This window comes from Mobula hypostoma, chromosome 15, assembly GCF_963921235.1.
Source record: "Mobula hypostoma chromosome 15, sMobHyp1.1, whole genome shotgun sequence".
NCBI classification, from domain to species: domain Eukaryota; kingdom Metazoa; phylum Chordata; class Chondrichthyes; order Myliobatiformes; family Myliobatidae; genus Mobula; species Mobula hypostoma.
This window is the reverse complement of record NC_086111.1, coordinates 16,441,494-17,589,936: the sequence shown is the minus strand read 5'-3', so window position 1 is coordinate 17,589,936 and position 1,148,443 is coordinate 16,441,494. Positions and strand designations below refer to the sequence as shown.

General features: G+C 41.9%; 3 protein-coding genes and 2 long non-coding RNA genes across 12 annotated transcripts; 1 reads left to right on the top strand and 4 right to left on the bottom strand.

The window, feature by feature from the left end:
* Window positions 1–49,523: 49,523 nt before the first annotated feature.
* On the bottom strand, window positions 49,524–70,993 carry LOC134356726 (uncharacterized). The gene is made up of 4 exons (XR_010020413.1): window positions 70,833–70,993; window positions 69,784–70,272; window positions 50,495–50,593; window positions 49,524–49,982 (listed from the first exon to the last, which is right to left on the bottom strand). It is a non-coding gene; the product is annotated as an uncharacterized LOC134356726 (long non-coding RNA).
* Window positions 70,994–80,409: 9,416 nt separating this feature from the next.
* On the top strand, window positions 80,410–84,469 carry rbm15b (RNA binding motif protein 15B). The gene has a single exon (XM_063067789.1). It carries the CDS (start codon window positions 81,288–81,290, stop codon window positions 83,850–83,852), a length of 2,565 nt encoding a protein of 854 aa, XP_062923859.1. The 5' UTR covers window positions 80,410–81,287; the 3' UTR covers window positions 83,853–84,469.
* A 30,660-nt stretch (window positions 84,470–115,129) lies between these two features.
* manf (mesencephalic astrocyte-derived neurotrophic factor) lies at window positions 115,130–125,065 on the bottom strand. Its single transcript, XM_063067788.1, has 4 exons — window positions 124,894–125,065; window positions 119,598–119,725; window positions 116,968–117,109; window positions 115,130–115,520 (listed from the first exon to the last, which is right to left on the bottom strand). The coding sequence occupies exons 1-4, from the start codon at window positions 124,991–124,993 to the stop codon at window positions 115,336–115,338; spliced, it is 555 nt and encodes a 184-aa protein (XP_062923858.1). The 5' UTR covers window positions 124,994–125,065; the 3' UTR covers window positions 115,130–115,335.
* A 13,956-nt stretch (window positions 125,066–139,021) lies between these two features.
* LOC134356723 (uncharacterized) lies at window positions 139,022–156,269 on the bottom strand. The gene is made up of 3 exons (XR_010020412.1): window positions 156,148–156,269; window positions 144,817–144,962; window positions 139,022–140,001 (listed from the first exon to the last, which is right to left on the bottom strand). It is a non-coding gene; the product is annotated as an uncharacterized LOC134356723 (long non-coding RNA).
* Window positions 156,270–176,331: 20,062 nt separating this feature from the next.
* On the bottom strand, window positions 176,332–1,143,269 carry dock3 (dedicator of cytokinesis 3). Of its 8 annotated transcripts, none has more exons than XM_063067780.1 (54): window positions 1,142,870–1,143,269; window positions 1,016,415–1,016,498; window positions 981,446–981,486; window positions 968,013–968,068; window positions 949,014–949,110; window positions 809,107–809,255; window positions 745,182–745,266; window positions 714,273–714,314; window positions 701,257–701,411; window positions 634,823–634,904; window positions 589,396–589,456; window positions 588,141–588,288; window positions 520,414–520,502; window positions 513,416–513,541; window positions 449,683–449,807; window positions 446,357–446,519; window positions 441,311–441,417; window positions 438,545–438,716; window positions 421,531–421,628; window positions 419,473–419,556; window positions 392,349–392,449; window positions 388,023–388,104; window positions 381,814–381,984; window positions 380,901–381,093; window positions 380,244–380,371; window positions 366,271–366,417; window positions 364,584–364,682; window positions 356,951–357,045; window positions 347,497–347,572; window positions 346,337–346,437; window positions 345,333–345,391; window positions 320,010–320,158; window positions 315,246–315,331; window positions 300,687–300,713; window positions 300,474–300,569; window positions 283,161–283,221; window positions 278,208–278,301; window positions 275,282–275,430; window positions 269,812–269,898; window positions 263,833–263,937; window positions 255,286–255,427; window positions 254,672–254,838; window positions 250,470–250,556; window positions 247,626–247,805; window positions 236,772–236,855; window positions 234,502–234,618; window positions 217,308–217,429; window positions 210,170–210,305; window positions 209,518–209,665; window positions 201,949–202,064; window positions 200,002–200,089; window positions 187,029–187,151; window positions 183,016–183,098; window positions 176,332–182,161 (listed from the first exon to the last, which is right to left on the bottom strand). In XM_063067780.1, exons 1-54 carry the CDS (start codon window positions 1,142,904–1,142,906, stop codon window positions 181,664–181,666), a joined length of 6,198 nt encoding a protein of 2,065 aa, XP_062923850.1. In that variant the 5' UTR covers window positions 1,142,907–1,143,269; the 3' UTR covers window positions 176,332–181,663. The 8 variants fall into 8 exon arrangements, with proteins under 8 accessions (XP_062923850.1, XP_062923854.1, XP_062923852.1 ...); XM_063067784.1 differs by having other exon boundaries at window positions 209,518–209,599; XM_063067782.1 differs by having other exon boundaries at window positions 210,170–210,278.
* Between the last annotated feature and the right edge of the window lie 5,174 nt (window positions 1,143,270–1,148,443).

The following is a 1,148,443-nucleotide window of genomic DNA, read 5'->3' as shown; positions in this document are numbered from 1 at the left end:
CTTACCAATTTCCCAGCCCCTTGGCTTCAAGATATCATCATTTATCTCATCTTCTGCTTCTACCTTCTTGTTGGATAGCTTGCCAGATAGCTGTATTGTGAGACCTCTTTCCGTTCAGTATATGTGCCAGTCCAGAGAGGCCTACTCTTCTGAACTTCATTAGAAACATAGAAAACCTACAGCACAATACAGGCCCTTTGGCCCACAAAGCTGTGCTGAACGTGTCCTTACCTGAGAGATTACCTAGGGTTACCCATAGCCCTCTATTTTTCTGAGCTCCGTATACCTGTCCAGGAGTCTCTTGAAAGACCCTATTGTATCCGTCTCCACCACCATCGCTGGCAGCCCATTCCACGCACTCACTACTCTGCGTAAAAAACTTACCCCTGATATCTCCTCTGTACCTACTTCTAAGCAGCTTCAAACTGTGCCCTCTTGTGCTAGCCATTTCAGCCCTGGGAGAAAGCCTCTGACTATCCACACGATCAATGCCTCTCATCATCTTATACACCTTGGACAGCCTGTAGACTTTGGTGAATTTTCCAGGGCGAAGCTGACAGAGCTACAGTGCCTTGTAAAAGTGTTTAGCCCCCAACCCCTTCTTCACATAAATGAGTATTACAAGCAGGGATTTTGATTGACTTAACTGAGATTTTTAATTTGTGAACACACGCTCCTTTTTTCACAACACAGCCCAAAAACAGGGAAAATTTTAAAGTATGAAAAACTAAAAATTCAAAAGCTGTGATGTCAGCAGTTCAAAAGTATTCATCTCCTTTTGCCCAGTATTTAGCTGAACCACCTCTTGCAGCGATTACAGGCAGTAGTCTTTTTGGATAAGTCTCTATTAGCTTTGCAATATGTGATGGAGCAAGATTTGTTCTTTCCTCTTTGCAAAATTGCTCGAGCTGTGCCAGTTTAGTTGGGGAATGGCGCTGGACAGCAATCTCGAGATTTGCTGAAGATATTCGATTGGGATAAGATCAGTACTCTGACTGGGCCACTCAAGGACATAAATTTTCTTCATTTGAAGCCACTCCGTGGTTGCTCTGGCAGTGTGCGTTAGGTCGCTGTCTGCTGAAAGACGAACTCCCTCCCCAGTTTAAGCTTTCTGGCAGAGGCCAGGAGGATTTTATCCAGGATCTTTCTGTATTCATCTTCCCATCAATCATGACCAGATTTCCAGTCCCTACTGGTCACCTCATTGCAGGAAGGAAAGAATGCAGAGGAGATTTACAAGGATGTTGCCTGGATTGGAGACCGTGCCTTATGAGAATAGGTTGAGTGAACTTTTCTCCTTGGAGTGACGAAGGATGAGAGGTGACCTGATAGAGGTGTATAAGATGATGAGAGGCATTGATTGTGTGGATAGCCAGAGGCTTTTTCCCAGGGCTGAAATGGCTAACATGAAGGGGCATAGTTTTAAGGTGCTTGGAATTAGGTGCAAGGGGGCTATCAGAGGTAAGTTTTTCACACAGAGTGGTGGGTGCATGGAATGCACTGCCAGTGATGGTGGTAGAAGCGGATACAATAAGGTCTTTTAAGAGACTCTTAGATAGGTACATGGAGCTTAGAAAAATAGAGGGCTATGCGGTAGAAAAATTCTAGGCAGCTGATAGAGTAGGTCACATGGTCAGCACAATGTTGTGGGCCGAAGGGCCTGTAATATGCTGTAGATTTGTGTTTCTATGTTTCTATGGTTACTGCCGAAAAGCATCATGATGCTACCTCCACCATATTTTACAGTAGGAATGGTAACTGGCTGATGCACAGTATTATATTTATGCCACATGTACCGCTTAATACTGAGTCCAAAAAGTTCCACTTTAGTCTCATCCAACCACAAGACCTGCTTGTACAAGTTTATAGTATCTTCTCTGTGATGCTTTACAAAGTCTTTACGGGCAAGGATATGTTTATTCTTTAGCAGGCTTCTTCCTTGTCACTCTTCCAATAAATGCCCTTTTTAAGCAAGGCCTTAGAGATTGTGGAGTTATGAACGTCCTCTCCAGTTGCAGCCACCGACTTCTGCAGCTCACTCAGAGTGACTGTTAGTGTCACAGTAGCCTCTCTTACAAGAGCCATTCTTCTCCAGTGACTAAGTTTAGTGGGGTGGCCTGTGGAGTGTTGCTGTGGTTTCATATTTTTCCCACTGTTTCACGATGGACTGCATTGAGCTCAAGGTGTGTTCAGTGCCTTTGAGATAGTTTTTTACCCTTCCTTAGATTCGCGCTTCTCTATTAGCATTTCCCTGACTTGTCACGCATGCTCTTGTGTCTTCATTTTGCTTTGGTCTGTTGAAAATTTACCATTCTGTTGGACCTTACTGAGAAAGAGAGGCATTTATTCTTATGAATTCATTGAAAACAGGCAAAACCCCAATTTTTTACATCAACAAATTGAGTGAGTTGGCAAGATCATACCGTATATTGCACCCGAGGAAATTTAGTGTAGTAATTACAAAGAGGATGAATACTTTTCCAGCCTCACACTTAAAAAAATGTCAGCAACTTTTATGTGTGTTGTTAGTAAATTGTTGCCAGGTTTGGATTTTTTTCTTTTAATTTGGCATGATGTATAATGTTTTGTAGATTAGCTCAAAAATCCTACTTCAATATATTTTAAATTTAGAAAATGAGTTGTTAAAATGTGAAAATAGTTGCAGGGGCTGAATACTTTTTTTAAGGCACTGTATGTTGTCTGTCATTCTGTGTACAAATTGGTCAAATTGACTTTAGTTATTTCTCACACAGCAGATCATAGCGATTGTTGACACTATTGCTTGTTCCCCTGATGTATCCAGAAGCAAGATGAGCTTACTAACAATTGTCAGATTCAGATTTATTTATCACATGTACGTTGAAACGTACCCTGAAATTCAATATTTGCATAAACAACCAACACAACTAGAGATGTACTGGGGACAGACCATATGTAACTTGCTCAGCAGGGTATGACAAGCCAACAAAACAACAACAGCAAAACAAGCCCCTTTCCTCCCTCCAACCCACCCTCACATCCACACAACACACAGACAGGCCTCCAACTCCAGGAGAGGCCTCCAACTCCAGAGCAGGCCTCCAACCCCAGAGCAGGCTTCTAACTTCAGAGCAGGCTTCCAACTCCAGAGCAGGCCTCCAACTCCAGAGCAGGCCTCCAACTCCAGAGCAGGCCTCCAACTCCAGGGCAGGCCTCCAACTCCAGAGCAGGCCTCCAGCTGACAGGCTTTGGCCATCGGGATTCAACTTCTGGAATTTTGATCAAGCTTTGGGCTCTAATCTTTGGTATTGACCCCCTAACTGCGTGACTGGTGAGTTAGACTATTGGTCTTTTAGAATAGGGTCACCAATCATATCTTCACAGGATAGCCCTTCAGTATCTGGATCCATGTAGATCCATCTGTCATGGGTCAGAGTGGCCAAGCAGGTCTTCAGAACAGGGAAGTGGGATTCATGCGACGTTGGCCAAGCAGGCACTGGCCAAATCCACAAACCATCTGAGCCAGACATTCAGTCTGAGTCACAAATAGTGATACTGCAGACATCCCACCCTACAAAAACTCATTTCAGGGAGGTAGTACCATCAGTTTGCGGGACACTCCTGGAACTTCCCGGAGAGGTGGGATGTCTGCAATAGAGTAGTTCCTTAGCAGCTAGCCAGCTAGTTTAAATAACGTTAGCTATGCTAATGGACGAATGACACCTGTTAAACTCACCTCAACATGTCTTTTACAGTCTTAACCCACCTTGGGCAATAGAGAAATCACTGTTGCAAACAGTGCAGCGAGCAACACTGTCATTATTCTTTTCAAATCTTTTTATTGTATATATAGGAAAAATAACATGAGTACATCGAAGTAACAACACTTACAATGCCTAAAAAAAAAATCCATCATCTTAAAGGTTGAAAACAAAATTTTGTGATAACCAAAAAAAAACCCACTGTCGTTATTTTTGACCCCTATTAGGCAGGGTTCGCTCTCTCTCACACTCTCTCTCGCTTGCTCTCTCTCTCTACCCTCCCCCCCTCTCTCTCCCCCCTCTCTCCCCCCTCTCTCCCCCCCTCTCTCCCTCTCTCTCCCTCCTCTCTCTCTCTCTCTCTCTCTCCCCTCCCCCTCTCTCTCCTTCCCCTCTCTCTCTCTCACACACACTCTCTCTCGCTTACTCTCTCTCTCTCTCTCTCCTCCCCCTCTCTCTCCTTCCCCTCTCTCTCTCTCACACACACTCTCTCTCGCTTACTCTCTCTCTCTCTCTCTCCTCTCTCTCTCTCCCCTCCCCCTCTCTCTCCTTCCCCTCTCTCTCTCTCTCACACACACTCTCTCTCGCTTGCTCTCTCTCTCTCTCTCTCTCTCTCTCTCTCCTCTCTCTCTCTCTCCCCTCTCTCTCTCGTGGTTGCTCTCACTCTCTCGCACACACTCTCTCTCTCTCTCCTCTCTCTCTCTCTCTCTCTCTCTCGTGGTTGCTCTCACTCTCTCGCACACGCTCTCTCTCTCTCTCTCCTCTCTCTCTCTCTCTCTCTCTCTCTCGTGGTTGCTCTCACTCTTGCGCTCTCTCGCTTGCTCACTCTCAAAAAAATTGATTTCTGGGATATTGTATATAATTTGCAGGCATCAGGAGCCATTAATTTGCGGGAGACTCCCGGAACTTCTGGGAGAGGTGGGATGTCTGGATACTGTAGCAAGAATAGGTGCCACTGACCACATGTAGGTCCACTGATTACTGATTAGCAATTGGATGTCAATTGGAAGTGCAGATCAAAGCTCGAAGGTCGATTAATAGCCAGATTGAAGCCCAAAAGTCAGACAGAAGTCCAGATTGACACCTAATATCTGGAGCCCAGAGTCTGCAAATTTCTGCGAGTCTGCTGGGGAATTTGAAGGCCCAGTGTCTGAGAATCCATGAGTCTACTGGAGGCAGAGGCCAAAGAGGGCATCCTGTCCTGGGATTCGAGGACTGTGTATGTTTGTGGGTGGGCGGGAGGGAGGAACGGAGCTTGTTCTGCTGTTGTTGCTTTGTCACTTGTTGTGTTGTTCTGCCGAGCATCGTGGGCGTGCTGTGTGGGTGCCGGAACGTGTGGCGACACTTGCGGCCTGCCCCCAGCACGTCCATTGTTAACGCAAACGACGCATTTCACTGTATGTTTCACTGCACACCTGACAAATAAATGAACCCGAATCAGAGACGCAAATTATCTATTTACAATTAACATCAATAAATAAGGTAGTTAAAACATATAATTTAATTACTTCAATTACATGGGAAGGATTCAATTAAACAGTAAAAATTCAAGGAGAAGGGAGATATGAGTGAATGATTCACAAGTTCTGCAGAAGAGTGGTTAGTATTTGTAGTGAAATTAAATGATTTCTGGACATTATGTAAGTAAATCATGCAGGCAGAAAATGCTGTAAGCACCATGTGCAGTGTGTTCCTTCCTGTTTGAGCTAGGATAAGCACTCTTGAAGGTTCTGTCTCTTATTAATTCTTTTAAGTCAAATTATTCTTCAAAGGTCACAAAGCAGCAGGGAGTTCACTCAGGATGTAGCTCCACCATTCGAAAAAGACTCAAGTTTCATTTCTGTTTCAAGTAAACAACTGTGGACGATGTACTGTCTGAACAATCAGATTGAATCTTAGTGAATGGGCACAACTGTGAAATCCTGACTTCGGCTCCTGTCTTCGTGGAGTTTGCAAGCTCCCCCTGTGTTTCCTCCAGATGCTCTGGTTTCTCCCCACATTTTTATTTATTCATTTAGGTCCTTCTGGCCCTTCGAGCCACTTTGCCCCAGCAACCTCAGAACGCGGATTAACCCTATCCTAACAACGGAACAAATTACAGTGTCTGCTTAACCAACCCGATACACCTTTGGACTGTGCGAGGAAACGGGACTGCCCAGAGAAAGTGCACATATTCCACGGGGAGGACATACGAAGCGCCCTTACGGAATAGCACCGGGACTGAACTCCGAACTACGGAATGCCCGAGCTGTAACAGCGTCGCCCAAACCGCTAGCTACACTACTGTGGCAGATATCGGATTTCCATATACTTATCACATGTCGAAACATACAGTGAAATGCATCATTTGCGTTAGCAGCCAACACACCCAGGGATGTGCAGGGGCAGCCTGCAAGAGTCGCCACTATAAATTGCCCCTAATGTTTGAGTGAATGGTGGAACCTGGAGAGAGATGATGGAGAATTAAAATGGAATACAAGACCAGAAGACCAGAAGAGCCAAATTAGGCCATTTGTCCTTTTGGGCCTGCTCTGCCATTCCACCATGGCTGATTTAGTATCCTCACAACCCCATTCTCCTGCCTTCCGCCTGTAACCTTTGATGCTCTTACTAATCATGAACCTATCAATCTCTGCTTTAAATACATGTATACCTAACAACTTGGCTGCCACAGGTGTCTGTGGCAATGAATTCCACAGATTCACTACCCTCTGTCCAAAGAAATTCCTCCCCATCTCTGTTCTGAAGTGATGCCCCTGTATTCTGAGGCTGTGCCCTCTGGTCCTGGACTCACCCACTGTAGGAAACATCCTCTCCACATCCACGCTGTCTACGCCTTTCAATATTCAATAGGTTTTAATGAGATCCTCTTGCATTCTTCTAAACTCCAGCAAATATAGGCCCATAGTCATCAAATGCTAACCTTTTCATTCCCAGGATAATTCACACGAACCTCCTCTGAAGTTTCTCCAATGTCAGAACACCCTTCCTTAGCTGACGGGACCAAAACCGCTCACAATACTCCAAGTGCAGTCTGGCCGAACTCTATAAAGCCTCGGCAATTCATCCTTGATTTAATGATCAGTAGAAGAGGGTGTTTGGTGGTCAGCACAGACTCAAAGGGCCAAAGACTCTGTTCCTGTTCCATACACTATGTACATTCTTCCTTCCTTACAAGTGAGCACACATTGCACTCCCCGGGTAACTTACAAAAGAATGTATCAAAAACTTTCTGAGTGCTACGATAAACTCATTAAAGGTGTCATTTTGAAGCTGATTCTTGGTCTCAGCACAATGACGTTCAGCAATCCCGTGGCCCAGCATTGTAACGCTGTGCGTGTTGCATTGAACTGCTGCACCAGTTTTGTCAGAGTGCTGTTTATTTGGCTTCACTGGGACAAGCAAATTGTTGAGGGTTTTATGAACTTCGGGACCAGCGTCAGCTGAAAAAAAAAATTATTTTTTCATTACAACATAACTCAGTTTTGACTTGGATCATTGAGAACTTGAGTGATGATACCTGCAATAAAAGACATCATTGATCTCCCTGTGAGTAACACATCTCTCTGTTGCTATTGTATCCTCCCAACTGGCTTAGTCCAATTGGAAAATGGTGGATTTGGCCCAGCCCATCACAGGCAAAGCCCTCCCACCATTGAGCACATCTACAAGGAGCGCTGCCACAAGAAGGCAGCATTGACCATCAAGGACCCCACCATCCAGCCCACGCTCCCTTCTCTCTTCTCCATCAGGCAGGAGGTACAGGACCCTTGGGTCGCACACCACCAGCTTCAGAAATGGTTATCACCCTACAACCATCAGGTTTCGGAATCTAGCACGGATAACTCCACTCACTTCAACTCTTAAACTGATTCCACAACCTACAGACTCACTCTCAAGGACTCCACAACCCATGTTCTCAGTACTCGTTCATTCATTACGTGCCTGACGTGGGCGACCATGGTTTTTCCATGACAGTGATTGTTCTTGACAAATTTTTCTGCAGAAGTGGTTTGTCATTGCCTTCTTCTGGGCAGTGTCTTTACAAGATGATCGGGAGGAGAAGATGGTAGCGTGACGCAGCTCGCAGCGGCCACTCCGGTGATGATGTCTGTTATTTGTCAAGTAGGGTGCCGTACACAATCCTGATTTGATAGAGATGGACATGAGAGCATGGAGGAACATCTGGTGAAACATCTGAAATGCCTGCTTCGCTGCTGCTGCTACTGTGTGGTCCAGAATCTCCAGAGGGGAAGGCCCCGAGTCCTCGGCTTTGCTTGTTGCTTGGCGGCCAGGGCGGGGTCGAAGCACTGGGCAAAGGATGGTACTTGGAGAGGCTGTGTCGAAGGGGCTGGTCGGAGGCGCGAAGTTTTCAGACGGACTCACAGTCCGCTGTGGTTGGGTGCTTCCAATAGTGCTGCATCGGCAAGTTGGTGGCGCTTGGAGGTTCATATCAGGGAGAGTTTCTCCCTTCTGCCACCTGCGTGAGATGATGAGTCTATCAGGACTTTGAGATTTTTTTTACCGTGCCCATGGTCTGCTCTTTATCAAATTATGGTATTGCTTTAAACTATTGTAACTATATGTTGTAATTATGTGGTTTTGTCAGTTTTAGTCTTGGTTTGTCCTGTGTTTTCTTGTGATATCATTCTGGGGGAACATGCATTTCTAAATGACAATAAATGAGGACTGAATGTCCTCATAATCTAAACGAATCTAATCCCAGCCATTATCAATGCTCTTCAGAGATTTCCTGCCTGGTGTCAGTGGTCACATAACCAGGACTTGTGATATCCACCATCTGCTCCCATGGCTCCATGTGACCCTGATCGGGGGGTTAAGCAGAGGCTACACCTTGCCTAAGGGTGACCTTCAGGCTAGCAGATGGAAACAGCGCCTTACATTTCCTTTGGTAGAGACATATCTCCACCGTGACAGCCAAGTATCATTCATTGAATTTCATCTGCACAATTTGTCTTCTTTTGCAAATTGGTTGCTTGTATACAGTAGTTTTCATAAATTCTATTGTGTTTCTTTATTTTTCTATAAATGCCTGCAAGAAAGTGAACCTCAAGATAGTATATGGTGACATAACTTACTAAGTCATGCATACATCTGCTTGTTGATGCAAATACCTAATCAGTCAATCATGGGGCAGCAACTCAGTGCATAAAAGCATGCAGACATGGTCAAGAGGTTCAGTTGTTGTTCTGATCAAACATCAGAATGAGGAAGTAATGTGATTTAAGTGACCTTGACCATGGAATGATATTTGGTGCCTGAAGGGGTGGTTTGAGTATCTCAGAAACTGCTGATCTCCTGGGATTTTCACGCACAACAGTCTCTAGAGTTTGGAGAGAATGGTGCAGAAATACAAAAATTACATACAGTGAATGGTAGTTCTGTGAGTGAAAATGCCTTGTTAATGACAGAGGTCAGAGGAGAAGGGCCAGACTGGTTCAGACTGACAGGAAGGTGACCGTATCTCAAATAACCATGAATTACAACAGTGATGTGCAGAAGAGCATCTCTGAACGCACAACACATCGAACCTTGAAGTGGGTGGGCGACAGCAGCAGAAGCCCACACTGGGTTCCACTCCTGTAACTAATAGAGTGGTCACTGTGCGTGTATGTACTGTGACAAGAAATTTACTTTGACTTTGACTGTTATTCCTGTAGGTACTGCTCCCTTGGAACAGCTGATCGATGCCCTGAGCCTCTCTGCCTTATGCAGTCCCAGACTCTACTCTGGAGACCTGAAGTAAACCTCTGCAGCCAACAAAGAGCATTGCATTTTGTTTTTCTGCTGAGGATTATCCTTCAAAAGATTTCAGCTAGGGAATCTGCTATTCTATCTCACTCTTGCCAATTTGTGATATCTATACATTGAGTATTATTTATTTTTTAAATTTGATCAATTTGTCTTCTTTTGAACATCGGTTGTTTGTCAGTCTTTTTTATGTACAGTTTTTCATAAATTCTATTGTATTCCTTGACAATGCCTGCAAGAAAGTGAATCTCAAGGTTGGATATGGTGACATATACAGTATATCTACTTGGATAATAAATTTACTTTGACTTCCTGATGTCTGTAAATCACACTTGCAGACAACTCAACTTAGCGTGTGCCTGCATCAAACTTGCGTAGAAATGAAATACAAAAGCAACAGGTGTCACTAGGTGCTGAGGTTGTCCGTTCCCGGTGTTGCGAAGGATGGGCCTGGAGTTGTTCCCATACAGTGCCCTATTCAGTTGGACTTTGTCCTTTGTGAACAACTTCTTTCAGAAAAACACCTTGACCTCAAGTCCACATGGAACATTCTGCTGGTGATGTGAGAGAAGGACACAACGGATCCTGTGGACTGGTTGCCTGATCTGACGGCCAAAACCATTGAGTAGAACGTCTCTTCACTGGAACTCACCAACAAGCACCAAGCCCTCGCTTGGCTGGCACCCCTCTCAGATCTTTCCGGTACAGTTAGTGCTAGAGTGATTTTTGGGGTCAGCACATGTAGCAGTTATCTTAATCGACTTCACCCACTAGCCTTCAGATTTGAATATGCATTGAAGACTACACTTAAAATGTAGACTAGACAGACCAGGAAACAGGTGTATTATAGATTATCTACAGATGCATGAATCCAATCAATATCCCATTGCATGGATTTGACAGATTATTATGAGTGTGATGGTGGGAAGATCCAGACATTTGAAACTGTTACATGTGGTTCAAAGGAAGCATTGTAAATGTGGATTTGTTTGAATTGTCTGAACTTTCTTTGATCTTTAGCACATAAAATGTTGAATAGTGTTGGGCCAAGCAGACCTTTTCCCACCAAAAGGAAGTCCATCTGATGCCTGTTGTGTTCCACTTTGGCAAATGAAGAGGGTGCTTCACAGCTACCAGTACTTTTCTTCGGTGACTTCATTCGCAACAACCTTTAGTGTCAGGAGTAGGATACCTTCTTGTGACCCATTGTGTGGCCAGCAATCTTAGCAATCTAAGTGGGTGATTATTTTTAAAATTAGCACCCACACTTGGACCTGTTCGGATTGGTGGTACATGGGAACACGAGGTATCACGAACGCTGAGAGCTGAACTGGTAGGTATAAAAGTAGTGAGTGTGAGTGTATGTGTGTTTAAGTAAAAGAAAAAATTTGTGTGTTAATTTGGTGAGACAGAGCCACCAGTTGCAAAGGGTAGTTACTGAAGGTTTGGGACACCAGTAGGGGCGCGTATACTCCTTCCAAGAGCTGTATTTTGGCATTCATGTTTTGCGAGTGTGATGCAAGGGAATACAGCAGGCATCGTGAGTTCAGATGCACAAAGGATTTGGGAGTACATACTCTGTGGTTTTAAGTATGTGCTGTTCAACTGGTACCCGTCATCTATATTTTGCGTGGTGTGGGAATTAGTGTGGAGATATTTCAGGGAAAGGTTTTACCCAGATATATCTGTCAGGATGGCTCCTATTGAGGTCAGGCAACGCCAGGTCGAGTCGAGAACCCTGATGATCCGAGCCAGCTTGTGACCATTCATAAACCCTTTACCCCCCACCCCAGGGAGAAACAGAGCATTTTGTCAGAGTTTCCCTCTCTTAAAGTCCCCTGTGGGAATTTGGAATTTTAGGGCAAGCATGAGAAATTGGTTGAAATTCACCAGATGCACCCCAAAGATAAACACATGTGGTAAAAGTGAAGTGCCCGGGGAATATATGGAACAGTATGGCCCAGGGGGTGTGGAATGGTGCATGGGCAACTACCAGGAATGCCAGCAATGAAGAAAGATATCTCTCTTTTAAAGGGGATGTGAAGCAGTAACTGGGGAGGGGTGAGAGTAACTGGGGAATGATAATGGCAGTGATTCAAAGAGCTGATGAGGCAGTCACAGATTATGCAGAACGCAAATACTGAGCGCAAGAGGAGTATTCTGAGTTGGATAATCCAGGGAGAGATGGTTCAGTCTTCCTGAAAATGATAAAGGAAGGCCTGAGCTCAGCTCACCAGGAAATTTTAGATTTAGGAATAACGGTGGGGTCGACCTACCCTGCGATAGTTTCATGGGCCAATGAGATAGACTGAAGAAAGTGCAAGAGAGATCATAAAGTGGCTATAGTGGGGCCGGCTGGTGATGCAATGACATCAGCGCTGGACTCTGGAACGGAGGTTCCCGGGTTCGAACCCAGTCAGGGCTGCTCCCGAGTACTCTTTCCATCCGTGCTGGCTTGAGTGTCGAGATCGCAACTCGAACCTCGTAAAATAAAGGGAAAAATACTGCAAAGTGTCTGTGTGGGGAGTGGCACGCCACACAGTCTCTCTCTCTCGCTCCATGCCTTGAAAAGGCATGAAAAAAACATCGTCCCGCTGCCCCATCACACACACATGCCAAGAAAATAAAAAAATAAAAATAAATAAAGTGGCTATGGTGGATGCAGCTGCTGTGATGTCCCTGAGGGTTTGTTTTGCCTGCCGGTGGCCAGGACACAAAGCAAGGAACTGCTGGAATAGACGTGGGAGGGCAAAGGAGTTGATATGCTACAGGTGTGGCCTATCTGGACATGGTTGAAGGCAGTGTCCAAGAATAGTGGAAAGACAAACAGTTCACAGCAGACACGCAATCTCTCACCCCATTGGCACCTAGTCTGACCAATCTGACTCTCGAACAGATCATAAAGCTGGTGAAGATGGCTTCTACTGCAGAAAAAGATGTGGTGATGGCTCCCACTGCCAGCACTGGTGACCTGCAGATGTACACAACAGCATTGTTAGAGGGACGGCAATGCAATGTTTTAGTGGACAGGGTATCAATAACAGACTTACCCTTACCAACAACCGGACAGGCCAGTTATATCAGGGGTGTAGGAGGGAAAACGATGAAAGCAGAAAGAAGCGAGTTGCAAATACTAGAAATTGGTGGAATGCAGCTTCCAGTGTATTTCTGGGTATGTCCAAATAACGAGGGCACTATCCTTAGAATAGACATCCTAAGGGAAGCAAGGGCCATTATAGATTTGGGAAAGGGAGAAGTAATATGGACAAGTCAGGAGCAGCAAACGTGTACAAGCAACAGAGAATGCAACATAATCAGCGTACCCCCAGCTGCCCCGATCACCAGAGACTGGAGCCAGGATGGTGTCTATGGGTTACTTTGTCAGCAGTTCCCGGCAGTGTGGGCTAGACACAAGCAAGATTGTGGTTGAGTAAAGATAAACCCAGTTAAAATAGAGGGGGGCCTGCATAAACCCCATAAGCAGTACCCTATAAAAACTGACACACTGACAGCTGTTCACAAGTCAGTAACAGTAGTTAGGGACACTGGAATGAATCCCTCAAGCACCATCCTAACAGAGGGCCACGTGGAAATAGAGCAGGAAGAAGATATTGATCTGAAGGAAACACCTCTGGAAGGGGGAGCAGAAGATACTTTTATTGATGGGTCTCGGAGGCACTTAGGCAGGAAGCCACGGACTGGGTGGGCCATGGTGAAGGAAACAGGTGGAGAATTAGCTTCTGGGGCAGTGCCAGGGGGTTGGTCAGCTCAGGTGGCAGAACTGGTGGCCCTGGTAGAAGCAATATGCTACAGTAAAGGCAGGCGAGGGAAGAGTGCGGAGCAGAAAGGAAATGGGTGGTGCGAAGCAGGCAGCAGAGGGACAAGAGGCAACTGAAAATACAAGTGTGCAGGAAGAAACCATGGAAGCCAGTTTAGTAAAATTATATGAAGAGGTAGAGGCAGAAGAGAAGGAAAAGTGGAGGAGAAAAGGAGCAAAGGAGGGACCAGATGGGTACTGGACACACGGGGAGGAAGGAGTCACGGTGGCCCCACCCTGTATTAGACAGATACTACTGAAGTTATATCATGGGGGGTTGCATCAGGGAAGGCAACGCATGATCTCAACCCACTGGCAGGACTGGTGGTGGCCAGGGATGGGCGGGGATGTTGAGAAATTCTACCGCTGTTGTATCATTTGTGCCCAGCATAACCCTGGTAAGGGCAGAAAGCTACAGCTGGCACATCCCTATGGCGAAGGGGACCCCGGGAAAACATCCAGTTGGACTTCACAGGGCCCCCACTCAAAAGCAGGGAGAAAAGCTACTGTCTAGTAATAATGAACAAGAGAAAATCTGCAGGTGCTGCAAATCCAAGCAACACACACAAAATGCTGGAGGAACTCAGCAGGCCAGGCAGCATCTATAGAAAAGATCTCCCCACTGATCTCCCTCCTGGCACTTATCCTTGCAAGTGGAACAAGTGCCACACCTGCCCCTACAGCTCCTCGCTCACTACAATTCAGGGCCCCAAACAGTCCTTCCAGGTGAGACGACACCTCACCTGAGAGTCTGTTGGGGTCATTTAGTGTCCAGTGCTCCTGGTGTGGCTTCCTGTATATCGGTGAAACCCGACGTAGATTGGGAGACCTTTTCGCTGAGCATCTATACTCCATCCGCCAAAAAAAGCAGGATCTCCCAGTGGCCACCCATTTTAAATCTGCTTCCCATTCCCAAACCGGCATGTCAATCCATGGCCTTTGCCACTGTTGCGATGAGGCTACACTCAGATTGGAGGAGCAACACCTTATATTGTGTCTGGGTAGCCTCCAACCTGATGGTATGAACATCGATTTCTCAAACTTTGAGTAATGCCCCTCCGTCTTCACTATTCCCCACCCCCTTTTCCCTCTCTCACCTTTTCTGCTAGCCCGCCCATCACCTCCCTCTGGTGCTCCTCCACCTTTTCTTTCCTCCATGGCCTTCTGTCCTCTCCTATCAGATTGCCCCATCTCCAGCCCTGTATCTCTTTCACTGATCAACTTCCCAGCTCTTTACTTCACCGCCCGCCCCCTCCTGGTTTCACCTATCACCTCGTGTATCACCGTGTCCTCTGGCCACCTTCTTACTCCTTATCTTTTCTTCTCCAGTCCGGATGAAGGATCTCGGCCCAAAACATTGATGCTGCCTGGCCTGGTGAGTTCCTCCAGTGTTTTGTGCGTGCTGTTTAGTTAGTATAGACCACTTTACCCGGTGGGTAAAAGCTTTCCCAGTGAGGGACTTCACCAACAGCATGGCAGCACATATTCTAGTTCAGGAAATCCCCCCAAGGTGGGGAACCCCAGTCCAGGTGGGCTTAGATCAGGGAGCAGATTTCACAGGGAAAGTGATGAAGGAAATGTGCTGGCTATTAGGGATTTGACAACAGTTCCAACTACCCTACCACCCTCAGAGTTCAGGGATAGAACATAGAACATAGAAAACCTACAGCACAATACAGGCTCTTTGGCCCACAAAGTTGTGCCAAACCTGTCCCTACCTTAGAAATTACTAGGCTTACCTATAGCCCTCTGTTTTTCTAAGCTCCATGTACCTATCTAAAAGTCTCTTAAAAGACTCTATCGTATCTGCCTCCACCACCATTGCCGGCAGCCCATTCCACGCACTCACCACTCTCTGCATAAAAAACTACCCCTAACATCTCCTCTGTACCTACTCCCCAGCACCTTAAACCTGTGTCCTCTTGTGGCAGCCATTTCAGCCCTGGGAAAAAGCCTCTGACTATCCACATGATCAATGCCTCTCATCATCTTATACATCTCTATCAGGTCACCTCTCATCCTCCGTCACTCCAAGCAGAAAAGGCCGAGTTCACTCAACCTTTTCTCATAAGGTATGCTCCCAAATCCAGGCAACATCCTTGTAAATCTCCTCTGCACCATTTCTATGGTTTCCACATCCTTCCTGTAGTGAGGTGACCAGAACTGAGCACAGTACTCCAAGTGGGGTCTGACCAGGGTCCTATATAGCTGCAATATGGTAGAAAGGATAAACCAAACAATCAAGAATGCCTTAGCCAAAGCTACAGTTGAGACAGGAAAGACATGGGTTGATGTATTACCAGGAATCCTGATAAGATTGTGAGCAACTCCAATCCACGCACTGGGTCTCAGCCCCTCCAGATTATTTTTGGGGCAAGCAATGCAACTCCCTTAATGGGAAATTATGGGTTGCGGTGAGCCTGGGACTTACAAGGATAGAATGACACAGTATTGCATCATCGATGAGGACGGGAGAAGTCCCGGAGGATTGGAGGGTTGCGGATGTTGTTCCCTTATTCAAGAAAGGGAGTAGAGATATCCCAGGAAATTATAGGCCAGTGAGTCTTACTTCAGTGGTTGGTAAGTTGATGGAGAAGATCCGGAGAGGCAGGATTTATTAACATTTGGAGAGGTATAATCAACATAGCTTTGTCAAAGGCAGGTTGTGCCTTAGGAGCCTGACTGAATTTTTTGAGGATGTGACTAAACACATTGATGAAGGTAGAGCACTAGATGTAGTGTATATGGATTTCAGCAAGGGATTTGATAAGGTACCCCATGCAAGGCTTATTGAGAAAGTAAGGAGGCATGGGATCCAAGGGGACATTGCTTTGTGGATCCAGAACTGGCTTACCCACAGAAGACAAAGAGTGGTTGTAGATGGGTCATATTCTGCATGGAGGTCAGTCACCAGTGGTGTGCCTCAGGGATCTGTTCTGGGACCCCTATTCTTTGTGATTTTTATAAATGACCTGGATGAGGAAGTGAAGGGATGGGTTAGTAAATTTTCTGATGACACAAAGGTCGAGAGTGTTGTGGATAGCGTGGAGGACTGTCAGAGGTTACAACGGGACATTGATAGGATGCAAAACTGGGCTGAGAAGTGCCAGATGGAGTTCATCCCAGATAAGCGTGAGGTGGCTCATTTTGGCAGGTGAAATATGATGACAGAATATAGTATTAATGGTAAGACTCTTGGCGGTGTGGAGGATCAGAAGGATCTAGGGGTCCAAGTCCATAGGACACTCAAAGCTTCTACGCAGGTTGACTCTGTGGTTAAGAAGGCATATGGTGCATTGGCCTTCATCAACCGTGGGATTGAGTCTAAGAGCCGAGAGGTAATGTTGCAGCTATATAGGACCCTGGTCAGACCCCACTTGGAGTACTGTGCTCAATTCTGGTTGCCTCACTACAGGAAGGATGTGGAAACCATAGAAAGGGTGCAGAGGAGATTTACAAGGATGTTGCCTGGATTGGGAGCATACCTTATGAGAATAGGTTGAGTGAACTCGGCCTTTTCTCCATAGAGTGACGGAGGATGAGAGGTGACCTGATAGAGGTGTATAATATGATGAGAGGGTTAGGGTTAGGGTTAGGGTTATCATGTGGATAGTCAGAGGCTTTTCCCCTGGGTTGAAGTGACTAGCACGAGAGGGCGTAGTTTTAAGGTGCTTGGAAGGAGGTACAGAGGAGATGTCAGGTTTTTTACGCCGAGAGTGGTGAGTGTGCAGAATGGGCTGCCGGCGGTGGTGGTGGAGGCAGAAACAATAGGGTCTTTTAAGAGACTCCTGGATGGCTACGTGGAGCTTAGAAAAACAGAGGGCTATGGGTAAAGTCTAGGTAGTTCTAAGGTAAGGACATGTTCAGCACATCTTTGTGGGCCGAAGAGCCTGTATTGTGCTGTATGTTTTCTATGTTTCTATGTTTTCTATGTGAAAGACCTTAGTAACCAACTTACAGAGTTGAAGAGCAACACACACAAAATACAGGAGGAACTCAGCAGGCCAATAAGCAACTCTGAAAAAGAGTAAACAGTTGACATTTCAGGCCGAAGCCCTTCATCAGGGCTGGAAAAAGAGATGAGAAGTCAGAGTAAGAAGGTGGGGGGAGGTGAGGAAGAAGTACAAGGTAGTAGGTGATAGATGAAACCAGGAGAGGGGTAGGGGTGAAGTAAGGAGCTGGGAACTTGATTGGTGAAAGAGATAAAGGGCTGGAGAAGGAGAAGCCTGGTAGGAGAGGCCAGAAGTTCATAGAAGAAGGGCAAGAGGGAGGTGATGGGCAGGTAAGGAGATAAGGTGAGCGAGGGAAATGGGAATGAGAATGGTGAAGGGGCGGGAGGGGGCGGTAGAGAGATGACCAGAAGTTGGAGAAATCGATGTTCATGCCATCAGGTTGGAGGATACCCAGATGGAATATAAGGTGTTATATTCTGTCTGGGTAGGATAATAAAAATGCACATAAAGTAACTGAGAAAATTCTGAGTCAGGGAATTTTTGCTGTCCTATTTGAGTAGATCTCCTTCAGGGTGGCCTTTTCTGGTGCAGACTTATTCATGTCCAGGAGTGCCAAGAGAGTGAGTTTGGGGGTTAGCACGTGCAGCAATTAACTTAACTGACTTCAGCTACTAGCCTTCAGATTCGAATATGCATTGTAGATTGCATTTAAAATACAGACCAGACAGACCAGGATACAGGCACATTACAGATTACCTACAGAAATCCAATCAACATCCCATTGCACGGATACAACAGTAATACATGCTTATTTTGGGTGTGATGGTGGGAAAATCCAGACATTTGAAACTGTTACATGTGTAGCTCAAAGAAGGCATTGTAAATATGGACTTGTTTGAATTGCCTGAATTTTGTTTGATCTTCAACACATAAAATGTGTAGTGTTGGGCCAGGTAGACCTTTTTCCACTGAAAGGAATTCCATCTGATGCCTGCTGTATCTCACTTTGTCAAATAAAGAGGCTGCTTCATAGCTACCAGTACTTTTGTGCGGAGACTTCATTCACACAACAACAGTTGGTATCTCATTCCCAGTGCATGTGTCATTGTGATGAGGATGAGGTGATTGTCCACCGTTGATGTGGGCTGTGTGTTGGTAAAAGTTCGGGATGAAGAAAGGTCACTGGCTATTTCCACAGACACACACATCAAGTACTGCTGGATGATCATCAACTCCATGAAAGTTGTACTTTGGTCTGCCAGTACGTCGAGAAGTGAGTGCTACCCACTTGTGTGCTTTCGGAGAATGTCCTGAGGGATATGCTGAAGAATTATGTGCTGAGGGATTTGCTGTGGGATATGTAGAGGGATGTGTTAAGGAATGTACTGAGGGATGTTGAGGGATTTGCAGAGGGAACATGTGCTGAGGGATGTGTAGAGGGAGTTGCTGAGGGATGTATAGAGGGATGTGTTGAGGAATGTACTGAGGGATGTTGAGGGATTTGCTGAGGGATGTGCTGATGGATGTATTGAGGGATGTTCAGGGATTTGCTGAGGAATGTATTGAAGGATTTGCTGAAGGGTGTGCTGAGGGATATGATGAGGGATGTGCTGAGGACTATGTAGAGGGATCTGCTGAGGGATATGCTGAGGGCTGTTGAGGGATTTGCTGAGGGATTTGCTGAGGGATATGCTGAGGGATTATGTGCTGAGGGAGTATGTGCTGAGGGATGTGTAGAGGGATTTGCTGCGGGATGCGCTGATGGATGTGCTGAGGGATGTGCTGAGGGATGTGCTGAGGGAGTATGTGCTGAGGGATGTGCTGAGGGAGTTGCTGAGGGATGTGCTGAGGGAGTATGTGCTGAGGGATGTGCTGAGGGAGTTGCTGAGGGATGTGCTGAGGGATGTGCTGAGGGATGTGCTGAGGGATGTGCTGAGGGAGTTGCTGAAGGACGTGCTGAGAGAGTTGCTGAGGGATGTGCTGAGGGAGTTGCTGAGGGATGTGCTGAGGGAGTTGCTGAGGGTTGTGCTGAGGGAGTTGCTGAGGGATGTGCTGAGGGAGTTGCTGAGGGATGTGCTGAGGGAGTTGCTGAGGGTTGTGCTGAGGGAGTTGCTGAGGGAAGTGCTGAGGGAGTTGCTGAGGGATGTGCTGAGGGAGTTGCTGAGGGTTGTGCTGAGGGAGTTGCTGAGGGATGTGCTGAGGGAGTTGCTGAGGGTTGTGCTGAGGGAGTTGCTGAGGGATGTGCTGAGGGATGTGCTGAAGGAGGTGCTGAGGGAGTCGCTGAGGGATGTGCTGAGGGAGTTGCTGAGGGATGTGCTGAGGGAGTTGCTGAGGGAGTTGCTGAGGGAGTTGCTGAGGGATGTGCTGAGGGAGTATGTGCTGCGGGATGTGCTGAGGGAGTTACTGAGGGAGTTGCTGAGGGATGTGCTGAGGGAGGTGCTGAGGGATTTGCTGACGGAGTTGCTGAGGGAGTTGCTGAGGGATGTGCTGAGGGAGGTGCTGAGGGATGTGCTGAGGGAGTTGCTGAGGGAGTTGCTGAGGGATGTGCTGAGGGGTTGCTGAAGGAGTGGCTGAGGGAGTTGCTGAGGGATGTGCTGAGGGAGTTGCTGAGGGATGTGCTGATGGAGTTGCTGAGGGATTTGCTGAGGGAGTTGCTGAGGGAGTTGCTGAGGGAATTGCTGATGGAGGTGCTGAGGGATGTGCTGAGGGATGTGCTGAGGGAGTTGCTGAGGGAGTTGCTGAGGGAGTTGCTAATGGAGGTGCTGAAGGATGTGCTGAGGGAGATGCTGAGGGATGTGCTGTGGGAGTATGTGCTGAGGGATGTGCTGAGGGAGTTGCTGAGGGATGTGCTGAGGGAGTTGCTGAGGGATGTGCTGAGGGAGTTGCTGAGGGAGTTGCGAGGGATGTGCTGAGGGAGTTGCTGAGGGATGTGCTGAGGGATATGCTGAGGGATGTGCTGAGGGAGGTGCTGAGGGATTTGCTGACGGAGTTGCTGAGGGAGTTGCTGAGGGATGTGCTGAGGGGTTGCTGAAGGAGTGGCTGAGGGAGTTGCTGAGGGATGTGCTGAGGGAGTTGCTGAGGGATGTGCTGAGAGATGTGCTGAGGGAGTTACTGATGGAGTTGCTGAGGGATTTGCTGAGGGATGTGCTGAGGGATGTGCTGAGGGTTGTGCTGAGGGAGTTGCTGAAGGAGTTGCTGAGGGAGTTGCTGAGGGATGTGCTGAGGGAGTTGCTGAGGGATGTGCTGAGGGAGTTGCTGAGGGAGTTGCTGAGGGATGTGCTGAGGGAGTTGCTGAGGGAGTTGCTGAGGGATGTGCTGAGGGAGTTGCTGAGGGATGTGCTGAGGCAGTTGCTGAGGGAGTTGCTGAGGGAGTTGCTGAGGGAGGTGCTGAAGGATGTGCTGAGGGAGTTGCTGAGGGATGTGCTGAGGGAGTTGCTGAGGGAGTTGCTGAGGAAGTTGCTGAGGGTTGTGCTGAGGGAGTTGCTGAGGGATGTGCTGATGGAGTTGCTGAGGGATTTGCTGAGGGAGTTGCTGAGGGAGTTGCTGAGGGAATTGCTGATGGAGGTGCTGAGGGATGTGCTGAGGGATGTGCTGAGGGAGTTGCTGAGGGAGTTGCTGAGGGAGTTGCTAATGGAGGTGCTGAAGGATGTGCTGAGGGAGATGCTGAGGGATGTGCTGTGGGAGTATGTGCTGAGGGATGTGCTGAGGGAGTTGCTGAGGGATGTGCTGAGGGAGTTGCTGAGGGATGTGCTGAGGGAGTTGCTGAGGGAGTTGCGAGGGATGTGCTGAGGGAGTTGCTGAGGGATGTGCTGAGGGATATGCTGAGGGATGTGCTGAGGGAGGTGCTGAGGGATTTGCTGACGGAGTTGCTGAGGGAGTTGCTGAGGGATGTGCTGAGGGGTTGCTGAAGGAGTGGCTGAGGGAGTTGCTGAGGGATGTGCTGAGGGAGTTGCTGAGGGATGTGCTGAGAGATGTGCTGAGGGAGTTACTGATGGAGTTGCTGAGGGATTTGCTGAGGGATGTGCTGAGGGATGTGCTGAGGGTTGTGCTGAGGGAGTTGCTGAAGAAGTTGCTGAGGGAGTTGCTGAGGGATGTGCTGAGGGAGTTGCTGAGGGAGTTGCTGAGGGATGTGCTGAGGGAGTTGCTGAGGGAGTTGCTGAGGGATGTGCTGAGGGAGTTGCTGAGGGATGTGCTGAGGCAGTTGCTGAGGGAGTTGCTGAGGGAGTTGCTGAGGGAGGTGCTGAAGGATGTGCTGAGGGAGTTGCTGAGGGATGTGCTGAGGGAGTTGCTGAGGGAGTTGCTGAGGAAGTTGCTGAGGGTTGTGCTGAGGGAGTTGCTGAGGGATGTGCTGAGGGAGGTGCTGAGGGAGTTGCTGAGGAAGTTGCTGACGGAGGTGCTGAGGGAGCTGCTGAGGGAGTTGCTGAGGGAGTTGCTGAGGGATGTGCTGAGGGATGTGCTGAGGGAGTTGCTGAGGGAGTTGCTGAGGGATGTGCTGAGGGAGTTGCTGAGGGATGTGCTGAGGGAGTTGCTGAGGGATGTGCTGAGGGATGTGCTGAGGGAGTTGCTGAGGGAGTTGCTGAGGGATGTGCTGAGGGAGTTGCTGAGGGATGTGCTGAGGGAGTTGCTGAGGGAGTTGCTGATGGATGTGCTGAGGGAGTTGCTAAGGGATGTGCTGAGGGAGTATGTGCTGAGGGATGTGCTGAGGGAGTTGCTGAGGGATGTGCTGAGGGAGTATGTGTTGAGGGATTTGCTGAGGGAGTTGCTGAGGGATGTGCTGAGGGAGTTGCTGAGGGATTTGCTGAGGGATATGCTGAGGGAGTTGCTGAGGGAGTTGCTGAGGGATGTGCTGAGGGAGTTGCTGAGGGATTTGCTGAGGGATATGCTGAGGGATGTGCTGAGGGAGTTGCTGAGGGAGTTGCTGAGGGAGTTGCTGAGGGATGTGCTGAGGGAGTTGCTGAGGGATGTGCTGAGGGAGTTGCTGAGGGAGTTGCTGAGGGATGTGCTGAGGTTGTTTGTGCTGAGGGAGTTGCTGAGGGATGTGCTGAGGGAGTATGTGTTGAGGGATTTGCTGAGGGAGTTGCTGAGGGATGTGCTGAGGGAGTATGTGCTGAGGTTGTTTGTGCTGAGGGAGTTGCTGAGGGATTTGCTGACGGAGTTGCTGAGTGAGGTGCTGACGGAGTTGCTGAGCGAGGTGCCGAGGGAGTTGCTGAGGGATGTGCTGAGGGAGTTGCTGAGGGATGAGCTGAGGGAGTTGCTGACGGAGTTGCTGAGGGATGTGCTGAGGGATGTGCTGAGGGATGTGCTGATGTTGTTTGTGTTGAGGGATTTGCTGAGGGAGTATGTGCTGAGGGATGTGCTGAGGGATGTGCTGAGGGAGCTGCTGAGGGAGTTGCTGAGGGATGTGCTGAGGGAGTTGCTGAGGCATGTGCTGAGGGAGGTGCTGAGGGATGTGCTGAGGGAGTTGCTGAGGGAGTTGCTGAGGGATGTGCTGAGGTTGTTTGTGCTGAGGGAGTTGCTGAGGGATGTGCTGAGGGAGTATGTGCTGAGGTTGTTTGTGCTGAGGGAGTTGCTGAGGGATGTGCTGAGGGAGTATGTGTTGAGGGAGTTGCTGAGGGATGTGCTGAGGGAGTATGTGCTGAGGGAGTATGTGTTGAGGGAGTTGCTGAGGGATGTGCTGAGGGAGTTGCTGAGGGAGGTGCTGAGGGATGTGCTGATGTTGTTTGTGTTGAGGGATTTGCTGAGGGAGTTGCTGAGGGAGTATGTGCTGAGGTTGTTTGTGCTGAGGGATGTGCTGATGTTTGGTGAAGCCTTCGCAGTGGCTTTATCGTGACGGAGTTTTCCGGGCACTGAGGGTAGTGAGGGTTTGGGTTCTGTGGGTCGGCCTGACAAACACTGAAAGGTGTATTGTTTCAACAAAGCCACATGAGGGACATCGGTGATCTGTACAGAGAGTGTTTATACTTTTCATCACTGGGAATGCAGAGACTACATAAGAATATGAATATCTAAACAGAATAATCGTTTGAATGTAACGAACGCCATGCATTGTCCTTGAATTCCTTGTGTATATTTTCATGAATAATGTTTATTTTTTAAATAAACCACAGAGTAGTATATGCAGAAGGTTCGTGCTTGTATTGTAAGCCCAAAGCCAGGCCAAAGTGCCCGTGACCCCGTGATGCATTTCACTATCTTCTTGACTGACCCACCAGGATTTTCCACACACAGAGTGTTCTGTTTGCTGGAGCTCCCTGAGGAGTTAGGAACTAATGTGCAATCGGAAACATTTTCTGATTCCCATTGTTTGAAGCATCCGCTCGGAAAACAAATGGAAGAGGGCTCCCGCTGGGTGATAAGTGGTGGAAAACTTGGTTTACAGAATTTACATCGTTCACAAAAGCTTCAGCCTTTGTCCTCATTGGAAAGCTGCTATCCAACCTGAACCATTCCTGTGTCAATTTGACACCAGAGTCTTATGCTGCCAACAGCTCGTAGTGTGTTTCATGATGAGGTGTCCAAAGGGGAGCTGCACTAATTCTCTAGGAAAAGAAAGAAAATAGATTTCAATTCACTGCTCATGTTTTTGTTCTCAGATTCAGAAGTGTTTTTTTGTCATTATGTTTGCTGGGCATTTACAGTGTACCAGCCACCCATATGGTATTATAAAATCTACTGTGTCTGGAACTTGGTTGCTGTATACACATGTTTAGCTCACTTTTGTACTGCAGAATATAATCTGTTAAATTTTAAAACAATTTTTAACTTCTCCAAATGATAATTGTAAGTGATAAATCACACTCCTTGAGTTATTGGAGTACTAAATATAAGATTGTGGATTACTCGGTCTTTCAATGGTTTCATTGCCATAAGCAAAGGTGAAGGGGGGCATTTAATTGGTGACCTAGCTCTTTGTGGATTATTTTTGTGCTGTTTTTAAGAAATACAAATTTCATTCAGCAAACTTATTATGTTAATACTCCAGTGGTAAAATTATTTTAGATGTGAAATATGAGGCGTTCAAACTACTTGCAGAGAATCCAGTCCCAGGTTCCACTCTATAGACCTGAAATAAACTTAATTTTCAGCAACAAAGAGCATTGTATTATGCTTATGCAAAGAACTTGTTTTCATTGCCTTATTTTCCTGCTCTCTAGAACTGACTAACAGTGCATAATTTGTTCTTTTCATTCATTCAGGTGCCTTGCCGTTCGGCGTGGGTGATCATGTCTCTCCATCCTTCACAGTCCCTGACCCTCTGAATTGTAGTTGTTGCCTCCCCTGTTTCTAACCATGATGTTATTCCATCTATCATTTTCATTCTCTGTCTCCCTCTGCTTCTTTTTCCTTCCAATTTTCCAGTTGTGACTAAATGTTCTCATGTCTCTCTTCGCATGATGTGTCCAAAGAATTTTGATTACTGTTTTCTGATTTTTTTTAAGGAATGTACCTTTTGTTTTTGTTCTCTGTAGAACTTCTTTGTCGGTTATTCTGTCCGTATATGATATGCATAGCATTCTTCTGAGGAACCACATCTCTGCTGCATTGATTCTTCTTTCCATTGCATTTCTGATGGTCCGTGACTCGCAGCCATACATCAATACAGGAAGAATGTAGCAGCTGAGAGTTCTAAAGCGGATGTCAATTGCTATTTTCTTGTTCGTTAGGATGTTCCTCATTTCTGTAAATGCTGTTCTTGCCATTGTGATTCTTGCTTTTATGTCTGTTTCGCATTTGCCATCAGATGTTACCCATGATCCGAGGTACTTGAAGTTGTGAACTTGTTTCAGGATTGCATTTCCCAATACGATCCTACAGATTGGGATATCAAGTTCCTTTGATATTACCATTACTTCCGTTTTCTTTTTGTTTAAGGTTAGGCCAAGTCTTTCACTCTCTGTGTTGATGGTAGATACTAGTTTCTGTAAATTTACTTCACTGTTCGTTATCAGTACTGTATCATCCGCATAGCGGAGGTTGTTGATATTGTATCCTGCTATACTTATTCCAGGTAGGTCTTGTATGGTTCTCATGATGTTTTCACTTTACAAGGAGAACAGGTCTGGTGATACAACACAACCCTGTCTGACTCCTCACTTTATTGGCTGATATTCACCAATCTCGTCGTCTATTGGTATGGCTGCGCTTTGTACTTTTAGTGGAAGCAAAACCTGAGAAACTCTGTATTCCAAAAACATAACCATACCAATCATATACACTCAGTGCCAATTTATTAGGTAAAGTGGCCACAGAGTGTACATTTGTGGACTTGTGCTGCATTCATCCATTCACTTCAAGGTTCAATGTGTTGTGTATTCAGAAATGTTCTTCTGAACACCACTGTTGTAACATGGGTTATCTGAGTTACTGTAACCTTCCTGTCAGCTTGAACCTGTCTGGCCATTCTCCTCTGAACTCTCTCATTGACAAGGTTTTTTTGCCCACAAGAACTGCCGCTCACTGAAAGTTTTTGGCACCATTCTCTGTTAACTTTAGAGACTGTTGTGGGTAAAAATCCCAGGAGATCAGCAGTGTCTGAGTTACTCAGAGAACACCGACAGTCATTCCATGGTCAAAGTCACTTGGATCACCTTTCTTCCCATTCTGATGTTTGGTCTGAACAACAACTGAACCTCTTGACCATGTCTGCATGCTTTTATGCATTGTGTTTATACATTGAGTTGCTGCCATATGATTGGCTGATTAGATATCTGTATTAATGAGGTGTACAGGAGTATCTAACAAAGTGGCCCCTGAGTCTATATCATGTCATTAAACTCACCCATCCCTCTCCAACTGTCACCTCAGCCAGCTGCAAGTTGTACACTAGGTAAGGACAGTACAAGAATATATAAAACTGTACATTTCTTTAAGTAGCTCACCTTGTTCCAAACAAAATTTGTCGTGAATCTAAACTGAAAACATTTTGCAGCTGCTGTAAATACAGAGGAACAAAAACAAAATACTGGAAGAACTCTGCAGGTCAGGCAGCATCTATGCAGAGGAATGAACAGTCGACATTTTGGGCTGAGACCCTGCTGTGTTGATACTTTATACTATATTGTCGCCAAACAATTGATACTGGAATGTACAATCATCACAGCGATATTTAATTCTGTGCTTCCCACTCCCTGCATTACAAATATTAAATATTAAAAATAGTAAAAATAGTAAAAATTAATAAATATTAAAAATTGAAATTATAAATCATAAATAGAAAATAGAAAAATGGAAAGTAAGGGAGTGCAAAAAAACCGAGAGGCAGGTCCGGATATTTGGAGGGTACGGCCCAGATCCGGGTCAGGATCCGTTCAGCAGTCTTATCACAGTAGGAAAGAAGCTGTTTCCAAATCTGGCCATACGAGTCTTCAAGCTCCTGAGCCTTCTCCCAGAGGGAAGAGGGACGAAGAGTGTGTTGGCTGGGTGAGTCGTGTCCTTGATTATCCTGGCAGCACTGCTCCGACAGCATGCGGTGTAAAGTGTGTCCACGGACGGAAGATTGGTTTGTGTGATGTGCTGCGCCGTGTTTACAATCTTCTGTAGCTTCTTTCGGTCTTGGACAGGACAACTTCCATACCAGGTTGTGATGCACCCTAGAAGAATGCTTTCTACAGTGCATCTATAAAAATTAGTGAGGGTTTTAGGGGACAGGCCAAATTTCTTTAGTTTTCTCAGGAAGTAAAGGTGCTGGTGGGCCTTCTTGGCAGTGAGCTCTGCTTGGTTGGACTAAGTCAGGTCATTTGTGATATTGACCCCGAGGAACTTAAAGCTTTTGACCTGTTCCACTTGCGCGCTAGCGATGTAAATTGGGTCGTGCGGTCCGCTACTCCTTCTGAAGTCAACAACCAATTCCTTCGTCTTGCTGACGTTGAGGGATAGGTTATTGTCTTCGCACCATGCCACCAGGTTCTTAATATCCTCTCTGTACTCAAACTCATCATTACCCAAGATACGGCCTACAATTGTTGTGTCATCAGCAAACTTATATATTGAGTTTGATGGAAACTTGGCTACACAATCATGGGTGTACAGTGAGTACAGCAGGGGGCTAAGTACACAGCCTTGTGGGGCACCGGTGCTCAAAGTGATTGTAGAGGAGAGTTTGTCCCCTATTTTTACAGCCTGGGTCCTGTCTGTGAGGAAGTTGAAGATCCAGCTGCAGATCTGAGTGCTAAGGCCCAGGTTCCGGAGCTTAGGAATCAGTTTATTTGGAATGAAGTGACTCAGTCTGAAACACCGACTGATCATAAGACTGTAAGACCATAAGATGTAAGAGCAGATATAGGCCATTCAGCCCATCGAGTCTGCTCCATCATTCCATCATGGCTGATCCCGGATACCACTCCACGTCATACACCCACCTTCTCACCATATCCTTTGATCCCCTGACTGATCAGGAAACAATCAACTTCGCACAAGGACTCCTAAGTCCCTCTGCACCTCCGATGTTTGAACCTGCTCCCCCATTTAGATAATAGTCCGCACTATTGTTTCTTTTACCAAAATGCATTATCGTACATTTTCCAACACTGTATTCCATCTGCCACCTTTTTGCCCATTCTTCCAATTTGCTGCAATTGCATTGCTTCCTCAGCACTACCTACCCCTGCACCTATCTTCATATCATCCGCAAACTTTGCCACAAAGCCATCAATTCCATTATGTGAAAAGTAGCGGTCCCAATACTGACCCCTGAGGAACACCACTAGTCACTGGTAGCCAACCAAAATAGGCCTCTTTTGTTCCCATTTGCTGCAACCTGCCTGTCAGCCATTGCTCTATCCATGCCAGTATCTTTCCTGTAACTCCATAGGATTATATCTTGTTAAGCAGCCTCATGTGTGGCACCTTATCAAATGCCTTCTGAAAATCCAAGTAGATGACATCCACAGCCTCTCCTTTGTTCACCCTGCTTGTTACTTCCTTGAAGAGCTCTAACAGGTTTGTCAGGCAAAATTTCCCTTTACAGAAACCATGCTAACTTTGTCTTACTTTAACATTGGTCTCCAGGTAGTCCGAAACTTCACTCTTAATAATAGACTCCAACACTTTCCCAACCACTGAGGTGAGGCTAACTGGCCTATAATTTCCTTTCTTTTGCCTTCCTCCCTTCTTAAAGAGTGGAGTGACATTTGCAATCTTCCAGTCCTCCGGGACCATGCCAGACTCAAGTGATTCTTGTAAGATCATGACCAATGCACCCATTACCTCTTCAGCAACCTCTTTCAGGACTCTGGGATGTAGTCTATCTGGTCCAGGTGACCGATCCACCTTAAGACCATAAGACACTGGAGCAGAATTAGGCCATTTGGCCCATTGAGTTTGCTCCACCACTCAGTAATGGCTGATCCTTTTCTCCCTTCCTCAGTCCCACTGCCTGGTCTTCTGCCCGTAACCCCTGATGATGTGTCCAATCAAGAACCTATCAAGCTCTGCCTTAACTACACCCAACGACCTGTTCTCCATAGCTGCCTGTGGTAAGAAAATCCACAAATTCACCACCTTCTGGCTAAAGAAATTTCTCCACATCTCTGTTTTAAATGGACGCGCCTCTATCCTAGACTCCCCAACCATGGGAAACATCCTTTCCACTTCTACTCTGTGTAGGCATTTCAACATTTGAAAGGTTTCAATGAGTCCCCCCGCCCCCTTCTAAATTCCAGCAAGTACAGACTCAGAGCCATCAAACGTTACTCGTATGATAACCCTTTTGTTCCTGGAATCATCCTTGTGAACCTTCTCTGAGCCCTTTCCAATGCCCACACATCTTTTCTTAGATGTGGATCCCAAAACCATTCACAATACTCAAGGTGAGGCCTCACCAGTGCCTTATAAAGCCTCAGCATCACATCCCTTCTCTTGTATTCTAGACCTCTTGAAATGAATGCTAACATTGCATTTACCTTCCTCACCACCCACTCAACCTGCAAGTTAACCTTTAGGGTGTTCTGATTTTCTCAGATTTTGGGATTTTCTCCCCATTTAGAAAATAGTGTGCACATTATTTCTACTACCAAAGTGCATGATTATGCATTTTCCAACATTGCGTTTCATTGGCCACTCTCTTATCCATTCTCCTAACCTGTCTGAGTCCTTCTGTAGCCTACCTGTTTCCTCAACACTACCTGCCCCTCCACCAATCTTCATGTTATCTGCAAACTTGGCAACCAAGCCATCTATTCCATCATCTAAATCATTGATATACAACATAAAACGAAGCGGTCCCAACACTGACCCCTAGAGAACACCACTAGTCACTGGCAGCAGACCAGAAAAGGATCCTTTTATTTCCAGTCACTGTCTCCTACAATCAGCTAATGCTCTAAACGTGCCAGTAACTTTCCTGTAATACCATGGACTCTTAACTTGGTAAGCAGCCTCATGTGTGGAACCTTGTCAAAGGCCTTCTGAAGGTCCAAATATCCACTGCATCCTCTTTATCTATCCTACATGTAATCTCCTCAAAGAATTCCAACAGATTCATCAGGCAAGATTTTCCCTTAAGGAAATCATGCTGACTTTGTCCTATCTTGTCCTGTGTCACCAAGTACTCCATCACCTCATCCTTAACAATTGACTCCAACATCTTCCCAACCACTGAGGTCAGGCTAACTGGTCCATAATTTCCTTTCTGCTGCCTTCCTCCTTTCTTAAAGAGTGGAGTGACATTTGCAATTTTCCAGTCCTCTGGCACCATGCCAGAGTCCAATGATTTTCGAAAGATCATTACTAGTGCTTCCACAATCTCTACTGCTTCCTCCTTCAGAATCCTAAGGTGCAATTCATCTGGTCTGGGTAACCTATGTACCCTTAGGTCTTTCAGCTTTTTGAGCACCTTCTCCCTTGTAATAGTAACTGCACTCAGTTCTCTTCCCTCACACCCTTCAACATCTGGCGCACTGCTGGTGCTTTCCAAAGTGAAGACTGATGCAAAATACTCATTAAGGTCTTCTCCTTGTCCTCCATTATTATTTCTCTGGTCACGCAGTTCCCCACTACGTCAGAGAGGCGTGGAGGGAAATTCTCTGCTAACCGGAGAAACTCATTTTCTCATTTTCTAGCGGTCCTATATCCACTCTTATCTCTCTTTTATTTTTCACATACTTGAAAAAGCTTTTACTATCCACCTTTACATTGTTTGCTAGCTTGCTTTCGTATTTAATTTTTCCCTCCTAATGATTCTTATAGTTGCACTCTGTAGGGTTTTAAAGCTTCCAAATCTCTGTTTTCTTACTAATTTTTGCTTTGTTGTACGCGTTCCCTTTTGACTTACTAGCTTTGACTTACCTTGTCAGCCACAGTTGTACTATTTTGCCATTTGAGTATTTAATTTTTGGAATACATCTATCCTGCACCTTGCTTATTTTTCACAGAAACTCATGCCTTTATATATGATACCAAATCTCCTATATATGATTCCCATAATGGATTTTTTACCTTTGCAGTTTCTTTGCTCCATCCACAAAGATTCAGCATTTTATGACCCTTTGTCACCTCTTTCTAAAGATGTAAGTTCATCTCGTACCAACAGAGCCACACCACCGCCTATCATTCCTCTCTGTTGATTCTGCCTAATCTGCTGAGCTCCCCAGCATATAGTGTTTGTTATCATAAATTTAGCAATTGGTCATTCTTAGTCATATCATTGAACAACTGTCAATGACATACTTCAGAGCTGCTTAATTATTCAGAAATGTTGATTAACGAGTGACACTGGATCAGCAGCAGGAAAGATGGCAGTGGATTACTAAGCCAAATGTACAGGGGATCACCAATAAATTCAGGTGTGGATGCAGCAGGTCTGAAATAAAAACAGAAACGGTGAAACAGGTCAACAGATCTTTGGCTTTTATTGCAGAAGTTTTGGAGTTCAGAAATAGGGAATATTGAATCAGAATCAGTTTAATATCACTGATAAATGCTGTGAAATCTGCTGTTTTGCAGTGGTAGTACAGTACAATGCAAAAAAAATATAAATTACAATAAGAGATATATATTTAAAAATAAATAAGCGGTACAAAAAGAAAGCAAGAATAGTATGTATTTTTGTAAGGTAGTGTATACTATGTAAGGTAGTGTTCATGGGTTTATTGACCATTCAGGAATCCAATGGTGTGCAGGGGAGGGGGCGAGGGGGAAAAAGCTGTTAGCACAGTATTGATTGTGTTGAGTGTCTCTGGGCTCCTGTACCCTTTCCTTGATGGTAGTAATGAGAATCCTGGGTGTAGGGGGCCCGTAATGATGGATGCCACCTTGTTGAAGCATTGCCTTTTGAAGGTGCCGTTAATAGTAGGGAGGCTAGTGCCCATGATGGGGCTGGCTGAGTTTACGGCACTATGCAGCTTTGTCTGATCCTGGGCAGTGGCCCCTCCATACCAGACGGTGATGCAACCAGTTAGAATGCTTTCCACAGTACATCTGTAGAAGCTTGCTGGAGTCTTTGGTGACATACCAAATCTCCTCAAATTCCTAATCAAGTATAGCCACTGCTGTGCTTACTTGGCAATTGAATCAATATGTTGAGCCCAAGACAGATCCTCTGAGATGCTGGTACTCAGGAACCTGAAACTGCTCACCTTTCCCACTGCTGACCTCTCTGTGAGGACTGGTGTGGGTTCTCATGAGGTCAATCTGCATAACTCCCATTTTCCAGCGCTTGGTCTACAGCCTTTTATGTCTTGGTGATTCAGAGATCAACTTCATTCGCCACACATCGTTACATGTGTGAGGAATTTGAGGCAGTGCATTGGTGTGACAGACAACAAAACAACAGTTAACAATTATATATAAATAATGAAGAATTATATAAAAAACAAAGTTAGAGGTTAAAGGATGGATATGGAATAAAATGTGGATAAATACCAGCAAGTATTTACAATGTCAACAGCATTATAAACAGTGGTTTACAGTTTTACAGTGCAGTGACTGAGGCAATAGAACTGGGTGGGCGAGGGCTAACTAAAATGTTTAATCGGATTAACTGCCTGAAGGAAGAGACTTTTAAAATGTTGTGAAGCCCTATAGTGCTTTCCAGAATGATTCATCCAATTTCCGGATTCCAACCAGTCTTTGGATGAAAATAAAATCTTCCATACGTCCCCTGTAAACTTCTTACTCCTTACCACACCCTCTGGTAATAGATCTACTATGGGAAAAGGTTTACTACTGTCTACCCTATATATGCCCCTCATAATTTTCATCACTTTTGACAGCTATCCCTTCAGCCTCTCTACTCCAAGAGGAACAAACCCAGCCTTTCCGGTGTCTCCTCATAACTGGAACTCTCCACCCCAAGCAACACCCTGGTCAACCTCTCCTTCACACTTTCCCACACAATCACATTCTTCTGCACTGAAGCAACCAAAACCTGACACAATATTGAATTTATAACCTCACCAATGGTTTATAAACCTATCCCATAACTCTCCCGCTCTTGTATTCTGTACCTCAGTTAATGATGGCTAGCATTCTGCATGCGTTCTCCACATCCTGTGTTAGCACCATCAGTGATCTTTAGCTTGCCTGTGTTCCTCAGAACTCCCTGAGATCCTACGTCCGAGCCTTGTTAGTCCTTCCAAAATGCATCACTTCATGCTTATCAAGACTGAATTCCATTTGCCATTGCTCTGCCCAACGTACCAGTGATCAATATATCCTTACAATAATTTTGTTTTATCTGCAAGTTTATCATACCTCTTTCATCAACATCTAAGTCACTAATGTATATAAGGATCCCACTATAAAGTTGATGGCAGGATTCCTATCACAAAAGCAACCCTTGCTGTCATCCTCTGTCCATTACTAAGCCAGTTTTGGATGCAATTTGTCTTGGATCTCATGGACTAACTTTTTGGACCAATACCCAGATGGGATCTTGAGAAATGCCTTTCTAAAATTCATTTAGACTACATCAGCTGCACTGCCTCCATCTACAGTATGTACTTAATTAAATGATTCCTTATTAGAAAACCTGAGTCAAATAGTCAAATTGAACAACTGACAAAGAATGTCAAAATATTGGTAGTAGCTGCTTCTATTTGATATGGAAAGACATGCAATGTTTCCCAGTGTCCTATAAACACATTATTTAACTGTGTTTTTTCACAGCTGCATTAGGATCAAACCTTTTTGTTGATAACAACGCAGAAAATTCAAAACATACATTCATCCCTTCCCACTGATCTCCCTCCTGGTACTTATCTTTGCAAGTGTAACAAGTTGCCCCTACACCACCTCCCTCCCTCACTACCATTCAGGGCCCCAGTCCTTCTAGGTGAGGCGACACTTCACCTGTGAGTCTGTTGGGGCCATCTATTGTATCCAGTGCCCCTGTTGTGGCCTGCTGTATATAGGTGAGGCCTGATGTAGATTGGGAGACTGCTTTACTGAGCACCCACGTTCTGTCTGCCAGAAAAAGCGGGATCTCCATTGGCCACTCATTTTAATTCCACTTCCCATTCCCATTCCGACATGTCAGTCAATGGCTTCCTCTACTGTCGCGATGAGGCCACACTCAGGTTGGAGGAGCAACACCTTATATTCCATCTTGGTAGCCTCCAACATGATGGCATGAGCATCGATTTCTCAAACTTTGGTTAATGCCCCCCCTTCACCATTTCATTCCCACTTCCCTCTCTCACCTTACCTTCTTACCTGCCCATCACCTCCCTCTTCTTTATTCCTCTCCTATCAGACTTCCCCTTCTCCAGCCCTGTATCTCTTCCATCAATCAACTTCCCAGCTCTTTACTTCACAACCGCCCCCCCCCCCCGTTTCACCTATCACCTTGTGTTTATTCCTCCACCTTCTATCTCTGACTCCTCATCTTTTTCTCACCAGTCTTGATGAAGGGTCTCGGCCTGAAACGTCGACTGTACTCTTTTCCATAGAAGCTGCCTGGCCTGCTGAGTTCCTCCAGCATTTTGAGTGTGTTGCTTGGATTTCCAGCATCGGCAGATTTTCTCTTGCTTGTAAATATATCTTCTCAGTAATACCATCAGGCAGGAAGTACAGGAGCCTTAGGTCCCATATCACCAGGTTCAGGAACAGTTATTGCCCATTAACTATCACACTCCTGAACCGGCGTGGATAACTTCACTCACCTCAACTCTGAGCTAATTCCACAGCCTTTAAACTTACTTTCAAGGACTCTACAACTCATGTTTTCAGTTTTATTTATCCATTTAAAATCTGCTGAAGTAGTTTTCTTTTGCATGTTGATTGTTTGTCAATCTTTGTTTTCTTTATTTTCCTGTAAATGCTGCCAAGAAAATGAATCTTATGGTTGTATATAGAGAAATATACATACTTTGAACTTTGATTTAAAGGGCAAAAGTTTAGGAGTAATATGAGGGGGAACTCCTTTACTCAGAGAGTGGTAGCTGTGTGGAACGAGCTTCCAGCAGAAGTGGTTGAGGCAGGTTCGATGTTGTCGTTTAAAGTTAAATTGCATAGATATATGGACAGGAAAAGAATGGAGGGTTATGGGCTGAGTGCAGGTCGGTGGGACTAGGTGAGAGTAAGAGTTCGGCACGGACTAGAAGGGCCAAGATGGCCTGTTTCCGTGCTGTAATTGTTATATGGTTATATTTGAACATATAATGAAATGGTTGGTAATTGTACTGTTAAGCTAAATAATTTGTCACAGCAATTATAGGATATTTTAAAATTGCACATTGTGGGAAAACCTGATTTCTGTGTCTCCCTCTGCAACTGGATCCTTGGTTTCTGCATCAGGAGATGACAATGTGCATCAGTAGTAACACCTCTTCCTCACTGACAATCAACACAAGTGCAATCAAGGGTGTATGCTTAGCCCACTGCTCTGTTCTCTCTACACTTGACTGTGTGGCCAGGCACAGCTCAAAGACCATCAATAAATTTGCTGATGACACGATTGTTGTTGGCAGAGTCTCAGATGGCAACAAGGAGGTGTACATGAGTGAGACAGATTGACTGGTTGAGTGGTGTTATAGCAACCTTGCACCCAACGTCACTAAGATCAACAAATTGATTGTGAGCCTCAGGAAGGGGAGTTCCGGAGGGGTCTGCAGTTGGAAGGATGAGCAATTTCAAGTTCTTAGGCATTAGCATCTCGGAGGATCTATCCTTGGCCCAACATAATGATGCAATTACACAGAATGCAGACCAGTGCCACACTGCTTTAGGAGTTTGAAGACACTTGGTATGCCACATAAGGCTTTAGCAAATTTCGACAGATGTACCGTAGAGAGCATTCTGACTGATGCATCAGCATCTGGTATGGAGGCGACAATGCACAGGACCAGAAAAGAGTTTCAGAGGGTTGAGGACTCAGACATCTCTGTCGTGGACACTAGCCTCCCTGCCATCAAGGACACCTTCAAAAGGGGATCCATCATGAGGGATCATCACCATCCAGTACATGCCCTTCTCCTCAATACTACCACTGGGGGGGCGTACAGGAGTCTGAAGACACACATTCAACTTTTTTGAAACAGCTTCTTCCCTTCTTCCATCAAAATGTATTTATTTTTATTCAGATACAGTGTGGTGTAGGCCTTTCTGCCCTTCAGGCAGTGCTGCCCTAGCAACCCCATTCCACAGGGAGGGCATACAGACTCCTTACAGAGGACGTCAGGACTGAACGCTGAACTCTAACACCCCAAGTTGTAATAGCGTTGTGCTAACCACCACACGACCGTGACTTCTGAACAGTCCATAAAGCCATGAACCCTCCGTTTGCACTACCCATTTATTTTTTAGACATACATTCATATCGTAACGGTCAGTTTTTATGTTTTGCACTGAAGTGCTGCCTCAAAACAACGGCTTCATGAAATATGTCAGCGGTAATAAGCCTGATTCTGATTCAGAGTTTTGTCTGCGGATATACAGAGTGGGCTGATACCTCAACACTATTACAGCTTGGGTTGTTTCAGGGTTTGGAGTTCAATTCTGGTGCCATTCTGTAAGGGGTCTCTGTATGTTTTGCTTGTGGAATGTGTGGGTTTCCCCCGGGTGCTCTGGTTTCCTCCCACAGTCCAAAGATGTACAGGGTAGGGTAATTGGTCATTGTAAATTGCCCCGTGATTAGGTTGGGGCTTGCTGGGGCTGAGGGTTTGCTGGGGCTGCATGGGGCGAAGGGCCGAAGGGCTGAAACTGGAGAGGGTTCAAAGGAGGTTCACGAAAATGATTCCAGGATTGAATGGCTTGTCATATGAAGAGCGTTTGATGGTTCTGGGCCTATATTCACTAGAATTCAGAAGAATGAGGGGTGACTTAATTGAAACCTATCAAATGATGAAAGGCTTTGATAGAGTGGATGTGGGGCGAGAGTCTAAGACTAGAGGACATGGCCTCAGAATAGAGGGGCATCCTTTTAGAATGGAGACGAGGAGTAATTTCTTTAGCCAGAGAGTGGTGAATCTGTGGAATTTGTTGCCACAGGCAACTGTGGAGGCCAAGTCTTTATGTATACTTAAAGCAGAGCTTGATAGATTCTTGATTTGTCAGGAAATGAAGGGATACGGGGGTGGGGGGGAGGCTGGAGATTGGGGCTGAGAGGAAAAATGGATCAACCATGATGAAATGATGAAGCAGACTTGATGGGCCAAATGGCCTAATACTGTTATACTATACTGTTGGCCAGAAAGAATGTCAGTCTACAAATCAGTGAATTGAAATGAATCAAGGGCAGTGGAAGCAGAGAGACTAATTGTCTTCATTCTTGTTGCGTGCTTGGGGATGGAGGCTGCCATTTTGTGAAGACACTCTGTTCTCCATTATGTGAGCTTGACATGCTGGGCTTGATCAATGTTTTAAAGACACAGTGATTCATCAGGTAGTCTGCTGGACTGGAGATCATTTTCAAATAAGATTTTCTTTGGTTGGCTATAATATGCAGGTTTGTGAATGTTGGGGTTGGTGCCCGCCTGGAGTGGTTCGTGTTGCTAATTGAGAATAAAGAGCAATAAATTATCGACTGTCACATGATGGGAAGAGGGCAATAAATGGACGCTGGCTTAGAGCGGAGCCAACAACAAGATGTTAAAGGACAGACACATGACCTGTGGCAATGACACTGGAATGTGATATTTGAATTGTTAAGGAATGGATATAAAAGTGGATGCTTTGTGTGTGCTGGCAGCGGTAACTTCAAAGAATAACCATCGCAGATACAAGTGTGAGTAACCCTGCATGAAACACATGGTGAGTGAATCGGGACAACGAGGAACGCCTGGCCAGCGTAAACTCCTTTGCCCGGGTAATACCTTTGCTATTCTTTGACTATTCAGGAGAGTCAGGGATACTTAGCGAGTGTGCACACAAGGTATTTGGTGTATGAATTCACGTACTTGTTAGTTTGAACAATAAAGGTACTTGTCAGTAAATACAGATCTCTCTGTGCTTCACTAATCATCATTATAAAGAGTATTTTTTTTACAATACCTTATGGTCTTATTTAGACTGCCTTCCATGAGAGGCTGTCACGCAACAATAGAAGCTTTACAATTCTCTACCTAGTTGAGAGGGTTGATACCACCTTACCCCTAGGGAGTTTATGCCTCACTACCTCAGCTTTATTAAAGGGTTAATTCCCCACTACCCAGCCACCAGAGAGGATTACAGTGGTAGTAGTAGTGCAGTCACTCGAGTCGAGTATGATGTTCTCCTAAGGGGTTATTCCTTTAATGGAGAACACCCGTGCGTGGCTTTGCTTAATGTGGGGAGGCTGATGCAGGGGCAGCCAACACACGGTCTTTGACAGATCGGGGTCAGGATCCAGTGGCATGCAATTCAAGACAGCAGGGGACCTTCACTGCCACTGTGATGTGCCATCTTTTCTGCCAACTCCACTGTTGAGATCTCGGTTGGGTCGCTCTTTGTCTGGAATCTCCCCCTTGACCTTACCACCATGGGTGACCCCCCCCCCCCCAGGGGTTAGGCTCCATGTGGTACTGCTCTCAATGTCTCAGGAACTCGCAAACCTCTCCAGCACAACAAGGTGATGATCCTCAGAGAAGGGAAAGGATTAAATAGCCCCACTGCTCAACTTGAGAAATGGGATGGTTCACATTATCAAAGATGCTGATGTCAAGAGGGTTGAGAACTTCAAGGGGTGAGCATGACTAAGAGTCTGTCCTGGTCCAACCATGTTGATGCCTTGGCCAAGAACATGCCTGACTGTCAATAATTTTTATCGATGCACTGCAGGCAGCTTCCTATCTGGATGTATCAGGGCTTGGTATGGCGGGTGTTCTCTCTGAGACCATAATAAACTGCTGAGAGTTGTGGACACAACTCAGTTCACCACAGAAAGCAGCCTCCGCTCCACAGACTCTGTCTATATTTCCCTCCAACTCAGTAAAGCAGCCAGCATAATCAAAGCCCCCCCCACCCTCAACATTCTTTCTTCTCCCCCATCTCGTTGAGTAGCAGGTACAAAAGCTGAAAGTAAATACAAGCAGGCTCAAGGACAGCTTTTACCCCACTTTTATAAGACCTTTGACTAGTTCTCTAGTAGGATAAGATGGACCCTTGGCCCCACAATCTACCTGGTGAAGGCCTAGCACCTTACTGTCAACCTACACTGCACTGACTGTAACTGTAACACTTACTCTGCATTCTGTTATTGTTATTCCCTTGTACTACCTCAATGCACTGATGTGATGAAAGGATCTGGAAAAAACAAAGCTTTTCACTCTACCTTGGTATACGTGATAATAAAGATAAAGATTAGCTTTATTTGTCACATTTACATTGTAACAAAGAGCAAAATGCAATGTTTGTGTCAAATCAAATGAACGAGGATTGTGAGTGTCCCCACATTTCCAGTACCAACACGGCCATCAATCACTAATCCTAAATGGACGCCTTTGGGAACCGGAGAACCTGGAGGAAATCCACATGGTCACGGGAAGAACGTACAAACTCCTTACAGACGGCACTGGGAATTGAACCCCAATCCTACAGCTGGTGCTGTAACAGTTTATGCTAACTGCAATGCGACTGTGCGCCCTGATAAATTGATAAAACAATTTATCATTTATAGGGGTTTATCCCCCCTAGACACTCGAATCCATAGCCCTCTATGCCACTACTACAAGATGGTTTGTAGCACTTAGCCCCACCCTCATTAGAGGGTTTATACTCCACAAAACCCCTCACTAATGAATTTATACTCCTGTATCCTGCCACTTGATGGTTAACTCTCCTCTTCCCCCAAATGGAGGGTTTATTCCACTCTCCTCCACTCTACCATAGGATTCATTCCCTCCCACCCCTCCATTACAGAGGGCCTACAATTGTCCTCCCTCCATTCTCAACCTCCACCCCCTCCCTGACTCCTCTGCAACTGCAGCTGGTTTGAGGCCCCATCTGAGGGTGCTGGGCTGTGACGTTGTCCCACAGCTTCCCATCAAATCTCTCGCATTGGGGGTGTCTTTAATGGGGGGGGGCAGGGTAATCTCCTCCACTGGCCAGGATCTTCCCTTGGAGCTGTGACATCATTGTCAGGCTCCCTCAGCTGGTCGAATAGCCCACTGTTTGTGGAAATACAAAATTCAGATTCAGCTTTACTTATCACATGACCATGGAAACATATATTGAAATGCATCGTTCATGCTAACAACCAACACAACCTAGCAATGTGCTGGGGGCAGCGCACAAGTATCGTCACGCATTCTGGCGCCAACACAGCATGCCCATCATGTTCAACAGAACAATGCAAAACACACCAAGTGACAAAGCTATGACAGCAAAACAACCCCTGTTCCTTCTTCATTTGCATCCACTCATCCACCCACGCACATACTCAGTTCCCTAACCCCAGAACAGGCCATCTCCGGCCTTCAGCCTGCAGTGGACTCATGGATTCACAGACATTGGACCTTCAACTTCCCCAGTGGACGCGCTGAGATTTGCAGACCCAGGCTCTGGCCATCAGGCCTTGACATCTGGACTTCCGATCAACCTTTGGGCCTCAATCTGGACTTCCAATCGACCTTTAAGCTTTGATCTTCGACATCAATCCATGATCTGCTGATGACAATGAATGAGGACCTTGGATGAGGACCTGACCTCCAGGTCTCGAGGTCCAACTCATTGAGGAATGGACCCTGACCACTAGGCCTTGATTTGTCACCAACCGTTCTGCCACCTGCCCTCACAGGTCTTCCAAAATATGTTGATGACTCACTTACCTGGGGGTACCTCATCCTCGCTGGTCTGGCAGGAATGTTCATGTTGCTGGCCTTTGAATGTGAAGCAGAGGCTTAGACTTGGGCCTGTCCTCTAATTCTCCCACATCACTGTCCCTAAACCCTAACCTGACACAAAACTCCCCTCTCTGTCCCCAACTCCATCCCTACAAACCTAAAATACCGTAAAACATAACTAAACCTGAATAGCAACCCTGATGTGGAGACCACAGCTCGGCACCATCTACATGCCAGAGCAACACCATGGCTCCTGTGGTCCCGGTAGTGTGCCACTGACAGCTCACAGCGGAGTCAGGGAGATTGTCCTGCTTCGGGAGTCTCTGGACGAGACGAGACTCCTCCACTCACTACTATTTGCCAACCGACACAACTGATCGACAAACGACGCAATAGCCACAGCTCTATACCCCGACCTTACACACCTGGAGAAGAAGGATGCTTATGTGAGAATGCTGTTCTTGGACTACAGTTCAGCATTCAACACCAGAGTTCCCTCCAGGCTCGACAAGAAGCTCAGGGACCTCGGCCTTCACCCTGCCTTGTATAGCTGGATCCTTGACTTCCTGTCAGATCGCCGGCAGCTGGTAAGAGTGGGCTCCCTCACCTCTGCCCCTCTGACCCTCAACACAGGTGCCCTCAGGGCTGTGTCCTAAGCCCTCTATTTTACCCTCTGTATACCCATGACTGTGTCACCACCCACAAATCCAATCTGCTAATTAAATTTGTTGACGACTCTACACTGATTGGCCTAATCTCAAATAATAATGAGGCAGCTTACATAGAAGAAGTCATCTGTCTGACACAGTGGTGTCAAGAAAACAACCTCTCCCTCAATGTCGCAAAAACAAAGGAGCTGGTTGTAGACTACGGGAGGAATGGAGACAGGCTAACCCCTATTGATATCAATGGATCTGGGGTTGAGAGAGTAAACAGCTTTAAGTTCCTCGGCATACACATCACCGAGGATCTCACCTGGTCTGTACATACCAGCTGTATGGTGAAAAAGGCACAACAGCACCTTTTTTACCTCAGACGGTTGAAGAGTTTGGTGTGGGTCCCCAAACCCTAAGAACTTTCTATAGGGGCATGATTGAGAGCATCCTGACTGGCTGCATCACTGCCTGGTATGGGAACTGTACTTCCTTCAATCACAGGACTCTGCAGAGAGTGGTGCGGACAGCCCAGCGCATTTGTAGATGTGAACTTCCCCCTATTCAGGACATTTACAAAGACAGGTGAGTAAAAAAAAGCCAAAAGGATCATTGGAGACCTGAGTCATCCCAACCACAAACTATTCCTGCTGCTACCATCTGGGAAACAGTACCGCAGCATAAAAGCCAGGACCAACAGGCTCTGGGACAACTTCTTCCACCAGGCCACTGCTTAATTCATGCTGACACAAGTTATATAGTCAAGTTATATTGACTATTATAAATTACTGTAATTGCACATGGCACATATAGACGGAAATGTAATGTAAACATGGTTACTCCTCATGTATGTGAAGGGTGTAAGTAATGAAGTCAATTCAATTCAGTGTGGAGAAGGGATGCTGAAGCTGAAGCTTTATGTCAGCTCACACTTAAGAGTATTGTCAACAGTTTTAGGTCCCATATCTCAGAACGGATGTGTTGTCATTGGAGAGAGTCCAGAGGAGGTTCACGAGGATGATTCCAGGAATGAAGGGGTTAACATATGAGGAGCGTTTGGCAGCTTTGGGCCTGTACTCACTGGAATTTAGAAGAATGCGGTGGGCAGGGGGTGGAATCTAGTTGAAACCTACCAAATATTGAAAGGAAAACAACAGGAATTCTGCAGATGCTGGAAATTCAAGCAACACACATCAAAGTTGCTGGTGAACGCAGCAGGCCAGGCAGCATCTCTAGGAAGAGGTGCAGTCATCGTTTCAGGCCGAGACCCTTCGTCAGGACTAACTGAAGGAAGAGAGAGTAAGGGATTTGAAAGCTGGAGGGGGAGGGGGAGATCCAAAATGATAGGAGAAGACAGGAGGGGGAGGGATAGAGCCGAAAGCTGGACAGGTGATAGGCAAAAGGGGATACAAGAGGATCATGGGACAGGAGGTCCGGGAAGAAAGACAAGGCAGGGGGGGCACCCAGAAGATGAGCAAGAGGTATATTCAGAGGGACAGAGGGAGAAAAACGAGAGTGAGAGAAAGAATGTGTGCATAAAAATAAGTAACAGATGGGGTATGAGGGGGAGGTGAGGCCTTAGCGGAAGTTAGAGAAGTCGATGTTCATGCCATCAGGTTGGAGGCTACCCAGACGGAATATAAGGTGTTGTTCCTCCAACCTGAGTGTGGCTTCATCTTTACAGTAGAGGAGGCCGTGGATAGACATGTCAGAATGGGAATGGGATGTGGAATTAAAATGTGTGGCCACTGGGAGATCCTGCTTTCTCTGGCAGACAGAGCGTAGATGTTCAGCAAAGCGGTCTCCCAGTCTGCGTCGGGTCTCACCAATATATAAAAGGCCACATCGGGAGCACCGGACGCAGTATATCACCCCAGTCGACTCACAGGTGAAGTGATGCCTCACCTGGAAGGACTGTTTGGGGCCCTGAATGGTGGTAAGGGAGGAAGTGTAAGGGCATGTGTAGCACTTGTTCCGCTTACACGGATAAGTGCCAGGAGGGAGATCAGTGGGGAAGGATGGGGGGGGACGAATGGACAAGGGAGTTGCGTAGGGAGCGATCTCTGCGGAATGCAGAGAAGGGGGGGAGGGAAAGATGTGCTTAGTGGTGGGATCCCGTTGGAGGTGGCGGAAGTTACGGAGAATAATATGTTGGACCCAGAGGCTGGTGAGGTGGTAGGTGAGGACCAGGGGAACCCTATTCCTAGTGGGGTGGCGGGAGGATGGAGTGAGAGCAGATGTACGTGAAATGGGGGAGATGCGTTTAAGAGCAGAGTTGATAGTGGAGGAAGGGAAGCCCCTTTCTTTAAAAAATATTGAAAGGACTAGATAAGGTGGATGTGGAGAGGATGTTTCCTCTGGTGGGGGTATCCAGTACTAAAGGGCACAGCCTCAAAATTGAGGAGGGGGGGGGGCGACCTTTTAGAACAGAAATAAGGAGGAAATTTTTTAGCCAAAGAGTGGTGAATCTGTGGAATGCTCTGCTACAGACTGTGGTGGAGGTCAAGTCTGTGGGTATATTTAAAAAGGAAGTTGATAGATTTCTGATTGGTCAGGGCATCAAGGGATAAGATGAGAGGGCAGGTGTATGGGGTTGAATGGGATCTGGGATCAGCCATGATGAAATGGCGGAGCAGACTTGATGGGCTGAATGGCCTAATTCTGTTCCTATGGCTTATGGTCTTATATTCTAAGGGACTCATAAGAACGATCCCAGGAACAAAAGGCTTAATGAATGAAAAGTGTTAGAAGACTCTGGGCCTATAATCAATGGAATTGAGAAGAATAAGGAGGTATTTCATTGAAACCTACAGAATTCTGAGGGATCTGGATGGAGAGGACATGAAGAAGATGTTTCTATCCACAGGACAGTCTAGGATCTGAAGGGAAAGACTGAAATAAAGGATTGAGAGCAGGAGGAATTTCTTCGGGCAGAGGGTAATGAATTTCAATATTCAAAATTTAAGATTCAAGTTTATTTATCACGCGAAACATACAGTGAAATGCATTGTTTGCATTAACATCCAAAACAGCTGAGAGTGAGCTGGGGATAGCTCGCAAATGTTGCATCACATTCTATCGCCAACATAGCATGCCCACGGAATTCAGCAGAACAACACAAAACAAAACAAGCAACAGCAAAACAAGTTCATTCCTCCCTCCCGGCCGCGCACGTATACAGTCCTCTAACTCCAAGACAGTCCATTTTCTTCGGCCTCCAGCCTCCAGCAGAGTTGGATTCAGACTTGGACTGGCAGACATTGGGCCTTCAACTATCCCAGCAAACTCGCAGAGATTCATGGAGGGTGTCATTGAATGTATTTAAAGCAGAGACTGAAAGGTTGTTGATTGGTAAAATGATTTATTCATTCAATTCAAGATTGTTTAATGTTATTTTTGTTCTTAATAAAGACAAATAGCGTGGGTAAAAACACTAGCATATATTTATTTGGGACACTCCACCCATGCTTTCAGCTCGACACAAGCATGTGCAACCAGTTCCCCCATGTCACTTCCAGTTCTGGATGAACCATCCACATTGCCCAATGGGAATTGAAGTTCTCGATTATGTACACACATAGTAACACACCTTCCCCCTTTAACAAAAACCAAACACAATACTATGTCCTCATAGATCTTCAAGAAACAATAATGCTTTCCAACAAAAATATTTACATTAACTTCAATTGTAATGAGCAATTGCACTCCTTTATTCACTCATGTACTATCCATCCATCTCTGTGGTGGTTTAATGATCCCTTCTGGTCCACAGATGTCTTGTTTTTATTTGCTGTGTTAGTATTAATGTCTTTTTGAGAACTCCGGTCAACATGTTCATTTCTTTCACATCCTTCTGCCAAGACCCTATCTGTTTGTCTCTGTTCTTGTTCTGTCTGTGTGATAATAATTTGCTCCACATGCCTCATAATGTAGCTCTGGACTGTATCTATGTGATCAGTGAGTCAACTGATTCTGTCTCAATTCACAGAGCTCCTTCTGTTGGCTGCGTATCATAAATAGCAATTCCTCCTGTTGGTTTGTGTTCAATGGCTGCTGTTGTTCTGGCCTTTGGGCCCTCCCATTCTCCTTTTTATCTTCCTCTTCAACTTCAGAGAGGATCATGGAGATATTTTTGATTTCTAATCTTTAATTGGAAGTCGATGAAGAGACAGATTTTGAACCAAAGCTGCATGATGTGGAAGCAAAACTGGCGACTTGTTCATCATGATCACCCTGTTCAGCACTGTCATCCTGACTGTCATGCTGGTGTAACTGGTATGCATTTCAATGGAAGGGGGAGTTCTTGTTCCTCTCTTGCATAACCTCTCCTGAACTCTCATGGATGCTCTAAGGAGTTTCTTGAGTTTCAGGTAAGTATCTGAATTCCTCAAAGACATCTTTGTACTCTTCTATGAGTGTTTCATGGTCATCTTTTGTCTGTGAAGCCACCAGCTTGAGCCTTTCACATGCAGTCAGGCCTAATATTGGCTGTACTCACTTTTCAACAATCAGTAACTTTGCCTTTAGATGTTGCCCTCTCTGCTAGAAGGTTAGTACACAGCCCCATTTTACTAGTACGCTCTCTGCAGTATAGCCTGTTACTTTTAATTTCACTGGATAAATCTTGCTTTTAAGTTTGGAAGTTTTGTAGTCCTCCATGAACAACAGATTCACCTGGACTCTAGAGTCAAGCTTGAATTGAATTACTGTCTCATTCACTATCACTGGAGCAATCTGTTCTGTGTTAGCTGCACCAACAGTCTGTAGAGAATGTACAAAACTTTCCTCTATTTCCTCTTCCCACAATTATTGCAGGACTTTCCATAAGCAGGACATTTCTTTCGAATGTGCCTCCCTCCACGTTTGCTGCATTTACTGTTTGAGCCTACCTCTTAGCTATGCCGTTGCTTTGGGAAACACCGTATTCTCTGCCCCTCTGTGTTCACTGCATGCACTGTTGTATCTGCCATGTGTAGCTCCTTAGCTTGTGATCGTGTGTGTGGTAAACCATGTATATATGTTGTAAGTGGGTTACCTGTCTGGACACGCCCCTCTGCTGACTGCCCCTGTGGCTCCTCCCACAGACCCCTGAATAAAGGCGATTGGGTCACTGCTCCTCCTCTCAGTCCAGGGGCAGACACTCAGCATGCTGGAGGTCACATTTTACTGTGAATAAAAGTCTTTCAGTATTTACTCTACTTCCAGTCTTTTGGAGTTATTGGTGGTGCATCAATGTGGTTTCCACTGCCCTACTCATATCCACGGCCTTTTCCAGCGTTAAATCTTTTTCATGGAGCAATTTTTCTCTTATTTGAAGTTCTATTTTGTCTCTTACTAGTGAATCTCTCAAATCTCCAAACTCACAGGACTTAGTGTGTGAAGCTCAGCTAAGTTTTGGACGAAGCTAACACCTTTTTTCTGGTCACAGGAAAAGAACTTTAATCTTTCAAACGTGATGTTTTTACTTGAGACAAAATACTCCTCAAATTTCGTCATCAGAGTGTCCAACGTTAAGCCTATCTCATCAGCTTGAAAGCTGTTGTAGATGTCCAAAACATCTTCACCAATTACATGTGAAAAGATAGACACTTTCAATTGCTCCTCTGTCTTTCTGGCTCTGCTCACAGCTAAATATATATTGAATCGTTGTTTGAAGTGTTTCCAGATATCAGTTAGATTGCTGGTAAACTGCATTGGTGTGGAAGGACTTGGGTTATCCATTACAGGGATTTTTGGCGCCTTTCATCTTAATCTCTGGACACAATGTGTTCTCTGGCTGGCAGCTTCTCCATCGGAACTAGCATCTCTTTCTTAGTCACTGGCAGCATTTATTTACACTCGTGTTTTGACCTCATGTCGACTTCTGACACCATTTTACGTTTGTTATTAATAAAGACAAAGTGTGGGATAAAATGCTAGCACATATTTATTCAGGACATTCTAGCCATGGCTTCAGCCTGACACGAGCGCGTGCAACCAGCTCCCCCACGTCACGTCCAATTCCGGGTGAACCGCCCGCATTGCCCACTGGGAACTGCAATTCTTTATTATATACACACATAATAACACAAATTCCAGCACACAAGTGTAAAGGAGAATGAAATAATTGTTATTCCTGATCCGAAGCAGCATAAAAATACACAATAAGCATAAAGAACACAATAAATATAAATACATAAGATTAGTTTATAGCAGACTGATTATAAGTACATAAAATGACACTAGGTACAGGAGTATCTGTGCATAAGGTGACTTTGAAGGAAATGATAAAATAGTGGTGGTGGGGGTGTGGAGATTTTAATCAGCCTGACAGCTTGGAGGAAGTAACTGATTTTAAGTCTGGTGGAACTGGTGTGAATGTCTCTTTCCTGATGATAGTGGGACGAACAGTCCATAAGCTGGGTGGGTAGGATCCTTCATAATATTGCTGGCCTTCTTCTGGGTCCTTTCTGTATATGTCCTTGATGGTGGGTAGGCTGGCCAAAGGTTACAAGGAGAAGGTGGATGAATGGGATTAAAAATGTCAGCTGCTAATGAATGGCTGATGGGCCAAATGGCCTAATTTTGCTCCTATATCTTATGATGTTATAATCCAGGAGGAGGGGTGGAGTTGGATCATCTGTGTGGATGTGAGGGTGGAAGCACAAGCTCAAACCTTTATCTTCATCCGAGGACACACTATTCACACAGAGTGGTTAGCACCGAGCCCTGCAGCACTCCACACACACGAGGCTTCATATCCACTCTCACCTCCCCGCCCTCCCGTTTCCTTTCACCCAGTGCTCACCCATTGTACACAGCTACCGGGCTATTCTGATTCTTCCTGTCGGTCTGCTTTCTATTTTCAGCACAGTGACAAATAAAGAAGGAAACACAGCCTGAGGTTGGAGTACATCATCAGGCACGCGGTAGGTCTAGTCTTGTGAAAATGGCGCCATTGCGCAAACAAAGTGGCATAGTTTGCACGCACGGTTCCACAAATAACGCCTGGCTCCTTTTGGGCTTTGACCTAGCTTTGACATCAGAAGCACATTCCACCAGTTGTAATGTCTGGGTGTGATACAGACTGAACTCTAAATCTCCTGGAACAGCTGAGGAAACAGAACCACTTCAGACTGATCAGAGTTGAGAATGCCATCCACAACAGGAGTACAATAGGCAGCAGGTCAAACTGCCAAACATTCAAGTAGCTAGCAGATAATACTGAGGCTTTATAAGATATTTGGTCCGACCACACTCGAAGTACTGTGAGCCATTTTGGACCCCTTATCTAAGAAAGGATGTGCTGGCATTGAAGAAAGATCAGTGGAGGTTCACTAGAATGATCCTGGGAATGAAATGTTTAACGTATGAGGGGCATTTGATGGTTCTGGGCCTGTATTCGCTGGAGTTTAGAAAAACGAGAAGGAATCTCATTGAAATCTATCAAATATTGAAAGCCTAGAATCTAGGGGTTCCCAACCTTTTTTATACCATGGAGCCTTATCATTAACTAAGGGGTCCATCGTTGGGAACCCCTGGCCTAGATGGAGTGGATGCTTTCTATAGAGGGGAGTCCGTGACCAGAGGGCACAGCCTCATAATACGTCCCTTTACAACAGAGATGAGGAGGAATTCCTTTAGCTAGAGAGTGGTGAATCATTGCCACAGACGGCAGTGGAAGCCAAACCATTGGGTATATTTAAAGCAAAGCTTGATAGGTTTTTGATTAGTAAGGGCATCACAGGTTACAATGAGAAGGCAGGAGAATAGGGTTCTGAGGGGTGATAAATCAGCCATGATGGAATGGCAGAGCAGACTCGATGGGCTGAATGGCCTAATCCTGACTTATGTCTTATGGTCTTCTGGTATGCCAGCTCAAATGACATTCTTCCCTAACCATGTTTCTCCCCAGATGCTGAAGTCCAGCAGGGGAGAAGAGACATACATGTTAGTAGGCTCATTGGTCACACGGATATAATCGGGCAGCTTGGGCTCGTTGAACCTAAAAGGCTTGTTCCTATACAGTATCTCTAAATTAAAAATTCAGTAATTGAAATTAAAAACAGAAACTGCTGGAAGTACTAAGTAGGAAGAGAAACAGTGTTGACTTTTCAGGCTGAAGATATTTTATCAGAACCGGAAAGAAGGAAGTTGGATATTTCAATAGGTAGGTTTCAATAGATACATTTAATGTCAGAGAAATGTATACAATATACATGCTGAAACCTTTTTTCTTCACAAACATCCACGAAAATAGGAGTGCCCCAAAGAGTGAATGACAGTTAAATGTTAGGACCCCAAAGCCCCCCCAACTCCACCTTCCACACATAAACAGCAGCAAAGCAATGACCCCCCCTCCCCACCAGCAAAAAGCATTGGTGCCCCCCCCCACCGAGCAATCAAGTGTGCAGCAAAGACACAGACTTGCAGTCCCCCATTACTCGTTCACCTGGTAATTCGACATACCACAGGCTCTCTCTCTCCCTAATAAAGGAAAAAGAGGTGTCCCTGTTTCACAGCGAGAGGGGAGACATAACAAAACAACTCTCTGATTTATAGTGTTAAAAGTCTGTTGTGTCACTTTTTCCGAGCTCTGGGCCCAAAGAACTCAGGTCTCTAGGCACACAGCCAGCAGCCAGCTCACTGCTTCCGATCTTCCGTGTACTCTCACAACACATCAGGTAGCGGCACCAGCCTTGAATCAGCCCGTCTTCAGAGTCACGAAAATCCGGCGCCCTGAAGGTGAGTTAGAATTCCAGGCTGCGTCCTTGGCATATCGAAAAACGGCCGGTCGCGAGGCCCTGAGAACGGGTCCCATTCTCGCAAAGAACCAAAGTCAGCGTGTAACTCCTGGTCAGGGTCTTCAAAAGAACCTTGAAAGGGGAAAAAAAAGATATCAAAGATAGAAATAGAGCTGTTTCCGAAGATACAAGCAAAGGAGTTGCTGTTAGGCTCCATCATCCTAAGCCTCGCCCCTTCAGGATATTTACATGGAAGTCACTGGACTGCCAACTTGTATTAATACACTGTTGTTTTATTTTCTAACTGTACAGGATCACATGGCGTTACTTCATTTTTTGCTTGGACCTGTTCACATGAAATGGCCTCATTCTCTGACCAATCAAGTTTGCTGCCCAATTATTGAGATAGTTCCAACTCTGATGGTCTGTATAATGCTAATTGAGTCTCATTACGTGCTGCTGCAGTTTATGCCATTCACTGACAGTATGCTCACACTGTGTCGACCATCCTCTGCTCACACTTGTTATCCTGCTATTTCTCCTTTGCTTCCACCTCTCACGTGGTGCTGCTTTTCACCCTGCATCATGCCGTCAGAGTGACGCGGAAGTGGTTAGCGCAATCATTTTATAGCACCAACACTTACCGATCGATATTCAATTCCCACTGCTGTCTGTAAGGAGTTTGTAAGTTCTCCTCATGGCCGCATGTCTTTCCTCCGGGTGCTTCAGTTTCCTCGCACAGCCTTAAGACGTAGAGGTTAGAATTAGAGATGGGGAGCGACAGGCAGGCTATGTTGGTGCTGGAAGTGTGGTGACACTCGGGGCTGTCCCAGCACAATCCTCAGTCTGTGTTGCTCGTTAACGCAAAACGACACATTTCACTGATGTACATGTGACAAATAAAGCTAAAAATCTTTAATCTGTTATCGGATTTTCTGGACTTTCTGTCTGAATTTTGTTAACACGGTGCATCTGGTGTTACTTCAGTCTCTGCTCGTACTTGTTACTTCATTTTTCTGTGTGTACCTGTCTCAGACATCCCACCCTGCAAAAACTCATTTCAGGGAGGTAGAACCTCCACCCCCCTCCCCCCACCCCCGTCGACCGACCTCCAAGGGCGTATGTATACGGGACATTTGATTATGAAAGAACACAACAATTTATTTGACACATATTGAAACCATTTGCACACACACACACACACACACACACACACACATACATATATATTCCTTGTTTAGTATTTTGTTGGCAATCTCAGTGCTAATGCAAATAGTTTTTCTATTTCTTTTGCAAACTTTCCTTGTACTGTGATGTGGCTCTGCTGAAAAGAACTGTGAAATACTTGGAGCAGCCTTCCCTGCGATTAACCTCCCTAATATATTGTGGTCCCTAGAAGAAATAAAATCACAAGGTGTATCCTTATTATATTGTCTTATGTAATACTTTGTTTAGTGATTTTGTCTAATCTGTAAACCAATCTGTAATCTGTTAACTGGGTTTATGCAGAAAATGTGAGATTAAAATATATACTTATCATGGAGTCATTTTTAATTCTATTACAACCTTAAGCACGTCTACAGGGAGTTTGGCCTCATCATGTAGGACATCAATAGAGTAGCTCCTTAGCAGCTAGCCAGCTAGTTTAAATAATGTTAGCTATGCTAATGAATGAATGACACCTGTTAAACTCACCTCAACATGTCTTTTACAGTCCTAACCCACCATGGGCAATAGAAAAGTCACTGTTGCAAACAGTGCAGCGAGCAACACAGTCATTATTTTGACCCCTATTAGGCAGGGGTACACTTTAGTGTAGTCTGGGGTGAAGTGTGTTTTATATTTTCTTTTTTTGAAACACTCTGCCATGGCGCTGCAGGACACTAAACTGAACTGATGGACAATGAAAGAGAGAGAGAGGTCGACTGTAAAGCCCGCCCACAGAGAAAACTGATAGGTCAACTTGTCAGAAAGAGAGACCAATCAGAATGCTCACTCCTGCTCCCGCTCTCCCTCTCCCTCTCATTTCCGGGATATTGTATATAACTTGCGGGCATCAGGAAGCTGCTATTAATATGCGGGAGATTCCCGGAACTTCCAGGATAGGTGGGATGTCTGACCTGTCTGCATCATGTTACAATGTGCCTGTGCTTGTCCACCAAGTGCATATCATTGTCCACCACATGTGGGTGTGTCCCCACAAAATTATTCAGAGTCTTCTACAACCAGAAGTCCTGGATGAACCAAGAGGTCCTAAACCTGTTGTTGGCCAGATCGGTGGCATTCAGGACTGATAACCCAGGAAAGCACAAGAGCTCCAAGCATGACCTCCAGAAAGCCATCTCACAGGCAAAGAGAATATTCCAGACTAAACTAGAATCACAGACGGAGGCTCAACAACTGTGGCCGGGCTTGAATGCAATCACCTTCTAAAAATCAAAACCAAACAACATCAGTGACAAGAGGGTTTTGCTCCAAGATGAGCTGAATGCTTTATGCTCACTTTGACTGACAGAACATGGAGGTGGAGGTACCTTCACAAAGCCCCACAGCACACAGCGACCCTGTGATCTGAGGCCAATGTGAAAGTGAGTAGGGTGCACCCATGAAAGCCATCTGGGCCAGGCAGTGTACCTGGCCGAGTAATGAAGATCTAACTTCGGCAGTCTGAGGTGTCCACCTGCTTCAAGCAGGCATCAATTATACAGGTGCTCAAGAAGAACGTGGTAATCTGTCTCAATGACTATTGTCCGTAGCACTTATATCCACTGTGATGAAGTGCTTTGAGAAGTTGATTACGAAGCGTATCGATGACTGCCTAAGGAATGACTTGGATCTGCTCCAATTTGCATCCGTCACAAGAGGTCAACAGAGATGCCTTTTCATTGGCTCTTCTCTCAGCTCTGGAACAGCTGGGCAATGTCTTCATACATCAGGATGTTCTTCATTGACTACAGCTCAGCATTCAACATGATCATCCCCATGAAATCCATCACTAAGCTCCTGGGCCTCAATATCTCCCTCAGTTTCCTCACTTGCTAACCCCAGTCAGTAGGGATTGACAACAACATCTCCCCCCACAATCACAATCAGCACAAGGGTATGTGCTTAGCCCCCTGCTCAATCACTTTATATCTATGACTCCAACACTGTAATTACGTTTGCTGATGACACCACTGTTGTCGGCTGAATCAAAGGAGGTGAGAAATTGGTATATAGGAGGGGGGTTGAAAATCTGGTTGAATTGTATCACAACAACAACCTCTCACTCAGTGTCAACAAAACCGATAGAACTACAGGAGAAAGAAGCCAGAGGTCTGCGAGCCAGTCCTCATCAGAGAAACAGACGTGAAGGTCAGCATTAACGTCGAGAATCTGCCCCAGGACCGGCGCTAAGTGTCATCACAAATACGGCATGGTAGTGCCTCTGCTTGCGTAGATTGGGAATGTTGTTAAAAATATTAATAAATTTCTATAGATACACAGTGGAGAGCATTCTAACTGGTTGCATCACGGTCTGATATGGAAACACCTGGGACCAAGATGGAAAAGCCTACAGAAAGTGGTGGATACAGCCCAGTCCATCACAAGCAAAGGCCTCCCACCACTGAGCACGTTTAGGATGCTGTCACAAGGACAGCATCAAGGACCCCTACCATCCAGGCCGTGCTCTCATCACATAACTACCATCGGGAAGGAGGTACAGACACCAGGTTCAGGAACAGTTATTCAACCATCAGACTCTTGAACCAATGTGGATAACTGCAATCACCACAACTCTGAGCTGATTCTATAACCTACAGACTCATTTTCAAGGACCCGTTACAACTCATGTTCTCAGTATTTTTTTTTATTTGCAGTTTGTCTTATTTTGCATATTACTTTTTTGGCAGTCATTGGCAGTTATGCATAGCTTTACATAAATTCTATTGTATTTCTATTTTTTTTGTAATCACCTGCAAGAAAATGAATCCCAAGGTAGTACTTTGAAACAAAAACATACTTCAAAAACACATTTACCTTGAACTTTGAACCTATCCTTATTTATACAAGATTAACAATTTTCGAGCAAACAACAATCTGCTGGAGGAACTGAACAAGTCAAATATTATCTCTGAGGGGAGAAAAGTTGTCAACATCGCAGATGGAAACTCTGCAAAGATTTCTTTCCTCACATAGATTTTGATCGACATGCTGAGTTCCTCGAGCAGATAGTTTGTTATCCAAGTTCTCACATCTGCAGTCCCTTGTGTTAATATCTTTCATGAGTGCACTTTTTTCATACCAAATAACTGCATTAGTCTGCAGCAGGCTGAGGGTAGCAGACACCAACAGAATCAACAAACTCATTTGTAAGGCCAGTGATGTTGTGGGGATGGAACTGGACTCTCTGACGGTGGTGTCTGAAAAGAGGATGCTGTCCAAGTTGCATGCCATCTTGGACAATGTCTCCCATTCACTACATAATGTACTGGTTGGGCACAGGAGTACATTCAGCCAGAGACTCATTCCACCGAGATGCAACACAGAGCGTCATAGGAAGTCATTCCTGCCTGTGGCCATCAAACTTTACAACTCCTCCCTTGGAGGGTCAGACACCCTGAGCCAATAGGCTGGTCCTGGACTTATTTCCTGGCATAATTTACATATTACTATTTAATTATTTATGGTTTTATATTGCTATATTTATACTCTATTGTTGGTTGGTACAATTGTAATGAAACTCAATTTCCCTCGGGATCAATAAAGTACGTCTGTCTGTCTGTTTTCAGATATTCTTGTTCGGTTACCATACATTTTGTCATTAAGACCCAAGCAGCGAGTAAATCCCGTTATTACCCATGTCAAGGTCTTCACTGGTACTATGGTAGCGTAGCAGATAGCTCAACCCTGTTACAGCTCAGCGCGTCAGAGTTGGAGTTCCATCTTGGTGTCTGCTAAAAGGAGTTTGGATGTCCTCCCCATGGAATGGATGGGGTTCCTCTGGGTGCTCCAGTATCCTCCCACAGCCCAAAGATATACTGCTTAGTAGGTTAACTGGTCACTGTCAATTGTCCTGTGATTAGGCTGGGGTTAAATCAGGAGTTGCTGGTGGCACAGTTTCAAAGGCGGGAAGGGCTTATTCCACGCTGTATCTCTAAGATTTACACACTGCCCAAGCTGTAAGACCAAACATGGTCTTGCTTCTGGAATGTTATACTGCTGGGTTAGAACGCCATCTGCAGGTTCAACAAAGCAATGCCCTATGGAACGATTGAACATAGTCATAGAGAGATGCAGCACAGAAACAGGCCCTTCGCCCCACTCAGTCAGTGCCAAGTTGTTACTCTGCCTAGTCCTATCTACTAGCACATAGCTCTCCATACTCCTCTCATTCATATAGATCATAGAACAATGGAGCATAGAAACAGGACAAGAGCACAGAACATCGAACACAGGACCATAGGACAAAGAACATAGAACACTGGAGCACAGAATGTACAACATAGAACACAGGAGCACAGTACATAGAATATCGAGCCTTGAAGCACAGAAACAGATAATATAGAACATAGAACACAGGCGCATAGGACATAGAACAGGCTACTGTGGGAGGTGAGGGAGGAGCTTGCTGAGCCTCTGGCAGTGATCTTTGCATCATCAATGGGGACGGGAGAGGTTCCGCAGGATTGGGGGATTGTGGATGTTGTTCAAGAAAGGGAGTAGAGATAACCCAGGAAATTATAGACCAGTGAGTCTTACTTCAGTGGTTGTTAACTTGATGAAGAAGATCCTGAGAGGGAGGATTTATGAACATTTGGAGAGGCATAATATGATTAGGAATAGTCAACATGGCTTTGTCAAAGGCAGGTTGTACCTTACCAGCCTGATTAAATTTTTTGAGGATGTGACTAAACACATTGATGAAAGTAGAACCATAGATGTAGTGTATGTGGATTTCAGCAAGGCATTTGATAAGGTACCCCATGCAAAGCTTATTGAGAAAATAAGGAGGCATAGGATCCTAGGGGACATTGCTTTGTGGATCCAGAACTGGCTTGCCCACAGAAGGCAAAGAGTGGTTGTAGACGGATCATATTCTACATGGAGGTCAGTCCCAGTGGTGTGCCTCAGGGATCTGTTTTTGGACCCTTACTCTTCATGATTTTTATGAATGACCTAGATGAGGAAGTGGAGGGATGGGTTAGTAAGTCTGCTGATGACACAAAGGTTGGAGGTGCTGTGGATAGTGTGGAGGGCTGTCAGAGGTTACAGCAGGACATTGATAGGATGCAAAACTGGGCTGAAAAGTGGCAGATGGAGTTCAACACAGATAAGTGTGAAGTAGTTCAATTTGGTAGTTCAAATATGATGACAGAATATAGTATTAATGGTAAGACTCTTGGCAGTGTGGAGGATCAGAGGGATCTTGGGATCCGAGTCCATACGACACTCAAAGCTACTGCGCAGGTTGACTCTGTGGTTAACAAAGCATACGGTGCACTGGCCTTCATCAATCGTGGGATTGAATTTAGGAGCCGAGAGGTAATGTTTTTTTTTATTAAATGCAATCGTGAACAACAGCCAGATCAGAAATGCTCATCAAGTCAACTAGTTCCCAAAGAGAACTCTAATAGGCCGATCAGATGGTTCACTGCTGCTCAGCAATAGAACACAAAAAAAAAAATCATATGTACAATTAAAAAATGGTAGAATCTAGACAACGGGGTGACCCGTTGGGGCACCCTTTGAGAGAAGGGTAGTGCAGTCTGATGTGACCAGAATGAACATTAAATTTTCCTGAATGCTATTAGTATTGCGTTGCTTTGGAAACTGAAGTAGAAAACCTCAGTTTATTAAAGAAGAACGATGCGTAACAAAGCAAATATAGCTGCTCCTCATTTAACAAAGGTCACTTTGGATGGCATCATTTCTGGTTTATCTGCCACCCTAGTGCCTCTCGTTGTCATTCTGGAGACGTGCAGTCCTTTCATCCGCCATCTCTTCATCTCTTCTACTGTTTGTTCTTTGTCTCTGAACCTGGAGACATGCATGCCTCTCCTCCTCTGTCTCTTCTTCTCTCATCTTTTTCGTCCTGACTCTTTGATCCTGGAGTCCCTGGCCTCATCCAGTTCTTGTTCTCTCCCTTTCCTTGCCGCTTCCCAACGACGTTTGGCATATTCTCTTGACCATAATGTCCGCCTTCCCTTTCCACGCGGCATAATTAGGCTGACCATTTTTTTTACCCTAATGCTGGATAGAAGATACAAAGCACTAACACCAAAGGATGCTGATTATTCTTGATGATGTGGTTGGCGCTCTTCTAAATGGATGTGATATAGTCACCGCTGTCCTTTGACTGCAGCAAAGGGTTTCATGGCTGTCTGGAAGTACGTCATTACAATAAGATGTAATTATCAATTATTGATGGGTGGCAGTTAGATCTGTCCCAATCCTGCACACGTAGTATGTGACCCCACGAAATAGAGCTGCTCTGCCCTTATGCTCCGGTAGGTGTCGCTGCTGAGGCTGGCCGTGCGCATGTTTCGGGCTGTCCGATTTCCATAATGGCCGATCGGCTCCCGGGTGAAATCCAGCCTGTTGATTTTTTGGCGAATAAGCAATTTTATACGAATATATAACCCTGAACTTTGCCTGCATTCTGTAAGTTAGCACATCTTGATTCGATTTAGCCAAAAAAAGTGCCGCTGTAATGCACCGTTTGTGCTAACTGGAGGTCACAAACAGACAGACAGAGCATGCGAGTTTTAGTATTATGTAAGTACTGGAGTCATGATGATCATGATGAAGTCTGCTGGAGAGAGACATTTATACACATGCTGTCCTCCATAATTCAAAGAGGTTGAAGGATAAGGTTGCAGGGTGACAAAACATGGCAGGAACACTTGGAACTAAAAACTAATCCCTACCAGGAGAAAACAGCACTTGTTCTTTCTGCACTGTTCTCCAGCAGTTTAAGGACTAAGTCCAGCCGGAACATAACTCACAAGTGCTCTTGAAAGTCAGGTGTTAACCCTACCTACCAACAACCAAGCATTGCCGTCCTGGTCCCCCTTCATGATAGCTTATGAAGAAGCGTGTGACTTCTCTCCCAGAGATGATAGGTTTTTTTTGCACTCCACTCTTGAAGTCTTGAACCCCATCATCGCAGATGTTTCCAACCACAGCATCTGGAAGGCTGTTCCAAATTCTGATAGCACAGTGAAGGAAGCTTCTATTGCAGCTATATAGGACCCTGGTCAGACCCCACTTGGAGTACTGTGCTCAGTTCTGGTCGCCTCACTATAGGAAGGATGTGGAAACCATAGAAAGGATGCAGAGGAGATTTACAAGGATGTTGCCTGGATTGGGGAGCATGCCTTATGAAAATAGGTTGAGTGAACTCGGTCTTTTTACCTTGGAGTGATGGAGGATGAGAGGTGACCTGATAGAGGTGTAGAAGATGATGAGAGGCATTGATCGTGTGGATAGTCAGAGGCTTTTTCCCAGGGCTGAAATGGCTAGCATGAGAGGTCACAGTTTTAAGGTACTTGGAAGTAGGTACAGAGGAGATGTCAGGGCTAAGTTTTTTACGCAGATAGTGGTGAGTGCGTGGAATGGGCTGCTGGTGACGGTGGTGTAGGCAGATACAATAGGGTCTTTTAAAAGACTCCTGGACAGGTACATGGAACTCAGAAAAATAGAGGGCTATGGGTAACCCTAGGTAATTTCTAAGCTGAGGACATATTCAGCACAGCTTTGTGGGCCAAAGGGCCTGTATTGTGCTCTAGGTTTTCTATGTTTCTATGTTTAACATAGAACACAGGAGCACAGAACACAGAACACAGGGGCACAGAATATAGAACACAGGAGCACAGAACATAGAACACAGGAGCACAGAACATGGGATACAGGAGCACAGAACATAGAACACAGGAGCACAGAACATGGGATACAGGAGCACAGAACATGGGATACAGGAGCACAGAACATAGAACACAGGAGCACAGAATATAGAACACAGGAGCACAGAACATGGGACACAGGAGCACAGGACATGGGACACAGGAGCACAGGACTTGGGACACAGGAGCACAGAACATGGGACACAGGAGCACAGAACATGGGACACAGAACACAGGAGCACAGAACACAGAACATAGAACATAGAAATCTGGAGCACAAAAACAGGAACTTGGCTCTCAATATTGTGCCAAACCAAATAAATTATTAGTAATCAAATGGCCAACTAAACTAATCCTCCCTGCCTACACAACGTCCACACCCTTCCATGTTCCTCACATTCACGTGCCTATCTAAATGCCTCTGAAGAATCTGCCTCTATCACCAACCCAGGCTGAGTATTTCAGACACCCACAACTCTTGTGTAAAAAACTTGCCCCTCATATCTCCTTTGAAATGACCTCCTCTCAGCTCAAATGCACATTATCTGGTTTTTAGACATTTCAACCCTGGGAGAAAGATACCATCTGTCTACTCTATCTCATAATCTCATAAACCTCTAACAGATCCCCCCTCAACTTCCTCCACTATAGAGAAAACAACTCAAGCTTGTCCACCCTCTCCTTATAGCACATGCCCTCTAATCCAGGCAGCAGCTTGGTAAAACACTTCTGTACCCTCTCCAAAGACTTACCATCCTTCCAGTACTGTGTGCAATACTCCAGATGCAGCCTAACTAGAGTTCTATGAAGCTGCAACACAATTTGCTGACTCTTAAATTCAGTGCCATGACGAATAAAGGCAAACATATGACTTCTTAACCACTCTATCAAAAGCGTCTTTTAGGGAGCTATGAACTTGGACCACAAAATCCCTCTGCTCCTCTACACCATTAATGGTCTTGCCCTTAACAATGTACTGTCTCCTTACATTTGACTTATTAAGGTGCAACACTTCACCTCTGACCATGTTAAACTCCATCTGTCATTTCTCCACGCATATCTGCAACTGATCCTGCTGTATTCTTTGCCAGTCATTTACGCTATCCACAACCCCACCAATCTTTGTATCATCTGCAAAATTACAAATCCACCCATCTACATTTTCATCCATTCATTTATATACATCACAAACAGCAGAGGCTGCAGGACAGATCCCTGCGGAACACCACCAATCACAGACATCCAGCTAGAAGAAATCCCTTCGACCACTACCCTCCTGTCTTCTATGGGCAAGCCAATTCTGAATCCAAACAGCCAATTCACCATTGATCCCATGCATCTTAATCTTCTGGATAAACTTCCCATGAGGGGCTTTGTGAGACGCCTTATTAAAATCCATGTTGAAAACATCCACAGTTCTACCTTCATCAGTCACACTTGTACCTCATCAAAAAACGCAATCAAGTTCGTAAGACACGACTTGCTCCGCACAAAGCAATGCTGGCTCTCCCTGATTATGATGATAATGATTACGAGGACACGCAGTCCCCTTTTATTGTCATTTAGTAAAGGATGAACTCAGCAGGTCGGGCAGCATCAGTCAGAAATGATGAGTCGACGTTTCGGGCCAGAATCCTTCGTCAGGACTGAAGAATGAAAGATGGGGAAGGATTTGAAGAATGCTTGTAGCATCAGTTGAAAGACCAGTAATTTGAAAGACAAAGGGGTGGGGGAGGGGAAGCATTGACATCATAGCCCTGAAAACAATGGGTAGTAGAAGAAGGAGGAACCATGAGGGAGCTGGGGAAGGGGGTAGAGTGAAATAGGGATAGAGGAAGGGAGGGGGAGGGAATTACCGGAAGTTGGAGAATTCTATGTTCATACCAAGGGGCTGGAGACTACCTAGACGGTATATGAGGTGTTGCTCCTCCAACCTGAGTTTAGCCTCATCATGGCATTAAGAAATGATAAAATGTTTTTCCAGAATAATATCACGAAAACAGATGACAAATTTCTAAATGCTCCTAAGTCCTATCCCTAAGAAGTCTCTCCAGTGACTCTTCCTTACCACTGACATGAGACTCACCTGTCTGCAGTTTCCTGGATTATCCCTTCTTGAATAATGGAACAGCATTAGCTAGTTGCCAGTACTCAGGGGCCTTGCCTGTGGCTAGAGAGGTCACAAAGGTATTGGTCAAGGCCCCAGCAATCTCTTCTCTTGCTTTTCTCAATAACCTGGGGCCTAACCCATCAGGCCCGAGGATATGCTCTTTAAGAGACCCTAACACTACCTCATCTACTTTGAGATGCTCTAGTATATTAATACTCTTGGCACTGATCACCCTATCCTTCATGCCCTTTTCCTTGGTAAACACTGAAGTAAAGTACTTGTTAAGTACCTCACTCACATCCTCTGCATCCAAGCAAATGTTCCCCTCTTTATCCTTGAGTGGCCTTACACTCTCCCTAGTTATCTGCTTGCTCATGATGAATGGATTGAGTGCCTTGGGATTCCCCTTAATCCTACTTTGCTTCTGTCTATTTTTACTGTCCCTGACATCCCTCACAGAGACAGGGATAGCTGGCAAATTATGTTGTGGTAAGTTTCTCCCGACAGCATTAGGGCTAATTATGCCCTGGGTAATATTTGAGAACAGCATAAGATTAGGATACCCGGTTCGCTAAACCTGACCTGCCATTTAAACTGCCCCAGGCCTAATCTCTTCGCTGCTAGCTCTGCACATTCTTCAATTTCAGAATCAGGTTTATCATCACTTTCATTATTATCACCTTTTTGATCCGTGTCAAAAAAGCCAAATTAAATCCACTGCGATTTAATGTTGTAAAACAATAAAACATGAAAACTTCAAAGAGCGTTGAATATTTGTTATAGGTACTGTATGATGTGAAAATTGTTGTTTCATGGCAGTAGTATAGTGCAATACATAAAAATTGCTATAAGGTTACAAAATAAATAAATAATACAAAGATTAAGGGCCTTTGGATTTATGGTTTAGGACATAGAAATCTACAGCACATTACAGGCCCTTCGGCCCACAATGTGGTGCTGACCATGTAACCTGCTCTAGAGACTGCCTAGAATTACCCTACCATATAGCCCTCTATTTTTTTTAAGTTTAATGTACCTATCTAAGGGTCTCTTAAAAGACCCTATTGTATCCACCTCTACCACTATCACCAGCAGTGCATCCCATGCACCGACCACATTGTGTGAAAAACTTACCCAACATCCCCTCTGTACCCACTTCCAAGCACCTTAAAACTATACCCCTTGTGTTAGCCAATTTAGCCCTGGGAAAAAGCCTCTGGCTAGCCACTCCAGCAATGCCCCTCACCATCTTATACACTTCTGTCAGGTCATCTATCATTCTCCATCACTTCAAGGAGAAAAGGCCAAGTTCACTCAACCTATTCTCATAAGGCATGCTCTCCAATCCAGGCAAAATCCTTGTAAATCTCCTCTGCACTCTTTCTTAGTATCTATATCCTTTCTGTAGTGAGGTGACCAGAACTGAACACAGTACTCCAAGTGGGGTCTGACCAAGGTCTTATATAACTGTAACATTACCTCATGGCTCTTGAACTCAATCCCACAGTTGATGAATGTAAACACACCAACACACCAGGTGTGCTTAAAGGTTTATGGTTTCCTGGGCCATTCAGAAATCTGATGGTGGAGGGAAAGAGGCTGTTCTTAAAATGTTGACTGTAGGTCTTCAAGTTCCTGTAGCAGAGGACATGTGCTTGAGGATAAGGTCTTTAATGATGGGTTCCACTTTATTGACAGACCACTTTTTGAAGATGTTTTCAATGGATGGGACTCTTGTATCCATGATGGAACCGGCTGAGTTTACAACCCTCTTGTCATCCTGTGCAATGGAGGCTTCATACCAGGCTGTGATGTAACCATTTAGAATGCTCTCCACGGAAGAAATTTGCATGAGTCTTTGGTGACATACCAAATTACCTCAAACCCCTAATGAAGTATACTCACTAGCATGCCTTCTTAGTGATTGTATAAACATGCTGGACCCAGAATAGATCCTCTGAAAGATTGAAGCTGCTCACATTTTCCAGGGCCGAGGACTGGTGTGTGTGCTCTCCTGACTCTCTTTTCCTGAATTCCACAATCAATTCTTTGGTCTTACAGACATTAAGTGCAAGGTTGTTGTTGTGACAGCCCATCCATTTCACTCCTGCAAGCCTCCTCCACATCATCCGAGATTCTGCCAACAACTGTCGAGTCATGGGTGAATTTATAGATGGTATTTGAGTTGTGCCTAGCCACACAGTCATGAATGTAGAGAGAATAGAATAGTGGACTAAGTACACATCCTTGTGATGCAACTGTGTTGATTTTAAGCAAGGAGGAGGAATTTACCACCAATTTGCACTGACTTGTTTTCCAGACAAGGAAGTCGAGAATCCAGATGCAAAGGGAGATACAGTGGCCCATATCTTGAAGCATTTTCATTAGTGAGGGGAAGATGATGTTGAATGTTGAACTGTAATCGATAAAAAGCAGCCTGACATTTGTCGTACTGTTGTCCAGGTGTTCCAAAGTTGAGTGAAGAGCCAGTGAGCACTTTGTCTGTGTTGCTCCAACACCCGCAGAATCTCCTGTGTTTATGATCTGCTGTAGACTTGTTGTGGAGGTAGGCAAATTGCAGTGGGTCCGGGTCCTTTTTCAGACAGGAGTTAATTCCAACCATGACCAACCTCTCAAAACATGTCATCACAGTAGATGTGGGTGCTAGCAGGTGAGAATTGTTGAGACAGATCACCCTTGGGTACCTCTTCTTGGATACCTGCATGATTGATGCCCTTTTGAAGTAGGTGGGAATCTCTAACTGCAACAGAGATTGAAGATGTCCCTGTCACCAATTGGTTGGTACAGATTTTCAGTACCCAGTTAGGAGCATCATCGGACTCTGGTTCATCCTCTTGAAAGATGTTCCAACGTCAGCTTGGAAACAGAGATCACAGGGTTTCCAAATGCTGTGGGGATTAGCAGAGGTGTAATGTTATTCTCCCTTACAAACTGTCATAAAAGGTGTTCAGCACATCAGGGAGTGGAACATCACTGTCATTATGCTGTTAGGATTCACCTTATAGGAAGTTGACGTTGCTCCTCTCCATGCCTTGTGGTGCATTGGGCAGCAACCCAGCCGTTTCCTCAGCACTTGTCTGTTTTTTACGAAGCTGAGTTGCTAGCTCAACGCTCTAACCCAGCACAGATGGAAAGTATGCAAGGAACAAGCTAGATTTGAACCTGGGACCACTCACCTTGAAGTTTGATACGGATACCACTATACCATCAGCCGGCTTATAGGAAGTAATGGCATGTAAAATTCGCCACAGCTGTCGTGCAACTGATTATGTCACTAACTTCACATGAAATTGTCCTTTCGTGATCATGATGGTCTTCTGTAGGTTGTACCTGGATCTCTTGTAGGATTCTGGATCACCAGTCCGAAGAGCCACAGATCTAGCTATCAGAAGGCTATGAATCTTATGGTTCATCCAGAGCTTCTGGTTTGGGAAGATTTGGTATGGTCTCAAAGGCACACACTCATCCACATTGATCTTGAGGTTAGTGATGGCTGTATCACAGTCAATAAGAACTGCAGAGGAATCCCTGAATATGGTATAGTCCGGGAGGATGTAGAATCGATGTGAGTAGAGCTGCATAACACTAAGGGGCAGAAAACGCTGGTGGGAGTTGTATACAGGCCACCTAACAGTAGTAGTGAGGTTGGGGATGGCATTAAACAGGAAATTAGAAATGCGTGCAATAAAGGAACAGCAGTTTTAATGGGTGACTTCAATCTACATGTAGACTGGGTGAACCAAATAGGTAAGGGTGCTGAGGAAGAGGATTTCTTAGAATGTATGCGGGATAGTTTTCTGAACCAACATGTTGAGGAACCAACTAGAGAGCAGGCTATTCTGGACTGGGTATTGAGCAATGAGGAAGGGTTAGTTGGCAATCTTGTCGTGCAAGGCCCCTTGGGTAAGAGTGACCATAATATGGTGGAATTCTTCATTAAGATGGAGAGTGATATAGTTAATTCAGTAACAAAGTTCTGAACTTAAAGAAGGGTAACTTTGAAGATATGAGACGTGAATTAGCTAAGATAGACTGGCAAATGATACTTAAAGGGTTGATGGTGGATATGCAATGGCAAGCTTTTAAAGATCGCATGGATGAACTACAACAATTGTTCATCCCAGTTTGGCAAAAGAATAAACCAGGGAAGGTAGTGCACCCATGGCTGACAAGGGAAATTAAGGATAGTATCAATTCCAAAGAAGCAGCATACAAATTAGCCAGAAAAAGCAGCACACCTGAGGACTGGGAGAAATTCAGAGGAGGACAAAGGGCTTAATTAGGAAAGGGAAAAAAGATTATGAGAGAAAGCTGGCAGGGAACATAAAAACTGACTGTAAAAGCTTTTATAGATATGTGAAAAGAAAAAGATTGGTTAAGACAAATATAGGTCCCTTACAGTCAGAAACAGGTGAATTGATCATGGGGAACAAGGACATGGCAGACCAATTGAATAACTACTTTGGTTCTGTCTTCACTAAGGAAGACATAAATAATCTTCCAGAGATAGTAGGGGACCGAGGGTCTAGTGAGATGGAGGAACTGAGGGAAATACATGTTAGTAGGGAAGTGGTGTTAGGTAAATTGAAGGGATAATTGCAGATAAATCTACAGGGCCAGATGGTCTGCATCCCAGAGTGCTTAAGGAAGTAGCACAAGAAATAGTGGATGCATTAGTGATAATTTTTCAAAACTCTTTAGATTCTGGATTAGTTCCTGAGGATTGGAGGGTGGCTAATGTAACCCCGCTTTTTAAAAAAAAAGAGGGAGAGAGAAACTGGGGAATTATAGACCCGTAAACCTGACATCGGTGGTGGGGAAAATGCTAGAGTCAGTTATCAAAGATGTGATAACAGCACATCTGGAAAGCGATGAAATCAGCATGGATTTGTCAAAGGAAAATCATGTCTGAGGAATCTCATAGAATTTTTTGAGGATGTAACTAGTAGAGTGGATAGGGGAGAACCAGAGGATGTGGTATATTTGGATTTTCAAAAGGCTTTTGACAAGGTCCCACACAGGAGATTAGTGTACAAACTTAAAACACACAGTATTGAGGGTATGGTATTGATGTGGATAGAGAATTGGTTGGCAGACAGGAAGCAAAAGTTGGAATAAATAGGACCTTTTCAGAATGGCAGGCAGTGACTAGTGGGGTACCGCAAGGATCAGTGCTGGGACCCCAGTTGTTTACAATATATATTAATGACTTAGACGAGGGAATTGAATGCAGCATCTCCCAAGTTTGCGGATGACACGAAGCTGGGCAGCAGTGTTAGCTGTGAGGAGGATGCTAAGATGCAGGGTGACTTGGATAGGTTAGGTGAGTGGGCAAATTCATGGCAGATGCAACTTAATGTGGATAAATGTGAGGTTATCCACTTTGGTGGCAAGAACAGGAAAACAGATTATTATCTGAATGGTGGACGATTAGGAAAAGGGGAGGTGCAACGAGACCTGGGTGTCATTATACACCAGTCATTGAAAGTGGGCATGCAGGTACAGCAAGCGGTGAAAAAGGCGAATGGTATGCTGGCATTTATAGCGAGAGGATTCGAGTACAGGAACAAGGAGGTACTACTGCAGTTGTACGAGGACTTGGTGAGACCACACCTGGAGTATTGTGTGCAGTTTTGGTCCTCCAATCTGAGGAAAGACATTCTTGCCATAGAGGGAGTACAAAGAAGGTTCACCAGATTGATTCCTGGGATGGCAGGACTCTCACATGATGAAAGACTGGATCGACTAGACTTATACTCTCTGGAATTTAGAAGATTGAGGGGGGATCTGATTGAAACGTATAAAATTCTAAAGGGATTGGACAGGCTAGATGCAGGAAGATTGTTCCCGATGTTGGAGAAGTGCCGAACGAGGGGTCACAGTTTGAGGATAAAGGGGAAGCCTTTTAGGAGCGAGATGAGGAAAAACTTCTTCACCTAGAGAGTGGTGAATCTGTGGAATTCTCTGCCACAGGAAACAGTTGAGCCAGTTCATTGGCTATATTTAAGAGGGAGTTAGATACAGCCCTTGTGGCTAAAGGGATCGGGGGGTATGGAGAGAAGGCAGGTACAGGGTTCTGAGTTGGATGATCAGCCATGATCGTACTGAATGGCACTGAAGGCTCGAAGGGCCGAACAGCCTACTCCTGCACCTATTTCCTAAGTTTCTATTCAGATCAGTCTTGTAAACACATCTCCATCTTCCTTAGTCATACCCTCACCATCTTCACAACTAGTGCTATGATCCTTAGTCTCTGCCTATCTGCTGGTAGTAGAAGTACAGCCAAATGATTGGACTTGCCAAAGCATAAGTGTGGGATGGCACTGTAGGCATTCTTTATTATGGTGTAACAGCAATCAAGTGTATTGACTCCTCTGGTTCTACAGATGATATATTGAATGCAGTTAGTCAGAGGCGTCTTCAAGCTAGCCAAGTTGAAGTGCCCTGCAATGATCGGGAAGGCATTAAGGATGCTGACTCGTGACTGATGATCAAAGTGCTAAGCTGCTCCAGTGCCAGCTTGATGTTAGTCAGGGGTGTAATGTATGCCACTACCAAGATGATGGTGGAGAACGAGTAGAACAGATGACACTGGACCACCAGGTGCTTCGGGTCGGGGGAGCAGGACTGAGACAGAACTTCCACGTCCATGCACAATCCACCTCTACGTGACGCCACCATCCAGTCCAGCCATGTGTCAATTCCCCTGTAACCCCAATATTTCAAATACATGTATAAAATGATCCAGTGTCCTCCACCCTCAAGGGCAGAAATCCAGAGACTTACCACCTTCAAGAGAAGAACTTTCTACACATCTTACTTTTAAATGAGAAACCCATTCTAGATGTTCTTCTTGATTGTGTTTCTCCCAGGTGGGATGGAAACATCCCAGCATCTACCCAGTCAAACCCCTTTAGGACCTCAGATGTAATTTCTGCATTTGGTTACACTGATTTTTGGGAATTTAAGACCTGATCTTCCAAGGGTTCTTGTCCTCTTGGAAATTCTGTTTCAGCTATGAAGACTGCCTTTGAAGAGATAAAGGATCACGATCTTAGGACTCCTTCCCAGCAAGGCAGTAACCATGTTGACCCAAGAGCCACCCTATTTTGATTAACACATCATTTTGACCGGAAAAGAATTGGCTTGTGGTGCTGGGGTAAATATGAAACATTGTCTTATCATATCAGAGAATCTGCCCTGGGACCAGCACGCAAGTGCCATGACAAAGAAAGTAAGGCAGTGCCTCTACTTTCTTTGAAGTTTGCGTATTCAGCAGACTTTGACAAACTTCTATCAATGCATAGTGGAGAGTATCCTAATGGTTGCATCTCAGCCTGGAATGGAAACACTAATGCCAGGAATGAAAGTTTGCAGAAACAGTGGGACATCGATAGGATGCAGAACTGGGCTGAGAAGTGTCAGATGGACTTCAACCCAGATAAATGTGAGGCAGTTCATTTTGGTAGGTCCAATTTGAAGACAGAATATAAATGTTAAGACTCTTGGCAGTGTGGAGGATCTGAGAGATCTTGGGGTCTGTGTTGACAGGACACTCAAAGCTGCTGTGCTGTTAAGAAGGCGTATGGCATTCATCAAACGTAGGATTGAGTTCAAGAGCCGTGAGGTAATGTTATGGCTATATAAGACCTTGGTCAGAGCCCACTTGGGAGTACTATGTTCAGTTCTGGTCACCTCACCTCAGGAAGGATGTGGATAGTATAGAGAGAGTGCAGAGGAGATTTACAAGGATGTTGCCTGGATTGAAGTGCATACCTTATGAAATGTACTTGGCCTTTTCTCCTTGGAGCGACGGAGTATGAGAGGTGACCTGATAGAGGTATATAAGATGATGAGGGGCATTGACTGTGTGGATAGTCAGAGGCTTTTTCCCAGGGCTGAAATGCTTAACACGAGGCGGCATAGTTTTAAGGCGCTTAGAAAAAGGTACCGAGGGGATGTCAGGAGTAAGTTTTTTTTACAGAGTGGTGGGTGCATGGAATGCACTGCCACCGACTGTGGTGGAGGAAGTGATACAATAGGGTCTTTTCAGAGCCTCTTAGATAGGTACATGGAGCTTAGAAATATAGAGGGCTATGCGCTAGGGAATTTCTAGGTAGTTTTTAGAGTAGGCTACATGGTTGGGACAACATTGTGGGCCGAAGGGCCTGTAATATGCTGTAAATTTCTATGTTCTAATTTCTAAGTGGTGGATAGAGCCCAGTCCATCACAGTCAAAGACCTCAGCACCATCAAGCACATTTACATGGAGCGTTGTCACAAAAAAGCAGCATCCATTATCAAGGAGCACTACCATTCAGACCATGTTATCTGCTCGCTACCACCATTGGGCAGGATGTACAGCAGCCTTGGGTACAACACCACCAGGTTAAGGAAGTTATTATCCTACAACCATCAAGCTCCTGAACTGGTGTGGAGAACTCCATTCAGCACAACTCTGAACTGAGCCCTCAACATACAGATTTCACTGTGAGGGACTCCACAACCCACACTCCCTGTATCTTTTTATTATTTATTTGCACAATTTATCTTTTTTTGCACATTGGTTGTTTATCAGTCTTTATATATAGTTTTTCATCATTTCTATTGTACTTCTTTATTTGTCTGTAAATGCCTGCAGGAAAATACATCTCATATTTGGTAACATACATGTTATTTGACAATAAATATATTTGGACTGTGTGGAGGGTCAAGGATCTAATCATTTCTGTGAGGTAATCAAACTCTCCTAATTTCCTCCTCTCACCAAATACTCACACGGGTTTTGAGTTCTACCAGGAGCACATTAAGTGAGTGGGCGTTGGGAGTGTGGGTTATTCAGAAGACGTACAACTACAGAGAACTGCAACACCAATGCAGTGGGTACGGTGTGTTGGGGTACAGTAGATCAATGTACCTGACAGTCACCACTAACTGATAGCCTGCCACCATGCTGCTCCATGAAGCTGCTCTCTGTTTACACGGAGGAAGGAAGGTGTTTGTCCTCAAGTCCACGATCAAAATGCTGGATACCACTGGGAGCAAACGGGGGTGGGGGGGCGGAATCAATTCCAAAAAAGAGCAGGAGATCCAGTATTTACCCCCACCCCAACTTTCCATAGAGAGCGGGTGGAGTTATTCCCAACATTGACAGTTGGATATACCAGCAATACAGCACGGTTTGTTTTGTTCTGGGTTGTCCTGGGCTTGTAATGAAAGTAAGCCTTTAGTAAGAGGCTTCGAGGAGGACCAAAAGGGTTACAATGGATGCTGATTCAAAGGCAAGGGTCGAGCCTCATGAATACGGTGGAAGTGCGCGCTGGGAAGTTGGGTGGTGAGTGGGAGACCAACTCGTGGTAGTTCTGCATCAGTCAAATAGAGAAGAGCAGATGTCGACCATGAACACCTGCAAGAGACACAAAAGGCTGCAGTAGTTGTAACCTTTCACTTACCATCCCTTCCATTCACCCATTACACCATCTCCCCTCAACTCTTCATGCTCAAATGAAGGGTCTCAACCAGAAAGAAGGGACGGAGGCAAAAACACAGGAAATTATAGGCCAGTTAGTCTGACTTCAGTGGTCAGGAAAACACTGGAGTTTCCGAGTACTTGAGGGAACATGATAAAATAGGCCAAAGTCAGGATGGTTTCCTCAGGGACAAATCTCTTGGAATTCTTTTAAGGAAATTAACAGGCAGGACAGATCAGCAGATGTTGCTTACTTGGATTTTCAGAAGGACTTTAATGAGGTGCCACATATGATGCTGCTAAACAAGAGCCCGTATTACTGGAAAGATAGAAGATTGGCTGACTGGCAGGAGACAAAGAATGGGAACAAAGGGGGCCTTTTCTGGCAGGCTGTCAGTGATTAGTGGTGTTCTACGGGGCATGGTGTTGGTTCTGATTCTTTAGGGAGTTGTTGGAGGATGGTGCATCGATGAGGAATCAAATGAGCCTGATCTTACCACCCAATGTCTGGTTACAGTGAGCTCCAGCTCACAGACCCTTTCGCCACTGCTACTGATAGACCTCTTGGCAATGAACCCGCACAGTGCTGATTCTGCAACTCAGCTCCTACTGCATTTGTTCTCATAGGAATCTCTAAAATCTTGACCAAAAAAGATCACAGAAAATTCCTGTAATGTGCCAAAAACTTTTATTAAGATTTTATAAAAGGAATTTGTGTTGAATAAACAAAACTTTCATTTGACCAAACAGGAAATATACAAGAAAAATGGCAAAGGAAAATGGAGAGTGAATTTAAACACCACAAGAAGATGAGGACAGAGGTGGGCGGGCTGAAGACTGAAGCATGAAAGAGCAACAAAAATCTGGGTCTTAGACTCCCCACTCCCACACTCTACCCAGACCTTTCAATATTGATAGGTTCCAATAAGATTCTCCCCCCCCCCGCATTCTTCTAAGTTCCAGCGAGTACAGACTAAGAGCCATCAATCGTTCCTCATATGATAAACCTTTCATTCCCAAAAACATCCTTGTGAACTGCCTCTGGACTCTGTCCAATGCCAGCATGCTAACATTGCATTTGCCTTCCTCACCACTGACTCAACTGGCAAGTTAACCTTTAGAGTGTTCTGCACAAGAACTCCCAAGTCCCTTTGTATCTCAGATTTTTGGATTTTCTCTCTGTTTAGAAAATAGTCTGTACATTTATTTCTGCTACCAAAGTGCATGACCATGCATTTACCAACATCATATTTCATTTACTACTTTCTTGCCCATTTTCCTAATCTGTCTAAATCATTCTGCAGCCTACCTGTTTCCTTAACACTACCTGCCCCTCCACCTATCTTCTTATCATCTGCAAACTTGGCCACAAAGTCATCAATTCCAAATCAGGGACATACATATGGACAGAAACTGTCCCAACACCAACCTCTATGGAACACTAGTCACGAGCACCCAATCGGAAAAGGCCCCCTTTATTCCCATTCTTTGCCTCTTGCCGGTCAGCCAATCTTCTAACTATGCTCGTATCTTTTCTGTAATACCATGGGCTCTTATCTTGATTATCAGCCTCATGTGTATCACCCTGTCAAAGGTCTAAATCCAGATAAACATAAAATGATGTATTTTTAAAGTACCAGTAAGGCTAGGACATACACACAAATGACAGCTCCAAAGGAGTACTGAGGAACAGAGGGGCCTTGGTGCACAAGTCCAAAAATCCTTGAAGGTGACAGCACAAATAAATAGTGTGGTTAAGAAAGCAAATGAGATGCAGGCCTCATTAGTCAGCATATCAAATACTAAAGAAGGGAGGTTATGCTCCAATTGTACCAACCTCAACATGAGCACTGTGTGCAGTTTTGGTCACCACACTATAGGAAAGATGTGATAGTGCTAGGTTGGACGAGGACTTTCTTTTTTTGGCGTGAGCCTGCACGTGTGCGAAGTCTGTGCGTGCGTCTGCGTGTCCATGTATGCGCCTCTGTTCGTGCGTCCGTGATGATGTCTTTTTCATGGCTTTTTACAAGGCGCGGAGTGAGAGAGAGACTGTGTGGTGCGCCACTCCTCACACAGAAATTTTTGCAGTATTTTCCCTTTATTTTACGAGGTCGAATTGCGGTCTTGACACTCAACCCAGCACGGATGGAAAGTGTACTCGGGGGCAGACCCGACTAGTTTCATACCCAGGAACCTCCGTTCCTGGGTCCGGTGCCAAAGTCGTTGCACCACCAGCTGGCCCTGGATGAGGACTTTCAGATATGAGGAGAGCCTGGAGAATCTGCAACTGAGGTGATGAACAGGAGACATAATTGAGGGATCTAAATTATGAGGTATACAGATAGGATACACTGCAGTAGACTATTCCCCGTATCAGAGGTAGATAAGAATATGGGACAAAGATTTAGGGTAACTGATAAAAATAGAGAAGAAATATGAGGGGGGTCTTTTTCACCAAGAATGGTATCTGGAATACATTCCGTAGGTGAATGCTGCAAGTAGAGTCACTGACAGTTTTTAAGAAGTCTAGATGTGCATTTGAATCACCAAGGCATAGACTACTACAAGGCAAACTGTATAAGATTAGTTTAGATTAATATAGGTGGTCCCTACCGTTTGGTATGGTTGTGATGGCCCAAAAGGCCTATTTCCCTGCTGTATGACTCTATTGATCAAGTTTCCCCTCCGCTTCCTTCACTCCAAGGAAAGCAAATCAAACCCACCTAGTCTCTCTGTACAGTCTGAAATGCTCCAACCCAGGCAACAACTTGATGAATCTCATCTGTATCTTCTCCAGTGCAATCATGTCCTTCCAATCATGTGACAAACAGAATGGCACACAGCACTCCAAATGCAGTCTAGCCAATGTATTATACAGTTATATTTGTACCTCCCTGCTCTTCTATGCTCCAGCTAATGAAGACAAGTATAACATAAGCCTTCTTCACTACATTATCCACCTGTGCTGCCACCTTCAAAGATTCTTGGACTTGTACATTAAGATCCGGCTGTTTCCTACCCTTACAGGTCATACCCACCTTGTCTATTGTCCTGAGCACTGTCTAGACAGGAATAAAATATCTCAGCAGCTTCTGCATGTGTGATTCATTGAGGTTGAAGGGAAGAGTTCCACTCCTTTGCAAAACGTTAACAAATATGCCATAGTGATGTTGTGTCCTCTTAGTTCTAGAGTGATAAATGTGTATGTGTGGGGAATGGAATGACATGTTGGACAAAAATGTATTTTTATTGCTACTTAGAAATACAGCATGATAAGCGGCCCTTCTGACCCAATGACCCCGCTTCCCCAATTACGCCCATGTGACCACCACCAACCCATATGTACTTGGAATGAGAGGAATCCAGAGCACCTGGAGGAAACCCAAGCAGTGACAGAGAGAATGTACAAACTCTTTACACAGCAGCAGGAATTGAATCCAGGTCGCTGGCACTGTAATAGCATAACACTAACCACTAAGTTACCGTGCAGCGAATTATGAACAATTCAAAAGCCTTTAGTTTACATCCAGAGAGGGACCACCCTTTAGGCTATCTATCACAGTCTTCATCCAATCCTACCTATTATGCCAAATGCTAATCATCCTGCTGTTCCTCCTCCTTGACCTAGTCCTCTTCCTCTTCTATTTCCTAGAGGTTTATAGGCCACAGTACGTAACACAACCTGATGAATACTGGAGAATAATACTGCAGATGACAAAAGGCTTATTTTGAGGATGTGTGTAATGCAGTGACTTTCATTGTGGCTACACTGACCGGCAGCACAGACAGCAGCCAGAGGAGAAATAAAAAAATGAATAGGTCTTATCACTCAAAATCCACCCTGAACCTCTACAGAGAAGACTGGTAGCTGAAGGATGAATGCATCTTGTGAACTCTCGGGACACCTGATACTGATTATGGGGAGAGTTCGCCTTTGTCACCTTTGGGTTCAGGTGGAGAAAATGAAGTAGTATGTGTATGCAATCTATCACTGCATGTACCTCAGGGAAGCTCACAACGGTGAAAGGTCTGCTCATGTGCTTAAGTCTCAGGTTCACTGCTAAAGTGAAAGCTAAAGAGAGCATCAGTGGCCTTCACAATGCTACAGTGAGCAAGTCACCGTGAGAGATGACATGTGTACCAACTCCATTATCTGGAATGATCACAAGAACAGCAGGAGTGACAGTGACCTATAGGGCAGAGAAATTCATCACGACTGATTTGAATCTGACTTAACAGCCAGAGACATTACTCTAAATTGAGATCATGGTAGAAACCGGAGGATGGCTGAAGTTAGTAGAAAACTACAAATAAAGCACTTGTAACAATTTCTATTACCCCTGTGCTTCCCTTTATTGGCTGTTTTTCACTCTGGCCACAGTAGTGTAACGGTTAGAGTGATGCTATTACAGCTTGGGGTGTCAGAGTACTGAGTTCAATTCTGTAAGGAGTTTATATGTCCTTTCTGTGGAATGCTTGGGTTCCCTCCAGGTGCTCCGGTTTCCTCCCACAGTCCAAAGATATACCAGTTGGTAGCTTAATTGGTCATTGTAAGTTGTCCCATGATTAAATTAGTGAGCTGCTGTGCAGCGCGGTTTGAAGAGCCAAATGGGCCTATTTGCGCTGTATCTCTAAATAAGATAAAATAAGTAATTCATTACAGTGCTCCACTTGTGACTGCAGCCAATGGCATTAAGCTGCTCCAGTTCAGTGGGCACCAACTCTCAAAGTTAGCTACTAACTACACCTACTGTCCTCACTGTACTGATTGGTGGTCGGCATAGACTCAGTGGACCAAAGAGTTTGTTTCCGAGCTGTATGACTATGAGTTTGGCAGAAAACCTTATAACTTACTTATTATGCCACAGAAGGAAACTATTTGGCCCAATAAGTCCATGCCAGCTTCCAGAAGAGTAATCCCATCATCCAAGTCCAAATTGAATTTTTTGTCACATGAACAGAAATGATGAAAACTTGCATGCAGCATAAAACCATAAGACATAGGAGCAGAATTAGGCCATTTGGCCCATTGAGCCTGCTCCACCATGTAATCATGGCTGATCCTTTTCCCCCTTCTTCAATCCCATTCCTTGGCCTTCCCCCATAACCTTTGATACCAAGTCCAATCAAGAACCTATCAATCTCTGCCTTAAATACACCCAACAACCTGGTCTCCTCAGCTGTCTGTGGTAAAAAATTTCCACTAATTCACCACCTTCTGGCTAAAGAAATTTCTCTGCACCACTGTTTGAAATGGACACACCTCTATCCCGAGGCTGTACCTTCTTGTCCTAGACCGCCCCCCCCCACATGGGAAACATTCTTTCTGCAGTTACCCTGTGTAGGCCTTTCAACGTTCAAAAGGTTTCAATGAGATCCCCCCTCATCCTTCTAAATTCCAGTGGGTACAGACCAAGTGCCATAAAATGTTCCTCGTATTATAAGCCTTTCATTCCCAGAAACATCCTTGTTAACTGTCTCTGGACTCTGTCCAATGCCAGCATGCTAACATTGCATTTGCCTTCCTCACCACTGACTCAACTTGCAAGTTAACCTTTAGGGTGTTCTGCACAAGAACTCCCAGGTCCCTTTGCCTCTCAGATTTTTGGATTTTCTCCCCCATTTAAAAAATATTCTGCACATTTATTTCTATGACCAAAGTGCATGACCATGCATTTTCCAACCTTATATTTCATTTGCCACTTTCTTGTCCATTCCCCTAATCTGTCTAAGTCATTCTGCAGCCTACCTGTTTCCTCAACACTACCTACCCCTCCACCAATCTTTGTTATCATCTGCAAACTTGGCAACAAAGCCATCTATTCTATCATCTAAATCACTGGCATATAGCATAAAAGAAGCGGTCCCAACACTGACTCCTGTGGAACACCACTAGTCACCGGCAGCCAACCAGAAAAGGATCCTTTTATTCTACTCGCTGCCTCCTACCAATTAGCCAATGCTCTAACCATGCCAGTAACTTTCACGTAATACCATGGCCTCTTAACTTAGTAAGTAGCCTCAAGTGTGACACCTTGTCAAAGGCCTCTGAAAGTCCAACCATACAACATCCACTGCATCCCTTTTATCTATCCTATTTGTAATCTCCTCAAAGAATTCCAACAGGTTCATCAGGCAAGATTGTTCCTTAAGGAAACCATGCTGACCACAGCCTATCTTGTCCTGTGTCACCAAGTACTCCTTAACTTCATCCTTAACAATTGACTCCAATATCTTCCCAACCACTGAGGTCAGGCTAACTGGTCTATAATTTCCTGTCTGCTGCCTTCCTCCTTTCTTAAAGAGTGGAGTAACATTTGCAATTCTCCAGTCCTCTGGCATCATGCCAGAGTCCATTGATTTTCTAAAGATCATTACTAACGTCTCCACAATCTCTACCACTACCTCTTTCAGAACCCTACGGTGCAGTTCATCTGGTCCAGGTGACTTATGTACCCTTAGGTCTTTCAGCTTTTTAAGCACTGTAACGCGCTGTAAGGATTCACTGCTAATGTAATGGCTTCTCTGTAATGTTCACTGCTGAGGTAATGGTTTCCCTGCAGCAGCAATGTTTGGGTTACGGCTGGAGATAACATGACTATGGTATGCATGTTAGCCAATTGGAGATTGTTGCTTTGTCTTGTGTATCTGGAAGGATGTTTTATTGCGGTCTTTGTCGAGGAGAGCTGAAGAGGGAGGACGCGTGTGGAGAGGGCTGGTAGACCACTGGACGGAGTGGACTGGGATCTGAGGGTCCGAAGGTCGGCGACGCTCGGAGACTGATGGGGGAAGAATGACTACTGAGTGAGCTCCAACGTGAACTTTTGACCTTTCCTTGAATTGGGCCCTTTTTAAATTTTCATTACTAACCCTGTATTCATATTAAGATTCATAAAGTTCAATTATTTAATTGCATATGATGTACTGTCTGATATTTCGTGTTGTGGGCTTGTAACTGGGCAGTACACTACACAGCATCCACACAAACGTGATTTCCCAGTTTGGCGGGGCCAAAGGCTGTTTCCCCTAGACGAACATGAGCTGGGAAGCCTGAGGGTTACAGCATCTTCTCCCTTGTAATAGTAATAGCACTCACTTCTCTTCCTTCATGCACTACAACATCTGGCACACTGCTAGCATCTTCCACAATGAAAACAGATGTAAAATACCCGTTTTTGCTTTATGTGCCCTCTTTTTTGTTTTTACATTAGCTTTGACTTCCCTTGTCAGTCACAGTTGTATTATTTTGCCATTTGAGTACTTCTTCGTTTTTGGAACACATTTGTCCGCACCTTCCTCATTTTTCCAGAAAATCGCACCATTGCTGCTCTGCTGTCATCCCTGCCAGCATTTCCTTCCAAATTACTTTGGCCAACTCCTCTCTCATACCACTGTAATTTCCTCTACTCCATTGAAATACTGCTACATCAGACTTTACTTTCTCCCCATCAAATTTCAAGTTGAACTCAATCATATTGTGATCACTGGCTCCTAAGGGCTCTTTTACCTAATCACCTTTGGTTCATTACATAACACCCAATCCAGTACAGTTGATCCCTAGTAGGCTCAATGACAAACTGCTCTAAAAAGCCATCTTGAAGGTATTCAACAAACTCACTTCAGATCCATTACCAACCTGATTTTCCCAATCAACCTGCATGTTAAAATCTCCCATGACTATCATAACATTGCGCTTTTGACATCCCTTTTTTATTTCCTGTTGTAATCTGTGGTCCACGTCCCAGCAACTGTTATGAGGCCTGTATATGACTGCCATCAGGGTCCTCTGACCCTTGCAATCTCTTAACTCAACCCACAAGGATTCAACATCTTCCGATCCTATGTCACATCTTTCTACAGATTTGATGCCAGTCTTTAGCAGTAGAGCCACGCCACTCCCTCTCCCTACCCCGCCCTTATATTTCCCAATACCCATGCATATGCTAACCAATTTCCCTTTAATTCTTTTGCCTCCAAGCTATGCTAAACGGTAACTTACAGTGGTAATTATTCTATCAACCATTGCTTGGGAATGAAGGGGGAAACTGGAAAATCTGGGTAAAGCTCACACCATAGTGAGCACACGCAAATTCCACACACACCGCACCAGAGGTCAGGATCAACCCCAGGTTTCTGGAGCTAACTACTGCACAACTGTGTAAATATTCTTTATGTTATTTCCTCTGACTTTCTGATCTTCTATAAATACACACTAGTCTCTGAAGAGGTATGCATCAAGTCTGATCTCCCTGCTCTGTCTCTATGCCCAAAAATGCTCTCTTTTCAAATATTAATCTAAATGTTTTCCTGGAATTATTTTTGTAATTGTTTCACCAATCTTTCAGAGATTGCTTTAAGATAACAATTTCCACTTCGGTATTCCTGCCCATTATTTTGAAGCTATCTTGTGATTACCTATTCTCATTCCTTCCTTTTTTATCTACACTCTTTTGATAATGAACAGTGCCTCCCTGCACCAGAGACGCGGTTTAAGTCCTGATCTGAAGTGCTGTCTGTGTGGAGTGTGCACATTCTCCCTGTGACTGTGTGAAGTGTTCTACAGGTGTTCCAGTTTCCTTCTCCATCCCAAAGACGTGCTAGTTGATTGGTTAGCTGTACACAGTATATCACTGTAGATTGCCCCAGTGTGTAGGTGAGTGGTAGAATTGAGGGGAGGTGACAAGAATGTGGGGAAAGTAAAGAGATTAATGTAGGGTTAACATAAATGAATGGTGGACATTTGCCATGGACTTGGCAGGCCACAGACCCTGTTTCCCTGTGGTATCTCTAAATTTCCTGACTGTTTCTGTTTTAACAGAACTGCTAGTTTCTCCAATCTCTTTGTGTAACTGAAGCTTTCATCCCAAATAAATTTCATGATTATTTCATCATTTACAGCAAATTTACTCTTCATCTCTCCTTTAGCAACAACTAGGGCCTAGTCAAGTTTCAGCATTAAACCTCTAGTCTACAGCATCCCCTATAACTCCTCCCTCAGGGCCTTAAACAGTCCTTACATGTACGGCAGCAAATGACAGACGAACCATCAGCGTAATTTATTTCATCCGGTGCTTCTGCTGCGTTCTCCCCTACATCAGTGAGACCTGACGCAGACTGGGATATCTGCTTTGTCAAGCACCTTTGTTCTGTACATCACAACAGTCAGGGCCTCCCAGTGGCCAGCCATTTCAGTTCCACTTCCCATTTTCACACCCCCATGCCTGCCCACCGCCTCCTCTACTGCCACATCGAGTCTAGGACACAGACTGGAGGAGCAACATCTCAGATTCCATCTTGATCATCTTCAACCTCGTCACATCAAGGTCAAATAAGCTCTTCTCGCGGTTCCAGCAGCGTACAGGTATTGATTTTAACCGATGTTTCGATGACAAACTCTGCCATCTTCATCGGGGACAAGACCCGGGCAATCCTGATAAAGATGGCAGAGTTTGTCATCGAAATGTTGGTTAAAATTGATACCTGTAACCAGCTGGAAACCCAAGATGAGTTTATTTGTCACATACGCTGGGTAAGCACCCATCAACATCGATTTCTCTAACTTCCAGTAATCACTCCCCCTGTTTTCCCTTTTCCATGTGGTTCCTTTAACTTTAATCTTTCCCCTTTCCCCACACATCACCTTCACCTCCCTACCCCCTTCCTTTATTCTATGGTCTGGTGTCCTCTCCTGACATAAATGTCATGAAAACTAGTTTGTGCAGCAGCAGTACAGTACATTTCAAACATAATTACATAAACTTGATGTAAATTATACCTAACTACCCAACAAAATGAATAACATAATGACATTTGCGAAAGTTGAGGGAAATATAATTGAAGTAAAATTAGGGTTGTTCAGGTAGGTTCAAGAAATTGACAGATAGATGTGAGAGAAAAAGATCATGGCCTGGATGGATGGGGTACTGATAAATACAGATTAATCCCGTCTCTCAGAATTGGTTTCCCCTATAAACTTTCCTGTCACTTATATTAGACTCAGAGGCCTGTAATTATCTGATGTATCGTTCCTACTTTTCTTCTATAAAGATGCCACAAATACATAACTTACCTCTTCGCTTTCAAGTTTTGTGCCATCTGCAACTTATTGTTGCATCCAATTCCAGGTCACTCATTCAAGCCTTTGCTGTATGTTTCCTCCAGACCAAAAAAAACCCCTTTAACTTTGTATTGATGTATATGTGACAAATAAAGCTAGCCTTTCATCTGTAACTGGAGATTTCAACTCTTGTATGATGCACCCTGAGCATTTCCAGATCACGGTAAGTCTCCGCCCTTTGTTTTGTTCGGTTATATCGCAGTGATTTGGTAACTTTTCTTTCCCACGCTACTTTAGCCCCTTTCAATCTATCTCGATCATAGAGGCGTTACTTCATCAAACGGCCTTCGGAAATCCGTACACTCCGCATTCCCCTCAAAACATCTATGAGCATTTCATGGAACGAATCCATCCTGACTTTCTGCACGCAGCTCACGTCGATGCGACCGGCGAACACGGCTCCGTTTTCCTCTGTCCGGCAGTGACGGCGCTGCCGCCCGAGACCCCGGCGGACGTCGCCTACCGGCGCAGAGGGGCATGACGTCGCCCAAACCTGTGTGCCCGCGGCGTCGTCACGCTGCCCGGTGCGCGTGAGGTACGCAGGAAGCGGTGACCTGCGCTCAGAGAGGGGCAGCGGCGCGCATTCTTTCGGTGGATAGGGGGATTCCTCCGACAACATGGCGGCCGGGAACCGCAGGCTGTGAGCAATAGTTGCGCCAGCGCCTTTGTGCCGGGCTGGGCCACGGCGGTTCGTTTTGATCAGGGGTGGGGGGATTCCGCTTGGCGGCGGCGGCGGGGTCGCGGTGAGCCTGGTTAGCGGGAGGAAGTGGCGGTGGGAGGACGGGAAGGGGAGGCTGGCGGCCTAGCGCGGGCGCGGGCTGAGGGTGGGCGGACCATGAAGAGACAGAGCGAGCGCGACTCGAGCCCGGGCTCGGCCGCAGCTAGCGGGCTCGGTAGCAGATCGGCCAAGCGGCTCCGGGAGCGGGAACGAGAAAGGGAGAGTCGGGGCGGGCGAGAGGAGTGCGATGGGGGCCGAGGAGGCGGTAATTACCACAAGGCCTCGCTCAGCGCCAAACACCCCGGCCAGAGTAGAAGTAGAAGCCGAGACAGGCCAGCGGGAGGGGGAGGAGGAGCGGGAGAGAAATCCAATAGTAATAACCGTAGGGAGGACAGGGGGGACCATCACCATCACCACCATCATCATGAGCCCGCTAGGCCGCCGTCTGCCAGGACCAGTTCAGCTCAGAAAGGTAAAGGTGACAGTAGTCGGCCGACTGGCCTGGAGTATAAGACCTTGATAGTCAGTAATCTGGGGTCACAACTGACAGACGAGGCAGTGGAGGATGGCCTGTTCCATGAATTCAAGAAGTTTGGGGAAGTGACTGTCAATGCCACCCACACACCTGAGGGGGACCGACTGGCATATGTGCACTTTCGGCAGCATGAGAACGCCAAGGAGGCAAGGCATGCTAAGGGGCGGCTGGTGCTTTATGACCGTCCTCTTAAAATTGAGCCGGTGTACCCGAAGAGGAGAAGCTGCACTCCACCAGAGGTGAACTATGTGCCCATGCATGCTGGATACCAGTATCGACAGCGCTCTTTGTCACCCGGAGCGTGTGCCCTCAGAGAGCAGAGGTCGAGACATGCCAATTATTCCATTGAGGTGGTACCGCTGCCAAGGGAGCGTGAGCGGTCATTAGATTATTATGGATTGTATGATGAACGTGGGCGTGCCTACAGCTACCCAGTGCAGGAAGATGATTTGATGCCTGAGGATGACAAACGAGCCACCAGGAATTTGTTCATCGGCAATTTGGACCACAACATCTCAGAAAGTGACTTGAGGCGTGCTTTTGAAAAATATGGCATCATTGAAGAAGTAGTTATTAAGCGTCCAGCCAGGGGGCAAGGAGGCGCATATGGATTCTTAAAATTTCAGAATTTGGATATGGCACACCGTGCCAAAGTGGCCATGTCGGGCCGTGTGATCGGCAGGAACCATGTTAAAATTGGATATGGCAAAGCCAACCCAACGACTCGCTTGTGGGTTGGTGGTTTGGGACCTCTGACTTCGCTGGCTGCCCTCGCCAGGGAGTTTGACCGCTTTGGCAGCATTCGCACCATTGACTACGTTAAAGGTGACAGTTTTGCTTACATACAGTATGAGAGTTTGGATGCTTCCCAGGCTGCCTGTGCCCAAATGCGGGGCTTTCCCCTGGGGGGACCCGATCGTCGATTGCGGGTCGATTTTGCCAAGGTGGAGGACACACGCTACCAGCAGCCTTACCCTCAGGCGCCACTGTCCATGCATTACGAGCCCCTGCCTGATGGGTACAGCCGACATCGCAGCCTGGAGAGGGAGGCTCGTGCCCGAGACCGGACTCCACCCCTGCCCCTGTATCATGAGCGGGACAGGAACTTTTCTGATGGCGACTGGAGCAGCCCAGCCAAGGCCCTGGACCGTCGCAACAATGCTGATGGTTACAATACCTCCGTCCGCAGCCGCAGCAGAGATCGCTGGCCGAGCGAGCGGGAGAATGACCGTAGTGCCGCAGCTGTCAAGCCGTGGGAGGAGCGCCGGAAGCGCCGGAGTCTCTCCAATGATCGCCCCCGCCCTGCCCATTCACCTTACGAGGAACGGATGAGAGCCAAGCCACAGAGCTCTTTGGAACCAAGTCCAGACAAGAGGAACAGAGACACTAGGGCGGCGGATGGGTTGTCTGACAAGGAGCAGACCATTGCTATTGCCCAAGATGACCGACGCCTGCCCCTCGAGGAAAAAATGCTCCTTGATGTCCATGAGCCAATGCAGCTTAAAAAGAAAGACAGTGAGCACAATCACAGAACTATTGAAGTTGATCCTGAGACTAAAGCCAACGTTGAGGCTCCAAAAGTTGAGACCAAGAAGCCAGCCAATTTGTTGGAGTTTGCTCAGGCGCTGTCACTGGCCTGGAATGGTGTCCTTGTGCTCAAAAACAGTTGCTTTCCCACAAATATGTTCACACTGGAGGGTGACGCTGCCATCACCCTTGCCCTCCTAAAGGACTCTGCAACAGGTGCCAAGGTGTCCCAGCTGAAGATTGCGCAGCGCCTCCGCCTTGACCAGCCCAAGTTGGACGAAGTGACCCGTCGCATTAAGCAGGGCAGCCCTGATGGTTATGCTGTGCTGCTTGCTGTGCAAGCCCCCCAGGGGGCAGAGGGTGGTAATGGTGCCGTGGCGGTTGAACCAGGCCTCCAGCAGCGGCTCTTGCGGAATCTGGTGTCGTACTTGAAGCAGAAGCAGGCGGCTGGAGTGATCAGTTTGCCCATTGGTGGGGTGAAAGACAAGGACAATACAGGCATGCTGTACGCCTTCCCTCCCTGTGTTTTCTCCCAGCAGTTCCTACAGACAGCTATGAGGACTTTGGGGAAAGTGGAAGAAGAACATTTGATTGTGGTAATACTACGGGACTCAGTTTGAGAGACTCTTTTCACATTGAATAAAGTGAACTCCTCTTGTTAGGACTGCCATTTCTGTTCAAGTGTCTTTAGGACAATAATTGCTAAACCAAACAAATGTCTGTCTGTACCAGAACCTTTAGATGTCTAATTCTCTAGTCTGTTTTTACCATAATAGTCCTTTTATTTCTTCCAAGTGGAATTTTAGGCCAGTGCTGAAGTTCGACTTTCATTTGTTTGGTTTTTTAAATTTGGCTGTATGAAGAAAGTTCTGAATTGTCAGTAAAGCTGCGTCTAATGTTGTATTTTTAATTCTGTTCTGTTCCTGACTTTTTTTATACTTTCTAATAGTTGAAAGTGCAAAGTGAGATGCTTATGAATATTGTTCCACAATAATTTGAAGATCACTTTGTATTTTTGTTATACAAGTTGAAAGGCACTAGAAAGTATTAAACAAAATGTGGATTTGATTTTTACCATGAAGTTTCAGTAAGGAATTTGAATCTAAGCATGATGAATTCGGGGCTCCCAAATGCTTCTGTTTTTAAAGAATGTAACCTGTATTGGTTTCTCATAGAATTGTACCTGATGATTTCTTTAACCCTTGGAATCTCTCAAGTTTTTCAATAATCCTTCCACTTTTTTGACTTTGTCTTTAAGTCCATTTTTGTTGGTTATAATTCACCTGTTTCTCATTAATTCTTCCTTTTACGAACCATTTTTCTTCCCAGATCCTGCTGGCCTTCTTTCTCCATCCCCTCCACAGGTGTACTTTGCTTCTAACTTTAGCTCTATGTGCAAGTATCCTGTTCCACACCACTGAACTTCCTATTTGCTTCCTTTGTGCATCCTTTGAAACACATTCCTCGCTGATATACCATATATGAATCACTGCCCACCCTTTCAAAACCATTCAACTTTACCATATTTATTCTTCCTCTTTTGGGTTGTATCTTTCTCCTCTGTATACCTGCCTCTGTCTCTCTTCATTGTTGTCCATCGTTTTTGTTATCCCAGCCACTCTCACCCTTCATTTACCTCTCTCCCTTCACTTGGCCCCCTTCACTCGCCCCCCCATGTGTCTTTTATGCCCACTACCTCTGCCTGCTGTTGCAATTTTTTTTCCTCCACCTGGTTTTTCATCTGTAGGATACCCCATCCCAATTTCATGTTTGTTCTGTAGTGTTACAATTGTTTGCCTACCCAGCACATAGAAAATTGCTGCACTAGTACTATGTAGCCCCTTCATCACTGCCTGTCTCCTTATTTTAATTCCATGTCACTTCTCCATTTGCACATCTGCAACTCCATTATTTTTTTCTTTCTCTGTTACAGCTACTGTATTTGCTTCTGTCTTTCTTGTTCCTATCTGTATCTCTTCACATTGCAAATGTTTGATTTCTGTATTGCTCCTCAACTTGCCTCTCCTTTCTGCAGCTTTTTCTTCTTGTTCCTTGTTTCTGGCCCCTCACAACATTAATAAGACCATAAGATATAGGAGTAGAATAAGGCCATTTTGCCCATCAAATCTGCTCCACCGTTTCATCATGGCTGATCCATTTCTCTCTCAGCCTCAATCTCCTGCCTTCTTGCGATAGCCCTTCCTACCCTGATTAATAACCTATCAACCTCTCCTTTAAATAATACCAAATGACTTGGCCTCCATTACCTCCTGTGGCAACAAATTCCAAGGATTCACCAATCTGGCTAAAGAAATACCCCCTCATCTGTTTTCTTGTCATATGTCACTTCCTTTACCTTTAGTGACTGTCTGTGCATCCATTTTTCACATAACCAAATAATCCCTGTCCTCATACCATGTCCCACTTCCTGTATTTCTGCTGTCTTCCACTTTTGCTTATTTCTCCCTATCCTTCATTAACCTGTGTCTTTATTTCGTTCCTTTACTATCTGTTTTTATCCCCTTGGGGAATGTATGTTTCTCATCTGTTTTACACACCTAATCTCTAGTTAAGCCTGGTGGCCCCATAATCTTACATGATTTTGTTATGCCAGTGTGACCTCCTGTGCTTGACTTTTTCCTCCACTGTACCTCATCTCTTCCACTGCCCTCCACCCTGCGATCCCACCGGCCTCCCCCCGCAATCTCATCGCCACCACCCCAGCCCCTACCCCGCGCTCCCACCACTACCCTCTCTCACCCTGATTTATTATCCCTCTCAACCCCCATTCTCCCACTTTCTCCCCGTAACCTTAAATAAGACCATAAGATATAGGAGCCGAAGTAGGCCATTCGGCCCATTGAGTGTGCTCCACCATTCAATCATGGGCTGATCCAATTCTTCCAGTTATCCCCACTCCCCTGCTTTCACCCCATACCCTTTGATGCCCTGGGTAATCAAGAACCTATCTATCTCTGCCTTAAATACACCCAATGACTTGGCCTCCACAGCTGCTGGTGACAACAAATTCCACAGATTTACCACCCTCTGACTAAAGTAATTTCTCCACATCTCAGTTCTAAACGGACGTCCTTCAATCCTGAAGTTGTGCCCTCTTGTCCTAGAATACCCTACCATGGGAATTAACTTTGCCATATGTAATCTGTTTGGGCCTTTTAACATTCGATGCCCTGACTAATCAAGAACCCATCAACCTAATACATAATTGAATATACACACACATGCACGCACTCTTTACCACATGAGTGGGTCCTTCCAAATGTCCCTTATCACCATACATACACACCTCAAAGTATTTTCTCCTTCATACCTCTATTCCCCATTCCCCCTCACTGCCCCCTCCCCCAAAAGGGTGTGTACTTGCCTTTCTGTAGTCTTCAAACCACAGAACCTTATCCTGATCCCTCGCTACTTCCTCTCTCCAGCAGGTTCTTGCCACTTCTTGGACCTAACTTGATCATAGTGGTCAATTTTTCCATCCCATTCCAGCCACCCTTGTCGTTAGACCCTTTCTTAGTGTTCCTAGTACTTGGGAGCTCAAAGCTGATATTTTTCTGATGCGTCAGATCCTATTTATCACATGAATTAGGCATACGAGAAAATCACGGCTTCCTCAGACTGCTTTGTAGTTTGATAAGATCACGGTTCATTTGGTTGTAAACTCAACTACCTACTCTGCTCTACACACAATAACGTTTCACCTCCTTGCATATGGAGAATCCATCTACCTCTGCCCTTTGCCCTTTGGAAGAGAATTCCAAAGACTCTGAATTTTAAACAGTTCCCTTAGATTTATCTGTCATGTCTCCTCCCACTTTTTTAAAAATTCCAGCAAATGTAAATTCAGCATATCCAACTTTACTCAAACAATCCACCCAGTCCATTGAACTAATCAAGTAAATCCATGAACTGCTTTCAGTGCATCAATGTCCCCACGTGGACAAGACCAATACTGAACAGAACATTCTTGATGTGTTCTCATCAGGTGCCCAATGTAACTTGAGGTATAGCCTGCCTACCTTTGCATTCAGTTCTCCTGGCAATAAGGTATTGCATGTTTGCTTTCCTAAATACCACCTCTACCTGTATACTGCAACCATTTTTGGATCATGTATAAGTGTATCCTGATGCCTCTGCACCCGTCTAGTGTGTCTCAGAACCTCGTTGACATTTCAGTGGCCACATTCTTATATACTGGCTGTTCGTTTCAACCAATCCCGATTAAGAAAAAGACAAAAGTATGATGTTCGTACATTGAGTGATGAAACTGGGAGTGTTATTCCATTAGAAGGTGTGTCATTACTCAGAGTAGCTTTGTTTCTGAAAGAATTGATTCATGTTTGGGATCCAGTTGCAGTATCTTGGACAAAGGCTTATAATTTCTATCTGGGCCAGAACAATGGGATTTTCATTCCACCCACGAACACACCTCCAGCGAAAGTCACTGGCTCTGAAACCGCTATAGAAATCACCCATTGGGTTCAAATGACTGTCATATTCATCACCAGCAGTTCACAATGAAAGGTAAGTGGACATGGAGGTATCCAGGTGGGATGAAGGCAGGAGAAAAACTCCTGTCGAAAAGTGAATGGTGCCTGAGAAGTTGTTTATTTCCAGCATTTTATGTTTGTCTTTCAAATTTCCATTGACTGCAACATTCATGGGGTAAGATACACAGTGGAATCTTAAACTGAAGGATTCATATATGGTGTACCCAATGATGGGCGATTTGAGGGGATTTTGCAAGTTAGAAATTAATAGCAAGAGGTGTTGTCACTTGCATGTATAACTAGAAAAAATTACATGCTGCGATCATTACAAGAGGATTTGATTCATTCATGGAAAAATGATAAAATTTGCATAAGGTGAAAGAGGAAAGAATAAGGAATTTTTGTGATAGAATTAAGGCTGGGATTATCAAGAATCAGGTTTACTATCACCGACATATTGGGAAATTTGGGCAGCAGTGCAGTACACAAACTATACAATAAGAAATATATAGAAATAAAGTAGTGCAACAGTGAGGTAGTGTTCATCGGTCCATGGTCTGTTCAGAAAGCTGACGGTGTTGGGGAAGATGCTATTACTAAAAATGTGTGTGTTTTCAGGCTAATGTCCCACCTTCCTGATGTTAGTAATGAGCAGAGCGTGTCCTGGGTGTTGAGGCATCACGTATTCAACATGACCTCTAGTGACTATCATATAACCCTCTGCAGTCTTTTCTGATCCAAGTGACATTCTCGACCATTTTATGAATGGAATTTATGTTTTTTTTAACATCAGGACGTGTAGGAGAGAAGAATGGGGATAGAAAAGAGAAAATGTTGGAAGTCTGTGATTCAGGACAAAACAGTTGCTAAATATCTGAAGTAGAGGTGACTATCCAGCAGGTCAGTTACTATCTGCAGAGAGAAAATAAATTCTGCGTTATAAGTGCATCAGAATTAGGAGCGAAAAAGAGAGTGCTGGAGGAACTCTGGGTTGAGCAGCATATGTGGAGGCAAAGGGATTGTGAATATTTTTTGTCCTGATGCAGTATCATGAGAAATTTCAGTCATCCCTTTGCCTCCACACATGATGCTCTCCGCAGTCGGTTTCTCTGGCAGTTTTTCTTTCAGCATCTGCATATCAGAATTAGACAGTTCTGGCTAAAGCAGGAAAACCTAGTTATTTGAATTTGAAGTCCTGCAGGAAGAGCACTGTGATTAGAAAGCACTCATCCCTTCACTTAGTTGACAACAACACTATTTCTGTCACCCAGGCACATTTGTTCTCCCTGCACAGCCCTTTGCAAACTAAAACATGTTTTCTCAATTTTCCTTTGAAGGATCATTGACTTGAACTGGTTCCAGGTGTTGCCAAACCTGATGACTATTTTCAGAATTCTCTTTTTATTTCATTAATGTTTAATTTCTCTTTAGTGTACAGATTATGTGCTCTCTTTGAAGAAAAAAATGCAAAGCAAACATTTAACACTTTCTTCACATTCCTTACCTCCATATGAAGTATGGGTCCTTAGTAGATGTTTTGGTGAAATAGCTACTCACATTTTAAGCATTAAAAATAATGCTGGATTCAATGTAATGCTTCATCCTTTTTTGTAATCACTTGTTTCCTCACATGACAACTTCATTTACCCCTTTCACATTTCACAGACTTTATTTATTGACAGAATTTCCTCAAACCTCATTTCCTTTTAATTTTTATTTCCTTTCCATAGAGGTGTATTAGGTTTACCTTTGGCCCTTATACTGAGTTTGTCCCAATCCATCCAATGCTCTGTACTTTAATTTGCACTTACCTTTCCTATTATAACTGCTAGGTCTTCTAAATAATTGAAATTAGATTTTAATGGTTAGATCAGTTTTATTTGACACAAAACAATGAAATGTTTCATTTTGCATCACCAACCAACACGGTCCACGGATGTGCTGAGTGGCAGGCCACAAGTGATGCCAAGCTTCTAATGCCAACATAGCATGCTCACAACTTATTAACCCTAACCTGCAGGTATTTTGAATGTAGGAGGAAACCCGCAGTCTATGGGAAGAACTTACATTCAGCGCCAGGGATTGAATCCAAATCACTGGCACTGTAAAGTGTTATGCTAACTACTACGCCACCATGCTGCCTCTCAAGTTACCTATTTTCCTCTCCATTTTGTCCCTCTAATTTTGAATCGTTTAATAAAACGCACTCCACTTGTCCCATCTGAACTTGCTTGGACCAAATTTAACACTACTTTGCTAATTGAAAAGGTTCTCCCAAATACAGAGTCACAGCCATGGAGTTGTACAGCGTGGAATTAGCCCAATTGGTCCATGCTAACCAAGATGCCCATTCAAACATGATCTATTTGGCCCATAATCTTCTAAATCTTTCTGATTCATGTACCTGTCTTTTAGAAGTTGCTATTGTATCTGCCTCAATTTCTTCCTTTGGCACCTCATTCTATGTGAATGAAGGATCTAATAAAAGTTGCCCCTCAAGTTCCTATCAAATCTTTACCTTCATCTTAAGCCTATGTCCTATATTTCTTGATTCCCCATCCTTGGGGGCGGGGGGGGGGATGCATTTACTCTATACCCCATATGATTTTATACACACTTATAATATCACCTCTTAGTCTTCTATGCTCTAAGGATTAAAGTCCTTTTGTCGGCAGAGCAGTGGTCATAACATCTGCTTATTTGAAATACAGTGTACACTATTTGCCAACTGCGACCCTTTTGCTGTTCTATCCAGAGTTACCAAACAGCAACAGGGTCGCAGTTGGCAAGATAAATTGTTACTAAAATAGTGAGATACTAATATTTCACCCTTACCTAATATTCAGACATCTGATGAAGCAAAATGGATTCAGTTTGAAGAATCACTTCATTTATATGAGCCAGCCACTTCGTTATGCTTTTTAAAATAACCTCATTGGTAGCTACGTAAAAAGTTTGCAGTGCAATTGTCAACGTTATTTCCCCCATTATTAAAATCTTTAGTGGGGATATTAAAATCACCAATATACAAATTATAATTTATCCATGGAGGTGAGGAATAGGGTGGAAGGGATAAATAGTCTACTGCGATCCCTCAGACCAGCAATGAAGCCCTCAACATTGACACCTGAGTTGCCACAATTATTAACAGCTGCACTGTGGCTTTCATTAATTAATCTATGGAATGTTAGTGTCAATCCTGACACTACTTATGAAGCTCTTCAATCATTGACACTTATACTATGATTCTGCAAACGCACCCACACACACACAACGCACCATAGAAAGCATTATGTCTGGATCCATAGCGGCTTGGTGTGGCATGTGACTGCAGATAATTGACACAGATCAACACATCATGGGAACCATCCTCCCTTTAAAGTTTAAAGTAAAAATTTATTATCAGAATACATGCATGTTGCCACATACAACCCTGAGAATATTTTTCCTGCGGGCATACTTAGCAAATCTATAGAACAGTAACTGTAAAGGGGATCAATGAACTAGCAAATATAAATAAATAGTAATAAATAATGTGAGTATGAAATAACAGAATCCTTACAGTGAGACGATTAGTTGTGGGAACATAAGAAATAGAATGAGTCCCCTATGGTCTCTTTGTGTCTCTGCTTCAGTAAAGCAGCCAGTATAATCCCACCCACTCTTGATATTTTCTTTTCCCATCTCCAATTGGGCAAAAGATAAAAACCTGAAATTATGTACCACTGGGCTCCGACAGTTTCTATCCTACTGTTATTAAACACTTGAACAAACCTCTTCTTGCACAAATTGCCTTATTATGATCTTGCACTTCATTTACCTGCACTGTATTTTTCAGTAGTTTAATTTTTGTTTATTTAGAGATACAAGTGCAGTAACAGGCCCTTTCAACCCAGCCAAGCCCACACCACCCCATTACACCCATGTGACTAATCTATTAATCCGTGCATCTTTGGAATGTGAGAGGAAACTGGAACACTGGGGGAAACCCATGCAGTCACAGGGAGAATGTCCATAAGGAATTTGTACAATGGCAGAACTGAACCCTGGTCACTGGTCCTCTAATAATGATAAGCTAAGCACTACACGTGTTTTACCTTATCCTAGCTCAATGCACAGGATAATGATCTGGTTTGTATGAACAGTATGCAAGACAAGCTTTTTACTGTACATATGACAATAATAAATCAATACAAGCTATGGCCTTTTCATTGACAATCTGTTAGTGGCCCTTGGTTCTTCATTTCACACTGTTTCTCTCAGTTACAGACAGAACTCTGAACCTAAAACTATTGGAAAATAATGTGAGTCACAACCATCAGATTTATTGAACTATCATATACTCATTTAAAAAAAAACTGCAGATCTTGGACATATAAAATAAATCAGAACTTGCTGGAAATAGTCAACAGGTGAGGCCACATTTGTTTGTGTGTGTGAGAGAGAGAGATACGCTAATGTTTCAGCTCAAAGGTCCTTTGTCAAACCTGGCAACCATATTCTTTGATTTTTCTATTATTGAGCTATTATGTGACATTCAACCATTACACAAGAACAAACAAGTCGGAGCAGAAGCTGTTCACTTTGTTCCTCAAGTCTTCCTGGTCATTCAATATGATCACGGCCGGTCAACCCCAAGCCTCAACTTCTCTGGAACGGTGACCTTCAGTTATCAACACTTGTAGTTTGAGCTTCATCATTAACATATTTATTATCTTAGTTATTAACACTTGTAATATGGCCCTAATTGGCACCCATAATGTGATAATCATACATATAACGTAGCATTCAATAATTTACATGAAACTATTGACACTCAGGTATTTTCACAAATGGTATGAACCCAAACACTGACACATACTGACATTGTTTTACTACAGATGCATAGAATGAGTCTACCACCACCAAATATTGACACGTACACTAACCCTTAATCATTAATTTTTTTTGCATTTCAATTTTTGATACATTCTGTGGCCTTCTTGTTGGTACTGAATTATTGACACTTATACTCAGTGGCCATTTTATTAAGTACAGGAGTGGAACCCAGTGTGGTCTGCTATTGTTGCCCATCCACTTCAAGGTACAACGTGTTGTGAATTCAGGGATGTTCTTCTGCACAGCAATGTTGTAACAGGTGGTTATTTGAGTTACTGTCAGCTTCAGCCTGTCTGGCCACTCCAACCACTCTCATTAACCAGGTGACTTTGTGCACAAAGCTGCTGCTGACTGTATATTTTTTATTGGCACCATTCTATGTAAACTGTAGAGACTGTCGTGTGTGAAAATCCCAGGAGATCAGTGGTTTCTGGAGATATTCAAACCACCCTCTCTGACACCAACAATCATTCCACAGTCAAAGGTACTTAGATCATATTTGTTCCCCATTCAGATGTTTGGTTTGAACAACAACTGAACTTCTTTCTTGTAAAGTCAGCAGTTGGGAGAGCAACCCAAGGTGCATTACTACCACCTACTAAGGTAGAGTGTGGAGCAAAGAGACGGGAAGTATGCCCACTAAATTAATATTCTGTCCCCCAAAAAACTCAAATAATATCAAAAAGTCAAATATGTACATAGATACATTATGATGGCAGTGATATTCCAATGATCTTTCCAAGTTAAACTGTCTGTCTCAAAGATCTCAATTTAGCAATTAGATGTTTCCTTTGCACCTCATAGGAATTGCATTCAAAGAATATATGCTGCACCATTTCTTGACAAATGCACTCCCTACAAATGCCCATTAATTCTAAACAAGGCATTATTCAACCTAGTATGTCCAACGTGTAAATGTGTAAGAATAACTTCTTGCCTCCTTTTATATCTACCTCCCAGATGAACTTACAGCAGCCTCTGAATTTTAAATAAGTGCCATCCTTTCTTTTCCTTATCCCAACTTTGTTGCCACAATGATCGAATATACTTTTTAATTAAGGTTTTCAGCACCCCTTTATACAAACGCACCACCACATTGACATCCTTGATTTTAAGTGATTGCTTGGCTAGAATGTCCACCACCTTGTTTCTTTCAATCCCACATGGCCAGGGGCAAATAAGAAATGGATACATGAGCCTAGACCCTGCAGTCTCAACAGATGTTGCCCAATCTCAAGAAGAATGTCTGGTCTGCAATTTGAAATACCTGTTCTAATAGATGTCAAAGCCATGAATGAATCAGAGCACAGAAGTACATAATCAGGGTGTACTACTTAGACTCATTCCAAGGCTAAAGTGATGGCAATCATCTGTTACGTACCCTGTAACGGGTTGAAACAACCAGCAGAAATGGAACACACCTGGAGTCTGTTTTGCTGTTAACTAACACTATTAGTAACTATGCAATACAGTAATATAAAACTAGATAAGTCGAACAGGTTAGCAGAATTATGCATATAAAGATGTGGAAATATAAAACCCAAACTACTTCAAGCTTAGGTGGTAATTGATACAGTATTACGATGGTAGGTAAGAAAAGTTCAGTTCAGATGCACAGGTTACTTAATGCGAGATGTTTGTAATCCAAAGGGGAATGTCGTGAGAAGGCAATTATGTCGATATTCCACAGATTCCACGACAGCTATACAAGATAACAATAGTAGTAGGTTTTATCTCCTAAGTTGTTCCACTCTGCACACGAAATATCACCAACAGTGATCTTCAATGAATATCCTTTCAACACAAGTGGTACCAGACTGGAATTCAGCTACGGGACATCTCAAAAGTGGTGGCCACAGGATACCCCAACAGAATCCACGTATGGATTATCACCAACAGTGGATTATCACTAAGGGGACCCTCTTCAAGGGAACCACCACCCAGGCAAGGGTCTACACACCAGTAGATTCCACAAGGTTACCCCAAACACACAACGCGATAGCCACTTATCCAGTTCCACGACATATGAAATAACTCCAACAGTGATTTGCCACAGGGGCGCCTTTCTTCAGTGAACTACCACACTCAGACAAAGGGTAAATACACACGTGGTATTCACAAAGGTTTTCCCCTATCTCTCCTCTTTTCTCTTCCTGCAAACTTGTTCTAGTTGCAGAAAACTTGTGAGAGTCATTTATCAATACTCTGGATCAATCTCAACTCACCCCTTTTGGGCTACTGAAGGTTTAAACCAGGAACCGACTCACTGATGTCTTCCATTGACCAAATCCATCTTGACTCTTAACTGTGTGTGTCTGTGTGTCCTTGTATATGCAAAACAAGCTGCAGAGAAACCATAACATCAATTGTCCATCAAATAACTCCCACTCCCTCTCCCACTCCCTCTCCCTCTCCCTCTCCCTCTCCCTCTCCCTCTCCCTCTCCCTCTCCCTCTCCCCCTCCCCCTCCCCCTCCCCCTCCCCCTCCCCCTCCCCCTCTCCCCCTCCCCCTCTCCCCCTCCCCCTCTCCCCCTCCCCCTCTCCCCCTCCCCCTCTCCCCCTCCCCCTCCCCCTCTCCCCTCTCCCCCTCCCCCGCTCCCTCTCCCCCTCTCTCTCTCTCCCTCTCTCCCTCCCCCCAAACAGTGTCCAAAAGTCAGTCTCATTCTCCCGGCATTTTAAAGTGACAGTCCACAGAAAATATGAACCCTCGGGGTACATAACACATCTCAGACGTGAATACTGATACTTCGATTATCTTTTCTTAAGAGTCACTTGAAACTTTGGAACATAAATACCTGAATGACTTGTCACTGGATCTCTTGAACCATCTGTATAGATATGTAAGAAGCCTTGTATATATTGCTGAACTACCTGTGTCACTGATACACAATCAACCTTCATCTTGATCTTTTCTTGAAGGCTTGAATCAACTACAGGCAAAGGGTTAAATGATGGAGAAATGACAGAAGGGTGAACATTGGGACTATATTCTGCATTATAAACTCAAGCTTGTGTGCCCATTCATTTCCCGTCCACCCAGAACTGAAGACCTTACAAATTCAGAGCTCCCAACACTCAACTATTACAACTGAACCTCTTGACCATGTCTGCATGCTTTTTTGCATTGAGTTGATTCCATATGATTGGCTAATTAGATATTTGCATTAAGGATATTTGCCACTGAGTGTATACTGTAAGTCTTGTGAACCATATTCACTGATATTCATGCAATAGCCCTCAATAATTGATGCTGATTGTCTTGCATTCAAATATTAACTGTTTTTTTGGTCCAGAAACTGTGGATAATAATTGTATTGAGGCTGTCAGTTATTGATAACTATTCACTGACTCTCAATCATAGAGACTATATTGTGACCCCCCCATCCCCAGTTATTGGTTATTGTTGACCCTAATCATTAACACTCATAGATGCCCCAGCAAGCCAGACCATCCTTTCCATATCCAGCTTGTCAAGACTAATCAGGACCTTGTTTGTTACAACTAAGTCAAATCGGGTGATTGAGTTCAAGAGCCATGAAGTAATGCTGTAACTCTATAAAACTCTGGTTAGACCACAAAGGAGACTTACTAGGATGCTGCCTGGATTAGAGAGCATGAATTATGAGGATAGGTTGAGTGAGCTGGGCTTTTTTTTCCTCTTTGGAGCAAAAGTGAATGAGAGGTGAGTTGATAGAGGTGTACAAAATGATAAGAGGATTGAATGGATAGCCAAAGACTTTTTTCCCCAGGGCAGATATAGCTAATAAGGGAGGGCTTAATTTTAAGGTGATTGGAAGAAGCTATAGGGGAGATGTCACAGAGTTTTGAATGCATGGAATACCCTGTCAGGGGTGGTGGTAGAGGAAGATACATTAGGGACATTTAAGAATTCTTAGATAAGCAGATAGATGATTGAAAAATGAAGGGCTATGCAGGAGGTAAGGATTTTATTTATCTTAAAGAAAGTTAAGAGGTCAGCACAACATTATGGGCTAAAGGGGCTGTACTGTCCTGTGATTATCTGTTTTTAAGTCATTCCACTCTTCTAATCTAGAGTCTAGAGTTCAGCCGATTCAATGTTTCTTCGAAATACAACATATTTTATCCATGTGTTAATCTAGTAACAGATTCTAATGCATTCACACTTTTCCTTCAATAAGACCAATATCCTACACAGTAATCCAGATATGGTCTCACCAAGGTTCTGGATAACATCCTTGTGTTTGTATTCAATTCTAGTCACAATACATTATACCATTCTGTTAACACACATCAAAGTTGCTGGTGAACGCAGCAGGCCAGGCAGCATCTCTAGGAAGAGATACAGTTGATGTTTCGGGCCAAGACCATTTGACAAAGGGTCTCGGTCCGAAACATCGACTGTACCTCTTCCTAGATATGCTGCCTGGCCTGCTGCGTTCACCAGCAACTTTGATGTGTGTTGCTTGAATTTCCAGCATATGCAGATTTCCTCGTGTTTGCGTGATACCATTCTGTTAGCTTTCCTTCTTGCTTGCCATACCTGCACATAGCTTTTCACCCAGATCCCTCTGTGTCTCAAAGCTCTCACCATTTTGACAATGCCCTTATATTTCAGTTTTCTTAATGAAACCCACAGTTCAACATTATTCTTCCTTTGACCACTCATTTAACCTACCCATACCCATTTTTAGCTACCTTGTGCTCTCTTCACAAGTATTGTCAGCAAGCTTAGCCAAAATCCCTTCAATGCTTTCATCAAATTAGTTATATAAATTATTAGAAGTTAGGTCTTTGCAACATACTCTGTGACACCACTTGTTACACCTTGTTAACTAGAAAATAAACATCTACTCTGATTCTTTTAGCTACTCAATGCTCTAGCCATACAATTTCCAAAATAGATTTTGTATGGCACTTTTTCATTTCCAATTCCTGGAAATCTATGTGTAGGACATCTACTTGTATACAAAGAAGATATTAATTCTTTGGCCTTCAGTTATTGACACTTGCAAAGTAGTCCTCTGTCACAGATAATAGCATTTTGGTCTTCAGTTTTCAACATCCAGAGCTTGCCATCAACAATTCATACGTGCTGTGACCCTTGATGACTGATACTCTTGCAGAGACTCTCACCCATTAATGTTCATACAATTACATAGAAACATAGAAAATAGGTGCAGGAGTAGGCCATTCGGCCCTTTGAGCCTGCACCGCCATTTATTATGATCATGGCTGATCATCCAACTCAGAACCCCGCCCCAGCCTTCCCTCCATACCCCCTGACCCCCGTACCCACAAGGGCCATATCTAACTCCCTCTTAAGTATAGCCAATGAACTGGCCTCAACAGTTTCCTGTGGCAGAGAATTCCACAGATTCACCACTCTCTGTGTGAAGAAGTTTTTCCTAATCTCGGTCCTAAAAGGCTTCCCTTCTATCCTCAAACTGTGACCCCTCGTTCTGGACTTCCCCAACATCGGGAACAATCTTCCTGCATCTAGCCTGTCCAACCCCTTTAGGATCTTATATGTTTCAATCAGATCCCCCCTCAATCTTCTAAATTCCAACGAGTACAAGCCCAATTCTTCCATTCTTTCTTCATATGAAAGTCCCGCCATCCCAGGAATCAATCTGGTGAACCTTCTTTTTACTCCCTCTATGGCAAAGATGTCTTTCCTCAGATTAGGGGACCAAAACTGCACACAATACTCCAGGTGTGGTCTCACCAAGGCCTTGTACAACTGCAGTAGTACCTCCCTGCTCCTGTACTCGAATTCTCTCGCTATAAATGCCAGCGTACCATTCGCCTTTTTCACCGCCTGCGGTACCTGCATGCCCACTTTCAATGACTGGTGTATAATGACACCCAGGTCTCGTTGCACCTCCCCTTTTCCTAATCGGCCACCGTTCAGATAATAATCTGTTTTCCTATTTTTGCCACCAAAGTGGATAACTTCACATTTATCCACATTAAATTGCATCTGCCATGAATTTGCCCACTCACCCAACCTATCCAAGTCACCCTGCATCCTCTTAGCATCCTCCTCACTGCTAACACTGCCACCCAGCTTCGTGTCATCAGCAAACTTGGAGATGCTGCATTTAATTCCCTCATCCAAGTCATTAATATATATTGTAAACAACTGGGGTCCCAGCACTGAGCCTTGCGGTACCCCACTAGTCACCGCCTGCCATTCTGAAAAGGTCCCGTTTATTCCCACTCTTTGCTTCCTGTCTGCTAACCAATTCTCCACCCACACCAATACCGTACCCCCAATACCGTGTGCTTTAAGTTTGCACACTAATCTCCTGTGTGGGACCTTGTCAAAAGCCTTTTGAAAATCCAAATATACCACATCCACTGGTTCTCCCCTATCCACTCTACTAGTTACATCCTCAAAAAATTCTATGAGATTTGTCAGACATGATTTTCCTTTCACAAATCCATGCTGACTTTGTCCGATCATTTCACCGCTTTCCAAATGTGCTGTTATCACATCCTTGATAACTGACTCCAGCAGTTTCCCCACCACCGACGTTAGGCTAACCGGTCTATAATTCCCCAGTTTCTCTCTCCCTCCTTTTTTAAAAAGTGGGGTTACATTAGCCACCCTCCAATCCTCAGGAACTAGTCCAGAATCTAACGAGTTTTGAAAAATTATCACTAATGCATCCATTATTTCTTGGGCTACTTCTTTAAGCACTCTAGGATGCAGACCATCTGGCCCTGGGAATTTATCTCCCTTCAATCCCTTCAATTTACCTAACACCACTTCCCTACTAACATGTATTTCGCTCAGTTCCTCCATCCCACTGGACCCTCTGTCCCTTACTATTTCTGGAAGATTATTTATGTCCTCCTTAGTGAAGACAGAACCAAAGTAACTATTCAATTGGTCTGCCATGTCCTTGCTCCCCATAATCAATTCACCTGTTTCTGTCTGCAGGGGACCTACGTTTGTCTTTACCAGTCTTTTCCTTTTTACATATCTATAAAAGCTTTTACAGTCCGTTTTTATGTTTCCTGCCAGTTTTCTCTCATAATCTTTTTTCCCCTTCCTAATTAAGCCCTTTGTCCTCCTCTGCTGAATTCTGAATTTCTCCCAGTCCTCAGGTGAGCCACTTTCTCTGGCTAATTTGTATGCTTCTTCTTTGGAATTGATACTATCCCTAATTTCTCTTGTCAGCCACGGGTGCACTACCTTCCTTGATTTATTCTTTTGCCAAACTGGGATGAACAATTGTTGTAGTTCATCCATGCAACCTTTAAATGCTTGCCATTGCATATCCACCGTCAATCCTTTAAGTGTCATTTGCCAGTCTATCTTAGCTAATTCACGTCTCATACCTTCAAAGTTACCCCTCTTTAAGTTCAGAACCTTTGTTTCTGAATTAACTATGTCACTCTCATATTACATTCAATTGCTGATGCTCATTTTGTGACCCTAGTTTATTGCCAGGTATACTATAACCTCATGTATTGATATTTGTCCTGTCACTTTCAGTCTTTGTAGTTTTTGTCCTTCATAGGAAGTCTGTGGGTTTGACGATCACTTACTCTCACTCAGTTTTTGTTGGTTTCAATGCTCAATGATGAGAAGGCAATGCACTTAAATGCAGACTCTGCCATCAATGGGATGGGACGACGAGCAGCTTGTGTGGCATTCTTTTCCAGATACACTGGGTTTGTTGTGTATCACACTGGTTTGCACTGGCAACCCAATTACCATGTTTCCACTGAGCAGTTTTGAGCTAGGGATTCCCTGGGTTGTTACATTTCTTTGAAGAAGTTTTGAATCATTTTTGCTGTCCAGCCGATTATTCCAATTTCTGTTATGAGGTGAAATTGAGTAAGACACACAAAATGCAAGAGGAACTCAGCAGTTTAGGCAGTGGAAATGAATGAACAGTCAATGTTTAGGGCTTAGAACCTTCATCAGGACTGGAAAGGAATGGGGATGATGCCAGAATAACAAGGTGTGGGAAGAGGAGGAGGAGCTAGCTAGTAGGTGATAAGGTGAAGCGAAGTGGGTGGGGAAGAGGGGTGAAGTAAGAAGCTGGGAGGTGAAAAGCAGAAATGGCAAAGGGCTGGAGAAGAAGAAATCTGATAGGAGAAGAAAATGGATCATGGGAGAAAGGGAAGGAGGATGGACACCAGGTGAATGTGATAGGCAGATGAGGCCAGAGTGGGGAAATGAAGAAGAGTGGGGCAGGGGAGGGGGTGTGTGGAATTACCAGAAGTCTGAGAAATCAATGTTCATGCCATCAGGGTGGTGGCTACCCAAATGGAATATAAGGTTTGCTCTTCCAATCTGAGAATGGCCTCATTGTGGCAGTAGAGGAGGCCATGAGATTAATATGTCAGATTTGGAATGGGATTGGAATTAAAATGGTTGGCCACTGGGAAATCCTGCTTTTTGTGGATTGAGCAAAAGGTGCTCAACAAAGTGGTCCACCAATCTACGTCAGGTCTCACCAATGTAGAGGAGGCTGCATCGGGAACTCTGGACACAGCAGGTAACCCCAACAACACGAACAGATGCCTCACCTAGGACTGTTTGGGGCCCTGAATGGAGGTGAGGGAAAAAGTGAATGGGCATGTGCAGCACTTCCTCCACTTGCAGAGATAAGTGCCAGGAGGGAGATTAGTGTAGAAGGGTGAATGGACAAGGGGCGATTCCTGTGGAAAGTGGGGGTGGGGGAGGTAAAGATGAGTTTGGTGATGGGGTCCGGTTGAAGATGACGGTGGTTGCTGAGAACGATGTGCTAGTCGTGGAGGATTATGGAGTGGTAGGTGAGGACAAGAGGAACTCTACCCCTGTTAAGGCACTGGGAAATAGGGTGAGGGTGGATCTTGGAGAAGTGGAAGAAGGGAAACCCTATAAGGAGGGTATTTCTGATGACCCTAAAAGAAAGCCTCATCCTAGGTACAGAGATGGAGGAACTGAGAAATGGGAATTAATGATATTGCAAATTTTAATCATCAATGGCCTGTTTGCAGTTAATAGTCCTGATGAAGAGTGTGAGCGGGAAATGTTGACTATTTATTCCCCTCCATAGATGCTGCCTAACCTGCTGAGCTCACCAGCATTTTGTGTGTGGATCTGGAAGAAGATGGCATCAGTGAACAATATGACCAACAGAGGCATCCTTCAGACAGTTCACGAAATTACTTTTTTTTAACCTCTTCTTCTTTCAAGTATGATTCTACTAAGATTGGAACCTATGGTTACATTTTGAGGGTGTGTTTTCAGGCTGATTCAGTGACCTGGCACTTAGCTGTCTCCGAGGTTCAGTGAGGTTTGGAGCGCAGTTTGCGGCTTGGGGGCTAAGAAACCTGGAAGCCATGATCACCTCCGTTTCTCGAAGATCTCACCAATTAAAGTGTCAAGCAAGATTGAAATCAACGAGGATGAGAGCGGGTGTTCTGTGCCATCTACCTACATGTGACCGGTTTCTCTCTCCCTCATGCTTGTTGCTACTGGAGGAAGATGACTGTGTTTGACTGATCTCTCTCTCCCTCTCACCCACTGCTGCCAGACCAATGTGCCTGGTTTGACTGGTCTGCCTCTCCCTGTCACTCATTGTCTTGGGTCTTGGGGAAGGTTTAATCGATGCAGTTTTTGGATAGGACTCTGCAGTGCCCCTGATTTCCGGTTACTTTTTTTATTGCTGTTTCATGCTATTCTGATTGGGATGGACCGGCTCTGCGCCCTGCAGAATGACTTAGACGGTCTCAGAGAATAGGTGAAGAAGTGTCAGATGGAATACAATGTCGGGAAGTGTATGGTCATGCACTGTGCTAGGAGGAATAAAAGCATAAACTATTTTCTAAATGTGGAAAATATTCAAAAATCTGAGGTGCAGAGAGATTTGGGAGTCCCCATGCAGAATTTCCTAAAGGTTAATTTGCATGTTGAGTCAGTGGTGAGAAAGTCAAATGCAATACTAACATTCATTTCAAGAGGACTAGAATATAAAAGCAAGGATGTATTACTGAGGGTGTATAGGACACTGGTGAAGCCTCACTTTCAGTATTGTGAGCAGTCTTGGGCACTTTATCTAAGAAAGAATGTGCTAATATTGGAGACCATTCAGAGGAGGTTTATGAAAATGATTCTGGGAATGAAAGGGTTATCATATGAGGAATGATTGATTGCTCTGGGCTTGTACTTGCTGGAATTTAGAATAATGAAGGGGGAGATCATTGAAGCCTATTGAATGTTGAAAGGCCTACGTAGAGTGGATGTTTCCTGTAGTGGGGAAGCCTAGGACCAGAGGCCACAACTCAGAATACGGAAGCAACCATTTAGAATGATGAGGAGGAATTTCGTTAGCTAGGGGCTGATGTTGTGTGGAATTTTTTACCTCAGGTGGTTGTGGATGCCAGGTCATTGGATGTATTGAATGCAAAGCTTGGTAGTTTCTTGACTAGGCAGGGCATTATCTCTTACAGGGAGAAGGCAGGAGAATGGGGTTGAGAGGAAAACTAGATTAGCCATGATGAAATGGCAGAGCAGACTTGATGGGTTGAATGGCCTAATTCTACTCCTATGTCTTGGGTCTTATGGCATTGGCCAGACCACACTTGGAATATTGTGACCAGTTTTGTACACCTGATCTAAGAAAGGATGTGCTGGTATTTGAGAAGGGTCAAAGGAGGTTCATGAGAATTATCCTATGAATGAAAAGAGTATTTGTTGGCTCTGGGCCTGTACTTACTGTAGTTTAGAAGAATGAGGGGGGATCTAATTAAATCTACTGAATATAGAATAAATGTGTGATGATGTTTCCACTAGTTGGAGAGTGTAGGATTCAAGATTCATATATACTCTGCCTTAGAATATAAGGACACCCCTTTAGAACAGAAATGAGGGGGAGTTCTTTAGGCAGAGTGTGGTGAATCTGTGGAATTCATTGCCATGGATGATTGTGGAGGCCAAGTCATTAAGTATATTTAAAACTGAGGTTGATAAGTTCTTGATAAGTAAGGGCATCCAAGGTTTTGGGGAGAAGACACGAGAATGGGGTTGAGAGAGATAAGGAGATAATAAATCAGACATGGAGCGAAATTGATGGGCCAAATGGCCTCGTTCTGCTCCTATTTTTAATGGTTTTAATCACTGTCCCTCATGGTATGATCCTCAGTTATTGACACCAAAATTATGACTCTCAACCACTGACATCCATGCTGTGAACCTCAAATTATTGGCACAAATACTGTGATCTGAACCCTGAGAACTTCTACTGTGGTTCACAATTATTGGCACTCAGACTATTGCCCTCAGTCATATGCTCAAATAGTCCTTCACAGTCCTTCACTTTCAAATTATGGCACCATTATTGAGACTTTTCTCACTGCATTGATTACTCTGATCTTCAATCAGCACATCCTTGTTTACCTGCACTATCTGTAGTTAATGACCATTAACCCAGTTTTCTGAAATAACTAAAAGAAGCACAATGACGTTGCTCACTGGATTTGGGATGCAGCAAAATGTTTCATGACCAAGGTGGAGCTATTCGTAATATAACTTGTTCCCTTAACAATGGAGAAATGTAAATAGTCCAAAACCTCTACTTTCAATACCTCTACTTTGCAAGGAGGGTGAAGAGACCTGGACTATGCACATCTCTCCTCATGTTATTCTACAGATCAGCAGTAGAGAACATCCTAACATGCTGTATCACTGCATGGTACATAGACTACACTGAAGCAGACAGGAAGGCTCTACAACGGGTAGTCAAAACTGCCCAACGCAATTGTGGCCGACTCTCCATTAAGGGCATATATACAGAAAGCTGTATGATCCCACCCACCCTGCTCATGGACTGTTTGCTCCACTCCCACGGGGAGGAGGCTACATAGCATCCACACCAGGACCACCAGACTCAAAAGTAGTTACTTTCCTCAAGCAGCAAGGCTGATCAACACCTCCACCCGCTAACCCACCCCTCCACACCCACCACCGCCACTACATTATCATTTCCTGTCAAAGTCTCCTTATGTACAAACACTCCTGTGCCTAGTGTCACTTTGTGGACATACAATCAATCTATGTATATAAGCTATCATATGTATTTATCATGTTTTTTTAAAATTATTATGCTCTTTATCTTACTGTGTTTTGTTTTCTGTGCTGCACTGGGTCCGGAGTAACAAATATTTTATTCTCCTTTACACTTGTGTGCTGAGAATGACATTCAACAATCTTAAAATGTCTTAAATAGAGGACATTGGGAGCTTGTTAATTTCTGAGTTCAGTTGGAAAAAAAATTGCTGAAGGCATAAGACGCAGGCTCCACATCAGAGCCTATACAGTATTGGGGATTGCTTTCTATATAAAAGTGGCACTTACAGCATGAGAAGGCTTACAAGAGCTGATAAGAGTCACAACTTTAAATTTCTTGTAACATTCCTCATGGAGTTTGAGATCGTTGAATTTTTCAACAAGTTCTACTGTGATGTGTGATATTAAAATATTAAAATGTGTTTTACATTAATGTTTAAAGAAAATGATTTTACTATGTAGCTTGGGATTTTTAGATTTTCAACTGTTCATATTCTATAAAAATTTAAAATAAGTGACGAGAATTAGTACTAAGTTAATTATTCATATTTCATACCTGCATTTAATATTTTATTCCACACGTTCTTGCAGGATCAAGGGCACATAGGTGTAGTGTGGATATAATGACAAGTACAAGGATTTGGTCTTGGGCTCTGATTTCTGGATTTAGATTCATATGCAATAGCAGTGCTTGACTTTGATATAGTATTTTGCTGGGCTATGATAGTATTATGGGTGACCCGAATTATGGTGAATCTATGTTATTGTTGTTTTGTAGTATCGTGTTGTAGTAATGACATTTGGTAGTGCTATAGTTTGTAGAACAGTGGGATGAAATGTTACATTGGCTTATATTGGAAATTCATGGTCTAGTTTATGAAGGCGGTTATCTGGAAGGATTGACAATGATGCACTTGAGTCCTGCTTCTAGCAGATTGGGATGGAACTGGGCCGCTTTGAAGATTGTGAACACTGTTCTCTCTAAGCTGCACAGGTGTGTGGCCTCACAGTAACTCAAATGCTCTCGTGCACATAGCCTTTGTTGTCGCACAATTAGAATTTTCTTTTATAGAATGATAATATAATTGTGAAATATGAACATAATCATACATTTTCTAAATAATAAACATATTACAACCTTTACTCTATAAAACATTTTAGAGCTTAAACATATTTACATTGTCAGTGTTTCAAGTTAGTCTACTGTACAAATTCTAGCAAAAAGCACAGAATGGAAGTTGGTAGTTCACTATTAATAAGCGGCTGGCTTGCTGAACGCTGACGCCTATAGTCAAAGCATCTTCCCTTTGCCATTGTGCCTATCAGTCATTTTGACTGCCTAACATTGTTTACCTGTGTTGTGAGTTGTGGTTTGTGTTTGTTTGATGTGATAGATTCCATATTCTGACTTATTTAGTAACCTAATCTTTCAAAAAAGTCAATCTATTTAAATTAAAAAGTGTTAGAACAAGGTAAATATTCATTTCCATAAAATTGTTTGCATGACTGTGGTCATTTATTAAAATTATAATTTTTGACGTTAAATTTTTCAAATAATATTTTTTAATGATCTCAAATAATTATTATTTTTAGTCCTATGGATGTTGAAAAGAAAAGCAAAAAATTAAATGCTTTGAAGAACAAAGCTGTACAACATTTAAAGTAGAAAGGATTTTGCAACATAGATACTGAACTACCCTCTGCATCAAAAACAAAAAAAATAAAAATTGGAGTTTTTTTTGCATTTTAAAATGTATGTGCCATTTGTGTGGAAAAGCAGAGGTTTGGAGGGGAGTTCGGTAGTGGAAACAAATGGGAGGAATGTAAATTAGATTATTCAAAAAGTTCTATTTTAACAGGACTTGTTTCCAAAATGCATCAGGCTTGTTTAGATGTTCCTTTGAACCTTTTGAATAGAACTTTTTGGCCGCAATGAGCAAAAGTATGTTTAGAGACAAAAGGGTGCAGAATTTCATGAAAAGAATCCCTCTCCAACTGTTAAGCACTGGGGTGGATCGATTATGCTTTAGGCTTGTGTTGCAGCCAGTGGCATGGGGAAGATTTGCTGGTAGAGGGAAGAATGAACTCAATTAAATACCAGCAAATTCTAGAAGCAAACATCACACCATCTGTAAAAAAGCTGAAGATGAAAAGAGAATGGCTTCTACAACAGGATAATGAACCTAAACACACCTCAAAATCCATAAAGGACTACCTCAAGAGGTGCAAGCTGAAGGTTTTGCCATGGCCCTCACAGTCCCCTGACCTAAACATCATCGAAAATCTGTAGATAGACCTCAAAAGAGCAGTGCATGCAAGATGGCCCAAGAATCTCACAGAACTAGAAGCCTTTTGCAAGGAAGAATGGGTGAAAATTCCCTAAACAAGAATTGAAAGACTCTTAGCTGGCTACAAAAAGCGTTTACAAGCTGTGATACTTGCCAAAGGGGGTGTTACTAAGTACTGCCATGCAGAATGGCCGAACTTTTGCTTTGGGCCCTTTTCCTTTTTTGTTGTTTTGAAACTGTAAAAGATGGAAATAAAAAAAGTTTTCTTGCTTAAAATATTAAAGAAATGTATCATCTTTAACTTTATGCCTTTTGGAAATCAGTTCATCTTTTACTCGCTTAGCTATTAGTATCAGAAATTTTGACTGGGGTACCCAAACCTTTGCATGCCACTGTATGTTCGGAAAGAAAGGATTCAACGGATTGAATAACGGTGTGGCAGCAATTCTTCAACGAGAGGGAGGAAAAACATCTGTTTGGGCAACATTGCCTTGCACACACGGAAGACCTGTGATAGACGATGCATGGAGAAAAGTATCAATTACGCAAGATATAGAAACACTATGTATACAATGTTCAATAGGTCGTTGGTTAAAATGGAAAACTGGAAGAATTAGCTAATGTCACAGAATATGATGTTGTGTCATTTAGACCACTAAACAAAGATGGCTGTCAAGACACTTTGCAGTTAATGATTTAATGACGAATTACCAAGTTTTATCCTGTATTGCAAGAGTATGTTATTGAATGTAACGATCCAAACAGCAACTGCTGCCTGAAGACTGACCAATTCACAATATCAAGTACCATTAACTGTCCTTAACAATGTTTTTGAAGATTTGGAATCTCTTTGTAAATTCCTTCAGAAAAGAAGTTTGAATACAATTGAAGCACTGCAGTATGCAAGAGCAAAAATTAACACATTACGGTCACAGTATCTTGGTGAAACCCTGTATTGGAGTGACAAAATAAAAGATCTGTTTGCACCTATAAATTCTGGCGTCGATACTACTATTATTCGATTCATTCAATGCGTGTGATGAGATAAGGCATGTTTTTGACCCCATTGCTATTGCAAATGCAACCAATTTTGAATTTGAGAAAGAGAATGTTGTACGACCAAAAATAAACATTCAGCTACTATTATGAACTATGCCGAATGCGTTGCTTCAAAAATATCGCAGCAATACAGTGATTTCAAATTTGTCATTTCTGAGAAAGTTAAGACTGATTCAATTAAGATGTTCACTGATACTTTGAACTACATGCTCAGAAACCAAGGATTCAACAAACTGTCAATTCTTGTTGACATTGTTGAAACATTTCAAGTTTCTGGTGCTTTCAGTCATATGAATTCAATCAAATGTAAATCCAGAAACAGACCAGAAGTGGAATATTCGGATGATCTAATGAGGGTTAAGATGCAGCTTTCATATGGATGTGAAATTAATCTAGACAGTGTTTATAGACAATGCATTTGTAATAAAACAGACGAGAAAAAGTTTGCAAAATGTGAAAGATTTTCTTTGTTGTACTGTATGTCATTATACTCAATTACTGTGTAAAATCAAAATATGATTTTTCAATTTTCATTCCATTCATAGTATGCATATTACAAAAATAAATAAAGTGCCTCGCAGTTCAGTTTTCAGGCAGTGTAAAAATTTCCTGCTCAGAACAATGCGTTAGTTTGTGCAGCTGTAAAAATAAGAGAATGTTGATTGGGAAGTGTGGGTCCTAAAGATTTGTATGCTGCCCTTATCTGACAGGTTTAGGTGGGAAAAGGCCACTTCAGCCTGTATTTGCACCATTTTCAGACATTCCTGTTACCTGTCAAAAATATTACAATTGTATAATCTTTGTTCTGTCCTATTAAGAGCGATGCTCAATTTTACTTATTTGCCTATGTAAACATATCCACAAAATATTTAGCCTTACTTGAATCGGAGCATTCACCAACTCTGTCTGCGGGTACTAAATTTGATACATACTATACTTTGTTATTAGGTTCTGAGGAGATCAGCAATCTGTTCACTTTAAAAGGATAAACGACTTGCTTGTGTGATGTTGATAGAACTGGGACTCACACATTTTGACCCTTGTATTGGAAATGCATTTTTTTTTTGCACGCTGAATAATGACTTTTGTTGCCCACTAGTTATCACCAGTAAACTAGGACAGAGGTCTCACTGTTATTCTGTTTTTTTGTTGTTGTTTGGTAGAAACACTTGTCCTTCTTAGTCAGAGGTCACATGTTCAAGCACCACTTAGGTTGTCAACACAAAATCTTGTCCAACAATACAGGTTACAATATCCAGTTTGCTAAATTATGTTGTCTTCATTAAGTGGAGGTATTGGAAACTCCATATTATCATCAAGACGAGGCCAAGCTCTGTAAGCAAATTTCTTAAAATAACACATATAAGGCCTAAGAATTGAAATACAGTACTTTTCTTATTATTATCAGCATTTCCTGTATAGTTCTGTCAGCATGTTGTTGAATACCTGAACAACTTTAGATCGTGAAGGGAACCTGTCTTTCTGCATTGTAGATTTGTTGTTTGGGTCATACCACTCCAATCTACTTAATCCTCAGCAGTGTTAGATTATCAAGAAGATGGATTCAAATTTGTTTTATAAGTAACACAATATCCACTACATTTAAGCAACACACATCAAAGTTGCTGATAAACGCAGCAGGCCAGGCAGCATCTCTAGGAAGAGATACAGTCGACGTTTGGGGCCGAGACCCTTCGTCAGGACTAACTGAAGGAAGAGTTAGTAAGAGATTTGAAAGTGGGAGGGGGAGGGGAGATCCAAAATGATAGGAGAAGACAGGAGGGGGAGGGATGGAGCCAAGAGCTGGACAGGTGATTGGCAAAAGGGATTTGAGAGGATCATGGGACAGAAGGCCCAGGGAGAAGGAAAACAGGGAGGGGGGAGAAAACCCAGAGGATGGGCAAGGGGTATAGTCAGAGGGACAGAGGGAGAAAAAGGAGAGAGAGAGAGAGAGAGAGAGAGAGAGAGAAAAAAAGAATGTGTGTATATAAATAAATAACGGATGGGGTACGCGGGGGAGGTGGGGCATTAGCGCAAGTTAGAGAAGTCAATGTTCATGCCATCAGGTTGGAGGCTACCCAGTCGGAATATAAGGTGTTGTTCCTCCAACCTGAGTGTGGCTTCATCTTTACAGTAGAGGAGGCCGTGGATAGACATATCAGAATGGAAATGGGAGGGATGTGGAATTAAAATGTGTGGCCACTGGGAGATCCTGCTTTCTCTGGAAGTTACGGAGAATAATATGTTGGACATATTAACATATTAGTCCAACATATTATTCCAAATATAGTCCAACATATTATTCTCTGTAACTTCTGCCGCCTCCAAAGGAATCCCACCACTAAGCACATCTTTCCCTCCCCCCGCCCCGCTTTCTGCAGGGATCGCTCCCTACGCGACTCCCTTGTCCATTCGTTCCCCCCCCCATCCCTCCCCACCGATCTCCCTCCTGGCAAAACTTCACCTGTGAGTCAGCTGGGGTGATATACTGCGTCCGGTGCTCCCGATGTGGCCTTTTATATATTGGTGAGACCCGACGCAGACTGGGAGACCGCTTTGCTGAACATCTACGCTCTGTCTGCCAGAGAAAGCAGGATCTCCCAGTGGCCACACATTTTAATTCCACATCCCATTCTCATTCTGATATGTCTATCCACAGCCTCCTCTACTGTCAAGATGGAGCCACACTCAGGTTGGAGGAACCACACCTTATATTCCGTCTGGGTAGCTTCCAACCTGATGGCATGAACATCGACTTCTAACTTCCGCTAATATCCCACCTTCCCCTCGTACCCCATCTGTTATTTATTTATATACACACATTCTTTCTTTCTCTCTCCCTTTTCTCCCTCTGTCCCTCTGACTATACCCCTTGCCCATCCTCTGGGTTTTTTACCCCCCTCCCCCTTTTCCTTCTGTCCCATGATCCTCTCATATCCCCTTTGCCAATCACCTGTCCAGCTCGTGCTCCATCCCTCCCCCTCCTGTCTTCTATCACTTTGGATCTCCCCCTCCCCCTCCCACTTTCAAATCTCTTACTAACTCTTCCTTCAGTTAGTCCTGATGAAGGGTCTCAGCCCAAAACGTCGACTGTACCTCTTCCTAGAGATGCTGCCTTGCCTGCTGCATTCACCAGCAACTTTAATGTGTGTTGCTTGAATTTCCAGCATCTGCAGAATTCCTCGTGTTTACGTTTTTAAATCCACTACATTTACCTCTATTCCTTTCAATTGTAAGTAATGAACCTGACACCGTTTCCAATCAGGGTTTCTTTCACCTTCGTAGCCCGTTCTCATTCTTTTTTTTTGCATGATATAGCATTAAATAAGTCAACATAATGGGGAGAAGGGGTATTTATAGCCACAATCACCCCTACAAATACCTTATTTTCAATCCCACTGCTTATCTACTGTTTGGATATAGTTAACAGAATATCTGTCAATATTCCTGATTATCCAAAAAGTCTAATCAAGAGTGAACCTTAAAAATGGTGGGTAAAATTGGGGGGAATTCTAGTGTTGGGTGGAAGCAGCTGAACAGAGATTGGGTCAGAATTTTGGAAGATGTTTTATAGACTCAAGAACTAAACAGAGTGACAAAGCAAGCTAACAAAGCACGTAGCAGAGCAGAGAGTTAGCTAGGTGCTAGGCGCTAGGCTGGAGGACAGACCATCCAGAACTAATCAAGTCAGGACCATCAACACATGAGGGTTGAGGTGAAAGGGGAAGGTGAATTAACATCTCTTCTTGAATGTTATTTCATCCAATGTGTGAAAAATCCATTAGCACAGATGCAGAGAAAAAAACATTTCTGTAGCATTGTCATTAATAATAAATTTATTCAAACCCATTCTCCTGCCTTTCCCCTGTAACCTTCCACACCCTGATTAATCAAATATCTGCCAATATCCACCTTAAATACACTCAGTGATCTGGCCTCCACAGCTGCCTGTGGCAATGAATTCCAGTTTCACCACCCTCAGCTAAACAAATTCCTTTTCATGTCCATTCTAAATTGGCATCTCTCATTTCTGTGGTTGTGTCCTCTGGTCCTAGACTCCCCTACTATAGGAAACATCCTCTCCACACTCTATCTAGGCCTTTCAACATTCAGTAGGTTTCAATGAGATCCCCCTCAACCCTCTCCCATGTCAGCACATCCTTTCTTAGATAAGGAGCCCAAAAGCTCCCGAGTCTCCAAGTAAGGCCTCAGCATCACATCCATGTTTTATATTCTCATTGTCTCAAAATTAATGCTAACATTACATTTGCCTTCCTCACTGATTCAACCTGCAAGTTAACCCTTAGGGAATCCAGCACGAAGACTCCCAAATCCCTTTGCACTTCAGACTTTTGAATTTTCTCCCCGTGGAAAATATTCTACACTTTCATTCCTTCTACTAAAGTGCATAACCATACATTCCCAACATTGTATTTCATCTGCCACTTCTTTGCCCTCTCCTAGTCTGCCCAAGCCCTTTTGCAGCCTCTCTGCTTCCTCAACACACCCTGCCCTCCACCCATCTTGGCCACAAAGCCATCAATTTCATCATCCAGATCACTGACACATAACATAAGTCACTGGCAATCAGAAAAGGATCCTTTTACTCCCACTCTTTGCTTCCTGCCAATCAGCCATTGCTCTATCCATGCTGGCGTCTTTCCTGTAATACCATAGGCTCTTATCTTATCAAGCAGCCTCACATGTGGCACCTTGTCAAAGGCCTTTTTAAAATCCAACTACACAACATCCACCAATTCTCCCTTGTCTATCTTGCTTGTTATTTCCTCAAGGAATTCCAGCATGTCAGGCAAGATTTTCCCTCAAGGAAACCATACTGACTTCAGCCTATTTTACCATGTGCCTCCAAGTATTCCAAAACATCATCCTTAACAATCGACTCCCTACATCTTCCCAACCACTGAGGTTAGGCTAACTGGCCTGTTAATTTCCTTTCTCCTGCCCTCTCCCTTCTTGATGGATAAAGTGACATTTGTTAATTTCCAGTCTTCTGGAACCAAGCCAGAATTTACTGATTCTTGAAAGATCATCACTAATGCCTCCATACATAATCTCTTCAGCTACTTCTTTCAGGACCCTCCTGTGTGTAGTCCATCTGGTCCAGGTAACTTATCTACCTTCAGACCTTTCAGCTTTCCAAGTACCTTCTCCCTAGTAAGGCACTCATTTCTGCCCCAACTCTCTTAAACATCCAGCATACTGCTAGTGTCTTCCACAGTGAAGACTGATTTAAAAAGCATCCCAATCCGTTAACTTCCCACTAATTATTTGGTCTATTATACGCCTCCTCTTTTGCCTTTATGTTAGCTTTGACTTCCCTTGTCAGCCATGGCTGTGTCATCCTGCCTTTAGAATATTGCTTCTTTGGGATGTATCTATCCTGCACCCTTGCTGTTCTGCTAGTGTCCCCTTTCAATCAATTTTGTTCAGCTCTTCTCTTACGCCTCTGCAATTCCCTTTACTCCACTGTAATGCCACTAACTTTAGCTTCTCCCTTTCAAATTGCAGGGTGAATTCTATCATATTATGATCACTGACTCCCAAAGGTTCCTTTACCTTAAGCTCCCTAATCAAATCCAGTTCATTACACAACACCCAATCCGAAACAGCTGATCCCCCAGTGAGCTCAAAACCACAAGCTGCTCCAAATAGCCATCTTGTAGGAATATTGCAAATTCTCTCTTGGGATCCAAAATCAGCACCAACCTATTTCCCCAATCTACCTGCATATTGAAATACACAATGACTATTGTAATATTGCCCTTCTTGCATGCCTTTTCTATCTCCCATTGTAATTCATATCCCACATCCTGGCTACTATTCAGACCCATATGCAACTCCCATCAATGTCTTTTTTTAACCCCCAGTTCCTTAACCCCGCCCACAGGGATTTTACTTCTGGTCATTTGTTAGCTCTTTCTAAGGATTTGATTTCATTTTTTTAAGCAAAAGCCACACCACCCCTTCTTGCCTACCTTTCAAGGCAATAGTTTTGTTGACACAATCCTCTAGCTACCCAGGTTGAATCTTGACCTTGGATGCTGCCCATGTCATGGGGATCTCCTGTCACATGACAAAAATTTGCCAACTACTGATGCAGATTAGTTACTTAGTTGCTCTTGGGGAATATGGGTGACAGACTTGGGACAATGGGAGTGCAAGGAGGAAAATTGGGATCAGGTAGAAAAGGGCTGGTGGTTGACAGTTGGAAGGATTTGTTTCTGGGGTGCATGACTAACAAGTGATTATATGTGAAACATCACTGGGAAGGACAGTAGGTGGGGAAGAACATGTGTCCATACTAGAGGCATGGAAAGAAGCATAGTCATTTTAATGCTTTACATCAAAAGAAATACAGTATCCGGTATTAAAAAATATTCTTTAAAAACTGTAAAGCAAAGATTGTACTATTTTTCTCACCACTCAACTTAGAGGGATAGAAAACAACTCAGTGGGGGTGGGGGTGGGGGTGGAGAGTGGGTGAGGAACTCCTGGAAGACCAGGAAAAATGGCACCAAATGTCAGCAAGGCAATCTTGCACCTAACTGTTTGCCAGAACCCTGCCTTTCTCTCAGGTTGGCGCACGGTCTCAGTTCTTTGAGCAAACTAAAAGCTCTTTGGATCCTGTCCACAAATGTAACCATATCTCTACAAACAACATTTCTACTGGGGGAAAAAGATGAGGTCATCTCAGTCATCTTCAACCCTTTCAGGTCCTCAACACCTTCATTTTCCAGTAAGGAAAACTGCAGCGACTGCAGTCCCTTCTCCAACCTCAGTTGTTTTCAGAGAAGGAAGAAAAACCTCGTCCATATGTTCATTGTCATAGAACCTTTCTGAAAAAGAACACTAAGTAGTCAAGTTTGGGTTTCACAATGTGTGAGCAATTGAGAAAGCAGTTCGACTTCCTCAAAACTACGTACGCAAGGCCTTTCTCAGGAATGGCAATTAACTTAGAAAGCTGGAACTAGTCTGATATCAAAGGCTAAGACTAGCAGCATAGAAGTATTAACAAAATACCCTTTCATCTTTGGGTATCTGCTGGCATGATCATTCATTAACCACTTAGAAAAGTCAGTGAACATCAAGTTTTGGACAACTTTAATAAGTTCGTCACATCCTGTTAATTTCCTCCACTTCCCAAACAAAAAGAAAAGCTCTACAAAACAGCATCTCCCAAGAATCAGTCTATTTTATAACAAATCATGGCATTAAAGTCCCTTTTTTATTAATAAATACAAAAAAGTGAAAAACGATGGAGAATGTACAGTCATGAGATAGTGGCAAGGGCGTCATTAGAGATCGCTACGCGATTTGGCAGCATGGGGTGCGTACTTGGGCATCAGGTCAGTGATTTTCTGGATGAAGTCCGATTTTTCAGCACAGCCTTTACAAGACTCGCCCCATTCATCCAGGATCTTCTTCAGTTCCTTGACCCGTAGTTTCTTCAGATCCACTGTGCTCAGATCCACCTGCTTGTCTGTCATTTGGCACAGCAGAAGGGAAAGACAGGTATATGGTCAGTGACATTATCCTTAACCCCTCAGAGACAGTAAGTCTCTGTTTCTGAAAAGATAGTTGTGTGCAAACATTGAGATTTGATCACTTTCTCTGTTCAGCACAGGATATAGCAGCCAAAACACCAGGCACTTAGTTTTGAAATTATACAACATCATCTTTCACACCCACCTGAGAGTGCGCGGATTTAAAAAAAAAGAAAACATACAATTGAAAGCACAGGAGCAAACACGAAAAACACCCCTCAGATCTGTCAACTCAAGATTATAAGTCAGCTTTTCTTGAAGGGAGCATAGCCCATCCTTGTGATTCAGGTGAGCACCATCACCGAGCCAAAAGTGCTTCGGTTTATTGCTAATTAGCGAGGAGCTCACTGGTTTTACTCATCCCCAAAAGGGAAGCATAGAGACAAAGACAAATTCAAATGAGCCCGCAGACTTGAAATTAACCTGCAAATGCTCTACCCATTTGCCATGTTATTTTTATTCGAATATCACTGCAAGCAGACGAAATTATCCCTTGTGTCCTGGACAATGTACAACACAAGTGAAACTGTTACTTGCCAATTCAGCTTGGGACTTCTTGAATTCAAAATGAATACAGTTCTTTCTCAATAAGCTCCAGGATGTTAAATAGCAGAACAAGGTGAGCTACAGTAATGATGGGATAATTAAAACAAATACTCAAAGTACCCAGCGTTTCGGGCATCAGAGCAGAACAAACAGTTCACAGTTCAATTTGATAACTTTTCATCAAAAAGATTTAATAAAAATTGATCAACTAATATCACTAACCTGTGAGATTTATATTTTAAAGTACTTCACATACTGTGCTTATTCTTCCAAAAAAAGTCTAAGCTTCTGACACTAGTTAACAATTATTACTTGCTAAATGTGCCTGTATAAAGCAAATCTAACTTGCTTTTTTAAATAAGAGTTACCAAGCAGATGGAATAAGCAGAATGAAATGTCCCAGGCACAGTGAAAGCATGACCACTGCAACTTCTAGTTTCAGAGCTCAATAGCTCCTTTCACCCAGCAGTCTCTTCTATGGAGCGGGTGGGAGGTGGGGGTTGGAGTGCTGATATTAGGAAATATATCAGATGGTAGATTTTATGCTGCTATTAACAGCAGATTAAAATATGTATTTTTATTCATATTTATGTATGATATAGGAGGCTATCTGGCACAGTCTGCGATAGCTCTCAGAACACTCCTTTAGTTGTGTACGCTTATTTCATTATTACTCTTGTTGTGAATGCCCTCCCCTACACCAGTCCTTACAATCTACACCTTCATAACATAAGTGCCCGAGTGCCATAAGCCCTCCCCTACACTGGTCCTTACCATATACACCTTCATAACACAAGTGCCCGGGTGCCACATGCCCTCCCCTACACCAGTCCTTACCATATTTCAGATCACAGATTTGATGATCTGACTTCTTCAGTTTTTCACATATTTTAGTGATTGGCACATGATTGCTCATTGGTTTGGAAACCTCTTTGACCACTCTGGTTGCTGCATCACTTGTCGCTCCAATATAATAGCACTGAAAATAAAAAATGATGCATTAATTTGTGTACTACCCACAAATGTCCCTCTCCAAACTCTTAAACTCCAAACAAGAAATTTTGCAGAAGTTAGAAATCCAGAGTAACACACATAAAATGTTGGAGGAACTCAGCAAGTCAAGCAGCAACTATGGAAAGGAATAAACAGTCAACATTTCAAGCTGAGACCCTTTATTGGGACAGAAAAGGGGGGAGGGGTTAATGATGAATAGAACATAAAAGCACAAAACAGGCTCTCCAACCCATGTTGTTGAATCGACTTTTTAACCTATCCTAAAATCCTAATCCTTCTCCCCTAAATAGCCCTCCATTTTACTATCATCTATGTGCCTATATAGGAGTTTCTTAAATGCCGCTAATATATCTGTTTCTATTGCTACTGCCAGCAGGGCATTCCATATACTCACCACTGTGTGTAAAAATAACCTTTGACATCACCCCTATATTTTCCTCCAATCACACTAAAATGACGCCTCCTCACATTAGCCATTTCTGCCCTAGGAAAAAGTCCACTCAATCAATGCCTCTTATCTTGAGCCTCTATCAAGTCACTGCTCATCCTATGCTCATAAAAGATGCTCTTTAATCTAGGTAACATCCTAGTAAATTTCCACCCCCCCCCCCCCAATCCTCACTGAAGCTTCCACATTCTTCCTATAATGAGGCAGAAGTTTCTCTAACTTCAGATGATTTCTCCCCATCTCCCTTTTTCCATTCCGGCTCCCCTCTTGCTTCCTGATCTCCCATGGTCCACTCTACTCTCCAATTCCTTCTTCTCCAGGCTTTTTCCTATTCAACTTAAATTTGCCGATGATACAAAGATAGGCGGAGGAGGGGGTAACGTTGACGAAACAGAGAGCTTGCAGAGAGTGTTAGATAGTTTAGGGGTATGGGCAAAGAAGTGGCAAATGAAATATATTGTTGGAAAGTGTATCGTCATGCACTTTGGTGGAAGAAATAAATGGGAAGATTATTATTTAGATGAGGGGAGAATTCAAAGTGTAGAGATGCAAAGGGACTTGGGGAGTCCTTGTGCAGGATACCCTAAAGCAGGGGTGGCCAACCTTTTACATTCCATGCATGAATTTTTTCACTCACGAGTTCAGATGCGCCATACAACTCTTGTACCCCCATTCAATTCTTGTAAGAATATGTTAATATAGAACTCGTGCGTGGAAAAAAAATCACATCCGAACTTGGGCGTGATAAAATTGACGCATGAAATGTAAAAGGTTGGCCACCCCTGCCCTAAAGGTTAACCTCCAGGTTGAGTTGGTGATGAAGAAGGTGAATGCAATGTTGACATTCATTTCCCGAGGTATAGAGTTTAAGAGCAGGGATATGTTGTTGAGGCTCTATAAGGCACTCGTGAGACCACACTTGGAGTATGGTGTGCAGTTTTGGGCTCCTTATTTTGGAAAGGATATACTGACATTGGAGGGGGTCAGAGAAGATTCACGAGAATGATTCCAGGAATGAAAGGGTTACCGTATGAGGAACATCTGGCAGTTCGTGGGCTGTATTCCCTGGAGTTCAGGAGGATGAGGGGGGATCTCACAGAAACATTCTGAATGTTTAAGACCTGAACAGATTAGATATGGCAAAGTTATTTCCCATGGTATGGGAGTCTAGGACAAGAGGACACGACTTCACGATTGAAGGACGTCCATTTAGAACAGAGATGCGGAGAAATTACTTTAGTCAGAGGGTGGCAAATTTGTGGAATTTGTTGCCACGAGCAGCTGTGAAGGCCAAGTCATTGGGTGCATCTAAGGCAGAGATAGATAGGTTTTGATTAGCCAGGGTATCAAAGGGTATGGGGAGAAGGCAGGGGAGGGGGGGTGACTGATAGAATTGGATCAGCCATGATTGAATGATGGAGAAGACTCGATGGACCGAATGGCCAACCACTGCTCCTGTATCTTATGGTCTATCACCTCCCAGCTTCTCACGTCATTCCCCTCTCCTCACCTAGTTTTACCCATCAGCTTATACTCAGATCCCACACCCATCTTCTTCCCACTTCCTTTTCAGCCCTGAGGAAGGGCCTCAGCCTGAAATGCTGACTTTCATTGCTCTCCATAGACGCTGCCTGACCTGCTGAGTTCCTCTTATTCTTCCTCTATTACATCAGTAGTGAATTTTGCATTTTCCTCCACTAGTGATTTGTGTGTGTTGTTTAGAACTCTAATGGCTGTACCTCCTTACTTAGCTTGAATTGTGAGGTACCTAGAGTATGGATTCTCACCACACATATCACTGAGTACAATTTGTCAACTCAGTGGATGACACTATTCGAAAATTTGAAAGATGATTGGATTTGATCAGATCTTGTTGTCACTGCTAAAGTAACACAGGTGGTAAATTTAGAGATATTTAGATTAAACATAATGCTATTTTGAATAGGTAAAAGCTACATCAAGCATGCAAGTTGCATAGTAGAAATACTGGTTAGCAACCACTTACAAATCTGTTTTCCTTGCCCTTGACATCCTTGCATGCCACGATTAGTTCTTCCTCTATTACGTCAGTAGTGAATTTTACATTTTTCTCTACTAGTGATTTGTAAAACCGATCCAAGAATGTTGTACAAACTGCAAGGTGAAAGAAAGGGCTTTGAATATTTGGCATATAAGAACAACAAAAGGCTTTCTGCTGGAAGCACAAGCTGTTTGCAGAATTTAACTGCAATAATGGAAGAGTTCCGATTTTTTAAAAAAACACCAATCCTCCAATTTCAACTTTGAACAGGTAACTGCAAATTTATGCCTGCTCGTTCCCAATTCTCCCATTGAAATAATGTACAATTTACAAGAAACAAAAATTACTGTTGCATCGCAGGAGGACACTTAAAACCTTTGATGTAACTAATAGTAAACACAAACAGCCGAGAATATACCATGCACAAAAGGTTCTCAGTAAGTTATAGAAATGCACTCATATGCAACGTGGGAACAATTTTCTCACTGGACTGAAGGCTTCTGACTCTTTCCTGTGGGCTACCCAATAATAATTCTGTCACATGCTTTTCACAGCTGATTTCATTTCCATTGCGGGCCTTGCTAGGATATTGTGGCCATATTGCCCAGCCCTAGAACCAGCAATTCTTTTCACCTGTGCCACTTTGGTGGGTAGAAGAGGTCAGCTAGGTTAGGTGGAATTCAGATTACAGATCACCTTGTTCAAACAAACCAGGAGACAGGAGTCCTTTCAGATGTACACTCAGTGGCCACACCAACTCGTTAATGCAAATATTTAATCAGCCAATCATGTAGCTGCAACTCAATACATAAAAGCATATAGACATGGTCAAGAAATGTGATCCAAGTGACTTTGACAATGGAACGATTGTCAGTTCAGACGGGGTGATTTGAATATCTCACCCTACTGATCTCCTGGAATTTTCGCCAAAATCAGCCTAGAGAGCTTACAGAGAACGGTGTGAAAAGCAAAAGTAAACTGCAAGTGTCAGTTCTGTGGGCGAAAACACCTCGTTAATGAGAGAGATCAGAGAAGAATGGCCAGACTAGTTCAAACTGACAGGCAGGTGACTGCAACTCAGATAGCCAGGCATTACAATAGTGGTGTGCGAGCATCTCTGAACATATCGAACCTTGAAGCGGATTGGCCACAGTAGCAGCAGAACACACCCGTGTGAAAGATGAAATGATTAAGGGAAACCTCTTCACTCAGTTGTGGAACGAGCTACCAGTTGAAGTTGTGGATGCAGGTGCAATTTCAACAACTAGGTCAACTGGATAGTTACAAGGATGAGAGGTGTGGAGGGCTGTGGACTGGGTGCAGGTCGATGGCACTAGTCAGATTAATAGTTTAGCATGGATTAGATGGGCTGAAGGGCCCATTTCTGTGCCATAGCATTCTACAACAATAGTACTTAAATTCTCTCAACTAAATGGGTGTGGGGTGGGGGGCAGGGAGATGAGTCAAATGACAGTTACAGGGGAATTCTACAAACAGATTACCTTAGTTTTATTTGTCACCTGTGTGTCAAAACACAGTGAAATGCTTTGACTGCATTAAATTAAATCAGCGAGGATGTGATAGGGGCAGACTACAAATGTCACCATGCTTCTAGCACCAACAGAACGTGGTCAGAACTAACCCTAAACTGACACTTTTCCAATGTGGGAAGAAACCCACGATTACGGGGAGTACGTATAAACTCCTTACACGCAGCAGCAGGAAGCGGACCCTGATCTCATACCTGACACTGTAAAGTGTAGCACTTACTGCTTCTTGGCCCACTGGCTGCGATCTGAGTATCTCCCCAGACATTTAATCTCGGCCATTGGATTACTTGTTAATACCTGACTATTAGTCATAACAGTATGCAAATATTGCTAGTGATTCAGATATATTCATATTTGCAGTGTATATTGAAGAGGTATGACTGAAGTTTATTTGGTGGGAATGGAAATAGAAGAGAAATGTTGGAGATGCATTGACCTGTTGCTTCCCCATGGCAAGGAGATGGGGAAGTAACTGCATGGATTCTGGAGGGGGCAGGGAGGAGTGAGTACACAAGGAAAGTTTGTGGACCATGGCAGCATTAATAATAAGCAAAGAAAGTCAAATTCCTTATACGTACCTACACTGTGCACAGGTTCAATAAAACACTTACTTACAGCATCATCCTGCAGGCTGATTATAAGGTACAAAAACATACAAGGATTTCAAAAGTGCACCATTTCTCATACAGCATGAGAGAGTGTAGAAATAGAAACAGCAGACAGCCTTGGCAGCATAATTGAGCATTTAAATGATTTATATCAGTATTCAGAAAGATTAAATTAGATTATGAGGACACTCAGTCCTCATTTATTGTCATTTAGAAATGCATGAATTAAGAAATGATACAATGTTCCTCCAGAGTGATATCACAAAAATAAAAACAGGACAAACCAAAAACTAACACTGACAAGACCACGTAATTATAACATATAGTTACAGCAGTGCAAAGCAATAACATAATTTGATAAAGAGCAGACCATGGGCACGGCAAAAAAAAGTCTCAAAGTTCTGATCGACTCCCGATAGCAGGCAGCAAAAGGGAGAAACTCTCCCTGCCATAAACCTCCAGGCGCCGACAACTGCCGATGCATTGGAAGCACCCGACCACAGCTGACTCTGATGTTGTAGCTACACAAAGTGAATAAATAAGCTAGCCCTGATGGGATGCAACCATATTGCTGAGGGAAAGGTGCAGAGGTGCTGGCTGTAACCTTCTAAATAATTGTAGTTTCAAGGGTGGTGCCAAGGATATTACACTCTTCAGCACGAGATCAAGGAAGTTTATGATCACTTAAAAAAACACTGGTTTGAAGCACTGCATTCACTTCTGTATGTACTCTTTGTGTGGTGCAGGAGATTTATTAAATCTAGAATCATTCTCCAACAAACACAGTATGCTGTTACAGGCCCCAACGGAAGTACAGGCAATAACTGCATTAACTAGGAGCACAGAATTAAGATGACTTGCAAAATAACCAAAATTAAAAGATAACTTCAACCACCCACCTCATTTCTAAATACACCTTGTGGTCAGGATCTACCACACAGAGCAGTGGAAGTAGATTAAATCATTGATCAAAAGAAAGATCTAGATAAATACCTACAAGGGATGAATTTTCATTGCCATGTGCAAGAGAAAGGGAGTGGGAGTATTTCAGTAATTCAAATTCCTTCCTTCAGTGTTGTATCTATTCTGTGAATTCCAAATCTAGTCACTGCTTCTTAAAACATCAAGTTTTTTTCCCCCAGTAATGCCAGAAATCAACTTTCTGTCATGTGCTAATGGTGATTGCACTTGCATACAATGGCCTACATAAAGAAAGACCTGGTATAGTTACTACTGCAGAGAAATTGGAGGTCAGGCTCAAATAAGAGTAAATACAATTAATCAACCTGCCAAAAAATCCTTTCTTTCCCCCCTGCAACTGACTCAAAGGGAAGAAGCTACCAGAAATCTCAAGTGCAGTGAAAATTAAAATCAAATGTTCCTCTTCTAGACTAATCTGGTTTTCGCATTCATTGATTAAAAAATCAGTATCATCCTGTTCATTTTGGCAGAAGTGAGGCCCTCAGATTCACTGTATTCAGTTCTTAAGAAATAGTAGTGGATTTCTACTGATGTTACTCAGCAAGTCTGAGATAATCTGGAACAGTGGTTTTATATAATGCAATTTTGTCATTAGAGCACGATTACATCCTGTAATCAGCCTACGGTTTCAATTCTACATGTGCATCCAATGGGAGACTGAAAGGGTGAGCAGCTCCACGCCTTCCAGTTTCTGGACATTAACATTTCAGAGGATCTATCATTAAAATAATCACAAGGGCTCCCAGTCCATTAGGAGCTTGAAGAGATTTGATGTCACCAAATTTCTATGGATGTACAGTGCAAAGCATTCTGATTGGCTGCATTAGTGTCTGATATGGAGGTTGCAATACACAGGATTGCAAGACTCAGCTAGCTCCCTCAGGTTCACAGCCCTCATCACCAGTGAAAACGTTCAAGGAGTGGTCCCTCAATAACACAGCTCCACTAAGAATCCTTACCTTCTGAGGCATGTGCTACTCTCATCACTACTGCTGGGAAGCAGGGACAGAACCTGAAGGCCACACTCAATTGATTCAGGAACAGCTTCTTCCCTTCTGCCAGATTTCTGAATGGTCTATGAACACCACCTCATTAGTTCTTTTATCGTTTCTTGCACTATGTTTATTTGCCATGAGTGGTAATTCTGTCTTTCTATTGTACTGCTGCAGCAAGGCATAAGACTTCAGTGATAATAAAATTGATTTTGATTCCAAGAGAGGAGGAGGCCAATCTTAGTTGAAACCTACCTTAGTGAAAGCTTCATTAAGGGCAAGAAAAACAGACAAAAGGCTCATCTGCAGTTTCATTGTTGTTTGTAAGGCCTTTTTAAACTTGCATTTTTTGACAAACACAATCGTCCACATCTTCGTTGCAAGTAACTTTTGCGTGCATTTTGTTATAATACATTTGAATTCTCATTTTTGAACTTTTTATTCTATTGCTTTTATTCAGCACATTTTAAGATTGCCACTCAAGATTTAATCTCTACATTACTGAAATGTAGTAATACTGGGTTTATCCATTAAAATGGGGAAATTTTCATTTATTCATACTCACTTTCGACCCTCCCAATTCCTTAACAATTCCCCTTATCTTTTAACCTAGCTTCTCACATTTTGGCGTATTCCCCTTAACTTTTCTCTAACCTCCAGGACACCAAGTTTCCCTAAGGAAACAGCAACACTGGCTTTGTCTGCTTTGGAAGAGCTTCTAGAAAAAAAATAAAAACATGATCACAAAGGAGAACTCGTAGGTATGGTGGAAACCAAGTCCGTGTCCTCACAAACAAGAGGAAATCTGAGCAACACACATAAAATGCTGGAGGAACTCAGCAGGGCAGGCATCTAGGAAGAGAGGACACTCGAAACGCCGACTGTACCATTTTCCTAGATGCCGCCGGGCCTGCTGAGCTCCTCCAGCAGTTTGTGTGTTGCTCCGTGTCCTCACGTGGGAAGAGGATACACGGTAGGGGTTCTTTCAGACACAGTTAAAGTACTTTGAAAGGGACGAGTGAATGCAGGATGAGGGCAGAAGTACTGGATGGAGTAGCTGACAGCACAGGATCTACAACGGCAAGGACCAGAAGTGGGGCCCACACTGCTTCCGCCGCGGACTCCTCCACACCACCAGGCCAGCTCCTACCTTCACACTCTCCTTCTTTCAGCGCCTCGGATGGCATCACGAAGAAGATGAGGGCGGCAGCCACACCGCCCACCAGCAACATCACGCCGATCCGCTGCATCTCCACACCGCACTTGGCCGCGCACAGTATCTACCGGCAACACACCGCAACGCGCAACCAACCCAAAGTTCCACACGCCCATTGGTCCACGTTCTCTCCTGGCTTTGTTCCGCCCCTAGTACTCTTGTCACTGAGAGGTCAATGGATGTGTCACTCAATCTACATCTCGGAAACGTAACACTATTGGGTTAGGTTGTGCCCAGCGAAGTCCCCCGGCGGCCAGTTGGCGTCTAATGATTGGTCACGCAGAAATTAACCAATAGAAATCATACACCGGATGTCTGGAAGTGACGCTTCTTCCTGGAGACGATTTGGGGCGGCAGATCACTGCGGGGCAAGGAAATTGATTTCCGGCGACCATCTTAGGAGTTGGAAGGCGGTGAAGAAAGTCGTGCAGCGGGAATTCATTTTCGCTAAATACTGTACTTCCCATTCTGCTGCCGTTCAGCCACACCAGTTTGTCCAGTTTCAAATTCAATCTTCATTCCTTTTCCCCGTTTTTTCGACGCTTTTAACGTTTATTATGTGTATCAGCCCTAATGTGATTCTTCCCTCACAGCGAAGGCAAGCAGACGAGTGCCCTCGAAACTTTGAAGTGAAAGTTACTTTTATATCATTTATTTTATACCATTAGATGCCACTTGTTGCCAAAAATGAGAGTGGTAGAGTAGAAGAATATCTCGTCTCACTGTGTCCGTGCTATACAACACCTGCAACAATCCCATTTTCTAGCAATAGGTTTATAGCAGTGATTCCCAGTGGGGGCGGTTACTTGTCCGAAGGGGACATTAGGGACAATAGCAGTCATTCTGGGGTGTTCAAGATTCTTGGGGGGGGGGGACGGTAAGTGTCACCCTAACTTGAAGCATGAGATCAGACAGACAGACTGACTGACTGTTAGTAGAGCAGGCACTTCCAAAAAAAGGACGAGGCACTGGAACATAGGAAGAACCATTGCTCTGCAGGTGGTGTGTACTCATCATCTCAATGTGTCTGAAACTTGGCAATCTCATCCAACCTTACCAACCAAACACGTCATTGGGGATGCATAAATTAGCAACGAGGGTGCCCAACCGTTTCCCTTGACTCTACAGAACGAGTTCATGCAATTTAATAGTTGGTAAGTCAAGTACACCCTCTCAACTTTCTCTACAGATCTATGGAAAACAGGTCACACAACGATACAGCTCTGCTTGGAACCAAACAGTGAAATAGATCCAGTGAGCCTGCTGATCCTGAGAATTCCTCTTGAGGTTTTCAAAGCAACTTCAGCTTATATGTGCAGTCAAGAACCACCTTTGGGGATTATGAGACCTTGTGTGATTGGTCAATCAGGCTAACTGGAATAGTATAAAGGTAGTTTGCGGAATACCACCTCTATCCTGATTAGTATTCAGATTCCAATCTGAATCCTTGTCAGTGTAATTTTCCCTGTTGTGATTGTCTTCATCTTTGCCTTTGCGTGCTGCTACCATCGTTCCATCCGTGTTAACTTGCTGTCTGATAGGCATTCCCAGTTTACGTTTTTAAAAAAGTTTTAATATATCTCCTTAATGATGGATAAATCCGTATAGTGCAGTCTCTGGGTTTGAAGGCAGTGAAGCTTTGAATTGTAATCCTGCTAAGAGAAAGAAACTACAGAAAGTGTGTCAAAACAATGTTACGTACCTGGAGTATGACCGTGATAGTGCTTCCTATAACATTTCCAAAATGATAGCAGCGTGTGGAAAATCTCATACAACTGGCAAAAGATTAATAATGCCTGCTGTATCAGAAGTGCTCACCAGTGTTCTCATAGTAGATACCAGTATTTTAAAATATATTCCTCTTGAGTAATAACTCTGTTTTTTGTAATATTGATGAAATGAGTAAAGACTCATAGTTGAGTATCAACAATGCACAGAGCTACAAAAACAGAATTTGGGATACAACTGGATGAGTCAACTGTGCGAGACAACGAGGCATTGCTAATGGCGTATGTATGGTTTATAAAAAATAGAAAAGCTTATGAAGAGATTCTTTTTTGTAAAAAGTTCAAAACAAATATCAACAAGAATCAGTCCATGATGAGCTCAAAATGTATATTGACAATAAAAGTATTCCATGATTTCTTGTGCAACAGATGGAGCAATGGAGCACCATATATGACAGGTCGCCATGCTGATTTAGTGGCATTTATTTCTTCAGCGGTTTGGGACACGACTGCGCAAGTGCGTGGATATCAGCTAGCGAGAAGAGTTTAAAAGGAGACAGCTTTATAGAGCGGGCCTCAGAGGAGCAGGCATATGAGTAGAGGGAGACAGAGTAGGAGAGTAGGAAGGCTTTGGTTCAATGGGGCTTCAGCGATAATGGGTTAAGGCAAGGTAGTGTAGATTACAGACAGGAAGTATGTGTGTGAGGCCGATGTTCTGTGCTCGGTGTCAGATGTGGAAGTCTGGGAGACTCCCAGCCACCCGGACGGCCACATTTGTGCCTGGTGTGTCGAGCTGCAGCTCCTTAGGGACCGTGTTAGGGAACTGGAGATGCAGCTCAATGAACTTCATCTGGTCAGGGAGAGTGATGAGATGATAGGAGCTATAGGCAGGTAGTCACACCAGGGCCTGGGGAGACAGATAAATGTGTAACAGGAGAGGGAAGGGCAGGATTCAGAGGCAGAGAGCACCCCTGTGGCTGTACACCTTGACAATAAATACTCCTGCTTGAGTAATGTTGGGGGAGGGGGAAGAGATGGCCTACCTTGGGGAAGCAACAGTGGCCGCACCTCTGGCACAGAGTCTGGCCCTGTGGCTCAGAATTGTAGGAAAAGGAAGAAGATGGCAGCAGTGATAGGGGACTCTATAGTTAGGGGGTCAGACAGGTGATTCTGTAGATGCGGGAAAGAAGCACAGATGGTAGTTTGCCTCCCAGGTGCCTGGGTCTGGGATGTTTCTGATCGCGTCCACGATAGCCTGAAGTAGGAAGAAGAACAGCCAGAGGTCATGGTATATATTGGTACCAATGATGTAAGCAGGATAAAGGAGGAGGTCCTGAAAGCAGACTACAGGGAGTTAGGAAGGAAGTTGAGAAAGAGGACCACAAAGGTAGTCATCTCGGGATTGCTGCCTGTGCCACGTGACAGAGAGTATAGGAATAGAGTGAGATAGAGGATAAATGCGTGGCTGAGGGATTGGAGCAGGGGGCAGGGATACAGATTTCTGGATCATTGGGAACTCTTCTGGGACAGGAGTGACCTACACAAGAAGGACGAGTTGCACTTGAATCCCAGGGGGACAATATCCTGGCGGGGGGGGTTTACGAAGGCTATTGGGGAGAGTTTAAACTAGAATTGCTGGGTGGTGGGAACCGAACTGAAGAGACGAAGGAAGAGACGGTTGGCTCACAAATAGAGAAAGCTGGGAGAAAGTGTGAGAGGGAGGATAGGCAGGTGATAGAGAAGGGATGCACTCAGACCGATGGTTTGAGATGTGGGAGAGGTTCCGGAGGAATGGAGGGCTGCGGATGTTGATCCATTATTCAAGAAAGGGAGTAGAGATAGCCCAGGAAGTTATAGACCAGTGAGTCTTACTTCAGTGGTTGTTGAGTTGATGGAGAAGATCTTGAGAGGCAGGACTTATGAACATTTGGAGAGGCATAATATGATGAGGAATAGTCAGCATAGCTTTGTGAAAGGCAGGTTGTGCCTTATGAGCCTGACGGAATTTTTTGAAGATGTGACTGAACACATTGATGAAGGTAGAGCAATAGATAATAGTGTATATGGATTTCAGCAAGGCATTTGACAAGGTACTTCATGCAAGGCTTATTGAGAAAGTAAGGATGCATTGGATCCAAGGGGACATTGCTTTGTGGATCCAAAACTGGCTTGCACAGAAGACAAGGAGTAGTTGTAGATGGTCATATTCTGCGTGGAGGTCGGTGACCAGTGGTGTGTCTCAGGGATCTGTTCTGGGACTCCCACTCTTTGTGATTTATAAGTGAGCTGGATGAAGAAGTGGAGGGATGGGTTAGTAAATTTGCTGATGACACAAAGGTTGGAGGTGTTGTGGATAGTTGTGGAGGGCTGTCAGAGGTTACAGTGAGACATTGATAAGATGCAAAACTGGGCTGAGAAGTGGCAGATGGATTTCAACCCAGATAAGTGTGAAGTGGTTCATTTTGGTAGGTCAAATATGATGGCAGAATATAGCATTAATGGTAAGTGTGGAGGATCAGAGGGATCTTGGGGTCCGAGTCCTTAGGACACTCAAAGCTGCTGCGCAGATTGACTCTGTGATTAAGAAGGCATATGGTGCACTGGCCTTCATCTATTGTGGAATTGAGTTTAGGAGCCGAGAGGTAATGTTGCAGCTATATAGGACCCTAGTCAGACCCCACTTGGAGTACTCTGCTCATTTCTGGTCGCCTCACTATAGGAAGGATGTGGAAACGATAGAAAGGGTGCAGAGGAGATTTACAAGGATGTTGCCTGGATTGGAGAGGTTGCCTTATGAAATAGGTTTAGTGAACTCGGCCTCTTTTCCTTGGAGCGACGGAGGATGAGAGGTGACCTGATGGAGGTGTATAAGATGATGAGGGGCATTGATCATGTGGATAGTCAGAGGTTTTTTCCCCAGGGCTGAAATGGCTAGCATGAGAGGGCACAATTTTACGGTGCTTGGAACTAGGTAGAGGAGATGTCGGGTAAGTTTTTTACGCAGAGAGTGGTGAGTGTGTGGAATGGGCTGCTGGCAATGGTGATGGAGGTGGATACAATAAGATCTTTTAAGAGACTCCTGGATAGGTACATGGAGCTCAGAAAAATAGAGGCTGTGGGTAATCCTAGGTAATTTCTAAGGTAAGGACATGTTTGGCACAGCTTTGTGGGCCGAAGGGCCTGTATTGTGCTGTAGGATTTCTATGTTATGAAAAAAGAAATTCTAAATCTGTGCGATCCACTGTATAATTCATCATCAACATCTTTCAGCCAAAAGCCTCAGCCAGCAACTTTTTTCAAGCATGGCTATTGTAATATCTGCTGTCAACAAAATTGAAGTTCATCCATTTAATAGCAGGATATTTCACCAGTTATGCCAAGATAACAGTGAAGAGTTTGAACACTTTCTTCTTCACACTGAAGTGCATTGGCTGTCAAAGGGCTGCTGCTTGAAACGTTTCTTTGATCTTTTTGGCACTGTGGTTACATTTCTGCTCAAAGTTGACAAGAGCTTGTGAAATAAGATTGAACTTCTACGAGGAGATATTGCATACCTAGTCGATCTATATGGCAAAATGACCATTCTAAATATAAATCTACAGAGTGAGAATTTCAATTTAATTCAGGCAAAAAGTGCAGTGTCCACTTTTATGAAAATTGGAAATATATAAGCCAAATATTATCACAGTTTACATGCATGAAAAGTATGGCACTTGCTTTTACAGATGGTGATTGCAAGAGGATTGCAGTCACTGAAGAAGGATTTTCAGAATCGATTCAAGAATTTGAACGATCTGGAAATTACGGACTGGGTAATTAACCCATTTCTTTGCAAGGTGGAAAAACAGGAAGAGAGATTACAAGAAGAAATTATCCAAATTTAGATTGATGAAGAAGCAAAAAGGCTTTTCAAAATTGTTGGCTTTTGTGGTATGTGGCTACACTGTCATAAAGTTTCCCGGCCTTTGGAGAAGAGCCAGACTGCTGTTCATTGTATTTCCATTCTCCTACCTTGTTGAAAGAGGCTTCAGTGCAGTGAACCACATACTCCCAAAAAAAACACAAAAGTGCTTGGATAGTGTTACGCATGGGGATTTAAGGCTTTTGCTGTCACACCTTGACCCAGATACTTAATTCTTGCTCACGTAAGGGGGTTTCTTTTTTATTATGTCACTGCGTAGTCTAATTAAAATAGCTTCTTTGTTATGTTATAATTGAAAGGGCTTCTTTGTTATGTTAACTGCTGAGAAAGTCCTCCCGCTAGCAGTTTGTTTGGATCACGTTACTGATAAGAAGATGTTACGAACCAATTGGGATAGTTGTTATGCTTTTGGTGTGTCTGTAAGATATTGTATGCGCGGGGTTTGGGGGGAGAAGGCGGAAGAGAGAGACAGAGGATGGACCAGGTGCTGTGAGTCCGCTAACGGGGTCGGACCCCGAGTGAGGCGTTCGGTGAGGAGAGACGGAGACGGACTCATGTGGAGCGTCTGGTCGACCACCTTTGTTGGTCCCAGGCGGCCGGTCGAGGTGGTCCGAGGGGTCGCAGGGTGAAGAAGAAGGGTCCTGAGCTCCAACTGTTTGTGCACGAAGAGATTGAACTTTGATAAGTGTGGCGCCTTTTATTTTCCTTTTATATTTTATTCTCTATTAATTATATAGTTCCAGTAATATCTATAAACTGTAAATCATTTAATCGTATCTGGTGTATTGTCTGTTATTCGGGCGGGGTGGGGTTCATCATACAGCATCCACACAAACTAATTACCCAGTTTGCCGGGGCTGAGGGCTGTTTCTCTAGACGACAGCGAGCCGAGCGACCCTGAGGCTGGCCGGGGGGGGCTACACTCAGATGCATCAAGCTCAAGAATTACATTGATATTGAAGCCACTGTACTGTGCACAGGTACTGTGTAAGCTAGGTTTAAAGATAAATAAAAATTTAAAGCAGAATCATTTTGTTTCATGCTAGGATATGGTGAACATATTTTTACACTAAGGGGGCGCCGGAAAGTATGTTGTGCCTGAGCGGGGTATTGGCAAGTATGAAGATGCTTTAGGGGGCATTGGCAAGTATGGAAGTGCTTTAGGGCGGCATTGGGCTAAAAAAGGTTGGGAAACACTTGTCTATCGCCTTCTATACCTCCGTGTTTTAGATGATAGTCTAGCTACTTAAATACTGTGAGAGTCTCCACTTACTTCCCTTCCCAGCCACTGTGTTCTAGATTCCAAACGCCTCCCTTTAATAAACTTATCATCCTTTACTCCAGAATATACCCTTTGGTTTTGGACACCTCTTCTACAGGGAGAAGTTTCCTACCATCAGTATTTTCAGTGCTCCTTATAAACCTATATATCTACTGCCCTATCCCAGATCCCAAGCCTCTCCAGTGCAAGGTAAAAACAAAATCAGCTTATTCAGTGTCTTCCTATAAAAGAAAAATGATAGTGAATCTCCTTGGCAGTCTTTCCAGTGCAATTACATTTTCCCTATTGTACAATAAATAACTACATAATTTTCCAGCAGTTTCTAGCCTTTGTTTTATAAAGATGAATCGTGACCCTTTGTTCTTGTATTCTAATGGAACATCTCTGCATGCCTACTTCAAAGTTCAAAGTACATTTATCATCAAATTATGTGTATGTTACCATATACAGTGGATTCTAGTTAATTGGGACACATCCGGATGCACACATTCCAATTAAGCGGCTGCCCCAATTAGTCGAAGTTTCATGGAGATTGTTCAAAAAGGTAGAAAAAAGACAGACTAAATAATTATGTATTAAAATGAAATACAGAGCAAATTAGAACATTAATACTATTATAGTACTATAAAATGGTGTATTTGTTCCTAATATTTTCAAGGGAGGAGAAGATGGGGGCGTGACTCAGCGTGTGTGACCGCTCCAGAATGATATCCGTATTTGTTACGTAGGGTATCGTGCACAATTCTGACTTGATGGAGATAGACGTGAGAAGCACGGAGGAACATCTGAAGAAACTTCTGAAATGCCGGCTTCGCTGCCGCTGCTGCTGTGCGATCGAGAATCTCCAGAGGGGAAGGCCCCAAATTCTCAGCTTTGCCTGTTGCCGGGGCTGGAGTTGAAGTGCTCGGCAGAGATGGTGCTTGGTGTCGGAGGGCTGGTCGGAGACTCGAAGTTTTCGGACGGACTCAAGAGTCGGCTGTGGTCGGGTGCTTCCAGGGTGCTGCATCGTCAAGTTTGCAGTGCTGGAGGTTCATGGCAGGGAGAGTTTTCTTCCTTCTACCGTCTGCGTGAGATGATGGGACTTTCGAGAGACTTTGAGACTTTTTTTTACTGTGCCCATGGTCTGTTCTTTATCAAGTTATGGTATTGCTTTGCACTGTTGTAACTATATGTTATAATTATGTGGTTTTTGTCAGTTTTTCAGTCTTGGTCTGTCTTGTGTTTTTGTGATATCATACTGGAGGAACATTGTATCATTTCTTAATGCATGCATTACTAAATGACAATAAAAGAGGACTGCGTGTCCTCAATCTAAAAAATCTAAAATCTAATAGTTATTGTCAGAGGAATTCATCCAGTCTACGCTGCCGTGTTCTTTTGATTAACTGTAAATGAACAAAATCAGTGATGGTACCGAGTGCAGATAATGGATTCCTTCATTCCAACAATAAATTTTCTGGCATCCTGTATAGTCACCTGCTCAAGTTCAGATGTGTCATCTTCAACACGTCCCTCATCTTCATATTTCATACAATGGAGTTTTCATACAATGCTTTCAACAAGTGAATGCCACAAGTGGTGCCGGCTGGTGGCACAATGGCATCAGCGCCGGACTCCGGAGTGGAGGCTCCCAAGTTCGAATCCAAGTCGGGCCACCCTCCCCCCGCCTGAGCACGCTTTCCATCCATGCTGGGTTGAGCATCGAGCTAGCCACTCGGCCTCGTAAAAAAAAGAGGATGGAGTCAGGAACATTCATATCGTGACCCAGTTAATCTGAGAGGAGACCAATCCTGACACCACGCGCCAGGCAGGTATGGATGACTGGTGCGACACGCTAAAAAAAAACAAGTGAATCCTCTAAATCTTCGTTTTCGTTGTAATGTTCAAGATGATTATCAACCTTCAAATTTTTCATAGCTCCTAACATGTTGAAGTAGTGAAACCATTTTATTTTCACTCCTGGCTGTTTCTAGCATCTCCAACCCTAAATGCTTGAAACCGCAATTGAACAAAATCTATGTGTAGTTGTAGATTGCAGCACTCCAGTTATCTCCAGTTATTTCCAGCTTTTCAGCTAGTGTCAAATACTTTCATGGCATCTTAGCAAGTGTCTGAAAGTTTTAGAGATAAAATAAAATATAAAATTATCAAAAATCACAGATTTCTGAATTGGCATCCATCAGCCCAAATGTATAACATAATGCAAACACGCATAACTAACGCTATTTAAAAACTGTTTGCTCGAAGCACGGTGTAGTGTCTAATGACAATACAAGTGCACATGACTGACGCTAGTTAGAAACTGTCGGGCAACGATCTCCTGTCCCAATTAAGTGTCCCAGTTGGTTTCCTTGATTAGTTTTTGCTCTTTAAAAGTTGCCCCAAAGAAGTGGCTACCCTGATGGCCCAATTAACCGGAATCCACTGTACTACCTTGAGATTCATTTTCTTGCAGGCATTGACAGTAGAACAAAGAAATAATCTATCTACTTTATCTACCACTTTATCATCCTGAGCTTCTATCTTCAATGATCCTTGGAGTTGCACACTAAGAACCCTTTGTTTATCAATATTCTCTTGGACCCTTCCATCAAAATTACATATCATAGTAATATTAATTCTCCCAAAATGTGTCACCTCACTTATCAATGTTAAATTTATTGAGGTACGTTGCAGAATATGCCTTTCCAGCCCTTCGAACCGTGCTGCTCAGCAATCCCCCAATTTAATCCTAGACTAATCAATAACCAATTGACCTACTTACCGGGATGTGTTTGGACTGTAGCAAGAAATCGGAGCACCTGGAGGAAACCCAAGCAGTCACAGGGAGAATATACAAACTCCTCAAGGGCAGTGGTGGGAAGTAACCCCAGGTTACTGGTACTGTAAAGCGTTGTGCTAACAACTGTCACCATGCCATCTTTTGTGGACCATATGTGCCCATCTTACCTCTGGAAAAATTTGATCAAATTAGTCAGACCTCCCACTAGTAAAGCCCTGTTGACTACCTTAATTAATATCTGCCATTCTAAGTGTAGAGTAGTCCTGTCCCTCAGAAGTTTTCCTAATAACTCCTCAACTTGGCTTATCAGTTCTTCATGAATAAAGAAACCAAATTTGTTCTCTTCCAATCATGTGGTACCACACCTGTTTCCAATAAAGATTTAAAAATCTCTTTCAAGTCTACAAGAATCTCCTCCCAATGCTGTCTGGGATAGATTTCATCAGGTCCTGAGGATTTATTCACTTTTAAGTCAGCTAAGACATCCAATAGATCTTTTAACGGTAACTTGTTTTAGCATTTCACCATTATCCCCAGCCCATGAATTCTGGAACCAGAATGTATTTCTTCTTTCTAAGTGTAAATGAGAAATATTTAGTTAAATCCTCACCCCTATCCTCCAACTGCATGCACAAATTCCTTTTTGGAGTTTCCCCGATTACCCTCTAGACCAAGGGGTTTCCAACCTGGAAAAAAAACCATGGGCTCCTCAGTTAACGGTAGAGGTCTATGGCATAAAAAAAGGTTGAGAACCCTTACTCTAGCCCTTAAATACATAAAGTGTTTTAGTATTTTCTTTAATCTTGGCTACCAGTGATATGTTATGCCCCTTTGATCTTTCTAATTTCCTAATCTACAAACGTTTCTAAGTTTTTAGGTATGTACTTTCTTGCATTCTCCTGAGATGCCTTCCCAGTTTTCAGCTCTTAGTACTTATCTAAAACTTCCTTCTTTTTCTTTATCCAACCCTCAATATTCAGGGTTTCTTGGCTTGTCCATATCCTTCAACCTTATGGAAACTAGTTAACCCTGACTTGTCTGTATTTCATTTTTGAATGACCCCTACATGTTGAATGAACCTGTTCCCGGATGTCAGTGTACTTGTTCAAACATGTTCTCCTCAATGCACTTTGAAAACCCACCTCTCATATTTAGATAATTCCAGTTAATATTGGGCAAGTTGAAGTCCCCTACTATGATAACCCTATTACAGTATTTTACTGCTCTGTGATTTACATACCTGCTATATATCTCACTGTTTGAAACAAATCCGGCAAAATTATAGCCTCCCCTTTTTGTTATTAAGCTCTATCCCCACATTAGAAAAAGCTTTCAGGATACACTCCCATAATCATGCAGTAGCAGAATCCTTAATTAATAATGCATGCCAACTTCTACATCTCTGTTCTCTCCCTGTCATGCTTGAAGATTCTACACCTTGGATTACTGAACTGCAAACTGTGCTCTTATTTAAACCACATTAGCAGTTTTCTGTGAGGAGTTCCCAACCCTTCTGAGGCACCAATAGTTGGAAATCAAGACTTATCATGTAAGTTTCAGGCTCTTTGGAACGATTTCATTGGTTATTTTTGTTTATGGTAAACTGGGGAAAAGATGATGGTTGAGATTAATGTTATTCAATAGCTGAGTCTGTGTGCTTACCTGTGAAGTAGGAGGGCAGTGTATTGGAAGCAGGAACAGAAGAAATAGAAGCAGGAAAAAAAATCAGCCATTCAGAATCACAGCTGAACTTTTACTTCAGTGCTACTTTCCAGCACTAAACTTACTTATCTCCATGCTGAGCATACTGATGATAATGCTTCACAGCCTCTTGGGTAGTACACAAAATTGAAGTATCCTAGAGTCATGGAGTTACACAGCATGGGAATTATTTAGCCTAAATCACCCATGCTGACCAAGTTGTCAGAATCAGAATCAGGTTTATTATCACCAGCATGTGATGTGAAATTTGTTAACTTAGCAGCAGCGGTTCAATGCAATACATAATATAGAAAAGATAAATAAATAAATAAATAAATAAATAAAATACAGTATGTGGATATTGAATAGATTAAGAAACATGCAAAAACAGGAATGCTGTATATTAAAAAAAAAGTGAGGTAGTTTCCAACGGTTCAATGTCCATTTGGGAATCGGATGGCGGAGGGGAAGAAGCTGTTCCTGAATCGCTGAGTGTGTGTCTTCAGGCTTCTGTATCTCCTACCTGATGGTAACAGTGAGAAAAGGGCATGCCCTGGGTGCTGAAGGTCCTTAATAATGGATGCTGCCCTTCTGAGACACCACTCCCTGGGAAAATGTCCTGGGTACTTTGTAGGCTAGTGCCCAAGATGGAGCTGACTAGACTTACAACCCTCTGCAGCTTCTTTCGGTCCTGTGCAGTAGCCCCTCCATACCAGACAGTGATGCAGCCTGTCAGAATGCTCTCCACAGTACATCTATAGAAGTTTTTGAGTGTATTTGCTGACGTGCCAAATCTCTTCATACTCCTAATGAAGTATAGTCTGTCTTGCCTTCTTTATAACTACATTGATATGTTGAGACCAGGTTAGATCCTCAGAGAGCTTGACACCCAGGAACTGTCTCTACTTCTACTTCTGATCCCTCTATGAGGATTGGTATGTGTTCCTTCGTCTTACCCCTCCTGAAGTCCACAATCAGCTCTTTCGTCTTATTGATGTTGAGTGCCAGGTTGTTGCTGTGGCACCATTCCACTAGTTGGCATATCTCACTTCTGTACACCATATCGTCACCACCTGAGATTCTACCAACAATGGTTGTATCGTCAGCAAATTTATAGATGGTATTTGAGCTATGCCTAGCCATACAGTTATGTGTATATAGAGAGTAGAGCAGTGGGTTAAGCACACACCCCTGAGATGTGCCAGTGTTGATCATCAGCGAGGAGGATATGTTATCACCATGCCACACAGATTGTGGTCATCCAGTTAGGAAGGCGAGGGTCCAGTTGAAGAGGGAGATACAGAGGCCCAGGTTCTGCAACTTCTATTTGAGTTAATACCATTTCCCTACATTTGGCCCATATCCTTCTAAACCTTTCCTATCCATCTACCTATCTTCTAAATGTCTTTAAACATTGTAATTTCCCTGCCTCCATCACCTTCTGTGACAGCTCATTCCATATACCTACCACCCTCTGTGAAAATGTTTCCCTTCAGAACCCTTTTAATTCTTACCCCCCTCACCTTAAAACTATGCCCTCTAGTTTTAGGCTCTCCTCCGTGGGGAAGAAGGCCATGTCCATACCTTTCACCTACGTCACCCTTCTACACTATCCAGAACACCAGCGACCCTTGTGTCATCTGTTAACTTACTAATGAACTCTTCAATTTCCTCATCCAAGTCGTTTATAAAAATCCTCGAGCACAAGTCCCAGAACAGATTCTTGTGGAACATCATTGGTCGTTGACCTCCAGGCAGAATATGCTTCATTTACTTTCTGTGGGAAAGCCAATTCTGAATCCACTCAACCAAGTTTCCATCAGCTATAGAAGCAGAAATGGTCCATTTGGCCCATCGAGTCGTTCCTGGATTTCTGAATGAACCTTATGCACCACATCTACTGCTCTGGTTTCATCAATTTGTTTTATCACTTCCTCAAAGAGTTCAATCAGGCTCTTGAGCCATGATCTGTCCAATGATGAGCTATGTTGATGATCCCTATCAGACTATGCTTCTCCAATTGCTTGTAAATTCTGTCTCTTAGAATCCTCTCCAATAGTTTTCCCACCACTGATGTGAGACTCACAAGTCTTCTGATGGTCTTGGGTTTATTGTCCACACGTTGGTCTAAAAGCTTCTGTGGACAGAGATTCCAGACACCCAAAATTAATGCTGTGAGGGCTGACTTTCTGAATACACAAATATCCCAACTATTGATTGATCAACTATGCCTGCGACTGTGTTTGATGTGCTAGATGACAAAATTGGTCTGATCTGCAAGCTTCCTTGGACTCAGTCACAATGGTATAAATAGTTTAGTCAGTTTTGTCTAGTTTGATGCAGGCCATTTAACATAATCCATTGTTTTATGCTGATTAAACACAGGCCTACAAGACCTCATTGTTTACTTGTTTACATTTTAATTGTGGATTTCACTCAGTACATTTGTTCTAATTTAGGCTCTCAAGTTCCTGCCTAACAGCAGCATAGTTTGCCCTCCCCAAATAGATGCTTTCCCATATCATCTACTTCTATCCCTGTCCAAGGCTATGGTAAAAGTACTTTAAAATTCGTTGTGTTCTTTTCTGATTCAGCTCAGTGCATTTGCAAACAAAGTGAGGCACTGCACCTGTGTTAAACCACAAGAAAGCACTTTATTAGAACCAGCACAAATGCAACATAGAAAGGAAAAACAAATGTCTACAGTAGTAGCAGTGCAGAAATCAAACTAATACCTAACCACTAAACAAGCTCATCTGCAGAATGCTGACAAAGTTCATGCAGCCTTTTTTTCTCTCTTTCATGCTCTCTCACTCTGAACTGACATACTCTAACTCTCTGGACATACGTGCCCCCATCATCTCCAAATTTTGGCACTAGCACCAGTCATGACCTAGCCCAAGGCAAAACTCTTCCTTCTCCCTCTCTCTCATTCACTGTCACTCTCAAAGGAGTTACCCTTTTTATACTCAAACCCCTTCCACTAGTACTTTTCCATCCCTTGGTGGTACCGGCTGTACCCCTTATCCCCTACAACCACCAGCCCAGACAAACATGATTTTTACCATTTTCCATTATTATGGCTGCAGACTTGTACTTACTTGACATTCTCAAAACATTTCTGTGTGTGGACTGGTTCTCTTGTACTTTCTCAAAACAATCCCACTCTAAGCTAACACCATTTTGTCTTATAAACTTCCATTTTATTTTAGCATATACCAAGGGCCAAATCACAATTAACTCTTTACTTACACTCCTCTTAATTCCTCATTGGTATATTATACAAAAATTATAGTAAATAAAAGTTAACTAGAATTATTATAATTACTTAAGTAGTGGGCTTATAATGTGAATTCTGTATAAGCAACAAGCTAAAATAATCTTCACTATAAACAACCACCACTATAATTAATTCATGCCCTCTATTCAGTCCCCAGTTCCATACTTTGAATAATGCAAAGCTGATCACAATTAATCATGGTTACATTTCACAGAAATGTGTTGTATCAGAGGACATCTTCTTCTACAGATGGCCATTGTACATTCTTCCCACACGTCCAGATCGTGACCTCTACTCAGGGGAAGGTCCATGCCATTGACAAAATTAATTCCAGAGCTGTTATTTCACCTGGGAGAAAACAAAGTATCTGTTATTATCAGTCTTACAAAGATTTACTTACTTACTGCCTTTTAGCCCTGAGCTGAACCCCCAAACCTGGAGGACCAGTGGACCACTCATAGTCTGACCTCTACCCTTTGACATGTTTGGCAAGGGTGACCCTACCAAGAGTCAAAGCCTCCAAACCTTGACAAGGTCGTGATCCTCTTGGAGGCTTACAAAGATTTAAATCATTTTCCCTTGGTCAATTTCTCCCTGTTTAAACACACCAGATAGTCTTATCCTTGTTTCCTTTGGTCTTACCCAGAGATGGAACTTGTCCAATAATTGTTACCATCTCCATTTGCTGCAATCTCCCCCTTGCAAAATGGAAAATTTGGAATATGCATTCATACCTTTCCTCCTACCATGGGAACCCTTTCTTCAGAACCCCTTATCCTCTGTTTCTGGAGTACCCTTGATCACCCTGGTCATTGGTATTCAGCTTGTTCAAGGTTTGGAGTAGTACAGTCATCCACACCTGTAAGGTGTGAATTGGTTTCAGTAAATAAATCTATTGTTTTAAAAGTCTATTTTTCTTTTGTTCAGCCCTGATGCTTTGGGGTGATAGGCTATGTGATACACTCAATAAATGCCTTTATTGGTCCTGGCGAAGGGTCTCAGCCCAAAACGTTGACTGTACTCTTTTCCATAGATGCTGCCTGGCCTGCTGAGTTCCTCCTGCATTTTGTGTGTGTTGCTGGGATTTCCAGCATCTGCAGATTTTCTCTTGTTTGTGATTAGATGCCTTTATTGGCAACCCAGTCTTTCACAGTTTGTCCCGACAAATGAGACCAATATATTTGAGGGTCCCCATAATAACTAGTTAACTTTTGTAATCCCTTCAGTGTATGATCCTGGTCAGATTTTGTACAAGGAATTGCCATTGACAGACTGGAATAGGTAAGCAAATATTTAAATTGTTACTGCTATGGCAGGAGTCCAATGTAATCAGTCTGCCATACCTTTTAATATGGGCAGGCAACTTCTCAGGGAGTGCTGTTCTTTTAAGCTGCTGATAATTAACTACTTCTTTAATCATGTCCACAGGTAGTCAAGAATCATTGGATTCTGGCATTATTTTGGAGGACTGGAAAATTGCAAATGTCGCTCCATTCTTCAAGAAGTGAGAGAGGCAAAAAAAAAGGCAATTATAGGTCTGACCTCAGTGGTTGGGAAGATGTTGGAGTTGATTGTTAAGGGTGTGATTTCGGGGTACTTGCAGGCACATGATAAAATAGGCCATAGTCATTACGGTTTCCTTAAGGAAAAATCTGTTGGAATTCTTTGAAGAAATAACAAGCAGGTTAGACAAAGGAGAAGTGGTGGATGTTGTGTACTTGGATTTTCAGAAGGCCTTTGACAAGGTACCACACATGAGGCTGCTTAACAAGTTAACAGCCCATGGTATTACAGGTAAAATACTAACATGGATAGAGAATTGACTGATAGGCAGAATGCAGAGTGGGAATAAAGGGAGCCTTTTCTGGTTGGTTGCCAGTGACTCCACAGGGGTCTGTGTTGGGACCACTTCTTTTTACACCTTATGTCAATGATTTAGAATGATGGAATTGATGGCTTTGTGGCCAAGTTTGTGGACTATGTGACGCTAGGAGGAGAGGTGGGAAGTTTTGAGGAAGCAGAAAGGCTACAGAAGGACTTAAATTAGGAGAATGGGCAAAGAAATGGCAGGTGGAATTCAGTGTCGGGAAATGTATGGTCATGCAATATGTCAATGAAGGTTCTCAGTCATCCAGGTCATTGTATATCAAGCAGTAGCAAATCAAGGAAACTGGACTTGCTGAGTTGTCTAGAAGACCTTTTCCCACTCATCCGAGAAGCTCCTTCAGTTCTGATCCATGGTGGGTAGTTTTCCAGCTTATAAACCCTGAGAGTTGTTTAAGGGATAGCTGGGTCATTAAGAGTCATAGAGGTAATGAAAGGGTCATTAGTCTTATCTTTGCATGAATGAAGGTGTAAACTATTGTGAAGACGTTGGGGAAGAGATGTTAGGGCCACATTGTAAGTAGCTGATAGGTGATAATTTACCCCAACCCCTCCGTTCAGGGATGGGTTTTCCAGTTTAACAAAAATAGCGTCTTTAACTCCTCCTTCAAACCACCATAAACAGAGCTATGTTGTATATGCTATCTAGTGTAATAAGAACTGCACAGATCTGTATATCGGCGAGACAAAACAACTACTTCACAAACAGATGGCCCAGCATAGGAGGGCTGACACCTCAGGTCAAGAATCAGCTGTATATCTACACCTAAAGTATAAGGGACACTCCTTTGACACAATGTGCGCATTTTGGACAGGAGGACCGGTGGTTTGAAAGAGGGGTTAAAGTAGCCATCTTTGTCAAACTGGAAAACCCATCCCTGAACAGAGAGAGTGGGGTACGACACCACCTATCAGCTACTTACAATGCGGTCCTAACATCTCTACCCCTGCACCTCCACTACAGTTCACACCTCCGTTCATGCAAAGGTAAGACTAATGTCCCTCTCATTACCTCTATGACTCCTAACGACCCTCACGTGATTGCTATCCCTTAAACAACTCTCAGGGTTTATAAGCAGGAAAACTACCCACCATGGATCAGAACTGAAGAAGCCTCTCGGATGAGTGACGAAATGTCTTTTAGACAACACAGCAAGTCCAGTTGCCTTCATTCACTACTGCTTGATACGTATGGTCATGCACTTTGGTAGAAGAAAAAAAAATGTAGACTATTTTCTAAATGGGGAGAAAATTATAAATCTGAGGTGTAAAGGGACATTCATCAGAAGGCAGATGCCTTGTTAGCATTGTTTTTGAGAGGACTAGTACGATACATAAATGTAAGGATGTACTGTTAAGGCTTTATAACACACCGGTGAGGCCTCACTTAGAGTATTGTGAGCAGCTTTAGCCCCTTATCTGCAAAAGGATGAGCTGATATTGGCGAGGGTTCACAGGATATTCACAAAAATTATTCCAAGGGTTGGAAAGGAGTGTTCGATGGCTCTGGGCCTGTACTCATGAGGGGGTGATCTCATTGAAACCTATTGAACGTTGAAAGGTTTCCATAGAGTGGATGTGGAGAGGTTGTTTCCAATGGTGGGGGAGTTTTAAGACCAGAGGACACAGCCTCAGAATAGTGGGATGCCTATTTAGAACGGAGATAAGGTGGAACTTCTTTAGCCAGAGGGTGGTGAATCTGTGGAATTCGTTGCCCGGGCAGCTGTGGAGACCAAGCCATTGGGTATAGTTAAGGCAGAGGCTGGTAGATTCTTGGTTAGTCAGGGTATGAAGGGATACAGGGAGAAGGGAAAAGATTGGGGCTGAGAGGGAATGATGAAATGGCAGAGCAGACTCGATGGGCAAAGTGCCCTAATTCTGCTCCTATATCTTATGATCTTATGATATACCTCGTTTAGCCCATTCAGTCATACCATGTACCCCCAAATGACCAGCTATATGACGTGCCCATTGTCCCTTCGTATGGAATTTAGGGGTGTTGATCTGGCATAACTGATCTAACTGGTCCACCTCATTATTAAAGGTGGTGGATAGAGAAGTATCTTTACATGGAAAGTAGTGATTTTCATTCGATTTAACACACACAAAATGCTGGGGGAACTGAGCAGGCCAGGCGGCATCTATGGAAAAAAGTACAGTTGACGTTTCGGTCCGAGGTCCTTCTGATGTCCTGTCAAAGGGTCTCAGCCCGAAACATCGATTGTGCTTTTTTCCATAGATGCTGCCTGGCCTGCTGAGTTCCTCCAGCATTTTGTGTGTGTTGCTCAGATTTCCAGCAGCAGTTCAGTGTGGTTGGAGCCACACGCTCCTTGCTGCTGCAAGTGGTTCTGTGACTGGGTCCAATGCAGCTGCTGTCTGCCCCCGGACACTGGTTTGTCAGCGACTGGAGCCATCTGTAAACCGAGCCTGGTGTTTGCTTCAGACAACTGCTCGTATGGTACACCCCATGCAACAGGAGAGGGAAGGCTGGTGGTTTTCTACAGTTTTTATCCACAGGCATGTGGGCTACACTTGCTGACTCCCTCAAGACCTTATTCACCCATTCTGCAATGCATCACTTCCACTTCACAGTAGAAGCTTGCTGTGGTGTCCCCATCTTGTTAACGGAGCTTCTGAGAGCACCCACATCATGATAGGGAGGTCGGGTCTCAAAATGATTTGGCTCCCATCGGTGGAGGCTTCCATCTCCACCAACAGCCAGTAGCAGGCTAGCAGTTGTCTTTCAAAGGATGTGTATTGTTCAGCTACACTTGGCATGGTGTGGGACCAGAATGCTAGGGGAGTGTTCACCCCCCTCTGTCTTTGCCATAAACTGCATACAGTGGTGTCCTGATGTACCTGTAGCTCAACGGGCAATCTGGGTAAGCGAGGAGACAGAGGCAGGGCCTGAGCCACTGCTTCCTCAGCGGCCTGGAACAAGTGTTATCGCTCTCCACCTCACTTAAAAGTTGCTTTCTTCCTAGTTACTTTATATTATGGTTGGAACAAAACAGTTAGGTGTGCTATGTGCCACCTGCAATAGTCCCCAAACCTTTGGGTCTTGCTTATTGGTGGGAGTAGCCATTCAGTTATCTTACTCTGTACTTTGTCCAGGATTACTTGGTGTCCTGAGACACACTGGATACCCAGGAAGTGTACTGTCTGGCTCTTCAGCACCCACAATCGGTCATTCATGTGTCTTACCAGTGTGTCCAGGGCTTCAACTACCCCTCCTCTGTGTATCCTCTTAGCATTATGTCATTGATATAGCGGGCTTACCTGTATATCAGGTGAGAGAGTTCATGCCTTGAGGTCTTGTGCTATCAATCCATGACACAAGGTAGGGCTATGCACATGCCCCTGACGCAATCTGGTAACAGTGTACTGTCTGCCTTCCCATGTGAAAGCAAATCGATCCTGTGACTCTGGTGACAGGGGAAAGGAAAAAAATGCATTGGCCATATCTATTACAGCGTACCATTTCTATCCTCTGATATTCTTTCCACTAAGGTCACTGTGCAGCAGTTATGAAGGGACACACTTAACTGACAATAATCAACTGTCATCCTCCAGTTGCCATCTAATTTACTTTTTTTGCTGCTCAGACAACACTGTTATACTCTGAGGTAGCATGCCATAGTGTCAGAGATCTCTGAATGTGCTCCCAGTGCTCAGTACTGCTTCACAAACCACAGCTCTTGGTGACAGTATTGTAAGAGGCTCCCATTAAAACAGTTGCTTTGAAAATTCTAAATATGAACTTCACCAATTTAGTCTGCACTGTCTGTCACTGCAGCACATTCATTCCAATTATATTTTCAGGTAACATGGCTATCAGTACTTGGGCTTTCATTGGCGGCCTTTCCCCAATAGCCAATCGATACTCTTATTTCCCGTGCTTTCATTATATTTGCCCCTAAACCCTCTACTTGCACCAGGGGCCCCTGGTGTTAGTTGGGATCTGGGTCCACCAAAGCATTAACCTTTTGTTTGTTCCCACTTCCCCACCACAAAGTTACAGTCATGTAAGGCTTCATTATCTTGACTGACCCCACCCCTATCAGAGAGGTTGGGGGAATCTGGGCCATTCTGGATCAATCCTTATGCCCCTGAGGTCCATCATTCTCTCAATCAGCCTCTCCACTTAAACCCAGGAGTTGATTCTTCGTCCAAGTGAGGGTCTAGGCTCAGCCTTCTTATTATCACAATGATGTTCCCATAAGGCATACATGGCTCCCCTGGGCATACCATCAACCTTTGCTTTATCCACTATTTCCTTTAACAGGACTTGAAACACCTCCCTGCGAGTTAGCCGAGGGTTACTGCCTGCTTTATTTCTAATGTTTCCCATCCCCTCCTCTGACTTCAAAACTCTGATTCTCGTTTCCCCATCATTAATCTTGTTAATGTACGTGATCGATTCAATATCTTGGCATCCTCATCTGAACCTGCACAGCCTTCTGCTGGAAACTCCTGAAACTCATCCTCCTCCTTCAGAAAACACAGGTTCCACTGGTGCCTTTCAGCTCATGGGAGGGCAAAGCGTGGACAACACGTTGGCCACTGCCACAACGCCGTAGGGTGTTCTCCATCCATCCTGGTATCTTAATCTCAGTCTCATCCTCCGAAATGTCCTGTTGTTTGCAAAATATAGCACCTATTCTGCTGAATCCTGCCAACTATGCCAATTGTATACCGAAAATTATTTAAACATTTCTATCAGGACATTTGCAGACAAAGGGAGGCAGTTCACATGTGTTAAACCACAAGAAAACACATTAGAACTAGCACAAATGCAATACAGAAAAAAAATGTCTACAGTAGTAGTACAGAAATCAAAGTAATACTTTGATTATCCACTAAACAAGCTCATCTGCAGAATGTTGGCAAACTTCATCCAGCCTCCCCCCCCTTTCTAACAGAATCAAGATACTCTAACTCCCATGACATACTTGTCCCTATCTTCTCCAACTCTTAGCACTAGTGCTGATTGTGACCTAGCCTAAGGCACAGCTCTCTCCTTTCCTTCTCTCTCACTCACTGTTACTCTCAAAGGAATTGCCATTTCTTATAAGCTTCAAACCCCCTTCCACTAGTGCTTATAACTCCCTTGGTGATACCAGCAGTACCACTTATCTCTTACAGCCTCAAGCTCAGACAAACATGTTTTTCACTATTTTCCACTATTATGGCTTCAGACTTGTACTTCCTTGACGTTCTCAAAACATTGCTGTGGACCGGTTTCGTGAACTTTCACAAAACAATCTCACTTCATCCTAACACCATTTTGTCTTGTAAATTTCCATTTTATTTTCGCATACACCAAGGGGAATCACAATGAACTCTTTTTGTTGTATCGGTGTCAGGAATCCTGCCTGGACAAATTTTGCCCCATCTAAACATTTTGCAAATATGCCCTTTCCACTGCATTTCCTTCCTCACAGTCTTGACATGCTGGATCTACTTTTGCACCAGCTGTCCCCTCCTCTGCCCCATCACTCTGGATTGCACTCCTCCACTGCCAAACTAGTTTAAACCCTTCCCAACTGCTCTAGCAAACCTGCCCACAAGATTATTGGTTCCCCTCAAGTTCAGGTGTGACCTGTCTCTTTTGAACAGGTTATACCTCCACCAGAAGAGATCCCAATGATCCATAAATCTGAAACCCTGCCCCTTACACCTATTCTTCAGCCATTCATTCGTCTGCCAAATCACCCTTACCTCACTGGCGGCAATCCGGAGATTACAATCCTTGAGGTTCTACTTTTCAGCTTCCTACCTAGTTCCCTATATTCCCTCTTGAGGACCTCATCCCTTTTCCCACCTATATTGTTTGTACCATTACGTACTCTGACTTCTGGCTGCTTCTTCACCCCCTTAAGAATGCTGTGGCCCTGATCTGCGATGTCCCTAACCCTGGCGACTGGGAGGTAACATATCATCCCGGAGTACCTCTGTCATGACCACAGATTCTCCAGTTTGCCCCTCTGACGATTGAATCCCTTATTACCACTACATTCCTTTTCTCCCCACTCCCCTTCCGAACCACAGAGACCAGGTTGCTGCAACTTTCTCCTGGGATGTCGTTCTGCCCTCCTCCCAACAGAATCTAAAGTGGTATACTGATTACTGAAGGGAACAGCCGTAGGGCTGCTCTGCACTCTCTAACTAATCCCTTTCCCTGTCTTGACAGTCGCCCTGCTACCTGCCTCCTGCAATTTAGGCATGTACCTCCCTGCAGCTCCTTATTCTCCTGAATCAGCCAAAGGTTATCCAGCTCCAATTCCTTAACGTGATCTTTAAGATGCATTTCTCACATGTCAGAATCAAGGAAACTTGAGGTTTCCAAATCCCCCACATCTTGCATGAGAAGACACTATTGACCTGGGATACATTCTCACTACTGTAGCTAGGCGCTAATAGACAAAGACAGGGTACCCTGACAGAAGCCTTAACCTAGCCTCTGCTTCATCCTTGCTGCAGCCTCTTGAGCCAAAGCCTCTGTTCCTCACTCCAACTCTGTCCCACTCACATTACGGCTGCTCTGCTTAAATCTACCTTCTTTTTATTGGCCCCTGCCAAGCACCTATTAACCCAAACCATCTTAATCGCCAAAGAATGTTCCAACAGGCTTGTTTGCTTTTTAAATCCAGGGCTTAAAACTCCACAAGCAACTGTCTCCACTATCTCAATCTAAATCTTGGGGGTCTATTCCCTGACCATAAACATGAAGGCTGTTTGATTTCCAAAACCATTTCTACTGCAGTTGTCAATATAGCTTTTGCATAGACTTGATGTGCCAAAGGGCCTAACCAAGCTCCCTTGTCTTATGATCAAATGTGCAGGGTTTCTACAGAACAATTCAGCCGTGTACCTGTTGGTCTTTATATTATTGGTGTATATGGGGTGTCAGGGAGGGGTAGCACCTCTGGTGGGGGAACATGTCGCGTCCTTTTCAGGGCGGTTAGTCCACCTTTGGTCCCCACCTGGCACTCAGCTCTCACCTGTGGCTCCCTGTAGCTGTTTGCATGAGACAGCGGCCACACCCCGGGCAACGACTTCGACAAGCCGGCTAAACCAGGTGAGGGTAGCTGACGGGTCTCAAACCCTCGGTGAGATAGGGAGTTGTCTATCCCAGCATGTGAAGACAGACGCCGGCGGATTGAGCGGACGAGACCAATGGAAGGTCCAACGGTCAAGAAGGCGGTCTCTGCAAGCGTTGTGGAACGTGTAGAGCAGGGCAAGACACAGAAGATGTCCTGGTCATCCACTGCGCCTAGTCCCACCTCCAGCCGTCTAGACTCTGTCTTGCCACTGGATCCAGATGGGAACTGGGAAGAGAGAGTGAGGCTGACACTGCACAACTCTCCCTCACTTAAATCCAAATCACACGCTAGTCTCGACACCATCATAATAGTGTCGAGGTCCTCATCGACGTCAACGATGGACGAACAACAACATATTATTGGTGTCCAATAGGATGGTTTGAGTATCTCAGAAACAGCTGATCTCTTGGAATTTTCACGTGCAACTCTCTAGGTTTAAAGAGAATGGTGCGAAAAGCTCATCTTGTGAGCAGCAATAATGTCAGCAAAAACACCCTCTTAATGAGAGAGGTCAGAGGAGAATGGCCAGACTAGTTCAAGCTGGCACGAAGGTAACAGTAACTCAAATAACAATGTGTTACAACAGTGGTGTGCAGAGCAGCATCTCTGAAAGCACAAAACATCGAATCGTAAAGTGAGTGGGCAGCAGCAACAGCACTCAGTAGCCACTTTATAAGGTGTAGGAGGTGGACCTAACACACTAAGACATTAGTGAAGCCACATTGTTGTGGTGTGTACAGTTTTGATCACCCCATTATAGGAAAAACTTAGAAAGAACTAGAAAGAATACAGAATTGATATACTAGAATGTTTCCTGGACTTGGGGGTCTGAGTTACATGGATAGATTATGTTGTCACTGATTAAATCGACTTGCATTCGTTCTTCAGTCACACTTTATTGTGCATAAGGAGAACAGCTCAGCCCCTTTCACTAAATTGTTTTGAAGTTAAAGTTCAAAATTGTCCATTTTTATACAGTCATAGTTCCAATAGAAGATTCAAGATTCAAGATTCAAAAAACTTTATTGTCGTTCTAACCGTACATCAGCTCTGCAGGGCAGAATGAGACAGCGTTCCCCAGGAGCAGTGCGATCATAACATAACAAACGCAACACTAAATAATAAACATAACAATAAATAGTAAAACACAACAGCCACATGTCAGTTAAAATCAAGTTATAAGTGTCCAGTGCAAGTTAAAAGTGTCCAAAGCAGAGTCAGGTGGAGCAGCTATTTAGCAGTCTGACTGCCTGTGGGAGGAAGCTGTTTAGTAACCTTGTGGTTTTAGTTTTGATGCTCCTGTAACGTTTGCCTGATGGCAGAAGAACAAACAGTTCATGGAGAAGGTGTGAGGGGTCTTTAATGATGTACCGTGTCTTCTGGAGGCATCAACTCTGAAAGAGGTCTTGGACAGAAGGTAGGGAGATCCCAATAACCTTCTCTGCTGCCCTAACCACCCTCTGCAAGGCTTTTTTGTCGACAGCACTGCAGCTGGAGTACCAGGTTGTGATGCAAAAGGTCAGCACACTCTCAACCACGCCTCTGTAGAATGTAGTTAAGATGTTAGTGGGGAGTGATGCTTGTTTAAGCTTCCTCAGAAAGTGCAATCTCTGCTGGGCCCATTTCACAATCCCAGTGGTGTTCTTGGACCAGGTGAGATTGTCTGAGATCTGCACCCCAAGGAACTTGATGTTTTCCACTCTCTCCACTGTGAAGCCTTGCGCATCCTTGAATCTCATTATTTGCATATTTAAGTATCAGTCATAATACATATTTCAGATGTTAAAAACCAATAACAATTACATGTTAAAGGCCAATAATATTTAAGAACTAGTAAAATGACTGCCCAGTACTAAGTAAGTGTAAACAAGCTTTTGTTAGCATCGTTATCTTGTCTGGGTGTGTCTGATGGCCTTGACTCTCAGGTTTGAACACTGAAGTTGTATGAACTAGGTTCTCAAAGATAGAGTACCACACACAAAATGCTGGAGGAACTCAGCAGGCCAGGCGGCATTTACGGAAAAGAGTACAGTGGACGTTTTGGGCCAAGACCCTTCAGCGGGACTGGAGAAAAAAAGACGAGGAATGGAGTTAAAAGGTAGGGGTGGGGGTGGGGGGGGGAAGAGAGAGAAAAACACAAGGTGATGGGTGAAACCGGGAGGGGGCAGGGTGATGTAAAGAGCTGGGAGGTTGATTGGTGAAAGAGAATCAGGGCTGGAGAAAGGGGAATCTAACAGGAGAGGAGAGGAGGCCATGGAAGAAAGAAAAGAGGGTGGAGCACCGGAGGGAGGCGATGGACAGGCAAAGAAACAAGGTGAAAGGGGAAAAAGGGGATGGGAAACGGTAAAGGTGGGGGGGGGGCATTACTGGAAGTTTGAGAAATCAGTGTTCATGCTGTCAGATTGAAGGCTACCCAGACAGAATACAAGGTGTTGTTCCTCCAACCTGAGTGTGGCCTCATCGTGACAATAGAGGAGGTCATGAATAGATATATCAGAATGGGAATGGGAAGTGGAATTAAAATGTGTGGCTACTGGAGATCCTGCTTTCTCTGGCAGACAGAGCGCAGGTGTTCAGTGAAGCGTTCTCCAAAGATAGAGTTTTACTTGGGTATCTGTGTTCAGTTAGTGTGACTGGACAATGTCTGCATACTCTCTTTCAGCACATTATGTTAACCCCAAAATGTTAGTAAACTGGAAAAGTTTTATCAGACTTTTGTTTGGACAGGAAAGGTATCAACAAGATTGATAGAGTGCAGAGAAAATTTCTAGGCGTGTGCCAGGTCATGAGGGAAAGGTTGAATAGGCTAGAGCTTTAATCCCTCACGTGTAGGAGAATGAGGGGAGATTTGATAGAGGTATATAAAATTAAGAAGGTTATGATAAGGTAAATGCAACCCAGCTTTTTCCACTGAGGTTGGGTGAGATAGAACTGGAATTCATGGGTTAAGGGTAAAGCTGAAATGGTTTAAAGGAAACATGAGGGGAAACTTCTTCACTCAGAGGACAGTGAGTGTTGAAATAGATGAGGGTAGAAGTGGTGGATGTGGGTTTGATCAGAAATTTTGATAGTTATAAGGATGGGAGGGGTGTGCAGAGCTATGGTCCGGGTGCAGATCAAATGGACCAGGCAGAATAATAGTTTAGAATGGACTAGATGGACCGAAGGGACTGTTTCTCTGCTATGACTCTATAAGTTTCGGAGCTTGAGTTACAAGGATAAATTGCATAGATTAGAACTTTGTTCTCTGGCACGTAGGATATTGAGGAGTGATGACAGAGGTACTGTAAATGAGATCAGGAGGAGATTAGACAGGTGGAAGCAATTAATCTTTTCTCAGGGAGGGGTTGCTAACATCAAGGAACATATGTTTAAGATCAGAGTGGAGAGATTTGAAAGGCACATCAGGGGCAACCTCTTCATGCCAAGGGGTGTTGTGAGTTTGGAATAAAATGCCAGAAATGGTGGTTGATGCAAGCACATCAGTGACATTTAAAAGCCATCTAGATGTATGTGGATAGGGGCGATTTAGAGGGCGATATGTGGGCAGCTTAGTTTGGATGTATCAATTGGACTGACGGGCCTGTTTGCATACTGTGTGACTCGATTGCTCTATGAATATCAAAGATACAAGGATGGACTGTTAACTCAGGGGCAACCTGTTAGTTTGTAAAGATTTGTGCTCTTTAGGAAATTGGCAAAGATCGCAAAATGTCAGTTACTCAATCACCAGGTGCTGAGAGGAATTACAGCTAGGTAGGTTTACAAGCTCAACCTCTTACTCAATGTCAGCAAGACCAAGGAGCTGATTATTGATTTCGGGACAAGGAAACCAGAGGTCCATGAGGCAGTTCTCGTCAGAGGGTCAGAAGTGGAGAGGGTCAGCCACTTTAAATTCCTCAGTGTTAACATTTCGGAGGAGCTGTCCTGGGCAATCATGTCAGTGCAATTACAAAGAAAACATGGCAGAGCCTTTACTTCATTCAGAGTTTGGGAAGATTCAGCATGACATGTAAAACTTTGACAAACTTCTATAGATGTGTAGTGGAGAGTACTGAAGTGTACTGGCTGCATCACAGCCTGGTATGGAAACACCAATGCCCTTGAATGGTAAACCCTATACAAAGTAGTGGATATAGCCCAGTCCATCATGGGTAAAGCCCTCCCCACGCTTGAGCACATCTACATGAAATGCTGTCACAAGAAAGGGGCATCCATCATCAGGCACTCCCACCACCCAGGACTCTTCTCACTGCTGCCATCAGGAAGTAGGCACAGGAGCCTCAGGACTCACGCCACCAGGTTCTGGAACAATTATCAATCATCAGGCTCTTGAACCAAAGGGGAGAACCTCACTCAGTTTCACTTGCCCCATCACTGAACTGTTCCCACAGTAATGGGGACTCACTTTCAAGGACTATGTTCTTGATAATTATTGCTTATTTATTTATTATCATTCTTTCTTTTTTGATTTGCTCTGTTTGGTGTCTTTTGCCCACTGGTTGAATGCCCAAGTTGGTGCGGTCTTTCATTGGTTGTGTTATGGTTATTATTCTATGGATTTATTGAGTATGCCCACAAGAAAATGAATCTCAGAGTTGTATATGATGACATATACAGTGCCAATAAAAAAATATTCACCTCCCTTGGAAACTTTCATGTTGTTTTGCTTTACAACATTGAATCACAGTGGATTTAATTTGGCTTTTTTTGACATTTGTCAACAGAACAAGTCTCTTTCATGTCAAAGGGAAAGCAGATGTCTACAAAGTGAGCTAAATTAATTATAAATATATAGGCATCTGTTAGTCCGTGAGACCATGGATTTGTGCCTTGGAAGGTTTCCAGGGCGCAGGCCTGAGCAAGGTTGTATGGAAGACCGGCAGTTGCCCATGCTGCAAGTCTCCCCTCTCCATGCCACCGATGTTGTCCAGGGGAAGGGCACGAGGGCAGATACAGCTTGGCACAAGTGTCGTCGCAGAGCAATGTGTGGTTAAGTGCCTTGCTCAAGGACACAACATGCTGCCTCAGCTGAGGCTCGAACTAGCGACCTTCAGATCACTAGACCGCTGCATTAACTACTTGGCCACGTGCCAACACAAATATAAAACACAAAATAATTAATTGCATAAGTAATCACCCCCTTTACTATGTCACATCAAATTATCACTGGTGTAGCCAATTGATTTTAGAACTCACATAATTAGCAAAATGCCCCAAAATACAGGGAAATCCTTCAGAAAAACCTGATGCAGTCTGCAAGAGAACTGCGACTTGGGAGAAGATTTGCTTTCCAGCAAGACAATGACCTCAAGCATAAAGCCAAAGCGACACAGGAATTGCTTAAAAACAACAAAGTTAATGTCCTGGAATGGTCAAGTTAGAGTCCAGACCTCAATCCAATTGAGAATTTGTGGTTGGACTTGAAAAGGGCTGTTCACTCATGATCCCCATGCAATCTGACAGAGCTTGAGCAGTTTTATAAAAAGGAGTGGGGGAAAATTAGAGTGTCCAGAAGTGCGAAGCTGATGGAGACCTATCCACACAGACTCAAGCCTATAATTGCTACACTCACAGCACGCTGGAGGAACTCAGCAGGTCGGGCAGCATCAGTGGAAACGTTTCAGGCTGGAACCCTTCGTCAGGGCTGGACAAAGAAGGAGGGGGAAGGTTTTGAAGAATGCTTGTATGTTCAGTTGAAAGACCAGTAATTTGAAAGACAAAGGGGTGGGGGAGGGGAAGCAGGGACATCATAGCCCTGAAAACAATGGGTAGTAGAAGAAGGAGGCGGAACCATGAGCGATGTGATAGGGAGCTGGGGGAGGGGGCAGAGTGAAATAGGGATGGGAGAAGGGAGGGGGAGGGAATTACCGGAAGTTGGAGAATTCTATGTTCATATCAAGGGGCCGGAGACTACCTAGACGGTATATGAGGTGTTGCTCCTCCAACCTGAGTTTAGCCTCATCATGGCAGTAGAGGAGGTCATGTATGGACATATCTGAATGGGAATGGGAAGCAGAGTTGAAGTGGGTGGCTACCGGGAGATCCTGTCTGTTGTGGCGGACAGAGTGGAGGTGCTCGACGAAGCGGTCCCCCAATCTGCGTTGGGTTTCACCGATGTAGAGGAGGCCGCACCAGGAGCACCGGATGCAATAGATGACCCCAACAGACTCACAAGTGAAGCGTTGACTCACCTGGAAGGACTGTTTGGGGCCCTGAATGGTGGCAAGAAAGGAGGTGTATGGACAGGTGTAGCACTTACGCTTACAGAGATAAGTGCCAGGTGGGAGATCCGTGGGGATGGATGTGTGGATAAGGGAGTTGCGGAGGGACCGATCCCTACGGAAAGCAGAAAGGGATGAAGAAGGAAAGGTGTGCTTAGTGGGGGGGTCCTGTTGAAGGTGGTGGAAGTTGCGGAGGATAATGTGCTGGATCCGGAGGCTGGTGGGGTGGTAGGTAAGGAGAAGTGCAGGAAATGGAGGAGATGCGGGTGAGGGCATCAATTGCTGTCAAAGGCGCAACAACTAAATACTGACTTGAAGGGGGTGAGAAATTATGCAAACGATTATTTTGTGTTTAATAATTGTAATAAATTTAGACCAATTTGTAGAAATTTGTTTTCACTTTGACATGAAAGAGTCTTTTCTGTTAAGCAGTGTCAAAAAAGCCAAATTAAATCCATTGTGATTCAATATTGTAAAACAATAAAATATGAAAACTCCCAAGCGGGTTGAATACTTTTTATAGGCACTGTACCTAGTTTGATAATAAACTTACTTTGAACTTTGAACTTTAAGCTGACGTTTGTAAGAATAGCAAAGTCTGTGAGCTGTCTAATGGAAAGTTGGAACACCAAATAGATTGAGCAGCATGTATGGAAGGGAATAAACAGTTGACATTTTGGGCCAAGACTCTTCATCAGAACCGGCCAGTTGCCTGTTTATCCCTCTACTTTCTGGTTTTGGGCTGAGACCCTTCATCTAGATTGGCTAGTCCTGATGAAGGTTCTTAGCCTGAAACTTTGACTGTTTATTCCCCTCCCTAGGTGCTACCTGACCTGCTGAATTCCTCCAGCATTTTCTGCGTTGCTCTGAAATTCCAGTATTTGCAGGATGTTTTGTGTTTAGGAACTCCAAACCGTCTTGGTTCCTAGCACCTTATATTCCTTCTGGGTAGCCTCCAACCTGATGGCATGAACATCGACTTTTCTAACTTCCGCTAATGCCCCACCTCCCCCTCGTACCCCATCTGTTACTTATTTTTATACACACATTCTTTCTCTCACTCTCCTTTTTCTCCCTCTGTCCCTCTGAATATACCCCTTGCCCATCCTCTGGGTCCCCCCCCCACCTTGTCTTTCTTCCTGGACCTCCTGTCCCATGATCCTCTCGTATCCCTTTTGCCTATCACCTGTCCAGCTCTTGGCTCCATCCCTCCCCCTCCTGTCTTCTCCTATCATTTTGGATCTCCCCCTCCCCCTCCAACTTTCAAATCCCTTACTCACTCTTCCTTCAGTTAGTCCTGACGAAGGGTCTCGGCCTGAAACGTCGACTGCACCTCTTCCTAGAGATGCTGCCTGGCCTGCTGCATTCACCAGCAACTTTTATGTGTGTTGCTTGAATTTCCAGCATCTGCAGAATTCCTGTTGTTTCCTAGCATGTGCGTTTAACTGTTAGTCATTAAATGGCAAATCGGTCAAGCAGCAAATTCCTGAAATTGCTGTTGGCACAATCTGCAGGCTGTCATTTAGTGTTAAAAAATGAGCAGGGCCTGGTGGGACTTGACTGCCAAGTGGAAGATTGCAGAGAGAGTTTGAGACAGTTACTTATGAAGTTTATGCACCAGTTTAAAAAAAAATAAGCAGAGCCTATCAGGACTCGTCTGCTGAATGGGAGATTGCTTGGGGTTTTAGTAACTTAGCAAGGGCCAATAAAAAGAAGAGAAGTGTAAGCAGAGCAGCCGTTGTGGGATCGGCCATTGTTGGAGTGGGCTAGGGTTAGCTTGGGAGGCTTTGGCTCAACTGGCTTTGGTGAGAACAGATTGGGGCTCTAAGGCAGTTTCTAGAAAAGTTCTGTTTTTCTTTGTTTGTTAGTACATAGCTAATGTTTTGTGAATGGATCCCAGGCTGGTGATACGTGGGAGATGTAGGAACTCTGGGAAAACTCCAGTCTCCCTGATAACTACCATCTCTGTATGAAGTGTACGGAGCTGCAGCTCCTTAGAGAGCATGTTAGAAGATTGGAGAGCAGCTGGCTGATCTTTGGCTCATATGGGAGAATGAGGAGGTAACTAACTTGCTGACTGTCAGGAGAGGGAAAGGGTACAGACTGCCGGTGGAGAGTACCCCTGTGGCCGTTCCCCTCAATAATACACATACCTCTTTGGATATTGTTGGGGGGCGGTGGGAAACGACCAAGCAGGGGGAATCCGTAGCAACCGTGTCTCTGGCACTGAGTCTGGCTCTGTGGCTCAGAGAGGAGACGAGGAGTGCACCAGTGATAGTGGATTCCATAATTAGAAAGCAAACAGGAAATTCTGTGGATGCGAAGAAGAAGTCTGGATGGTTCTTTGTCTCCCAAGTGCCGGGGGTCAGGGATGCCTCGGTTTGGGTCCACAGCGTTCTAAAGCGGGAGGATGAACAGCCAGAAGTCACGGTACATTTGGTCATAATGACATAGGGGACATAGGGAGGAGGACCTGAAGAGAGAACATGGGGAGATAGGTAGAAAGCTGAAAAGCAGGAGGTCCAGGGTAGTAATCTCTGGATAGCTGCCTATGCCATGTGCCAGTGAGGGTAAGAATTGGATGATTGGCAGATGAATGCATGACTGAGAGAGTGATGCAGGGGGCAGGGTTTCAGTATCATTATACTGTACTCTCTTCTAGGGAAGGTATGACTTGTAGAAAAAGGATGGGTTACACCTGAACTTGAGGGGGACTAACGTCATGGCGAATAGGTTTGCTAGAGATGTTGAGGAGGGTTTAGATTAATTTGGCAGGGGAATGGAACTGGAGAAATAGGGCTGACGATGGGGCAGTTGGTGTACAAGTAGAGGCGGTGTGTAGTGAGACTGTGAGGAAGGACAGGCAGATGATAGGGCAAGATTGCAGTCAGTGGGATGTGTTGAAGTGTAACAAGGTTGAAAAGTCCAAAGGGTAATGAAAACAGGACTGAAGGTATTATTTTAAAAGCACACAGTATCTGGAATAAGGTAGATGATCTTCTAGCAAGCGATTACCAGGTGTGACGTTGTGGGCATCACTGAGTCATGGCTAAAATAAGATCAGAGTTGAGAACTTAACATCCAAGGATACACATTGTATAGAAGGCACAGACAGGTAGGCAAGAGGGTGGGATGGCTTTGCTGGTAAAAATTAAAATCAAATCCTTAGAAAGAGGTGACATAGAATGAAAAGATGTAGAATCCTTGTGGATAGTGTTAAGAAACTGCAAGGGTAAAATTATCTTGATGGGAGTTATACACAGGCCTCCAGACAGTAACCATGATGTGGGGTACAAGTTACAATGGGAGATAGAAAAGACATTTAAAAAGGGCAATGTATGATAGTCGTAGTTGTCATAGAACATTACAGCACAGAAACAGGCCCTGCGGCCCATCTAGTCCATGCTGAACCGTTAATCTGCCTAGTCACATTGACCTCTACCCGGACTATAGCCTTCCATGTTGCTCCCATCCATGTACCTGTCCAAGTTTCTCTTAAATGTTGAAATCAAACCCACATCCACCTCTTGTGCTGGCAGCTCGTTCCACACTCTCACCACCCTCTGAGTGAAGAAGTTCCCTGTCATGTTACCCTTAAATATTTCACCTTTCACATGTGACCTATGACCACAAGTAGCATTCTCACCCAATCTCGGTGGAAAAAGCCTGGTTGCATTTACCCTATCAATACCCCTCATAATTTTGTATACCTCTATCAAATCTCCCCCCAGTCTACTATATTCTAGGGAATAAAGACGGAACCTGCTCAACCTTCCCTATAACCCAGGGCCTCGAGTCCCAGCAACATCCTTGTAAATTTTCTCTGCACTCTTTCAATCTTAATTGCAGCTTTCCAGTAGGTAGGTGACCAAAACTGTGTACAATACTTCAAATTAGGCCTTACAATATCTTATACATTTTCACCATAGCATCCCAATTGCTGTACTCAATACACTGATTTATGAAGGCCAATGTGCCTAAATCTTTCTTTATGACTCTATTTACCTGTGACGTCACTTTCAATGAATTATGGACCTGTGTTCTCAGATCCCTGTTTTACCACACTCCTCAGTGCCCCACCCCTCAACGTGTAAGACCTCTCCTGGTAGGTCCTCTCAAGGTGCAGCAGCTCACATTTTCCTGCAATAAATTCCAGTCACCATTTTCAGCCCATTTTTCCAGCTGGTCCAGATCCCACTGCAGGCTTTGATAGTCTTCCTCGCTGTTCACTACACCAGCTTGCTGATCCAGTTTACCAGTTATCATCCAGATTGTTGATACAGATGACAAACAATCATGGACTGACCCAGCACTGATCCCTGTGGTACACCACTCGTCACAGGCCTCCAGTTTGGGAGGCAACCATTTACTACCACCCTCTGGCTTCTGTTGCGATGCCTATGTTTCATCCAATTTACCACCTCATCAGTTGAATGCCAACTGAACCTTCTTGACCAACCTCCCATTTGGAACGTTGACAAATGCCTTGCTGAAGTCCATGTAGACAACATCCACTGCTTTGCCTTCATCAACTTTCCTCGAAAAATTATAAAGTTTGTTAGACATGACCTACCATGAACAAAGCTATGCTGACTATCCCTAATCAGTGCCTGTCTATCCAAATACTTATATATCTAGTCCCTTAGAATACCTTTAAATAATTTTCCAATGCTTACTGGCCAATAATTACCTGAATTATTCTTATAGTCTTTCTTTAACAAAGGAGCAACATTAGCTATCCTCCAATCCTTTGGCACCTCACCCATAGGTAAGGATGTTTTAAGTATCTCTGCTAGGGTCCCTGCAATTTCTGCACTAGCCTTCCCCAGGACTTTTATGCCTTGTCAGGCCCTGGGGATCTATCCACACTAACTTGTGGGAGGTGAGGGAGGAGATGTCTGAGCATCTGGCAATGATCTTTGCATCATCAATGGGGATGGGAGAGGTTCTGGAGGACTGGAGGGTTGCGGATGTTGTTCCCTTATTCAAGAAAGGGAGTAGAGATAGCCCAGGAAATTATAGACCAGTGAGTCTTACTTCAGTGGTTGGTAAGTTGATGGAGAAGATCCTGAGAGGCAGGATTTATGAACATTTGGAGAGGTATAATATGATTAGGAATAGTCAGCATAGCTTTGTCAAGGGCAGATCGTGCCTTACGAGCCTGATTGAATTTTTTGCGGATGTGACTAAACACATTGATGAAGGTAGAGACATAGATGTAGTATATATGGATTTCAGCAAGGCATTTGATAAGGTACCCAATGCAAGGCTTATTGAGAAAGTAAGGAGGCATGGGATCCAAGGGACATTGTTTTGTGGATCCAGAACTGGTTTGCCCACAGAAGGCAAAGACTGGTTGTAGTCGGGTCATATTCTACATGGAGGTCGGTGACCAGTGGTGTGCCTCAGGCATCTGTTCTGGGACCCTTACTCTTCATGATTTTTATAAGTGACCTGGATGAGGAAGCGGAGGGATGGGTTCATAAGTTTGCTGATGATACAAAGGTTGGGGGTGTTGTGGATAGTGTGGAGGGCTGTCAGAGGTTACAGCGGGACATTGATAGGATGCAAAACTGGGCTGAGAAGTGGCAGATGGAGTTCAACCCAGATAAGTGTGGGGTGGTTCATTTTGGTAGGTCAAATCTGATGGCAGAATATAGTACTAATGGTAAGACTCTTGGCAATGTGGAGGATCAGAGGGATCTTGGGGTCCGAGTCCATAGGATGCTCAAAGCAGCTGCGCAGGTTGACTCTGTGGTTAAGAAGGCATACGGTGTATTGGCCTTCATCAATCGTGGAATTGAATTTAGGAGCCGAGAGGTAACGTTACAGCTATATAGGACCCTAGTCAGACTCCACTTGGAGTACTGTGCTGAGTTCTGGTCGCCTCACTACAGGAAGGATGTGGAAACCATAGAAAGGGTGCTGAGGAGATTTACAAGGATGTTGCCCGGATTGGGGAGCATGCCTTATGAGAATAGGTTGAGTGAACTCAGCCTTTTCTCCTTGGAGTGACAGAGGATGAGAGGTGACCTGATAGAGGTGTATAAGATGATGAGAGGCATTGATCGTGAGGATAGTCAGAGGCTTTTTCCCAGGGCTGAAATGACTGCCATAAGAGGGCACAGGTTTAAGGTGCTTGGAAGTAGGTACAGAGGAGATGTCAGGGGAAAGTTTTTTTTTACTCAGAGAGCGGTGAGTGCGTGGAATGGGCTGCCGGCAATGGTGGTGGAGGCGGATACGATAGGGTCTTTTAAGAGACTTTTGGATAGGTACATGGAGCTTAGAAAAATAGAGGGCTATGGGTAACCCTAGTAATTTCTAAGGTAGGGACATGTTCAGCATAATTTTGTGGGCCGAAGGGCCTATATTGTGCTGTAGGTTTTCTATGTTTCTATGTTTCCAATTTGACTGAAGACAGCAAACACCTCCTCCTCTGTAATCTGTATGGGGTCCATGACCTCACTGCTGCTTGGCATCACTTGTACAAACTCTGTGTCCATCTCCCGAGTAAGTACAGTTGCAAAAAAAATCATTTAAGATCTCTCCCATATCTTTGATGTTTGATCTTCCAGAGGACCAATTTTGTCCCATGGTATACTCTTGCTCTTAATATATCTGTAGAAGCCCTTAATATTTTCCTTCATCTTGTCTGGTAGAGCATTCTCATGCCTTCTTTAAGTCCTCCTTGATTTCATTTTTACGTGTTCTCTTGCATTTCTTATACTCCTCAAGTTTCTCATTTGTTCCTACCTGCCTGTACAGGCTATGCAGATCATTTTTCTTAACCAAGGCCCCAATATCTTTTTAAAAGCAAAGTTCCCTTAAATTGTTAATAGGCTTTTTATTCTGCCAAGAACATACAAACCCTGAATTTAACTTTTGAAGGCCATCCTCTTATCAAGTACACCTTTGCCAGAAAACAACCTGTCCCTGTCCACACTTGCCAGATCCTTTCTGATACCATCAAATTTGTCTTTTCTCCAATTTAGAAACTCAACCCGAGGACCAGACCTATCCTTTTCCATAATTATAAACACAAGAAATTCTGCACATGCTGGAAATCCAAAGCAACACACACAAAGTACTGGAGGAACTCAGCAGGTCAGGCAGCATCTATGGAGATGAACAAACAGTCAATGTTTTGAGCTGAAACCCATCTTCAGGACTGGAAAGGAAGGGGGAGAATATTAGAATAAAAAGTTGGTGGGTGGGAAGGGGGGAAGAGGGGAAGCAGGCTGGCTAGAAGGTAACAGGTGAAGCCAGGCGGGTGAAAGAGCTAGAGATGAAGGAATCTGATAGGAGAATGGACCATAGGAGAAAGGGAAGGAGGAGGGGCACCGGGGGAAGTGATAGGTGAGAAGATGTAAGAGGCCAGAGTGGGGAATAGAAGAAGGGAGGGGGAGGAAAAACATTTTTCCATAATTACTTAAATGCAAACTGTTCTCCTACACAAACGTCTGTCACTTGCCCTGTCTCATTCCCTAATATGAGATCTAGTGTTGTACTCTCTCTAGTTGGGACTTCTATGTGCTGATTAAAGAAACTTTTCTGAACACATCTGGCAAACTCTTTCCCATCCAGCCTTTTTACAGTATGCACTCCCAGTCAATATGTGGAAATTTAAAATCACCTACTATCACAGCCTCATGTTTCTTGCAACAGTCTGCAATTTCTCTACAAGTGTGCTCCTTTAAATCCTATGGACTGTTTGGTGGTCTATAATATGGACCATAAGTTGAAAGAGCAGAACTAGGCCACTCACCCTATTGAGAATACTCCACCATTCCAACATGGCTGATTTATTATCCCTCTCAACTCCATTTTCCTGCCTTCTCCCCATAACCTTTTATTGCCTGACTAATCAACAACTTACCAATCTCCACCTCAAGTGTACTCAATAGCTTGGCCTGTATAGCCATCTATGGCAATAAATTCCTCTGATTTAAGAAATTTTTCCTCATCCCTGTTCTAAGTGGATGTCTCTCAATTCTGAGGCTGTGCCCTTCGGTACTAGACCTTTATCTAGGCCTTTCAATATTTAATAGGTTTCAGTGAGATCGCCTTCATTCTTCTATGCTCCAGCAAGTATAGGTCTAGAGCTATCAAATGCTTCTCATATGTTAACCCTTCAATTCCTGAGATGATTCTTGTGAACCTCCTCTGGACCCTCTCCAATGCCATCACATCTTTTCTTAGATAAAGGGCCTAAAACTGCATGCAATATTCAAGTTGCGGTCTGACCAAGGCCTTACAAAGTTGCTGCATTACATTCTTGCTTTTGTATTGTAGCCCTCTCCAAAAGAATGCTAGCATTGTATTTGCCTTCTGTATCTCCATCTTAACCTGCAACATAACTTCTAGGGAATCCTGCATGAGGACTCCTAAATGCTTTTTAGAATAGGCCCCATTTAGAAAATACCCCACACCTTTATTCCTTCTGCATGACCATACACTGCCCTGCTAGTGGCTTCCACAGTGAAGATTGATGCAAAATACTTACTAAATTGTCTGTCATTTCTTTGTCCCCCCAGTACTACTTCTCCAGGTCATTTTCCAGTGCTCTGATATCCATTCTCAGCTCTCCTATTCTTTTATATCTGAAAAAACTTTATGTGTCCTCTTTTATATTATTGGTTAGCTTACCTTCGTATTTCATCTTTTCTCTCTTTATGGCTCTTTTTGTTGCCTTCTATTGGTTTTTTAAAAGTTTCCCAATCTTCTACCTTCCCGTTAATTTTTGTTATATTATCTGCCCTCTCTTTTGCTTTTATGCTGTCTTTGACTTCCCTTGTTAGCCACAATTGCATCATCGTCCTTTTAGAATACTTCTTATTTTAGATGTATCTTTATTGGGCCTTCTGAATTTCCCCTCGAACACCAGCCATTGCTTTCTGTTGTCATCATTGCTAGTGTTCCCTTCCAATCAACTTTGTCTAGCTCCTCTCTCATGCTTCTGAAATTCCCTTTACTCCACTGCAATACTGATACATCCAATTTTTGTTTCTCCTTCTCAAACTGCAGGGTGAATTCCACTATATTATGATCATTGTATCATAAGCTTTATCTTAAGCTTCCTAATCAAATCTGGGTCAGTCTATAATGCCCAATCTACCTGCATATGAAATTCCCCATGACAGTTGCGTGCCACAGTTCCCAAGGAGACGTTGGATTGTGAGAGAGAGTTGAAAAGACACAGTTACCAGTGTCCTGCACCTTGGACGTAACTACCTCCTTGTCTGTCCTGTCTACTAAACCCTCAGACTCCTGAATGATCTGGAGTTCATTCAGTTCCAGCTCCAAGCCCTTAACATAGTCTGTTAGAAGCTGCAGCTGGATGCACTTCTTACAGGGGTAGTCATCAGAGACAGTGGGCCTGCCTTCCCACATCCTGCAAGAGGAGCATTGCACTACCCTGCCTCGCATTCTCACTGCTCCAAATGTACAATAAGAAGGAAAGAAAAAATAATGAAAAAAAATCTACTTACGTCCTCTTCCTCCCCTCACTGAGGCCTTGATGAGCAAACTTCTTTTTATTGAACCTTGCCAAGCCCCTAATTATGCACAATCCAATGTCTCATCAAGAACTGTGGCACACAAAATGTGCTGACTGCCCCCACTTGCTTCTTTTAAACTGTCTCTTCAGGAACTGTGTCACACAAGAGTCCTGGGGGATTTCAATATACAAGTTGATATGGAGGAAGATTGGGAAAATCAGGTTGGGGCTGGATCCCGAGAGACGGAATTTAGAGAATGCCTAAGAGATGGCTTTTTGGAGCAGCTAGTGTTTGAGCCCACTAGGTAAAAAACAATTCTCTATTGGGTGTTGTGTAGTGAAACAAATTTAATTAGGGATCTAAAGAGGAGGCAGTGATCATAATATGATAGAATTCACCCTGCAGTTTAAGAAGGAGAAGCTAAAGCCAGATATATCAATATTATAATGGAGTAAAGGGAGGAGCTGGCCAAAGTGGGATGGAAGGGGGCACCAGCGGGTTTGATAGCAGAACAGCAATGGCTGGAGATTCAGGGAGCAATTAGGAAAATGTAACATTCGTACCTCCTGAAGAAGTATTCTAAAGCAGGATGACAACTGTGGCTGACAAGGGAAGTCAAAAACAGCATAACAGCAAAAGAGAGGGCATATAATGGAAAGTTAGAGAATTGGGAAGCTTTTAAAAAACAACAGAAGGCAACTAAAAAAAACATAAGGAGCAAAAAGATGAAAAATGAAGGTAAGCTAGCCAATAATATAAAAGGGGATACAAAAGGTGCTTTCTGATATATAAAGAGTAAAAGAGAAATGAGAGTGGATATCGGACTGCTGGAAAACGATGTTGGAGAAGTAGTAATGGGGGACAAAGAAATGACAGATTAACTTAATAAGTATTTTGCATCAGTCTCCACTGTGGAAGACACTAGCAGTATGCTGGATGTTCGAGAGAGTCAGGGGTCAGAAGTGAGTGTATTACTGTTAAGAGGGAGAAGGTGCTTTGGAAGCTGAAAGGCCTGATAGTCAAGTCAATGGGACCAGATGGACTACACCCCAGGGTTCTGAAAGAGGTAGCTGAAGAGATTCTGGAGGCATTAGTGGTGATCTTTCAAGAGCCTCTGGATTCTGGAATGGCGCCAGAGAGCTGAAAAATTGCAAATGTCACTTTATTCTTTAAAAAGGGAGGGAGGCAGGAAAGGAAATTGTGGGCCAGTTAGTCTGACATCTTTGGTTGTGAAGATGCTGGAGCCCGTTACTAAGCACTAGTGGTGTCCTGCAGGAATTGATGTTGGGACCACTTCTTTTCATGTTATATGTCAATGATTTGTGTGACGAAAGTGATGGCTTTGTGGCTAAGTTTGCGGATGACATGAAGATAAACGAGGGGCAGGCAGTGTTGAGGAAGCAGGGAGTCTGCAGAAGGACTTCAACAGATTGGGAGAATGGGCAAAGAAGTGGCAGATGGAATATAGTGTAGGGAAGTGTATGGTCATGAAATTCAGTAGAAGGAATAAAGGTGTAGATTATTTTCTAAAAGGGGAGAAAGTTCAAAAATCAGGGATGCGAAGTGACAGTGTTCATGCAGGACTCCCCAGAGGTTAACTCGCAGTTGATTCTGTGGTGAGGAAGGCAAATGCAATGTTAGCGTTCATTTGGAAGGGACTAGAATTAAAAAGCAAGGATGTAATGCTGAGGCTTTATAAAACATTGGTCACACCACACGGAATATTGTGAGCAGTTTTGGGCCTCTTATCTAAGAAAAGATGAGCTGGCATTGGAGAGGGTCGAGTGGATGTTTGAAAATGATCCCAAGAATGAAAGGGTTAACACATGAGAAACATTTGATGGCTCTGGGCCTGCACTTGCTGGAGTTTAGAAGAATGGTGCGGGGGTTGTGGTGGTGGGGAGATCTCTTTGAAAGGCCTGGATAGAGTGAATGTGGAGAGGATGTTTCTTATAGTGGGAGGGGGGGGGTCTAGACCAAAGGGCACAGCCTCAGAACTGAGGGACGTCCATTTAGAACAGCAATGAGGTGGAATGTCTTTAGCCAGAGTGTGGAATTCATTGTCACTGTGGCTGTGGTATCTAAGTCACTGAGTATATTTAAATCAAAGGTTAATAGGTTCTTGATTAGTCAGGGTAACAACGTTTATGGGGAGAAGGCAGGAGGATAGGGTTGAGAGGGATAATAAATCAGCCATGATGGAATGGTGGAACAGATTTGATGGGCTGAATGGCCTAATTCTGCTGCTATGTCTTATGGTCATATTCAGTTCTAAGGTCAGTAGAGGAGTTAGGCAGTAAGGGCAAAGAGTGTCACAGACAGTAAGCTGTCAGTGACTCAGACAGCGAGAATTCAAGCTGTCAGTCTGACATGTAGCAGGAACTGAAAGCCGTTAGATTAACAGATGAAGGATATGAGCATGCAATCAGTCAGGCAGCAAGAGCAGGAGAAAAATACCTCAAGTAGCTGACAGACAAAAAGGGTTCTGAGTCGTCATACAAGAACAGGGACGGACAGCAGTCAATTGGTTAGCAAGTGCACAAGTTCGGTAACAGCTACGACTGTTCTTTCAGGGAGGACTGTAGCTTTTCAGTTAATGAAAGCGGTGAGCTGCCAGCTAAACAGTAATGCCTGGACAACACACACAAAATGCTGGCGGAACTCAGCAGGCCAGTAGTACCTACGGAAAAGAGTACAGCCTGCTGAGTTCCTCCAGCATTTTGTGTGTGTTGCTTGGATTTCCAGCATCTGCAGATTTTCCCTTGTCAGTAATGTCTGGAGTTGTCAATTGGTCAGGAGTACCATATAAACAGCAAAGGTTGGAAATTGTTATAAAGAGATTGAGTGTTATCAGAAGACCAGCACCACAAGTTGTCAGTCAGGACTTGAGAGCTCTCAATCAGTTTGACAGACAGGTTCCAGTCATTATATCAATAAGGGCCATAGTCTTCCAGTTACTGAGGGCTGTGATCTATCAGACATCAACAATTGTGAACTATTAACCAGCAACAATGTGAGCTGTCAGATGGTCAGTGTGGGTTTGAACTGTCAATAGATACTCTGAGCTGTCAGTCAGGCTGCTCGTGTTGCCAGCTGTCTATTAATTATCCAGAATTAAGAATTATCCACACTAAGAGATGTCCATCACCCAGAGAGGACTGTGAGCTTATTAATCATTCAGCCAGAACTAAAAGCTGTTAATAATTCAGCTGCTGAGTCCAAAGGCAGAGGGTGAGAGCTGTCGGTCAGATAACTGGTACTGAGATCTGTCACTCAGCAAGGGCAGAGGGCTTATTACGTATCATAAAGTTAATAATAAAATTAATGTAATGTATAAATCTGGATTGAGGACTGTAATGACAAGACAGAATAGGCATGGGAGGGTGTAATTACAAACATTCAACTTATGCCATTGACTATTAGGGGTCTGTCTCCTTCCTTTACTGTGTTTTGCTCACTGTAATGATAAGTGTACCATTCTCCACCGTTAAAGCATTTTGTACTTTCTTCAACACCATTCCGACTTTGCAAAGGCCACAGTACTCCGTCTTTCACTGGGATTCATTAGGAGTTCTTCTGTTCATCCTTTAACATTCCCCAGTAATACTAAGGATTTTACTTACTCTATAAATCATGTCAAGCTGTTAGCATTAAAACTAAGCTGCATTTTATTACTGCAAGTGAAAATATTGGACATTAAGGTATAAAACATAGAACATTACAGCACAGTACAGGCCCTTTGGCCCTTGATGTTGTGCTGACCATTTAAATTACTCTGAGATCAATCTAACCTTTCCCTCCTACATAGCTCTCTATTATTCTTTCACCATGTTCTTTCTAAGAGTGTCTTAAATGCCCCTAAAGGACCTGCCTCTTTCACGTGCCTACCACTCTCTGTGTAAAAAGCTTACTTCTGACATCACCCAACACACATCAAAGTTGCTGGTGAACGCAGCAGGCCAGGCAGCATCTCTAGGAAGAGGTACAGTCGACGTTTCAGGCCGAGACCCTTGGTCAGGGCTAACTGAAGGAAGAGTTAGTAAGATATTTGAAATTGGGAGGGGGAGGGGGAGATCCAAAATGATAGGAGAAGACAGGAGGGGGAAGGATGGAGCCAAGAGCTGGACAGGTGATAGGCAAAAGGGATACGAGAGGATCATGGGACAGGAGGTCTAGAGAGAAAGACAAGTGGGGGGAACCCAGAGGATGGGCAAGGGGTATAGTCAGAGGGACAGAGGGAGAAAAAGGAGAGAGAGAGAAAGAATGTGTGTATAAAAATAAATAACAGATGGGGTATGAGGGGGAGGTGGGGCATTAGCGAATTTAGAGAAGTTAATGTTCATGCCATCAGGTTGGAGGCTACCCAGATGGAATATAAGGTGTTGTTCCTCCAACCCGAGTGTGGCTTCATCTTTACAGTAGAGGAGGCCGTGGATAGACATTGTCAGAATGGGAATGGGATGTGGAATTAAAATGTGTGGCCACTGGGAGATCCTGCTTTCTCTGGCGGACAGAGCGTAGGTGTTCAGCAAAACGATCTTCCAGTCTGCGTCGGGTCTCGCCAATATATAGAAGACCTCATCGGGAACACCGGACGCAGTATATCACCCCAGCCGACTCACAGGTGAAGTATCGCCTCACCTGGAAGGACTGTCTGGGGCCCTGAATGGTGGTAAGGGAGGAAGTATTGAACAAGTGCTACACATGCCCTTACACTTCCTGGAAGTTACGGAGAATAATATGTTGGACTATATTTGGAATAATATGTTGGACTAATATGTTAATACATCCAACATATTATTCTCCGTAACTTCCAGAGAAAGCAGAATCTCCCAGTGGCCACACATTTTAATTCCACATCCCTCCCATTCCCATTCTGATATGTCTATCCATGGCCTCCTCTACTGTAAAGATGAAGCCACACTCAGCTTGGAGGAACCACACCTTATATTCCGTCTTGGTAGCCTCCAACCTGATGGCATGAACATTGACTTCTCTAACTTCCGCTAATGCCCCATCTCCCCCTCGTACCCCAGCTGTTATTTATTTTTATACACACATTCTTTCTCTCACTCTCCTTTTTCTCCCTCTGTCCCTCTGACTATACCCCTTGCCCATCCTCTGGGTTTCTCCCCTCCCACTTTTCTTTCTCCCTAGGACGCCTGTCCCATGATCCTCTCATATCCCTTTTGCCTATCACCTGTCCAGCTCTTGGCTCCATCCCTCCCCCTCCTGTCTTCTCCTATCATTTTGGATCTCCCCCTCCCCCTCCCAATTTCAAATCTCTTACTAACTCTTCCTTCAGTTAGTCCTGACGAAGGGTCTCAGCCTGAAACGTCGACTGTACCTCTTCCTAGAGATGCTGCCTGGCCTGCTGCGTTCACCAGCAACTTTTATGTGTGTTGCTTGAACTTCCAACATCTGCAGAATTCCTGTTGTTTCTGACATCACCCCCAACTTTTCTCCAGTCACCTTAAAATTATGCCCCATCATATTAGCTACTTTCACCTCGGGGAAAAGTTGCTGGCTATCCACTCCATCTATGTCTCTTATCACCTTGCACACCTCGATCATCTCTCATCCTCCTTGGCTTCAGAGAGAAAAGCCCTGGCTCACTCAACCCATCCTCGTAAGACATTGATTAAGTTTTGTGGTAATGTTGGTGCAGATGCCGCTTAATAACACAAAATAAGTTAAATGTCTGAGAGTGTCATCCTTGGAACTGAATCCCATGTTAGAAAGGGCAGAGATGTTATAATAGAAAGAATTGCAGAGGGGTTAAGCATATGGCTAGAGGGTAAGATTCACTGATATATGGTTATGTTTGATGATGATCTGGGAAATATTGTTATGGCAAGCCTGGAGAGAATACAAGGTAGGTAACGTATCTTCTGTGACTACTAATACTGTCAAGGTCAGTAGTGGTTAGTTTGAACATTCCAAGATATATACAAACTTATGAAAATACTGGTCTGTCATGGTAAGTAGGAAACGTGGATATTAGATTTGCAGAAATATTTCACAGTTAAAACAAATTATCCAGGAAGATGTTGACTCCTCTAAGTAAGTGTTTAATGTAAATGAAATGTAACTCTTTTGGAAGTTGATGCTCTTGTGTGTGTCCATGCTGAAGTAAAACAACAAACTGCTGTAGGTTTCAGAACACCAAAAACTGCCATACTTCTTGGAGGTAATGGTGAGGGTGACTATAAGCCAATGAATTTAATTCAAAAGTCAATATTCCTGTGATAACACTGCCCTTCCAAGATTATATTGTTGTGTTTCCCCCTACTTAACTTACTGCCCATTACACTGCCGTTTAGGGCAGCAATGAAGGTCCTCCATCTCTGGTGGTGTTCAGGGCTTGCTTCATCCTGTCAGTAGCTCCCTCTTAGTGTTCACTACTGTCAGTCGTGCAAGTCCCGGGTGGAGACTCAGGAACACCGTCGCACTCAGATGTATGCATCTTCACTGCTTTTTCTGTGATAATTTTATTTTACCAGTCAGGTCTGTTAACCCTGAGCTGAACCACTGAACCTGGAAGTCCGGTGGACCACTCTTAGTTTGGCCTTTACCCTTTGACCTGTTCGGCATGGGTGACCTGACCATAAGCCAAAGCATAAAGCCCTGACTCCAGCTGACATAGCTCTCCCGGTCACTGAGGCACGCGAGCCTCCAAACCATGACAAAGTCATGGTCCTTTTGGAGGTGTTTTCCTCCTTCATTGAACGTTACCGTGACAGGAATAGACTGGACAACACAGTTAGTGATTCATCGCAATGCCCTAGATTGCTAAGACTGCCAGAGCTGACTACATTCAGAATGCATTTTTGCCCCTGAACACCAGTTCATTGTTAGACCCACTGCTACATTCATGTGTGACAGAGCATGTCATTTCCGATCTGAAATTCAATGACAAACCCTCTGTTTGGGAAATTTGTAAGAAACCAATAGACTACATCACTACCTCATGGGATAACATATCATGCAACAATGAATGATGTATGGAGGAAATTATCGCTGTAGATTATTGCTCCCATCTCCAACAACTTTGCAGTAGAAGAAGGCATTACCGAGAAGATAAAAATGCTGGGTTTGATGAAGTGAATCAGGATGACAGGTAAAAGTTACTGCAATCTCAAGGATCAACTTTATTCACCATTTGCATTCATATGTATTAGGAATTTGCAGTGATATGTTGTGCAGGGCATGACATACAACAAAAACATTCATCAATTATAAAGAATGATATAAAAATAAAGTTAGAGGTTAAAGGATGTACATGGACTGAAATGGGCATAAATGCCAACATCTGTTTACAATGTAAACAGCATTATAAATGGTGGTTTAAAATGTTTACAGTGCAGTGATGTGGGGGGGGGGGGCTGCTAAAGGTGATGAGCTTACAAACAAGGATCTGTTAAAGCTTGAGAAACAGCAGTCAGAAAAGGAGCAAGAAACTACTAACAATGTATCGTCACCACTAAAGTGATTCACAATGACAATACTTTTGGAGGCATTCTTCTATATGAAGAAAGAGATAGCTACCTTTACAGATACGGGGTTTAGCAGTGAATGAGCTGTATGAAGGAAAATGCATTCCTAAGTTTCATCAGAATGGAACTGTTCAAACTTCCAGCAGCAATGTTAAGCTCTATTCAACAGCCACCCAGGCAGGAATAGTTTCAGGAAGGTCCTTCTCCTTCAGAATTGGGAACTTCCACCAAGTTCAGATTCACCGCCATCAATATCTGAACACCAGTACATCACTACCATTCAGCTCTCTCCTTGATATGCAAAGCCACCACTATCACTTACATACAAACAAAAATATGAATTAGAAGCAGGAGTAGATACCATAGTGGAATATTCTGTCAAGAGGGCTGTGAATTATTTGGAAGTCTCTACTCAGTAAGATTGTGGATGCAGTGACTGAGCATGTAGTTGACTGGGACCAACAGATTTTTGAGTACTACATGAGACAAGGCATAATAGATTAAGGAGGAACACAGTGGAGCTGTAGTAGAAACTCCATCCTGGTTTAGCAAGTGCATTTGTCTTCAAAGTTCAAGGTAAACTTATTATTAAAGTACATACAGTATATGTCACCAGTATATACAACCCTGAGATTAATTTTTTTTGCGGGCATACTCATAGATCTATAGAATAATAACTCATTACAGAATCAATGAAAGACTGCACCAGTTTGGGCTTGTGGTCAAATCCTGCTCTTCTCTGTCAGATTGGTACGAGAAAGCTACATTGGTCAATCAGTTAAGACTGTGACTTGTTAGACTGGTGCCATGTGCAGTAAGTTGTGAAACAGCAAGATCATGAGCTGTCAGTCTAACAGTCCTAAGATTTTACTCACCTTACAAACCATGTTAGGGAACTGGAGCTGCGGCTGGATGACCTTTGGCTCATATGGGACAATGAGGAGGTGATAGAAGCTACAAGGAGGTAGTCACACTTAAGCTGCAGGAGGCAGGTATCTCAGTGACTGTCAGGAGGAAAAGGGAATAAGCAGCCAAATGCAGCATTCCCCTCAATAATAAGTATACCACTTTGGATATCTGGTGGTGGGGTGGGGTGGGGGGAGGGGGAAGGAGCTGACCTATCAGTGATCAGGTCCCTGGCCCTGAGTCTGGCTCTTTGGCTCAGAAGGGAAGGGGAAGAAGAGGAGTGCAGAAGTTTGAGGAACAGACAGAGGATTCTGTGGACCTGAAAGAGCCACCTGGATGGTATGTTGCCTTCCAGGAGCCAGAGTCTGAGACATCTCGGATAGGGTCCACAGCATTCTAAAGAGGAAGGATGAACAGCCAGAAGTCGAGCTACTTGTTTGTACCAATGACAAAGATAGGAAAAGAGATGAGATGCTGAAGAAAGAATATAGGGATCTAGGTAGAAAGCTGAAAAACAGGACCCTGAGGGTAAACAACAGGAATTCTGCAGATGCTGGAAATTCAAGCAACACACATCAAAGTTGCTGGTGAACGCAGCAGGCCAGGCAGCATCTCTAGGAAGAGGTGCAGTCGACGTTTCAGGCCGAGACCCTTCATCAGAGACCCTGAGGGTAGTAATCTCTGGATTGCTAAGGGTAAGAATAGGATGATTTGGTAGATGAATGTGTGGCTGAGGAATTGGTGGAGGGGGCAAAGTTTCAGATTTCTGGATCATTGGGATCTCTTCTGGGGAAGGTATAACTTGTAGAAAAAGGACAGGTTACACTTGAACATGAGGGGGACCGATGTCTTGGCAAACAGGTTTGCTAGAGTTGTTGGCAAGGGTTTAAACTAATTTGGTTACAGGTTAGAGGATGGGGCAGTTGATATACAAGTTGATGCAGTGTGTAGTGAGACTGTGAGGAAGATTAGACAGATGGTAGGGTAAAATTGCAGTCAGTGGGATGAATTGAAGTATGTCTTCAAAGAGTAGGTTCAACAGTTTGGAAAAGCGAGGATAAAACAAAAGGGAAGGAGTGTGCAGGAGAGGTGACGTGAGTTTCTAGAACAAATTTTAAAAAAGACCAGAAGTTTGGAAAAGGATAAGAATTTAACTTCTGGTAACATAGGGGCAAAATTGAAAAGGGTGATGAACACAGGAATGAAGGTGCTATATTTGAATGCAAGCAGTATACAGAATCAAGGTAGATGATCTTGTAGTAAGAAATTGGCAGGTATGATGCTGTGGGCATCAGTGAGTTGTGGCTGAAAGAAGATCATAGTTGGGTGCTTAACATCCAAGAATGCATATTGTATTGAAAGAACAGAGGGACTGTATAGCTCTGCTGGTAAAAAGTGAAATCAAATCCTTAGAAGAGATGACATAGGATTTTAAGATGTAGAGTCCTTGTGGGTAGAATTAGGAAAAAGGATGAGTAAAAGGACTTTGATGGGAGTTATATACAGGCTTTTGAACAGTAGCTGGGAGGTGGGATCCAAATTATAATGGGAGATAGAAAGGCGTGTAAAGAAGGGCAATCTTGTAATAGTCATGGAGATCTGAATATGCAAGTAGATTGGGAAAATCTGGTTGATGTTGTATCTCAGGAGAGGTAATTTGTAGAATGCTCACAAGATGGCTTTTTAGAGCAGCTTATGCTTGAGCCCAATAGGGAAAGGGCAACTCTGGATTGGGTGTTGTGTAGTGAAACAGATTTGATCAGGGATTTTAAGGTAAAAGAACCCTTAGGAGACAGTGGTCATAATATGATAGATACACACTGCAGTTTGAGGGGGAGAAACTAAAGTTAGATGTATCAGTATTACAGTGGAGTAAAGGAACAGAGGCATGAGAGAGGAGTTGGCCAAAGTTGAATGGAAGGAGACACTAGCAGAGATGACAACAGAACTCCAACAGTTGGAGTTTCTGGAAGCAATTCAGGAGGCGCAGGATAGAAGTATTGTCAAGAGAAGATGAGGCAACAATGGCTAACAAGGGAAGTCAAAGACAGCATAAAAGCAAAAGAAAGGGCATAAAATAGCAAAAATTAGTGGGAAATTGGAGGATTGGGCAGGTTTTAGAAGCCAACAGAAGGCAATTAATAAAGAAATAAGTAGAGAAAAGATGAAATATGAAGCCAATAATATAATATAAAAGAGGATACCAAAAGGCAAGTGTGGATATCAGACAGCTGGAAAATAATGCCGGAGAGATGGTAATGGGGAACAATGAAGTAGCAGAAAGTGATGAATCTGTGGAATTCATTGCCACAGACAGCTGTGGAGGCCAAGTCATTGGGTATAGTTATAGAGGAGGTTGACAGGTTCTTGATTAATTAAAGCTTACAGGGAAAAGACAAGTTTGAAAGGAATAATAAATCTGCCAAGATGGAATGGCAGAGCAGACTTGATGGGCCAAAAGGCCTAATTCTGCTCATATGTCTTATGTTCTATTTATTGAGGTTCATACTGGCTCCACAGTTGCACTGGTTCAGTAATGATAATTTCTAACCACATTTGGTGGTGTAGTGGTTAGTGTATAAGATTGCCAAAGGATGCAAATTAGTTAGTGATGTGGGTGGAGAAATAACAGATGGAATTTATTCTGGCCAAATATGAGGAGATGTGCTTTGGGAGATCATATTTTTTAGGGATAGTATATAATCAATGACAGGATCATTAACAGCACTGATAACCACAGGGATCTAGGGGTCTAAGTTCATTGCTCTCTGATAGTGGCTAGACAAGTAGATATAGTTTGTAAAGAAAGTGTCATGCTTGCTTTTATCAGTCAAGGCACCGAGTTCTAGAGTCAGGAAGTTATGGTGCAACTTGATTAAAAACTCTGGTTAGGTCTCATCTAGATTCAATTCTGGTTGCCTCAAGGATGTGGAGGCTTTGGAGGGGTTGCAAAAGAGGTTTACAAGGATGCTGGCTAATTAGAGGGTATATGTTATAAGCTGAGGCTGGACAAACTTGGGTTGTTTTCTCTGGAGTGGCAGAAGCTCAGGTCTGATAAAGGCTTATAATATTATGAGAATATAGACAGAGCAGACAGTCATTATGTTTTTCTCAGGGTCAAAATGTTTAATACTAAAGGCACGTATTTAAACTGAGAAGGGTTAAGTTCTAAGGAAATGTGTGGATAAAGTTTTATTTGTTACACAGAATGATGGGTGCCTGGAATGCACTGCCAAAGGCAGATACGATAGAAACGTTAAGAGACTCTTAGATAGGTACATGAATGTGCAGAGAATGGTGGCACATGGCTTTGTTTAGGCAGAAGAGATTAGGCATTTAATTACTAATTTAATCAGATTGGCACAACACTGTGGGCCGAAGTGCCTGAGCTTGTTCTGTTTCATAGAAGAGAAAAAAAACTTACATGATCCTACTCATATTTATGTTGTAGCTGGTTTGAATGTGGAGCACAGTTGTTTGGCGACTGTACCTTCCCCTTCAATTCTTCGGCTGCACGGAGAAGAAATTTGGCATTGAACACAAAAGACGTACACAGAATTACTGGTTAAATCAAGGCTTTAATTTTAGGCATTAAGGAATTACACATAACAGCAATTTGGTGAATAGGAAAACTAACTGGAAGTATTTACATCTAAAATTCACATCACATATTCTGACATGCTAACACAATATATACAGTAAAATCTCACTATGTACTTTCACCAATGTTTCCCTGCTGCTCCCCTTACAAAAATGATAAAGGGCAGTCCTATTTAGTACACAAAAAAATGGAGCTGAACTGAACCTAACCATGGGCCTGACAAAAGTTTAATTATCATTATGATCATCTGCTTTTTTTTAAACCACTATCTCGTTCACGCGACTATAAAACCAACTTGGCTTTAAAAATCCTCCATAAATCCCCTCTAGAAGTTGACTGAGAGTAGAATGAACATGTCATTCTGCTGCACCCATTGGCTACCTGTTGCTTGGATTATTTTGGTTGGCAGAGACTTATCTGTGCTGAAGTAGAGGTTTCCATCTCCAGCCTTGCTTTCCCAAGCCTGTTACAGCAGTTAGTTACCGACCCTTTCGCTCAAGTATCCACCACTACGGATGCATAGTGAGATCATCCAAAGTCACAGACTGGGAATTCAGTGTTCAGATAAATCCCTCACAATACAGGCCCGTGCTTCATCAGAGGTCTCTTGCTTCATCCACTTTGTAAATTTCATAAATACACAGCATTGAGAAGGGAAGATTTGTACAAGGACTAGGATTACTCGGCACTAACATGGTTCAATAAAAGCAGACATAATTTTGGAAGGGGAAAGGGGGAAAACAACTTTACATCACTGTGCGGTAACGCAATGGGTTTAAAATCAGAGAAACCCATGGTGACAACAGGCAGTTTAAACTCCATCATTTGAAACATTGCTGTACAGAAAACAGGACTGTAAATTACAAGGCTCACAAAAATACATTTGGCATGCTTTAGTTACAGAACACACTCCATAGCTTGTGTACTGCGAAGAAAGCACCGCAATAGCTGGGTAAATATTAAATAACTGCCTTTTACGAGGCATGTTACTGTTGTTATACATCAAATTTATTATTTTACAGAGTCTTTTCACATTTCATTTTCTTTTTCACAAAAATCTCAATGGAATTCTTGACTTTGATGGGCACACTAGAAACAAGTCTGAGCAAAAATAAGTTTAAAAAATTAAATCAGTATTTTTGTAAAAGATCAGGTTTTCTGTCCTACCACCATCCCAAATAAAAAACATCTAATAAAGAAGTGGGATTGTTGACTGCTCTGAATGTACATGGTTAATGGGTGTGCTTGTTCTCTGCATCACTGAAAGAGTCCAACAGCTCTTCTCCACTCCAGTTAACTTTTTCATATTTTACTTGGGCCACACCAGTTGCTAAATAGAATTCCGATACTGGGTAGATATTATAATATATTTGAAGATTTCAGTTAACAGCCCTTTCTGTCTTTCACCCCAAGGTAAATGATAGTATTTATCAGTAGCTTGGTAATGATGAATTGTAATTCTTTATTTTAAATTCACGGTTCATATCAAATTTTAGTTCTTCTCTTTGATAATACGTATTGAAACTTGCCTTCCTGATTTCTTTTTTTATTTTGCTTTATTTACAATTCACTCTCAAATACACACTTTACAATATCCTATGCCCCAGTAGAGCAGGAAATCTTAAGCTCTGGTGTTAGTAGGGATAGTGTAAAATCCCCACTTCTTGAAAGATTTATCTGAAACGGCTCTTGTTATTTCACAGTAAACAGTCCAAATCTGTCTTGGAAGGTCTCAAACTGCTATAAAGTATTTGTGTTATATCTTTGCATCTGTCAAGTTGTGATTTGTAGGGAAAGGGTATTAAAATTCAATTCATCTTTATGTATTGGAGATGATAGCTTAGGAAAACAAATCCTAATTTCCACACAACTAGATACAGATGAGAATGTGAAGTGTCTGTTGCAAGTGCAGCATGAACAAGGAGGATTTATCACCATTATATGCAAGTCTCTCTCTGCGTAGTGTGAGGACATTCCAAAACCAAATTAAATGAAAATAGGATCAATAGTCAAAGTTTTGAAATTACAGTAGACTGGTTGCAGAGTACCCTGAAACTGTACCAATTGTACAAAATGTCCCAAAATGGGACAAACAAAATGGTAACAGATATTAATTTCTACCCCCCACTTAATTGAATATGATGAGCATAGGACTGAATAAAAATAATATTCACCTGCACCTATAGTTTCCTAATATGTTTTGATCATCAGCTTAACTTAGGCAGAAAAATCAGTTCGAGACTCCTGAGAGTGTGATTAGGAAATGCTTTGCTGGGTGAGTTGTTGAAACATATGTTAGGAAGGGCCAGGGATTCACTCACACTCAGACTCATGCTCTCTGAGTGTGTTAATGCTGTCAGAGTGGTGATAGGCTTCTTACAATCGCATTTAGAGGGCTTCAGCTAGAAGAGGGAGTGTCTACAGGGAAATGTGAACATGCAGGGATGGTCTGTCACTAATGCCTTTGATGGACAAAGCAGTTGTTTGTGGTGAGGCGCAAGAATCAGTAACTGGAATAAGACAAACATTTCAGAGTTTATGATAAAGTGAGAGGTGTTAAATGATACAATTCCAATTTCAAGCATCCAATGTTAGCATTAGCTTCTCACAGTAAGGCACTGCAGAGTCAGTGCTTCAGGAAAGGGCCTTGTCAAGGACAAAGGAGTATTCCACACTGTAACTGTGATATTCTTCCATTTCTCACACCAGACAAACCAGCCTGACTAACTATCCCCAGTCATGTGATGTATAGGAACAGTTTGATTGAAAGGCTTATGACCACTTGAAGAATTCAGTCTCAAATTTGGCAGGATGAGAACATAACAGAACCCAAAAGCAATTGCTCCTATTACAGACCTCACAACTGGGTTTGCAGGTAGAAAGCAGGTGTTCTAACCTATCTCAACTGCATAGTCCCAGAAACCAAATGTAACACTGCTAATGCTGCTCTAGCTCTAATTAATATTATCGACAGAAGTGAGCATAGGACAGCTCGGTATTAATCAATTCAGTGTACTCACCTGCTAAGAAGCATCCACAGATTTAGTGGTAGCTATTAATCTGCATCAGGAAAAATCAAACTGTTGCATAAATACTATTTCTCTGTCACAAAAATCAGTTCACTTTATTAAAAGAAGATTTTGATGGAGGTTTTGGTAACCTTCTTAGTTTATTATTAATTCTAGTTTGTTCTGAACAGGTCTTTGTCTGCAGGTAAAATTAGTGAGCTGAAGAAAGTGATACAATTGCGTAGTTTTGACCTGTCATAAGGAGAGTGTAAACCTATTCTGAAAACAATCTTGCTGGCATCCACACAATGAACAGCTTTACTCACTAACGTCACCAGACAAAAAAATGAAATTACTCTTTTTGTTCCTTTTGTTTATCTGGGGAGTTCAAAGCCGTGACTACAAATACAGTATATGGGATTACCTGCTGACCCCCAATATCAGCAACTCTGATATAGAAAATATCCACATCACTCAGGCACTATGGGAATACTGGAATCTGTGCTAAACTTTCTTCATTAGCATTTAAGTTTAACTCAAATGCCATAGCCTGTTCAGGGGAACAGAAATAGTTTGTCTAAGCATCTGATCTAGATGGAGATAAACAGCACAGAAATTATGTATATTTTAAATGTACATAATATTGTTTTAGGCACAGCTTCTTCCCTCTGCCATAAGATTTCTGAATGGACAATAAACCAACCGATGAACACTACCTCACTATTTTTGATCTCTTTTTGCATTACTTATTTATTTTTAAAATATTTCCTATTGTATTTTATATTTTTTATGTATTGCACTGCAGTACAGTACATAGAAACTACAAAAATACAGAATAAGCTAAGCCAGAAATAACACAAAATCCACAAACAGGTGATTATAGAAACATATAAGTAAGCATAAAGAAAGTTAAACTAGAAGGATAAATGACAATTTAGACCCTAATCCAACATAACCAAGTGTGTAGATGAAGGTTTGCTCTAGTTATATATATATATCTTATTGTAATTTATAGTATATTTTATATATTGCTACAAAACAACAAATTTCACAATATATGTCAGTGATATTAAACCTGATTCTGATTTTGATTGTACTTAAATATTGGTGTCTAGTACTTGAAGGGAATATGTAAAGGCTGTTTTGACGGGAAATTAGTACCAAATGCATTTGTATTTTTTTTTGTGCCAGCTTTGTCCTCATCCCAGAAGAAGCTGCCTCTCAATGCCCCAAGGAGCTCTCCTAACATAGATATCTATTACTGGGACTTTCCTCTGAAGTGCTAGGATACTGGGCTACTGTTGCAGGAGTACAAAATAGTGGATCTCTGATATGAATTCTTCTGGAAAATGATGTTGGGCTACAGAGAGTTTGACTAAATTGGTGCTGGGCTGGAGATAATAAGAACCCACTGCAAAGTAGTTTAGAAAAATATAATGAACTTTATTATTGCATTTTATATGGTCCGTTTTGTTAGAATGTTGTAATTTGTCATTCAGAAGGGACTCAGTGGTTGGGATAGTATCCTCCCAATTTTATATAAATCTAAATAACCTAGTGCACAGGAGCCAGTAATAAAAAAACTCTGAAAAGTTAAAGAACTGCCAATTTCTTAATTCTAGAAAATTAATTGATCTTCATTTTTAATTATTCAGCACTAATGCAGATTAATGTGAATTCTATGCTAATTGTGGATGTACCACGTCTGAACTCAACAGAGTTTTATCATGTTGATACACTCTGATACACTATTTCAGATGGTATTCTTTCTACCTTTTAGAAATAGTCCTTAATGCAAGCATGAGACCTTAGTGGCATAATTTGACACCATTATTAGCAAAAGTGAAGTGCCATGGATGGAAGACTGAGGACAGAAATATAAATATTTTTTGAACGTTAGACTGTAAAATAGCAAATTAGAACACACACACGTGAGTAACCAAAATGGAGGTAATTAGAGGGCACTTAATGAAATGACGAATAATATTTAAAGTTTTGAATCCCTGTAAATTTCCCTTTACTTTCTAATAATCAAAGTGAAATGCATGTTGTGACAGAAACTACTCTGAATTTGGGTTTGAAGGTTTGAATTCTCTTCAACACACTTCAATATTCCTTAAGTATAAATGCAATCATAGAACAACCACGCCCTAAACAGAAAGACTTCCTTTCTCTGAATCAAAGCAGTTATTTTCTCAAAGAAATGTTGTCTGTTTACATTAAACAGAGGTGGCTGCCACCTGTAAGATGAACTAGTGAACACCTTGATTTTCAGAACCCATTGTCACTTATTCTTGATTGATGCTATGTTCCCATGGTACCTTGGCCTGGTCATCTTTACCACTTAGGCCAGATTGAGATAGTTTGCATGTGAAACTCTTTGGCCTGCTCCCTTCTTCAAGTATTTCGTCATTGTCTGTGTATGCAGGCCTGGGATGATATGGTTTTGGGGGCAAGACTGGGGTTTCCAGAGCTTCCTTAGGAATGACCCCTGTGGGAGCTGAGTGGCTGCGGCATGGGTGGGGTTTGACTGACTCAATGACGTCTGGCTCGGACAGGCTGTACCTCACTGGTATATAAGGGGACTCTCCATCTTCGTCTGTGTTCCAGATCTGACTGGGGACAGAGTCTATGGTGTCAGCACGTGGTGGCTCCATCGACTGGCCAAAATTGCTTTCACTCAGAGAGGACACTCCACTGCTTGCGCTTCCAGACAAAGTGGAGTTGCTGCCATCAAGACCTGAATGGGGGCTGGTAGGTGATGCAGGTATAGGATGCAGTGAAGACTGTAGGAAAAGAGGGTGGAGAACAAGAAGGAAAGGTTAGTTTTTCATTTTTTTAAGCCCAAAGAAACTTCATCTTGTAATAGCTTTGTTCTGATGGGATATTTGAAGAACGGGTTTGCCCATGACTGATCATCACAGAGTGATTAAAAAAACTGTGGGATAGTAGACTATTCAGTCATAGACAATACTATAAGCAAACATGTTGCTCTCTGCACTCCAAGTGAAGAGTAATTGGATAACAAGGACAATACCCTTGAGAATACCGTCCCTATCCTTTGATGCATTAATGCCGACTGCAGCTGCCCTAACAGTACCCCGACTTAGATCACCACATTTACCTCATTCCAGGGACTGAACATGTAGGTAGGTCACAAACACAAAACATCAGGTACCAGGTACAGGTACCTTAAATACAAAAGGTCCCACTCACTATTATTAAAAAAGGATGTGCTCCTGCTATTCTGGCCAATAGTTATCACTTCTCTGACAATGCTAGAACAGATTTTCTGGCTATTATCACATTGCTGTGAGGACTTTGCTGTGTGTGATATAGCTGACATTAGTTCTTTACATTTCAACAGTAAGATCTTTCAGAAAGATTCACTTAAGGGATAACCTGGATTGTGAAGGATACTGCATAGATTGAAAGACTTCCTTGAAATCTAAAACATAAAGTTGTACCCATCATATGGCATATTGACCACATACTTAAGTACACTTACACTACAAGAGAGGTTTCAAAAGTATTTTGGTAGAAGGTTGGGCTCATTCTTATACATAATTATTTTCTGTAACAATGGGCTGAAGGCTTTGTTCCTGCACTGTACAACTATGACTAATTTTGGGACAATTACCTTACGTAGGGTTCGTGCAGGTAGGGCAGGTGGTATATCACTGGTTTGATGATGGAAGGCATCAAAATTCATAGAGAAATGACCTGGGAAATAAATGAGGAAAATTTGCTAATATTTAAAAATAACTACAATCATCACTGCCAACATACAGTAGTATCTTCTCCATCATGGCAAATTAAGAAACTGTTACATTTTACAGCATAGAAGAACATCTGGTCATAGAACATCCATTTGCTCCTTTGGACAGTCATCCCACCAATCCTAATTCCTATCATTTTTCCAAGCCATTTTTCTTATAAAAAACATTTTTAATAGCTGATTTCCTCACCGTTTCTGATCAGATTACTAGGTCATGAACACCCTCACAGAAATTTTTTCAAATCTTTATTTTAGTTTCTTACTGGCTCTATAATTTCTGGCTGTTAGTTATATTATAATCCTACTAACTCTCTTCTGAATCTTTCTTCCTGAATGAGGATATCAAAAACAGAATACATTTACCAATTGCAGACAAAAAACAAAATATAATGAAGATTTAGATTCATACTTGATCTGTAGTTTACTTTGAAAATCTGGGATGTAGAATGTTGCTTTTTGTTGATTTTTCATTTTTGAAGGTTTATTTAAAATTTTTACTTTTGATATATGTTTCTTATGCACGGTAAATTTCTGCAGATATCTGCTCTATTGAATAATTCTCTATATCAGGGTTTCTCAACCATGGTTCTGTGGAAACCTAGGGTTCCGTGAGAGGTTGCTATGGGTTCTGTGAGAGATTGTGATTAAAAAAAAACATAGTTTTTTGAATTTTGCACAATGCGCGATGCTTGTGGCTTGCCGTGGTGGGCAGTGACCGAGCAGCCCTGTTAGCAATCTCAGCCCAGTATGGCAGTGCGCAGTGGACTGTGTTTATTTAGTTGAGTCCATTCTCAGTTTTTGACACAAAACAGGGAGGCCAGTGATAAATGGTGAGCGCTGCATTGTACGAAGGGGAGGACAGTAGGCTATTGAGGAGCATGAAGTGCGTTTTCTGAGCATTGAATTGACTTGCCTAACTTGGGCTGTGATGTTAGCTTCACCCCCTTGATTTACCTCCCCAAACTTCCCCTGACACGCACCGACTGGGAACGAACAAACTAACAGTGTAGTAGAAAATTGGAGGGAAATTTTCATTCTAAAAATGGCCCAGTGTAGCGATTTTTGAAGAGGAGGCGTGCAGTGGAAGAGGGGGATTCCAGGCCTAGGCCTACGGACAATTCTGATCGGGTTAATGATGAAGAATTACAATTTTCTGAGTCATTTCACTGCACTAGTGCAATAACGGACACAAAAAAAAGTCTGCCTTTACAATGAAAGCTAGTTATCAATGGGTTTTACATGGACTGGTGATCCAAGTTGTCCTATTCCATTGTGCCTAGTCTGTGGTAAACAACTTACAAATGTAGCAATGGCTCCAGCAAAATTGAAAAGAGACTTAACTACAAATCACAGCCATATGACATGTAAAAGTGCTGATTATTTTAAATGACTATGGAATCTTGAAACAAGTAGATTAAAGCTTTTGAAAATAAAGTCACAGTTAATAAAAAGGATCCAAAAGCAAGTTATTTAGTAGCTTTAAGACCACTTCATTCGAGAATGTTGAAAAAACTGTGTGAAAACCTAGACAACGAACAGACCAATCTCCTGCTACATACAGAAAACCAGTGACTTAGCAGAGGAAGAGTTCTCAACAGGGTATTTGAGCTGAAAGGCGAATTGCATGAGTACTTTCAAAGCAAATAGTAAGCCAGATTTTGCTGAGTGCTTTGAAGATGAAGAATGGCTACAGAAACTAGCCTACTTAACAGCCATTTTTCATAATACGAACCAGTTGAACAAGCCTTTGCAAGGCCCTGGAAAAAACGTTTTGACTTCAAGTCATAAGATTCTTGGATTTAAAAAGAAACTGAATCTTTGGAAAAATCATGTTGCAAAAGGAAATCTTGATTTTTTTTCCACTGCTGCTTGGCCTTGAGAGTGAGGAAGGACATCAGAAAATCTTGAGTCTTATTGAAAACCACCTGGAAGAACTACAGATCAAAACTGAACAATACTTTTCCTCCCTTTCAACACAAGTGTATGACTGGGTGAGGGACTCTTTCTCTGAATCTTCTGCTCAGCCTGAGAACTTGACTTTGAGAGAAAAGGAAGAACTTTGCGAGCTGCTTTCTGATCATGCACTCAAGATGAGATTTACTGACCTGCCCCGGCCACGTTCTGGATTTCCGTGAAAGAAGAGTATCCTGCCATTCATAGGAAAGCAACAGACATTTTGCTGCAGTTTTCAACATCTTACAATTGTGAGCAAGCTTTTTCTTGTTTAACAAGCATCAAGAACAAAGATAGAAATTGTCTCATTTCAATTGAAAGTGAAATCCATGTGTGCCTATCTCAAGTTCGACCCAGAAATGAGAAATTTATTATGTTTACCTTATGAGTTTTAAAAATTTATAAAAGGGAAAGAAGGAGATTAATTTCAAGAAAGGTAAGCTAAGCTTATCTGTTTTTTTTTCAAGAAAGATTAAAAATTTATTATCTACTCAAAAGGGCACTGACAATTATTTTTGGATTATTATATCTACAACTTACTGATCATGCTAATGTACCGTCAGGTGTAGAAATAATAACTTTTATGCAGGGGTTCCCTGAGACCTGAAAATTATTTCAAGGGTTTCTCCAGGGCAAAAAGGTTGAGAAAAGCTGCTCTACACCTTAGAAACCTTTTCTGCAGTCTTCACAGTAATCATTTTCCTATGTTTGAGTTGTCTTAAGATGTTAATCTTGTGTCTCAAGTACAGAACTTACTAAAAAAAGACAAAAAAGTAAAATGCCACAGATGCTGAACTCTAAGGAGATTGCTAAAATGGTGTAAAGCCAAGCAGGGCGACATACAACTTGATCTCCATGTAGCAGAATTTGAAATGATAACTTTATCTCTCTTCCTCCAGAAGGCATTTTCTGCATACCCACAAAATGCACATTTGTGACAATTTCAAAATAATTAACGATATCAATCAATACTCTTATCATTACCATCTTCGACAGTTGACAATAAACATGTCTCATTCACTCCCATACTTGAAAGAACAACTTTTGGATCATGACAGTTCTCTTATCTCTACAGCCTTTAACTTTTGTCCGTCTGTATTTTGTTGTTGACATGATCATCATTGCCCTTTTAGCTTACTGATTTTGTTCCCAAAAACCCCAGATATTCTATCCTAAATGCCCTATTTTCTCCTAACAGCTACACTGTGTTCAAATAAAGATTTCTCTCTTAACATATTTTCCCAGATCTGGCTTCTCTAGACTGCTGCATTTTTAAACAGTAACTTGATAAAATGTAATTACTATTTCTTCACAGGTTTCCTTTCCTTCCTGACTCTTTATTTTAGGTTTCCAGTACTTGCAGTTGTTTTTTTAAATTTACAATAACATTCTGACTGATTGCATCTTCCAGTCATTCACATGCTCATGGGTATGCTATTGCATATCATATGGCTTGATCTTCAAGGCTCTTCAAGAATTCCAGCTTTTTGTGTCTTTAAGAAGGTATAATATCTTTTGTATCCACAGATCACTGAATAAAACTCATATAGTCTATGGCATGACTACAATATTTAAATTCATTGAATATAGTAGTCTTACAGTACATAGAAAAGTTAAGTCCAACAGCAGCAGGCTTGTGGAGTTATTAGGAAACCCGAGGAGCAATAAATGGATTCAGAAAATGTATTGCTGGAGAAAGAAAAGATTGAAGATTAAAATGATTGAAAATCAGTGCGTTGAGATGACCTGGCTGGGCATAACGGCCTTTTCAACTCCAGGACTTATAATTCAGGTACTGATTTTAAGCATAAACTAAAGATATTGTTAAAAGGTTAGATATGTCTCTGCTGCTCTCTTGCTAAGTTATAGCCTTTTAAGCTTCCCCATTTGATTCAATAAAGGGGCTTTACTTTTCTACTTACCAGGTGGTAATGTGCGTGGTGGTACTGGAGGCGCAATAATGGTGCCCACATGTCCTGACAAGAATGGTACTGTATCTCTGGTTCCACTGTCTAGACTCCAGCAACTAGGAGCAGCAGGCACCGCTGAAACATAGTGAAACAGTGAAATGAAATTCAGAAGCAAACAAAGCTCAGGACAGACAACTTTAAGGCATTGCAGTGGAAATAAAATTGGGAAGCACATGTTCACAATCGCCACTACTGAACACATTGATTGGATTAGGTGCAATGTATCTAAGTTTTTTCAAAATATAAAGTGCAGGGTGTAAGGAGGGACAGAATGACATCAGGGAGCCAAAGACAGGGTAATGAATGGGAACAGAAATGGCAGATAGAATATAACATATCACTTTGGTGGAAAAATTAGAAAATGTTTTTTTTTAAATGGTGGGAGACCGAAAGATGTTGATGTTCAGAGGGACTTGGACATAAATCACTAACAGTAGACATATGAGCAAAGCAGGCAATTAGGAAGGCAAATGGTGTACTGATCTTTATTCCAAAAAAATTTGATTACAGGAGCAGAGATTTAGCAAATATACAAGGCCCTAGTGAGACTGTACTCTGCAATATGGTGTATGGGTCTTGTCCACCCACCTAGAATATACTTGCAATTAAAAGTGCTGTGAAAGCTTACTAGCTTTGATTTAGGTGTGGTGAATTTGTCATGTAAGGAGAGTTTAAGAAGATAGCTCTATCTTCTCTGAAATTTAGAAGAATTGTCTCATTACCACTTGTTAAGTAGGAAAACGAAGCTCCTTTATTGAATCACACAGGAAAGTAAGCTGTACCTTAGCTGTAACTTAGCAGAAGAAAAGCAGGAATACTGAAGAAGGGTCTCACCCTGAAACGTTGAATGTTTATTCCTCTCCACAGATGCCACCTGCCCTGTTAAGTTTCTCCAGCATTTGTGTGTATCGCAGGAATTTACTGCTTATCTTTAAGCAATATCAGTAGTTTATGCTCAAAATCAGTACCTGAATTACAAGAAGTCTTAGAAGAGGAAAAGGCCTCTATACTCAATCAGGCCCTCTCAACCCAGTGGTTTATAATCATCTCAACCAATTTCCTTCCTCCAGCAATGCATATTTTGAATACATTTATTGCACACTTTAGTTCCCATATAAAAGTATTCCACACATTCTTACAGAGTCAGGCAAAGTAGATGCAGAGATGACGTTTCTAGAAATAGGATCACAGTTTCAAAATAGACACACATGAGAGGAAATTTCTTCACTTCAAGAGTGGGAAATCTTTGGATATCTCCACTCTAGATGCAGGGGAAACTCCAGTACTGAGTAAATCCAAGGCAGAAATTGGTAGATTTTTATGTTTTATTATTAAAGGATATGGATTAGTGCAAGGGACTGACGTTGAGGTAAAGATCATCCATGACCTTATTGAATGGCAGAGTACATACAAGAGACAAGATATCCTTTTTTCTTTGTCTATTTCTTATGTCCTTGTCTGTTCTGTGGGAGGCAAAGGTACGCTGTGAAACAGATTCAAACAGTGGGCAAAAAGGTAGGTGGTGGAATTTGATAGGGGAATATAAAGTTATCAGAAAAACTGCAGATGTGGGAAATCTTGAATAGTAACAGAATTTCTGTACCTGTGCCTCCTGAAATGTCGACTTTCTTCCTGAGCTGTGGCTTCCACTTCACTATTGTTAACAAAGTTAACACGACCACACCTGGTTTATTTTCTGTAGCTCTGCCTCCACCCTCTTTCTGGGACAGAATACTATCTACCCCATCAATTTCTGTATTTAACAGATCATTTTCAGCAATTCTGCTACCTTCAAAGAAATTCCACCAACAGACACGTGTGTCCCTTTCCTCCCCTTTCAGCTTGTTGTGGGAGCTGTTCCATTTGGCAAGCCACTCTACTACCTTACAGCACTTTCCTTTACAACTGTAAGGGAACTGCATGGCTTTGAGAAGGGCAGATCGTGTCTAACAAGCCTGATAGAGTACTTTGAGGAGGTGACCAGGCATATAGATGAGGGTAGTGTAGTGGATGTGATCTATATGGATTTTAGTAAGGCATTTGACAAGGTTCCACACGGCAGGCTTATTCAGAAAGTCAGAAGGCATGGGATCCAGGGAAGTTTGGCCAGGTGGATTCAGAATTGGCTTGCCTGCAGAAGGCAGAGGGTCGTGGTGGAGGGAGTACATTCAGATTGGAGGATTGTGACTAGTGGTGTCCCACAAGGATCTGTTCTGGGACCTCTACTTTTCGTGATTTTTATTAACGACCTGGATGTGGGGGTAGAAGGGTGGGTTGGCAAGTTTGCAGACGACACAAAGGTTGGTGATGTTTTAGATAGTGTAGAAGATTGTCAAAGATTGCAGAGAGACACTGATAGGATGCAGAAGTGGGCTGAGAAGTGGCAGGTGGAGTTCAACCCGGAGAAGTGTGAGGTGGTACACTTTGGAAGGACAAACTCCAAGGCAGAGTACAAAGTAAATGGCAGGTTACTTGGGAGAAACATAGAAAATAGGTGCAGGAGTAGGCCATTCGGCCCTTCAAGCCTGCACCGCCATTCAGTACGATCATGGCTGATCATCCAACTCAGAACCCTGTACCTGCCTTCTCTCCATACCCCCTGATCCCTTTAGCCACAAGGGCCATATCTAACTCCCTCTTAAATATAGCCAATGAACTGGCCTCAACTGTTTCCTGTGGCAGAGAATTCCACAGATTCACCACTCTCTGTGTGAAGAAGTTCTTCCTCATCTCGGTCCTAAAAGGCATCCACTTTATCCTCAAACTGTGACCCCTCGTTCTGGATTTCCCCAACATCGGGAACAATCTTCCTACATCTAGCCTGTCCAATCCCTTTAGAATTTTATACGTTTCAATAAGATCCCCCCTCAATCTTCTAAATTCCAGAAAGTATAAGCCTAGCCGATCCAGTCTTTCATCATATAAAAGTCCTGCCATCCCAGGAATCAATCTGGTGAACCTTCTTTGTACTCCCTCTATGGCAAGAATGTCTTTCCTCAGATTAGGGGACCAAGACTGTTACAATACTCTAGGTGTGGTCTCACCAAGGCCTTGTACAACTGCAGTAGTACCTCCCTGCTCCTGTACTCGAATCCTCTTGCTATGAATGCCAGCATACCATTCGCCTTTTTCACCGCCTGCTGTACCTGCAAGCCCACTTTCAATGACTGGTGTACAATGACACCCAGGTCTCGTTGCACCTCCCCTTTTCCTAATCGGCCACCATTCAGATAATAATCTGTTTTCCTGTTCTTGCCACCAAAGTGGATAACCTCACATTTATCCACATTAAATTGCACCTGCCATGAATTTGCCCACTCACCTAACCTATCCAAGTCACCTGTATCCTCTTAGCATCCTCCTCACAGCTAACACTGCCGCCCAGCTTCGTGTCATCCGCAAACTTGGAGACGCTGCATTTAATTCCCTCGTCTAAGTCATTTATATTGTAAACAACTGGGTCCCAGCACTGAGCCTTGCGGTACCCCACTCGTCACTGCCTGTCATTCTGAAAAGGTCCCGTTTATTCCCCACTCTTTGCTTCCTGTCTGCCAACCAATTCTCTATCCAGGTCAATACCATACCCCCAATACCGTGTGCTTTAAGTTTGCACACTAATCTCCTGTGTGGGGCCTTGTCAAAAGCTTTCTGAAAATCCAAATACACCACATCCACTGGTTCTCCCCTATCCACTCTACTAGTTACATCCTCAAAAAATTCTATGAGATTCGTCAGACATGATTTTCCTTTCACAAATCCATGCTGACTTCATCTGATGATTTCACCGCTTTCCAAATGTGCTGTTATCACATCTTTGATAACTGACTCTAGCATTTTCCCCACCACTGATGTCAGGCTTACTGGTCTATAATTCCCTGGTTTCTCTCTCCCTCCTTTTTTAAAAAGCGGGGTTAGCCACCCTCCAATCCTCAGGAACTAATCCAGAATCCAAAGAGTTTTGAAAAATTATCACTAATGCATCCACTATTTCTTGTGCTACTTCCTTAAGCACTCTGGGATGCAGACCATCTGGCCCAGAGGATTTATCTGCCTTCAATCCCTTCAATTTACCTAACACCACTTCCCTACTAACATGTATTTCCCTCAGTTCCTCCATCTCACTAAACCCTCAGTCCCCTACTATTTCCGGAAGATTATTTATATCCTCCTTAGTGAAGACAGAACCAAAGTAGTTATTCAATTGGTCTGCCATGTCCTTGTTCCCCATGATCAATTCACCTGTTTCTGACTGTAAGGGACCTACATTTGTCTTAACCAATCTTTTTCTTTTCACATATCTATAAAAGCTTTTACAGTCAGTTTTTATGTTCCCTGCTAGCTTTCTCTCATAATCTTTTTTCTCTTTCCTAATTAAACCCTTTGCCCTCCTCTGCTGGACTCTGAATTTCTCCCAGTCCTCAGGTGTGCTGCTTTTTCTGGCTAATTTGTATGTTTCTTCTTTGGAATTGATACTATCCCTAATTTCCCTTGTCAGCCACGGGTGCACTACCTTCCCTGGTTTATTCTTTTGCCAAACTGGGATGAACAATTGTTGCAGTTCATCCATGTGATCTTTAAATGCTTGCCATTGCATATCCACCTTCAACCCTTTAAGTATCATTTGCCAGTCTATCTTAGCTAATTCACGTCTCATACCTTCAAAGTTACCCTTCTTCAAGTTCAGAACCTTTGTTACTGAATTAACTATATCACTCTCCATCTTAATGAAGAATTTCACCATATTATGGTCACTCTTACCCAAAGGGCCTCGCATGACAAGATTGCTAACTAACCCTTCCTCATTGCTCAATACCCAGTCTAGAATGGCCTGCTCTCTAGTTGGTTCCTCGACATGTTGGTTCAGAAAACTATCCCGCATACATTCCAAGAAATCCTCTTCCTCAGCACCCTTACCAATTTGGTTCACCCAATCTATATGTAGATTGAAGTCGCCCATTATAACTGCTGTTCCTTTATTGCACGCATTTCTAATTTCCTGTTTAATGCCATCCCCAACCTCACTACTACTGTTAGGTAGTCTGTACACAACTCCCACCAGCGTTTTCTGCCCCTTAGTGTTATGCAGCTCTACCCATATCGATTCCACATCCTCCCGGCTAATGTCCTTCCTTTCTATTGCGTTAATCTCCTCTCTAACCAGCAATGGCACCCCACCTCCTTTTCTTTCATGCCTATCCCTCCTGAATATTGAATATCCCTGAATGTTGAGCTCCCATCCTTGGTCACCCCAGAGCTATGTCTCTGTGATCCCAACTATATCATATTCATTAATAACTATCTGCACATTCAATTCATCCACCTTGTTACGAATGCTCCTTGCATTGACACACAAAGCCTTCAGGCTTGCTTTTACAACACTCTTAGCCCTTATACAATTATGTTGAAAGGTGTCCCTTTTTGATTTTTGCCCTGGATTCGCCGGCCTGCCACTTTTACTTTTCACCTTACTACTTTTTGCTTCTACCCTCATTTTACACCCCTCTGTCTCTCTGCACTTGTTCCCATCCCCCTGCCACATTAGTTTAAATCTTCCTGAACAACAGTAGCAAATGCTCCCCCTAGAACATTGGTTCCAGTCCAGCCCAGGTGCAGACCGTCCTGTTTGTACCGGTCCCACCTCCTCCAGAACTGGTTCCAATGCCCCAGAAATTTGAATCCCTCCCCCTTGCACCATTTTTCAAGCCACATATTCATCTGAAATATCCTCCTATTTCTACTCTGACTAGCACATGGCACTGGTAGTAATCCAGAGATTATTACCTTTGTGGTCCTACTTTTTAGTTTATCTCCTAACTCCCTAAATTCACCTTGTAGGACCTCATCCCGTTTTTTACCTATATCGTTGGTACCTATGTGCACCACGACCACTGGCTGTTCACCCTCCCACTCCAGAATGTCCTGCAGCTGCTCAGAGACATCCTTGACCCTTGCACCAGGGAGGCAACATACCCTCCTGGAGTCTCGTTTGCGGCCACAGAAATGCCTATCTATTCCCCTTACAATTGAATCCCCTATCACTATAGCTCTCCCACTCCTTTTCCTTCCCTCCTGTGCCGCAGAGCCATCCACGGTGCCATAAACTCGGCTGCTGCTGCCTTCCCCTGATGAGACATCTCCCCCTACAGTATCCAAAACAGTATATCTGTTTCGGAGGGAGATGACCTCAGGGGACTCCTGCACTACCTGCCTACTGCTACACTGTTTAGTGGCCACCCATTCCCTTTCTGCCTGTGTAGCCTTTACCTGTGGTGTGGCCAACTCACTGAACGTGCTATTCATGACTTTCTTAGCGTCGCGGATGCTCCAGTATGAATCCAATCGCAACTCCAGCCGCTCAATGCGGTCTGCCAGAAGCTTCAGCCGGACACATTTCCTGCACTCATAGTCATCAGGGACACTGGAAGTATCCCTGATTTCCCACATACTGCAGGAGGAACAAACCACGGGGCCGATCTCAGCTGTCATGACCTACCCAATATGCTACAGCTTCGCAGCCTTCCTTGCTTCAAATAAAATACCACTGCAGACCGTTCTCCTTTTAAAGGAACTTACCCGGCCTTACCTCACTTGGAGTGAAGCTCGTCCTCAGCCTCTGCTCGCCGAAGCCTCTCGAGACAAAGCTTTCCTACTCCGTCTCCCTCTACTCCATCGCCCGCTCCGTCAAACTGCTCTCTTTTAATTACTCCTGCTGCTTCACGGACTGACTTACACGTGCTTGCGCATTCCTGTCCCAATCAACCGCCGAGAAAAATGGCCGACTCCCACAAACTGCTCTCTTTTAAATACTCCCGCTGCTTCATGGACTGACTTACACGCGCTTGCACAGTCCTGTCCCCATCAACCGCCGAGAAAAATGTGAAGGAGCAGAGGGATCTGTGGGTACATGTCCACAGATCCCTGAAAGTTGCCTCACAGGTAGATAGGGTAGTTAAGAAAGCTTATGGGGTGTTAGCTTTCATAAGTCGAGGGATAGAGTTTAAGAGTAGTGATGTAATGATGCAGCTCTAAAAAACTCTGGTTAGGCCACACTTGGAGTACTGTGTCCAGTTCTGGTCGCCTCACTATAGGAAGGATGTGGAAGCATTGGAAAGGGTACAGAGGAGATTTACCAGGATGCTGCTGGTTTAGAGAGTATGGATTATGATCAGAGATTAAGGGAGCTAGGGCATCACTCTTTGGAGAGAAGGAGGATGAGAGGAGATATGATAGAGGTGTACAAGATAATAAGAGGAATAGATAGAGTGGATAGCCAGCGCCTCTTCCCCAGGGCACCACTGCTCAATACAAGAGGACATGACTTTAAGGTAAGGGATAGGAAGTTCAAGGGGGATATTAGAGGAAGGTTTTTTGCTCAGAGAGTGATTGGTGCATGGAATGCACTGCCTGAGTCAGTGGTGGAGGCAGATACACTAGTGAAGTTTAAGAGACTACTAGACAGGTATATGGAGGAATTTAAGGTGGGGGCTTATATGGGAGGCAGAGTTTGAGGGTCGGCACAACATTGTGGGCCGAAGGGCCTGTACTGTGCTGTACTTTTCTATGTTCTATGATGCAAGACTCTGCCTAAGAGTGCAGTGGATGAAAAGTTTGAAAAGGGAGATTTTTAGATTATAAGGGAATTAAAATTGCGATCAGACTAGAAAGTACATTTGAGGCAAAGGATTAGATTTGTCATGATCTCACAGGATAATAGTGTGCTTGAGAGGTTGTATGACCTATGACTGCTCCATTTATCTTTTTATATAACTGTTTACAGGATTGTGAACATTGCTGGCAAGGGAAACATTTATGTCTTCATCCATAAATGGTCCAGAGATAACAGGCTTGTTAGGCCTGTGAGTAACAACATTGGTGGATTTGGAATGGGGTATGGCAGATTTGCTTCCCTGAAGAACATTAGTGAACCAGATGGTTTTGCAACAGTTCACTTGATTCAATGACACCATTAACAGATGCTCGTCTTTATTAATTGAAATTAAGCTCTCAGTTGCAGCTGTGTTTCTAGATCAGTGGCCCAAATCTCCAGATGCTAGTACAGTTTGCTACAATTCTTTCCTTCCTTTGGTGTTCTTTCAAGTGTGATGCAATGCTTTAATGCAGATTCTTGAGAAAAATCTGCAGGGTATTAGTTGACTCATCTTTTCTAAACAATATGAAATACAATACTCAAAGCAAACACGGAGTTCAATTTCCAGTTAATTATCTTTCATTCCCTGGGCAGATTACGATATAGTCTGGCTGACCTCTGAAAACCTGTTACAAGCAAGACTCATTATTAAAAGCAGGAGAACAAGCTATATAAATTGGGACTCCAATGTTGAAAAGACATTACTGGAGAAGCAGCAGCAAATGAGAACGGAGCACAAAGAAAAATGTGATGTGAATTGGTGCTTATTTAAAATCTACTTGAAGGAAATTCTGCCATGCCTGAAGGAAACAAACTGGTCAGAACTGAAAGTCCATGTTGGTTAAAAATTCCTCTCACAGATAATCCAAGGCACCTTCCAGATGGTACCTTCTTTAATTTTATTTCAACACTGACATTCTCCACCATTCTACTCATCTCCTCTGTTCTCAGCAACCTCCAGGTCATCTGCCTGTGCACCGACATATATCCCCATCTCCTACAGATACGTGCTCATCACCCCCCAGACAAATCCTCCCACAATGTGCACTCCTGTCTTATTCCCCCTGACTGTCCATGCACAACCCTGACCCAGGCCATTCCCTCTATTATCTTCACAGTGCTGGGTGACTGTAGAGTAAGGTTCCATTCTCCCGCTTACAAGGCTGCAGAGAGAGAATATCAATGGGCTATTCCAGGAGATTCGACCCGAAGCCAGAGACTTGCAATCCTTATTTATATTTTTCCCTGAAATATTTTACATTAATTTACTCAAATGTAGTTAGGCTGAATGACAACGAAAGAGTTTTTAGATATTAAGAGACTCAGGAATATAAGATTAAGGAAGTCATTCCTGCCTGTGGCCATCAAACTTTACAACTCCTCCCTTGGAGGGTCAGACACCCTGAGCCAATAGGCTGGTCCTGGACTTATTTCCTGACCTAATTTACATATTACTATTGAACTATTTATGGTTTTATTACTATTTAATTATTTATGGTGTAACTGTAACGAAAACCAATTTCCCCCGGGATCAATAAAGTATGACTATGACTAATGCAGGTTGGCCTATACTTGATTATGCAGTTGATCTCTCATTCCTTTTTAAACAAAAGTACCACATTAGCAGTCTCCTAGTCCTTTGGCACGAGTCAAAAAGTATGAGATGAAGGTAACTTCATCTATGATTTCTTCCCACACTTCTCCTTAGTTTCTAAGGGTTTCTTGAATAGGGTGGTGAGGTGGAGATATGTCTTTACCAAAAGAGGTGCAAGGCACTCCTTCCTTTCACTAATTCGCAGGTTTTTCTAGGGCAAGGTGTAATACAGTCATAGTCATAGTCATACTTTATTGATCCCAGGGGAAATTGGTTTTCGTTGCAGTTGCACCATAAATAATAAATAGTAATAGAACCATAAATAGTTAAGTAGTAATATGTAAATTATGCCAGTAAACTATGAAGTAAGTCCAGGACCAGCCTATCGGCACAGGGTGTCTGACCCTCCAAGGGAGGAGTTGTAAAGTCTGATGGCCACAGGCAGAAATCACTTCCTATGACGCTCTGTGCTGCATCTTGGAGGAATGAGTCTCTGGCTGAATGTACTCCTGTGCCCACCCAGTACATTATGTAGTGGGTGGGAGACATTGACCAAGATGGCATGCAACTTAGACAGCATCCTCTTTTCAGACACCACCGTGAGAGAGTCCAGTTCCATCCCCACAACATCACTGGGCTTACGAATAAGTTTGTTGATTCTGTTGGTGTTTGCTACCCTCAGCCTGCTGCCCCAGCACACAACAGCAAACATGATAGCACTGGCCACCACAGACTCGTAGAACATCCTCAGCATCGTCTGGCAGATGTTAGAGGACCTCAGTCTCCTCAGGAAATAGAGATGGCTCTGACCCTTCTTGTAGACAGCCTCAGTGTTCTTTGACCAGTCCAGCTTATTGTCAATTCGTATCCCCAGGTATTTGTAATCCTCCACCACGTCACCGGTACCTTAGCTCTCCTCAGGTCTACCACCAGCTCCTTAGTCTTTTTCACATTAAGCTGCAGATAATTCTGCTCACACCATGTGACAAAGTTTTCTATAGTAGCCCTGTACTCAACCTCATCTCCCTTGCTGATGCATCCAACTATGGCAGAGTCATCCGAAAACTTCTGAAGATGACAAGACTCTGTGCAGTAGTTGAAGTCCGAGGTGTAAATGGTGAAGAGAAAGGGAGACAAGACAGTCCCCTGTGGAGCCCCAGTGCTGCTGATCACTCTGTCGGACACACAGTGTTGCAAGCACACGTACTGTGGTCTGCCAGTCAGGTAATCAAGAATCCATGATACCAGGGAAGCATCCACTTGCATCGCTGTCAGCTTCTCCCCCAGCACAGCAGGGTGGATGGTGTTGAACGCACTGGAGAAGTCAAAAAACATGACCCTCACAGTGCTCGCTGGCTTGTCCAGGTGGGCGTAGACACGGTTCAGCAGGTAGACGATGGCATATAATATAATATTCGATGGCATATAATACCTGCTTAACTCCCCGATCAGGGTCACATGAAGCCATGGGAGCAGGTGGTGGGTGGCCTTATGAGCAGCTGGTGCATATCACAAGTCCTGGTTATGCGGCCCCTAACGCCAAGCAGACAATCTTTGAAGAGTATTGATAATGGCTGGGGTCACCTGTCTTGTAAGGACGCTGCCCAGAAAAATGCAATGGCAAACCATTTCTGTAGAAAAATTTGCCAGGAGCAATCATGGTCAAGAACATGATCACCCATATCATGTGACACAGCAAATAATAAATGAATGAATGAATCTTGCATCTAGGGATGCTATTTTATCCACTTTTAGAACAGTTATCCCCAAATGTTTCCCTCACAACATTCAATATTCTATTCCATGTCAAAGTCTATTTCAATGTATGTATTTGAGCAAAATCTGTGAGGTAGTTTGTTGAGGGGGCATATATGGCAGAATCAGACAGAATCTGCTAATTGGAGAAAAATCCACCCAATTTAATACCAGCTAACCTACTACAGATCATCGAGCTGGCAGTGAGTATTCTAATTGTTTCCTTCCCCTTTCCCTCCCCCCCTCTCTCTGCATTCCGCAGGGATCACTCCCTACACAACTCCCTTGTCCATTCGTCCCCCCCATCCTTCCCCACTGATCTCTCTCCTGGCACTTATCCGTGTAAGCGGAACAAGTGCTACACATGCCCTTACACTTCCTCCCTTACCACCATTCAGGGCCCCAAACAGTCCTTCCAGGTGAGGCATCACTTCACCTGTGAGTCGACTGGGGTGATATACTGCGTCCGGTGCTCCCGATGTGGCCTTTTATATATTGGTGAGACCCGACGCAGACTGGGAGACCGCTTTGCTGAACATCTACGCTCTGTCCGCCAGAGAAAGCAGGATCTCCCAGTGGCCACACATTTTAATTCCACATCCCATTCCCATTCCCATTCTGACATGTCTATCCACGGCCTCCTCTACTGTAAAGATGAAGCCACACTCAGGTTGGAGGAACAACACCTTATATTCCGTCTGGGTAGCCTCCAACCTGATGGCATGAACATCGACTTCTGCTAAGGCCCCACCTCCCCCTCGTACCCCATCTGTTACTCATTTTTATGCACACATTCTTTCTCTCACTCTCCTTTTTCTCCCTCTGTCCCTCTGAATATACCTCTTGCCCATCCTCTGGGTCACCCCCGCCCCCGTCTTTCTTCCCGGACCTCCTGTCCCATGATCCTCTCGTATCCCCTTTTGCCTATCACCTGTCCAGCTCTCGGCTCTATCCCTCCCCCTCCTGTCTTCTCCTATCATTTTGCATCTCCCCCTCCCCCTCCAGCTTTCAAATCCCTTACTCACATTTCCTTCAGTTAGTTCTGACGAAGGGTCTCGGCCTGAAACGTCGACTGCGCCTCTTCCTATAGATGCTGCTTGGCCTGCTGCGTTTACCAGCAACTTTGATGTATATTCTAATTGTTATGTTATGTTTATTCCCATTACAATAAAGACATTATTGATATGGGAAACTTTGATGAATCCAGTATGAATATAAATAATTCAGGAGTGATTAATATTTTATGACCAAATATGGAGGGAGTCAGGCTATACTTTTTGTAGTTTAACTGAGTAGTTATAAATGGTCCAATGTACAAAAATTGAAGCTGCAGAACTTCTGGAGGAGATTAATCAAATTTGGAAAACCTTTGAAATAACGCCAGAAAGGTATCTAAGAATGGCAAGTTCAGACCAATCAAGCATGACTCAGAAAAGATTAATAATCAAATTAATTGAAATAAGAAGAAATAACGGATGTAGAAATTTGCAGGGAGAAAGATGTAGGAGTTGTTTCAATCGTGCATCTGTCTTTGATTCCAAGATGTACCACAGCTTACTGTACTGCTCTGCTTAAAATGTGACAAGTTTGAAAGACCCTTCTACTCCATTTGATGCATTTCCATTTCTTAAAGCAACCAGATGTTCAAACTTTCTCTTTGGGACTTCACCAGCTCGAAACTGAGCAAGTTGGATTGCACAGGTAACAGAATAGGACAGTTCTACTTGGACCTGTACATGATTTTAAACTCCAAAGGGGAAAGGTAAGGATGTGTTTCAGTGCAGTTACAATAAATACTCTCCATTCTTTTTAAATGAAATATTAAATTTATTCATTAGCTGATGAAAAGCAATTTTTTCTATGGTTGGACAGAATAAACACGTTTTCATTTTGCAGCAGTGCAGTTTAATGGTTAAATGTTTCCTTACCCTTTTCGGCGACTGAGAGGTTGGGGTCACTGCATGGCTTGCAAGGTCCGACCACTTGTTGAATCAAAGCCCGCTGGAAACTAGAAGGCTGGAATGAGAGTGGACTGTTAACATGAACTCGATCCACAATAAGAGACTACAATACTCCCAATAACAGCTTAGGGAAGAGATGCTGGAAGGCCAAACATATGCTATAATTTGCATTCATATTAAGTGTTATTTTAGCTGATGGAGCTCTTATCAAGATATTTCCATATTCAATGATAACACTGGTGGTAAATAAGATTAAGGCTACACAGCTTCAGAACAATCATATCTGCTATTGTATACTCTGACTAAATAGGATAAGTACTGAAAACACCTGTCCAAGCCTTTCTAGAACCACCAGGTAAAGTTTGACAGGAATATTTTCATGTAATATGGTATTTTTTTGTGCATTCATGCTAGTGGAAGGAAAACCAGTTAATCCTGTATACTAACCTCCCCACCACTGAGGACATCTTCAAAAGGCAATGCCTCAGGAAGGTGACATCCATCATCACCATCCAGGAGATGGCTTCTTTTCATTAATACCATCAGGGAGAAAGTACAGGAGCTTGAAGTCGCATACTCAATGTTTTAGTAACAGCTACTTTCCCTCAGCCTTCAGATTTCTGAACAGTCCATGAACCCATGAACATTACCTCACTATTTTGTTTCTCTTTGCACTACTTATTGATTTTTATGTTTCTTGTTGTTTCTTATAGTAATTTTTAATGTGATTATCTAGTGCATTATACCGCTGATGTAAAGCAACAAATTTCAGTACATATGTCAGTGATATTAAACCAGATTCTGAACCAGATTACCTCAAGCCATGTTTATTTTATGGTTTGAAAACATGTGTGTTTCAAGAATTTCTCCAGAACTATAACTTTAAAAATTCCTTCCCTCTGAATGTTCTGCACCACCCTGTCTTTCATTAATCACCCTCCACATAAATTCCCTTCCCATTTCAATGGCTTGTCTTCTTCAGCTGCCAATGTCCAAACCTTAGGCTCTTTGATCGTTTATTGTCATCTATCTTACTACCTCCTTATTTGGTTTGGGTATCATTTATTTTTAAAAAACTCCTGGACTTACCTACTGCAGTAGTTATCAAAATACCTGTGTTAAATGCTTCTTTCTAAGTAGAAGTATATTGCATTGTGATCACTGATGACTTTAACACCTCTGTGATTTCTTTCACCAATAAAGCTTTTGCCAAACACTTCCTTGTGAACTTCTACCTCTTTCTCTTATCTTGCCACAATAATCATTTGGATGTAGACAGAACACTCAGCTCTCAAATTCTAATCTCTCTCTTTTCTGCCCGTGTGATACGTCTGTCACCAGGAAACTGCCAAACTGTTCCCTCATCTCTGGTATTGTCATTAAAGCAATATATAAAAAGTAATCTAAAAGAGAATTTATGTATGTAATAATCATGTCACCATAAAGAAGAATATTTACATTAGATTAGAGGATGAAACATATGATTAAGGCAGTGCAGTGGTGCAGCTGCCTTACAGTTCCAGCAACCTGAACTTAATTCTGACCTGTTGGTGTGGAATTAGCATATTCTCCCTGTAACCACATGGGTTTCCCCCAGGTTCTCCAGTTTCCTACTACATCCCAAAGATGTTCAGATTGGTAGGTTAATTGGCTCCTTTAAGTTAGTGGAGGTAAGTGGTAGGAGAATCAGGCTGAAATTAATGGGAAAGTGACAGAAAGTAGGTTACAGGGAAGGAAACTGAGAAATGGAATTAGTGAGATTGTCTTGAATGGTAATTTTGGCTTGGTGGGTCTACATATTCTATGTCATAGGAAATATAGTTCTAATACAGCCTTTTCAAATATGTCTGGATTTACTGGATTACTGTGACTGTGACCACACATATCCCTGATGTCCTGTGTCTAGTAACTTACCTGTCCATTCTCCATCATAGCTGGATACATGGCACTGCTTGGCCTGTCCCTGTGAGGAGGCAGCAACATCATAATGTCCCGTGAATGACGGTACTTGTCAGACAATGATGGGGAACCTGAACACAAAGAGGAAGCTGAAGAGTTAATTAAAAGCTAGAATAGCCAAAAAAAACTTATCAGAGAAGGACATGGCTGAGAAGGAATAAAGACGAAAATGGGGTTGAGAAAAATCTCTGGAATAATATGTAGATCGGGAGAAAAGATGTTATGGAGATTGCATAAGGAGGAAAAAGAAAGATGGTGGAGAAAAGAAGGGAGAATGCAACAGAGTATGGATCAGGAAAGATGGAAGGAAAGGAGAGGGAAGGGTGAGATAGTAGGGGAGGAAGAGGGAAGGGAAGAGAGACAGAGAGGATGGAAGGAAAGAGAAAGCAGAAGGAAAGATGAGAAAAATGAGACAGTAGGAAAGAAGGGAGAATTGGTAAAGAAGAAAAGGAATAAGGAAAAGAAGGGGAAGGGGTAGAGAGGCAGTGAAACAGAAATAAGATTAGGATAAAGGGTGTGCAAAAGAAAGTGACTGGAAAAACATAATTGCAAAAGTTAGTATAAACTGCAAAATGCAGAAAATTAACAGCAATTCAAATGTGGTGAAACTTAGGATTCTAAAGAGAGAGTGAAGGAAGAAGAGGAACAGTGAATGGAATGAATAGGAATAGAAAGAGCAGTATATGGGAACTACTGAGATTAAATTAAATAGGTTGAGAAAATAACAGAGCCAACACAAACATTTTGACAGCACACTATATATATATATATATATATATATACACACACACATATACATACACACACACACACACACACACATATAAATAACATTTTTCTACTCCCTGTACATTGTACATCTATACATATTATGCAATGGTGTTGTACTTGGACCGACCATCATATCAGTGATCAATGATATTGCAAAGCAGGGGTACTTTGGGTGCCAGAGGCGGGATACATGTCACAATCAACTGATAGGCTACACTTAATTACAGAGAAATGTGAGCTAACTGCAATTCTGCTCTGTGATTCTAACTTCAGCAGAAGTCCCAGATAAACCTCCTAGAAAGAGCACTGAGGAACTTCATTCATGAAGAAAGGCTACAAAGTCAGGACTGTTCTCCCTCAAACAGAGAAATTAAGAATTACACTAACAGAAGTTTTCAAAATGTTGAACAATGTGGTAAACGAGAGAAATTACTCTCTTTGGCAAACACTCCAAATTTATCATGTTGTGGATGAGCAGAAGAATGGTGGAGGCAGTGAATCTGGAATATTATTGATATAATATAACTGATTATCCTTCTCCATAATTACTGCTGAGTTTTGTGTCTGGATTTCTAGCATCTACAGAATCTCTTAGGTTTACATTAAATTTGAATGTAAAAATTCTTTTACTTTACTTTATTGTCGCCAAACAATTGATACTACAATGTACAATCATCATAGCGATATTTGATTCTGCACTTCCCGCTCCCTGGATTACAAATATTAAATATTAAAAATAGTAAAAAATTAAAGTTATATATCATGAATAGAAAATAGAAAAATGGAAAGTAAGGTAGTGCAAAAAAACCGAGAGGCAGGTCCGGATATTTGGAGGGTACAGCCCAGATCCGGGTCAGGATCCGTTCAGCAGTCTTATCACAGTTGGAAAGAAGCTGTTCCCAAATCTGGCCGTACAAGTCTTCAAGCTCCTGAGCCTTCTCCTGGAGGGAAGAGGGACGAAAAGTGTGTTGGTTGGGTGGGTCGTGTCTTTGATTATCCTGGCAGCACTACTCCGACAGCGTGCGGTGTAAAGTGAGTCCAAGGACAAAAGATTAGTTTGTGTGATGTGCTGCGCCGTGTTCACAATCTTCTGCAGCTTTTTTCGGTCTTGGACAGAACAACTTCCATACCAGGTTGTGATGCGCCCTAGAAGAATGCTTTCTACGGTGCATCTATAAAAATTAGTGAGGGTTTTAGGGGACAGGCCAAATTTCTTTAGTTTTCTCAGGAAGTAAAGGCGCTGGTGGGCCTTCTTGGCAGTGAACTCTGCTTGGTTGGACCAAGTCAGGTCGTTTGTGATATTGACCCGGAGGAACTTAAAGCTTTTGACCTGTTCCACTTGCACACCACTGATGTAAATTGGGTCGTGCGGTCCGCTACTCCTTCTGAAGTCAACAACCAATACCTTCGTCTTGCTGACGTTGAGGGATAGGCTATTGTCTTCGCACCATGCCACCAGGTTCTTAATTTCCTCTCTGTACTCAAACTTAGCATTACCCGAGATATGGCCTACAATTGTTGTGTCATCAGCAAACTTATATATTGAGATTGATGGAACCTTGGCTACACAATCATGGGTGTACAGTGAGTACAGCAGGGGGCTGAGTACACAGCCTTGTCCCCTATTTCTACAGCCTGGGTCCTGTCTGTGAGGAAGCTGAAGATCCAGCTGCAGTTCTGAGTGCTAAGGCCCAGGTTCCGGAGCTTAGGAATCAGTTTATTTGGAATGATGGTATTAAAGGCAGAGCTGCAATCAATGAAAAGGAGCCTTATGTATGTGTCTTTATTCTCCAGGTGTTCTAAGGAGGAATGTAGGGCCAGAGAGATGTCATCTGCTGTTGACTTGTTGCTCCGGTAGGCGAATTGCAAAGCGTCGAGGTTGACTGGTAGGCTGTGGTTGATGTGTGCCATAACCAATCACTCGAAGCACTTCATAGCAATTGATGTCAGAGCCACAGGTCGATAGTCATTCAGGCATGCCACCTTGCTCTTCTTCAGCACTGGGATTATCGCTGCCTTCTTAAAACATGAGGGGATCTTAGACTGAAGCAAGGAGCAGTTGAAGATGTCAGCAAACACTCCAGCTAGCTCGCTTGCACAGGCCTGGAGAACCCGTCCTGGGACGCCATCTGGGCCTGTCACCTTCCTTGGATTTATCTTCAGGAAGGCTCTTCTAACGTCCTCCTCGGTGATGATAAATCTCGATGCCACCAGGTCCAGTTCATCTGGAGGGAGCAGGACGCTCCTCTTCTGTTCGAATCTTGGGTAGAATACGTTAAGTTCATCAGGAAGAGAAGCGCCACAGTTATTGATATTCCCAGCCTTTTCTTTGTGCCCAGTGATCTCATTTAGACCCTGCCATAGTCTATTGGCATCCCTCTGGTTAGCCCGGGCTTCCAACTTGGCTCGATATTGCCTCTTGGCGCCCTTAATGGCTTTCCGGAGTTCACGCCTGGATTCCGTGTTGCAACTGGTTTCCCCGGACCTAAAAGCCGCAGCTCTAGCCTTTAAAAGGGACTTGACCTCATAATTCATCCAAGGTTTCCGGTTTGGGAATACCCAGATCGTCTTGAAAGACACACAGTCCTCCGTGCATTTCCAAATAAAGTCCGTGATAGTTGAGGCATACTCATTGAGGTTAGCTGCCGAGTCCTTGAATACTAACCAGTCCACCGATTCAAAGCAGTCACGGAGGACCTCATCCGTTTCCTCCGTCCAACGCGACACTACTTTTGACACCGTGACCTCCCGCTTCAGCTTCTGTTTGTAAGCCGGGAGGAGGAGTACGGCCTGATGGTCCGATTTTCTGAAATGAGGTCGTGGGACGGAATGGTAGGCATCCTTGACTGCTGTGTAGCAGTGATCAAGTATATTCGGGCCTCTAGTGGGGCAGGAGACATGTTGGTATAACTTTGGCAGTGCCCTTCTGAGGTTGGCCTGGTTAAAGTCCCTGGCTGTAATGAGCAAAGCCTCTGGATACCTGGTCTCAAGTTCACTGATGTTGGCATACAGTATGTTCAGAGCACACTCCATGTTACCGCTGTCAGTATGACTGAGGTGAATTCCCGTGGCAGATAGTAGGGACGACACTTCACCGACAGGTGTTCCTGGTCCGGGCTGCAGGATCTTGTCAGTGCCACTGTGTCCGAGCACCACGCAGTGTTGATCAGTAGGCAGACACCACCTCCCCTCGTCCTGCCCGAAGATGCCGTGCGGTCCATCTGATGGATCGAAAATCCCTCCGGTCAGATGGCACAGTCAGAGGTGGCCAGATCTTAGTGAAACAGAATACACAGCATTTCTGCATCTCCCTGCAGTAGGTGAGTCTCCCTTTAAGATCATCCACCTTGTTCTCTATGGCTTGCACATTAGCTAGTATTAGAATGTATTCTAGGAATACATTCTAATGTTTCAATTTCATTTCTTATTTTGCCGTGCCTATTTAATTCCAAAACACAGGACAAAAAGCAGATACATAATAAAGTTAGTTCGGATTGGCAAAAACATCTCCTCTGCAATCTCCATCAGTGCAGGTGCACCAGAAGGATGATCAGCCAAGATCACAGTGAATGGCGGTGCTGGCTCGAAGGGCTGAATGGCCTACTCCTGCACCTATTGTCTATTGTCTATTGGAACTTAAAGACTGTATTCAGAATTGTTGTTGGATGTGCCTCTCGTTAGTCTTACTGCAGACATTTCCCATCTCCAGTCCGGCTGCAGACAGGTTCATGTGAGGCAGAAATGGTCATTTGTCATTACTGCCATTTTCATGTCTTTCCACATGAGTAAAAGTCTTAACAAGGTTAAACTAACTACTGACCATTTATTGAAAAGTTTAGAAGAAATGGATTGCAATTTATTGGAGAGCTTTGTTTACTGGGCACCTTTTGAATTTACAAATATTAACAGATAGCCATTGTGGTGCATCAGTAGCAACAGTTCTAAACTCCATCCTGAGCATTACAGTGTTACTTAATATTTCTGCCAGTGGATTGTGCTGTGCTTTGTTTGGCCTCTTGGGATCCTTTATGAGACCTGCTATCATAGAGTTTTAAAATTTCCTAAATAAATATCCCATCTGAAACCCAACCAGGAATATGGGGCCTTTGAAAATTTCACATGTCCTGTGTTAAAACATGGGAAGGTGGAGACAACTAGAGAACAGGGAATGAGAGATGAGAATTTTGGCTGGAAACAACAGAAGAACCGAATGAGATTTGGGGGGCCTCTCTAAGGCATGAAGAGCCTGAGAGCAAACTGCTCTCCCCACCCACAAGGAGAGCAGTAAACAACACTAATTCGTTGTAGCAAGAGGGAACAATTATTCTGCTGACATTTTTAGAGTCCTAGGTTCATGTTGAAGAAGATAACACAAAAGAAGACTGATTAAAAAAATTAACAAATACCCTGCCTTTCTAAAACAGTGGGTACATACAGCTACACAACTCCCTGTTTAAAAGCAAATGGCAAGCTATATGCAATGTGTTGGGAGGATGTTCCCTGATCATTAATTTTATAGGCTCCCATTTCTTTCCCCATCTGCCCAAAACCAGACAGTTCTGTGGCTGAAGTGGTTAAATTATTATTAGCCCAAAAATTTGTCTTTTTGTTTATTTGGGCAGTATGCCTTATTCAAGCATGGAATTAAAGCTTGGTTGTGGAGAACTCTTTGTATGGAAGATGAGTAATGTAGAGTTGGAAGGTGTGTGTTACTGAACACATGAAGCAAAGTGTTACAAACACACATAAGCACATAGAACTTGGACACGATTACTAGTTCACTACTCTAATGGGCTAATTGGTTCAATATTGTCTCGGTGATTACATGTGTTAATATCTTTGAAAGAGAAAAAGCTCAATCTCACATACTCAAGGTTCAATTTAGGACTGAATTTTACACTTTGGTACAGATGCAAAATAATCTGAGAAAAAAGAACAGAGGTTTCTTGCTTATGACACACAATACAGTTTTGGAGAAAGTTAAAAAATGCCTAATAATTGACTTGGGAGTTTATGGGCAGCTATCATTCTTGAAATTGCCCATGAAAATTACTTCCTAAGAGGAAATATTAAGTAGTGGTCTTAAAAGGAACAATTGGTTTAAATATAACAGTTATAAATATAATACAACTTAGTTATAAAGCACTGCAACTATTCTCTGCACTCCGTTAGTTATGTTCTAGAACTTCAGTGGGTATAGACTATGCTAAATTTCAAAGCAATACATGTAAAATGCTGGAGGAACTCAGCAGGACAGGCAGCATCTGTGGACTGGAATAAACAGTCCTAATGAATGGTCTCAGCCTGAAATTTCAACTGATTATCCTTCTCCATAATTACTGCTGAGTTTTGTGTCTGGATTTCTAGCATCTACAGAATCTCTTACATTTACATTAAATTTCAATGTAAAAATTCTAGGAATACATTCTAATGTTTCAATTTCATTTCTTATTTTGCCATGCCTCTTTAATTCCAAAACTCAGGACAAAAAGCAGATACATAATAAAGTTAGTTCAGATTGGCAAAAGCATCTCCTCTGTAATCTCCACCAGTGCAGGTGCACCAGAAGGCTGTGTGCTCAGCCCCCTCTTCAACTGCTTTACACCTATGACTGCGAGGCTAAGCACAGCTCCAAAACCATATTCAAGTTTGCTGACAACACCACTGTCATAGGCTGAATCAAAGGTGGTGATGAATCAACATATAGGAGAGAGATTGAAAATCTGGCTGATGGTGCCACAACAACAACCTCTTACTCACTGTCAGCAAGACCAAGGAGCTGATTATTGACTTCAGGAGGAGGAAACCAGAGGTCCATCAGCCAGTCCCCTCACTGGAGGATCAGAGGTGGAGAGGGTCAGCAACTTTAAATTCCTCAGTGTTATCATTACAGAGGACTGTCCTGGGCCCAAACATGTAAGTGTAATTACGAAGAAAGCACGACAGTGCCTCTATCTCGTTGGACATTTGCAAATATTCGGCATGACATCTCAAACTTTAACAAACTCATATAGATATATGGTGAAGAGTATATTGACTGGCAGTATGGAAACAGCAATGCCCTTGAATGGAATATCCTACAAAAAGTAATGGATATGGCCCAGTTCATCACAGGTAAAGTCCTCCCACCACTGAGCGAAGTGTTATTGCAGAAAAGCAGTATCCATCATCAGGAACTCCGAGCACCCAGGTCATGCTCTCTTCTGGCTGCTGCCATCAGGAAGAAAGCACAGGAGCCTCAGGACTCACACTATCAGGTTCAGGAACAGTTATTACCCCTCAATCATCAGGCTCTTGAACCAAAGGGGACAACTTCACTCAACTTTACTTACCTCATTGAACTGTTCCCACAACCTATGGACTAACTTTCAAGACTCTTCATCTTATGTTCGCTATATTTATTGCTTATTTATTTATTATTATTTTTTCTTTCATTTTGAATTTGCACAGTTGCTTGTCTTTTACACACTGGTTGAAAGCCCAAGTTGGTGCAGTCTTTCATTGATTCTATTATGGTTAATATTCTATTATGGATTTATTATGTCCACAAGAAAATGAATCTCAGGATTGTACATTATGATATATATGTACTTTGATAATAAATTTATTTTGATGTTTCAGGTCAGTTTGTGCCTTCTGCTGTGCATTGCATAGATAAAAATGCTAAAAGACAAGAATATAATATACGAGGTAAGAGAAAACTCACTGTCAAGTCGACCCAAGCCTCGATAAATATGAAAACAAAGATCTTACCTCGAGCGCTTGATGGGGCCGAGTTGATCATCTGTGAAGGGGCCGAGTGTGTGGAACTCAGGCTAGAAGTGGATGGACTTGCCTGGCACGATGACAAAACAGAGACATTCGTCATGGAGCCCTGGAACTTGGTGTTAGCATAAGCAAGCTGCAGAAAGTAGAGAGTGGCAGAAAGAAACAGTGCACTGCAAAACCCAAAGGGGGAATAAAGATGAATGAATGGACAAACAGAAGCTCTGGATGTTCAGCTGCTCATCACTTAATATCTTAAAGTACACTCTGCATGGCAGCCATGCTAGTCCCAGTGAAACAAAACCAGGAAGGAAGACTAAAACCAAGAGAGTTTCTGTTTCTATCTTCTTCCCCTGTGCCCTCGCATGCATCCATTCGCATGCCCTAAATGGTTTCAGGCCACTGTCTGATCCAGAATTCTTTACAGAGATTATACGCACTGATCTCTGTAGCTGTAAACTAATGTGCTGTGAGATGTAACTGTTATTAACAGTGTCTGTACATATTACCTACTACCCTGCCTCTGCCCATTCACATTCTGACATTATGATCCACTCTCCTCTCCTATCAGATTTCTTCTTCTTCAGTCAAACTCAGTATAGAACACAGGGAAATAATCTATAAAAAGGAACCATCATACCTGCATGCGGTAAAGGTCATCTGGAGTGTCTCCAACTAGTCCATCTGTGAGGATGACGAGGTTCCCGACTTCACTGGATGTTTGTGAGGATAGTGACGATGAGGAGTGCCTGTTGGAGCCAATCAGATTCAGGGGGCTGAAGAGATCAATGAAAACAGAATACTATTTTACACTCAGCAGTCCTTCCTTGGCTTCCTCAATTATGCTAAAACCACCAGAAGTATGAGCAGGAGTGGGGCATTAGTGTTGACACTGCTTCTTTTCATGTTATATGTCAATGATTTAGATGACGGAATTGATGGCTTTCTGGCTAAGTCTGCAGATGATACGAAGATAGGTGGAGAGGCAGGTAGTATTGAGGAAGCAGGGAATCTGCAGTAGGACTTAGACAGTTTAGGAGAATGGGCAAAAGAGTGGCAAATAGAATATAGTGTTGGGAAGTGTAGGGTCATGAACAATGATTGAAGGAATAAAGGCATAGACTACTTTCTAAACAGGGAGAAAATTCAGAAATCGGAGGTGTAAAGGGGCTTAGGAGTCCTTGTGTAGGATTCCCTAAAGGTTAACTTGCAAGTTGCATCAATAGAAAGAAAGGCAAATGCAATATTAGCATCCATTTCCTTCATTCAAAGCAAGGATGTAATGCTGAGGCCTTATACGAAATTTTCACTTTTCACCCTTGATCTATGACCTCTAGTTGTAGTCCCATCCATCCAACTTCAGTGGCAAAAGCCTTTTTGCATTTATCCTATCTATACCCCTTGTAATTTAGTATACCTCTCTCAAATCTCCCCTCAATCTTCTAGATTGCAAGGAGTAAAGTCCTAATCCAATTCAATCTTTTTTTATAACTCAGGTCCTCCAGTCCTGGCAACATCCTTGTAAATTTTCTCTGCACTCTTTCAACCATATTTACATCTTTCCTGTAGGTAGGTGACCAAGACTGCACACAATATTCCAAATTAGGCCTCACCAACGTCTTATACAACTTCAACATAACATCCCATTTCCTGTTCTCATTACATTGATTTATGAAGGCCAATGTGCCAAAAGCATTCTATATGACCCTATCTACTTATTTCAATGAATTATGGACCTGTATTCCAAGATCCCTTCGTTCTACCACACTCCTCAGTGCTCCACCGTTCACTGTGTAAGACCTATCCTGGTTGGTCATACCAGAGTGCAACACTTCACACTTGTCTGTATTAAATTCTATTTGCCATTTTTCAGCCTATTTTTCTAGCTGGTCCAAATCCCGGTGCAAGGTCTGATAGTCTTCCTCGCTGTTCACTACACCCCCAATCTTGGTGTCATCCACAAATTTGCTGATCCAGTTAACCACATTATCATCCGGATCATTGACATAGATGACAAATAACAATGGACACAGCACTAATCCCCGAAGCACACCACTAGTCACAGGCCTCAGTCAGAGAGGCATCTTTGCATCTACTACCATTCTCTGGCTTCGCCCACAAAGTCAATACCTAATCCAATTTACTACCTCATCTTGAATGCCAAGCAACTTACTGAGCCTTCTTGACTAACCGCCCATATGGGACCTTGTCAAATGCTTTACTAAAGTCCATGTAAACAACATCCACTGCCTTGACTTCATCAACTTTATTAGTAACATCCTCAAAAAACTCTTTAAGATTGGTTAGACATGACCAAACATGCACAAAGTCATGCTGACTATCCCTAATCAGTCCCTGTCTACCCAAATGCTCATATATCTGGTCCATTAGAATATCTTCAAATAACTTTCTCACTACTGATGTCAGGTTCACTGGCTTAGAATTTCCTGGTTTATTCTTAGAGCCTTTGTTAAACAGCAGAAACAACATTAGCTATCCTCCAATCCTTCGGTACCTCACTTGTTGCTAAGTAAGATCTTAGTATCTCTGCAACTTCTGCACTTGCTTCCATAGGGTCTGAGGGAAGACTTCATCAGCTCCGGGGATTTTTCAACCCTAATTTGTCTCAAGACTGCAAACACTTCCACCTCTGTAATCTGTATAAGGTCCATGGCCTTGCTGCTGCTTTGCCTCAATTCTATAGAATCTGTCCATCTCCTAAATAAATACAGATGCAAAAAATCCATTTAAGATCTCCCCCAGCTCTTTTGGCTCCATGTATAGATTATCACTCTGATCTTCCAGATGACCAGTTTTGTTCTTTTCAATCCTTTAGCTCTAAGCAAATCTGTAGAATTCCTTAGGATTCTACTTCACCTTGTCTGAATCTCATGCCTTCTTTTAGCCCTCCTGATTTCTGTCTGAAGTATTCTCTTGCATTCCTTATATTCCTTAAGTGCCTCATTCATTCCTATTTGCCTATACCTGCTATGCTCCTCCTTTTTTTTTCTGAATCAAGGTCTCAATATCTTTTAAAAACCAAGGTTCTCTAAGCCAATTTGATGATATCAGAAATGATCTGGCAAATTATGGACTGGGTCAGGCTGTTTTCTGGAAAAGATGTACTTGGTAAGTGGGAGGCCTTCAAAACTAAATTTTGAGAGTGCAAAGCTTGTATGTGTCTGTCAGAATAAAAGGTAGAGATAACAAGCATAGAGAACCTTTGTAACTGAAGCACTGGTTAAGAGAAAAAAGGTGTTTAGCAGGTATAGGCAAGGAAGAACAAATGAGGTGCTTATGGAGTATAAGAAATGTAAGAGTTCACTTAAGAAAGAATTCTGTAAGGCTAAAAGAATGTATGAAGTTGCTCCAGCAGACAAAGTGAAGAACAATCCTAAGGCATTCTACAGATATATTAACAGCAAAGAGATTGCGAGGGACAAAATTGCTCCTCTGGATGATGAGAATGGTAATCTATGTGTGGAGCCAAAACAGATGGGTGAGATCTTAAGTGAATTCTTTGCATCTGTGTTTACTCAGGAGTTGGACACAGTCTATAGAAGTGAGGCAAAATGGCATCAACTTCATGGACCCTGTACAGATTACAGAGGAGGAGGTGTTTGCTACCCTGAGGCAAATCAAGGTGATAAATTCCCAGGGCCTGACAAGGCATTCCCTCGGACCTTACGTGAGGCAAGTGCAGAAATTGCCAAGGCCCTAGTAGAGATATATACATCATCCTTAGCAACAAGAGAGGTACCAGAGGATTGAAGGATAGCTAATGCTGTTTCTACTGTTTAAAAAAAGGCTCCAAACATAATTATAGGTCGTGAGTCTGACATCAGTTGTGGGATAGTTATTGGAAGGTATTCCAAAGTACCGGATATAGAAGTATTTGGAAAGTCATGGACTGATTAAGGATAGCCAGCATTGTTTTGTGCATGGTAGGTCATGTCTAACCAATCTTATAGAGTTTTTTGAGGAGGTTACTAAGAAGGTGGATGAAGGCAAGAGAGTGAATGTTTTCTACATAGATCTCAGTAAGGCATTTGACAAGGTCCTACATGGGAGGCTGGTCAATAAGGTTCAGTCACACGGCATTCAGGATGAGGTAGTAGCTTGGATTAGACATTGAGTTTGTGGGAGAAGCCAGAGAGTGGTAGTAGACAGTTGCCTGTCTGACTGGAGGGCTGTGACTAGTGCTGTGCCGCGGGGAATGGTGCTGGGTCCTTTGTTGTTTGTCATCTGCATCAATGATCTGGATGATAATGTGGTTAACTGGATCAGCAAATTTGTGGATGACACCAATATGGGGGTATAGTGGGCAGTGAGGAAGGCTATCATCGCTAGCAAAGAAAAATGGGCTGAAAAATGGCAGATGGAACTTAAAGCAGACAAGTGTGAGTTTTTGTACTTCGGTATGACCAACCAGGGTAGGTCTTACACAGTGAATGATAGGACACTGAGGAGTACTGTAGAACAAAGGGATCTGGGAATACAGGTCCATAATTCATTGAAACAGGTAGATAGAAAACAGTATAGAGAGCTTTTGGCACATTGGCCTTCATAAATCAATGTATTGAGTATAGGAGATGGGATATTATGTTTAAGTTGTATAAGGTGTTGGTGAGGCCTAATTTGGAGTATTGTGTGCAGTCTTGGTCTCCTACCTACAGGAAAGATGTAAACAACGTTGAAAGAGTACAGTGAAAACTTATAAGGATGTTGCCGAGTCTGGAGGACCTGAGTTATAAGGAAAGATTGAATAGAACAGAGAACATAGAACATTGAAATCTACAGCACATTACAGGTGCTTTGGCCCACAATGTTGTACCGACCATGTAACCTAGTCTAGAAACTGTCTAGAATTACCCTACCGCATAGTCCGCTATTTTTCTAAGCTCCATGTACCTATCTAAGAGTCTCTTAAAAGACCCTATTGTATCTGACTCTACTACTGTCGCTGGCAGTGCATTCCACGCACCCATCATGCTTTGTGTGAAAAAATTACCCCAGACCTCCCCTCTGTACCTACTTTCAAGCACCTTAAAACTATGCCCCCTTGCGTTAGCCATTTCAGCCCTGGGAAAAAGCCTCTGGCTGTCCACATGATCAATGCCCCTCATCATCTTATACACCTCTATTAGGTCACCTCTCATTCTCTGTCACTCCAAGGAGAAAAGGCAAAGTTCACTCAACCTATTCTCATTAGGCACATTCCCCAATTCAGGAAACATCCTTGTAAATCTCCTCTGATCAACTTTAGTCTCAACTCTGCTTTCCTGTATTTCTCCATAACCATTGACTCCTTTTTATTCCAAAAATCTATCTACCCAATGTTGAAATTATTCAATGACTCTGCCTCTACACTTGCATGGAGCAGGTATCCCTTAGAAAAGAATGGTCATAGCAGTGCAGCATCTCATCTGAACATCCCTGAAACCTGTTATGTTTCAATAAGATAATCACATTTTTCTAAACTCTAATGAGCATGGTTTCAACCCAGTTAACCATATCTAATGTGGAATACCCTCCATTTAAGCAATGAACTTAGTGAATCTTCTAAAAATGGCCTCCAATGTGAGTAAATCCCTGCTTAGTTAAAGGCACAAACTGTATGCTAGCAGTGGTCTCCACGATGTTGTAGAACATCCACAAACACATTACAAGAAAGGTTGACATTCTATCTGGCTTACAAGCAAGCTGACCAGGTGGTCTGGTTTCCTCCCAGAGTCCAAAGACATAAGGGTTAGTAAGGCTAATTGGTCATTGTGAATTGTGCCATGATTAAGGGTTAGTAGGCTAATTGGTCATTGTAAATTGTGCTAGGGTTAAATAGGTAGGTCGCCGGGCGGTGTAGTTCAGCCATGTTCCACACTGTATCTCAATAAATAAAAAATAAATTTTCTGCATTTCCTGTATGGGATCCCACTGTATACTTATATTTTGAAGTCTATGGAATGCAAATTTGGTCAAAACATTATCTCTTTTTCCTTTCATATAGCTACTTTCAAAAAGGAATCACCACACAGTGGTCATGATCAAACTTTGACAGTACTCTTAATCCAGGAGCACTGAAGCCAAAAGTGCAACTCCAAAGGAGAACAGTTAAATTGCACACAATCCAACACTCACATGGATATTAAACAAGTATCTTTGAGGATATAATCTGGGCTATGTCATTGACCATGCACATTGACAGGGTTAACCACTATCTCCTTAAGGCAAAGAAAGGTAGTCATTTGTATCAAAACCAGGGACGGGCAGGAAAGATCTGCTTTCCCACTGACATCATTTCAGAGGATCTGTCCTGGGACCAGGACGTAAGTGCCATTACAAAGAAAGCATGGCAGTACCTCTACTTAGAAGTTTGCGAAGATTCGGCACGTTATCTAAAACTTTGACAAAACTTCTATAGATTGCAGTGGAGAGTACACTGACAAGTTGCGTCATGGCCTGGTATGGAAACACAATGCCCTTGAATGGAAAAGCCTACAATAAGAAGTGGATACAGCCTAGTCCATCAGGGTAAAGCTCTCCCCACCATTGAGCACATCTACATGGAGCACTGTTGCAGAAAAGCATCCATCATCAAGGACCCCCACCATCCAGGCTGTGCAATCTTCTTGTTGCTGCTATTAGGAAAGAGGTACAGGTGCCTCAGGATCCCACATCACCAGATTCAAAACAGCTATTACCCCTCAACCATCTCGCTCTTGAACCAGAGGGGATAATTTCACTCAATTCACTCACTCCAACATTGAAATATTCCCACAACCTATGGATTCACTTTCAAGAACACTTCTCTCATGTACCCAAAATTTATTGTTTATTTATTTATTTATTTATTATGATTATTTTTGTTCCTTTATATTTACTGTGTAATGCCGCAAAAAATGAATCCTAGCATTGCATATGGTAACATTTATATACTTCGGTAATAAATTTACTTTGAATTTTGTAATTGGGACATAGATGTGTTAAGAATAGACGGCTAAACTTATATTTATATTCCATTCTGTTGAAGGGTTTCAGACCAGCAATATTATTTCGGTTTCTCTCTCCACAGATATTGCCTGATCTGCTTAGTTTTTCCAGCATGTTCTGTTTTTGTTTGTATTTATATGTGGCATTTCCTGACTTTGGTAGAGAGCATTCTGACTGGCGGCCTCATAGGCTGCCGAAGATTATAGACTCAGCCAGCGACGTCACAGGTACAATCCTCCCCACCCTCGATGACATCATCAAGAAGGTGTTATCCATCACTAAGGACCTTCACCATCTGGGACATTCCCTCTTCTTGTTACTAGCATTGAGGAGGTACAGGACCTTAAAAGTCCACATTCAACATTTTAGGAACAGATACTTCCCCTCCTCCATCAGGTGAACAGTCCACAAACACTACTTTATTACTCCTTTATTTTTGTACTGTTTATTTATTTTGTAATTTATAGTAAGCATTTTTATGTCTGTGCTGTACAGCTGCCAAGTTTCATGACATACAAGTCAGTGATAATTATCTGATTCTGATTTTATTTTATGCAACAGAAATAATAATTAAATATTTAACCGCAGACTAGTTAACAATGAATATAAATAATTAAGATAAACGTATATCTGGACACCAGTCCTCTGCATATGTGTCTAGGTTTATGCCCCAATACTGCTGCTGGTGTACATGCTGGGGATCTCTTTCCCTTTCCTTTGTTTACATACAGACTGACTCACCAGCCCTATTGTCCTTCCCAATACACAGTTTAGCCACTAGTTTCACTTACCTGTGCCTATGCATGAGCTTGATAGTTTCTGGACTCATAGGATTATGACCAGACATGAGGCTTCCACGTGGTGTGCTGGAGCCAGAGCACACAGGGCTGATCTTGTCCATTCCGGGAAGATCCTACGTAGAAGATGGAAAATTCAATAACCTTAACACTTCTGAATAGCTGGCATCATAAAGCCACTAAGATGTATTTACATAGATAAATGCCTGCAGAATTTACTTTGTAGCTCATGTAACTGAAGACATACTGCAATATCACTTTTAGGAAGTTGCCATTGCATTTAGGAAGCTCCCTACTTGGACAATAGTATAACATAGCTATCCCTTCAGCCCATTCTCAGTGCACTAGTATCTGGGTACCCAAGGTAAAAAATTAATATTCCTTAATGACCACCGCTCTGACATCCACCCATGAAGTGCTTTGAGAGGCCAATCATGGCTCACATCATCTCCAGCCTCTCAGTCAACCTCAATGCACTGTAATTTGCCTTTTGCCAAAACAGGTCTACAGTAGATACCATCTGTCTAGCTCAACACTCACCTCGGGAGCACCTGCACAGTAAAGACACCTACATTAGACCCCTAATATCTTCACTAAACTTCACTTGCCCCATCAATGAACTGTTCCCACAACCTATGGGCTCACTTTCAAGAATTCTTCATCTCATGTCCTTGATATTTATGGTTTATTTATTAATTTTTTTTGTGTATTTGCACATTGATTATTTTTCCATCCTGATAGGGTGGTCTTTCATTGATTCTATTATGTTTCTTGTATTTACTGTGAATGTCCACAAGAAAATGGACCTCAAGGTTGTTTATGGTGATATATACTGTATATACTTTGTACTTTGTTTATTGACTACAGCTCAACCTTCAATACTATAATTCCAAGCAAACTTATCTTCAAACTCCTCAACTTGGGACTTCACACCTTCCTTTGCTACTGGATCCTTGATTTTCTGACCAACCGACGGTAATCAGTAAGGGTAGGCAGCAACACTTCCACCAAGATTATTCTTAACACCGACACCTTGTGTCCTCAGCCCCTACTCTACTCCCTGTACACTCAGGACTGTGTGGCCAGATTATGCTCTAACTCCATCTATAAGTTTGCAGAAGATACCACAAATAACAATGAGTCACATTATGGAAGGAGACAGAGAGCCTAGTAACATGGTGTCATGATAACAACCATTAATGTCAGCAGAACAAAAGAGCTGGTTACTGACTTCAATAAGGGGGTAGTGCACATACTCCATTTACATCAATTATTTTAAGGGTGAGAGGTTCAAATTTCTAGGGGTGAACATCACCACCAGCTTGTTCTGGTTCAGCCATATGGATGTCATGGCCAAGAAAGCTCACCAGTGCTTCTACCTCCTCACGAGGCTAAAAAAACTTGACATGTCCTGTCTGACCCTCATCATTTTTCATTGATACCTGGTCCAAGAACAGCCTCTATTGTGCTGTTCTAAGACTATTGAATATTTCTGTACTATGACAGGATAGACTTTTGACCTCACAACCTACCTCATTGTGATTGTCTGTCTGCACTGCACTTTCTCTGTAACTGCAACACTTTATTCTGCAGTGTTTTACCTTGTCTTACCCCAGTGCACTATTGCAAAAAGTAATGAATTGATCTGTATGAACAATTTACAAGACAAATTTTTCAGTGTACCTGGGTATGTGTGACAATAATGAACCAATTTACCAATTTCCCATTAAATTCATTCTTCTGCAAGACAGTACAGTGAGTAGCAGCAGAATGTTGGTGAAAATTCATGTAAGGCAGTTTGGTCCATCTAATTCTCTTGTCTGTTCTGAGAAGGAGGGTTGATAGGTAAGTCAGCCGACCAATGCCATGCTACAGGGATCAGTTAACAATGTCTAGTGCAACACACAAAACACTGGAGAATCTCAGCGGGGAGGCTGGTCCTTTCGGCTACTGTATGTGCCAGTCTGTACAGTAACCTCTCTGCTGGATCGTGAGGACAGTTTTCCACAATTAGTCAGTGCAACAGTGACAACAAATACTTGGTAGTATTCCTGTCGGGCCAATTGATCAAACTGTTGTTGCCGTACTTTCCTCCATCCAGTATCAAAAGCAAAAATATGTTTAAGGAGCAATCCTTATGGCCATGTAAAAACTATCTAAGCAGCACTATGATGTGCTGCAGTAGCTTCCTGCTGCATTTACCAAGATGAGGCAGTTTAGTTACTAGCTGCTGAAGGGAGTGTGTGGGAACAGGGAGAGTCATAGAGCACTGTTTGCAGCCTGACTTCAAAGTTGGGTTTATTGTCATATGCACAAGTACATGGATGCACATGTGCAAGGACTCCTGCTGTACCTTGGTAACTTGTGATAGAACCAGACCTCCAAAACATGTCAGAAGGTAACATGATTGGCAGGTCTCAGCTGAGACTAAAACAGTGTCAGACTAAAACAAGCTACCCACTTGGGCAGCAGCAGTATCTGTGCAGAAGAAAGGCTTGGCAATCTACTACCGTATCTTGCCACGAAAATCCAATGGATAACTACAGTAAAACAAAAAACAAGATATGATATAGTGCTGGAAGATGAGACCCCCCCAGGTTGGAAGAGACTCAACAAGTTACTAGGGAAGAGCTGATAACCCTTCAGAGTAAGGCCGAGATGTATGATGCAGTTGGAGTAAAGCCTTTGGGATCTTCAATCGCTGATGTTCCTGGGCACAAAATGAGGATCAGAGGTTGCAAGGATATGTTGATTTTAGGTACATGGAATGTACGCAGTATGAATCAAGGAAAGCTGGAGATGGTGAAAGATGAAATGGAATGCTTGCAAATTGGAATCAGTGAGCTGAAGTGGACACTTTCAATCCGATCAACACTGGATATACTATGCTGGACATGACAAGTACAGGAGGAACTGTGTCACATTCATACTCAAGAAGAAACTGGCTAGAGCTGTATTGAAATAAACTCAGACTTACATCAGCCCATTTCACAACTAGTTGGCAGGACCTCCAGAAGGGGCTTCCAACAGGGTGCACCACCTCCCCCATCCTATTTATTATGGGAATGAACCTCCTATTATCAGCAGCAGAAGATGTAACCCGTGGCTTGACGCTGGAGTCAGGCATTGTTCAGCCGGCTCTACGAGGGTTCATGGACAACATCACTATAACAACTGTGTCACATGTCCAAGCAAGATGGGTATTGGAAACCCTGGGTAATTTAGCCACTTGGGCGAGGATGTCCTTCAAGGCCAGGAAGTCCAGGTGCATGGTGATCAGAAAGGGCAAAGTTACCAGCAAGCTTAGCCTCCAAGTTCAGGGCGAGGTCATCCTTTCCATCGACAATAACCCGATAAAGTGCTTGGGGAAGTGGTTTAATGTGTCACTGACAGATGGGGCCAATGTCACCAATGCTGTGAAGCAGACAGATGAATGGCTGAAGAAGATTGACAAATCCAGACTTCCTGGTAAATTCAAGACCTGGCTGTACCAATACGGCATTCTGCCCAGGCTTCTCTGGTTCTTCACACTTTATGAGTTCCCCATGACTGCCATAGAGGGCATCGAGAGGAAAACCAACAAGCACCTGCGGAGATAGTTGGGAGTTCCCCCAAGCTTCTCTTCAGTGGGCCTCTACATTCATTCTGGGCAACTGCAGCTTCCCCTGTCATCTGTTGTGGAGGAATCAAGGAGGCAAAATGCAGAGCCTTATTAAGCTTGAGAGATTCCAATGATGTCTTGGTAAAGCAAACAGGCGTTACAACCAGATCTGGGTGCAAGTGGGCAGCCAACGCAGCTGTGGAGGAGGCAGTGTATTCTCTGAAGTTGCGAGATATCATCGGCAACCCCTGCGTCGGGCGGCACGGCCTCGGATCAGTTCACTTCCAGCAGTGGGGAAACGCAAGCATAAGGAACAGGTGAGACATGGTACAGGCAGAAATACAGATCCGTGAGGAAGAGAAGTGGATGTCAAAGGCAGTGGAACAAGGGTCCCAGGGTGCCTGGACAAAATGGGATCTGCCTAAGCGCAAGATCTCATGGGCAGAGTTATGGAGACTGGAGCCCTTCCGTATTTCCTTCCTCTTGCAATCCGTGTATGACACCCTTCCTTCACCATTACATCCGTACACATGGGGGATGAGAGAGGACCCGAACTGTGAGCTCTGTGGTCAAAAGGGGACACTGGCTCATATACTATCTGGGTGTAAAACAGCTCTAACTCAAGGACGGTATAGGTGGCGCCATGATAAGGTGCTCCTGGCTCTTGCTGACACACTAGAGTGGGAGAGATGCAAGAAGAGGATGGCTGGCACAGATTTGAGGAAGGCCATCACCTTCATCAAAGAGGGAGCCAGGCCTTTCGAAACCAAACAACCAAAGCCCAATCTGCTGCTAACTGCCAGGTCCTGGGAGATGAGGGTCGATGTGGGAAGGAGGCTGCAGTTCCCAGATGTGGTGTGCACAACCCTACGCCCGGACATTGTACTGTGGTCGACCGAAGACAAGAAAATAATTCTGGTTGAGCTGACTGTGCCGTGGGAGGAGGGATGGGAAAAGGCCCACGAGAGAAAGGACTTGAAGTACCAGCCCTTAGTGCAGGAGTGTAAAGACAAGGGATGGCAGGCATGGTTGTTCCCTGTGGAGATCGGCTGCAGAGGTTTCCTAGCCAAATCAGCATGGCGGTTGTTGTCAGATCTGGGCCTGGATGAAAGGAGCAAAAAACAAACAGCTCGTAGGATGGGGGAAGAGGCAGAGCGAGCCTCTTGTTGGATTTGGTGTAGGCGAGAGGAGGGGAGCTGGAACCCAGGAGCAGATGGGCAGTGATTTGGCCACCACTGCCGGCCCACCAACTGGAGAGTGTCGTGGTTAAGGGTCGAAACACTCTGTGAAGGTTGGGAACCACCTGATGACATCTGCTCCTGGCTGAAGGCTACGGTTACCTTATAAGGTAACTGGAGAATGCACCTTAACAGGTGTGTGTAACAAGCAGTCAGCGATCACCTAATCTCAATTCGTCTATAGGAAGACATTACCATCATACAAATATATGCATTAAGAACAGATGCAGAGGAAGATGAAGTAGATCAGTTCTATGAGCAAGTGCAGGCTGAACTTGATGGACAATGCAAACCAAATATACTGATAGTTATAGGAGATTGGAACGCAAAAGTTGGGAGTGAAAAGGATGGTCAAGAAGTCAGTAATTATGGACTGGGTACCAGAAATGATGCTGACAATGTTTAGTTGACTTCAACCTTATTTAGAGTGGGAGTTTCCTGAAGTGCAAGCAGGTTTCAGGAAATGAAGGGGGAACAAGAGACATCACTATCGATGTGAAAAGATTCTCGAGACGACAAAAGAGTACAAAGAGACAAAATATGTGCTTTGTTGACTACAGCAAGACCTTTGACTACATCGATCATGACAAACTATGAATCACATTAAGATACATGGCTGTACTGCAACATTTGATTGTCCTTACGCACAATCTTTACATCAGTCAAGAAACTGCCATTTGAACAGATTATGGAGAAACAGAATGGTTCAGCACCTGTAAAGGGGTACGACAAGGCTGTATTCTCTCTACTGCCTGCTTAATTTGTACGCCAAACAAATCTTCAGACAAGGCAGAAGTGTATAAGAAGAATCGAGGGGTGAGAATTGGTGGCAGAATCATCAATAACCTTCATTATGCTGACGACATGACAATACTGGCTGAAAACGAAGAAGACGTGAAGCAACTGCTGACCACCATCAAGGAACATAGCCACAAGATGGGTCTGCACCTTAACCTGAAGAAGGCTAAGATTATGACTACTGGCAGTACAACCAATTCAATCCTGATGGAGAGAAAACTGAGGTGGTTGACAGTTTCAGCTTACTTGGATCAATGATTAACACGGAAACGGTAAGCAGTCAAGAAATCCAATGAAGAATCACCCTTGGCAGAGCAGCCATGAAGGGTTTAGAGAAGTTCCTTGGAATAGGAATTTATCTCTTCATAAAAGATTCAACTTGTTCAGGCGATAGTGTTCTCAACGACATTATATGAATGCGAAAGTTGGACAGTAAAGAAGGAGGATAGGAAGCATATTGACACCTTTGAATTGTGGTGCTGGAGAAAAATACTATGCATCTCATGGACCTCTCACAGAACAAACAAATTGGTCCTCAACAAGATCAAACCAAGTCTCTGGAGGCTCAAATGAGAGGACTCCGCCTATAGTCACTTTGGGCACATCATGAGAAAGAAACAGCTCCCTGGAAAAGGATATCATGCTCGGCAAGGTGGACAGACAATGGAAAGGAGAAGGCTGCCAATCAGATGGATGGACACAATAAGGACAGTTATGAACACAATGTTATCAGCAATGAGTTGCCTTTGTTAGGATCGAAGCTCATTTAAGGCAACTATCCATAGGGTCACCTTAAGTCCATGCCGGCTCCATAGCACTTAACAACAACAACATTTCCACTGGAGCTCCACTGGTCCAAGTAATAAGTACAATTGGCAAAACAGAATTATTTAGAGCATCTGACAGAGAGAGTTCTGAATATTCCAGTGCTCTCTTGGCATGCTTACCCTCTCCTGCCTTCTCAACTCATATCATTCTGCTGATGCACAACCCTGTGCTTGATGACTTATATTGACAACTTCTTACACAATCACTTGAATTTAAAGTCCTCATTTTTCTCTTTTATTCCCTCGGTAGCCACATTCCTCTTGATCCCAGTAAGCTCTGTCAGTCAGCTTTCTGAAGGATTTATGCTCCTCTATTCCTGGCCTCTGGTACATTCTCCATTCAGCTGTCTACACCATTGCCTTTGCATTGTCTTCTTCACTTCTCTGAGAAAATCATGGAGAATTACAGCACAGAAACAGGTCCTTCAGCCCATCTAATCCCTGCCAAACTATTATTCTGCCTAGTCCCCACTGACCTGCACAACAATGGACCCAGCACCAATCCCTGCAGCACAGCACTAGTCACAGGCCTTCAGTCAGAGAGGTAACCATTTACTACCACTCCTTGGGTACTATAACTCTCTGCCTTCAATGGGCAGACCAATTGTGTATCCACACAGCCAAATTTGCCTCTTGATTTTCAGAATAAGCCTACTGTGGGGAACCTCATCACATACCTTACTAAATTCCATATACAACACACCAACTGTTCTATCTTCATCAATGTATTTTGTCACTTCCTCAAAGAATTCAAGTGAGGCAAGACCTGCCCCTCACAGAGCCATACTGATTATCCATAATTAGACCATGCTTCTCCAAAAGCTCGTGAATCCTCTCCAATAACTTGCCCACCACTGAAGTAAGTCTATAATTGCCAAGGTTATGTCTATACACTTCTTCAACAAAGTAATAACATCTGCCACCCTCCAATAATCTGGTACTACACCTGTGGCTAGTGAGGACAAAGGTGCAGAACTCTCTTCTCTTGCTTCTTGTAGTAAACTGGAGTATATCCTATCTGGCCTCGGGGACCTATCTATCCTACTATTTTTGAAAAGTTCCAGCACATCCTCTTACTTAAGGTTGACATGTTCTAGAATATCAAAATGTTTTACGCTGTCCTCACAAATTTCAAGGTCCCTCTCACTGGTGAATAGTGAAGCCATATTCATTAAGGACCTCCCCTATCTCCTCCAACTATCTCCCCTGTTTCCTCTTCAAGTGGTTCTACCCTCACTCTGGTCACCTCCCTGTTCTTACATACCTTGGGGTTCTCCTTATTTTACTTGTCAATGCTTTCTCATGCCCCCTTCTACATCTCCTAAGTCCATTTTTAAGTTCCTTCCTGGCTACCTTGTAACTCTCTAGAGCCCCGACTGATCCTTGCTTCCTCTTTAGACCATGAGATATAGGAACAGAATTAGGCTATTTGGCCCATCGAGTCTGCACTGCCATTCAATCATGGCTGATGCTCTTTTACCCCTCCCCAGCCACACTCCCTGGCCTTTTCCCTGTAACTTTTGATGCCATGGCCGATCAAGAACCTATGCATCTCCACCTTAAATACACCCAACAACCTGGCCTCCACAGCCGCCTGTGGTAACAAATTCCACAAATTCACTATCCTTTGGCTAAAGAAATGTCTCCACATTTCTGTTTTAAATGGATGCCTCTCTATCCTGAGGCTGTGTCTTCTTGTCCTAGACTCCCCCAACATGGGCAACATCCTTTCCACATCTACTCTGTCTATGAGATTCCCCCTCATTCTTCTAAATTCCAAAGAGTACAGGCCCAGAGCCATCAAACGTTCCTTGTATGATAACCCTTTCATTGTTGGAATCATCCTAGTGAACCTCCTCTGAACCCTCTCCAATGCCAGCACATCTATTCTCAGATAAGCCCAAAAATGTTCACAATACTCAAGGTGAGGCCTCACCAGTGCCTTATAAAGCCTCAGCATCACACCCCTGTTCTTGTATTATAGACCTCTTGAACTGAATGCATTTGCCTTCCTCACCACCGACTCTTCCTGCAGTTATCCTTTAGGGTGTTCTGCACAGGAACTCCCAAGTCTCTTTGCATCTCAGAGTTTTTGATCTTCTCCTCGTTTAGAAAGTAGTCTGCACATTTATTTCTTCTACCAATGTCCAACATTGTACTTCATTTGCTACTTTCTTGCCATTCTTCTAATCCTAAGTCCTTCTGCAACCTACTTGTTTCCTCAACACTACCTGCCCCTCCACCAATCTTTGTATCATCAGCAAACTTGGTAACAAAACCATCTATTCCATCATCTAAATCATTGATATACAGCATAAAAAGAAGCAGTCCCAACACTGACCCCTGTGGAACATCAGTAGTTACTGGCAGCAAACCAGAAAAGGATCCTTTTATTCCCACTCGCTGCTTCCTACCAATCAGCCAATGCTCTAACTATGGTAGTAACTTTCCTGTAATACCATCGGGTCTTCATAAGCAGACTCATGTGTGGCACCTTGTCAAAGGCCCTCTGAAAACCAAATATACAACATCCACTGCATCCTCTTTATCTATCCTACTTGTAATCTCCTCAAAAAATTCCAACAGGTTTATCAGGCAAGATTTTCCCCTAAGGAAACGATGCTGACATTGTACTATCTTGTCCTGTGTCACCAAGTACTCCATAACCTCATCCTTAACAATTGACTCCAACACCTTCCCAACCACTGAGGTCAGGCTAACTTGTCTGTAATTTCCTTTCTGTTCCCTCCCTCCTTTCTTAAAGAGTGGAGTGACATTTGCAATTTTCCAATCCTCTGGACCCATGCCAGAATCTATTGATTCTTGAAAGATCATTACTGATGGCTCCACAATCTCTTTCAGAACCCTGGAGTGCAGACAATCTGGTCCAGATGACTTATCTACTTTCAGAACTTTCAGTTTCCCAAGTATCTTCTCCCTAGTAATGGCAACTTAACTCACACTGGCCCCTAACACTCTTGAATTTCCAGCATACTGCTAATGTCTTCCATGGTGAAGACTGATGCAAAATACTTATTCAGTTTATCTGCCATTTCCTTGACCCCATTACTACTACTCCAGCTTCATTTTCTAACCATCCAATATCTATCCTCGCATCTCTTTTACACTTTATATATCTTAAGAAATGTTTGGTATCCTCTTATTATTGCCTAGCTTACCTTTGCATTCCATCTTTTCCTTCTTCATGATTTTTTTAGTTGCCTTCTGTTGGTTTTTAAAAACTTCCCAATCCTCATATTTCCCACTAATTTTTGTTCAATTATACGCCCTCTCTTTGGCTTTTATGTTGGCTCTGATTTCCCTTGTGTCATTCTGCCTTTAGAATACTTCTTCTTCTTTGGGATGTACAGCACATATAAAAAGTATTCAACTCCCTTGGAAGCTTTCATGTTTTATTGTTTTACAACATTGAATCATGATGGATTTAATTTGGCTTTGTTGGCACTGATCAACAGAAAAAGGGTCTTTTGTGTCAAAGTGAAAACAGATGTTTACAAAGTGATTTAAATTAATCACACATATATAACCCAAAATGATTGACTGCATAAGTATTCAGCCCCTTCAAGTCAGTATTTAGTAGATGCACCTTTGCAGCAATTTCAGCCTTGAGTCTGTGTGGATTGGTCTCTATAAGCTTTGTATATCTGGACACTGCAATTTTTCCCCATTCTTCTTTACAAAACTGCTCAAGCTCTGTCAAATTGCATGGGGATCGTGAGTGAACAGCCCTTTTCCAGTCCAGGCACAAATTCTCAATTGGATTGAGGTCTGGACTCTGACTTCGCCACTCCAGAACATTAACTTTGATGTTTTAAGCCATTCCTGTGTAGCTTTGGCTTTATGCTTGGGGTCATTATCTTACTGGAAAACAAATCTCCCAAGTCACAGTTTTCTTGCAGACTGCATCTGGTTTTCCTCCAAGATTTCCCTGTATTTTGCTGCATTCATTTTACCCTCTACCTTCACAAGACTTCCACGGCTTGTTACAGTGAAGCACCCCACAGCATAATGCAGCCACCACTATGCTTCATGGTAGGGCTGGTGTGTTTATGATGATCTGTGGTGTTTGGCTTATGCCAAACAGAGTATTTAATCTGATGGCCAAAGAGCTCAATTTTGGTTTCATTTGACTATCAAATTGTCTTCCAGCTGACTTCAGAGATTCCCATTTGCCTTCTGGCAAACTCATGTGTGTTTTTTTCAACAGTGGCTTTCTCTTTGCCATTCTCCCATAAAGCTGGGACTGGTGAAGCACCTGGGCAACATTTGTTGTATTTGTTGTATGCCCAGTCTCTCCCATCTCAGCCGTTGAAGTTTGTAAATCAAGAGTTGTCATAGGTCTCTCAGTGGCCTCCCTTACTAGTCCCCTTCTTGCACGGTGACTCAGATTTTAAGGACGGCCTGCTGCTGTGCCATATTCTTTCCACTTTCTGATGATTGACTTAACTGTACAAGGGATATTCTGTGACTTGCAAATTTTCTTGTATCCATCTCCTAATTTGTGCTTTTCAATAACCTTTTTGCGGAGTTGCTTAAGTGTTCTTTTGTCTTTATGTTGTAGTTTTTGCCAGGATATTGACTCACCAGCAGTTGGACCTTCCAGATACAGGTTTACAGGTTTATTTTTACTACAATCAATTGAAACACCTTGACTTCACACGGTGATCAAATTATGTGACTTCTAAAACCAATTGGCTGCACCAGTGATGATTTGGTGTGTCAAATTAAAGGGGTGGGGTGGAGTGGGGTGAATACTTAAGTAATCAATTATTTTGTTCTTTATATTTGTAATTAATTTAGATCACTTTGTAGGATCTGTTTTCACTATGACACAAAAGAGTCTTTTTCTTTTGATCAGTGTCAAAAAAGCTGAATTAAATCCACTGTGATTTAATGTTGTAAAACAATAAAATGAAAACTTACAAGTGTTGGGGGGGGGGGGTGAATACTTTTTATAGGCACTATATCTATCTTGTGCCTTCCGAATTGCTTCCAAAAACTCCAGCCATTGCTGCTCTACCATCAATCAATTTTGGCCAGCTCTTCTCTCATGCCTCTGTAATTCCCCTTACTCCATTCTAATATGGATACATCTGACTTTGGCTTCTCTTTCTCGAATTGCAGAGTGAATTTGATCATATTATGATCACTACCCCTAAGGGTTCCTTTACCTTAAGCTCTGTAATCAATTCCAGTTCATTGCATAACACACAGTCAAGAATAGCTGATTCCCTAGTGGGCTCACCTATGAGCTGCTCTAAAAAGCTCTCTTGTAGGCACTCTACAAATCTGCCCTCTTGGGATCCAGCACCAACCTGATTTTCCCAATCTACCTGCATATTGAAATCCTCCATCAGTATCGTAAAATTGCCCTTTTGACATACATTTTCTACCTTGCAATGTAATTTGTAGTCCATGTCTTTACTACTGTTTGGAAGTCTGTATGTAACTCCCATCATGGTCTTTTTATCTTGCAGTTTTTTAGCTCTACCCACAACAATTCTACACCTTCTGATCCTATATCCCCTTTTCCTAATGATTTGATATAAATTTTTACCAACAGAGCCACCACCAACCACTCTGCCTACCTGCCTGTCCTTTCAGTACAACGTGTATCCTTGGACGTTAAGCTCCCAGCTATAATCTTCTTTCAGCTACGATTCAGTGATGCCCACAACGTCATACCTGTCAATCTGTAACTGTGCTACAGATTCATCTGTCTTATTCTGTATATTGCGTGCATTCAAATATATCACATTCAGTCCGGTATTCATGACCCTTTTTGATTTTGTTCCCCTTTTACAATGCAGCTTATCCCATTGACAGCAATTTTGCCGTATCATCAGTCTGTCCTTACCACATCTCTTGTCAACCATAGTTCCTTCACCCACCATCCTTTTCCTGCCTCAATGGGACAAACCAATCCAGAACCCCATGCAAGTGCTCCGTAAACTACCTCCACATTTTTGTTGTGCATTTCCCTGAGTATTAATTCCCAATTTACACTCCCAACTTCCTGCTTAATAGCATCATAATTTGCCCTACCCCCATTGAAAATTTTTCCATACTGTCTGCTCCTATCCCTGTCTAAGACCATGGTAAAGATCAGGGAGTTGTAATTATTGTCTCAGAAATGCTCATCCGCTGAGAGATTTGACACCTGACCCAGCTCCAGATTGCCTAGCACCATATCCAGTATGGTCTCTTTTCTAGTAGGCCTGTCTGCATATTGTGAGGAATCCTTCCTGACCACAGCTAACATATTCCACCCTATCTAAACCATTTGCACTAAGGTGGTGCCAATCAATATTAGGAAGGTTGAAATCACCCATGACAACAATCCTGTTATTTCTCACCTTTTCAAAATCTGCTTCCTGATCTGCTCCTCAGTGTTTTTGTTGACATTATCGGGCTACAGAATAGTCCCAAGACCGCAGGGGTCCCCAACCTTTTTTGCACTGCGGACTAGTTTAATATTGACAATATTCCTGCGGACCGGCCGACCCGGTGGGTGGGGGGGGGGTAGGGTTGCCAACGGACAAGAGTAGCAGTCAAATACGTTGTGTTTACCCCGAGAAAGACTACAATGACCATGAAGCCGTGTGCGGGCACCAGTGTGCATGCGTGTACATGCTGATTTTTATCCCCCCAAATCGTTTTTGGCGATTCTGTTCAGGGGGAGTATTAATCACCACCGGAATATAGGTGATAAGTGGCTAATACACTCAATTTCATTTCTAAGAGGGATTATCTAATGAATTTAATATTAAACACACAGCGCATATTTTCCTTGCATGAATATAGTGATAAGTCAATTATCATGGGAGGACAGGGGAGTTTGAAATAAGTGTTGAACGAACTTCCAGTAGAAGTGGTTGAGACAGGTTCAATATTACCATTTAAAGAAAAATTGGATAGCTATATGGACACAAAAGAAATGAAGGGTTATGGGCTGAGTGCAGGTCGGTGGGACTAGGTGAGAGTAGCATTCGGCACGGACTAGCAGGGCAGAGATGGCCTGTTTCCGTGCTGTAATTGTTATATGGTTATATAAGTCACTTATAATTCAATAGCATCATAGCATTTTAAGTAATGGTTGGATATTAAACACACAGCACATATTTTCCCCATATGAACATATAAAATCATCGCAACACACCAATATCGCTGAATCAGTGGGAGCCCTGGGCTTGTTTCCCTGCAACAAGGCGGTGATGGGAGACAGCGATACTTGAAGGGGGTTCCTTATGTCCAGTCTATTCCGCAATTTAGTTTTCATTGCATTCATTGCAGAGATATGTTGGAAATGGAAGCAACGTTTTCAGTGCTTTTGTGGCTATCTCAGGATATTTAGCCTTGACTTTGATCCAGAATACCGGCAGAGATGTTATGTCAAACATACTTTTCAGCCCGCTGTCATTTGCAAGCTCGAGGAGTTGATATCCTTCCCGCACTGATATGGATGACACGTACATAATGACCTCGCATGCGTTCAAGCTTAACAGTGGGTGTGACAGGGAATGAGGAAAGGTTTCCTCGTGGCCCGGTAGCTCATGCTTTGCGGCCCGGTACCGGTCCGCGGCCCGGTGGTTGGGGACTGCTGCAATAGAGTGATTGCTCCCTTCCTGTTTCTGACTTCCATCTATCTTGACTCAGTAAACAATCCCTCCAGGATGTCCTCCCATATTTTGTCTTCAGGATCTCATCCATTTCTCTACCTATATCATTGTTGCCAGTCTGACTTCTGGCTGCTCACTCTTCCCCTTTAGAATGCTGTGGTCCTGCTCTGATACATCCCTGATTCTGACACCTGGGAAGCAACATACAATCCAGGAGTCTCCTTTGCATCCATAGAATTTTCTGTCTACTTCCCTAAACTATTGAATTCCTTATCACCACTCTCCTCTTCTCCCACCTTCCTTTCTGAGCCACAGAGCCAGGGTCAGCGCCAGAGATGTGGTTGCTGTGGTTTTCCTTTGGTAGGTCATTCCCACCCAAAAGTATCCAAAATGGTAGAATCAGAAACACAAGAAAATCTGTAGATGCTGGAAATCCAAGCAATACACACAAAATGCTGGAGGAGCTCAGCAGGCCAGGCAGCATCTATGGAAAAGATTAAACAGTCGACCCTTGATCAAGACCCAAAGTGGTATGCCTGTTATTGTCACCACAAATGATTTCTGACTTCTTAAGGTCATGCTTGATTACTTAGGATTTCTAGTTTTTAAAATATAGTCCTGTTAAGATATGCCTCTCTTAGTTTAGGATGATATATTGGCTATGTATAAGTGGACTCATTCTCCATTTTTTATTAGGAAATCTCAATTCAACAAGCCTGATACTCTCAGCAGAGAGTCTTGTTTAATGGGTCAAATTATTGGTGATATGATCCCATAATGAACCCAGGTCCCTACTAGAAACACTGAAAAGACATGAGTGTGAATGTCAAAGAACCACAACACAACTATCCAGAGTCTCTGTTCATCTCTGGGTCTAGACTCAACTTATGCCCAGTCTTAAGAGTTAAACATTTCCCTTCTGTGGTGGCAGTGATGGTCCAAGGTGATATTGACTTGAGCATATGTGAATTCAGAGCACACAAATATATGGCACTAAATCATAGCACTACTTTGAGTTCCACAGGACCTTTGGTAAAGTAATTACAGCAGTTTTACTAGCATAGTGGTACAGCAGTTACTGCCTCCATCTCACAGCTCTATTGACCATGGTCCCAACCTAACCCTGCGTGCAGACTGTGTGGAGTTTGCCTATTCTCCCTGTGACACCAGGGCCAAAGATATGTTGGTAGATAGGTAGCTGGTATGAACTCCCTTGCTTTAGGTGGGTCCCTGGAGGAAAAATTGAGACCAGTAAATTGAGATCATAAGTGGAGAGAGTGAGCAGTTTCATGTTCCTGGGTGTCAAGATCTCTGAGGATCTAACCTGGTCCCAACATATCGATGCAGTTATAGATAGATAGATAGACATACTTTATTGATCCCGAGGGAAATTGGGTTTCGTTACAGCCACACTAAAGAAGGCAAGATAGCAGCTATACTTCATTAGGAGTCTGAAGAGATTTGGTATGTCAACAAATACACTCAAAAATTTCTATAGATGTACCGTGGAGAGCATTCTGCCAGGCTGCATCACTATTTGGTTTGGGGCGAGGGGGCTACTGCACAGGACCGAATGAAGCTGCAGAGGGTTGTAAATTTATTTGGCTCCATCTTGGGTACTAGCCTATAAAGTACCCAGGACGTCTTCAAGGAGCGGTGTCTCAGAAAGGCAGCGTACATTATTAAGGACCTCCAGCACCCAGGGCATGCCCTTTTCTCACTGTTACCATCAAGAGGTACAGAAGCCTGAGGCACACACTCAGCAATTCAGGAACAGCTTCTTCCCCTCTGCCATCCAATCCTAAATGGACATTGAATCCTTGGACACTACGTCACTTTTTAATATATATTATTTTTGTTTTTTGGATGATTTTTAATCTATTCAATATATGTATACTGTAATTGATTTACTTATTATTATCAATTTTTTCTTCTATGTTATGAATTGCATTGAACTGCTGCTGCTGTTAACAAATTTCACGACCCATGCCATGATAATAAACCTGATTCTGGAAAAGCTGGATGCCTGATGGTCACTGCTCACATGGTGGGTCAAAGGTCATGTTTCTGTACTGAATGACTCTATTCCAGGTGTTTATTGCATCTATGCTATCTAAAAATGCAGTGTACAGGCTACTTCCACTTCCCAGCCTTGTAGGTCATGGCTCTTTACTCGTCCTTTTCAAGCCTTTTAAAGCTGAAGAGTGCTTCTTCCACCAACACCAGGTATCCAGCATTTCAGTCTCCTTGACACCTCCCTAAATTCTTCAGCTCTTTCCCTGCATATCAATCACTCCTCCAATGGAAAATAAATCCTTAATCTTCCATCTTTCTAGATCCCTCATGATTTTGTATAACTCACTAAGATAGTCTTCATTAAGAAAAAGTAGAGCTTAGTAAATAACTTTTAAAATTAATATTTTGTAGTCCTAATAATATTCTCAAAAATTTCATCTCTAGTGTTGTGATTCGTTCTTGTAGTATGGAAGTCAGAAATGTAAAAAATTCTATAAATCTGTCTTGTGTTCTGCAAAGTTCTTGCATGCGCTTCTGGCTCCAATATGCTACGCATCACTGAACATGCATCAGGATCGCTTTGTCCCTCTACACATTCTGGTATTTTACCAATTATTCTGTGTCCTTTTGTCTTGTTGGCCTTCCCTGTTTACGTTACCTAACACTTCTCCAGATTGAATTCCATTTGGTACTTCTTATACCCATCTACTCAATAGCTTTTTGCATTTATTTTATCAGCAATAAAGACAGTTCTTACTTTTTTCATCCCAGCCTACATTACGTTTGTTAAAGTCAGGATGGTTTGGGAGCTGGAGTGACGTTTGAATGTGAGAATGATTTCCATACAATTACTGCTATTTCCTACATTATGGCAGAGGTCAATGATTTGGAAGGTGCTTCCAAAGAAGCTGGGTGACCTGCTGCTCTGCTTTCTGTAGATAATAGAAGGAATTTTACACTGCCTGCAACAAACTTGATAACCACAAAATGAACAAAATTAAAGAAAAAAATTGCTGTAAGACGCTTTCACTTGATTGCCACCATATTGTCAGTGGCATTAATACTCACATGACAAAGGCTGGACCTCATCATCTGGAACTGATCTATCAGCTTCTTGTGCAGGGGCCGCATTTCTGGATGTACCAGCTTCTCATGAATTGCTAATCCCACTCCAAGAATGTGAACCTGCGGGCAACAATCACAGAAGAATCTGGCTATTATCTATAAAGATCCTTGTAGATAACTCACCATAGGTACTTTGCTCCTTACTAGATGCTTACGGATTAGAAATCATTTCTTCTTTTTATGTAGTCTGAGTACTACCAGAAATAGTTGGTTAGAATACAGTTGGTTCGTTAGAACAATAACCTGTCACACAATGTCAGTAAAACCAAAGAGCTGATTATTGACCACAGGAGGAAGGAGCTGGAGATCCATGACCTATGTACCTCATTAGAGGACTGGAAGTGAAGAGTGTTCCTTAGTGTTACCATATCAAAGGACCTGTCCTGGAACCAGCATGTAAGTCCCATCACAAAGAAGGCACAGCAGTGCCTCTACATTCTTAGAAATTTGCGTAGATTTGGCTCGTCATTTAACACTTCGATAGATGCCAGAGTGGAGTGTTTCCTGACTGGTTGCATCATGGCCTGGTATGGAAACACCAATGAGCAGGAATGGTGGATACAACCCAGTCCATTACAGATAAATCCCTTCCCCTCATTGAGCACATTTATAAGGATCGCTGCCACAAGAAAGCAGCCCAAGAAAATGAATCACAAGGTAGTATGTGGTACTTTGATAATAAATTTAATTTGAACTTTGAGGGGATCCAAGGTGATACAAAATTGACTTGGTGGTAGGAGGCAGAGGCTGATGGTGGAGAGTTGTTTTTCAGATTGGACATCTTTGACCAGTGCTGTGAAGCAGGAACAAGTGGCTCTTTCTCTGCTGTTTGTTATATAGTACATTTGTTATGTGGGATAATTAATCAGTGTGCAGAAGCCCAAGGCAATGAAGAAGGTTGTCTGAGGTTACAAAAGAATATTAATCAATTTTGGTATGTGGGCAGATGGAGAGTATTGTTGAATAGGGAGACATTGGAATACAAGTACATAATTCCTTGGAAGTGGCAACACAGGTAGCCAGGATGGTGAAGAAGGTATATGGCATGCTTGTGTTCATTAGCTGAGGCATCAAGTAAGAGAGTAGGGATACAACATTAGTGGTGTACAAAACACTGTTAGGCTGCATTTGGGAGTACTGTGTGCAGTACTGGTCACCACACTACAGGAAAGATATTTTTAAACTAGAGAATGTGCAGAAAGGTTTCACAGGCATTTTGCCTGGACTGGAGCACTTGAGTTATTAAGAGGTTGAATAAGCCGGAACTGCTTGCTTTCTGTGGAGTACAGAGGCTGAAAGGTGACATTCTAGGGATATGTAAAATTATGAGAGGCATACACTTAGTGGCCACCTGTACACTTGATGCATCAAATCATGCAGACATGGTTCAGATGTTCAGTTTTTGTTCAGATCAACCACTAGAATCGGGGAGAACTATGATCTAAGTGACTTTGACTGTAGAGTAATGGTTGGTGCCAGACAGGGTGTTTTGAGTATCTCAGAAACTGCTGATCTCCTGGGATTTTCACACACAACAGTCTCCAGAGTTTACAGAAAATGATGCTAAAAACAGAAAAAAACATACAGTGAGTAGCAGTTCTGTGGGCAAAAATGCCTTGTTAATGAGAGAGGTCAGAGGAGAATGGCCAGACTGGTTCAGTCTAACAGGAAGGTGACAGTAACTCAGCTACGCATTACAACTGTGGTGTGTAGAACAGCATCCCTGGATGCACAACACGTCGAACCTTAAAATGGATGGGCTATAGCAGTAGAGGATCATGAAGATACACTCAATGGCCACTTCAGGGGAGCTACCTAATAAAGTGACTACTGAGTGTACATAGGGTAGATAGCTACAGTCCGTTTCCTATGTCGAAAACTAGAGAATGTAGGTTTAAGGTGAGAAGGAGAAGGGTTAAATTGGATTTGAAGGATAAATATTTTGCACAAAATGCAGTTAGTATCTGGAATGAACTTGTGGGAGAGCAGATGGAGGCAGGAACAGTAACAACATTTAAGAAGCATCTGGGCAGATAATACCTGAAAGAGCAGGGTATATTGGAACATGGAATTAATGCAGGTAGTATAGATATTGGGATTAATTTCGATAGGCGTGATGGACAGCATGTGACAAAGCAGCAGTTACTCTGCAGTACAACTCTATGAATCTGTAAGATAAAGAGATGATTGGAGCACAAATGGGAACACAATACCTGTTCCTGCATGAGTTCTTTCAGCTGGTTAATTTTCTCACTGTCTTCAGGATGGTTCACTATGTACTCTTTTTGGAAAAATGCCTGTCAAGAGGAAAGAAAGTTAGTTATTTTACCAAGATCCTAGTGTTTGGCAGCACTTTTGCACTTTTGACACACTTGGGGTTGGGTGAAGTAGGTAAGCCAAGCACAAAGTGTGCTTGAAAAAAAATTTACTCCTCCTAACATTCTGCTCAAACTCTTTTATAATATAAAAGTTGCCATGAAACAATGCAAGATTATTTAAAAAATACAGTGCCTGTTGTGACGAGAATACACATAAATTAAGATGTTTGCTGGCCTGGGCTTGCACCAGTGGCATCAGCAGTGGTCTGCCACCTGTCCTCAGGGGAGGGAGAGATAAGGAACAATGAAGCAGCATTTGGAGATGTTAATGAAGGAGCCATCAGTCTGGGTATTGTCAAGATCGGCTCCCCCTTTGAACCCTGAACTGTTTGAAGTGATGGACAGGCGATCTGGAGATGTGTAATGAAGGGACGGGAGAGAGAGCTGTCCAGAGCGTCTCCCCCTTTGAACCCTGAACTGTTTGAAGTGATGGACAGGCGATACCCCAGCAGGGAGATAAAAAGGGACAGGTTCGCTAAGGCAGGACACACACACGACACTCGAGGTAACGAGACCCTGGAAGCGGTGCGCCTCTCACGATTCGGTAGGAAGTATCGGGCCACAAACGCATAGGGTGGAAAGGTACAATCAGCGGGAACCCGGTGTGTGTCCGCCCTTGCTTGGGTGCCGGGTTCACTGCAGAGGATCGACCGCATCTGGAGGAGGGGTCACAGTCGGTGACCTCAGGTGACATCACAAAGGACCCGCCCGAAAGCTGCTTGTGAGCCATCTCGCCGGTCTGTGAGTGGAAGCCGTTCTGAGTGATCAGTCGTTCTCGTTCTCTCTCTCCCTCCCCCCACGTTATCCATCGCCATGGCAACGATTACTGAGAACTGGACTTTGTGTCACTTTGAAATTGGTCATTTACCCCTAGACAACGATAGAGCTTGATTGATCCTGTTATCTTAATTCTGTGCACATGTGTGTTTATCATTGCTGAACTGTTGCATTTATTATCCTTTCGATTACTGTGCTTGTTTCTTTAATAAAACTTTCTTAGTTCTAGTAATCCAGACTCCAACTGAGTGATCCATTTCTGCTGGTTTGGCAACCCAGTTACGGGGTACGTAACACTTAAAACGTATTCATTCCCCCTTGGAAGTTTCATGTTTTATTGTTTTACAACATTGAATCTCAGTTGATTTAATTTGGCTTTTTTTTGACACTGATCAACAGAAAAAGACTCTATCGCATCGAAGTGAAAAAAATCGCTACAAAGTGATCTAAATTAATTACAAATATAAAACATTAGAGTGTATAATTATTCATGCCCTTTAATGTGACACACCAAATCATCACTGGTGCAGCCAATTGGTTTTTGAAGCCACATAATTAGTTGAATGTATACAGTCAAGGTGTTTCAACTGATTGTAGTAAAAATACACCTGTATCTAGAACATCCAACTGCTGGTGAGTCAGTATTCTGGCAAAAACTACACCATGAAGACAAAGAACACTCCAAACAACTCTGTGAAAAGGCCACTGAAAGGCACAAGTCAGGAAATGGATACAAGAAAATTTCCAACTCACTGAATATCCCTTTGAGTACAGTTAAGTCAATCATCAAGAAATGGAAAGAATATGGCACATCTGTAAATCTGCCTAGAGCAGGCTGTCCTCAAAAACTGAGTGACCATGCAAGAAGGGGGCTAGTGAGGGAGGCCACCAAGGGATCTATGAGAACTCTGCAGAAGTTACAAACTTCAGTGACTGAGATGGGAGAGACTGTGCATACAACAACTGCTGCCCGGGTGCTTCACCAGTCACAGCTTTAAGGGAGAGTGGCAAAGAAAAAACCACTGTTGAGAAAAACTCACATGAAATCTTGGCTAGAGTTTGCCAGAAAACATGTTCGAGTCTCTGAAGTCAGTTAGAAGAAGGTTCTATGGTCTGATGAAACCAAAATTGAGCTTTTTGGCCATCAGACTAAACACTATGTTTGGTATAAGCCATGCACCACACATCATCAAAAACACACCATCCCTACCATGGCTGCATAATGCTATGGAGATGCTTCACTACAGCAGACCCTAGAAGGGTTGTGAATATAGAGGGTAAAATGAATGCAGCAAAATACAGGGAAATCCTGGAGGAAAACCTGATGTAGTCTGCAAGAGAACTGCAACTTGGGAGAAGATTTGTTTTCCAGCAAGACAATGACCCCAAGCATCAAGCCAAAGCTTAGGAATGGCTTAAAAACAACAAAGTTAATGTCCTGGAGTGGCCAAGTCAGAGTCCAGATCTCAATCCAATTGAGAATTTGTGGCTGAACTTGAAAAGGGCTGTTCACTCACAATCCCCATGCAATCTGACAAAGCTTGAGCAGTTTTGTAAAGAAGAATGGGGAAAAATTGTAGTGACAAGATGTGCAAAGCTGGTAGAGTCCTATTCACACAGACTCTAGTCTGTAATTGCTGCCAAAGGTGCATCTACTAAATATAGTACTGACTTGAAGGGGGTGAGTAATTATGCAATCAATTATTTTGTATTTAATAATTGTAATGAATTTAGATCAATTTGTAGAAATTTGTTTTCACTTTGACACAGAAGAAACTTCTCTGTTGATCAGTGTCAAAAAAGCCAAATTAAAACAACCGTAATTCAGTATTGTAAAACAATAAAACATGAAAACTTCCAAGGGGGTTGAAAACATTTTACAGGCATGATATGTGGATATTCATTTATATATTTAACAGTAATAGTGTTTAAAATGGGCTATTCCAATAAATAAACATTTTTAATCTGTGACAATCCGTCTACAATGCATAACTGTTAAATCAAAAATCAAAAATACTTTACAGAACCACCTACCAGTTATTTTAGTGGTCAGTAAACTTAAAAAGTAGTGTTGAAAAGCTTTTAAAACATACACATATGCTCAAAATACATGCTTAATTTTGGTGCTTTCTCAAAGACTACAATTAGCAGAACGTTCCTGTTTTTATGACTTTGACTCAGATCATGATGAGACCACTGCAGAATTGATTCTTTTAAACTGACACATGCAAAGGGGAAGAGAGAAGAGAAATGGGAACAGATGAGTCCTGTTGTAAGGATCTAGAGTCCCAAAGGCTGTGTTGTCTGCCTGTACCCAGATTCGGGACATCTCATCTGACCTGCAGAGTAATTTGGAGTGGGAGGGTGATTGCGAAGAAGTTAGTCCTGCAAATGTGGAAAGTGGACTCTGTGCTTATGTACGATCTGTGGCTGAGAGAACTAGCAAATACTTTACATTTGGACAGACTGAGACTATGTAATGAGGACAGTGGGGACATCTTTGAAAGGATATGGGGCCCTGTATTGGACCTTCTTACAGGGTGAGGACTAAGGTTTTTTGGTGTGGTGCACCTCTGCTGTGTATGTTTACTTTTGCCTTTATATTTTTCTCCCTTTTGCTGCTCAATATTTAATCTGATTTTGTTAAACGTCGTGGTTTTTGTGGATGTGCTGTTTTTTTTTGTAATAAAAAAATAAAAAGAATAAATAAAAAAATCCAGTGTTGTGGTCCATGTATATATGACATGGGTAGAATGAGGAACGAGATTCTGCTCAAGAAATATGAGCCAATAAGAACTAAATTAAAAAGCAGAGTCAAAAAGATAATAACCTTTGGATTGCTGGTAATATTGGGCCCGGTAACTAAAGGGTGATTTATACTTGTGCGTCAACTTGACGCTGTAACCTACGCAAATGGCCTACATGCGCTGTGAGCATTTATACTTGTGCGTTGGTATGTCTGCATTGCTCTGCAGCTCGGGCACGTCGTGCATGCGCACACACCTGCCCGCGCAAGGCTTCATGGTCATGGTAGTCTTTCTCGGGGTAAACAAGATTAAAGCGAGCGTCTTTTTTTTCGTAAAAGTGAAATGTGTCCTCCATAATTTCGGAGGTCTGTAAAGCTTTATGGAAAGCATTGTAGCCAGAGTCCCTTCAGTTGGCCAATGGGAAACTACTGCAACGTAGGAGGAAATGCGATGCTACCAGGCGGACCAATCACAGTTGTTGCGGTCTGCGTTGCTGCGACATGAAGTTACATTTTGGGAGAGGTGCGTGTCAGGCTACGGCGTAGGGATCCGCGTAGGCACTGCGTAGGGTTTGCGGCGACGCCGCACCTACAGCGTCGAGTTGACGCACAAGTATAAATCAGCCTTAATACTGTGGAGAGGGCTTTCAATTGAATGGTTGGTGTGTGGATTTACCTCTTGTGAAAATCTTGTTCTAGTAAAAGGGAAGGAGAGTGCAGGAGAGGTTACTGAAGTCACTAGATAAATAAGAAAAGGATAAGAATTTAATTTCAGGCAACGTAGAGACAAATTTGAGAAGAGGGGTGTTGAATGACCGAAGCTAAAATCAAAAGTATTAGTATTACAGTTGAGTAAAGACAACTACAGAGGCATGAGAGAAGAGCTGGCCAAAGTTGATTGGGAGGGTACTCTAGTTGCAATGACAGTGGAGTAGCAATGATGAGAGTTTCTGGGTGTAATTCAAAAAGTCATTTCATCCCAACAAGGCAGCATTCTAAAGGGAGGATGAGGCAACCATGACTGGCAAGAGAGGTCAAAGAAAACATAAAAGTAAAAGAAAGCGTAAAAGTGTGGACATACAATATTGTAAAAACGAGCGGAAAGCAAGAGGATTGGGAAGCTTTTACAAAGCAACAAAGGCACCTATAAGGAGAGAAAATAAGAAATAAGAAGGCAAACACAAAGGTCTGAAGAGGGTCTTGGTCTGAAACTTTGACTGTTTATTCATTTCCATTAATGCTGCCTGACCTACTGATTTCCTGCAGCATTTTGTGTATGTTAATTTCAAGACAAGCTAAGTCAATAATATAATAGAGGATACCAAAAGTTTTTTTCAGCTATATAAAGAGTAAAAGAAAGACAGGATTGGATATTGGACTATTGAAAATGATGCTGGAAAGGTAGTAATGGGACAGACAAATGGTGGACAAACTGAATAAACATTTTGCATCAGTTTTCACTGTGGAAGTCACTGTGACGGTATTGGGTTCGCTGACAACAATATTCTAAAGTCAAGTGAAGACCTTAAGCTCAATGTGATATAGATAGCTACAGCAACATAGATACTTCACTAAAGGGAGGTTATTCTGTAACTACCCAATTTTCAAAGAGTAGTTCACTTCCCTGTTCGTTCTCTATGGTGAGTTTGGCTACCAATACCCGTTATTTGAGCAGTGGATCCTCCCTTCCTACCAGGAGAAGCTACTTCCAGCTAACAAAGTAGTTTAAAACATATTTCATTTATTTTCAGTGAAACACATTTAAATCCAAACAACGTTCTTAAAACACATTTAAAACTCACAGAAGGTTACTGTCTTATAAGACTTCCAAATTATAAACCATTTCTAAAACACAAAGGATTTTCAAAACACAGGTACAATTCCTATAAGCTAAAAAAACCCAATGATGCAGATGAACTAATTGTCAGTTGCAGAAACTGAAGGCAGAGGAATGGACTCCAGTTTACCCTGAGTTTCATGCTTGTTGCTGTTCCTTACCCCATGCCTAACAAACCTAAACTGCTTTCTACATTTCTACTGTTTCTTTGCCATGTATGTGGCTTCACACGTGATATTCCCTCAGATATATTTTTTACATAAACAGTCTAAAAGCTTTTGGAGACAGAAATTTCAGGTACCCATAATTAACTTCCTTGAGTACATAGGCCTTGCAACTTCCTCCCCACTATTTGTGACATTTACTGAAACTATTGCAGACAAAGAGCCCAAAGCACTGTTGAGGATCCCTACCACCCATCCCATAATCTCTGTGACACACTACTGTCAGGAAGGAAATACAGGAGCATCTGGACTAGGACTGCTAGACTGGGTAACAGCTTTTTCCCTCAGAGTGTGAGACTAATGAATACCCTGTCACCTCTAAGGTCTCGTCACTTGGACAGCCAGCTGTTTACTGTTTAGTGTTTACCCATGCTGTGCACTGCATGCATTTTAAATTATATTTCATTAACCTATTTATGGTAATATTTTGTTTTATGTGTTGTATGTGACATATATTTTGTGGGTGCGCAGTGGTCCAAAGAAAGAGAAAAGTTGTTTCATTTGGTTGTATCTATGTACAGTCAGATGAATTTGCTACCTCTGCACCCATCTCTCTTAGAACACCAGGTGCAGGGCAATAGGCCCAGAAAATTTCTCAGTCCTTAGTCTCATTAGCGGTTTCCTGGAATTAGTAACCATTTTAATAAGTTTTATGCTTTTAAGTTTGCTCTTTGGTTTCTTCAGATAATCAATATCAAGTCTGCTTTCTGATAAATTTAGGAAAATAATTACGGAATTGGGCTACTCAATGCACACATGCTAAGTAATAAAATCATTGGTGATCTAACCCTCACCTTTTACATGTGAATATTATTAATTAATCAATATTTCAAAAGCTCAGTCTTGAAAATTTCAATGTGCAGGATTCCCTAAAGATTAACTTACAGGTTGAATTGGTGGTAAGGAAGGCAAGTGCAATGCTAGCATTCATTTCATGAGGACTAGAATATAAAAGGAAGGTGTAATGCTGAGGCTTTATAAGGCATTGGTAAGATTTCACTTTGAGTATTGTGCGCAATTTTGGGCTCCTTATCTAAGAAAAGATATGCTGACATTGGAGAAGGTCCAGAGGAGCTTCATGAGAATGATTCCAGGAATGAAAGGGTTACCATATGAGGAGCGTTTGATGGTTCTGGGCCTGTACTTATTGGAGGTTTGAAGAATGGGGGGCGGTTCTTATTGAAACCTGTTGAATATTGAAAGGCCTAAATAAAGTGGATGTGGAGAGGATGTTTCCTACAGTGGGTGGGGGCGAGGGGGGAGTCTACAACCAGAGGGCACAACCTCAGAATAGAAAAATGTCTTTTTAGAACAGAGATGAGGAAGAATTTCTTAAGCCAGAGGGTGATGAATCTGTGGAATTTGTTGCCATGGATAGCTGTAGAGGCCAAGACATTGGGTGTATTTAAAGTGGAGGTTGATAGGTTCTTGATTAATAAAGGCGTCAAAGGTTACTGGGAGAAGACAGAAGAGAGGGGTTTACGGATGGGCCAAATGGCCAAATTCTGCTCACATTTGTTATGGTCTAATTCCTGAATTAATGATGTTGGGGGAAGAGAATTCAGGATTTCCAGTCTGTATTGTTGATAGCATACTCCAAGTGATAGCTTTAAGTAGTGGTGATGAGATCATTCGAGTTGAGTATGATGTTTTCTGAAGGGGTTGTCTATTAGTGGATCCTAAGTGGGCTGTAGAGGCCAACCCTGGATCCACATATTCAATGGAGAATGCCTATACGTGACTTCGTTTAATGTGGGAGGCTGATGCCCAGGCAGCCAACACACGGCCCCTGACAGATTGGGGTCAGGGTCCAGTGGCATCAAGTGCAGCACGACTTCATTGGTGCAGCTTTCCTCCTCCTTCATTACAGTTGTAATGGGCCATCTTCTGCCAGCTACACCACTGAGATCTTTTAGTCTTTGTCTGGGATCACATACTTAACCTTACCCTCATGGGTGACCCTCCTAACAACTGAACTCCAGACAGCATTGCTCTCGGGATCTCAGAAACTCACAAGCCTCTGCACCACGACAAGGTGACAACCCTTGGAGAAGCCAATAGAAAGTACACTCTACGTCATCCCTTCATCAACCATTCTAATGCCCTGCTTGACTGAGGTTGCTGATCTGTGATTCATTTTCAGTAGTTTAGTGCCATGGAGCTACACTTGCTAGGAAATGATTTCAAGAGCAAGTAACATTTACATTCAACCTGTCTGCGTTGCATCTCAGTCCTGTTTTCAGAGGGAAAGGTGATGTGTGCTGGCTCACTGTACTGCTCAGACTGACATTCACTTCCCAATCTCATAAGTGATTCCATGTTTGGCTGCTGGTGACTAGTGGTATTCCACAGGGGTTGGTGTTGGGATCGAATCTTTTCACGTTGTACGTCAATGATTTGGATGATGGAATTGATGGCTTTGTTGCAAAGTTTGCAGACAATATGAAGACAGGTAGAGGGGCAGGTAGTTTTGAGGAAGTAGAGAGGCTACAAAAGGACTTAGACAGCTTTGGAGAATGAGCAAAGAACTGGCAGATAGAATACAGTGTCGGGAAGTGTATGGTCATGCACTTTGGTAGAAGAAATGAAAGGATTGACTATTTTCTAAATGGAGAGAAAATCCAAAAACCTGAGGTACAAAGGGACTCGGAAGTCCTTGTGCAGGATTGGCTAAAGGTTAATTTGCAGGTTGAGTCTGCGGTGAGAAAGGCAAATGCGATGTCAGCATTCATTTCAAGAGGGCCAGAACATAGACATAAGGAAGTGAGGTTGAGACTTTATAAAGCACTGGTGAGGCCTCACTTGGAGTGTTGTGAGCAGTTTTGGACTCCTTATCTTGGAAAGGATGTGCTGAAACTGGGGAGGGTTCAAAGGAGGGGCATGAAAATGATTCCAGGATTGAATGGCTTGTCATACGAAGAGCGTTTGATGGCTGTGGGCCTGCATTCAGAAGACTGGGGGGGGGGGGTGCCCTCATTGAAACCTATTTTATGTTGAAAGGCCTTGATACAGTGGACGTGGAGAGGATGTTTCTTATGATGGGAGAGTCTAAGGCCAGAGGAGACAGCCTTGGAATAGAGGGGTGTCAATTTAGAATGGAGATGAGGAGAAATTTCTTTAGCCAGGGAGTGGGGAATCTGTGGAATTCTTTGCCACAGGCAGCTGTGGAGTTCAAGTCTTTCTGTATATTTAAGGCAGGGGTTGATAGATTCTTGAATGGTCAGGGCAGGAAAAGAGGGGAGAATGTAGGAGATTGGGGCTGAGAGGAAAATTCGATCAGCCATGATGAAATGGTTGCATAGACTTGATGGGCAAAACAGTCTAATTCTGCTCCTATGTCTTTTGGTCTTATGGTGTAAAAGACATAAGTAAGATGTACAACTCCCATTTCTACACCTGTGTGTTTCACCCTCTGTCTGCAAAAATACATTTAGTTGCTTGAAATGTCAGAGACAACAGCACACAAAATAAACCTTAGATAGTATCTCGTAAGTGAAATTCCCAATTCTACACTTTTAGCTGATTAGCTCTTCATTAAAATAAAGACAACTGAATTTGCTGAATGCTTCCACAATTATCTGGCATCCAACTATTTGGAAATCCAATTGGCTCAGTATCTAGCTCATCAGCTGATATTTGCTGTGCTCTCCCGATACTCATTGCAGTCTCGATTCCCACCTCCCCCTCCCCTCACCAAGGCCCCCAGTTCCGACCGTCCACTCCACTCACCGAGGCCCCGGTTCCCACCTCCCTCTCCACTCACCGAGGTCTCGATTCCCACCGTCCCCTCCACTCACCGAGACCCCGGTTCCCACCGTCCCCTCCACTCACCAAGACTCGGGTTCCCACCTCCCCTCCACTCACCGAGACCCTGGTTCCCACCTCCCTCTCCACTCACCGAGGTCTCGATTCCCACCGTCCCCTCCACTCACCGAGACCCCAGTTCCCACCTCCCTCTCCACTCACCGAGGTCTCGATTCCCACCGTCCCCTCCACTCACAGAGACCCCGGTTCCCACCTCCCTCTCCACTCACTGAGGTCTCGATTCCCACCGTCCCCTCCACTCACCGAGACCCTGGTTCCCACCTCCCTCTCCACTCACTGAGGTCTCGATTCCCACCGTCCCCTCCACTCACCAAGACCCCGGTTCCCACGGTCCCCTCCACTCACCGAGACCCCGGTTCCCACCTCCCCTCCGCTCACCGAGACCCCAGTTCCGACCGTCCCCTCCACTCACCGAGACCCCGGTTCCCACCTCACCTTCCACTCACCGAGGTCTCAATTCCCTCCGTCCCCTCCACTCACTGAGACCACGGTTCCCACCGTCCCCTCCACTCGCCGAGGCCCCGGTTCCCACCGTTCCCCCCACTCGCCGAGACCCCGGTTCCCACCTCCCCTCCACTTGCTGAGGTCTCGATTCCCACCTCTCCTCCACTCACCGAGGTCTCGATTCCCACCATCCCCTTTGGTGCATTAATAAAAAAAAATCTAATAGCCCAGAAAATCTGCTGGCTTCACCAAAGTCTTGAGCATGCCAGATTAAAGGAGTTTTATAGTTTTACACTTTGGCATGCAGGTTAATTACCTTGTGCCCTATTTAACTTGGATTCATGCTTTTAATAAAAAAATCGTGAAATCAAGCACAACATAAACAAAAGAGATTCTGCAGGTGCTAGAATCTCAGCCTGAAACATTGACTGTTTATTTCTCTCCATAGACACTGACTATCCTGCTGAGTTCCTCCAGCATTTTGTGTGTGTGTGTGTGTGGCTCTGTGAAATTACCCAGTCTGGTTCGGTGGTCTGAGTCATTATTTACAATAATGGGTTGTATTTTTATTTTGATTACTAGGGCATAAAAAGTTATGTGGAAAAGGCTGGAGAGTGGAGGTAAGGATAATAAATTAGCTGTGATAGAATGGCAGAACAGACTCAATGGGCCGAGTGACCTAATTCTGCTGTTAGGTCTTATAGTCCTATAACAGTCAATGTCTGGAAATGGAGGTAGATATGATGTAGAAATTATCATTTGTCCTGACGTTAGGTGATAAAATGTCTGAGTTCACTATTTGAGCGTATATTCAAACCGCATCAGCTGTCTCTTACCTCCTGGTACCTGGCTATTCCTCCATTCACTGCTGCATCTATCACTCCATTCAGACACATGCTGAGCAGATTAATGTTAGTGTGCAGCTGCTTGTGCTGGTACTGGTTGATGAGGCTTCTCAGCTCCTGGTTTTTGTTCTCCACAACATAGATGGCATTTTCCAGAGGGCTCACCTCCACCTGTCACATACCAAGACATTGCAAATTAGAGTTGATATGGTTCTTTGTGCGTGGCTTGAAAGCAGGATACATGGAGGGCTGTGGAAATTTAGGAAGGGAATTCTGGGTATTAAGTGGTAGGCAGCTGCTACTAATGGAGTAATCAAAACCAGAGATGGATGAGAGGTAAGATTTTCAGAATATAGAGATCTTAATGTTTTAGGCAGACTTGAAGATAGTGAGAGAAGAGGTCTTGTGTGGATTTATAGATTGTAATACCCTTGAGCCACAATTGATCCTCATTTAAATCACGTGAATGTTCGTGGAAATTGGTCACTGGATGGCCATCCTGGTTACATTCCCTTCATAAGCTATGTTTCAAGACCAGATACAGGGTTCAAGTCAAATTTGGGACTTTCTCATTTCAATAATTAACAAAATAAAGAAGGGCTTTCACCCAAAATAAGGAAGGTTAATACACAACAGAAGAATTCAAATCTTTTCCACTTTGAAATAAAGTTTACTGAGAAATAAATTTTATTTAGTAACAGGGAGGAATGTTGGAGTGCTGGTGAAGCAGGATGAGACAGGTAGGAGTGGAGAGAGGAGAGAGAGGGAGAGGGAGAAAGAAGCATGTGGAAGGTAATATACAATGGGCATCCCACATTAATACAAAGCTGCATAGGCTGCTTTCAATCCACAGTAGAAATGAAGCTCAGGACTTGGACTGTTAGGACCCTCATGGACAAACGCAATAGAAACATATTTGAATATTGCATTGCAATCATAGTCCAGGAACTCAGCTGCTTGGGTAACTACATTGCTGCTCTGAGCAAGATCCAGTGGGCAAAAGGCATTGTGGTACAGCAGTTAGTGTTGCCACGTCACAGATCTTGGGACCCAGGTTCCATCCTGATCTCAGGTGTTGCTTACAGCATTCCGTGTGACTACGTAGGTGGCTTTCTTTGAGATGGCCTGGTTTCCTTTCACATCCCAAGGCTGTGCTGGTGGACTAATTAGCTATAGCATATTACCATTTAACTGGCAAAAGAATTAAAGGGTAGTTGATGGACATATGAAAGAAAGTTGCAGGGCTTCTGAGGAGTGAGGGTAAACTGTATGGGGCTGATTTCACAAGGGTAACCCTTCCTCAGGCCTAATATTACCCTAGAGGGGTAAGCAAGATTAGAAAGAACGTTTGTGAATGGTGGATTGTACACTTGGGCTGTTCTCACCCGTTCATGAGTTGTCAGTCAGGAAAGACCAATTGGTCACTCCTGTCAGTGTGCTTACATGCTGGCCCACTGATGCCTTGGATTTTGAACATAGAACATTGCAACACAGTTCAGCCTTGTAGCCGATGATATTGAGCCAACCTTTTAACCTACTCTAAGATCAATCTAATCCTTCTCTCCTACATAGCCCTCTATTTTTCTATCATCCATGTGCTAATCTAAACATTTTTTAAACGTGCTTCTATCAACATCCATAGCAGGGTATTCCATGCACCCACTACTCTCTGTAAAAAAAAACTTACCTCTGACATCCCTCCTACATTTTTTTCATATCACCTGAAAATTATGCCCCCTCATATTAGCCATTTCTACCCAGGGAAAAAGTCTCTAGCTATCCACTCGATCTATGCCCCCTGTTACCTTGTACACCTTTATCAAGTTGCCTCTCATCCTCCTTTGCTCCAAAAAGAAAATTCCTAGCTCGCTCAATCTATCCTCCTAAAACATGCTCTCTAATCCAGGCAGCATTCTGGTAAATCTCCTCTGCATCCTCTCTAAAGCTTCTACATCCTTCCTACAATGAGCCGACCAGAAATGGGCACAATATTTCAAATGTGGTCTAACCAGAGTTTTCTAAAGCTGCAATGTTCTTCCATGTGACAACTCTCAATCAAGGTAAAGCAGGGGACAAGAACTTTAGATTTATTTACGAAAGCTACTTTGTCTCCATTTTACCCATGTTCTTGACTCAGTACTTCTCTTTACAAAGAAGTTGCTTGACTTTTTGAGTATTTCAAACATTTTCTGTTCTAATTTCAGATTTCCAGCATGTTCAGCTTTTTGCTATACAGGCACTTTAACGTAACCTAGTAAATTCAACTTGATGGGATTCGACTAGCTGATAGCAATGAAAATTAAACCAATTTAAAGTTGATTTGATTTTATTCAATTTCCAATGGTCCATCTGAAGGATCTTAAAAACAGAACTCTTAGCCTAGGCTTTTTTCCACACAAGTTTGACTTCTCTCTCGTTTATCCCATCTCTACTCTTATACTTCTGAATATTGTTTGAATCAGATACAATGGACCTTTGCTTTAACATTGATTTAGTGATTCTCCATCAGCCAATTGTGATGAAAGTTTTAAAATTAGATAATAATGCAGAGCATGTTATATCTTGAAGGAAGAACAATTGAGTGGTATGATTTAATGTTTTTAATGAGTCGTGTTAGTAAAGATACACGCTGGGCAACCTACAGTATGGGAGCTACAAATCGGGCCTGTTGAGAGGAAAACTTGCATTCCAGTGCCAGTGCCTAAAGAGAGTGCCTCCAATGCGTAGGAGACCCAATTGATTTTTCAGCTCGATCGATCACTTGGCATATTTTCGTAATAAACCTGATAGATTTCAGACCATGCTTGAAATCAGCAATAAAAGGCAGAACCTTACCACTTCTCTCTTCTCTACTTCAAACCAACGGGAGATCCCAGGCAAGCTGTGTGTGAGAGTCAGGGTTGTGCGTTCGATCCAGAGGCTCTAGACAGGATACACGATGATACAGAATCATTACCTCTAACTATTGGTACCTCAGTACTTCCACACTCTGTAACTTTAGAGTATCAAGCTATTCCTATCAGCCCCAGAAAGCTTCAGAACACTGTTGTCTCACACATATAGACACCCAAACATCAGTCTTGTCTCATACAAAAACACATCAGGGACTTTTATGCTATAAATCTCCATGGTGTAAATCTGTTTTTATCACTCCCAACCATCAGCCCCCACCACCTAACCAAAAATCATCATAAAGTTATACAGCACAGAAAGAGGCCCTTTGGCTCAACTTGTCTACACCACCAAAGAGTCTGTCCGAGGTAGTTCCAGTTGCCTGCATTTTCCAAAACCTTTATCAGGTCACCTCTTAGGCTCTAACACTCCAGGGAAACAAGCCCCAGTCTAACCAGTCTTTCCTTATAATTCAAACTCTCCTATCCTGGTAACATCCTTGTGTATCTTTCCTGCACCCTTTCTAGCTTAATGACATCCTATAGCTCAGGGGTTCCCAACCTGAGAGCTATGGGTGCCTTGCTTGATGGTATTGGTCCATAACATAAAAAAAGGTTGGGGACCCCTGTTAAATGGCTGGATGACCAGTGTGGTCTCACCAACAACATAACGGTTTTAACATGACATCACAATTTCTGGTACTTGATGTCCTGACTGATGAAGGCAGGCATTACAAACACCTTCTTTACCACCCTGTCTACTACTGTGTCACTACTTCTCCAGTTCATCCAGATACTGTTGTAATCTTAGATAATCTTTTTCACTGTACACAACACCAACCAATTTTGGTATAATTCCCAAACTTACTACCTGTGTTAATAACAGTGTCATACAAGTTATTAATATTGTTGACAAAAGACAGAGGACACAGCACCGATCCTTGTGGCACATCTCTGGTCACTGGAAATGGTTACGTGTGCCATATATGTCCTGCATACAGACGATGATAAAGAAGTGTTGGTGAGAGCCAAAGGGAAACAAAGGCTCAGAAGAGAACATAAGGAGCAATTGGGAAAAAAGGCAGAACTGGTGGAAATCACAGACTGTGGATGGGACATGTCTAAAACGAATGGACCCCACAAATGGAGGCAGTGCTGGAAACATTACCATGGCCCCAGGAGCAGAAAGGCAGCTGAAAGAAGCCAAGATGTAAGGGAAGCTGATGGCAAAGTATAGCACAAACAAGACATAAATAATGAGAAATGAAAAGGAGTTTAAGAAGAATGTAGATGGCAACTCCTATCATACACATTACCTGTCACAGATGCCTGATGAAGATTCCTCAGTGAACTTCAGATTGACAATACTTATTCCACAAAAGAGTTAACAAGCAAAGATTAGACTTACTACTTTCATTCATCATCTGGGGAATGGAAGGTTAAGTGACCAGTGCATGCCAATGTGCTATAATGCCAGCACAGCAGAATTTCAGATAGCCCAAGATACATACCACAAAGGGGATAGACTCACAGCAAAGACTAAAAAGCTGAAGAAGAAAACGGGCTAAATAGAGTTTAGAAATTGAAATAAAGTCAAGATGCAAAACCATATTTGGAAAGAGGCAAGAAGAAAGACTGTTAAAATTGAGTCTTAATACTGGGTTTGTGATATTCACTAGTGTACCAAGTACATTGTATAGTTGTACTTGGGTACGATTGAGGAATGTGTTTGTAGACCAGATATTGAACTCTTTACTGTTGGACTTCAGCCATATTCCACCGAGATACAACACTGGGCGGCACGGGAGGTCGTTCCTGCCTGTGGCCATCGAACTTGCAGCTCCTCCTGTGGAGGGTCAGACACCCTGAGCCAATAGACTGGTTCTGGAGTTATTTTCCACCTGGCATAGTTTGCATTCTGTTGTTTGATGGTTTGTGGTTTTTGTATTGCTGTATTTATGCTCTATTCTTGGTTGGTGCGGCTGTAACGTAACGAAACCCAATTTCCCTTGGGATCAATAAAGTATATCTATCTATCTATCTATTGTGTAATTAGAATTTTTAGATGTTTGTGTTGTGTTATGTGAATCGTGTACAGCGTAATGTGTATTTCAAATTATTGAGATAATTATGTTAATAGCTATAGAGATGGATGCCAGACCATATGTGCATGAGACCTACATAAAGAGGCGATTTACTGGAATCATTAGTGCCTGAAATAAACACTTCAGAGATGTTAAGTACAGTTCATAGTGAAAAATTTTGTAAATGAGAAAAATTTGTGTATATATCTCTTTGAAAATAATTAGCTAATGGCAAAATGTTATATGCAGTGTGTACATTGCCATTTGTGGCACAACTTAATATAGGTAGACCGTGATAGGTTGTAAGTATTTATTATTTTTAAAAAGAGAGCACTGTATGAATGTGACACATGGTACTTTGATACAATGTTGTACCTGAAGTTCCAGTCTAGTCTGATTATGATCTCCTTTAATAAATAAATAAATGACTAATAACACTAAAATTACCTGGAGATGTTACAGCAATTAAATCCAACTGCTTTGTAAACCTGTGATCATATAATGTGCAAGTAAATATGGTTATCTAGTGTATGTTACTGCTTAAAGGGGGAGTAGTGGGGCAGTGAAAAGCTGATAATCCACTCTCCATCTATTTGAAAATCCTGATAGTTCAATATCTGGGTCAGCCGATGATTGTCGCCCACTCCTATCAATACACCAGGGCTCTGGTTCCTTGAGCTCCTTAAGAACTCAACTGATTCTTTACTACAATTCCTCAAAACTTCCCCGAGTCACTTTCCCCATGCTCTCTTTAAATTGACTGGGTACAGTTTACTCTAATGTGTAACATTAAAGAAAAGTATGAATTAGAAGTATGTGATAGCTGGAATAACCATCAAACTCAGGAGTTTTATCGAAGTTGGAAGAGTATTTGTTGCCTTGAGGTTAGTGGGCTTGTTATTACCCTAAACATTATTTAACATGGTAAGTTACCGAGCTTGCAGCAATCTTTGAGATCTGTTTGTCACAGTGTTATTGCTTCTCCCTGATCCTAATAAGCTGTATGATATTATAACATAGCACAAAAAAGTAACAGAATACATGAATGGAAGTGGATAAATGATGTGAAATTTACAGTTACCCTTTGACCAGGGGAAAGGGAAAAAACATTAGTTGAGCTCCTCTCTTTTTCTAGATTAACATTCATTTGTGCAAATGGATGAGATTGGACAGTATCAGACTCAGTCAAAAGTCCTGTAATAATTTCCTATGTTAAAACTTCAAAGTTCAAGTAAATCTATTATCAATGTACGTATGTCACCATATACTAGCTTAAGATTCATTTCCTTGCAGGTCTTTACAGGAAAATAAATAAATACAATATAATTTATGAAAAACTCTACATAACAAACACAAGAGAGTCTACAGATGCTGGATATCCAGAGCAACACACACAAAATGCTGAATGAATTCAGCAAGTCAGGCAGCGTCCATGGAAACGAATAAGCAGTCAACATTTTGGGCTGAGACTCTCTTTTCAGGACTGGAAAGGAAATGTGAAGATGCCAGAATGAAAAGGTGGGGGCCTTTGCTGGATTCAATGTGCAAAAGAGGACAAATCTTGCAAGTAATAAAAAATAAATAAGTAATACTGAGAATGTGAATCGTAGAGTCCTTGAATTTGGGTCTGTAGGTTGTGGTGAGCGAAGTTATCCACACTGGTTCAGGAGCCTGATGGTTCTAGGATAATAACTGTTCCTGAACCTGGTGTTGTGGAACCTAAGCCCCTGTACCTTCTACCTGATGGTACTAGTAAGAACTTAGCACTTAGCCAATAACTGGTTCAGTTCCTCATGGATGACTGACCTCTGACACCTTCTCAATGATTGTTTTCTTTACAAAAAAATTCAGTGCTTGAGGGTAGTTCTGAAAGGTGACTTGTAGTTTTATCTCAGTTTCTCTTTACACATATGTTGCCAACCTGTCGAGGATATGTTTTAAATTTTTATATTTCATGTTCGCCTGTTTGCAAGGTTTTGCCAAACACATTCCAGAGTCTGCAGAGGATATGCTAACCACAAGAATGACAGTGTTTATTGTTAGTGCTTCATACTATACCCACCTTAAATTCATTTTCTTTGTCCTTTGAACCTTTATGAAATGGTCTGTCATATCGAAAGTGGCTGACATTGTTTACACGATAGAAGCTCTTAATTCGGTCCGGAACTTTCTCCATCTGGAGGACATCCACATTCTCTGGAATTGGGCACACTGCATATATTTGCAGATCTACAAGCACGGTCAAAGAAAACTGCAGAGCAAATGAAAAGGTCATCAACGTCCTACACTGAAGCACTAGATTATTTAGACAGGCACGACCTGCTCTAATCTACCTCAACTGAAGTTGTTGCTATCCACTATAGTTGCAAAGGTGACACTATGGTTGCATGGGTGCTCTAAAATTCCTCTACTGAAGTTGCTGCTATCCACCCTGGTTGCATTGGTGCCTGCAGCCTTGTAGTTTTGCAATATGCCACTGATTCATGACCGGTCACAGAATCAGCTGTTCAAACCCATTTAGCATCATAACTGAGTTCAAATGGACGAGGGTAGATGTGGGAACTTGTTCTCCTCCTATTGCTGTTGCCATTTTCAATAAAATAGTTTTGACTAGGGATGTATCAGTCTGTAAAGGATTGACTGTTACCAGGGCCCCTGATCAAGGTGGGAGGATACACTGTGCATCGGACTGCAGGATGGTTTCATCAGGCTGGTTGAGGTGTTGCATGGCAATAGCTTGTGGGAATTCTGTCAACATCCTTTGCTGAAAGGCCTCGAGCCTCTCGTAATCATGACCACGACACACAAACTCCTTGTTCTGGAACAAAAGAAGAGACAAATAAGAAGAGTTAGAATAAACAATTTTTTCAACAGAGCCGAAGAAAACGTAAAAATCGGAGCGAGACAGAAAATACCATAATTAGACAGCAATTGGGAAACAACTAATGCTTTAGGCTTCTTTATTGCATCTGAATAAACAAGGAAATATTAAAGGACTAGGAGATGTGATGCACTTGCTTTTGACACAATTACTTTTTGAAAGTTACAACTAGATACGAGGGGTGATTGATAAGTTCATGGTCTAAGGTAGAAGTTGTCAATTTTAGAAAACCTAGCACATTTATTTTTCAACATAGTCCCCTCCTATGTTTACACACTTGGTCCAGCGGTCGTGGAGCATACGGATCTTGGACCTCCAGAAAGTGTCCACAGCAGGGGTGATTGATAAGTTTGTGGCCTAAGGTAGATGGAGATGATTATACAGCTCTCGTTACATGCACATGCAGGTCAACTCTTTGAGTGATTATGCAGAAAGTTTGAAGTTAATAACTCATCAGGGGTGATTGATAAGTTCATGGCCTAAGGTAGACGGAGATAAGTGTTGGCCAATGCACTTGGAGTGAAAAGAACCTGGAGTGGGAGACAGGTCTTGGACATGACTGTTGTAATGGTGATCCCACTGGCTGTAGTTTGCCAGATAGGAGGGATGGGACCTTTTCTAACCTCTCTCCCCATTTGAGTTGAGCTGAAGAGCACTGAATAATCTTGGAAAGGTCACCTATGATGGTAAGGTTATGGAATAGGTTCTGGACAAAGAACAACCCAAGAAGTCCTCTTTGATCTGCAGCAGACTGAGAAGGACTGCAGTATCAATAGTATGAAAGGTAGAAGAAGGCTTCACAAGAAAACAGTCTGAGTCATTGTGGTCCATGGTGTCACTGAACCTGGCCACCAGCCTATTAGCAGTAGTGTAAATCAATAGATAAAATCCATGCTTTGCACCCCTAGCACATCTCGTGCTAAATACTGTCGGACAATTAAATTGCTAAGGGAGGTGAAGGCTTCAAGAATGTTCAAATTTTAAATGATAGTTGGCCCAGCACGTGAATACTAGGGAAAAGATTGAGTGAGTGCGGCAGATTTTGAAGGAATTTGACAGGGGCTGTTTTCTTACACAAGAGTTGTAAGTGCCAGTAATGTGGTGCCAGAAGGAATGGTGGAATCAGATATGATAGTAGATGGTATTAGTTTAATTTGGCAACATGGTTGGCAAAGACAATATGGGGTGAATGGCCTGTTCCTGTGATGTAGCATTCATTTTTTTGCAGTAGTTGCTTCAAGAGGTCATAAACTAGGAGTCCTGCAGCAAGTAATTTCCCACCTGAGATCCCAAAGCCTTCTTATCTACTACAAGCACATCAGGAGTGTGATGGAATGCTGTCCACTTACCTGGAAGAGTGCAGCTCCATTAACTTTCAAAATGCTTAATATACTTAGATCAAAGCAGCCCACAGTGGGTATCCCATTCACAATTTATGTGGTTGTAGCATGTGCCATCTAATTATCAGGACACAGACAGCATTTCTGAATTGTAACTTATATCACCAAGAACAAGGACATCAGTCTCTTGGAAAACTAGCACCTGCAAGACCTTCTGTAGACTGCATGGCCTCCCAACTTGGAATTATATTGCTGCCCCTTTGTTATCACTGGGTCTGAATGCTGGATCTCCCTGCCCAACAGCATCCTGGTCTTCACCAGAAAGACTGCAATAGTTTAAGAAGTTGGTTCACATTGCCTTTTCAAGAACAGCACCAAAATCCCAGCAAATCTGCACATACAGCCATAGGATCATGACTAGATCAAACGGAAGAAACATCCAGTAGGTTAGAAAGTATCTGTGCAAACAGAATCAGTACTAAGATTTCAGGATGAGTAATTTTTACTACAACTGCACAGTACTGTATGTATTAAATACAGGTCAAGTGGATAGCCAGAGACGTGTTCCCAGGGCAGCAGTGGCTATACTAGGGAGCTAATTTTAAGGTACTTGGAGGAAAGTATAAGGGGGATGTCAGAGATGGTTTTTTACACAGAGATTGGTGAGTGTGTAAAACACCCTTCCAGTGGTGATGGCAGAGCCAGATACATTAGGGATATTTAAGAAACTCTTACATAGGACATGGATGATAAAAGAATGGAGGGCTATGTAGGAGGGAAGGATTAGATTGACCTTAGAGTGGGTATTTGCATTTGTATTTATTTTATTTCTTACATCCAAAGGAGTAAAAATCTTTATGTTGTGTCTCCACCGCAATGTACAAGCAATAAAGAGGGGAAGTGTTGGAGGATATTGCCGAAACACTAAGATCATATACATCAATGTTTTGTATACATGTATGTACAGTCAGATATGCAATCAGCTCAATGTGTATTGATAAATCTGATGGGCTGGTGAAAGAAGCTGTCCCAGAGCCTGTTGGTCCTGGCCTTAATGCTGCAGTACCATGTGGGGGCGTGCCAGGGGCACTCGACCAGGGGCCCTGGTCGACTGGTCGGCAACTTGGCCGGCTCCCCCACCGGACTTAGTCTGGTGAGGAGGGTATGAGGACACCCAGCAGGACTGAAAAAAACAAGACCTGACAAAGGGTGGGTGAGCCAATGGCCATCTTGCGTGGAAGAGATTAAAGCCTCACCGCGTATCTATGAATTGTATGCTATGCACCTCGTTAGAAGAGACATGATGAACTTGGGCGCTGCACCGTGTGCCTGTACCTGCCCAAGGCCTCCGCCTAAGGAAGGGCCGAGCTCGAAGAAGCGGCCGCGGCTGGAGGCCAACATGGCCTCGGGCTCGAGTTCGACGGGGGCAGTGCCAAGGCAGCCAGCGAGAACAAACTGGAGGAGAGGCTGTACTCAGTTCTGTCACAAGATCGAAGAAGATGGTGGTGCAGAGCTGCCAACCTTGGATTCGAGACAGCACCCATGACTGACTGACTGACTGACTGACTGACCATTTGCCAGGAAGAAGCAGCTGAAACAGTTTGTGTTGGGGTGGCTGGAGCCCCAACACAAACTCTGGGCCCTTTTTATGCACCTGCTGCTGTAAATATCCTGAATAGAGTAAAGTTCACATCCACAGAAGTGCTGGGCTGTCTGCACCATTCTCTGCAGTGCCCTGTGATTGAGGGTAGTATAGTTCCCGTACCAGGTGATGACGCAGGCACTCAGAACGCTCTCAATGGTGCCCCTGTAGAAAGTCCTGAGGATTTAGGGCCTCAGGTCAAACTTCTTCAGAGGGGCTGTTGTGTTTTTTTTCAACCACACAGCCGTTATGTACAGTCCAGGTGAGATCTTCGGTGATGTGTATGCTAAGGTACCTGAAACTACTCACCCTCTCAAGTACAGTCCTATTGATGTCAATAGGAGCTAAATTGTCTCCGTCCCTCCCATAAACCACGATCAACTCCTTTGTTTTTTCAACAATGAGGGAGAGGTTGTTTTCTTAGCACCACTGTGTAAGGGCATTGACTTCTCCTCTGTAGGAATTAAGGCCTATCTTCAAATTTGATCAGCAGATTGGAGCTGTGCATGGCTACACAGTTGGGTGTATATGGAGTACAGGAGAGGGCTCAGGACACAGCCCTGAGGGGCTCCTGTTTTGAGGGACGGAGGTGAGGGAGCTCATCCTTACCACCTGCCAGTGATCCAACAGGAATCTAGCTGCACAAGGCGGAGGGTAGGCCAAGGTTTCTGAGCTTCTTGCCGAGCCTGGTTAAAAGGTCAGCATAACATTGTGGCCAAAAGGCTTGTACTGTGCTGTAGTGTTCTTTATTCTACTTCAGGCACCATTTTCCTGCTCTTTCCCCATATCACTTGATCCTTTCAATATTAAAATACCTATTGATATTTATCTTTTGAGTGCAGTCAATGGCTGTGCCTCAACAGCCCTCCAGCCTGGAGAATTCCAAAGTTCGCCACCTACTGCTAAATGAAACTTCTCTTCACTCGGGCACTAAATGGCTTAGCCCCTAAAGTAACATTGTGATGTTGCTTTTTGACTCCTCAGCTAGGAGAAATATCTCCTCTGCAACCAGTCTGTGCAGTACTACAGGAGTTTTAAATGAAATCTTCTTTAATTCTGACATGGCATTGTTGCCATCACTAGGACTTGGTTGAAGGACAGCAGGACTTAAATTGTGGCTTTCGTTTGTTGAGACCAGGAACAGGTATACAAGATGCAGTGCGGTGAGACCAGAGATGCTTTTAATGATTTATCAAGACAGGCAGGAGATGAGAAGGAGGATTTGGTGTCATAAAACAGTTTTTAAAACTTGAAATGAAGTCATTAGGTGAAAAAATGCAGCACTATCCTAGTATCATCAAAACATACAGTGAAATCTTGCATACCTCTATCAAGTCACCCCTCATCCTCCTTCGCTCCTTGGTACAAAGGTAATTGATAAATCTCTCTGTACTAACTACATTCAACCACTAGAGAGAGATCTACCCACAAGGAATGCAAAAGAAATTATATCTGGTTTCAATGTATGAACAACAACAGATGAATATTCAATATATTTGTACACTGAAAATACATAATTTCCAGCAGAAAATATATAGTAGCTGCAACCAACTCTAACTGATACAGAGAATATTCCCTCTGCTAAAGAAAAATCACAGGTATTCATGCAGAGACCAATTATTATTAGGCAGACGCGTGATCAGGTTTATCTAAAGAGCTAGATAAGACCATAAGATCATAAGATATAGAAGCAGAATTAGGCCATTTGGCTCATTGAGTCTGCTCCACCATTTCATTATGGCAGATCCATTTCCCTCTCAGCCCCAATATCACCATAACCCTTCCTGTGCTGGCTAATCAAAAACTTATCAACCTCTGCCTTAAATACTGTATACTCAATGACTAGGCCTCCACAGCTGCCTGTGGCAAAAATTTCCCCTGATCCACCACTTTCTGACTAAAGAAATTCTTCCTCATTTCCATTCTAAATGGACATTTCTCTATACTGAGGCTGTGTCTTCTGGTCTTAGACCCCCACACCACAGTTATCATCCTCTCCACATTCACTCTGTCGAGTCCTTTCAACATTTGGTAAGTTTCAATGAGATCCCCCCACCCTTTGCTCTAAATTCCAGTAGGTACAAACCCAGAACCATCAAATTCTCCTCATATGAATCATCTTCGTGAACCTCCTATGAACCCTCTCCAATATCAGCACATCCTTTCTTAGATAAAGGGCCCAAACTGCTCACAATATTCCAAATGAGGCCTCACCAGTGCCTTATAAAGCCTTAACATTACACCTTTGCTTTTATATTCTAGTTCCCTCAAAATGAATGCTAACATCGCATTTGTCTTCTTCATCACAGACTCAAGCTCCAAATTAGCTTTTAGGGAATCCTGCATGAGGACTCCCAAGTCCCCTTGCACCTTTAATTTCTGAATTTGCTCCCCATTTAGAAAATCCTCTATGTTTTTATCCCTTCTACCAAACTGCATCACCATACTGACACCCTTGCTGACACTGTATTCCAATTACCTCTTTTTTGCCCATTCTCCTAATCTGTCCCAAGTCGTTCTGTAGCCTTTCTGCTTCCTCAACACTACCTGCCCCTCCACCTATTTTTGTATCATCTGCAAACTTGGCCACAAAATCATCAATTCCGTCATCCAAATCATTGACACATAACATAAAAAGAAGCAGTCCTGACACAGAGCGCTGTGGAACACCACTAGTCATGGGCACCCAACCAGAAAAGGCTCCCTTTATTCCCACTCTTTGCTTCCAGCCAATTAGTCAATTCTCTATCCATGCTAGTATCTTTCCAGTAATACCACGGGCTCTTAACTTGTTAAGCAGCCTGATGTGTGGCATCTTGTCAAAGGCCTTTTTAAAATTCAAGTACACAACACCCACCGATTCTCCATTGTGTATCCTACATATTACTTCTTCCAAGAATTTCAAAAGATTTGTCAGGCAACATTTTCCCTTAAGGAAACCATGCTGACAATGGCCTATTTTATCATCTGGTCCAGGTGCTTTATCTACCTTCAGACCTTTCAGTTTCCCAAGCACCTACTCCTTAGTAATGGCAACTTCACTCACTTCTGCCCCTTGACACTCCTGAATATCCAGCATACATGTAATGATGCAGCTCTATAAAACTCTGGTTAGGCCACACTTGGAGTACTGTGTCCAGTTCTGGTCACCTCACTATAGGAAGGACGTGGAAGCATTGGAAAGGGTACAGAGGAGAATTACCAGGATGCTGCCTGGTTTAGAAAGTATGCATTATGATCAGAGATTAAGGGAGCTAGGGCTTTACTCTTTGGAAAGAAGGAGGATGAGAGGAGACATGATAGAGGTGTACAAGATAATAAGAGGAATAGATAGAGTGGATAGCCAGCGCCTCTTCCCCAGGGCACCACTGCTCAATACAAGAGGACATGGCTTTAAGGTAAGGGGTGGGAAGTTCAAGGGGGATATTAGAGGAAGGTTTTTTACTCAGAGAGTGGTTGGTGCGTGGAATGCACTGCCTGAGTCAGTGGTAGAGGCAGATTCACTGGTGAAATTTAAGAGACTACTAGACAGGTATATGGAGGAATCTAAGGTGGGGGCTTATATAGAAGTCAGGGTTTGAGGGTCGGCACAACATTGTGGGCCGAAGGGCCTGTACTGTGCTGTACTATTCTATGTTCTATACTCTATACTGCTAGTGTTTTCCAGAGTGAAGACTGATTCAATTTATCCACCATTTCCTTGTACATAACGTACAGAAGCACTGAGACACACTGATTTTCCCTGCCTCAGGCTCAGCAAAGTAGGCTGCATTTCTACCTCTGGAGCTGCAGTTTGCCTGAAGGGCTTAAATTATGGGGAATAATCTGTGTATGCTGATTGATCATGTGGGATAACAAAAAATGGTGATGGTTAGGGTAGGTAAATTGGTTTTTTATTGTTACAAGTACAGTGAAAATCTTGACCTGCACACTGTTTATACATTATCAATTCATTATAACATTGCATTGAAGTATTGAAGCTAAAACAATAAGAGTGCAGAATAAAGTATTAGATTTACAAAGAACGTGCACTGCAAGTAGTCAATAAGGTCCAAGGTCATAATGAGATAGGTTGTGAAGTCAAGAGTCCATGCAGAAAAGAGTGCAATCAAAAAGGATATTTGAGTGTGGGGAGAAAGTTTTCAATGTAAAACGAGGTGCAGTAGATGACATGCGTGTTTAAGGCTCAACAGGCATCAAGGCTGAAGCACTGATAAGGTGAAACCCATTTTTCCAGGGCAGATGATTCCTCCAGGAACAGAAACGGCTTTTCTCATTAGCGTCAACGAAAATGGATTTCATAAGGAAAGAAGTCACAAATTAATTCACTTGGGAAAGAAAGGATGAGAGATTTATCGAGTGCTGTCTTATGTGAATAGAAGGGGTAAGATTTTGATTCAGACAGCATGTAGCGTTAGGAGGTGTGGGTGCTAGTGTCCTGTTTGAAGATAAAAGGGAGGGTTCAATGGAGATTTAGGATAGAAATGTGCGTTTCAATGAAATGAAGCTGGCGATGGGAATGTGGTATTTAATGAAGAGAGACTGGTAATGGGAATGTGGTAGCAATGGACTGAGTCTGAGGATGGCAGTGTGGGATTCAATGGAGAGGGTGCAGTAGAGCTGGGTAAGAGAGTTGGAACTGAGTAACGTGACACTGTTACATGAATTATCCAGAGATTCTTGTGATCGAGATTTGTGCGCAATGTAATGAAAAATGGGAATGTCGAATTTGGTGTAGTGATACCAGGAGTGAACTTGTGTCTTTATCAGATCAGGAGGGAATTAGTGCAACCAAACGAAACATGATAATGTTAATTTTCTGCTTTATTTTCTTGCTCTATTCCCAAGTTATTTCCCCCATATTCCCATCAACTCTCTCTTGATTCCACTACTCACCTACACACAAAGGATAAGTAATTGTAGCCAATTAACTTCCCAATCCACACTTTGGATCTGGGAGGAAATTGGAGCACCTAAAGAAACACTCACAGGCGGGCAGAACATGTGAATTCCACAAAGGCAACACCAGAGGTCAGGATTGAACAGGGTCGAGCAGTGAGGCAGAAGCTCTACAGCTGCATCATTGTGTAGTCCCTGCTACCCCATTGCTGAATGGCCACCTTTACTTTCTGAAGTAAAGAGCGCTTTCTGAACAATAGAATACAATATTTATTTTATTTTGAGATACAGATCAGTAACAGCCCTTACAGCCCAACGAGCCCATGCTACCCAAATGACCAATTAACATGAAAACATCAAATGTCCATTTCTCTCCACAGATGGTGCCTGACCTATTGAGATTTATGTTTTTAAAAAAATTTTACATTTGCAAGGATACCAACAATCTGTACTTCACTCACCCGCAGATAGAATGGAAACTTCCTGCCATAAAATCCAACCCTGAAGAACTCTGGTTCTAGGCGCTGCTGCTCTAGTATATTGTCATAATATGCAGCTTCCATTTTCTGTTAAGAGAGGCAAAAAGTATTGGTTAGGAATGAATCACTGAACATGGCAAATTTGTTAAATTTGAAGTCTCAAGAGAAAAAATACGTGAAGAACATTCTTGTAGAATGTTTAAACTATGTTTCTCTCTGACAGCCAAACCTCAGCTGTTATCATCTTCAGCTCTGAGAATCTTGAACTCAAAATATTGGTAGGCTCCTCTGTGCTGTACTGAGGAAGGGTTGAAACATAGGAAGCACCATCTGTTCCCTGAGGTGAATAGAGTTGTGTGATAGAGAATTATCCCTGGTGTCATTCAATAAATATAACCAAAAAGAGTATTATTTGATAATTATCACATTTTTATGGTGAGAATTTCTGACATGATTTCCTGCATTATCGCAGTAACTGCACTTAAGCAATGTTGACATCGGAACGGAGGGCACTGGAGTTCGAGCCTGGAATTCAGGATTCTGTCATTGGCTAGTCCGGGGATCAATGCCAAGGAGTGAGGACCAGAGGCCTGTTCTGAAGTTGGAGAACTGTTCATGTGTGGGTGGGAGGAAAGGGACTTGTTTTGTTGCCTATTGTATTCCGTTTTGGTGTGTTCTGTGTTGTCCTGCCAAGCATCCTGGGAATTCTATGTTGATGCTGAAATGTGTGGCAATACTTAAGGACTGCTCCCAGCCCATCCTCAGGATGCATTTCACAGTATGTTTCTATGTACATGTGGTAAATAAATCTGAATCTGAAAGTATGTTTTTGGTCATAAAGTAATTTGGCATGTACTAAATTAAGAAGCACAAACTGGAAATACAAGGCTTTCAGCTTGTCTTCCTTAAGCATTGATTCTGGGGTACAAATACACAAGTACTGCTCATTCTTCAGCCTCTTCAACCACTCTACTAATTTTCATGTGACAATCCAGAGCAGCGTTCATAAGGCAGGCCATCAGTCATGAGCGTCAGCATCAGGCCTCGATCCACTGTCATTCCAAATTCACTACAGTAGCATTTACTTGAGCCCATTCCATAACTTAGTAAAGATATGGATGATTTGGAAACAGAGAAACATAGAAAACCTACAGCACAATGTAGGCCCTTTGGCCCACGATGCCGTGCTGAACGTGTACTTATTTTGGAAATTACCGAGGGTTATCCATAGCCCTCTACTTTCCTAAGCTCCATATACCTATCCAGGAGTCTCTTAAAAGATCTTATTGTATCCACCTCCACCAGCGTTTCTGACAGCCCATTCCATGCACTCACCACCCTCTCTGTAAAAAATTTGCCCCTCACATCTCCTCTGTACTTACTTCCAAGCACCTTAAAACTGTGCCCTCTCATGCTAACCATTTCAGCCCTGGGAAAAAACCTCTGACTATCCACACGATCAATCCCTCTCAATATCTTACACACCTCTATCAGGTCACCTCTCATCCTCCGTCGCTCCAAGGAGAAAAGGCCAAGTTCACTCAACCTATTCTCATAAGGCATGCTCCCCAATCCAGGCAACATCCTTGTAAATCTCCTCTGCACCCTTTCAATAGTTTCCACATCCTTCCTGCAGTGAGGTGACCAGAACTGAGCACAGTACTCCAAGTGGGGTCTGACCAAGGTCCTATAAAGCTGTAACATTATCTCTCAGCTCTTAAACTCGATCCCACAGTTGATGAACGCCAATGTACAGTATGCCTTCTTAACCACACAATCAACCTGTGCAGCAGCTTTGAGTGTCCTATGGACATGGACCCCAAGATCCCTCTGATCCTCCACACTGCCAAGAGTCTTACCATTAATGCTATATTCTGCCATCATACTTGTCCAACCAAAATGAACCACCTCACGCTTATCTGGGTTGAACTCCACCTGCCACTTCTCAGTCCAGTTTTGCATCCTATTGATGTCCCGCTGTAACCTCTCACAGCCCTCCACACTATCCACAACACCCCCAACCTCTGCGTCATAAGCAAATTTACTAACCCATCCCTCCATCTCCTCATCTAGGTCATTTATAAAAATCACAAAGAGAAGGGGTCCCTGAGGCACACCACTGGTCACTGACCTCCATGCAGAATATGACCCATCTACAACAACTTTTTGTCTTTTGTGGGCAGCCAGTTCTGGATCCACAAAGCAATGTCCCCTTGGATCCCATGTCCCCTTACTTTCTCAATAAGCCTTACATGGGGTAACTTATCAAATGCCTTGCTGAAATTCATATATACTACATCTACTGCTCTATCTTTATCAATGTGTTTAGTCACATCCTCAAAAAATTCAATCAGGTTTGTAAGGTATGACCTGCCTTTGACAATGCTGACTATTCCTATCATATATGCCTCTCCAAATGTTAATAAATCCTGCCTCTCAGGATCTTCTCCATCAACTTACCAACCACTGAAGTAAGACTCATTGGTCTATAATTTCCTGGGCTATCTCTACTCCTTTTCTTGAATAAGTGAATAACATCTGCAACCCTCCAATCCTCCAGAACCTCTCCTGTCCCAATTGATGATGCAAAGATCATTGCTAGAGGATCAGCAATCTCCTCCCTTAATTCCACAGTAGCCTGGGGTATATCTCATCTGGTCTCAGTGACTTATCCAACTTGATACTTTCCAAAAGCTCCGGCATGTCCTCTTTATTAATGTCTATATGCTCAGGCTTTTCAGTCCGCTGTAAGTCATCCCTACAATCATCAAGATCCTTTTCCGTAGTGAATACTGAAGCAAAGTATTCATTAAGCATCTCCGCTAACTCCTCCGGTTCCATACGCACTTCTTCACTGTCACACTTGATTGGTCCTATTCTCTCACGTCTTAATCTCTTGCTCTTCACATACCTGTAGAATGCCTTGGGGTCTTCCTTAATCCAGCTTGCCAAGGCCTTCTCATGGCCCCTTCTGGCTGTCCTAATTTCATTCTTAAGCTCCTTCCTGCTAGCCTTATAATTTTCTAGATCTCTATCATCACCTAGTTTTTTGAACCTTTCATAAGCTTTTCTTTTCTTCTTGGCTAGATTTACAACAGCCTTTGTACACCGTGGTTCCTGCACCCTACTATCCTTACCCTGTCTGATTGGAATGTACCTATGCAGAATATCCCCCTGAACATTTGCCACATTTCTGCTGTTCATTTCCCTAAGAACATCTGTTCCCAAGTTATACTTCCAAGATCCTGCTTGATAGCTTCATATTTTCCCTTACTCCAATTAAATGCCTTCCTAATTTGTCTGTTCCTATCCCTCTCCAATGCTATGGTAAAGGAGATAGAAATATGATCACTATCTCCAAAATGCTCTCCCACTGAGAGACCTGACACCTGACCAGGTTCACTTCCCAATACCAGATCAAGTGCAGCCTCTCTTCTTGTAGGCTTATATACATATTGTGTCAGGAAACCTTCCTGAACACACCTAACAAGCAGCACCCCATCTAAACCCCTTGATCTAGGAAGATGCCAATCAATATTTGGGAAATTAAAATCTTCCATCACAACGACCCTGTTATTAGTACACCTTTCCAGAATCTGTCTCCCTATCTGCTCCTCGATGTCCCTGCTACTATTGGGAGGCCTTTACAAAACACCTAGTCGAGTTATTGACCCCCTCCTGTTCCTAAACTCCACCCACAGAGAGACTCAGTAGAGATTATTTCCGACCCAGTTTTCCCAACATTATTTACAACATTTAATGAACAAAAATCTTTCTTGGATTTGGAAATAAATGTGACTTAGCACCTGTTTCAGAAGCCAGTCCCACATTTCTCCCATCTCTTTACTCCTAAAAGGCCTAGCTCAAATTATTGACTTTGCTCCATAAGTAGAATTTCCCAGTCAATGGAAATAATTTCCTCAATCTGCTCTATTACTTTATGTTAATATCTTGAGAATTTCTGAACAGTGATCCATTAAAATTTTAGGGAGTACATCCTTAATTTATGATTGCAAAGTTCAGATATCATTCTAGTTAGTCTACTGTGCAATTCCTATAAGGAAACTGATATCCTTCCTAAATACATGAGATTCTGCAGATGCTGGAAATCAGAGCAACACACACAAAATGCTAGAGGAACTCAGCAGGTCAGGCAGTATCCCTGGAAGGGAATACACAGTTGATGTTTCAGACCCGGTCTTGATGAAGGGGATTGGCTTGAAATGTTGAACATTCATTCCCTTCTAAATATGCCCAACCTGCTGAGTTCTTCCAGCATTTTGCATAACATCCTTCCTAAACTGTAGTGTCTAGAGCTGTTCTCAGTTCTCCAGCTGCAATCTAATCTGCAGTGTAATTCAACCATGCTTGTCTGCCAGATGTCTTGATATTAAAGACTGACATTCCATTAGCGTTTTGATTATTTTCTGTGCCTGTACATGTGCCTGATATTTTAATGGCTATATACATGAAGCTCTGAGGCTTTATGAACTTTAATTGCATCTAGCTTTCCACTATTTAAGAAGTTCTCTGCTCTAACCCTTTCAGAAATATTGTTTGTCATAGTTGCATCCACTCACATAATACAGTGATAATCTAATAGTCTGCATTCCGATGTTGTTATCCAATGCTGTCTCTCCGAGAATTTGAATTCAGGACTTCTAGCCCATCATCTGTTTATAAGTACTGCGAATAGATATGGCCTCAGTACAGATTGTTTGTCGGATCCTGCTGGTTAGATTATGCCAAAATGATAATTATCTCTCCTCTCCTGCCACTTGCTCTACTTCTTATATGGGTCAATAAACTGTCTTGAGTATTGTGAGTTTCAAACCTTTAGCTAATGGTCTTGACTAATCCCTCTGGACATTTACATAGAACACTACAGGCCCTTCTGTCACAATGTTGAGCCAACCTTTTAACCAACTCTAAAATTAATTTAACCTTCCCTCCTACGTAGCCCTCCATTTTTCTCCCATCTTGTTCAGAATTACATGAAAAAAGGAAAATGTGGTTGAAAAATAATTAAGGTACAGACTGGTTATTACTGATTTCAAATTAGTTATGTTTTGTGAAAAAGTTGATATGAATGCATTTTATGAAAAGATAAAAATTGATAGACTATTCCTCAGCTGAACCACAATAAATACCAAAATATTCATTTTGTTTATGGCTTTGTATAAAAGGTGAGTATAATCAAATAGTGCCAAGCTGCGGTCTCCATCAAATTTGTGGCTCAGATTTTACTGTTTTTTTAATTAGCGGGGATGTTTTGGAGGCGGGGGAGTGGTGGTCAGGTTGGGTAGTTAGAGATCAGGTTAGGGTTTAGAGACAGGGATGTGGAGGAGTTAGAGGTCAGACTGGAGCCTAGACTTTCACTCCGCACTCCAAGGCCAGCGACATGGATTGGTGGCAAAGGACACCCATGGATGGCGGGCTGTCCCAGCTTAGTGGTCGCAGGATTGGATGTCTGTGTGAGCAAGATGAATGAGGGCCAGAGTTTAAGCCTGGAGTTTGGGATCCTGTCATTGGCCAGCCTGGGCTCAGTGGAGAAAATCGAAGCCCAAGAGTCAACTGGAACACTGGACGTTAAATCCCAAAGCCTGGAAACTAGAGGCTCAGAAACCTGTCCTGGATTTGGAGGACGGTGTGTGGCGTGGGTGGAAGGGAGGAAATGAGTTTGTTTTGCTGTTGTTCTGTTTCTTGTTGAGTTCTGCGTTATTTTGTTGAGCACTGAGGGCACCTTATGTTGGTGCCAGGGTGTGTGGCAACACTTGGGGGCTGCCTCCAGCACATCCTTAGATCGTGCTCGTTGGAAATGCATTTCACAATATGTTTCAATGTGCATCTGATAAATAAATGAATTTGAATTTTCATCTTTTTATATATCTCCATCATTGATGTTATTTACCAGGAATGTAGTCTGGGTTGTTACCTTTGTAATGACTTTGCAGTACATACCCGAATCCAGCTGAGACTGTGGTAATCATAGAAGACCTCGTACTGACTGGCCAGTTCCCGACAGAGAGGGATCCCAAACTCCCAGCACTAAACAAAAAAAAGGAAAAAATCAATTCAATGCAAATTTTAAAATGTTCAAGGATGTCATCACTGGAAGAAAGGCTAGTTCTACCAGTACTTTACTCAATAATTCAAAAATTGTGAAAGCACAGTATGCCTGGAATACCAGTGGGTTAATACTGTCTGAGCTACAAGCCCGAGCTCTGAGAATCCATAACTCTGTCTGCATTGGTCAGGGCCTGGCCAATCCACTGGGGGCTTGGCTTCCTCTCAGGCATGTTAACTGTTGTATTTTTGTGGTGTGTTCTTAACTAATCTAGAAGTGATTATAATTTTTACTCACTAGCCAATGTTCCCTCTAATTTGTAATGACTAGTGTGTGCAACAGTACTATGCTGTGCAATTTTTTTTCCGGTGACAACAACATGTGTGCACTGTTGATCTCTTCAACAGAAACAGTATAAATAAGCCAGTTCTAAAATCTACAGACAACCAACGCAAATTCCACGCTGTCAATACCATCCATGTCAGTGATTGTGTCCATTGTTAAATATACTTAACATGCCAATGAGGCGGAGGGTGACAACCTTTTGTGCGCAATTTAAATTCTTGTGTGTGCTAGTAGCAAAAGATGTGTACATATGTATAAACGACTTAGAGGGAACATTGTCACTAATTCATTCGAAGCACATTAAATAAAAAGATTTATTGTGGCATTTGGTCTTCATGTCATGGTCCGGTCCGCGAAATCCACATTCCGGTTCACGGACCGGTCTATCGATCCTTATTCCAGGTTTTCTGGTTTTCCTTTGTTCTGTTGGGTGCTCTAATTGAGGCACATGATTCTTGTTTGGGCAGACACATAAATCCCTCCGGAGACCAGAGCTTGGCTGCTGGATTGTTCCTGTCAAAACCCCCTGTCTGAATCACTTCTTGGCTCCTTCCTCCTGAAGTCTTGCCTTACCTGCACTGCTGTCAAGTTCAACTGCTGGAGCAAGATAAGGAACTGTCTATTGTTGTTTTGAACTGTCTCTGTGTCCATGCCTTCACTAGGTAGGTCTGGCTGTTTGCTGCTACCTTGAGTTGGGCACTGTCCATGAGCTGCCTTGTCCTGTCCTGTCTCCCAAGACCATGTCATGGCTTTGCCTAGTTCTGGAGTCTGAGCCTGAGTCTGAACCCAAGCCCTGTCTTGTCCTTGCCTCAAGGGACCCAAGCCCTGTCTTGTCTTATAGCCACGTCATGTCCTCGCCTAGTTCTGGGGTCTGAGCCCGAGTCAACACCCAGGTTCTGGGTCCTTGTCCAGTCTCTGGCTCGGAGTCCAAGCCCAGGTGCCTAGTTCCCAGTTTCTTGTCCTGGTCCTGCTTTCCTAGCCAAGTCTTAGCCCAAGTCTGTGTCCTGTCATGTCCCTAACTCTAGTGCTAGTCCTGTTCCTGGTACTTCAGTGTCTGTGTCTTGCATTTGGGTCTGCTCCCAGACTGCCCCTGTTATGACACTTCAACAGAACTGCAAACACAATGCAAGTAATGTCAACAGAACTGCGAACACAATACAAGTAATGTCATCTGGGATATCAGCAGTTTTAGGTAAAACTCTCTTTAATAGCTAAGAGATGTATATTATACTAACATACTCTTCAACACATTAGAGAGGTTCATCAGCTATTACTGCCATGTTAGCTCTTCAACTGAACATTTTCAAAGCATTTTCTTTTTTTCTGAACTTTAGCATAGTAATTTAATAACACTAGAGTTTCAGTTGAAGCTTCACCTTTTTTGATCCAGGCAGGCCAACAGTAGTGTTATCAATAATCTCAGCTACTTGAACATCTGCTTCCGAAAACTCCAGTTTGAATGGCAAATACCATCTTACTGAATCATCAGCACTCAGCCCCCAAATCTCAAAGGCACTGAGTGGCATCTATTGTAAATACATCAAATACATTCAGTCTGTATAGATACTTCAGAGCTTGGTTCCATTAAACCTTCAGGAAGAGTGTATTGTACTTTAGTATTTCCTTTGATGCACTGATTGGAAAGTGTTCTCTCTGAGACACCAGGCTGTTCCCTTACTGGGTCCCTCTGAAGTGTTCCATCTTCCTTTTTTGTTTAAGCAACTGTTGGGTTACTTTCTGAAGGTTTTCCTGTCCTTCATACACCCGCTTGAAACGTCCATCATCTCCACAGTTGTACCAGAAAATACCAATTGCCTCCCTAGTCAAAAGACCCCTTTCAGCAGCATATTTCGCCTTAGTAAGGTCTACAGGTGGGCTGGGTTTCCTAGCAGACATGTCACATTTTATTGCAGCACCAGTGACTTCAACCCACATACCTTGGCTTGCAGGTTTTTCACTTCATTTTGCAAAACCCCTACTTGTATGGCATTAGGGGTCACTTCAGCAAAAGAGGTTACAACTCAGGACATTATTCGACTGTTAGAAAACTTCTGCTCCAGTTTACCAATATTTCAACTTCAACAAACAGTTAACAGAAAAAGAAAAGAAGGGCCCATTACAATTACAAGGCATTCTTCAATTATGTGAAGAACAAAAGGATGACAGGAGTGAAGGTAGGACTGATTAGAGATAAAAGTGGGAAGATGTGCCTGGAGGCTGTGGAAGTGAGCGAGGTCCTCAATGAATATTTCTCTTCGGTATTCACCAATGAGAGGGAACTTGATGACGGTGAGGGCAATTTAGATTAGATTCAACTTTATTGTCATTGTGCCGAGTACAGATACAAAGCCAACGAAATGTAGTTAGCATCTGACCAGAAATGCAAAGAATAGTGTTATTTACAAAATAACTGCAAATAAAAAGTAAGTGCTACAGCACATAAATATAAAAGTACTGAGACAGTACAATATGAGTGCAATAATGCTTAGCACTGTGATGTGAGGTTCAGCAGGTTACAGCCTCGGGGAAGAAGCTCTTTCTGTGCCTGCTGGTGCGGGAGCGGAGGCTTCTGTAACGCCTGCTGAATGGGAGGAGAGTAAAAAGTCCATGGTTAGGGTGAGATGCATCCCTGATAATGCTTTTTGCCCTGCCCAGGCAGCACTTATGGTAGATGTTCTCAATGGTGGGCAATTGGATGCCGATAATCTGCTGGGCAATTTTCAGCACACGCTGGAGTGCTTTGCAGTCTGATATGGGAAAATTGCCATACCACATTGAGATGCAGTTGGTGAGTATGCTCTCAATGGTACAGCGGTAAAAGTCTGTCAGTATCCTGGGACAGAGGTGAGCTTTCTTGATGCTCCGCAGGAAATAAAGGCACTGTTGCATCTTTTTGATCAGGATGGAGGAGTTCAAGGACTAGGTGAGATCCTTGGAAATGTGGACACCAAGGAATTTGAAGCTTGATACCCGCTCCACTACAGCTCTGTTGATGTAGATGGGGATGTGAGTGTGGCTCCTAGCATGCTTAAAGTCCACAATGATATCCTTGGTCTTCTGGGTGTTAAGGGCCAGGTTGTTGTCAGCACACAACGCGGCCAGGTGCTGGACCTTGTCTCTGTAGGCCATCTCGTCATCCCCTCTGATCAGGCCAACTACTGTGATGTGAGTGAGGTTGATGTTCTGGAGCATGTTGATATTAAGGGAGAGGAGGTATTGGAGTTGTTAAAATACATTAAGACAGATAAGTCCCCGGGGCCTGACGGAATATTCCCCAGACTGCTCCACGAGGCGAGGGAAGAGATTGCTGAGCCTCTGGCTAGGATCTTTATGTCCTCGTTGTCCATGGGAATGGTACCGGAGGATTGGAGGGAGGTGAATGTTGTCCCCTTGTTCAAAAAAGGTAGTAGGGATAGTCCGGGTAATTATAGACCAGTGAGCCTTGCGTCTGTGGTGGGAAAGCTGTTGGAAAAAGTTCTTAGAGATAGGATCTATAGGCATTTAGAGAATCATGGTCTGATCAGGGACGGTCAGCATGGCTTTGTGAAGGGCAGATCGTGTCTAACAAGCCTGATAGAGTTTTTTGAGGAGGTGACTAGGCATATAGATGAGGGTAGTGTAGTGGATGTGATCTACATGGATTTTAGTAAGGCATTTGACAAGGTTCCACACGGTAGGCTTATTTAGAAAGTCAGAAGGCATGGGACCCAAGGAAGTTTGGCCAGGTGGATTCAGAATTGGCTTGCCTGCAGAAAGCAGAGGGTCGTGGTGGAGGGAGTACATTCAGATTGGAGGGTTGTGACTAGTGGTGTCCCACAAGGATTGGTTCTGGGACCTCTACTTTTTGTGATTTTTATTAATGACCTGGATGTTGGAGTAGAAGGGTGGGTTGGCAAGTTTGCAGATGACACAAAGGTTGGTGGTGTTGTAGGTAGCGTAGAGGATTGTTGAAGATTGCAGAGGGACATTGATAGGATGCAGAAGTGGGCTGAGAAGTGGCAGATGGAGTTCAACCCAGAGAAGTGTGAGGTGGTACACTTTGGAAGGACAAGCTCCAAGGCAGAGTACAAAGTAAATGGCAGGATACTTGGTAGTGTGGAGGGGCAGAGGGATCTGGAGGTACAGATGTTACAGGCAGAATGTTACAACACCCTACCAAAACAAACTCGATTGGCTGACACAACATTCCTAAGTTGGCCAAACGGCTTGCTATCTTTAGCTGAAGCCAAAACAAAAGTCTATGAAGCTTAACTAACAGGACACACTGCATTTGCAGATAAACTGCTAAAATAAAAACACTTCACAGGACAGCAGAAATGCAATAAAACATGTTCCTAACTCGAGAATTACATGCGTGCCTAAGACTTTTGCACAGTACAGTATATATTATTTATTTAATGATACAGTATGGTAACAGGCTTTTCCAGCCCAACTATATTCATGGGATCAATTGGCCTACTAACCATACATCTTTGGAATGTTTTCCTGGAGTGTTGGAAGCTGAGGGAGACCTGACAGAGGTTTATAAAATTATGAGAGCTATAGATGAAGTAGAGTCACAGTCTTTTTCCGATGGTGGCAATGTCTAATACCATTAATCATAACTAATTAATACAAAATATTCTCAATCTATATCTGTAAAATTTCAAATGAATTGTAAACCCATCTCTTATATTGTTTAAAGTGCTTGGTGTGTTTAGAAGCTTTTGAGAGTAATTGTGTCTTTTCAGTCTTTTAACTATTTTGCAAAATACTTCTGATGTTTCTAATTAGCTTGTTTTCAGTAACTGATGGCGTTGATAGCTCTGGCTTTCTCCTGATAATGTTTCTTTGTATTTCAGGATACCCTGCATGATTCCATTATGATGCAGAGGCGCTCTCAGTTACACCATCAGGAATTTCTCAGAGGTTTCCAGATGTTTATGATTTTGTCTCACAAGTACAGATTTAGCAGCCACAGACAGCTGATAGTTGACCACTTTTTCTGCCACCAGTGATGTCAGCAGCTCTGGCACTCACCTTCCCCTTGTTGAAGTAGTTGATGACCTGGCGACACAATCCCTCCTTGCGCTGCCACTCACTCTGTGCTGGGTAGTGCAGAAACTCCCGCAAGGGTCTGTCTTCCCATTGAAGCAGTTCCCAGTACAGCATCAGTGTAAATGCTGCCTCTAAAGGACGGAAAGACACATCAATTCAAAAAGCATGGACACTAAGAAATAGTCTATATTATCATAAAACTAATAAGATCCTACAGTCTCTAACATTAGAAAAATAATTAGGTTTCTCCCCTCTACACTGAAGGTGCTGACTGTTGTTGGATCTTGATGCTTTTGTGGTACAAAGATACTTCAGAAGTCAAGAATGAGGCATAAAACTTCTTGCTAATGGCCATTTTATTAAATGTTACCAGAATGAAAAACAACCAAGAGAGGTGAGAACAAGAAAAGATGAAGGAAAAAAAAGCAGTCATGGTCATCTCATACTCTACTAGAGGTAACAAACACTCAGTTGATAACAATTAACCTATAAAATAGCCAGATATAAGTAGCGTGATATTTACTACTAAAAACTAAAATGTTTCCAGAAAAATACAGAAGTAACTGTATCATAATTACTGGAAAATTCACTGAACAAGTACATGCAGGTAGGTGAATATATACATAAAAGCTTAGGACAGTTAAACTACAAGAAAAATAACAATTCTACATCCCAACCCAACATTGTAAATTCCAGAGGTTCAGTCAAACTTTAAATTTGGTATGCAATGAACAATAACTTTCTGTTAGTTTTTTAAATACTTGATGTATCTGCCTACTAGCCTTTTATAAATTTTATATTAGCACATCAGGATCATTCTGAGCTCCCCAGCTCTGCATTCTCATTATTTAGCTATTATGCTTTTTTAAAAGTTGCCAAACTAGTCAGTTTTGCATTTCTCAGATGACACTGGAGTATGGTGACTTTTGCAAGCTGTTCTCTGCAGACCTACTCATTACTTATAATTGTTCTACTTTTTTTTCCAGTCAATATTCTGTCTCTAAGAATTCACCTCATTCTGCCCTGTGATATTGCTTTTCCTTTATTCCACCTCAATGTACTGAGATAATGATCTGTATGGTTGGCATGCAAAACAAAGTTTTACACTGTATCTCTGTACATGGACAATAATAAACCGATTTACCAATTTACCATTATACTCCCTGTGTAATATCCTTCTATCCACTTTGGAAATTATACCTAACTTTGTTCATTCTATATCAGTCTCTTTAACAAGTGAATCACTGCTTCACCTGCAAGGATTGGTTACACCTCTGGATACTGGGAAGGGAAGAGGGAAAAGGCAAGGTCTGCAGCTCCTGCAATTGCATGGGAAGGTAAAATGCAAGAGGAATGGGTGTATGTGGAGATGGAAATGTGAACAAGGAAGTCAAGGAGAGAACTATCTCTTCAGAATGGTGAAAGGAGAGACATACATGCAGAACAGTGAGCTGGAGCTGAATTCACTGAGTGAGTAATACTACTCAAGACATCAGAAGAGACTGGTGATGGCAAAACTTGAAAGAAATGGCTTCTTGGGGGAACACTCTGATCCAGCTTATAAATCCAGGGATTTTGATCTCTTAAGACATGCAGTACATTCTGAACATTAAATATCAAGGTTATCAAAATAGGCTTAGAGATTCTAAGGACAATCTAGTCTTCATCCATGAATACTCAGAATACTATCAAGCCACACAATGCACAATGTGTTCATTTTTTTCCAGTTTGACAAACTTGAGGCTTAGTTAAATACAACTGTAAAGTTCAGTGTCAATAATTTTGTTGTCATTAATTCAATTTTCACATTGCTGTGCTAAATAAGTGAGGCAAAATGAACAAGTTTTTGACTGGCAGATCAGTTAGCTGTCTGAAGGATTTATATTGGGCCTTCGGCTCTGCACAACTTGGTATATATTGATGATTTAGGCATCTAAGTTTGCTGATTCTATAAAGCCAAGTGGAAAAAAATTGACTGAGAAGCAGACAAAAGCTACTGGCAGATTAAGTTAATAAATCAAACTAGTAGCAGGTGGAGTATAATGCCACAAAATATGAGGTTATTCACATTCATGGGAAAAACTTACAAACGTTGGTGTCTGGTTCATGAGACCATGAAACAAAGGATCAATAGACAATAGGTGCAGGAGTAGGCCATTTGGCCCTTCCAGCCAGCACCATCATTCACTGTGATCATGGCTGATCATCCACTATCAGTATCCAGTTCCTGCCTTATCCCCATCACCTTTAATTCCACTATCTTTAAGAGCTCTATCCATCTCTTTTTTGAAAGCGTCCAGAGACTTGGCCTCCACAGCCTTCTGGGGCAGAGCATTCCATATATCCACCACTCTCTGGGTGAAAAAGTTTTTCCTCAACTCCGTTCTAAATGGCCTACCCCTTATTCTTAAACTGTGGCCTCTGGACTTACCCATCAGCGGGAACATTCTTCCTGCCTCCAGCGTGTCCAATCCCTTAATAATCTTATATATGTTTCCCTCTCAGCCTTCTAAATTCCAGTGTATACAAGCCCAGTCACTCCAATCTTTCGACATATGACAGTCCCGCCATCCCGGGAATTAACCTTGTGAACCTACGCTGCACTCCCTCAATAGCAAGAATGTCCTTCCTCAAATTTGGAGACCAAAACTGCACACAGTACTCCAGGTGTGGTCTCACCAGGGCCCTGTACAACTGCAGAAGGACCTCTTTGCTCTTATACGCAATTCCCCTTTTTATGAAGGCCAGCATGCCATTAGCTTTCTTCACTGCCTGCTGTACTTGCATGCTTGCTTTCAGTGACTGCTGTACAAGAACAGTGTGGAGTCCAGTCACATGAAGTATTGCTTTAGCACAATATGAAACTTTTCATTTCTATGGAACTTGTATCAAGCTTACTGACCCTTACCTGTGTAATTATCAGCCTGTAGATGCATGTCACACAGTTTATGGATATAACGGATGTACATCTCCTCCTTGTTAATCTCTGACTTGTAAAAGTTCTGAAATAAATGTAAATTTCTATAAATACTTGAAAATCAGAGCTGAAACATACTAGTAAAAAGGGCTAATCTTAACTGAGAACCCAGACACAGCCTATGTCTAACGATGTTGCTTGAAAATCTTACTATGTTTGATGCTGTTGTATTCATCTTGGGAGTGTAGGATGGAACTGTATATGTAGCAGTTTTAGATGGTATGTAACCTGAGTTATGCTTAACCCGGCAATATTAGATGGTTCTTTCTAGGGATGCCTTTATTTTGAATTTAGAGAGCTCAGAGCTGGAGGTCTGGATTTCAGATCAAAGTTCAAAGCTCAAAAGTTCAAAGTAAGTTTATTATCAAAGTACATAAATGTTACCATATACAACTCTGAGATTCAGAAGGGAAAGAGAGCGAAGAAGGGAGCAGTAGTGATAGGGGACTCAATAGTGAGGGGAACAGACAGGAGAGTCTGTGGACATGAACAGACACCCGGATGGTATGTTGACTCCCAAGTACCAGGCTCAGGGACATCTCAGATCGTGCCCACAAGATTTTGGAGAGGGAGGGGGAGCAGCCAGATGTCTTGGTACATATTGGTACCAATGACATGGGAAGGAAAAGCAAAGAGGTCCTGAAAAGAATTCAGACAGCTGAGAAGCAGGACCGCCTGGGTAGCAATTTCTGGACTTCTGCCTGTGCCATGCGCCCATGAGGGTAGAAACAGGATGATTTAGCAGATAAATGCCTGGCTGAGAAGCTGGTGCAGGGGGCAGGACTTCAGGGTCTTGGATAATTGGGATCTCTTCTGGGAGAGGTATGACCTGTGCCAAAGTGACGGGTTGCACCTGAACCCGAGGGTGACAAATATTCTCGTGGGCAGGTTTGTTAGAGCTGTTGGAGAGGGTTTAAGCTAACTTGGCAGAGGAGTGGGAACAGGAGTGAAGGGACTCAAGAAAGGACGGGTGGTAAAAAAGTAAAGATAGTGTGCAGTCAGATTGTCAGGAAGGGCAGGCAGGTGATGGGACTTAGTTGCAGCCAACGGGCTGAGTATCAAATCATTACGGACGCAGAGTCAGAAAGGACAGCAAATATTGTACTCAAGGTGTTGTAGCTAAATGTGCATAGTATAAGAAATAAAGTGGATGATTTTATTGCAATATTACCGATTGCCATGTATGATTTTGTGGCCGTCACTGAATCGTGGCTGAAGGATGGTTGTAGTTGGGAACTAAATGTCCAAGGTTACACATTATATTGGAGGGATAGGAAGGTAGGCAGAGGGGGTTGTGTGGCTCTACTGGTAAAGAATGGCATGAGATTAGTAGAAGGATGTGACAAAGGATCGGAAGATGTTGAATCCTTGTGGGTTGAGTTAAAAAACTGCAAGGGTAAAAGGACGTTGATGGCAGTTATATACAGGCCTCCCAACAGTAGCTGGGAGGTGGACCACAGGTTACAACAGGAAATAGAAAAGGTGAGTCAAAAGGGCAACGTTATGGTAGTTATGGGAGATTTTAACATGCAGGTCGATTGGGCAAATCAGGTTGGCAATGGGGTTCAAGAGAGTGAATTTGTTGAATGCCTAAGCTTTTTAGAGCAGTTTGTTATTGAGCCTTCTAGGGTGTTATGTAATGAATTGAGGGCAATTTGGGAGCTTAAGGTAAAAGAACTCTTAGGAACCAGTAATCACAATATGATTAAGTTGAACTTGAAATTTGATAAGGAGAAAGTAAAGTCCGATGTAGCATTATTTCAGTGGAGTAAAGGAAATTACAGTGGTATGAGGGAGGAGTTGGCCAAAGTCAATTGGAAGGAGCTGCTGGCAGGGATGTCAGCAGAGCAGCAATGGCATGTGTTTCTGGGAAAAATGAGGAAGGTGCAGGACACGTGTGTTCCAAAAATGAAGAAATACTCAAATGGAAAAATGGTACAACTGTGGCTGACAAGGGAAGTCAAAGTTATTGTAAAAGCAAAGGAAAGGGCATACAACAAAGCAAAAATTAATGGGAAGATAGAGGATTGGGAAGTTTTTGAAAACCTACAGAGAGCAACTAAAAAAATGATTAGAAGGGAAAGGATGAAATATGAAAGCAAGCTAGCAAATAATATCAAAGTGGATAGTAAAAGTTTTTTTCAAGTATGTTAAAAATAAAAGAAATGAGAGTGGATATAGGACTGCTAGAAAATGAGGCAGGAGAAATAATAACAGGGGACAAGGAATTGGCTGATGAACTAAATGAGTACTTTGCATCAGTCTTCACTGTTGAAGACACTAGCAGTATGCCTGATGTAGTGTGTAAAGGAAGAGAAGTGGGTGCAGATACTGTTACAAAAGAGAAGGTGCCCAAAAAGCTGAAAGACCTAAAGGTACATGAGTCACCTGGACCAGAGGAACTGCACCCTCGGGTTCTGAAAGAGGTAGTGACAGAGACTGTGGTGGCATTAGAAATGATCTTTCAAAAATCATTGGACTCTGGCATGACGCCAGAGGACTGGAAAATTGAAAATGTTACTCCACTCTTTAAGAAAGGAGGAAGGCAGCAGAAAGGAAATTATAGACCAGTTAGCCTGACCTCAGTGGTTGGGAAGATGTTGGAGTCAATTGTTAAGGATGAGGTGATGGAGTACTTGGTGACAAAGTTAGGATAAAGTTAGCATGGTTTCCCTCAGGGAAGATCCTGCCCGACAAACCTATTGGAATTCTTTGAGGAGATTACAAGTAGGGTAGATAAAGGGGATGCAGTGGATGTTGTATATTTGAACTTTCAGAAGGCCTTTGACAAGGTGCCACACATGAGGCTGCTTACCAAGTTAAGAGCCCATGGTATTACAGGAAAGTTACTAACATGGTTAGAGCATTGGCTGATTGGTGGGAGGCAGTGAGTGGGAATAAAAGGATCCTTTTCTGGTTGGCTGCCAGTGACTAGTGGTGTTCTGCAGGGGTCGGTGTTGGGACCACTTCTTTTTATGCTGTATATAAATGATTTAGATGATGGAATAGAAAGCTTTGTTGCTAAGTTTGCAATGATATGAAGATTGGGCAGGTAGTGTTGAGGAAACGGGTAGGATGCAGAAGGACTTAGACAGATTACGAGAATGGGCAAATGAAATACAGTGTTGGAAAATGCATGGTCATGCACTTTGGTAGTAGAAATAAATGTGTGGACTATTTTCTAAACAGGGAGAAAATTCAGGAATCTGAGATGCAGAGGGATATGGGGAGTCCTTGTGCAGAACACCCTGAAGGTTAACTTGCTGGTTGAGTCGGTGGTGAGGAAGGCAAATGCCATGTTAGCATTCATTTCAAGAGGTCTAGAATACAAGAGCAAGGATGTGATGCTGAGGCTTTATAAGGCACTGGTGAGGCCTCACCTTGAGTATTGTGAACAGTTTTGGGCCCCTCATCTTAGAAAAGATGTGTTGGTATTTGAGAGGGTCCAGAGGAGGCTCAAAAGGATGATTCCAGGAATGAAAGGGTTATCATACGAGGAACATTTGATGGCTCTGGGTCTGTACTCGCTGGAATTCAGAAGGATGGCGGCGGGGGGGGGGCGGGGTGGTGATTTCATTGAAACCTTTCGAATGTTGAAAGGCCTAGACAGAGTAGATGTGGAAAGGATGTTTCCCATGGTGGGAGAGTCTACGACAAGAGGGCATAACCTCAGGATAGAGGGGCACCCTTTCAAAACAGATGCAGAAAAATTTCTTTAGTCAAAGGGTGGTGAATTTGTGGAATATATTGCCACAAGCAGCTGTGGAGGCCAGGTCGTTGGATGTATTTAAGGCAGAGATTGATAGGTTCTTGATTGGACATGGCATCAAAGATTACAGGAACTGGGGTTGAGGAGGAGATGGAAAAAAAAAGGATCAACCATGATTGAATGGTGGAGCAGACTTGATGGGCCAGATGGCCTAATTCTGCTCCTATGTCTTACGGTCTTATAAACGAATAAATCCAAATTAAATCTGAATTGAATCTAAGCCATACTCTTCCTTATGGAATATTTGATGTGACTGTGTTCAGGGAGTTTTACTCTGCATTCTACCAAGCTCTATGAAACACTTCTGAAGAATCCATAACCTTCCACCAAAGTCATGTGTAACACCCTGGGAAAGGTTTCACTGCTAATGTAATTGTCTTTCTGTAGTAGCACTGCTAATGTAATGGTTTTTCCGTAGCAGCAGTGTTTAGGTTATGGCTAGAGGTAACGGGGGCTTTGGAATGTATGCCGTCGAATGAAAGGAGTGTTTTTTTTCTTGTTGTGTGCCTGCGACCAAGGTGGTCTGGGTCTTTTGTTTGGCAGAAGATGGGGAGAGAAGAAGCCAGAAAGGAGAGGTCGTAGACACCAGAAATGAGTGGACTTGGAGTGGGGCCGGGAGTCAACAAAGCCTGGGGAAATTGATGGTGGGCCAGTGGAAGGGAAGCCGTGAGCTCCAACTTGTGCACATTAGACTGTTTCATTAAAATGGGCCCTTTTCTTTTTGTTTTACTTTACTAACCTTCTAGTCAAATTAAGGATTACAAAGCTAAATTGTTTAATTACATAAGGTCTCCTATCTGTTATTTCGTGGTACTGATTTGTAACGGGGTAACACATCACACAGCATCCACACAAACAGGAGGTTTTGCATCTCAATCTCATACATTTAGTGGGGCCAGAGATGGTCTTCCCTAGACTTACACAGCTGACAGAACCAGAGGGTTATACATGTTATAGAAATACTGAGAGGATTATAACTTACATCTAACTCAAAGCATATCTGACCAAGAAATGAATGTCAATGACACTTTGTAATGAAATTGGAATTAATTTTTTATTTCTTCTTTTAGTGAATGAAAAGAAAAATCACCTTAAAGAGAAATTTAACTGCTTACCAACAAATTAACAGTACAACCAATCTTCTTATTTTCTGCATCATCTCCTTTCATACAATCCCTATTGGGAAAAAAAAAGGAGCTTGTGCTTAGGAACTGTTTACACAGATACAAAAATACATGACATTGTACGGGATTTATTATAAAGCATACCGGATTTCTGTAAAATAATACACAGGTAACTTATTAGTGAAGTCAGACTGAAACTTCACTGCCATAATGAAGTGTCACATCCCAAGGTTTCACAAAGTGCTGTGAGAAAGGAATTGTACAGCCAAGTACCTAAATTTTGTGCTGTATTACAACAGATTCAAATGCTTCAGGGAATAGATCTGTTTATATAGGTTGTGGGGGGCAGTTAAAACTTAACAGTTTTTTAGAAAGCACTCTTTATTTCATCAGTTTGAACCAGGAATGGTAGTAAGTCCTTTGGTGTCTAAAGATTGCTTCACATTTAGTTGGATCATGGCTGATCTATTACTCAACTCTTTATCTTCATGTCCTCACCAAATGAGCTTCCAATATTCTCAAAACTTATAGTTCCAAGTGACACAGCATTCAAAATCTTGGGGTGAGAGAATTACAGATTTCTGCTAACATTTGTGTGTGATTTGCTTCCTGATGTTTTCTTCAAGTGGATTTATTCAAATCTTAGTAGAGAGTTTGGTGAATTTTATGTTGTAGTGTGTCCACTGCAGAGGAGTGCCACAGTGTTCAATTGGTCATTGGCTTATTATTGTCACAGTACTGAGATAGAGTGAAAAGCCTTATTTTATTTCTTCAGAGATACAGCATGATAACAGGCCCATCCCATTCAGCCCAACGAGCCCTTGCAGCCTAATTACACCTATGTGACCAATTAACCTGCTAACCCATACATCTTTGGAATGTGGGAGGAAACCGAAGCGCCCAGTGGAAGTCCACACTGTCATGAGGAAAACGTACAAAGTCCTCACAGACAGTGATGGAATTGAATTCAAATCACTGGCATTGTAAAAGCATTATGGTAACTGCTATGCTGTCTTGCATGCTACCCTGACTGATCATTCAATACATAAAGTAGTACAAAGGGGAGGGGGGAAACTGTTACTGATGCAGAAAAAGTGCAGTGCAAGTAGGCAATAAAATGCAAGGGACATGGTGAAGTAGACAGAAATCAAGAGTTCATATTTATTGTGCAGCAGGTCTATTCAAGAGTCTTGAAGTACAGCCGGTAGGAAGCTGTAAGTAAGCCCAGTGGTTTGTGTTCTCAGGGTTCTGTATCTTCTGTGCAATGGAGTGGGGGAGAAGGGAGATTGACCAGGGTGACAGCAGTCATTGTTTATGTTGACTGCTTGCCTGAGGCAGCAGGAAAAGTATACAGTCAATGGTGGGGAGGTGGTTTGCACGATGGACTGCACTGCATTCACAACTCCCTGCAGTTTCTGTGATCTTGGGCAGAGCAGTTGCCATACAAAGCTGTGATGCATCCAGATAGGATGCTTTCTATAGTGCTTTTAGTGTGGTAGATTTTCATCAGTGACGGTCTTGGCAAGCTCATCAATTAATTTCTCTGCAGCTTCGTGATCAGCAGATGCTTTATCACCATAAATCTTTAAAATTTAATGCTGTGACTTTTCTTAAATTTCTGCAACCAGCCTGCTGAATATTAATAACTACCTTCAATTTTCAGTTCCTGATAAATGTATCTTTGCTTGTTTCATGTTGTGGCATATGTTCACTCTGACGTTGACAAATCCACTCTTTCATACATGACCAAGATCTTAGTTTTTCCTAATTTTCATTACATATCTGTTCATTACATATGTGAGATCACTTCTCAGAACTGTCCGTGGTGTGCAGAGACCTGCGCATCGCCTGGGAACCTTCCCAGAGCCTTGTGGAGTTTTCCTTTTTGTGACTTATGTCAGTGCTCAAATTTTGGATATCAAAAGTTTTCAGACTTTGGAATTTCGGATAGGAGGTACTCAACCTGTATCTAAATGGTCCTTGAATGATGTGAGGCAGTTTGTCTTCAACTCTTCAAGATGCACATTCCAGATTTTAACCACTCTCTCTGTGTCAAAAATTCTTCTTCTAAATCTCCCATTCTCACTGTAAACCTCTGCCCTTTGTCTTAGACAACCCCCTCTCATCTACATCAGTGGTCCCCAACCTCCGGGCCGCGGACCAATACCGAGCCGTGAAGAATGCAGCGGTGCAGTGGTAGCCGGAACACACCCAACACATCTTTAAGAAAAAAGCCGAAATAAACAAACTAATTAATTAGGTGCCGTGCGGCACGTAAATGTCGGCCCAGATCAGAGGCGATTGCCGATTGCGTTGCCTCTGATCTGAGCTGACATTTATGTGCCAGGCGGCACCTAATTAATTAGCCATTTGGCCCATCACATCCATGCCCACCAGCAGGCAGCTATCCATATTAATTCCATCTTCCAGCAGTTGCACGTTGTCCTCTATGCCAAGGAAATTCTGGTGCTTGTCTAGATACAAGTTCCACCCAAGGATACTGAAAATGAGAAGATTAGTTTCCAAAATAGAATAATATCATAGGACTGGTAAGTTTCATGGTAGCAAAGAGGCTAGTGCAACACTATTACACCACCAATGATGTGGGTCCATTTCCTGCCATTGTCTGTAAGGAGTTTGTACGTTCTCCCCATGACTGTGCTCTGGTTTTCTCCCACATTCCGAAGATGCATGGGTTAACAGGTTAATTGGTCACGTGGGTGTGATTGGGAGGTGTGGACTCAATGGGCTGGAAGGGCTTGTTACCATGTTGTATTTCTGATTAAAATAGAATGGCATTTCAAACGTTACTGAATTATTCATAATGGGCCATGGATAAACTGAATAATTCCAATTCTATGATTTGTTAGCCCTGGGGAACCTCTAAGAATATCTTAAAAGAACTGAAAAGGGAACTTTTAGAAAAGTACCATGCAGCATACAATCGAGGAAGGCAGTTTACATCTGATGAATTAAACTAATGCAATAGCTGGATACATTTGCTGTTGAGTCTTGGAATTGTTGACTTGGATGAATTTTAAAATGTAGCACACCTTTGAAATGAAGTTGGATTTCAGATTCTACACATTTATTCCTGAAAAGCTCAATATATTGAAACCATGGTACAAACTATCAGTACATCTTTCAACAAATTTACCTCAAATGTGAGGTATCAACTAATAAACCCCTGATCCTTCTCATTTTGAGACAATCACCAAACATAAAAAACTCGGTAAATACTTATAACACTCCATTAATAAATCTAACTTAACAAATTGTCATTAAAACCTCTCAAAAGCGTGCCAATTCACCGAAATTAACAATCAAGCACTTTCTGTACCAGCTCTCATTGAACACAGGATACTCATCTACTGGGAATTACCATAACTTTAGACTATCTCACGAGTTATACCTCTGACTGCACGATGAGTCCGGAGAAATAACTGGTAGCTGCTTTTCTTCAAAATAGCATCGAGCTACAGTCTCTATCACGGCTTAGACTTAGTTGTATTTTAAGTTTGTAAAATGGTTTTGGGTCCAGAGAGGGGAGTTAAGGATCAGATTAAAGTTTAGTGGGGGTGAGGTGGGGGTGTTAGAGGTCAGATTAGCGTTTAGGGCTAGAGATGTGGAGGAGTTAGAAACTAGGCTTCCCAGACATGTAGACATGGGACAAAGGATATTTGGAGTCTATGCCTCCACTGCATGCTTGTAGATGTGGATGGGTGATGAAGGACACCTATGGATGTTAGGTCCCTCGGATTGGATGTCTGTGCAAGCAAGAGGCGCGAGGGCTTGTCAGTCAGCGGGCCCAGAGTTCGATCCTGGAATTCGAGGTCGTCATCGGCTAGTCTGGGTATTGATACTGATGATCAGAGTCCAAAGGTTGATCAAAAGTCGAAGTCAAGGCCTGATGGCTGAAGCCTGGAGACTGGAGACCTGTCTGGAATCTGAGGACTGTTTGCATGGAGGGTGGAAGGGAGGACAGGGGCTTATTTTACTGTTGTTTGGTTGCTTGTCTTGTTCTGTTTTGTTATTGTTCTGCCAAGCATTGAGGGCATGCGATGTTGGCGTTGGAATGTGTGGCAACACTTGTGGGCTGCCCCAGTGCATCCCTAGGTGTGTTGTTTGTTGACACACATGACACATTTACTGTATGTTCATGATAAATAAATCTGAATCTGAACTTTGATATTTTCCTTAAACAAAATCCCAAACTTCCTTCAATTATCCAGTGGCAATATGTACCTCTGGTACTGTATTAACACATTCCGATACTTCCTAGTGATAGTGTCATGTTCAGTTATCAGAAAGAGATTGTTCAATTAGTACAAAAGAGCATTGCTGACATAGTGGCAGCTCTAATCTAAGGTTGACAGGCAACTCTATTTACTAAATGCTGCATAATGATTATTTGATAGACTGTTTGAAAGCAACCAGCCACATTACTCTCTGATTAGTTGAGGAACATCTACAGAGAGATTTGGTAAGCCAGAAAGTCAGAGAATTAATGCTTTCATATTAAACATTTTGATTCAGAAACAATGTGAATTTGGAAAAGGCACTTACCCTTTTAAATAGGGCTAGTGTGATATAGTTCTTTAATATTTAACATATAATTCATTTGAATTACCATTGTGCCAATTCAGGCATATTATAGGAAATCACTGGTTGTTGACAAAATTGGTGATATCATAAAATATTAATTTAAATTATTCATGTATTCTTTTAATTCCAAATTGACCATGCAGACTAGAATACTATATAGAGGACAAATCATGAGACACAACAGACAGATGAAAAAATAGTCCCGAATTGTCGTAGAAACACAATGCCATTCTCAAAAAAATTACCCGTGATTAATTGCCTGCTTCAGAAAGACGGTCTGTGATATTCATCACCTCTTTCAAACCTGACTAGTATTTTGCAAGAGATGAGTTTTGTCAATTCAAAACTGGGTGCAGCTGATGACCAGACCTTAAGGCAGCTACAAGTAGCTGATAGAAACTAGGTCATACAATCAAATGCTCCCGATAAGGCCAAGACAAAGATGGGAAGATTACCCATGCCAGGGCAATAGAAAAGAAAATGATGAGAGTTAACAGCAAGGAAACAAATTCCTGGAACCTTGCCAATGTAGATCAGGAGTATCCAGAAGCACAAGTACTGAAGAAGAATAGGTTTGGTTTTTAGAAGCTTTATATGCCTATGGATACATGGGTAGGATTTTAATTATTTCCCATGTCAAATCAAATTAATGTGCCCACCATTATAGAGTTTCAAACTCACACTATACATAACTGAAACATTCATTACAAATGAAACAAAGAAAGTTGAAGGCCCTTTGTGGGTTCTGTCAGCTTCATCGGAGGAATCCCATGAACTGACGATGACAAGACCTAAAGTATTTTTAAACCTCTGGGAAATATTGCAACATTTATGCACCATGCATGCATTAATATGTTTACAGATTTATAATTTTTCAATTAATTATTGTAATATGTAACTATCAGTAGAAGTCATTGTCAGATAGAAGCTCGTTAGTGAAGGATCTGACGTTGCTCTACTAGCTATTGCTAACCTTTAAAACTGCATTGTCTGAAATCAATGAAGGAATAAGCACACTGTTACATTCATAGAACATAGAATAATACAGCACAGTAAAGTTCCTTCAGCTCATGATGCTATGTCAACTTTTTAACCTATTCTAAGATCAATCTAACCCTTCCCTCCTACATAACCCTCCATTTTTCTATCTTCCATATGCTTATTTAAGAATTTCTTAAATACCTTTTCTATATCTACCTTTACCACCACCCCTGGCAGGGTGTTTCATGCACTCACCATTCTCTGTGTAATGGACTTATCTCTGACATCCCCCAATCACCTTAAAATTAAGCCCTCTCGTAAGCCATTTCCATCCTGGAAAGTGTCTCTGACTATCCACTTGATCTATGTCTCTTATCATTCTGTACACCTCTATAGAGCCAGCTCTCACCCCCTTCACCCCAAAGAGTAAAGCTCCAGCTCACTCAATCTACCTTCAGAAGTTACGCTCTCTAATCCAAGCCGCACCCTGTTAAATCTCCTCTGCATGCTCTCTAAAGCTTCCACATCTTTCCTATAAGGAGACACCTGAATTGAACATAACCCTGGTCTAACTAGGGTTTAATAGAGTTAGAGCCATAACATTACTTCATGGCTCTTGAACCCAGTTCCCGACTAATGAAGGCCAACATACCATATGCCTTCTTGTAACTTATGCTACAACTTAGAGGGATTTTTGAGAGGAGGGGATTTCATTCGGGTCCACTGCTTGAGTAGAAAAGGGAGCAGCGAGTCACTTCAGCAAAATAGACCTTTGACCAGCGACCATTTCACATTTGGGTTGATAAGCAACAGTACATTAAAGGAAGGCAGGAGCAAGTACAGCGGTCATCGTCAGAGTGGTGATTTTGAGGCTTTAGCTCTTTGAGGCTTCAGCTAGGAGAGGCTTCAGTTAGAGAAATCAAAAGAAAAACTCAAGATTGTTTTTTTTCTCCTTCCCTTCTTTATATCTGCTCAGCTAGGACAGTAGAGATGTCAGGCAAGATAGTGGTATGCTCCTTTTGTGGGATGTGGGAAGGCAGGGAGATCTCCAGTGTTCCTGATGACAACTGCGAGAAGTGCATCCAGCTGCAGCTTCTAACACTCCTTGTTAAGGAGTTGGAACTGGAACTGGATGAACTCCAGGTCATTCGGGAGGCTGAAGGGGTGATAGATAGGATATATAGAGAGGTAGTTACATCCAAGATGCAGGGCACAGGAAATGGGTGACAGGAAGGGGAAAGGAGTTAAGGAGCTAGTGCAGAGCCAGTCAAGTGCCCCCTCTCCCCCCTTCAACAACATGTATCGTATATCACTTTGGAAACTGTTGGGTGGGGGGGAGGGTTGACCTAACAGAAGAGAGTCACAGTAGTTGGGTCTCTGGCACTAAGTCGGCTCTGTGACTCAGAAGGAAAGAGGGGGAGAAAAGGAAAGGGGGAAGAAAAGGTATGTTGTGGTGATAGGGGATTTGGTAGTTAGAAGAAGGAGAGGAGGCTCAGCGGATGAGAACGAGGTTCCCGGATGGTATGTTACCTCCCGGGTGCCAAGGCCCGGGACATCTCAGATCGAGTCCTCAGCATTCTTAAGTGGGAGGGTGAACCACCAGCGGTCGTTACCAAGGACAAGGGTAGGATGAGCGATGAAGTTCTGCATAGGGGGTTCAGGGAGTTAGGTGCTAAGTTAAAGGGCAGGATTTCCAGGGTTGTTACCTCAGGATTGTTACCCATGTCACATTGCTGGTGAAGCCACAACTAAGAAGATTATACAGTTTAATATGTGGCTAAGGAGCTGGTGTAGGAGGGAGGGGATCAGACTTTTTGGATCATTGGGCTCTCTTCCAGGGAAGGTGGGACCTGTACAGAAGGGATGGTTTGCACCTGAACTGGAGGGGGACTAATATCCTAATAAGGAGGTTTGTTAATTCTGCATGGTGTGGTTTAAACTAGCTGCATGGGATGGGAACCAGACTGCCAGAACTGTTAGTGAAGAGGTTGTGGAGGCAGATATTGGTAAGACCTCTGACAAAGTTAGGAATCAAAAAGTTGAGCGTTGTGCTACTAGTATTTTGAGCTGCATATATTTCAAAGCAAGAATTAACATAGGAAAGGTGGATAATAGTAGCTGCAGATCAGGGTGAATATATGACTGAAGGTATTATATTTGAATGCACACAGTATACAAAATAAGGTAGATGAACTTGTAGCACAGTTGCAGATTTGTATGTATGATGTTGCAGGCATCACTGAATCATGGCTGAAAGAAGATTATAGCTGGGAGCTTAATGTCCAAGGATATACATTATATCGAAAGGACAAGCAGAAAGGCAGAGGGGGCAATTGGTAAAAAGTGAAATCAAATCATTAAAAGAGGTGGCATAGTGTCAGAAGGTGTTGAATGACTGTGGATAGAGCTAAGAACTGCAATGAGGAGAAGATGGCGCGACAGCAGCGCGCGTACCCTCTCCAGAGATGAATATCTGTTATCTATCAAGTAAGGGACTGTGCACAATTTGGATTTGATGGAGACAGGCGTGAGAGTACAGAGGAACATCTGGAAAACTTCTGAAATGTCCGCTTTGCTGCCACTGCTACTGTGTGGTAACCGGAATCTTCGGAGCAGAAGGCTCCAAATCCTTGGCTTGGCGTGTTTCAGCGGCCGGGTCTAGGTTGAAGGCGCTCGGGAGGCTGTATTGGAAGGGCTGGTCGGAGGCTCAAAGCTTTCCGACGGATGGACTTAGTGTCGGCTGTGGTCGGCTGCTTCCAAGGCATCGGCAAATTGACGGTGCCTGGGGGTTTACGGCAGGGAGTTTCTCCCTTTTGCCACCTGTTATTGGGGACTCGGGAGTTGATCGATTCAGGGACTTCTGAGACTTTTTTTTACTGTGCCCATGGTTTGTTCTTCGTCAAATTATGGTATTGCTTTGCACTGCTGTAACTATATGTTATAATTATGTGGTTCTGTCAGTGTTAGTCTTTGGTTTGTCCTGTTTTCTGTGCTATCACTCCAGAGAAACATTGTATCATTTCTTAATGCATGTATGCATTTCTAAATGACAATAAAAGAGGACTGAGTGTTCTCATAATCTAATCTAAGGGTAAAAAGACCCTGATGGGAGTTGTATACAAACAGTGGTAAGAACGTGGTCTACAAATTGCAACAAGAGATAGAATACGTATGCCAAAAAGACAATGTTAAGATAGTCATGGGGGATTTCAGTATGCAGATAGATTTGGAAAATCAGGTTGTTGTTGGATTTCAAGGGGGGAATTTCTAGAATGCCTACACAAGATGGCTTTTTAGAGCAGCTTGTGGTTGAGCCCACTAGGGGATTAGCTATTCTAGATTGGGTATTGTGCAATGAACCAGAAGAGAGAAAATTATAGGCCAGTTAGTCTGGCCTCCCTCGGTGGTTGGGAAGATGTTGGAGTCAATTATTAAGGATGAGGTCTCAGGGTACTTTGCGGCACATGATAAAGTAGGCCATAGTCAGCATGGTTTCCTCAAGGGAAAACCTTGCTTGATGAATCTGTTGGAATACTTTGAAGAAATAACAAGCAGGATAGACAAAGAAGAATCGGTTGATGTGGAGTACTTGGATTTTCAGAAGCCCTTTGAGAAGGTGCCACACATGAGGCTGCTTAACAAGCTACAAACCCATGGTATTAGAGGCAAGGTTCTAGCATGGATAAAGTAGTGGCTGACTGCAGGAGGCAAAGAATGAGAATAAAGGCAGTTTTTTCTGGTTGTCTGCTGATTTCTAGTGGTGTTTGATAGGGGTCTGTGTTGGGACTGATACTTTTTATGTTATATGTCAATGATTTGAATGATGGAATTGATGGCTTTGTTGCAAAGTTTGCAGATGATATGAAGATAGATGGAGGTACAGGTAGTTTTGAGAAAGTATAGAGGCTACAAAAAGATTCAGACAGATTTGGAGAATGGGCAAAGAAGTGGCAGATGGAATACAGTATCCTGAAGTGTATGATCATGCACTTAGGTAGAAGAGAAAGGCTTGACTATTTTTTAAACGGAGAGAAAATAAAAAAAAAACTGAGCTGCAAAGGGACTTGGGAGTCTTTGTGCAGGATTCCCTAAAGATTAATTTGCAGGTTGGGTCTGTGGTGAGGAAGGCAAATGCAATGTTAGCATTAATTTTAAGAGGACTAAAATGTAAAAGCAAGGATGTAATGTTGAGACTTTAAAAGCACTGGTGAGGCCTCACTTGGAGTATTGTCAACAGTTTTGGGCCCCTGTTTTAGAAAGGATGTGCTGAAACTGGAGAGGGTTCACAGGAGGTTCACGAAAATGATGCCAGAATTGAATGGCTTGTCATACGAGGAGCATTTGATGGCTCTGGGTCTGTATTCACTAGCATTCAGAAGAATGAGGGGTGACCTAATTGAAACCAATCGAATGGTGAAAGATCTTGATAAGAGTGACTGTGGAGAGGATGTTTCCTATGGTGGGAGAGTCTAAATCCAGAGGACACAGCCTCAGAATAGAGGGGCGTCAATTTAGAATGGAGATGAGGTGGAATTTCTTTAGCCAAAGAGTGGTGATTCTATGTAATTCTTTGTCACAGGCAGCTGTGGAGGTTAAGTCTTTATGTATATTTAAGGCAGTAGTTGATAGAGCCTTGATTGGTCAGGGCATGAAGGGATGTGGGGAGAATGCAGGACATTGCAGCTGAGAGGAAAATTGGATCAGCATAAGGAAAGAGGAGGAGGAGAAGATGGCGACGCAATGGCAGTGCGCGCGGCCTCTCCGGTGATATCTGTAATCTGTCAAGTAGGGGACCGTGCACAGTTCTGATTTGACGGAGATGAACGTGAGAGTACAGAGGAACATCTGGAAAACTCCTGAAATGCCCGCTTCGCTGCCGCTGCTACTGTGTGGTAACCGGAATCTCCGGAGCGGAAGGCCCCGAATCCTCGGCTTTGCTTGTTTCAGTAGTTGGGGTGAGGTCAAAGGCGCTCGGCAGGCTGTATCGGAGGGGCTGGTCAGAGGCTCAAAGTTTTCGGATGAACGAACTCAGTATCGGCTGTGGTCGGCTGCTTCCAAGGCATCGGCAAGTTGATGGTGCCTGGAGGTTTATGGCAGGGAGTTTCTCCCTTTTGCTGCCGCTATCGGGGTATTGCTGTAACTATATGTTATAATTATGTGGTTCTGTCAGTGTTAATCTTTGGTTTGTCCTGTTTTCTGTGACATCACTCCGGAGAAACATTGTATCATTTCTTAATGCATGTATGCATTTCTAAATGACAATAAAAGAGGACTGAGTGTTCTCATAATCTATATAAAAAATGGTGGGGAGACTCGATGGACCAAATGGTCTAAATTCTGCTCTTTTTTCTTATGGTCTTATGGCCTGGATTATTTAGGAAATTATGAGCTGGGTGAGGAATAAAATCAGGATTTCTTAATTTTACTAATTTCTTTTCCCAAATCTAAGACATCAGGTATCAGGCTAAAAAATCAAAATTGGTCGGGCAAGACATTTGGTAGCTCACCCACCAAACAACTTTATGGACTTTCTGGTGTAATCTCTTTCTCAATTAGTGTATCTTCTTCTCTTGCAAACATACTTCACATGGAAAACCTGTTTCAGAAAAGTTCAAAGTTCAAAGTAAATTTATTATTAAAGTAAGTATATGTGTTGGTTTAAAATGGCGCTGGAGAACCTCAGCGAGTTCTGGCTGGTGGCTAAAGACACAAGAAAAACAGCAAAACACTTTGTTAATCACGCTTTTCCTGGCAAACTACCATCACTAGTAATTGTCTGTAACTTCACTTTGGACTTGAAGGCAATTTGATGTGGCAGAACCAAGGCAAGGCGAGGCAATGGGCTCATCACCAAGAGCAAGGAAGATCCGAGTTTCGATCATTTTAAGTGCCGTGCCGTATCAGAAAGGTCAGTTACAGGCTGAATCGAGGCGGCAAGTTCCGGGCACCTGGGTGCATCAAGTCGCTGAACTCAATGTTTGAGCAGATTTAGGTGCCAGGTTTTGGGGCCTGAGGCGAGAGATGGGCTGGTTCAGATCGCTGCTCCACAACGCGGCTCTGTGCTGAACTATGGGACTCCCTTTGTAGACTTCTGTTCAGAACACTATTTCCTTGCAGTTATAGACTGCGTGATGTGTATTTTCTCTCTGCACATTGGGTGTCCAACTGTCTTTGTTATGGGCTCTTTTACGTTTTTTAATAGAATTTTTGTGGGCATGATGTGTTTTTTTCTGCATATTAGGTTTTGACTGTCTTTTTTTTACATGGGTTCTTTTAGGTTTCTTTGTTTCTTGGCTGCCTGTTAGGAGACAAGTCTCAAGATTGTATGTCTACATACTTTGATAATAAATGTACTTTGAACTTTTAGCTATGTTCCTAAATGCTACCCTTTTCTTGATCCATCTTCTTGCAAGCATTCACAGTAGGACAAAGAAATACAATAAAATGAAGAAGGGTCTCGGTCCAAAACGTAGATTGTTTATTTATTTCTATAGATGCTGCCTGACCTGCTGAATTCCTCCAGCAATTTTGTGTGTATTGCTTTGGATTTTCAGTATCTTCAGAATTTCTCACATTTAATACTATAAAATACAATAGAATCAGTGAAAAACTATACACAAAGAATGACAAACAAAACCAATGTGCAAAAAAGACAAACTGAACAAATACAAAATAAATAATAATAAATAAATAAGTAGATAAATAAGTAAGTAAATGTTTCTGAGAATATGAGCTGTAGAGCCCTTAAAAGTGAGTCCATAGGCTGTGTTCAATGATCAGTTCAGTAGACCTGGTGGTTGAAGGGAAATAATTGTTCCTGAACCTGACGGTGTGAGACCTAAGGCTCCTGTACTTCCTTCCCATCGGTAGCAGCAAGAAGAGAGAATGGCCTGAATGGTGGGGGTCCTTGATGATGGTTGCTGCTTCCTTGTGGCAGCACTCTTTGTAGATATGCTCAGTAGTGAGGAGGGCTTTTCCTGTGATGAACTGGTCTGTAACCACCACTTTTTGGAGACTTTTCTGTTTTTGGGCACTGGTGTTTCCATACCAAGCTGTGATGCAAATAGTGAGGATACTTCCCACTGTGCATCTATAGATGTTTGTCAAAGTTTTACATGACATGTTGAATCTGTACAAGCATCTAAGAAAGTAGAGGTGCTGCTGTGCTTCCTTTGAAATGACACTTGTGTGTAGGTCTTAGTTCCTCTAAGATGATGATGCCGAGGAATTTGAATTTACTGACACTCTCGACCTCCGATCTCCTAATGAGCACTGACTCATGGACCTCTCATTTAATCCTGTAGTTAATAATCTTTGGTTTGCTGAGGTTGTTGTGGCACCATTCAACAAGATTTTCAATCTCCCCTCCTACATATATGCTGATTTGTCACCAACTTTGATTTGGCCAACAACAGTGGTGTTGTCAGCAAACTTGAATATGGCATTGGATCTGTACTTAGCCTCACTGTCATAAGTGTTTCAGTCTTTCAAAATCCAGGCTGATACTTCAATGCAGTATTGACACTTAATTAATAGAATTGATAGCTTCTTTACACTTACCAAGGCCTCATGTCAAAATGGTATGGCCAACCAATTCTTGCTAATAAAAACTGAAATTATTGGAAATATTTGTGCCGCATCTGAGGAGTGGACATGGAGCTAATAAATCAGGTCAATGGACTTCCATCACTGGCTCTTGGTATTAGTAGATGAAAAAAAAAATCAGCAGAATACTCAGCATTTCTATATATATATGGCGAGGCTTGAGTGGCAGAGCCGAGTCTGTAAATCTCTGGGAGTCCACTGTGGACGTCAAAGTTCCAGTGTCTGTGAACCTATGAGTCTGCTAGAGACTGGAGGCTAAAGATAGCCTGTCCTACAACTCCAGTGTCATATTTAGAGGACTGTATATGTGCATGGGTGAGCCGGAGAGGAACGGGGATTGTTTTGCTGTTGCTGCATTATTGCTTGGTATGTTTTTTTTGTGCTCTGTGTCATTCTGCTGGGTGGGCATGCAATATTAGCTCCGGAAAGTGTGGCAACACTTGCAACCTGCCCCCAGCTCACCTTTGGGTGTGTTGGTTGTTAACAAAAGCAATATATCTCACTGTATGCTTTGATGCAAATGCAATACATAATCTAAATCTGAAACTGAATAGCTTGAAGATTTAGGAAGCCATTGCTAAACATCTATCCTTTAAAGAACAGCATTTACTGCAATGCTGATCTGCACAGGGAATAGCACATCATTTATATGGTCAAATTCTCAAACTGTACTTAAATTCACAGCCCACTCAAACCATAGTATCAAATAACCTAATCCAGTACCAAATGCAGGAAAAGGAGCGTGATACACAAATTACTATTCAATTGCCAGCAATATTAATGATTTGTTTTCACTTGCATGCCTGTCTGTTCTGATATCTACTGGTTCCTGTATCCACTTAGGTATTTTTAAGAGGTAACCAAGCTTGTTGAGCAAACTCTCTTCATGTAGTTGCTCCTAGACTGATTGTGTTAGTTTTTTTTTGTCACAAGATAAGCAGAAAATGCTGGCTGGTAGAGAGAGAAAAACTCAACTGGTTGACTTTAAGAAAGTGCTGTGAAATCTCTTACAGAGCTTCATTTAAAATTACACTGGAAAGTCAGTACCATAGATAGTGCAATACATCTTCAGTGTTTCACTGAAGGATCAGCCTAGATTTTGTGCTTAAGTTCTTCATATGGGAATTAACTTCCAGATGTAATTCTCCCATTTTTGAAAAATTCTGCTGAACTGTGAGAATAATCAGGGATATGAAGACTTACAGTGGCATGCAAAAGTTTGGGCACCCCTGGACAAAATTTCTGTTACTGTGAATAGTTAAGTGAGTAGAAAATGAATTGATCTTTAAATGTCATAAAGTTAAAGATGAAACATTCTTTTCAACATTTTAAGCAAGATTAATGTATTATTTTTGTTTTGTACAATTTTAGACTGAGAAAAAGGAAAGGAGCACCATGAAAAAGTTTGGGCACCCCAAGAGATTTGAGCTCTCAGATAACTTTTACCAAGGTCTCAGACCTTAATTAGCTTGTTAGGGCTATGGCTTGTTCACAGTCATCCTTAGGAAAGGCCAGGTGATGCAAATTTCAAAGCTTTATAAATACCCTGACTCTTCAAGCCTTGTCCCAACAATCAGCAGCCATGGGCTCCTCTAAGCAGCTACCTAACACTCTGAAAATTAAAATAAATGTTGCCCACAAAGCAGGCTATAACAAAATAGCAAAGCGCTTTCAGGTAGCCGTTTCCTCAGTTCGTAATGTAAATAAAAAATGGCAGTTAACAGGAACGGTGGAGGTCAAGTTGAGGTCTGGAAGACCAAGAAAACTTTCCGAGAGAACTGTTCATAGGATTGCTAGAAAGGCAAATCAAAACCCCCGTTTGACTGCAAAAGACCTTCAGGAAGATTTAGCAGACTCTGGAGTAGTGGTGCACTGTTCTACTGTGCAGCGACACCTGCATATATATGACCTTCATGGAAGAGTCATCAGAAGAAAACATTTCCTGCATCCTCACCACAAAATTCAGCGTCAGAAGTTTGCAAAGGAACATCTAAACAAGCCTGATGCATTTTGGGAACAAGTCCTGTGGACTGATGAAGTTAAAATAGAATTTTTTGGCCGCAATGAACAAAGGTATGTTTGGAGAAATAAGGGTGCAGAATCTCATGAAAAGAACACCTCTCCAACTGTTAAGCATGGGCGTGGATTGGTCATGCTTTGGGCTTGTGTTGTAGCCAGTGGCATGGGGAACATTTCACTGGTAGAGGGAAGAATGAATTCAATTAAATACCAGCAAATTCCGGAAGCAAACATCACACCGTCTGTAAAAAAGCTGAAGATGAAAAGAGGATGGCTTCTACAACAGGATAATGATCCTAACCACACCTCAAAATCCACAATGGACTACCTCAAGAGGCGCAAGCTGAAGGTTTTGCCACGGCCCTCACAGTCCCCCGACCTAAACATCATCGAGAATCTGTGGAGAGACCTCAAAGGAGTAGTGCATGCAAAATGGCCCAAGAATCTTACAGAACTAGAAGCCTTTTGCAAAAATCCCCCAAACAAGAATTGAAAGACTCTTAGCTGGCTATAGAAAGCGTTTACAAGCTATGATACTTGCCAAAGGGGGTGCTACTAAGTACTGACCATGCAGGGTGCCTAAACTTTTGCTTTGGGCCCCTTTTCCTTTTTTGTTATTTTGAAACTGTAAAAGATGGAAATAAAAAAGTAATCTTGCTTAAAATATTTAAGAAATGTCTCAGCTTTAACTTTATGCCTTTTGGAAATCAGGTCATCTTTTACTCGCTTAGCTATTCACAGTAACAGAAATTTTGACCAGGGGTGCCCAAACTTTTGCATGTCACCGTATGTCTTTTCTCACCCAGAGCCACCAAAGACCTGCAGCACCTATACTGTTACTCCAACAGAGATGTCTAGGTTGGCACAGATCAGAAATAAAATCAGAGATATTGTAAATGTGGTTTAATATCTGCTGACACTAATTAATCAGCCCATGGGAAAGCTTCAGCATACAAACAAAATACAGGAGGAAGATTAAAAATCTGGTTGAGCGGTGCCACAACAACAACCTCTCACTCAATGTCAGCAAGACCAAGCAGCTGAAAGTTTGGTATATCAGAGATGGACAGGGTCAGTAACTTCAAATTCCTTAGTGTTATCAATTTAGACAACCTATCCTGGGCCCAGCATGCAAGTCCAATTACGAAGAAAGCATACTAGTACCTCTTCTTCCTTAGATGTTTGCAAAGATTCGGCATGCAATCTAAAATTTGGCTAACTTCTATAGATGTGTGGTGGGGCATTGACTGGCTACATCAAGCCTAGTATGGAGCACATCTAGGCGAGACATCGTCGCAGGAAAGCAGCATCCATCATCAGGGACCCCGCCACCTGGGTCTTGCTCTCTTCTCATTGCTGCCATCAGGAAGAAGGTACAAGCACCTCAGGACTCACACCACCAAGTTCAGGAAGTTATTGTCCCTCAACCATCAGGCTCTTGAACCAACGGAAATAACTTGCCCCATCACTGAACTGTTCCCACAGCCTATAGACTCACTTTCAAAGACTCTGCCACTCAAACTCTCAGTACTTATTTAATTATTTTTGCTCAGTTTGTCTTCTTTTGGACGCTGGTTGTTTGGCAGTCTTTGTGTGTAGCTTTTCATTGACTCTATTGTATTTCGCTGTTCTACTGTCAACGCCTGCAAAAATGAATCTCAAGGTAGTATTGGTGACATATACGTACTTTGATAATAAATATACTTTGACTATTGAAATAATTGAAAAGCCTTCCTTCAGGGATGGAAATCTGTGCCTACTGAATCTGGCCTATATCTAACTCCAGTCCTACTCCAACAGAATCAAATCATGACAACCTTCTGAAATAACCAACCAAGTACTCAATTACGTCAAATCACGTCTAAAAATCCATCACAGCCTTTTCAAGAACTGATAGGTATGAGCAACATCAAAAACCTACATATCTTGAGATGAATCAATAAGTGGCTTGATCCTGACAAATCAGTGAAAAGGAATTTGTAAGATCTTTATATTCTCTCATGAACAAACCTGGTATTATATGCTGCCAACAGCAATTAACCATGATAATGGTACTATTTTAGAAGTGTATTTTTCCTCTGCAGAGGCAGTTACCTGTAATCCAGCAGACGTTCCATGAGGCGTGTTACAGACAATACGAAGGAAACACCAGTCTCTCTCCATGTTTCTTGTTCAATCTTCTCTAATAAACTACAAACACACAAAAAAAGGAAAGAATGAGTTTCTCTTATTGGTAGCAAACCCCACTCAGAAGTGTGTTGTCATTTTAAAGACATATGATTTAAGTTTAAAGGCTTTTAGTCTTACCTAGGATAAGGCCCAAAGAGCTGGGTACTAATTCCAGGCAGCAGAATTAAGAAAGAAAAGTGGTTATCATAATAGTAGTGGAATGTTAGTAATAAACACAGGAGATTCGGCAGATGCTGGAAATCTTGAACACCACACACAAAATGCTGGAGGAACTCAGCAAGTCAGGTAGCATTGATGGAGGGGAATATACAGTCAATGTTTCCAGCTGAGACTCTTCATCAGGACTGGAGAGGAAGGGACAGGAGCCAGAATAAGAAGGTGAGAGAAGAGAAAGGAGTACAAGTTGTAAGGTGATAGGTAGAAGAGATATGCGGCTGAAGAAGAAGACATCTTGTAAGATATGTCAGTGGACCATAGAAGAATGGAGAGGAGAGGCAGCAGGGGAAGGTGATGGGTAGATGAGAGGGGAACCAGAATGGGGAATGGAAAAAGTGAAGAGGGAGGGGAGAGAAATTACAGGTAGTTGGCAAAATTGCTGTTCAGGCCATCAGGTTGGAGGTTAACCAGACTGAATATGAGATGTTGCTCCTCCAATCTGAGTGTAGCCTCACCACGGCAGTAGAGGAGGCCATGGGCTGACACATTGGAAAAGAATGGGAAGTTGAATTGAAATGAGTGGCCACCAGGAAATGCCACCTTTTATGATGGACAGAAGGTGCTCGACAAAGTGGTTCCCAATCTACTATGGGTCTCCAACTCAGAACTGACGTTCAGTCATGAATTACGTAGATTTATTATAGAAGAAATTAATACATTTTCACATGTGGATTAAAATGTACTCATAATGGAAATGGCTTACCATTACCTCTCCAGGGGAATCAGGAATGGGGCAATTAATAGTCTTGTCAAAGACGCTCTGATCCCAAAAATTGAACACACAAAATAATTCGGTAAAGTCTTGATGTACAAACGGGAACTGCAACACAGGTATCCAACTGGAGCAGAAAGTGAGGGCTCTCAAAGGAGGAGACAAAGAATGGTTTGTATCCATAGATTCTATCCTCCAATAACATTTGGGGGAGAAAGTTGTGGGGGAGGGGTGGTTTTAGGTATTGATTGAGTCTCTTTGAATTCAACATTTGAACTTGCATCCACTACAACTCTTGGCAGTGCATCCCAGATCCTAAAGATTTATTGCATGAATAAATTGTAACATCCAGGATTTTATTCAATGGTGGAGCAGATATGAGAGGCTGAATGACCGGCTCGTGTTTCTATGTCTTAGTCACATTTACTTTTTTTGCCTATCATTTTCATTTTATGTCTTTGGATTCTGAAGTCTCTGCCAATGGAAACCATCTCTCTCCACCTACTTTGTCTCTACTTTTCATGATTTTAAATATTGCAGATCGCATCACAACCTCCTCTGTTCCAAAAGAACTCCCTATTCTCCTGTCTATAACAGCATATCCCTCATCTCTGGGAGCATATTCACAAATCTCTTCTGCACCTATTCAATATCATGCTGGATACAATATTGTCGTTCAGGCCAAGCCAATGTTCTATAAAGATGCATTGTGAATTCCTTGATCTTATACTCTGAGTCTCTGTTTATAAAACCTGGGATTTTGCAGGCTTTTTAATGACTTTTTAAAAACTACATACATTTACTCACACATTTCCCTGTTCCTGCATTCCCTTTTTGAATTGTGCCCACTCATTTCTATGGTCTCTCTTTACACTTCTCGGCATTAAATTTCATCTGTTACTTAACTATCATTTGTAGACTCCTGTCAATGTCTCCTTGAAATCTGTCACAGGGTACTATATCTCCAAAACTTGTACCATCAAGGAATTTGGAATGGTGGCCTGTGTATCCATGTAAAAAGAACATAGACCATGGAACAGTATAACACAGGAACAGACTCATGATGTTGTGCTGAGCTAATTACATTAGTACTCAAGTGTCCTTATGTCTACACTATGTCCATATGCTTCCATTTCCTGCACATTCATGTGCCTAAGAACCTCTTTAATGGGTCTATCACACGTGACTCCACCACCATCCATAGTAGCGCATTCCAGGAATCCACTAGTCTCTGTGTAAAAAACTTTCCTCGCATATTTTTTGAACTTACCCTCTCCCCCCCCCCACCTTAAATGGATGTTTTCTAATAGTAAACATTTTATCCTCGGGAATAAAGATACTTTCTGTCTACTCAGTCTATGCCTCTCATAATCTTATACACCTCTATCAGATTTCCCCTCAGCCTCTGCCATTCCAAAGAAAACAACCCTAGTTTGTCTCATGAACTCAGTTCCATGACTAATAAAGACAAGCCTGCCATCTGCCTTCTTTACCACCCTATCAACCTGAGTAGCCACTTTCAGGGAGCTATGGACTTGGACCCCAAGATCCCTCTGCACATCCTGCCATTAACGGTGTACTGTATCTTTATATTTGATCTTCCAAAGTGCAACACCTCACACAAGGCCAGAATAAACTTCATTTGCCATTTCTCCACACACATCAGCAGTTCATCTCTATTCTTGTCTATCCTTTGGAAGTCTTCTATAACTATCCCCAACAACACTAATCTTTGTATCATCTGTAAATTTATTAATCCACCCAATAGAACAAAGAAATGAAATAGTATCAATGAAAATCTACAAGCAAACAATATGCAAAAGAAGATATGCTGTGTAAATTCCAAAATAATTAAATAAATAAATAAATAAATAAATAAATAAATGAGCAAATAAATAATCTTGTAGAGTCCTTGAAAGTAAGTCCATAGGTTGTGGAATCAGTTTAGTGTTGAAGTGGGTGAAATTATCCACACTGGTTCAGGAACCTGATGGTTGAAGGATAGTAAATGTTCCTGACCTGGTGATGTGGGACTAAGGCTCCTCTACTTCTTTTCTGATGGCAGCAGTGAGAAGGGAGCATGGCTTAGATGGTGGGAATCCTTGATGATGGATGCTGCTTTATTGTGGCAGCGCTCTTTGAAGATATGCTAATAGTGGGGAGGGCTTTTCCTGTAATGGATTGTGCTGTAGGCTTCTCTGTTCTAGGTGCATCCATACTGGGTCGTGATGCAACTCTCAACTGTGCATCTATAGAAGTTTGTCAAAGATTTAAGTGACACAACCTGCAGTCACAACCTACATCCAGAATAAGTCTCATCCACCCTTTATCTTCTATGGGTAAACCAATTCTGAATACAAACAACCAATTAACTTAAAATCCCAAATATCTTAATCCTCTGATGAGACTCCGAAAGGGGAACCTTTTCAAATTCATGTACATGCTATCCATAGTTCTACCTTCAACAAGAACCCCTGCCACCTCCTCAAAATCTCAATCAAGATAGTGGGACATGACAGCACAAAGCCATGCTGACTGCCCCTAATTATGTCATGTTTTTCTAAATGCTCATATATCCTATTCCTAGTAACTCCAGTTACTTTCCTACCACTGATTAAGACTCACTGTTCTATAGTTTCCAGGATTATCCCCATTTCCCTCCTTGAATAATGGAACAACATTAACTACTCACGAGTTCTTCGGGACCTCTTCTGTAGCTAGGTAGGACATGAAGATATTAGTCAAGGGCCAATCATTCCTTGTCTCTCTTAATAATCTAGAGTATATCCCATCAGGCCCTGGGTACTAAGCCACCTTTAATTGTCTTAAGAGACGCATTCCTTCTCTTTCTTTATCTCCAAATTCCCTAGCAAATTAGCACACTCCACACTGAACTCCCTATCCTCCACGTCCTTCTCCTAGGTAAATACTGATGCAAAGTAATTGTTTTTGCTGTTGATGTATGTATCGGATGCCCCAGGATTTTCTTTAACTCTACTTTTATAGTTCCTCCTGGGTCCCCTAATTCCCTTCTTGAGGTATATACTCGAATGCTCTGTTTGACTTTAGCTTCCCAAGATTTTTGCTACCTACACTTCCTTTTCCTTCTTGACTAAATTCACTGTCTCTCTTAACATCCGAAGTTCAAGGATCTCAGTTCCTTAACTGTTCTCCCACTGAAAGGTCAGTCATGTGGCCAAACTCATTATCCAACACAAATTCATTTCGGCAAGCAAGATCACCATAAAAGCAACAACAGAAGGACAAAAAAGTCCCCAGGCAGGTTTGCAATAGTGACAGAGCTGTGGGGGAGGGATGACAACTTGTTTATCTTTAGAAGAATTATCTGCCTGGAGCAAGCAGTCAGTTCCAGTTGTTTTGAGTTAATGAAAGACTACAAAAATAGCTTTGTTATTGATACATAGGAAGATTACGCCGTATCTAGAGGAATTATTTAATCTAATCATGCACTTTCATTAAAGATTGTCACAGAGAAGTCCAGTGATTAATGACTGCACATCTGATGCTGTGATAACACAGACATAATTGCTTACCTCTATGCTGGTCAAGCCTGTAAGTCTTGAGACTATGACTCCCTCAGCTAAACTGCAGCAAATTCAGGAGCTGCACTAGCTGCTGATTGCAGCATTGAGTGCAGAGGAATGTCATAGTCAAGGGAGCAGCAGCATACGGTAATCCTTGATCTTAGCAATTCGTTACTGCCCCAACAACATGATACAAGCAACTGTGTTATACAGAACAGTAGCCAAAATATTTGCATTCACCATAAACATAATTAAGACTGAAGTTCAGGGGACACTGCTAGCTATTTTCACTGTTTACTTACAAAGCATATGACAATGAGCTATGTCTATGTTATAACTTAAAAAACAGAACCAATGAAGAAAGCTGTCTATTCTGTCGAAACATTACCTCAGAGTTGAGGAATTAGTTACAGCAGTTTAACTTGGGTGTTCAAAACAACAACTCAATGTCAGCAAGACCAAGGAGACTTCAGGAGGAGGAAACTGGAGGTCCATAAACCAGTCCTCACTGGGGGTGGAGAGGATCAGCAACTTTAAATTCCTAGGTGTTATTATTTCAAAGACCCTGTCTTGGGCCCAGCATATAAGTACAATTGCGAAGAAAGCACAACAGCGCCTCTACTTCCTTAGACATTTGTGAAGATTCAGCATGACATCTAAAACTTTGACAAACTTCTATAGCTGTGTGGTGAATATATTGACTGGCTGCATCACAGCCTGGTATGGAAACACCAATGCCTTTGAATGGAAAAACCTACAAAAGGTAGTGGATATGGTCCAGTCCATCACTGGTAAAGCCCTCCCCACCATTGAGCACATCTAGACAGAGTGTTGCCACAGGAAAGCAGCATCCATCATCAGGGACCACAACCATACGGGTCATGCTCTCTTCTTGCTGCTGCCTTCAGGAAGAAGGTACAGGAGCCTCAGAACTCACACCACCAGGCTGGGGAAGTTATTACCTTTCAACCATCTGGCTCTTGAACCAGAGGGGATAACTTCATTCAATTTCACTTGCCCCATTACTGAAGTGTTCCCACACCTATGGACTCAAAGACTCTTTATCTTATGTTCTTGATATTTATAGCTTATTTATTGTTATTATTTCCTGTTTTTTCTTTGTTTTTGTGTAGTTTGTTGTCTTTTGCGCAGTGATTGTCTGCCCTGCTGGGTACGGTCTTTGATTGATTCTATTATGGTTATTGGATTTGTTGAGTATGCCGGTAAGAAAACAAATCTCAGGGTTGTATGTGGTGACATATATGTACTTTGATAATTTACTTTGAGCTCTGAAATGAATGTTTGAGTTAGAATGTTCTGACTTAACAAAAGAACACTACAGAGATACTGCATACAATGCACCTCCCATCTTCCCAATGGCTTAGGATAACTGTTATAGTTGAGAATCTAGTGATAAGAATGACCTCCATCTCTACATCTCCATGCCATTATTGTAGATATAGTTAAATAGAGGGTGGCGGGTTGGAGATAAGTTTCTACCAAAGGAGGTATAAAGCACTGTTTCCCTCCACTAGTCTGCAGCTCATCCTTGGATAAGGTGTAGCACCTACTTAGGCCCCCTATCAGGGTCACGTGAAGCCATGGGAGCAGCTGGTGCATATCTTGTCCTGGTTATGTGACCACTGATTCAAGGCAGACAATCTCTGAAGAGCAATGTTCCCTCTAACTTTTAGTAGTCAATGTGCACAAACATCTTATGTTGTGCAAATTTTTTTCCTGTGACAAAAGTATGTGCGCACTGAATGCACACATGGCACAGTTTATGTAGGTTTACAAAATATTTGACATAAAACTGCACAGAATAACAACAAAATAACATACATATTGAAGTCACTCAGTTATTTTCTCTCTCTCCTGTCTTTGGCATTTCCCCATTCTTTGTAAACTCTACCTAGACTAATAGAACTCCCATCCCATTGATAGCTTTTGATTCTCATTAACATATCCAAATGACATTCACCTAAACAGTTTCTCAGCTTGTTTTTGAGTTGATTCATTAGGCTAAAACCTCACTCACAGTCCACATGAGGCGCAAGAAAGGTTCCCCCAATGTCCATCAACTGTGCAAGGTTGCAAAACTGTTCATTTTGAAGTACAAATGCCACCATTTGAGCATTGTTTTATTTATAAAAACAACTCACTAGTTAACAGAAACATTTAGCTAGAAGATTATTTTCAGTAAGTATATTTATTAATCACTTCATTATTTTAGGTAACTAACCTTTTGTGCGCACATTAATTTCCTTTGTGTGCTCGTTGAAAAACGTGTGTGCACACACGCGCACAGCTTAGCGGGAACATAGCTGAAGAGTATTGATAATGGCTAGGGTCACCCATCTTGTAAAGATACTGCCCAGAAGAAAGCAATGACAAACCACTTGTGCAGAAAAATTTGACAAGAACAATCATAGTCATGGAGACCATAATGGCCCATGTCGTACGCCATGACACTTAAAGATGACGATGGTTAAACAAAATTGCATCACTAATTCATTAAATCCAAGGAAAGGCTCCTTGGGATGGGTTTCCCTGAATATTAAGTACTTATAACACCGAAAGAATAAGAAGAATAAATGATCAAGTAACCAACAAAGATAAAACTCCACAACACTCATCATTTTTTATATTTACCGGAGAACTCAAGTTACCCTTGCAACAGTTCATCTCCTTGCTGACAGTAAATTCCTATATGCCTCTAGTACTTATATACATATACTACATTGTAATCTCCATAACGTCTCTGTATTCAAATACTTGCAACAACACAGGTTACCCTGTAATACTCTATTTTTCTGAAAGTTCCTTCATCAGTCCACCTGCATAATTTACTGAAGTGGTTACAGTGGCATAGACTGATGAGATGATTTAATGAATATTAATGGTAAATGAAACACACAAATTATTCAATGACAGTAACTAATTATGTTGTATTTTCTCTTAGTGACAACCTTCAAATTTAGTTTGATGACAGTTATTATGGTGTAGAGCTCCCTGCCACCTCATTCCACCATGCCCTGACACCCAATCCTTGCCACTTCAGCCAAGTTGGTGAAAAACTACTTAAGTTGTTGGACTACATATGTCTGTAGTGGACAGCCATAAGCAGTCCAGAAACAGAGAGGACCAGCTTCTGTCTACAATGTCTCAGATTGGGGTCCTGCTGGCATGAGCTACATGTGAGAGTAATACTTGAAAAAAATTACAAGGCAGTAAAAGTCACTCTGCTACCTACTTAGTTCCATCCCATCATGAACCAGAACAGATATTGGAACTCTTGAATGACCTTACCTTTTCCAAAGTCTTATCTGAAGGACAGTACATGGATTATCAACATGTGTTTGAAGGGGTAAAAAAGAGATCTATGAGGGAGAGTTAAGAATGGGATGGGGGTGGGTAGGTGGGGGTCATAATCTTAAGATAAGATCTAGGTCAGTTAAACCTGTAACCAGTATACAGCTCTTCATGCAAAGGTCAGTGGAAATATAGAACGGATTTTCTCAAAAGGTTACGGAGAATAGGTCAACTGAAAATTTCAAAACTGGCAACGATACAGTTTTCAGAAAATGCTGAAAGCATTCAACAAATAAAGCTACATCCAAATGGTCCCTGACCTGGAACATTGACTCAGTTTCTCTCCCCTCTGATGCCAAGGGCTTTCAGTGTTTTCTGCTTTTGTTTTGGATTTCCAGCATCTGTAGGTTTTTTCTGAACTGATATAATTTTGTTAGCTATGGGTACTTAGGAACATGAAGCCAAGGTAAGTAAATAGGGTTAAGAAATAGATCAACTAATATAAAGGCAGAAGAAATGATAATGGTAACATAATGGTAATACTGAATGAGATTTCTATCCTTAGGTTTCAAATTTTTTTCATTCATTCTCATATGTCAGGTCCTGGCATAGGGTTAGCACCTAAACCTTCTGAATACACACAAGTTAGGCAAAGTTTCACCGTGTCTCTATGTATGATCTCACCGAGAAGAATATGGATTGCAGCCTTCTGTTTAATGCAATTGGATGAAAAAAAGACTTGTGAAGGCTCTGTCAGTAAAATACACCAAGTGATGAGATACTGAGTGTACAGATCAGGCAGATTAATAAGATCTGCAGCTCACTGCTGATTTAGCTAATCTCTGCAATGACAGCCTGTGGATACTGCAATCAGCATGGTTCTCAGGCATGGCTCCTACTCTTAATCAATGACCAATAACCCTGCTGGGACTGCACATATTGTTACTGATTGAGGGCAGATCAGACCTGGCTGTGAGACCTCAACCTCATAATGTTATTTTCATGCTTAGATTAATATATAAATACTGGCAGCTGAACAATACCCTGAAGAATGGCAGATGTTCATTGAACCATATTTAACAATAGTCAGCAATTTTATGCCATAGAAAGGAACACATTTTTCGACTATTTATTCATATACAGTGCATGCTATCTTGAATCAGAAATTGAATTATAATACTGTACATGATTTTGTATACAAGAGAATATCAACATAATAAAGATGAAACTGGAAATCACTATTGCAAATAATCTTTATCACCCCTCTTGCTGATACTGACCTTACCAAAAATCATGAAGTCATACAAATTTTGTGACACGGAAGAACATTTGGTCAATAATGTCCAAACTGACTGAAATTGTTTTTTCTTCAATCCACTTCCCACCACCACTTTATTCAAAGATTTATAGGTTATCTTTCTACAGGAGGCTATCCAATACTTTAAAATGCCTTGAGAAACTGTCTCTATCACCCTTTCAGTGGATTGTCTCCCCCAGTTTCTGTCTAATTATCCCCATCAATTACTTTAAACCTACACCCCCTAGCTTTTGTTCTTTGCTAAGAGACACAGATCACCTCTATTCACCTTAATTAAGCCTCTCATAATCAGATACATTTCAATCAAGTTTCACTTCTGTCACTTTTGTTCCAAAGAAAACAACTCTCGCCTAACCAGACTCTTAAAGTATTATGTATTCTTTCAAATATCTAACCAGGTACGGTCCTTTCTTTATATCAAATTTAGACAGAGGTGGGTAACTCTTTGATTTACACACTTTCCATCTAACAGAATTAGCATAATTATTCAGTACAGGTGAACTCAGATACACAAGTCAGAATTAATCTGTATACAAACATCGGCAATCATCATGGGAATATAAAAAAGTACATTAGCCAAGAATTAAAAAGAAGTATATGTGATCATATCCTAACATATCAAGACAACTAGATACACGTTGAGAGAAAAAAACTGGGTGGTGGGAATCATTTCAATGGCGCTGCATTACAGTGGAGGCAAACAAAAGTCACAAAATGATGAACTCAATTCTAGTTACTCTAATTCAAAATGGGTATTGACATACATTGGAAAAGCTTAAGGAGACAGCCATACAGAAATTCTAAAGAAGGACTCAGACTTATAAACATAGCTTCTTTGTAGAAAAGTTAGCAAAGTATCAAACATAAATATTTTGAATCCTGAAATTAGATTAGTGGGGAAAAAGATAAAAGATAAAAAATAAACACAATTTGTGAGAGTATGCAATATAATGGGCGTATAAGTGAGGTTATCAACATTGTTTTTGAAACACAAAGATGGATAAACAAAGTTGAACACTAAGTTCTGATGAAAGTTCCTGACCCAAAAAGAAAACTTTTATTCCTCTCCATAGATGCTGCCTGACCTGCTAAATTCCTTTAGCATTTTGTATATGTTATGACAGATTATTGCCTGAATGGTAATAGCTTGGGCAAACTGTTGGTGCAACGAAATCAGAGTCTCCTGGTACATCAGTTGCAGTAAGTAATTAGGAAGGCAAATAGTATGTTGTCAGAATCAGGTTTAATATCACTGGCATATCTCGTGAAATGTGTTGCTCTGCATCAGCATTACTTTGCAATGCATAGTAATAAAAACTATAAATTACATTAAGAAGTATATTGGTGGCAACCGTTAGTCTTGGGAGACCATGGATCTGCGCCTGGAAAGCCTTGCTTCAAACTGTGTTAGAGCAGCGTCTGTTGTGGCTGTAGACTCCAACATGGGAGTGATAGTCTTGGCTGCAGCGACTGCACTTGAAAGCACTGTCCTCCAGTGTTGTCTTGGTGCTGTTTTTCTGACGAGTGCGCTTTTCTTCAGCAGCAAGCCTCAGCCTCTCTTCTCCTCTTTTCAGACCTCTGCGTAGTTCCAGCCTCCAGTGAGAGCGATCGCTTGCGATGTCCTCCCACCTCTCGATGTTCATTTTCAGTGACTTCATGTCTCTCTTGCAAACGTCTTTGAAACGAAGATGGGGCCACCCTTGTGCTCTCTTGCCAGAGGCCAGTTCCCCGTACAGCAGGTCTTTCGGGATCCTCCCGTCTGACATGCGGTGTACGTGGCCCAGCCAGCGGAGACGGCATTGTTGGAGCAGGGTGAAGAGGCTGGGTATCTGGGTGCGGGCCAGAACCTCATTGTTGGTGACTCGGTCAGTCCACATGATGTCCAGGATGCGTCTCAGGCTGCGAAGGTGGAAGGCGTTGAGACACCGCTCTTGTCTGTAGTAGAGGCTCCAGGTCTCGCTGCCGTAAAGCAGTGTACTGAGGACGCAGACCCTGTAGACTGCAACTTTGGTGTGCGTCGTCAGCTTTCTGTTCTCCCAGACTCTCTTTGTCAGCCTCTGCAGAGACGGCCTGTTCAAAATCCTTGCCAGGATTGGTTGTCCCCCCGAGGCTCCTCAGGGTAGTTGAGTCATTCCACACAGACATGAAGGGCGTCGTTCAGTTCAACGGCTCTTCTTCGGAGGCCTTCAACATCCGCAGCAGTGTGAAGCAGGGCTGTGTGCTTGCCCCCACCCTGTTTGGCATCTTCTTCGCAGTCATGCTGAAGCACGCCTTTGGAACATCAACTGATGGTGTCTACCTCCACACCAGATCGGACAGGAGGCTGTTCAGTCTGTCCCGGCTGAGGGCAAAAGTCAAGGTTCGTGAAGTACTCATCAGGGACATGTTGTTTGCAGACGATGCGGCACTGGCAACACACTCTGAAGAGCAACCGCAATGCCTCATGGACAGCTTCTCAAGAGCCTGCCAGGACTTCAGCTTGACCATCAGCCTGAAGAAAACCAACGTGTTGGGCCAAGGCGTTGAGCACTCCCCGCCCCCCCGTCATTACCATCAACAACTACGAGCTGCAGATAGTTCACGAGTTTACATACCTTGGCTCCACCATCATGGACAGTCTCTCCCTAGACCCTGTGATCAATAGACGGATCGGACGAGCAACCTCAACATTCACCAAGAAGTATATATATCAAATAAATTAAATAAAAAGTGCAAAAAGAGGCAGAGCTTAGGAGGGTTAATGGCGCCTAACAGCTATTCCTTTGCTTGCATCTTCAGAAGCAGCTCTATTTCCATCTTTAATATCTCTATTTTTCCCTTTCAGGGTTCTTTTGAAGACCCTGACCTGGAGTTACATGCTGACTACGGTTCTTTGCGAGAATGGGACCCGCTCTCGGGGTTTCACAACTGGCTGTTGTTCGGCACGCCAAGGGCTCGGCCTAAGAGCTCCGCTCACCTTCAGGGGACTGAGTTTCCGTGGCTCTGGAGATGGGGGTTTGGAGGTCAGTGTCAGAAGACTGATGTGTTATGGGAGATGGAAGAGTGCCTAGATCGTGTGCCTAGAGTCCTGAGATCTTTGGGCATAGAGCTCAGAAAAAGCAACGCAATGGACTTTTAACATTGTAAACCAGCGAGGTGTTTGTTATGTCTCCCCTCTCACTGTGAAACAGAGATACCCCTTTCTCCCTTATTATAGAGAGAGAGAGCCTGTGGTATGTTGAATACCGGGTGAACAAGTGGTCTTTGGGGTAACTGCAAGTCAGTGTCTTTGCTGTTGCTTTGCTCATGCTTCAGTGCTCGGTGGTGAGTGCCGATGCTTTTTTTTGCCAGAGGGGGGAGGGAGGATTTTTGCTTACTGTTGCTTATGCGTGGGAGGGAGGGGACCATGGGTGGGGGGACCTTGGGGTTCTAACATTTAACTGTCATTCATTCTTTGGGGGCACTCCTCTATTTTTGTGGATGGTTGCGAAGAAAAAGCATTTCAGGATGTATATTGTATACATTTCTCTGACATTAAATGTACCTTTGAAACCTTTGAAGAGAGGGAAAAATACTGAAGTAGTGTTCATGGTTTCATTGTCCATTCAGAAATCTGATGGCGGAAGGGAAGAAGCTGTTACTGAAATGTTGAGTGTGCGTCTTCAGGTTCCTGTACCTCTTACTTGATGGTAGCAATGAGAAGAGGGAATGTCCTGGGTGATGGAGTACCTTAAGGATTAGTGCCACCTTCTTGAGACATCGCCTTTTGAAGGTGTCCTAGATATTGGGAAGGCTACTAATAATGATGGAGTTGGCTGAGTTTACAACTTTCTGCAGCTTTTTCTGATCCTGTGCAGTGGCCATACCAGTTGTGATGCAATCAGTTACAATGCTCTCCATGGTACATCTGTAGAAATTTGTGAGCGTCTTCGGTGACATACCAATTCTCCTCAAATTCCTAATAAGTATAGCTGCTTTGTGCTTTCTTTGTAATTGCATCAATATCTTGGGCCCAGGATAGATCCTCAGAGATGATAACACCCAGAAACTTGAAATTACTCACCCTTTCCACTTCTGATCCCTCACTGAGGACTAGTGTGCGTTCCCTCGACTAATCCTTCCTGAAGCCCACAGTCAATTCCTTGGTCTTACTGACATTGAACGCAAGGATGTTGTTGCAACGCCACTCAACCACTTGATCTATCTCACTCCTGTACGCCTCCTTGTCACCATTTTCAATTCTGCCAACAATAATTGTGTCATTGGCTTTTGAGCTGTGCCTAGCCACATGGGTGTAGACAGAGTAGGGCAGTGGGCTAAGGAAACATCCCTGTGGTGTGCCACTGTTGACCGTGGTTTCCTGGTGAGGATCCAGTTGCAAATCCATCATTAAAAGAGGATTCAATACAAGGAGTCCTGCTGCAACTCCACAGGGCCATGGTGAGACCTCTTCTCTTGAGGTTTCTGTGCGGTTTGGCCTGCTTTTCTTGCTGTGGTAAGAGTACAAAAAATGTCATCTAAATCAATGAAAATGGTGACAAGGTGGGGAGAGAGAGTGCTGATAAAGTTGTCTTCATTGGAGTTTAGAAGAATGAGAGAGGATCTCAAATAAACCCGTAAAGTTTTAACAGGTCTATATGACATCCTTAGTGGCTGGGGAGTACAGAGCCAGGATCACAATCTCAGGTATAAGTTTTACAATTTAGAACCAAGGTCAGGAGAAACCTCTTCATCCAGAGGAAAGTGAACCTGTGGAGTTTTTTTTTAGGAGAATCAGCACGATTGCAGATCCTTCCAATCTAATGAGCTTGCACTGCCCCGTTTCACCCATGTGATTAACCTGTTGCCCAATACATCTTTGGAATGTGGGATGAAGCAGGAGTAGCTGAAGGAAATCCTTGTGGTCATGGGAAGCATGTACAAACTCCTTACAGACAGTGGTGGAAATTGAACTCAGGTCACTGGTGATATAGTAGTGTTATGCTAACCACTATGCTACTATGCTGCCTAGTTCTTCACCACAGAAAACAGTTACATATATTCAAGGAGGAGAGAAGCTTTTTTAAAAATATTATTGAGATCAAGGGATATGGGACAAAGTGGAGATACTGAAATGGATAATAAGCCATGATCATATTGAATGATGGTGTAGGCCTGAAGAGCTGAATGTCCTCTTTGTCTATAGTACAACATTTAATCTTGAGGCTTTAACCTGGGAACTCATAGAAGCCCTCATAAACTCTCTACCTGCCACATATCAGTTACCACATGTCCCAACTACTGAAGGGTCTGCGGTTCCTAAACTGGCCTCAACAGCAACCTCAGAATCCAGGAAAACAGAGAGGAAATAAGTCATTCTCAGTCCTGAGGGACTGCCTAAAAAGGCTTTCTCACAATAAGAGCGGGAGATCTAGGTTATGAAACTTCCATTATAAGGAACTGCAGTCTCATTTGCTAAGGTATTTACAAACATTTGCAAGATTCTCATTGCTGTTCACATTAACTGAGCCATTCACTGAATCAAATCTTCAGCTATCAGATGTTTCATAACACCTCATCAGTAATGTTACCAAAGCCCTGTCAGTGCTGCTTACAGGAGACTGAAAAGCTCACGGTAATTTTCATCTCCTTTTCCATCTGACACCAAACTGTCCAGCTTGTCGATGAGTTCTGCTTCCACCTGGAATAAAAAAATGTTAGCAAGTAAGCAACAGGCAATATTTCCAGAAATATGAAAGTATATGTCTGTTACTTCTCGATATTTTAGAACTTAAAACATAGAACACCACAGCCCTTCAGCCTACGATATGCCAACATTTTAACCTACTTTAAGATCAATCTAACCCTTCCCTCCTACATAACTCTTCATATTTCTATCATGCATGTGCCTACCTAAGAGCTTATTAAATGTCCCTAATACAGAGTATCTGCCTCTACCACCACTCCTAAAATCCTCTGGCCTACACACCAGGTGTGGAGGTCTCCCATCAAACTGGCACCGTACTCAGCAACAGGTCTTGCACTTTAATATTGATGTCTGAAAGAAAGGTACAACAAGTTTGGGATGCAGAAAGGATAAAATGGAGGAACGAGCAAGTGAACAGGAGGTACTTTTGAAGTTCAGAAAAAACAGTAAACACGCAATGTCCCGCAAATAACGATGTGATAATAACCAGATAATGGTTTAAAAAAAACTGGTGAACTCAGAGTAATGTTAATTGCTCTGGTTTATAATGATTGCTAGGTTGGTCTATGCCAATTTCCTGGGTGCTTCCTCCTACAAATCACCCTGCAGATCAGCTGGGTACATGGAATAACATCATTTATGACGCAAAGTTTGTTCAGGTTCTGTAGGATAGGATGGACTTCTGACCTCACAACCTACCTCGTAGTGGATTTGCACCTTACTGTCTACTTTCACTGAACTTTCTCTGTAACTAACACTTTATTTTGCACTCTATTATTGTTTTCTCTTGTACTACCTCAATGCACAGTTGCAATGAGATGATCTGTATGGATGGCATGTAAAACAATGTTTTACACTAGAGGTCGCCAACCAGTCGATCTTTGAGACTTTCCCAGTAGATCCCGAAAAAAAAAGAAAAATAAATACACAAATACTGTTGTAATGTGAGCATTATAAAAATAAGTAATACTAATTAGGATAATGGTAATATAGCAATACTCCCGCTACTGAAAGCTGTTTGTAAAGAGAGATTGTTTCCGGGTTGCGGGGATTTAGTTCCGTTCTTTCTGCCCAGTGCGCATGTGTGTAGCTCCCCCGCCATGCACCGCAGCAGAAAAGACCGGAAGTGAAACCCCGCGACCGGGAAATACTATCATAATTTTTATAATGCTCACATTACAACACCTTTAATTCTATGTTTCATTATTTAATTTTATTTCAAACACGAAAAATAAATGAATAAAAACTGACTGTTGCACTCAGTGTGATGACTGGGGCTGAATACTTTCTGCTAGTTCCCTGAAAGTTGGCTCATAACTACGGACAGTTTGAGACAGTCTGTGAGGTGTCTGTCAGTAAGTAGGGTTGCCAACTGTCCCGTATTAGCCGGGACATCCCATATATTGGGCTAAATTGGTTTGTCCCATACGGGACCGCCCTTGTCCAGTATTTCCCCAGCTAAGGTAGAGCGTTCCTTTGAAACCGTTCATAAGCTGAAATGGCATAAAGCGAAGAAGCAATTACCATTAATTTATATGGGAAAAATTTTTGAGCGTCCCCAGACCCAAAAAAATAACCTACCAAATCATACCAAATAACACATAAAACCTAAAATAACACTAACATATAGTAAAAGCAGGAATGATATGATAAATATACAGCCTATATAAAGTAGAAATAATGTATGTACAAAGTAGTTTCACTTAACAGCATCGGGAAGATTAAGCCAAAACCGATTTGTAGAAAAAAATTGGCATGTACGCGCATACGCACACAGATGCTCGCGCAAGGCTTCATGGTAGTCTTTCTCTTTCTCGGGGTAAACACAAGTGTCCTGTACTTGACTGCTACCTTTGTCCCTTATTTGGGAGTGAGAAAGTTGGCAACCCTATCTGTACGACAGCTCCTGTACTTAGATTTCATAATTTTCATCTGTTGCAGCACAGCGCTCTCGCAAATCTCCTGACAGACTGAATATTTGAATGGACAGTTCCCTTTGTTAGACTGAATGTTGAATCTGCCACGTTTTTCAGGTGTTTTGTATTGGTAAACTGTTACTGAGACATTAGTATAAGTTTCAGAGGTACGCAAGATAATAACACCATTGTTTTTTGTTTCCCAGTTCTTTTACATTTGGGGAATGTTGGAATTTAAAGGGGGAAGAAGTGTTGTAATGTGAGCATTATAAAGATAAGTTAATACCAATTCGGATAATGGTAATATAGCAATACTCCCACTACAGAAAGCTGTTTGTAAACAGAGGTTGTTTCTGGGGTTGCGGGGTTTTATTTCCGGTCTTTTCTGCGCACGTGTGTATAAGTCCCTCCGCCGCATTGGTTTTGCCGTCCCAGATAAAGTTGTTCCTTTGGACATGAAGTTGTCGAGTGGTCCTTTTTCAAAGTAGAAGTTACTACAAAAGGTATGAAGTATTGTAATATTCTCAAAGAAATACAGCTATGGCCTGTTTGATATGCTAGTTATAGTGTTTTCTTGGTTGAATTAATTTGAAAGTTTGACAAAAGCATTTTATGTAATTCAAATACAATTAGCCCAAATAAAAGGCCTCAAATTGGAAGTACAATCTGAGTTGTTTTTTCTGTAAACGATTTAGTGGGTTGATCTTGCTTTTCACTAAGGTTGAGGTAGGGGATCTTGGGCTTAAAAAGGTTGGCGACCACTATTTTACACAGTACCTCAGTACAGATGATACTAATTAACCTATTTACTAATTTTATGGTAGTTGGTCTATCCCTCGCAAATTTAGCAGTGCTGGGCCAAAGCCAGGCACAGAGTGTGCCTGAGACCTGGTCTGGTGGGCTCATGGGGAGAGAAGCTGATGCTGGTGAATGGTGGTGACGAGGCCTATGATTGGCATATGGGTTATGAGTTGATGCCTAGAGTTGGTTGTTGGGAGTGTGAGTGGAGGGTGGGAGTGGTGTGAGCAGTGGTGGACTGCCTGCCAGGGATTCCTGTGGCTTAAGCTGGCAAATGAGTTGAGAGTATGTGAGGGAAGCAGAGAGTTACTGGCAGATGCAGACGATGGGTCAGGGAACTTCAGTACATTTGGAGGAGGAGACTCAGATAGTCCTCAGTGGGGGCCACTTGTTTACTTGATAATTATCTGGGCTGGCTGAAAATACAGATGTCCCACCATCAAACAGGTATTTTAATAGCTTTTACCATGTAGATTCAACTTTTCACCCCCTTCCCTTGCGCGCGCGTGAGCGCGTGTGTGTGTGTGTGTGTGTATGTATGTGGGGGGGGGTGTTGAAGTCAGGGAAATAGGACTGATTGTGGTCAACAATATAAACACATGCTAGAAGTTTCAGTAACATACTTAAAAGACGATCTACTTCCTTCAAGCTGATTGTTAGTTACCCCTCATTCTACTTCCAATGTAACTAGAATTAGGAATGTTTATGGCCATTTAATTTCCATTTAGTTTGATCTCTCATCTCTAACAAACCTAGAGACTTTTTCCCAGGATGGAAAAGGCTAACACGAGGGGGCATAAAATGGAGGGGGGGGGATATCAGAGGTTTTTTTTACACAGAGGTGGAGAGTGTTGGTGGTAGAGGCAGATACATTAGGGACAGTTAAGGAACTCCTAGATAGGCACGTGGAGGACTATGTAGGCAGGAAGGATTAGATTGATCTTAGAGTAGACTAAAAGGTTGGCACAACACTGTGGGCTGAAGGCCTGCACTGTAATGTTCTGACTGTTGATCTTTATTGCAAAACAGACAGAGTATAAAAGAAAAATCTTACTATATCAGGACAGGGTATTGGTAAAACCACACATGGAGTTTTACTATTTTCATTTTACTAAGAATGGAAATTTCTGCATTTGAAGGGAAATTCAGCAGAAGTTCACTCAGCTGATTCTTGGGATGAATAGTTCAGCCTTTATGCATTGGAATTCAAAAGTACAAGAGGTGGTCTGGAACAAGCTGCCAGGAGGAGCAATAGAGGTAGGTAGAATTATAATACTTCAAAGACATTTGGACAGATGCATGGATAGAAACGGTTTTGAGGGACGTGGGTCAAATGGGACAAAGTTGGCATGGACAGAATGGGCCAAAGAGCCTATCCACTGAAGCAATGTTCTTCGGGGTTGTGCCAGCAATAGGTACTGAGCTGAAGTTTCCCTCATGAAGGAATCCAGTAGTTAAGAAGAGGAACTTCTTTATCTCAAAGAGTTCTGAATCTTTGGAGTTCACCATTCTGGAGAACTGTGGAGGCGGAATCATATTTATGGCTGGAATATACAGAGTTAAGTCAATAAAGTCGTGCATTATGGAGAGCAAGCAAGTGAGTATTGAGGCTAAGAGCACATCAGCCATGATCCTATTGAATTGAGGTGCTACTGAGACACTCCTGCTTCTGTCTCTTAAGTTCATTGCATGATCCCAATCTGAGTATGATTTCTAAGTGCCCAAAGTAACGCAAGTCTCTTCACCATTCTATCACCATTCTTCATGCTCACTGGCTTATATTTACTGTACTCTAGATTCTGCAAAGGAACATACTTTTGCTGAGATATTTATAACATGAAGTAAAGGTAACATTGTCAAACTTGCGGTTCAAATCCCTATCCCTGAACCGAATGAACCCAAATAAGGCTGTGATCATTGAAATAGTCTATTCTGTCATTAATATTCACTCAGCCTACCTGCTTGAAGCTGCCATTCTTTCGCTGTTCCCAGTCCATCATGTCATGGAAGATTGGGATCATTACATTCCGAACCTCGATCTGTGGCACCAATGTCACACCCAAGAAGGGGCCAATCATTCCTGGGATGAAATGAATCTTATTTTCACCTTTAAAAAAAGATTAATAAACAGATTTTTTAGTGGTGTTAGATCTCTGTTTATTTTCTGATCCTTGGGGTTTTTCCAGGAGTCAGAGATGATGAATAGTCTTAATTCTAAGATTTCAGTTTGTTTTAAAGTACAAATAAACATATAAATACTAAGCAAATTGAATAAAGAGCTGAGAAATGATGACAAGAGGTGAAATCAAAAGGAATAAAGATGGTGCCTTTGAAAAATCCATCACTTTTATAGATAAGTTAAGGAAAATTCTTTGGACAGGAATAAACTAGTTAATAGGCTACATGATTAAAACAATTACAATACGTGGGTAATGTGCTAATACTTAGCCAATGAAAAATGAGAAAAATGATAAACTGTTAGTTTAGCTGCTATACCGCTTTCTGCCAGTGATTGGGGATAAACTACCACATACTGTGAAAAATACATGAATTTGTAAAAATGTACAAATCTTATAAAAAAATTATTTTACAAATCAGTGGTTATACAAGAGATAAACCTGCCTGGTATACTTGCATTTGTGCATAACGAGCACTTTTGATGGCATCCCATCAATTAACAGATAATAATGACTAATTTTTAAAGTGTAGTGACAGGTGAAATATAGGTACCTGTAAATCATAAACACAACAAATCTATGACATGCTTTGGGAGGAAACATAATTTTTTGCTTAGGAATCCCTTAAGTAAATTCAAGTAATGTAAATAGGTGGATTTTGAAATCTCTGAGATATTTCTGCTCAGCACAATTTACTCCTGCATTGTTGCACTTCTCTACTCTCAAGTCTGAACATTTTTTTTAGGTCTTGTGTCATTCACAATTCTTTAAGAATTGGGATTAATCCCAACTCCGGTTTAAACTAAATGATTGATTCGTTCATGAAAAATAAAATACATGGGAGAGAGTTCATCACATCACACTCTTTCAACTGTGTTTTAATTTGAGGGGTATGGGGGTTCCTTCTGTGGTATCTCACAACTGACCACTTCAATATTCATATCCTATAATGATGTTCATTTAAGATATTCATCTGTTATGCATATTGATGTTTCACACGGGAATTCATAATTTAGACTTAGTTAGAGAAATTACATGGGAATCACAGCAGAGAAAAAGAAATAGACTGTGTGGCCTGACAATGTCATGTTGACATTACTGCTCCAAGTATTTTTAATTTCACTGCTGAATTTTACCCACCTTTCCAGTCTTTCTTTTCTCAAAAGTTCATCTAATTTCCCTTAAATACATCTAAGACTCCATGTTATTGAGTTCCACATTCTAATCTATTCTCTGAATAAGAAACTCATTTTGAATTTGCTTTTGGATTTAGCTTATATTAAAATTAGCATTTTAAAAATACTTAACGAAGTAGATTAAACAAACATCAAACTGATGTTTTCAGCATCCATATTCATTGAAATGAAAATACAATAGAAGGACCAAAGTATGGTAATAATGAAGTTCAAAGATAAAGTTGATTTAAGAACCTAAGAAGTCTTTTCACATTTTACTAGAACTAAAGCAGTGTTGTGTATTGCCCCAACACAGTACTTAGAAGTTCAGAAGATCACAAGATCACACAAGACAAAGGAGCAGAAGTAGGCCATTCGGCCCATCGAGTCTGCTCCGCAGCTCCCCCATGAGCTAAACTATTCACCCATCTAGTTCCAATTTCCGACTTTTTCCCCATATCTCTTGATACCCTGACTAATTAGATACCTGTCAATCTCCTCCTTAAACACCCTCAATGATCGGGCTTCCACAGCTGTATGTGGCAACGAATTCCACAAATCCATGACCCTCTGGCTAAAAAAATTTCTCCTCATCTCTGTTTTAACTGGGTACCCTCTAATTCTAAGACTATGGCCTCTTGTCCTGGACTCACCCACCAAGGGAAACAACCTTTCCACATCTACTCTGTCCAACCCTTTCAACATTCGAAATGTTTCTATGTTGCACGAGGACAGCCATCCTTGATCATGATGTAACACACACAAAATGCTGAAGGAACTCAGCAGGACTGTCTTGATGAAGGCTCTCGGCCCAAAATGTCAGTTGTTTATTGTTCTCTATAGCTGCTGTTTGACCAGCTGTAAGTTCCTCTAGCATTTTGTATGTGTTGTTCTGAATTTCCAACAGCTGCAGAAACTGTTGTGTTCTTGATCAGGAGTTTCTCACAATAATGCTGTTGGGTTTCCCTGTGTAACGTTGCAACTTCAACGCCACTTGTCTGTTTGCATTGATGTTTGGACACACTCACTTAGCTTCTCAGCAACAAATTGGGGGAGCAGCACTCAAAATGACATGAGAATAATATAAACTTGACACTTGCAACTACTGGACAGTGCTGTTGCTTCATGAATGTATGCTCCAATGATGGGAGAGGAGAAGCAGACCATTTACTGGGGGCCAAAGTGATTTGGATGTAATGGTGGAGAAAATTACCAGCCTGAGGTATGTTCATTGTGCAAAGAGGCAGAGACTTCCCTCCCACCACAAGGCTATAGCTAAGTGTTCTTGGAAAGTGCACTTCTGGAGAAATCTGTAATACAGGCAATTCCCCATGAAGTTTCCGCTTGATCCTGTGGCCTGAAGGAAACACAGATTAAGTATCAAATAAAACCAAAACTGCTGAGGATGTGCATCAGGTTAGGTATCATCTGTGGAAAGAAGATTCAATTTTTCAGGTCAGTAGCGCTTCATTATAACTGCACAAGTGAATTGAAAATAATCCTTTGGGAGGGGTGGGGGAGAAATAAGGAAATACCTGTGGTACAATTACTTTCAATGTCATCTAAGAGGTGAAATAAATGCTCGTTAATCATGGCTGATTGCTGTGGAAGAGTGTAAATAGGAGAAGATAGGTAAGGACAGGAACAAAAATTGTACTGGAATCATGAGGTGCAGAACACAACAGGTGTTGACAAGCTGAAATAAAAGGAGAATGCTGGAAATGCTCAGTGGGCCAGGTAGCATCTATGGAGAGAAAATTAGGTTGATGACAGGCCAGTCTTGACACAGAATAGGAAAGGCTAGTTATTGGAAGCTGTTAAATTCACTATTGAGGCCTGAGGCTACAAAGTGCCTAAAGGAGACTACATTTTGGATAGAAACCCTGCGTTTTGACCTGAAAGACTGACAACTCCTTTCCTCTCATAGATCCTGTTTGACCTGCTGAACTCCTCCGGCAGATTGTTCACTGGTCCAGATTACAGCATCTGCAGTCTCTTGTGGCCCTAACCTATGGATATCTGTGGACATAACAAGTATTGGTTCTTAACCTTTGCCTGCAACGAGAAGAGCAGGCAGCAATTTGTCAGCCAAGATCATGAAATTCTTGTCTTTTGGCTGAATGCATGCAGTGGGCAAATATAGTTATCAATGGACCGGATAGAGAGGTGAAGAAGGACGTTTGAAACAAGGATTTTCCATATATACAGAAAAGGTGCCACTTGAGATAATGCTAACTTCCTTAGCTACACCTTTGATTTGAAGACAGTAAATGGGGTTATGGGTGTGTGGTACAATGTAAGGATAAGGCCAGCCAAGCAAATGAGGATATTGCTGAAAGGGAGCTGTTTAAGTCTCTATTCACATAAGATCTGAAGGGCCATGTTGGTGGGGGATAGAAGTGTAGAAGAATCAGACTTTTGTTTTAGAGATACAGCATAGTCCAATGAGCCAATGCTGCCAATTACACCCATATGACCAGTTAACCTATTAACCCATATGTCTTTGGAATGTGGGAGGAAACTGGAGCACCTGGAGGAAACCCACACACTCAAAGGGAGAACGTACAAACTCCTTACAGACAACGGAGGAACTGAACCTGGATCATTGCTGCTGTAATGGCATTATGCTAACTGTTACACTACCATGCCACCCTATCTGTAGAGAAGGCAAGCCATTAGTGACCGGGGGCTGTAAATGAAGTCTTCCAGCCCTGAGAAATATGTCAATTTCCTTCTTGAATATATTAAGATGTTGTCCACAACCTTGTATGATAGAGAAGCAAAGAATATGAAGGTTGGAGCAAAAGATGGCGCTAAGATGGGTCACAGTTTGAGGATAAAGGGGAAGCCTTTTAGGACCGAGATTAGGAAAAACTTCTTCACACAGGGAGTGGTGAATCTGTGGAATTCTCTGCCACAGGAAACAGTTGAGGCCAGTTCATTGGCTATATTTAAGAGGGAGTTAGATATGGCCCTTGTGGCTAAAGGGATCAGGGGGTATGGAGGGAAGGCTGGTGCAGGGTTCTGAGTTGGATGATCAGCCATGATCATACCGAATGGCGGTGCAGGCTCGAAGGGCCGAATGGCCTACTCCTGCACCTATTTTCTATGTTTCTATGTTTCTAGAGGGTGACTTCTCCCAGCCCATCAGCAAAACACTAACGTTCTTCATATTCTAACATCAAACATGAGAGAATCTTCAGATGCTGGCAATCCAAGCAACACACACAAAATGCTGGAGGAACTCAGCAGGCCGGGCAACATCTATGGAAAAAGAGTATAGTTGGCGTTTTAGGCCAGGACCCTTCAGCAGGACTGGAGAAAAAAAATGAGTAGATTTAAAAGTTGGGGGAGGGAAAGAGAAACACAAGGCGATAAATTAAACAGGGAAGGGGGATAGATGAAGTAAAGAGCTGGGAAGTTGATTGATGAAAGGGATAAAGGGCTGGTGAAGGGGGAGCCTGATAGGTGAAGACAGAAGGCCATGGAAGAAAGAAGAGGGAAAGATCACCAGAGGGAGGTGATGGGCAGGCAAAGAGATAAGGTTAGAGAGGGAAAAGGGGACTCACCTTCACCAGTCCCCATTTCCTTTTCCCTCTCTCACCTTATGTTCTTGCCTGCCCATCGCCTCCCTCTTTGCTGTTTGGCTTTGCTGCTGTTTGCATGATGGGTGATGGGGACGCTGATGTTTAATGCTAGAATAAGTGGGGGGAAGGGGAGGTGGCAGGGTTTTTTGTTTTGCTGCTGCTTGTGTGGGGGGGTGGTGCTGGGGCTTTGGGGTTCTTTTGCTTTTTCTGTCATTTATCCTTTGGGAGTTTCCTTCTGTTTCGAGGATGTCTGCAGAGAATAAGGATTTCAGGTTGTAATACATTCTCTGCTATTAAATGGAACTATTGAACTCTGGATGTAGAAATTTATCTTGATTTCAGTTCTGAAAGGCATACCGATTTCCTAAGGTTGTAAGGTTTTGTTCTGAATTCTCCAGCCATTAGGAAAATATCTGGTGTGTTCAGTCTTGTTTTTATGAGATCCTCTTTCATTCTTCTAAATGTCTAATTGAGCCACCCTCTCATACAACACTCCTGCAGTGCCAGAATCTGTCTAGTAGACCTATATTGTACTTGCTCTATGGCAAGAGCATCTTTCCCCAGAAAACATGCAAGAACATTTTTCTCCAAGGGTTGTGAACCTTTGGAACTCCTTTTTTTGATGGACATCATAAGCATGGTCTTTGAATAATTTCCCTGGTGCTTTCTGAAAGGTCTTTAATACATAATTTTGCTTTGTTAACACAAATTCTCCCTGTCTTGGTATGGCAGCTATACTGCCCATGACTGCAGAAACTTGCAGAGAGTTGCGGACACAGCTCAGCACATCATGGAAGCCAGTCCTCCCTTTAAGGATTCTGTATATACTTCTCACTGCCTCAGTAAATCAGCCACATATCCAAAGATCTTATCCACCCCAGACATTCTCGCTTCTGCCCCTCCCTTCAGGCACAAGATACAAAAGCCCGAAAACAAGTATCACCATGCTTAGGACAACTTCCATCCCACTGTTATAAGGCTATGAAATGGTTTCCTAGTATGTTAAGATGGACTCTTGACCTCACAATCCACCTTGTTGTGTCCTTGCACCTTATATAATATAGGATATAAAAACAAGCATGTAATGCTTAGGCTTTATAAGGCATTGGTTAGACAGCACTTGGAGTTTTGTGTGCAGTTTTGCCCCCTTTATCTTAGAAATGATGTGCTGGCATTGGAGAGGATCAGAGGTTTATAAGAATGATTCTGGGAATAAAAGGGTTAATGTCTGAGGATCCTTTGATAGCTCTGGGCCTCTACTCGCTGGAGTTTGAAAGAATGATGGGGGGAGAGAATTTCATTGAAACCATCTGAACACTGAAAGGTCCATATAAACTGGACATGAAGATGATGTTTTCAATAGTGGGGGAGTCCAGGACCAGAGAGCTCAGCTTCAAAATAGAAGGGTGTCCCTTTAGAAGAGAGATGTGGAGGAATTTCTCCAGCCAGAGGGCGGCACATCTGTGGAATTCATTGCCACAGATGGCTGTGTAGGCCAAGTTATTGGGTACATTTAAAGTGAAAGTTAATAGGTTCTTGATTAGTAATACATTCAAGGTTATGGAGAGGAAGCACGAGAATGCTGTGGAGAGGGATAGTAAATCAGCCCAATGGCTTAATTCTGCTTCTACGTCTTGTGTTTCTTATGTTTCTGACTGTCTACCTGCACTGCACTTTGTCTGTACTATGTTACTTCACTCTGCTCTCTGTTATTGCTTTTCTTTGTGCTATGTCAATGCACCTTTGTAATGAATTGATCTGTTTGGACAGTTTGCAAGACAAGGTTTTCACTGTACTTCACTACATGATCACAATGAACCAATTTACTAATTTAATCTGTAATTCTGGAGCTTGGATGAGCTCCCCGAGGCATGAGCATCACTGTAGCATCGCAGTTAGCACAATGCAATTACAGCTCAGGATGTCATAGTTTGGGGTTCAATTCTAAAGTCTTCTGTAAGAAAGTTTGTACGCTCTTCCTGTGTGCACGTGGGTTTCTTCGAGATGCTCTGGCTTCCTCCAATAGTCCAAAACCATACTGGCTGGTAGGCTAATTGGTCACTGTAAGTTGTCCTGTGATGAGGCTCGGGATTGCTGGGTGGCACGGCTCGGCGGCCCAAAGGTCCTGTTCCGTGCTGTATCTCCAAATAAAATAAAACCGGAGGAAGTGACAGCGTAATCAATGGCAGCAGTCTGCAGTGATTCTAAGGGCCGGGAAACAGCGAATATTAGTGATCTTAAAATTGAGCAGGTAAAAAAGCCCAGGAACAGATCAAAGCTACAGGTCAAAACTACTGCTAACTACTTCATGAATGACACATTTTCTGTAAAACGATCACTGTAACGAATAGCCTATATTTCCCCTTTGTGAGCTTTCGAACTGCCTGTATGACCTGGCATTTTTGCAGTGTGAACTGAAGACTCGAAGGTGCAGTATGGTTGCAGTGTGTCATGTATGCACCGAATGGAGGTGGCGGGGCCTGTGAGGAACAAGCCAACATATGGCCTTCGCTGGAGCGGACTTGGAGTTGATTCAAAGCTGTGAGTCCAAGGCGAAGCGGTGGGGCCATGCCTGACAGCTGGAAACGAGTCAATGTTTGACTGATTTAAGTGTCAGGCCAGATTGTAAAGGTTGGGTAAGGGCCAAATTGAGGCAGCAGGACCTGTGCCCGAGGGTGAGAAATGAGCCCAGGTTTGTCTGATTTCAGTGCTGGGCCAGATTGAAAAGGTAGGGTGTTGGGGCCGGAGGCGAGGGATGGGCTGGTGTGCAGCTTGCTGCTCAGCGAGGTTTACTCGTCTCTGCGCTGAACTGAAGCTGTGGCCTGCAACTTACAGGTTCTTGGATCGGCTGTGACTGGATCATGGCTGTGAACTCAATTTCGTGAACTTTAGTTCTGAATGATATTTGCTTATGTTTTATTGTTTGCATGATTTGTTCTTATGTTTGATGGTCTTCTTTTTTAATGGGTTCAATTGGGTTTCTTCATTTTGCGGCTGCCTGTAAGGAGACAAATCTCAAGGTTGTATATAGTATATGTACTTTGATAATAAATGTACTTTGAACTTCCCTTCCCCCTTCCTGGTTTCATCTATCACCTATCACCTGCCTGGCCTCCTGAGTTTCTCCAGCATTTTGTGTGTGTTCCTTGGATTTCTGGCACCTGCAGAATTTTCTCGTGGTTTTGAACTTTGAAAGCTTGGATTTGAGCTTTCAGAAGCTCACAGTCTTGGTGAAGCATAGCCTACATGGATATTGCTCCTGAAAGAACTTTAGCTATGAGCAGAAGGGTCTGTAAAATATAGGTAGGTGATGAACTGTTCTTTACCTGATCTCATTTCATTTCATTTTTAAATTTTTTTATTAATTATTATTGAAAATCAGCAAAAAATACATTAAAGTATGAAGTCAACATGTCAATATGTACAATAAGAATTAAATTATCAAATAACTGATTAACAAATCTAGACAATAATAATAAGAAAAAATAGTGTAAGGGGTTTCTTTTTTTAATGTTACTGCGTAGTCTAATTAAAATGGCTTCTTTTTTATGTTATAATTGAAAGGGCTTCTTTGTTATGTTAACTGCTGAGAAAGTCCTTCCCGCTAGTAGTCTGTTTTGGATTATCTATTGATAAGAGGACGAATGAACCAATTGCGATAGTTGTTATGCTTTTGGTGTGTCTGAGGATATTGTATGCGCGGGGTTTTGGGGCAGAAGGCAGGACAGAGAGACAGAGGATGGACCAGGTACTGTGAGTCCACTAACGGGGTCGGACCCCGAGCGGGGTGTTCGGCGAGGGGAGGAGACGGAGATGGACTCGTGTGAAGTGTCTGGTCGACCACTGTTGTTGGTCCCAGGTGGCTGGTTGAGGTGGTCCGAGGGGTCGCAGGGTGAAGAAGAAGGGTCCTGAGCTCCAACTGTTTGTGCACGAAGAGACTGAACTTTGATAAGTGTGGCGCCTTTTATTTATCGACAGAGAGCCGAGCGACCCTGAGGCTGGCCGGGGGGCTACAGTAAAATGTTAAAACTATTTTTTTGGAAAAAAGAAAGAAGTAGAAAAGAACCCCTACTAACTAATACAAAAAAAACCCTACTAACAGAAAAAAACCCAGGAAAAATACCCATTGGGAGCACAACCCTGGAGCTATACGCCATACAAGCTTCCATAAAAGAAAAACATCAATCTACCAACTCAAATCCATTTAAACAAGAATCAGAAGGGGACCATCTTAATTAACTCAAATCAAATGATAGTGGCGGGCAAAAGAACCCCCACCTTTTCTCAAAGTCAAATCGATGATCAAAAGTTCGACTTCTAATTTTCTCCAAACTAAGACATTGCATCACCTGAGAGAACCATTGTATCAAAGTGGGAGCAGAGGCATCTATCCATTTCAATAAAATAGCCCTTCTGGCCAATAATGTAACAAATGCAATTACATGTTGGTCTGAAATAGAAATACCATGAATATATTGAGGGATTATACCAAACAAAACTGTCAATTTATTAGGTTGTAAATTAATTTTTAAAGCTTTAGAAATTGTAGAGAAAATAGATTTCCAAAACTGTTTCAATACAGAATATGACCAAAACATATATATCAATGTAGCTGTCTCAGTTTTACATCTATCACACTGACTATCAACATTAGGAAATATTTTAGACAGTCTCTCCTTTGTCAAATAGTAACAATGTACAATTTTAAATTGAATTAAAGAGTGACTGGCAGAAATTGAAGAAGAGTTAACCAACTTCAAAATTCGCAACCAATCGTCTGTTATCAAGGTCATGTTAAGCTCTCTTTCCCAATCTTGCTTAATCTAAAGTAAAGGATAATTGTACTGTTGTAATAGTAAATTATAAATTTTCCTAATAAAGTCTTTTACTAAAGGATTCATTTTTAAAATAATGTCTAACAGGTCAGAATCTTGTATATATAGAAAATTACTTAAATATTCTTGTAAGAAATGTCTGACCTGAAAATATTGCAAGAAATGTGAGTACGAGAGAGAGTATTTAGTTACTAATTTCTCAAAAGACATCAATCGGCCTTCTTGGAACAGATCCATGAAGGAATAGACTCCTTTATTCCTCCAAAGAAATAAAGGTAGGATCACTAAGTGAAGGTTTAAATAAATAATTTCGATAAATTAAACTAAGAAGGTTAAATTTTTTGAGATTTAAAAAATTACGAAACTGGTACCAAATTTGTAATGACTGCTGAATCATAAGATATAAATTTAGATTAGAAATTTTGGCTAGTTGTACAGGTAAAGAAGCTCCTAATAATGAAGTTAAGTAAAATTGTTTCACAACTTTCAATTCGAAATCAACCCAAGGTGGTCGTTCATTTTTATCAGTCCAGTATAACCAAAAACACACATAATGTATATTAACAGCCCAATAATACATTCTTAAATTAGGTAGAGCAAGACCTCCATCCTTTTTTAATTTTTGTAAATGATATTTTTCAATTCTTGGTCTTTTATTATTCCGAACAAATAATAGAATCAACCTGATCAAAAAGCTTCTTAGTTAAAAAAAAGGAATATTTTGAAATACATATAAAAATTTTGGTAAAATCATCATTTTAACTGCATAAATTCGGCCAGCTAACGAAAGTGCAAGTGGATTCCATCTACAAAATAATTGCTTCATAAAATCCATTAAAGGAACCAAATTAGCTCTATAAAGGTCTCTATAATTTTTAGTGATTATAATGCCTAAATATTTAAAAGAGTCTGTAAATCTAAAAGGAATGTCACCATATATAGAAGCAAAATCATTTAGAGGAAATAATTCACTTTTATAAAGGTTTAGTTTATATCCCGAAAACTTTTCAAATTCATTTAATAATTTCAATAAACTAGGAATAGATTCTTCAGGATTTGAAACATGAACTAAGAGATCATCAGCATAAAGGGAGATCTTATGAATAGTCCCATTTATGGAAATTCCATTAATATCTTTAGCTTCACAAAGTGCAATGGCCAAGGGTTCCAACACCAAATTAAATAACGGGACTTAACGGACATCCTTGTCTCATACCCCTTGAAAGTCGAAAAAAAGGAGATCTGCAATTATTAGTAATAACAATAGCAATAGGGCTTTTATATATCATTCTAATCCACTGATTAAAATTAGTACCAAAGTTGTATTTCTCTAAAACGTTAAATAAGTATTTCCATTCAACTCTATCAAATGCCTTTTCAGCATCAAGAGAAACAACACATTGGGGAGTCTTAGAAAGGGATGAGTATATAACATTTAATAGTCTCCGAGTATTAGAGAAGGAATAATGGCCTTTTATAAAATCTGTCTGGTCCTGAGAAATAATTTTAGCTAGAATATTCTCCAGTCGATTAGCCATTATTTTTGAAAGAATTTTAGCATCCACATTTAATAATGAAATAGGTCTATATGAAGCACAGTCAGTAGGGTCTTTACCTTTCTTAAGAATTAAAGAAATAGAAGCTTCATAAAATGTGAGAGGTAACTCTCCTAACAAAAAAGAATCTTTAAGCGTTTCCAACATATATGGAGAAAGCAATTTTTCAAATTTTTTATAAAATACTACAGAAAAACCATCCAATCCAGGAGCTTTACCAGATCGCATTGAAAGAACAGCTTTCTGAATCTCTTTTTCAGTAATAGGAGTATCAAGAGTTTGTTGATCTTCAACAGATATTCTAGGAAAATCAATCTTTTGTAAAAAGGCAACACACATCAAAGTTGCTGGTGAACGCAACAGGCCAAGCAGCATCTATAGGAAGAGGCGCAGTCGACGTTTCAGGCCGAGACCCTTCGTCAGGACTAACTGAAGGAAGAGTGAGTAAGGGATTTGAATTCAAATCCCTTACTCACTCTTCCTTCAGTTAGTCCTGACGAAGGGTCTTGGCCTGAAACGTCGACTGCGCCTCTTCCTATAGATGCTGCTTGGCCTGCTGCGTTCACCAGCAACTTTGATGTGTGTTGCTTGAATTTCCAGCATCTGCAGAATTCCTGTTGTTTTTGTAAAAAGGCATTCATTTTAGAAGGATCAGCTGGAAACTGAGATTTATAAAGTTCACTGTAAAAGTCTAGAAAAATTTTATTAATGTCTTCATAATTACAAGCTAAACTACCATCTCTCTTACGAATTTTTAAAATTTGTCTTTTAGCTCTAGCTGCCTTTAATTGGGATGCTAATAGCTTATTATTTTTATTTCCAAACACATAAAATTGACTTTTCAATTTAAGCAAATTTCTTTCAATCGGATAAGTTCATAGTGAATTATATTGTGATTGAAGTTTAACCCTTTGTTTAAATAAATCAATGTTAGGAGAGACTGCAAAGTATTATCCAAGTCTTTAATTTGCTTTAAAATCTTATCTAACTCTATTTTTGTCTGTTTCTTAAGCTTAGCCGAATAGGAGATTATCTGACCTCGCAAATATGCTTTAAATGTATCCCATATAATCCATTTCGACATATCTCCCGTATTGTTAAAAAGAAAAAAATCTTTTATCTGAATCTCAATAAATCTGACAAAGTCCAAACTTTGTAATAAATTTTCTGGAAAACACCAAGGCAAGTTTGCAATACCGACATCATTCAATTCAACAGCTAAGCTTAAAGGCACATGATCTGAAACAAGGATAGCGTCATATTCACATCTCTGGACTTTGGACAAAAATTGGAAATCAGCTATAAAATAATCGATTCTCGAATATTTTTTATGAACGTGTGAATAAAAGGAATAATTTCTATCATTAGGATGTAGATGTCTCCAGATTTCGATCAAACCATAATCAATTAAAAAAGAGTTAATAAGTGATGCTGAACAACTCAGAAGCCACTGATTGGTTGAACTCCTGTCAATCAAAGGATTTAAACAACAGTTAAAATCACCACCCATTAACAACATATATTCATTTAAATCTGGCAATAAACCAAATATATTTTTAAAAAAAGAAGGATCTCATGTTCCCATTGAATGTTAGGTCTGAGGGCAGAAAAGTAAGTGAAATTACAAAGAAGGCTCAGTGTTAAGCACAAGCAGTTTGTAGAGTGAACCGGAAGCTGCAGAGTACTGTGGAGCAGCACGGATCAGAGAAAAAGGATTAGCAACAGCTGATTGTTTAGTGAATAAACAAAAGCTGTCATCTTTATGGTCAATGACACTGAAGGTCACCTTAGAGGCAAATATAAATTGTTTCATTATTACTGATGTCACATGGGGAATACCAAAACGATGTTTCTGCTGCTAATGAAATCCCTCCCAGAAATTTTGCTCTGATTTGCTTTAGTTTTGGTTAAGTCTATTTTCAGGTGAATTTCAAGGAATTTCTTCTGCAAGAAGTTACATTCAAATACACCCATACAATATATTTTTCAAGAAAAGCTTCATAAATATATTTGCAAACATGAGGAAATCTGCAGATGCTGGAATTTCAAGCAACACACATAAAATTTGCTGGTGAACGCAGCAGGCCAGGCAGCATCTCTAGGAAGAGGTACAGTCGACGTTTCGGGCCGAGACCCTTCGTCAGAACTAACTGAAAGAAGAGCCAGTAAGAGATTTGAAAATAGGAGGGGGAGGGATGGAGCCAAGAGCTGGACAAGTGATTGGCAAAAGGGATATGAGAGGATCATGGGACACGAGGCCCAGGGAGAAGGAAAAGGGGGACGGGGGGAGAAACTAGAGGATGGGCAAGGGGTATAGTCAGAGGGACAGAGAGAGAAAAAGGAGAGCGAGAGAAAGAATGTGTGTATATAAATAAAGGATGGGGTACGTGGGGGAGGTGGGGCATTAGCGGAAATTAGAGAAATCAATGTTCATGCCATCAGGTTGGAGGCTACCCAGATGGAACATAAGGTGTTGTTCCTCCAACCTGAGTGTGGCTTCATCTTTACAGTAGAGGAGGCCATGGATAGACATGTCAGAATGGAAATGGGATGTGGAATTAAAATATGTGGCCACTGGGAGATCCTGCTTTCTCTGGCGGACAGAGCGTAGGTGTTCAGCAAAATGATCTCCCAGTCTGCGTCGGGTCTCGCCAATATATAGAAGGCTACATCGGGAGCACCAGACGCAGTATATCACCCCAGCCGACTCACAGGTGAACTGTCGCCTCACCTGGAAGGACTGTCTGGGGCCCTGAATGGTGGTAAGGGAGGAAGTGTAAGGGCATGTGTAGCATTTGTTCCGCTTACAAGGATAAGTGCCAGGAGGGAGATCAGTGGGGAGGGATGGGGGGCACGAATGGACAAGGGAGTCGCGTAGGGAGCGATCCCTGCGGAAAGCAGAGAGAGGGGGGGAGGGAAAGATGTGCTTAGTGGTGGGATCCCGCTGGAGGTGGCGGAAGTTACAGAGAATAATATGTTGGACCCGGAGGCTGATGGGGTGGTAGGTGAGGACCAGGGGAACCCTATTCCCAGTGGGGCGGCGGGAGGATGGAGTGAGAGCAGATGTGCGAGAAATGGGGGAGATGTGTTTGAGATCTGCTCCCACTTTCAAATCTCTTACTAGCTCTTCCTTCAGTTAGTCCTGACGAAGGGTCTCGGCCTGAAGCATCAACTGTACCTCTTCCTAGAGATGCTGCCTGGCCTGCTGCATTCACCAGCAACTTTGACTTATGTGAGGATGTTACTTGTGGACTTCACTTCTGTATTTAATACAGTCATCCCCCATAAACTGGTCAGCAAACTGAACACTCTCGGCCTTGGTTCCTCCCTGTGCTCATGGGTCATGGACTTTCTCACAGACCGACCACAGCAAGTCAGAATTGGTCAGCACACCTCCACCACCCTCATCTTAAAAATAAGCACCCCACAGGGCTGTGTGCTGAGCCCTATGCTCTACACACTCTTCACGCATGACTGCACCCCCACCTACACCTCCAACTCCATAATTAAATTTGCGAACGATACCACAGTGGTTGGCCTGATCTCGGACAAGGATGAAACAGCCTACAGGCTTGAGGTGGATCACCTAATGGAGTGGTGTAAGGACAACGACCTGGTCCTTAACACTTCTAAAACAAAAGATATGATCATTGACTTTAGCAGATCAAAGGACAGAGTACACACCCCACTCCATATACAGGGAGAGGTAGTGGAAAGTGTGGAAAACCTAAAGTTCCTTGGAGTTATGTTGTCAAAACAGCTGACATGGACTACCAACACCTCGCTGCTTGTAAAAAAGGCACAACAAAGACTCTTCATCCTCAGAAAGCTAAAACAGACCAAACTCCCACAAAAGCTGTTGCTTAACTGCTACAGAAGCACAATTGAAACCACCCTGACCAACAGCGCCACCGTGTGGTATGGCAGCTGCACAGCCGCTGAGCGACAAGACCTGCATCGCGTGGTGAAGGCGGCCCAGTGAATTGTCAGGATGGAGCTCCCAGGACTGAACACCATATATTCCAGTAGACTCAGGAGGAAAGCAATCAGCATAACCAGAGACACCACACACCCCGGACACTCCCTGTTTGACCGGCTGCCGTCCAGCACAAGGTTCAGGACACTAAAAGCCAGAACAAATAGACTGAGGAACAGCTTCCATCCCAGAGCTGTGGCCTCCATCACACCACTCGCACAGAACAATGACTGAAACTGTGAGCACACACATGCATACACAAGGACTCAAATACTTGCACTAAAGGCATTACTGTGATATTCTGGTGCTGCTGCAACTTATTTTCCGCTACTTATCTATTTAATACTGTTTTTCTCTAACTGTCTTGTTTTTATCTACCGCTTTATTTAATTGCCTGAGAGGAAGCCAAACAGTTTCGTTGTACCTATGTATAATGACAATAAAGATCATTCAATTCAATCATTTGATTCAATTCAGTTACTGCCTATGACACGTGACAGTGTGTATAGGAATAGAATGAGATGGAGGATAAATGTGTGGCTGAGGGATTGGAGCAGGGGGCAAGGATTCAGATTTCTGGATCATTAGGACTTCTTTTGGAGCAGGTGTGACCTGTACAAAGCGGACTGGTTGCACTTGAATCCCAGGGGGACCAATATCCTGGCAGGGAGGTTCGCAAAGGCTTTGGGAAGAGTTTAATCTGGAATTGCTGGGGGGTGGGAACAGAACTGAAGAGATGGAGGAAGAGGCGGTTGGCTCACAAATAGAGAACACTGGGAGACAGTGTGAGAGGGAGGATAGGCAGATGATAGAGAAGGGATGCGCTCAGACCGATGGTTTGAGATGTGTCTATTTTAATGTAAGGCGTATTATGAACAAAGCAGATGAGCTTAGAGCATGGATCAGTACTTGGAGCTATGATGTTGTGGCTATTACAGAGACTTAGATGGCTCAGGAGCAGGAATGGTTATTTCGAGTGCCAGACTTTAGATATTTCAGAAAGGACAGGGAGGGAGGCAAAAGAGGTGGGGGCGTGGCACTGTTGATCAGAGATAGTATCACGGCTGCAGTAAAGGAGGAAGACATGGAGGGATTATCTACGGAGCCTCTGGGTGGAAGTTAGGAACAGGAAGGGGTCAATAACTCTACTGGGTGCTTTTACAGACCACCTAATAGTAACAGGGACATCGAGGAGTGGATAGGGAGACCAGACTGTGGAAAGGTGTAATAACAACAGGGTTGTTGTGGTGGGAGATTTAAATTTCCCAAATATCGACTGGCATCTCCCTAGAGCAAAGGGTTTTGATGGGCTGAAGTTTATTAGGTGTGTTCAGGAAGGTTTCCTGACCCAGTATGTAGATAAGCCGACAAGAGGAGAGGCTGTACTTGATCTGGTATTGGGAAATGAACCTGGTCAGGTTTCAGATCTCTCAGTGGGAGAGCATTTTGGAGATAGTGATCACGATTCTATCTCCTTTACCATAGCTTTGGAGAGGGATAGGAACAGACAAGTTAGGAAAGCATTTAATTGGAGTAAGGGGAAATATGAGGCTATCAGGCAGAAATTTGGAAGCATAAATTGGAAACAGATATTCTCAGGGAAACGTACGGAAGAAATGTGGCAAATGCTCAGGAGATATTTGTGTGGAGTTCTGCATAGGTACGTTCCAATGAGACAGGGAAAGGATGGTGGGGTACAGTAACCATGGTGTACAAAGGCTGTTGTGAATCTAGTCAAGAAGAAATGAAAAGCTTATGAAAGGTTCAAAAAACTAGATACTGCTAGAGATCTAGAGGATTATACAGCTAGCAGAAAGGAGCTTCAGAATGAAACTAGGAAAGACAGAAGGGGCTATGAGAAGGCTTTGGCAGACAGGATTAAGGAAAACCCCAAGGCATTCTACAAGTACGTGAAGAGCAAGAGGATAAGACATGAGAGAATAGGACCAATCGAGTGTAACAGTGGGAAAGTGTGTATAGAACCGGAGAAGATAGTAGAGGTACTTATGAATACCTTGCTTCAGTATTCACCACAGAAAAGGATCTTGGGGCTTATAGAGATGACTTACAGCGGACTAAAAAGCTTGAGCATGTAGATATTAAGGAAGAGGATTTGCTGGAGCATTTGGAAAGCATCATGGATAAGTCACTGGGACCCAATGAGATGTACCCCAGGCTACTCTGGGAGGTAAGTGAGGAGATTGTTGAGCCTATGGCAATGATCTTTGCATCATCAATGGGGACGGGACAAGTTCCAGAGGACTGGGGGGGGGGGGGTTGCAGATGTTGTTACCTTATCCAAGATAGGGAGTAGAGATAGCCCAGGAAATTATAGACCAGTGAGTCTTACTTCAGTGGTTGGTAAGTTGATGGAAAAGATCCTGACAGGCAGGATTTATGAACATTTAGAGAGGCATAACATGATTAGGAATAGTCAGCATGGCTTTGTCAAAGGCAGGTCATGCCTTACAAGCCTGAATGTATTTTTTTTGAGGATGTGACTAAACACATTGATGAAGGGAGAGCAGTAGATGCAGTGTATATGGATTTCAGCAAGGCATTTGATAAGGTACCCCATGCCAGGCTTATTGAGAAAGTAAGGAGGCATGGAATCCAAGGGGACATTGCTTTGTGGATCCAGAACTGGCTTGTGCACAGAAGGCAAAGAGTGGTTGTAGATGGGTCATATTCTGCATGGAGGTTGGTAACCAATGGTGTGTCTCAGGGATCTGTTCTGGGATCCCTTCTCTTCGTGATTTTTATAAGTGACCTGGATGAGGAAGTGGAGGGACAGGTTAGTAAATTTCCTGATTACACAAAGGTTGGAGGTGTTGCAGACTGTCAGAGGTTACAGTGGGACATAGATAGGATGCAAAACTGGGCTGAGAAGTGGCAGATGGAGTTCAGTCCAGATAAGTGTGAGGTGGTTCATTTTGGTAGGTCAAATATGATGGCAGAATATAGTATTAATGGTAAGACTCTTGGCAGTGTGGAGGATCAGAAGGACCTTGGAGTCCGAGTCCATAGGACACTCAAAGCTGCTGATCCGAAGTGATAGGAGAACCGAAGTGATAGGAGAAGACAGGAGGGGGAGGGATGCTCTGTCCGCCAGAGAAAGCAGGATCTCTCAGTGGCCACACATTTTAATTCCACGTCCCATTCCCATTCTGATATGTCTATCCATGGCCTCCTCTACTGTAAAGATGAAGCCACACTCAGGTTGGAGGAACAACACCTTATATTCTGTCTGGGTAGCCTCCAACCTGATGGCATGAACATTGACTTCTCTAACTTGCGCTAATGCCCCACCTCCCCCGCGTACCCCATCCGTTATTTATTTATATACACACATTCTTTCTCTCTCTGTCCCTCTCACTATACCCCTTGCCCATCCTCTGGGTTTCCCCCCCCCCCGCCTTTTCTTTCTCCCTAGGCCTCCTGTTCCATGACCCTCTCATGTCCCTTTTGCCAATCAACTGTCCAGCTCTTGGCTCCATCCCTCCCCCTCCTGTCTTCTCCTATCATTTCGGATCTCCCCCTCCCCCTCCCACTTTCAAATCTCTTACTAGCTCTTCTTTCAGTTAGTCCTGACGAAGGGTCTCAGCCTGAAATGTCGACTGTACCTCTTCCTAGAGATGCTGTCTGGCCTGCTGCGTTCACCAGCAACTTTTATAAATATATTTGCTTGATTTTTATAAATTTGTCACAGGTTATTAGATGTAGTAGCAGGTTATTAGATGGGGACATACCTGTGACAGAAAGTGCTAAATCTAAATCCTATGGACTCCAAGCGTAGATTGTGACGTGTAATTCATTAGTACCTGCTATTCCAATGCAGAGAGCATGCCAGACTGCTTATTACTGATTAAATATGAGGAAGACTGCAGATGCTGGAAATCCAAAGCAACAAACAAAACCTAGTTCTCAGCCTGAAACGTTGACTGTTTGTTCATTCCCATTGATGCTGCCTGACCTGCTGTGTTCCTCCAGCTTTTGTGTGTGTGTGTTATTGCAATGATTGCTGTGCATATCAGGTTAACCATGCTGGTCATTAGTCAGACATCACAGCAGCTGGCCAGTTTCATTCATACTTGAAGCCAAACTGCGCTATTCTCTGCCACATGCCCCTTCTTAAAGATGTGTACTGTGGCTGCTGCAGATACTTGCTGGTGATCTGGAATACTTTGGGAGAAGTTAAGGACATGGGAATTAGGGCAATGGAGGTCTTGCCAGAGGTGGAGAGGCAAGAGCAGAAAAAATAAATTTAACTACTCAAAACTGGTAAGCTCAACAGACAAACATTGCTACCACAGTGGGAGCTAATAGAGGAATATAAAATTATGAGAGGTATAGATAGAGTAAATGCAAGAAGACTTTTTCCACTGAGGTTGGGTGAGACTAGAACTAATCCACAGGTGAAATGTGAAATATTTAAGGGGAATCTCAGGGGACTTCTTCACTCTGTGGGTGTTGAGAGTGTGGAATGAGCTGCCAACATAAGTGGTGGAGTTTAAGCGTTTGGATAAGTACATGGATGGGCAGGATATGGAGAGCTATAGTCCAGGTGAAGGTCAATGGTACTAAGGAGAATAATAGTTTGTCATAGACCAGATGGACCAAAGGGTCTGTTTCTGTGCTGTAATGTTCTATGACTCTAATTACCTTAGGAATTGAATGGAGTGTCCTAGACAGTTCAAGGGTCTAAATTATGTGCTGCAGGTCAGATCCTACTGACTGCCTCAGCACCTGCATTATGCCGAATCAATCACAAGTTTAATAAGGACTCACACCTAAAATTCATTGGTTCACCTTACTTTTACATACTTAGCACCACTACAAATCTTATGCACTTCGCTCAGTTTGTGCTCGGGTTACCAGCTTGTTAACCAAACCAGCTACACCTTTTATACATTGTCCACAATACACTTGTCTCTTATTCTACCACAAGCTGGTGCATTACTGGTGCCTGCAGTAATAATATACACAAGTGGGTTGCTTTATTCTTTTAGAAAAGAAAGAACCAGCTATCAATGTGCATTACAATGATGAGTCCACAGCCAGTAGCAGGGATAAAGCCACTGGAGATAACAGTACCTTCACACTATTCTCCCTCTCACATTCGCTTGCCTTCACACCATAATCTCTCTGATTCACAAGATCCAGATGGTGCAGGCCCACGTCTCATTCTGCTTTACCTACTCCTGTACCTTGGTGACTTATGCAAGAATTCTGACCTAACTAGGCACAGCAGGCAGGTTTTCGCAGTCATCATTTTAAATTCTATTTCCCATTCCACAATCTCCTCTGCTGCTACAATGAGGCCAGTCTCAGTTTGGAGGAGCGGCACTTTATATTCTGTCTGAGTAGCCTCTAACCTGACAGTCAAATTTTCTAACTAATTTCTCCCCCTCTCCCTTCTCTCTTTTTCCATTCTAGCTCCCTTCGTACCCCATCCTTCCTCCTCACCTCCCTTGTGCCCATCCTCTTCCCTTTCTCCCATGGTTCACTTTCCTCTCCTATTAGATCCTTCTATTTCAACCCTTTAGCTTTTCCATCTATCCCCTTGCAGCTTCTCACTTCATCCGCCCTACCTTACCCACCCACCCACCATCCCCCTCACCTGCTTTCACCTATCACCTGCTAGCTTGTACTTCTTCCACTTCCCACCTTCTTATTCTGGCTTTTGACCCCCTTCCTTTCCAGTCCTGATGAAGGGTCTTGGCCCAAAATGTCGACTGCTTATTCCCTTCCATAGGTGCTGCCTGACCTGTTGAGTTCCTCCAGCATTGTGTGTGTGTTGTTGTAGGTAGGAGTTGATCAACAGGGGAGCAAAATGAAGGCACAGTGTTACTAGCTCAGATACCAACTCCCTGCATACAGTGGAACTTAATTTAGAAAAGATCTGCACATGGTGAAACTTTAGGCATGATTAGCTAGAAGGTGAGGCAGTGGGAAAGGAAAGAAGCCCCATGGATGTTATTTACTGCAATACTGCGGGGAGCTCAGATAGGGAGAGCATAGAAACCATGCACATTGAAATGCTTGGTGCATGTTGGAAAGCTTGCAGGAGAAAGTAATTCAGCACAATCCTTGCACATGCTTTTGTGCAGAGCTGAACTCATTCTTTCCAGGATGGAAGTGATGGGTGATTTCATTAAAACATTCTGGGTCTAATCATAATGCTGCAGCTGAAGGCTGATGTACCTGCTTACAAGAGTCACTCACGTCCTTGATCCTGCAGTACAAAATAATTCTTCTAGATTGCAAGATTAGAATGGCACCATTGTTTTCATATGTCAGCAAGGAAAGGACTTTGCAGGTGGCATAGGAAACCATCTGTCTGTCCTCCTTCGCATCACTGCAACTATTGAGATGCTTCCCTGTAGCACGTATATGGCTCTAAGCAGCATAAGTCTGCTGGCAACTTAAGGTGATAACATTCACGATTAAACTAGTCTTTATTTTGGGCAGTCAAGTAACAGACAACAGATGAAGACAGATCTTTTTAGGCTTATAGATGCCTGAAGTCATCCTTCAAAGTCATCTCCAGTCTCTTCCATAGCCTTTCACCAACCACTAGAAAAGATTTAATGACATGTGCAAAGACTTCTTGAAGAAATGCATTAACTTCCATGGATCTTTTGTCCATGACTGCTTAAAGTTGAAACATAGGTTCAGAACTTGTATTGAGGTTGGGTGAGACTAGAACTAGATGACCATAGGTTAAGGACGAACTGTGAAATATTTAAGGGGAACCTCAGGGGAACTTCTTCACCCTGTGGGTGTTAAGAGTGTGGAATGCTGCCAGCGGGAGTGGTTTCTACTGCCTGCCTAGTAGTTTCTTCCCCTGTCAGAGCTTGAAAGAGAGTGTCTATTTCAGAAGTCTGGTGAGATGTAACTTGCCTGCTCTAGTTGTGGATGTCAGAATGGGAAATATATTTTGCTTATCATTCCAGTGAATTTAAAGAGTTTTGCAGAGGTAGTCTCTTTGTGGTGCCTTGAGGTGCCTGCCATGGATAGTTATGGTCTCAGCCGCATACGGAAGTGCTTGTCATACCCATTCTGGGGCAACTCACTCACTTTTGGACCCCACCAGACACTCAACTCTCACCTGTCACTCCAAGTAGCTGTTTGCATATGGCCACACCCTGGTACACTGCCTGACAGGCAGGCTAAACCAGGTGAAAGTAGCTGGTGGGTCTCATACCGTGGTGAGAAAGGCTCATGTTTGCCCTGACACGTGAAGTCAGAACCAGTGGAGTGGACGGATGGGTTCAACAGTGAAATTTAACGGCCAGGAAGGTGATTCTGCAACACTTTGTGAAGAGCAAAGGTCATGACAAGGCATAGAATAAGTCATGGTCATCTACTGCAACCAAGGAAGACCCCAGTTTGTGATGACTGCTCGTACCACTGGACCTAGACTTCCGAGCTTGAGAGAGTGGAACTGCCCCACTGCAGTGGCCTTTCCACTTTAAAACTCTCCCGCAAGGTATCCTGTTATTGTTGGATACGACAACCAACATAGAGTACACGTTGCTGGAGGACCCCTCCAGAATAGTTCAGGCAGCAGAACCATTATTTTATAGTTACATATGGTAACATCATAAGTTCCAATGTTTAATGCTTGCTCGTGCATGTTACTTGTGCAATGGAATTAGATGCCACATTGACAACTGGTGATAAAATATAAATATAAAATATTCAAGAACTTTATGACCCTTCCATTAAATTTGAAAAAACTTGAAGGCCATTCATTCAGCATTTTCATTTGATGTAATTTGACCATTTCCAAACTTATTTTATTTCTCTGTACTGCTGGTTGAGAGGAATGGAGTCGTCGACACTAAGGTTTTCTTCTTTCCCATTTTTAAGTTGTTAGAATTGCCCAAGTCTTTTAGATTAGTTGACTAATTCTGTTTAGTTTTTTTTTGGGATGGGGTTTTTTTTTCTATTTTTTTTTCTTTTTCATGATTTTTCTCAGTTTTTTTTTGCCCTGTATTATTCATTGTTATTCTACACGATTGGGAGCTTTGTCAATTTATACTGTTTGGTCTTACAATTACTCATTTTAAGTGCAACAATGTATCTCCTACTATTTGTATTATTGCTATGTTATGTTTTCATTCTATGAAATTAATAAAAAGATTGAAAAAGAAAGAACTCAGGCAGCATCTGTGGTGAGAGCAACATAGCTAAAGTTTCAGGTTCTTGTACCTCAGTATACAAAATATTAGCTTCTTCGCTCTACAAAGATTCTGGCTGACATGTTGAATATTTCTAGCATTTTCATTTGAGATTGACAGCATCTGTTTTTTTTTGCTTGTAACTGGGTAATCTTCATTGCTCAGATGTGGCCTTTTATTTTATTGTGGTGGATGAATTACAGATGGCACAGTAGTTTACGGAGAGCTCAAGTTCCTGTTTTTCTTTGAGATTATGACTCCTTAACAATCACGGGAAATGCTGAAAAATACTCAGGCTGCATCTGTGGGAAATGAAACAGTTAACATTTCAAGGCAAAGACCCTTCATTTGGACTGCAGGGTAGAACTTCTTCAGGTTACACGTTCCTGGAACAGAAAGTGGTACTGAATTTAACACAAATGAAAATCAAAAAGTGCACACGCTGGAAATCTAAAGTAAAAACAGAAAATGTTGGAAATACTCCACAGGTCAGGTAGCAGTCTTTGACTGGAAATTGTTATTTTGTTGTTTTTCCCCAAGACACGAATGATTTTCCTGTGGTGCATGGGACTGATTGTCACATTGCATCAGCGATATAAATCAGGTGAGGAATCTAGTGCCAGTCCTCAAGCAGCAAACATATAGACTGGAAACTTATATTCACAATCACATCCTTCTGTCAAAGCAACAAATAAAACGAATTTGTAAAAACTTAATTCAAAACAGTGGTAACTTTTACATTAAAGCAACACACACAAAATGCTGGTGAAATGCAGCAGGCCAGGCAGCATCTATAGGAAGAAGTACAGTCGACATTTTGGGCCGAGACTAGCCCTGACGAAGTGTCTTGGCCCGAAACGTCGACTGTACCTCTTCCTATAGATGCTGCCTGGCCTGCTGTATTCCACCAGCATTTTGTGTGTGTTGCTTTAATTTCCAGCATCTGCAGATTTTCTCGTGTTTGCATTTTTAACTCTTACATTATGTCATTCTAAGAGAGATTCAAATCACCTTACACCTGCTCCTATTTCCTTATGTTCTTTCTGAATATGAGTTCATTTGTTTCAGGTTAAGAGAGTTGAACTTAAAAATAACCTTGCACCAAATCACCAATACGGTGATTTGGTGATATTCACCATAAATTTCTGATCACCCAACAGAACTAGTTCAACAGTAACAGTGTTTAAAAAATGTACTATGATTTAAAAATTTGTAGTGATAAAATTCTGAAATTAAAGATCACATATTTTGACATCATGGACACATGGATATAAGCAGATATATGATGTAATTTTTCCTACAGATGGAACTGTGAAGACATGAGATGAATGGAATGAGGAGACCAGAACTACTGCTCTGAGAGTAGATTTAACTGAAGAGAGGACCAATGCAAAAACAGAATAGTACTTGGTAATTATAAGACTCCCAAAGCACTGATCCTACTTCCATATTGTAGCAATAATACTCACACGTAATATCTGAATGAGTTTCATAATCACTAATTTACGTCATGGTTTCCCCAAAATGTTATCAGGCAGTTGCTTCTAGTTTTGTTGCCGATGAGTTGGCTTGTGCCTTCAATGGTAACAGGGTGCCCTCGATTCAGTTGAAGCTCAAAATATCACGTCATGCTTAATTTCCCTTTTGTTCTTTTCCTTCCTGCTACTGCTGCCCCATGGTTTTTAATGTTTCCCAAAGGTTTTCATGTAACAAATGACAGCTCATGCATTTAGACCACACATTCTGTTTCCCTTATCAATTTCCCATCGTATTTTCTAATTGAACATACCCAGATTCTGCCACATGCTGAAGAGTTCATAGGCCATCATCACTCTCATATCACCGTATCTATCAAGGAGAGTGCATGGAAAAATGCATTAGGCCAAAGCTGACAACACAACATAAACAGATATACTAAAATTTGGCCAATTCAATCACTCATTAATTAGACTCATCATTGGATACAAAGGAAAGTTGGTCATTTGCTTGTTCAAGTTAAAGTTCAAGTTTGTTGTCATTCAACCATACATGTATACTTCTAAACGAAACATTATTCTTCTTGGCCAAGGTGCAAAATACAGTACACACATAGCACATATAGCTACAATGCAGCACATACAATACAGTCACAAAATAATATTAGCAGAGTCCCTGAGTGGCATGGGATCACCACCATAAGACCACAAGATAGAGGAGCAGAATTAGGCTTTTGGCCCATTGAGTCTCCTCTGTTACTGTAACTGTTTACTGTTTACTCTGTTACTCTTGATGTAAAGTGCAAGGTGCAGTTTATGTAAGACAGTAAATATTACTGGCACTATTATAATAAAAAAGTAGAAGTATAAATACGTGAAACAACAGTAATAAAAGATGAGAAGTGATCTGTGCAGGATGAGAGTGTGGCGGTGGGGTGGGAGTGGCAGTGTATTCAGACAGAGTGTTAGCCGTGTGCTGTGTGCAGCAGGGTGCTTAGAGGTCCAGCAGCCTGGGGAAAGAAGCTGTTACCCAGTCTGACAGTTTTGGTTTTGTGCTACCTTCTGCCTAATGGCAGGAGGTCAAAGGGACTGAGGGAAGGATGGGAGGGTTCTTTAACAATGCTGGAGGCACTGTTTATATGCAGCACTTCTGATATATGTTCTGAATGGGGCGTGAGAGAGTGTATTTAGTACTGTACATCTAATGCTCATTTTATGATGCATATTCCTTCCAGATGAACTAGGAACTCTCAACACAGTAGGTGAAATTCACACAATTCTTTACAGAATGGAAGCCTACACATTTCACACCACTCACCTATCCAAAATCTTCTTCCTTTTGGCGGGAGTGGCATTCTCCAGTTGAAGGCTTGGCTGATTTATAAATAAAACAGCCAAGCTGAAGTATGAGTTCCATACCTGCAGAAACAAGTAATAATGAAAAATTTCCAATTTCAAAATGCACTTCAAAATGCATTCAGATCAGAACCCACTACTACAGCAGACAGAGATACCACTTGAAAACAGGCTTTTCAAGTTATATCTATAAATTTGCTGATGAGATGTAAGGAGTGAGATAGTCAGCAGGTTGAATCGTGTTGCAACCTATTATGGAGACTCTAATGCACAGCAATGAAAAAAGCTGCAGGTGATTGTAGATTCAGTCAACTGCATCATGGGCTCAAGCATTCCCATCATCGAGGACATTTTCAAAAGGCAGTAGCTCAAGAAGGTATCTTTGTACCCTCACCATCCTGGACAAGCTTGAGATACCCACTCAACATTTTAGGAACAGCTTCTTCCTTTCCGCCACCAGATTTCTGAATGGTCCATGAACCCATGAACACTTCTTCACCATTTTGCTCTATTTATTTATTTTAAATATATTTCCTTTGGTAACATAGAGTATTGCACTGTATTGCTGCCATAAAGCAACAAATTTTACTAATGATATTAATGATAATAAACAAGATTTTAATTCTGATATCAAAGGTACTTAAGTTAGCTGGACAAAGGGTAACTTAAGAGAAGAACTGGGAAGAACTTTAGACATTAATTTAGTTGATAGAAATGAATATGAGCATTTTAGCAACACACATCAAAGTTGCTGGTGAACGCAGCAGGCCAGGCAGCATCTCTAGGAAGAGGTACAGTCGACGTTTCAGGCCGAGACCCTTCTCAGAGATGCTGCCTGGCCTGCTGCATTCACCAGCAACTTTGATGTGTGTTGCTTGAATTTCCAGCATCTGCAGAATTCCTGCTGTATGAGCATTTTAGACTAACTCTGTAGAGAAATAGACAAACAACTCACATTCCTCATCTGTACTTTGATCTTTAGGCACGTGTGAAAATTGTGCCTCAAGGGCTTTCCGATCTCTCCCCTATTTTGCAGCTAATGAGGAAACGCACGCAGGAGAAAGGACAAATTGTCCTCATCAGCAATTCTTATCTTTTGTTTTAAATAGACAAAACACTCACCTTGAAATCAAAATCTGTTTCTGTGAAGTTCTTGTGTAATGCTGGGGACAGGTATTGGACAGTGGTAACAATGATGCTGTAAAATCAATAACCACATGTAAATCCACAGCCATTCAGAATTAAATTAACCCGACCACAATTAAATAACCATTGGCTTGTTTCATCTGTGTTGATGCTAGCTCATCACCTGTAACCATGATTTCAAATTATCCCCCAGATTCTCTGTATGTTCATATTTATTTTCAAATATAATGATGCTATTTCTGCCTTAAATCATTTTATAGTACAATAGTCCCATGTAAAAGAAAGATGCTTTTAATTACTCTCCTCCTTGTTAATAATTATATCATTACAGAACAATGCTGTTGAAAAATTGGGATTCAGAAAGTGGCACTAGGGGATTAATAATGGAGGACAATAATACTGTCTTATGAGGAAAGACTGGGCACACCATTCCTCAAAACTGCATGGGTGCGCAGCTACACAGTAGCTGAAATGCTCCTGTGCACATAGCCTTTGTTGTGGTACAGGCTAAATGGGACTAGGGGTCTGTTTCTGTGCTATGGTGCTCTATGATTCTATATAAAGAGGTTACAAAGGACACTTTAATTAGATTAGGTGGGTTGGGAACCAACTGGCAAATGAAGTATAACAAGGGAAAACGGGAATTTTTACATTTTGGCAGCAAGAGATCAACTTATATGGTGGAAGATTGCAGAGCTCTGTGAGGCAGAGTAACTAATGTGCTGGGTATTATATGCAAAGGGCCTCTGTGCAGACACTGCAAATAATTAATAAAAACAGCTAACAGAATTTCATTGTTCATTGTGATGGGAGTTGAATCTACAAGTTACGTTGGGCATTTGTAAGGCCAAATCTGAAGCTCAGTACTGTGTAAGCCACATTTAATTATCTTAATAAAATAGAAACAATTCAGAGAAGGATTATTAGATTAATACTTGGAATTGGTAGATTGCTTAATATACTGGGCTTGTATCCACCGGAATTTACAAGAGTGAAGGGGAGGGGGACTGAATGAAACGTAAGATTCTTAGGGAGCTTGATTGGGAGAGGATATTTCCTCATGAGAGAATCTAGAAATAGGAGTCCCTGTTTAATGTTAAGGCATGACTATTTAGGGTAGATATGAGGCAATTTTTTTCCTCATAGAGAATTATGAGTTATTGGTACTCTCATCCTTAAAGACTGGTGGAGTGGAGCATTAAAGGTGAACTATGTGGCATGGATAATCCACTGATTTTCTGCCATATGAAGCAAGTTCAATTTCTATTGCAGTAGTGGTCCCGAAACCATAAGACCATAAGATATGGGAGCAGAAGTAGACCATTCACCCACTGAGTATGCTCCGCCTTTCAATCATGGGCTGATCCAATTCTTCCAGCCATCCCCACTCCCCATACCCTTTGATGGCCTGGCTAATCAAGAACCTATCTATCCCTGCCTTAAATGCACCCAGTGACTTGGCCACCACAGCCACTCGTGGCAACAAATTGCACAGATTTACCACACTCTAACTAAAGAAACAAGTGTTCTTTGAAAATATGAGAAGATTAGGAACAAGATAAACAATAAAGTGGAAGATCATTACGAGGTAGGCTCGAAGGCAATTCTTGGCAATAATCATCAGTTGTAAAAAATTAGTCCCAGAAGTAACACTTTTAAAATTAAGAGATTCTTCTTTAAACATAAATACACTTTAATTTGCTGAAGAGCCATTTTGTATATAGGAAGAGTTTTAACAGAAGCACAGCCAAGATCAAGGGACAATAGGGAAGTTATCAATGTGCTAACAGTTATTTTCAATAAGTAGATATATGATGGCTCGCATCACCCATTTATTGAAAAGATGCCTCCTAGGTGGCCGACAGGGAAGAAGTCATCTCTCTGACATAGGGGTGTCAAGAAAACAACCTCTCCCTCAATGTTGCAAAAACAAAGGAGCTGGTTGTGGATTGCAGGAGGAATGGAGACGGGTTAACCCCTATTAACATCAATGGATCTGGGGTTGAGAGGGTTAACAGTTTTAAGTTCCTTGGCATCCACATCACCGAGGACCTCATGTGGTCTGTACACATCAGTTGTCTGGTGAAAAAGGCACAACAGCGCCTCTTTCACCTCAGACAGTTGAGGAAGTTTGGTATGGGCCCCCAAATCCTAAGAACTTTCTACAGGGGCATAATTGAGAGCATCCTGATTGGTTGCATCACTGCCTGGTATGCAGAAATCCCAGCGCATCTGTGGTTGTGAACTTCCCATGATTCAGAACATTTACGAAGACAAGTGTGAGAAAGGAGATGGCTCGAAGGATCATTGGGGACCCAAGTCACCCCAAGTACAATCTATTCCAGCTGCTACCATCCGGGAAACAGTATCGCAGCATAAAAGCCAAGACCAACAGGCTCCAGGACAGCTTCTTCCACCAGGCCATCAGACAGATTAACTCATGCTGATTTGAATGTATTTCTATGTTACATTGACTGTTCTATTTATTATAAATTACTATGATTGCACATTGCACATTTAGACAGAGACATAACGTAAATATTTTTACTCCTTGTGTATGTGAAGGATGTAAGAAATAAAGTCAACTCAATTCAATTTAATTGACAAAACAGCAATTCCTTAGAAATGAACTGCTACATTAGCCTAGATTGGGTGCTCAGCATCAGATATCATCCATCGAGAGAGATGGGGGAGATCTTAAATGGATTTTTTTGCATCTGTATTCACTTGGGAGATGGACATAGAGGCTAGAGAAGTGAGGTAAAACAGCAGTGAAGCTATGTACTGTATACAGATTACAGAGGAGAAGGGTGTTTGCTGTTTTGAGGCAAATTAGGGTGGGTAGATCCCCAGGCCTGATATTTAGAGATACAGAGCAGAATAGGCCCTTCTGGCCCTGGAGCCACACTACCCAGCAACCCCCGTCAACTCTGATTAAACCCTAACCTAACCATGGGCCAATTTACAATGACCAATTAACCTACCTAGTATGTCTTTGGACTGTGGGAGGAAACCAGAGTACCTGGAGAAAACCCACTCATTCCATAGCTTGTGGGAGGCTAGTACAGAAATTGCAGGGGCCCTAGCAGAGGTATTTAAAACATCCTCAGTAATGAGCGAGGTGCCAGACGATTTGAGGATAGCTAATGTTGTTCTGTTGTTTAAGAAAGGCTCTAAAAATAGGCTGGGAAATGGTAGTCCAGTGAGCTAGACACCAGGAGAGGGTTTGTTATCAGAACATATTCTAAGGGATTGGATATACAGTGTCTATAAGAAGTATTCACCACCCCCCTTGGAAGTTTTCATGTTTTACTGTTTTACAACATTGAATCACAGTGGATTTAATTAGGCTTTTTTTGATACTGATCAACAGAAAAAGACCCGTGTCAAAATGAAAACAGATCTCTACAAAGTGATCTAAATTAATTACAAATATAAAACACAAAATAGTTGATTGTATAATTATTCACCCCTTTTAATATGACACACCAAATCACCACTGGTGCATTCAACTGTTTTTAGAAGTCACATAATTAGTTAAATGGAGATCACCTGTGTGCAGTCAAGTTGTTTCAATGATTATAGTAAAAATACACCTGTATCTGGAGGCTCCAGCTGTTGGTGAGTCAGTATCCTGGCAAAAACAACACCATGCAGACAAAAGAACACTCCAAGCAGCTCTGCAAAAATGTTATTGAAAAGCACAAGAAAGGAGATAGATACAAGAAAATTTCCAAGTCGCTGAATATCCCTTGGAGTACAGTTTGTCTTGAAATGACTGAAAGTCTTCAATGACTACAGACATCTCACCTCTCCCGGAAGTTCCGAGAGTCCCCTGCATATTGATAGCGGCTCCCTGATGCCTGCAAATTATATACAATATCCCGGAAATCAATGTATTTGAGAGATAGAGATAGAGATAGAGAGATAGAGATAGAGAGAGCGCACGCCATGGCAGAGTGTTCCAAAAAAAGAAAATATAAAACGTACTTCACCCCAGACTACACTAAAGTGTACCCCTGCCTAACAGAGGTCAAAAGTAACGAGTGTTGCTCGCTCCACTGTTTGTAACAGTGACTTTTCTATTGCCCATGGTGGGTTAAGACTGTAAAAGACATGTTGAGGTGAGTTTAACAGAAACATTATTTAAACTAGCTGGCTAGCTGCTAAGGAGTTACTCTATTGCAGGCATCCCACTTCTCCCTGAAGTTCCAGGAGTCTCCTGCAAATTGATGGTGCTACCTCCCTGAAATGAGTTTTTGCAGGGTGGGATGTCTGTGACTATCGTCCAGTAACCCTGACCTCACACATCATGAAGACCTTAAAGAGGCTGGTCCTGGCTCACCTCTGACCCCTGGTTCAATCATCCCTTGATCCCCTGCACTTTGCCTACCAGGAGCACACTGGAGTCGGCAATGCTGACACTTACCTGCTGGACAGAGCCTACTCCCACTTGGACAAGTAGGACAGCACTGTAAGGGTCATGTTTTTTGATTTCTCAAGTACCTTCAATACCATACAGCTTTCATTGCTGAAGAAAAGCTCTGTTCAACATAGCTTAGCACTTCCATTGTATCCTGGGTAATGTATTACCTGACTGGCAGACCACAGTATGTGCAGCTTCAGAGCTGTGTGTCAGACGTGAGTATAAGCAGCACTGGGGCCCCAGAGGGGACTGTATTGGCTCCCTTCTTGTTTACCCTGTATATCTCTGACTTTAGATACAACACTGAGTCATGTCATCTGCAGAAATTCTCTGACTCAGCAAGAGTTGAATATATAAAGGGAGGGTGGGAGGATGAATGCAGGGCCCTTGTGGAGGACTTTGTCAAATGGTGTAAGATGAATCATCTGCAGCTCAACATTAGTAAAGCAAAGGAGATGGTAATAGACTTTAGGAAGACTAAGCCTGCATTGCTCCCTGTCACTATTGATGGTGAGGACCTACCAGTACCTGGGGCTGCACCTGGATAACAGACTTGAGTGGATCACCAACACAGAGGCAGTATACAAGAAGGGCCAAAGTCACCTCTACTTCCTGAGGATACTGAGGTCCTTTGGAGTATAGAGGCCTCTCCTTCATGTGTCCTACCAGTCAGTTGTCGCCAGTAAATCTTCTACGCGGTGATATGCCGGGGCAATGGCATCAACACGCGTGATGGTAATAGGCTCAATAAATTGATTCAAAAGGCTGGCTCTGTTATAGGAGTCAAACTGGACACTGGGGGCTGCAGTAGAACAAAGGACCCTATGGAAAATCCTGGTAATTCTGGACAATGTTTCTCTCCCTCTTTGTGCCACCTTGGCTGAACAGAAGAGTACTTTTAGTAACAGACTAAAGGCTGATTTATACTTCTGCGTCAACTCGACGCCGTAACCTACGCAAGTGACCTACACGCGTTGTGAGCATTTATACTTGTGTGTTGGTGTGTCTGCGTCGCTCTGCAATTCGCGCACGTCATGTATGCGCACACACCTGCCTGTGCAAGGCTTCATGGTCATGGTAGTCTTTCTTGGGGTAAACAAGAAGCAAGCGTCTTTTTTCGTAAAAGCGAAATGTGTCCTCCATAATTTCAGAGGTCTGTTAAGCTTTATGAAAAGCATTGCAGCCAGAGTTCCTTCCCTGCCCTTCAGTCGCCCAATGGGAAGCTATTGCGGTGTAGGAGGAAAAGTGATGCTACCAAGCGGACCAATCACAGCTGTTGCGGTCTGCGTTGCAGCAACGCATAGTTGCATTTTGGGAGAGGTGTGCGTCAGGCTACGGCGTAAGGATCCGCGTAGGCACTGCGTAGGATTCGCGGCTACGCTGTACCTATGGCGTTGAGTTGACGCAGAAGTATAAATGAGCCTTAAGGCAACTACACTGCTCCAAAGAGTGTTATATGAGGTCAGTTTTACCCTCTACCATTATGCTTATAATGAGTCAAACTATAGCCGGGGAAGTGATGACCTCGTCCTGCTAGACTGTTTGTGGTACTTATCTTTTATTCTTTCTACTTCTCTTCTAATATTTATATCTGTGCACTTGTAATATTACTGTGGCACTGTAATTTCCTTTAGGATCAATAAGGTATCTATCTATCTATCTCAAGTCAATCATCAAGAAATGGGAAGAATATGGCACAGCTGAAAATCTACCTAGAGCAGACCACCCTCAAAAACTGAGTGCAAGAAGGGGTCTAGTGAGAGAGGCCACCAAGAGTCCTTTGACAACTCTGAAGGAATTACAAGCTTCAGTGGCTGAGATGGGAGAAACTGTGCACACAACAGCTGTTGCCTGGGTCCTTCATCAGTCGCAGCTTTATGGGACAGCGGTAAAGACCTCATATGAAATCTTGGCTAGAGTTTGCCGGAAGGCACAAGGGGAACTTTTAAGTCAGCTGTAAGAAGGTTATATGGTCTGATAAAACCAAAATTGAGCTTTTTGGCCATCAGACTCAACGCTATGTTTGGCGTAAGCCAAACACGGCAATTCATCAAAAACACACCAGCCCTACTGTGAAGCTTGGTGGTGGCTGCATCATGTTGTGGGGATGCTTCACTGCAGCAGGCCCTGTAAGGATTGTGAAGGCAGAGGGCAAAATGAATGCAGCAAAATATAGGGAAATCCTGGAGAGAAGCCTGATGCAGTCTGTAAGAGATCTGTCACTTGGGAGAAGATCTGTTTTCCAGCAAGACAATGCCCCCAAGCACAAAGCCAAAGCTATACAGGATTGGCTTAAAAACAACAAAGTTGAAGTCTTGGAGTGGCCAAGTCGGAATCTAGACCTCAATCCAATTGAGAATTTGTGGCTGGACTTGAAAATAGCTTTACAGATTCTCATGCAATCTGAGAAAGCTTGAGCAGTTTTGTAAAGAATAACTGAGGAAAAAATTGCAGTGTCCAAATATGCAATTCCTATGGAGACCTATCCACATAGACTCTAGGCTGAAATTGCTGCCAAAGGTGCATCTACAATCAGACAATAATTTTGTGTTTAATAATTGTAATAAGTTTAGACTAATTTGTGGACATTTGTTTTTACTTTGACATGAAAGAGTCTTTTCTGTTGATCAGTGTCAAAAAAGCCAAATTAAATCCACTGTGATTCAATGTTATAAAATATAAAAACTTCTGGGGGGGGGGTGGTGAATACTTTCTATAGGCTCTATGTAAGAATTTGGATAGACAGGGATTGATTAGGGATAGGTGGCATGGCTTTGTGCATGGGTAGGTCATGTCCAACCAATCTTGTAGAGTTTTTTTTTCAAAGTTACCAGGGGAAGGTGATGAAGGAAAGGTAGTGGATGTTGTCTACATGAACTTTAGCAAGGCCTTTGACAAGGTCCTGCATGGGAGACTGTTCAAGAAGATTTAATTGCTTGGCATTCAGGGTGAGGTAGTAAATTAGATTAGACATTGGCTTTGAGAAAAAGCTAGAGAATAGTAGTAGATGATTGCCTCTCTGACTGGAGGCCTGTGACCAGTGGTGTACTGCAAGGATCAGTGCTCTGTCAGTTGTTGTTTGCCATCTATAACGACAATCTGGATGATAATACAGTAAACAGGATCAGTAAATTTACAGATGATTGGGGGCATAGTGGACAGTGAAGAGGGCTATTTAACCTTGTAGTAGGATCTGGACCAGCTGGAAAAATGGGCTGAAAAATGGCATTTGGAATTTAATGCAGGCAAGTGTAAGGTGTTGCACTTTGGGAGGACAAACCAGGAGAGGATTTACACATTGAGTGATAAGGTGCTGAGGAGTGCAGTAGAACAGAGGGATCTGGGAATACAGAGCCATAATTCCTTGAAAGTAGTGTTACAGGTAAATAGGGTCATAAAGACAGCATTTGGCACATTGGCCTTTATAAACCAAGTATTGAGTGCAGGAGTTGGGATATTATGTTGAAGTTGTATAAGACATTGATTAAGCCTAATTTGGAGTATTTTGTGCAGTTCTGGCTATCTACCTATAGGAAAGATATCAATAAGATTGAAAGAGTACAGAGAAGATTAACAAGGATGTTGCCAGGACTTGAGGACCTGAGATAGAGGGAAAGCCTGAACAGGTTAGGACTTTATTCCCTGGAGTGTAGGAGAATGAGGGGAGATTTGATAGAGGTATATAAAATTATGAAGGGCAACCATGTTTTTTTCCACTGAGGTTGGGTGAGACTACAAGTATAAGTCATAGGTTAAGGATAAAATATGAAATGTTTAAGGAGAATATGAGGAGGAACTTCTTCTCTCAGAGTATAGTGTGAGTGTGGAATGAGCTGCCAGTGGAAGTGGTGGATATGGGTTTGATTTCAACACTTAAGAGAAATTTGGATAGGTACATGGATGAGAGGAGTATGGAGGGCTATGGTCTGGGTGCAGATGGATGGGACTAGGCAGGTTAGTAGTTTGGCATGGACTAGATGAGTGAAAATGACTGTTTCTGTGCGGTAGTGTTCTATCATTCTCTAACCTGCATTGGGGTAAGCGTGAGTGCCTTGACAGCTCTCTCTTATCAATGCCGACAGCAGTATGAAGTGGTCACAATTTCTGACTAGGTCTGCATCCGGTTATTAGTTGAGTAGGGTGGCAAGTCACTAACACCTGTTGCACTATGTCATCATCCAACCAAGTATGTCCACATCATTGGTATAAAGGACTCTGGGAGTAATTACTGTCTGCTGTGTTACCTCCACTGGCATGACCCCAAAACAGTGCCTGCCACAAAAAATTTACTGAAAGCAATCAATTAGACAGTGCCTCACTGACAACCTGACAACAATTAAATCACAGGAGCTCCATGGTGTTCTTGGTGTGCTGGATCCACCCTGTAGTCCACCTTAATTGGCGTCTATGAAGAAGCTCTTAAGCTTCTACACCAGAAAGCACCAGGGCTGGTTTAATGAGACTGATTTGTGTCATTACACTCAGTCAACGTTCATGGTTAGGCCATGAGTGACTTGAGTTGCCTTTAAGTATCACTGTCAGTTGGGTGTGCAGCAGCCTTAATATGATAAATACTATGAGAAGTTAAACAATGTGCTAGGCATTAGATTTCCAAAACACACATTCTCTCAACTCCACAACAGCAAGGAATGACAGAAGAAACATTTTAAGGGAGTTCTCTAAGTGTTCCCATTGAGCTGTGAAAATGTTTGCTGAACATGGTGGAGCATAGAGAATTTTGTCCTTCTGCCAAGCACACATAAAAGCTCAGTATACATGGCAGAAGGAATGCACACACCCAAACTACCCTCCTGCCACATCAAATACCTCTAGTCCCATCCGTGACAGACTAGGTCACAATTGGATTGGAAGGGAAAATTGATAGGTGGAAGAAGAAAAATATCATCCATTCTTTATATTATCATTTGTAAGGCAAGATGAGAAAATGATCTAGCGTAGATCATTCCAAACCAGAGTGCTTCTGAGATGGTATGGGCAACTTACTTGCTGGTTAGAAGTCTCATCACCATCCAATCACGTGGATATACGCTCAGCTTCATTAAATTACGGAACACGCAGAATATTTTTAAGAAGAAATCCTAGGAAATAAAGGAACACATGAGTGACTTGATGAGTTGCCTTTAAGTATCACTGTCAGTTGGCTGTGCAGGAACCTTAATATCATAAATACTATGAGAAGTCAAACATTTAGAATTTCAGAGAACAACAAACCAAATAGCTAATTCAGAGATGCTGAATGAAGGCCATTGAAATATTAAGGTGAGCGTGGGGAGGGGACAGGTGACAGACACAGAAACAGAAGTAGAAAGAGTGGGGCAGTTTACAGATGGGGTGAAGTCACGTGTGCAAGAGCATCAGTGAAACTAATGACGCTCTATTAGTACCATCAGTCTTTGCAGAAGACCGGGCATTTCAGCTGAAAATAATCAATTTTATTAATTAATAAAATAATTAACCTTTTCCTAAACTCAGAATGTTCTTGTAGTAAATTATATGGTGTAAATACCATATCCAGGTACATTAATAAGCACTTTAGGATGTTTCCTACTGAATGCTTCTTTCAGTCCTGTGTCAAAGACATTTAGATAAGTCATTATCTCAAGCAGCCGAGAATATATACTGAGACATGATTGTGGTGTGCAGATGCATAAAAAGAGGGTGAGAATAACTGGCATCTTTCATTGAATTTTTCACTCTTCTGGCATGGTGATAATGTCGGGGGTTCGTTGCTTCCATTATCATCAAATGTAATCCTCATGCAACAATACAAGTGTATTTTCTCATAAATAGTGATGACAGCTAGTGTGCTCTATTAAATTGAGGTATGTTAGCTTTGTGTAACTGCCAGCAATGAGCTTGTAGAGCCCATTACCACTGGAAATAAGAATGTTGTAAAGTTATATACTTTTGAATTTATTGTACACAAATCAGCTATCCCAGAATAATGGCCTGCTCCTTGGAGAACAACTGGGTTCTGCTGTTGACAGGCCATTAATAACAGAAATGGGCCTTCAACACCTGAAAATGTTGAACATTTACTGGTATATCTCTTTGGAAGCCCTTGAAACTAAATCATCTGTGGCTGCCCCACAGGGGTAAACATTCAAATAAAAATGTTGGCAAGGAAGACCAATATTTAACTTCATATTAGTACCAAGACTGAAATGTTATTCAGCCATATAGCCATTGAGGTTAAATGTTCATCAATTTAAGGGATCACTATTTTCCCATTACCTCGTGGCATAACATTCAATAACAGAATTGATGCTGTTCTATTAGATTTCATTGGCAGTCATGTAACTTTTGGTATTTACTGTGGCAGCACCTATTGCCTCTGATGCTCTAAGATTCTCACTTGACTGATGTTAAAAAGACTGTTTAGCAAAAGGAGTTTGGTTGCCATGATGGGATTGATGGTGTCCGGATAAGTGTCAGCTGTAACATTGTCAGGCTGGAGTGAAAGCTGGCAGAAATTTCAGCTATCACAAGACATGGCGTTGTGGATCAAGATTGCACTGAAACAATACTAAGTTCTGTTTATTTCTGGAGAATAGAAGAATAATGCCAAATCATTGGTCTGTGACCCAGGCTTCTCATCCATATCACACAGCTAATTGTTGCACTGGTAAGCATCAATGAGCTGGCTGCACTCGGTGGCACATGGCATGTCCCATAAATGCACTGATAAATTTTAAGATTGTTTAATGCCTGTCTTGCTCACTTCTGCCTCATTGAGGCCTCAGTCCCTGTGCTCCCTTCCAGCTTGCCACAGCATCAGGACCAATACTATTCCTAAAATGACGAGGCCACCACTCTCCTCATTTTCTTTAAATTCATCTGGTTCACTGGGAAATTTATTATAATACTGTGTAACCATTTAAAAATTGAAATTAAAAGCATGTCAGGTACCATAACATCCAGGAATCTGGAAGGTCTTCTAATCTAGCACTACCAAAGTCCCCAGCTTGCCTGAAAAAGTGTTTTACTTTCTCCACTCACTTTCTCTCCCTCATAAATACACATACAACTATTCAGTGAAGGTAGCCATATCATATACACACAGCAATACACCTCTCTCTCTTTTAGCCGACGTAGCAATACAGTTGCCACATAAAACAAGATAATGGTGATGGTCCCACTGTGTCTATAGCTTATGTAATGCTGTTGATTGGACCTGGACATTACAAATGCAGTAGCCAGTACAGATAGGAGATCATTGGTACAATAAGTCCATCATCTCTTGCTTCAGGATGGCTAGTGATATTGTCAAGTATGCCTGACACTCTTGTCATTACCTTTACACTATTCTGCGTTCTAGGAGCTTGAATATGCTGTGGATATCTATGTTCTATGAAAGTCCAAATGATCAGCAGTTTCTTTCCTACTGCTATTAGACTTCTGAACCAATCATCTTTTTCACATCCCTTCCTAGTTATGCTGTCATTTTCTCACACTCTTAAATTTACCTCTCTCAGCTATTCCATTATGTCACTTTAGCATGTCTTTTTGCACTACTTACGACTGAACTATGAACTTTGCAAAATTCTGTTGTTTTGCATTCATTGCTGAATTAATATTGTATGTATAATGTTCAGTCTATAAGCTTTAGGCTAGTAAGGAATTTCACTGCATCGTGGTGTATAAGACAATAAACTACAAGTTAATCTGAAGGTCTGAGGTGGGGATTTGAGGCCAGATTTTGGCATGCCAGCTCCAAATCTTTACCACCAGAATTAGAATTACATTGACAGCAGCGAGTCTGAAGAATTGAGACTAGCATTCATTGCTCATCTTTAATTGTACTTGAAGTGGTAGTGAACATGGTGAACCACCTATTTGAACCAGGAATGCAAGTGGTGTATAGGGGGCTAATTAAAAGGAATGCTTTGTCTTTTATGTCAAGATTTTTGAGCATTTTTTGAGTTCTTCTCATCAAGGCAGAAGCAGAGGGTGAAAAGGTTGTGGGACATCAAAACAAGTGAACACCTCACTGGAGGACAACAAGCCTCTGAGCTGTTCCAGCAGGCACATATTCATGTGACTTAAATGGGTGAGTTTCTAATCAAAGATAACTTTAGGATGTTGATGGTAGGAGATTCCAAAACAGAAATGTCACTGAACATTAGGGGTAAGTTTGTCCTCCTGGTTGGAGATGGATGCTGTCTAACACATTTTGTAATGCAAATGTTACCTGCACTGGAATAATATAATAATGAAAAAAAAACACTAGTTAGGAAATATCTATGACAGGATCTAATTAACATTACAACTCAAAGACCTTTCACAGAAACTGCTAACTGTCATCTAGATCTTGCTACAGACAGGTGGGGCTGCATCATTTTCTTGAAGCATTACGTCAGCAAACATCCTCTTGACAGAAGGAAAAACATTGATAAGCAGCTGAATATGATTGGCATGGAGCTTGAGGAGCTCTGTAGTAATGTCTTGGAGTCTGGGATTATTGACCTCTAACAGCCACATCCATCTTTCTTTGTTCAAGTTATAACTCTATCCATTGGAATGTTATCCTCATGGTTCCAATTTATATGAGAACCCCTTGTTGCTGGATGCTGCCTTGATGTCAAGGGCAGAGACTGTCACCAACCTCTAAAATTCAGCTCTTTGGTACACATTGAAAAGGAAGACAAAGTTTTCTGTGTAGATGGGTTTGCCTTTAATTGGCACCACGTTTGCTACAGACGCTGCAGTTTGAAGAGGCTGTTCCTGTGCTGTCCTTATTTATCTTTGGATCTAGGTCCAGAATGAGAAGACAAATGGATTCAAAACTAAGCTCACTGATCAGAATATTGGAAAGCAGTTGCTGCTTGATAACAGTACGGTATTGATGATATCTTTTATTACTTTGCTAATGATTGGGAGTGGTCTGATTTGGTGGTCATATCCAGATTGAACTAGTCCTGCTTTGTACTGAGGGTCAGCCGACCAGTTTCCTAGATGGTTAGATAGATAAACTGAGAGAGGAGCTGGCCAAGGTTGATTAAAAGAGGACATTAGAAGGGAATATGGTAGAATGGCAATGGCAGGAGTTTCTGGGAGCAATTTGGAAGGTGCTGGATAGATACATCCCAATGAGGAACTAGTATTTTAAAGGGAGGATAAGGCAACTGTAACTGACAAGGAAAGTCAAAGTCAGCATAAAAGCAAAAGTGGGGGGCATATAATATAACAAAAGTTAGTGGAGAGCTAGAGGATTGGGAAGCTTTAAAAACCATCAGAAGGCAACTAAAAAAGCAACAAGGAGAAAAGATTAGATATGAAGGTATGCTAGAAAATAATATAAAAGAGGATACCAAAAGATTCTTCAGATATATAAAGAGTAAAAGAGAGGTGATAGTGTATGTTAGATTGCTGGAAATTGACGCTGCAGAGGTGGACAAACTTATTAAGTATTTTGTGCCAGTCTTCACTGTGGAACACTCCAGCAGTTCACCAGAAATTTAAGAGTGTCAGGGAGCAGAAGTGAGTGTTGTTGCTATTATTAAGGAGAAGATGCTTGAGAAGCTGAAGTTCTGAAGGTTGATAAGTCACTTGGACTGGAAAGACTACCCCTCAGAGTTCTGAAAGAGGTAGCTGAAGAATTGTGGAGGAATTAGTAGTGATCTTTCATGAATCACTGGATTCTAGAATGGCTCCTAAAGACTGGAAAATTGCAAATGTTACTTCACCCTTTAAGAAGGGAGGAAGAAAATAAAGGAAATTATAGGCCAGTTAGCCTGACTTCAGTAGTTGGGAAGATGTTGGAGTCCATTATTAAGTATGAGGTCTAGGTGTACTTGAAGGCACATAATAAAATAGGCCAAAGTTATCATGGTTTCCTTAAGGGGAAATTTTGCCTGACAAATCCGTTGTTCTTTGAGCAAATAGCAGGCAGGATAGACAAAGGAGAGTCAGCGGATATTGTTTACTTGGGCTTTCAGAAGTCTCTTGACAAGGTGCTGCACAAGAGGATGCTAAGCAACATAACAGCCCATACTGTTACAGGAAACATATTAGCATGGAGAGAACAGAAACACGAGGAAATCTGCAGATGCTGGAATTTCAAGCAACACACATAAAAATTGCTGGTGAATGCAGCAGGCCAGGCAGCATCTATAGGAAGAGGTACAATCGACGTTTCGGGCCGAGACCCTTCGTCAGGACAAAGGGTCTCGGCCCGAAATGTCGACTGTACCTCTTCCTATAGATGCTGCCTGGCCTGCTGTGTTCACCAGCAATTTTTATGTGTGTAGCATGGAGAGAAGATCGGCTGACAGGAAAGGAGGCAAAGAGTGGGAATGAAGGGGGCCTTGATTGGCTGCCGGTGACTCACGATGTTCCGCAGGGGTTGGTGTTGGGACTGCTTCTTTTCACGTTATATGTTAATGATTCAGATGATGGAATTGATGGCTTCGTGGCCAAGTTTGCAGATGATATGAAAATAGGTGGAGGGGCAGATAGTATTGAAGAAACAGGGAGTCTGCAGAAGGACTTAGACAGATTAGGAGAATTGGCAAAGAAAAAGCAGATGGAATATAGTGTAGGAAAGTGTATGGACGTGCACTTTAGTAGAAGGACTAAAGGCATAGACTATTTTCTAAACAGGGAGATAATTCTGAAATCAGAGGTGCAATGGGACTTGGGAATCAAAAAATAACTTGCAGCTTGAGTCAGTGGTAAAAAAGGCAAACACAATGTTAGTATTCTTTTTGAGAGGACTAGAGTATAAAAGCAAGGATGTAATCCTGGGACTTTATAAGTTATTGGTCAGACTGCACTTGGAGTATTGTGAGCGATTTTGGACCCCTTATCAAAGTAAAGATGTGCCGGCATTAGAGAGGGTCCAGAGGAGGTTTACAAGAATGATTCTGGGAATGGAAGGGTTAACATATGAAGAGCATTTGATGGTTTCAGCCTGTACTTGCTGGAGTTTAGAAGAATGGGTGATGGGGGGGGTGAATATCATTGAAACCTATAGAATATTGAAAAGATAGAGTTGATGTGGAGATATTTGGATAGTTGGGTAGGGCACAGCCTCGCAATATAAAAAAAAGTCTCTTTGGAAAAGAGGTGAGGAGGAATTTCTTCAGCCAGAGGGTGGCAAATCTGTGGCATTTATTGTCACAGATTGTTGTGGAGTCCAAGTCATTGGGTATACTTAAAGTGGAGATTGATTGGTGTAGGATTAGTAAAGGCATCAAGAATTACTAGGAAAAGGCAAGAGAATGGTGTTGAGAGGGATAATACATCAGCCATGATGGAATGGCTCAATGGGCCAAATGGCTTAATTCTGCTCCTATATCTAATAGTCTATGGTCTTCATATGATGGAAAACACTTGAATGACAAGTGCAGAGCCACATGAGGGGAGCATAAAACTTGCTGAACATTTGGAAAGCTTCCAATCTATAGAAGAGAATGAATTTCCCTCTCCTTGTGTGCTTCATATGTCGTATGGCTGACTGGAACAACCTGGTGAGTCAGAAATTGACAGTAACCATGATCCACATCTAAACAGTGTGGGCATGTGAGTGGTAGGATTTCTGCTTCCCTATAGAAAAGACAGTAAATTTCTGTAATCACTGACAGAAAACCTTAGCTTCCAGATTTACTGCTCCTTATTCAGATTAACAGGGGCAACAGGTTCTACGAGCCAGGGACCTTCTCCCCACACCTTGGGCATTCCTGTTGGCTGTGCTGGAAGCCCAGCAGGTCCATGACTAAAGCAGTTTCTTTAGTTCAGAAACAGCAAGGTTCACCAGGAAATAGACAGAATTTGCAAAACTACACTGTGCCTTTTCTAATGGGTTCTGCTCTGACCAACTCCCCATTAAACCACAGGCACTGAAAATTTATTTAAATAGCGTGGAGGCAGTATTTACCCCAAAAGCATGACCTACACTGTGTGGTAGCTGTATGCAAGGAAAACAACCACACTGGAGACATTATAAACACAAAAGATTCTACAGATGCTCCACAGGAAGCATCAACTTTTCATTGCAAACTGCATGGCCTTGTAGTGTGCCCGTTATACACACAAATAACACAGTCAATACAAACACAAGAGATTCTGCAGATTCAGAAAATCTTGAGCACCACACAGAAAATGTTGGAGAAACACAGGAGACTGAGGGTGACCTCAATGAAGTTTATAAAATCATGAGGTGTATGGATAAAGTGGACAGTCAGTCATTTCCCCAGGGCAGGGGAATCCAAAACTAGAAGACACAGATACAAGAGACCTGAGAGGTAACTTCTTTACACAGAAGATAGAGAGTACCTGGGAATACCTGGAATGAGCTGCCGGATGAAATGGTCAAGACAGGTACAACTGCACCAGTTAAGTGGTATTTGGATTGTTGCATGGAGGGGAAGTGCTTGGAGGATTATGGGCTGAACACTGGCAACTGGGACTAGCAGGGAAGGTGTTGTGGTTAGCATAGATTATTTGGGCTGAAGAGCCTGTTTCCATGCTGTTTTACTCTCTGACTCCACAATCTGTATTTGTGCTGGATTAGACAGTTCTGAGGCAAAAGAGAAGACAATGAAAAAGCCCCTGCCATATTTAATACTAATGATTTTACTTCACACAAAAACTTCAAATATTAAGTAATTTTTACCTTGAGCTCCTCCTTGCTCTGGAAATTATCTAGCAAGTGTTGGTAGTGGTTATCTCCCATTTGTCGAAGCAGGGACAGTAGGCAAGTGACATACTCACCCTAGAGAACCAGAGTAAAGTGCAGCAGTCAGTGACTCAGGTAGAGATAGAGCCCATAGTACATCCATTCAAGTGGGTTAAAATGACTGTATCAGGATGAAGGTGTAAATAAACAGAAATGTACATGCTGCACACCCACTTATAACTAAATAATGTAACAGTGCCATCAAACATCTATTAGGTCAGGAAAGCCAGAAGCCACTGTCATTCTAAACTATAGAGCACTAATGTTTCCTATTCCTTGACTCCAGATCTAACCACTGTAACCTATAAAAATATACAGAAGTTCCTAGCAACCTCTGTTTTAAATATACTCAACGACTTGGCTTCTGCAATCCAAATTGCCATAAATGTCCCTTTAAGGATTTATCCCTCAGAATACAAGGACATTTCTTTAGAACAGAGATGAGGAGGAATTTCTTTAGTCAAAAGGGAAAGAGTCTGTGGAATACATTGCCACAACTGGCTGTGGAGGCCAAGTCTCTGGTATATTTGAAGTGGAGGTTAATAGGTTCTTGATTAGTAAGGACTCCGAAGGTTACAGGGAGAAGGCAGCAGAATGGGTTTGAGAGGGATAATATATCAGCCATGATAGAATGGCAGGGCAGAGTTGATGGGCTAAGATGCCTTAATTCTACTCTTATGTCTTATGGCCTTCCTATTTGTGAGAGGGAAAGAAAAAAAAAAGGAGGGAAATACAGATGATACATTTTCTGCAACTTCAAAACAATAAAGTAGGTGGAACTAATTCAATTTTGCTAATTCTATTTAGTTTGTTTTACTATTTATTTCTGCATAATTCTAAATTTCCGCAGTGGTTTGTTCATCACAAAGCCATCTAGGATTGCTGGAACTAAAACTCAACATCTGTCCTTAGTCAACTGTTGCTAAGCTACTAGTGGGAGAGCTGTAATTGGCTTTAGAAGCCCAAGATTAAAACTAAGGAACTGGATGATTTTTATGGAAGGTTGAACATTGATTGGATCTGTAGATCCAGATTAGCTTGGTGAGCTTTATGAATCAGTCAACCTATAATTTTTTTAAAAAAAATCTCAAAACATGTTAATTATTCAGCTATCATTTAACACACTTGGCGCCTGAAAGCCAATTACAAATTTAATGGCACAATTCTATGAATTATACTATGAATTAGTCAATCAGTGGTTAGTAATGCACTGCATGATATGGAAATGAGTACTTCATGTTCACAATTTTTAGAATGAAGGGGCACTGGCATGAAATCATGCCAACAGGACTTACTAATATGAGACCACCACAGCTTCACTCATTTGACGTAAGGGACAAATGATAATTTGGTGAATAAAGTTTTGAGAAAAAAGCTATAGCAGATCAGGTTGAAATTATTTCCATTACTATTTAATCCTATTGTAAGCTAAAATGTGTAAATTAACTAATTAGATTCCAATCAGATGACAATTTTCCTTTAAGAATTGGAAAGCAATAAACATACCTAAACATGGATGGGAGTACATCAGAAGAGACAGACTATGAAGAGTTGTAAAGATGTGTGTAGGAAGGGAAATCCATGCGTGGATGAGTATTCATAAAAAGGATTGTTAGTTACTAACAGTTATCTCTGCTGTGCACTGTGGGCAGCGCTGTCCTCTTACCGCCTCCGCCATCTGGGACTTATTCATGATAGCAAGCAGGGTCTGTAGAAGGACATCAAGAAGACTCTCGACCATCATTTCGACCTCTTCTGATATTGAGTATTCCTGGATCATACATAATGACATACTTATTGCTACAATAATACGTATAGAAAGAGTATAAAATAATTGTTACAAAATACATGCAGAATTACTATAAAGCATCTGTTCCTAGCAAATTTTCTAGTATTTTAACACGACTATTGTAAAGGACTTCTGGTCTCTTTACAAAGGGCCATGAAAGAACTGATTTTGTACAGAGGCATCATCTATATTCTCGTTAAACTGAAGTCTGTGTGGCCCTAAAGCTTGATTGGTTATTGATTTCAGTCTTGGACACAACTTGTACAGTAATTCTATTACAAAAATTAATTTGAATTGTCTGCTGTTGAATTGACTTTAAAGAGGAAAAAGCAACATTCACACAACAGTTTTTACATCTTTGTGTCTGGTGGGTGGAGGAGAAAGAACATGTTTTGCTGTTGTTTTGTTCTGTTCTGTTGTGTTGTTGTTTTTGCTGCTGCTTGAGTTGTTCTGCTGAACTTGGTGGGCAGAGTATGTTGATGTTGGAATGTGTGGTGACACTTGTGGGCTGCCTCAGAAACATTACATGTCACTGTATTTCGATATACAATGTGATAAATAAATCTGAATCTGATATATTCTGTTACAATTAGCTTTATCATAATGAGATCTTACATGTACTCATACTTTAGTACTGCTGTAAAGTGCCATGAAATATTTTACAGTGTTAAAGGCAATACAAAAATATTGCTAAACAGGATAAGTAACTAAGGTTTAAATGGAGCTTGCTTTATTGCTCTGTATAAAACAGTAGACCAGAAAAAAATATATAAGACCAATCCAGGGCTTATGGTCATAAAGTGAAAGGTGACAATTGATTGAGACTAGTATGTTGCACAGGTTTCAATTGAGTACCTTTGTCTTAAATAGAATTAAGTTTCCTTCAGCGTTGTTGCAGTGCTGATGATTTGCATACTTTAAGTAATGAATATTTCATTGCTCTCCTGCACATGGGAGAAAGGCATTAAGGGACGAGAAGGCAAGCAACGTGCTGCAGAGATACCACTCTTTATCTTATTCCCGCCCATGGTATTCATGTAGGTCATTCTGTTTCAGGTCAATAGCAATCCCAAGAATAGTAGTGAGGTGCCAAGGAAATGTTTGTGACTTTTTTTGCTGGAAATGGTGACTGGCTTAATGTCACATTTTAGGTCAAACACGTATATTGTATAGGTTCTTGTGAAGCCCAGTGCTCACTGCTTTATTACTGAAGGGACAATGAATGAAGCCTTAAGAATGATGAATTTCCTTCTGTACTTCCCTCTGCAACTGGATTGTTGACTACCTCCTTAGAAGACCATAGTCAGTACGGATCAGCTCCTTAGAAGACCATAGTCAGTACGGATCAGTAATAACATCTCCTCGCTGAAAATTAATACTGGCACACCTCAAAGATGTGTTTAGCCGACTCTACACTCATGACTGTGTAGCTAAGTACAGCTCAAATGTCTGTTACTTCATAGATGACACCACTGTTGTTGGTAAAATGGCAATAAGGATGTGTATAGGAGTGAGATAGACAAAATAATGCAATCACGAAGAAAGCACACGAGAGACTTTTATATTACGAGTTTGAGGAAATTTGATATGTTACCACGAACTCTTGCAAGTTTCTATTGGTGTACTGAAAGTATTCTGAGTGGTTGCATCACAGCCTGTTATGGAGCTCCAATACACAGAATCACAAGAGGCTCCAGAGGTTTGTAGACTTGGCCAGCTCCATCACGGGCACAACCCTCCCCACCATCGATGACATCATTAAGGACCCCATTAAGGATTTTGAATGGACAATGAACCAATGAACATAACTGCATACCAATGCCAACAGAGTGGACTTAGGGTGTGTCCTGTATCAGGATCAGGGCACAGGGTTGAAACCTGTTGCGTTTGTCAGCCGGAGTCTGTCACCCTCTGAAAAAAACTATCCCACGCACAAGTTGGAGTTCCTGGCATTGAAATGGGCTGTGATGGATAAGTTGAGTGACTACCTCTATGATGCCAAGTTTGAGGTGAGAATGGACAACAACTCCTAACTTGTATCCTGACCTCGGCAAAATTGGATGCCACAGGCCATTGGTGGTTGGCAGCCTTGTCTACCTGTGATTTCAGCCTGAAGTACCGGCTGGGAAGCAGGAACATTGATGCTGATGACTTGTTCCGACGTGTGACTGAAGGGCTGGACAGGGACGAAGAGTGGAAGAGCGTTCCTACCCCGGGAGTGAAAGCCTTGTGCCAGTTTTCCATCATGGTGAAGGCAGAGGAAAGGCAAGGGCAGGATCGAGTGGTAGATCAATTGGGAGTTTCTGATGGTGCCACACCACAAGCTTACTGTAACCTGACTGCTCTGAAGACAAACAAGTTGCCGGAATTGAGTTCTGGGGAAGTGGAAGCTGCTCAGCGAGATGACCTGGGCATTGGTACCATTTGGTCAGCAGTCAAAAAAGGAAACGTAGCTCAAGCGGAGAAGACAAAACATGCTGTGGTGCCTCCATTTCTGAGAGAATAGCCCAGATTGGAGTTGAGGAACCAGATCCTATACGGGTCACGTCGCCTCCGGACCGGCCACAGTGTTCCCAGCTGGTTCTGCCTGAGAAGTGTCGGAGGATTGTGTTGAAGTCACTTCATGATGACTTTGGCCATTTGGAGATTGAAAAAACTTAAGGATTGCTCAGAGTTCGCTTTTACTGGCCTCCGAATGAAGCCGGAGGTGGAAGAGTACTGCAGATCACGTATTCACTGCATATGGAGGAAGATGTTGCCTACGAGGGCCGCTCTGCTGTCTCATTTGCAGAGTGTGGGGCACCTTCACCTGGTGTGTATGGATTTTCTGTCAATGGAGCCAGATGCCAGCAACATGTGGTCATTATGGATCACTACACTAGATATGCGCAAGCTTTCCCTACCAAGGATTAGAGGGTGTCCACCGTAGCCAAAGTGTTATTGGAGAAGTATTTCATTTACAATGAGCTCCCCAGATGGATACATAGCAACCAGGAATGAGATTTCGAGAGTAGACTCATACATGAGTTACTGAGCATGCTTGGAGTTGCGAAGTCAGGGACTTCTCCATATCATCTGCAGGGTGATCCCCAGCCTAAGAGGTTTAATTGGACCTCGCTAGACATGCTAGGAACCTTGGAAATCAACAAGAAGAACAAGTGGAGTTGACATATTGGATATCTGGTTCACTGTTACAACTGTATATGAAATTAAGCTACCGAGTACTTTCCATATTATCTGATGTTTGGGTGTGAGGCGAGGTTGCCCAACGACCTTTGTTTTGAGACTGGCAAGGAACACCTACCACCAAAGACTTGTCTTAAGTATGTGTCTGAAATGAGAAGGGAGCTGAAAAAAGCTTATGAATTAGCTGAGGTCATGGTTGTCAAGCAGAATCAAGGAAATAAGAGGAGGTATGATCAAATGGTTAGGTTCTCCCAACTCATGTCCGGAGAATGAGTCCTCATAAGGAACCTGGGGCTATCTGGGAAGCATAAGTTGGCTGACCACTGGGTGGCTACGCCCTATATAGTGGAGAGTCAGATGCCGAATGTACCAATTTTCTGGGTGAAACCAGAGGATGGGAATGGGGCTGTCAAGATTCTTCATCGGAACCACCTTCTCCCTCTGGGACAAGAGGTGCGACATATGCTAGTGATATTGCACCTGATTTTGATTCTGACCTTCAACAGGCAGTGCCTCTCGAAGATGCAACCATCACCAATCGTGACATGTGCTCTTTTCATTACTATCATTGGAGAGGAGGTACATGAGCCACAGGAGCCTGAAGACCCACATTCAATGATTCAGGAACAGCTTCGCCTCCTCCAGCATCAGATTTCCGAATGGTCCATATAACTCATTATTCCTTTTTTTGCACTATTTATTTTGTAATTTATAGTACCTTTACATCTTTTTACTGTACTTTTGCTGCAAAACACAAATTTTATATCATATAAAACAGATAATAAATGTGATTCTGATACAGTAAACAACCCTACGGTTAACTTTACAATTAAGCAGATAGTTCAAGAGCACTTCCATGAGGCACTTTGGAAATAATAGCCACTATAACAAATGTGGGCAGCATCTTGTTTGTCAACTATCGAATCCAACATCCTGGGAGTTTCCTGTAACCTAATTTTTATCAGGGATTCATTGTAAGTTAGAGAATTGAGAAGCTTTTCAAAAACAACAGTAGTCAACTAAAAAGCCATAAGGGGAGAAAAGATAAAATATGAAGGTAAGTTAGCCAATAATATCAAGGAATATATCAAAATTTGTTTAGATATACAAGGAGTAAAACAGAGGCGAGGGTGGATATTGAACCCCTGAAAAATGATGCTGGAGAGGTAGTAATGGGGGGACAAAGCAATGGTGGATGAACTGAATAAGTATTTTGCTTAAGATAAGATCCCAGGATATTACCAGAAAGGTACAAGAATGGATAGAAGATTATCTGACTGGCACGAGGCAAAGAGTGGGAATAAAGTGGGCCTTTTAAGGTTGGCTGTTAGTGATTAGTGATGTTCTGCAGGGGTTGGTGCTGGGACCACTTCTTTTCTATATGTTAATAATTTGGATTATGGAATAGTTAGCTTGTTTGTGGGGTTGTTCGCCAAGCCTCGAGGTTAGGTTGCAAATGTTTCATCACCAGTCGAAGTGACATCATCAATGTGCAACTGAGTGTTGCTTCTGCGGAGTGCTTGTGTTTATATCGGTCCGACTTGTTGTTCTGATCAGTTGGCTGTCGCGCTGGCCGCTAGTCTCTGCTAGGTCCCAGCAAGCTGGATAGCTGAGTGACCTCCGCTGACCTGGTTTTCAGTCGTTGTGCACATGGTTCCTTGGATATCTGTGGCTCACCTATTGGCCCCAATCCCGCAGTTGCATAGATTCATAAATTGCATCCAGGTCAATATGCTTGTTAATAGTCTTCCACTGAGAACCAAGCTTCTAAGAATTCTCTCGATTTCTTGTTTTATGCTTCTGCCAGGATTTTTGTAGGCTCCCAGATGAACTTCTGTCCTTCTTGGTCTTCACATACTGGGAGGGGTGACAGGGGATCGTGTCTTCTTATGGCTAGCTGATGTTCATCTAGTCTCGTGAATAGTTTTCTCCCTGTCTGTCCTACATAGTATTTGGAGTAGACTCTACATTGAATTTCATATATCACGTTTATTCTCTCTGTGGGTTGTTGGACTTTTGGGTCTCGAGATGAATGTTCTGATGGTTGTGCTGGGTTTATTTGTCACCATTATTCCAGGCTGTTGGAGTGGTCTTGTTGTCACTTCGGAAATATTCCTGATGTATCACAGGATTAGGCTCTTTCTTGTCTGTTCAGTAGGAATTAAAAGGTTGTTTCTCCGGATGAGACATCTTATAAGGTTTTTGAGATAGCCATTGTGTGTGAATATTTTGAAAAGCTAATTTTCTTCTTTTTTCTTGAGGTCCGCACTACTGCAGTGTGTTTCCACTCGGTTGATAACTTTTGTGGCAGATGATACAAAGACAGGTGGAGGGCTAGGCAGTGTTGAAGAAGCAGGGAGTCTGCAGAAGGAACTAGACAGATTAAGAGAAGGGCAAAGTGGCAGATAGAATATAATGTAAGGAAAGTGTATGTTCATGCACTTTGGTAGAAGAAACAAAGGTGTAGGCTATTTTCTGAATGCTGAGCAATTTCAAAAATCAAAGGTGCAAAGGGACTTGGGAGTCCTCGTGCAGGATTCCTAAAGGCCAACTTGAAGGCTGAGTTCTTGTGAAGAAGGCAAATACAATGTTAGCTTTCATTTTGAGCACTAGAAAATAAGATCAATGGTGTAATGCTGTGACTTTATAAGGCATCGGTCAGACTGTACTTGGGAGTATTGTGGAGCACTTTTGAGCCCCTTACCTAAGAAGGGATGTGCTGGCGTTGGAGAGGATCCATAGGAGGTTCATGAGAATGATTCTACGAGTGAAAGGGTTAACTTATGAGAAGTGTTTGACTCTGGGCTTGCACTTACTAGAGTTTAGAAGAATGAGGGGGATCTCACTGAAACCTATCGATCGGCCTAGATAGAGTGGATGAGGGGAGGAGCAGAGGGTACAGCTTTGGAATGGGTGGACTCTGTGGAATTCATTGCTACAGACAGCTGTGGAGGCCAAGTCATTGAATATATTCAAAGCAGAGGTTGATAGGTTCTTGACTAGTCAGAGCATCAAAAGTTATGGGGAGAAGGCAGAGGAATGGGGTTGAAAGGGATAATAAATCAGCCATGATAAAATGGCGGAGCAAACCTGATGGGTTGAATGGCCTAATTCTGCTCTTATATCTTATGGTCTTGCGTTATAAGACCATCTAATGCTGGGTTAACAATTACTCTCACTTCTCCTTTAGTATCAGCTCATGTATTCATGTCATCACAATCTACACTCTGAATCCTAACCTGCACAGGTCATTACCCATCACCCTTTTGCTCCCTGACCGATTATGTCGATCAGTCTGGCAGTGCAAAATTAAAAAATTGTGTCCCATTTTCAAATCTATCCATAGCCTTATCTTTCTACAAGTTCCATCAACTTTCTTCCTTTTTCTCCGAGGTAATTCCTTCGGGTTGAAGTTGAGTTGCTTCCACATCACTTCTGTGGGTTCTGAGGTGGCTGGTGAGGCCATGATCACATCCGTAGTCTCTGCCATGGTAAGGCAGGAGTGGCCTATTGGCATGTGAGGTCAGGTGTAAAGAAGCCAGTGTACTACTTCCAGTTTTTGCTGGGCTTCCATGTACTTCCGATGAAGATGGGAAATTCTCACTACCTTCATGGATGCTCCTTTCCCATTTTGATTGATTACAGCTGAGGGATTTTAACAAACTGGTGATGATGTTACAATTTTTCAAGGCGCCTTTGACAATATTCTTGAAATATTTCCTCTTTCTTCCTGGCAACCTCTTTAGAACACAATGCCTCTCAGTTATATGAACAATGTGACCTACCTGTCAGAGTTAGTTGAGGATAATTGGAGGCTGAATACTGAGGGTGTGGACCTGGCATTGAAATTTTTTCTTGCTCCTATCCTGCTTGTATTCAACCTTCCAAGACTTCTGACTCAATCCAGTCTGGCAAGTTGTGCATTAATGATTGTTATCGTTCTACTAAAACTGTAATTCTCTTCCTAAACCTCCCAATCACTGTACCACTCTCTCTCCTTTAAGCTATTGCATACAAGCTAATTGTTCCACTGTATCAAATGCAGGTATTTAAATGTCAACTATTGCTGTCCTTCATTGAGGTCAGTAACTAACCAATTTAAGTAGAATTTTAACTGATCACTGGCAAGGCAGTTAGAGCAATATTTATGTAAAATGTTTGCTGTTGTGAGGAACAGCCAAAAATAAGACTTAATTTTAAACCTCATAAAAAGATACAGAAAGGTAAATTCGGAGGCATGTTTTAAGGAGATTCTTAAAGGAGGAAAGAAGTGTGTAGAAACAGGAAGATTGAGGTAAATTAGGCTTCCAAAGGAACAAGTGCCAATACAAAGGTGTCACTCTAGGACGTGTCCCTCGGGACACAAAGATGTCGCTGCAGAACAGAGTTGAGGAGGAATTTCTTCAGCCAGAGGATTTTGAATCTGTGGATCTGTTTGCCACAGACAGCTGCACGAAGACCTAGTCATTGGGTATATTTAAAGCAGAGGCTGATTAGTTCTTGATTAATAAGGGTGTCAAAGGTTACTGAGAGAAGGCAAGAGATAGGGGTTAAGAGGGAAAGCCATGATGGAAACTCTGAGTAGACTCAGTATGCCAAATGACCTAATTCAAAACACACAATATGCTGCATGAACTCAGCCGGTCAGGCAGCATCTGTGGAAATGAATAGATAGGCGATGTTCAGGGCTGAGACCCTTCTTCAGGAGACTTCCCTTTCTTGTGTTTATGAAAGACTGTTCGTATGTCTCATGGTCTTAATACAGCAGTGATTAATACTGGGTTTCATCAAAAAGCCAGAATTAGCTTTAAATAGTTACAGTATCTTAAAAATAATAGGGCCGAAGAAAAATACAGATGAAGGAAAAATGATAAACTGAAAAGAAGGATGAGAACTTTAAAACTGAGATGCTGCTTATCCAATAGCCAAAGTAGATTTTCATGCAGAAGGATAATGGTGAACAGGATCATTGAGTGATGTCAAGTTTATGGAGAGGAGAAAGCAGGAGGCCAACTAGAAGTACACTGGAAAATTCTAAAGGTAGCAAAGCCATGACCAAAATTAAAACAGAAAACGATGTACATACAGGGCAGGTCAGGCAGCATCTGTAGAGAGAAAGAAATTGAGTTAAGGTTTTGGGTCAATGAAAAGGCAACATCTGTAGAATGAGTTTATTTCTCTTTCTACAGATGTTGCCTGTCCTGAATATTCCCAACTCTTACTGTTTTCTTTTCTAATATTCACATTTGGAATATTGTGTTTCTGTGTAAAAATATGGAGAAGTTTTTAGTAGCCAGTTGAACTGAGGTAATGTTATAAACTCAACGGCACAGTTTTATGGTCCAAACTTCAGCTCAAATTTGAAACCATCGAAGAACTGCCTGATTTAGGTTCAGTGAAGTGCCAAAGAGGGATTGAAATAATGATAATGGAATCAAGTTTGGGAAAGGACTAAATGGCAAGTTAAGAGTATTTTTGAAATGAGAGATTGAAAGGTGAAAGCATTCCATGGGAACTGGGTGTCCTTGTACATAAATAATTGAAGGCTACCAAGCAGGCACAGCAAACAATGAGAAAGGCAATGATTTGTTTGTCTCTATTTAGCAAAGAATTTAAATACAAGAGAAGAGATATCTTGCTTAAATGATGCAGGGGTCTATCAAGGATCAACTTTATTCACGACATACATTTACATGGATTAGGCATTTGCTGTGGTGTGTTGGTCAGGGTGTGGTATGCAACACAAAACAGCAACATTCAATTATTATAAAGAATAAAGTATATAAAAAGCTAATACAGTTAAAGGTTAAAGAACAAATATGTAATAAAGTGTGCATAAATAAATAAAAGCCAGCAAGTATTTACAATGTAAACATTATAAAAAGTGGTTAAAGTGTCTACAATGCAATGCAGTGATGGAAATAATGTGGTGGTGGGGGGTGGGGCTAACTACTGTAGAATAGTTGATCAGATTAACTCTCTGGTGGAAGATACTTTTAACATGGCGTAAAGTTTTTGTTTTAATTGTCCAACAGTACTTACCAGAAGGAAGATTTAGGAAAAAGCGAATGGAGGGATACGGACACTGTGTAGGCTAAAGGAATTAGTTTAGTTAGCCTTTTAATTACCAGCTTAACTAGTTCAGCATAACATCATAGGCCAGAAGGCTTATTCCTGTGCTGTACAGTTCTATGGTCCAGTATAAAATGTGCACCTGGTGGCTTTAGACTCAAACACATGTACAATAATGGATTTGAATGGTAAACTCTACTGCAGGGTGGGTAGTGTCCACAATGCCTGTTTCTTTGTTCTGGACACATACAAGTCCTGCAGTGATGGTAGACTGCAGCCTACCTGTGACCTGAGAGTTCACTGTAGTTTTCATATGTTGTGAGAGAGCATTCCACACCAAACCAGTTTGCAGCTGGAATATTGTGGCTAATCTCCCTGAGTAAGGATGTAATTGTGATACAGGGAATGCAACAAAGGTTCACCAGACTGACTTCTAGTATGAGGACATGGTTCTGTGTGAAGAAATTAAATAGGCTTGGCCTAAACTCCCTGGAGCTTGGAATGACAAGAAGGGATCTCATTGAATTATACTCGGGTCTTCAGGGCTTGACAAGATAGATGCTGGAATGTTACACACTAGCTGGGATATCGAGAACTAAGGATCATAAACTTAAAATGAAGGGCCATTCAGGAATGAGATGAGAATAAATGACTTCACTCAGAGGGTTTCTCTATCCAAGAGGGTGGCGGAGCATAGTCACTGAGTATATTCAAGAGAGTTTGGTATAATTTGGATGTTAGGGAAGGTGGGGTTAGCACAGGAATGTGAAATTGAGGTAAAAGATTAGTAATTCCCTCATTGAATGGAAGAGCAAATGTAAAGGGATAAATATCCTACTCTGACTTCTATTCCTTATGTTCTTGCATTCAAAGGTCATGGATTTAGTTTAATATTCAGCTAGAAATGCATCTTGTCCATCTAGTACTGGATAATGGACTAACAGTGTTGACCACTTAGAAACAGTTATGGGGCAGTAATAGTGGTGAAATAAAGATGATAGCAATCTGCAGCTGGTAGCTGATGTAACATTTATGGATGATGCTGCAGAAAGGAATGGCAATTAGTAGATCCTTGGGGGAACATTAGAAGTAAAGGTATTGGATAGCATGGCAACATGGCAGTTTGCACAATCACTTTAAGGGCCAGCAATGAATGATTAGGGATTAATTTCCGCCTTTGTCTGTAAGGAGTTTGTATGTTCTCACTGTGACCCTGTGGGTTTCCTCTCGACGTTTTGATTTCTTCCCATATTTCAAAGCTGTATGGGTTAGGATTATTAAGTTGTGAGCATGCTATGTTGGTGCCTGAAGCGTGGCAATATTTGTTGGCAGCCCCCTGTACAATCCTTGCTGACTTGACTTGTTGCAAACAATGCAATCCACTGTATGTTTAGATGTACATGTGATAAATTAAGCCATCTTATCTTAGAGGTATAGATGTGGGAATGAAAGCTTTTGCACATGGTTCTCCAGCTCTGGCTGGAAGATGGGAATCAGATGACCGATGCTTCTCCCAGTTAGTTAGAGTTGAGATTTGTTGGAGGAAGATGGTGCCAAAAGTGGATGGCAGCCTGAGAAGGACAATAGGGGTCAGGCAGATTTAGGGTCACCCAGCCATTATAGCATGTCCAGAGATTCAGTTGGAGAGATTTAAAGAGGAGATTTGAGATAAATTTCTCTACAGTAGCGCAATGGGGAGAGCTGTTCCCTCACAATATCAGTGACTCAGGCGCAATCTGACTTCCTGTGCTGTTTGTTTTAGGTCTGAATGTTCTCCCACATGGGTTTCTCTATGTACTCCAGTTTCCTCCACCATGTCAAAGAAGCACTGGATGCTAGGTTAATTTGGTATTGAAAATTGCTCCTAGTAGTAGAGCAGTGGAACAGTGCACAGATAACATACTGGCTTAATATAATAATCCTGATGAGAACTGTGTAAAATAAAACTGCCACTACTACGTTCCTGCAGTAGAGTATACCATTCAAATCCATTATTGTACATGTGTATGAGTCTAAAGCCACCAGGTGCACATTTTATACCAGGCCATAGAACTGTACAGCACAGGAATAGGCTTTTTAACTCATGATGCTGTGCTGAACTAGATAAACTGGTAATTAAAAGTCTAACTAAACTAATTTCTTTTGCCCATATCCCTCCATATAATGCACATTCATGTGCCTAGAGTCTCCCAAACCCCTCTATCATATTTGCCTCCATCACCATCCCTTGCAGTAGATTTCAGGCATACACCACTCTCTGTGTTTTTAACAAAAAAACTTGCCCCACACATCTTCGTTGAACTTACTGAAATGCATGTCCTCAGGAGTTAGTTACTTTGATGCTGGGAAAAATATACCAGCACTATTTACACTATTTACACCTCTCTTGATCTTATGAATTTATCAGATTTTCCCTTAGTTGCTGCTGCTCCAGAGAAAACAACCCAAGTTTGTTCAACCTTTTGTTGTAATATGTAATTTCTATTTGAGGTAGGATCCTTGTAGACCTCCCCTGCTCCCTTTCAGATTGGCAAAAACAATGCCTCGGTACTAGAAGAGGGAAATTTGCCTGGTATCTTGTCTAATAATGTAGGATGGAAAGCCTCCACATCCTTCCCATAATGGGGTGATCAGAACTGAAGGTAATACTCCATCTGGCCATAACCACAGATTTATAAAGCTGCCACACAATTTTTGACTCAGTCTCTCAACTAAAAAAGGCAAACATTCTATACATCTTCTTTACCACTCTATCAACCTGTGCAGCTACTTTCAGGGATTTATGGACTTGAACCCTAGAATATACTGTTATGGAACCTGCCGTGAAATTTGTACTGTTCCTTTACAATTTGATTGCCTCACAGTTGGCTGGAGCAAGCTTCATCTACAATTTCTCTGACCATAAAGTAATTTATCTGTATCCTGTTGAATCTTCTATGCTATCAATTATGCAAGGAATCTTTCTATCATTTGCAAACATCCATGCTTTCATCATATCATAAGACTCAGGTATATATTATACTGAGACTCAGTAATTCTTAGTTAGTATTTATTAATTAATTTTATATCTTTAGAAATACTCAGGGTTACAGGCCCTGCCACCCATGTGACAAATTAACCTACTAACCTGTACGTCTTTGGAGTGTGGTTGGAAACCGGAGAACTCAGAGGAAACCCATACAGGGAGAACATACAAACCATTGCAGATGGCAGCGGGAATTAAACCCAGACCACTGGTGCTGTAATAGTGTTGTGCTAACCGCTGCACTACCTTGCCGCATATACACTAGTACTTACTCTGCCTTGTTACATGTTGAGGTATCACTCCAGAGATTTGAAAACAGACGTTTAGCCTGGCACACAAATGAAATATTGTGAGGGAGTAATGTATTGTCTTTTGGTTGAGATGCCAAAATTAAGGTCCCTCCAGATTGGCAAAATCTATGTCATAGTCCTAGAAGGGGGAGATTTGCCTGGTACTTAATACTTAATCCCTCAATCCATGTCACTAAAATGGATTAAAAGGCCATTGGTACATTACTGTTTGTCAGAAGCTGCAGTGTGCATATTAGCTCCATTTTTTAGTTCAACAGTGATATCACTTCAAAAGTACTAACAGTAAATAGTACTTCCAAATACTCCAGAAATCCACAAATGGCATTTTATATGTGGAGGGGAGGTCTTCTCACTTTTTATTTATATTCCTATGGGAGTGAATTAGCTTTATTGCCACTTAAGTTTACAAAGAGGATGCTTTTCGCTAGTTTAGATTTGGTGCCATTTTGAAGTAAGTCAGCCTGTAAACTGATTCCTAAGCTTGCAATGGATATACAGGTTTCTGACAAAAAACATTCTGGGCAGCACAATAGTGTAGTGGTTAGCACACGCTTTAGAGTACCAGCAACCAGTGTTCCATTCCTGCTGCTGCTTGTAAGGAGTTTGTACGCTCTCCCCATGACCACATGGGTTTCCTCTGGGTGCTCCGGTTTCCTCCCACTGTCCAAAGACATATCAGTTGGTAGGTTAATTTGTCATTGTAAATTGTCCCATAATTAGGCTAGGGAAAGATCAGGGGTTGTTGCACAGCACAGCGTGGCTTGAAGGGCTGTAGGGCCCTATTCTACGCAGTACCCCAATAAATAAATAAACAAACAAACAAACATTGAAGCATTTTGCATTGCTACTCTAAGGTGACTGTAATGAGTTATTTTTGATTTCAACCAGCATGGAAAGGAACCAAAATGGAATATAAGTGGCGGGGGGCGGGGAAGAAAAGGGTCATTCCAAGCCGAGGAACCATATTACCCTAGGAATACTCCTTCAAGATAAAACAGTAATCTACCTCACATTTTTTCTTCCAATATTTTGAGGAAACCAAATGCAGACTGGATGACTGCCCTTCAGAGCCCTCTTGTTCAATCCACAGAGGTGATCCTGAGCTTCTTATTGCCACCTCACTCCCACTCTGACCTATCTATGGGCTCCTGTGCTGTTATAATGAGGATCAATACCCCACTGCCATCTCTGCAGCGTGTAGGACAGAGGCATACCAGGGAGCTGGTCTTCATGATGGAAAAGATGCTGCTGAGGATCCCAGAGCAAATGAGCAGCTCCTTCTGCTGCCGCAGGTGCAGGTGAATATGATGGAGAACGACGGGCAGCAGGATTCGACGGGAGTCTGTGAAAAGAGGAAAAGCTATACTGAGCCATACTTCTACAGTGTATATCTTCAACACTTCTGTTCCCCACTCCTATGATATGATCACATCATTTGTGAGCACATGGTCACAGGGTTTTCAATTCTCATTTGCTGAACCCATTTTCAAAAATACAAACATAAAATTTAAAATATTATCCATCCAAGAACTGCAGAAGTTGAATAAATAGTAATAAACATATACAACAACCAGTGAAACAGTGCTACTTAATGTTAATACTAACGATAAAGTTGTTTATGCAAGGATAGATTTTTAGTCTTAGATTGACTGCAAAAGCTTGTGAAATAAGTTATTTTGTACACAATGATGCTGATAATTCTTTGATTTAACTGTGAGTGATGAAAATTCACACTCAGATTAAATCCGCATGATTAAATAGTAGAATATGAAAACCCGTGTTCATACTTGGATCCCAAAAGCCACTCAGCTGATATGTACTGTGCACTTCATAACATAATCAGTTGTCTACTTTTTATTTCCAGCCCTTACCTGGATATGAGAAGAGATGGCTATCCACAGTCCGTGCGATGGATTGCAGCTTGACTATGTCCATTGACTGACCAATGTGTACTGTGCTGGGCATGCTGCCCAATGTTCCTCTCACAAACTCTGCCACTTCCTGCACTGTAAACATTTGCAGTAGCTCATCAAAGATTGCAGGGAAGGAGTTGAGAAGAGCCGCCTACAATGAAACAACAGCTTGGTTCATCAATGTCCAATCTATAGCACTACTATCAGAGTAAATTAAGTAAAGCCCGGGATAACATAGCAAGGTAACGATCCAAATCTCTATTATTTTAATTTCCAGAAAGATTATCAGCAACAAAACATATTTATCTGGGTGTAACCAGAAAGGAAATTGCTCAATCATCTAAAAACAAAACAGTTAAGTTAATATGGAAACTAGATTAGCCTGTGGATAAAGGAGATACTATCATTCTTTATTTCTGGAAAGGGAATAATTTTACTTCACTAGTTTTGGTGAAAGATATTAGTTATGGAATGGAATTTGTGTCTAATCATCAGTGTAACAATAGAATTGGAAACTATTAAGATTCTCAACTCTGCTCAAATGTGCCTCAATGATAATTGCAAAGAGTTGTATTAACCCACTGTCGGTGATGTTACTGGCTACCCTGTGGCCTGAATGAGATTGAAAGTACAGACAGATTCATCCTGTGCATTAGAAATTCTATAGAACCAGTCAGTTCAATTTCATTTTATCTGAGAACCTTGAAATCAACAAGAACATTAATAAGAGATGAAAGCACAGCATCCCCTGTCTGCACTGCTACTTTTAAGGCTGACATGGATGTTTATTACCATTGGGCTTGTTCCTGTTATGCTGTGATACTGCTTTGGGCTCAGCTCCTAAGGATATGTTGCAAGTTATTGAACTAACCTGGGTGAAGACGAGGGTCTCAGAACTTCTGCTATCCAAACTCAGGACAAAGCGGATGGACTGAAAGAGTTCCTGAATGCTGGTACGAAACTGTTCCTCCTCGATCCCACCTGTTGCTCTTGAATACAAGATCCGTGACTGCACAATAAACTTGAACAAATACTCCAAGGCCTAGGGAGAAAGAGTATACAGGTTCTTAGACTACTTAACTCAGCAATCCAAACTGATACTGTATTTTTCACATCAGACACAACATTTTAAAGTTGGCCTGTATGTCAGAAAATACACATTCCAAAAGATATACTGTAGGTCATGCAGTAACCTTGTGAATACAATATCGATTCAGAATCTCTGATCAAATCTTACCACAGAGAGTGCTGCCACAAGAAAGAACCATCAAGAACCCCCACTATTCAGCGCATGATCTCTTCTCGTTACTGGCATTGGGAAGGAGGTACAGGAGCCTTGCGTCCCAAACCACCAGGTTCAGGAAAAGTTATTACTCCTCTATCATCTGTTTGAATTTGAGACATAGTGAAACTTCTATCACTGAGTCTTTTTTATTTGGCTATTTTCTTACCACATTATTCTGGACTGAGAAGAGTAATGCATTTAATGGTTCAACTGCAATAATCTCATTTATTAATTTGGATATTGCAAAATTAAGTGACTAAACATTGTCACACATTACAAGCATACTTTACTGGGGAAATCTCAAAGTTGCTATTAATGATTCAGCAGACTGCTGCTATTTACAATTTTTTCCAATGGAATTAAGGGAAACACTAGAAACACTAGAACTGATGGGAATCTAAGCTGTTCCTTCTTCAGAATTCCTCAAAAATCTTATAATCTGTTACATAAAATTTAACTAAGATATCAATTACATACAAACCATACATCAAAGTTGCTGGTGAACGCAGCAGGCCAAGCAGCATCTGTAGGAAGAGGTGCAGTCGACGTTTCAGGCCGAGACCCTTCGTCAGGACTAACTGAAGGAAGAGTGAGTAAGGGATTTGAAAGTTGGAGGGGGAGGGGGAGATCCAAAATGATAGGAGAAGACAGGAGGGGGAGGGATAGAGCCGAGAGCTGGACAGGTGATAGGCAAAAGGGGATACGAGAGGATCATGGGACAGGAGGTCCGGGAAGAAAGACAAGGGGGGGGGGTGACCCAGAGGATGGGCAAGAGGTATATTCAGAGGGACAAAGGGAGAAAAAGGAGAGTGAGAGAAAGAATGTGTGCATAAAAATGAGTAACAGATGGGGTACGAGGGGGAGGTGGGGCCTTAGCGGAAGTTAGAGAAGTCGATGTTCATGCCATCAGGTTGGAGGCTACCCAGACGGAATATAAGGTGTTGTTCCTCCAACCTGAGTGTGGCTTCATCTTTACAGTAGAGGAGGCCGTGGATAGACATGTCAGAATGGGAATGGGATGTGGAATTAAAATGTGTGGCCACTGGGAGATCCTGCTTTCTCTGGCGGACAGAGCGTAGATTTTCAGCAAAGCGGTCTCCCAGTCTGCGTCGGGTCTCACCAATATATAAAAGGCCACATCGGGAGCACCGGACGCAGTATATCACCCCAGTCGACTCACAGGTGAAGTGATGCCTCACCTGGAAGGACTGTTTGGGGCCCTGAATGGTGGTAAGGGAGGAAGTGTAAGGGCATGTGTAGCACTTGTTCCGCTTACACGGATAAGTGCCAGGAGGGAGATCAGTGGGGAAGGATGGGGGGGACGAATGGACAAGGGAGTTGCGTAGGGAGCGATCTCTGCGGAATGCAGAGAGAGGGGGGAGGGAAAGATGTGCTTAGTGGTGGGATCCCGTTGGAGGTGGCGGAAGTTACGGAGAATAATATGTTGGACCCGGAGGCTGGTGGGGTGGTAGGTGAGGACCAGGGGAACCCTATTCCTAGTGGGGTGGTGGGAGGATGGAGTGAGAGCAGATGTACGTGAAATGGGGGAGATGCGTTTAAGAGCAGAGTTGATAGTGGAGGAAGGGAAGCCCCTTTCTTTAAAAAAGGAAGACATCTCCCTCGTCCTAGAATGAAAAGCCTCATCCTGAGAGCAGATGCGGCGGAGACGGAGGAATTGCGAGAAGGGGATGGCGTTTTTGCAAGAGACAGGGTGAGAAGAGGAATAGTCCAGGTAGCTGTGAGAGTCAGTAGGCTTATAGTAGACATCAGTGGATAAGCTGTCTCCAGAGACAGAGACAGAGGGAGACCGCTTTGCTGAACATCTACGCTCTGTCCGCCAGAGAAAGCAGGATCTCCCAGTGGCCACACATTTTAATTCCACATCCCACTCCCATTCTGACATGTCTATCCACGGCCTCCTCTACTGTAAAGATGAAGCCACACTCAGGTTGGAGGAACAACACCTTATATTCCGTCTGGGTAGCCTCCAACCTGATGGCATGAACATCGACTTCTCTAACTTCCGCTAAGGCCCCACCTCCCCCTCGTACCCCATCTGTTACTCATTTTTATGCACACATTCTTTCTCTCACTCTCCTTTTTCTCCCTCTGTCCCTCTGCATATACCTCTTGCCCATCCTCTGGGTCACCCCCCCCCCTTGTCTTTCTTCCCGGACCTCCTGTCTCATGATCCTCTCGTATCCCCTTTTGCCTATCACCTGTCCAGCTCTCGGCTCTATCCCTCCCCCTCCTGTCTTCTCCTATCATCTTGGATCTCCCCCTCCCCCTCCAACTTTCAAATCCCTTACTCACTCTTCCTTCAGTTAGTCCTGACGAAGGGTCTCGGCCTGAAACGTCGAATGCACCTCTTCCTACAGATGCTGCTTGGCCTGCTGCGTTCACCAGCAACTTTGATGTATGTTGCTTGAATTTCCAGCATCTGCAGAATTCCTGTTGTTTACATACAAACCATAATTCCTGCTTTTTCAACTATTTGATCATAAAAAAGTAATTGTATATTAGTATTGAAATGTATTTCAAAATATAGGGGCTTTTAACATTTTATATTTTTATAGAAAATTATTTTAGTTCCCACTTCTAATTATATGGGAATGCGCCAATCTTTGTTGAGGAATCTTCTTGCTACTACCATCAGGCAGGAGATTGAGGAGCCTTATGTCCCACCACTTGTGAGTTATGTTCCGGCTGGACTTAGTCCTTAATCTGCTGGAGAACAGTGCAGAAAGAACAGGTGTTGTTTTCTCCCGGTAGGGATTAGTTTTTAGTTCCAAGTGCTCCTGCCACGTTTTGTCATCCTGCAACCTTATCCTTCAACCTCTTTGAGTTATGGAGGACAGCATGTGTATAAATGTCTCTCTCCAGCAGACCTCATCATGATCATCATGACTCCAATAATTTTAATATTCTTTAAAGTTTCTTAATTGTATATACGACTTTTTTTGTGTTCTATCGCTGAGCAGCAGTGAACCATCTGATTGGCCTATCAGAGTTCTCTTCGAGAACTAGTTAACTCGATCAGCATTTCTGATCTGGCTATTGTTCACGATTGCACTCAATAAAAAAAAGGTTCAGAGACAGTTATTATTTGACATCAGTGAGCTCCCAAACCAGCATGGACAACATTGCTCACTTCAACCCTGAACCGATTCCACAACTTACAGGCTCACTTTTAAGGACTTTACAACTCATGTTTTCAGTGTTTATCTATTTAGTTATTGATACAATTTTCTTCTTTTGTACAGTAGTTGTTTGTCATTCTTTATTTATGTAGTTGTTCATAAATTCTATTGTATTTCTTCATTTTCCTGTAAATGTCTGCAATAAAATGAATTCCAAGATAGTACATGGTGAAATATATATACAGTACTGCACTGTGCAGAGACCTTAGGAACATGTAAAAATCCATAAAATGAAAATGCTTTCAAAAATAATGAAATAAAAAGTTCTTAAATATCAAAAAATTACTATGAAAAGCAGTAAACAGTAAAAAACGAAATGAAATCAAAATTTGGTGTCACAACACTTTGCCTTTAAAACTGCATCATTTCTCATTATGCAGTTTTATAAGAAAATCAGCTGGTAGGTTGTTCTAAGCATCTTGGAAAACTTGCCACAGTTTTTTCTGCAGACCTTGGCTGTCTTGCTTGCTTCCGTCTCTCTAGGTTATTCGAGACAGCCTCGATGATGTTGAGATCAGGCCACTGTGGAACCATACCATCGGAAACCATATTAAAAATCTAGAGTGCCTAAGACTTTTGCACAGTACTATACTTTGATAATGAATTTACTTTGATTTTGACTTGAGTTCTATAATGCATTTGCGGAATTATTAGTTGAAGAACAATGGGTCAAATGCTGAAATCTGGGATCACACTGTGTAGTTCTTATTCTACCAGCACATACACAATCAGCCAAACAGCCCCCTTCTCTGTTGTAACCTTCCTCTGATCAAAAATTAGTTATTCAGACTATTTGATAAGTAGCAGAAATCTACTGAACTGCTGAAGGATAGCAGCAGTGGTAGGAAGATATATCCATAGAAATTGTGAAGAGGAATAAATATTGTTGTTTCAGCACCAAATACAAATTCTGGGCCATGGTGCTTATCAAAAATGAAACTGCAGAGGTGTTAGTAAATAAAGTGTCCCACAGGGTTTGTTTTTCACAGGCTTGAGATTGGAAAGCTTGTAATTGGATTTTAATGTATCTCAAGTAATTTCCCCAATGGATTGTTAGCAAACGACAGAAGAAAAAAGCAAGCAAAAATACTCTCACACAGCAGGCAGCATGAAATTAGTGCCATTTCAATTAGAAATAAAGGAAGTATACCACAGAATTATGTAATGAGGAATTGTGATGATCCACGAGTTAAAGCGGAAATACATAACATAATCCAGTAGAGGCATTGCGATTAGAAACCTGCTGATTTAGATGGGGAGGCGAAGGAATTGTATACATAGAATGAAATTAAGCTTTAGGAATGCATTAATTGTGTATTAAATCTTTAACATGAGATAACATTTTAACTATATAGTTATGGAATTCTGTTTTCTTCACCAGCACTTATTTGTAGAAGATGAAACATAACATATGGAGAACTATAGAGGAAACATCAGAGTTAACTAATTCAAGGAAAACCTTCCCATAAGAAAGCAAAATATAGTTCTGTGAGAAAGACCACAACCACAGTCGTTTGTACATTGCAAAAATCAGAAAGGAGTCCCGTGTTTCAAAGGAATAATACTTATTTTTCCCAATGAATATTGGAATCTAATCTTATTTACCACAATGAATGAGTAATAAAGTCAAAATCAAAAAAATTACAGATCTTGCAAGTGTAAAATAAAAAAAAATACTGGAAATACTGAGCAGGTCAGCTTTGATCTGTGGGGTTGCAAATGCCCAGATGAAAAATGAGGTGCTCAAACTTGTGTCCAGCCTATAGTCTCCTTTACTGTTATGATGAGGCAATATAAACCTGGGAACCAACACTTCATCTTCCACCTGGGCATGCTGCAGCCTTCTGAAACCATGTTGAATTCTACGGCTTTCTCTCTCACTCTGTATTAGGCATCCATCTGTAATATTAGCTCAGCATTTTGTTTCTTTTTTTGTTCTCCTGCCAGCCATATCTTCCTGCTCTGCATTCCACAACCTTTATATTCTTTTATCTATGTTCTCACTCTCTAACTTCTCCCATCGAATTATTGACCAGATAATATTGTTTACAGCTACAGTAATTTCCATGGTCAACTGGTTTTACCTTATCAGAGATACGCCACTTCCAAACTGTCCGTGCAGCTTAAAAGCTTATATCTCCTTTCCATTCCATTTCTAAAACGTTAATTCTGTTTTTATTCCCACTGATGCTGCGATTTATTTCCAAAGATATTGTTTTTATTTCAGAAAGACGGCTTGACTTCATTAAGCATAGTAATGGCATCTTCCAGTTTACAGTGGGGAGCAAAGGGAGTGCGGTGCTAGAAAATAGTTCATTTTATGATTTTCTGTAATGCAAAGCTGTGTCATCTGCAAATGTGCAAGAAATGCAAGTTAAATAAAAATGGTGTTTTATTTATTTACTCTCTTATCACATTTCATGAGAGAAAATTTTATTCCTTATCACAAATTTTGGGGTAGAAATTTGTGAATTATGTAAGGGCAAATCTTTGCTACCAGAGCAGCCATAATGCAGTGGTCGTACGTAACTAGATGCTAACTCTTGTTCAATTTCTATATTTTGTCAAGATAGCCACTAAATGACATTTCATTACCCTCATTGCCTCTTGAATGTGGTCTTGTCTTACAACTTCTGCAGATCGATCCATGTACCATTTCAGACATCGGATTAGCTCCCTGCAAAAATACAGCATACTTATAAAGAACGTGATATATCTGAGTTTGTCAGATTATTACATGCAGGAATAATAAAACACAAGAGCAACCAGTGGACAGTAAAGAACTTATAGTGAATTTAAAAAGTTTTGATGGACATGCTTATTTCTAGGCAAGTGTGTGAACAATTCATTTGCAGAGATGCATAATTAAAGCATTTTGGAACTCTGCATAAAATGACAATTGTTTTGGAAAACCTAGGCCGTAGTTTTGAATTATTTTATTGCCAAGTTTTGTTATTTTACATTAGCATGTCAACATTTTATACATGTCTAATCAACGTTCAAATAAATTTAAATAAGGTAACATAACCTAGACAATAATAAAACATAGCCTTTACAAAGTAAGGGAAATTCATGCTACATACTGCCTATCAGTGATCTCCTTCAACAAAAATGAGTCTAATCACCTATCTTTTATATCCAACAATAACACAATACTAATGTTCCTGCCATCAACATACCACCACTGACACTACTTGGCTAGATTAATACTACAGCTACAAGAGTCACTGTGAGGTCAGGTACTCTGTGATTAGTAACCTGTCTTCTGATCTTTAAGCCAATTAACCATCACCAAAACATAAACTGGCAGTGGTGATGGAATACTCTCCTTTTGCCTCAGTAGGTCATCCCCAGTAACACTAAAGCCTGAGACCACCCAGGAAAAAATATCCATTCACTGCAGGAAACACTTAATTTCTCCAATACCAGCACACCATATATCATCTACAACATACACTGTTATTACTTATCTGGACCAATTGGATAAATGGGCTAAAAATGGCAGATGGAATTTAATAAGGGTAAGTGTGAGGCGTTGAACTTTGAGAAGACAAACCAGGGTAGGACTTACACAACAAATGGTAGGGCATTCAGGACTCTGGTAGAACAAGGGGATCTGGGAACATAGATCCATAATTTCTTGAAAGTGGTGTCACAGGTAGACAGTGTCATAAAAAATATTTTGACACATTGTCTCCATAAATCAGAGTATTGAGTATAGGAGATGGGATATTATGTCAGAGTTGTATAAGACATTGGTGAGGTGATATTTTTGTGTATTATGTACAATTTTGGTCACCAACCTACAATAAGATTGAAAGATTTCAGAGAAACTTTACAAGGATGTTGCTAAGATTTAAAGATATGAGTTATAAGGAAAGGATTATTAGATTAGGACTTTCTTTCCTGGAATATAGGAGAATTGATAGAGGTATACAAAATAATGAGAGGTATAGATAAGGCAAATGCAAGTAGACTTTTTCCACTGAGGTCGAGTGAGACTAGAACTGGGCGGAGCTAAGATGCTGCCAAATGGCAGCTTCTTTAAGCTCATCGATGGAAACAGCTTAACTTCCTCCTTTAGTGTTTCTTTTCCCTTTTCTTTAAAAAAAAAATTTTTTTTTGGCATGTGCGTGCGTGCGTGATGTTGATGGGACGATGTCTTTTTCATGCCTTCACAAGGCGCGGAGTGAGAGACAGAGACTGTGTGGCGCGCCACTCCCCACACAGACATTTCGCAGTATTTTTCCCTTTTTATTTTACAAGGTCGAGTTGCAGTCCCAACACTCAACCCGGCACAGATGGAAAGTGTACTTGGGAGCGGACCCGACTAGATTCAGACCCGGGAACCTCCGTTCCAGAGTCCGGCGCTGATGTCGTTGCGCCACCAGCCGGCCCTCTTTTCCCTTTTCAAGGTGGCTGGGGTTCTGTTGAAGTCCATGATCTGCAGCTGCATTCAAACTGCAGTTTTTCATGGCACGTGAATTCTCGCTCTTGGAGCTCACTGACCATTTTTTTCCCGACTTTCTCCGAGAGTGGCTTGGAAGATGCCTGCCTCCGGAGTGTGGCCCTGCACAACCCTGTGAATGACCAATTCCATGCCGGTATTGCTGACTGAGGTGTCGTGAGAGAAGGAATATCAGAATTTCATGAGCCGTGGATGTAGCTGACAGAGGCCCCTGCACTTGAGCAATCGCTCTCTCTCTTTCTCTTGGTGGGGAGAGTTTGCTGCTGATTCTCGAGTCAGAGAATCTTGGACTAAAAATTGACGTAGCAGATTGTAATATTGTAACAGTGACTGTTGGTTTGTCTCCCTTTTCGCTGTGATATGGGTGACACCTCTCTGTCCCTTGTTAGTGATAGAGAGAGAGAACCTGTGACATATCAAACTGTCATGTAAACAATTGTTTTCGTTGACTGTAGATTATGGTCTCTCTTTTGGGGCTTTGCTGTTACTTGGTGGGTGGTGGGCACTGATAGTTTATAGTGAAATGGTGGGGGTAAGGAGGAGGTTGATGCTTTGCCTCTGTTGTGCAGGGAAGGGGTCTTTGGGGTCCTGATGTTTTTCTGTCATTCATTCTTTGGGATTCTTTGCTGTTTTTGTGGATGTCTGCGAAGAGTAAGAATTTCAGGTTGTATACTGTATATATTCTCTGATATTAAAATTGAACCATTTGAACTAGAGGTCATAGGTTAAGGGTGAAAGATGAAATATTTAAGCAGAACCTAATGGGGTACTTCTTCACTCTGAGAATGGTGCAAGTGTAGAATGAGCTGCTAGCCAAAAAGTGGATATGGGTTTGAATGCAACATTTAAGTAAGTTTGGATAAATACATAGATGGAGGGTATGGAGAGCTATGGTCCAGGAGTGGGTCAATGGGACGAGGCAGAATAATAGTTTGGCATGGACTAGATACTCTAAAGGATATGTTTCTGTGCTGTAGTGCTCTATGACTTTATTTGCTGCCTTTATGTCACCTCCCAAATATATAACCTCTATCACCAGGAAGGAAAAGGACTCCAGGAGAATAGGAACAGGACCATACGCAGTTTCCTCTCCAACTTACACAATGCTCGAAACTGGAAATATACTACCAGTCCTTCATCATCTGTGAAGTTAACAGTTGGAACCACCTGCCCAACACTACCGTGATAATAGCCCTTAGGGAAGTCTAAGATGATGGGCTCACTACTTATTTCCCAAAGACAATTGGGAGTTGACAAACAGGCCTTGGTAGTGACAACCTTATCTCATATACAGTATCAAAATCTATGCTGAAGCTAACAGGTCTTTATTTAAATTCTATGGAAATTGTTCAGTGATACAATAGTTAGTTAATTCCTCTCTTTCTTGTGTGTACATGGATACAACCACACATTGTCTATGTACCTGCAGGATTCAGAAATCTACAGTAGTTGAAAAGATAACTGAGGCAAATTCATTAGGTCAGGCTTTCCATAACCAGACCCAAGAAATAGCAACACCCAGTTAGCAATTTAAATAATTAGCAAAGGTACAATATTTATGAAACAGATTATAGAGCCAGGCAGTATCCTTATAGCTGGTTTCTTTCAAATAGCCTCCTTTTGTAACTTTTTGCAACTAGTCATGTGAAATAATCCTTAAAATAGCAGGATTAAAGAAGCAATTTATGTTCATAGACCAATGATACACATGATAAATGTGTTACAGTCATTTCAGTGAATGAACTATTGGGTTGAATCTTGCTGGCTTTGATCAATGGCTCAGCCATTGACATGGATGCCACCATGCTACATGGTTGGGACTCCAGGTGGAATCCAATGGGGAGACCAGCCTTGCTTCACTGGGGAACTGCCACTCAGATCCTGGTGAATTCGGACCTGCTTAAAGATTCAGACCCACCATTTGTTTGTAGGATAAAGTTTTTGGAGGCAAAGAGTTCTTTTTTATTATTTAGCTTTAGCTTAACATTTTTAATTAATGTTAGTTTACTTCTGTGTTTTATTTAACTTTATATTTTTGTTTTTTAAAATTTTAATAGTTTTTCAATGTTTGTATAAGAGCTTTGACAGAAGACAAAACTATTCTATCAGCTTTGCCTCTATCAGGTGCTTTCCAGGACCAGCACCTCAACACTCTGCTGCCAAAGGCAAAATTAGCAGTGCAGCTTCACCACTCATCTCCAGGGAGCTATCCACATCCAACCTAAGAAAGCATGAGCATATGGGACCCGGACAGTGATTCTTGGTGATGGGCCAGTCCAATGCATTCTGACCCACTGCACTGAATTCATCAATTTCAATGGTTACTTAACTGAAGAAGAGTTTTACAGAGTGTTGTGTTCAGAAATACAATTTTAGAGCTATGTCCTAATGTTATTTGTGAGCTCTAATTGTTTCTGGAAGTAAGTCCTAAGCCACCAGGTAATTGGACTCACTTGTATGCCAGTGCACCAGAGAAGTGCTTCTTAATGTAGGTATCCATCACAGGCCGGAAGTGATAATACTTGCTGTCCCGCAGCAAATTTATTACGAACACCTGGGAAGAAGAGAGAAAGAGAGAGCGAGAAAGAAAATGAGAGAGAGAGAGCGAGAGAGAGAAACAGAAAGAGAAAATTAGGCCAGCTAGCAGCAGCATAACTAGATGGCTTGATAAGGTTAGCGACACATAACATAAATAGTAGAAAAAAACAGCAACTAATTAATGCCAATCTGGGAAATAATACCAGAAAACAATGGGAATAAACAGCAGGTCTGTTCTGATGTAAGTCTCTGTCCAGAAACATTAAGTCAACAGATATTCTTTTTTTTTGTGAACAAATACAAATGCCTCATATTTCAAGCATCTATTTTTGATTGAATGAAATTCCTTATCACTGTCATACAATCAGGAGGAGGGGGTGAAATTGAAATAATGGTTGAAACAGATGGAAATGTACCCTTAGTACAATGGGATCAGTGCTTTCATGATCTCATCTTACAAGGTACAAGTTCTCTACCCACTATTCCCACCAGATAAACCAAAGATGACAAGATGAAAAGAATTCATATTTTTTGTCTTGGTCATTGTAAATTGCCTGGAATATCATCTGGCTGGAGTAACAATGTACAGTGGCTTGACTGAAGGTGGAAATGTTCACACATTTTTTCAGATCTTTACCAGAGCAAAATATTTCACAGGATTGTTATCAAGTGAATCATTTTTTTCATGAAGTCATGTAAGGAGAAGTAAGCTCAGGCTGCAAGAATTTGATTAATCAATTTTGTCTTAAAGGGGGTGACAAAATAGAGATAGTTAATAAGGGAATTCTATAGATTATGGCCTAGACAACTGAAAATATGGATGCTAATCTGTGGCTGATTTTGTATGTTCATGGAGCATTAAAAATGTATTATGCAAAATTGCATGGCTGGAGATGATTAGGGAGGAGTGATGGAGGGACTTTCAAATGAGGCCTTGCCCATTATAGAACTACAGTAGACCAGGTCTCAGGAATTCGGGATAGAGGAAACAGAATTTTGGTTGATCTTTATTTTATGATGGGTATGGAATACATTGGGACAATTGTACCATAATCAAAAACAACGTACTAGGAGTGCTGGAAATCAGAAAAAACTGCTGAAAATAATCATAAGGTCAGGCAAGATCTGTGGAAAGAAGAGTTAATGTTTCAGCTCAATAACTTTTCATCAGAACAAGAGTAACAGAAATTTAAAAGGTTTTAAAGAAAAGGTGCAAGCAGAAAAAGCCAGTGTGGTGGGAGGGTTGATGGATACATGGGGGCGGGGGGGAAGGAAAGGACAAAACCGAAGGTCAATAATAAAGTGGCAGGTAGGATCAATTAATTGACATTAGGAATACAGGGTAAATAATGAAACAAGAACTGAAAATGACAAAAACTGTTTAACTGCCAACCAATGAAAATACTTAGAACGATAGTATTTTTTATCTGGACTCATACTTGAGTGCATAAAATTATGGAGCCCTTGATTGAACAATGAAGTGACATCCCTTGAGCTTCTTCTGAACTTTTCTAGCACAGTGCAAACTTGTCTTTGGGATGGAATGAATGGACTAAATTGTCAGAGGGACTGATGGAGCAGTAGAAATTAAACGCAAAGTTTCTGAAACTTTAATGGAAGTGCAGGGGAAAGCACCTCATCTTTCTATTCAGACTTTACAATTTTTTGGCAATTTTGTTATTTCAGATCATTGCCGATTCTCCATTTTTTCAGATAGCAGTTGGTGGTAATGTTGCGAATTTTGTGAATTTCATATCATTAAATACATTTTCTGTTTCTTTTTTTGATTCATTTTTGTTCCTTTGCATTGATTTTGTAATTCTCTCTTGTCCATGCCACTTTGCCACAGATATCCATTTTGTTCTTTCTTCCTCTCCACACTGCTTTTTTCCTGCCTATTTCCCTGCCAAATCGTTATATCACCAGCAATGTTCAGTTTCGTTGCAAGATAAAATGGACGGAAGTTGTAACACTTGTATCCATTTCAAAGATATGGCATGACCTGCTGAGTGTTTCCAATATTTCTGCTTTCATTGGAATTGCTGAATCTAGATATAACAAAGCATAAACGAAGGTGCCAGTGATGAAAAACTAAGATAGTGGTGGAGATAGATCATTAACAGTGAGGCAAGTCTTGGTGATGGAGGAGATATAATGTAGGAAGCTTAAAAGGGCTCTAATTAGTATTGTCCACAGTTTGGTTAGTGTAGAGAATGGTGGAAGTGTTTGGAACTAATGGGGAAAGGGTGTAACTTCAAGTCTATCCTCGTATTTACTTGGAGGGAAATAATGGATATTAGTAGCATGACACTGAGGTGCTGTTCACCATAATTATGTGTTTGCAATGCACAGGCCTAGGGGTTTTTTTATTTGCTTATTATACATTAGTTTAATGACAGAGACTCAGCAAAACAGCACAAAACAAGAAACATTCTAACTTGCACTTCAGTATCTGTGATATTTGAATATATCACCTGGTTTATTCCTCTGCTGGATCTATACTTCCTATTCCTTAGAAACAGCAAGGGCCACTTTCAGAAAATAAGATTTAGTAGAAATTCCATGCATGCTGTCTATACTTTTCAAAGAGTAAATCAACCACTTCCACTATGTTAGTGGGCTCGGATCCAGGTAGTCTCAGATACTTGTAAAGGCAACAACATTCTAACAGAATCTGGTTTCAGACCAGTGAGCACAGAGTAAGACATAAGAATGTAAGAAATAGGAGCAGGAGTAGTCCATCTGGCCAGTTGAACCTGCTCCACCATTTAATAAGATCATGGCTCAGCTCCACCTACCTGCCTTTTCCCCACAACCCTTAAATCTCCTGCTATGGAAAAATATATTTATCTGTTTCTTAAATATATTTAATGAGGTAGCCTCCACTGCTTCCCTGTGCAGAGAATTCCACAGATTCACCACTCTCTGGAAAAATCAGTTTCTCTTCATCTCCATCCTAAATCCTAAGGCATAGAGACTTTAGTACTTGCCACATCCAAGAGAAAGTTAGATATCATAGAGTCATGGGGGTCATAAGTTATTACAAGTTCAAGCTCCAGTTCAAATTTGTCATCTGACTGTACATATATACAACCAAACGAAACAATGTTCCTCCGGACCATGATACAGCCGCAATACATATATCACACACAACATGTAAAACAAAATATTGCCACAAATATAGTAAGATAATAAAATATAATTCAAAATGCATGTGAAATGCATAGCACAGGTAAACAGTAAATTAAACACTCACTGTCCTAGTGACAAGACCTCAGCAGTGGCAGGGTAATCAGTAGTCTCACATCCTGGGGGAAGAAGCTGTTACCCAGACTAGCAGACCTAGTTCTGACGCTCCTGTACATCCTTCCTGATGGCAGTGGATCAGATTGTGGAATGGGTGGTAGAGATCAACAGTGCTTCGAGGCCTTTGTATACAATGCTCCCTGCAAATGTCACAAATGGGGGGAGGGAGATCGCAATGTTCCTCTTGGCAGCTTTTACTATCCTCTGTAGGCTCTTGTGGTCTGATGCCTTGCAGCTTCTGTACCATTCGGTGATGCAGCCAAACAGGAAACTCTCGATTGCACTCCTGCAGAAAGTTACTGGAATGGGGCAAGCAGCCTTGTACATCTCAATCTCCTCAGAGAGTGAAGATGCTGCTGTGCCGTCTTGACTAATGACGAGTTGTTGTGAGTCCAGGTTGGATCATCTCAACACAGGAGTCCCTCAGGGCTGTGTACTAAGTCCCCTCCTTTACTCCCTCTATACCCATGACTATGCTGTCACCCACAGCTTTAATCTGCTAATTAAATTTGCTGACGATACTACACTGATTGGCCTAATGTCAAACAATAATGAGGTGGCCTACAGGGAAGAAGTCATCTCTCTGACACAGTGGTGTCAATAAAAACAACCTTTCCCTCAATGTCGCAAAAACAAAGGAGCTGGTTTTGGATCACAGGAGGAGTGGAGACAGGTTAACCCCTATTGACATCAATGGATCTGGGGTTGAGAGGGTAAACAGCTTTAAGTTCCTTGGCATCCACATCACTGAGGACCTCACGTGGTCTGTACTCACCAGCTATGTGGTGAAAAAGGCGACATAACCTAAAGATTTTTACTCCTCATGTATGTGAAGGATATAAGAAATAAAGTTAATTCAATTCAATGCACACCAAGGATTTGGTGCTCTTCACTTCTCCATAGTAGAGCCATTGATGTTGAATGGACTTCTTGAAGTCCACAATAACCCCTTTTGTCTTGTCTACATTGAAACTCAGTTTGTTGTTCTCACATCATTTGACAAACCTCTCTACCTCCTCTCTGTATGCAGACTTGTCATTGTTACCGATGAAACCAACTACTGTTGTATTATCAGTGAGCTTGATTATATGGTTTAAATTAGACCTAGCAGTACAGTTGTCAGTCTGCAGTGTGAATAGCATTGGGCTGAGCATATAGCCCCTGGGGATAACAGTGCTCAGCATGATGAAGCTTGAAAGATTGCTGCCAACTCAGATTGACTGGGGTCTTTCCATCAAAATGTCCAAGATCCAGATACAGAGAGGTCTGTTGAGTCCCAGTGAGGAATGTTTATCCACCAGACTCTGAGGGAGCATATTAAATGCCCAGCTGAAGTTGATGGACAACATCCTGGTGTATGAGGCATCATTTTTTAGATGGGACAGTATGGAGAGGAAGGTCGAGGTTATAGCATCCTCAGTGGACTGGTCTGAGCAATCGTTGAACTGGAAAGGGTTCAATGTAGCTGGAAGGTGGAATTTTATACTATAATTATATAGTCTTACTATAAGACCATAAGACATCAGCAGAATGAGGCTATTTAGCCCATTGAGACTGCTCCACCATTCCATCATGGTTGCTTTATTATCCCTCTCAACCACATTTTCCTGCCTTCTTCCCAAAACCTTTGACGCCCTTTGAACCTAGCAACCTCTGCTTTAAATATACCCAAAGATTTGGCCTCCACAACAATCTGTGGTAATGAATTCCACAGATTGACTACCATTTGGCGAAAGAAATTCCTCCAAATCTCTTTTCTAAATGGAGATTCTGAGGCTGTGCCCTCTGATCCTAGATGTCCCCCTATAGGAAACATCCTTTCCACATTCACTCTTTCTAGGTCTTTAAATATTTGATAGGTTTCAACAAGATCCCCCTTGTTCTTCTAAACTGCAGCGACCTATTGAATGTACCTGATATGTTAACCTTTTCATTCTGGAAATCATTCTTGTGAATCATCTCTGGACTACTTCCAAAGCCAACACACCTTTTCTTAGATAAGGGACCCAAAACTACTAACAGTTCTCCAAGAAAGTTTCAAGAGGTCCAGGTATAATCTCTAGAAGCCATCTGATGGATGAAATGGCAACTGTGGCAGGACTTGAATATTATCACTTCTTACAAAATTAAATCAAGGGACATAGGTGACAGCAGAGCTTCGCTTCCAGATAAGCTCAATGTTTTCTATGCTCACCTTGACTGTCAATTCATGGAGGAACCATCACAAACTCCCACACCCTCCAATGATCTTATGATTTCAATCTCTGAGGCTGATGTATGAGCAGCCTTCAGGAGGATAAACTCAGGAAAAGTGTCCAACCCAGAAGGGGTACCTGGCCAAGTACTGAAGACCTGAGCTGATCAACAACTAATGTTCACTGAGATCTTTAACCTCTTGCTTTGGCAGTCTCATGTACCCATCTGCTTCAAGCAGGCTTCAATTATACCAGTGCCCAAGAAGATTTTGGTGGCTTGCTGCAATAACTATCACCCAGTAGCACTTACATCCACAGTGATGAAGTGTTTTGAGGGGTTGCTGATGTAAGATATCAATTCCTGGCTGAGAAGCGAATTAGATCCACTTCAATTTGCCTTCTGGAACAACAGGTCCACAGCAGATGCCATCTCATTGGCTCCTCACTCAACCCTGGAACATCTGGACAGCAAAAATGCAGACAACAGGAAGCTCTTTATCAATTAAAGCTCAGCATTCAATACCATCATCCCCTCAAATCTAATCAATAAGCTCCAAGATCTTGGCCTCAATACCTCCTTGTGCAATTGGGTCCTTGATTTTCTCACTTGCAAATCATTCCGTTGGATTGGCAACAATATCTCCTTTATGATCTCTATCAGCGCAGGTGCACCACAAAACTATGCTTAGCCCCTACTCTACTCGCTTTACACTTAAGACTGTGTGGCTGACTACAGCTGCAATGCCATATTCAAGTTTGCTTACAAATCAAAGGTTGTGATGAATCAGCATCTGGGGGTTATTAAAAATTTGGCAGAGTGGTGCCATAACAACAAGTAACACACACAAAATGCTGGAGGATCTCAGCAGGTGAGGCAGCATCTAGGAAAAGAGTACAGTTGATGTTTCAGGAGAGTATGTTGACGTTTCAGGAGAGTATATTGACTGGCTGCATCACAGCCTGGTATAGAAACACCAATGCCCTTGAACAGAAAATCCTACAAAAAGTAGTGGATACGTCCATCACAGGTAAAGCCCTCCCCCCGCCAATAAGCACATATTTGCGGTAAGATGGCAGCGCGTGCGAATGCAGTGGCCTCTTGGGCGCCAGATAAAGGTGCTTTTTTTCTTTGTAAAATTTGTTTTTTACAATCCAAAGACAATTCTACTCCAAGAACGCAAACACAAGGAAATCTGCAGATGCTGGAAATTCAAGCAACACACACAAAAATTGCTGGTGAATGCAGTAGGCCAGGCAGCATCAATAGGAAGAGGTACAGTCGAGGTTTTGGGCCGAGACCCTTCGTCAGGACTAACTGAAAGAAGAGATAGTAAGATTTCACTTACTATCTCTTCTTTCAGTTAGTCCTGACGAAGGGTCTCGGCCTGAAACGTTGACGGTACCTCTTCCTATAGATGCTGCCTGGCCTGCTGCGTTCACCAGCATTTTTGGTGTGTGTTGCTCTACTCCAAGAACTTCAAGTACTGCAGGGCTACTCCATCAGTGAGCTGCTTGATGATTGGAGTACCTGGACCAGTGTCGCCAGCAGAGCCAGCCAAGGTGTCGAAAGGACTGGCCAGGATGTTGGAGAAGGAGCTACTGAGGTGTCAAAGGGGCTGGCTGGGAGTTGGAGAAAGTGCTAGTCGGGATATTGGAAGAACCTGCCGGGATCTCGGAGGAGCCAGTTTGAGTATGGAGGAGCTGAAGCTGGTGCAGTATAACCATGGAAGACTGTCCTGGACATTTCACCTGTGTTCATCAGATTTTGTTGGACAATGATAATGTAAGTTGCCACAGGCCCGTTACCCTTGTCTGGTGAAAGGACAGATGACATGGGAGCTGAGCAGGCTCGGTAGTAGTGAGGACTAGGCATCGCCTCGGGCCTTGCTGTTACTGCAGACCAGGTGAGAAGAGTTACAATGTGGCATTCACATTCGGCTGGGGCTTGGCCTCTCCCATTGGTGCTGGCTTCCCGTGTTTGAACAGTGGAGTGAAAGGTGCACATTTAAGTGAATATGCTTCAGTGCTTGCTACTTTGAATGTTACTCACTATTTTGAATGCTTGCTTGCCATTTTGAATGTTATGCATCTTGGCCCCAGAGGAAAACAGCATCTATCATCAAGGATCCCCACCACTTAGGACATACTCCTTTCTCACTGATGCCATCAGGAAGAAGGTGCAAGAACCTCAGGACTCACACCACCAGGTTCAGGAACAGCTACTACCCACCAACCATCAGGCACTTGAAGGAAACTTCCTTCATCTTCACTTGCACCATCATTGAAACGTTCCCATACGAATGGATTCACTCTCCTTCTTTTTGTACTTGCACTGTTTGTTGGCTTCTGCACTCTGGTTGAATGCCCTAGTTGGGTGGTTTTTCAATGATCCTGTTATAGTTATTATTCTATAGATGTATTGAGTATTCCACATGAAAATGAATCTCACGGTTGTATACCGTGACATATAATAAATTTTATTTGTTAATAAAATTTATTTTGGACTTTGAAGTGCCGTCTGACCAATGCCTTATAAAGCCTCAGCATTACTGTACATCCTTGGTTTTATATTCTAGTCCTCTTGAAATGAATGCCAACATTCATTTGGTGCACCACCTCTGCATAGTGGTTGGCATGATGCTATTACAATTTGGGGCGTCAGAGTTTGAAGTTCTGGGGTCCTCTGTAAGCAGGTTTGTATGTTCCTTTTTGTGTGTGCGTTGGCTTCCTCCAAGTGCTCTGGTTTAATTCCTCAATCCAAAGATGTACTAGCTAGTAGGTTAATTGGTCATTGTAAATTGTGCCATGCTTAGGCTAGGGATGAATTGGTGGGCTGCTCTGTGGCACAGTTCAAATGGGTGGAAGGACCTATTCTGCGCTTTATCTCTAAATAAAAAAACAATACTCTCATTTTCACTATGAATGTCCAGTCCCCATACACCTCCATCCCCCATCAAGAGGGCCTTAAAGCTCTCCATTTCTTTCTGGACAACAGACTCAACTAGTTCCCCTCCATTAACACTCTCCTCTGTCTGGCAGAACTAGTCCTCACCCTTAACAATTTCTCCTTTGGCTTCTCCCACTTCCTTCAAACCAAAGGTATAACTATGGGCACTCGCATGGGTCTAGCTATGCCTGCCTTTTCATAGGCTATGTGGAACAGTCCATGTTCCAAGCCTACACCGGCAGCACTCCCCAACTCTTCCTATGCTACATCAACAACTGCATTGATGCTGCTTCCCGCACTTATACTGAACTCAAACACTTCATCAACTTTGCCTTCAACTTCCACCTTGCCCTCAAATTTTCTTGGTCCATTTACGACACCTCCTTCCCCTTTCTTGATTACTCTATCTCTGGAGACAATCTATGTACTGATATCTTTTATAGACCCACAGACTCTCACAGCTGTCTGGACGATACCTCTTCCCACCCTGTCACTCGTAAAAATGCCATCCCTTTCTCTCGGTCCCTCCTGTGTCTGTCACATCTGTTCTCAGGATGAAACTTTTTATTCCAGAACTGCTGCAATGTTCTCCTTCTTCAAAGAAAGGGGCTTCCCTTCCTCCACCATCAATGCTGCCCTTATCTGCATCTCGTCCATTTCACATACACCTAGCTTCACTCCATCCACCCACCTGCATTCCAGGGATAGGATTCCTCTTGTCCTCACCTACTATCCCACTAGCCTTGACACCCATAATTCTCTGTAACTTTATCATCTCACCACCAAGCACAGCTTTCCCACCTTTCACTTTCCGCTTTTGGCAAGGATCTCTCCATATGTGACTCCCTTGACCACTCGTCCCTCCCCACTGATCTCCCTTCTGGTATTTATCCTTATAAGCGGAACAAGTGCCACATTGCCCCTACGCTTATTACCTGTGGGTCTGTTGCGGTCAGCCACTGTATCTGCTGCTCCTGGTGTGGCCTCCTGTATATCGGTGAGACCTGACATAGGTTAGGAGCCTGCTTCGCCATGCACCTTTGCTCTGTCTGCCACAAAAAGCAAGATCTCCCGGTGGCCACCCATTTCAATTCTGCTTCCCAATCCATTCCGAAGTGTCAGCCCATTGTCTCTTCTATTGCCTCGATGATGCCACACTAAGGTTGGAGAAGCAACATCTTATATTCTGTCTGAGTAGCCTCCAACCTGATGGTATGAACATCGATTTCTCGAACTTCCACACCCCCTTCAACATTCCCCATTCCTGTTTCTATTTCTCACCTGATCTCCTTATCAACCCATCACCTCCCCCTTGCCTTTCTTCTACGGTCTTCTGTTGTCTCCTATCAGATTCCACCTTCTCCAGCCCTTTATCTCTTTCACCAATCAACTTCCCAGCTCTTTACTTCACTTCCTCCCCTCTCCCAGTTTCACCTATCACCTTCCTCCCCTCTCCCTATCTTCTTACTCTGACTTCTCTTCTTTTCCAGTCCTGATGAAAGGTCTCAGCCTGAAATGTCAACTGTTTAAGTCTTTTCCACAGATGCTGCCTGGCAGTTTGTGTGTGTTGTTTGGATTTCCAGATTTTCTCATGTTTGAAATATATACTCAACGCTTTTATTCCTTCTACTAAAGTGCATGACCATACACTCCCTACGTTATATTCCATTTGCCACTTCTTTGATTATTCTCACAATCTGTCAGAGTCCTTCGGCAGACTCCCTGCTTCCTGAACACTACCTGCCCCTCCACCCATCTTCATATTGTCTGCAAACATGGCTACAAAGCCAGAAATTCTGTCATCCAAATCATTGACATATAACGTGAAAAGAAGAGTTCCCAACACCGATCCCTGTGGAACAACACCTGTCACCACCAGCCAACCAGAAAAGGCCCCCTTTATTCCCAGCTGCCAGTCAGCCAATATTCTATCTATGCAAGTATCTTTCCTATAATACCATAGGTTCTTATCTTGTTAAGCAGCTTCATGGGCAGCACCTTGTCAAGGGCCTTCTGAAGATCCAAGTAAGTAATATTCACCGACTCTCCCTTGTCTATCCTGCTAATTTCCCTTTAAGGAAACCATGCTGATTTTGGCCTGTTTCATCATGTGCCTCCAAATACCCTGAAATCTCATCCATAATAATGGACTCCAACTTTTTCCTAACCAATGAAGTCAAGCTAACTGGTCTATACTTTCCCTTCTTTAGCCTCCCTCCCTCCTTAAAAAGTAGAGTGACATTTGCAATTTTCCACTCCTCTGGAACCATTCCAGGATCCAGTGAGTCTTGAAAGATCACTAATAGTACCTCCACAATCTCTTCAGCTACGTCCTTCAGAAACCTTGGGTGTAGTCCATCTTGCCCAGGTGATTTATCTCCACTTTCAGACCTTTCCGTTCCCCAAGCAACTTTTCCTTAGTTATAGCAATTACACTCACTTCAACACCCTGACACTCTCAAATTTCTGGCATACTACTAGAGTGTTCCACAGTGAAGACAGATGCAAAATACTTATTATGCTCATCTGCAATTTCTTTGTCCCCCACTACCTCTTCAGTGTCATTTTCCAGCAGTGTGATATCCACTCTTGCTTCTGATATTTATCTGAATAAATCTTTACATATCTGAAAAAAATTTGTATCCTCTTTTATATTATTGGCTAATTTACTTTCATACTTCATCTTTTCTCTTCTTATGGCTTTTTAGTTGCCTTCTGTTAGTTGTTAAAAGCTTCCCAATCCCCTAACTTCCCACTTCTTTTTTGCTATATTGTATGCCCCTCTTTTGCTTTTATTTGACTTCCCTTGTCAGCCATGGTTTCGTCATTAGAGTATTTCTTCACTTTTGGGATGTACCTATCCTGTCTGATCTGAGTTGCTCCCAGAAAGTCCAGCTATTGTTGTTCTGCCATCATCCTTGCTAGTGTTCCCTTCCAATCAACTTTGGCCAACTTCTCTCACGTCTCTGTAATTTCTTTTACCCCACTGTAATACTGATACATCTGACTTTAGGTTCTCCCTCTCAAACTGCAGGGTGAATGCTATCTTATGATCAATGCCTCCTAGAGGTTCTTTTACCTTATGCTCCCTAATCAAATCTGGTTCATTACACAGCACTCAATCTAAAATGGACTTTTCCCTAGTCGGATTAAGAACAAGCTGCTCGAGAAAGCTATCCCATAGGCACTCTACAAAATCCCCCTCTTGGGTTCCAGCACCAACCTGATTTTCCCCAATCTACCCGCATATTGAATTCCTCCATGTCTATCGTACAATGCCCTGTTTACATGTCTTTTGTATCTCCCATTGTAATTTGTATCCCACATCCTGGCTACTATTCAGAGGCTTGTATATCACTTCCATCAGGTCTTTTTACCCTTGCAGTGTTTTAACTCTATACACAAGGATTCTGCAACCTTGAAATACTCTGTCACCTCTTTCTAAGGATTTGATTTAATTTTTACCAACAGAAACCCCACCCCTTTAGCTACCTGCCTGTCTGTTTGATGCAATATGTATCCTTGGATGTTAAGCTCCCAACTATGATCTTTTTTTAAGCCACAATTCAGTGATGCCCAACGTCATAGCTGCCAATCTCTAACTGCACTACAAGATCATCTTCCTAATTCTGTATACTGCATTCAAATATAACATCTTCAGTCCTGTATTCATCACTCTTTTCGACTTTGCCCTCATGTTACACTTCAGCTCACCCCAGTAAGTTCAACTCATCCCACTGACAGCATTACCACCCCTCAGAATCTGACCTTGTATGCTATCCAGCCCCACAGCTTTTTGTGGCTTTATCCTAGCTAGGGGCCTCTCACCTCGGCTGTGGCCAGACAGGGTGCCTTTTTCTGGGGGAGATGGGGCCCATTAATCATTGTGTCAAATCATGCATAAAAGGCACTCAGCCTATCAGGAAGGGCAGTGTTACTATCATTGATGCAAAGGGTGACTTGTAATCTGTTATGGTTTGTATAACTTGGCACGTGTTCTGCATGCTCCTAGTGAAACAAAGGTGGCTATGAATTTTTCTGTGAGTACTCTTGCTTTGCCTTCCTGATGGTATGGGAGAGTGCAACTCTTGCTGACCTTAGAGTTGTCTTATCGCCCAATACGAAGGCAGCATTCTGATCCCTAAGCTGTGCATGCATCTCTACAGTAAGCCATAGCTTATGATTTGTCCTGTCAGTGTAGTGTTTAATCATGGTAACTTCCTCAATGCATTTTCTTATGTAGCTAGTCACATGAATGTTACCATGATTAAATACTACACTAGGTATGATCCCCCATATTCATCAATGTTGATGTGATAATTGTAGGTAGCCACCTTCATGAATATGCTCCAGTCACTGCTTTTGAAAGAGTCCTGCAGCACTGAGATAGCAACTTCTGACCAGAACCTGATCTCCAACTGGTTTCACTCATTTAACCAGTGGTCCATATGCAGGGATTAGCAAAACGGACGTCTGGTCTGAGAATCTGAGGGCAGCCTTGTCGGCTTCACAAACTTTGACACAGACCAGGTCTAATATATTCTGTCCTGTAGTTGTGAAGTTGACATGCTGGTTGAACATAGTAGGACTGTTTTTAAGCTGACATGATTAAAATCACCAGCAATAATAAAGAAACCATAAACTCATCTGTGCTGACCAAGATGCCCATTTAAGCTAGTCTTAGTAGCTTGTGTTTGTCCCATATTTCTCTAAAACTTTTCCATCCTGTCCAAATTTCCTTTAGATGTTGTACTGCACTGATCTCAACCACTTCCTCTGGCAGCTCATTCCAGATAGCACCATCTGAGGTTGCTGCTCCTAAGGTCCCTTTTAAAATCTTTCCCCTTCCACCTTAAACCCAAGCTCGGTAGATATTGATTTCCAGTACTTGGGGAAAAGATTGTGTGAACGAATCCTCTCGATGCCTCTCATGATTTTATCCATGGTTGTAAGAAGACGGACTGTCTTGGGATTAGATGACTATGCAGTGTGTGGGTGTGAGGGAGGAAAAGTCTTATTCTGCTGTTGTTGTTCTGTTACTTGTGTTCTGTATTGTTCTGCTGAGCATGGTTGGTATGTAATGTTGGTGCTGGAAGGTGTAGTGACACTTGTAGGCTGCCCCTAGCACATCCTTGGGTGTGTTGAATGTTCATGCAAACCATACACTTCACTGTACATTTTGATGTACTCGTGATGAATAAGCTTGAATCTTGAAATTTTAAACTATACCTCTAAGGTCCTAGCCTGCCCAATCTCTCCCTAAAACTCAAGCCCTTGTAGCCTGGCAACATTCTCCCAAATCTTCTTTGTACTGGTTCCTGCTTAATATCATCTTTCCTGTAACAGTGTAACCAAGGTATACACAGTACTCCAGGTACAGCATCATCAACTGCAAATATACTGATGAACACCAGTGTGCCAAACGCTTTCTTCACCAAACTGTCTACATGTGACATCATTCTCAGGAAACTATATACTTGCATTCCTCTCTGTTGTACAACACTTCCTGTGACCCTAACACTCACTGTAAAAGTTCTACACTTGTTTGACTTCTCAAATTGCAACCCCTTGCACTCATCTGAATTGAATGCCATTTGCCATCTCAGAGGAAGGGAGAGGAAGACTTTAACTCAAAGCCCTTACTGCACCAGGAACCACATTCCTACCTCTGAGCAGTAATATATCCAGAGACTAGTTTTCCAAAGAAGCAGAGTTGGACCTGTGACAGAACTTCAATCATACACCCAGACTGATCAGATCTACCTATAACAGGCAAGTTCTCCTACCTTGAACTTAGCCTCTGGAACAATAGGTCCATGGCATTTTTCAAGTTTGCATTTCACTCTGGTTTTATGCATGTCGCTGATGTTTATTACTTATCTGAAGAGCATTTCAAACTCTTCGCCTCAAACAGGAAGGCATCATGGTCATGTGGATATGTGAGAGCTCCAAGTTCAGGGATGATACAGTACACTCTTCTGCTGCTCCAGAGGTCTCCATGTGAATCTACAGCCCACCAGAGTTGTATGTTCCCTGGACGTGCAACTTATTTTGCAATCTCAACCTGAAACTCATCATGGTAAATGCTACATGTTTGGGGAGTTCATATGTCACCTTCTTCCCCAGTTATATTTCAATTGTGAGACTGCATGGAGACTGGACCCTGCAAGACAAGTACTACACCCTCATCAAAGTTGCTGGTGAACGCAGCAGCCAGGCAGCATCTCTAGGAAGAGGTACAGTTGACGTTTTGGGCTGAGACCCAATTAGTCCTGACAAAGGGTCTCGGCCTGAAACGTCGACTGTACCTCTTCCCAGAGATGCAGCCAGGCCTGCTGCGTTCACCAGCAACTTTGATGTGTGTTGCTTGAATTTCCAGCATCTGCAGATTTCCTCGTGTTTACTACACCCTCATGGCTTGTTGTTTCTTCTTTATCACCCTCCTTGTGCCTCCAGCTGTGCTCAGATCAGACAGTAAGAAAACACAAGAGTCCTATGTACACTTCTGCTTCACAGCTGAGGTTAACGTTATATTAGTTCTGTAGAGTAGTTGCTAGAGGTTGAACAATTTCCCATTAATTCTGAATATTCACTTCTGAGGGACAGTTATTGGAGGTGAGGTGCAACAATGCAGCAAGAAAGGTTAAGATAGGTGGTGGGGCAGCTAGACAGCCTTGTCTGATACCAGTTACCATTGAGAGTGGTTCTGCCATGAGCCCATCGGTCACAGAGTCATAGACTCATATAGTACGGAAACAGACCCTTCAGCTCAAGTGCTTCATGTTAACTGAGCCGCCCCATCCAGGCTAGTCCTGTTGGCCAGGATTTGGCCAATAACCTTCTAAACCAGCATACATCAAAGTTGCTGGTGAACGCAGCAGGCCAAGCAGCATCTATAGGAAGAGGTGCAGTCGACGTTTCAGGCTGAGACCCTTCGTCAGGACTAACTGAAGGAAGAGTGAGTAAGGAATTTGAAAGTTGGAGGGGGAGGAGGAGATCCAAAATGATAGGAGAAGACAGGAGGGGGAGGGATAGAGCCGAGAGCTGGACAGGTGATAGGCAAAAGGGGATGCGAGAGGATTATGGGACAGGAGGTCTGGGAAGAAAGACGGGGAGTGGGGGGGGGTGACCCAGAGGATGGGCAAGAGATATTCAGAGGGACAGAGGGAGAAAAAGGAGATTGAGAGAAAGAATGTGTGCATAAAAATGAGTAACGCTTCTTTTTGGATTCCAGACCTAATCAGTTCCCCTCTACCACCACTCTGCTCCGTCTAGCGGAATTAGTCCTTACTATTAATAATTTCTCCTTTGGCTCCTCCCACTTCCTCCAAACTAAAGGTGTAGCTATGGGCACCCGTATGGGTCGTAGCTATGCCTGCCTTTTTGTTGGGTTTGTGGAACAATCTATGTTCTGTGCCTATTCTGGTATCTGTCCCCCACTTTTCCTTCGCTACATCGACGACTGCATTGGCGCTGCTTCCTGCACGCATGCGGAACTCGTTGACTTTATTAACTTTCCCTCCAACTTTCACCCTGCCCTCAAGTTTACCTGGTCCATTTCCGACACCTCCCTTCCCTTTCTAGATCTTTCTGTCCCTGTCTCTGGAGACAGCTTATCCACTGATGTCTACTATAAGCCTACTGACTCTCACAGCTATCTGGACTATTCCTCTTCTCACCCTGTCTCTTGCAAAAACGTCATCCCCTTCTCGCAATTCCTCCATCTCCGCCGCATCTGCTCTCAGGATGAGGCTTTTCATTCTAGGACGAGGGAGATGTCTTCCTTTTTTAAAGAAAGGGGCTTCCCTTCCTCCACTATCAACTCTGCTCTTAAACGCATCTCCCCCATTTCACGTACATCTGCTCTCACTCCATCCTCCCACCACCCGACTAGGAATAGGGTTCCCCTGGTCCTCACTTACCACCCCACCAGCCTCTGGGTCCAACATATTATTCTCCGTAACTTCCGCCACCTCCAATGGGATCCCACCACTAGGCACATCTTTCCCTCCCCTCCTCTCTCTGCATTCCACAGGGATCGCTCCCTACACAACTCCCTTGTCCATTCGTCCCCCCATCCCTCCCCACTGATCTCCCTCCTGGCACTTATCCGTGTAAGCGGAACAAGTGCTACACCTGCCCTTACACTTCCTCCCTTACCACCATTCAGGGCCCCAAACAGTCCTTCCAGGTGAGGCATCACTTCACCTGTGAGTCGACTGGGGTGATATACTGCGTCCGGTGCTCCCGATGTGGCCCTTTATATATTGGCGAGACCTGACGCAGACTGGGAGACCGCTTTGCTGAACATCTACGCTCTGTCCGCCAGAGAAAGCAGGATCTCCCAGTGGCCACACATTTTAATTCCACATCCCATTCCCATTCTGACATGTCTATCCACGGCCTCCTCTACTGTAAAGATGAAGCCACACTCAGGTTGGAGGAACAACACCTTATATTCCGTCTGGGTACCCTCCAACCTGATGGCATGAACATCGACTTCTCTAACTTCCGCTAAGGCCCCACCTCCCCCTTGTACCCCATCTGTTACTCATTTTTATGCACACATTCTTTCTCTCACTCTCCTTTTTCTCCCTCTGTCGCTCTGAATATACCTCTTGCCCATCCTCTGGGTCCCCCCCCCCCCCGTCTTTCTTCCCGGACCTCCTGTCCCATGATCCTCTCGTATCCCTTTTTGCCTATCACCTGTCCAGCTCTCGGCTCTATTCCTCCCCCTCCTGTCTTCTCCTATCATTTTGGATCTCCCCCTCCCCCTCCAGCTTTCAAATCCCTTACTCACTCTTCCTTCAGTTAGTCCTGACGAAGGGTCTCGGCCTGAAACGTCGACTGCGCCTCTTCCTAGAGATGCTGCCTGGCCTGCTGCGTTCACCAGCAACTTTGATGTATGTTGCTTGAATTTCCAGCATCTGCAGAATTCCTGTTGTTAACCTTCTAAACCTTTACCTTTCCTTTTATTGGTTGGAATATTCTAGTCTACCTGCCAATGAAGAACATGAATAAAATGAAAATAAATTTCTGTGGGGATTGAGGATGCTCTCAATCTCTCTTGCCGGTGGAAACAAAAGCTTCCTGAGTTTGAAAAATACTACACTGTCTGGTCTACTGTACTGGTCTGGTCTTTGCATTTGTTTTGGAGCTGTCATGCAGTGAAGACTATGTGTACACTGTTACTCAGGGAACAGCTTGGAATACCAAGAACCTAGTGGAAAAGGTAAGATTCTTCTGTGCAGATTGATCAGGCCATCCCCCACAATACTCATCAGAAAAGGTATGGCTTTTTTTAAAAAACAGTATCTGTTATATGTTCCAGCATCTGGTTATGACAATACTAATGACCTGCGCCAGAAGCAGCAGCAGGAGATGGCATCAAAGGCTGTGAATATGTCATAGGCACATCCCTCTCACTGTTAGTAGTTATCTACATGAGGCACCGCCTTAAGAATATCTATCACCATCCGAGCCATTGCACCTTCTTGCAGCAACCATCAGGTACGATGTAATCTGAAGCCCCACACTACCTGGCTCAAGAGCGGCTGTTTCTCCTCAACCATCCAGTTCTTGAACCAGACTGTACCATCTTAATCATGACCTCAGTACAGCCACCCTATCAGCACTTTGTACTACAACTGACTTTGTATTTTTTGTTCGTCTTGTGTTCTTTCTCATAAAATTTGTGTATAATTTATGTCTTTTTTTTTGCGAAAGCTGTTTATCTGATGCTCTCTACTTGTGATGTCACTGGTAGTTTTCATTACACCTGTGCATATTTGCGCGTGTGACAATAAACATGACTTCGACTGAATGCTCTTGAGCACCCCACTCCATTGTTCTACAGTGAAGGAGAAAGACATTAGCTCAAACAATCACACTAGTCCTTGCTAACACATAGGTTTCTGGCACCAAAATAGTGACAACATCTTTTGGCTATGTAAATCTGCATCAGATGTCCTAGAAAGTTTGTGAACCATGTAGATTTTTCTCTATTTCTGCATAAATATTACTTAAAATGGGATCAGAACTTCACACATCCTAAAACTAGATAGAGAAGCCAATTAAATAAGTAACAAAAACATTTTACCTGCTCATTTATATATTGAGAAAAATAATTCAATATTACATACATTTGTTGGTACAAGTATGTGAACCGCTGGGGTAATACTTTCTACAAGAGCTATTTGAAGTCAGCTGTTCCAATCAACCAGATGAGATTGGAAGTGTGCATTGTAGAAGTGCCCCACCCTATAAAAAAGATGCACAAAGTCAAGTTACTGACAGAGCCTGCTCTTCTCAAAAAAGGTCTGTCTATGTGCATGATACCCCAATCAAAAAACTTTCAGAGGACCTTAGAAGAAGAATTGTACAGATGCATGAAGCTGGAAAAGGCTACAAAAGCATTTCTAAAGACCTGAGTGATCATCAGTCCACAGTAAGAGAAATTGTCTACAAATACAGGAAACTCAGTACTGATGCTACTCTCCCCAAGAGTGGGCATTGTGCAAAGATCACACTAAGAGCACAACATACAATGTTGAGGGAGGTGGAAAAGAACCCAAAGGTAACAACAAAAGACCTGCAGAAATCTCTAGAACTTGCTACAGTCCCTGTTCATGTGTTTTCACTATAAGAAAATCACTAAAAGAGAATGGTGTTCATGGAAGGGCAGCATGGAGGAAACCACAGCTCTCAAAAAAAAAATTGCTACACGTCTCAAGTTTGCAAAAGACCAGCTGGATGTTTTACAATACTTCTGGGACAATGTTCTGTGGGCAGATGAGACAAAAGTTGAACTTTTTGGCAGAAATGCACATTACTATGTTTGGAGGAAAAACGGCTCTGCACACTAACACCAAAACCTCATCCCAACTGTGAAGCATGGTGGAAGGAGCATGATGGTTTGGGGCTGCTTTGCTGCCTCAGGGCCTGGGCAGCTTGAAATCGTTGAATTCAAAATTTTATCGAGACATTTTACAGGAGAATGTTAGGTTAGCAGTCTGTCACCTGAAGCTTAATAGAAGTTGGATAATGCAACAAGACAATGATCTGAAAGACAAGAATAAATCAACAACAGCATGGTTTAAAAAGATGATTCATGTATTGGAATGGCTGAGTCAAAGTCCTGACCTTAATCTTATAGAAATGTTCTGGAAGGACCTGAAGGAAGCAGTTCATGCAAGGAAACCTACCAATATCCCAGAACTGAAGCAGTTTTGTAAGGAAGAATGGCCTAAAGTTCCTCCAAGACAATGTGCAGGACTGGAAGTGTTTGGCTGAAGTTATTGCTGTACAAGGGGTCACACCAGTTACTGAAAGTAAAAGTTCACATACTATTTCCAACAAATACATATAATATTGGATAATTTTTCTCAATAAATAAATGAACAAATATAATGTTTTTGTGTTATTTAATTGGATTCTCTTTATTTAGTTTTATGACTTACATGAAGATCTGATCACATTTTAGGCCATATTTATGCAGAAATAGAGAAAATTCTACAGGGTTCACAAACTTTCTAGCACCACTGTATATCACTAACTTACTTGATTGGTTCTACAGTAAGTCGCATGACTAATACCCAATCCCCACTATGTGGAAAATAACTTTACCAAGCATGAATTCTTGTTTCTATAGCTGCATCTGAAGAGTTATCAATGCAAGCTTGATGCATCATCTTCTAATCTCACTGGTCGTACTCTCTGTAAAGATGTTCATGCTTGGGATGATCCATATCTCTTGATAAACTCTTAGACTATTGATAAGGGCTGCCTTTTGTTATATAACAAAGTAACAACTGCAAATATGCTCATCAATTTGCAGGCAGCACAAGAAATAGTTATTACTTCCCCTGCATTTACCTCTTGGTGTGCAGGTCACAACAAGATGGAACTTGATTACTTTCTTCAGCCAAATGATAACAGTGTCACCAACTTCTCTTCTATTATTGTAATAGTAATGGTTATTTGGTTGTTTCATGATGCATTACTGGAGTTACAGAATGTCAACATTTTGTGAAAGGTCTTAGGAAAAGTCTTAACCATAACCTTGTCCTTTATCTGGCTATCATAAGCTGCAATTGATAAAATCTAATTCCGCCCCTCCAACCTATCCTGTCATTCACTATGATAATAGCATCATCTCCTTTTTGTGCCATTTTCCAAAAGCCCTCAATTCCCACATCTTTCAGAGAATTATCTACTCCCCCTTTTAAGTATCTCAAATGATCTAGTTGCCACAAATGTCTGGAGTTGAGACATCCAGAGATTCACCACCATCAGTGAGATAAAGATCAGACATACTTCCATTTCCTTCACCTAGAGTGTTTGAAATCTCGAACTCATTTCACAAAGCAAGCGTGCTATACAAGAGGGACATCAGCAACTGCCGTGTACTCTGCTTCCAGAGACATGGATCACCCCAGCACGCTGGACACAGTGCTCCAGCCCAAGGGTTTCATTCTCTAACACATGGACCAGATGGCAGCATCAGGTAAAGGCAGAGGTAGTCACGTTTGCTTCATGATTAACTCATCATGCTGCACAGATATTGCAGTTTTGTCTCAGTCCTGCTCCCCCGACCTGGAACATTTGGCAGTGCAGTAGCTGTCAAGGGACTTCTCCACTGTCATCCTGGAAGCAGTGTACATTCCACCACTGGCTAACCTCAGGCTGGCACTGGAGGAGCTGAACACTGAGATCAGCAGTCATAAGACAGCACACCCCAATGTCTACTTGATCATTATGGGGAGCTTTAAACAAGATTCCTTGAAGTCCTGTTTAGGGTGCTATAGTAGTGTGGCAGTTAGTGTGACGTTTAGGGGTGCCAGAGTTCTGAGTCACTTCCAACATCCTTTGTTAGCAAGTCTGTATGTTCTTTCCTGTGTGTGCGCTTCTGTTTCATTAGGGTACTCCAGTTTCTTCCCACTGTTCAAAGATGTACTTATTGGTAGGTGAATAGGTCATTGTAAATTATCCTGTGATTAGGGAAGAGTTAAAATCGATAGGTTGCTGAGTGATGCAGTTTGGTGGGCCGGAAGGACCTGTTTCGCACTGTATCTCTAAATAAACAATTCTCTGACAAACTACTGCCAACATGTCACCTGCAAAACATGTGAAACCAAAACACTTGATAACTGTTACACCTACATCCCAACTGCCAACTGTGCCATCCTGCGTCTGCACTTCGTCAGATCCAATCACCTGGCTGCATAGGTAGTGGCTGAGAACCAGAAATGGATGGTCAAGGGAGGTGCAACAGTGTTTACAGGATTGCTTTGAATTCATGGACTGGACCACATTCACAGATGCACCTTGGGATGAGAATGAATATGCCACAGCCGTCTCTGACTACATCAAGACCTACATGAATGAACGTGCACCTTCAAGAACATACTGAGTTTTCCTAAACCAAAAGCCCTGGATGAACCAGGAGATTCAGAGTCTGATGAGGGCTAAAGCTGTGGCATTTGGGACCGGTGATCCAGACTCGTACAAGAAGTCCAGGCATGACCTACAGAAGGCCATCGTGAGAGTGAAAAGGCAATTCCATGTGAAGTTAGAGAGACATAATCAGATGCACGACAGCTGTGCTAGTGTTTGCATGCCATTACTTCCTAACAGCTTAAATGGCAATGATGCTTCGCTCCCTGATGAGCTCAACATTTCTTATGCACACTTTGAAAGGGAGAATGACAGTATATCTGTGTAAGTTCCCCAGAATCTGGTGACCCTGTGATCTCTGTCCTGGAAGCCAACATAAAGACATTCTTCAAGAGGGTTAAACCTTCGTAAGGCATCAGGTCCTGACAGAGTATTGAAAATCTCTGACAACAATTTGGCTGGAGTGTTCAAGGACGTCTTCAACCTCTCACTACTCCTCCACACTGCTAAGAATCCTGCCATTAACCTTTAAGATTTAAGATTCAAGATCAAGACTGCTTAATGTCATTTCCAGAACACAAGTGTAAATAAGAAAAATTGTTATTTGTTAAAAAATTGTTACTTGGATCTGATGCAGCACAAAAAAACACACAGAAAAGGAACATAATAATAAAACAATATAATAAATATAAATACATAATATAGCTTACTTATGTAGACCGTATATGCATAAAGTGATGCTAGGCACAAGAATGTCTTTATAGAAGGTGACTGCAGGAAATTATAAAGTAGTGTGTTTGGGGATATGGAAGGGTATGTTAGTGGGTGGAGGTGTTGATGAGCCTTACTGCTTAGGAAAAGTAACTGTTTTTGAGCTTGGTGGTCCTGGTATGGATGCTACGTAGCCTCCTCCCTAATGGGAGTAGGTCAAACAGTCTATGAGCAGGGTGGTTGGAATCCTTCATGATGTTACTGACGAGGATGACCTTGTACTCTGCCTTTAAGTTTGACCTTCCAAAGTGTATCACATCACACTTTTCCAGACTGAACTCCATCTGCCACTTCTCAGCCCAGCTCTGCATCCTTTGTAACCTATGACAACCTTCTACACTATCCACAACACCGCTAATCTTTTTGTCATCTGCAAACTTAGTAACTCACCCTCATCCAAGTTATGTATAAAAATCAGAAAGAGCATTAATTCAGAAGGATGAATGGGTTTGCTGATGTCCGCATGCAATTCATACCAGCCTGGCCTGTCTAAACTGACCATAAACAAAATGGCTCTTGCAATCTCATGCATCATAACTGAGAAATATTTGTTAATAGCAGTTAACATGCAAGTTAAATGTTTCAGGTGTATGATCATTTATGCATGTGGCAACCCAATAGGGCAACAACATAGCAGTGCTCTGTGGAGTAATCATACCGAGAGAGTACACAGCCCAACTTTATATTTGGGAAACTACCATCATTAAAATTGTTGGTTTCAACTCAATGGTGCCCTATAATTACTTACAGTGACCAAGGCAGAAAGTGGCCTGAGATGGAATTTAGATTGGTTGCAGATATGGGTGGAGAAATGACAGATGGATCTTAACCTGGCCAGATGTAAAGTATTGCACCTTGGTAGGTCAAATGTAAAGATACAGCACATTGTTAAGGGTGAGGCCATTAACAATGTTGATGAGGAGAGGGATCTTGGAGTCCAAGTTCATAGCTCCCTCAAAATAGCTACACAAGTTGATAGGGTGGTTAAGAAGGCATATTAGTCAACGCCTTTATTAGTCAAGGCATTGAATTCAAAAGTTAGGAATTTAAGTTACAGCTTTATAAAACTCTAGTTAGGCCGCATATGGAGTATTGCATACAGTTGTGGTTGCCCCATTTTAGGAAAGATATCGAGGCTTTGGAGAGGTGCAGAGGAGAATTACTAACATGCTGCCTGGATTAGAAGGCATGTGCTGTAATGAAAGTTTGGACAAACTTGGGTTGTTTTCTCTGGAGCAGAAGTTGAAGGGGGATCTGCTGGAGGACTATAAGATTATGAGAGGCATAGATGAGTAGACAAATAGCATCTCTTTTTTCCCTCAGGGTTGAAATGTGCAATACCAGAGGGCATGCACCTAAGGTGAGAGCGGGTAATTTCACAGGAGATATGAGGGGCAAGTTGTTGTTGTTAGTTAGTTAGGTTTTTTTTACATAGAGAGTGGTGGGTGCCTGGAATGCACTGCCTGGGTTGGTGGTAGAGGTAGATACATTAAGGACTGTTAAGAGATATTTAGATAGGCACATGAATGTGAAGAAAATGGACATTATGTAGGCAGAAGAGATTAATTTATTTGTTCATTTAATTAGTTTGACACAACATTGGATCAAAGGTCCTGTACCTGAGCTGCATTAGTCTATGTTCCTAGTCTATCTTCAAGTTAATTGGGCTGAACAATAATTGCTACCCTTGAAATTAAAATAATTGTCAGCTAATTTCTCTTCAACAACCATAAATCCTAAATATATAAATTTGATTACATGAACTAGCCTTCGTTTTGCTTCAGATGAGTCTTCTGACAATGCAGCGTTATCAGAATTTGGAAAATTTCGACTTTCATTGTGATTATTCCATCCTAACTGCATAGGATACAAGGAATGCTTTACAATATTAGGTCTATTGCTAACTTGAAATATCTTCAGTAGGACTGGGTCTACAGCTTGGTAAAAATTTTGGTCCTTGCTAATTCCGTATATCAATCCGTGATGTGGACAAAAGGTAATGCTCTTTGTCAATAGCTGCATCTAGATTGAGTTTACAATACCAAAGAAGAAACAGTTTTGTACAACTGCGTCACCTGAAGCAGAGCTGACCTTCAGTATCTGACCTTAACTTGTATTACATGTTGTTCAAATTTTGCAACTCTTTTCTCCACCTGTTACCTAAGGGAATAGAGTATGCATCTGGCCAGCAATAGATGGGTTCGGTGTCTTTGCATCGAGCAAAACCACATGCGAATCATTAAAACAAATCTGTATATAAATTCCAGTCCTGATTAAGGGTCTCGGTCTGAAATGTCAACAGTTTACTCTTTTCCATAGATGCTGCCAGGCCTGCTGAGTTCCTCCAGCATTGTGTGTGTGTTACTTGGATTTCCCGCATCTGCAGATTTTCTCTTGCTTGTGATTCCTGTGTGTCTCAGAGCTATGTCAATGGTTATTATCAACACACGATCATTGACCAAAATGGTGATTTAAAAATTGTTGTAGTTTGCCACTAGGCTGTCAGTGATGATGTACAAGTGCTCATCACGTACACATCATGATAATTGAAGGGCCCCTCCAAGACAACATGCTCAGATAACGATGGGGGCATTTTCCATGGTTTTGGATCAAAATCACCATGTTCATTCCCATAAACAAGTCTCAATGAAGAAGATGAGGGTAACACCCTCACTGTGTCTACAGCACTCCGGACTCTGCTCTGAGCAAGAATCCAACACATTCCTTGCTGACTTCTTGATTTCAAATCAATCCTGTACTCTGATAAGATTAGCTCTGGTATAGTTAATAAATAGGTAATTGAAGCTGCACATCAATCTGTCCCACAACCTTTAGCCTAGAAATGTGCAAATTTCACGCTAGTTGTCTTTAGTTTAGAATGTACTGTATTACCAAATGCTTCTTTTTGCATTTGATTACATCTACTGAATGGTGCTTAGTCAAAACGAGTTTTCAGTATTCAAACAAATTAAATGGGACCTTAACTGGACTGCATAGTGCTCATAAGTTAGCTAATGTCACATAAGAGTCTTATAAACACTTCCATTAATAGCATCATGCTAACTGGAGAACAAAAACAAACTGCGAATATAGCCAGGATTCATTTTGTTTATTTGGGACACTACACTGCTTAATTGAGATGGGAGACTCTTACCAAATACTTTCTAACTAGTGTTAGTCGCATGCATGTACTCTGTGCTTAAAGCAAACAGTTTTTAAATAGCACCACTTGTTTGTGTTTGCGTTCAAAAAGCCATGACTTTTGTCACTGATAGTTACCAAGCAATAAGCAGTAAGACAATTCAGTACTGTTTTGCTCACTGCAATTTCAAGCATTCAGACTTGGAGATGCCAGAAACACCTGGGAGAGAAAATTAAATGGTTACTTCAACAAGTTAGAAACTGAAGAGTTTGATGGCATCATCAATCGTCTTCATTTTCATTGTAACATTCAAGATTTTGAGGATGCATTTGTTGAAAGCACTGTTTGAAGGTAGTGCATTATCCGCACTAGGTGTCTAAGGTAATTTTGTTCATTCAGTCAATCAAAAGAACACAGCAGCATACGCTGGATTAATTCCTCTTTCAATAACTATTAGGAACTAGGTCCCGATGAAGGGTCTCAGCCTGAAACGTCGACAGTACTCTTTTCCATAGATGCTGCCTGGCCTGCTGAGTTCCTCCAGCATTTTGTGTGTGTGGCTTGGATTTCGAGCATCTGCAGATTTTCTCTTGAATATAATACTGTTGTAGTTTCTGTAGTGTTCTAATTTATTCTGTATTCCAGTTAAATACATAATTTGTTAAATGGTAGTTTGTCTTTTTTTTTAATATATACCTTTTTAACTATTTCATTGAAACTGGCTAATTGAGGCAGCCGCTTAATTGGGCCAAAATGTACTGGTCCTGCTACCTCAATTAACTGGAATCCACTATATGTAAAACTCACTATGCTGATTTAGCTCATATCATGGATCCAAGCTGCAACTGATTTCAGCATGCTTTGTCTTAAAAGAAAGCTAATTAAAACTCCTGTTCCTAATTTCAATCCAACAAGCCTGCAGTAAGGTGAAGGCCAGATGCTCCACCATGTACTTCCCCAGTCGAAAAGCCTCCTTGCACCCGTCAGTTCACACTACGGAAATGAGTTACTTGGGTGCCTGGAAATGCAGCAAGACTCACAACCCTTGAGAAGCAGGGTTGAAAATTCAGAGTAAAAAAAATAGTAATCTTAATTTGTTTGACAATCTGGCAAATGCTTGTCTGCTATTCCATAAAAGTGAGCTGAAACTGCTGAGGTTTGAAGTTTTTACAGCACACTGCAGCGTTAGACGTTTCAATTGCTAACAATGAATATTTCCAGAGAGCATTGCTTGTTACAGACTTTACCTTAGACAACAGCTAGGAAATGCCATTGTTACTTACCAAGGACTGAAATACCAGCAAGCCATATTTCTCTGTGTTGTCATCCAAAATTGTAAACAGTGTATCTAAAATGTCCTGTAAAAACTGGAAAAGAAAAACAATTGTTACCATGGAGAGAATCCTCCGTATCACTGACTAAGTCTAAGACTATATACGGAAACCTCTCAGAAAGAGATAATCATTAAGAAAGAAAGAAATCCCCTTTAGATTCAATAACTATTGGTTTAGACTGACTCTATAAAGCATCGGTTCCTATGGCTGTATTAGTTGGTGGTGGGGAGGTGTGGTGGGTGTGGGTAGTAGGGTTAAGCTCCCACTACCTATTAAATGCCCCCAATGGCATGCGTTTCAAATAGCTTCTGACAACCAAGTTTAGCTCCTGGACTTCACGTATGGCTTAGTTACTAAGCCCAGTGGAACTGTTTCTACAGACAGAAGGGCAAAGGCAGGTTACTGGCACCTTAAAACTGGTCGCTTCAGGTAGATAGGGCTCATCAGCTGTTGGTAGTAGCTCATCTAGAAGGCAAATGTTGATCTCAAAATTCCACACCCTTGCAGCTATACCCATTTATGGGGAAGGCTTTGGGAAAATTCTGGAGCTGGATTCCTTAGGGCAGTCCTACACTGACCAGCAACTCCTGAAACACCACTGGTGCCGAATTGTATTGGTCTTTGATGTTCCTTTGGATTCATCAGCTGCATAGAGAGGAGGGGCCTACTGTACATGCAACAGCTTGCTCTCCATTTCGTACTGCCCTGGCTTGTGTATTGACTTCAATGCCCACAGCTATGACAGTACATCCAGAGTCAACCCCAACCAATGGAGGACCTCGCATATGAAGAATTACCCAGTCAACACCAATCTGAGAAAGGATTACAAAGTGCAAAGTATCACCTATGAATGGTATTGTTAGTTGCTGCCTGCTGGGTGTACAATAATTTTCTAAGATATCATGAGATTCTGTTAATCACTGATACTGAATGCTATCTATTTTCCATCACTGTGCAAAGGTATCAAATTAATTCACAACTGGGATCTGAATGCTCACTACAGTTAATAGCCATTAGGCAGAGGGAGCGGTGGGAAACTGGCACTAGTGAACCATGACAAGCTCCAGGTCCACCTTCAGGAGATGGGCTGTATGCATTAATAATGGGTAAAGATGCAAAAAAAAACATATAGATAGACATGAAGCTGGCCAAAAGTTATAAATCCTTTGGAAGCATTATATCTCCAGTCACGTGTTTGAACCACAGTCAACATTTATTGTTTTCCCAACATTTTTACTCCTCTCAATAAGGTATTCTTCAATTATATGCAGCCTCTGAGGCCCAAATCTTGAACCCGTAACCACCTTTATAATCTCAATTTTTAACCTGTCCAGCTCAACATTACATCATGAAGACCATTTGCCAGGTCAGAAAATTCTCATCACCTAAATTACATAAGAGTGACAATGAGAGGCATAGCATTATGAAGAGAAACTGTTGAAGAATATAGGCAGACAAAAGGGAAAGAAAGATGCAGTGGGGGAATGAAAGGATGGGAGGAAGGAGAGAGGGAGAAGTGAGAGTCAGAGGGTGACAATGTGCTTTGGAGAGAAGGAGAAAGAGAAGGGAGGGAGAATGGATGAAGAGGGGGATAGGGAGAAGGGAAATGGAAAGGGAAGAATGAAAGAGACAAACAGGAAGAGGAGATCAAGAAAGAATGGACTGCAGGAAAGGAGGGATTGAACAGAGAGAGGGCCAGAATAAGGAACACAGTGGAGAGTGTGAAATGGGAGGAGTGGTAGATTATGTACATGGTGGGGGAATAGAGAGAATGGAGGACTGCAGTGACAGCAAGAGAGGAAGAGCTTGGTTTCATACTCATAGTGATGGGAGATTTTAGAAATTTTCAAACAGGAGAAATATGTAGAATTGAGAAGAGCAGGAATAGAGAAATGGGGGGAAAAGGAGTTGAAGGAATGATCTTTGAATGAAATTCTAGATTGTTACAATTATCATCTGAGGATGTTTCTGTACATTTCAAGCAATATGATCTTAATATTGACTTACTTTAACAATTTCTTCACCACTGACATGACGCAGCCTTCCCAGGATGTCCATCACTCTGTCTGGCTGTGTTTTCCACTTCAAAAAGGCAAGGAGATCAACTACAGCCAATCAGAAATAAATCATAACATGATAGAATGCACTGAAATTGTAACCATCGTTGCTCATCCAAGCTTCAACCGTAGCTTGTTAATTAATAAGGTGATGGCCGAATTCCTTGGAGTCTTGTTTCTCAAGGTACCAAAGGTCCCTACTGCCTGATGTTACAGGTTAGATTATTGGCATGTTGTATTTGGATCAGTGATAGAAGGTCTGGTTGCTGTAAGTAAAATGGAGAACTGTGGCAGCCGTCAAGGCAAACTCTCTTCCACAGTTATCCATCATTGATTGTGGACAGTTTTCCTAAAATACCAAATGCCCTAATTCTGCTCCTATTGTCTTATCTTGAAGTCAATAAATAGGATCCATAAGCATTGTAGGATTAACAGCCTTGGCTTAATTTTCCATGTGGCATCTCAGAAAATCTTTTGTATGAAGCTCCTGGAATGTGTACAGGATCATGCATCTTCACACCCAAATGAACAATCACTTAGCATATTAAGTGCCTTTTTAAAAGCATTTCAATTTGAATTGCTGTGTGTTGCTCTGTCTTTAACAACAGGACTTGCTTCTGATAACTGTAAAATTGGTCAGGAAGTGGGGTGACAGAAAGCCTTTATTTTCACAAATTGCAGTTTCTATATGCAAAAGGTATTCATTTGAGAATCAGTATTTTTCAAATTAAACAACTGAAAACATGACTTTCACCCTTTATTATTCAGTTAATAAAAGCAAAATCCTCTGACGCAGAGTTGTTTCAAATTAAAATGATGGCAAGTCCTACAATAGATACATCACGAAAAGTATATTTAAATTCATGTAAAGGTCACCCCTGGTTTATGAGCGTCTAATTTATGGATAGCTTGTATAGACAAACAGCGTCTGGGAGACCAGTGGGATTGATTTGTCGGTTGCTGTGAGGCTGTAGGCATCTTCTGTCAGGTAGGAGCAGAACTGAGCATTCTCATGTGCCTTCACACCCCAATCGTATCCATCATCCCTCTCGAGATGCAACAATTAGGGACTGGTTTGAGTTATGTGGAGCTGGGAGTATAGAGCAGACTGTCTCTCACTGAGACAGTGAAACCGGCAGGCGGCCATTCTTCCTATTTCTGCTTGCATTCTCATCACTGCTGTTTCTGTGATCTTCTCCCACACGTGGAGTTGTTCATTTTTGCCTTACGAATAGTTCAGGTTATGAACAGATCTCAGGCATTGTACCCTACTATAACCTGGGGACCACCTATATGCATTTCTGAAATTCCACATGACACAAGACACGGCTATTCAATCCATCAAATTGATGCTGGCTCACTAAGCAATGCCATTTTCTCACTAATATTTCCTGTCACCTACCCATCTAACCCACATTCCTGTACTTCGGCCAATTGATCAACCAACCCTGAAGTCTTTGATATGTAGAAGGAAACTGGAACCCCTGAAGGAAGTCCACATAGTGAGAATGTGCACATTCCACACAGAAACATCAGAGATCAGAATGGAGCCCCAGTTGGCAGAGTTTCAAATGGTGATGAGGAGGCATACAGGAGCGAAATAGATCTGCTGGTTGAGTGGTGTCACAGCAATAACCTTGAAATCAATGTCAATAAGACCAAGGAATTAATTGTGGACTTCAGGAAGGGGCAGTCAAGGGATCAGAAGTGGAAATGGTGAGCAGTTTCAAGTTCCTGGGTGTTATCATCTCCAAGGATCTATCCTGGGCCCAACATATTGATGCAATTACAAAGCAGGCATGACAACAGCCCTATTTCATTAGGAGTTTGAGGAGAATTGGTATATCATCAAAGACACCAGCAAGTTTCTACTGATGTACTGTGAAGAGCATTCTTACTGGTTGCATCACCAGCTGGTATGAAGGGGCCACTGCTCAGGATCAGAAAAATCTCCAGGAAGTTGTAAACTCTGCCAGCCCCATCGTGGGCATTAGCCTCCCCAGCTTCCAGGACACCTTCAAAAGGCAATGTCTCAAAAAGATGGCATCTATCATTAGGACTCCTATCACCCAGGACATGCCTTTTTCTTATTGCTACCTTCGGGATGGTACAGGAGTCCGAGGGGAAGCTTCTTCCCCTCTCCCATGAGATTTCTGAATGGACTAAGAAGCCATGAACAATTCTTCAGTATTTTTTCCTCTCTTTTTCAACTATTTATTGAATTTAATTTTCTTTTTCTATATATACAGCTTATTATAATTTATATTGCTTTATTATTATGTATTGCAAAATATGGTACTGTTGTTGTAAAACAACAAATTTCACAAGATATGCTAGTGATACTTAACCTAATTCAGATTTTGATTCTGAGCCACAGGAACTATGAGGTAGCAGCTTGATTAGCTCATGTTCTGCTAAAGGAGCTCAACAGGTCGAAAAAAAAAGTTTGGTTCTGCTTCACTCTAGCTTTGTGCAATTCAGGAGACTTGCAAGACCAATGTGAGAATTGCCCAATCTTTCACAGATGGGGACAGGAGGTGCATGATGGTGTGGGCTAGTGAATTTGTGACATGATGCACTCCTACTACCACTTGTATGGAGCTAATGCATGGACTCCAGATTCTTAATACCACCCTGAATGCTCCTACTTATTCAATGGTCATGGCCCAGAGATTCTCTTAAGTCTGCAGGAATGCTGCACATCTTTAAGGTTTTCTTAGACCAATCTTGAATATATTCCCATCTTACTTCCCATAACAGAGCTCAGAAAAAGAGTGATTGGCTTGGAAGTCTAGTGGTGCAAACAATATGCCTGCCCAATGCAGCCAATTGTGTACTAAGAGGCTCAATACTGGGGTGTTGGACTGAGAAAAAACACTGATGTTGGCTTGCTTGTTCTTTCGGGGAATTTAGAGAATATTGTCGAGGTATTGTTGGTGGCAATTTCCTAGTACCTTGAAATGTCTGCAGTAGGATCATCCAAGTCTCATAAATAAATAGGAGGGCAAGGTCACTGTTACCCAGAAGACTGAGTTCTATGCAAGATCCAAGGTCTTGATCTTCAGTTTTCCTTATTGACCAAAGATTGTGTTGGCGCAATGAACATAGTAGTTAAAATTTTATCATTGATATTTACTTCCATTAGCATCAAATACCATATATTCACACAGCCCTAAGGCAAAAAAACTGGCTCTATGGTCCATCTACATGTAAGGGGTTTCTTCTTTTATGTTACTGCGTAGGCTAATCAAAATGGCTTCTTTGTTATGTTAACTGCTGAGAAAGCTCTCTCTCTAGCAGCTTGTTTGGGTTATAAAGAGAGTTGTATTCATTTGCTACCCAATTGGGATAGGTGTTACTCTTTCTTGTGTGTCTGTAAGCTATTGTGATGCACGGGCTTTGGGGCAGAAGGCGCGATGGGGACAGAGAGAGTGGACGCGATGCTGTAAGCTGGCCGACGGGTCTGACCCCGAGCGGGAGTCCGAGGCCCAGGGTCTTCAGCGAGGAGAGGAGACGAAGACAGACTCGTGTGGAGTGCCTGGTTGACCACTGTGGTTGGTCCCAGGCGGCGGGTCGAGGAGGTCGGAGGGGATCGAATGGTGGAAAGAAGACCCCGTTACTTGAGCTCCAACTGTTGTCCACGAAGTGGTTGAACTTTGATAAGTTTGGCACCTTTTAATTTCCTTTTATATTTTATCTCTATTAATTACTTAGTTCCAGTAATATCTATAAATTGTAATCATTTAATCGCATATGGTGTATTGTCTGTTATTTGGCGGGGTGGGGTACATCACACAGCATCCACACAAACTTGATTACTCAGTTTGGTGGGGACGAAGGCTGCTCCCCCAGACAGAAGTGAGTTGAGCAAGCCTGAGGCTTACCAAGGGAGCTACATACACAATGCTAAACTATTATTATGCCTATTCATATTGACCTGCACCTGAACCATAGCCCTCCATACCTCTCATGAATGGCAGTGATGCTTCACTAGCAGATGAGCTCAATGCCTTTTATACTCACTTTGAAAGAGAAAATAAAACTACAGCTATGAAGATCCCTGAAAACATCCAATGACCCTGTGATCTCTGTCCTGGAGGTGGTCTTTCAGGAGGGTGAACCTTCACAAGGTGGAAGCCCCGACAGAGTACCTGGTAAGGCTCTGAAAACTTGTGCCTAGCAACTGGCAGGGGTATTCAAAGACATTTTCAATCTCTCATTGCTACGGTTGGAAGTTCCCACCTGCTTCAAAAAGGGAACAATCATACCAGTACCCAAGAACAGCAGTGTGAACTGCCTTACAACTATCATTCCTACAGTCCTGATCAAAAAGCTACAAAGCCTCTGTACCTCTCTCTGCAACTGGATCCTTGACTTCCTAACTGGAAGACCACAATCTGTGAGGATTGGAAATTACATCTCCACCTCCCTGACAATCAACACTGGCACACCACAGGGATGTGTATTTAGCCCACTATTCTACTCTCTCTACACCCGTGACTGTGTGGCTAGGTATAGCTCAAATGCATTTATAAGTTTGTAGATGATACAACCATTGTTGGCAAAATTTCAGATGGCGATGAGAGGGTGTACAGGAGCAAGATATACCAGCTACGAGCAAGGTATACCAGATAGTTGAGTGGTGTCGTAGCAACAATCTTGCACTCAATGTTAGTAAGACCAAAGAGCTGATTGTAGACTTTAGAAAGGGTAAGATGAGAGATCAAAAAGGGATCGGAAGTAGCGAGAGTGAGAAATTTCAAGTTCCTGGCTGACAATATCTCTGTGAATCTATCCTGCAGAAAGTTATAAAATTAGTCAGCTCCATCATGGGTACCAGCTTCTGTTGTATCTTCGAGGAGCAGTGCCCCAGGAAGGACTCCAACCACCCAGGTCGTGCCCTCTTCTCATTGTCACCATCAGGAAGTAGGTACAACTGTCTGAAGGCACACACTCAGTGATTAGGAACAGCTTCTTCCCTTCTGCCATTCGATTTCTGAATGGACATTGAACCCATGAACATTACCTCACTTAAACACGAGGAATTCTGCAGATGCTGGAAATTCAAGCAACACACATCAAATTTGCTGGTGAAGGCAGCAGGCCAGGCAGCATCTCTAGGAAGAGGTATAGTTGACGTTTGGGGCCGAGACCCTTCATCAGGACTAACTGAAGGAAGAGCCAGTAAGAGATTTGAAAGTGGGGGGTGGAGGGGGAGATCCAAAATGATAGGAGAAGACAGGAGGGGGAGGGATGGAGCCAAGAGCTGGACAGGTGATTGGCAAAAGGGATATGAGAAGATCATGGGACAGGAGGCCCAGGGAGAAGGAAAAGGGCGAGGGGGGGAAAAAACCCAGAGGATAGGCAAGGGGTATAGTCAGAGGGACAGAGGGAGAAAAAGCAGAGAGAGAGAAAGAATGTGTGTATAGAAATAAATAACGGATGGGGTACGAGGGGGAGGTGGGGCATTAGCGGAAGTTAGAGAAGTCAATGTTGATGCCATCAGGTTCGAGGCTACCCAGACGGAATATAAGGTGTTGTTCCTCCAACCTGAGTGTAGCTTCATCTTTACAGTAGAGGAGGCCGTGGATAGACATATCAGAATGGGAATGGGATGTGGAATTAAAATGTGTGGCCACTGGGAGATCCTGCTTTCTCTGGCGGACAGAGCGTAGGTGTTCAGCAAAACGATCTCCCAGTCTGCGTCAGGTCTCGCCAATATATAGAAGGCCACATCGGGAGCACCGTACGCAGTATATCACCTCAGCCGACTCACAGGTGAAGTGTCGCCTCACCTGGGAGGAGTGTCTGGGGTCCTGAATGGTGGTAAGGGAGGAGGTGTAAGGGCATGTATAGCACTTGTTCCGCTTACAAGGATAAGTGCCAGGAGGGAGATCAGTGGGGAGGGATGGGGGGGACGAATGGACAAGGGAGTCACGTAGGGAGTGATCCCTGCGGAAAGCGGGGGTGGGGGGGAGGGAAAGATGTGCTTAGTGGTGGGATCCTGTTGGAGGTGGCGGAAGTTACGGAGAATAATATGTTGGACCCGGAGGCTGGTGGGGTGGTAGGTGAGGACCAGGGGAACCCTATTCCTAGTGGGGTGACGGGAGGATGGAGTGAGAGCAGATGTGCGTGAAATGGGGGAGATGTGTTTGAGAGCAGAGTTGATGGTGGAGAAAGGGAAGCCCCTTTCTTTAAAAAAGGAGGACCTCTCCCTCGTCCTGGAATGAAAAGCTTCATCCTGAGAGCAGATGCGGTGCGAGACGGAGGAATTGCGAGAAGGGGATGGCATTTTTGCAAGAGACAGGGTGAGAAGAGGAATAATCCAGATAGCTGTGGGAGTCAGTAGGCTTATAGTAGACATCAGTAGATAAGCTGTCTCCAGAGATAGAGACAGAAAGATCTAGAAAGGGGAGGGAGGTGTCGGAAATGGACCAGGTAAACTTGAGGGCAGGGTGAAAGTTGGAGGCAAAGTTAATGAAGTCAACAAGCTCAGCATGCGTGCAGGAAGCAGCACCAATGCAGTCGTCGATGTAGCGAAGGAAAAGTGGGGGACAGATACCAGAATAGGTGTGGAACATAGATTGTTCCACAAAATATATTCTATATATTGGCGAGACCCAACGCAGACTGGGAGATCGTTTTGCTGAACACCTACGCTCTGTTCACCAGAGAAAGCAGGATCTCCCAGTGTCCATACATTTTAATTCCACATCCCATTCCCATTCTGATATGTCTATCCACGGCCTCCTCTACTGTAAAGATGAAGCCACACTCAGGTTGGAGGAACAACACCTTATATTCCGTCTGGGTAGCCTCGAACCTAATGGCATGAACATTGACTTCTCTAACTTCCGCTAATGCCCCACCTCCCCCTCGTACCCCATCCGTTATTTATTTCTATACACACATTCTTTCTCTCTCTCTCCTTTTTCTTCCTCTGTCCCTGTGACTATACCCCTTGCCCATCTTCTGGGTTCCCCCCCCCTTTTCCTTCTCCCGGACCTCCTGTCCCATGATCCTCTCGTATCCCTTTTGCCAATCACCCGTCCAGCTCTTGGCTCCATCCCTCCTCCTCCTGTCTTCTCCCATCATTTTGGATCTCCCCCTCCCCCTCCCACTTTCAAATCTCTTACTAACTCTTCCTTCAGTTAGTCCTGACGAAGGGTCTCGGCCCGAAACATCGACTGTACCTCTTCCTAGAGATGCTGCCTGGTCTGCTGCGTTCACCAGCAACTTTGATGTGTGTTGCTAACATTACCTCACTACTTTCTGATAAATTTCTACTTTTTCACTGCTTATTTTAACTTAACTATTTAATATACATACAGATATAATTACTGAAATTCAGTTTATATATATTTATTGTATATTGCATTGTACTGCTGCTGCAAAGTTAACAAATATCATGACATATGCTGATAACATTAAATCCAATTCTGATTCTGATCTATATACATATTCAAACTTCTCTTAAATGTTGAAATCAAACCCGCATCTACCACTTCCACTGGCAGCTCATTTCACCCTTCCATCACCCTCTGAGTGAAGAAGTTCCCTGTTACTTTCCCCGAAAAATATTTTACCTTTTACCCTTAACCTATGACCTCGAGTTCTAGTCTCAGCCAACTTCAGTGGAAAAAACAGACTTGCATTTACCTTTCAAAATTTCGTATACCTCTATCACATCTCTCCTCATTCTCCTATGCTCCGAGGAACAAAGTCCTAACCTATTCAGCCTTTCCCTGTAAATGATGCAGACAGAGGTTTTTGCAGATCCAGGTGACTTCTTCCAGTTCCTCTTCAAAACAGCTTATTCTTCTTTTCTCATAACTATCTGCTCCTTGCTTCAGTCTAAGATCCCCTCGTGTTTTAAGAAGGCAACGATAATCCCAGTGCCGAAGAAGAGCAAGGTGGCATGCCTGAATGACTATCGACCTGTGGCTCTGACATCAATTGCTATGAAGTGCTTCGAGAGATTAGTTATGGCACACATCAACCACAGCCTACCGTCAACCTCGAGGCTTTGCAATTTGCCTACTGGAGCAACAGGTCAATGGCAGATGCCATCTATCTGGCCCTACATTCCTCCTTAGAATACCTGGAGAATAAAGATGCATATGTAAGGCTCCTTTTCATTGACTACAGCTCTGCCTTTAATACCATCATGCCAAATAAACTGGTTCCTAAGCTCTGGAACCTGGGCCTTAGCACTCAGATCTGCAGCTGGATCTTCAGCTTCCTCACAGACAGGACCCAGGCTGTAAAAATAAGGGACAAGCTCTCCTCTACAATCACTCTCAGCACTGGTGCCCCACAAGGCTGTGTACTCAGCCCCCTGCTGTACTCACTGTACACCCATGATTGTGTAGCCAAGTTTCCATGAAACTCAATATATAAGTTTGCTGATGACACAACATTTGTACGCCGTATTTCGGGTAATGATGAGTTGAGTACAGAGAGGAGATTACGAACCCGGTGGCATGGTGCGAAGACAATAACCTATCCCTCAACGTCAGCAAGACGAAGGAATTGGTTGTTGACTTCAGAAGGAGTAGCAGACCGCAAGACCCAATTTACATCGGTGGTGCGCAAGTGGAACAGGTCAAAAGCTTTAAGTTCAACTGCAGGCAACTGCAGGAAACATAAAGTTGTGGTGGTAGGGGATTTTAATTTTCCACAAATTGATTGGGACTCCCATACTGTTAGGGGTCTAGATGGTTTAGAGTTTGTAAAATGTGTTCAGGAAAGTTTTCTAAATCAATATATAGAGGGACCAACTGGAGGGGATGCAATATTGGACCTCCTGTTAGGAAACGAGTTAGGACAAGTGACAGAAGTCTGTGTAGGCGAGCACTTTGGTTCCAGTGATCATAACACTATTAGTTTCAACTTGATCATGGACAAGGATAGATCTGGTCCTAGGGTTGAGGTTCTTAACTGGAAGAAGGCCAAATTTGAAGAAATCAGAAAGGATCTAAAAAGCGTGGATTGGGACAGATTGTTCTCTGACAAGGATGTGATCGGTAGGTGGGAAGCCTTCAAAGGAGAAATTTTGAGAGTGCAGAATTTGTATGTTCCTGTCAGGATTAAAGGCAAAGTGAATAGGAATAAGGAACCTTGGTTCTCAAGGGATATTGCAACTCTGATAAAGAAGAAGAGGGAGTTGTATGACATATATAGGAAACAGAGAGTAAATAAGGTGCTTGAGGAGTATAAGAAGTGCAAGAAAATACTTAAGAAAGAAATCAGGAGGTTTAAAAGAAGACATGAGGTTGCCTTGGCAGTCAAAGTGAAGGATAATCCAAAGAGCTTTTACAGGTATATTAAGAGCAAAAGGATTGTAAGGGATAAAATTGGTCCTCTTCAAGATCAGAGTGGTCGGCTATGTGCGGAACCAAAAGAAATGGGGGAGATCTTAAATGGGTTTTTTGCATCTGTATTTACTAAGGAAACTGGCATGAAGTCTATGGAATTAAGGGAAATAAGTAGTGAGATCATGGAAACTGTACAGATCGAAAAGGAGGAGGTCCTTGCTGTCTTGAGGAAAATTAAAGTGGATAAATCCCCGGGACCTGACAGGGTGTTCCCTCGGACCTTGAAGGAGACTAGTGTTGAAATTGCAGGGGCCCTGGCAAAATTATTCAAAATGTCGCTGTCTACAGGTGAGGTGCCGGAGGATTGGAGAGTGGCTCATGTTGTTCCGTTGTTTAAAAAAGGATCGAAAAGTAATCCGGGAAATTATAGGCCAGTAAGTTTAACGTCGGTAGTAGATAAGTTATTGGAGGGAGTACTAAGAGACAGAATCTACAAGCATTTGGATAGACAGGGACTTATTAGGGAGAGTCAACATGGCTTTGTGCGTGGTAGGTCATGTTTGACCAATCTATTGGAGTTTTTCGAGGAGGTTACCAGGAAAGTGGATGAAGGGAAGGCAGTGGATACTGTCTACATGGACTTCAGTAAGGCCTTTGGCAAGGTCCTGCATGGGAGGTTAGTTAGGAAAATTCAGTCGCTAGGTATACATGGAAAGGTGGTAAATTGGATTAGACATTGGCTCAATGCAAGAAGCCAAAGAGTGGTAGTAGAGAATTGCTTCTCCGAGTGGAGGCCTGTGACTAGTGGTGTGCCACAGGGATCAGTGCTGGGTCCATTGTTATTTGTCATCTATATCAATGATCTGGATGATAATGTGGTAAATTGGATCAGCAAATTCGCTGATGATACAAAGATTGGAGGTGTATTAGACAGTGAGGAAGGTTTTCAGAGCCTGCAGAGGGACTTGGACCAGCTGGAAAAATGGGCTGAGAAATGGCAGATGGAGTTTAATACAGACAAGTGTGAGGTATTGCACGTTGGAAGGACAAACCAAGGTAGAACATACAGGGTTAATGGTAAGGCACTGAGGAGTGCAGTGGAACAGAGGGATCTGGGAATACAGATACAAAATTCCCGAAAAGTGGCATCACAGGTAGAAAGGGTCGTAAAGAGAGCTTTTGGTACATTGGCCTTTATTAATCAAAGTATTGAGTATCAGAGCTAGAATGTTATGATGAGGTTGTATAAGGCACTGGTGAGGCCGAATCTGGAGTATTGTGTTCAGTTTTGGTCACCAAATTACAGGAAGGATATAAATGAGGTTGAAAGAGTGCAGAGAAGGTTTACAAGGATGTTGCCGGGACTTGAGAAACTCAGTTACAGAGGAAGGTTGAATAGGTTAGGACTTTATTCCCTGGAGCGTAGAAGAATGAGGGAGATTTGATAGAGGTATATAAAATTATGATGGGTATAGATAGAGTGAATGCAAGCAGGCTTTTTCCACTGAGGCAAGGGGAGAAAAAAACCGGAGGACATGGGTTAAGGGTGAGGGGGGAAAAGTTTAAAGGGAACATTAGAGGGGGGCTTCTTCACACAGAGAGTGGTGGGAGTATGGAATGAGCTGCCAGACGAGGTGGTAAATGCGGGTTCTTTTTTAATACTTAAGAATAAATTGGACAGATACATGGATGGGAGGTGTATGGAGGGATATGGTCTGTGTGCAGGTCAGTGGGACTAGGCAGAAAATGGTTGGGCACAGCCAAGAAGGGCCAAAAGGCCTGTTTCTGTGCTGTAGTTTCTATGGTTTCCTCGGGGTCAATATCTCAAATGACCTGACTTGGTCCAACCAAGCAGAGTTCACTGCCAAGAAGGCCCACCAGCGCCTTTACTTCCTGAGAAAACTAAAGAAATTTGGCCTGTCCCCTAAAACCCTCACTAATTTTTATAGATGCACCGTAGAAAGCATTCTTCTAGGGTGCATCACAACCTGGTATGGAAGTTGTCCTGTCCAAGACCGAAAGAAGCTGCAGAAGATTGTGAACATGGCGCAGCACATCACACAAACCAATCTTCCGTCAGTCTACTCACTTTACACCGCACGCTGTCGGAGCAGTGCTGCCGGGATAATCAAGGACACGACCCACCCAGCCAACACACTTTTCGTCCCTCTTCCCTCCGGGAGAAGGCTCAGGAGGTTGAAGACTCGTATGGCCAGATTTGGGAACAGCTTCTTTCCAACTGTGATAAGACTGCTGAATGGATCCTGACCCATACTGGGCCATACTCTCCAAATATCCGGACCTGCCTCTCGGTTTTTTTGCATTACCTTACTTTCTATTTTTCTACTTTCTATTTATGATTTATAATTTAAATTTTTAATATTTACTAAATTTTAACTATTTTTAATATTTTTAATATTTAATATTTGTAATCTAGGGAGTGTGAAGCGCAGAATCAAATATTGCTGTGATGATTGTACGTTCTAGTACCAATTGTTTGGCAACAATAAAGTATAAAGTATCTTTTCTTTTCAAGGTGGCTGGGGTCCTTTCAGAGTCCATGATCTAGAACTGCGGCTCAAACTATGGTTCTCCACGAGCAGTGGGTTCTCGTTCTCACACTTGCTGTGCGGCCTGGCATTTCAATATCTCCAGATACAGCCTGGAAGATGCATGCATGTCACCGACTGAAACGTCGCGGGAGATTGAAACATCAAGACAGTAGTTGTAAGAAGGCCCCTGCATTTGAGTGATCCTCTCTCGCTCTCTCTTGATGGTGAGTGAGAGCCTGTCAGTCCTCGAGTTGAAGGGCTTGGGGAAGCGACATAACAGATTGTAACATCGAAACAGTGAGCTGCTGGTCTCACGCTCTCAATTGTTGCAGAAGCGACCCCTCTCCCTCTCTAGTGAGAGAGCCTATCTGAGATACTGAAGGGTTGGGATGGACTCTGGTTTTTGTTTAACTCTAGATCAAGGTCTCTTTGCTACTGCTTGTATGGTGGGGGGATATGGGGAGGTATTTTCGTGCATCAAGTGGGGGGAGGGAGGAGGATTGATGCTTTAGCTGCTGCTTGTGCATGGGAGGAGGAGTGGGTGCTTTGGGGTTCTGGCATTGCTGTCATTCATTCTTTGTTTTTTTTTCTTGTTTTGTGGATATCTGTAAAGAGTAAGAATTTCAGGATGGATACATTCTCTGATATTAAATTGAACTGTTGAACTCAGAATCTCATCCCAACATTTTTGTAAATTTTCTCTGTATTTTTTCAATCTTATTGCTATCTTTCCTGTAGTTAGGTGCCCAGAACTATAAACAATACTCAAAAATATAGCCTCAACAATGTCTTATACGTTTACAACATAACCCAACTCCTGTGCTCAATACTCTGATTTATGAAGGCCAATGTGCCAAAAACTCTCTTTACGACCTTATCTATTTGCGACACAACTTTCAAGGAATTATGAATCTGTATTTCCAGATCCCTCTGTTCCTCAGTGCTCCATCACTCACTATGTAAATCTAACCTAGTTTGTTCTCTCAAAATGCACCACCTTACACTTGTCTACATTAAATTCTATCTGACATTTTTCAGCCCATTTTCCCAGCCGGTCCAGAGCCCGCTGCAAGCTTTGATAGCCTACCTCGCTATCCACTACATCCCCAATCCTGGTGTCATCCGCAAACTTGCTGATCCACTTTACCATATTATCGTCCAGATCAATGATATAAATGATAAACAACAACAAACAGAGCACCGATCCCTGCAGCACTCCACTAGTGATAGGCCTCTAGTTAGCGAGACAACCATCTACTATCAATCTCTGGCTTCTCCCTGAAAGCCAATGTCTAATCCAATTTACAACCTCATCTTGAATGCTGAGTGACTGAACCTTCTTGACCAACCTCCCACGTGGGACCTTGTCCAATGCCTTCATAAAGTCCATGTAGTCAACATCCAATGCCTTGCTTTCATCAACTTTCCAGGTAACTTCCTTGAAACCTAACCAAAAAGCAAAAATACATTGCCTGGCAAAGTTGACTCATCCAACTGCAGTGCAAATTCTGTTGTCCAAGTATGTTGCACAACATTTCTTCCACATTCTCAAAGATTTTATCTATTCACCTTTTTACAGCATTCTTGCTGAGTGGATCACTTTAATTATTTGGTCTGGTGACTTAAGACCATACTCAGAACCTTCTTTACTGCTGGCAGAATCAGGTCTTCTCCAATTGTATGGGGCTTTCCAAATTTAGCAATGCGCAATGAAATGTTGTATGAAGCATACAAATCATTACTGCTTCATTGTGATGTGCTGGAAAACAGGTTTTGATGTGTTTTCCATTTCTGGAAGTTTTCACAAAGTGACTGAAAATAAGCCATGTTCTTGGTTGCTTTATGAGAGTGTATTCCTAAGTTTATGTTCAAGGATTCTGAGCAGTTTAATTGTCACATTTGAAAAAAAAACATTTTCACACAAGAGACACAGTGGCTGCTGTTGGTTGCTTGGTACTGGTATAATCCATATTTCAGATACTCCACACTACACGATGTTACAGAACCTAGGCCTCCGTACATCCCTCTGCAATTGGTTCCTCGACTTCCTAACCAGAAGACCACAATCTGTGCGGATTGGTGATAATGTCTCCTCCTCGCTGACGATCAACAGTGGTGCACCTCAGGGGTGTGTGCTTAGCTCACTGCTCTACTCTCAATAACCACGACTGTGTGGCTCGGCATAGCTCAAATATCACCTACAAATTTGCTGATGATACAACCACTGTTGGTAGAATCTCAAATGGAGACAAGAGTGTGTACAGGAGTGAGATACACCAACTAGTGGAGTGGTGTCACAGCAACAACCTTGCACTCCACGTCAGTAAGACGAAGAGCTAATTGTGGACTTCAGGAAGGGTAAGACGAAGAAACACATATCAATTCTCAGAATGATCAGAAGTGGAGAGAGTGAGCAGTTTTAAGTTCCTGAGTGTCAAGATCTCTGAGGATCTAAACTGGTCCCAACATATCGATGCAGCTATTAAGAAGGCAAGACAGTGACTATACTTCATCAGGAGTTTGAAGGGATTTGGTATGTCAACAAATACACTCAAAAACTTCTATAGATGTACCATGGAATGCATTCTGACAGGCTACATCACTGTCTGGAATTGGGGGGACTACAGCACAGGACTGAAAGAAGCTGCAGAGGGTCATAAATTTAGTCGACTTCATCTTGAGTACTAGCATACAAAGTACCCAGGACACCTTCAAGGAGCGGTGTCTCAGAAAGGCAGTGTCCATTAAGGACCACCAGCACCCAGGACATGCCCTTTTCTCATTGTTACCATCAGGTAGGAAGTACAGAAGCCTGAAGGCATATACTCAGCGATTCAAGAACAGCTTCTTCCCCTCTGCCATCTGATTCCTAAACGGACATTGAACCCGTGAATACTACCTCACTTTTTAAATATATATTATTTCTGTTTTTGCACGATTTTAATCTATTCAATATAAGTACACTGCAATTGATTTATCTATATATTTATTTATTTATTCTTCAATATTATGTGTTGCGTTGAACTGCAGCTGCTAAGTTAACAAATTTCATGACACATGCCGGTGATAATAAACCTGATTCTGATTTTATACTGTCTACACTTCTTTTTTCATTTGGTCTGTTTCTGTCATTTTCGCTGTGGACTAACAACTCATAGTCAATTATCTACTGTTTAAGTCCAATCTCAAGCGCTATGATCAATAAAGGCGATAATTATGATAATTATGGTGGTGTCGGAAAAGAGGATGCTGTCCAAGCTGCATGCCATCTTGGACAATGTCTCCCATCCACTACATAATGTACTGGTTGAGCACAGGAGTACATTCAGCCAGAGACTCATTCCACTGAGATGCAACACTGAGCGTCATAGGAAGTCATTCCTGCCCGTGGCCATCAAACTTTACAACTCCTCCCTTGGAGGGTCAGACACCCTGAGCCAATAGGCTGGTCCTGGACTTATTTTCTGGTATAATTTACATATTACTATTTAATTATTTATGGTTTTATTACTATTTATTTATTTATGGTGCAACTGTAACGAAAACCAATTTCCCTCGAGATCAATAAAGTATGACTATGACTATGACTATTATAGTGGAGGCAAACCATGACTCTCTGCCTGAAGGCATATAATGTGGGGCTGTAACAGCTCAGTTGGCTGTGGACTAGAGAAATGTGGTCAAAACTAGTTGAAAGGAAAGATATCTAAACTTTACCCCATTGAACGTCATACCCTAATTCACAGGAATTGCATCACTGTGTGATTAGAGTACAGGAATTGTACTAGCTAACACAGTACTACAGTAGTGAACAGCAATAACGCATCCAGATTTCTCATGATATGCCAAATATAGAAGTGTCATGCTGTTCTTGAACAACTATAACACTCTTGGAGCAAAGTCTAAGAGAATGGTGCTGAGGTGCTTACGCGATCATTGTAATCAATTATGAGGTACTGAGGATCAAATGGTTACAATAAGTACATAAGTACATCTTTTCTTAAATTAAGCCTATAATCCTTCAGCTATTAAGCCCTCCCACTGCCCCCTTTTTCTTTACTGCCTCTTAGAAATTCCTACCATTTCCATTGTAGAGTTTTAAAGTAAGTGAACTATTACCTTCTTTGCAATAATAAGTTCTTAGCTTAATTGTATTAGCATTCAGCATAACATCAATTTGCAAAGACAGACCCATGCTCTCTAAAATTGGGTTGTAATATTGGTGTACAGTCAATTGTGCTGGCTTACGGATAGGGAAATGGAAGAGTTAGAGGTCAGGCTGGAACCTAAGCCTCCGCAACATGCTTGAAAGCCAGCAATGTTGATGGGTGAGGAAGGACATCCAGAGTCCAGGCCTCTGTTCCGTGCTTGAAGGCATGCAATGTGGACGAAGGACACCCATGGATGTCAGGCTGACCCAGGTTATGGGTCCCGGGATAGCACATACCTGCGAGCAGGGGCATGAGGAGGCATAAGGGGCCGGTGAGTCAGTGAGCTTGGAGTTCGAGGGTTCTGTAATTGGCTAGTCAGGGGCTGATACTAAAGATCGAAGCCTAAAAGTCAACCAGAAGTCGAAACCCGATGGCTGAAACTTGGAACCTGGAGGCCTAGAGGCCTGTGCTAAGGTTGAAAGTCTGTGCATGTGTGCGGGTGGATGGGAGGGAGGTAAGGAGCTTGTTTTTGCTGTTGTTGTTTGGTGCTTGTTGTGTTCTGCATTGCTCTGTGTTGTTCTACTGAGCATTGTGAATATACTATGATGGCGGCAGAATGTGTGGGAACACCTATGGGCTGCTCCTAGTACATTCTTAGGTTGTGTTGGTTGTCAACACAAACAATTCATATCACTCTATGTTCCATGTACATGTGATAAATAAATGAATCTGAATCTTATTACTGTTTTGCTCTGGTGCTTCAAAAAAGGTGTAACCAACCAATGCAACTACCACTAAGCTAGGAGAAAGAAGTTGGAGATAAACATGTTATTCCTTCATATGCTAGAGTTCAATGGGCATTGATATTTTGGCTCTGAAACTTGCTTGAGTAAAAAGATACATAGCACAGGAACTGGAAGGCAGAAAAAATATTTCAACATTACCATTCTGTGTCAGTTTAGTAGATGAGAGTAGGGTTGAGATCCAGAAGAATTCCTTGGTACTTCGTTGGAATATAAGACTGGATGGGATGTTGGGGCAGCCATTAAAGTCTTCTTTACAACAGGGGAGACCCAGGTACAGCCCATGGTTACTGAATGTGCTGTTTTCATCACACTGTAAATTATATTTCCAGAATAATGAATCAATCCCATTTACTATTTGCCTGTTACATGCAACAAAAGTCACAAATTAAAGTAATTAGTTTGAAAATGAAGTGCAGCATATTGATTAGCTGGATTCTTTCTTTTGCCTTTGCACATAAATGGGTGTAACCTGATTTTCCCTTTCAAGTCAAAGTTCAATTGCAAGACAGTCAGAAGCGCAGAAAAGTTGGCCATTACCTCAAGGAGGCTCAAGAACAATGATGAGGAAGTCAACTTCAGTGGTTCTAATATACTGTATCCTCCAATCTTAAAAGAAGTGGCTGGTGAGATAGTTGGCATGTTGCTGTTAATTTTTCAAAATTTCTTATATTCTTGGAAGGATCCAATACATTGAAAAGTAGCAAATTGCAATTCTTTTATTCAAGAAATAGAGGGAGACATCAAACTATAGGACAGATGGCTTAATGCCTGGCAGACAGAAAGTGTTAAGTGCCATCCTGAAATAACTTAAAGCAGGACTCTTAGGTAAAAAAACTGAAGGTAACCGAAGTCACAACAAAGTTTTGTAAAAGGTCAAGTATGTTTAATTGGAGTTCTATGAAGGAACAGGTGCTGCAGCATAATGAGTGGATTTCCTACACTCAGATCAGAAAATATTTGATACAGCACCTATCAAAGTCTATTGCAGGAAATAAAATGTAATGGTACAAAAGGTAACATGCTTGAATGGACAGAAGATTGACCAGCAGAAAGGAAACTGGGGCATACGTGATTCAGGAAGAATATCAAGAAGACAAACCAAAGGGGAAACTAAGTAGGAAGAAGTTTTTCATATGAATGTTACTGAAGATCTGTAATTTTGTTTACAAAAAGGCTGTGGATATGAGATTTACTGCAGTCTTCAAGTCTTAGTCTGACAGGTTTGTATTGCTGTAAATATTTAGGAAAAGGGGAAAAAAGCAGGTAAATGAAAATGTGAATGGGGTAACAGATTTGAAGAGCTCATATTGTTATATTTTGGTGTATTTCCTCCACTAGATTCTAGTTCCTAAAAGTTTTGCCTAATTGGACATTTATAATTTTATAATTTTCATTCTCTGACTTCTCTCATTTGAGGAACTGTTAGTACTTTCCTTGGAGGGAAAAACTTTAAATTATTATTTGTGATTGTTATGGGATATGAGAATTGAGCTAACTGGGTGAAAATGTGAAAACACATTTCCAACAAGTGACTAAGTGTGTTACATTTTAGTGTGACAGTTGTATCACCTCTTTCATGTTGAGATATTATCTCCAACTGTAACTCTGTGCTATAAATTGGATTACATTTTTACATTCAATGGGTTTTATATACCATGAGTTGGAGTATCAGCCCACTGGTGTTCAGGCATAATCTGCCACTTACGACTGCAGCACATTTTGTCTCTCAAGTGCAAAATTCTACTTCTATATAAAGACGTTACCCTTATGCAGAGTTGTTAACATCTGGAATGCACTACCTAAACAGTGTGGAAACATTTAATCATAACTTCCAAAAGGAAGATGAATAGATATTTCAGTTTTGTCACAGGTATGAAGAGCTTAATGTCATCTCCCTGTGATGCTGTCCTTAATGGCGGTAATGAAAAATAAGCAATCTTGAATTGCCTCCCAGACTGCTTAAATCAGGGATATGCAAGTTTAAGGCTATATTAAATTTTTCCTTCAATTCTGTATTTAAATTCATAAAGTGAATCATTTTGCATCAATTACAGTAAATACACAAGGGCATTCAACAGTGAAACTAAATTGATTATTTCAAAATTGCTTCTTGCTAACCATTGAGTATGAATAAAATCTGATCATGTAAATTAATGCTGACAGTGGCTGCAATAATATACAGGCAACAACAATAACATCTCTGGAGTTCTGAGGGCTGGCATAAGATGTCAAAATGTGTTCTATTTAACATGACAGATAATGAATTTTGAATTAAAAAGACTTTTACTGGGAGGTGTGGGATAAGTCCAGTAATCGTACTATGCATGCTACATCAACATTCCCATAAAAAATAACAACAGAAATTAGGATAAATTTCACAGATGACACTTTCTTAATTGACAGTCATGTGTATCTGATTTTGATGTGATCAATAGTGTGGGTAGGAAGGCGAGAACGGGAGTGTTACACTGACACAAAAGAGGATGCTTGAGTTTATAAGAGGATTCAATGGGTAGGATTGAGTGGGAAAATCTTTATGATTATTGAGGCTTTTCAAAGTCATTGGTAGGCCATGCTCAGATTCAAGATTATACCTAGGGAAGAATTTTGAGGGTCCAGAAAGAAATCACAAAGTGAATCAACTGATTTATGAAGAGTTTCAATGTCTCTGTTACCCAGCATATTGCTGGAAGGTGCTTACAGTTATAGCTATCTTCTAAATATGAGAAGTGACTGCCAGTTCTGGAAGTAAGCGTCAGCTTCAGGTTCTAGACACTACTACCTTATGGAAGGACCACTGAAAGGGAGTTGACTCTTGAGTGGCTCTTGTCAGGATACAGCATTTAAGATACAACACACATGCATGATTATTTCTTGGAGATGAACAAATGAGTTGTCACTTACCTTGTAGACATACAGCTCATGAATGTCATCTGAAAGTGTTGTACCATCGTCTCGCATTAATGGTGTAAATGCAAAACCAAAAAGCTTCTTTTCTCCTTTGTCTTTTGCTAAACAAACATTGCACAATGAAATTAGAACTGTAGACAAGAACAAAATGGGCAAAACCTTAAATTATTTGTATAAAGTGGTGAGCCACACACATTTACCCCACTCAGTAACTTTCTCCTGAAGGGCAAAAATGGATTCTCTGATTACTAGGGAATGTGATGCCACGTTATTAATGTGTAGTCATGTGCATTGTACTGCCAGTGAGAGTGGTTGAAGTTGGGTCACATGTATGCAGATGAACACTTTGGCTGAGAAGATGATGGACCAAGTGCTGAAAGATGAGATTAATACCAAAGGGTACCCGTTGCTTAGCATGGACAATGGTCTGAACGCCCTTCTCCATGCTGTATAATCTATGATTTCCAAGACTTGTTGTGGAGAGACCTGTTGGTGAATATGCAACAAGAACCTTTCTTAATACAGTCCAGAAGCCCTAATCTCAGATAAAACAGAAAATACTCAGCAGGCCAGGTGGCAACTACCCAAGAAGGAGATGAAACTGATATTTCAGGTTGATAACTTTTCACTCCAACAATGCAGGTAACCTTACTTATAGCTATCTGGAAGCAAAAGCTATCTAAATCAGTGCTAAAAGCTGTGATGTTTGGTTTGAGTTTTGACAATTCCCTTTAGTTTTCTTTTTAAACTGCATTATGTTGTACTGAAGTGATATTCATATCCCACTTAATGATATCTGATTTATAAAAGCAGCATTAATTCAAATGCTAATCATGTATCAACAAATATGGAAAATGAAACCACTATAGTATGCACAAAAGATTAATCAGAAACCAAAGTTATCACAGATTACTCCCCCTAGATAGTCGGTTAATGTTACACTGTCAGTAGACAGAACCACTGAAGAAATGAGACTTGTGAAATCGTTCATCACTATTTGTTAAACTTGCAAACAAGTTAATTGCCTGTGTCCATATGGGTGTGTATAATTTGTGTTGAGCATATAATTCATGCCATGGTCCATCCTGGGAAAGTTCCACTGGTATGTGGAGCTTGAAAATGATGTCCTTTCTCAAGATGCCAGTATCTCTCCACCCACAAGTTCTCAGAAGCTATCTTAACTGTGCTCTGAAGCCAGCAGTCTCATACTGCAGTGCCTACACTTATAACAACACAGGAGGCAATTTATTCAAATTTATAGATTTATTCAGATTTATGTATCACTTGTGCATCAAAATATACAGTGAAATGTGTCATGTGCATTAACAGCCAACACACACAAGAATGTGCTGGGGGCAAGCATTGCCACACATTCCACTGCCAACATTGTATGCCCACAATGTACAGCAGAACAAAACAAGCAGTAACAGCAAAATTAAACAAGACAGTAACAGCAAAACAAACCCTTTTCCGCTCACATTGCCAACCAACCTCCAGTCTCTGGCTTGAACTTGTAACCACTGCCCTCTGGTCTCATCGACTTCAGTCTTCGACCTTCTGGCTTCTAAACCTGCACTCGTCGAGCCCTTCAGCCTTGTCCTCCAGTCCTCTGAGTATCGGCCCCTGGATTTACCATTCATGGGTTTGATCTTTGGGCCTCGACTTCAAGACTGGCACAGACCTGGGGTGGTCACCGGCTCTCCCACCCGTACACACTTTGAACCAGGACTCGCTGACCTGGTGAGCGCTGGTCTCCTATTGCCTACCAACCTGTCCTCTGGGATTGTTAACCTTTGACTGAAGTGCTCAGACCTGGATTCTGACACTAGCTCCTGTCCCTTCATTTACTGCCCAAAGTTCTAACTCTCCCTCATCCTTGACCTCTAACACCCCAAGCTGACCCCATAGCCATTCCAACAAACCCAAGACTGTCCCATAGGCTCCCATGTTGGCTCGCAGGAAAGTGATCCCACAATCTCATTTCCCTCTCTTTATATCCCAGAGCCCCTGAGACTTATGCTGACACATGCCTATCAACTTCCTTTTAATTCTTTAAAGAGTAATTTGTAATAGTCAATGAACCTACTAGAAAATCTTTGGGATCTGGTTGGTAATCACAGCACCCAGAGAGAATGTGCAAACTCTGAATAATTTAATATGCCTCAATCATTTCCCCTCAGCACACAAAGTCAGGATTAAGTTTGGGTCCTTGGAATTCTGAGGTAACAGCACCAACATCTACATCATTGTTACAGCTGCCAGTTGTCAATTGTACAGGAGAAGCCACCCATTAGCTTGACTACAGCCTCAGCAGATGTAATATGTCAAAGCAGCAATTGTAACAAAATAATTCAGAATGCCAACCTGAAGATGAAATACCAGATAATTTTGAATACCATTGTATAAGCGTAGCGTTATTATAGTTCAGCAACTCAGGTTCAATTCCTTCTGCTGTAAGTGAGGAGTTTGTACGTTCTCCCTGTGACCATGTGGGATTCCTCCAAGTGCTCTGGTTTCCTCCCACATCCCAAGACATGTAGGTTAGTAGGTTAATTGGTCACAATGGTGTAATTGGATGGCGTAAGCTCGTTGGGTCAAAAGGATCTTTTACTGTGCTCTATCTCTAAAAATAAATAATAAAAATGTGTTATTGGCAAGTTAACTCTGTTTTTATTTCTACATTATTGTTCATTTAAAAGTTATTTTAATCACTCCAGCGTCAAGACTTCAATAAAAGCAGTAAATGGAGAGGTCAGGTGGACTCTAAATTACATGCTGCTTCCGATTTTGTGTTTCTATTAACCTTCATTTAATTAAATCAGATACATTTTGAGGTAACTATTTCAATGTGTGAAAGTTCCAGAGGGATTTAGGTACTCCCCATAATGAGATGGAATTTTTGCAGAAATGAGTGCCACATGAAGCACAAGAATATCTGTATTTGGGAGCTTTACCATTGCCAGTGAATGAAGGCTGGTGACCCCAACTCCGGCCCCAGGTTGGTAGGTCACAAGTTCGGCAGACTGTGGGCAGCAGCAATGATGACCAATGACTGCCCCCCCCAAAGATCAGATGTCTGTGCATGTTCGAAGTTCACGGCTTAGAGTTCGCAGTCCCATGATTGATAAGTGCCGAGGTTGGTACCAAAGGTCAAAACCCAAAGATCAAAGACCAAAGTCAGTGAGTCTGGAAGTCGAGTCCTGACGTTTGAAACCGCTGGGTTGATGTGCCCAGAAGTCAGAGTCTCAATGTCCGCAAAACTACTTGGGGATGTTGCAGACCCGATGTTAGAGTGCACTGGGGTCTTGGAGGTAGTCTGTGTAAGTAACGAGGCTTGTTTTGCTGCTGTTGTTTTGTTCTGTTGCTTGTGTTATTCTGCGAAGCATTGTGGGCATACCATGTTGGCACTGGAATGTGTGTTAACGCTTGCAGGCTGCCCCTTGAGTTTGTTGGTTGTTAACACAAATGACACAATTCACTGCATGTTTCAATGCAAATGTGATAAAATATATCTGAATCAATTACCGAAATGTGGTTTTCTGTGTATACTTCATTATTACCAATTCAAATTAGTGGAAGATTCTATTGTACCACTCAGAGAAGGCATGATTCATGAAGCTTTTCTGAAGGAAATCATACATATTATATGCAGATACGGGAAAAAAAACTTGAGTAATTCAGAGAGGTTACTTGACAATATTTCACTGTCATCTGCTATGACTGTTTGTCCTCTCCCTTGTGGACAAAGGCCCAATCCTGAGAATGGTGGAACATACAGGAGACAGCAGGCAATGAGAAAGCATCCAGTTCTCTATGGAATGTCTATTTCTAGTTGTAAATAACCAAATGGTGCTGTGGAAATATTCATGATGCTTGACCATTCCAATGCACTCTTGGTTAGTTTTCTTATTCTACCTTTTATGTAGTTGATTTCATCTAAATCTCTGTTGCCTGGGTTTTAATTCACACAAAGCCCTTCCCACTCTTTAACCTTGTGCTCATTGTTTTATAATGGCTCCAGATAAGAGCAGCTTCATTTAAAAGATTTTTATTCTTGTTTCTCAAAGTCATTATTGGTCTCAATCCTCCGTGACAATGTAATTTTTCTAGTCTATGATACCAGCCCTCCTGTATATCAGCTCAGTTAATCAATCACATCAATTAGACCCATCATTAACAGTAAAATCTTCAGCCAAGGCCTTACAATTCTTCCCTTAACCCTTATCCTTTTCTCCCTGACATCCGGACCATGTTTGAGGATTAACATAGAAAGGAGAAGTGCATAACAGCAATTAAAGGCACAGTTTTCCCATTAACAGTCAATCTGATAAACACAGAACAGTGTATAATTGGGGTTAGTGATAGATGCATTTGCTCTTATGTAAATCTGGGCTAGTACATTTAGTGAAAGACATTCATTAAGCATACAGCATTGCTGTTTATTCAATATACTCAATATACAATCATTATCCCACAGTACCATACAGCCTCTTGGGCAGCATTGCAATGATATCACCTCAATGATACACAATTCCACTACAGAGAACAATAAACATTATGCTCATTTGTCTTTTGCTACACAAGAAAATACCCTTAATTAAAAAGTATAGATAGAAATATTGTTTCAATTTATTTTCTCTCTTTAATTCCCACATGGTTTCCCACATTGCAGCTGCTGAAGGTCATTTCAGCAAGCAGGGCTTCATTTAAGACCACCTCAAAAGCATCCAATACAAGATGAAGGATGGCCCTGAAATGGCTTGCCTCTTTTCTTTGCCTGTAGAATGGTTCACAAGTCTGTATGGTTCTTTCCCTAGCAATGAAACTAGGGAAACTATTATAGAAGAGTTAGCCTATGAAGCATTAAGCTATCATGCATTACATTGCCCATTAAGGCTTTTGAAGATTCTGAAGATGGTGTTTGGGTTCTGAAGGAAAAATGTACGATTAATACAAATGCTTGTTGATTCTGCAGATCTGAATGAAAATATTAATGATCTTTCAGTTATTTTTGCCTAAAACAATGACTGATGTACTTACTTGAGCAGTGTCTGAATTCAAACCGAAGGTGTGAACCCCTGAATTTATCGACTGGAATGGGCAGCTTGATGATCTCACCCCATCGTGGACTGTTGTTGTGATACATCACAAAGGAGCAATGCTCAGTTATAGGGGGCTCTCCAGAGCCCAGACTAATACAGTCCTATCAATAAAAAATGTAATATTTGCAACACTCCATAGTAACTTGAATAATACTTTACAGTTGGTACAGTTGCATTTCTAAGAAAGTCCACTTTACATTTTCAGTCCTCGCAAGTGCAGCACACTCAATTGGTTTTAATTTTTGCGTCTTAGATTATTATGCAAATTATTTACATTTGAGAATATTCCATTGCCTTTTACTCTGTAGCAATCTACACAACCTGCTTGAAGCCTAGTCTCAGAGGAGCATTTAAATCTGCTGTTGCCTGACCTATCCAAACACCAACTAGTAACAGATTGTGTGCAGTAGGACAAAAAGTACACTGAACTGCCTCAACATATAACAGGGCTACATACACACAAAGAGACTTGCATCTCAGCACTCTGAATTTATTTATCTCCAAGTGTCAGAACACAAGGAACAATGTGCTAAAGCACTTTCAATCTCAGGAAATCTTAAAAATTTGTGTATTAAGGCCCCAAGACAATGGCTCACTGCTTTTTTAAAGTTTGAGTGATTGGGCTTTCCAATTCTGTTCCTGGAAGGACTATATCTATTTGTGTGCTTCGAAGTTTCAATGATACTGTTATGAAACAAACATTTTAGCTACCTTCAGTACTTTAACTGTTGAAAGTAATTTTGTTAAGCAACACATACAAAATTCTGGAGATTTTCTGCAGATTTTCTCCTGTAAATTTTGTTAATCTGTTTGGATGGAGTTCTCACATTTTCCCTGTGACCACTTGGGGTTTCTCCGGGTGCTCTGGTAATCTCCCACTTCTCAAAGACATGCAGGTTGTTAGATAAATTGTCCCTTCTGTGTAAATGAGTGGTGGAACTTGAGGGACGTTAACGTGAATACAGTGAGAATAAAAACTAGAATTAATGTAGTACAAGTGTAAATGGGGGTTGAAGGTTAACTTGGACTTTGCAGGCTGAACAGCCTGTTTCCATGCTCTATGATCATTTAGTAGATGATAATTCTACTTCAATGGCATCCTGAAGGAGACTGGAAAATCTGTCCTGGAGGCCTTTTCTGGAGTTGAAGGACTGTCCTACTGTGTGCCTAAGTGGAAATGGGCTTGTTTTGTTGATAGACATGGACCACCAAGTTGGCAATGGCTGAATGAGAAACAGTGCTGAGGGACAAATCCAATCTTCCCCAAGGCCAAACCGACTTTGTGATCAACTTCAAGCATTACCCATAATTTAAGAACTGCGGCTTTAACCAGTTTTATCCAACTATCACTAACTGCAGATTTAAAATACAAATGCAAAATAAAATGCATTTCAATATCAAAGCTGAGTTCCTTATCAGTGAGGAATGTGTGCATGTTCAGTCAGAGACAATCTGAAACTGTACACTGCAGCCATGTATAGGTATCAATAAAATGAAAAAATCTTAAAGACCAATCTAATGCACAAATGTTGAGTCCTTATGAAAACCCATGTGATCTTACAATTAAATGTCCATGCTGTAATCTCAAGAGATTTACAATTTTTAGAATCAAACTCAAATTTGTAAAGAATTAATAACATTTTTGTTGTGCTTTTCTGTTGACTTATATTAATATATCTGCAATGCTGATTCTATAATTGGACAACTTGCTTGAGGGATTAATATTGATCAGTTTAATTGAATGCTAATTTTGACTCTCAAGCTGCCAAAGTGATTATAAACTGCTGCAATAATCTGTGAAGAATTAAATGAATAAAGTAAAAAGCATTAAATTCAATTAAGCTGAAGCAGACAGAGAAAGACCGCAGCAAACTTATTTTAATATTGAAGTGTATTTTCCAGTGACTAGACAGAAACAATTCAAAATCCCTGCCCCCATTACACTGAGTGGCATGCACCTGAACAGCAGTCTATCAGTGACATTTCAATCAGTTCAATGTCACAAAATGTCAATTGGCGAACTTATTTCAATTGGGAATCATATTAACCCCTTTCTGTTTCTCCTCGTACACTAAATCTTAATCCAATCACATTATTAACATTTTTTGACAGTTAGTTATCCTCAAGGAATACTGAAATAACTGTAATTATCATTTCAGCAGAGGCTAACAATATAGTACTGGCATTTTTGTCTCTACCTTTGTGTCCAGGGTATTACAAAGTTAAGAATTTAAGGATTTAATATAAATATTTTTGTATCCTTTAACAAGAACCTCTTATGAATTGAATCCATCATCGCGCACCACCAAGGTTATAAATGACATTTTCTCTAACCATAATGCATTTATACTTCTCTTTAAAGTATTGGACTTAAATTGCTACACTTACCTCTTCCAATAATTTTCCCATCTAAATATTAGGACTACACTCATTTGCTTCTATGGTTATCTTCCTGACCATTACCACACTGTCATCATTGGAGTTTCCACAGAAATAAATCTTATTATCTGATGCTATCCCTTGGTGGCATAAATGCTTCACATATTAGGGTACGAGAATGATCAAGTGAATGAAAAGATTAATGTATGAGTAGCATTTGAATGCTCTGGGCCTGTACTTGCTGGAGTTTGGAAGAATAAGGGGGAAATTTCATTGAAACCTACTGAAGGCCTAGATAAAGTGGACATGGAGAGGTCATCTCCAATAGTGAGAGAGTCTAGGGCCAGAGGGCACATCCTCAGAATATAAACCAATCCCTTCAGAACAGAGATGAGGAAGAATTTCTTCAGCCAGAGGGTGGTGAATATCATTGTTAGAGACAGCTGTGCAGGCGAAGTTATTGGGTATATTTAAAGTGTGGTTGGTAAGTTCTGGATTGGTAAGTGCATCATGAGAATAAGGCTGAGAGGATCAGCTATGATGGAATGGTGGAGCAGACTCACTAGGTTGAATGACCTCAATCTGCTCTTATAAAAAGATCCTACTACATAATTCAAAGGATTGAGTTCTGAAATGACCAGACTAATGGTTATATCCCAATTAGAAAATATATTTTAATGTGGGAGCTCACTATAAAACAACTTAAACCTTTTGGCAACACTGCAACAGAGATTAAATCTCCTCCTGAGCTCAGAGATAGAGAGATTATTGAAACTATCAACACTGGTTGAAAACATTGAAGAGTGAATCCAAGACATTTTGATGTCTGCTGTTCCCAACAAGCCAATGAAAAATACCTCAACAGTTTATTTTATTAAGTCTCACCTTCAGTACTTCTCCATCTGCATAAAGAACGTACACTGTTACTTCAATGTTCTTCTGAACACTCTTTCCACCTCTCTCAAAATCCCCTCGTTCCAATGTCAGATACAGATCATTCCTGATGTCACCTGTATGACATTCACATAACACGTCAAAACAAATTACATTAATAATACTGAACAGGAAAAGCCCAAGGACAAAATCAACACTTAATAAAGGGTCAGCGTTGATGTGTATATGCGCAGATAGCATACGCTCAAACTGCAGCAGTGAGTTAAAAGAAACAACTGAAGTAAAGGTTAATGCCTGGCTGAATACATATATAACCTCACCAAGATGTCCATGTCATTTTCAAGACTGTAGCAAATAATTCCCAAAGGAGGATTCAGTTGAAGTACCCTATCCAAAATATTAATTTTCCTTCATATTGATGTATCTATTGATCTGTTATATATTTCCAACCTTTTCTGTTTCTAACTGAACACTTCCAAACACTGTTCTTTTGAGCTGTTAGCTTGTCCCACTTGTATCACTATGGCTATAGATCTTATATGATACTTCTACAAAACTATATACAAGGGAGCAGGAAAAGATATGAAAGCTGATATACTAATGCCATTACATTGCCTACTATTTAAAATTATATCATTATTTATTAGAAGTTTTGATAAAGTCTCACTCAAAATATAATCAAGACTTGAAATATTATTGCAATGGAAGATGAGGCTGGCTCATAAACTGATAAACTTCCTTGCATCATAGTGAAATGAATTCCATAATATAAAGAGCTGCTCTGAATTGCACTGAGAGAAATGCATAGCTTGTCATTTGATGTAAAATGTGTCCCTGTAACTATAACAAGTCTGAGGTTAGACTAATAAATGTCAGAATGATAAAATGACTTGAACTTCCCTAATACTGATTGGCACCTGCTTAGTTGCAAGGGTTTAGATGGGGCAGAGTTTGTTAAGTGTGCCCAGGATGGACTCCTGTCACAGTATGTTGACAGGCTGACTAGGGGGAATGCCATACTAGATATAGTATTAGGTAACAAACCGGGTCAGGTCACAGATCTCTCAGTGGGTGAGCATCTGGGGAACAGTGACCACCGCTCCCTGGTGTTTAGCATTTTCATGGAAAAGGATAGAATCAGAGAGGACAGGAAAATTTTTAATTGAGGAAGGGCAAATCATGAGGCTATAAGGCTAGAACTTGCGGGTGTGAATTGGGATGATGTTTTTGCAGGGAAATGTACTATGGACATGTGGTCAATGTTTAGAGATCTCTTGCAGGATGTTAGGGATAAATTTGTCCCGGTGAGGAAGATAAAGAATGGTAGGGTGAAAGAACCATGGGTGACAAGTGAGGTGGAAAATCTAGTCAGGTGGAAGAAGGCAGCATACATGAGGTTTAGGAAGCAAGGATCAGATGGGTCTATTGAGGAATATAGGGAAGCAAGAAAGGAGCTTAAGAAGGGGCTGAGAAGAGCAAGAAGGGGGCATGAGAAGGCCTCGGCAAGTAGGGTAAAGGAAAACCCCAGGGCATTCTTCAATTATGTGAAGAAAAAAAGGATGACAGGAGTGAAGGTAGGACCGATTAGAGATAAAGGTGGGAAGATGTGCCTGGAGGCTGTGGAAGTGAGCAAGGTCCTCACTGAATATTCTTTTTGGTATTCACCAATGCGAGGGAACTTGATGATGGTGAGGACAATATGAGTGAGGTTGATGTTCTGGAGCATGTTGATATTAAATGAGAGGAGGTGTTGGACATTAGGACGGGTGAGTCCCCAGGCTGCTCCACGAGGCGAGGGAAGAGATTGCTGAGCTTCTGGCTCGGATCTTTATGTCCTCGTTGTCCACGGGAATGGTACCGGAGGATTGGAGGGAGGCGAATGTTGTCCCCTTGTTCAATAAAGGTAGTAGGGATAGTCTGGGTAATTATAGACTAGTGAGCCTTACGTCTGTGATGGGAAAGCTGTTGGAAAAGATTCTTAGAGATAGGATCTATGGGCATTTAGAGAACCATGGTCTGATCAGGGACAGTCAGCATGGCTTTGTGAAGGGCAGATCGTGTCTAACAAGCCTGATAGAGTTCTTTGAGGAGGTGACTAGGCATATAGATGAGGGTAGTGCAGTGGATGTGATGTACATGGATTTTAGTAAGGCATTTGACAAGGTTCCACACGGTAGGCTTATTCAGAAAGTCAGAAGGCATGGGATTCAGGGAAGTTTGGCCAGGTGGATTCAGAATTGGCTTGCTTGCAGAAGGCAGAGGGTCGTGGTGGAGGGAGTACATTCAGATTGGAGGGTTGTGACTAGTGGTGTCCCTCAAGCATCTGTTCTGGGACCTCTACTTTTGGTGATTTTTATTAACGACCTGGATGTGGGGATAGGAGGGTGGGTTGGCAAGTTTGCAGATGAAACAAAGGTTGGGGGTGTTGTATAGTGTAGAGGATTGTCAAAGATTGCAGAGAGACATTGATAGGATGCAGAAGTGGGCTGAGAAGTGGCAGATGGAGCTCAACCTGGAGAAGTGTGAGGTGGTACACTTTGGAAGGACAAACTCCAAGGCAGAGTACAAAATAAATGGCAGGATACTTGGTAGTGTGGAGGAGCAGAGGGATCTGGGGGTACATGTCCACAGATCCCTGAAAGTTGCCTCACAGGTAGATAGGGTAGTTAAGAAAGCTTATGGGGTGTTAGCTTTCATAAGTTGAGGGATAGAGTTTAAGAGTCGTGATGTAATTATGCAGCTCTATAAAACTCTGGTTAGGCCACACTTGGAGTACTGTGTCCAGTTCTGGTCGCCTCACTATAGGATGGATGTTGAAGCATTGGAAAAGGTACAGAGGAGATTTACCAGGTCGCTGCCTGGTTTAGAGAGTATGAATTATGATCAGAGATTAAGGGTGCTAGGGCTTTACTCTTTGAAGAGAAGGAGGATGAGAGGAGACATGATAGAGGTGTACAGGATATTAAGAGGAATAGATAGAGTGGATAGCCAGCGCCTCTTCCCCAGGGCACCACTGCTCAATATAAGAAGACATTGGCTTTAAGGTAAGAGGTGGGAAGTTCAAGGGGGATATTAGAGGAAGGTTTTTTATCCAGAGAGTGGTTGGTGCGTGGAATGCACTGCCTGAGTCAGTGGTGGAGGCAGATACACTAGTGAAGTTTAAGAGACTACTAGACAGGTATATAGAGGAATTTAAGGTGGGGGGGGGTATATGGGAGGCAGGGTTTGCGGGTTGGCATATCATTGTGGGCCAAAGGGCCTGTAATGTGCTATATATTCTATGTTGGTTGTCTTTGGGTAAGGAAGTCTGATTTCAGCTTTGGAATAAATAAAATAGATATTTTTACATAATTACTTGGTTTTCTAAGAATTAGTTATAGAAATGGTCACAGGTCATATCTGATTTTTTGTACTTTTGATCTAGGTTACATGCATAGTGTAGCATACTCATAAACAAATCCCAAAGCTTTGAAAGGCAAAGTTTCTATTTTGCTACACCCTTGGTATTAATAAATCTATTTGGTGTACTATATTTGCGAGTGTCTTGAGCTTACATTCGAAATTGTTTCTGTGGATCATAGAATAAGGTTGACTACTAACACGATAAAATGAACAAGATAGTGCTTCCACCTCTTGTAACATAGAGACCTAACATCAACACTGGTGTGATTCCACAACCTACTGACTCACTTTCAAGGATTCTACAATTCAAGTTCTAAGAATTATTTATTTACTTTTTATTTGCACAATTTGTCGTCTTTTGTACTCTGGTTGTTTGTCAGTCTTTATTTTTGTACAGTTTTCCATTAATTTTATTGTATTTCTTTATTTTCCTGTTAATGCGTGTAAGTAAATGTACCTCAATGTAGTATATGGTGACAGACACATACTTCGATTATAAATTTACTTTGACTTTGACCTAATAGTGGTAAATTCTTCTTGTAGCATAAACTGGACGTTGTTAGCAGTTAGAAATGTTTTAGTTAACATTTGTTTGCAGTTGTCAGTCGTTTTGGATTTCTAGCCTTTAGAGACATTTTACTTGTGAATGAAGTAACTTAAACTTCACCCTATAATGTAGATCCAGTGGCCCTAATGCAATACATTTCCTCATTTAAAGCAGATCTTTATTATGTGTTAGCACTATATAGAATTTCAGAATTCTAAAGAGAACTCTTTAGTTTCACAAATAAAGGTATTGAAATGATACATGTCATCTCTATCCAGATTAATACTTTGTGCCAGAAAATTAGCAGATTGTCTCTTATAGAAATGGTTTATGGTATATATTTAATACCCATGGGCTAGAAAACAGCAAGTCTATACATAAGGAGGGTTAATGGCGCCTAACGGCAACTCCTTTGCTTGCATCTTCAGAAACAGCTCTATTTCCATCTTTAATATCTCTATTTTCCCCTTTCATGGTTCTTTTGAAGACCCTGACCTGGAGTTGCACGCTGACCATGGTGCTTTGCGGAAATGGGACCTGTTCTCAGGGTTTCACAACTGGCCGTTGTTTGGCACGCCAAAGGCTTGGCCTGAGAGCTCAGCCTGCCTTCGGAGCACCGAGACCTTGTGCTCCGAAGACAGGTGGATCGAAGCTTGATGTCATGCAGGAGACCCATGTGTTGTCGGGGGAGTTGGAAGATTTATGGCTGACTGCCCAGAGACCCGAGAACTTTGGGTACAAGGCTTGGAAAGCCCGACGCAGCGGACTTTTAACATTGTAAACCAGTGAGATGTTTCCCCTGTCGCTGTGAAATGGAGACATCCCTTTCTTCCTTATTAAGGACAGCGAGAGTCTGTGGTATGTCAAATGCCAGGTGAACAATGTAGTCTTTGCAGTACTGCAAGTCTGTGTCTTTGCTGTTGCCTTGCTCACACTTGAGTGCTCAGTGGCGGGTGCTGATGCTTGTTTTTATGCTGGTGGGGAGAAGGGGAATCGTTGCTTGCTGCCGCTTATGCGCGGGGGGGGACTATAGGGTTCTAACATTTAATTGTCATTCATTCTTTGGGGGCACTCCTCTGTTTTTGTGGATGGTTGTGAAGAAAAAACATTTCAGAATGTATATTGTGTACATTTCTCTGACATAAAAAGTAATATATATATAGCATTTGCCGGCTGGTGGTGTACTGGCATCAGTGCCAGACTTTGGAGCGAAGGCTCCCGAGTTTGAATCCAGCCGGCTCCCTTGCACACTCTCCATCCGTACTGGGTTGAGTGTCGAGCTAGCAGCTCGGCCTCGTAAAAATAAGAAAGCCTGCTAAAAAAATGCTGTCATGACGGCATCCCGATGACTCCACTCGGAGTTAAGGGATTTCTATATATTTAGCATACATGCAACACAGAATAAGATTTTGTTAATCTGTGTTAGTGTTAACACTCCACATGAATATATAGACTGAGATATTCTTGAAGTTACTCAACTAATAATCAATAAGCTACCACTGTTATGTTCAACTTACAGCAAAGATCCAAAAACAACATCATTTTGAGGGAACAATCAAGAAACTATAGATACTGGATATCCAGAAAAAAACCTTGAGAATATTGGAAATACTACACAGGTTAGGCTTGATCTGTAGAAAGAGAAATTTAGTTGATTTCTCTCCACATACATGCTGCCTGGCCCACTGGGTATTGCCAACATTTTTTGTTTCCATATCATCAGTCATATCAAGAATAAAGTTAATTTTCAATTCAACAAGTCCAATAAAAACAAGTATCCAATTGTCTTTAGTTCTCTCCTGTATAATCTGGAGATACTCCCTGTGCAAGGAAATGGATAATCACCATATTTGCTTTTTACTTAGTTAGTTATTGTCTCCCTGTACTTTTCACCAACAAGATGTTTTTAAGTGAGATGTAACAGAATGATGCTTCTAGCCTCCACATCATTTTGAAACCATTTAATTAAGATAAAATGTATTTATTTCAATTTAGCATAATTAAGACAGGGTCACATGAAGACCATCTGGGCAAAATTATACAATTTGTAGACTCCTTATTTTTAATACTGCGCCTGAATGGGATATAGAAACTATTGTAAAATACAGAAAGTGCCTCAGTTTTAATAATTTACTTCCTTTTCAAGACGAAAGGAAGCAATATAAAGTGCCATACTTAATGTAATTAAAAGCCCAATAGATTTTGCATTTCCCCAAGCTCCCCCTGCCAAGGCTTCCCAATTAACATAGAAATGTTATTTTCTAGTGGTTCCAGCTATGACTTAGAAAGTCTACATATTGTCATAGATGGTCTGAGAATCCTTGTGACCACTTCTAGTGGTTCCAGAGGAGATGCTACTACATCCCCACTAACCATTTGCATGTTTATGATAATATTGGGGTGGGGGAGGGTTGCCTGAAGAAAAAAAAAGAAGAGAATGCAGAGGCTGGGATCTGGAGAAGGATATAGAAAAAAAAACAACAAGCCTCTGAAGGAACCAACAAAATGCTGGAGGTATTCCGCAGGTTAGGCAACATCAATGGAAGGGAATAAACAGCTGACTTTTTTGGCCGAGACCTTTCATTGGGTCTCAGATCTCTGAAGAAGCAACATCTGTGGAATGGGGGAGCGAGGAAATGTTGATGCCTTGGGTCAAAACTCTGCAATGGAATTGAATGTGAAGGTAGTCGATTTAAAGAGAGGAAGAAGGGTGAGACAGGGGTCAGTGGGTGGTAGATAGCCCAAGGAAGGGTGAGGGATGATTGGAAGGATGGAACTAGGTAAAGTGGAGGGAGGGATGGAGTTGCAGACAGAGACTGGTGGGCGATAAGAGGAAGCAGACAATGAAACAAAGATGAGAAATTCTGCAGATGCTAGAAATCCAAACACACACAAAATGCTGGAGGAACTCATTAGGCCAGGCAGTATCAGTGGAAAAGAGTAAACAGTCAATGTTTCGGGCCGAGACCCTTCGTCAAAAATGAAAGGGTAGATAGAGCTAGGTAGAGGGGAGGAGGGCATAGGTGAAGACAGAGACTGAGGAGTTTAAGCAAGGCCACAACAGCTAATAGTGTTGGAATTTGGTAAGTAAGGAAGGTGATACTGGGATTACTTCAGGGAAAGATGAAGGGCAGATGGAACTGGTTAAGATTTTTGCTGCTATGCTGTAGTCGTTTCATTTTAGCAGTTCTGTAAGAGCAGTCTGTTCTGCTTTCAGTATGTTTGGGTTTGAACTAAAGATAAGGGGCTATGTTGTTCAAATTAGGAATGTTGTATCAGCCAATCAGGATGCTGGAATTGGGAGAAGGTTCTAGAAAATGCTGCGCTGAGAGATTTATTTGTGATGGACACTGGTGTGGGCCAAGGTATTTTGGAGGAGCTGGGAGAGGACAGGAGGGAAGATGGTTGAGGACGCCATCCCTGTTGCACAAGGTGCTTTGTGCAGATGAATGGCTTCAAGGAGAAAAGACCGGTGGGGGAGCCCATTTGTTCAAGGTGAAATTTGAGCGACATTCGGAAGGTGGTGTGTGCTTTCGTGCAGACCGTGCGTCCAGCACGTGAGTTAAGACAACTTCCAGATGAGCTCCAACTTGTGCAGACACTTGGACTGGGCCCTTTTTATTCCCCCCCCACTTTACTTTTTGCTACTAACTGTTCAATAAAGCTGAGATTTGTAAATATATTTTCTTTATAATTGCACACAGTGTATGATCTGTTATTTCTTGCTGATGGCTGATTGCATGCGGGCAGTATTTACACAGATCGGGTTTTGGGAGGTTGAGATATCCCAACTTCCGAGTTTTGGAGGGACCCAAGTCATTTTAACCCTAAATGTATTAAGTTTGATAAAGGCTATTTTCTTACCAGAGTCCAGTGGCTGTTAGCGAGGGGCTAATGAACTGTATCTCTAAAGACACCCATTTAAAAAGGGGTTTCAGAACCCGGTGTACTACTCCACAATGAAGAGAAGGGGAGATTGGTGATAACTGACTGAGTATGGGTGAAGGAATGATTGGAATGAGTTGTGTAGGGAAGGGAAGGGGGACTGTGGATTGAGTGGAAGGGGTAGGTGGGTGAAAGGCAAAAACGGACAAGGCAAAAAAAGAACAGATGGAGACAGGTAGAGCAGAGGGTATAGTGATGGTGAGACAGGCTAGAAGATAATAATTAGGGCCACAAAGGAGTGCTTGAATCTGATAAGAAATGTAGGTGATCATAGGAAGTATTTTAAGGGAGAGAGGATGGAAAACCAAATGGGGGAGGGTTTTGATGGGTGAAATGCATTGCCTGTAAGTGATTGGAACCAGGCAGAAATGGGTTTGCATAAGTGAGGGCTCCATCTGCCTTTGTTTGCCTTGTTTGTTTCCACCTATCTCTGTCTCCCAATTATCTCACCCCTCTCTATTCTATGATTCTCATTTTACATGAGACAATCCTGGAGTGTAGTTAAGGAGGAAGAAAGTTAATATAAACCCACTGGAGGAAGAAGGATTTGTTCCCTACCTCTAGTAATTTCTGACTAGTAATCATACACAATACACCTGGTGAACATAGTGAGTTAAACCAGTTAGGTTGAAAATTGAACCGGCAGTGATGTGAGAACACCGACCTGCTGGTTTTGTCCAAGCTCTGGGTAAATGGTCAGTATTTAAATTTTTTGAAGAGGAGAATCTTGATTTACGTGAGTAACCTCAAACCCATAATTTCATGCCTTGTGGAATTCCCTTTTAAATAGCTTCCAAAGCAGATTAGTATCTGCTATAAAATTGTTCAAAAGGACAGAGACACCAGATGGTGTAGGAACTTGGCCCAGAAAATGTTATTGCCAAATGCTGGAAAACTAATTCTCAGAGCTGAGTGGTCTGATAAATAAGATTGAGCAATCAGGAAAGTCTCACCAGTGACATTTCTTTGAGCCCAGGCTGGCTGTGGGAATGTCATCCTGCTAAAATCAGTTAGCAGCAAGTAGTAACAATTGCAATGATTAGTTGACAAGCATATAATTTGGAAATTTAAATATTACGAAGCAGAATTTGTCCACAGCAAAGTATTGTATTGTTTAGCAAACATAGCATGCACAATTACAATAATCTGTTATTTATTCAGTCATAGAGAGATACAACATGGAAGCAGGCCCTTTGGTCCTCTGAATTCACACTGAATTCCTACATTATTTCCATTTTTATTCTCCCCATTTCCTCACCAACTTTCCCCTAGATTCTACCACCCAATTACATACTAAGGGTAAATCACAGTGGCCAATTAACATACCATCTTGAACATCAATGGAATATGACAGCATCTTTGGAAACTACAGCACAAAGAAGAAAAGCATGTTCTCACAGGGCAAATGTGCAAACTCCACACAGCCATGGTCAGGCACGAACCTGCAACCCTGACAATGGGAGCCAGCAGCTTTGCTAGCTGTCTAACTGTGTTATCCTATTGGTTTTATAGATCATTACTAACTGTAAATTGAAATGCAATTATTGCCACTGTACATAAGTTAATAGACAAGGTCAACTTTGTGGGTCTTCTTAGATGCCAGAGACAATTTTCCAAAGGTACACTAAAATCATTTGTATATGGAAAGAATCTGCAGCATTTGTGTCATTTTAATGAGCTCCTCTTTGTATTAGAAATAAATAGAGGCACAGTAGATGAACATTAAGATTTACTCAAGAGCAAAGCAACCGAAAAAAATTGAACCAGGTAAAATATTTCAAGTTTCCAATCATGCCCAAACACACAAGTGCCTATAAAAAGTACTTACTCCTCTTGGAAGTTTTCATATTTTATTGTTTTGTAACATTGAATCACAGTGGATTTAATTTGGATAAACAGAAAAGACTCTTTTGTGTCAAAGTGAAAACAAATTTCTACAAATTGGTCTAAATTGATCACAATTATTAAACACAAAATAATTGATTGCATAATTACTCATCCCCTTCAAGTCAGTATTTATTTGATGCACCTATGGCAGCAATCACAGCTGTAAGGCAGCGGTGCCTAAATGCAGTAACTGTGGAGGGGACCAGATAGCGGCGTTCAGAGGATGTGAGTATTTTAGTAAGGCAAAGCAGATTCAGGATGTTAATATCCAACAAAAAATATCATACACTGAGGCAGTAAAGAAAGCTGATAGAGAGCAAAGGATAAGTAAAGAAAAGATTGGAATGATGGGGAGTCAGTTCATTCTGACATACTTTATACTCTATTGTCGCCAAACAACTGGTACTAGAACGTACAATTATCACAGCAATATTTGAATCTGCGCTTCACACTCCCTGGAATACAAATATTAAAAATAGTTAAAATTAGTAAATATTAAAAATTTAAATTATAGATCATAAATAGAAAATAGAAAAATGGGAAGTAAGGTAGTGCAAAAAAACCGAGAGGCAGGTCTGGATATTTGGAGGGTACGGCCCAGATCCGGGTCAGGATCCGTTCAGCAGTCTTATCACAGTTGGAAAGAAGCTGTTCCCAAATCTGGCCGTACGAGTCTTCAAGCTCCTGAACCTTCTCCCGGAGGGAAGAGGGACGAAAAGTGTGTTTGGGTAGTGTCCTTGATTATCCTGGCAGCACTGCTCCGACAGCATGCGGTGCAAAATGAGTCCATGGACGGAAGATTGGTTTGTGTGATGTGCTGTGCCATGTTCACGATCTTCTGCAGCTTCTTTCGGTCTTGGACAGGACAACTTCCATACCAGGTTGTGATGCACCCTAGAAGAATGCTTTCTACGGTGCATCTATAAAAATTAGTGAGGGTTTTAGGGGACAGGCCAAATTTCTTTAGTTTTCTCAGGAAGTAAAGGCACTGGTGGGCCTTCTTGGCAGTGAACTCTGCTTGGTTGGACCAAGTCAGGTCATTTGTAATATTAACCCCGAGGAACTTAAAGCTTTTGACCTGTTCCACTTGCGCACCACCGATGTAAATTGGGTCGTGCGGTCCGCTACTCCTTCTGAAGTTAACAACCAATTCCTTTGCCTTGCTGACATTGAGGGATAGGTTATTGTCTTCGCGCCATGCCACCAGGTTCTTAATTTCCTCTCTGTACTCAAACTCATCATTACCCGAGACACGGTACAATTATTGTGTCATCAGCAAACTTATATATTGAGTGTGATGGAAACTTGGCTACGCAATCATGGGTGTACAGTGAGTACAGCAGGGGGCTAAGTACACAGCCTTGTGGGGCACTGGTGCTCAGAGTGATTGTAGAGGAGAGCTTGTCTCCTATTTTTACAGCCTGAGTCCTGTCTGTGAGGAAGCTGAAGATCCAGCTGCAGATCTGAGTGCTAAGGCCCAGGTTCCGGAGCTTAGGAATCAGTTTATTTGGAATGATGGTATTAAAGGCAGAGCTGTAGTCAATGAAAAGGGCCTTACGTATGCGTCTTTATTCTCCAGGTGTTCTAAGGAGGAACGTAGGGCCAGAGAGATGGCATCTGCCATTGACCTGTTGCTCCAGTAGGCGAATTGCAAAGCGTCGAGGTTGACCGGTAGGCTGTGGTTGATGTGTGCCATAACCAATCGCTCGAAGCACTTCATAGCAATTGATGTCAGAGCCACAGGTCGATAGTCATTCAGGCATGCCACCTTGCTCTTCTTCAGCACTGGGATTATCGTTGCCTTCTTAAAACATGAGGGGATCTTAGACTGAAGCAAGGAGCAGTTGAAGATGTCAGCAAACACTCCAGCTAGCTCGCTTGCACAGGCCTGGAGAACCCGTCCTGGGACGCTATCTGGGCCCGTCGCCTTCCTTGGATTTATCTTCAGGAAGGCCCTTCTAACATCCTTCTCGGTGACGATGAATCCAGAGGGAGCGGGACACTCCTCTTCTGTTCGAATCTTGCGTAGAATACGTTAAGTTCATCAGAAAGAGAAGCACCACAGTTATTGATATTCCCAGCCTTTTCTTTGTGCCCAGTGATCTCATTTAGACCCTGCCATAGTCTACTGGCATCCCTTTGGTTAGCCTGGGCTTCCAACTTGGCTCGATATTGCCTCTAGGCACCCTTAATTGCTTTCCGGAGTTCACGCCTGGATTCCGTGTAGTGACTGGTATCCCCGGACCTAAAAACCTCAGCTCTAGCCTTTAAAAGGGACTTGACCTCATAATTCATCCAAGGTTTCCGGCTAGGGAATACCCGGATCGTCTCACGAGACACACAGTCCTCCGTGCATTTCCAAATAAAGTCCGTGACAGCTGAGGCATACTCATCGAGGTTAGCTGCCGAGTCCTTGAATACTAACCAGTCCACCGATTCAAAGCAGTTTCAAAAGTAGTGTCACGTTGGACGGCCGTTTCCTCCGTCCAACGTGACACTACTTTTGAAACCGTAACCTCCTGCTTCAGTTTCTGTTCGTAAGCCGGAAGGAGGAGTACCGCCTGATGGTCCAATTTTCCGAAGTGAGGTCGTGGGACGGAACGGTAGGCATCCTTGACTGCTGTGTAGCAGCGGTCAAGTATATTCGGGCCTCTAGTGGGGCAGGGGACATGTTGGTATAACTTTGGCAGTGCCTTTCTGAGGTTGGCCTGGTTAAAGTCCCTGGCTGTAATGAGCAAAGCCTCCGGATACCTGGTCTCAAGTTCACTGATGTTGGCATACAGTACGTTCAGAGCACATTCCACGTCCGCCTGGGGGGGAATGTAGACCGCTGTCAGTATGACCGAGGTGAATTCCTGTGGCAGATAGTAGGGACGACACTTCACCAACAGGTGTTCCAGGTCCGGGCTGCAGGAGCTTGTCAGTGCCACTGTGTCCAAGCACCACCCAGTGTTGATCAGTAGACACCACCTCCCCTCGTCTTGCCCGAAGACGCCGTGCAGTCCACCTGATGGATCGAAAATCCCTTCGGTCGGATGGCACAGTCGGGGGTGTCAGGGGAGAGCCAGGTCTCAGTGAAACAGAATACACAGCAGTTCTGCATCTCCCTGAAGTAGGTGAATCTCCCTTTAAGATCATCCACCTTGTTCTCTATGGCTTGCACATTAGCTAGTAGGATGGTGGGCATAGGGACCCTGAAGCCCCTCAGCTTCAATTTGACTAGCAGCCCAGCTCTTTTCCCACGCTTCCTTGGTAAATAGTGCATCTTTTCAGGTTTCCATCGATGCAGTGTGTTGTTGCCAGCTCTTTGATGTTGGTGGACGTGTCCTGCGGGAATCGATCGGCGGGTCATGTCGTCGTGCACTCCGGGTTGGGCCGAGTAACGGGGGAGGCTCCGGGGCCACTTCTAGCTGCCGGGGGCCCAGGCTGTCGATTGGGTCGGGCCCCGAAGTCGACACTTAATCCCGGATGGCCGGGCTCCTGGCTGAAAGAAGTCCGTAAGCCGAGACACGGTTGCGGAGGCCTCTGCTCCAGCCGAGCCTCGGGCTCCATTTCCGAGGTTGGCGACGGAGGCCTCACTTCTGGCAGGTGTGGATGGCCACCAACGGGGCTTTATGGTGGTCGCTCCAGAGGAGCGTCTGGGGCACCTTGAGGTCTTCGCCGTCACTTCTGTGTGGTCGTCTGCTCCGGAGAGGTGCTGGTCGGAATGGGCCGTGTCTCCAAGCGCTCCAGCACGGTAGCAGACCGCGGGTCTCCGGGAACGTGGTGGGCCTCGTTGGTCGGGTCCAGGTGTGGTCTGGAGTTTAAGAAGCAGTTCTGGCGCGTGGTCGCCAGCTGGGTCAGTAGCTTCGCCAGGGTGCTGTTGATCTTTATCTTGCTAAATTGGAGGTTTAGAAGGGTTTCTTGGGTATAGGATAGTGGAGAGGGCAGTTTGCTCGGGAGAGCACGCGCAAGGTCGCCAGTTACCAGCGCCATCTTTAACATATCTCCAACTATGGTTCCTTCAGGCATGTTGCTGATGACTAAAGAGTCTTTTTTGGTGTTTGTTGTTGATGTACTGGTTGGGACTAAAACTACAGGCAAGAAGTCGGATATGATGAAAGTAGTTGTTGGAGCTGCAGAGAGATTCCTTGATATAAAACAGATTTTGCCAGAAAAATTACATGAGTATATGACAGACAAACAATCACTGAATACTTCCCAGTTGTTGGGATCACAGAGTACGCAGGAGCTTTATGTGGATGAAGAGGCCAATAATTAGTATTTGGATGTTTTTAATATTACAATGGAATGCAAGAAGTTTATCTGCAAATGGTCAAGAATTAAAAAGATTTGTTGGAACTTTTAAAGACAAGCCTGATTTGATCTGTATACAGGAGACATGGTCAAAGCCTCGCTTAGATTTTGTGATCCCTGGATATGATAGTTTGAGAGCTGACAGAACAGATAAATCTGGTGGAGGGTGTGCAACTTTCATAAAAATAGGACTCCAGTTTAGAAGACTTGATTTTAAATCTAACATTGAAATTGTGGCTGTGGAGGTTTGGAGCTCTTGTGGTCAAATAACTTTGATTAACTTTTATAATCCAGGTAATATGATGTTATCAGATTTGGAAGAAATTATGAATAAGGTAAGATCCCCAGTAATCTGGGTTGGAGATTTCAATGCCCATAATCCTATATGGGGTAGTGAAAATAAAGATAGTAATGGAGCGGTAGTAGAGGAGTTTCTACATAAATACAACATGCTACTGCTAAATGACAGAAGGCCTACAAGATTTAATATTGTAAAGAATACTTGTAGTCACTTAGACTTATCTATCACTTCCTCAAACCTAGCTAGGGTTGGGGAATAGGATGTTATGGACAGATACACAGTAGGGAGTGATCACTATCCTATATTAGATTAGATTAGATTTAGATTATGAGGACACGCAGTCCTCTTTTATTGTCATTTAGTAATGCATGCATTAAGAAATGAGACAATGTTCCTCCAGTATGATATCACAGAAACACAGGACAGACCAAGACTAAAAAACTGACAAAAAACACATAATTATACCATATAGTTACAACAGTGCAAAGCAATACCATAATTTGATAAAGAACAGACCATGGGCACGGTAAAAAAAAGTCTCAACGTCTCTCGAAAGTCCCATCATCTCACGCAGACGGTAGAAGGAAGAAAACTCTCCCTGCCGTGAACCTCCAGCGCCGCAAACTTGCCGATGCAGCACCCTGGAAGCACCCGACCAGAGACGACTCTGAGTCAGTCCGAAAACTTCGAGCCTCTGACCAGCCCTCCGACACCGAGCACCGAGCACCATCTCTGCGAAGCGCTTCGACCCTGGCCCCAGCAACAGGCAATAGGCAAAGCCGAGGATTCGGGGCCTTCCCCTCCGGAGATTCTCAATCGCACAGTAGCAGCGGCAGCGAAGCTGGCATTTCAGAAGTTTCTCCAGATATTCCTCCGTGTTTCTCACGTCTGTCTCCATCAAATCAGGATTGTGCACGGTACCTACTTAACAAATACCAATATCATTTCGGAGTGGCCGCGCGCACTGCGTCACGCCGCCATCTTCTCCTCCCTCCAATCTATTATGTAGATTTGGTAGAAATTTGGTGATAGAAGTTGAGGAGAGGTCTGCTAGGTATAATTTTTCTTTGGCCCATTGGGATGAGTACCAGGAGGAAGCTGTGGATATAATAGAAGAGATTAATAGATGATTGGAATGAATCCCTCTGTTCTATAATTCATAAAGTTGCTCAGTTAACTATTCTGCAACGGAATGTTCCTAAGGCTCGAGCACTAGTTCCGTGGTGGAATAAAAATTGTGATATAGCAGTAAGAAACAGAAATAGAGCTTACAGGAAATTAAGAAAGTACCCAGTGTTAGATAATGTTGTGGAGTATAAAAAGGAAAGAGCAGTAGCAAGGAGAGTAATTAAAAATGCAAAGAGGGATAGTCGGAGAAGATTTTGTGGAACCCTGAGCCCTGAGACACATATAATGCAGCTATGGATGATCATTCACAGAATGTCAGGGATATATAGGAAACCATCTATCCCAGCTTTGCTGGAAGGAGATATTGAAGCTGTAACCAATAAGGAAAAGGCTGATATGTTTGTAGAGGTGTTCCAAGCGTTACACAGTTCTGGAGAGTTAGGTGACTTGAGAAAGGAAATTATGTTAAAGGAAAGTTGGAAATTGGACAGGAGTTTGGATGATAAAGCTCCATAAATTTGTTTTTCTCCCTTCAGGAATTGCAGGAAGCTGCCCAATCAGGTTTAAACACTTATCCTGGCAAGGATGGACTGTGTTATGAATTTCTTAAGCACTTAGATGACTCTTTATTAATAGAAATTCTAGCATTGTTTAATTCAGTGTGGAAAGAAGGAAAATTACCAGTAGAATGGAAGCATGCGGTGGTAGTTCCAGTTTTAAAGCCAGGTAAGGACGTGTCTAGTCCTAGTTCGTATTGGCCTATAGCTTTCGCGTCAGTGCTTTGTAAAATTATGGAACGAATGGTCACCAACAGACCTTTATTGTTTGGAAAATAAAGGACATTTTGCTGCCTATCAAAATGGTTTTAGAACTGGAAGATCAACAATGGAATCTGTTGCCCTTTTAGATCATGATATTAAAAAAGCATTTCAAAATAGAGAAGTAATAGTAAGTGTATTTCTAGATATTGAAATAGCATATGACTCACTATGGAAGGATGGCTTATTAATTAAACTCTATGATGCAGGAATTAGAGGTAGAATGTTTAATTGGATCAAAGATTTCCTTAAGGAAAGGACAATTCAAGTAAGAACAGGCGGAACAAGCTCCAAGCCAGTTAAAATAAGTAATGGTACCCCTCAAGGAAGTGTCATTAGTCCAGTTCTTTTTACTGTCATAAGTGATATCTTTGATCAGGTAGGGACAGGATTTGGCAAATCATTGTTTGCAGACAATGGTGCAATCTGTAAAAGTGGAAGAAACATCAAGTATATATTAAGGCAGGTACAAAAGGCTTTTTTAAGATCAGTTGAAAACTGGGCTAATAAATGGGGTTTCAGGATTTCTGCTTCTAAGTCCAAATATATGATTTTTGGCTTTAGAAGAAAGATTCCTGATTGTGAATTGTGTCTATATGATTCTCCACTGGAAAAAGTCAAGGTATTCAAGTTTTTAGGTGTCTGGTTTGATGAAAGACTTACTTGGAGGGTTCATAGAGATAACACAATTGGAAAGTGTGAGAAAGTTTTAAATGTTATGAGAAGTATTGCTGGATGCGACTGGGGAGCAGGGCAAGGAACTATGTACTTAATATATCTAGCTATGATTAGATCAGTTATAGATTATGGTTGTATTGCTTATAGTTCCGCTGCTACGGCAGTGCTTGGAAAACTAGACACTGTACAGTCTAAAGCACTTAGACTCTGTTGTGGAGCTTTTAGAACAACATCAGTCCCGGCATTATATGTGGAGATGGGAGAAGTGCCTCTACATTTAAGACGAGTTCAGTTGGGCCTGCAGTATTGGGTAAAACTAAATGGATTCAATCACAGCTGTCCACCAAAGTGACTTTGCAGGGGAAGTCGGAGCGCCAAAGTAAATCTAAAAGATACCCATTTTTAGATTTGGTTAGTAACTGGGCTGTGAAATTGAAACTGACTGAGGAAGACATAGTTGACCAAATTTGCTTGCCACTCGTCCCTTTTTGGCTCTTTCCAGAACCAGAAGTAGACCTACTCCTCCTTTTTCAGCTTTAAGGAAGCAGTGCAATTTCATCAGCGTTGATCACAAATGAATATTTAAATAATAAATGGGGATCTTATCTGAAGATTTTTACTGATGGCTCAGTGGACCCAGAGAGCAGTAGGGCAGGATTTGGGATGTATGTGTCTCAACTTGGAGTTAAGATTGGTCACCGGGTTTCAGACGGTGCTTCTGTCCTTGCAACAGAATTATTAGCAATCCTCTGGGCCTTATGGTGGATAAAAGACTCTCGACCACGTAGGGTTATCATCTGTTCGGATTCCGCTGCTGCCTTAGAGGCTATAAAAGGGAGTAAATCAAAAGCTCATCCTGACATAGTTATTGAGATTCTCTTAGCGTTGTTTCGAGTAGGGAAGATGGATTGTGCAGTTAGATTTTCATGGATACCTGGGCACGCTGGGGTGGAGGGAAATGAAATTGTGGATGGCATTGCCAAGTCTTCCTTACAGAGCAGGCAAGTGTAATTACAGTTCCCCTAGGCAGAGCAGAATTGAGAAGTAGGATTAAAAAAGGTATAGAGAAGCAAGTGGCAGGAGGATTAGAAAAATGAATTAAGGGGCAGGCATTATTTTTCTAGTCACCCACTAGTTAAAAAGGTCTGTTACCTTTTAAGTTGTAGAGATATAGTGAAATTAACAAGACTTAGGTTGGGGCATTGTGGGTTAAACTATTATTTAAAGATAATAGGAAAACATCCTACTGGATTATGGGACTGTGGTAGTCCAGAGCCAGTTTTGCTGAGCTGTAATCGATACAAAATTGAAAGAAGCATGTTGTTCAAGACGCTTTCTGGCTTAAATTTATTTTGGTTTTCTATTAAATCTTTGTTTGGCCATCAAGAGAATCAACATCTGATTGAAGAGTCTATTATTCAGTTTATACGTGAGACTAGGTTATATTGGAGAATTTGAGTTCCTTGAAGTTATATAATTAATTATACATCCTGCAGAGGGCTGCAATACGCCTAGATACATCTAAGGGGGGGGGGGCGGAAGAGAGATAGAGATAGAGATAGAGATAGAGATAGAGATAGAGATAGAGATAGAGAAAGAGAGAGAGAGAGAAGGAATTACAGCTCAGTAGAACATGTAGTTCTGAGTTGCAGGAAGTATGGGATACAGAGAGAGATGATGAGAATTAATCTAAGGGAATTGGGGGTGCAGGAATTCACATTAAAAGGGTTGTTGGGCATGGGTGAGAGAGCACAGGTCAGGGTATTTTTAGCTTTCTTAAGGGTACAGGGTTTTTTTTATAGGATATGATGGATAAGCAGGAATAGGGTACTAGGATGGCCAAAGATTGTGCAATAATCCAGAGCAGAAGGGGTGGTAATGCATGATTAAGCTGGGTGCCATCTGCTGTAAAACAAGATGGAGAAGAAGAAGCAATTCCAGCCTATTGTCTGTGTGGATAGCTTTCCATTGGCTTTGCTCATGTGGACACTACAATTTTTCACCATTCTTCTTTACAAAATGCTCAAGCTCTGTCAGATTGCAAGTGAACAGCCATTTTCAAGTCCAGCCACAAATTCTCAATTGGATTGAGGTCTGGACTCTGACTTGGCCATTCCAGGACATTAAATTTGTTGTTTTTAAGCCATTCTTCTGTAGCTTTAGCTTTATGCTTGGGGTCATTATTTTGGTGGAAAACAAATCTTCTAAGTGGTAGTTCTCTTGCAGACTGGTATCAGATTTTCCCTGAACTTTGCTCATTCATTTTACCCTCCACCTTCACAAGCTTTCCAGGGCCTGCTGCAGTGAAGCATCCCCACAACATGATGCAGCCACCACCATGCTTCATGGTAGGGATGGTGTGTTTTTGATGATGTGCAGTGTTTGGCTTTGCCAAACATAGCATTTAATCTGAAGCTAAAAAAGCTCAATTTTGGTTTCATCAGACCATAGAACCTTCTTCCAGCTGACTAGAGTCTCCAACATGTCTTCTGGCAAACTCTCGCCAAGATTTTGTGTGAGTTTTTTTCTCTTTGCCACTCTCCCATAAAGTTGCGACTGGTGAAGCACCTGGGCGACAGTTGTTGTATGCGTAGTCTCTCCCATCTCAATCACTGAAGTTTATACCTCCTCAAGATTTTTCATAGGTCTCTTGGTGGCCTCTCTCACTAGTCCCCTTCTTGCACAGTCACTCAGTTTTTGAGGACAGCCTGCTCTGGGCAGATTTACTGTTGTGCCATATTCTTCCCATTTCTCAATGATTGACTTAACTGTATTCTATGGGAATTTTTTTTGTATCTCTCTCCTGACTTATACTTTTCAATAACCTTTTCGCAGAGTTGCTTGGAGTGTTCTTTTGTCTTCATGGTGTTGTTTTTGCCAGGATACTGACTCACTAACAGCTGGAGCCTCCAGATACAGGTGTATTTTTTCTACAATCTATTGAAACAACTTGACTGCACACAGGTGATCTCCATTTACCTAATTATGTGACTTCAAAAACCAATTGGCTGCACCAGTGATGATTTGGTGTGTCATATTAAAGGGAGTGAATACTTATGCAAACAATTATTTTGTTTTATCTTTGTAAATAATTTAAATCATTTTGTAGAATCTGTTTTCACTGTGAGACAAAGAAGTTTTTTTTGTTGATCAGTGTCAAAAAAGCCAAACTAAATCAACTGTGATTCAATGTTGTAAAACAATAAAACATGAAAACTTCCAAGGAGAGTGAGTACTTTTTATTGGCACTGCATATGTTTCTGGATAGTGTAATGAAGATGCAGAAAATGAAGCTGTGTTGCCACAAATTAAAATGAAGAGGTGGAATACTCTTCAAGAATGTTGGGACTTTATAGTACGGAAAAATACAATACCTTCAAAGTAAAATAATAACTTTAGAATTTCATCTGAATATATTAAAACATATTTATTTAGAGATACAGAGCTATTCATTAAAATGCTATTAAAGAATGTGAATACATTACATGAATCTATTAATGTCAATAGCTCATTGTCCAATATCTTGGTATAGCCATTTTAGAGTCATAGAGCACAACATCACAGAAACAGGTACTTCAACCAGTTAGTCTCTGCCAAACTGTTATTCTGCCTGGTTGCATTGACCCACATCATAGTATTCCATACCCCTCCCATTCATGTACTTATCCAAATTTCTCTTAAATGTTGAAATTGAACCTGTATCCACCACTACTACTAGCAGCTTGTTCCATATTCTCACCACCCTCTGAGTGAAGAAATTCTCCCTGTAGTTCCTATAAAATCGTTCACCTCTTGCTGTTAACAAATGGTCTCTAGTCCTAGTCTCACCCATTCTCAGCGGAAAATGCTTCCTTGCATTTATCTTATTTATACCTCTCATAATTCTGTATACCTCTGTCAAATCTCCTCTCATTCTACTATGCTCTAGGGAATAAAAACTTTCCCTATAACTCAGGTCAAGTCCCAGCAACATCCTTGTAAATTTTCTCTGTGCTCTTTCAATCTGATAGAGTCATAGAATTTATTGTTCTAGAGAGATGGATAGTACAGCAGCATGTTAAAAAGCTGCTCCTGTAAGCTGTGAGCAATTATCAAATCATCTGTCTTCATGTAACAGGCCTTGAATCTGAAATCAGTGTAAGTGCTGATGTTCACTACTGACTATGGAATAAAGATGCCATGGTCGCCCTGCTGGATAAAGTCAGCTCCAGGCTTAGAGTCAGTGTCAAGGCCTAGCTCTGAAGCAAGGTCGTCTGTTGGCAGGGAGGGAGGAAGTCCAGAACAAGCTACCCTAAAAGTAGTGAAAATGGCAGAATGACAAGCTATGCCTCCTCACTTAGTTCGTTACTAACTTGGGTATGTAGAGTTCAAGTATCAAAAGTAGACTGTTTTCCTGAGTGCAATACACATCAAATGATTTCCTTCCTCAGCTTAATGGTCCTGTTGGTTTGCTGCATAGGAAATTAATCCCAATTAGCCCAGGGCCCCTATTTCTTCACACTCCTAGGTAAAGTTTTAATAGGTTCTATGGACCACAGCCACAGTTCCTGTACATTGATCACTTTATTTAAGCCTTCTCCTTTGGGTTCCTCCCTCTATAGCACCTACTCACCCATGATTCATTCTTACTCTGACCCCTGATTGGCTCACCAACATTGTCCTAAAGGCCCAGACACTGTTCCTGTTTCACACAGAGCATTCTAAGTCGCGATGTTTGTGTTGCTGCTGTTATTTGGGTTGAAGAACTGACCGGTAACATTTATTTATTGAGATACAGTGCAGAACAGGCCCTTCTGGCCTTCAAGTTGATTTGCACAGCAACACCCGATTTAACCCTAACCTAATCACAGGACAATTTCTAATGACCAAATGACCTACAAAGCAGGATGTCTTTGGACTGTGGGTGGAAACCAGAGCACCCAGAGGATACCCATGTAGTTACGGGAAGAATGTCCAAGTTCCTACAGATTACAGAGGGGAATGAGATAATTGTTCTGCAATATTTTAAGAAGCACCTATAATTAGTTATGCTTTGTTTAGTGATGGCAATGCTTTGCAGTAATGAAGTGGAAGATTTGACTCTACTGCTTTTGAGCACAATAATGCTCATGAGGAGGAACAACTGAGAGAAAAGCTATGAAACACGGAATGGACAATTAGTAGAAGTGAAGAGTCAGTTAATTAACCCTTATTCTGGCTGCCTTCTATACACTACTAAACACTTCAATTAACTTGAGCTGCTACTTTCAACTGTAATTTTTGTTAGCATTAACCAGTAAGTTCAGTAGTGACGGGTGCTGTTTTGAGGTATAGGCTCCATACATGCTTTGTTATCCTTCAGCATTGAGGATACAGCATTGAGGATCAACATTAACTCTCAATAGACAGACCATCCACTCATCTTTTAGATAACTCTCTCACCTTTGAGGAGGAGCTAGCAGCTAAAATTTGAACTCTCCTCACTAAATGACTTTGTTCATGGCCTATGGAATGTAGTAGACAAGATAAACACATCCTAAGGCTGTAATATGGTGGGGAGAGGTCTGGAAAATGTTTTACCTTGACAGCTGCCATTCAGTGTGATGGCCAGGACATTAAAGGAGGCTGCACGTTGCTAAATTTTGGAGGATAAACCAGGGATTATAGAATCACGGAGTCATAGAGTACCACTGCACAGAAATGGGCCCCTTGGTCCATCTAATCTTTGTTGAACTATTATTTTGTACAATATGATCAACCTGCACCCAGACCATAACCCCCCATATCCCTACTATCTGTGTACTTATCCAAATTTCTCTTAAATGTTGAAATCAAACCAGCAGCCACTATTTCCACTGTAGCTCGTACCAAACTTTCATCACACTCTGAGTGAAGAACATCCTCCTCAGATTCCCCTTAAATGGTTCACCTTTCACCCTTAACCCATAACTCCTGGAACTGGTCTCACCCAATCTCAGTAATAAAAGTCTGATTTCATTTACCTTAACTATATCCCTTTTAATTTTGTACACCTCTATCAAATCTCCCCTTATTCTTCAGGGAGTAAAGTCCTAACCTATTCAACCTTTCCCTCTATTCCTAGGATTCTTCAAATCCTGGCAACATCCTGTAAATTTTCTCTTTACTCTTTCAATCTTATTGATATCTTTCCTATAGGTAGATGACTAGAACGGTACATAATACTCCAACAGTGCCTTCCAAATATCTTATACAATTTCAACATAACATCCTAACTCCTGTACTCAATCTACTTCAATGTGCCAAAAACTCTTTTAACAAATCTAAGTATCTGTGACATCACTTTCAAGGAAATATGGATTTGTATTCCCACATCTCTCTGTTCTACCACACTCCTCAGTGCCCTACTGTTCACTATGTAAGTCCCAACCCTGCTTTATCCTCCCAAAGTGTAACACCTCACAACTGTCTCCATTAAATTCCATCTGCCACTTTTTTAGCACATTTTTTCCGGCTGGTCCAGATCCTGCTGCAAGCTTTGATAGCCTTCTTCATTATCCATTACACTGCCAATCATGGTGCCCTCTGTTTACCCCATTATCATTCAGATCATTTATATAGATGACAAAATATGAAAATTCAAACACTCTTTACTCTTCCTGTAGCAATGATTTTTTTTTCACAATTGATCAAAGTTACTGAATTACAAGTGCTGCAAAATTCTATTTTAATCATTCAATTTAAAATCAACTGCACACTACATATAAGATAATGTCTTTTTAGAAATACATTTATTTTACAATGGTGCAATGAAGCTGTGGTTTTAGAGCATGTTGGGTGATACTCATTTGAAAAAATGTGCAATGCAGCCAATGTATACCAGCCATAGGGTAATAAAATGGTTGTTTACTGAGGCAAATGGCATAGCCTTGATGTGAGTATTGCTGCACACATGCCTCTGAAGTGCAATGTATAGTTATGAAGAAAGCAAGCAGTGTGAACACTGCAGACAAACAGGCATTGCAGACTTACACCCTACTATCTTCATCTCTGCAGCCGAGAAAGAGGGGAAGAGGGATAACACAAAGATTGTGACATTAGTCAGCAGAACAATACACAACTGAACATTGGGACATATAATTCAGTAAGTAATAAACTATATGAAAATATATATGTTGTTGCATTAAACAATGAGATCGTTCAAACCATTTCAGAGTAACAATAGAAAAATACAAAAGAAATCATTATCAAATAAAGAAATTCATCAGGAGCATCACTGTCACTGTTCTTTTGTTGCCTTCCAAAATATTTCCATCATTAAAGTTTTGAATTCAACAAGTACATTAGTTTATTTCATACTCAAACTTGTCATGGAATAATCAGTGAGCTCTACTAAATAGGGTGCTCAAATTGATTGCCCAGTTCCTTCTGTCTATTAATTCATTTAGAACAAGGGCATCAACAATTTGATAACTGATCATTGAATATGCTCATAAAGTTAGTTAAATATTAGGAATAGCTTCAAATCCACAATTAGAAGTTTATCTGTACCTGGACACTTATAGTTTTAGCTTTGTAATTATCTTTCTCAACATACATCAGTGATAATAAACTTCATTCTGATTCTGACATGGGAAAATAAAGAGGGAAGAGACAAAGAGGCAATCACATGAGTAATTTTCTTTCTGCTCCAATATTTGATATTATAGAAAACATACCTTGTCAGACAATTCTACATATGTGAGATAATGATACATAACAGAAATGTATATTTTATACCTGTGGAACAATGACAAGAGTATATTGTGTTCCTACAAAAAAAAAACTTACAATGGACTATCAGGAATGAGTAGCAGAAAGAATTTCATTTTAATGATGCAAATTAAAATATAGGTTTAAAATTCTAAACTAAGAGACCAAGGAAGAAACACACACAAAATGCTGGTGGAACGCAGCAGGCCAGACAGCATCCATAGGAAGAAGCATAGTCGAGGTCTCAGCCCGAAACATCAACTGTGCTTCTTCCTATGGATGCTGTCTAGCCTGCTGCGTTCCACCAGCATTTTGTGTGTGTTGCTTGAATTTCCAATATCTGCAGATTTCCTCGTGTGACCGAGGAAGAAGTTCTTTTACATTGATAAGGGAACTGCAGAAACTCTAAAGATTATTTATGAGATCTTAAACTTTTTTCTTAAACTTGATCACTGCTGAATGATAAGCATCAAGCGTCACGAGGAGATATGATAATGGGGGAGAATACTGCTTACATGATGGGGATTATGACTATGTTGCTGCAAATTCACAGCAGATAAGAGGACAAATAAAGGCTTTGAGGACAGAGAAGAGGAGAACAAATACAGCAGCAATTGTACCTTAATAGAAATTATTGTAAATCCATCATTGGAAAAATGCAAAATAAATAGTAACATAGTAAAAATTTTTAATATGTAGTTTACCGTGTGAATGACATTACTTACATTGTTATTAAGTTTTATAAAGGAGGAATCTACTTTGAGTACCAAAGGCCAGTATTTATCAGATAACTGTCATAGTCATCTGTAATTACTGGTCCAACAAACAAAATCATGGTAAATTAGAAAGAACCAGGTCTTGAACTCTCTGTACCATGAGTGATGATACAGCAACTCTTAATTTCTCACTGAAATGTTTTTGAGCCAGAAGACCATCAGCTGTACTGAATTGTAATGTTATACCACAGCACATTGCTTATATTTTTGCAATAATTCAAAGTGAAAGCAGAAATATTCCTTAGTACACGAGGTATCAAATGAATAAATATGTCAACAACTAAATTTCAAATTAGTAATATACCAAAAATATTATAGAGGATAATGAGCATAAGGAGGTCAAGCTAACTCAGCAGGAGCAGTAATAATGTGACATTGGATTTTCAAAAGTTATTATAATAGTAAAAAGTATGACTAAAGTGATTTCCATAACAGTTTGACTTAGAGGATTAGAAATACAATTTCAATATTTGCCAAACACCAACAAATTAGTATTTTAGTTAACACTGTGAAAAACAGCATCAAAATAAAAACAATAAAAGCTTTCAGAATAGATATGCTGCACATTAATTTATTTGTGAGGTGGTACACTTTGCTGAAGGCACAAGGAGGACACATACTGCCTGGTTAATAGGAATCTGAAAGGATTTGGATCACAAGGTACAAATTCACAAATCACAGGAAGTAAGGCCACTTTTTAAAATCCAAACAACAGTAGCTGCAAAGAGTAAGTGAGACAGATAGAAGAGATATGTGTAAGGATAATATAGATCCACATATGAGGGAGAAAGAAAGAGATGGATAAAGTCTGATGAAAGGGGCTAGATGGAAACATACAGAACAAAAACATACTCACAGTCTCAGAGGTCTTTAGGGGTGAAGGATGGCGTGGGACCATGCCTGGAGGTCGGGACCGGTGCCTGGGTCCTTACCTTGTCCCACAGCCTTGTTAGCACCACTGCTGGAGTTTCTTCTGAACCTTGGGCCTCTGGTACGAACTCACCTGGGACCGTCAGGGGGGCGCTGTAGACCAATTCTGCCGAGGAGGTGTCCAGGTCCTCCTTGGGGGCTGTGTGGATGCCCAATAGGACAAAGGGAAGCTCATCTGTCCAGTTGGGGCCCCTGAGGCGCGCCATCAGGGCCGACTTGAGATGCCGGTGGCATCACTCTACCAAACCGTTGGACTGGGGATGGTACGCTGTGGTGTGATGCAGCTGGGAGCCCAGGAGCTGCGCCAGTGCTGTCCACAAACCAGACATGAACTGCGTCCCTCTGTCGGAGGTGATGTCCGTTGGGAGGCCGAACCTGGCGATCCAGTTTGCAATGAGCGTCCTGGCGCAGGACTCAGTGGACGTGTCTGCGAGCAGTACGGCTTCCGGCCATCTGGTGAATCTGTCTACCATGGTAAAGATATACCTGGCGCCCCAGGAGACTGGCAGGGGTCCGACGATGTCCACGTGGATGTGTTGGAACCTCCTGTGCGTTGGCTGGAACTGTTGGAGGGGAGCCTTCAACGTGCTGCTGGACTTTGGCAGTCTGGCAGTGTGTGCAGGTCCTGGCCCAGTGTCCAACCTGTTTGCGCAAACCGTGCCAGACGAATCTGTCTGCTACCAGCTTGATGGACGCCCGGATGGACGGGTGGGCCAGGTCATGCAGCGTGTCGAACATCCGGCTCCTCCATGCTGCTGGTACCACGGGTTGGGGTTTGCCGGTGGATACGTCGCACGGAGTCGATCCGCTGCCGGGCTGATGGAGACGTCCTCCAACTGGAGCCCCAAAACAGCGGTGCGGTAAGTTGGGACCTCGGTGTCCGACTGTTGTGCTTCCGCCAGTTCTGCGTAGTCTATTCCTGAGGACTATATGCCTACTGAGTGGAGGCAGGGGCGAGACAGTGTGTCGGCGACGACGTTGTTCTTCCCTGCGATGTGGCGGACGTCCATGGTGAATTCTGAAATAAAGGACAGGTGCCTCTGCTGCCGAGCCGACCGTGGGTCCGATACCTTGGCCGGTGCGAAGGTGAGGGGCTTGTGGTCCGTATACACAGTGAACTCCCTTCCCTCGAGGAAGTACCGCAAACGCCGGACAGCCAGGTAGAGCGCTAGCAACTCTCTGTCGAAAGCGCTGTACTTCACCTCTGGTGGCCGTAGGTGCTGGCTGAAGAAAGTGAGTGGTCGCCACTGGTCCTCGACGAGCTGCTCCAGGACTCCGCAAACTGTGAGTGCTGTGGGTACATCAACTCTTGGGTACACTAGGAGGGTTGCCTTTGCCAGCGCCTCCTTGGCCTGCTCGAGCGCCTCCATGGATTCCACGTCCCGTGCCACTTCTTTGGCCTTGCCGGCCATCAGGCTGAACAAGGGTCTCATGATGCGTGCTGCTGCTGGCACAAATCAATGATAAAAGTTGACCATCCCTACAAACTCCTGCAAGCCCTTGACCGTGCTGGGCTTGGGGAACTGGCGGATGGCCTGGACCTTGTCCGGTAGGGGAACTGCGCCATGTCGGTCGACTCTGTGGCCCAAGCAGTCGATCTCCGTCAGCCCGAACTGGCACTTCGCCGGATTGATTGCCAGTCCGTGGTTGCTCAGGCGTTGGTAGAGCTGGCGCAAATGTGCCACGTGCTGTTGGTGCGAACTGCTGGCCACCAGGATATCGTCCAAGTAAATGAAAACGAAATCCAGGCCGTGTCCAATGAGTCCATGAGCCTTTGGAGAGTTTGGGCTGCATTCTTGAGATCGAAAGGCATCCTCAGGGATTTGTACAAGCCGAACAGGGTGATGAGAGCTGTCTTGGGCACGTTGTCAGAGTGCACTGGGATCTGATGGTATCCCCTGACCAGGTCGATTTTCGAGAAGATGGCCGCTCCGTGCAGGTTTGCTGTGAAGTCCTGGATGTGGGGTACCGGGTATCTGTCGGCGGTTGTGGCGTCTTTGAGCCTTCTGTAGTCTCTGCAGGGCCTCCATCCTCCTGCAGACTTGGGGACCATGTGCAGCGGGGATGCCCACGAGCTGTCTGAGCGGCGTACGATTCCCATCTCGTCCATCTCACGGAACTCCTCCTTGGCGAGGTGGAGCTTGTCGGGTGGGAGCCTGCGAGCTCGGGCGTGCAGCGGCTGTCCTTGAGCGGGAATGTGGTGTTGCACGCCGTGCTTGGGGTCGGCTGTGGAGAACTGTGGGATGACTATGGAGGGGCATTCTGCCAACACCCTGGCGAATTCGATACCCGAGAGGGTCACAGAATCCAGGTGGAGGGCCAGTAGCTAGGCTTCTCCGAGCTGGAAGATCTGGAACATCTCGGTGTGAACCAAACGCCGGCCTTTTAGGTCGACCAGGAGGCAGTTGGCTCGTAGGAAATCTGCCCCTAGTAGTGGCTGTGACACCGCTGCCAACGTGAGAGTCCAAGTGAAACGGCTGGACCTGAAATGCAGTGAGATAGTTCGCGGACTGTACGTCCGAATACTGGTGCCATTTGCAGCAGTGAGTTCGGGGCCTGGGACTGCGTTATGAGTGTCCATGTTCGACGGGGGGAGTATGCTGACTTCGGCCCCGGTGTCTACCAGGAAGCGCCACCCAGATTGTCGGTCCCAGAGGTGCAGGAGGCTGTCTCGGTGGTCAGCCATCGTAGCCATTAGCCATGAACTCAGAATGCCATTACTGATTCAAAATCGCATGCTTAAATCTCTCCTTCCATGGTCCCCTCTGACCCGCGGGGCAGACGTGACGTCAGACTGTCCCCGGAAGGTCCACCCCAAGCGGGTAGTTTTAAACGCGCTACCGTGTGTCTGCCCACGGCTCCCGATGGCGGTTTGAGTCCCATGTGTGCGGGCCACCACTACACATTAATTTTGCAGGCTGAATCAGACTATTGAGCTTTGGCACAAGCTAGTACAGTCAAAACTTGTGGGAAAGATTTGCACACGGTTTTGATGGATGCAAAAATGCTGTTTATCAATAAAGCCCCTGTGATATTCCCCTAGGTTCTTTGAAAAATACATGGGCAATTCGTTAGGTATAATAAGACTAATTATTTAACAAGCAACATCTTTAAGTCATGGGCAAAACATATGACCTGGATGATGGGAACAACTTTTGTGGGCAATGAGTTCATCAAAGATGATAGATACAAACTGTTGGCTGAGGTACTATTGACCCAATCTTAACACTTGCTCAGAAGTTGAAAGTGTGAAATAAATATTGCAGTAAGAAGGTAAATACAAATTGTACACCATATTAAGGGCATGATGTTGTTCCAATTTACATGAAGAATTTACATTTTTGTCATTGGGTGAGGAAGTGATATAGACAATCCAATTACAAACAAGAGAAAATCTGCAGATGCTGGAAATCCAAGCAACACACACAAAATGCTGGAGGAACTCAGCAGGCCAGGGAACATCTATAGAAAAAGGTACAGTTGACGTTTCGGGCTGAAACCCTTTGGCAGGACTGCAGAAAAAAAGCTGAGGAGTAGATTTAAAAGGCGGAGGGAGGAGAGAGAGAAACACAAGGTGATGGGTGAAACCTGAAGGGAGAGGGAGGAAGTAAAGAGCTGGGGAGTTGATTGGTGAAAGAGACAGAGGCCATGGAAGAAAGAAAAGGAGGGAGGAGCACTAGAGGGAGGTGATGGGTGGGCAAGGACAACAGGTGAGAGAGTGAAAAGTGGACAGGAAATGGTGGAGAGGGAGGTGGGGCATTACTGGAAGTTCGAGAAATCAGGTTGGAGGCTACCTAACCGAAATATAAGGTGTTGTTCCTCCGACCTAAGTGTGGCCTCATCACGGCACTGGAGGAAGCCAGGGATAGACCTATTGGAATGGGAATGGGAAGTGGAATTAAAATGGGTGGCCACTGGGAGATCCCACTTTTTCTGGCAGACGGAGCGTAGATGCTTGGTGAAGTGGTCTCCCAATCTATGTCAGGTCTCACCGACACACAGGACGCCACACCGGGAACACTGGACACAGTACATTACCCCAACAGACCCACAGATGAAGTGTTGCCTCACCTGGAAGGATTGTTTAAGGCCCTGAATGGTAGTGAGGGAGGAGGTGTAGGGGCAGGTGTAGCACTTGTTTCACTTACAAGGACAAGTGCCAGGTGGGAGAGCAGTGGGAAGGGACGAATGGACAAGCGAGTCGCGTCGGGAGCGATCCTCGTGGAAAGCAGAAAGTTGTGGGGAGGGGGGGTTGGGAAAGATGTCCTTGGTGGTGGGATCCCGCTGGAGACAGTGGAAGTTTTGGAGAATTACGTGCTGGATGCGGAGGCTGGAGGGATGGTAGGTGAAGACAAGAGGAACCCTATCCCTGGTAGGGAGGCTGGAGGATGGGGTGAGAGCACACGTGTGTGAAATGATAGAGATGTGGTTGAGGGCAGTGTTGATGGTGGAGGAGGGGAAGTCCCTTTCTTTGAAAAAGGATGATATATCCTTCATTCTAGAATGAAGAGTGTCATCCTGAGAGCAGATGCAGTGGAGATGGAGGAATTGAGAGATGGGGATGGCGTTTTTACAAGTAACAGGGTGGGAAGAGGTTCACAAGGTTAATTCCCGGGATGGCAGGACTGTCAAATGTCGAAAGATTGGAGCGACTGGACTTGTATACTCTGGAATTTAGAAGGCTGAGAGGGGATCTTATTGAAACATATAAGATTATTAAGGAATTGGACACGTTGCAGGCAGGAGGCATGTTCCTGCTGATGGGTGAGTCCAGAACCAGAGGCCACTGTTTAAGAATTAGGGGTAGGCCATTTAGAATGGAGTTGAGGAAAAACTTTTTCATCCAGAGAGTGGTGGATATATGGAATGCTCTGCCCCAGAAGGCTGTGGAGGCCAAGCCTCTGGATGCTTTCAAAAAGGAGATGGATAGAGCTCTTAAAGATAGCGGAATCAAAGGTTATGGGGATAGGGCAGAAACTGGATACTGATAGTGGATGATCAGCCATGATCACAGTAAATGGCGGTGCTGGCTCGAAGGGCCGAATGGCTTACTCCTGCACCTATTGTCTATTGTCCATTGAAGATAGTCCAGGTAGCTGTGAGAGTCCATGGGTTTATAATAGACATCAGTGAATAAGCTGTCTCCAGAGACAGAGACAGAGAGATTGAGAAAGGGGAGGGAGAAGTTGGAAATAGAATAGGTGAATTTGAGGGCAAGGTGGAAGTTGGAGGCAAAGTGGATGAAGTAGACGAGTTCAGCTGCCAAAAGCTAAACAAAACAACCTTAAATTTTCTGCCATCTCACATTTGATCTACCTGCTGAGTTCAAAGTTACATTATGAATCACTCATCAGCAGACTCCAGGAAGCCAGCTCCAACCTCATCAACAAAGCCGGGTACCACAGCAGAATCTGATATATAATAGATATAAGCCTCAAAATTCTGAAATATTTGACTGCAGGTGACCGACTTAGCTGGGTGCCAAAGCTGGCAAAACAGTGTTTCTTACATTCACAAACACTTCAAGACATATTAAAAATAATCAAACCATCAAGCGTTGATAACAACACTAAAATAATCTAACTAAACAAAATTCATTGTTTTATTTTTATTTATAGATATAGCTCTATATAACTGGTTCTTCCGACTCTACAAGCCCATGCTGCCGAATTATATCATGTGACCAATTAACCTACTAAACTGCACATCTTTGGAACGTGGGAGAAAAGCAGAACACCTGGAGGAGACCCACAGGGAATGGGGAGACCTATAGAGAGGAGCAGGAACTGAACCCAATTTAAAGGATTTTAATTACTTATTTTCTTTAGTCTGTCATAGCCCTTCCTCTCATTGAACTCAGAGGTTTCTGCACCAGATCCAACTCTCACACTGAATTCCAATGGTGCAGTTTAGTCAGAAAGACATTGGTGAAGTGCTGTAAGGAAGTTACGGATTTTTGTGTTTATGCACTCACGTATGGAAATCCTTGAATTGCTGGTATATGTGAGGGTTTGGATTTGGTGCAACTGCTAGGAGGTCAAGATGTAACTGCTAACATTTTCCAAAGACATCTGGGCCAGTAATTTTACCTGTATATGTGTCTAGAAACTGGATTGCAAAGTGCTGTTTTAACTACTAAGAAACTCATTTTGATGTTTTTGTAAGAAAATTGGGAAACACTGTCATTCTGCAATAACTAAACAGTTTGTAAAGAACAATCCAGTATTTACGCTGACAAATGTGTATGTCAGGCATTTGGCATGTAGGGCAACACTGAGTGGCATCAGCTATTGAACCAAGCAATGCACACAAAATGCTGGAGGAACTCAGCAGGCTAGAGAGCATCCATGGAAAAGAGTACAGGTGACGTCTCGGCCCAAAACATCAATTGTACTCTTTTTCATAGATGTTGCCTGGCCTGCTGAGATTCTCCAGCGTTTTGTGTGTGTTCCTTGGATTTCCAGCATCTGCAGATTTCTCTTGTTGGCTATCGCACCAAGCTCCTCTGGAGTGCTGGCAGCTGAAAATGGAACTCAGTTTGTTGTTTCAAGAACATTGACTGCTTACAAAGAACCAATATTTTCATGATGCTGCATTCACTGCAGCTGGACTGTTGAAAGGACTACTCACTCACTTGTCAGAATCAGAATCAGAATCAAAATAAGGTTTAATATCACTGGCATATAGTATATTGTGAAATTCATTGTTTTGCGGTAGCAGTACATGTAATACAGAATAATAAAATCTATAGATTACTATATAGTAAGTACAATAAATAAGTAGTACTAAAAAAGAGCAAAAAATCTGACATAGTGTTCAAAATTTAAAGTAAATGTATTATCAAGGTAGATATATGTCACTATATATGACCCTGAGATTCACTGACTTGCGGGGATACTCAAAATCTATAGAATAATAGACATCATAGAATCCGTGAAAGTTTGCACCAACTTGGACGTTCAACCACTGTGCACAAGACAACAAATCGTGCAAATGCAAAAATAAAGAAATAATAATAATAAAAATAATAACAATAAATAATCAATAAATATTAAGAACATGAGATGAAGAGTACGTGAAAGTGAGTCCATAGGTTGTGGCAACCTTTTAATGATGGGGCAAGTGAAGTTGAGTGAAGTTATCCCCTTTGGTTCAAGAGCCTGATGGTTGAGTGTAATAAAGAGTATTCTGATGTATGCAGCTTTGCTGTCCAGATGTTCCAGGGTTGAGTGAAAAGCCAACAAGATGGCATCTGCTGTGGACCTGTTGCTCCAGTAGGCAAATGGGAGCTTCTCAGGCAGGAGTTGATATGTTTCATCACTAATCTCTCAAAGCACTTCATCACTGTGATGTAAGTGCTACTGGACAATAGTCATTGAGGCAGGTCATCACATTCTTCTTGGGCACCAGTATAATTGAAGCCTATTTGAAGCAGGTGGGTACCTCAGACTGCCAAAATGAGAGGTTAAAGATCTCAGTGAACACTCCAGCCAGTTGATCCCTGGGTTCATTGTCCATTCCGAAATCTAATGGCAGAAGGGATTGAGCTGTTCCTGAAATGTTGAGTGTGTGACTTCAGGTTCCTGTATCTCCTCCTCGATGGTAACAATGAGAAGAGGGCATGTCCTGGGTGATGGTGGTCCTTAATGATGGAGGCTTTCTTTTTGTGGCATTTGCCTTTTGAAGGTGTTCTGGATACTGAAGAGGCTAGTGCCCATGATGGAGCTGGCTGAGTTTAAAACTTCCTGAGGCTTTTTCTGATCTTGTGCAATGGCCCCTCCATACCAGATGGTGATGCAACCAATTAGGATGCTCTCCATGGTACATTTGTATAAATTTGCAAGTGATTGGTGACATACCAATTCTCCTCAAACTCTTAATGAAATATAGTCGCTGTTGTGCTTTCTTTATAATTGCATCAATATGCTGGGCACAAGATAGATCGTCAGAGATGTTGACACCCAGGAACTTGAAACTGCTCACCCTTTCCACTTCTGATTCCTCGATCAGGACTGGTATGTGTTCCCACGGCTTCCCCTTCCTGAAGTCCACAATCAATTCCTTGGTCTTACTGATGGTAAGTGCAAGGTTGTTGCTGCGATACCACTCAACCAGCTGATCTATCTCCCTCCTGTATGCCTCTTCATCTCCATATGAAATCTTGCCAACAATATTTCTGTCATGGCAAATTTATAGATGGTGTTTGAGCCGTACCTAGCCATGCAATCGTAGGTGTAGAGAGAGTAGAGCAGTGGGCTTAGCTTGCACCCTTGAGGTGCACCATTGTTGATTGTCAGTGAGGAGGTGATGTTATGTCCACTCAGCACAGACTATAGCTTCCCAGTGAGGAAGTCAAGGATCCAGTTGCAGAGGGAGGTACAGAGGTCCATAATTTGGAACTTGTTGATTAGAACTGAGGGTATGATTGCCTTGAACGCTGAACTGTTGTTAAGAAACAGCAATCTGACATAGGTATTACTATTGGCCTGGTGATCCAAGTCTGAGCAGAGAGCAGTGAGGCTGCATCCACTGTAGACCTATTGTGCTGATACGCAAATTGCGGTGGGTCCAGGCCCTTGCTTACACAGGAATTAATTCTAGCCATGACTAACATTTCAAAGCACTTCATCACAATATATCTAAGTGCCATGCTGTAGTAGTCATTGAGGGAGCTCACTCTGTTCTTCTTGGCACTGGTATGGTTTTTACCCTTTTAAAACAGGTGGGAAACTTCGAATGCAGCAGTGAGAGATTGTAGATGTCTTCAAACACTTTCTGCCAGTTGGTTGGCATAGATTTTCAGAGCCCTACCAGGTACATCATCAGGATCTGACACCTTGCAAAGATTCACCCTCTTAAAAGATGTCACATCTCAAACAACTGTTGAGGTTGGCTGGGAACTTCAAAGGGTTCTACAAGTTTGTACAGCAACTTTGGCTGAGGAATAGTCCTATTACCACAGATGTTTGTGTGCCCTCCCTGGGTGTATTATGTCAACTGGAGATGCAGGAAAAGCACTCAAAGCAACATCAAAATGGCCCGAAGTCTTATCCTCCAAGACTGTTGAGAAAGCCACATCCCTATGTCGAGTTTTCTGAGCTATATAGTTTGGAGACAGAGTTTCTACAAATCAAGAGTGATAACTTTTTATGACCTGCTTATTACATAGCTGAAGGCACACAACTATGGCTACAATTCCCTTATGGTCTTTATTTTAAGGGGAGGATTTTTTATTGGGGAGGAACAGTCTAACAAAATGAGTTACTTCTGTGCGTCACTTAAGTGAAATGCATTTGACTTTAAATGGATACTGATACTTTCAGGCACCTGCAAAATTCCAACGTTTAGTAGCTGACTGGCTTGCTTAAATTGTTATCAAATAACAAGCCGATAAAAGTTTTTAAATTTAAAATGCAGTGAATCATAACAGGTGTTTGTGTGTGTTCTGATAATTGCTTGAATTTATTTTTAATGCCCTGGAGCCTCAATATTAGTTTTTGCTTGATTCAGCTGTATCTTATCATTGATCTTTAACAATTTAAACACTTCTTTGCAAAGTCTGTTAATTAAAGATGCCATTTTTAAATTTTCAATTTTCAATTAAAAAATTGCTCAATTTTCCTCTCCAAATTCTTATTAGCGATTTTTGTATATTTATTTCTTCTCAAAAAACATCCAGCTCCTAAGTAGATTGGATTGACTTCTTTCCATGGAAATCTATTCAAGATGTTTGTAATCATAAATTGAGAAAAAAATGATATCGACATTTTTGTTCTCTGTACAAGTTTGAAATTTCTCATGAAAAATGTAGATTTTTATCAAGTAAGAAATCAGAAACCATGTTTCAGATTTTGTGGTAGTATCTCTGAAGATGAATATGCATCAAATCTGAAAGAAAGGGTAGCTTCCAACATCCCTGATATCAGATATTTAAAGCCAATTTATTTTATTTGGCTTTTTCCATTTTGGCCAGATAACATTTTGATCACAAAAAATCACAATAATCTTTACAAATATTTCCCAATTAAGCTCTTTGATAAAATGTGCTTCAAATTTCATGAGTTTGTAACCTGATATCCTGCACACACGGAGTCCCCACAAGCTTTGCCTCCTTGCCTGACAGGCAAGTCAACTAAACCATTCTTATCATTTTTGAAGGTCTTGGTTTTAAGCCCAAAATGTTGACGGTTTATTTCCCTTCAAAGATATTGACTGACTTGTTGAGTTCTTTCAGCATTTTGTGTGCGTTGCTCAAGACTTCTAACACCTGCAGAATCTTTTGTGCTTATAATTTTGTCCAAGTTAGCTGGAAGCAGTAGTGAATTTTAATTCTGAAGTAGAAAAGATAAAGGTTGAATAGTTTCTTATTTGTCCTGTAGATAATCTCCACTCAAGGGGAAGCTTACTGGAGATGAGATGCAATATTTTGATACTTACTGAAGTGGAGCTGTAATATTGTGTAGGTTTACTGGAGATGAGGTGCAATATTGCAAAGAGAAAAGGGTTGTAATGATGAGACAATTTTGCTTGATCATATTCTGCAATGGAATTAGTTTTATGGTGGATCATTGGTTAGAATTACTGCTTGAATGCCATTAGCAGCAGATGTATAGTGTTGATAAACTTTTGAAGGCAATCAAACTTGGGAAGATCCAGCCAGTTTCTCTTAGAGTCCATGCAGAGTGCTTTATACTACAGCCTGCACTTATCTTGGAATTGTTGTGAGGTGAAGATAATATCTGCTGTGTTTCTTGATGAATAGAATCTGCACTGTGAATCGTGGACCCAGCTGGAAGTAGGCAGATGCAAATGACTTTCATGATAACTTTTTCTGTCGTACATGGCAGAGACTCTTCTGATGTTAACATGAATCATATTTATCTGTTAAAGACGGTCACGATCAAGGTGTCTCTATTCCCAAATGTGGTGCTTGAAGTTGTGAAGGATTAAAAATCTTAGTTGAGAAGTTGGGTTGGAACATATGGTCTTGAAAGCATTGAAAACATAGAAACATAGAAAACCTACAGCATAATACAGGCCCTTTGGCCCACAAAGCTGTGCCGAACACGTCCTTACCTCAGAAATTACCTAGGGTTACCCATAGCCCTTTATTTTTCTGAGCTCCATATACCTGTCCAGGAGTCTCTTAAAAGACACTATTGTATCCGCCTCCACCACCATCACCAGCAGCCCATTCCACGAACTCACCACTCTCTGCATAAAAAACTTACCCCTGATATCTCCTCTGTACCTACTTTGAAGCACCTTAAAACTGTGACCTCTTGTGCTAGCCATTTCAGCCCTGGGAAAAAGCCTCTGACTATCCACATGATCAATGTCGCTCATCATCTTATACACCTCTATCTGGTCACCTCTCATCCTCCTTCGCTCCAAGGAAAAAAGGCTGAGTTCACTCAACCTATTCTCATAAGACATGTTCCCCAATCCATGTAACTTCCTTGTAAATCTCCTCTGCACCCTTTCTATGGTTTCCACATCCTTCCTGTAGTGAGGCAACCAGAACTGAGCACAGTACTCCAAGTGGGGTCTGACCAGGGTCCTATATAGCTGCAACGTTACCTCTCAGCTCTTAAACTTGATTGAGGCCAATGCACTGTGTGCTTTCTTAACCACAGAGTCAACCTGCGCAGCAGCCTTGAGTGTCCTATGGACTCGGACCTCAAGATCCCTCTGATCCTCCACATTGCCAAGAGTCTTACCATTAGTACTATATTCTGTCATCATATTTGACCTACCAAAATGAACCACCTCACACTTATCTGGGTTGAACTCCATCTGCCACTTCTCAGCCTATTTTTGCATCCTATCGGTGTCCCGCTGTATCATCTGACAGCCCTCCACACTATCAACAACACCTCCAACCTTTGTGTCATCAGCAAATTTACTAACCCATCCTTCCACTTCTTCATCCAGGTCATTTATAAAAATCACGAAGATTAGGAGGTCCCAGAACAGATCCCTGAGGCACACCACTGGTGACTGACCTCCATGCAGAATATGACCCATCTACAACCACTCTTTGCCTTCTGTGGGCAAGCCAGTTCTGGATCCACAAAGCAATTTCCCCTTGGATCTCATGCCTCCTTACTTTCTCAATAAGCCTTGCATGGGATAATTTGTCAAATGCCATACTGAAATCCATATACACTACATCTACTGCTCTTTCTTCATCAATGAGTTTAGTCACATCCTCAAAAAATTCAATCAGGCTCGTAAGCCATGACCTGCCTTCCACAAAGCCATGCTGACTAATCCTAATCATATTATGTCTCTCCAAATGTTTATAAATCCTGCCTCTCAGGATCTTCTCCATCAACTTACCAACCACTGAAATAAGACTCACTGGCCTATAATTTCCTGGGCTATCTCTACTCCCTTTCTTGAATAATGGAACAACATCCGCAACCCTCCAATCCTCCGGAACATCTCTCATCCCCATTGATGATGCAAAGATCATCACCAGAGGCTCAGCAATCTCCTCCCTCGCCTCCCACAGTAGCCTGGGGTACACCTCGTCCGGTTCCGGTGACTTATTCAACTTGAAGCTTTCCAAAAGGTCCTGCACATCCTCTTTCTTAATATCTACATGCTCAAGCTTTTCAGTCCGCTGTGTTAACCCTACAATCGCCAAGGTCCTTTTCCACAGTGAGTACTGAAGGAAAGTACTCATTAAGTACCTCTGCTATCTCCTCTGGTTCCATACACACTTTTCCACTGTCACACTTGATTGGTCCTATTCTCTCACGACTTATCCTCTTGCTCTTCCATACTTGTAGAATGCTTTGGGGTTTTCCTTAATCCCGTCCGCCAAGGCCTTCTCATGGTCCCTTCTGGCTCTTTTAATTTCTTTCTTGAGCTCCTTCATGCTAGCCTTATAATCTGCTATCTATCATTACCTAGCTTTTTGATCCTTTCATAAGCTCTTCTTTTCTACTTAACTAGATTTACAACAGCCTTTGTATACCATGGTTCCTGTACCCTACCATCCTTTCCCTGTCTCATTGGAACATATCTATGCAGAACTCCACGCAAATATCCCTTGAACATTTGCCACATTTCTTCCATACATTTCCCTACCATTTCTCTGTTTCCAATTTATGCTTCCAAGTTCCTGCCTGATAGCCTCATATTTCCCCTTACTCCAATTAAACACTTTCTTAACTTGCGTGTTCCTATCCCTCTCCAATGCTATGGTAAAGAAGATAGAGTTGTGATCACTATCTCCAAAGTGCTCTCCCACTGAGAGATCTGATACCTGACCAAGTTCATTTCCCAATACCAGATCAAGTACAGCCTCTCCTCTTGTAGGCTTATCTACATATTGTGTCAAGAAACCTTCTTGAGCACACCTAACAAACTCCACCCCATCTAATCCCCTCACTCTATGGACATGCCAATTGATATTTGGGAAATCAAAATCTCCCACCACGATATCCCTTTTATTATTACACCTATGCACGTTAGGGCTATAGCAAGTCTCCTGCCATCATTACACTTAACTCTGTTTCTTTGGGTCACAGTTTTTTTCCTGTTGATTGGTGCAGGTGGTACTGTAGAGTATGATGAACATTCAATATAGGCATACACTCAGTGGCCACTTTATTAGGTAATGGAGTGGAACCCAATTTTTTTTGTCTGCTGCCACAGTCCATCCACTTCAAGGTTTGACATGTTGTGCATCAGAAACGCTGTTCTGCACACTGCTGTTGTAACACACGGTTATTTGAGTTACTGTCAGTTTCCTATAAACTGCAACTGGTATGACCACGCTCCTCTGACCTCTCTTATCGATAAGGATTTTTGCCCACAAACCTGCTGCTCACTGGATGCTTTTTCTTTATCGCACCATTCTCTGTAAACTCCAGAGACTGCTATGAGTGAAAATACCAGAAGATCAGCAGTTTCTGGGATTCTTAAATCACCCTGCCCAGTACCGACAATTATTCCGCAGTCAAAGTCACTTAGATCACATTTCTGATGTGTGGTCTGAAAAACAAATAAACCTCTTGAGCATGACTGCATGCCTTTATGCATTGAGTTGCTGCCACAATTGGCTGATTAGATATTTGCATTAACAAACTGGTGGACAGGTGTACCCAATAAAATGGCTACTGAATGTATATATATTTTTACACCAATTGCAATGTCCAACTATTTGGACTGCAAAGGTCTACTGTTCCCTACGTAAGTGTTCCATTTCCTAGCTATATACTGCTTAAATGATTTCCAGTGGTTTCCTACTAGATTAAACAAATTATTGTCTTCTTTGTTCAGAATGACTGATCTAATATGGAAGAGCTTCAGATGCATGTATTGGGATCATGTGGCAGAAAATACTTTGGAGAAAAAAAGTAATAAAATAAAAACAAACAGATTAATTTTGGATGTTAATTAAAGTTAGTCTGAGCACCATGATAAATATCAAGTAGATCAGCTGCTAGGAACTGAAATTCATCATATATTGTGATTAGAAACAGGGCAGTTTTAACGGAAAGAAATTTAACATCATAGGATGTTGTTCCTTCAAAAAAGAATATTCAATGAAGAACATGATGAAACTCAAATTGGTTCTGGCAGTGAGCTAATTACAATTTTCCATTTTTTTCAGAAACAGTCTTACAATGAGCTCTCCACAGATTTCTTAACCTTGGTGGATTAAAGCCCGCAATATGAATTCTATTGTAACTTGGCCTGAAGTTGTATGTGTTATATTTGTTCTTAATAAAGACAGATTTTGTGTGGGTTTTAAATGCTAACACATTTATTTACAGTTAAATGCTTCTAGCTTGTCACCTGTGTCTGTGACTAGACCCCATGTCACTTCCAGTTTCAGATGAACCACCCGCATTGCACAATGGGAACTATGTGTGACATGATTATGTACACACATAATAACACACCTTTTCCCTTTAAAGGAAAAACAAATATAATACTATGTCCTCAAAAACCCACAAAACACAATAATGCTTTCTTGCAAAGATATTTACATTAACTTCAATTGTAATGAGCAATACAGTCCATTATTCATTCACAAACTCTCAATCAGTCTCTGAGATGGTTTGATGATCCTTTTTGGTCTGCTATTTGTCTACACAGATTTATTGCTTTTACTTGATGTGTTAATATTAGTGTATTTCTGAGACCGCTGAAGAACATCTGCTGGCCTCTTTGGTGTACTGGCAGGTGATGTGTCACAGCAATGGCTTGGAGCTTATGGTCACAGGTTCTCACCGTTCCTTCTGAGAGGTGTTTCTTGCTTCATCTGGATCTGGTAGGAAGATGGAGCAAATTCCTCTTGCACATACAGTATCCTTACATGGACCACGTGACTGAATCCTGATCTCGGGTTTGCACTTGATCTCCAGATTTCAAGACTGATAGGCTTTTCGCAGTCTTGTCATGATACTGTTTCTGCTTTTCTTTCCCTTTCTCTTTAGCCAATTTGACCTTGTGCACTCCTTTATGTGTCAACAGGTTTCTGTGCACTAGAAGGTTAGTGTGTATGTGTTGACCCATCAGTATTTGGGCTGGTGAAAGGCCATTCTGCAGTGGTGTACTTTTGTAAATCATCAGACTTTTGTGGAAGTCCTCTCATCCAACTGGCACCATCTTCATTAGGCCCTTCATTACCTTGACCAAACTCTCTACTAGGCATTAGATTTTGGGTGGCGTGGGCTTGAAGGTATATGTTGAAACCCCTAATCATTGACAAAGGACTCAAATTCACACCTCGAAAATTGTGGACCATTGTCTGATACTAACTCACGTGGAACTCCTATGTTGGCAAATAAAATGCTCTCTCGATGGCTTTATTGAGATCTTTTGAGTATAGACATATCTGCAATGCTTCATTTTTCTTTAGCACAATGATCAGTGAGCTCACTCAATCTATTGGTTCCTCAATTTTATGCATGACACTTATCCATTCCATGCATGTTAGTTCTTGTTTGAGTTTGTCCCTAAGTGCAAAAAAAAACTTTCCTGCATGCATGGACAACAGGAGCCACTGTCTCATCTATTATGAATGTTGTGTACACCAGGTAAGCATCTGAGCTTCTCAAAGACATCTATGTACTCTTCCATAAGTGAAGTGTGGTCATCTTTGGTCTGTGAAGCCAGTACCAAAACTCTTTTTCACTAGACTGAGCTTTTCACATTCACTCAGACCTAATACTGGCTGTCACAAACAAGAGAAAATCAGCAGTTGTTGTGCGTTGCTAATATTGGCTATACTCGCTTTTCAACAATAAGTAGCTGTGCCATTTACTGCTGTCCCTTGTGTTTGAAGATCCCTCTGCAGTCCCCTTTTACTGGAACGTTCTCTTCAGTATAGCCTGTCACTTTGAACTTCACTGGGTAAATCTTGCTCTTTACTTTGAGAGTCCCATAATCATCCATAGACAACAGGTTCACCTGGGCTCTGGTGTCAAGCTTGAATGGAGTTACTGTCTCTTTCACAGGCACTGGAACAATCCATTCTGTCTTACCAGTACCAGCAGTCTGTAGAGAACCCATAAAGACTTCCTCCTTTCCTCAGCAACCGTGTGTACCTTTCTCTTGGTAGTCCAGCTTTGCATTACTTTTGCAAAATGATTCTTCTTTGCATAATTATTGCAGAACTTTTCAAAATCAGGAATGTCTTTAGGATGTGCCTACCTCCACATTTGCTGTTTCAGCAAGCTCGTTGCTATGCTGTTGCTTTGGGAAATGCCTTGTGCTCTGCCCGCCTGCTTTCACAGCATGCACTGTTGTTTCTGCCCTGGTTTGCTTGTGATTGTATGATCTCTGCTGCCCTACACATCGCCACACTTTTCCAATGTTAAATCTTTTTCATGGAGTAATCTTTCTTTGAGCCCATTACTCGAAGTTCTGCAAATTATTAATCTTTAATTAGTGAGTGTCACAAATCTCCAAACTCACAGGACTTACTCAGTGTGGAAGCTCAGCTAAGTTTTGGTCAGAGCTAACACCTTGTTTCTGTTCACAAGAAAAGAACTTGTATCTTTTATATGTGATGTTTTTATTTGGGACAAAATGCTCCTCAAATTTTGTCATCAGAATGTCCAAAGTCAAGGCTGTCTCACCAATTTGAAAGTTGTTAAAGATGTCCAAAGCATCTTTGCCAATTATAGATAGATAGATGCTTTCAAATTTTCATGCATCTCTCCGGCTCTGCTCACCGCTAAATTTATACTGATTTGCTGTTTGAAGCATTTCCAGTTACCAGTTAGATTGCTGGTAGACTGCACACGTGCTGGAGGATTTAGCTTATCCGTGACAGGCGTTTACCTAGATTTATCTCCGTGAATTATGTAAATTTCTGGACCCAAGGTGTTCTCTTGCCACATTGGCTGATCTCACTTGCTTCTAGCACAGTCTTTTTTATCCCCTGTCGCAACTAGCATCTCTTTCTTAGTTGCTCGCGGTATTCAGTTATGCTTGGTGTTTAGACCTCACGCCGACTTCTGACACCATGTTATATTTGTTCTAAATAAAGACAAACTTTGCATGGGCTTTAAACACTAACATATTTATTTACATTTAGAGGTTTCCAGCTCACACCTGTGTCTGCGACCAGCCAACGCGTTACTTCCGTTTCCAGGTGAACTACCCACATTGCACACTGGAAACTGAAGTTCTTTATATATACACACATAACACAGTATGTATTAAAGCTAGAGATAAACTGCTAAGCACTATAGGCATGTGCTTACTTTTTGGATAAAATAATTTGCTATTTGGCATTATCTGCAACTACATCAAAACATACTCAGCAACTACTTTACTAGGTACATCTGTACACCTGCTCATTAATGCAAATATTTAATCAACAAATCATGTGGCAGCAACTCAATGTACAAAGACATGGTTAAGAGGTTCAGTTGTTGTTGACACCAAACATGGGGAAGAATTATGATCTAAGTGACTTTGACCATGGATGATGGTCAGTGACAGATGGGATGGTTTGAGTTTCTCAGAAACTGCTTTTCTCCTGGGATTTTTACACACAACATCCTCTAGAGTTTACAGAGAATAGTGTGAAAATTTAAAAAAAACATCCAGTTAGTGGCAGTTCTGTTGGCAAAAATGCATAGTTATCGGGAGAGTTCAGAGGAGAATGGGCAGACTTGTCAAGCTAACAAGAGGGTGACATTAACTCAAATAACCAAGCATTACAACAGTTATGTGCAGAAGAGCATCTCTGAGTGCACAATGTGTCAAACCTTGAAGTGGATGAGCTCCAGCAGCAGAAGACCATGAACAGACACTCAGTGACCACTTTATTAGGTACAGGAGGTAGCTAATTAGGTGGCCACTGAGTGTATTTTCTAATTGCCAAGTGAGTAAATTGAGAATTTTCTGTTCACTTATTCATCCCATTTGCTTTTGTGGAACTTGTAAAACACAACTGGTTGTTGTAAGCAAACATGATGGATCTTTAAAAACAATCATTGACTGTGAGGCAATTTGGCACATCCCAAGGATGTAAAAGGGTGTGTTTCTGACTGTTTCTGGAAATGTGGTGCAAGGTGTGGAGAGAAAAAAATCCAAAACAAAAGATTTTTGCATTGTAGGATGTTGGAAAATATGAATAAGTATCAGATAAGGCTTGTGGAAGGGAGATTAGAATTAAGATTTGAAGACAGAAGTGATGCCAGCATTTTATCATTATCTCATACAGTTACAAAGCAGTATTCTGTAGAAAATTATCCCTTCCACCGACAATAGTTATGTCTTGTGTTGAATTGGTACCTCTCGAGCTGTACAACTTGGACTCTTTAGATTAAATCAACATAAAACATGGTTAAAAAGGGCTGAAGTAGACAAATTCTGGAATATGCTTGGCCATATTTCTCAGCAAATATGTAACTGCAGAATAATTACACTTAGCTAGAATGTAGATTTTGGGAGTTATCTCTATGCAATGCTTCTTTACAATGTTGTGTTGATTATGGGACAATATAATCAATAATATATAAGTAATAATTAAAAAATCTAAACTCAAATTCAAATGCATGGGAGCAATTTTAATCCAACAGATCTGAAACAGAAATGTTGCCTATTAGGCTGGAAATGTAATTTTGAATTTGAAATTTCAGATTTATCACTGAAATTGGAGTTACCAGACTGCTTTCTTATAAGCAGGTAACCTTTTGGCTATATGATATTTTGGTGCACGCAACCTTTATTACTCACAAGAACAGAGAAATAGCTACCAACCAGACTGATTTCTGACATTGATATACAAATACAATCAACAAGGGCAGTTCACAAGAAATTTCCTGACGAACATTTAGTCACTAACTTATAATGCATGTACACTGCACCAAAACCTTATCTCAGGTATGACTAATATATATCTGAGCACCAAATGAAATTAAACACTGATATTAGTGTTTATTGAGACTGCATCATGGCAACATTGCAATGATGGAATGACTCTAATGAACTAAATGAAATTTAGAGTGTTGTTCCCATTGTTGTGTTATTTTCAAAGTAATTCTAGTCATAAGCAACACACATAAAAGTTGCTGGTGAACGCAGCAGGCCAGGCAGCATCTCTAGGAAGAGGTACAGTCGACCTTTCGGGCCGAGACCTTTTGTCAGGACTAACTGAAGGAAGAGTTAGTAAGAGATTTGAAAGTGGGAGGGGGAGGGAGAGATCCGAAATGATAGGGGAAGACAGGAGGGGGAGGGATGGAGCCAAGAGCTGGACAGTTGATTGGCAAAAGGGATATGAAGGGATCATGAGACAGGAGGCCCAGGGAGAAAGAAAGGTGGTGGGAAGCCCAGAGGATGGGCAAGGAGTATAGTGAGAAAGACAGAGGGAGAAAAAGGAGAGAGAGAAAACGAATGTGTGTAAATAAATAAATAAATAAATAAATAACGGATGGGGTACGAGGGGGAGGTGGGGCATTAGCGGAAGTTTGAGAAGTCAATGTTCATGCTATCAGGTTGGAGGCTACCCAGATGGAGTATAAGGTGTTGTTCCTCCAACCTGAGTGTGGCTTCATCTTTACAGTAGAGGAGGCCATGGATAGACATTATCAGAATGGGAATGGGATGTGGAATTAAAATGTGTGGCCACTGGGAGATCCTGCTTTCTCTGGCGGACAGAGCATAGGTGTTCAGCGAAACGATCTCTGCGTCGGGTCTCGCCAATATATAGAAGGCTGTATTGGGAGCACTGGACGCAGTATATCACCCCAGCCGACTCACAGGTGAAGTGTCGCCTCACCTGGAAGGACTGTCTGGAGCCCTGAATGGTAGTGAGGGAGGAAGTGTAAGGGCATGTGTAGCACTTGTTCCGCTTACAAGGATAAGTGCCGGGAGGGAGATCGGTGGGAAGGGATGGGGGGGACGAACGGTCAAGGCAGTCGCGTAGGGAGCGATCCCTGCTGAAAGCATAAGGGGGGGAGGGAAAGATGTTCTTAGTGGTGGGATCCCTTTGGAGGTGGCGGAAGTTTCCACCAGAGAAAGCAGGATCTCCCAGTGGCCACACATTTTAATTCCACGTCCCATTCCCACTCTGATATGTCTATCCACGACCTCCTCTACTGTAAAGATGAAGCCACACTCAGGTTGGAGGAACAACACCTTATATTCCGTCTGGGTAGCCTCCAACCTGATGGCATGAACATTGACTTCTCAAACTTCTGCTAATGCCCCACCTCCCCCTCGTACTCCATCAGTTATTTATTTATAGACACACGTTCTTTTTCTCTCTCTCCTTTTTCTCCCTCTGTCCCTCTCACTATACCCCTTGCGCATCCTCTGGGCTTCCCCCTCCCCCTTTCTTTCTCCCTAGGCCTCCTGTCCCACGATCCTCTCATATCCCTTTTGCCAATCAACTGTCCAGCTCTTGGCTCCATCCATCCCCCTCCTGTCTTCCCCTATCATTTCGGATCTCCCCCTCCCCCTCCCACTTTCAAATCTCTTACTAGCTCTTCTTTCAGTTAGTCCTGACGAAGGGTTTCGGCCTGAAACGTCGACTGTACCTCTTCCAAGAGATGCTGCCTGGCCTTCATCAGCAACTTTTATGCGTGTTGCTTGAAATTCCAGCATCTGCAGATTTCCTTGTGTTTGCGTTTTTAAATATTAGTCATAAGTTGGTGCATCATAATAATGAGAGGAATACTGCACTGAATCTTGTATAGTAATGAAAACTAAACAATGCGCAATTTTTAATATTAAAACTGGAGTCCGGTTTCTCTGTTTCTAATAGAGTATCTGATGTAGTGATATAGAAGTAGGAACATTACAGCACAGTAATGGCCACAATGCTGTATTGCTCTTTTACCTACACCGAGAACAATCTAACTCTCCCTTCCTACACAGCCCTCTAGTTTTTGATCATCTATGCGAATATCTAAGTGGTTCTTGCATGCTCCAGAAGTTACTTCCAATATAATACCTGGATTACTCTTGAATTATTTGTAATAGAGTAATCAATGTAGTGCAGTGTAGACTGAAGCTAACCCAAGTTGTCTGCAACATGTTTGTATATCATGTATTATAGAAAGTGGCAATTATACTTCTTTCCCTCAAAAACACTGATTTACCCAATCTGGAAATTTTGCAATGCATTTGGCTCATCTGATGCCAAGCACTACAACATCCTGAAATAAGGTTGTTTGTGACAAGTTACTACATTGTTTTGGTACGGATAGTGGCAAATATATCTCTTTCTTCCAAAACGTTGATTCAGATAATCTTGACTTTGGGAGATACACTTGGCTCTAACTTCTGAAGCTTAAGTTGTAAAATGAAATAAATTCAAAAACTTCCGTGTCAGGAACTACATAGAATAAAGCTGTTTGTAACAAGTTTGTACCTAGTTTTATTATAGATGTAACACCCTGGGAAAGGTTTCACTACTAATGTAATGATCTTTCTGTGGAAGCAGTGTTTGGGTTATGGTTAGTGATAACAGGTGCTTTGGAATGTGAGCCGTCCAATGAAGGGAGTGTGTTTTCGTTCTGTGTGCCTGACACCAAGGTGATCTGGGTCTTTTGTTTGGCGGGAGCTGGAGAGAGAAGACGCCAGAGAGGCGAGGTCATAGGAGTGGATTTGGCATGGGGCCAGGAGTCCACGAAACCCGGGGAAATCGATGGAGGATCAGCGAGAGGGAAACCATGAGCTCCAACTTGTGCACATTGGACTGTTTCATTAAAATGGGCCCTTTTCTTTTTGCTTTTTCTTTAATCACCCTTTAGTCAAATTAAGAATTACAAAGCTAAATCGTTTAATTGTATATGGTGCACTATCTGTTATTTCATGGTACTGATTTGTATCAGGGTAACAAATCATGTAGCATCCACACAAACAGGGGATTTGGGTGAGCTTACACCTCAATCTCACAGGTTTGGCGGGGCCAGGGATTGTCTTCCCTAGACTTATGCAGCCGACAGAACCTCAGTATTATATAGAAAAAGGCAATTCCATGAGAAACAGGCATGTAGAATGCATAATCTGAGCCCTGAGAGAAAGGCAGATTTGTTAATTATTCTCATTTGTACCAGGGTGGGAAACTTCACTGCAGTTTGTCTTATGAGTAAAAATCAATAGGAGTTATTGTAATAGATACATAGCTAACCTGAATTTCTTCAGGATCAATGTCATGAAAATAATTGTCATGCCATTGAATACTAAAATCCCACACAAAATACTTGCGATAATGAAGTTCTGGACAGTGAGGATCGCTTCTATCTCAATTGAAGTAATAATAATTCATAAATAAAGATGCAATGTACTTGTTAGCACAGTCAAAATTTATCTTACATGTTTACACTGCCTCTGTCGATCAGATTTCTCAATGCCTTTCTCTATGCTTGTTAATCACATGCTCTAAGTAGTAGTGGAGTCACTTGGTAATGACAGATCACTCACCAGGTCCTTGAGTGAAATAGACTACAGCATGCATATACTAATTCGGACTGGTTGGGACATGTGGTGATTCTACTGAAGATGTCCATGAACAACCCAACACTACTGTGATGCAAAGTACAGCTCCGATGCAGAAAGAGGTCAAGCTAAAATTTTAAGCAATTTAGCAGTCACACCAGCAGCTGGAGAATCCTGTCAGCAACTACTTAGTTTGAGAGAATGACGCATCCACTACCAAGACTCATCACAGAGCCAAGACTGATAGTCCAGGAAGCAATGTGTGTTGCAACCTTCTAATAAATGAACTTGAAATCACTGTGGGAAGGCTTCCTACCTGCACATTACGATTCCTTCTACACCATAGCCGAACATCATCAACGGACTGATTTATATGGGCCTCTATATTTTCTTTCTCTTCCAGTGATCTTTCTATAAAATTTCCCCCTTTCCCCCAAATATTTTCCCTGGGCTTAGTGTCAGCTTTGCAATCAAACAACATTCAGTGAGCAAGTGAAATTCTTAAAAAAACCCGAGGACTGAACAGACCACTTCTGTACTCTAGTTTACTTGGAATGTGGCATGTACATCCACATTAACACAGTCTTGATAAAGGAAGGAAAATTAACTTTTTAGGGTGATAGCTCAAGTTTAAACCAGTATGCAGATAAAATTGAACAGGATTTAGCAGAAATTTTGCATTGAATCACAAAGTTTACTGTTCTTTTCAAAATCTCTAAACAAAAAAGATGCTTATTCTACATAGAACTTTGAACATAAAATTTGATCCTGAACAATCTTATATGACGACCACTGAACAGTTTGATTAGACATATCCAAAAGTGAGCTTAGAGCAAGGATACATATGTATATCCCAACCAGAGAGATGCACATGAATGAATGAAATTTGATCTTATGTCTTCAAATTAGATTTCAACTCTACCTACTGTTTTAAGAAGATGCACAGAAAGTCAATGCACTGATCTGAAACATCCGTTACTTTGTACACAAACAAAAACCAAAACTTTTGTAGCATACAGTATTTGTTGAGTGGAGAGCAAGTTCGTAAATCTGGCAGGAGCAAAGGATGTTGGGAATGGTGAGGGTGGAGTGCAGTGTAAGGGGTGTGGGACAGATGGCAGAAAAGGCGTGCCAGGGAGCGGGGGCTGGCATGGGTGCAGACACACCAGCCCTGTGACACCAGGCAAAGTTATTTTATTCCTAGCAATGAGTTTATTGATCATTTCAAATGTCTCTCTAGTGCTTCCTGCTTCCTCCCTTCTCCCTTTCCCAACCATGGTTCCCCTCTCCCTGACCCCTTCCCACTCTCAGTACACAATACAGACCCATATCAGAATCAGGATTATCATCAATCACATATGTCAAGGATTTTTTTTGTGGCGTTAATATAGTGCAATACATAAAATTATGCAAAATTCTTAGGTACCCTAGCTATATATATGTGTCAAAGACTTATATATGTCTATAGGACTGTAACAGCAAGAGTTCAGAGTTATCATGTCTGCGTGAGGGTAAGAAACAAAGGTGGAAAGTTTAGAGAACGCAAGAGATTCTGCAGATGCTGGAAATCCAGAGTAACACACATAAAATGCTGTGGGAACTTAGCAGGTCAGGCAGCATCTATGGAAAGGAACAGAGTTGACCTTTCATCACGATAAAACAAAGTTTAGAGAACTTTGGTTGATGAAGGATATTAAAAACATGATCAGAGAACATAAAGAAACATATGCTAGGTACGGTAAATAGTGTTGAACAAATCAAGATTACCGGGGGATTTAGAAGAAATTTGAAATAAATTATGAGGGCAAAATGGGATCATTAAATTATCTTGGCAAGTCAGATTAAGGAGAATTCTAAATCCTTCTATATTAACAACAAGGCTGTAGCAAAGGAAGGAACAGGACCCCTCAGGGACTAGAGAGGTAATCTATGAATGGAGCCACAGCACATAAGGAATATCCTAAATGAATAGTTCTCTGTGATATTCACCAAGGAGAAGGATATGGAGGCTGGAGAGTTCAGGGTTATGCTGATATTCTGTGTCATATCTGTATCAGGAAGGAGGAAGAACTATAAATATCAAAGTGCTGCAGGGTGGGTAAATTCTTGTGGGCTGGAAGGATTTGTCCTAGAATGCTAAGGGAAACAAGGGAGGGGATAGCTGTAGTTCTGATGGCGATTTTTGCATCTTCATTAGCCATGAGCAAGGTACTAGAAGACTGGAAGACAGCTAATGATATCCTCTTGCTCAAAATAGGTAACAGGGATAAAGCTGAAAACTAGATGCTAATGAGCCTTACAGCAGTGGTAGAGAAGCTACTTGAGAAGATTCTGAGACACAATGTTTAAGCTTACTGATTAAGAGTCAGTATGATTTTGGGCAGAAGAGAACATGTCTCACAAATATAATTGTAGAAACCACAGAAAAACTACAGCACAGAAACAGGCCTTTTGGCCCTTGGCTGTGCCGAACCATTTTCTGCCTAGTCCCACTGACCTGCACACGGACCATATCCCTCCATACACCTCCCATCCATGTATCTGTCCAATTTATTCTTAAATGTTAAAAAAGAACCCGCATTTACCACCTCGTCTGGCAGCTCATTCCACACTCCCACCACTCTCTGTGAAGAGAAGCTTCCCCTAATGTTCCCTTTAAACTTTTCCCCCTTCACCCTTAACCCATGTCCTCTGGTTTTTTTCTCCCCTTGCCTCAGTGGAAAAAGCCTGCTTGCATTCACTCTATCTATACCCATCATAACTTTATATACCTCTATCAAATCTCCCTCATTCTTTTACGCTCCAGGGAATAAAGTCCTAAGCTATTCGACCTTTCTCTGTAACTAAGTTTCTCAAGTCCCAGCAACATCCTTACAAACCTTCTCTACACTCTTTCAACCTTATTAATATCCTTCCTGTAATTTGGTGACCAAAACTGAACACAATACTCCAGATTCCGCCTCACCAATGCCTTATACAACCTCATCATAACATTCCAGCTCTTATACTCAACACTTTGATTAATAAAGGCCAATGTACCAAAAGCTCTCTTTACGACCCTATCTATCTGTGACACCACTTTTAGGGAATTTTGTATCTGTATTCCCAGATACCTCTGTTCTACTGCACTCCTCAGTGCCTTACCATTTACCCTGTATGTTCTACCTTGGTTTGTCCTTCCAACGTGCAATACCTCACACTTGTCTGTATTAAACTCCATCTGCCACTTTTCAGCCCATTTTTCCAGCTGGTCCAAATCGCTCTGCAAGCTTTGAAAACTGTCCTCACTGTCCACTACACCTCTAATCTTTGCATCATCAGCAAATTTGCTGATCCAATTTACCACATTATCATCCAGATCATTGATATAGATGACAAATAACAATGGACCCAGCACTGATCCCTGTGGCACACCACTAGTCACAGGCCTCCACTCTGAGAAGCAATCCTCTACTACCACTCTTTGGCTTCTTCCATTGAGCCAATGTCTAATCCAATTTACCACCTCTCCATGTATACCTAGCGACTGAATTTTCCTAACTAAGCTCCCATGCGGGACCTTGTCAAAGGCCTTACTGAAGTCCATGTAGACAATATCCACTGCCTTCCCTTCATCCATTTTCCTGGTAACCTCCTCGAAAAGCTCCAATAGATTGGTCAAACAAGACCTACCACGCACAAAGCCATGTTGACTCTCCCTAATAAGTCCCTGTCTATCCAAATGCTTGTAGAATCTGTCTCTTAGTACTCCCTAAAATAACTTACCCACTACCGATGTCAAACTTACCGGCCTATAATTTCCCGGATTACTTTTCGATCCTTTTTTAAACAACGGAACAACATGAGCCATTCTCCAATCCTCCGGCACCTCACCCGTAGACACCGACATTTTAAATATATCTGCCAGGGCCCCTGCAATTTCAACACTAGTCTCCTTCAAGGTCCGAGGGAATACCCTGTCGGGTCCTGGGGATTTATCCACTTTAATTTGCCCCAAGATAGCAAGCACCTCCTCCTTTTCAATCTGTACAGTTTCCATGATCTCACTACTTGGTTCCCTTAATTCTATAGACTTCATGCCAGTTTCCTTAGTAAATACAGATGCAAAAAACTCATTTAAGATCTCCCCCATTTCTTTTGGTTCCGCACATAGCCGACCACTCTGATCTTCAAGAGGACCAATTTTATCCCTTACAATCCTTTTACTCTTAATATACCTGTAAAAGCTCTTTGGATTATCCTTCACTTTGACTGCCAAGGCAACCTCATGTCTCCTTTTAGCCCTCCTGATTTCCTTCTTAAGTATTTTCTTGCACTTTTTATACTCCTCAAGCACCTTATTTACTCCCTGTTTCCTATACATGTCATACAACTCTCTCTTCTTCTTTATCAGAGTTGCAATATCCCTCGAGAACCAAGGTTCCTTATTCCTATTCACTTTGCCTTTAATCCTGACAGGAACATACAAGCTCTGCACTCTCAAAATTTCTCCTTTGAAGGCTTCCCACTTACCGAGCACATCCTTGCCAGAGAACAATCTGTCCCAATCCACGCTTTTTAGATCCTTTCTGATTTCTTCAAATTTGGCCTTCTTCCAGTTTAGAACCTCAACCCTAGGACCAGATCTATCTTTATCCATGATCAAGTTGAAACTAATGGTGTTATGATCACTGGAACCAAAGTGCTCCCCTACATACACTTCCATCACTTGTCCTAACTCGTTTCCTAATGGGAGATCTAATATTGCATCCCCTCTAGTTGGTACCTCTATATATTGATTTAGAAAACTTTCCTGAACACATTTTACAAACTCTAAACCATCTAGTCCCAATCAATATGTGGAAAATTAAAATCCCCTAGCACCACAACTTTGTTTCCTGCAGTTGCCTGCTATCTCTCTGCAGATTTGCTCCTCCAATTCTCGCTGACTATTGGGTGGTCTATAATACAACCCCACTAATGTGGCCATATCTTTCCTGTTTCTCAGCTCCACCTATAAGCACTCAGTAGACAAGCCCTCTAATCTGTCCTGCCTGAGCACTGCTGTAACATTTTCCCTGACAAACAATGCCACCCCCCCCCACCTTTCATTCCTCTGCTTCTATCACATCTGAAACATCGGAACCCTGGAATATTAAGCTGCCAGTCCTGCCCCTCCTGTAGCCAAGTTTCACTAATTGCTATAACGTTATAATTCCACATGTCAATCCACGCCTTCAACTTGTCTGCCTGCCTTCCCCGCAATACTCCTAGCATTGAAATATATACACCTCAGAAGATTTTTACCACCACTCACAATCTTTCTATTTGCGGCTTTGCTTGAACTTTTAACAGCATTTATTTTCACCCCAGCCCCACTGTCAGCTCTGGCACTCTGGTTCCCATCCCCCTGCAAATCTAGTTTAAAGCCTCCACAATAGCACTAACAAACCTCCCTGGAAGGATATTGGTCCCCTTGTAGTTCAAGTGTAGCCCGTCTCTCTTGTACAGGTCCCACCTGCCCCAGAAGAGGTCCCAATGATCCTGAAATCTGAAACCCTGCCCCCTACACCAGTTCCTCAGCCACATTGTTCATCCTCCAGAGCTTCCTATTCTTACCCTCACAGGCATGTAGCACAGGTAGCAATCCTGAAATTACCACCCTCGAGGTCCTGCTTTTGAACTTCCTACCAAGCTCTCTATACTCACTCTCCAGGACCTCCTCACTCTTCCTTGCTATGTCATCGGTACCGATGTGCACCACGACATCTGGCTGATCACCCTCTCACTTCAGAATGTTATGCAAGCGATCAGAGACATCCTTGACCCTGGCACCTGGGAGGCAACAAACCATCCTGGATTCTTTGTCACGACCACAGAACCTCCTATCTGTACCTCTAACTATCGAGTCCCCTATTATAAACAAAAGAAGATCTACAGATGCTAGAAATCCAAGTAACACACAAAATGCTGGAGGAACTCAGTAGGCCAGGCAGCATCAATAGAAAAGAGAACAGTTGACACTTTGGACTGAGACCCTTCAGCAGGACTGGAGAAAAAAGATGAGGACTCATAGTAAAAGGGAGGGAGAAACACAAGGTGATAGGTGAAACTGGGAGCGGGGAGGGGTGGTGAAATAAAGAGTTGGAAAGTTGATTGGTGAAAGAGGTACAGGGCTGGAAAAGGGGGAATCTAATAGGAAAAGACAGAAGGTTCACTTGCCCTCAAATTTACCTGATGCATTTCCAACACCCTCTTCCTCTTTCTCAATCTCTGTCTCTATTTCTGGAGACAGCTTATCCACTGATGTCTATTACAAACCTACTGACTCTCACAGTTAGCCGGACTATACCTCTTTCCACCCTGCTACTTGTAAAAATGTCATCTCCTTCTTTCAATTCCTCCGTTTCCATCACATCTGCTCTCAGGATGGGCTTTTCATTCCAGAACAAAGGAGATTTTCTCCTTCTTCAAAGGGGCTTCCCTTCCTCCACTCTTAACGCTGCTCTCAACCCCATCTCTTCCATTTCATGCTTGCCTGCCCTCACCCCAACCTTCTACTGCGGATAGGGTTCCTCTTGTGTCCTCACCTACCATCCCGCCAACCTCCACGTCCAGCACATAATTCTCTGTAACTTCTGCACTCTCCAATGGGATCCCACCACCATGCACATCTTACCTCACTTTCTGCTTTCTGCAGGGGTCGCTCCCTACATGACTCCCTTGTACATTCATTCCCCCCACCCAACTACCATTCAGGGCCCTGAACACTCCTTCCAGATGAGGCGACACTTCAACCTGTGAGTCTGTTGTGGTCACCTATTGTATCTGGCACTCTCGGTGTGGCTCTTGTATATTGGTGACACCTGACATAGATTGGGAGACCACTTTGCCGAGCACCTATGCTCCGTCTGCTAGAAAAAGCAGGATTACCCAGTGGCCACTTATTTTAATTCCACTTCCCATTTCCATGCCGACATGTCCATCCATGGCCTTATCTACTGTCGTGATGAGGTCACACTCAGGTTGGAGCAGCAACACCTTATATTCCATCTGGATAGCCTCCAACCTAATGGCATGAACATCGATTTCTCGAACTTCCGGTAATGTTCCCCTCCCATTCTCTATTCCCCATTTCCACTTCCCTCTTTCACCTTATCTCCTTGCTCCCCCTTTTTTTCTGTCCTCTCCTATTAGATTCCCCCTTCTTTAGCCCTATATCTCTTTCACCAATCAACTTCCCAACTCTTTACTTCACCCCTCCCCCTCCCTGTTTCATCTATCACCTTGTGTTTCTCCCTCCCTTTTACTCTGAGTCTTCATCTGTTTTCTCCAGTCCTGCTGAAGGTTCTCGGCCCGAAACGCCAACTGTACTCTTTTCCATTTATACTGCCTGGTCTGCCGAGTTCTTCCAGTATTTTGTGTGTTACTCACTAACATAATTATCTTTTTGAGGAGGTAAATAAGAATATTAAAAAGGACAGAAAGTGGATGTGATTTACACAAACCTTGGCAAGGCTTTTAACAAAGTCTTGTATGGTACACTAGTCCAGAAAGTTGAAGCAAACTGGATTCAAAATTGTTTTGGTGTTAAGAGGTAATGAGTAATGGTGGATGGATATTTTTCTGACTAGAAATCTGTAACGAATGGTGTGACCGAGAGATCAATGCTGGGAATTTTATTGTTTAGACTACGTATAAATGATTTGGGTGAAAATATAAATGGCATAATGACTACATTTGCAGACAACACATAAATAGGCGTAATTGTAGACAGTGAAGAAGATTGTTTAAGAAAGCAGTGGGCATAGATCAGCTGAAAGATTGGGCAGAACAGGACTGATGGAACAATCAGGACAAGTGTGAGATAATACATTTCTGACGTCAAATTTTGTTAGGTCTCATGGAGTAAGCTTAGAAACATAGGAACATAGAAAATAGGTGCAGGAGTAGGCCATTCGGCCCTTTGAGCCTGCACCGCCATTCAGTACGATCATGGCTGATCATCCAACTCAGAACCCTATACCTGCCTTCTCTCCATACCCCGTGATCCCTTTAGCCACAAGGGCCTTATCTAACTCCCTCTTAAATATAGCCAATGAACTGGCCTCAACTGTTTCCTGTGGCAAAGAATTCCACAGATTCACCATTCTCTGTGTGAAGAAGTTTTTCCTCATCTCAGACTTCCCTTTATCCTCAAACTGTGACCCCTCATTCTGGACTTCCCCAACATCAGGAACAATCTTCCTGCATCTAGCTTGTCCAATCCCTTTAGAATTTTATACGTTTCAATCAGATCCCAAAACTGGTCAGGGACTATAAGAGCATTCATGTACAGAGAGACCCTAAGGTTCAAGCCCATTGCTCCCTTAAAGTGGCAACACAAATGAATAGTTCATTGAACAAGGCATTTGGTTTGCTAGCCTTTATAAGCTGAGTATAAGAGTTGAGACACCATAGCACAAGAGCACGTAGAGTACTATGAACAGTTCTTCAGATCCACATTGTAAAAAGGATGTGATAGCAATTGGAATGCAGAAGAGGCTCATCAGGTTGTTGCCAGGAATGGAGGGCTATAGCTTCAAGAGGAGACTGAATGAGCTAGCTTTATTTGCTCTGTAATGTACGAGGCTGAGAAATGATCTTATGAAGGTTTCTAAAATAATGAGGGCTACAGATAGGATGGATAGTCAGAATATTTTTCTGAGGGCAGGATTTTCTAGAACCAGAGGGCACACTTTCCTGTTGTACTCCATGGCAGAGCACAGGTGTCCCAGTCCTGGCACATAATTCCAGTAGAAGGTTGCACCTTAGCCTGCCTCCAGCTTCAAAAGTCACTAGATCTCAGTGTTTTTGTTGTACTTTCCTGTTCATAATTTTGTCAGTTATTCTACTAATGGGCCATAATGACTGGAATGATACTAACAGTGCTGACATCCAGTTTTTCATAACTAACTTTATTCAGTATTTGGGAATAATATTGTCAAATTAATAGTCAACATCTTGATGGATGAAAGGAGATGTGAAAATTGACTGAAGTGCTTGAAAATAGCTTGGAAATGAGGCTTGAGCAAAAAAAAAATCCGATGAGTAAGTGGCAAACATTCTCATAAAATCTCCTCAAAAGATAGAGATTAAAACATATTTTGCTTCTTGGTTTGCTGACAGACCTCAGCTTGAACTCTCTAGTAGTTTCCACTTTGCAGCTGACTGTATGAGCCTTGACGAAACTCTCCAAACTGTGTGACTGCAGGCAAGCCTAACCCAATTATCAGTGAAAGTGATGACCTTGTGGGAGTTTGTCATGTCTCTGTGGTTTGGTCTTTCTTATATTGTGGGTGGGTAGGTGGTAGTTCATTGTTCATAGGTGGCTATTGAATACAATCTCTGACAGCACACATTAAATCTAAGGTTAAGAACAAGAACAGCAGGTACATGGTAAGCGTGTAACAACAACTGTGAAGGGCAAATTCCATATAGTGAGGTTGAGGCATATATAGTGAGGTTTAGACCATAAGATATTAAGAGCAGAGTTAGGTTGTTTGGTCCATCGAGTCTGCTCTACCATTCCATCCTGGCTGTTTTACTATCCCTCTCAACCTTATTCTCCCATGTTCTTACATTCTGTAACCTTTAACACCCTTAGTAATCAAGAACCTATTAACCAGAGCTTTAAATATACCAAATAACTTGGCCTCCAAAGATGTATGTGGCAATGAATTCTATAGATTTATTACCCTCTGGCTAATGAAATTCCTCCTCATCTCTGTTCTAAAGGGACATCCTTCTATTCTGAGGATGTGCCTCCTGGTCTTAGTCTCTCCCACTATTGGAAACAGATTTTCCACATCCACTCTGTTTAGGCCTTTCAATATTCAGTAGGTTTCAATAAGAACCACTCCCCCCCACCCCGGTTCTTCCAAACTTCAGTGAGTACAGGCCCAGAGTTATTAAATGGTCCTCATACATTAACCCTTTCATTCCCAGGATCATTCTTGTAAATGTCAGCACCTTTTCTTAGATAAGGGGCCCAAAACTGGTCACAATACTCTAAAAGTGGTCTGACCAATGTCTTATAGAGTCTCAGCACTACATCCTTACTTTTATATTCTAGTCTTGAAATGAATGCTACCTTGCTACTGATTCAACCTGCAAGTCAACCTTTAGGAATAAAACCTTGTCCATAAAAAATTTTCTTTTCCCAGTATACCCATTGTAATGATCTCTTTTAAAACAGTTGTTACAGGCATGTATATTTATTTTTCTGTCTGATCTCCATATCTAACTTTCCTATGTTTGTAACACTGCAGCCAACAGAAGTTCTTTCCCATAAGTCAGCAATTAATCTGTAAGAAAGAGAACACGGAAAGATGTAGACCAACAAGAGTGAAGGAATGGAAGTGTTGTATGGGAGAAAATGTTCATTTATGATATACAAATAGCCAACAGACTGTGCAAGTTACCAACAGAATTTCATATTTGCATTTCATTGTGATGATTGCTGTGTGAGACCAAATATATTGTATAACATGTGATATTATTTCTGTAGTTGATAGCAACAGCTGAAACTGATATGACTGCATTTCTTAAAGTGCAGCTACTCATGATCTCCAACATGTAATAAATCACTGGCATGTTTAAGAAGTTAGTATAAATCATGTCATGGTACAGATTGGTGCAGCCACCTCCATTTTTTGATATGGTATTGAAGTGGGGAGCAACAGACAGGTTTTGTTATGTACAGCCTCTTGTACGTCACTATAGCTGTTTATTCATAAGAGCATTGCAGGCATCTCTTTGGTGTGAGCAAGAGAGTGTCTTTAGACTGTTCGATCAACAGAAATGTGTTTCATCATTTAAATTGTGGGCTTCTTCATAATGCAGCTGGCTATGTAGATAGAATATAGAACATAGAAATTCACAGCACATTATAGGCCCTTCGGGCCACAGTGTTATGCCGATCATGTAACCTACTCTAGAGACTGCCTAGAATTTCCCTAGCGCATAGCCCTCTATTTTTCTAAGCTCTATGAACCTATCCAACAGGTTCTTAAAAGACTCTATTGTATCCGCTTTCACCACTGCTGCAGGCAATGCATTCCACGCACCCACCACTCTCTATGTGAAAAACTTACCCCTGACATTCCCTCAGTAGCTATTTCCAAGCATTTTAAAACTATGCCCCCTCGTGTTAGCCATTTCAGCCCTGGGAAAAAGCCTCTGGCTATCACACGATCAATGCCCCTCATCATCTTATACACCTCTATCAGGTCACCTCTCATCCTCCGTTGCTCCAAGGAGAAAAGTCCAAGTATACTCAACCTATTCTCATAAGGTACGGCCTCCAATCCAGGCAACATCCTTGTAAATCCCCTCTGCACTCTCTCTATGTAGTATCCACATCCTTCCTGTAGTGAGGCGACAGAAATGAACACAGTACTCCAAGTGAGGTCTGACCAAGGTCTTGTATAGCTGTAACATTACCTCATGGCTCTTGAACCCAATCCCATGGTTGATGAATGCCAATACATCATACACCTTCTTAACAACACTGTCAACCTGTGTAGCAGCCTTGAGTGTCCTATCAACACGGACCCCAAGATTTCTCAGATCCTCCACACTGCCAAGAGTCTTACCATTTATATTATATTCTGTCTTCAAACTGGATCTACCAAAATGAACCACTTCACACTTATCTGGGCTGAAGTCCATCTGACACCTCTCGGTCCAGTTCTGCATCGTATCGATGTCACGCTGTATCCTCTGACAACCCTCCAGACTATCCACAATACCCCCAATCTTCGTGTCATTAGCAAACTTACTAACCCCCCCTTCTACTTTTTCATCCAGGTCATTTATGAAAATCACAAAGAAGAGGGGTCCCCGAAAAGATTTCTGAGGCACACCACTGGTCACTGACCTCCATGAAGAATACAAACCACCAACAACCACCCTTTGCCTTCTGTGGGCAAGCCAGTTCTAGATCCACAAAACAAGATCTCCTTGGATCCCCTGCCTCCTTATGAAAGAGCCTTGAATGGGGAACCTTATTAAGTGCCTTACCGAAATCCATATACACTACATCCACTGCTCGACCTTCATCAATGTGTTTTGTTACATCCTCAAAGAATTCAATCAGGCTCATAAGGCACAAACTGATCTCACAGTAGCCCTGGTTTCTGGAGCCCTGACTTGAGTCAACATACAACCCTTGTTTCCTAAGATCTGTTGATGTAGCATGAAAATGATGAATACAGTGGTCTAAGACAGAATGGAAAAGTTTCCTGGCCCACATAATTTTGGGCCTTCTCTTATTCTCCTAGTCCTGGTGAAAGCTCAACTTCACAATTCCACTTGCTGCACAGAAAAGACCTTGTGACACCTCAGATGTCCCACTGCAAATATCAAACAAAAAACATTCTACAAACATCATGCCCTGCCCATCAATACTCAACAAACCTGAAAGAAATTTAGTGTCCCTTTAAGTAATAAATAATGAGAGTAAGATGGGAGATGCTAAATGATGTGATGAATGAATGATGCAAAAGGGAAGGGGGCCAGAACTGAGTTTGCTGCATCCATTCAGCATAATCAAGATGGACTCAGGTTCGGGTAACCATCTTCCTGATGATTACCTGAACCTGAGTCCATGCTGAGTTTGCTGAACAGATGCAGTTTTATATGGAGTCCCAAGGATTAAACCAGCATTACACAAGGATTGAACCACCAACCCCCTGCTCTGCGTACTGTCAGCATACTTGTATTATGCGTAAAGTGGCATGTTATTCAATCTGAGACGTATTTTAAGTTGCTCTATAAATGTTTGCTTGAGACTTGAAAATGAAACTAGGATCAAATCAGCACCTTGTAGCAACAACAAAAGAAAGTGCAACAACGCAGTATAAACAATGGGGCATAAAGATGCAGGTAGTCCAATATATTCACTGATGCTCATGATATTGATGCTATGACCATGTGTACCTCTTATAAAAGCAATGTTAAATTTGACAACAGCTAAAAATTCAACCAAGGGTCCAGGATTAAAAGTGTTCTCCTTGACACACAAAATTATCAAATAAAATCCAGCACACCACAAACTCCAGCACAAAATTACCAAATAAATTTCATGCATAATGCATCAATATTCATCACTGGTTTCTTTCACTTAACACAGCACCAGTGTTATGGAGTAACTGAACAACGGATGCCAGTGTTCAGCTGACCAGGAAAGGAAGCAATAAATGTAGCAAAACACAATTTTGGGATTACTCAGCAAGTTACGAGTGTTTGTGGAGAGAGAAATAGAATTCATGTTTCAGGCTAGCTACAATGTTTTGCTTCAGTTAATTTGATGGTTTACTACACAAGGAATTCTATGGGCATAAAGACTGGTTTGGTTAGATGCATTGGGAAGGACCTCAGACTTGTTCACTGCAACATTTTCTTTACAAAAAAGTAGGTGAAAAGTAAATGAAATGTATAATAAAATCAGGCACAAGCCTCCATTCCTCCAGAAAATGTGTTAAATGGTTTGAATAGGATAAGCAAGGGAATTCAATTTTCACAACACTAGCATGTGTTAATTTCTTTCAATGGGAATGAGGTTTATTTCAAATGAATTGCACATTGAAATTACCTTAATCTATTAATATTCATTACATTCTCCAAGTATGAAAAAGTGAATCCATTTCTTATACCGATTTGCATGGTTGGGTATGAATGGTTATTTATATCCTTCAGAGGATTAACTCAGTAGGTACAGAACTGGAATGAAACAACAGTCATCAAACTGAATTATGAAATTTATTTCTCTCACCACAGGGAAATACCACTGACTTTCTGAATATTTACAACACTCTCTTCGTTTTAATAAATTTGAATCATTGTTCATTTAACCATTCAGAAATAATCCATTATAGCATTAAATTTAAATAAAAGTAATTTTTGGGCTTTGGACTCTGCAACCTTGTCAGTGCATTTATGTCACGCCAACCACCATAAATGAATAAGAATTTCCTGCCAGCATAGGTTTAAATTTGCATTGCCATTTCCAACTCCTTTTCTCTAGCCTAGTTTTGTAAATTAGTTTAATGTATTATTTTATATATTCATGAGATTGCTTTCAAATTTCGCTATTCATTCTTCATAATTCCAAACCTTGCCACCAGAGGTGCACTTCATAGCTCTTTACGTAACAATCAAACATTTGAAAATATGCCTTTGTGAGGAATTTTATCAATGTGATTTGGTGCACATTCTTTTCTGATTTCCAGACACATAGAAGTTCTCACACTAATGATGAGTATAAAATTCCCATGTACTTTATTTCTCACTGATTTCTTTTAAAATGAAGCACTTAGCTCCAATTACATTCCCATAGTAACTACAGGTCAAAGCCTACCTGGCATGATGACGTCAGGAAAACCTAGTTTGCGGGTGATGGCCACTCCCCGGTTAAAGATTATGGGATTCTCTCTGCGAATATGATCCATATCACCTCGAAGCAGCTGGAGAGAAATGATCATTCCTGTAAAATGAGAGAGAACACATCCATCCATTAGCTGAAATGAGGCCCACTTTCACTAACACTTACTTTTCTGGATCTCATAGTGTGATTCAGATTCATCTCCTTGCTAGAAGCTTACTAAGTCTCAGTTTATTAAAAACACTTAAAAGTTTAATGTTTTGTTTTTGCTTATGCAGCGTAGTACATTGCAACAAAATTGCTGGACATATTACAGAATGGGGCTTCCATCTGCTTGAATAACAAGGTACCCACCTTTAAGTACTTCAGCATTCTTTATTCATTTGATGGAAAATAACGGAAGAAGCTGAATACATACAACAACCTAAAGGTGCAAGATGCTTTAAAGAATTAAATAAGTTTCTGGCTTCAAAGATTAAGAGCAGCCTCCTGAATTGGCTGTATGATAAGTAAAAGAATACTACCATTTCTTTGGTAGTACATGGGATCCAGGGAAGTTTGGCCAGGTGGATTCAGAATTGGCTTGCCTGCAGAAGGCAGAGGGTCGTGGTGGAGGGAGTACATTCAGATTGGAGGATTGCGACTAGTGGTGTCCCACAAGGATCTGTTCTGGGACCTCTACTTTTCGTTATTTTTATTAATGACCTGGATGTGGGAGTAGAAGGGTGGGTTGGCAAGTTTGCACACGACACAAAGGTTGGTGGTGTTGTAGATAGTGTAGAGGATTGTCAAAGATTGCAGAGAGACACTGATAGGATGCAGAAGTGGGCTGAGAAGTGGCAGATGGAGTTCAATCCGGAGAAATGTGAGGTGGTACACTTTGGAAGGACAAACTCCAAGGCAGAGTACAAAGTAAACGGCAGGATACTTGGTAGTGTGGAGGAGCAGAGGGATCTGGGGGTACATGTCCACAGATCCCTGAAAGTTGCCTCACAGGTGGATAGGGTAGTTAAGAAAGCTTATGGGGTGTTAGCTTTCGTAAATCGAGGGATAGAGTTTAAGAGTCGCGATGTAATGATGCAGCTCTATAAAACTCTGGTTAGGCCACACTTGGAGTACTGTGTCCAGTTCTGGTCGCCTCACTATAGGAAGGATGTGGAAGCATTGGAAAGGGTACAGAGGAGATTTACCAGGATGCTGCCTGGTTTAGAGAGTATGGATTATGATCAGAGATTAAGGGAGCTAGGGCTTTACTCTCTGGAGAGAAGGAGGATGAGAGGAGACATGATAGAGGTGTACAAGATAATAAGAGGAATAGATAGAGTGGATAACCAGCGCCTCTTCCCCAGGGCACCACTGCTCAATACAAGAGGACATGGCTTTAAGGTACGGGGTGGGAAGTTCAAGGGGGATATTAGAGGAAGGTTTTTACTCAGAGAGTGGTTGGTGCGTGGAATGCACTGCCTGAGTCAGTAGTGGAGGCAGATACACTAGTGAAGTTTAAGAGACTACTAGACAGGTATATGGAGGAATTTAAGGTGGGGGCTTATATGGGATGCAGGGTTTGAGGGTCAGCACAACATTGTGGGCCGAAGGGCCTGTACTGTGCTGTACTATTCAATGTTCTATGTTCTATGTATCTATCAATGACTTGGATATAGATGTGCTGGGGGGAAAACTCAAGATTTGCACATGACTATCATCCAGTAACACTCATATCTATGGTGATGAAGTGCTTTGAGAGGTTTATTATGGCTAAAACCAACTTAGCAAGGACCTGGAACCACTGAATTTGCCTTTCACCACAATAGGTCTACAGAGGATATGATCTCATTGGTTCTTTAGATGGTCTTGGATCACCTGTACAATACTAATACTTCTGAAAGGATGGTGTTTATTGACTACAGCTGAGCATTTAACACAATTATTTCTACAGTTCTGATCGAAAAGCTCCAAAACCTAGGCCTTCGTACCCTCCTCTGTAACTGGATCCTCAGCTTCCTCAAATGAAAACCACAGTCTGTACGGATCGGAAATAACATCTCCACCTTGCAAACTAACAATCAACACTGGCGTACCTCAAGGATGTGTGCTTAGCCCCCTCCTCTATTCTCTCTACACCCATGACTGTGTGGCTAGGCACAGCTCAAATGCCATCTATATATTTGCTGATGACTCAACTATTGTTGGCAGAGTTTCAGATGGTGATGAGAAGGCGTACAGGAGTGAAATATATCAGCTAGTAGAGTGGTGTTACAGCAACAACTTTGCACTCAGGAAGGGTAAGATGAATACACACCAACCCTAAAAGAGGGATCAAAAGTGGAAAAGTGAACCCACTGCAATTTGCATATTGCAAATGCAATCTCAATGGCTTTTCACATGGCCTTAGACTACCTGGACAATATAAACAGCTATGTCAGGATGCTGTTCATTGACTGTATCTCAGCCTTTAATACCTTTATTCCCATAATCCTGATTGATAAGTTATGGAACCTGGACCTCTGTACCTCTCTCTACAATTGGATCCTTGATTTTCTAACCAGAAGACCACAATCTGTGCAATTGGTGATAATATCTTCTCCTCGCTGATGGTCAACGCTGGTGCACCTCAGGGGTGTGTGCTTGGCCCACTGCTCTACTCTCTCTATACCCATGACTATGTGGCTAGGCATAGCTCAAATACCATCTATAAATTTGCTGATGATACAAGCATTGTTGGTAGAATCCCAGGTGGTGACGAGAGGGTGTTAAGGAGCGAGATATGCCAACTAGTGGAGTGGTGCTGCAGCAACAACCTTGCACTCAATGCCAGTAAGATGAAAGAGCTGATTGTGGATTTCAGGAAGGGTAAGACAAAAGAACACATATCAGTCCTCATAGAGGGATCAGAAGTGGAGAGAGTGAGCAGCTTCAAGATCTCTGAGAACTTAACCTGGTGCCATCATACTGATGCAGCTATAAAGAAGGCAAGACAGCGACTATACTTCATTAGGGGTTTGGTATATCAACAAAAACACTCAAAAACTTCTACAGTTGTACTGTGGAGAGTATTCTGACAGGCTGCATCACTGTCTGGTATGGAGGGGCTACTGCACAGGACCAAAAGAAACTGCAGAAGGTCGTAAATTTAGTCGGATCCATCTTAGGCACTACCCTACAAAGTACCCATGACATTTTCAAGGAGCAGTGTCTCAGAAAGGCAGCGTCCATTATTAATGACCTCCAGCACCCAGGGTATGCCCTGTTACTCACTGTTACCATCAGGTAGGAGGTACAGAAGCCTGAAGGCACACACTCAGCTATTCAGGAAGAGCTTCTTCCCCTCTGCCATCCAATTCCTAAATGGACATTGAACCCTTGAACACTACCTCACTTTTTAAATATATATTATTTCTGTTTTTGCCCAATTTTTAATCCATTCATACATAAATATACTGTTATTTATTTATTTATTCTTCTATATTATCTACTGCATTGAACTGCTGCTGCTAAGTTAACAAATTTCACGACACATGTTGGTGATAATAAACCTGATTCTGATTCTATACTTATGAATAATTCACAGTTTTTATTGTTATGAAATGCAATGTATCATTGCCACAAAAACAACAAATTTCACGACATATGACGGTGATATTAAACCTGATTCTGATATGAAATGTAAAGCTAACTAATAATATAAAAGAAGATTGCAAAAGTTTTTTTAAGATTCATAAAGGGTACTAGAGAGGTAAGAGTTGACATTAAACCACTTGACAATGAGGCTGGAGAAGCAAAAACGGAAAACAGGGAAATGGTGGAGGAGCACCAGTGCTGACAGTGGAAGACATCAGGAATGTGCCAGAAAATCGAGAGAGTCAGAGAGCAGAGATAAACGTAGTGGGCATTACTAAGGGGTAAGTATTGAGGAAACTGAAACCCAGAAGGTGGATGAATGACATATACCTGATGGACTACACCTCTGGAAGAGGCGGATGAACAGATTGGTAGTGATCTTCCAATAATCACTAGAATCAGAGAGGTCCCAGAGGACTGGAAAATTGAAAATGTGAAACCCACTGTTTAGGAGGGAGGGAGACAAAATGAGTTTAAATGGTATTTCCAAGATACTGAAAGATTTTCAACAGAGAACATATACTGAAGAAAAGGTGACTCCTCTAGGGATGACATTCCTAACAGCAATATACAACAACCAACAAGCCATATTGAGCTTGTATATTGTAAAAAACAGGAGGAGTAGCATTGTGGGCACTTGAGTGGCTGAGACAACTGCAACTTGATTGGAAATCCATCCATGATTTGCATGATACATCCCCTGCAGTACAGTCAACTGAAAGTTAATTAAGAAAGGTACTGGATGATGCCACAGCAGTGTTCAAGGATGGCATTGGAAAACTCGAACATGTCAAGGGAAAAATAGTGTTAAATGAAAATGCCACATCCAAATTTTACAAAGCCCATCTGGTTCCTTATACCATCTGTGATAAAGTAGTCTGTGAGATAGATTGTATGGAGGCTGAAGGAATTCTTTCCTAGTTTGAGTGGAGTCCTTGGGCAACATCAGTTGTCCCAGTAGACACGAAGAATGGGTCTGTCAGGATCTGTACTGAAAGTAGATAATTTACCCTCTGCCCAGAATAGAGGATACTGAATCTTTGCAAAAATGTCTGGAAGAAAACATTCCAGCAGAGTTTTCCTTTCAATTAGTTTTATGTTTTAGAGCTACAAAACATTCAATATATACTTTGATAATAAATATACCTTAAACTATATTTGAAAATATTTCTTGATCATTGCTGTGTCAGTATCCTGATGTCCTCAACCTAACAACAGGCTTCACCACATAGATTGTATTAGTTCTGATTATAGAAACATAGAAAACCTACAGCACAGTACAGTAACAATTAAGGCTTATTGTTTCTGTTCAAGGATAGTTAAGAATGAGCTGTCAATACCAATGTTCATTTCGTGAATGAGTAAGTTTGTCTGAGTCCCCTAATTGGTTCAAGGTCAACCAATTTCAGGAAGCTTGGAGGCAGTCTCCCTATAACCATAAGACATAGGAGCAGAATTAGGCCATTCAGCCCATCAAGTCAGCTCCGCCATTCCATCATGGCTGATCCCGGATCCCACTCAACCCCATACACCTTCCTTCTTGCCATATCCATTGATGCCCTGACCGATTAGGAAACAATCAACTTCTGCCTTAAATATACGCACGGACTTGGCCTCCACCGCAGTCTGTGGCAGAGCATTCCACAGATTTACTACTCTGTGGTTAAAAAAAAACCCTCCTTATCTCTTTATAAAAGAGGCTGTGCCCTCTAGTTCTGGAAACCCCCCACTATAGGAAACATCCTCTCCACATCCACCCTATCTAGTTCTTTCAACATTCGGTAGGTTTCAATGAGGTCCCCCTTGCATTCTTCTAAATTCCAGTGAGTACAGGCCCAAAGCTGCCAAACGCTCCTCATATGTTAACCCCAGCATTCCTGGAATCATCCTTATGAATCTCCTCTGGGCTCTCTCCAATGATAACACATCCCTTCTGAGATACGGGGCCAAAACTGTTGACAATACTCCAAGAGTGGCCTGACTAGCGTCTTATAAAGTCTCAGCATTATCTCCTGGCTTTTGTATTCTATTCCCCTTAAAATAAATGCCAACATTGCATCTGCCTTCTTTACCACAAACTCAACCTGTAAGTTAACATTCTGGGAGTCTCTCATGAGGACTTCTAAGTCCCTCGCACCCCTGACGTTTGAACTTTCTCCCCATTTAGATAATAGTCCACACTATTGTTCCTTTTAGCAAAATGCATTATCATATATTTCCCAACGCTGTATTCCATCTGCCACTTTTTTGCCCATTCTTCCAATTTGTCAAAAGTTAGCTGCAATCATATTGCTTCCTCAGCACTACCTACCCCTCCACCTATCTTCATAAATAACTTTGCCACAAAGCCATCAATTCCATTATTTAAATCATTGACAATCAATGTGAAAAGCACGGTCCCAATACTGACTCCTGAGGAACATTACTAGTCACTGGCAGCTAACTAGAAAAGATATCCCTTTACAGAAACTTTGATTTTGACATTTTTTATCATTAGTCTCCAAGTATCTCAAAGCCTCATCCTTAATAATAGACTCCAACACCTTCCCAACCACTGAGGTTAGACTAACTGGCCTATAATTTCTTTTATTTTGCATTCCTCCCTTCTTAAAGAGTGGAGTGACATTTACAATCTTCCAGTCCTCCAGGACCATGCCAGAATCATGTGATTCTTGAAAGATCATGACCAATGCATCCATTATCTCTTCAGCGACCATTCTCAGGACTATGGGATGTAGTCCATCTGGCCCAGGTGACTTATCCACCTTAAGACCTTTGAGTTTGCCTAACATTTTTTCCTTTGTAATAGCAAAGACACTCACTCCTGCTTGCAGATACTCACGGATGTCTGGCACACTGCTAGTGTCTTCCACAGTGAAGACATGTATTTGCAAAGTACCTGTTAAGTTCATCTGCTATTTCTTTGCCCCTCATTACTACCTCACCAGCATCAAAAGCATTGCAAGATTTATTATGATTGCACTCCAAGTGTAACTCTGGACTAGATGTTGTGGTTACTCCTACTTAACAATGACAGCACCTTGAAATTACTCATTATTTCAATATTATAACTTCATTTCTTGACCTAATTTATTATTTGAACATGTTTAAACTAGTTAGTTCAATTAGTGGAAAATGAAATGACGTAATATTTTTCACAACCAACAACTTACAATAATTTGAAAGGGTGATAGTTTGAGCCATGCTTGCTATAGAGAAGCTGTTGTTTAATTCCAAATTATAATACAGAAATGGACTACAATATGAAAGAATAGCATTTCTGCTATGTACAAAATTTTGACAGCTTAGGTTTATGACAAAAAAAGATGAAACTACATGAACAAGATACAATTTACCATAATTAGAGCTGGCTGCAGTGTACTTGTTGCTGGATTTACGAATTATATTTTCATGGATTTGATGCCACTCATTCTCATTATTGCATCTGTTCAAAGAAAACACAGGGAAAGTAAGGCATTAGAAATCTTTTCTTAGTCAGCACAAGACAGTCAAAGACTTGTACAAAAGCACAATATACCTTTTCACCCAAGTATCAAAATATTCACAGTAGTTCAACATCAGTTTCATAGCAGTGAATTAAAGCTTGGCATCGGCTACTGTACATAGAGGCACAATGCTCCAGATGTGTAAAAGCTCATTGTTCTATAGCCGATTGAAATAAACTATTATTTACACACATCATGGAGTCTACGGTAATGATACGTAATGAATAGTCAAAAATGTTCTTCAGTTCCAAAAATTCATGTTCAATTGTACCTTCAGAAACAGAATCTTAGAACTGATTTGTTCCCACTGAGAAGGTTAACAGTTGCAACCTTCAAATTACTGGCAGCAACTTGGAAAATTTTTGGCAATGAAATTTAAGGTGGGAAATGAACCTTAACCAAACTCTCTATAAGAGCTGTATTACTTTTTGTTTTCATTGTGAATCGTGCATATCCATGAGTGTAAAAAAATATAGATCATGGTTGGACCCTAATCTTAGATTAACATGACAATACGTCCTTTCCTCTCAAGTAATAATGGGCATTAAAAAAAATCAAAGGGACACCTCTGGTAATAACGTTGATCTCTGCATGAGAGTTAATGAAGTAATGCTCGAGGCAAAAACATTTTTGCATTTAATTAAATTTATAAATTAAAGCTATTTTCCCTTTGGATATTAAGCTAAAACTGCCAATTTAACATAGCAATCATTGCTGAGTTACAGTTGTTGTCAGAGGACGTCAGGACACTGAAAGTTATCTTAGTTGATGGGTTCATTAGAGGAGGGGAAAAAATTCATTAAGTGATCTATAGGGGAGAATCTACTGGTAACTAATTATGTATTCTAGTCACAGAATCACAGAGTGCTTTCATAAGAACATAAGAAATAGGAGCAGGGGTAGGCCATCTGTCCTTTCGAGCCTGCTTCGCCATTCAATAAGATCTGACCATGGACTCATCTCCACCTACCTGCCCTTTCCACATAACCCTTAATTCCCCTACTATGCAAAAATCTATCCAACCTTGTCTTAAATATATTTACTGAGGTAGCCTCCACTGCTGCACTGGGCAGAGAATTCCACAGATTCACCACCCTCTGGAAAAGTTGTTCCTTCTCATTTCCATCCTAAATCTACTCCCTCAAATCTTGAGGCTATGTCCCCTAGTTCTAGTCTCACCTACCAGTGGAAACAACTTTCCTGCCTCTATCTTATTTATCCCTTTCATAAGTTTATATGTCTTTATACGATCTCCTCTCATTCTGCTGAATTCCAGTTGTATAGTCCCGTGCGACTCAATCTAACTCATAGTCTAACCCCCTCATCTCAGGAATTCATTGTGGATTTCTGTGAGTACATCACTCCCAAGTTCCTGCCAAACAGCACCATAATTTGCCCTACATCAATTAAATATTTTCCCATGCTACACACACAAAATGCTGGAGGAACTCAGCAGAACAGGCAGCATCTATGGGAATGAATTAACAGTTGATGTTTTGGGCCAATACCCTTCATCAGGACTGGAAAGGAAGTGTGAAGGTATCAGAATAAGAAGGTGGGGGGAGGGGAAGGAGGACAAGCTGGAAGGTGATAGGTGAAGCCAGGTGGGTGGGGGAGGGGGATAAATTAAGAAGCTGGGAGGTGATAGTAGGAAAATGTAAAGAGCTGGAGAAGAAGTAATTTGATAGGAGTAGAGAGTGGACCACAGGAAAAAATGTTGGAAAAGAAAGGCACCAAGGGAAGTGATGGACAGGTGATGGGAAGAGGTAAGAGGCCAGAGTGGGGAATTGAAGAAAAGGGAAGAGGGAAAAATTACTGGAAATTGGAGAAATCGATGTTCATGCCATCATGTTGGAGACTACTTAGACGGAATATGAAGTATTGCTGCTACAACCTCAGAGTGACCTCAACATGGCAGAAGAAAAATTCATGGACTGACATGTAAGAAAGGGAGTGGGGATAGGATCTAAAATGGTTGACCACCAGGAAATCCTGTTTCTTGCAGACTGAGAAGAGGTGCTTGACAAAGTGTACTCCAATCAATGTAGGGCAGCCCCGACAGTAGATGACCCTAACAGATTCACAGGTAAGGAGTTGCCTCACTTGGAAGGACTACTTGGGGCCCTGAAGGGAGGTAAGACAGGATGTGAGTCGGGAGGGTAAGAGGAACTTCATCCTTGTTACGGCAGCAAGAAGATGGAGTAAGCACAGATATCTGGGAAATGAAGGACATGTGGGTAGGCACAGCATCGATGGTGGACAAATGGAAACCCTGTTCTTTGAAGAAGGTCAAGATGGCCTGTTTCCGTGCTGTAATTCTTATAAGAAGGAGGACATCTCTGATGTCCTGGAAAGGAAAGCATCGTCCTGGGAACAGATGTGGTGAAGACAAAGGAAATGGGAAAAGAAAATGGCATTTTTACAGGAGACAGGGTGGGAAGAAGTATAGTCAAGATAGCTGTGGGAATCAGTAGGTTTGTAAGTTATTGGTAGACAGTTTGTCTTGAGAGATGGACACAGAGACTGATAAAGAGGAGAGAGATGTCAGAAACGGACTTTTTCTCAGTTGGTTCATTTGCCTTCACCTACCACCCCATGAGCCTTCGCATCCAACACATCATTCTACACGATTTCTGCCATCTTCTCTAGGATCCTACCACTAAACACATCTTTACCTCACCACGCCCCCAACTCGCCACTTTCTGCAGGGACAGTTCCTTCCGTGATTCCCTTGTCCATTCGTCCCTCCCTACTAATCTTCCACCTGACACTCATCCCTGAAAGCAGCAGAAGTACTACACCTGCGCATTCAATGATTTCGATGACAGAATTTATGGTTTTGTGGTCAACTTTGCAGATGATACAAAGACAGATGGAGGGGAAAGTAGTATTGAGGAAGCAGGGAGTCTGCAGAAGGACTTAAAGTAGATTGGGAGAATGGGCAAAGAACAGGCAGATGGAATATAGTGTAGGGAAGTGTATGGTCATGCACTTTGGTAGAAAGAATAAAGGCGTAGACTATTTTTAAGCGGGGAAAAATTCAAAAATTAGAGGCGCTGAGAGACTCAGGAGTCCTTGTGCAGAATTTCCTAAAACTGGCAGATCGAATCAATGTGTTACAATGGGGCATTTGGAGCGGACCCAAGTGCAGGACACAGACATGGAGGTAACATTAACAGAAGTGTATCTTATTAGTAGTTGCCAAGAAGGCCAGAGAGCGAGGACTAGATGCTTACATGGACGTAAACGTTGGACAACAAACCAGAGGAACCTGGACTTGGACTTGGACTTGGCCACGGAGCCTGGACTCGGACATGGAACCTGGACTTGGACTTGGACTCGGGCGCGGAACCTGGATTTGGACTTGGACTCGGACTTAGACTCTGACTTGACTTGGACACGGGACGACAAAACCCAACAATGACAGACAATTCGTATCTTGGCTCGGAGGAGTGGCAAACGGCCAGCAATCCTCAGCTGGACACGAGACAACAAAACCAAACAACGACAGACAATTTGTATCTTGACACGGGGTAACACATGAAGCGGCAAATGGCCGGCAATTCCTTAGCTGAACACGAAGAGACAGAATTCCCAAAGCAACCCCAGGCACTGAAGCCACTTAGAATCCACAATTCTCAGCGGCTCGGAACATGCATTGCTCACTGGCTGAGGAGCCCATTCCCGGCGGCCCCGGAACGTGCATTGCCGCAAGGGCTGCAGTGTGATGGTCCAGCACTGAGCAGATGTAAGCCGAAATTTTTATGCTGCTGGTTCGGATGAGGATCAGGTGTCCTGATCAAGCAGCCCAGTAGAACACTGAACTGAACTGAAATTAACTGAAGTGAGGAGTCAACGGACCGGACCGTGACACAATGGTAAGGAAGGCAAATGCAATGCTAGCATTCATTTCAAGACAACTAGAATGTAAGAGTAGGAAGTAATGCTGAGGCTTTATAAGACACTTGTCAAACCCCACTTGTAGGGCACTGTGAGCAGTTTTGAGCCCCTTATCTAAGAAAAGATTTGTTGGTATTGAAGAGGGTCCAGAGGAGGTAATAAGAATGATTCTGGAAATAAAAGGTTTAATGGATGAGGTGTGTTTGATGGGTATGGGCCTGTAGTCACTGGAACTTAGAAGAACGGTGGGGGAGGGTGGGATCTCATTGAAACCGATTGAATATTGAAAGGCCTAGACTGAGTGAAAGTGGAAAGGATGTTTCTTATAGTGGGTGAGTCTAAGACTAGAGGGCACAGCCTCAGAGCAGAGGGTCGTCCATTTAGAATAGAGATGCTTTAGAATAGAGATGTCAAAGGTTATGGGCAGAAGGCAGGAGTTTGTGGTTGAGAAGACAATAAATCAGCCATGATTGAATGGTGGAGCAGACTCAATGGGACAAGTGGCCTCATTCTACTCCTATGTCTTATGTTTATAAAATACTTTCCCACACTGTGCAATCCACTCTCTCTCCAAGTCTATGGTAAAGGTCAGGGATTCACTCTCTCCAAAATGTTTACCCACCAAGAGAGTATGGCCTCTTCTTTAGTTGGCCTGTCTACATATTGTGCCAAGAATCCTTTCTGGACACACCTATAACAAATTCTGCCTTATCTAAACCTTTTGCACTGAGGAACTGCCAATCAGTGTCAGGAAAGTTGAAGTCACCCATGACAATAACACTATTATCTTGGCATTTTTCCAAATTCTGCCTCCCAATCTGCACCTCGGTGTCTGTGTTGCTACTGGAGGGTCTTTAGAACTCTCCCAATTGAATTGCCTTCCTGTTTCTTATTTCCAACCACATTGACTCCAAAGACAATCCCTTCACGACATCCTTGCTTTCTGCAGCTGTGATTCTAACTCTGATTAGCAATGCCACTCCCACACCTCTTTTACCTCCTTCTCTGTCCCGGAACATCCTGCAGGCATTCTGCCTTTGTTACAGCCAAGTCCTTATAATGGCCACAATGTTATTGCTGAATGTACTGATCCATGCTCAGTACACACAGCTATATAGTGTGTCAGGAACCTTTCCTGGACACATATTCATCGTCCTGATACTTCTCGCATTAAAATCAACACCTATCAAAATGACCATAATTATGTCCTTTCCCCTTCTTATCCTTCCTCACAGTTTCCAGCAGGTTGCTTCTACCTTTACACCAACTGTCTGATCTTCTGACCTGCCACTCTGGTTCCCATCCCTCTACCAAACTGGTTTTACCTTTCCCGACAGCTCTAGCAAACCTGCCCACAAGGACGGATCTAATCTGTCCCTTTAGTACCTTCCCCAGAAGAAATCTTAATGATCCACAAATTTGAAACTGTGCACCCTAAACCAATTCTTCATTGACACATTCATCTGCCGAGTCACAAACAAGAGAAAATCTGCAGATGCTGGAAATCTGAGCAACCCACAAAATGCTGGAGGAGCTCAGCAGGCCAGGCAGCATCTATGGAAAAAAAGTACTGTCGATGTTTTGGGTTGAAACCCTTTGGCAGGAAACGTCAACAGTACTTTTTTTTTCCATAGATGCTGCCTGGCCTGCTGAATTCCTCCAGCATTTTATGTATGTTTTATCTGCCAAGTCATCCTGTTCTTACTCTCACTGGTGCATGGCAGAGGCAACAATCTAGAGATTGTTACCCTTGAGGTCCTGCTTTTCAGCTTCCTATCCAACTCCCTATATTCCCTTTTCAGTGCAGGGTTCCTTTATGGCTGATCTCTCAATAGCAAGTACATTGCTTGGGATACTGTTGGGTGGAGACCAAGCAGAGCCCTTTTCCTACCTACCTATATTAGAAACTTTTGGCTGCTCACCATTCCCTTTTAGAATGCTGAGGACCTGATTTGAGATATCCCTGACCCTGGAACCTGGCAGGCAAAATACCTTTTGCAAATCTGTCATATCCACAAAATATCCTGTATGTTTTCCTACCCACTCAATCCCCTATCATCTCCACACTCCTCATCTCCCCTCTTCCCTTCTGAGCCACTGAACTAGATTCAGTGCCAGAGATTTGATCTCTATGACTTTCCTTTGCTATGTCTTTCTCCCCAACATTATCTAAAGTGGTACTTGTTATTGAGGGGACAGAGGCACCTTGAAATGGTTGTTTATCCCCTTTCTTTCTCCTGATGGTCACCAAGTTACCCTTACCCTGCATCGTAGATGTGACTACTTCCATCTTGCTCTTATCTATCACCTCTTCCTTCTTCCGAGCAAGCTAAAGGTCACTCAACTCTAGTTCCAGTTCCCTAATGCAATCCATAAAAGCTGCAGCTGGATGTGCTTCTTGCAAGTGTCGTCATCCTGGACACTGGAGGTCTCCCTGTCTTCCTACATCCTGCAAGAGGAGCATTTCACTGTCTGAACTGGCATTTCCATAGCTCCAACTGTGCAGAAAGAATGAAAGAAATTTACCTTACCCACCTTCTCTACTTGCCGAAGCCCCTTGAACCAAAGCCTCAAGCTTGGCACTCTAACACTGGCCGCTCCACTGAAGACTAACTTATTTTTATTGGCCTTTGCTAATCGCCCAATAAACCAGATGATCTTAAGCCTGCTGAAAAATTCCGAAATGTTCCGCTCGCTTTTGTTAGTTATCTTTGTTCTATGTCTCCTGATTTTTGACATCACCAATAGGAGCAGATTTTCATCACCTACCTGTCCTTTCCCTTCATAATTGTAAAAATCTCATCCAGATCTGTTCCATTGTAAGGAAAACTGCTTCAGCTTCTCCAGTCTATCCACATAACTAAAATCATTTAGCAAATCTCTTCTACACTGTCTTGAATGCTTCAACAATGGCAGAACCAGTATTTTACAAAGGTTCAGCATGACTTCCTTGCTCTTGTATTCTATATTTCTATTTATAAAAAGCAGAGTTCTGTATTTGTTTTATTTCACTTCCTCAACGTTCTGCTACTTTCAACATACTATATGCCCAAGACACTCAGTTCTTGTATTCCCTTCAGAAGTGTACTGCCTCTAGTTTATATTCTCTTCTGATCATTCACAATTCACAATTTACAGCAATAAATGTTACCTGCCACTGACCTAGCAACTGATCCATCTTTACTATCCTGTTCACAGTTAAAGTACTTTACTATCCTCTACACCCTCAAGTACTGTATCATCAGCAAATTTGGAGAATGTCCTGTACACCAAAGTCCAATTCATTAGCATATTAAGAAAAGTTGCATTCTGGTATCATCTGTGGCAAATCTACTATACAACTCCTTTGAAGCTGAATAATGACATATCTTTACTACTCTTTACTATTATTTACTGAATGGCCTTCAGTCTTGAAGACAAGCCCCTTATAGATATCCAATTTTACCACATCACCATCATTTGGAAAGTTGAAGTTGTCCATTACCACAATCCAGTTTCCCTGTGAATTTGTTCCACAATAATTAGAAACCTTTAGAATAGTTCTAGTTGTAATTGTACCTCTATTTTTTAAACTTCCAAACAGGTAGATTCTAAAGGATCTAGATGGATTCTATTCTTGAAAAAAAAACTGCAGATGCTAGAAATTCAAATATAAATAGGAAATGCTAGAAATGTTCAGGAAATCCGGCAGCCTCTGTGGAAAATGAACTGAGTTGATGTTTCTGGTTGAAGAGTCTTTGTAAGAGTGGATTATTCTTGATCATTCCAGGACATGAACTCTTCTCCCAGCACAGTAACATTCACAAGAATCAAAGCATTTATTTCTACTGATTTTGAAATCCTGTTTTTAAAATTTTTTCATTTTTCTCCCCTAATCCAAAAGGTCCTATGATGTTATCAACCCTTTCCTGTCCAACTTTAGAGTTAAAATCTCCCATGACTAGTTTTATAACCTGAGATTTACATTGCTCATAAGCACTGTCGAGAACTTCATACAACTTCTTGATATCCTCTTCATCCGCATCATTTGTTGGCGTATAGGCTTGGATTATGCTAATGTTAAAAGGGTTACCCCTTAATTTAACTAAAAGCAGCCAGTCAGATATTGCCCAATATCCCGTAAGACATTTTGGTACTCATTTGTTTAAAATAATTCCAACTCCAAACATATGCTGTTGACCTCCAGATTACATTATCAGAGAACTATCCTTAGTGAATTTGCCACTGTTGGGGTCCATCTAATTTCTGACAGGCCTAAGATATCGACTTCCAACCTTTCCATTTCATTTAATGTGTTGTCCAACTTTCCTTTCTGGTGAAGTGTACAGATGTTCCACGTTGCTACCCTTAGCCTTTCCCTATTGCTTACAGTCACTGGATGACTGTCTGATGTCACCTGCAGCACATGACTACCCCTACCGAGCGAGGTGTTGTTCTGTTGATTATAATCAACCCCATTCACGCTGTTGTCTGGTTTCCTTCTTTTGTTTCTTTCCATGATTGACTAGGCAGAAATTTCAACAGTGGTTTGCTGTTGCCGTCTGTTGCCACAGTGCTCATCTAACTACAGCATTTGACCTCTACTGGTGTTCCCAATTAGGAATCATAATTGCCTTGGGTGGGAGAAGCTATATAATCGTTATTGGCATTTCCTGATACATAGTCAGGACCCAACCATCCCATACGTGCTGGCACCAGCATAATGATAACATAACCCATAATGATCAGAAGTACACAGGCAGCAAGAACAACAACAGAACGAAACAGGACAACAATAACAAAACAAGCCCCTTTCTCACCCTCCCACCCCCTCATACACACAGGCCTCTAACCCCCTTGCAGACTACCTCTTGGCCTCCTCACTTTTCTTTGTTTATGGTAACCCATATCCTTCTGTGCCAATACTGTTGTGAGCTGCTGGGTAACTATATTCTAAAATGTACTTCTCATGAAATGCTCAGCCTGAATTCACACTCAACCTAAAAATCTACCTCAAACTGTCCACAGTTGCAGTACTAAAATAGAAGAAATATTCTTCTATTTGATGGAGGTAAAAACAATGGCAAAATATATATATCAGCCTTACAACAAATTATGAGTTTCATAAAATAAAATTCCAAGCGTCAGAAAATTCCTGTTTTTGAGGAAAGGGGTCTATTGTCATCAGAATCAGGTTTAATATCACTGACATGTGTCGTGAACTGGGTTACTTTGCAGCAGCAGTACAATGCAATACATGATACTGTAATTGAGAGAAAAAACTGTAAATTATCGTAAGTAAATAATACACACACACACACACACACATATATATGTGTGTGTGTGTGTGTGTGTGTATGTATATACATATAAAATAGTTAAATTAAATAAGTAGTGCAAAAAAAGTAGTAAGGTAGTGTTCATGGGTTCAATGTCCATTTAGAAATTGGATGGCAGAGGGGAAGAAGCTGTTACTGAATTGTTGCGTATGTGCCTTCAGGCTTCTGTACCTCTTTTCTGATGATAGCAATGAGAAGAGGGCATATACCGGGTGGTGGGGGCCCTTAATGATTAACACCGCCTTTTTGATGCACTGGTTCTTGAAGATGTCCTGGATACTTATGAGGCTAGTACTCATGATGGAGTTGACTAATCTAACAATTCTCTACAGCTTTCTGCGATCCTGTGCAGTAGCCCCCACCCCCATACCAGACAGTGATGCAGTCAGATAGAATGCTCTCCACAGTACTTCTGTAGAAATTTGTGAGTGCTTTTGGTGACATACCAAAACAAATCAGTTGTTACTTTCATTTCACTAATCTATTTAATGACTCTAATGACAAATTATATCTTTCAAGCCACTCAAAGCATTGATAGTTAGGTAATGGCTTCATCATAACAAGTATCTTTCACAAAGGATGACTAGCACAGGAGACCTTGAAAATGCCTGTATAAGTATTATCATACCAAATTTGACATGATGAACTAATTTCTTCAAAATTTATTCATTGCATCACTATGTAACAATGAAATGACAATTACAGTAATTAGTAATGATTTGGAACTCACTGAGCAACACAGAGGCACAATCTGGTCCTTGTATTGTTTTTAGCATTTTTAATATAATTTATTGTAAAGAATACTCTGCCACAAAACCATTTTAAATAAAAATCTATTAAGCAGGTAATCTTTCCCATCTGGTCACCTTGTACTTTCATACTATTTCAGCTCACTTTTCATTGAAGGCACATTCTTCTGCAGTACAATCTGGCCAGTACTTGCAGCTTCCAAATTTTTACCAGTCAAGTCCTTGGCTGAAACATTAAGCTCAGTTCCACTGACAGTCAATAATTGAGGTGGACTCATCAGGGGCATAGAGGCAGTCAGTGCTTGCTAGAAAAAACACTTCGAAAACCTCTTCCACTATGACTCTATCCTTTACTCCATCACACAGTAACCTCCTTGGGCCTGCCTTGCTGCCACTCCAAACTGACAAGAAGTTGAGAAGGTCACATCCTACTCAAAAATAATAAAGTCTCGGTAGCAGTTGGTAAACTGGCTGAAATCTTAGAACTTGGTACTGAAGAGGTTTAGAAAAAAATTACAATCCTCTGGCAGCATTTAAAACTAGAAAAATATAACGGACAACCTCAGAGATGTTATATTCAAATATACAGGCAATTCAAAGAGTGGAGTATCCCTGCTGCCTGCCATAGAGTAAGTCAGCATGAGGAGCTTCTGGTGGCCCAAGCTCCCGTATTACAGTGCAGATTCCATTAATCTAGAGTGGTAGTGGATATGATTTTCACTGTGTGGCAACTCAAGAAAAATGGAAAGAGCAGCACGAACCACAGTACATAGCTTTCAAAGAAGCGTTTAATTCTATCACTTGGGAAAGATTTCTCAAATGCAGATGAACATGGAATTTTGTCTCCATGTCATGCTTGCTTTAAGATGCCACGTGAGTCATGTTTACTAACAAATGGGTCTACAACAGGCACATTATCAGTGAAAACTGGTGTCAAACAAGGCCTTGTCAATACCCCAACATTTTCTCTTCTTTCTGCGCAGAAACAGTACACCTCACTGTTATGTTTTGTAACTCCAAAACATAAAAAGTAATTGAAAGGAGAACAGGAGAGCTGGGAGCATGAGTCTAACTCTGTTTTTACTTTAAGCAAGGGGTGCATGTATCACGTGGTAGCATCATGACATATGCTATTCATGCGTTCTTACATATAACCCACATGCATTATGTAAACAACAAAGAATGCTTAATTAAATAATATACTCACGATATTACTCGAATATTAAATACACAACACTCCACCCTGCTTAGCTATCAATTCCAAATCAATACAGAATGCATCACAACTTATATACATAGACTATATATACAGTATACTATACAAAATAACTACTATATGATTATCCACAACACAATAAATTTTAAGTTGTCCCATTCAGGCCTAAAGATTTAATCACATTAGAGGATTTCTTACTCTTGTGGGATAATGTCTTTCATGACAAGGGGGATCACTCTGCTTGGCAGGTGAGACTTGTGGCTGTGAAACAATCTCAGGTTCTGAGGTCTCCTCCGTGATGGTTGTAGCAGTTGAGTCTGGGACTGCAGGAAGTGGTTCTGACAGTTCTGGCGACCTTTCTTCTCGAACAATTGATTCTGCTCTCAACTGATTGATGTGTTATCTCCAGATGACATGAGATTCAATCTCCATGTGTAGGAGAGTGGTCCAGTTCTATCCTTAATCTTTTTGCATACCCACTTTTGTTCATCTCTGTAGTCCCTCATCAGAACTGCTTGTCCAGGAGTGGAACATTGAAACTCCTTGTTTGAGAAGCCTTCAATTTGTCTCACTGTTTGTCCTGCATACTCCTTCTGAGATTGGGTTGGAAGGGACAACCTAGGAACAGCAAAGCCGATGAGTTGTTTGTTGTCAAGCGTGCTGCATTGTGATATGCAAAGAGGAAATTGGTGAGCTTGTGATTCAGTGTCAGTGTAGTGTGTTCTGCTGACATTGCTTGCAGTGCGTTCTTTAGACTCTGGGCAAACCTTTTTGCCAGGCTATTTGTCGCTGGGTGGTACGGTGCAGATGTAAAATGTCTTATTCTATTAATTTTTAGGAATGAATCTGTTCCGCAATGAACTGTGGTCCGTTATCACTGATTAATGGAACACCAGTCCTTGAGAAGAGGCTTCTTAACACATCAACAGTATGCAAGGCTCTAGTGAAAGCTATTGTGAACACTTCTGGCCACTTTGTAGCTGCATCCACTACTACCAAGAAATTTATGCCCATTAATGGTCTGACAAAATCTACATGAATCCTCTGCCAGGACAATGCAGGCTATTCCCAGGGAGAGAGGGGTGCTGCTCTTAGCATCTTCTGGACATGTTGGCATCCCGAGCAGTGCATGGCATCTATCCCAGGCCACCAGACAAAACTTTTGAGCCAATGCTTTTATTTTAACCATGCCTAGGTGACTGGCATGTAACACCTCTAGTACTTTAGCTATCAGCTTGCATGGTATAACAACTTGCATTCCCCACATAAGGCACCCTCTGTCAAGGGCAAGTTTACCTCACTAATGATAAAAATAGGAGAACCGGTGTTTCTGCTACACATTCCACCCATTTTAGGTGGCTATTTAGACGTGAGACAGAGTGGGGTCTTTTTTGGCTTCCCTTTGAAGCATCTCTGCTATAATAGAAAGACTATTGATTTGTGTTAGGAAGAGTATGTCAAGAGGAGAGTCCACACTGCTTCAATGGAAAAAGCATCTTGCATTTACCCCATCTATATCCCACTAATTTTGTATACCTCTGTCAAATTTCCTCTCAATTTTCTACACGCTAAGGAGAAAAAAACTAACCTATTCAATCTTTTCTTAAAACTCAGGTCCTCCAGTCCTGGCAACATCTTTGTAAATTTTCTCTGTACTCTTTCATCCTTATTTACATCTTACCTGTAGGTAGGTGACCAAAACTGCACACAATATTTCAAATTAGGCCTCATCAACGTCTTATACAACCAACATAACATCCCATCTTCTGTACTCAGTACTTTGATTTATGAAGGATAATATGCCAAGAGCTTTCCTTCCGACCCCATCTACCTATGACACTATTTTCAATAAATTATGGACCTATATTTTTAGATCCCTTTGATCTACAGTACTCTTCAGTGCACTATGCAAGACATACCCTGATTGGTCCTACCGAAGTGTAACACCTCACATCTGTCTGCATTAAATTCCTTCTGCCATTTTTAGCCCATTTTACCAGCTGGTCCAGATTGAGCTGCAAGCTCTGATAGCCTTCCTCGCTGTCAACTACACCCCCAATCTTGGTGTCATCCTAAATTTTGCTGTTCCAGTTAACCACATTATCATCCAGATCATTGACATAGATGATAAACAACAATAGACCCAGCACTGATCCCTGCCACACCAGTACAACATAGAACATAGAACATAGAACAGTACAGCACAGGAACAGGCCATTTGGCCCACAATGTTGTGTTGAACTAGCTAAAAGGCAAATCAAAAACACCCAAACACCAATCCTTCCTACCTACACCATTTCCATATTCTTTCATCTTCCTTACATCCACTGCCTATCCAATTATCTCTTAAAAGCCTCTTATGTATTTCCCTCTACCACCAAACCAAGCAGCACGTTCCAGACATCCACAATGCTCTAAGTAAAAAAACTTACTCCTCACATTCCCCTTGAACCTGCCCCCTCTCACCTTCAATGCATGCCTTCTGATATTAGACATTTCAAACCTAGAAAACATATTTTCTGTCTGCTCTATCTATGCTTCTCATCATCTTGTACACCTCTGTCAGATTTCCCCTTAGCCTTCAATGCTCCAGAGAAAACAACCCAAGTTTATCCAGCCTCTCGTGATAGCACATGCTCTTTAAACTAGGCACTCTCTCCAAAGCCTCAACATCCTTCCGACAGCGGGCAAGCAGAACTGTACACAATACTCCAGATGTGGCCCAACCAGAGTTTTATAAAGTTTCAACATAACCTCCTGACTTCTGAACTCAATGTCTCAACTAAAAGCAAGGATTCCCTAAGCCTTCTTAACCACCCTGTAACCATTTTCAAGGAACTATGAACTTGGATTCCGAGATCTCCCTGCTCAGCAACACTGTTCTTGCCCTTAACAGTGTCCGGCCTTCTTGCATTTGTCCTAGTAAGGTGCAACACCTCACATTTATCTGGGTTAAACTCCATCTGCCATTTCTCAGCCCAATTCTGCAATTGATCTATATCATGCTGTATTATTTGCCAGTCTTCTACACTATCCACAATTCCACCAATCTTGGCTTCATCTGCAACTCTACTAACCCACCCATCTACATTTTGATCTAGGTCATTTATATACATCACAAACAGCAGAGGCTCTAGTATAGATCCCTATGGAACACCACTAATTACAGACCTCTAGCTTGATTAAGTACCTTTGACCACTACCTTGTGCAAGAGATTTTGTCAAATGCCTTATGAAAAATCCATGTAGGCAACATTCACTGTCCTACCCTCATCAATCTCTCTCGTCACCTTGTCAAAAAACTCAATCAAATTGGTAGGGCATGACCTGACATGCTTGTTCTCCCTAATTAGGCTATGGGTTTCCATGCTCATATATCATATCCCTATCTCCAGTAATTTCCCTACAACTGACATGAGTCTATAGTCTGTAGTGAGACAACAGTCTATAGTTCCCAGGATTTTCCCTTGTTCCCTTCTTAAATAAAGGTACAACATTAGCTGCTCACCAGTCCTCCGAGACTTGCTTGTGGCTAGGGAGGACACAAAGATACGGGTCAAGGGCCCAGCAATCTCCTCTCTTGCCTCCTTCAGTAATCTGGGGTAAATCCCATTAGCCACCTTAATACTCAGTAGGTGGCCCAACACTTAACCTCTAAATACATTCAGTACTGATTCCCTGGTCCTTCGTATTGTTTTTCTTGGTAAATACTGAAGCAATGTCCTCATTAGGTATCTCACTCACATTTTCTGCATTCAAGCAAATGTTTTTCCCTTTATCCTTGAGTGGTCCCATCCTCTCCCTAATTATCCTCTTGCTCTTGGTGTATGTATAGAAACTCTGGGATTCACCTTAATCCTACTTGTTGAGGACTTTTCATGGTCCCTCCTGGCTTTCTTCTGGATTAAGATGGCGCTACTGAAGGCAGTACTGGTAGTTTGAAAGCAAAGAAATTCAATTAAAAACATTACTAATAACACTTTTTTGAAGTAAATTGTAGTGAACTATCACCACAAACAATGAAGAGGTGAGTTAAGGCAAAGTGAATTTGAGAGATGCACTGTGCTGGTTGGAATGAACAATTCAGAGAGGAGAAGCTGAGGTAGATGAGTTCTGATGCCTGTCCAACTAACCTAGGTGCGAGGATGAATTGTTCTAAGCACCGAGCCAGTCTGGAGAGTTTGAGAATGGCTTCTTCGCCAGCAAAATCTAGGCTCAAAGTTAATTGCTGGGCAGTGTGTTCTGTGCCTGGAGCCATTTGCTGTGGCGGAGCCCAGGTTCTAATGCGAGGCATGATCTGACGATCCGCTGTTTGGACAATTTAAATGGCAGCCCAGATAGACTGGAAAGGCACAGTGTTAAGAGTCAGGTGAGGTTCTTTCACTGTAAGCACTGAGCCGATTTGGAGAGGTTGAGAAAGGTTTCTTCAGCAGTGAAATCTAGGCATGAAGCGAATTGCTGGGCAACGTGTTCTAGGCCCAGAGTGATTTGCCATGTTGGAACCGGGTCCTAATGTGAGGTACGATCTGCTGTTTAGACAATTTAAATGTTGGCCCAGATAGGCCGGGGTCTCCACTCTACACATTGCTGAGGCTATGAGACACCACCCCCACCCAACTGCTATGGTTCGTGTCTGGAAATTTTGTAGTGATTTAGCCCGCTAATATGAGGAACTGATACCAAAGCTTTGGGCTGCTCTGGGGATTTGGATCTAAGGATTCAATCTGGCTTGGAATGCTTTTGTTGTTGCCTCCTTCTAATGTTTGCATAATTTGTCTTCAGCCATCTACTCCCTGCACTCTGGGTATAACCACTTGATCAAAAGTCTTATTTATCAATTGCTCTGCCTCTCAGTTCTTCTTTAGTTCACCCAACTCCAGCTCCAGCTTCTTAATGCGGTCTTTCAGGAGCTGGATACGGCCGCACTTCCCGCATCAGGGAGACAATCAGGTTCCATGAATTCCCACATCCTACAGGAGAAGCATTCCACTGCCATGTCTGCCATCCTGCCTGCACTGTATTATGAGTCACCAAGACCAAATCAGCAATAACAAAAGGAAAAACTTACCCTTCTTACCTGTTTCTTTGGCCTCAGCCTCTTTTTGTCTAGATTCTACAAACTAGATGATCTCTCAGTGCATCATTTACCGAACTGACAATGCTCAGACAACTTCATTTAAGCCATGTACCCTGAAATGGGCTCCCCTTCTTTTTCATTCCGCTTATGAAATTGAAAACAATTGTTTCAGTTCTAAATGTTCTTGCGTTACCTTCATGATCTCAGCAAGGTCTTGACAGGCATCAGTGGTTGTTAGGTTGATGGAGAAGATCCTGAGAGGTGGGATTTATGAACATTTAGACAGGCATAAAATGATTAGGAATAGTCAGCATGGCTTTGTGAAAGGTAGGTCATGCCTTACGAGCCTGATTGAATTTTTTGAGGATGTGACTGATCACATTGATGAAGGTAGAGCAGTAGATGTAGTGTACAGGTGTCCCCCACTTTTCGAACATTCGCTTTATGAAACCTCACTGTTACTAAAGTCCTACATTAGTACCCTGTTTTCGCTTTCAGAAGGTGTTTTCACTGTTATGAAGAAAGGCAGCACGCGCCCCGAGCAGCCGCTCTGCCCTGGATTCCGAACGGCATTGCTTAAACACGTTGCATTGAGCAGCTGTTAGCAAGATGAGTTCTAAGGTGTCGGAAAAGCCTGAAAGAGTAAGGGTGTTACACTTAGTGTAAAACTAGACATAATTAAGCGTTTCGATCATGGTGAACGAAGCAAGGACAAAGTGAGTTTGGCTTGTGGAAATTGACGAAGATGACGTTGAAGAGGTTTTGGCATTCCATGACCAAGATATGATAGATGAAGAGCTGATGCAATTGGAAGAGGAAAGAATAACAATCGAAACCGAATGCAGAAAGTGAAGCAACTGCGTGAGATTTTCACTGCAATGATAAAGTACGACTTTAATTTTGAAAGGATACGTAGGTTTAGGGGATATTTGCAGGATGTTTGAGTGCTTACAAACAACTATATGATAGAAAAATGCGCGAGGCTCAGCAGTCAAGCAAGCCTTCCACATCAGCCACAGCAGACGACGAACCTCGACCTTCAACATCGAGGCGGGCAGTCATAGGAGAAGATGAGCTGCCTGCCCTGATCGACGATGAGATGACACCCCCGTGTCCCACCACCCCAACACCCGGGTCCCCAACAGATACTGTACCGATTCGCGAAGAACGCAGTGGTAGCTGGGAGGCACACAGCACATCTTTAAGAAAAAAGACGAAATAAACATGCTAATTAATTAGGTGTCGCCTAGCACGTAATTGTCGGCCCAGATCAGAGGCGATGCAATCGACAATTGCCTCTGATCTGCACCGATATTTACGTGCCGGGCAGCACCTAATTAATTAGCATTTTTATTTCGACTTTTTGCTTAACGATGTGCTGTGTGCCTCCCGGCTACTACTACGTTCTTCGCGGCAATTTATCGGGTCGGCGGCCTGGAAGGTGGGGGCCACTGCACCACCCAGCCTGCAACGACTCAGTCTAACACACCATCATCAGTGTGCTCAGCTCTGTTTTCCCAATTCCGGTAAGTGATACTACACTGTACATACATTATTTCTACTTTATATAGGCTGTGTATTTTTATGTGTTATTTGGTAGATTTGGCAGCTTCATAGTTTAAAGGTTACTGGAGAGCGCGTTTATGCCAACAGCGCATGCGTGAGATTTTCTGCCAAGAGCGCTTGCGTGAGATTTTCGCTACGGAGATCTGTGCAGGCAATCGTTGTAGAGAAGTATTTCTACTTCATATAGGCTGTGTATTTATCATATCATTCCTGCTTTTACTATATGTTACTGTTATTTTAGGTTTTATTTGTTATTTGGCAAGATTTGGTAGGTTATTTTTGGGTCTGCGAACATTCACAAAATCTTCCCATATAAGTAAATGGTAATTGCTTCTTCGCTTTACGACATTTCGGCTTACGAACCATTTCACAGGAATGCTCTACCTTCGGATGGCGGGGGAAACCTGTATATGGATTTCAGCAAGGCATTTGATAATTTACCCCATGCAAGGCTTATTGAGAAAGTAAGGAGGCATGGGATCCAAGGGGACCTTGCTTTGTGGATCCAGAACTGGTTGCGCACAGGAGGTAAAGAGTGGTCGTGGACAGGTCATATTCTGTATGGAGGTTGGTGACTAGTGTTGTGCCTCAGGGATCTGTTCTGGGACTCTTACTCTTCATGATTTTTATAAATGACCTGGATGAGGAAGTGGAGGGATGGGTTAGTAAATTTGCTGATGACACAAAGGTTGGGAGTGTTGTGGATAGTGTGGAGGGCTGTCAGAGGTTACAACGGGACATTGATAGGATGCAAAACTGGGCTGAGAAGTGGCAGATGGAGTTCAACCCAGATAAGTGTGAGGTGGTTCATTTTGGTATGTCAAATATAATAGTAGAATATAGTATTAACGGTAAGACGGCAGTGTGGAGGATCAGAGAGATCTTGGGGTCCGAGTCCATAGGACACTCAAAGCTGTTACGCAGGTTGCCTCTGTTTAGAAGGCATACGATGTATTGGCCTTCATCAATCGTGGGATTGAGTTTAAGAGCCGAGAGGTAATGTTACAGCTATAAAGAACCCTAGTCAGACCCCATTTTGAGTACTGTGTTCAGTTCTGGTCACCTCACTATGGGAAGGATGTGGAAACTACAGAAACAGTGCAGAGGAGATTTACAAGGATTTTCCTGGATTGAGGAGCATGCCTTATGAGAATAGGTTGAGTGATCTCGGCCTTTTCTCCTTAGAGTGGTGGAGGATGAGAGGTGACTTGATAGAGGTGTACAAGACAATGAGCGGCACTGATTGTGTGGATAGTCAGAGACTTCTCCCCAGGGCTGAAATGGCTAGCATGAGAGGGCATAGTTTTAAGGTGCTGGGGAGTAGGTACAGAGGAGATGTCAGGAATAAGTTTTTTACGCAGAGAGTGATGAGTGTGTGGAATGGGCAGCCAGCGGCGGTGGTGGTGGCAGAAACGATAAGGTCTTTTAAGAGACTCCTGGATGGATACATGGAGCTTAGGAAAATAGAGGGCTATGGATGAAGCCTAGGTAGTTCTAAGGTAAGGGACATGTTCGGCACAGCTTTGTGGGCCGAAGGGCCTGTATTGTGCTGTATGTTTTCTATGTTTCTATCTCCAAAACTTCAGGACGCTGTTATTAAGGGCTCAGAGCACAACACAACAAGCGTGAATTCTTTAAACCAAGCATTCATTAATGTGGCCACATGATTGACACACAAGGATTACACAAGTGCACTGAGAAAATTCAAGCAGTGGTGGATGCCCCAAGGCCAAAGCACATGTCACAGTTACGGTCCTTTTTAGGATCTGTCAACTAATATGACAGGTTCCTGCCAAACCTGGCTACCATGCTTCACCCGAGAAACTCAGTGCTGCAGATCGGAAAACAATGGCAAGGACAAAGCAGTGTGAGGTGACTTTAAAAAATCATTAAGGGTTATATGAATAAATGCATGTATTGTATACATCATTATACTACTACATGATACGAACACCTCATTAAAAATAAGCTCAAAGTTAGCCCCCATTTCTGGACTCCCTTATCTTTCTTTAAATTAACTTAAGGTTTTGATGTTACAAAGCATAACAATCACCACCTCAAACAGCTACTGAGTAGATCTTGTATCTTTAAGAGAATCTGCCTCTCTGATCATACAGTGGCTGACTCTGACATTGGAATGGGAACTCCACTGATTTGAATGGGTATTCTAGCCTACAGGTTGGATGGGAAAGTGTAACCTGAGTTTGTTATCTTTTTTTTCTAATTCAAGATTACAAGATTCAAGTTTATTTATGACATGTATGTTGAAATATACAATGAAATGTGTCATTTGCATTAATAACCAACATACCTAAGGGTTCTGAGGGCAGCCTGCAAGTTTTCTCTATACTTTCCAGCACCAACATAGCATGGCAACAATGCTTCGCAGAACAACACAGAACACAACAATGGTTCTCAGAACACAACAATGCTTCACAGAACAACACAGAACACAACAATGGTTCTCAGAACACAACAATGCTTCACAGAACAACACAGAACACAACAAGGGAGCCTGTACTCTTGGCCTCCTGCCTCTCTAGCGGACTTGGATTTGGAAGCAGACACACAGACTTTGAGACTTTGACTATTCCAGCAGGCTCACAGAGATCGACAGACCAGGGGCTCCTATTTGACGCTTGAATCCTGTCCTCTACATCATCCACGGAACCTGCCAATCACCAAACACCAGGCCACAAACTCCAGATTCACCAATGACAGAACCCTGAATACTACGCCTCAAATTTTGACCTCACCGATTCACAAATCCAGAAGGCCATCAGACCCTCATTCTTCCTGCCCTCATACAACTCCAACTCTGGAACCCATCGACAACTCACTGACCTTGGGGGAGCTACAAACCTTCATCCACCCTGGTCTGTCCGTTTGACATCCCAGCCCAATACACAGACATCCCACACCTGTGTTGCTTTCTTTCGAACGCAGAATGGAGACTTACATCTCTACCCTGCACTCTAATTCCTTTAATTTCCTCACACTCCTGTCCCCAAAACCCTAACCTGAACCCTAGTTCCACACTCTATTCCCAAAACCATCTGCACGAACCCAAAAAAGCACATAAAAAAGCTAAAAATATTTTACATTACTTTGTAAAAAAAAATTCTTTGTGTTTAATATTTAGATTTTTTTTTCAATTTCTGAATTAGTTAAGGCACTCAGACACTTAAACTTTATAAAGCTTTGACAACTTTGACAGAAGGCAAGGCTTTACACCACCCCGCGTCGCCCCCCCCCGCCCCCAGTCTTGATTCCTGTTGAAGGTTATCAGGGTGTTCTGAGAATGGGGCCTCAACACTACACTGTCTGGGACCTTCTTACTGCTTTAACAAATGTTGTCCACGGATGAGATGGCTAGCTTGATTAGTGTCCTGCATCCTGGAGGCAACTGCAGGCAGGGACTACAAGAGCTTGTGCGGCGGCAAAATCTAGGTCAATTCATCATATATGGGAAAAAATGTGAAACTGATGCTTCATATCTTAAATAAATTGAACTATAATTTCAGAATGTTCAAGAAGGGATGTGACTTTGTTGCTGCTAGAAGCTTTGTTTTTGGTTTTTAAAGGGTTGTTGAGAAAACCTCTTCATTTTCATTTGAAACAGGAAGACATGAAACATTGGCTTTTTATTCCTCTCTATAGATGCTGCTTGACCTGCTGAGTTCTTCCAGCATTTTGTGTGTGTTACTCTGGATTTCCACCTTCTGCAGAATCTCTTGTGTTTAGGAAGACAGTGGCTTGGTTAATGTTTCACGTGAAAACCAGAATCCCTGAAAATTCAAAATCAGCTCTGCGTTTTAATCACGGATGTATTTAGATAATAAGATGGAACTTCTGGACTTGAACCAGCTTTTTCTCTCCAAATTGAGAGTGTTATCAATTGAGAAATGTTAACATGTTCCTTAAAATCTTACTTTAAGAAACATTTTAAGTGTAAAATATAATGAACATTTAATATTAAGTAACATTTTGTTTCTGTGTTGGTTATTCACACTCTAAAGTTGTATACAGTATATTGCTTTAGGAAATCGGGTTGAGAAAATTTACTAAGCTCACAAATTTGAGACAGCTTTAATTTATGTCAGATATTAATGTAGCCACTGGCTGAAAAACATCGCTGAGTCCAGCTGTACAGTTAATTGTATTAACACCGTGACAGTACAGGGTACTGTCTGGAAAATTATCAAGACTGACCACATGAGAGACTTGGATTTTCAAATAATACAAGTAACACAAGATGCTTGTTAGAGCTAAAGCAAAATAATTTGTCTTATAACCTTCAGTGCGTATGTCTGTCACAATTTATTTGTCTCGTAGAAATCCTTAATTTTTCCTAAAATTTGTGTTTTTCTTTTCAAAACAGGTTATTGCTAACTCTAGCATGAGTATTCTGGCATCTGGTGATGGAAGCTTAATTGTGCGACCAATTCTGTGAAATATTAATAGATAGTGAAAAGTTAATCAAATAAGTAATATTCAGGAATCAAAATATTTATATGTTAAAGTTACCACAGAAAAAGGAAACAGAATCAGAATCATTATGGTAGAAACCAATCCATACCTGCACAACAGAATTAATATTAGCCTCTGTCAAGACTGTGCTGGATTATAAGACTCGCTGAGAAGAAATGCTCATCCATTTATTCAGCAAAGACAGTGGTGAAATTCACCACTGTGTCTGCCTTCTCAAGACAGTGATTCCTGAGATATTTGAGTAGTCATTTTGCAACTTTATCGTCAGTGGGTGATTGGTGCAGTGGGGAACAAGTTGGTAAGGACCTTTATCTGGTAGATGGTGAATGTAAGGCTCATCTATGCTTCAGTGAATGAGTCAATAGTAATTTAGAACTCAATTTAAGAGCAAACAGAAGCATCTTCTGCAGACAGCATCTTGAACACTGAGATTTGGTAACCTTGGTTCTGAAATCTTATCACTATAGGTTTTTCAATTTTCCATGAGTTCTGAATATTAGCTCCACTTTCATGGGACATTTTGTGGTGAGTGTTGTGTATTTAATATTTCAATGACATTTCAGTAATATTGTAAATATGTTGTTTGATTAAGCATTCTTTGTTGTTTACATAATGCATTGTGGGTTACACGTAAGAGTACGTGAATTGCATACATTATGACGCTACTACATGATACATGCGCACCTTGCTTAAGACAAAAACGAAGTTAGACTCTCATTCCTGGCTCTCTTGTTTTCTTTTCAATTAGTTTTTACCTTTTGGAATTTTAAACATAACAATGGTGTCAAGGTATTTTTAAAATGAACCCAAGATGGTTACCTACCTGTTTAAGCACAGTGACACATTCAATTGTAAGAAAAAGTGCAGCGAGAAACAGTCAAGTAAATCAGCATAGAGGGATCAGGAGTGAAGAGAGTGAGCAGTTTCAAGTTCCTGGGTGTCAAGATCTCTGAGGACCTAACCTGGTCCCAACATATTAATGCAGCTATAAAGAACGCAAGACAGCGACTATAATTCATTAGGGGTTTGAAGAGATTTGGTAAGTCAACAAAAACACTCAAAAACTTCCTTAGATGTGCAGTGGAGAGCGTTCTGACAGGCTACATCACGATTTGGTATGGGGGGGAGTGTGGAGGGGGGGGGGCTACTGAACAGGACCGAGAGAAGCTGCAGAGGGTCGTAAATTTAGTCAGCTCCATCTTAGGTACTAGCCTACGAAGTACCCAGGACATCTTCAAGGAGCAGTATCTCAAAAAGGCAGCATCCTTTATTAAGGACCTCCAGCACCCAGGGCATGCCCTTCTCTCTTTGTTACCATCAGGTAGGAGGTACAGAAGCCTGAAGACACACATTCAGTGATTCAGGAACTGCTTCCTCCCCCTGCCATCCGATTCATAAATGGACATTGGACCATGAACACCACCTCACTTTTTTAATATATATTATTTCTGTTTGTGAACGATTTTTAGTCTATTCAACATAAATATACTACAATTTATGTATTTATTTATTTATTTATTTATTTTTACTTTTTTTCTTCTATATTATGTACTGCATTGAACTGTTGCTGTTAAGTTAACAAATTTCATGACAAGAAACAGGAAACACACTGAATCCAATCCTTCCTCTTTGGATGGAGAATCTTGCATAAACAGAAAGTAACATCATAAGAGACCTGATATGAAAAGTATCACCAGAAGAACGGATGTAATGGATATACAGAGCAACTAAGGAAAGCAGAGTGGGAGGATGTGTAATCCAAATGGCTGTAGGAAGTTTTCCAAGACACTGATGACTGTACTGGTGCTGCCTTTTGCTCTCATTTGGAACTCAAACATTTTATAACCTTTGCTGCCAAGTTCTACTTGACTCTTAATTTCTCATGCTTCATTTCTGACATTTTCCCTCATTTTCTCAAATTTTCTATTGTAATTTAGGCAACAGATTTGCCACCAATATCCATTACGAGCCCACTGATTCCCACAGCTTCATTAACTACTATCCCACCCAGCTTCCTGCAAGGTCTCATTCTCACAGTCTCTCCAGCTCCATCCATGTTTCCCATAAGACCACAAGACACAGGATCAGAGTTAGGCCATTTGCCACATTGAGTCTGCCCTCTGCTATTCCATTATGGCTGATTTATTTCCCTCTCTATCCTATACTTCTGCCTTCTTCCTGTAACCTTTGATGCCCTTACTAATCAAGGACTTATCTACCTCCACTTTAAATATACCCAATGACTTGGACTCCACAGCCATCTCATGATGATTTACCACTTAATTTCTTTCATGATGTTTTCCCTTTTCCATAACCTTCACATTCAACAGAATTACAAACATCTCTGTTGTACTTTCCACACTTCCATCCTCATCCATTTCACCTTCTATGGCACCTTCCCATAAAACCACAGGATATACAATCCCAGCTCTTTTACTTAATCCCTTATCATTATATAGGGACACAAGCATTTTTACTAGGTGATGCATCACTTCCCTTATACTTTTGCTAATTAGCTCCACTCAATTCAGTGCTCACAATAAGGTTTCTTCTACGGTTGATGAATTTAATGTAGATTTGGTGAGTGTTTGCAGAAAACCCCTGCTCTGCCTGCAAGAGTGACAATAAGCTTCAAGTCACTATAATTTTCCATTTGGTTTCTTCTCTGGTCTCTCTGTCATTGGCCCCTGACACTGTTTTAACAAAATTAATGTAAACTAGGGTACAACGTCTTATCATGTGATTAAACGTGTTGTAGCCTTCAGGACTCAACAATAAATTCACCAGTTTTAGATGTTTTTGCAGTTTCAGTCAGAACTGTTCAGTTCTGATGAAAAACTCTTTAAACATACTGTCTGCTTTAAACATACACTGAAAACACCCATCATCAGACTCAAGGACAGCTTCTATCGCTGATATGTAAGACTTGTGAACCGATTTCACATATCATAAATAAAAACTCTGGACTTCAAACTCCACTGCGTCATGGCCCTTGAATCTTACTGTCTACTTGCACTGCACTTCTTCTGTAACCGTAATAGTATTCTTCTATTATTTTTCCCTTTGCACTACCCTGCATCTATATAAGTTTTGAAATTCCCTGTATAGATGGTATGAAAAACAGTTTATCATTGTATCTCAAAATATGTGACAACAATAAACCAATTAATGTTGTGTTTAACCATGTTGCTCTCTGTACAAATTGTTGGATACAGGATGTTAGATACTTCAAGCATCCTATTTCAGATTTTGTATCCGTATTTGCAACACTTTTTCATTTTGTCCCCTGCAACACACACAAAATGCTTGAGGAAATCAGCAGGTCAGGCAGCATCTATGGACATGAATAAACAGTTGGTGTTTTGGGCTGAGACCCTTCATCAGGACTGGAAAGGAAGGGTGAAGGTGCTATAATAAAAAGGTAGGGGGAGGGGAAGGAGAATAAGTGAGAAGATGATAGGTGAAGCCAGGTGGGTGGGAAAGGTAAAGAGCTGGAGGTGAAGGAATTTGATAGGAGAGGAGAGTGGACTATGGCGGAAAAGGAAGAAGTAAGGTGATAGACAGGTGAGGAGAAGAGGAAACTTTGACCTCTACCTTATTGTCTCCCTCTATTTACACTTTCCCTAGAGATAGGCTGTGATCTTCAAGCCTTCACCACCACCTCTTAGCAGGCATCACCATCTTTTGGTCTTTCACTTTCTTGGTCTCCACCCTATGACAGATATTCCTTTGTTTTCTCATCTCATCACCTTTGCTGTAAATTAAAACAAGATTACTTCCTAACTTCTTTCTAGTCTGATGAAAAGTTAATTCTATTTCTCTTTCAACAGATGCTGCCCAACTACTTTGAAATTTACTTTCTTGCAGACATTTACGGGAAAATAAATATGGATTTGTTAAGGATCCGGCCTGATCACTGGGTCGAAGGGCCTCTGCTGGTAGCTCTGGATCACGACAGCCTTTAATTTCTGTTTTCTTTCACCTGGCCATGTGGGTTCTGGCCCAGACCTTTTCCTTTTTGGACTTCCTCCAATTACCTTCTTGTCTCCTCATTTGCACCCACCTGGTTCTAATTTTCACTCATTACCCTGTCCATTTAAACCCTGCCTTGAGTTTGTCTTAGTTCTGACCTGTGTTCTAGCCTGTCATTGCGACTTCTGCCAACTGATTTTGCCTGATTTGGTGTTTTGGATTTCGCCTGTTCTTGGACCTGACTTTTGCCTGTGCGCTTTGGATTATCTGCCCTCGCCTGACTGCCTTTCCTGGTAAGACCTCTGCCTGCCATTTCAGATTCGTGCCTGCCTTCTGTTTTTGAAAGACTGTTGCCTTGGTGCTCCCTAATAAATCCTGGTGAAAAAGTATTCATTGGTCTGCACTTGAGTCCCACTGAAACCTGACAGGATTACTGTGTTCAGTTCAAGTCTCCTCTTTATAGGAAGGATATACAAGTTTTAGAGAGAGTGCAGAGGAAATTTACTGGACGCTGTCTGCATTAGAGAACATGTAATATGAGGATAGGTTGAACAAGCTAGCACTTGTGTCTTTGGAGTAAGGGGGATAAGAGGTGAAGATGATAAGCATAGATCAAGTGGATAGCCAAAGGCTTTTACCAGAGTGAAAATGGCTTATACAAGTGGCATAATTTTAAGGTAATTGGAAGAAAATATAAGGGGGATGTCAGAGATAAATTCTTTACACAGAGAGTGGTGAGTGCATAGAACACCCTGCCAGTGTGGTTATAGAGCCAGATACATTAGAGACATTTAGTTAGGCACTTGGATGATAGAAACATGGGGAACTATATATGAGGAAAGAGTTAGATTGATCTTAAGCAACACACATCAAAGTTGCTGGTGAATGCAGCAGGCCAGGCAGCATCTGTAGGAAGAGGTGCAGTCGACATTTCTGGGTGAGACCCTTCAACGTCGACTGTATTTCTTCCTAGAGATGCTGCCTGGCCTGCTGCGTTCACCAGCAACTTTGATGTGTGTTGCTTGAAATTCCAGCATCTGCAGATTTCCTCGTGTTTGCGAGATTGATCTTAAAGTAGGTTAAAAGATTGGCATAGCATTGTAGGCTGAAGGGCCTATACTGCGCTGTTGTATTCTATGTTCTACGAGCTTGATAAATACCCCAAGCACCTTATGATTTACTCCAAGTTTGGAAAGAATGGCTATGGAATAAAGGATTTTCTGATAATCATTGTCCAAAATTGTACAGATTCTGGAATAGTTGACACAGACTGGAAACAGCAAGTGTGGCTTTAGAAAGGAGACAGGGGAAAAAAACAGGGAAATGCTCACTTCTTAGTATGACACTGTATTTGGGGAAAATGAAGAATATCTTATAAAAACTGATTTTAAAATACTTAGAAAGTAATAATATGATTGAGCAAAGTGAACATAGGTTTATGAAACGGAAATCATGGTTGACTACCCTATTAGAGCTTTTATAAATATATTCAGTACTGTGCCTAGGGTATGCCAAATTAGGGCGCCCAAGACTTTTGCACAGTACTGTATTTGTCGATATGGAGCTCTAGGCAATTTTGTATATCTGGTGGGAGCAGAGAATGGCAAAGATGGCAGAAGGGGTGTGGGACAGGTGGCAGAGGAGAAGTGTGGGGGTGGGGGGTTGGTAGGAGTGCAGACACACCCACCCCTGAGATACCAGGCAAGGTCATTTGAATCCAAACAATTGATTTATTGATCATTACAGGATGTTTCTCTGGTCCTACCTGCTCCTTCCCCTTTTTCTTCCCCTTTTCCCACCATGATTCCACTCTCCTTGCCCTCTTCTCACTCTCAGTCCACAATAGAGACTCGTATCAATATTAGGTTTATCATCACTCACATGTCATTAGATTTATTTTTGTGGCAGCAGTACAGTGCAATACATAAAATTACTACAGTACTGTGCAAGTCTTAGGCACCCTATATGTGCCTACGACTTTTGCACAGTACTGTATCTTGTGGAGTAGATGGGGTGGGGTGGAAGTAGTGGATCTGGTGTCAGATTTTTAGAAGGCTTTCACTAAGGTCCCATGTCAAAAGTTGGTCCACAACCATAACACAAGGAACTGTGGGTAAGATATTCATGTTGTGAGAACTCATTAACAAAGTTCAAAGTAAATTTATTATTAAAGTACACATATGTCACCATATGCAACACTGAGATTCATTTTGCTGCAGACATTTGCAGAAGAATAAAGAAATACAATAGAATCAATGAAATACTACGCATAAACAGACTGTCAAACAACCAATGTAGAAAAGACCACATTGTGCAAATACCAAAAAAAACACACATAAATGAAATCACACCTTACTATAAATACAAGCCTGTTCCAGTTTTAGAATCAGAATACTATAAATTATATTACAACTGATCAGTTATTACAGATAGAACAATCCATAATAACTGTCCAGATATAATACAGGCTAAACAAGCAAGGACAACTTATTTAATAACTATTCCAAACACACACAACTTACAGAAATCAATGTGAAAAACACAAGAAATCTGCTGAACTAAGAGGAAATTGAAAGACTTCTGAACATGAACTGTGTGTGTGTGTGTGTGTGTGTATATATATATATATATATATATATATATATATATATATATAATATACATACACACACACACATACTTGTCCCAATAGTAATATCTACAACTGTTGTCATCCCAAAGGCAGTACAGAATAGCATTAAACAATTAGGTCTACACAGCAATATCTATGTAAATCTTCAGAAAGCCACAAAACTAAACACCATGAGAATAGTCCAAAAGTTCCTAGCAGCTGATAAATGAGCATGCCCGTTCCTCAGGTTTTACCAGCTGAGCTGAGAAAAAATAAATAGAAAATAATAATAACAATAATAATAATGAATTGTGGAATCTTTGAAAGTGAGTTCATAGGGTATAGAATCAGTTCATTGTTGAGGTGAGTAAAGTTATCTATGCTCATTTAGGAGCCTGATGACTGCAGGGTAATAACCGTTCCTGAGTCTGGTGGTGTGGGATCTAAGGCTACTGCTCTTCCTGCCCAATGATGGTAACAAGAAGAAAGTATGACCAGGATGATGGGGGTCCTTGATGATGGATGCTGCTTTCTTGTGGCAGTGCTCCTTACAGATCAGCTAAATGATGTGGAGGGCTTGTATACACTACTTTTTACAGGCTTTAACATATAGAAAACAATTTTTATGAATTAACAGGTCCTTCTCAGGTTTGTAGCCTGTAACTAGTCAGTTACCACTGGAATTGGGCACAAGTGGCAGGACTTTCAGCCACTTGATCTTCTGACATTTAACAAAGTTGTGCAGGACCTTCTATATCAGCACCCTTGGTCTGATTTATTGGCATATCCCTTCATTCCTGTGATATCCAAATGTCTTTTGATCTCAGTATGCAATCAATGATTGAGTCTGCACAGCTCATTAAGGTAGAAAAGTCTAGTTTCACTGATTGAAGAAATTCCTCTGCATTTCAGTAATAAATGACCTACACTTTATTCAAGACAGTGACCTCTGATTCTAAATTCTTCAACCAGAGGAAACATCCAGCTATATCCACCCCCCTGCGACCCGTAAAAATTATGTATAGTCAATGAGATCACTTTTCATTCTTCTAAATACAAGAGAATAGCAACCTAGATTATTCAATCTCTCCTCATATGTGAGAGCTTCAATCTCCAGAAACACTTGCTGAAATTTTACTGTTAGGTAAGCAGATCAACATTGTGCACAGCACTCCATCTGTGATCTCAGCAAGACTCTGCATAACTGCAGTAAACTCTTTATTCATGTCCTCATTTCCTGGGCACCCCACCGTTCACAGGCTGCCAGTTTGTGAAGGGCCTATTTATTCCTACTCTTTATTTCCTAGCTGTTAACCAACTCTCAATCCATGTGAGTATATTATCCCCCTGTTCCCAAGTGTTGACTAATATTCTGTTTGGGATCTTATCAGAAATCTACTGTAATCCAAATTCACCAATCCATTGGTTACCCCTCATCTACCTTACAAAATATCTTATTTCTTGTGTTCATATACCCTTCAAGGGAGGAAATCTGCCAACACTCTTGTGAAATATACTCTTAGAACACATCTCAGTGGCCACACCAGTTCAGTGATGCTTTTCTTCAGCTCTGGAGGCATTCCTGGCACTTATGGTGTGTAGCATGTGCCTTTTCCTTTCCACCTTATCTGCAAAGGTATGCAAGCTATGTCTGCAATCCAGGATGTAACTTTATTTCACTATTTAAAATTCCTACCCATCTTGCCATCTTTTTATCAGGCTACAGGCCCTTCCAGTTTTATTGTGGTTCAGATATAGTCCAGGCAATCATGGGTAAAGCTATCCCCACCATTCCGTGCAACTACATAGAGCGCTATGGCAGCAAAGCAGCATCAATCATCAAGGACACTCACCACTCAGACCATACTCTCTTTGCACTACTGCCATCAGGAAGAAGGCACAGGAGCCTCAGGACCCACACCACCAGGTTCAGGAACAGTTATTATATCCCTCAACAATCAGGCTCTTGAACCAGCAATGATAATTTCACTTGCCCCATCACTGAACTGTTCCCACACTCTATGGAGTTATTTGCAATGATCTTATCTCATGTTTTCACTGTTTATTGCTTGTGTGTTTATTATTATTTTTTGCTTTTGTATCTGCAAGGTTTATTGTCTTCTGCACACTGGCTGTTAGTCCCTCGTTGGGTGCAGCCTTTCAAAGATTCTACAACGTTTCGTGGATTTACAGGATGCCCACAAGAAAACAAATCTCAGGGTTTTATATGATGACATATACAATTGTTAATAAATTGTACACTGAACTTTAAAAATAAGTATTATTTGACTGATCATTAACAATCCAGTAACAAGGGTGAAGAACTCAGCAGGCCAGCCAACATCTATGGAGAAGAGTACAGCTGACATTTCAGGCCGACACCCTCCTGATGGGTCCTGCTGAAGGGTCTTAGCCCAAAATGTCAATTGTTCCCTTTTCCAAATATGTTGCCTGGCCTGCTGAGATCCTCCAATATTTTGAGAGTGTTGCTTGGATTTCAGCATCTGCAGATATTCTCTTGTCTGTGAACAAGGGTAAAGAGGTAATTTATGCTCAAAATGAAACACATGCATTTGAAGTAGGGTTGTAACTGAATCCAGAGTGCCAGCTGCACCATGGTTGACCATGCATTACAGGCCAATTCAGATCTACTTAAAAATGATTATTTGGTATTGTTTAGACAATATTGTAATATGTACCTTAATTCTCTTCAAATTTGCTGCAGCTTTTCATAGGTTATAATACTGATTTCACTTCAAATGTACTTGAGTAATTATAAATTAATTGTAATTAATACTGACTTTAAAAGAATGTTACAAAAATTAAACTTTCTCTAATATTGCTCTCCTGTTTCTGCAATAGCCTAATTCTCATCCATATTACAGCTAATAGCTTGGTCTAATCAGTGCTCTCTCCCAACCAGACTCTAACATTCTACTTTGTATCATCAACTTACCTGCTTTCGTGTCCAGAAAACCTTACATTTAAAAGTGTTGCATAGCCTTATCTTCCTATATCTCTATTTGATATAATCAAAAAAGCATTATATAAATAATGCTATTATAACACCTTTAAGCCTCTGTGGACCCTGTGTTCCTCTCAATATTTGCAGATCCTTTACCAACAGCAGCTTAGCTGCCAAAACACTAACACTTGAATACCCTTTCTTTTCCATCTCTCTTATTGTCCAGAACAGTTCAAATCTGCTACAGTATTCCATTCCATGAGCTAAATTTCCTCTGAAAAATCCTGAAATTTATATTAGGTGAATTCCAAATGTTGTCATCATTTCCTCTTGCCACTAGAGACTCCTAAGAAATTTCTCCTGAGGTTAGAATATAAGAACAGGAGCAGGAATAGATTATGTTTATTGAACCTGCTCCACCAGTCTATAGGTTCATGGCTAAATTTTTTTGTCCACTTATCCATTCCATTAATGCTTGTAAAACTAATGCTACCAATTTTTGATACAATCATTCATTGAGAATCCAATGTTTTTTTAATGTACATGAGTCCAAAAGTTCACAGCCGCTTGTTCTTCTTCACCTCTGTTGGTCAGGGTCGACCATGAATGTTGCATCCTAGCCATCGAAGTTGATAGTCAAGCCAGGGCAGTAAAATATGGAGAAAAAGCTGTTGCTCACACAGCAGGCTCTCCCTCTCCAAGCAACTAATGAACCCAAAGAAATGGCAGAGACCGATACAATTTGGCACCAATGGTGTCACAGGAGTTACCAGTCAGCGTTGAACTTAAGGTAGTATTCCTGACGCACTTCCTATGATATGAATAGGTATATCCGCAAAGCTGCGGAGGCTTGAGATCGGAGTTTTCCTTCTCCAGAGTTCCCGTTTGATGAGCCCCATCTGCCCTTGTATAAATAAGTTTTCCTTCACCATAGTCCTGATGGATGTTCCTATCCTGAGATTATAAACCTTCATCTTAGACTTAGCATACAAAGGAAAGAGCTTCTCAGCATTCAATACACAATAGGTGCAAGAGTAGGCCATTTGGCCCTTCGAGCCAGCACTGCCATTCACTGTGATCATGGCTGATCATCCACAATCTGTATCCAGTTCCTGCCTTATCCCCATAACCTTTGATTCCACTATCTTTAGGAGCTCTATCCATCTCTTTCTTGAAAACATCCAGAGACTTGGCCTCCACTGCCTTCTGGGGCAGAGCATTCCATATATCCACCACTCTCTGGGTGAAAAAGATTTTCCTCAACTCTGTTCTAAATGCCCTACCCCTTATTCTTAAACTGTGGCCTCTGGTTCTGGCCTCACCCATCAGCGGGAACATGCTTCCTGCCTCCAGCGTGTCCAATCCCTTAATAATCTTATATGTTTCAATCAGATCCCCTCTCATCCTTCTAAATTCCAGTGTATACAAGCCCAATCGCTCCAATCTTTCAACAGATGACAGTCCTGCCATCCTGGGAATTAACCTTGTGAACCTATGCTGCATTCCCTCAATAGCAAGAATGTTCTTCCTCAAATTTGGAGACCAAAACTGCAGACAACTCTTCAGGTGTGGTCTCACCAGGGCCCTGTACAGCTGCAGAAGGACCTCTTTGCTCCTATACTCAATTCCCCTTGTTATGAAGGTCAGCATGCCATTAGCTTTCTTCACTGCCTGCTGTACCTGCATGCTTGCTTTTAGTGACTGATGTACAAGAACGCCTAGATCTTGTTGTACTTTCCCTTTTCCTAACTTGACTCCATTTAGATAATAATCTGCCTTCCCGTTCTTACCACCAAAGTGGATAACCTCACATTTATCCACATTAAACTGCATCTGCCATGTATCCGCCCACTCACCCAGCCTGTACAAGTCACCCTGCATTCTCATAACATCCTCCTCACATTTCACACTGCCACCCAGCTTTGTGTCATCTGCAAATTTGCTAATGTTACTTTTAATCCCTTCATCTAAATCATTAATGTATATTGTAAACAGCTGCGGTCCCAGCACTGAACCCTGCGGTACCCCACTGGTCACTGCCTGCCATTCTGAAAGGGACTCGTTAATCGCTACTCTGTTTCCTGTCAGCCAGCCAATTTTCAATCCATGTCAGTACTCTGCCCCCAATACCATGTGCCCTAATTTTGCCCACTAATCTCCTATGTGGGACTTTATCAAAGGCTTTCTGAAAGTCCAGGTACACTACATCCACTGGCTCTCCCTTGCCCATTTTCATAGTTACATCCTCAAAAAGAATTCCAGAAGATTAGTCAAGCATGATTTCCCCTTCGTAAATCCATGCTGATTCGGACCTATCCTGTTACTGCCACCCCAATGTGTCGTAATTTCATCTTTTATAATTGACTCCAGCATCTTTCCCACCACCGACATCAGGCTAACCGGTCTATAATTCCCTGTTTTCTCTCTCCCTCCTTTCTTGAAAAGTGAGACAACATTAGCCACCCTCTAATCCACAGGAACTGATCCTGAATCTATAGAAATTTGGAAAATGATTACCAATGCGTCCATGATTTCTAAAGCCACCTCTTTAAGCACCCTGGGATGCAGACTATCAGGTCCCGGGGACTTATCAGCCTTCAGACCCAATAGTCAAAAGATGTAAGCATTCTGCAGGTTGCTTGGGATTGGAAAATGGACGTGGACTTGGGGGGAGAAAAGAAAAAAGCTTGTGTTTCTCCCAGACATTGCGGCTACAACACTCTGGCCAGACATGGTCCTGTGGTCCACAACAGCCAAGCTGGCATATGTTGTGGAATTGACAGTACCATGGGAAGATGGATGGTGTTGAAGAAGCTTATGAGAGGAAAAAGGCCAAGTACTCTGAACTGGCAATGGAAGCTGCCCAGAATGGCTGGAAGACCAAATTTTCCCTGTAGAAGTGGGATGCAGGGGATTCGTTGCTACATCTACAACCAGTTATTGAAGAAGATGGGGGTGAGGGGTCACTCTCTCCAACAAGCAATCAAGTCCTTCTCAAACGCAGCAGAAAAAAGCAGCAATTGGATTTAGATTAAAAGGAAAGACAACAACTGGGCTGCAAGATGAAGACAGGAGGGTACGGAACCAGGGGCAGCGCTAAGGTGGTGCTAGTTGGTGCTATAGCACCACCAGAAATTACAATAGCACCACCATAACACTACCAAGAAATTAACTGAAATTTCTCCACTCTATACTTCTGCTTATTCATTTGCTGTCAATGTCTTGCCATTGCTGTCCTCAGATCAGTTAAGCTGATCTAAGATTACTTAAGGTGGTGATGTCACTCACTCACGTGAGAGATTGATAGTATACATCCAGACGCAGATCCATGGTCTCGTGAGACTAAAGGATGACACACACACCCCACACACACCCTGTGCTTTTACAAGCTAGCGTGGGCCTGGCACATGCATTACTTTGGCCAGCGTGAAAAATGGATCGATTTTTAGTGAGAAAACGACCTCATCCAGAGGAATCAGTGGTGTCTCAGCCTGAGCCTGTCTTAATTAAAAGTGACATGCAGAAAGAAGTAAGTGGGGATGAGGACGACAGCAGTTCATCGAAGGAGTGTGAAGGCGAAGTAGAGGAGCAAGAAATGGAGCGGGATTCGGAAGAGAACGTGGATGAAGCTGTTCTTGGGGCTAGTGGGAATTCTGTTAGTGATGTTAGCCAGCAGCCTGAGGAAGAACCCCGTTGGAAAGCATTGAAAAAGTACCCTTCGCTGCTCACAACAGTTTGGCAATCAGCAGAGGAGTTTTATTCATGGCTGGTTTGACTGACTGGAATATTCGATCACGAAAGATACTATGTTCTGCTTCGCATGCAGGCATTTCCTGTGTGGAGGACATGGGTTCCATTCTGAGTCTACCTTCACTATCACCAGTTACCGCAACTGGCGGAAAGCTACAAGAGCTTTCATAACCCACCATGTAAGTGCAGCTCATAAGTTTGCTATGGAGGCATGGGCCGAATTCAGTTTGAGAAAACAAGATAGTTGAAGATTGGGAAATATGCTTGACAAAGGACAGGCAAAGATTGTCCAAGAAAATGGTGAGTATATGAGAGCAGTGGTTGAGTCTCTACGCCATACTGCGTGCCAAGGCATTGCCCAGCGAGGACACCAAGAGGATGATGGATCTGGCAATAGGGGAAACTTTATAGACTTGCTCATTGTAATTGGACAGTGTGATAGGACTCTAGATTTAAAAAAAATGGAGGACAATACCGGAAATGCAAAAAAAACACCCATCACGATATCCAAAATGAAATTATGGCAGATATGGTCAAATGTCAAATAAGTGCAGAAATCAAGGAGGCTGAACATTTTGCCATCATGGTGGATGAAAGTAAAGACTTGAGTAAAAAGGAGCAAATATCAGTGGTGGTGCAGTATTTGAATAACGAACCAGTGCTTGATGAATTCTTGCACTTCACTCCAGCAGAAGGGTTGACACAGAGTTGCTTCTTAAAAGCAATGAACAGACACTCGCCCAGCGTGTTATTGATAAGAACGTGTGTAAAGGTCAGTGTTATGGCGGGATGGCAGTGATGTCAGGGTGCAATAACGGGATACAAGTGAGGTTCAGGAAAGAGGTCCCGCAGGCATTATATATATAATATATACACACACACACTGCCATACTCACAGACTTAATCTTGTTTTAGTGGATGTTGTGATCAATGTACAACAAACAGACGGGTGAGTTTTTGTTTGAAACTGTGCAGCTGCTTTACAATTTCTTTTCAAACTCTGTTGCCCATGATCTTTTCATGAAGAAACAGAGAACTGGAATCAACTGCACAGACCATGGAGTTGAAGAAATTGTCAGATACACGCTGGGCATGGCAGTATACAGCTTTTGGGCTATAAGGAAATCACTCCCTGCCATTCTAGATACACTACAGCAGGGGTCCCCAACCTTTTTTGCACTGCGGACCGGTTTAATATTGACAATATTCTTGCGGACCGGCCGACCAGGGTGGGGGGGGGGTGGTAGGTTTGCCAACGAACAAGAGTAGCAGTCAAATGCATTGTTTACCCAAAAGACTACAATGACCATGAAGCCTTGCGCGGGCACCAATGTGCATGCGCGTTGTGACCTGCCGATTCCTCTCTCTCTCTCTCTCTCTCCCCCCCCCCCCCCACCCCAAGCAATTCTGTTCATGGGGTTGGGTGTTAATCACTACTGGAATATAGGTGATAAGTGGGTAATACACTCTATTTTGTTTCTAAAAGGGTTTATCTAATGAATTTAATATTAAACACACAGCGCATATATTCCTCGCATGGATATAATGATAAGTCAATTATCAGGGGAGCTTGAAGTGTTGAACGAACTTCCAGTAGAAGTGGCAGAAGCAGGTTCGATATGATCATTTAAAGAAAAATTGGATAGGTATATGGACAGGAAAGGAATGGAAGGTTACAGGCTGAGTGCAGGTCGGTGGGACTAGGTGAGAGTAACGTTCGGCATGGACTAAAAGGGCCGAGATGGCCAGTTTCCATGCTGTAATTGTTATATGGTTATATAGGTCACTTATAAGTCAATAGCATCATAACATTTTAAGTAATATTTGGATATTAAACGCACAGCACATATTTTCCCCGTATGAATATATAAAATCATTGCAACACACCAATATCGCTGAATCAGTGGGAGCCCTGGGCTTGTTTCCCTGCAACAAGACGGTCCTATCGAGGGGTGATGGGAGACAGCGATACTCGAAGAGGGTTCCTGATGTCCAGTCTATTCCGCAGTTTAGTTTTCATTGCATTCATTGCAGAAAACTCTGCTTCGCAGAAAAATGTTGGAAATGAAAGCAACGTGGCTATCTCAGGATATTTAGCCTTGACTTTGATCCAAAATGCCGACAGAGATGTTATGTCAAACATACTTTTCAGCCCATCGTCATTTGCAAGCTCAAGGAGTTGATCGCCTTCCTGCCCTGACACGGATGACAAGCGGGTCATGACCTCGCATGCGTAATGGCTGATCAGTGGCCGTGACAGGGAATGAGGAACGGTGCAGCTGACCAATTCATATCGCTTCCTCGCGGCCCGGTAGCGCATGCTCTGTGGCCCAGTACCAGTCCGCGGCCTGGTGGTTGGGGACCGCTGCACTACAGGATATTATGGGTCAACCAAATGCACGGAGGAAAACGGAGGCCAGAGCTGTAAATGGACTGAGTGACGAGCAGTTTGCTTTACTTCTCACTCTGAGGATTTATTCCGAGTCACCAAGTTCATGTCAGACCAGCTACAATCTCCCAGATTGGAGCTCTCATCCGCTGTGGACTTGGCTCAGTCTATTATCGATGCACTCTCAGCAGAACAGGGAGAGGAATCATCGAGTGAAATACAGGCAAGAGCTTGGAACCTGTGCGTCAAGGCCGGAATACAGAGCAGACTACATGAAAGGAAACAGGCCCAGCCACCCCGCCGCCTACATGATTTTGTGGTTGAGGCCCAAACCGAACACACACCTGTCACATCCTTTGATGACGGAGTTTCTCTTGCCTCAGATGCCTCAAAAACTATCTAAGGAACAGCAGCGGCGACGCTCGGAATGGCAACTTGGCCCTGTTGGCCAGAAACAGCCGGAGGGCCAAAGCACTTGACATCCAGAAAACCATTGATGCTTTCACCACCAATCACAACAACAGATGGATTGTGCTTCTCTGAAAACATCAATTGGTAAGTGCAGTTGATTTATTTAAAAAAAAAATTGGGCCAAGACTAATGCTGATCATTATTAGGAGGTTTCCTGCAAATCCTAAAATATTACATTTACTGCTATTAAGCCTACTGGTTTTGCTTAAACTTCCAAGCGGTGATTCTGTTGATTTTTGTTTTAAATTCAGTAGCCGAATTAACTGAGGTATTGCATGGTCAGAGTACGATTTGTCCAACTCCTGGTAAAGCCCTGCATCTGTTGTTTGCCTTATTTGAATTTAATAACAGTGTATCTTCTGGCATTGCCAGTCTATTTAATGCGAATAGCAGTGGACATTGTGGGTTAGTGTTGTGTTTTTCAGTTGAAAAGCACGCATTTGATGCTGATTGCGGGATTGGTGCATGATTCATGTTGTGCGCTGTGGTTCGGATGCTCTGTTGGTTTGTTTGTTTATCCTCTGTGTAGCCCGGGTTGTCTCTGATGCTGTTGACACTGTCACAGTTCACTTCTATATTATATCTATCAATTGCTGCAACACACATCAAAATTGCTGGTGAACGCAGCAAGCCAGGCAGCATCTCTAGGAAGAGGTACAGTCGACATTTCACGCCAAGACCCTTCGTCAGGACTAACTGAAGGAAGAGCTAGTAAGAGATTTGAAAGTGGGAGGGGGAGGGGGAGATCCAAAATGATAGGAGAAGACAGGAGGGGGAGGGATGGAGCCAAGAGCCGGCCAGGTGATTGGCAAAGGAGTAATGAGAGGATCATGGGACAGGAGACCCAGGGAGAAAGACGGGGGGGGGGGGCGGGGAGACCCAGAGGATGGGCAAAGGGGTATAGTCAGAGGGACAGAGGGAGAAAAAGGAGAATGAGAGAAAGAATGTGTGTATAAAAATAAATAACGGATGGGGTACGAGGGGGAGGTGGGGCATTAGCAGAAGTTAGAGAAGTCAATGTTCATGCCATCAGGTTGGAGGCTACCCAGACGGAATATGAGGTGTTGTTCCTCCAACCTGAGTGTGGCTTCATCTTTACAGTAGAGGAGGCCGTGGATAGACATGTCAGAATGGGAATGGGATGTGGAATTAAAATGTGTGGCCACTGGGAGATCCTGCTTTCTCTGGCGGACAGAGCGTAGGTGTTCAGCAAAGCGGTCTCCCAGCCTGTGTCGGGTCTCGCCTATATATATATATATATATATATATATATATATATATATATATAGAAGGCCACATCGGGAGCACCGGACGCAGTATATCACCCCAGCCAACAAAGGAAGTGTCGCCTCACCTGGAAGGACTGTTTGGGGCCCTGAATGGTGGTAAGGGAGGAAGTGTAAGGGCATGTGTAGCACTTGTTCCGTTTACACGGATAAGTGCTAGGAGGGAGATCAGTGGGGAGGGATGGGGGGGACGAAAGGACAAGGGAGTCGCGTAGGGAGCGATCCCTGCGGAAAGCGGGGGAGGGGGGAGGGAAAGATGTGCTTAGTGGCGGGATCCCGTTGGAGGTGGTGGTAGTTAAAGAGAATAATATGTTGGACCCGGAGGCTGGTGGGGTGGTAGGTGAGGACCAGGGGAACCCTATTCCCAGTGGGGTGGCAGGAGGATGGAGTGAGAGCAGATGTGCGTGAAATGGGGTAGATGCGTTTGAGAGCAGAGTTTTTTAAAGAAAAAACCCCTTTCTTTAAAAAAGGAGGACATCTCCCGACGCAGACTGGGAGACCGTTTCGCTGAACACCTACGCTCTGTCTGCCAGAGAAAGCAGGATCTCCCAGTGGCCACACATTTTAATTCCACATCCCATTCCCTTTCGGATATGTCTATCCACGGCCTCCTCTACTGTAAAGATGAAGCCACACTCAGGTTGGAGGAACAACACCTTGTATTCCGTCTGGGTAGCCTCCAACCTGATGGCATGAACATTGACTTCTCTAACTTCCGCTAATGCCCCACCTCCCCCTCGTACCCCATCTGTTATTTATTTTTATACACACATTCTTTCTCTCCCTCTCTCTCTCTCTCTCTCTCTCTCCTTTTTCTCCCTCTCTTTCTCCACGGACCTCCTGTCCCAGGATCCTCTCATATCCCCTTTGCCAATCACCTGTCCAGCTCGAGGCTCCATCCCTCCCCCTCCTGTCTTCTCCTATCACTTTGGATCTCCCCCTCCCCCTCCCACTTTCAAATCTCTTATTAACTCTTCTTTCAGTTGGTCCTGACGAAGGGTCTCTGCCTGAAACGTCGACTGTACCTCTTCCTAGAGATGCTGCCTGGCCTGCTGCGTTCACCAGCAACTTTGATGTGTGTTGCTTGAATTTACAGCATCTGCAGAATTCCCGTTGTTTGCATCTATCAATTGCTGTTGCTTGTGAATCAACAGAGGTATTTATAGTAGAGATATAATGCTTGAAACTGACTTTTGAATGCCACACGTCTGGCATTGCGAATACATATTAGCAGACAGGATCTCCCAGTAGCCATCCACTTCAACTCTGCTTCCCACTCCCATTCAGATATGTCCATACATGGCCTCCTCTACTGCCATGTTGAGGCTAAACTCAGGTTGGAGGAGCAACACCTCATATACCGTCTAGGTAGTCTCCAGCCTCTTGGTATGAACATAGAATCCTCCAACTTCCGGTAATTCCCTCCCCCTCCCTTCCTCTATCCCTATGTCCCTCTGCCCCCTCTCGCAGCTGCCTATCACCTCCCTCATGGTTCCGCCTCCTACTACCCATTGTGTTTTCCCCTATTCCTTCACCTTTCCTGCCTATCACCTCCCTGCTTCCCCTCCCCCACCCCTTTATCTTTCCCCTTACTGGTTTTTCACCTGGAACCTACCAGCCTTCTCCTTCCCACCCTCCTCCCACCTTCTTTATAGGGCCTCTGCCCCTTGCCTCTACAGTCCTGACAAAGGGTTCCGGCCCGAAACATTGACTGATCATTTTCCCGGATGCTGCTCGACTTGCTGAATTCCTTCTGCATGTTGTGGGTGTTGCTTTGACCCCAGCATCTGCAGATTATTTTGTGTTTAGCACACAGTATATCCCTTAGCACCATCACTGAATAATTCAGCTCCACTGTAGCACCAGCAAGAAAAATTCCCTGGCGCCGCCACTATATGGAACTGAGGGGGGGTGTATCTGGGATGCCAGGTAGCACCGTACAGCCCTCTGGAGACGTCGTGGGCTTATCAACGAAACGTCAAAGAAGGAGGGTGCCCACATGATGACCCCAATGACGTACCTACCCTCCCTCCTTGTCACCACTCCAAGCCCACTGCCAACATCGAGAGTGCCAACTTACCATAGGGATTGAAACATAAAGTCCTAGTAGCTCTACTACAACACCATTTCCTGCCTAATATAAATTTCCTTCAGTTCATCGATTACCCTAGGTCCTTTCGCCACTATTATATCTGGGAGATTGTTTGTCTTCCCTAGTGAAGACAGATCCAAAGTACCTGTTCAACTTGTCTGCCATTTCCTTGTTCCCCATAATAAATTCACCCTTTTCTGTCTTCAAGGGCCCAATTTTGGTTTTAACTATTTTTTCCTTTTCACATACCTAAAGAAGCTTTTACTATCCTCCTTTATATTCTTGGCTATTTACCTTTGTACCTCATTTTTTTCTCCGTGTATTACCTTTTTAGTTATCTTCTGTTGCTCTTTAAAAGTTTTCCAATTCTCCGGCTTCCCACTCATCTTTGCTATGTTATACTTCTCTTTTATTTTTGTACTGTCCTTTACTTCCCTTGTCAGCTACAACCTCCCCTTACTTCCCTTAGGATCTTTTTTCCTCTTTGGAATGAACTGATCCTGCACCTTCTGCATTATTCCCAGAAATACCTGCCATTGTTGTTCCACTGTCATCCCTGCTAGGGTATTGTTCCATTGAACTTTGGCCAGCTCCCCCCTCATAGCCCCATAGCTCCCTTTGTTCAACTGTAATACTGACACTTCCGATTTTCCCTTCTCTCTCTCAATCTTTAGATTAAAACTGATCATATTATGGTCACTACCTCCTAATGGCTCCTTTACCTTGAGGTCCCTAATCAAATCCGGTTCATTGCACAACACTAAATCTAGAATTGCCTTCTCTCTGGCAGGCTCCAGTACAAGCTGTTCCAAGAATCCATCTTGGAGGGACTCCACAAACTCCCCCTTCTGGGGTCCAGTACCAACCTGATTCCTCCAGTCTACCTGCATGTTGAAATCCCCCATGACAACCATACAAAAACTACAGCACAGAAACAGGCCTTTTGGCCCTTCTTGGCTGTGCCGAACCATTTTCTGCCTAGTCCCACTGACCTGCACACAGACCATATCCCTCCATACACCTCCCATCCATGTACCTATCCAATTTATTCTCAAATGTTAAAAAAAGAACCCACATTTATCACCTTGTCTGGCAGCTCATTCCATACTCCCACCACTCTCTGTGTGAAGAAGCCCCCCTTAATGTTCCCTTTAATCTTTTCCCCCCTCACCCTTAACCCATGTCCTCTGGTTTTTTTTTTCTCCCCTTGCCTCAGTAGAAAAAGCCTGCTTGCATTCACTCTATCTATACCCATCATAATTTTATATACCTCTATCAAATCTCCCCTCATTCTTCTACGCTCCAGGGAATAAAGTCCTAACCTATTCAACCTTCCTCTGTAACTGAGTTTCTTAAGTCCCGGCAACATCCTTGTAAACCTTCTCTGCACTCTTTCAACCTTATTTATATCCTTCCTGTAATTTGGTGACCAAAACTGAACACAATACTCCAGATTCGGCCTCACCAATGCCTTGTACAACCTCATCATAATGTTCCAGCTCTTATACTCAATACTTTGATTAATAAAGGCCAATGTACCAAAAGCTCTCTTTACGACCCTATCTACCTGTGACGACACTTTTAGGGAATTTTGTATCTGTATTCCCAGATCCCTCTGTTCTACTGCACTCCTCAGTGCCTTACCATTAACCCTGTATGTTCTACCTTGGTTTGTCCTTCCAACGGGCAATACCGCACACTTGTCTGTATTAAACTCCATCTGCCATTTTTCAGCCCATTTTTCCAGCTGGTCCAAGTCCCTCTGCAGGCTCTGAAAACCTTCCTCACTGTCTACTACACCTCCAATCTTTGTATCATCAGCAAATTTGCTGATCCAATTTATCACATTATCATCCAAATCATTGATATAGATGACAAATAACAATGGACCCAGCACTGATCCCTGTGGCACACCACTAGTCACAGGCCTCCACTCAGAGAAGCAATTCTCTACTACCCCTCTTTGGCTTCTTCCATTGAGCCAATGTCTAATCCAATTTACCACCTCTCCATGTATACCTAGCTACTGAATTTTCCTAACTAACCTCCCACGCGGGACCTTGTCAAAGGCCTTACTGAAGTTCATGTAGACAATATCCACTGCCTCCCCTTCATCCACTTTCCTGGTAACTTCCTCGAAAAAATCCAACAGATTGGTCAAATATGACCTACCACGCACAAAGCCATGTTGACTCTCCCTAGTAAGTCCCTGTCTATCCAAATGCTTGTAGATTCTGTCTCTTAGTACTCCCTCCAATAACTTATCTACTACCGATGTTAAACTTACCGGCCTATAATTTCCCAGATTACTTTTCGATCCTTTTTTAAACAACTGAACAACATGAGCCACTCTCCAATCCTCCGGCACCTCACCTGTAGACAGTGACATTTTAAATATTTCTGCCAGGGCCCCTGCAATTTCAACACTAGTCTCCTTCAAGGTCCGAGGGAACATCCTGTCAGGACCCGGGGATTTATCCACTTTAATTTTCCTCAAGACAGCAAGCACCACCTCCTTTTCAATCTGTACAGTTTCCATGATCTCACAACTGTAGCATTACCCTCGCTACATGCCAATTTTAACTCTTGATTCAACTTGCACCCTACATCCAATGTCAAGCTCTCTTAAAACTGCAATGCTACATTTTTCATTGAGGTCACATTTACTTTTTCTAAATTCAAGATAATTAGCTCTATCTTGATCTTCCTCTTCTTATAAAAATGTTTTTTAATTCCAGAAATCAGTTTAGCAAGAAGACTCCAGGTACGGTCACACCAAGACCTTGTATAACTGCAGGAAGGCAAATAAGGTTTAAAACAGAAACTTCATGCCAACTTAAAAGTTTCTTCCTGCAGTTTATCTGATCAACCATTTTAGTTACGCCCTCAATGTATTATCCACGTCACTGCTCTGCACCGCAGAAACTTAAACTACTGTTTATAATGCTAACAACAGGAATTCTGCAGATGCTGGAAATTCAAGCAACATACATCAAAGTTGCTGGTGAACGCAGCAGGCCAAGCAGCATCTATAGGAAGAGGCGCAGTCGACGTTTCAGGCCAAGACCCTTCGTCAGGGTTTATAATGCTGTTTACATTGTAAATACACGCTGGTACTTATGTATTGATGCACATTTTATTCCATATCAATACTTTAACCTCTAACTTTTGATATAGTTTTTATTCTTCATAATTGTTGAATGTTGCTATTTTTGTTACAACTTGCACCAATGAGTCACAGCATATTCCTAATACAAGTATATGGTAAATAAAGTTGATCTTCAATTCTTTATTATCTTTATAAACAAATGTTTCTCTTAAAAGTTTTCATTGCAAGGTTTTCAGTATCTATACAAAATTCCCTGTCTGCACTTAACTGCCAGGGAAAGAGATGTGAATACTGGAAGGTGTAGCTAAGATCACACATTGCTCTAGGACAGAAGTACCGCTGTGTACGTACATCTATTGATGCTTCTGGACACATCTTCAGTGATGTTCCTGGAATCATCGGGTGTTTCGGGTCTTTCAACATCATACAGCCTCCTCCAGGTGACCCAGCCGGGGCTGATCAGACCCCAGCTTGTGTCCAGATGGCTAGCTACTTATGACTCCATGGCTCCCCTCTTTCGAACCACAGCCATCTTGAGGCCCTCTCTGCCGCATCGGTGGTGCTGTAGATGGCTCTCCCTCGATGCCCAAAATACTGAAGGCCCTAACTAAAGAACGGGCTATGAATCCCCTACAACCAACCTCCACTGGGAGACACCTCGCTCTCCATCCAGCCTGCTGACAGTTGCTGACCAGTCCTGCGTACTTGGAGAGCTTCCTTTCAAAGGCCTCCTCCAAGCTATCTTCCCATGGGACTGTCAGCTCCAGCAGCACAACTTGCTTAGTAGGCTCAGACACTAGGACAATGTCTGGTCGCAGGGTGGTGGCTGCGATATGGTTGGGGAACTTCAGCTGCCCTTCGAGGTTCACCAACAGCTGCCAGTCCCTTGCAGAGGTCAGAATGCCTGCAGATGTTCTTTTGGCAGGTATTGGCTGCTCCCCAGCTCTGACAAAGGCAATGGTCTGCTTGGAGGGTCGGGACCGCTTCGCCCACTCAACTCCTGCGCTGACGGCTTCAGGGATGGTCTTCAGGACCTGATCATGCCTCCACCTGTACCGTCCCTCACCAAGTGCCCTTGCACAGCCACTGAGGATGTGCTCCAGAGTTCCTCGCTTGGAGCACAGTGGGCATGCAGATGACTCTGCCTTGCCCCATGTGTGCAGGTTTGATGGACTTGGAAGCACATCGTACCCTACCTGGATGAGAAATTGGATGCGGTGTGGTTCGGCTTTCCAAAGATCCAAAAATATCCTGAAGCAGCAAAATATTGAGCCTGTTATTTTCCCTTGTTAGGCCAAGCCAGTAATGTCAATTTCTGTTCAGCACAACATATTTCACTGATAAACAGGGAAATCCACTTGAGTTTGGTCTTGTAGAAATAAGCACCTTTGATTTCTGCCTAGCTTTTAACAATATCACCCAGAAATCAAATTGCCTAACATTCCTCATGCAATGGTGTATTTTGAGGTTTATTAAGAAATTAGAGCCAGCTGTCTAGGAGTAGCTATCATTGGGCACTCCCAAGGCAGAAAGATCTTCACATTATAACGTGAGGTTAGGAGCAATTCTGTACTTGCTTTTTATTCATAACATTCCATCTCCATATGGCATTAACTGCACCACTCCTCCCAACCCTCCAATCAACCACAACTGGCCAAAGGTGCATAATACTGCACTGTAAAAACCCACTTGACTCTGATCCCCAATCAGTATGTCCCAACTTTGATAGCCCAGCTCTCCTCAATCTTCTCACGAATCCAGGGTTTGACTGGCTGCATCACAGCCTGGTAGGGAAACACCAATTCCCTTGAGTAGAAAATCCTACAAAAAATAGTCGATACGCCCAGTCCACCATGGGTAAAGCCCTTCCCACCATTGGGCTCATCTGCATAGAGCACCGTTGCAGGAAAGCAGCATCCATCATCAGCGACTCTCACCACCCAGCTCATGCTCTCTTCTCGCTGCTGCCATCAGGAAGAAGGTACATGTGCCTCAGGACTCACATCACCAGGTACAGGAACAGTCACTACTCTTAAACCATCAGGCTCTTGAACTAACGGCGATAGTTTCACTCAGCTTCACTTCCATCAAGTCCATCATTGAAATGTTCCCCCGACCAATGGACTCACTTTCACACACTCTTCATTTACGTTCTCAATATTTATTGCTTATTTATTTATTATTATTGCTGCTTCATCTATGCTCAGTTTGTTGCCTTCTGCACTCTGGTTAAACACCCTCGTTGGGCAGTTTTTCATTGGTTCTATTATGGTTCATTGATATACTAAGTATGCTCGCAAGGAAATGAATGTCAGGATTGTATATGGTGACATAGATATACTTTAATAATACTAATATATATGTGTGTGTGTATATATAAAATCTAGAGATTCAAGTTTCATAGATGAAGTCCAACTAAAACAGATGACCTTTTCATTTAAATATGTAAATAAGTAATGGATGTAATTTATTTCATAAGTGAGATATTCTATTGAACATCAATTTATAATGGACATCCAGGATTCCTTGGTAACTGGGTTGGATTTTTAAATTAGTTTAAATAAGTTTTTTTATTGAATCCCTTCAATTAGCTCATCATTTCTTTTTCCTGATATCGATTATCATACACGGATTCACCATAGAATCTCCTACTTTCATTACTTTTGAAAGAGGCAAGTCAAGAGATATGCCTGTTTTCAGTATTTATGGTATGTTATGTTTTTAGGAACAAAAGACAAATCAGGGCATTGCATTGCAAGTATATCTCCAGTATTAGCAGATCAGTAATGATTGTAGGCAATTATGAACATGGGTTTATATCTATAACTACTCTGCAGATGCTGGAAATCCAGAGCAACATACAAAATGCTGGAGCAACTCAGCAGGTCAGGCAGCATCTATTGACCCTTTATTCTCCTGATGAAGGGTCTTGGCCCAAAATATGGGCTACTTATTCCCCTCTATAGATGCTGCCTGACTTGCCGAGTTCCTCCAGTATTTTGTAAGTTACTTGAATGACATTTAGTTGCATTACATTGCATTAAATTAAGCTGCAACTGGTGTCCACCAGCTCAAGGGTGTGCTGTAAGACCAAGCTTGTGTAATTGTGGAAGCTTGTGCCAAAGAAGACTGCCCTCCTCACAATGGGGAGTCAAAGTATCACTTCAGTTATTGTCAAACAGAAGATAGATACCAAAGCTGATCTGACACTTTCCTACAGAGCTAAATCTCTAAATTTCTTTCCTTTCATCTCTGCCAGTCACTTCATGATATCCTTTCCTTTAAACATTGGTAGAGGTTGCTCAGGAATAGAGCAACTGGCTTTCAGAATTGGCCTTGAGAGATTCAGACATGTTTCTCTTTCCAGGCAAATGATTTCTTGTGGCAACGACATGCTCACTTGTGTATCCTAAACTGGTGATGATTTCGGCATAAAGATCACATATATCAGAAAATCTGGGCTGGTAAGCCTTTGGATAGAAAAGTATATACAGTATAAAGATTTGCATTAGTTATCACTGAATCTTTACTGAATATCTTATGACAACAGTGTAGCTGAATACAAATAGTAAGCTCAATTACAAACAGACTGCTACACAAGCTACTGCCAAGGTATGTAATAGCTCATAACTCTAAATCAAACACCATCCTAATGGCTGCTTCCCTTCGACAGCAACTGTTACAACCATGGATCCCGCAGGGCAGCAGATACGGCAATTGCGCTTGTGAATATGCACATGTGAACCAATTATTATTTCATTGTGATAGTATTTAACTCCATTCATTCCATCATAATATTTGTCGAGACTTGGACACAGCAACACTTCGCTGCCAGCTTGCATTCCGCCTTGCCTGAGAAATTGGACTGTCGAGTCAACTGACTCTGAAGGCTAGCGATATTCGTTTTATTCTTAGTTGTTCTTTTCAGCCGCAGTGTAGGCTTCGTTCTCCATTTGCAAGTTGTAGCTAATGGCCCTGTTTGGCCTAGCATTTATTGTTTTCTATCCCCTTCAACACCGTTCGCATTAAAATCTGTGAACTATTGACCTGCTTCAGTGTCTCTCACTCCGCAATTGGGCCATATCTGAACCTGGTGACAGCAAAACTGTATGGTATCCTTTGGTGACAAAATTTGACCACAAAAAGCTAACTATACATGTATATACTCAGGCAAAATATGCATATTGAATTTTGAGAGGCAGAGACAGTGTGGAGGAAGAAAAGGAAAGTGGAGGTAGAAAAAAGTGAATATTACAATTACATTCTTTACTAATATGACTAAAATCCATTTTCTTTGATGGTGCACTTTATTGGCACAAATTATGCTCCATATGCTTTCATGTCTTCATCTGGAACAAATACTTGGGATAATTTCACGAGCACAGTAAATGAACTAAAACCATTTCTCATTATTAGGTGTGGGAAATAATACATAAATGATTTTTCCCACACTTCCCTATAACTAACATACAAATTAAACTCATTTATTGGAATAAAATGCATCAGAATAGATCAGTACTGCATAAATCATTGCAATGCTGGCTGCCATTTTATTGTTAATTCCTTAAAACATCATTAATACTTTGTGCACATAATCTTATCAACAAATGTTTATATTGTTTTCCCTTCCAATGCATTCCCCTCATACCAGCACTAGCAGTGATGAATAGTTTATGCAAAAGGATTATGGTGATGAACATGGATGCCTCTACATAGATGCATGTAGCATTGCCCATGCAATTCCTCAGGAAAGCTAAATTACCTTCAGGAAATGAATGGAACAGTCAGTCATTTTGTACAAAGCAGTCACCAAAACCACTGATGAGCTTCTGCCAACAGAAAGACACTAGTAATTGTGAAGAAAACCACTGGCAAGACAGTAAAAGGGTTTGATCAGTCATTACTAATACAGAGTGTGAGTCATTGGATAATTGGCATCGAATCTGAGGTACTGAAATAAATCTAAACAAGAAGTGTTTGTCTCACAGCTCCAGTGACCCAAGGTTCAATCCCAATCTCAGGTGCTGCCTGTTTGGAATTTGCATGATGTCCATAATCGTGTAGTTTCCTCAGGTGCTTTGGTTACCTGTGGAAACCACACAAATGCACAAGTAAACATTCAAAGAATTTTAAAAAATGGTAAAGGGTGACTAAAACAATTGAATAGGGAAAAATTATGCACCTACATAAAACAATAAAGAAATAAAATATTACATACACTTTACTAAATACGTAAAAAGGAAGATTACACGCTCACAGCATGGAAACAGGCCTTTCAGTCCACTAAGTCAATGTGCTTACCATGAAGCACTTTTTGCACCAATTCTACATTCATCTCATTTCTGAGGATCTATCCTGGGCCCAACATGTTGATGCAATTAAGATGAAGGTACACCAGTGGCTATATTTTATCAAGAATTTAAGGAGATTTGATATGTCACCAAAGACTCTTAGCAAATTTCTACAGATGTACAGTGGAGAGCATTCTAACTGGTTCTATTACCATCTGATATGGAGATGCCAATGTGCTGGATCAGAAAGAGCTACAGAGATTTGTATCCATCATGGAAACTAGCCACCACAGCATAGACAACATCTTCAAAAGGCAATACGTTAAAAGGTGTTGTCCTCTTTTCACTGCTACCATCAAGGAGGAGGTACAGGATCCTGAGGACACACACTCAACATTTTAGGAACAGCTTCTTTCCTTCTGTCATCAGATTACTGAGTGGTCTATGAACCAGTGAACACTATCTCACTAAAACAGTGCTCTCTTTTTTGCACTACTTATTTATTTTTTATACATTTCTTATTGCAACTCATAGTAATTTTTGCTGTAATGTACTGCACTGGTGTTGCAAAACAACAAATTTCACAATGTATGTTGATAATAAACGTGATTCTGATTTTGTTCTCCCCACAATTCCCACCAGATACATTAACAATGGAACACAATCACAGGGAGAATATGCCCAACTTTCTTCATTTTCTCCCATGGTCCACTTTCCTCTATCAGATTCTTTCTTCCTCAGCTTTCCACATCACTTCGCTTCCAGCTTCTAATTCAACAACCCCCCTCACCCACCTACCTTCCGTCTCACCCAGTCTCACCTATCAGCTCACCTGCCAGCTTCTACACCTTCCACTCCCTTCACCTTCTTGCTTCCCCCTTCCCTTCCAGAACATTGACTGATTATTCCTCTCCATTATTGCTGCCTGGCCTGTCAAGTTGCTCCAGGATTTTGCCTGTGTTGTTCTGGATTTGCAACATCTGCAGAATCTCTTGCGATTAAAAGTAAATACTTCTATTCAATAAAGGAGGGAGAAAGAAAACAGGGATGAATTCACCTGACAATCTCAAGTAAAACCAAGTCTATCTGAAATTGACACTGTTATCTCTGTTAGCTTGCTGTTTACAGCATTTTCCATTTTTACTTCATGCTATGGTTACTACTTACTAATTGCCTATATTTGATCTCTCAACAGTTTTCATCCTTTGAATTAAAACTGCATAGCTACCTTTTTACTCTGTATATAATGCTACCAATTTTAATTCAAATTCCATAAGGCCAAAAGATATAGGACCAGAAGTGGGCCATATGGTCCATCGCGTCTGCTCCACCATTTAATCTTGGGCTGATCCAATTCTTCCAGTCATCTCCACTCCCCTGCCTTCTCTCCATACCCTTTGATGCCCTGGCTAATCAAAAACCTATCTATCTCTGCCTTAAATACACCCTTAAATACACTCAATGCCTTGGCATCAACAGCTGCTCATGGCAACAAATTCCACAGATTTACCACCATCTGACTAAAGTAATTTCTCCGCCTCTGTTCTAAATGGGCCTCCTTCAATCATGAAGTCATATCCTCTTGTCCTAGACTCTCCTACCATGGGAAATAACTTTGCTATATCTAATCTGTTCACAGGCCTTTTAACATTCAGAATGTTTCTGTGAGATCCTCTCTCATTCTCCTGAACTCCAGGGTATACAGCCCAAGAGCTGCCAGGCATTCCTTATACAGTAACCCATTCATTCCTAGAATCATTTTCGTGAATCTTTTCTGAAGCCTCTCCAATGTCAGTATATCCTTTCAAAAATAAGGAGCCCAAAACTGCACACAATAGTCCAAATATGGTCTCACAAGTGCCTTATAGAGCCTCAACATCACATCCCTGCTCTTATATTCTATATCTCTAGAAATGAATGCTAATATTGCAGTCACCGCCTTCACCATCGATTCAACCTGGAGGTTAACCTGCACAAGGACGCCCAAGTCTTTTTGCATCTCTGTATTTTGAACTCTCTCCCCATCTAAATAATAGTCTGCCCATTTATTTCTTCCACCAAAGTGCATGACCATACACTTTCCAACATTGTGTTTCATTTGCCACTTCTTTGTCCATTCCCCTAAACTATCTAAGTCTCTCTGCAGGCTCTCTATTTCCTCAAAACTACCCGCTCCTCCACCTATCTTTGTATCATTGGCAAATTTAACCACAAATCCATTAATCCCATAGTCCAAATCATTGACATACATCATAAAAAGCAGCGATCCCAACACCGACCCCTGTGGAACTCCACTGGTAACCGGCAGCCAGCCAGAATAGGATTCCTTAATTCCCACTCTCTGTTTTCTGCCCATCAGCCAATGCTCCACCCATGTTAGTAACTTCCCTGTAATACCATGGGCTCTTACTTTGCTAAGCAGCCTCATGTGCGGCACCTTGTCAAAGGCCTTCTGAAAATCCAAGTACACCACATCCACTGCATCTCCTTTGTCTACTCTGCTTGGAATTTCCTCAAAAAATTACAGTAGGCTTGTCAGGCAGGATTTTCCTTTCAGGAAACCATGCTGGCTTTGGCCTATCTTGTCATGTGCCTCCAGGTACACCGTAATCTCATCCCTAACAATCAATTCCAACAACTTCCCAACCATTGATGTCAGGCTAACAGGTTATAGTTTCCTTTCTGCTGCCTCCCACCCTTCTTAAATAGTGGAGTAACATTTGCAGTTTTCCAGTCATCGGATACAATGCCAGCCTCTATCCATTCTTGAAAGATCATTGTTAATGCCTTTACAATCTCTCCAGCTACTTCCTTCAGAACCCAAGGGTGTATTCCATCAGGTCCAGGAGATTTAGCCACCCTCAGACCATTAAGCTTCCTGAGCACCGTCTCAGTCGTAATTTTCACTGCACATACTTCACTTCCCTGACACACTTAAATGTCTGGTATACTGCAGATGTCTCCCACTTAGAAGACTGATGCAAAATACACATTCAATTCCTCTGTCATATCTGCATCATTTTCTATCTTCCCTCAACTCTCCTTTATCCTTCATATACTTAAAAAAGCTCTTAGTAACTTCTTTGATATTAGCCGCCAGCTTCCTTTCATGGTTCATCTTTTCCTCCCTAATGACCTTCTTAGATTCCTTCTGCAAGTTTTTAAAAGCTTCCCAATTCTCTATCTTCCCACTAGCTTTGGCTTCCTTGTATGCCCTCTCTTTTGCTTTTACTTTGGCTCTGACTTCACTTGTCAGCCACAGTAGTGTCCTTCTTCCAATCGAAAATTTCTCCTTATCTGGAATATATCTGTCTTGCACTTCCCTCATCTTTCGCAGAAACTCCAGCCATTGATGCTCTGCTGTCCTTCCTGCTGGTGTCCCTTTCCAGTTAACTTTGGCCAGTTCCCCTCTCATGCCATTGTAATTTCCTTTATTCCACTGAAATACTGATGCATTGGAATTTAGTTTCTCCTTCTCAAATTTCAAAGTGAACTCGATCATATTGGATTCACTGTTCCCTAAGGTTTCCTTAACCTTAAACTTGCTTATCACGTCTGGATCATTGCACAACACCCAATCCAGCACAGCTGATCCCTTAGTGGGCTCAACAACAAGCTGTTCTAAAAAGCCATCTCTTAGATGTTTTACAAATTCTCGCTCTTGAGGTCCAGTACTGACCTGGTTTTCCCAATACAACTCTCATCTTAAAATCCCGAACGGATATCATGACATTGCCTTTCTGACATGCCTTTTCTATCTCCTACTGTAATTTGTAATCCACATCCTGGCTGCTGTTTGGAGGCCCGTATACAACTGCCATTAGGGTTCTTTTACTCTTGCCATTTCTTAACTCAACCCATAGAGACTCTACATCTTCCGATCCTATGTCATCCCTTTCTAATGATTTAATATTATTTCTTATATGCAGGGCCACACCAGACCCTCTGCCTACTAACCCAATTAAGTCTCTAAAGCTTCTACATGCTTCCTATAATGAGACAATTAGAAGAGAAAACAAGTGTAAGGCTAGAGGTGTAATATTTTCAATTCTCCTGTGGTGTTACTATCACGTGAAATGAGGAAATGCAATCATAACTTTGTTCTCTCCATACTAACCTCCTTGAGTACATTGGATGCATTCCACATTAGATCGGGTGATGCCTTCAACTCGAGTGTTGTCAACCTTTTACTGTTAATTTTATTTTTTTTTACCTTATTTGCTTCTTCACACTTAAATGCAATTTTATCCTCTCGTTTTGTAAAAAAAAATGTAAAGGACCTCAGCCATAGCCTGACCTTCCACATGATGATCTATTTTGTGAGACTTGGGGTGGGGGTGAATAAACAGTGGCAAATAAAGTAAATGAACATTTTGTATGTCTCATAGTGAAGGACACTGCAAATACCCCAAAGATTTCTGTTGGGACTGTTTCAGACAGTATGGAAGAACTTACAACAATCACAAGGGGCAAGACATTGCAAAATCCAATGGGACTGAAGGCAGATAGTCTCCAGGTCCCAAAAGCCTGAATCAAAGGGTTTTAAGGATGCAGCTGTCAAAATAGTAGACATGAGTAGACATGTGGTTTTTGTATTGCTATATTTACGCTCTATTCTTGGTTGGTGCGGCTGTAATGAAACCCAATTTCCCTCGGGATTAATGAAGTATATCTATCTATCTATCTATGAGTTGAGATTTCTCAAGACTTATTATAGAAAGGAACCAGTGGATTGAAAATCATAAATATAATTCCAGTTTTCTAAAGTTTCTTGAGGATGTAATACGCAGAGTTGGTAGAGGGAATCTGTAGATGTGGTATATTAGGATTTTCAGAAAGCATTTGACTAGGTGGTACATAAAAGTCTATTGCAAAATATAGATGGCGGGAGGAGAAGATCACTCTTGTTTTCATGGTTGTGAAGAAAAAACATTTCAGAATGTATATTGTATACATTACTCTGATATTAAATGTACCTTTGAAAGCTTTGAATTACACTCATGTCAATTTTTGTTGACACTTCTACACAGATTGACTTTGCGGAATCTTTATCTCCATCCCCTGGAGGACTAAAATATATCCTGATAATGGATAAATTCACCAAGTGGATAGAGACTTTCCCAACTAGAAAAAGCACTACTAAGATTAAAGCCAGGACTTTGCTTGAGAGAGCTTTTACCCTTTGGGGGTTGCCAAGGGGTCTAGTATCACATCAAATCCTCATTTCACACACAGGTGATGCAAAATTTAATGACTGCAAACCACACAAAATGCTGGAGGAACTCAGCAGGCCAAGCAGCATCTATGGAAAAAAGTACAGTCGACATTTCAGGCTGAGACCCTTTGGCGGGCCCCTGGACTGCTGAATTCCTCCAGCATTTTGTGTGTGTTGTCTGGAATTTCAGCATCTGCAGATTTTCTCTTGTTCAAAATCTGAAGTTGTTTAGGGTAAAACAGAGGTTCCAAATCAATTACTGATGATTATCAACAAAGTCATGTGACTGGAAAGTTCCTCTTTAAGGATCTTTATTGATGGATCTCCAAAAGTTGAAGATGGAGAGAGACTTACAGGTTGAGGTTATATATATGTTTGTAACAGATTGACTATTTACCATTACGGAAAGCGCTTAGATGACACTTAGATTTACAGTCGGCCCTCCTTATCTGCGAGTTCCGCATGCCACGCGCGAATTCAACCAACCACAAATCGAGAAAACCCGGAAGTGCTCTTCCAGCACTTGTCGTTCGAGCAGGTACAGACTTTATTTTCCTTGTCATCATTCCCTAAACAATGCAGTACAACAACTATTTTACATAGTATTTACATTGTATTAGGTATTATAGGTAATCTAGAGATGATTTAAAGTATACAAGAGGATGTGTGTAGGTTACCATGGATCGGGATCGAAAAAAAAACGGAAGTTCTCTTACTAAGTAAGTCGGAACAGGTACACCCAGTATTACTTAGCGTCAATTAGTCAAACATTTGTCTTAGTATATAGTATATATTTTATCTTTCAATGCATATAAAACACTTAAGAAACATATGTTTCAGCGCCAGGCTTGGGAACGGAAGTTCCCGAGTTCAATCCAGTGACAGACCGCTCCCGAGCGCACTGTCCATCCATGCCGGGTTGATATGAAGGATCAAAAACCCAAAACCCAATAATTAAACCACTGCGTTGCTTAGTAATAATTGTAGCTTTCATCGGGGCAGGGCCTTTCTCACTTATCCTTTAAAATTGTTCCGATCATTGACAGACTGTAGCCTAATGCTTTTCCAATGACCGATGGCGTTTCACCCCTTTCCGATCGCTTTATTATTTCCACTTTATTTTCAATCGTGATCGTGATTATTTTTGTGAACAGAAACATTGCGGATTCAGAGCCCCGCCACCAGGTCCTAATGTCCACCACACTGAGACAGCTTAAATAAGGTCCGGGGTTCCACTAGGTCCTAAGGTCCACCGCATTGGCATAGGTTGAATAACGGACTTGAGCATCCACGTTTTTTGGTATCCGCGAGGGGTCCCAGAACCAATCCCTCAAGGATAAGGAGGGCCGACTATATTTTTCAGGCAATCAATAATGATGAGGATGAAAGAACAGTTACCTCTCAGCGAGTTGGGCAACCACTTCCAGTTTTCACTCAGAGCTTAAAAATAGTTCAATGCATACTTAACATCACGAACGGAAGGAATTCATTGCAATCGCCTAAGCCAAGGCAGGTACAATGGAAGGGAGAAGTAAAAAGGAGAATGCGTTCGTCACCAGATCTTCTGGAAATAAAATAGGAGATGTAAGAGTTATAGTTAGAAGAAGTAGCAGATAATTAGATAATTATAACGGGAGATAGAAGAGTTATTTAGAAGGGGCAATGTTACAATAGTCACTGGGGATTTCAATATGCAGGTGGTCTGGTAAAATCAGGTTGGTTCTGGTTCCCAAGAGATGGAATGTATAGAATGTCTACAAGTTAACATTTTTAGAAGAACTTGTCGTTGAGCCCACTAAAGGGTATTGTATAATGAACCAGATTAGATTAGGGTGCAAAAAGTAAAGGAACTCTCAGGAGACAGTGATCAAAATATGATAGAGTTCACCCTGCAGTTTGAGAGGGAGAAGATAAAGTTACATGCATGAGTATTACAGTGGAGTCATGAGAGTTGATTGGAAGGGGACACTAGCAGGGATGGCTGTAGAACAGCAATGGCTGAAGTTTCTAGGGGGAATTTGGAAGGTGCAGGCTAGATACTGTACATCCCAAAGATCAAAAAATATTCTAGAAGAAGGATGAAGCAACTATTGCTAACAAGGGAAGTCAAAGACAGCCATAAAAGGAAAAGAGGGCATACAGAATAATATAGCAAAAATTTGTGGGAAAGAGTATTGGGAAGCTTTTAAGAACCAACAGAAGGCAACTAAAAAGCTACAAAAAGGGAAAAGGTGAAATATAAAGGTAAGCCAGCCAATAATGTAAAAAAAAACTTTTTTCAGATATATAAAGAACAAAAGAAAGGCAAGAGTTGATATCGGACTGCTGGAAAATGATGCTGGAGTGGTAGTAATGGGGGCCAAAGAAATGGCAGACCAACTTAATAAGTATTTTGCATTACTCTTCACTGTGGAAAACAAGCAATATGCCAAAAATTCAAGTGTTTGAAGAGATTGTGGAGGCACTAGGGACAATCTTTCAAGAATTCCTAGATCTTGGAATGGTTCTGGAGGACTGGAAAATTGCAACTGTCACTCCACCCTTTAAGAAAGGAAATTCTAGGCCAATTAGCCTAACTTCAGTAGCTGGAGTTCATTATTGAGGATGAATTCTCAGAGTACTTGGAGGCACATGATAAAATAGACCAAAGTCAGCATGGTTTCCTTAAGGGGAAATCTTGCCTGACAAATCTGTTGAAATCCTTTGAGGAAATAACAGACACAATAAAGAAAGGAGAGTCAGTGGATGTTGCTTGCTTAGATTTTCAGAAGGCGTTTGTGTCATGGTCCGGTCCGTGAAGTCTGCATTCCGGTTCACGGTCTGGTCCATGGACTCAGGACTCTGGGTCTTCCAGCTGTCCCTTGTTTGGTTGAGTTAATCATAGACACGTGATTCCTATCTTTGGGCTTGGAATATAAGTAGCCTTGGGGTTGAGTGTGGGCTGCTGGTTTGTCTTATCAGTCCCTCATTGGAGCAACCTGCTGATGGAAGGCTAGTGAAACTATTTGTGATCTCTAGGCCTGGTTGGAGGACCACTGCTTCATGAAGCCTTGTTGCCACTTGTTGGAGCAGTCATTGCAGTATGGATTTGGTTGTTTCTGTAGCCAGCCAAGGTTGCTGGTTGACCTGAGTCTCAGAGCCACCCTGGATTGAGCTCCTTCCTGTCCTTGCCTCTGTTGGGTAAGCTAGGCTGTAATCGCTGTTGCCTTGTGGTTGGGTCTGTCCCTCCCTGTCCTTGCCTTTGTGGGGTGGAGTTCTGTGTCCTGCCCAGGAGTTGCTCCAAGAACACAAGCCTCCATGCCTCAAGACCCAAGACCCCAGCCACGTTCTGTCTTAAAGCCATGTCATGTCCTTGCCTAGTTCTGGGGTCCGAGCCCGAGGCAAGACCCAGGTTCTGGCTCCTTGTCCAGTCTTGGGCTTGGAGTCGAAGCCTTGTCTCCTAGTCCATGGTTTCTAGTCCTGGTCCCGCTTTCCCTAGCCCAAGTCTGCATTCTTGTCCCTGCTCCTTGCCTGTATCCTGTCACATCCCTACTCTAGTCAAGTCCTGTTCCTTGTAGTTCAGTGTCTGTGTCTTGCATTTGGGCCCTGTTCCCTGCACCTCATTGTGACAGTTTGACAATGTGTTGCACGTGAGGCTGCTTAACAAGTTAGGAGCCCATGGTATTTCAGGAAAGATATAGCATGGATAGAAGATTGCTGATTGGCAGGAGGTAAAGACTGGGAATAAAGGGGGTTTTTTTGGTTGGCTGCCAGTGATGAGTGGTGCTCTGCAGAGGTCGGTGTTGGGACCACTTCTTTTCACATTATGAGAATGATTTACTTGATGGAATTGATGGCTTTGTGGCCATGTTTGCAGATGATACGAAGATAGGTGGAGGGGTAGGTAGTGTGAATAGGCAAATAAGTGGCAGATGGAATACAGTGTAGGGAAGTGTAACAAGTTCAAATATCATTCCATTATACCCATGAATACAGCCAAAAGAAACAGTATTCTTCTGGGACCAAAGTGCAAAATACAGAACCAAGTCACACGTAGCTCATTTAATGATCATAGCAAAAGAAACATAGTTACAAAAAACATATCATATATTTAAAAAAAATGATATAGCCCAACTCCCTGAGTGTCATGGCCTATAGATTGATGCTGCATGGATATTGTCCCTGAGCCACGTTTCTGCAAGAACAACCCACAGCAGTTCGTCATACCATGCAGTGCAGCTGCATTTGAATGCAATCTAGCTTGTCTTCCACCGAGCAAACATTTGAGTGTGGTAATGATAGGAGAGGCCAGCCCCCAACCAATGCAGATTCCAGCTACACACAGCCAGCTCCAGTATCATTTTTTCCACAGTGAATGCAACAAGCAACACTGTAGCATAAACGAGGGCCTGGTCTGCACCACAACCGAAGCCATTCAGCTCCCTCGCTGTTGGTCACGCTAATGAACCAGTGAATCGGATTTGTAACATCGTACATTGCTGACATCCAACAGGGTCTTGCGATCACAACAAAAATATCCAAGACAATTGTCTGCACCACCTGTTTGACTGTGCTCTGTGCACCTCCTCTGACACTTTCTTCCCTGAATGGCTGAAGCAGTCTCCAACACGGTACGCAACAAGTACAACTCTGCCACTATCCAGCAGCTCACTAGCGTTGTAGACCTACAGTACTCGATGTTCTTGATAACCATCAACGTCTTGTGATTGTGAAAAAGAGGTAAAGGTCAAAAACTGCACCTTTGGTTGAACCCAGAGAGGGAACTGCATCTTTCTTGCTGGCTGGCAGTAAGTCATACACTTTGGTGGAAGGATTAAAGGTGCAGGCTACTTTCTAAATGGGAAGAAAAATCAAAACTCAGACATAGAAAAGGATCCTTGTTCAGGATTCCCTTACAGATTAAGTAGTTGGTAAGGAAGGCAATGTTAGTATTCATTTTGAGAGGACTAGAATATAAAAGCAAGGATATAATGCTGAGGCTTTATAAACCATTGGTCAGACCTCATTTGGAGTATTGTGAATAGTTTTGGGCCCCTTTTCCAAGAAAAGTTGTGCTGGCATTAATAAATGTCCAAAGGAATTTCATGAGAATGATTCCAGGAATGGAAAGGTTAACATATGAGGAATGTTTGATAGCTGCAGGCCTGTACTCACTCAAGTTTAGAAGAACGAGGGAAAAATCTCATTGAAACCTATCAAATATTAAAAGGCGTAGATCGAGTGGATGTAGTGAGGGTGTTTCCTATAGTGGGTGGGTCAAGGGTCAGAGGGCACAGCCTCAGAATAGTGGGACATCCATTTAGAAGAGCGATGAAGAGGAATTTATTTATACCAGACAGTGAGTCTGTGGAATTCATTATCACAGATGGCTGTGGAGGCCACGTCATTGTGCGTATTTCAAGCAGAGGTCAATACGTTCTTGTTTAGTAAGGGTATCAAAGGTTTTGGGAAGAAGGCAGGAGAATGGGGTTGAGTGGGATAATAAATCAGCCATAATGGAATGGCAGAGAAGATTCAATGGGCCAAATGACCTAATCCTGCTCCTATGTCTTATGATCTTACAGTCTTATAGAAACTGCTCTTTATGTTTTTCTTTCCAGGTATGCAAAAATGATTATTTTTGGAATACTACTGATGAGCTGCCTCATAGTTTTCAAAGTGTATGCTGAAGATTACATGTTCCACAATAACTGGCCAATTACATATTCATCTGGACAGATGCAAAGTAAGAAGATTAGATTGGTGGCAGATTCACAAAATTCACAGAAAAGTCTATTTGGATTCTATTAGATGCCATGGTAATAGTAGACCGTGTGGATGAGGAAGGTGAAATGGTAGTAAGAGAAGGAATTTGTAAAAGAAATGAGACCCATGTCTATTGAAAATCGGGGCCAAGTAACAGGGATATGGGGAAAAGATATGAATACTAGGGTAATGGGACTTGCTTCAGTTAAAAAAAGGGATTATAATTCAAGTATATCTTCACTGTGAATGTAATAGTTCTGATGGTGTGTATACAAATCAGAAGCGAGATCATTGGTTAGCATGTGCCCCAAGCAACTCAATCCTACTATCATGACTTCTCACCATTATCCTGGTATTCATTTCTTTTCCCCATATCCCTGTTACTCGACCCCGATTATCAACAGACATCGGTCTCATTTCTTTTACAAAATCTCTTCTCCAGTTGCTCTGGAGCCTTGTGGTCTTCCATATATACCTTACCCTATGGCCTATGGTAGAGATGACAACAATTGATACCACGACCATTGTAGTGCCAACTGTTATTGGTCCTTTTCTGTGTGATGAGGTTCAGACAGATAAAGGGAAAAGAAACAGAAGAATGAATTATTCTAGAACTAGGATATAGACATGTGCAAGTGCTGTTCAATTTGACATCACTTCAAATTCCAAGCTGGTGTGGAATAAGCCTCCCGTAGCTTTTCTAACACTGAACAGTTTACCCATTCAGAACTTAAAACATGAAAGAGGCTAAGAGAGGGCTTATTGAATTTATGGGATTAGGATACGCTGCTGGAGATTCTACGGTAAATAAACTAGATGTTGCAGAGATAAACTCTCAGTTAAATTCTCTAAGGTAAAAGATGAAAGAAACTGTAAATCAAGATTATGGAGATATGAGAAGAGTTAGCACTTTAGGTAATCAACAAATGTCGGAAATGCTCCATCTTTTACAACCCTTAGGAGCTATGACAAACCAAATTACTGACAGAGTTAATAATGAAACTACTCAACAAGCTAAGGACGCTGTATGTACAATCTATGCCTCACAGTTACTTTCCGTAATTGTGGTTAACAATTACAGAATTATAGCATTCCCGATTGGATTTCAGGTGAACAGTTAAAGGAATGGGTTGATACTGACACTCTAGGATGTGTTACGAGAATACACATAAAATTAAGATGTTTGCTGGCCTGGGCTAGCATCAGTGGCATCAGCAGTTGGTCTGCCACCTGCCCTCAGGGGAAGGAGAGATAAGGAACAATGGAGCAGCGTCTGGAGATGTGTAATGAAGGGATGTGGGAGGAAGAGCTGTCTGGAGCGGCTCCCCCCCTTTGAACCCTGAACTGTTTGAAGTGATGGACAGGCGATACCCCAGCAGGGGGATAAAAAGGGACAGGTTCGCTAAGACAGACACACGCCACCCGAGGTAACGAGACCCTGGAAGCGGTGCGCTTCTCACGAGTGGGTGAGAAGTCCCAGACAACGACAAGGGTGGAAAGGTACGATCAGCGGGAACCCGGTGTGTGTCCGCCCTTGCCTGGGTGCCGGGTTCACTGCAGAGGATCGACCGCATCTGGAGGAGGGGTCACAGTCGGTGACCTCAGGTGACACCACCAAGGACCCGCCCAAAAGCTGTTTGTGAGCCATCTCGCTGGTCTGTGAGCCATCTTGCTGGTCTGTGAGTGAAGCCGTTCTGAATGATGAGTTGTTCCTATTCTATCTCTCTCTTCCCCCACGTTGTCCACCGCCATGGCAACGATTACTGCGAACTGAACTACTAAACTGGACTGAACTTTGAGTCATTTTGAAATTGGTCATTTACCCCTAGACAACGATAGAGCTTGATTGATGCTGTTATCTTAATTCTGTGCACATGTGTGTTTATCATCACTGAACTGTTGCATTTATTATCCTTTCGATTACTGTGTTGCTTGTTTCTGTAATAAAACTTTCTTAGTTCTAGTACTCCAGACTCCAACTGAGTGATCCATTTCTGCTGGTTTGGCAACCCAGTTACGGGGTACGTAACAGATGTCACATTGGAGATTTCAGATTGACAGATTGCCTCCTTGGAAATTGTAAGAATGGGTCTGGACCACAGTATATTGGAGCTGTTCTTCATACCATAGTGAAAATCCTTACCATAGTGACAACCAAACATACCCACTATACAAGGTTCATAATTTCAAGCAATATCAAGAAGGAATTAGGATTTCACTTGCTAATTCACCTACTTACACTATTGTACTGTACAAAAGTCTTGTATAGGTAAAAGATCTAACCTATAACCTATGTATATGTGCCCAAGACTTTTGCACAGTACTATAGATTAAAAGTAATACAAAAGCACCAGCATATTTAACAAACAACAGGAATTCTGCAGATGCTGGAAATTCAAGCAACACACATCAAAGTTGCTGGTGAACGCAGCAGGCCAGGCAGCATCTCTAGGAAGAGGTACAGTCGACGTTTCAGGCCGAGACCCTTCGTCAGGACTAACTGAAGGAAGAGCTAGTAAGAGATTTGAAATTGGGAAGGGGAAGGGGAGATCGAAAATGATAGGAGAAGACAGGAGGGGGAGGGATGGAGCCAAGAGCTGGACAGGTGATTGGCAAAGGGGATATGAGAGGATCATGGGACAGGAGGTCTGGGGAGAAAGACCGGTGGGGGGGGGGGAGAGACCAGAGGATGGGCAAGGGGTATAGTCAGAGGGACAGAGAGAGAAAAACTTTTCGATGATTTTAAGTTCCCTGGCCCTCACTGCTTTATTTTCACCATGGATGTCCAGCCTATCCATCCCCCATCAGGAAGGTCTCAAAGCTCTCCGCTTCTTTTTGGATTCCAGACTTAATCAGTTCCCCTCTACCACCACTCTGCTCCGTCTCGCGGAATTAGTCCTTACTCTTAATAATTTCTCCTTTGGCTCCTCCCACTTCCTCCAAACTAAAGGTGTAGGTATGGGCACCCATATGGGTCCTAGCTATGCCTGCCTTTTTGTTGGCTTTGTGGAACAATCTATGTTCCGTGCCTATTCTGGTATCTGTCCCCCACTTTTCCTTCGCTACATCGACGACTGCATTGGTGCTGCTTCCTGCATGCATGCTGAGCTCGTTGACTTTATTAACTTTGCCTCCAACTTTCACCCTGCCCTCAAGTTTACCTGGTCCATTTTCGACACCTCCCTCCCCTTTCTAGATCTTTCTGTCTCTGTCTCTGGAGACAGCTTATCCACTGATATCTACTATAAGCCTACTGACTCTCGCAGCTATCTGGACTATTCCTCTTCTCACCCTGTCTCTTGCAAAAATGCCATCCCCTTCTCGCAATTCCTCCGTCTCCGCTGCATCTGCTCTCAGGATGAGGCTTTTCATTCCAGGACGAGGGAGATGTCCTCCTTTTTTAAAGAAAGGGGCTTCCTCTCCTCCACTATCAACTCTGCTCTCAAACGCATCTCCACCATTTCACGCACATCTGCTCTCACTCCATCCTCCCGCCACCCCACTAGGAATAGGGTTCCCCTGGTCCTCACCTACCACCCCACCAGCCTCCGGGTCCAACATATTATTCTCCATAACTTCCGCCACCTCCAACGGGATCCCACCACTAAGCACATCTTTGCCTCCCCACCCCCCTCTGCTTTCCGCAGGGATCGCTCCCTACGCGACTCACTTGTCCATTCGTCCCCCCCATCCCTCCCCACTGATCTCCCTCCTGGCATTTATCCTTGTAAGTGGAACAAGTGCTACACATGCCCTTACACTTCCTCCCTTACCACCATTCAGGGCCCCAGACAGTCCTTCCAGGTGAGGCAACACTTCACCTGTGAGTCAGCTGGGGTGATATACTGCGTCCGGTGCTCCCGATGTGGCCTTCTATATATTGGCGAGACCCGACGCAGACCGGGAGACTGCTTTGATGAACACCTACGCTCTGTCCACCAGAGAAAGCAGGATCTCCCAGTGGCCACACATTTTAATTCCACATCCCATTCCCATTCTGACATGTCTATCCACGGCCTCCTTTACTGTAAAGATGAAGCCATACTCAGGTTGGAGGAACAACACCTTATATTCCGTCTGGGTAGCCTCCAACCTGATGGCATGAACATTGACTTCTCTAATTTCTGCTAATGCCCCACCTCCCCCTCGTACCCCAGCTGTTATTTATTTTTATACACACATTCTTTCTCTCATTCTCCTTTTTCTCTCTCTGTCCCTCTGACTATACCCCTTGCCCATCCTCTGGTTCCCCCCCCCGCTTGTCTTTCTCCCCAGACCTCCTGTCCCATGATCCTCTCATATCCCCTTTGCCAATCACCTGTCCAGCTCTTGGCTCCATCCCTCCCCCTCCTGTCTTCTCCTATCATTTTGGATCTCCCCCTCCCCCTCCCACTTTCAAATCTCTTACTAGCTCTTCCTTCAGTTAGTCCTGACGAAGGGCCTCGGCCTGAAACGTCGACTGTTCCTCTTCCTAGAGATGCTGCCTGGCCTGCTGCGTTCACCAGCAACTTTGATGTGTGTTGCTAGCATATTTAACAATATATCAGTACAAAAGCACATAAAAGGAACATGATAAAATATACCTAATTTCAAATCATATGTTGGGGTATAAACCATAAATAGTAACTTATGGCTTTATTACTATTTATTATTTATGGTGCAACTGTAACGAAAACCAATTTCCCCCGGGATCAATAAAGTATGACTATGAGTAATTAATAAAATATAACGAAGCGTAGGTACATAATGTAAGAAAGTACTCAATGTAAGAAAAGATCATGGTGCAAAATTAGACAAAATCACTAGAGACTTGGAATGGGACTTAGCATGCAAACACTTCAGTTGTTTAAGTTGTCATAAGAAAACACTTTGGAAAATACATTAGAACAAAGAGCAATAAAATATGTGAAATATTATGAATCCAAGGATGTACTTTAATATTCAGAGCCCAGTTCCAAACTTTACTCCAAAAGGGTAGACTCTGCAAAATATAGTCTTCGATAGGTGGACGAGCAATAAGTACATATCTAAGTAAATCCTCAGCAATATCATTGAAACATTGATACAACGTTTGGGTAACGATTGTCCAGCTTAAACTAGATCACTTGAAACATTAGAAACTGCAATATTAGAGTTAATCATACTGTATATTAAAGATCCTTTCTTGTAATGTGTGCTTAACGTAGCAATGTAACAATGTTTTAAGTTGTCGGCCTGGGTTCAACTTAGTTCCTTTGATATTTGTGCAGAGACAATAAGCTTTGAATTAATTAAGAGTTGTATAGTGAATTGCCTAACCCAGATCAGTTAATAACAGGTTAGGAAGCTAAGTTTTGCATGCATGTTTACATATAAACTTTGAAAAGTTCATGAATTTCTGAATTTTGGTACGCTAATTTCTAATCTTCCTCAGATCTATCATGAATGATACAGTTCTTTGAACTTTACAAATGGCTTCAATAGAAAAAGTGATTGGTATGGAATGAAAATATTAGTTCTATAAACTGAATTATGCTAGATGCCAGTTGTCCCAATGAGCTAAATCCCAGTCACTGATCCCCTAACTCCAATGTCCTGTTGCTCCAAAGTGTAGGCCCTAATCACCCAATCCAACCTTCCATACTTTTTGATGTCCTCTTTCCCCAGCTAATTATGCCAATTCCTGGACCAGCACACCTAATTGCATTCCCCTCAACCAAATGGCCAGTCTCAGAAATCCAAATCATTAAATGCCCCGAGACCGATATTCTGAGTCCCAGCTCATTAATCCAAATGCAACTCTTCTGAAAAGCTCTTCACAGTCCCTGGACTCAACAACTCCAAAGCACAGAGTGCTAATTACACGTTCTGACTTGAGCGCTTTAGCCCCAAGCTTTTGCTAATCCACATCTTAACCCCCATTCTTGGACTGCTCTCTTCCACAAACCATCTGATCCATCTGTAGCCTGAACTTTTTCCATTCCTGTGTTTACATTGGTGCAGAAATTGAAGCAAAAGTTGTCAAAAAAGACAAAGAATTTTCAAGTGGTGACACATAATGAAAATAGTCATTGCATGGTGTGCTACAGCTGATTAACCCGTCATAGTGGACAGTGATACATTTATATAACAGTATGCTTCATATTCTGTAATAATTAATACATTTCTAAACAAAATTTATAACAACATGTTCTGTAGCTCAGACTAAGCAAATCTGTTTGTAACTAAATATCCAAACAATGAGAAATATGAAACACACCCTTGATCCATTCAGTCTACACAATTTAGATTCTTTATGCAATATCTAAATCCCTTATCCCATTCAGATCTCTAATTTTCTGGCAGACTGTAGGATTTGATTCCATTTAAAACATACTTCACTTACGTATAAACCTTTAGAACAAAATCCTTTTCCTCACGAACTTCAGAAACAGATGGCAGGACGTCCATCATGCTCAGCACTGCACATCCATATGGGCGTCGGTACTGTATGTGAGGGGGGCCTTTCTTTGAATCATTGGATAACATTCGACCTTGCAAGAAGAAGTGCAAAAGGGTTAACTTGCAAAAAAATATTCTCAGCTCAGAACACGTGATAATTGCCAATTGCTAGCAAGACTGCGCTGAAATTGCAAATACTACAAACCCCGACCATTTGAAATACTGGAAATCTGCAGTTTCTTTTAAAGGAATCAAATGTTAAATAACATAATACTTTTTTCCTTTCATACACTGTAGTTTCTGCAGCCAAGTCACTATATTTTTAATAAGAGCACGAAATCAATGGAAAATACGTCTGTTGCTATTATTCCTAACTGCAGTGCAACATGAATTCAGGAATGTTGGGCACTAGAATGGAGAAGGAAAAGGGAAAGAATGGAAATGAGGCTGCGGGGTGGTGGTGTGAAGCATGGAAAGAAACAGAGGCTAAAAGAGGGCAAACCTCTTGTAGTGAGTTTATTGTACTAGCAAGATGATTTCAAGATTCTCCTAAAGATATAAATACACCAATATTTTAATGATATCTTTAGTGATGAGCAATAGCTATTCATCAGCAACATCTGTGTAGAACTTTCGAGATGGAGGTTCAGTCTGTATGCCATTTGGATGTCAAATTACTCATGCAAAACAATTACTGCTTGATTCAAGTAGATGTTGCATTCAGAGCTAACATGGTGGCAATTCAGTTGTTAATGAAGAGGCTAATCTAGTGACCCCACTTTGAACTCAATAAACAATTTCTGTCAGTAAAAATTCATCCTTCCGGTGAGCAATCATGAACCTTTGTTCTTCCACTGGAATATCAATTACTGTTTTTACCTTTAAGAGAATCTTGAAATCATTCTGCTAGTACAATAAACTCACTACAAGAGGTTTGCCCTCTTTTAGCCTCTGTCTGTTTCTTTCCATGCTTCACACTTCTTTCCCTTTTCCTAGTGCCCAACATTCCTCGATTCATGTTGCACTACAGTTAGGAATAATAGGACTACAGTACTATAACAGTGTGATAGAAAAGAAACTGCAATCAACTTCAGAATTTCATACTTTAAAATAACATTGAAATTTCACAGGGATTCTAGTGGTTCATTAAATACTTTTAAGTTCTGAACCACAGTTAACTGTAAATATGAAGAATTTACCTATTCGTATAACATGAGCAACTATGTAGAGATCTCGCTTCAGATCCTTGTTACTCAGATCCTGGAAGTTTAAAAAACAAAATTATGTCAGATAAATGATAGCAAAGAATACAAATGTAGTCAATACTGTAAAGAGAGCTATGTCTTACTAGTTATTATATTCAATGTTATAAATATTCTCTGCCATCGTTATGTCAATGTGGGAGATTGTATACACACAAAAATTAACTATTTTCATTGAAATCTGGATCTTGGGACTTTTAGGACATGGGATACTAAGAGTCTGATCTTGTAAGTCTATGATTTATTTAACCTAGAGTAGGATGCAATAGTGACCATATTGGAAATTCTTCCTGGGTCTACTCATTGAAATTTGGACAACCACTTAAGTTTTTGTTGTGATATGTATTAACAAAACCCTTTTCCAGCACTGCAGCAATATAGCTTTCAGCCATATTGTTCCAAAATTGTTTATGCTCATTTACCAACCAGCTTTTTTTATAAACTGAAAACAAAAAAATGCATATTCTGAAAATCTGAAATCAAAACAGAAATCCACAATACTTTTTACTGTTTGCTCTTGGCTACAGTTAATTAATGGTACTTTCACATTCAACCTGTATTCTCTGTCAGTCTGCTTCATTTGCAGAGACTGCTCATTATCATCACTGAGTTTTCCTCAAGTTCCTCTGTGAATTGTACACTTTGGATATACAGTGGGTTCCGATTAGTTGGGAGACATTGGGACCAGCATTTTAACCCAATTAAGTGGCTGCCACAATTAAGCTGAATTTTCATGGAAACAACTAAAAAGTTATAAAAAAAGGACAAACTGAGTAACAAATTATGTACTTAAATGAAACACAAGAACAAATTAGAACACTACCAATAGGACTACAGTACTATAAAACTGTGTATTAGTTCCTACCAGTTATGAATGAAGGAATTCATCTTGCTGCCATGTTCTTTTGATTGACTGTAAATGAATAAAATCAGCACAGACACCTAATGCAGATAATGGACTGCCTCCAAACAATGATACTGACAATTGTATCCTCCAAATCTTCATTTTTATTGTAACATTCAAGATGATTATCAATATCTTCAAATTCTTTGTAGTTCCTAACTTGATGAAGTAGTGAACCCATTTCATTTTCTCTCCCAGCCATTTCTGGTACCTCCAAGCCTGAATGCTTGAAACCGCAGTGAGCAAAACAGTCCTGAATTGTCCTGAAGACCACAGCTCTGACAACTATTCGTACCACTGGACCCAGACTTACAAGGTTGAGTGAGTGGAACTGCCCCAGTGCACGGCTTTTCCACTTTAAAACTCTCCCGCACGGGTTTCCTGTCATCGTCTGTTATGACAGACAACTACCACTAATGTCACCATCTCTCACAGCTTCCTAACCTCAGAATCATTCTAGACTGCACGCTACCACTAAATTATGTCATTTATTAGTTTGCTACTCAATGCCACTTCAGTTAGGTTAACAAGTAAAAGCTTCATGGAGCTTTCTAAAAGCCCAGAATAGAGGCTGTATGGTAATGTAAAGGAAAACAATGGGCAAACATGCTGAGGAGTTGCTATACTATACTGAGTGAGTGGTAGCTGAGCTCATTTTGAAACATGATGTGCAGAACATGGCTATATCCTGAGCATCTGCTGTATTAAATTGAGCGAGGGGTAGCTGAGCTCATTGGAACATTTCGAAATATTAATTGTGGATCATGCTAAATTTACTATCATGGAACATGCCTGTTTCTCTAAACTCTGCCAGGGTTTGCTACATTGGCAAACTGTGAGGAAGGAAAACTTGTTTGTGTAAGGGGGAAGATATCACTTTCTAGCAAACACAACTACTTGACACTTATGGAAGGGCTTCACCACCAGACCACGTGGGAAGCTGTGTCAGGGACAGAGGAGAGAAGTAAGGCACTCTACGGTAGACTTGGGACCTGCGGGTATTTATTTAGATAAGTGTTGCTTATGTTCCCTTGAGTACTGAATAAATTGATTAGTGTTTAAAGTTATTTGCATCCTTTTATTTCTCACTGCTGGGTCCCAAATTGAGCATAGCAGACACATTTGTTTGTCAGCATTGCAGACTTCCTCAGCAGCAGGTGCTCATAGACTAACGTCATCTAAACTTTTAAGCTTTGCTGCACAACCCAGTATTTTTCCTTTTATCCATAATATGCAACTCCTGGTCTATCATGAGATGAATTACTTCATGATCGATCCAGGATAACCCAGACATTTACATAAACACAAGAGATGCTGCAGATGCTGGAAATCCAGAGTTGAGTTCCTCTAGCATTTTGTGTGATTTGCTCCAGACATTTACATGGCTCCTTCATTGTATGGCAATAACAGCTATTTACATTCATTCAGGAGGTAAAAGCTATCACTTCCTGAAATGATTTCTTATTATGTTGGAGCCTCAGAGCACTGCAGCTGGATGCTCCTGTAACAATATTCCGCCACTGCCTGTATGTTCTCCCCGTGGCCACGTGGATCTCCTTCCGATGCTCCAGTTTCCTTCCACAATCCAAAGATATACTGATTGGGAGGTTAATTGGTCATTGTAAATTATCTCGTGATTAGGCTAGGGTTAAATCAGAGGATTGTTGGTCGGTGCAGCTTGAAGGGCCAGAAAGGCCTATTTTGTGCTCCATCTCAATAAAATAATAAATAAATAAAAATTCACACCATCATTCGGAACATCCTGAGGGCTGAAAAGCAGAGTGCTGTCAGTAAACTGTGGGTCCAATAGCATCCATGATGAATTGTTGTTTCAGGTTGAGAACTTGTATCAAGATTTGATGCGGGATGCCTGTTTTTCATTCCAGATACCAGCAACTACAGTCTCTTTTTATGCTTCTCTCCAGGGGTCTCCTACTCAAAGTTATGAGTACCTACTCCACGATTTAGTTACCAATTGAGTAGTCTTTACTTAAGGACATACTATATAACAGAAATGGGGACAGAAGGTTAAAGATCAGGTGGAGAAGGAAATGAGGAGGACAAAATAAGCCTAGTCCACGTCAGAAGCCTCCAGGTGTCTAATTGCTGGGTAGCACAAAAGAAAGTCCATTCTAGATTCACTATTAAAGAAGCAAATTATAATATAAATATTTCAATGAAGCCAAAATCAATATTTTTCAGTCCAGTCATTTTCATTGTACATAGGTATATGTTAAAAAAAACCTATTGTCCAATATTCATATATACAGTGACTTTCATTTGCTATCTTCCTACACAGTGCTTCCAAGCCCTCTCCACAGATCTGCACTCAGTGACTATTTTATTAGGTACACCTGCTTGTTAATGCAAATATTTAATCAGCCAATCATGTAGCAGCAACTCAATGCATAAAAGCATGCAAACGTGGTCAAGAGGTTCAGTTGTTATTCAGAACAAACATCAGAATGGGGAAGAAATGTGATCTAAGTGACTTTGACTGTGGAATGATTGTTGACGTCAGACAGGGTGGTTTGAGTATCTCAAAAGCTACTGATCTTCATTCTCTAGCTTACAGAGAATGGTGCAAAAAGCAAAAAAAAAAGAAAAATCCAGTGAGTAGCAGTTCTCCGGGCAAAAATATCTTATGACTGAGAGAGGAGTCAGAGGAGAATGACCAGACTGGTTCAAGCTGCCAGGAAGGTGACAGTAACTCAAAGAACCATGCACTACACCAGCGATGTGCAGAAGAGCATCTCTGAAAGCACAACAACATGTTGAACATTGAAGTGGGGGCTATAGCAGCAGAAGACAACAAGCATACACTCAATAGACACTTTATTGGGTGCAGGAGGTATGTCTCAGATAATGCAGGCTGATGTTTAAAAATCCCCAGTTTCACTTTAATCCACTATGGGCTTCTTTGTAAAGGCACTTCAAATGTTTGCAATCAATTACATCATGCTGAACTGATACCATTTGCTGGTTATCTAATCAGAATCAGGTTTTGTATCACTGGCATATGTTGTGAAATTTGTTGTTTTGTGGTAGAACTATAATGCAATATAAGAAAAAAAGAAATATATTTATTATTTGAATAAAGTAAATAAGTAGTGCAAAAACAGTGAGGTGCTGTACATGGATTGATTCATTGTTCATTCAGAAATCTGATGGAAGAAGAGAAAAAGCTGTTCCTAAAATATTGAGTGTGTGTTTTCAGCCCCTGTACATCCTCCTTGTTGGTAGCAATGAGAAGAGGGCATGCCCTAGGTGATGGGGGACCTTAATGATGATTGTCTCCTTTTTGAGGTATCGCTTTTAGAAAGGTGTTCTGAATGTTGGGGAGGCTAGTGCCTATGATGGAGCTGGCTGAGTTTACAACTTTCTGCAGCTTTTTCTGATCCTGTGCAGTGGTCCCTCTATACCAGGTGATCATGCAACCAGTTAGAATGTTGTCCACGGTACATTTATAGAAATTTGCAAGTGTCTCTGGTGACATACCAAATTATATCAAATAATTAGATGAGATGATTTACAGCCACTGTGATGCCTTCTTAGTAATTTTATTAATATGTTGGGCCCAGGATTGATCTTCAGAGATATTGATACCCAGGAACTTGAAACTGCTCATCCTTTCCACATCTGATCCCTTTATATATAATCACAGTTCTGAGTAAATAGCATTGGCAAACTGCTTCTTCCATGAAACAGTTTTCAGATTATAATGGAAGGTCCCCTGGACTCAACAGCCCTAATTAGTCCTTTGGCTCTGTAAAATCAAAAAGTCAAGTTAGTTAAGCAGCCATGAGTTAAATCTCCCAGCAGACATAAATGCCATACTGAGCAATCATGGGCAAATGTAGTTCACTTTATTGATTGCCTTCTCTCTTGGGCAGTCCTTTGGGTCTGGAGATGACTTGCTTCCTCTCTGGTTTTGGGGTTCAAATATGACACATGAGCCAATATGTCTGCTTTCTTCTCTTTGGAATGTCAGATATCCAAAATCTTTGGTGACAGATCTGTAGTAGTTGAAGCAACCATTGCAGAACAAAAAAATACTTCCAGTTTGAATCAATACATGAAGATTGTTACATATAACAATGGTTAATGGTTCTAGTGTTTTCCTTCTCTGATCTCAAACCTCTGCTGCCTTGTGGCTATACCCACTCATGGGGAAGGCTTTGGGAGTAAACCCCAAGGGGAAAAATCCAGAGCTAAGAGTTCCTAAGCCGGTCCTATGTTGAGTTCAATGCTGACTGGTGACTCTGCAATGCCGCTGTGCCAAATTGTATTGGTGTGTGCTGTTCCTTTGGATTCATCAACTGCAAGGAAAGGGGAGAGCTACTTGCTCTCCATATTGTGCTGCCCTGGCTTGCATATCAACAGATCATATACAGTTAGGACACAACATCTATGGTTGACCCTAACCAACAGAGGGCTCATAATTGTCCCAGAAGTACTCCAAGAAAGACAAAATTTTAGCAAGGAGAGAGAACATCATTGAATCTTTGGCATACGACAAACTAGACTGGCCTTATGTAAAGGATAATAAAGACACTGGCTATCTGATTACAATGAGATAAGGAACAATGAGTCCAGTCGAAGATATCACCGATGGCATTCAAGGCTCAAAAGCAGGCAGAAGAGTTAACTGTTATGGTAATAAGAGATAACTAGAGGCCTCGGTTAAGACTGCAAAATATCTGTGGGTGTCAAACTCATTTGGGATGTGGTTCTTGTCTGAACTGTCCTGAGAAATTATTCTTGTACAGTTGGCCCTCCTTATCCGCGAGGGATTGGTTTCGGGACCCCTCGCAGATTACCAAAAAACTCGGATGCTCAAGTCCCTTATTCAACCTGTCTCAATGCGGTGGATCTTAGGACCCAGTGGACCCCGGACCTTATTTAACCTGTCTCAGTGCAGTGGGCATTAGGACCTGGCGGCAGAGCTCTGAATCCACAGTGTTTCTGTTCACGAAAATAATCACAATCGCGATTTAAAATAAAGTGGAAATAATAAAGCGATCAGAAAGAGGTGAAATGCCATCGGTCATTGGAAAAGCGTTAGGCTACAGTCGGTCAACGATCGGAACAATTTTAAAGGATAAGTGAGAAAGGCCCTGCCCCGATGAAAGCTACAATGATTACTAAGCAATGCAGTAGTTTAATTATTGGGTTTTGGGTTTTTGATCCTTCACATCAACCCGGCAGGGATGGACAGCGCGCTCAGGACGATCAGTCATTGGATTGAACTCAGGAACGATCTGTCACTGGATCGAACTTGGGAACTTCCACTCCCAAGCCCGGCACTGTAACAAACGTTTCTTAAGTATTTTATATGCATAGAAAGGTAAAATATATACTATATACTAAGACAAACGTTTGACTAACTGACGCTAAATAATACCGGGTGTACCTGTTCCAACTTACTTAGTAAGAGAACTTCCGTTTTTTTCTCGATCCCTGATCCACAATAACCTACGCACATCCTCCAGTATACTTTAAATCAGCAGTCCCCAACCACCGGGCCGCAAAGCATGTGCTACTGGGCCATGAGGAAACGATATGAGTCAGCTGCACCTTTCCTCATTCCCTGTCACGCACTGTTGAACTTGAACATAGGGTTGCCAACTGTCCCGTATTTGCCGGGACATCCCGTATATTGGGCTAAATTTGTTTGTCCCATACGGGACCGCCCTTGTCCCATATTTCCCCCGCTAAGGTACAGCGTTCCTATGAAACCTCTCGTGCCAAAATGGCGTAATGCGAAGAAGCGATTACCATTAATTTATATTGGAAAAATTTTTGAGCGTTCCAAGACCCAAAAAATAACCTACCAAATCACACATAAAACCCAAAATAAATAACACTAACATATAGTAAAAGCAGGAATGATAAATACACAGCCTATATAAAGTAGAAATAATGTATGTACAGGGTGGTCAGGAAGATGAAGGCAAAACTGATTTGTGGGGAAAAAATCGGCACGTATGCGCATGCGCACACAGGTGCCCGCGCAAGGCTTCATGGTCATGGTAGTCTTTCCTGGGGTAAAATGTCCTGGGATTTGACTGCTACTTTTGTCCCTTATTTGGGAGTGAGAAAGTTGGCAACCGTAACTGTAAAACACATGTTGAGGTGAGTTTAACCTTACTTGAACACCCCCCCCACCCCCCCGTCGGCCGGTCCGCAAGAATATTGTCAATATTAAACCGGTCCGCGGTTCAAAAAAGATTGGGGACCCCTGCTTTAAATCATCTCTAGATTACTTATAATACCTAATACAATGTTAATGCTATGTAAAATAGTTGTCATACTGCAATGTTTAGGGAATAATGACGAAAAAGAAGTCTGTACATGTTCGAACAACAAGTGCTGGAAGAGCACTTCCAGGTTTTCTCAATTCACAGTTAGTTGAATTTGCGCATCAGAACTCGTGGATAAGGAGGGCCGACTGTACTTCTGTGTACTTAATTGGCTAATATAAATGAAGGATGGCACATATTGTATGAAATTGTTGGAATGGAGATGAAAGTGTAACAACCAACAGTCCCATGGCAACAAGATGAACATGGATGAAATAGGACAGTCATGAACATGGGGACATATTTACCGGTCAATTAAAATGTAGGAGTATATAAATTTCTTGTCTTAGAGAGTGGTAAACCTCTGGAAGTCTCTGCCTCTGAGGGTAGTAGAGGCCAGATCACTTGATATATTTAAGGTGACTTAGTGTATTAAATGACCCAGATTGTCAATGTGATGTCATTAAGTTGGAGAACAGAGGGAATAGCAGGTAAATGGTCTTAAAAGTGGGTTTAACTTTAACCCAACCCTGGAACAGTTTGAAAAACTGGGATCACAGTGGAAACCTCTTTTAGAAAAGAGGAACCCTGTGTTCAGGACTCAAAGAACAAAGGAAAATTGAGACTGATTGCCCCATGACCTGACGGGTCAAATACTGTGCAAGTTGTCAGTTCTTAACTTACAAGAGTTTGAATGAAGTACAAGTCAGCAATGTCTCTAATGCAATTGTGTAATAGGCATTATAGATGGAGTTGAAGATGTTTGATCGGGTGAGCTAATGGGTAGTTTGTGAGGTGATGTGAACCTTCCACCATTAATGGGATTTCTGTGTGCTCCTATTGCACGGATTGAGGTTCTCAATACCATCCAGAATACTCCTTTACTCCAGCACCACCCCCCCCCACCGAGTTGGCATAGGACAGGAATTTCCAAAAGTCAATGCAAATACTAGCTGCAACTAGTAGCTAAGAAGCCAAAAGACATGTTGGTCTTTACTGTAGAGGGGTAGGGCTTGAAGAAAATATTTTGCAGTTGTAAAAAATATTGGTGAGGTCACACCTCAAACTGTGTACAGTGTCAGTTCCCTTAAAAAGAATAAAGAACATTGGAAGTAGCCTAAAAAGATTCTCCAGGCTACTACTAGGAATGAGACGATTGTCCCATCAAGACAGACTGAACAGTAGACACAAGAGACTGCAGATGCTGGAATCTGGAGCAAATCAAACTGCTGGAGGAACTCATGGGTCCCACAGTAGCTGTGGTGGCAAAGGGATGGTTGATGTTTCAGGTTGAGACCTTGAATCAGGACTCTCAGAGGCTAGACAGTTTGGGTTTGAATTCCTTGGCGTTAAGAAGAATGACAGATGACCTTGTACAAACAATTAAGTTCCTAAGGGGTTTAAATGGGTAAATTTGGAGATGTTTTCACTCGAGGGAGAGTCCCAAACAAGGGGACATATAAACAGAATGATGAGGAGGCTCTTTAGACCCTATGTCTATAGAAGTTTCTCATCTCAGAGGGTGTTGAATCTTTGGCATTCTCTGCCTGAGGGTGGTAGCGGCCAGATTACGAATATATTTAAGGTGGAAATACATAAATATTTGAAAGTTCGAAGAATTGAGAGTTATGGGAACTAGAAGAGACGATGGGTCAAGCTCTGATCAGCTAAGCACACTTTGATTGAAAGGTCAGAATGAGGGTCTTCTCCAGCTCGTATTTTCTTGTGTTCCTTTAAGCGCATTACTTGCCACAATTACTCCTGGTTGTTTCTTCATTGAAACCGTAAGATTATTTTAAAGCTGGAGACAAGCTACTAACACTGAAGGGAAAGTGGATCAAAGCATTGAGAAGAGTACAGTATAAGAATAAGAATATATACAAAGCTACATGTAAAGGTAAACAGTGCCGGTTTTTGGGACATGTCCAGTAGGTCAGGCTGCGAGAAGAAACTGGAGAGAGAAAACCTGAGTCAATATTGCAGCTGGATGACTTGCAACAAAAATGGCCAGTTTTGATACAGGGAGAAAAAGCAAGTTGTAGAATTCGACATTTAGTCTAGGAAGCTGCAGATAAGATTCTGTTCTTTAAGCTTATTTTGGGCATTGTTACAATAGTGCAGGAGGCCATAAACTGATATAGGGCTGCAGAATTAAAGTAGCAAGTACCAGAACTCTTTGCATTACCTCTATGTATTGAAGCTGTTTGGCAAAGCGATAAGTCACTCTGCATTTGGTTTCTCCAATGGACAGGAGGCCATGTTTTCTACATGAATGCAGTCCCTCGATGTACATCAAGTACATCAGTACCTCAACTATAATGACAGTTTGCGTTACTGGATGGTGAGAAGGGCAGAGGTGTGACAGCAGATCTCCTATATTTTCCTTTGTTCTGCCCATTCCTCCCCCACTTCCTCTGCAACTTAAAATCAAATTGTTTTCTCTTTTTCCTAGTTTTAATGAAGAGTCTTCAACCCAAAACTTTATCCTGGTTTCATCTTCCAAAGATGCTGCTTGACCTGTTAAGTGTTTTCAGCGTTGTCTGTTTTCATTCTAATTTCCAGAATCTGTAGTTTTTGTTGAATGGCTTGCTAATGGAGTATGCAATATGGCATGATTCTATCACTGTGAAATAAATGGCTTGATTTTGAGGAAACATTAGGAGCGTTTAATAATACTGTATTGCCAGCTGGCGGGGTAGAAGTATCTGCACCGGACTTCTAAGCGATGGTCCCAGGTTCAAATCCAGCCAGCTCCTTGCATGCTTTCCATCTGCGCTGGACATTGAGCTATCAACTCAGCCTTGTGAAAAAACAGACAAAATGCTAAAGAAAGTGCAAGGTTGCCACCTGATGCACCACAAGGCACAGATAGCAACATCAACAATAATCCTAGATTATTGAAAAGTTATTGCTGGTGAGGAAGTAGGTGATAATAGTGAACAATCAATAGAATTGAATTTCTGTCTAAGCTCTTTATTCAGACAAGGCAGACCTTATGCAAGCAGAGATGGCAAGCAAGAGTTCCTTCACACAATAATCATGGGCTGAGAATGAAAACTTAAATCACTATCATTTGAAAAAATATGAACTGTCATGCAATCACATTTTGTTCTCCCTTATTCTGAGAAGTGAAAACTGATTTTTATAGTCTGGATCCATATACGACAATTCACTGTTTTCTGGCATGAGCCCTGCATGTCTGGAAGATTCAGGTGTCATTAAAATCCACAATAAGCTATTGCCCTGCAAGGGCCAGCTGGTGCCTATGTTGTCACAGATGTGACAGCTGCCTAGGAATGAACGCTTTGGACAACTGGCAATGCCACACTTGAGAGCCAATGGCCACAGAGGAATCTGATCTTGAGGGAGCCAGGGTTGTCAGTCCTGGCTATGCCACAGAGCAACATACTCAAAATGCTGGAGGATCTTAGCAGGCCAGGCACCATCTATGGGAAAAAAAAGTACAGTTGACGTTTTGGGCCAAAACCTTTTGGCAGGACCAGAGAAAAAAAGCTCATGAGTAGATTTAAAAGGTGGAGGGAGGGGAGAGGAAAACCACCAGGTGATAGGTGAACCCTGGAGGGGGAGGGATGAAGATTGGTGAAAGACACAGAAGGCTACGGAAGAAATAAAAAGGGGGAAGGAGCACCAGAGGGAGGTGGTGGGCAGGCAAGGAGATGAGGTGAGAGAGGGAAAAGAGGAAGGGGTGTTGTTGGGGGCATTACTGGAAGTTTGAGAAATCGATGTTCATGCCATCAGGTTGGAGGCTATCCAAACAGAATATAAGGTGTCCCTCCAAACTAAATGTGGCCTTATCACGACAGTGGAGGAGATTGTGGAAGGACATATCAGAATGGGAATAGGGAGTGGAATTAAAATAGGTGGCCACTGAGAGATCCCGCTTGTTCTGATGGATGGAGCATAGATGCTCAGCGAAGCAGTCTCCCAATCTGCGTCGGGTCTCACCAATATACAGGAGGCCACACCGGGAACATCAAACACAGTAAATGACCCCAACAGACTCACAGATGAAGTGTCACCTCACCTGGAAGGACTGTTCAGGACCCTGGATGGTAGTGAGGGAGGAATGTGCGGGCAGATGTTCCGCCTGCAAGGATAAGTGCCAGCAGGGGGATCAGTGGGGAGGGACGAATGGATAAGGGAGCCGCGAAGGGAGTAATTCCTGCGTAAAGCAGAAAGAGAGGGGAAGGGAAAGATGTGCTTGGTGGTGGGATCCTGGAGGTGGCGGAAGTTTCGGAGAATTATGTGCTGGCCATTGAGGCTGGTGGGGTGGTAGGTGAGGACAAGAGGAACCCAATCCCTTGTAGGGTGGCGTGAGGATGGGGTAAGAGCAGACGTGCGTGAAATGGAAGAGATGTGATTGAGGGCAGCGTTGATGGTGGAGGAAGGGAAGCCCCTTTCTTTGAAAAAGGAGGACATCTCCTTCATTCTAGGATGAAAAGCTTCATCCTGAGACCAGATGTGGCAGAGATGGAGGAATTGAGAAAAGGGGATGGCATTTTTACAAGTAGTAGGGAGGGACAAGGTGTAGTCTAGGTAGCTGTGAGAGTCTGTGGGTTTGTAAAAGACATCAGTGGATATGCTGTCTCCGGAGATCGAGACAGTGAGATCAAGAAAAAGAAGGAAGGTGTCGGAAATGGATCAGGTAAATTTGAGGGCAGGGTGGAAATTGGAGGCAAAGTGGATGAAGTAGATGAGTTCAGCATGGGTACAAGAAGCAGTATCAATGAAGACATCGATGTAGCATAGTAAAAGTGCAGGACGGTCACCACTGTAGGCTTGGAACATAGACTGTTTCATGTACCCGACAAACAGGCAGGCATAGCTGGGATCCATGGGAGTGCCCAAGGCTACCCCTTTTGTTTTAAGGATGTGGGAGGAGTCAAAGGAGAAATTATTGAGCGTAAGGACAAGTTTCTACTAGGTGGAGGAGAGTGGTGGTGGTTAGATCTGGTGTCCAGAAAAAAATGGAAAGCTTTGAGGCCTTCCTGGTGGGAGGATGGAGTGTATAGGGACTGGACATCCATGGTGAAAAATGAGATGTGGTCGATGTTTAGAGATCTCTTGCGGGATGTAAGGGATAAATTTGTCCCGGTGAGGAAGATAAAGAATAGTAGGGTGAAGAAACCATCGGTGACAAGTGAGGTGGAATATCTAGTCAGGTGGAAGAAGGCAGTATACATGAGGTTTAGGAAGCAAGGATCAGATGGGTCTATTGAGGAATATAGGGAAGCAAGAAAGGAGCTTAAGAAGGGGCTGAGAAGAGTAAGAAGGGGGCATGAGAAGGCCTTGGCGAGTAGGGTAAAAGAAAACCCCAAGGCATTCTTCAATTATGTGAAGAAAAAAAGGATGACAGGAGTGAAGGTAGGACCGATTAGAGATAAAGGTGGGAAGATGTGCCTGGAGGCTGTGGAAGTGAGCGAGGTCCTCAATCAATACTTCTCTTCGGTATTCACCAATGAGAGAGAACTTGATGGTGAGGACAATATGAGTGAGGTTGATGTTCTGGAGCATGTTGATATTAAGGGAGAGGAGGTGTTGGAGTTGTTAAAATACATTAGGACAGATAAGTCCCCGGGGCCTGACGGAATATTCCCCAGGCTGCTCCATGAGGCGAGAGAAGAGATTGCTGAGCCTCTGGCTAGGATCTTTATGTCCTTGTTGTCCATGGGAATGGTACCGGAGGATTGGAGGGAGGCAAATATTGTTCCCTTGTTCAAAAAAGGTAGTAGGGATAGTCCGGGTAATTATAGGCCAATGAGCCTTACGTCTGTGGTGGGAAAGCTGTTGGAAAAGATTCTTAGAGATAGGATCTATGGGTATTTAGAGAATCATGGTCTGATCAGGGACAGTCAGCATGGCTTTGTGAAGGGCAGATCGTGTCTAACAAGCCTGATCGAGTTCTTTGAGGAGGTGACCAGGCATAGAGATGAGGGTAGTGCAGTGGATGTGATCTATATGGATTTTAGTAAGGCATTTGACAAGGATCCACACGGTAGGCTTATTCAGAAAGTTAGAAGGCATGGGATCCAGGGAAGTTTGGCCAGGTGGATTCAGAATTGGCTTGCCTGCAGAAGGCAGAGGGTGGTGGTGGAAGGAGTACATTCAGATTGGAGGATTGTGACTAGTGGTGTCCTACAAGGATCTGTTCTGGGACCTCTACTTTTCGTGATTTTTATTAATGACCTGGATGTGGGGGTAGAAGGGTGGGTTGGCGAGTTTGCAGACGACACAAAGGTTGGTGGTGTTGTAGATAGTGTAGAGGATTGTCAAAGATTGCAGGGAGACATTGATAGGATGCAGAAGTGGGCTGAGAAGTGGCAGATGGAGTTCAACCCGGAGAAGTGTGAGGTGGTACACTTTGGAAGGACAAACTCCAAGGCAGAGTACAAAGTAAATGGCAGGATACTTGGTAGTGTGGAGGAGCAGAGGGATCTCGGGGTACATGTCCACAGATCCCTGAAAGTTGCCTCTCAGGTGGATAGGGTAGTTAAGAAAGCTTATGAGGTGTTAGCTTACTTAATATGCAAATCAGCAGGTTCAGTGGTCCGTAGATGGGCGATCTTCCGATCCTTGCAGGCCATGAGAAAGTCAAAGAATCAGTGAATAAGAGCATGGATCCGGCAAAGGATAAAGAAGCATACAGTTCGATTTTTATGTGGCGGAAAAAGAATTCGAAATTGTGGAAGTGACTGGGATGGGTACACTGGGTATCTCCTCGTGGCAGAAAGGGTGGCAAGTAGAACCCAGTGAGAGAAGCAATCAATTGAATGTGCGTACCTGGTGTCCTCGGAGGATCCAAATCAAGCAGCTTGAAAACAAATCTGGAAGCCGTGTGGTGTAAGCTGGTGGTTTAGACATGTTACCGAAAGGATACCTGGCTGTAGTAGCAGGTCTGGGTGAGCACGTGGTCAAAGAGTTGGAGAGCAGCAGGGATCACAGTGGGGGAGCAGTGAGAGAGAGTTTCACTGAACTCCCGTCGAAGGGAAGATTCAAACTTTCAGGGTAGGCATCCCTGGAAGAGACTTCACAGAGTAGTAATCACAAACAAGAGAAAATCGGCAGATACTCTAAATCTGAGTAGCACACACAAAATACTGGAGGAACTCAGCAGGCCAGGCAGCATCTATGGAGAAAAGTACCGTCGACCTTTCGGGCCGAAACCCTTTGGCAGGACTGGAGAAAAAAAAAGCTGAGGAGTAACTGAGGATCTGATTGCACTGGACAGTTATGAATATGCACAACAGCTGTGGTACAAATCACATATATGTCATTATAGTATCCAAAGTCCTGCCAACTTGGTAAAAACTACTGTTTGGGAAAATTGTTGTCTTACTCCTGATGGCAATACTAAAAAGCAATGAGGTATCTCACTGTTCACACAGAATGGCAACCTTTGCTTGCTAGAGACTGATCTGCTACAGTTACATTGTAAGTTGAGCTCTGATTAAATTTGCTTGTCTCCACAAAGTCAAAACCATGCTCCATCAGCTATTATATTTACTAGGCATTACTGACATTTATACTGAGTGATTATCACTTCCAGAGTAGAGAACAATGCTCTCCCATATCTACATAACCTCACAAGAAGGCAATTAAAAAGCAATAAAGAGAGAAAAGATGAAGTATGAAGGTAAGCTAGCCAATAAGAAGAATAAAAGAGCAAAAGTGGATATCAACTACTGGAAAATGGTGCTGGAGAGGTAGTAACAGGGAACAAAGAAATGGCATATAAACTGAATAAGTAGTTTACATCAGTCTTCACTGTGGAAGACACAGGTAGCATGCCAGAAGTTCAAGAGTATCGGGGGCAGAAGTGAGTGTAGTCACTATTACTAGGGAGAGGGTGCTTAGGAAACTGAAAGGTCTGAAAGTACATAAGTCACCTGGACCAGGGTTCTGAAAGAGGTAGCTGAAAAGATTTTGAAGGTGTTATTAGTGATCTTTCAGGAATCACTAGATTCTGGATTTGTTCTAGAGGACTGGAAAATTGCAATTGTCACTCCACTCTTTAAGATGGGGGGGAAGGCAAAAGACAGGAAATCAGTTAGCCATTGCCAATCACTTAGTGGTTGGCAAGATGTTAGAGTCCCTTATTAAAGATGAGGTTTCAGGGTACTTAGAAGCACATGATAAAATAGTCCAAAGTCAGCATAGTTTCCTTAAAGGGAAACCTTGCCTGACAAATCAGTTGGAATTCTTTGAGGAACTAACCAGGAGGATAGACAAAGGAGAGTCTGTGGATGTTGTTTATTTGGTATTTCAGAAGGCCTTTGAATTGAATTGACTTTATTACTTGCATCCTTCATATACAAGGAATAAAAATCTTTACGTTATGTCTCCGTCTAAATGTGCAATTTATAGTAATTTAATCCTTTGATAAAGAAGGCAAATACAATGTTAGCATTCATTTGGAAAGGACTAGAATATGAAAACAAGATGTCATGCTAAGCTTTATAAAGCATTGTTCAGACCGCATTTGGATTATTATGAGCAGTCTTGGGCCCAGAATCTAAGAAAAGATGTGCTGGCACTCGAGAGTTTCCAGAGGAAGTTCATGAGAATTATTCCAGGAATGAAAGGGTAAATGTATGAGGAGTGTTTAGTGGCTCTGGACCTTTAATTGCTGGAGTTATAGATGTGAATCTAATTAAAACCTATCGAATATTGAAAGGCTGAGACAGAGTGGATGTGGAGAGGATGTTTCCTATAGTGAGTGAGTCTAGGACCAGAAGGCACAGCCTCAGAATAGAAGGATGCCCCTTTCTAACAGATGAGGAGGAATTTCTTTAGCCAGAAGGTGGTGAAGATGTGGAATTTATTGCCATAGACCAAGTAAAAGCAGAGGTTGATAGGTTCTTGATTAGTAAGGACACCAAAGATTATGGGGAGAAGAGAATGGGGTTGAGAGGGAAAATAAATCAGCCATGAGCAAATGGCAAAGCAGACTCGATGGGCTAGATGGCCTAATTCTATTCCTATGTCTTACGGTCTAAGAGGCCATAAGCTTACTCATTTTATGCATTCGTTCTTCTAGACCTGACACTGTACTGAGTGTCTCAGTGTGCATTTTAACAGTCATCTTCTGAACGTTTCAGTCATGGCGTTCATTGGATCTCCGTTGCATGTTCTACTCTGGTTTTCTCTCTCTACCAGCTGTCATAGTAGACTTCCTTTTCCTCCTGTCTGACTGCAACTCCCTACTTCTCTAATCAATTCTGCCATTGTATGTGTTTCTCTGGATCTCCAGCATTTGCACAGTCTCTTGTGTTTACACTTTGCTGCCATTATCAAATCAGTCCTTTGCAGAGATAATCAGAATCATATAATACCAACTTTGTGAAAAGCAATTTGCTACTTCTCCCCTTTTCCTAACTAAGATCCCAACCTCTACTTTCTCTAGAGCACCTGCAGAGATGAATATCCCATCAATATAATGGGCAAAACAATGTATAATGGCACTATTTGACTTTCCAATTAATAACTGATCCATCTAATTCCCCTTACTTAATAAGCAAATCAAAAAAAAAATGCTTGCTTTTAATATCAGCACACCTCGTTCATCTAATTAGAGTCTTTGAATTGTGGACTACAAACAGATGTATCATATGACATTTTTAATAAAGATGCCATAGACATCTCCATTTATGGACATGATACGGACATGATATCTCTATTTTGGTCTGCACACTTGCATGCACAATGTATAGTCAGGTTACCATTTAGGATGAAGACACTGTCAGAGCTCGGTTTAATTTGAATTTTTACTGCAATTGCCAAAATAATGTCTTGCATTTAAAGATGTCTGTTTTATCTCATGCACTCTAACTGTTTTTCCTCTAGCTCAAGGTTTTCTGAAATACTGTTCTCACTTGGTTTATCTGAACTGTCACCCTGTATTTAGTGGAAATCACTGATGTTGGACATTAGATACTAGAGCATAGTTCCCACAGATGAACTATGATAGCTGATCATAGCTGATGTAAGACTTAGCACGATGAAGCTTCATTTTCTAACTCTACTTAGTAAATATTTAGCAAGCAGTGAAGAGTGTTATTATCACTTAAGAAAACATCTTTAGGCTGATAAAATGCCTATAGGCAGCACTAGGGTCTGTTAGTGCAGGAAACTCTGTGTTTGATTCGCATTATACCAAATACAAGAACATTATGCTTGTCGTGCCAGAGGCATCCTTTCAAGAATTCTATCAAATTTAGTGATTGTAGATCATGCATGAGCCCTTGTTGTGCACTTTATTTTCCACTGGACCATGTACCACTAAAATGCAATAGAATACATGGAAAGGATACAAGTTTACCCAGCAATCATAATGGTCTTGTACAATCTGCACATAAATATACACCCAGTACCTACCTCTTAAATCCTCTCAGTATGAGTCACGTGACTGAAACCCGAACAGAATGCACACTGAAGAAATTGTGAGCATCATGTTCTCAGCATTTCTTTCTTATTTTTGCACTTGTACAGTTTGTCTTTTGCACGTTGGTTGTTTGTCAGGGTCTGTGTAGATTTTCATTGATTCTTTTTGGTGTGTGCCTGCGTGCGCATCTGTGCCTGTGCGTCTGCTTGTGCGTGCGTGCGTCCGTGACGATGTCTTTTTCATAGCTTTTTACAAGGCGCAGAGCGAGAGAGAGAGACTGTGTGGCGCGCCACTCCCCACACAGACACTTTTGCAGTACTTTTCCCTTTTTATTTTACGAGGTTGAGTTGCGATCTCGACACTCAACCTGGCACGGATGGAAAGCGTACTCGGGAGCAGACCCAACTGGTTTCGAACCCAGGAACCCCCGCTCCCGGGTCCGGCGCCAATGTCGTTGCGCCACCAGCTGGCCGATTTTCATTGATTCTACTGTATTTGTTTGTTCTATTGTGAATGCCTGCAAGAAAATGAGTATTATAGCATATGGTGACATACACATACTTTAATAAATTTTCTTTGAACTTGAACTTTGAACTTAATCCACTGTCCTTAATGAGCTCTTCTTCAGTTGTCCATCGAAATCCGATGACGACGTCCACTCCTTTAACAGTGAGATCTTTGATGACTATACAGTCCTATCCTGGACCCACAAGCTCTATTGCAGGTGTCACATGTATATGTAGTAGTGGTGGTGGTAGTGGTGGCAACCATGGCTGTATTTTTCCTGGCTCTCTTCTGCTGTCTTCTGGTTGTTCTTTCCATTTCCAGAATACAAACCCCATCCCCACACAGCTGTCGCCAAGTGGTACGGTCAGCAGCAACCTCCTCCAGGTCCTCAGGTCTGATCTTGCACTTCCTTAAAGCATTCTTCAACTGATCCTTATAGCGCTTTCTTCGGCCTTCCAGCTGAGCGTTGACCATGATGTAGCTGGCCGTATAACACTCTGCAGGGGAGCTGACATGGGGGCATCCTTATCACGTGCCCCAGCCACTGCAGCTGACGCTGGGTGATCATGGCCTCAATACTTCTGCAGTTGGTCTTTACAACTATTTCAGTGTGAGGCATCTGCTCATGCCAGGTAATTCTCAGGATGCATTGGAGGCAGCTTATGTGGAAGCGCTCCAAGGACTGGATGTGACTGCTGTAGGTTACCCAACCTTCACAGCTATAAAGGAGGGTGGTGACACAGACCGCTTGGTATACGGCGACCTTTGTGGAGGGACGAAGGCTCCTGTTTTGAAAGACCCTACGCCAAAGTCTCCCAAAGGCAGCTGATGCCTGCTCAATGTGGCTCTGGATGTCGTTGTCAATGCTGCTATCGTCAGAGAGAATGCTCCCCAGATATTTGAAAGATGGCACTACTGACAGCTTTTCATCACCAACAGTGAAGGCAGGTAGAGTGGGTGAGAGACTGGTACTCCACTGGCAAACCGCTTCTGTCTTGGTGGTATTGACAGTCAGTCCCATCCTGCTGTACGCTCTCACCACCACAGTAAGGACAGTCTGAAGATCCTCCGGAGTATGGGCCACAAAAGCAGTTGTCTGCACACTGCAGCTCCAGGACCCGCTCTCTACAGAGTTTGGTGGTTGCATGGAGCCTCCTGATGTCAGAGGTTGCCATCTAATCTGACGTCCACTGCCACACCACTGCTGTCTTCAATCTCGTTGTGGAGAAGCTTGGTAACACGCAAGAGGAAGATGTTAAAGAGCACTGGTGCTAGTACACACCCCTGCCTCACCCCTGTGCGTACAAGGAAGGGCTTGGACTCTTGTCCTCCTATCGTCACCTGAGCAGTCATCCCATCATGGATCTGGCAGAGGATGTTAACAAATTTATTGGGACAGCCAAACCTAAGCAGGACATCCCATAAGAGCTCTCTTTGCACAGTGTCGAATGCTTTGGAGAGGTCAACAAAGGCCATAAACAGGTCCTGATGTTGCTCCTGACACTTTTCCTGAAGCTGCTGGGCTGTAAAGATCATGTTGATCGTGCTCCTGTTCTTCCTAAATCCACACTGCGATTCAGGCAGCATTGACTCCGTGATGTTGCTAATGAATCTCTGAAGCATCACCTTAGCCAGGACCTTTCCAGAAACAGAAAGGAGTGATATGCCCCTACTATTGCCACAGATGGCCTTGTCACCCTTGTTCTTATAAATGACAACGATGTTTGCATTTCTCCATTGCTGTGGGATGTCCTCATCAGTCCAGGCTTTGGTGATGTACTGGTAGAAGGTGCGCATACACGTGTACCCTCCATTCTTCAATAACTCAGCAGGGATATTGTCAGTGCCAGGGGACTTGTTGTTCTTAAGGGAGTGGACAGCTGATAGAACCTCCTGGAAGGTTGGTGGTAGACTGAGGTCGTGGATAGGAGGAAGTTCAGGCAGTTCATCCAGGATGGTGGGGTCTGCGTCAGAGTCCTGATTAAGCAGGGTGTTAAAATGCTCAGCCCACCTCAGCAGAATGGTATTCTGATTCTTCAGAAGTGTTAAGCCATCTACTGTTTTCAGGGGGGTAACGCATCGATTTATTGGGCCGTAGATGGTTTTGACAGCATTGTAAAAATTATGCATGTCATTATTATCGGCAAAGGACTGGATTTCATGTGCCTTTTCAGTCCACCACTCATTTTGTATGGCTCGTATTGCTTTTTGCACTTTCCTTCAAGCTGCCTGATGCTGGTGGATGACGGGTTGTCTAAAGTTGCCCGGTGTGCTTTGTGCATGTCCTTACGCAAGTTGTGGATGGTGTCTGAGTTATCATCAAACCAGTCTTGGTGGTTTCTGCTCTTATGGCCGATAGATTGGGCTGCTGCCTCATACGAGTGCAGAGCTGATATATGTCCACTGTTGTTCCATGGTATTTTCTGAGAGACAAGGTTCCAACTCCCTTAGTTTCTCAGCTAGGATACATCAAAACTCACTTCTTGCTTCTGTGTTTCTCAGGTGGTTCAATTTAGCCACTTTTTATTGGGTTTTTGCAGCCGCAAGTGGGGACATACTTTCATATGGAGCTTGGCCAGAATCATACGGTGGTCAGTCAGCACCATGCACCTCTCATGGCACGGGTGATGAGAACATCCTTGATGTCACTACGTCTCACAATGATGAAGTCGATCACGTGCCAATGTTTCGAGCGAGGGTGCATCCATGAGGTCTTACATTTTGCCTGCTGCTGGAAGATGGTGTTGGTTATGGTAAGGTTATGCTCAGAGCAAAGAGTAAGTAGCCTCATGCCATCTGCATTCACCTTGCCAATACCATGCCATGCCTACCTAGCATTCCACTCCATATCCTGTTGTTCTGTCCCACCCTGGCGTTGTAGTCCCCAGGCAAACGGATCTTATCATTCTTAGGGATCCGGCAAAGAGCTTCATCCAACATCTGATAAAAGCCTTCCTTGGCATCATTCTTCACTAATGCCAACATGTGTTTCTGTGAGACTTGGTAGAAAGGTGTTCTTGGTGGCCAATCCTACTTCGTGGAGATGTTGTCCACCTGGGGGGGAAACCTTTCCAGAAGAAGGTGTAACCCATCCCTTCCTCTGTTAAAGAGCCTTCATCCAGGAGCCTGGTCTCACTCAGGGCAGCAATGTCAATGTTGTAGCGCCTCAGCTCAGCAGCGATTAAGGCTGTTCTCCAGTGAGGTCTGTCAGAGATGCCATACGAGTCCAAGAGAGTCCTTACATTCCATGTTGCCAGTCTGAGGTTGTATTATTTCTTATTTCGACCGCAGTAGTGGAATAACCCGGTAGGCGTGGTAACCTATCCAGGTGAGTGATTGAATGGACAATTTTTAGGTCACCTTTTCTAGGCCCTTCCCCAATTGGGGTGAGCAGTGCAGTCCCTAAATAGGGCTGCTCAGTCGCACAGGGGTCTGCCCTAAACAGCTGCCACTCAGTCCCAGCTGCTAGCGACCAAACACCTTGTGCCGCTGCCGTGCAGGGTTCTGACTAGGAGCTCCCAGTCCATTCGTACCTGCTCCCGTTGCCAGACGCCCCATCGCCTTCAGACTTCAACCATATGTAAGGTCCAGGTATTGTTCACCATGGTCAGAGGTGGAGATCTGCGCAAGGAAGATTTTAAAGTGCCACAGGGGTGCGCCATTCCCAGTAGCACTATCTTCACCATGATGAGGTAAATCCCGGGTGTGTGGGTGGGAGTATTAGCTCACAGGGTGTGTGTGAAGCATCTAGTGTGGTTGTGCTTGTAGTTAGTGCATACTGCATGCTGTATGCCACATAGTGCTCTCTGCTTACAGCTGTTGCCGCTGGCTAGCCTTCTTAATAAAGGGTGAAAAGAGGAGCCGAGTGTGTTAGCCTCCTCCTGCCAGTACAGAGCTTCTCCACCGCCAAAGCTCCTGCAGTGCCTCCTCCGTGCCACACATCGAAACTGGGTATCTTACAGTCCCAGGCTAAACTACAAGGGATCTTGGAGCAGCAGCGCACCCTGGAGACGTGGCCTGCAGGCCCACCACTGTGTGGACACGCCCTGGCGCCCGTCAACCACTGTCCCAACTATGGGAAAATAGCCCCACTGCATTGTGGTAAGTCTGTTGAGACAAGGCTAAGGGAGCACACCCTGACAGAAAAGCAATGCACTGGCGGTGCGCAATAGGCGGGCCTTAACAGACAAAGGACCCAGCAGCCTCCTGCAGCCAAGATGTGGGACCGGCTGTCCTGGGATCACCCTTGCCTTAATGAGCATGGCTCATCAAACACACTCATAACAGTTGGTGATCCACACACAAACAGGCCTGTTAATCCTTGCCCATGAGTTGGACACCACCTCCCGCCCATTCCAGTGTCTGCATCTGTTATGAGCTACATTTGTGAATAACATAAAACATGGTAAATGAGGTCCATGTATTACAAACAGTTGCAAGCCCTTGTCCCAACAACAACCACCACCCTCCCCCCCCCCCCGCCGATGCTGCCTGATCACTGAGTTCCTCTGGTTTGTGTTTTTTTTTGCTCAAGATTCTGGGCATTTGCAGTCCCTGTAAAAACTTAGTTTGTATTGTTTTCGTGAGCCTCTGAGAATGAGTGTTGTGGAGGAGTAGTTGATGGAATTGAACATTATAGGTTGAAGCAAATGGCTGCACATGCTAGGATCTGTGTGTACTGGGGCCTTGACTTCACTTGTATCTTTTTTTTGTTGCATTGCTCTTGCTGCCACACTCCTGGTGGTAAGCTCCCTTATGACATCCTGCCAGATACTTCAGCAGACATCCCACCCTGCAAAAACTCATTTCAGGGAGGTAGCACTATCAATTTGCAGGAGACTCCCGGAACTTCCGGGAGAGGTGGGATGTCTGCAATAGTGTAGCTCCTTAGCAGCTAGCCAGCTAGTTTAAATAATGTTAGCTATGCTAATGAACGAATGACACCTGTTAAACTCACCTCAACATGTCTTTTACAGTCTTAACCCATCATGGGCAATAGAAAAGTCACTGTTGCAAACAGTGCAGCGAGCAACACTGTCATTATTTTTTACCCCTATTAGGCAGGGGTGCACTTTAGTGTAGTCTGAGGTGATGTACGTTTTATATTTTCTTTTTTTGGAGCACTCTGCCATGGCACGCATTCTCTCCCTTGTGCTCGTTCTCTCTCTCTCTCTCTCTCTCTCTCTCTCTCACACACACACACCGATTTCCAGGATATTGTATATAATTTGCAGGCATCAGGGAGCCACTATCAATATGTGGTAGACTTCCGGGAGAGGTGGGATGTCTGCTTCAGACTGTTGCCTGTGAGCAGCCTCCATGTAGGCTGTAATTGCACAGGACCCCTTTGTGGATATCTTATTCATCAGCCTGTGTGATACTCATTCAAAGAACTTTGATGGATGTTCCATCCTTATCCCAAGTTCTACACCACACATAAATATGGAATACTTGGAGTAATGCATCAGTTCAAGCAGCATCTTTGAAGTCAAAAGATGCAAGCTAACACTTTGGATTGAGATACTGAAATGGAAGAAGAGAAGTTGACAGCATACAGCAGTGTGAGGAGATAAGATAGAGGCTGGTAGGTTATAGGTGGAACCAGACGGCCAGGGGCTATAGGCAGAGAAACCATGTTGATGAGGATGAAGAGAGATTAACTAAGGGAGAAGGAAACTAGGAGCTTAAGTCTGTGTGGGAGGAAGGTGATTAACTTAAATTGAAAAGTTCAATGTTCATACAACTGGGTTGTGAGATATCCCAGAGGAATATGAAATATTGTTCTTCCAGTATGCACGACCTCTGCGGTAATGAAGGAGGCTGATGGGCGGCTGAGGGAGTGGGAGGAAAAGTTAAAATGACATTCAGCTAGAAACAATTGCAAGTGTCTTGCAAAATGCTCACCTAGTCTATGCTTGGCCTGAGGTCATATCATAAGCATACTAGGTTAGAAGAGTTGCAGGTGAATTTCTGCTTAGGTCCACAGATGGTGGTGAGGGAGCAGGCGAAGGGGCAGGTATAGCACACAGATGGTGGTGAGGGAGGAGGCGAAGGGGCAGGTATAGCACCACCTACGGTTGCAGGTGAAAGTGCAAGGAAACTGGTAGAGTAGGTGAGAAAGGGTAAGCAGACTAGGGAGTCACAGAGTGCAGTCCCTACAAAAAACAGCTCAGTGAGGGAGGAGGCAAAGGTACAGCTGGTGGTGGGATCACATTAGAACTAGTGGAAATGGTCGAGGATGATGTGCTGGATGAGGAAGCTGGATGTGTAAAAGGGTAGAGTCAAGGAACTCTGTTGTTTTTAGGGTGGTGGGGTAGAGGAGGAGGTGAAGCAGACACTGGGAAACAGAGGAAATGCTCCCCTACAGTAGGCATTCTGTACAAAGCACTATAGTATACAGCTCGTAGCAGTGATGCTTTTACAGTAGGTGTGCTTTTTATGGTCTGGATCTCAAGGAATAAGTGCAAGCAACTGTTGTCATTAAAAGAAGTAGTAATTAGATTAGAATGTGTTGGCGCGTGGCCAGGTGGTTAAGGTGTTGGTCTAGTGATCTGAAGGTCACTAGCTTGAGCCTCAGCTGTGGCAGGGTGTTGTGCCCTTGAGCAAGGCACTTAACCACACATTGCTCTGCGACGACACCGGTGCCAAGCTGTATTGGCACTAGTGCCTTTCCCTTGGACAACATCGGTAACGTGGAGAGGGGAGACTTGCAGCATGGGCAACTGCTGGTCTTCCATGCCACCTTGCCCAGGCTTGCATCCTGCAAACCTTCCAAGGCGTAAATCCATGGTCTCACGAGACTAACGGATGCCTATTATTAATAAATTAGAACACTGAGTTGTAAAAGATAACCCATTTACAGTCAAAGCCCAACACTTTCTGAAGAAGATTACAGAGAAAGATTGCAATCTCTGGTAACTTTTTTGAAATAGCCAATATACCATACCACACTAATTTAATGCTTCTAAACTAGTAAACTATAATCTACTTTCTCTATTAGTTCCAATGTATTTTAAAAAAAGAGGAGTTTATGGCTCCCTGGTATGTCCCACCGTATGCTTGCATGTACTATTTCTAATAAACTTTTGACCTAAAATATATTTACACACAGCAACCAAACATTTGTGGCTAAATTGTATGTAAACATTTCACCAACATTGATAGTTACCAAATTTATTGACAAACCTAAAAGACTTCTTGGAAAATAAATTTATCTTTCATTCGCATACTAACTAAAAAGTCTGCTGTTCAGTGGAGGTTTTAAACCAAAATACAAATTTCACCCTAATAAACCTAGGAGGAGAAGATGGTGGTACGACACAGCTCGCAGCAGCCACTCCGGTGGTGATGTCTGTCATTTGTTAAGTACGGTGCCGTGCACAATCCTGATTTGATGGAGACGGACATGACAGCACCGAGGAACAACTGGTGAAGCTTCTTAAATGCCTGCTTCGTTGCTGCTGCTACTGTGTGGTCCAGAATCTCCGGAGGAGAAGGCTCCGAGTCCTTGGCTTTGCTTGTTGCTTGGCAGCCGGGGCAGGGTCAAAGCACTCGGCAGAGGATGGTGCTCGGAGAGGCTGTGTCGGAGGGTCTGGTCGGAGGCTTGAAGTTTTCGGACGGACTCAGAGTCTGCTGTGGTCGGGTGCTTCCAATGGTGTTGCATCGGCAAGTTGGTGGTGCCTGGAGTTTCATGGCAGGAGAGTTTCTCCCTTCTGCCACCTGTGTGAGATGATGAGTCTATCGGGACTTTGAGACTTTTTTTTTACCGTGGCCATGGTCTGCTCTTTATCAAATTATTGTACAGGTGTCCCCCGCTTTTCGAACGTTCACTTTACAAAACCTCACTGTTACAAAAGACCTACATTAGTACCCTGTTTTCGCTAACAGAAGGTGTTTTCACTGTTACGAAGGAAATCAGCGTGCGAAAATAATCAGCACGCAATAAAAGGCAGCGCGCGCCCCGAGCAGCCGCACTCCCCCAGATTCGGAACGGTATTCTCGCCGGCATTGCTTTTACACGTGCCTGTGAGCAGCCATTTGCAAGATGAATTCTATGGTATCAGAAAAGCCTGAAAGAGCTTGTAAGGGTGTTACACTTAGCGTAAAACTAGACATAATTAAGCATTTTGATCGTGGTGAACAAAGTAAGGACAAAGTGAGTTTGGCTTGTGGAAGCTGACGAAGATGATGTTGAAGAGGTTTTGGCATCGCATAACCAAGAACTGATAGGTAAAGAGCTGATGCAATTGGAAGAGGAAAGGATAACAATCGAAACCGAATGCAGTAGCGAACTGAACGTGAAGCAACTGCGTGAGATTTTCGCGGCAATGATAAAGTACGCCTTTAATTTTGAAAGGGTACGTCAGTTTAGGGGATATTTGCAAGATGGTTTGAGTGCTTACAAAGAACTGTATGATAGAAAAATGCGCGAGGCTCAGCAGTCAAGCAAGCCTTCCACATAAGCCACAGCAGACGACGAACCTCGACCTTTGACATCGAGGCAGGCAGACATAGGAGAAGATGACCTACCTACCCTCATGGAAACAGACGACGATGAGATGGCACCCCAGTGTCCCACCACCCCAACCCCCGGGCCCGGGACAGATACCGATTCGCAGAGAATGCAGCGGTAGCCGGGAGGCACACAGCACATCTTTAAGAAAAAAGCCGAAATAAACATGCTAATTAATTAGGTGCCGCCCGACACGTAATTGTCGGCCCAGATCGGAGGCAACGCAATCGGCATTGATCCGGGCCGACAATTACGTGCCGGGCGGCACCTAATTAATTAGCATGTTTATTTCAGCTTTTTTTCTTAAAGGTGTGCTGTGTGCCTCCCAGCTACCGCTGGACCCCTGCGTGCTTCGCGGCAATGTATCGGTCAGCGGCCTGGAGGGTGGGGGCCACTGCACCACCCAAACCTGCGACAACTCAGCCTAACACACCACCATCAGTGTGCTCGGCGCTGTCCCAATTCCGGTAAGTGATACTACACTGTACATACATTATTTCTACTTTATATCAGCTGTGTATTTTTACGTGTTATTTGGTATGATTTGGCAGCTTCATAGCTTAACGGTTACTGGAGAGAGTGTTTTTGCCAACAGCACTTGCGTGAGATTTTCTGCCAACTGCGCTTGCGCGAGATTTTCGCTACGGACAACAGTGCAGCAATGATTGTGGAAACGTATTTCTACTTATATAAGCTGTGTATTTATCATATCATTCCTGCTTTTACTATATGTTACTGTTATTTTAGGTTTTATGTGTTATTTGGCATGATCTGGTAGGTTATTTTTGGGTCTGCGAATGCTCACAAGATTTTCCCATATAAATAAATGGTAATTGCTTCTTCGCTTTACGACATTCCGGCTTACGAACCTTTTCATAGGAACGCTCTACCTTCGTATGGCGGGGGAAACCTGTATTGCTTTGCACTGTTGTAACTATATGTTATAATTATGTGGTTTTGTCAGTTTTAGTCTTGGTTTGTTCTGTGTTTTCTTGTGATATCATTCTGGAGGAATGTTGTATCATTTTTTAATGCATTCATTTTTAAATGGCAATAAATGAGGACTCGGTGTCCTCATAATCTAATATGACAGCACTTCTGTTCAAAAGTTTTAGTTTGGTCTTGGATTTCTCCAATCTACCTCTTTACCAAAATGGCACCAGTTGACATCATGATGAATTGAACTGCAAACTAAAATATTTCCTCATGGGTGGATAATAATAATAGATTTTTTTCTGGTGGCCGTTTATAGGTTTCCTTTCTGTGATGCCTTTCTTGTCTTAGGGTGCTTACTGACAACACTACATCAGCAATGCTGAATGTGGGAGTGGGAGGGGGATCTGATGGCTATGGGAAGTTTCTATCAAAGGAGATAGCCTGGTATACAACCAGCAACACAGGTTACTCAGAAAATTCTTAAACTTTGGAGAAAACAGAAATAACAGCAATTGCTCTTCGCAGGTGCAGGTAGATTTTCCTCAGAAATTGTACTGAGTGATGAAGAGTTACCTGCAAATTACTTACATAAGTTAATCTCAGTCACTTATGTCTGGTGTCAGGACTTACACAATCATCTCTGCTCTGCCTGGCTATGGTATTATTGCTTTTGGCAATTCTCATAAAACGATTCTTCTGATAACATCATGTTCTCAAATTAGCGACTGCAATTTACATTTGGAAATTATTTAATTCTTTGGATGCCATAGATAGGAATATCCAAAAGTGGTAGGTCAAAACAATATTATTGAACTACAGAAGAGATCATCGTCTAACAAGCACATGATGTAGTCATAAACTATCAATATGTCTTCCCAGGGATGCTATAAAAAAACTAAGCCTTTAACAGAGCTTAAGATTTAAAATATGTCTATCTATCTTTTGAATGAAAAGGAAGACATCACAGATTTGTCCTTTACTATCTGAACCTTCCCTTATAAGTATTTATGCATCATTCCAATTTATTTCATTTTATGATTTAATTTCATATGTGAACTAATAAAACCTACCTCAAATAGGACGGAGACTTCTTGTAAAGTGCAGTTGTGTATTGAATGACAGAGTCAAATATAATTTAGAAAATACATGATTGCTACATTTTTTTTCAAGTTGTTAGTGAATTACTCCATTAAAAACACCAAAGGTATTGAAAAGAGAAATGACATAATTTTGGAGATTCATTCTGAGTTTATGAAGAGGTTAGTTCCTGTATTCTTCAAAAATTTGAACTGAAACAATTGAAAGCCAGGGGGAGAGCGAGGCAGCACGGTGAGAGCACGAGAGTGAAATTTCTGTATGAAATGCATCAAAATTTATAACTTTACCACATAGATTGTGTTGGCTGTAAGGTAATCACTATATGAAATACATAAATAATTAAATTATGAACACTTGGCAGTGGTATTAAAAGCAAGAGGGCAGGTAAAGAGGGAGGTAAAGTGTTAGGAGGGAAATATAAAGGGGATTTTCAAGTAATTTCTCTTTTATACATGTGATGGATAATATCATCTAGAGGAGATAGTGAAATCACCTATAACTACTATATCTAAGTGACATTCAGATTGGCAAGGCATAGAAAGATATGGATCTAACATGAGAAAATGGGATTGGTGTAGATGGACGAAAAAAGTTTGGTATGAACTGGTGGACCTAAGGGCTCGATTGTACATTGTATGAATCTACAGTGCCTTGGAAAAGTGTTCAGCTCCCAACCTTTGTTCACATAAATGAGTATTATAACCAGGGATTTTTATCTTTTAACTGAGAATTTTTATTTGTGAATCACGTGCTCCTTTTTTCACAATACAGTCCAAAAAAAAACAGGAAAAATTACAAAGCATGAAAAACCAAATATTCAAAAACTGAAATGTCAGTTCAAAAGTATTTATTCCTTTTGCTCAGTACTTAGTTAAACCACCTTTTGCAGTTATTACAGCCATTTCCCATATTTGTGCTTCTCTCTTTTCATTTCCCTGACTTGTCTTGAATGCTCTTGTGTCTTCATTTCGGTTTGGTCTGTTGAAAAGCTACGATACAGAGAGTGGCATTATTTATTCTTATGAATTCATTGAAAGCAGGTGATCCTTCCATTCTCTACATCAACAAACTGGGTGAGTTGGTAAGGTAATACATTATACTGCACCTGGGGAAAGTTAGGGTAGTAACTACAAAGGGGATGAATACTTTTTTAGCCTCATAATTTTGATTTTTAACTTTTAGTAAATTGTTGACAGGTTTTAGAATTTTTCTTTTGATTTGACATGATGCACAATGATTTGTAGATTAGCTAAAAAATCCTACTTCAAATTTAGAAAATGAGACAGTAAAATGTGAAAATAATTGTGGGTGCTGAATATTTTTTCAAGGAGCTGAATAAGACTCAAGCATTTGCTGATAAAGACCAGATATATCCTGGTAGATCAAGGTTTACAAGATCTCCTGTGCCTTCTCTGTGGCAGAGAATTTTGAGCACATTACAGAGGGCTCTTCAATATCCTAAAGGAGATTACAATGCAAAATCCAAATCAGTTAATTTGATCATAAAACTAGTTATTTATACTTCCAATATTCTATCTTTTTTCATTTTCAGACATGGTATAACTGGTAAGTCAGCATTTATTTCCTGCCTCTTAGTGTTTTGAGCAGGGATGGAAAGCTTTCTGTGTGATTTCTTACACACCTAGTAAAGGTGATGCCACAGTGCTGTAGGGGAGAGAGTTCACAGTTTCAGATCCAGTGATGGTAAGGGAATGCCAACATTTTCAGGTCAAAATTGTATGTGACTTGGAATGGAAGCTGTGATAAGGTTCCAATACATCCGATGCCCTTGCTTTTCTTGGTGTTTGAGGTCAGATGATGAGAAAGTCTGTCATGAGCCAATTCTGAATCCAAATGGCCAAATCATTGTGGATCCAATTTAACTGTAGATTCAAACATCTGCTGTCTCCTTGATGCCTATTGATGATTACTGCCAAGACTCCCTTGATGCCACACACAGTGAAATGCTGTCAATTGTGGTCACTCTCACCTCACCTCTGGAATTCAGCTCTTTGATTCTTGTTAGAGCTGCAGTGATCAAGAAATGTGCAATTTCAACCTTATCTAGAGCTGAGGTCCAGCCAAAAAAGTGTCAGTGGTCCATAAGATAAAGCCAACATGTAGAAATGTGATATTGTAATAAATAAATAAGAAGAAAGCTTCAAAGTTCCCAAACTATATTGATCCATTACATGGTGAGAAAGATGGGAGAGAAATTTATTCTCAGGTGCAAAAACTGACCATTTGCAGGAGTATTAGCCTCAGGGTATTCTCTCTCCTTTTCATTTGTTCCTACTGATAGTTTGATTGATTGATTGGTTGTCCATCATATCTGATGTTTACAGAAGAAACTTGTGCGTAAGAATTTTAAAGTGGAAAAGTCACTGCACTGGGGCAGTTCCACTTCCATGACCTTAGAAGACTGGGTCCAGTGGTGCTAGTAGTCATCACAATTGGGATCTTCCTTGGTTGCAGTGGATGATTATAACTTTTTCTGTGCCGTATTATGTCCTTAGTTCTCCACGAAGCGTTGCACAACCATCTTCCTGGCTGTAGAATCTCACTATTGATTTCATCCTCCCGTCGGTCTGCTGGAACTGACCTTGCATGCTAGGACAGGCATATCCCTATCTCACTGGGATATGGGGCCCTCTGACGACCCTCAGATGGTTTAACCTGCCTATCAAAGCAGTGTGACTCTAGTGAAAGGACTCATTCCCATTCTGCGGCAACTTACTCGCCTTCCGTCCTCACCAGACACTCGACTCTCATCCACCGTTCCAAGTAGCTATTTGCATGTGAAAGCCACTACTGGTTTGTTTCTACTGATTATAATTAAATTAAGTATGCAGAGGCATCTCTACTGCACTAGTATTGCTTGCAATTAGTGTTGAGTTTCCAGCTTGGATGCCAATAATGTTGTGAAGTAGAGCCAGGCTTTCAATCTGAGCTGTTATTCATACTTTATTGATTTGTGGTAAAATATGCCTTCTAAAAACGACTTGTAAAAGCTACACCAAATTTCCCCACCTGGTCCATCTTTTAAATGCTAAGAGGCATTTTTGTGTTGGAAACACTCAGCAGGTCAGGCAGCACACAGAAGAACATAATGAATAGAAGCAGACACATTCTATTTAGGCCTTCACACCTTCTTGGCCATTCAAAAAAACCAAGGCTGATATTTCACCGCAGTGTCATATTCCTGCAGCAACTTCCCCCTTTCGTAAAACATAGCAGTATTTATCTTGAATATATACTGTATTTAGTGACAGCTCCCACAGTCCTCTTGGGAAGAAAATACTGAAGATTCACAATGTACCTGGTGAAGAATCTTCTTCTCACTTAAATAATGAATGGCAGATGCTTTATTAGGACACTGCAACCTCATGTTCTGAATACCTCATCTTAGGCAGTCTCTTGGCATCAGGAAATTCTTGCTTCAGTTGTGTGAGACTTGGGGAGTCTTCCATTAATGTTGCAGAATGTGTCTGATAGGTTATAGCTGGGTGGTAAGGATACAGTAATCGGTAGTTTAAGATGTGGTATCCCCATTATATATAGCTTCTGTGTGCTCTTAGTGCATAGCCTTGATGTCCTCAATGCCATACCAAATGTTCCTTCACTTTAAGCAGTCAAAAGCCAAATGTTCCCAAGAGTTGGTGGAGATGTTCTGTCTCTTCAAGGAGGTTTGGAACATCCTTAAATCTTATCCTGTCTCTGCCTGGTTATTGCCTCCCAAAACAGAGCTTGAAGAAGAATGTCTGTTCTACTCCATCTTCCTCTCACCCCAACCCTCCCCTCTCCACTGACACCCCCTCCCCCCTCTGATCCCAGCTCTCATCCGTGCCGGGTCTTTACCATCCCCTCTGACCTTCAACTGTCGGAGGCAGAACACTCTGTCCTCAGTAAGGGCCTCACCTTTGTACCCCTTCGCTCACACCTCAGCGAGTTCCGTGTTCGCCATGATGCGGAACTGTTCTTCCGCCGTCTCCGTCTCCGAGCCTACTTCTTCGGCAAAGACTCTTCCACCCCCACCGATGACCCCTTCTCCCGTCTTCAACCCTCCTCTTCTTCATGGACACCCCGCTCTGGTCTTCTGCCTGCTCTGGTTCTCTTTATCGCCAACTGCCGACGGGACATCAACCGTCTCGACTTCACCGCACCTTGTCCCCGTTCCAACCTCACTCCTTCAGAACGCTCTGCTCTCCACTCCCTCCGCACTAATCCTAACCTTATTATTAAACCCGCTGATAAGGGGGGTGCTGTTGTAGTCTGGCGTACTGACCTCTACCTTGCCGAGGCACAGCGACAACTCGCGGATACCTCCTTTTATTTACCCCTTGATCGTGACCCCACTAAGGAGCACCAGGCCATTGTCTCCCACACCATCACCGACTTTATCCACTCAGGGGATCTCCCATCCACTGCTACCAACCTTATAGTTCCCACACCTCGCACTTCCCGTTTCTACCTCCTACCCAAGATCCACAAACCTGCCTGTCCTGGCCGACCTATTGTCTCAGCTTGCTCCTGCCCCACCGAACTCGTTTCTGCATACCTCGACACGGTTTTATCCCCCCTTGTTCAATCCCTTCCTACCTATGTTCGTGACACTTCTCACGCCCTTAAACTTTTCGACGATTTTAAGTTCCCTGGCCCCCACCGCTTTATTTTCACCATGGATGTCCAGTCCCTATATACTTCCATCCCCCATCAGGAAGGTCTCAAAGCTTTACGTTTCTTTTTGGATTCCAGACCTAATCAGTTCCCCTCTACCACCACTCTGCTCTGTCTAGCGGAATTAGTCCTTACTCTTAATAATTTCTCCTTTGGCTCCTCCCACATCCTCCAAACTAAAGGTGTAGCTATGGGCACCCGTATGGGTCCTAGCTATGCCTGCCTTTTTGTTGGCTTTGCGGAACAATCTATGTTCTGTGCCTATTCTGGTATCTGTCCCCCACTTTTCCTTCACTACATCGACGACTGCATTGGCGCTGCTTCCTGCACGCGTGCAGAGCTCGTTGACTTTATTAACTTTGCCTCCAACTTTCACTCTGCCCTCAAGTTTACCTGGTCCATTTCCGACACCTCCCTCCCCTTTCTAGATCTTTCTGTCTCTGTCTCTGGAGACAGCTTATCCACTGATGTCTACTATAAGCCTACTGACTATCACAGCTATCTGGACTATTCCTCTTCTCACCCTGTCTCTTGCAAAAACGCCATCCCCTTCTCGCAATTCCTCTGTCTCCGCCGCATCTGCTCTCAGGATGAGGCTTTTCATTCTAGGACGAGGGAGATGTCTTCCTTTTTTAAAGAAAGGGGCTTCCCTTCCTCCACTATCAACTGTGCTCTTAAACGCATCTCCCCCATTTCACATACATCTGCTCTCACTCCATCCTCCCGCCACCCCACTAGGAATAGGGTTCCCCTGGTCCTCACCTACCACCCCACCAGCCTCTGGGTCCAACATATTATTCTCCGTAACTTCCGCCACCTCCAACAGGATCCCACCACTAAGCACATCTTTCCCTCCCCCCCTCTCTCTGCATTCCACAGGGATCGCTCCCTACGCAACTCCCTTGTCTATTCGTCCCCCCCATCCCTCCCCACTGATCTCCCTCCTGGCACTTATCCGTGTAAGCGGAACAAGTGCTACACATGCCCTTACACTTCCTCCCTTACCACCATTCAGGGCCCCAAACAGTCCTTCCAGGTGAGGCAACACTTCACCTGTGAGTCGGCTGGGGTGATATACTGCGCCCGGTGCTCCGGATGTGGCCTTTTATATATTGGCGAAACCCGACGCAGACTGGGAGACCGCTTTGCTGAACATCTACGCTCTGTCCGCCAGAGAAAGCAGGATCTCCCAGTGGCCACACATTTTAATTTCACATCCCATTCCCATTCTGACATGTCTATCCACGGCCTCCTCTACTGTAAAGATGAAGCCACACTCAGGTTGGAGGAACAACACCTTATATTCCATCTGGGTAGCCTCCAACCTGATGGCATGAACATCGACTTCTCTAACTTCCGCTAATGCCCCACCTCCCCCTCGGACCCCATCTGTAACTTATTTTTATACACACATTCTTTCTCTCACTCTCCTTTTTCTCCCTCTGTCCCTCTGAATATATCCCTTGCCCATCCTCTGGGTTCCCCCCCCCCATTGTCTTTCTTCCCGGACCTCCTGTCCCATGATCCTTTCGTTTCCCTTTTGCCTATCACCTGTCCAGCTCTTGGCTCCATCCCTCCCCCTCCTGTCTTCTCCTATCATTTTGGATCTCCCCCTCCCTCTCCAACTTTCAAATCCCTTACTCACTCTTCCTTCAGTTAGTCCTGACAAAGGGTCTCGGCCTGAAACGTCGACTGCACCTCTTCCTAGAGATGCTGCCTGGCCTGCTGCGTTCACCAGCAACTTTTATGTGTGTTGTCTGTTCTACGAACCTGATGTTGGGGATGACTGCCCAGCACTGTCCATTGAGGATAACAAGAGTCTCAGTCCTGGAGACGTTGACCCAGGAGAAGACACAAATTACTGCCATATGAAATATCATCCTTACACCTATTATGCCATTTAAGCTCTTCCCAAACGACAAGTTGTACATCCTAGGAATCATTACGGTAAACATTTGTTACATACTGGTGAATGTTCATTGTAACTCCACCTATCAGGTGAGGAATGACATCAACATAATATTTGAGATACAGTCTCACCAGGGAACCATAAAATTTTAGATTATGAGGACACTCAGTCCTCTTATTGTCATTTAGAAATGCATACATGTATTAAGAAATGATACAATGTTTCTCCGGAGTGGTATCACAGAAAACAGGACTGACCAAAGACTAACACTGAGAGAAGCACATAATTATAACTTATAGTTACAGCAGTGCAAGCAATACATAATTTGACAAAGAACAGACAATAGGCACAGTAAAAAATAAGTTTCAAAGCCCCAAGTCGATCGACTCCCGAGTCCCCAATAGCAGGCGGCAAAAGGGAGAAACTCCCTGCCATAAACCTCCAGGCACCGTCAACTTGCCGATAGCTTGGAAGCAGCCGACCCTGAGTCCATCCGTCCAAAAACTCCGAGCTTCTGACCAGCCTCTCCGATAAAGCCTCCTGAGCGCCATCCTCTGCCGAGCGCCTTCAACCTCTCCCCGGCCGCTGAAACACGCAAAGCCGAGGATTTCAGGGCCTTCAGCTCCAGAGATTCCGGTTACCACACAGTAGCAGTGGCAGCAAAGCAGGCATTTCAGAAGTTCTGCTGTGCTCTCACATCTGTCTCCATCAAATCAGGATTGTGCACGGTCCCCTACTTGACAGATAACAGATATTGATCACCAAAGTGGCCGCGCGTGCTATCGTTGCGCCGCCATCTTCTCCCCCCTCCCGGGGGAGAAATTTATGTAGGATGTCTTTCTCAAACTTGAGCACAATATTCCAGGCACAGTCTCACCAGGACACTATATAACATGGAAGACGTCCTGCCTCGTCCCTGTGCTGAAGACACCGCGCCCCAGCGGCCTCAATGACTACAGCCCGGTGGCATTGACCTCCCACATCATGATGACCCTGGAGAGACTTGTTCTGGAGCTGCTCCGGCCTATGGTCAGACCACACTTAGATCCCCTCCAGTTCGCCTGCCAGCCCCGACTAGGAGTTGAGGATGCCATCGTCTTCCTGCTGAACCGTGTCTACGCCCACCTGGACAAGCCAGCGAGCACTGTGAGGGTCATGTTTTTTGACTTCTCCAGTGCGTTCAACACCATCTACCCTGCTCTGCTGGGGGAGAAGCTGACAGCGATGCAGGTGGATGCTTCCCTGGTATCATGGATTCTTGATTACCTGACTGGCAGACTACAGTACGTGTGCTTGCAACACTGTGTGTCCGACAGAGTGATCAGCAGCACTGGGGTTCCACAGGGGACTGTCTTGTCTCCCTTTCTCTTCACCATTTACACCTCGGACTTCAACTACTGCACAGAGTCTTGTCATCTTCAGAAGTTTTCAGATGATTCTGCCATAGTTGGATGCATCAGCAAGGGAGATGAGGCTGAGTACAGGGCTACGGTAGGAAACTTTGTTACATGGTGTGAGCAGAATTATCTACAGCTTAATGTGAAAAAGACTAAGGAGCTGGTGGTAGACCTGAGGAGAGCTAAGGTACCGGTGACCCCTGTTTCCATCCAGGTTGTCAGTGTGGACATGGTGGAGGATTACAAATACCTGGGGATACGAACTGACAATAAACTGGACTGGTCAAAGAACACTGAGGCTGTCTACAAGAAGGGTCAGAGCTGTCTCTATTTCTTGAGGAGACTGAGGTCCTTTAACATCTGCCGGAAAATGCTGAGGATGTTCTACGAGTCTGTGGTGGCCAGTGCTATCATGTTTGCTGTTGTGTGCTGGGGCAGCAGGCTGAGGGTGGCAGACACCAACAGAATCAACAAACTCATTCGTAAGGCCAGTGATGTTGTGGGGATGGAACTGGACTCTTTCACGGTGGTGTCTGAAAAGAGGATGCTGTCTAAGTTGCATGCCATCTTGGTCAATGTCTCCCATCCACTACATAATGTACTGGGTGGGCACAGGAGTACATTCAGCCAGAGACTCATTCCACTGAGATGCAGCACCGAGCGTCACAGGAAGTCATTCCTGCCTGTGGCCATCAAACTTTACAACTCCTCCCTTGGAGGGTCAGACACCCTGAGCCAATAGGCTGGTCCTGGACTTATTTCATAATTTCCTGGCATAATTTACATATTACTATTTAACTATTTATGGTTCTATTACTATTTATTATTTATGGTGCAACTGTAACGAAAACCAATTTCCCCCAGGATTAATAAAGTATGACTATGACTACTACTACTATTCTGTCGGATGTCTTTACTCTTGGTCTCAAATTCTCTTGCAGTTACATTATGGGATTAATTGCTTCCAGTACCTGTACATTAACTTCCAGTGATTTGTGAACATAACCACAAAGTGTGGCATCAGCTATTAATCTCTCATTGCTTAAAATATTACTCTACATGTCTGTTTTTCTATCCATCAAAACTATGACCTCAATTTTTTACACAGTATATTCAATCAAACTAAACAATATCTCAGTATATATCAATTTATATTTCTTCTGAAGCCTCTGCTTTCTCCTGACTGCTCTATATTACTTGGTAATTTGACTAATATTATAATTGACTCCCCCATCCATATCATTGAGATAGATTGTGAATAGCAGTAGTCTAAGAATAATTCCTAAATGCCATAGTTTTATTTGATAACGTAGTCTGTGGCACATTAACAAAGGTTTTCTGAATGTACAAGATCATTACATCAACTTGTTCCCCATGATTCATTTTGCTGGTTACAACTTTTGAAAAAACACTCCAACATATTCCTCAAACACAATTTATCCTCTCTGATTCATCTTGCTATTATTTTCTAAATGGCCTGTTGACCATGGTGAATTTTAAATATGGAAGAAAATGTTGAACTTGAATGGGCCAAGGACAGTGGAAGCAGTCAGATCAATTGTCTTTGTTCCTGTTATGTGATTGTAGATGGAGACTGCCATTTTGAGGAACTGTTTTACATCCTTCATTTTGTGAGATGAAGTACTTCACTTTCTGTGTTTTAAAATAAACACAATGTTGCTTCAGGTAAAGGAGTGATTTGAGCTGGTTACTGAAGAGAACAAAAGCTGTAAGTTACTGATTGTCAATTGCTGGAAAGAGGGCAATAAATAGAGCCAATAAAAGGTGTTAATGGTCAGACACATGATCTACAGCCAATGACACTGGAATGCAATGTTTGAATTGGTAAGGAACGAATATAAAAGTGGACACTTCAAGTATGCTATCAGTGATAACTCTGTCAAGAGACCCACCATTGCAAAGAAGGACCCCCCACACCAGGGGCTGGAAAAAGAAAGGTTTGATCATCTGGCGATGGAGGTCCCCTATTCCATTGTTATAAATTGGACATTTTGTCTGAGTGAGTATTCATGTTCTAAGTTGTTGGCCTGGTGTCAACATAAGTTTCATTGTTGTTTATGTAGAGACATTAAAGTGTGAACTTCCATTAATTATGAGTTGCATAGTGACTTGCCTAACCTAGTTCCACTGACAAATGGTCAACAGACTCTGGCCATTTCTTTCCCAAGAATTTTGGTGTTAGGCCAATCAATCTCTAATTCATTCTTTCTCATGCTTCCTTTCTTAAATAGTAGGTTTCAATCTGCAGGTGCCCGAATCAATAGAATGTTGAAAGTTAGCAACTGGTGTATCCACTATATCCATCACTACCTCTTTTTAAAAACCTTGAGATGCAGGTCATCATATTTTGGAGGTTTTTGGCTTTCAGTTCCATTAATTTATGCAATACAACTTCTTTTTGCTATCTAATTTCTTTGACCTTTTTCATCCTTTCTAGGCAAATACCTTCCATAAAGTCAGATACTTATTCCCATTTCCTTGTTCCCTGATACAAAGGCTTCTGTCTCAGTCCCATAAAGAACCTACATTAACTTTAAGCCCAAACAACAGGAATTCTGCAGATGCTGGAAATTCAAGCAACATACATCAAAGTTGCTGGTGAACGCAGCAGGCCAAGCAGCATCTATAGGAAGAGGCGCAGTCGACGTTTCAGGCCGAGACCCTTCGTCAGGACTAACTGAAGGAAGAGTGAGTAAGGGATTTGAAAGCTGGAGGGGGAGGGGGAGATGCAAAATGATAGGAGAAGACAGGAGGGGGAGGGATAGAGCCGAGAGCTCTCGGCTCTATCCCTCCCCCTCCTGTCTTCTCCTATCATTTTGCATCTCCCCCTCCCCCTCCAGCTTTCAAATCCATTAACTTTAAGCCTTTCTTTTCCTTTATACATCTAGATAGATGCTTGCTCAGTATGTTTCTATGCTTCTTACCAGATTTCTTTTGTATTCCACTTTTTCTTATCAATGCCTTGATACTTGCTGAAGTTTAGGATTTGTTTTCTGTTCATGAGGCATATTGCTCTTATCAGAAATTATACAACAATATCTTTAGTCTAGCAATACCCTTAACTTGTTAGCCACAGGATTACACTGCTTCAGAGCTTTTTGTGCCTTAAATAGAGTCGCTGCACAAATTCTTTAAATGTTAACCATTGCTTGTTTACTTCATGATTCTTGAAACAATGTCCCAATTAACCATAGCCAACTCATAACTTTAACCTAATGACCAAACTCAATTTTCCCACAGAAACAAAAATGCAACTTTATTGCATATAGATGGTATAGCTTATTACTGTATAAGATTTAAAAAAAAGACAACTTTTGTGGCTGCTGGGTTACCAGAGAAACAATGCAGCTAATTAATTATCTTTTTTGACACCTACATAAATACTGAACTTCTCTGCTGCTCTCCGATATTGTGCCATTTGATTTTCTCCAATTACTTAAGAGGCAAATGGGACAGAATTTTCTATCACAACCAAAAGAAAATAATAAATCAATATTAAATCTGCTTATGAGAATCATGACATTTTCACTGATGCCCTACTTAGAGGTGCTGAAGATCTTCTTAAGGCCTAACACTAACTGATAGGCCCTATTATACAATGAGTAATTACTAATATACTGGCAAACAATACATCACTTAGCAACAATTGCTGTCATTTAAAATATATTGTATTACTTACAAGAACAAACCTAATCATAAACATAATTATTACGTGCAACATCAGTCAGAAAATGGAATTTTCTTCATTGAGGACTGATTTGTGCAGTAATGTGCACCCCACATATTTATTTTTAATTATCTTTTCTTAATTATTTTATCTTAACATATTTAATGTAAAGAGAAGAGATGGAGCTGGTAAGGGAGAAATATTGCCCAACATTTCAATCACGTAAATGATATTTTTTCCAGCATTCTGTGATTAGGTGTCAATTGTGCAAGAAAATATAGTAACAACTATTCCATGATCATTTTGTGTCACACATGAAATTCAACAGGCACTTCAGTGACCTTTGTGTGACTGAAGCTATTTCCCCATGAATGGTACATGGTCATTCTCTGCACACACTCCTTCTGAAGCACTGCTAGAGATTGAGACAAAGCTATGTAACAGTAATCATCATTGGTCTCTCCTGTACCAAATATGATTTAGCAATGCAGCAAAGGATTGGCACGCCTGTTCCTTTTGATCTTTGGGAACTGTCTCACTACGATGTCGACTACCGACACTTCTCCAACTCTTCTTTCTAGTCCACCCATCTAACTCCTGATGCCATCTATCAACTCAGACACATCCTACCTACCAACTCTGGCACATCGTACCTTTGGCCCCTACCCCTAGGTATGCTGAAATTTCTATGTAGACTTTTCTAGAAGTGCTTTGAGAGGCTAGCCATGGCCTCCAGACAATTTCTACCCACTGCAATTCACTTACCACCAACACAGGTCCATGGCAAATGCCATCTCCCTAGGCCTCCACTCACCTCTGGAGCATCTGGACAGGAAAGCAACCTACTTTAGATAACATCTTTGACCTCAATGTCAAGAAAAGACTTCAGGAAGGAAGGTGGGGTGCACTTGGTCTTGTTTACGTCAACAGTTCTTGGGTCAAGAAGGTTGACAGCTTCAAGTTCCTTGCAGTGAACACCACCTGTCTTAGTCCAACCATGTAGACAACATGGCCAAGAAAAGTCATCAATGCCTCGGCTTATTCAGAAGACTAAAATATAATTTGGCATTTTCCAAGCAACACACACACAATGCTGGAGGAAATCGGCAAGTCAGGGAGCATCTAAGGAAATGAATAAAAAGTCCACGTTTCAGGCTGAGACCCTACCTCAGGACTGAAGAAGGTTCTCGGCATGTAATGTCGACTGCTTATTAATTTCCATAGATGCTGTCTAATCTGGAGGGACAGGGAGAGTTTCATGTGTTTATGATTTGGCATTTCCCCTTTGACTCCCGTCAATTTTTTTATTCGTGCGCCAAAGAAACCATCTTATCTGGATGCATCACAGCTCGGTGTGGCACATGACTGCAAGAAACTGTAGAATTGTGGACACAGCTCAGCACATCATGGAAACCAGCCTCCCTCTATATTTCTCAATAAAGCAGCCAGCATAATCAAAGACCCTATCCACCCTGGACACCCTACCTTCTTTGCACTCCCATCCGGCAGAAGATTCAAAAGCCTGAAAGCACTTAACCACCAGGGTCAAAAACAGCTTCAATCCCACTGTTAAAAGTCTACTGAATGGTTCCCTAGTATGATGAGATGGATCTTGACCTCACAATCTTCTTCCTTTTGACCACGCACCTGAATGTCTGCCTTACTGTACTTTCTCTGTAACTCTAATGCTTCATTCTGCATTCTGTTATTGTTTTGCTTTGTACTACCTCAATCCACCATTTTAATGAATCGATTTGTACAAATGGAATGCAAGTTTTTCACTGTACCTTAGTACATGTGGCACTATTAAACCAATTTATCGATTTTCTTATGTTAGGGCTACTGAGGTGACTTTAAACTAGAATGGTTGGGGGGGTGGGAATCAAATTAAAGAGACTAGGAGAGAGGAGGTTAGTTCACAACAGGGGGATGGGAACCAGTGCAGAGAGACAGAGGGGTGCAAATTGAGGGTAGAAGCAAGAAGTAGTAAGGTGAAAAGTAAAAGTGGCAGGCTGGCAAATCCAGGGCAAGCACCAAAAAGGGCCACTTTTCAACATAATTGTATAAGGGCTAAGAAAGTTGTAAAAGCGAGCCTGAAGGTTTTGTGTGTCAATGCAAGGAGCATTCGTAACAAGGTGGATGGATTAAAAGTGCAGATTGTTATTAATGAATATGATATAGTTGGGATCACAGAGACATGGCTCCAGGGTGACCAAGGATGGGAGCTCAACATTCAGGGATATTCAATATTCAGGAGGGATAGACATGAAAGAAAAGGAGGTGGGGTGGCGTTGCTGGTTAGAGAGGAGATTAACACAATAGAAAGGAAGGACATTAGCCGGGAGGATGTGGAATCGATATGGGTAGAGCTGCATAACACTAAGGGGCAGAAAACGCTGGTGGGAGTTGTGTACAGGCCATCTAACAGTAGTAGTGAGGTTGGGGATGGTATTAAACAGGAAGTTAGAAATGTGTGCAATAAAGGAACAGCAGCTATAATGGGTGACTTCAATCTACATATAGATTGGGTGAACCAAATTGGTAAGGATGCTGAGGAAGAGGATTTCTTGGAATGTATACGGGATGGTTTTTTGAACCAACATGTCGAGGAACCAACTAGAGCAGGCTATTCTAGACTGGGTATTGAGCAATGAGGAAGGGTTAATTAGCAATCTTGTCGTGAGAGGCCCCTTGGGTAAGAGTGACCATAATATGGTGGAATTCTTCATTAAGATGGAGAGTGACATAGTTAATTCAGAAACAAAGGTTCTGAACTTAAAGAAGGGTAACTTTGAAGGTATGAGATGTGAATTAGCTAAGATAGACTGGCAAATGACACTTAAAGGGTTGACGGTGGATATGCAATGGCAAGCATTTAAAGATTGCATGGATGAACTACAACAATTGTTCATCCCAGTTTGGCAAAAGAATAAATCAAGGAAGGTAGTGCACCTGTGGCTGACAAGGGAAATTAGGGATAGTATCAATTCCAAAGAAGAAGTATACAAATTAGCCAGAAAAAGTGGCTCACCTGAGGACTGGGAGAAATTCAGAGTTCAGCAGAGGAGGACAAAGGGCTTAATTAGGAAAGGGAAAAAAGATTATGAGAGAAAACTGGCAGGGAACTTAAAAACTGACTGTAAAAGCTTTTATAGATATGTGAAAAGAAAAAGATTGGTTAAGACAAATGTAGGTCCCCTACAGACAGAAACAGGTAAATTGATTATGGGGAGCAAGGACATGGCAGACCAATTGAATAATTACTTTGGTTCTGTCTTCACTAAGGAGGACATAAATAATCTTCCGGAAATAGTAGGGGACAGAGGGTCCAGTGAGATGGAGGAACTGAGGGAAATACATGTTAGTAGGGAAGTGGTGTTAGGTAAATTGAAGGAATTAAAGGCAGATAAATCCCCAGGGCCAGATGGTCTGCATCCCAGAGTGCTTAAGGAAGTAGCCCAAGAAATAGTGGATGCATTAGTGATAATTTTTCAAAACTCTTTAGATTCTGGACTAGTTCCTGAGGATTGGAGGGTGGAAAATCATGTCTGACGAATCTCATAGAATTTTTTGAGGATGTAACTAGTAGAGTGGATAGGGGAGAACCAGTGGATGTTGTATATTTGGATTTTCAAAAGGCTTTTGACAAGGTCCCACACAGGAGATTAGTGTGCAAACTTAAAGCACACGGTATTGGGGGTATGGTACTGATGTGGATAGAGAATTGGTTGGCAGACAGGAAGCAAAGAGTGGGAATAAACGGGACCTTTTCAGAATGGCAGGCAGTGACTAGTGGTGTACCGCAAGACTCAGTGCTGGGATCCCAGTTGTTTACAATATATATTAATGACTTGGATGAGGGAATTAAATGCAGTATCTTCAAGTTTGCGGATGACACGAAGCTGGGCGGCAGTATTAGCTGTGAGGAGGATGCTAAGAGGATGCAGGGTGACTTGGATAGGTTAGGTGAGTGGGCAAATTCATGGCAGATGCGATTTAATGTGGATAAATGTGAGATTATCCACTTTGGTGGCAAAAACAGGAAAACAGATTATTATCTGAATGGTGGCCGATTAGGAAAAGGGGAGGTGCAATGAGACCTGGGTGTTATTATACACCAGTCATTGAAAGTGGGCATGCAGGTACAGCAGGCAGTGAAAAAGGCGAATGGTATGCTGGCATTTATAGCAAGAGGATTTGAGTACAGGAGCAGGGAGGTACTACTGCAGTTGTACAAGGCCTTGGTGAGACCACACCTGGAGTATTGTGTGCAGTTTTGGTCCCCTAATCTGAGGAAAGACACCCTTGCCATAGAGGGAGTACAAAGAAGGTTCACCAGATTGATTCCTGGGATGGCAGGACTTTCATATGATGAAAGACTGGATGAACTAGGCTTATACGCGTTGGAATTTAGAAGATTGAGAGGGGATCTTATTGAAACGTATAAAATCCTAAAGGGATTGGACAGGCTAGATGCAGGAAGATTGTTCCCGATGTTGGAGAAGTCCAGAATGAGGGGTCATAGTTTGAGGATAAAGGGGAAGCCTTTTAGGACCGAGATGAGGAAACAGAGTGGTGAATCTGTTCTTCACACAGAGAGTGGTGAATCTGTGGAATTCTCTGCCACAGGAAACAGTTGAGGCCAGTTCATTGGCTATATTTAAGGGGGAGTTAGATATGGCCCTTGTGGCTAAAGGGATCAGGGGGTATGGAGGGAAGGCTGGTACAGGGTTCTGAGTTGGATGATCAGCCATGATCATACTGAATGGCGGTGCAGGCTCGAAGGGCTGAATGGCCTACTCCTGCACCTATTTTCCATGTTTCTATATTTTTCTATGTTTCTATGTTAGTACGAAACCCTGAACATGAACCAAAACATGACGTTGCAAGCCTTCCGAAGAGTTTGATGTATGGTTAAACAAAACCTCTATAAGACAATCAGTTTGGACACAAGAACCAATATTACGTTTAATTTAAAATCCAAAGCATTAAATTTTTTTTTGAAAATAAAGCATTGAGCCCATCACATTACCGTAAACAGTGCACACAGCCGCTCTATCTTCTCTGGGTTTCTCGGCATTCCATTCTTGTTCAGCCTCACCATAAACCTCTCACTGCAGAAAGAAAGAAAATACATTGAAGATTTTTTCTGAGAATACTAGAATATGGTTGTCTTTGGGAAATTTGCTTGCAGGAAATACTCACTCAAGTATCATTTTTAGCAGGACTTCTTACCAGGCGTGTGAGACTTACATTAACTGAGAGATACCAATAATTGTGATTTTCTGCAGTGGAGCATTAAAGGAACATTGGCAGTAGAAGCTGGATTAATTCACAGCCTCTCACCCCTCCTCCACCATTCAAAATGATTAATGCTGATCTCTTAACTCAATCACTTTCCTGCACTAACCCTATATTCTTTAATTCTCTTCTATTCATTCCTGTTCCGAATATACTCAGTGTCTACAATCCCCATAAAAAGAGAACTTCACACTTTTGGTGAAGAGATTTTTGTTCACCTCTATCATATTAGGCCAACTCATTATTTAGAAACAGTGATGCCTGGTTCTAGGCAACACCACCAGGGAAAACACCAAATTTACATCTCAACCAGTTAAGCTTTAGAAGAATATTTTCTATTTTAATGAGATCACTTTTCATTCTTCTAAATTCTAGCTTAGGTCCTGGCTGTCTTAATCTCCTAATATTGTCAGAGAAAGATGATATTTTGCAGCCAGCTCCCAACGGAACACTAAAATATTCTTGTACTTAACTTTTAAAACTGAAATCTGCAGCGATAAACAATCTTTCAAAAGCAACTTCACCACATTAACAATCTTATTATCACAAGACACATCCCACAGACTTGACAGAACAGGCCACCCAAAAAGTGAGTACAGCACAGAGGCCTCTGCTGTGCCAAAAAAGCTACTGGGGAAGTTTCAGGTAAAACTGAAGGGTTGATGGATGCTTCACGATGGATGGAGCATGTCAGAGCCACTAGCAATAGTCATTAAAGCCTTGTTTTTCTTTGGCACCAGAATCATATTGTTTTCTTAAAGCAGGCACAAACCTCAGATTGAAGCAGGGAGAGGTCAAAACATATGTAAATACCCTCACCAGCAGATTGGCACAGGATCTAAGGAGATGGCGAGGGACACCATCCCAGTTAGATGGTTTCTGCAAATTCACTCTCCGGAAGACTGTGGATTCAGATGAACCTTATTTATTGTCTACCTGCACTTAATCCTGTATCCTGCACTATAATTAATTGATCTGTATGAACAGTAGGCAAGGCAAGCTTTTCATTACGCCTTAGTACATGTGACAATAACAAACCCCTTCAGTTCAGCAGCATCTTTGTGGCTAATGAGCACTAATTGGAAAACAATATAGAAGACTTCAGATCGTATTTTGTTTCAAAGAGACATGATGCACTCCCAGCTCTTTGGATAGGTGCTCCATTCTGAGGGTTTCACCATTTGCTACCAATCACCATTTGCTACATGGATTGGTTTGTATGTTCTCCCTGTGAATGTGTGGGTTTCCTCCAGTTCCCCAGTTTCCTCCCACATTCCAAAGACGTACCGTTTGGTAGATTAATTGGTCATTGTAAATTGTCCTGTGATTAGGCTAGGGTTAAATCTGGTGTGCTGGGCGGTGCAGCTCGAAGAGCCAGAAGGGCCTACTCCGCACTGTATCTCAAAAATAAACAATGAAAATATATACTCATTCTGTTACTATAAATTGTCAGCTGCAATATTTATCCGTAATCCTAGAGATCATACAGTCGTAGGACATAGAAATCTACAGCACATTCCAGGCCCTTCGGCCCACAAATTGCCTAGAATTACCCTACCACAAAGCCCTCTATTTTTCTAAGCCCCAAGTACCCATCTAAGAGTCTCTTAAAATACCCTATTGTATCCGCCTCCACCACCGTCGCCGGCAGTGCATTCCACACACCTACCACTCTCTGTGTGGAAAAACTTACATCCGGCATCCCCTCTGTACCTACTTCCAAGCACCTTAAACTATGACCCCTTGTGTTAGCCATTTCAGCCCTGGGAAAAAGTCTCTGGTTATCCACACAATCAATGCCTCTCTTTGCCTTATAAAACCTCTATCAGGTCACTTCTCATCCTCTGTCGCTCCAAGGAGAAAAGGCCAAGTTCCCTCAACCTATTCTTATAAGGCATGCTTCTCCAATCCAGGCACCATCCTTGTAAATCCCCTCTGCACTCTTTCTATTGTATTCATATCCCTCCTGTAGTGAGGCATGGTACTCTAAGTGGGGTCTGACCAAGGTCTTATAGAGCTGTAACATTATCTCACAGCTCTTGAACTCAGTCCCATGTTGATGAATGTCAACACACTATATGCCTTCTTAACAACACTATCAACTTGCGCAGCAGCTTAGTGTCCTGTGGATATGGACCCCAAAATCTCTCTGATACTCTACACAGCCAAGTGGTTTACCATTAATACTATTTTCTGTCTTCAAATTTGACCTACCAAAATGAAGCACTTCACATCTACCTAGGTTAAATTCCATCTTCCACTTCTCAGCCCAGTTCTGCGTCCTATCGATGTCTCGCTGTAACCTCTGACAACCCCTACAGACAATCCACAACACCCCCAACTTTTGTGTCATCAAGAAACTTGCTAACCTACCCTTCTACTTTTTCATCCAGGTCATTTATAAAAAGAGTCAAAGAGAGGTAAAAAAATGGAAACAAGTCCTTCAGACCATGGCTCAAATCCACTATCAAGCAGCTGTTTACACTAATCTTACTCTAACCCATTTTATTCTTTCAATTATTCTACCAACTACCCCCAAATATAATTCTACCAATAATCTACACATTTGGGTCAATTTACAGTCACCAACTAAACTAATTAGTCAAGCAAATATAATCCGCATTTGTATCTGTAGCACAAAACCTTTACCTCTAAATTCATATTAATTGAGTTAAAGGAGAGTTGGTATATCACCAAAGACACACGCAAATCTCTACAGATGTACCATGGTAAGCGTTCTAACTGGTTGCATCACCATCTGGTATGGAGGGGCCACTGCACAGGATTGGAAAAGGCTGCAGAAAGTTGTAAACTCAGCTAGCTCCATAAAGGGCACTAGCAACATAACTAGCATCCAGGACACCTTCAGAAGGCGATACCTCAAAAATGCATCATTAAGGACCCCCCCCCCCCCCCAACATCCAGGACATGCCCTCTTCTCATTGCTACCATCAAGGAAGAGGTACAGGAGCCCTAAGTCACACACTCAAAATTTCAAGTAAAGCTTCTTCCCCGCCCCATCAGATTTCTGAATAGACAATGAACCCATGAATAATAAATCAGCATTTTCACCTCTCTTTTTACACTACTTAATTTGTTTCCATTTTTATATATACTTATTATAATTTATAGTTCTACTATGTAATGCAATCTACTGCTGGCACAAAAAATACCAAATTTCATGACATATGCCAGTGATATTATACCTGATGCTGATTCTGACAAAGGCTACATTCATCTGGTAGTATTTCAATGTTGAAGCTGTAAGAACATAAGAACTTAAACCGGAGTTTGCCACTGATACCTGCTCTACTATTCAATATGATCATCGTTGATCTTTCATTGGAGATACAGGTGTCCCCTGCTTTTCGAACGTTCGCTTTACGAAACCACACTGTTACGAAAGACCTACATTAGTACCCTGTTTTCACTTTCAGAAGGTGTTTTCACTGTTACGAAAAAAAAGCAGCACCAGCATTGCTTAAACATGTGCCTGTTTGCAAGATGAGTTCTAAGGTGTTGGAAAAGTCTAAAAGAGCTCGTAAAGGTGTTACACTTAGCGTAAAACTAGACATAATTAAGCGTTTTGATCGTGGTGAACGAAGTAAGGGACTAAGTGAGTCTGGCTTGTGGAAGCTGACGAACATGATGTTGAAGAGGTTTTGGCATCCCATGACCAAGAACTGACAGATGAAGAGCGGATGCAATTGGAAGAGGAAAGGATAACAATCGAAACCGAATGCAGTAGCGAAGTGACTGCGAGAGATTTTCGCTGCAATGATAAAGTACGGTTTTAATTTTGAAAGGGTACGTAGGTTTAGGGGATATTTGCAGGATGGTTTGAGTCCTTATAAAGAACTGTATGATGGAAAAATGCGTGAGGCTCAGCAGTCAAGCAAGCCTTCCGCATCAGCCACAGCACACGATGAATCTCGACCTTCGACATCGAGGCAGGCAGTCATAGGAGAAGATGAGCCACCAGCTCTAATGGATACAGACGATGAGATGACACCCCAGTGTCCCACCACCCCAATCCCCAGGCCACGGACAGATACTGTACTGATTCGCGGAGAATGCAGCAGTAGCTGGGAGGCACACAGTACATCTTTAAGAAAAAAGCCGAAATAAACATGCTAATTAATTAGGAGCCGCCTGACATGTAATTAATTAGCATGTTTATTTCAGCTTTTTTCTTAAAGATGTGCTGTGTGCCTCCCGGCTACCGTTGGACCCCTGCATGCTTCGCAGCAATGTATCGCTCGGCAGCCTGGAGGGTGGGGGCCACTGCACCACCCAACCTGCAACGACTCAGTCTAACGCACCATCATCAGTGTGCTCGGCGCTGTCCCAATTCCCGTGATACTACACTGTACATACATTATTTCTACTTTATATCGGCTGTGTATTTTTACATGTTATTTGGTATGATTTGGCAGCTTCATAGCTTAAGGGTTACTGGAGAGCGCTTGCGCCATGTTTTTGCTAACAGCGCTTGAATGAGATTTTCGCTTCGACGAACAGTTCAGTAATGATTGTGGAAAAGTATTTCTACTTTATATAGGTTGTGTATTTATCATATCATTCCTGCTTTTACTATATGTTACTGTTATTTTAGGTTTTATGTGTTATTTGGCATGATCTGGTAATTTTTGCCATATAAATAAACGGTAATTGCTTCTTTGCTTTATGACATTTTGGCTTACAAACCGTTTCACAGGAACGCTGTACCTTCGGATGGTGGAGGAAACCTGTAGTCCAGAGGAGGTTCACAAGGATGATCCTGGGAATGAAGGGGTTAACATATGAGGAGCATTTGGCAGCACTGAGCTTGTACTCATTGGAATTTGGAATGCAGGGGGATCTCATTGAAACCTACCAAAATTTGAAAGGACTAGATAAGGTGGATGTGGAGAGGAAGTTTCCTATAGTGGGGGTCTCCACAGCCTCAAAATTGAGGGATGATCCTTTAGAACTGAGGTAAATAGGACTTTTTTTAGCCAACGAGTAGTAAATCTGTGGAATGCTCTGCCACAGACTGCTGTGGAGGCCAAGTCCATGGGTATATTTAAGGCGGAAGTTGATCATTTCCTGATTGATCAGGGCATCAAGGGATATGGCGATAGGTAGGTGTATGGGGTTGAGTGGGATCCAGGATCAGCTGTGGTGATATGATGTGTAAGAACATGATTGAAGATTGAAGAGAGTTCTGAGCATGCGTAGAAATGATAGAATGATCTGGAACATGGTTTGGTTTTGTTGCTGTAAATAAAAGTTCTAATTCTTCCAGAATATGATTCTTTATTGTTAACCCACGGTACGTATAAATATAAAGAACACAACATGGTGTCAGAAGTGAAGATAATCGAAGATAAAAAAAGAGTTTGAGCTGTTTTGGTGTTCGCTAACAGTTTTACAAATGGAAGGGCTGCAACCTCCACTGACACTTCAGCTGACTGGGAACGTAGCCGAGAACTGGAGAAAATTCAAGTAGCGTTTTGAAATATATTTATCGGCAAATATATTACTCCATGTAATAGGTGAAGTGGCAATTGAGGTATATAATTACTTTGTTTTTGAACATGGAGATCATTTAAATTTGAAATCGATAATGGAGAATTTTGAAGCATTTTGTATACCGAAGCATAATGTAATGTATGAGCGGTATAAATTTTTCAAATGTATGCAGAGAGCTGCTGAAACAATTGATCAATATGTTACTGAATTGAGACGCCGGAGCAAAACGTGAGTTTGCAGAATTGACAGACTCTCTCATTAAAGACAGAATTGTTTGTGGCATTCGGGATAATGGTCTGAGAGAAAGACTGTTATGAGAACAAGATTTAGATTTGGAAAAAGCTTTGATGCTTCTAAAGCTTCGGGAACAGTGACGTCAAAGAACTTTTCACTGAGAGCCGCCACATAGACGCTGTGGAAAAGCGCGAACATATTAGAAATAATAATAAAGCGACAACAAAACCAACAGAGAGCAAGACATCATCTGAGAGAAAAAAGTTATGTCATTGCTGTGGGCAGCAGCACCGACCAAAACAGTGTCCAGCGTATCAGAAAATGTGCAAGGACTGTGGTAAGAGTAATCATTTTTCACGCTGTTGCAGAAGTAGAAAGAAAATAAAACAAGTAATTGCAGTGCTGGAAAATGAACTTGAAGAGTTTTATATAGATGTGCTTTGTGAAAACAAACAAAGTAAGAATGACTGGACTATTCTATTGCAAGAGAACCAAAACAATATTCTGTTTAAATTTGATGCTGGAGCCCAAGTAAATGTTCTTGCAGAATATAAGTTTAGTGCATTAAAGCCAAGACCAAAGTTACATAAGACAAATATAAAAGTGACTGGGTATTCAAGTGCAGACATTCCAGTTAAAGGAACATGTGTGGCAAAAGTATAACACAAAAATATTGTGCACATGCTTTCATTTGTGGTTGTGCCAAAGAATGCACAGTCAATACTGTGTTTATCTGCTTGTGAGAGACTGAATTTAATGAAAAGAGAATTAATCCTGGGCAGTGACAGAGTCAGAATATAGTGACAGAATGGAACCGCTAGGAGTCATAAAGAAGCTCCCAGACCCATCCCTTTGTTACCAGCATCTGACAAAGCATTGCCACCAAAACCAGGAGTTGTAATTTTGCCCACTGGAAGTAAGACACATGCATCAATGGGCCATGCATTCCATCACAATCTCACCTCTGCAGGAGGATAGAGGCCAAACTTGCCAGTACAGTACAATACTGATCTGAAGCCAAAGAGTGACAAGAATCAGGATCCAACTAAGAAGTGAAAGCACAAGTGAAGGAATTGAGAAGTTTTATTGAAATGATGAAGTCTCAGCATAAAAAAGAGATTACACAATTAATGAATGTATTAGATGAAGAAAAGAAGATCCGTATTTCATTACAGGTCAACGGCAGATGCCATCTCTCTGGCCCTACATTCCTACTTAGAACACCTGGAGGATAAAGACACATACGTAAGGCTCCTTTTCATTGACTACAGCTCTGCCTTTAATACTATCATTCCAAATAAACTGATTCCTAAGCTTCAGAACCTGGGCCTCAGCACTCAGATCTGCAGCTGGATCTTCAACGTCCTCACAGACAGGACCCAGGCTGTAAAAATAGGGGATAAGCTCTCCTCTACAATCACTCTGAGCACCGGTGCCCCACAAGGCTGTGTACTTAGCCCCCTGCTGTACTCACTGTACACCCATGATTGGGTAGCCAAGTTTCCATCAAACTCAATATATAAGTTTGCTGATGACACAACAATTGTATGCCGTATCTCGGGTAATGATGTGTTTGAGTACAGAGAGAAAATTAAGAACCTGGTGGCATGGTGCGAAGACAATAACCTATCCCTCAACGTCAGCAAGACGAAAGAATTGGTTGTTGACTTCAGAAGGGGTAGCGGACCGCATGACCCAATTTATATTGGTGGTGCGCAAGTGGAACAGGTCAAAAGCTTTAAGTTCCTCGGGGTCAATATCACAAATGACCTGACTTGGTTCAACCAAGCAGAGCTCACTGCCAAGAAGGCCCACCAGCGCCTTCACTTCCTGAGAAAACTAAAGAAATTTGGCCTGTCCCCTAAAACCCTCACTAATTTTTATAGATGCACCGTAGAAAGCATTCTTCTAGGGTGCATCACAACCTGGTATGGAAGTTGTCCTGTCCAAGACCAAAAGAAGCTGCAGAAGATCGTAAACACGGCACAGCACATCACACAAACCAATCTTCCATCCTTGGACTCACTTTACACCGCATGTTGTCAGAGCAGTGCTGCCAGGATAATCAAGGACACGATTCACCCAGCCAACACACCTTTCGTTCCTCTTCCCTCTGGGAGAAGGCTCAGGAGCTTGAAGACTCATATGGTCAGATTTGGGAACAGCTTCTTTCCAACTGTGATAAGACTGCTGAATGGATCCTGACCCGGATCTGGGCCGTACCCTCCAAATATCCGGACTTGCCTCTTGGTTTTTTTGCAGTACCTTACTTTCCACTTTTCTATTTTCTATTTATGATTTATAATTAAAAATTTTAATTTTTACTATTTTTAATATTTAATATTTGTAATCCAGGGAGCGGGAAGCGCAGAATCAAATATCGCTGTGATGATTGTACATTGTAATATCAATTGTTTGGCAACAATAAAGTATAAAGTAAAGTAAATGGAAGTGAAGGAATTAAGAAAGCTACAGTATTTGAAGTACAACACAGATCATACATGGTTCAAACAGAAGAAGAAGTAGCGTTAAGAAGAAATCACAAAGACCTTAAGAAAGAGCCAACTTCAGAGTTTCAGTTAACTAATGCAGACCAGACAAAACATGGAAATAACAATGAAACACAGGAACTGTGTGAACCACTTAGAAGGTCTACTCGTGTTCGTAAACCCCCAGAGAGACTGATAGAGACATGTTAAATTATGCATTTGTTATGGTTAATGTTGCTAATTGTTTTTCTTTTTACGGAAAGGAAGATGTGATATCACATGTAAGAATGTGATTGGAGAGAGTTCTGAGCATGCACAGAAATGACAGAATGATCTGGAACATGGCTTGGTAAAAACGTGGTTTGGTTTTGTTGTTGTAAATAAAAGTTCTAATTCTTCCAGAATATGATTCTGTATTGTTAACCCACGGTACGTATAAATATAAAGAACACAACATGAACATGATGGAATGGCGGAGTAGACTCGATGGGCTGAAAAGCCTAATTCTTCTCCTATGTCTTATGGCCTATCCCTTATTCTGGCAACCAGCCAGGTGAAACATCAACACTACATCTTCTCTCCAGCCCTGTATGAATTCTGTATATTGCAATAATTTTGCCAGTTTTCTCAAAGCCAAAGGCTTTAAAATATAAATAGGAAATGCTATGGACATACTCAGCAAAGAAAGTAACAAATATAACACAGCAGCATGATGACACAACTAGTAGAGCTCTAGGGACCACATTCAATCCTGATCTCTAGGCTGTCTGTATGGAGTTTTCAATCTCCCCTGTCCCCAGCTTTAGTGTAAATGGGAGTTTGATTGGCAGTGTGGATTTGTAAAACCGATCTACATTTTGTTAGTGATGTAGTAAGTTCTGTTCCATGTTACAGTTCACCAGATTCTTGTTACCGTTCTTTTGTATATTTTGTTTTGAATGATGAAAGGACCAGTGGAATGTATTATTGAATTTTAATTAGAAAAAAATAACTGTAGAGAAAAACAGTGAACAGCAACTTCCACTAACTTTGTGATTTTCCCTCAAGACTGCATGTATGTCTCTCATTGTACTGTGGTGCTTTATCTTTTATTTTAATCGTGTTGCAATGAAGACAATTCCAACTGTCTTAATTGTTTGTTGTGTCTGCACATTAACTTTCAGGGGTTCATGCATATGGACACTCAGACGTCTTTGAACTTGTATTTCAAACTCTTGACCATACAAAAACACTCCACTTTTCTATTTTTTTCTAACAAAATATATGCTGACTACCATGTTCTTGCGCAATTCATTTCAACCATATATATTTCCCTACCTGCACTGCACTTTCTCTGTAACTGCAACACTAATTTTTGCATTCTACTTTCTTTTCACTACTGCAATAATTATGCACAGATGGCATGTAAACCAAACTGTATATTGGTGCACAAAATACATGTGACAAAAATAAACCAATATTAATGCCCTAAAGCTTCTCTGCATCCTCCTTACAATAACCTACTTAAGACCATAAGATATAGGAGCAGAATTAAGCCATTTCGGCCATTGAATCTGCTCTGCCATTTTGTTATGGCTGTTCCATTATTCCTCTTAGCCTCATTCTCCAGCCTTCTCCCCTATCTCTTCATGCCCTGACCAATTGAGAATCTATCAACCTCTGCCTTAAATATACATAAAGATATGGCCTCCACAGCTGCCTGAGGCAAAGAATTCCACAGATTCACCACTCTTTGGCTAAAGAAATTCTTCCTCATCTCTGTCCTAAACCGATGCCCCTCTACTCTGAGGCTGTGTCCTCTGGTCTTGGACTCTCCCACCATAGGAAACATCCTCTCCACATCCACTCTATCAAGGCTTTTCGCTATTTGATAGGATTCAATTAAATTACCCTCACTCTTCTGAATGCTAGTGAATATAGGCTCACAGCCATCAAACACTCTACATATGACAAGCATTTCAATCCTGGAATCATTTTCGTGAACCTCCATTGAACCCTCTCCAGTTTCAGCACATCCTTTCTAAGGAGCCAAAAACTGCTCACAATACTCCAAGTGAGGCCTCACCAGTGCTTTATAAAGGTTCAACATTACATCCACTGCTGCCCAGCTTTGTATCTTCAGCAAACTTAAGGGACATTTTAAATTGTATTAATTGTTGACTTTACCACCAGAGGATATAACACATCGGACTTGCTTACACGAACATCAGTGGGGCTTACAAGATTTCCTCTGCCCCCCACCTTGGATACTCTGATCACGTATCTATTATGCTCTTCCTGGCATACAGACCACTGCTAAAATATGCTAAACAAGTTTGCAAGGAACTTTAGCCAGAAGGAGTCACCTCAGCATTACAGGATTGTTTTGAATGTATGAATTGGAACATGTTCAGGAAGGCAGCTACCTACAGTTATCGTTTCAATATTTATGAACATTTAGGAAAAGTGACCAGTTATATGGTGAAGAACATCGAGGATGTCAATATCATTAAGCTCATCGCCATGTCAGACAGCAGAAGTCCAGGTACTGCTGAAAGAATGAGACGTTGCCTTCAGTTTGGAGGATAAGGTAGCTCTCAGGTCTCTGTTCCCACAGACTTCAACATCGCGACCATCATCCCAGTACCCAAGAAGCCGACTATATCCTGACTCAATGACTACTGTCCCATGGTACTGAGCTCAGTAATAATGAAGTGCTTTGAGCGGCTGATCATGAACTGCATAAATCCACCCTTCCCACCACATTGGACCCCTACCAGTTTGCATTTCACCAAATAGGTCCACCAACGAAATCAAAGCTTACTATCAAATATCTTGTCAATCCTCCCCTTACTCCAACAGCAACTACCTCACTTCCTTAATCTAGTCTTAAAGGTGAAATTTGTTATCTATGGAACCATTCTATTAAGTATTTTCTGTATTCCCTTGAGCTTTCACATCATTTCCAAGGTGTGGTGAACAGAATTAATTATGTTACCTCACTAGTAGTGTTTCCTAAAGGTGCATAATTAACCCCCTAATTTTGGACTCTATTGATGAAGCTTTATTAACCACTTTCTCAACGCCACGCCACTTTCAAAAATCATAGACATATGTAAACCCTCCTTTTGTTTCTTCACAGCATCTAGAGTTGTGCTATTTGGCATATTTTATCTCTCTACATTCTTTTTGTGAACATGTATTCCTTTACATTTCTCAGTGCTAAATTTTATCTCCCATTTATTTACCCATTCTACCACTTTAGCAATACCTTGTAAAAGTTGAGACCTTGGAGGCTGTGACCAGATGTCAGATGTAATCGTGAAATAATTTGGAATAAAACTTATTAGATTTATACGCTGCACTTTGACCTTCTTTGTCAAAGTCCATTATTTTATAGTAAGGTCTGTCTGGGGAAAAAGCAAATTGAACCTCAAATCTTAAAATAAATCCTTTCTTCCTGAATTTATAATGTGGAAGTCCTCAAAATGGATTCACCATTCCTCTTCATATCTCCTCGACTAGTGAAAATTATCAAACTGTGATTTGAAATCTGAAATGTCATGAAGCATCATAAAGTAAGACTGGTCTCAATATTATTTGACATTTAGACTGCTGTTGATCCAATTCAAATTTAATAACTTCACACGATTAATAAACTAGCTTCATGAATTCCAAATTAAAATAGCTCCAATGTAAAGTAGTTTAAATAATTTGGCCAATCAAGTGAAACTAGGTTCTGAACACGAGCTAGGAACCTCACAGCTCACAAAATGTAGATTTCTTTTCTGAATGCATCATACTTGTACCAAAAGTAGATTATGATACTGCTATCACAATGGTTGGTGCAAACAGGCTTAAGAAGTGCAACCACAGAATAAGCATCACATTTTAAAACAGCTCAAATAACCCTAGTTCTTTGTGACATGGCTAGATAAATTTTCAAAGGTCATGTTATTCCCAGGAACATAGCATATTATTAAATCATAGATTGATAACATTTTATACTCATTTAAGCAACATGAGCTTTGCCATTCTGTCCACCCCAACTCCTTTGAGAAAATGGCACTCTGTCAACCTTTAAATCATTGCAGTCCATCTAATGAGGTACTGGCTGTTAACTTATTTGTTAACGATGAAGGAATATTTTAGGGCAATGTATGACTTGTAGGAAATTTTGTAGATGATGTTCCTACTTATTTACTTTTTTTTTAATTTTATTTTTATTTGGATAAGGAGTTCACAATTATCATGTACTTTTTTCACACATATAACCTTTTCCATTTTTTTATATGTATAAAACTACAATTATTTATACATTCTTAAGTACACATTGCGATGATATAAAAGCAAAATAAACATTTAAATAAATAATTATGTACTGTGGTAAATCTAACCTATTAGGCTAAGTAATGAAATTAGTTGTTAAGAAAAATGGTAATAATAGTTTCCATACAACCCTTCTGGACCATTTCCACTGGTCCAAAATGTTGCATACAAGCCTATATACCAACCATTGTAGGTGTTTATATCCCAATTTGTTCGTGCTTGTTCCTGCCCGCAGACATAATTATCCAATCCCTATGTACTTATTTACTTAATTTTTTCATTTTTTTTATCCCTTTCCCAAATCTTTCCCTTTACTTGTGTTAATTCTCTATTTTCCAAAAAAAAACAACAACAAACATTTAGACTAGGGGTGCTTACGTTAGCAATATTACTGTGTTGATGAGAAGAGCAATATAAATCATTAGGAGAGTCATCTAAAGTCTGCTCGCATTGGGGTTATATATTCAATCCATTTATTCCAGATTTGATAAAATGTTTCTTTTTGAGTTCTCAGGGAGTAGGTCAACTTTTCCATTTTAAATATTTCCAAGATAATTTTGTACCAATCTTCTAATGTAGGTGGTATTGGATTTAGCCATTTTCTAGTGATTGATTTCTTACTTGCCGCTAAGAGGGCCTGCAGCAACTTTATATCTTCCTTCTGTTCAAGGAACAATACATGCCCCAAATAGAGCGTCTCAAAGTTCAGAGGTATCTGGGACCTAAGTACCTTAACTAATGTTCTATGAATACCTTCCCAAAATAGACTTAATTTAGGGCAATCCCAGAAAATATGAAAATGATTTGCCTCCTTAGAGCCGCACCTTCTCCAACACATCACATTTGTATCTTTATATTTTTCCTGATATGGGGTCTTGAAGTATCATAATGTTTTTCCAACAATGTTCTCTCCAAGTCAAAGAATTAGTCGAGGACCATTGAAAGCTGCAGATTTTCCCCCAAGCCTCCTCTGAAAGTACCAACCCCGCTTCTTTCTCCCACTTCTCTTTAATATACAGTGTATTTACATTTTTAGCATGCGAGAGTGCATTATATAGGCGAGAAACTGATTTACTAGGTATTGAACTGCAAGCCGAATTCAGAATCTTGAAAAATTCTAATTCTACTGTTGATAGGTCTGTATATCTACAACTCTGGTTAACATAGTTTCGTATTTGAAGGTACCTAAAAAAGTCATTATGTTCTAGGCCATGTTTGTCCTGCAGGATTTGGAAACTTTGTAATACTCTTTTATCTATAAATGAGAGGTAGGTTGTAAGACCTTTCTTTATCCATAGCTCAAATCTTTTATCTCCTCTGTTGGGAAGGAATTCGGTATCATATGCACACCATCTAAAGAGTTTTAGCATGTTATTAATTCCACATGAATTAACCACCTTCTGCCATACTTTTAATGTAAGATTTATCCAAGCATTATTAAATTTTTCCAACTGGGCCATCAATCCTTTGTCAGCTATTGAGGCCTGAAGAGGAAAACTGTCAACTAATCCAAATTCTATTTCCTTCCATCTAGCCTTATATTCCCTATTACACCAATATAACAGAGGGGTTATCTGTGAGGCATAAAAATAATTTCTCAGGCAAGGAAGAACCATACCTCCTCTTTCCTTCCCTAACTGTAAAGTGTTATATCGAATTCTAGGTTTCCATCCTTGCCAAATGAAGCGGGAAATCCATTTGTCCCATTCCCGGAATTGATAATCATCCACCTCCACTGGTAAAGTACGGAAAAGATATAATAACCGAGGAAGAATATTCATTTTTATAGTATTTATCCTTGAATTTAAACTTAAAAAGGGGATAAGATTCCATCTATGCATATCTGCTTTTATCTCTGAGATTAATGGCCCATAATTTACCTGTGACAGTGTTGAAAGATCCTTCGGCAGGGTTATTCCTAAATATTTTAATGATTTAGCTTCCCACTTAAGATCGTATGTATCCTGCAATTTTTTTGGATGGTATATAATTTAGGGACATAACCTGCGTTTTCTTTACATTTATTTTATAACCTGATATTTTCCCAAAGTCATCCAACAGTGTAAACAATCCTATAAATGATTTTTCTGGTTCACTCAGATAGACCAAAACATCATCTGCGAATAACGCCACTTTCTGTTCAATCCCTGCCACCTTGATACCTTTTACGATTTCGCTCTGTCTTATTAGTTGGGCAAGTGGTTCAATATATAGCGCAAAAAGGAGAGGAGAAATTGGGCATCCCTGTCTAGTGCCTCTCTCTAAAATGAAGGAGTCAGAGAGGTCCCCATTTATCTTAATTCGGGCTGTTGGGCTGTCATACAGAGTCTGAATTACTTTAATAATCCTTTCTTGAAAGCTGAATCTTCCTAACACTCTGTATAGGAATGCCCAACTAACCGAATCAAAAGCTTTCTCAGCGTCCAATCCTACTACCATTGTCTCTGTCTCGTTCTTATTAACCTGTTCTAATATGTGCAGAGTTCTCCTTATGTTGTCCTGTGTTTGTCTTCGTTGAATAAATCCAGTCTGGTCTAAATGGATTAGGCCAGGTAAAAGCTTTTCCAATCTGCGCGCTAATATAGATGTAAATAGTTTGTAATCTAAATTAAGAACACTAATTGGCCGATAATTGCCACATTCTAGTTTATCTTTACCCTCTTTAGGAATAACTGAAATAATCGCTTCTCTCCAGGAAGGTGGAGTTTCTCCTCTCTGCAAGATCCAATTAAAGGTGTTAAGTAGTAATGGGGCTAACTGTGTCTTCAGGGACTTGTACCACTCTGAGGTAAACCCATCAGAACCCGGGGACTTTCCAGCCTTTAACCTAGAGATGGCCACGTTCAGTTCTTTGACAGTTACTGGTTCTAATAAACTTTCATTTTGTAAATCTGTAAGTTTAGGTAGATCTAAAAAATTCAATACACTGTCTATATAGGGCTCATTGGGGGCCCGGGGTTGGGAGTACAGCTCTCGATAATACGTTTCAAAACTCTCTTGAATTTTCCCTATTGTACTCTCCACAAGCTTTGTCTTTGGATTCTTTATTTTATGAATTGTATTGTCTGCTTGTTGTTTTCGTAATTTATATGCTAATAATCTAGCTGATTTACCTCCTACTTCATAATTCTTTTGTCTCAGGTAAAGAAAATTTCTTTGCGTTTCCAACGTATAAATATCATCAATTTCACTTTGCAATTTCCTAATTTCCTGTTTTCGATTTGAATTACTTTTGTTGCTATCTCCAACTTGAAGTTGTTTTAATTTTCCTTGAAGGTCTGCTAATTTTTGTGCATTGATTTTTTTCATGTGAGTAGTAATGGAAATAATTTTCCCTCTCAGTACAGCTTTCAATGTATCCCATAAAATCACTGGTGATGTTTCTCCTGTGTCATTAAGGTCTAGATATTCTTTGATTTCTCCCCTTAATCTCTCCATTACTTTTGGGTTATTAAGTATATGTGAGTTTAGCCTCCATAGTGTTTTCCTCATTTTCCTTTCCAGGATTAGAGACATAGAGACTGGGCTATGATCCGACAGATCAATTGTTGCAATATTACAGTTTTTTATCCTGAGTCTATCTGTATTAAAGATAAAGAAATAGTCTATCCTTGAATAGGCTGAATGAGGGAAAGAGTAATATGTATAATCTTTACTAGTAGGGTGTAATTCCCTCCAGACATCTATAATTCCCAACTCCTCCATCAATGAATTCACTTTCCGAGTCAGAGGTTTATTCTGAGTAACTATTCTTGAAGAATCTAATATAGGATTTAATCTAATATTAAAATCCCCTCCACAAATTACTACCCCTCGAGAACTGACCATTAGGTCAAAAATGTGTCTATAAAATGACCATTCACTACCTGGAGGAGCATAAACATTCAGCAATGTTATTTCTGTACCTTCTATTCTTCCTGTGATTTTTACAAACCGTCCTTCTTTGTCTCTAGTCTCTGAAATATGTTCATAATTAAGAGCACTTGATATTAAAGTAGCTACCCCTCTTTTGTGACTCAATTTATATGATGAATAAAATACATGCTTAAAGCCCATTCTTTTTAATTTTCCATGTTCAGATTGGCTCATATGTGTTTCCTGGAGGAAAGCTATTTGTGCCCTCTCTTTTTTCAATTTAGACATAATCTTATTTCTTTTAATTGGATTCAAAACCCCATTAACATTATAGGAAATTATTTTTACCAATTCAGTTTGCATTTTTCTCTAGTAGAAAAAAAGCACTCTCCTTTTCTAACCAAACAGTAAGCAATCCCTTCTCAACAGTAAACCAAGACATATAACCACACCCTAGACATTTCTGAACGTATAACATTTGAAAATTTTCCCCGACTTCCCACAGTGAGGCCTGAGCACCGACCCGCCTCAGTTCAGAGGGATAACCTCTATCTTCACCCTGTGTTAGAGGGCCCTCAGCAGTTTGAATAATCATAGAGAATTTTCTCCTATTTATGTCTCGACCATATTGCTATCATTCAAGTTATTCCACCTAGATTATTTTCAATTACCAGTTTTCATTTTACTTTTAAGTCCGATTTACTCTTTTCAGTCATTTCTCTTAATTAATCTGTATTCTCTGTACATTCGTGTCTGAATATTTGCAGCTTTTCCTTGTAGTTTGACACTCTGTTTCGAGTGGAGCATCCTCGCCCCACTAACTGCCACGACTTCTGCCGAATCCTCTCCAGTAGCGACTCCGGTTGGGTGATAACTTTAATAGGTAGTCCCCGGTCCGCCAGGTCCGACGTTGCCTCCTCCACCGTAGCGTAAGTTTTTGTCCCTTCGTCGTAAAAGACTCTCAGCCGAGCTGGATACAGGGTCTGGAATCTGATGTTGTTTTCCTTCAGGACTCTCCGTGTTTCCGTATATTCCTTCCGTCTGGCAAGAATCCCCGGTGCGTAGTCGTGGTCTAAACTGATTTTACAGTTGTTCCACATGAAACCTTTCTTTTGCCATGCTCTTTTAAGCACCTCTTCCTTCGTTCTGTAACTGAGAAATCTGATCAGAATCGATCTGGGCTGGGCGCCTGCCGGAGGCTGTGGTGCCAACGCGCGGTGAGCCCTTTCTATCTGTAGGTCTTTTGCGGCCGGTATATCAAGGTTCTCTCTAAGCAGCTTCTCCACGAAGGGAATCATCAATCCGGGTTTACCTTCAGTTCCTTCGGGAACTCCGTAGATCCTCACATTTTCCCTTCTCGAGTGGCCTTCTTGATCTATTAGTTTCCACTGGAGTTGGTCTTGTAGCTTCAGCATTTCTGCTATCACTTCCTCGGCATTTTGTAGCTTCTCTTCAATTCCAACAATCCTCGCTTCGGCTTCATCTATCCGCGAGTTAGTTTTTACCATTTCTCCTTTAATATCTTCCAGCTGTTTGCTGTTATCTTGTCGGAACTCGCGAATCTCTCCGAGAATCAAAGACAGAGTCACCGATTCCCCCTCATTATCTCAGTCCTGGCTTGCCGTGGGAGAGCTAGGCCCTTCGCCTTGCTGCATCTCTTTATGTTTATCAGCCTTCGAAGCGGACTTTTTATTCTTGTTCTTAGACATCATCCTTGCCCCTTTTATTAATATAGTTATGCAATATTAAGTATTTGTCTAAATTCGATTTTGGGGCAGTTTACCTTTTCCTTACGCCGCCATTCCCTTGATGACTCGGAAGTCCCCCCGTTCCTACTTATTTACATATCTCTTCCTAGGCAGTAGAAGTCACAGGTTTAGGTGGTGTGCCTGAAGAAGTTTTTGTCATTTAATGCAAAGCAATCTGTTTGTAAAGCATACTTTAGCCACAGAGTTATTCATAATTATTGTAATTAGGAGAAGTCATCCATTTGAGCCTTCATGCCTGCTCTGCCATTCAATAGGATCAATGCTGATCAATGCTATTACAGAGCCATTGTTTCTAATGGCAGTGGGAATCTAATTCCCACTGCCATCTGTATGGAATTTGTGCATTATCCCCGTGACTGCATAGGTATCCTCCGGGCATTCCAAGTTCTTCCCACAGTCCAAAGACCCACAGAGGGGGTTAGTAAATCATGGGCAAACTATGTTGGTGTCAGAACTGTGGCAACACTTAGCCTAGCACAATCCTTGCTGATTTGATGTAAAGTACACTTTTCACTGTACAAACAAATGTTTCGATGTACATGTGACAAATAAAGCTAAACTCTCTTAATCTCTCTTTAAAATTCAGTACTGTTTACTGCTTTCTCTTTGTCTATCACTTGATTTTTCCAGCCATTCATACCATAGCTCACCCCTTAATGAATATATTTAATGATATGGTATCAACTACCTTCCGTGGCAGAAAATTCCACAGATTTTTCATTTCTTAGTTAAGAAATTTCTGCTTTGCTATTTCCTCTAAATGGGCTACCTTCTATCCTAAGGCTGTAGACCTGGACTTAACCATATTTCTGTATTTAATCATTATAAGATATCTAATAAAGATACTGGCAAGGTGTTACTACCTAGAACATAAGAATTTTAAGGTTCAGTGAGGTCCCCACTCATTTTTCTAAACTCTAGAAAAGTTAATCCATTTGCAACAATCTCTTCACAGGTCTGTTGGACCTTCACTGCACTCCCCCGAGTAGCAACATCCTTCCTTAGGTAAAACTAAAACTGCATACAATATGTTCTGAAGAAGGGTCTTCACCCAAAACATCAACTGCTCATTGCCATGGATGCTGCTTGACCTGCTGAGTCACTAACTTCCCAGCAAAATACACTCACTCCATCTATCACCCCCTGCCTTCTGTGGACAAGCCAATTCTGAATCCACACAGCCAAGTTTTCCTAGATCCCACGTCTCCTAACTTTCTAAATGAGCCTACCAAGGGGAACCTTGTCAGAAAGGTTGGGGGTGTTGTGGATAGTGTGGAGTGCCATCAGAGGTTACAGCGGGACATTGATAGGAGGCAAAACTGGGCTGAGAAGTGGCAGATGAAGTTCAACCCAGATAAGTGTGAGGTGGTTCATTCTGGTAGGTCAAATACGATGGCAGAATATAGTATTAATGGTAAGACTCTTGGATCAGAGGGATCCTGGGGTCTGAGTCCATAGGACATTCAAAGCTGCTACACAGGTTGACTCTGGTTAAGAAGACTCTGTGCATTGCCCATCATCAACTGTGGGATTGAGTTTAAGAGCTGAGAGGTAATATTACAGCTATATAGGACCCTGGTCAGGCCTTACTTGGAGTACTGTGCTCAGTTCTGGTCACCTCACTACAGGAAGGATATGGAAACTATAGAAAGGGTGCAGAGGAAATTTACAAGGATGTTACCTGGATTGGGGAGCATGCCTTATGAGAATACTTAGAAAAATAGAGGACTATGTGTAACCTTAGGTAATTTCTAAGTAAGTACATTCGGCACAGCATTGTGGGCCAAATGGCCTGTATTGTGCTGTAGGTTTTCTATGTTTCTATGTATATTTTAAATGTATTATTAAAATCCAATTACAGCACATCACTGTTCCACCTTCATCAATGTGTTTTGTCACTTCCTCAAACAATTCGATCAGGCTTTTGAGGCATGGTTGCCCCTCACAAAGTCATGCCAACTATCCCAAATCAGACTATTCCTCTCCAAATGCTCATACATTCTCTTTCTAAGAATTCACTCAAACACTTTGCCCACCACTGACGTAAGATTTACTGGTCTATAATTCCCAGGGTTATCCGTACTACCTTTCTTGAATAAAGAAATAACATTGAGGGCACAAAGATCATTGCCAAAGGTGCAGCAATCTCTTCTCTTGCTTATCCCATCTGGCCTTGGGTACTTATCTATCCTAATGATTTTCAAAAAGAGTATGTGACCACACATCCTCTTTTTAAATGCTGACATGCATATCAGCCTGTTCTATGTTGACCTCATATTTGTCAAGGTCTCTCTCACTGGTGAATAGTGAAGCAAAGTATTCATTAATGACCTCCCCTAGCTCCTCTGACTCCAGGCATATGTTTCCTGTCATACCCCTGATCTGTCCTACTCTCACTCTAGTTATCCTTCTGTTCTTCACGTGTGTTGACTGCTTGAATGCTACTTGCATAATATCATCTTAATTCACCCTCCCCCAATTATATACTTTTTTATACTGTCTGTCCTATTCCTGTCTGTGATGTCTATCTCTGACAGCAGATCCCCCCAAAATGTATTTTTAGGGAAGAGTCCATGTTCAGAGGTAATGCTTCAAACTTTTCTGCTCTGCACATTCACATTGATTTTGTTTGGTTGGTTACACATTTCCAATTTATTAGGATCACATCTTCCTCCTTGAACTTGTGACCTATTAAATTTTTATTTTCTGTAAATAATTTACAGGGAAATAACTTTCTCCCGCTGCTGCCAGCTCACTCGCTGAAGTAAATGGCTAGTTACAAAGTTATAAGCACAAATAAATATTGTGCTCATATTTTATTCTTTGTTCAAGTGATAAATCAAGTTGTCTTTAGGTGCTGATACAGGGTCTTTGATACATTATAACAGATGGGTCTTAAATTGCTGAATTGAAACAAATATTCAAGATTGGTAGGTGCAGGTGCTCGTTCCTCAAACTGTAAACAGTGCCCAAACATTGAGCCTTATAGCTTTTTGTTAGATAAGTATCTTCAGTCCGCAAGGCTTTGCAGTTACACATCTTCAGTAGGCACACCATCTGAACAACATGGTGCACTGATGGAGCTCTTTACTGCTGACACTGAGCATCCACATCCGATGGACACTTGACAAATAACTGTATAAAAAAGGTTTATAGACATTGGCTCTCCAGGAAATTATAATGAACTCGAATCATTGAGGTTTGAACGCTCCCGTTCTTAGATATATACATTATAAGCATCGAGATCAGCATTGCTCTTCAGGTTGACATTCATAATTAGATTGCAGTCAAGGCTGAATTTTCACTTGATGTCCTTGACATCTGGTAGCCTGCCCCTTATGTCTGTTTGAGCAGATTTATTATAGTATTTTACACTAATGTGGAAAATGATCTCCTATGGTTGCTGCATGTTCATAGAATGGAATCATTTCCATCCATATTGATGAAGCTAATGATCTCAGCTTCCTTGATTGTCACAAATGTAGATTATTACCTCTTATAGCTGCAGAGATCCATCAGAACAGTAGATCTAAGCAGTTTCTCCATTTAGTCTGTGAAGTTGTGGTAAAGTTGGAACAGTAGACACAGGAGCAGCTGATATTTTAAGACTATGCTGCCATTCATCAAGATCACAGCTGATATCTACCTCAGCACCACTTTCTTGCACCATCCATATATCCTCAGATTCTCCTGATAGTTAAAAATTGATCACTAAATGTTTTAAATAAACATAAGAAATGGCTTACTAAGTGACAGCTAGCATTCCGTTGAGCAAGGCAGGTCATGTCTTACTATTTTGAAAGAAGTGACACAGGTGATTGATGAAGGTCGAGCAGTGAATGTCGTCTATGTATACTTTAGTAATGTATTCAACATTTCCTTCATGGTAGGCTCATCCAGAAGATTAAGATGCTTCGGATCCATGGTAACTTGGAGATATGGATTCAGTATTGCTCAATTGGTAGTAGTAGTCAGCAGGTTTTCTATTACACAAAGTATGGTAGGTGCTTGGATTGTTTTGCTAGGGGTGGGGTAGAGGCAAATACAAGAAAGTTATTTAAGAAGTCTTTGCGCATTAATGGAAAGAGATGTGCATGCGGAAGGGATTAGTGTAGCTAAGTGTCATTAGCTTTTAAGTAACTTGGCACAACATCACGTGCCAGAGAGCCTGTTCCTGTGCTGTATTGTTCTATGTTCGTGCTCTAGATATGGTTTCAAGTCCCTCTACAAAAGCAGTTAGACTTTTATTACTCCTGTACTCAAATTCTCTTTTAGTAAATGCCAAAATCTGTTTGCCTTGATACTGCTTACTGCGCCTGCATGTTGCCCATTAGCAAATTGTGTCCACAGACATATAGGCCCCTTTTGAATGTGAACACTAGGTAATACTTAATCATTGAACAAATGGTCTGTTCTTCTGTCCTGCGTACCAAAGTGGTGAAGCTCAAGTAATTCCACAGATGAAGTGAGAGTAATTGCCCTTAACATCAAGGCAGCATTTGACTGAGTATGAGGTAACGGATTCCCAGCTAAAATTGGTGCTGAATTGCAACCTCTTTTGAGTCACAGCTCAGATTTTGTTTTTTTTAAATTGTTTTCTCAGGGGTCAGGTTAGGGTTTAGGGTAGGGACATGGTGGAATTTGAGGTCAGACTGAAGTCTAAGTCTCCGCTCCATGTTCAAAGACCAGTGACAGGGACATAGGGCATTCATGGTCAGCAGAAAGTGGTTGAGGGCCCCCAGGTCAGCTAGTTGTTGTTGGATCTAATGCAACAGTGTTCCATGCAAGCGAGAAAAATGAATTCCAAGTTCCAATGAACCTCTGCATCTGCAAATCAGTGAGACCTAGATGAGAGCTTGGGCTAGCAGTTGCATTGCAATCCTGATGTAAAGGAAGTCCTGCTGTGCCTACTCGTGAGATCTACTCTCTTGTATAGTTGCAAGTGAGGTAGCAGCAGAATGCTGTCCATCTTAGACAGACAAGAAACTGCAGATGGTTAATTGGGAGCAACAAACAATCTGCTGGAGGAACATAGTGGGCCAAGCAGAATCCATAGGAGGAAAGGAATTGTTAATGCTTTGTGTTGAAACCTTGAATCTGGACCCTGCTGATCTTGGATGGCTAGGATGCTCTTCTTCCCAGTGTCATAGTATTGTTGTACCATTTTCAAGTCTCATTAGACTTGTCAAAGGCATAAACAAGCTGAGGCAACCACCAAAATCTATTAGGAAATTTATAAAATGAGCTTGGGGCACAAGATTATAAATTTATCTTGACATCAAGGAAACATGCACGTATTTCTCCAAAAGCTAGACAATCTTTGCGTGCTTCCTGACAGCAGCTAGATACACTAATGGAATATCAGAATACTGTAACAAGGTTAGCAAAAAAATTTGCAAAGTTTACAAAGAACCAACAAAACTCAAGTTTCCACAAGGGAGAAGTCGGAAGCTGAAGAATTTATCGCGAGCTTCCCCTGCCCGTTCCTCAGACATACTGAGGTTTCACTGCTGAATTTTAGACAGTTGGGAAAAGCTAAGTGCATTGGGCTCATTTTCAAAGGTGTCATTAAACTTACTGATGAATGATTACAATTCTTTATTTATCAACAAGATGTCACCTGCATGATTTTCCAATTACTACTGCAGTGCTCAGCTCTATTGGCTCGTGTTTATCCAGGGGAAACCCCGTCCGCCCGCCAAACCATGTGTCATGGTTTGCGTCGGTGCTGTGTAATGCCACCTGGTACACGCTCACACATCAATTATCAGACAGCGCACAATGTACACTTTACAGATTACACTTTATAAATCTTACTGAGACTATTAGATTAATAGAGATACAATATAAAAGAGAAAGAAAAAGGCGCCAGACTTATCAAGGTTTAACTTCTTCGTGCACACAAGTTGGAGCTCAAATAATGGGGTTTTCTCTTCACCCTGCGATCCCCTCCGACTCGCCGCTTGGGACCAACCACGGTCGTCGACCAGAGCGCTTCCAGCACATCCTTCTTCTCCTCGTCTCCTCCTGAAAAGTCCCCCCCCAACCACCCAGTTCCCAGCCATGTGAGACAGAATATCACCCACAAAAAGAATAACGTGGACACCCATTGGTTCATTCTCCCCCTACCAATAATATAACCCAAACAAGCTGCTACAAAAGAACTACTGTCGCAACAGTTAACATTACAGAGAAACCATTTTAATTATAACATAACAAAGAAGCCATTTTGACTAGCCTACGCAGTAACATAAAAGAAGAAACCCCTTACACTCCTGACATGCAAAAGGTTAAATTCAAGTACTGGTGATTTGCAGCACATTTCTGAGCTGCAATTTTTTCTGCTGATTTAACTTTCCCAACCAAACACTACATCCCCCTTCCTATAAAATCTCATATCACCCACTGTATCTTTCCAATGAGGGAAGATCCCACAGGGTGAGAATATTACAAATTCATGGAAAGATTCATGACATGACAGACTTTATCATCATAAATCAGCGAGTTATTTTGTTATGTCTCCCTCTCGCTGTGAAAGGGGGACACCTCTTTCCCTTTATTAGGAGGAGGAGAGAGAGAGCCTGTGGTATGTCGAATTGTCAGGTGAATGGTTAGTTTCTGTTGTACTATAGACCATGGTCTGTCTTGGGGGCTTTGCTATTACTTGTTTGGTGGGTGGAGGGTGTTGATGCTTTTTTTTTGGGAAGTGGGTGGGGGTAGGGGAGGGTCATTGTTTTGCTGCTGTTAGTGCATGGGAGGGAGGGAGCAGTGGGGGCTTTAGGATTTGAATGTTTTCCCTGTCATTCATTCTCTCGGATACTCTTCTGTTTTCGTGGATGTCTGCTTAGGACAAGAATTTCAGCATGTATATTGCATACGTTTCTCTGAAATTAAATGGAACTGTTGAACTACTGAATGATTCAAGAAGCTCTTACCTGCTATTGGTAAAACCAAAGTGCTTTCTGAGGAGGCTGAAGAGAGCTGGTCTGTGCACATCAACACTCATGTCCTTCTATAGATGTGCAGTTGAGAGCATCCTAACATGCTGCAATACTACGTGGTATGGAAACTGTGCTGCAGCGGACAGGAAGGCTCTGCAACAGGTAGTTAAATCATCACTGGCACCAACCAGAAAGTGCCAGAAAAAGGTCAGCAGCATCACAAATGATCCCACCCACCCTTCTTATGGACGGTTTGTCCACTCCCATCAGGGAATGTGTGGATGCCACACAGCATCCGCTAGACTCAAAAACAGATAAAGTGGCATGCAAAAGTTTGGGCAACCCGTCAAAATTTCTGTTACTGTGAATAGCTAAGCAAATAAAGGATGAACTGATTTCCAAAAGGCATAAAGTTAAAGATGACACATTTCTTTATTATTTTAAACAAGATTACATTTTTATTTCCATCTTTAACAGTTTCAAAATAAAAAAAAGGAAAAGGGCCCAAAGCAAAAGTCTGGGCACCCTGCATGGTCAGTACATAGTAACATTCCCTTTGGCAAGTATCACAGCTTGTAAACGCTTTCTGTAGCCAGCTAAGAGTCTTTCAATTCTTGTTTGGGGGACTTTCGCCCATTCTTCCTTGCAAAAGGCTTCTAATTCTGTGAGATTCTTGGGCCGTCTTGCATACACTGCTCTTTTGAGGTCTATCCACAGATTCTCGATGATGTTTAGGTCGGGGGACTGTGAGGGCCATGGCAAAACCTTCAGCTTGCGCCTTTTGAGGTAGAACATTGTAGATTTTGAGGTGTGGTTAGGATCATTATCCTGTTGTAGAAGCCATCCTCTTTTCACCTTCAGCTTTTTTACAGACGGTGTGATGTTTGCTTCCAGAATTTGATGGTATTTAATTGAATTCATTCTTCCCTCTACCAGTGAAATGTTCCCTGTGTCACTGGCTACAACACAAGCCCAAAGCATGATCGATCCACCCCCGTGCTAAACAGTTGGAGAGGTGTTCTTTTCATGAAAGTCTGCACCCTTTTTTTCTCCAAAAATACCTTTGCTCATTACAGCCAAGAAGTTCTATTTTAAATTCATCAGTCCACAGGACTTGTTTCCAAAATGCATCAGGCTTGTTTAGATGTTCCTTTGCAAACTTCTGATGCTGAATTTTGTGGTGAGGATGCAGGAAAGGTTTTCTTCTGATGACTCTTCCATGAAGGTCATATATATGCAGGTGTCACTGCACAGCAGAATAGTGCACCACCATTCCAGAGTCTGCTAAATCTTCCTGAAGGTCTTTTGCAGTCAAACGGGGGTTTTGATTTGCCTTCCTTGCAATCCTACGAGCAGTTCTCTTGGAAAGTTTTCTTGGTCTTCCAGATCTCAACTTGACCTCCACCGTTGCTGTTAACTGCCATTTCTTAATTACATTACGAACTGAAGAAACAGCTACCTGAAAACGTTTTGCTATCTTCTTATAGCCTTCTCCTGCTTTGTGGGCATCATTTATTTTAATTTTCAGAGTGTTAGGCAGCTGCTTAGAGGAGCCCATGGCTGCTGATTGTTGGGACAAGGTTTGAGGAGTCAGGATATTTATAAAGCTTTGAAATTTGCATCACCTGGCCTTTCCTAATGATTGTAAACAAGCCATAGCCCTAACAAGCTAATTAAGGTCTGAGACCTTGGTAAAAGTTTTCTGAGAGCTCAAATCTCTTGGGGTGCACAAACCTTTCATGGTGCTCCTTTCCTTTTTTTCCACTCTAAAATTGTACAAAACAAAAATAATACACTAATCTTGCTTAAAATGTTGAAAAGAATATTTCATCTTTAACTTTATGACTTTTGGAGATCAGTTCATCTTCTACTCACTTAACTATTCACAGTAACAGAACTTTTGACCAGCGGTGCCCAAACTTTTGCACGCCACTGTACATCGCCCAAGCCGTCAGGCTGAGCAACACCTCCACCTATTACCCATCCTATTGTGTTTTCATATGTCCTGCTGCTACTTAGAAGAGTTCTTCTTGCTAAAAGTCACTTTGTCACCTTATCATTTCCTGTCAGAATCACCTGGACAGCTACTCCTGCACCTAGTGTCACTTCATGTACATACAATCAATCTAAGTATATAAGCTAGTCTAATGTATATACACTTGTAACACCCTGGGAAAGGTTTCACTGCTAATGTAATGGTTTTTCTGTAGCAGCAGTGTTTGGGTTATGGCTAGAGATAATGGGGGCTTTGGAATGCGTGCGGTCCAATGAAGGTAGTGTTTTTTTTCTTGTTATGTGCCTGAGAACTAGGCGATCTGGGTCTTTTGTTCGGCAAGAGATGAAAAGAGAAGACGCCAGAAAGGAGAGGTCGTAGACAGCTAGATGGAGTGGACCTGGGGTCAATGAAGCCCGGGGAAATCGATGGAGGACCCGTGGAAGGGAAACCATGAGGTCCAACTTGTGCACATTGGACTGTTTCATTAAAATGGGCCCTTTTCCTTTTGTCTTTCTTTACTAACCCTTTAGTCAAATTAAGAATGATAAAGCTAAACCATTTAATTGCATGTGGTGTACTGCCCGTTATTTTATGATACTAATTTGTAACGGGGGAACAGATCACACAGTATCCACACAAACAGGAGGTTTTGCAACTCAGATTTCACACGTTTGGCGGGACCAGAGGCTGTCTTCCCTAGACTAACGCCACCAGCCGAACCTGAGGGTTACAATTGTGGGGGTATCGTTCTGGGATTGATTTCATTGGATGCTGTGTGATTGCCTTGAGCGTTGAACCAGTGTGTTGTGTGCTTAACTCTGTGCTAGTACGGATGCTGCTGGGGTGGAGCGGTGGTGTTCATCCACGGGGTTACCGGTAACGAAAGCATGCGTGTTGAGTGGGATAGATATTCATACTCTGTTTGAATTGTTAATTCGACTTTTAAGTACTGTTACAGTTGTTTGCAAAGTTATGACTGTGGGGTGGAGGTTTGATAAAATGGTGGGCACAGTCCTTGTTTTAGTTCAGACTAGCGCTGACATAATGGCAGTGGAACTAGCTGGTACTATTGGGGCCTCAGGTGAGGGGGGCCGTGAGCCGTCCATACTTTCTGGGAGAAGCAGAGTGTAACAGAGTGGGCCGAATTGCAAGTTGAGTCTCCCGTAGCTGGGGGCAGAGACTTCAAAGACAGGGTTCTCTTGTTTCTGAGGAGTCAGGGGAAGGAGTGGTCAGATTTGGAACGTCTGATTTGTCCCCGGCCCTCAGTGAAGAGTGGAAGTTCTGAGTTATTATCAGCCCTGACTCTCTGGCCAATAAATGGCCCAGTGTAAAGGCAGAGGGTCCTATTTATCGGAAGCTAAGAATATTCTCCGTAATAAAGCCTATCTCCAAGGGGGAAGAAGAGTATGAGACTTGGGTGGAGCAGACTTCTCAGTTGTTAGATGAGTGGCAGTGCTCTGATGACATAAAGAGACAGAGGTTGGTTGTGAGCTTGAGGGGCCAGGCTGTTAACGTTGTGAGAGCCGTAAAGCCACTGCTGCGGCTTACATGCAAGCACTGGAAGATGCACTCGGTGCGACAAGAAGCCCAATCGAGCTCATGACGGGGTTTCAGAACATGCGTCAGGAGAAGGGGGAGAAGCTTTCTCCCTATACCTTTTGGCTAGAGAGGCAGCTCAATTGCTTGCGGTGCAGAGAGGCCATTCTGGTGGCTGAGATGGATCAGTTAAGAATGGACCAAATAGGAAAGGGCATCCAGTCCCACGACCTAATTCCTTCGGGTCTCCGACTGTCTCATATGACATGCCCCCCTCCCTCATTTGTTGAGCTGATCAGAAAAGTACAGGAGGAGGAGAACGCGTTGGAGGTATGGGAGGACTCTGTCAGCAGGGTACAGTCCTTGGTAGTAGCCCCTTGTGTTGAAGTGACCATGGACTGTCCAACCCAGGGAGTGGTAAAGGAGATCATGGCAGAGTTGAGAAGTGAGATGTTCCGGTTGTTATCAGTGGGCATGGCCCCCCCCCCATATGATGGAACTGATAGAGAGGCGGATCCCCTAAGGGGATGGACTATGCAGAGGGCTGCAGGTTGCTGGGGTTTCACAAGAAAGGGAGCAGCCGGTATTGTCTGTTATAACTTTGGTGAAGAGGGGTACTTCAGGCGGGAATGTGAACGACAGGAGAGTAAGCCTCAGAGAGTGAGCACCTGGGTACCGAAGCCAAGAGAGATGTCAGGAAACTTAGAGGAGACTCAGTGAGGGAATGGCCTGGTGTCTCAGGGGTCAGGGGAAACACATTCCCAGCGATATACCAAGGAACCCATGAAAGTGGAAGACCCTATTCCTGAAGGCTTAGTGGGGCCAAGCTCCAGTGTATTGGTACGGATAGAGGGTATTTATGCTAAAGCCATACTCGACACAGGGTCACAGGTCACTTTGCTGTACTGTTTGATTTACAACCAGTATCTGACGCATTTACCATTGACGCCACTCAGTACACCAGAGATCTGGGGTCTTAGTGCAGGTGATTGTATATCCCCATTTGCTTAGTGACACCTTTGAACGACCTACACCAGTCCTAAGTCTGTTAAGGCACTTCCAGGTTGCCCAACTGGAATTAGTTCCTGGGGGAAGGCTTTCATCCGGTGGAATTTCCATCGTTGGGGGTTGTTTGAGACTGTCGAGCTGGTCTTTCCACAAGGCGATGTGGGCTTCAGATGGGGTTGATTGTAATGGAACAACACTATTCATGAAGCTCTTCCTTGACTTTAGGCGGCTGGGTGAAGGTGTATGACAACAGTACTGGGCCCGACAACTTGTGAATGTGGAACTGAGCCACGAACTATGCAACATCACCTGCAATGTCCATCGCTAGAGGAACCCTTTACTGTTTCAGATCTTGCTGAATTCAACAACAAGGTGCAAAAATGTGTCCAGTTCTGGCTGGGCCATGTATAGACTGTCTGTGGACATGATAAGAAGTGCGGGTGATTATCCATATGATGATTATTTGTCAGTGAAGCTGGAGTTTTCGGAGACCGATGAGGGAGTGGTTGACGTTCTTGATACATTAGTGCTGGTTTGTCCAGATCCCGCTGAGAAGGGCAGCGTTTCAACTCTTGTGAGGAGATCATGGAGGCCTGCAAGGAGAAAGCTGGAGAGAACTTTCTAAGAATATTGTCCATTCACCCAGTATTCTGAGCTGCTTTTGAGGAAGTGTGTGGCTGCATTGGGCCGGATACTGAGTTTAGATGAGGGACTGTGTGGTTCACCCAGTCAAAGCCAATCGTGTTATGGCCCGGGAAGCAGCGAGAGTGATGGGGACCCCCAAATTTCCTGGAATGCCCAACGGCGAGGCCCCCTTAGTGGACGCTCCAGAAGACCACGAGGTGGAGTCAGGATTACCTACTGGGGTACCGGTAGGCCCGAACTGAGGCCCTATGTTGTACAGCTGAACAGGATGGCAGTGACTGTCAGGAACATTGCCAATGGGGGGGGGGGGGGTCACCTTCAAGTGGGGGATGCTCCTGGCGCATCTTTTCCCAAGGATGTTAATGTCTAGTGTCCCGGCGAGACAAGCCAGGGAGAAACCCTCTGCAATGGGGTGGAATTGGACCGGTGAGACATTCAACTTTGGGGACTCCCGGTAACTGCAGGTTGGAAGAGGAGGTTGATAGAGAAGATGTTGAAACTGGAAGGTATCTTTTCCACTGACTAGTTTGATGTGGGTTGTTCCAAGAGCACTTGTCACACTATCTGGGTGACCGAGGACACCCCATTCAGAGAGAGGTCATGGCAATTGGCCCCTGCAGAGGTGGAAGACATTCGGCAGCATTTGTGTAAGTTGAAGGTAGCTGGAATCATCACTGAGTCCAGAAGCTCCTATGCAACCCCAATAGTAGTGGCCAAGAAGGAGAATGGGAAGGTACAGATGTGTGTGGACTATAGGACTTGAACAGGCATACCGTCCCTGATCCGAATATGGACCCAGGGATCAAAGATGCGCTGGCCTGTCTGAGTGGTGCGAAGTGGTACAGTGTGCTGGACTTGAGGAGTGGATATTACCAGATCTCCATGAACGAAGCTGACAAAGAGAAGACAGCATTTGTATGCCCACTGGGATTCTTCCAGTACGAAAGGATGCCCCAGGGCATATCGGGAGCCCCTGCAAACTTCCAGCGTGTTATGGAGAAAACAGTAGGGGATCTGACTGTTGCTTGACGTATTGGTGTATCTGGATGACCTCAAAGTGTTTGGGTCCACCTTGGAGGAACATGAAGCGAGGCTACTGAAGGTGCTGGGCCGCCTGAAAACTGAAGGGTTAAAACTGTCCCTGGACAAGTGCCAGTTCTGCAAGACATCTGTCAGCTATGTTGGGGATATAGTCTCACAGGATGGAGTAGCTATAGATCCGTCTAAGATAGAGGCAGTGACCACATGGCCAAGACCCCAGACTATGAGGACTTTGCGCTCATTCCTTGGGTTCTGTGGCTACTATCAGAGGTTTGTGAAGGGCTATGCGAAAATGAGTCACCCTTTAAATCAGCTTCTGTGTGGTTACCCTTCTGTGGGGAAGAGAGGGAGGAGGACAAAAGGAGAGGCGGGTAAAGAGTATCTTAGCCCTTTGGAGCCTTTTCAACCGAGGTGGGATGCGAAATATGAAGCGGCCTTTCAGTCATTGAAGGAGGTGCTGACAAAAGTGCCTGTGTTGGCTTTTGTAGACCCCCGATTGCTGTATGTACTGTATACAGATGCCAGCAGAGGAGGCTTAGGGGGTGTACTGTAACAGGATCAGGGAACTAGGCTGAGACCTATTGTGTTTGTCAGCCAGAGTCTGTTGCCCGCTGAGAAAAACTAACCCACGCACAAGTTGGAGTTTCTGGTGTTGAAATGGGCTGTGGGATAAGTTGAGTGACCTCCTCTATGGTGCCAAGTTTGAGAACATACAACAATCCCCTAACTTATATCCTGACCTCGGTGAAACCGGATGCCACAGGCCATCAGTGGTTGGTTTCGTTGTCTGCCTATGATTTCAGCCTGAAGTACCGGCTGGGAAGCAGGAACATTGATGTTGATGCTTTGTCCTGATGTGCGCGTGAGGGGCTAGGCAGGGAATAATAGTGGGAGAACGTTCCTGCCCTGGGAATGAAAGCAGTGTGCCAGTTTTCCATCACGGTGAAGGGAGATGGAAGGCAAGAGCAGGATCGAGTGGTAAATCAATTGAGAGCTTCTGATGACGTCATTCCACAAGTTTCCTGTAACCTGATTGCCCTGAAGACAAACCAGTTACCGGAATTAAGTCCTGGGAAAATGGCAGCTGCACAAAGATCCGGGCATCAGTACCATTTGGTCAGTGGTCGAAAAGGGAGACATGGCCCAAGTGGAGAAGACGAAACACGCTGCGGTGCCTCTAATACTGAGAGAATGGCCCAGATTGGAGTTGAGCAACCAGATCCTATACGTCACCTCCAGACCAACCTTGGCATTCCCAGCTGGCTCTGCCTGAAAAGTATCGGAGGATTGTGCTGAAATCATTTCACGATGATTCTGGAAGCCAGAGGTCAAAGAATACTGCAAGTCGTGCATTCGATGCATACAGAAGAAGACGCTGCCTACGAGGGCAGCTCCCTTGTCCCACTTGCAGAGTGCGGAGCCCCTTGACCTGGTATGTATGGATTTCCTGTCAACAGAGCCAGATGCCAGCGACATGGCGAATGTCTGAGTCATCACGGATCGCTATATCAGACATGTGCAAGCTTTCACTACCAAGGATCAGAGGGTGTCCATGGTAGCCAAAGTGTTATGGGAGAAGTACTTTATTTATTATGGCCGCCCCAGGCAGATACATAGTGATGAGGGACAGGATTTCAGGAATAGGCTCATCCATGAGTTACTGAGCATGCTCGGAGTTGAAGTCAAGGACTACTCTTATCACCTTCAGGTGATCCTCAGCCTGAGAGGTTTAATTGGACCTTGCTAGACATGCTCGGAACCTTGGCAATCAGCAAGAAAAGCATGTGGAGTCAACATATTGGACATCTGGTCCACTGTCACAACTGTACCCGAAATGAAGCTACCGGGTTCTCGTCATATTATCTGATGTTTGGGCGCGAGGGTGAGGTTGCCCATCGACCTTTATTTTGGGACTGTTGAGGAAGACCTACCACCGAAGACTTATCTGAATATGTGTCTGATATGAGAAGGGAGCTTAAAAAAGCTTGTGAATTAGCTGAGGTTGTGGCTGCCAAGCAGAATCAAGGAAATAAGAGGAGGTATGATCAAAAGGTTAGGTTCTCCCAACTCATGCCGGGAGACTGAGTCCTCATGAGGAATTTGGGGCTACCTGGGAAGCACAAGTTGGCTGACCACTGGGCGGCTACGCCCTATTTAGTGGAGAGTCAGATGCCAAACGTACCAGTTTTCTGAGTGAAACCAGAAGACGGGAATGGACTGTCAAGATCCTCCATCAAAACCACCTTCTGCCTCTGGGGCAAGAGGTGCAGGTTGATCCAGAGCCCGACCTGGAGCCTACACTTAGTAAGAGGACTCTGCGGTGACGTGGGGCGACTGAAGGACCAACAGTAAGAGAGATTAGACCGGCCCCCGCCGCTGAGTGGGATACTGATTCGCAGGATGAGGACATGGGGTGTGGTACAGGCTGCCTTTTGCTAACTTCCCACTGATTAAGGAAGATATTCCCAACCCTTCTCATGCTGAGCCAGGTGAAATCGGGGTGGGGTGGGGGCTATCTGTGGACAGCCTAGGTTTCAGCGGGACCTGCAAGGGATGAAGCGGGGCTCAGCCAAGGGACAGAGTGGTCTGAGTTGCAGGAGGGCACGAGTGCTAGACTTGGGGAGGCCCCGCCAGGTAGACCAGAAGTATCCCCAGTAGTGTTGGAACATGATATTGGTACGGAGGACTCAAAGAATCAAGAGACCACTGGATAGGCTGGCCTATGTAGCACCGGGGGAACTTTACACCTGGGTTGGACTTTGTGCTTTGCAGGAAGGGTTGGCAAATTATTGTGGTGTAAGGAGGACATGACTAAATTTGGTGGGGGGAGAGTGTAACATCCTGGGAAAGGTTTCACTGCTAATGTAATAGTTTTTCTGTAGCAGCAGTGTTTGGGTTCTGGCTAGACATAACGGGGGCTTTGGAATGTGCGTCATCCAATGAAGGGGGAGTTTTTTCTTGTTGTGCGCCTGAGAACTAGGTGACCTGGGTCTTTTGTTTGGCAAGGGATGAAGAAAGAAGACGCCAGACAGGAGAGGTTGCAGACAGCTAGACGGAGTGGACTTGGAGTGGGGCCGGGAGTTGACAAAGCCCGGGGAAATCGATTGAGGACCACTGGAAGGGAAACCATGAGCTCCAACTTGTGTATATTAGACTGTTTCATTAAAATGGGCCCTTTTCTTTTTGTTTTTCTTTACTAACCCTTTAGTCAAATTAAGAATTATAAAGCTAAATCGTTGAATTGCATATGCTGTACTATCTGTTATTTTGTGGTACTAATTTGTAATGGGGGAACAGATCACACAGCATCCACACAAACAAGAGGTTTTGCACCTCAGATTTCACACGTTTGGCGGGGCCAGAGACTGTCTTCCCTAGACTGATGCCGCTGGCCGAGTCTGAGGGTTATACACTTAACACACTCAAAATGCTGGAGGAATTCAGCAGGCCAGGCAGCATCTATGGAAAAGAGTATAGTCCACATTTCAGGCTGAAACCCTTCATCAGCAGGATCTTCCAGTGGCCACTTATTTTAATTTCAGTTCCCATTCCTATTCTGACATGCTCATCCATGGCCTCCTCTACTGTTGCAATGTGGCCACACTCCGGTTAGAGGAGCAACACATATTTCATCTGGGTAGTCTCCAACCTGATAGCATGAACATTGATTTCTCAAACTTCCAGTAATGCCACCATCCACCCTCCCCCCTTTTCCCTCTCTCACCTTATCTCCTTACTTGCCCATCATCTCCCTCTAGTATGCCTCCACCTCTTCTTTCTTCCATTGTCTTCTGTCCTCTCCTATAAGATTCCCCTTTCTCCAGCCCTGTATCTCTTTCACCACTCAACTTCCCGCTCCCGGTTTCATCAATAATCTTGTGTTTCTTCCTCCCCTCCCCCTACCTTCTAATTCTGACTCCTCATCTTTTTCACTCCAGTCCTGATGAAGGGTCTTGGCCTGAAACATCACCTGTCCTCTTTTCCATAGATGCTGTCTGCCCTGCTGAGTTCCTCCAGCATTTTGTGTGTGTTGGTTGGATTTCCAGCATCTGCAGATTTTCTTTTGCTTTGTGATTGGACTAGGTACACTCACTTACTTGTATATTGTGTTTTATAGGATTTATATATAATTTTAGTGTTCTTAGGCTGCGCTGGATCCAGAGTAACAATCATTTTGTTCTCCTTTACACTCATGTACTGAAGAATCACAATAAGCATCTTGCAAATGCAAGCCCTGATGGTAGTAATTCTCAGCCTCCAGAGACAGAAGGACTGTTTATTATTTTTCAGAGCTGTTTCTGATTATTGCACAATGATTAAATTATAATTACATTATGTAGGGAAGTTGAATACCATACAAGCTTTGGTTACCATGCAGAAAAGGCTCTCTTAATGTAACCTCCTTGACTGTGGAACTGTGCTGCAGCTCAGTTGTCCATTAATCACAGTATCTGCTCTAGCAAACTAACAAAGCACCCAAGTTGAAAAGCTGCAGCTTATACATTGCATGTAAACCCTTATTGTGTTCAGTAATCATATTTTAATACAATGGGAAATCTAAACAGCTCCAGCTGAAAACTCAGTAACTGATGTGGTAGTATCACAACATAACTGATGTAGGAGCAGTAAGGAGATTCCTCTGATCCCCATTAGCACTTTGTAATGAATTCAATCAAGGTTCTGCAGCTAATCCGATATTCCTGTTAACAACACCAAATGGAATGAATGATCAGCTAAGCATTCATAATAGCTCTGCATTTGTATCCTTTACACAAAAGATTACAGCTAAGATTCAACAGACATATTGGGGGCAAATGTACAGTTGAAGACTGAGCTAGACTGACTGTTACTCATCTATAGAAGGTGCAACTACAGGATGCAATCTGTCACGTAGTATCTGCAGGGTAACTTAAAAATCAAAGCAATCAGATAATAGATATTATTTAGATTAGTGGTCGCCAACCGGTCAATCGCGATCAACCAGTCGATCTTTGAGACTTTCCCAGTAGATCCCAAAAAAAATGAAAAATAAATACAGAAATACATTATGCCTGATAAAACTTTTGATGCAAAAGCAAATTTTACCCCTAGAGCACATATGTGAGTCACATGTAGTAACTTCTACTTTGGAAAAGGACCACTTGACAACTTCATGTCCAAAGGAACAACTTTTTCTGGGACGGCAAAACCAATGAGGCAGGGGGCTTATACATACATGCACAGAAAAAACCAGAAGTAAAACCCCGCAACCCCGGAAACAACCTCTGTTTACAAACGGCTTTCTGTAGTGGGAGTATTGCTATATTACCATTATCCTAATTGGTATTAACTTTATAATGCTCACATTACAATACCTTTAATCGTAAGTTTCATTATTTAATGTTATTTCAACACGAAAAATAAATGAATGAAAATTGACTGTTGCACTCAGTGTGATGACTGGGGCTGAATACTTTCTGCTAGTTCCCTGAAATTTGGCTCATAACTACAGACAGTCAGTCTGAGACAGTCTGTGAGGTGTCTGTCAGTAAGACAGCCTCCTGTACTTAGATATTTTCATCTGTGAAAATGCAAATTCACACAAATAAGTTGACCCAAGGTAGGCACTGACTTTTAGTGCACATGTGGTGAGATGAGGAAAGACTTCCTGACAAGCCCCCAAAAGTCACCGTTCCTTGATCTTGCTTTAAGCTCAATGTTATTTTGCAAATCGATTATTTCCATTTTAATATCACTTGGCACCCCAAATACTTGCCGGAATTTGGCTGCTATCTATTCTATATTGATCGGCAGAAATGGGTTTGAAATAAACACAGCAATATCTTTCATGACATTTAACTCCCCAAAACACCGATCGAACTCTATTGCCAGTTTGACTAGGTAAGCACAGTACTGCTCAGGGCGAAAAGCATTTTTTTCCCTTGATGGCCTATAACAGTTTCTTCAAGTTGGGAAAGTGTGTCAGCCTCCCGTTCTTTAAATTTGAAATCCAAACACTGAGCTTGGCCTTAAATCAGCGGTCCCCAACCACTGAGCCGCGGACTGGTACCGGGCTGCAAAGCATGCACTACCGGGCCGTGAGGAAACTATAAGATTTGGCGATATGAGTCAGCTGCACCTTTCCTTATTTCCTGTCACGGCCACTGTTGATCTTGAACGCACGCGAGGTCATTACGCACGTGTCATCCAGGTCAGTGCAGGAAGAAGATCAACTCCTCGTGCTTGCAAATGACGGTGGGCTGAAAAGTACGTTTGACATAACATCTCTGCCGGCATTCCGGATCAAAGTCAGGGCTAAATATCCTGAGACAGGCAAAAAAGCACTGAAAACGTTGCTTACAACATATTTCTGCGAAGCAGAGTTTTCTGCAATGAATGCATCGAAAACTAAATTGCGGAATAGACTGGACATAAGGAACCTCCTTCGAGTATCGCTGTCTCCCATCACCCTTCGATCGGACCGTCTTGTTGCAGGAAAACAAGCCCAGGGCTTCCACTGATTCAGCGATATTGGTGTGTTGCAATGATTTTATATGTTCATACGGGAAAATATGTGCTGTGTGTTTAATATCCAAATGTTACTTAAAATGTTATGATGCTATTGACTTACTTATATAACTATATAACAATTACAGCACGGAAACAGGCCATCTCGGCCCTTCTAGTCCGTGCCGAACGCTACACTCACATAATCCCACCGACCTGCACTCAGCCTATAACCCTCCATTCCTTTCCTGTCCATATACCTGTCCAATTTTTCTTTAAATGATAATATCAAACCTGCCTCTACCACTTCTACTGGAAGTTCGTTCAACACTTACTTCAAGCTCCCCTGTCCTCCTCTGATAATTGACTTATCACTATATTCATGCGAGGAAAATATGCGCTGTGTGTTTAATATTAAATTCGTTAGATAAACCCTTTTATAAACGAAATTGAATGTATTAGCCACTTATATTCACCTATATTCTGGTCGTGATTAACATCACCCCCCACCCACCCTGAACAGAATCAAAAACGATTTGCAGGAAAAAAATCGGCAAGCGCATGCACAGGTCACACAGGTGCCCGTGCAAGGCTTCATGGTCATTGTAGTCTTTCCCGGGGTAAACACAACGTACTTGACGGTTACTCTTGTCCGTTGGCAACTCTACTCCCCCCCTCCCCCGGGTCGGCCGGTCCGCGAGAATATTGTCAATATTAAACTGGTCCGCAGTGCAAAAAAAGTTGAGGACACCTGCCTTAAATGCATTTACTGCGCTTATTATGTGGGGCAGGTGTCGGTCTTTTCCCATGAGCTCGCTGTTAAATGCGTTTAATTTAGCCATTAGGTCTGTCAGAAACCCCAAATCCAGTAGCCACACATCATCTGACAGTTCCTTGTGCTCCTCGTTTCTTTATCTCAGGCAGCAAGTCAACAAACCGTTGCAGCACAGCGCCCTCGGAAACCTCCTGACAGACTGAATATTTGAATGGACAGTTTCCTTTGTTAGACTGAATGTTGAATCTGCCACATTTTTCAGGTGTTTTGTATTGGTAAACTGTTACTGAGACACTAGTATAAGTTTCAGGGGTACACAAACTAATGATACCACTGCTTTTTGTTTCCCAGTTCTTTTATATTTGGGGAATGTTGGAATTTAAAGTGGAAGAAGTGTTGTAATGTGAGTACTATAAAGATAAGTTAATACCAATTAGAATAATGGTAATATAGCAATACTCCCGCTACGGAAAGCTGTTTGTAAACAGAGGTTGTTTCTGGGGTTGTGGGGTTTTACTTCCGGCCTTTTCTGCACATGTGTGTATAAGCCCCTCCGCCACATTAGTTTTGCCTTCCCAGATAAAGTTATTCCTTTGGACATGACGTTGTCGAGTGGTCCTTTTTCAAAGTAGAAGCTGCTACAAAAGGTATGAAGTATTGTAATATTCTTAAAGAAAGACAGCTATGGCCTGTTTGATATGCTAGTTACAGTGTTTTCTTGGTTGAATTAATTTGAAAGTTTGACAAAAGCATTTTATGTAATTCAAATACATTTAGCCCAAATAAAAGGCCTCAAGTTGGAAGTACGATCTGAGTTGTTTTTTTCTCTGAAAGATTTAGTAGGTAGATCTTGCCTTTCACTAAGGCCAAGGTAGGGGATCATGAACTTAAAAAGGTTGGCGACCATTAATTTAGATTTTTAGTTTTTGTCCCATCTTAGAATACTAGAATCAGTTGCAATATAAAAATATTATCACTGATATTTTCTGTTTCTCTGAGTATATCTTTATGGCATTAGAACACGTTACAATAAAAACTAAAAAAGTTTCCATGATTGCATTTCCATACATATGACTTAATGGACTAAATGAACTTCACCTATGATGTAGTAATTAATTCCATATTGACCACGATATTCAATCACGTAGCACTTCTGTGCATTTGAAGTTTTGTGGACAACTTTCAAGAACACAGACTTTTGTCCAAATTGTGCCGTTTGTAAAATTCTAGATTCAAGTTTATTTGTTATATGTACATTGAAACATGCTGTGAACTATGTTATTTACATTAACAATTAAACAGTTTACCTCTGTGTACATTGATATTTGGAGCTGAGGGTGCACATAGAATAAGGTTATCATGCAATTCTTATTTGCACCAACTGAAGTTGAAAGTAAGGTTACGTTTTCCTGCTTTAGACACTACATTTTTATTGTATAGCTATAGTGAATAACATATTATTTAAAGGACTACTCATCCACCTTCAGCTGTAAGCTTTGGGTCACAGGCAACAACTACATATACAACATAGTTTAGGTGCTCCAGACTTAACCTCTTGGGTGCTTCTGTGGTGGTCTAACTGGGCATGCTGGAGTCATAAAACATTCACAAGAACCCTTGAGAGGAAAGCAAGAATGATCAGTCTGTAAACTTTAAACACAACAATATAAGAAAATAGGAGCTGGTGTTTGCCAATAGTCCTTCAGCCTACCCTACCATGCAATATCATTATGGCCTCTACTCCCATTCTGTCCAACTTTTCCATAATCCTTATTTCCCTGATCTTTTAACCTTGTTTGTGATGCTTCCACCAGTGAAGATTTCTACCCTGTTAAACCTTCTCCCTGACATATTACTTATTGAATAAGGTTACTCCTACTTCTTCTAAACTCCAAGAAATACAGACTCAAACTGTCTACCCTCTCTTGGTCAATCATCTCGTATCGAAAATCATACTGGTGGATCTTTTTAGGCAAGCCGACCAAAACTGTGCACAATAAGCACATTATATGGCTTCAGCAGCATCCTGCATAACTGTCACAAGACCTCTATATTTTAAAACTCCAATTCCTTCACAAAAATAGACAAAGTGCCATTTACCTTCTTAACTACTTGTTAGACTTGCCTGCAGGCTTTTGTAATTCATGCATGAAAACACCTAGATCCTTCTGAATGTCACTAATTTACTTGAATCTCATGCATGTATATTCCTACTTTCAACTGCATTTGTAGCAACGTATCTAAAAACAAACATATTTAAGTTAATGAAAGCAAATCTGGCTGTCAAGGTCAATGCTGTTACTCTCTTGAGCTCCCTACTCTTTCCAGGTGACAGCAGCTGATCTTTTCATATGATGGTGGAGGTGGTGTAGTGTGGAGTCTGTGCTCAGTTGGGAGCCGGTCTCTCTCATCAAAGCTGCCCTCCAGTGTTCCACTGGCATAAGGAGAGGCTGGATTGCCAGGAGCTGTACTGTACTATCAATTTGCATGTTACTCAGGGACTTGGACTATACACGTGACTTGTAGTGTAATGATGTGTGTGTGTGTGTGTGTGTGTGTGTGTGTGTGCTTTATTCTCTCTTGCTAGTCTGAATGTATGTTATGCATTTGGGCCCCAGAGGAACATTGTCTCATTTGACTGTATTCATGCATGGTCTGAATGATCATTAAACTTGATTTTATTTGATCAATTGTAACAGCGTGACCTTCATTTTCCATTTTGTTAATTAGAGAATTCTAGTTATTGGTGCTGAGCCTATCAGATAAAGGCAAGCATGAAATGATCAGTCCTGATAGTTTTCCCACTTGAAACTCATGACCAAGTCTCACCACTGCCTTAGACTAGCATAATACCATAGCAACAGCTAGCTGTTCTGCCCACTGTTGAGGCCTGAGATGCTATGGTAGATGTTTTCAGACTGGACCCATTGCTTGTTATTGCACTTCAATCAGATGGACAATCTTATTTTTCCAGTTTATTAGGCCTCAGAAACCTTGAGTCCCAGCAAAGCTAAATGAGAATAACAAGAATGAGAGAATGTTATTTTGCAGCATCATTCCTCATGAAGATCTGATTTTAGTCTGTAATTATGTCTACTTTGCAACCTAATTTTCACCATCAGTACGGTTCCTGATTCATAATTTGGTGACCAATCAATCCTTGGAGATACACTTATTCAATTAAGTTGTTATCAATCAAATATTTCCTTTGTTGTTGTTCAGTCATTTAGTCAAGTCCAACTGTTCGTGACCTCATGGACCATAGAGTCCATAGGGTTTTCATTGCAAGATACAGGCCTTTCTTCTGCACCGATGCTGCTGCTGCCCAGTTTGGGACCCGGCTGGGTTTGAACTCAGCACCATCTGCCTTGAAGTCCAGTACTGATGCCACTACACCACCAGCCAACCCAGATATTTCCGTAGCACTCTTTAAAATCTGAAAACTTTAAAATATTTCTTTGGAACATTTTTCATGTTTAGAAGACCATTCTTTTGCTTTGAGATAATTTTTAGCTCTTTGACTAGCACAATACATTGAAATTTTTAGCAAGTTTTCAATGCAGAGCAATTTTCAAGCTGCCCCAGAATGAACATTGACAGGGCAGCACTAGTTTAGCACTTTTTGGTGAGAATCTTCCAGGTTATTATATGCTGGATATTTTCAGTTATATACTTAGAGAATGAATAAAAGGTACACCACTGTTACTTTCCCCCTGTCTCAATTTGTTTATATTTACTTTTAGGTTGGTTAACTTGGTTGAAATTTCATATGGTTAAATATGAGCAGTAAATACCCGTGCTATTTTTTCAGATGAAATTTCCTAATTATGCTCCATGGAAACATCACCTTAGATGACAAACAGAGTTTGAGATTTCTCAGAAAGACGACAAAGCCCAGATCTTAATGAATAGAAACCTGCACTTCACACTTGCGACTAGATTATGTCAATTGCATGCATTTACTTTGCCTGCATTTACAACAGATATCTTGATGGATAAGCCATTCTGAAGCCAAGTAGTGAAACCCTACATGATACCAAGGTCCGATATGATATAAATTAGACATGTGTGCCGGCCTGGTCTCTTCCATGAATATCACCGGAAAAACTATGCCTGATAATGTAAAGAAGAATCTAAAAAGTATAGATATAGAAATACAATCTCCTCGAGGCACTTAATTATTCTTAACTTAATGCTTTACTGCAAGGACAAATATGTATAAAAATTGTAACTTCATTTTATTTGTACCTCCATTTAAGTAATTAAACCCAGACACTATTGTAAGTTCTGACTGGCACAGAATCTGAGATCTGATGCCACAGTCTAAATACCGAACAACCTCAGCAAGTTCCTACTCTACCACCGGGCTGCATTGTTGCTGGAATTCACACAGTCTACTAAAAAAAAGCAGCTGAGAAATCGTTTGCACAGTTCAGACAGCAAGTTTAGGACTTCTGCACTCACTCTTGATAAATCCCAACTTCCTGGCTCTAAATGGCCAGAGATGTGGTAATATGAAGCATAAACCTGTGTATCTTATAAAGAGAATTCACAAAATATTCCAAACACGAGGAAATCTACAGATGCTGGTATTTCAAGCAACACACATAAAAGTTGCTGGTAAACGCAACAGGCCAGGCAGCATCTCTAGGAAGAGGTACAGTCGACATTTCGGGCCGAGACCCTTCGTCAGGACTAACTGAAAGAAGAGCTAGTAAGAGAGTCACCATCTCTTACTAGCTCTTCTTTCAGTTAATCCTGACAAAGGGTCTCGGCCCGAAACGTTGACTGTACCTCTTCCTAGAGATGCTGCCTGGTCTGCTGAGTTCACCAGCAACTTCTATGTGTGTCACAAGATATTCCATGTTGTTTTTATATTCAGTGAAATAATGAAAGAATTTTTGCTGCAAATATTTTGCCTCTCAACTACAGAGATCCTGACAACAGATTTGCATGCTTTCTCTGTAGCCATGTGAATTTCCTCCAGCTGATTCAGGTTCTTCCCTCAACCCAGAGACATACTGATACTGATAGTTTAATAGGAAACCAAGGCTCAATTCTGATCCAGAGTAATACAAACAAAATTCTGGAGGAACTCAGCAAGTCAGGCAGCATCTATAGAGAGGAATAAACGGTTAATATTTTGGGCCAAGACCTTTCATCTCCATGAGTTTCTCCAGTACTTAGTGTATGTTAATCTGGATTTTCAGTACCTGCAGAATCTCTGGTGTGTTTTGAACTAGATCTTTTGAGCAGTGTGCAAAATTTGCATAGTCTATGATTGTGCAAGTTTCCTCCAAGCGCTTTGTTATGACTCACATCCCAAAGGCATTTGGTAGGTTGATTGGCTACTGTAACTCACCCTATAGCATAGAATAATGACAAAAAAGAAAATCAAAAGGGGAGTTGTTTGGCATGCGTGCCTGACAAGAAATTACAGGGCTAAGAGTAAACAAGGAGAGGTGGATGTGATTGATGGAATTTCATGCAGACTCTTGACCTCACAATCTATCTGGTTATAGCTTTGCACCTAATTGCAATGCACCTTCTCTGTTTTGCAACACTTTATTCTGCATTCTGTTATTACAGTACTTTCTTTTGTACTATATTGCAATGCATTGTTGTAATAATCTATATGTAGTACAAAACACTGTATCTTAATACATATGAAAATAACAAATGATTCTAATTCAACCCTCAGAGCCAGTGTGCACTCAATGGGCTGAATGGCCTCCTTCTGATCGACAGATGACACAGTAGCCACAACTCTACACACCGTCCTTACATATCCGGAGAAGAAGGATACTAATGTGAAAATGCTGTTCTTGGACTACAGTTCAGCATTCAACGCCATAATTCTCTCCAGGCTCGACAAGAAGCTCAGAAACTTCAGCCTTCACCCTGCCTTGTGTAGCTGGATCCTGGACTTCCTGTCAGATCGCTGGCAGGTGGTAAGAGTTGGCTCCCTCACCACTGGCCCTCTGACCCTCAACACAGGTGCCCCTCAGGGCTGTATCTTAAGCTCTCTACTTCATCCTCTGTATACCCATGACCGTGTCACCACCCACAGCTCCAATCTGCTAATCAAATTTGCTGACAATATTACACTGATTGGCCTAATCTCAAATAATAATGAGGCAGCCTACAGAGAAGATGTTATCACCCTGACACAGTAGCACCAAGAAAACAACCTCTCCCTCAATGTTGCAAAAACAAAGGAGCTAGTTGTGGACTACAGGAGGAAAGGAGACAGGCTAACCCCTATTGTTATCAATGGATCTGGGGTTGAGAGGGTGAACAGCTTTAAGTTCCTCGGCATACACATCACCAAGGATCTCACGTGGTCTGTACATACTGGCTGTGTGGTGAAAAAGGCACAACAGCGCCTCTTTCACCTCAGACGGTTGAAGAAGTTTGATATGGGCCCCCAAATCCTAAGAATTTACTACAGGGACACAATTGAGAGCACCCTGACTGGCTGCATCACTGTCTGGTATGGGAACAACACTTCCCTCAATAGCAAGACTTTGCAGGTGGTGCGGACAGCCCAGCGCATTTGTAGGTGTGAATTTCAGGACATTTACAAGATAGGTGTGTAAAAAGAGCCTGAAGGATCATTGGGGACCCGAACCACCCCAACCACAAACTGTTCCAGCTGCTACCATCCGGGAAATGGTACCTCAGCATAAAAGTCAGGACCATGAGGCTCCAGGACAGCTTCTTCCACCAGGCCATCAGAATGCTTAATTCATGCTGATACAATTGTATTTCTATGTTACATTGACTATCCTGTTGTACATACTGTTTATTATAAATTACTATAAATTGCACATTGCACATTTAGATGGAGACGTAAAGATTTTTACTCTTCATGTATATGAAGGATGTAAGTAATAAAGTCAATTCAGTTCAATTCTGTGTTGTAATTAGTGTAAGCATCAGATAGAACTGACAATTTTACCTAGTGTCCTGTATGGATATGGCAAGTTGCAAGCAAATATATATAATTTCAACCGGAAACGACAATGACTAAAGTGAGTCAGTAGAGCTACATGCCCTGCTTTGCGCACTTTTCTGTGTAAGTTTATGGGAATCACTAATGTTGCAAATGGATGAAGTGACTTCCAAATCAACTTTTGCATTGATTCTAGTTTTAGCATATGCACATTTACTTTCCTGATTTAAAAATGTACTTACACCATTAACTTACATGAGGCTCTGAACTTCAGCATTCCCCGCAAAATCCACCAAATGTGTGTGAACTTCCTGGAGATTAACCTATATTGTCAGCTGTATTGTTGTTGTACCCAATCTACAGAAAAGATGCTTTCTTTATTTAGTTCACTGTCATTTCTTGATATTTTTGAAATTTCAGAGATTCTAGTATATTAAGAGTAGCTTTATTTGTCACGTGTACATTGAAACATATAGAGAAATATGTTGTTTTACATTAAATCAAATCGGTGAAGATTGTGCTGGGCAGTCTGTAAGTTTTGCCATGCTTCTGGCGCCAATGTAGCATATCCACAAATCACTAACTCCAACCATACATCTTGAATTGTGAGAGGAAACTGGATATCTAGGAAAAACCCATACAGTCACAGGGAGAACAGGTAAACTCTTTACATTCAGCAGCAGGAATTGAACACCAATCTTACAGCTGGCTGCTGTGGAGCAGTGTGCTAACTGCAACAGCAGTCAGATATTCAAATAAGTATTATTGTCTTTCCAAAAAATGACAATGATCCAGAAATAATTAGGAACAAAGCACCAGAGGGATTCCAGGATGAAATTCACTAGAGAAATAATCAATGAGCTGATAGCTGAACGCTCCTTATCAACCCCTGCCCCACCTCCTTATGCTCAACTCTAGCTAACACACTCACTGCAGTTTCTCCAGGTAGCAGACTGCTGGCTTTGCCATCTCACTTGTGGAATCTGCTTGGGTGTGTTGTGCTGGGATTCATGTACTCATCTAATGCACCAGTAATAGTGCCCAAGTGACCATAGACTTTTGAGTAAACTGTTCCTATCAGAAACAAGAGAAAATCTGCAGACGCTGGAAATCCAAGCAACCCACACAAAATGCTGGAGGAACTCAGCAGACCAGGCAGCATCTATGGAAAAGAGTGCAGTCGACATTTTGGGCTGAGACTCTATGGCAGCAGGGGCATATCTACGGAAAATAGCGCATATGGCAAGCACTGAAATTGCGCCCCTGTCCAAACATCTGGCATCCATCTTTTAGATAACTTTACCATAATATCAGCTCAAAAATACAAGTCAAGCTCGTTAATCTGTTAATTAACAAATTTATGGTACTACATAAAAATTATAACTGCACCTTCCTTGCTTTCACTGATGCAAATTGGTCAATGATGTGATCAAAGTCAGTCTTTTTCAGTTTCTTCTCTTTCTGCACTCAACAGAGCAAGATCATACAGTCTGCCTTGACCCATGGAGGCTCTCAAATATGAAAGTATTAGTTTTAACTTGCTGAATGATCTCTCACAGCTAGCGATGGAAACTGTGATGGTTAGCATTATCTGAATAGCAATGCGAAGATTGCGGAAGACGCTCTCACCTCCATACTGAACAATAAATTCAAGAAGCTCTTCAGGTCTTGATATTTTCGTGTTGACCCGCCTTGGTAGCAACATTCTGCAATCCAAAATTTCTTCATATAGCTGCTATCCATCAAGATCAGAGCTGTACAATTCGCCCAAATTTTCCCACTTCTTCTTTAGGTCGTTACTGTCGGTGCTGTAACACAGTCCCTCGACATCGAGAAGGAACCCAAACTTGGCATCAGTGTCATGCAAACGAGTGAACCTTTCGTCCATTTTTATGTGAAGACGGTCGAGTGTTCCCTTCATGACTCTTTCCATTTCCTCCTTAGCTGTTAACCCAGTGTCTCTCCAGTTCTCATCAGCCATTTGTTTCTTTATTCTCTGACATCTTTCAACTTCAATATTCCATTCTTGACAAAGACTGATTCCTTCTTCGAGTGACTCACTGACCAACATCAAAGTTGCTGGTGAACGCAGTAGGCCAGCCAGCATCTCTAGGAAGAGGTACAGTTGACGTTTCGGGCCGAGACCCTTCATCAGGACTAACTGAAGGAAGAGCTAGTAAGAGATTTGAAAGTGGGAGGGGGAGGGGGAGATCCAAAATGATAGGAGAAGAAAGGAGGGGGAGGGATGGAGCCACGAGCTGGACAGGTGATTGGCAAAAGGGATACGAGAGGATCATGGGACAGGAGACCCAGGGAGAAGGAAAAGGGGGAGGGGGAAAAAACCCAGAGGATGGGCAAGGGGTATAATCAGAGGGACAGAGGGAGAAAAAGGAGAGAGAGAGAAAGAATGTGTGTATGTAAATAAATAACGGATGGGGTACGGGCGGAAGTGGGGCATTAGCGGAAGTTAGAGAAGTCAATATTCATGCCATCAGGTTGGAGGCTACCCAGACGGAATATAAGGTGTTGTTCCTCCAACCTGAGTGTGGCTTCATCTTTACAGTAGAGGAGGCCGTGGATAGACATATCAGAATGGGAATGGGCATCTCATGTCACAAGCTTTAGCTTTGTAGGAGTTTATGGCATTCAAACCCTGCCCCAGTTGTTCGAGCATCCCTCGTTGATTCCAGTCTCGTCCAGAATCTCCACTTTGCTCAAGTGATGGCTTTCTGGAGATCATACCTGCGCCTCTTGTAGCAATCTTGATCTCCAGACTTGAATGCCTCTGATCTGGCACTCAGCTGGTTCCGGATTTCACTATTCATCCAGGGCTTCTGATTGGGAAAAACCCTGAATGATTTAATGGGGACACACTTGTCCACAGCTGTCTAACAATCCTGGTGTAGTCATTCAGATCCTCAGATAAGTTCTTGAATACAGTCCAATCTACTGACTGAAAACATTCCTGTAACTGTTCCTCAGCCTCCCGCAACCACCTCTGAATTGCCTTATCTATGGAGCCTTGCTCTTTTGGCTCTGTCTGTAGCAGGAAGTAGGAGTACAGCCAAAAGATCTGACTTGCCAAAATACGGTCTCGGAAAGGAACAACAGGCATTCCTTATCATAGTGTAGCAGTGGTTTTGTGTGTTGGGACCACCAGTGCAACAGGTTATATGCTGATGATAATTGGGCAGCGTTTTCTTCAGATAGGCCTGGTTAAAGTTGACGACTATATTTTGAAATGCACTGTCATGGGTTGTTTCTGGTTTACAGACAGCATCATGCAGTTTCATGAGTGCTAGCTTATCATCGCCACTGGTGGCATGTAAACTGACGTCAGAATCATGGACAAGAACTCCTGAGGCATGTAGAATGGTCTACGTTTAATCATTAGTTATTCTAAGTCAGGGGAACAAGAAGCTGATATAATCCCAATGTCTGTGCAGCAACAAGAATTGACTAAAAAACACACTCTGCCACCTCTTTCCTTACTAGAATTGAAGGTTTGATCCATTCTGAATATCCTATAATCTTCTGGCCGGATAGCTGCGCCCGGCATATTCGCTGTTAACCAAAGCTCAACGAAATTGAGATTATTGTTTCTAGATTAATTTCCAGACTATTGTTAGACTTGACTCTGAAACAAAAGAATAGAGCTCCATAGTCTATCCTGTTCACAACTATTATACTGAAGTGTCATGACAACTATACCGCTGGAAAGATTGCATCATTTATAGCAAGTCCTAGTTGTGACAGCATTACCATATTTACACTGTTAAACACATACCTTTGAGGGAAAAACCATTACTAATATAGCACTGTGGGGAACTGCACCCCTTATCTTGCAGTTGCATTTTGCTATAAATGCAAGGGGCAAGGAAAACATTTGTCAAAGCATTAAGTACAATAAGAATATTCTGTATTTGCATGAGCTCAGTAGTATAAAATATCTTAAAATATTTTACAGGAATAATATCAAAATGTGGCACTATTTTGAAATAGGTTGCTGAAAGACAAGTCAAAAATAGATTCTTTGTAGAAGTACCTTGAGAAATCTGAGAGTTTAAAAAATACATAAGTCATTGTAGAACCTTTGATCCAAAAAGTGGCTACAATGGTGGAGAAAGGATGAATAAGCTGCCAAACTTGGAGAATCCAAAGTTCAGAGAGTATTTTCCCCTGTTTAAAAATATAATACAGATAAATAAAGCAAGTGCTTCTACTTCAGCTTTATTGGTAGAATGTTCAAATACTCTTCAATTTAAAATAGTAATTTTTATTTTGTAACCTCAAAATATGTACTGCTATCTGAAGTACAGACTTCGGATAATATCAAGTTACTTTGAACTATATTTACCAAGATACTGGGAACACCTAGAGTCTGCTAACAACTTTGTTCACAAAATACAATTTTGTACAGGACACATTAATAATGACGTACACCGAACTGTTCCCTGTCAGAGCCCACATGCAAGAGTTGCAAATTACTGACTTCTATCTACCATTTATCTATTAAATATTTAGTGTTTAATTCCAAAGTTACATTCCTGAAGTGAATTTGAGAGCAATGCATGGATGACAGATGTTCAAATATAGGTCATGCTTCCTTTTTCTGACAGAAATGTATAAAAATATCATTTTGCTAAGAAGCATCCATTAATTCATTTCGGATTAATTATCTTCCTCAAACACTGGTAACTAGTGTGTTGATTTAAATGAACAGAAGAACATTGCTTATTATTCAGTTTGACAACAGAAACCCGTGAATGACTAAGGCATTATATAAAATGTTAGCAACATGTACATCTGCTGTTTTCATAATTACCATCCTCATTTTCCCTTTAATAGTTGCAAATGAGTACTTTCTAATAAGAAATGGTGAACTTGGACTCATATTTTCCTTATTCCTAGATGATTTTTAACTACACTGCGGCTGTGCTTAGCTCAGGTGACGGCTGAAGCTTCCAGTCTGAATGCTTCATTTCAAGTTGGTTGTTCATTATCAGGAGAATAATTGAAGATGAAAGAATTTGTGCTTGTTAGAATTTCAGACACTTTGTTTTAAACATGACATTTTTTTCAAGACATATTTAGAATACTCCTTTTCAACTTTATGCATGTTACAAATGATTTATTGAATTTAATTTTCACCTCAGCTAAACACAATTTTCATCTTCAGTGAAAATAAAGGCTTGCCTAGTTTGACCCACAATAAATATGGGCAGGAGGTCAATAGCTACCACAGTTACATTGGATGAGCAGATGGCAGTACAGTGGTGCGAGAAAGTGAACCCCGTAGAATTTTCTCTATTTCTGCATAAATATTACCTAAAATATGATCAGATCTTCAGATAAGTCTTAAGCTAGATGAAGACAACCCAATTAAATAAATAACACAAAAAGCATTATACTTGTCCATTTATTTATTGAGAAAAATGATCCGATATTACATGTATTTGTTGGAAAAAAGTATGTGAACCTCTGGGGTAATGCCTCTACAAAAGCTTTTTGAAGCCAGGTGTTCCAATCAATGAGAAGAGATTGGAGGTGTGTATTGTAGAGGGGTCCTGCCCTATAAAAAAGACACACAAAGTCAGGTTATTGACAGAGCTTGCTCTTCTAAAGAAAGATCTAATTATGTGCACTATGCCTCAATCAAAACAACTTTCAGAGGATCTCAGAAGAAGAATTGTAGAGATGCATCAAGCTGGAAAAGGTTACAAAAGCATTTCTAAAGACCTGAGTGTTCATCAGTCCACAGTAAGAGAAATTGTCTACAAATGGAGGAAACTCAGTACTGTTGCTATTATCCCGAGGAGTGGGCATCCTGCTAAGATCACACCAAGAGTCCTACCTGCAATGCTGAAGGAGATGAAAAAGAACCCAAGGGTAACAGCAAAAGACCTGCAGAAATCTCTAAAACTTGCTAAAGTCTCTGTTAATGTGTCCACAGAAGAAAAACAAGAATGAACAAGAATGGTGTTCATGGACAGACACCATGGAGGAAACCGCTGCTCTCCAAAAAAAACTTGCTGCATGTCTTAAGATTGCAAAGGACCACTTGGATGTTATACAATGCTTCTGGAGCAATGTTCTGTGGACAGATGAGACAAAAGTTGAACTTTTTGACAGAAATTCACATTGCTATGTTTAGAGGAAAAAGGGCACTGCACACCATCACCAAAACCTCATCCTAACTGTAAAGCATGGTAGAAGGAGCATCATGGTTTGGGGCTGCTTTGCTGCCTCATGGCCTGGGCAGCTTGTAATCATTGAGGGAACAAGTAATTCAAAATTGTATCAAGATATTTTACAGGAGAATGTCAGGGTAGCAGTCCATCACCTGAAGCGCAATAGAAGTTGATAATGCAACAAGACAATGATCCAAAAGACAAGAGTAAATCAACAACAGAATAGCTTAAAAAGAAAAAAATTTGTGTATTGGAATGGCCCAGTCAAAGTCTTGACCTTTATCTGATAAAATGTTGTGAAAGGACCTGAAGCAAGCAGTTCATGCAAGGTAGCCCACCAATATCCCAGAGTTGAAGCAGTTTTGTAAGGAGGAATGGCCTAAAATTCCTCCAAGCCAATGTGTAGGGCTGATCAACAGATACTAGAAATGTTTGGTTGAAGTTATTGCTGTACAAGGGGGGGGGGGGTCACACTAATTACTGAAAGCAAAGGTTCACATATGTTTTCCAACAAATACATGTAATATTGGATCATCTTTCTCAATAAGTAAATGAACAAGTATAATGTTTCCTGTGCTATTTATCTAATTGGGTTCTCTATGTCTAGTTTTAGGACATACATGAAGATCTGATCATTTTAGGTCATATTTATGCAAAAATAGAGAAAATTCTACAGGATTCACGAACATTCTAGTACTACTGTATGTTGGGACAGGTACTTCTGCTGTGGAAGTGGTACTGCAGTATTAAGAAGGTGACACAAAACACTGACTCTGCTGGTGCTGCACTCTTCCAAGGCTGCAGCTATACTGCTACAGCACGGTTCAGGGCCCTGTCATTGGTGAGTTTGGAGTTCAGTCTAGTGTTCAGTGATCAGCGGTTCCTGGGGTTGACGCCAAGGATTGAGGCCTAAGGGTCGACTGGTAGTCCAGAAACAGAGGGCCAATAGCTGGAACCCCAAGTCTGCGAATCTCCGTTAAGTAAGGCAAACCTACAGCCTTCCAACCTAGATTGGATGGCTCCCAACTAAATAAAAGGTGACCCATTACAGAATGGTGGGACAACAGTAGGGCAGTTGTTGTGAAATGGAAACTGGCAGGGTGGGGTTGTTTTGAAGAACAAACTTATATTCGCATTTACCTTTGGATATATTGTAGCCCAAGGGTAAATGAAATATCAGTCAAATTGTCATTTTGTGCTGTCAAAAATCTGGAGAAGTTAATAGTGATTTCCACTTACTGACTTATTGTGTCTTTATAATGTAGCAAATCTCATAGAAATCAGGAGAAGCCAAATTAAACAATAATTGGAGCTGATAACCAGAAGTTTGGTCTGTATTTATTTCAAAGTTTTATAGACTGTGCCTAGTGTCTAGAAATTTAAATAGTAAAATGCCAAATGGTTATTCCTTAAGTCATTTCATAGCACTTATTAAATGATTGGGAGATCTGTCATGTCCACAATAACAATTCGATTTGCTTTTTACGAAGAATATGTTTACAACATTCTCTCAACTGCAAACTTTGTTTTCCACAACGAAGATATAGCATTCTTAGTATCTGCTTATTTGTGGTTCAGTCTTGAAAACATTAGTGTTCTTTCACTGAAACTGTCTATACATTTTATTTACATTTGAATCATTTCTGAATTATGTACATCTGAACAAGGAATACAATGGCATTAAATATCAGAATATCTAGTTACACTGACACTTTGGATAGTTGAGCTTTCTTTCCTGCAATTTACAGGCTTTATTACTGTTGAGGGTGATGAAGATCAAGATTAGATTAGTACCAGTCATCTGATCTGTATGCTTCCTGCCAGAGAAGCAGCTATTTCCCACTGTCCCACTTCACATCACTGCCAAGAGTTCTAAAACACTAATGATCATCAACCATGTATGCAGAATAATAATCATCCAAAGGCTACTCTTTCAATCCTGCCTTTGTTTGCTTGTACCAGCTGCCAGAGGCTTGATTAGGTCAGAATGCCTGTTTATGTTACAAATGTTGTCATTGGCATTTCAAATAAAACTCATGAAGATGAAAAGCATGAACAAATATTTACTTCATGCATCACGGCAGTTACAATCGAATCCAAATTTGTCTATTACATACCGCTTTGCGGGTTTTTAACACAGCAATGAATCTTCAAAGCAGTTTATCTTATTTATTGCAACATTTTTTAAAAAATGGATGAACATTCAAAGGACTGCTTTCAATTAGTGGACTTGTCACTGACTTTGTGAAGACCTATGTGGATGTGTGTGTCCTTCGAGAACATACTGGACATACCAACCAGAAGCCATGGATGAACCAGGACATCCAGTCTGTTGAAGGCTAGATCTGTGATCTATGACCTACAGAAGGCTGTTGTGAAAGCGAAAAGGAAATTTCCATGTGAAGTTAGAGACATAACCCTGTGGCAGGGACTGCATGTCATTACTTCTCATAAGGGAAGACCTAACAGCATAGATGACTATAACGTTGCATTCTCCACTGAGCCCAATGCCTTCTTTTATGCATGCTTTGATTGGGAGGATAAAACTATACCTGTGCAAATTCCCATAGCGTTAGCAATTCTGTGATCTGTGTCTTAGAAACCAACATTGAAACATTCTTCAAGGTGTCAGGCCCCACTTGATTGGCACTGAAAATCAGTGTTGACCAACTGGCTGGAAACCTTCAACATCTCACTGCCAGCAGTTTCAACCTGCTTCAAAGGGAATTAATCATCCAAGAGCCTAAAAAGGGTAGGGTGAGCTGCCTCAACGACTATTACCCGGTAGCACTTACAGTTGAAGTTAGAAGTTTACATACACCTCAGCCAAATACATTTAAACTTAGTTTTTCACAATTCCTGACATTTAATCCTAGAAAACATTCCCTGTCTTAGGTCAGTTAGGATCACTACTTTATTTTAAGAACGTGAATTGTCAGAATAATAGTAGAGAGAATGATTTATTTCAGCTTTTATTTCTTTCATCACTTTCCCAATGGGTCAGAAGTTTACATACACTTTGTTAGTATTTGGTAGCATTGCCTTTAAATTGTTTAACTTGGGTCAAACGTTTTGGGTATCCTTCCACAAGCTTCTCACAATAAATTGCTGGAATTTTGTTCCATTTGTCCAGACAGAACTGGTGTAACTGAGTCAGGTTTGTAGGCCTCCTTGCTCGCACACACTTTTTCAGTTCTGCCCACAAATTTTCTATCTGATTGAGGTCAGGGCTTTGTGAAGGCCACTTCAATACCTTGACTTTGTTATCCTTAAGCAATTTTGCCACAACTTTGGAGGTATGCTTGGGGTCATTGTCCATTTGGCAGACCCATTTGCAGCTGAGCTTTAACTTCCTGACTGAAATAAATCATTCTCTCTACTATTATTCAGACATTTCACATTCTTAAAATAATGTAGTGATCCTAACTGACCTAAGACAGGGAATGTTTTCTCAGATTAAATGTCAGGAATTGTGAAAAACTGAGTTTAAATGTATTTGGCTAAGGTGTATATAAACTTCTGACTTCAACTGTATATCTACTGTGATGAAATGCTTTGAGAGGCTGGTCATGGCTAAAATTAACTCCTGCCTGAAGAAGGACCTGGACCTTCTGCAATTTTCCTATCACCACAACAGGCCTACAGTGGATGCAATCTCACTGGCTCTCTAATCTGCTCTGGAGCACCTGGACTACAACAATACATAAAAGTTGGCATTCAACAGCATCATCTCCGTAGTACTAATTAACAAACTCTTTTTTTGGCAAGCGGCAATCAGCATGAGAAGTCGTTCACTGGTGACACAGCATGAGGTTTAAAAAGAGCTTGGGTACTTTTCAGCTCTCTTTTGGCTGCTTGCAATCAGTGCAGGGCCAATAAAAAGAAGGGAGGTGTAGGTGGAGCAACCATTATCGGAGCAGACCAGTGTTAGAGTGGTCTGGCTTTGGCTCAATGGGCTTAGCTGGCAATAGATTTGGGCAAGTGCAGGTGGAGTTCGAAGTAAATTTCTAGTAAATTTTAATTTCCTGTTAGTACGGAGCTAGTGTGCTGAGAATGGGTCTGGAAGCATTAGCACGTTCTTTGTGTGAGATGTGGGGAGTCTGACCTCCAGTCTCCCTGATAACTACATCTGTGTTAAGTGCATTGAGCTGCAACTCCTTAGAGATCATTAAGGAACTGGAGCCGCAACTCAATGACCTTCGGCTCATAAGGGAATATAAGGAGGTGATAGATAGGAACTACAGGGAGGTAGTCACCCCTAAGTTGCAGGATGCAGGTACCTGGATGACTGTCAGCAGAGGGTAAGGGAATAGACAGCAGTGCAGAATACTGCTATGGCCATTGCACTCTTTAAAAGTATACCACCTTGGATACTGTTGGGAGAGGGTACAATCTACCAGGGGGAAGCCACAGCGACTGGTTCTCTGGGATTGATTCTGGCTCTGTGGCTGAGAAAGGAAGTGGGGAAATAAGGATTTCCATAATTAGAAGAACAGAAAGCAGAATCTGTGGAGGTGAAAGAGACACCTGGATGGTATGTTGCCTGCCAGGTGCCAGGGTCAAGGATGCCTCAGATCAGGTCCATAGCATTCTAAAGGGGAAGGGTGCACAACCAGAAGTTCTGGTATATTTTAGTACCGATGACATAGGTAAGAAAAGGGAGGAGGTCCTGAAGACAGAATATAGGGAGTTAGGTAGAAAGCTGAAAAACAGGACTACAGGGTAGTGATCTCTGGATTGCCGACTGTGCCATGCGCAAGTGCGAATAAGAACAGGATGATTTGGCAGTTAAATGCGTTTAGGATGGTGGAGAATATTAGTAGTTCGGGTTGAGGCATTTGATTTTGTGGTGTTCATTGAGCCTGGGAATTAGCTTGCAGAGGTTTCACCAGTTGAGGTGGCTTCCTCAGTGCACCGTTGTTGGTGTTTCTCTCTGGGACTGCTTGTGTTTATACAGCCCCCTTGTTCATTTGCCTCAGTTCTGATTGGCTACCCCTTCAGTTGGCCTTTGAATTCTATTGACATGTATTTCTTTGACTCTTAGGGGTTCGTAGATGGTGTCTATTTTGATACGTTTGTTTATGGAGTTATCAGAACAGAACTACGCTTCTAAAAATTTTCCTGCCTGCTTTGTGTTAGCCTACACCAGAATCTCCATGATGTACCAGTTAAAATGGTGTCCTTCATGTACCGAGATCAGTGACAGTCCACATCCGTGGACTGTTTCCTTACTGCCAGTTTGTGTTCCTGTAAATGTGTTGAGAGTTGATGTCCTGTATGGCTGACATAGTTCTTGTTGCAGTCTCCATAGGTGACCCTGTACATTGCTTTTGTTGGTTGACTTTACTGGTACCTTGGTTCTTGAGACAACATGATTCTGGAGGAACACTGTTTCGTTTTTACTGTGTACTGTACCAGCAGCTTATGGTCGAAATGACAATAAACTTGACTTGACATGACTTGACTTGAACATCCCTTAAAGTTGCCGTTGGTTTGTGAGCAATTATGATGCCATGAGGGTTGAGCATTGAGCTGTCATTTTTGAGATATTCCTGATGTAGGGCAAGGTCGTGCATTTCAATGCACGTTAAGTAAGGTCTGTGTGATTTTCCCTCTCTAGTAAGCATCTCCTGATGAAATTCCATGGGTAACCACGGAAGTAAATGTGTGGCTGAAGATTTGATGCAGGGGCAGGGTTCAGATTTCAGGATCATTGTGATCTCTTCTGGAGAAGGTATGACCTGTACAAAAAGGACAAGCTACACCTGAACCAGAGGGGAATCTATATCCTGGTGTGCAGGTTTGCTAATGCTGTTGGGGAGAGTTTAAACTAATTTGGCAGGTGATGAGAACTGGAGTGATAGGGCTGAGGATGCGATATTTGGTATACAATTACATGCAGTACATAGTGAAGCTGCTAGCAAGGATAGGCGGATAGGGCAAAATGGCAGTCAGTGAGATGAATTTACGTGTAACAGTGGGCCAAAATCAAAAAGGGTGATGAATACTGGCATGAAGGCCTTATATTTGATGCACACAGTATATGGAATAAGATAGATGATCTTGTAGTGCAGTTAGAGCTTGCCAGATATGATGTTGTGGGCATCTCTGGGTCATGGATGAAAGAAGATTATAGTTAGGAGCTTGACATGAAAGGATACATATTGTATCAAAAAGACAGGCAGGTAGGCAGAAGGGGTGGGGTGGCTTTGTTGGTAGAAAATGAAATCAAATGTTTTGAAAGAGGTGACATAGGATTAGAAGAAATAGAATCCTTGTGAGTAGAGTTATGAAACTGCAAGGGTAAAAGACCCTGATGGGGGTTATATACAGGCCGCCGAACATTAGCCAGGATGTGGACTACAAATTACAACAGGAGATAGAAAAGGCATGTGAAAAGAGCAATGTTGTGATAATTGTGGAGAACTTCATTACAACACATAAAAAATGCTGGAGGAACTCAACAGGCAGGGCACCATCTATGGAAAGGAATAAACAGTCTAAGTTTTGGGCCAAGATCCTTTATCAAGACTTCAACATGCAGATAGATTGGGAAAATCAGGTTGGTGCTGGATCCCAGAGGGAATTTGTGGAATGCCTGCGAGGTAGCTTTTTAGAGCAACTTGTGAATGAGCCCACTTGGGGAATGGCACTTCGGGATTGGGTATTATGTAATGACCCATTTATGATTGGGGGTTTTAAGGTAAATGAGGTATGGTAGAATTCACCTTGCATTTTGAGAAGGAGAAGCTAAAATAAGATGTATCAGTATTACAGTGGAATAAATGGAATTACAAAGGCATGAGAGAGAAACTGGCAAAAGTTGATTGGAAGGGAAGACTAGCAGGGATGATGGTAGGACAGCAATGGCTGGTGTTTCTGGGGGAAATTTAGAAGGCACATAAAAGATTCATGCATCCCAAAGATAAGAAGTATTCTAAAGCAGGGGACCCCTACCTTTTTTGCACCGCAGACCGGTTTAACATTGACGATATTCTTGCGGACCAGCCGACGGGGTGGGGGGGGTGGTGTTCAAGTTCAACAGTGTGTGACAGGAATGAGAAAAGGTGCAGCTGACTCATATCGTTTCATATCGCCAAATCATATCATTTCCTCACGGCCCGGTAGCACATCTTTGCGGCCCAGTGTTGGGGACCACTGTTCTAAAGGGAGGATGAGCCAACTGTGGCTGACAAGGGAAGTCAAAGACAGCATAAAAGCAAAACAGAGGGCATATAATATACCGGAAATGAGTGGGAAGGTAGACGTTTGGGGAACTTTTTAAAACCAACAGAGCACAACTAAAAAAAAGCCATAGACAGAGAAAAGATGAAATATGAAAGTAAGCTAGCTAATAATATAAAGAGGTTACAATAAGCTTTTCAGACACATAAAGAATAAAAGAGGGACAAAATTGATATCCGACCATTAGAAAATGGCATTGGAGAAGTAGTACTTCTTACACTAATCCTACACTCTCAGTCCTGCTGCAGGATTACAACCAGAAATATTCTTTGCTCCCACAGAAGCTGCTTGACCTGCTGAGCTCCCCCTGCAGTTGTTTGTCACTCCAGATTCCAGCATCTACAATCACTTGTGTCTCCAATCCCATACTAAACTCAATTTGATGTCCCCCCCCACCTAATCTGTCAACATTCCCAGGATTCCCACACTCATCCACACACTAGGGGCTAGTTAGAGTGGCCAGGTAACATAGCCTCACATTCCTTTGGAGTCAGCTGTTCAGGACAGAGTTTTGGAGAAATTGATACATCTCTTATGAAATTTTATTTAAATAATTAATGAATTTAGAGATACAGTCCATCCAGTGAACGGCACTGACCAGCAGCCCATGTATGTAACACTAGCCTAATCACAGAACAATTCACAGTGACCATTTAATCTACTGGCCGGTACGTCTTTGGAATATAGGAGGAAACTGGAGCACCTGGAGGAAATCCATGTGGTCACGGGCAGAATGCCAGAAATGTGAAAGTATCAGAGGACAGAAGTAAGTGTCATTGCTGTAACTAAGGAGAAGGTGCTTGGGAAGCTGAAAAGTCTGAAGGTAGATAAGACACATGGACCAGATGGACTACACCCCAGGGTTCTGAAAGAGGTAACTGAAGAGATTGTACAGGTATTAGTAACGATCTTTCAGGAATCACCAGGTTCTGGAATGGTTCGTGAGGACTGGAAAATTGCATATGTCACTCCACTCTTTAAGAAGGGAGAAAGGCAAAAGAAAGGAAATTATAGACCAATTAGCCTTACTTTAGTGGTTGGAAAGATGTTGCAGTCTATTATTAAAAATGAGGTTTTGGGGTACTAGGAAGCACGTGGTAAAATAGGCCAAAGTCAGTTAGGTTTTCTAAAGGGGAAACCTTGCCTGACAAATCTATTAAATTCTTTGAGGGAAAATAACAGGCTGGATAAACAAAAGAGTGGATGTTGTTTATTTGGATTTTCAGAAGGCCTTTGTCAAGGTGCTACAAATGAGGTTGCTTAACAAGCTACTGCATTATAGGAAAGGTATTTTAGCATGGATAGTAAACTGGCTGACTGGGCAAAGAATAGGAATAAGGGGGCCTTTTTCTGGTTGGCTTGGTGACTAGCGGTGTGCTGTAGGGATCTGTGTTGGGACCACTTCTTTTTCATGTTATATGTCAATGATTTGGATGAAGGAATTGATGGCATTGTGGCCAGGTTTGAGGATGATACAAAGATAGGTAGCGGGACAGGCAGAGGTGAGAAGCAGGGTGTCTGCAAAAGGACCTAGACAGATTGGGGGAATGGGCAAAAAAGTGGCAGATGGAATACAGTGTAAAGAAGAAAGAATAAAGGCATGGACTGTTTTCTAATTGGGAGAAAATTCAAAATTCAGAGGTGCAAAGGGACTTGGAAGTCCTTGTGCAGGATTCCCTCCAGGTTAACTTGCAGGTTGAGCCAGTGATAAGGAAGGTAAATGCATTGTTAATGTTCACTTTGAGAGGACTGGAACACAAAGACAAGGATGTAATACTAAGGCTTTATAAGGCATTGGTCAGACTGTACTCAGAATATTGTGAGCAGGTTTGGGGCCCCATATCTAAGAAAATCTATGCTGGCATTGGAGAGGGTCTACAGAAATGAAAAGGTTAACATATGAGGAGCATCTGATAGCTCTGGGCCTATAATGCCTCGAATTTAGAAGAATGAAGGGCGATCTCATTGCAACCTATCGAATATTGAAAGGCCTAGACAGAATGGATGTGGACCTGAAGTTTCTGATAGGGGGGGAAGTCTAGGACTAGATAGCTCAGACTCAGAATTGAAGAACCTCCATTTAGAACAGAGATGAGAAAAAAAATTCTTTAACCAGGGGGTGATGAATCTGTGGAATTCATTGCCACTGATGTCTGTGCAAACCAAGTTATTGGGTATATTTAAGAAAGAGATTAATAGGTTCTTCATTAATCTGGGTGCCAAAGGTTACGGGGAGATAGCAGGGAGAATAAATCAGCCATGTTGGAATGGTGGAGCAGACTTGATGGGCTGAATGGTGTAATTCTGCTCCTATGTCTTATGGTCTTAAAATATGGTCCTAAAATATGGTCCTCTGTACTTTCCTCTGCAAATGGATCCTTGAATTTATTTATCATCCAGAACACACAGTCAGAGTCGATTGGTAATAACAGCTCCTCTTCAATGACTATGGCTCAAATGGCATTTATAAGTTTGCCGATAGTACCACTGCTGTTGGCAAAATTGCAAACGTTGATGAAGAAGCGTACAAGAGTGAGATAGATCAACTGGTTGGGCAGTGTTGCAAAGCTAAGGAATTGATTGTGGACTTCAGGAAGGGGAAGTCAACAGAACATAAACCAATTCTCATTGAGACTTCAGCATGGAAAGGGTGAGAGTTTCAAGTTACTCAGCATCAACATCTCAAAGGATCTATCCTGGGCCCAACATATTCATGCAATCAAAAAGAAGAAACTCCAGCAGCTATACTTAATTAGGAGTTTGGAGAGATTTAGTAAGTCACCAAAGTATCAAGGACTCTTGCAAATTTCTACAGATGTATGGTGGAGACATTCTGACTGGTTGTATCACTGTCTGGTACAGAGTCTCCAATGTGCAGGATCAAAAAAAGCTGCAGAGGATTATAGATGCAGTCAACTCCATCACGGACACAACCTCCCCACTACTGAAGACATCTTTAAAAGGCAGTGCCTCCAGAAGGCGGCATACATCATTAAGGACCCTCACCACCTGAAACATGTCCTCTTCTCATAGCTACTATCAGGGAGGAGGTACAGGAGGCTGAGGATCCACATCAATATCTCAGAAACAGTTTCTTCTCATCCACCACTAGATCTCTAAGTGATCCATGAACACTACCTGATTCCTCTTCTGCTTCCTTATTTATTTTTTTGTAACTTATAGTAAATTTTATGCTTTGCACTGTATTTCTATCACAAAACAAATTTCACATCATTTGTTAGTAATAATAAACTCAATTCTGATTTTATCATAAGCCACAAATATTACTACTGAATTTCTGCTGTCAAGTTTCAATTTCCAACTGTTTAAGATTCATTGCGAAGATGCAATACTAACAATGCTCCATTGGACTACCAAGGAACCAATTCTCCACATTTTCTATCGTATTGGGATAAAATAGATGACTATTAAGTTCAGAAATAAGATATCACCTAACGATCACTATACTTGGTAGCAATTACATCTCCTTATATAATTAAATCTACATTGGTATGTGGCAGGACTTGGACAATGTAAAGTATAGCTCAAAATTGTCATAGTACATGGAGGCAGGCCCTGCAGCACAACTTGCCCATTCCGACAAGCTAATCCCATATGCCTGTGTTGGGCCCATATTCCTCTAAACACTTCCAATCTACTGTATGTTCTCATCCAAATGTCTTTTAAATGATGTTATTTCTTTTCTTCATGAAATAAAAGTCTACCAGGCAGAAATACAACTTGCCCTCCTTTAGATTTCTGAAATTTAGTCTCTCTGCAAGACACTTGGAAAATAAAATCTAAATCCTCCAAATTCACTGGAAGGTTAATCAGACCAATAGCAGCTCTCTTTCAAGCTAATATCTCCACCATTCAGATCCTAGTAACTCTCAGTTGGCTAAGATGGACAGGGCATACCATTCACGTGCTTCACACCACACTTCCAAAACAATCACTCAAACCAAGCTCTGTCATGGGAGGTTGCCTGGCAGACAAAGAAAAAAAGCTTCATTGAAATACAATGTCCCCAACAATCCCTGGGAACGTCTGGCTCACAAGTACTCAAAGTAGAGGTGGATCATCTGAGATGGTATTCGGACCTTTATAAAGATATATTGGAAGCAGGTAGCAAGAGGTGAAAGGAGACTAGCACCTCACGAATGACTTGCTGCATCTGTGGAAAAGTCTCTAATTCTCATTTAAACTTTACATGCCATGAAACTGGAGGGGAAACAAGTTATCCTCTACCTTCAGGACTCCTAAGAGAAGAAGAACATTCATGAAACATGGGTGCCAGGCAAACTTCATCTCAGAAAAGGAAAAGTCTACCCTTGATATTCAATAGAATTAAATTAAAAATGATTCCAGACACTATTCCTGTTGTATATTTTTTTCTTCTCTTCTACTCAATTATATTAGGAGATAGGATCACTACTGGTCCAAAGCCAAATTCACATGTATAATGGATTTCCATAAAAAACACAGCTCATCATTCTCCTTTGTATTATGATTTTCCAACCTTGCCTGAAAGAAAGTTTTCATACATCTAAATAACTATCCCTTGCTAGGACAAGCTGTATTGTTCAAGTTGCTTTTATTATCACTTAATGTCTAAACTCATATGGCTGTCAAACACATAATAGAGAACAAGGTGACACCTGCACAATCAAAGGAAACTGCTGTACAGTAAGTAAGTAGGGAACTATGACGGCAGCCCAGGGGAACCTTAACAATGATCAGAAGGTCACATGCAGATTTCTCCCCACTCATAACAACTGTAAATGGATTCCTGGGGCTCACTAAAATATTTAAAAATCCTGTGCAACTGAAATGGCGACACAGCAGTTTAACTACAGAATTAATAACCAGAGACCTTAAGGAACTAAAACTGGAGCTTTGATAAAAGCTTGACTCATGAATAAAATTCATTTGTTTCAGAAATGTTCTTTGGGGAAGGAAAAGTGAATCTAAAACCTGTATATATGTGATTGTGGACACAAAGCTTGCCTATTAACTAACCCCTGAAATAACTAGCAAATCATTCCAAAAGAAAATGTAGAATTGCCATAGGCTCCATATTCAATTAGCTGCAAGCACAGACAATATGGAGCCATAGAGCACTACAGCAAAGGCACAGAGCCCTTCGGCTTATCCAGTCCGCACCAAACTATTATTCTGCCTAGTCCCATCAACTTGCATCAGGACCATAGCTCTCCACACCCCTTAGCTTTGTTGAAATCAAACCCACACATGCTCCACTTCTGCTGGCAGCTCACTCCTCATTCTCACCACCCTCTAAGTGAAGCTCCCCTTCACTCTCCTCTTCAAAGTTTATTTGTCATCAATATACGTATATTTCACGATATATTACCTTGAGATCAATATTCTTGCGGGCATTTGCAGTATTAGATCTTCCTGTGGCTGTCAAATCTATACCTTTCCATCTAAAAGTAGTGCTGAGAACACAAGGGCACAGAATGTCCTCTGGGAGTGGGACATCAATGCCAATTACTACGAAGGACTTTGTTGCCCTGCCACTTTCTGAACTGGCCAGATCCTAAAAGTGCAGGCTGCCAAATAGCTTTGGGGAGTTGATGAGAGAAATAATATTTAAAAAAAATACAATTTTATCTCATTCTCACAAATTTACGTGTTCCAGATGCAACTTTCATTATTGAGCCAAGACCTAGCTTCACAAAACAGATTCCTTCCATTGTGTTTTCAACACAAATAGCTCTAAATAAGCTGGACCAGCAGACTTCTCAAAGCTGGGGTGTTTTTAAGTCTCAAAAACAATGAATTTCACTATGATCTGTAACCTCATTTCCTTTCTGCTCTCCTTTCTGCTGGCTACTCTCAAACTATCAACGTGCCTAAATGATGTACGTGACTCGGAATGGTTGGGGAAGCAGCCGAATAGTAGGATGGGAGAAATCCTCTCCCAGGCTAATGCCCCCAGCATCAGTAACACTTATGTAGTGACATGATGCTTCTGAAACAGACATTCTGTTCCGAGTCTATCACAGAAAGAGGTTACCAGCCAGAAAAAGGAAAAGATTAATGGATATGCTTAAAGCCTACTTGAAAATTTGCACTGACCCTTGAGAAACCTGGCCTAAGACCACTCAAAGTGGAGAAGAAGCATTTAGAATGATATTGAAAATCACAAGGCATGCACTGGGATCACAGAATGTGGGTGATCAGCCATGATCACAGTGAATGGTGGTGCTGGCTCGAAGGGCCGAATGGCCTACTCCTGCACCTATTGTCTATTGTCTAATGCTGGAAGGAGTGGACCGCCTCACAGACTACCTGTCTGATTGCTCCACTAGGCACTTACTGCTGCTTCTGTGGAAACATCTACAGTTCTAACATGGTTTGCCAGAACACACTAAATAAGAGTGGAAGCAAACCATCCTTTCTCAAAAGGAAATGCCAAAGGAGAGGTGATGTGCATTATTTCTTCGATTACAATTGACAAAGGGTCAGATCACTAAGCAAAATCTTACACCATAGCTGCTGTAGAATAAAATCATCAGATATTTATGCTGTTTTCACAACTTGCTAATTTACAAAACAAAAATTCCTGATTGCAAATCCCTCTTTCACAAGCCCTACATAAATTACCAACCTGAAGTCATGAAAAAGTCTGGTCTTCTGTGAATAAATGTAATGTAATTGATCAGTCAGTCCCAAATTCCAGTAAAATCAGCTTTTGTTTAAAAGTAGGAGATAAAATCTTCACAATTCAGCATGAACGACTATACCTGTTTCATTTGAACCTTACACTTACTCAGTAACTAGAGATCACTTTTAGTGTTATCATTCTTATCAAAGTGTAGATTGAGAACTTCAAACAGAGTTTCTTACTGTAAATTAGCTGGGATTTTGACCACTGCATTGCATAAACATAGAAATCTACAGTACATTACAGGCCCTTCAGCCCACAATGAGTGAATGTGCATTTCTGGCAAATTGCAACATTCCCTTTTCCAGGAAGAAGGAGAAGATTGTCCTCTTTATGCACTCAGAACAGATTTAGATAGTATGTGTTGCTAGATACCTTGACGTAAAAAATTGTTTTACATAAATCAAAACCAGCAAATTCCACAGAGATGAAGTGTTTTGTTGAAATGCCCACATTTGTCACATGACATCATATTTCCTTGGGTCCTACCTGATCTGTTTGCTCTCTCGGGTGTCATAAAGAGAGAAGAAGATGTCAGTATCTTCTCCAATGGTATGGTAAGTAAAACTCTTCATGTTCAGGAAGAGATGGTGGGGAACAGGGATCCGGCATGTGTCGCTGTGACGATGCCTGATGGTGTCCGTCTGTTGTGGAACACAGGAAAATAAAACAGGTTTCTCAACAATGCAATAGAAAGAGATTAACTATTTCTAACTGCTACATGAGGAATTTAGGTGTGTACGCGAAGAAAACAAAATGCAGGCCTACAAAGGAAGAGCAGAGGAGTGGTATTACAATAGATCGCTCTTTCACAGAGCTGGCTTCATGGGCTAAACACATGCATCATTTTGTCATTTTCAAAGATCTCCCAGTGCCAGATTTATTTTCTTTATCTCAAATGTAACAAATTATTTTTCACGTGGCCCATCTGCTAGCACTTCAAATAATGAGTTACACTATAATTTACTATGTGCATTTTATGGTGCTTGGCTTTTAACAAAACAATCCACTGCAATATTCATACATCAATAAATGTCTTGAAAAATCAGTAATCATCCATTAACTGAAGTTTTCTTCCCCATATTTACTAATTAATAAGACAATATTTCTAACATATACCTGTGGCTATCACATCGTAGGCATCATTCCAGTTTTACTTTCTCTGCAGCTAGACTGTATTTAAATGAGTTTTTCTTAAGGTATTATTGGAAGGAATTAATATTTATATTGTTGAACAGAGTACCAGTCAAGCCGGCTGATTGGTCCTTAGCAATTTCTACTGAACTTCCCAAGTTGTTGAGGCTAATTATTCAAGCAAGTGGAAGATATTCCAACATACTCCTGACTTGATGTGCCTTGTACCTTTTGCCTCCACTGATGCTGTTTGACCTACTGAATTCTTCCAGTGTTCTGTGCTTTTATTTTAGATTACAGAATCCACGGCCTTGATACTCATGACTTGTCCATGTAGATGGTTGATAGACTTTAATGTGTCAATATATTCAGTCTATGACATGCTGTTGCCGTCACAGTATCTATGTTAATTTTCTGGTCAATGGTCACCAGCAGTTGATGTTGTGGGTTCAGTAATGGTCCTGCAAATATTTGTCAAGAATAGGTATTTATATATTCTCTTTTGTTGAAGCTAGTCATTGACTGACAATGTTACCTTCAGTATAAGCTCATGCCAATGAACATTGTGTAATTTTCAGAGAAAATCATCAGTTCTGACTTGATGAAGATGAGATCTTATGATGAAGCAACTGATGATGATTTCCCAGCAAAACTCTTGTGTTTATGATTTGCTGCACCACTATGAAGTCTCTGAGATATTCCTACCCAGAAACAGTTTAAATTTTCTCTTCAATGGGAGTTCAGCGAGATCATCTCTCACTGGTCCCACTCTGCTGCTCTCTGACTCTTCAACCATGTGCTCACCCAGACTCGGTATTACAGCAATGTGTCCTTCCTTCCTCTCCCCCTTCCTTTTCAATCCTGAGGAAGGGCCTCCCTCTGCCTGGAACATTTACTGTATATTCCTTTCCATAGCTGCTGCCTGACCTGCTGAGTTCCTCCAGCATCTTGTGTGTGTTGCAAATAAAATATGGTCACAAACATTGCTGATCTATCAATAGTTGGGACATTTCTCTACTCAGGGAATCAGCTCTCACAACACTAATCTTGGATTTTTTGTCCTCATGAGCTCTAAGACCATCTGTGTGAGACAAAACAGTCAATTGACATCTTTTAAAAATCTACTGATTCCCATGGTTATTTGGACTATACTTCCCACTATTCCCTTTTCTCACTTTCTTCGCCTCTGCCACATCTGTTTTCCATTCCAGGACCTCAGAAATGCCCTCCTTATTTAAAGAACAGAGTTTCCATCCCTTTACTATTGATGCTGCCTCACCACATATCCTCCATTTCCCATACATCCACGCTCGCCCTGCCTTCCCATCAATGTAATATTGATTCCCCCCCCCCATGCTTCCACAGGGATCACTCCCTCCACAATTCCCTTAACTATTCGTCCCATTCCACTAATTTCCCTCCAGGCACTTATTCCTGCAAGCAGCCTAAGTGCTAAACCTGAGCATACACCCCTTCTTCATAAAAAGCCCTACCAGATGAGGCAACACTTCACTTGCAAATCTGCTGGGGGCATCCATCGTGTCCAGCACTCCCGATGCAGCCTCCTCTACATTGGTGAGACACATTGTAAATTGGGGGACCGCTTTGTTGAGCACCTCTATATCATCTGCCAGAAGCCAGATTTCCCAGTGGCCAAACTTTTTAATTCCAATTCCCATACAGAATGGGTCACAAGCTGATGTTTGACTCCACTTTGCCGATTAAAGCTTCCATTGTTTGCCAATTAAAGCAACGAGGGAGATTGAAACACCAAGGCAAATGCAGAAGTTTGGAGATCATTTCGATGCTTCAGGACTCTGCTGGAGAGGATTTCAGGAGATAGAGGCAGTGTGCACATACCTCGTGGTGGGCAGGCTGTGGGACGGGGCACAAGCCGATGATTGACACCATTTTGCGAATTAAAGCTTCCATTGTGCACCAATTAAATCAACAATGGACATTGAATATCAAGGTGACCATGGAGGGTAAGTGCCGGCTGCCTGTCTTTTGATCATTCTGCTACCGGAGAGGGGAGAGCCTGCTACTGTACCCAGAGAGTGTTGCCTAGGTTTTCTGCGTTTTGGATGTGGACTTGGATTATAGACTTTTTACCAGTCTTATAGTTTTTTATATTGTGATTTTTGCCCAATCTTTCTCGTTTTTTTGGGTGAGGAAGGGGGTTTGGGGTGTTGATGTGCCTATTCAGTTTTGTTCGTTTTTTTTTATACAGGAGGAGGGATTTCGAATTTGATGTGCCTGTTCTGTTCTTGACTTTTTTTTGCAGGAGGAGGGATTTGGGGGTTGATGTGCATGTTCGTTTTCATCGTTTTTTTGTGCGGGGAGGAGGGATTTGGGGGTTGATGTGCCTGTTCATTTTCATCATGTTTTTGTGTCGGGAGGAGGGATTTGGGGGTTGATGATCATTTCCTTTCCTAGTTTCATGGCTACCTGGAGAAGAAGAATTTCAGAGTTGTATACTTCGATAATAAATAAACCTTTGAACAATTCTCTTTCCAACATGTCCTCTCCTCCTTCCCTTTCTCCTCTGGTCCACTCTCCTCTCCTATCAGATTCTTTCTTCTCACCATCATAGCCAGCTGGACCTTTCCCACCCACCTGACTTCACCTATCACTATCTGGGTAGTCTCTTTATCCTACCCCCATTTTTTTATTCTGGCATCTTCCCTTCCTTTTCAACTTTGAAGAAGGGTCTGGCCCGAAACATCAACCATTTATCCTTTTTCGTAGATCATACCTGAACTGCTGAGTTCCTCCAGTGTTTTACATGTGTTGCTTTGGATTTCCAACATCTGCAGACTTCCTCATGTTTGTGACCATTTGTGTGAATTAGTTTGTCTCAGCAAAGGTGTTTGAACCCTCAAAGATGTCTAATGAATTACAATGTGCTTCCACAAGAAATATGTACTTCATATTTGTCAGACACAACAAATTGAAGTAAACGATGTTACCGTAGTTTTTGAAACTGTTACTATTGTCCTCAATAGCATAAAATTGTGATATTCTTTGAGTTTCAGAGACTCGGCCAAGAAGGTCTCCCAGAGAATGCCTGATTGTCATGATGATTAAAGACTTTCTTATAAAGATTAGCTTTATTTGTCACATGTACATCAAAAAATACAGCGAAATGCGCAGTTTGTGTCAAATCAAATCAGCAAAGATTGTGCTGAGTGGCCTGCAGGTGTTGCCACACTTCCGGCGTTAACATAGTATGCCCACAACTTACTAGCTTTAACTGTATGTCTAAGGAAAATGTGGGAGGACACCCACATGATCATGGGGAGAATGTACAAGCTCCCTATAGACAGTGGCGGGAATTGAACCCTGATCTTACAGCTGGTACTATAAAGTGTTGCACTAACAGCTATTCAATAATATCTACCAACTTCTCCAGTTCCTCCACTTACTTTTTCAAAGTCACAACAGGATCATTCAGTTGGCACTTATAGGTGAAGATGACTGTGAATGCTTTAGTTGTGTCGTACCTTTCAAGTCCTAAATCTGTCCATAACTGAGGGTAAGAATTTTCTTGCAGCCTTCTTCTGATGTGGCAGGACTGTGGAGCTTTAATTTGATCCATTGGTTATGAGACACTTATTTTGTGCTGTTTTTGAGGTTAAGCATTCACAATGTTCTTTATTGCAGATTCACAATGTTAACATTTTATTTTGAGGTATGATGTTTGCTGCTCTAGGAATGCCTTCATGATTTCCCCATTGAACCAGGACTTGACATCAATGGTAGTTTACACAAGCTGGGCTATGAGGCTACAGCTGGTGACAGTACATTTTTGCTGCTCCAGATAGTCCACATTTTCTTAAGAATATCCAGGTATGAGCTACAGGATGTGAGTTAATCTTATTAAAAAATATTGAGTATCTGGAGGAACACTGATTCAACAGCAGGATGGCAGGTGATAGCAGGAGGAATCTTCATGTACACTTTGAACCTGTTGTCTTGAAGTTTTATAGGGTATACACACAATGTTGACAACTCTCAGTGTCATTCCCTTCTGTTGTATTTGCCCTGTCAGTGAAACAGGATGTCCCCAGAGATTCTGATGGAGGGATGTGATGTGATGTGTTGTGGGGATGGAACTGGACTCTCTGACGGTGGTATCTGAAAAGAGGATGCTGTCCAAGTTGCATGCCATCTTGGACAATGTCTCCCATCCACTACATAATGTACTGGTTGGGCACAGGAGTACATTCAGCCAGAGACTCATTCCACCGAGATGCAACACAAAGCATCATAGGAAGTCATTCTTGCCTGTGGCCATCAAACTTTACAACTCCTCCCTTGGAGGGTCAGACATCCTGAGACAAGAGGCTGGTCCTGGACTTATTTCCTGGCATAATTTACATATTACTATTTAATTATTTATGGTTTTATATTGCTATACTTATACTCTATTCTTGGTTGGGGCAACTGTAACGAAAATCAATTTCCCTCGGGATCAATAAAGTATGACTATGACTATGTGACGCAATATCTAGAAGGTACTATTTGAAAAGGATGGTTATTTCATGCAAACACGAGGAATTCTGCAGACGCTGGAAATTCAAGCAACACACATCAAAGTTGCTGGTGAACGCAGCAGGCCAGGCAGCATCTCTAGGAAGCGGTACAGTCAACATTTTGGGCCAAGACCCTTCGTCAGGACCCTTAGTCATGACGAAGGGTCTCGGCCCGAAATGTCGACTGTACCTCTTCCTAGAGATGCTGCCTGGCCTGCTGCGTTCACCAGCAACTTTGATGTATGTTGCTTGTTATTTCATGCTCTTGCTTAAACAGTTCTCCCAATTTAGACACCAGGTCCCAGACGATTGCAAGCAAGTTCAATTGGCCAAGGAGTAACTTTGCTATGTCAGAATCAGGTGTTTACATAAATGCTGCTGGTTGGTCCATATATGGTTAATAACTGATTAATTTGCCATTTCATTTGGATCAAAGTCAAAGCCAAGGTAAGTTTATTACCAAAGTATTTTTAGGTCAACCATGTACTACCTTGAGATTCATTTTCTTGAAGGCACTGACAGGGAAATAAAGAAATACAATAGAATTTATGAAAAATTAAACAGAAATACAATGTGCAAAATAAGACAAATTGTGCACTTTAAAAAAATCCTTATAAGTGAGTTTGCAGGCTGTGGAATCAGTTCAGAGTTGAGGTGAATAAAGTTATTCACACTGGTTCAGGAGCCTGATTGATTACCCAGTAGTGTAATAACTGTTCCTGAACCTGGTAATGTGGGACCTAAGGCTCCTGTACATCCTACCTGATGGTAAAAACGAGAAGACAGCATGGCCTGGATGGTGAGGGTCCTTACTGATGGATGCTACTTTCCTATGGCAGCACTCTTTGTAAATGTGCTTAATGATGGGAAAGGCTTTGCATGAGATGGACTGGGCTGTATCCACCATTTTCTATAGAATTTCCATTCTGGGAATTGGTTCTTCCATACCTGACTAAGATGCAACCAATTAGGATATGTTGAAAGTTTTGGGTGACATGACAACTATTGTGGTGAACCTGGAGTCACAGGAAGGACACTAGGGCAGCAGATAGTTTTAATAGCATTCCAATAGTTCTGTGGACATCAGTACCAATGACTATTCTTTTTAAAAATCTAGATTATGAACATAATTTAATTTATATTGTTGCCATGGTGAAATTTAAACTTATTCTCAACTAGTAATTTCTTAATTACTTGTCTGGTAATATGAAGTGACAGGTTGGGATAAAGAAAGCTAGCATTTAAATTTCCAGTGTTTGCAGAATCTTTTGTGTACATCCTTTAAACCACAACAAGCTTCATGAACTCTGAACTAAACCACAAGCTAATTGTTACATAATAATGCTACAGTTCAATTGTACGGCAATTACAGACATGGTCACAAAATGCCAGGGGATCTCCATGAACTTGTACTGCAATACAACTCAGGAGGAGAAGATTACAATTTAAAATGGAAAGAAAGCTTAGATCAAAAGAGTGGATGGATTTCAAATAATATCTGCAACAGGGCAAATTCAGGTATCTGTAAGATCCACTTACTGATTAAACAAATTAATTCTTTACAAAATTAACTTATTACATAGAAAACATATTTACTTCCTTTTAACTGGTTTTGCATTTTGATGATCTACAGACTATAATTATCTTTCTTTCAAATCTTTTCTGCTAAATTTTCATTATTTGGTAAAAAGGATCAAAAAATTAGATTGTCAAATGTTTTCATGAATGTGATTGAATATTCATAGTAGTGAGCTGAAAACTGATTAGAAGTGATTTCTTACATGAAGAAGGAAGTCAGAGAATTGGAGCGGAAGTGCGGCGGAAGCCATTTTGATTTTTTCTTTTTCTCTTCGGAGTTAAGAGAGGCGGGACTGCGCAGGTGTGTGACGTGGAGTGAGCTGGGAGCAGAGTGAAGGCTTAAGGGCTTTGGCTCAACGGGCTTAGGCGGAAACAGGCGAGGCAAAGTAGTTTTGGTTTTCAATTTTCCCCGTTATTTGAGGAAAGGGGGAAGAATGAGTGTGAGGGCAGCTTGCTGTTCTCAGTGTCGGATATGGGAGGTCCTGGAGTCTCCTAGCCTCCCGGACATCCATATCTGCGTCAGGTGCGCCGAGCTGCAGCTCCTAAAGGACTGTGTTAGGGAACTGGAGCTGCAGCTCGATGACCTTCATCTGGTCAGGGAGGCTGAGGAGTTGATAGAGAGGAGTTACAGGCAGGTGGTCACACCCGGGCCACAGGAGGCGGACAAGTGGGTCACGGTTAGGAGGGGAAAGGGGATGTGTCAGGTACTAGAGAGTACCCCAGTAGCTGTGCCCCTTGACAATAAGTACTCCTGTTTGAGTACTGTTGGGGGGGGGGAACAGCTTACCTGGGGGAAGCAACAGTGGCCGTGCCTCCAGCACAGAGTCCGGCCCTGTAGCTCAGAAGAGTAGGGAAAGGAAGAGGAGGGCAGTAGTAATAGGGGACTTGATAGTTAGGGGGTCAGATAGGCGATTCTGTGGATTCAGTCAGGAGACCCGGATGGTAGTTTGCCTCCCTGATGCCAGGGTCTGGGATGTTTCTGATCACGTCCAAGATATCCTGAAGTGGGAGGGTGAGGAGCCAGAGGTCGTGGTACATATAGGTACCAATGACATAGGCAGGAAAAAGGAAGAGGTCCTAAAAGGAGAATACAGGGAGTTAGGAAGGGAGTTGAGAAGAAGGACTGTAAAGGTAGTAATCTCTGGATTACTGCCTGTGCCACACGACAGTGAGAGTAGGAATGGAATGAGGTGGAGGATAAATGCGTGGCTGAGCGATTGGAGCAGGGGGCAGGGATTCAAGTTTCTGGATCATTGGGACCTCTTTTGGCGCAGGTGTGACCTGTACAAAAAGCACCGGATACACTTGAATCCTAGGGGAACGAATATCCAGGAGGGGAGATTTGCGAAGGCTACTGAGGAGACTTTACGCTAGAATGGTTGGCGGGTGGGAATCAAATTGAAGAGACTTGGAGAGAGGAGGTTAGTTCACAAATAGAGAAAGCTAGTAGACAGTGTGTGAGGGAGGATAGGCAGGGGACAGAGATCAGGAGCACTCAGACTGAAGATGTAGGGGAGAAGGAAGAAAAAGATAACAAAGTTGTTTGCACCATCAGGGATAAACAGAAAGTAAGGGGTGGAGAGTTTCTTAAATGCATCTATTTTAATGGTAGGAGCATTGTAAGAAAGGTGGATGAGCTTACAGCATGGATTGATACCGGGAAATATGATGTTGCAGCTATTAGTGAAACATGGTTGCAGGAGGGGTGTGATTGGCAACTAAATATTCCTGGATTTCGTTGCTTCAGGTGTGTTAGAATTGGAGGGACAAGAGGGGGAGGTGTTGCACTGCTTGTCAGAGAAAATATTACAGCGGTGCTTTGGCAGGATAGATTAGAGGACTCGTCTAGGGAGGCTATTTAGGTGGAACTGAGGAATGGGAAAGGTGTAGTAATGCTTATAGGGTTGTATTATAGACCACCTAATGGGGAGCGAGAATTGGAGGAACAAATTTGTAAGGAGATAGCAGATATTTGTAGTAAGCTCAAGGTTGTGATTGTGGAAGATTTTAATTTTCCAAACATAGACTGGGAAACCCATTCTGTAAAAGGGCTGGATAGTTTGGAGTTTGTAAGATGTGTGCAAGATAGTTTTTTGCAGCAATACATAGAGGTACCAACTAGAGAAGGGGCAGTGTTGGATCTCCTGTTAGGGAATGAGATAGGTCAGGTGATGGAGGTACGTGTTGGGGAGCACTCTGGGTCCAGTGATCACAATGCCATTAGTTTCAATATAATTATGGAGAAGGATAGGACTGGACTCAGGGTTGAGATTTTTGTTTGAGGAAGGCTAACTTTGAGGAGATGCGAAAGGATTTACAAGGAGTGGATTGGGACAAATTGTTTTATGAAAAGGATGTAATAGAGAAATGGAGGTCATTTAAAGGTGAAATTTTGAGGGTACAGAATCTTTATGTACCTGTTAGGTTGAAAGGAAAGGTTAAAAATTTGAGAGAGCCATGGTTTTCAAGGGATATTGGAAATCTGGTTCGGAAAAAGAGACAGATCTACAATAAATACAGGCAGCTTGGAGTAAATGAGGTGCTCAAGGAATATAAAGAATGTAAAAAGAATCTTAAGAAAGAAATTAGAAAAGCTAAAAGAAGATATGAGGTTGCTTTGGCAAGTAAGGTGAAAATAAATCTAAAGAGTTTCTACAGTTATATTAATAGTAAAAGGATAGCGAAGGATAAAATTGGTCCCTTAGAGAATCAGAGTGGACGGCTATGTGCAGAGCCAAAAGAGATGGGGGAGATTTTGAACGATTTCTTTTTTTCGGTATTCACTAAGGAGAAGGATATTGAATTGTGTAAGGTAAGGAAAACAAGTAGGGTGGTTATGGAAACTATGACGATTAAAGAAGAGGAAGTACTGGCGCTTTTAAGGAATATAAAAGTGGATAAGTCTCCAGGTCCTGACAGGATATTCCCCAGGACCTTGAGGGAAGTTAGTGTGGATAGCAGGGGCTCTGACAGATATATTTCAAATGTCATTAGAAACGGGGATGGTGCCGGAGGATTGGCGTATTGCTCATGTTGTTCCATTGTTTAAAAAGGGTTCTAAGAGCAAACCTAGCAATTATCAGCCTGTGAGTTTGACGTCAGTGGTGGGTAAATTGATGGAAAGTATATTTAGAGATGGTATATATAATTATCTGGATAGGCAGGGTCTGATTAGGAACAGTCAACATGGATTTGTGTGTGGAAGGTCATGTTTGACAAATCTTATTGAATTTTTTGAAGAGGTTACTAGGAAAGTTGACGAGGGTAAAGTGATGGATGTTGTCTATATGGACTTCAGTAAGGCCTTTGACAAGGTTCCATATGGAAGGTTCGTTAGGAAGGTTCAATCGTTAGGTACTAATATTGAAGTAGTAAAATGGATTCAGCAGTGGCTGGATGGGAGACGCCAGAGAGTAGTGGTGGATAACTGTTTGTCAGATTGGAGGCCGGTGACTAGTGGTGTGCCTCAGGGATCTGTACTGGGTCCAATGTTGTTTATCATATATATTAATGATCTGGATGATGGGGTGGTAAATTGGATTAGTAAGTATGCAGATGATACTAAGATAGGTGGAGTTGTGGATAATGAAGTAGGTTTTCAAAGCTTGCAGAGAGATTTAGATCACCAAGAAGAGTGGACTGAAAGATGGCAGATGGAGTTTAATGATGATAAATGTGAGGTGCTACATCTTGGTAGGACTAATCAAAATAGGACATACATTGTAAATGGTAGGGCATTGAAGAATGCAGTAGAACAGAGGGATCTAGGAATAATGATGCATAGTTCCCTGAAGGTGGATTCTCATGTGGATAGGGAGGTGAAGAAAGCTTTTGGTATGCTGGCCTTTATAAATCAGAGCATTGAATATAGGAGTTGGGATGTAATGTTGAAATTGTACAAGGCATTGGTAAGGCCAAATTTGGAGTATTGTGTACAGTTCTGGTCACCGAATTATAGGAAAGATGTCAACAAAATTGAGAGAGTACAGAGAAGATTTACTAGACTGTTACCTGGATTTCATCTCCTAAGTTACAGAGAAAGGTTGAACAAGTTAGATCTTTATTCTTTGCAGCGTAGAAGGTTGAGGGGGGACTTGATAGAGGTACTTAAAATTATGAGGGGGATAGATAGAGTTGACGTGGATAGGCTTTTTCCATTGAGAATGGGGGAGATTCGAACAAGAGGACATGAGTTGAGAGTTAAAGGGCAAAAGTTTAGGGGTAACATGAGGGGGAACTTCTTTACTCAGAGAGTGGTAGCTGTGTGGAACGAGCTTCCAGCAGAAGTGGTTGAGGCAGGTTCGATGTTGTCACTTAAGGTTAATTTAGATAGCTATATGGACAGGAAAGGAATGGAGGGTTATGGGCTGAGTGCAGGTCAGTGGGACTAGGTGAGAGTAAGAGTTCAGCACGGACTAGAAGGGCCAAGATGGCCTTCCTCCATGCTGTAATTGTTATGTGGTTATATGTTATATGTTTATATGAGCACTAAATGAAGAACTATAGGTATAAAGGAAGATATAAATTCTTCCTATCTTTATACCTGTCAAACTATTTACTACTCCCTTCTTTGCTTACGAGAGAAATAAAGCTACAACAAAATGAGTTGGCTGCAAGCATCTCTGTCCAGGTGAGAGTTTGGTCTCCTGATCTGAGGAAGGATATGTTTGTGAAAGTGCAGCAGTGGTTCACCAGGTTAACTCCCAGAACAGCATGTGTCATATGAAGAAATATTCATACTGGGGCATAGAAGTCACTTCTCACTTACAAGATAGATCTCTGGATGGTGGATGAGGCAAACAGGCCAAACAGCCTATTCCTGCTTCCACATCTGATGTTCTCTATTGACCTTATTCCCATATCAAGCAATAAAATCATGAATAGGGAACACAACAGATATCTTATTCAGCAACCACACATAGTTGTGACACAAGAATACTTGGTTTTTTGTATATCATTAATCTCATTAGCCCACGATTCCTTAAGATGACTGCAAAGTTCGGGATATTGCTTCTGCAGAGAACTTTAATACTGATCAACAATCTGCATTGGGAATTTGTACTACTGTTTTAGACCATACAGAATTACAATGAAGGCATATTTATCCAACAAATCATTGGGAAAGGTCAAAGAAAAACATTTTCAATGTCAAGTGATTATTGTTAAAAATGTAATTATGTTTAAGTATGTCCCAAAGTATTCATCAGAATACTTTTGTCACCCTAAGCCAGACTAAATTCTGAGCAATCATCACAACAATTTCCCTCCCCCTCTCCTCTTCTTCTATTCCTCACTCTGGCCTCTTACCTCTTCATAGCTGTCTATCACCTCCCCCTGGTACCCCTCCTCCTTCTCTTTCTCCTATGGTCCACTCTCCTCTCCTATCAGATTCCTTCATCTCAGCCCTTTACCTTTCCCACCTATCTGGTGTCACCTTCTAGCTGTCCTTCTTCCCCTCCTCCCACCTTTTTAATCTGGAGTCTTCCCCCTTCCTTTTCAGTTCTGAAGAAGGGTCTCAGCTTGAAGAATGAAACTGTTCATTTCCATAGATGCCACCTGAGCTGCTGAGTTCCTCCAGCATTTTGTGTGTGTTGCTTTGGATTTCCAGTATCTGCAGAATTTCTTGTGTTAATCATCACAACATTGCTGGAAGGTATTTCAAATTGATTCTCGGTTGATATTTTTTATACTTTCTTAAAAAATGTTCACGTTTATTTTCCTTTCAAACTATTATGTAACAACATGAAGGAATACCAAAATAAAATCTTCACACCTGCTGTTAGGATCAAAAGTCTACAGTTTCAGATTAGCACTTCTCTATAATTTCAGGTTCTATAACGTTTCAGATTAGCACTTCCTGCCATAATTTTAGAAACATGCTGACTACTCCACTTGTTCAACATTTCATCTTTCCTTCTTCCCAACCTCTTACAACCATTGCATTAAATTGTTAACTGAGCTAAATTAGGGAAAGTCTTTGAAATGGATTCAAATCTAAATTCAAGCAATAATCAACAATCTGAAGTATCTAAAATTTTTCTCTCTCCCTCTCTCTCATGGGCTGAAGGAGGAATGTTGGATAGGTAATTATTTCAGGCAGACATGTATAATTGAAAGCATACACACACAAATATTTTCAGTTGAAATGGGTACTTTTAGATTTTGTGTGCAATCCTAATTTGTCTTCATCAACTTTACGTATAGCATTCTAGCCATTAAATATATTTAGAGTTGAGGTTTTGAGTTTACATTACATACCTGTGTGGTACTCTGCTGTATATTATGTCTGCTGGACAGGTGCTAATAAATTAAAGGGAACAAAATTAGTAAGATGTATAACAAAAGCAACAATTTGTGTTTCTAACCATATTTGAATATGATTCTTAAAATTATAACATATTCCTATAGCAAAATTGAATTTTATCCAAAATGTCAAATTATACCCAAATATTTGCTCATAATAGTATGAGTATTACAGAATTTCACATTTGAATTGCACAACAATCTTAAAGAAAGAAAAAGTATAAAGTGAAAGATTCTTTATGTTCCTAGTTCATATCTTTTCTTCATTTATCATACTAGCAAATGTAAAAAAAATGCATTACAAGTAGCTTTGTCATTTTCCCACACAAAATAAAATTGCATTCATCTTAACATTGATATTATTCCCTGTAGACTAACAAAGGTAAACTTTATTTTCCCTTCATCTTTAGATCTTTCCCAAACACTAACAAACCTCCACTTTGGAGAAGATTACAACAAGAACAATTCCAAATGTGCAATATGTTCAATGTCCCAAAATAACATTAAAATATTTCTTTGGTGAGATGTTACATCCAAGAACCTATATGCCTCCCATGAACTTACTTAAACACATGACTTCCTAATTTTTCTTAATAGATGTATATAATGTCAGGAGATCAGTAGAGCTTTGTCAGTGAAGTGTGCAGGGATCCAATTGGAAACCAAAGTCTGATCTAATTGAATATCAGAGCAGACTAGAATGACCATCTGGCCCACTGCTTATATTGTTTTTAATTCTTGATATTTTAAGTAGCGTAAATAGCAATTTCGGATCTTTAACACTTGCAAGAATAGAATGACAGACCAAACACCAACCAGTAGTAGAGGGAAAGAGTGGTGTGTTACAATGTCAAAATCAATATATATTTACATGTATTAAGAATTTGCTGTGGTGTGTTACTCAGAGTGCCACAAGCATGAAAAAACATAGAACAAGTATAAATAATTATATAAAATTAAAGTTAGCAGATAATGCATTGATATGGAATAAAATGTGCATAAATACATAAATACTGGTATGTATTTACAATGTAAAAAGAATTATAATAAGTGGTGTCAAGTGTTTACCTTGCACTGTAGTGATGGAGGTAATAGATAGAGGGTAGGGGACCGACAGAGAAAGACCGTGTGGTAGCTGCCCGTGCAACAACCTCTCCATGTTAAATAAAGTGATGCACAGGCATTCTCCATTAAGGGAATCTACCCTAACTTCCTGGATCCAATAGATAACCCCTTATGCGAACATCATCCTCAACCTGAGAGATTGCATTACTACTATTAGGAAGAGAGTAGTGGGGGGGGGGGGGCAACAAGAATGATAGATCAGATTATTAGATTTACTGCCTGAGGGACGAAACTTTTAAGATGGCATGAAGTTTTTGCTAACAGCCCCATAGTATTTTCCTTCTATATTTTCCAGAAATAATAAGGCTATCGGGACTTTGAGACTTTTTTTTACCGTGCCCATGGTCTGCTCTTTATCAAATTACGGTATTGCTTTGCACTGTTGTAACTATATGTTATAATTATGTGGTTTTGTCAGTTTTAGTCTTGGTTTGTCCTGTGTTTCTTGTGATATCATTCTGGAGGAACAGTGTATCATTTTTTTAATGCATGCATTTCTGAATGACAATAAACGAGGACTGAGTGTCCTCATAATCAAAAAAAAATCTAAAATGTCACAGGTGTAGGTAGGAAGGGACTAAAACGGGGGGGGAATAAAACTGAGTCAAAGTATGCAGATATGAGTTCAGTGGAGCAGGAACAAGCAGAAACAATGGGTCTATATGGACAGGCAGGTTTGTGCATCTTGGGTAGGAGGTAGAAATGGGAGGTGCGGGGTGAGGGAACTATGAGCATGGTGGCAATGGATGGGGATCCCCAGAGTTAATAAGGTCTGTGATCATGTGGGAGACAATGGCCTGGTACTCCTTAATGAGATCCTGTTCAAGAGGTAAGTAAGAGGAGATATCTGACAGTTGTCAGCAAGGTAGACAAATGTCATTCCCATAGCAGTTAACTTTTCTTCAGTATAAGTTCTTGATTGGGTAACTACAGGCTTAATTTCAGTATCTTTGAAATGCCATTCAAACTAATTTTGGGGAATGAGTGAAACATCCGAGCCAGTTTCCATAGAACCATAAAACATTACAGCACAGAAACAGGCCTTTTGGCCTTTCTTGGCTGCGCTAAACCATTCTTCTGCCTAGTCCCACTGACCTGTACCTGGTCCATATCCCTCCATACACCTCTCATCCATGTACCTGTCCAAGTTTTTCTTAAATGTTAAAAGTGAGCCTGTATTTACCACTTCATCTGGCAGCTCATTCCACACTCCCACCACTCTCTGTGTGAAGAAGCCCCCCCCAATGTTCCCTTTAAACTTTTCCCCCTTCACCCTTAACCCATGTCCTCTGGTTTTTTTCTCCCCTAGCCTCAGTGGGAAAAGCCTGCTTGCATTCACTCTATCTATACCCATCATAATTATATATACCTCTATCAAATCTCCCCTCATTCTTCTACGCTCCAGGGAATAAAGTCCTAACCTATTCAACCTTTCTCTGTAACTCAGCTTCTCAAGTCTCGGCTTCTCTGCACTCTTTCAACCTTATTAATATCCTTCCTGTAATTTTGTGACCAAACTGTTCACAATACTCCAAGTTCGGCCTCACCAATGCCTTATACAACCTCACCATAACATTCCAACTCTTATACTCAATACTTTGATTTATAAAGGCCAATGTACCAAAAACTCTCTTTACAACCCTATCTACCTGTGACGCCACTTTTAGGGAATTTTGTATCTGTATTCCCAGATCCCTCTGTTCTACTGCACTACTCAGTGCCCTACCATTTACCTTGTATGTTCTACCTTGGTTTGACAATAGACAATAGGTGTAGGAGTAGGCCATTCAGCCCTTCGAGCCAGCACTGCCATTCACTGTAATCATGGCTGATCATCCACAATCAGTACCCTGTTCCTACCTTCTCCCCATATCCCTTGACCTTCCAAAGTGCAATACCTCCAATTTCATTTTAATTATCTGTTCATTTCTGGTGTGAGCCATATTGCTTGCCTCCTGTTAGTTTTCACATTGTAAATCTCAAGACTACCTGTGTCATCACATCATTATCAGATTTTTCATCAGCAGCATGCAGATTAGTGCTTTTTTTGAAACTGCAATTTGACTTTTTAGATTTTTCTGTTCCCTATGCAGTCCATTCATTTTTGTCTGTCTGACACGCTCTTTGTACATGTTCTAGTGTGTTGCATTTACTGCAAGTTTCACTTTTAAACCTTTTGGGATGGGACATTTGGGAGGAGCTAAAGATTGTGCCAGAAGTTTTTGCGGACCTGGGTAACTTCTTCCAGTTCATCTCTGAAACAAATTAATTTTTCTCTTTTTATGTCTCTTTTTTTCTTTTTCAAGGTAGCTGGGATTCTGTTGGAGGCTGTGGTCTACAGCTGCAGCTCAAACTACGATTCTTCATGGAAGGTGAGTTCTCGCAGCCTGGTGTTTTGCTATCTTCCGGTGCAGACTAGAAGACTGCTTTCAGGGTGCAGCCTTGTGGAGCGATATCTCTCTCTCTGTCTGAGATGTCGAAGTGTTGGGATGGGTAGTAGTTTTTGATGGACTCTAGATCATGATGTTTAGGGGCTTTGCTATTGCTTGCATGATGGGTGGTGGGGGTTGATGGTTTTGTTGGAGCAAGTGGGAGGAGGGAGGGGTGGGTTAATGCTTTTGCTGCTGCTTATGCTTGAGGTGGGGGGAGGGGGCTTTGTGGTTCTCTGTTTCATGGATGTCTGCGAAGAGTAAGGAATTCAGGTTATATAATGTATACATTCTCAGTTATTAAATTGAAGCATTGAACCTGCATTGGTCTGATGTGTGCGAGCCCCTACCACAATGGTAACACAATTTGTTTGGCCGGTCTGGTTTCTGTTTAGGCACTGTGATTTTATTCATGATCACACTTTAATTCCTGACTGCAATTCAATTGCATCTCTGTCTATGGTTTCCATTGATACTACTATTCCAATTGCTCTTTTACATCTAAGTTGTGCTTCATTTAGGAGCCATTTTTGAATGCTTTCTTGTAACATTTCACAAACTAAACAATCTCTCAGTGCACCATTCAGCCCCTTACGAACTGAGAATGCTCAATTTCATAAATTCAGCCACATTTGCAAAAATGGACTCCCATTCCTTTTGATTCCATTTATGAAACCTGAAGTGTTCTACAATCAACAATGGTTTCCATTCTAAATGTTCCTGCATTACTTTCAGGGTACCAGCAAAGCTCATTTCAGTTGATTTGGTTACAGCAGTCAATCTTCTAAGCAAACTGTATGCCTTTAAGTGCAAAACTGGTACTTGCTTCTCATTGGCTATTTCATTTGCTTCAAAGTACTGCTCAAATCATTCCATATACAGCAGCATGTTATCTTTTGTGCAAACCAACATGTCATTTCTTTCCAATGTAGCCAGCCATTTCTGTTTTTAAAAAATGTATTTATTATTACACTGGACAACAAATTTTTTCAAAAGTGTTGCTTCCTCAGAATTATTTTTTGTTTATGATAGACTGCTTGAAGATGAACACAAATTTCAGACTACTTGTATCACGTAGGAAAATGGAGAAACAACGAAGTAACTTTTATTGAATATAATGTGTTTAATTGTATAATAGTGCTGATGCTTTGCAATAGTTCAACTAAGTTATAAATATTTTGTTAATGATTTTCATTTGTACTCAGTGTCTGAGGCTTCTCGCTTAAGTGTTCAACAACAATTCGCCAGCATTGATGGATTCCAGTTGCCCTGGATTCTTTTCTCCATGACCACAATGTCCTGGTGAAACCTTTCACCATCTTCGTCACTAACAGCACCAAGATTTGCAGGGAAGAAGTCTAAATGGGAATGCAGAAAATGAATCTTTAGTGACATGTTGCATTTCATGGTTTTATATGCTTGAAGCATGCTTTCAATCAGCTGCATGTAGTTGGGTGCTCTGTAGATGCCGAGAAAAATTTCAACAACTTCCTTGAATGCCTGGCATGTGATTTTCTCCGGTCCCACAAGAAATTCTTCAAATTGCCTGTCATTGATGACCTGTTTGATTTGTGTACCAACAAAAATGTTTTCCTTAATCTTGGCATCAGTTATTCCGGGAAGCATCCGTCTCAAATATCAAAATCCTCATAGAAGTTTTTGTGCCTGGTGATAGCAAATTCCATCCTTACAGTCCTGAACCCAATAATCTATATACTACTAAAACTCTCATGCTCTGTCTGTCTGTTTGTGACCTCCAATTAGCACAAACGGTGCATTACAGCGGCACTTTATTTGGCTAAATCAAATTAAAATGAGCTAACTTACAGAATGCAGGCAAAGTTCAGGATCACAGACAAAGAACAAACAGCAGAAGAGATGAAGAGACGGGGGATGAAAGGACTGCATGCCTCCAGAATTACAACGAGAGGCACGAGGGTGGCAGATAAACCGGAAATGAAGCCATTAAAAGTGTCTTTCGTTAAATGAGGAGGAGCTATATTTGCTCTGCTACGCGTCGTTCTTCTTTAATAAACTGAGGTTTTCTACTTCAGTTTCCAAAGCAAAACGATACCAATAGCATTCAGGAAAACTTAATGTTCATTCTGGTCACATTAGACTACACTACCCTTCTCTCAAAGGGTGCCCAACGGGTCACCCCGCTGTTCAGTTATTACTAAAACCTGTCCTGCTATGCAGCAGCCGCGCTGCCTAAGCATGCCTGGACAAGATAAGAAACTTTCCAGCTTACATTGTAGGCAATATTTGAATTGACTTGAATTATGAATTGAAATAATAAACATGTGATTTCAAAAAATGTTGCGTGATAGGGAAATGTCATGGTGATTTTTGTTACGTACCCCATAACTGGGTTTCCAAACCAGCAGAAATGGACCACTCGTTGGAGTCTGGATTACTAGGAACTAATAAAGTTTTATTAAAGAAATAAGTAACACAGTACTCTAATCGTAAGGATATAAATGCAACAGTTTAGCAATGATAATACACACATGTACACAGAATTAGGGTAATAGGAATCAAACCAAGCTCTATCGCAGTCTAGGGGTAAAATGATCAGTCTCAAGTGACGTAGAGTTCAGTTCAGCTTAGTACAGTTCACAGTAATCGTTGTTGTGCTGTTGGGGGGGGGCAATTTGATTCAGGCAGACCTTTGATGTCTTCGCAGTTGGTTTTCGGGCAAACCCTTTTTTGTCTTCTATCCCGCTGTGGTCACCGACTGTGACCCCTCCGTTCCAGATACGACCGTTCTTCCGCGGTGAACCCGGCACCCAGGCAAGGGCGGAGACACACACCAGGTTCCCACCGATTGTACCTTTACACCCTGTGAGTCTATGGTCGGTTCCCGCGAACCGGACCTCCAAACTCACACCAACTTGTGGGGGCACACCGCTCTTCCAGGGTCTCGTTATCTCGTGGTCTCGTGGTGTGTCCCATGCCTTAGCGAACCTGTTCTTTTTATCCCCCTGCTGGGGTATCATTTGTCCATCAAACTTCAAACAGTTCAGGTTCAAAGTAACCGGTCTGTCAATAGCTGAATTGTGTTTCTTTTCCGTTAATCTCTCTCTCCTCTCTCATTACCATTTTGAACGTTTCTCCATTGTCTCTCTTATCTCTCTCATTAGCATCAATCGTCTGATAACTTGGTTTGGCGTCACATTTTCATGATCAGTAGCCCAAAATACATAAGATATACTTACAGGTATTCAGGAAGCAAAATCTTTGTTGTCCAGTGTTATTATCACCAGGTACTCACCATTTATGAACCTGTGAATTTACCCATTTTCTGGCTTTTTAAAAAAAAATTGGATGTTTCTGTCCCCTCCCGAGGAAGCACGTACTGGGTTGCTTTTTTTTAACTCAATCATTTCTGGTTGCCCTTTTTTAAAACTCAAACGCCTCACGGTGTTTCAACAGGTGTTTCGTCTCAGGTTTGTTTAAAACTTCCTCATTGTTTCTCAATAACCACTGATATGTTTTGTAACTCCAAAGCATAAAACTAATTAAAATAAAACACGGGGCAGGGAATAATGTGTTTTAGTTTCATTTTTAGTTTGGCGAGACACACAGGTAAAACATGGTGGCACGATGACATATGCTATTCACGTACTTTTACATAAAACCCACAATGTATTATATAAACAACAAAGAATGCTTAATCGAACAATATATTTACAACATTACTCAAATATTACTGAAATATTAAATACACAATAGTATTATAAAAAATTAGGATTAAAATTTCTGTCTTTCCATTCTTATAAATACTTGCCTCTTTTGCAAGTTTGCATTGACAACACTTAGAAAGAAAAATATTTCTCCTCATAAACTAAATTATTTGATGAAAAATCTTGGACCAACATCCATATGATCTAGCACTCAACAAATGTTTATGTTTGTTGGTATTTCCTCTGATAAAGCCTTAAAAAGACTATGCAAAGAAAGCTACAGTAAAATTGAGTATCAGTGAAAAGGCTAGCATTTGTCCTTTAACATCTAACATCTAAGCACAAATATTTAACATCATCAAACCATTCATACTATCCTTTGTTTTTCTAGTCTTTCTATACACATTCCCACATTTTCTCTCATTATACTCCAGCCATCATTTTGCCCTCTCTCTTAAGCTACACAAATCATTTTGCAGAATCACAATTTACTTTTCCATCTATTTTTGTATCTTAATGAGCACTTCAAAGAACGCACTGCAAACTTAGACCACAACTCTTTATCAAGTGATTAATACAAAAGATACTGTATATTATTGAGGTCCCATCACTGAGTTAACATAGTACACTGACCACTATGGTGCAGGAACAAGCTTTCAGGTCCTATATCTGCCTCAGTCACATGGTCCATATCCCTGCCTGTTGACCTATCTGTCAAAATGTCTCAAATCTTACTGTCAGCAATGTAGTGTAGCAGCTAGCATAAACACTACTACAGTGCCAGTGACCTAGGTTCAATTATGCTACTGTTATAAGGAGTTTGTACGTTTTCCTGGTGACCATGTGGGATTCTTCTGGGTGCTCTTGTTCCCTCCCAAATTCCAAAGACATATGGGTTAGTAGATTAATCAGTCACATGCATGCCACTGGGCAGCACAGACTTGTTGGATCAGTGCAGCCTATTATTGTGCTATATCTCCAAATAAGAAAATAAAAGGTATCTGCTTTTGCCACCTCTCTTGATAGTGGCATCTACCACACTTTCTGTAGAAAAAAAACTTGCCTCATAAATGTCCTTTAAACTTCCCCCATCACATTAGAATAACACCTGTGTAGCACTGTCTTATCGCATGTGACCAGTTGCCACACTCTTTGAGAAAATCAAATTACACAAGATGCTAGTAGGCCATCAGAAGATTGCAGGTGTCAGAAGGGAGCAGTGAATAGAAACCACACACTTCTGGAGATAAGTTTAGTTTATAAGAAAAAACAAATGTACAAAAATATTTACATGAGCAAGAACAATTCAAAATTCCAGCATTCTGTTTGGGTTCCAAATCATAGATACCAAGCTAAAACAAAATCCTTTTTAATCAGAATCAGTGAGATTCATTTATTACTCTAATCTCTGTAACTAATTAGATTGAGTGTTATTCCCTATTTAAAAGTTTACAGCCTAAACTTCCCTTTTTACTTATCCCTAGTTAGTTAGAAAACCAAATATAATTCTATTCTCAAGTATTATAGTTAACTTCAGTTTCAATTCCAGGCAGAATATCTACAAGTTTAAATTCAAATTCAAAAATTATATATACACAGTTTAACTCCCTTCACTACAATTCTCCAAGAGCACAACTTTTAAACAAAGGAAATCTAGTTCAGTAACTTATCAAAATCTTAGCAAAAATTATCAGTTCTTTCAGAAAATCAAATTCGGATTCGTCAAATGAAAGTAACTTATTCATCCAACAGTATTAAATCCTCTGCTTCATTACACATTTCGTTCCTGCACTGGTTCTTCACCTTGGGTGGCTCGCCATCTTGTTTTCTGGTTTCATTGGATGAAGCAGTTGATCATCCACAGCAAGTCAATATACAAACTTGTACAAAAAACTTGACCAAATCCCTTGGTATGATTTTACAGACCTAATTCCCGACTACATGGTAGGGATTTTGAACACTTGTCTCCGCCGATATTGTCTCGGTTATAGCTGCTGTGGGTTATATCTGTAGCTTCAATGAATCTTTTATTGCAATTGTCTCTCCTCCAGGGGTTTCAAGTTAGTAGGGTAAAGATACTCATTCCACTCTTAACAGTTCATGTCTTCAGCTTCTAATCGTTGCTGCATTTCTCTCCTTATTCATCCCATGTCAGCCCGGTTCTTCCCGCATAGTGTTTTTTTTCAAATTCTTTTTTTTAAAATCGGTAAACAGTGTTTTCATCCCTCTACAGGTGGACTTTTCTAACATTACACCTTTAGGTTTAATTAACCCAGGTTACACCTTCCCCCTTTGAATTTATACGCTGGAAGTAAAAGTACAGCCAAGTGATCAGACTTTCCAGAGTGTAGGCGTGGGATGGCACGGTAAGCATTCTTAATGGTGGTATAACAGTGGTCAAATATGTTGGCTCCTCTGGTTCCACAGGTGATATGTTGGTGGCAGTTGTTCAGCGACTTCTTCAAACTGGCCCGGTTGAAGTGCCCCACAATGATAGGGAAGGCATCCTTCCTTCTTCCCCTCCCCTCATCTTCTTATTCTGGCTGCTTCCCCCTTCCTTTCCAGTCCTAAAGAAGAATCATAGCCTCAAATGTCAACCATTTATTCATCCTCATAGATGTTGCCAGACTTGTTGAGTTCCTCCAGAATTTTGTGCTTGTTATCCTAATAAGCTTCTGGTTGAATGAGTATTCTCTTGATGGAACAATCTGAAGCTGTGTCAACATTTATGTTGATGTCTTAATTATTAATTTTAATTGTGATTTCGATCTCATTGTTTTTCTTGTTATTGGCATAGTGGAGTACATGCAATGTATGAGGTAATACAAGGAAAAACAATAACAGTAGAATAACATATCATAGCTACAGAGAAAATGCAGTGTAGATAGATAATAAGGAGCAAGGTCATAATGAGGTATATTGTGAGGTGAAGAGTCCACCTTATCGTAGTAAGGGAACATTCAATCCTTTTTAAACCTCCGAATAGAAGTTGCTCTTGAGCCTGATGGTACATGCTTTCAGGCTTTTGTATTTTTTGTTCGATGGGAGAGGGGAGAACAGAGAGTGTCCAAGGTGGGTGGGGCCTTTGAATGCAGCTTTACCGAGGCAATGAAAAGGATTAACAAAATTCATGGAGGGGAGGCTGGTTTCCGTGAAGTGCTGAGCCACGTCCACCACTCTGCAGTTTCTTGTGGTTACGGGTATAGAAGTTGCCATACCAAGCTGTGATGCATCCAGATAGGATACTTTCTATTGTGCACCAATAGAAATTGGTGAGGGTCAAAGGGGACATACCAAAGTTCTTGGGGCACTGGTGAGCTTTCTTGGCCGTGGCGCAATGTGATTGAACCAGGACAGGCTCTTGGTGATATTCACTTAACCCTCTTGATCTCAGCACTGTTGATGTAGACAAAAGCACACCTTTCGTCCCCTTCCTGAAGTGAATGATCTGCTTTTTCGTTTTGCTGACATTAGAGGAAGGTTGTTGTCATGACACCATTTTACTAAGCTCTCTGTCTCCTATCTGTATTTCGACTTATTATTTGAGATACAACAAACTACAGTGGTATCATCTGCAAACTTGTAGCTGGAGTTAGAACAGAATCTGGCCACACTGTCATGAATGTATAGGGACTAGCATACTGGGCTGAGTATGCAGCTTTGTGGGGCACCACGATTGAGGATAATTGTGGCCGAGGTATTGCAGTTTGTTGGTCAGAAGCTCATGGATTCAGTTGCAAAGAGAGGTGTTGAGTCCCAGTTCCGGGAGGTTGGAATGAGTTTGCTTTGAATTTAGCATTAATGTCCAGGTACCGGAACACTTATTATCCTACAATCATCAGGCTCCTGAACTGTTGTGGATAACTTTATTCACCATTACTCTGAACTGATTCTATGGCTCTACAACTTATGTTCTCAATATTAACTTTTTATTTGTAGTTTGCTTTTTTTTTTGCACATTGGTTGTTTGCCAGTCTTTGTCTGTTTAGATGCCACACACATTGTTTATGTTTAATGTTTCGTAAATTCTATAGTATTTCTTTCTTTCTGTAAGTGCCTGCAAGAAAAACCTCAAGGCAGTATATGGTCACCATATATGTACTTTGATAGTAAATTCACTTTGATCTTTGAATTGTAGTCTATGCATTGTTTACTTGCTTTGATGTTGTGTAAACCTCTCTTTAGTTGTACTACCACTAAACATATCTTTCTGCAGGGATCACTCCCTCTGCAATTCTCTTGTCCATTTGTCCCTTCCCACTAATCTCCCTCCCAGCACTTATTCCTGCAAGTGGCCAAAGTGTTACACCTGCCCATGCACCTCTTCCCTCATCTCTATTAAGGGCCCAGGCAGTCCTTCCAGGTGAGGCAACACTTCACCTGCAAATTTGCTGGGGTCGTTATTGTGTCTGGTGTTCCCGATGCAGCCTCCTCTCAATGAGACCCAATGTAAATTGGGGAACTGCTTCGTTGAGCACCTCCGCACTATCCACCACAAGCAGGACTTCCCAGTGGCCAAACATTTTAAATCTGATTCCCATTCTCATTCTGATGTGTTGGTCCATGGCCTCCTCTTGTGCCACTCTCAGGGTATGGATGAAATGGGAGGTGAGGACCTCGATAAAATCACTGTCACTAAAGAGATAGTGATGAGCAAACTAAAGGGCCTGAAGGTAGGTAAGTCCCCTGGTCCTGATGGGATGCATCCCAGGGTGCTGAAAGAATTGGCAGAGGTTATAGTAGACGCGTTGGTAATCATTTATCAAAGCTCTCCAGACTCTGGGCAGGTCCCGGAAGATTGGAAGACAGCAAATGTCACGCCACTTTTATAGCAAAACACGGACAAATATAGGCCAGTTAGCTTAACATCTGTAGTCGGGAAAATGCTTGAAGCTGTCATAAGGAAGAAACAGCGAAATGTTTAGAAAGGAGTGGTTCCATTAAGACAGATGTGGCATGGATTCAGAAAGGGCAGGTCCTGTTTGACAGATTTACGGGAGTTCTTTGAGGACATAATGAGTGCAGTGGATAGAGAGGAACAGGTAGATGTCGTATACTTGGATTTCCAGAAGGCGTTCGATAAGGTACTGCACAAGAGACTTATAAATAAGATACGGATGCATGGAGTCAGAGGAAATGTATTGGCATGGATAGTGGATTGGTTAACCAGTAGAAGGCAGAGAGTTGGTATAAATAGGTGTTTCTCCGGTTGGCATTCGGTGGTGAGTGGGGTGCTGCAGGGGTTGGTGCTGGGCCCGCAACTGTTTACCATTTACATTGATGATTTCGAAGAGGGGACTGAGTGCAGCATAGCAAAATTTGCTGGTGACACTAAACTGAGTGGAAAAGCAAATTGTACAGAGGATGTGGAGAGTCTGCAGAGGGATATAGATAGGTTAAGTGAGTGGGCTAAGGTCTGGCAGATGGAATACAATGTTGGTAAATGCAAGATCATTCACTTTAGAAGGAATAATAGAAGAGCAGATTATTATTTAAATGGTGAAAGATTGCAGCATGCTGTTGTGCAGAGGGACTTGAGAGTGCCTGTACATGAATTGCAAAAAGTTGGCTTGCAGGTACAACAGGTTATTAAGAAGGCAAATGGAATGTTGGCCTTCATTGCTAGAGGGATTGAATTCAAGAGCAGGGAGGTCATGCTGCAACTATACAGGGTACTGGTGAGACTGCACCTGGAATACTGTATGCAGTTCTGGTCTCCATACTTGAGGAAGGATATACTGGCTTTGGCGGCAGTGCAGAGGAGGATCACCAGGTTGATACCAGGGATGAGGGGGTTAACCTATGAGGAGAGATTGAGTCGCCTGGGACTATACTCTCTGGAGTTCAGAAGAATGAGAGGGGATCTTATAGAAACATACAAAACTTTGAAAGGGATAGATAAAACAGAAGTAGGAAAGTTGTTTCCACTGATAGGTGAGACTACAACTAGGGGACATTACCTCAAGATTCAGGGGAGAAGATTTAGGATGGAGATGAGGAGAAACTGTTTTTGCCAGAGAGTGGTGAATCTGTGGAATTCTCTGCCCAGGGAGCAGTTGAGGCTTCTTCACTAAATATATTTAAGAAACAGTTAGATAGATATTTACATAGTAAGGGAATTAAGGGTTATGGGGAAAAGGCAGGTAGATAGAGCTGAGTTTACGGACAGATCAACCATGATCTTACTGAATGGCGGGGCAGGCTTGATGGCCTACTGTTGCTCCTATTTCTTATATTCTTTATGTTCTTATGGTAGAGGATCGACACCTTATATTCCATCTAGGTAGCCACCATCCTGATGGTATGAATATTGATTTCTCCTTCCGGTAAACAAATCTCCCCCCCGCCCCCCCCCCCACTTCCTCTATTCCTCACTCTGACCTTTTACCTCTTCTCACCTGCCTATTACTTCCCCCGGGTCCCCTCGGGTCTCCCCCTTTCTCCTATGCTCCACTCTTCTCACCTATCAGATTTCTTCTTCACTCGGCTTTGACCTTTCTAACCCACTTGACTTTACCTATTACCTTCTAGCTAACCTCCTTCCGCTGCCCCCACCATTTTATTCTCACATCTTTCCCCTTCCTTCTCAGTCCTGAAGGATTGTCTCAGCCCAAAATGTTGACTATTCATTTCCATAGATACTGCCTGACTTGCTGAGTTCCTCCAGCATTTTGAGTGAGTTGCTTGAGTTGTGCTATAGTTTTCCTTCTGGTCGGAAACTGCTCAAAATATCATTGCTTAGGTTGCTATGCTTTGCTTATCTTCCAACAATTGCAACAATGTGCAGTTTTGAATGCACATTGTGATTTTCATGACTGTGGGTCTTAATTCAAAAATTTGCCACAGCTGCAATTCTGTAACAGAACTTTTAGAGCATCAACATAGTCCAAGATTATAACCTTCCAGAGAGAAAAAAGAACATTCTGGAAGCATTCAGCAGTTCAAGCAATACCCATGGGGAGAGAAACAGAGTTCACCATATTGGGTCAAGAATTCTTCATTGGAACAGGAAAAGGACTGCAAAGTGCAAAGATGACTATATTAGGTTTATTCTGTACTCATACTGATTTTGAAAATTTCATTACCTTTGTTACAAATTTCCACCCTGCTCATATGGCCCAAATCTTATTCATTCCTTCCTTTGCTTGATATCTCATTTTCCCACTCAGATGATAAGATTAGTGACCAAAATCCATAAGCCTTCCAATTCCTGCAACACGGACTCCATTACATTTTCCCTGTTTTCTTCTTTCTGTTGTATGATGATAGGACTTTCTACATATGTGCTCTTAAAATGGTTTTTCTCTGTAACCATGACTCTCAATTATGTCTATTGCCTGAGCTCATGCTCACTTCCTCTACTCCAGGACAGGTCTTCCCTAGCCCTGATCTTCCACCCTATCAGCTATCACATTCAACAGATCATCCTTCTTATTTCCACCTCCTGCAAAAGGATAAGCCACAAGATGGGTCTTACCCTTTCCTTGCCGCATTATAAAGGGATTATGCCTCTGCTCTTTCACCTGCACCATCCTCTCTTCTTCTTGCCTGTAGGAGGTACAACACCTGCCTCTTCATCACTTCCTTCCCCACCTTTCAAAGAACGAAGTAGTCCTTCGCATACACTTCTTCCAATTTAAATATTGCATTTGTCTCAGGATGTGGTCCTCTCTATGATGGAGAAACCAAATATATATTGGGTGACCATTTTGCCAAACACCTCTGTTTGGTCTGTTGAGGCGGTCCCGTAGAGAATTAAAACCTGACACTTTAATTCTCTTCCCCATTCCTACTCTGGGCTGTCTTCAGCCACCAACATTATACCAATGAAGTTCAACCAGAGTTTAAAAAGAGCATCTCACGTTCTATATATCATGCTGCAACTCTTGAGACCCAAGCAGTTTCAGGTAAGCAGCTATTCTTTTCCCTGTTCACAAATATGGCCACTCCTTTCTATTTCAATGTGTTTATTTTTAATCTCTTCCTTTTCAATGCGCCATTTTTGAAATAATTGTTAGCGTAACATGTTTGGTCTTCAGTCCAGCCATTATTTTCAGTTATAACACACTACATTTCTTACCATTTCTGTTCCATCCTTGACCTGAAACAGTGCTTCTGTCACCATGGTTACTGTTTGATCTGCTGAATGCTTCCAGAATTTTGTGTTGCTTGTTTTAATTATCCATTACCTCTATATTTTTCCTGAAACTTTCCACAAGCTTTGGTAGAGTTGGATTCAAAACACCTTTGTAATCTTCCTCTGGCTTTTCTGATGCTGAATTAATATCTCAACCATTTTCTAATATGACTTCATTCCAAAGCATTTTTCCTTGCCCTGTACTTATTATTTGCCTGAGAAAACATCTTGATGTTTTCAATGTACAAAATGAAAAGATCCCTCACGAAGTTATTGCTAGGTTTCTTATGAAACTTGTCTGTAACTCATCTGCCATTACATGTTGTCTACTCCTTCACTAACTACAAGGACTGGCTTTTTATCTGCACTTTCAGCTGAGATCCTTGTCATCACAGAAACAGGTTTTCAGCCAATTTTATTCACTCCATATATCAAGAAATGGCTAGGGCAATGAATGCAGGAAAGGGTATGGGAGCAGACAGAATCCATCAACAGGATTTAAGATCTGTGATCAAGAACTAGCAATGCCTTCAACCATGCTGCTTCAGATCAGTTAAAACATCAGTGAAAAATTATCTAGCTTCCAAAAAAAAACAAATCAAATCCACTTAATTGCTACAAAATCAGTATTCTTCAATCAGCGAAGTGGTGCAAGATGCCATCAGCTGGCACTTGATGCATCTAAGTGGTACCGTGTGTGGAACTAGTACCCAATATGTTGACTTTCAACAAATCATCAAACATTATCACTAAAAAGAGTAGTAGAAAAGGCTTCACGTTAAATAATACACATTTTTGTTATTCCTGTCTGTTAGCTGAAATTGGATGCCTCCAAAGCTTGCAACAGTTGTGTCACCATTATGCTCTGCCAGTAAATGAGCCAGACTTTAATGAACTCCAGCTCAGCCACAGGACAGCAACAGAAAAGTATGAGTTGGAAGTGGGAAAAATTTGCTGTGGGCATATGATGAATAGCGTGTTGGGAATGTTGGAAACTGGGGAGAACATAGTGCACATCAATGTTTCTGGGTAATAGGCTGACGATTTACTCTTGTGCTGCGAAAGAGCCCATGCGATTTTATAGTAACTGCTTGCAAGATGCCAGATGTCAGTGATATCAGAAAGCAATGCTTTGTCAGTGATACACATCAAAGTTGCTGGTGAACGCAGCAGGCCAGGCAGCATCTCTAGGAAGAGGTACAGTCGACGTTTCGGGCTGAGACCCTTTGTCAGGACTAACTGAAGGAAGAGCTAGTAAGAGATTTGAAAGTGGGAGGGGGAGGGGGAGATCCAAAATGATAGGAGAAGATAGGAGAAGACAGGAGGGGGAGGGATGGAGCCAAGAGCTGGACAGGTGATTGGCAAAAGGGATATGAGAGGATCATGGGACAGGAGGCCCAGAGAAAAGGAAAGGGGGGAGGGGGTGAAAAAAACCCAGAGGATGGGCAAGGGGTATAGTCAGAGGGACAGAGGGAGAAAAAGGAGAGAGAGAGAAAGAATGTGTGTATATAAATAAATAACGGATGGGGTACGAGGGGGAGGTGGGGCATTAGCGGAAGTTAGAGAAGTCAATGTTCATGCCATCAGGTTGGACGCCACCCAGATGGAATATAAGGTGTTGTTTCTCCAACCTGAGTGTGGCTTCATCTTTACAGTAGAGGAGACCGTGGATAGACATATCAGAATGGGAATAGGATGTGGAATAAAAATGTGTGGCCACTGGGAGATCCTGCTTTCTCTGGTGGACAGAGCATAGGTGTTCAGCAAAACGATCTCCCAGTCTGCGTCGGGTCTCGCCAATATATGGAAGGCCACATCGGGAGCACCGGACGCAGTATATCACACCAGCCGACTCACAGGTGAAGTGTCGCCTCACGTGGAAGGAATGTCTGGGGCCCTGAATGGTGGTAAGGGAGGAAGTGTAAGGGCATGTGTAGCACTTGTTCCGCTTACAAGGATAAGTGCCAGGAGGGAGATCAGTGGGGAGGGATGGGGGGGACGAATGGACAAGGGAGTCGCGTAGGGAGCGATCCCTACGGAAAGCGGGGGGGGGAGGGAAAGATGTGCTTAGTGGTGGGATCCCACTGGAGGTGGCGGAAGTTATGGAGAATAATATGTTGTGTCTACGCTTTGTCAGTGATGTTTGCTGGCAAAAGCGAGTCACCAAAAACAATTCTGGCTGTGGCAATTGAGATCCTATTGGACATCGCTAAATTTCTCGATCTTTGCTGACTTGCTGCAGGATTTGTGTTATTAACAGCCAGTTCTGTCGGGAAACATGAAAATAGCTACACCAGTCATATCCATTTTGGCAAGAAATGTCTACGCAAATTTCTATAGTTCACCAATTGTCCTGGAAATATTCGCAAGTAAAACCTAACATGCGCAATACTGCACAAACTTGAAAAATATCTGTGCAGCTAATTTCAAATTTATAGGTAATGACTATTTTCTATTTTGGTCTTGGCATGACAACTAGGTTCAGTACTGGAAGAATCCTTAAAAAGTTGCTGCTTAATAGTTAATGATACCTTTGGCTAACTTGTTATTTTTGCTAATGCTGAATAATGACTCTAGTTCAAACTCATCAATCTTAACTTCTTCCACCTCATCAGACATTGCTAATGCTATTGCAATTCGAACTACAATATCATCTTGAACCTTCCATTGGTGATATTCCAGGACAAGGCCACATTTCTGTACTGATTAACACATCACATCATGTTAAGTGATGTACTATGATTATTGAGAGTTACTTAAGCAGTCCTGTTTCTGTTTCTGTGGCTGTGGTAGTGCCTGAAGCATCAGGAAATGACAGCAGATTAATGGATACACAGAGCAGCTATTGCTTCAATGACACAACACAGTAGATCAATGACACTGGACGAAGAATATGATTATTCGGTGTCTACTCCTTGCAAAATTAACATATTTTCCTGTAATTGTTTAATTTTAATATGATCTCCACTACAAATAATTTTTAAAAATCAGGCAGGTCCATGTTTTAAAGCATTTATAGCAAATACTAAGTGGTATTAAACAATTTTATGCATGTTTCTGGCTGTGGACACTGAATATGTAGGTATATTTGCTTTCATCGCTACAGGTACAAATACAGTTCGACTGTTATAAGTGACATTGTTTTGTCCTGCACTTATCGATGATTGAGCCCAAATGTGCATTTTCCCAGTGCATTTGTTTTCTTCATTCCAACAGAGTTCTTGTTCAAAAACTACCACAGGATAAGCAAACTCACTGATACAGTCAAATCCTCAACACACTGTTTTGGATACATTATTTATAAACAGCATAGGTGGGAAAGGCTCCATGTGTTACGAAGCGCACCCAATCGTACCAGCTTCTGGGGTTTAGATGCTTTAACTCTCCTGAGTATGGATAAGAGTTCAGGACCATCATACTAATTGGCAAACATGTTTTGGGTGCCAAGAATTGAGTATTTAAAGAGCAGCTGAACAGAGCCTCAGTGCTCAATCATAAGCCCAACCAGAGATATCGTCTATGTTTTGTTTGGTGCTCAGTTCTCGATCCAGATTTATTCCGTGTCCTGACCTAGCCTCAGATACTCCAGCATTTGGGTCCAAACCATCCTCGTCAAGGATTCTTGTCACAGTATGATTGAGCCAGTATGGACCCAGTGGGGTATCAGTTTTTTTTTGTCTGCTGTGACCAGCCACAGCAAGAAGATTTATAGACAGAGCCTGGAGATACATGTCGCTGTTTGTCAGCTTTCACAAGGAGGAACCTCAAGTCGCCTGGGAGAGCCAGTTGGTCACCCTGCGGAGCCAGTACATCCTTGGAGATTTTTCAACGGTAACCCGGGCTCTTGCTATGGGTTCCTCATTCAATGCTCATTAGTGTTCAAACTCCAGCCGTCCTGATTCCTTCGGAATGCAGAACGGTGGCCTTCATTATCTTTCTTCTGACTGGAAGAGCCCTGGCCTGGGCCAGTGCATACTGGGAGTGAACAATGGAGATGTGCTTGGATTCAGAGGAATTCCAGGTTGCCTTGAGGAAGGTGCTCTCTCATCCTGCTGGAGCTAGCTGAGCTTTGGACTGTCTGATGAAGATTTTACAGGGCAGACAGCCAGCAGCCGAATACACAATCGAGTCTTGAATCTTGGCCACTCTACACTGCCACAAACTCCGAGACTTACTGAAGGAGGGCCAGCAGATGGCTCAGAGGCTCTGATCAACCAATCCATTTATCTTGATAATGGCAGAGGGACTACATCATGAGGTTAAAGAGGCCTAGCCCAAGCCCAGCCTCTATGAATCGTAGCTTCACCCTTCACCAATCTTGGACCATGAGCTGCCCGTCTCCTGTTTAGGACCCAGTCAAACCCATGCAGAATGGCTGCACTAGACTCTCCGTCAACAAGAGGTCCCAGTGTAGGGAGTCAAGGATGCTGCTATTATTGCAGGGAGAAAAGTCACCTGTGATACAAATGCTATCGGGAGAAGAGCAAAGACCATCCAGTATTGGGAAACTATGACTACTCCCTATCCCACAGATTAGGTTTCATGCTGAAGGCGAAGATCATCTGGGGTAAGAACCCGAACAAATTTGTAGAAAGATTGCAGACTGTTGCAAGTAAAATAAGGTTGTTATAGTAGGTGATATTGACTAGGACTCCCATACTGTAAAAGGACTAAATGGGATAGAATTTGTCAAATGTATCCAGGAATGTTTCCTTCATCAATACTTAGAAGTCCCAATGAGATACTGGATCTGCTATTAGGGAATGAGACAGGGCAGATGACAGAAATTTGTGTAGTGGAGCACTTTGCATCTAGTGATGACAATGCCATTAGTTTCAAAGTAAATATGCAAAAAGATAGCAACACTCACAACATGCTGGAGGAACTCAGCAGGTCGGGCAGCATCCGTGGAAACGATCAGTCAACGTTTCGGGCCGGAACCCTTCGTCAGGACTGAAGAGGGAAGGGGCAGAGGCCCTATGAAGAAGGTGGGGGGAGGGTGGGAAGGAGAAGGCTGGTAGGTTCCAGGTGAAAACCCAGTAAGGGGAAAGATAAAGGGGTGGAGGAGGGGAAGCAGGGAGACGATAGGCAGGAAAGGTGAAGAAGGAATAGGGGAAAGCACAATGGGTAGTAGAAGGAGGCGGAACCATGAGGGAGGTGATAGGCAGCTGGGGGAGGGGGCAGAGTGAAATAGAGATAGGAGAAGGGAGGGGGAGGGAATTACCGGAAGTTGGAGAAGTCTATGGTCATAGCAAAGGGCTGGAGACTACCTAGATGGTATGTGAGGTGTTGCTCCTCCAACCTGAGTTTAGCCTCAACATGGCAGTAGAGGAGGCCATGTATGGACATATCCGAATGGGAATGGGAAGCAGAGTTGAAGTGGGTGGCTACTGGGAGATCCTGTTTGTGGCAGACGGAGCAGGGGTGCTCGATGAAGCAGTCCCCCAATCTGCGTCGGGTTTCACCAATGTACAGGAGGCCACACCGTGAGCACCGGATGCAATAGATGACCCCAACAGTCTCAGAAGTGAAGTGTTGCCTCACCTGGAAGAACTGTTTGGGGCCCTGAATGGTGGCAAGAGAGGAGGTGTAGGGACAGGTGTAGCACTTACGCTTACAGGGATAAGTGCCGGGTGGGAGATCAGTGGGGATGGACGTGTGGATCAGGGAGTCGTGGAGGGATCGATCCCTGCGGAAAGCTGAGAGAGGTGGAGAGGGAAAGATGTGCTTAGTGGTGGGGTTCTATTGAAGGTGGCGGAAGTTGCGGAGGATAATGTGCTGGATCCGGAGGCTGGTGGGGTGGTAGGTGAGGACAAGGGGAACTCTGTCCCTGTTGTGGTGGCGGGAGGATGGGGTGAAGGTCGAAGTGCAGGAAATGGAGGAGTTGCGGGTGAGGGCATAACTGATGACGGCAGAAGGGAAACCACGATCCTTAAAGAAAGAGGACATTTGAGATGTCCTAGAGTTGCTTTGACCCCAGCATCTGCAGATTATTTTGTGTTTATGCAAAAAGATAGGTCTGGTCCGCAGGTTGAGATTCTAAATTGGAGAAAAGCCAGTTTTGACAGTATCAGAAATGATCGGTCAAGTATGGATTGGGACAGGCTGTATGCTGGCAAAGGTGTACTTTGTAAGTGGAAGGCCTTCAAAAGTAAAATTTTGAGAGTACAAAGCTTATATGTGCCTGTCAGAATAAAAGGTAAAGAGAACAAGTGTATGCAGCCTTGATTTTCAAGACATTGAGGCCCTGCTTAAGAGAAAAAGGGAGGTGGATAGCAAGTATATGCAAGGAGAAACAAATGTGGTGCTTATGGATTATAAGAAATGCAAGAAATCACTAAAGAAATAAATCTGTAAGGCTAAAAGAAGGCATGAAATTGCTTTAGCAGACAAGGCGAAGGACAATCCTAAGGAATTCTACAGATATGTGAAGAGCAAAACAACTGCAAGGGACAAAATTGGTCCTTTGAAAAACCAGAATGGTAATCCAAGTGTGGAGCTAAAACAGATAGGTGAGGTCTTAAATGAATTCTTTACATCTGTATTCACTCAGGAGATAGGCACAGAGTCTACAGAAGAGAGGCAAAGCAGCATCAACTTCATGGACCCGGTACAGATTACAGAGGAGGCTGTGTTTGCGATCCTGGAGCAAATCAGGGTGGATAAATTCCAGGACCTGATAAGGTGCTTCCTCCGGCCTCATGGGAGGCAAATGCAGAAATTGCTGGAGCCCTAGCTGGGATGTTTAAGTCAACCTTAGTGACAGGAGAGGTACCAGAGGATTAGAGGATAGCCAATGTTGTTCTGCTGCTTGAGAAAGGCTCTAGACATAAACCAGGAAACCATAGGCCGGTGAGTCTGACATCAGTTGTGGGAAAGATGGGGTAAGGGATCTTAAGGGACCAGATATATAAGCATTTGGATATACATTGATTCATTAAGGATAGTCAGCATTGCTTCGTGCATGGTCTAACCAATCTTACAGAGTTTTTCAAGGAAGTTACCTTGAATGGAATGTGGATGAATGCAAGGCAATGAATGTTGTCTACATGGACTTTAGCAAGACAATTGACAAGGTCCCACATGGGAGGTTGATCAGGAAGGTTCAGTTACTCAGCATTCAAGATGAGGTGTAACTTGGATTAGACATTGGCTTTGTGGGAGAAGCCGAAGAGTGCTAAAAGATGGTTGCCTCTCTGACTGGAAGCCTGTGATTAATGCTGTGCAGCAGGGATCAGTGCTGGGTCCATTGTTTGTCATCTATATCAATGAACTGGATGATAATGTGGTTAACTGGATCAGCAAATTTGCAGATGACACCAAGACTTGGGTGTAGTAGACAGTGATGAAGGCTATCATGTCTTGCAAAGGGAACAGTATCAGCTAGAAAAATGGACCACAAAATGGCAAATGGAATTTAATGCAGACAAGTGCAAGATGTTACACTTCAGGAGAACCAACCAGGGTAGGTCTTGCACAGGGAACGGCAGGGCACTGAGGAGTGTGGTAGAACAAAGGGATCTGGGATTACAGGTCCTAGTTCATTGAAAGTACCTGTCACATATATAGGTTCGTAAAGAAAGGTTTTGGCATGTTGGCCCTCATAAATCAATGTATTGTGTACAGGAGATGAGATGCTATGTTGAAGTTGCTTAAGGCATTGGTAAGGCCTAATTGGGAGTATTGTGTGCAGTTTTGGTCACCTACCTACAGGAAAGATATAAGTAAGGTTGAAAGAGTACAGGGAAAACTCAGAAGGCTGTTGCTGGGTCTGGAGGAACTGAGTTATAGGGAAAGATTGAAGAGGTTAGGACCTTATTCCTTAGAGCATAGAAGACTGAGAAGAGATTTGACAGAGGTATACAAAATTATGAGGAGTATAGATAGGGTAAATGCAAGCAGGCTTTTTCCACTGAGGTTGCGTGGGACTATAACCAGAGGTCATGGGTTAAGGGGAACATGAGGGGAATCTTCTTCACTCAGAGGATGTGACAGTGTGGAATGAGTTGCCAGCACAAGTAGTGCATGCAAGCTTGATTTCAATGTTTAACAAAAGTTTGGAAAGGTACAGTACATCAATAGTAGAGGTATGGAGGGCATGGTCCCGGTGCAGGTCGATGGTGTAGGCAGTTTAAATTGTTTTGACATGGACTAGATGGGCTGAAAGGCCTGTTTCTCAGCTGTACTTCTCTATGACTCATGGGTGGCTCATTGACACCCTCTTTCTGATTGAGATAAATTTATGCTGAGTATGATGCTCAAGTATCTGCCATTGCATATTTACCAACCTTTTCTTTAGACTATTTGCTCAATCCACTTAAGACAACCCTCTCTTCATCCCTTTATAATTTAAGACGAAGGCACTTCTTTTACATCCAAGCTATTTGCCTGCAAACTGTCTCAGGAATTCTACTACCAATCAACAAAGTGCTGGAGGAACTCAGAGTTCAGGTAGCATTATGGAGGAAAATGGACAGTCAATGTTTCGGGTGGAGACCCTTTATCAGGCCACAATCCAGATGTAGGGTCTCAACCACAAACATTGATGGATAGATGTATAGATACAGGTTGACCTATTTAGTTCCTCTTGCACTTCCTGTGTTGTTCTAGATTCCCCATTTACAGGCACTTGTGCCTTCAGGAATTCTAATTATGTTGTGATCACTTCTTCCCAGAGGATCCTTTATTACAAGATCTCTTAACAGCCCTGTCTCATCATACATGAAAAGTCTAACATAGCCCATTCTTTGATACGTTGTGTAGATACTGCTCAGAGAAATAATTTTAAAAAGTTATTTTTCCATGGTACTCTTGCCAGTTTGATTAGTTCAATCAATATACAGTCTAAAATTTCCTATGATAACTACAATTCCCTTCTTGCATGCCTTTAATATTTCACCAGTCACATTTTGTCCCATTGTGAGGCAACTGTTTGGCAGCTTCTAGACCAAGCTGCCTCCTGTCTTATTTCCTCTGGCATTACTTATTTCAACAAAATTTGATTCCTCATCAAAATACATTGCATTTATTTGACAACCTAGCACCACACTAATATCTACCTTGACTCACAGAAATACCCCACCTCCTTACCATAAGGTATAGGAACAGAATTAAGCCATTCATCTCATTGTGATTGAGTTTCCTTCACCATTCATTCATGGCTGATTTTCTTTTAAGCTTTTTTCTCCCTTTGCTAATCATGAGCCCATCAGTTACTGCCCTAGATACATGCAATGACAAATTCCACAAAGTCAGTAACCACTGGCTGAAGAAATTCATCCTTATCACAGTTCTAAAGGGTGTCCCTTTGTTGTTATGCTGTGCTCTCATCCTAGACTCTCCTACTAATGGAAACAATCTTTCCATATAAACTTTATCCAGGCCGTTCAGTACCTGGTAAGTTTCAATGAGATCTCCTCTCATTCTGCTGAACTCCATTGTGTACAGGCCCAGACACATTAAACACTGTTTATAGATTAAACCTTTCAGATCTGGGATCATTCTTGTGAATCTTCTCTGGACCCTCTCTATGGCCTCCCCTCCATGGATTCTGACTATATTCCTCACTGCCTTACTAAAGCAGTTAACATAATCAAAAACCCCACCAATCCCCTATTCCCCTCTTCCATTGGACATAAGATACAAAAGCCTGAAAGCTGTACCATCAGACCCAAGGATAGCTTTGACCCCACTGTTGTAAGATTATAGTATTGATAAGATTATCAACAGTTCTTTAGCACAATAAATTACACTTTTGACTAAATTGCACAATCTCCTTGATTATGATCTTCCACCTTATTGGTTACCTGAATTGAACATTCTCTGTAGCCATTACTCTTTATTCTGCATTGTTATTGTCTTATCTTGTTCTACATTAACGCACAGTGTAATCATCTATCTATATGAACAGTATATAAAACTGTATCTCAGTATATGCGACAATGATAAACCAATTCCAACTCTACCACCTTCTAATCTTATAATTGCTCCTATTATCTAATTCATGTTGCTTTCCATTTTTATCAAGTAATCTGAAATATTGAGTTCCCAGTTCTGATCATCCTATAAGCATGCCTCTAGAACAGGGATTCTTAACCAGGGGTCCACAGACCCCTCAGGGTGAACTTGGATATGGAAAATTTTATATCTTTATTTTCACTAACTGCAATATAGAATTTTCTTCAATTATGAATGTAGGCAACAAACCACAGTAGTATTAGCAGTACCTGTGACTTTGTCACTAATAGAAATCATGGATGATTTTAAATAGCATTACTGTTGTTACAAATATCACAAAATATAAAGGAGGAGGAGAAGATGGCAGCGTGACACAGTTTGCGCGGCCACTCTGGTGAATGATATCTGTAATCTGTCAAGTAGGGTGCCGTGCACAATCCTGATTTGATGGAGGCAGACGTGAGAGAATGGAGGAACATCTGGAGAAACTTCTGAAATGCCTTTCTCGCTGCCGCTGCTACTGTGTGATCCAGAATCTCTGGAGGGGAAGGCCCCGATTCCTCGCCTTTGCTTGTTGCTCAGTGGCCGGGACGGGGTCGAAGCGCTCGGCAGAGATGGTGCTCGGTGTCAGAGGGCTGGTCGGAGGCTCGACGTTTTCGGACGGACTCAGAGTCAGCTGTGGTTAGGTGCCAATGCATCGACAGTTGTCAGCACCTGGAGGTTTATGGCAGGGAGAGTTTCTCCTTCTGCCGCCTGCTATCGGGGACTATCGGGAGTCGATCAGAACTTTGGGACTTTTTTTTACCGTGCCCATTGTCTGCTCTTTATCAAATTATGGTATTGCTTTGCACAGCTGTAACTATATGTTATAATTATGTGGTCTTGTCAATGTCAGTCTTTGGTTTGTCCTTTTTTTTGTGATATCACTCTGGAGGAACATTGTATCATTTCTTAATGTATGCATTCCTAAATGACAATAAATGAGGACAGAGGGTCATAATCTAAATATATCATTTCGGCACACTCATCATTAGTTTGAAATTATGGTAGTTAATAGACTGGCCACTAGATCGAACATAATCACAATCCTCCTATATGCAGACACTCGTGCGATGCAGCTGGCCCATTAACAGATAGCCCTGCGATTGGATGTCCAACATGACATGCATGTTGCTTTGTCAAAGACCACCAACAGTTTAACATACTTATTCAGTCTAAGCAACCATTGATATGTCTTTAAAAAGAAAATTTAATTTTACATGTATAGTCTTTTTATTTAACATGCTAATAGAGAAGTACATATATTACTATATCACAAATAAGTTTTCTACATTTTTATAATTATGTTTCAATATAATTGGTTTCTTTTGTAATCCTATGTATTTTGTTTCATATATTTAAATACATTATTCTGAGAAGAGGTCCATAGGCTTCACTGGACTGCCCAAGGAGTCCATAGCATTGAAAAGGTTAAGAACACCTGCTCTAGAACAACTATAAAGACATACAGTACTTACATATTTCTATTTGGGCTATCAAATCATTTATCTTATTACAAATAGCCTGCATAAATCTTGCTCACTAGGACATCTAGATATATTTGTGGGGTGTTATAAACTCTGGGTAAAAATATCTTAGTACTGAACACTTCGATGACTCCACCCACATAGTTTCCATCACTGTCTGTGATCCACCTCTATGTCATCCAGCAAAAGAAGTGTTAGCTGTAGACAGGTACTCATTCAACACTGAGTTCATAAAAGAATATTTTAAGGGAGGAATGGCACTGAAAAAATTAGTTAGAGTGCTGGTCTTTTGTCACTAAAAAAACTATTTCTCAGATCAGTTGAAAATGCTGCAGATGAATACTGGGCATTGTATATTTTAGCAAAACTTCAGACCCACATGCAGGTTAGTCAAAAGAGTAAAAGCCTATAGGATACAAAGCAGAGTGGAAAATTGGGTCCAAAGATAGCTTAGTGACACATTAAGGACTGAGCTGTAACCCATGAAGTTACACAAGATTTAGCAGGCCCAAATGCAGGAGCATAATATTTAGACCTTTTGGTAGAGGCCAAGTTGCTGAGTTTATTTAAGGAGATAGATTTTTCGGTAAGATGCATCGAAGTAATATTAGGAGAGAATGGGAATATGACACTGAGATAGAGGATCATCAATAATTGTTTGAATGGTGGAGCAGGTTTGAAGAGCTGAATAACCCATTTTTGTTTTAATGTCAATGTTTCTGTGCTTCTTGGTGACATACAAATTGGCCAAGGAAGGTACATTATCACAAGGAGATACAAGATCTGGTCAGTTAGGTGGAGAAAATAAACAATTCTGGACACAGCATTACAGGCATGGCATGATTGCACTCGAGAGGGTATAAAAATCTACGAGGCTTGCCTGGATTGGTAAATAGCTGCTATGAGGAATGACTGAATAAGGTAGTGATGATTTCTTTAGAAAAAAGGAGGCAGAAGGAAGATTTAATTAAAACATAGAACAGTACAACACAGTACTTGGCCTTCAGTCCACGATGTTATGAGGGCTTTTTAACCAACCCCAAGATCAATCTGATGCTTCACTCCCACATGGGTCTTCATTTTTCTTTCATCCATGTTCCTATCTAAGAGTCTCTTAAATGTCCCTCATACATCTGCCACATATAGAAGCACAGTCCATGCACCAAACACTTTCTGTGTAAAAATCCTACCTATGACATACCACTTACATGTTTCTGTAAGCACCTTAAAAGTATGCCCTCTTGTATTAGCCATTTCAGCCATTGGAAAAAGGTGCAGACTGTCTACCTACATATGCCCCTTATCATCTTATACACCTCTATCAAGTTACCTCTCATCCTCATTTACTCTAAAGAGAAAAGCCCTAGCTCGCTTTCACATGAGACATACTCTCTAATCCAGGCAGCACCCTAATAAATCTCCTCTGCTCCCTCTCTAAAGTTTCAACATCCTGGCAATAGTGAGTCAACCAGAACTGAGCGCAATAGTCCAAGTGTTGTCTTAACCAAAGGTTTTAGAGCTGCAATGTTACCTCATGGCTCTTGAATTAATTTAGGTATTCAAAATTATAAGTAGCTTAAATCAAAGTTCAAAGTAAATTTATTATTAAAGTACATATATGTCACCTTAACTATCCAGAGATTCATTTTCTTGAGGGTATTCAAATAGAAAGAAACAAAATAGAATCAATGAAAATGTGCACATGACGGGGAAAGACAAACAAGCAATATGCAAAAGACAATAAACTGTGCAAATACAATAAGAAAAGAAAAAATAATAATAAACAAACAATAAATATTGAGAACATGAGTTGTAGAGTCCTTAAAAATGAGTCCATAGGTTGTGGCATCAGTTTTGGGGTGATTGAAATTATTCCCTTTGGTTCAAGAGCTGATGGAAGAGCTCTTGTTCTGATGTTCCTGAAGCTGGTGATGTGGGACTTGAGGCTCCTGTACCTTCTTCCTGATGGTAGCAACGACAAGAGAGCATGGCCTGAGTGGTGGGGGTCCTTGATGATGGATGCTGCTTTCCTGTGACAGCGTTCCTTCTAAATGTGTGCAATGGTGGTGAGGACTTTACCTGTGATGTACTGAACTGTATCCACTACTTTTTGTAGTTTTCTTCCATCAAATGAAATGGACAGCAAGATTAAATTTCACTTTAAAAGGAACTTTAATATGTACTTGACAAGCTCTGACTTGCAGGCAATGAATGTCGTGCTGGAAAGTGCAATAAGGCTGGGTATTTGTTCTTATCAAAAGGTTCTTTTAATAATTGCTTCCTCTGATAAAAACAATTAATAAATAAATATAAATACAGTAATTAATTAATACAGATGGAGTAGTGTTGATTTTTTTAAAATGGGGTTATTTACGGAATAATTAAATACTGTACTGGAGTTGAATGGTTTTAGGCCCTTGCAGACAGCAAAACAAATAGGTTAGAATGTCTTTCATCATCTTCATCAATGCAGTGTGAGTTATTTCAAAACTAAAAAAAATCGGTTTCACTTTTTGCTCCATTCTAAAGCCAAACTTATCCCATAATGGTAAAGAAGAAAGCTCTCCCTACTTTGGAAACGTGAAAGTCTACAGGCCTTTTCAACATTTTGTGTTGCATTCTATAGAATATTGCATCGCATCCAAGATGGCGCTGAGCTGCGATGTCTGTCAAGGTCCTGGCTCAGACATATTTTAGATTTGTAGGAAATATTCTGGTGACAACGCGTGAGGTAGGGGGTCAAGTAGGGTTCTGGGGCAGGGATGGGGGATGGGGTTGGAGGTCTGGGGCAGTAAAGGATGAGTCAAGAGCAGGAGCTGGTGATCAGAATCCAGACTGGAGTGCTAAAAGCTAGCAATCCCTGTGGATTGGGTTGACAAGCTCTGAGGACAAAGACCAGTAATTCCCATGGTAAGGACCATACTGGTGGGCCCTGAGCATGAAAGCTGGTGACCCCCTCCACCCTTCAGTCGGCGAGTCCTGGGGTTAGAAGTCTGTGGAAGCAGGAGGCACCAGGCCCTGTGAACCCCGCCAAGATTCCTGGGTTAGCATGTCCAGATTTCAGAGGTCCAACGTTTGAGAATCTGTGAGTCAGGGGCCAAAGTCTTTGGGGGCAGCCTGTCCTTGTAGTGGAGGTAGGTGTGTGTGTGTGTGTGTGTGTGTGTGTGTGTGTGTGTGTGTGTGTGTGTGTGAGAGAGAGACTGAGACAGAGAGAAAGGGCTTGTTATGTGCTGACCCTTAGGTTGTGTTGGTTGTCAACAAAAATGGCACATTTGACAGTATGTTCTGAAGTACATGTGATAAATAAATAAATCTGTATCTTAAAAGCAGAAAGAAATCTTGTATTGTTTCAATGAAAATGACCAATTCTGCAAGAAGCACATGGCAAATATCCTTTATAATGCTGGTTTCATTTGGCTGAACTATGGTGGAAGTTACTTTCATGAAATAAATGTCAGGTGAGAGTTAGAATAGGAAGAGGAGAGAAGGAACATGATTGTTCCATTGGGATATTTCTAATGGTTAACAAAAATGTTTGAGGGATTTCCAGTGCTCTGTTAATGGCGATATACTTGATTTTTAGATAAAGCAGATCTACTGAAACAAGCTTTTCACAATGCTCAAAGTAATAATTATGCATGATCCTTATAATTCCTCATTATACACCTGCTATCAGAGATATAAATCAAGCTTTAGCTCTATTTCCCTACTTGTTTGCAATCCTGTTTCAATTCTTAGCTATTTTGGCAAGAATTTAAAAATACTAGAGAGGAACTATCCCTGTTTAAATTTCTTTCGTTGCTCCTAGCACCCAACTTTGGAGGAACATTCAACCATTTCTCAAAGATTTCTGCTATTATGGAACATGTTCTAGTGTTCAAAGTAAATTCTGGGAGTCCATAGATTGCCTCTACACTGATAATAACAATTGTAATTCTTAAGAATTAGTCAGTTGGAATTTCTGGCTTTTACACACAAGACAAACAAGACTACTAAGTACTTACCAGTTTATAGAGATCTGCTACACTTATCTGATCGGGATCAACCATTTCAAAGTCCTTCCTGGGTACCAGGTCCATGCCCATTTGCCTGATAAAGTCAGAGAAAATTACATTAGTGCATAAACGGCAAACAATAGCCATTTAGCTCAAATACTGTGGGCCTTTGAGATTCAAATACACATTCCTGCTTAGGCTATATTGAGATCAATATAATTTATTATATGCACTGAGAAAGGTAATGGTAAATGGCACAAACATGTGATGCATGTCTACCCAGAGATGTTGGCACCAATATGTATTCATAAAACAAGAATTCTAAAATGTTGACATCATGGGGTCCCTAGCGATCCTTGAATTCAATGAGTCTATTGAACAAGCTATAAATACGTGAACAGAGATTTTACAAGTCAGATGCATTCACTTCCTTCTTGGAACTTCAGCTGCCAGAAGGGCAACTTATTTTCTGGAAGAGAATGCTCATCCATCTTAATCTTCCTTTGTCAATGTTTTCTAAATTATGATGAATTTTGTTGGAAAGGATTGAAGTTACTCCACAAAATTACTGAAATACTTTGATTATTCCTTAAATAACTGACATCTCATTGTGATTAGGAGGAGCTTAGAAGGACGATGGCACCTAATGGCAACTCCTTTGCTTCAGAAACAGCTCTATTTCTATCTTTAATATCTCTATCTTTCCCTTTCAGGGTTCTTTTGAAGACCTTGACCTGGAGTTACAGTTTGACTTTGGTTCTCTGTGGGAATGGGACCCGCTCTCGGGGTCACACGACTGGCCACTATTTGATATACCAAGAACGTGGCCTAGAAGACTAGCGCACCTTCAGGGTGCCGGGATTTTGTGGCCCTGGAGGTGGGCGGACTCAAAGTCGCTGCCTCTGCAAGAAATTGGTGTGTCATGGGAGACGGAAGATTGAAAGCAGCAAGCTGGCTGCTGGCTGTGTGCCCAAAGACCTGAGTTCTTTGGGCACAGAGCTCGGAAAGAGCAACGCAACAGACTTTTAACATGGCAAACCAGTGAGTTGTTTGTTATGTCTCCCCCTTTGCTGTGAAATGGGAACACCTCTTTTTCCCTTATTAGGGAGAGACAGAGAGCCTGAGGTATGTCGAATACCAGGTGAACGAGTAGTCTTTGGGATACTGCAAGTCTTTACCGATGCTTTGCTGCATGCATGAGTGCTCGGTAGGTGGGGGGGGCACCGATGCTTCTTTTGCTGGTGGGGGAAGGAGGAATCATTGCTTTGCTGCTGCTTATGTGTGGGTGGCAGGAGGTGGGAGGGCTTTGGGTTGCTAACATTTAACTGTTATTCATTCTTTGGGGCACTCCTCTGATTTTGCGGATGGCTGCTAAGAAAAAGAATTTCAGGATGTATATTGTATACATTTCTCCGACATTGAATGTATCTTTGAAACCTCAATTGCGCCATGCTCTTTTTAAAGCGTACATTTTCCCAACACCTAACATTTAAAACTGCCTTTCTTCTATGGTTAGCTGATGCATGAGGGTAAGAAATGCTATCAAGTTGATTTTATATAGTAGCTAGTTGCAACTATTCCCAGCTTCTACATCTTTCAAGTTCAGTAATAATTCTCACTGATAAATCTGCTGTATTTACTGAGGCCAACTGCTAGTGACCAAGTAAAAAAAAACCCGATGCTAGAAATTTCATTATTCATGAATACACTAAAACTGTGCTATGATGGGACAAGCAGCAGTTGTCTTAGTCTGCCAGAGTTTAATATACATCTAGGACATTAGCAAGTGGTAAGACAAAAGTAATTACAGAATTATTAAATATCTTAGAAACTAGTCACACTGTTATTTATTTAATTATTTAGTTTGTGATATGCCTTGGTAACTGGCCCTTCTGGCCCTACAAGCCAGCACTGCCCAATTATACCCATGTGACTAATTAACCAATTAACCCATACATCTTTGGAATGTGAGAGCAAAACGGAGCACTCAGAAAAAAACTGAGAAGACATGGGAAGAACGTACAAACTCCTTACAGACAGTAGTGGAATTGAACCCAGGTTGCTAGCACCATAATAGCATTACACTAACTGCTACATTACCATGACACCCAAATGTCATGCCTGTACTTCAGCTGGAATTCAATGTGCCCCTTGGGCACCACACAGGGGTAGGAATGCCACTTAATGAATGCTGACAAAACCTAATTTTCTTTGAAGAAGGTGTCTTAGAAGTTTCAGAAGACAGCAATTTCAACAATTAGGCCCCTGATCTCATTTCCCTGCATTGCCCGTAAATTTTTTTCCCTCAAAAGGTAATCCAATTTCCTTTTGATTCTGCTTTCAACATCTGCCTTCATAAAAGTATCCCCCTGACATCCTCTTGAATCTTTTACCTTTCACCTTTCATCTGTGCTCTGTCTCTTAAACTTTCTGCTAATGGAACAGCTTCTATCTACATATCTAATCTAAACTTCTCAGGAGCTTACTCAACTCTATCAAAACACTTCTCAGTCTTTTTTTGACCAAGGCAAGTGATTCTAGGTTCGCCAATCCAAATGATTTATTTCTAAAACCACTGAAGTAATTCTCTTCTACACCCTCTCTTTAAATTTCTCGTCCTTTCTAAAATGTGGTGACTAGAACAGTATGCAATGCTCATTGTGATCTAATCACTATTTTATAAAAATTTAATATAACCTCACTGCTTTGCAAGCTATTTATGAAACCCATGATTACACTCTTCCAACTGCTCTCTCAATATTTCCTTCCATTCAAAGTTCTATGCAATTGTTTTGTCTGTTTTGGTACACATTTTAGAACGGGATTATTTAGTCTATATCAAATCCTCTCTTTTTGTCATAATGTTTCACTTTACATTTCACTATATAACTTTCATCTAGCACTTGACTGCTGATTCTTCCAGGTCTCTCTGATCTCCTACTCTTTACCATCATCTTTACAATTCATCGCATTTCCAAGCTTGGCGTTGTTTGGAAATGTTGAGATTTTGCTCTCCACATCCACCAAACCTTGAAGATATTTGAAACAGCACCCACACTGATCTCTGGGAAATACCACTGCCTACCACCCTAAAGTTTGAAAAACAGGTGGTAGGGGTGAAAGATTTTCCCGTAGGAGTATGCTTTTCTCAGATTGGCAAAAGCTGCTTCCGTTGTGATTGGTTAGTCTAGAAGGTACAGCTGCTTTTCCCATTGGATAGACGTCTGGTGTCTACTTTCAAATATCTTGGGTATATAAAATAGCACGTGGAAGGGGCTTGCCCTCTTCTTTCTTTGTTTAAGACACGATCATTGGGAAGGTGTGGTATGCGCGCACTTTAACTAAGTATGTTTGTTGAATGTACTTATGTCTGTAACTTGGGAAACATGAATGTTTGGTCGAACTTTTACTGTTTGTAAATAAATGATTAAATACCTATTCACAGGGAGTACTTTCTGTATCACTTGCCAGACCCACGAACCTGATTACATATTTGTACCTTGCATAGCTATTCAACCACTGTAGCCATGTCCTAGAAGATATGACAATACATTTGCTACCACTCTACCACCTTAGATGCTGGCATTTCACTTACATTATAATGCTGATGCAGACTTTCAACCTGACCCACTAAATTCTTTATAGACAAGCTTAAAGGAAAATTTGCATATGGTGAATTATCAAGCACATAGCTTTCAGCTTTACCATGGAGAAAGCTACAAGACCACACACTATTTCTGTCCTAATGGACTCCTCCGACCACTCCTGTGACAACAACAAATAATGACAATCCAACAATATTCTCAAAACCTCTCTAAGATGTTATGTTTCATTCGTAAAATAGAGTCCATCTTTATCAAATACTAGACAACGGGGTGACCCGTTGGGGCACCCTTTGAGAGAAGGGTAGTGCAGTCTGAACTGGGATATATTGGAAGGACTGTTTGGGGCCCTAAATGGTGGGAAGAGAGGAGGTGTAGGGACAGGTGTAGCACTTACGCTTACAGGTGAGGCAACACTTCGGCCCTCACCCCATCTTCCCGCAACCACAACAGGGACAGAGTTCCCCCCCTTGTCCTCACCTACCACCCCACCAGCCTCTGGATCCAGCACATTATCCTCCGCAACTTCCGCCACCTTCAACAGGACCCCACCACTAAGCACATCTTTCCCTCTCCACCCCTCTCCACTTTCTCCAACTTCCAGTAATTCCCTCCCCCTCCATTCCCCTATCCCTATTTCACTCTGCCCCCTCCCCCAGCTGCCTATCACCTCCCTCATGGTTCCACCTCCTTCTTCTACTACCCATTGTTTTCCTGCCTATGACGTCCCTGCTTCCCCTCCTCACCCCTTTGTCTTTCAAATTACTGATTTTTCAACTGAAACTATGAGCCTTCTTCCAACCCTCCCCCACCTTCTTTCTTCAGTCCTGACGAAGGGTTCTGGCCCGAAACGTTGACTCATCATTTCCACTGATGCTGCCCGACCTGCTGAGTTCCTCCAGTGTATTGTGGGTAGTGCAGTCTGATGTGACCAGAATGAACATTAAGGTTTCCTGAATGCTATTGCTATCTCTTTGATTTGGAAATTAAAGAAAAAAAACTCAACTTATTAAAGAAGAAAGATGCATAGCAAGACAAATACGTGACCAGAATGAACATTAAATATCCATGAAGTAAATTTGAAGGAATCGGGCTTGCTGGGTGGGGTCTGGAATTAAACGTCCGATGTAATGATGGATTTGGCCTTGAATAATCACAGAAGGATTCCATCGATTCCTAGTTGGAATGACTTCTTTGGCACCAAAGGATGTCATTGGGAAGAGGCAATCGTATTGTCTGATGTTCTTCCTGAACTCATTTGCAATAGGTTCATCATTGCTGTACAAATTGAGGAGTTCATTAGGTAGAGGCTACAAATTGCCTATCCTGACCTTTCCCTTCATACAGCAGAAATGCGCGGTTTCTCCAGTGAATAGGAAGGCACAACAGTGAGGGCATACTCTGGTCATCGAACCAACATCAGCAGAAATGTGAGGGCATGCAAGTCGTGCATTTTGCCTTGCTCTTTCTGTTGAGGTATTGTCGTCGAAAGCGGCCATTGTCGTCTTCAGCAACTCTTGCAATAATTGCTCTGTGCTGCATATTCTCGAGTTGATCTTTCCTTTTCTCCTCTGTCTCTTCTTCTCGCCTCCTTCTCTGCCTGTTTTTGTCATTCTGGAGACGCACAGCCCTTTCATCCTTCGTCTCTTCATCTCTTCTACCATTTCTCCTTTCTCTCTGATCCTGGAGTTGTGCGGCCCTGGCCTGATTGGATTCTTGTTCTCTCCCTCTCCTTACCGCTTCCCGATGATGTCATCTCTTGACCATAATGTCCCCCTTCTCTTTCCACGCAGCATAATTAGGCTACCCATATACTTTTACCCTAATGCTTGATAGAAGATAGGAAACAGTAACACCAAAGCCTCCAAGCTGCTGAGGCTGGCCGTGCACATGCGTCAGGCTGTGGCGTTGTGGTCTCCATGGAAGGTGGAGACAGCTCTGTGAGCCTCGTGAGGCACTGCTGAGGCTGGCCGTGCACGTGTCAGGCTGTGGCGTCTCGATTTCCATGATGGCCGATCGGGTCTCGGGTGAAAGGCAGCTTATTGATTTTTGGCAAATGAGCAATTTTATACGAATATATAACCCTGAACTTTGCCTGCATTCTGTAAGTTAGCGCATTTTAATTTAATTTAGCCAAAAAAAGTGCCGCTGTAATGCACCTTTTGCGCTAATTGGAGGTCACAAAAAGAAAAACAGAGCATGAGAGTTTTAGTAGTATATGGATAATGATGTAAGTGTCTGGTAGTGGATATCTTAGCTTTTGTTGCAAAACAGTCATAGGCCTCTGAACATGTGAGGGCTGTAAAACCTCAGTTTATGACAGTCAAGCTCAGCTTTTGCCAGCTGGGCTCAGGTTGCAGCAGTTAAGGATCCAGATTCAAATATTGCAGAACCCTCAAGGCTAATGGAGAAGGTAGTCAGCATGGTGTCTCTCAAGATGACACCATTTGAGCTCCCACTTATTGGTACAACAGTGACTTTTCACCTGCCCTTCAGTCATGTAGTCTAGAATGCTGCCTCAAGACACTGCACTACAGTATTGATGGGCAGCCTAAGCGTTAGGAAGGTAAGGCAGTACAATTCAGAGGCTGGGACATTTAAGGCCACAAATACTCACACTTGCCACATACAATCTCCTTCACTAAATGGAAATTAACATCAATCTGGATGCAGCCTCAGTTTGAACTTTTAGGGATAGTATGTGGAAAAGCAGCATCAAGAGAATGTACAACAGTAACTTGACAACAATTGCTTTTGGTATGTTGGATTGTGGTGTACAATTGTTATTTTTCTTGTCGTTTAACTTCCTTGTGCTTGCTTGTGTTTTTATATAATCACTTATATACATGTAATTGTTCAGTGAATTTTTCAGCAATTACAGTACTAGACTTCCCCATCATGGGAAACAACTTTGCCACATCCACTCTGTCCATGCCTTTTAACATTCGAAATGTTTCTATGAGGTCTCCCCTCATTCTTCTAAACTCCAAGGAATACAGTCCAAGAGCAGACAAACGTTCCTCATATGTTAACCCTCTCATTCCTGGAATCATTCTAGTGAATCTTCTCTGTACCCTCTCCAACGTCAGCACATCCTTTCTTAAATAAGGAGACCAAAACTGCCCACAGTACTCCAAGTGAGGTCTCACCAGCACCTTATAGAGCCTCAACATCACATCCCTGCTCCGATACTCTATTCCTCTAGAAATGAATGCCAACATTGCATTCGCCTTCTTCACTACTGACTCAACCTGGAGGTTAACTTTAAGGGTATCCTGTACGAGGACTCCCAAGTCCCGTTGCATTTCAGAACTTTGAATTCCTTCTCCATTTAAATAATAGTCTGCCCGTTTATTTTTTCTGCCAAAGTGCATAACCATACACTTTCCAACATTGTACTTCATTTGCCACTTCTCTGCCCATTCTTCCAATCTATCCAAGTCTCTCTGCAGACTCTCCGTTTCCTCAGCACTACCAGTCCCTCCACCTATCTTCGTATCGTCAGCAAACTTAGCCACAAAGCCATCTATTCCATAATCCAAATCATTGATGTACAATGTAAAAAGAAGCGGCCCCTGGTAACTGGCAGCCAACCAGTATAGGATCCCTTTATTCCCACTCTCTGTTTCCTGCCAATCAGCCAACGTTCTATCTACGTATGTAACTTTCCCGTAATTCCATGGGCTCTTATCTTGTTAAGTAGCCTCATGTGTGGCACCTTGTCAAAGGCCTTCTGAAAATCCAAATATACAACATCCACTGCATCTCCCTTGTCTAGCCTACTGGTAATTTCCTCAAAAAATTGTAATAGGTTTGTCAGGCAGGATTTTCCTTTAAGGATCCCATGCTGAGTTCTGCCTATCTTGTCATATGCCTCCCGGTACTCTGTAACCTCATCCTTGACAATCGACTCCAACAACTTCCCAACCACCGATGTCAAGCTAACAGGTCTATCATTTCCTTTTTGCTTCCTTGCCCCCTTCTTAAATAGCGGAGTGACATTTGCAATCTTCCAGTCTTCTGGAACCATACCAGAATCTATCGACTTTTGAAAGATCATCGCTAATGTCTCCACAATCTCCACAGCTACTTCCTTCAGAACACGAGGGTGCATTCCATCTGGTCCAGGAGATTTATCTACCTTTAGCCTATTCAGCTTCCTGTGTACTTTCTCTGTAGTAATTGTGACTGCGCACACTTCTCTTCCCTGCCACCCTTGAGTGTCCGGTATACTGCTGATGTCTTCCTCAGTGAAGACTGATGAAAAATACTCATTCAGTTCCTCTGCCATCTCCTTATCTCCCATTACAATTTCTCCAGCATCATTTTCTATCGGTCCTATATCTACTCTCACCTGTCTTTTACTCTTTATATACTTGAAAAAGCTTTTAGTATCCTCTTTGACATTATTTGCTAGCTTCCTTTCATAGTTAATCTTTTCTCTCTTAATGACCTTCTTGGTTTCCTTTTGTAAGGTTTTAAAAACTTCCCAATCCTCTGTCTTCCCACTAATTTTTGCTTCCTTGTATGCCCTCTCCTTAGCTTTAACTTTGGCTTTGACTTCTCTTGTCAATCACGGTTGCATCCTTTTTCCACTCGAAAATTTCTTCTTTTTTGGAATATACCTGTCTTGCACATTCCTCATTTCTCGCATAAACTCCAGCCACTGCTGCTCTGCTGTCTTTCCCGCCAGTGTCCCTTTCCAGTCAACTTTGGCCAGTTCCTCTCTCATGCCACTGTAATTTCCTTTACTCCACTGAAATACCGACACATCAGATTTCGGCTTTTCTTTTTCAAATTTCACAGTGAACTCAGTCATGTTATGATCACTGCCTCCTAAGGGTTCCTTCACCTCAATCTCTCTAATCATCTCCGGTTCATTACACAATACCCGATCCAGTACAGCCGATCCCCTAGTGGCTCAACAACAAGCTGTTCTAAAAAGCCATCTCTACAAATTCTCTCTCTTGACATCCAGTGCTGACCTGATTTTCCCAATCTACTCGCATGTTAAAATCCCCCACAATTATCATAACACTGCCCTTCTGACAAGCCTTTTCTATTTCCAGTTATAATTTGTGGTCCACATCCCTGCAGCTGTTTGGAGGCCTATAAATAACTGCTATCAGGGTCCTTTTACCCCTGCTATTTCTTAGCTCAGCCCATAAAGATTCTGCACCTTGGACGTTCAGCTCCCACAGACATGCACCCTTTAGCCAGGTCTCAGTGATGGCCACAATATCATACCTGCCAATCTGTATCTGTACAACAAGATCATCCACCTTATTCCTTATGCTGCATGCATTTAAGTACAACACCTTAAGACCAGTATTTGATACTTTTCGCTTTGATTTCACTGCAACTTTATTGCACTGCAACTCATCCCAATGGCTACAAATTTGCTCCATCACCTGCCTGTCTTTCCTGACATGTTTACTGCTCACTATCTTAGATTTATTTCTGTTTTCCCCCTCCTCCGCTCTATCATTCCGGTTCCCATTCCCCTGCCAAATTAGTTTACACCCTCCCTAACAGCTCTATTAAACTTTCCCGCCAGGATATTGGTCCCCTTCGGGTTCAGGTGTAACCTGTCCTTTTTGAACAGGTCATACTTCCCCCAGAACAGAACCCAATTATCCAAGAATCTGAAGCCCTGCCCCCTACACCAGTCTCTCAGCCACGCATTCATCTGCCTAATCCGACTATTCTTGCCCTCGCTAGCACGTGGCACAGGTGGCAATCCCGAGATTACTACCCTGGAGGTCCTGCTTCTCAGCTTCCTTCCTAACTCCCAGAAATCTCTCTTCAGGACCTCCTCCTTTGTCCTATCTATGTCATTGGTACCAACATGTACCAAGACAACTGGCTGCTTACCCTCTCCCTTCAGAATATTCTGGACCCGATCCGAGACATCCCGTACCCTGGCACCTGGGAGGCAACAGACCATGCGGGTATCTCTGTCAGGCTCACAGAATCTCCTGTCTGTTTCCCTGACTGTGAAATCCCCTACGACTACCGCATTTCTCTTCTCCCTCCTTCTCTCCTGCACAACAGCGGCAGGCTCAGTGCCAGAGACCCGATCACCGTGGGCGTCCCCTGTCAGGTCATCCCCCTCAACAGCATCCAGAACAAGATATCTGTTGCTGAGGGGGACAGCCACAGGTGTGCTCTCCACTATCCGGGCATTTCCCTTCCCTCTCTTGACAGTGATCCAGTTTTCTGACCCCTGTAGCCTAGGGATGACTACCTCCCTGTAGCTCCTGTCTATCACCTCTTCACTTTCCCTGATAAGCAGTAGGTCATCAAGCTGCAGCTCCAGATCCGTAACACGGTCTCTAAGGAGCTGCAACTCGGTGCACCTGGCGCAGATGTGGCCATCAGGGGGGCTGGAGGTCTCCCAGGATTCCCACATCTGACACCCTGAATAAAGCACTAACCCTGCAGGCATGCTATCTAATTCTACAGGAATGAAACAGGAAAAATAAGTCTACTCACCCACTTACCTTGCCAAACAGACGAACTTTTTAAACTGTTAGCTCGTACCGTTAGCTGTGAGAGCCCTGCTGTCCCTGTTTGTCCAGGCCGATTCGCGAAACCGGGGGGGGGGGAATTGGCGCTTCGCTCTCGCCTTTTCCCGTTTACCGCTGAAGCCCGTTGAAGCCAAATTTTTATCGTGTTACGATGGACAGTCATTTCAGAAGATGAACCAAGTATGCACCAAGATTGTGATCTGAGATCCAGAATCAAACTGTCCTGGAAATCTGCCAGCTGGTTACTATTGGCTTAGTCACTTGGCAGTACAGTTCTGGACACCTTCGATCACCTTGTTTAGGCCTCTGTGGATTCATTGAGTACTAATTAGCCTAATCGGATTTGTTTGCTTTTTGTGAACAGGACATATATCTGGACATTTTCTCAATTTGTTAAGTATCTCCCTCGACAAATGAAGAGGCCATTTGGCCCATTAAGTCCATGCTGAGTCTCAGACCATTCTTTCATTACCTACTCTTCCTTATATGCTGATTAAATTTCCTCCTCTACACCTACAGTAGGAACAAGCCATTTCTGAAAGCAGTTTATAGTATATTTATTTAATAAATTAAATAACTATAGTTAAGCTTACTAACTTGTCATTGGTGGCAACCTGCTTCTTCTCATGTACTTTTCCATGGGGATGCTATTCTTCTGGCACAGGCTCAGCAAAAAGATATTGCACAGAACTAAGAAATCACAAGACTTTGGAAATTCAGTCTGTCTTATTGGACTCTCTAAGGAGTCCAGCTACTGCAGTAACTATTAGTATAGGCACTTTAGTGAAATCCTCCAACAGAACCACAACCTTGTCATAAGATTTGGATGCTTATGTGCCTCAATGACCCAGAGAATATGTTGGCTAGAGTCAAGGTCTTGTGTTTTGGCTCTTGGTAGGGTCAAACATGCCAAATAAATCAAAGGGTAGAGGCTAGACTAAGAGGTTCGGGGGGACAGGGTGGGGGGGGTGGTTCAGCTCAGGGCTAACAACCCTGACTGGTCAAAAAAACTGTAACGGAAACGGCAAGAAGAATCCTTCTACATCTGTGTGCAACGGAATGGACAGACAGAGATGGAGGGCCTTCGTTGCTGCCCTAAACATCAGCCGTGTAACGGGGAGTAAATAAGTAACTTTAGCGGATTAAGCTATAACTGGCTCAATTCCATGTGAGAGCTTCAGCAGTTCTGAAGTGATCACACTGGCTGTGGGAGATCAGCATCATGTACGTATCTAGAGTTAGTTTAACACAAATAAACAATAAGTGTTGTTCAAGTCTTTTGGCAAAACATTGTTGCAAATATTACAGCATCCTCAGTATTTAGAGCCTGTGGCATTCCTGAATATGTGTCTTTCCCTTGGTCTTATAAGTTTGCTCATATTCTCTGGAAACTTGAAAGTATGAGAGGATTTAACAGACTGAATTTTTAGAGACAGTTAAGAACACTGTAGAAAGGAGCAACAGTATGCCATAAGGGCTTTTGGGTGGTCCGCCATTTGCTGAAATTACAACATTCAGATCTTAATCTCTACTCTTTTTTCCATAACTTCTCACTTCTCTATTGACAGCTTTTGGAATTAGCTCAGACACGTATGCAATCAATGCCAGTGGCCAAGGCTTTCTAGATCAGGGGTCCTCAACCTTTTTTGCACCATGGACTGGTTTACTGGTTTAATATTGATAATATTCTTGCGGACCGGCCGACCCGGGGTGGGGGGGGGGTGTAAATCACAACCGGAATATAGGTGGTAAGTCAACTATAAGTCACTTATCAGTGGCTAATACACTCAATTTCGTTTTTAAAAGGATTTATCTAACAAATTTAATATTAAACTCACAGTGCATATTTTCCTCACATGAATACAGTGATAAGTCAATTATAAGTCACAAGGGGGTTCCTTATGCCCAGTCTATTCTGCAATTTAGTTTTCGCTGCACTCATTGCAGATGTTACGAGAATACACATAAAATTAAGATGTTTGCTGGCCTGGGTTAGCATCAGTGACATCAGCAGTTGGTCTGCCGCCTGCCCTCAGGGGAAGGAGAGATAAGGAACAATGGAGCAGCGTCTGGAGATGTGTAATGAAGGGACGTGGGAGAGAGAGAGCTGTCTGGAGCGGCTCCCCCTTTGAACCCTGAACTGTTTGAAGTGATGGACAGGCGATACCCCAGCAGGGGGATAAAAAGGGACCAGTTCGCTAAGGCGACACACACGCCACCCGAGGTAACGAGACCCTGGAAGCGGTGCGCCTCTCACGAGTGGGTGAGATGTACCAGACAACGACCAGGGTGGAAAGGTACGATCAGCGGGAACCCGGTGTGTGTCCGCCCTTGCCTGGGTGCCGGGTTCACTGCAGAGGATCGACCACATCTGGAGAAGGGGTCACAGTCGGTGACCTCAGGTGACATCACCAAGGACCCGCCCAAAAGTTGCTTGTGAGCAATCTCGCCGGTCTGTGAGTGAAGCTGTGCTGAATGATCAGTTGTTCCTGTTCTCTCTGTCTCTCTTTCCCCACGTTGTCCATCACCATGGCAACGATTACTGCGAACTGAACTACTAACTGGACTGAACTTTGAGTCACTTTAAATTTGGTCATTTACCCCTAGACAACGATAGAGCTTGATTGATGCTGTTATCTTAATTCTGTGCACATGTGTGTTTATCATCGCTGAACTGTTGCATTTATTATCCTTTCGATTACTGTGTTGCTTGTTTCTTTAATAAAACTTTCTCAGTTCTAGTACTCCAGACTCCAACTGAGTGATCCATTTCTGCTGGTTTGGCAACCCAGTTACGGGGTACGTAACACAGAAAACTCTGCTTCGCAGAGATATGATGTTGAAAATGGAAGGAATGTTTTCAGTGCTTTCGTGGCTATCTCAGGATATTCAGCCTTGACTTTGATCCAGAATGCCAGCAGAGATGCTATGTCAAACATACTTTTCAGCCCACAGTCACTTGCAAGCTCGAGGAGTTGATCTTCTTCCCGCGCTGATGTGGATGATTCACTGGGGACATTCACAAATGGGTCACGAACCCATTCCTTTGCACGTCTTGGGTCATTTGTAGTTGGGAAGTAATGCTCGAATTCTGTCGACAGCGAAGATAGGTGTTCGCGCACCAGTTGTGAGCCTCAGTCTCTCCCAAATTCCCAGCTAATGTTGGGAGCATGTCAAATATGCCCCTGTCCACTAGCCGTCCCTATAGTTCCAGTTTGGCTGTGAAAGCAGACACTTTATCTGCCAACTTGAACACAGTTGTCATTCTCCCCTGAAATGACAAATTGAGTTCATTGAGCAGGTTGAATATGTTACACAGATAAGCGAGTTTTGCTATCCACTCCTCGTCACTGAAGTGTGCTGCTAGTGGTGACTTTTTTCCTGAAAGTAATCTCTGTAGCTGCTCTCTTAACTCAAAAACCCTGGCCAGGGCTCTCCCCCTTGATAGCCACCTGACTTCAGTGTGTAAGAGAAGGCGTTTGCGCTCTGCATCCCATTTCCTCGCAAAGCTGCTTAAACAGATGTGAGTTAAGGGCTTTTGCTTTGATGTGATTGATAACTTCAACAACGTCACTCATATGCTGTTAAGATCAGGTGACATTTTTCGGCTAGCCAGCATTTCCCTGTGTGTATTTGACTCGGGTAGTGAAACCAGACTCGTTAAGCTGTTCCAGCAGCTGTGCTTCGATGTCCTCCGCTATGTCATAGATTCTCCTTGAAACTGTGGTGGCTGAAAGAGAAACCTGTGACATCTTGTTAGCTGCAGCTTCTCCCAACAGTTCATGGCACATGTCCTTGGCAGCAGGCAGAATCAATTCTTCACCAACCGCGAAAGGCTTCTTAGCTTTAGCAATACGGCTAGCCACTAAGTACGATGCTCTCAGAGCAGCAGCATTTGTGGAGGTGGTGTCCCTCAGCACTTGCTTCTGTTTCCTTGCTCACGATTTTTCCTCTCAAAAAACTCAAACTCAACGGGTTTGTCTTTAAGTGCAGGGTGCTTGGACTCAAGGTGCCGAAGCAGTTTTGAGGCTTCATTACCTCATTAGACAGCTTGTCTCCACATATCACACAGAGGGGGCTTGGAGCGTGCAAGTCACCGGTCGCAATAATGCCATATTTTATGTACGACTCGTTGTATTTTCTGCTGAAGGAAGATTTCTTTTTTTTTTTGCAGTCTCGGCCTCAGCTGTCTCTGCATTATCATCATCGTTAGGCCTTTTATGTTCCCTACCATCTCTTCCAAAGAAACTCTCAAGCAACGTTTGTTTTTTAGTTGTAGGTTAATGACCGACATGCGTTCAAGTTCAACAGTGGGCGTGACAGGGAATGAGGAAAGATGCAGTTGACTCATATCGTTTCCTCGCGGCCCGGTAGCACATGCTTTGCAGCCGGGTGGTTGGGGACCACTGTTCTAGATGAAAAGTTCCATAAATTCACTTCTTCCTCAGCTCCATTTTATTCTGAAACTTTTTATTTCAAAACTAGACTTCATTTAATACATATATTCAGTGGATTCCGGCTAATTGGACACATTGGGACTAGTACATTTTGGCCGAATTAAGTGGCTGCCCCAATCAGCCAAAGATTCATGGAAATAATTAAAAAGATATAAAAAAGACAAACTATCATTTAACAAGTAACAAATTATGTATTTAAATAAAATGTAAAACAAATGAAAACACTACCAATGCTACGAGAGGTCTATGAAACTGTGTATTCGTTTCTAATAGTTATTGACTGAGGAATTCATCCAGTGTACGCTGCTTTGTAAAGGGTATCCAGGATGGGTAGCACCTCTGGTCAAGGTGTTTGTCGTGTCCATTCTGGGGCAGCTCACTCACCTTTGATGCCCATTGGACACTCAGCTCTCACCAGTTGCTCCAAGTAGCTGTTTGCAAGCAACAGCTGGAACACTCCAGTACACCACTTCGACAGGCAGGCTAAGCCAGATGAGAGCAGCCAGCAGGCCTCATACCCCAGTGAAATATGGACATGTCTGTCCTAGCATGCAAAGCCTGCTCTGGTGGACTAGGTGGATGAAATCAACAGTGAGATCCAATGGCCAAGAAGGTAGCTCTGCAGCTTTGTGGGGAGTGAAGTGCATGATAAGGCACAGAAGTGGTCATGGTTATTCACTGCAACCAAGGAAAGATCCCAGTTTGTGACTACTCATACTGCTAGACCTGGACTTCCAAGGTCAAGAGAATAGAACTGTTCCAGTGTAACACCTTCTCCACTTTAAAACCTCACCCACACAAGTTTCGCTGTCATCATCGGATACAATGGACTATTTGCATGCTGTTGTGTTGTTTTGATTGATTGTAATTGAAAAAAAATGTAGATAATGGACTGCCTTCAATGCTTTCGATGATTGCATCCCCCAAATCTTCAGCAATATTGTAACATTCAGGAAGGTTATCAATACCTTCAAATTCTTCATAGTTCTTTATTTGCTGAAGTAGTGAAATTCTTTCATTTTCACTCAGGGCTGTTTCTGGCACCTCCAAGCCTGAATGTTGAAACTGCAGTGAGCCAAACACTTCCAAATTGTCTTACTGCCTATTTCTTGCCAACTATCAGTGACAAAAAATACTGCTTTTTGAACACACACGTAATTTAAAAACTGTTCGCTCTAAGCACAGTGTAGTGTCTATCAGCCACACAGGTTTACGCAACTGATGCTAGTAAGAAACTGTTCAGCATGTCTCCTATCCCAATTAAGCTGCATAAGACCCAAATAAACCAAGGAAATCTGCTACTTTCTGGATTAGTTTTTGTTCTTTAAAAGTTGCCCCAAGTAAGTAGTTGCCCTGATTAACCGATGGACCAATTAACTATAGTCCACTCTGTGCGTTTGCATGCATATATTTGGCCTATTTGGCACCCCCCCCCCGCCCCAACTCCATCAGAGTGATTACCAACAGTCTTGGTAACCTGTCCACCCTTGTCAAACCCCAAGTCAAAAATCTTGGTGTGATATTTGATTCTGCCTTTAAGTTTGACAAGCAAGTTAATGCAGTAGTGAAAGCCAGTTTTTTTCCAGCTTCGTACTATTGCCAAAATCAAGTCGCTTCTCTCTTTCAAAGATCTCAAGAAAGTCATCCACGCCTTTATATCCTCCCCCTTGGACTACTCCAACTCCCTGTATACTGGGATTAGTCAGTCATCCCTGCCCCACCTGCAACTGGTCCAGTACACCGCAGCCAGGCTCCTGCCAGGTGCACAGAAGAGGGACCATATTACTTCTATCCTGGCCTCTCTCCACTGACTACCAGTATGGTTTAGAACTAATTTTAAGGTTCTCCTATTTGTTTTTAAAGCCCTAGATGGGCTGGCCCCCTCCAATATCGCAGACCTTCTAACCCCTTATTCTACTTCCAGGTCCCTCAGGACGGCTGACTTGAGGCTCCTGGCTGTCCCGCGATCTAAACTTAAGTTCAGGGGTGACCGCGCCTTTGCTGTTGTAGCCGGTAGACTATGGAACAGCGTTCCCCTCCCTATCAGATCTTCCCCCCTCTATTGACTCTTATAAGTCCAGGCTCAAAACTTACCTTTATTCACTAGCGTTTGAATCTTCCTGATGTGGCTGATTTTTTGGCTTGTGCTTAGGCTCATGTGTTGTTTATTTTGTGCCTATAAGCTGTGTGCCTTGTTGTTTACATTTGTGTTTCTTGTATTTGTGATTTTAGCTACTTGTACAGTACTTTGGTCAACATGGGTTGTTTTTAAATGTGCTTTATAAATAAATATGACTCGACATATATTGTACACATACATACATATACACACGCACACACATTTTGTATATATAGATGCACACACATAGACACAGACATACATATACACATATAGTGGATTCTGGTTAATCGGGCCGTCAGTTAATTGGAGCAGCTGCTTATCAGGGACAACTTTGAAGGAACAAAAAATAATAGAGAAAATTGCTAGGATTCTCTTCATTTATTTGGAACACTATGCTGCTTAAATAGAGCAAGAAACAGGTTATAACAGGCGTCAATCACGTAGACTTGTGTGGCCACTAGATACTAAACCATGCTTAGGACAAACAGTTTTTAAATAGCATCAGTTGTGTGTGTTTGTGTTCAAAAAGCAGTGATTTTTGTTACTGGCAGTGGCAAGAAATAAGCAGTATAACAATTGTGAACCGCTTTGCTCATTGTGGTTTCAAGCATTCAGGTTTGGAGATGCCAGGAACAGCCAGGAGTGAAAATAAAATGATTTCACCACTTCAACAAGTTAGGCATTTTGAAGAATTTGAAGGTATCTATTGACAATCATCTTGAATGTTACAATGAAAATGAAGATTTGGAGGATGCAATCTTTGATAGCATTGTATGAAGGCAGTCCACTACCTGCACTAGGTTTCTGTGCTGATTTTGTTCACTGCATATACTTCCTGATGCTGTATTCCACCTGCCACTTCTTTATCCATTCTCCTAACCTGACTGTCCTTCTGTAGCCTCTCTACTTCCTCAAAACTACCTGCTCCTCCACTTATCTTCATATCATCTGTGAAGTTTGCAACAAAGCCATCAATTCCATCATCCAAATTATTGACATATAACATAAAAAGAAATAGCCTCAATACAGACCACTGTGGAACACCACTAGTCACCAGTAGCCAATCAGAAAAGGCTCCCTTTATTCCCACTCGGCCTCCTACCAATCACCCACTGCTTTATCTTTCCCGTAATGCCATGGGCTTGTAGCTTGTTAAACAGCCTCATTTGTGGAACCTTGCTGTCGTCATGGCTATCCCTCGAGGTTGAGGATGATGGTCTTCGTTCTGAAGAAGTGGCCCACAGAGTGAAGACGCCTGTGCGTGTACAGGTGTCCCCTGCTTTTTGAACGTTCGCTTTACGAAACCTCACTGTTACGAAAGACCTACATTAGTACCCTGTTTTCGCTTTCAGAAGGTGTTTTCACTGTTACGAAAAACATTCAGCGCGCGACAAAAGGCAGCACGCCCCGAGCAGCTGCTCTCCCCGGATTCGGAACGGCATTCTCACTAGCATTGCTTTTACACGAGCCTGTGAGCAGTCGTTTGCAAGATGAGTTCTATGGTGTCGGAAAAACCTGAAAGAGCTCACAAGGGTGTTACACTTAGTGTAAAACCAGACATAATTAAGCGTTTCGATCGTGGTGAACGAAGCAAGGACAAAATGAGTTTGGCTTGTGGAAGCTGATGAAGATGATGTTGAAGATGTTTTGGCATCCCATGACCAAGAACTGATAGATGAAGAGCTGATGCAATTGGAAGCGGAAAAGATAACAATCGAAACCAAATGAGTAATGATAAAGTACGACTTTAATTTTGAAAGGGTACGTAGGTTTAGGTGATATTTGCAAGATTCTTTGAGTCCTTACAAAGAACTGTGTGATAGAAAAATGCGCGAGGCTCAGCAGTCAAGCAAGCCTTGCACATCAGCCACAGCAGACGACGAACCTTGACCTTCGACATCGAGGCGGGCAGTCATAGGAGAAGATGAGCTACCTGCCCTGATCGACAATGAGATGACACCCCGGTGTCCCACCACCCGGGCCCCGGACAGATACTGTACCAATTCGCGGAGAATGCAGCAGTACCCGGGAGGCACACAGCACATCTTTAAGAAAAAAGCCGAAATAAACATGCTAATTAATTAGGTGCCGCCCCACACGTAATTAATTAGCATATTTATTTCCGCTTTTTTCTTAAAGATGTGCTGGGTGCGTCCTGGCTACCGCTGGAACCCTGCGTGCTTCGCGGCAATGTATTGGTTGGTGGCCCGGAGGGTGGGGGCCACTGCACCACCCAAACTCCGACTCAGCCTAACACACCATCATCAGTGTGCTCGGCGCTGAACCAATTCCGGTAAGTGATACTACACTGTACATAACATTACTTCTACTTTATATCGGCTGTGTATTTTTACGTGTTACTTGGTATGATTTGGCAGCTTCATAGCTTAAGGGTTACTGGAGAGCGCTTGTGCCGTGTTTTTGCTAACAGCACTTGCGTGAGATTTTCTGCCGACAGTGCTTGCGTGAGATTTTCTGCCGACAGCGCTTGCGTGAGATTTTCTGCCGACAGCGCTTGCGTGAGATTTTCGCTACGGAGATCTGTGCCAGCAATGATTGTGGAAAAGCATTTCTACTTTATATAGGCTGTGTATTTATCATATCATTCCTGCTTTTGCTCTATGTTACTGTTATTTTAGGTTTTATATGTTATTTGGCATGATTTGGTAGGTTATTTTTGGGTCTGTGAACACTCACAAAATTTTCCCATATAAATAAATGGTAATTGCTTCTTCGCTCTACGACATTTCCGCTTATGAACTGTTTCATAGGAACGCTCTACCTTTGGATGGTGGGGGAAACCTGTATTTGTTTAACGTGTGCTTGATGTTGCACTCCAAGAAGCACACGATACTTCACAAATCAATCAACTGATTCCAATGGCATGGAAACCACGACAAATGGAGCTGATGGATTTGTTGCAGCCTTCATCTGCCTTCACAGCCGTTGAGGTCTTGGCTGGATTGTTCTTTGTCAGGGACCTCACCCTCGACCTTACCGCCATGGGTGACCCTACCAGGAGCATAGCTCCAGATGGCATTGCTCTCAGGATCACAGGACCACACAAGCTTCTCCACCACGACGACGTGACAATCCACGGAAGAATCTTGTCAAAGGCTGACTGAAAAGCACACAACATCAATCGATTCTCCTTTGTCTATCCTGCTTGTTATTTCTTCAAAGAATTCCAACAGTTTGTCAAGTAAGATTTTCCTTTGAGGAAACCAAGCTGACTATAACCTACTTTATCATGTGCCTCCAAGTACCCTAAGATCTCATCCTTAAGAATTGACTCCAACATCTTCCCCACCACTGAGGTCAGACTAACTGGCGTATAGTTTCTTCTGCCTCTCTCCCTTCTTGAAGAGTGGAATGACATTTCAATTTTCGAGTCTTCCACAACCATTCCAGAAACAAGTCCACCCTGACCATGTTTTTCAAGTGCTTTTTTGCCCCTGGTTGGGCTTCCTTAACTGCCTATGACAACATCCTCAAAGATTTCTGAATAAAAATAATCAGCTCCCTCTTTTCTTGCATTCCCGTCAATATTGCGCATTTCAGATATTATCTCTCCATGTTATTTCTCTCAACAGGCAGTGTGTTCGATAAAGTAAATTTTTTTTCTTGTTCCATCTTATGGAGCAACTGCACCTACAATGCCTATAAAAAGTATTCATCACCTTGGAAGTTTTCATGTTTTATTGCTTTACAACATTGAATCACAGTGGATTTAATTTGGCTTTTTTCAACACTGATCAAAAGAATGACTCATTTGTGTTCAAATGAAAACATATGTCTACAAACTGATCTAAATTAATTACAAATATAAAACACAAAATAACTGATTGCGTAATTAATCAACTCCTTTAACATGACACACCAAATTATCACTGGTGCAGCCAATTGGTTTTACAAGTCACATGACTAGTTAAATGGCGATCACCTGTATGCAGTCAAGGTGGGGCATGGGTGAGAGAGCACAAGTCCGGGTATTTTTAGCATTTTTAAGGGGTACAGGGGTTTTTTATAGAATATGACGAATAAACAGGAATAGGATACTAGGATGGTCAAAGATGGGAGGGTGAAGTGTAGGTAGGTGTGTGTGTGTGTGCGCGATTCACAGAGGGTGGCGGTAATGCACCATTAAGCTGGATGCCAACCGCCGTAAAACAAGATACAGAGAGAGAGCAGTCAAGGTGTTTCAATTGATCGTAGAAAAAATACACCTGTAGCTGGAATGTCAACTGCTGGTGAGTCAGTATCCTAGCAAAAACTACACCATGAAGACAAAAGAACACTCCAAGCAACTCTGCAAAAATGCTATTGAAAAACACAAGTCAGGAGATGGATACAAGAAAATTTCCAAGTCACTGAATATCTGTTGGAGTACAGTTAAGTCAATCATAAAGACATGGAAAGAATATGGCACATCTGTAATTCTGCCTTGAGCAGGCTGTCCTCAAAAACTGAGTGACCATGCAAGAAGGGGACTAGGGAGAGAGGCCATCAAGAGACTCACGACAACTGTGGAGGAGTTACAAGCTTCAGTGGCTCAGAGGGAAGAGACTGTGCATACAACAACTGTTACCTGGGTGTTTCACCAGTTGCAGCTTTTGGGGATAGTGGCAAAGAGAAAGCCACTGTTGAAAAAATCTCACATGAAATCTTGGCTGGAGTTCACCAGAAAGCATGCGAGAGACTCCGAACTCAGTTGGAAGAAGGTCTATGGTCTGATGAAACCAAAATTGAGCTTTTAGGCCATAATACTAAATGCTATGTTTGGCATAAGCCAAACCCCCACACATCAACAAAAACACACCATCCTTACCATGAAGCATGGTGGTGGCTGCATCATACTGTGGGGATGCTTCACCGAAGCAGGCCTGAGAAGGCTTATAGATGTAGAGGGCAAAATGAATGAGGCAAAATACAAGGAAATTCTGGAGGAAAACCTGATGCAGACTGCAAGATTTGTTTTCCAGCAAGGCAATGACCCCAAGCATAAAGCCAAAGCTACAGAGGAGTGGCTTAAAAACAACAAAGTTAATGTCCTGGAGTGGCCGTCAGAGTCTAGACCTCAATCCAAGGGCTGTACGTTCACGGTTCCCGTGCTATGTGACAAAGCTTAAGTAGTTTTGTAAAGAAGAATGGGGAAAAATTGTAGTGTCGGATGTGCAAAGCTGGTAGAGTCCTATCCACACAGATTCAAGGCTATAATTGCTGCCAAAGGTGCATCAACTAACTACTGACTTGAAGGGTGTGAGTAATTACGCAATCAATTATTTTGAGTTCAATAATTGTAATAAATTTAGACCTATCTGTAGCAATTTGTTTTCATTTTGATATGAAAGTCTTTTCTGTTGATCAGTGTCACAAAAGCTAAATTAAATCCACTGTGATTCAATGTTGTTAAATAATAAAACATGAAAACTTCCAGGGGAGGGGGTGAGTACTTTTTATAGGGGCAGTAGTTAGTATAAACATTTATGATCGCCTAAAATTCTGAACATTACAGTGTTATAGAAGGAAGGCAGATGAGGTCATTTGGCCCAACAAATTCATATCATTTTGAACAAATTAAGACACACCCGACCCCAAAGACAGAATTCATCTAATCCTTTCCTTTCATATGCTTACCGAGCTTCATTCTGACTGCTTCAATAGAATTGTTCCCTGCTACGCTGGCAGTACTTTTCAGACCCTAACTAACATGCTGCCTCAAAATTATTTACATTGTGCCACTTTTGGTTCTTTATCTAATTACCTTTATTATAAGCACCCCTGTTTTGTAATTGTTATTAGTATATAGAACAGTACAGCACACTATTAGGCCCTTCAGCCCACGATGTTGTGCCAAACTAATTAAACTAGTAATTAAATGCTTAACTAAATTAATCCCTTCTGCCCACACATATTGTACATTCCCCTAGTCTCTGCAAATTCATGTACTCACTTAAGAGCCAAAATTGTATGCCTCTATTGTACTTGTCTCCACTGTCAACCCTGGCAGTGCATTCCAGGAACCCACCCCTCGCTCTGTAAACAAAAACTTGTACCACACAGCTCATTTGAACTTGCCCTCTCTTATCAGCACATTTCTTACACATTCAAAATTTTAACAGCTACCACAAGCTAAATTGCACTTTAATTACTTTTACCAGGCTCATACTTGAAAAGGTAATTTTGAGTTTTGAAAAAATGAATTGCTGAACATTGCTGCAAAAGTCACTGGAAATCAGCTGTATTACTTTGATCTGATTTATGAGGAATATTTTGAAGTTAGCTAATAATTGCCATTTTCTTTAACCCGAATTCACATTAAGCCTTGAGCTACACCATAGCCATATTTTGTATGTGCAGTAACTGATATTGTGCATGTCAATTATTGATGGAACCTGCTGGTGCCAGAACTGAATAAGTACTCTGAAACAGCTCAGAGAATTAATCTTCATACATCCTTTTCAATGAGGTAAACTCATTATATTTACATTCCACTCAGAATGAAGCTTTTGACTTAGATTGCTCCTAAGCAGCAGGAATAAAATTAGTACTAGCAAAGTGAAGTCAATTCCATGTCCTATTTGAGATAAGCAGAACATTCTCTAAGGTGCATGGCCACCATTCCTCTGCTAACATTGGTCATTCATCTTATATGTTCCAGGTAGATGCAAATAACCTGGTAGCTGCTAGAGATGGCACCATAACTACAACTGCCCTTTAAAGTGACTTGTCGGATGTACAGCGTGTGGGATATACTTGAGATGGGGTAATGTGTCCAATTAATTAACGCAAATTCTCTTATATTTAAAGATGCTGCGTAGAAACATGTTTCACGGTTCAATATTTATGCTAAAAACATTATTTTTTCTCCTGAAGTTAAATTTTAAATCCCCCAACAACATTCTTTAATTCTAACCAAAGTATCAGTGCACACTGCTGCTGTTTTCCTACCCTTTTAGAAAAAGTATCTATGAACTAAATTTGAAGAAATCAAGACCACTGTTCGGTCCAACTATCATTTTCAGATAGTTTAATGATGTCACAAAATGACACTGCACACGGTTGCAATGGCCTCTCCAGTTCCAATCAACAGTGAAATTTCTCATCCTGTTCATCTTTTCTATGATCAAAATCCTTGCAGTTTATAAGTAACACTTACATTGCAAGTCTGCCTTGCTAATGAGCTGGATAACGAAGGTGCTGTCAGGTTACAGCCTAATGCGTGGATCAGGCACTCACACTGCAGCCTACTACAGCTACTCAGGAAAGCAAAAGTTCAAAGGTTAATTATCAAAGTATGCATGCCGTATACAACTCTGAGATTCGTCTTCTCCAGATAGCTATAAAACAAACCATGGAAGTCAGTTCAAAGAGATCCACCACACAAATAAAGAATGGAAACACAATTATTAAACCCCACTGCCCACCTTGTTGTTAAAAAAAAACAAGAAAGGAAGTGTGAAAACACAATATAAAACCCAAAAGATTGAAGAAGTCAATAGCCCATAGTTCAAATCCATAAACGCAAAATCTCAGTAACATCCTCCAACATCGTGAGAGAGACACTGCTCGAACGCAGAGGCCTAACCCAGGGCGTGATGAGAGGCTGCTCACAAACTCCCTTCTCCAGAACAGAGGGATCCCATCAGCGACCAAAAAGCAGGTAGTCGGCGCTGAATCCTCGCTTACCTTCCACATTCACCTCAGTGTTTCAATCTAACTTGAGACTTTAAACGACAAATAATAGACACCTTAGTCAGTGAAGTGGAATTGAATATCGACTTGTACTCCGCCTTAAAGTTTCTTTGTCTCAATGGTTAGAGCTCGAGATCATGTTTGCTTCCTGGAATCTTCTTGAAGATAGCAAAGCACTGGATTGGATCACTTGATCGATCTCCAAACTGTAAATCACAAGCTCTAACAGTTCCAGAAACACATTTAAGATAATAAACAGACATAAAAGAAGCGAAATAATCAACTTTGTGGTCCATTTGGAAGATGTCGACCAAAGGAGCGTTGTACACAAGTGCCGTCTTGACCAGTCATCGGTCAGAAGTGGTGCACAAAGACGCAGAAGCACAGCAAGCACACAGGTATTCAAGCAAGATCTAAAGTGGATCCCTACAGTCCTGTGCTCCCATTGATTTTACTCTCTAGTGTCCAATCGCTAGAAAATAAGCTGGATTATCTGCATCTGGAAAACAGGAATGAGGGACTGCTATACACTCATCCTGAGGGTGGCTCCAGGACACCACTCCAAACTCAGCCATCCAGATAGAAGGCCTAATGTCCTTTCAGGTGAGCAGAAATGTTGCAGCCTCCAGTCATACCCGTGGAGAAGGTCTGTGTGTCTAGGCCAATGTGAACTGCTGTGTGAATGCTTCTGTACCAACAGCCCACTGCAGACAGAGATTTTAATAATGAAGTGTAGGTTTTTCTACTTGCTGAGGGGGTTCACTGCCATCGAGATTGTTGCTGTTTACATACTCCCCCTGTGTCAGTGCTGGGGAAGCGCTGCAGTAGCTCTATGGCACAATCTGTGACCTCCAAGCCAGTTACCCTGTTGGTTTCTTTATTGTTGCAGGTGACATCAATGATGCCAACTTAAAAACACTCCTGCCAAGGTTCTATCAGCATGTCAACTTCGCAACCAGAGGAGAAAATATATTAGGCCCGGGCTATATTGATGTTTGTGGAGCCTTCAAGGCGGTCCCCCACCTTAGATAATCAGACCACACATCCATTTTGCTAATCCTTGCATACAGACCATTGGTTAAAGGAGTGAAACCACTTTACAGGGAGATCAGGACCTGGCCATAAGGTGCTACCTCAGTGCTACAGGACTGTTTTGAAAGCATTGACTGGAGCATATTCCTGGAGATGGCTACCTACAATCATCAATATTGAATATGTGGGATCATACATAGTGTAGTGTTTAATTATGTGATTGACTACATAGGAAAATACCATGATTAAGCACTACACTGACAGCGCACATCAACACTCACGGCTGCTTGCAGAGGTTCGTACACTGCTTAGGGATCGGGATGCTGTCTCAGTTCGGGAGATAATACGACTCTAAGGTCAGTGACACCAAGGACACGCAGTGCATGTGACAAGGTACACAAATCATAGTAAATTACAAGTCCACCCTGCGCATCGGTGACAGCAACGCTTCCCTTTTTGATCGGCTGAATGCCTTCTATGCACCATTTGAAGGTTGTTGAAGTGAATCTATCAGGATGCTAAGGTCTCGGCTCGTTACAATATATACTAATCACCCATTTTAGTATATATAGAATACTAGTATATATAGAATATGTAAAACATTATTAGTATACATGGAAATCATTCTATGCATAATTTGACACATTGAAAGGCATTGCATGGTTTACTTGTGTATTTTTTAACCAAAATAAACTTTATTCATAATTTTTCAATTATGAATAAAATTTATTTTGGTTAAAAAAGCTTTCTTCACTGTACTTTTCAGTGTGCCAGGTCTCTCCAAACACTAGAGATTTCTAATTAAAAGAAATACTGTTTTCCTATTTTTTTTTACCAAGTTGGATAACCACATTTTTCTGCATTATATTCCATCTGCTGTCCATTCACTTAACTCATTTATATTTCTCTGAAGCCTTTCTGCACCCTTTTTACAGATCACTCTGTCAGCTCATCAACAAACATATATAATGCCTTGTAATAGTATTCCTCCCTCAACACTTTATTCACATAAAAGGATATTACAATGAGAGATTTTGATCAATTTAACTGAGAATTTTTATTTGTAAATCTCATGCTCCTTTTATTCCCACAAAAGAGCCCAAAAACAGGTAAAATTGTAAAGCATGAAAAACTAAAACTTAAAACTGAAATATCAGCAGTCCAAAAGTATTCATCCTCCTTTGCTCAATACTTAGTTGAATCAACTCTCACAGCTATTACAACCAGAAGACTTTTTGGATAAGTCTCTATTAGCTTTGCACAATGTGATGGGGCAAGACTTGCACAATCCTCCTTGCAAAATTGCTCGAACTGTGCCAAGTTAGTTGGGGAATGGTGATGGACAGCAACCTTGAGGTCTTGCCAGAGACTTTTTTCTTCATTTGAGACCACTTCATGGTTGCTCCAACAGTGTGCTTTGGGTTGTCCTGCTGAAGGACAAACTGTTCCCCCCCCCCCCACCAACCAGTTTAAACTTTCTGGCAGAGGCTAGCAGTATTTTATCCAGGATCTCTCTGTATTTAGTAGCACAAAGACGAGAAAATCCGCAGACGCTGGAAATCCAAACAACATATACAAAATGCTGAAGGAACTCAGCAGACCAGGTAGCCTCTATGGAAAAGATTGAACAGTAAATGTTTTGGGCTGAGACCCTTCATCAGGACTGGGAAAAAAAGATCAGAAGTTAGAACAAGAAGGTGGGAGGGAGGGGAAGAAGAAGTACAAGGCAGTAGATGATAGGTGAAACTGGAGAGGGGAGAGATGAAGTAAGAAACTGGGAAGTTTGTTGGTGAAAGAGATGAAGGCTGAAGAAGGGGATATCTGATAGCAGAGCATAGAAGATGATGGAAGAAAAGGAAGGGGGAGAAGCACCCATAGGAGGTGATGGGCAGGTAGGAGATAAGGTGAGAGAGGGAAATGGGAATGGTGAAGGAGGGGAGGGTAATTACTGCAAGTTAGAGAAATTAATGTTCATGCCATCAGGCTGTTGGTTACCCAGACAGAATATAAGGTGTTGCTCCTCCAACCCGAGTGTGGCCTCATTGTGGTAGTATTGGAGGCCATGGACTGGCATGTCAGAATGGGAATGAGAAGTAGAGATAAAATGGGTGGCCATTCTGCTTTTTCTGGTGGATGGAACGTAGGTGCTCAGTGAAGCAGGCTCCCAATCTACATTGGGTCTCACCGATATAAAGATATAAAGGAGGCCACACCAGGAGCACCAGATATAGTATATAACTCCAACAGACTCACAGGTGAAGTGTTGCCTCATCTGGAAGGACCATTTGGAGAACTGAATGGTAGTGAGGGAGAAGGTATAGGAGCAGGTATGACACTTGTTCTATATTTAGCAGCATTCAGCTTTCCACCAATCCTGACTAGATTTCTAATCCCTGCTGCTAAAGAGCATCCCCATAGCATGATGCTACCTCCACCATATTGTACAGTAAGGACAGTGCTATCTGGCTAATTCGCAGTATTAGATTTATGCCACATATACCGTTGAGGCCAAAAAGTTCCAATAAGTCTCATCTGATCACAAGATCTTCCACATCTCTACAGTATCTTCTAAGTGAAACTATGCAATTTCTTTGTGGGCAAAGATAAGCTTTTTTTGGTCAGGGCTTCTTCCTTGCCACACTTCCACAAAACCCATTTTGTCCAAGACCTTAGAGATTGTGGAGCCATGAACTTCATCTCCAGTTGCAGCCACTGACTTCAGAATGACTGTTGGTGTCAGAGAAGCCTCTCTTACAAGTGTCCTGACTTGGGCAGTGTGGTGATGGTTTCATATTTTTTCCACTTTTTCATGATAGACTGCACTGAGCTCTGAGGTATGTTCAGTGCCTTTGAGATGGTCTTGTATCTTTCCCCAGATTTGTGCTTCTCTATTATAATTTCCTTGACTTGTTCTGAATTTCTTTTGTCTTCATTTTGGTTTGGTCTGTTGAAAATCTACCATACTGTTGGACCTTGCAGAGAGAGGGGTATTTATTCATATGAATTCATTGAAAACAGGTGATCCTCCAATTTTGTACATCAACAAACTGGGTGATGTGTCATGAGGCACATCAAGACCCTGCTGCCCTCTCATTGGACCCTCTGCAGTTTGCGTACTGACCCAACCATTCAACAGACGACGCCATTGCCATCACCCTCCACCTGGCCCTAACCCAGCTGGACAAAAAAGACACGTATGTTCAAATGCTATTCATAGACTTCAGTTCAGCATTTAACACAATCATTCCTCAGAAACTGATTGGAAAGCTGAGCCTACTGGGCCTGAACACCTCCCTCTGCAACTGGATCCTAAACTTCCTGACTGGGAGACCTCAGTCAGTCCGGATTGGAAGCAGCATCTCCAACATCATCACACTGGGCAGGGGGGCCCCCCAGGGCTGTGTGCTCAGTCCACTGCTGTTCACTCTGCTGACCCACGACTGTGCTGCAACACACAGCTCGAACCACATCATCAAGTTCGCCGATGACATGACCATGGCGGGTCTCATCAGCAAGAACGATGAATCAGCATACAGAGAAGAGGTGCAACGGCTAACGGACTGGTGCAGAGCCAACAACCTGTCTCTGAATGTGAACAAAACAAAAGAGATGGTTGTTGACTTTAGAAGGACACGGAACAACTACTCTCCGCTGAACATCAACGACTCCTCCGTAGAGATCATTAAGAGCACCAAATTTCTTGGTGTTCACCTGGTGGAGAATCTCACCTGGTCCCTCAACACCAGCTCCATAGCAAAGAAAGCCCAGCAGCATCTCTACTTTCTGCAAAGGCTGAGAAAAGTCCATCTCCCACACCCCATCCTCACCACATTCTACAGAGGTTGTATTGAGAGCATCCTGAGCAGCTGCACCACTGCCTGGTTTGGAAATTGCACCATCTCAGATCGCAAGACCCTGCAGTGGATAGTGAAGTCAGCTGAGAAGATCATCGGGATCTCCCTTCCTGCTATTACAAACACTTACACCACACGCCGCATCTGTAAAGCAAACAGCATTATGAAGGACCCCACGCGCCCCTCATACAAATTCTTCTTCCTCCTGCCATCTGGCAAAAGGCACCAAAGTATTCGGGCTCTCACAACCAGACTATGTAACAGTTTTTTCCCCCAAGCCATCAGACTCCTCAATACCCAGAGCCTGAACTGACACCAACCTACTGCCTTCTACTATGCCTATTGTCTTGTTTATTATTTATTGTAATGCCTGCAGTTTTGTGCACTTTATGCAGTCCTGGGTAGGTCTGTAGTCTAGTGTAGTTTTGTGTTGTTTTACGTATTTCAGTGTAGTTTTTATATTGTTCATGTAGCACCATGCTCCTGAAAAACATTGTCTCGTTTTTACTGTGTACTGTATTAGCAGTTATGGTCGAAATGACAATAAAAAGTGCCTTGACTTGAGTTAAGGTAATACTGTACTTTGCACCTGAGAAAAGTTAACGTAATCACAAAGGGAATGAATACTTTTACAGCCTCACAATTTTGGTTTTTAACATTTAGTAAATTGTTGACAGGTTTTGGAATTTTTTTTCAATCCTGATGAAGGGTCTTGGCCCGAAACATCAACTGCTTATTCCTTTCCTTAGATGCTGCCTGGCCTGCTGAGTCCTTCCAGCATTTTGAGTGTGTTGATTTGGAATTTTTCTTTTGATTTGGTATGATGCACAAAGTTTTGTAGATTAGCTGAAAAAATCCTATTTCACTATATTTTAAATTTAGAAATTGAGAGAGTAAAAGGTGAAAATAGTTATGGAGGCTGAATACTTTTTCAAGGCACTGTATGTTTACACTCAATACCTATTTCCAAATCAATAACATGTGAAACTCAGCACTGGATTCTGTGGCAACCAACAGAATAACAGGTTGAAAACAGTCCATTTGTACCTAGTCTCCATTTTGTGCATCAACCAATCTTCAATCCATGATTATTCTACATTTAATAACCTCTTGTCCGGCACTTCATTCAAAGTTCAAAGTAAATTTATTATCGAAGTACATACGTAGACAACCCTAAGATTCATTTTCCTGTGGGCATACTCAATAAATTCGTAATAGTTACTACAATAGAATCAATGAAAAACTGCACCAATGTTGGCATTCAACCAGTGTGCAAAAACACAAACTGTGCAAGTATAAAAAGAAAGTAATAATAGTAATTAATAGAATTTAGAATTAGAACTTATTTTTTATTTCTTATATCCATCTCAGAACATGGAGTAAATTTCTTTATGTTGCGTCTCTGTTGAAACGTACAATCAATAAGGAACGGAAATGATGGAGGATATTGATCAAACACTATTGTATACATAAGTGTTTTGTATATATGGATGTACGGTCAGATATGTAATCAGATCAATGTGTATTGATAAATCTGATGGGCTGGTGAAAGAAGCTGTCCCAGAGCCTGTTGTTCCTGGCCTTAATGGCGCGTTACCATTTGCCAGAAGGAAGCAGCTGGAACAGTTTGTGTGCTGGGGTGGCTGGAGACCCTGATTATCCTCCGGGCTCTTTTTATGCACCCACTGCTGTAAATATCCCGATTAGAGGCAAGTTCACATACAGATTCGCTGAGCTGTCCACACCACTCTCTGCAGTGCCCTGCGACTGAGAGTAGTAGAGTTCCCATACCAGGCGGTGACATAGCCAGTCAGGATGCTCTCAATGGTGCCCCTGTAGAAAGTCCTGGGGATTTGGGGCTCATGTCAAACTTCTTCAGCTGTCTGAGGTGAAAGAAGCGCTGTTGTGTTTTTTTCACCACACAGCCAGTATGTACCGTCCAGGTGAGATCCTCAGTGATGAGTATACTAAAGAACTTGAAATTACTCACTCTCTCAACTACAGTCCTATTGATGTCAATAGGGGCTAGTTTGTCTCTGTTCTTCCTGTAATCCATGATCAACTCCTTCAATTTTTCAACATTCGGGCTGGGAGGGAAATGGTTCCTTGCTGCTGCTTACGCGCGGGGGGAGGGGGCTTTGGGGTTCTCATGTTTCACTGTTGTTCATTCTTTGGGGCACTTCTCTGTTTTCGTGGATGTTTGCAAAGAAAAAGCATTTCAGGATGTATATTGTATACATTTCTCTGAACATTAAATTGGACCTTTGAACCTTTGAGATTGTTTTCTTGGCACCACTGTGTCAAGGCGTTGACTTCTTCTCTGTAGGCTGTCTCATCATTGTTGAAAATAAGGCCCATCAATGTCATGTCATCTGCAAATTTGATCAGCAGATTGGAGCTATGCATGACAACACAGTCATGGGTGTATATGGTGTAGAGGAGGGAGGTCCCTGGAGGGCTCCTGTGTTGAGGTTTGGAGGGGCAGAGGTGAGGGTGTCCATCCTGACCATGAGCCAGCGATCCAACAGGAAGTCAGGGATCCAGCTGCACAAGGTGGGGTGCAGGCCAAGCAATGAATAAGCAATAAATATCAAGGACATGAGACGAAAGCCGACTCATTATTCACCTAAGGCCGACTGACATTCTATATACACCACAACCTGTTCATATTTATCTATTCTGAAAGTTACAAGAAATTCCAACAGATTTGTCAGACATAATTTCCTTTTCATAAGTCCTTGATGATTCTGCCCCACTCTATTATTAGTTTTCAACTGCTCTGATGTCATTTCATCCGCGCATTTACCCATGAATGCCAGGCTAACAGGTTTATTGTTTGGTTTTTCTTTTGGTTATGCTTAAAAGTGTAGTTATTTTTGCCATTGTTGAACTTGTGGAAAGTATTCTCAAATCTATGGAATTTTAGAAGATAAATACTAGTGCATCCACTATCTCCAAAGCAGCTTTCATAACCTTAGAATCCACCTACATTTTGGAGTTATTGCCTTTCAGTCCCATTAATTTCTCCAAGATGTTTTTTAAATTAATGCTCATTTTATAAATGCACAAATGCATCTTTACTAGTAGTTCTTCACTATTTCTGACAGGTTTTCTGTGGAGACAGACATAATCTTTGTAATTTTGTGCCATCTCCTTATTCTTCAGTCACCTAGAGAAAGTTGACATGTCCCTGTTCATACTCACTAAATTTTATAGATGTTCCACTGAAAGCACTCTATTCAGCTTGGTATGGTAACTGTTCTCACGAACCAGCTGCCCCTCAATGAACTCTATCTGCACCACCCACTGCCTTAGAAAAGCAGACAACATAATCAAGGACTGTCCTACTCCAGACATTCTCTCTTCTCACCCCTTCCATCAGGCAAAAGGAACAAAAGGTTGAAAACATATACCAAAGCAATAAGGACAGCACCTATCTCATCATAGCTCTTACTGTCCACCTGCACTGCATTTCTTTCTGTAACTGTAACACAGTTATTGATAATTATCTGTTATTGATTTTCCCTTGTACTATCTCAATGGACTTAAGTTTTGAAATGATCTGTATGAATGGTTTGCAAAACTAACTTATCACTGTTTATCGGTATATGTTACAATAATAAACTAATTTCTCCTCTCTTAATTTATACTATGCCTACATTACCACTACTGTTTGGAGGCTTATGAACAATTCCTACCAATACTTACAGCAAGTACATTGCTATTCACTAGCTCCATTACTTGATTGTTTGATCTGAGATCCCTTTCTTTTTCTGCCTTTATTGCATAATTTAATATCAGCAATACACTGCAGCTTTTTTATTTTTGCTTTTTTTTTTAGTAAGTTAAATAAGATGGAATATTTAGTTTCCAATCTTTATCACTGGATGATCTTCAATAGTTATTAGCCTATACTCAATTCCTGTTATCAGTGCCATTAGTTCACCCAGTTTGAAAGAATGCTGTGCACATTCAGATAAAGATCCTTCAATTATGACTTTGTACTATTTTTCCTTGCTCTAATTCTAGCTGAGATTCCTTTAAGATTGTCATAGCAGAGGAAGGGTGGGGGGTAGTGAGGATGAGCCCCCACTATCTATTAAATGCTCCCAATGGCATTCGTCTCATTTAATTAGCTTCTGACAACCAAGCCCATCTCCTGACCTTCACTTGTGGCTAGTTACGAAGTGCAGTGGAACCATTTCTACTGGCAGGAGAAGGGGCAAAAGGGGAAGGGGGTTGCTGGTTTTTTTAAATTAGTTGCTCCGGGCAACTGGGGCTCATCAGCCGTGGTTGGAAGCTCATCAAGGAGAAAGAAGACTCTGATCTCAGACTTCCACTACCTTGTGGCTATACCCATTCATGAGGAAAGCTACAGGAATAAACCCTCAAGGAAAAATCTGGAGTTGGGAGTCCCTAAAGCAGTCTTATGTAGAGTACAAAGCTGAATGGCAGCTCCTGCAACACTGCTGGTGTCCAACTATTTTGGTCTCTGCCTTCCTTTTGGATTCATCAGTGGCATGGAGTGGGGGAACCTGCTGCATGGGCAGTATCTTGCTCTCTGTATCGTACTGCCCTGAATTGCGTATATGCATACAGCTAGCATGCAACATCCATGGTCCACCCCAACAATGGAGGCCTCTATTGGGGAAACAACCACATCTCTTAAGCTAAATGCCCAGGCAATTTTTGCCTGCAGTGTACAGTGTATGAACAATAGACTCACACTCATCAACTTTGAGACAAAATTCTTCCAAATGCGTTCAGTGCACATGTGATTACCATGAACTCCAATGGTTTCCATCAACTCATAAACAACAAATGCAACATATCTCCTGCCCTGCTATTCCTCTCACAAAATATTTATCGAATTTAATCAATTTATTTAGTTCTGCCTCAAATATATCCCTTATTTGCCAAAATCAACATTCTGCAGTCAGAGGACAGTACTCACAAAACACTGTACTTTTAACTCTAGTTAGCTGCCTACTACTTGGGAGAATACTTGTTTATAAGACTGCAATTTCAAACTACAGTAAAACTTCAATTATTTGTCACATTTGGGATTTCAACAATGCAGCACTAGAAAATTTTCTGTACCTCTGTTTGTTACTCCTATTAATAGCCTGACAATAATGAAGATGTTATGTAATATTACAATAGATTTCCCAGTGAATCATGTAAGCTTAAAAGGAAATGTGACAAGTCAGGCCTTGGTGAGTAAGAAGGAAAGCACAGCAAATATTGCTTAATGAGTCAGATGAGAATCATTGGGAATTTCCAAATGGTAAGACAATGTATTATAAGAATAAAAATAAGAGAAATCTGTATAAAACTAAATTAAACTTATGTTTCAAATAAAATAAAATGATCAGTTTGCTGATCAAACTTCAAATTCTGTATAGTGCTACACTAGGAGGATGCTATACCAAAATCATTCCTTATAATTTTGGCCAATATCTATCCGCACAGGTTTCTGTACCACAGAATCTTGCATCTGACACTTCTGTCAATGTGTTTGCTTACAAAGGTTGGTTGTAAAAGGAACAGAATCAGCTTTACTGTTAGAATGATCTCATGGACTTAAATGGTGTCTGGTTGTGATCAAAATTTGTGATTGCTTTTGGAAATTACCCCCAACAAAATATAATTTTTTTTAGGCATCCATTAGTCTCATGAGACCATGAATTTGCGCCTTGGAAGGTTTCCAAGGCGCAGGCCTGGGCAAGGTTATATGGAAGACCAGCAGTTGCCCATGCTGCAAGTCTCCCCTCTCCACGCCACCGATGTTGTCCAAGGGAAAGGCATTAGCACCCATACAGCTTGGCACTGGTGTCATTGCAGAACAATGTGTGGTTAAGTGCCTTGCTCAAGGACACAACATGCTACCTCAGCCAAGGCTAGAACTAGCAACCTTCAAATTACCAGACGAACACCTTAACCACTTGGCCACACGCCAACACAAAGTTATAATTAAATGAGAATAAAATGAGACAAGAAAATAAATAAACGCACAATTTCACTTGTGTACTCAGTCACTTTGCACTTACCCAAAGGAAACATCAAATGAAGAAATAGTTTGCACTTTTCTCACATTACCCTCAGCAGTTTTCAGTACATGACATTAACTGTCCCAAGGACCCACCCACCCATCTTCATTCCTATCCCCCTGATTTCACAAGAACATGCAAAAGGTGCCTCTGGGCCTTGTTTTACACACTGTTGCACCATTAAAATGAACGTAATTTGACTTTGCATTGCAGCACTGCCAGCAACTGCTGCTGCTAGGGAAGATTAAATGTCTTCTTTACAGATCATTTCCCTGTCAGTTTCTGTCCTGTGCTAAATTTCCCTTTTTTGACATTTACTTTCCATGTGCTTTCTTTTATTGCCTCCAGTATTTCATCTTTTACCTCTGCACCACCAGTTTCATTCTCTTGCTCCATCTTTTCCCTGCACATATTACTGTGTGATTTATTTTCAATAAGGTAAAGTATGCAAGCCATAAATCCATATTAAAGGGGATTGATGACAGAAAGAGAGTGATATGCAAGATAAAAAAACTATTGAAAAGAAATACTTCTGTAGAAAATTACAAGAGAGCTAAGAGATAAACAAGGCTAATGAAAAATATGAAGGCACATTTTCTTAGGTTGCATTGATATTACACTGTTACACTTATGCCCCACTGTAAATTGAGTACTCTGTAGTGTAAATTGTTAATACCGAATTGCTAACCTTCCTTCCTTGGTTTACTGTAACATGTTTTTAAATCGTATCAGATGGAAATCAGGAATAGATTTCTGATTAGCATATTGATCATTTCAATCGGACAATGTAAATTCATATTTTGAATTTGGCATTCTGGTTTTTGTACATGCTCAAAAGATCTGTTGAGAACTACAGCACTGTGCAAAAATCCTAGGCGCACACACACATATAGACATATGTATATCTATCTATACATACATATCTATATGGGGGGGGAGAGGGGAGAGGGGGGGAGAGAGAGAGAGAGAGAAGAGAGAGAGAGAGAGAGAGAGAGAGAGAGAGAGAGAGAGAGAGAGAGAGAGAGAGAGAGAGAGAGAGAGAGAGAGAGAGAGAGAGAGAGAGAGAGAGAGAGAGAGAGAGAGAGATAGATAGATAGATAGATAGATACATACATGACTGGTGACGTCCTGCAGGAATCTGTATTGAGACCTCTGCTGTCTGTGATATAAATAAATTACTTAGATGAAAACATGGATGGGTGGGCTAGTGAGTTTACAGATAACACATATTATTTGTGCATTGTGTATAGTACAGAAGGTTCCTAAAGGATAGAGTGGGATATAGACTAGTTGCAAATATGGCTGAAGAAATAGCAGATGGAGTTTAATACAGGCAAGTGGGAGATTAACTGTAAAGGGAAAGTACACAACAAGACTCTTACAACTTGTTGACATTTTCTATGCCACAGTCCTGAGGAGCCACTAGAGGGAGAGACAGCTTAAAAGAAATGAGTAGGGGCAGTCGACACATTTTGCGCACCACATCCCCAGGAGTCACCGGATTGCATAGAGCAAGAGGCAGTTTAAAAGAAGCAAGCGGAGGCAGTCGCCACATTTTGAGTGCCACAGTCCGAGGAGACTCCAGACTGCATAGAGCGAGAGAGAATTTAAAAGAAGCAAGTGGAGGCAGTCGGCATATTTTGCACACCACAGTCCTGAGGAGACAATGGATTGCACATAATTAGGCACTTGGCAAGGACCAGTAAAAAGAAGTCAGGTTTATGCTGAGGGGCCATTGTGCGAGCGTTGGAGTGTTGGCGCGTGGCCAAGTGGTTAAGGCGTTCGTCTAGTGATTTGAAGGTCGCTAGTTCAAGCCTTGGCTGAGAGAGCGTGTGTGTCCTTGAGCAAGGCACTTAACCACACATTGCTCTGCGACAACACCAGTGCCAAGCTGTATGGGTCCTAATGCCCTTCCCTTGGACAACATCGGTGGCATGGAGAGGGGAGACTTGCAGCATGGGCAACTGCTGGTCTGCCATACAACCTTGCCCAGGCCTGTGCCCTGGAAACTTTCCAGGGCGCAAATCCATGGTCTCACGAGACTAACGGATGCCTATATAAGGAGAGAGCAGTTGAGGGTTTGGCTCGTTGAGGGTTTGGCTCATTAAGACTTTGGCGTGGAGAAGCATAGGCCGTAGGTAGATTTTTTTTGTTATTTATTCTTTATTTCTTTCTTATTGTACATTTGGAGCAGTGGGGATGCCAGACAGGACACTAGAGTGCTCCTCTTGCAGGATGTGGGAAGGCAGGCAGACATCCAGTGTCCCTGACAACTACACCTACAAGAAGTGCATCCAGCTGCAGCTTCTAACAGATTGTTAAGGAGATGGAGTGGAACTGGATGAATTCTGGATACTTCGGGAGACTGCGGGTTGATAACAGGATATGCAGAGAGGTAGTTACAGCTAAGATGCAAGTTCCTCCAAGGAAGGAGGAACCTGCACTGATGGGGTGGTTTCACCTGAACTGGAAGGAGACTAGTATCTTAAAGAGGTTTGCTAATAATAGTGTGTATGTGGTTCAGCTAGAGTTGCAAAGAAATGGGAACCAGAGCGCATAACAGATGTTGGAATGGTTGTGGAGAAAGATGTTGTTAAACCCATATACAAAGTCAAGAATCAAAAGGCCAAGCATGGTGGGTCTAATGTTCTGAGCTGCACATATTTCAATGCAAGGAATATTGAAGGAATGGCAGATGAAGTTAATGCATACATTAGCACGTGGAATTGTGACATTGTAGCCATTAGTGAGACTTGGTTTCAGGAGGGGCAGGACTGGCAGCTCAATGTTCTGGAATCCACGATAGAGCAGGAGAGACCAAAGAGGATGGGGTGGCATTACTGATCAGGGCAAATGTCATGACAGTGCTCAGAAAGGATTGCTGGAGAGTTTGTCTAGTGAGGTTTTATGGGTAGAACTGAGTAATAAGGAAGATATGACCATGTTAATGGGATTATATTATAGACAACCCAACAGTCTGTGGGATTTAGAGGAGCAAATTTGCAGAGAGATCGCAGACTGCTGCAAGAAAAATAAGGTTGAGATAGTAGGTGATTTTAACCTTCCACATATTGACTGGTACTCCCATACTGCAGGAGGGTTGAATGAAAAAAAGAGTTTGCCAAATCTGTTCAGTAAAGTTTCCTTAATCAGTACATAGAAGTCTCAACTAGCAATACTAGAGTGCAATACGAGATCTCCTATTAGAGAATAAGACAAGGCAGAAGTTTGTGTCAGGGGTCACTTTACATCTAATGATCACAGCGCCATTCATTTCAAGGTAATTATGGAAAATGATAGGTCTGCTCCTTGTGTTGAGATTCGAAATTGGAGAAAGGCCAATTTTAATGGTATCAGAAAGGATCTGGCAGGTGGATTGGGACAGGTTGCCTTCTGGCAAAAGAAATCCCTCAGAGATTAAGGGAGCTAGGGCTTTACTCTTCGGAGAGAAGAAGGAGACATGATAGAGGTGAACAAGATATTATGAGGAATAGATAGAGTGGATAGCCAGCGCCTCTTCCCCAGGGCACCACTTCTCAATACAAGAGAACATGGCTTTAAGATAAGGGGTGGGAAGGGGGATATTAGAGGAAGGTTTTTCACTCAGAGAGTGGTTGGTGCGTGGAATGCACTGCCTGAGTCAGTGGTAGAGGCAGATACACTAGTGAAGCTTAAGAGACTACTAGACAGGTATATGGAGGAATTTAAGGTGGGGGGTTATATGGCAGGCAGGGTTTGAGGGTTGGCACAACATTGTGGGCTGAAGGGCCTGTAATATGCTGTACTATTTTATGTTCTATGTTCTAAAAGTATACTTCGTAAGTGGGAGGCCTTCAAAAGTGACAATCTGAGAGTACAGAGTTTATATGTTCCTTTAGAATAAAAGGCAAGGATAACAAGTTTAAGGAACCTTGGTTTTTGAGAGATATTAAAGCTCTTAAGAAAAACAGGTGCATAGTAAGAAATGCAAGAGAACACTTATGAAGGAATCAGGAGAGCTAAATGATGGCATGAGATCGCTCAAGCAGGCACAGTAAAGAAGAATCCTAAGGGCTTCTACAGATAGGTCAGAAGCAAAAGGATAGCAAGAGATAAAATTGGTCCTCCGGAAGGTCAGAGAAGTAATCTACACTTGGAGCCAAAAGTGATGGGAGAGATCAATGGATTTTTTGCATATGTATTTAGTCAGGAGATGGACATATAGATATATGTGAATTGAGGTAAATTATGGTGGATAAATCGCCAGGGCCTAACTAGGTGTTTTCTCAGATCCTGTGGGAGGCTAGTGCAGAAATTGCAGGGGCCCTAACAGAGGTATTTAAAAAATGTGCTTAGCATGGGGTGATGCCCTGGTAGAATGGAGGATAGCTAATATTGTTCTGATGTTTAAAAAACGCTCTAAAAATAAGCCAGAAAATATAGGATGGTGGCCCTGACATCAGTAGTGGTAAAGTTATTGGAAGGTATTCTAAAGGACCAGATATATAAGTGTTTGGATAGACAGGGATAGTCAACATGGCTTTGTGCACAGTAAATTGTGTCGAACCATTCTTATAGAGTTTTTTGATGAAGTTACCAAGAAAGTTGATGAAGGCAAGTTAGTGGATGTTGTCTACATGGACTTCAGCAAGGCCTTTGATAAGGTCCTGCATGGGAGATTAGTTAAGAATGTTCATTTGCTTGGCATTCAAGATGGGGTAATAAATTGGTATAAACATTAGCTTGGCAGAAGACAGAGAGTGGTTGTAGATGGTTTCCTCTCTGACTGAAAGCCCATGACTAGTGTTGGGCCACAATGAATGGTGCTGGGTCAGTTGTTTCTGTCATCTGTTTCAATGATCTGGATAATGTGGTAAAATGATCAGCAAATTTGTGGATGACACCAAGAATGGGGGTGAAAAGTGGACAGCGAGGGAAGCCATCATTGCTTGCAGCGGGATGTGGATCAGATGCAAAAATGAGCTGAAAAATGGCAGATGGAATTTAATGCAGACAAGTGTGAGACTTTGTGATGACCAGCCCAGAATGGGTTTTACACAGTGAGCTGTACGGTAATGAGGAGTTTAGTAGAACAGAGGGAATTGGGAATACAGATCCATAATTCTTTGAAAGTGGATTCCTAGGTACATAGGGTCATAAAAGCTTTGGGTACTTTAGCCTTCATAAATCAATATATTGAGTACAAGAGTTGGGATGTTGAAATTGTATAAGACATTGGTGACACCTAATTTGGAGTATTGTGTCCAGTTTTGGTCACCTACCTACATGAAAGATGTAAATAAGATTGAAAGACTGCAGAGTAAATTTACAAGGATATCACCGATACTTGAGGACCCGAGTTATAGAGGAGAAATTTGATAGAGGTATATTCAAAATTATAAGGGATATAGATAGGGTAAATGCAAACAGGCTTTTCCCACTGAGGTTGGGTGAAACTGCAACTAAAGGTCATGGGTTAAGGGTAAAAGGGTTAAAGGGGAACATGAGGGGGAACTTCTTCACTCAGAAATTGGTGAGAGTGTGAAATGAGCTGCCAGCACAAGTGGTGGATGAGGGGTTGATTTCAACATTTAAGAGAAATTTGGATCGGTACATGGATGGGAGGGCTATGGTCGGAATGATGATCGATGGGACAATTGAGGTTTATGGTTCAGCACAGATTAGATGGGCTGAAAGTCCTGCTTCTGTGCTATAGTACTCTATAAATCTAACTTTGATAGATAGAAGGATCCTAGGGTCAAAATTCATAGCCTTTTGAAAGTGTTCACAGAAGCCAATAGGATAACTTACTTGGCATGTGGCATGTTTGCCTTAATTGGTCAAAGCATGAAGTTCAAGGGTCAGGAAGTTATGTTGCTGCTTTATAAAATTCTGGTAAGGTTGCAGGTGGAGTATTGCATTCAACTCTGGTTACCCCATATGGGAAGGATGTGCAAACTTTGCAAAGGGTGCAGAAGAGATTTACCAGGACATTGCCAGGATATGGAAGCTATAAGGAGAAGCTGGAAAAATTAGGGCTGTTTCCTCTGGAGTGATGGAGGTTGAAGGAAGACCTAATAGAGGTTATAGAATTGTGAGATATTTAGATAGACAGCTGGCATAGCTTCCCCGGGGTCAAAATGTCTGATATGAGAGAGAATGCATTGAAGGTGAGAATGGGGAGAAGTTCAAAGGAGATATGCAAGGCAAGTACAGAGTGTGGTGGGTGACTAGTGATAAAGGCAGTTACAATAGAGGCATTTAGGAGGCTCTTAGATACCCACATAAATGTGTGAGGAATTGAGGGACATGGACCACGTACAAACAGATGCGATTGTGTGTCATTTTCTTAATTAGTTTGGGACAACATAGTAAATGAAAGGTACTGTTCCTGTGCTATATTGTTTTATGTTCTGTAGTCATTTCCAAGTGCATAATTACACTGGTTGTGAGCGACTTTCAACATAATAGAGTCGCTTTGCTAATTCAATGACAATAGTCTCAAAGTCCTGATCAAGGAGATGGAGAGGCACAGTGCACTCAGAGGTCATAAGAATAGGTGATAGAAGTGATAGCTGAGGAATTTAATGCCAAGTGCATGACTCTGAGGATCTAGGCTTGCTTCAAAAAAGGATCCTGGACAACTCTGGGTAAGTTTTTTACTCAGAGCGGTGAGTGCATGGAATGGGCTGCTGGCAACGGTGGTGGAGGAGGATACGATAGGGTCTTTTAAGAGACTTTTGGATAGGTACATGGAGCTTGAAAAATAGAGGGCTACAGGCAAGCCTAGTAACTTCTAAGGTAGAGACATGTTTGGCACAACTTTGTGGGCCAAAGGGCCTGTATTGTGCTGTAGGTTTTCTATGTTTCTATGTCTATCTTTTTAACTCTCCTTTGAGTTTATTTTTGAATGTAACAGCACATTTTGAAGATTAATATTTTTAAAAAGTCATGTTTCATGGCTATTGCAGCACAGCAGCATTGCAGTTAGCATAAATGCTTTACAGCACTGGTAATAGCCAATCCGAGTTCAATTTCTGTCACTGTCTGTAAGTGACTGCATTGGTTTTCTCTGGGTGCTTCGGTTTTCTCCCACATTCTGTAAGTGACAGCAGCTGTGAGTCACTGAGTTGAGAGGATGATGTGCAAAACTTGTGGGCTGCTCCTAGCACAATCCTCAGACTGTGTTAGTCATTGACACAAAACAACGCATTTCACTGGATGAGTTGATGTACATGTTGATGCCCAGGAACTTGAAACTGCTCACCCTTTCCACCACTGTCCCCTCAGTAAGGATTAGTGTGTATTCTCCCAGATTCCACTTTCTGAATTTCCTTGGTCTTGCTGATGTTGAGTGCAAAGTTCTTGTTGTGACTGTCATTCATTCAGCCTGTTTCGCTCCTGTATGCCTCCTTGTTGCCAGCTAAGATTCTGCCAGCAACAGTGATGTCATCAGCAAATTTATGTTTGAGCAACTTTATGTAGACAGTGTTTGAGCTGTGCCTAGCCATGCAGTCATGACTGTAGAGAGAGTAGAGTAGTGCACTAAACATGCATACTTGAGATACACCTGGGTTGATTGTCAGCATAAAGGAAATACTATGACCAATCAGTATTAACCATGGTCTCTTGATGAGACTCCAATCTAATAATCTGCTCAGTGTTCACAACATGATCTGCTCTACACTGGAACACAGAGCACAGAACATAGAAATCTCTAGCACATGGCAGGCCCTTTGGTCCACAATATTGTACCAACCATGCAACCTACTCTAGAAATTGTCTAGAATTACCATAAGGCAGAGCCCTCTATTTTCCTAAGCTCCATGCACCTATCTAAGAATCTCTTAAAAAACCCTATTGTGTCCGTCTCCACCACCGTCGCCAGCAGTGCATTCCACATACCCACCACTCTCTGTGTGAAAAACTTATCCCTGACATCCCCTCTGTATCTACTTCCAAGCACCTTAAAACCATGCCCCCTCATGTTAGCCGTTTCTGCCCTGGGAAAAAGCTTCGAAGTATCCACACGATCAATGCCTCTCATCTTATATACCTCCATCAGGTCACCTCTCATCCTCCGTCGCTCCAAGGAGAAAAAACCAAGTTTACTCAACCTATTCTCACAAGGCACACTCTCCAAACACAGATTGGAAGCTGCTTTGTGAAACACTTGGGTTCTGTCCCCAGTACCTGAGCTTCTAGTTGTCTGTCATTGTAATTCCCCCACACTGACCCATCCATCAGAGGTCTGTTGTGTTGTTATAGAGGTCCAAAGTAAAGCACTTCATCTTCATCTAATCATATTACACCTTTCAGATATATTTCTTTTGTCCTATCATCCCTTTTCTATCCTCTGCAACTTAAAATTAACTTGATTCTTCTCTTTCCCAAGTCTGGCAAAGGTTTATGTCCTGAAATATCAACTGCTTCTCCTTCCATAGATGCTATTTGATCTGTTGAATATTGCTTTCAGATTTCCATTTTATTGTTTAGACTGATTACAAATCCATAAAGTGACACCAGGTACAAGAGTGTTTGTACATAGGTGTCTGACAAGAAATGATAAGGTAGTGGTAGTGGGGTGGGTTAGTGGGTGGAAGTAGCCTTGCTGCTTAGGGAAAGTACCTGTTTCTGAGGCTGGTGGTCCTGGCATAGATACTACGTAGCATCTCCCCAAATGGGAGTGGGACAAACAGTCTATGAGCAGGGTGGGTGGGATCCTTCATGATGATACTGGCCCTTTTCCAGCACCTTTCTGTATATCAAAATCTTCTATTATTGCAGCAGTTAGCACAACACTTTACAGTACCAGCAACATTGGTCCAATTCCTGCTGCTGCCTGTAAGGAGTTTGTACGTTCTGTCCTTAACTGTGTGGGTTTCCCCCGGATGCCCTGGTTTCCTTTCACAGCCCAAAGACATACCAGCTGGTAGGTTAATTGGTCAATGTAAATTGTCCCATGATTGGGTTAGGATTAAATAGGGGGAAGGGCTGAAAGGGCCTATTCCTCCAGGTCTCTTAACAAACAAATGAAGTAATTAATCAAATTCATTAAGATTAAAATGAGACACACCCAATCTAATATTTCATATTACCAATACAAAATTCCAGACTCTGACTCATTCTGTCCTAAAATTTTAAATCTGTAGAATTGACTATTGATCTCAGTCTGCCCTATCAATTACAATTTATAACCTTTAAAAATCCATTTGAGGATCTATAATTATATCCCTTGTAAATGCATTGACTTCTTTACTCTTTATGATCTTGGTACTGTCCTGATATCAGACCATGCAAATGAAATTGTTGGTTTGCAACTCCAGCCTCATATATCAGAAGCGAATTCTAATAACTACTCCAAACCTGAGCAGTTCTTTTAGATAGGATATTTATTTTCTTGAATCTTACTTTGACCTGATTGCCATGACAATAAAATGACACATTCATGCTGCATGCAAATTTATTTTATGCTCTGGGCATGACTTGACTTATATTTTACATTTACATTATTTTCTACAGAGATAAACATATATGGAAATCTGGACCTCAATATTGAACTGTTAAGACATTTATGTTTGAATCAGATATCCAATCCAAATATTAGTTGGCATAATGACCCTTAATTTGACCATTAACTGTTTTCACTCTGGATTCTGTTCTTCAGTATTGAACACTGTTATGTATACAATATAAATGTTGAATGAACAGTTAAATTTTAAAAACAGATGCAAACATGACATTTAAGATGTCCAAGTTGATACGCATTGTTAGGCTGAAGTTACAATGTGATACAATTATGTTCCTTATGACTGATATTCCATAACCATACAACCATAAGACATAGGAACAGGATTAAGCCATTTGGCCTATCAAGTCTGCTCTGCCATTCAGTCATGGCTAATCCTTTTTTTTTGCACTCCTCAGCCCCACTCCTCGATGTTCAGGAATTTTTAGACTTGAACACGTTTGCTTCACACTGATAGATGGAAAATAGATTTTCAAAAGCAGCCTATGATGAATGAAGTGTGACTAATGTAATTGCTCTACTGGGGACAATTGTTAATTAAAGAAGTCAGCAGAAGCAAGTGAATTTACAATGCTGTTGCTCGGCCTTCTATAACACAAGGCTCTAAGCATGTTGCTGACACATATTGATGAAGCTGACATAAAACTTAGATGATAAAAAGAAAGCACCAACAAAAGCATTAAATAAAGAATGCACTAAATCAAAAGATGTTAGAAAGATGACAATGTCTGGCTCTTTTGCAACCATAGAAACTTCCAGTGCAGAGAGCCATCTGACTAATCCTGTACATATTTTCTAAAAGGAAAGCCATCCTACCTCCCAGCTTTTATTCCTTCAGGTGTAGTTTTGCAAGTCTTGGTACATCAAGAGCAATTCAAAGAATCAGAATCAAAATCAGGTTATTATTACTGGCATACATCATGAAATTTGTTGTTTTGTGACAACAGTGCATTGCAATACATAATAATAAAAACTATAAATTACAATAAGTATATATAAAAAGAAAATTAAGTTAAGCAAGTAGTGCAAAAAGAGAGGAAAAGAAATACTGAGGTAGTATTCATGGATTCATATTTCATTCAGATATCTGATGGCAGAGAGGAAGAAGCTGTTCCAGAAACATTGAGGGTGTGCCTTCAGGTTCCTATACCTCCTCCTTGATGGTAACAATAAGAAGGTGGTGGGGTCCTTAATGATGAATGCTGCCTTTTTGAAGCATCGCCATTTGAATGCGGAAGAGGCTAGTGCCCATGATGGGGCCGACCGTCTACAACTTTCTGCAGGTTTTTCGAATCCTATGCAGTGACCCCCTTCATACCAGTGATGGAACCAGTTAGAATGGTCTCCAAGGTACATCTGTAGAAATTTGTGCGTGTCTTTGGTGACATACCACTTCTCTTCAAACTCCTAATGAAATATAGCCATTGCTGTGCCTTCTTTGTAACTGCATCGATATGTTGGGTCCAGGAGAGATCTTAGAGAATTTGACATCCAGGAACTTGAAACTGTTCACCCTTTCCATTTCTGATCCCTTGATGAGGACTGGTGTGGGTTCCCTCAACTTCCCCTTCCAGAAGTCCACAACCTATTTCTTGGTCTTACTGATGTTGAGTGCAAGGTTGATGCTGCAACACCACCCAACCAGCTCATCTGTCTCACGCCTGTATGCCTCTTGATCACCATTTAAATTCTGCCAAAAATAGCTGTGTTGTCAGCAAATTTATCGATGATGTTTGAGTTGTGCCTAGCCACACAATTGTAGGTGTAGAGAGAGTAGAGCTAAGCATGCATCCTTGAGGTGCGCCAGTGTTGATTGTCAGCAAGGAAATGTTATTTCCAACCTGCACAGATTGTGGTCTTCCAATGAGGAAGTCAAGGATCCAGTTGCAGAGGGAGATACTGAGGCACCAAGATTTGGAGCTTGTTGTTAGAACTGAGGGCAAGATTGTGTTGAATGCTGAGTTGTAGTCAATAAACAGCAGCCTGATGTAGGTATTGCCATTGTCCAGGTGATCCAAGGCCAAGTAGAGAACCAGTGAGATTGCATCCATTGTGGATCTATTGCGTGATAAACAAATTGCAGTGAGTCCAGGTCCTTGCTTAGGCAGGAGTTGATTCTAGCCATGACCAATCTCTCAGAGCATTTTATCACATTAGATGTGAGTGCCACTGGGCGATAGTTATTGAGGCAGCTCACCCTGCTCTTCTTGGGCATTGGTTTGATTGTCACCCTGTTGAAGCAGGTGGGAACCTCTGACTGCAGCAGTGAGAGACTGAAGATGTCCTTGAACACTCCAGCCAGTTGGTTGGCACAGGTTTTCAGAGCCCAACCAGGTACACATCACGGCCTGATACCTTGCAAGGGTTCACCCTCTTGAAAGATGTTCTGATGTTGTCTTCAAGACAGAGATCACATGGTCACCAGATGCTGCACTGATTTGTACAGATGTAGCTTTATTCTCCCCTTCAAAGTATGCATAAAAGGCATTGAGCTCAACTGGGAGTAAAGCATCACATCCATTCATGATGTTAGGTTTCACTTTGCAGGAACTACAAAAGACAGCAGAGCTGAAGTGCATGCATTTCCATGTCAAATCTCAATCAGAATTGGGGTTTTTTTTTGCACTTAAAATGCCGTTCCATTGGATGCACCTGGACTTCTTCTGTATCTCTAGATCACCAATCTTGAATGGCCAGATCTAACCCTCAGCAGTCTACAAATCTGGTTCATCTACTGCTTTTGATTTGGTCATTTCATGTGTGTTCGCAAAGGCACACATTCATTTACACAGGTCTTAATGAAGTTCGTGAAAACTGTGGCATACTCACTCAGACTTGAAGATGAATCCTTAAATATTGTCCAGTCCATCGACTCAAAGCAGTCCTGTAGGCGCTCCTTCGCCTCCTTTGACCATACCTTCTTGGTCCTCAGCACTGATGCTTCAGTTTTCAGTCTTTAGCTATATGGTGGGAGTAGAGGTATAGCCAGATGATCAGACTCCAAAACCTGGGTGTGGGATGGCATGGTAAGCATTTTAGATGGTGGTATAACCGTGGTCATGTGCGTTGGCTCCTTTAACTCCTCAGGTGATATGTTGGTGGGAGTTGTTCAGAGACTTTAAGTTGGTCTGGTTAAAATCTCCCACAATGATAGGGAAGGCATTAGTGTGCACAGTTCTGTGCCTGATAATTACATTGCTCAGTTCCTCCAGTGTCTGCTTAACATCGTCTGAGGTAGAATGTGGGATGATGGCAAAAACTCCCTCAGCAGATAAAATGGATGACGTTTCGCTGCTGAATGTTCCAGTTTGAGTGAGAAGGACTGAGAAAGAACCCTGCCACTTCTGAATCATGATGAGTTAATAGACTTCATCAACTTTGCCTCCAACTTCCAATCTGCCTAGAAGACAGCGGCACGGCTAATGTAGATGAACTGAACACATTGACAAGGGAGAGGGAAAGTGGAGAGTCCGTCATCGTGCCCGACACCGGTCCCCTAGGCCTGAGTTGATGTAGTAGTGGTAGTCCAATCTGCCCCCAAACTTACCTGGTCCATTTCCAACATCTCCCTCCCCTTTCTCAATCTCTGTATCTCTAGAGACAGTTTATCTACTAATATCTTTTATAAACCCACCAATTCTCACAGCTACCTGGACAATATCACTTCCCACACTGTCACTTGTAAAGTCCCTTCTCTCAGTTCCTCTGTCCCCACCTCATCTATTCTCAAGACTAATGAAATGTTTTCCTTCTTCAAAGAAAGGAGCTTTCGTTCCTCCACCATCAACGCAGCTCACACCCACATTTCTTCTATTTCCTGCATGTCTGCCCTCACCCTATGTTTCCATCATCGCGGCAGGGATAGGAATCCGTTTGTCCTCACCTACCACCCCACTTATTTCTCTGCAACTTCTGCCATTTCCAACAGGATCCCACCACCAAGCACATCTTTCCCTCCCCTGAACCTTCCCCATGGATCGCTTCCTATGTGACTTCCGTCTCCATTTGTCCCTCCCCACTGAACTCCCTACTGGTACTTACCCTTACAAGTGGAACAAGTGCCATACCTGCCCCTACACCTCTTCCCTCACTACAATTCAGGGCCCTAAACAGACCTTCCAGTCGAGCTGTCACTTCATCTGTGAGTCTGTTAGGGCTATCTACTGTATCCTGTGCTCCCAGTGTAGCCTTCTATATATCGGAGAGACCCAACGTAGATTGGGAGACCACTTCGCTGAGCACCTACACTCCGTCCACTAGGAAAAGCGGGACCTCCCAGTGACCACCCACTTCAATTCTGTTTTCCATTTCCATTCCCATACCGACATGTCAGTCCATGGCCTTCTCTACTGCTGAGATGAGGCCACACTCAGGTTGGAGGAGCAACAGCTTATATATTCTGTCTGGGTAGCCTCCAACCTGATGGCATGAACATCAATTTCACAAACTTCCAGTAGTTGCCCCCCCCCACCATTCTCGCTTCCCTCTCTCACCTTATCTGCCCCTCAGATCCCTCTGATGCCCCTCCCCCTTCCATGGTCTTCTATCCTATACTATTGGATTCCCCCTTCTCCAGCCCTTTATCTCTTTCACCAATCAACTTCCCAGCTCTTTACTTCACCCCACTCCCAGTTTAACCTATCACCTATCACTTTATACTTCTTCCTTCCCTCCCCCACCTTCTTACTCTAACTTCTCATCTTTTTCCCCAGTCCTGATGAAGGGTCTCAGCCCAAAATATTGACTGTTTACTCTTTTCCAGAGATGCTGCCTGGTGTGCTGAGTTCCTCCAGTATTCTCTATCTGTTGCTTGGATTTCTAGCATCTACAGTTTTCTTGTGTGTGTGTCTTCCTATTTACATGACTTAGTTTTAATCACAATCTGCAGGGCGAGTTGATAGGAGACTTATTTGGAAAATCAGTTCCACTTACATACTTGCAAGGTTAATAGAACAATTCATGTTCAATTAAATTCAAATACAGAAAGAGTAAATTTTCTATGAATTATCAGGCCACTCTAAACATGGATGTTCAGGGGACAGTAGAATCAGTACTTGGAAGTTTAGTTTTTAGTTTTCATTTTTGGTAGCAGACTTATGTGACAGAAGTTCATCAGCAAAAGAGTCATGAATCAAAACATATGTCTGACTAAACACTTACATTTCAGACACTTAAATATAAAGGTGGCAGCGAGTGCTTTTTGGTCAATTCTCTTTGGTGTTTGGACCTGGAGGTTATCTCAACCTCTTATTCCCCTGACTTGGAACAGCTAATGATCAAATGTGGACCATTCTGTTTATCCTGGGAATTCTCAGCTATGATCCTGACCAGAGTTCATATACCACCAGCGGTTGACTGTAAGCAAGCACTTGTGACATTGCAGAATGTCATCTGCAGGTATCTGAAGCATTTCAAATTATAGTCAGTGATTTCAACCACACTCTTCTGAAGAAAACCTTGCCCAATTATCATCAGCTGTAACCTGTTGCACCAGAGGTCCCAACACACTAGACCACTGCTACACTATGATAAGGAATACCTATTGTTCCTTTTCTAAACCGCATTTTGGCAAATCAGATCATTTGGCTGTATCTCTACTACCTGCATACAGACAGAGCCTCAAAAGCAAGGCTCCAGAGATTAAGACAACTAAGAGATGGTTGCAGGAGGCAGAGGAACATTTGCAGGATTGAATTAAGTCAATGGACTGGACCATGTTCAAGCACTAATCTGAGGGTCAGAATGACTACACCAGGGTTGTAACTGACTTCATTAAAACAGCTGTAGGTGAGTGTGTCCCCACAAAATTGTTTAGGGCCTACACCAATCAGAAACCCTTGATTAACCATGAAATCCAGAATATGCTGAGGGCCAGATCAGAGACATTCAAGTCTGGAGATCAAGAATGCAACAAGAGGTGCAGGTATGATCTCTGGAAAGTTATCTCACGAGCAAAGTGGAGATTCTGGAGTAGACTGGAATCTACAAGGGATTCTCGAAAGCTGTGGCAGGGTTTGAATGCCATAACCTACTATAAAGTTAAATCTGGCATCATGTCAGACAGCAGAACTTCGCTTCCAGAAGAGCTCAATGCCTTCTATGCTCACTTTGACTACCAGGACCGGAGGAACCATCGTGCACCTCCATGTCTCCTGATGATCCTTTGGTCTCAATGTCAGAAGATGATATGTGGGCTGCCTTCAAGAGGGTGAATTCAAGGAAAGCATCCAGCCTGGATGGAGTATTTGGCCAAGTACTGAGGACCTGTGCTGACCAACTGGCTGGTATGTTCATGGATTATTTTCTACCTCTCACTTCGGCAGTGTGTAGTACCCACCTGCTTTAGACAGGCTTCAATCATATCTGTGCCCAAGAAGAGCGTGGAAATCTGCCTCAATGACTATCACTTGAAGCACTTACATCCAACGTGATGAAGTGTTTTGAGAGGCTGCTGTTGAAACATATCAGCTCCTGTTTGAGTGGTGTGGTGATATCATGTGTCATGTGTAAGAATGTGACTGGACAGAGTTGGGAGAATGCACAGAAATTACAGAATGATCAAGAAAACATGGCTGTGAAAAGCATGCTTGCTGTTGCAAATGAAAGTTCTAGTTTTAATTCTTCCAGAATATGATTCGTTCTTAATAACCCACAGTACATGTAAAGAACACAACATGGTGTCAGAAGTCGGTCTGGAAGAATAATTTGTTTCGCTAACATGGCAGAAGCGAAGATAATCGAAAAAAAAACAGCACAAACTTTTTCGTTGTTTGCTAACATTTTTAAAAATGGAAGTTTTGCAACCCCCATCAACGTTTCAGCTGACTGGAAACGTAGCTGAAAACTAGAAAAGATTTAAACAGTGTTTTGAAATTTGTTTATCAGCGATTGGAGCAGAAAATAAAACAGTAAAAGCAAAAGCAGCGATCCTACTCCACATTATAGGGGATGATGCAATTGAGGTATATAACCATTTTACTTTTGAAAATGGAGATAAATTGAATCCAAAAGCGATAATCAACAAATTTGAAGCATTTTGTATACCGAAGTGTAATGTGACGTAAGAGTGCTACAATTTTTTCAAATGTCAGCAGAGACCTGGTCAAATCATTAATCAATTTGTTACGTAGTTGAGAAACCACAGTAAAAGATGCGAGCTTACAGAGCTTACAGACTCTCTCATTAAAGATAGAATTGTTTGCGGTATTCTGGATAATGGTCTGAGAGAAAAACTATTAGAACAAGATTTGAATTTTGAAAAAGCTGTGGCACTCTGCAAATCTTCTGAGACCGTGACATCACAGGCTAAAGAGCTTTTTATTGAGAACTGCAACGTACACGCTGTGCGTGAATGTATTAGAAAAAATAATAAAACAGCAACGGAACTGACAGAGAACAAGACGTCATCAGAAAGAAAAAAACTCGCTGAGGCAGGAGCACCGACCTAAAAAGTCTCCAGTGTATCGCAAAATGTGCAACAACCGTGGTAAGAGTAATAATCTTCCACGCTATTGCAGAAGTAGAAAAGAAATAAAACACATAAATACAGTGCTTGAAAATGAACATGAGGAGTTTTATATAGATGTGCTTTGTGAAAACAAACAAGGTAAGAATGACTGGACTATTCCATTGCAAGTGAACCAAAACAATGTTCTGTTTAAACTTGATACTGGAGCACAAGTAAATGTTCTTGCAGAATCTGAGTTTAATGCACTAAAGCCAAGACCAAAGTTACATCAGACAAATATAAAAGTGACTGGGTATTCAGGTGCAGACATTCCAGTTATAGGAACATGTGTGGCAAAAGCATCACACAAAAATATGGTTCACATACTTTCATTTGTGGTAGTGCCAAAAAACATACAGTCAATACTTGGTTTATCTGCCTGTGAGAGACTGAATTTGGCGAAAAGAGTATTAGTCCTGGACAGTGATACAGAGTCAGAATACAGTGGACAGAGGTCAAACTTGCTGGTACAGTACAATACGGATCTGAAGCCAAAGAGTGTCAAGAATCAGGATCCAACTGAAGAAATGAAAGCACAAGTGAAGGAACTGAGAAGTTTTATTGAAATGATGAAGTATCAGCATAAAAAAGAGATTACACAGTTAATGAATGAATTGCGATTTCTTCTCAAAGACCTTAAGAAAGAGCCAATTTCAGAGTTTTAGTTAACTGATGCAGACCAGACAAAACTAGGAAATAACAATGAAACACAAGAACTGTGTGAACCACTTAGAAGATCTACTCGAGTTCATAAACCCCCAGAGAGACTAATAGAGACAAGGTAAATTATGTATTTGTTCTGATCAATGTTGCTAATTGTTTTTCTTTTTAAGGAAAGGAAGATGTGGTGATATCACGTGTCACGTGTAAGAACGTGATTGGACAGAGTCGGGAGCATGCGCAGAAATGAGAGAATGATCGAGAAAACATGGCTGTGTAAAATGTGCTTGCTGTTGCTGTTGTAACTACAAGTTCTAGATTTAATTCTTCCAGAATATGGTTTGCTCTTAGTAACCCATGGTACATGTAAAGAACACAACAAGTAGCAACTTGGATCTGCTCCAATTTGCCTGCCAGAGCAACAGGTCCACAGCAGGCGCCATCTCACTGGTTCTTCACACAACCCTGGAACATGTGGACAGCAAAGATGCATGCATTAGGATGCTCTTTATCGATTACAGCTCGGCATTTAATACTATCATCACCTCAAAACTAATCAGAAACTCCAAGATCTGGGCCTCAATATCCCCTTGTGCAATTGGATCTTGGATTTCCTCATTTGCAGACCCCAGTTAGTTCAGATTGGCAAAAACATCTTCTTCACAATCTCCATTAGGCACCCTAGCCTATATGTGCCTAAGACTTTTACACAATACTGTAATAACAATTGCTGAAAAAACTGAAATCTTAATAAAAGAGGCTGTGCTACTGAACCATCTGTGCTGAACAGAGGTTGGGAGGTGGTATATTAATTCATCTTAACATAAAACTATTTTTGGTATTCCACTTTAATTGTTTTTAAGGATAATCATGCTTCTAGGTTGTGATGGATTTGATGAAGGACAAAATCACAAGGAATATCTAGCATACTGTTGCCCTCAATGCAGCAGTGTAACAGGCAGATAATGACGATCTGGCATACAGCAGTGCAGAGTTGATCTATCGGTCCTATCCTAAAGGTATAATCACAGTTGTTAATTACATTGCTTTAAGTGCAAAATGCAACAGTTTGTTATCATAAAAGGCAGGTACCGTAAAACTCTGATAATCTGGCGTTCTTAGGATTTTGGTGCTGTCCAGATCAGCAGATTTTCAACATCATTAATGTTATTTCAACCAATACCCCAAAAGACTTTTAATTTGCTTTTTTATAGACATTACCATGATCCAAGCTGTAGTGTATCCAGTACTTCAGTATTATTTGAGTAATATTGTAAATTTATTGTTTGATTAAACATTCTTTGTTTGTTTACAAAATTCATTACACGCTACAAGTAAGAAATACGTACATAATGGCGTACATCATTATGCCACTACATCATATGTGAGTGTCGTACTGAAAAAAACGAAAGAAAAACTAAGTCCTGGCTCCTGTGTTTTTTTCCAATTAGTTTCTGGAGTTACGAAACTTAATAGTGGTTACAAGGAAGTTTTAAAACAAACCAGAGACAACAGGCAGAGAGATGTCTGAAATGCAGAAAATGGATGAAATTAACAAGCAACGTGGAAGGCCACAGGTTCATAAACAGTGAGTACTGGGTGATAATAATAATAAAATAAAAGCAGAAATGGCTGGTTACATCAGAAAGATAGACTTGTCCAACTGCACAAAGGATAACTGGATGACATATACTGAACGAATTGAGCGGTATTCTGGAGCAAATAAAATAGCCAAAAATTAGTGCTCATTTTGCTGAGTGCAATAGATGGAAATGCATATAGTTTGCTTAGATGTTTAACTGCTCCAACCAAAACAGCCAAAATAAGCTTAGCTGATATCGTGAAAGTAATGCAGTAACATTTAAAACCAAAACCATTGTTGTCTGAAGAATGATTTAAGCTTCATAAGCAGAATCAAAAGACAGGGGAGTCCATTTCAGTTTATGTGGCTGAATTGAAGAAGTTGCCTGAGCATTATCAGTTCAGTCAACACACATCAAAGTTGCTGGTGAACGCAGCAGGCCAGGCAGCATCTCTAGGAAGAGGTACAGTCGACGTTTCAGGCCGAGACCCTTCGTCAGGACTAACTGAAGGAAGTTAGTAAGAGATTTGAAAGTGGGAGGGGGAGGGGGAATATCCAAAATGATAGGAGAAGACAGAAGGGGAAAGGATGGAGCCAAGAGCTGGACAGGTGATTGGCAAAGGGGATATGACAGGATTATGGGACAGGAGGCCTGGGGAGAAAGACGGGGGGGGGGACCCAGAGGATGGGCAAGGGGTATAGTCAGAGGAACAGAGGGAGAAAAAGGAGAGTGAGAGAAAGAATGTGTGTATAAAAATAAATAACAGATGGGGTACGAGGGGGAGGTGGGGCATTAGCAGAAGTTAGAGAAGTCAGTGTTCATGCCATCAGGTTGGAGGCTACCCAGACGGAATATAAGGTGTTGTTCCTCCAACCTGAGTGTAGCTTCATCTTTACAGTAGAGGAGGCCGAGGATAGACATGTCAGAATGAGATTGGGATGTGGAATTAAAATGTGCGGCCACTGGGAGATCCTGCTTTCTCTGGCGGACAGAGCGTAGGTGACAGAGCGTAGCGAAAGCAGGATCTCCCACTGGCCACACATTTTAATTCCACATCCCATTCCCATTCTGACATGTCTATCCACTGCCTCGTCTACTGTAAAGATGAGCCACACTTAGGTTGGAGAAACAACACCTTATATTCTGTCTGGGTAGCCTCCAACCTGATGGCATGAACATTGACTTCTCTAACTTTTGCTAATGCCCCACCTCCCCCTCGTACCCCATCTGTTATTTATTTTTATACACACATTCTTTCTGTCACTCTCCTTTTTCTCCCTCTGTCCCTCTGACTATACCCCATGCCCATCCTCGGGGTTTCCCCCCCACCCCTTGTCTTTCTCCCCGGGCCTCCTGTCCCATAATCCTCTCATATCCCCTTTGCTAATCACCTGTCCAGCTCTTGGCTCCATCCCTCCCCCTCCTGTCTTCTCCTATCATTTTGGATATCCCCCTCCCCCTTTCAAAATTACTAACTTCCTTCAGTTAGTCCTGACGAAGGGTCTCGGCCTGAAACGCCGACTGTACCTCTTCCTAGAGATGCTGCCTGGCCTGCTGCGTTCACCAGCAACTTTGATGTGTGTTGCTTGAATTTCCAGCATCTGCAGAATTCCTGTTGTTTGCATTATCAGTTCAGTGATGGATTTATTGACACACTGAGAGATCGTTTGTGAAGCCTTACAAGAAAGCATTCAAAAATGGCTCCTAACTGAAGCACAACTCACATTTAAAAGAGCAGATGAAATCACTGTACCAATGGAAACAGCATCCAGAGACACAATTGAGTTACAGGCAGTAATGAAAATGAGTGTGAACAAAATTGCAATGTCTAAACAGAAACCTCTCTGGCCAAACACATTGTGTTACTGTTGTGGCAGGGGCTCAAATACACCAGACCAGGGCACATACAAAGATCACGTCCAGTAGACAAAAATGGGTCTGCACAGGGAAGAGAAAAAGATATTAAGTCAAGTTGCAGCTTCAAAAATTCACCAACCTGCATGCAGTTGATGAAAAATCTGAACATTATTAGAATGACACAGGACTAGGTAGCCTTGAGCTATATAATGTGAAAACTAACAGGAGAGAAAGTATATATGGCTTACACCGAAAGTGAATGGCAAATTAATTAAAATGGAGTTGGACACTGGCTCAGCTGTTTCAGTCATTCCAGAAAATGAGTTTGAACAGCATTTCAAAGATACTGAACTGAAACCTGTAGATATCAAACTAAGAACTTATAATGGAGAAAAGTTAACTCCTGTGGGAATGACATTCATGAGGACATGAGTGGCTAAGATAACTACAACTTGATTGGAATTCATCCGTCATTTGCACGTCACGCCCCCGCAAGAGAGTCAACTGAAAGCAAATTAACAAATGTACTGGATGATACCAAAGCAGAGTTCAAGGATGGTATTGAAAAACTTGAAACGTATCAAGTATAAAATAATGTGAAATGAAAATGCCGCACCCAAGTTTTACAAAGCCAGTTTCACCATCTGTGATAAAGTAGCCGGTAAGCTAGACTGCATGGAGACTGAAGGAATTTTTTCAAAAGCTGAGTGGAGCCCATGGGTAATGACAGTAGTCCCAGTAGCCAAGAAGGATGGGTCTTGTCAGGATCTGCGGTGATTTTAAGATCACCACCAACCCAGTACTGAAAGCAGATCAATATTCTCTGCACAGGATGAAGGATGATCACAAAGTGCTTTATCATCATACTGTAATAGTCTTATTTTTGGGGTAGCATCTGAACTTATGTTCTGGCAGAAAGCTATGGACCAAATGCTGCAAGGTTGCCCAGGCTGTCAGTGTTACCTGGATGACATCATTGTTACCAGTGAGGATGACAAGGAACATCTCCAAAATCTCAAGATAGCGTTAAAAAGATTAGAAGATTATGGACTTAGTAGAACACAATAAGTGCGAATTCTTTAAACCAAGCATCACTTACCATTGTCAGTCAACTGACAGACAAGGATTACACAAGCGTGTTGACTAAATTCAAGATGTGGTGGATGCCCTAAGCCCAAAGGATGTGTTGCAGCTGCAATATTTTTTAGGTATTAACAATTACCATAAGCAGTTCCTACTAAACGTGACCACTGTGCTCCTCCCCTTGACCTCACTACCACATATCGGGAAAAAATAGCAATGGCAAAGTGTGTGTTTAAAGAGTGTGTGTGTGTGTGTGTGTGTGTGGTGTGTGTGGTGGGTGTGTGTGTGTGTATGTAAATAAAATGACTAGAGAGCTATAAGTTACATACTTGAATTGAAATGCATTCTATTTTGAGTTAAGAGTTTATACCTAAACTGGGAGGAGTAAAGTGTATTTAATATTATACTTTATACTTTATTGTCGCCAAACAATTGATACTAGAACGTACAATCATTACAGCGATATTTATTCTGCGCTTCCCGCTCCTGAGTACAAATCGATAGTAAATATTAAAAATTTAAATTACAAATCATAAATAGAAAATAGAAAATGGAAAGTAAGGTAGTGCAAAAAAACCGAGAGGCAGGTCCGGATATTTGGAGGGTACGGCCCAGATCCGGGTCAGGATAGTTCAGTAATATTTGAGTAATATTGTAAATATATTGTTTGATTAGGCTTTCTTTGTTTGCTAACATATGTTATGGATTATATGTAAGAATTACATGAATGGCACATGTCATTACACCACTATGACATATGAGTCTTACTGGGAAAAAAAAGAAAGAAAAACTAAGTAGGCAAATGTCCCGGATCCTGTGTTGTCCTTTCAATTAGTTTTTGAAGTTACAAAACAGACACTAACAAGTTCAGAGAATGTAGAAACTGGGACCATGGAGGGAACCTAGTGAACCATGAGGGCTTATAATAGTTAGATAGTGGATAAACAGAGTTTATCTCTTTTTCTTTTATAGGTCTAACTTGAATATTAAAGAAGCAATATCGCTGAGCACACGACAGTCAAATTTCTTTCGTATTTTCCTCTGAAAAATTATATAATACTAAAGATGTAACAATAATAATAATAATACTGAAGTAAACATGCATAAAACAAGAGTTTAATAAGCCTGAACACTTCAGGACTTACATCTAGAATAACCTAAAATGTACAAAATACATATTTATGAAATGGCTTTAAGGCAGAATTTAAAAAAAATATTTAAGTAGCATTTCAGAGTTAATAAACCATCTGGTATATTAACTCTTTGTATTAAGGTTATAAAGCAAAAAATAGGGTTTATGGAGTGTCCATGGAGGAGTAGCACCTCTGGTGGGGTTTGTCTTGTCCAGTTTGGGACACCACCTTTGGTCACCATGGACATGCAGCTCTCACCTGTGGCTCCATGTAGCTCTTTGCATGCAACAACGGCCACACCCCAGTACACGTCTTTGACAGGCAGGCTAAACCAGGTGAGGGTAGCTGGTGGACCTCATACCATGGAGAGGCAGAGATATGCCTGAACTAGGACATTGTCAGTTTCAGTGGACTGGACAGATGAAATCGACAGTGAGATTCTATGAACAAGAAGGTGGTTAAGCAATACTTTGTGGAGAGCGAAAGGCTTGACAAGACACAGTACACAAGACACATGGTCATCCACTGCGACCTAGGAAGACCCAAATGTGATGACTACTCGTACTTCTGGACCTGGACTTCTGAGGTCAAGAGAGTGGAACAGCCCCTAATGCAATGGCTTTTACGCTTTCAAAACTCTCCTGCACGGGCTTCCTGTCATCATCAGATATGAGGGACAACCAACAAGGCAAAACATGTTTCTTCCATAAATCTATAAAAGTCATTATGAAAATAACAATGTAAGCCAAGCCAACAAACTGATATGAATGCTCTGGTTTGCTTTGAATTTCTTCTCCGATCATAATGTGAGGTTTACAGTATGTTCAGTACAAAGCCATCAGCTCAGAGCTGTGCATCTGTTACTCACTGCAGGCATTGAGTAGCTTCAGGATTATACTTCTTTACAATCTACAACTTCCTGCTGTGGGAATATTTACTATGAAGCTGGGGACCAATATTGATTCAATGAACACTGAAGCAGTGTTCAGAATTATTCTGGAGTTATGAAATCATGGATAGCAGACATTAATTAAAATGAGGACGCAAGAGACTGCAGAGCCTGTCTTCAGCAATTAAAACTTGTTTACCATTTAACTTTAACATGCTTTGGGGTCATTGAGATGAATCATTGCATGTGGGACATTCTGAATTCTGCACCATTGAAACAATGCAAGGGAGATAGTGGATAATGTTCACATTCATTGGTGCTAAATGAAACCTAAAGAATGAGATCAGGAAGGCATTAGGTGGTTGTCTCCTATATTAACACATTGTTAAAAGTTTATCATAGAACAGTACAGCTCAGTAACAGACCATTTCGCTGAAGATATTGCACCGAACAGCTCTATTTCCATCTTTAATATCTTTATTTTTCCCTTTCAGTGTTCTTTTGAAGACCCTGACTTGGAGTTACATGCAGACTTCGGTCCTTTGTGGGAATGGGACCCGTTCTCAGGGTTTCAGGACCGGCCATTGTTTGGCATGCCAAGGGTTCGGCCTGCTTCCTTGCTTTTATTTGGAAGCCTAAGATCTCAGGGCTCTAGAGACGGGTGGATCGAGGGTCGGTGTCACAGCAGGAGACTCGTTTGTCGTCGGGGAGGCCGGAAAATCTTTCGCTGTGGGCCCGAAGACCTGAGATCTTTGTGGTCTTCAGGCACAGAGCTCATAATCAGCGACAAAACGGACTTTTTTAACATAGTAAACCAGCAGGTTGTCGTTATGTCTTCCGCTCGCTATGAAAATGGGGGACACCTCCCTCTCCCTTATTAGGGAGAGAGAGAACCTGTGGTTTGTTGAATGCCGGATGAAATTCGATAGTCTTTGGGGTAACTGCAAGTCTGAGTTTTTGCTCTCGCCTAGCTCACGCTTGTGCTCGGTTGTGGGTGTGCTTTTTTTTGCTGGGGTGAAGGGGGCAGTGTCGCTTGCTGCCGCCTACACACAGGAGGGGAAAGCTGGGGGGGTACTTTGGGGTTCTCATGTTTAACTGTCATGCATTTTTTGGGGCACTTCTCTGTTTTCGTGGATGTTTGCGAAGAAAAAGCATTTCAGGATGTATATTGTACACATTTCTCTGACATTAAATTGGATCTTTGAACCTTTGAATTGTTTATTGTTATATTTGTGTTTAAAAGGTATAAAACATTGTGCATTGTGAATAAAGTTCTTTTATATCTTCTAGTTACAGCTTCCGTGTGGTTCAGTTTGTCAGTTTCACAGTATCAATCATACTTTAAAACCTGCTGTCAACCTGAAACTATGTGCAGATTAACAGCAGAAACAGCATACTGAGAAAGAACTACATCAACTTACACTCAATACATCACATTAAAATTCTACAGTCTTGTCACATCTAGGTCTAAATGATAGTGGACAATTAAACAGTGAAGATGTTATGATGCAGTTCCAGGGAACAGAATGTGGATTAGAAACATAGAAACATAGAAAATAGGTGCAGGAGTAGGACATTCGGCCCTTCGAGCTTGCACCGCCATTTATTATGATCATGGCTGATCATCCAACTCAGAACCCCACCCCAGCCTTCCCTTCATACCCCCTGACCCCCGTAGCCACAAGGGCCATATCTAACTCCCTCTTAAATATAGCCAATGAACTGGCCTCAACTGTTTCCTGTGGCAGAGAATTCCACAGATTCACCACTCTCTGTGTGAAGAAGTTTTTCCTAATCTCGGTCCTAAAAGGCTTCCCCTCTATCCTCAAACTGTGGCCCCTCGTTCTGGACTTCCCCAACATCGGGAACAATCTTCCTGCATCTAGCCTGTCCAATCCCTTTAGGATTTTATACGTTTCAATCAGATCCCCCCTCAATCTTCTAAATTCCAACGAGTACAAGCCCAGTTCATCCAGTCTTTCTTCATATGAAAGTCCTGCCATCCCAGGAATCAATCTGGTGAACCTTCTTTGTACTCCCTCTATGGCAAGGGTGTCTTTCCTCAGATTAGGGGACCAAAACTGCACACAATACTCCAGGTGTGGTCTCACCAAGGCCTTGTACAACTGCAGTAGTACCTCCCTGCTCCTGTACTCGAATCCTCTCGCTATAAATGCCAGCATACCATTCGCCTTTTTCACCGCCTGCTGTACCTGCATGCCCACTTTCAATGACTGGTGTATAATGACACCCAGGTCTCGTTGCACCTCCCCTTTTCCTAATCGGCCACCATTCAGATAATAATCTGTTTTCCTATTTTTGCCACCAAAGTGGATAACTTCACATTTATCCACATTAAATTGCATCTGCCATGAATTTGCCCACTCACCCAACCTATCCAAGTCACCCTGCATCCTCTTAGCATCCTCCTCACAGCTAACACTGCCACCCAGCTTCGTGTCATCCGCAAACTTGGAGATGCTGCATTCAATTCCCTCATCCAAGTCATTAATATATATTGTAAACAACTGGGGTCCCAGCACTGAGATTCTAAAGAAATGGCAAAACATTTACAAACTTCTTCAGCTGGAGAGGCCAGTGGATGATTATTTGAGCATCTCCTAGAGGTAACTGTAATTTCAGAAGCCAATTTTCCAATTTTAATTCACTCCACAGCTTTTCTACAAATGGCACTGCATATAAAAAAGATTACAGGACCAGATATTATCATTGGAGTGTTGAAAATAGCATCTTAGTATTCTAGCCAAGCTGTCTCAATATTGTTAAAACACTGCAACTAATTGTCAGTGTGGAAAGGTGTCATTTCCAAAATGCAGGACAAATTCATTCCGGTTATTACCCTGTCAGTCTGCTCTCAAAATGATTGTCAGTCCCATCAAACAGCACTTAGTCAATTAATAAATTTGATTTCACTTGGGAAACATAGCTCTTGATCTCATATTAACTTTATTCCAAAAATATGCTGTATTTGGCGGGGGGGGGGGGCGGTGAAAGTAGCCATCCTTGATATAAAAGCTGGACTGATAACAAAGTATCTTTGGTAAAGTCAATGGCTATGAAGAATCATTTCAGTCTGTGGATAACAGTTCAGGAACTCTTTAGTCTAGTGGTTGTCAGCTGTTTCATTAACGCCTTTCCTACCAGCATAAGGTCAAAAGTGGGATATTCACCGATGACTGCACAATGTCTGTTCGACTTATAAAATTCAAATAAGGCAATTGAATATAAGGCAACTGCTGCAGTCCTATTATTGATGTAAAATTTACAACTTGCATTATCATGTAGGAAGTTTAAAACCCTAGTCAGTAAATTTACAGACAAAACTGAGTCAAAAAACATTTGAAAAGGGTATCTTCTATTGAAGAATATACAGTAATAGCATGAAAAGCTGAGCTGATGCATTAAAGAATAGGAAGACAATGATCAGGACTACATAAGTAAAATCACTTTAAGTACTTATGTTCAATTGCTTGTTAGACTTTTTAAATTATTGTATGCACATGAGAGCGGTCTCATCACTTTATTGAATATTTCAAAATGAATTCTTCAAAGGAATTCTTTGTGCTAATTGCTTGACTGGCACATGAAATTTCACCTTCAAATAATCCCTGCTGCCCCCCCAACTTCATGTAGGCAACCATGCAGCTAACACGATATATGAAAGCAAATGGGGAATGATCAGTGAAGAGGTAAAGTGAGATGAAAATCTTTCTCCAATTCAGATATCCAGAGATGACGAACAAATATGCCCCTAAAACTATGCAAGATTCACTGTATGGCTATAAATAACTTAAATGTATTAGCAATTGTAGGTAAAAAAAAATCACAGAATAGATTGTAGCTAATTATAGCCTTTTTAGTCAGCAGTAGATTCACTACTGCCACAAACAGCCAACTCCCTGTCAATGCTTACAAAGGAATTCTTCATGCTAAATACTTGATAGGCACATAAAATTTCCAGTTAAAATATGCAAGCTAAAAATAATCTAGTTTAAATTCACAGGCTAAATTGGGACAGGGAAAAATTGGTACAGACAAAGAAATTCCAAATTAGACATCAATGATCTGCACCCTAATATTAAATGTATTCTCATTGCTTAGATAAATTACATTTCAGAAGCTGGTCTGTAATTTACAACTATTTAAAGATTTAACAATGGTCTTATTGGGACAAAAGAGAATCAGTCCCACTTTAAATCATTGAACTTTGGTTTTTGGATCATGTAACTCACACATACCCTGCATTGTTTTGACCACTGAAGGGACAGTTTCACAAGGTGATTACGGACAATTATAAGAACAGTCAGCATTGTATAAAATACTTTTAACCAAATTCTCTGAATGAACTTACTCATTGCCCCAATCCAAGCGGACTGTGATGTGTCGCTTGACATCACGAATTTGGTCCTGGGTGAGATGACCAGACAAAAGCTGCCTCCGCAAGTCGATCAGTTCATTCATTACATGCCGCAGTTTGTAAAATAAATCCACCTTGTGTTTCTAAAGAAGGAAAAAAATTGTAAGTTATTTAAACAATAATTTTATGATTTCTTGATTAGTTATCTTTAATTATCAACTTAACTTTATAGCTGTATGTTTATTCCCCCAATCAGAAACTTGCTATTTTCTGACCACACACACTCCAGTAAGCAACAGAGGGGAAGAATCCAAATGTTTTCCACTTTACAGAGCCAGGAACTTGTTTAGTTCTTTAAAATCAAAATCAAATACACCTGTCAGAGTTAATGCAGTGCAGCAGCACATAATAAATGTTTATTTTTGCTGCATTAGCATCATGCAAAAAATCTGAAGAATGTTCCCTTATTCATTGGTCTGTGCTTTAGTATTTCCTATTAATGGTTATACTTAGGGCACGTTTGAAGAAGAGTAATGATTATGTAAATAACTTTTGACTTTATATGGTCACATTTTTATTGGGGTCTTAGAACTAGAGCCCTGTAATTAGGAAGGCCCATTTCTTTTTGTCAGTCCAAAATAGATCTGAATCCTAATATGCCAAATCTACAGCAATATACAATTCCAGTGGATGCACACACTGACAAATGGACATGATGCTAGTAAGGTATGGGTCAGAATGTTATTATAAAGTATCATCAAGTTTGTGCTAAGTTTGTAAGTACATTTTTCTAACAAGGGCAAAAAGTACTAAAAAATGAAGGTGGAACATAAAACTCATGTAAATATATGCCAAACTTTGGCTAGGTTATAGTTTCAGGTGTAGTTTCAGGAAATCAATTTTTAATCATCTTTCACAGGAATGTTTTCTGTATTTTAATTTGAAAATGAGTTACTATATCCATTAGATATCAATGCCAACTATTGAAATTCTAACATTTCTAACAATTTTAATCCATGCTATTTTTTCCAAACAAAAGCCCAAAATTTGGTTTGCTTCATTTCAGAAGTCTTAAAAATCCTTTATGTATACCCCATGTCCAATCACACCCTTCGAAAGGCTGATTTATACTTGTCCGTCAAATGGACACTGTAACCTACACAAGTGGCCTACATGCGTTGTGAGCATTTATACTTGTGCATTGGTATGTCTGTGTCACTCTGCAATTCAGGCATGTCACGCATGTGCACACTCCTGCCCGCGCAAGGCTTCATGGTCATGGTAGTCTTTTTCGGGGTAAACAAGAAGCGAGCGTCTTTTTCCGTCAAAGCAAAATGTGTCCTCCATAATTTTGGAGGTCTGTAAAGCTTTATGGAAAGCATTGCAGCCAGAGTTCCTTCCCTGCCCTTCAGTCGCCCAATGGAAAGCTATTGCAACCCAGGAAGAAAAGCGATGCTACCAAGCGGACCAATCACAGCTGTTGCGGTCTGCATTGCCATGATGCACAGTTACATTTTGGGAGAGGTGCGCGTCAGGCTACGGCGTAGGGATCCACGTAGGCTCTGCGTAGGATTCCTACGCGTACCTACGGCATCAAGTTGCCACAGAAGTAGAAATCAGCCTTAAGGCACTGTACTGCTATGCTTTACACTGCATAAGGGGCATTACATAACTATCTGCATTGGTTCTATTGTTACTTTTAAGTGTCAATCAGCTGCCAACTGCAATCACTACAAGGTTCAGCCCTCAACTCCTTCCCACAACAGCTGACCAGCATTAACACACTGATCGCCACAAAGGAGAAATAAGCAACAAAGAAGAGATGGGAAAATCTGGAGATTCTGATCCATGAATTAAATGCCAGGAGGTATTTGACAAGGTATCTCATAGTAGGCTAATCCAGAAGATTAAAATACATGGGTTCCAGGTAACTTGATAGTTAGGATTCTGCGTTAACAGCCCATAGATAACATAGGATAGTAGTAGAAGAGTGTATTTCTGAGTTGAGGACCATGACAAGCAGTGATCCAGAGACCAGTGCTGAGATGTCAGTGGTTTATAACATATATAAGTGACATGGATGAAAAATGTAACCACAAGAAATTCTGCAGTTACTGGAAATCTTGAACACACAAAATACTGGAGAATCTCAGCAAGTCCATAAGACCATAAGATATAGGAGCAGAGGTTAGCCATTCAGCCCATCGAGTCTGCTCCACCATTCAATCATGGGCTGATCCAATTTTTCCAGTCATCCCCATTCCCCTTGCCTTCTCCCCATACTCTTTGATGCCATGGCCAATCAAGAACCTAGCTATCTCTGCCTTAAATACACCCAATGACTTGGCCTCCACAGCCTCTCGTGGCAACAAATTTCACAGACTTGCCACCCTCTGACTAAAGTAATTTCTCTGTATCTCTGTTCTACATGGACATCCTTCAATCCTGAAGTCCTAGACTCCCCTACCATGGGAAATAACTGTCATATCTAACCTGTTCAGGCCTTTTAACATTCGGAATGTTTCTTAATATTTGAAAGTTTTCTTACTGTGTTCCTTCACCATTTTGTATTAAGGAAAATGTACATAGCGTGGTTAGGAAATTTGCATTTAACACAAAAATTGGCAGAATTGTGGACAGTATAGAGTGCTATCAAAAATACAGCAGAATATAGATCAGTTACAGTAATGCAGTGGTCCCCAACCTCCGGGCGGCGGATCGATACATTGCCGCGAAGCATGCAGGGGTGCAGCGGTAGCTGGGATGCACCCAGCACATCTTTAAAAAAAAAGCTGAAATAAACAAGTTAATTAATTAGGTGCCGCCCGGCACATAAATGTTGGCCCAGATCAGAGACGATGCAATCAGCAACCAGCTCTGATCTGGGCCGACATTTACATGCCGGGCGGCACCTAATCCTACGGTGTTGCAGGAAAGATTCACTGCTAACGTAATGGTCTTTCTGTAGAAGTAGTGTTTGGGTTATGGTTAGAGATAACGGGTGCTTTGGAACATAAGCCATCCAATGAAGGGACTGTGTTTTCATGTTGTGTGCCTGACACCAGTGTGAGCTGGGACTTTTGTACGGTGGGAGATGAAGGGAGAAGAAGCCGGAGAGAAGAGGTCGTAGGATTCGACCCCGAACCCCATCGTATGATTCGACGAAGCCTGGAGAGATTGAAGGAAGATCAGTGAAGGGGAAACCGTGAGCTCTAACTTGTGCACATTAGACTGTTTCATTAAAATGGGCCCTCTTCTTGTTTTTGTTTTTTCTTTATTAACCCTTTAGTCAAATTAAGAATTATAAAGCTAAATCGTTTAATTATATGCGGTGTACTGCCTGTTATTTTGTGGTTCTTATTTGTAACAGGGTAACAAATCTCACAGCATCCACACAAACAGGGGGTTTCGGGGTTTTGCACCTCAATCTCACACTTTTGGCGGGGCTGGAGATTGTCTTCCCAAGACTTACACAGCAACAGAACCAGAGTGTTTTGATTGTGGGGATATCATCCAGGATAGATTTGTTGGATGCTGTGTGCTTGCCCTGAGCTTTGATCCAGTGGGTTGTGTGTTTAAGTCTATGCTAAACTATTGTCTGGTAAAGTAATTACGGTATGTGGTTATGGATGCTGCCGGGGTTGAGCGGTGGTACAAATCCATGGGGTTACTGGTAATGTAGGCATGCACGTTGAGTGGGGTAGACATTCATATCCCTGATAAATCGTTAATTTGAATTTTAAGTACTGTTAAAGCTGTAGGAAAAGTTACGATTATGGGGTGGAAGTTTGATAAAATGGCGGGTAAAGACTTTGTTTTAGTCCAAACTAGCACTGACCTAACAGCAGTGGAACTGCCTAGTACTATTGGGGCCCTGGGAGAGGGGGAGCTGTGGGCTGTCCATACTTTCCGGGTGGAGGAGAGTGTAGGGAAGTGGGCCGAATCGCAAGTTCAGTCTCCCGTAGCTGGGGGCGTAGACTTCAAAGATAGGGTGGTCTGATTTGGAATGTCTAATGAGTCCCTCAGTGTTGTAAGTGAGGAAGCAGATTTGATAGGTCTCAATGGCGAGGACTCTGGACACAGTCTTGGTAGTGAAGGATTTTATTTACAGAAGGCAAACGTGGGAAAATGGCAACAGAAGCAACACGCACACAATTCACAGTAGTCAGATCAGCAATAAAACACACGCGGACAATAAAACCGCGTGGGAACAAAGTACGTATACACACACACACACACACACACACACACAACCAAGGGAAAAGTCAATACGATACCCAACACCCCTCCACTCTGTGTGGGCACGGCTCTTCTGCTTAGGGACAATATCCATACTCCCAACTCTATTCAATGCACAACTCACCAACAGCAGGGATGTCCCTCGGAGACAGCAAAAAAACGAGAAAGGGTCAAGCACACGTGGCTTCCTTTATAGAGCAGCATGGCTGATGAGTCCAGCCTAGGTAATTCACAGGGAAGCCAATGGCTCGGTGCCAGCAGGGTTAAGCTGATTACAAAGGCCAATTGTCCAAGGTCAAATACAAGGCTAATTAAAGGGGCCAATAGTTAGGTGTGCATTGATGGGTGAGGAGAGGTCAAACCTTGATTGGCAGGTGGCGTGCCTTCCGACCAGGTAGTGGGCAGTGCTGTCAGGACTCCTCCAGTACAGTCCAACCCTTGGAAGCCGCGCCACCCGTCAAACATTACATGTAACACAGTGAAAGGGAAAGTAATATATCTTAATGGAAGTCTTACACTTAACTATTTCTAAGGTTAACGCTAATCATGACTATATAGAACTAAAGAAAGGCAGACGTGTTCTTAATAGTTTGGCAAGAACAACATAGTATACACACAGTGATGATAACCAGAATGAGTGCAATCGACCAGTGGATGACAGTTGCCCACCCCCGCCCCCCCCCCCCCACGACCCAAACAGCCACTAATTTCTCCATGAGGTGTCGTGCTGGAGGAGCTGGTCCCTTGATTTTTGAATTTTAGCCACCGAGTCCCGAATGTGAGCAGCCAAGTGGGTGATGTTACTCAACTCGTCAGGGATAAACGTGCAGCACTCCTTACCAATCACTGCACAGGTACCACCACCAGCAGCGAGTCGGTAATCCAGGGCCAGTCGATTCTACAGGGCGACCATCCTGACGGCCGCCAGCTCTGCCGCCGTTCGAGTGAGGGCATCTTCAGTGTGTTGCAGTGGCACTGCCGTGTCATTGGGCAGCGTCTTGAGCACACTGGCCATCTGGATCACCTTACGGGATAATCGGGCCGTACCATATCTGGGAAAGGCTATCATCCAGAATCTCTCCGCCTCCGTAATGGCCCCCTTGTCCCAGTGGCTGCTGTATGCCGGGTGCTCCAGTGAGAAGAGAAAATTCTGAGTTGGTAGCGGCCCTTACCTCCCTGGCGAATAAAAGGAAAAATGCCCAGGTTCAAAGTCCCAGCTACTGTAGGCTCCACTTGTTCTCAGGAAAAAAGCCCACCCCTAAAGGAGAAGAGGAGTACGACACTTCGGCGAAGCAGACCTCTCCGTTGTTAGATGAGTGGTATTGCTTTGATGACGTAAAACAATAGCACTTGGTTGAAAATTTGAGAGGGCGGGCTGCTGATGTAGTGGGAGCTATAATGGCACAGAGCCCCCCTGCCACTTCTGCGGCCTACATGCAAGCACTAGAAAAGGTGTTTGATGTGATGGGAAGCCCAATGGAGCTCATGACGGAGCTTCAGAACATGTGTCAGGAGGAGGGGGGAGAAGCTTTCTGCCTACATTTTTCCGCTGGAGAGACAGCAAAATTGCTTGCGGTGTAGAGGGGCCATTCAGACGGATGAGGTGGATCAGTTAAGGATGGATCAAATAGCGAAAGGCACCCAGTCCCAGACCTGATTGCTTGGGGTCTCCAACTGTCTCATAAGATGCGTTCCCCTCCCTCGTTTGTTGAGCTGATCAGAGAAGTATGAGAGGAGGAGCAGGCGTCGGAGGCATGGGAGGCCTCTGTCAGCAGGGTACAGTCCTCAGTAGTGATCCCCTGCATTGAAGTGACCATGTATAGCCCTCTCCAAGGAGTGGTAGAAGAGATCCTGGCAGAGTTGACAACTGAGGTGTCCCTGTTGTTATCAGCGGGTGTGCTCCCCGCCATCCCCCATATGATGGAGCTGATAGGGAGGTGAACTCTCTGTATAGAGGGCTGCTAGCAGTGTGGTCCTGCAAAAAGGGGAGCGGCTGGTATTTTCTGTTATAACTGTGGTGAAGAGGGACACTTCAGGCGGGAGTGTGAACAACGGGAAACCCCTCACAGAGTGAGCCCCCAGGTACCTAAACAGAGAGAGACGTTGGGAAAACTTAAAAGAGACCAAGGGTGGGGAAGGCCTGGCATCTCAGGGAGAACTCATTCCCAGCAACATATCAAGGAACACCCTCAAGCAAAAAACCCTATTCCTGAAGGCTTAGTGAGGCCAAGCTCCAGTGTATCACGACAGATGGAGAGTATTTATACTACAGCCATACTTGACACAGGGTCACAGATCACTTTGCTGTACCATTTGTTTTACAACCAGTATTTGATGCACTTACCATTGACACCACTCAGTGCACAAGAGATCTGGGGTCTTAGTGTAGGTGATTATTCATATGATGGCTATTTCAAAGGTACAATTTAATGTCAGATAAATGTATACAATATCTATCCTGAAATGATTTTTCTTCGCAACCATCCACAAAAACAGAGGAGTGCCCCAAAGAATGAACGACAATTAAATGTTAGACCCCTAAAGTCCCCCCAGCTCTCCCCTCCCGCGTGTAAGTGGCAGCAAGTAGCAATCCCCCCTCCCCCCACCAGCAAAAAAAAGCATCAGCACCACCACCGAGTACTCTAGCGTGAGCAAAGCAATAGAAAAACACAGACTTGCAGTTACCCCAAAGACTTCGCATTTCATCCGGTATTTGACATACCGCAGGTTCGCTCTCTCCCTAATAAGGGAGAAAGAGATGTCTCCATTCTCCCAGCAAGCGGGAGACATAACAAACAACTCGCTGGATAACTATGTTAAATGTCCATTCCGACACTTTTTTTGAGCTCTGTGCCTGAAGATTGCAAAGATCTCAGGTCTCCAGGCACACAGCGGATATTCTGACTCCCTGACGACACACAGGTCTCCTGTTGTGACACCGACCCTCAATCCGCCTGTCTCCAGAGCCCAAAGATCCTAGAATTCCTAATTCAAGCCGGACTCTTAGGCCGAGCCTTTGGAGTGTCGAACAACGGCCAGATATGGAACCCCAAGAGCAGGTCCCATTCCCGCAAAGAATCGTAGTCAAGCGTGTAACTTCAGGTCAGAGTCTTCAAAAGAACCCTGTAAGGGAAAATTGAGATATTAAAGATGGAAATAGAGCTGTTTCTGAAGGTGCAAGCAAAACTGTTAGACGCTATTTTTCAGGGAAGCTGGAGTTTTCAGAGGCAGATGTGGGAGTGTCTGAGGCCCTTGATACATTAGTGCTGAACCCCATTGAGAGGGGTGGAGTTTCAATTCTTGTGGGGACAAATACTCCTATTGTGAGGAGGCTAAAGACAGCCTGCAAGGAGAGAGCTAGAGAAAGCTTTCTGAAGACATTGTCCGTTCACCCGGTGTTTCGAGCTGCTTTTGAGGAAGTGCGTGGCTGCATTGGGCTGGATACTGAGTTTAGATGAGGGACTGTGTGGTTCACCCAGTCAAAGCCAATCGTGTTACGGCCTGGGAAAGTAACTAGAGTGATGGGAAACCTCAATTTTCTCGGAATGCCTGAGGACGAAGCCTTCTTGGTAGATGCTCCAGAAGACCACGAAGAGGAGTCGGGCATGCCTACTGAGGTACTGGTGAGGCTTGAACTGCAGAAGCCCTCGATTGTGCAGGCAAATAGGATGGCAGTGATTGTCAGAAACACCATGAAGAGGGTGGCTACCTTCAAGCAGGGGATGCCCCGGTGCATCTCTTCACGGTAATGTCTCATGTCCCTGTGAGACAAGCTGGGGAAAAACTATCTGCAAAAGGGGAGAAGTTGACCACTGAGTCATTCAACTTTGGGGACTCCCTGGTACCCAAAAAGGAGGTAGATAGAGAAGACATTGAAGCTGGACGGTGTCTTTTCTACTGATGAGTTTGATGTGGGTTGTTCCAAAAGCACTCACCACACTACCCTGGTGAACAAGGACACCTTGTACAAAGAAATGTCACAGCAACTGGCCCCTGTAGAGTTGGAAAACGTTCGGCAGTATTTGCGTAAGTTGAAGAAAGCTGGGATCATCACTGAGTCCAAAAGCCCCTATACGTCCCCAATAGTAGTGGCAGGAAGAAGAATGAGAAGATACAGATGTGCGTGGACTACAGGACTCTGAACGGGCATACCATCCCCAACCAGTATACGGTCCCAAGGATCGAAGACACACTGGCCTGTCTGAGTGGTGCGAAGTGGTTTAGTGTGCTGGACTTGAGGAGTAGATATTACCAAATCCCCATCAGTGAGGCTGACAAAGAGAAGACAGCATTTATATGTTCCCTAGGATCCTTCCAGTTCGAAAGGATGCCTCAGGGCATATTGGGAGCCCCTGTGACCTTCCAGCATATCATGGAGAAAACGGTGGGGGATATGAAATTGCTTGAGGTATTGGTGTATCTGGATGACCTCAGTGCTTAGGTCCACCTTGGAGGAACATGAAGCAAGGCTACTGAAGGCGCTGGACCGCCTGAAAGCTCAAGGGTTAAAACTTGCCCTGGACAAGTGTCAGTTCTGCAAGGCATCTGTCAGCTATGTTGGACATACAGTCTCACCAGATGGATCCATCTGAGATAGAGGCGATGACCACATAGCCAAGGCTCCAGACTGTGAGCGCTTTGCGCGCTTGTTCCTTGGGTTCTGTGGGTACTATCGGAGGTTCGTGAAGGGCTACACGAATGTGAGTCACTCTTTAAATCAGCTTGTGTGGTTACCCTCCCTTGGGGAAGAAAGGGAGGAGGACAAAAAGTATCTCAGCCCTTCGGAGCCTTTTGAAGCAAGCTGGGATGCGAAATGTGAAGAGGCCTTTCAGTTGCTGAAGGAGCTGCTGACACAGGCACCTGCGCTGGCTTTTGCAGGCCCCCAATTACTATATGTACTGAATACGGATGCCAGCAGAGAGAGCTTAGGGGGTGTCCTGTATCAGGACCAGGGCACTCGGTTGAGACCTGTTGTATTTGTCAGCCGGAGTCTGTCACCCCCTGAGAAAAACCATCCCACGTGCAATTTGGAGTTCCTAGCATTGAAATGGGCTGTGGTGGATAAGTTGAGTAACTAACCTCTATGGTACCAAGTTTGAGGTGAGGACAGACAACAAACCCCGAACTTATATCCTAACCTCAGCGAAATCAGATGCCACAGGCCACTGGTGGTTGGTGGCATTGTCTGCCTATGATTTTAGTCTGAAGTACTGGTCAGGAAGTAGGAAAATTGATGCTGATGCTTTGACCCGACATGCGCCTGAAGGGCTGGACAGGAACAAAGAGTGGGAGAGCGTTCCTGCCCCAGGAATGAAAGCCTTGTGCCAGTTTTCCATCACGGCAGAGGGAAGGCAAGGGCAGGATCGAGCAACAGATCAATTGGGAGCTTTTGATGACGCCATTCCACAAGCTACTGTAACCTGACTGCTCTGAAGAGAAACCAGTTACCGGAATTGAGAAGTGGTAGCTACTCAGCAAGATGTCTCGGGCATCCGTACCCATTTGGTCAGCGGTCGAAAAGGGAGACATGGCCCAAGCTGAGAAGACGAAACACGCTGCGGGTGCCTCCATTACTGAGATGATGACCCAGATTAGAGTTGAGGAACTAGATCCTATACCGGGTCACGTCGCCTTCGGATCAGCCTCGACGTTCCCTGCTGGTTCTGCCTGAGAATTACCGGAGGATTGTGTTGAAGTCACTTCATGATGATTCTGGTCATTTGGGGGGTTGAAAAGACCTATGGATTTCTCATAGATCGGTCCCACTGGCCCCAAATGAAGCTGGAGGTCAAACAGTACTACAAGTCGTACAGTCGATGCATACAGAGGAAGACGTTGCCTACGAGGCCTGCTCCATTGTTCCACTTGCAGAGTTTGGGACCCCTTGACCTGCTACGTATGGATTTCCTGTCAATAGAGCCAGATGCCAGCAACATGGCAAATACCTTAGTCATGACGGACCACTGCACCAAATATGTGCAAATTTCCATACCAAAGATCAGAGGGCATCCACGGAGACCAAAGAGTTATGGGAAAAATATTTCATTTATTATGCCCTTCCCAGATGGATACCTAGTGTTCAGGGATGGGATTTCGAGAGTAGGCTCATACATGAGTTACTGAGAATGCTTGGAGTCAAGGACCACGCCTTATCACCCACAGGGTAATCCCCAGTCCGATAAGTTTAATGGGACCTTGCTGGACATGATCAGAACCTTGGAAATCAGCAGGAACAAGTGGAGTCAACATATTGGACATCCGGTCCACTGCTACAACTGTACATGACATGAAGCTCCCGGGTACTCGTCATACTATCTGATGTTTGGGTGCGAGGTGAGGTTGTCCATTGACCTTTGTTTTGGGACTGGCGAGGGAGACCTACCACTGAAGACTTATCTGAAGTATGTGTCTGATATGAGAAGGGAGCTGAATTACCTGAAGTCGCGACTGCCAAGCAGAATCAAGGAAGTAAAAGGAGGTATGCTCAAAAGGTTAGGGTCTCCCAACTCATGCCGGGAGACCGAGTCATCATAAGCAATTTGGGGCTACCTGGGAAGCATAAGTTAGCTGACTGCTGGGCAGCTACGCCCTATGTAGTGGAGATGTCAAACATACCAGTTTTCCGGGTGAAACCAGAGGATGGGAATGGGCCTGTCAAGATTCTCCATCAATGCAGAGCGACTGAAGGACCAACAGCAGGAGAGATTATACCGCACCCGCCCCTGAATGGGATACGGACTGGGAGAATGAGGAAATGGGAGTGTGGTATATGCTGCATTTTGCTAACTCTCCACTGATTGAGGAAGAGTTTCCCAACCCTCTGACGCTGAGCCAGGTAAAATCATGGGGACTACCTGTGGCCAGACTGTGTTTCATTGGGACTATGAAAGAGATGAAGCGGGGCTCAGCCAATTGGCAGAAGGGTCCGAGTTGGAGGGCATGAGTCACAGACCAAGGGAGGCTTCACCAGAAGTATCCCAAGGAGTGTCTGAACCTGAAGAAGGAGATGACAGGGTAAGGAGGTCTCAAAGGATCAGGAGTCCACTAGATAGGCTGGCCTATGTAGCACCGGGAAAACAGAGTGTGGCACCTATCGCCTTCATAAGTTATGTCACTGCCATTTACACCTGGGTTGGCCTTTGTGTTTTATATGACGGAGTGGTAAATTATCTCAATATCATGAGGACATGACTAGTTTTGGTGAGGGGAGAGGGTAATACCCTTGGAAAGGTTTCAATGCTAATGTAATGTTCTTTCTGTAAAAGCAGTATTTGGGTTATGGTTAGAGATAACGGGTGCTTTGGAATGGTGAGCCGTCCAATGAAGGGAGTGTATTTTTGTGTTGTGTGCCTGACACCAGTGTGAGCTGGGTCTTTTGTTCGGGGGGAGATATAAGGAGAAGAGGTCGTAGAACTCGACCCAGAGTGGGACCATGATCCAACGAAGCCCGGGGAGATGGAAGGAGGATCAGCGAAGGGAAAACAGTGAGCTTCAACTTGTGAACATTAGACTGTTGCATTAAAATGGGCCCTTTTCTTCTTTTTTGCTTTTCCTTTACTAACTCTTTAGTCAAATTAAGAATTATAAAGCTAAATTGTTTAACTGTATGCAGTGTACTATCTGTTATTTCGTGTTAATTATTTGTAACAGGGTAACAAATCACGCAGCATCCACACAAACGGGGGGTTTTTGGGGCTTTGCACCTCAATCTCACACGTTTGGCGGAGCCGGAGATTATCTTCCCTAGACTTACACAGCCATCAGAACCGGAGAGTTTCACTGGCATGGATAGTGGAATGGCTGTCAGGCAGGAGGCAGCACGTGAGAGTAAAAGGGGTCTTTTCCAGTTGGCTGCCGGTGACTAGTGATGTTCCTCAGGGGTCAGTATTGAGACTGCTGCTTTTCACATTGTTTGTCAATGATTTAGATAATGAAATTGGTGGCTTTGTGGCAAAGTTTGCAGATGATACAAAGATAGGTGGAGGGGTAGATAGTGCTGAGGAAACAACAGGATTGCAGCAGGATGTGGACAAATTGGAAGAATCGGCAAAAAAGTGGCAGATGGAATACAGTGTTGGGAAATGTAAGGTGATGTATTTTGGTAAAAGAAACAATAGTGCGGAGTATTATCTAAATGGGGAGTAAGGTTCAAACATCAGAGGTGCAGAGGGATTTAGGAGTCCTCGTGCAAGACACCCAGAAGGTTGATTTATAGGCTGGGTCTGTGGTAAAGGCGGTAATGGCATTTATTTCAAGGGGAATAGAATATAAAAGCGAAGAGCTCATACTGAGCATTATAAGACACTAGTCAGGCTGCATCTGGAGTATTGTCAACAGTTTTGGGTCCCATATCTCAGAAAGGATGTGTTGTCTGCAAGTTCTGCGAGTCTGTGGTGGCCAGTGCTATCATGTTTGCTGTTGTGTGCTGGGGCAGCAGGCTGAGGGTAGCAGACAGCAACAGAATCAACAAACTCATTCATAAGGCCAGTGATGTTGTCGGGATGGAACTGGACTCTCTCACAGTGGTGTCTGAAAAGAGGATGCTGTCCAAGTTTCATGCCATCTTGGTCAATGTCTCCCATCCACTACATAATGTACTGGTTGGGCACAGGAGTACATTCAGCCAGAGACTCATTCCACTGAGATGCAGCACTGAGCGTCATAGGAAGTCATTCCTGCCTGTGGCCATCAAACTTTACAACTCCTCCCTTGGAGGGTCAGACACCCTGAGCCAATAGGCTGGTCCTGGACTTAATTCATAATTTACTGGCGTAATTTACATATTACTGTTTAAATATTTATGGTTTTATTACTATTTATTATTTATGGTGCAACTGTAATGAAAACCAATTTCTCCCGGGATCAATAAAGTATGACTATGACATTGAAGAGAGTCCAGAGGAGGTTCATGAGGATGATTCCAGGAATCAACGGGTTAACATACATGAGGAGCATTTGACAGCTTTTGGTCTGTACTGACAGGATTTTAGAAGAATGCGGGGGAATTTCATTGAAACCTACCGAATGTTGAAAGGACTAGATAGGATGGATATGGAGAGGATGTTTCCTGTGGTGGGGGTATTCAGAAGTAAAGGGCACAGCCTCAAAATTGAGGGGCGACCCTTTAGAACACAGCTAAGGAGGAATTTTTTTAGCCTGAGGAAATCTGTGGAATGCTCTGCCACAGACAGCGGAGGAGGCCAAGTCGGTATGTATATTTAAGGCAGAAGTCAGTCATTTCCTGATCGGTCAGGGCATCAAAGGATATCATATGAACTAGAACTAATCTTTTAAATCGCTCCCATGTTTTTAACCAGGGGTCCCCAACCCTTTTTGCACCGCGGACCAATTTAATATCGACAATATTCTTGCGGACCGGTGGACCAGCTGACCGGGGTGGGGGGGCGGTGTTCAAGTAGGGTTAAACTCACCTCAACATGTCTTTTACAGTTAGGGTTGCCAACTTTCTCACTCTCAAATAAGGGACAAAAGTAGCAGTCAAATCCCGGGACACTTCATTCCAAGAAAGACTACCATGACCATGAAGCCTTGCGCGGGCACCTGTGTGCACATGCGTGACGTGCGCATGCGCGTACATGCCGATTTTTTCCCCACAAATTGGTTTTGCCTTCATCTTCCCGACTATACTGTACATACATTATTTCTACTTTATATAGGCTGTGTATTTATCATATCATTCCTGCTTTTACTATATGTTGGTGTTATTTTAGGTTTTATGTGTTACTTGGTATGATTTGTTAGGTTATTTTTTGGGTCTGGGAACACTAAAAAATTTTTCCCATAATGGTAATTGCTTCTTCGCTTCACGCCATTTCGGCACAAGAGGTTTTATAGGAAAGCTCTACCTTAGCGGGGGAAATACGGGACAAGCCAATTTAGCCCAATATACGGGATGTCCCAGCAAATACGGGACAGTTGGCAACCCTAAGTTCAAGTTCAACAGTGCGTGACAGGGAATGAGGAAAGGTGCAGCTGACTCATAGCGTTTCCTCGTGGCCCAGTAGCACATGCTTTGCGGCCCGGTACTAGTCCACAGCCCGGTGGTTGGGGACCGCTGTTCTTAACCATTCATAAGACCGTAACCAGAATTAGACCATTTGTCCGATTCAGTCTGCTCCACCATTTCATCATTGCTGATTCTATTTTCCTCTCAGCCCCAAATCTCCTCCTTTCTTCCCGTATCCCTTCACACCCTGACCAATCAAGAACCTATCAAACTCTGCCTTAAATATAAAGACTTGGCCTCCCAGCTGCCTGTGTCAAAGAATTCCACAGACTTACCACTCCCTGGTTAATCCTGATTTTGTGTTTTGATTGACATGTATTGCAGCAATTTTTAAAATGTAAATGTTTCTTTCACTTCTGAAGATCAGATATTCAGAAACATTAATGGGGCATACTCCACTGTCTTAAGATTGTTCCAATGTAGACCTATGCAGTCTTCTGCCATGAGTGTAGGGATAAGGACCAAAAGACCATAAGAATAAAGGAGCAGAATTGGCCTAATGACTCTGCTCTGCCATTCCATCATAACTGATTTAATATCTCTCTCAACACCATTCTTCTGCCTTCTCCCCATAAATAAGACAACAGTGAATATCTTAGCCATATGCAAAACATTAACAAGACCAGGAACTATTAAAAATAAAGCATTAAAAAGACTAACAGAATAAATTGAAAAAACATTAATGAAACACAAGTGAAATAATTAAACCCATTTAATCTAGATAGAAGTAAATCAAGCATAAAGGTTTATTAACTATTTTCTGGCAGCCAATTCTTCTGATTAACTTATGTTCAATTGCCTTATTGAAGCCAAGTTTAACCTCGCATGGTTTCAGATTTTCCTACCCAAGATCAAGGAAATTTGTGGCGATTTAAGCAGCCCTTGGATCTTTTGGAGATTCTATTGGCCTATAGTTAGGATTGCAACTGCCACAGTGGGAAATGCCACTGCTACTCCAAGCCTCCATGAGCATGAGGGTTCTATGGAAAACATGACTAATATGTAGAAACATGCAGTTTTAGCCAACAGAAATACTGGCACCTCATAGATAGTGGAGTGGTTTAGTTGACTGGGAAGCAATAAGTTACTTGAGCAATAATAGGAAAAAATAAGTTACCTCAAAATTCATTGGTATTTGAGGCGGAAAATATTTGATTTTCAAAAACATCTTAAAACTAAAAGGTTGGCTAGCAAATTTTGGCAGTGCCTAAACCCATGGCACCGGGCAGCTCCAATGGCATTCACAGCTTTGTTTTGTGTGCTGTACTATTGCAATATATTGAAACATCAATTATTGTGGGGCAGGGGCCTACCCCAGAGGCATGAGATTAGGGCCATATTTGGGAATTGATTAAGACATTAGAATGGAAGAAGGTTGTCAGATTGGGAACCTGTCTGAATTGGGTAGGTTTCTTAAATAGATTAGATTAGATTAGATTCAACTTTATTGTCATTGTGCCGAGTACAGATACAAAGCCAATGAAATGCATTTAGCATCTGACCAGAAATGCAAAGAATAGTGTTATTTACAAAATAACTGCGAGTAAAAGAAGTGCTACAGCACACAAATATAAAAGTACTGAGACAGTACAATACGGATGCAATACTGCTCAGCACTGTGATGTGAGGTCCAGCAGTGTCACAGCCTCAGGGAAGAAGCTCTTCCTGTGCCTGCTGGTGTGGGAGCGGAGACTCCTGTAGCACCTACCGGATGGGAGGAGAGTAAAAAGTCCATGGTTAGGGTGAGATGCATCCCTGATAATGCTTTTCACCCTGCCCAGGCAGCGTTTATGGTAGATGTTCTCAATGGTCGGCAATTGGGTGCCGATTATCCGCTGGGCAGTTTTCACCACACGCTGGAGTGCTTTCAGGTCTGATACAGGACAATTGCCATACCACACTGAGATGCAGTTGGTGAGTATGCTCTCAATGGTACAGTGATAAAAGTCCGTCAGTATCCTGGGACAGAGGTGAGCTTCCTTGATGCTCCACAGGAAATAAAGGTGCTGTGCGCCTTTTTGATCAGGGTGGAGGAGCTAAGCTAGAAATAGGGACTAGCTAAGCAAGAAATGTTAATAAATCATGAGAAGAAAGTTAATGTTCCCCTTGACTACCACCAGCTTGCTCTGACATCCACCATCACGGAGTGCAGTAAGAGGCTGGTCATAGCATACATTAGTACGAGCCTCCCTGACAACTTTACAATATACCTTCCATCTCCCTGGCCCTACACTCCATTCATCTCTGGAACATCTGAATAATGAAAACACCTATGTCAGACTTAGATTTGTTGACTATGGTTTCACCTTCAATATCATAAATTCTAAATACACTCATCACAAAATTCCTAGGCCTAGGGCTCAGCACCTTCTATTGCAAATAGATCCTTGACTTCCTGACCAACAGACCACAATCAGCAAGGATAGGCAGCAATTCCTGACACTATTACTCTTAACACTAATGCCCTGCAAGGTTGTGTCCTCAATCTTTGCTCCCTATACACACAACTGTGTGGCCAGACCAATGCAGAGGGCCAGATCTCAAACAACAGGGTGGAGTACAGGAAGGAAACTGAGATCCAAGTGCCATGGTGTCAAGACAACAACGTTTATCACAATGTCAGCAAAAATGAAGGAAGTGATCATCAACTTCAGGAAGCAGAGTAAAATATACAGACCTGTTTGTGTCAACGGTCTTAAGATAGAGATGGGTGAGGGCTTCCTCAAGATCCTAGGTATAAATCAGTTGGACCAACAGCTTCTCCTGGTCCAACTGATAGATACGGTAGCCAGTGTCTCTGCTTCCTCAGAAAGCGTCCGGCTGCCTCAGCAACTAACATAGTAAAAGACCCTTCCCCATCATGGTCATTCTCTTTCTTCTCTCTACCCCTTTTCATCAGATAGAAGATACAAAAGTTGAAAACACTCACTCGACTCAAGGACAATTTCTATCCCTCCATCATAAGAGTCTTGAATGATACAAGAGTCTTGTATGATAAGGATGATCTCTTAATCTCCCAATCTACCTTGTTGTGGTCCTTGCACTATCCCACCTGCATTTTCTCTGTATCAATAACACTCTATTCTACAGCCTGCTATTGATTTCCCTTTGCACTACCTCAATGTACTTATGTTTTGAAACACTCTCTATAGATAGTGCACAAAACAATGTTTTTCACTGTATCTCGTACATATGACAATAACAAACCAATTATTTATTAAAGTGCTCAACAATAAGTGGTCAGAACAATGTGACTTGAGTGTTACAAAGAGAATTATATCACTTGTTTTAGGAGTGATACAGAAACAGCACCATCTGAAATGTGATTCACAAATGTAAGTGCCTGGTTGAATTTCTGGAGGGCACGATTTGACACATGAAATGGTCAAGCTCATCCTTTGATCCTGAAGTTGCTACTTTTTACATATTGAAACAGAAATAAAAGCAGCAAATACTACAAATACTTAAAGCTCAAGCTCAAAGAAAGTGTCAACATATCAGGTCAATGACCCTTCATTGCCTTGAAATGTAGGTAAGGAAACAGTAACTCAGACTTGTTCTTTTTTCCTCTCTCTCTCAATTTGTACTAGTGTTATGTTTATTTTGTTGTGCAAGTTGTGCATAATTTATGTTGATATAATGTTAACATGTTTGTCACGCTTATAAGGTACTGTGCTGCTACTGCGGCTAATTTGCAGTAGTTATGTATGTCTGTGACAATAAACTTAAACTTGAAGGGTAGGAAGAATAGTAAGAGTATCTATGAAAGAATTGAGACCTAAAGAGACTGAATGACAGGTCATGATGAATACTTATTAATGGCATTGGATTTGTCTGGAGGACAAGAGAATGAAAGTGTATAGACAAAGAAAACAAAGCACAAAAACCCCACTGGAATTGTAAGATAAATATGGGAGAGGCAGGTTCATCTTTGATTCTTCTCTTCCCTTTGGGCAGAAAATACAATAGCTTGAAAACACGTACAACCAGGCTCTCAAGGACATATTTTACCCTGCTGTTATAGAGCTACTCAATGGTCCCTTTTATGATAAGATGGACTCTCGATCTCACAATCTACTTTTTCATGGCTTTGCACTTTATTGTCTCCCCGCACTGCACTTTCTCTGTAACTGTAGCGCTTTATTCTGCATTGTTATTGTTCAACCTTTATACCATCTCACTGTACTCATGGGATGAAAGGATCTGTATGGACACCATGCAAAATAAAGTTTTTCATGTACCTCAGTACATGTGATAATAAAACAATTCACCCTTTCTCAACTTTACTATCTCAATTTCAAGTAATAGGTTAAGGACTTCTAACACTACAAGCCCACAAACACCTATGCCTATCATGACTACATCTCCTCTCGCACTGCTTCCAGGAAGACTCCATTGCATTCTCACTATTTATTTTGTCTCACAGTATGTCTTCATGATTACACCTTGCACAGTAATGCTTCCAAGATGTCCTTATCTTTTTTTAATCAAATGTGGTAGTTCCTCCAATACAGTTGATAAGAGTTCTCAACCTCTTTTTGCTATTTGTTTATTTCTGTTCTAATTTCTATCCCTTAAATCTGAAACAAGGATCCCTTTGTTTGTACCTTCCCCATCCACCAGTCTCCAGATTACGTAATTTCCATCACCTTTAATGCAATTCTATTATACCTTCTCATCCCTGCCCTTTCAGCATTCTGAATGGATCTTTCATTCTGCAACATGTTTGCTCTGTTCTACCAATAACCACTCCTCTTTCTCAATGCACCTTGTCATGAAACTGCAGGATCTGCAACATCCATGTTTAAAACTCTTCTTATTTTCTGTTCAGGGTCCCAAATACTCCCTCCAGATGCAGCAGCAATTTATTTGCATCTCTTCCAGCTAAGTGTACTGCATCCAAAATCAAACTTAACAACTTTGTAGATCATTTCAATCAGTCTATAAAGAGAATTCTAAGCTTCTGATTGTTGGTCACTTTAATTCTTCATACCACTTCCAATTTGACCGTTGTCTTCTTGCAGTTACACTGTTCCAACAAAAACCAATCCAGTGTAAGCTTGAGGAAAAGTATTTTATCGCCAACTTGGCACACTACAGCTCTCGGAACTAACTAGTGCTGATTTAGGACGTCAACCTGAAACATTAACTGCTGCTTGATCTGGTGGGTATTTGCATCGTAGTTTTTTTACTTCAAATTTCCAAATCTAATTTTCTTGCTTCTCACATGTTTATCCTATAATTCTGGCATTCTGGACCTCTGACCTCCACCTGTTTTTCCTTACATCTCTGTTTTCATTTGTCTCCTATTTACACCTTCGCTTGACCAATCAACTTTACCCTCCATCAGCTGGGATCATCAAAAATTCATTCAGTTTCTTTTAGTCGCCACCCAATCACAAACTGTTCTCTCCAACACCACCCTCTGTCTCAGCAACTTAAAACATGTCTCATTTCTGTGCTTCTTTAGTTATAATGAAAGGTCATCAACCCAAATCATTTGCTGTTTCTCTCTCCACTAATACCACCTGAGCTTTTCCAGAATTTTCTGTTTATATTTCAACATTTATACATGTAGCATTTAAAAAAAACTAGACATAAAATCTTAGGTCATAATAAACTTGAGCTGCTCTAACATTCCACCCAGACTTGGTTGGACACCTCTTGCCCTTTGCTGGGAAAAGCCCTGATCAAAATAGTTATTAACACTTGGCTTGTTAACTTCTGCTGGTCTGGAGGGCGATTCTGACTGATTGAACTAACCACAACAATAAACATTAGAGAGTCTGCAGATGCTGGAAATCCAGAGCAACACACACAAATGCTGGATGAACTCAGGTCAAGCAATATTTTTAATTTTTTTAATTTTTTTAGACATAAAGCTCAGAATAGCCCCTTCTGGTGCTGCCCAGCAGCCCCCGATTCCATCCCAATCTAATCACAGGACAATTTACAACGACCAATTAACCTACCAACAAGTATGTCTTTGGTTCATAAGAGGAGACCAGAGCACCCAGAGAAAACACCTGCATTCGATAGAGAGGATGTCCAAACTCCTTATCGGTAACGTCAGAAATGAACTCTGATGCCCCGAGCTGTAATGCCATCATGCTAACCACTATGCTACCGTGCGGCCCAAACAGCATCTATAGAATAAGTAACAGAGAATGTTTCTGGGAATTTTCTGGTTATTATTTTTACTGACTCTTTGAGCAAACCATTCCATACAGCTAACAATTCATTACAATAACAATGAAAGGCAGCAACAATACTTAAAATTGCAGGCTGCATGAGAACACTCAAAAGAATTACTGTACATCAAATTTATGCACAAACCTTTAAATAAATTGCCAAACTATCATTCATGGTACCCTTTTAAATACCAATGATTTATACTGCAACTCCTTAGTTTAAGGCTAAACATTATTAATGTAAAATACAACAAAAACATATTACATGAATGCAGTCACCATCTTCAAAGAGGATGTAGTTACTAATAGGCTTACAACTGCACTATCCTTATATATAAGTGTAAATAAATGAAAAATGTCTTTTTTAACTTATTTTGTAAAATAGTTGAAATAATGAAATTGTTTAATAGTCTTAAAATATCTGCCAAATGCATTGTGTTTATCTGGTATTTATGCAATCAGAATTCTTGAGCAGCCAGCAAAAATGTTTCAGTTAACCATTTAATGTGGTTCAATAAAAGTAACGATCTACTCCACAAACATTGTAGAATTATTAATGACATATGACCACTTCCAGTTTTTAATCCTATTAATTGACTATAGAACTTTCAAATTCTCAGTGAAAGAATTTGCATGTATCTCTTAACACTTCATCTGTTTTGTGGGCGTTTGCTAGTCTTTGCTATAGAACTGTATTTTTCATCTTTTCTGATATTTTTGAAGATGTTCAGGCAAATTTCACAGCTGTATTCTCAGGAGACCCCAGCATCAATTGAACTTAACTGGTGTTAATTGAAGCGAGTAGGGAGAGTGGGTGATTGTTGCTTAGATTCACTGTAGAAGTCAAAGTTCAAAATAAATTTATTATCACAGTATGTCTAAGTCACCATATACAACCCTGAGATTCATTTTCTTGTGGGCATACTCAATAAATCCAATTACTATAATAGAATCTATGAAAGACCGTACCAAAGCGACAAGGGAATAAAAGATCATAAACTGCAAATACAAAAAGAAAGAAAATAAATAAGAATAATAAATAAGCAATAATTAGCGAGAACATTAGATGAAGAGTCCTTGAAAGTGAGTCCATAGGTTGTGAGGGTACAGTTCATTGATGGGGCAAGTGAAGTTGAGTGAAGTTATCCCCTCTGGTTCAAGAGCCTTATGGTTGAGGGGTAATAACTGTTCCTGAACCTGGTGGTCTGAGTCCAGAGGGTCTTGTACCTTCTTCCTGATGGCAATAGTGAGAAGAAAGCATGCCCTAGGTGGTGGGGTTCTTGATGATGATGCTGTTTTCCTGTGACAACTCTCTGTGTTTATGTGCTCAATGTTGGAGAGGGCTTTACTCATGATCGACTGGGCCGTATCCACTACTTCTTTTGAAAACTAACATTTTCAATTCAAATCATTGGAGTTTCTATATCAGACTGTGATGCAGACTGTCTCCAGCAAGTTAGTCAAAGTTTTAGATAGCATGCTGAATGTTTGCAAATCTTTAAGGAAGGAGAGGTGTTGCCATGTTTTCTTCATAATTGCACTTATACGCTGGGCCCAGGACAGGTCCTCTGAAATGATAACATCAAAGAATGTAAAGTTGCTGACCCTTGCCACCTCTGATCCCGCAATGAGGACCTCTAGTTTCCTTCTCCTGATGCCAATAAAAGTAAAATTCAGCAATAATCAGTAAATGACAACATGCCCATGATTTTCAGACACCAATCTCAAGGTCATGGTGAAGAAAATATCCTTCATGTCTTGAGATCATTCAAGATCACCTATGAAATAGCAATGGAAGACAACGAGGGTCAATGACAAATGTTAGGCAGCATGAGTTGGCAAAGAAACAAGAATGATCAACATCAATGAATCTATCACACTTCATAGGCAATTGCTTGGGATTGGATAATCTACTCACACTCCAATTTGTAAATTCTAAAGAGGCCTTTATTCAATTCACAGACTCTTCCAATAAAAGGGGCAGGAGGTGATTGAAGGAGCAAGTGTGTAGTTTGTGAGGTATACCGTTTCTTCCACAGCTTCTGCAGTATATTTACATGTTTCTGATGCATGACCTCAAGGCCATCATTAACATCCCAAATTCTCTTTCTTCACTTGGAACAATCAAAAGCATGTTGTCATTTACCAATTTAAGGTTCTCAGGAATCAATATCTTTCGCACATTCCAGAATCTCTCTCCATCCATCTAGTAATCTTTTCCCATTACAACATCAGTGACTGCCCCATCATCCAAAGGAAACCAATTCAGCCCTTTGCTGCGTCAATTAATAACATCCCAGCCCCTGTTTTTATTTCCACACATCCTTACTCAGAGCTCCATCTGCAAATCAACCCCCTCCTCATCTGGATTCACCTACTGCTTGAAGCTTCTAATTTACCACTTCCTCTCACCTCTTTATACCAACTAACTCCTATTTACACTCAGTCCTGATGCAGAGTCTCCATCTCAAATATCAACTATTCTCTTACCTCCACAGATACCTCCACTGATCTGCTGAATTCATCCAGCAGTTTGCCTTACTATTCTATATCCCAGCATCTACACTCTCTTCTCTATCTTTCGTCAGAATTAGACAATCTACAAAAGGACAAAAATATGACTGAAGAGACCAGTGAGCATCAAACAAAGCACTGGATTCAGGCAGGACTAAAACACTCATAGCTCAATTAATTCTGTGGAAATCCTTATCACTAAATCTGGGAATGTGTCTAAATTTCAGACAAGTAATGTACCAGCATGATATAGCCATAATCAAAGAATCATCCCTTTCAGTAAATGTCACTCAGTTTTCCATTACTATCCCAAGCACTGTCCTGACCCAATCACAGATGATTTGTACAGTTTGTAAACCAGTCTACAATTTTGAATAGAGAATAGATTTTGGAATGAAGAAAATAACAGAAATAGCAAATGAAATCTGTGATCATGGGGAGATACCTGATGATTTAAGTAAATCAGTGTTCATCACACTTCCAAAGAAAGAGGGAGCAACAGAATGTGAGTTACATCGTACAATAAGCCTGATGAGCCACGTGGCAAAAATTATTCTCGGAGTAATCATGGTGAAAGCAAGACGCTGTATAAAACCAGAAATCATTAAAGAACAATGTGGCTTCGTGGAAAACACTGGAACCAGAAATGCAATTTTCATGCTACGGATGATCTGCGAACGAGATCAAAAAGACATCTACTTATGTATCTAGACATCTGCGTACAAAAAGACATCTACCTATGTTTCATTGACTATACAAAAGCTTTTGACACTGTCAGACAGCAAGATCTTCTGGAAATGCTTCAAGATCTTGATATAGATGGGAAAGATATATGTTTCTTAAGAAACTTATACTGACACCAGACAGCATCCATCAGAATAGAAGGAGAAGTAAGTGAGTATGTGAATATCATGAGAGGAGTCAGGCAAGGTTGTATCTTTTCGCCAGACTTATTCAACCTGTATAGTGAAAATATCTTGAGAAGTATCAAAGATATCAAAGGATTCACAATTGGAGGCCATAATATAAATAACATCAGATATGCTGATGACATCGTACTAATAGCTGACTCAGAAACAAAACTTCAAGAGCTACTCACTATAGTGGCAGCAGAAAGTAATCACAGAGGCCTCTCAATCAACACCAAGAAGACAGAAAGCATGGTCACCTCCAGAAAGACAAACATCCCACAATGTGTGATCAAGATCGGAAATACAAACATCAAACAAGTCAACAAATTCAGATAACTTGACAGCCTAATAACAAGTAATGGCAGGTGCGACACAGATATCAAATACAGAATAGCAATGGCGAAAGAAGCTTTCCAAAAAATGAAGACCATATTAACAGACAGAAAGATGAGCACGTACAGTAAAAACAAAATACTGCAGTACTACATTTATTCTATCCTGACTTATGGAAGTGAATGCTGGACCATTTCTCCAGCAATGGAAAAGAGATTAGAAGCAGCTGAATTATGGCTCTACAGGAGAATGTTAAAAATATCATGGACCACACACACATCAAATGAAGAAGTTCTCAGAAGAGCCCAAGCAGTTCGATCACTCATAGCAACAATAAGAGAAAGACAACTCAGATTTCTAGGACATATCATGAGGAAAGATGAACTAGAAAAACTCATACTCTCTGGAAAGATTGAGGGGAGTAAACCTAGAGGAAGATCTCAGCTTATGTACATCAAAAGCATAGCCAGATGGCTATACATCGAGGAAACGGAAGTCATCCAAAAACGAAGGCTAGATCTATATGGAAATCCATGGTCACTAAAGTCCGCATCGGATATGGTACCTAGACAGACAGACAGACCAGTCCAAAAACAAGGAAGAAATAATATGCTGAATATCACATCGGGAGGACAGAGAGGCAATACGCCGCGTGTGCACAGCCCTCCGGTGAAAAATGATATCGTCTCCGTTAAATAGGGGCCGTGGACAATTCTGATTTGATGGAGATGGACGCAAAAGCACAGAGGAACATCTGGAAAAATTTCTGAAACGCTCGTTCGCTGCTGTGGTTACTGCGTGGTGCGGAATCTTTCGGAGGGAAGGCCTCAAAATCCCCGGCTTTGCCTGCTGTTGGCGACCAAGATGGAGGTTGAATCGTTTGGATAGAGATGGCGCTCGTACTCGGTGTCGGAGAGCTGATCAGAGCTCGAAGTTTTTGGATGACTCAGAGTCGGACACTGCAACCAATTCCAGTAATTGGTGAGCCGTTCTCAAAAATCATTACAGACTGTGCAGGCCCTTTGCCAAAAACTAAAACTGGACATCAATATTTATTAACTATTATGTGCACAGCATCTAGGTTTCCAGAGGCAGTACCTCATAGGAATATAACAGTCAAAACTGTGACAAAGGCTCTTATAAAATTCCTTACTTATTTTGGGTTGCCTAAGGAAATACAATCGGATCAAGGTAGTAATTTTATGTCGGGATTGTTTCAGCAGATAGTTTACAAACTGAGAGCAAAACAGATTATTTCATCAGCCTATCATCCAGAATCACAAGGAGCCTTGGAGAGATTTCATTCTATGTTAAAAACTATAATTAGGACATATTGTGTGGAAAATGAAACAGACTGGGATGAAGGTATACATTTACTACTTTTTGCAAAAAGAGAGGCAGTGCAGAAATCATTAGGTTTTAGTCCTTTTGAACTTGTATTTGGGCATAGAGTTCGAGGACCTTTGGCCTTGTTGAAGGAACAGTGGATTAATGAAGAGGTACACACTAATTTGCTAGATTATGTTTTAAAATTTAAAGAAAGATTATATAAAGCTTGTAGCTTGGCCAAGGAAAATTTAAAATTAGCTCAAGAGAAGATGAAGACTTGGTATGATAAGGAAGCTAGGATGAGGTCATTTAAGCCTGGAGATAAGGTGTTGGTTCTTTTCCCAGTGCAAATGAACCCATTACAAGCTAAATTTCATGGTCCTTATGAGATTAAATCTAAGGTAAATGATGCAGATTACGTGATAAAAACCCCAGATCGAAGAAAGACAACACAGCTGTGCCATATAAATATGATAAAATGGTATTATGAAAGAGAAGCTGCTACTATGACTGTTGTGATCAATAATGAGTCTGATCTTGATAAAAACTTAATGGAGGATTCATCTGAAACTCATTTTAAACCCAACATTATTTCAGCCAGGTTACCAAATTCAAAAATTCTAGAAAATATTGATGAAAAATTAGCTCATTTACAGCCAGAGCAGAGAGAGCAGATGAAACAGTTAATTTTTAAATATAGAGATTTATTTCCAGACGTTCCTAGAAGAACCACCATAGCTACACATGATGTATATGGTGGAGATGCAAAACCCATAAAACAACACCCGTTTTGAATGAACAGGGAAAAATGTGAACTTGCTGAACAAGAAATTAAGTATATGTTAGAAAATGATATTATTAGACATACTAATTCAAATTGGAGTTCACTGTGTGTTATGGTGCCTAAGCCAGACAAGAGTACTAGGTTTTGTACTGATTACAGGAAGGTAAATGCTGTGACAAAAACTGATGCATATCCAATCCCCGGGGCAGATGATTGTGTGGATAAAGTTGGACAAGCCAAATTCCTTACAAAGATTGATTTGTTAAAAGGTTATTGGTGTGTTCCATTGACAGATAGAGGTACAGAGATTTCAGTATTTGTAACCCCATCTGGATTATATGAATATAATGTTCTTCCATTTAGGATGAAGATTCATTCAGAGGATGATTAATAGTGTGATTCAGGGATTAAAAGATACAGATGCTTACAGTGATGATTTAGTTACAGGAAATACTACGTGAAAAGCACATATTACTGCGGTGGAGAAACTATTTGAGAGACTTTCAAAAGCTAACTTAACTATTAACTTAGTTAACAGTGAATTTGGTCATGCCACTGTGACTGTTAAGGAAAAGGGTTAAGGAAATTAAACTCTAATTTAATAATACAGTTTAATGTTACAGGAGTACAATATTTTGATCACTCATATTAAGGGTAAAGATAATGTGATCGCTGATTGTCTATCTAGATGTTAGATGTACAATGAAAACTTGTTTTTATGGAGTGGTATTTTAACATTTGTAACACTCCTACTGTATATTAGTTTGTAAAGTGCTGAAAGATAAGACTGTATCTATTGTGCATGTTGTAAATTTTATACCTTTGTATTTTTTCTTGTATAAATTGTTAATTGTTAAAATTTTGTTCTTTAAGAGACCAAAATTTTTTTTGGAGGGAGGTGTTACATACCTCAAGGAGATCTGTGTTTTTTTTTGTGAGAATGATGTACTGGTCTTTTGGAGGTCACCTGATGTAATTTTCCCGCTGATGTGAGGTCACGTGATAATATGTGCACCACGGGTATATAAGGGAAGACCTCAGATGACACAGTTTAGTTTTTAGTTTTTAGATTTCCAGCTAGAACGTACTGCGTCTCCGTTTCTGTTGCGTATTTGTTTTTATGACGCAGTATCATTTTTTAAAATGATTGTTGCGTTCTGTTGGAGGTACAATAGTGCTGGACTGGAAATTTTTGCTAGATGTGTTGATGTACCTTATTCCAGCAGTAGTACGGGAGAGTGAAGACTTTATCGAAGTACAGGACCTGAAGGATTGAGAGGAGTCGGTATCGTTCGGCAGTTTAACGAAGGATCGACCTTATTGAGTCTTCGTTGAAGGAGTAGCGACCTGCATGAATGATAACTCTTGCCAAAAGATAAAGGTAGTTCATGCAAAGGTTTGCTCTCTGGAGTTTAAGGTCAGTTGTTTTAAACTGTTTATTTCCTGCATCGTGAATCCTTTGGACAGAACCAACAGGAATGTTGCGTCTATGAGGAAATCCTTCTCCAGAGAGGTCTCTCCCAATTGAACATATAAATCTGTTGGACTTTCAAATTTACCATTTTAAGAACTGTACCCGACTTTAGCGCTTTAAGAACTGTTTCCGCATTAACGCTTTAAGAACCAGTGCCGAGTGACGATTTGTCGAACGGCTGCATAGCGGTTAACTTCCGGTTAAGGTTTTCGTTTGTTTTTTTAAATTGTTTATCCGTGTTTAATAAATGTTTGGTTGTTTTTATATAACCTGTCTCAATTGATATTCATTGTTGCCGGTTACGTAACAGTAACAAAAACAATAAAATTATAAGAGTGTGCTCAGGGTAAACGAAAACAATGTCATATTACAGTGCAATATTTGGCAGCAATAATATTAGTTAGGATGTGAAAATTAAGATTGTTAGATCATGCTTGTGAAGTGTGGTGACAAAAACAAGAGAGAAATCTTTATATGCTTTCAAAGAATGTTGGAAACCTGAAATATAAATAGAAAATGCTAAAAATACTTAGAAGATCAGACAGCATCTGTTGAGAAATATGGTTAATATTTCAGGTCAATCATTTTTAACTAGAACTTGGAAAAAGTAGAAATGGAAAGAAGTTTTAAGTTACTAAGGGCAGAAAGAGCAATAAAGGTTTGTGGTAGCAGAAACATTAGGAGTTGAAGGACATGAACGGCTATGGTGTCAATTAAATGACAGTGATAAAGATATGACTTTACTGTTTAATAAATAGTAGAAAATGAATTATATCTGAAATACCATGAAGAGGGGAAAAAGTCATAGAAATTTGAGATGGAAGACTGGAATGGCTATCTGAAACTGTTAAATTCAAAATTGAGCCCTGTAAGCTGTAACATCTCAAGTTGGAAGAAGATAAACAAAATAGGTTCTGCAGATACTGGAAATCCAGATAAAATGCTGGAGGAATCCAACAAGTCAGGCAGCATCTGATGCTGCAGGACCTACTGAATTCCTCTAGCATTTTGTGTAAGCCTTGTTCAAGTTCAAAGTTCAAAATAAATGTATTACCAAAATTTATCAATGTATTCATATACAACCCTGAGATTCTTATGGGCATATACAGTAAATACAAAAAACACAATAGAATTGATGAAAGACTGCACTCAACAGAATGGACAAACAACCAATGTGCAGAAGACAACAAACTGTCCAAATACAAAAAAACAAAAAAAAAATGAGTATCAAGGACATGGGATGAAGTGTTCTTGAAACTGAGTCCACAGGTTGTGAGAACAGCTCAGGGATGGGGCGACTGAAGTTAGCACTCCGATTCAAGAGCCTGAAGATTGAAGGGTAATAACTATCCCTAAAGCATGGTGATATGGGTCCTAAAGCTCCTGTACCTTCTTCCAGATTGCAGCAGTGAGAAGAGAGCATGGTATCTGCTGATGGATGCTGCTTTCCTGCGACAGCACTCACTCTAGGTGTGCTCAATGGTGGGGAGGGCTTTACCTATGATGGCCTGGGCCATATCCACTACCAGTCAATATATTCTCCACCATAATCTATAGAAATTTGTCAAAGTTTTAGATGTCTTGCTGAATCTTCGCAAACTTCTAACTACATGGAGGAAGGCCATGTATTCATCATAATTACCTGCTCGACTGAGGACAGATCCTCTGAAATTATAACATAGAGGAAGTTCAAGTTTCTGACCCTCTCCACCTCTGATCAACCAGTGAGGACTGCCAGTTTCCACCTCCTAAAGTCAATAATCAGCACCTTGGTCTTGCAAAGATTGAGTGATAGGGTGTTGTTGTGGCACCACTTTGTCAGATTATCAATTTCCCTCCCATATATTGATTCATCATCATCTTTGATTCAGCCAGCTACAGTGGTCTAGTGAGCAAACTTAAGTATGGAATTGGTGCTGTGCTGAGCCTCACAGTCATAAGTATACAGTGAACAGAGCAGGGGGCTAAGCACACAGCCTTGTGATACATCTGGGCTGATGGAGACTGTGGAGATGATTATGCCTATCCAAACTGATTGGTGTCTTCAAGTGAGGAAATCCAAGATCCAGTTACACAAGGAGGTATTGAGACCAAGGTCTTGAAGCTTATTGATTAGTTTTGAGACGATGAACATTGTAGGTAATGAAGAGCATCCTTGTGTCTTTAGTAGCTCGGCCAGATACCTCATCTGGGCCAGGTGGTTTTCATGGGTTCACCCTCTGGAAGGACACTCTCACGTCAGCTTCAGAGACTGAAATCACAGGGTGATCAGGGTCACTGGGAGCTAGAGAGGTCACAGTGTCAGTAGGATGGAGAAGTTAGATGACAAGGCAACTGGGAGCTCAGGCTCAGTGCACTGGAATGAATGGAGTTGTTCTGAAAAAGACACCATACGTTGAGAGACCATGCACTGAACACTTCAATGCAGCATGCTAAATTTGAAAAGGCACAAGTAAAGCGCAGTTTTACCTGGAGTGAATCTGGGATCTTGTGAAATAAAAAGGGAGCAGATAAAAGGACATTTTCTGCAGATGCCTACAGTAAGAAGGTGATGAGGTGTGAAAGGGAGTGGGTGTTAGTCAAAATGGAAGGGTCCATCAGAGTGCCACAGAACAGTCCCTTTAAAATGGTCCAAGAGAAGGAAACAGTAGGAAATTACACTAAATATATGTCAGAAATTGCATGTATAGGCTGATATGTTGGAAAGTAGGAGCAAAGGAAATAACTTCCTTGTTCTGGAAGACCTGAAATCAGGTGCAGGGAAAGGAGGAGACATATTTGAGTATCCTGTCAACCACAATGCAGCATAATCTATGAAGAAAGAGGAAGGCATGACAGAAGCAATAGTGGGGAAGGTGACAATCATAAGAAAAGATGCAATGAGCAGTTCTCATGGGTGGCAGTATAAATTAGGTAGTGTAAGTAGCTGTGGGAATCCATACATTTCATTGAACGCTAGTTGGTTAACTATATCCTAAAAGGAGATACACAAGTCAAGAAAGAGAAAGGAAAAGGGTAGCACAGTGGTACAGGTAGCAGAGCCACTAACCATTCTTGGGTGCTGTCAGGGTGGAGGTTGCACATCCTTCCTTTGATAACATGGGTTTCCTACAGTTGTTCCATTTTTCTCCTAATCCAAAAAACAACTAGTATGGTAGTTTAGTTAGCCATGATAAATTGTCTTTAGTGTGAACATAGTGGAAGAACCTGGGAGGATTTGATGAGAATCTGAAGAGAATAAAATAAAAGGATGAACATAGAATTAGTGTAAATGGGTAGGTGGTGCTCCGTGAAGACTCAGTGGGCTAAGAGCCTGTTTCTCTGCTATCAATTCTATTTATTTATTTAGCAATACAGCACAGAGTAGGCCTTTTGAGCCACACCACCTCAGCAACCCCACAACCCCGATTAACCCTAACCTATCCGGTATGACTGCACTGTAGGAAGAAACCGGAGAACTCAGGGAAAACCCATGCATTCCAAGGGGAGGACATACACAGATTCCTTACAAAACGGCACTGGAATTGAATTCCAAAATGCCCTGAGATGTAATAGCGTCATGCAACAGCTACGCTAGTGAGGCAACCATTGACTCTAAATTCTATAACTCTAAATGGTAGTAGGCGGAATACTGATAACAAATGTGATAAAGTTCTATTTGAAACATCAGTTGCAGGAAAACACCAGCCCCCTCCAAGTTTTTCTGCAAATTCTTCATCCCTGTTGGGTTGAAAACTTGAAAATTCAATTGAATTGCCATCATAAATGCTTACAACAGTTTAAGGCAATAATTTATCATGGCCATTTCTAGATTAATTAGGTTTAGACAATTCATGTTGGAGGTACAGGTATGTGTTTCTTTGAAAAAGACTAGTAAAATATGCATCTTTCTGTTTTTATATTATAATTGTCTTATTCCAGTAACTCTAGGCACGTCAGTATTAGGTAACAAGCTTTATCAATGTAAACAATGGAATCAGAAGATAGGTCTCATAAAACAACTTCATTGCCAAAGTTAAAGTCAGTGCTAGCATTAAAAAAACTCATGAAATAAACTGACAAGAATTCAGAGCTTCTTCAACATTGTCAGCAACAAACTAAGCCAGCAGAAATAGAAGTCACAACTTGAAGAACTGACAACAAAACTAACAAGGATCAAACAAAACGGGTGATTAGAATACTTCTTCCCACCGTAATGGATAATTGCATGTGTGAGAAAGATTTTCAGCTAAAACAAAACTTGCAATAAATAACACACTTGATAAATGCTCAGGAACCTGATTTCAAGCATAAGCTTGGAGCGTGCGGCAAGTGTTGCATGGAGCACGTCATCATTTCCAAAGCTGCTGATAGGGCTCCAAGGAAAAATGTCACAGTTTAAGGGCCTCTTGTCTAAAGTTACCCATAGCCCTCTATTTTTCTAAGCTCCATGTACCTATCCAAGAATCTCTTAAAAGACCCTATTGTATCCACCTCCACCACCATTGCCAGCAGTCCATTCCACGCACTCACCACTCTCTGCATTAAAAAAACAACTTACCCCTGACATCCCCTCTATACCTACTTCCAAGCACTTAAAACTGTACCCTCTCGTGTTAGCCATTTCAACCCTGGGAAAAAGTCTCTGACTATCCACATGATCGATGCCTCTCATCATCTTATACACCTCTATCAGGTCCCCTCTTATCCTCCACTGCTCCAAGGAGAAAAGGCCAAGCTCACTTAACTCATTCTCATAAGGCATGCTCCCCAATCCAGACAACATCATTGTAAATCTCCCCTGCACCCTTTCTATAGTTTCCATATCCTTCCTGTAGTGAGGTGACCAGAACTGAGCACAGTACTTCAAGTGGGGTCTGATCAGGATCCTATATAGCTGTAACATTACCTCTCGGCTCAAACTCAATCCCATGGTTGATGAAGGCCAATACACTGTATGCCTTCTTAACCAGAGTCAACCTGCGTAGCAGCTTTGAGTGTTCTATGAACTCAGACCCCAAGATCCCTCTGATCCTCCATACTGCCAAGAGTCTTACCATTAATACTTTATTCTGCCATCATATTTGACCTACCAAAGTGAACCACTTCACACTTAGCTGGGTTGAACTCCATCTGACACTTCTCAGCCCAATTTTGCATTTTATCAATGTCCCACTGTAACCTCTGACAGCCTTCCACACTATCCACAACACCCCCAACCTTTGTGTCATCAGCAAATTTACTAACCCATCCCTCCACTTCCTCATCCAGGTCATTTATAAAAATCATGAAGAGAAGGGGCCCTAGAACAGATCCCTGAGGAACACCTCTGTTTACCAACCTCCATGCAGAATATGACCCATCTACAACCACTCTTTGCCATCTGTGAGCAAGCCAGTTCTGGATCCACAAAGCAATATCCCCTTGGATTCCATGCCTGCTTATTTTCTCAATAAGCCTTGCATGAGATACCTTATCAAATGACTTGCCGAAATCCATATACACTACATCTACAGCTCTGCATTCATCAATATGTTCAGTCGCATCCTCAAAAAATTCAATCAGGCACGTCCTGCCTTTGGCAAAGCCATGTTGACTATTCTTAATCATATTATGCCTCTCCAAATGTTCATAAATCCTGCCTCTCAGGATCTTTTCCATCAACTTACCAACCGCTGAAGTAAGACTCACTGGTATATAATTCCCTGGGCTATCTCTACTCCCTTTCTTGAATAAGGGAACAACATCTGCAGCCCTCCAATCCTCTGGAACCTCTCCTTTCCCCATTGATGATGCAAAGATCATTGCCAGAGGCTCAGCAATCTCCTCCCTCGCCTCCCACAGTAGTCTGGGGCACATCTTGTCTGGTCCCCAGTATTATAATATAATATAATTTTGTAAATGATGAAAAAGGATTGCCTTTTTAATACATAATAATGAACTTTCTGGATAAAGTGCTGATATATATTGCTTATTCTATTTGGATTTTGGTACATCCACCAACTTCCCTTGCAGAGTTTGCCTGGGGATCTCACTACCCTGATAAAATCAGCTCCGTAAAGCTATTCTATCTGCTAGCTTTAGCAGTGTCCCAGCTACTGGTAATCCAGGCAGCACTGACAAATCACTGCACATGATGTGTTGACTGGCAACATGAATTTCTCTACCATGCAGGTCACAAGAAAATTTGTGGTTTTCCCAGCCCTCACAATTCCCAAAACCTCCTCAGCCCTCTTTGCAAAACATTATGCAAGGTCCCAGGCATGACACTGTAGGAAGCTCTGCTTCTCTGGTTGGAGCAGAAACAGACATCAAGAGAGAAGGATAAAATAAACCAAGTCAGCAATGTGAAGATGAACACCAGAGTACGGAGTATTAAGGATACTTAACTGTAGCCAGTAAAATACCTCTGGATGATAAGGATGAGGAGGAGGAGGAAGAAGAAGAATCATCTCAAAATAAAAAAGAGAACAGTGGGGCTATTCATAAACTCAAGAGATTCTGCAGATGCTGGAAATCCAGAGCAATGTACATAAAATGCTGGAGGAACTCAGAATGTCAGGCTGCATCTGTGGAAAGGAATAAACAGTCAACATTTTGGGCCAGGACAATTCATAAGTCCACTTCATCAGTAGGGTTACTTGGCAGGTCAGCCACCTGTGGAGAAAGAAACACAGTTAACATTATAAATCTATGACCATCAATAGAACTGGAAAAATGAGAAAACTGATCAGCTCCCTTTCATCAGCAGCGAAATCATCATGTCTGCAATATGAAGACATTCCTCTCCATTCCTTCTGCTCTCAAGAACTTAAAACCTTGGTTTTCTCATTTTTCCAGTTCTAATAAAGGGTCATTGCTCTGAAATATTGATTGTTTCTCTCACCATGAAATCTGTTTGACGTGGTGAGGATGCCCAGAATTTTAAATTGTGGATTTCCAGCATCCACAGTTTTTTGCTTTACTTAGAAAAGTACAGTCGACATTTGGGCTAAGACCCTTCGGCAGGACTGGAGAAGGGTCTCAGCCTGAGATGTTGACTGTTCATTTTTTCCCCATAGATGCTGCCTGGCCTGCTGAGTTCATCCAGCATTTTATGTGTAATTATATCACCAAACAGTTCTTTCACGTTTTATTTGAGTTGGCCTAGATATTCTTGACTGCCCCGCTAGCCGAGAAAAAACATTTGGCCTCTTGTCTCAAAATCAAATGGAAAATATTATACAGTATAGGACAGTTGGTAATCCTTTAGCAAATTTCCTGAAACAACAAATTTACTCAATTCTTATGACAAAATCAGGATCTGATGCAGAATAATTTGATACATTAGTCACTTTGGTGAGAAAACATAAATGCTCTAATTTTCTGCCATCTAGAAATTATGAAATTATTTCAGGTTTCAAGGCAGTTACACTGAAAACTCTCGAACTACATTTATGTGCAAATGCCTTAGGTTTTTGCAAGGGTTCAGAAAAGTTGACATGGTGTTACTCACATCAATTATCTCATCAACTGCACAGACAGATATTCAATGTTTGCCTCCTGGTGCTTTTGAAAATTGTTCAACGTGACAAGCCTACTGTGATCAATTTGACAACCATTCAGTTAATAATTTCAAGAAACAGGTACTAGTGCTGTACTGAAATAAAAGAATATGTCAAAGATATGATACATTAAAAGGTGAAGTACTTTGTTTTTGTACTTTGGATCTTTAATTACTTTGCAAGTGAAGTAGTTTGTTTCTGTAATTACACCTGAAAGTGATGCCTCATACACTAGGATCGGCTTCAGCTCTGCATTTAATATGATTATCCCTCAGAAACAGGTGAGAAAACTGTCCTCGTTGAGTCTCAGTGTCTCTCTCTGTAACTGGATCTTGGACTTCTTGACAGAAAGACAACAGTCAGTCCGTGTTGGCAGCAACATCTCCAGCTCCAGCATGTTGTGCACTGGCACTCCTCCCAGGACAATGTGCTCAGCCCTCAGCTGGCACATGATTGTACTGCTAGATCCAGCTCAAACCAAATCATCAAGTTCACTGATAACACAAGAGTATTTGGCCACATCAACAACAATAGCAAGATGATATACAAAGAAGAGGTAGAGTGGCTTGTAGATTGGTACAAGTACAATAATTTGAGTCTCAGCGTGGACAAGACTAAAGAGTTGATTGTGGACTTTCGGAAGGAGCAAGCTAATAACACCTCAATATACATACATGATTTTCCTATTATATGAGCAACATAAATGGGATTTTGGGAATAGTAAACAAAAGTAGTTTCTTTTTCACTGAACTCTTTCCTGATATCAGTATGCCCTATGAAAAAAAAGACTTCATTTAAAAAATAATCAGAAACCAAATCACTGTAGGCAAAACTGTACATATCTGAACAATAGAAAGATAAACAATATAATATTCTGTGGATAATGAAGGCAAAAACCAGCAATTATGGTTGGAAGGTGTGCCCATTTGTTACTGCTCACTATTAATCTCTGAGAATTACAAATCTTTTCAGCACAATAATCATATTTATTTTAAATCCTGCAAAAGTAAATGCATTGATGCCCATAAAAGTTAGTGAAGACAAAATGGGAATACCAAAAGCACTCATATTAAGATTAGTTCTTTGCTATTCATGTTATTTTTCTCAAAAATCAGTTATTGACTTTCCTGTTCATTCCATCAAGGTAACCAGACTTCAAGAATTCTGCTATTTATTGCTAATTTCTTTGCATTATTTACCTGACATAAATTGCATGAACTGATTTTGGCACATATCAGCATCATATTTTAGTTGGTTATCTTCCTCAAATCCACTATGGTGCATGTTAATACATCTATTTAGTTGAGGAGCATGAAAATGGTTTTCAACTTAGCTTGTTATGCAAGGTAGCAGTAGTCAAATATAAATAGAATACCAAAGGCACTGATCTTGCACTTTTATACTGATGAAACAAATTTAGCTGCACTTCATGCAGCTTTAAATCTTCATCCTGTTAAATGTTCCGCCAATTTGGGTAATAACACCAATTTTTTAAATTCATGGGCTAGTTCCAAGTCAAAAAAAAATTGATGTGTGTACCATACAAAAAAGGAACAGAGTCTTGAAGAATATCACAGCACACAACTCTAGCCACTAAAACTCCTATTGACCACTACCTTTTGTTTTCAGCCACGTAGCCAATTTTAATTCCAAAGCTATGATTGGATCCTATGGATTTTCACTTTTTGGATCAGTCTCCCATATCAGACATGTCTAACAACTAGTTGAAATCTATCAAAACTATATAAAATGCGAAACTAGTGACAATTTAACAATAATTCAATCTGTGATCACGATTTCTCAAATAGCTTTTCCAATACAGCTACTTGGATGGCCTACATTTACTCAATTTATCATTTAGCTGTAGTTGCACAACCTGCTGAGTTCCATAAGTAAATTACTTATTGCTCCAGATTCCAGGATCTGCTGTCTCTTGTGTCTCCATTATTCTCCTACAGTGCTTTTGATAAGGAGTTCTGGAATGAAGACTTGGTGATGCAGAAGGAATTGTGAATATTTTCATTCCTAGATGTTATTCAAAGAAAATTCGTGCGCAATGGTTTTTCTGAGTGCCTGCTGTTCTTGCCCTACTAAGTGTTTAGATCACAAACAAGAGAAAATATGTAGATGCTGGAAATCCAAGCAACATTCACAAAATGCTGGAGGAACTCAGCAGGCTAGGCAACATCTATGGAGAAGTGTACAGACTTTTTGCCGAAGGGTTTCTGCCTGAAACATTAACTGTTCTCTTTTCCATAGATACTGCTTGGCCTGCTGAGTTCCTCCATCATTTTGTAGGTGTTTAGATTATTGGTTTGGGAGATCCTATTGAAGCAGCCTTGGTGATACCCTGCACTGTATTTGGTACATAGTGCACTGGAAAGGGAGACAAAGCTCATGGTATTAAATAAATCAGTGGGCTGCATAAGGGTTCCAGAGTTCAGAGTTCAATCCTGGTGCTATTCTGTAAGGAGTCTCGATACATGTTCCCTGTGGAATGCGTACATTTTCTCCAGGTGCTCCGGTTTCCTCCCGTAGTTCAAAGACATACTGGGTAGGTTAATTGGTCATTGTAAATTGTCCTGTGATTAAGTTAGAGTTAATTGGGGTTGTGCAGTTGCTGGAGCTAGTGACTTGAAGTGCCAGAATGGCCTACTCTGCTCTGTATCCCATAGTAAGTAAGTAAATAAACAAATAAATGTTTTTTCAACTGTATGATTGTTACTGGAGCTGCAATCATCCAGGAAGCTGAAGAGCAGTTTATGAAACTTCTGACATGCGGATGATAGAAAAGTATTGAGGAAACTGAAGTATAGTCATTCAACACAGTATCTCTAGTTCTAACCAGCCACTGTACTTCCATGGCTGATAGGTTTCTGGTCAATGATGACCCACAGGTTATGAACAGTGGAGGACAGAGTTAATGGAATTTATTGGATGTCAAGGTTGTTGATTTGGATCTTGCTAACTATCCTGTTGGAGATAGCCATTGCTCATCATCTTATGTAAAAAGGGCTTACAACCGTGACAGATTGTAGTCTAGCGCTTGACATATGAAAGTATGCCACATTCATTACCACAGGAATTGACAAAGGAAATGGGCAATCAGTGAATATTTTTACTTCTCACCACATCATGGTCGGTAAATGACGACTGGGCTTCAAACATTGCCTTGAGAAATTCTTACCATCAGAGTCGAGCTTGAGTTGGCTGACCTTCAAAAGATGTAACCATCTTAATCTGTGCTAGGTGTAACTTTAACTCAAAGAATGTTGCTTCATTTTACCATGGCCTCTTGATGGAAACACTGATCAATTCCACCTCACCTCTGGAATTGTTTCTATTTCGCATATATTTTGAACATATGTGTAATGAAATCCAGAACAAAAAACAATTAAGCATTGACGAGGAAATTACTGATGAATAAAATGTATTTAAATACACTATTGACAGCAACTGCCTCATTATTATTTGAGATAAGGCCAATCAATGTGGTATCATCTGCAAATTTAATTAGCAGATTGGAGCTGCAGGTGGCGACAGTCCTGGGTATACAGAGAGTAAAGGAGGGGGCTTAGGACACAGCCCTGAGGAGCTCCTGTGTTGAGGGGCAGAGGTGAGGAAGCCCACTTTTACCACTTGCCGACGATCTGACAGAAAGTCTAGGATCCAGCTGCGCAACGTAATGTGGAGGCCAAGGTCTCTGAGCTTCTTGTCAAGCCCGGAGGGAATTTTGGTGTTGAATGCTGAACTGTAGTCCAAGGACAGCATTCTCACATAAGCATAATTGAGTGGAAGAGAAGAAAAAATATACAACAGGAATAGTTTCTAGAACTACTTTTCATTTAATTATATTGATTATCAAGGATAGATGGTTAGATTCTTCCTTTTCTGAGATGAGGTTTGCATGGCACCTGTGTGACATGAATGCTCTTCTTCTCTTAGGAGTCCCTAAGGTAGAGGATAACTTGATTCCCTCCAGTTTTATCGCATGTAAAGTTTAAGTGAGAACTAGCGACTATTCCACAGGTCATTCTTCAGATGGTAGTCTCCTTTCACCTCTTACAGGGGATTTTTACCTGCTCCCAATATATGTTTATAAAGGTCTGAATACTACCTTAGACGATCCACCTCTACTCCTGAGTCAGAAGTTCCCAGAGATTGTTGGGGGTGTTGTACTTCAATTAAGCTTTTCTTTCTTGGCAGCCTGAAGGGAATTATGGTGTTGAATGCTGAACTGTAGTCTAAGAACAGCATTCTCACATAAGCATCCCTCTTCTCCAGGTCGCTTCTTCAGCCTCAGAGATGCATGTCACTTTGGCAGCTCTCCTCAAGGGCTCAGTGCTGGTGACATCAATCCAAGCATAAAAAAGATTCAGCTCATTTGGGAGAGAGGCGGCAGTGTTGGCAGTACCACTGCATTCAGCTTTGAAGTCTGTGATGGTGTGCAGACCTTGCCATGAGCTGCTAAATACATAAGACCATAAGACATAGGAACAGAATTAGTCTGCTCCATCATTCAATAATGGCTGATTCTCTTTTTCCCTCCTCAACTCCAGTTCCCAGCCTTCTTCTCATAACCTTTGATGCCATGTCCAATCAAAAACCTATCAATCTCTGCCTTAAAGACAGCCAACAACCTGGCCTCCACAGCTGTATGTGGCAACAAATTCCACAAATTCACCACCCTTTGGCTAAAGAAATTTCTCTGCTTCTCTGTTTTGAAAGGGCACCCCTCAGTCCTGAGGCTGTGCCCTCTGGCCCTGGACTCTCCACCACGGGAAACATCTTTTCCACATTTACTCTGTCTAGGAGACTACCACCTGAAGAATGACCTGTGGAATAGTCGCTAGTTCTCATTTAAACTTTACATGCGATAAAACTGGAGGATAATCAAGTTATCCTCTATCTTAGGGACTCCTAAGAGAAGAGGAGTATTCATGACACACAGGCGCCATGAAGGAGTTTCAAAGAGATCCCCCCCCCCATCACAGAAACATAGAAAGAAACATACAAAACCTACAGCACAATACACGCCCTTCGGCCCACAAAGTTGTGCCAAACATGTCCCTACCTTAGAAATTACTAGGCCCTCTATTTTTCTAAGCTCCATGTACCTATCCAAAAGTCTCTTAAAAGACCCTATCGTATCCGCCTCTACCACCGTTGCCGGCAGCCCATTCCACCACTCTCTGCGTAAAAAACTTATCCCTGCCATCTCCTCTGTACCTACTCCCCAGCCCCTTAAACCTGTGCTGTCTTCTGGCAACCATTTCAGCCCTGGCAAAAAGCCTCTGACAATACACATGATCAATGCCTCTCATCATCTTATACACCTCTGTCAGGTCACCATTCAACCTCCGCCGCTCCAAGGAGAAAAGGCCAAGTTCACTCAACCCGTTTTCATAAGGCATGCTTCCCAATCCAGGCAACATCCTTGTAAATCTCCTCTGCACCCTTTCTATGGTTTCCACATCCTTCCTGTAGTGAGGCAGCCAGAACCGAGCAAAGTACTCCAAGTGGGGTCTGACCACGGTCCTATATAGCTGCAACATTACCTCTCAGTTCCTAAGTTCAATTCCACGATTGATGAAGGCCAATACACTGTATGCCTTCTTAACCACAGAGTCAACTTGCGCAGCTGCTTTGAGCGTCCTATGCACTCGGACTTTGATCCTCCACACTACCAACAGTCTTACCATTAATACTATATTCTGCCATCAAATTTGACCTACCAAAATGAACCATTTCACACTTACCTGGGTTGAACGCCATCTGCCACTTCTCAGCCCAGTTTTGCATCCTATCAATGTCCCACTGTACCTCAGACAGCCCTCCACACTATCCACAACACCCCCAATCTTTGTGTCATCAGCACACTTACTAACCCACCCCTCCACTTCCTCATCCAGATCATTTATAAAAATCACTAAGAGTAAGGCTCCCAGAACAGATCCCTGAGGCACACGACCTTATCAAATGCCTTGCTGAAATCCATATACACTACATCTACTGCTCTACCTTCATCAATGTGTTTAATCACATCCTCAAAAAATTCAGTCAAGCTCGTAAGGCACAACTTGCCTTTGACAAAGCCATGTTGACTATTCCTAATCATATTATACCTCTCCAAATGCTCATAAATCCTGCCTCTCAGGATCTTCTCCATCAACTTACCAGCCACTGAAGTAAGAATCAATGGTCTATAATTTCCTGAGCTATCTCTACTCCCTTTCTTGAATAAAGGAACAACATCCGCAACCCTCCAATCCTCAAGAACCTCTCCCATCCCCATTGATGATGCAAAGATCATTGCCAGAGGCTCAACAATATCCTCCCTCACCTCCCACAGTAGCCTGGGGTACATCTCATCTGGTCCCGGCGACTTATCCAGCTTGATGCTTTCCAAAAGCTCCAGCACATGCTCTTTCTTAATATCTACATGCTCAAGCTTTTCAGTCCGCTGTAAGTCATCACTACAATCACCAAAATCCTTTTCCATAGTGAATACTGAAGTATTCATTAAGTACCTCTGCTATTTCCTCCAGTTTCACATACACTTTCCCACTGTCACACCTGATAGGTCCTATTTTTTCACATCTTGTTCTCTTGCTCTTCACATTCTTGTAGAATGCCTTGGGGTTTTCCTTAATCCTGCCTGCCAAGGCCTTCTCATAGCCCCTTCTGTCTCTCCTAATTTCCTTCTTAAGCTCCTTCCTGTTAGCCTTATAATCTTCTAGATCTCTAACATTACCTAGCAATACAAACCTCTTGTAAGCTTTTCTTTTCTTCTTGATTAGATTTATTACAGCCTTTGTACAACACAGTTCCTGTACCCTACCATAACTTCCCTGTCTCATTGGAACATACCTATGTAAAACTCCACACAAATATCCCCTGAACATTTGCCAAATTTCTTCGGTACTTTTCCCTCAGAACATCTGTTCCCAATTTAAACTTCCTATTTCCTGCCTGATAGCCTCATATTTCCCCTTACTCCAATTAAACGCTTTTCTAACTTGTCTGTTCCTATCTCTCTCCAATGCTATTTTAAAGGAGATGGAATTATGATCACTATCTCCAAAATGCTCTCCCACTAAGAGATCTGACACCTGACCAGGTTCATTTCCCAATACCAAATCAAGTACAGTCTCTCCTCTTGTAGGTTTATCTACATATTGTGTCAAGAAACCTTCCTGAGCACACCTAACAAACTCCACCAATCTAAACCCCTTGCTCTAGGGAGATGCCAATCGATATTTGGGAAATTAAAATCTCCCATCACGACAACTCTGTTATTATTACACCTTTCCAGGATCTGTTTCCCTATCTGCTCCTCGATATCCCTGTTCCTATTGGGCAGCCAATAAAAAACACCCAGTAAGGTTATTGACCCCTTCCTGTTCCTAACCTCCACCCACAGAGACTCCATAGACAATCCCTCCACAACATAGTCATAGTCATACTTTATTAATCCCGGGGGAAAATGGTTTTTGTTACAGTTGCACCATAAATAATAAATAGTAATAGAACCATAAATAGTTAAATAGTAATATGTAAATTATGCCAGTAAATTATGAAATAAGTCCAGGACCAGCCTACTGGCTCAGGGTGTCTGACCCTCCGAGGGAGGAGTTGTAAAGTTTGATGGCACAGGCAGGAATGACTTCCTATGATGCTGTGTGCTGCATCTCGGTGGAATGAGTCTCTGGCTGAATGTACTCCTGTGCCCGACCAGTACATTATGTAGTGGATGGGAGACATTGACCAAGATGGCATGCAACTTAGACAGCATCCTCTTTTCAGACATCACCATCAGAGAGTCCAGTTCCATCCCCACAACATCACTGGCCTTACGAATGAGTTCGTTGATTCTGTTGGTGTCTGCTACCCTCAGCCTGCTGCCCCAGTGCACAACAGCAAACATGATCGCACTGGCCACTACAGACTCATAGAACATCCTCAGCATTGTCCAGCAAATATTAAAGGACCTCAGTCTCCTCAGGAAATAGAGACGGCTCTGACCCTTCTTGTCGACAGCCTCAGTGTTCTTTGACCAGTCCAGTTTATTATCAATTCGTATCTCCAGGTACTTGTAATCCTCCACCATGTCCACACTGACACCCCTGGATGGAAACAGGGGTCACCGGTACCTTAGCTCTCCTCAGGTCTACCACCAGCTCCTTAGTCTTTTTCACATTAAGCTGCAGATAATTCTGCTCACACCATGTGACAAAGTTTCCTACCGTAGCCCTATACTCAACCTCATCTCCCTTGCTGATGCATCCAACTATGGCAGAGTCATCCGAAAACTTCTGAAGATGACAAGACTCTGTGCAGTAGTTGAAGTCTGAGGTGTAAATGGTGAAGAGAAAGGGAGACAAGACAGTCCCCTGTGGAGCCCCAGTGCTGCTGATCACTCTGTCGGGGACACAGTGTTGCAAGCACACATACCGTGGTCTGCCAGTCAGGTAATCAAGAATCCATGATACCAGGGAAGCATCCACCTGCATCGCTGTCAGCTTCTCCCCCAGCAGAGCAGGGCGGATGGTGTTGAACGCACTGGAGAAGTCAAAAACCATGACCCTCACAGTGTTCGCTGGCTTGTCCAGGTGGGCGTAGACACGTTTCAGCAGGTAGACGATGGCATCCTCAACTCCTAGTCGGGGCTGGTAGGTGAGCTGGTGGGGATCTGAGTATGGCTTGACCATAGGCCGGAGCAGCTCCAGAACAAGTCTCTCCAGAGTCTTCATGACGTGGGAGGTCAATGCCACCGGTCTGTAGTCATTGAGGCCGCTGGGGCGCGGCGTCTTCGGCACAGGGACGAGGAACCCTCCGGAGCCTCAGGCTCAGGTTGAATACCTGGTGAAGTACTCCACATAGCTGAGGGGCACAGGCTTTGAGCACCCTGGTACTGACACCATCCGGTCCTGCAGCCTTGCTTGGGTTGAGATGTTTCAGCTGTCTTCTCACCTGTTCAGCTGTGAAGATCACCGTGGTGGTTTCGTGTGGGGAAGGGGTATAGTCATGAGAGCAGGGTTGGGGACTGTGAGGACGGGTAGAAGGGGAGAGTGGAATATGTGTTGGTTGGGGGCCGGCAACAGAAGGCTCATGTGGGGGATGGGCAGGGGCCACAATATCAAGTCTGTTAAAGAACAGGTTAAGTTCATTGGCCCTGTCCACACTGCCTTCAGCTCCTCTGTTGCTAGTTTGCCGGAACCCAGTGATGGTCCTCATCCCCCTCCAGACCCCTCTCATGTTGTTCTGCTGGAGTTTCCACTCAAGCTTCCTCCTGTACCTGTCTTTAGCCTCCCTGATCCTGGCTTTCAGGTCCCTCTGTATTGCCCTCAGCTCCTCCCTATTTCCATTTCTAAACGCTCTCTTTTTAGCGTTCAGGATGTCCGTAATGTCCTTTGTCACCCATGGCTTGTTATTTGAAGAACAAAGGACAGTTCTTGTCGGAACATTGCAGTCCACACAGAAGTTGATGTAATCAGTGATGCACTCTCTGAGCCCATCAATATCCTCTCCCTGTGGCTCACAGAGTGCCTGCCAGTCTGTCACCTCAAAACAACCCTGGAGCGCCTCATAAGCCTCTTCTGACCATTTTCTCACTGTCCTCGAGGTTGCAGGTTTACTCTTCACCAGAGGCACGTTAGCAGGGTTTTAGATGCACCAGGTTGTGATCTGACCTTCCCAGTGGGGGGAGGGGAGAGGAGCTGTATGCATCCTTAACGTTAGCGTACATCAAATCCAGAGTCCTCTCCCCCCTGGTTGTACAGCTCACATACTGCGTAAAGTTGGGCAGTGTTCTAGACACGGTAACCTGGTTGAAGTCACCCGAGATGGTAATGAGGGCACTCGGGTGCTGGGTTTGTAATCTGGCTATGACGGTGTAAATGATGTTACACGCTGATGTCGGGTTGGCAGAGGGAGGAATGTACACAACAACCACAATTGCATACCAGATTTCCCTTGGCAAATAATATGGCCGGAGTCCAACCACAAAAAGTTCAATATCCGGGCTACAGACACGTTCCTTGATCGTAATATGCCCAGGATTGCACCATCTGTAATTTACCAGAACCGCCAGCCCCCCTCCTTTACGCTTACTGCTCTCAGTGCAATTCCGGTCAGCTCGAACGGTCTGGGAGCCCTCTATGGAAACGCTTTGATCGGGTACGTCCTCGTGCAGTCACGTCTCAGTGAAGCACATGACACTGCTCTCCCGAAATGTTCTCTGACTCCTGACAAGCGCCGTCAGTTCATCCATTTTATTCCCCAGCGATCTCACATTTCCCATGATGAGAGAGGGGAGACACGGCTTATAACTTCTTTTCTCCATTAGCCTCTGTTGTCTCGACCTGGTCCTCTTCCCTCACCTTTTTGATCCCCCTCTGCATCCTCTGTGTATTTTCCTCCAGGTTTCAGCCGGGATGTCTGCTGCTCTGTTCGCTAAACCAGCGGGCATGAGCGCTATCAATTGGTCCCTGGAATAAACAATGCGGCCATCCTGCTGCCACGCTAATGAGACGTGTCCAAATGTAACTAATTCCAGCGCTGAAAAAACAGGTAAAACTCTCTCCACCAGCATGTTAGAGAGGGTCCAGCTTCAATGTGTTACCATAAGAAAAAAAATACAACAAATAACGAAGTTAAAAAGTTTAAAAGTAAGAAACTACGGAGCAACTGTAACAGGCTGCATGCACGACCAGCGTATGCGCACTAAGTCCATCTTTTCTGCAGCCGTGACACTATCTATGATCAACAGTGCCACGTCCCCACCTCTTTTGCCTCCCTCCCTGTCCTTTCTGAGTTAGGTGAAGCCCTTGCTGCAAGATTCATAGCCTCTTACCTACTCTTGTATTCGCACTGTGAATATAACTACTCCAGGTCAATGTCTTAAATAAAAGTCACCACTCGTTACTCCAAGGAACACAGATCCAAATTGCCCTAGCTTCTCCACCATCTGATAGTTTGTTTAGAGGTTAAGGTTTAAGCATGGCAACAAATCAGTTACAATTGCAATTCATACTTTGCATGTTTCATACTTTGCATGTTTGATACTTTCCCTGCTGAAATACAGACAAGAGATAGATTCTTCATATTGAACTCCTAACAATTATTGTTCAAAATTCAAAGTTCAAAGTAAAATTTATTATCAGAGTACATACACGTCATCACATACAACCCTGAAATTCTTTCGCCGTGGGCATACTTAGCAAATCTACAGAACAGTAACTGGAAACTAAACATCAGGAACTATTAACTGTAATCAAACTGTGCAAATACAGGTATAAATAAATAGCATACATAACGAGCATGAAATAACAACATAACACAGTCCTTAAATGAGCGTAGCTGTCCCTGTTTTGTTCAAGAGCATGATGGTTGATGGTTGTTCTTGAACTTGATGATGTGAGTCCTGAGGCACCTGTACCTTCTACCTGATGGCAGCAAAAAGAGCATGGCCTGGGTGGTCGGGATCTTTGATGATGAATGCTGCTTTTCTACAGCAACATTTCATGTAGATGTGCTCGATGGTTGGGAGGGTTTTACCCTTGATAGACTGGGTTGAATCCGCTACCTTTTGTGAGATTCAATTAACTAATTTCAATTTTAGCTTGATATCCTGTTTTGGGACACCACACACAGCTCGATTTGTTAAACTTCTCTTGGTCCTGTAGTACAAAGACTCACTAATACATGACCTATTTTACTTCAAAGCAAGCATATATTCTGGTTGAGGGCTGAGCATTGCTCTGCTAGGAACCTAGCACAAATCTATCCTCAATCCATAAAATTAACACCATTTAATAATTGAACTATGAACACATATTGACACATTTCTCTGTTTAAAAAAATTGAGACAGTTTAAACATGAACAACTATACTCTTCACAACATGCTTCTGATTGAAAAGGCCAGCATTTATCGCTCATCCATAATTGCTTTGAACCCATTACAAATCACACCAGTGCATCTGAAGTCATATATAGACTAGACAGCTAACAATGGCAGATTCCCTCTCCCAAGGATCATCAGGTGTTTATTCATTATAATGTTTTCTGTACAATATGTAGAAAGGACATCATATCATGCTACAAACAAGAGAAAATCTGCAGATGCTGAAAACCTGAGCAACACAAAAATGCTGGAGGAACTCAGCAGACCGGGCAGCACCTATGGAAAAAAGTACTGTCGACGTTTCGGGCCAAAACCCTTCGGCAGAACTTGTATCATGCTGATTCTTTACTATACTTTTTGTTCCGTATTTTTATTTTATTTAGATATAGCACTGTAACAGGCCCTTCCAGCCTAATGAAGCCACACATTACACCTCAATGACCACTTTACCTACTGATCTGCACTTAGTTCAGAGTTTTTGAGTTGTCAGTTTATCTAATAAGCTGTTTTTGAAATTTTGAGTTGTCAGTTTATCCAATAAGCTTAAACTGTATTTTCACATATACAACAGGATAAGTGATCTTAATATGTTGACCACCACACATCAAAGTTGCTGGTGAACGCAGCAGGCCAAGCAGCATCTATAGGAAGAGGCGCAGTCGACGTTTCAGGCCGAGACCCTTCGTCAGGACTAACTGAAGGAAGAGTGAGTAAGGGATTTGAAAGCTGGAGGGGGAGGGGGAGATGCAAAATGATAGGAGAAGACAGGAGGGGGAGGGATGGAGCCGAGAGCTGGACAGGTGATAGGCAAAAGGGGATACGAGAGGATCATGGGACAGGAGGTCCGGGAAGAAAGACGGGGGGGGGTGACCCAGAGGATGGGCAAGAGGTATATTCAGAGGGACAGAGGGAGAAAAAGGAGAGTGAGAGAAAGAATGTGTGCATAAAAATGAGTAACAGATGGGGTACGAGGGGGAGGTGGGGCCTAGCGGAAGTTAGAGAAGTCAATGTTCATGCCATCAGGTTGGAGGCTACCCAGACGGAATATAAGGTGTTGTTCCTCCAACCTGAGTGTGGCTTCATCTTTACAGTAGAGGAGGCCGTGGATAGACATGTCAAAATGGGAATGGGATGTGGAATTAAAATGTGTGGCCACTGGGAGATCCTGCTTTCTCTGGCGGACAGAGCGTAGATGTTCAGCAAAGACTGGGAGACCGCTTTGCTGAACATCTACGCTCTGTCCGCCAGAGAAAGCAGGATCTCCCAGTGGCCACACATTTTAATTCCACATCCCATTCCCATTCTGACATGTCTATCCACGGCCTCCTCTACTGTAAAGATGAAGCCACACTCAGGTTGGAGGAACAACACCTTATATTCCGTCTGGGTAGCCTCCAACCTGATGGCATGAACATTGACTTCTCTAACTTCCGCTAGGCCCCACCTCCCCCTCGTACCCCATCTGTTACTCATTTTTATGCACACATTCTTTCTCTCACTCTCCTTTTTCTCCCTCTGAATATACCTCTTGCCCATCCTCTGGGTCACCCCCCCCCTGTCTTTCTTCCCGGACCTCCTGTCCCATGATCCTCTCGTATCCCCTTTTGCCTATCACCTGTCCAGCTCTCGGCTCTATCCCTCCCCCTCCTGTCTTCTCTCTATCATTTTGCATCTCCCCCTCCCCCTCCAGCTTTCAAATCCCTTACTCACTCTTCCTTCAGTTAGTCCTGACGAAGGGTCTCGGCCTGAAACGTCGACTGCGCCTCTTCCTATAGATGCTGCTTGGCCTGCTGCGTTCACCAGCAACTTTGATGTGTGTTGCTTGAATTTCCAGCATCTGCAGAATTCCTGTTGTTTAATATGTTGACCACCTGTTTTTTGTGCATTCATATGTACAAGTTTAATGGAAATTCAATTTACCATTACACAGCTTCGATTTGAAAATACCTTGTGTATACGCAAAGGTAGCACTTTCGTGGATACATATCCTATATTGTCTACTTTGCAGTACTGAGCGCAATCTCTGACCACCAAATGTTTATTCCAATTTGGTCCTGGTCACAATCTTTCCTGAGAGTTTCTCAGTGTATTGAATGTTTGTCTTTGACATGTACAAGCATTAAATCACACTTAAGAATTGTTGAAACATATATAATTTAAAATTATACATTTTCTTTGTGACCACTAACTTTATCCAGATCCCTCATTATTTTATCTAAAATCAATTAAAAACAGACATAGAGTCACACAGCAGAGAGGTCGGCTCTTCCAACCAACTTATCCATGCTGACTAAAACATCCATCCAAATCAGTATAATTTAACTACATATGGCCCATATCCCTCTAAACTTTTCCTATCTAAGTACCCGTACAAATATCTTCAAAACATACCACCTCTACAACTTCTAACAGTTTGTTCCACATGCTCACCACCCTCTGTGTGAAAAAGTTGTCCCCTGGGTCCCAGTTAAATCTTTATCTCATCTCAAATCTATGTTGTCTAGTTTCAAATTCCCCAAGGCTGAGAAAAAGATTGTAACCACTTGCTTTATCTATATCCCTCATTATTTTATTTATCTCCATAAGATCACCTCTCAGCCTTAACTCTCCAGGAAAAAAAGTTACAACATATTGAGTCGCTCCTTATACCTCAAGCCCTACAGTCCTGGTAACATCCTTGTGCATCTTCTCTACTTTCTTTTCTGATTAATGGCATCCTTCTTAGCTGGACAACCAGAAATGCACACAAGATTCAAAATTATTTACCATATTTCTTCAGTACGTTAGCATAAAGGATAACAAGTTACTCTGGATCCCATGCAGCATAAAAAGACAAAGTAAGCACAAAAACAATAAACCTAAATATAAAAACAATCCTATTAAAACATAATATTTCAGGTGTGGCCTCACCCATGACTTGTACAGTTGGAACTTGACATCCCAACTCATTTATATAATGCACTGACCAAGGAATGCAAGTGTACCAAACTCCTCTTCACTGCTCTGTCTATCTGAATCACAACTTCTATAGATCTACGTATCTCTACCCCTAGGTCTTTGTGTTCCACAACATTCTCCAGATCTCTACAATTTACTGTGCAATTTCTGCTCTGGTCTAATGCATCAAAATGCTATACCTCATACATGCATGAATTAAATTCCATTTGCCATTCTTTGACCCAATTGGCCAGTTCACCTAGAGCTTGTTGTGATCTTAGATAACCTTCTTCATAAGCTTTCTGACCTTTAGGATCTAAAACAGTAGGAGTCAGAAAAGTTATGATAGGGATAAATACCTTGTGGGGGCCAAGTGTTCAAAGGAACATTGCTTTTTGATCCTTTGATGTTGGCTCTTCCTATCATTGTGAAGCAGAAGATGTCAATGTTCAAGTGCAAAATAGAATGAAGTAATTGTTACTCTGGGTCTGATGCAGTACAAAAGAAACAGGAAACTAAAGAACACAATAATTAAAAAATGCAATAAATACATCAGACAGCATATGTACATAGACTCATTTTTTTGGAATCAATCTATGTACAGGAGTGTCTGTACATAAGGTTGATTCTGACAGGAAATGATAAAGTAGTGGGAGTAGAGGGTTTTGAGGATGGATTAGTGGTGGAGACTTTACTAAGCATTAGATTATTCACACAATGCATTACAGAAGTTATCAAGTTAAATCTGTAACTTTGGAATACGCATTGGAACTAAAGGCTGGACCAACTGGGCTGGCAAACAAAGGATGGCCAAACGGCTGGACAAGCCATTATTTCTCCTCTTCTGGTGGGGAGGCGCAATGGTGACTCTGAATCCGCGCAGGTCCTTCCAGTGGAACTAAGCTGTGATGTCGGTCTCCATGTGGGTGGGTGGTCTCAGTCAGCTGCCCTAGTTTGGGCCAGGAGAATCTGACTGTTCAATTAGGTAATAAAATAAATTAAATTTATCTTGTTTCTGACAGCTGATTTCTTCCATTCAATCGAACAGATACTGCCAAACTTCGGCAAGTAAACATCCCAGACAGGGAGCAATCCAACCAACAAGATTTAGAGGTATTTTGCTGGACCCATTAGGAATCTATCATAACAGGACTATGTCAGCCAGCTGCACAGGTGGAGGGCTACAAGGTACAGAAATCAACTTTTGTCTTCAATAACTGTGGAAATCTGAGCAGAGGTCCCGACAATGGTGCTGGCTTGTGAATGGAGATCCAGCCTTTATCTTCTTAATTGGACTCAATCTTGTGAATATACTTGGCAGAGTCTGAACAAAGAATTGTAATTTTGAATATTTCATTCAATGTTAGATCAATAATTATAATAAGGAAAGAAAGAATGTACTTGGTGATTGGCAGGAAGATTAAAGAATAAGCAGAAATACTGTATATTTAAATGATCAAAAACTTTCAATGCCAGAAAGGTTATATGTGTAAATGAAAATCAACTGTGAAAAAATGTATACACAATCAACAGGACAAGGTTTATATTGAGTTGAAAGTGTACACTATGTCGTATTTCCAGACCAGAAATAGACTGGTGAACCCAATGTCAGGCATATCTTTTTGTTTTAAATGCCCCTTCCCCTTCTATCCTCCACACCAAATGCTTGAATTCTTTTCTCCCTTACAGTCTCTAAAAACTACTGCTGTTTCCAGTGGATTTTGCACAGTAAAATGGTTTGTTTCTTGCTCAATTGCAGCAGAAATTGCATTTTATTACTGCTGGGAAGAAATTCTAGAAGAGACTGAATTTCAAAGTGCTCCACGTCGGCAAGTCTGTATCAAAAATAATTCTCAAATACACCCTATCCTTGTTATATGCAAGGGATACGTTCCTCGAAGTTGACGCATAATGTGAAATCGCATAATGTGCATAATTTTTTAAATGGAGAAAATACGGATGCGTTCCAGAGGGCTTCCTAAGTATGTTTTATCTGTAACTTATTCACATTTTTATACCAATATGACACAAAAGCAGTACTACAAGACAATATTTGTATTATATTTAATCAATTTAAAGTAATATTCAATGTAATAAATCACAGAAAGTTAACATCCTCTGGTGTACAGTACTCACCAACAGTGGCAGGTGTGTTCGCTCCAGAAGATGAGTGGCTGTTGTGGTGTCGGGCAGCTTTACACGGATAAGGTGGATGGTTGTGGTCGTCAGGATAATATCAAGCACAGCAAGGGGTGAAGGAAGACTCACAGAACTCTTAGAACTGCCGGCAGCAGAAGATTACAGCGATTTGCATAAAGTGGTGAGAGTTGTTTGCTTGGCAGCATTTTGTTTTTCCAGCATGAATTTGCTTGTAGGGAAGAAGGATTGACGGCAGGGAACGACTGAAATGCTGACTCCGTCCTAAACTTGGGTCCATGTCCATCGCCATTTGTGCCAAGTGTTCCGACTTCCCCCATTCCCTCACCGTTGGTAAACTCGCGGGATTTTCAAAATTGTCTGTTGCTTGCAGCATCTGAGATATAGTTCGCCGTAAAAAAAAATACGTACACCTTGAATGTGGATTACACTTTGGTCAAGTGGTTGAATCAGTGATGTTGTGTTAGGCGGCGGGAAACGCACTATTATGTTAGGATGAATGCTATCCAAATGTTTAGGATGGGCTGGCGCATTGTCAAGCAACAAAAGAACTTCAAAGGCAAGATTCTGTTCCCAGAAGTAGCATCCCAGAGCTGTGTTACCTTCAGCTGATGCCACGCTATTTATAATTTCCAACTTTTTTCCAAGTGTTAAAGCGGTTCTCTGCCGCTCGGCTGACGGCCCAAGACGTGACAACGGACGCTTAGGAGGCATAGTTAAATATTTCAAACACAAAATCACTGCACTGTAGGTAAAACCAACAAAGGTTGAAGATCGCACATCCACACCTTGCCAAAACCAATGCGAGAGTGGTGGGAGTGAAATTGTGAGGCGCGTGCACCTGACTTGTATTGGCGGGAAAGCGGTGCTTCTCATCCCAACAATGCGACTGTGAGGTGTGCACACATGACTTGTATTGGCAGGAAGGCAGTGCCTCTCGCATAACTGTGAATTTTGGATGCATATAACGAGACGTTGGTAGAAATAGGTTCCTCACATAACTATGAATCTGCATAGTCTGAAGACGCATATAACGAGGATAGGGTGTATTTGATTTATGATTATGATTATTATGATTATGAGGACACGAAGTCCCCTTTTATTGTGATTTAGTAATGCATGCATTAAGAAATGATAAAATGTTTTTCCAGAATGATATCACGAAAAACACATGACAAACCGACTTAAAAACTAACAAAAACCACATAATTATAACATATAGTTTCATAGCAAAGTTTATGACAAGTAATTTCACTTTCTATCCGGTCAGTGCACTAGGAATTTGTGCAGAATACACTTATTAGTTCCAAACATGAGAAAATCTGCAGACGCTAGAGATGCATAGCAACACACACAAGATGCTTGAGGAACTCAGCAGGCCAGGCAGCATGTACAGAAAAGAGTAAACAGTCGGAATTTCAGCAGAGACCCTTCTTCAATACTGGAAAGGAACGGGAGAAGTCAGAGTAAGAAGGTGAGGGGAGAGGAGGATGAAATACAAGGTGGCAGGTGATAGGTGAAACCGGGTATGGGGAGGGGATAAAATAAAGAACTAGGAAGTTGATTGTGAAAGAAATAAAGGGCTGGAGGAGGGAGAATCTGATAAGAGAAGATAGAATACCATGGAAGAAAGGGAAGGGGGAGGAGCACCAGAGGGATGTTATGGGCGGGTAAGGAGTTAAGGTGAGAGGGAAACAGGAATGGGGAATGATGAAGGGGTGGGAGGGGTGCGCAATTACCTGAAGTTCGAAGAATTGATGTTCATGCCATCAGATTGAAGGATACCCAGACGGAATACAAGACCTTGCTCCTCTAACCTGAGTGTGGCCTCATCACGACAGTAGAGGAGGCCATGGACTGACATGTTGGACACATTGATTTATTCTTTGGAATCGGAGCAACACAGGCAATACTAGCATTTATTGCCCATTTCTGATTGCTCCTCAGAAAGTAGTTTTGAACTGCTTGAATTGCTCTCGTCAGTTTACGGTGCTATTGGACATGGGATATCAGGATTTCAACCCAGTGATAATACTGTATATTTTCAAAATAAAGCTAGGGTGTATCAGTGATGTTGGGAATGAATGGTTAGAGTGCTGCTTGGAGCACAAAGCTCTTTTTGAGATGGTATTGAGCTTTTTGAGTATTGCAGGAGCTGCAATCAACCAAGCAAGTGGAAAATGTCCCATTGCACTCAATTTGTTCTTTAGATGATCAAAATGATTTTGGGTGTGGGGTACATTGTAGCGACTGATTCACCTAATCACTAACCTGTTCTTATAGTTATATGGTACATTTAGTTCATTTTTTGGTCAAAATCCAAGATGTTGGTGGCAGGAGATTTACTAATGCTATTAAATCTCAAAGGTATATGATTTGACTATATTATGTTGAAAGTAATCATTGTTTGTGGTGTGAATGCTACTTACTTACTACTCACAACCCACGTCTGATATCTAAGACGACTTGATTTTTATTTGTAAAAGAGTTATGAGTGGAATTGAACATTGTGCAATCATCAGAGAATATCCCAACTTCTGACATGATTTCATGTGTTCCATGTTTTGAAAAATGTGAAGTTGAGAAATTATATGCAGAATTAAAAGGGCTAAAACCTAATTGACTTATTTGCAATTTGGCTAATAATGTTGCAAAGATAACTAAAGAACAAAGGAGTGCTTGTTGCATGGGAAAGCTGCCAAGGATGCCTCGCAACAATCAGAGTATGTATGTGATAACAAATGTTTAACAAGCAGCTCCAGAGGATACTTGGGGCTCACTTGATTGCAGATTTTCCCTGGCTGTATGGGCGGTGCTCTGTAGTTCAACTGAATGATGCAAGCTTGCTAATAAACAGTATATACTTTTAAGTAAACTGTGTTTGACAATTATTCCGTGGGTCTGAACCTAAAGTCCTCTGGTAGAGAGGCAGATGACATCTTTGCACTGCAAGCAGGGTCCCAATATGTGGTAGACCCCTCGCCAAAACTGAAGAGGTGGACAGACGGTTCTTTGGGGTGAATCAGAGACTAACGGGCCCACAAGGTAAGCTTTAACCTTGGTTCCTCTCTGCTCTGTGACGACTCCATTTGTTCGCTCATTTTGGCGGGAAAATCCACTGACAGGACTCAAAGGGAATAAAGAGCAGACAGGTGGTTCGAGGCCCCCAGAAAGAGGAAACAGGTGGCTTGAGTCCCCCGGAACAACTGAGAAGTTCGAGTCCTCCAGTAAGTCAAGACATGTGGTTGGAGTCCCCCAGAATAACTGAAAAGTTCAAGTCTTCTCGTAAGTCAAGATGGGTGGTTCGAGTCCCCCGGAATACGATGGGTGTGCACTTAGACAAATGTTGTTCCAATTGTCTAAACATTTTGGAAAAGACAATTGGCCTGCAGGAAGCACATTTAATTTGAATTTAATACAGCAGGCGGAACAGGGAATATGGAAAGGGAAGGCAGGGAAAGAGTTTGGTCACTTGATTGGCTGATGGCAACAAAAGGCAGAAGTAAAAGAAGAAACATATAAATTAAATTCTTGGACCGATAATGCTAAGCGAAGAGAGATAGATATAGGTGACAAAAAAGGCAATCCTAAGAGTTGGCAAGATTTGAGGGTGATTTGTGAAGAATGGAATAAGAGACAGAAATAGACAAAGGAGACGGGGAAAGAAATTGTATCAGAGACAAAACATACTGACCATGAAAGAACGAATAGAAGAAAAAAGGGAAACTGCAAATAAAAATAATTCCAGGTTACCTCGCCTCTATCCAGACATACCGATTGATTCCCCAAACGATACTGATGACAATTAGGAATGGGCACAGCAACCTAAAAATCCTGCCGTACTACCCACAACTGCGTCGGCGCCTGTTTACCACGGTCAGATTCCCCATCTCTGTATGATTCTCGCCCTGGTGCCTCAGTCCCCAACTCGACAGTCAATGCATCGCCACCAACCAATGTAGTTCCTCCAGAACAGTTGGGAAGCCCAATACGCGTTTCTGCCCGCATGCGCAGTCAGACCGGACCTTTCCTGGACTGGACCCCTGAACAAGGGCCATTGGTTTTACCGGGACCTATACAGACCTGGTATCAATTGTCCATGAGAACTGTTCCTAACCCACAAGCCAGAGTGGCAGGACAAGCACCTACTGTGCACATCCATAAGCCCTGGACCCCTTCCGAACTCTGATATACTGAATGCCTCCCCTGACAAGAAGGTCGACCCCAAGGGTTTTGTAATTATCTAAGAACTATCTTGACTATTTATTCCACTAACTCCCAAGATTTGTTCCCACGGCCCTTACTCCTACTGATCAGACACAATTCACCACTCGGCTCGGACTTGGCAACTACAATCAGTTAATCGCGATTGGGTAAACTGAACTGCGGATGATTAAAAATATCTTGAACGCCTTGTCTCACGTTCTGGCCCCCTCCATAGATGTAACTAAAGTCTTATGAGTATAAACTCAGGAAAGGTGAGACCCCCTAATGATTTCCTAGAACTCTTTATTCTGCACGATTGGGAAATCTGATGTACGCAGCAAGAAACCAGTCCCCACAGTTCTGTGCTCTTCTTCTCCAAGCCCTGCCCAGCAAGGTGGCCCACAAGGTTAAAGTCTACAATATGAACTGGTCAGAATCTACTCAAGCTTCAGAAAACCACTTAAAATTAATTAGTTGTTCACAAAGACAAAGTATTTCTAGGAAAGCTGTAAATCAGATAAAGACGTTAATTATTTATCATTGTAGCTGTATTAACAATCTGTGGACTTGTCAGAAAGAAGTATCATAGTTCAGTCTTTCAAAGCAAACCACAGAAGTTATCTAAAGGGAAAAAGTTCATTTAAATTTTAGTACGTAACATTTCAGTGGGTGGCTAAAGCAATCTTCTATATTTTAATATTTGTTTTCTTTCCTTGTGAGGAAAGGTTGATTTTTGATTTTGTCCAATTCTGAACAAATATAAGGATACTACATTATACTTTAAAAAATCTAATGTGTTAGTCTGTCAGAAAAAAAAATTTATTTGCTTTTAAAAGGTTTTATCAAGTGTAGATCTTAATAGATCAGAAGGTACCAGATTCAGCCCTTGACCTGTGCTAATCATAACCCCCATTGTTAATACACTATGCCGACTCAGATGCGTAAATTCCAGGACCTTGTCAATTTCTGCTGCACTTGGATTCCCGATGTTGCCCTGCTCACCAAATCCTTCACCCCTTATTCCTCACCCAAATGTGAGACTCCCTTTCAATTCTCAGAGCAGGCCCAACAGGATTTTGCTTCCCTCAAGCAAGCCCCGATATCACACCCCTCCTTGGGCCAGCCACTGTGTGATTACCGTTTTGCACTCTATGCGATCAAGGACAGGTATGCCACCATTGACCTCTCCCAGAGCCATGAGGATCAACAATGATCTGTCGCCTACTTCTCCAAGAAACTCGATCCGGTCGCTTCCGGCTTACCTCCCTGTACTCAAATGCTCCCTGCAGTATACAATATGGTTCTGGCCACAAGTAACATTATCTTGCACCAGCCAGTGAGCACACTCACCTCTCATGACATAGTTGCCCGGATGAACATCCGCCAAACTCAAGGCCTTACGCAGGCCCGCCGCACTAAATATGAGGCCCTTCTCCATTTTTTCCCCTGTCCTACTGTGAACCCAGCGACCTTTTTAAGAATGCCCACCTGAGTGTCTAGATTCACCGCCCCATGATTGTGCAAAATTAAATTACCAATTGTGCAGGCTATGCGGTTGTTTTCAACATAGAAACCGTGGGGTCCACTTCCTTTCTTTCTCCTCATTCGGTGCAGCAAGACGAACTCTTTGCACTCACTAGAGCATATATCCTCGCCACTGGAAAATCAGCCAATATTTTTACAGGCTCTAGGTATGCCTTTGGAGTCACTCATGACTTCGGCCAACTTTGAAAAGCTAGGGGTTATGCCCATCACTAATAAAATTTACATTAGCAACCTTTTGTCCGCCATCTGTCTTCCTTCACAATTAGCCATTATTAAATGCTCTGCACACACTAAAAGTACGACTGAGACTGACTGTGGAAACAACAGAGCTGACTCAGCTGCAAAACAAGCTGCACTAATTGTTGCCCAAATGACGAATCGCCGGGGAAAAACTGAATCCCACATTTCCGAAACAAAGAGTATGCCAGGAATTAAGGATGTGAGAGTTTTAGAGGGCCGCCTCTGAAAAAGAGAAAGCCACCTGGGAATCGGCTGGATGTTTTTACTCAACGACCGAGGACCTCTGGCTTACTCCTGCCCCTCAGTTCTGCGTACCTGAAACTATACTGGGCTATATTGTAGATTTTGTACATATCAATACACACCTTGGCAAGGAGGGAATGCTAAGGCAATGTTTGAAATCATGGTGGAGCCCGGACCTGGAGAAAGTAGCAGAGAATGTTGCAGATGATGTCTGATATGCCAAGAACATAATCCAGGAAAAGGCACCCCCTGCCCAAAGGGATATACCTGGTGCCAAGATACTCTTTCTGCCAACTACAACTCGATTTTATCGAATTACCACGCATGGATTGTTAGAAGTATTGTCTTGTGATTCTTGATGTTGTTAGTAGATGAATTGAAGCATATCCCACCACAGATAACAAAGCCGATACTGTGGTGTGCATTTTGTTGTAAGAAATCATTCCTAGATCTGGGGTACCAGAGCAAGTTGTATCTGACAATGGCCCTCATTTTGTGGGTGAGATTAATACCCAACTATGCCAGGCTCTGGGTATTAAACAGACATTCCATTGACCCCACAGACCGCAGGCTGCCAGCCTGATTGAAAGGGCTAATGGGATGCTGAAAAATGAATTGGCTGAACTAGGACAAGAAACCTGTCACAATTGGCTCAAAATGCTATCGATAGACTTGTTCCAAGTGAGAACTCATTATCAGACCAAACATGGTCAGTCGGCGGCCGAAATAGTATATGACAGATCGTTAAGAACCCCTGGAAGGCTGCTTTGCTGACCCCAAAATTACCTGAGATGGACTTGAATCAAATGTCGAAAGAAATCATAGGGTATATCCTGGCACTAACCAAATCTCTCTAGGGCTTGCATTCGCAGATGGAGGCCCACTCAGAAGGAGGGGAATTCGAAAATGAACATCAAGTTTGCCCAAGAGACTTTGTTCTCGTTCTATAAAACAACCATCTTGGAAAGAAGCTTCAACCTCACTGGAAAAGACCCTACCAAGTGTTCCCGACCACTCCAATGGCAGTCAAACTACAAGGACAAATCTAGGACATGTCAGATGTGTGCATTCATGACTAAGCTATTACTACCTATACTTGTAATGTTAAACGCTTGTATTGTAGTAACCAAGCCAAACACCTTCCTGTCACTTTGCTATAGTTATGCTGGGAAAACTAACCCATCTGTCATAGTCATAGTCATATTTTATTGATCCCGGGGGAAATTGGTTTTCGTTACAGTTTCACCATAAATAATTAAATAGTAATAAAACCATAAATAATTAAATAGTAATAAAACCATAAATAATTAAATAGTAATATGTAAATTATGCCAGTAAATAAATCCAGGACCAGCCTGTTGGCTCAGGGTGTCTGACCCTCCAAGCTGGGAGTTGTAAAGTTTGATGGCCACAGGCAGGAATGACTTCCTATGACGCTCTGTGTTGCATCTCGGTGGAATGAGTCTCTGGCTGAATGTACTCCTGTGCCCAACCAGTACATTATGTAGTGGACGGGAGATATCGTCCAAGAAGGCATGCAACTTGGACAGCATCCTCTTTTCAGACACCACCGTCAGAGAGACCAGTTCCATCCCCACAACATCACTGGCCTTAGGAATGAGTTTGTTGATTTTGTTGGTGCCTGCTACCCTCAGCCTGCTGCCCCAGCACACAACAGCAAACATGATCGCACTGGCCACCACAGACTCGTAGAACATCCTCAGCATCGTCCGGCAGATGTTAAAGGACCTCAATCTCCTCAGGAAATAGAGACGGCCCTGACCCTTCTTGTAGACAGCCTCAGTGTTCTTTGACCAGTCCAGTTTATTGTCAATTCGTACTGCCTGCTGGGTGTGTGCTGTGATTCCTCCCCATGGGTAGATAGGGGTTCCCCTAATAGCCATTCCACTGGACAGCAGTGAACAACGGTTAGTCTGGGCTTTTTTAAATGACACTCAGGCTAGTGAGGCCCAAAATTGCGCCAGTGATGTGATTGGAGACTGTAGGTGCCACTGGCTTGATGGTAGGTCCATTTGTTCCCCCCTGGAAAGAGCCATCCAATGGGGAGGTCAGACATCATGGCCCTCCACCATGATCAAACCAACCAGTGAATACTACCTGCTACAGTAATTTCGAAGGTAAGGGGATCTGCTTTCTGGGCAATAGCACTTGTGCCATTTATACAATGGCCAAACCACCGCGTCCCCTGAATGGAACTCAATGGGTTTGTGGGGAAAGGGCCTGTTAGAGTGAGTTTTTGGGTAGATGATTCATTTACACTTAAATGACTTTGGTCACCAGTCTTCTGTTCTTTGACAAAGTACTGTGGATTGAGTTCATAACAATGCATTTCCTAAAAGCTGTGAACCCAGTTCATTTGTAACAATGCTGTTCCTAAAAGCTATGAATACAGGAATACGCTGCTGGTGCCTGGGGGTAGTTTCAAAGACAGTCTTATCTATACTTTGTAAATATGCATTGTCCTTCATGTTAAGCATGTAAAATATCAAATAAATATATTGTGTATACAGTTTGGAGCAATGGATTCCTGAATACCAGCCCAAATGCTGCTGGAGCTGGTGGAACGGATTTAATCAAAGGGTGTGAAAGCTTCAAAAGAAAGCATTGTCTATACTTGTAAATATGAATTCTCCTTTGTGTTTAGCAAATAAATATCGAGCCCCATCACAGGGCCAGCAGACCTTTCCACCGAAAGCGTCTCCGTCCGTATGATGCCTGCTGAACCTTGTTTTGTTGAATAAAGAAGCTGCTTTGTATCTACCAGTAACTCTCTCTCTCCAGTGATTTCATTCACGCCACAACAGGGCCTACTTGTGGCTCCCAGGAGAGGGCAGAAACTGGACGGGATGCTGCTTCCTGGTTTACTTTGTACCCCACATGCAAATGCTGAAGACCCTGAACCAGCACCCTTCCCTTCTACAACAAAAGCGAGAAATGTCACAGCCAGAGACCTTCTGGATGATAGCTTTCCCCTTCTATGGGGCAACCCGCAATTCAACGGAAATCATCAACCTGGCCTCAGTTTTAGAAGAGATGGCCAATAGTACCACTAAGGCCATAGGTGGAGTCCTGGATCAGGAGAGGGCCATCACCACTGAAATGATGGTGCTATGACAGACTGTGTTACAGAACCCAATGGTCCTCAGTTTTGTTCTGGATGGTAAAGGGGGTGCTTGTGTCATTATTGGACAAGAGTGCTGCACCTACATCCCAGGTGAATCAGAGAACATTACTTCTCTCTCTGTTCATATTCAAAAGGAGATAAATAAATCCAGAAAATTGGGGCCGTCCTACATGACTTGAGCTCAAAAGGGGGATGGTGGCCTTTCAGTGGCATCTTCACAGGATGGAGCGGTATACTGCATCTCCATCCTCGCAGGATGGAGCGGTATACTGCATCTCCATCCTCGCAGGATGGAGCGGTATACTGCATCTCCATCCTCGCAGGATGGAGCGGTACACTGCATCTCCATCCTCTCAGGATGGAGCGGTACACTGCATCTCCATCCTCACAGGATGGAGTGGTATACTGCTACATTACGCTATCGTCACCACAGAAGTACTCATACTTGTTGCACTTCTGCAATGTTTCTGGCCCCTTGTCAGCTGGTGCTTTTGTCTTACACCGCAGGATACAAAGAGTCCCCCTCGAAGGAAGGGGACCTCAGAGAGACTGAGGTGCAAATAATGAGGATGGAGACAACGATGATGCGGAAAGCCCTTTGGCTTATCCTAAGGGTTACTATCCACCCTTCTTGCACGAGTATGAAAATTAAGATGTACAACATCCTCAACATTGATAATCCTAGTTGTCATGGAATGACAAAAGGAGGGAATGAGGAATGATATGCAGAATTAAATGGGCTAAAACCTAACTGACTTATTTGCAGCTTGACTAATAATGTTGCAAAGATAACTGAACAAAGGAGTGTTTGTTGCATGGGAAAGCTGCCATGCATCCCTAGCCACAATCAGAGCATATATGTAATAACTAATGTTTAACAAGCAGCCCCAGACAGTACTCGGGACTCACTTGATTGCAAATTTTCCCAGGCTTTATGAGCAGGGCTCTGTAGTTCAACTGAGCGACAAAAGCTTGCTAATAAACAGTATGTACTTTTAAGTAAACTGTGTTTGACATTTATTTCGTGGGTCTGAACCTAAAGTCCTCTTGGAGAGAGGCAGACCGACAAAGTCAGAGTAGGGGAAACCTGGGCATAAGTAAGCAGATTACAGGCGAGTAAATTCCACTTGACAGCACTGCCAATGACATCTTCCATCTCTTTGCTGATGATTGAATATAGACTGATAGGGATAATTAGCTAGATGGAATTGTATTGCTGTTTTGTGACAGTACATACCTGTGCAATTTTCAACTTTGTAGTGTAGATACCAGTATTGTAACAGTACTGCAACAGCTTAGCTAAAGGCGTAGGTAATTCCAGAGCACAGATCTTCAATATTATAGCTAGGAAGTTATCTAGTCTCAATGCCCCAGTTGTATAAGACCATAAGAGATAGGAGCAGAATAAGGCCATTCAGCCCATAGATTCTACTCTGCCATTCCATCATGGTTGATCCCAGATCCTACCCAACCTTAAACACCTGTCTTCTTGCTATATCCTTTGACGCCCTGACCAATCATGAAACTATCAACTTTCACCTTAAATATACTCCACAGACTTTGTCTTCACCGTAGTCTGGGCAGAATGTTCCACAGATTTACTACTCTCTGGCTAAAAAGAATTTCTCCTTAGCTTAAAGGGTCGCCCCTAAGTACTGAGGCTGTGCCCTCTAGTTCAGGATACCCCACCATAGGAAACATCCTCTCCACATCCACCCTATCTAGTCCTTTCATCATTCGGTAGGTTTCAATGAAGTCCCCAGACATTCTTCTAAATTTCAGTGAATACAGGTCCAAAACTGCCAAACGCTCTTCACATGTTAACCCCTTCATTCCCAGAATCATCTTCATGAACATCCTCTGAACTCTCTCTGATGACAACACATCCTTTCTCAGATATGGGTCCCAAAACTGTTGACGGTACTCCAAGTGTGGTCTGACTAGTGTCTTATAAAGGCTCAGTATTAACTCCTTATTTTTATATTCTATACTCCTTGAAATAAATGTCCACATTGCATTTGCCTTCTTTACCACAGACTCAACCTGTACATTAACCTTTTGGGAGTTTGCACGCGGACTCCTAATTCTCTGTGCACCCTGATGTTTGAATCTTCTCCCCAGTTAGGTAATAGTCTGTACTATTGTTCCTTTTACCAAAATGCATTATCATACATTTCACAACATTGTATTACTCTGCAAGTCTTTTGCCCATTCTTCCAATTTGTCCAAGTCCTGCTGCAATCGTATTGCTTCCATAGCACTACCTACTGCTCCACTTCTGTATCATCCACAAACCTTGCCATTAATTCTCTTTTCAAATCTTTTTATTGTATATATAGGAAAAATAACATGAGTACATCGAAGTAACAACACCTACAATGCCTCAAAAAAACCCCATCATCTTAAAGATTGAAAAGAAAATTTTGTGATAACAAACAAAAAACCTACTGAGCAGAAAAGTGAGAAAAAAAAGAGAACCCATTAGGTGTACAACCCCGGAGCCATGCGTCATACAAAAAGCTTCTAAAAATAAACATCAAACCGTAAGCAAGGAAAGAAAATATACTAAAAAAATTTACAATTAGATCGTGGAAAAATTATATCAATTAACTCAAATGATAATAACAAGCAAATGAGCCCCATCTTTTCTCAAAATCAAATAAAGGTTCAAAGGTTCGACTTCTAATTTTCTCCAAATTAAGACATAGCATCACTTGAGAGAACCATTGTGACAAAGTGGGAGCTGATGTATCCCTCCACTTCAACAAAATGGCCCTCCTAGCTATCAATGTAACAATTAATAGGATGATTCCAACCACGTACATTCCAACTTATTATATTAATCCGTTTGAACAGCATACTATAATTTCATTCTACTTTATACATGCACAAAGCACATACCAATGCAGGATGATCAAAGATGGCGGTGATGAAGAATACAACCAAATAAAAAACACGCATGCTCCGGAACCACCCAATGGGAAAAAACTAACTCTAAACCCACCACCCACACCCAGAAACCTGAAAAAAGCAAGCGATCTACGATAGAATTCAAAGCTGCTGACTGCTCTGTCTGTGTTTTCTTTCCCTCCCCCCAGTTAGTAAAAAAGTAGAGTGACCTTGTGAAAAAGACAATAAAGTCTCAGGAAAAAAAGGTATTTACATTCCATCGACTGATAAACAAGAAAGAACCAAAATAATGTTATCTCTTAGAGAGAAAAACCAGCGCCATGTTTAAGTTTAATTCCCTAAAAAAGCTTTAAATTCAACTATAAAATGTTATAATAGAACAGAAAAATATATAAAAAGCCCTATTAGTAGGAAAAACTACCAATTAGCTACGAAGTATTAAATTAAAGGAACAAATCGCCTTATCTTCTTCCCTCAGTCATAAAATGTCCAGAGATCATTTGAGCAGAGATACTTAAACCGTAAATCTTTCCAAAGGAAAACCAATAATATGCAATAAAGAACAACTCCCCGTGTTCTTTAATTAGTCTCTCGATGAAATATACAAGTGACCTTCATAAATCTTCTTTCCAAAATGCGAATAATATACAAATAGCCAAACAGCCTTTCAGATGGATCATTCAACAGCAGCGTCAGTGACAGCGGCAGGCAAAGCCTGAACAAAATCCAGTGCAGCTTTTGGGTCAAAAAAAGTACGAGGAAGAGAATTAGGAGGGAAAATTTTAAGTCTTGTCAGATACCTTAGAGTCGGGAAAAGATACTTATCATATGCTTGTTTCATTACCAGGGCAAATTTTGATCTTTGTTCCATTATCTCTCTTGGATAATCTTCGTAGAAGCGGAGCTCAAATTCCATAAATCTAAAAACTCTCTGTTTTCTTGCCTGTCTATTATTTGATCTTTAATTTTAAAGTGATGAAAGCAAACCAGAACAGATCTTGGTTTACTAGAGTCCTTCGATTTCGAGATAAACACCCTGTGTGCCCTTTCTATAGCAGGCGGCTTTGATAGAATGGTAGGAAATAAAGTGTGGAAAAGCTTACCAAAGTAAGCCTTTAGATCACCATCTTCAGCTCCTTCCTGCAGCCCAACAATTCTTATATTCCTTCGTCGAGACCTAGTTTCCAGGTGTATAATCTTATTTTGATATCTTTCCAAACGAGTTGTAGCTTCAGACAGCTTTTGCTTAGTTATCTTCAATTCCTCTTCGTGTGAAATAACTTGAGTTTCCAGGTCTTCCCAGAAATGACTTCATTTCATTACTATTCTTTTCCAGTTGGCCTTTAATTGATCCATTCTAATCCTTAATTGAATTCAGTGTCCGAACGACATCTTCAGCCCACGATGGCATTTCATCAGATCTTTCCTTTTGCACCTTTCCTTTCCTATTACCTTTATCACTAGGTTCAGGTAAATTCTTCCCACTTCTTGTAGACATAGACATATTGATCACCCTCAAGAATCAACAAGTAAAAATTTTAAGTTCAAAGCTTAAACTAGGGGGAAAGAAAGAAAACTAAGAGCAGCAGAAAAATACTGCTACTCCATTGGCAGACAGGGGCGGTCCTCCTCGCCATTAATTCTATAATCTAAATCATTGTTAAACAATGTGAAGAATAGCAGCCCCAATACTGACCCCTGAGGAACACCACTAGTCACTGGCAGCCAACCAGAAAAGGCCTCTTTTATTCCCACTCGCTACCTCCTGCTGTCAGCCATTCTGCTATCCATCCCAGTATCTTTCCTGTAATGCCATAGGATTTTATCTTGTTAAGCAGCCTCATATGTGGTATTTTATCAAATGCCATCTGAAAATCCAAGTAAATGACGTCCACTGCCTCTCCTTTCTTGTTATTTGTCACTACCTTGCTTGTTACTTCCTTGAAGAACTCTAACAGATTTGTCAGGCAAGATTTCCCTTTAAAGAAACCATGCTGACTTTGAAGCAACGCACATAAAATTTGCTGACTTTGACTTATTTTGTCACTAATCTCCATGTACTTTGAAACCTCATCCTTAATAATAGACTCCAACACTTTCCCAACCACTAAGGTTAGGATAACTAGCCTATAATTTCCTTTCTTTTGCCTCCTCCCTTCTTAAAGAGTGGAGTGACATTTAAAATCTTCCATTCCTCTGGGACCATGCCAGAATCAAATGATTCTAGAAAGATCATGACCAAAGCATCCGTCATCTCTTCAGCAGCCTCTCTCATGTCTCTGGGATGTAGTCCATCCAGTTCAGGTGACTAATCCACCTTAAGACCTTTCAGTATGCCTGGCACTTTTCCCTGTATAATAGCAATAGCATTCACTCCTGCTCCCTGACACTCACGGACCTCTGGCACACTGCTAGTGTCTTCTACGGTGAAGACAGATATGAAGTACTTATTAAATTCATCTGCCATTTCTTTGTCCCCCATAACTACCTCACTAGCATAATTTTCCAGTGGTCCAATATCAACTTTTACCCCCCTTTTACTCTTTATATAATTTTTTAAAAACTTTTAGTCTCCTGAATTATATTATTGGCTAGTCTGCCCTCATATTTCATCATTTCCCTTCTTATAGCTTTCTTAGTTGCCTTTTGTTGGGTTTTAAAAGCTTCCCTATCATCCAACTTCCCACTCACTTTTTGCTACCTTATATGCCTTTTCCTTGGCTTTTATGCAGTCATTAAATTCCTTTGTCAGCCACAGTTGCGTACCCCTGCCATTTGAGAACTCCTTCCTCTGTGGGACATATCTATCCTGTGCGTTGTGAACTATTCACAGAAACTTCAGCTCTGTCGTCATTCCTGTTAATCCACCTGGGCAAGCTCCTCTCTCACGCCTCTGTAGTTCTCTTTATTCCTTTGCAATAGTGATACATGAGACTTATGCTTCTTTTTCTCAAACTGCAGTATGAATTCAATCATATTATGATCGTTGCCACCTAAGGGTTCCTTTACGTTAGGCTCTCTAATAAGTTCTGAGTTATTACACAACATCCAATCTAAGATAGCCTTTCGCCAAGTAGGCTCAAGCACAAGCTGCTCTAAAAAGCCCTCTTGTAGGCATTCAACAAATTCCCTCTCTTGCAATCCAACACCAATCTGATTTTCCCAATCCCCTTGCATAAAGTCCCCATTACAATTCTGTCATTATCCTTATCTTACCCCATATTACATTACCCCATATCTTGGCTACTATTTGGAGGCCTATATATGATTACCATAAGGTTTCTTTTACCCTCGCAATTTCTTAACTCCACTCACAAAGATTCAACATTCTCTGACCCTATGTCATCTCTTTCTAAAGATGTAATTCATCTCTAACCAACAAGCCACACCACTGCCTATGGCTTCCTGCCTATTCTTTCATTACAAAGTATAGGCTTTGATGTTAAACTCCCAACTATGGCCTTCTTTCAGCCATGACTCAGTGATGCCTACAAAGTCATACCAAACAATGTCAAGAGTTTGTCTACCTTATTCTAAATGCTACACAAACTCTTTGCTCTGTCTGCATTTGTACCCAGTCATTGGCTTGTCCTTCCTTACATTCATGTTGCACCCATCATCTACTTGTAAACCTGCTGGCTCATCCTCAGCTCTCTCACATTGGTTCCCACCCCTCTGCCATATTAGTTTAAACAGCTCTAGTAAATCTGCCCACAAGAATATTGGTTTCCTCAGATTCAAGTGCAACCCGTCCCTTTTGTACAGGTCCCACCTGCCCCAGAAGAGGTCCCAATTATTCAGAGATCTGAATCGCTGCCCCCGCTCCAATTCTTCAGCCATGCATTTATCTGCCACCTCATTATATTCCTATCCTCACTTTCACGTGGCACAGGCAGTGATCACGAAATTACTACCTTTGCAGTCCTGCTTCTCAGTTTCCTCCTAACTCGCTGTATTCTTTTTTCAGGACTTCCTCCCTTTTTCTTCCTATGTCATTGGTACCAACAAGTACCACGACTTCTGGCTGCTAACTCTCCCTTTTCAGGATATTGTGGGCAAGTCCTGGCTGCTTACCCTCTCTTTTCAGACTCTGGCACCTGGGAGACAAACCATCATCCATGCTTCCTTTTCGCATCCACAGAATTACCTATCTGTCCCCCTGACTATAGAGTTCCCAATTATTACTGTCATCCTCTTCAGTTCCCTACTCTTCTGAGCCACAGGGCCAGACTCAGTGCCAGAGGCACGGCCGCTGTTGTTTCCCCCAGGTAACTTCTTCCCCCAAGCAACTTCTAGTTCAGGGGGACAGCCACAGGGGTGCTCTTCAATATCTGATGTTCTCCCTTCCCTTTCCTGAGAGTCACCCATTTATCTGTCTCCTGTAGCCTTGGGGTGACTACCTCTCTGTAGCTCCTGTCTATCATTGCTTCACTTTCCCTAACAAGCCAAAGGTCAGTGAGCTGCAGCTCCAGTTCCCTAACATGGTCTCTAAGGAGCTGCATCTCGATGAACCTGGCGCAGATGTAGCCATCGGGGAAGCTGGGAGTCTCCAGGAAATCCCATATCTGACACCCAGAACAGAACATACATATCTCTGTAGACATACCCCCTATTGTCTCTAGAGTTAAATAAGAAATAAGGAATGAACTCACCTGCTTACCTTGCCTCCGCCTGTTGTTGCTGAAGCCCTGTTTAGCCAAAGCCTTACTACACTGACTCAGACTACTCCGACGACGACCTCTCCCACGATGACCGCTCCGCTAGGCATTACCTCTCTTTTATAGAGACTGTGTTTTCAAAAGCTTTGTTGGACCTACATGTGAACACTCCTGTTCCACCTGCACAGTACTTCAATCTGAACGACTCCCATCGAAAAACTGACTGCTCTTTGTCGGACCTGCATGGAAGTGCTCCTATTGAGCCTGTGCAGCACTCCAATCAACAACTCTCAGTCTCCAGCATTCTCACTCAGAAAGTGTCAGAAAAACTGTATGTGGGTCTTTTCCAAACTAGACGTACTAGTAGAGAGCCCCACAGATCAGTTCAAGCGATGGCTAACACTAATACTACACTAGTTTCTTTTTCTTTCTCCCCACTTTTGTATCAATACCTCCACTCCCCAGACACTACCACTCATCTACACATAAGAAGTACCTCATACTGGTCAATTAACCTACCAATCTGCATGCTGTTGGGATGTGGGATAGAACTGGGATCCCTGGAGGAAACTCAAGCAGTCACCTTCCTGCTGTCTCCATCAATTTGCAGAAGAAATATGCACCAGAAAGGTTACCTAGGCACCACTTAAAATTATTTTATCTACTTTGTTTTCAAGGAGGAATTATGGGTATTAGGGTTTCCCAGAATTGCTGGCTTTCCATAAGTGTAGTAACCACAGAAAGCACTACTTCACCTGGGTACACACTTTCATCAACAGGAAATGTTTCCATTCCTTTCATGAACAGCACATTTTGAATCCTCATGACTGGTGCCATTTTCCCATGAAATACACAGGACTTCCTCAGCCTCAGGGAGTCCATTTGACAGACAGCTTCAAAATGCTGCACAGGATACATCTTGCTAACAAAGACTAACTCCTACTGCTCTGACTACTTACGTCCACTGTTCAATACTACAACTGAGAACAGATAAAACAGCTACATAATTCCAATATTGTCATGGAATATGCCATATTCTGATTTGAAATTTCATTGCCTGTATCAGTCCACTAATATCTTGTATTACATGCCTAGCAGAGGTGGAGATGATCACCAGATGCTGAATTCTATGAAACTTAAAAGGTAGCATCCTCTGCAAAGGGGTGAAAAACAAGGAGACCCAAAACTTAGTAGCCATGAAGTGAAAACAACTAGTGAAAAGAAGAGAAAGCTGCTACCACGATGTGGTTATCCTGGCTCAACAGCCACAACCACATCTCTCAGCTGAATGCAGGAGGAAGGTATCAACTGCATGGGATACAGCAAGCTTCCAAAAGTGAAATTTTCATTAAAACCCTGTAAAAATAAGATTGCTCAATGCAAGGCAAGTGGCCTTTTTCCTACCATAGACTTTAATACCAATATTATTGTACAATAATATGCCCATTACTGGATAGAAGTGTCCAGATGGTGCATAAGAATCCCTCAGTGCATGCATTGCCACGTGCACCTGTGTTTATTATAATACAGAAATGAATGAATTTCCAATGCTACATCTTCTCTGTATTTTCTAACCAATGACACTTCCTTTCTTTTTAAATCTTTTTATTGAATTAGTACACAAAAGGTAAAACGTATAGAAACTAATACATTGTTGCGATATAAATTTACAAGAGATATTAATACATAAAAAAGTAGTACAAACAGTGCAGTTTAGTTATAAAATAATGAGGTAATATAATAGTATACTAATTTTCCATATATATCAATAAAGAGAAGAAAATACCCAAAAAAAGACCCCAAAAAAACCCACTGTGCAACTAACCTAAAAAGCAAAGCAAAGCAATGAGCTAACTAGGTATCAAGTAGACTTAAACAACTTAAAACAATCACGTCCTCAAACCCGACCTCTATTAAAAACAGTTAAAAACCAAGAAGGGAATGTAAATATGGTCAAAGAGAAAAAAAGTTACATTAGATGAAAATGGTGAATAAAAGATCTCCAGGTCTGTTCAAATTTAACTGAAGTATCATAAAGATTACTTCCGATTTTTTTCCAAATTTAAACATAGTATCGTCTAAGAAAACCAAAAAAACGTAGTTGGGGCATTAATCTCCTTCCAATGTTGTAATCTTTTCGCCATTGAAGTAAGAAATGCAATCATTCTACGGGCTGAAGGGGAAAGATTACTAGAAGTTTTAGGTAATTCAAAGATAGCAGTAATAGGATGCGGAGAAATATCTGCAATCAATACCTTTGAGATAATATTAAAGATGTCTTTCCAAAAAGTTTCCAAAGTAGGACAGGACCCAAACATACGAGTTAAGGAAGCTATCTCCCCATGACATCTATCACAAAGAGGGTTAATATGAGAATAAAAACGAGCTAATTTATCTTTAGACATATATGCTCTATGAACAACTTTAAATTGAATTAGGGAATGTTTGGAACAGATAGAGGAAGTATTGACTAGTTGTAAAATATGCGCCCAGTCATCAGCCAAAATAATGAAGCCCAATTCCTTTTCCCAATCGGACCTAATCTTATTGAATGGAGCTATCCTAAGTTTCATGATAGTATTATAAATAATAGCCGTTACACCTTTCTGACATGGGTTAAGGTTAATAATAGTATCTAAAATATATGTAGGGGGTAACGCCGGAAAGGAAGAAAGTATAGTACTTCGGAAATTTCTAACTTGGAGATATCTAAAAAAATGTATTCTTGGTAAATTATATTTGTTAGATAATTGTTCAAAAGACATAAGGGAGCAATCTAAAAATAAATCCAAAAACCGTGATATACCATTGGTCTTCCAAATTTGAAAGGCACGGTCCGTAGAAGAGGGGGGAAAGAATATGTTGCCTAAAATAGGAATCGCTAGCCCAAATTGATTAAGATCGAAAAATTTTCGGAATTGAAACCAAATGCATAAGGTATGTTTAGCTATCGGGTTACAAACCTGTTTATGGCGTTGCAAATCGAAAGGAAGAGAAGAACCTAAAATAGAGCCAAGTGCAAAACCTTGAGCGGATTGTAATTCCAATAGACACTTTCTTTAAAAGATCTCAGACTGCCACAGTTTCTGAGGGCATCCAGTTTGCAAACAGTGGTGCACAATCACCTGATGTATCTCAAGAGGATATGAAGCTTATGCTGCTTAAGTTAGTAAGAATTTATTATTTATCTATGTTTGCTACCTCCCACTAGGACCTCTTTATGGCAGGCATGGGCAGATTTGTTAGATTCCTACATGAGACTCCCCACTCCACACCCCTTTGAACATGAGAATTGTCATCCCCCTCCACTAAAAGCATCCATGGCAGTAAAAGTGGGTGTTGCTTAAGGGCTTTTCCCTAGTTGCTGGGCAGTAAAGTTTAAGACAACGCAGAAATTTGAGACCCATTAGGAAATGCTTACATTTGTGTAAACCACTCCAATTCTGTTTTAAGGGATACTTAACAATTTTTTCTCTTTTTTATCCACACAGTGGACCTGACTGGGCATTAATGCCAAATGTAAGCAACACACATAAAAGTTGCTGGTAAATGCAGCAGGCCAGGCACGCAGAATTTCGGATCTCCCCCTCCCCCTCTCAAATCTCTTACTAGCTCTTCTTTCAGTTAGTCCTGATGAAGGGTCTCGGCCCGAAACGTCGACTGTACCCCTTCCTAGAGATGCTGCCTGGCCTGCTGCGTTCACCAGCAACTTCTATGTGTGTTGCTTGAAATTCCAGCATCTGCAAATTTCCTCGTGTTTGCATTTTTAAGTGCCAAATGCAACTTTCTTTTGCGAGTTAAAAGGAGGATTGCAATGGCTTAGTAGTCATTTTTCTTTGTTTTTCAACAAATACAGAGTATGGAGTATAATGGGCCAAAAGGAGAAAGCAGATACAACTTTTAAAATAAGTACAATAATAATTCAAAATTTTAAAAAGCTTATTGAATTTCAAAGATCAACATGTTTTAGGAGGTACAATATTCTATCCATGAACAATCCATTTTATAGATGCCTTTTTCTCAGTGGTATCATTCCCAGTTACTCAAGTCCTTGTCTATTTGGTTGCTCTCCCTTCATTGTATAATTTTTTAAAAATATACGTAAGTGCTCTTATAAATGAGGGTATTTTACATTTTTATCATAAATTAGATCATAACAATGTACTCTATGTTGAATTGAGGAAAATCTTTCACGTTCTTCTAAGTAAAAAACAAATGAAAAATTGTTTTATTATTCATCTTATTGCCTTCAATCAGATGGAAAAGTTGGAAAGTTACAAAAGAATCAGGACTGTGATTCTAAAGAGAACTTCAAGTGTTAGATTCAAAAATAGATAGAGAACCTCAAGGACGTATCTTAGTGAGAGCTGAGCCACAGGCAGTTCGGCTTCAGATTAAAGGGCTAAATTCGGAATCAAAGAATGATATGGGAGACAGGGGCTTCGGTTCATGAAACACTGGCATCAGTATTGGGAAATCTGGCTTGACTAGAGTCTAGTAACTCTTATGATTTGGGTATAATACAGTGTTATACGTTAGAAAGAGTAGCAAAGCATTCAAGGGAAGCAGGGTAGAAATATTCAAGTGAGGGATGGTTTTAAAAAGCAAAAGGTGGTGATGTGTATTTCATGATAAACTCTCAGTGGTGCTCCAATGTGGCAGTTTTGTCAAACTCATGTTCTCCCGACATAGGTCACCTAATGGTCATATGCCATCCATTCTATTTACTTAGGGAGTTCTCCTCCATAATCCTGATCGCAGATTATATACCACCAGCAGCCAAATATAATCAAGCACTTGAGATACTGCATGATACCATCTCCAAACAAGAAACAGAGTCCATACTGACACATTTTAAATCATAATTAAGGACTTCAACAAGGCTTGTGTCTTGTCTGAAAAAAGGCCTGAAGTCACAGTGTCACCTATTTGCAACCACCAGGAGTGTGAGGATGAAGTTGTTGTGCTTCATCAGGGGGAATATGGTGCGGCACGAAGAATGCAGTCAGTGTTACTCTACCAGGGTTTCACTAGGCGCAAGACAAACTCTATAGTAGCCAACTGCAGATTTATTTGGCTGCTCTCAATGGACTCATGCCTCAAGCTATGGAGTCACTTCTTTTCAGCCAGCGGGTGAGAAGCGCCCGAGCTGGTGCACTCTATCGGGGGCAGTGTAGTGAAGCTGTGATTAAAAGAAGATTTCAAATGGACTATGGGATCTGGACTATATACGTATGAAACCCCACTGGTTTCGTTGGCTGCGTAAATCCAGGGAATACATACTCCGGTCCTACCAAACCCATGAGATGGAGACAGCTCTCCCACAACAAACCCCGGTTTGTGTGGATGCTGTGTCATTTGCTACCCTGTTACAACTCAGTGCCAAGAAGCAACAGACAGCACACTATGTATGATTAAAGGAATTATAATTATGAATCTTTTAACCAAAGGATTAGTAAAGAAAAGAAAGAAAAAACAAAAAGGGCCCATTATAATTAAACAGTTAGATATGAACCTGTTGGAGCTTAATTCATCAATCCTCAGTCCATCTCAGCACCTGGCTCCATCAAATCACAATCTCCCCACTGGGTCGTATCCTACGACCGGTTCTCTCCAGCATCTTCTCTCTTCATCTCCCACCAAACAAAAGTCCCAGCTCACATTCCAAAGCACCTATTATCTCTAACCACAACCCAAACAATGCTTCTATTGAAATACCATTATGTTAGCAGTGAAACTTTTCCCAGGGTCTGGCTGTATTTTTACTCATATTCTATTTGTGCTTGTATACGTGAGGACTGGACCTCAAAGCCATGGTATCACCTAGCGGGTGTCAGGTCTTGGGGCTGGTGGACAGATGATTTTGGTGGGCTGGGGGTTCTGGACTATATATATATATATATATATATATTCTGTGTCACTGTACTTTTCTGATATTCTAGCTGGTTTCACTGACTTGCATGTGCAAGGATTGGTCCTCAAGCTGCTGTGTCGTGGGTTGGGGGGGTGGAACTCTTTTATTCCATGATTATAATCTTGTGTGTGACTGTTGGTAATGTTTTTAGCACCTTGACCCTTTAGTAATGCTGTCTCATTTAGCTGTATTCATGAGTATTCATGTATAGTTGAATAACAATTAAACTTGAATTGAGTTGAATTGAAGTGTTTTTTGGTGATCTAACATATCAACTCTGCCCGAGAAGCAACTTAGATCTGCTCTAATTTGAATAACGGAGCAACAATTCTAAAGCAGATGCCTTGTCATTGGCTCTTCGCTCAACTCTGGAACACATGGACAGCAAAGGTGCATAGAACAGGATGCACTTATCAACCACAACTCAGCATTCAATGCCATCTTACCCTCAAAACTAGTCAATAAGCTCCTAGACAGACTCAATATCCCTCGATTTCCTCACTTGCAGACCCCACTCAGTTCTAACTTGAAACAACATACAGTATTCTCCACAATCTCCATCAGCACAGGTGCACCAAAAGGCTGTGTGCATAGCCCCCTGTTCTAAACTTAAGACTATGTAGCTAAGCACAGCTCCAATGCCATATTCAAGTTTGCTGATGACACCACTGTCATAAGCCGAATCAAAATTGAGATGATGAATCAGCATATAGGAGAGAGATTGAAAATCTGGTTGAGTGGTGCCGTAACAATATCTTCCTACTCAATGTCAGCAAGACCAAGGAGCTGAATGTTGACTTCAGAAGGAAACCAGTGGTCTTTGAGTCAGTCCTCATTGGAGGATCAGAGGTGGAGAAAGTCAGCAATTTTAAATTCCTCAGTGTTATAATTTTGAAGGAAATGTCCTGGGGCCAGCACGCAAGTACAATTACAAAGAAGGAAAGCACAGCAGTGCCTCTACTTACTTAGGAGTTTGCAAAGATTCAACATGACATCTAAAACTTTGACGAACTTCAGTAGATGTGTAGTGGAGAGTATATCGATTAGCTACATCACAAGCTGAACCCAAGCTACACCAAAGCCCTTGAACAGAAAATCCTACAAAAAGTAGTGGATATGTATGGCACAGTCCATTACAGTGGCCCTGCCCACTAGTGAGTAAATCTACATGAAAAGCTGTCGCAAGAAAGCAGCATCCATTATCAGAGAGCCCCACCACCCAGGACCTGGTCTCTTCCCACTAATGCTATCAGGAAAGAGCCTGAGGGGACACATCACCAGGTCTGGGAACAGATACTAACCCTCAACCATCAGGCTCTCAAACCAAAGGGGATAACTTCACTCACCTTCATTTGCCCCATCATCGAAATGTTCCCACAACCAAAGGACTCACTTTCAAGGCCACTTCAACTCATGTTCTCAATATTTATTAATTTTTCAGAATCAAAATTCAGGTTTAATATCACCAGCATATGTCATGACATTAATTAATTTAGCAGCAGCAGTTCAATGCAATACATGATAATATAGGAGGATACAGGTTTCCCCTGCCATCCGAAGGTAGAGCATTCCTATGAAATGGTTCGTAAGCCGAAATGTCGTAAAACGAAGAAGCAATTACCATTTATTTATATGGGAAAATTTTGTGAGCGTTCGCAGACCCAAAAATAACCTACCAAATCATGCCAAATAACACATAAAACCTAAAATAACAGTAACATACAGTAAAAGCAGGAACGATATGATAAATACACAGCCTATATAAAGTAGAAATACTTCTCTACAACAATTGCCTGCACAGATCTCCATAGCGAAAATCCCACGCAAGCGCTCTCGGCAGAAAATCTCACGCAAGCGCTGTTGGCATAAACGCACTCTCCAGTAACCTTTAAACTATGAAGCTGCCAAATCTACCAAATAACACGTAAAAATACACAGCCTACATGAAGTAGAAATAATGTATGTACAGTGTAGTATCAATTACTGGAATTGGGAAAACAGCGCCGAGCACACTGATGATGATGTGTTATACTGAGTTGTCGCAGGCTGGGTGGCGCAGTGGCCCCACCCTCCGGGCCACTGACCCGATACATAGCCGCGAACAACGCAGTGGAAGCCAGAAGGCACCCAGCACATCTTTAAGAAAAAAGCCGAAATAAACATGCTAATTAATTAGGTGCTGCCTGGCACGTAAATGTCGGTGCAGAACAGAGGCGATTGCCGATTGCATCGCCTCTGATCTGGGCTGACAATTACGTGCTAGGCGGCACCTAATTAATTAGCATGTTTATTTTGGCTTTTTTCTTAAAGATGTGCTGTGTCCCCCCCGGCTACTGCTGCATTCTCGGCAAATCGGTATCTGTCCGGGGTCCGGGTGTTGGGGTGGTGGGACACGGGGGTGTCATCTCGTCGTCTGTTTCCATTAGGGCAGGCAGCTCATCTTCTTCTACGACTGCCCGCCTCGATGTCGAAGGTCGAGGTTCGTCGTCTGCTGTGGCTGATGTAGAAGGCTTGCTAGACTGCTGAGCCTCGCGCATTTTTCTATCATACAGTTCTTTGTAAGGACTCAAACCATCCTGCAAATGTCCCCTAAACCTACGTACCCTTTCAAAATTAAAGTCGTACTTTATCATTGTAGCGAAAATCTCATGCAGTTGCTTCACTTTCTGCATTCGGTTTTGATTGTTATCCTTTCCTCTTCCAATTGTATCAGCTCTTCATCTATCAGTTCTTGGTCATGGGATGCCAAAACCTCTTCAACATCATCTTCGTCAACTTCCACAAGCCAAACTCACTTTGTCCTTGCTTCATTCACCACGATCGAAACGCTTAATTATGTCTAGTTTTACGCTAAGTGTAACACCCTTACTCTTTCAGGCTTTTCCGACACCTCAGAACTCATCTGCTAACGGCTGCTCAATGCAACGTGTTTAAGCAATGCCGTTCTGAATCCGGGGCAGAGCGGCTGCTCGGGGCGCACGCTGCCTTTTATTGCAGGCTGGTTTTCTCGTGTGCTGATTTTTTATCGTGCACTGCCTTTCTTCATAACAGTGAAAACACCTTCTGAAAGCAAAAACAGGGTACTAATGTAGGTCTTTCGTGACAGTGAGGTTTCGTAAAGCGAATATTCGAAAAGCCGGGGACACCTGCAATAAATTACAGTAAGTGTATAGATGTGTATTAAGTAGTTAAATCAAAAATAGTAAACAGAAAAATAGAAACAGAAATAATAAAAGTGAGATGGTACTCATGGGTTCAATGTCCATTTAGGAATCAGATGGCAGAAGGGAAGAAGCTGTTCCTGAATCGCTGTGTGCCTTCAGGCTTCTGTACCTCCTTCCTTCCAATAAGAAGAGGGCATCTTCTGGGCGATGAGGACCCTTAATGATAGACACCACCTTTCTGAGACAATGCTCCTTGAAGACAGAGCTAACTAATTTAACAACTTCCTGTAGCTTCTTTTAATCCCATGCAATCGCCACCACCACCCCCATACCAGTCAGAGATAGATAGATAGATAGATATACTTTATTAATCCCCAGGGAAATTTGGTTTCGTTACAGCCGCACTAACCAAGAATAGAGCGTAAATATAGCAATATAAAAAACCCCAACAATCAAACACCAGAATGCAAACTATGCCAGATGGAAAATAAGTCCAGGACCAGTCTATTGGCTCAGGGTGTCTGCCCTCCACGGGAGGAGCTGCACGTTCGATGGCCACAGGCAGGAATGACCTCCCATGCCGCCAAGTGTTGTATCACGGTGGAATGTGGCCGAAGTCCAACAGTAAAAAGTTCAATATCCAGTCTGCAAACACATTCCTCGATCGTAATATACCCCATTGCACCATCCGTTGTTAGCCAGAACAGTAAGCACCCAATTCCTTTACGCTTACCGCTCTCTGTGCACTTCCGGTCAGCTAGAACGGTATTACCCACCGAACTCCTTTTCTCCAAAAGTCTCTGTTGTCTTGACACAGTCCCGTTGACAGAATGCTGTCCATGCTACATCTGTTGAAGTTTGAGTGTCTTAGGTGACAAGTCAAATCTCTTTAAACTCCTAATGAAATGCAGTCGCTGTCTTGCCTTATTTATAGCTGCATTGATACACTGGGACCAAATTAGATTCCCGGAGAGCTTGACACCCAGGAACTTAAAATTGTTCGCTCTCTCCACTTCTAATCCCTCTATGAGAATTGGTTTGTGATCCCTCGTCCTATGCTTTCTGATTTTATTATTTTGCTTTCTTTTTGTATTTCCACAGTTTGTTGTCTTTTGCATCTTGGTTGAACACTCAAGTTGGTGCAGTCTTTCACTGATTTGGTTATAGTTATTATTCTGTAGGTTTATTGAGTATGCCTACAATAAAATAAGTCTCAGGGTTGCTTATGTGTACTTGGAAAAGAAATTTACTTTGTACTTTTGAGACCATAAAGATAGCAACAATATGAATAATAATAATTAACAGCATTTTTTACATTAAGTAGTTCACATGCTCTATGCTCATTTGCTGGAAACAGTAAACTACGAAGAAATAGTCACAATATAAAATTAAAGGCAGTATATCCAGAAACACAAAGAATTTCACTATAAGACAAAGGAACAGAATTACGCTATTCAGCCCATTGCATCCGTTTCACTATTTGATCATCACTGATTTAATTTTCCCTCTTAACCTCATTCTACCTTCACACCCTAACCTTTGACACCCTTACTTATCAAGAACCTATCAAACCCTGCTTTAAACATACCCAATGACTTGTCTTCCACAGCCATACAGTGGCATGCAAATGTTACTGTGAATAGCTAAGCGAGTAAAATATGAACTAATTTCCAAAAGGCATAAAGTTAAAGATGACACATTTCTTTAATTCTTTTAAACAAGATTACTTCTTTATTTCTCTCTTTTATAGTTTCAAAATAACAAAAAAGTAAAAGGGCCTGAAACAAAAGTTTGGACACCCTGCATGGCAGTACTTAGTAACACCCTCTTTGGCAAGTATCACAGCTTGTAAACGCTTTTTGCAGGCAGCTAAGAGTCTTTCAATTCTTGTTTGGGGGATTTTCGCCCATTCTTCCTTGCAAAAACCTCCTAGTTCTGTGAGATTCTTGGGCGGTCTTGCATGCACTGCTCTTTCGAGGTCTATCCACGGATTCCCCATTATGTTTAGGTCAGGGGACTGTGAGGGCCATGGCAAAACCTTCAGCTTGCGTCTCTTGAGGTAGTCCATTGTGCATTTTGAAGTGTGTTTAGGATCATTATCCTGTTGTAGAAGCCATCCTCTTTTCACCTTCGGCTTTTTTACGGATGGTATGATGTTTGCTTCCAGAATTTGCTGGTATTTAACTGAATTCATTCTTCCCTCTGCCAGTAAATGTTCCCTGTGCCACTGGCTGGAACACAAGCCCAAAGCATGATCGATCCACCCCCATGCTTAACAGTTGGAGAGAGGTTCTTTTCATGAAATTCTGCACCCTTTTTTCTCCAAACATACCTTTGCTCATTGCGGCCAAAAAGTTCTATTCAAAAGGTTCAAAGGAACACCTAAACAAGCCTGATGCATTTTGGAAACAAGTCCTGTGGACTGATGAAGTTAAAATAGAACTTTTTAATGCTTTGGGCTTGTGTTGCAGCCAGTGGCATGGGAAACGTTTACTGGCAGAGGGAAGAATTAATTCAATTAAATACCAGCAAATTCTGGAAGCAAACATCACACCGTCTGTAAAAAAGCCGAAGATGAAAAGAGGATGGCTTCTACAACAGGATAATGATCCTAAACACACCTCAAAATCCATAATGGACTACCTCAAGAGGTGCAAGCTGAAGGTTTCGCATTGGCCCTCACAGTCCCCTGACCTAAACATCATCAAAAATCTGTGGATACACCTCAAAAGAGCAGTGCATGCAAGACGGCCCATGAATCTCACAGAACTAGAAGCCTTTTGCAAGGAATAATGGGCGAAAATCCCCCAAACAAGAATTGAAAGACTTAGCTGGCTACAGAAAGCATTTACAAGCTGCGATACTTGCCAAAAGGGGTGTTACTAAATACTGACCATACAGGGTGCCCAAACTTTTGCTTTGGACCCTTTTCCTTTTTTGTTATTTTGAAACTGTAAAAGATGGAAATAAAAAAGACTTCTTGCTCAAAATGTTAAAGAAATGTGTCATCTTTAACTTTATGCATTTTGGAAATCAGGTCATCTCTGACTCACTTAGCTATTTACAGTAACAGAAATTTTGACCAGGGGTGCCCAAACTTTTGCATGCCACTGTATGTTGCAATGAATTCCATGATTTACTACTCTCTGACCAAAGAAAGTCCTCTCTACCTCTGTTCTAAAGGAGACATTGAGGCTGTGTCATCTAGGCCTAGACTCTCCCGCTACTGGAAACATCTTCCCCATATCCACACTATTAAATATTCAATAAGTTTCAATATTCAATAAGTTTCAGTGAGATCCCCCCTCATTCTTCTGAACTGCAGTGAGTACAAGTCCAGAGAAAATAAACGCTCCTCATACATTAACTCTTTCATAAGACCATAACACATAAGTGCAGAATTAAGCCATCTGACCCATCAAGTCTGCTCAGTAAACGTAACTTTGCTGGATCAAATAACGACAGCACAAAAAGATCGTTACTTATCTTTTCTCCCGTTTATTTCTTCGGGCTCAGCCGGCGAGTGAACTTGGACCCAACATCAGGGAGAGAACCTTTCTCATCTCCCTGGTGGTTCTATAAGTTCACTGCCTGATGTCCGAATTGTCAGAAGTTATAAGGCCACCAATACAAAAGAACAATCAATTTGATAACCATTCCGGCCAAGTCAATGGACTATTGGTACAAAAGTACAATCAATTTGTTAGACACTCCAGCCACCTTAATTAAAGAAAAGAATGTCCTACCTGGTTTGCTGCAGCCACAACTTAATTACAAAGATAAGAACATCCATCAAATTTATGCTTGAATTAAGAAAGGAATGTTCTGTCTAATTTCCATCAGGTACTGCTTTTTGTCAAAATCAAAAGGTGTGAAAAGCCCAGAGACATCTTATGTGGATCTGGGCGAACTTTAACCCTTATCTTGCTCCAAAGAAGGCAGCTGTGAGACATTATTCAAACACACTGCAGTCACATAGTCAGTACTGAATTCATTGTTTACAGGAATCTTAGAATCCCCCTTTCCCTTAAACTTTATCAGCTCCACCATTCAATCATGGCTGATACTTTTTTTCTATCTCCTCCTCAACCTCAGTTCTCGGCCTTCTCCCCGCTACCTTTGATGCCATGTCCAATCAAGAACCTATCAATCTCTGCCTTAAATACACCCAACAGCCTAGCGTCCACAGCTCCACAAATTTACCAGCCTTTGACAAAAGAAATTTCTCTGCATCTCTGTTTTGAAAGGGTGCCCTCTCTATCCTGAGGGTGTGCCCTCTTGTTCTATACTCTCCCACCATGGGAAACATCCTTTCCACATCTACTCTGTCTAGGCCTTTCAACATTTGAAAGGTTTCAATGAGGTCCCCCCTCATGCATCTGAATTCCAGCAAGTACAGACCCAGAGCCATCAAACGTTCCTCATATACCCTTTCATTCCTGGAATCATCCTGGTGAACCTCCTCTGAACCCTCTCCAATGCCAGCACATCTTTTCTAAGATGAGGGGCTCAAAACTGTTTACAATACTCAAGGTGAGGCCTCACCAGTGCCTCATAAAGCCTCAGCATCACATCCTTGCTCTTGTATTCTAGAACTCTTAAAATGAATGCTAACATGGCATTTGCCTTCCTCACCACCGACTCAACCTGCAAGTTAACCTTCAGGATGTTCTGCACAAGGACTCCCAAGTCCCTCTGCATCTCAGATTCCCAGATTTTCTCTCCATTTAGAAAATAGTCTGCACATTTACTTGTACTGAAGTGCATGACCATGCATTTTCCAACATTGTATTTCATTGTCACTTTCTTGCCCAGTCTTCTAATCTGTCTAAGTCCTTCTGCATCCTACCTATTTCCTCAATACTACCTGCCCCTTCACCAATCTTCATATCATCTGCAAACTTGGCAACAAAGCCATCTATTCCATCAATTTAGAAGATTGAGGGGGGATCTGATTGAAACGTATAAAATCCTAAAGGGATTGGACAGGCTCGATGCGGGAAGATTGTTCCCGATATTGGGGAAGTACAGAACGGGGGGTCACAGTTTGAGGATAAAGGGGAAGCCTTTTGGGACCAAGATTATGAAAAACTAAGGATTAGGAGTGGTGAATCTGTGGAATTCTCTGCCACAGGAAACAGTTGAGGCCAGTTCATTGGCTATATTTAAGAGGGAGTTAGATATGTCTCTTGTGGCTAAAGGGATCAGGAGGTATGGGGAAAGGCCGGTACAGGGTTCTGAGTTGGATGATCAGCCATGATCATACTGAATGGCGGTGCAGGCTCAAAGGGCCGAATGGCCTACTCCTGCACCTATTTTCTATGTTTCTATCACCTAAATCATCCCAGGATTGGTCTGGCAAATCTCCTCTAGATGATCTTCCATACCAGCATGACCTTCCTTAGATACATGACACAAAACCGTTCACAATATTCCAAGTGCGGTCTGACCAATGCTTTATAAAGCCTCAGCATTTCATCCTTACTTTTATATCCCAGCACTTTTGAAATGAATGTTAACATTGCATTTGCCCTCCTTACCACTGACTCAACTTGCAAGTTAACCTATAAGAAATCTTGTATGGCGACTCCAAAGTCCCTTTGCACCTCCAATTTCTGAATTTGCTCCCCATTTTGAAAATAGTCTACCGTGAAGAAGAGTGTCAGCCCAAAACATTGACTGTTTATTCTTTTCTATAGATGCTGCCTGACCTGCTGAGATCCTCCAGCGTTTTTGTGTTTTGCTTTGGATTTCCAGCAATTGCAGACTTTCTTATGTTTATAATAGTCTACATAGCCGTCATTCATTCTACCAAAGTGGGTGAACACACACTTCTCTACAATGTATTCCATCTGCCACTTTTTTTGTATTCTCCCAACAAGCACAATTTCTTCTCTCCTCAACACTATCTGCTTCTCCACCTGTATTATCTGCAAACTTGGCCACAAATCTACCAGTTCCACCATCCAGATCATTAACACATAACATGAAAAATAGCAGACCCAACACTAACACCCACGGAACACCACTAGTCACCAGCAGCCAACCAGAAAAGGGCACTATTATTCCCACCCTTTGTTTCCTACCAGCCAATCTTCTATCCATTCCAATACCTTTTTTGTAACACCATGGGCTTCCGTCTTGTTTAGTAACTTCATGTACTCTCAAAAGTCTTCAGAAAATCCTGGTAAGCAAGATCTACTGACTCCCCTTGGGTCACTGCTTATTATTTTCTCAAAGAATTCCAACAGATTTGTCAGGAAAGTTCTGCTCCAGGGAAACCATGCTGACTTTGGCCTATTTTATCACATGCCTCCAAGTACCCCCAAACTTTATCCTTAATAATGGACTCTAAAATCCAACCAACCCCTGAAGTCAGGCTAATTGGCCTACAATTTATGTCTTTTGCCTCTATTCCTTCTTGAAGAGTGGAGTAACATTTGCAATTTTCCAGTCCTCTGGTACCATTCCTGACTACGGTGATTCTTGAAAGACCACTACTAATGCTTCCACAATCTCTCAACTACCATTTCTAGGCATTCTACAAACTCCTTCTATTGGGATCAAGTGCCATCCTGATTTTTCTAGTGTATCTGCATATTGAAGTCCTCCATGCCAGCATAACATTGCCTATCCTACACGGTTTTCTTACCTCCTTTTGTAATTTGTACCCCACATCCTGACTACTTTTCAGAGGCCAGAATGTAACTCCTGTCAAGGTCCTTTTATCTTTGGCAACACACTAAATGCTGGAGGAACTCAGCAGGTCAGGCACCATCTATAGAAGGGAAAAAAATAGTCAACTGTTCAGGCCAAGAGCCTTCATCAAGACTGGAAAGGAAGATGAAAGAAGTCAGAATCAGAAGTTGAGTGAGGGGGAGATTTGACAGTTGACAGATAAAGCCAGGTGAGAGGAAAGGTGGGAGGATAGGGAAGGGGGTATGAAGTGAGAAGCTGGGAGGTTATAGGTGGAAAAGGTATAACCGAAGAATGAGGAATCTGATAGGAGAGGAGAGTCGATTATGGGAGAAAGGGGGGGGGGGGACACCAAAGGGAGGTGATGGGCAGCTGAGGAGAAGGGAAGGGGAAAGAGGGGAGCCAAAATGAGGAATAAAAGAAGGGAGGGGGAGAAAATACTAGAAATTAGAGAAATCAATGTTCATGCTGTCAGTTTGGAGGCTAACCAGAAGGAATATGACGTGTTGCCCCTCCAACCTGAGACTGTAGCAGTAAAGGAGGTGATGGACCAATATGTTACAATGGAAATAGAAAGTAAAATTAAAAGGAGTGGCCACCAGGGAATTTGGCACGTTGGTGTGGATGGAGCAAAGGTGCTCGACGAAGTGTCCCCTAATCTACGTCAGGTTTCTGATGTAGAAGAGACTACACCAGGTGCAGTGGATTCAGTAGATGACCCTGACAGACTTGCAGGAGAAGTGTCGTCTCACGTGGAATGACACATATTGGAATCAATATGCAGGAGGGAGATTGAAAGTCCAGCTAAATGGTGTCATAACACTTCTCATTCAATGTCAGCAGGACCAAAGAACTGATCTTGATGATAAGAGGAGGAAACTGGAGGTCCATGCCAGTCCTCATCAGGGGATCAGGAGTGGAGAGGGTCAGCAACTTTAAATTCCTCAGCATTATCATTTCAGAGGATCCTGCACACAAGTGCCTTACAAAGAAAGCACAACATGCATCTACTTTCTTATAAGTTGCGGAGATTCAGAATGCCATCTGAAACTTTGACAAACTTCTATACATGGACAGTGGAGAGTATACTCACTGTTTCATCATGGCCTGGTATGGAAACACCAATGACTTGAATAGAAAGGGATACAAAAAAGTAGTTGATACAGTCCAGTGCACCACTGATAAAAACCCTCCCACTATTCAGCACATCCATCAGGATCACTGTCACGGGAAAGCAGCATACATCAATAAAGGACTCCCACCATCCAAGGCCATGTTTTCTTCTCACTGTTATTAGAAAAAGGGTACAGGAGCCTCAGAACAGACATTACCAGGTTCAGGAACAGTTAATACCCCTAAACCATCAGGCTCTTGATCCAGAAGGGATAACTTCACTCACCCCATCACTAAAATGTTTCCACAACCTATTCACTTTCAAGGACTTTTTATCTCATGTTCTTGATATTTATTGCTCATTTGTATGTACTTCGATATTAATTTTACTTTGAACTTTATTTGGGTTCCTGAATGGAGGTGAGGGCAAGTGTAGCATTTGTCCCAGTGCAGGATAATTGCCAGGAGGGCGTTCAGTCAGAAAGGACAAGTTGGCAAGGGATTCATGGAGAGAACGATCCCTGCAGAAAGGTATCCGTTACCCTTGAAGTTTTTCAGCTCTACCCACAAGGATTTTACAACTGATATTACGTCATTTTTTGCAAAGGATTTGATTTCATTTTTTGCCAACAGAGCCACCCAAGTTTTCAATATGATGTATATTCTTCAACTTTTTGTTACCAGCTATGATCTTCTTCTGGCCACAACTCTGTGATATTTTAACTGCGCTATAAGCTCATCTACCCTTTTTCATATACTGCATGCATTCAAATATAACACCTTCAGTCCTGTATTCACCACCTCTCTTAAATTTGTCTCCATGTTGCCTGAAGTTAAATTCTTATTCCTTTCTAAACATTGTCTTTTTTTATTATTCTGGTGACTTTACCCTTCTTCGCTTTTACTTTACCCATACCTTTCCCATCTGTTGAAGTCATTCCCCTGCTATTAGATTACAGTCTTATCCACAGCCCTAGTTGTACAATTTGCCAGAACCCTGGTTCCAACATGGTTCAGGTAGAGCCTGTCTCATCAGAACAACTTCCTCTTTCTCATTACTGATGCCAATCTCTCACAAATTTAACTCCACTACTCCCTCACCTATCTATGAGTCATGCATTAACTCTCTGATTTTATTAACCCTGTGTCAATTTTCGTTTAGCTTGGGTGACAACCCAAAGGTTATCATCTTTTTCATTCTACTATTTAATATAGTCCTTAGCTGCTCTGATTCCCACAGTAGAACCTCTTTCCTTGTTCTACCTACATTGTTTGTACTCATATGGACCACACCCACCCAAATTCCTCTGTAGTTGAGATAAGGTGACTCAAACTCAGGCATCAGACAGGTAACCCAGCCTTCAGAACTTTCAATCCTTGTGACAGAGAATTGTGTCTATTCTTCCTGAACAGGATAACATGATTAGATTGCACATCCTTCCTACACCTCCATTCTGTCTGCACAGGAAGCAACAATCTCACACCTGTTGGATTACTTCAATGGTTGAAGCTCCTCCAGCACTGCCTCTTGGATCCCCCCATGTACCTCACTCAGAGTCCTATCCTCTCTTCCCTGACTACGTACCGAATTTGAAGCAGTTTGAATCTACTGGGTGTGACGGCCTTCTGACATAATGTCCAGGTAAATCTCCCCCTCCCTGATGTATTACAGTATGTAACAAGACAAACAAATTAATTATACACATAGTTTCACCTAAGTATTGTTATAGAAATAGGAATGCATAGAGCCAAGTTTATGAATTAAATATTTGAAGATACTTGACGTTAGAAAAGGATGGAAGCAGACCCAGATAATAAAGGGAGACCAAATGGCAGCAGTGAGAAAAATCTTGGTCTAGAAGAGTAGGAAGTAGAATAAGGAGAATAAGAAAAACATAATGAGGAATGAAAATCACCATTGGGAGTAATTTCTTTTAAACAGTAGCACCAATATTGTAGAAAATAAGAAGACCTGGTAGCAAGGATAATATGATAACCACAGAGGACTTCAATCTTCATAAAGACTGAAAAAAATCAAATGATCAAAGATGACTTGAAAGGCAAATAGAGATTTCACTCAGAACAGTTTCCCAGTACAATAGATCATGGAATCATCTGGGGAGCAGGCTATTTAGGACCCTAACATGTTTAATGAGACATGGTTAATTAATAAACTTTTAACAATGAAACCCACCAGGGAAAGATGATCACTATGAGAAAACTTTGCTTCAGTTAACTTGAGCTTTGAATTTAATTAAACCAATAATATAAGTAGATAAAGCACATTGACTAAATTGTACGGGGTAGACAAATGAATCCTTGTTGCACTCCCTTCACTGCAAGTATAGTCAGTGTCTTGAAAAAGTTTTCAGCTCCCTCAACTATTTTCACATTTTACTGCCTCGTTTTCTAAGTTTAAAATATATTGAAGTAGGACTTCTGAGCGAATCTACAAAATACTGTGCATCATGTCAAATCAAAAGAAAAATTCCAAAACCTGTCGACAATTTATTAAAAATTGTAAGGACGAGAAAGTATTCATTCCCTTTGTCATTACTATGCTAACTTTCCTCAGGTACAATATACAGTATTACCTTACTGACTCACTCAATTTGTTGATGTAGAGAATTGGAGGATCACCTGTGTGACCCCTCTCCGGGTTCATATGCACACTTGGCTCGTTAGTTACCTCTGCCAACAGCCACACGACTCAGTGGTGAGAAGGCACCTTTCATAAACAATGTATGTCTAGGGTTGGTATGATTTGGGGTTCAACCAAACAGGAACATCATGATGTTCGAATTCAAGAAACCTTGACTTGAGCAAATGCTGTATAAATACAGCCCATACACAATTACCAGTTGGCAAGAAAAAACAGATTGTACACTGCATAAAATTGAAAAGAAAATATATTTACTAATTTCAGTTTTAATCAAACAATTATTAGGAAAAAGGAAAAAAATAAAAGGGCCCATTACAGTTAAATCAGTCCAATGTGCAAATAGCCATTGGAGATCATCCCTTCCAAAACTCAGTACTGTATTTGAGATGTATCTCTTACTCATGCACTAGACCCATAGTCTGCATGGAAGCACCTGCCACATTTTCAAACTCCCCTCGAAGACCATCTTGAGCAAACTGGCTCTCTCTATCAGGAATACTGCCCTTCCTCCTTGCAGCCATTCATCTGCAAAAAGTACTTCTTGCAACTTGGACTCTCCTTCCACTGACATTGTGCAGCTTTTCCCCTTATATCTTGTTCCACAGCTCCTGCCAAAAGACCCCAAAAGCATCTTCCCAAGCTTGCAATTAGCTGACATGGCTAATAAGATTTCTGCCTTTCGGATCATCTCTCTATCAGCTGCTGGTCCCTTTAAACTCTCTACCAGTCTCGGTTTTTGCATATTATTTGAGCACTGCCATTCATCCAGTACCTCAGCCCAAGCCTCATATTCTTCTTCCCCATCGGGTACGGATTTGCCACCACAGAACACTCTGCCCTACGATAACTTTGGCTCTCCACAGGTACACTTTGGCATTTATCAACCAGTGATGTAATAGCCAAAACCAGCCCAGGATTTGAATCAACCGCTGAAGGACCTATTAGACCATTCACATCAGACAACTCTTTTCCCTCGCTTCATAGAAACGAGAACAGCTTGTCTTTAAAGTCTTCATCCTCAGCTGCCTACCCCCTTCTCTAAAAATATGGACCTCCCATGGCCCCACCTCTCCACGGTCTTCTAACAAATCAGAAAATGTGACTTCAGTCACATCACTGCTAGTCTGGATTAACATGACACCATACCAGCTGATTGGAAAAAACACCATTCAATCAGCGTAACTTTCTGCAACACTTTTACAGGAGACAGCATTCAAATTAACCGATCATCAGGGCTTCAGATATCTACCCTGCTCAGTACACAGTCATTATTTGTGGACAATCTCTTTGAATTGCACCAAAACAGTAATCCCTGCAGTATCCATAATAAAGTACCCTAATCATGTATCCCAACACCAATTTAAACACAGACTTCAATACACTAACTGCTTAATCAATTTTAAATCAGCATTCAAAAGGCATCTGAAATCTCTATACGATGCCCGCACAAAATGTAACCACCTCACCGGCTCGTATGCAAACTTGGCTTGTTACCTACCTCTGCTGACAACCACATGACTCAGCGGTGAGAAGGCCACCTTTCATAACAATATACTTCTAGGGCCGGTATGATTTGGGGTACAACCAAATAGGAATCCTCACATTACAAAGACAAATATACTATGGGCTTGCTAATCTCTTGCTGCATCTACATTTTGGATTTTAATAACATACAGAATTCTAAAGTCCATTTGAAATTCAACATAATTCAATAGTTCATCATTTAAAAAATGATTTGCTTTTATATTTTGTCAAGTGGATAAGTACCTTTACAATTTTCCACATTATATTTCATTTGCCATGTTCTTGACCATCAACTCAGCTTGGCTCCTCCTTTGTCAATTCTACTAGTCACATCCTTAAAGAACTCCCAAACAATAATGAAATGTGACTTTTGTTTCAGAAGTCCATACTGACCTTGCTAATTCCTTTCATTCTCTCCAATTTTTAATTATTACATCACCATAGATTCCAACATTCTAGTGAATAACAAAGTAATTAGTACCACTAATTACTTTAATTATTCATTGCAATGATGAAATTTAGTAATTAAACAGATCAAAATATTTCCTGGACCTGATGACTTGAATTCAAAAAAGATGACCAATACTGTATGCGCAAGTAAGTCTCCTCAGATTCCTCATTAAACTCAACAACTTGAAAAGCCAACAAATATTCAAGAAAGGAACATACGAAATTTATAACGTGGAAGGAGGACATTCAGTTAATTATAGATGTACTGGTCAGAAAAGATAACATAATCCTACTTGATCCATTTCACAAGTAAGTCACGGCTCCATGTACACTCCAAACACTTTTTGTAAACATGATGATGGGAAAAGTTCCAGACCTCTGACTGAACACAAATCTTCATCTATTGTTTTCTATTCCTACAACCATTATTTTAAAATTAATACCTCCTTAATTTTGGTACCTTAGCTTTGGAAAACAAGTTATTTTAGGAGCGAGAGAGAGAAAAATACTGAACCAAAAGACAAGATAACACAACAAAAGATGTCAAAATCTAGCAAACATCATTATGAATGTGTTGTAAGGTCACTAAGAAAATCACGATATGATTAGGCAGAGTCAACATAGCTGTATGAACAGAAATCGTGTTTCAGAATTTGAGGCTTTTTGAGGATAAAATGGTAGGGTAAATAAGAGGGAACAAACATAAGAGTGTGTTCTGTCTGGCTGCATCATTGTGTGGTATGGAAGCTGCAAGATATCATACCACGAGACCCTACAGAGGAAAGTAAAAACTGCTGAGAAGATTTGTACTATTTACTGAGAGCACTACAGATAAAGGGCCCGAAGCATTGATGAGGATCCCTACCACCCATCCCACAACCTCTTTGATTCATAACCATCAGGATGGAGGTACAGAAGCATCAGGAAGGACTGCCAGACTGGTTAATAGCTTCTTTCCTCAGGCTGTGAGACAAATGAATCACAAACATGAGAAAATCTGCAAATGCTGGAAATTCAAGCAACACCCAAAATGCTAGAGGAACTCAGCAGCCAGGCAGCATCTTTAGAAAAGAGTAAATAGTTGACGCTTTGGGCTAAGGCTCTTCACTGGGATTGGGAAAAAAAGAGGTCAGAGTAAGAAGGTAGCAGGGGGAAGGGGAGGAAGAAGTACCAGGTGGTAGGTGATAAATGAAAACAGGAGGTGGGGGGGAGAGTGAAGTAAAGAGCTGGGAAATTGATTGGTGAAAGAAATAAGGGCTGGAGAAGGAGGAATCTGAAAGAAGAGGGTAGAAGACTATGGAAGAAAGGAAAGGGGGAGGAGCACAAGAGGAAGGTGAAGAACAGGTAATGAGATAAGGTGAGAGGGGAAAACAGGAATGGGGAATGGTGATGGGATTGGGGCAATTACCGGAAGTTCGAGTAATCAATGTTCATGCCATCAGGTTTGAGGCTACCCAGATGGCAGAGGGAAGGCAAGGGCAGGATCGAGCGTTAAATCAATTGGGAGCTTCTGATAATGCCATTCCAGATGCTTACTGTAACCTGACTGCTCTGAAGACAAACCAGTTACCGAAATTGAACCCTGTAGAAGTGGCAGCTGCTCAGCGAGATGACCTGGGCATCAGTACCATTTGGTCAGTGGTCGAAAAGTGAGACACGCCCAAGTAGAGAAGATGAAACACACTATGCTGCCTCCATTACTGAGAGAATTGCCTAGGGGCATCTCATATAGCAGCAGAACTCTCAATGGATACGATTAAATATTCACGTTTCAGCCTGCTACAGCTGAAAAGCACAACTGCTTCCAACGTCAGTTCAGTCAAAAAAGATGCCAATGCATTTAAACAAACTACCGCTGCATAAAACTGATGGAAACAACACTGATTGTGGACGGATGCATCCTCATAGGATTCCACGCAGGAAGAATGGCTGCAGATCAGGGATACAAGCACATTTAAGGAAATAGGGTTTTAAATTCCCAGTACCGACTATCTTGCTGGCAAACGTGCAGTCTCTGGTGAACAAAATCAATGCTCTCAGAGCTAAGGTGCTGAATCAGAGGGACATTAGGACCGCGTGTCCTTTGTTTCCCAGTATCCTGGTTGACCCCTTTGGTACCAGATGCAGCGATTCAGATAGACGGATTTACTATACACCGTCAGGATAGATCTATAGCCTCTCAAAAGCAGAGGTAGAGGAGTATGCCTCATGATTAACTCTTCTTGGTGTACAAATATGTCAGTGCTGTCCCAATTCTGCTCACCAGACCTGGAATATCTAGCAGTTAAGTGCCGTCCTTTCTACCTACCGTGGGAGATCTCAGGGAGCATTTTGGTAGCAATATACATTCCACATCAGGCCAATGTCAATGAGGCTTTAGATGAATAGAGCAATGCGATCAACATGCATGAAACAGTGTACCTCAATGCCTTCATTTTAACCATGCCAGTCTGAAAAAAAATCACTAAGCAATTACCATCAGCAGATTACTTGCAATACTAGAGGAAACAACACACTGCACCATTGTTACACCACCATCAAGACTACCTACCATGCTATTCCACACCCTCACTTCGGGAAGTCTGATCACCTGGCTGTACTTCTACTCCCTAAGTATAGGTAGAGACTGAAGACCAAGAAGGTATGGACAAGGGAAGCACAGGAGCGCCTCCAGGATTTCTTTGAATCAGTGGACTAGACTGTATTCAGGGATTTCTCTTCGAACTTGCATGAGTATGCTGCAGTTGTTACAGACTTCATTCAAACCTATGTGAATAACTGTGTGCCTACAAAGACTTGCTGTGCATTCCCAAACCAAAAGCTGTGGATGAACCAGGAGGTACGTCGTCTGCTGAAGGCTAGATCAGTGGCATGTACCAGAAAACCAGGTGTGATTTGCGGCGTGCTATTTCAAGGGTGAAAGGACAATTTCAAACAAGGTTGGAGGCGACATCAGATGTACAACAGCTCTGGCATGGTTCGCAAGACATTACCTCCTACAAAGCGAAACCCAATAGCATGAATGGCAGTGATGCTTCACTACCAGATGAACTCAATGCCTTCTATGCCTGCTTAGAAAGGGAGAATATAACTACAGCTGTGAAGATCCCTGCTGCACCTGATGACCCTGTAATCTGTCTCAGAGGCTGATGTTAGGCTGTCTTTAAAGAGAGTGAACCCTCGCAAGGTGGAAGGTCCCGATGGAGAGCCTGGTTAGGTTCTGAAAACCTGTGCCAACCAACCAGCGGGAGTATTCAAGGACATTTTCAACCTCTCACTGCTATGAATGGAAGTTCCCATTTGCTTCAAAAAGGCAACAATTACACCACTAACTAAGAAGAATAATGTGAGGTACCTTAATGAATATTGCCCGGTAGCACTCACATCCACAGTGATGAAATGCTTTGAGAGTTTCATCATGACTAGACTGAACTCCTGCCTCAACAATTTGGCTATCGCCACAATAGGTCAACAGCAGATGCAATCTCAATGGTTCTTCACACGGCTTTAGACCACCTGGACAACACAAACACCTATGTCACGATGCTGTTCATCAACTATAGCTCAGCATTTAATACTATCATTCTCACAATCCTAATTGAGAAGTTGCAAAACCTGGACCTCTTTATCTCCCTCTGCAATTGGATCCTCGACTTCTTAAATGAAAGACCACAAGCTGTGCAGTTTGGTGATAACATATCCTCCTTGCTAACAATCAAAACTGGTGCACCTCAGGAGTATGTACATAGCCCACTGCTCTACTCTCTATGTGACTGTGTGGCTAGGCATAGCTCAAATACCATCTATAAAAATGCTGACGATACAACCATTGTTGGTAGAATCTCAGATGGTGACGAGAGGGCATACAGGAGCGCGATACGCCAACTAGTGGAATGGTGTCGCAGCAACAACCTTGCACTCAACGTCAGTAAGACGAAAGAGCTGATTGTAGACTTCAGGAAGGGTAAGACGAAGGAACACATACAAATCCTCAGAGGGATCGGAAGTATTCAATACGGAAAACGATCTTGGCTGCTTCAGTATTCACTACGGAAAAGGATCTTGGCGATTGTAGGGATAACTTAGAGTGGATTGAAAAGCTTGCACATATAGACATTAAGAAAGAGGAGTGGCTGTAGATTTGGAAAGCACCAAGTTGGATAAGTCTCCGGGACTGGATGAGATGTACCCCAGGCTACTGTGGGAGGCAAGGGACGAGATTGCTGAGCCTCTGGCAATGATCTTTGCATCATCGATGAGGACGAAAGAGATTCTGGAGGATTGGAGGGCTGTAGATGTTGTTCCCTTATTCAGGAAAGGGAGTAGAGATAGTTCAGGAAATTAAAGAGCAGTGAGTCTTACTTCAGTGGTTGGTAAGTTGATGGAAAAGATCCTGAGAGGCAAGCTTTATGTACACTTGGAGAGGCATAACATGATTAGGAATAGTCAGCACGGCTTTGTCAAAGGCAGGTCGTGCCTTATGAGCCTGATTGAATTTTTTGAGGATTTGACTGAACACATTGATGAAGGTAGAGCAGTAGGTGTAGTGTATATGGATTCCAGTAAGGCATTTGATAAGGTACCCCATGCAAGGCTCATTGAGAAAGTAAGGAGGCATCTTATCTAAGGAGACTTGCTTTGTGGATCCAGACAGAAGGAAATCTGCAGATGTTGGAAATTCAAGCAACACACATAAAAAATGCTGGTGAACGCAGCAGGCTCGGCAGCATCTATAGGAAGAGGTACAGTCGACGTTTCGGGCTGAGACCCTTTGTCAAGACTAACTGAAAGAAGAGATAGAAAGAGATTTTAAAGTGGGAGGGGGAGGAAGAGATCCGAAATGATAGGAGAAGACAGGAGGGGGAAGGCTGGAGCTAAGAGTTGGAAAGTTGATTAGCAAAAGGGATACAAGGCTGGAGAAGGGACAGGATCATGGGACTGGAGGCCTAGGGAGAAAGAAAGGGGGAGGGGAGCCCAGAAGATGGGCAAGGACTATAGTGAGAGGGACAGAGGGAGAAAAAAGAGAAAGAAAAAAAAATTAATAAATAAATAAGGAATGGCGTACAAAGGGAAGGTGGGGCGTTAACGGAAGTTAGAGAAGTCAATGTTCATGCCATCAGGTTGGAGGCTACCCAGACGGAATATAAGGTGTTGTTCCTCCAACCTGAGTGTGGCTTCATCTTGACAGTAGAGGAGACCATGGATAGACATATCAGAATGGGAATGGGACGTGGAATTAAAATGTGTGGCCACTGGGAGATCCTGCTTTCTCTGGCGGACAGAGCGTAGGTGTTCAGTGAAACGGTCTCCCAGCCTGCATCGGGTCTCGCCAATACATAGAAGGACGCATCAGGAGCACCAGATGCAATATATCGCCCCAGCCGACTTACAGGTGAAGGATCGCCTCACCAGGAAGGACTGTCCGGGGCCCTGAATGGTGGTGAGGGGAGGAAGTGTAAGGGCATGTGTAGCACTTGTTCCGACTTCACCTGGGCTGCCAGCAACGGTAGTGGAAGCAGATACGATAGGGTCTTTTAAGACACAAAATACTCTGCAGATGCTGGGGTCAAAGCAACACTCACAACACGCTGGAGGAACTCAGCAGGTCGGGCAGCATCCGTGGAAACAATCAGTCAACGTTTCGGGCCGAAACCCCTCGTCAGGACTGAAGAGGGAAGGGGCAGAGGCCCTATAAAGATGGTGGTGGGAGGGTGGGAAGGAGAAGGCTGGTAGGTTCCAGGTGAAAAACCAGTAAGTGGAAAGATAAAGGGGTGGGGGAGGGGATAGGCAGGAAAGGTGAAGAAGGAAAAGGGGAAAACACTATGGATAGTAGAAGTAGGCGGAACCATAAGGGAGAAAGTAGGCAGCTGGGGGAGGGGGCAGAGTGAAACTGGGATAGGGGAAGGGAGGGGGAGGGAATTACCGGAAATTGTTGAATTCAATGTTCATACCAAGGGGCTGGAGACTACTTAGACGGTATATGAGGTGTCGCTCCTCCAACCTGAGTTTAGCCTCATCATGGCAGTACAGGAGGCCACTTACGGACATATCCGAATGGGAATGGAAAGCAGAGTTGAGGTGGGTGGCAACCGGGAGATCCTGTCTGTTGTGGCAGACGGAGCGGAGGTGCTCGACGAAGTGGTCCCCCAATCTGTGTCGGGTTTCACCGATGTAGAGGAGGCTGCACCGGGAGCACCGGATGCAATAGAAGACCCCAACAGACTCACAAGTGAAGTGTTGCCTCACCTGGAAGGACTGTTTGGGGCCCTGAATGGTGGCAAGAAAGGAGGTGTAGGGACAGGTGTAGCACTTACGCTTACAGGGATAAGTGCCGGGTGGGAGATCCGTGGGGAGGGACGTGTGGACCAGGGAGTCGTGGAGGGACCGATCCCTGCAGAAAGCAGAGAGGGTCTTTTAAGAGACTCCTCGATAGGTACATGGAGCTTAGAAAAACAGAGGGCTATGGGTAACCGTAGGTAGTTTCTAAATTAAGCACATGTTCGGCACAACACTGTGGGCTGAAGGGCCTGTATTGTGCTGTAGGTTATCTATGTTCTTTGTTCTAAGTGGAGAGAGTGAGCAGTTTCAAGTTCCTCAGTGTCAATATCTCTGAGGATCTAACCTGGTCCCAACATATCGATGCAGTTATAAAGAAGGCAAGACAGCAGGAGTACTACATAAAGAGTTTGAGGAGATTTGATATGTCAACAAATACACTCAAAAACTTCTATAGATGTACTGTGGAGAGCATTCTGACAGACTGCATCACTGTCTGGTATGGGGGGGGGGGGGTGTGCTACTGCACAGGACCAAAAGAAGCTGCAGACGGTTGTAAATTTAGTCAGCTCCATCTTGGGCACTGGCCTATAAAGTACCCACGACATCTTCAAGGAGCGGTATCTCAGAAAGGCAGCGTCCATTATTACAGACCTCCAGGGCATGCCCTTTTCTCACTGTTACCATCAGGCAGGACGTAAAGAAGCCTGAAGGCACACACATAACGATTCAGGAACAGCTTCTTCCCTTCTGCCACCCGATTCCTAAATTGTCATTGAACCCTTGAATACGACCTCACTTTTTCATATATATTATTTCTAGTTTTTGCACGATTTTTAATCTATTCAATATACATGTACGGGGTCTTTCTTTTTTGTATGTTAAATTTAAAATGGCTTCTTTGTTATGTTATACTTGGGAATGCTTCTTTGTTATGTTAAATGCTGAGAAAGTCTCTAGCTAGACATTTGCTTGGGTTAATACAGATAGCAGGGTGCTATTAGCCAATGGGTGTTCATGTATCGTTCTTTTCCGATGATAATGCTGTCTCATATGACTGGGAAGCAGGGTTTTTGACGGGGAGTCGGAGGAGAGACGGAGAGGACGGCTGACGTGCGGAAAGGCTCCGGTCAATCACTTCGGGTGGTCCCGAGCCGTGAGTCAACAGGATCCGGGTGGTCATCAGAAATTGATTGAGCTCCAACGGTTGCGCACGAAGAACTTGGACTTTGATAAGTCTGGCACCTCTTTTTTTTTCCATTACTTCCTTTTCTGTATTGAATTTATCTTAATGTCATAGACTTAGTAATATCTATAAAGTGTACTTCGTAAAACATACTGGGTGTGCTGGCTGGTGATTGATGTTTGGAATTGATTCGGGCGGCAGTGGTGCAGCAACCAACTCTGTGGGAAGCGTTGAGGCAGGTGCTGGGTGGGATTTCCCCTAGACATATACGAGCCAATGTAACTGAGCGTTACACGTATACTATAATTAACTTACTTATTTATTATTGTTAACAGTTTTTTTTCTTCTATATTATGTATTGCATTGAACTGGTGCTGCTAAGTTAAGAAATTTCACGACACATGCCGGTGATAATAAACCGGAATCTGATTGGAGTTGAGGAACCAGATCCTATACTGTACCGGGTCACATCTCTTCCGGACCAGCCTCGGCGTCCCCAGCTGGTTCTACCTGAGAGTATCGGAGGATTGTGTTGAAGTCACTTCATGATGATTCTGGACATTTGGGGGTCGAAAAGACCTATGGATTGCTCAGAGATCGGTTCTACTGGCCCCGAATGAAGCCAGAGGTCGAAGAGTACAGCAAGTCATGCATTCAATGCATACAGGGGAAGATACTGCCTACGAGGGCAGCTCTGTTGTCCCACTTGCTGAATGTGGGGCCCCTTGACCTGGTGTATATGGATTTCCTGTCAATAGAGCCAGATGCAAGCAATATGGCTAATGTCTTAGTCATCACTTATCACTACACCAGATATGCGCAGCCTTTCCCTACCAAGAATCAGAGAGCATACATGATGGCCAAAGTGTTATGGGAGAAGTATTTCATTTATTATGGCCTCCCTAGGCAGATACATAGTGATCAGGGTAGGGATTTCGAGAGTAGGCTCATACTTGAGTTACTGAGCATGCTTGGAATCAAGAAGTTGAGGACTAGCCTTATCACTCGCAGGGTGATCCCCAGTCCGAGGGGTTTTATTGGATCTTGCTAGGCAAGCTTAGAGCTTTGGAAATCAGCAAGAACAAATGGAGTCAACATATTGGACATCTGGTCCACTGCTACAACTGTACACAAAATGAAGCTACCGGGTACTCATCATACTATCTGATGTTTGGGTGCGAGGCGAGGTTGCCCATCTGCCTTTGTTTTAGGATTTGCAAGGAAGACCTACCATTGAAGATTTATCTGAAGTATGTCTCTGATATGAGAAGAGAGATGAAAAAGACTTATGAATTAGCTAAGGTCGCGGCTGCCAAGCAGAATCAAGAAAATAAGAGGAGGTATGATCAAAAGGTTAGGCTCTCTCAACTCATGCCGGGAGACCCTCATAAGGAATTTGGGGCTACCTGGGAAGCACAAGTTGACTGACCACTGGGTAGCTAGACGTCCTATGTAGTGGAGAATCAGATGCCAAATGTACCAGTCTTCCACGTGAAACCAGAATATGGGAATGGGCCTGTCAAGACTCTCCATCAGAACCACCTTCTGCCTCTAGGACAAGAGGTGCGGGTTCACCCAAAGCCCGACCTGGAGCCTACACCTAGTATGAGGACTCTGCAGTGATGTGGAGCAACTGAAGGACCAACAGCAGGAGAGATAAGACCAACCCCCGCCGCCGCTGAATGGGATACTGACTCGGAGGATGAGGACATTAGGGTGTGGTAATATGCTGCCTTTTGCAAACTCCCCACTGATTGAGGAAGAGATTCACAACCCTTCTCACGCTGAGTCTGATGAAATCAGGGGAACTAGCTGAGGACAGACTAGGTTTCAGCAGGACCATGAAAGGGATGAAGCAGGGCTCAGCCAAGTGGCAAAAGGGTCTGAGTTGCAGCAGGGCATGACTGATAGAATGGGGGAGGCCTCGCCATATAGACCAGAAGTATCCCAAGGAGTGTCTGAACCTGAAGTAGTAGATGACGGGGTAAGGAGGTCTCAAAGAATCAGGAGACCACCGGATAGGCTGGCCTATGTACAAACCCCATTTCCAGAAAAGTTGGGATGTTTTCCAAAATGCAATAAAAACAAAAATCTGTGATATGTTAATTCACATGAACCTTTATTTAACTGACAAAAGTACAAAGAAAAGATTTTCAATAGTTTTACTGACCAACTTAACTGTATTTTGTAAACATAAACAAATTTAGAATTTGATGGCTGCAACACACTCAACAAAAGTTGGGACAGAGGCATGTTTACCATTGTGTTACATCACCTTTCCTTTTAATAACACTTTTTAATCGTTTTGGAACTGAGGATACTAATTGTAGTAGATTTGCAATTGGAAATTTTGTCCATTCTTGCTTGATATAAGACTTCAGCTGCTCAACAGTCCGTGGTCTCCGTTGTCTGATTCTCCTCTTCATGATGCATCATACATTTTCAATAGGAGATAGATATGGACTGGCAGCAGGCCAGTCAAACACACGCACTCTGTGTCTACAAAGCCACGCTGTTGTAACCCATGCAGAATGTGGTCTGGCATTGTCCTGCTGAAATAAGCATGGATGTCCCGGGAAGAGATGTCGCCTTGATGGCAACGTATGTCTCTCTAAAATCCTAATATATGCCTCAGAGTCAATGGTACCTTCACATACATGCAACTCACCCATGCCATGGGCACTGATGCACCCCCATACCATCACAGATGCTGGCTTTTGCACCTTTCGCTGATAACAATCTGGATGGTCATTTTCATCTTTGGCATGGAGAACTCGACGCCCGTTTTTTCCGAAAACTAGCTGAAATGTGGACCCATCTGACCACAGCACATGGTTCCACAGTCTTTCGGTCTATCTGAGATGAGCTCGGGCCCAGAGAACTCACCGGCGTTTCTGCATAGAGTTGATGTATGGCTTCCTCCTTGCGTAATACAGTTTCAAGTTGCATTTCTGGATGCAGCGACGGACTGTGTTGAGTAACAATGGTTTTCCGAAGTACTCCCGAGCCCAGGTGGCTATAATTGTCACAGTAGCATGACGGTTTCTTAGGCAGTGCCGCCTGAGGGCTCGAAGATCACATGCATTCAACAGTGGCTTCTGACCTTGCCCTTTACGTACTGAGATGTCTCTGAATTCTCTGAATCTTTTCACAATATTATGTACGGTAGATGTTGAAAGCCCTAAATTCTCTACAATCTTGCGTTGAGAAATGTTCCTTTTGAACTGATACTTGAATATTCTGTACATTTTTGAATCTTATTTTAACTCCGTCCCAACTTTTGTTGAGTGTGCTGCAGCCATCAAATTCTAAATTTGTGTATGTTTACAAAATACAATTAAGTTGGTCAGTAAAACTATTGAAAATCTTTTCTTTGTACTTCTGTCAGTTCAATAAAGATTCACGTGAATTAACATATCACAGATTTTTGTTTTTATTGCATTTTGGAAAATATCCTAACTTTTCTGGAAATGGGGTTTGTAGCACCGGGGGAACAGAGTGTGGCACTATCGCCTTGGTGAGTTACGTCACTGCCATTTAAACCTGGGTTGGACTTTGTGCTTTGTATGAAGGGGTGGCAAATTATCTCAATGTCATGAGGACATGACTAATTTTGGTGGGGCGGAAGTGTAACACCCTGGGAAAGGTTTCACTGCTAACATAATGGTCTTTCTGTAGAAGCAGTGTTTGGGTTATGGTTGGAGATACAGGGTGCTTTGGAATGTGAGCCATCCAATGAAGGGAGTGTGTTTTCGTGCTGTGTGGCTGACACCAATGTGAGCTGGGTCATTTGTTCGGCGGGAGATGAAGGGAGAAGACACTGGACAGGAAGCCATAGGACTCAACCCGAAGCGGGGCCATGATTCAACAAAGCCGGGGAAGATCGAAAGAGAATCAGTGAATGGAAAACCCTGAGCTCCAACTTGTGCACATTAGAATATTTCATTAAAATGGGCCCTTTTCTTTTATTTTTGCTTTTTCTTTACTAACCCTTAGTCAAATTAAGATTTATAAAGCCAAATCATTTAATTGTATGCAGTGTACTGTTACTTCGTGGTACAGTAGTTATTTGTAACAGGGTAATGAATCATGCAACATCCACACAAACAGGGGGTTTAGGGGTTTTGCACCTCAATTCCACACGTTTGGTGAGGCCAAAGTTCGTCTTCCCTAGACTTGCACAGCTGACAGAACCAGAGTGTTCCATGTATGCTAAATTTGGAGTCCATAGATCCCCAGCAATGTGTGTAACTTCAGCACTCAGTCTTTGATAATAGAGTTTGACCTGCTGACAACACAGTACCAGAGACCAAGTCCGATGTGAACTGGAAGTTGGTTAGTAATGGGGACCCAGGACGTAATGATGAAAGAAACTCGGACTTTTTTCAACAGGTTTGAGAAGTTTGCACCCTATAGGTATGTAAACAAAACTGGTAAATCAGTAAGTAAGAATAAAGGGCTTTAAGTGATGTAAAACATAACATATTAATATCTTATGCATCAGTAAACAACATTATGAATTTAAGAAATAATGGCGAAAAATAAAAATCAAAAGTAAGCAAATCCAGATTGAAAACAGTAATACAAGTAAAAACTAATCAGTTTAATCTAATAGCTGCACAGCAAAGACTTAGTTGCATTATGACAAAGGTTAGATATTAGATAGTTCAGGTTATTTTCTTTTTAGAAAGTACAAATAATATGGAAAAGGAGTGAGGTATTTGGGAGGGAAGGGATAGCACTGTAAATAAAGAATGATTAAAGGCAGTAATGAGGAATGATTTGGGTATTAATGGACAAAATAAAATCAAGATACATTTAGATAACAGATAATTATAAAAAAAACAGTAGATCGAATTGTTCACAGTCCACTAACACTAGCAAAGTAACTGGAGAAAACACTAAACTAGAAATTAATTGACTCAGTTTCTCAATTGCCTGATAATCTTCTTCCATGACACAGCTCAAAATAGAGTGTATAATTAGGAAATTATTGAGAGCGGTGGCCTCTCCAAAGTAGCTGACTGAATGTAACTACCGCCTCTCCTCTAGGGACTTTGATCATTGATGAATGCCTTTGAGAAGAGGTGGCTCCTGAAATACAGAAAGTGGTCCAGGTTTTCACCACATCTTTCTTGTTAATGGTGTAGTGCAGTGGAGGCAAATTGAGAGAAACACTCATCTTGCAGATAGTACATCGAAGAATAAGGCTTTTCTTCCCTTCACTAGTCTGCAGGTCACCCTCAGGCAAGGAGTCGCACCTCCTTAGCTTCCTGATCAAGATCCCGTGAAGCCACTGAAGCAGGTGCTAGATGGTCATATAAGCAGCTGGTGCATATCACATGAGACCACTGATGCCAGTCAGAAAATCTCTGAAGAATATTGATAATGGCTGGGGACACCCATCTAGTAAAGACGATGCCCAGAAGGAGGCAATAGCAAAATCACTTCTGTAGAAAAATAAGACCGTATCGCCCATATCATATGACATGGCACATAATGATGATGATCCTCATTAAAGCTACCACATACTTCCTGTAGTGAGGCAAGCAGAACTGAACACAATACTCCAAATGTGATCTAACCAGAGCTGTATAGAGCTGCAACGTTATCTCACAGCTCTTGAACTCAATCTCCTGACTAATAAAAGCTAACACACCATTCATCTTCTTAACCAGCCTATCAACATGCAGCAACTTCAGGGGATCTATAGACATGGACTCCAGCTCCCTCTATTTCTCCATGCTGCTAAGAATCCTGCCACTAACCCTGAAAAAAACAACAGAACATCTGCAGATGCTGGAAACCAAAGTAATACACAGAAATGTTGTAATCTTTTTGCAACTTACTTCCCTACTTATCTTTACATCAGCAGCAAACCTGGAAACATTACATGCTTTTTTGTTCCAAACTATTAATGAAGATTGTAAATAACCAATTTTACAAAGCATCCCACTAGTCCTAGCATGACAACATGAAAAACAATTCATATTACTCCCTTGTTTTCTAACCTATTAAATACTACTATCGGTAATAATATGCTCCCCAATGGGTTCCTAGCTTATGCAAAAATCTTTTATATAGAACCAAATACACTATTGCTTCCCTTTCATTTAGTCTGCCATTTCCATCTTCAAAGAACTCAATGAATTTTTTTAAACACACTTTGCCTTTCATAAAGCTATAATGGATGACTAATCAAGTAATGCTTTTCAAAGTACTCCCTTACCATTTCTTCAGCAGTATATTTGGATACATTTCTAATAATTGATGTTAAGCTTTTTTAAAATATTTTCTCTCTTACTTGTTTCTTGAATATTTTTACATTCACTGGAATCTATGACATTCTGGAAAATTAAATGAATGCATTCCACTAACTATGTAGCTACATCTTTTAGAATCCTAGGATGCAGACCATGTATTTCAAGAACCTGTCAGCCTCTGGTCTCATTACTAAATTTGAATTGTTTTAATCTCTTCATCCTCTTTTACCTTTTGATTACCTCCTGTTTTTGGTATATTCTGTGTTTAATACTTCTTCCATCTCAATATTACGCATTATTTCCTTGTTTCAACTTTTTAAATACCAGATCCTATTTTTGCTGATCTCTTCCTCTAGACATAGTTGAAGTAATTTCTTTAATCTGTTTAATTGTTGAAGTTATTACTGTTATTAAATGTTTGTGAATATCTTGAAATTTACAAATAATCATAGTGACTCATTGTGAAAAATAAAATCTTCAAAAAATTGTATATATGCTGTATTTTTTATAATAAAAAACAACAAATTTCAAACAAAAGCCTCATTTAATCAGACAGAAGTTCCAATGGAACATTTATTTCTCTTCCTAAATATTTTCTTCCATTTTGGATAGTTTAGCCATTTTGTCCTTTTTCTTTTAATCAATCTGTATACCAATACCATCTGTGAGACAGATGGAGCAGATGGAGATTGGGACTAATAATTCAAGATCACTTGAAATTTACAAAAGGCATAAATATTGATTTCAGTATCTGCAGAAATCTTACAGCAGCTTTTCAAATTAACTTTCTACTTCTGTGTTATTTGGTTAAGTGGCTCATGTTTGGTTAGACGATTGAGAAAAACAAAACCATGAATCAGAATACACCTCCAGAAAGGATAAGTTTCAAAACTGCAAATATTTATGCAATACAAGAAGATAGGAGCAGGAGTAGGTCACCTGAGCCTTCCAATCTGCCCTGTCATTCAATACGATCATGGCTGTTCCTAACCCAGGTCTCAACTCTTCCTTTCTGCTAGATCACTAGAACTGATCTTTCATAAATTTATGTATCTCCACTTTAAATCATTTCCAATGATCTAGCTTCCACAACTCTTCGGAGCTGACAATTCTAGAGATTCACAATTCTATATGGTATGAATTTTCCACACAACTTTTTAATTGACTGATGTTTATTTTAAAAACTATATCCCTTTGTTCTAGACTCTCTCACTAGCGAAAATGTCTCACACCTACTCTGTTACAGAGCCTTTTGATCTTGTAGGTTTATACAAGAATATCCCTTATTCTTCTGTCAAAAAAAATACAAAACTAACTTGTTAAGCCTCTCCCAATAGGATAATACTTTCATTTTAGGAACTAGCCCGGTTAATATCTTTTGGACTATCTGTAATGCCACTACATCCTTTCTATGCAGTATCTCAGGTGTGGCAGTACCAATACCCTGTACAAATGTAACAATGCTTCTCTATTTTTAAACTCCAATTCCATTTTAAGACCAATATATGCCCATTTGCCTTAGCTCCATACTGCACTTATCTGATATCTATTTGTGAGTTATACATAAAAATAATTTGGATTCCTTGATATTTCACTCATTTGCAATCTCTTTCTATTTAAATAATAATCTGTCTTTTGATTCCTCTTACCAAAGTGCATGCACATCTTCCCACACAAAACTTCAATTACTAAATTTTGTCTGCTCTATCAATCTATTTAGACCTCATTACAAAGTCATAGTATCCTCATCATTACATGACCTTCCATTTATTTTTGAGTCCCCCACAAACTTGGATACATTACACTCTGCCCTCCCTGAGGTAATTAATATAAATTGTAAATAACTGACGGTCAAGAACTGATTCTTGGGGTGCACTTGCTTGCTCCATCCTTGTACCCTGAAAAAGACTCATTTAATCCAACTCGCTGGTTTCTAGTGATAAGTAGCTTTCAATCCATGCTAGCACAATTTCCCAATTCTGCAAGCTGTTAACTTGTGGACCACTTTTTTTTATATATAGCATCTCGTCAAATGCCTTTTAGAAATCCAAATATAGCACATCCATAGATTTGACTTCACTGCCTCTGCAATTTACATTCTCAGAGAACTCTAGCAAACCTGGTTTGCTTTCTCATTAAACCGGGTGATGTTATTATTGTAAGATTCTCTAAATGATTTGATATTTCTTTTTTGATTATCAACTCCCACATCATTGCCAACAATGGATGTTAAACTAACTTGTTTATAGTTTCGTACTTTTGTTTTTCTGTTACTGGAGCCACATATATTGGTTTCCAATTCACTGGTACCCTTCTAGAATTCAGGGAGATTTGAAAAATTTTAACCAAAGATCTATCATCTATTCATGCAAGTACATCCTTTAAAATCCTTGAGTGCAGGTCTTTGGATTGTGCCAAGTTCTCTGCTTTAACCCCTTTCAGCTTTTCTGATACTTTCTCCACTGTGATTGTATTTCTGCAAACTCTTCTATGCTAGTTGAAACTTGTGTCACACTGGATATCTGCAGTGTTCTCCATGAAGAAGACAGATACAAAAATGTTTTCACGTATTTGCCATTCCCACAAGACCATGAGACATTGGAGCAGAATTAGGCCATTTGGCCCATTGAGTCTGCTGTGCCATTCAATCATTGCTGATACTTTTCTCACCTCCTCAGCCTTACTCCCTGGCCTTCTCCCCATAACCTTTGATGCCATGTCCAATCAAGAACCTAGCAAACTCTACCTTAAATACACCCAATGTCTTGGTCTCCACAGCTGCCTGTGGGTATAAATTCCACAAATTCACCACCCTCTGGCTAAAGAAATATCTCTGCATCTCTGTTTTAAATGGACGCCCCTATATCCTGAGACTGTGCCCTCTTGTCCTAGACTCCCCACTATGGGAAACATCTTTTCCACATCTACTCTGTCGATGCCTTTCAACATTCTAAAGGTTTCAATGAGATCCCCCCTCATTGGCCAAGTGGTTAAGGCGTTCGTCTAGTGATCTGAAGGTCGCTAGTTTGAGCCTCAGCTGTGGCAGCGTGTTTGTGTCCTTGAGCAAGGCACTTACTCACACATTGCTCTGGTGTCTGTGCGAGGAGAGGCACCCCACACAGACTTCCAATCTGCGCCTTGCAAGGCATGAAAATGGCCGACACAAGCCTCTCATGGTCTGAGTCAATGTTCCCTCTCTCCCCGCCATCCTTAGAAATTCCAGCGTGTGCAGACCCAGAGTTATCAAACATTCCTCTTATAATAACCCTTTCATTCCTGGAATCATTCTCATGAACCGCCTCTGAACCATCTCCAATGTCAGCACATCTTTAGGAACACAAAACTGTTCACAATACTCAAGGTGAAGCCTCACTAGTGCCTTATAAAGCCTTAGCATCACATCCCTGCTCTTGTAATCTAGACCTCTTGAAATTAGTGCTAATATTACATTTGCCTTCCTAACCTCTGACTCTACCTGCAAGTTAACCTTTAAGTTGTTGTGCAGAAATCCAAATATTTGAGATGCAAAAGGACTTGGGAGTCATTGTGCAGAATGACTCCCAAGTCCTTTTACATCTCAGATATTTGGATTTTCTTTCCCATTTAGAAAATAGTCTGCACATTTATTTCTACTACCAACGTGCATGATAATGCATTTTCCAATGTCGTATTTCCTTTGCCACTCTCTTGCCCATTCTCTGAATCTAAGTCCTTCTGCAGCCTACCTGTTTCCTCACACTACCTGCTCCTCCATCAATATTCGTATCACCTGCAAAATTGGCAACAAAGTCATCTATTCCATCCTATAAATCATTGATATACAGCATAAAAAGAAGCGTTCCAACACTGACCCCTGCCAAATACCACTACTCACTGGTAGCCAACCAGAAAAAGATTCTTTTTATTCCCATTTGCTGCCTCCTACTAATCAACCAACACTCTAACCGCGCCGGTAATTTTCCTGTAATACCATGGGCTCCTAACTTGGTAAGCAGCCTCATGTGTGGCACCATGTCAAAGGCCTTCTGAAGGTGCAAATATACAACATCCAATACATCCCCTTTATCTACCCTATGTGTAATCTCCTCAAAGAACTCCAAAAGTTTTGTCAGGGAAGATTTTCCCTTAAGGAAATCATGCTGACTTTGTCCTACCTTGCCCTATGTCTCCATAACCTCCTTCTTAACAATTGACTCCAACATTTTCCCAACCACTGAGGTAAGGCTAATTGGTCTATAATTTTCTTTCTGCTGCATTCTCCTTTCTTAGAGAGTTAAGTGACATTTGCAATTTTCAAGCCCTCTTGCACCATACCAGAGTCCAATGAGTTTTGAAAGATCATTACTAATGCCTGCACAATCTCTACCACTACCTCTTTCAGAACTTTAGGGTGCAGTTCATCTGGTCTGAGTGACTTATGTACCCCTCAGTCTTTCAGCTTTTTGAGCACCTTCTCCCTTGTAATAGTAACTGCACTCACTTCACTTCCTTCACACCCTTCAACATCTGGCACACTGCTAGCATCTTCCACAGTGAAGACTGTTGCAAAACACTCATTTAGTTCATCTGCCATCTCCTTGTCCCCAGTTATTATTTCTCTGGCCTCATTTTCTAGTGGTCCTATATCCACTCTCAACTTGAAAAAGCTTTTACTATTCACTTTGATATTGTTTGCTAACTTGCTTTCATATTTTTATCTTTTCCCTCCTAATGATTCTTTTAGTTGCTCTCTATAGGGTTTTAAAAGCTTCCCAAACTGCTGCCTTCCCACTAATTTTTGCTTTGTTGTATGTTCTCTTTTGCTTTTGCATTAACTTTGACTTCTCTTGGAAGCCATGGTTGTACTATTTTGCCATTTGAGTATCTCTTTGTTTTTGGAATACATCTATCCTGCACCTTCCTCATTGTTCCCAAAAACTGATGCCATTGCTGCTCTGCTGTCATCTCTGCCAGCATCTCCTTCCAATTTGCTTTGGCCAACTCATCTCTCATACCAGTGTAATTTCCTTTACCATGCTGAAATACTGCTACATCAGACTGTACTTTCGCCCTATCAAATTTCAAGTTGAACTGAATCATATTGTGATCACTGCCTCCTAAGGGTAACTTTACCTTAAGCTCCCTAATTTCTTCTGGTAGCCTAATGCCACGGTTATGGATTGGCTCTTCTTTGATTCTTTGCTGCCATAGAGAACTGAGTACACTGCTTGCATACGGATGCGCCGGTCGTGCATACAGCCTGTTATAGCCGTTCTGATCAGTATTCTTACTTTCTTTTCTTCTTACTTTTTAACTTACATTATTTTTTGTATTTTTTTTCACAGTAACATGTCGAAGCTGCACCCTATCTAATATGCTGGTAGAGAAAGTTTTATTTGGGTTTTTAACACTGGAAATAGTTACATTCCGACACGTCTCATTAGCGGGACAGAAGCATGGTCGCATTGTTTATTCCAGGGACCAGCTGCTTGCGCTTATGCCGGCCGGTTTAGTGAGCAGAGCAGCGGACACCCCTGCTGAAAACACACAGAGGATGCAGAGGGGGATTACAAAGTCGAGGAAAGAGGATCGGGTCGAGACAACAGAGACTTATGGAGAAGAGGAGTTCGGTGGGTAATAAAATGGATGAGTTAACGGTGCTAACCAGGCGTCAGAGAACATTTCAGGAGTGCAGTGTTATGTGCTTCACTGGAATGGGGCTGCACGAGGACATACCTGATCAAAACTTTTCCATGGACGGCTTCCAGACCGTTCGGGCTGATCGGAAGTGCACTGAGAGCGGTAAGCGTAAAGGAGTTGAGTGCTTACTGCTCTGGTTAACAGCAGATGGTGCAATCTGGGTCATATTACGATTGAGGAACGTGTTTGTAGACTGGATATTGAACTTTTTACTGTTGGACTTCGGCTATATTCCACCGATATACAACACTGGGCGGCACGGGAGGTCGTTCCTGCCTGTGGCCATCGAACTTGCAGCTCCTCCTGTGGAGGGTCAGACACCCTAAGCCAATAGACTGGTCCTGGACTTATTTTCCATCTGGCATAGTTTGCATTTTGTTGTTTGATTGTTTGTGGTTTTTGTATTGCTATATTTATGCTCTATTCTTGGTTGGTGCGGTTGTAATGAAACCCAATTTCAAAATCAATAAAGTATACCTATCTATCTATCTATTTTGTCTATGCTCGGCCAGACACAAAGCTTCTTGCCAGGGCTATCTTTTGATACTTCTGGTCGAAGAGTTTATTGAATCACTATTCTAATCTCTAAATATTAGTCAGGATTCCATAGTTGAGAACGATGTATGACGTCAGTAAAACGATGTATGACATCTTCCTTAACCTTGACTGGCCATCTGTCAATGAGGTATCTGGAGGTATGTTGAAGATTTACAATCGTTTCTGCTATGATCTCATTGACTGTGACCAGACGACCTTCAGCACCACCTGATACAACCCAGCAGATTTCACAATCAATTGAAATTGCAGTCAAAAATGATCGTAAAGTGCTGATATCTGATGGTGGAAGCATCTTTAAGATAGTAGTGCTGTCTTCAGGATCTGAATGACAACGCACTCATCTATGATCAGTCCCAGATACTTCATTGAAGACATAAGGAGGCTGCATCTTTCTGCCTGAAGTTGCAATCCAAAGTCTTACAATTCGTTCGAAACATGTTCTAGGTGTTGGAATAGTTTTGTCTGATCCATGCCCATCACAATGATATTGAAGTGAGCTCCAATAATGTCAATACCACTCAGCATTGCAAGTCCATAAACTTTTGGAAAATTGAAGGAGCTGTCTTTACCCCGAAAGGCAGGCAGAGGAAAGAAAACAACCCTTTTGTGTTGTATTGGTGAGAAGCTCCTGTGAATTTCCCACACTTCTACCAGAAGGTAGGCTTCAGCCAAGTCAGTTTTCACAAAGAAGCAACCATGGTTCAATTTTGTGAAGAGACCTTCTGGTACCAGTTATGTGTACTGATGTGTCTCTAGAGCCGCAATGAAACCAGTTGAAAAGTCTGCACACAACCTCACTGAACCATTGGCTTTCTTGATAATGATTATTGGAGCTGCCCAACGTGAGTAATAGCTTTGATCACACCAGCAGGTGATTTAGCTCTTGCTCCACGATTGGTAATGCTGAGTATGGTGCCGGTCATTTGGGACAAAAGACTGGGTTTATGACTGGACGGAGATGAAACTCTGCTTGCAGTTTGTTGCAGCAACCTAAACCTTCTTGAATCACTGCTGCACAGTGCCGTTCCAGTTGTTGGGTGGTCTCACATGTTGTTTATGGTAGCATCGACTAACGATTTGAATGGCCAGTGTCTTTGTACAGACCTCATCCAGAGAGCTGCACTAGAGATCAAGCTTATCCAACCAGTCAATGTCGAGGACATTCAGATCTGGTTGGTCTATTAGGTAACACACACCACTGACTTGGTTACTGTTAAGCTTCACCATGCATTGTAGTTTGCCAATCGTCTGGAGGTCAACACAATGCACAGGTGGATTGATGAGTTGATTTGACTGGTGGGGAATCAAGTATCCGCCACCTGTGTTTGGAGATAATGGCAATGTCTGATGTTATATCAAGTCCAACAGATTGTTGCTAAATACATTGATACATTCCCTCTTCTTCATTTCCCCACTCTGGCCTCTTGCCTCTTTCCCTCACTTGCCTATCACCTCCCTCTGGAGCCCCTCCTCCTTCCCTTTCTCCTGTGGTTCACTCTCCTCTCTCATTAGATTCCTCTTCTCCAGCCCATTGCCTTTTCTACTTATCACCTCCCAGCTTCTTATTTCATCGTCCCTCCTTCACCCAACTTTGCATTAACCTACCTATCAACTTCTAGCTTGTCCTACTTCCTCTCCCTCTTATTCTGGCATTTTTACTCTTCCTTTCTAGTTCTAATGGAGGGTCTTGGCCTGAAACATCAAATGATATTTATTCATTTCCACAAACAAATTCCTCCAGCATTGTGTGTGTGTGTGTGTGTGTGTGTGTGTGTGTGTGTGTGTGTGTGTGTGTTGCGTTGTTCTGGCCTGAAAGGTTACTCATTGGCTTACAAAATCACTGAACATCTGCCAATACAAGTCATTAATCCTCACACTCACTACGATTCACAAAGCTTTAAACAGGCTTCTTCTGTAAATTTAATTTTATATGCTAAAAATTAACTTGCTGTGGCATACACTGGTATTTATGGTATCTTTTGCAATTGTGCAAACTACTACTACTACATTGACTCAGGCTTAGGGGGTCGGCATCGGGCAAAAGATAAACTTATTTTCCAACAAGTTTAACAAGTTCCAACTATCAGTGTGTAAAACTTCTCATTATCCGTTAGAATTGTATCCATATTCTCTCAAAATTCCATTAAGAAATTGATTGATATGATTTTCAGCTAGACAAACCAGCAAAATCCCATAACCTGCATTGACATACTGTTTTTGACAATCTGAGCTCTTGAGAAAGAAAGGGGACAAAACAGGTGAGATGAATACCTTGCATACTATTGATAGCAACTACTTATGAATGCCATATGAGTACATGCCCTAGTTCTGCAACTAAATTTGCTGAAATAGGGCAAGAGGTCGATACAAAAGGACTATTAAAGCAGATGTCATGAATATGCTTATGAAGCCACCAAGTCTGGCAGAAGATAATATCCCCTGCTCTGTTCTTAAAATTAATGTTCTTTCAATACTCAATTTATAAATTCCCTCCAGTGAATACTTGGGTGAAATTTGGGGGAACTGCTGGCATCTGCAGAACTAATTGACAGCTCAAGTCTAGTCTTCCTATGAACCAGATGCATTAAGTACAAGAGCAAAGTTATATTCTTACTGCACTCAGAACTGAGTAATGTTTTATCATTACATAATTAGAACTTACATTTATATTTTCAGAAGAGTGCAGTACAGATTTTACTACATTGTTGGTGATAATTTATTCAAATTAGTTTAGACATTTATTAGCACTTGGGAATTAATGATATGTAAGCACTAAATATGGTGAACTTGATTTTTGTATGAAACTTATCTGAAGTTAATTTTCATTCGTAATCGTTGTTGAAAGCATTGTCTTCCATCCACTCCCTTAGTACAGTACTATATTGCCCATAGAGACAGATTACTGTATATTAGTGATTTAGTTTGGTCTATCCAGTTCATTCTTTCTCAGAAACCTACAATTTCCACATTTACAGCCATTTAATAACTTCTCCATTTTCCTGATCAAAATCCTTCCCAGATCAGTATTTGTATGAAGTGCTTCTTCACCTCGGCATTATACATGAATTTTATGAAAGTAAATTAGCACAAAATATAAAAACAGATAGCAAAAGTTTTTATAAATATATAAAGCGGAAGAGGGTGGCTAAAGTCAACGTAGGTCCCTTGGAAAACAAGAAGGGTAAATTGATATTGGGTGATAAGGAAATGTCTGAGGCACTGAATGACTATTTTGTGTCAGTCTTCACGGTGGAGGACACGTCTAATATGCCAAAGAAGGATGTTATGGACAAAATGGGAGGTGAGGACCTCAATAAAATTACTATTACTAAAGAGATAATGATGAGCAAACTCGAGGGCCTGAAGGTAGATAAGTCCCCTGGTCCTAATGGGATGCATCCCAGGGTGCTGAAGGAATTGGCTGAGGTTATAGTAGACGCGTTGGTAATCATTTATTAAAACTCTCTAGGTGGATGTCGTATACTTAGATTTCCAGAAGGCATTCAATAAGGTGCCGCACAAGAGACTTATAAGTAAGATACAGATGCATGGAGTTGGAGGAAGTGTATTGGCATGGATAGTCGATTAGTTAATGAATATAAGGCAGAGAGTTGGTATCAATGGGTATTTCTCCGGTTGGCAGTCAGTGGTGAGTGGGGTGCCACAGGGGCCGGTGCTGGGCCCGCAGCTATTTACCTTTTACATTGATGATTTGGAAGCGGGGAATAAGTGTAGCGTAGCAAAATTTGCTGATAACACTAAACTGAGTGGAAAAGCAAATTGTACAGACGATTTGGAGAGTCTGCACAGAGATATAGATAGGTTAAATGAGTGGGCCAAGGTCTGGCAGATGGAATACAACGTTGGTAAATGCAAGATCATCCACTTTGGAAGGAATAATAGAAGAGCAGGTTATTATTTCAATGGTGAAAGATTGCAGCATGCTGTTGTGCAGAGGGACTTGGGAGTGTTTGTTCATGAATCGCAAAAAGTTGGCTTGCAGGTACAACAGGTTATTAAGAAGGCAAATGGAATGTTGGCCTTCATTGCTAGAGGGATTGAATTCAAGAGCAGGGAGGTCATGCTGCAACTATACAGGGTACTGGGAGGCTGCACCTAGAGTACTGTGTGCAGTTCTGGTCTCCATACTTGAGGAAGGATATACTGGCTTTGGAGGCAGTGCAGAGGAGGTTCACCAGGTTGATTCCAGGGATGAAGGGGTTAACCTATGAGGAGAGATTGAGTCACCCGGGACTATACTCTCTGGAGTTCAGAAGAATGAGAGGGGATCTTATAGAAACATACAAAGCTTTGAAAGGGATAGATAAGATAGAAGTAGGAAAGTTGTTTCCATTGGTAGGTGAGACTAGAACTAGGAGACATTGCTTCAAGATTCAGGGGAGAAGATTTAGGATGGAGATGAGGAGAAACTGTTTTTCCCAGAGAGTGAGGCTTCCTCACTAAATATATTTAAGAAACAGTTAGATAGGTTTTTACACAGTAAAGGAATTAAGGGTTATGAGGAAAAGGCAGGTAGATGGGGCTGAGTTTATGGACAGATCGGCCATGATCTTATTGAATGGCGGGGCAGGCTTGATTGCCCGAATGGCCTACTCCTGCTCCTACTTCTTATATTCTTATGTTCAATTTGTACCAATGCATCCCATCTTCCAATTCCACTCCATCATGATTCACCTCAAGTTAATCTCGGTGTTAGTAACAATAGGAAACTGGAGTTTCTATTGCACATTTGAGCCATGTTGGGTGGCCATGTAGACCTGAGACACTATGGGGTCTTTACTGGTTTCCCTTTGGATCATCTCTGGATTTGCGTTAGGGAGAATACATCAAGAGAAGTGTCTATTTTAGTAATTTTTTGCAGTACTTCCTTTTCCAAGAATATACAGGACAATCTATCAGCATTTCCATGCTTAGTCGTCCTCTTGAACTCAATCTTGTAATGGTGTCCTCTAAGAAACAGAGCCTATCTCTTCATTCATGCTGCTGCTGTTAGTGGAACACACTTCTATGGATTAATGCACACCAGTAGTTGATGATGTCACAAGAGTGAACTCTCTACCATACAAATACCAGTTGAAACGTTTTACAACCCAAACCAGACTCAAGGTCTCTGTGTAATTTTTCTCAGCGGTAGTAAGGGAATGTGATGCGAAGGCTATGGGGCATTCACCTCCATCACTCATAACATAACATGTGACATGACTGCAACTATACCATAAGGGAAAGTGTCACAAGCAAACTTCACTGGACACTGTGAATCACAATGTGCCAGTACAGTGCCTGACATCACCATTTCTTTATCTTTTTGAAAGTCATCTCACTCTGCTTTGTCCATTCCCTTTTCTTGCCAATCTACAGTAATGAGTTCAAGGGGTGGAACATGATAGCCAGGTTTGGCAGGAACCTGTCATAGTAGTTGACAAATCCTAAAAAGGACCGCAACTGTGACATATACTTTGACCTTGGGGCATCCAGCACTACTTGAATTTTCTCAACATACTTGTGTAATCCTTGTGCAGCAATTGTGTGACCAGAGTAAATGATGCTTGGTTAAAAAAAATTCACACTTGTCACATCATGCTCTGAACCCATAATCTTCTAATCTTTTTTAACACTGACTTGAGGTTTTGGAGATGTTCCTTGTTACCCCTACCAGTAACAATGATGTCACAGAGGTAACGCCTGGGCAGCCTTGCAGCACCTGGTCTATTGCTTTATGCCAGAGTGGAGGTGAAGATGCTACTCCAAAATTAACATTATTGTAGCAATAAATCCCTTAGTGAGTGTTTATGATGAGAAACACTTGGACTCTTCTTCCATCTCCATCTGCAAGTAGGCCTCAGCTAAGTTCACTTCAGTGTTTTCTTCAGAAATGTTAGTAAAAGATATCCTCTATGCTGGACAGAGAGCATTGATCTACTTTCAGCACTGGGTTACAGTAACCTTAAAATCACCACAGATCCTGACAGACCCATTCTTCTTGGCTAATGGGACTACTGGCATTGCTCATGGGCTCCACTCAAACTTGGAATCTCCTTCAGCCTCCATACCATCTAGCTAACTGGATACTTTATTGCAGATGGTATAAAGATGTGGATGGGCTTTGCAAACCTTGAGTGTGGCATTTTCATTTAACATTATTTTATCCTTGAACACACACACACACACACACACACACACATTTTTAAAAATTCATTTACAGGATGTGGGAGTCGCCAGCTAAAACCAGTATTTATTGCCCATCCCTAGTTACTCGAGAGGTGGTGATGAGCTGCCTTCCTGAATGCTGCAGTCCGAGGTGTAGGGAAGGAATTCCGTGACTTTGACCCTGCGACAATGAAGGTACGGCAATATGTTTCCAAGTCAGAATAGTGAGTGCTTGGAGGGGGATTTCCAAGTGGTGTTGTTCCAAGGTATCTGCTGTTCTTGTCCTTCTAGCTGGTAGTGCATGTGGGTCTGGAAGGTGCTGCCTTAGGAACTTCGGTGTGTTGTTGCAGTGCATCTTGTAGATAGCACACACTGCTGCAACTGTTTGTCAATGGTGGAGCAATTGGATGCTTGTGGAAGGGTCCAGTCAAGTGGGCTCCTTGTACTGGATGGTGTCAAGCTTCCTGAGTGCACTCATCCAGATGTGGAGTGGGGTGGTGTAGGATCGAGGTGGGTGGTGAGTGTGTGAATATAGAGTGGGTGGTGACTGTCACCCATTTTTCTGTTGCCTGCACCTTGGGTGTAACTACCTCTCTATATGTGCCATCAACCCTTCACCCTCCCAAATGATCCAGAGATCATCTGGTTCCCGCTCCAACTCCTTAACATGGTTAGTCAGAAGATGCAGCTGGATGCATTCTCGCAGTTGTGGCGGTCAGGGATACTGGAGGCCTCCCTGCTTCCCCACATCCTGCAAGAGGAGCATTGCACTATCCTGCCTGTCTTCTCTACCTAGCTCAGCGTATATAAAGAGAAGGAAAAAACTCGAGATTTTCTTTCCTTTGCTTTCTCTGAATAAAGCTTTTCTTTGTTGAAGCCTCGAAGAGCTCAAAGTCCTGGTTTCCTATGTGCTCCTTAAACTGAACCTTTTCTCCCTCTAGTACCAACTTATACATTACTTACATCATTGCATTCTGTCTACAGATCATGTTGCCTCAATAAAGCAACCAACATAATCAAAAAACCCACCCACTCTGGGAATTCTCTCTTCTCCCTCCTCCCATAGGCAGAAGACACAAAAGCCTGACAGCATCTACCATCAGGCTCAAGTACAATTTCTATACCATTGTTTTAAGATGATTGAACAGTACTCTGGACTCGTGGCTTCACTATTTGCATCATCATGGCTCTTGCACCTTATTGTCTACCTGCATTGCACTTCCTCTGTAATTGTAACACTATATTCTACATTTTGTTATGTTACTGCTGTGATGAAATTGCCTGTATGGATGGCAGCCAAAAGAAAGCTTTCCACTATATGCCGCTATATGAGACAATAATAAACCAATTTAATTTAATTTTCTTTTTTCTATGAATGAACATCACCAGTAGGCTGTCCTGGTATAACCTAGTAGACAGCAATGTCCAAATATCCTCACCAATTGTCATGGATGCATCATAGGGAACATTCTTTCCAAATGCAATGCAACTTGGTATGGTAACTCCTCTGCACAAAACCACAAAAAACTGTAGAGTTGTGGACACGGCTCAGCACATCTTGGAAACTGGCTTCCTCTCAATGGACTTTCTCACTGCTTCAGTAAAGCAGCCAACATAATTAAAAGACCACCCACCTCAGAAATCCTCTCTTCTCTCCATCCTATCAGGTAGAAGATATAAAAACTTCCTTACAAAATACAAAAGCATTTGATAAAGTGAAGCACAATAAGTTATTAGAAATATTATGGAAAACTCTAGATCTAGATTGGAAAGATCTCCGCCTAATCAGAAATCTGTACTGGGAACAAACTGCCGCTGTATGAGTAGATGGAGAAGTGAGTCAGTTTATGAAAATCAAGAGAGGTGTTAGACAAGGGTGTGTTTTCTCCACTGATTTATTTAATGTGTACAGTGAAACAATATTACAAAAAAAAAGACATCTTGAGAATCAAAGTTGGCGGTGAAAACATCAATAACTTCAGATATGCAGGTAACACTGTGTTAATTGCAAGTACGGAGGAAGAACTACAAAATGTAATTGATATAATTGTTGAAGAAAGTGCAAAAATGGGTCTATCTATCAATTGCAAAAAGACAGAATGTATGGTGATATCCAAAAAGAAGGAGAATCCTATCTGCAGGCTGAGAATAAACGGGGAAGACATAAATCAAGTACAGAACTTTTGCTACTTAGAAAGCTGGGTGACATCAGATGGCAGGTGCGACATGGACATCAAAAAAAGAATAGGGATGGCAAATTTACGAGAATGAAGAGTATACTGACCAATACTAAACTAGGCACGACAACCCTCCTCAGAGTACTGAAATGTTACGTTTATCCAGTTATGATATATGGCTCAGAATGTTGGACAATATCTAGTAAGATGAGGAAACGAATTGAAGCGGCAGAGATGTGGTTTTTGAGGAGGGTGCAAAGAACATCATGGACGAAACGAATATCTAACAAGGATGTCATGAACAGAGCAAACACAAAAGAGAGATAATGTATGAGATCATGAAAAGGCAATGTAACTTCATTGGACATGTGATTAGGAAAGGGGAGTTAGAATGCACGGTAATTATGGGAAAGATTGAAGGGAAGAAAGAGGAAGACAAAGACAAATGATGATGGACACAGCAGCCAGAGAACTGGAAATGAATACCAATGAATTGATCCACTTGACCCCAAACAGGAGTGCGTGGGCCATGGCAGTCAAAGCTCAAACTGGGCACGGCACCTGATGATGATGATGACGATGATATAAAATAATTTTTGTTCTAATTATTTTCTTTCTTTTGAAAATGATGTATAATTTATGCTTCTGCTTTTCTTGTGACTGCTACTTATATGATGCCATGTGCCTGTGATGCTGTAGCAAGTAAGTTTTACATGGCACCTGTACATACATGTAGTTGTGCATACACCAATAAATTTTGACATTGACTTTGAAACCTGAAAGCACGTACCACTAGGCTCAAGGACAGCTTCTATCCCACTACTATAAGGTTACTGAACCCGGTCTGACCTCACAATCTACCTAGCTTGTACTAGATATTGGTAATTAACCTGTTCCCTGAGATGCAGATGGAAAAGGCAGGAAAGGGAAGAGTTACAGATGGGCAATAAAAGGAGACAACAAAAATACAATTGCCACCGTACCAGTAAAAGAGATGAGGAAAGGGACCTGATCAGGTTAGAAGCAAGGGCTGTTCCAGATAATGTACTCAAAACAATGTAGCTTGGATCCATATAGATTCCAATAATCATGCTTTTGATTTCAGGGAAGTGAATAGAGTTTTTAAAAAAGAGGCTGTTCAATGAAGGAGAGGAGAACTATGTTGTGCTTGGTTGGAGGAATTTGTGCAAAGAAGACATCTTGATGAAATTGTTCTGTTTTGAAATTCCAAAACATTAAACTAATTAGAAAAACGAGAGAGCCAGAATGCGAATCTAACTCTGCTCTTTAATCAAGGCACACATGTATCATGTGATGGCGTCACGTCATAAGCAATTCACGTATTTTTATATGTAATCCGTAATCAATTATATTAATGAAAAAGAATGCTTAATCAAACAATATATTTATAATTTTACTCAAATATTAAATACACAACACTCGTCCCTGCTTAACTATTAACCAGTCACTAGTTAATCTGTACCATACCTTATTATATTTACTATTAACACACTTTAGTTTGTTATTTATGTGTGATTCATCTGTAGATTTTATCCTTAGCTTCATAAGTTATTGCATGTTATGTATACTACTGGTTCAGAGAAACATTCTCTCTTTCTATATACATTATATGGCATGTATATAGTTAAATGATAATAAATTTCACTTAATAAACTCCATCTATCTACACAGTATACTTATATAATATAACTACTATACAGACATCCACAGTATAGTAATTTTTAAAAATTGTCCCATATAGGCAGAAAGATTTAATCACGGTGGAAAATTTCTTACTCTTGTGGAATACATCTTTCCTGACGGGCTGGGGAGGGGTCACTCTGCTTGCCAGATGAGACTTGTGGCTGTGAAACAATCTCAGGTTCTGGGGCCTCCTCCATGGTGGCTGCAGGCACTGGCTCAGAGACTGCAGAAAGTGGTTTTGACAGCTCTGATACCTTTCTTCCCTTTCCTTTTTCTTCTTCTAGTTTATGCATCTTGATATTGGGAAGATCCATTCAGTTCACTGGAGTATTCTCTTATTAATCCTATTGCTCCCTTTACAATCTCATCTCTCCTCTTGGTTTCCTCATCCACAACATCTACTGATGAATCCTGTTTTTGTATCTTCGTTGACTCCTTTCTTTTTGTTCTTCCATTCATCTAGCTGGGCTTGGTCTTTGCCTCTACTTTTACAAGCAGTTTTTTGTCTTCCACTTAAGTTCTTGCAATAACCTTAATGCACACATAACCTTAATAACCTTAATGTAGATTCTGGTTCTTTTAGTCACAAAAGCCAAATGCTTGGAACTTTTCTGAAGCTCCTTGAACTTTCCTCCAGCTTAAAACCAAGCCACATGTCGCAAGTAACTACCTAATTAACATATCAGAGGCTGTCACAGATGTAACCTACAGAAACTGTTTAGTCAGACCACTGTTTTCATCACTTTCATGCTCCCTCTGAGCAGCATGCTCCCTCCTTGGTCCAATATGCTCTCCAATCAGAGGCACAGTAGTTGGCATCAGCACCGGTTTGCCCTCTGTTGGACAGCAGTTCATGTTGTACAGTATGGATGGGGGATGGGTCTCTATTCAAATTGTAGCTGTCTGAGCCAATTACTCCCCAACAATGCTGCTCTTGTTTTTACAAGCCCAATGTGGGTTGTTGGTTGTTTTATTTCACTGCCATGAATGTCATTCCCACAGGAGTAATCTTTTCTCCCGTACAAGTTATTTGAATATCTGCAGGCTTCAATTTAGTATCTTTGAAATGCTGTTCAAACTCATTGTGTGGAATTGCTGAAACAACTGAGTCAGTGTCCAATTCCATTTTAATTAATTTGCTGTTCACTTCTGGTGTAAGCCATATTGCTTGTCTGGCTGCCTACATCAGAAAGATGTAAGTTTGTTTTTTTAATTACACAACAGATGATGTACACTGAGCTAATGGAGCAAAATAGTAATGGGATAGCCAATGAGAATTAAGTACCATTTCTTGCTGAGTGCATTGGATGGAAAAGCATATAGTTTGCTTATGAATTTGACTGCTCCAACCATACCAGCCAAAATGAGCTTTGCTGATAATGTGAAAGTAATGCAAGAACATTTAGAACCAAAGCCATTGTTGACTGCAGAACACATTAGGCTTCATAAGCAGAATCAAAATGAAAGGGAGTCCATTTCAGTGTACATGGCCGAATTGGTAGTTTTCAAATTGTAAATCTCAAGACCACTCAGTCTTGTACCACTCTCGTCATTATCAGATTTTTTCATCAACAGTATGCAGATTAGTGATCGTTCTGAAATTGCAACTTGTATTTTTAGCTTTTTCTGTTTCCTGTGTAGTCCATTTATTTTGGTCTGCCGGACATGTTCTTTGTACGTGACCTACTTTGTTGCATTTTCTGCAAGTTTTGCTTTTAATTCTTCATTTGTCTGTACATGAGCCCCTGCCACAACAGTAACACAATCTGTTCGGCCAGGCAGGCCTCCGTCTGGATGTTCACTCTCACTTTCATTCCTGACTGCAACTCAATTTCATCTGTGTCTGCATTTTCCACTGATACAGCTATTTCATCTGCTCTTATAATTAAGTTATGCTTCAGTTAGGAGCTGTTTTTGAATGCTTTCTTGTAAGATTCCACGAAATAAGTCATCCCTCAGTTCATCAATAAGACATTCACTGAACTGACAATGCTCAATCTCTTTAATTTACCCACACACACTGAAATAGACTTCCCTTTCCTTTTGATTCTACTTATGAAACCTAAAGCATCTGCAATCAACAATGGCTTTGGATCCAAATGTTCCTGCATTACTTTCACACTATTAGCAAGGCTCATTTTTTGGAGAAGTCAAACTCCTAAGTAGGGAGACATCTCAGGTTTGTTTTTAAAAATACCCTGTCACCACTGTTCGGTTTTATAAATCCAAAACGTTAAACTAAATAGAAGAAAAACAATAGAGCCACAGAATGAGAGTCTAATTCCATTCTTTACTTTAAGGGAGGTTCTAATGTATCATGCAGTAGTGTCATGACACATGCAATTCATGTATTTTTAGATATAGCCTGCAAACACTTTAAGCAAACAAGAATGCTTCATCAAACAGTATATTTACAATGTTACTCAAATACTATTGAAATATTAAATACACAACAGAAATTATCTATGACTGTCTAGGAATCAATGGCCCAATATTCTATGGTGCAGTCATGACTGCAGGAAGGTCTGAGTTGTCGAGGGTTGGTGTTCAACCTCCACCACATAGCAGTCAGTTGGCAGGCAATTGCAATGCCTTTCTTAACAGATTTGATGACAATGTTAGGGCTGATGCCCAGTAAATGGAATGATGTTCAGAGGGAATGAGGTTCAGTAAATGTAGTGTAAAAATTAGAAAGATAAATCAAGATCATGCTGGCACTTATTAATAATTAGATCCAAAAAGGGTGTCACAATTAGGGTTCTGGATGGAATGGGAAGTTTGAAGATGGGAGATAGGGTCCACAGTCTGGGATGAAGACTCCTAGCCAAACAAGCAACAATGGCGGTGAAGGAGGCAGAAGAACTCAACATCATGTCAGACTCAGAAGTCAGATTTGAAGATGTAGAGAACTATACCCGAGGTCTCTGCTGAGGACTGATTTTTTGGGATTAGAAGGGGTTATTGAAAACAGCATATGGATAAGATAGTAGCAGAAATATGAAGAAATCTAAGAAGAAAGCAAACCCATAGTAGTATTTTAATTCAACAACTAGGTAAAGCAGGAGTCTCATGTAATGTTCACCTCTCGAAGAAGCATACCTTTCTGCATACTATCTGGCTCAGGAGAAAATGACAGCAAAAGCCAGATCAGCAGCATCACAAATGTACAGTTATATGACAGATAGGTTAAAGTCTAAGATGGCAAGTTCATCAACAAAGTAAGAGCACAAGGGATCCAAGGGAATGCAACAGCCAAGTAGGTCAGACACAGGAAGCAAAGGTGATTGATGTTTTGTGGCTCTAAGACTAGTACAGGTAGTGGCCTACATGAAAGGTGGTTAATGCAAAATCCCTCATCTTATTTAAACAGCAATTGCATTTTATTAAACTATCAGCTCAGTTACAATGGGTGAATGGCCTTCACTGATCATTAACATTCCAGGATTGTTTAGTTTTTCCTCCCCTAATGGCTCACAGTGGAGAAAAACAGTATCAGTAAAATCTGAAAAGTGACAACGACTTTGTGAAACATACAAAAAATGTGAAATTCTTTTGATCCAAACCTTTCCTTCACAAAGAGGAAAATGATGAATAGAAAATGAAGCAATTTAACTTAAAATATAACTTGATGAGATTTGACTGCATGGAAATACGCTGAAGAATTGAAGAAATGCACATTAATTACAATTAAAATCTTTGAAAGTAGCAAAAAACACTACTAAATTAGCTTGTTGTTTGAATATTATTACTCATCATGAGCCAGTTGTTTCAGCTAAAAGGTACAGTTTGTACTGAATGATCCTTCAGAATGGATTCACAGATTGGAGTTTGTGCAGTTCTGATGGAATTAAACAATGCTCACTTTGATTAGCTCAGACTGTATCTCACATTTATTATGAAACACTGTTCATCATGTTGAGAGAGGGAAGATACATACTTGTTTAGGCTATTAGTACAAGATAAGTCTATAATGCTGCAATGTATCTAGTCATAAGGTATAAAGCTACATCCCAAGCTTGCTTTGGGCTTCATTAGAACAGTGTAGGACACAAGACAAAGTATGAGAAACAATCAAGTTTATCACCATAGACATTTTTCATGAAATCAGATGTTCTGCAGCAGCTGGACAGTGCAATATTTAAAAAATTACATTAAGCTACCTATGAATATATAAAAAACAAATAGTAAAAAAAGAGAATAAAATAGTGAGATAACATTCACGGGTTAATGAACTCTTAAGAAATCTCATGGCAGAGGAAAAGAAGCTTTTCCTACAAAGTTGAGTGTGCATCGTCAGGCTCCAGTATCTCCCCTCAATCATATTAATAAGATGAGGACATGTTCTGGATGCTGAGAGTCATTCACAATGAATGCTATCTTCTTGAGACATCGCCTTTTGAAGATGTCCTCAATTGTGGGGAGGCTAATGCCCATGATGGAACCAGGTGAGTCAACAAACTTCTGCAGCTTTTTCCAATCCTGTGCATTGGTGTTTCCACACCAGACGGTGACGCAACCCATCAAAATGCTCTCCACAGTACATCTGCAGAAATTTACAAATACATTTGATGATATACCAAATCTCCTGAAACTCTCCATGAAACAGAACTGTTTGAGTGTCTTCTTAATTGCATCAATACGTTGTGCCCAGAATAGATCTTTGTGATGTTGGCAGCCAGGAACTTGAACCTGCTCACCCTTTCCACTGCTGACTTCTCAATGATGACTGGTATGTGTTTTCTGGTTTTCCCTTCCTGAAGTCCACATCAGTTCCTTGGTCTTGCTGATGCTGAGTGCACGGTTGTTGCTGCAACACCTTTTAACCAGCCAATCTCTCTCAAACCTGTACGACCCCTTTTCATCATCTGTGATTCTGCCAACAACAGTTATGTCATAGGCAAATTTATAGATGCTATACAGTCATGAGAGAGAGAGCAGAGCACTGGGCTAAGCATGCATCTTTGAGATGCGCCTGTGTTAGTAGTCAGTGAGGAAGTGATATTATTTGCTGTCCACACTTACAGTAGTCTCCCAATGACAAAGTCAAGGATCCAGTTGTAGAGGCCCAGGTTTTGAAACTTGTTAAGTCATACTAAGGGGATGATGGCATTGAACACTCAGCTGTACTCAGTAAATAGCACCCTGACATAGTAATAATGGAAGTGTGCTGGAGATTTGAAATAATAGGCAACTGGAAATTCAGCATCAAACCTGCAGACTAAATATAGATGCTCATAAAGCAGTCAGCTAATGTATAGAAATGCAGTTTACAGAACTACTAAAATCCTCAAGTATAAGTTGCTGCCTTAAATGGAATGAATGCTTAGGTTCCTGGATGGTGGGAAGGAAAAAAGGTAAAATTAGACATTGTCAGAACCTGAGAAACTAGGAGAATGGAATAAAGTCAGTCCTAAGAGGAACCTAGATGGTAGGAGGTAGTCAAGATTGATTTGGGAGCCTGTAGGCTTGTAATGGGCACTGTACATTAATCATGAACTCAAATTGTGATGATGTAGTCAAGGAAAAAAAAAACACCTTCAAGAGGGAGGAGAAGATGGCGGCGTGACGCAGCTCGCAGCGGCCACTCCGGTGATGATGTCTGTTATTTGTCAAGTAAGGTGCTAGGCACAATCCTGATTTGATGGAGACGGATGTGAGAGCACCGAGGAACATCTGGTGAAACTTCTGAAATGCCTGCTTCGCTGCTGCTGCTACTGTGTGGTCCAGAATCTCCGGAGGAGAAGGCCCCGAGTCCTCAGCTTTGCTTGTTGCTCGGCAGCCGGGGTGAGGTCAAAACGCTTGGCAGAGGATGGTGCTCGGAGAGGCTGTATCAGAGGGGCTGGTTGGAGGCACGAAATTTTTGGACAGACTCAGAGTCGGCTGCAGTCGGGTGCTTCCAATGCATCAGCAAGTTGTCGGCGCTTGGAGGTTCATGGCAGGGAGAGTTTCTCCCTTCTGCCACGTGCGTTAGATGATGAGTCAATTGGGACTTTGAAACTTTTTTTTTATACCGTGCCCATGGTCTGCTCTTTATCAAATTATGGTATTGCTTTGCACTGTTGTAACTATATGTTATAATTATGTGGTTTTGTCAGTTTTAGTCTTGGTTTGTCCTGTTTTTCTTGGGATATCATTCTGGAGGAACACTGTATCATTTTTTAATGCATGCATTTCTAAATGACAATAAACGAGGACCGAGTATCCTCATAATCTAAAAAAAAGTAGTCAAGAAAGGACAAAGAGTCAGAGATGGGACAATATAAAAGAAAAAATTCCAGCAAAGCCAAAGAAATTTTCTAGTTTGCTATGAAAATAAGAAACAATTTCAGTACACTCATCAATGCACCAAGACAATGAAAGAGGGGACGTATGTAGGTGTCCTTCCTGCTTTTTGAAATCTAACATTCTGGGTTGGGGTAATGAAAAATAAGACTTCAAACCTACTTTTACAGGGATATAAAGTAGCTCTGTGACAAGAAAGGAAGCATATGCTTTCCCACCCCACTTTCTGTTATACTTCCTGTACCAGGACTAACTGGTTTTCTGGAAATTCCGGTAGTTTTCTCTGTATTACAACTTGTAGCATTGCCCTGTGTTAAGGAGGGCTTATTGCCCAGTCAAACAAGTACCATCAAGTTGGTATCAAATGCTGGGGTCTCAACAGTTATCTCGGAGAAAACTTGTCCATCATCAACTAGATCCTGAAGCTGCTGCAGAGACGGATGAATAACTTTTTATGATACAATGTATTTTATTTAAAGTCTTATTACTGCCCTTCCACTTTACCAAGCTTGACCAACTCTTCTATTCATTGGCTTCCATACATACCAGATGCATGCCAAATGGAGGTATAGGTTGACCTTCACTAATCCAACTACCTGTAATCCGGTTCCTTCGATAATCCGGCACTGATTATGCTTAATGTGATCCTTCTGTAATTCAGCATTTTCACTGATCCAGCACTCCTCAGGTCCCAATGGTGCCAGATTAGTGAAGGTCGACCTGTACCATAATGCCATATTTAAATATAATTCAATCTGTAATACATCTAGGAAAATGTGCTAAATGATTAGCAACTACAGACTACTGTTACAGTAGAATCCATTCGCTAATGAAATTCTGCTTATTCTATACTATCAATTTTGCAAGAGCATTACCACTAGTTCTGATACGCAAATGATGGCTTCTGGGACAGGAACAAACCAAGGATGAAGAAGCTGAAAGAAGTACTTAACTATATAACATTACATTTCCTTCATAAAGACAAGCAGTACCTCAAATAACTATACTCTAACCGTTCCTTCTATTGCGTATATTTGCTTCAGCAATAAAAGGAAAACTTTGATTTTACAAGATTATACACTGTAAGAAAGAGTGATTTCTGTTGTTGACACTCTAACACTTCAATTCAGCCCCCAAAGCAAACTGAACACAAATGCAATTATTTCAATTTCTCAGTGGTGAAGTGTCAGCTTATTTCACTGATATGTCTTGATCAGCACAGATATCAGGGATTAAAGAGCCTATTCCTACACTGTACTTTTCCATGTTCTATGTTTTATGCATGCTTGGAGGCAGAAACCACAATGCGAGCCACAAAAGCTACCCTACTTTCAGGTGACCAGTCAGTGTCCATAACAGAATCCGACATGAGAACTACTGTGCAGAGAGACAACCCCCATGGGGCTGCCAAGCCAGACAACATCCCAGTGTCTGGGATGTTTAAAGATGGCATCAGTGTACATCAGCGACGCTGCAGGAATTTGTACATTTTCCTCTTAAGTATATCCTTTTGAACTACTTTGCTGTAATCTACAGCATATAAATTTCCTCTTAATAACAGATTACGAAATTGCATCAATGTTCTTCAGATCTCACGTTTGACAGTTCAACGTGGAGCAGTTAAGAGAGTTCAATAAGGATCAATACCAAGGCCAAACATGGCAGGAGAGATGGGATTCAAACCAAGCTGAGGCACAGAGAGATGAGGCCTCCTCTGCCTTTTCATGTAAGGTCACTTGAAAATAAGATTGATGATCTCAGGGCAAGGCTGCTGAATCAGAGGTACATGAGGCAGATCTCAATTGTTTGTTGCATGGAGACTTGGTTAAAGCCTGATGTATACTTCTGCGTCAAATCTACGCCATAGGGTACCGCGTACCCTACACCATAGGGTGACATGCACCTCCCCAAAAAAGTAACTTATGCTTCGCGATGACGCAGACCGCAACAACTGTGATTGGTCTGCTTGGTAGCATCGCATTTCCTCCTATGCATTTCCGGTTGCATTTCTCCACCATGTCTGTACACTGATGTGAAATAAATGGTTGGAGCAATGAACCAAATCGTCAAATCTACCTGCTGACATCCGAAAATATTTGAAATACATTTTCTCGTCCATGTCTCTCACGAAGAAACTCAACACAGTAGTATAGAAACCCCACTGCCAACTAGCGTTTTGGCGGTGAATTGCAGAGCGACACAGACACAACGCATGCTTGCTACGGCATAGAGCTACGCAGAAGTATAAATCAGGTCTACAGCGTAGGCCATGGCGTAACCCGTACGCATTAGTATAAATCAGGCTTTACAGTGAATATGCCAGATGCAGCTATCTGACCAAAAGATTTTCAGAATGAATTGAACCTCGAATTGCGGTAAGGAAAGAGGTGGCACCATATGCTTTTTAGTCAATTCTCAGTGGTGCACGGACGCTGGGATTAAGTCGATTTCTTGTTCCCCTGACATAGAACAATTAACAATTAAACGTAGACCATTCTATTTGCCTCAGGAGTTCTCATCCATGATCCTGACTGCGGATTACATACCATCACAGCCGATTATAAGCACTCACGAAACTGCACAATGCTGTCTATAAACAAAAAACAGCCCATCCTGACACATTTCAAATTATAGTCAGTGACTTTAACTAGGCTTGTTTGAAGAAAGCCCTGCCCAATTATCACCAACATGTAACCTGCTGCACCAGAGGTCCCAACATACTAGACCACTGCTACACTATGGTAAGGAATGCCTATTGCTCCTTTCCAAGACTGTACTTTGGCAAGTCACATTATTTGACTGTACTCCTACTACCTGCATACAGACAGGACCTAAAGAACAAGGCTCCAGAGATCAAAACAACCAAGAGATGATCTTGGGAGGCTGAGGAACAGTTACAGGATTGCCTTGAGTCACTGGACTAGGGGTGTTCAAGAACTCATCTGAGAACCTGAATGATTACACCTGAGTCATTACAGCACAAGCTGCAGATGAGCATGTGCTAAAGAAATCGTTCAAGGTTTTCCCCCATTCAGAAGCCTAGATGAACAATGAAATCTGCAACCTCCTAAGAGCCGGGTCAAAGGAATTCAAGTCTGGAGATCAAGAATGCTACAAGAGGTTCAGGTCTGTTCTCCAGAAAGTTATCTCACAAACAAAGTGGAGATTCCAGACGAGTACTTAATCAACAAGGGATGCTCAACAGCTGTGACAGGGTTTGAATGCTATAACCTCTATAAAGCTAAATCTTGTGACATATGGGACAGCAGAGCTTTGCTTCCAGATGAGCTCTTCCTAGAGATGCTGCCTGGCCTGCTGCGTTCACCAGCAACTTTGATAAGTGTTGCCTCAATGCCTTTTATGCTCACTTTTACCATCAGAACACGGAGGAACCATCGCTCACTCCCACATCCTCCAATAATTCTTTGGTCTCAGTATCTGAAAATGACATGTGGGCTGCCTTCACAAGAGTGGATCCAAGGAAAGCATCCAATCTGGATGGAGTACCTGGCTGAGTACTGAAGATCTGTGCCAATCAACTGGCTGGTGTATTCATGGATATCTTCAATCTCTTGCTCCGGCAGTGTGTGATACCCACCTGCATCAAGCAGGCTTCAATCGTACCGATGCCCAAGAACAGCATGGTAACCTGTCTAAATGACCATCAACCAAGTTTGCTGACAACACCACTGTTGTGGGCTGTATTAAAGGGGTTAATGAATCAGCATACAGGAGAGAAAACTTAGCTAAGTGGTACAATAACCACCACCTCTCAATGTCAATAAGACCAAGGAACTGATTGTAGACTTCAGGAGAGGCAAACTTGAGGTCCATGAGCCAGTAATCATCTGACAATCAGATTTAAATTCCTGGGTGTCACTATCTCAGAGTACCTGTCCTGGACCTATCATGTAAATGTAATTGCAAAGAAAGCAAGGCAGCGTCTCTACTTACTCAGGAATCTGCAGAGGTTCGCCATGTCATTGAAAACCTTTGCAAACTTCTGTGGATTTGTGGTGGAAAGTGTGCTGACTGCTTTCATTATAGCCTGGTATGGGAACAGCAATGCCTTTAAGCAGAAAAACCTTCTAACGGCAGTGGATTCAGCCCAGTGCATCATGGGTAAAACCCTCCCAACCATTGAGCACATCTACTTGAAACACTGCCATCGAAAAGCAGCATCCAAAGACCCTCACCACTCAGGCCATGCTCTTTTCTTGCTGCTGCCATCAGGTAGAAGTGCCTCAGGACTCCCATCACCAAGTTAAAGAATAGTTACTACCCATTAACCATCAGGCTCTTGAAAAAAATGGGATACTACACTCATTTCAGAACTCTGTTATATTGTTATTTCATGCTCCTTATTTACATCTGCATTTGCACAGTTTGTTTACAGCTCCTGATGTTTACACTTCACAGTTACTGTTCTATAGATTTGCTAAGTATTTCTGCAGAAGAGGAATCTCAAGGTCATATGAGGTGACATGCATGTACTCTGATAATATATTTTATTTTGAACTTTGAAGCATTCAGGGAGTGTGCACACCAGCTCAATAATGTCATTGTGGACATCGTCAACATTTCACTCATCCAGGTTGCTGTCCCCACATTCTTCACATTTGCCACTGTAATCCCTGTACTAAAGAACTTTACACCTTCAGAACTAAATGACTACCATCCGGTGGCAATGACACCAATCATCATGATGTGCTTTGAACAGCTGGTAATGGCACAAATCCAAAACTCCTTTCTTGCCGTACTGCCACCAATATGCTTACCAACAGAACTGCTCTACAACAGATGCTATAGCATCTGGCATGCACCTGGTCCTGATACACCTCAAAAACAAGGATATTTATGTCTGAAGTTGTTAATGGATTTTAGGTCAGCATTTAACACTATTGCCCCACAGACTTGGTGAATAAATTCCTAATCCTCAGTTAAATACCCCACTGTGTTCTGCAGCTGGGTGTTGGACTTCCTGCCCAACAGACCTCAAATAGTCAGGATGCACAACCGCTCCTCCCTCCCATCATCCTCAACACTGGTGCCCCACAGGGCTGTGTGCTGAGCCCACTGCCGTACAGTCTGCTTACACTCAACTGTACAACCAAACACCCAAGTAATTACATTGTCGAATTCGATCACACAGCAGTAGTGGGTCTCATCACAAACAATAAAATAGCCACAGAGGGGAGGCAGAAGTCCTGAGGCCTGGTGCAATGCAAATAACCTCTTCCTCAATGTCAACAAGACCAAGGAGATTGTTATCGACCAGGAGAGCTCACATCCCCATTTATTTTGGTGGCAATTTCAAACTCATGGGAGCGTACATATCACACAACCTCTCATGGTCCCGGAACACACCCTACGTAATCAAGAAAGCTCACCAATCCCTCTACTTTCTGAGGAGAGTTGGGATTATGCACATCAAAACCCATGACCTATAGGTGAGCAGTAGAGAGCCTCCTAACATGGTATGGAAATTGTACTGTGGCAGTACCCAAGCACATATACAGAAAGGTGCCAGAGAAAGGACAGCAACATCATGAAGAATTCCACCCCTCCCCCCACTGTAATTTGTCCCATTCCCTTCAGGGAAGGAGGTGATATAACATCCATGTCAGCACGTCCAGACTCAAACACAGTTACTTTTCTCAAGCAATAAGGATAATCAACATCTTTACCCAACTAATCCACCCCAGCCACCATTACTTTATCATTTTCTGTTAGAGTCACCTAATGTACAGACACTCCTGTACCTAGCATCACTTTATGTAAATACAATTAATGTACATATATGAGCTATGCCTTTATATTTATTGGTTATTTTTATTATGATCTTTACCTTATTGTGTTTTTGTGCTGCACTGGATCCAGAGTAACAATTATTTCATTCTCTTTAACTGGAAATGACATTAAACAATCTTAAATAACCTTGCTGTTCTGTGATCACTAGCTAAATATAAACCCCAGCCTGAGTGATGTCCGGGTCTTGTCGCATATAAGTAATTGACTATTTAATTCCCACAAAGTAGCAATTTAGCCTGGACTTTCTTCACTTAAACTGACTGCATGAACAGAAAAAAAAAGCATCTCAACAGCCTCATTCATCCTCTTTGGGTCCACAACTGCTGCTAAGGCCAAGCCCATGTGAACATCAGGTTGTGCAGATTTAGGAAGCCAGTCAGGATATTTACTGTTTTCTAGAACAGAAAATATTGCATGGTTTTCATATCCTGCTCTTGAACATCAAGCTGTTGTTGGCATATTCTCTCATTGCTAAACATCAGATTCTTCATACATGCTTAACACTATATGTGGCATTAAATAGATTTAGAGACCAGTTTACTAGTGATACACACATCAGAAAATCAGTAGAAACAACCAGATTCCAGCATCAGCAGTCGAGGAAGCACTCAGCAGGTTCTCATACAGGGTTACAACCGGAAACATCAACTATTCTAGATGCTGCTTGACCCACTCAGACTATTAGTTGCCACAGAATCAAAAAACTCAAGTCACACTAAAAATATTCACTAATAATCTGTGAATTGAAATAGATGTAAACTACGATCAGGATTATTAAGAAATTTCATCATTAAGTAAATTTCATCATCTCTACCTCTACAATTTCATGACAACTCAATCAATCAATTTTTACTAGTATCAATCAGCTACTTGTAGTAACCATTTCAGGCCCTAAACATCACAACAGGTAAAAGGCATAAACATCACAACAGGTAAAAGGCATAAACATCTTCTGCTGAGCACTCCAAGCAATAATAGTAGTTTCTTTTTTAAAATTGTACTTCATATATTCGCTTCTATTGAACAAAAAAAATATAACTCCTGGGCTCGACTGTACATATCATATTTAAAATCACATTCAAACACAATTCCTATTTTTATATGATACCCATAGACTGCTAAAATATCCCACACCTTATTCCTGCAATTTGCCGCCTTATTAAGTAATACTGAAGGAATAATATTGCCATTAGATTAGGAACTTACAGGCTAGAACTCACTATAAAAAACTTAAGGTCCTGTGTTAAGCTAACAGCTGACGTGAAACTCACTAGACTATAGTTCCCAGGACTAGCTATTTGAATAACAGAACAGACTCACCAGTCTATAGCTCCAAGGACTATTCCTTGTTTGAATAACAGAACATTAGCTACTCGCCCGTCCTCTGGGATCTTACCTGAGCCTACAGAGGACACAAAGATATTGGTCAAGGCCCCAGCAATCTCTTCTCTTGCCTCTCTCAATAACCTGAGGTGTATCCCATCAGGCCCTGGGAATTATCCACCTTAGTGGACTTTGAGAGACCCAACATTACCTCCTCCTTTACCTTGAAATGCTCAAGCAAATCGAAACTGATCATCCTATCCTCCATGTCCTTCTCGTTGCTAAATACGGATATAAAAAACTCACTTAGGACCTCACCCACAATTCTGCATCCAAGCAAATGTTCACCCTTTATCCTTGAGTGATCCTACACTCTCCCTAGTTATACTCTTGCTCTTGATGTATGTATAAATACAGTGGGATTTCCCCTTAATTCTACTTGGTAATGACTCTTCATGGCCCCTCATAGCTTTTCTGATTCCCTTTAGTTCTTTTCTGGCTTCTTTACAAACCTGAAAGGCTCTGTTTGATTCTAGCTTCCCAAGCTTTCCACACTTCTTTTTCTTCTTGACTAAGTTAATCACGTCTCTCGACATCCAAGGTTCTCTAACCCTGCCATGCTTGTCCTTCCTTTTTACTGGAACATACCCGTCCTGTATTCTATGCAATTGGTTTTTAAACATCCTCCACATATCAGATGTGGACTTGCCCAAAAACAGCTGTTCCCAATTAACTCTCTCCATTTACTGCCTCATGCTCTTGAAATTTGCCCTGCTCCGATTTAATACTCTCCCAAAAGGTCCATACTTATCCTTATCTATAGCTACCCTAAAACGTAAGGATTTGGGGTCACTGTTCCCTGACAGTTCAACCCGTGAAAGGTCGGTCACCTGGCCAGGCTCACTACCCAACATCAGGTCCACCCCTCCTCTTTCTGCACTGTCTACATATTGATTTAAGAAACCTTTCTGGGTGCACCTAACAAATTCTGTCCCATCTAAACCTCTTGCACACAAAGTTCCAGTTTATATTAGAGAAGTTGAAATCCCTTATGACAACAACCATATTGTTTTACACCTTTCCATAACAGCTTATCATATGAAGAGCATTTGATAGCTCTGGTCCTGTAGTCACTGGAATTCAGAAGAATAGGCAGGAGCAAAGAGTGGGAATAAAGGGTGCTTATTCTGGTGCGCTACTGGTGTTCCACAGGGGTTGTCATTGGAACCAATTATTTTCACATTACATATCAATGATTTGGATGATGGATGTGATGGCTTTGTGGCCACATGTTTGTGGCCAATACAGAGATAGGTGGCGCAGATGCTGTTTTGGAAGCAGGGAGTCTGTAGAAGGACTTGGACAGGACAGAACTATGAGCAAAGAAGTGGCAGATGGAATAAAGTGTAAGAAAGTGTATGGTCATGCACTTTGGTAGAAGGATTAAAGGCATGGACTATTTTCTAAAAGGGAGAAAATTCAAAAATCAGAGGTGCAAACGGACTTGGGAATACTTGGGCACGAGAGAGGAGCTGGCCAAAGTGGATTGGAAAGGGACACTACCAGGGATGATGGAAGAAGAGTAATGGCTGGAGTTTCTGGAGGTAATTCAGAAAGCACAGGATAGATACACCCAAAGAAATATTCTAAGGGGAAGATGACGCAACCGTGGCCAACAAGGAAAGTTAAAGACAGTATTAAAGCATAAAAGAGGGCAAATAATATTGCAAAAATTAGAAGACTGGGGAGCTTTGAAAAACCAAAAGAAGACAACTAAAAAGCTATAAGGAGAGAAAAGATTAACCATGAAGGTAATTTAGCCAATAATATAAAAGAGGATATCAACAGTTTTTTCCCCCAGATATAGAGAAAAAAAGACGGAAGTGGACATTGGACAACTGGAAAATGGCACTACAGACTTAACAATGGGGAACAAAGAAATGGCAGATGGAATTACTAAGAATTTTGAGTCAGTCTTCACTGTCAAAGACTCTAGCAGTATGCCAGAACATGCTTGGAAGCTGAAAACTCCGAAGGGATTGTAAATAAATAATCTAAATCAGATGAACTAATCTCCAGGGCTCTGAAAGAGGTAGCTGAAGACATTGTGGAGGCATTAGTAATGATCCTTCAATAATCACTGGATTCTGGAGGACTTGAAAATGCAAATGTCACTTCACTCTTCAAGAAGGAAGAAAGGCAGAAGAAAGAAAATTATAGACCAGTTAGCCTGACTTCAGTGGTTGGGAAGATGTTGGAGTCCATTATTAAGGATAAGGTTTCGGGGTACTTAGAGACACATAACATGATCAAGTAGGCCAAAGTTATCACGGTTACTTTAAGAGGAAATCTTACCCGAACATTCTGTTGGAATTCTGTGAGGAAATAACAGGCAGGATAAACAAAAGAGAGTTAGTGGATATTACTTACTTGGATTTTCAGAAGGCCTTTGACCTTCTGCACATGAGGCTGCTTAACAAGACAAGAGTCCATGCTGTTACTTGAAAGATACTAGCATGGATCGAAGATTAGCTGACTGGCAGGAGGTAAAGAGTGGGAATGAAAGGGGCCTATTCTGGTGTGCTGCTGGTGTTTCACAAGGTTTAGTATTGGGACTGGTTATTTTCACATTATATATCAATGATTTGGATGGTGGATGTGATGGCTTTGTGGCCACATGTTTGCAGACAATACAGAGATAGGTGGCGCAGATGCTGTTTTGGAAGCAGGGAGTCTGTAGAAGGACTTGGACAGGACAGAACTATGAGCAAAGAAGTGGTAGATGGAATAAAGTGTAAGGAAGTATATGGTCATGCACTTTGGTAGAAGGATTAAAGGCGTGGACTATTTTCTAAACGGGAGAAAAATTCAAAAATCAGATGTGCAAAGCGACTTGGGAATCCTTAGGAGAGCGTCCAGAGGAGGTTCACAAGAATGATTCCAGGAGTGAAAGGGTTAACATCTGAGGAGCAGCTGATGGCTCTGGGCCTTTACTCGATGGTGTTTAGAAGAATGAAGGGGAATCACACTGAAACCTATCAAATGTTGAAAGACCTAGATACAGAGGACATGGAGAGGATGTTTCCTATAGTGGGCAAGTCTAGGACCAGAGGGCAAAACTTCAGACTAGAGGAACACCCCTTTAGAACACAGATGAGGAGAGATTTCTTTAGCCAGATTGTGGTGGATCTGTGGAATTGATTGCCATGGATGACTGTGGAAGTCAAGTCATTGAGTATATTTAAAGAAGAGGCTGATATGTTCTTGATTAGTCAGTGCATCAGAGGTTGTGGGAGAAGGCAAGAGAATGGGGTTGAAAGGGATGATAAATCAGCCATGATGGAATAGTGAAGCAGACTCAATGGGCCAGTTAGGCTAATTCTGCTCTCATATCTTGTAGTCTTTATGATCACTTGTTTATCTGTACTCTCGTGCAATCCCTGCCCTGATTAGCACATGACATTGGGAGCAATCCAGAGATTACTACTACCCTACAGGTCCTGCTCTTCAGCCTGTTTCCTAACTCCCTAAATTCTATGTGCAAGACCTCTTACCCCTATCTAGATATGTCATTGGTGCCAATGTGCACCACAACTTCTGGCTGCCCACCCTCCCCCTTGAGAATCTTCTGCAGCTGTTCTGAGGCATTGTGGAGCCTAGCACCTGGGAGGCAACACACCATCCTGGTGTCTCTGTCATGATCACAGAATCTCCCATCTGTCCCTTTAACTATAGAATTTCTTATCACCCATCGCTCTGCCTGATCTTATCCTTCCCTGCCTAGCCTCAGAACCATCCACAGTGCCACTGGAATGGCTGCTGCTGCTGTGCCCTGATCGGTCATCCCCACCAGCTATATCCAAAGAAGTACACTTGTTGCTGAGGGGAATGGCCACAGGAGAACCCTGCACAAACTGCTTACTCCTTGTACTTCTCCTGGTGGTCACCCATCTATTACCTGAAGCTTGTCCTCCTCGGTAAAAGAATCATCTCTGAGGTTTTTAGCATCTCAGATGTTTCTGAGTACATCCATCTCCAGTTCTGTGCCAGAGTTAAATTCTATCCATCATTCCTTGATCCACCTTCCTCATAGATTTAAGATTCTGTTGTAATGCTTGATAACCACTGTCCACAAGATTACGAATTTTCGCGTCATCCACAGAGCCAATAACATTCTCAAATTGTTTGTATAAATGACAAACAACAGTAGACCCAACAACAATCCTTGTGGTACACCACTGGATACAGTCCTCCAATCTGAAAACAACCCTCCACCACCACTCTGACTCCTATAACCAAGACAATTTTTCATCCAACGAGCCAGCTCACCCTAGGTCTTATGTTAAGGTAAAACATAAGGGTCAGGGAACTCTTTCTACATCGTCCAGGACAGTAGGTAAGAGTAGAAGTGAGCAAGAGAACCCTTCAACTATGGTAGAAGAGAAGTTCATAAAGGAAGACCTTCCAAAGTGGCATCAGTTCAGAAAATCCTGTCATCAAAAGAAATGTGATAGAAGTAGAGAAACTTGCCTCGTGTATCTCCTTTAAACTTTCCCCCGCAACTTAAACCTATGCCCTCCAGTATTTGAAATTTCCATGCCAAATTCCAACTATCTACCTTATTATATCTCACAATTTCATATACTTCTATCAGTTTATTCCTCAGCCTCTGACACTCCAGAGAAAACAGCCCATGTTTATCCAGCCTCTCCTTATAGTTAATACCTCCTGTAATATGGCAACTAGAACTGCATACAATATCCCAAATGTAGCTTAACAACAATTCTGCATCTTTTATACTGATGCCCTAGTTGATTTACAACCCTATCCACTTGTGTGCCACTTTCACAGAAACATGGACTTATCACCAAAGATCTGTATAAAGACCATGCCATTTACATCTTATATTTGACCTCCCAAAGTGCAACACTTTACATTGATCCAGATTAAATTCATCTGTCATTTTTTCAACCATATTGCCAATCAACCTACATCCTGTTATATCTTTACACATCTTCCTCACTATCAATATTTTTGATAAATCCTCTTCCCACAGATGCAGCCTAATCTATTTACAGCATTTTCAGTTTTTTTTTGAGATTACTTCTCTTATTTACAAGTGCTTACCTCAAAATACAACGTTCAGGTTTAAAATGTGGTCACTTGCTCAATTTCTGTCAATGCACTAAAATGAAGTGTCTTAATTGCCCAAAATCTTTAAAGGAAAGAATGAACACAATGCGCAAATACTACTACTTGCAAGCACACCATTAGAAGCTCCTGATTTTAAAAAATTCTACCACAATCACATTTCAGTATAGAGAGTGGTTAAAGGTTTTTCTAAGCACTAGAACAACCAATCTTACATGTTGATTTTATCTTTTTATTCTACACAGACATTAAAAACATTAATTCTGTGCAATTTTATTTAAATTTACTTCTATACCAGACAACACATATAGACTATTTTCACCAGAAAATTATCATTGAACACGCAGATAAGTAATAATTATTGCCAACAAAGAATTATTTAAGAGTTCAGTATTTGTCCCAAATAATACTATAACTTGCAATCTGAACACTGGTACAAATGGCACCTGAATATAAAGCCTCAAATTAAGTTCAGCTTGTAATTACTCCACATGAAAGTCATCAGCCATTAGAAAGTTTTGTGCTTACCACATAGAGTTGTTTCCAGAGCATCACCCAATCTTGCAATGTGGCAGTGACCTCAGTAACAATAGAATCTTCCAGTGGAACAACTGTTTCAAATTGGCTGCAAAATAATATATAAACTACTCATTTAACAGCCCATCAACTTTGAAAAGAAACAAGATTTATCGCAAATGTAATTGTTTTCTGTATAAATACCATCAATGAAAAGATCAAGAACAGCGGCAACAATTGTTATTATTTTCTACATTGACTGCTAAATTGCCAACTTTGGGAAGATTAATGGGTTTTCTGCAAAGCAGACATATTCACTATAAAACATACAATAACCTCAATTCATTTTGAAACCTATCCTTGGAGCATACTTAGAAACCATAGAAACTACAGCACAGAAACAGGCCTTTTGGCCCTTCTTGGCTGTGCTGAACCACTTTCTGCCTAGTCCCACTGACCTGCACACGGACCATATCCCTCCATACACCTCCCATCCATGTATCTGTCCAATTTATTCTTAAATGTTACAAAAGAACCCGCATTTACCACCTCGTCTGGCAGCTCATTCCATACTCCCACCACTCTCTGTGTGAAGAAGCCCCCCCTAATGTTCCATTTAAACTTTTCCCCCCTCACCCTTAACCCATGTCCTCTGGTTTTTTTCTCCCCTTGCCTCAGTGGAAAAAGCCTGCTTGCATTCACTCTATCTATACCCATCATAATTTTATATACCTCTATCAAATCTCCCCTCATTCTTCTACGCTCCAGGGAATAAAGTCCTAACCTATTCAACCTTTCTCTGTAACTGAGTTTCTCAAGTCCCGGCAACATCCTTGTAAACCTTCTCTGCACTCTTTCAACCTTATTTATATCCTTCCTGTAATCTGGTGACCAAAACTGAACACAATACTCCAGATTCGGCCTCACCAATGCCTTATACAACCTCATCATAACGTTCCAGCTCTTATACTCAATACTTCGATTAATAAAGGCCAATGTACCAAAAGCTCTCTTTACGACCCTATCTACCTGTGACAACACTTTTAGGGAATTTTGTATCTGTATTCCCAGATCCCTCTGTTCCACTGCACTCCTCAGTGCCTTACCATTAACCCTGTATGTTCTACATTGGTTTGTCCTTCCAACGTACAATACCTCACACTTGTCAGTATTAAACTCCATCTGCCATTTTTCAGCCCATTTTTCCAGATGGTCCAAGTCCCTCTGCAGGCTCTGAAAACCTTCCTCACTGTCTACTACACCTCCAATCTTTGTATCATCAGCAAACTTGCTGATCCAATTTACCACATTATCATCCAGATCATTGATATAGATGACAAATAACAATGGACCCAGCACTGATCCCTGTGGCACACCACTAGTCACAGGCCTCCACTCAGAGAAGCAATTCTCTACACTGTGACGAGAATACACATAAAATTAAGATGTTTGCTGGCCTGGGCTAGCATCAGTGGCATCAGCAGTTGGTCTGCCACCTGCCCTCAGGGGAAGGAGAGATAAGGAACAATGGAGCAGCGTCTGGAGATGTGTAATGAAGGGACGTGGGAGAGAGAGAGCTGTCTGGAGCGGCTCCCCCCCTTTGAACCCTGAACTGTTTGAAGTGATGGACAGGCGATACCCCAGCAGGGGGATAAAAAGGGACAGGTTCGCTAAGACAGACACACACGCCACCCGAGGTAACGAGACCCTGGAAGTGGTGCACCTCTCACGAGTGGGTGAGAAGTACCAGACAACGACCAGGGTGGAAAGGTACGATCAGCGGGAACCCGGTGTGTGTCCGCCCTTGCCTGGGTGCCGGGTTCACTGCAGAGGATCGACCGCATCTGGAAGAGGGGTCACAGTCGGTGACCTCAGGTGACATCACCAAGGACCCGCCCAAAAGTTGCTTGTGAGCAATCTCGCCGGTCTGTGAGTGAAGCAGTGTTCTGAATGATCAGTTGTTCCTGTTCTATCTCTCTCTTCCCCCACGTTGTCCATCGCCATAGCAACGATTACTGCGAACTGAACTGGACTGAACTTTGAGTCATTTTGAAATTTGGTCATTTACCCCTAGACAACGATAGAGCTTGATTGATGCTGTTATCTTAATTCTGTGCACATGTGTGGTTATCATTGTTGAACTGTTGCATTTATTATCCTTTCGATTACTGTGTTGCTTGTTTCTTTAATAAAACTTTCTTAGTTCTAGTACTCCAGACTCCAATCGAGTGATCCATTTCTGCTGGTTTGGCAACCCAGTTACGGGGTACGTAACAACACCACTCTCTGGCTTCTTCCATCGAGCCAATGTCTAAACCAATTTACCACCTCTCCATGTATACCTAGTGACTGAATTTTCCTAACTAAGCTCCCATGCGGGACCTTGTCAAAGGCCTTACTGAAGTCCATGTAGACAATATCCACTGCCTTCCCTTCATCCACTTTCCTGGTAACCTCCTCGAAAAACTCCAACAGATTGGTCAAACATGACCTACCACGCACAAAGCCATGTTGACTCTCCCTAATAAGCCCTTGTCTATCCAAATGCTTGTAGATTCTGTCTCTTAGTACTCCCTCCAATAACTTACCTGCTACTGACGTTAAACTCACCGGCCTATAATTTCCCGGATTACTTTTCGATCCTTTTTTAAACAACAGAACAACATGAGCCACTCTCCAATCCTCTGGCACTTCACCCGTAGACAGCGACATTTTAAATATTTCTGCCAGGGCCCCCACAATTTCAACACTAGTCTCCTTCAAGGTCCGAGGGAACACTCTGTCAGGTCCCGGGGATTTATCCACTTTAATTTTCCTCAAGACAGCAAGCACCTCCTCCTTTTTAATCTGTACAGTTTCCATGGTCTCACTACTTGATTCCCTCAATTCCATAGATTTCATGCCAGCTTCCTTAGTAAATACAGACGCAAAAAACCTATTTAAGATCTCCCCCATTTCTTTTGGTTCCGCACAAAGCTGACCACTCTGATCTTCAAGAGGACCAACTTTATCCCTTACAATCCTTTTGCTCTTAATATACTTGTAAAAGCTCTTTGGATTATCCTTCACTTTGACTGCCAAGGCAACCTCATGTCTTCTTTTAGCCCTCCTGATTTCTTTCTTAAGTATTTTCTTGCACTTCTTATACTCCTCAAGCACCTGATTTACCCCCTGTTTCCTATACATTTCATACAACTCCCTCTTCTTCTTCATCAGAGTTGCAATATCCCTTGAGAACCAAGGTTCCTTATTCCTATTCAATTTGCCTTTAATCCTGACAGGAACATACAAACTCTGCACTCTCAAAATTTCCCCTTTGAAGGCTTCCCACCTACCAATCACATCTTTGCCAGAGAACAACCTGTCCCAATCCACGCTTTTTAGATCCTTTCTCATTTCTTCACATTTGGCCTTCTTCCAGTTCAGAACCTCAACCCTAGGACCAGATCGATCCTTGTCCATGATCAAATTGAAACTAATGGTGTTATGATCACTGGAACCAAAGTGCTCCCTAGTACCTATTGCCTAGTACCAATCAATATATTTGCAAAAATTCAGTAGAAGAATGATTTCAACTAATAAGGTAGCTGTGGATAAGACACACAATAGAGAATGGTTAGTACTACATTGTGGGCATCACTGAGTTGTGGCTGGAAGGTGGTCATAGTTGGGAGCTTAAATATCATGTATCGAAAGAACAGACAGGAAGGCATCGGCGGTAGTGTGGCTCTGTTGGTAAGAGATGAAATTACATCTTTAAAAAGAGGTGACATAGGGTCAGAGAATGTCAAATCTTTGCAGGTGGAGTTAAGAAACTACAAGGGTAAAAAAAAACATTATGGGAATCATACATAGGCCTCCAAATAGTAGCCAAAATGTGAGGTTGAGATTGCAAAGGAAGCTGGAAACGGCAAGTAATAAGGGTTATGTCACAACTGTAATGGGGACTACAACATGCAAATAGATTGGGAAAATCAGGTTAGTGTCAGATCGCAAGAGAGGGAATTTGTTGAGTGCCTATGAGATGGCTTTTTTAAGAGAAACCTACTTGGGGAAAGGCCATCTCAGATTGGCTGTCATGTAATAACCCAAATCTTATTGAGGAGCTTAATGTAAAGGAATCCTTAGCAGGCAGTGATCATAATATGATTGAATTGATACTGCAGTTTGAGAGGGAGAAGCATAGGTTAAATGTATCAGTATTGCAATGGAATAAAGGGAATTACAGAGGCATGAGAGGAGAGCTTGCCCAGGTGGACTGCAGAAAGATACTGGTAGGGATATTGGCATAGCAGAGGCAGCTGAAGTTTCTGGGAATAGATCACAAGGCACATGATCGATACGGAGAAAGAAGTTCTCAAATGGCAGGGGTAGACAATAGTAGATGACAAGGGAAGTCAAGAACTGCATAACAGCCAAGGGAGAGGCATATAATGTAGCAAAAGTGAGTGGGACTGTTATTGTGAAAGCATGTTTATTTGGAATATGGTTTGTCAAAGGGAAATTGAATGTTTTGTACATGCACAGTTTTATGTTGCATTAATCTAAAGGAGGAGGAAGTATAATGGAGAGATCTATTTCTTTTAGAACAATGACTCTCCTTAGCACTACTTACTGACAGATAACTTACTCATGCGCATTGATTTGTTGACTACGCATGCGCATTGGCCTGTTCTTTCCCTCGCTGTAATGTGAATAGACCAGTTAAAGCCATTTTCTGCCTGCATGCTTTTATTTAATTGATATGTAGTTGCACAGACACAACAGAAGAAAAGGAATTTTTTTTTATAGAAGGGTCTTGAAGATACATAGATGGGAACTAGACGGGTCGTGGTGAATGAAACAGGTGAGCAATTAGCTGCAGAAACACTGCTGGGAGGTTTCTCAGATGGTGGAAGAGGTGGCTCTCATAGAAGCACTGCACAACAGTTAGGACACCTAATACAAGAACTTGCGGAAGCAGTGGAGCTGCAAGCAGAGGTTATAGTGATTGAAGTACAGGCTCACCAGAAAGTGGAGAGTAAGGAGCACAAAGGGAATGAGTGGGCAGACATCAGGGCAAAAAGGGTAGCAGAAGAACAAGTGACAACTGAAACTGCAAGTGTGCAGGAAGAAACTACTGGAGCCAGTTTAGTAAGATTATATGAAGAGGTGAAGACAAAGGAGAAGGAGAATTGGAGGAGAGAAGGAGCAAAGGAAAGACCAGATGGGAACTGGACTCATAGGGAGGCACGAGTCCCGGTAGCCCCACCATACATTTCACCTTTTACACTTGAGCTATGATCTCTAATTCTAGTCAAGAAACTAATTTATTTCCAGGCACCTCTATTTTACCATATTCCTCAGTTCCCTACCATTTACTAAGTATGTCCTACAATAACTAAGTTTGTAAACACAAAATAATCTGCAGATGCTGGGGTCAAAGCAACACTCACAACACACTGGAGGAACTCAGCAGGTTGGGCAGCATCCGTGGAAAAGATTGGTCTTCCTTTCGGGCCGGGTCCTGACGAAGGGTTCCGGCCCGAAACGTCGACCGATCTTTTCCACGGATGCTGCCCGACCAACTAATTTGTCTTCCTAAAGTGAAAAGCAACAACTTATCTACATTAAATTCTATATGCTATTTTTCCATTCTTTTTTCCCAGCTGGTCCAGATCCCGCTGCAAACTTCGATAGCCTTCCCTGCTGTCCACTACACTCCCCAATCTTGATGTCATCTGCAAATCTGCTGGTCCAGTTTATTACTTTATTGTCCAAACCATGAATAAAGATGACAAACAACAATGGACCCAGCATGAATCTCTGTAGCACACCACTAATCACAGGCTTCCAGTCAGAGAAGCAACCATCTTTCCAGCTTCACCCGTGAAGCCAATGTTCTTTCTTTTTAAATCTTTTTATTGAATTAGGATACACAAGGTAAAACATATAGCAACCAATACATTGTTACGATATAGATATACAAGAAATATTAATACAAAAAAACAATGCAAACAACGTAGGTTGGTTATAAAATAACAAGGTAATATAATAGTATACTAGTTTTCCATATAAAACGATAAAGGAGAAAAAAACCACGGGAAAAAACCCCCAAAAAAAACTACCGTGCCACTAAGCTACAAAGCAAAGCAATGGGCTAACTAGGTAAATAGTAGACTTAAACAGATTAAATAATCATGTCCTCAAACCCGACCTCCACTAGTAGCAGATAAAATCCACGAAGGGAGTGCTATATGATCAGAGAGAAAAAAAAAAGTTACATTAAATGAAAATATTGAATAAAAGATCTCTAGGTCTGTTCAAATTTAACTTAAGTATCATAGAGATTACTTCTGATTTTTTCCAAATTTAGGCACAGTATCGTTTGAGAGAACCAAAAAAACGTAGTTGGGGCATTAATCTCCTTCCAATGTTGTAAAATACACCTTTTCGCCATTAAAGTAAGAAATGCAATCATTCTACGCGCTGAGGGGGATAAATTACTAGAAGTTTTAGGTAATCCAAAGATAGCAGTAATAGGATGGGGAGAAATATCACTATTCAAAACCTTTGAAATAATATTAAAAATATATTTCCAAGAAGTTTCCAGAGTAGGACAAGACCAAAACATATGGGTCAAAGAGGCTATCTTCCCATGACATCTATCACAAAAAGGGTTAATATGAGAATAAAAATGAGCTAATTTATCTTCAGACATATGTGCTCTATGGACAACTTTAAACTGAATTAAGGAGTGTTTGGAACAGATAGAGGAAGTATTGACTAGTTGTAAAATATGAGCCCAGTCATCCGCTGGGATAGTAAGGCCCAATTCCTTTTCCTAGTCAGTCCTAATCTTATCGAATGGAGCTATCCTAAGTTTCATGATAGTATTATAAATAATAGCCGTTACACTTTTCTGACACGGATTGAGGTTAATGATAGCGTCTAAAATATTTGTAGGGGGTAATGCCGGAAGGGAAGAAAGTATGGTCCTTATGAAATTTCTAACTTGCAAATATCTAAAAAAATGTGTTCTTGGTAAATTGTATTTGTTAGATAACTGTTCAAAAGACATAAGGGAACCATTTGAAAATAAATCCAAAAACCGTGATATACCATTAGTCTTCCAAGAAGCCAATGTCAAAGCCAATTTACTGCCTCATCCTGAATGCCAAGTGACTGTACCTTCTTGTCCAGCCTCCTATGCGGGGATTTGTCACAGACCTTACTGAATTCCCTTTAGACAATGTCCACTGTCTTTCCTTCATCAACTTTTCAGGTAACCTCCTTGAAAAACTCTCTAAGGTTGGTTAGACATGACGTACCACACACAAAGCTATGCTGACTATCCCTAATCAGGCCCTATCTGCACTAGCCTCCCACAAGATCCAAGGAAACACCTTGTCAGGTTTTGGGGACTTTTCCACCCTGATATTTCTCAAGTTAGCAAGCACCTACTCTTCTGTAATCTGGATATGGTCCACGGCCTCACTACTGTTTTGCAACATTTCTATAAGACTCTGGGTCCATCTCCTGAGTGAATACAGATGTAAAAAGTCCATTTCAGATCTCCCCCATCTCTTCCAGCTCCATGCATAGATGACCGTTCTGATTGTCAATGGGCCAAATTTTGTCCCTTACTATCCTTTTGCTTTTAATATATCTGCAGAAACCTTTGGGATTCTCCTTCAACTTATCTGCCAGAGCAACTTCCTGGTTTCTTTTAGCCCTCCTGATTTCCTTCTCAAGTGCCCTGTTGCAGTTCTTAGACTCCTCAAGCGTTTTATTTGTTTGTTGCCTATACCTGCCATGCACCTCCTTAATCAGGGCCTCGGTATCCCTTAAAAATGAATGTTCCCTATGCCTGTTAGCCTTGCCTTTTATTCTGACAGACTCTGTTGTTTTAGGCATTATAGGTATTAAAGGGGGAAGGAAGGCATTATGCATCAGGGAAAATGTCAGGCCAGTGCTCAGACAGGACAGACTGGAGAGCTCATCTACGAACTCTCAAAATTTCATTTTTGACAGCCTCCCACTTTCTAAATGTCCCTTTGCCAGAAAACAACCTATCCCAATCCACACTTGCCAGGTGCTTTCTCATGCCATCAAAATTGGTCTTTCTCCAATTTAGAATCATAACCTGAGGACCAGTCCTATCCTTCTCCATAGTTATCTTGAAACAAATGCAATCATGATCGCTAGATTCAAAGTGTTCCGTCATACACACTTCTGTCACCTCTCCTGTCTCATTTCCTAGTGAAAGATCCAGTATTGCACTCCCTCTAGCTGCAGCCTCTATATATTAAGGAAATAGTCCTTAACACATTTGACAAACTCTATCCATCCAGTCTTTTCACAATGAGAGTTCTAAACAATATGTGGAAAATTAAAATCACCATCCATAATAACTTTGTTTCTTGTAACTGTCAGCTATTTCCCTACAAATGTGCTCCTCTACCTCCCGCTGACTATTGGGAGGTCTATCCCTCAGTTCCACCCATATAGCCTCAAGTAGATGAGCTCTCCAGTCAGTCCTGTCTCAGCATTGGCATAACATTTTCTCTGCTGCATCCTGCCATCTCTCCCACTTTAATCACTTCTTTGCCACAGAGCCAGATTTAGAAGTGGAGATCTGGTCACTGCTTTCTCCGGTAGGTTCCTCCATCCCCACCCCCCAACAATATCAAAATTGATATACTTGCTATTCAGGGGAACGACCACAGGAGTACTCTGATATCTTTCGAGAATTTTTTAATGTATCAGCTGCTCAATCAACTTGAAGGTATTGTAATTGTTGAATGTCAGTGATCTTTCTTAAACAGGTGGCTAACTTCAATAAATGCCAGAAAAATAAGTGAGTTTTCACTACTAAATGTGGAAGCTATTCAAGTAGCGGCAAGTCATGTCACAAACTTCTGATTATTCTTTCCAAAGACTTACAATTTAATGTTCCCGATTAGACCACAAGACATAGGAGCCGAATTAGACCATTTGGCCTATTGAGCCTGCTCTGCCATTCCATCATGGCTGATTTATGATGTCTCACAACTGAATTCTCCTGCCTTCTCCACATAACATTTGTTGCCATGATTAATCAAGAACCTATAAACCTCCTTCTTAAATACACCCAGTGACTTGGCCTGCAGAGCTGTTTGTAACAATGAATTACACAGATTAACCACTCTCTGTCTAAAGCGGGGCACTGTCTATGCCACCCCGAGCTACCTGCCAGCCTAGTCATCATATGGGAGCCCAAGCATGGGAGGATAAACCCTGGGTACCCTCCCAAGACTATGGTCAACACGCTCCTAGAAGACAGCGGCGCGCTAATGTAGATGAACTGAACACACTGATGAGGGAGAGGGAGAAGAGGAGCGTCCGTCATCGTGCCCAACGCCGGCCCCCTAGGCCTGAGTCGACGTAGTAGCAGTGGCTAAAGAAATTCCTCCTCATCTCTGTTATATCAAGAATGTCCCTCAATTCTGAGGCTGTGCCCTCTGGTCCTTGACTCCCTCATTACAGAAAACATCCTCGCCACATCCTCTCTATCTAGGCCTTTCAATATTTGCTACGTTTCAATCAAATCCACCCTCTCTCATTCTTCTAAACTACAGTGAGTACAGGTCCAGAGCCATTAAACATTCTTCATATGTTAACCCTTTTATTCCTGAGATCAGTCTCATGAACCTCCTCTGGACCCTCTCCAATGCCAGCACAACCTTTCCTAGCTAAGGGCCCAAAACTACTCAAATGCAATCTGACCAATGCCTTATAAAGCTCCACCATAATACTATTGCTTCTATATTCTAGTCCTCACGAAATTAATGCTAAAATTGCATTGCCCTCCTTATCGCCAACTCAACCTGCAAGTTAACCTTTCGGGAATCATGCACACCAGCTTCCAAATCCTTCTGCACCTCTGAATTTTGAATTTTTATCCCACTTAGAAAACAGTCCATGCCTTTATCCCTTCTGCCAAAGTGCATGACCTTGCACTGCCCTACACCATATTGCATGTGCCACTTCTTTACACATTTCCCCCAATCTGCCTAAACCCTTCTGCAGACATCCTGTTTCCTCAATGCTACCTGACCACCCCCCCCCCCACCTATCTTCATATCATCTGCAAAGCTAGCCACAAAGCTATCAATTCATTCATCCAAATTATTGATATACAACTTAGGAAAAGGGGTCTACGTTACTAATCTATCTTCATAGCTTTCAGCCACCCAAACACTTTCACCTTAGTAAGAGCAACAACACTCACTTCTGCCCTGACACTCTCACATTTCTGGCATTCTGTTCATGTCTTCCACAGCAAATACTGACACAAAGTATTCAATATGTTCATCTGCCATTTCTTTGTCCTCCATTAATACCTCTCCAGCATTATTTTCCACTCTCGTCTTTTGCTCTATATCTGTATTCTCTTTTATATTATGTTACTAGCTAAACATATTTCATCTTTATTCACTGTAGAGCTTATTTTAGTTGTATTCTGTTGGTTTTTCAAAGTTTCCCAATCTTCTACCCTCCCACTAATTATTGCAATATTATATGCACTCTCTTTTGCTTTTATGCTGTCTTTGACTTCCCTTGTCAGACATGGTTGCCTCATTCTCCCGTTAGAAAACTTCATCTTTAGAGTGTAACTTACCCATGCCTTCTGAATTTCCCCCAGAAACTCCAGCCATTACTACTCTACCGTCAATCCTGCTAATATGCCCTTCTCTTTCTCAAATTGCAGGGCAAATTTTATCAAAGTATGACCACTGCCTCCTAAGTGCTCCTTTACCTTAAGCTCAGATACCCACATCACACCTGCCAATCTCTAACTGTGCTACAAGATCATCTTCCTTATTATGTATATTACATGCATTCAAATATACCTTCAGTCCTATTTTCATCACCTTTATTGATTTTGACCCATTACACTTCAACTCACCCCAGTGACTGCACTTTTTCCCTATCATCTGCCTGTCCTTCCTCACAGTCTCACTACATACTGCATCTAGTTGTATACCAACTGCCCATTCATTTACAGGAGGTGGGCACCGCCAGCTAAGCCAGCATTTATTGCCCATCCCCAGTTGCCCTTGAGAAGGTAGCAATGAGCTGCCTTCTCGAACTGCTGCCGTCCCTAAGGTGTATGGGAGGGAATTCCATGATTTTGACCCAGCCACAATGAAGGAACTGTAATATGTTTCCAAGTCAGGACAGTGAGTGACTTGGAGGGGGATTTCCAAGTGATGGTGTTCCCAAGTATCTATTATTCTGATCCTTCTAGATGTAATTGGTGCGTTGTTGAGGTGCATCTTGTCGATAATACACACTGCTGCAACTATTCTTCGACAGTGGAAAGACTGGATGCTTGTGGAAGGCGTACCAATCAAGATGGCTATCTTGTACTGGATGGTGTCAAGCGTCTTGAGTGTTGATGGAGCTGCACTCATCCAGGCAAGTGGCAAGTATTCCATTACACTCCTGACCTAGCCTAGTAGATGGCGGACAGGCTTTGGGAGTCAGGAGGCAAGTTGCACACTGCAGGATTCCTAGCCTTTGACCTGCTCTGTTAGCCACCGTATTTATATGGCTAGATCAATTCAGTTTCTTGACAATGGTAACCCCCAGGATGTTGAAAGTAGAGGATTCAGTGAAGCTGATGCCACTGAATGTCAAGAGACAAAGGTTAGAGCCTCTCATGTTAGAGATGGTCATTGCCTGGCACTTGCATGGCTTGAATGTTACTTGCCACTTGTCAGCCCAAGCCTGGATGTTGTCCAGGTCCTGCTGCATTTGGGCATGAACTACTTCACTACCCGAAGAGTCACAAATAGTGCAGAACATTGAGCAGTCATCCGCGAACATCCCCACTTCTGACCTTATGATGGAAGGAAGGTCATTGATGAAGCAGCTGAAGATGGTTGGCCCTAGAACACTTCTCTGAGGAACTCTTGCAGTGATGTCCCGAGGAAGAGATGATTGACCTCCAACCACTGCAACCATCTTCCTTTGTGTCAGGTACGATTCCAACCAGTGGAGGGTTTTCTCCCTAATTCCCGTTGACTCCACCATAGCTAGGGCAGCTTGATGTCATACTTGGTCAAATGCTGCCTTGATGTCGAGGGCTATCACTCTTACTTCACCTCTGGTATTTAGCTCTTTGGTCCACGTTTGGACCAAGGGGGTGGTGAGATCAGGAGCTGAGTAGCATTTTCCACATTGCTATGTAGATGCCAGTGTTGTAGCTGTACTGGAATAGCTTGGCTAGTGGCATGGCAAGTTCTGGAGCACAAGTCTTCAGGACCATTGCTGGGATTTTGTCTGAGCCCATAACCTTCGCATTATCCAGTGCTTTCAGACGTTTCTTGATATCACGTGGAGTGAATCGGATTGGCTGCATACTGACACGTGGGATGCTGGGGTGCTGGATCATCCACTCAGTACTTCTGACTGAAGAGTACTACAAATGCCTCAGCCTTCTCTTTTGCAGAGACGTGCTGTGCTCCTCTACCATTAAGAATGGGGATATTTGTGAAGCCTCCTCCTCCTCCAGTGAGTTGCTTGATTGTCCGCCACCATTCATGGCTGGATGTGGCAGGACTACAGAGCATAGGACTGATCCGTTGGTTGTGGTACACTTAGCTTAGCTCTGTCTATTACTTGTTGCTTATGGTGTTTGGTATGCAAGTAGTCCTGTATTGTGGCTTCACCAGGGTGACTCCTCATATTGAGGTATGCCTGATGTTCTCGGCATGCCGTCCTGCACTCTTCATTGAACCAGGGTTGATCCCCTAGCCTGGTGGTAATGTGATGTGAGGGATATGCCAGGCCATGAGATTACAGATTGTAGTTGAGTACAATTCTGCTGCTGCTAATGGCCTACAGCACCTTATAGATGCCCAGTCTTGGGCTGCTAGATCTTAGTCTCCACAAATACTGTGCGGTGGTCACTTTTACTATTACAGTCATGGACAAACGCTTCCGTGGCAGGCAAGTTGGTGAGAATGAGGTCAAGTGTGTTTTTCCCTCTTGTTGGTTCCCTCACCACCTGCTGTAGTCCCAGTCTAGTAGCAATATCCAATAGGACCCAACTAGCTCAATCTGTGGTGGTACTACCGAGCCACTCTTGGTTGGTGATGGACATTGACGACTCCACCTAGAGTACATTCTGTGCCCTTGCCACCCTCAATGCCTTCTCCAAATGCTGCTCAACATGAAGCACTGGTTCATCGGCTGAGGGACGACAGTACGTGGTAATCAACAGGAGGTTTCCTTGCCCACGTTTAACCTGGTGCCATGTAACTTCATGGGGTGCAGAATCGATGTTTAACTCCCTCGCTACTGTATACAACTGTGACACCACCTCTGCTAGGTCCATTATGCCGGTGAGACAGTACATACCCAGAAATGATGATGGAGAAGTCGGGAATGTTTACTGTAAGGTATGATACTGTCAGCATAATTATGTCAGGCTGTTGCTTGACTAGTCTGTGAGACAGCCCTCCCAACTTTGGCACAAGTCCCCAGATGTTAGTAAGGAGGACTTTGCAGAGTTGACAGGGCTGGTTTTGCTGTTGTCATTTCGAGTGCCTAGGTCGATGCTGGGTTGTCTGTCCAGGTTCATTCCGCATTATTTTCTTTTTAGCGGCTGGATACAACTGAATCAGAATCCTTTATTATCGCCAAGTATGTGGACACATACAGGGAATTTGATGTCGGTTTCCCTGAGCTCTCGCTGTACAGAATCAAAAAGCAAACAAAACAATAGTACAAATAATTGTGAACTATATACAATGAGGTATACCTGTGTATGTACAGGTGGACTTGGTTTATAATAGACTAAAATTCAAGTGTTCATAAGACTGATGGCATACGGAAAAAAACTGTTCTTGTACCTATTTGTCCTGGCATACAGTGATCTAAAGCGCCTACCAGAAGGAAGGAGTTGAAACAGGTGATGTCCGGGGTGTGATGGGTCTACAATAATGCTGCTTGCTCGCTTCCTGACTCTAGATGCATACAAGTCCGGGATCGAGGGCAGCTTCACACCAATAATCCTTTCCGCAGCCCTGACGGTTCTTTGGAGTTTATTCTTGTCTTGTTTGGTAGCTGATCCAACCCAGACAGTGATGGATGAACAGAGAACAGACTGGATTATTCCTGAATAGAATTGAATCAGCAGCTCCTGAGGCAGGTTGTACTTCCTGAGTTGACGTAGGAAATACAACCTCTGCTGAGCATTTTTGATAAGAGTGTCCATGTTGGGTGTCCACTTCAGGTCCTGGGAGATTGTGACACCCAAAAACCTGAAGGTCTCCACAGCAGACACAATACTGTTGAGTATAGTGAGTGGGGGGAGTATTGGGGGGCTCCTCCTTAAGTCCACTGTCACCTCCACAGTCTTGAACGTACTTAGCTCCAGATTGTTCTGACCACACCAGAGGGCCAGCCGTTCCACCACCCACCTGTATGCAGACTCATCACCGTCTCGGATCAGGCCAATGCAGACATCCCACCTCTCCCGGAACTTCCAGGAGTCTCCCACATATTAATAGTGGCTCCCTGATGCCCGCAAATTATATACAATATCACAAAATCAATTTTTTTGAGAGCGAGAGAGAGAAAAGCAAGAGAGAGCGTGAGAGCGACCACAAGAGAGAGCACATGTGCGAGAAAGCGAGAGCGCGTGAGCGACCGAGAGAGAGAGAGAGAGAACGCGTGCGCCATGGCTGAGTGTTCCAAAAAAAAATATAAAACGTACGTCACCCCAGACTACACTAAAGTGTACCCCTGCCTAATAGGGGTCAAAATAATGACAGCGTTGCTCGCTGCACTGTTTGCAACAATGACTTTTCTATTGCCCATGGTGGGTTAAGACTGTAAAAGACATGTTGAGGTGAGTTTAACAAGTGTCATTCGTTCATTAGCATAGCTAACATTATTTAAACTAGCTGGCCAGCTGCTAAGGAGCTAATCTATTGCAGACATCCCACCTCTCCCGGAAGACTCCCGCAAATTGATGGTGCTACCTCCCTGAAATTAGTTTTTGCAGGGTGGGATGTCTGCCAATGACAGTTGTGTCGTCGGCAAACTTCAGGAGTTTAACAGATGGATCCTGTGAGGTGCAGTCATTAGTGTAAAGGGAGAAGAGCAGTGAGGAGAGCACACATCCCTGGGGGACACTGGTACTGATTGTCCGGGTCCTAGAAATAATGCTCCCCCCAGCCTCACTTGTTGCACCCTGTCAGTCAGGAAGCTAGTGATCCACTGACAGATGGCAGGGGAGACAGCAAGCTGGGTGAGTTTGGAGTGGAGGTTTGCTAGGCCATTTCAGAGGACATGTAAGAGTCAACCACACTGCTGTGATCTGGAGTCACATATAGGCCAGACCAGGTAAGGATGGCAGGATTCCTCCCCTAAAGGACATTAGTGAACCAGATGGGTTTTTATGACAATCGACATGGTTTCATAGTCAGAAATGTTTAATGAACTCAAATTCCCCATCTGCCATGGTGGGATTCCAACTCTTATCCTCAGTGTAAAATTGAGTCTCTGGATTACTGATCACAATGGTAATTACCACTGTGCCAAATCTTCCCAATTACTCCTATGTCTCTGGTTCCCTTCTCCCAGCCAAATTAGTTTAAACTCTCCCACACAGCTCTAGCAAACCTGCCTGCGAAGATATTAATCCCCCTGCATTCAGGTGTAACCTGTCCTTTTTGTATAGGTTATACCTTCCTTAAGGTTGTTATAGACAGAGCTGGTAATGGGGACAAGCTCCCACTACCTATTAAATGCTCCCAATGGCGTGCACCTCAAATAACCTCTGACAATCAAGTCCAGCTCCTGGCCTTCACATGTGGCTTATCTACTAAGCCCAGCAGAACTGTTTCTACTGACAGGAGAAGGGGCAAAGGCAGGTCACTGGCACCTTAAAACCAGTCGCTTTGGACAGAGGGGACTCGTCAACCACGGTTGGCATCTCACATAGGAGAAGGAAAACCCTGACATCAAACCTCCACTATTTTGTGGCTATACCCACTCATGGGGAAGGCTTCTGGAGTGTATCCTGAGGGAAAAATCCAGAGCTGGAGCCCCTAGGGCAGTCACATACTAAATTCAATGATGACTGGCAACTCGTTCGATGCTGCTGGTACCAATCTGTATTGAAATCTGCTGTACTTGTGGGTTAATCAGATACGTGGAGAAGGGGAGCAACAGCTTGCTCTTCATATCGTACTTGTGTATCTAGACAGCTAGGTCACAGCGTCTATGGTCGACCCTGATTGACAGAGGCCTCACTCACCCCTTCCCCAATGACCCAGAAATCTGAAACCCTGCTCCCTGCACCAATTCTTCAGCCATGCATTCATCTGCCAGATCATCCTATTCTTATGCTCACTGGCATGTGGCACAGGCATCAATCCAGAGATTACTACCCTGGAGGTCTTGCTTTTCAGCTTCCTGTCCAACTCACCATATTCTTTCTTCAGGATGTCCTTCCATTTTCAACCTATGTCATTGGTACCAATATATACCACAATCTTTGGTTGTTCATCCTTCCCCTTTTGGATGTTGTGGACCTGATCTGAAACATCCCCGACTCTCGCACCCGGAAGGCAACATACCATGTGGGTGTCCCTTTCATGTCCACAGAATCTGTTTTCTGCTCCTCTGATTATGGAATGCCCCTACTGCACTCCTGTTTTCCCCACCTTCCCTTCTGAGCAAGCTACAGAGGCACATTCAGGGGCAGAAAACCCCAGGGGTGATCTCCCCAAAAAAGTATCCAAAGCAGTATACTTATTATTGAGGGATCAGCTACAAAGGTACTCTGCACTGGCTGCCTATTCCCCTTTCCTCTCCTGGAACTTAGCAGTGGCTACTTCCCTGTAGCTCGTATCTATCGCCTCATTTCTCCATCTGAACCGAAGGTCATCCACTTGCAGCTCCAGTTCCTTAACACCGTCTCTAAGAAGCTGCAACTCAGTGCACTTCATGCAGATGTAGCTATCAGTGAGACTGGAGGTCCCCCAGAAATCCCACATCTCACACAAGGAACATGCCACAAAATCTAAAACCCATTCTCAGCTCACTTGCTATGTACTAACAGGAAAAAATGAACTTACTAGAAACTTGCTTACTTAGAACCTCTTCCTGTGCTTTCACAAGCCTGTTGAGTTAAAGCCTGGCCACTCTAACACTGCCCACTCACACAATGGCTGTTCCGTTTACACCTCCCTTCTTCTTATTGGCCCCACACTGATTGTAGTCCACCAAAAAAGCACAGGAGCTCTTTTTAAAACTCGCACATGTCACCGATGAACACCCTCTCACATTGATTTTAGCCTACCAAAGAGTCGAGAGCATCGGAGCTCTTTTTAAACCTCGTGCTGCGTCACCATCAACTGACCTCTTGCGCCAATTACAGCCCATCGATTAAGTATTTTATAATAATGTAACTGCAAGCTAGAAATTACTATTGGGTGATACAGCAAGGCAGTTTTTAAAGCATGGCAGTGTTTCTTTGCTTTCTATACTCAATTAAACAGGACAAAAATGCCAAATGAATGCATAAAATATTGACTATAATGCTAATTTAAACTATTCCTAGATTGATATCCTATAAAATATGGAGACATTAAATAAAAAAGTGCAGAAAACACAGGTCAAACAACATTATTGGAAAAAGAAACAGATCAAATTCTTCATCAGACATGGGAAAGACAGAAAAATAAGTTGTTTTTAAGTTACAGAGAAGGTGGATGGAGGGATGAATAGCATAAATGCCTGTGAAAAAAAGGAAGCCAACTTACCACAGAGATAAATGGTAGAGATCTTTAAATCAAATAGATGAATGGGGGTTGGGGAGTTTGAAGGTGAGAGTACAAAGTAGTGCAATGTGTTGCGAATAGCAGCTCAAGTTGTTACAGCAAATGTTAGATATTTTTCTCCTTATTAAATGGTCCCACACTTTTAAAACATATGCTTTAATAAAGACACTTTAAATTATTTATATTTAATATTGATTGCAAAATTAACCAGTTTTTATTTCAAAACATCAACGTCAATTCAATGTTGTTGAGACCAGCAATGTCAAAGATCAGTAAATAAAATTGTTAATTCAGATGAAACAGTAATCATCGTTTACAAAAGTACATTAATTCAGCTCTCGTCAGCATCAGTGTTTAATTTTTTTTTATTGTATTTGAAGCTAGCTGGATCCCAGCCAATTCGCTTAAATGTAAATGCAAAATGATGAAAAAAAATAAATAAATGTGAACACTTTAGAGAAGATAGATTAGGTAAAGAAAATTAAAATTAAGGTAGAATATAGGTACATTGTATAAAACATATGTGGGAACATTGAAAAAATTAAGATGTTATGTGCTTAAGAATTACAAATAATAAATGATACCAAATACTTGTCCTTTAAACATGTTACATGAAAACATAACGGACTGAAAAAATAGAAATCCCCAACAGAAACACACAAAATGCTGGAGAAAGAAACTTTGATGAAGGAAGATGGGCAGTCAAGATTTTGTGTTAGGATTCTTCTTCAGGACTGGAAAGAAGCTGAGAGTTGGTAAGTGGAAGTAACAAAGCCCTGAAGATCACCTCCCAACTTATTACATTCCCACTCTACCTCCTACCTTTGCCCATCTTGCCTTTCTCAACTGGATTCACCTGCTACCTCTTGCTCCAGCCCTTTCCCCACCCTTTTATACTGACCAGATCCCCTCTGCAGTCCAGATGAAGGGCCTCAACCCAAAATGTCAATTCTCCATTTCCCTCCATGGAGACTCTGCCTCACCTGCTGAGTTCTTCTAGCATGTGCGTGTCATTTCAGATTTCTAGTTATTTTTGAGTCTCCATTCTCTTCAATGGTTTGAAGAGAAACCATGGTTTGATTTTCAGGAAATCAAACTTTATGTTGAAAAATACAAATTACAATAACCATAAACATTAAAATAACTTACTTGCTATTTGACATGTGTCCATTCAATTGGTACTTACCCTCGGTTACTAACCACAGCTGCCTTCAAGTGAATGTAACTTGCTGGAAATAAACCCTGTAAAGAAAGTAACAAGTTTTGAACCCTTCAAAAAATCTAAACTCAATTAAAGTATATCAAAGCAACAAAAAAGTACAGTGTCAGCTAGAAGACAGCCCATAAAACCTATTTAAAATAAATACTTAAAATCATTCTGGAAGGTTAGTATAAATCCAAATGGAATTCTGGAAAATCCAAGCCAATGTGGACACTTTAATGCTTATTAATGATTGTTTAAAAACATTACTGAAAGAATTACTGGAGAATTTTATAAAAGATGAGATAATATTTATTACACAAGAGGCCATTGACTTATTAAGTCAATGCCAGTTGAAAAGGAGTTAACAAGCCTAATCCCACCTTCTTTCACTGTGTCCTTCCAGATAATTTTTAAGTGACCAAGATTTCTCCTACTACCATTGATTCGTGGAGTTAGAGCTTCTAACCACTGCCTGAGTGAGAATATTTTTTCGCATCTTCTCTCCAATACTACAATTATTTTTTCATTCGCGCTCCTTAGTTTGCGATCCGTAGTTTTTGATCCTTCTGCTTAAATCTTTCCTATTTACTTCATGAAGGTCACTCAAGTTTTATTGACTGCAATTAGCTCTCCCTTCATGTTATGTTCCAAACACTCAAGCTCATCTAATCTTCACTCAAAGCTAACATTTTCTGGCAACATCCTCAGTTCCCCTCTGCACCCTCTAACAATGCATTCTTTTGTAATTTGCCAAGCACAGCTCAAATGCCATCTGTAAATTTGCCGATGATACAACTATTACTGTGGAATTTAAGGATGGTGATGAGGTGGTGTACAGGAGTGAGACAGATGAGGAGGTTGTTGTCACTCTGCAACCTTGTTCTCAATAATAGTAAGACCAAGAAATTGATTGTGAACTTCAGGAAAGGAAAGTCGAAGGAACACACAGTTCTCTTCAAGGGATCAGAAGTGGCAAGGGTGAGCAGTTTCAAGTTTCAGGATGTCAATACCTCTGAGGATCCATCTTGGACCCAACATATTGATGCAATTACAAAGAAGGTGTGCCAGTGGCTCTACTTCATTAGGAGTGTGAGGAAAACTGGTATGTCAAAGATACCCGCAAATGTCTACAGATGTCCTGTGGAGAGCATTAAAACTGGTTGTATCACCATCTGGTACAGAGGGGCCACTGCAAAGGATTGGAAAAAGCTGCAGAAAGTTGTATACTCTGCCAGCTCCATCATGGACACCAGCCTCTGTAGCATCGAAGACACCTTTAAATGGTAAGCCTCAAAAAAGTGACACCCAGCATTAAAGACCCTCCCCCCAAATCACATGCACTGAGGTACAGTACAAAACTTGTCTTGCATACTGTGCATACAGATCAGTTCATTACACAGCGCATTGAAAAAGAACAAGTTAACATAATGACAATAGAAAATAAAGTGTAATAGGTACAGAGAAAGTGCAGTGTAGGTAAACAATAAGGTGCAAGTTCATAATGAGGTAGATTGTGAGGTCAAAAATCCATCTCATCATACTAGGAAGCTTAGTGGTACATGCTTTCAGATTTTTGTATCTTCTGCCTGATGGAAAAGGGGAGAAGAGAGAATGTCCAGAGTAGGATGGGATCTTTTGCTTTATTGAAGCAGTAAGAAATATAAACGGAGTCCACAGAAGGAAGACTATTTCCATAAAATGCTGTGTTCGCAATGCTCTGCAGTTCCTTGTGGTCACATGCAGAGCAGTTGCAACACCAAGCTTTTATACATCCAGATAGGATACCTTCTATAGTGCATCAATAAAAATCGATAAGGGTTCGGGGGACCATGCAAAAGTTGCTCTGGTCTTCTGAGGAAATGAAAATATAGGTAAACTTTCTTTGCTGTGGAGCACATATGGTAAGACCAGGACAGGCTTTTGGCGAAGTTCATTCCTAGGAACTTGAACCTCTCAACTTCAACAACTTTGATGTTACCAGGAATGTCGGCATCACCCCACTTCTTGAAGTCAATGACCAGCTCCTTTGTTTTGCTGACATTGAGGAAAAGGTTGTTGTCATGACAATGTTACTAAGTTCTCTATCTCTTTCCTGTACCCAACATTGTTACTACTGTTGTGGACTGTATCTGAAATAACATCTGCAAGTTTGGAGATGGAGTTAGAGCAGAATCTGGCCATGCAGTCATGAGTACACAAGGAATAGGGGCTGTAGATACAACCTTGTAGAGCACCAGTGTTGAGAATAATCATGGCAGAGGTTAATTGCTATCCCCAGAATTTTTGTTTATTTCTAATCTGAGTACGAGACAACCACGACTCCGTTTTTCTTTTATTCTTCGCTTTGTTCTGCTAGCTCCTCTCTTATTCATTTTTCATTCTTGTAACACTTAATTAAACGGCTGTAAGCAACATGTTTTATGCCTCATTCTTGACTTCCGAGAACCTCTGGATCCAAAAGCATTAGGATCCTACAGTGGCTTGTAGATATCTTTGTTATATAGCAATGGTCAAGAGTGTTTAGGCCCCTGGTAGGGTTGTAGATATGCTGCTAGTATTTTGATAAGGTATTCTTGAAGTTGTCCTTGTTGAAATCACTGGCAATATAGTATTAATGGTAAGACTCTTGGCAGTATGGAGGATCAGAGGGATCTTGGGGTCTGAGTCCATAGAACACTCAAAGCTGCTACGCAGGTTGACTCTGTGGTTAAGAAGGCATATGGTGCATTGGCCTTCATCAATTGTGGGATTGAGTTTAGGAGCTGAGAGGAAATGTTGCAGCTATATAGGACCCCGGTCAGACCCCACTTGGAGTACTGTGCTCAGTTCTGGTCGCCTCACTACAGGAAGGATGTGGAAACCATAGAAAGGGTGCAGAGGAGATCTATAAGGATGTTGCCTGGATTGGGGAGCATGCCTTATGAGGATAGGTTGAGTGAACTCAACCTTTTCTCCTTGAAGTGACGGAGAATGACAGCTGACCTGATAGAGGTGTACAAGATGATGAGGGGCATTATCATGTGGATAGTCAGAGGCTTTTTCCCAGGGCTGAAATGGCTAGCACGAGAGAGCATAGTTTTGAGGTGCTTGGAAGCAGGTACAGAGGAGTTGTCAAGGGTAGGTTGTATTTTTTTTACGCAGAGAGTGATGATTGCGTGGAATGGACTGCTGGCGACGGTGGTGGAGGCGGATACAATAGGGTTTTTAAGAGAGTCCTGGATAGGTACATGGAGCTTAGAAAAATAGTGGGCTATGGGTAACCCTAGGCAACTTCTAAGGTAATTATATGTTCGGTGCAGCTTTATGAGCCAAAGGGCCTGTATTGTGCTGTAGGTTTTCCACGTTTGTGTTAATGATAAAGAGGGCCTCATGTCATCCTGTTTTAAATGTTGACAACATAGTTCATTGAGCAAAGGCTTCACTTTCATCTGAATTGGGATGTAGACTACAATCAGGAGAGTTGAAGTGAATTCCGATAGCAAGTAGTATGGGTGACAGCACCATTAGATATTCCAAACTCGGTGAGCAGCAGCACACCAGAATGTAACATCTGAACACCGTGAGCTGTTGATTAAGTAGACTTAGTCTCTAACTTCTCACAAGGATCTGGTGAATTGAGAAGCCTTCAAGCAGTCAGAGGAAGCCATTTTTCAGTAAGACACAGTAGTCTCTCAGTTACTCTTTGTAGGCCAGTCTTGCCCTTAGTTCATCCACTTTGTTCTCAGCGGTTTGGACAATAGGTAAGCTGGGGTGGGGATCTTACCCACATTGCTCTTCAGCCGCACCTGCAGCCCTCCTACCACACTTCCAAGAAAACCTTAAGTGGAGCTACCTTGTCTGGAAGGTAAGTAATCGCCAAAGGACAGACTTGAAAAACTTGGAGTGGGTTCTTGGAAGCACACTCCAGGCACTGACCACTGTAAAAACTTACCACACACATCTCCTTTGAACTTCCTCCCTCTCTTAACCATACTATTAGACAAGGAAAAGGTTACTGCTGAGCTTTACAGTGCCTATAAAAAGTATTCACCCCATACTCCCGGAAGTTTTCATGTTTTATTGTTTTAAAACACTGAATCACGATGGATTGAATTTGGCCTTTTTGACACTGATCAACAGAAAAGACTTCCATGTCCAAGTGAAAACAAATTTCTACAAATTGGTCCGAATTTATTACAATTAGTAAATTCAAAAAAATTGATTACTTAATTACTCTCACCCTTCAGGTCAGCATTTAGTTGATGCACATTACAGCCTCAAGTCTGTGTGATTAGGTGTCTCTTCAGTTTTGGACACCTGGACACTGAAATTTTTCCCCATTCAAAACTGCTCAAGCTCTGTCAGATTGCATGAGGGTCGTGAGCAAACAGCCCTTGGATTGCAATCTAGACACTGACTGGACAATTCTAGGACATTAACTTTGTTGTTTTGAAGCCATTCTTTTGTAACTTTGACTCTATGCTTGTGGTTATTGTCTTGCTGGAAAACAAATCATCTCCCAAGTTGCAGTTCTCTTACAGACTACATCAGATTTTCCTCCAGGATTTCCCTATATTTTGTGCATTCATTTTACCCTCTACCTTCACAAGCCTTCCATGGCCTGCTACCACCATGCTATCTGCTACCACCTGCTATCACCACAGGGATGATCTGTTTTTAATGATGTGCAGTGTTTAGTTTGATAGCCAAAAAGCTCAATTTTGGTTTCATAAGACCACAGAACCTTCTCCCACATGCCTTCTGGCAAACTCTAGCCGAGATTTCATGAGAGTTTTTTTCCCCAACAGTTTTTTCTTTCTCTTTGCCACTCTCCCAAAAAGCTGCGACTGGTGAAGCATCTAGGCAACAGCCATTGCATGCGCAGTCCCTCCCATCACTGTCACTGAAGCTTGTAACTCCTGCAGAGTTGTCATAGGTCTCTTGGTGGCCTCCCTCACTAGTCCCCTTCATGCACAGTCACTCAGTTTTTGAGGACAGCCTGCTTTAGGCAGACTTACAGCTGTGCCACATCTTTCCATTTCTTGATGACTGACTTCACTGTACTCCAAGGGATATTCAGTGACTTGGAAATTTTCTTGTATCCACCTCCTGGCTTGTACTTTTCAATAACCTTTTTGCAGAATTATATGGATTGTTCTTTTGCCAGGATACTGACTCACCAACAGCTGACCCTTCCAGATACAGTGTATTTTTACTACAATCAATTGAAACACCTTGACTACACACAGGTAATCTCCACTTAACTCATTATGCAACTTCTAAAACTAATTGGCTGCACCAGTGATGATTTGGTGTATCATATTAAAGGGGGTGAATACGTACACAATCAATTATTTTGTGTTTTATATTTGTAATTAGTTTAAACACTTTGTAGAGATCTGTTTTCACTTTGACATGAAAGCATCTTTTTCTGTTGATTAGTGTCAAAAAGCCTAATTAAATCCACTGTGATTCAACGTTATAAAACAATACAGGATGAAAATTTCCAGGGTGGGGAAGGGGTGCGAATATTTTTATAGGTACTGTTCGTATCCCATAATTTTCTAGACTTCTGTTATTTCCCATCTCAGCCTCCAATAATCCAAGGAAACAAGTTTGTACAACCTCTCATGGCACGTGCCCTCTAATCAGGCAACTTTCTTTGGTACACTTTCCAGAGCCTCCGCATCCTTCCCACAATGGGATGACCAGGACTAAATACAATACTCCAGATGTGTTTAGCCAGCATTTTAAAGCTGCAATATAACTTCCTGACTTTTGCATTCAGTATGTGCAATATGCCTTCTTTACAATTCTATCAACTTTCAAGGAGCAATAGATTTGGACACCAAGATCCCTCCAATCATCAATGTTGATAAAGGGTCCTGCCATTGACTGTATACTTTTTCTTTAAATTTGATCTCCCAAAGTGCAACAGCTTTGGGAAATCAAAATGTCCAGTTTAAATACCATCTACCATACCCCCATACATATCTGCAACTGATCTATACTCAGTGGCCACATTATTAGTACACCTGCATGTTAATACAAATATCTAGTTAGCCAATCAGATGGTAGTAATTTAATGCACAAAAGCACACAAACGTCGTCAAGAGGTTCAGTTGTTGTTCAGTCCAAACATCAGAATGAAGATGCTTCCAGCTCCATTTTCAGGCCAACCAGTCTGGCCCTAGTGATGATCCCAGAAACCTGCATTTGATTGACTGCTTCTCCCTCCTGATTCTATGCAACGCCCTCTCTACAATACAGAGATACTTGTGAGCCTTGTCACTTTCGCTGCCTCAGCTCTGGGCCTCACTCTCTGCCAGATTCACACTTTCACCCACGAGTTGTTCTTCTTCCTCACTCCCAGGAAGGACAGAAGGTCATCTGCCTCCAGACCACAGCATCTTCTGCCCCTGACTCGGTCCTCAGCTTCAGCCTATTGCAAGCTGTGGCCCCTGCCGCATTCAGATGAGACCTTGGCCTCATGCAGACCTCTAACCCGGCCACCTCTAGCTCGGGCTTGACCCATAACTATGTTGCCACCCACAGCTCTAATCTGCTAATTAAATTTGCCGATGACACTACAATGATTGGCCTTTTCTCAAACAATAATGAGGTAGCCTACAGGGAGGAGGTCATCTCTCTGACACAGTAGTGTCAAGAAAACAACCTCTCCCTCAATGTTGCAAAAACAAAGGAGCTGGCTGTGGATTGCAGGAGAAATGGAGACAGGCTAACCCTTATTGCCATCAATGGATCTGGGGTTGACAGGGTAAACAGCTTTAAGTTCCTCAGCATTCACATCACTGAAGACCTCACGTGGTCTGTACACATCAGCTGTGTGGTGAAAAAGGCACAACAGCACCTCTTTCACCTCAGATGGTTGAGGAAATTTGGTATGGGCCCCCAAATCCTAAGAACTTTCTACAGGGGCACAATTGAGAGCAACCTGACTGGCCACATCACTGCCTGGTATGGGAACTGTACCTCCCTTAATCACAGGAGTCTGCAGAGAGTGGTACGGACAGCCCAGCACATCTGTAGTTGTAAACTTCCCATGAATCAGGACATTTACAAAGACAGGTGTGAGAAGAGGGCCCGGAGGATTATTGGGGACCTGAGTCACCCCAACCACAATCTATTCCAGCTGCTACCATCCGGGAAACGGTACCGCAGCATAAAAGCCAGGACCAACAAGCTTCTTCTATCAGGCCATCAGACTGATTAACCCACGCTGATTTGAGTGTATTTCTATGTTACATTCATTATCCTATTTATTATAAATTACTATGACTGCACATTGCACATTTAGACAGAGACGTAACGTAAAAATTTTTACTCCTCATGTATGTGAAGGATGTAAGAAATGAAGTCAATTCAATTCAACCCCAGCCATCTCCAGACAGTGATCCTGTCACCTTCAGCTTCGGTTCTGACCTCAGCTCTGGCTGCCTCCAGATCGCAGATCCGACTGTCTCCAGCTTTTACTACGACCTTAGTCCTGGCAACCTCTGGACCATGGCCCTGGCTGTCTCCAACTTCGGCTCTGAACTTGGCTGCCTCCAACTCCAGGCAAAGACTTTTCTCATTGCCACTGGGTCCTGCGACTCCACGTCTTCCACCACTACTCACACCAACCCTTGGTTTCTCAAGCTCCCTTCTTCCCCTGTCATCTCTTCATTCCTCTGAGCCCCTTTTTCCTCCCACCCACTTTCTCTGAACATGATAACCTTCCTCTGACCCTTCTCTACTATCATCTGATCCCAGCTCTCATCCCTGCCATGTTTTCACCATCTCCTCTGAATTTCTCCTCTCTGAAATGGAGCATTCAGTTATCAACAAGGGCTTTAGATTTGTCCCCATGCACTCACACCTCAGTGAGTTCTGTGCCCGCCAACACACAGATCTTCTTCTGTCCTCTGTCTCCAAGCCTTCAACTTTAGCAACAATTCCCCACACCCCACTGATAATCCCTTCTCCCATCTCCAAACCACCTCCTCTTCTTGAACACCCCGCTCTTGTCTTCTGCTTGCTTTGGATCTTTTTATCTCTAACTGCCAACGAGACATCAATTGTCGCAACTTCAGCACTCCTCTCTCCTACTTGAAACTCACCCCCTCTGAATACACAGCCCTTCACTCTCTCTGCACCAATGACAACACCATCAAACCTGCAGACAAGGGGGTTGCAGTGGTAGTCTGGCAAAATGACCTCTGTCTTGCTAAGTGCAGGCAGCAAATCTCAGACACTTTCTCTTAATTACCCCTGGAATATGATCTCACCAATGAATATCAGGCCATTATCTCCTGTACTTCACCAACCTCATCATGTCTGGAGAGCTCCCATTGCCACTAACATCATAGCTCCCCTACTGTTCATTTCTGCCTCCTACTTAAAATCCACAAATTTGACTGTCACACTAGGCCTGTTGTTTCTGTCTGCTCCTACTCCATTGAACACATGTCCACATAACTTAACTTCATTTTGTCCCCTTTGGTTCAGTCCCTTCCTACCTAAATCTGTGACATTCCAATCACCAAGTACCTTGGTCCTGATCAACTCATTACTGCTAGGGATGTCCAGTCCCTATACACTTCTATCCCCCATATGGAAGGCTTTAAAGTTATCCACTTCTCTCTGGACAACAGCCCTAGCCAGTTTCCTGGTTCTCATCCTCAGCAATTTCTCTTTCAACTCCTCTGACTTTCTCCATGCCAAAGGTGTAGCCATGGGCATCTGCATGGGTCCCAATTATGCCTGCCTTTTCGTTGACTACAAAGAAGAGTCCATGTTCCAAGCCTACAGAGGCAATGTTACCCAACTCTTTCTATGCTTCATTGACGACTGCATTAATGCTGCTTCCTGCACCCATGCTGAGCTCATCAATTTCATCAACTATTGACTCCAACTTCCACCCTGCCCTCAAATTTACTTGGTCCATCTCTGATATCTCTTTTCTGTTTCTTGACTTCTCTGCCTCCATCTCTGGAGACAAATCATCTACTGATATGTTTCACAAACCTACTGACTCTCACACTTACCTTGCTATACTCGTCACTTATAAAAATGCTACTCCATTTCTCAGTTGCTCTATCTTCATCAGAATGCTGTTCTTAGAACAAATATTCCATTCCAGAACATCTGAGGTGTCCTCCTTTACCAAAGAGCAGGGCTCCTCTTCCATTATCATTGATGTGCCGTTACCTGCATCTCCTCCATTTCCCTCACCCCAGACACAACAGGAAATGAGTTCCTTACCTACCACCTCTTGAGCCTCCCTATTCAGTACATCATTCTCCATAACTTCCACCATCTATATGGGTCTTACCATTATGCACACCGTTCTATTATCCTATACTCTCTGCTTTCTGTAGAAACCACTCTCATTATGACTCTCTTGTCCACTCATCCCTCTTCACTAATCTCCTATCTGGCATTTATCCCTGTAATCAGGCCAAGTACTGCACCTGTGCCTTCACCTCTTCCTTTACCACCACTCAGGGCCCCAAACAGTCCTTCCAGGTGAGGTGATACTTCAGCTTCCAGTTGAGGTCACCAACTGTATCCCATATGGCCTCCTCTACATCAGCAATATATGACACACATTTGGGGGGACCACGTCGTTGAGTGACTTCTCTCAGTCTGCCGCAAAAGGTGGGATTATCCAGTAGCTACCCTTTCAATTAAATTTCCCGCATCTGCAGAATCTCTTATATGTACATTATCTTTTCCTTCTTGACCAATTTCACACAAATTCTCTCATCATTCAAGGGGTCCTTCCCATGCCATCGTTGTCCTTCTTTCTTATTAGAACATCCTGATACTGTACTTTACACAGTTGCTCCTTAAACAGCTTCCACATGTCAGATACAGACTTGCTCAAAAGCAGCTGATCTCAATAAAGTTCTCCCTAGGTCCTGCCTAATACTCTCATAATTTGTCCTGCCTCATACTTTTCTGAAAGATTTATCCCTTATGGTGGTTCAGTCATGAGTTGCTGAAAAGTCAGTCTGGCAGCTGTTTCCTTCAAGAAGTAATTCAATCACAAAGAAAATCTGCAGATGCTGAAAATCCAAGCAACACACACAAAATGCTGGAGCATCTTAGCAGGCTAGGTAGCATCTATTGTGGTAAAAAAAAGTGCAGTCGACATTTCAGCAGGCTCTGCTGAAGGTTCTCAGCCCAAAACATCGACTGTACTCTTTTCCATAGATGCTGCTTGGCCTGCTGAATTCCTCCAGCATTTTGTGTGTGTTCCTTCAAAAATTCAATGATTCAGAGGGAGGATTTTGCAAGGTCAAAAGGGCTGGAAGCAAATTTGCCATGACTAAACCCAAAGTCTAGGTTGATGTCAGGTGGTCCATCCAGTTTTATTTTGTTTCAAAAGTAGCATTGGTGCAACTGAGTGGTTTACTGGATTATTTAATAACCAACTGCATTCAGACCACATGGCACCTTTCCCTCACTAAAGGCCCAGGTAAATCAACAATCTTGTTTTTACAGTCATAATTACTCAGAATATGATATTAACATATTCCAAATTATTAATTCAAGATTCGCAACCATATGATAAGATTTTAAATCAAGTCTCCAGATTACTAATGCAGTATCTTTTATATGTTCAGTATCAGTATGTTTTGAGGTGACAGACTGGCAGGCACTCTGTGAGCCACATGGAGAGGATATTGATGGGCTCACAGAGTGCATCACTGATTACATCAACTTCTGTGTGGACTGTAATGTTCCGACAAGAACTGTCCTTTGTTATTCAAATAACAAGCCATGGGAAACAAAGGACATTAAGGACATCCTGAACGCTAAAAAGCGGGCGTTTAGAGATGGAAATAGGGAGGAGCTGAGGGCAATAGAGAGGGACCTGAAAGCCAGGATCAGGGAGGCTAAAGACAGGTAAAGCAGAAAGCTTGAGTGGAAACTCCAGCAGAACAACATGAGAGAGGCCTGGAGTGGGATGAGGACCATCACAGGGTTCCGGCAAACTAGCAACAGAGGAGCTGAAGGCAGTGTGGACAGGGCCAATGAACTTAACCTGTTCTTTAACAAATTTGACATTGTGGCCCCTGCCCATCCCCCACATGAGTCATCTGTTGTTGGCTTCCAACCAACACATATTCCACTCTCCCCTACTACCCCTCCTCACAGTCCCCCACCCTGCTCTCATGACTATACCCCTTCCCCACACAAAACCACCACAGTGGGCTTCACAGCTGAACAGGTGAGAAGACAGCTGAAACGTCTCAACCCCAGCAAGGCTGCAGGAACGGATGGTGTCAGTACCAGGGTGCTTAAAGCCTGTGCCCCTCAGCTATATGGAGTACTTCGCCATGTCTTCAACCTGAGCCTGAGGCTCCGGAGGGCTCCTGTGCTATGGAAGACGTCCTGCCTCGTCCCTGTGCTGAAGACACCGCGCCCCAGCAGCCTCAATGACTACAGACCGGTGGCATTGACCTCCCACATCATGAAGACCCTGCAGAGACCTGTTCTGGAGCTGCTCCGGCCTATGGTCAGGCCACACTTAGATCCCCTCCAGTTCACCTACCAGCCCCGACTAGAAGTTGAGGATGACATCGTCTACCTGCTGAACCGTGTCTACGCCCACCTGGACAAGCCAGCGAGCACTGTGAGGGTCATGTTTTTTGACTTCTCCAGTGCGTTCAACACCATCCGCCCTGCTCTGCTGGGGGAGAAGCTGACAGCGATGCAGGTGGATGCTTCCCTGGTGTCATGGATTCTTGATTACCTGACTGGCAGACTACAGTACGTGTGCTTGCAACACTGTGTGTCCGACAGAGTGATCAGCTGCACTGGGGCTCCACAGGGGACTGTCTTGTCTCCCCTTCTCTTCACCATTTACACCTCGGACTTCAACTACTGCACAGAATCTTGTCATCTTCAGAAGTTTTCGGATGACTCTGCCATAGTTGGATGCATCAGCAAGCGAGATGAGGCTGAGTACAGAGTTACGGTAGGAAACTTTGTCACATGGTGTGAGCAGAATTATCTGCAGCTTAATATGAAAAAGACTAAGGAACGGGTGGTAGACCTGAGGAGAGCTAAGGTACCGGTGACCCTTGTTTCCATCCAGGGGGTCAGTTTGGACATGGTGGAGGATTACAAATACCTGGGGATACGAATTGACAATAAACTGGACTGGTAAAGAACACTGAGGCTGTCTACAAGAAGGGTCAGAGCCGTCTCTATTTCCTGAGGTCCTTTAACATCTGCCGGACGATGCTGAGGATGTTCTATGAGTCTGTGGTGGCCAGTGCGATCATGTTTGCTGTTGTGTGCTGGGGCAGCAGGCTGAGGGTAGCAGACACCAACAGAATCAACAAACTCATTCGTAAGGCCAGTGATGTTGTGGGGATGGAACTGGACTCTCTGACGGTGGTGTCTGAAAAGAGGATGCTGTCCAAGTTGCATGCCATCTTGGACAATGTCTCCCATCCACTACATAATGTACTGGTTGGGCACAGGAGTACATTCAGCCAGAGACTCATTCCACCAAGATGCAACACAGAGCGTCATAGGAGGTCATTCCTGCCTGTGGCCATCAAACTTTACAACTCCTCCCTTGGAGGGTCAGACACCCTGAGCCAATAGGCTGGTCCTGGACTTATTTCCTGGCATAAATTACATACTACTATTTAACTATTTATGGTTTTACTAATATATAATTATTTCTGGTGCAACTGTAATGAAAACCAATATCCCCCGGGATCAATAAAGTATGGCTATGACTACCTTACCTGATGCATCACCAGTGTAACTATTTAGCAATTAACATAAATGAGTGATGACTATAGGCAAAGCTTAAAATTAATTTCATTGGCAGCTCGTAGTGTTATAGGGGGTGGGAGTGGATAACAAAATAAACCTTATTTAACTGAATGGATTGAAATAAAGATATTCTTTAGATGGACATCACCAAATTTCTTGGGGAAAAAAAACTTAACTGATTAAAAAGTCAATGCAATTGCAGTAATAGATACAGAACTGAAAAGGGCCCTTCAGCCCACCAACCATTGGCTGTCCATTTATATATTTATAATTAATTCTACAGGAACTGTCAGTTTTCAATGTGATTCTTATTAACAATTCTTATTGATTGATTGCAAGACAACATATTTCTGGAAATGGAAAGCTAGCACTACCACCAGTTGGGTAATTTAACCTCTCTTGGTCTCCACCATACACAGGATCTTCATTTTTGTTCTCATTTCCATTGACAGGAACTTAAAGTTTCTTTTCTAACATTTCCCAGTTGATAACCTGGTTTTAAGTAAAAACATGATATTGTTAACAGCTTATCTAAATCACTCACTAACAAGTCATCAACCCATAACAGTTTATCTGCCTACAGATGCTGCCTGATCATTGAGTGCTTCCAGCTCGTTGTTCTTAGTGCTTACCTTAACTGAAGGCTTCTTGGTTGCAAATCCTCTGAACCATCCTGAAAAGACAAACAAAGTAAAGTTAACAATAAAAAGTGATTTAAGTAAATAGAGCTAAATTATATGTAATTTTGAGGTCACTCACTGAAAATATAGCGAAGAATCCATCAACAAATATTTTGCCATCCAGTTTACAGCACTAACAGTCTGATTTGCTGTAGAACTGTTCAACTCGCATGCCTTTTCTATGAATCTCCTTTTCAATATTCATACACTGCCTAAGGCTTGTATTTCCTTTATTCCTTTAATTTTGTACCTCTGATTTTCAACTGCAGTTACAGAACATTTTCTTCTTCCAATGCACTCACACCATTTTTTCTCCTCTATTATACATCTTGTTCAAGATTTAAGATTCAAGTTTATTTATTGTGCATCATTTATGTTAACAACCAACCCAGAGTGTGTGCTAAGGGCAGCCTGCAAGCAACGACACACATTCTAGCATCAACATGGCATAACCACAATTCTTGGAATGAATAACATAGAACACAAGCAACAAAACAACAACAGCAAGAGCAATTCTGTTTGTTCCTCCCACCCACCACGCACATACTCAATCCTCTAACCCCTCAGACAGAACATCATCTATTCACACCAAAAACTTGAACTTAGATATGGACTCTAAGACACTGAAAGTCCATTGGAGTGGTCAAAGTCCCAGAGATCTGCAGACTTTGGGTTTTGGCCAACAGGCCACAACCTCCTGACTTTCAATTCAACCCTCAGGCCTTAATTCTCAGCACTGACCACAAGACCAACTGAACATCGAACACCAGGCGTCAAACTTCAATTCTTGAACCCAGGGTACCATTGGATCTCATTCCCCTTGCCTGCACAGAACTACAACTGAGGAACCCGTTGACAACTCGCTGACCCTGGGGAGCCATTAGCCTCCATCTATGCTGGTCTACCAGTCCGACATTTGGTTTGGCCAAACATCCTGACTTAGTCTGTAGGTGTCCCATGTCCGTGTCACGATTTTTCTAACGTGGAGCAGAGACTTAAGACTCTAAGCTTGTACTCCAAGTTCCTCATATCCCTAAAACCCCAATTTGATAACCAATTCCCCTCTCTGTTCATAAACCATCCCCAAAGACCCAATAAATACAACTAAAACTGAGCTGTGGCCTCAACGGAGGACACAGCTCATTGCCATCTTGAGACCAGGAAAGCTGAGACCTGGGGCGGATCAGTCATGGTCTTGTTGAATAGTAAGGCAGGCTTGAGGAACCAAGTCACCTTCTTCTGTTCCTATTCTCTTGTATGCTTTTGTGAGTGAATAATACAAAAAATATTAATATACTTGGGATATTATTAATATGTTCTCTGCTTCTTTTCCACCTTTCAGAAATACTCATTTCCTTGATCAACACATTTGTCACTCATCATAATAAATACTTTTTTTCTTTAGTCATCACAGCAAAGCAAAAGAATAGTTAACACGGAGGTTATATTCTTTGCCACTAGAGTGCCGAAGGCTAAGGGGGAAATCTGATAGAGGTTTACTAGATTATGAGAGGCATAGATAGGGTGAACAGAGAGTATCTGTTTCCCAGGGCTGAAATGTTCAATACAAGAGGGCATGCATTGAAGGTGAGTGGGGGTAGGTTCAAGGGGGAATATGAAGAGTAAGTTTTTTTTAAACTTTGTCATGGATGCCTGGATTGCACTGCCTGGTATGGTGATAGAAGTACATTGGAGGCTTTTAAGAGACATTTGGATAGGCACACAGATGCAAGGAAGATGGATGGATATGGACATGGTGCAGATAAGAGGCATTGGTGTTTGGGTATATTCGATTTGCTTTTTATCTCATTCGGGACAGCATTGTGGATGGAGTTGTCTGTTCCTATGCTGTACTGTTCTATGTTCTACGTTAGTCCACTGTCCATTACTTTAAAATTTGACTACTTTTTGAACACGTGTTATTACTGAAAATTTCATTTTTCTAGTGATTAGTTGATTTCCTTAATATTCTGTTTGATTCTGAGGAACATCCTGATCTTGTAATTGGCTATTTAAATGCCATAATATCATAAAATTCAGTAGAAGAATGACAATGATCAGTAAGAACTAAAAATTGGCAAATCTACTGTTCAATAACATAACATATAACGATATACAATTGTCAAAAGAGAGCAAGAAATTTACGTAAATTAATTCAGGGATGAATGGTGGCCTAAAGTGGGAGAGCACAGATACCTCTGAACAATATAGGATGAACATTTTACAAAATGAGGGAGGGGCAAAACCATTAACAAATTTGTAGCAATGATGCAAATGTTAAAAACACGATTAACACCAAGCTAATATGTCAGTAAGAAGAGAGCTTCGGATTAAATGAAATGATGGAGAACAAGTCTCATTCAGCAGTTATCAGACCATAAAGCACAGGAGCAGAATTAGGGCATTCAGCCATTGAGTCGGCCATTCAATCCTGGCTGAATTATTATTCCTCTCAATCCCATTTTTCTGCCTTTTCCCATAATCTTTGATCCCCTGACTAATCAAGAAAGCATCAACCTCCATTTTAAATACACTCAATGATTCTGACTCCACAGATAAATTGCTGCAATAAATTCCACAGATTCATTATCCTCTGGCAAAAGAAATTCCTGTTCTAAATAGATGTCCCTCTAATCTGAGGCTGTGCCCTCTGGTCCCAGACTCACCCAATATAGAAAACATCCTCCCTACATCTATTCTATCTAGGCCAATACTAGATAGTCTTCAATGAGATTCCTCCTCATCCTTCTAAGCACAAGTACAGTCCCACAGCCACCAAGTACTCCTCGTATGTTAAACATGTCATTCCTGGATTCATCCTTGAGAACCCCCTTCTGGACATCCTTAAAATAAGGAGTCCAAAACTGCTCACAATACTCCAAGTGTAGGCTGAACATTGTCTTATAAAGGCACAGCATTACATCCTTGCTCTTATCCAGTCCTCTTAAAATTAATGTTAACGTTGCATTTGCTTTCCTTACCACCAACTCAACGTGCAAATTAACCTTTAGGAAAGCCTGCACGAGGACTCCCAAGTCTCTCTGGACCTCTTTACCCATTTTCCCAATCTGTCTTACTCCTTCAGCAGACTCTGCTTCCTCAACACTACCTGTTCCTCTATATTTATATCATCTGTAAACTTGGCTGCAAAGCCATCAATTCAGTCATCCAAATTTTTGACATGTAATGTAAAAAGAAGCAGTCCTAATATAAACCCGTGTGGAACAGCAATAAGTCAACCAGAAAAGGCCCCATTATTCCACTCCTTGCCTCATGAAAGTCAGCCAATCTTCTATCCATGCTAGTTATCTTTCAAGTAATACCATGGGCTCCACTTAAGCAGCCTTCTGTGTGGCACCTTGTCAAAGGCCTTCTGAAAATCCCAATACAAAATATCCTGCCTGTTATTTTCTCAAAGAATTCAACAGACTTGTCAGGCAAGATTTCCCCTTAAGAAAACCATACTGACTTTGCCCTATTTTATCATATGCCTCCAAGTACCCTGAAACTACAGTACATCCTTAATAATGGACTCCAACATTTTCCCAACCACTGAAGTCAAACTAACTGGCCTATAATTTCCATTCTTCTGCCTCCCTCCCTTCTTGAAGAGTGGAGTGACAGTTACAATTTTCCAGTCCTCCAGAATCATTTTGGATCTAATAATTCTTTAAAGATCATTACTTAAAGCTTTCATTGTTTGCCGATTAAAACGAGGAGGAAAGTGAAACATAAAGGCAAATGCAGAAGGTGAGCACCGGCTGTCTGCCTTCTGATTGCTGGTGGGATCACTCTGCTGCTGAAGAGGGGAGCCTGTGTGGCCTGCTGCTGTGCCCAGAGGATATTACCAATTTTTTCTGCATTTTGGATATAGATTTGGACTATGGACTTTTTTTCAGCCTCAATTTTTTCATATTCTGTGTTTTTGCCTGTTCTTTCTCATTTTTTTTGTACGGGGGGATTTGGGGGTCGATGTTCTTGTGGCGTTTTGTGCAGGGGAGGGGGGTCTGGGGTCAATATTCTTTTTGTGTTTCATGCAGGGGAGGAGGTTTGGGAGTCACTGTTTTTGTTACATTTTGAGCTGGGGAAGAGGTTTGGGGGTCAAAGTTCTTGTTACATTTTGAGCAAGGGAGGCAGTTTTGGGATTGTTGATCATGTTGCTGTTCTTTTTTTCTTGGTTTCAGGGCTACCTGGAGACGACAAATCTCAGAGTTGTATATAATCCCTCTCGCTCTCTCTCTCTCGCAACATAAATATGACTTCAACATAAATATACAAATCTTGTATTTTTGAATAACGCTAAGTTAATGCAATTCTGGTGAATTTCTGACTGAAATAAAATACAAGAATAGAACCAAACAACTGCTGTTTGAGCCAACTGAGTGAAAGGGGGAGTTTTTTTTTGGAAGAGTAGTGATGTGGACAACTAGCTGGTTAGGAAACATGGCTGTGTCAAAAGTAAGTTTTGAATAAGCAGGTCACAAATTTCGGATAAGGCGTAAAACAAAACTCAACTTAATTAAATACCTGGTTGAAAAAATGGTAATGTTTTCAAATTGTTGGATTTGTTTAATTTGTCCCCTTCATCTCTTACAAGACTAACTGACCTAGTGTAGTTTTATACACTACACACTATCCCATGAGCATACCATGTCAAACAAAATTCTCTTGCAAATTATTTTGCTAAACAACAGGTCACAAGGAAATGGGGAGAGGAGTGGGCTATTTTAGCTCCACAACTCTGATAAGCCATTTAATGAGAACATAGCCAATATGTAACAAAAATCCATTTTAATTCATTTATTTCCACATAATTCTATTTCGAGATACAGCATGAACAGGCCCTTTCAACCCAACGAGATACATCACCCAACAACACACTTATTTAACCTTAACCTAATCACAGGACAATTTTTAACATCTGCTAGACGATGCTGAGGATGTTCTACGAGTCTGTGGTGGCCAGTGCTATCATGTTTGCTGTTGTGTGCTGAGGCAGCAGGCTGAGGGTAGCAGACACCAACAGAATCAACAAACTCATTCCTAAGGCCAGTGATGTTGTGGGGATGGAACTGGACTCTCTCACAGTGGTGTCTGAAAAGAGGATGCTGTCTAAGTTGCATGCCATCTGGGACAATGTCTCCCATCCACTACATAATGTACTAGGTGGACACAGGAGTACATTCAGCCAGAGACTCATTCCACTGAGATGCAGCATAGAGCGTCATAGGAAGTCATTCTTGCCTGTGGCCATCAAACTTTACAACTCCTCCCTTGGAGGGTCAGACACCCTGAGACAATAGGCTGGTCCTGGACTTATTTCATAATTTAAAGGCATAACTTACATATTACTATTTAACTATTTACAGTTCTATTACTATTTATTATTTATGGTGCAACTGTAACGAAAACCAATTCCCCCCCCCAGGATCAATAAAGTATGACTATGATTATTTACATTGACCAATTAACCTTCTAACTGGTCAACCTTTGGACTTTGAAAGGAAAACAGAACACCTGGAAGACAGTCACTCACTCACTTACTCACGGGAAGATCATACAAAATTCAAACAAACAGAACTGGAATTTAACTCCGAACTCTGATGCCACAAGCTGTAATAGTGTTGTACCAATTGCTACTCTACCATGACGCCCCTTATGCCTTCGTAATTTTATACCAAAACTCTATCCATCTCAAATTCCAAATGGAATCTGCCTCCATTCACAGAAGATGATTCTGAAAATCTACCATCATTATTTCTTCATCCCAAATAATCCATTAAGAAAGCGACAAGGATTCTAACAGAATCCATTTTTAAAAAATCTAAAATTACTCATGAAAAGCACAGTATAATTCACTTAGGAGGTTTTGAGTGGCAAGAAAAAACACATGGTAAACTGTCTCATCAGAAGATCAGAGGTGGAGAGGGTCAGCAACTTTAAATTCCTCAGTGTTATCATTTTGGGGGACCTGTCCTGGGACCAGCACTCACGTGCAATTACGAAGAAAGTATAACAGCACCTCTAATTCCTTAGGAGTTTCCAAAGACTTGGCATGACATCCAAAACTTTGACAAACTTCTATAGATGTGTGGTGGAGAGTATATTGACTGCCTGCATCACATTTCCTGATATGGAAACACCAATGCCATTGAATGGAAAAATCCTACAACAAGCAGTGGATTGGATTAGTCCATCATGGGTAAAGCCCTCCACACCATTTAGCACATTTACACAGAGTGTTGTCACAGGAAAGCAGCATCCTTCATCAGGGACTCCCGCCACCTAGGTAGCACTGTCATCAGGAAGATGGTACAGGAGCTTCAGGAGTTCACACCATCAGGTTCAGGAAAAGTTATAATCCCTCAACCATCAGGCTCTTGAATGAGAGAGAATAACTTCAATTTCATTTGTCCCATCATTGAAATGTTCCCACAACCAATGGACTCACTTTCAAGGACTCTTCATCTCCTATTCTTGAGATTTATTACTTATTTATTATAATGAATTATTTTAGTATTTGCACAGTTTGTTCACAGATTAGATATAGAACATAGAATAGTACAGCACAGTACAGGCCCTTTGGCCCACATTGTTGTGCCGACCCTCAAACCCTGCCTCCTATAGTTAGTGCGTATGCGCCGGTCGTGTATGCAGCCTGGTACGGCCGTTCCGATCTATTCTTACTTTTTAATTTACCTTATTTTTTGTATTTTTTTTCTCACGGTAACGCGTCGAAGCTGCACCCTCTCTAACATGCTGGTAGAGAGAGTTTTATTTAGGTTTTCTTTAGCCCTGGAAATAGTTACATCCCGACACGCGGGATAGAAGCAAGGGCGCATTGTGTATTCCATGGAACAGCAAATACCGGCCAGTTTAGCGAACAGAGTGGCGGACACCCCTGCTGAAATCCGGAGGAAAACACACAGAGGATGCAGAGGGGGATCACAAAGCCGAGGAAAGAGGACCGGGTCGAGACAACAGAGACTTCTGGAGAAGAGGAGCTCGGTGGGTAATACCATTCCGGCTGACCGGAGGTGCACTGAGTGCAGTAAGCGTAAAGGAGTTGGGTGCTTACTGATCTGGTTAACAACGGATGGTGCAATCCGGGGCATATTACGATTGAGGAACGTGTTTACAGACTTGATATTGAACTTTTTACTGTTGGATTTCGGCCACATTCCACCGTGATACAACACTTGGCGGCACAGGAGGTCGTTCCTGCCTGTGGCCATCGAATGTGCAGCTCCTCCCGTGGAGGGTCAGACACCCTGAGCCAATAGACTGGTCCTGGACTTATTTTCCACCTGGCATAGTTTGCATTTTGTTGTTTGATTGTTGGGGGGTTTTGTATTGCTATATTTACGCTCTATTCTTGGTTGGTGCGGCTGTAATGAAACCAAATTTCCCTCGGCATTAATAAAGTATATCTATCTATCGATATAACTCCCCACCTTAAATTCCTCCATATACCTGTCTAGTAGTTATTTCCCATGTTAAGAGTCCAAGACAAGAGAACACGACTTCAGGATTGAAGGACATCCATTTAGAAGAGCTGCGGAGAAATTACCTTAGTCAGAGGGTGGTAAATCTGTGGAATTTGTTGCCACGAGCGACTGTGGAGGCCAAGTCGCTGGATGCATTTAAGGCAGAGATAGATAGGTTCTTGATTAGGCAAGGCATCAAAGGGTATGGGGAGAAGGCAGGGGAGTGGGGATGACTGGAAGAATTGGATCAGCCTATGATTGAATGACGGAGCAGACCCGATGGGCCGAATGGCCTATTTCTGCTCCTATATCTTATTGTCTTATGGTCTATAGTCATTTATCAAAGTATGTATAATTATACAACCTTGAGCTTCATCTCCTAACAAGCAGCCACATAGCAAACAAATCCAAAAGAACCCAAAAAAAAACACCCAATGTGCTGAGACAAAAAAACAAGTCATGCAAATGATGCATGTAAGCAAATAGCTTCTGAACTGAAGACCACAGAGAGTCCATCCCCAAACCCAGAATTCAGCACAGAGTGGAGTAAACATCGCAGAGCAGTGAGCTGAATGAGCCCATCCCTCAACCTCAGGTCCCATCACCTTGACTTTTTCAATCTGGCCTGGCAGCTAAATTGTCATTCAAACATAGGGTTCTGTAGCTTCAGTACACTCCGGGGCCTGGAACCCTTCGTCTCAATTGAGCCTGTAACTGAATTTTCCGATTTGGCCTGGCACTTACATCTTCATCTAAACATATGGTAGCTTCGGTACACGCTAGGGCCTGGATACCGCAACCATGATTCGGCCTGTACCTGATGTTGGCCAGAAGGAACTACAGTCTAGAAATCAGTGAATTCAAATGAATCAAGAACTGTTGAAGCAGGGAAACTAATTGTCATTGTTCTTGTCATGTGTTTGAAGGAGGTGGAGGCAGCCATTTTCTGAGACAGTCAGACAGTCCTTGCAGTCTCCCATTTTGTGAACTTTGAACTGATTCTTGCTCTGGGATACTCTAATCAAAGCAGTTGAATGTGGACACAAGAAGTTTCTGCTATTGACCTGCTAAACCTGAGAGCATTCTCATATAAGTTGTGTTTTGTGTACAATAGCAAGTTTATGTAAGTATTCTCGTTAGCTCAGGATCTGGGTCTCCTGGATTGACTGTTTAAAACTAGTCAAGTCGAAGTGAACAAAGAGCCATAAATTAACAATTGTCATTTCTGATCAGAGCCATTAAGGTATTAAAGGTCAGTCACATGACTCCAGTCAATAACACTGAAAGGTAACATTTGAATTTAGACCATAACACCATAAAACACAGGAGCAGAATTAGGCCATTCAGCCCATCGAGTCTGTTCCACCATTCCATCATGGCTGATCACAGATCCCATTCAACCCCATACACCTGCCTTCTTGCCATATCCTTTCATGCTCTTACCAATCAGAAAACAATCAACTTCTACCTTAAATATACACACGTTCTTGACCTCAGATTTGCTACTCTCTGGCTAAAAAAAATTCCTCCTTACCTCTGTTCTAAAAGGTTGCCCCCCAATTTTGAGACTGTACCCTCTAGTTCTGGATACCCTATCGGGGAAACATCCTCTCCACATCCACCTTATATGGTTCTTTCAACATTCAGTAGGTTTCAATGAGATCACCCCGCATTCTAAAATTCCAGTGAGTACAGGCCCAAAGCTGTCAAATGCTCCTCATATGTTAACCCGTTCATTCCAAGAATCATCCTTGTGAACCTCCTCTGGACTCTCCCTAATGACAACACATCCTTTCTGAGGTATGGCGCGTAAAACTGTTGACAATACTCCAATTGTGGCCGAACTAGTGTCTTTTAAAGGCTCATCACATCTCCTTGCTTTTTTATTCTATACTCCTTGAAATAAATGCCAATATTGCATTTGCCTTCTTTACCACAGACTCAACCCATAAATTAACCTTCTGGGAGACTTGCACGAGGGCTCCTCAGTCTCTCTGCACCTCTGACATTTGAACCTTCTCCCCATTTAGATAATAGTTCACACTATTGTTCCTTTTACCAAAATGCATCATCATGTTTCCCAACACTGTATTCCAGCTGCCATTTTTTGCCCATCCTTCTAATTTGTCTTAGTCCTGCTGCAATCACATTTCTTCCTCAGCATTACCTACCCCTCCACTTATCTTTGTATTATCCACAAATCTTGCCACAAAGCCATCAATTCCATTATCTAAATCACTGACAAACAATGTGAAAATCAGCAGTCCCAATACTGACCCCTGACGAAAATTAGTCACCGGCAGCCAACCGGAACAGGCCCTTTTTATTCCCACTCACTGCCTCCTGCTGTCAGCCATTCTGCTATCCATGCCAATTTCTTTCCTGTAACGCCATAGGATTTTATCTTGTTAAGCAGCCTCATGTGTGGTGTTTTATCAAATGCCATCTGAAAGTTAAAGTAAATGATATCCACTGCCTCTCCTTTGTCTACCCTGCTTGTTACTTCCTTGAAGAACTCTAACGGATTTGCCAGGCAGGATTTTCCTTTACAAAAACCATGCTGACTTTGACTTACTTTATCATTAATCTCCAAGTATCTCGAAACCTCATCCTTAATAACAGACTCCAACTCTTTCCCAACCACTGCTAACTGGCCTATAATTTTCTTTATTCTGCCTTCCTCCCTTCTTAAAGAGTGGAGTGACATTTTCAATCTTCCAGTCTTCTGGGACCATGCCAGAATCAAGTGATTCTTGAAAGATCATGACCAATGCATCCGCTGTTTCTTCAGCAACCTCTCTTAGAATTATGGGATGTAGTCCATCTAGCCCAGGAGACTTATCCAGCTTAAGACCTTTCAGTTTGCCTAGCACTTTTTCCTTTGTAATTGCAATGGCACTCACTCCTGTTCTTTGAACCTCATGGACCGCTGACACACTGCTGATGTCTTCCACAATGAAGACAGATGCAAAGTACCCATTAAGTTCACCTGCCATTTCTTTATCCCCATTACTACCTCACATACATCATTTTCTAGTGGTCCAATATCAACTCTAACATCCCTTTTATTCTTAACTAACTGAAAAAAATGTTGGTATCCTGCTTTATATTATTGTTAGTCTGCCCTCATATTTCATCTTTTCCCTTCTTATAGCTTTTTTAGTTGCCTTTTGTTGGATATTAAAAACTTCACAATCATCCAATATTCCACTCACTTTTGCTACCTTATAGGCCCTTTCCTCGGCTTTTATGCATTCCTTCACTTCCTTTGTCAGCCATGGTTGCCTACCCCTGCCGTTTGAGAACTTCTTCCTCTGTAGGACATATCTATTCCGCGTGTTGTGAACTATTCCCAGAAACCTGACTTGTTAGGAATGAGTGTAATAGCAGAAGTTTTCAGATACAAGACAACGATGACTCTCACTAAAGACCCACCAACATGTATATGAAGTGCCCCATGAATGTAAAGATTCGAAACAGGACGATGAGGAACACAGGGCCAGCAGAGACTCTATTTTACTGGTGTGACGAAAGAGGGTTACAAAAGTACACATAGACTAAGATGTTAACTGTCCTGTGCTAGCACCAGTGGGATCAACAGTTGATCTGCCACCTGTCTTCAGGAGAGAGAGATAGGTAAGACAATGGAGCAGCATTTGGAAATGTTAATGAAGAGATGAGAGAGTTTAACGGAAGGAGACACCGGTCTGGGTATTGTCAAGACCGGCTCCTTTTGAACCCTGAACTGCTTGAAGTGTGATGGACAGGCGATACCCCAGCAGGGGGATAAAAAGGGGCAGGTTCGCTAAGACAACACACATGACACCACGAGGTAACAAGACCCTGGAAGCGGTGCGCCCCCACAAGTCGGTGGGAGTTTTTGGAGGACAGGGTGGAAAGATACGGTCGGCGGGAACCTGGTGTGTGTCCGCCCTTGCCTGGGTGCCGGGTTCACCGCTGAAGAGCGATCGTGTCTGGAATGGAGGGGGTCACAGTCAGTGACCTCAGAAGACATTACAAAGGGCTCGCCCGAAAGCTAACCGCAAGGAATATCGAAGGTCTGTTTGGAATCTGATTTGCATATTCATTCGTTCTCTCTCTCTCTCTCCAGCGGCACGACGGTGGTTACTGCGAACTGAACTAAACTGAACTCTGTCACTTGTGATTGATCATCTTACCCCTAGACTGCGATAGAGCTTGATTGACCCTATTATCCTAGTTCCGTGTACATGTGTGTTTATTCATTGCTAACCTGTTGCATTTATATCCTTACTATTAGAGTACTGTGTTGCTTATTTCTTTAATAAAACTTTTTTATTAAATCCAGTAATCCAGACTCCAACTGAGTGGTCCATTTCTGCTGGTTTGGCAACCCAGTTACGGGGTACGTAACACTGGTATTACCTTTTCTATTCTCTGACTGTTCATGGAAGGTCAGGAAAACTTAGTAGGTGTGCACACAGGTATTCAGCTGTGTAAGTTCAAGTGTTCTTCTGTCGAGACAATAAAGGTACTGGTTGGTAATGTTATGTACCCCTAGGGTTCATATTTTCTGTGGACCGTCACTTTAAAACGCCGGGAGAATGAGACTGACTTTTGGACACTGTTTGTGGGGTGGGGGGGGGGGTAGGAGAGGAGGGAGTCAGAGAGAGTGAGAGAGTGAGAGAGATTGAGAGCGAGAGCATGAGAGAGATTGAGAGCGAGAGCGTAAGAGAGTGAGAGATATGGGGTTATTTGATGGACAATCGATGTTATGGTTTCTCTGCAGCTTGTTTTGAATATACAAGGACACACATACACACACAGTTACAGTCAAGATGGATTCGGTCAATGGAAGACAGCAGTGAGTCGGTCACTGGTTTAAACATTCAGTAGCCCAAAAGGGGTGAGTTGAGATCGATCCTGAGTATTGATGAATGACTCTCACAAGTTTTCTGCAACTAGAACAAGTTTGTAGGAAGAGAAGAGAGGAGAGATAGGTTTGAAACCGAAGAAACCTAGTGACAAAGAGATCACTGTTTGGACTCTCTCTCCAAGAAGCCCGTGAGGGTGAGTTTGTTTCCACTACGAAAGTGTGATTGTCACTTAGTTAATCCACAGCGGTGGGTTCTCTGGTGAGGAAAAAACCTCTGAATACCACATGTGTATTTACTCTTTGTCTGGGTGTGGTAGTTCACTGAAAAAAGGCAGCCCTGTGGCAAATCACTGTTGGGGTTATTTCGTATGTCATGAAAATGGGTAAGTGGCTATCACGTTGTGTGTTTGGGGTAACCTTGTGGAATCTGCCGGTGTGTCCACCCTTGCGTGGGTGGTGGTTCCCTTGAAGAGGGTCTCATTTGTGATAAGCTACTGTTGGTGATAATCCATACTTGGATTCTGTTGGAGTATCTTGTGGCCACCACTACGAGATGTCCCGTAGCTGAATTCGGGTGTGGTACCACTTGTGTTGAAAGGATATTCATTGAAGATCACTGTCGGTGATATTTCAGGTGTGGAGTGAAACAACTTCAGAGATAAAACCTACTACTATTGTTATTTTGTATTGCTGTCATGGAATCTGTGGAATATCGACGTAATTGCCTTTTCACAACATTCGTCTTTGGATTACAAACATCTTGCATTAATTAACCTGTGCATCTGAACCGAACTTTTCTTACCTACCATCGTAAGACTGTATCAATTACCACCTAAGTTTGAAGAAGTTTGGGTTTTGTATTTACACACCTATATATGCATAAACTCTGCTAACCGGTTTGATTTATCTGGTTTTATGTTACTTTATTACGTAGTTACTAATAAAATAGAGTTAGTTAACAGCAAAACCAGACTCCAGGTATGTTCCATTTCTGCTGGTTCTTTTAACCCGTTACAGCAGGGGTCCCCAACCTTTTTTGCACTGCGGACCGGTTTAACGTTGACAATATTCTTGTGGACCGGCTGACCCGGGGGGGGGGGGGGGTAGGGTTGCCAACGGACAAGAGTAGCAGTCAAATGCATTGTGTTTACCCAGAAAAGACTACGATAACCATGAAGCCTTGGGCATGCGTGACCTGCGCAAGCGTGTACCTGCCGATTTTTCTTCTGCAAATCGTTTTTGGCGATTCTGTCTTGGGGGTGGGGGGATGTTAATCACGACCAGAATATAGGTGATAAGTGGCTAATACACTCAATTTCGTTTCTGAAAGGGATTATCTAACGAATTTAATATTAAACACACAGCGCATATTTTCCTCGCATGAATACAGTGATAAGTCAATTATCGGGGAGGACAGGGGAGCTTGAAGTAAGTGTCGAACAAACTTCCAGTAGAAGTGGCAGAAACAGGTTCGATATTATCATTTAAAGAAAAATTGGATAGGTATATGGACAGGAAAGGAATGGAGGGTTATGGGCTAAGTGCAGGTCGGTGGGACTAGGTGAGAGTAAGCGTTCGGCACAGACTAGAAGGGCAGAGATGGCCTGTTTCTGTGCTGTAATTGTTATATGGTTATATAAGTCACTTATAAGTCAATAGCATCATAACATTTTAAGTAACATTTGGATATTAAACACACAGCACATATTTTCCCCGTATGAACATATAAAATCATTGCAACACACCAATATCGCTGAATCAGTGGGAGCCCCGGGCTTGTTTCCCTGCAACAAGACGGTCCCATCGAGAGGTGATGGGAGACAGCGATACTCGAAGGGGGTTCCTTATGTCCAGTCTATTCCACAATTTAGTTTTCGTTGCATTCATTGCAGAGGTATGTTGGAAATGGAAGCAACATTTTCAGTGCTTTTGTGGCTATCTCAGGATATTTAGCCTTGACTTTGATCCTGAATGCCAGCAGAGATGTTACGTCAAACATACCTTTCAGCCCGCCATCATTTGCAAGCTCGAGGAATTGATATTCTTCCCGCGCTGACATGGATGACGTGTGGGTAATGACTTCGCATGCATAATGGCTCAACAGTGGCCGTGACAGAGAATGAGGAAAGGTGCAGCTGACTCCTATTGCCAAATCATATCATTTCCTCGCGGCCCGGCAGCGCATGCTTTGCGGTCCAGTACCGGTCCACGGCCTGGTGGTTGGGGACCGCTGCATTACAGGGTATGTAACAGTAATTACAGATTTTGTGTCTCCCTGATCACTATTACCAAGATAGAACCAACAGCGACCTGTCCAATTTGGCCCATTGCCAAACCTTGGGTCTTCCTCACTCTCAGCGACAATTAGCCTAGGTTCTGCCACATCGAATTGCCTCCAAGTCCAAATGGAAGTAAGAGAGTATTACTTGTGATTATCGTTTACCAGAAAAAGAGTGATTAACAAAATATTTAGTTGTTTTCCTCATTTCATTAGCCACCAGCAAAAAGTCACTGAGAATCACCAGCGCCATCTTAAACTGGAAGAAAGCGTCATCGTTTGCCCACTGGTTGAACACCCTGTTGGTGCGATCTTTCACTGATTCTATTATGGTTAATATTCTATTATGATTTATTGAATATGCCTGCTAGAAATGAATCTCTGGGATGTATACGGTGACATATGACATTTAATAATAAATTTAATTTGAACTTTGGAAATCTGCACAATTCTTTATAGTTTTGTTTCAATACTCATGACAAAGATCAATATGAGGATGGACAATAAATATGAGACTTGCCATTTCTGAAAACATCCCAAAAAACTGAATAAAAATGACACGGGGCTATCAAAATATCAAGGTTGTCAAAGACAGTATTAAAATGTATGAAAGTAATCACAGAAAATGCCAAGAAAAGCCCAGAGAAGCTATAATGAATCATTATGCCAGCACATGTATTTCTGTCACACAGCAAGTCTAAATGCAATAATCAAATGACAATATGTTCATCATCTGGAGAGAAGGAAGTTAGTTAATAAGACCATAAGACATAAGAGCAGAATTAGGCTATTCAGCCCATTAAGGCTGCTCTGCCATTCGATCATAACTTATTTCTTTTCCCTCTCAACTCCAATCTCTTGCCTTCTTCTCGTAAACTTGGACACCCTTACTAAACAAGAACCTAATCATGAATAAATATGCCAATATAGATAGCCTAAACCTCAGAATATTAAACAAGAAATTACATAAACAAACTAAATTAACTCAGTGCAAACTGAAGTGAAAATAGATCACATGGCAGTGAATCTTTAAAATATTCTACCAGATGAAATAGTGGATTCAAATATAAAAGAAGTTTGAAGTTCAACTGTATGCTGGACTGAGAGCAAAATTGAGATGTATATGAATTGGAGGGAAAGAAGGGTGAACTAAATCAGGCTCCTCATTACACTGTGGTTAAAGGAGAGATAAAATTCTAAACGTAAAAAGAAGTGCGGAGTAAACACTATGTAAAAATAATTCTTTCCATTGCTGACGGAAAGTTCATTCCATTTGCTCAATGCAAACGGCTTCAGTGAGTGCTGTTGCTCAGGAATTGTGACACTGTAATGATGAAATATGACATAAATGGTCAGCTAGCAAGGAGAGCGTGGCCTTTAAAGATCATAAAAGCACAAAATATTGGAGCAGAATTAGGCTATTCAGCCTATTAATTATGTCCACCATTTAATCATGGCTGGTTTTATTTTAAACCATAATCTCCCACTTTCACCCCATAATCCCCTTACTAATCAAGAACCTATTAATCTTTGCCTTCTGCGGCAAGTTCACTACAGGTTCACCACCCTCTGGTTGAAAAATATTCTCATCATCTCAGTTTTTAAGGGACATCCGTTTATTCTAAAGCCATGGCCTCAGATCCTAATCACTCCTACAATGAAAGGATCCTCTCCAAATCCATTTTACCCAGACATTTCAGAATCCAGTGCATTTAAAGATATCCCTCCTCATCCTTCTGAACTCCATTGTGTATAGGCTGAGACATTAAATGCTCCTTGTATATTAAGCCTTTCATTCCAGGGATCATTCTTGTGATCCTCCTCTAGACTCTTTCTAGGGCCAGCACATCCTTCCTCAGACATAAGACACATTATAAAGATTCAGCAGTACATCTTTGCTTTTAGATTATAGTTTTCCTGTAATGAATGCTAACATTGCATTTACCCTCTTTACTACCAACCCGTCCTGCAAGTTACTCCTGTAGAAATGCTGAACTAAACCTCAGAAGTTCCTTTGCACATCTGATTTCTGAACTTTCTCCCTATTTAGAAAATAATTTATACCTTTATTCTTCACAGCAAAGTGCATAACCCCACACATCCTTGCACTGTATTCCATCTGCCTCTCCTCTGTTCACCTTCCCAAACCTTCCAAGTACAGTGGATTCTAGTTAATTGGGTCATCAGTTAATCTTGGCAGCTGCTTATTCGGGCCAACTTTTAAGAACTAAAGCTAATCAAGAAAGTTTGTTAAAGTAGTTCAGTGGGACACTATGCCACTTAATTGGGGCAGGAGACTATTACCGAACACTACACCATGCTTAGTGAACAGTTTTTAACAGTTGTGTGTGCTTGTGTTCAATAAGCAGCGATTTGTCACTGATTATTATCAAGAAATAAGCAGTAAGTCAACTCAGAATAGTTTTACTCATTGCAGTTTCATGCATTTAGGTTTGGAGATATCAGAAACTGCCGAGAGTGAAAATGAAATTATTTCACTACTTCAACAAGTTAGGACCTATGAAGAATTGGAAGCTAACGACAATCATCTTGAATGTTACAATAAAAATGAAGATTTGGAAGATACAATCATCGGTAGCATTGTACATGAGGAGTCTGTGCTGATTTTATTAGTCAAAAGAACACGGCAGCATAAAGCTGAATTCCTCCATCAATAACTATTAGGAACTAATATAGTTTCATAATTCTATAGTAACATTGATAGTGTTCTGTGCTTCATAATTTCTTACTTAGTTAAACAGTAGTTTGTCCTTTTTTAAAAAACTTTTTTAACTATTTCCACGAAACTTCGGCTAATTAGGGCAGCCACTTAACTGAGTCAAGATGTACTTGTCCCGATGTGTCCCAATCCACTGTACCTCTGCAGACTGCCTGCCTCTGCAACACTTCCCATCCCTCCACCTATCGAGATCTTCAAATTTGGCCACAACGCCATCAGTTCAAAGTACATATTGTCACTATATACTACCATGAGATCAATCGCCCTGCAGGCACTCACGAGAAAATGAAGAAATACAATAGAATTTATAAAAAAAAACTATACATAACAAAAATAACCAATGTGCAAAACTCAAACTATGAAAAATAAAAATAAATAAATGATATGAAGAACATGAGTTGTAGAACCCTTGAAAGTGAGTCTGCAGGTTGTGATACAAGTTCATATTTGAGATGAACGATGATCCATGCTGATTCAGAAGCCTGATGGTTGAAAGGTACTAGCTGTTCCTGAACTTAGTGTTGTGGGACACAAAGCTCCTGTACCTCCTTCCTGATGGCAGCAGTGAGAAGAAAGTGTGGCCTAGATGATGGAGACACTTGATGATTGATACTGCTTTCTTGCAATAGTGCTCGTTATAGATGTGGCCAATGGTGGAGTGGGCTTTACCTGTCATGAACTGAGCTGTATTTACAACTTTTTGTTGGCATTTACATTCCATAGCACTGGTGTTTCTATAGCAGGCCATGACACAATTTGTCAGGATAATCTCCACCATGCATCTATATACCTTTGTCAAAGTTTTAGATGACAAGCCAAATCTTCGCAAACCTCTAGAAAATAGAGGCATTGCCATGTCTTCTTTGTAATGTTACTTGCTGGACCTAGGATAGATCCTCTGAAATAATAATGCTGAGGAATTTAAAGATTCTGACAATCTCCACCTCTGGTCCCATGATGAGGACAGGCTCATGGACCTTCAGTATTCTCCTCCTGTGGTCAATAATCAGCTATATTTTTGCTGACATTGAGTGAGAGGTTGTTGTTGTGGCACAATTCAGACAGATTTCCATTCTTCCTCCTTTTTGTCACCACCTTTGATTCGACCAATTACGGTGGTGTCAAATGTCAACATGACATTGGAACTGTACGTAGCCACATAGTCAAAGTATAAAGCGAGTACAGCAAGGGGCTAAACATACAGCTTACATCCAGATTATTAATGTATAAAGTGAGAAGTTGCAGTCCCAACACTGATTCCTACAGAACTCCACCAGTCTCTGGCAGCCATCGTATAAAGTACCCCTTTAACCCTGATCTGACTTCTGCTCAATCAGCCAATTTAACCAGCCTCTTTGCCTCTATACCACAGGCTCTTATATTATTTATCAGCCCCATGTGCAGCATCTTGTCAAAGGTCTTCTGAAAAATCCAATGATATCCGCTGACTTATTTTTAACCTGCTTTTAACCCCCTTAAAATAATTCTAACAGATTTGTCAGTTCACCGCTAATGAAACTGTACTGACATTATCTTGTTTTATCGTACACTTTCAAGTCCTCCAAAATTTCATCCTTGATAATGGACTCTAAAATATTCCCAACCACAGAGGTCAAGCAAACAAGTCAATAATTTCCCGTCTCTTGCCTCTTTCCCTTCTGAAAGGGTGGTGTCACATTTGTAAAGTTCCAGATTTCTGGGATGCTCCCCGACTCCAGTGACTCTTGAAAGAACACCACTAATGTCTTCAGCTACCTCTTAAAGAACTCTGGGTTTCTATCTGGTTGGTGTTCCTTTCATTGCACACTTTCCATCCTTACTGGATTGAGTGTTGAGCATTGAACTAGAAACTCAACGTTGTAAAAAACAGCCAAATGCAACAGAAGCAGCAAAAATGCCACCCAATTCTATCTGGTACAGGTGGTTTATTCACCTTCAGGCCTTTCATCTTCCATAGCACCCATTTCTCCTTAGTGATGGCCACTACACTCATCTCTGCCCCCTAAAACTCTTCAATTTCAGACTTGATCAATAGCTAATCAGGGCAGATCACATGGCTGAAATACATTTGCACCCATGCATAATAAAATGGGAATATACAAATACTAATACTGCATATGGAAGAGGAGCTGATGTAGTCAGTTATTTGAGAAATGACTGCACAGCAACCAGGTTGAGTTTAAATGACCTCTAAAAGGAATAAAGAGGAGTTTTATTGGTAGGTGTTCCGCAGGGGTCTATGTTGGGACCACTTTTTTATATTGTCTGTCAATAATTTGTATGACAGAATTGATGGCTCTGTGGCCAAGTCTGCCAATGACACAAAGATAGGTGGAGGGTTACGTAGGATTGAGGAAGCAGGGAGGCTGCAGAAGGACTTAGTTTAGGAGACTGGGCGAAGAAATGGAAAGTGGAATACAATGCAGGGAAATATATGATAGAAGGAATAAATGTGTAGGCCATTTTCCAAACAAGGTGCAAATTCAGAAATCAGAGGTGCAAGGGGACTGGGAAGACCTTGTGCAAGATTGCCTAAAGATTGAGTCGATGTTAATGATGGCAAATGAAAAATTAAGATTCATTTTAAAGGACTAAAATATAAAAGCAAGGATATAATGCTGAGGTTTTATAAAACATTGGTCAGATTATTGTGAGCAGTTTTGGGCCCCTTATCTAAGAAAGGATGCACTGGCATTGGAGAGGGTCTAGAGGAAGTTCACAAGAATTATCCTGGGAATGAAAGGATTAATATATGAGGAACACTTGATGGCTTTGGGCCTGTACTTGCTAGAGTCTAGAAGAATGGGGGGGGGGGGATCAAATATTGAAAGGCTTATAGAGAGAAGATGTGTTTCCTGTGGTGGGGAATCTAGGACCAGAGGGAACAGCCCCAGAATACATAGATGCCCCTTTAGAGCAGATTCCCAACCACCGGGCTGCGGACCAGTACAGGGCCACAAAGCATGTGCTGCAGGGCCACAAGGAAACAATATGATTTAGCAATATGAAACGATAATGAATCAGCTGCACCTTTCCTCATTCACAGTCACGCCCACTGTTGAACGCACGCGAGGTCATTACCCACGAGAGGTCATAAATCGGTCATTAACCTACAACTACTCGATGAGTAAAATACAAACGTCGCTTGAGAGTTTCTTTCAAGATATAGTAGGGGACATAAAAGGCCTAACAATGATGATAACGCAGAGACAGCTGAGGCTGAGACTGCAAAAAAAAAAGCTTCCTTCAACAGAAAATACGACGAGTCGTACGTAAAATATGGCTTTATTGCGACTGGCGACTTACATGCTCCAAGCCCCCTGTGTGTGATATGTGGAGACAAGCTGTCTAATGAGGCAATGAAGCCCTCAAAACTGCTTTGGTTATCAATCACATCAAAGCAAAAGCCCTTAACTCACGTCTGTTTCAGCAGCTTTGCGAGGAAATGGATGCAAAGCACAAACGCCTCCTCTTACACACTGAAGTCAGGTGGCTATCAAGAGGGAGAGCCCTGGCCAGGGTTTTTGAGTTAAGAGAGTAGCTACAGAGATTTCTTTCAGGAAAAAAGTCACCACTGATAGCACACTTCAGTGACGAGGAGTGGATAGCAAAACTCACTAATCTGTGTGACATCTTCAACCTGCTCAATGAACTCAATTTGTCACTTCAGGGGAGAATGACAACTGTCTTCAAGTTGGCAGATAAAGTGTCTGGTTTCAAAGCCAAACTGGAACTGTGGGGACGGCAAGTGGACAGGGGCATATTTGGCATGTTCCCAACATTAGCTGGGATTTTGGGAGAGACTAAGGCTGCACCGTCCTTCTCACAGTTGGTGCACGATCACCTGTCTTCGCTGTCGACAGAATTCGAGCATTACTTTTCAACTGCAAATGACCCAAGACGTGCAAAGGAATGGGTGCGTGACCCATTTGTGAATGTCCTCGGTGAATCATCCATGTCAGCACGGGAAGAAGATCAACTCCTCGAGCTTGCAAATGACAGTGGGCCAAAAAGTATGTTTGACATAACATCTCTGCCAGTATTCTGGATCAAAGTCAAGGCTGAATACCCTGAGATAGCCACGAAAGCACTGAAAACATTGCTTCCATTTCCAACATCATATCTCTGCGAAGCGGGGTTTTCTGCAATGAGTGCAACGAAAACTAAATTGCGGAATAGATTGGACATAAGGAACCCCCTTCGAGTATTGCTGTCTTCCATCACCCCTCGATGGGACCGTCTTGTTGCAGGGAAACAAGCCCAGGGCTCCCACTGATTCAGCGATATTGGTATGTTGCAATGATTTTATATGTTCATGCGAGGAAAATATGCGCTGTATGTTTAATATTAAATTCGTCAGATAAACCCTTTTAGAAACGAATTTGAGTGCATTAGCCACTTATAAGTGACTTATAATTAACTTATCGCCTATATTCCAGTCGTGATTAACAGCCCCCCCCCCCACCTCCGCCGGCCAGTCCGCAAGAATATTGTCAATATTAAACCAGTCCGTGGTGCAAAAAAGGTTGGGGACCCTTGCTTTAGAGCATAGATAAGGAAGAATTTCTTTACTCAGATAGTGGTGCATTTGTGGAATTCCTTCCCACAGACAGCTGTGGAGGCTAAGTCCTTGGGTATATTTAAAACAGAGGTTGATAGACATCAAATGTTATGGGGAGAAGGCAGGAGAATGGGATTGAGAGAGATAATTAATTGGGCAACATAGAATAGCAAAGCAGACTTGATGGACCGAAGGGTTTAATTCTGCTCCTATGTCGACGGTCTAATAGGATGTCTAGAATTTATACAAGCACAGTTCATAATGTAATGAAATTATTTGTTTACAGGATTCTCTTCATCCATCCAAATGCAAATTACAAAGTCAAACACCTATGAAGGACAGAAATGGTGAAAAAAGTCCATTCCAAAGGATCGAGAAAATCCTTTGAAATAAAAGGTGAATAACAATTAAGTGAATATATGAATAATAAGAAAGTCAAGGTCTTATTAAAACCATTTCATCCTTGAGAAAACAATGAAGTGGCTTTAATAAGACTTTGACTTCCTCGTTATTCATAGATTAAACCACATGCAAAGAAATAATTTTATAACACTTCCGCATAAGGCTCCTCCTTTAATCAATCATTCGTTGAAGATTATATTTCGAATGCCTAGATATGACCATAATCTTCTTGTGAGTCACAATATCAAAGTACATAGTGGACTGAAAATGTACTCACTTTATACCTGTAGCTATTTCACCAACCCCAGATGTTTACCATAGTTTCTAGTTTACACAATGACCTGGACATTCCTGAGACATAACAGCAGATCCATGAACAATTGCCAGTGCATTCCAGATGTCCAGGACACCTGCATCTTTGTAAAAGTCCTGAACTTCTCAGCTGGTCAGCATGTGTAATTTATTGTCTGCATTTCTCATTGGAGTCCTCATGCAGTCTGGCTGCTGAATGCCAATTCCCTACAGTTTCCAAAAGGTACAATGATTCACTGCCCTTGCATAAATTCCATCAATGACACATGTCAATACAGCCATTTATTCCAATGCAGAAGGGTGGCTGCAAGGAGTTAATTGGATTTATTTGAAAGTACTTAATTAAGTGTTCTTATAACATTGTTAGGTGCAATTTTTAATATTTTTCCAAGAAAGCAGATAGCATACTTAACTTTTTAATGGGTTTTGATACTTTGAACACCAGAGGTAATCATGCTGTTTAACACCCCTAACAACCTGTTCAGTCTAGCCACATGGTCTGATGTGCAGTCAAAGTATTTTTATTTGACATCGCTGATCAGGATGCAGCCTGTTCTGGAGACTGTTAACACTGCAGTTAATTACGGACTATTCAACTGTGGAATAATGAGTATGAGCAGCTTGTCACATCCAAGAGAAACAAGGATAATGGTATGTAAGTTCCTACAGCAGCCACATCGAGGTCTTGTAAAAACTTCAATGCAAAAAACTCATGAGAAGGATGAAACATAATGGCATAAATACAAGAGACTGCAGATTCTGGAAACCCAGAGTAACATGCACAAAATGCTGGAGCAAGTCAGCAGACCAGGCTGGAGTCGATTTTTCCGAGCGAAGCCCTCCATCAAGAATGGTATGGTAGAAAAGGCTTGTAGCACATCACACTGGACATTTTCCAATGATTGAATAATATTAGCTTTGTAAATAAATTAATAGCATATTTGATATACAGTTTGGGATAACTTTAGTATTGGGGCTGCAACATAATAAGGAAATAACGCTGATAATGCAAAATTAGACAAAAATAAGACCAAGGTAATGAAAACACACACACTTGCAACACACATAAAAGTTGCTGGTGAATGCAGCAGGCCAGGCAGCATCTCTAGGAAGAGGTGCAGTCGACGTTTCAGGCCGAGACCCTTCGTCAGACGAAGGGTCTCGGCCTGAAACGTCGACTGCACCTCTTCCTAGAGATGCTGCTTGGCCTGCTGCGTTCACCAGCAACTTTTATGTGCGTTGTTTGAATTTCCAGCATCTGCAATATTCCTGCTGTTTGCGTTTTTACACACACTTGTCATAGCTTTGCATAGCTAGCTTCACCATTAGCCAACCTGCTATCATTGCAAGCTATGCTTCACAACATATGTGCTCATGACTTTACTAACAGCAACACTATCTTAAAGCTGTCTTCATCCACATTTCCACTTTCAAACGTCATCCAGCTGATGTAAAGTGCTGCCAGAGGAAGTACAAAGTAAAGAATGTAGAACAGTACAGCACAATATGGGCTTTCTGCCGCCAATGTTGTGCCAACTCATATAATTCTACTCCAGTCAGTCTAAACCTTCCCTCCTCCTACATAGCCCAATATCCTCTATTTTCTTATAAAAACATACCCATCTAAGGGCCTGTTAAATGCCCCTTGCTGTATTAGCTTCTACCACTAGTCCCGATAATCCATTGCATGCACCCACCACTTTGTGTAAAAACAAAATCTACCTCTGACATCTCCCCAAAACTTTCCTCCACTCACCTTAAGCTCTGCCATCCTGAGAAAAAGATACAGGCAGTCTACTCTGTCCATGCCTCACATAATCGCATTCACCTCTATCAAGTTGCCCCTCATCCTCCTTTGCTTCTAAGAGAAAAGCCCTAGCTCACTCAGCCTTTCCTTTTAAGACATGTTCTGCAACCCAGGCAACATCTTCTATAAATCTCCTATACATCCTCTCTAAAGCATCAACAGTCTTCCTATAATGAGGTGACCAGAACAGAACATAGTAATCCAAGTGTGGTCTGATCATAGTTTTATAGAGCTGCAACATTACCTCATGACTGTTGAACTGACTGCTTCTCTGACTAATGAAGGCCAACACACCATTGACCTTGACTGGGTTTTCCCAGTAAATTCTCACTTATTGACTTAGACTCCTATACCATAAAAGGGCTGCACGTGATAAAGTTTGTCAAATGTGTTCAGGAAGATTTTGTTAATGAATATATAGAGCTCCCAACAGAAGAGAATGCAATACTGGATCTCCCATTAGGGAACGAGGCAGGGCAGATAATGTATGTGTAGGAGAACACATGTCTAGTGATCATAATTCCATTAGTTTCAAGATATTTATAGAGAAGGGTAGGTCTGGTCCTCAGGTTGAGATTCTAAACTGGAGAAAGGCCAATTTTGAAGGCAACAGAAAGTACTCAGCTACTGTGGATTGGGATAAGTTGTTTTCTGGCAAAGTTGTGTTTGGTAAGTGGGACACTTCAAAAGCAAAATCATGAGAATACGGAGTTTGTATGTTCCTATCAGAATAAAGGCCAACAGGTTTAGGAGAGATAGCAAGATCTTACATCTGCAGACCCCAGAGCCTGCTGGCCCTGACACTAGCAGGCATGAACTTCAGATTGCGGCTCCTGCCATTGAACTCACCGGCTCCAACACCATAGGGCATATTCAAAACCCAGACTCCAGCAACGACCATGGACACCTTCAAAGCGATTGCGCAACCACCAACTGTGACTCCAGGCTGGGTCTTTATGTGTTGCTACTGTGACTCCCGTCTCCCCTTCCCCCACCAGCACTCTGCAACCCCGTCTCCCTCAGATCCCACCATCAGCTCCTAGGCCCTCAGAGGCTCCATCTTCCTCTCACCCCAACCCTCCCCTCTCCACTGACACCCCCAGCCTCCCCCCTCCCCCTTCTGATCCCAGCTCTCATCCATGCCGGGTCTATATCATCCCCTCCGACCTTCAACTGTCTGAGGCAGAACGTTCTGTCCTAAGTAAGGGTCTCACCTTTGTCCCCCTTCGCCCACACCTCAGCGAGTTCTGCGTTCACCATGATGCGGAACTCTTCTTCCGCCGTCTCCGTCTCCGAGCCTACTTCTTCGGCAAGGACTCTTCCACCCCCACCGATGACCCCTTCTCACGTCTTCAACCCTCCTCCTCTTCATGGACACCACACTCTGGTCTTCTGCCTGCTCTAGATCTCCTTATTGCTAACTGCCGACGGGACATCAACCGTCTCGACTTCACCGCACTTTGTTCCCATTCCAACCTTATTCCTTCCGAATGCTCTGCTCTCCACTCCCTCCACACTAATCCTAACCTTATTATTAAACCCGCCGATAAGGGGGGTGCTGTTGTAGTCTGGCGTACTGACCTCTACCTTGCTGAGGCACAGCAACAACTCGCGGATACCTCCTCTTATTTACCCCTCGATCATGACCCCACTAAGGAGCACCAGGCCATTGTCTCCCACACCATCACCGACTTTATCTGCTCAGGGGATCTCCCATCCACTGCTACCAACCTTATAGTTCCCACACCCTGCACTTCCCGTTTCTACCTCCTACCCAAGATCCACAAACCTGCCTGTCCTGGCAGACTTATTGTCTCACCTTGCTCCTGCCCCACCGAACTCATTTCTGCATACCTCGACACGGTTTTATCCCCCCTTGTTCAATCCCTTCCTACCTATGTTTGTGACACTTCTCATGCTCTTAAACTTTTCGATGATTTTAAGCTCCCTGGCCCCCACCGCTTTATTTTCACCATGGATGTCCAATCACTATATACTTCCATCCTCCGTCAGGAAGGTCTCAAAGCTCTCTGCTTCTTTTTGAATTTCAGACCTAATCAGTTCCCCTCTACCACCACTCTGCTCCGTCTAGCGGAATTAGTCCTTACTCTTAATAATTTCTCCTTTGGTTCCTCCCACTTTCTCCAAACTAAAGGTGTAGCTATGGGCACCCGTATGGGTCCTAGCTATGCCTGTCTTTTTGTTGGCTATGTGGAACAATCTATGTTCCAAACCTATTCTGGTATCTGTCCCCCACTTTTCCTTCGCTACATCAACGACTGCATTGGCGCTGCTTCCTGGACGCATGCTGTGCTCGTTGACTTCATTAACTTTGCCTCCAACTTTCACCCTGCCCTCAAGTTTACCTGGTCCATTTCCGACACCTCCCTCCCCTTTCTAGATCTTTCTGTCTCTATCTCCGGAGACAGCTTATCTACTGATGTCTACTGTAAGCCTACTGACCCTCACAGATATCTGGATTATTCCTCTTCTCACCCTGTCTCTTGCAAAAATGCCATCCCCTTCTCGCAACTCCTCCGTCTCCGCCACATCTGCTCTCAGGATGAGGCTTTTCATTCCAGGACGAGGGAGATGTCCTCCTTTTTTAAAGAAAGGGGCTTCCCTTCCTCCACCATCAACTCTGCTCTCAAACGCATCTCCCCCATTTCACGCACATCTGCTCTCACTCCATCCTCCCGTCACCCCACTAGGAATAGGGTTCCCCTGGTCCTCACCTACCACCCCACCAGCCTCCGGGTCCAACATATTATTCTCCGTAACTTCCGCCACCTCCAACGGGATCCCACCACTAAACACATCTTTCCCTCCCCCCCCCCTGCTTTCCGCAAGGATCGCTCCCTACGCGACTCCCTTGTCCATTCATTCCCCTCCATCCCTCCCCACTGATCTCCCTCCTGGCACTTATCCTTGTAAGCGGAACAAGTGCTACACATGCCCTTAAACTTCCTCCCTTACCACCATTCAGGGCCCCAGACAGTCCTTCCAGGTGAGGCGACACTTCACCTGTGAGTCGGCTGGAGTGATATACTGCGTCCGGTGCTCCCAATGTGGCCTTCTATATATTGGCGAGACCTGACGCAGACTGGGAGATCGTTTTGCTGAACACCTACGCTCCGTCCGCCAGAGAAAGCAGGATCTCCCAGTGGCCACACATTTTAATTACACGTCCCATTCCCATTCTGATATGTCTATCCACGGCCTCCTCTACTGTAAAGATGAAGCCACACTCAGGTTGGAGGAACAACACCTCATATTCCGTCCGGGTAGCCTCCAACCTGATGGCATGAACATTGACCTCTCTAACTTCCGCTAATGCCCCACCTCCCCCTCGTACCCCATCCGTTATTTATTTATATACACACATTCATTCTCTCACTCTCCTTTTTCTTCCTCTGTCCCTCTGACTATACCCCTTGCCCATCCTCTGGGTTTTCCCCCCCTCCCCCTTTTCCTTCTCCCTGGTCCTCCTGTCCCATGATCCTCTCATATCCTTTTTGCCAATCACCTATCCAGCTCTTGGCTCCATCCCTCCCCCTCCTGTCTTCTCCTATCATTTTGGATCTTCCCCTCCCCCTCCCACTTTCAAATCTCTTACTAGCTCTTCCTTCAGTTAGTCCTGACGAAGGGTCTCGGCCCAAAACGTCGACTGTACCTCTTCCTAGAGATGCTGCCTGGCCTGCTGCGTTCACCAGCAACTTTGATGTGTGTTGCTTGAATTTCCAGCATCTGCAGAATTCCTCATATTTAGGTTTGGGAGAGCTTAGTTTTCAAGAGATATTGAGATCCTGCTTAAGAAGCAGGTGGTGCATTGCAGGTCTAAGCAACAAAGAACAAATAAGGTGCTTAAGGAGCATAAGAAATGCAAAAGAAGGAAATCAGGAGGACTAAAAGAAGGCATGAGGTTGCTCTAGTAGACAAGGTAAAGGAGGATCCCAAGGGCTTCTTACAGATATATTAAGAGCAAAAGGATAGCAAGGGACAAAATTGTGCTCCTTGAAACTCAGTGTGGCCATCTATGCATGGTGCCAAACAAAACAGGGGGAGGGGAAGAGATCTGAAATAGATTAGCGCATCAATATTTACTTAGAAGGTGGACACAGACTATAGAACTAAAGGCAAAACAGCAGTGAAGACATGGAATGTATATAGTTTACAGAGGAGCAGATGCTTGCTGTTAGGATGGATAAATCCACAAGGCCTAACAAGGTGTTTCCTTGGACCTTTTAGGAGGCTGTTGCAGAAATTGCAGGGGCCCTAGCATAGGTATTTAAAACTACCTTAGACACAGGTGAAATGCCAGAAGATTGGAAAATAGCTAATGTTGTTCTGGTGTTTAAAAAAGGCTCTAGGAATAAGCCACAAAACTATAGGCCAGTATGCCTGACACAGTAGTAGGCAGGTTATTGGAAGGTATTCTAAAGGACCGGATATTTAAGTATTTGGATAGACAGGGCCTGTTTAGGGATAGCAGGTAGGAGATGAGTTATTAACTTCAAACTTTCTGCATAATCACTCAAAGAGTTGAACCGCATGTAACAAGAGCTGTATAACTCATCTCCTTCCACCTCAGGCCACGAACTTATCAATCACCCCTGCTATGGACCACTTTCTGGAGGTCCAAGATGCCGACTTCTACAAAGAAGGGATCTGTATGCTCCACGACCACTGGACTAAGTGTGTACATGTAGGAGGGAACTATGTTGAAAAATAAATGTGCTAGGTTTTCTAAAATTGACTCCTTCTATCTTAGGCCATGAACTTATTAATCACCCCTCATATGCCAGTTAGCTTCACTTCCATGTTTGGAAAGATGTTGGGAGTCCATTAAGGATGTGGTTTTGGGATACTTGAAGGCACATGATAAAGTAGGCCAAAGTCAGTGTGGTTTCCTTAAGGGGAAATCTTGTCTGACAAATCCTTTGGAATTCTTTGAGGAAATAATATGCAGGATAAACAAAGGAGAGTCGATGGATGTTGTTTACTTGGATTTTCAGACCCTTGACAAAGTGCTGCACATGAGGCTACATTACAGGAAAGATGTTAGTATGGGCAAAAGAATAGTTCACTGGCAGAGGCAAAGAGTAGGATAAAGATGGCCTTTTCTGGTTGACTGCCAGTGACAAATGGTGTTCCTCAGGGGTCAATGTCGGGTCTGCTACTTTTCATGTTAAATGCTTCAAGAGGGTGAACCCTCCAAAAGCATCAAGCCCTGAAAACCTGTGCCAACCAACAGGCAGGAGTGTTCAAGGACACCTTCAAACTCTCACTGCTGCAGCTGGAGGATCCCATCAGCTTCAAAAGGGTGACAATAATACCAGTGCCCAAAACAAGCAGAGTGAACTGCTTCAACAACCATCTCCCAGTGGCACTCACATCTATTGTGATGAAGTGCTTTGAGATGTTGTCCATGGCTAGAATCAACTCCTAAGCAAGGACCTAGACTCGCTGCAATTTGCCTATCACCACAATAAATCTACAGAAGATGTAATCTCACTGGATCTCCACTCAGCCATGGCTCACCTGGACAAATTACTACTAATATCTACATCAAGCTGCTGTTTATTGACTACAGCTCAGCGTTCAACACAATAATACCCTCAGCTCTAATCCACAAGCTCCAAAACCCGGGCCTCTGTTCCTCCCTCTGCCACTTGATTGTTGACTTCCTCATCAGGAGGCAACAATTTGTGCGGATAGGAATTAACATTTTCTCCTCGCTGAGGATCAACACTGGCACATCTCAAAGATGCGCGCTTACTCTCTACACCCATGACTGTGTGGCTAGTCACAGCTCAAACGCCATCTATGCATTTGCTGATGACACAACTATTGTTGGCAGAATTTCAGATGGTGCAAGAAGGCCTACAGGCCCTAGATAGATCAGCTAGTTGAGTGGTGTCGCAACAACAAGCTTGTATTCAACATCAGTAAAACCAAGGAATTGATTGTGGATTTCAGGAAGGGGAAGTTGAGGGAACACAGACCAGTCCTCAACAAGGGATCAGAAATGGAAAACATGAGCGGATTCGTGTTCCTGGGTGTCAACGTCTCTGCGGATCTATCCTAGGCCCAACAAATTGATGCAATTACAAAGAAGGCACAACAGCGGCTACATTTCATTAGGAGTTTGAGGAGAATTGATACGTCACCAAAGACACTTCCAAATTTCTACAAGTATACTGTAGAGAGCATTCTAGCTGACTACATCACCATCTGGTATGGAGGGGCCACCACACAGGATTAGAAAAAGCTGGAGAAAGTTGTAAACTCAGTCAGCTCCATTATGGGTGCTAGCCTTCCCAGCATCAAAGACACCCTCAAAAGGTAATGCAGCATCAATTATTAAGTACCCCCATTACCCAGGACCTGCCCTCTTCTCATTGCTACAATCAAGGAGGAACAGGAACCTGAAGACACACATTCAACGTTTCACAAACAGTTTTTTTCCCTCCATCATCAGATTTTTGATGGACAATAAACCGGTGAACACGACCTCATTATTTTTCCCCTTCTCTTTTTGCACCACTTATTTAACTTAACTTTATTTTTTATATATACTCCTTATTGTAATCTACAGTTTTTATTATGTATTGTTGCCGCAAAACAACAAATTAGACAAAGTATGCCAATGATATTAAACCTGATTCTGACGTTAATAATTCGGATGAATGCATTGATGGCTTTGTGAAGTTTACAGAAGATAACAAACGTAAGTGGAGGGTCAGGTAGTGTTGAGGAAGCAGGGAAACTGCAGAAGACTGACAGATTAAAAGAATGGGCAGATGGCTTACAGTGTAGGGAAGTCTATGATCATGGGCTTTTGTAGAAGGAATAAAATTGTAGACTATTTTCTAAATGGGAAGCAAATTCAGAAATCAGATACAAAATGTTTTGGGAGTCCTAGGGCAGGATTCCCTTAAGGTTAACTTACAGATTGAGTAGTAGCAATAAAGACAAAAGGAACATGAGCACTCATTTTCAAAGGACTATAATATTAAGCAAGGATGTAAGATTAAGGCTTTAGAAGGCATTGGTCAGACCATGCTTGGAGTATTGTGAACAATTTAGGGCCCCATCTTTAAGAAAAGATGTGCTGACATTAGGGAGAAACCAGTTGAGGTTTACAAGAATGTGCCCAGGAATTAAAGGGTTAATGTACAAGGAGCATTTGATGGCTCTGGGCCTGTACTCACTGAAGTTCAGAAGGATGGTGGTGTGGTTGGGGCGGGGGGATCTAATTAAAACCTACCGAATATTGAAAAGCTGAGATAGAGTGTGTGTGGAGAGGATGTTTCCAATCATGGGAAAGTCTAGGAACAGGGAGCACAGACTCTCAATGAAAGGACATCCCTTTAGAAGACAGATGAGTTTCTTTAGCCAGAGGATCATGGAATTCATTGCCACAAACAGTCATGGAGGCCAACTCTTTGGGTATATTGATCCCAATGACTTGAATGGAAGAGTGGATACAGCCCAGTCTATCACAGGTGAAGGTCTCCCCAGCGTTAAGCACACCTACAAGAAATGCTGTCACAAGAAATCAGCATCCATCAAGGACCCCACCATTCAGGCCATCCTCTCTTCTTGCTGCTGCTATCAGGAAAGAGGTACAGGAGCCTCAGGACCCACATGTTCTTCAATCATCAGGCTCTTGACCAGAGGGGATAACTTCACTCAACCGAACACTGAACTAATGGACTAATTTTCAAGGACTTTTCATCTCATGTTCTTGATATTTATTACTTACTTATTATTACGTTGTTTACTTTTTCACTTTTTGTATTTGCAGTTTGTCACCTTTTACACACTGGTTGCTTGCCCATCTTTGCAGTCTGCGATTTTTCATTGACTCTATTGGTTCTTGTATTTAGTACTCTTTGTATTGCAAGAAAATGAATCTCAGGGTAGTATATGGTGACACACATATGTACTTTGATCTTTGATATTTAAAGATTATTAGGTTAGAGTCATAGAACACTACAGCACAGAAACAGGGCCTTTGGCCCATCTAGTCTGTACCATACTATTAATCTGCCTTATCCTATTGACCTGCAAAATAGCCTCATAACCCTCCATAACCCTCCCATCCATATACGTATTCAAGTTTCTGTTAAATGTTGCAATCCAACTCACATTTACCACTTCTGTGATAGCTCATTCCACACCCTCAGCACCCCGAGAGAAGTCCCACCTCATGTTCCACTCAAATATTTCACCCTTCACCCTTAACCCCATGACCTCTACTTGTAGTCTCACCCAACCGCAATGGAAAAGGCCTGCTTGCATTTACCCTAGCTATAACTCAGGTCCTGACATTCTGGCAACATCCTTGTAAATTTTCTCTGCACTCTTATTGACACATTTTCTGTATGTAAGTGACCAAAACTGCACAAAACACTCCAAATTAGACTCCACCAACATCTTATACAATTTCAACATAACATCCCAACTCATGTACTCAATACTTTTATTTATAAAGGCCAATGTGCCAAAAGTATTCTTTATGACCCTATCTACCTGTGATGGCACTTTCAAGGAATTCTGGATCTATATTCTCCATGCCTACCACACTCCTCAGTGGCCTACCACTCACCCTGCAAGTCCTGCCCTGGTTTATTCTCCCAAAGGGCAACACCTCTTATATCTTTCTTATTCTTCAGTTCCACCCATAAAGCCTCAGTAGATGAGCTCTCCAGTCTGACCCGTCTGAGCACTGCCTTGACATTTTCCTTGACTAGTAATGTCACCATTCCCCCTTTAATCCTTTTCATTCTACCATCAGGAAGGATATACAGAGGCAACAGCTTCTTCCCTGAGGCTGTGAGACTAATGAATACCCTGCCAGCACAGAGGTTTCATCACTAGGACAGCGAGACATTTACAGTTCACAGAACAGTTTCCTGTTTATCTGTGATGTGTGTTCCATGCATTCTGAATTATATTTTATACATGGTAACATTATGGTTTTGGCCAGCTAGTGGCGTACTGGCATCAGCGCCGGACTTCAGAACAAAGGCTCCCGAGTTCGAATCCAGCCGGCTCCCTTGCACGCTTTCCATCTGTGCTGGGTTGAGCGTTGAGCTAGCAACTCTGCCTCGTAAAAATAAGAAAGTCTGCTAAAAAAAAATGCCGTCATAGCGGCGTCCTGATGACTCCACTCGGAGTTGAGGGCTTTCTTCTTCTTCAATATTATGGTTTACATGTCGTGTACAATATATGTTTTGTGGGTGCCCTGGGTCCAGAGGAACGTTGTTTCGTTTGGTTGTATATATGTGCAGTCAGATGACAATAAACTTGAAACTGAACTCTATCACATCCAAAAGAACAGGACCCTGGAACATTGAGCTGCCAGTCTTCCCCCTCCCACAAGCAAGTCTCACTAATGGCTACAATGTCATAATTCCACGTGCTGATCCATGCTGTAAGCTCATCCACCTTTCCTACAATAGTCCTTGCACTGAAATACATACAACTCAGAACATTAATTTCACCATGCTCGACCTTTCAATTCCTGTCTTTGTATGCAAGCTTAACAACTTATTTCTCCACAACTACTCCACTACCTATTCTGTTGCTCTGGCTCCTATCCTCCTGCAACTCCAGTTTAAACCCCATAATACAGCACTAGCAAGCCTTCCAGCTAGGATATTAGTCCCTTTCCAGTTCAGGTGCAAACCAATGCTTCTGTACAAGGCCTACCTTCCCTGGAAGAGAGCTCAATGGTCCAAAAACCTGAAGCACACCCTCCTGCACCAGCTCCTAGGCCATCTGTTGAACTGTACGATCTTCCTATTTCAGGCCTCACCAGCATGTGGCACTGGGACCAACTCTGAGATCACAATCTGGGAGGTCCCATCCTTTAACTTAGCACCTTTAACTCCTTGAACTCACTTTCCAGGACCTTGTCAGCTTTCCTGCTTATGTTTTTTGCACCGATGTGGACCTCAGCCTCTGACTGTTCACCCTCCCACATAAGAATACTGCAGACTCAATCTGAGATGTCCAAGACCCTAGCTCCCAGAAAACAATACACATTTGTTAGTCCTGACGAAGGGTCTCGGCCTGAAACATCGACTGCGCCTCTTCCTATAGATGCTGCTTGGCCTGCTGCGTTCACCAGCAACTTAGATGTATGTTGCTTAAATTTCCAGCATCTGCAGAATTCCTGTTGTTTACCTATGGATAAATGCTGGCATCCAAGTGAAAGTTCATAACTTAGTGAACATGAGGGGAACTTTATCATCCTGGCTTGTTGAAAATATATGGATCGATAAATAAATCATATATATGAAGTAAGTAAATTTTAAAGTCATTGTTGGTAAATGCTGCAGATGCAAATTAAATTAAACTTGTGCTTGAACATACGAGATTTAATGTTTTACAACTCATGCTTAAACAGATGCCATTTTGACCAAGATTATAAACCACAGGACTCAGGTATCATTCTGATATTCTTACCTTCACACTTTTCCAAAATCTGAACAGTTTCGCCAATTTCCAGTACAAGTCCTTGAGGCACTGAAGCACGAAAGCTGCATATCACTAAAAAAAAATCAGAAAGTGATATTTAACATTAGGACTGTTTAAGCCAAAGCCAGCAGCTCCTTCCCCTCGCTCTAACAGTATAGTCTTGGGCCTGGAAGTAGAGAAGGGAAAGGATTCCTTGCTAAGTCTGTCCAAACCAAGGAATTTTCTCAATTACAATAAACTTGGGCTCTGCTGTTGTTGTTAGATGACTGCATTCAATATGCTTTTAATGTTTCTATCATTTAACATCTAAAGATCATCGTGACTTTCCACTTATTAACTTGTTTCTTCTTGTTACCTTGATAGATAAAAGGTGTTAAAATGAAAATATTTCTTCTTGGAGAGAAGAATTAACATCAAATGTGTATTTCAACTCTTAAAATATTTGCAGTAAATGTCAATAAATCAGTTATAGTCAGAACAAATAGCTAGCCTCCTGGGGTAAGAGGCATTGAAATATATAAATTTACAAATGATCAGAATTATAATTTAAGAGGATGATAACTCTATAGAACTTCAAAAATATGTTTCTATCATTACCTAGGTAGTTAAATGTTAAAACAAGGCAACATCTCTGTAAACACTTTAAATCTACTCCAATGCAAATGTTAAAACATTAAATGACACCATAAACATAACTCTCTTCATAGCATTGACATTCTCTCTATGCCATTTAAAGAGATTTTAAAAACTATTTAAATGTCAGTCACCAGTTATGCAATTAACCAAGTTCAAAGTGCAAAGGAACCAGAAGAGACGTTTGTTCAGTATGGCCAAGTTCTCATGATCGGTTGTTGGGTTTTGTAGATTGAAACATGTACACCAAACCAACTTGAAAATAAAAAAATAAAAATTGGAGGAAGTCATACATCACCTTAAGCCTGCCCTGCCATTCAACGGCACTGTGGCTGATCCAGTATCTAAGTCAACTTTACTAGTCACATGTGCACTCGCCACATTCTCGCAATCCATCAGATACGCTACACCATTTTTCTTGATTCAGTTGGTTCTAACAGTTTATAGAACTCGACCTTGAATATGCTCAACTACTTAGCATGACCAGACTCATAGGATTGACAATTCCAAAAATGTTTCATTATCTGATTTAAGAAATTCTCTTGTCCCCCAACAAGTCACCTCCTTCTCCTGTAAAAAAAAGATTCTCCCCCAAAGTTCAACACCTACCTTGTGAATCATATAGCAACAGTAGTGCAATTGGCCCATTGAGCCTGCTCTTTCATTGCGTGGCATCATGGCTGATCCTTTATCTCAATATAAAATTCTTGCTCTCTGTCCATACACTTTGATGCCTTCCCAGAATCTTGAATGGCACAGTCAGGCTGGTACTTATTCTCCTAAACTTCAGTATACAGGAATTCATATTTATTTGCATAATAGATCATATTTCTCATTGTAAAACTTAGCAATAGAACAGAGGCACCATTTTCCTCGGCCTTGGGTATAAACACCAAAGCTACAAACAGTACTACAGTACTACAAGAGAAGATAAACATTTTTTTAAAAATAGATAATAAGAACAAAATTAAATAGCAATTATAATACGTGCACAAGAAAAGCAATCAAAGTAGTTATTCCAAGAGCTAACAATAATCTTATTTGCATGATATTTTATTCATAAGTAGGATGTGGCTGCCATTGGAAGGCCAATGTTTACACTTTATCCCCACAAGAACACAAGAAAATAGGGGCAGGAGTAGGGCAGATAGTCCCTCAAGCCTGCTCCACCATTCACCATTGAGACCTGCGTTTTTCAGTCTAAATGGCATTCAAAGGAACTCAGACAAACCAAACGGTGTAATAACAACTGTTTTTGGAATGTCACTTGGGTGGACAGGGACCTGGTAATAACTGCGAATGAGGTCCACCTTTGAGGAAAATAATTTTCCCTGCCAGGCAGGCAGAGAAATCCTGGATGTGGGGGAAATCAGGAATCGGTCAGGAATTATCGCGTCGTTGAGGCAGCGGTAATCGCCACATGGACGCCAACTCACCCTCTCCCCCCCCCCCCCAGTTTTCACACGATGTGGAGAGGGGAAGCCCATAGACTGCTGGACTGCCTGACGATACCCAGGCACTCCCTGGTGTCAAACGTAGCCTTGGCAATGGCTTACTTCTCCGGGTCAAGGCACCTTGTGCAGGTGTGCATGGGTGGGCCAGTGATAAGGATGTGGTGCTCACCCTGTGTTTAGTGGAGGAGAAGCTGGGTTCGCTCAGGTCCGAGAACTCAGCAAGGAGGCAGAGGAAGTTGAAGGCAAAAAGGGCGCTGGAAAACTTTGAAGTGCTGCTGGCAGTGTGCGCCAGAGAGGGAGTAGGAAGTCTCTGCATTGACAAGGCCCTGTTCTGGATATCAACGAGAAGGATGTCTAGGACAGAGAATGTCGGCCCCAGCAGGGCTGTAGACAATGGAGCCAACACAAAATCCTAGCAGAACTTCTGCCTGCCAAAGTACAGCGCCATCTCGCACTTATCACAAGTCCAGATGGAGCTGTTGTTGGAAGTCTCGAGATACGGTCTATATTCCCCAGTTCATATGTCTAACTTAGACATGAGCAGGCGCTCAACTGGGCGCCTGTGTCACAGAGGAAATGGCACCCAGACACAAAGTCTGTAACAAACAACAAACTGCCTGACCTGCCAACATCCATAGCAGCTAATGGGCGCCAGCCGGTTTCCGTTTCCTGACCCCTTGAACCCGCAGGGTGGGCAGCACTTCTTAGCTCTCGGCCCAAACCTTGGGTGGTAGAAACACAGGGTAGGAGACAGTCGTTGAGCTGCGCTGATTGTCTCATGTTCAGGTAACGCGAGGCAGTGAAATCGTCCAGCCACATGGTCACACAGGCCCCCTTGGTGACAGAAGGCACACTGCCAGCCTCTCTCGCTACAGGCCAGAAGTCCTTGAGGGGGACAGCCAGCTACAGCCGACTGCACCTCACTTGGTAGTTGCTGCAGGAAAAGCTCTCTGAAGATGAAATACAGCTGATGTCCGCCTGGGAGGGATAACATGTGGTCCATCAACTCCGACGGATGACGGCTTGGAGTCGTCTAAACCGGGTAGTGAGAGGAGCTGACGAGAGCGCTCAGACTCGGAAAGTTCGAAAGTCTCTAGAAGGAGTTGCTTAAGAGCATTGTATCTGCTGGCTTCCGGGTGGGGGGGGGGAGGGGGGGTTTACTGTACGACGCTCATCACCCTGGTCACCGTAGAGCTATCTGATGATGTGACAACATTTTTCATGTTGTCTTGTGAGATTCCCTGCACTGCAAATTGGTCTTTGCCTGAGCGAGCCGAACAATAGCATGCTCCTGCCAGAATTCAGGGAGCTTGAAAGCAATGGCATTTGCAGTCATGATTGTAAAACAAGTGAAATCACTCTGGAATCGTCCGGAGGAGCGTCAGCTATGTAGGAGTATCGATAAAAATCGACATGAGTGTAATTACCTCTAACATACACTTTATTCCTTCAGCAAACAAATAGTGACTTTGTATATATATCAGAAAAAAACCCTGTAGATGACATTATCTGGTATCTATTAGTGGAATGTGCAAACAGAGCAAAATTAAGCCATTGAGCAATTTGGCTCATCAAGTCTATGTTAGAGACTATTCTAGAATTATGTGAATATCGCAGATATTAATTCAAACAAGAACTAGTCTTCATCTCTTAATGAAATTTGTAGGCAGTAATCAGTCAGTTAAAAGTACAGCTTTACAAACAGCACTGTATACAGAGCACTGACAGCTAGCTCACAGCAGGGGGCTGGCTGCACAAGCAATGTGGTTTGCAAACTGAAGTGACCATGAGACATTGTCGTTTGCATCAGCCAAACACAAGACAACAGGGTTAGGAAGGGGAAAAGGGGTTAAAGAGCCAGTGCAGAGTACCCCTGTGGCCATACCCCTCAACAACAGGTACATCACTTTGGATGCCGTTGGGGTGGGGATGGGGGATGACCTAACAGACGACAGTCACAGTGGTTGGATCTTTGGCACCAAGTCTGCCCTGTGATTCAGAAGGGAAGGGGGGAGAAGAGGCATGCCAAATGATAGGGGATTCCTTGGTTAGGGAAATGGGCAGGAGGTTATGTGGGCGAGAACAAGATTTCCTAATGGTATGTAGCCTCCCAGGTGCTAGGGTCTTGGGAGATGCGTGATCGAGTTCTCAGCATTCTAAGTAGGAGGGTGAGCAGCCACAAGTCGTAGTCCACGTAGGTACCAATGACATGGGTAGGATGAGTTACAAAGTTCTGCATAGTGGGTTCAGGGAATTAGGTGTTAAGTTAACGGGCAGGACCTCCAGGGTGTGATCTCCGGATTGTTACTCAAGTCATGTGCTAATGATGCTACGATTAGGATAGCTATACAGTTTAATACAAGGCTAAGGACTGGGTATAGGAAGGAGGGCATAAGATTTATGGATCTTTGGGCTCCCTTCCAGGGAAGGTGGGACCTGTACAGAAGGGACAGTTTGCACCTGAACTGAAGGAGGACTACCGTATCCTAGCAGAAAGATTTGTTAACATTGCACAGTGGGGCTTAAACTAGAGTGACGGGGGATGGGAACCAGACTGCCAGAACAGTTAGTGGAGAGGCTGCAGATGCAGATGTTGGTAAGACTTCAGACAAAGGTTGAGCCTGGTACGACTAGTGTCCTGAGCTGTTTGTATTTCAATGCCAGTAGTGTCGTAGGATAGGCAGACAGTCATACTGAGGATGAAGTAACTGGTTTACAAACAGAGGCAATGTGTAGTCAGGAGAGACTGCTGATAGGGAAAAATTGCAGTCAACAGGATGAGTTGCATCATACAAGGCAGACAAATCGAAAAGGATGAATACAGGACTGAAGGTGTTATATCTGAATGCACGCAATACATGGAATAAGGTACTTGAAATTACAGCATAGCTGTAGATTGGCAGGTACAATGTATAATCATGGCTGAATGATTGTAGCTGGGCACTTAATGTCCAAAGATACACAATGTATCAAAAGGATAGGTAGGAAGGCAGAGGCGCTAAAAAATGAAATCAAATCATCAAAAAGAGGTGACATAGGGTCAGAAGGTGTTGAATTATTGTGGATAGAGCTAAGGAACCACAAGGGTACAAAGACCATGATGGAAGTTGCATACAGATCCCCCAACAGAAGTAAGGATGTGGTCTACAAATTACAATGGAAGACAGAAAATACATGCCAATAGGACAATGTTACAATAGTCATGGGGGACTTCAATATGTAGGTTATATGGGAAAATCAGGTTGGTGCTAGATTACAAGAGGGGGAATTTCTAGAGTGCATTCAAGATGGCTTTTTAGTCCACTAGAGGATCAGCTACTCTGGATTGGGTGTTGTGCAAAGAACCAGAATTGATTAGAAAGGTTAAGGTAAAAGAACCCGTAAGGGAAAATGATCATAAAATGTTCACATTCACCCTGAAGTTGGAGGAGAAGTTAAAGTCAGATGAATCAGTGTTACAGTGGAGTAAAGGGAATGACACAGCCAAGAAGAATCGGCCAGAACTGATGAGAAAAGAACACTGGCGGGGATGGCAACAGAGCAGCTATGGCTGGAATTTCTGGAAGCAATTCAGAAGGCACGTGATATATAGAAACATAGAAACATAGAAAATAGGTGCAGGAGTAGGCCATTCGGCCCTTCGAGCCTGCACCGCCATTTATTATGATCATGGCTGATCATCCAACTCAGAACCCAGCCTTCCCTCCATACCCCCTGACCCCTGTAGCCACAAGGGCCATATCTAACTTCCTTTTAAACATAGCTAATGAACTGGCCTCAACAGTTTGCTGTGGCAGAGAATTCCACAGATTCACCACTCTCTGTGTGAAGAAGTTTTTCCTAACCTCGGTCCTAAAAGGCTTCCCCTCTATCCTCAAACTGTGACCCCTCGTTCTAGACCTCCCCAACATCGGGAACAATCTTCCTGCATCTAGCCTGTCCAATCCCTTTAGGATCTTATACGTTTCAATCAGATCCCCCCTCAATCTTCTAAATTCCAACGAGTACAAGCCCAGTTCATCCAGTCTTTCTTCATATGAAAGACCTGCCATCCCAGGAATCAATCTGGTGAACCTTCTTTGTACTCCCTCTATGGCAAAGATGTCTTTCCTCAGATTAGGGGACCAAAACTGCACACAATACTCCAGGTGTGGTCTCACCAAGGCCTTGTACAACTGCAGTAGTACCTCCCTGCTCCTGTACTCGAATCCTCTCGCTATAAATGCCAGCATACCGTTCGCCTTTTTCACCGCCTGCTGTACCTGCATGCCCACTTTCAATGACTGGTGTATAATGACACCCAGGTCTCGTTGCACCTCCCCTTTTCCTAATCGGCCACCATTCAGATAATAATCTGTTTTCCTATTTTTGCCACCAAAGTGGATAACTTCACATTTATCCACATTAAATTGCATCTGCCATGAGTTTGCCCACTCACCCAACCTATCCAAGTCACCCTGCATCCTCTTAGCATCCTCCTCACTGCTAACACTGCCACCCAGCTTCGTGTCATCCGCAAACTTGGAGATGCTGCATTTAATTCCCTCATCCAAGTCATTAATATATATTGTAAACAACTGGGGTCCCAGCACTGAGCCTTGCGGTACCCCACTAGTCACCGCCTGCCATTCTGAAAAGGTCCCGTTTATTCCCACTCTTTGCTATACATCCCAAGGAGGAGTAAGTATTCTAAAGGAAAGTTGACAGCCATGGCTAACAAAAGAAATCAAAGACAACATAAAAGCAAAGACAGGGTATATAGTAGAGCAAAAATTAGTGTAAAGTTAGAGGATTGGGAAGCTTTCAAAAACCACCAAAAGACAACTAACAAAGTCACTAAGAAGGTAAAGATGGAATACGAAAGTAAGCTAGCCAAAAACAATAACGTGGATACCAAAAGTATCTTCAGATAAGGATAAGGTCTCAGAACACTTAGAGGCACATGATAAAATAGGCCATAGTCAGCATAGTTTTCTCAAGGGAAAATCTTCCCTGACAAATCTGTTGGAATTCTTTGAAGAAATTACAAGCAGGATAGACAAAGGAGAATTGGTGGATGTTGTGTACTTCGATTCACAGAAAGGTTTGGCAAGGTGCCACACATGAAGCTGCTTACCAAGTTAAGAGCCCATGGCATTACAGGAAAGTTACTAACAGTGAGTGGGAATAAAAGGAACTTTTTTCTAGTTGGTTGCCAGTGTCTAGTGGTGTTTCGCACGGGTCGGTGTTCAGACCACTTCTTTTTATGCTGTATATAAATGATTTAGATGATGGAATAGATGACTTTGTTGCCAAGTTTGCAGATGATATGAAGATTGGTGGAGGGGCAGGTAGTGTTGAGGAAACAAGGAGGATGTAGAAGGATTTGGACAGTTTAGAAGAATGGGCAAGAAAGTGGCAAATGAAATGCAATGTTGGAAAATGCATGATCGTGCACCTTTGGTAGTAGAAATAAATGTGCGGACTATTTTCTAAACAGGGAGAAAATCCAGGAATCGGAGATGCAGAAGGATATGGGGAGTCCTTGTGCAGAACACACTGATGGTTAACTTGCACGTTGTGTCAGTGGTGAGGAAGGCAAATGCCATATTAGCATTCATTTCAAGAGGTTTAGGATACAAGAGCAGAGATGTGATGCTGAGGCTTTACAAGGCACTGTTGAGGCTTCACCTTGAGTATTGTGAACATTCTTGGGCCCCTCATCTTAGAAAAGATGTGCTGGCATTGAAGGGGTTCCAGAGGAGGTTCACAAGGATGATTCCAGGAATGAAAGGGTTTTCATATGAGGAACATTTGATGGCTCTGAGTCTGTACTCACTGGAATTCAGAAGGATGAGGGGAGATCTCATTGAAACCTTTCAAATGTTGAAAGCCCTAAACAGTAGATGTGGAACGGATGTTTCCCATGGTGGGAGAGTCTAGGACAAGTGGGTACAGCCTCAGGATAGAGGGGTGTCCTTTCAAAACACAGATACGGAGACATTTCTTTAGCCAAGGGTGGTGAATTTGTGGAATTCGTTGCCACATGCAGCTGTGGAGGCCAGGTCGCTGGGTGTATTTAAGGCAGAGATTGACAGGTTCTTGATTGGACATGGCATCAAAGGTTACAGGGAGAAGGCCGGGAACTGGGGTTGAGGAGGAGATAGAAAAAAGGATCAGCTATAATTGAATGGTGGAGCAAACTCAATGAGCCAGATAGCCTAATTCTGCTCCTATGTCCTATGGAATTGCAGAGAGAGCAATCACTGCTGAAAGCAGAGGTGGGGGAGGTAAAGATATGTTTAGTGGTAGGAGCTCTTTGGAGATGGTGGAAGTTGTGGAGGATAATGTGTTGGATGTGGAGGCTGATGAGGTGGGAGGCATGGATAACGCAGTGGCTGATTAGCAGGAGGCAAGGAGTGGGAATAAAGGGAGCCTTTTTTGGCTCTGGTGACTAGTGGTGCTTCACAGGGGTCTGTGTTGGGAAAGATTCTTTTTGCGCTATGTGTCAGTAGTTCAGCTGATGGAATTGATGGCTTTATTGCCATGACATAACAAGCCAAGCTACTTTCCACCATGCAGCTATAGAGGTTTGTCAAAGTTTTAAATGGCATAGAATATAGAAATCTACAGCACATTGCAGGTCCTTTGCCCTGTTGTGCTGAACATCTAACTTTCCCCAGTGCATAGCCTTCTATTTTTCTAAGCTCCATGTACCTATCTAAGAGTCTCTTCAAAGACCTTATTGTATCCGCCTGCACCACCACCACACACCCACCACTCTCTGTGAAAAACTTCCCCCTGACATCCCCATTTCCAAGCACCTTAAAACTATGCCCCCTTGTGTTCGCCATTTCAGCCCTGGGAAAAAGCCTCTGGCTAGCCACACGATCTAACATTTAATGTCAGAGAAATGTATACAATATACATCCTGAAATGCTTTTTCTTCACAACCATCCACAAAAACAGAGCAGTGCCCCCAAAGAATGAATGACAGTTAAATGTTAGTACCCCAAAGTCCCGCGCAGCTCCCATCCCTCCCGTACGTAAGCGGCAGCAAGCAACAATGCCCCCTCCCCCCACCGGCAAAAAAAAGCATCAGCACCCACCACCAAGCACTCAAGCGTGAACAAAGCAACAGCAAAGACAAAGACTTGCAGTTACCCCAAAGACTGCTTGTTCACCCGGTATTTGACATACCACAGGCTCTCTTTCTCTCTCATAAAGGAAACAGAGGTGTCTCCATTTCACAGTGAGAGGGGAGACATAATAAACAACTTGCTGGTTTATGATGTTAAAATTCCATTGCGTCGTTTTTTCCGTGCTCGGTGCCCAAAGACCTTGGGTCTCTAGGTACACAGCCAGAAGTCTTCTGTCTCCAATGACACATCGATCTTCTGCAAAGGCACCGACCTCCAATCACCCCCCCATCTCCACAGCCATGAAATCTCAGTCCTCTAAAGGCGAGCAAATCTCTTAGGCCGAGCCCTTGGCGTTGTGAACAACGGCCATTCATGAACTCCCAACAGCGGGTCCCACTCCCGCAAAGAACCATAGTCAGCGTGCAACTCCAAGTCAGGGTCTTCAAAAGAACCCTGAAAGGGAAAAATAGAGATATTAAAGATGGAAATAGAGCTGTTTCTGAAGATGCAAGCAAAGGAGTTGCCATTAGGCGACTTCACACTTATCTGGGTTGAAGTCCATCTGCCACTTCTCAGCCCAGTTTTACATCCTATCGATGTCCTGATGTAACCTCTGACAACCCTCTAGACTATCCACAACACCCCCAACCTTTCAATAATCAGAAAAATTACTAACCCACCCTTCTACTTCTTAATCCAGGTCATTTAGGCAAGTAATCAGGTTTTTCCTGGGTACCAGTAGAATAAACGTCTGCTTGAAGCAAGTGGGTACCTCAGAGTGCTGAAGTGAGAAGTTAGAGGTATCATGGAACACTCCAGCTAGTTGATTAGTATAGGTCTTTAGTACTCAGCCAGGTACACCATCTGGGCCAGATGCATTTTGTGGGTTCACCCTTTTGAAGGATGTTCTCATGTCGGTCTCAGAGACTGAAATCAAAGGATCATCAAGGATTGTGGGAGTTTGTGAAGATGCCTCCATGTTTTATTGGTCAAAGCGAGCATAAAAGCTCATCTGGGAGCGAAACCTTGCTAACGCATGCCACTTGGTGATAGCATTCAAGTCCTGCCTCATCTATTGAGCATTCTTCTGTGATTAATGTTTGGTCCAGAATTCCCACTTCACTTGCGAGGTGGCTTTCTGGAGGTCATACCTGGATCTTTTGTACTTTCCTCAGTCACTGCAACTGAACAACACTAATCTGGTTCTCAGCAGATTGTCAATCTCTTGGCTCATCCAGGGCTTCTTTTTGGGGAAGACTCTGAATGTATTGGTAGGGACACACTCGTCCACAACTGACTTTATAAAGTCAGCAACAAAGGTGGCACATTCATTCAGACCTTCTGATGAGTCCTTGAATATGGCCCAGTCCACCGACTTGAAACAACCCCGTAGACATTCCTCTGCCTCCCACAATCACTGGAGCCTTCCTGTTTATCCTCTGTCTGTATGCCAGATGATCAGATTTCCTGAAATCTATGGATGGAACGTTAGGTATTTTAATCATAGTCTAACAGTGATTGAGTGTGTTGGATCCTTGGGGTTGCAGGTGATACTTGGGCAAAGGTTTCTTTAAGCAAGCCTGATTGAAGTCCCCGACAATGATTTGAAAGGAGTCAGAACAGGTTACTTCATGATTGCTTATGATGACACTCAATACATCAAGTGCTTGCTTAACATCAGCCTTTGGCGGTATATAAACTCTGGTCAGGATCACAGTGGAGAACTTTCTCAGTAAGTAGAATGGATGGCACTTAATTATTAGGCAATTCAGTTGGGAGAATAAGTGTGCAACAAGACCACTACATTCAAGCAGCACGAAGAGTTTATCGTGAAACACAAATCCCGCACCTCTTGCCTTCTCCGAATCAGCAGTTCAGTTCAACTGTTGGATCAAGATACCCTCTATCTGGAGGGCTATATCCAGCATGTCCAGAATGAGCCATGTCTCTGTGAAAATGTAGAAACTCATTTCCTTCCAATATGTGGATTATGGTCAAGAGGATTTCAAGAGAAGTTTAGTGCTGTTGAGCACAGTGGTGATTGGCACATTGTCAGGAGATGGCAAAGAACATAGAATTTTCTCAGTGCTGTGTGGGCTAAGGGAGCACAGTCTGGAGGTGAAACATGCAAGGAGTCACTAGCAAACCCCTCACTCGGTAGCTACTCATCATTGTGGCAATTCCCATCATGGCACAGGTGCTTCAACGCAGACTAACTGATCTAGTTAGTACTCAAGCTTTCCATCAAGCATACACTTCACAAGCAGCAAGCTGCTGCCCAGGAAAAAACACGGTATGCACTGATGAACAGAATGACTCCCTCATTAAACAGGAATATTCATTCACAATAAGATGGTTGTTCTCAATGAGCCACAAGATCACACCTGTGAATAGTTTGTTATTTGGGGAGAAAAAGAGTTGCTCTATCTCAGGAGAACATTCTTGTGCACAAACAGAGATGACATTTCTGAGCAGCTTGCCCTCTTAAAGGAGCAGAAACATACCACCCAGAAGGAAGTTAATTTCAAAAATTAACACCGAGGGTCTGTGGTGAGAAAGTTTGGGAACTAAAGCATGTTTACTTGCAGTACCTTCAATCTGAAACCGATAATGTCATAATAATGATCGCTTAAAAAAAAACAGAAGATGGTTCAATTACATGCCACTTCCAGAGGAGAATTCCCTTAGCTTCATTCACCCTCTACTTATTCTTGGAACTTAAGTCTCTTTCACACACGATGATCAATTCACCATTTTTGTTTTCTCTACTATTAACCTACAATAAAGGGATAATATACTATAGGTAGTTAACCTATAAGCAAGTTTTTAGAGATGTAGGAGGTAAAGACAAAAACTGATAGATCAAAGCAGCTGTTTTTTGCTGAAGGTAAATTTGATGAAAGCATATAAAATAATAAGGGGTTAGAACACAGTGGATAACAGAATGCTTCTCCTTTTTATAGAGAGATCAAGCATTGAGAGTCACTGGTATACAATAAAGGGGAAGAGAACTAATAATGACATAAAGGAACATTAATGTACCATGTGGCAGGCACTGCCTGCAGTTGTCTAAGCAGGTTTCGTTGTGGCTTTCAAAAGAAGTGATCAGTAATGACCAAAAGTTTTGCAAACAGGCAGAAAGAACGGTGTACTAAGGTAGGGGTTGGTATTGCTGCAGGGTTGAGAGAGGTTAAATATGTATGCAAGGATGATGCTGTGGAATGATTTATGCAAAAGTTTAACTTATTAAATAGTCTTGAAAGTGCCTGCCAGTGCCAGTCAGTGATAAAGGGCTGATCAGCAAATGGATGGAAAATCAAAAAGTACAGGAAATTTCCAATAAAAAATGTTGGAAACACTGAACAGGCTGGCAGCCTTGCATGAATGAAGCCCAAAACCTCAAATGTTTCCACAGATGCTGTCTAACCTACTGAGTATTTTCAAACTTTTCTAGTGAGATAAGTAACAGTAGTCAAGTTTTTGATGAGCTGAAGATTGTGAATAATGCAAACCAATCCGAAAGCATGAAGTCATCACACTTTTGTCTTTCATCACTCGCTCTTTTTTTAGTATCATGTATATCTTTTTACTGACATTTTAAATATTTTGGCTGACAATTATTCTATTTCGCAAAATGAACACAATAGCCATGCAAGTCTTACAAGAAGAATTAAATTTGTAAATTCTATTAACAGGATTATTTTTATGATTCTTGGTAAAAAGATCAAAGGCCATACTTCGCAGGGGAAATTTCTGAATAATTAAATACTTTAGAGTATTTTCTGACCTATTAGGCACATTATATAACAGTAATAACTTCACTGAACATTCTAATTACTTTTACAAGTGTCTTTTACAGAAAATTTAAATATTAAGGGTGTCTACTATGGAACAGAATTCCAACAGAATTCTTTTAGTTAAGCCTTTGGGTTGTGTCATTTGTTTCTAAATGCAATAGATGCCCCATGTTAATTAAATGGTAATTGTGCCTTTGTAAAGATTTAGCTGTGGTTTTGTGATCCAGCTGCGACTTACATTGGCGTTCGTATCCTTGACGACCATCTATAAAAGACATCTTAAGTAGCAGAAAATGGAAAATTTAGGCCCATTACATGAATTATAATTATAGATTCTTAGTAGCTGAATTCCTGCAGTGCTAATATAATTGAACAATATGAAATAAATTGAGAAGAAAATCATTTGAAAATTGATTTCAATCCTCTTGTTGAGTTGAGTTATTAAAATGAAACCTTTATCTTCAACTTGATGTTAGTCACTACTAATAACAAATTGAATTTCACTTTTATGATACTTGTCTTTATTTTTAAGGATGACAAGTTTCAACAAATGATCTCTTAAATATGCTTTTTTACCCCCACCAGAATCCATGTTTTTATTTTGCTCTTTGCAAACACTAATTGTTTCCTTGTACGTAGTGATCATGAGAAAAATTTATGGAGATAATATTTATGCAAACTCGTTTTTTGATGTTTTGTATTTGGCACATTTAACAGACTTGGACAAATATAAATCATGCAATGAGTCCATTCACATCCATTTCAACTTTTTCTGCCTGTCTGCATTAATACCATTTGTTGGCATTAGGACTGTATCCTTCCATGCCTTGTCTATTTGAGTGTCTGTATAAACGCCTCTTAAACCTATTAAATATATCCAGTTTCACAGTATTATCGCTGTTCAAATTCCTATGATATCCACTGTCCCACCTAAATAATCCTCTTCATGCTTAGTACCCTCTACAAATTATTTCTCCAGCTCTAGCTTGTGCATTCTTTACTTTCATGCCTTCAGCTGAGTAGACATCAAGCTTCAGAAATTCCAACCTTTAAAAAGAAACTCAAGTTTTAATGGTTGGTTGCTAGCCTCTCCAATTTTCTATTCAGCCTCCCACGTTACAACACTTCTTGGGCATCACGATAATGTAACGAACAGGTCAGGGTATTCTCGAGTCCAGCCTTCTGTAATTCCGGTGATGTTCTGCAAGGTGTCTCTGAACGTCCTCCTCGTGGAATGTGTGGGTTTTCTCCAGGTCCTCCGGTTTCCTCCCACACTCCAAAGACTTACTAGGTGGATTAATTGGTTTGTAGATTGTACCATGATTAGGTAAGGGTTAATCGACATGACTCGAAGGGCTTACTCCCTGCAGTATTGTTAACTAAATCAATAAATTGAAGCTTACTTCTCCAACCAGGGTTTCAATCACCCATCTTCATACCTTTGTATGTTACCAGTGTTAAGTTTTATTCCAAAACATTTTTGTGAAGTACTGCAAGGCAGGACTGGCTAGATTTTTATAAGTATTATCAGAATGATTATCCAATACACTTCCAAGGCTCATTTCATAGAAACATGATTTATTATCTTCTTTTTTTCAGGCAGTTCCTTGAAATTGGGGATGTTTCTACTGCAATTCTGTAGGTTCTCTGGTGGCTGATGAGTTTAATGTGAGAACAGTTATTTCCTCCAGAGATGAGGCAGGATGTACCAGATGTGAACTGGTGCACATTTTCTACTGGCTATACAAGGCTTGCAAGCTCCTGATTTTAAACTCAAAGTTGTCAAAACCATCCCCAATGTTCCTTCTCTACTTTGAAATTTCCAAGAGTATGTGGAGAATTTTCATTTTCCAAATTGGGCTTTGAGAGTAACCATACAGCCACCTTGGCATTTTAGCCAATATAAAGCAATACAGTTGAGCTTATTCAAATATTAATTTGTTAAATATACAATATTACAGCTTCACTGCTATACCCTCCGCCTCACTACTTCTCCTCCTACCTCACTAATGTATAGTGTATAATGTATAGTATAATGTATAAGCTCTAAAACAATGTGATCTTCATACTGATCATCAGAGTTTATATTTGAATAGTCATATGGGAGCACCAGAACCCTCTGGAAATGGTAATTTAGGCTATGTACTATACATCCATTTCACAATACAAGGGCTTCCTCCCGACTAGATAATCCAAATGGAAACCATTCTCCAAACAAATAAACGCAAAAATTAATTCAATGTGTGGAGTGCAAGTATGCTGAACAGAAGAAAATTTTATGGAGTGGTAGGTACAGCAAGCATTAGTAGGAAGGAAAGAAGCAGATGTCAGTCTGATGAGGTGAATACCTCGCAGAGCAACAGATATGGGCTAGTATCTCCTGCAACTGTATGTTCTTCATATAATCATCTTGGATTTCATGGTTATAGTTCATGTAGTTTTAGTTGCTTTATATTTTGGTTTCAGGCAAAGTAATTGTGAACACATTAAATCTATTTGCAGAAACAAAATAGCTAAGGCATACATTTTCATCAGATCTATCAGCATCTATTTAAGGCAGAGGTTATTTAAGGCATAACCTTTTTTATGCCATGATCCAATACCGTTAGGCAAAAGGTCCATGGACCCAAGGTAGAGAACCCCTGATTTAAAGGATAGTGCCACCAAAAGAAACCATGACCCAAGGACAGTAGAGGTATCAGCTTTATTATCTTGTCCCACTTAAATGAATTTCTAAGTCAACATGCTGTTGAGGTCTTGTCAGTTTCTTTTGTCTCTGTGCCCATTAATTTGATCAGAAGTCTCCACCATTCACTTTGGTAATTGTCTACCAACTATCTCAATATCTTATTATCTTTCCATATTCCACGATGTATTTTACACCTAGAAAGTTATCTCCTTCTTAAATACATTCAGCCATGACCTCTACAATGCTCAGAGTAAAGAAATTCCTCTTCATTTCAATCCTAAATATTTGTTCTATGTCAGGTTTCAAGTCTTCAACATTCCCAAGCCACTCAGACCTCCAACCCTCTCTGGATCTTTTCTTTCACTCAGGACTAAACCTAATGTAGACAGTACATTTACTGGGAAGGGCTAAGTACCATTATATTTAGTAAAACGACTGCTTCTTTGAAGAAAGTAAATATCAATTGTTAACACTCTTCACATCTCCATCCGGACCACAGCACCATAACCAATCAAGCAATTGGTTCCTTTGAGAATTTTTCATCTCATCTCCAATTTCATTGTCCCCACCAGCAACGTATTTCTATCACCTCTGATATGAACTACAGGCAAGACTGTCAAGGCAAGCTCATCATTTCTGCCTCTTCATGTCCTACAAAATGCATTTTTCCTCAAACAAGAACAAAAATTATGGAAAAACTCAGTAGGTCAAAGAGCATCTGTGGAAAGAGGAAAAAGTCAATGTTTCATTCTATTATCCTTTGACAAAACTTAAATTTTCTTCAAACAACAGGAATTCTGCAGATGCTGGAAATTCAAGCAACACACATCAAAGTTGCTGGTGAACGCAGCAGACCAGGCAGCATCTCTTAGAAGAGGTACAGTCGACGTTTCAGGCCGAGACCCTTCGTCAGGACTAACTGCTTTTTTCTTCCTTCATTTCCCCCTTCCATTTATATCTGTGATTCACTGCTGCTCCTAAGTTTACTGAGCCTCAACTGCATCATCTTCTCCATTCCACCCAACCCAGCCGGGCTTTTTCAACTTAATGTAACCCTTTAATTCTCCCATAAACGGATGCCCAATGGTATATATCAAAATTGAGTGCAAGTTCACAATTGCACATTTGACATTCAAAATCACATCACATAATCATGCAGAGATAAGGACCCAATCTTCAACAGCACCGACTTCCATGTCAAACTTATTCTCACATGAACAACTGTTGCATCCTTAACCTACAAACTAAAGATGTTGATATGAGAACCTAAATGGGTCCAAGTTATGCATACCTTTTCTAGAACGTACACATAACTTGTTTCAGGAACCCATCCCTTACTCTTTTTCTGCTCATTTCATATATTGCAGTTTTCTGAACTCCACTTACAACAGTATCAGATTAATCAACCTTTCCTGCATTTTGTTTTGATTTCTAATATTCATAGATTTTCCTTCCAGAAATTTAAAATGATGCTGATTCACCACATTGGATCTCTTCCAGAATCACTTTTTCTTTACATCCTATCACTTCCACCTTTTGTCTTGCACCATTGCCCAGCATCGTTTACGAAGTTTCCTTCCACTTAATCATACACTTCCCCTTTTGTTCCAACCACAACTGACACCCCTCCCTTTTCTGTACATCTTAAAACCATTTCAGCTATTTCACCATTCTGATGAAAGATAATTGGTCTGAAACATTAGTTCAAGTTCAATTATCATTGAACCATGCATGAATACAGCCAAATGAAACAATGTTGCTCCGGGATCAAGGTACAAAACACAGTACCAGCAGTCATATATAGTGCAAGGCACCCACAGCACATATAAGACAGTAGTAAAATACAGTCACAAATATATATTGTTACGAGAATACACATAAAATTAAGATGTTTGCTGGCCTGGGCTAGCATCAGTGGCATCAGCAGTTGGTCTGCCACCTGCCCTCAGGGGAAGGAGAGATAAGGAACAATGGAGCAGCGTCTGGAGATGTGTAATGAAGGGATGTGGGAGAGAGAGCTGTCTGGAGCGGCTCCCCCCTTTGAACCCTGAACTGTTTGAAGTGATGGACAGGCGATACCCCAGCAGGGGGATAAAAAGGGACAGGTTCGCTAAGACAGGAACACACACGCCACCCGAGGTAACGAGACCCTGGAAGCGGTGCGCCTCTCACGAGTGGGTGAGAAGTACCAGACAACGACAAGGGTGGAAAGGTACGATCAGCGGGAACCCGGTGTGTGTCCGCCCTTGCCTGGGTGCCGGGTTCACTGCAGAGGATCAACCGCATCTGGAGGAGGGGTCACAGTCGGTGACCTCAGGTGACATCACCAAGGACCCGCCCAAAAGCTGTTTGTGAGCCATCTCGCTGGTCTGTGAGCCATCTCGCTGGTCTGTGAGTGAAGCAGTGTTCTGAATGATCAGTTGTTCCTATTCTATCTCTCTCTTCCCCCACGTTGTCCATCGCCATGGCAACGATTACTGCGAACTGAACTGGACTGAACTTTGAGTCATTTTGAAATTTGGTCATTTACCCCTAGACAACGATAGAGCTTGATTGATGCTGTTATCTTAATTCTGTGCACGTGCGTTTATCATCGCTGAACTGTTGCATTTATTATCCTTTCGATTACTGTGTTGCTCGTTTCTTTAATAAAACTTTCTTAGTTCTAGTACTCCAGACTCCAACTGAGTGATCCATTTCTGCTGGTTTGGCAACCCAGTTACGGGGTACGTAACAATATATATATATAATCCAAGTCCCTGAGTCCATAAATGCTGCAGCAGTCTGCAGTTAAACACAGTACATCCTGACTTGTGCTCAGTGAACACTGAAGAGTGGCACTAACTCCAACGTGTATGCCATACCACACCACCTCCGACACTCTGGGTGAAATGCGTCAAATCTGACGCCTCCCCGCCCCCCCCCCCCCGGGCAGCCACGAACAGGTAATACAGCAGATTGGACCTTAGTCCTTGCCACGACCAAGGCCACATAACTCCCCTGCCATCCACCAACAAATTAATGAATCAGACTTGCAGCATTTACAATCTCCAACAGAGTCTTGCGACCACAAAGAAAAGTGACCAAGACAATCACTCGTTGTTGGACTGCACACCTCCTTCATGTACCCACTTTGACAGAGACAACACCACAGTCTGCACCACGTCTAGCTCCTTCAGCTTCTCTGTCAATGAGAAGCTCACTCACGGGATAGAGCTGCAGTACTTTAAGTTCTTAATGTACAGAAGGGTCTTGTGATTGTAAAATATATACATAAAAAAAAAGACAATAACATCTCTGGTTGGCCTCATAGAAGCCACTGTGTCCATACACATCACCATCTTACCAAAAGTCTGCTTTCTCCACAGTTAGTACCTGACCTGTTGAGGATTTCTTGCTTTTTCTGTGTCTATAAACTATCACTAGAAATGACTGACAAACCTTCATCTCCTTCTCTCACTACCCACTTGATCTCTGTCACATACATTCAAACATTCTTCATTTTTCCCCCTTCTCTGCACTTGACCTTATTGGATGTCCATGTTTCTTAGCTCTTCTTAAAGGCAGTGGCTCCATTTCTATCTCCACAAATGTAGGCACACACCTAATAATGTTTCAAGCATTTTTCACTGCTATTTCAGATTTGCAGCTGTAATATTCTGCTGTTCTAAACTACGGTGCATGTTCATGCAGATTCCTTCCGAGTGATAGGGAATAACCATAACTTCATATACCTCTGCTGGATTCGTCAAGTATCAGAATCAAAGAAGATAGGTAAGTGAAGATCCATCAGCTAAATTGTCATAATTTCCCCATAGTATCTGAAAACAATTTTCTACTGCACTTGCAAAATCAACTAATTTCCTTGCTACTGTCTTTATATACTGTACTTATATACACATACTTGTGTGTAATTTACTGTATACACATATACTTGTGTGTAATTTGCTGTATATTTTATATATATTAAAATCACTTCCACATCCTAGAGTAGCAATATCAATTAAATTGTTAAAACATGATAGAGGCGAACAATTTTTAAAAAATTATTTCACAGATTACCATTCAGATAGTTTACCTAATCAGCAAAGACCAAGGTACAAGCGGTGATTTATTTCTCCATTAAGCCATACAGGCGAGTTTGCCAAGGTTAAGAAATCACAAGAAATTATGTGCAGCAATACAACATTAACGTATCTATTGTAAATTGCCTGAAAATTACTGAAAGTGTCAAAAATGTAGTTATGAATTGGGTTTAATATTTTTACATCACATCATATCTTTAATACAGTAGAATTTTTTTCCAAATAAATAAACTTAATCATTTGAAAGGGCCATGCTGTTGTAACACAGAAACTTAAAATCATACCACAAATTGTGTGGCATGCAGCTTTTCTGCTATTTATTTTGCCAGAAAGGTGGATTTGAAAGAAATGCTAAGCTATTAAACATAGCATGTCTAAACATAAAGTCAACATCAATAAAATTTGCCTACAAAATATCATTAATTTCCTCACTGGTCTTGCAGTACGAATTCTGTGGGTGATTACTGATTGGAGATTTTACTTTTTACTTTTCTACCTGCCAATTAGCAACCTCCCTAGCACGAATTAACTTGCTATCAAGCTTTTAAAAGTATCTGGAAAAACCGATTTACTAATCTGAACTCACAACAATCCAGAAAAACCTCCATTTCCAGACCCCATACTTCTAAGACATGAACAATACACTCAATATAGTCCACTACATTAGTATACTAATTTCTTATACTGTATACAAGACACATTGAAATTGAATAAGAAAATGAAATTTCCAATCACATAAACTTTCCATTCCTGAGAACTGTCTATAAACCAAGTCTCCACAAGTCAGAAATACTAGTTTACTGTAGTAACTCATGTTGCATCACTCAACAAATATTTTCAGTAATTCATTAATTTTATTAAATATTCACCTGAACAGTGCCCATAACTAAACTAATGAAATAGATATTGTATTTAGTCACTAACAGAAACCATGAAAAAATTTTACTATCTTAAAAAATTGCTTTAAAATGTACAGAAGAATTTGCATGGTCAGATTTCTGTAGGCCATTTCATTTGTAACACAGACAGCCTCTGTAAACTGATTATCTTTGATTTATTAAAACCCTTTTGGAAAAAGGCTCTGACACAAAGCAAAAAATTAAAATATGTAAAGGGTTCTTTTAAATTAAAATATTAAAAATTAAAATTAAAACATGAATTAAAAGATAATAACATGTATATTTCCTCCTAATCTTCAGAGAATCCACATTCAAATGAGTCGGGACTTCAATTCCCACAATAGCTAGCATTAGTTTGGAAAGACAGACCTCCCAGCGTAACGCAATTTTGTCAAGTAATCCCATAACTAAAAGTGCTTCAAAGGAAAATGGATAAATATGTGCTACCATGGGAATGAGCAAATGTTAGGCACAAAACTATTTACTTTTTACTTATTTTAATGAGAAATACTGCCAGTTTCACTGTGGAATCCCTGGTCAGACAACTAATTTGGTTCCTTGTTACTCCACACTGATTCTAACCCTAAACGTACTTGGTGCATTTAAGAGCAAGTAGGGGGGAAAAAAAAGTGTTGTGTAATAGCAGCATGTAAATCTTTGAAATTGTCCCAGTAGAAAGTTATTAACCCCCTCCTGTTCCTAACTTCCACCCACAGAGACTCAGTAGACAATCCCTCCTTTACTGCAGCCGTGACACTATCTCTGATCAGCAGTGCCACGCCCCCACCTCTTTTGCCTCCCTCCCTGTCCATTCTGAAACATCTAAAGCCCGGCACTTGAAGTAACCATTCCTGCCCCTGAGCCATCCAGGTCTCTGTAATGGCCACAACATCATAGCTCCAAGTACTGATCCACGCTCTAAGCACATCCGCTTTGCTCATAATTCTCCTTGCATTAAAATAGACACATCTCAAACCATCGATCTGAACACGTCCCTTCTCTATCACCTGCCTAACCTCCCTCTAGCACTGCCTCCCAGCTTTCTCTATTTGTGAGCCAACCACCTCTTCCTCCGTCTCTTCAATTCGGTTCCCACCCCCCAGCAATTCTAGTTTAAACTCTCCCCAATAGCCTTTGCAAGTAAACTCTCCCCGCCAGGATATTGGTCTCCCTGGGATTCAAGTACAACCCATCCTTTTTGTACAGGTCACACCTGCCCCAAAAGAGGTCCCAATGATCCAGAAATCTGAAACCTTGTCCCGTGCTCCAATCCCTCAGCCAAGCATTTATCCTCCACTTCACTCTATTCCAATGCTCACCGTGTCCTGTCACAGGCAATAATCCCGAGATTACTACCTTTGACGTCCTGCTTCTCAACTTCCTTCCTAACTCCCTGTAGTCTGTTTTCAGGACTTCCTCCCTTTTCCTACCTATGTCGTTGGTACCAATATGTACCACAACCTCTGGCTGTTCACCTTCCCATTTCAGGATATCGTGGACGCGATCAGAAATATCCCGGACCCTGGCACCTGGAAGGCAAATTACCACCTATGTTTCGTTCCTGCGTCCACAGAATCACCTGTCTGACCCCTTAACTATAGAGTCCCCTACCACTGCTGCCATCTTCTTCCTTTCCCTACCCTTCTGAGTCACAGGGCCAGGCTCTGTGCCAGAGGCGCGGCCACTGTTGCTTCCCCCAGCTAGGCCGTCCCCCCCAACAGTACTCAAACAGGAATACTTATTGTTAAGGGGGACAGCCACAGGGGTACTCTGGCCTCTGACTCCTACCCTTCCCTCTCCTGACTGTTACCCACTTATCTGTCTCCCAAGGCCCCGGCGTGACTACTTGCCTATAGCTCCTCTCTATCACCACCTCACTTTCCCTGACCAGACGAAGGTCTTCGAGCTGCATCTCCAGTTCTCTAAGGTGGTCCTTAAAGATTTGCAGCTCGACATACCTGGTGCATATGTGGCCATCTGGGAGGCTGGGAGTCTCCCGGACTTCCCACATCTGACACCCAGTATTCTCCAAATACAAATCCTTTTGACAAATCTAATTGACAGAATGTCCATTTCCTCCAGTTTAAAAAAAAAGTAAAATCAGAAAACTACTGTTAGACGTTATAATAAAAGATAGAAAATATTTTGTTTGAGAAATTAAAACCTACAGTCAACTGACTAAAGTAGACAATTTATAGTGTGCATACAAAGCAAAGATTCATCATCAAGTACAAAGGATACACTATTCCCATTGATACAAGTGTTCATATTATCTATTCCACAAGACTTCACAAAAGAATTATCAAATTTTGGCACTAATCCTCAAAGGATCATTAGGATTGATAACTAAAGGCTTCGTCAGAAATGTAGATTTTTAAAAAGATAGTGTGGTGCCGAGAACTATATACAGTTTAGAGCGTACCACTGGGCTTAATGGCTCAGCAAAAACATTGCTACCAATCAGAGGAATAATATTCAAGAACAAACAACTGGCCAGAATTGAAAGCTAATTCTGAAGATTGTGCAAGTAAAAATGATTAGGGAGCATGAAAAATAGCAGAGATACTTAAAGATGCATGGGAAATTAAGGTTTATTATCACACACTAATTTTAAATTCTTGGTGATCATATCATATCTGTCCTGGGACCAGCACGCAAATGTCAACACAAAGGTGGCATGGCAGCACCTGTACTTTCTTGGAAGTTTACGTAGATTCAGCATGCACCAAAAACTTTGACAAACTACTATAATGCACAAGGGGGAGTATTCTAACTGGATTGTTATGGCATCATGGCCTATTATGGAAACATCAATTCCCAAGAACAGAAAAGACCACAAACAGTGGTCGAGACAACCCTGTCCACCACAGGAAAAGCCCTCCAACCATTGAGTACGCTTATATGGAGCACTGCTACAAGAAAGCAGCATCCACAGTCCAGACCATGCTCTCATCTGGCTACAACAATCGAGCAGGAGGTAGAGTTGCCTTGGGTCTCACACAACCAGGTAGAGGAACAGTAATTAGCTTACAACCAACTCCTGAATCAGCATGGTTAACTTCACTCACCACAACACTGAACTAACTATGCCCAACAGACTCATTTTCAATGACTCTTTACAACTCATAATCTCAGTATTATTGGCACAATTTGTCTTCTTTTGCACAATGGTTTGTCGGTCTTTAAAGCTTTTCGTAATTTCTTTAGTATTTCTTTTTTCCCTTGTAAGTACCTGCAAGAAAATGAATCTCAATGTAGTACATACATACTTTGATAATATATTTACTTTGAGCTAACAGATTTCCAGAATTATAGAATTCACCGTTACAGAAGAAAATGTAAAATAAATAATATGCACACAAAGAGCAATATTCCACAAAAGATCTCGTATTCAAGGGAGATGTGGTGTGGCATAAAGAGGAATCGATAACGAACAACAAATATTTCAATGAAGAGATAATTATACCAGCCATTAGAAAACCTGGTTTCTGGATTCCTCTGAAAATAAATCTTAACAACTTTCAGATCAGGATGAGGCATTATGTGACAAGTTATATTTAGTTTAACAGCTATATTGGTGCTGGGTTTGAGGTAATAATGGAGTTGAGATTTTAATATCAAGCATTCTGCCTGTTATGCTTGACTGGCTTTTCACATAATCAGAAAGGAGGGCAAGGGTAGGGGTAAAGGAATAAAAATGAACATTGTATGTAGCAGCATACTTCCGTTCAGTTACTTTCACCTGGCATAAAGCAGCATTTCAGTAAAAATGTAAAGTAATGCACTAGTGTTGAGTTTCAAATTAGACTACTGACCATTCAGTTTAAGAAATACAGTCGGCCCTCCTTATCCGCAGGGGATTGGTTCCGGGACCCCTGCGGATACCAAAAAATGCAGATGCTCAAGTCCCTTATTTAACCTGTCTCAGTGCTGGTGGACTTTAGGACCCGGGGGAGCTCGGGACCCGCCACCCACGGCTGCTGCTGAATCCACAGGGTTTCTGTTCCGTTGACGGAAAACGATCATGATTGAAAATAAAGTGGAAATAATAAAGCGATCGGAAAGAGGTGAAATGCCATCGGTCATTGGAAAAGCGTTAGGCTACAGTCGGTCAACAATCCGAATAATTTTAAAGGATGAAGTCAGAATAATGCAGCATGTGAAAGGCCCTGCCCCGATGAAAACTGCAATTATTGCTAAGCAACGCAGTGGTTTAATTATTGAAATACATACATTTAAGTGTTTTATATGCATAGAAAGGTAAAATATATACCATATACTAAGACAAGCGTTTGACTAACTGACGCTAAATAATACAGGATGCACCTGTTCTTACTTACTTATAATACCCAATACAAAATAAATGCTATGTAAATAGTTGTTATACTGGATTGTTTAGGGTAGTGGTCACCAACCTTTTTAAGCCCAAGATCCCCTACCTCGACCTCAGTGAAAGGCAAGATCTACCTACTAAATCATTTAGAGAAAAAATAGCTCAGATTGTACTTCCAATTTGAGGCCTTTTATTTGGGCGAATTGTATTTGAATTACACAAAATACTTTTGTCAAACTTTCAAATTAATTCGAAAAAGAAAACACTGTAACTAGCATATCAAACAGGCCACAGCTGTCTTTCTTTAAGAATATTACAATACTTCACACCTTTAATTCTAAGTTTCATTATTTAATTTTATTTCAACACGAAAAATAAATGAATAAAAATTGACTGTTGCACTCAGTGGTGATGACTGGGGCTGAATACTTTCTGCTAGTTCCCTGAAATTTGGCTCATAACTACAGCCAGCCAGTCTGAGACAGTCTGTGAGGTGTAGGGTTGCCAACTGTCCCATATTCCCCCCGCTAAGGGAGAACGTTCCTATGAAACCTTTCGTGCCGAAATGCTTTACGCCGAAGAAGCAATTACCATTAATTTATATGGAAAAAAATTTTGAGCGTTCCCAGACCCAAAAAAATAACTTAACAAATCATACCAAATAACACAAAAAACCTAAAATAACACTAACATATAGTAAAAGCAGGAATGATATGATAAATACACAGCCTATATAAAGTAGAAATAATGAAAATTAAGCCAAAACCGATACGTGGGGTAAAAAAAAAATCGGCACGTACGCGCATGCGCACACAGGTGCCTGTGCAAGACTTCATGGTAGTCTTTCTCAGGGTAAACACAAATGTCCTGGGATTTGACTGCTCCGTTATTTGGGAGTGAGAAAGTTGGCAACTCTAGTGAGGTGTTTGTCAGTAAGTCAGCTCCTGTACTTAGATTTAATAATTTTCATCTGTGAAAATGCAATTTCACATAGATAAGTTGACCCGAAGTAGGCACTGACTTTTAGTGGTATAAAACCAACGTGCACACCGCGCATCGCTCGGCCCCATCAGTAGCAATTGCCACCAGTTTATGAATGGGGATATCATTTTGACGGACATATTTTTTTAAACTCATTGTAAATATCCTTACCTCTCGTTCTTTCCTTTAATTGCAAAAGAATGAGTAAGTCCTCCTTTGTTGTAAAATCCTGGAAAGCCATTCTGACAAATACAACAAGCTGAGCTGTTTGCATTACATCCAGAGATTCATCGAACTGTAGTGAAAAATATTCACGTCCTCTGACAGTGACTCTACCCTCCTTGTCACTGTTGCAGGGCCAAGCAGTATATTACATATTGCGGTTGTGATGCCATTTTTGTTTTTAAAGTCATTAAAAACAGTTTCTGTGGTAATGACCATTGCTTCCTTGAATAAATCGCCATCTGTAAAAGGCTTCTTGTGTTCAGCCAAAAGGTGACTTACACAAAATGATGCTTCAATAGCAGCCTTATTTTGAGCTGGATGTTTTGTGGAAAACGATTGCTGGGCCTTCAACCCCGATTTCAGCTCAACTTTCCAGGCATGAATTGCACTCTTTGGGGGGTAGGTGTCTTTAAATTTCTGGTGGTTGGTGTTGCGGTGCCGCTCCAAATTCCCTCTTTTAGTCAGTGCTTGTGTTTGGTGGCACAACATACATACACACTTGTCTTCCCATTCTGGTTGGAATTTGTATGTTTTCACCTTCTTTCATGGAGCCTCCGCTATGCTATCAGGATATCACGAGCGATTGCCAATTGCGTCGCCTCTGATCTGAGCCGACATTTACATGCCGGGCAGCACCTAATTAATTAGCTTGTTTATTTCGGCTTTTTCTCTTAAAGATGTGCTGTGTGCATCCCGACTATCGCTGTACCACTGCATGCTTCGCGGCCCGGAGGTTGGGGACCACTGCCGTATATTGATGTTTGCAACAGTCTGTACTCTTATCTAATCTGATTGGTCACTTTGATGCAGCACAGGCTACGCTGTGTTACGTACCCTGTAAAAGGGTTGCCAAACCAGCAGAAATGGACCACTTAGTTGGAGTCTGGATTACTGGAAGCTAATAAAGTTTTATTAAAGAAATAAGTAACACAGTACTCTAATCGTACGGATATAAAAGCAACAGTTTAGCAATGATAAAACACACATGTACACAGAACTAGGGGAATAGGAATCAATCAAGCTCTATCGCAGTCTAGGGGTAAAATGATCAGTCTCAAGTGATGCAGAGTTCAGTTCAGCTGAGTACAGTTCGCAGTAATCGCTGTTGTGCCATTGGAGAGAGAGAGAGAATGCAAATTTTGATTCAGACAGACCTTTGATGTTCTTTGCAGTTGGCTTTCGGGCGAACCCTTTTATGTCTTCTGTGGTCACTGATTGTGACTCCTCCGTTCCGGATACCACCGTTCTTCCGCGGTGAACCCAGCACCCAGGCAAGGGCGGACACACACACCAGGTTCCCGCTGATCGTCCCTTTTCACCCTGTCAGTCTATGGTCGGTTCCCTCGAACCAGACCTCCAACTCCTACCAACTTGTGGGGGCACATCACTCTTCCAGGATCTCGTTATCTCGTGGTGTGTGTCGTGCCTTAGCGAACCTGTTCTTTTTATCCCCCTGCTGGGGTATCGCCTGTCCATCAAACTTCAAACAGCTCCGGTTCAAAGAAACCGGTCTCTCAATATTCTAAAATGTGTTTCTTTCTCGTTAATCTCTCTCTTCTCTCTTATTAGCATTTTGAATGTTTATCCATTGTCTCACTTATCTCTCTCTCATTAGCATCAATCTTCTGATAACTTGGTTTTTCGTCACAGCTGAAAGTGCGGTGCATGGCAGGGGAGCTACACACATGCGCACTGGGCAGAAAGAACGGAACTAAATCCCCGCAACCCGGAAACAATCTCTCTTTACAAACAGCTTTTTAGCGAAAATATTGCTATATTACCATAATCCTAATTAGTATTACTTACTTTTATAATGCCCACATTACAACAGTATTTGTGTACTTATTTTGGATTTTTCTTCGGGACCTACTGGGAAAGTCTCAAAGATCGACCGGTCGATCGCGATCGACAGGTTGGCGACCTCTAGTTTAGGGAATAATGACAAGAAAACGAAGTCTGTACATGCTCAAACAATGAGTGCTGGAGAGAGAACTTCCGGGTTTTTTTTCAATCCCAATCTACAGTAACCTACGCACATCCTCCCGCATACTTTAAATCATCTCTAGATTACTTATATCTAATACAATGTAAATGCTATGTAAATAGTTGTTATACTGTATTGTTTAGGGAACAATGACAAGAAAAAAAAAGTCTATACATGCTCAAACGACAAGTGCTGGAGAGAGAACTTCCAGGTTTTCCCGATCCGCGGTTGGTTGAATCCGCGCATGTGGAACCCGCGGATAAGGAGGGCCAACTGTAAATACGAATTGCTGAAGCTCAGAATGCATTGCCACAAAAAAGTGGATGAGGGAAAAACCAGCACGAGTAAAAGGTGAGTTAATAATTCAGAGATCATGACATAAAGCACAGTGAAAGAGTGCAGCAGTTGACTAATTTTGAATGGTTCTAGGAAGCAGTTGAGTACATTCAATGGATCAAATATTTGGCTACAAGCCTACAAGTTTCTATAGTTCCGCCTTCTGATACTAGGACTTCAAAATTATGTCTCAGTGTTATGACCAACGCTATCATCATTTTACAAGTAACAAGTTTAAAATATTCAAATATACTGGTGAGCAAAACTAAAAATTATCCATTCCAAAATGGAATATCATGGATTGAAAACAGGAACATGCAAACTAAACACCAAGTTACATGGCCCCTGAATCCTAATCCACCATTTAATATGATGCTGCCTGAACTCTAGAATTCCATTTACCTACAGTAACCCTTTTGCTTCTTTCATATTAATTATTCATCCACTTGTGCCTTGAAACATTCAAATACTCTATATCAGATCAAATATTCCAATAACACTTAAAGATCTAACACAAATTTTTCATTTGCATGGCAGCAAAAATCAACTTCCAAATTTACGACCCATTTTTTAATGTTACCAATCATTGCAATGGTTTCTTTCATCACATCATTTTTATTTGTAAAGACTTCAACATTTCAATTAAATGCTGTACTGCTTGTTGCATACCATGTTTGCACAAGGTCAAAGTTTAAAGTAAATTTATTATCGAAGTACATACATGTCACCATATACAAACCTGAGATTTCTTGCGTGCCAATAACCATAATACAACCAATGTAAGACTGCAAAAATAGGGCAGACAACAAGGCAAAAGACAACAAACTATGCAAATAAAAAAAAATGGGAAAAAAGGAAAACAAACAAAAAATAAACATCAAGAACGTGAAATGAAGAGTCCTTGAAAGTGAGTCCGTAGGTTGTGGGATTTCCTGTTCAATGACATTGGTATTTTCATACCAGGCTGTGATGCAGCCAGTCAACATACTCTCCACCACACATCTATAGAAGTTTGTCAAAGTTTTAGTTGACATGCCAAATCTTCGTAAACTTCTAAGGAATTAGAGGCGCTTACATGCTTGGCCCAGAACAGGTCCTCTAAAATGATAACACTGAGGAATTTAAAGTTGCTGACCCTCTCCACCTTTGATCCCTTGATAAGGATTGGCACATGGACTTCTGGTTTCCTCCTCCTGAAGTCCATAATCAGGTCCTCTGTCTTACTGACAAGGGGCTTTCCAATGTGTTCATTTTATGAAGATGTTGGTCTGCAAAAACTTTATTCAAATCTCAGTCTGTTCAGATTGGCATATGCTTCTCTGAAAAGATCAGGTTCAATGAGGAGAGCAGGTCACTTAATGTTGAATTAAATTACTGCAGATCTTTTTCTTCCCCCAGCATTTGGTCTGCCCATAAGTTTCATGTAATTTCCTCAAACTGTTTCAGAAGTTCATCATCTTTGTGAATACTTAAAAGTATTCTACCATTATAGAATGCAGACCAAAAACTTATTACAACTATCATAACTTCTAATTAAAATTCTGATTCAACAAGTTTAAGATCAAAAGTATTGTTTGTATTTCTAAGTTGGCAAACCTCTTGAATTGTAATATCCGGAATCAACCAAACTCGGTTTGGCTTCCTCTCAGGCAATTAAATAAAGCAGTAGATGAAAAAAAGACAGTAATAGAAAAACAGTATTAAATAGACAAGTAGCAGAAAATAAGTTGCAGCAGCACCAGAATATCACAGTAATGCACAAAGTGTCGTTAGTGGAAGTATTTGAGTCCTTGTGTCTGCATGTGTGTGCTCACAGTTTCAGTCATTGTTCTGTGGGAGTGGTGTGATGGAGGCCACAGCTCTGGGATAGAAGCTGTTCCTCAGTCCATTTGTTCTGTCTTTTAGTGTCCTGAACCTTTTGCTGGATGGCAGCGGGTCAAACAGGGAGTGGTCGGGGTGTGTGGTATCTCTGGTTATGCTGATTGCTTTCCTCCTGAGTCTGCTGGAATAGATGGTGTCCAGTCCTGGGAGCTCCATCCTGACAATTCACTGGGCCGCCTTCACCACGCGATGCAAGGTGAAGCCTGGTTCTTGTTTGAATAAATGTCTGTTATATTCACACAACTCCAGAATACTCCCCAACAGAGAGTAGACGCTAGCAGATGATAGGAGAGACCAAGTAAAAGGGAAGATGGGAGGGTGGGGGAGGAGGAATGAAGTAAGAAGGTGGGAAGAGATAGGTAAAATAGATAAAGGCATGAAGAAGAATCTCATAGGAGAGGACAGTGCACCATGGAAGAAATGGAAGGAGGAGTAGAACCAGAAGGAGGTGATAGACAGGTGAAAAAAAAAGAGTGAGAGGGTAACAAGATTGGGAAATGGAAAAAGAGAGGAGGGAGCGAGGGAGAGAAATAACTGGAAGTTAGAAAATCTATGTCTATCCCATCAGGTTGAAATTACCCAGATGGAACACGAGGTATTGTTCCTCCAATCTGAGTTTGGCCTCATCATGTTAATTGAGGAAGCCATAGACGGACATGTCAGAATGGGAATGGGAAGCTGAACTGAAATTGGCCCCAAAACTATTGACTGATTATTCCCCTCTGAAAAAGCTGCCTGGCTTGTTGAGTACCTCCAGTATTCTGCGTGTATTACCAAAACTAATCACTTTAGAATTCATGAGTTTTATACAGAAATTAATTCTCTAATATGGTTAGCATTTAAATTTGAGAAAGGTTCAGAAGGTAAAACAGCTGGCATACATACCATGCTTCATGGACTGACCAAAGTGGGAAAATGGAATTAATATAGCTTGGTGCAATAGTTGGCATGGACATGGTAGGCCAAAAGGTTTGATTTTGTGCCATCTGACATTGAAGAACTGAAAGAAATTTGTACCAAGTTGAGTTCCATAGATATAGGAATATAGAGCATCCTCTGCAGCCATGACTCATAGCCCAGAACAGATCTCTATCCATCCATTAGTTTAAGAGATAGGCAGATGCAAAGTGACAGAGGGAAGGGGCAAACATATAATTGCTAGGATTTCTGTCAAAATAAATGACAAAGGGAAGAATAATAAGAACAAGGAGGGTCCAACAAAACAATTAAGGACCAAATAGAGAACGAGAAGTGAAATTGGTAATCTTTCAAGTCAACAGCTAAGTCACGCTGGGTAAAACAGTTTAAAATGGACACATGATAGATGAACTTAGGAAAGAGTGCCCATGTTATTTACTCACATAGCAGGAATGACTTATGAAGAAGCTGAAGCATTGGTTTGAGATGGTAACAGGATTAGGACTAAGATTCCAGCAAAAAAAGATAATTAGACCAGTAAAAGACTCTGAAATTAAATATTACTTAGAAACAACAGTAAAAATTTATGGAACTGAGATACAAAAAGTGAATTAGTCTGCAAGTACTACAATTAGTGATAGCAAAATAAGAAATATGCAAGCTAACAAGTTAAATAGCATGAGAAACACATCACTGGGACAGAATGATAGGTTAGGGTATCTTGCCCCAGTAAGGTTTTACATCATCGGTATCACCGAAATATTGCTGTATTTAGATCATGACTAAAGACAAATATTCAAATCAGAGGTTTAGGGAAACTGGAAGTAGTATAGCCAACCTTATTGATTAAAGATTTTATAACATTAGCAAGAGATAAAAGCACGAAGTTCAAGTTCATTGTCACCTGACTGTACATAGGAGCAAACAAATCGTTCCTCTAGACCACAATGCACCCATAAAACATACATCATACACAGCACAAAATGTTACTACAAATAAATTAATAGAATGCAATTCAAAATGCATGTCATGTGCAGCACAGGTAAACAGTAACAGTACATAAACAGCTCACTGTCCCAGTGATGAGACCACAGTGCTGGCAGGGTATTCACTCGTATCACAACCTGAGGGAAGAAGCTGTCACCCATTCTGGCAGTCCTAGTCCTGAATGTTCTTATACCTCCTTCTTGACAGCATTGAGTCAAAGAGATTATGGGATCGGTGGTAAAGATCCTCAACAATGCTTTGGGCCCTTCATATACAACACTCCTGATAAATGTCACAAATGGAGATGAGGGAGGGAGAAAGGGAACATAAGCATTCAAAATAGCACAATTAGAACTAAGGAACAAGAAAAAATATGCAACTGTAGTTTACTGACTATGCTCACAAATTAGCAGAATGGATTAATTCAGAAATTGCTGAGGTCTGTAGCAAAGGCAGTTTATGGCAGACATATTTTTTTTTAAAAAAACAGATTTAGAAATAAAGTGCAATTCAAATCAGAAACGCAATGAACTTCTGAAGCCTGTTAAAGATAGCTTTGTTAACGTGTTCCACAAGTACAGAAGAAAATGCTATACTAGGTTTAAAATGAGATGAAACACACTTTCAGAATAATGTGATGAGAAATGAAATGATTTGCCTAATAATGATACAATGAAAAGGAAAAAAGCAGTTATTAAGATTCTCAATTTGGAAAGACTAACATAAGACCGGCTGATACAAGAGCCCAGTCAAAGCAATTAAGAACAACATAGTACCAAAAAGGGGAAGAAAATTTACTAAAGTAAGTAGCCACAGATGTAACAGGAGAGCACTCACACGACCAAAGGAAAATCTGTAAAGAATGGAAAAAAAGACAAAATTTAGAAAAAAATTCTGAAAAATATCTAACCCAATAGACCATTTATAATAATAGCAGAATGGGAATTGGCCTTGGATCACCTGGACAACACTAATACTTATGTCAGGATACTGTCTAATGACCACAACTCAACATTTAACACGATCATTCCTACAGTTCTGATCAAAAAGCTCAAAACCTGCACCTTTGTAACTTCCTCTGCAACTAGATCCTCAGCTTCCTCACTGGAAGACCATAGTCTGTACAGATCAGAAATAACATCTCCACCTCATTGGGGATCAACACTGGTGCACCTCAAGAATGTATGCTCAGCCCACTGCTCTACTCTCTCTACACCCTTGACTGTGTGGGTAGGCACAGCTCAAATTTCATCTAGAAATTTGCTGACGACACAACTATTGTTGGCAAAGTTGTAGTTGGTGACAAGAAGGCATGCAGGGGCGAGATAGATCAGCTAATTGAGTGACGTCACAGCAACACCCTTGTACTCAACGTCAATAAGACCAAAGAAATAATTGTGGACTTCAGAAAGGATAAGACAAAGGAACACACACACCAGTCCTCAGAGGGATCGGAAATAGAAAGAGTAAGCAATTTCAAGTTCCTGGATGTAAATATCTCTGAGGTTCTGTCCTGGGCCCGACATACAGAAGCAGTTACAAAGAAGGCAGAACAGCAGCTGTATTTCCTTAGGAGTTTGAGGAGTCTTGATATGTCACCAAAGACACTCACAAATTTCTACAGATGTATCATGGAGAGCATTCTAACTTGCTGGGGGGGAGGAGGGGTAATCTGCTATGCAGGTGGGGGGAAGCTAAGGCACAGGATTGAAAAAAAGCTGCAGAAAGTTGTGAACTCACTCAGTTCCATCATGGGGACTAGCTTCCATAGCATCCAGGGCCTCTTCAAGGACCAATGCCTAAAAAAGGTGGCATCCATCATTAAGGACTCTCATCACCCAGGACATACCATCTTCTCATTGCTACCATCAGGAAGGAGGTACAGGAGCCTGAAGGCACACACTATCCTTCAAGAGCAGCTTCTTCCCCTCTGCCATCTGATTTCTGTATTGCATTGTACTGCTGTCTAAAAAAACCAAATTTCGTGAGCCGTGCTGGTGACATTGTCAATGTGCAAAATAGAAACAGATGAAACCCGTTTTTTTTTACCAGGCAGCCCTGGAGATGCATCTCATTAGCCCCTCGCTAACAGCCACTCGACACAGCAATGAGAAAACTACCTTTCTCAAACTCCGTACATCTCGGGTCAGCATGACTTGGGTCCCATCAAAATGGGAAGTTGGTATGTCTCGACCACCCGAACCCCAATCTGTGCGAATATTATGTGAATATTGCCCGCATGCAGTTTCGGCAAGAAATAACAGAACGTACACAGCATGCTATTATAAATAAAGTACATTTACAAATTTCAGCTTTATCGAATAGCTAGTAGGAAAAAGAAAAAATAAATAAATAGGACACATTACAGTTAATGCAGTCCAAATGTGCACACAAGGTAGAGCTCAACTTGAAGTTGTCTTTAACTTGCGCACTGGACCCATAGGCTGAGTGAAAGCACACACCACCATCTGAATGTCACTCGAAGTCCATCTCGAACAAACTGGCTCCCCCACAGGTGTATTCGTCCTTCCTCCTTGAAGTTATTCATCTGCACAAAGCACCTTGTGCAATAGGAACAGCATCCTCAGCCATCTTCCCTCGTCTTCTCCCAGCTCCCACCAAAAAAACCTCGCAGTTGGTACAGTTCAAATACCATTTATAAATTCTCTGATGCCACCACTGCTGTTGGCAGAAACTCAGATGGCGATGAGATGTACAGGAGTGAAATACAATGTCTGGTCGATTGGCATTACAACAACAACCTTTCACTCAATATCAAGACCAAGGAATTGATGGTAGACTTCGGAAAGGGGAAAAACACATATCAATCCTGATTGAGGAATCAGTAATGGAAAGGGAAAGCAGTTCCAAGTTCCTAGGCATCAACATCTCAGAGGATCTAGCCTGCGTCTACTGCATTGATTGGAAAGTAGCACCAACTGGTGGGGCCAGTCTCCAATCCAGTGTGGATTCTAGTCTGCCCACCACACCTCAGTTCTCTTCTCCCCAGGTGCTGTTACAGACAATGCAGCGACATGAGAGCTTAGTCTGTGCAACAACTGATGCCACGAAGCTCCCCTGCAATCGGTCTCAACAGTGAAACGGGCTTGCAGTATTTTATATTACCAATGCCCATCAGGGTCTTGCGATTGCAAGAAATATGTGGCTATATTTATCAGTTTTAAGAGATTTGGTATATCACCAAAGACTCAAGCAACTTATCCAAATGTACCGTGGAAAACATTCTGACTGTTTACATCTCCATCTGGTATGGAGGCAATGAAGGACAGGATTGTAAGAGGCTTCAGAGTGCTGTAAACTCAGCCAGCTCCTTGGGCACAAGCCTCCCCACCATTAAGGACATCTCCAAATGGCAGCATCCATCATTTAAGGACCCTCACCATTTGTAACATGTCCTCTTCTCTTACCACCATCAGGGAAGAGATACAGACAACTGAAGACCCACACTCAGTGCTTCTTCCTTATGCCATCACATTTCTGAATAGTCCTTGAAACCATGCACTGTTCCACCTTTTACAGTATTCATTGATTTTTCTGTAACATAATTTGTTATGTCTGCACTGTACCGCTGCCACGAAACAACTAATTTCATGCCTAATGTCAGTGACAATAAACCTGATTCTGAGAAGCAAGCAAGCAAACATTTAATTTTCCAAACCAATTCTAAGTATTGAAGAACATAGTAAAGTAAGAATGTAGGAAAGCAATGGCCTGTTAATCAAACAGCTTACAGAAAAGTTACTGTTCAAGTTCAATTGTCATTCAACCATGCACACAGGCATACAATTTAAGGAAATGGTGTTCCTCTGGTGCCAAGGTGCAAAACAAAGTACACACAGTCACACAGTTATGATACCACATACAGTCACAAAAAAAACAACTCAGACAAGTCCCTGAATGGCACAGCCTGAAGACTGATGGTGCATGGGTTGTTGTCCTGGAGCCATATTTCTGCAAAAGTCAGTATGCAACAATTCCTCATCTCATGATGAAGGCAAACCAGCTCACTTCACACTGGGTCAGCCGCAGTCAATCTAACGTCTTCCGTGAAGCAAACATTGGAAAGTAGCACCAGCTGGTGGGGCCAGTCTCCAATCCAGCGTGGATTCTAGTCTGCCTGCCACACCCCAGTTCTCCTCTCCCCAGGTGCTGTTACAGACAATGCAGCAACATGAGGGCTTAGCCTGTGCAACAACTGATGCCACGAAGCTCCCCTGCCATTGGTCTCAACAGTGAAACGAGCTTGCAGTATTTTATATTACCAATGCCCATCAGGGTCTTGCGATTGCAAGAAAAATGTTTAAAGCCCACATTTGCACTATTTGTTGGACCCAGAGAAAGCAGTGCAACCAAGCGTAGTGCCACCTTGCAGAAGGCTGGTAATCTTATTGGGCTGGATTGTGATGAATTATACAGCTGCCCATGCTTTCCTGAACATTTTCTGGATGGATGTGGAGCTCCCAATGAGTTCACCCTGTGTGGTCAGGAAACTTCCAATGAGGTGGCGTGGGTACTAGATGGGAACTCCGCATCTGGTTCTAATCCTAAGGTGCAGTTCTCAGAAAGAAAACAGCATCATTCCCATCAAAGGCCATCATTTCAATAAGTCCCAAATAAAAAGAAACATTTAAAATCTATTCAAATAGATCGGGAGGAGAAAACGGCAGCGCAATGCAGCTCGCAGCGGCCACTCTGGTGGTGATGTCTGTTATTCATCAAGTAGGGTGCCGTGCACAATCCTGATTTGATGGAGACGGATGTGAGAGTATGGAGGAACATCTGGTGAAACTTCTGAAATGCCTGCTTCACTGCTGCTGCTACTGTGTGGTCTGGAATCTCCGGAGAAGGCCCCGAGTCCTCGGCTTTGCTTGTTGCTCGGCGGCCGGGGCAAAGTCAAAGCACTCAGCAGAGATGGTGCTCAGAGAGGCTGTATCAGGGGGGCTGGTCAGAGGCTTGAAGTTTTCGGACGGACTCAAGAGTCAGCTGCAGTCGGGTGCTTCCAATACATCGGCAAGTTGTCGGCGCTTGGAGGTTCATGGCAGGGAGGGTTTCTTCCTTCTGCAACCTGCGTTAGATGATGAGTCGATCGGGACGTTGAGACTTTTTTTTACCGTGCCCATGGTCTGCTCTTTATCAAATTAAGGTATTGCTTTGCATTGTTGTAACTATATGTTATAATTATGTGGTTTTGTCAGTTTTAGTCTTGGTTTGTCCTGTTTTTTAGTGATATCATTCTGGAGGAACAGTGTATCATTTTTTAATGCATGTATTTCTAAATGACAATAAATGAGGACTGAGTGTCCTCATATTCTAATCTAATTATATGATAGACAATTTTAAAAACAAATTAAAGGATCAATATTTTAAAATATTGACTACATCAAAAAATACCAACTATGTTTGTTTAGTTTTACTGTTTTAATTAAGTACAAGCAACTCAAACACAGCTGATTTTACCATTTTCCACAGGGATTTAAGATCCCTTATCAGTTGTATCTTCAGGACGTGCTGTCTCAAGGCGGCAATATACATCGCCAAAGACTCTCGCCATCCAGGCTATGCCAAATTTTCACAACTACCATCAGGCAGGAGGTATAGAAATCTGAAGTCCCATGCTGCTGATTCAACAACAGCTACTTCACTTCAACCAGTCTTGAACTAACTAGCAAAACCCTAATCACTACGACAATTTAACACTAAGACCACACTGATCACTTTACCAAAAAAAACCCTACATTTTTGTTCCAGTTGTGCTTTTTTCTTATAAAAATTGTTTAATTTATGTTTGTCTTGTGAATGCTTTTCATATGATGCTATGTGCCTGTGCCACTGCTCTAAGTTTTTCATTGCATTTGTGCATTCATGTACTTGTGCATATGACAATAAACTCAACTTTGACCATTTAAACTAATAAAGTCAGTATTATATGCCAACCAAGCCTGGCATGAAGCAGAAGTACTAGATAAAGGGCATCTCACCATTCTATTCAAGACATTAGTGCTCCACCATTGGGCTCAATGATGAGTCCAAAGGTTGAACGAGTCTGATGTAGCTGCATCTGATTGGCAAGTGTTCAGGTGTCAGGAAATCAAGATGCAGCGACAAACATTTAAGGGGATGTTTCAGAAAACTGCCACAAAGTGATTATTCAACAAATTGTAAAGAGGGTATAATGGGAATACAGACAGAAGGGTTGGATCAGTTGGCAGAACTCAGCTATTAGAACATAAAATGGAATTGTCAGTTTTGGCAGGAATTTTTTTTTAAAATCCCATCATTCCATTGTTGGGAGTTTGCAGCTTGCTGAGATGCAGATGGAAATGGATGTGTAGGTTAAGCTTAGGATACAGGCAAGAACACATCTTAATTGACCTGTACATAATAGTGTCATTTAAGAAAGCATGTTAAAGTGTTGGAAGCAGTTCAAAGGAGGTCTACTAGATGGAGAAGACTGCTCCTTGGGGACTCTTCCTCCCCCATTCAGGACATATACCAGAAATGCTGAATTTGAAGAGCCCTCACCATGGTCAAGGACTCCTCCCATCCATTCCACCATCTCTTTGACTACCTACCATCAGACAGAAGGTATTGCAGTACAAGAATAAGGGCCGATAGGCTGGGTAACGACTGCTTCCCCCAGACTGTAAGACTTCTGAATACCCTGCTACCACACAGTACACTACATTTATGACAGCACCAGTAACATTATACAGTTGTATGTATATTTATATATGTCATATGCACAGTCAACTTGTGAATCTACAGAATGTTTATATGTTAATACTGTTGTATTATTATTACATTGTATATGTGTTATACATAGTGTTTTGCAATTGGTTCCAGATGAATGTTGTTTCATTTAGCTGTATACATGTGTATAGTTTAATGACAATAGACTTGAGCACAGACTTAGAGGGATATCTTAGCTGGAAAGTTTGGACAGGCTAGACATACAAGCTAAGAATATAAGAGTGAGAAGCAACTTGATGGGAAGATTCTGAGAAGTCTTTATGGCATGGATAAGGAAAAAAAAGAGGTATATAATGTCTTAAAGGGATGCCCCCAAAATTTTCTTGCTTAAAAAGGTGGAGAAAATAAAGTCTTCCAATATTGTTAAAACTATAGACTATTGATTACAAACATTTGAAAGGTTACCTTGGATAGACTGGGATTCAGAGTTGAAGTTTCAATTAAATCAATCTAACAAGCTTATTATTTGGTGATGCAGACTTGAGAGGCCAAGTGGCTGACTATAGAAAACAATGTTCATTCATATGACCTCTACCTCAGGTCAGACTTTAAATTTGGTTGAGCATGCAGAACATTCAAAAATGTGCTGAGGCCTAAATGGCTGACATCTGGCAGTTCTCTCTAGAACCATCAATTGTCAGATCAATTTAGCCTAATGAAATCCACAATTAAAGGTAGAAAGAGTAAACAAGCAGACAAATTTGAGCCAATTAGGAAATACTACTGGGGCCTTTAATAAGCATCAAATGAACCTAATTTAAGTAATTAGAAAGCAAGGGAATTGTTACAGCTGTAGATAACATGAGGATCCAGAAGACATTCAACAAGATTCCAAATATGGGATTGCTGGTTGAAAATTAAATTCATGGAATTGTCAAATTAATAATTGGTATTAGAACAGATAACTGAAATGACTGGTGTTTCACATGAATCTTCGCTCTAACAGCGAATATCCACCATTTAGTAATGACTTGGATCTTACAATTATACACATTTATAGCACACATGGGTATCAGTAATGTCTCACTTGAAAACTTATATCATTAGAGAAACTTTAAAAAATAACAAATTCAGATATGATAAGGTCGATCAGGAAAGACTGATCATAAGTTGTAGGTGACTTGATATAGGCATAAACATTATGCACTGGTTACATATAAAAATGTAGCTTCTACATTTGCCATAATTGTGAAACGAGGATTAGAGGCCACAGACACAAAACCAAAGAAAAAAAATCACCAAAAAAAATTGGGTGTGCTAAAAGCAAACAGCACCATAGAGATAATGAATGATCTGATTACCATCTTTCAAAATTCTACATGTCCTGTAATTGTTCCTGCAGATTAGGGATAGTAAATGTGGCTTCATCATTTAAAAAAAAGAGAAGGACTTATCAAGCTCTATTATCCTAACATTGCTAGTTGGAAAAAGGCTGAAATCTAGAATACAGGATATAATATTACCACATTTAACATGCTTTGTAATAATAACATTACAAAGCAGAAAACTGAATTTATGAAAGGGAAACCATGCTTAACTAATCTAAGAAGCCTTTGTTTTAAGAACATCTTGAGAAAATTTATACAAAGGAACCAATGGATGTGAAGTATTTTTGTCTTTGTAGCAATTTCTAGGAAGTTTTCCTTTAATTCAATCATGTGCTTGGAACCTGGGCATTATCACTGACAAAGTCAAAGCTGACAAATTTATTTCTTCAGCGGTTTGATCGGGGCACGACTATGCAAGCACGTGGACATCAGCCAGATAGAACAGCGAGAAGAGTTTAAAAGGAGACAGCTTTATAGAGCAGGCGACAGAGTAGAGGGAGACAAGAGTGGGAGGGCTTTGGCTCAATGGGGCTTTGGTGATAACGGGTCGAGGCGAAGTAGGTTATGTGTGTGCAATACAGACAAGAAGAATGTCTGTGAGGCCGGTGTTCTGTGCTCGGCATCAGATGTGAGAAGTCCTGGAGACTCCCAGCCACCTGGATGGCCACATCTGTGCCAGGTGCATCGACCTGCAGCTCTTTAGGGACTGTGTTAGGGAACTGGAGATGCAGCTTGATAACCTTCATCTGGTCAGTGAGAGTGAGATGCTGATAGAGAGGAGCTATAGGCAGGTAGTCACACCAGGGCCTCAGGAGACAGATAAGTGGATAACAGTCAGGAGAGGGAAGGGCAGGAGTCAGAGGCTAGAGAGTACCCTTGTGGCTATCCCCCTTAACAATAAGTACTGCTTGAGTACTGTTGGGGGGGATGGCCAACCTGGGGGAGGAAACAGTGGCCACGCCTCTGGCACAGAGTCTGGCCCTGTGGCTCAGAAGGATAAGGAAAGGGAGAGGATGGCAGCAGTGATAGGGGACTCTATAGTTAGGGGGGTCAGACAAGCGATTCTGTGGTCGCAGGAAAGAAACTCGGATGGGTAGCTTGCCTCCCAGATGCCAGGGTCCAGAATGTTTCTGATCACGTCCACGATATCCTGAAGTGGGAAGGAGAACAGCCAGAGGTAGTGGTACTTATTGGTACCAATGACATAGGTCAGAAAAGGGAGGAGGTCCTGAAAAAAGACTACAGAGAGTTGGGAAAGAAGTTGAGAAGCAGGACCACAAAAGTAGTCATCTCGGGATTACCCGTACAGACCAGCACTACCAAGCCTGTTTCTCGCTAACGCCAGATCCCTCACCAACAAGATGGATGAGATCAGAGTGAGAACCATTCCTCACTGTGCGACTATCATCACAGAGACCTGGCTGAACCCAAACGTACCTGATGCTGTTATTGAGCTGGCCAGCTGCTCTGTTCACAGGGCCGACCGCACAAAGGACTCCGGGAAGAGCAGGGCAGGAGGGCTGTGTGTCTATGTGAACAATAATTGGTGCACAGTCATGAACATTGTGGATAAACACTGCTGCACGGACTTGGAGCTCCTCACGGTAAGGTGTAGACCGTCCTTTCTCCCGAGGGAATTCACGATGATAATAATTACGACTGTATACGTTCCCCCGCAAGCTAAAGCTAAGTTAGCATTGGAAAAGCTACCTGATAGCGCCAACAAACAGCTCATGGCTCACCCGGACAGAGTGATCATTGTAGCAGGGGACTTCAATCACACAGATCTTAAACTGGTCATGCCCAAATTTTACAAAAATGTGTATTTCCTGACACAAATTCTACACAAATATTCCAGGAGCATTCAAAGTGACCCCATCTGCACACCTAGGACAATCAGACCATATCTCCCTCACACTGACCCCAGCTTACAGACCATGGATCTGTAGCGTAAAACCAACTATCAAGACAGTACATGTGTGGTCAGAGGAAGCCACCTCAATGCTACAGGACTGTTTTGACAACACATATTGGGGCTTGTTTGCAAAGGGAGCAGACCTGGAGGAATATGCTGGTTCAGCCCTAGGATATATTAAGTTTTGCACAGAAAATGTAATAACACAAAAGATAATTAAGGTGTTTCCCAATCAAAAGCCACGGATTAACAGCAACGTGAGGGCACTACTCGGGGAGCGTGATGTAGCCTTCAGGTCAGGAGACAAACAAGCCTACAGTGAAGCACAGGGGAATCTCCGCAGGGGCATCAGGGATGCAAAGCGCAAGTACATATTGCACATTGAAAATCAGATTGACAACAACAACCCCCGCAGTATGTGGAAAGGCATCAAGACGCTGACAGACTACAAAACCAATAATCTGCTGCCAGATGATGATGCCACACTGCCTGATGTCTTGAACGAGTTCTTTGCCCGCCTTGATACTCAGAGGGAGGAAGCTACTCCACTCATCAACCCACCTGTCGATGAGTCCACACTGGTCCTTAAGCAACATCAGGTGAGATCCAGCCTGAGGAAAGTGAAAGCAAGTAAGGCAGCTGGTCCAGACGGAGTGCCCAGCCGGGTACTGAAAACATGTGCCGACCAGCTTGCTGAGCTGTTTACAAGTATATTTAACCTCTCACTGCAATGAGCTGTTGTTCCAAAATGCCTTAAGACCTCCACCATCATCCCAGTGCCCAAAAAATCAGCGGTGAATGACTATCACCCTGTAGCGCTGACACCCATAGCCATGAGGTGCTTCGGGAGACTTGAGCTCTCACACATTAAGGTTATAATCCCACCTGATCTGGACAAACACCAGTTTGCGTACTGGGCAAACCCCTCCACAGAGGATGCAATTACAACAGCCCTCCATATTGCTCTGACTCACTTAGAGGAACCGAACACTTAAGTGAGGACGAGGAATTCTGCAGATGCTGGAAATTCAAGCGACACACATCAAAGTTGCTGGTGAACGCAGCAGGCCAGGCAGCATCTCTAGGAAGAGGTACAGTCGACGTTTCAGGCCGAGACCCTTCGTCAGGACTAACTGAAGGAAGAGTTAGTAAGAGATTTGAAAGTGGGAGGGGAAGGGATGGAGCCAAGAGCTGGACAAGTGATTGGCAAAAGGGATATGAGAGAATCATGGGACAGGAGGCCCAGGGAGAAGGAAAAGGGGGACGGGGGGAAAAACCAGAGGATGGGCAAGGGGTATAGTCAGAGGGACAAAGAGAGAAAAAGGAGAGCGAGAGAAAGAATGTGTGTATATAAATAACGGATGGGGTACATGGGGGAGGTGGGGCATTAGCGGAAATTAGAGAAGTCAATGTTCATGCCATCAGGTTGGAGGCTACCCAGATGGAATATAAGGTGTTGTTCCTCCAACCTGAGTGTGGCTTCATCTTTACAGTAGAGGAGGCCATGGATAGACATGTCAGAATGGGAATGGGATGTGGAATTAAAATGTGTGGCCACTGGGAGATCCTGCTTTCTCTGGCGGACAGAGCGTAGGTGTTCAGCAGAACGATTTCCCAGTCTGCGTCGGGTCTCGCCAATATATAGAAGGCTACATCGGGAGCACCAGACGCAGTATATCACCCCAGCCGACTCACAGGTGAACTGTCGCCTCACCTGGAAGGACTGTCTGGGGCCCTGAATGGTGGTAAGGGAGGAAGTGTAAGGGCATGTGTAGCATTTGTTCCGCTTACAAGGATAAGTGCCAGGAGGGAGATCAGTGGGGACGGATGGGGGGGCACGAATGGCCAAGGGAGTCGCGTAGGGAGCGATCCCTGCGGAAAGCAGGGAGAGGGGGGGAGGGAAAGATGTGCTTAGTGGTGGGATCCCGCTGGAGGTGGCAGAAGTTACGGAGAATAATATGTTGGACCCGGAGGCTGATGGGGTGGTAGGTGAGAACCAGGGGAACCCTATTCCCAGTGGGGTGGCGGGAGGATGGAGTGAGAGCAGATGTGCGAGAAATGGGGGAGATGTGTTTGAGATCTGCTCCCACTTTCAAATCTCTTACTAGCTCTTCCTTCAGTTAGTCCTGACGAAGGGTCTCGGCCTGAAGCATCAACTGTACCTCTTCCTAGAGATGCTGCCTGGCCTGCTGCATTCACCAGCAACTTTGACTTATGTGAGGATGTTACTTGTGGACTTCACTTCTGTATTTAATACAGTCATCCCCCATAAACTGGTCAGCAAACTGAACACTCTCGGCCTTGGTTCCTCCCTGTGCTCATGGGTCATGGACTTTCTCACAGACCGACCACAGCAAGTCAGAATTGGTCAGCACACCTCCACCACCCTCATCTTAAAAATAAGCACCCCGCAGGGCTGTGTGCTGAGCCCTATGCTCTACACACTCTTCACGCATGACTGCACCCCCACCTACACCTCCAACTCCATAATTAAATTTGCGAACAATACCACAGTGGTTGGCCTGATCTCGGACAAGGATGAAACAGCCTACAGCCTTGAGGTGGATCACCTAATGGAGTGGTGTAAGGACAACGACCTGGTCCTTAACACTTCTAAAACAAAAGATATGATCATTGACTTTAGCAGATCAAAGGACAGAGTACACACCCCACTCCATATACAGGGAGAGGTAGTGGAAAGTGTGGAAAACCTAAAGTTCCTTGGAGTTATGTTGTCAAAACAGCTGACATGGACTACCAACACCTCGCTGCTTGTAAAAAAGGCACAACAAAGACTCTTCATCCTCAGAAAGCTAAAACAGACCAAACTCCCACAAAAGTTGTTGCTTAACTACTACAGAAGCACAATTGAAACCACCCTGACCAACAGCGCCACAGTGTAGTATGCCAGCTGCACAGCCGCTGAGCGACAAGACCTGCATCGCGTGGTGAAGGTGGCCCAGTGAATTATCAGGATGGAGCTCCCAGGATTGAACACCATCTATTCCAGTAGACTCAGGAGGAAAGCAATCAGCATAACCAAAGACACCACAACCCCGGACACTCCCTGTTTGACCGGCTGCCGTCCAGCAAAAGGTTCAGGACACTAAAAGCCAGAACAAATAGACTGAGGAACAGCTTCTATCCCAGAGCTGTGGCCTCCATCACACCACTCCCACAGAACAATGACTGAAACTGTGAGCACACACATGGACACACAAGGACTCAAATACTTGCACTAAAGGCATTACTGTGATATTCTGGTGCTGCTGCAACTTATTTTCTGTTACTTATCTGTTTTTCTCTAACTGTCTTGTTTTTATCTACCGCTTTATTTAATTGCCTGAGAGGAAGCCAAACAGAGTTTCGTTGTATCTATGTATAATGACAATAAAGATCATTCAATTCAATCATTTGATTCAATTCAATTACTGCCTATGACACATGACAGTGTGTATAGGAATAGAATGAGATGGAGGATAAATGTGTGGCTGAGGGATTGGAGCAGGGGGCAAGGATTCAGATTTCTGGATCATTAGGACTTCTTTTGGAGCAGGTGTGACCTGTACAAAGAGGACTGGTTGCACTTGAATCCCAGGGGGACCAACATCCTGGCAGGGAGGTTTGCAAAGGCTTTGGGAAGAGTTTAATCTGGAATTGCTGGGGGGGTGGGAACAGAATTGAAGAGATGGAGGAAGAGGCGGTTGGCTCACAAATAGAGAACACTGGGAGACAGTGTGAGAGGGAGGATAGGCAGATGATAGAGAAGGGATGCGCTCAGACCGATGGTTTGAGATGTGTCTATTTTAATGTAAGGCGTATTATGAACAAAGCAGATGAGCTTAGAGCATGGATCAGTACTTGGAGCTATGATGTTGTGGCTATTACAGAGACTTAGGTGGCTCAGGGGCAGGAATGGTTATTTCGAGTGCCAGGCTTTAGATATTTCAGAAAGGACAGGGAGGGAGGCAAAAGAGGTGGGGGCGTGGCACTGTTGATCAGAGATAGTATCACGGCTGCAGTAAAGGACGAAGACATGGAGGGATTATCTGCGGAGCCTCTGGGTGGAAGTTAGCAACAGGAAGGGGTCAATAACTCTACTGGGTGCTTTTACAGACCACCTAATAGTAACAGGGACATCGAGGAGCAGATAGGGAGACCAGACTGTGGAAAGGTGTAATAACAGGGTTGTTGTGGTGGGAGATTTAAATTTCCCAAATATCGACTGGCATCTCCCTAGAGCAAAGGGTTTTGATGGGCTGAAGTTTATTAGGTGTGTTCAGGAAGGTTTCTTGACCCAGTATGTAGATAAGCCGACAAGAGGAGAGGCTGTACTTGATCTGGTATTGGGAAATGAACCTGGTCAGGTTTCAGATCCCTCAGTGGGAGAGCATTTTGGAGATAGTGATCACGATTCTATCTCCTTTACCATAGCTTTGGAGGGGGATAGGAACAGACAAGTTAGGAAAGCATTTAATTGGAGTAAGGGGAAATATGAGGCTATCAGGCAGAAATTTGGAAGCATAAATTGGAAACAGACATTCTCAGGGAAACGTACGGAAGACATGTGGCAAATGCTCAGGGGATATTTGTGTGGAGTTCTGCATAGGTACGTTCCAATGAGACAGGGAAAGGATGGTAGGGTACAGGAACCGTGGTGTACAAAGGCTGTTGTAAATCTAGTCAAGAAGAAATGAAAAGCTTATGAAAGGTTCAAAAAACTAGATACTGCTAGAGATCTAGAGGATTATACAGCTAGCAGAAAGGAGCTTCAGAATGAAACTAGGAAAGACAGAAGGGGCTATGAGAAGGCTTTGGCAGACAGGATTAAGGAAAACCCCAAGGCATCCTACAAGTACGTGAAGAGCAAGAGGATAAGACATGAGAGAATAGGACCAATCGAGTGTAACAGTGGGAAAGTGTGTATAGAACCGGAGAAGATAGTAGAGGTACTTATGAATACTTTGCTTCAGTATTCACCACAGAAAAGGATCTTGGCGCTTATAGAGATGACTTACAGCGGACTAAAAAGCTTGAGCATGTAGATATTAAGGAAGAGGATTTGCTGGAGCATTTGGAAAGCATCAAGTTGGATAAGTCACTGGGACCCAATGAGATGTACCCCAGGCTACTCTGGGAGGTAAGTGAGGAGATTGTTAAGCCTATGGCAATGATCTTTGCATCATCAATGGGGACGGGACAGGTTCCAGAGGATTGGAGGGTTGCGGATGTTGTTCCCTTATTCAAGAAAGGGAGTAGGGATAGCCTAGGAAATTATAGACCAGTGAGTCTTACTTCAGTGGTTGGTAAGTTGATGGAAAAGATCCTGACAGGCAGGATTTATGAACATTTAGAGAGGCATAACATGATTAGGAATAGTCAGCATGGCTTTGTCAAAGGCAGGTCATGCCTTACAAGCCTGAATGTATTTTTTTTGAGGATGTGACTAAACACATTGATGAAGGGAGAGCAGTAGATGTAGTGTATATGGATTTCAGCAAGGCATTTGATAAGGTACTCCATGCCAGGTTTATTGAGAAAGTAAGGAGGCATGGAATCCAAGGGGACATTGCTTTGTGGATCCAGAACTGGCTTGCGCACAGAAGGCAAAGAGTGGTTGTAGATGGGTCATATTCTGCATGGAGGTTGGTAACCAATGGTGTGTCTCAGGGATCTGTTCTGGGATCCCTTCTCTTCGTGATTTTTATAAGTGACCTGGATGAGGAAGTGGAGGGACAGGTTAGTAAATTTCCTGATTACACAAAGGTTAGAGGTGTTGCAGACTGTCAGAGGTTACAGTGGGACATAGATAGGATGCAAAACTGGGCTGAGAAGTGGCAGATGGAGTTCAGCCCAGATAAGTGTGAGGTGGTTCATTTTGGTAGGTCAAATATGATGGCAGAATATAGTATTAATGGTAAGACTCTTGGCAGTGTGGAGGATCAGAAGGACCTTGGAGTCCGAGTCCATAGGACACTCAAAGCTGCTGCGCAGGTTGACTCTGTGGTTAAGAAGGCCAACAGTGCACTGGCCTTCATTAATCGTGGGATTGAGATTAGGAGCCGAGAGATAATGTTGTAGCTATATAGGACCCTGGTCAGACCCCAGTTGGAGTACTGTGCTCAGTTCTGGTTGCCTCACTACAGGAAGGATGTGGAAACCATAGAAAGGGTGCAGAGGAGATTTACAAGGATGTTGCCTGGATTGGGGAGCATGCCTTATCAGAATAGGTTGAGTGAACTCGACCTCTTCTCCTTAGAGCGACTGAGGATGAGAGGTGACCTGATAGAGGTGTATAAGATGTGAGAGGCATTGATCGTGATGATAGTCAGAGGCTTTTTTCCCAGGGCTGAAATGGCTAGCATGACAGGACACAGTTTTAAGGTGCTTGGAAGTAGGTACAGAGAAGATGTCAGGGGTGAGTTTGTTTGTTTTTTTAAAAACGCAGAGAGTGGTGAGTGCGTGGAATGGGCTGCCGTCGACGGTGGTGGAGGCAGATATGATAGAGTCCTTTAAGAGACTCCTGGATAGGTACATGGAGCTTAGAAAAATAGAGGGCTATGGGTAAGCCTAGGTAATTTCTAAGGTAAGGACCTATTCGGCACAGCTTTCTGGGCCAAAGCGCCTGTATTGTGCTGTAGGTTTTCTGTGTTTCTAAAGTCAGTCATGCTGGATGCAGAGGGTCATAGGGGAAAGGCAAGAACCATCTCCATTCTGGCTGGTAGGAGGCAGGGTGAGAGCAGAACTATGAGAAACAGAGAAGATGCGAGATTGGGCTCATAAACCAAAACTTCTGAAAAAAGACATTTCAAATGTCCCGGAACAGAATCCCTCATGTTGAAAGCAGGTTACAGAAAAAGAAAATAAGAGAAAGGCATGGAATTATTACAGATACAAAGTAGAAAGATGTGTAGTCCTTAAAAGAGATATCAACAGTCTCTTGTACATCTTGGTTACATACAACTTTAAGTGATTAATTTCCCTTTTGATTATTAACTCTAGCAGGATCACATTTATTATCACCAACTTAGATGTTGTGAAATTTGCTGTTTTATGGCAGTACAGCAAAGACATATAATTACTATAATGCAACTTACATAATATATTAAATGTGCAAAAAAAAACTAGGTAGTGTTCATGGATTATTCTAGTGACAAAAGGGAAGAAGCTGTTCTTGAACCACTTAATGTGAATTTTAAGGCACCTATCCAATGGCAGTATTGAGAAGAAGCCACATCCCAAATGGTGCGTGTCCCTAATGATAGAAACCACTTTCTTGAGGCACCGCCTCATGAAAATATTATTAATAGAAAATTGCCAATAAATGTTAAAGTGGCCTGCAGTTCCCCACCTCTGTCTCCCTTCCACTTTAAACAAGGGAATTAATTGGCTGTTATCCAATCTTCTGGAACCTGCCAGGTATTTCGTGATTTTAGAAAATTTGCAAATGTGTCCATGCTTTCTCTCTGCAGCTACAGTACGTTTTTGGTGATTTGGACTTGGTGACTTGGCTGTGCTTAGCTCCATGATGTACTACTGTTTTTTTTAAATCTAGATCATCCTTGTAATTTGAAGTTAGCCTATCTTTTACCTTAGGGACACTTGCAGTATTCACCACAGTGAAAAACAATGCAGAGAAACAGATTTAACATACCTATTTGTTTCCTCTTATTTCACCAGCCCTACAGTCATAGAGCACTACAGAACACAAACTGGCCCTTCAGCCCATCGAGTTCATAAAGAACTGTTATTCTAGTCCCATCAACGACACTTTGATTATTGGTACTTTGGTTTACTACCGTCACATGTACCAAGGGACAATGCAAAACATGCAAGGTAGTTTTGCGTACCATCTATACAAATGACTTCATCATGTTCAGTACATTAAGGTGGTACAAGGAAAAATCAATAGGTACATTTAATGTCAGAGAAATGTATACAATATACATCTTGAAATTCTTTTTCTTCGCAAACATCATTACAGAATATAGTTACAGCTACAGATAAAGTCAGTGCATGCAAATAACGTGCAAGGCCACAATGAGGCAGATTGTGAAGTCAGAATTCATGGAGAGGAGTTCTGAGCTGTGCCCAATTCTCTGTAATTTCTTGCAGTTATGGCCAAAGCCACAATATATCTAGACAGGATGCCTTCTGTGGTACACCTATAAGAATTGGTGAAGGTCAGTGTGGACACGCCAAATTTCTTTAGCCTCCACGGAAGTATTTAAACTGAAAGTTCTCAATGGAAGTATTTAAACTGAAAATGAAGGGAAAAATACTTCATTATTTCAATGAGAAAAAACACTGGCTTGCCATACAACTATAGTAAAGTATGCTGAAGGATTTTAAAATCTGGTTGTAGATAGCACTTGATAACTTCAATGAGAACTATGTGGTAGGGAAATTCTAGGCAGCTTCTAGAGTAGGTTACGTGGTCAGCACAACATTGTGGGCTGAAGGGCCTGTAATGTGCTGTAGATTTTCTATGTTTCTATGAACTGAAAACTAAACCTATACAAGAAATATGACATCTTTGGCTACTCAAAACCTTGTTAGTGTCACACATAGATTTTTCAGCCTATAGAATGTTGAACATGGAACAGTAGAGCACAGGAAAAGGCTCTTCAGCCCCAATGTAATGCCAAACTAATTAAACTAGTAATTAAATGCCTAACTAAACAAATCCATTCTGCTAACACAATGTCCACATTCCTCCATTCTCTGTATATTCATGTGCCCATCTAGGAGCCTTTTAAACACCTCTACCATATTTGCCTCCACTACCAGCTCAAGTACCGCAACCAGGCAACCACCACTGTAAAAATAAACTTACCCTACACCTCCTTTGAAATTACTTCCTTAAATACATACACTCTAGTATCAGACATTTAGAACTTGGGGGACAAAAAAAAAAATACCGGCTGTCTACTCTATGTGCATTTCTCATGATTTTATAAAAGTTCGAAGATCTCTTTTTCTACTCCAGGAAAAACAACCCTAATTGTTCCCAACCTCTAATACAGGCAACATTGTGATAAAACTCTTCTGCATCCTCACCAAAGCCTCCACATCCTTCCTACAATGGGGCAATCGGAATTGAAAACAATATTTCACATGTAGCCTGAAGAGTTTTGTAAAGCTGCAACATAATTTTCTAACTCTTGAACACAATACCTTTAATAATAAGAGCAAGCTTGCCAATGTTTTCTTAATCACGCTGTTAACCTGTGCAGCTATGTTCAGTGATGAATGGACTTAAACCCCGAGACCCCTCTGAACATCACTGCTCAGCGGACTTGCATTAAATGTGTGCTGTTCCTTTACATTTGTAGTGATGTTCTCCTGCACCTGCTGCCCTCAACCTTTTTCATGTTAAGAGGTTGAGGTTTGGAGCTTCTATCAGAACAGAATAGATGAATAATTACAGTGCATTTTGTAGATATACACAGTGCAGATAACAAGCTGAGAGCAGGTTAGGTGTCAGTCAAATGGACTGGTCTGGCCTAGATGCAGTTTGAACTTCTTGAGCAACGATACTGGATTCATTCAGGCAAAAAGATGGAATTCCATCAAAGTCCTGATTTAGAAAGACTCAAGTGTCAAAACAGCAGTTGTAGCAAGATACTCAACATCTGACCTGTTCTCAGTTGTGTTTCTGGTCAATGATGGTACTCCAGACATTGATGGAGGGGAAGGGGAAAACTTGGCAACAGTGATGTCACTGAAGGACTTGCTAGTTAGTAAGTGGTTCAATAATTTGTTGATGAGTAGACTGATTGGCTGGTAATTAGCCAGACACACTTTGACCTTTTTTTCCTAAAACAAGATGTACAAGAATAATTTTTCATTGCCAGGAGATGCCAGCATTATAAACGTCCTGGAACAACCTGGCTGGATATAGTTAGTTCAGGAGTGCAAGTCTTCAGTACTGTAACACTCCAGTGCCCTTAGCTGTCTCTTGTAATCAAGTACAGTGAATTAAATTTGCTGAAGGCTGGTTCCTTTGACAGGAGGATCTCAGATGGAAGAAGAGCTGTATCATCAACATTGCACCTCTGGCTGACACATTGTGAACTTAAAGACAGTACTGGAATTAAATCTGGGACACTAGTGCTGTAATAGCATAACATAACTGCTCAGCTACCATGCTGCCAGTCAGCTGCATCCTTTGCATCTAATATTTGTTGCTCAATATGTACACACTTGCAGCTCACCAGGTCAGCATCTCGTTTTTATACGACTATTTTGCTTTTTGTACATCCTTCAGCCCTTCACATTTAATCAACATGATAATAATTGTAGTGAGGGATACTCAATGCCTTGAATTTACAGATAGTTGTAGTAAATTGCTGCTGCCTCTCATGGTCCATAGCACCTCAAATGTCAAATCTGTTCTGAGTTTATTCTGTTCTGCATGACTATAGTGCTATAGAACACAATGGAAGTGTCCTTTTCCATAAAGACAGGATAGGTCTCCACATGGATTTAGAGTGCTCACTTCCATGAATCCCATTAAGCATGGATGTATCTGCTACTTGTAGGCTGAACAGAATGAGGCCCAGTAGGCCTTTATCTTCCGTTGGTTTGTTTATTTATTACTTGCCACACATCCATTCAGGCAGACATGTCCTTTAGAATTCAGAAAGGTCTGTCTGCGCCCCTGCTTTCAGGCCATTATTGGTTCAAACTCATCATTAATTAAACCCGATGTTTTAATTTGTGTATTCCAGATTTTTATTTGATTTAGCCCAGCCAGCCTCTAGCTCAATTCCTAGTCTCTTTTCTATAGCTCTGATTTTCTTTTCTTGTTTGAAGACAACTGTATTATTTCGAATACATGACTGGCTGTGCTTTTGGTCCTTATACTTTATACTTTACCTTATATTTATTGTCACCAAACAATTGATACTAGAACATACAATCATCACAGCGTTATTTGATTCTGCGCTTCCTGCTCACTGGATTACAAATCGATAGTAAATATTAAATATTTAAATCATAAATCATAAATAGAAAATAGAAAAATGGAAAGTAAGGTAGTGCAAAAAAAACTGAGAGGCAGGTCCGGATATTTGGAGGGTACAGCCCAGATCTGGTCAGGATCCGTTCAGCAGTCTTATCACAGTTGGAAAGAAGCTGTTCCCAGATCTGAACGTACAAGTCTTCAAGCTCCTGAGCCTTCTCCCAGAGGGAAGAGAGACAAAAAGTGTGTTGGCTGGGTGGGTCGTGTCCTTGATTATCCTGGCAGCACTGCTCCAACAGTGTGTGGTGTAATGTGAGTCCAAGGGCGGAAGATTGGTTTGTGTGATGTGCTGCGCCATGTTCACAATCTTCTGCAGCTTCTTTCGGTCTTCAACAGGACAACTTCCATACCAGGTTGTGATGCACCCTAGAAGAATGCTTTCTACGGTGCATCTATAAAAATTAGTGAGGGTTTTAGGGGACAGGCCAAATTTCTTTAGTTTACTCAGGAAGTAAAGGCTCTGGTGGGCCTTCTTGGCAGTGAACTCAGCTTGGTTGGACCAAGTCAGGTCATTTGTGATATTGACAGTCTATTCTATAATCCTAACTTTTCTTTCCTTAAATTTCTTCTGCATCCCCTTTGGCTGTTTTGTTTTCCACTTTTATTTTGGCTCCTTCTTGACTTAAAGATGTTTCCTCTTGTTCTCAGCCTTTTTACTTTGTCAGACCCTTCATTATTGTTAAACACTTCTATCAAGTCTCTTTAAACGCAAACCACAGGAATTCTGCAGATGCTGGAAATTCAAGCAACACACATCAAAGTTGCTGGTGAACGCAGCAGGCCAAGCAGCATCTATAGGAAGAGGCGCAGTCGACGTATCAGGCCGAGACCCTTCGTCAGGACTCTTCTCCACTTTTCTTGATCTAAGGAAAACTACCTCAGTTTCTCCATGTAAACTCCTTCCACACACTTTTAAAAAGTCATCAGATCCTTCCTAAGAACGCACACAAAATGCTGGGGAACTCAGCAGGCCAGGGAGCATCTATGGAAAAGAGTGAACAGTTGACATTTCGGGCCAAGACATTTCATCAGGACTTCTCAAGAGTCCTTTCTAAAGTGCATTGCTCAAAATTCAACATAATGTTGCAGTGCTGGTCAACTTTAATTTTATATTGGTTTAATGTAGCTTTTTTGCTCTATTATAAAATTCAGGAGCCTTTATAAATTTAAATTATGCTCATATACAGTGCTAAGTTTTCATTGGAGACTTCCATTTAGCTCTAAGTCCATGTCATGTCTCTGAGCATCCCATGCATTTCCTTTACCTGTACCCCTTATATTGCCTCTGCTTGGTTTCCTTTCCCCAAATACTGTACGTCACAGTGCACACCCAGTAATTTAATCTCCCATACATTAAATGCACTAGTTTTTCTAAATTCATTACCAAAGTTTCTCACACGTTATTACATTCCCAAGTTTTCTATTGTCAGCAGACTTTCAAATTATGCCATGTGCACCGAGGTTAAACTCATTAATAAACATTAAGCAGTGATCCCAACATTTAATTCAAGATTTAGATCTTCTTTTTGATTCATCAGACCCAACCCTCTTCTTATGTCCATCTATTATGTTCATGGAAGATTTATCTCATGTTATCCACCATTCTATTTTCAGAATCACTCAATCTAATTACCCTCCCAAAATTCCCTTGACGGTTGTATCATCGATTCATAGATGGTATTTGAGCTATGCTTAGCCACACAGTCATGTGTATACAGAGTAGAGCAGTGGGTTAAGCACATACCCCTAAGGTGCGCCAGTGTTGATCATTAGCGAGCAGGATATGTTATCATCAATCCACACAGATTGTAGTCTTCTGGTTCGGAAGTCGAGGATCCAATTGCAGAGGGAGGTACAAAACCCAAGTTCTGCAACTTCTCAATCAGGATTGTGGGAATGATAGTATTAAATGCTGAGCTACAGTCGATGAACAGCATCCTGACGTAGGTGCTTGTGTTGTCCAGGTGGTCTAAAGCCATGTGGAGAGCCACTGAGATTGCACCTGCCGTTGACCTACTGTGACGATAGTGGCTTCACACAGAAGTCACTTCCTTTCTCTACCTTTTTGGTTCAGCTATTCCATTTAATTCACCTTCTGTCAGCTTTTTTTAAAAATGCTAACATTTACTTGATACAAATTAACTAGACAAAGAGCAATTCCATTTCACTGAACAGATCTGTTAATACTCCAACTCAAGCAGCATTATGTTGGGGCACATTCCGGGCTGAGACCCTTCACTGAGGCTGAAAAGGAAGGGAGCAGAAGCTCATGGATGCAAATAGTCCTTCTTGGTGAGGCGACAGTTCACCTGCAAGTCTGTCAGGGTCACCTATTGTATCCAGTGCTCCCAGTGCAGCCTATTCTACATCAGTGAGACCCAATGCAAAATGGGGAACCACTTTATCGAGCACCTTTACTCCATCTGCCATATATAGCGGCAACCCATTTCAATTCAACTTCCTATTACCATTCTGACATATTTGTCCATGGCCTCTTCTATTCCCATGATGAAGCCATACTCAGGTTGGAAGATTAACACCTCATTCTGTCTGGGCAGCCTCCAACATGAAGACATGAACATCGGTATCTCTAACTTCCGGTAATTTCTCCCCCTTCCCTCCTTCTCTTCTATTCCCCATTCTGATTACCCTCTTACCCCTTCCCTTCTCCTCATCTGCCTATCAACTCCCTCTAGTTCCATTCCCACTTCCCTTTCTTTCATGGTCCACTGTCCTCTCCCATCAGATTATTCCTCATTTAGCCCTTTATCTATTTCACCTTTCCCCTCCCAGCTTCTTAGTTCATCACTCACCTACCATCCCACTCACCTAGATCCCACCTATCTTCTGCTAGATTGTACTCTTTATCCTCCCCACAACTTTATTCTGGCTTCTGTCTCCTTCCTTCCTTCCATTCCTGAGGAAGGGACTTGGCCACTGTTTACTCTACTCCATAGATGGTGCCTGAACATGCTGAGTTCCTCTCATTTTGTGTAGATTGAGAGTGAAAGATTTTTTTACATAACTATAAAATTATTTACATTTGAAGGGAGTCACCCTTATTATACAATATGTAATAATATAAATACATATTCAGTATAATGAGATAAGACCACAGAAATTCTATGTAATGCATTGGAGACACAAAGAACTGCAGATGTTGGAATCTGGAGCAGAAACAGACTGCTGGAAGAACTCAAGGGTCAAGCAGCATTTGTGGAGCCAATAGTATAGTTGTCATTTCAAGAAGAGACCTTGCATAAGATCACGAAATGCATTTATCAGGAAGATTAAAGATCTCTAATGCAGAGTATGCACATAAGATGGCATATATTGACTCTACCACAAAAGGCTTAACAAAATATGGATGGCATACACTTCACCATTTAAGAGATCACAACTATTTTGAAAAGCTGGGAAGCTTCATCAAAACCCAAGACTGATCCAGACATAAAGTAAAAAAAAAATAAATCAGGAAAATTAACCGAAAAAGCTTACAAAACAGAAGTTAAAACAAAATAAATCACTTGACCCAGCTGGTCTATACAAGCATTGAGCCTCTTCATCTAACCATATTTAACATGATTGTTACATGGGTGGTGTAACTAAATCTGTAAAAGCTCTGTAATCATGTTCGACATCAGGGAAAAAATTGAATTGCTTTAAGATTTGGAGTGATAAATTTAGAGTTATACAATCAATTTGTTAGGCCTACTGGTCCATAACAATTCAGAAAGTGACATTTTGAATTTGTAAAACAGCCTTTCTGTGGTATGAAATGAAGAGATGCAAAAGAAAAACAATGAAAGTAATGATTACAACTTGACAAATTTATCCAGACTGCATCCTTTGTAAAATTGCACATAAACTTATAATGTCAAACATTCATACAAACAACTACAAGACCATACAATATACAAAAAGCATCCTATAAATATTTAAATTCTGCATGGAAAAAGCAATACAAAAATCTACAATATTTTACAGACGGGAAAATACAAGCAATAATTGTAATTGGGCAAAGGTTAGGAGACAATACTTTAAGGGTAGATCACTGCCGAGTCTTTTAGGAAGAATAAATAGGAAGTGGAGGACTTAGCCAAATGTAGAATTATTTTAAAAGCTTCAAGTTGTTAACTATTTAAACAAAATGGTAGGTTTGTTTTTTATTCTGTTATCATTTAGAATTCATGTATAGAAAGGTGGACAACTACAATTTACTATAATTTCAGTAGAATAAATCAGAAGCATTTCAACTTCATTGGGAACAGACATTCTCAAGGAAACGTACGGCAGAAATGTGGCAAATGTTCAGGGGACATTTGTGTGCAGTTCTGCATAGGTACATTCCTATGAGACAGAAAGGATGGTAGTTACATGGTGTACAAAGGTTGTTGAAAATCTAGTCAAGAAGCAAAAAGCTTATGAAAGTTTCAAAAAAACTAGTTAATGATAGAAGATTATAAGGCTAGCAGGAAGGAGATTAAGAATGAAATTAGGAGAGCCAGAAGGGACCATGAGAAGGCCTTGGCGAGCAGGATTAAGGAAAACCCCTAGGCATTCCACAGTATGTGAAGAGCAAGAGGAAAAGATGTCAGAGAATAGAGCCAATCAAGTGTGACAATGGAAAAGTGTGTATGGAACCGGAGGAGATAGCAGAGGTGCTTAATGAATACTTTGCTTCAGTATTCACTACGGAAAAGGATCTTGGCGATTGTAGGGATGAATTACAGCAGATTGAAAAGCTTGAGCATATACACATTAAGAAAGAGGACATGCTGGAGCTTTTGGAAAGTATCAAGTTGGATAAGTCTCCAGAACCGGATGAGATGTACCCCAGGCTACTGTGGGAGGCAAGGGAGGAGACTGCTGATCCACTGGCGATGATCTTTGCAACATCAATGGGGACGGGAGAGGTTCCAAAGGATTGGACGGTTGCAGATGTTATTCCCTTATTCAAGAAAGGAGTAGAGATAGCCCAGGAAATTATAGACCAGTGAGTCTTACTTCAGTGGTTGGTAAGTTGATGGAAAAGATCCTGACAGGCAAGATTTATGAACATTTGGAGAGGCATAACATGATTAGGAATAGTCAGCATGGCTTTGTCAAAGGCAGGTCGTGCCTTACGAGCCCAATTGAATTTTTTGAGGCTGTGACTAAACACATTGATGAAAGTAGAGCAGTAGATGTATATGTATATGGATTTCAGCAAGGCATTTGATAAGGTACCCCATGAAAGGCTTATTGAGAAAGTAAGGAGGCATGGGATCCAAGGGGATCTTGCTTTGTGGATCCAGAATTGGCTTGCACACAGAAGGCAAAGAATGGTTGTAGAGAGGTCACATTCTGCATGGTGGTCAGTGCCTCAGGGATCTGTTCTGGGACCCCTTGTCTTCAAGATTTTTTATAAATGACCTGGATGAGGAAGTTAAGGGATGGGTTAGTAAATTTCCTGATGACACAAAGGTTGGGGGTGTTGTGGATAGTGTGGCGGGCTGTCAGAGGTTACAGCAGGACATTGATAGGATGCAAAACTGGGCTGAGAAGTGGCAGATGGAGTTCAACCCAGATAAGTGTGAGGTGGTTCATTTTGGTAGGCCAAATATGAGGCAGAATATAATATTAATGGCAAGACTCCTGGCAGTGTGGAGGATCAGAGGGATCTTGGGGTCCGAGTCCATAGCACACTCAAAGCTGCTGCACAGGTCGACTCTGTGGTTAAAAAGGCATATGATGCATTGGCCCTCATCAACCATGGGATTGAGTTTAAGAGCTGAGAGGAAATGTTACAGCGAGACAGGACACTGATCAGACCCCACTTGGAGTACTGTGCTCAGTTCTGGTCACCTCACTATAGGAAGGATGTGAAAACCATAGAAAGGGTGCAGAAGAGATTTACAAGGATGTTGCCCAGATTGGGGAGCATGCCTTATGAGAACAAATTGAGTGAATTTGGCCTTTTCTCCTTGGAGCAGCAAAGGATGAGAGGTGACCTGATAGATGTGTGTAAGATGAGGAGAGGGCACTGATCATGTGGATAGTCAGAGGCTTTTTCCTAGAGCTTAAGTGGCTAACACGAGAGAGCATAGTTTTCAGGTGCTTGGAAGCAAGTACAGAGGGATGTTGAGGATAAGTTTTTTTTATATAAACGCAGAGAGTGGTGAGTGTGTGGAATGGACTACTGCCAATGGTGGTGGAGGCAGATAAGATAGGGTCTTTTAAAAGACTCTTGGATAGGTACATGAAGCTTAGAAAAACAGAGGGCTTTGGGTAACCCTAGGTAATTTCTAAAGTACGTACATGTTCAGCACAGCATTGTGGGCTGAAGGGCCTGTATTGTGCTGTAGGTTTTCTACGTTTCTATATTTTCAAACGTTATTCTACCATTCATCATAGGAAAAATTTTATGCTGAATTTTATGCTTTTTTTTTAAAACAAGCAAACCACGCTGCTGGCATTTACAAACGCATTTCACAGAAATTCCTTTCTTTTTTAATCTTTTTTATTGAGTTTCAAATTGATAAACATAACAATGATAATGATACAAAGAGATCGGGATTATATTAATAACGGTTAACATATACAGACACAGACTCCGAGTAACATATTTAATTTAAACCTCCCAATCTCTTAATAACTGAACATGAAAAAGATTCTTAAAAAGTTCTTACGCCCTACACTAAAAAAAAACAGAAACTGGGCTGCCATATTTCATCGGTTAAAATCATTTGTCATTAACTCTGCTCCTCTATACACAAACAAAAAGTTATTAAAAAGGATTCGGAAAAAGTCAACTTACATCATATGAAAATGCTGAATAAATGGCCTCCAAGTTTCTTCAAATTTAACCGAAGGATCAGTGGTACCACTCCTAATTTTTTCCAAATTTAAACGTTATAGTTTGGGAAAACCATTGAAACGTAGTAGGAGGATTAGAATCTTTCCATTTAAATAAAATGGATCTTCTGGCCATTAATGTAACAAATGCAATGAAACGACAAGCTGAAGGGGATAAATGAATAAAGTCTATCATTGGTAATCCAAAAATTGCAGTAATAGGATGAGGTTGTAAATCAATGCGTAAAACTACTGAAATAATATCAAAAATATCTTTCCAATATTTTTCCAAAAGACAGCAAGACCAGAACATATGCGTCAAGGAAGCTACCTCAGAATTACATCTGTCACAGACAGGATTTATATGACCATAAAAACGAGCGAACTTAACCTTAGATATATGGGCCCTATGAACCACCTCAAATTGTATCAAAGCATGTCTAGCACACACTGAAGTGTTAACTAGTTAGAGAATTTTCTTCCATTTCTCTATGAGTAAAGATACCTGAAGTTCTCTTTCCCATTCATTCTTAATTTTATCAGACATACCTAAACGTATTTTCGTAATTAAATCATAAACAATTGCTATTAATCTCTTCTGATAGGGGTTTAAACCTAAAAAACTTCCTGTAATTTCAATTTGATGTAATATCGGAAAAGTAGGTAAAATAACCTTCAAAAAGTTTCTAATCTGTAAATATCTGAAAAAAAAATGTAATCTCGGCAAATTATATTTATTAGACAACTGTTCAAAGGACGAGATAAATCCATGAATAAATCACAAAAACATATTATTTCCTTCGTTTTCCATAAAAGAAAAGCTTGATCAGTTCTGGATGGTTGGAAAAAAAATGGATAAAATAGGACTTGATAGGATAAATTTATTCAATCCAAAAAATTTACGAAATTGAAACAATATTCGTATTGTATGTTTAATTATTGGATTAATCATTTGTTTATTCAGTTTAGTAAATACAAAGGGAAGCAAAGCCCCTAAAATAGAAGCCAATGAGAACCCCTGTACAGACTCACACTCGAGGTTCACCCATCGTGGACACTGAACTTCATCCAAATCTTGCGTCCAGAACGTTAGGTATCAAATATTAATTGCCCAATAATAGAATCTAAAGTTCGGCAATGCCAAACCGCCATCCTTTCTTGATTTCTGTAAATATTTCTTACTTAATCTAGGATTTTTATTCTGCCATATATATGAACAGATTTCAGAATCAATAATATCAAAGAAGGATTTAGAGATGAAGATTGGTACTACCTGAAATAGATACAGAAATTTAGGTAAAATAATCTTAATAGTATTGATTCGACCAATCAATGATAGGGACAATGGGGACCATTTAGTAAGCAGTTGTTTAACATGATCAATTAAGGGTAAAAAGTTAACTTTAAATAGATCCTTATGCTTCTTAGTAATTTTAACACCCAAATAAGTAAAATAATCAGTAACCAGTCTAAATGGCGATTGTCTGTAGATTGGAACTTGCATATTTAATGGAAAAAGCTCATTTGCATTAAGATTCAATTTATAACCAGAAAAACTACTAAACTGAGCAAGCAATAATATTACTGCAGGCGCAAACACGAGGAATTCTGCAGATGCTGGAAATTCAAGCAACACACATCAAAGTTGCTGGTAACCAACAACTTTGATGTATATTACTGCAGGAATGGATTTCTCTGGATTAGAGATATATAGTAACAGGTCATCTGCATATAATGATACCTTACGCATCTTATTCCCACGAATAATGCCAAATATATTGGGTGAATCACGAAGAGCGATTGCCAAGGGTTCCAAGGCAATATCAGATAGTAAAGGGCTTAAAGGACAGCCCTGTCTAATACCTCAAAAAAGCCTAAAAAAGGGGGATCTCTGATTATTAGTAAGTACAGAAGCCAAAGGTATATGACATATCAGTTTAATCCAAGATATGAATTTTGGGCTAAAATTAAATTTCTTAAGGATGTTAAATAAATACTCCCATTCAACTCTATCAAACGCCTTCTCGGCGTCAAGTGAAATAACACATTCTGGAGTTTTAGATGAAGTAGTATATACAATGTTCATCAACCTCCTAACATTAAAATACGAATAACAATTTTTCATAAATCATGTCTGGTCATCAGAAACAATTTGTGGCAATACATTTTCCAATCTAATTGCTAGTATTCTGGAAAAAATTTTGGAGTCCATATTTAACAAGGATATAGGTCTATATGATGCACATTCCTTGCAATAGTCAGAACCATACTGACAGCCATTAAGCATTCCTGCTTATATTTTTTCCTAAGAGAGTGAGTTTGGCTTGTGGAAGCTGACGAAGATGATGTTGAAAAGGTTTTGGCATCCCATGACCAAGAACTGATAGATGAAGAGCTGATGCAATTGGAAGAGGAAAGGATAACAATCGAAACCGAACGCAGTAGCGAAGTTAACGTGAAGCAACTGCGTGCTATTTTCGCTTCAATGATAAGTACGACTTTTAATTTTGAAAGAGTACTTAGGTTTAGGAGATATTTGCAGCATGGTTTGAGTCCTTACAAAGAACTGTGTGATAGAAAAATGCGCAAGGCTCAGCAGTCAAGCAAGCCTTCCACATCAGCCACAGCAGACGACGAACCTCGACCTTCGACATCGAGGCGGGCAGTCATAGGAGAAGATGATCTGCCTGCTCTAATGGAAATAGACGACGAGATGACACCCCAGTGTCCCACTACCCCAACACCCAGGCCGCGGACAGCTACTGTACCGATTCGCGGAGAATGCAGCAGTAGTTGGGAGTCAGGGGGACTTCCGGTAGCGCTCATGGAGTGAAGTCGCGTTCTTGACTCGCTCCATTACCTCTGAGTTTTTTTTCTCTATGGTCAGCTATACTTTAATTAACCATTAAGGCATCAATTTTTACAATACTTTGAATTAAACTGAATTCTCTGACAATTGGATGATACTTAGATCTGCTATGTCTAAGAACGGGAAAGACGGCAAGGATGGTAAACCTCCGGTTAAACCGAAAGCTACGGATCTCCCTCCGACTGAATCACCGGTGACTTTGAAAGCGATATCGGAGTTAATTCAGAGGGAAATTTCAACCTCTGTTAGGGAGATGATTCGTACGGAAATTGCAGGCTTTGTTAAAGACCTGATTCATACGGAAATCTCAACTAATTTCCAGAAAATTGCCGATTTAATTGATAAGATGCAAACATGTATTGCGGAACATCAGTCGGCTATATCTGATCTTCAAAAATTCGCGCAACAAAGTGAGCTTAAGATGGGGAAAATCGAAGAAACAATTAATGTAATGAAGAAGAAACTTGACTTTTTGACCTTTAAAAACTCTGACTTGGAATCTAGAATGCGACGGCAGAATTTACGAATGATTGGCGTGAGGGAAGCCGTTGAAGCTAACAACCCCATGAAATATTTCTCCCAACTTTTAAAAGATGCATTCCCTACTGTATTTCCTGACCAACCACCGCTACTGGATCGTGTTCACAGAATCCCATCATACTCGTCTAGGTCAGATAGACCTAGGCATGTTATCTTACGTTTTCATTACTTTCAAGACAAGGAGAGACTGTTTCGATTCGCTCGATCTAAAGGTTTCATTGATTTTTCGGATCTTAAGTTCCGATTCGTGGAAGATTTCAGTAAACCAATCTGGGACCAACGGGTCCGTTACAGATCCGTGATGTCGGAATTCTATAAGATGGATTTAAGACCAGCGCTGCTGTACCCTGCATGTCTAAGGATTCGCATGTCAGATGGAGCCCTTCGTTTTTTTGATTCTCCATCGGATGCCCAGAGTTATCTGGATCAACTTTCATCTCCAACATCTTAATTGCCTTCTTTTTAATTTTCTCCGTTGATCGGAGGCTGTGAATTGGTTGGTTTTAACTTTTCTGTGCCCTATTTGGGCAGAAAAGTTTACTTTCGATTTCTTAATATGGCTGCTAAACTTTCTTTTTAACTGCGTCATTTCTTTCTTTTCCCAGGGGATTCTGGGTGGTTACTTCCCTTTTGTCATCTTACGTATTTCCTGTGCGGCCTTAAATTTTGTAGTTTTTGTTTAAATTTTATTCTGTTTTGCTTTTTATAATCACTTTATGTTAATAATCCTATTTTTTTTTTTGTTGCTGTGTCTATTCATGAGTTTGAGGTTTATTGTGGTTTTTTTTTTAATATATATTTTCCGGCTTTTGTTCTGTTCTGTGTGTATTCTAATTGAGCTAACTTTTTTTTACTTATTTTTTTACTGTTTTACGATTAGCTGATCCTTTTCATATTTATACCTTTTTTTTAGGGAGCGTATACCGGAAGTCATGGGGGTAGTTTTAGCGCTTGCTTCTTTCTGGCGGGTCTGCTTTAGATTTTGCCTTGGGGTCTTGGGCTGGGGGGTGGCGGGAGGGGCTTCACGTTTTAGTTTGTTTTTCTTTGGGCTATATACATTATTGAAGTTCTGGTTGCGTCCTTTTCCCCGGTATCTTTTGTATGTTCTGTTTCCTCTCCGGGTTTGTGGGTCGCGCCTATTGTCAATCCTCCTTGTTGTGGGTTGACTTTAGGATTTATGGAGTCTATTATTAATTTTGTCTCCTGGAATACTAATGGTCTTAATCATCCTATTAAAAGAAAAAAAGTTTTTAAAGTGTTCCGGAGACTTAAAGCACAAATTTTATTTTTACAAGAGACCCATGTACGGAGGGGGGACAGACTACGTTTTTTCAAATTCTGGAAGGGACAACAATTTCATTCGAACTCCAATGCTAAGATTCGAGGCGTCTCTATTTTTATAGATTCCTCAGTTACTTTTATACAACAGGATATTATCTCTGATCCGAATGGTAGATTTTTATTGGTTAGTGGTTTACTATTTAATAAAAAAGTAGTTTTGGTTAATGTTTATGCTCCTAATATGGATTGTCCGGAATTTTATAAATCATTGTTTGATCAGTTTCCGAATTTGAACGAGTTTTCATTGATTTGGGGCAGAGATCTTAATACCTGTTTATCTCCAGCTTTGGACCGTTCGGCTCCTTTACGGACTTTACCTAATAAATCTGCAAATTTGATTAATTTTTTCCTTTCTGATTCTGGGTCGACGGACATTTGGCGTTTTCTGCATCCTCAGGAAAAAGATTTTTCCTTTTTTTCACATGTTCATCATTCCTATTCAAGAATTGATTATTTTTTTATTGATTCTCGTCTCATTCCTTCAGTGATTAAATGTGATTATGATTCTATAACCATTTCGGATCATGCTCCACTTAAGCTTTCTATTAAAATTATGGCCAATATACCAAACAATAGACAATGGCGTTTTAATTCGCTGTTGCTTCAGGACTCGGACTTTGTTAATTTTATGAATGAACAGATTGAGCTTTTTTTTACAATTAACCATACAGAAGATATTTCGGTTAACACTCTTTGGGACACTTTTAAAGCCTATATTCGGGGTCAGATTATTTCGTATTCCGTTGCTTTGAGGAAGAAACAGAAGCAGGAGGAGATGGCAATTGTGGACAAGATTAAAGAAATTGATAAGAAGTATGTTATGGCTCCTTCTGAGGAGCTATACAAACAAAGAACTGAACTTCAAATGGAACACAGTTTACTACTCTCATCCTCGATTGTAAACCAATTAAAGAAAACAAGAAGTGATTTTTATGTTCACAGTGATAAAATTGGCAAGCTGCTGGCTAATCAATTGAAATCTAATTATGTTAAATCTCAAATCAATCAGATTTATAACCAAAATGATCGATTGATATTGGATCATGTGGGGATTAATCAAACCTTTTGTGATTTTTATTCTTCTTTATATCAATCAGAGTCTCCTCGAGATTCTAAATATATGAATGATTTTTTAGATAAGTTAGACTTTCCTCAGATTTCACAGGATATGTCTTCTTTATTAGATACTTCCATTACAATGGATGAGATTAAGAATGTTATTTTTTCTATGAATCTGGGGAAAGCTCCTGGCCCTGATGGGTTTACCGTTGAATTTTATAAATGTTTTGCTTCTTTATTGATTCCTTGGCTCTATAAGGTTTTTGAGGCTTCTTTGAAACTTGGTAAACTTCCGGAATCTTTTAATAGAGCATCAATTTCTTTAATACTAAAGAAGGATAAAGACCCTGCTCAATGTGCATCTTATAGACCAATATCTTTATTAAATGTTGATTCTAAAGTTTTTTCTAAGTTATTAGCAAATAGACTAGAAAAAGTACTTCCTTCTATTATTTCGGAAGACCAAACGGGTTTTATTAAAGGTCGTTACTCTTTTTATAATATTCGTACATTGTTAAATATCATTTATACTCCCTCACAAAATGTTCCTGAGTGTGTTATTTCTTTAGATGCCGAGAAAGCTTTTGATAGAGTAGAATGGCCTCATTTATTTAAGGTGCTTGAAATGTTTAATTTTAGCTTGAAATTTATATCCTGGATTAAACTGTTATATCACTCCCCTGTAGCCTCGGTTCGTACTAACTCTTTAAACTCACCTTTTTTTCCTCTCTTTCGTGGTACTCGACAAGGCTGTCCTCTTAGTCCCCTATTATTTGATATTGCATTAGAACCTCTTGCAATTGCTATTCGAGAATCTTCAAATATTACTGGGATAACTCGGGGATTAAAGTCCCATAAATTATCACTCTATGCTGATGATTTACTTCTATATATTTCTAATCCTGAGAGATCTATTCCTGTTGTTTTAGAGTTATTAGCACAATTTGGTCTTTTCTCAGGTTATAAATTAAATCTTAGTAAGAGTGAACTTTTTCCGATTAATAAACATCTTTCCTTATATTATAAATTTCCATTTAAATTGATTAATAATTACCTTTCATATCTTGGGATTAAAATTACTTGTAAACATAAAGATTTATTTAAGACTAACTTTTTACCATTAATAGACCATATTACTCAACTTTCATCTAAATGGTTTCCCTTATATTTAACTTTGATTGGTCGTATTAATGCAGTTAAGATGTTTTTTTTGCCAAAATTTTTATATGTGTTTCAGGCATTACCAATTTTCGTTCCTAAATCTTTTTTTGATAAAGTCGACTCTAAAATTTCTTCATTTATTTGGCAGAATAAGAATCCGAGACTGGGTAAAATACATTTACAGAAAGCTAAGAGAGATGGAGGTTTAGCATTACCTAACTTTAGATTTTATTATTGGGCTATTAATATTCGACATATGAAATTTTGGTTACTTGACCGGGATATACTATCTATTCCTAAATGGGTAGCATTGGAATTACAATCTGTTCAGGGTTATACACTTGGTTCTATTTTAGGTTCATCTCTTCCTTTTGATTCGAAACGCTTTAAGCAGGTCTCTAACCCGATCGTTAAATATGCTTTGCGTATTTGGTTTCAATTCAGAAAATTTTTTGATCTTAATCAATTCGGGTTAGCGATTCCTATTTTAGGTAACATATTTTTTCCTCCCTCTTTTACGGATCGCGCTTTTCAAACTTGGAAGACTAAGGGTATTTTACGGTTTTTGGATTTATTTTTAGATGGTTCCCTTATGTCTTTTGAACAATTATCTAATAAATATAACTTATCAAGAATACATTTTTTTAGATATTTACAAGTTAGAAATTTCCTAAGTACTATACTTTCTTCCTTTCCAATGCTTCCTCCTATATATATTTTAGATTCGATAATTAACCTTAATCCATGTCAGAAAGGTGCATCGGCTATGATTTATAATATTATTATGAAACTTAGGAAAGCTCCATTTGATAAGATTAGGGTAGATTGGGAACAGGAATTGGGGCTTACCATTTCTGTGGATGATTGGGGGCAGATTTTACAATTAGTTAATACTTCCTCTATTTGTGCTAAACATTCCCTAATTCAATTTAAAGTGGTGCATAGAGCACATATGTCCAAAGATAAGTTAGCGCGTTTTTACTCGCATATTAATCCTTTCTGTGATAGATGTTCGGGGCAGATAGCCTCTTTAACTCATATGTTTTGGTCTTGCCCTACTTTGGAAACTTTTTGGAGAGATATTTTCAATATTATTTCTAAGGTATTAAATATAGATATCTCTCCTCACCCTATTACTGCTATCTTTGGACTACCTAAAATTTCTAGTAATCTTTCCCCTTCAGCCCGTAGAATGATTGCATTTCTTACTTTAATGGTGAAAAGATGTATTTTACAACATTGGAAAGAGCTTAATGCTCCAACTACCTTTTTTTGGTTTTCTCAGACGATTTTATGTTTGAATCTGGAGAAAATTAGAAGTAACCTTTATGATTCTTCATTTAAATTTGAACAGATTTGGGGACCTTTTATTCGATATTTTCATTTAATGTAATATTTACCCTTCTTGTTTTTTTTCACTGTTTTAATGGAAGTCGGGATTGAGGACGTGATTTTAAGTTTAACTCTGTTTGGTTTCAAGTTAGCCCATTGCTTTGCTTTGCTTTTAGTTAGTTGCACGGTGGGTTTTTTTTTGGGTTTTTTTTTCTTTTTTTCCATTGATATATATAAAATCTAGTATACTATTATGTTATCTTGGTTTCTTATGCTTAAATTACATTGTTTGTAGTATTTTCTTTTTGGTATTGTTATCTTTTGGAATTTTATTATACTTTAACATTGTATTAATGTTTATATGGCTTACCTTTTTTGTATACTTACTCAATAAAAAGATTTAAAAAGAAAGAAAGAAAGAAAAGTTGGGAGTCACACAGCACATCTTTAAGAAAAAAGCCAAAATAAACATGCTAATTAATTAGGGGCTGCCGCACACTTAAATGTCGGCCCAGATCAAAGGCGATGCAATCGGCAATCGGCACTGATCTGGGCCGACAATTATGTGCCGGGCAGCACCTAATTAATTAGCATGTTTATTTCGGCTTTTTTCTTAATGATGTGCTGGATGCATCCCGACTATCGCTGTACCACTGCATGCTTCGCGGTTCGGTATCTGTTGGCGGCCCGGAGGGTGGGGGCCACTGCACCAGCCAACCTGCAACGACTCAGTCTAACACACCACCATCAGTGTGCTCGGTGCTGTCCCGATTCCGGTAAGTGATACTACACTGTACATACATTATTTCTACTTTATATAGGCTGTGCATTTTTACGTGTTATTTGGTATGATTTGGCAGCTTCATAGCTTAAAGGTTACTGGAGAGTGCTTGTGCTGGGTTTTTGCCAACAGCACTTGCGTGAGATTTTCTGCCGACGGCGCTTGCATGAGATTTTCACTACGGAGAACAGTTCAGTAATGACTGTGGAAAAGTATTTCTACTTTATATAGGTTGTGTATTTATCATATCATTCCTGCTTTTACTATGTGTTACTGCTATTTTAGGTTTTATGTGTTATTTGGCATGATCTGGTAGGTTATTTTTGGGTCTGCGAACACTCACAAAATTTTCCCATATAAATAAATGGTAATTGCTTCTTTGCTTTACGACATTCCGGCTTACGAACCGTTTCATAGGAACACTCTACCTTCGGATGGTGGGGGAAACCGGTAGTTCTATTGTTCGCACTATGTTTTTTCTGCACATTGGGTGTTTGACGATCTTTTTTTCATGAGTTCTATTGAGTTCCTTTGTCTTGTGCTGCCTGTAAAGAGACAAATCTCAAGGTTGTATATAGCACACATACTTTGAACTTTGAATAATGACAAGGTTTTTCTACGTCAGGAGTTGAGTCCAGGAAACCAGAGCTACAGTGCACCAAATTGACCTGCAGACTCAAGTTAAAGAGAAAAGAAATATTGTACCCTAAATCAGATGCCAGTAAAACACCAGCCTCCTCTAACTGACAGGCAGGTGTATAGTACAAAAAGGTGGACTGTCCAGAAAGGGAATACTGAAAATCTAAGCTAAACAATGTACAGAAATCCCCTCAATTCTTATATCAAAATAATAAAGATATTTCTCCAGGTAACTAACATTATTGTAATTGAAGATGCTCCATGAGGCAAGTGTTAGTCAAAATGGATTTACTTATATGATGGTGGCAAAGCAGCTTATCCCGTTAAAGAAGTAATGGCAAAGTTATAAAATTAGGTAAAGCAGTGCTAATGAAAATTATTGGAAGTACAAGTTTAGGATCTAGAAGGGGTCAGGGAGACTATAGGAAACTACATGGCTGTTCAAAATCACAGCATTTTAACTATGCTATTACTATATTTGGAAATTTCAGATAGTGAAGTAGGTTAGCGTAAGGGTAGTATACAGGCAAAGTTAGGAAAAACATCAAGAGCTTCAATATAGTAGTATGGGTCACAGGGGTACAACTGCTGCAATAAATTTGAATAGCAAGAAACCATGTTGCTCTTGTAATGTGACCCACAATTGATTCAATCCTGGTGCTGTAGAATTCCTAATGTTTTTTTAAAATTGTCATATACAAGGACCTCTACCCTTCTGTGATAAAGTTTAAGGGAAGGGGGGATTCTAAGATCCCTGTAAACAATGAATTAAGTACTGACTATGTCTGTAACTGCAGTGTGTTTGAATACTGTCTCACAGCTGCTTTCTTTGAAGCAAGATAAGGTTAAAGTTCACCCAGATCCACATAAGATGTCTCTGGGCTTTTCACACCTTTTGATTTTGACAAAAAGCAGTACCTGATGGATATTATACAGAACATTCCTTTCTTAAAGCAAGCATAAATTTGATGGATGTTCTTATCTTTGTAATTAAATTGTGGCTCCAGCAAACCAGATAGGACATTCCTTGCTTTAATTAAGGTGGCTGGAGTTTCCAACAAATTGATTGTACTTTTGTATCAATAGTCCATTGACTTGGCCGGAATGGTTATCAAACTGATTGTTCTTTGTATCAATAGTCTACTGACTTGGCTGGAATACTCGTCAAATTGATTGTTCTTTTGTATCGGTGGCCTTATAACTTCTGACAATTCTGACATCAGGCAGTGAACTTGTAGAACCGCCGGGGATATGAGAAAGATTCTCTCCCTAATGTCGGGTCCAAGTTCACTCGCCAGCAGAGCTCGAAGAAATAAACAGCTGAAAAGATAAGTAACGATCTTTTTGTGCTGTTGTGATTTGATACAGCAAAGTTACGTCTACATCTGGACACCTGGTAAGCAGAAATAAGAAAAGAATTACACTTGTTCAAACCACTTTGTGATTTAAAGAAAACATTGCCCTAGAATGCATAATATTGATCTGAATAATTATTGCTTTAAGGCGGTTTAAGGATTGTTTCACATGTCATATGATTAATTCATCCCTGGTCTACAATGTTTCTAGAATGCTCTAGATAATCTCAGTCATACACAAATGAAGAAATACTTTGTTCCTTGCGTCTCCTATGTACTTATTTGCACACACTACAATTGACCTTGTTACAGAAGACTTATCCATGAATTAAAGGCTTAAATTGGGCCAGGGCTGACTCAAGATTCATTAGCTGGGAACTTGCAGGAGGTCAATTAGGCGAGTGCTTGCAGGAAAAGGGGCATCTAGCAAGTGGAAGGCTTTTAAAAGTGCTATAGCAAGAGCTCAGGGGCAGCATGTTCCTATTAGTGGAGATAGCACAGCAATTAGCATCACGCTTTACACCACCAGTGACCTGGATTAAATTCTCACCACCACCTGTAACAAGTTTGTACATTCTCCCCATGACCATGTGGAGAAGTTTCCACAAATATTGCAGAGATGTACAATACTGTGCAAAAGTCTTAATAACATGTATATACCTCCAACCGTCCCGTCAGGCAAAACATTCTGTCCTTGGTAAAGGCCTCACCATTGTCACCCTTCACCCACAGCTCAGCTTGCTCTGGATCTTTTCATCTCAAATTACTGACAAGACATCAGCTGTCAACTTCAGCATTCCTCTCCTCCTCTCACTTTCACCAAACTTGAGGGATAGCCATGAGCACCTGCATACTACTTCTTCATTAGTTATGTAGAACAGTCCATGTTTGAAGCCTTCCCTGATTATACTCCCGAACTCTTCTTATGCTACATTAACAACTGCATTAGCACTGCTTCATGCACTCATGCTGAGCTCGTCAATCTCATCAACTTTGCCTCTAACTTCCACCCAGCCCTCAAATTCACTTGGTCCATCTCTGACACCTCCCTCCCCTTTCTCAATCCCCATCTCTGGAAACAAGCTGTCAACCAACATATTTTTATATACCTACTGATTCCCACAGTTATCTCAACCATACCTCTTGGCACCCCATCTCCTGTAAAATGCCATTCCCTTTTCTCAGTTTCTTCACCTCTGCCGCATCTGTTTCCAGGACACAGCTTTCTGTTTCAGACGTCAGAGAAGTCCTCCTCCTTCAAAAAAAGGGGTTTTCTCCCTCTACTATAGATGCTGCCCTCAGCCACACCTTCTCCATTTCCTGTACATATGCACTCACTTCATCTTCCCTCCACCATAGCGACAGTCCCTCTTGTCATTACCTACCACCTCATCAGCCTCCACATCCAACACATCATCTTCCACAACTTCCAACATCTCCAAAGGGCTCCTACCACTAAACATATCTTTATCTCCCCCACCTCTGCTTTCAGCAGTGATTGCTCTCTCTGCAATTCCATAGGACATAGGAGCAGAATTAGGCTATCTGGCTCATTCAGTCTGCTCCACCATTCAATCATGGCTGTTGCTGTTCTCTGTCTCCTCCTTAACCCCAGCTCCCAGGCTTCTCCCTGTAACCTTTGATGCTATGTCAAATCAAGAACCTATCAATCTCTGCCTTAAATACACCCAAAGATCTGGCCTCCACAGCTGCATGTGGCAACAAATTCCACAAATTCACCACCCTTTGGCTAAAGAAATTTCTCTACATTTGTTTTGAAAGGGCACCCCTCTATCCTGAGGTTTTACCCTCTTGTGCTAGACTCTCCCACCATGGGAAACATCCTTTCCACATCTACTCTGTCTAGGACTTTCACAATTCGAAAGGTTTTAATGAGATCCCCCCTCATCCTTCTGAATTCCAGAAGTAAAGTCCCAGAGCCATCAAATGTTCCTCATATGATAACCCTTTCATTCCTGGAATCATTCTTCTGAACCTCCTCTGGACCCTCTCCAATGTCAGCACATCTTTTCTAAGACGAGGGGCCCAAAAATGTATACAATACTCCTTTTCCTTATAAAGCCTCAGCATCATATCCTTGCTCTTGTATTCTAAACCTCTTGAAATTAATGCTAATATGGCATTTGCTTTCCTCACCACCGACTCAACCTGCAAGTTAACCTTCAGTGTGTTCTGCACAAGGACTGTCAAGTCCCTCTGCATCTCAGATTCCTGGATTTTCTCCCCGTTTAGAAAATAGTCTGCACATTTATTTCTACTACTAAAGTGCACGGCCATTCATTTTCCAACATTGAATTTCATTTGCCACTTTCTTACCCATTCTCCTATTCTGTCCAAGTCCTTCTACATCCTACCTGTTTTCTCAACACTACCTGCCCCTCCACCAATCTTCATATCATCTGCAAACTTGGCAACAAAGCCATCTATTCCATCATCCAAAATCATTTATTGGTGGCATCCGTTAGTCTCACAAGACTATGGATCTGTGCCTGGAAAGTCTACTGGAGTGTCCTCTCCAGGGCGCAGGCCTGGGCAAGGTTGTATGGAAGACCGGCAGTTGCCCATGCTGCGAGTCTCCCCTCTCCACGACACCAATGTTGTCCAAGGGAAGGGCAAAGGCTGATACAGCTTGGCACCAGTGTTGTCGCAGGAGTTGCCAGAACGAGGTTGAGGACATCATCAGACTGCCTTAGGGACTCCAGCTCCGGATTTGTCCTCAGGGTTTACTCCCGAAGCCTTTCCCATGAGTGGGTACGGCCGCCAGGCAGCGGAGGTTTGAAATCAGAGTTTTCCCTCTCTTAGATGGACTGCCTTCCCAGGCTGACGAGCTCCATCTACCCAAAAATCATTTATATACAGCATAAAAAGAAGTGGTCTCAACACCAACCCCTGCAGAACACCACTAGTCACTGGCAGCCAACCAGAGAAAGGTCTTTTTTATCCCACTCACTGTTAGTAACTTTCCTGTAATACCATGCATGGGCTCTTAACTTGGTAAGCAGCCTCATGTGTGGCACCTTGTCAAAGGCCTTCTGGAAGTCCAAATTTACAACATCTACAACTTCCCCTTCATCTATCCTACTTGTAATCTCCTCAAACACTTCTAACAGGTTCGTCAGGCAGGATTTTTCCTGAAGGAAACCATGCTGACTTTGTACTGCCTTGTCCTGTGTCACCAAGTATTCCATCACCACATCCTTAGCAACATCTTCCCAACCACTGAGGTTAGGATAACTGGTCTATAACTTCCCTTTTTTTTACAAAGTTATTGGGATTACATTGTTGTAATTATCATATATAAGTATAAACCTAGTTAATACATGGATATTAAATCTCCTAATCTTACAGGATACAAATATTACATATAGACAAATTAACATGAAAAAGGGAAAAAAACATACCCCCCCCCCAAAAAAAAACTAATCTACAAAATAGACCAACTAAACTACAGGAAAAAAAGACATGGGCTGCTGTGAAACATAAAAAAAAGAACAATTAGTGTTGTTGACTCCGCTCCCCTCAACATACACTAAAAATAAATAGAGTAGGTTTGGAAAAGGTCAAATTACATCATATGAAAGTATTGAATAAATGGCCTCCAAGTCTTTTCAAATTTAATAGAGGGATCATAAATAACACTTCTAATTTTTTCTAAATTTAAACACAACATAGTTTGAGAAAACCAATGAAATGTGGTGGGGGGGATTAATCTCTTTCCAATTCAGCAAAATGGATCTTCTGGCCATTAGCGTAAGAAATGCAATCATCTGACAAGCTGAAGATGTTAAAAGATTTGGTTCTATCATTGGTAAACCAAAAATTGCACTAATTGGGTGGGGTTGTAAATCGATACTCAAAACAGTTAAAATAATATCAAAGATATCTTTCCAGTATTTTTTTTAAAAGAGGACATGACCAAAACATATGAGTTAAAGAAGATATCTCGGAATGACGTCTATCACATATATGATTTATATGAGAGTAATAACGAGCTAATATATCCTTGGACATGTGAACCCTATGCACTACTTTAAAGTGTATCAACGCATGTTTAGCACATATAGAGGATGAATTAACTAACTGAAGAATTTTTCCCCCATTTTTCAATAGGTAAAGTTATCTTAAGTTCCCTCTCCCAATCAGTCTTAACTTTATTAGATACGTCTGGACCTATCTTCATAATTATATTATAAATGTTTGCTAATACACCTTTCTGAAAAGGATTTAAAGCTAAAATTTTTCCCAAAATATCCAATGAATATAAATTCAGAAAGGTAGGAAGAACAGTATTAAAAAAATTTCTAATCTGAAAATATCTGAAGAAATGGGATCTAGGCAAACTGTATTTGTTAGATAACTATTCAAAAGACATGAAACAATTATCCAAAAATAGATCACAAAATCTTAATATACCTTTAGTTTTCCAAGCCAAATAGGCTTGATCCATAATAGAGGGTTGAAAAAACAAATTAGATATAGTAGGACTTGCAAGAATAAATTGATTCAACCCAAATAATTTTCAAAATTGAAACCATATTCGTAAAGTATGTTTTACTATTGGGTTAACCATTTGTTTATGCGATTTAGAAAGAGAAAAGGGAAGCGAGGTCCCTAAAATAGAACCCTATGAAAACTCTTGTAAAGATTTACATTCAAGATTTACCCAATGTGGACTTGAATTTCTGTCCAAGTCCCATGACCCAAATTTTAAACATCTAATATTAATTGCACAATAATAAAATCTAAAATTCGGCAATGCCAGACCCCACCCCCCCACCTTTTTTAAATTTCAGTAAGTATCCTTTACCTATCCTGGGATTTTTATTCTGCCATATATATGACCAGATTTCAGAATCAACCTTGTCAAAAAAGGATTTTGGAATAAAAACTGGCACCGCCTGAAATAAATATAAAAATTTAGGTAAAATAATAATCTTGATAGCATTAATCTGACCTATCAATGATAGAGACATTGATGACCATTTAGTAAACAAAAGTTTAATCTGATCAATTAAAGGTAAAAAATTAGCCTTAAATAAATCTTTATGCCTTTTTGTAATTTTAACCCCTAAGTATGTAAAGAAATCAGTAACCAATTTAAATGATAAACCTCCATAAATTGGAACCTGCATATTTAGGGGAAATAGTTCATTCTTATTCATGTTTAATTTATAACCAGAAAAATTACTAAACTGAACCAACAAGGATAAAACAGCAGGAATGGATTTCTCAGGGTTAGAAATATATAATAGCAAATCATCTGCATATAATGCTACCTTATGTATTTCATTCACACAGGTAGTACCAAGAATGTCAGGTAAATCTTGAACAGCAATTGCTAAAGGTTCAAGGGCAATATCAAATAATAATGGACGAAGAGGACAACCCTGCCTAGTACCCCAAAATAAACGAGAAAAGGGAGTTCTTTGATTATTGGTAAAAACCGAAGCTACAGGGGTATAATATATCAATTTAATCCAAGATATAAATATTGGGCTAAAAGTAAATTTCTCAAGCACAGTAAATAAATATGGCCATTCAACTCTGTCAAAAGCTTTCTCAGCATCTAGTGAAATAACACATTCTGGAGTAGTAAGTGATGGAGTATAAATAATATTCATTAATCTCCTAATATTAGAAGATGAATAACGGTTTTTAATAAACCCAGTCTGGTCCACAGAGATAATCTGAGGTAATACCTTCTCTAACCTAGTTGCTAATATTTTAGAAAAAAATCTTAGAATCTACATTCAATAGCGATATTGGTCTATATGATACACAATCAGTAGGGTCTTTATTCTTTTTAAGAATTAAAGAAATAGAAGCTCCATAAAACAATTGTGGTAATTTACCTAATCTGATTGCTTCTTTAAAAACTCTGGACAACCAAAGTGAAAGAATAGAAGAAAAAACCTTAAAGAATTCCACTGTAAAACCATCTGGACCTGATGCTTTACCAGAATTCATAGAGGAAATAACATCTTTTATTTCTACATCCGTGATAGGAGTTTCCAATGTTAAAGATTCTTCTGGTGATAATTTCGGAAAATTCAGTTTCCTTAAAAAGTCATGCATAATGTTAGGATCATGAAGTAATTCAGAATGGTATAAAGAGGTGTAAAATTCTTGAAAGGATTTATTTATCTCATCATGATTGACTGTTAAAGTATCATCATGTTTACAAATCTTAATAATTTGACGTTTAACCGAATCAGTTTTCAATTGATTTACCCGACTTATCACTATGTATATAAAACTCACTTCTGGTTTTCATTAATTGATTTTCAATTGAGGATGTTAATAATAAACTATGTTCCATTTGAAGTTCAACTTTTTGTTTATAGAGCTCCTTACTAGGAGTAATAGACTATTTCTTATTAATTTCTTTAATTTCCTCAACCAACTGAAGTGTTTCATTCTTACATCCCATTCCCATTCTGATATGTCTATCCATGGCCTCCTCTACTGTAAAGATGAAGCCACACTCAGATTGGAGGAACAACACTTTACATTCCGTCTGGGTAGCCTCCAGCCTGATGGCATGAACATTGACTTCTCTAACTTCCGCTAGTGCCCCCCTCCCCCTCGTACCCCATCCGTTATTTATTTATTTACACACACATTCTTTCTCTCTCTCTCATCCTCTAGGTTTCCCCCCCTCCGCCTTTTCCTTCTCCCTCGGCCTCCTGTCCCATGATCCTCTCATGTCCCTTTTACCAATCACCTGTCCAGCTCTTGGCTCCATCCCTCCCCCTCCTGTCTTCTCCTATCATTTCTGATCTCTCCCTCCCCCTCCCACTTTCAAATCTCTTACTAGCTCTTCCTTCAGTTAGTCCTGACAAACGGTCTCGGCCCGAAACATCAACTGTACCTCTTCCTAGAGATGCTGCCTGGCCTGCTGCGTTCACCAGCAACTTTGATGTGTGTTGCTTGAATTTCCAGCATCTGCAGAATTCCTCATGTTTGTCTTTCATTCTTAATAAGTTTTTCTCAAACCAGCAGAATAAGAAATAATCTGACCACGGATATATGCTTTAGCAGTGTCCCATACTGTCCCAGTGGAAATTTCTTCGGTATTATTTGTTGAAAAAAAAAGAGATCCATCTGTTCCTTCATAAACTTAACAAAACCCGGGTCTTGGAGCAAATTAGAATTAAACTGCCATTGTCTGACAGTAGGAGATGTATCCATTAACTTGATAGAAAGTTTCAATGGAGCATGATCAGAAATGGCAATAATGTCATAATTACAGTCAATTACAGATGGAATTAAACGAGAGTCTATAAAAAAGTAATCAATTCTAGAGTATGAATGATAAACATGTGAGAAGAATGAGTACTCTTCTCGTTAGGATGTAAAAATCTCCAAATTTCTGAAATTCCAGAGTCAATCTTAAAAGAGTTGAGTGGCCGATTTATTCGGTAAAGCTTGACCGGATATTGATCTATTCATCCAAGGATTTAAACAACAATTAAAATCACCACCCATTATCAACATATATTCATTTAAATTAGGAAATAAAGTAAATAAATGCTTTAAAAATTTAGGATAGTCCACGTTTGGAGCATAAACATTAACCATAGCAACTTTTTTATTAAAAGTAACCCAGAATTTAATAGAAATCTACCATTCGGATCTGAAATGATGTTACAATGAACAAATGTAATTGAGGAATCTATAAAAATTGAAACTCCTTTCACTTTGGCCTGAGAGCTCGAGTGATACTGTTAGCCCTCCAAAACCTGAAAAAACATTGATTATCCTCTTTCCTCACATAAGTTTCTTGTACAAAAATAATATGAGCCTCCGATCTTTGGAATATTTTTAAAATCTTGTTCCGTTTAATTGGATGGTTTAAGCCATTTGTATTCCAAGAGACAAAATTAATAGCCTGAGCCATATTTTAAAGTTAACCCTCTGGTATATAAAGAGTTAACCAGAATGTAAACTCATGAAATCGAAAGAGGAACAAATATTCAGAGAGGAACTGGAAGTCACGACACTGCAGACATCTTTGTAGTTTGGAATCAGCCCAATAGAGAAAGAAAATAAAAGTAAAATTCCCCCCACCCTCCACCCGTAAAGTCCCAGAATTAAGCCTAAAGGAGGCCAAAGAGAAAAGTAACGCTAAATCTACCCCCATTTCTCCAGAAGGCAACTCCAAAGATATATGTTAAAAAAAAGAGCCACCCGAAAACAAAAAAAAACCTTATACAGTAATGATCTTCATATTATGGTATCAAAAATAAATGAAAGAGGAAAGGGCCAAACCATATTATCGATCAATTACAGACACAAATCTAAATAACTGAAAATGGCACTTTAAAAAAAAGGAAAGGAATTGTGGGAAGAAGAAATACGAAGAGATGGCGTAGTAAAAAAAACAACCGTCATCTTAATTATGCAAGACTAAAAAACAAAATATTCCTCCATACAGTAAAAATTTACCATCAAATCATTAGTAATAGTGTCAAAAATCAAATAAGAATACCTACACTATTAACCAAAAATAAAAAATCTTGGAATTATTAAAGTCCATCTTCATACCATAATAATAGGCTTTAAAGAAAAAGCACGCAAGAACAGAGCTGATACTGCAAGAGCCAGACATTAATTAGAGTGAAGTGTCCGTAGCAGTTGGATAATGCTCATCCAGAAAACTTTGAACCGCACTTAAGGAATAGAAGATATGAGGTGAACTGTCCAGGGAAGAAATTCTTCATCGCGCAGGATACAATAATGCTGGTCGAAGACCTTTATGGTAACATCCCATCATCAAAGGTATAAAAACCTGCCACTCCTTCATCACTTTGGGACTGTAGTTTTCCACTAAACGGCACTGATATTGTTGAAGTTTAATCATACCTTGCTGACGGGCAACTCGGATAAGATGCTCTTTATCCTGAACACAATGAAAACGGAGAATTACTAGCCTCGGTTTAAATCTGAGGCCTGATTTTGAACATAATGAATGGTGTGCATGATCAAGCAGTGGAGGATCATCCGGGAATACAGAGCTAAATGCATCCTTTAAAAGTTGAGAGAAGAATTTTAAAGGCTCACCTTCCTCAACATCTTCAAGGAGACCAATTATACGCAAGTTCTGTCTTCTAGATTGATTTTCAAGATCAATAATCTTAGATTTAAAACGCTCCAGTTGTTTATTCGTCGAGGACAATTTCTGTTTCAAACTCTGAATTTTTAAATCTCTCTCCCGAGCGTCATTATCCAATTCAGTAATTTTACTTTGTTGCTGTTTCACTTCGGAGCCCAGTGATTCCAAAAAGTCCGTAACTGACCTTAAATCTTCTTTAAAACTTTGACGTTGTTGTGCAAATTTTTCATCTAGGAGATTCAGCAGAGTATCATAAGTTAATTCGCGTTGCTTGGCCTCAGGTTTCTTCCTCCCGTTTCCATCGGAGTCTTTCCCATCTTTAGGATCCCGGGTTTTAGGTCTTGTAGTTATTTCTTTACTCATTTCTTCAAATTTCACAGTCACAATTCAAGGAAAAATCAATAATATAGTTTAAATCTTTAAGTGTAGGTAAAAGTTAGTTAAATAAGGGTGATCATAAGTTAAAAAGAATAACGGTAATGGAGCAAAGTCAGAATCAACCTCAATCCATGAGCGCCTCCTGGAGAATCTCTATAATTTCCTTCCTGCTGCCTTTCTCCTTTCTTAAGGAGCAGAGTAACGTTTACAATTTTTCAGTCCTCAAGCACCATGCCAGAATCCAATGATTTTTGACAAATTATGTCTAATGCCACCACAATCTATAGCGCTACCTCTTTCAGAACCCTAGGGTGCAGTTCATCTGATCTGGATGACTTATGTGCCTTTAGGTCTTTCAGCATTTTGATCACTTCTCTCTTTTAACAGAGACTGCACCCACTTCTCTTCCTTCACACACTACAACATCAGGCATACTGCTAGTGTCTTCCACAGTGAAGACTGACGCAAAATACTCATTTAATTCAGCAGCCATTTCCTTGTCCCGTTATTATTTCTCCTGCCTCATTTGCTAGCGGTCCTGTATCCACTTTCATTTCTCTTATTTTTTTGACATACTTGAAAAAACTTTCACTATCCACTTTGATATTATTTGCCAGCTCTCTCATACCAGTGTAATTTCCCTTACTCCACTGAAATATTGCTACATCAGACTTTACTTTCTCCCTATCAAATTTCAAATTGAACACAATCATATTGTGATCACTGGTTCCCAAGGGTTATTTTACCTTAAGCTCCCTAATCACCTCCGGTTCATTACGTAACACCCAATACAGTACAGCTGATCCCCTAGTAGGCTCAATGACAAACTGCTCTAAAAAGCTATCTCTTAGGCATTCAACAAACTCACTCTCGAAATCCAGTATGACCTGATTTTCCCCAATCGACCTGTATATTAAAATCTTCCATGACTACCATAACATTGCCCTTTTGACCCACCTTTTCTATTTCCTGCTGTAACCTGTGGTCCACCTCCCAGCCACTGTTGGGAGGCCTGTATATAACTGCCATCACTGTCTTTTTACCCTTGCAGTTTTTTAACTCAACCCACAAGGATTCAACATCTTCTGATCTTATGTCACATTTTTCTACTGATTTGATACCATTCTTTACCAGTAGAGCCACCCTCTGCCTACCTTTCTATCCTTCCAATATAACGTGTAACCTTGGACATTCAGCTCCCAGCTACAACCCTCTTTCAGCCACAATTCAGTGATGGCCACATCATACCTGGCAATCGGTAATATTGCAACAAGATCATCCACCTTATTTCTTATACTACGCGCATTTAAACACAACACCTTGAGTACCATATTTGCTGTCCTTTCTGACTCTGCATCCCTAATGATTTGATACTCAGCCTGTTGGCTGCAACTAAGTCCCATCACCTGCCTGCCCTTCCTGACAACCTGACTGCACACTATCTTTACTTTTTTACCATCTGTCCTTTCCTGAGTCCCTTCACTCCTGTTCCCATCCCCCTGCTAAGTTGGTTTAAACACTCCCCAACAGCTCTAACAAACCTGCCCGCGAGAATACTGGTCCTCCTTGGGTTCAGGTGGAACCCATCACTTTTGAACAGGTCATACCTCCTCCAGAACAGATCCCAATAATCCAAGAACCTGAAGCCTTGTCCCTGCACCAGCTTCTCAGCCACGCATTTATCTGTCAAATCATCCTGTTTCTACCCTCACTGGCGCATGGCACGGGTAGCAATCCAGAAATTACTACTCAGGAGGTCATGCTTCTCAGCTTTCTACCTAGCTCTCTAAATTCTCTTTTCAGGACCTCATTGCTCTTCCTTCTTATGTCATTGGTACCAATATGTACCAAGATATCTGGCTGCTCCCCCTCCCTCTCCAAAATGTGGACGCTATCTGAGATATCCCTGACCCTGGCACCTGGGAGGCAACATACCATCCAGGTGTCCCGTTCACATCCACAGAATCTCCTGTCTGTTTCTTGTCCATTCATCCCTCCCTACTGATCTCCCTCTGGGACCTTATCCCTGTAAGCAGCTTAAGTTCTACACCTGCCCATACACCTCCATTCAGGGCCCCGAACAGTCCTTCCAGGTGAGGCAACATTTCACCTGCAAATCTGCTGCGGTAGTCCATTGTGTTGGGAGCTCCCGATGTGGCCTTCTCTATATTGGGAAGATCCATTTTAAATTGCAGGACTGCTTCGTCCTGGTGGCCAAACATTTTAATTCCCATTCTGCCGTGTCAGTCCGTTACCTCCTTTTGTGCCAAACCAAGGCCATCCTTGGCGTGGAGGAGCAATATCTTATGTTCCACCTTGGTACCCTCCACCCTGATGGCATGAATATTGATTTCTCCTTACGGTACCCAAATTCCAGCCCCTCCCCCCACCTCTATTCCCCACTCTGACCTTTTACACCTTCTCACCTGCCTATTACTTTAGATTATGAGAACACTCAGTCCTCTTTTATTGTCATTTAGAAATGCATACATGCTTTAAGAAATGATACAATGTTTCTCTGGAGTGATATCACAGAAAACAGGACAGACCAAGACTAACACTGACAGAACTACATAATTGTAACATATAGTTACAGCAGTGCAAAGCAATACCATAATTTGATAAAGAACAGACCATAGGCACAGTAAAAAAATCTCAAAGTCCCGAGTCGATCGACTCCCGAGTCCCTGATAGCAGGCGGCAAAAGGGAGAAACTCCCTGCCATAAACCTCCAGGCACCGTCAACTTGCTGATGCCTTGGAAGCAGCCGACCACAGCCAACACTGAGTCCATCCGTTCGAAAACTTCGAGCCCCCGACCAGTCTCTCCGATACAGCCTCCCAAGCGCCTTCGACCTCTCCCCAGCCACTGAAACACGCAAAGCCAAGGATTTCAGGGCCTTCAGCTCCGGAGATTCCAGTTTCCACACAGTAGCAGCGGCAGCAAAGCAGCATTTCAGAAGTTTTCCAGATGTTCCGCTGTGCTCTCACGTCTGTCTCCATCAAATCAGGATTGTGCACGATCCCCTACTTGACAGATAACAGATATTCATCACCGAAGTGGCCACACGCGCTGCCGTCACGTCGCCATCTTTTCCCCCCTCCCAGGTCCCCTCTTCCTTCCCTTTCTCCTATAATCTACTGCCCAATCCTACCAGATTCTTTCTTCTCAAGCCTTGACCTTTCCCACGAACTTGGCTTCACCTATCACCAGGGAGCCCCATTCCCCTCCCCCAATTTTATTCTGGTATTTTCCTTCTCAGTCCTGAAGGGTCTCAGCCCAAAACATCAACTGTTTATTCATAGATGCTGCTTGACTTACTGAGTTTTCCAGCATATTGTATGTTGCTGTATATCACTAGGGTGCCTAAAGCATTTGTACAGTACTGTACATTATGTCTTTCCAGTTACCAAATAACACTTAATACTACCGAGCTAATACAAAGCTAAATAGTCTATTTCTGTTCCAACTACCTTCCTATTTAACCAATATACAGTACTAAGCTTAGGGAAGCTTCATTCTTGAGATAAAGGTTTTGGTCAGATAAACATCGGCTGCATACATCAGGCTTAGGCAGTCTGGATCAAACAAATCCCTCGATACGTACAAGGAAAAGGAAAATCAGGAAGGCACTAGTGATAGGGACATTGACAAAAGTGAGGACAGTGCGAACAGGCTGATAATACTAGAACATGTCGATGTTAAGAAAGAGGATGGGCTTGAACTCTGGAAAAGCATTTGGATTGATAATTTCCCCAGGCCCAACGGGATATACCTCAGGTTACTATGGGAAGTGAGGGAAGAGATTGCTGTGCCTTTGGCGATGAGTTTGCATCCTCACTAGCCACAGGAGCATGATCAGAAACAGGGTAGCAGATGTTATTCTTCTGTTCAAGAAAGGCATCGGGGATAACCCTGGGAATTATAGACCAGCGAGTCCAACATCAGTGGGGAGCAAATTACTGAAGAGAATTGTTAAAGACAGCTTCTTTAACTGGAGAAGTATAGTCCATATTAGGGATAGCATGGCTTTGTGAGGGGCAAGCTGTGCCTTACCAGGCTGACAGGTTTCTGAGAAAGTGACAAAGCTTCCAGAGCACTCAATCACACGCCTCTGCAGAGAGTGGTACAGACAGCCCAGTGCGTCTGTAGATGTGAACTTCCCACTATTCAGGACATTTACAAAGACAGGTGTGTAAAAAGGATCATTGAAGACCCAAGTCACCCCCAACCACAACCTGTTCCAGCTGCTACCATCCGTGAAATGGTACCTCAACATAAAAGCCAGGACCAACAGGCTCTGGAACAGCTTGTTCCACCAGGCCATCAGACTGCTTAATTCATACTGATACAGCTGTATTTCTATGTTATATTGACTATCCTGTTGTACATAATATTCATTATAAATTACTATAATTGCACATTTAGACAGAGACGTAACGTAGAGATTTTTACTCCTCATGTATATGAAGGATGTTAGTAATAAAAGTCAAATCAATTCAATTCAATGTGGTGTATATGGATTTTACTAAGGATTACAACAAGGTTGTGCATGGTAGCTTCATTTAGAGTGGAGCTTAGGAGACAATGGCAGCGACTCCTTTGCTTGTATCTTCGGAAACAGCTCTATTTCTATTTTTAATATCTCTATTTTTCCCTTTCAGGGTTCTTTTGAAGACCCTGACCTGGAGTTACACGCTGACTTCGGTTCTTTGCGGGAATGGGACCCACTCTTGGGGTCTCACAACTGGCCACTATTCAATATACCAAGCACGAGGCCCAGAAGACAAGCGCCTTCAGGGTTTCGGGATTTCATGGCTCTGGAGGCAGGCTGACTCGAGGTCAGTGCCTCCGTAGGAATCTGGTGTGTCGTGAGAGTACACAGAAGATGGAAAGCAGCAAGCTGGCTGCTGGCGGTGTACCCAGTGACCCAAGTTCTTTGGCCACAGAGCTCGGAAAAAGCGACACAACAAACTTTTATCATAAATCGGCAAATTGTTTAGTTGCCTCTCCCCTCTCGCTGTGAAATGGGGAAACCTCTTTTTCCCTTATTAGGGAGAGAGAGAGCCTGTGGCATGTCGAACTACCCGGTGAATGAGTAGTCTTTGGTGTACTGCAAGTCTGTGCGTTTTTATTGATGCTTTGCTGCACGCTTGAGGGCACCGATACTTTTTTTTTGCCAGTGGGGGAGGGGGATCGTTCCTTTGCTGCTGCTACGTGTGGGGGGGAGCTGGGGGGACCTTTGGGGTTCTAACATTTAACTGTCATTCATTCTTTAGGGAACTCCTCTGTTTTCGTGAATGGTTGTGAAGAAGAAGAATTTCAGGATGCATATTGTATACATTTCTGACACTAAATGTAGCTTTGAAACTTTTGAATATCAGGAAACATGGGATCCAGGGAAACTTGGCTGCTTAAGTTCATAATTAGCTCGTCCACAGAAAGCAAAAGAGGGTGGCAGTATATGGAGCATACACTGCCTGGAGGGTGGTAGTATGTGGAGCACCTTGCTTGGAGATCAGTGACCAGTGGTGCTCTGAGGGATCTGTTCTAGGAGCCCCTGATCTTTGTGATTTTTAAAAAATGACTTGGAAGAGCAAGTGGAAGGTTAGATTACTAATCTCCAGCTGATACAAAGGTTAGTGGTGTTGTAGAGAGCGCAGAAGTTTGTCGTAGGTTACAACGGGACATTGATAGGATGCAGAGTTGATATGAGAAGTGGTAGATGGAGTTCAACCCCAAAAAATGTTAAATGACACACTTTGGAAGGTCAAATTTGAATTGCAGGACTCCTAGAAGTGTGGAGAACAGAGGGATCTTGAGGGTCCATGTTATGTCTATCTAGAGTATATGAACAGCAGATCATGTTGGCTCACCACTGCTTTTCTTCAATTCTCCTTCGGTCTCTTCCCTTCAATCTCTTTATTCTTAGCAGTTAATAAAAAGATCATGAAGCAACAAGTTTATACCTTGTTCTTGATTTCTGAAAGAAACTTGGATCAAAAACATTAGAATCCAACAGTATGGCATAGTTGGTAGGATGGCTGCAAAGATTTAAGGACTTGGAAGAATCTTAGACAAAGTAGAAACTTTCAGGCAAATTTAAAAGGAGGCAAGAGCTTGCTCTACAAATTCCAAATCATCTAAGAAAACCACTTAGTTCTACCTTCAATACACCACCTAGTTAAGTTTAAAAATGAGGAAACTACTATACCTTGCTATTCCAAAAAACAAAAACATATCTGTAAAGAAAAACAGACCAGCAGTGAAATCAATATTGTACTCAAATAAAATTCGTACAAGCCAGTAGAGTACGTAGACATTTTCCAGTTGTAGCCTTATCTCAAACCCCACCCCACCCCCCCATATCAGGGTCACATGAAGCTAAGAGAGCAGGTGTTGGATAGACCTCTGAGCAGCTGGCGCAATCACAAGTCTTGGTTATGAGACCATTGATGCCAGGCAGACAATATCTGAAGAGTATTGATTATGGTTAGGGTCACCCATCTTGTAAAAACACTGCCCAGAAGGCAGCAATGGCAAACCACTTCCGTAGAACAATATGCCAAGAACAAACATGGTCATGGAAAGACCATGATTGACCAGGTCATATGACAAGGCATATAATGAATTAGCTGTTAATATTTAAACCAGTCAGAACGCCACCAGAAAAAGGATTCAGAATTAAAGGGTGGTCCACATTATTCCCATGACTATATCAGTAGACTAGAGCCGCAGATTCTGAAAGAGGTAGCCGAGGAGATTGCGGAGGCATTAGTAGTGATCTTTCAAGAATCACTAGATTCTGCAATGGTTTCAGAGGACTGGAAAATTGCTAATGTCATTCCACTCTTTAAGGGAGGGAGTCAGAAGACAGCTCCCCTTAAGTTCTGAAGTTCATGGAAAAGAGCCTCTCCTTAGTCTTTTTGATAATATTATACTGTATTTCCACAAAGGGTAAAATAATGTTCCGAGGATTGGTCCCAGAACTGCATGTGCGGTGTTGTAGGTTTCAGCAAATAAAACGAAGTGAGGCATTTTATGTTTAATGAAACCCGTAATACATTTTATTAAACTCCAAAACGTAATCAACAAAAATACACTAAAAATCTTTAACATAATAACACCATCGCATCAGACCAGCATCTTAAAGTAAAACCCCAACTCTCTGTCGGTTATGGTGAATTATGCACATTTCTCCCTATTACATTACCTTGCACAGGCCCCCTCCTCCAGGAATTCACTTAAAGCGGCACTGTGAGCCTCGGTTTGGGTCCTGTGTCATTCCACAAGACCATAAGACATAGGAGCGTGATTAGGTCATTTGGCCCATCAGTTCTGCTCCACTATTTCATCACGGCTGATCCAATTTTCCTCTCAACCCCAATCTCCTGCCTTCTCTCCATATCCCTTCATGTCCTCACCAATCAAGAATCCATCAACCTCTGCATTAAATATACATAAGGACTTGGCCTCCACAGTTGGAGTATTGTGTATAGTTCTCGTCACCGAATTATAGGAAAGATGTCAATAAAATTGAGAGAGTACAGAGGAAGTTTACTAAAATGTTGCCTGGGTTTCATCTCCTAAGTTACAGAGAAAGGTTGAACAAGTTAGGTCTTTATTCTTTGGAGTGTAGAAGGTTGAGGGGGGACTTGATAGAGGTGTTTAAAATTATGAAGGGGATTGATAGCGTTGACGTGGATAGGCTTTTTCCATTGAGAGTGGGCAAGATTCAAACAAGAGGACATGAGTTGAGAGTTAAAGGACAAAAGTTTAGGGGTAACATGAGGGGGAACTTCTTTACTCAGAGAGTAGTAGCTGTGTGGAACAAGCATCCAGCAGAAGTGGTTGAGGCAGGTTCGATGTTGTCGTTTAAAGTTAAAGTTATATGGACAAGAAAGGAATGGAGGGTTATGGGCTGAGTGCAGGTTGGTGGGACTAGGTGAGAGTAAGAGTTCGGCATGGACTAGAAGGGCCGAGATGGCCTGTTTCCGTGCTGTAATTGTTATATGGTTATTTGTTCTTCTGTCTATTCTCCTCAAAAATAAAAGCTTGACTTGGTCTTCAGAAATCCTTGAGGTTTCATGTTTCAGTTTAAGACGTTCAATTATTTTGTGCTTAATTACAAACCAGTTATCTCCTGATAGCAGATTTAGGATAATCACCTTGATTTTGTGTGGGCACGTGGCCAAGTGGTTAAGGTGTTCGTCTAGTGATCTCAAGGTCGCTAGTTAATGCCTCAGCTGTGGCAGCGTGTTTGTGTCCTTGAGCAAGGCACTTAATCACACATTGCTCTAGTGTCTGTGCGAGGAGTAGCGCCCCACACAGACTTCCAATCTGTGCCTTGTAAGGCATGAAAATGCCCGACGCAGGCCTCTCATGGTCTGAGTCGACGTTCCCCCACCTTGATTTTCCTAATTTAACTTTCTTAAACAGCAATGTTTTCTGATCAAGAGAACAACCCAAGTTTGGTTGTAACATTGTTGCTAACTACAATGGAAGTGTGTAATCGAAACTCAGCTGTTCTCAGGATTAAATTCTTCACTATTATTGTGCTCATGTAAGTTTCAATGTGTCTGAGTTCAGTATTTTGAGATGTTTGGTTCTTATTCTTCTTGAATTAATGACAAAGGAGTCATTCACATTATATACTTACATCTTTGTTTACAAATTCTCAGATTAGCTAAGGCCCTGGCCCAATAAATTGTCTTCCTATTTGCAATTATTATTGCAAAGAAATAGTTCTGAAATTCAAAGTGCTGAAGCGTCACAAGATTCAGGCTTCTGAATCTGCATAAAACTTGCAGATTGGATTGAAATTCTGGGCCAAGTAATGTGGCTTGCAAGGATCAGACCCATCAGTACAACAATGTTCAACTAACTGCAAAGATCTCTCAACCTTGTACTGGGTATCTTGCGAAAGTCTGTTTGCTAACAGTATGCAAAATGCTGTCCTTCCAAAATCATGAACTTGGGAAAAGAATTTAAATTTTATGACAGTTCTGTTCCATAATCAGGGACACATTTTCACTCAAATGAAAAGTGTGGCAAAAATCTTGCACTTTTCAAGAAGATGAAACATTTAACTACTCTTGTATTTTTGTGTGGTATGAGCACAAAGTTGGTGATTCTGAAAAGCTTGTGGGATCAGGAACATTAAATAGAAAACATTTTATCAATGTCTGGGATAAAATTGTGTCTTTAGAATCAGAACAGTCAAACTAGCTTGCATTTCAAAAGATGGCACAGTCAATGATAAGGGAGCATAACGTAGTGATGGCACACCTTAAGTAGCATTGAGACATCCATTACCACTGTATGCCAGTAAAAACTTGTATGGCAACATCCTGATCTTAGAAATCTTTCAAAGTTGTTGGATCCAAGTTCAATATTATTTTATTTGTTGAGATACAGTGCGGCTCTTTTGTGGCTTCTCGAGCCACACACCACCCGGCAATCCCCCAATTTAATCCTAGCCTAATCACAGGGCAATTTACAATGACCAATTAATCTACCACCTGCTACATCTTCCGACTGGAGAAGGAAACTGGAGCACCTGGAGGAACCCCACACAATCACCTACAGGGCAGGTACCAAGGTCAGTTTCAAATATATTTTAAGAAATTGATGTTGATTAAGTGGTGAAATGTGTTATGCAGATCTGAGGTGATTCCTCATGGATAAGGTCTTGGCAAGGTTTATGATAGTGCAGAGAAGGTTCAGAAGGGAAATACTTTCATTAACAAAAACTTGTGATCCACCTAGAGAAGAGGTGGTGAACTTTTTTTTGAGAATGTGTGCCCAAGTTGGTGATAATCTTCTAAAAGATTTCTCGTGTGCATGGTAGTTTTGAGAACAGATCATCACTGATTAATGAATTAGTAACAATAATTGATGAGTTGCTTATTTACTTGTATTTATTACTTTTAATAAAAGTACTATAACAGAGACAGACTGAAATAAATGAAGCATTTTCAGAAAACGTTCAAAATTATAAATCTTTTTTTAAAAATTGAAAAAAAATCTCAAGATAGTAAACACAAGAGACTCTGCAAATGCTGGAAATCCACAGCAAGGCACATAAGATGCTAGAGGAACTCAGCAGGTCAGACAGCAGCTATAGAAAAAAGCACAGTTGATATTTCAGGCTGAAACCCTTCATCAGGACTGGAAAGGAAGAGGAAAATATGCCATTATAAGGAGGAGGACAAGATAGAAGGTGCTAGGTGAAAGAGGGAATGAATTAAGAAGCTGGGAAGTGGTAGGTGGAAAAGGTAATGGACTGGAGAAGAAAGAATCTGATAGGAGAGAAGAATGGACCATAGGAGAAAGGGAAAGAGGAGGGACACCAGGGTGAGGTGATAGGCAGATAGGGAGAAGAGGCAAGAAACCAGAATGGGGAAATGAAGAGTGAAGGAGTACCGCAAGTTGGAGAAATCGATGTTCATGCCATCAGGTTGAAGGCTACCTAGACAGAATGAGGTGTTGCTCCTACAACATAACAGTGGCCTCATTGTGGCAGAAGAGGGTGACATGGACGACATGTCAAAATGGGAATGGGTTTTGGAATTAAAATGGTTGACCACCAGGAAATCCTGCTTTTTATGGATGGAGTGGACGTGCTCGTCAAAACGATCCCCCAATCTGCATCAGGTCTCACCAATATAGAGGAGGTAGCGTCAGAAGCATTGATAAAGAGGACAACCCCAACAGATCCACACATGAAGTACTGCCTCATCTGGAAGGACTGTTTGGGGCCATAAATAGAGGTGAAGGAAGAAGTGAATAGGCAGCTGGAGTACTTCTGCCACTTGCAGGTACGAGTGCCAGGAGGGAAATTAGTTGGAAAGGATGAATGGACAAGAGAATCACAGAGAGAACAGTCTCTGTGACAAGTGGAGTAGAAGGGGAGGTGAAGATGTGTTTGAAGATGAAGACGGCAGAAGTTGTGGAGAATGATGTGTTGGATGTGGAAGCTCATGAGATAGTAGGTGAGGACAAGAGGAACTCTATTCCTGTTAAGGCAGCAGGAAAATGGGGTGAATGGAAATGGAGATACAGTGAGGGCAGCATCAGTGGTGGAAGAGGGGAAATCCCATTCTTTGAAGGAGGACACCTCTGAAGGTCTGGAAGTAAAAGCCTCATCCTGGTGACGAATGCAGCAAAGACAAAGGACTGAGAAAAGGGAATGGTATTTTTACCAGAGACAGGATGGAATGAGGTGCATATAGTGAAGACAGCTGTGGGAAAGATCTCAAAATAGTATTGTTATTGTACCTCATATACTGAATAACACAAGAAATGTGAACAAAATTATAAGCTTGGTGCATTCATAAAAGATCAAGGAAATTAAATACACTTTATTGTCAGTGAGATTTCTGTTACTGCAGTAACAATGACAAATATTTTATATATGGCTTGTACTTGGCTGTAATGAGAACTATGCATATAGCATTAGTTTCATCAGTATAGTCTATTTCTACAAACGTACTTCTCCAAGTTCATCACTGAAAACAATGACTCACGTTAATATGCAATGAAATTATTGTTAATATTGCCACTGCAGATTTTCCAGACAGTTAAGTGTCAGGATTATATTTAATACTTTGATCCAGTCTCTAACTGATCTCTTTCAATATTTCTTAGTTCAGCTCTGAAGTCAAATTGAGCAACTTTGTAAACCAATCAATTGCATTTCAAAATTATCCAAATCAATCCACAGCAACATTTCCAAATTCAGTTTGTCTAATGTAACACTATCTGCTAAACTACATACAGTATTTACCATTATCACTGAATATAGTGTTCATTCACAAACTGAAGAAAAATATTAGCAAAGCGAAGCCAATGCTAACTAGCCCAATCATTTTCTATACAAATACTGCTATGTACACTAGATCTATGATGATTTCAAAACATCATCCAACATCACCGTGTTCTCACAACCATCTAGCTGGTGGCAAGCTGCGCGAGACATATCCTGTGCAAACATCTCATTGCTCTCTGGTTGTAATAAAAAAAATCATTTGCTGCTTCGTTTGGCAGTAATCAGTAAAAATCTTTTTATTATTGGTGGGCTTTAAAGAATTAAGAGGTAGTACTGTACAGTGTGTGCCAACATTTTTTTTGCACATGCTATCTTGGGCACACGTGCCATAGATTTACCATCACTGATAGAGATGTTAAGTGTATTAATGATCTGACTTATCTGGCTAATGGAATGTTGGCCTTTATTACAAAGGAATTGAGTACAAGAGCAAGGAAATCCTTTTGCATTTGTACAGGGCCCTGGTGAGACCACACCTGGAGTATTGTGTGCAGTTTTGGTCTCCAGGGTTAAGGAAGGACATCCTGGCTGTGGAGGAGGTGCAGCGTAGGTTCACTAGGTTAATTCCTGGGATGTCCGGACTGTCTTACGCAGAGAGGTTAGAGAGACTGGGCTTGTACACGCTGGAATTAAGGAGATTGAGGGTGGGGATCTGATTGAGACATACAAGATAGAGGCAGGAAATATGTTCCAGATGCTGGGAGAGTCCAGTACCAGAGGGCATGGTTTAAGAATAAGGGGTAGGTCATTTAGGACAGAGTTGAGGAGGAACTTCTTCTCCCAGAGAGTTGTGGAGGTGTGGAACACGCTGCCTCAGAAGGCAGTGAAGGCCAATACTCTGGATGCTTTCAAGAAGGAGCTAGATAGGTATCTTATGGATAGGGGAATCAAGGGTTATGGGGACAAGGCAGGAACCGGATATTGATAGTAGATGATCAGCCATAATCTCAGAATGGCGGTGCAGGCTCAAAGGGCCGAATGGTCTACTTCTGCACCTATTGTCTATTGACTTTCCTTATTCCATCCATTAAGATGAGTAATTCAGGAAAAATAACAAGTTGTCTGATTTTGCCAGCTAAGTTCATTGTTTCAGACTGAATTGAAACTATTTTATACCAACATTCATGACTCTGGGCTATCATCTGAAGTTACAGAATACTGTAATATTCATTTCAGCAATAACCCTTAAATGTTTGCGTTCATTCAGTAGCTAATCCACTACCCACTAACCCAGTTTTCAGTTTTGTTTTATTCACCAGAAATCCTCTACAGTCCACTCATTCTGCTTGTCTAAACTTCCCACTTAGTTTGCTCAACCAAACCATTGGTATAGATCACAAACAGCTTTAGCTCCAACCGCAGTCCCTGGAGCACCTTCCTATCATAGTTCCCCAATCCAAAAGTAGAATTTAGTTGTTTTGTCCGTTAACTGATACTGAATTCACTCCACCCTCTAATGTTTTCAATAATTATTTTTCAATAATTTCTTGTACGGCATTTTAATCAAAAGCTTCTGAAAAAACCAACTGCTTCCCCAACAACACTGGTAGATAAAACATGATATTGTTTTTCACAACTGAATGCTGACTGCACAATCCTGAAATTATTTTCCCTGTGCCCAGTTAACCATAAAACATACGAGCAGAATTAGGTTATTCGGCCCATCGAGTCTGCTCTGCCATTCCATCATGACTAATTTATTATTTCTCTCAACCCCGTTCTCCCCATAATTTCTCCCTTCACCCCATAACTTGATGCCCTCACTAATCAAAAGCCTATCACCACTTTAAATACACCCAATGACTTCGTCTCCAAATCTGTCTGTGGTAATGAACTCTACAAATTCACCACCCTCTGACCGAATAAATACCTCCTCATCTCTGCTGTAAAAGCACGTCCTAGTATTCTGAGGCTGTGCTCTAGTCCTAGACTCCCCCACTATAGAAGCATACTCTCCACATTCACTCTGTCTAGGCCTTTCAATACTCATTACATTTCAATGTGATCCCCCTCATTCTTCTGAACTCCAGCGAGTACAGTAACATGGTATACAAAAAAACTAATTATAGTATACAAGAGAACTTAATGTTTTACACTAAATCCATAACCATAAGGAATTAAATAATTTCTTAATACCATCAAAAGTATACTTCAACATACTTCAAAGCCGCAGCTTCCTAAATTTCACCCAAGAAATATTCAAAGGAAGAGATGACAAAAAAGGTGACCTGGTGAGAGATAAACAGGCAGTGTATTGGAGTCACAAAAACAAGGTATTCCAAACATTTTAGAACCTCATGTGTTAGACATTAGTAATTATGGAGTCAACAGGAAGAGCACTTACTGATCAACAAATATACTGAAGCAAAGCTCATATTTTGATTCTGATGTAATCAGAATGTAATGGATCAGGACTACAAAGCGGTGTGGGAACTGAATTCTGAAGGAAGGCAGTTTTTTTAAAAACTTCTTCGAGCGCAAGAAGGACAAGACTGCGCAGGCACGTGATGTAACAGGACAGCACAGAGAGTTTAAAAAGGAGACCACCCTATATAGCGGGCAGCTGTCGGAGCGGGCAGTGGAGTGAGTGGTAGCAGAGTGTAGGGCTTTGGCTTCAACGGGCTTCGGCGGTGAACGGGAAAAGGCGAGAGCGAAGCACCAACTCTTTTTTTTCTCCCCCCTTTCGCGAATCAGCCTGGACAGACAGGAACAGCAGGGCTCTCACAGCTAATGGTACGAACTAACGGTTTAAAAAGTTTGTGTGTTTGGCGAGGTAAGTGGGTGAGTAGACTTCTTTTTCCTGTTTCATTCCTGTAGAATTAGATAGCATGCCTGCAGGGTTAGTGCTTTGTTCAGGGTGTCAGATGTGGGAATCCTGGGAGACCTCCAGCCTCCCTGATGGCCACATCTGCGCCAGGTGCACCGAGATGCAGCTCCTCAGAGACCGTGTTAGGGATCTGGAGCTGCAGCTTGATGACCTACTGCTTATCAGGGAAAGTGAAGAGGTGATAGACAGGAGCTACAGGGAGGTAGTCATCCCTAGGCTACAGGGGTCAGAAAACTGGGTCACTGTCAAGAGAGGGAAGGGAAATGCCCGGATAGTGGAGAGCACACCTGTGGCTATCCCCCTCAGCAACAAATATCTTGTTCTAGATGCTGTTGAGGGGGATGACCTGACAGGGGACACCCACGGTGACCAGGTCTCTGGCACTGAGCCTAGCGCTGTTGTGCAGGAGGGAAGGAGGGAGAAGAGGAATGCGGTAGTCATAGGGGATTCCATAGTCAGAGGAACGGACAGGAGACTCTGTGAGCCTGATAGAAATAGCCGCATGGTGTGTTGCCTCCCAGGTGCCAGGGTACGGGATGCCTCAGATTGGGTCCAGAACATTCTGAAGGGAGAGGGTGAACAGCCAGTTGTCTTGGTACATGTTGGTACCAATGACATAGATAGGACAAAGGAGGAGGTCTTGAAGAGAGATTTCTGGGAGTTAGGAAGGAAGCTGAGAAGCAGGACCTCCAGGGTAATGATCTCGGGATTGCTACCTGTGCCACATGCTAGCAAGGGCAAGAATAGCCGGATCAGGCAGATGAATGCGTGGCTGAGAGGCAGGTGTAGGGGGTAGGGCTTCAGATTCTAGGATAATTGGGATCTCTTTTGGGGGAAGTATAACCTGTTCAAAATGGACAGGTTACACCTGAACCCGAAGGGGACCAATATCCTGGCGGGAAAGTTTAATAGAGCTGCTAGGGAGGGTTTAAACTAATTTGGTAGAGGGGTGGGAACCGGAATGATAGAGGAAGGGGAAAACAGAAATAAATCTAAGATAGTGAGCAGTAAAGATGTCAAGAAAGACAGGCAGGTGATGGGGCAAATTTGTAGCAATTGGGATGAGTTGCAGTGCAATAAAGTTGCAATGAAATCAAAGCGAAAAGTACCAAATACTGGTCTTAAGGTGTTATACTTAAATGCCGCAGCATAAGGAATAAGGTGGATGATCTTGTCATACAGCTACAGATTGGCAGGTATGATATTGTGGCCATCACTGAAACGTGGCTAAAGGATGCATGTTTCTGGGAGCTGAACGTCCAAGGATACACGGTGTATCAGAAGGATAGGCAGGTAGGCAGAGGGGGTGGCGTGGCTTTATTGGTAAGAAATGATATCAAATCATTAGAAGGAGGAGATACAGGATCGGAAGGTGCAGAACCTTTATGGGTTGAGCTAAGAAATCGCAGGGGTAAAAGGACCCTGAAGGCAGTTATTTATAGGCCTCCAAACAGCTGCAGTGATGTGGACTACAAATTACAACAGGAAATAGAAAAGGCTTGTCAGAAGGGCAGTGTTATGATAATTGTGGGGGATTTTGACATGCAAGTGGATTGGGAAAATCAGGTTGGCACTGGATCTCAACAGAGAAAATTTGTAGAACATCTGCGAGATGGCTTTTTAGAACAGCTTGTTGTTGAGCCCACTAGGGGATCGGCTGTACTGGATTGGGTATTGTGTAATGAACCGCAGGTGATTAGAGAGATTGAGGTGAAGGAACCCTTAGGAGACAGTGATCATAACATCATTGAGTTCACTGTGAAATCTGAAAAAGAGAAGCCGAAATCTGATGTGTCAGTATTTCAGTGGAGTAAAGGAAATTACAGTGGCATGAGAGAGGAACTAGCCAAAGTTGACTGGAAATGGACACTGGCGGGAAAGACAGCAAAGCAGCAGTGGCTGGAGTTTATGCGAGAAGTGAGGAAGGTGCAAGACAGGTATATTCCAAAAAAGGAGAAATTTTTGAGTGGAAAAAGGATGCAACCGTGGTTGACAAGAGAAGTCAAAGCCAAAGTTAAAGCAAAGGAGAGGGCATACAAGGAAGCAAAAATTAGTTGGAAAACAGAGGATTGGGAAGTTTTTAAAACCTTACAAAAGGAAACCAAGAAGGTCATTAAGAGGGAAAAGATTAACTGTGAAAGGAAGCTAGCAAATATTATCAAAGAGGATACTAAAAGCTTTTTCAAGTATATAAAGAGTAAAAGACAGGTGAGAGTAGATATAGGACCGATAGAAAATGATGCTGGAGAAACTGTAATGGGAGATAAGGAGATGGCAGAGGAACTGAATGAGTATCTTGCATCAGTCTTCACTGAGGAAGCTTTTTCAAGTATATAAAGAGTAAAGGACAGGTGAGAGTAGATATAGGACCAATAGAAAATGATGCTGGAGAAATTGTAATGGGAGATAAGGAGATGGCAGAGAAAATGAATGAGTATTTTGCATCAGTCTTCACTGAGGAAGACATCAGCAGTATACCGGACACTCAAGGGTGGCAGGGAAGAGAAGTGTGCGCAGTCACAATTACGACAGAGAAAGTACTCAGAAAGCTGAATAGTCTAAGAGTAGATAAATTTCCCGGACCAGATGAAATGCACCCTCGTGTTCTGAAGGAAGTAGCTGTGGAGATTGTGGAGACATTAGCAATGATCTTTCAAAAGTCGATAGATTCTGGCATGGTTCCGGAGGGCTGGAAGATTGCAAATGTCACTCTGCTATTTAAGAAGGGGGCAAGGAAGCAAAGAGGAAATTATAGACCTGTTAGTTTGACATCAATGGTTGGGAAGTTTGTTGGAGTCGATTGTCAAGAATGAGGTTATGGAGTACATGGAGGCATATGACAAGACAGGCAGAACTCAGCTTGGTTTCCTTAAAGGAAGATTCTGCCTGATAAACCTATTACAATTTTTTGAGGAAATTACCAGTAGGCTAGACAAGGGAGATGCAGTGGATGTTGTATATTTGGATTTTCAGAAGGCATTTGACAAGGTGCCACACGAGGCTGCTTAACAAGATAAGAGCCTATGGAATTACAGGAAAGTTACATATGTGGATAGAGCGTTGGCTGATTAGCAGGAAACAGAGAGTGGGAATAAAGGGATCCTATTCTGGTTGGCTGCCGGTTACCAGTGGTGTTCCACAGGTGTCTGTGTTGGGGCCACTTCTTTTTACGTTGTACATCAATGATTTGGATTATGGAATACATGGCTTTGCGGCTAAGTTTGCTGACAATACGAAGATAGTTGGAGGGGCCGGTCGTGCTGAGGAAACAGAGAGTCTGCAGAGAAACTTGGATAGATTGGAAGAATGGGCAAAGGAGTGGCAAATGAAATACAACATTGGAAAGTGTATGGTTATGCATAAGAAGAAATAAACAGGCAGACTATTATTTAAATGGGGAGAGAATTCAAAGTTCTGAGATGCAATGGGACTGGGGAGTCCTCGTGCAGGATACCCTTAAGGTTAACCTCCAGGTTGAGTCTGTGGTGAAGAAGGCGAATGCAATGTTGGCATTCATTTCTAGAAAAAGAGAGTATAGGAGCAGGGGTGTGATGTTGAGGCTCTATCAGGCGCTGGTGAGACCTCACTTGGAGTACTGTGGGCAGTTTTGGTCTCCTTATTTAAGAAAGGATGTGCTGACGTTGGAGAGGGTACAGATAAGATTCACTAGAATGATTCCGGGAATGAGAGGGTTAACATATGAGGAACGTTTGTCCGCTCTTGGACTGTATTCTTTGGAGTTTAGAAGAATGAGAGGAGACCTCATAGAAACATTTCAAATGTTGAAAGGCATGGACAGAGTGGATGTGGCAAAGTTGTTTCCCATGATGGGGGAGTCTGGTACGAGAGGATTGAAGGGCGCCCATTCAGAACAGAAATGCGAAGAAATTTTTTTAGTCAGAGGGTGGTGAATCTATGGAATTTGTTGCCACGGGCAGCAGTGGAGGCCAAGTCATTGGGTATATTTAAGGCAGAGATTGATAGGTATCTGAGTAGCCGGGGCATCAAAGGTTATGGTGAGAAGGCGGGGGAGTGGGACTAAATGGGAGAATGGATCAGCTCATGATAAAATGACGGAGCAGACTCGATGGGCCAAATGGCAGACTTCTGCCCCTTTGTCTTATGATAATTCACAAGAGATGATTAATTACATACAAGGCTTTAGAAGGTGTTGGTCAGACCACATTTGCAATATAGGTTGAACACCCCTCATCCTAAATGCTCAGGGCCTGAAGTACTTCAGATTTTGGAATATTTGCATCAATATAATGAGATACTTTGGGGATGGGACCCAAATCTAAATATGAAATCCATTTATATTACATATACAACTTACACATACACCCTAAAGGTAATTTTATAGAATATTTTAAATAATTTTGTCTATGAAACGTGTACATTGAACCATCAGGAAGGTAAGCTATCACCACCTCGTCCAGGTGGCCAGTCAGTGGCTATTTAACATCGGCATCACTCCCAACTCTGAATTTGTGTGCTACTAGTAATTAGTTTGTTACACTTGTCCATCACGTGTGTACTGATGCAGCCATTCAGCATGTTAAGATTTTCATCAGCGACGATCTGTAAAGCTTAACGTATTTCTCTACCGCTTTGTGATCAGCAAACACCATCACCAGAATCTTTAAAAATGTAATGCCATGTCTTTTCTTAAATTTCTGCAACCAGTTACTCACAGTTACCAATATTCACAGTCACCTTCAATTTTCAGATCTTTGCTTGTTTCATGATCAGCATACCTTTGTGGCATATGGTCACTCCAAAGTGACGAATCCACTCTTTCAAATCGTAATCAAGATCTTAATTTTTTGCTTTATGTAGCATTTTTCTATTTTTTATCAACATATGTGAGGTCACTTAGATCTGTTTGTGGTGCACAGAGACCTGCGCATTACTTGAGATCCTACCCACCACCCTGTGGAATATTCCAATTGTGACTCATGCCAGGGGTTTTTGGAATCTCGAATAAGGGGTGCTCAACCTGTATTGTGAGCAATTTTGGGCCCACATCCAAGGAGGGATGTGCTGGTACAGGGAGGGTCCAGAGAAGGTTCACAAGAATTATCCCAGAAATGAAAGGTTTAACATACAAGGAGCAATTGATGTCCCTGGACCTATACACCGCACTTTATATCGCACGCTGTCAGAGCAGTGCTGCCAGGATAATCAAGGACACGACCCACCACACATTTTTCATCCCTCTTCCCTCCGGGAGAAGGCTCAGGAGCTTGAATACTCGTACGGCCAGATTTGGGAACAGCTTCTTTCCAACTGTGATAAGACTGCTGAACAGATCCTGACCCGGATCTGGGCTGTACCCTCCAAATATCCGGACCTGCCTATCAGTTTTTTTGCACTACCTTACTTTCCATTTTTTATTTATGATTTATAATTTAAATTTTTAATATTTACTATTGATTTGTACTCCAGGGAGCGGGAAGCACAGAATCAAATATTGCTGTGATGATTGTACATTCTAGTATCAATTGTTTGAAGACAATAAAGTATAAAATATACTTAATGGAGTTCAGAAGGATGAAGTGGGAATCTCATTGAAACCTACTGGCTACCAAAAGACCTGGACAAAGTGGATGTGTCAATTAGGAGTCACCTAGTGTTGAGGGAATAGTCTCAGAGCATGAGAGATGACCCTTTTAAGACAATAGAGGGAATTTGTTCAGCCAGAGGGTGGTGAATATTGGGAATTTACTGTCATAGAAGGCTGGGGAGGTCAAGTCATTGGGAGTATCTTAAGACAGAGAAAGATAGGCTCTATGCTGTTAAGAGTTAAGGGATATAGGGAGTAAGCAAGTGAATGGATTTTTTTTAAATCAGACATGGTTGAATGATAGTGTAGGCCTAATGGGCCAAATGGTCCATTTCTGCTGCTATCTTATTAAGCTTATATTGAATGTGTTTTGAGGCATTGTTATAAGTTAAAGCTACGTGTTTTCAAAGAAATTTGTGAAAGCAAGGAAGAGAATCAAAACAGGTATATTATCACTTTCTTATACAACATTAAATTTGTTGCTTTGTGTCAGCAGTACAATGCAAAGACAGAAAATGACTACAAATTACAAGATAAATAAATAGCACCGAAAATTAGAAATAATGAGGTAGCATTTATAGACCATTCAGAAAACTGATGGTGGAAAATGTTTGCTAAGGAATTCCAGGTAAAAGGGCTAAATGGAAACCAATGTAAAATTATATAAATTCAAGAGCAAAGCATTGAAGTTTATTGTTGAGCCCAATGAAATAGAATTGACATGATAAAGCATTGTCATGGAAGTAGGCACTACTGATAATAAAGAGGTTTTTAAAATCAACATTTCAGTAAGATGAAACATCATGCAGACAATGACAATGGGTGATTCTACAAAATGCCTAGTTCTGATTAGATTTCATGGAACAAAGGGCAAAGACATTCAAAAACACCAAGTGGTGGCCCTTTAACTCACTCAATTCTTGCAGGCCTCACAAGACAAAACACACTGGCTAAAAATTGCAAATAAATGTCTATTTTTTCTGTAATTTAGTAATGGCAATATATTACTGTGTATAAATTAACCAAACTTTATTTGATTGTGAAATTCATGCGTCCTCAGTTCTTCATTTAAAGTGAGAGAGGAAATCTCCTTGCCTGCCCTCCCTCTGGTGCTCCGCTGCCTTTTCTTTCTTCCATGGCCTTCTGTTCTCTCCTACCTCGCACCCCCTCCCCTTCTCCAGCCCTGAATCTCTTCACCAATCAATTTCCCAGCTCTTTACTTCACCCCTCCCCCTCCCGGTTTCACCTATCGCTTTGTTTCTCTCTCCCCTCCCCACCTTTTAAATCTACTTACCTTTTTTTCCTCCAGTCCTGCCAGAGGGTCTCGGCCTAAAACGTCGACTGTACTTTTTTCTCCCCCATAGATGCTGCCTGACCTGCTGAGTCCCTCCAGCCCTTTGTGTTGCATGGATTTCCAGCACCTGCAAATTTTATCTTGTTTATCAATGTAACAGTCATTTTTACCCCCTCAACATATACATCACTCCATTTAAGTCACCTGGAATAGAATTACTAATCAAACTTATTTTTGTATACAATCTCATCTTATTTTTTAATGTAATCTTACATATGATTAAATTCAACTATCCCACTCCATCTGATTTCCTATTATTTGAGAGTGTAACCAACATTTTTGTGGAATGTTATGATTAAATCAGCCAATAATGAAAACATAGGATTACAGTAAAGACTGAATAACAATATTTCTGTATTGCTAATAAATGTTACAATTTAGAAATTTAAAAAGATCTGAAACCTTTTACAAATAGAATTTTTTTTTTATTTTTTGCTCAGCATAACAAAACTTTCAATTTACAGTTCTTCCCCTCACAGATATCAGCTATCAGAACACTTCCATCAAAATACAGACATCACCCCAACATCCTATACAAAAGCCCTTATTCGTATAGCAGACAGGTTTACATCTACATACTGCAGAAAAGGTTGCCATGTTTTATGAAAACTATTTGTTTTTAAGTGTACCATACATGTCAAGAAGTCCAAAGGAATGCATTCCATGATTATGCCAACCAAAAAGTCAAGGGGCCTTATCGGATATCCAACAAAGTAAAATGTTCTTCCTCGCACAAAAAGTCAGGATGCTAAAAAGTTTTTTCTGATGTGCATTAATAATATGACTGCTGGGTAAGCCTAAGAGAAAAGACACTGGGTCCAGTTCAAGCTCCACCTTCAGAATCTTTTCCATTTCACTCAAAATATCACTCCAGTATGCCTGAAGTTTGGGACAAGTCCAAAAACAGTGGGTGAAAGTTCCATTATTTACTTTATATTTAGAACACATTGGAGAAACCCCCACCTTAAATTTCAAGAGACGATCTGGAGTCAGGTGGGCTCTATGCAGAATTTTGAGTTGCAATGCTTTATTTCTATTACACACTACAATTTTCTTTGCATTATCACAGATGTCTTTCCATGTTTCAGCTGTAATTTCTACTCCCAGCTCTTCCTCCCAGACCCTTCCCAGCTGCTCAGCCTCTTCACAAGAATATTCCCTCAGGATGTTGTAAGAAGTACTGATGGAGACTTCACCCTTAGAACAAAACACCCTCTTTTCTCTGTCAGAACTATAGAATGATGATTAGGTACTTTTATATCATTGTTTTATAATTTTATAACCTGAAAAGGTACTAAATGAATTGATGCATTGTATAAAGTGGTGCACTGATATAGCAGGGTTTGATAAGAAAATTAGAACATCATCCGTATTTTATATTTTATAGTTAACAATGATATTTTTTCTGTATATAATCTCTTATCTGAAAGAAACCAAAGAGATCTTTGTTGGGCATGTTAAATTTCTGAACTATTTGACTAAAAGACATCATCATTCCTTTATCATTTCCTAGATGGAAAATACCCTTAGAAATTCGAAGTTTAAATCCAGAATCCATTATGCCAGGCTGAAAATCTAGACTGCCGGTTATTGGAGTCAAGGGTGATATTTTCGCTGCGTTGCCCTCAATTTGTCGCACCACCCTCCAAGCCCTGACTGCATTAATTGTTATTGGATTGTGACAATATTCCTTAACTAGTTTCATCTTATTGAGGAAAAGCAAATTAATAAGAGGGCATTTTGCTTGTGAAGCTTCAAAGTCTAGCCAAATTGAGGAGGGATCCCTGCAAACCCAGTCAACCACATAAGATAAAAAGGAACTTAATTGATATTTTTTGATGTCTGGAAAATCCAGACCCCCTAGACTATTGGGAAGCTGTAACTTAGGCATTTGAATACAGGGCCTTTTTTTGTTCAAGATGAAAGAAACAAACCAGCCATTTTTTTTTAAAGTATTTATTGGGTAAAAATGACTGGAATCATTCGTATTGGGTAGAGCAGACGAGGAAGAATGTTCATTTTGAGCAAGGATATTTGGCCAAGCCAAGAAATGGGAAGAGTGCTCCATCGCTCAAGATCCTTTTTGATTTTGTCAACTAACTGTGTAAAGTTAGCTTCGAACAATTGAGCAAACGTCGGTGTGTTAAGTATGCCTAAGTAAACAAAACCTGTCTGCGACCACCTAGAGGGGAAAACACACTGAGTGTCAGGTACCTGCTGCAGATTCCCCAGAGGCATAGCCTCTGATTTAGTGAAGTTGATTTTATAACCTGAAAAGGTACTAAATTAATTGATGCATTGTATAAAGTGGAGCACTGATATAGCAGGGTCTGATAAGAAAATTAGAACATCATCCGCATACAATGTAATTTTACGTGACTTTAGTCCTATGTCTGGAGCAGATATTTTGGGGTCTACAAATAGAATTTTTAAAGCCAGAATAACTTGATCAGACTTGAAAAAAGTCACCTCTGTAGTAAGTTTGCAAATATTGCAGAGAACATTTGATACAATTCCAAACTTGCTCCACCTGTGATCCTTGAAATTGTCAAAACCAAATAAAGATCATGTTCAGGGTAAAAGGCAAATACCCACATATGTAGTGTAAGTCTGAAATAAAACAAAACAATTTGCTGGTAGCACCCATTAGATCAGACTGCAGTTATGAAAAATGAGTTAACAATTTTGGAGTGAAAGTCAATGCCCTAAAATATTACATAAAGTGTAAAAGAGAGGTCAGAGGGGATATCAAGCCACTGGAAAATGATACGGGTGAGGTAGTTTTGGGGGACAAGGAAATGGAGGATGAACTGAATAAGTATTTTGCACCAGTCTTCACTTTGAAAGACACTAGCAGTACGGTGGAAGTTCCAGGTGTCAGGGGTCATGAAGTTTGTGAAGTTACCATTACTATGGAGAAGGTTCCTGGGAAACAAAGGTCTGAAGTCATCAGGACCAGATGGTGTATACCCCAAAGTTCTGAAAGAAGTGGCTGCAGAGATTGTGGAGGCGATTCTCAAGGACGTGCTCATGGAGTGAAGTTACTTCTTGGCTTCGCTCCATTACCTTTTCATTTTATATTCATGAACACCTTTATTTAATCTACTTTTATCCAGACTAAAAGACTCATACAATAGAATGTTTTCCCTTCTTTTTTGTGTTAGTTTGGATTCTGAATCTTGAAGATATGAGTAAAGTACCAACTACAAAATCTAAACTTTGAGACCTTAAATCTGCAAAAGATGCTGATGGCGACGGGAAAAGAAAACCCAATCCCAAACTACCTGAATTAACCTACGAGACAATGATGAATCTGCTCCGTGAACAATTGGAAGAAATACGCCGATATATCAGAGAAGAAATTAAATCAATTACGGATTCGATTAATGTTCTGGATCAAGCAGTTACAAGTCAAAAAAACAAGATTACCGATTTGGAGGAGGAAGCGCGGAACAGAGATCGAAAAATTCAGAGTTTGGAATTAAGAGTCTTTTCGAAAGACAAATCAGCTGGAGAGTCTTAAATCTAAGATTATTGATCTTGAAAATCGATCCAGACGACAGAACTTATGTTTAATTGGTCTTCCTGAGGATGTCGAGAATGGAGATCCTACAGTATTCTTTTCTAAACTTTTAAATGCTGCGTTCAGCTCTCAATTTCCCAATGATCCTCCATTGCTCGACCGTGCTCGTTGTATTTCACGTCGAAAACCAGGTTCTGCATCTAAACCTAAACCAATAATTATCGGATTTCATTATGTTCATGTTAAAGAGCAATTAATTCGAGTTGCCTGAAAACAGGGAATGATTAAATTTCAAGAGCATCAGTTCAGATTATTTGAAGACTTCAGTCCCGAAGTGATGACAGCGCGATTGGCTTTCAAATCTCTGATGTCGGAATGCTACCAAAAGGGTCTCAAATCAGCGTTATTGTATCCTGTGTGTTTAAGAATTTCTCCTCCGAACGCCCAGCGACGCTCCTTCAATTCTACAAGTGCTGCTCGAAGTTTCTTGGATGAACTTGAATCAGACGCCACGGTCTAATTTTTGCTCGATTCATGCAATATTGGGTTTCGATTCTTCTGTTTTTTTTTCAAACCTATAATTCATTTATGAAGATTGACCTTTATTAGTTTAAGTTTTCTGGTTTTGATTGGTAGTATTGTTTTTTTTCATATTTTACCAAAATTTTTCTTTATTGGCGGATTCATTCTTTTTTCTTTTCCTTTTAATTTCTGAATTCATAAGTTTATGACTTCCGAAACAGTAACTATCAGTTGGATTTTTAAATCTCTTATTTTATGAGGGGGAATATTAAGTCTTTTTTGTATAAACATCATGGTGTTTCGTCTTCTTCCCACAATACCTTCTGTTTTTTTTATTCCGCCTTTTTTTTGGGTTCTTCTTCCCATAATACTTTTCCTTTTCCGGATGTCCTTTTTTTTTCATACTCTCCCTTACAATTATTCAATATTTTATAACATGTACTGGTATCTTTTTTTTCTAGTATTATTTCAGAAAATATACTACGTAGGTTTTTTTTATTGTATTTGTTAAATTTCTGACTTGTTGTCATAGTGTAGTTTTTTTTTCCTTTTGTTTCGGATCTTTGGTGCTCTTCTTAACAACACATATTTTGTGAGCTGCCTTCTTGAGAAATGGGAGTAGAATTAGTGTTAGTTAGCTTTCTGGCTTTTTCTTGGCCTAGTTCAGGGTTTTCCTGGGTGGTGGGTGGGGGGGACTTTTACTATTACTATTCGCTTTTTTTTTCCAATTGAGCTAATCTAGAACTACAAAGATATCTGTAGGGTCGTAACTTCCGTTTCCTTTCCAAACGCTGGTTCCTCCTCCGGTTTCATGAGTTTACACTTCGGTTAACTCTTTACATACCAAAAGACTGATTTTCACTAATTATGGCTCAGAGGATTAATTTTGTTTCTTGGAATACAAATGGATTAAACCATCCAATTAAAAGAAAAAAGATTTTTAAAGTATTCCAAAGAATGAATGCGCATATTGTTATTGCTCAAGAAACTCATGTGAGGAGAGTGGATAATCAGCACTTTTTTCCCAAGTTTTGGATGGAACAATAATATCATTCAAACTCCCAAGCTAAAGTGAAAGGAGTTTCAAATTTATAGATTCCTCAATTACATTTGTGCATCAGGATACTCCCTCTGACCTGAATGGCAGATTTTTGATAATTACTGGTTTACTTTTTAAACAGAAAAGTTATGGTTAATGTTTATGTCCCAAATGTCGATTATCCAGAATTTTTAAAGCAATTATTTACCTCCTTTCCTAATCTAAATGATCATATGTTGATAATGGGTGGTGATTTTAATCGTTGTTTAAATCCTTCGATGGGTAAATCTATATCTACTCAGGCTTTACCAAGCAATTTGGCTACTCTTATCAACTTTTTCCTGATCGATTCGGGAATTTCAGAGATCTGGAGGTTTCTACATCCTCAGGGTAAAGAATTTTCATTCTTCTCACACTTATTCTAGGACTGACTTTTTTTTAATTCATTTAATTCTTTCCGTGACTGATTGTAACTATGACATTATTGCTATTTCTGATCACACACCTTTGAATCTCTCTATCAAGTTAATGGACAACCCTCTAATGATAGACAATGGCATTTTAATTCTACTTTGCTTCAAGATTCGGATCTTGTGAAAATTATTAAAGATCAGATTGATTTCTTTTTTTTTTAAAACTAATGATACAGATGAAATTTCCAGTGGAGTTATATGGGATACATTTAAAGCATATATTCGTGGTCAGATTATTTCTTACTCTGCTGAATTGAAAAACCATATTAAGAATGAAATACTTCTGTTGATTGATAAGATCAAAGATATTGATAAAAAATGAGGAGCTCTACAAAAAAGAGAGTCGAACTTAAAATGGAGCATAGTTTACTCTTAACATCGTCAATTGAAAACCAACTAATGAAAACAAGAGCTGGATTTTATATACACAGTGATAAATTATTAGCTAATCAATTAAAAACAGCTTCAGTCAAATGTCAAATTACTAAAATTGGTAAATCTGATCACACTTCTGACAGTCGATCATGACAAGGTAAATAAATCTTTTCAAGAATTTTATACATCTTTATATTCGTCAGAATTTCCTCAAGATCTCAATGAGATGTATGACTTTTTAAGGAAATTGAACTTTCCGAAATTGACATCCGAAGAACGTTTAAAATTAGAAATACCCATTACGGATTAAGAAATAAAGAGTGCTATTTCTTCAATGAATTCTGGTAAATCACCCGGTCCAGATGGTTATACAGTAGAATTTTTTTAAGTCTTTTTCTTCCATTCTTTCTCCTTGGTTGTGCAGAATTTTTAAAGATGCAATTAGTACAGGCAAACTACCACAACCATTTTATGGAACCTCTATTGCCCTAATTTAAAAAAAGAATAAGGATCCTACTGACTATGACCGATATCTTTGCTGAATGTAGATTCTAAGATTTTTTCTAAAATATTAGCATCTAGTTTAGAAAAGGTATTACCTCAAATTATTTCTGAGGATCAAACTGGATTTATTAAAAATTGTTATTCATCTTTTAATATTAGGAGATTATTGAATATTGTTTATACTCCTTCACTTAGAACTCCAAAATGTGTCATTTCATTAGATGCTGAGAAAGCCTTTGATAGAGTTGAATGGCCATATTTATTCAGTACGCTTGAGATGTTTAACTTCAGTCCGATATTTATATCTTGGATTAAATTGATATATCATACCCCTCTAGCTTCGGTTTTTACTAATAATCAAAGATCTCCCTTTTTTCGATTATTTCGTGGTACTAGACAGGGTTGTCCTTTAAGTCCTTTATTATTTGATATCGCTTTAGAACCTTTAGCAATTGCTATCCGAGATTCACCAAATATTTTAGGTATTACTCATGGGAATGAGATACATAAGCTATCATTATATGCTGATGATTTATTACTATATATTTCTGACCCAGAGAAATCCATTCCTGCAATCTTATCTTTGTTGGCTAAGTTTAGCAAATTTTCTGGCTGCAGATTGAATCTTAATAAGAGTGAACTTTTTCCGTTGAACATGCAGGTTCCAACTTATAAATCCTTACCACTTAGATTGGCCGCTGATTACTTTACTTATTTAGGAGTAAAAATCACCAAGAAGCATAAGGATTTGTTTAAGGCTAATTTTTTCCTTTATTTGATCAGATTAGATGTTTGTTTACCAAATGGTCACCAATTACGTTATCTTTAATTGGTCGGATCAACGCCGTCAAGATGATGATTTTACCTAAGTTTCTATATTTATTGCAAGCATTGCCTATCTTTATTCCAAAATCCTTTTTTGATAATGTTGATTCAAAAATTTCTATATATATATAGATAGCAGAATAAAAATACTGAAGTAGGTAAAAGATACTTACAAAAAGGAGGGCAGTTTAGCATTGCCGAACTTTAGATTTTATTATTGGGCAGTTACTATTCGTTACTTGAAATTTTGGACATGGAATTGGGATACAGTTTCAAGTCCACAATGGGTTAATCTTGAATGTAAATCCATTTCAGGGTTTTCATTAGGTTCTATTTTAGGGTCTCTGCTCCCTTTGGATTTTTTTTAAAGTGAACAAACATATGGATAACCCAACACTGAAATATACTGTTCGAATATGGTTTCAGTTTCGAAAATTTTTTGGATTGAATCAATTTATTTTAGCAAGCCCTATTCTACTTAATTTTCTTTTTCAACCCTCTTTTTTGGATCAAGCTTATCTAGTCTGGAAAATTAAAAGTATATGTTTTTCTGATTTATTTTTAGATACAGGTGTCCCCCGCTTTTCGAACGTTTACTTTACAAAACCTCACTGTTACGAAAGACCTACATTAATACCGTTTTTGCTTTCAGAAGGTGCTCTCACTGTTAAGAAAAAAATCAGCACACGAAAAAAGGCAGCGCACGCCCCGAGCAGCCACTCTCCCCCGGATTCGGAACTGCATTCTCGCCAGCATTGCTTAAACACATGCCTGTGAGCAGCCGTTTGCAAGATCAGTTCTAAGGTATTGGAAAAGCCTAAAAGAGCTCATAAGGGTGTTACACTTAGCGTAAAACTAGACATAATTAAGCGTTTCGATCGTGGTGAATGAAGTAAGGACTAAGTGAGTTTGGCTTGTGGAAGCTGACAAACATGATGTTGAAGAGGTTTTGGCATCCCATGACCAAGAACTGATAGATGAAGAGCTGATACAATTGGAAGAGGAAAGGATAACAATTGAAACTGAATACAGTAGCGAATGGACCGAAAGTGAAGTCGTCCAGGAACTGAACGTGAAGCAACTGTGTGAGATTTTCACTGCAATGATAAAGTACGACTTTAATTTTGAAAGGGTACATAGGTTTAGGGGATATTTGCATGATGGTTTGAGTCCTTACAAAGAACTGTGTGACAGAAAAATGCGCGAGGCTCAGCAGTCAAGCAAGCCTTCCGCATCAGCCACCGCAGACGACGAACCTCGACCTTCGACATTGAGGCAGGCAGTCATAGCAGAAGATGAGCTGCCTGCTCTAATGGAAACAGACGATGAGATGACACCCCAGTGTCCCACCACCTCGCAATTCACGGAGAATGCAGCGGTAGCCGGGAGGCACACAGCACATCTTTAAGAAAAAAGCCAAAATAAACATGCTAATTAATTAGGTGCCACCCGACACATAATTAATTAGCGTGTTTATTTCCGCTATTTTCTTAAAGACGTGCTGGATGCCTCCCAGCTACCGCTGTACCCCTGCATGCTTCGCGGTTCGGTATCTGTCGGCGGCCTGGAAGGTGGGGCCACTGCACCACCTAACCTGCGACGACTCAGTCTAACACACCATCATCAGTGTGCTCGGCGCTGAACCAATTCCGGTAAGTGATACTACACTGTACATACATTATTTCTACTTTATATAGGCTGTGTATTTTTACGTGTTATTTGGCATGATTTGGCAGCTTCATAGCTTAAAGGTTACTGGAGAGTGCTAGCGTTGTGTTTTTGCCAACAGCGCTTGCGTGAGATTTTCTGCCGACGGCACTTGTGCGAGATTTTCGCTACAGCAAGCAGTGCAGTAATGATTGTGGAAAAGTATTTCTACTTTATATAGGCTGCGTATTTATCATATCATTCCTGCTGTTACTATATGTTACTGTTATTTTAGTTTTATGTGTTATTTGGCATGATTTGGTAGGCTATTTTTGGGTCTGCGAACACTCACAAATTTTTCTCATATAAATAAATGGTAATTGCTTCTTCGCTTTACGACATTTCGGCTTACAAACCGTTTCATAGGAACACTCTACCTTCGGATGGCGGGGGAAACCTGTAATTACTTCATGTCTTTTGAACAATTATCTACTAAATATAATTTACCTAGATCCCATTTCTTTAGGTACTTACAGATTAGAAACTTTTTAAATACTGTTCTTACTACCTTTCTGATTTCATACTCATCAGATATAATGGAAAGAATTTTAGATTTAAATCCTTTTCAGAAAGGTTCAATAGCAGTTATTTATAATATGATTATGAAAATAAATCCAGATGTATCGAATTCAATCAAGAATGACTGGGAAAGGGAACTTAAGCTTACTTTACCTATTGAGAAATGGCAAAAAATTCTTCAATTAGTTAATTCTTCTTCTATATGTACTAAACACGCGTTGATACAGTTTAAAGTAGTACATAGAGCTCATATGTCCAAGGATAAATTAGCTTGCTATGACTCATAAATCCTGTATGTGACACATGTCATTCTGAGACAGCTTCGTTAACTCACATGTTTTGGTCATGCCCTTTGCTGAAGAAATACTGGGACGATACCTTTGTTATTATTTCAACTGTTTTGAATATTGATTTACAACCCCATCCTATTACTGCTATCTTTGGTTTACCAATGATAGAACAACATCATCTGACTCCCTCAGCTTGTCGGATGATTGCTTTTGTTACACTAATGGCTAGAAGATCCATACTATTGAATTGGAAAGAGATTAGATAGATAGATATACTTTATTGATCCCGAGGGAAATTGGGTTTCGTTACAGCCGCACCAACCAAGAATAGAGCGTAAATATAGCAATACAAAAACCGCAAACAATCAAACAACAAAAAGCAAACTATGCCAGATGGAAAATAAGTCCAGGACCAGTCTATTGGCTCAGGGTGTCTGACCCTCCACGGAAGGAGCTGCAAGTTCGATGGCCACAGGCAGGAACGACCTCCAGTGCCGCCCAGTGTTGTATCTCGGTGGAGTGTGGCCGAAGTCCAACAGTAAAAAGTTCAATATCCGGTCTACAATCAGGTCTTAATCCTCCTACTACATTTCAATGGCTTTCACAAACTATGTCTTGTTTAAATTTAGAAAAAAAAATAGAAGTGTCATTTACAACCCTTCTATTAAATTTGAAGAGATTTGGAGACCATTTATTCAATACTTTCATATGATGTAATTTGACCCTTTCCAGTTCTACTTTGTTATTCTATATACGGGGAGAGGAGTGGAGTTACGACTCTAATGGTCCTATCCGAGGTATCATAATAGCCCATTCTTTCTCTTTTTGTTAGTTTAGTTTTTCTTTAGTTGGTTTAGATTTTTTTTTCCGTTTTGGGGGTAAATTTTTTTTCTTTTTTTTCCCCTCTTTTTTCATGATATTTTATCCATTTTTATCTTATATTTCCCTATATTAGAGCTGTACTTTTTGAGATTTTGGGATGCTCATGAATTATGTGTCAATTGAGGTTATATTTGTTTAAATTATCTTTTCAATAATGTAATCCCAATTTCTCTGTATCTATTTTTCTGTAATGTGTATGATGCTGAAACTAATAAAAAGACTGAAAAAGAAAGAGATTGTGGAGGCATTAGTAATGATCTTCCAAGAATCACTAGATCATGGAATAATTCCCAAAGACTGGAAAATTCCAAGTGTCACTCCATTCTTCAAGAAGGGAGAGAGGCAGAAGAAAGGAAATTATAAGCCATTTAGTCTAACCTCAATGGTTGGAAGCTGTTGGGAGGCAATTGTTAAGGATGTGGTTTCAGGGTACTTGGAGGCACACATTTAAAAAAGGCCGCAGACAGCATGGTTTTTTCAAGGGAAAATCTTGCCTGACAAACCTGTTGGAATCCTTTGAAGAAAAGATTCTTTGAAGCAGGATAGACAAAGGAGAATCAGTTGATGTGTACTTGGACTTTCAGAAGGTCTTTGATAAGATGCCACACACAAGGCTGCTCAACGGCTGCCCATGGTATTACAGGAAAGATAAAGCAGTGGCTGGTTGGCAGGAGGCAAAGAGTGGGAATAAAGGGAGCCTTTTCTGGTTGGCTGCTGGTGACTAGTGGTGTTCCACAGGGGTCTGTGTTGGGACAAATTCTTTTTATGTTATAGCTCAATGGCTCAGCTGATGGAATTGATAGCTTTGTTGCAATGTTTGCGGTGATATAAAGATAGGTGGAGGAGCAGGTAGTTTTGAGGAAGTAGAAGACTATAGAAGGACTTAGATTAGGAGAATAGGCAAAGAAGAGGCAGATGGAAAACGGTGTCGGGAAGTTTATGGTCATGCAATGGCAGAAGAAATGATATGGTTGACTATTTTCTAAATGGAAAATACAAAATACAAAAATCTGAGATGCAAAGGGACTTAGGAATTCTTCTGCGGGTTTTCTGAGGAAACAAAGCTACATTTCAGAGTAGGTGGTGAAAGGAGGGGCTTCTAGATGTAATATAATGTTAAGAAGTTAGCATCTCGCAGGCCTCTTGTGACCCTGGCTATTTTGTAAGGATCATGGTGGCTAAGACTTTGACAAAACGCATAGAAGCACAAGTGTTTCTCACAAGATAAGCTGAGCGGGTGATATTATTCTTGGTATGCGACCTGCGTAACTTCAGTCCTTGCTTAAGAACAACTTGTACCATTGTTTGATTAACTGCTGTAAGAAACATAGCGCTTGCTAGATAAGCATTATAAGGAATGCCTGCTTCAAGGCTGGGAAGCTCTGAGGGGTAAGCTTATGTCTGACCGCTCCCAGACATAAGGGTAGTAAGCTGTTACACGAACAATTTATGGCTGATAAGTTAAACAATACTCATCTGTACAGAAACTAAGGGGGTGAACCCACTTGACTGCATATGTATAAAAAGCACTGTATTTGCTTCAGAAGCCAGAGACCCCTGGAGCAGCCCAAGAAATTGCTTAAGGAGGGTTCTCTCTGGTAACTTGCTAATAAAGAGTTAAAGTTACATTCACTATAGTATGTGGTGTCTTTGCATCGGGTAGATCAAAAGAAGTTTACAATATAGACATACAAAGATTAAGTGAAAAAGATGGAATGTGGCAAAAAGAAAGGTCATCAACTTTGGAAAAAACAGAAAGGTAAAGTAATTTTTATTAGTGATGGATTGAAAAGTTTCAGTGTTCACATAAAGCTGATCAGTTATAAACAATGCAAGTTAATGTGTAGGTACAGCAAGCAGTAAGGAAGGGAAATGGTATGCTGGCCTTTATAATGGCTCTGCACTTCTTCAGGTATGACTTCCAAACTTCCATTATTGTCCTTATCAATTGGATGAAAATCCATTTGTTATTTTTCTGGTCAATTGACCTGATCATCTACTATGCTGCCTGAAGATTTCTTCTTTACAGTGAACCACACAGCAATTTTTTTTAAATCTACTGCAAACTTTTTTTTAAATGTCCCAAATACTTCTAACTAAATTTTAAATATGCAAAAAGCAATGATATGAGAAAACAAATGAGGACCACTTGAGGAGACATTATATTCTGAAGGCGACATCTCCACGTTCAGCTTTTTTTGAGCCAAAGAATCTTTTGTGATTATAAATGATCATTCGCTCTCTAGCTGATATTCTGAACCATTTCTAAATGGATTTAATGCACAATATTCTGAAAGTACCAGTTGTACTAACCTTCTGTGATATATACTGGACTCCTTGAGTTTCCAAGACTCCCTCAGTGCCCCCCACACTACACTTCATCCAGCCACGTGTTGCTCATCTTTCCCCAACCCTCACCCCCTTCCATTCATCCTATTCCCTCTCCTCTTCCTCCACTCAACAACTGCTGATTACTCCAGGTAATAGAAGTTGGTTACCAATTTCTATGGATCTCCTTTACAAAATCAGGCATTCCTCTGTAGAAGGTGAAGTCTAATTGCCATCCCACAATGAAATACAAATCGAGACTCTGATTCAGAACTCCAGCTGCAACAGAATGTGACACACTGCACAGTGCTTTGAAAAAGTTTTTAGCCCCCACAACTACTTTCACATTTTACTGTCTCATTTATTAAATTCAAAATATATTGAAGTAGGATATTTTGAGCTAATCTACAAAATATTTTACATGTCAAATTTATAAATCCCACAACCGGTCAACAATTTACTAAAAACTAGAAACCAAAATTGAGAGACTGAAAAAGCATTCAACACTTTTCTATTTACAATGCTAACTTTCCTCAGATGCAAAATAGAGTGTTACCTTATCAACTCACCCAATTTTTTGATGTAGAAATTCAGAGGATCACATGTTTTGCAATGAATTCATAAGAATAAATACCTCTTTCTGTAAGGTCCAACAGTAGGGTAGATTTTCAACAGACCAAAATGAAGACAAAGGAGCATTCAGACAAGTCAGGGAAATGATAACATAGAAGCTCAAAGCTGAGGAAAGATTCAAGACCATCTCAAAGGAACTGAACATACCTCAGAGTTCAATGCATCCCATCATGCAAAAGTGTAAAAAATATTAAACCACAGCCATACTGCCTAGGTCAGGCCGCCCCTCTAAACTCAGTCGCTGGAGAAAAATGGCACTTGTAAGAGAGACTACTGTGACACTAACAGTCACTCTGAGTGAGCTGCAGAAGTCGGTGGCCGCAACTGGAGAGGACGTTCATAACTCCACAATCTCTAAGGCCTTGCTTAAAAAGGGCATTTATGGAAGAGTGACAAGTGACATGGCTATATTTAAAAAAAGTATCTTTGCTTGTAAAGATTTTGCAAAGCGTCACTTGGAAAATACTGTAAAGGTCTGGAAGGAAGTCTTGTGGTCAGACGAAACTAAAGTAGATCTTTTGGGACTCAACACTAAACAGCGCGTGTGGCATACTGCGCATCACCCAATTAACACCATCTCTACTATAAAATATGGTGGAGGTCGGCTCACACTATGGGGATATTTGTCAGCAGCAGGGGCTGCAAATCTGGTAAGGATTGCTGAGAAGATGAATGCTGTTAAATACAGCATGCAGGACAAAAACCTGCTCACCTTGGCCAAAAAGCTTAAACTGGGGAAGAAGTTCATCTTTCAGCAATACAATGACCCAAAGCACACAATCAGAGTCCAGACCTTAATCCGATCGAACATTTCTGACAAGACCTTAAAATTGCGGTCCACCTCCGCTCCCAAATTAACCTAGCACAGCTTGAGCAATTTTGCAAGGATTGGGCGAATCTTGCTCCATCATATTGTAGTCCAAAAAGACTACTGGCTGTAATCGCTGCAAGAGGTGGTTTAACTAAATACTGAGCAAAGTGGGGTGTACACTTTTGAACTGCTGACATTTTAGTTTTTCATGCTTTACAATTTTCTCTGTTTTTGGGCTCTACGGTGAAGTAAAAGGAGCATGTGGTTTACAAATTAAAATTCAGTTAAATTGATCAAGTCCCTGGTTGTAAATATAATACTCATTTATGTGAACAAATGGTTGGAGGCCGAATACTTTTAAAAGGCGCAGTATTTTGTTTTTAATATTGATAATTTCTGAATAAGGGGCAGGATGGGTGGAGCTGCGATAGCACTTAGTAGCGACTTCTTTGAGCTCATCTGTGGAAGCAGCTTAATTTCTACCTTTATGTCTTTTTTTCTTTTCAGGGTGGATGCAGTTCTGTCAGAGACCTGACATGGAATTACACTCAGGCTTCGGTGCTTTGCAGTAGTGGGACTCACTCCAGGGACTCATGACTAACCGCTTTTTGGAATCCTAAGGACACGGTTTAGGGGTCGAGTGTGCCTTTGGGGTTCCGAGGCTTCGCGTTCCTGTGGACAAGCTGATTCTATGCCAGTGCTGCCGAATGAAGCGTCGCAGGAGAAAACGGAACATTGGGAACAGTGAATCAGCTGTTGGGGGCTCTGTACATGTTCAAATTGCATGCTCTCTCTCCCTCTTGTTGGTGGAGAAAAGGTTGGTGCAGATTCTCGATTTAGAGAACTTGAAGGGAGAAAAGTGACACAGCTGACTTTATCATTACAAATCAGCAAGTTGTTTTGCTATGTCTCTCCTCTCGCTGTGAAACGGGGACACTTCTCTTTCCCTTTATTAGGGAGAGAATCTGTGGTATGTTGAATTGTCAGGTGGACGATTAGTTTTTGTTGTACTGCAGATCATGCTCGTTCTTGCAGACTTTGCTATTGCTTGCTTGGTGGGTGGAGAGTGCTGATGTTTTTTTTCTGCTGAAGTAAATGATTGGGGCTTTGCAGCTGCTTGTGTGTGGGAGGGGGTGGGTAGGGGGGCTTTGAGCTTCGAACGTTTTTACTGTCACTCATTCTTTGGGGCACTTTGTGGATGTCTGCAAAGAGCAAGAATTTCAGGATATATATTGCATACATTTCTCTGGTAATAAATGGAACTACTGAAAAAGCTAGATTAAAAAAGGTAGCCACAACATCTAAAAGTGAAACATCTTCATTTTGTGGGTTTTGCTGTCAAGATGAAGCTTATCTGATGTCTCAGCAACTCTGCTTGTATGGCATATGATTGCCTTTATCTTCAGCCCACTCTAGCGCAAAGTAAAATTTATTATTAAAGGACATACCTGTATACTGTATGTTACCTTCCAATCTATTTCCTTGAGGGCATTTACAGGAAAATATAAGAAATACAATAGATTTTATGAAAAGCTATGCAAAAACAAAGACTGGCAAATGACCCAAACACAAGGAAATCTGCAGATGCTGGAATTTCAAGCAACACACATAAAAGTTGCTGGTGAACACAGCAGGCCAGGCAGCATCTCTAGGAAGAGGTACAGTCAACGTTTCAGGCCGAGACCCTTCGTCAGGACTAACTGAAGGAAGAGTTAGTAAGAGATTTGAAGGTGGGAGGGGGAGGGGGAGGGGGAGATCCAAAATCATAGGAGAAGACAGGAGGGGGAGGGATGGAGCCAAGAGCTGGACAGTTGATTGGCAAAAGGGATATGAGACGATCATGGGACAGGAGGCCTACAGAGAAAGAAAAGGGGGGGGGGAGAAAAAGCCCTGAGGATGGGCAAGGGGTATAGTGAGAGGAACAGAGGGAGAAAAAGGGAGAGAAAAAGAATATGTGTATATTTATATAAATATCGGATGGGGTACGAGGGGGGGCATTAGCGGAAGTTTGAGAAGTCAATGTTCATGCCATCAGGTTGGAGGCTACCCAGACGGAATATAAGGTGTTGTTCCTCCAACCTGAGTGTGGCTTCATCTTTACAGCAGAGGAGGCCGTGGATAGACATATCAGAATGGGAATGGGATGTGGAATTAAAATGTGTGTCCACTGGGAGATCCTGCTTTCTCTGGCGGACAGAGCGTAGGTGGTCAGCAAAACGATCTCCCAGTCTGCGTCGGGTCTCGTCATATATAGAAGGCCACATCGGGAGCACCGGACGCAGTACATCACCCCAGCCGACTCACAGGTGAAGTGTCGCCTCACCTGGAAGGACTGTCTGGGGCCCTGATTGGTGGTGAGGGAGGAAGTGTAAGGGCATGTGTAGCACTTGTTCTGCTTACAAGGATAAGTGCCAGGAGGGAGATCGGTGGGGAGGGATGGGGGGGTTAAATGGACAAGGGAGTCACGTAGGGAGCAATCCCTGTGGAAAGCGGGGGTGGGGGTGGAGGGAAAAGTGTGCTTAGTCGTGGGATCCCGTCGGAGATGGCAGAAGTTACGGAGAAATATATGTTGGACCCGGAGGCTGGTGGGGTGGTAGGTGAGGACAAGGGGAACCCTATTCCTAGTGGGGTGGCGGGAGGATGGAGTCAGAGCAGATGTGCGTGAAATGGGGGAGATGCGTTTGAGAGCAAAGTTGATGGTGGAGGAAGGGAAGCCCCTTTCTTTAAAAAAGGAGGACATCTCCGTCATCCTGGAATGAAAAGCCTCATCCTGAGAGCAGATGTGGTGGAGACAGAGGAATTGCGAGAAGGGGGTGGTATTTTTGCAAGAGGCAGGGTGAGAAGAGGAATAGTCCAGATAGCTGTGACAGTCCGTAGGCTTATAGTAAACATCAGTAGATAAGCTGTCTCCAGAGATAGAGACAGAAAGATCAAGAAAGGGGAGAGAGGTGTCAGAAATGGACCAGGTAAACTTGAGGGCAGGGTGAAAGTTGGAGGCAAAGTTAATGACGTCAACGAGCTCAGCGTGCGGGCAGGAAGCAGCGCCAATGCAGTCGTCGATGTAGCAAAGGAAAAGTGGGGGACAGATACCAGAATAGGTTTGGAACATAGATTGTTCCACAAAGCCAACAAAAAGGCAGGCATAGATAGGACCCATACGGGTACCCATGGCTACACCTTTAGTTTGGAGGAAGTGGGCCCATATGACTAAGGATAAGTTGTCTCGTTCTTATTTAGATATATCTCCGTATTGTGACAAATGTACTAATGGAAAAGCTTCACTCATTCATGTTTTTGGACATGTCTGAGTCTTGGAAAATATTGGAAAGAAGTATTTCAAACCTTTTCGATACTTTTTAAGGTAAATTTCAAGCCTAATCCTTTGACTGCTTTATTTGGTATTGTTGAAGGAAAGGATATTATTTTGGAGCCATCTGATTTGCACATTTTGGCTCTTATGTCTCTTATGGCCAGAAGGGCACTTTTGCTTAAATGTAAAGATGTGGCCCCTTCTATTCACGCCCAATGGTTACGTGATATGATGTCATGTTTAAATTTAGAGAAGATTCGATGTTCAATCTTTGAATCTAATCAAGACTTTCAAAACATTGTGGGGACATTTTCTGAATTATTTTCAAAATCTTTGATTTGCTGTTAAAGCACAGATAATGACTAACAATCTTTTTTTCTATTAATCAGCTTTGGCCTTGGTAGTGGGTTAGATTTTTTATTATATATAAAAAAAATTATTATTTTTCAATGTTACGAACTAATTGATTTGTACAAATATAGGATAAGGAGTCTTTATATGCGATTTACTTTAATGTATTGACATTTTTTTTCCTGTACTCTGTATTCACGCGTGTGTGTGTGTGTGTGTGTGTGTGTGTGTATATATGTATGTATATAAAGAAAGAAGCAGCCAACAACAGTGGTGTCATCAGCAAATATGGTATCGGAGATGTACTTAGCCACACAATCATAAGTATAAAGCGAGTGAAACCAGGGACTAAGCACACAGCCTTGTGATACACCTGTGTTGATGGTGATTGTCGAGGAGACACTGTTGCTAATCTGTACTGCCAGGAGCCGGCAAGTCAGGAACTCTTAGGACATTACATCAGTGAAGAAAACTCAAGTCTACAAAAGGCTAAAGAGGAATTGTATTCACTAGCGAACAAACTGACCCTTCTCAGTGACTTCAGTACCAGAGTTGGACAGGACATACATCTTTAGAAATGTATGATTGGTAAGCGTAGGGAAAGCAATTCCAATGGAGTTATCCTTTTGACAAAGGGATATCATAAGCTTATTGAAGAAACAATTACAATTCCTCATGGCAATTCCTCATTCCAAGTATTGGCTTCTGCTAGAATACATCAGCAACATGAGGGGTGTTACAAATGTTGGACCCATCACTGCTTAATCAAATGCATCACTTCCACCAACCTGGCCTCAAACTTGTTCTGAGGCTTCACGTCCCTGTGGACAGGCTGATTCTATGCCGTTGCCACCAACTGAAGCATTGCGGGAGAAAACAGAACATTGGGAACAGTGGATCAGCTGTTGGAGGCTTTGTACTTGTTCAAATTGCATGTTCTCTCTCCCTCTCGTTGGTGGAGAAGAGGTTGATGCCCCAAACTGATAATGCCCAGGGGAAAAAAAAACACTGCTGTAGGAATATCAATTTAAAGAACTCAGATTCTGCCAAGGTAGTGCCCTAAGATCTTTAAAACTAAAAGGAGCTAGACTACTCAGTTTCTAGTATGTCATTATTAGAATCAAAATCAGGTTTAATAACACTGATATACAGCAAGTAGTGAAATTTGTTTTGTAGCAACAGTGCAATATACCGTAAAAACTAAATTACAGCGAGAAATATTAAAATTTAAGTGTAACCATCTCAACATGGCTCGTAACAAACCTGACTCATTAGCCAACTCTGGCTAATAGCTACATGACTGAGCATTGCATGGGTAATACTGAGAACCTTCAATAAGCAACACATGTCCAGGGTCGGTGGGATTCAGGAGCAACCACTCTGGAAAGTTGGAATATTCCAATAAGGGAACAGAAATTATGGTAAGTGCTGTGCAGATACTGTCCCATGCAAGGTTATCATTCGCCAAGAAATAACAGAATTAAAGTGGAAATATACTTACAGATATTTTAACTTTAACAAACAGTTAATAGGAAAAAGGGCCCAGTTCAGTTAAGCCAGTCTAAATCTGCACATAAACATTGGAGCTCATTTCTGGAATACTCAGGTGTTTTGCTTTGAGTCCTCAAGTGCTGAACCCATGCTCTGCATGAAGGACACCAGCCACATTTCCCTCGAAGACCATCTCGAACAAACTGGCTGACTCAGGAATATTGGCACTTCCTCCTGCATCTGCACAAAGCACTTCTTTCTTACAACAGGGTCCCTCCTTCAAGCAGCATTCCCATGTGCTCTACTCCGCACCTCCTGCCAACAAAGACACCCAGAAATCTGATTCCACCCAGCTCTCAAATGTTCCATCGCATCCCACTATTACAGCACATTACTAAGCCAAACCGAAATGGCTGACAGAACATTCTTAGCCTGAGCATATGGCTCCTTATCTCAGCCAAAGCCAAAACACTAGCCTATGAAGCTTAACTAACAGAACACACTGCATTTACAGAAAAGCTGCTGGAAGCATACCAGCATTAGCAATAGAAGTACACTAAAACAGGTTCTTAACCAGGGCATTACACAAGTAATTCAAAAAAGAAGAAAAAAAGTCAGGTAGTGTCCATTCAGAAATCTGATGACAGAGAGGAAGAAGCAATTTCTCAAATATTGAGTGTGTGTCTTCAGGCTCCTGTACCTCCTTGATAGTAGCAATGAGAAGACGGCATGATCTAGGTGATGGGGGTTAGTAGATTATGAGAATACTCAGTATTAATGATCAATGCTGCCTTTTTGAGGCAATACCTTTCGTAGGTGTCCTTGATTCTGGGGACACTGGTCCCCATGATGGAGCTGGCTGAGTTTACAACTTTCTGCTGCTTTTTCTGATCCTGTGCAGTGGCCCCCTCCATACCAGGTCGTGTTAAAACCAGTTAGAATGCTCTCCACAGTGCATTTGTAGACATTTGCAAGAGTCTTTGATCACATACCAAGACTATGCAAACTCCTAATAAAATGCAGCGGCTGTCCTACCTTCATTATAATTGTATCAATATATTGTACCCAGGATAGATCTTCAGAGATGTTGACACCCAGGCACCTGAAATTGCTCTCCTTTCCCACTGCTGATCCCTCGATGAGGACTGGTGTGTTCCCCTTCCTAAAGTGCACAATTCTTTTATCTTACTGACATTTAGTGCAAGGTTGTTACTGCAACACCACTCAACCAGCTGATCTATCTTGCTCCTTAACGCCTCCTCGTCCGTGATAAAGACTTTTACATGCCTATTAGAAATCAAATTGGTTTAATAAGAAAAACCAGAAAATCCAAGATAAAGTTAATGGCATATGCAATGTGTTCTCGTACTGGAACCAGCTCCAAACCAAGTAGTAGAGCGAGTTGTCATCATAGGAGTTACAGACAACTGGAAAGTGGGAAGAAACTAGAGCACCCAGAGGAAACCCATATGGTCATGGGCAAAACATACAAACTCCTTACAGTCACAGCAGTGAATTGAATCCCAATTTTCCCATTACTAGTGCTGTGAAGGCAAGATACTAATCACTATGTTAACTTGCTGCCCATAATTACATTAATTATATCAGGAAAGCCTTCTTGCATGAGAAAGCAAAAGATGGAATGAATTTTTGGGTCATATTGAATACATACATACATGGAACTATTTAAGAAAAAAATTGGATCTTAAAAATAATTAATAGGTCTATAAATTATGGACAAACAAATATGCTGGATAATCTATTCATCTGCATTTGTCCAATGAACTACTGAATAGCTACAGATAGCTTTTACTGTTTGTGTATTGGATCTGTATAATTGAATCTCATGGGTCACATGTAATCGCTAAGCCTAATTATGATGACCAATATCTTCACAGCAGATAAAAACTTCATGTTCTGGTTTGTACTTATACACAAGGTAACAGTGATATTTTTAAAAAGCCCTTTTCAAGCTACAGAAGCACAAGACACTAATTTTAATTAGTCTACCCTTATAAATGGCCATCACAGAAACTCCGATCTCAGTGGGTTTATCAAACACATGCAGTACAGTCACAGTTTTGATCTCTATTTCATGATTTGTTGATTTCAGTCAGTGGTATGATAAAGGAATTTGTTAGCATATCACAATTTGGACAACCTTCTTGCTACTCAGTGCTATAAAGCAGCCCCTGTTGGATCTGATTTTAATATCAGTCAGTAAAACACATTTTTCCAAACTCATAAGTAATAAACATTGAGAAGTATCAAAGTATTGTACCAGAGCAAGAAACACCTTCAGCAGAGAAGCCAGCGGGAAAACTATGGGTCAAAGATTCCCAGTTCAAATCATCCAGTATGTTGAAGAAATAAATAGATAAATTTTAGATATTAAAGGAATCATGGCATCTGGGATTTATGCAATCTGTAAACAACCAGCCATGATACAACTGAATTAAAGAGTATGCACAAACAACCATTGTGCAAGAGAAGACAAAATGTGTAAACACAAAATTAAATATTGGAAACAGGAGATTTTGAGAGCTCTTGAAAGTGAGTCCACAGTGTTGTGTATGTTGCCATAGTTTGTGGAATCAGTTCAATGTTGAGATTAGTGAATTATCCGTGCTGGTTCAGGAGCTTGATGGTTGAAGGGTAGGTAATAATTGCTCCTGAACCCGGTGGTGTAGGACCTCCTGCCCGATTGTGGCAGCGAGAAGATTGTTGGCCACAGGTAAACAATAAGCCACGATATTACTGAATTACGGATTATGCACCAGGTGCTGGATAGCATACTCATTTCTACATTGAACTAAAAAAAAGGGAATCCAAAATATCTAGCAGATGAGATACTGTATATAAAAATTAAATACATTAAAACAATTACGAGTAATTACCGTTTAAAACGATATACATTTTCCGACTACTTCGAGAAAATGATCGCAGAGAATTGAGGCTTAAGGTCCTGCTGCATTTACAAAAGACAAGTGGATTCATTCCCACATGGTGGGGAAGCATTTGTTAATACGTGCATAAAGATAGTTTACAAATAGCTTTCTTCTTTTGAAGATAATGGCAGTGGAAAAGTTCGTTTTCAGATTATACTTCACTGAATCGAAAAGATTGGGCAAGAGCTATCCAAAAAGATTCAGCATATGAAGCTCTAGACAAACGCACTCCATGCGAGTAATAAACAAAGCACATCAATTTCAATAGATTTTTGAAAGGAACATTTCGACTGCATTCTATAAATGTTTGAAAGAGTTCACATCTGGCAGAGACCTATTGTCATTCCACTGCACGCCGGATGGATTGGGCGATCAAATCCCAAAGTGAAAACATGTTTTGTTTTCGGTTATCTTTCAGAGCTGTCAGCCATTACTAAAGTATTACAGTATTCCGGTTACTCAACACTGGTGATTGACAGTATTGAAATAAGTAAACAAAACAACTGTTCCTCCCCCGTTTCAATTATAAATCATGCTCTTCTGCAGCTCTATATTCTTAAAACGATATCAACTAAACGTAAAATATTGATGCACAACATATTCAACAATAGATTCAATTATCAATAAACGTACAGTATTATCAACTTCGTTTTAAATAATTCCAAAGACGCATCCTTCACTCGTGATTTTATGGAGCTCCTAACATTTCAAAAGCTTAATAAATCACAGCCTCAGTGACACCGACAGTTTCTAAAATGGCTGAAAGACTATTGAGCAGATGGTCATAGACCGAAAGACCTGTTAACCGGTCTCTTTTGACCTGCTTGCTGCACCACTTACTTCATACTCTCCATTGCCATTTTAAATCCCCAACAGGTTCTGTGCGTTGTAAGGTGCATTTTATCGGAATGAAATGACAGCGCCCTCCATCGAAAAATTATACTTCCGATGAGCTCCAAGAATCATATACTGTACATTCAACAACGGGAGGATAAAACAAAACACAAGCTTCAACGGCAGACATTTATATGTGCAAGTTAAACTGTAGAAATTAAAACCATGGCGTGAAAATAACACCAAATGCAGCAATAACGCTTGTAAATCAACCTGAATGCAACAGCTTATAAGTTAAGAATTTTTAATAAACCCTATATGGAAATTCGAGTGTCAATTCGCCTTCCGTTGACTTTAAACACTTGCAACAACTATCTTAAAAAAACACTCAACGCAGACCATTCAAACCCATCATCGTGGGAAAGCTGCACCGAGCACCCTCCTTCACAGTTTAAGTTCCAATCACCCGACTTCATTTAAATCTTTTCTGAAAGAAATCGTGACTGAGATGTCTGCAAGCATGAAGTAATATTGACTGTGTCCTCCGTGCAGCCTCCGTTCATCAACCGCCGGTTGTTTTTATTTGTGAGGGGAGGGGGAGGGGGCGGAGGCAGATGACATTAAGAAAGTGCCGATTTTTCACTCACATTTAATTTCTCCTATTTTGTAAAACAACCACCCACCAAAATACCACTAAAATTGCGACTCACCGACGCCAAATTTCTCCTCCTCGGTCGGTGTCCACATCTCGGCCGGCGCCGCACGAGCCCGGGAGTCGGCCGGTTCGCATGAAATTCTCTCACGGTGTGCGCGCGCGCAAGCCGGGGCGATGGGGCTGGGGAGGGGGGGTGCGGGCAACCAGCCTCGCCGTTCACTGACCCGGCACTAATTCCCGGACCCCGAAGTAAGCTTTCACTGCGGCGGTAACAGCAAAACGTAGCTGGTAACCCACTGCCTGGCCGCTGCTCCCACTCATTCCACCGCAGCGGCTGCACTCAGCAGCAGCAGTAGCGCCATCGACGGTCACGTTGCCCGGGCTGCGGCCGCGCGTGTGGTGGCATGCGCTACAGCGAGCTGAGCGCGCGCCACCGCTCGCCAGTGGGCAGCGGATCTCGGAGGGATGGGAGCACCGTCACCATGACAACGGGGGGACGCTCGTGCGGCCGACGTCACGGCAGCACCCTGCAGGTGATTGAAATGAAACGCGTGTGCTGCGGGTTGTCGCCTCGACCCTGGGGTTATGGTATCCCTCCACTTTCAGCGCCCGTGTGCAGGTTCCTGCAGAAACAGCACAAAACACACCAGTATTAGCAATGGCGAAGCAACATAGGGCACGACACTACATCAGTTCGCCGAAAATAATAACTCGTAACCTCACATTTGTGCAGTTATATGTATGACATATTGTGGAGATTATGTAAGCAAGTGAATAATTCTGCAGACTGCGCCAAACATTGTACAGCTTAGAGAGAAAGTGAAGTTCATATTACCTTGGAAAATGCCAATTGTGGCTGCTGCTTTCTCGGATCAGAAGGGAAAGCCTTTCAGCTGTACCTATTGTGAGGTAAGTTGTCTCAAACACCGACCTGGAATATTAACAAAACCTAATGACAAGCTTCAAGAAGCGACCCTGATAAAGGATCTCCAAGATTATGGCAGGTAGTTAAACAGGTTGTTGTGCTGCGTTGCATTGGCGAGGAAATTATTTTCTAACATACAGTACGGAGATCCAAAGCTCGCTAAAAAAGCTCATTCAGCCTGCTCCACAATTCAAAAAAATCTCATCTAATCTGCCTCAGAAGCATTTTCCAGGCTTTATCTGGATTGAAAGCCGTTTGCCAATCCTCAGGGCACATGCCTAGCTGATCAAAATCCCCATGTAATTTTCATTACGTTGTTTACATTATCCACCTATTTTACTATCATCTGCAAACCTTTTAATAATTTTGCTTTATTAGTCTTGTGTGCTACTGATGATTATCATTCCTAGATAGTTACTATGTCAAATCACTTCTGTGTATTTTCCGACGTAGAAAAAAATTGACTTAAAGATGTCTGTAAAAAAAAACTGGTTACGAATGTTACCTGGAGATAGACCATACCCGAAATTCTGTCTCCGTTTTGAATGCTATCAATGACCACGGCTCTCTGGGGTAGAGAATTCCAAAGATTCACTATATTTTGGCTGAAAAAAAAATCTTCTCATTGCAGTCTTGAATGTATTTTATTTTTTATTTTATTTAGAGATACAGGCCCTTCTGGCTGAACCAGCCAGTGCTGCCCAGTTTACGTACTAACCTGTATCTCTTTAGAATGTTGGAGGAAACCAGAGCACTCAGAGGAAACCCACACAGTCACAGGGAAAACATATAAAGTAATTACAGGCAGTAGTGGGAAAGGAACCTGGGTCACTTGCACTGTAATACTATCCATTGCTACTATCCCACCAAACTGTAACTCCCTAGATCTAGATTGCTTAGCCAGGGAAACACCCTTTATTATAGATTATAGCATTTTCCGTTCTATCAATATCAGGGTAAAAGATCAGTAGTTCCCTGCTTTTTCTCATCTTCATTTCCTTAATTGTGGGGTTATACTTGTTGCCCTTCAATGTGCAGGAACCATTTCTAGAATCTATACAAAAGATGATAACCAGGCCATCCACTATTTCTTTCAAAATGTTTTCAAATATATCATCAGTCCTTGGCATTTAGCAAGATTTCAAGCTCAAATTTCTGACTCATTAACTTCTCCAATAGTTCTTTAATAAAAAAAATAATATTTTTGTATTTCCACATTTCTTATGTACCGTTAGCACGATAGAATTGCTGAAAAGATTTTTGTTTCTTCATTCAAAGAAGAATGAAGTCAGAGAGATGGCAGGAAAATGGAGTTGGGAGCGAAAAAAATGAGCCTTGACTAAATGGCAGGACAGACTCAATGGGCCAAATGGCCTAATTCTGCTCCTGTGTCTTATTGTCTTTTGAAGGTGAACACAAAATATTTATTTCAATATGGATCATGGATCCTGTTCATATTAAGTATTTTTATTCCTAACAACTGATAGGTCTTTAATTTGATATAATAGGAAAGATTAATTGATAATTCAATATATATAATAAACTCAAAAAATTCTTTAAAAGTTAGTTTTAATGGTCATCATGCTACCCTTGAATCAACTAGCAACAAACAATCTGCTGGAAGAACTCAGTGGATCGAGCAGCATCTGTAGAGGTGGGAGGGAAGGACATGTCAGCAGAACAGAGATTGAAGAGGGAAGATTATCCAGAATGGAGTGGGCACATGGTGAGAATTGATAGATCAAGAAGGGAAGGATAATGGGCAGTTGGAGTCAAATAGGAGAGGGTGAAAGGTGAAGTCGGGAAACCAAGGGAGTTGGATAATAAGTGGAGACAGACAAAACAAAAAGGCATATGGAGCCAGGTGAGGGGTGGGGATGGTAAAGGTGGATACATGTGATAACAGGACACAAAAGCTATTAGAGATGGAATTTGGTAAATAAGGAAGGTGATAATGGGAGCCATTAAGGGAGAGGTGAAGGGCAGATGGAACTAGATGGAAGAGGAAATTGTCTGTTGGATAAAATGAGTGGATAGTAGATATTTCAAACCAGGAGAAGGAAACAAAATGGGTGATTTGAAAAGGACAGTTGGGGTGGGGGAGATGTAAGGAAAACAATGTGATGATTTGAGGTTTGTAGGTGAATCAGAGGAGAGAGGAGTGTGGGAAACATAGAAGGTAAGGGTTACCTGAAATTGGAAAATACAGTGTTCATATAATCGTTTTGTTGATTACTCAGACAGAATATGAGGCATTGTTCCTCTAGTTTGGATTCACTTTGGCAATAGGGAAGGCTGAGTATGGAGAGGTCAGTATGGGAGTGGAAAGAGGAATGGAGAACTCAAGTTGGCTATAGCCTACAGAGTGTAGGAGCTCTGGTTGACTAGTCTGCCCCAAGTGCAACTGTATGTAGGGGAGGCCACGTCGGGAGCATCAAGTACAATAGCTGAGGTTAGAGGAGGTGCACATGAACCAGATGTCGAGGGGAGTGATTGGGGAGGGATGACTGGATCAGGTGGTCACAGAGGGAGTGATCCCTGTGGAAGACAGAAAGGAGTTAGGAGAAGATGATGTAGCTAGTGGTGGGATTTTGTTATGTTTAGGGCTGACAGTCTCATAGAACATAGAATAGTACAGCACAGTACAGGCCCTTCGGCCTACAATGTTGTTCCGACCCTCAAACCCTGCCTCCCATATAAGCCCCCACCTTAAATTCCTCCATATACCTGTCTAGTAGTCTCTAAAACTTCACTAGTGTATCTGCCTCCACCACTGACTCAGGCAGTGCATTCCACGCACCAACCACTCTCTGAGTGAAAAACCTTCCTCTAATAGCCCCCTTGAACTTCCCACCCTTTACCTTAAAGCCATGTCCTCTTGTATTGAGCAGTGGTGCCCTGGGGAAGAGGCGCTGGCTATCCACTCTATCTATTCCTCTTAGTATCTTGTACACCTCTATCATGTCTCCTCTCATCCTCCTTCTCTCCAAAGAGTAAAGCCCTAGCTCCCTTAATCTCTGATCATAATGCATACTCTCTAAACCAGACAGCATCCTAGTAAATCTTCTCTGTACCCTTTCCAATGCTTCCACATCCTTCCTATAGTCTCAGAGATGATGAGTCAATTAGAATAGGAAAACGTGGGAAAGTAAGGATGACACCAAGACTGAATGTTTTTGAATGGTGAAGCAGACTCCAGGAGCTAAATAGCCTACTCATACCCCTGTTTCTTATGTTCTTGCATTCAAATAAATGGCAAGTAGTAGGATTAGACTCTGAAAATGGTCATTGCATGTTACATGTTGTTTGCATGTTAATTAATATAATGAGTTGGTAGGTGAATATCTACCAGATCTCCCTGCATGTAGGCATGCCTAAGGAATTGTGAACAGAATTGAAAACTGTAGTCATCGGCAAACAGTTTGTCTCTGTTTGAAGATGAATTCATTACATCTTAGATGTTGTTCTGAGACTGAGATGATTAGAGTCAGGAACACTTAACCATGAGTGACTTTTCCCACTGTGTCTCATTCATGTAAGTTTTATCAGTGTACTTTGAAGCCATATATGATTGAATTATGTCATAGTGCTTTGGACTGTATCTGTCTTTCTGGCTCTTGAAATCAGTTGCTTGTTTATCTTTAGTCCAGTGTTTCAGTCTGAGTTGCCCCAAAGTGAACATTATCATGTAGTTTATCTGTGAGTAAGGGTACAGTGAATTTTATTCTATTAGTTTGTTGATGATTGGGAAAGTCTGCTAGGATGGTAAAGTTCAATGTGCAATCTAAATTTATTGTCAAAGTACATGTATGTCACCATATACAACCCTGAGATTCATTTTCATGTGGGCATACTCAATAAATCTATATTATAATAATCATAACAAAATCAATGAAAGACTGCCAACTTGGGTGTTCCACCAGAGTGCAGAAGACAACAAACTGTGCAAATACAAAAAGAAAGAAATAATAATAAAAAAATAAATAAATAAGCAAATAATTATCAAGAACATGAGATGAAGAGTCCTTGAAAGTGACCATTGGATGTGGGAACATTTCAATGATTGGACAAGTGAAGTTGAGTGAAGTTTAGTCCAAGAGTCTAATGGATGTGTGGTTCCTGAACTTGGTGGTCTGAGTCCTGAGACTCCTGTAACTTCTTCCTGATTGCAGAAACGAGAAGAGAGCATGTCCAGGGTGCTAAGAGTCTCTGATGATGAATTCTAGCTCCCTGCGACAACATTTCATGTAAATGTTCTCAATGGTTGGGAAGGCTTTACCTGTGATAGACTGGGTCATAGAAACATAGAAAGCCTACAGCACAATACAGGCCCATCTAAAAGATCCTATTGTATCCACCTCCACCACCGTTTCCGGCAGCCCATTCCACGCACTCACCACTCTCTGAGTAAAAAACCTACCCCTGACATCTCCTCTGTACCTACTCTCCAGCACCTTAAACCTGTGTCCTCTTGTGGCAACCATTTCATCCCTGGGAAAAAGCCACTGACTATCCACACGATCAATGCCTCTCATCATCTTATACACCTCTATCAGGTCACCTCTCATCCTCCGTCGCTCCAAGGACAAAAGGCCGAGTTCACTCAACCTGGTTTCATAGGGCATGCTCGCCAATCCAGGCAACATCCTTGTAAATCTCCTCTGCACCCTTTCTATGGCTTCCACATCCTTCCTGTAGTGAGCT

Excerpts from the sequence above, each read along its gene's own strand:
- manf (XM_063067788.1), bottom strand. The coding sequence starts at position 124,993 with ATGCAGCGGATCGGCGTGATGTTGCTGGTGGGCGGTGTGGCTGCCGCC. Across the intron at positions 119,726-124,893 it reads GAAAGAAGGAGAGTGTGAAG|TTTGTACAACATTCTTGGAT; the intron begins GTAGGAGCTGGC and ends TTCACCTTGCAG. Across the intron at positions 117,110-119,597 it reads AGGGCAAGGAAAACAGATTT|TGCTATTATATTGGAGCGAC; the intron begins GTAAGTGGTTGC and ends TTTTATTTTCAG.
- dock3 (XM_063067780.1), bottom strand. The coding sequence starts at position 1,142,906 with ATGTGGACACCGACCGAGGAGGAGAAATTTGGCGTCG. Across the intron at positions 588,289-589,395 it reads TGCTCATGTTATACGAATAG|GTCGAATGTTATCCAATGAT; the intron begins GTAAATTCTTCA and ends TCTTCTTGCAAG. Across the intron at positions 236,856-247,625 it reads GAATAGCCAGGTACCAGGAG|GCATTTTTCCAAAAAGAGTA; the intron begins GTAAGAGACAGC and ends TCCTCTTGACAG.
- rbm15b (XM_063067789.1), top strand. The coding sequence starts at position 81,288 with ATGAAGAGACAGAGCGAGCGCGACTCGAGCCCGGGCTCGGCCGCAGCT.